This window comes from Neofelis nebulosa, chromosome 7 (assembly GCF_028018385.1).
Source record: "Neofelis nebulosa isolate mNeoNeb1 chromosome 7, mNeoNeb1.pri, whole genome shotgun sequence".
Lineage (NCBI taxonomy): Eukaryota > Metazoa > Chordata > Mammalia > Carnivora > Felidae > Neofelis > Neofelis nebulosa.
Window position 1 is genome coordinate 60,818,499 of NC_080788.1, and position 1,144,916 is coordinate 61,963,414.

The 1,144,916-nt window shown below is 41.3% G+C and overlaps 19 protein-coding genes, 3 long non-coding RNA genes, 5 other non-coding genes and 1 pseudogene across 109 annotated transcripts in view; 17 read left to right on the forward strand and 11 right to left on the reverse strand.

Annotated features, from left to right (window-relative positions):
- The window catches only part of EPB42 (erythrocyte membrane protein band 4.2), a 23,000-nt gene extending 18,690 nt beyond the window's left edge, over nucleotides 1-4,310 (forward strand). For all 5 annotated transcript variants that reach the window (XM_058737996.1, XM_058737994.1, XM_058737998.1 and 2 more), the window contains 2 exons: nucleotides 1,145-1,278; nucleotides 4,100-4,310. In XM_058737996.1, coding sequence (XP_058593979.1) covers nucleotides 1,145-1,278; nucleotides 4,100-4,262 — 297 coding nt within the window. In that variant the 3' untranslated portion in view covers nucleotides 4,263-4,310. The remainder of the gene's footprint in view (nucleotides 1-1,144; nucleotides 1,279-4,099) is intronic.
- The window catches only part of CCNDBP1 (cyclin D1 binding protein 1), a 45,292-nt gene extending 29,793 nt beyond the window's left edge, over nucleotides 1-15,499 (reverse strand). For 2 of the 6 annotated variants that reach the window (XR_009264192.1, XM_058738007.1), the window contains exons 1-11: nucleotides 15,297-15,499; nucleotides 15,061-15,120; nucleotides 14,686-14,765; nucleotides 11,162-11,243; nucleotides 10,321-10,417; nucleotides 10,068-10,141; nucleotides 9,191-9,267; nucleotides 8,589-8,869; nucleotides 7,477-7,537; nucleotides 6,220-6,266; nucleotides 5,853-5,963 (exon numbers count right to left, since the gene is read on the reverse strand). Coding sequence is in view for 5 of the 6 variants with exons in the window: in XM_058738007.1 (XP_058593990.1) it covers nucleotides 5,853-5,963; nucleotides 6,220-6,266; nucleotides 7,477-7,537; nucleotides 8,589-8,869; nucleotides 9,191-9,267; nucleotides 10,068-10,141; nucleotides 10,321-10,417; nucleotides 11,162-11,243; nucleotides 14,686-14,765; nucleotides 15,061-15,120; nucleotides 15,297-15,405 (1,079 nt within the window). In the remaining variant the exon portion in view is untranslated. Of the gene's footprint in view, nucleotides 1-5,484; nucleotides 5,964-6,219; nucleotides 6,267-7,476; nucleotides 7,538-8,588; nucleotides 8,870-9,190; nucleotides 9,268-10,067; nucleotides 10,142-10,320; nucleotides 10,418-11,161; nucleotides 11,244-14,685; nucleotides 14,766-15,060; nucleotides 15,121-15,296 lie in introns of those variants that run through there. The other 4 variants (XM_058738009.1, XM_058738008.1, XM_058738010.1 and 1 more) reach the window with 3 other exon arrangements.
- A 131-nt stretch (nucleotides 15,500-15,630) lies between these two features.
- On the reverse strand, nucleotides 15,631-49,618 carry TMEM62 (transmembrane protein 62). 6 transcript variants are annotated; one of them, XM_058738001.1, is made up of 14 exons: nucleotides 49,203-49,618; nucleotides 48,837-48,948; nucleotides 47,571-47,708; nucleotides 44,527-44,572; nucleotides 39,979-40,120; nucleotides 36,833-36,957; nucleotides 36,564-36,686; nucleotides 34,046-34,201; nucleotides 30,926-31,085; nucleotides 25,635-25,748; nucleotides 23,685-23,769; nucleotides 22,077-22,181; nucleotides 19,994-20,112; nucleotides 15,631-16,500 (listed from the first exon to the last, which is right to left on the reverse strand). In XM_058738001.1, the coding sequence occupies exons 1-14, from the start codon at nucleotides 49,380-49,382 to the stop codon at nucleotides 16,174-16,176; spliced, it is 1,932 nt and encodes a 643-aa protein (XP_058593984.1). In that variant the 5' UTR covers nucleotides 49,383-49,618; the 3' UTR covers nucleotides 15,631-16,173. The 6 variants fall into 6 exon arrangements, with proteins under 6 accessions (XP_058593984.1, XP_058593987.1, XP_058593988.1 ...); XM_058738006.1 differs by lacking the exon at nucleotides 48,837-48,948 and having other exon boundaries at nucleotides 15,634-16,500; nucleotides 49,203-49,460; XM_058738004.1 differs by lacking the exons at nucleotides 39,979-40,120; nucleotides 48,837-48,948; nucleotides 49,203-49,618 and having other exon boundaries at nucleotides 15,633-16,500; nucleotides 47,571-47,662.
- A 13,829-nt stretch (nucleotides 49,619-63,447) lies between these two features.
- On the forward strand, nucleotides 63,448-198,926 carry UBR1 (ubiquitin protein ligase E3 component n-recognin 1). 2 transcript variants are annotated; one of them, XM_058737962.1, is made up of 47 exons: nucleotides 63,448-63,581; nucleotides 83,616-83,872; nucleotides 86,716-86,794; nucleotides 100,074-100,184; nucleotides 115,016-115,146; nucleotides 118,310-118,448; nucleotides 119,403-119,465; nucleotides 119,708-119,831; nucleotides 120,590-120,697; nucleotides 121,337-121,425; nucleotides 123,935-124,033; nucleotides 124,997-125,154; nucleotides 128,079-128,178; nucleotides 128,812-128,940; nucleotides 132,382-132,562; nucleotides 134,905-134,966; nucleotides 135,247-135,357; nucleotides 136,311-136,376; nucleotides 136,643-136,744; nucleotides 138,219-138,282; nucleotides 140,435-140,559; nucleotides 143,078-143,130; nucleotides 145,141-145,243; nucleotides 146,120-146,168; nucleotides 146,572-146,726; nucleotides 149,844-149,943; nucleotides 150,880-150,989; nucleotides 153,513-153,599; nucleotides 154,544-154,725; nucleotides 158,846-159,051; nucleotides 160,462-160,555; nucleotides 161,790-161,939; nucleotides 164,565-164,662; nucleotides 167,362-167,455; nucleotides 168,732-168,880; nucleotides 170,916-170,971; nucleotides 172,233-172,329; nucleotides 173,110-173,177; nucleotides 174,536-174,686; nucleotides 177,555-177,642; nucleotides 179,147-179,280; nucleotides 180,579-180,687; nucleotides 183,154-183,210; nucleotides 185,454-185,531; nucleotides 193,988-194,158; nucleotides 195,454-195,555; nucleotides 197,135-198,926. In XM_058737962.1, exons 1-47 carry the CDS (start codon nucleotides 63,501-63,503, stop codon nucleotides 197,274-197,276), a joined length of 5,262 nt encoding a protein of 1,753 aa, XP_058593945.1. In that variant the 5' UTR covers nucleotides 63,448-63,500; the 3' UTR covers nucleotides 197,277-198,926. The 2 variants fall into 2 exon arrangements, 1 of the variants encoding a protein (XP_058593945.1); XR_009264190.1 differs by lacking the exons at nucleotides 183,154-183,210; nucleotides 185,454-185,531; nucleotides 193,988-194,158; nucleotides 195,454-195,555; nucleotides 197,135-198,926 and having other exon boundaries at nucleotides 177,541-177,642.
- A 25,420-nt stretch (nucleotides 198,927-224,346) lies between these two features.
- Nucleotides 224,347-392,287, forward strand: TTBK2 (tau tubulin kinase 2). Of its 5 annotated transcripts, none has more exons than XM_058738036.1 (15): nucleotides 224,347-224,476; nucleotides 259,017-259,152; nucleotides 264,006-264,153; nucleotides 293,290-293,363; nucleotides 299,605-299,745; nucleotides 301,239-301,343; nucleotides 331,274-331,339; nucleotides 335,534-335,626; nucleotides 336,239-336,364; nucleotides 347,491-347,648; nucleotides 355,342-355,558; nucleotides 366,058-366,269; nucleotides 368,191-368,779; nucleotides 380,478-381,751; nucleotides 385,256-392,287. In XM_058738036.1, exons 2-15 carry the CDS (start codon nucleotides 259,084-259,086, stop codon nucleotides 385,716-385,718), a joined length of 3,735 nt encoding a protein of 1,244 aa, XP_058594019.1. In that variant the 5' UTR covers nucleotides 224,347-224,476; nucleotides 259,017-259,083; the 3' UTR covers nucleotides 385,719-392,287. The 5 variants fall into 5 exon arrangements, with proteins under 5 accessions (XP_058594019.1, XP_058594018.1, XP_058594020.1 ...); XM_058738035.1 differs by lacking the exon at nucleotides 224,347-224,476 and adding an exon at nucleotides 224,506-224,905; XM_058738037.1 differs by lacking the exons at nucleotides 224,347-224,476; nucleotides 259,017-259,152 and adding an exon at nucleotides 275,766-275,877 and having other exon boundaries at nucleotides 264,039-264,153.
- Nucleotides 309,403-321,214, forward strand: LOC131516686 (uncharacterized). Of its 2 annotated transcripts, none has more exons than XR_009264195.1 (3): nucleotides 309,403-310,137; nucleotides 310,353-318,270; nucleotides 318,517-321,214. It is a non-coding gene; the product is annotated as an uncharacterized LOC131516686 (long non-coding RNA). The 2 variants fall into 2 exon arrangements; XR_009264196.1 differs by having other exon boundaries at nucleotides 309,403-310,126; nucleotides 310,342-318,270.
- LOC131518335 (U6 spliceosomal RNA) lies at nucleotides 326,378-326,480 on the forward strand. The gene has a single exon (XR_009265026.1). It is a non-coding gene; the product is annotated as a U6 spliceosomal RNA (small nuclear RNA).
- A 1,319-nt stretch (nucleotides 392,288-393,606) lies between the features above and the next one.
- Nucleotides 393,607-406,023, forward strand: CDAN1 (codanin 1). Of its 6 annotated transcripts, none has more exons than XM_058738031.1 (28): nucleotides 393,607-393,735; nucleotides 393,963-394,453; nucleotides 394,694-394,900; nucleotides 395,100-395,269; nucleotides 395,402-395,515; nucleotides 395,598-395,676; nucleotides 396,082-396,202; nucleotides 396,360-396,469; nucleotides 396,935-397,024; nucleotides 397,664-397,739; nucleotides 398,271-398,476; nucleotides 398,792-398,912; nucleotides 399,048-399,194; nucleotides 399,305-399,471; nucleotides 399,828-399,915; nucleotides 400,169-400,258; nucleotides 400,442-400,496; nucleotides 400,706-400,839; nucleotides 400,921-401,024; nucleotides 401,274-401,432; nucleotides 401,802-401,865; nucleotides 402,059-402,137; nucleotides 402,297-402,445; nucleotides 403,591-403,698; nucleotides 403,815-403,878; nucleotides 404,046-404,227; nucleotides 404,478-404,585; nucleotides 405,204-406,023. In XM_058738031.1, exons 1-28 carry the CDS (start codon nucleotides 393,646-393,648, stop codon nucleotides 405,327-405,329), a joined length of 3,699 nt encoding a protein of 1,232 aa, XP_058594014.1. In that variant the 5' UTR covers nucleotides 393,607-393,645; the 3' UTR covers nucleotides 405,330-406,023. The 6 variants fall into 6 exon arrangements, with proteins under 6 accessions (XP_058594014.1, XP_058594015.1, XP_058594017.1 ...); XM_058738032.1 differs by having other exon boundaries at nucleotides 394,697-394,900; XM_058738029.1 differs by having other exon boundaries at nucleotides 393,622-393,783.
- Nucleotides 406,024-407,660: 1,637 nt separating this feature from the next.
- STARD9 (StAR related lipid transfer domain containing 9) lies at nucleotides 407,661-526,234 on the reverse strand. 11 transcript variants are annotated; one of them, XM_058738021.1, is made up of 33 exons: nucleotides 526,168-526,234; nucleotides 519,289-519,358; nucleotides 517,547-517,663; nucleotides 476,408-476,524; nucleotides 472,677-472,709; nucleotides 472,527-472,588; nucleotides 470,637-470,749; nucleotides 460,791-460,860; nucleotides 459,091-459,163; nucleotides 454,907-454,974; nucleotides 453,636-453,733; nucleotides 453,019-453,228; nucleotides 452,739-452,836; nucleotides 451,277-451,354; nucleotides 450,771-450,842; nucleotides 448,260-448,439; nucleotides 444,159-444,210; nucleotides 443,687-443,824; nucleotides 442,911-442,993; nucleotides 442,674-442,777; nucleotides 436,807-436,994; nucleotides 435,872-436,370; nucleotides 423,975-434,147; nucleotides 423,591-423,788; nucleotides 422,990-423,173; nucleotides 422,502-422,642; nucleotides 411,385-411,502; nucleotides 411,073-411,194; nucleotides 410,754-410,818; nucleotides 410,384-410,586; nucleotides 410,051-410,148; nucleotides 409,721-409,879; nucleotides 407,661-409,164 (listed from the first exon to the last, which is right to left on the reverse strand). In XM_058738021.1, exons 2-33 carry the CDS (start codon nucleotides 519,328-519,330, stop codon nucleotides 409,063-409,065), a joined length of 14,058 nt encoding a protein of 4,685 aa, XP_058594004.1. In that variant the 5' UTR covers nucleotides 519,331-519,358; nucleotides 526,168-526,234; the 3' UTR covers nucleotides 407,661-409,062. The 11 variants fall into 11 exon arrangements, 10 of the variants coding, with proteins under 10 accessions (XP_058594004.1, XP_058594010.1, XP_058594002.1 ...); XM_058738027.1 differs by lacking the exon at nucleotides 526,168-526,234 and adding an exon at nucleotides 525,400-525,502 and having other exon boundaries at nucleotides 410,069-410,148; nucleotides 435,872-436,352; XM_058738019.1 differs by lacking the exon at nucleotides 526,168-526,234 and adding an exon at nucleotides 525,400-525,502 and having other exon boundaries at nucleotides 435,872-436,352.
- Nucleotides 526,235-541,560: 15,326 nt separating this feature from the next.
- HAUS2 (HAUS augmin like complex subunit 2) lies at nucleotides 541,561-556,806 on the reverse strand. 7 transcript variants are annotated; one of them, XM_058738053.1, is made up of 7 exons: nucleotides 556,442-556,639; nucleotides 550,303-550,395; nucleotides 549,908-549,977; nucleotides 547,146-547,278; nucleotides 545,772-545,880; nucleotides 543,600-543,699; nucleotides 541,561-541,844 (listed from the first exon to the last, which is right to left on the reverse strand). In XM_058738053.1, the coding sequence occupies exons 1-7, from the start codon at nucleotides 556,550-556,552 to the stop codon at nucleotides 541,807-541,809; spliced, it is 654 nt and encodes a 217-aa protein (XP_058594036.1). In that variant the 5' UTR covers nucleotides 556,553-556,639; the 3' UTR covers nucleotides 541,561-541,806. The 7 variants fall into 7 exon arrangements, with proteins under 7 accessions (XP_058594036.1, XP_058594037.1, XP_058594035.1 ...); XM_058738054.1 differs by having other exon boundaries at nucleotides 541,561-541,832; nucleotides 556,442-556,638; XM_058738052.1 differs by lacking the exons at nucleotides 541,561-541,844; nucleotides 556,442-556,639 and adding an exon at nucleotides 556,682-556,806 and having other exon boundaries at nucleotides 542,209-543,699.
- LRRC57 (leucine rich repeat containing 57) lies at nucleotides 556,802-569,712 on the forward strand. Of its 12 annotated transcripts, none has more exons than XR_009264198.1 (7): nucleotides 556,889-557,110; nucleotides 557,202-557,307; nucleotides 557,414-557,552; nucleotides 558,127-558,395; nucleotides 560,867-561,052; nucleotides 561,691-561,831; nucleotides 569,608-569,712. XR_009264198.1 is itself a non-coding variant. In XM_058738044.1 (6 exons), the coding sequence occupies exons 2-6, from the start codon at nucleotides 557,224-557,226 to the stop codon at nucleotides 561,342-561,344; spliced, it is 864 nt and encodes a 287-aa protein (XP_058594027.1). In that variant the 5' UTR covers nucleotides 556,802-556,948; nucleotides 557,202-557,223; the 3' UTR covers nucleotides 561,345-561,642. The 12 variants fall into 12 exon arrangements, 9 of the variants coding, with proteins under 9 accessions (XP_058594027.1, XP_058594032.1, XP_058594026.1 ...); XR_009264197.1 differs by lacking the exon at nucleotides 569,608-569,712 and adding an exon at nucleotides 564,971-565,058; XR_009264199.1 differs by lacking the exon at nucleotides 569,608-569,712 and adding an exon at nucleotides 564,974-565,058.
- SNAP23 (synaptosome associated protein 23) lies at nucleotides 565,917-604,429 on the reverse strand. 5 transcript variants are annotated; one of them, XM_058738061.1, is made up of 8 exons: nucleotides 604,320-604,429; nucleotides 584,401-584,504; nucleotides 583,541-583,582; nucleotides 583,079-583,127; nucleotides 582,009-582,126; nucleotides 570,722-570,880; nucleotides 569,168-569,312; nucleotides 565,917-567,239 (listed from the first exon to the last, which is right to left on the reverse strand). In XM_058738061.1, exons 2-8 carry the CDS (start codon nucleotides 584,455-584,457, stop codon nucleotides 567,174-567,176), a joined length of 636 nt encoding a protein of 211 aa, XP_058594044.1. In that variant the 5' UTR covers nucleotides 584,458-584,504; nucleotides 604,320-604,429; the 3' UTR covers nucleotides 565,917-567,173. The 5 variants fall into 5 exon arrangements, with proteins under 5 accessions (XP_058594044.1, XP_058594042.1, XP_058594043.1 ...); XM_058738059.1 differs by lacking the exon at nucleotides 604,320-604,429 and adding an exon at nucleotides 602,411-602,564; XM_058738060.1 differs by lacking the exon at nucleotides 604,320-604,429 and adding an exon at nucleotides 602,415-602,555.
- A 1,374-nt stretch (nucleotides 604,430-605,803) lies between these two features.
- ZNF106 (zinc finger protein 106) lies at nucleotides 605,804-671,414 on the forward strand. 6 transcript variants are annotated; one of them, XM_058738064.1, is made up of 22 exons: nucleotides 605,804-605,955; nucleotides 630,065-630,150; nucleotides 634,802-634,863; nucleotides 640,816-641,016; nucleotides 644,142-646,322; nucleotides 647,380-648,007; nucleotides 649,263-649,332; nucleotides 650,543-650,697; nucleotides 650,782-650,842; nucleotides 651,320-651,661; nucleotides 653,582-654,359; nucleotides 654,716-654,771; nucleotides 655,344-655,489; nucleotides 656,868-657,002; nucleotides 657,716-657,832; nucleotides 660,627-660,818; nucleotides 661,339-661,401; nucleotides 662,110-662,229; nucleotides 662,753-662,824; nucleotides 663,639-663,710; nucleotides 666,630-666,776; nucleotides 667,467-671,414. In XM_058738064.1, exons 2-22 carry the CDS (start codon nucleotides 630,097-630,099, stop codon nucleotides 667,521-667,523), a joined length of 5,709 nt encoding a protein of 1,902 aa, XP_058594047.1. In that variant the 5' UTR covers nucleotides 605,804-605,955; nucleotides 630,065-630,096; the 3' UTR covers nucleotides 667,524-671,414. The 6 variants fall into 6 exon arrangements, with proteins under 6 accessions (XP_058594047.1, XP_058594050.1, XP_058594051.1 ...); XM_058738067.1 differs by having other exon boundaries at nucleotides 651,440-651,661; XM_058738068.1 differs by having other exon boundaries at nucleotides 651,524-651,661.
- LOC131516692 (ferritin light chain-like) lies at nucleotides 627,297-630,040 on the forward strand (annotated as a pseudogene).
- TRNAR-CCU (transfer RNA arginine (anticodon CCU)) lies at nucleotides 664,777-664,849 on the forward strand. Its single transcript has one exon. It is a non-coding gene; the product is annotated as a tRNA-Arg (tRNA).
- A 5,222-nt stretch (nucleotides 671,415-676,636) lies between the features above and the next one.
- On the reverse strand, nucleotides 676,637-727,245 carry CAPN3 (calpain 3). Of its 3 annotated transcripts, XM_058738071.1 has the most exons (24): nucleotides 726,626-727,244; nucleotides 701,662-701,731; nucleotides 699,910-700,028; nucleotides 697,961-698,094; nucleotides 697,073-697,241; nucleotides 696,062-696,205; nucleotides 693,915-693,998; nucleotides 692,751-692,836; nucleotides 690,105-690,182; nucleotides 689,165-689,325; nucleotides 687,760-687,929; nucleotides 687,409-687,420; nucleotides 686,485-686,693; nucleotides 685,663-685,699; nucleotides 683,694-683,711; nucleotides 680,658-680,771; nucleotides 679,612-679,689; nucleotides 679,154-679,211; nucleotides 678,994-679,058; nucleotides 678,511-678,579; nucleotides 678,343-678,421; nucleotides 678,012-678,128; nucleotides 677,650-677,708; nucleotides 676,637-677,286 (listed from the first exon to the last, which is right to left on the reverse strand). In XM_058738071.1, the coding sequence occupies exons 1-24, from the start codon at nucleotides 726,932-726,934 to the stop codon at nucleotides 677,260-677,262; spliced, it is 2,466 nt and encodes an 821-aa protein (XP_058594054.1). In that variant the 5' UTR covers nucleotides 726,935-727,244; the 3' UTR covers nucleotides 676,637-677,259. The 3 variants fall into 3 exon arrangements, with proteins under 3 accessions (XP_058594054.1, XP_058594055.1, XP_058594056.1); XM_058738072.1 differs by lacking the exons at nucleotides 680,658-680,771; nucleotides 683,694-683,711; nucleotides 726,626-727,244 and adding an exon at nucleotides 708,734-709,076; XM_058738073.1 differs by lacking the exons at nucleotides 680,658-680,771; nucleotides 683,694-683,711; nucleotides 696,062-696,205 and having other exon boundaries at nucleotides 726,626-727,245.
- An 8,772-nt stretch (nucleotides 727,246-736,017) lies between these two features.
- Nucleotides 736,018-811,405, reverse strand: GANC (glucosidase alpha, neutral C). Of its 14 annotated transcripts, none has more exons than XM_058738077.1 (26): nucleotides 811,095-811,184; nucleotides 810,235-810,462; nucleotides 808,542-808,604; nucleotides 806,873-806,981; nucleotides 797,188-797,315; nucleotides 792,220-792,402; nucleotides 788,368-788,526; nucleotides 782,288-782,333; nucleotides 777,938-778,004; nucleotides 776,448-776,544; nucleotides 774,550-774,730; nucleotides 774,178-774,331; nucleotides 766,478-766,713; nucleotides 763,194-763,320; nucleotides 762,200-762,279; nucleotides 760,057-760,200; nucleotides 758,911-759,007; nucleotides 754,235-754,336; nucleotides 752,467-752,710; nucleotides 750,993-751,057; nucleotides 749,289-749,365; nucleotides 745,421-745,495; nucleotides 742,885-742,998; nucleotides 741,320-741,432; nucleotides 737,829-737,932; nucleotides 736,018-737,239 (listed from the first exon to the last, which is right to left on the reverse strand). In XM_058738077.1, exons 2-26 carry the CDS (start codon nucleotides 810,261-810,263, stop codon nucleotides 737,130-737,132), a joined length of 2,904 nt encoding a protein of 967 aa, XP_058594060.1. In that variant the 5' UTR covers nucleotides 810,264-810,462; nucleotides 811,095-811,184; the 3' UTR covers nucleotides 736,018-737,129. The 14 variants fall into 14 exon arrangements, 13 of the variants coding, with proteins under 13 accessions (XP_058594060.1, XP_058594059.1, XP_058594065.1 ...); XM_058738076.1 differs by having other exon boundaries at nucleotides 810,939-811,156; XM_058738082.1 differs by lacking the exons at nucleotides 810,235-810,462; nucleotides 811,095-811,184 and adding an exon at nucleotides 811,301-811,405 and having other exon boundaries at nucleotides 806,873-807,006.
- LOC131518527 (U2 spliceosomal RNA) lies at nucleotides 789,982-790,178 on the reverse strand. Its single transcript, XR_009265196.1, has one exon. It is a non-coding gene; the product is annotated as a U2 spliceosomal RNA (small nuclear RNA).
- TMEM87A (transmembrane protein 87A) lies at nucleotides 811,335-852,972 on the forward strand. 2 transcript variants are annotated; one of them, XM_058738099.1, is made up of 20 exons: nucleotides 811,335-811,490; nucleotides 812,763-812,823; nucleotides 815,977-816,062; nucleotides 819,147-819,260; nucleotides 821,506-821,559; nucleotides 821,636-821,680; nucleotides 826,291-826,408; nucleotides 830,711-830,772; nucleotides 831,551-831,734; nucleotides 832,975-833,074; nucleotides 835,821-835,914; nucleotides 836,681-836,752; nucleotides 839,699-839,807; nucleotides 841,035-841,093; nucleotides 841,864-841,967; nucleotides 847,434-847,507; nucleotides 847,922-847,983; nucleotides 848,636-848,691; nucleotides 849,184-849,214; nucleotides 851,711-852,972. In XM_058738099.1, exons 1-20 carry the CDS (start codon nucleotides 811,335-811,337, stop codon nucleotides 851,750-851,752), a joined length of 1,683 nt encoding a protein of 560 aa, XP_058594082.1. In that variant the 3' UTR covers nucleotides 851,753-852,972. The 2 variants fall into 2 exon arrangements, with proteins under 2 accessions (XP_058594082.1, XP_058594083.1); XM_058738100.1 differs by lacking the exon at nucleotides 836,681-836,752 and adding an exon at nucleotides 837,365-837,433.
- On the forward strand, nucleotides 817,051-817,152 carry LOC131518339 (U6 spliceosomal RNA). The gene has a single exon (XR_009265030.1). It is a non-coding gene; the product is annotated as a U6 spliceosomal RNA (small nuclear RNA).
- LOC131518557 (U2 spliceosomal RNA) lies at nucleotides 819,413-819,609 on the reverse strand. Its single transcript, XR_009265210.1, has one exon. It is a non-coding gene; the product is annotated as a U2 spliceosomal RNA (small nuclear RNA).
- Nucleotides 852,973-854,584: 1,612 nt separating the features above from the next.
- On the forward strand, nucleotides 854,585-900,856 carry VPS39 (VPS39 subunit of HOPS complex). 2 transcript variants are annotated; one of them, XM_058738090.1, is made up of 25 exons: nucleotides 854,586-854,825; nucleotides 862,769-862,834; nucleotides 866,082-866,146; nucleotides 866,685-866,727; nucleotides 867,911-868,005; nucleotides 869,188-869,286; nucleotides 869,680-869,772; nucleotides 871,744-871,927; nucleotides 875,050-875,170; nucleotides 875,279-875,399; nucleotides 882,354-882,483; nucleotides 889,424-889,566; nucleotides 892,498-892,641; nucleotides 893,119-893,260; nucleotides 893,401-893,487; nucleotides 893,788-893,861; nucleotides 894,234-894,332; nucleotides 894,926-895,043; nucleotides 895,525-895,653; nucleotides 896,293-896,395; nucleotides 896,613-896,658; nucleotides 897,564-897,713; nucleotides 897,879-898,013; nucleotides 898,277-898,368; nucleotides 899,155-900,856. In XM_058738090.1, exons 1-25 carry the CDS (start codon nucleotides 854,753-854,755, stop codon nucleotides 899,228-899,230), a joined length of 2,628 nt encoding a protein of 875 aa, XP_058594073.1. In that variant the 5' UTR covers nucleotides 854,586-854,752; the 3' UTR covers nucleotides 899,231-900,856. The 2 variants fall into 2 exon arrangements, with proteins under 2 accessions (XP_058594074.1, XP_058594073.1); XM_058738091.1 differs by lacking the exons at nucleotides 869,188-869,286; nucleotides 869,680-869,772 and having other exon boundaries at nucleotides 854,585-854,825.
- A 1,621-nt stretch (nucleotides 900,857-902,477) lies between these two features.
- PLA2G4F (phospholipase A2 group IVF) lies at nucleotides 902,478-917,701 on the forward strand. 3 transcript variants are annotated; one of them, XM_058738095.1, is made up of 20 exons: nucleotides 902,482-903,275; nucleotides 904,283-904,355; nucleotides 904,951-905,087; nucleotides 905,168-905,296; nucleotides 905,748-905,788; nucleotides 906,052-906,094; nucleotides 906,574-906,640; nucleotides 908,709-908,878; nucleotides 909,010-909,123; nucleotides 909,337-909,374; nucleotides 909,610-909,745; nucleotides 911,438-911,574; nucleotides 911,846-912,068; nucleotides 913,183-913,297; nucleotides 913,523-913,660; nucleotides 913,763-913,870; nucleotides 915,080-915,274; nucleotides 915,527-915,693; nucleotides 916,494-916,680; nucleotides 916,973-917,701. In XM_058738095.1, exons 1-20 carry the CDS (start codon nucleotides 903,165-903,167, stop codon nucleotides 917,191-917,193), a joined length of 2,550 nt encoding a protein of 849 aa, XP_058594078.1. In that variant the 5' UTR covers nucleotides 902,482-903,164; the 3' UTR covers nucleotides 917,194-917,701. The 3 variants fall into 3 exon arrangements, with proteins under 3 accessions (XP_058594079.1, XP_058594078.1, XP_058594080.1); XM_058738096.1 differs by lacking the exons at nucleotides 904,283-904,355; nucleotides 904,951-905,087 and having other exon boundaries at nucleotides 902,478-903,275; XM_058738097.1 differs by lacking the exons at nucleotides 902,482-903,275; nucleotides 904,283-904,355; nucleotides 904,951-905,087; nucleotides 905,168-905,296 and having other exon boundaries at nucleotides 905,752-905,788; nucleotides 905,966-906,094.
- A 33,830-nt stretch (nucleotides 917,702-951,531) lies between these two features.
- On the forward strand, nucleotides 951,532-974,708 carry PLA2G4D (phospholipase A2 group IVD). The gene is made up of 20 exons (XM_058738098.1): nucleotides 951,532-951,646; nucleotides 955,974-956,046; nucleotides 956,213-956,349; nucleotides 956,941-957,072; nucleotides 957,790-957,830; nucleotides 958,174-958,216; nucleotides 959,553-959,616; nucleotides 960,016-960,143; nucleotides 960,934-961,044; nucleotides 961,172-961,209; nucleotides 961,390-961,525; nucleotides 961,845-961,981; nucleotides 963,170-963,392; nucleotides 969,823-969,940; nucleotides 970,347-970,484; nucleotides 970,726-970,833; nucleotides 970,976-971,167; nucleotides 971,445-971,611; nucleotides 972,495-972,681; nucleotides 973,785-974,708. Exons 1-20 carry the CDS (start codon nucleotides 951,602-951,604, stop codon nucleotides 974,009-974,011), a joined length of 2,445 nt encoding a protein of 814 aa, XP_058594081.1. The 5' UTR covers nucleotides 951,532-951,601; the 3' UTR covers nucleotides 974,012-974,708.
- An 11,685-nt stretch (nucleotides 974,709-986,393) lies between these two features.
- On the forward strand, nucleotides 986,394-1,046,521 carry PLA2G4E (phospholipase A2 group IVE). Of its 3 annotated transcripts, none has more exons than XM_058738094.1 (20): nucleotides 986,394-986,927; nucleotides 1,014,640-1,014,712; nucleotides 1,020,021-1,020,157; nucleotides 1,021,796-1,021,927; nucleotides 1,022,725-1,022,765; nucleotides 1,024,371-1,024,413; nucleotides 1,025,271-1,025,334; nucleotides 1,026,173-1,026,333; nucleotides 1,026,434-1,026,520; nucleotides 1,026,887-1,026,924; nucleotides 1,029,046-1,029,181; nucleotides 1,030,423-1,030,559; nucleotides 1,033,342-1,033,564; nucleotides 1,036,202-1,036,316; nucleotides 1,036,836-1,036,973; nucleotides 1,037,339-1,037,446; nucleotides 1,037,988-1,038,191; nucleotides 1,039,063-1,039,229; nucleotides 1,040,473-1,040,656; nucleotides 1,045,795-1,046,521. In XM_058738094.1, exons 1-20 carry the CDS (start codon nucleotides 986,748-986,750, stop codon nucleotides 1,045,803-1,045,805), a joined length of 2,379 nt encoding a protein of 792 aa, XP_058594077.1. In that variant the 5' UTR covers nucleotides 986,394-986,747; the 3' UTR covers nucleotides 1,045,806-1,046,521. The 3 variants fall into 3 exon arrangements, with proteins under 3 accessions (XP_058594077.1, XP_058594075.1, XP_058594076.1); XM_058738092.1 differs by lacking the exon at nucleotides 1,045,795-1,046,521 and adding an exon at nucleotides 1,041,104-1,043,166 and having other exon boundaries at nucleotides 986,395-986,927; XM_058738093.1 differs by lacking the exons at nucleotides 986,394-986,927; nucleotides 1,045,795-1,046,521 and adding exons at nucleotides 1,007,592-1,007,708; nucleotides 1,041,104-1,043,166.
- Nucleotides 1,013,760-1,043,927, reverse strand: LOC131516700 (uncharacterized). Its single transcript, XR_009264202.1, has 3 exons — nucleotides 1,043,787-1,043,927; nucleotides 1,043,181-1,043,420; nucleotides 1,013,760-1,014,772 (listed from the first exon to the last, which is right to left on the reverse strand). It is a non-coding gene; the product is annotated as an uncharacterized LOC131516700 (long non-coding RNA).
- LOC131516701 (uncharacterized) lies at nucleotides 1,017,528-1,021,802 on the reverse strand. The gene is made up of 2 exons (XR_009264203.1): nucleotides 1,021,687-1,021,802; nucleotides 1,017,528-1,017,688 (listed from the first exon to the last, which is right to left on the reverse strand). It is a non-coding gene; the product is annotated as an uncharacterized LOC131516701 (long non-coding RNA).
- Nucleotides 1,046,522-1,054,817: 8,296 nt separating the features above from the next.
- Nucleotides 1,054,818-1,142,091, forward strand: EHD4 (EH domain containing 4). Its single transcript, XM_058738127.1, has 6 exons — nucleotides 1,054,818-1,055,110; nucleotides 1,076,057-1,076,233; nucleotides 1,085,646-1,085,743; nucleotides 1,118,943-1,119,355; nucleotides 1,129,207-1,129,371; nucleotides 1,137,920-1,142,091. Exons 1-6 carry the CDS (start codon nucleotides 1,054,875-1,054,877, stop codon nucleotides 1,138,454-1,138,456), a joined length of 1,626 nt encoding a protein of 541 aa, XP_058594110.1. The 5' UTR covers nucleotides 1,054,818-1,054,874; the 3' UTR covers nucleotides 1,138,457-1,142,091.
- The last annotated feature ends 2,825 nt before the right edge of the window (nucleotides 1,142,092-1,144,916 follow it).

The window sequence follows — 1,144,916 nt, forward strand, 5'->3', positions numbered from 1 at the left end:
GTTAGAAGGATAATACCAGCCAATGCTTATTTAGTGCTTTATACATAGGCCAATGTATTTTCAACTTCTTTTAATACAAAATCCCTGTGAGGTGGAACTATTCCTATTCAGATGAGGAAACAGTCCTAGAGAGTATCATGCCCATGATCATAAAAATGGGATGTTTCAAAGGCTTATGGCTTTTGATTTAATCCTCTTTCCATGTCTACCCTGGCCAAAATTAATGCAATCTAGTCCCAGCCCTCAAGGAGGTTATATTATAATTAAGTAAAGGAGACATAATGTTTGGTCTTTTATGTAAGTGCTTAAATAGAGGTACAAAGTCACTATGGGATAAGTGAAGTAAGGGGATTAATTCCAGCTGGTTTGAGGAAGACTTAATGGAAAGAGATGGCATTTATGCTGGGCCTTGAAAAATAGGTAAGCTTCAGTGCAGAGGTGGAGGAAGGCCACTGCAGGCAGAAGACTCAACACAGAGGCCCAAAAGAAGGGAGCCTGAGGGGTGTGCTGGGATGGGAAAGTGCCCAGGGTGGCTGGGATGTCGTTTAGTTGAGGGAGAACAGGTGAGGCTGGCGAAGGAGATTGGGGTCAGGCCACGAAGGGCTCTGAATGCCAACCAAAGATGAATTCTGAAGACAATGGGAAACCCCTCACCTTTTTTTCTTTACAATAATTTTTTTTAATGTTTATTTATTTTTGAGACAGAGAGATGGTGGGGGGGTGGCAAGGTAGGGGCAGAGAGGGAGACACAGAATCTGAAGCAGGCTCCAGGCTCTGAACCATCAGCACAAAGCCTGACATGGGGCTGGAACTCATGAACTGTGAGATCATGATGTGAGCCAAAGTCGGACGCTCAACCTACTGAGCCCCCCAGGTGCTCCTACCCCTCACCTTTCTAAGCGGAGGAGAGGCACCATCAGAGATGGCTACTCATGAATCAAGGGTAAGAATAAATGCAGGAAGACCAGGTAGAGGGGTAAAGAAGTCAGCTGTGGAGTTTGGGAAGGAAGTTTGGAGTTTGGAGTCCGGAAGGCAGAGGCAGAAGAGTAACTGAAGAGAGTACAGGGAGGATGCCTAGGAAGGGAAGCAATAACTGTGCCTCTGTGCTCTTGACATCTGCTTCAGGTTTTGCCTCTTCCCACAGATGCCAGAAACAACAGAGCAATATCAACTTCTTAAGGCTTCAGTCAGCGTCCATAACTTCCTAGATGTTCCCATGCAGGACTGTGTGATCTCCATTTTCGGAAGGGGGCTCATTTACAGAGAGAAGAGATACAGGTAAGAGACTACAAGCTTCTCATCCCGCTAAAACACCTCAACTAGTCAGAAAGACAGGGACCCAAAATTAATGACTGCCTTTTTGCCATGTCCATTGAGACAGAGGAAATACCTCTGCAAGTTGAACTAAAAGAATTAGGGCCTCTCTCATCCTGGGAGACAGGAGTGAGGGAGGCTACATGCCCCTTGGGCACCCACACGACCCTGATCGCTGCTCTGCAGTCAGGGAGGTTAGGCCTGAGTACTAGAGACTATCACAGGGAGGGTAGGCTGCCTCTTGGTGCAGCCAGTGAACTGCATTCTACTAATGACAATCATAATACAAAATTTTGTTTAAATATTCCTTTTTATTCCTGTTCCCACCAGCCCCTTTTGCATTCTTTTGTTAAGTGTGTGTATCCTTTCATCAGAATGTGTAAAAAGTGTGCTATAAGACAGTATTTTTTTATTTTTAATCTTTATTTATTTTTTTTAAATTTTTTTTTTTTTTTAATGTTTTTAATTTATTTTTGGGACAGAGAGAGACAGAGCATGAACGGGGGAGGGGCAGAGAGAGAGGGAGACACAGAATCGGAAACAGGCTCCAGGCTCCGAGCCATCAGCCCAGAGCCTGACGCGGGGCTCGAACTCACGGACCGCGAGATCGTGACCTGGCTGAAGTCGGACGCTTAACCGACTGCGCCACCCAGGCGCCCCAATCTTTATTTATTTTTGAGAGAGAGAGAGAGAGACAGAGCACAGGCAGGGGAGGAACAGAAAGAGAGGGAGACACAGAATCTGAAGCAGGCAGGCTCCAGGCTCTGAGCTGTCAGCACAGAGCCTGACACAGGGCTCAAACCCACGAACTGTGAGATCATGACCTGAGCCAAAGTCAGATGCTTAACTGACTGATCCACCAAGGCGCCCCTATAAGACTGTATTTTTAACTTATGTACATTATATCTAATCTTACTTTTCACTCAGAACTGTTTCTGAGATTCATCTGCATATGTTGCATCCATTGCTTCTGCAACATAATGCTTCACTGTGTACATCCCAGACTTCCTACCACTCTCTTTCCACAGTGATAGGCACCCAGAGTGCCACCAACTCGCAAACACCACAAATACTATTGCAATGAACATCCTCGTGCATCTTCTTATTGCTAGGTCACAGAATATGACCTGGTTTGACTGGGTACTATCAGATTTGTTTGCAGAATGACTGCAGAAGTCCACACTCCCTCCAGCAGTACATGAGTTTCTGAATTCCTACCATTCCTCCACTCTTGGCAACACCCTGCTTTCTCTTCTCTTCTGGGCTAATAGAAAGAAGGTAATATCTCTATCACCTCATTGTTTTAATTTGCAACTCTTCATATATTTATTAGCTTTTTCTGTTTCCTCCTCTGTAAAAGGTGTGTTCTCTTTGCCCACTTTTCTTTTGTGTTCCAGCTTTTTCTCCTTGTTGATTTGTAGGAGTTCTCTACATTAGTCCCTTGTTGGTTTCAGTAGGTTGCAGGAATCTTCTTTCATTACCTCTTCTCACTGTGTCACTGTATCCTTTGTTGAAAACACAGTATACAATTTAGAGTTCACGATACTTACTCCTACCATCCCTGAAATTGCTGACAGTTGTCTGGTTATTGAGCGTGTGCCTCAGCCTTATGAAACTCAATGAATCACTCTTGCCAATAAGTTGAGAGGAGGGACTGCCAACATTCAACTACATTTTTGTGGTATCCCTGATCAACTGTGGAGAAAGCTCCTCACAGGGAATCTGCACTATGCCCTTAGTCACTGTAAGAAGGTCCACAGGAAGGCCAGGAGGTTCTTGATAGGGCTCCAAAGACCAACTGTTGTCATACTGACATCTTCTGTATATGTCCACTGTATTCTCACAGCACTTAGCAACACAAGGGTTCCAAAACCAAAGCTTTCCCAAACATACCCCGGGTAATACCAAGAGTGGGACCAGACTGAAGTCACAGGTGATAAAAGAAATAACAGATGCAGCTTAGAAGCCCTTAGAATAGGATGTTTCTCTTCTCAACCATGCAATTGTTCACCATAGGGAGGCTACTGTCTTGTATTCCCTTAAAACCTCCTCTGTTCCTTCCTTCCTTCCTTCCTTCCTTCCTTCCTTCCTTCCTTCCTTCCTTCCTTCCTTCCTTCCTTCCTTCCTTCCTTCCCTCCTTTCTTTTTCTTGAAATTTATTGTCAAATTGGTTTCCATACAACACCCAGTGCTCATCCCAAAAGGTGCCCTCCTCAATACCCATCATCCACTGTCCCCTCCCTCCCACCCCCCATCAACCCTCAGTTTGTTCTCAGTTTTTAACAGTCTCTTATGCTTTGGTTCTTTCCCACTCTAACCTCTTTTTTTTTCCTTCCCATCCCCCATGGGTTTCTGTTAAGTTTCTCAGGATCCACATAAGAGTGAAAACATAGGGTATCTGTCTTTCTCTGTATGGCTTATTTCACTTAGCATCACACTCTCCAGTTCCATCCACGTTGCTACAAAGAGCCATATTTCATTCTTTCTCATTGCCACGTAGTACTCCATTGTGTATATAAACCACAATTTCTTTATCCATTCATCAGTTGATGGACATTTAGGCTCTTTCCATAATTTGGCTATTGTTGAGAGTGCTGCTATAAACATTGGGGTACAAGTGCCCCTATGCATCAGTGCTCCTGTATCCCTTGAAAACCTCTTCTGTTTCAACAGCAGGTACTTAAATGTTTATTTCTTCACAGTTCACCTCTTTAAGTAGGGAAAGAGTCACAGGGGCCAGCAAAGCAATGGGAAAGAACTATCACCTGCCTTTTCCTTTATTTCAGATTAGCTTCAGTGCGGCCCAGAAAGACCTTGTACACCCAATTCCAGTTCACACCAACACAGGTGGGGCCCCAGAGGCTCACTGTGGAAATGGACTGTGATATGTTCCAGAACCAAACCAACTACAGAAATATCACTGTGAAAGCCCCTGAACTTCCCGCTTAAACTTCCATTAAGTATCCCATGATTAAAGTCTGATGCTGATAACATGAACTTGGCCCACTGGAGAAATATGTAAACTATTAACTATATAGAGAATAAGTACTGGAAGAAAAAATAAAAGTGGACTCCTTTTGTACAAAGTTGTAATTTTTTTTTGTTTACATTGTTTCATTGCTTTGACACTCTCAGTGTGATTTTAACTCCTTCTGTTCACAACTCTTATTAAACTTATAGAATGGCACTTCATAAAAGTAAATTAAAACTCATTTGACATAAGGAATTTCAACCCAAGTACACACTCATGGCTCAGAAGAATGCCTGCTGTTGCTGATTATACCTAAAAAGACCGCGGGGACATCAGAAGGGCAGACGGGGTAAGTTACATCTATGTAAGGCAAAGAACTGGCATTAGAGGTTGTGGAGACCTATAGCACATGCACAAGGCCCAAGTCAGGTCACCAGAATACACATCACTACAGGCGATGTACACCTTGCTTCCCAGTATGTGATCGTCCAGACCAATGCAAAAATATAATGAAGGTTGTGCAAAAGGACTAACTGAAAGCCCCTTAAAATTATACAAACTCTCTTATACGTTTAAAAATTTTTTTTCAACGTTTTTTTTTTTTTTTTTTTAATTTTTTTTTGGGACAGAGAGAGACAGAGCATGAACGGGGGAGGGGCAGAGAGAGAGGGAGACACAGAATCGGAAACAGGCTCCAGGCTCTGAGCCATCAGCCCAGAGCCCGACGCGGGGCTCGAACTCACGGACCGCGAGATCGTGACCTGGCTGAAGTCGGACGCTTAACCGACTGCGCCACCCAGGCGCCCCAAAAATTTTTGATTTATAAAAATTTTGTATTTACATTTGGAGACACATGTAACATACAACCAAACAATAATACAAGTATTTATAAGAAAACTAAATCTGTTCAATAAGGTGGACAAACCTAACAAATGAGCTCAATACCAAAAAATAATTTTGGAGACTGGGATGGAATAATATTCAGAAGGACTTAATGATAAGAATAATAATATTATATAACACACTGAAGTACTCACAGGGGCTTTGAAGTCATCTTCTCTAAAGAAGTAAAGCCAAGCGTTTTTGTTCTAAGTACAGTTCTGATCAGAATCAGACCGTTAGACCTATAAACCCAAATGAAAGCAATGTGCTAGTCTCAACCCACTGTATTTCTGACAGAAAGAAACTTTGAAAGGTTACTTATTGAATTACCAGCAGGTCAACATTTTATTAAGCCCATCAATAGGTTTAACAATGAATTAACACACTTTATTGCAAATAGGGAATAAGGCAGCTTCTGCAGGAATCTCTGAAACACGATTCAGAAATGCAAACTCATGCAATTATCTTTTGTATCTAGCACAGAAAAATATATCAGACTTATATAGTATATAAATAACTGCCAGTCTGGCCTAACCAACAGTCTTTGGTAGTAGCGTCTCTTGACAAGGATGGATAGGAACTCCATTTTGATCCAGAAAGCATTCTAGCCCCATTTTAAAAGCAGACATCAGAGGCTACCTGTGATATAAGGAGAATGGAGAGTGCAAATGAGCCTGAAAACTCACAGTTCAAGTTCATTCTGAGTGAGTTCCTTGATTCTGTTCATGCAATGATCAACGGCATTAATGAGTAAAGGGATCCAACTATCTTCTGGCTGTGGGGTCACATGACTCGCTCTGAAAATGGAATGGGGAGAAAGAGAAGTTAAATTTATACTGTCAAGGGAAAACCTACCCACAAAAGGAGCACAGACGAAACTATAGTAAGAGAAGGCAAGCTTCTTTGTAGAAACTTAGATGCTCCACAACTCAAGTGGAAAGAAAACATCACACCCACGTTCTTCCACTTCTTAAAATGGGGCTTTGGGAGCTGAGAATGATTGGATAGGTTTATTCTCAAAAAAGTTATTTGGGGAGAAGTCCTCATACTCACTTAGTAATTTCAAGTGCCTTCTTTAAGACAGATACAAGTTTTGCAGACTAGAAAAGAAACAGAGAAGTTACTCACCCTGAGTCCTACTATAAAAAGGAAAGGAAAGCCAAGATATATTAAGACTCAAGTAATAAAAAAACAGAAAAAAAAAAAAAACTTGAAGGAAAGTGCAAAAACAAAAATTCTGGTTACATTACGGTGGTAGAATTATAGGATTCTGTTCTATTTAGCAAAATCTTATTAGTATTGCTACTTTAACATTTTATAAATTTTAAAAATTTGTTAATACTTTTAAATTTTTAAAAAATGAAAAAAGTAAGAATATAACCTGAATTTGTCCCAACTGCTGATAGCTTTGAATATATAGCAGGAACAGCTGAAGTTCCTTTTTAAAAAAATTCTATGTACAGAATTTTAAGCATACCGGTAAAAAGATAACATGAGGATATATATATGCCACCAATATATAGTACATCTTTTAATTTTTTTTTTATTTGGAGTAATTGACAAGGCATATTGCTAATGATGTTTATTTCTTGGGAAGTCAATTTATAAAAGTGAATGTGAAAAAAGAAGTTAATGCCCAAAAGGATCCTATTCTACTTTAAGGTATATGCACACTGTGAAGATACATTTGATGAATTTAATTTCCACTATCTAATTTATCAAATATTTTTAGGATTGAAAATTCTGAATATAAGATATAAGCCATTTGGTAGTTTTACTTCTTCTTCCAGTAACTGTAGAGATAATCTGAGTCTCTAAAAATAATAGAATTCTCTCTAGCACAGGACTCAGGACATGAAAGAATACAATAAAATCAGATTTTTATAAAGAGCTTGACCTTTTGTAGTTAAATCACCCAATGTGTTTATATTAGAACAGAGTATGTTTCTGGAACACTTGGTTTTGCCTACACCAGAAATCAGGTATTTACAACTTCAGGTTGAGAAGATACTGAAGTACTGTGGTAAATCAAACTTTCTTTTTCAAAGTAGCATTTTCTAAGGTCTTTGGGTTTTCTAAGTGACTGGCCAAGAGGTTATGGAAGAGAGTAGTACCAGAACTCATGGCTATTAGAATTCAACTTCAATAAATATTTATCAGGCAGAAATACATGTAAGAACTGTGACATTATTGTTGTACTGGCATCCTAGTGTAACAAATAAATATGTTTCCTATAGCTTAAAGGAAATATTAGTAATTAGGGAAATTCTACACTTAGGTCAGTAGCTATTCCCTCAAGTTGGTACTTACATTGATTCGCACAGTCAAGTGGCACATAGGTGGGTATATACTCAGAGCCAAATCATCCACACTAAGGACAGAAAGCAAAAATAACCATTAACAAAAAAAGGAACAAAGCTGAACTGGGTGGTTTTCAGTACACAATTAAGGCATGAGAGAATGTGAGAAATGTCCCATAAATGCCTATTAATTCCTTAAATTGAGCAACCAGAATCAATTCAACTGATATGTACTAAATATCTACTTACCCCATTTCCCTAGGAATCTGGGGGGAAAAACTCCCTTGGCCTATATGATAGGACATGATTAATTCAGTTAAAAATGGGAGGATGTGAAACCATCAATTAAATAACTGTGGAGTTCATCCATGGATGTCACTCAAGTGGGCATTACTTTACCCAAGTGATGCAATTTAGTACCACTAATAATGGGACAAACTAACATTATGCACCTGCCCAATATGATACAATGAGAAGCACAAAATACTCAAATATGTGATCGCCTTGCCAAAAAAATATTTAACTTGAATATAATCTATAATCATACAAAAGACAATCACATGAATCCAGATTTTTGGATATTCTGTGAGACAACTGACCTAGATTCCTGGATAGGAACTGTTATAGTTGCAAGAGACTACAACCAAACCAGACTACTGCAAGAGATGACAACCAAATGCACTGTGACACTATGACAGACCCCTTGATAAAAAAAAAAAAAAAAAAGGCTTTAAAATACATTTTAGAGACAAATGGGGACATTTGAATAGTAACTATTTTCTATTCAACATTATATTTCGCAGATATAATAATAATGTCTGTTCTTAGAGATACGTGCTGAAGTATTTAGGGGTGAAATGTCACTGATGTCTGCAACTTACTCTCAAATGGTTCAGGAGAAAAATGGCACATCTAATCCATTGAGAAATAAACCAATATTGAAAAAAATGTGAGCAGGTGAACATAGATGAAGGATACATGGATGTTCAATGCAATACTTTTATCAACTTTCCTGTAGGTCGAAAATGTTCAAAATAAAAACTGGGGGAAAAGCTTAAGGTGACAACACAAGCAGAGGTCACATGCTGCTGCTCACATGTTTCAAGTGGGGATTCCGCTTACCTAGGGCTGATCTCATCAGAGATATCCACAATGTCGTCCAGTTGGGCCACCTGATCCTTCTTCCCATTCTCTGCCACTGAGATCCGGATTTTCTTCAGGCAGGCTTTTGATGCTCTCACCAGTGCAAGGCATGGGATTATGAGCTCTTGATCCTCCTCTGACCAATATAAGTCCCGATTGTTTGGATACCCCAACCCATCATCCTCCTCATCACCGTGGTTATCAGAGTTGTCCTCAGTGTCATTCAGGAGGCCACAGTACGGGTCACATTCTTCCACAGCCTAAGACATGCCATGATATATTTGAATGCCAAAAAAACCCCAAAAAACAAAAACCAAGGCTTTTACACTTTCAGCATCATGTCTGAGTTATCCCCAAACCTCAGCCAGCTACTTCACTAATGGCTACAGAGTTCAAGCACCCTGTTCTCACTCCCCTTGCCCAGCAGTAGACAGAGGGGAGTGGTACTAAATCACACACTGGTGTGGGTAGTAGGAGATGGGAGTTGAAAGCCAAGAGTGAAGATGGGACTTATTGAGTTAATGCTCAGGACATTTCCTTTCTTTATAGTATCATCTATGATCATGGAGTTGTCCCTTCACCTGCTCCATTTCCTCATGCGCATCCTTCACAAAATCCACATTCTTCGTCAGCATTGAAAGGGCTGCAGCTTTGTTATCTACAAGTGAAAAATCAGAAGCACTAGAATTAGAGGAGAAACCCAACAATTCTGTGAAGTCTGCAAATGGCAACCAATGGTGTTCCCATTTGAGAAGAGTGCCAAGGATAGTCAACAAGAGCAGTGGTTTAATAAAATTTTTCTCATATTCATCCTCTGGGTAACCAGAGGAGTTAAAAAGCTTTTCATCATTCACCACTAGAAGAAATAAAATGGTAACATGATGTTCCTCTTCATGGTCCTCTTGACAAACACTGCTTTTGGCCCAGCTGACACTACCTCATAGGGGCTTCAGTGTGTCCCATAATACTGCTCCTGGGGCAGGACCAGGAGAACAAATCACATTTGTTCAACAAGACACGGCCACAGAAAGAGGGCTAAAAACGTATGAGAACTAGGTCGCCTGGGTGGTTTAGTTGGTTAAGTGTCCGGCTTTAGCTCAGGTCATGATCTCATGGTTTGTGGGTTTGAGCCCCATGTCAGGCTCTGTGCTGACAGCTCAGAACCTGGAGCCTGCTTCAGATTCTGTGTCTCCGTATCTCTCTGCTCCTTCCCTGCTCACACTGTCTCTTTTTGTCGCAAAAATAAATAAACATTAAAAAAAAATTTTTTTAAGTATAAGAGCTAAAAAGACTGGCAAAAAATGTTAATACCTATTTTTTGATGTTACTGATAAACTATATGCATTCCACTAAGTTGTAAGTTAAAATATGCACATGCTACAAAACTACAAACTAGATATGAGAGAACTATCTGCTTTGGCCAGCAGAGTCAACAGCCCATTTCCCACTCTCACCCACCTCTTGGTATCTGAGGAACCTGCTGGCATGCAGTCCAGACACTGTTGTAGGAAATAAGGTCATTGTTCTCTGAGCTGGGGAAAGGAATCAATAAGGATAGATCAATAACCACTGTTCCTCTCTCCTAAAAAAGAATGATCTTGCTCGACATCATTCTCAGCTATTAGTAACTTTGCTGTTGAAATGAGTTTTTTTTCCGCTCCCTGAAGCAAGGAACCCCATTAACTGATAAACCCAATTGTAGCATCACTACCTCTGAGTTGGAGTCATGAAAAGCACATCCATAAGTTGAGCCATGCCATCTACGATGTCCAGAGTGGTGCTTCGTACCAGCTTTCTCAGAGTGATTCCTGTAGCCAAACCCAAAGACTAAGCAGCCTGGTCTCCTTTCTGGAAGTCACCATCTGCTTTCTTGAGAGTTTAAGCCCTTCAGAACTTAAAGTAATGTGAGTACCAACACAAAACTCAGGTCTTATGTATTTCCCCATGTCTTTTTCTTGCTCCTCCCACCATTTCTGAGTAGTGCTCTCCAAAAGAGATCTGGAACAAAATACTTCCATGACAGCATGTATCCATTCATTAAGGTCAATGGTCCCTTGGCAACTGTGGCTGAAACACTTGAAGTTTAAACTATCTCTGAGTAACCCTAAAGATCCATGAGACATGCATTCATTTATAATTTTGGCATGGTTATAATCAAGGCATTACCCTATAGGCAGGGCTGGAGGTCACTTAACTTGTAAAGGAGCTCAGAAACAGCGTGTGATGTCATATGGGTGGAGGAGACCGGGGAGGCCCCTATAGATCCAGCATCTATAGTGGTTATAATGGGTTAGAGGGGGAGGAGCCAGTGAAAACTAAAAACCTTTGAGTCTGGCAAAGCAGGGAAGATGGTAACACAGCATCCATATCTTAGCATAAAGCATTATTTATGGAGGTCACTGATATTATATTATCTTTGAGGGCATTTTACGTGGAGCAAGTTATACTACATGCTCAAATTGAAGAAAAGGTAATAGTCTCAGGACAGAAGCTGTCATATTAGCAAAGATCTGCTCTATAAATCAAACATTTATGTGTATACAGTGGCTTACCCTGATTCTTGGGAAGTGAATAATATACTGCAATCATTGCCTTGATGGCAGCACGGACTTGTTCACAGAACCTCTGTGTTTCCTATGAGGCAATGGATCAATTTCAGAATGAAAAAAAAGAAATGGATTAGATTCATCAGTCCATTTGCTGTAGAAGAGAGCAGACATCTGTACAGCATCATCTATAAACATTTTCTGTAGTCCTATTCTGAATTAGGCCTTGAACTATTCTCAGCACATAGCAGAGAGGAATTAGCTGGCCCCATGACTGAGCTGACAACTCAATAAAACATTAAGGAACATCAGGAAAAACTTATTCCTAATATTCTACATCCCAAGATACTCATGATCTGCTGTGAAGTATTCACCATATCTTAGACCAGGAGTTGGCAACTACGGCCCACGGGCCAAATTAGGCCCACTGACAGTTTTTAGAAATAAAGTGTTACTGGCACACAGCCACACTCATTTACATATTATCTATAACTGTGTTCACATTACAAGGGCAGAGTTAGGTAGCTGGCCTGCAAAGCCTAAAATATTTACTGTTTGGCTTTTTACAGAAAAATCTGCCAACCCTATCTTAGACCATTAACCAGGTGTCTGATCTCTCTCCCTCTCTCTCACACACACACCTAAAAGAAATTAGCATGGACTCTACAAGGTTGACTATTTTCCTTCTAAGCAGTCACTGGCTTTCTCCTGTCTTCCTTGTCCTCATTTTTCCGCTAAATTCTAAGCCAGTGCTACATAAAATGTGGTCCACTGATTGGGGCCAGTCCATGAATTGTTATCAGTCTGGGATGGTGGGTAAGTACAATGTGTGAGAATAAGTGTTTAAAGCTTTATATTCATCCTCTGGGTAACCAGAGGCAAGTGACATTGCTTCAACATCCAAACACATAAAAAACAAAGCCATACTTCTGTAGGACTAACATGTTAAGATCCTAAGGAAGCAATCATGATTCAAACACACATAATTCAAACAAAACCAAATTCTAACTTTTTTTTTTTTTTTTGTAATTTTTTTTTAATGTTTATTTACTTTTGAGACAGAGAGAGACAGAGCATGAACGGGGGAGGGTCAGAGAGAGAGAGGGAGACACAGAATCTGAAACAGGCTCCAGGCTCTGAGCTGTCAGCACAGGGACTGACGCGGAGCTCGAACTCACGAGCTGTGAGATCATGACCTGAGCTGCAGTCAGACGCTTAAGCGACTGAGCCACCCAGGTGCCCCCAAATTCTAACTTTTTAACTGTAAGTGAAACCAATGTCAGAGGCATGTACAGAAAAATAGTTCATGCTGCCTCCTCATGGTATCCTATCAACTGTGAATATTAGCAGCGAATCCCAAATATATTTGAAAGAAAAGAGACAACAGGTAAGGTAACAGTCATACTCCCCTTAAAATAAATACTGACTTTCTTGCACAAAGCTTTTAAAATGCTCTCAAATAATTCACTTCTTATTTTCTCATCATAGATCTCTAGGGTATTTAGGGGGAGAGTTTATCATTGTAGGTGCAGCAAAGGAATATTTTTTCATTTCAAAACATCTGGATATATAGACTGAGAAAGAAAATGAAACTATTATGAAAAACAAATAAGGTAATGAATATGCCATTTTAAAATAACCTGATTCCCAAATTAAGTATACCTCATTCTAGAAAAACTGGCAATAAAACACACCTGGTTATAACACCATGTTTATTTTCATCAGTTTTGTAATAAGGGGTTATTTATTTATTTATTTTTTATATGAAATTTATTGTCAAATTGGTTTCCATACAACACCCAGTGTTCATCCCAACAGGTGCCCTCCTCAATGCCCATCACTCACTTTCCCCTCCCTCCCACACCCCATCAACCCTCAGTTTATTCTCAGTTTTGTTTTTTTTGTTTTTTTTTTCAATATATGGAATTTATTGTCAAATTGGTTTCCATACAACACCCAGTGCTCATCCCAAAAGGTGCCCTCCTCAATACCCATCACCCACCCTCCCATCCCTCCCACCCCAATCAACCCTCAGTTTGTTCTCAGTTTTTAAGAGTCTCTTATGCTTTGGCTCTCTCCCACTCTAACCTTTTTTTTTTTTTTCTTCCCCTCCCCCATGGTTTTCTGTTAAGTTTCTCAGGATCCACATAAGAGTGAAAACACATGGTATCTGTCTTTCTCTGTATGGCTTATTTCACTTAGCATCACACTCTCCAGTTCCATCCACGTTGCTACAAAAGGCCAGATTTCATTCTTTCTCATTGCCAAGTAGTATTCTAATGTGTATATAAACCACAATTTCTTTTTCTTTTTTTCAATATATGAGATTTATTGTCAAATTGGTTTCCATAATAAGGGGTTATTTAAAAATGCATAAATTCTTGCTCCAGAAATTCCACTTCTGGGATTTTTTTTTTTTTTTTTTGCTGATATACATGCATACACAAAGATTGTATTAGGCAATTTACCACAGCATTGTTTATAATAGTTACAAGTCTAAGCTGGAAACAGCTTAGATGTTCACATAAAGTACCAGTTAAATAAATTATGGTTATAACAACTCTACTGAATACTATGCAGCATTACAAAGAACTGAGCAACTTTATATGTGCTTCTAAGAATCAATTTGAAGGGCAACTGGGTAGCTCAGTCGGATAAGCGTCCAACTTTCGATCACGGCATGACCTCACGCTTTGTGAGTTTGAGCCTGCATCAGACTCTGTGCTGACAGCCCAGGGTCTGGAGCTTGCTTTGGAGTCTGAGTTTCTCTCTTTCTTTCTGCCCCTCCCCTGGTTGTGCGCTCTCTCTCTCTCTCTCTCTCTCTCTCAAAAATCAATAAATAAACATTAAAAAAAATCAATTTGCAGGCCATGTTAATTTTTTTTAAAGGAAGGTCCAGAAAAGTGTGTATGGTATCCTAACATTTGTGTAAAAAGAAGCAGTCATATACATGTAAGTGTGTACATGCATCAAATACATATGGCACAATACAAAAGGAACCGGGGATATAAACTTTTTAGCACACTTAACTTTGACATCTTCTGAATTTATACTGTTAATATGTTACTGATTAAATATAAAAAGTAATTCAATATAAAAAGAGTATTGTGTAGTATAACAGAAAAGGTGGTTTAGACATCAGATAGACCCTAATTTAAATCCTAGCTCCACTGCTTATTTACCTGAGCCTATAAGCCTGCTTACTCAGCTGTCAGATGGGAATCATGGATGTGAAAACACCTAGCAAACAGCAAGTGCTTAAAAAAATATATACATATCAGAAAGGAAATCACCAGGATGAATTTCGGATTGAACCAATACCTATTTAGAAGATCTGCCTAGTCCAGGTAAGGAAGGCACTTGGCAATTTGGTCTTCACAACAATCCTGTGAGGTGACAACTGCCATCTTATTTAACAGGTGTGGGAAATAAATCCCCACACCTGGCTTGAGTGCAAAAGGTGGAAAGAAAATGATTGGATTCCTAATGAATAACGGGGCAGCACAAAAATTCCAACAAGTAAAGCCCACCTGTGGAGAGGGCAGTGGAAGATGAGAGAAGACTTCGGTCAGAGTCGTAGCTTCCCTTGACACGTTCACAGCTGCCTCATCTGTGGGATGACAGAGGCTGGAGCCAACATGTTAGTGCCAAAAAGATAAGCCCGCAGCTGCAGCTGCAGCAGGGACTTTGCGGATGATGCGTTTCCTCTCAATCCTTATCGGCTGAGAAGCCTCAAAAACACCTCCCCAAATCTATGTTTTATATTCCAACTTCCTAAGTGCTCAGGATGAGGAAGGTGAGGTATCCCCACCGAGAGGATGCGGCAGGGCAAAAGCGGGAGGGAAAAAGGGCTAGGACACAGGAAGGGATGAAAAATCCAAGTCCCCAACAGGAGAGGCACTCACTGAGTCTCCTCCAAAACGTCTCAGGATTAAACTCCTTGGTGGTCTCCAGGGCTTCGCCGACTAGTGGGTGTGGCACGCGGGCCCGGCGAGGGGCAAAAGGAAGAGCAGAGATAAGCGAGGCCACTCCCGGCCCCCACCTTCTCCACCCGTGTCCCCGCCCCCGCCGGCGCCACAGTCGGCCTGTTCCCTAACCAAGCCCGCCCCTGCCGTCGCCCGTCCCAACGGCATCAGCTCACCCCGCACTCCAGGTATCAGCAGCCGCAGCTCCTCTGCCAAGTGCCGGATCTGCTCCAAAGGCGGAGCTAGGGTGGGGACCGCCGCTGTAGGCGCGGCTGCGTTCGCCATCTCAGAAGATTGCCTGGAACTTCCAAAGGCGGCCACGGAAGCTGCCGAGCCGCTCTGCTTGTGGGCGTTCTACTTCCGGGAGTCACTGACCCGGGTTCGTTTCCGGCAACAACCAACCCACCCCGCCCCAGAGGCCGGGTCACACCTGTGCTCCTCCCCCAGGGCCGGCCACGCCTCCTCCCGCCCAGAGGCCGGGCTACACACACACAAAACTCAGTCGGAGTTCTTACCCATCATTCATTTATTTGATTAGATTGAAAAAAAAAAAAAGAAAAAAGAAAAAACCACCTAAAGAAGCAGAGAGCCCATAACCTCGAGGGAAAAGAAGACTGGGAGCTAGTACCTCAAGGGTAGTCAGGGTAGGGCCCAAGTTCACACTGGTTCCCTGCCCCTAAAGTGGCACCCTTCACAGCTGCGGAGTTCCACACACTGTGCTAGGTACTTTACGTGAAGTAACCGTAAAAAATACAGTGGGCTTCTGATACAACCATTCACACACCCAGCCCCTGCCCTGTGGATCTCCTGATTAGGACTTTCTCTTCACAAAAGTAAATCAACTCTTTGCCTTCTTGGAGAAGGAAGGAATCATGGCATTATTTAGAGATTTTTCTGCAGTCCATTCTGCAGGAATCAGTAGTGGGTAATCCTCCCCAACTCCCAGGTGTCCAAGGTGCAGCAGCTCCCTGAAGCCTGCCCACCAACACTGGCTTTCCACCTGCTGCTGGGCCAGGGGCCTGGGCTACATAGGCAGATGGTGAGGCATGGCCTTTAGGAGCTTAAGTGGCTTTTTAACTGCGCTATGAAGGTTCCAAGCTTGGTAGAGTTCAGTGTCCACACACAACGAATGATAACAGGTGTCAACAGTGTCAACCAGGTCCGCAAAGGGGAGAAGAAAAAAGCTAGAGTGCCATATGTCATATGAAGAAAATAGCAGGAATAAATCTGCCAGATGTACAGCAGTAACATAAGTAGGTGAACAGGTATAACCTTCAAGTATTTGCCTTGACGGAGATGGGACCGAAAGTTGTGACCAAAGCACCGCTGCAACAAGCTCCAACACAGGTAAACCATCAAGGGGATGTTAAAAAATGCCAGCTGGAAAGAGAAGCAGAACAGGGTATTATCTTATTAGCAAGACCTTAGGGGGCCGGGTCTCATTAACACATTATTGGTGGCTCCTAACAATATGTTGCTCTCTTTCTTGGGGGTTGATTCTCTGATTGTTTATGCTTCAATCACAGTTGCTTATAACACTCAGCAAGAGGTGACTTATAGTTAGTTGTACATTTGCCTGTATCCTTTTGTTCATCTTAAAAGTAGGTATCATTTATGTTGAAGCCCTCAGTAATGTTTAAGATGGAAATGAACTGAGTATATGTACATACATACACACACTCCTTTTTAGCAGAGTGAGGGGGGACGTAGGCATCACTATTTTTTTTAATCTCTTATTTTATTATTCTTTAAAAAAAATTTTTTTTTACATTTATTTTTGAGAGACAGAGTGAGACAAAGTGAGAGTGGGGGGAGGGGCAGAGAGCAGGAGACACAGAATCCGAAGCAGGCTCCAGGCTCTGAGCTGTCGGCACAGAGCCTGACGTGAGGCTCAAACCCACAAACCATGAGATCATGACCTGAGCCTAAGTCAGACACTTAACAGACTGAGCCACCCAGGAGCCCTATTCTTTTTTTTTTTTTTTTTAAAGTAAACTCTACACCACACATGGTGCTCAAACTCATGACCCCAAGATCAAGAGTTGCATGCTCCACAACCTGAGCCAGTCAGGTTCCCCCATTATCTCTGTATTTTAAAAGTTTATTTATTTATTTGGGGTGGGGGGGGGAGGAAAAGAGGGGATGAGTGGGGAGGGGGAAAGAGCAAGGGAGCGAAAGAATCCCAGGTAGGCTCTGTGCTGTCAGCTCAGAGCCCAACATGGATCTCAATCTCATGAACAGTGAGATCATGACCTGAGCTGAAATCAAGAGTTGGATGCTTAAGCAACTGAGCCACCCAGGCGCCCCATGTATTTTTAATTGAAGTAGCATGCTGAATACTGGAATGCGAATCAGAAGATTTAAGTTATAATTCAAATTTAGCTGCCGTGTGATTCATTCATTCATTCACCAAATAATTACTGTGCTCCCAATACATGGCAGGCACTGTGATAGGCTCTAGGCTGAGGACACAGTGGTGAACAACTTAGAAAGGATGCATCATAGAGCTTACACTCTAACAGAGAGAGAGAGAGAGAGAGAGAGAGAGAGAGAGAGAGAGAGGGAGACCAAAAAAATAATCATTATAGATTGTGATAAATTCAATGAAGGAAATAACTGGGTCACAAGAGGGTAACTGAGAGATGGGTTTGCTGAGGCCTGAAGAACAGGAATGACTCAGGGGAATGAAGTGCATTCCAGGCAGAAGACACAAATGTAAACCCCTGAGGTGGGAGAGGTCTTAGCCTATTTAAGGCCCACGAACATGGAACATGATGAGCGGGATGGAAATTAGGGCAGTCAGCGGGACCAAGATCATGTCACGACTCTGCTTAAAGGTCTTTAAGCTCAGGAGTGAGCTGATTAAGCTTTTGAAAGGACAACAGTGGACACTGTGTGGCAAACTGACAGTAGGGAGGCAAAAGCAGCAGTGGGAAGACTAGCCTGAGGGTCACTGCAGTAGCCCAGACAAGAAATAATTATGAGTTAGATTAGTGTGGTAGTAACAGAGATGGAAAGAATTGATGGATTCAAGATATGCATTGAAGGGAGATCAAACAAGGGATTACTTGCTAATGAATTAATACAGCATATTACAAGGAAAGGGAAAAATTAAGGATACATTCTAGAAAAACTAGGTAAATGGTGGAGCCATTTATTGAAATTGGAAAGAAATGAGGGAGGAACAGGTTTGGGGTAGAAACTAAAGTTCCTATTAGACATGTAATATTGAGGATGGCTGCTAGAGATTTAAGGAAAGATGTGAAATGGCAGTTGGATATATAGGCACCTGAAGTGCAGAGAACAAGTCAAGGGTAGGGATAACAGGTTTGGGAGCCACAGGCCTACATGATACATAAAATCCAGTATTAGTGTACTATTTATTAAAATATGAATATAAACACCACCTTTTAGTAAGGCTCAGGTTTTACTTGTTGTAAGAGTACTCCTGAGAGACAGCCTCCTTACGTATTTATGTAATAATACATAAAAGAGAACTGAACCAGACTCGGGACCTATGCACACATAAAATGCTGCTATACCAGCAGCACTTTCAACAATAGCCAAATTATGGAAAGAGCCTAAATGTCCATCAACTGATAAATGGATAAAAAAGGTGTGGTTTATATATACTATGGAATACTACTTGGCAACGAGAAAGAATGAAATGTGGCCATTTGCAGCAACGTGGATGGAACTGGAGGGTATTATGCTAAGTGAAATAAGTCAGTCAGAGAAAGACAGATACCATATGTTTTCACTCATATGTGGATCTTGAGAAACTTAACCAAAGACCATGGGGGAGGGAAAGGGGGAAAAAAAGTTACAGACAGGAAGGGAGGCAAACCATAAGAGACTCTTAAATACTGAGAACAAACTGAGGGTTGATGGGGGGTGGGAGAGAGGGGAAAGTGGGTGATGGGCATTGAGGAGGGCACTTGTTGGGATGAGCACTGGGGTTGTATGGAAACCAATTTGACAATAAGTTATATTAAAAAGAATAAATACTTCAACCTAAAAAAATTAAGTAAAATAAAATAAAATAAAATAAAATAAAATAAAATACTGCTATACCAAGAATGTTGTGGTCTTTGGTCAGTGTTTACTAGGCAGAAGTCTTCCCTCTTTGTCTATAATCCTGCTGATTATGCTTTATTGCCCTGTTATGAGGCTGTTAACTCCTTTTTAACAATGTTTTTGGATCTCTTCCCAAACATGAGATCATCATTTGAGATTTTAGTACCTTAGTCCCATTAGGTGAATAAAATAAATAAATAGGTAAATACTTTTCAAACCTATATACAGAGATTTGCTACAGGTCAGTTTTTTATTTGTGTGTTTGCTTTAAAGGAATTTTAATCCAAATGTAAACCTAACCTATCAATGTTTTCCCAAACAAGTATGCTGCTAAGACATCACTAAAAAGCCTAGGCCTAGTTCTTACCCAGTGCAGCTTCCATGGGATAATTAACCCATTTTGTGTGTGTCTATTTTTCCTTTCTTCCTTCTAAAACATTTTCCTTCTTCATTACCATAATCAATTTTGGTTTACTTATATTTATTCTAGTATAAGTCCCATATTTCATTTTTTATCAATAGAAAAACACAGTAAAACAAACTACAAAAACAAAAATCTATTTCACTTTTTAGAAACCCTGACTGCAAAATGTATTTTAGATGTTTATTAGAGAGTAGTGGAACAGCGAGCTTAAGAAGCACTCAAAAACAAATAAAACAACAAATATTAAAGATTACCCTGCCAGTAAATTAGAAAATATGATCTATAGTGTTTGAGACTGGATTTAATTCAAAACTGTTATGCAATTAGTCCAAAAAGCCAAGATGTTTTAAAATTCCATTTCTGACTTCTTACCTGCAGAATTCCAACTATAAATGTTAGGCTGCCTTGTAGGAAATGTCCATCAACAAAGATCCCAAAGGAAAAGCAGCAACCCAACTTGCCTTCAATGATTTCACCAACAAACCATGGTCCTGAAAGAGGCAATGGACAGGAAAGCAGAAGATTAAATAACTGTGATCATGATTATATACATCACGAGGTGCATTTATGGGAATAATAAGTGTGAGAGTAGTCATCTATAAGCATTGTACTAGTGGGGTGCCTGGGTGGCTCAGTCGGTTAAGCATCCGACTTTGGCTCAGGTCATGATCTCACCGTTTGTGAGTTTGAGCCCCGTGTTGGGTTCTGTGCTGACAGCTCAGAGACTGGAGCCTGCTTTGGGTTCTGTGTCTCCTCTCTCTGCCCCTCCCCGACTTGTGCTCTGTCTCTCATAAATAAATAAATGTAAAAAAGAAATTTAGAAGCATTGTACCGGCATAGCTTTTTTTCTTTGCTAATCTCTATGTTGTACCCTATGTCCTAGCTAGCCAACCATTTGCTCCTTTGCTCCGTAATTGTCTAATTATAAAATCGTCTGAGTACATGCCGTACCTGAATAGATTCCAGAAACACATTGGAGTACATTCAGAAACTTTAGAAGATTCTGTTGCAATAGTAACCTAATATAATGCATTACCATTTCCTTTAAGAAGCAAAGACGTATGGGAACTAATTTTCTAGGTAACTACTATTTACTCCTTTAAGCAATAAACTTCAACCACTTTGATCTTTCTAAAATGCACTTCTTCTCTTTTTATTAATATTAATGAATGTATTTTGACCTTTACTTGCTGACCCAAGCCATTACTTTGTACATCAACTACACATTCAAGGTTAACATGTACAAAATTTAACTTGCTTTTCATTTAGAATGTCAGAATGACTTTTCTCTCTGCCCTATTATTTACTTGTCCTTCTCAGTGTGTAGGTTTCTGGAACTACTATATTGTCAAGAATGATTAATGGACAGTCAAGACTTCCGTTCTCAAAATGCAAATACCATCATTTGCTGGTAATATTAGAGTTCAGCTTTAAAAAGTCATAGGTAATTTTTTCAGATGTATATTATTTAACCTCCAATGGATACAGAGTCTAAAAAAGTTTTCCCTGCAAGTTTCAACTTTTAAACATGGAGCAAAATTCAGCCCATTTAATGTTTTCTTTTACAGCCAGGAACCAAATCACTTGCTTTACCTTCTAGTGCAAGACAAGTGTCTAAAATAGCTTCAACCTAGCTTAGAACAAGGAAACTGACCTCCAAAGGACCATCTGCCATAGTTTGTTACACAGAATTCTAAAGTGTTATATATTTTTTAATTTAACTACTTTCTGTTCTCTGGTGGGAGTTTACTAGTGAGCAAAGAAAAGTCCTGAGGTCAAATAAAAGCACAAGACTAAGTAACAAGTAGGCTAATCTACTCCGAATTGACTTTTAGTCACTAAGGAACATCAGTAAAAAGCTTTAAAAAGAGATTCACAGTGTTTTCTGTTTCCCTAAGTGGCTAAGTATTGGTTATAATAATATAACAGAATAACTCGGATATGCCTGAACTCACTGCTCATCTCAGTTTCTTTCTTTTTTGAGCTGACTGTTTAAGAGCCACACATTACTAAATATTCATCGAACTATATATATAACACATTGTGCTTAGCGCTGGGCATAGAGCACTGAACAAGACAGATTAGGACCTCAATGGATATTCTAATGAGAGAAGAGATGATTAACTCAGAAGATAATCATTATGATTATCATTATGATGATAATAAAGGGAATAAAAAGTGTGATGAAATAAAGGATAAAAGTTTAAGGTAGTCAAAGAAGGTTGCTCTCTACACACTAGTTCCTTAACGGTCTTCTCAGCTTAAGTTAACTCGGTGTCAACTAAATGTTCTTTATAAGAAAGAACTTTATTTCCTAAGACCATGTTCCAGGAAATGATTTATACAGAAACTATGTGCTGTTCATTACGTTCTCAAGAGCCTAAATGACTCTATTGTCAAAATTCTCCATATATGGCAGAATTCTCCACAATCTCAAGTTTCCTAATTGACTTACCCAGTGCTGTATATAGGGTTAGCAGCAACACAGAATAGTAGAAGATGTTTAGTTTGCTCAAGACGTGGAGGGAAAATGAGGCCAAATTTATAAATCCTGGAGACCCTAAACAGAATAAATTTGAAAAACCCAGTAAGCACACATACAGTTCATTTTCTAGAAGACTTCCATGGACAATTATACATTCAGCAAATCTTTTGTTATATGGTAACTATACAGATGACGCCACTTTAAATTCAGAAGTTGGCGAGAATTCTGATAAGCCGGTTCACTTAGAATTGTAGAACGTAGGAAGTTCAAAGCAATGGTATAGCTGTGAGACACACATGTGCACACATGCACACATATGCATGTGCACATACCTTTTTCCATGATTAAACATGTAGGTTTGAAATATACTGCTATGCTCAAAGTATGACAAGTCTCTGTTTTCTGTGGAATTTAGTATCCAAATGTACACACTTCCAAATGATATATGAAAAGATATCAAAAGTATACCAAAGAAATATCAAAATTTCTCCAGTCTAATATTAAGTATGAATATCTAATACTCCTCTCCCATATGTGACACAGCTCTTAACTCACAGCTATCCTCTTACTCCATTTGAAAGAGATCTCTAAAGCTCTTCAAATTAACTTCTCTTAAAATATAGTGCCAAAAGTGCCAAGTGTTTGGGCTTCACACAGAGAAGGCCCATTCTGTGGCCACAGACTAAAGGACCACAGATCCTCAAGGGAGGAGAAAGTGTATATACATTTGCAGTGGTTACATAAGCAAGGTGACTGACCAACTACAGCATTAATTTTCAGGAAGGACGATAGGGATTCAAAGAAACAAGACTTCATTATGATCTGGAATGGAGAAAATTGTATGAAAAAGAGGGTTTGAGGTGAGCCCTAAAGGAAGCTAAGATTTAGATAAGTTTAGAAAAATGAATTAGAGATAATAGCATAGGCAAAAGCCCAGAAGCAGAAATGAATATGGTATGTGTAGAGAACAGTGAAAAATTATCCAGGCTAAAATATAGGTAACTGGTTGAAGATATGGCTAATTAGATAGGATCTGACTGTGGAGGATCTTCAATATTTGGCAGAGATGTGTGCTCATTTTGAGCTATATTGTGATATCCCCCCCCCCCCCGATTCTGGTTGAGCTTCATATTATTGCAATGTAGCACCAAAAACCTGAATTTTTTAAAAAAGATCAAGTAGTGTGGAAAACGTGTAAGTTTGAAGACTGCACCTCACAGAGCTCAGGCAAAGACAATTTATGTTGGTATTTATATTGGTGGTGGTGAGCACATTATATGACACTTTAAAATGAAGTTTCCTGGGGCGCCTGGGTGGCTCCATCGGTTAAGTGTCCCACTTCAGCTCAGGTCATGATCTCACGGTCCGTGGGTTCGAGCCCCGCATCGGGCTCTGTGCTCAGCTCAGAGCCTGGAGGCTGCTTCGGATTCTGTGTCTCCCTCTCTCTCTGACCCTCCCCCATTCATGCTCTGTCTCTCTCTGTCTCAAAAATAAATAAACATTAAAAAAAAATTTTTTTAATAAAAAAAATAAAAAAATAAAATGAAGTCTCCTAAGAATAAAAGGAGCCATGACTACCTTTATGCTCTGGATATCCTTGACACCTAAAAGTAATGAGAATGGTGAGCTGGACCAACACAATCATCACAAAAAGGACCCGGGCCTGCAGAGAAATCAACGTTAATGTGAAACAGATACAGAGGTGCAACTTCATTTAAGGTTTTTAAAATGGCCTCATTAACAAAAGTGGAAATGACATCACTACCAGAAATAACTATATAAGAAAAGTATACGACCAAAGAGAATCAAAACAACTGATCCATCAAAAAAGAAAATTATAGATTGCCTCAGCATTACTCTTTCAGAATTTGGATAGTTAGACCCATATTGAAACATGGTAGTTTTATAGTTATGCGAAGTGATCAAATTAAAACAGTCCACCTTCACTGTACCCGAAGTACAATATGTTTTATAAGAATAAAGAAAAACAGTGCACAGTGCACTGCAGGCTGAGTGAACTGAGACTGCAGTTTCTTTAGCTTTCTCCAACAAGACAGCATTCACTTGGAGATTAACTCACAGTGAAGAGACATAATCTAGGTTCTTGTTTCTCAAAGTATGGTGGACCCCAGATCATCATTGGGATCCCCCTGTGCCTGTTGGCAATGCAGAATCTCAGGCACTATCTCAGCCCTACTAAATCAGAACCTGTCTCTTACTCATGTTCCCTGGTGACTCAGAAGTACATCAAAGTTTTCAAAGCTGGATCTAGGTGACAATTAAAGATCCCCAAAGAAAAATAAATGACACACAAAAAACTTGTAAAAATGAGATACAAATGCTAATTAGTCATATTTCTAAAAAGCTTAATCACACAAGTAATAAAAGTAAATTAAAATAATAATAAATTTACATTGTAAGTCTGTGAAGATATATAGTAAAGCTATATATGTCTGGAAGGTGAAATTAAAAGAGGCTTGAATTTTCTTCTCAACACTGTAGAGTGTGTCTTTTGTCGTGTTTTTTGTCAGTACCTGGGACAGGTGAGATCTAAGGGAAAAAGAGGATACATTGCCAAGCTTCTCTGGAAGACAATTTAACAGTGCATATGAAAAACTTTTTTTTTTTTAATTTTTTAAGACTATTTTAAAAATACCCTTTTATTCATCCAAGAAATATTTATCTGGGGGCCTACTCTGTGTTAGGCATCAGACAGACAAAGACCCCTGCCCTCATGGAGATTATATTTTAATGAGGGAAGATAGATGAAAAATGATGAATTTAATAAATAATTTGTGTAATTATATAAGAAAGTATAAAGAGTAATGTGTCCACTCTTTTATCTAACAATTCACTTCTAGGAATTTATCCCAAAAAACTAATATAGTTTTTAGTTGCAAGCAGCATTTATATAGTAGAGGGAAATATTGGAACCAAATGTCCAACAAGAGGTAAATGGCTAAGTAAAGGTATATTTATGACAAAAAACATGATGTTATAAAATGTAAGTTGATGTCAGAAAATAGTCATAACAAATTCATTAGTGGAAAAAAAATTAGCAAAAGAGAATAGAAATTACCTTTTTATATTAAAGACTCATATACAAAATTTATATGAGAAAAAAAGAGTATCATAATGACAAATACAATGGCTATAATAGGTAGTATGATGAGTAATGTGGGCTGGTTTTACTTTATTTCTAAATTTTCCAAGTTTTCTACATTAAGCATATATTATTTATGTAGAAATAAATATTATTTTTAAAAGATCCTTAATCCAATTTTATGCAGTTCCTGTAGTTCCCTTAGTTATCCTGGTTTTATGGTAGTGGTTAGAACCAGGTTCCCAAACAGGTATTAGTTGTCAATGCCTCTGCTTCTTTTAATTCAAATCAACTTTAAAGAATTTCATTCTTCTAGACAAACAACTTAGTTTTATTGATCCATCTTTCTCATTACATGATTATATGACGACTTTGGACCTACCACTAGATTGGACCGAATCTAATCTCAAGTTGAATTTACTTACCACGATGCCATGGTCAGTAAGGAGAATAAATGATGCCAGGGGATCAAATCTGAGATGAATACCCTCTTGAAGAGAAAATATGTGGTGAACACTCTTACTTCTCCCAGCAGAATCCTAGTTATAAGGAAAGCAGAGAAGTGACTCTTAGGCACATTTAAATATGTACAATGTTCCAAGATTAAGTTTCCAGTAACTTTTGTCAGTTATCTCTGACAAAGCTACATTTTTTCATTTATTTTTGCTTCTTCCTATAAGCACTTTAAATATAACTTATTTTAATGCCTGTAATTCTAGATTTAAATTGGGAATATCAGCATGTACTCACAATGTATTTTCTCTTAAAGAAAAATATGTATTTTCCCTCTGCTCACTGAAAAGGCCTAAAAATAGTAACAACCCCAAAGCAATGATCTAGCTGAGTTAGTGCCCAGATTGTAGTCTCAAAAATAAAATTTCTCACTATAAGGAAATAGTTGATTCCAGTTCTTTTTCTTTTATTTTTTAAGTTTATTTATTTATTGTGTGTGTGTGTATGTGACATTGGGAGTGCTGGAGAGTGGCAGAGAGAGAGAGGGAGAGAGAATCCCAAGCAGGCTCCTCCCTGTCAGCATAGAGCCAGATGCAGGGCTCGAACTGCCAAACAGTGAGATCATGACCTGAGCCAAAACCAGGAGTGGAATGCTTCACTGAATGAGCCAACCAGGCACCCCTGATTCCAGTCCTCAAACAAGAAATACACAGGAAGAGTTTAGAATATCTTCATGCCAGAGAGTAAGAAAACTAACAAAGACTACTAGGATTTTATCAAAGTACTTAGTGGTCAACCTGGAAAGGCTCCCACTAACCAAAGTTGGAATAATTTGAGCATTAACAAGAATAAATGCAATGGATTGAAACATACCAGATATATATAAATATATATATATATTTTTAAACCTTGAATTCATAATGATGCTGAATGTAAAAGATAATTTTGGTTGCCTTTGGAAGATGCTAGAAAAGCAACTCATTACCTTTAAAACTGGTTTAGAAAAGGGAGGGTGGGGGGAAGAATTTAGAATGTAACCCACCTTTCCCTATGGACTTCTAGATCTTTTCTTTAGGGAACCATTCAAATTAATACTAATTTTACAAGGAGTGGCAATTTGAATACCACCATTTTATAACTCTAATGAAATAATGGATCTACATTTCATCTAGACCAAGGCCATCAACAGCTGCTAGAAATCCTTCAGTGAAAAGCTGATTAGGTACTTCATAATGAGTGGAGGGAGAAGCCAGCAGTGTGCTCAAGCTGGCTTGACAGGCTCACAAAAGCCAACTGTTAAATTTTCAGGAAATTTGCAGGCCAGATGACATGTTAGTAGCTTAAAACCAGCTATGGTAAAAATATTTATACTATGGAAATTGGAATAAATCAGAGAAATATTACAAATCAGGGTTCCTCCTTCATACCTGCCCCAGGCTGGTTGTTAGTTATTTATCAACATAACAGTTGCTGGATAAAGTTAACAACACCTGAATAAAATGGCCAATCTTAACAATACTAAAAGAGAGAAACCAGGTCTCATAGGCTTCTGATAAAAGCATAAAACATCAGGGGTGCCTGGATGGCTCTGTTGGTTAAGCATCCAACTTCCACTCAGTTCATGATCTCCCGGCCTGCAAGTTTGAGTCCTGTGTTGGGTTCTGTGCTGACAGCTCAGAGCCTAGAGCCTGCTCTGTATTTTGTGTCTCCCTCTCTCTGCCCCACCCCCATTTGCGAGCGTGCACGTTCTCTCTCTCAAAAACAAATAACCGTTAAAAAAACTTTTTTAAAAAAAGCATAAAACACCAAATGAAGTATTCCTGCCATAAAACAGACTCAAATGTGATCAACCCCTAAATCTAACTACCAGTTATAGAAACTAGAGGGGATGGAGGAACATGCTGAATGATACATGAATGTAAACAGCCAAAATCTAGAATAGAGGAAACTCTACAGGATAGAAGATCCAGTTTCCAAAGCAAAGAAATCGTAAGGAAAAATAAAAAATAACAAGGAGATAAGAGAGGGGAACCTGTAGATGAAAAAAGAACTCAAGAGACAAATCAGCTAAATTCAGGATTTGAGCCTTGTCTAAATTCTGATTTGAGCCAACCAAATACAATATATATATTCACATATATATGATTAATTGGGAAAACTGAACACAGGCTGGATAGTTTGATATTAAGGAATTACTATAGATTTTTCAGGTGTGTTATGGTATTATGGTTACATTAAAAAATAATTCTTATCTTTTAGGGACACATGCTGTCATGTTACAGATAGAATACTATCATGGTGTAGGGAGGAGTAAAGTAGGTGGGGTATAGATGAAATAAGATTGGTCATGAGTTGATAACTGTTGAAGTCAGCTAATGGATACATGGGAATTCATTATAGTATTATCTCTTGCATATATTTAAAAATTTTCCCATCATAAAAAAGTTTTAAAATAGCAAAAAGAACTTGCACTCATGTTTATCAAACTTTTATTGCTCAAAATGTTCTTATTTTAAGTTACAAGTTGTTTTAAAGCCCAAGTTTTCTTTAATTTAGAGATTTCTGGAGTCTATTCTTTCAGTTGGCAAAGTAGGCACAATAATCTAAACTTCTGATTCTCAAACTTTAGTGCACATTGGAATCACCTGGATGGACTGTTGAAACAGATTGTTGGGTCCCATGTCCAGAATTTGATTCAGAGGTTTGGTATGGGACATGAAAGTTTTTTCTTTTCTTTTTTTTTTTTTTAAATTTTTCACATTTACTTATTTTTGAGAGAGAGAGACAGACAGACAGAGTGCAAGCAGGGGAGGGGCAGAGAGAGAGGGAGACACAGAATCAGAAACAGGCTCCAGGCTCTGAGTTGTCAGCACAGAGCATGACGCAGGCTGAACCCACAAACCGTGAGATCATGACCTGAGCTGAAGTCAGACGCTTAACCAACTGAGCCACCCAGGCGCCCAGGGAGTTTACATTTCTAACAAGTTCCTAGGTGGTGCTGATGCTACTAATTCAGGAACCACACTAAGAAGTGATCTAAAGGTCTAATCGGTACTAGGCTAATCTTTTAACTAATCTATAACAGATCAGTGGTTTCCTGGAAATGAGGGTAGAAGGAAGACAGCTGCAAAAGAACACAAGAAAACTTCTGAGGGTGATATATTGTATTGATTGTAGTAATGGTCAAGGAAGTCACCAAATTATTCTCTTTAAATATATAGAGTTTTTTTTGTATATGAATTATACCTCAATAAGAAATATTAAAGATATAAAATGTATATTTAATTTCATATTTTTACTAAGGATTTAACTAAGCAGCCAGAAACGTTTCAGGGAACATGAGCTATGTTTTTTTTCCTCAAAACACTATAGAAGCTGGGGTTCTGAGGCAATCCAAGGATTAGGGGATTCTTCACTCCTACAGTGAGGTCTTCTATGGCCACTCCTACTTCTCTTGCCTAATTGTAAAGACAGGGAATAATTTATTCTAGGTACCTCAGGTTTTTTCTTGTACCTCAGGTTTTCTTTAAATGATCCAACTTCTAGTAGGAAGGACATTAAGAGTTCATCCCAGGAGCACCTAGATGGCTCAGTCAGTTAAGCATCTGACTCTTGATTTCAGCTCAGGTCATGATATCACAATTCGTGAGATGGAGCCCTGTGCCCAGCTACATGCTGACAGTGCTGAACCTGCTTGGGGTTTTCTCTCTCTGCCCTTCCCCTGCTCTCTCTCTCTCAAAATAAATTTTTCAAAAACTTAAAAAAAAAAAAAAAAGAGTTCATCCAAGCCATCAGTCCCTTCCACATTCTCCCTATGAGTTTCTTCTTCCTCCTAAGCACAACACTTCAAAGATGGGTGGCATTGCAAAATGCCTTTTCTTGTTTTACTCCTCTATGAATTGGGGATAAAACTACCCACCATATAGGATTGCTATATGGATTAAGTAAAAAACTCCAAGTGTCCAGCATCTCCTTAAAAGAGCTCAGTAAATAGCTCCTCCCTATTCAAAATCCTTCTCTGCGACACACACAAAAGATAATGAAAAGGGAAGCCTGGGTAGCTCAGTCAGTTAAGCATCTGATTTCGGCTCAGGTCAATGATCTCACAGTTTGTGAATTTGAGACCTGCATCGGGCTCTGTGCTGACAGCTCAGAGCCTAGAGCCTGCTTCAGATTCTGTGTCTCCCTCTCTCTGTGCCGCTCCACTCTCAAAAATAAGTAAACGTTAAAAAATTTTTTTAAAAAGATAATGAAAATAATTACATGTGTTTCCTGAAGGATTACATAGTAATCTTCAAACTAAGACTTAACATTAGAGATGAAATAGTTAAAAACTGTCATCAAATCATGAAATTGTAGGATTTTTTTTTCAGAAACTAATTCCTAAGCACAGTCTATCCCCTCAAGAATTTCACAGTGTTGATGAAAGTGATCTTTTTTTGGTAACTGTGACCACTTCCTACTTTGGCAGGTGCTGGTGAATTAAATGCCCCCTAGCTGAATTGGAATAGACATAGGCAGACTGTTACTACATATACTATCAGTGTATACTCCCCAAATAAACAAAAAAATTCTCTGATGCCTTGAAAATCCTCGGGGCGCCTGGGTGGCGCAGTCGGTTAAGCGTCCGACTTCAGCCAGGTCACGATCTCGCGGTCCGTGAGTTCGAGCCCCGCGTCAGGCTCTGGGCTGATGGCTCGGAGCCTGGAGCCTGTTTCCGATTCTGTGTCTCCCTCTCTCTCTGCCCCTCCCCCGTTCATGCTCTGTCTCTCTCTGTCCCAAAAATAAATAAAAAATGTTGAAAAAAAAAAATTTAAAAAAAAAAAAAAAAAAAAAAAAAGAAAATCCTCTATCCTAGAGCTTTCAAAACAGTGACAAATTTTCCTGTACTTGGAGACAGCAAGCAAATGCATGGATACATAAATCCGTGTTTTCCGACTTACTCTATTATCTTTGGGTATGTTGGGGAATTTGCTCCCATTACCAAAAGACTCTGGCCAAAGTTGAAAAGAATGGTTTCCTGTGGTTCAGAAATGGGGAGACTATGGCCAGGAGTTGCACATTGATGAGTCCATTTTTTTGTCTAACAGAATTATTCCTGAGTGCCCATTTTCAGAATACACTAAATCTAGTGTATTCAAATTTTTAATTAACTTAGTTTCATCTCTATCAATTGACTGGGGGAAAAAAAAAAACCCACATCAGAGCTTAGTGTGGTTGCAGCCAAATCATTTATATAGTAAGTTGAAAATTACTAACTTACCTGGACAATTACTTCTATGTTATGTGTCCCATTACTGTAGTTTCTTGGGTTCCACTTCAGTATGAAAATAGGACCAGACAAATGAATAGCTTGCCCTAAATGGATTCCATCAATCTTAACTGTGACAGAAGTAATGGAGGATAAGGAAAAAGCCAAGACTCTAAAATGAGAAAATACATAAGCATGTGGTTTTAGAGACTTATCACTATACTTAGAAAGGAGAATAACCCTATTATAACCTGAAATTATATAAATGTAGGCAGAACCATCACACTGTATAACCATTCGTATGACTGCTAGTCCCAAGATCTAGTGGCTTTCTGAATCATGGCTCTTGGAGTTGTGTAACTAAGCAAACCTGAGTTGGTGAGAAGCTAGAAACTATTCTTGTATGTTTTAGGAAGGAAAATCAATTTTCTTTTGACAAATAAATCTGCAGTAGATCCCAAGTTCTTTCTGAATAAACTGCTTGAAGTCCTGGTTTTTCATATAGGAAAAGAATATTGGTTAGACATCTCAATTTGTTAATCCAATGTTAATCCTACATCCACTCATTTGATTCCCAGTGTTATCTGCCCAAAGGAAACAATGTCATAAACAGAGCTAAGGCTACCAGGCCCTTTCAGAGAATATGATGTCTAAATCAGATGTCCAACTCCTATCCAAAAAACCTGACTGAGAGATATAGATTTCACGTCACTACTGACCAAAAATCAATCTATCAATCAATGATACCATTTTTTCCAGATTAATTAGTACATCTTTTAAAAGTACAATATCCAAAAATGATAAGAGTGCTGTGAAACTGGAACTCACATTGCCTGGTAACATTATAAATTAGTATATCTGTTTTAAAAAGTAATTGGGTACCTTATGCACTGCTGGTGGGAATGTAAAATGGTACAGCCGCTATGGAAACTGTATGGTGGTTCCTCAAAAAATTAAACATATAATTACCATGAGATCCAGCAATTCCATGTCTAGATATATTCCCAAAAGAAATGAAAGCAGGGATTTGACAGAGTATAGCCCTGTTCATAGTAGCATTATTCACAACAGCCAAAAGGTGAAAGCATAAGTGTCTATCAACAGATGAATAAACAAAATGTGATATATACACACAATGGAATATTAGCCTTAAAAAGCAAAAAAAATTCTGACACACTCTACGAGAGGGAGGAACCCTTAGGGCATTATGTTAAAGAAGCCAGTCACAAAAGGACAAATACTGTATGAGTCCCCTTAAATGAGGTTCCTAGAGTTGTCAAATTCATAGAGACATGGGGCGCCTGGGTGCCACAGTCGGTTAAGCGTCCGACTTCAGCCAGGTCACGATCTCGCGGTCCGTGAGTTCGAGCCCCGCGTCAGGCTCTGGGCTGATGGCTCGGAGCCTGGAGCCTGTTTCCGATTCTGTGTCTCCCTCTCTCTCTGCCCCTCCCCCGTTCATGCTCTGTCTCTCTCTGTCCCAAAATAAATAAAAAACGTTGAAAAAAAAATTAAAAAAAAAAAATTCATAGAGACAGACAGTAGAACGGTGACTTCCACGAGCTGGGGAAAGGGGGAAATCGGGAGTTATTGCTAGATGGGTACAGAGTTTCAGTTTTGGAAGATAAAAGTTCTGATGATGAATGGTGGTGATAGTTGTACAATATCAATGTACTTAATGCCATTGAACTGTATACCTAAAAACCAGTAAAATGGTAAATTTTATGTTACATATATTTTGCTGCATTTTTTTAAAAAGAATAATGATTTTAGTTGCCAAAAAAAAAAAAAAAGTAATTGAATAGTGATTATCAATAGTCTTAAGGGAATTCATATTTTCACCTAGAATTCCACTTCTAGAACTTTAGCTAAAGAAATTATTCAAATGAGTGTTGCCTGGGTGCCTCAGTTAAGTGTCTGAATCTTGATTTCGGTTCAGGTCATGATCTCATGGTTCATGAGTTCAAGCCCTGTGTTGGGGTCTGTGTTGACAGCATGGAGCCTATTTGGGATTCTCTCTCTCCCTCTCTCTCTCTGCCCCTCCCCTGCTTCCACGCCTTCTTGCGCGCGCTCTCTCTCTCTCTCTCTCTCTCTCTCTCTCAAAAATAAACAAATAGGGGCGCCTGGGTGGCTCAGTCGGTTGAGGAACCGACTTCGGCTCAGGTCATGATCTCACAGTTTGTGAGTTCAAGCCCTGCGTCGGGCTCTGTGCTGCCAGCTCAGAGCCTGGGGCCTGCTTCTGATTCCGTGTCTCCCTCTCTCTCTGACCCTCCCCCACTCATGCTCTGTCTCTCTCTGCCTCAGAAATAAATAAACATTAAAAAAAATAATAAAAATTAAAAAAAATAAACAAATAAACATTAAAAAAAAAGAAATTATTCAAATGAAGAAAAGAACCTACACACATCAGATGCTCATTCCCAAATTAGAAAAAAACATAAAGGTTCACCAATAAGAGAGGAAAATGGTTAGATAAATTGTGGTACATTCTCTCTCTTGAAAGAAAAAAAGTAGGAATTAGAACGGACTGTGCCCTACTATTACAATGATGGAAAAACATGCCTCGAAGAGCATGCCTGAGAAGAACTCAGAAATGTTAATAACAGCTCTATTTGGAGGGAAGGGGAGGGAAATATGATTACAGCAATGTAAAATGTGAAAATGAAATACACAAAAATTATAGTGGTAGGATTGTGGGTTTCTGGATTTTTTAAAAACTTTCAGCAGCTTAGGGGCATCTGGGTGGCTAGGTTGGTTACAGGTCCAACTCTTGATTTTGGCTCAGGTCATGATCTCATGGTTTGTGGGTTCAAGCCCCGCATCGGGCTCTGTCCTGAGAGCATGGAGCCTGCCTGGGGTTCTGTCTCCCTCTCTCTTTCTGCCCCTTTCCCACTTGCTTTCTATCTCTCAAAATAAATAAAAGTAAACTTAAATTTTTTTTTTCAGCAGCTTCAAAAATTATATATATTTTAACTGAATGGGAATTAAACAGTAAACATTTCCTTTATATAATGTTTACGTTGTTGAGAAAAATAAAGTGGGGCATCTCAGAGCTTTTACATAGGATTATAGTTGCACTCACTTATTCTCCATTAATATCAAACTGAAAGTAAATTCTGAAAAATTGCTACATACCTGATGTGTGTTGAATGAAGGAGTCTTTCCAGTGGTTCATGTGTAGCACAACTATATAGGAGTGACTTAGGATTAGTGATAAGAACCACAGGCCAGTCGCCAAAGATCAAATCTGCAAAGCTAAAGAGGTCATGATCAAAGGCAAAGATCCGGTACCTAGAGACCAGAAGACAAAAAGTAATTTAGTCACTTCATATTATAAGAGGGCATGAAGGTTATACACAAAACAAATGTAAAAATATAAAACTATACTTTGAGATCATGAACTTGAATGCAAAGTAAATTAACACTGTGTTTCTGTCCTTCTTCCCTTGCTCTGACCACTTTATACCTCATATTAGTCACAAATGGGATGTGAGTGAAGAAATGAATTTAACTGTGCCTTTGGAACAATGCCTCGTACATAGCATGCACTCTTTCATTTTTAAATAAATGCTTGTTAAATTAATTCATTTAATTTCTATACTTTAAGACTGTTTTGAACCTAAGACATCATCATAAGCTAATACTTGATACTCTTCATCTCTTCAAAAATGCTAATGTTAACACAAACACAACTAGAAACGCTTCAATCTTCTTTTAAACCTTTATTTCTATAATTTCAAGGAAATTTAACCGAAGTTGTTTTGGTTTTCTGAATGCATGGTGAAAGGTATAAATATTCATTAAAGAATAGCCAAAATTTTATATTTTGTACTTTTAAAACTGAGAAGAGAAATGATTAACTATGGCAGAAACAATAGTGCTCACCAAATACTCCACGTGCTCCCCTGCATTTCCCAGTCTCCCTGGTATTAGGTTGGGACCATGTGACTAGTTCTGGTCAATGGGCTGTGAACAGAAGTGACATGTATCACACTTCTGGTCCAAAGTACTTTAAGAGTGGGTCTGATTCTCCATGCTCTCTTCCCTGCACTGGAACTGAGATATTGAGATAGTGGCATTATAAGACAGATGAAGTCTGAATCCTTGAGTCACCCCACGGAAGAGAAATGCCTTGACTCACACCAGATTTACATAAATGAAAAAATAACATCTGTTGTTATGTAAAGCCACTGATATTGTCTAGATTTATTTGTATCCATAACAAAGCCTAGCCTAATATTACTAACATACTTTTAAAAACTCTTCTATTGTACTAATACAATTTAAATGTTTATAAGGCAGGTATAGGTTAGGTCCTTTAGTAAAACTCCAGATAAAACCCCAGGGTTGGAACACAGGAGAGCAGGTGGGAAAAGAAAGAGAGGAAATGGTTTCATAATATTACTTAACTTGTAACTGTAGCATTTATAAGAAATAAATAAGCTGATCAAGGGTGAGGAAAGCTATCTGGTAAGAGGCAATCCCAGCCCAGCCTACAACCTCACAGTCATGAATAGACAGGCCTTAACTCACAGTAATTACAGTTGCCAAATAATTACAGGCTTCAAGCATAGCTCTTAGTTTCTAGTGGAGCCAAGTGAAATGAATAAGTACCTTCCAAGATGTAAAGCTATCTTTTTATTAATGGAAGTAGTTAAAAATAGAAAAATAACATATTCAGCTCAACAAATATTTATTTAGTGCCTAATATCTTCAGAGAACTGAGCCTGAATAAATTAAACAGCAACTGATAATAATTAAACAATGAGATGATATTCGTCTATATTTAAACTATTGTACTTATTCTCAAAATATATAGTCAGTTCTTTTCTATATACATTTAACGATACTATATGCTTTTGATAAACAAGTTATGTTTTCTCAAAGAAAGACTTTTATCTTTATAAAACCAACTATCATGTATCTGAAGAACTTATATCACTAACATCTTATAGTAATAACTAGAAAAGGTAGATATAAAATTCAGGAGGAAAAGTGTTACATTTTCAGTTCTAGTGTTTCTCAAAGTGTGGTCCAAAGAGCTCCTGGTGGGCTTTAAAAAAATTCAGTTTCTTGCAGTTCTAGACCAACACAAATTCTCTACAGATAGGGCCTCAAAATTTTAATTTTCAATAAGCTTCTCCATAATCCTTGAGCACACAAGAGTTTGAGAACTATTTCCTAATGGATGCATCTTAAAAACCCAATGTAACATAGTGATGGCAAGCATAACTGTTACAACAAGGTTTTTGCATATCAACATACATAATATATATATTACTTTAAAAATTTAGAGCTATCAGGGTGTCAGGGTAGCTCAGTGGGTTGGGCATCTGGCTCTTGGTTTTGGCTCGGGGCATGGTCTCAAGGTTCGTGGGTTGCTGAGAGCACAAAGCTTGCTTGGGATTCTGACTCTCTCTCTCTCTCTCTCTCTCTCTCTCTCTCTCTCTCTCTCTCCCCCTCCCCCATGCATGTGCACTCTCTCCCTCTCCAAATAAATAAATAAGCATTAAAAAAACAAAACAAAAACAAAACTTAGAACTATCACAAGTTTTTCCTTAACTGGGATCACCCATGATAGCAATAAGAAACCTATCATTGCTTTATCAAGACTTACATGTGTAAGGTTTATTTTGTGGGATAGTTCCCTTACCTTCTGTTATCCTTCCAGTCTCCCACCTCAAGTTCCAAAGTGCCCTGGAGGTGACGAGTGTGCAAAACAGGCATCAGTCCGCCTAGTGTATGGAGGTGCCCACACAAATACGCTGTAGCTGAACTAACCAATGAAAAATAAATGGAATAAATGAGCAGATAACTTGTGGTGCCAAACTAATAAAAAGACCTCTTTCAGGAAAGCAAGATGGGATGAGTAACATAAAAGAATTACAAATAATTAATTTTGATTTTGGAATCCTGCCTCACCTCATTATTGACCGAATTCCTGGTGATGGAGAAAGGATAGTGGATGTTGTATAGTGTCCGAACCAAATACTGTGATTGCTTCGACTACTTTCCTTAACGAGTAATAGAAGTTCCTCCATCCGTTTCTGAAATGGGAGAAAAACAGAAGGATCTTTAATTAGGGCTCAGGCTGAAATGTATAGATTAAGCATCTCCCTTGGAGTTTTTTTTTTTTTAATTTTTTTTTCAACTTTTTTTTTTTTTTTTTTTTTTTTAAATTTATTTTTGGGACAGAGAAGAGACAGAGCATGAATGGGGGAGGGGCAGAGAGAGAGGGAGACACAGAATCGGAAACAGGCTCCAGGCTCCGAGCCATCAGCCCAGAGCCTGACGCGGGGCTCGAACTCACAGACCGCGAGATCGTGACCTGGCTGAAGTCGGACGCTTAACCGACTGCACCACCCAGGCGCCCCTGGAGTTTTATAAGTATATTATGTCTAGGGCTTAAACCCTACTAATTAATGACCTGTATGGTCCTGTTTTAAACTGTTTTCACATACACTATAATTCATTTGGTCCTAAAAATACATCTATGCTAGGGTGCCTGGGTGGCCCAGTCAGTTAAGGGTTCAACTCTTGATTTCAGCTTGGGTCATGATCTCACGGTTTGTGAGTTTGAGCCCTGCATGGGCCCCATGCTGACAGCATGAGGCCTGCTTGGGATTCTCTCTCTCCATCTCTCTCTGCCCCTTCCCTGCTCTCATGCACACATGAGTGCACTCTCTCTCTCAAAATAAATAAATAAACATTAAAAAAAAATAACTCTATGCTAAGTAGGGCAGGTGTTATCCCCATTTGATGGATAAGGAAATTGAGAAGAATAATCTTTAAATTACCTAAGTTTCTTTCTTTTTTATGATAAATTTCTTTATAGAAATAAAAAAAGAACCTCTAATCTTTCAGCCCTGTATACTACATTGCAATTAATAAGGAGGATCTTGAGGGGGCACCTGGGTGGCTTAGTCGGTTGAATGTCTGACTCTTGATTTCGGTTCAGGTCATAACCTCACAGTTCGTGGGAAAAAGCCCTATGTTGGGCTCCATGCTGACAATGAAGAGCATGACTGGGATTCTCTCACTCTCTCTGCTCCTCCCCAGCTTGAGTGCTTGTACTCTCTCTCTCTCTCTCTGTCTCAAAAATAAAATCAATAAACTTAAAAAAAAAAAAAGAGGATCTTGAAACTAAACTTCTAAAATAAGATGTACATATGTCCACAAAAAGCCTTATACCTAAATGTTCAAAACGGTTCTACTCAGGATAGCCAAAATCTAGAAACCATCAGTATATCCAAACAACAGAGTGCTATGCAGCAACAGGAAAAGAGCTATTCGAACACACAATAGTATGGATGAGTCTCAAAAACATTATACTGAGCAAAAGAAGCTATACACGAGTAATACTGTATGATTTCATTTACATAAAATTCTAGGGGCGCCTGGGTGGCTTAGTTGGTTAAGCATCTGACTTCCGCTCAGGTCATGATCTCATGGTTTGTGGGTTCAGCCTGCATCATGCTCTGTGCTGACAGCTCAGAGCCTGGAGCCTGCTTCAAATTGTGTGTCTCCCTCTCTCTCTGCCCCTCCCCTGCTTGCACTCTGTCTCTCTCTCTCTCTCTCTCAAAAAAAAAACATTATAATAAAATTTTTAAGAAGACTAAAAAATAAATTCTAGAACAAACAAAACTAATCTATACTGACAGAAAACCAATCAGTGGTTCCCTAGGATTGGGGTGAAGACTGACTATACAACTTCCTGGGATGATAGAAATGTTCTATCTTGATTGTGGTGATAGTTATACAAGTATATACACTTGTCAAAATTCTTCAAACTCTTTAAATGAGTGCATTTTATTATATGTAAATCATCCCTCATCAAGTTTATATCAAATATAATGTGTACATGTATAAATATGAGTGAATGATCTGTAAAGTGCTTACAGCAATGAATTCCTGGGCTGTACCTTCAGGGTTTCTAATTAATAAGTCTCTGCATTTTATAAGACTCCAACTGATTTTCATGCAGACCTGATGTTTGAATATCTTAAAAAACATTAAGGAGTAGGCTTTGATAATTGCAAGATAACAAAATATACCTTCATTAAATAAAATGCCTACTAGAAAACAATGCATTGCACAATATTCTGTTCACTTGATTTCAAGCTCTTCTGAATCCTCATATCACTCTGAATGTCCTTCAGCACTTAGCAAATTCTGCCCTTATTGTAGTTATTTCTGCACTAGCCTTATGCCCCTCTGCTAGATTAAATATTCTGAGATGAAGGACTTGACCTTTTGTATTCTTACATATGAGCACATTTATCTTGCATGTGGGCATGTGCTCATTAATGAGTAGACATTTGTTGTACTAAGAAATAATGAGAGGGGCGCCTGGGTGGCTCAGTCGGTTAAGCGGCCGACTTCGGCTCAGGCCATGATCTCGTGGTCCGTGAGTTTGAGCCCCGCGTCAGGCTCTGTGCTGACAGCTCAGAGCCTGGAGCCTGTTTCGGATTCTGTGTCTCCCTCTCTCTGACCCTCCCCTGTTCATGCTGTGTCTCTCCCTGTCTCAAAAATAAGTAAAACGTTAAAAAAAAAAAAAAAGAAATAATGAGAGTTTCTCACATGTGATCTTCCAGACACTTTTAATCTAGCAACAGTTTTCATCTAACTTACAAAAAAAATACTTTAAAAGAAACTTATTTACTTCAACGGTTGCCCTTCTCCTATTAAAAAAAAAAATACAGACCATTAGTTAGAAATGGCAACTATGGGGATTTAGGAATATACCATATAGTATAAAAGCTGTATGCCCTACACCTTGCAAAGTGCATGTTGCTCTTAGTACATATTTAATAAATGTCTACTGAATTATATAAAATGTGAGGTACTTCTTTGCCAGATTTTGGGATAGGGATAGCAATGAACAGGATAGCGATGACAGTGCTAAAGTAGCCAGTGATTTCTTCTAGCCATACTTGTAATCACAGTAAATGTTTTTTTCAAGAATTTCTTGATTAGAATTTGTTTACCTAGGATAGTTTGAAGAGAGCCACATGTATCCAAGAAAAAAAATAGGTTAGCTACAAAGGGAAGTGAGATTTTTACTGTACCTCATCTAAAATTCCAAAGAAATTATAGGGTCTCTTGGGCCCTGGATTTTGGGTGGCATCCAAAGAGATGAAAGAATAGTTGCCAAAGGGAGTACTGTGGACATAATGGAAAGAGCCATCCCTACGTACGGCAGAATATTTCCTAAAAAATACAAGACAGGAAAGTTTTAATGCAATCACAAAAAGAATGAGTTTAAATTCCTTCCCTTGTATCACACAATATTTTGCCTCCCTTTGAAAAGAAAATTTCCTGATCAACAGAGAAATACACTAAACTAGATCTGCAATAAACTGATTAAAAGAAATTTTAAAGTTTTTCCCATTGTCTACAAAGATTCAAGCAATCTAATTAATCAATAACCAAACAAAAGGTCATCAAGCAAAGCAGAGAAGTAGGTAGCTATTTTAGGCAGTTAGAAAGAGATCAATTAGAATCCAGCAAAATGGTATTTACCATTCATTGAAACATTTAGTAAGAAACTACTAAGTACCTAGGAGAATTCTTGGTGTAATGAGATACAAAAGGTGTTTACATCTTGAAACAGGACTACAGAAGTTTAACTCACAATAAAGCCTTGCAAAGATGAAGTCATCAAGCCAGGAGAAAAATGTTAGTTAGGTCTGGGTCAGTAAATCTTTTTCAGTTCCTAAAAATGTATTGGTAACATACACAGGGCACACATTCAGTAATCAAAGTCCTCACTACCTAAGTATCAACAGTGTTCAGGTGTCCATAAGGTTGGAAAGTAAAGAGCAGGGGGAATGTACAAAGAACAGAAACTCATTAAGATTTGTTGAATGAACATGAAGGAAGGTATAGATTGCATTGGGGACATATTTATATTACTCAAATGTCAAAATGTTATAAGAAAATAGGTAAGTGTCTTATATGACACTTTACCTAAAAGCACGAATAGAAAATACAAATAGGCTTCTGAAACAATGTGTTATCAGAAAGCTATATTTGAGCCACAACAGTCATCAAATATATCATAAAATAAATATATTGTCATACATATTATAATTAATAGTCAATTAGTTCTATCGCCTCTCTTCTTGGTATTTTTAAATTTTCTATATTGGGGGTTTTTTCCTCATTAAAATTTTTATTTGTATTTTTCCTGCTTAATTTGTTTTCAGAGTTATTCTGTAGGATCTTATCATTTCACATATGTTGCTTCATTTCCTACATTTTTAACATATTACAATCCAACTATCTAAAAATAAACTCCACTATTTGAAAGCAGAGGTTAAAATATATGATACCTATTAACATTTTCTAAATGCTGGATTCTGGCATTCTCTGGGACATTTTTTTTTTTTTTTTTTTTTTTTTTTTTTTTTTTTTAATTTTTATTTTTGGGACAGAGAGAGACAGAGCATGAACGGGGGAGGGGCAGAGAGAGAGGGAGACACAGAATCGGAAACAGGCTCCAGGCTCCGAGCCATCAGCCCAGAGCCTGACGCGGGGCTCGAACTCACGGACCGCGAGATCGTGACCTGGCTGAAGTCGGACGCTTAACCGACTGCGCCACCCAGGCGCCCCTCTCTGGGACATTTTTAAAATCAAGATTTAGCTTTAAGATTTTTTTTTTCCTTCAGTTTGATGTATCTGTAGTGTCTATTTCTCTGGCAAAATGCCATTTATTAAAAATTCAGATAAAGTTTGGGGTGCCTGGGTGATTAAGTCAGTTAAGTGTCCGACTTCAGGTCAGGTCATGATCTCATGGTTCGTGGGTGTGAGCCCCACATCAGGCTCTGTGCTGACAGCTCAGAGTCTGGAGGCTGCTTCAGATTCTGTGTCTCCCTCTCTCTTTACCCCTCCCCTGCTCATGTTCTGTCTCTGTCTCTCAAAGATAAATAAATGTTAAAAAAACATTCAGATAAAGTTTAGGTGTTTAGAAACAAAAACATAAAGGTAAGAAACTTTCAAGTGACTAAAATCCTCACTCTCCCGATAACAACCCTAAGTCCTGTTAATTCTTCTTTGAAAATGTTTCTTAGTTCATCTCCATAGTCACCATCAAAGATACAAACAGATAACAGAAAATTTTCATCTCTGACCTTTTCCTTCCTCACATTAACAAAAGAGGACAACTTCATTCTCCAAGTTATGTTGACTCTAATTACATGTTAGTTAACCAATGCTTTTTGACCTACCACCTTCTAGCTGATGTCATAATCATCATATCTATGTACTTTGTTAGATGGGTTTGTCTCCTATCACTTCAGGCCCTACCATATCATGACGGGACTATTATAGGACTCTCCTGTTTGCTCTACAAAACTCCAATCTCTCTCTTTTTTCCTTATTATCCCTATCTTTTTTCTTTTTTTGCTGTGTGATTGCCCTTTATAAAATATTATTTCATTATGTGACTTGTCTCCTTAGGAATCTGTACTGAATTATGAACCATTACTCAACACATCTAAATTTCTATACTTGTCACTTAAAATCTCCATAAATTGGCCCTAAGCTACCTACCCAATGTCATACCAGTCCTCAAAATGGTCCTTTATTCTGGTGATGCCAGTTTCCCTACTGTCCCTAAAAGTTCATTCTAGCTTTTAAAGCTCTGGGGTTTTACCTAAAATATACCCCCTGGGGAGCCTAAGTGGCTTAGTTGGTTAAGCAACTGACAGCTCAGGTCATGATCTCACAGTTTGTGAGTTCAAGCCCTGCATCAGGCTCCGCACTGCCAGGGCAGAGCTTGCTCGGGATTTTCACTCTCTCCTCTCTCTCTGCCCCTCTCCCAGGTGTGCTTTCTCTCTCAAAATAAATAAACTTTTTAAAAAAAATGTAAAAAAAAAAATACATATATATATATATATATATATATATTACACACACATACGTATACATACATATACATATATATCCCTTAAAATTTCTTACTTCTCCAAATGCTACCTATCTTTTAAGACTGAATGCACATTTTACTTCTTTTATAATGTCTTCTCTAACTTGCAACTAGTAGATACATAAGTTCTGGAGATCCAATGCACAGCATAGTAATTATAACCCACAATACTGTATTATAAATTTGGAAGTTACTAAGAGACTTGGGGCGCCTGGGTGGCTCGGTCGGTTAAGTAGCCAACTCTTGATTTTTGCTCAGATCATGATCTCACGGGTTCATGGGATCAAGCCCCACATCAGGCTCTGTGCTGACAATGTAGAGCCTGCTTGGGATTCTCTCTCTCCTTCTCTCTCTGCCTCTCTGTCAAAATAAATACATAAACTTAAAAAAAAAAAAGTCAATAAGAGACTAGATCTTAATTATTCTTATCACAAAAAAGAAATGATAATTATGTGTTGGTAATCAAATTATTAGCTAACTCTAAGGTAGTCATCATTCCACCATATATAAACGTATCACATAAACATGTTGTACATCTGAAACTTACACAGTGTTATATGTCAATTAAATCTCGATAATAAAATAAAATGAAGTCTCCTCTATGTCTGCCCTATGCTGACTTCTGCCCTTTCAGATTTCTCATAGTGATTATCATGTGTACCAAATAATCTAGCATTTCATCAGTCATCCCTTCATTGTTCTTTTCTAATTGTTTCCTAAACAATTCGTATCTCCCTTAACTGGACTTCCTTGAAGGTAGAGGCTACATTTTTTAATATTAGCTCTTGTATCTTTCACATTACCCAACTAATGATGGGCTCTCAATAAATTCTCACTACTTGAGTGATTGACATTGTAAGACAAAACTATCAAATACCCTGGAACTGAAAGTGAAATTACAACTAAAAGAAGCTCAACACATTGAAACTAGAGAACTGGTCTCTAACTTAAACAGCCTTTCACATTCACAGTCTTTTTCATATTCACAGCAGATAAAGAAAATTCTAATATTTCTATGGCATACTGGGACAAAAGGACAGAGCAGCCAGGGTGACCAACGATGCTCCTAGAGGCTGAGAGAATCAGTTTCTCAGTATCCCTAAAATCCACAGTACTCTAGTGACAAACTCTAACCTAAATGACTTCTGATGTATAGCATGGTGACTAGAGTCAAAAACACTCTTGTATATTTGAAAGTTGGTGAGAGTAGATTTTTAAAGTTTTTATCACAAGAAAAAAAAGTGTTTTAACTATGCGTAGTGATGGGTGTTAACTAGACTTATCGTGGTTACTATTTCACAATATACACAAACATCAAAATTTCATGTTGTACACCTGAAATGAATATAATGTTATATGTAAGTCATACCTAAGTAAAAAAAAAACCTAAAATTAAAAAAAACGACTTCTCCTATGGATCAATGGCAAAAAAAGTTTCTGTGAAATAGTGAAAGTATTTATTAGGCAATAAAAAAGCATTAAAGTGTATGAAATAAAAGGAATTAAAGAAAGAAAAAGGCTTGGGAGGAAAAAAAAAGAATTTAATCTGTCACTGAATACACAAAAATTCTATATTACCAGAGGGTCTTTAGATAAAATTTTGTCACTTAAAAAATGTTTTTACCCATTCATTGACTTGACTGCACCCTCCTTGTACTACCTCATGGTCTTCTGTTCATTACAGTACCTGTAATAATTCTCGGCACTCTCCAGACTTGCAATGTTGAATACATCTAATTAAAAAGAAAAGAACAAACATCATCTATATTAAAAAGGATGATACAAATATGTTAATGACTAAAACAAAATGGCAATACTTTCAATAACCCTTTAAATGCTAGAATGCCAATAAATTAGCTTGATAATTCTTAAATCTTGATAAAAGAATTCATACTATCTGGAAACTTATTTAAGAGACCTACTATACTAGAGAATAATAAATACTTTTATACTACGTACTATACAGTATAAATCAATTTCAAGTTGTGAGATTGGACTGTTGTTGGTGCTGTTTTAATCCTGTGAAACATGCCTGATACAAAGATCCATGCCAAGTGTTTCTGAACAGCAGATCACTTTGATAACAGGGCCAAAGTCCCTCTCTTCTTAAATCTCAAAATGATTCAGTAAGAAAAGAGTTATATAATGGTAACGGGTAAGGTGGTCCTAGAACACTTATCTGGAAATAATGATGATTTCATAGAGCTTGACTGCCTGGTTGCAATAACTAAAATTATTTACCTCAGCTTGGAATTCCAAGAATCTACTACATTTCTTTTTTTTTTTTTTAATTTTTTTTTAACGTTTATTTATTTTTGAGACAGAGACAGAGCATGAACGGGGGAGGGGCAGAGAGAGAGGGAGACACAGAATCGGAAGCAGGCTCCAGGCTCAGAGCCATCAGCCCAGAGCCCGACGCGGGGCTCGAACTCACGGACCGCGAGATCGTGACCTGAGTTGAAGTCGGACGCTTAACCGACTGAGCCACCCAGGCGCCCCGAATCTACTACATTTCTAATAACTTCAGAGAATAAGTTGTTAAGTCCAATTTCGGACAAAAGAAATATTATTGTGTATGTAATCCCCTTACTAAAAGAACTACACTGTTATAGTTAATCTTAATAAAAAATAGTTTCCTCCTATCTTAACACAGTATATAAACATGTATAAAAACACATGCCATAAGCATTTGTGCCTATACAAGTCAAATTAGATTATCATGAACTCCAAAGGACAAGTTCTGTTCACAAGATCTAATCACAAGAGTCTGATATTTATTACCTGAAATAAAGTAGCTTGGCCTGAAAAAATTTTTTAAATATGTACAGGCATGCTTTTTATTGCAAAAGAATTTGATCTCTACCACTAATTAGGATTAGGAAAAAAGGGAAATGTAAATACAGATCTTCCTCAATTTACAGACAAATCCACTGTAAGTTGCAAATATTTAAGTAGCCACCTGGGTGGCTCGGTTGGTTAAGCATCTGACTTTGGCTCACATCATGATCTCACGGTTTGTGGGTTCAAGCTCCATGTGGGGCTCTGTGATGACAGCTCAGAGCCTGGAGCCTGCTTCAGATTCTGTGTTTCCCTCTCTCTCCGCCCCTCCCCTGCTCATGCTCTGTCTCTCTCTCTCAAAAATAACTTTAAAAAAACATAAAAAAAGAAAAAATGCGTTTAACACACCTAAACTACTGAACAAGAGATTATCCTCACCTACTTTAAACATGCTCAGAATGTTTAAAGGCATTTTATAGGCATTATATAGGCATTATAGGCATTATAATGTTTATAGGCATTAGCCTATAGTTCGGCAAAATCATCTAACACAAAGTCTGATTTATAATAAAGTGTTGAATAGCTCATGTAATTTATTGAATACTATACTTAGAGTGAAAAATGGAATAGTTGCATGGGCACAGAATGGTTATAAGCTTATTGGCTGTTTAACCTGGTGATCATGTTCAGTATTACCAGAGTATCATACCGCATATCACTAGCCCAGGAAAAGATAAATATTCAAAATTTGAAGTATAGTTTCTATTGAATGTATATCACTTTCACACCATTGTAAAGTCTGAAAATCGTAGGTCTAACCATTTTAAGTTGAACCATGGTTAGTTGGGGCCAAACTTATGGGGTATACCAGAGAAAGTTGTAAGCCAGATATCCCAACATCAATTAATGATTCCTAGCTGTTTTGTAAGAACAATTTATAAAGAGGGCATTTTCTGATCAAACCAATAGCTGTGCATTTCACCAGATAGAATTATCTGTTTCAAATGATAGCTTTAAAAATATATATATAATTAGGTACACAATAGCAATTAATAATCAAATGAAGCAAAGTACTTAACCATAAAGAAGACAACCTTTATAAAACAAACCTACCTTTAGAACACTTTGCAGAAGAGTTCATTTCCCTACTAACACTATAATAACAATCTAAAAAATGGGAAGGGATTATCTATTTCTCTCCTCATGCATATGGAGATTTATTTGCCATTTAATTTTTTAATGTATACACAGTAAAATTCATTTACTGTGATGTACAGTTCTTTGGGTTTTGACAAATGCATAGGTGTATCTACCGCCACAATGGAGAACAGTTCCATCACCTCCCAAAATTCTCTCATGATGCCTCTTTGTAGTCAGCCTCTGTCCCAACCCCAACCCTTGGCAACCATAATCTGTTCTCCACAGTTTTGCTTTTTCTTGAATGTCATATAAATGAAATCACACAGTACGTAGACTTATGGGTGGTAGTTTCCTTCAATCAGCAAAATGTATTTTACTGACTGATTCATTCATTCATGCATTCATTCATTTATTTAAAGTACCCTCCATGCCCAGTGTGGCTTGGAGGCTACTTCAATATGCCCAATGAGCTCGAACTCACTACCCTGAGATCACAAGTCAAATGCTTTACGACTGAACCAGCCAGGTGCCCAAAATGTATGTATTTTTTTAACAACTTCCTGCATAGGTTTTGCTAGAAGCTTTTCTTCATGTAAAGAAAGGGCCATACCAACTTTCCCCTCATAGGTTAAAAGTGACATGTGATGTTTTAAATCACATAATATAGTTGTATTTCAGAGTTGTGGCCTTCAGTCTATCTAAACCTATGTTACAACATTCCCATTTTATACTTTTATAATCTAAATTGGAGAATGTAGGCTCTTGAAGGGGGAAAAAAACTAGTTTTGATTTTATGTGGGTCTTGACTCTTACCATGATTTCCTTTGATATCAAGCCACTTGGTTTTTTCCAAGACCCTTGTCTTCTTCAGAATACCATGGTAAGTTTGCCATTCTACCTCATGCTGCCTGGATCCAAACTGTTCCTTTGTTTTGGCATCAGTGAGATCTCCTGTAGATTTATATAAGACTTGAATCACAATGTAAAATAAGCCCCAGGGGGTTAAAAATTGTTTTTAAGTGCACACTAAAGGAACAAAGACACTTAAAGTACTCAACATGTATAAACATAAGAACTTATGAGTCCATCTATGTCCACAGCAAGCCATTTAAAATAAGATTTTCTCAGCAAGGACTTTGTTTCTTCTGGGTTAGCAAGTGCCTGTTTAACCTCCTGTGATATTAGAAATGGGTTCTGAAAAAAAATTATCTTTAAAGAGAGCAATACAAAATGCATCATGAAACTCTGATAAAAATGAAAACTATAAGAAATTCCAACACTCTGGGCAGAAGCCTGATATCTATGACAACCATATTTCCACACCGCAAATCAGGGTATGTAATCTGACCAAGTGTTATTTTCACAGCAAGAAGCAATCTGGAAGATGTGGTTTGGACAATGAAACACCAACATTTCTAGAAAACTAAGTGTACAGTTGAAATTGAGGTTTTCCATAAAATGAGGACTGATACTCTATCATGTCAGCAGAGGTGTTTCAGTAAGGTGGGTGGGATATGAATCCCCCAGTAGACAAGACAGATGCTTTTTTAGCTTGTCCTCCAACACATTTTGGGAGCAGTTAGTCCGGAGAACCCAAGCCACAGAAGTACCAAGAGATGAAGAAAAGTGTCCTGAGTCACTTTAAGCCTCAAACAATTGACAACATAAGGTTGACTAACGTTGTAAAACAAACAAACAAACTGTAAATGTTAGTTAAAAAAAAAAAAAGATAACTTCTGATTTGTGGTTAAAGGACTTTCCCTAATCCTCTCTCAAATCCAGAACTACAACGACGACGACAAACAGGTACAGATATAAGATATAGTAAACGGCATACTAACGGGTATCACGAGCCTTGCTTCTGCTTTGAGGGAACCTTGCTACTGCAAAGTTACTTGGATCTTGACTCAGTTACCCACGGCAAAGGTAACTGCAATGTCCCATCTCCTCTACAGAAGGACTCACTGGGGGCTGGGGCTATAGTGTTCCCAATGTCCCCGAAGTGAAAAGCTGCAGCCCAGGCTAGCATTCTACCATTCTGATCACAGAACAACACGACCACACGGCAACCCTCCCTACCTGTTGCCAGGACGAGAGCTGGTTGAATGATGCCAATAGTTTCTGAACAGAACTTCTCTAAGTCTACAGCTCTGCCTGGATCGCGAAACCTGCTCAGGTGAATGTCGGATATCTGCCGAAAGCAGGTATTAAACAGAGATACCTGAGTCAGGAAGAGGAAGCACAGACAGTAGGCGACCCGGCAGCTCTCTAAAGGCGGACGGAAAAGGCAAGGATGCAATGCAATAACGAACCCTCCCAAGGAAGGACAGAGTCCCCAGCCAGAAGTTTGGGGCCGCGGCAGTGACGCCCCCGCGGAAACTGCCCGCGTCTCACCCCGTCGGGCAGGCTCTGCACCCACCCCTCGCCGTGCTCCCGCTGCGTCACCTGCAGACCCCAGAAGATGTTGCTGGCTCCGGGGCCCGGAGCGGGGTGCGGGCTCCGGGGGGCGCGGGGCTGGGGCAGCGGTGAGGGCTGACCAGCCAGGCCATAGTGCTCCAAGAGCACTGCCGCCAGTGCCGCTGCCGCCAGCCCCGTGACCACCTTCATGGCCAGCATTGCGGCCATTCCGCCAGCTCCTGCGCTGCCCTCCCGGTCCCGCGTTCCCCTGGTGCGGCGCCCCCGCGAGCTGCTCTGGCCGCACTTCCGGACTCTATGGTCGCGCGGGGCCTAAGGCTCAGCTTGTCTGCCGCGGCTGCACCTGCGCCTCGCAGCGCAAATGCAGCTCGCCAGCCGCCCGCGTCTCGGGGCAGGGTTTGCAAACCGAATGCGGGGGAAGAAAAGGAAACTGAGACCTCCAGCACCAATCAGGGTTGCCGAGGAGTGGCAGGGAAAGGTCCCTGGTCCGGGAGGCGGAAACTAGAGTCCGGGCTCCGCCTTAGTCAATCATTCCTGACCCCAGTGGGTCAGTTTCCTTACCTGTAAAACGGAGTTAATAATGCCTCCCGTGCGTACTTCACAGGTTTGTGAGAATCAAAGTATGTATGAGGACGCCTTTTAAATTACTGTACAAATGTGACAGATGGCTTTCTTTCGGCCCTTACGATTATTAACAACGTGCTTCCATAGGTTTTCAATACATGTAATAAGTATGTTTTGTGATGTTATTTTTACCTAAATCTGATTTCATATGCACTTCGCTATATCATATCCCGTTAGAGTGTTATACCTCTCATTTGATAAATTGTAAGTACTCCCTATGGGCAGGCACAGGAGATGAATTAGATTTGGGTCCTGCCCTTGATTTATCTAACCATTCTGTTATTGTTGAACTTTTGGATTGTTATGTTAGGAATGTTCTGAACAAACATTTTTGAATAAACATATCGCTGTTCTGAATAAACATTTTTATACAAATAGCATCTTTTTTAACCCCTCTTTGAGTTATTTTTTGGGGGATATGTTGCCAATATTGGAGTTATGCCAATTTCAATTTATTACATACTTTCCTGTGTACCTTTGGAAAGCAAGACATTGTTATAAGCAGAAAATATAAAGAAACGTAAATGGCTAAAAAACCATGGTTCTTTATCTTAGAAACTTATGTAGGAGACAAAAATACACAAATAAGTTTAATATAAGACCAATATGCCATTTGGCACAAGAGACAACCAGATATAAAAAGCTAGAGAAGGTTAAAACCAGTACAGATCACATCTTTGGAATCAGGAGGAGTTTAATTAAGGAAGTGGTATATAGAGGATGGATAGTATTTGAGTGGCAGAGATTGGGATGAGGAGAAGCACTTTCCACCAGGACCTAACATGAACCAAAGCATTAAGGTGAGAAATTGCATTAAGGTGAGAAAATGCAGGACAGCTTGAGGAGACAGTGAGTACTTCAGTCTGGGCTTGGGTATGCATAGAGGAATGGTAGTAATTGGACCAGACCTTTAGTTTGAGCCACATTTTAGAAGGCCTGTATAAATGTTAAGAGTGAAGATAGATCTGACAACAGCTTAGGGAACCGACTGGATAGAGGAGAGCTATGGCAGACAATCCTGTTAGAAGAATATTGGAATAATCTAGTGCTATGATCTGAATGTGTCCTCACAAAGTTTTTATGTTGAAATCTTAATACTCAATGTGATGGTATTTAGAGATAGGATCTGCCCTTGTGAACAGAATTAGTGCCCTTATAAAAGAGACTCTAGAGAGATCCCTCCCCCCTTCCACCATGTGAGGAGACAGTGAGAAGTCAGCAATCTACAACGTGGAAGAGAGCTTTATCAGAATCCAACCATGCTGGCACCTGATCTTAGACATCTAGCCTCCAGAACTGTGAGAAATAAACTTCTGTTTGCAACCCACCATTCTGTGATATTTTGTTTCGGCAGCCCAAATAGACCAAGATTGCAGGTACTGCGTAATTATAAAGTCCTGAAGAAGGAAGATGGGAGGGTGACATTGAGATTAGAAAGGAAGCCTGGATGGCTCAGTCAGTTAAGCGTCAGCCTTCTCAGCCTTTGGCTCAGGTCATGATTTCATGGTTCATTAGGTAGAGGCCCGCATTAGACTTTGGGCTGACAGCTTAGAGCCTGGAGCCTGCTTCAGATTGTGTGTCTCCCTCTCTCTCGGCTCCTGTCAAACTTTCCCTCTGTCTCTCTCAAAAATAAATAAACATTTTAAAAGAAGGATCAGATGTAAAATAATTGCAAAGACAGAAGCTACAGAATTTGACAGGTGATTGGATATTTGAGGAGAGAAAAAGAGATAGTTAAAACTTAGTGCCCAAAATTTGGAACCCAAGTGACAAAAGAACTAGGGCTATGGTGTATATATGGACAGCACTGTCCATATGAATAAAGTTTTAGTTTTGTCTAATACTGCACTAGAAAAAAAAATCTGTATGGATATCTTTAAACCAAATTTGGAGGATATGGTTGAGATGATCTGATTTAAAACAAAGGCAATGTGGCATATAATATGGATTTGAAGAGACCTTGGAGGAACCTTAAAAATATGAGAATCAGGGGTGCCTGGGTGGCTCAGCAGGTTAAGCGTCTGACTTCGGCTCAGGTCATGATATCACAGTTTGTGAGTTCAAGCCCCGCGTCAGCTCTGTGCTGATAGCTCAGAGCCTGGAGCCAGCTTCAGATTCTGTGTGTGTGTCTCTCTCTCTGCCCCTCCCCTGCTGATGCTCTCTCTCTCTCTCTCTCAAAATAAATAAACATTAATTTTTTTTAATATATGAGAATCATTTTCTAGAAATAGAATACAACAAGAAGCTATGTGATAGATGATAGGAACAGACCTGCTGTTAAGACATTTTGGACTGAGAAACTTGGTTTGAAGTCACAAAGGTCAGCGGTCTGGATTGCAGACACTGAATTGTCACCAAGCTGCTTCACTCACAGTGTTCAAAGTGAGTAGAAACAGGAATTATTAATTTAATGATGGTTAATGATTGTCCAAGGAAATACTGGTTTGACAGCTAATCACTACACATCATCATAAAAGGTGATTCTCAGTTCCTGTCAGTCAAAGGAGAAAGGTAGACTTCTTGTTATCTCATAAACAGAGCAAGTAGCATTTCACCATGAAAGCAAACTTTCCTAGAACTAAAGTCAAGGGGGAATGTATCACTTGGGCATTTCACAAACAATGTATATTGTCATCAATAGTCATAAATTGAACTATGTGATTCTCATAAACATAAGTTGTTGAAATTACCTTCAGATCACTACCCAAACTGAAACTCATTTCAGTACCCATTAAATATTAACTCTTCATCCTCCCTCCCCCACCCCTTAATATAATGTTTTGATACATGTTATAGCATGTGTCAGAATTTCCTTCCTTTTTAAAGCTGAATAATATTTCACTGTATGAAAATACCACATTTTCTTTATTCATTCATCTGTCGATGGTCATGTTGATTATTTCCATCTTTTGGCTATTGTGGACGCTGCTCCTATAATCATTAGCAGGTACCAGACAGTTTTTCAGCTTTTTAGGGAACACTACATTCACTCTTTAGAAAAACGAATTTGAGGATAATTTTATCTAGGTAGTTAAGGCTCTGCATAAGGAACCTGAAACTCCTGCAAAAGTAAGAAATCACAGATCAAGGAAATTCTCACACATGCTACAACATGGATGAGCCTTGAGAACATTATGCCAGTAAAATAAGCCAGTCACAAAGGACACATACTGTATGATTCCACCTACGTAAGGTACTGAGAGTAGTCAAATTCACAGACACAGAAAGTAGGATGGTGGCTGCCAAGGGCTGGAAAGAGGGGGAAATGAGGAGTTAAAGTTTAATAGGTACAGATTTTCAGTTTTGCAAGATGAAAATGTTCTGGAGATGGATGGTGGTGATGGTTGCATAACAACATGAATGCACTTAATGCCACCACACAGCTAAAATATACACAATGTGCATTTAAAAATGACTAAAATCGGGGCGCCTGGGTGGCGCAGTCGGTTAAGCGTCCGACTTCAGCCAGGTCACGATCTCGCGGTCCGTGAGTTCGAGCCCCGCGTCAGGCTCTGGGCTGATGGCTCGGAGCCTGGAGCCTGTTTCCGATTCTGTGTCTCCCTCTCTCTCTGCCCCTCCCCCGTTCATGCTCTGTCTCTCTCTGTCCCAAAAATAAATTAAAAACATTAAAAAAAAAAAAATTTAAAAATGACTAAATTGGTAAACTTTATGTTACATGTCTTTTACCACAATTTAAAAAATATAAATAAATACTAAGTTAAAAAATAAATGTGGGAAGCTTGATCTTAGGTTACTATTAAAATGATCACCACTTATAAGTCATTTTATGGTTGGGTAAAAGAAACAATGACCCTACAGCCACTTTGGAATGAGGCAATCACAGCAGGTTCGGATGACCTTAAATCTATGCTTCACATGTGTTTAAATGTATAACATGGATGGAGAAACAATCATAAGATTGTCAGCTTTCAGATTCCTGGGATACAAGTGCTACTCTGCCATCCCTGCAATGAGGTATGAATCCATAAGCCTTAAAAAAAAAATGCTCAGGGTATGGGTGGCTCAGTTGGTTAAGTGTCTCACTTTTGATTTTAGCTCAGGTTTTTTTTTTTTTTAAGTTTATTGATTTCATGTAGTGATATTTAGAGATGGGCTAATTAGAGATGTCTCTCTATTTAGAAAGACAGAGAACACGAGTGGGGGAGGGGCAGAGAGAGAGAATCCCAAGCAGTCTCTGCACCATCAGCACAGAGCCAGACTTGGGGCTTAAACCCATGAAACTAAGAGACCATGACCTGGGCTGAAATCGAGTTAGACACTTAACCAACTGAACCACACAGGTGCTCCAAGTTTATGTATTTTAAATGTATTATAAAATATTCTTCCTTTGACCTTTTTTCAACCATCTAAAAATGTTAAAAGTATTCTTAGCTTGAAGGCTGTATAAAAATAGACAGCAGGTGGATTTGGGGCCATATTCTGCTAACTCCTAGTACAGCTATTCTTTGCTTGCACAACTCATTTTCCTGCACTGATAAATTATCTTGATTTTTCTATGTGTTTGGTCTTCCACATTCTTATCACTAATTCAACCTTAAAGTCTTCAGCAGTTGTCTAAACCCCTACTTGCCACTTTTAAACTCTTGAAATATTGTGTCATTTTTTTTTTTCAGAGTCAGCTGCTCCCAGAGCTTTCTGACTTCTAAGCCACCCTGGTTGATCACCATGTCTGGTGCACAGCTTAACAGCTGTATCTGGTATCTGCTTTCACTCTGTGCCTAGAAATGGATTATTCTTGCTGTTATCTACTGCATTTCATGTATTGCTCATACTCATCTCATCTACCCTTTAATGCATGCAACTTTTGCCTAAACTTTTCTCTAAAGTGCCTAACACAGTGCCTAGAAAGACAATGCTTAAATATATATATTTATTTTTTACTATCATTTATTATTTATTTTAAAATAATTTTAAAAGAAGAAGATGCCCGGATAGAATATACAGATGGTTAGTAGGTTGTATTGACAAGTGCTCAAACCATGATGGGTCCAGCTTAGGTCCTTTTTCCAGAATTTACTCAGATGCTAGACAAATAAATTTGTTCTTGTCTATTTAATCTGTTCAGCAAAGCACTTGAACCCCAGTATTGTTGCAGTCTGCTGCAAACTGAGGCATACAACTCCTTCCACAGACCTGGTGGAAGGATCCACTTTGACTCTCTCCAAACCAGATTTTATTCTCCTGGTAGGTTGAACCATTTTCTGCATGTCTAAACGAAGTTCCTTCCATTGAGTATTCAGTCTCATTCCTTCTCAGTCATGTGCACATTTCCATATCCTGGCTCCTCTGTGAACAGTATGCTCCCTGGAGTTGTATGGATCTTGACCCACATCCTGATTCTCTCTTCCTATTTGTACTACCTTTGACAAATTCTTTATCTGTATATTCCTCTTTTCCCAGACTTTCCTCCCTTCTACCAGGGCTAAAATGCTGTTGTGGTTGATCACCTGAACAGACAAGATCCTCTGACCAGCAGAGCCCTTAAATGAAACCTTTGGATCCAAGGCTGAGGGTGAACCCAAGATCCATGCCTATTTATGACCCCTAACCTAGGTCCAACTCAATTTGAACCAGCAATCTGAGTTTTACCCCAGAAATGACTCCCCAGGCATGGACATCCTTCTTTCTAAAATGAAGCTAACTGCTGTAAACTTAGGTCTTCAAGCTAATCCCAAAAATGAAATCTCTGAACCCAGGACCAATTTTTCTAAAACTGATGCTCAAGCCTCCAGTCTTGACTACTTTATCACATTCTCAGGCCCATTCCACTTCTAAAATAGGGCTGATCTCCCCACAACTGCAGGAATGACCTTAGTCCAAGACTGATAACTTCTGTCTTAACGAAGACTATCCCCTCTCCATCCTGGTTTTGACCCTAAAAACCCTAATGATCCCTGCTCCTCAGCTCAATGTGGGAGCCTCTTTTTTCAAGTATAATCTGCCCCCTACATGGGGTTGTCATGGTCCACAGACTTCCTGAGAGGACCAGAGAGCCCAGGCCCTTTCCTTAGCTCAGAAACCAGCACTCTTGGGACAGCTCCTTGTAAGTAGTAGGAGTAGAAACTTGAAGGCATAAGATGAGGACAGTGGTACCACTCTATAGTTTTTTTGTTGCTTGCTTCTTTAAAATTTATATGTCCTTTAGTAAGTGCAAAATCTTGGCTTTATATTGTTTTCTACACTAATCATGAGATAGTAGCCCAGACCCACCTCTCTGAAGGGTCTGGGTTAACTTTTCCTCCAAAATACTCCAAAATAAACAATCATCAATCTAATCAATAAACATTCACCATATGGTAAATGATTTTTCAAATTTACAGAAAGTATACTGAATTGTCTCTGAACATGCTTCATTTTACACCTATGTTCCAACACAGCAACATTCAAGTTGCTGCCATTTAAAAATCATGCTCGAGGGGTGCCTGGGTGGCTCAGTCAGTTCAGCATCTGACTTTGGCTCAGGTCACAATCTCATGGTTTGTGAGTTCGAGCCCCACGTTGGGATCTGTGCTGGCGGCTTGGAGGCTGAAGCCTGCTTCGATTTCTAGGTCTCCCTCTCTGTCTGCCCCTCCAGTGCTCATGCTCTGTCTCTCTTTCTCTCTCAAAAATAAATAAACATTAAAAAATAAAATAAATAAAAATCATGCTTGAGGGACACCTGGGTGGCTCAGACGGCTGAGTGTTTGACTTCAGCTCAGGTCACGATCTCACAGTGGGTTCATGAGTTCAAGCCCCACATGGGGCTTGTTGCTGTCAGCCTGTCAGCACAGAGCCTGCCTCAGATCCTCTGTCCCCCTCTGTCTGCCCCTCCTCTGCTTGCACTCTCCCAAAAATAAACAAATATTAAAAAAGTAAATAAAAATCATTCTTGAGGGCTTCTCAATAGCTACATTTCCAACAGACCAAAGATTATGAAAATGATAGTCTCTAGTGTTAAAAAGGAAATATTTCTTGACAAAGAACATGCCAGGCCTAATTGAGACAATCCAGTAACTCCAGTCAATGAATTAGACAAATAAGACTAAGAATTGCCATAACATGTAAATGAAAGAATAACTGACATAAATGTGTGTATATATTAAGCACATAGGTTAAACTGAAGGTTTCTTTTTTGTAAAAGTTGTGAAATTGTTTTTGCAATTTTAGTAAGGTCATATCCCAGTTTCCTGTATTCTTTCGTTTAAAGGGCAGTGAAAGCACAGAGGGAACAATTCTGCCTGTTGGAAAATGAATCAGAAAACTTCTCAGAGGAAGCTGATCCCTAAAGAATAAGCAGAAATCCCTTCATAGAAAGAGGTGTTGTGATGGGTGAGGGGGCATTCTAGGCCAATGGACTAACCGATGCAAAAGCAACGATGAGACTAAACAGCGTATATGGGAAATAACAGTGTAGATAGTTTAAGGTAAGAAGTGGCAAGGGAGATTAGACTAGCAAAAAGTGTTTCAAGACAGATTGAGAAGGGCTGTGAATGCCATGCTTAAGGGTTAAATTTTATTCTATAGGGTAGTCATCTAATTTACTTAAAAGAGTCGTATGACCAGGTTTATATTTACAAATATTTCTGGCAGGAAAACAAGGGATGAGTATGAACAAGGGAGTGGAAATAGAGATCAGATAGGATGGTTGCTCTTCTCTAATATGGATGAGGAATATTAAGGATTTGTACGAGGTAGGAGGAATCATGTAGTCACTACTATCATCCCATGTAAGAAAATATCCTAGGGGCGCCTGGGTGGCGCAGTCGGTTAAGCGTCCGACTTCAGCCAGGTCACGATCTCGCGGTCCGTGAGTTCGAGCCCCGCGTCAGGCTCTGGGCCGATGGCTCAGAGCCTGGAGCCTGTTTCCGATTCTGTGTCTCCCTCTCTCTCTGCCCCTCCCCCGTTCATGCTCTGTCTCTCTCTGTCCCAAAAATAAATAAAAAAATGTTGAAAAAAAAAATTAAAAAAAAAAAAAAAAGAAAATATCCTAGAGAAAGAAGTTCATTAAAATAGACTCACTGAGGGTTTCCCAACTCTGATTGCTCATTAGGAACACTTGGAAGAGGTGTTTTTAAAAAAAAACGATACTCAGGTCTTACTCCTAAGTAAATCAGAGTCACTAGAGTGATTAGAATTAGTATTAGAATTTGTTAAAAGTTCCAGGTGATCCTTATGTGTAAACAGGGTTGAAAACCTCCAGCACAACTCACAATGAGGAGTCTAAGGAACACATAGTTTTGAGTATGGCTGTCCTAATTATGTCATCCTGGGGTTTTGAGAAAGCTAATCAATGTATATTAGTTGTTGATCATACTTCAAACAGTAAAATGACACCTAAAAAATGACCCTGCAACTTACTCACAAAAGTTATTTAGATGCCAATGCTAATTTAAAAAGAAATATGTATTTGCAGAAGAATCAAAGAAATTCATACTCCTGTTATAAAGTAGGTCAAGCCATACCTTGGTCTAGATCAGAAAAGAGCAATGATAATTCGTAAGTTTATATCTACTTTATAAAATCCCTATAAAATATTTAATATAAGTATACTAGAATGTAAAATGTGTGCCAGATACCTGATATTTTTGTTTATTTAATAATAAGCATTGCAATCACAACATATAAAGTGGTAAAAGAGACTCAAAAGGTTTTTTTTCAAAATGTTTTTTAATTGGAGTACAACAATGAAGCGGTTAAGGACACAAATTTTGAAGACAGATAGACCTTGATTTTGAATCCAGGTTTTGTCACTTAGTAATTGCAGGTTTAAACAAGCAATCTCACTTGTTCAAGATATAGTTTCCTTGTCTGTGCAGTGGTGATAATAGGAACTACATCACAGGATTGTTTCAGAGTTACACTTGAAAATGCACCTAAAGGCTTTAACAAAGTAGCTGACATTTCTGTGTATGAGTCTTGGCTTCTGCACTCAAGGAACTAACATTAGATGAGGAAATTCAATAGGCCATGAAAAACTGCCTACATAAGGCACTATGTTATAAATAATTTAATAGTTAAATTTTGACTATTATTATTGAAAGGTTATCAGGGACTCAAAGATTCCACAGGAGGCAAGGAAAAGGCTTAGAAAAAAAGCAGAAACCCAAGGAACTGCAGGAGGCACAACCGTCTTTTGGCAAGGATAGTCTGGGCATTGCTATCTTAGGATACCAGGCAGGAATGAATTCTAACCACATGTTTGGGGACACGGTTCCCTCCAACAAGACTTCCCACAATGGAAAGACCTTCTGCATCAAATAAAGGAAGTGCTACTGGATGCAGGACAGCCAGAAAACAAAAAACAAAACAAAAGAAAACAAAACAAAACATCCATCCTGAACACTAGCAGGCATTGTACTGAACACTACCAGTCATTGAGGGCTTTAGGTAAAGTGTCTCACTAATCTTCATAACCATTATATAAGGAAAATACTCTCATTACTACATCTATTTTACAGATAGGGAAACCAAGTCTCAGAGAAATTAATTTGCCTAAGGTCACACAACCCGCAAGTGCTAAAAAAGAAATTCAAATACAGAAAGTTTGATTCTACAGGCTAGGAACTAGCCTATTATAGGTACTATAGGTACTACTAAAGCCTACTATAGGAACTATAGCTACTAGTTCCTCCAAGAGGAGGGAAAAACCCCACCATATCTGGCTAGATCAGGGAAGACATTATCAAGGAGTAGTTTTGAGCTGAATAGACTATTCATCCATCCATCCATCCATCCATCCATCCATCCATCCATCCATCCATCCAAGTATTTAGTATTTTACCTATCATAAGAAGTAGGCCGAGGGGCACCTGGGTGGCGCAGTCGGTTGAGCGTCCGGCTTCAGCCAGGTCACGATCTCGCGGTCCGTGAGTTTGAGCCCCGCGTCAGGCTCTGGGCTGACGGCTCAGAGCCTGGAGCCTGTTTCCGATTCTGTGTCTCCCTCTCTCTCTGCCCCTCCCCCGTTCATGCTCTGTCTCTCTCTGTCCCAAAAATAAATAAAAAACGTTGAAAAAAAAAAAAAAAAAAAAAAAGAAGTAGGCCGATAAAAATGTTTTACATAAGTACTAAATATTTATTGGAAAAAAAAATAGAAAATACAGTTAAGGAATAGGTAGAAAATTAGAATGTCCACATTTTTTTTTTTTTAATTTTTTTTTCAACATTTTTTATTTATTTTTGGGACAGAGAGAGACAGAGCATGAACGGGGGAGGGGCAGAGAGAGAGGGAGACACAGAATCGGAAACAGGCTCCAGGCTCCGAGCCATCGGCCCAGAGCCTGACGCGGGGCTCGAACTCACGGACCGCGAGATCGTGACCTGGCTGAAGTCGGACGCTTAACCGACTGCGCCACCCAGGCGCCCCGAATGTCCACATTTTTGCAACCAAAGGATAACCAAGAGTAATATTTTGGTGATTAGTATTCTTCATTAAATATCTAGAATCTTTTCTTACAAAATTAGAACCATATTATTTTAGTAACTTGCTTTTTCCACCCAACAATATATAGTGAATATCTTCCTAAGTCCATAAGACCACCTTTAGAACATTGGCTCTTAAATTGTATGGTCTCAGACACTACAACTGGTGACTCCAGGGGTGCCTGGATGCCTCAGTCAGTTAAGTGTCTGACTCTTCAATACAGGTCATGACCTCATTGTTCGTGGAATTGAACCCTGCGTTGGGCTCTGTGCTGACAGCAAGGAGCCTACTTGGGATTCTCTCTCCTCCCTCTCTGCCCCTCCCCCATTCTCAAAAATAAACATTAAAAAAAAATAACGATTATCAACCCAATACATGTTAACATAAACAATATTTTTTAATGAAAAAGTTTTCTAGAAGAAAAAATTACTGAAAGATATGGCAATGTTTTACATTTTTGAAAGTCTCTTTAATAAAGGGCAGCTGGATTCTCATAGCTGCTTCTGTGTTCAATCTATTGTGATACATTATTTTGGTTGAAGTATATGAAAAAAAATCTGGCCTCACACAGATGCATAGTTGGAAAGGAGAAGAGTATTTCAATGGCATTTTCATATAATTGTGGATATCCTTTGAAACCACAGCAAAACTGGGAAAATGGTAAATTAAAAAAAAAACAATTCAATGTGGAATGTAAAGCCATATCAATGAAATTTTTGTACTCCGTAACATTAAATTCTATTGGTCTATTTAGCAATGTGAATGGATCTTTCACCCATTCTTTATAATACCCTGTGTTTGATATTTACAAGATTTTGGTTCAATGAGTTATACAGATCTTCCAAATGTCAATATATTCCATTACACATTGTCAAAAAAACCACGCATGTTAATATCACCAATTTCACTGGGACTTTGTCAAACTCGCAGTGGCAGATATGTTTTCCACAAAATGTTCCCTTGAAATCTCTACTAGTAAAATGGACAACAAAAATTGCTAATTGTTTTCCTTGAAGAGAAAAGCTTACTTATTCATATTTGAGAAAATGCCTGCCAAATATCTAAGTACCCGGGTACCTGTTACTTGTTAAGTTAATGTGGTATTCCTTATAAAAACTGGCTGGTTGACTTAGCAACTCAAGTGCTTCTCCTCAAGTCAACTATCATACTTTTGAACACAACAGAAAAGGTTTATGTGTGCTTCCCATTTCATCATACAGAATACTTAAAAGGGTTGAGATTTTGTAACATTTTTACTGCTCCATCAAGGACATTGGGAAACAGATTCTCCCCTCCCCACACTTTTTTTTTTTTTTTTTTTTTTTTTTTACTGCAAGAGCATGGTAGTCAAGAAATTACTTCTAGATCACTTTGGTGACTTGAATTTGGTGCCACTGCTTTTTATTTTGTGCTAAGAGGCCAATAGTTTCACCCACCATTGCTTCTGCATCAGTTAGTACAAATATCACACGGCTTATAAAAAAAGAAGCACAAAACTTCTTTGTTATCACTATAGAAGTTACTATAAAAGTTTTCACCCCATCAGCTTCCTAAATTTGGGGAATTCCCAGGGAGTCTGTAGACCACACTTTGAGAATCAATGTTCTACAATACTTTTAATGGCTGCAGAGAATTACATTGTATGGAGTGACCAAAGTTTATTTAGCCAATGTCCTTTATTAAGAGCACCTGAGTTGTTTCTAATTTTTCTCCATTACCAGTAATGATGCAGTTTAAACTTCACTTGCATCCTGAATTAGATCTTTAGGATATGGCCTTAAAAATGGAATCACTGGGCCAAAAACTATGCATTTAAGAAAAACTGGCTTCTGAACGTTGCTTTCTGTAGGCTTACTAATACACTTGTTTTTTTATGTAACAATGAGTATCCTTCCAGCTTACCAACATGGTGGTTATCTTTAAGAAAAAACAGAAACAGACCAACTTTACATCCAATAAATGGAATCCCATTTTGTTTAATTTGCATTTATTTGCTTACTTGTTAGGTTTTTTCATCTTTATACAAAATTAGTGAGTTGCATATTTATGTATTTTGCCTATTTTTGTATTGAAATAGTCTTTGGGATTTTATCTGTTCGTCTGTCATGAATGTTGCAGGCTTTTCTTCCCAATTTTTGTTTACTTTTAACTTTGTGTAATTTATTTTTATATGTAAGTTTTAAATTTTGATTAAATTACCTATCAGTCTTTTTATATTTTCTGCCTTTGGTGTCATGCTTTAAAAAGCCTCCTCTGTCCTAATATTATACAAATATTTACGTTTTGTTTTTTACTTTTTTTTAGTAAACTTCAATTCATTAAGAATTATTTTGATATATATGATTTGAGGTAAAGATATGACTTAGCCTTTTCCCCAATAGTTAGCTTTATCATTATTTTTCTCTTTGTTAAAACCGTATATTAAATCGTTAGTTTGTAAACAATTTAAAACAATACAGATGAAGTTAAAGTAGCTCTTGACTAAGTTCCTATCCTCAGACGTATTATTAGTTCTTTCCTTTCAGGCTTTCCCCCTTGCATTTAAACGCACATAAAAGCACAAATATATAGTTTACGGCAACTTGAGTTTTTTTCCCCCCACTTCACTTAACTCATCTTTATCTTTCCACAAAAATCTACTTTGTTCTTTTTAACACCAACGTATGGTATTCCCTAACGCGGATGACCATGTTTATTTTGTCCTCCCTCTATGGCTAGACGACTACAAGGTTTCAATTTTTCGTTATTTCTTCACCCACCTCTCCCCAAAGCGGATGCGGCTTTAGCTTTCTTGTGCGCATGTGCAAGTGTCCATGGGCTGCATTCCTAAACATGGAATAGCTTTGAGTACTTTCTCATTTTGTGGGTTCTGGGGAGCCACTGCGGGTACGGAGGGAGACAAACACACTCAGACCAACAACCTGGATAGAAAGAGACCTAGAACAGGTTCTCAGCCCCCCACAGTTTTCTTACTTTCAAAATGGACGCGGAATTTATTTTTTACCTCGTAGACGCAACAGTTCCCAGCATCGGAACCAGATGCAAAACTATTCAGAGGCCAGGCACTACGACTAAGAAATTAGGAGAAGAAAAACCTCCAGCCCTAAGGTCCGTGACGCTTGCTTCCGGGAAGCGGACCGGAAGCCACGCCTCGATTCTGCGTCAAACCTGACTTCAGGGGCCGTCGTAAAAGTGTCGCCCGCCCCGTGTTTCTTGGACCGGCCACAGGTTTCCGCTCGTCTTCGGCCGGGGGTCTGGAACTGCGGGTGTCAGTTTCCCTCAAGATGGCGGACGAGGAGGCTGGGGGTGCGGAGAGGATGGAAGTCAGCACGGAGTTGCCCCAGACCCCTCAGCTCCTGGCATCTGTAAGTCCTTGTAGGCAAGTTCCTTTTGTCCCCCCCCCCCCCAGTCCCTCCATACCGCGCTCAGGAGGATGTCGGGCTTCGCCCCTTATGGCGGCTCTGGGGAGGGGGGGTCGTATGGATTGATCTGGAAGGAAGCCATGGAATAAAAGTTAGTCATTACCCACATTCCTGCCGGCCAAGTCTACGGAGTATTATGACTTTGTCATTTATTAGCCGTGACGAGTTCAAGCATGTCTCTATCCTGAAGTAGAAATAACTGGTGATGCTATTAGATGCTCTGGTATGGGGGCTAAGACGGGATTGGAGGAAAAGCCATTTGCCGATGGACGCAGTGCCACCTTCTCTTGATGACAGAAATGCAGGACGCTGCACCTAATGTTATGTTTCACAGCTGGCTGGGTGGGGCCTGGTAATGGCAGGGAATGCTGTCAACTCATGTCAAGATACGGGGTGTAGGAACTGTGGTCCCTCATTCTAGTATCTTGAGAACCCCAGGCCTAACCCTCAGTGGAGGAACCCGTCATCTGTTCTTTCTAAAGGTGAAGAAGAAACTTCCAGACTTTTCAATACAGAGCACACCATTAATTAATTTCGCAATCCATATTTTGCCCTTGTATTTTGCCCTCACTGTCTCTGAGCAAATTTGAGTTAGCAGTCTGCCTACAGGGAGAAAGCAGATGAGGAGGATAGGAGATAGGTAACTATTAGGGAATATTCTGGATGTCCCTGCACATCTAGTGGGGAGCTAGACAGGGAATAACCAAATTTTGATTGCTGCATGATGTTAAGAGTTTTATCACTTTGTCTTTATTGCTGCACATAGAAAAGTGTAGGATATATACCTCTTTAAAAGTTCTTTGGTTTGTAGTTTTAATAAAAGCATTTTTTGGACTATTTTAATCATGCAGACACTTAAGCATTGTTGTTTGAGAGAATTAAGTGAGCTCCAGAAATAAGAATCCACCGGAAGGACTGGAGCGAATGGCTGGGAGATAGAAACCAGGTAGGGAGGGAGTTGGAATAAGAGTTTGGCGACCAACTAGAGCAGTGCTTGCAACCATCCTCCACCTCAAATAGCAGTTCAACCTCACTTCACTGCTGGTGTTGAAGGAGGAAGCATCTCTTTGAGATGATAAGAAATGAGAAGGTAGGAAAAATTGAGAAGCAGCTGAAACATCTGGTCTTAATGGTAGCTTGTGCTTTTTTACCTCTTAGAAGGAGTACAGAAACTGTGGACGGAAGTGTTACTGTAATTTTGTATTGCCAAATGTTTTGCCAATGCTTTGATATACTAATTCTTCCAGTGGTATAGTAAAACCTCCTCAATCCAGACTCCACTTATTTGTAATTGGAGATTAGTACAGGAATCAAGCTAGAGTTATTTTGCAAATTCTGTACTTGAAGAAATACTAGATTTCCTGGGGGCAAGACTTTGGGTTTTGCAAAGCAGTAGGTAGATGCCAAGACAAGTGTAATAGCCTGAGGGAACTCACAGTTTAGTGACACAGATCAGGCAAGTGTTCAAAGAATTTTAATACAAGACAGGGTGATCTAAGAGGGTCATCATATCTGGATGAAGACCAGATACTTTTTCCTTTCCTTTTCTTTTTAAAGCTACCGTCTTCATTTATTCTGACAGTAGAGTGAGATACTGGTCTTCCAGTTTACTATTTCTTTGCTGTTAAGTGGAAGAAGCCCAGAAATTCTTTAACATTTGAATCATTTTGTATTATAAACTACCATTGGGAGGCAAGAAAAACAAAAATAGTAAGTATGGGACAATTATGAGGTTTTAGAAATCTTACCAATTCCATTAGTCTTGTCCTTGGTTATACTTTGTTTTCTTTAAAAACAGCAACAACAACAAACAACAACAACAAAAAACCCCAAAACTTTCTTCTTAAACTCCAGATCATTTCTCTGTCCTATTGCTATCAAAAGCATGGAGGCTCTCAAATTCCTAATATCACCTAACATGCAATTAAGGTGAAATAATAGGTATGAATTATGGGGCATTTATAAAAGCCATTGCTTAAGAATCATTAAAGGAATTGATTTTTTAGGTCTGGGGTGGGGAATTTTCACAGCATACCCTCCTGATTCTGAAATCCTGGTCTGTGGGCCAGTCACACTTTGAGTAAGACTTAGCTAGACATGTGGAGATTGTCAGTATAGAGTTGACAGTTGAGATTGTGGGAAATGGAGATCTTTGAAGAGGAAAGTGTGTGTGTGTGTGTGTGTCTGTGTGTACTTGTGCATATACACAGAGACAGACATGGAGGGGGAGAGGGAAAGGAGGGAGAAGGACTGGGGACAGGAATGATTGAATTTCAGGGATAGAAGATGGAGGAAGAACCAGAGAAAGATGTAAAAAGGAAACAACCAAGCAGGTAGGAGGTGAGAGTAGCGTGGTGTCATAGGGTATAGTTTCTAGGAGAGGGTCGTTTATTGGGTTCAGAAGATAAGGACTGTGAAAAACTGGGAATTCAGAGAGTTGGTGGGATGGTCTGACAGAACTTCTGCCTTCTGTCTTCTTTGACTGGATTTTCTTTCTTAAGTCCATCTCAGATGTCTTCTAGCATGGTACTACCCTCTTTTCTTTTCCCTGTCTACACACTCAGCCTATGTGATTTTGTCCAGTTCTGTGGCTTTAAATACCATCGGTATGTGTTCAGTTCCCAAATTTATATCTCTAGGTCATCTCACTTCTGAGCTCCAGAATCACAAATCCAACTAACTGCCTACTTGATATATCCACTTGGATGTCTGATAAGTGTTTCAGACAGGGGGAGCAATTATGAAGCTACTGCTGTAACCCAAGCCTTAGCTGATGGTGGCATGTACTAGAGAGAGATATCGCTGAAGATAAAGAGAAGTAGATAGATTTGAGAGAGACTTTGGAAGTATGGTAGAAGCAAAAAGATTTACTTATGGATATTAGGCCTGAGGATAAAAGGGAAGAAACAAATGATGTCTGGATCCTCAGTTTTTGGTTTAAGCATTCATGGCTGTTGCTGTGTCATATTCTGAGAGAAAGGACCAGGTTTGGGGAGGGGAAAAGACGGAGGCCAATCAAGAATTTTGTTCTCCCTGTCTCATGACACTTCCATAATAGCTCTTGAACACAAACAACTCTCTCTGTCTCCACTCCACCTCTCTAGTCCTATCACCATCTGTTGCCTAGGCAACTGCAGTGGCCTCTTAACTGATCTCTTTGCTTCCATTTCTGCCCTCTTCCAGTCTATTCTGCACAGATCAGCCAGAGTAATCTTTTTAGTACTAAATCAAATCATGTCAGTATTCTGTCTAAATCCTTCAATGGCTTCCCATTTTATTTGGAATAAAATGTGAACTCATTACAAGTTTTTCAGGACCATGTGTGATCTGGCCCCTACATCTTCCCCTCATTTCCTGTTATTTCTCCTCATTCACTATTAGCCACCCTGGCCTTTTAGTTTCTAAATCAAGCACAAGATCTATCTTGCTTTGGGGCCTGTGCTTTGCTTTTGTTGCTTACTGTTCTTTTTTCCTGGAGTGTTTTCCTCTGTTTCTTCTTGATACTTACCAAGTCTAAAAGATAGGTTCCTCTTACCCTTGTCTCTCAAACCACCCTGTTTATTTCCTTACTGAACTTCCTATGATTTGCAATTAGTATGTTGTCTTTATTTACTTATTTGAATATCACTCCTATCTGAATGTAAGCTCCATGAAGGCAAGGATTATGTCTGACTTGTTCACTGATATATCCCAGTATGTGCTCGAAATAGCAGACGTCTACATATTCTTAATGAATAACTGAGGATCAGCATCAGTGATTTGTTTTAACAAGATCGGTAGTGATTGGGGAGGGAGGTTGTGGATGGAGGATGGGGAGAAAAATGAAGGGGCATATTGGGGTGGTAGCTAATGTTAAAGTTTAGGCTGAATGTGGCAGGGAGAAGAGGGTGTAAGAAATGCCAAAGTAGGAATTCTGGGGGAATTGGTGGTATTTGAGGTATTAAAAGTTATGATGTTGACGTAAGTGGAAGAACTGAACATTGTGCTCAGTAAGGGGTTTTGGAGTTTGAGAACATGGAGGTACATCAGGTTTTGTGATGGTAGAGCCAGGTTAGCTGAACCTCTGTGTGTTCCTAGGGCACACTTTTCATACTTCTGTTGCATGCAGCATGTCTCAGCCTATCCTCAGCATTGCCTGTTCAGTGTCTGTGTTTCCCTCTAGACCATAAACTCCTTGAGAGCATGAACTGTTTCTTGTTCACATCTGTATCTCCAGTACTAACACATTGCTTCAAAATTTTTGTTGATGCATGCATGAATGAATGAGTGAATGAGAAGACATTAACTGAGGTGGAGCAGAGGTAGAGATAATAAGAGTTGAGGAGGTTAAGAGATAATGAGGCTAAAAGTTTAAAATTGAAAGGGAAATTTTTATTTCATTTTAATTTTTTTTTGAAAGGGGAATTTTTTAAATTAACATTGAGATATCCTTTATGTACAATAAAGTGATTCCATTGTAAGCATTTAGGTTGATGAGGCTTAACAAATGTACACACATGTGTAACTATTACTAAATTGGGATATAGAACATTTCCATTACTCCCAAAATTATATTGTCCCCAAATGGGGGGATTTTAGTTTTTTTTTGTTTTTTTTTTGTTTTTTACATCTAATATTGTTATGTTTGTGTAATAATCAGTATGAAAATCAAGGAAAAAATTATCCACAATCTCAAATGTGTGCTGAATCTTTAATAACAATTTTTTTTTTTTTTTGATAGTTGACTTTAAAATACTGAGATGGGGTGCCTGGCTGGCTCAGTCTGAAGAGCATGTGACTCTTGATCTCAGGATTGTGAGTTTGAGCCCCAGATTGGATGGTAGATTACTTATGAAAATAGGAACCTTGGGGTGCCTGGGTGGCTCAGTTGGTTAAGCGACTCTTAGTTTCGGCTCAGGTGGTGATCTTGCAGTTGTGAGACTGAGCCCTGAGTCAGGCTCTGTACTGAGCATGGAGCCTGCTTGGGATTCTCTCTCCCTCTCTCTGCCCTTCCCCTCCCCTGCACTCTCACTTTCCCAAAATAAATAAATGAATACTAAAAAATAAAAAAAAGAAAAGTCTTTAAAAAATAAATAAAATACTGAGATAGTAGACGAAGGAATAAGAAGTTATATGTTCTTTTCAGTGGTGGCGATATTCCTTAGAAATTGGAATATCTATATCATTTTAGGCCACAGCATAGCTTTCTGTAGTTAAGACACATTTAGGAGAAAACTAGGATGAAAACCAAGGTCTCTGGAATTCTGACTGAAGGGCTTTGTCACCAGATCATAGCAGGGCATAGTGCCTGTTGTTTTTTTTATCACCATCTCCTAATTCTTATTGCAGGCAGTTAAGAAAATTGATTTTCGGTATCAGACTCTGTGAACTCAGACATGAAGCTGAGGCCTAAAACTGCAGGTCAGAGTGATCGATACAGTCCCACTACCTGTAATAGTCTAGAGAAGACTAGTGATTTAGTGTGGATAAGCTGGTGCTGATGATTGACTGCTTATGTTTAATAACAGACATCATCCTGCAAAATAAAGAGGGTTTTGTCCTCAATACTGCAGAGAGGGACTGGGTAGATACGTGTATAATCAGTAATGCATGATGAAGCAATGCAGTGTCCTGCCCATCCTCTCTTCATGTGGGATTATTTCAGATTTCCCTTGCCATCATTTTACCCATTTTCTACAGGTGTTAATTATACACTGTGCTCTATGAAAGTTTTATTTAGGCTTTTAACTCATTGCCTCAGATGACTTAAGACAAAATATTAAGACCTCTTTAGTCCTGGGTAATTTACTATGAAGTCCTATGTGTTCTTTTAAGGTATTCTGAATTAACATGCCTCCTGTTGAAGAAACAATTGTTATTTGATGAGTTCTTTTTTTTTTTTAAAGCATTTGTATACTTTTTTTTTTTTAAGTGTATGTATATACTTTTGAGGGGCGTGAGGGGTTGAGAGAGAGGAAGAGAGAATCCCAAGCTGACTTCATGCTGTCAGTGCAGAGCCCATTGTGGGGCTCCATCTCACAAACTGTGAGATCATGACCTTAGCCGAAATCAAGAGCCAGACACTTAATGAACTGAGCCACCTAGGTGCCTCTGGTGCAGCATTTTTTTAAATGTTAAGTTGTACCCTATAATAAGTTAAGTGCTTATGGAAATATGCTGTACTAAATAAATGTTACTGAATGACTCTGGAAGAGTTATTGTGCTTCCTTAAGTGCCTCCTTGCTGTCTGGGAATGATACAGGCCCTGTTGAGAATGGGGTCTGCTGTTAATCACTTGAATGTAATAATTCTCCTTCTAATAGTTTATTTAATGCCATTCTTCAGAACAAAGTCTATTTGACTTGTTTGGAGGAGTGGGGCTTAACCACTTGCTGTGTCTTTATGGACTACCTTTTAAAATGCCTTTGAACTTTTGGTATTTATGAGTAAGCCAGAATGACTTGAGAACACAAGGAAAAATCTATGAATTTATCCATTTATTTATTTTTAACATATTTTCTTCCTTTTTTTAAGTTTCTGCCTTGAGAATTTCACTATTTAAGTTTATTTATTTTGAGAGAGAGGGAAAGCATGAGCAGGGAGTGGCAGAGAGGAGGAGAGAGAATCCCAGTCAGGCTTCTGTGCATGGAGCCTGATGCAGGGCTCGTGAAATCATGACCTCAGCCAAAATCAAGAGTCAGTGTTTAACCAATTGAGCCACTCGGGTGCCCCATTTACTTTTATGTACACACATACTCTACCTTGTCATCTAAGAAAGAATTTTAGTTTATTTGCAGATATATATTCAATAGAGTAGAAAGATAATGTGTATTCCACAGTTTAGGAAAGCAGATTTCATTCATCCAAAGACTTCAAGGGGAGCTTAGAAAATTGGAGCATGAACCTGTGATCAGAGAATAAAAAGGGAGAGAATGGCTTAGGAGGGACTGGATGCCTTCAAAAACTAAATTCTGACAGGGTGCTTGTATATTATCTTAACAGAAAAGAAAAAAGAGGGGCCTTTTTGTCACATGACTTTGTATTTGACCCTGGCTTATTTTATCAGTGGCCATGAAGACATAGTATACTTACTTATCATATTTACACACAACACAAAGCTGGCAGGGATAAGAAATACATCATAGAACACACACAGAAAGAAATCAGGCTGAATATTGCATCAAAACTGACAAAATGGAAGTTAATTGTGGTGAAAATACAACCTTATACCTAGGACTCGGTATTTATGTATAGGACCAGGTCTCTTATATGTGATCAGTCTAAAGGTTTTGGTTGTCTGCAAACTCAGTAAGTCATAATGAGATATGGCTACCAAAAAAAGAATGTGATCTTTTAGAGCTATTTAGCGCCATGGATAAGGAAGGTAAGAAACAGTTCCACTTCTCTGTATGGAGGCATGTTGGTCACATTCCATAAAAGTAATCAACATGGAGAGTGGTCTGAATACCATGTCATTAAGGATGGCCAAATGTCATTTCTAGGGATGGACAGATTTCTTTAATTTCTATGTTCTAGTGTAGCCCCAGAGTGAAGAGACTGATGAGAGACTTAATAGTTATTTTCTTCATTTATTTGAACGGCTGTTGGTTGAAAGAGCCCAAAATTGTATTGGATTATTTCAGACTGCATAGGGTAAAAGTTATAGGAAGGTAGATTTTGGGTTGATTATGAACTGTAAGAATAGACATTGGCCGAGAGGAAGTGTTCAGACAGGTTTAGGGAACTGATTATCAGATGTGTTGTAGAATTTCCTCATGGAGTAAGCAGTTGAACTAGGGTTTTTGTTATTGTTTATTTGTTCTTAAGCTTTATGAATCTGTCAAATAGTATTACAAGAAAACTTAGTGTAACCAAAAGATTTCTTGGTGCCTGGAGATATTCCAATTACACTAATCCAGTACTTACCATGAACAGTTCTAGAGCCTCCAGATTTTGTTACTCCTTTAAAACAGAAGAATTAGAAAAAAAGTTACAGGGCCTTTAAAGCCTGGTAGATACCAAACAGTTGTCTAAGGAAGGGTAAGCTGTGGTTTGAACAAAAGTAACCTATTACAAGTTAGTTTCTTTTCCAGAATGATGTTTCCAAGCAGGCATCCAAGTCCCTGGGTCAGAATTGAGAACATATCTTTAATCTCTGTGGGGATGAGGAAAATGTTTGGAATGTTTGGGAATTTAAATATTGTGAGAACTTGTTTTTAGCAAAGAGTCAAGTTAGGAAAGCCTTCCCTTAACTGCAAATGTTGAAAAAAATTTTTTTTCCTTCTGGACCTTGAAATTAAAAATTCTTAATTTTATTCTTATGTCAAATGGGTAAAAACACTAAAAACAACCAAACAAATAAATAGGAAAATCAGGCCTACTCCAGCCACCAGTAATCCCTGAACATGTCACCTAGTAAAATACATCCTGTGTAGTTTTTCTAATCTGGAAAAAAAGACAATCTTAGTCAAAAAAGATTTTCCATAGATGTGACAATAATCTAGGAAAAAGTCTTCATGAAAAAGTAAAATTATACTTTAGCTCATTTAAGAATTCTATAGTTTTAGAAGGCTTAATGTCATCATTTGCTTTGTTCTCTCTAGCAAGAAGTCCATAACATTCAGCAATGACTGAGAACTTTTATTAAGCACTTGTGTAGGTCTGTGGGGATACAGGGATTTGTAAGGCAATGGTTCTCCCATCAGGGAATTTATAGTTTTGGTGAAGAGGCTAAGTGTACACATACAATGATAACTAATATTATTTGCCAGAGGTATAGGTACTGAATGAGTACCTCCTTCAGTAAGTGCTGTATTGGAGTTACAGGGGAGAATAATTTTCTTAGGCTGATCAGTGAAACGTTCACAGAGGAGGGCCTTAAGCTAGATGGACCTTAAGGAATAACACTCCATGGGGGTGGAACGGTGGACAGCTAGTGGTAAGATCACTGGAGAGGACATTTAAGGCATCAACACCCAGACATTCTGCCCAAATCAGCAAACAATATAAAGATAACATCATAAAATACTAGTTCTTCGTACTAAAACATCCAATGACTAAGATATGCAATAGGCAGTTTTTAGGGAAGAGACTTCATTTGGAAGAAAAAAAAATAAAAAGGTGAAACTATGTTACTTGTTTTGTTTTACTACTAAAGTGAAATTGTTAGTCTGGAGGGTAAATTTAAAAGAACTGTGTACTTCTATTTGGTTGAGTAGAATGAGCACTGAAGGAGTTAGGATGCCTAAGATCTGTTCCTGGCTCTGATACTAATTGGCTATATGATCTTGGAAAAGCCAGTTAATTCTCCCTGTGATTCAGTTTTTTCATATATAAAATGAGAGACCTGAACCAGAAGATCCCTTTGGTTTTGGTGACTGTCAAATTTCTCATGTTCTTCTAAGAATTCTTCAAAAACTTGAAAAGAACTAATTCTGTGACTTCCATTATGTAAGTAACACAGAAAAGTTTTTTGTTTGGTATATAGGAGTAAATATTCAGGATTTTTTGTTTTGTTTTTCATGTGTACTGTTTGGAGAAAATAACCTTAGGTATACCGTAGAACATTAGATACTCTCTATTTCACAGTTACAATTGTTGCTACATTTCTGGAGAAAACAAGATGTTGGTCTGTTGAGTACCCTAGAAAAGTTGGAGTTAGAATACTGGAATGGAAGGTGTAGTTTTTTTATTTTTTTAAGGTTTTAGTAAAATATTTTTAATTTTATAATTGAAAAAAATCCCCCAAATATGGAAAATATCACTAAGAATATTGTTCATATACTGTAAGCAAACATACAGATTCCATGAAAATACATTAAAATCTCACTACCCACTGCTCTTAACATTTTGGTGTGTATTCCTCCTGATTTTTTCCCTCATATAAATAGATATATTTAACCAAAATAAGGTTTTATATATACTGCTTTGTAATTTGCTCTACTAAACTGTACATTATTAATGCCTTTCTGTATTAATAAATAAACATCTTCAGTATTGGTTCTTTTTCTTTTGAACTCATTTTAGACTTACAGAAAACTTGCAAAAACAGCACAGTTCTTTTATATCCTTCACTCATGCATTCCCTAATGTTAGGCATCTTCCATAACCACAGTATGTATCAGGGACAGGAAACTAATGACACTAACTAAACTATAGACTTTATTTGAATTACACTATTTTTCCCACTAACATTGTTTTTCTGTTCCAGGGTCCTATCCAGGATCCCACATTGCATTTAGTTATTATTTCTCCTTGATCTCTTCCAGCCTGTAACTATGTCTCAATTTCTCCAAAGTCTTTTCAGGTTTGTAACAGCGTCTTGGTCTTGACTTATATTTCTTTAAAAAAAATTTTTTTTTAAACATTTGTTTGTTTTAGAGAGAGAGCAGGAGAAGGAGAGAGCGCGTGCGTGTGGTCGTTGCGCACATGTAGGGGAGGGGCAGAGAGAGGGAGACAGGAACCAAAGCAGGCTTCTTACTGTGAGCGCAGAGCCTGATCAAGACTCAGCTGCTTACCCAACCCAGGCACCGCATCTTGCCTTGTTTTTCATGACCTTGACATTTTTTAAGAATATTGAAGTTAGTTTGTAGAATGTTCCTCAATTTGGATTTGATGTTTTCTCATGATTAGAATGAGGCTGTGCAATTAAAAAAAATTTTTTTTTAATGTTTATTTATTTTTGAGAGAGAGAGACAGAGTGTAAGCTGGGTAGGGGCAGAGAGAGAGGGAGACAGAGAATCTGAAGCAGGCTCTAGGCCCTGAGCTGTCAGCACAGAGCATGACATGGGGCTCAAACTCATGAACTGTGAGATCATGATCTGAGCCGAAGTCGGATGCTTAACCAGCTGAGCCACCCAGGCGCCCTGAGGCTATGCATTTTTGGCAAAATAATACAAAAGTGGTACCATAAGCTTCTCAGTGTATCACATTAAGGGATTCTTGGTATCAATATTCTTGTTACTAGAGATATTTATCTTAATCACTTGGTCAAATTGGTATCTGCAAGGTTTCTCTAAAGTTATTGTATTTTTTCTTTGTAGTTATTGTCTTCAGGAAGATATTTTGAAACTATTTGGCATCACCTTAAATGGGTGTATTATATCTTACAGAGTTTTTAGTTTTTTTTTTTCTCTTAATTGCAAAAGTATTGACACTTGTGTAAAAAAAAGGTCAAACAGTATAACATTGTTTTGAGTAAAATGTGAAAATCCCTGGATTGTCTCCCCAGTTCCTTCTCTCCATGTAACCACTGTTAACAGTTTGGTGTTTCTCCTTCCAGATCTTTATCTGTGTTTAGGAAAGTATATGTTTGTATATGATGTACAAAATAGACATTTAGGTGGACCTCATTTTTTCAGGTACAAGTGACATTATAGGAACACCCTGGTATATATATCTTTGCACAGTTGGGCAATATGGCTAAATGATAGATTGCACAATTTCTTAAGCTATTTCCCTATTGATGGACATTAAAGTTTTTAGTTTACTGTTTTTATGAATAACTTTCCACACGTAAAATGTGTAGATTGAAAAAATAAAATAGTAAAAAAATAAAATAGTAAAATAGGCTGTCTAGAGAAAAATAAATCCTTTTCAGAGCTCTTCCTACTGTAATTTATTTTGAATCCTTTCAGAGATTTTCTGTGTAAATATAAGCATACATAACTATGTCTCCTCTGTTTTTTTCCCCATCTCCCTTTATAAGTGGTAGCATATACTCACAGTTACATATCTTTTGTTTTTTATTTAACAGTGTAACTTGAAGAATGTTCCATATCAGGAAATACAGATCTGTGCCCTCCTGCTTTTTATACTGGCTGCATTTGAATTTATATATCATGATCTATTCAACTTGTATTGGGAGACATTTAGGTTGTTTCTTGCCTTTTACTATTATAAATAATGCTGCAAATAAAATACTTGTATTTCTTATATTTTTGTTCTTTTTTGCACATTTGAGTTTACCCAAGGAATAAATTTCTAAAAGTGGGAATTCTGGGGCAAAGGATTTTTAAATTTAAATTTTTTAGGGGTGCCTGGGTGGCTTATTTGTTAAGCATCTGACTCTTGATTTTGGCTCAGGTCATGATCTCATGGTTTGTGAGTTTGAGCCCCCTGTTGGGCTCTATTCTGATATGCAGACCCTGCTTGGGATTCTCTCTCTACCTCTCTCTCTGCCCCTCCCCTGCTCACGTGCTCGCTCTCTCTCTCTCTCTGTCTCTCTCTCTCTCTTATTCTCTAAATAAAATAAAAACATTAAACATTTTTTTCTTTTTTTATTACATTTAATTTATTTTTGATAGAGCACAAGTGGGGGAGGGGCAGAGAGAGACAGAGACACAGAATCCAAAGCAGGCTCCAGGCTCCTAGCTGTCAGCACAGAGCCCGACACGGGGCTCGAACTCACAAACCGTGAGATCATGACCTGAGCCGGAGTCAGATGCTTAACTGACTGAGCTACCCAGGCGCCCCTAAACATTTTTTTAAATAAAAAAAATTAATAATTATCTCAAAATTACCCTTCAGAGAGGATGGGCTACTTCAATTCCTACGATAATACCTAATTTTAACATAATGTATTTTACATAAATTTTTTTAAAGTTTTTATTTTAATTACCATTAACATACAGCATTATGTTAGTTTCAGGTGTGTAATATCGTGATTCAACACTTCCATACATCACCCTCTGATCATCGTGACAAGTGCACTCCTTTTTTTTTTTTTTTTAATGTTTATTTTTGAGAGAGACAGAGAAAGAGTGTGAGCAGGGGAGGAGCAGAGAAAGAGGGAGATACAGGATCTGAAGCAGGCTCCAGGCTTTGAGTTGTCAGCACACAGCGCTATGTAGGGCTTGCACTCATGAAATGTGAGATCATGACCTGAGCCGAAGTTGGCCGCTTAACCTACTGAGGCACCCAGGCACCCGACAAGTGCACTCCTTAATCCCCATCACCTATTTTACCCATCCCCTTAACTCCTCTCCCCTCTGGTAACCATTAGTTCGTTCTCTATAGTTAAGAGTTTGTTTCTTGGTTTGTCTCTTTGTCTCTCTCATCTTTTTTCTTTTGCTTGTTTGTTTCTTAAATCCCACATATGAGGGAAACTATATGGTATTTGTCTTTGACTTAGTTCGCTTAGCATTATACTGGCTAGCTCCATCCATGTCATTGCAAATGGCGAGATTTCATTCTTTTTTATGGCTGAATAATACTCTTGTGTATATATATACATCACATTTTCTTTACCCATTCATCAATCGATGGACACTTGGGCTGCTTCCATATCTTGGCTACTGTAAATAATCCTGCTATAAACATGGGTATATGTATCCCTTTAACTTCACGTTCTTGTGTTCTTTGTATAAATACCCTGTAGTATGATTGCTGGATCATAAGGTAGATCTATTTTTAGCTTTTTTAAGAACCTGCATACTGTTTTCCACAGTGGCTGCACCATTTGCATTCCTACCAACAGTGTGAAAGGTTCCTTTTTCTCCTCATCTTTGCCAACACCTGTTGTTTCTATGTTGTTGATTTTAGTCATTCTGACAGGTGTGAGATGATAACTCATTGTAGTTTTGATTTGCACTTCCCCGATGATGAATGATGTTGAGCATCTTTTTTTTTTTTTTTTAGTGTTTATTTTTGAGAAGCAGAGAGAGACAGAGCACGAGTGGGGGAAGAACAGAGAGAGAGGGAGACACAGAATATGAAGCAGGTTCCAGGCTCTGAGCTGTCAGCACAGAGCCCATTGCGGGCCTTGAACCCACGAACTGTGAGATCATGACCTAAGCCAAAGTTGGACACTCAACTGACTGAGCCACCCACATGCCCCGATGTTGAGCATCTTTTGATATTTCTGATGGCCATTTGTATGTCTTCTTTGGAGAATTATGTTACATTAAAAAAATCATTCACGACAATTAAGTGGGATTTATTCCTGATTTGCAAAAGTGGTCAAATATTCACAAATCTTATCAGTGTGATACAGCACATCAATAAGAGAAAAGATAAGAACTATACGATCATTGCAATTGGCACAGAAAAAGCCATTTGACAGCATATAACATACATTCATAAAAACCCTCCACAGAGTAGGTTTAGAGGGAACATATCTCAACATAATAAAGGCCATGTAAGGAAAAACCCTCAGCTATCATTACCTTAAGTGGGGAAAAACTGAGAGCTTTTCCCCTAAGGTCAGGAACAAGACAAGGATGTCCACTGTCACCACTTTTATTCAACATGGTATTGGAAGTGCTAGCCACACCAATCAGACAACAAAAAGAAATAAAAGGTATCCAAATTGGTAAGGAAGAGGTAAAATTTTTACTCTTTGCAGATGACACGGTACTCTATATAGAAAACCTGGAAGATTCCACCAAAAAAGTGCTATAACTGATAAGCAAATTGAGTGAAGTCGCAGGATCCAAGATCAATGTACAGAAATCTGTTGCATTTCTATACATCAATAATGAAGCAGCAGAAAGAGAAATTCAGAAAACAGTCCCACTTAAAACTGCACCAAAAATAACATGATACATAGGAATAACCCTAACCAAAGAAGTGAAAGACCTGTACTCTGAAAACTATAAAACATTGATGAAAGAAATTGAAGATGACACAAGAAAATGGAAAGACATTCCAAACTCATGGATTGGAAGAACAAATATTGTTAAAATGTCTGTACTACCAAAATCAATCTACACATTTAATGCAGTCTCTATCAAAATACCAACAGCATTTTTCACAGAGCTAGAACTAACATTCCTAAAATTTGTATGGAATGACAAAAGATCCTGAATAGCCAAAGCAGCCATGAAAAAGAAAAAGCTGGAGGCATTTCAACTCCAGACTTCAAGTTGTATTCCAAAGCTGTAGTAATCAAAACGGTATGGAACTGGCACAAAAATAGATTACATGTATCAATGGAACAGAATAGAAAACCCAGAAATAACGCCGCAATTATATGGCCAAGTAATCTTTGACAAAGCAGGGAAGATTATCCAATGGGAAAAAGACACTTTTGCATGGATAGCATGCAAAAGAATGAAGGCATACACAAAAATAAATTTGAAATGGATAAAGACCTAAACCATAAAAATCCTAGAAGAGAACACAAACTAACTTTTTTCTACATAGGCCTCCTGAGGCAAGGGACACAAAAAAATAAAGTATTGGGACTACATCAAAATAAAAAGCTTCTGCACAGTGAGGGAAACAGTCAACAAAACTAAAAGGCAACCCACAGAATAGGAGAAGATATTTGCAAATGATATATCTAATAAAGAGCTAGTATCCAAAATACATAAAGAACTTCTAAAACAACACCAAATAATCCAATTTACATAAAGTTTTAATGAGTTGAATTTACTTATGGATGGCATGTTGAGCTTCAGGAAAGCACACTCAGAAAGCTTTATATATAGTCAAATATCTGTAACTTTTTTTGTTACCTGTACAGAACTTTATGTAAATTCTTAATTCTAAGTATATTTCAGCTTTATAAAACTCTTTTGACAATTTTATGAGTTTATCATAGCTAAATAAAATTCTGATTTCTGTACTTTGCCCTGAAAATTGTTTTTAACACTTTTAAGGGGGCACCTGTTAATTTAAGGTATAGTGAACAATTATATGTTCACCTTGTCAAAACTCCTCATGATTTTATAAACATTATCTAGCCTTTGTTCTTACAGACTGAAGAGTTGTAATTTTCCATACCTGTTACTTTTTCTAGAGTTCCTTTATTCTCTTGATGAGTTTTTTGCCTAGATTACATTTCCTAGTGGACTGAACAGTCAGTCTCACAGCTTGGGACAAGGGTGTTCCTGTGCCAAGAGGGCCAGGGCCTTAGCTATATAGATAGCTTATGGGTGGATGTCCTGTGCCCTACCGGCAAGTTGGATTAGTGTGTGATAAATAAACTTCTTTGTTGCTTCCTATTTCTGTGTAATTTCACAGAAGGTATAGCTAAATAGACTCAAGAAGCAGAGGCATGTTCATTTTAACATATATCCATTCCAAAATTAATCTTAATTATTTGGTTGTGTGAAAGATTTGAAAAATGCATAGTGAGTAGCAGAATTGGATATTAGTTGCTCATGTTCATTTTGAAGAGCAGAAGGCTTTAATTGTTATCATATCCATTTTTTTAATGCTTAATGCTTTTTGTGCCCTGTTCCAGAAATCTTGACTTGCTCCAAGATGGCAAGAGTTTTCATTAAGAAGTTTTATGGTTTTAGCTTTTATATTTAAGTGTATGATGCATTTCAAATTAATTTTTGTGTTTGGCATAGAGTATAGATTGAAGTTTACTTTTTTTTTTAATTTTTAAAAAAAAATTTTTTTTTTCAACATTTTTTTTTTTTTTTTTTTTTTTGGGACAGAGAGAGACAGAGCATGAACGGGGGAGGGGCAGAGAGAGAGGGAGACACAGAATCGGAAACAGGCTCCAGGCTCCAGGCCATCAGCCCAGAGCCTGACGCGGGGCTCGAACTCACGGACCGCGAGATCGTGACCTGGCTGAAGTCGGACGCTTAACCGACTGCGCCACCCAGGCGCCCCTGAAGTTTACTTTTTTATAAGGATATCTGATTGCCTCTGTAATTTTTTTGAAAAAACCATCTTTTCTTCTCTGAATGGTGTTGGTTCCCTTTCATGAAAAAATTGACTATGTGTGGATTCATTTTTGGACTCTCTCTTCTGTTCCATTGATAAATATGTCTTTTTTCATGCCTCTGCTACACTGTCTCAATTAGCATAGATTTTTTTTTTTTTAATTTTTTTTTTTTTCAACATTTTTTATTTTATTTTTGGGACAGAGAGAGACAGAGCATGAACGGGGGAGGGGCAGAGAGAGAGGGAGACACAGAATCGGAAACAGGCTCCAGGCTCTGAGCCATCGGCCCAGAGCCTGACGCGGGGCTCGAACTCACGGACCGCGAGATCGTGACCTGGCTGAAGTCGGACGCTTAACCGACTGCGCCACCCAGGCGCCCCTCAATTAGCATAGATTTACGTGAATCCTGAAATCAGGTAGCATGAGTCTCTTCTAAATTTTTTATATTTCTATATTCATTTTAGAATCAGCTTGTCAATTTCTACAAAAATGTTTGCTGGGATTGTGTGGAATCTGTAGATCAGTTTGGCAAGTGTAGATATCTTAATATTGAATTTTACAATCAGTGAACATAATATAGTTCTTCATTTATTTGGGTGCTTTAGAAATTTATCTCAACAATGTTTTGTAGTTTGTAGTGTAGAGGTCTTACATCTTTTATTAAATTGATGCCCAAATATTTTAAGATTTTTAATGCTACTATGAGTGCTATTTTTCAAAATTTCATTTTCAAATTGTTGGTAGTATATAGAAGTACAGTTGGTGGGGTTTTTTGGCTTTTTTGTTTTTTGTTTTGTTTTTAGTAGGCTCCTCTCCCAGTGTGGAGCCCAACACAGTGCTTGAACTCATGACCCTGAGACAGTGTGCTTCTTCCCTTTCAATCATCATTCCATTTGTTTCTTTTTCTTGCCTTACTGCACTAGCTAAGACCGTCAGAACAATATTGAATAGGAGAGAACAAAGGAGAGAATGTCCTTGCCTATTCTTTATCTTTGGGAGAAAGTGTTCAGTGTATTATTGCAGATATTTTCTCTCAATCTGTGGCTTTCCTTTTCGTTTTATAAACTATGTGCTTTAAAATGCACTTTTAAATTTTATATAAATAATTTTTTGTACAGTTCTGTGAGTTTTGACATTTGCCAACATTTGTGTAACCATCACCATAACACAGGCATAGAACAATCCCATCGCACTCAAAAATTCTGTCATTTCTACTTTGTAGTATAAACCCCTGGCAAACCACTGTGCTGTCCTCCATCTTGGTAGTAGTTTTGCCTTTTCCACAATGTCATGTAAATGGAGTGATATAGGGCGCCTGCATGGCTCAGTCAGTTGAGCGTCTGACTCTTGATTTCAGCTCAGGTCATGATCCCAGGGTTGTGGGATTGAGGCCTATGTTGGGCTCCACATTGAGCATGGAGGTGGCTTAAGATTTTCTCTCTCTCTCTCCCTTTGCCCCTTTCTCCCACTTGTACTCTCTCTAAAATATAAATAAATAAATAAATAAATAAATAAATAAATAAATAAATAAATGGGATTATAAAGTACATAGCCTTTAGAAATTTTTAAATTAGTTTTTAGAATATAACTGAAGTGTGTACAAATACAAAATATGTATAAATGCCAGTTTTTACATAATTGTAAGACAAACATGGGATACTAATAAAGCCAGAAAACCAGCCCATTTCAAATGAGCAACATTCATTTAACTAGAAGGATGTTAACTGCAACTAAATTGTCAATATTGGGTTGATAGTAGAGAGCTGTGCACTCAACCTTTTGTTTCCCTTGCCTCTGTTCATTTAAGCTTGCTATTACTGAGTGGCATTAAAAACTGATTGGGCTGGGTTGGTTGGATGGTTTAGGGTAATCATACCTCATATTTAAGCCCAAATTGCCAGCAAGTAATCACCGAATGTCTTTTTTTTTTTTTTAATTTTTTTTTTTTCAACGTTTATTTATTTTTGGGACAGAGAGAGACAGAGCATGAACGGGGGAGGGGCAGAGAGAGAGGGAGACACAGAACCGGAAGCAGGCTCCAGGCTCTGAGCCATCAGCCCAGAGCCTGACGCGGGGCTCGAACTCACAGACCGTGAGATCGTGACCTGGCTGAAGTCGGACGCTTAACCGACTGCGCCACCCAGGCGCCCCCCGAATGTCTTTTTTAATGTAATTTCTTGGTGGTTGGAAAGCTATCTTGTTTGATTGAAGATAAGAATGAGATGATGGTGTTATTGAAACCTGCATATAGTGTCTGTGAAACCCACTTATTACGGGAATCAGGAATTTGGCACAGAGATGAGAGCTCTGCTCAGTTCACACAGATGCTCTATGAACATGGCCCTAACTGCTAAGAGGCAATCAATGCATAGCCTTTTGAACTTTACTGGTTTTATAAGAATACATTTTGACGTTGCACTTATTGATAACTTATTCCTTTTATTCCCGAGCAGTATTCATTCCATGGCTTGGCCATACCACAGTTTGTTTATAATTCACCAGTTGAAGGACAATTGGGTTATTTCTGGGTTTTGGCAACTTAAAACTCTTGTAACATTCATGTATAAGTTTTTGTATGAACATAAGTTTTCAATTCTTAGGTAGATAGCTAGAAGTTTGATTGCTGTGTTGTAAGGTAAGTGCATGTTTAACTATAAAACTGCCAAACTTTCATAAAGTGGTTATGCCAGTTTCAGTTCCTACTAGCATTTTCCTTTTCTGCCTTCTTGTTTATACCTGGTATTGTCAGTTTTTTATATTCTCTTTTACCTAAACCCAAATAAGTTGTGTAGGGGTTTCTCATTGTCATTTTAATTTGCATTTCCCTAATGATGTTGAGCATGTTTTCATGTACAAGTAAACATGGCAAATAAGCCATCTGTAGTAGTTTCTTTTGAAGAGCAGAAGGGTTTAAGTTTACTTTCGAGGAGTCTAATTAATCCATTTCCTTTTATGTTTAGTGCTTTTGGCGTTCTAAAAACTCTTTTCTACTCATTCATTTTGATCTCTCAGTAAATGTTACAATTCCTTACAACATTTAAACTAAGAATGTGGGGAATGCTTTGTCTGTACAGCCTCTGACTAGTATTAGAATTATCTTCAGAGATCAGGAGTTGCCCAGTCCAGAAGGGAAGGGTAATTCTCATCCACTGCAGCTGCTCTTTTTTTTTCCCCCCAGATATATGTGGTATGTGAGCAGCCACTTAATTTCCAAGGCTCTTTTTTTAATCCACTTTCCTTTTGTATTGGTAAGGGATAAAATAAGAATATATCGTAAATCAGCCTCTCTGAAATTTCAGAATTGTGCTATTATTTGTACCCCTACATCTTTAAGAAGAAACTTGTAACCAAGTGTAATTTTTGTTTTCTTTCAGTGGTGGGATCAGCAAGTTGACTTTTATACTACTTTTTTGCACCATTTGGCACAGTTGGTGCCAGAAATTTATTCTGCTGAAATGGACCCAGACTTGGAAAAGCAGGAGGAGAGTATACAAACGTCTATATTTACTCCACTGGAATGGTACTTATTTGGAGAAGATCCGGATATTTGCTTAGAGAAATTGAAGCACAGTGGAGCATTTCAACTCTGTGGGAAGGTTTTCAAAAGTGGAGAGACAACGTACTCTTGTAGGTAAGAATTAGAAATTTGTAGGATTAGTTAACTTCAGTCTTGGTATTTTGTACTTATTTTATGATGTATTTTTAAAAATTTATTACTATTTATAGTATAATCCTACTTAATTAACTTCCTTTTATTACGCACTTATAGGTCGGTTTTTGCTTGTACAGCTTGTTTTTGAACATATGACTTAAATAGTTGTCTCACTTTCCTGTTCTCTAAAAGTATATAACGGATAGATTTTTATCTTGCTTTTAATGTAGTCCACATACTCTTAATATGAAACCCTGGGGCCAGTGTATTTCTGAATTCTGAACTCTTCTCCAGCAGAGTTAGGGCAGGATCCTATCATCAAACATAGCATTTCTGTAAGAAATCTATGAATATTCACAGCAAACGGTATAGTCTTCACATCATTTCACGTCATTTTTTTCTACCAAGTGAGATTTGGTATCGGGATTGTGGACCTATAGCAACAGTTGGAATTAAGTTGAGTAGAAAAGGCCAGTGGTAGGGAAACTAAAAGCAGCCTTAGGGTTTTTGCCCTTTGTGAGAGTAGTTGCCTTACAAATCATGGTAGCACAGGGGCGCCTGGGTGGCTCAGTCAGTTAAGCGTCCGACTTCAGCTCAGGTCATGATCTCATGGTCCATGAGTTCGAGCCCCGCGTTGGGCTCTGTGCTGACAGCTCAGAGCCTGGAGCCTGTTTCAGATTCTGTGTCTCCCTCTCTCTGACCCTCCCCTGTTCATGCTCTGTCTCTCACTGTCTCAAAAATAAATAAACGTTAAAAAAAAAAACAAAAAAACAAAAAACAAAAACAGCAAACAAATCATGGTAGCACAGAGAACGGTTTTACTCCCTGCTTCTGCCTGAAGCTTTCATCTTTTAGATCTTAGTTGCACTTTAGTTTTAGTGAGTTTTTTCCCTTTACTAGAGGTAGTTTAGGTTAGGAGTGAATTTTTAGACTTCATAAATTCAGAGAATTGGCTTTTACTTCCTATAATTCTAGGTTTGACTGGTTTATGTGTAGTTAATAGTTGTTTAGAACATAGTATCATTACCCTATTCTTTTCTTAGGAAAAAAGTCAGCTTTTATATTTTGTGTACTATTTTGCTACATAGGTAGTAAGGTTTATCTTCTTACATAAATTTTAGCTGAAGCCTAGTCTGTTTCAGCTAAAGCACAGTAGACATTTGTAGATCTCGTGTCTCCAAAAGTGTCATGGAAACATTTTTAATTGTCACAACTGGGGAAATGGTAACGGCATCTAGTGGCTAGAGGCCAAGATTGACACTTAAGCATCCTGCAGTGTGCAGGACAGTCTCCTCTATTCCCAGCAAATAATTATCCAGTTCAGAATGTCAGTACTGCTGAGGTTGAGAAAATTTGCTCTAAATTGGACAGTAGATAATGTATGCTTTCGAGAGTATTATTAGGCTATCTTTATTTCCTATTAGCCTTTAAAATCATTTTTAAAACAGGGGTGCCTGGGTGGCTCAGTTGGTTAAGCATCTGACTGAAATTCAGGTTATGATCTCGTGGTTCATGAGTTCAAGCCCTGCATAGGCTCTGTCCTGAGAGATTCTGTGTCTCCCTCTTTCTCTGCCCCTCCCCTGCTCACGCTCTGTCTCTTTCTCAAAAATAAACATTAAAAAAAATATATATATATACATATATATATAATTTTTAAAACTTTCCAATTCCATCTCTTCCACTCTTCTAAATCAGTATTTTAAAAATTAATTTTGCACTTTTCACCAATTTATGTTGCTTCTAATGTTTCCCTGAAAAATGTTAAATAAGATTTATGTGCATTTTAGGAGTTATTAGGGAAGAGATTAGGAGAGATTGAATTTTTTTTTCATTCATTCAGTAAATATTAATTGAATACCTACCATGTGCCTGGCACTATTCTGGGTGCTTAGCACATATCATTCATAAACACAGTCATAAACATTCCTGCCCTTAGGCTGCTTCTATTCCATTTTTTTTCTTCTTCTTTTTTTTTTTTTAAATTTTTTTTTTTCAACGTTTTTTATTTATTTTTGGGACAGAGAGAGACAGAGCATGAACGGGGGAGGGGCAGAGAGAGAGGGAGACACAGAATCGGAAACAGGCTCCAGGCTCTGAGCCATCAGCCCAGAGCCTGACGCGGGGCTCGAACTCACGGACCGCGAGATCGTGACCTGGCTGAAGTCTGACGCTTAACTGACTGCGCCACCCAGGCGCCCCTTTTCTTCTTTTTTTACAAAAAAATTTAATGTTTATTTTTGAGAGAGAGAGAGTGCTAACGGGGGAGGGACACATGGAGAGGGAGACACAGAATCCTTAGCAGGCTTCAGGCTCTGAGCTGTCAGCACAGAGCCTGATGCGGGGCTTGAACTCAAAGACCCCAAGATTGTGACCTGAGCCGAAGTTGGATGCTTAACCGACAGAGCCACCCAGGCACCCCAGGCTGCTTGCATTCTAATGAATTTTGTCTTTATTCAAGCCTCATTTACCAGTGACCAATCAGTGTTTGTAAAAATATGTTTTTAAATACAGTAGGGTAAGATGATGACAGATAATGGGAAAAAAAGTTAATCATTTTTCACAAAACTAATCTTGAATTGCAACTTAACAGTCTGAAACCAGCTAAAAGCTCAAAATAATGAGGTTGATTTAAGAGGCAAAAACCAAACATCCAAACTTACATATTCAAATATGGCTCAAGTTATTTGGAATTCAGTTTTTGAGACATTTTCATATTCAGTTCATGTACCACACGGGAAACTCTTTCACATTATATTATAGTCATATCTTAAGCATCATTGACGTCTTCTGAATTTTGGAATCTAATTCTCAATCTTTTTCAGGGACTGTGCAATTGACCCAACATGTGTACTCTGTATGGACTGCTTCCAGAATAGTGTTCATAAAAATCATCGTTACAAGGTATGAAAATAGATCCATAAAATCTCTAGATTAGCAGGAACCTGGTGGCCATCTGGTCCAAATACCTGACCAGTACTTGAATTCCTGCTATAATAGTTCTGATAACTGAACCTTTAGCTTTGGTTAAATATCACATAATATCACTTCAAGATGCAGCCCTTTGTAATTTTTTGTGAGATAGGTCATTTTTATACAAATGATTGTATAAACCATATGAACCCCTTAAAGAACTGTGAAGCAAACACCTGCGTAACCACTGCTTAGGTCAAGAATAAGGTGTTGCCAGCTCTCAAAGGCCTCCCATTTGTCCCTTCTCTCCCCCCTTGTGATAACCTTTCTCCTTTCTTCTCTCTTGTGTGATAATCTTTATTTCTTTTTTAACTTATCACCAAATCACACTGAATAATTTTGTTTTTGAACTTGATATAGATGGAGTCATGCTGTATCTTTTTCTTATTGAATAACTTCTTTCACCCAGTGTTATATATATAGCTGTAGTTTGTCCACTGACCTTTATGGTGTTCAATAATCCATGTTGTCCTTACTCATTGTACTGTATATGGATATGTAGATTGTTTCCAGTTTGGGGCTATCATGAGCAATTTTGCTATGAACATTCCTATTTGTGTATTTTGTACACATGTACAGTAGTTTCTCTAAGATATATATCTGGAATAGAATGCTGAATTCTAGGGGATATGAATCTTCTTTAGTTGTAATAAATAGTGTCACATTGTTATCCAAAGTAGTCATACCAATTTATGGGCTCTCCAGCAGTATGTGAGAGTTCCCATTGCTGCACATACTTGCAAGATTTGGTGTTGTCACTCATTTTAATTTTAGTCAATCTAGTGGGTATTTAATAGTATCAAATAGTGGTCTTAATTTTCATAATCACTAACGAGGTTGAGAACTTTTTCCTTTCCTTTTACATCATTAGACAGCTTTGTTATTCTGAGCTGAAATGTATTTCTCAAATAATTGTATTGGTTGTATATTCTGGGCTTAGACAGATGTTGATGTTATTGATGTTTTTTTTTTTTTAACATCCTGTTAAACATGCCTAAAGTCTGTGTAAGTGTATATAACATCTCAAAGTTAGGTCTGTGCCCTCCATAGAATTCAAAGTGCTGTTCAGGTAATTAGACTGGCCTCAACATTACTACTTCTATTTCAGGAAGTGATGGGCCATAGGCATAGATTATGGGTATTATTGTGCACAAGAAAAAATGGATTGAGGAACCTATGATATAGTATGGTTAAAATGTTTTCCCAAGATTGGAAAGCTAATCACTGATGAGATTTAAAAAAAATTTTTTTTTTTAACGTTCATTTATTTTTTAGACAGAGAGAGACAGAGCATGAACGGGGGAGGGTCAGAGAGAGGGAGACACAGAATCTGAAACAGGCTCCAGGCTCCTAGCTGTCAGCACAGAGCCCGACGCGGGGCTTGAACTCACGGACCGTGAGATCATGACCTGAGCCAAAGTCGGCCGCTTAACCGACTGAGCCACCCAGGCGCCCCAAGATTTTTAAAGTTAAGCATTGGTTAAATTCTTTTTTTTTTTTTAATTAAAAAAAAATGTTTATTTATTTTTGAGAGAGAGACAGAACACATGAGCAGGAGAGGAGCAGCGAGAGAGGGAGACACAGAATCTGAAGCAGGCTCAAGGCTCTGAGTGGTCAGCACAGAGCCCAATGCGAGGCTCGAACCCATGAACCATGAAATCATGACCTAAGCCAATGTCGGATGTTTAACCGACTGAGCCTCCCAGGCACCCCAAGCATTGGTTATATTCTGTATTTCCTAGTCAGCTTCACTAATTATAGTATTTCTTATGTTGGAGAACCAAAGAAAGAATGCCAGTAGTAGAGACAGGAGGAAGTTGTTAATTTCTTCCCATTTTTACTCTAGGAGACTAATGGGGAGAGATAGTAAAGGCTCAAGATCAAAGTTTTCCAGTTCCTTAGATTTAAAGACTTCTAACCCTATGCTTTCTAAGCTTTGGGAGTTTGTGGGTCAGTACAATTTCCAAAAACAATGGATATGACATAGGGTTTTCAAATTTTTCTTTGGCCAAGTAAGTTCAATTTTAATTTTAAAAAAGACACATGAACAGCAACCAAATATACCTGCCATCTTATATCATTTTATAAAGGAAAAGATATTTTAATTCCAAGAAAGTAGGATAATCCCAGTATAAAGACTAGTTCTTTAAACTGCATACATGTAGGGGCACCTGGGTGGCTCAGTTGGTTGAGTGTCTGACTTTTGCTTTTGGCTTGGGTCTTGACCCCATGGTCATGGGATTGGGCCCCATGTTGGGCTCTGTCTGTGCTAACAGCATTGACCTTGCTTGGGATTCTCTCTCTCCCCCTCTGACCATCTCCCCTGCTTGTGCCACTCTCTCTCTCTAAAAATAAAAATTAAAACAAAAAAACAAAAGGCTGCATACATGTAGCTCTGTGAAAGAGCTCACTACAGTTTTTCCTGTACTGGTTTTTCTGTGGACTGATACACACCTATTTGTTAAATTTTGGGAACCTTTCACTAAGCTACCTTCAAGTTTTTAAAGCTAACCAGTTTATATTGCTACTGCAAAGCACTCTTTTATGGAGCATACTTAGGTTTACTATCTTGAGGTCTTTCAGAACTCTTCTTACAGAGGGTGCTTACATGGCTTACTCATGAATCTTTGGGTCATCAGAAGGATGGGCTATTTTGTGACTAATATAAGATTATGTCTGTAAGCTTTAAAGAATATTACCCATCAAAAGTGAGTGTGAAGAGAACACTTTTGATGAGAGAATAAGTTGGTGAGATTTTTAAAGAAAAGCAAGGGAATGACTAATAAACATAATTCAGGTGAGTAAGAGGATGGGACTCTGGATTATTATACACAGGCAGCTTCAACAGTAGTAATACTTTTTTGGGTTGGGTGCTGGGTTCATGGGTATTCATCTCATTCTTATATTTTGTAACTTATCTATACACTGTGTATACTTTTTTGTATAATAAAACACTTCATAAAAGAAAAAAAAATGAAGCCATTAAAAAAAAAAGATCAGAAGAATTAAGAAAGGATATGTGTTGCTTCAGAGAAGAGGAAAAAGAGTAATGACGGGACAGACTGAAGATTGAACACTATGAAGACAGGACCAAGAAAAACCTTTAATGGTAGAATAGTCCCAAACAACCTGAAAACAAGAAAATAACAAAGTTGAAATTTGAGCTATTTGTTCTACTGTGTGTAATGTGACCCTTCGTGATTTCTAGGTTCTCTGCAGTTTACCTCTTCAGAAAACCTTCAGTAAATAAATAAAATCTTAGGATGTAATATATAACATGGTGACTATAATTGATAACACCATATTTTTTAGTTGAAATTTGCTAAAAGAGTAGCGTTTAAATGTGCACACCCAAAAAAAGTGTGTATAAAAAGAGAGAACATACTGCATTACTGGTTTTTAAAAACACCTAAAAGCTAATCTCTGCATTTTCTCCTCAAAATAAAAAAGCACCCACTGTTAAAGATTATCTAAAAACTTTGTTCTTCTTTCTTCCTTTCTTTCTTCCTTTCTCCTTTCCTTCCCTTTCCCTTTCCCTTTCCCTTTCCCTTTCCCTTTCCCTTTCCTTTCCCTTTCCTGAGTGAGCCAGGGAGGGGCATGGGGCGCCTGGGTGGCGCAGTTGGTTAAGCGTCCGACTTCAGCCAGGTCACGATCTCGCGGTCCGTGAGTTCGAGCCCCGCGTCAGGCTCTGGGCTGATGGCTTGGAGCCTGGAGCCTGTTTCCGATTCTGTGTCTCCCTCTCTCTCTGCCCCTCCCCCGTTCATGCTCTGTCTCTCTCTGTCCCAAAAATAAATTAAAAAAAAAACAAAGAGTGAGCCAGGGAGGGGCAGAAAGAATCCAAAGCAGTCTGGGTGCTGTCAGCACAGAGCCTAAGATGGGGCTCAATATTGCCCCATGATACCACGACCTGCACAGAAATCAAGAGTCAGATGCTCAACCAACTGAGCACCCCTAAAGATTATTATTTTTTTTTTAGCTTTCCAAGGGTTAATAGTGATCTGATTTTTGTGACTTGCTCAGTTTTTAATATTTTCAGTATTAATTCACTTCCAAATTGGCACCAATTGTCTAAATCTCCTCCAAGACATTCTTTTTTTTTTTTTAAATATGTATTTTTGAGAAAGAGAGTGTGAGTGGGGGAGGGGCAGAGAGAGGGAGACACAGAATCCAAAGCAGTCTTCAGGCTCTGAGCTGTCAGCCAGAGCCCAATGCAGGGCTCGAACCCACGAACCGTGAGATCTTGACCTGAGCCGAAGTCGGACGCTCAACCGACTGAGCCACCCAGGCACCCCAAGATTATTTTTAGCGTAGATAAATGTTTCCTTTATCTAAAATGAGGAAAGTGAGTTACAAAAAACAATATATAGGCATACCTCATTTTATTGCATTTCACCTAATTATGCTTTGCAGGCTGTGTTTTTTACAATTGAAGGTTTGTGGCAACCCTGAGTCAAATAAGTGTTGGTACCATTTTTCCAACAGCATTTCCTCGCTCCATGTCTCTGTGTCACATTTTGGTAATTCTTGCAGTATTTCAGACTTTTTCACTATTATTATACTTGTTATGGTGGTCAATGATATTTGGTGTTGTAATTGTTTTTGGCGCTGTCATGAACTGCACCCATGTAAAATGGCAAACTTAACTGATACAGGTGTGTGTGTTCTGACTGCGCCATTCACTGGCCATTTCTCCATCTCCCTCACTCTACTCAGGCCTACCTATTCCCTGAGATTCAAATGTATTGAAATCATGCCAGTTAATAACCCTGCAGTGACCTCTAAGTGTTCAAGTGAAAGGAATAATCACGTGTTTCTCATGTTAAATCAAAAGCTAGAAATGATTAAGCTTAGTTGGGAAGGTATGTTTAAAGCTGAGTTGGGGTGAAAGCCGATTTGCTAAGTGTGCTAGTTTGCTAAGTTATGAAGACAAAGGAAGAGGTTTTATTTTTTTATTTTTTTAAATCTTTTTATTTATTTTTGAGACAGAGACTGAGCCTGAGCAGTAGAGGGGCAGAGAGAGAGGGAGACACAGAATCCCAAGCATGCTCCAGGCTCCGAGCTGTCAGTGCACAGCCCAACCCGGGGCTCGAACTCATGGACTGTGAGATCATGACCTGAGCTGAAGTCGGACACTTAACCGACTGAGCCACCCAGTCCCCCCCCCCCTTTTTTTTTTTTAATGTTTATTTATTTTGTGAGAGAGAGACAGGGTGAGCGGAGAAGAGGGTAAGGGAGAGAGAAAGGGAAACACGGAATCTAAAGTAGGCTCCGGGCTCTGAGCTTTCAGCACCGAGCTTGATGTGGGGCTCAAATTCAGATCTCAAGATTATGACCTGAGCCAAAGTCAGGCGCTTAACCCACTGAGGCATCCAGGTGCCCCGAGAAAGTCAAACAGCCTTATTGCTGTTATGGAGAAAATCTGAGTGTTCTGGATAGAAGATCAAATCAGCCACAGCATTCCCTTAAGCCAAAGCTTAATCCAATCCAGAGCAAGGCCCTAACTCTCTTCAGTTCTGTAAAGGATAATATAAAGTGCAAGGTGAAGCAGCAAGTGCTAATGTAGAAGCTGCAGCACATTATCCAGAAGATCTAGCTAAGATCATTAATGAAGGTGGGCTACACTCAACAACAGATTTGCAATGTAGACAGAATAGCCTTGTATTGGAAGAAGATGCCATCTAGAACTTTCATAGCTAGAAAGAAGTCAATGCCTGGCTTCAAGACTTCAAAGGACATACTGACTTTGTTGTTAGGGGCTAATGCAACTGATGTCTTAAAGTTGAACCCAGTGCTCATTTACATTTTTTTAATTTTGTTTATTTATTTAAAGTAATCTCTACATGCAACATGGGGCTCAAACTCATGACCCCAAGATCAAGAGTCACGTGCTCTTCTGATGGAGCCAGGCAGGCACCCCTACACTTCTGAAAATCCTAGAGCCCTTAAGAATTACACTAAATCTAGTTTGCCTATGCTCTATAAATGGAACAACAAAGCCTGGATGACAGTATATCTGTTTACAACATGGTTTACTTAATATGTTAAGCCAACTGCTGAGACCTATTGCTCAGAAAAAGATTCTTTTCAAAATATGACTGCTCATTGACAATGCACCTGGGTAACAAAGAGCTCTGATGGAGATGTACAATGAGATGAATGTTGTTTCATGCCTGCTAACACAACATCCATTCTGCAGCCCATAGATCAAGGAGTCATTTCAACTTGCAAGTCTTACTATTTAAGAAATACTATAGTCCTAAAGCTATTGTTGTTATAGATGGTAATTCCTCTGATGGATCTGGGAAAAGTTGAAAAGTTTATGGAAAGGATTCATCACTTTAGATGCCATTAAGAACATTCATGATTTCATGCGAAGAGCAAGAAACATGAACAGGAATTTGGAAAAAGTTGATTCTAACCATCATGGATGACTTTGAGCATTTCAGGACTTTGGTGGAGGAAGTTAACTGCAGATGTGGAAATAACAAGAGAACTAGTCTGTGAAGTGGAGGCTGAAGATGTGACTGAATTGCTGCAGTCTCATGATCAAACTGTAATTAATGGATGAGGAGTTGATTTTTGGTAAATGCGCAGAGAAAGTGGTTTCTTGAGATGGAATCTATTCCTGGTAAAGATTGTTGAAATGATGACAAAATATCCCGTAAACTTAGTTGATAAATTAGTAGCAGGGTTTGAGAGGATTGACTTCAATTTTGAAAGAAGTTCTAGTGTAGATAAAACATCAAACAGCATTGCGTGGAACAGAGGAATTGTTCATGAAAGAAAGAGTCTATCAGTGTGGCATACTTCATTGTTGTCTTATTTTAAGAACGTGACACAGCCACTCCTTCTTCAGCAAACACCATCCTGATCAGTCAGCAGCCATCAACATCAGGGTAAGATCCTCCACCTGCAAAAAGATTACAATTCACTGAAAGTTTAGATGATGGTTAGCATTTTTAACAATAAAGTATTTTTATATTAAGGTATGTATATCATATTTTAGACATAATGACACTTAAAAACTTAGACAATAGACTACAGTGTAGTATAAAGTTTATTTATTTTGAGGAGAGAGCATGTGTGTGAGCAGGAGAGGGACAGAAAGAGGGAAAGGGAGAGAGAGAGAACCCCAAGCAGGCTCCACACTGTCGGTGCGCATGAAGCCTGATGCAGGGCTTGAACTCACGAACCATGAGATCATGATGTGTGCTGACATCAATAGTTGGATGCTCAACCGAGACACCCAAGAGCCCCTCTCATGGTATACTTTTATATGGAAAAAGCAAAATATGTAAAATTATGCATTCGATTTTTGGTGTTTCTTTTAAAACATATTGTGTATATAATATTTAACCATAATTTATTTGAACTATTATTGGGGGAATGTAATTAGGATTCAGTTTCTTTTTTTAATGATAAGCATTGCATTGTTGCTATAAACATCTTTATGTGTGAATCACTTTTCTATATGTCGGATTATTTTCTTAGGATAAGTTCTCAGAAGTGGAATTATTGGATTAAAAAATAAAGACATTTCAGAAAATAAAAAAAAACAAGCCACAGACTAGATGAAAGTCTTTGCAATACACGTATGTGGTAAAGGAGTGGTATCCAAAACATACAAAGTACTCTTAAATAATAAGAAGGTGAACAACACATTTAAAAAACGGGCAAAAGATCTGAAACAAACTTTACCAAGAAAATATATAAATGGCCAATGAGTACATGAAAAATGCTCACCATCATATGTTATTAAATTAAAACAAAAATGAAGTACCACTCCACACATATTAGAATGGCCCAAATCCAGCATCAAATGCTGATGAGTATGGGAGCAACAGAAACTCTTATTCATTGCTAGGGAAAATGCAGAATAGTACTTTGGAAGACAGTTTGGCAGTTTCTTATAGAAGAATACTGGGGTGCCTGGGTGACTCAGTTGGTTGAGCATCCAGCTCTTGATTTCAGCTGGGTCATTGTATCCTGGTTCATGGGATCAAGCCTCGTGTAGGGCTGCCAGTGGGCTGTGTGCTGGTAGTGCAGAACCTGCTTGGAATTTTCTCTCTCTCTCTCTCTCTCTCTCTCTCTCTCTCTCTCTCTCTCTCTCTGCTCCTGCCTTGATCTCACATGTGTGCTTTCTCTCTCTCAAAATACATAAACTAAAAAAAAAAAAAAAAAAAGGAGCAGTTGGGTGGCTCAGTCAGTTAAGCATCCAACTCTCAATTTCAGCTCAGGTCACTTTCTCACGGTTTATGAGTTCACGTCCCACATTGGGCTCTGTGCTGACCTCACAGAGCCTGTCTCGGATTCTCTGTCTCCCTCTCTCTGCCCCTCACTCACTTGGTCTCTCCTAAAAATAAATAAACATTAAAAAATAATAAAAATAAATAAATAAACATACTGTAACCATACAATCCAGGAGTTGTGTTCCTTGATATTTACCCAAATAAACTGAAAACTTATGTCCATACAAAAAAGTGCACAAGAATGATTATAGCAGCTTTATTCATATTTGCCAAAATTTGGAAGCATCCAAGATGTCCATAATAGATGAATGGATAAACCAACTTTGGTATACCAATACAATGGAATATCCTTCAGTGATAAAAAGAAATGAGCTACTAAAAGAGAGGGCAAGACCCTAAATGCATATTACAAAGTGAAAGAAGCCACTGTGCAAGGCTATATACTGTGTGATTCCAGCTGTATCACATTCTGGGAAAGGCAACACTGTGGAGGCTGTAAAAAGATTCGCTATTCCCAGGGCCTGGGAGATGATGGTGGAAGGGATGGAGGAATGAATAGGTGGAGCACAGAGGGGGTGTTTATTCTGTGTGATACTGTAGTGGTATATACATGTCATTATTAATTTGTTAGAACCACAAAAGTGTATAACACAGAGAACCCTAATGTGAATTATGGACTCTAGTTAATAATAATGTATCAAAAAATAATGTGTCAACTTTGACTTCTCAGTTGCAACAAATGTACCACTCTAAGGCAAGCTGTCAATAGTAGGGGAAACTGTGTGGTCAGGGGAAGAAGGAATATATGGGAACTCGGTATTTATTGCTTAATGTTTCTTTAAACTTACAACTGTTGTAAAAAACAAAAAAGGTTCTTAGTATATTTTGCCTAATTGCTTCAGGAAAGAATTTTACTGAATGTGTTACAAGTAGTGGTACAGAAACCTTCAGAACCTGCAAAAACCTTTAATCCTTTAAACAGAAAATTTTCAAACTGAACCCAGCTTAAAAAAATGTTTTCCCAGTTTTATTGAACTGTATTTTTTTTTTTATTTAATGTTCCTCTTTGTTTATGTTGGAATGGTGGCTACTTAACTTTGCCATATTCCTGGATAATAGGAACAAGGTCTTTGTTTATTTTGCCACCATCCTTGCTGAAAGGACAGGGTCGTTGGTTTGATAAGTACATTAAATTCTAAGAAGCAAAGATCACAATAATGTAACTTTGATCGAATAAAACCAAAATAGTGGCTGAGTTCATCTAACTAGGGTCTTTTTGTATCTTGGAAGCTGATAACAAACCAGGCCAGCTTATAACCGGTATCATTTTATTGAACACATTCCAGAGTCAATTAGAATAAATATGGGGAAGAAAACAAAGCCCACTACCTGTCTTCTTTTTCCGTGTCCCCTTCCTGTGTATGTCTCTGTCTTCATTTGCTAAATTGCAATGATACATTTATGTACCCTTCATCCCCATCTGACCATAAGCTCTCCAGAACAAGGCCCAGGTCTCATGTACTTTGTACCTTTGTGTCTTTCGTAGTACCTGGGACATAAATGCTTTCAACAAATGTTTCTTGAAATGTTAGGATCCAAAGGACTAACACTAAGGATCCATAGACCTGATGTCTAACATTTAATTATAAAAATAAATCGGGGTGGAGGGGCGCCTGGGTGGCTCAGTCATTTGAGCATCTGACTCTTGGTTTCAGTGCAGGTCATCTCACTATTCATGAGTTCGAGCCTTTACTTTTGACTTGTTCTTAACTCTGCAATTAAATTTTTAAAATGTTCGCCCTCTATTCTTTTTCTAAAGTCTTCCTAGTCACCTCTTGGTCAGATGAAGCCCATCCTCTAGGGTTTGCTGAACTAAAGTTTGTGGGTTAAATCTGATTTGCTACCAGTTTTGTATGGCCTACAAGCTAAGTATGTTTTTATATCTCTAGATGGCTGGGAAAAAGATAAGAAAAATAATATTTTGTGATACATGAAAATTATGTGAAATTAAAAGTCCTATTTCATGGTACATAAAAATTATATAAAAATAAAATTCTGGTGCCCATAAATAAAGTTTTATTGGAACATAGCAATGCTTATTTATTTATTTGTTGTCTATGGCTACTTCTGCACTACAGCAGTAGAACTGAGTAATTCAGCAGAGACTGTATGACTTGCAAAGCCTAACATATTCACATATTCATGTCTGTTTCTTTATACATAAAGCTCCGGAACGCTCTTCAAGTAGATTCCTCAGGAAGGGTGCATATATACAGTATTCCCTAAGTGATGACACATTCAAAATTCTATTTTTATAGCTTGGTTGGAGACCGTATCCTTGGTTTGCATTTTCTTTGCTTGAAAACAGAGCCTTGCTGTTGTCTTGTTTTACATGTTGCTATTGAGAAGCCTGTTATCAGTCTAGTTTTCTTGCTATTATGTTATTTCATCTTTTTGCCAGAAGGCCTCAGGACTTTTATCTTTAAAGTCTAGCAATTTTAGGGGCACCCGGGTGACTCAGTTGATTAATTGTCCAACTTCAGCTCAGGTCATGATTTTGCAGTTTGTGGGTTCAAGCCCCGGGTCGGGCTGTGTGCTGACAGCTCAGAGCCTGGAGCCTGCTTTGGATTCTGTGTGTGTCTCTCTCTCTCTGCCTCTCTCCCGCTCATGCCCTATCTATCACTCTCTCTCTCTCTCTCAAAAATAAACATTAAAAAATAAAAATAAATTCTAACAATTTTAGTAGGATATACTTCAGAGTTGATGATACTGGGTTGAGTTTTAGTTATTCATGAGTGCTTTCAGTGTTTAGATTTAAGTCTTTTATTTTCAGGAAGTTTCCTTAGATTACAATGGGGGTTTCTGTTTTTGTGTTTTGAGAGAGAGAGAGAGCATGAACAGGGGAAGGGCTGAGGGAGAGAAAGAATCTTAAGCAGGCTCCACACGGAACACAGAGGAGCCCAATGTGGGACTCCATCTCACAACTGAGATAATGACCTGAGCTGAAATCAAGAGTGGGATGCCTAACCAACTGAGCCACCTGGGCGCCCCAGATTATAGTTTTAAATAACAGCTCTATTCCATTGTTTAGATTTTCTTCTTTTGTGACTCCATTTATACTTAGCTTGGCTCTTTTATGTCTATCTTCTGTTGCAACCACTTTCTCTCTGACCCTGTATGTCTTTGCTTCATTGCATTATCATTTCTTGATTATTTTCCTGCTTGTTTCAATGCTGTTTATTTTTCATTTGAGTCTTTTGTCTTGGATACCTTGTAATTTAGAATTCACTTCAAGTAGGATTTTCTAGTTTTCTGCTATTTTTTTCCCCGAGTTCAGTCAAGTCTCATATTCCTTTTGTGTCCATGTCTGATCTTAGTTTCTGTATTTCTAATTAAAGGTGCTTTAATCCGATTAAAGGCTTTCATATCCAGCAAATGTTTGTTAGAGGCATGTAATTAAGTTTAGAGCATTACATTACAGTTTTCTTCAGTTTTGTGGTTGGGCTTTGGCTCTGACTGCATTTTTTGCCTTTCTTTTTTGGTAATAGTTTTGTATATATATTTAAAATTTTTTTAATGTTTGCTTTTGAGAGAGAGAGAGAGAGAAAGAGAGAGAGAGAGTGGGGGGGGGAGGGGCAGAGAGAGAGGGAGGCACAGAATCCAAACCAGGCTCTAGGCTCTCAGCTGTCAGCACAGTGCCCAACATGGGGCTTGAACCCACAAACCACAAGATCATGACCTGAGCCGAAGGTGGACACTTAACTGACTGAGCCACCCAGGCACCCTGGTTATAGTTTTGAATGAATATGCTCTGTTTCTTCTTTTTCATTTCATGGACAGGGTTTACAAGTGCTGTTTTCTGTCAGTTCTGCCCTCTTCTGTGTAATTTCTTTTATAGATGATGTTGAGAGTAGAGGTGGGATGAGAGCATTTGGCATGTGTTGTTTCTCTCATTTCTGTAGGATCCTTAATTTTTCCTTCTTGTTTCCTTTTTTCATTTACTGGCAAATCTTTAAGGGCTTATCACCTTTTTTTCTGTATTTCATTTTCCTACAAAAGCAATGCTTCTCTGAGGTTGCTACTGCTGGTCCTACTCACTTTTGATCTCTTTGTCTGTGAAGGCACAAGTCTCAACCTGTGTTCAATAGTTGTTCCTCAGCACGATTTTGGGCATGATATTGTATGTGCTTCATCTAAGTCCTCTGTACCCATCTCTTCTCTTTCATGGAATCTCTTAAGCTCCTTTCTCGTCTGCATTTATAAGCTTGAAGTAATAGGCAACAGGAACTTTAATGGAACAAATCATTTGAAGATTGTGGCATTTATTTTTCATCTCTCAGTAATGCTGCGGACATGAGTCATGTGGTTTTAGTGCTTTCCTTGTTCATTGTATGTTTTGGAGGGGGGAATTTGGGGACAGATTCAAAATTAGGCCATTGTCATCATCCTCTATCTGGATTCACATATCTGCATTATTTTTTTGTTGTTTGCAGGAACCTTCAAAGGAAAAGGGTTGTAAAAAATTTAGGTACAATGGAACATCAAATAATTGTAAATATTGTATACATTTCTTCAACATATAAGTATTATTCTAATGAGTTTTAGAAGTGTGTTTAAGCAGAAAAATCTCATTACTCGAGCATTTTAGGTGTTGTATGGTGGTTTTTTTTTTTTTTGGCATACTCACAATCTGTTCTCCATTAGTACACAATTTTAAAAATTGTTATTTAAAAATTAGATGTTTCAAAGCATGTTTCAAAATTTTATCACTTTGAAGGCTCATTTTTGTTATGATTAAGTATTTAGATTATTTTCTTGTTTACCAAAATGGTTTTGGATATATTTTCTATTTCATTAAAGGCAAGTAAGGTTTAAGTATTGGGGAGTATTGAGTCATCTTTATCCTTTCTTGCTTTGTTAGATGTTTTGAAATCAAGACAAACTCATTTTTCATTTGTCAGATGCATACTTCTACTGGAGGGGGATTTTGTGACTGTGGAGACACAGAGGCATGGAAAACAGGCCCTTTTTGTATAATTCATGAACCTGGAAGAGTAGGTACAACAAAAGAGGTAAGGATATTATTTTTAAAAATTGCTAATTATTTTAAGCGCGGTACAATTAGATGGAGATAAATGTTATGTGTGTGGATTAAACTCAATTCCATTAAGAATCCTGAGTTTTATGTTCCAGTATTTAAATGTAAGGAGTTTTATTCCACTTTGTGTTCTTTATTTGTCTAAAGAAAGAGTGAATTTCTTGGTTCTATTTGTTAAGCAGTCAATTTGATAAGTAAGAATGAACAATATATAAGCCAAAAAGAGCAAATGGAACGGTAGAATTGACACATAACTTTAATAATGCTTTTCTTAAAGAAAAAAATAGTCAACAAATTGATTATCCATTATATATCCTAATCAAGAAAAAGTGGGCAAGCCCAGATACAGACAATTAGGAAGGAGAATGGGAAAATAACTATAGACCCATAGACAAAGAAGAAATTGAAAGGATTATAAAAGACTCTACACGACTGTGCAAATACATTTGAAGATGGATCATTTTATCAAATAATATACAATTTTATAATTTATTCAAACAAAGAGAAAACATAAACAGTTAATAACCATTGAAGAGATTCAGAATATAGTCTGTCACAAGAAAGTACTTCCCTAAAAAATGCTGTGTTCAAATGGTTTCACAGAGTAATCCTTTTCAAAACTGCAAGAAATAGTTTTAGTAGTCTTTAAACTGTTCCATGTAGTCCTATAGCAGTGAAGACCCTTAGCGCCCAGATTTTGATGTCTTTAAGTAGCATTACTCACTAAAAGAAATCAGGGCTTATAAAAATACCTGACCAGGTGAAAATACATTATCAGGGAATAGGTAAGCTTGTGAGGATGGGTTTGTATCAAAAGAATCTAGGATCTAACTTGAAAGAGCTGTCACTGATCTGAGTTGGGCAATTGGAGTATCAAAATAATACTAATAAGTAACTACTATAATTGAATGAATCAAAGTACATGAAAATTCATGAATTCCTAATAAAACTTATAGAGAGCTTAAATAAAAAAATAATGCTGCCAAGTCACTGGTTCATTGCTATGGTGATGGTTATTATATAATTTCTTCACTCTAAAAATTGGTAAAGGGAATGAACTAAGCATTTATTCTACTTTTTCGATAGGAATTGTATTCCACTGTAAACAAGTATTACCAGTATATGAGGTAAAGCTCTTCTTTTTTTTTAACGTTTATTTATTTTTGACTATTATTCTAAATTCACTTTCTGTTATATTATTTAAATCCTTTTTGATCAGTTCATTAGCTGTTGTTATTTCCTGGAGATTCTTCTGAGGGGAATTCTTCCGTTTGGTCATTTTGGACAGTCCCTGGAGTGGTGAGGACCCGCAGGGCACTTCCCCCGTGCTGTGGTGTATAACTGGAGTTGGTGGGCGGGGCCGCAGTCCGACCTGATGTCTGCCCCCAGCCCACCGCTGGGGCCACAGTCAGACTGGTGTGTGCCTTCTCTTCCCCTCTCCTAGGGGCGGGATTCACTGTGGGGTGGTGTGGCCCGTCTGGTCTACTTGCACACTGCCAGGCTTGTGGTGCTGGGGAGCTGGCGTATTAGCTGGGGTGGGTAGGCAAGGTGCACGGGGGCGGGAGGGGCAGGCTTAGCTCGCTTCTCCTTAGGTGATCCACTTCAGGAGGGGCCCTGTGGCAGCGGGAGGGAGTCAGATCCGCTGCTGGAGGTTTGGCTCCGCAGAAGCACAGAGTTGGGTGTTTGCGCGGAGCGAGCAAGTTCCCTGGCAGGAACTGGTTCTCTTTGGGATTTTGGCTGGGGGATGGGCGGGGGAGATGGCGCTGGCGAGCGCCTTTGTTCCCCGCCAAGCTGAGCTCTGCCGTCCGGGGGCTCAGCAGCTCTCCCTCCCTTTGTCCTCCAGCCTTCCCGCTTTCTGAGCAGAGCTGTTAACTTCTGACCTCCCAGACGCTAAGTCGCGCTTGCTGTCGGAACACAGTCCGTCCGGCCCCTCCGCTTTTGCCAGCCCGACTCGGGGGCTCTGCTTGGCCGGCGAGCCGCCCCTCCGCCCCGGCTCCCTCCCGCCAGTCCGTGGAGCGCGCACCACCTCGCCGCCCTTCCTACCCTCTTCCGTGGGCCTCTCGTCTGCGCTTGGCTCCGGAGACTCCGTTCTGCTAATCCTCTGGCGGTTTTCTGGGTTCTTTAGGCAGGTGTAGGTGGAATCTAAGTGATCAGCAGGATGCGCGGTGAGCCCAGCATCCTCCTATGCCGCCATCTTCCCCGTTTATTTATTTTTGAGACAGAGAGAGACAGAGCATGAACGGGGGAGGGGCAGAGAGAGAGGGAGACACAGAACCGGAAGCAGGCTCCAGGCTCTGAGCCATCAGCCCAGAGCCCGACGCGGGGCTCGAACCCACAGACCGCGAGATTGTGACCTGAGCTGAAGTCGGATGCTTAACCGACTGGGCCACCCAGGCGCCCCTAAAGCTCTTCTTTCTAGATGCATGCTAGCTCCCTAATAGAGAAGATTTAGTAGAATTAGAATAATTAACATTTTTTATTTAAAAAAATTGTTTTTAATGTTTATTTATTTTTGAGAGAGAGAGAAAGAGACAGAGCATGAGTGGGGGAGGGGCAGAGAGAGAGGGAGACACAGAATCCGAAACAGGCTTCAGGCTCCGAGCTGAGAGCACACAGCCCAACGCAGGGCTCGAACTCACAGACTAAGATGAGAGATCATGACCCAAGCCAAAGTCAGACGCTCAACCGACTGAGCCACAGAGGCGCCCCATCATTTAAAAAAATTTTTTAAATGTTTATTTATTTTTGAGAGAGAGAGAGAGAGACAGAGCATGAGTGGGGGAGGGCACAGAGAGAGGGAGACACAGAATCCGAAGCAGGCCCCAGGCTCCGAGCCGTCAGCATAGAGCCCGACAAGGGGCTCAAACTCACAAGCCGTGAGATCATGACCTGAGCCGAAGTTGGACACTCAACCAACTGAGCCACCCAATTGCCCCTAGAATAATTAACATTTTGCAAACCCTAAGGAAATATTTGATTCAGACAAGGATCATTAATAGATGCTAAACCCATTAAGACATCAGTTGATAAGGAACAGTATTCACATAGTTCTAAATTGTGATCTCATAGATTACCTGCTAGTCATAAAGGAAAAAAGTGAAACTTTACAATGGAGGTATCATACTGTCATCTCCTGAAACTAGTCATCAATATTAGCATCATTACTAATAGCAGGGCAATATGGCATAATGAGTCTCTTCATAGCATGTAAAATAAAGTCCATAGGTTAACATCTAAAAATCAGTTAATATAATACACCATATTAAAAAAAAAACCCCAAACCACAAGATCATCTTACTAGATGTAGCAAAAGCCTTTTGCTAAAGCCGGCACACTTTCATCATAAAAAAGATTTAAACTTATAAGGAACTTCCTCAACCCTGATAGAGGACATATATGGAAAACCTCATGCTATTAGATACTTTCCCCTTAAGATCAGGAACAAGACAAAGATTCTGCTCTTGCCATATCTATTTAATACTCTATTGGAGGTTCTAGCTAGGGCAGTTAGTAATGCAAGAAAAAGAAAAGGCATCCAGATTGGAAAGGAAAAAATAAAACTAGCTCTCTTTGCAGATTAACATGACTTTATATGTGGAAAATCTTAAGGAATCCACAAAAAAAAAATTATTGGAACTAATAAGTTCAGCAAGAATGTAGGATACAAGATAATTATACAGAAATTACTTATATTTTTATACATCAGTTTTGAAAAATCTGAAGAAGAAATTGAGAAAAAAAATCCACATTTACTATAGTATCAAATAGAATAAAATATTTAGAAATACCAAAAGCAGCATAAAATTTATATTCTGAAAACTGTTGAACACTGTTGAAAGAAATTCAAGATCTCAATAAATGGAAAAACATCCTGTGTTTCTGGATTAGAAGACTTACAGGTTTTTTTTTTTTAAGTTTTTAATTCCAGTTAGTTAACATACAGCATAACGTTAGTTTCAGGTGTACAATATAGTGGTTCAACACTTCCATACTTTACCCAGTGCTCGTCATGACAAGTGTACTCCTTAATCTCCATCACCTACTTCTCCCATCCCCACCCGCTCCTCACCTCCCCTCTGGTAACCATCAGTTTGTTCTGTATAGTTAAGAGTGTGTTTCTTGGTTTGCCTCTCTCTTTTTTTCCCCTTTGCTCGTTTGTTTTGTTTCTTAAATTCTGCATGAGTGAAATCAGATGGTATTTAGAAGACTTAAAATTGTTAATGTAGCAGTACAATGGGTGTTTTTTTTTCCCAACACCATCAAGTCATCAAACTCAGTTCTCTGTTGACACTGACCTAGGTCCCATAAATTTAGCTCAACCCTGACACTGTCTGCCTGGCAACAAGCATTAGATCCCACAGGCTAAGATCTTTCAGCTCTCTGAGTGTACCACCTTCCCCAAATCTCTGTGTGTTCACCAACCCAGAAGTACTCCATATTCTGTCCTTTTGGGTTTCACTACATAGGGGCATGGTTGATTAAATCATGGTCACCCAGCCCCCATCTTAGATGCTTTCTAAAAGTCACTTCAATAGCACAATGTAAGACTTTTAAAAATTCCTCTCATCCCTTTGGAAATTCCAAGAGTTTCAGGAGCTCTGAACCAGAAACAGTGAAGACCAAATATATTTCTTACTATAAATCACATCAAAGGCCATACTCCCCAAGTTGATGTACAGATTCAGCACAATTGCTATCAGAATTACAGCTGAGAATTTTTTTTCTCTCTCTTTTTTTAAATTGACAGGCTTACTCTAAAATTTATATTGAATTCTAAGAGACCCAGAATAGCCAAAACAACCTTGGAAAAGAACAGACTTGGAAGACTCACACTTCCCTATTTCAAAACCTACTACAAAGCAACAGTAATCAAGACAGTGTGGTATGACATAATGATAAGCATAGAGATCATGAGAATAGATTTGAGAGCTCGGAAGTAAACCCACATGTCTGTGGTCAACTGTTTTTCAACTAGAATACAAAGGCCATTCACTAGGGAATACTGTTTTTTATCAAATGGTACCAGAACAACTGGATATCCCCATGCAAAAGAATGAATCTGGATCCCTAGCTCACACTGTACACAAAAATTAATTCAAAATGGGTCAAAGACCTAAATGTGAGAGCTAAAACTATAAAACTCTTAGAAGAAAACAGAGGGTAAATCATCATGACCTCAGATTTGGCAGTGGATTGATAGATATGACAGCAGAAGCCTGAGTAATAAAAGAAAGAATAGATAATTGGACTTCATCAAAGGACACTGTCAAGAAAATGAAAAGCCTATAGAATGGGAGAAATATGTTTGCAAATCATATTATCTGATAAGGAACTTATATCTAGAACTTACATAATATATTAGTATTATTGTAATTAAATAGTATTATTATAGGATAATGTAATATTCACATAGTATTCATAATAAATTATAGCATTCATAATAAATTATAGTATTCATAATAAAATATAGTATTCATAATAAAAGGTAGAAACAATCCAACTGCCCATCAGCTGATAAATGGATAAACAAATATGGGTAAATTGATATAATGTATTATTTGGCTATAAAAGAGAGGTAATGAAACATACTTCAATTTGAAGGAACCTTAAAAGTATTATGCTAACTGAAAGAAGCCAGTTACAAGAGATCACATATGATTACATTTATTTTATTTTATTTTTATTTTATTTTATTTTATTATTTTTAATATGAAATTTATTGTCAAATTGGTTTCCATGCAACACCCAGTGCTGATCCCAACAGGTGCCCTCCTCAATACCCACCACCCACCCTCCCCTCCCTCCCATCCCCCATCAACCCTCAGTTTATTCTCAGTCTTTAAGAGTCTCTTATGCTTTGGTTCCCTCCCTCTCTAACCTCTTTCCCCACCCCCTCCCCCCCATGGTCTTCTGTTAAGTTTCTCAGGATCCACGTAAGAGTGAAAACGTATGGTATCTGTCTTTCTCTGCATGACTTATTTCACTTAGCGTAACACTCTCCAGTTCCATCCACGTTGCTACAAAAGGCCATATTTCGTTCTTTCTCGTTGCCACATAGTATTCCATTGTGTATATATATAAACCACAATTTCTTTATCCATTCATCAGTTGATGGACGTTTAGGCTCTTTCCATAATTTGGCTATTGTTGAAAGTGCTGCTATAAACATTAGGGTACAAGTGCCCCTATGCATCAGCACTCCTGTATCCCTTGGGTAAATTCCTAGCAGTACTACTGCTGGGTCATAGGGGAGATCTATTTTTAATTTTTTGAGGAACTTCCACACTGTTTTCCAGAACAGCCGATTACATTTAAATGAATGTCTGGAATAGGTACATTTATAGGGACAGAAAATAGATTAGTGGTTGTTTAGGTCTAGGGAGATGAAGCATGTGGTGAGGGAGGAAGAAATCACTAAAGGGTTTTTTTGTTTTTGTTTTTTTGAGGTCATGAAACATGTCTAGTGATGTAATAGTTACAAATATTTATAAATATACTAAAAACCATTAAATAGTATATTTTGAGTGCATTGTATGGTTGGTGAATTACATCTCATGCTGTTAAAAAATTGAAGTACCTAGAGCCTCACTTATGAAATATTCTTTCTTTAAATTTTTTTTAACATTTTATTTATTTTTGAGAGAGAGAGAGAGAGAGAGAGAGAGAGAGAGACAGAGCACAAGTGGGGGAGAGGCAGAGAGAGGGAGACACAGAATCCAAAGCAGGCTCCAGGCTCTGAGCTGTCAGTATAGAGCCTGACACGGGGCTCAAAATCACGAACTGCAAGATCATGACCTGAGCTGAAGTCAGTTGCTTAACCGACTGGGGCACCCAGGCACCCCTGAAATATGCTTGATAAAAGTGTTTAACCTGGGATGCCTGGGTGGCTCAGTTGGTTAAACATCCAACTTCGGTTCAGGTCATTATCTCGCGGTTCATGAATTTCAGCCCCACCTCAGTCTGTGTGCTGACATCTCAGAGCATGGAGCCTGCTTCAGATTCTGTGTCTCTCTGTCTCTCTGTCCCTTTCCCACTCATGCTCAAAAATAAATAAACATTAAAAAAATTAAATAAAGAAATGTTTAAGCTGAACTTAATGAAACTTTGAGGTCTAACTTCTAGCTTATAGGAAATACAGGGAAGACATGAAAAAACATAAAGAAGACCACAAGGAAGATAAGTGGGAAATATAGGACATTTCAGGATAAATCTAGAATGTAGGAGTTTTTATAAGAAATCTGGGGGCGCCTGGGTGGCGCAGTCGGTTAAGCGTCCGACTTCAGCCAGGTCACGATCTCGCGGTCCGTGAGTTCGAGCCCCGCGTCAGGCTCTGGGCTGATGGCTCGGAGCCTGGAGCCTGTTTCCGATTCTGTGTCTCCCTCTCTCTCTGCCCCTCCCCCGTTCATGCTCTGTCTCTCTCTGTCCCAAAAATAAATAAAAAAAAAAAAAAAAAAAAAAAAAAGAAATCTGGCCTGGTTTCTGTCATGAAGAACAAAAGGCTGGAGGTGTGGAAGGGACATTCATTTAGATGTAAATGACTTAGACATAATCAAATGCTATAGATATTTTGGGAATAATTAGGAAAATTGAATATGCTCAAGACATAGATGATGTTTAAAAATTATTGTTAATGTTATTAGATATAATGGTATTATGATTATGTAGGAAAAAATTTTTATACATATCAAAGTATTTGGGGGTAAACCTTAAAATACTTGAACAAAAAAATACATGTATGGAAAATAACCTAAATTACCTAAATCTTAGGTAAAAGTTGTGTTTCTTATACTGATGTTAGTTTTCTATATTTAAAATTTTTTATTGATAAAAATAAATAAAAATCATCAAGTAAACTCCAGATAAACAAAAGCATAGAAACTGTTCTTAAGCATAGCAAGGGGAAAAGAGAAAGTTTCCAAATTTGTTACATAAAGCTAACATTATATTGATCTCAGATCTGACAAAATATAGAATTTACAGATCAGTTTTATTAATAATTGTTCTGAAATACTAAATAAAACATTAGCAGGTGAAATCAAGTTTAAAACAATCATGTAACACTGTCATACTTATGTTCCTGGAATGAACTCTTCTTGGAATTCACCTGTGAAACCATTAATCCTGGCATTTTCTGGGAAAGTTAGCTCTTTGATAACATTCTCAGTTTCTTCCAGGATTATTGACCTGAAATCAAAAGTCATTAATCATGTTTGATGACGAAACATTAGTGTATTCCCATTATAGAGACAAGAGAAGGAAATCTATTGCCACTGTTATTTAACACCTCCTGGAAGTTAATCAGATAGACTCACAGGATGAACTAAAATATATCAGTGTTGGAGAGGAGGCAAAATACTCATGAGTGTATACCTGGAAAACCCAAGAATATTAACTAGAAAAGAAATGGAAACTAGAGTAGAGCTTGATCAAGTTATTGGTTACAGAACTCATATTAAAAACCATTAGTTTTTCTATTTAATGTATTTAACAAATATTACTTAAATGCCCTTACAAGCAATAGCTTTTAGAAAATGTAGTGAAAAGGAGTGCCTGGCTGGCTCATTCAGTAGAGCATCTGACTCTCCATCTCAGGGTTTTGAGTTCAAGCCCCACGTTGGGTATAGAGATCACTTTAAAAAAAAATGTAATGGAAGAAAAGATCTCATTCACTGTAGCATGAGAAAAGATAAAATACCTTGGAAAAAAGTAAGAAATCTGCCAGCTGTATTTTTTTTAACGTTTATTTATTTTTGAGAGACAGAGTGTGAGCGGGGGAGGGACCGAGATGGAGGTAGAGAATCTGAATTAGGCTCCAGGCTCTGAGCTGTCAGCACAGAACTCCATGCAGGGCTTGAGCCCATTAACTGTGAGGTCATGACCTGAACTGAAGTCAGACATCCAACTGACTGAGCCACTCAGGTACCCCTCTACCAGCTGTATTTTTTAAAAACTTGAAAACTGTACTCTGATAGGCATGAAAGAAAAAAAAAAATCAGAAGACAAGCTTCATTCTTAGATTGGAAGATTCAATATTACAAAGATAAAACTTTTTCTAGAGTTAATCCACAAAGTCAATATATCCCCAGCCAAATACTCTTTTGGAACTTGACAAAGTAGTCAAAAGTTCTTCTGGAAAAATAGTTTGTGAAATTTGTCCGGAAAAGCTGAAATGAAGAGTTAGGAGTGTGAATAGGTCTAACAGATTTAAAGTGTGTTAAAGAGCTCTAGTAATCCAAACAATGTGACTCTTGCTATAGGAACAGACAGCAGATAATGGAATAGAAAAGAGTATATAAACCCAAATTGGTAGTATAGACAGAATTTCTGGTTGGTGGTGCTACATAAATGATGACCCATTTGAGGAAAAAAATAGAAAAAACTTGATCAGATAAATTCCAAAATATCAAGGATTTTTAAAAGCTTTTTTATTTTTTATTTTTATTTTTTCAAGTCAATTCATTTTCGAGAGAGAGAGCACATGAAAGTGCATGGGGGAGGGGCAGAGAGAGCAGGAGGGAGAGAGAATCCCAAGTAGGCACTGCGCTGCCAGTGCAGAGCCTGACATGGGACTTGATCTCACAATTCGTGAGATCATGACCTGAGCCGAAATCAAGAGTCAGATGCTTAACCAGCTGAGCCACCCAGGCACCCCTAAAATATTTTTTAGAAAAGAAATTATAAACTTGTTAGGAGGAAATAATGACATACTGGAAAAAACACTGCAATATGTCATAAAGTATAATGATCTATCACTAAGAAACCCCTGGTATTCTGTATATTTGTGCTATCTGACCACTCACGTGTGTAGTATACCCTATTTTACGAAACCCAAAATGTAAAGAAATGGAATTATATCTTGAGAAATAAAATGTGTTCTCTTCTCTTGAGTAGAAGCATTAGAGCACAACGTGAAGGGCTCTAGAACAGGTATCCTTCATTTGCTTTATAACCTGACTAATTAGCTCTGTGACTTTGGCAGAATTATTCAACCTTTCTACCTTTCAGTTTATCTCTAACTGGGAGATAATACCATCTGCCTCACAGGGCTATGAGGATTAAATGAGATAATACAGGTAAAGTGCTTAGCCTTAGAATATGCCTGGCATATTGTAAGGACCCAGTAAATGTTAGCTATCATCATCATTAGTGTTATTACAGCTCCGACTACTTTTCCCATTACCTGTTCTTACTTCTGATACTAATAATACCTCACATTTGTATATTTTAGATTTAACAGAGATCTTTCACAGGCATTATTATTTTATCTTCCATTACTACTTTATGAGGTACTTATATAGTAGCTCCATTTTATGGAAGGAGAAACACACCCTCAGTAAAGTTAAGTGGCTTGCTCAGGTTTGCAGATCTGGCCAGTGGCAAAGTTGGACATAAAATTCAGATCTTTAGATTCTGGGATCCAGCACGGTTTTTAAAACCTTGAATTTAATTTCAAATTTATGAAAAGCTATAAAAATAAAAAGAGTACAAAGGACATTCATATCCATTCACCAATTGTTACCACTTTCCCCCATTTACTTTATTATTCAGCACTTGATGTTTAGATTGCCTCTTCTCTCTTACTCGTTTACTTGCCCTGATCTCAGATGGCCATTCCTTCATTTAACAAATATTTATCAAGTACCTGTTACTTGATTAAATATTATCAAATGCCTATTACCTGAAATACCATTTAACTCTTTCAAATTTATTCTCATTTTTATTTTAACAGATATTCTTAATTCTGATTATTTCACTTTCCTCTTCTAATATTTTTGAAAGAATACTGAAATGTCTTGAAATAAAGTCAGAAAGTAATTTTATTATGGAAAAACTGTCTTTGCATTTTAAATTTAAAAAAATTTTTTAATGTTTATTTTTGAGAGACAGAGTGTGAGTGGAGAAGGGACAGAGAGAGAGGGAGACACAGAATCTGAAGCAGGTTTAGGCTCTGAGCTGTCAGCACAGAGCCCGACGCAGGGCTTGAATTCACGAACTGCAAGATCATGACCTGAGCTCAAGTCGGACGCTTAACTTACTGAGCCACTGAGGTGCCCCTTCTTTTGTTTTAACGTTTTTATTTATTTTTGAGAGAGAGAGAGAGAGACAGAGCATGAGTGGGGGAGGTGCAGAGAGAAGAAGACACAGAATCTGAAGCAGACTCCAGGCTCTGAGCTGTCAGCACAGAGCCCAATGTGAGGCTCGAACTCACGAACTGCCAGATCATGACCTGAACTGAAGTTGGATGCTTAACTGACTGAGCCACCCAGGCACTCCTGTCTTTGCTTTTTAAATACCAAAGACTCCTTGGGAGTTAAGTTGACTCACTGAGTTTACAAAACTAGCTTCCCTTCCTCTGCCTCATGGATTTCCAGTCTGTTGGGGTTTTCTTGAATCATATTGCCTCAGAATACTGAATTTAGTTATGAACTAAACTGATCTTGGATTTCTCTGGATTTAGAATTTGATTGAAAAGGTGATTGGTCATTTAGGCTTATCCTAAAGGTAAATTTGGTTATTTTGGAACTAAGTCATTATCTGGAGGTGAGAGAAAGGTACCTATGACTAGCACATAACTAATCAATTCACTCAACACAAACAGCCCTGTGTACATAGCATTTTGTTTCATCTCTGCTTTGGTGAACGGAATCCGTACTCTACCAGGTGCGTTGCATTGTGCTAGCCATAGTGGGGATTTACCAAGTGTAATCAGATCTGGCTGATACTAATCAGTCAGTCATCCAGCATTTGGCAATGTCTTTTGAAGAGAAGCTGCTTTCTGGTATATGTGAAAGCAGTTTCTCTCAAGTCCTGCACTTAAGGTTGGTTTGTTGTTGTTTTTTTCTCTCTGTTTACATTACAGCCCTTTTGTTTCCTCTCATTGACCTTCTTATTTTCTTTTTTTTTTTAATTTAAAAAAAATGTTTATTTTTGGCAGAGAGAGACCGAGCATGAGTGAGGGAGGGGCAGAGAGAGAGGGAGACAGAGAATCTGAAGCAGGCTCCATGCTCTGAGTTGTCAGCACAGAGCCTGACTCAGGGCTTGAACTCACAGACTGTGAGTTCATGACCTGAGCCGAAGTTGGATGCTCAACCGACTGAGCCACCCAGGCACCCCCCGACCTTCTTATTTTCTAAGCTTTAGATGCTTTGATTGAAAGTTTCTTATATATTTACCAGACCTCTTCTAAAGAACTCTGAATGATATGGTATAGAAATAATGAGTTGTTTATACATATTTATGTAAACATATATAATATAAATATATACATATATAAAATATTAATATATTATAATATATTATATATTATATATTATCATATTATTATATATTATATAATATATATTATTTATTTGTTTATTTTGAGAGAGAGAGAGAGCAAGAGAGCACATGTGCAAGCAGGGAAGGATTAGAGAGAGGGAGAGCAAGAGAATCCCAGGTAGGCTCCATGATATCAGTGCAGAGCCTGACAGAGATGGAGCCCAAATCCACAAACTGTGAGATCATGACCTGGGCCAAAATCAAGAGTAGGACGCTTAACTGACCGAGCCACCAAGGCACCCCATGAGTTGATTCTTTTAACTATTCACCTCAGACTAGGTTTTTTGTTTTTTTTTTGTTTTTTTTTTTTAAGAATTCAAAAGGATATATTGAGCTAAAAAATATATAAGAAAGAGGAATGTAGTAGACCAATATTGGTCTTAGTACTTTGACTCTCTTTGTTTTTCTCTCTGGTAAATGATTCTGAGCAAAATCTCCTAAGAGAAGGTGACATATTGAAAAGAAGGTAAAAATTGAAATTATAAAGCATTGGTGAGTGAGAAAAAATTGGTGTAAAAGAGTAAAAATGCATAGGTTAAGATTTTATTCTGTACACAGAGTAAAATACAGTTCATTAGAACAGTCAGCAGCAGATAGGTTAAAATTTAATATTAAAATCTTACCCTGAATTTCTACAGGATTTTTTTTAGTCTTAAAGAGCTCCTGTATTTTTTCCTGTTTACTCTTTTGTTTAAACAGCCTGTTGAGTTGCCATATTTAAAAATTGCATGCCATATTTAAAGATTCAACCATTTAAAGTGTACAAGTCAACAAATAAAAATAAAGTGTACAATTCAGCGCTTTTTGGTATATTTACAGAGTTGTTCAACCATCACCTCAATTATAGAAGCTTTTCATCACCCCCAAAAGAAACCCTGTACCCATCAGCAGTCACTCTCTATTTCTTCCAGACTCATCAGCTTTAGGCAACCACTGTTGTACTTTCTGTCTCTATAGATTTGCCTATTCTAGACATTTTATATAAATGTGATCATACACTATATGTTCTTTTGATTGGCTTTTTTCACCAGCATAATGTTTTCAAGGTTCATCCATGTTGTACCATTTACTTCATTCCTTCTCATGGCCAAATTATATTATGTTGTATAAATATTCACATTTTATTTATCCATTCAACGGTTGGTGGACATTGGGGTTGTTTCCACTTTTTGGCTATTATGAATAAAGATGCTATGAATATTTGTGTATACGTTTTTATTCCAGAGATATTTTTGTTTATCTTGGATAGATATGTAGAATGTAATTGCTGGGTCATATAACTATGCTAAATATTTTGAGCATCTGTCAGACTGTTTTCCAAATTGACTGTACCATTTCACATTCCCTCCAGTAGTGTGTAAGGGTTCAAATTCCTCTACATCCTAGCCAGCGCTTGTTGTCTGTCTTTTTTATTATTGTCACTGTAGCAGTGTGAAGAAGTATCTCATTGTGGGGTTTTTTTCGTGTTTATTTAGTTATTTTGAGAGAGAGAGACAGAGAGAAGAGAATCCCAAGCAGGCACCGCACTGTCAGCCCAGAGCCTGATGTGGGCTCAGTCTCACGAACCATGACCTCATGACCTGAGCCTAAATCAAGAGTCCATGCTCAACCAACTGACCCACCCAGGCACCCCTCATTGTGGTTTTGATTTGTATTTCTGTCATGGCTTGTGATACAGAGCATCTGAATGCATTTTTTAGCTGATTCGTTTCAACAAGTGTTTTGTTAAGGAGGTGGTGGTCTGTAATAAAAAGAAGATTGTTTTTTTTAGGAGTCAAAGACTCAGGTTTTAGTCTTCTGCTATTTATAGCCTCTTTTACCTTGGAAGGGTTCCTTATCCTTTATTGAACATTTTTGTTAATGTTTATTTATTTTTGAGAGAGAGACAGAGACAGAGCATGAGTGGGGAAGGGGCAGAGGGAGAGACACACATGAAGCAGCCTCCAAGCTCTGAGAGCTCAGCACAGAGCCTAGTGTGGGGCTCGAACCTATGAACCACGAGATCATGACCTACGCTGAAATCGGATGCTTAAGCGACTGGGCCACCCAGGCGCCCCCTGCCCCACCTTATCCTTTCAATGCCTATCTCTGCCTGTCTTACAGAGTGGCTATGAGCTTCAGTTGAAATAAATAAGTTTTTTGTGAGCTTTAAGAGATAACCAAATGTTCTTTGATATTACCATAATTAGGCTACTCAGAAAGGCAGAGAACATTCATAAGGGAGAGCATCCCTCAGAAGGGGACTCTGGTTCTGTCTCCTTTTCTTTTTCTTTTTTTAAGATCCCACCCCCTCCTTTTCTATCTGTAGCACTAAGTTGGCCACAAGGAATTAAGTGAATCTGATGTGAATAGCAACCCTCTTGAGCTCAATTTGAATTCATTCCTGAAGGATGGTGTAATGAAATCATTAAAATATTTCTAAATTAATAATATTTTCTCAGTGTTGGTAATTCTGTTTTGTTTTGGTTTTTTTATACTTTCTTACAGAGTTTACGTTGCCCATTGAATGAAGAGGTAATTGCCCAAGCCCGGAAAATATTCCCTTCAGTGATAAAATACATTGTAGAAATGACTATATGGGAAGAGGAGAAAGAACTGCCTCCTGAACTCCAAAGAAGGTAGGGACATTTTTCAAAAGGGAGAAGTTTTAGCAATGATTATTGATACTGCAAAATAAATGTTAGAAAAATGTTTTTGTTGCTGTTATTTACTGCTTATCAGCATTATGAAAATTTTGTGGAAAATTATCTTATGGGGAATACTTCCAAAATTTCCATTTATATGAGATGTTCTGTTTTAGCACTAAACAGAAGTTAAACCAAAAGAAGGAAAAGCCTTTTGGGGGTCTTATTCTAAATGATCTGGCAGCTTCTCATTCCAGTTAAACTGAGAAGTAAATTGCCCAGTTTGATCCTGCCCTAGATCAACCTCCAGATTTCCCTAGAGGTTTGTGGTAGGAATGAGGAGATAGCTCTTTGCCATGTGCTTTGATACCTAGGATTATTTCAGTTAGAAGGATTTAACATTTTTAAACTAAAACCCAGCACTTTCTAACAGCAGTGAGTCTTTCAGTCTCAGTAATATTTGCTCTTACCTTATAAATCCACAAGAGAATTCCAGACCTGATATTGAAAATATGGTTTGGGCCTTGTGGGAATTTTTCTATCTGTGTAATACTGGGATTTCACAAAATTGCATTATAAATTTAAATACCATTGTTCTTTGAGTTTATTGGGGTTTGTTTGTTTTATTTTAGGAGGAGAGAGAACTAAAAATTCTAATTTATAAAGACATTACATATATTGTTTTGACTCTTGCTGGGCCATAAAATGCTTGGGGAAATAAAGGTCATCAGAGATTGCATTCACAAAGGCTTTAATTTCAGATAGGTGATAATGTCGGTGAAACCTTTCAAGAAACTTTGTGTTGGTAAACAATACTAGTGTTCTGCCTGCCTGAAAAGGGAGGGTTGCATGAGCTTTTAGTATGTATATGGTGTAGCACCAGACTTTAGATTCATAGACCTGAGTTTGAGGCCTTCTCATGGTTTTATTGGCATTGTGACCATAGAGAAGTCTTTTATTTATTTATTTTTAAAGTAAGCTCTACACTCAGGGCTTGAACTCATGACCCTGAGACAAGAGTCTACTGACTGATCCAGCCAGGCACCCCTGGAGAAGTCTTTTTGAACCTGTTTCCTGAGCTCTAAGAGGTCTGAGAAAATTTTCCTCTTAGAGTTATGGAATCTATTGAGTGTATGGTAAAAGCATATTATAAACTGTTTAAAACTGATAATAACATTTGACATTTGTGTTTTCACATTTTTATAAGATCCTTACACCATTCTTGAATGTAGATATTATACTCTTTTTATTTTTATTTTTGTTGTTGCTGATTTTTCTTTTTTTTGAGTAGCAATGTGTGTCTTTTTAAAATTAATTTATTTTTTAAATTTAAATCCAAGTTAGTTAACATACAGTGTAATAATGGTTTCAGGAGTAGAATTTAGAGATTCATCCCTTACACCCAGTGGTCATCCTAACAAGTGCCCTCCTTAATGCCCATCACCCATTTAGCCTATCCCACACCCCTCCAGCAACCCTCAGTTCTATTTAAGAGTTTCTTATGGTTTGCCTCTCTGTTTTTATCTTATTTTTCCTTCCCTTCCCCTATTTTCATCTGTTTTGTTTCCTAAATTTCATGAATGAAATCATATATTTGTCTTTCTCTGACTTATTTTGCTTAGCATAATACATTCTAGTTCCTTCCATGTTGTTGTAAATGGGTTATTATACTCTTTTTATATTTTTTTCTTAAATTTTATTTATTTATTTTGAGAGAGACAGAGACAGCACGAGCAGGGGAGGGGCAGAGAGAGAGGGAGAGAGAGAATCACAAGGAGGCTCCACACGGTCAGCACAGAGCCAATCTTGGGGCGTGAACTCCTGAAACTGTGAGATCATGACCTGAGCCAAAACCAAGAGTGTGACACTTAACTGATTGAGCCACCCAGGCTCCCCTGTTAATATTCTTTTAAAGATAGAAGAGGCTTGGGGCGCCTGGGTGGCTCAGTTGGTTAAGCGTCCGACTTTGGCTCAGGTCACGATCTCTCGCTTTGTGAGTTCGAGTCCCGCGTCGGGCTCTGTGCTGACTGCTCAGAGCCTGGAGCCTGGCTCAGATTCTGTGTCTCCCTCTCTCTCTGACCCTCCCCCGTTCATGCTCTGTCTCTCTCTGTCTCAAAAATAAAATAAACGTTAAAAAAAATTAAAAAAAAAAAAAAGATAGAAGAGGCTTTGTCATCTCAGCAAGACTAAAAGCTTAAGCAACTCTAAGGTCCCTCAGTCAAATGGTAGTGCTAGCACTTTAAATCTATACACCTTTTTTTGTTCACATTTTTGTTAAATGTTCTATAAAACCAGTATCACTTAAATAGAAGGTGGGACGCCTGGGTGGCTCAGTCAGTTAAGCATCCGACTCTTGGTTTCAGCTCAGGTCTTGTCAGCATGCTGACAGCAGGGAGCCTGTTTGGGATTCTCTCTCTCCCTGACTTTGTGCACCCCCCCCCCCCGCCAAATAAAAATAAACTTTAAAAAATGAATTAATTTATTAATTAAATATAAGGTAAAAATAAGAATAAATTCAATAAAAACTAAGTATTAGTTATTTACTATTTATCGTTGCCTGCTTGAAGGTCCTGAGCCCAAGGCTGTCTCCCTTTGCCACAGTAGGAGATTAGCAAGGGTTAAGAGTAAGTAGTATTAAAGACATATTCCCACTAAACTGAAAGTAATCATTCACACCTGGAAATAATTTTTAAAAATGGAGACAGTAGTGCTTTTATCAGGGTTTTAAAAATTTCATGGCACTGTACCACTTGAAATAATCTCCTATATCAGTTATTACAGTGGTACTTTCTCATACATAAGAAACTACATGGTGGTGCTTTGTTACAGATGTTGTATATTACCTTAGCCTATTTTTCACGTTTTCCTTTATTTGTTTCAGTATCTGAACATATCTTTTTTGGGGGTGCCTGGGTGGCTCAGTCAGTTGAGCGTCCGACTTCGGCTCAGGTCATGATATCGTGGTTTGTGAGTTCAAGCCCTGCATTGGGCTCTGTGCTCTGTGCTGACAGCTCAGAGCCTGGAGCCTGCTTCAGATTCTGTGTCCCCCTCTCTCTCTGCCCCTCCCCCACTTCTGCTCTGTGTCTCTCTATCAAAAATAAATAAAATGTAAAAAAAAAATTTTTTTTAATATATCTTCTTTTTTTTTTTTTAACAGGGAGAAAAATGAAAGATACTATTGTGTCCTTTTCAATGATGAACACCATTCATATGACCACGTCATATACAGTCTACAAAGGGCTCTTGACTGTGAGCTTGCAGAGGCCCAGTTGCACACCACTGCCATAGACAAAGAGGTTCGTGAGCTTCATTTGAATTGTGCTCTCTTAAGTCAGCTTCTTGAGAATCAGGTGTTGACTGAACTCTTGCTGAGTGCTCTTTAGTATTGTGTTGGGAACAGTCATCCCCTTTCTTTATTTCTTAGGTCCTAGGTAAATTGGTTAAAACTTGATTTTTCTGTGTATCATAATTGTAGATAACTATTACCTTTCCTCTTTCATTCTAAATAATTAGAAAGTTATTGAATAGTCTGGCAAAAAGTAGTTAAGACTGTCAGCTTTAGTCTGTTTCTATAATTTATTGAAATAGCATTCCATAATTTATGGAGTGCATGAATGTATGAATTTTGACATTTTTTAATGTTATTACAACTATTTTTAGTGTAATACTGATTCTGTGGTTCTGCTTTTTAAAAATATCTTTCCAAAGTAAAATGTCTTTCCAAGTAAAACAGTATTATTAACCTAATCCCTGTCCGTGAGAGGAGTGTAATATAGTGGAAGAAGCAGTGTGGCATTAGTAAGTGTAGTGATCTAGGGCTTGAGGAATCAATATCCTGGTCACACCTGTAACCCACTAGTGGCTCACAAGTGTGTTATGGAACACATGTTGAGGAACTTGTAAGTTCATTCATGAAAAGTATTTAAAATATATAGCAGGAGTTCAGTAAAAACCTAAGTTATTCTTGGATAGGAATGGAATACACTATAATAAGTAAAGAACTGATACTATTGCCAAGGAGAAAATCCAGCATCCTAAAGTATATTCTCTACGAGCAGTATCAAAAGTTCTGAAGCTTCATAAATGTGTTAAACATTTAGGTTTATCATCCAAGTATTGTCCATCTTACGACTTTTAGGCAGTTGGCACATAATTAATAATTCAGAGCTCATTAGGCCTTTGGGCTATACATTACTTATTGATTGGGATTATCATTCTACTACTGAATTCTCATGTTTGTTTATAATTAGGGTCGTCGGGCTGTCAAAGCAGGTGCTTTTGCTGCTTGTCAGGAAGCAAAGGAAGATATAAAGGTAATTTTCTGAATTAGGATGAAGGAGAATTTTAAGAGGAATTCACATTACAAGAGCCAAAGTAGAACAATTACAATGTTGAAGTGGTTTGGCATCCTAAGATAGGATTGGGCCATTTAGTCCCAGAGATTTGAAGCTATAAGTGTCATGTTTTTTTGGAAAAATAGATTACTTCGTTAAAACAAGATAAAAATTCTAAAACTAGTTTTTTGTTTTGTTTTAAATACTGTTTTCATTTGTAGAGTCATTCAGAAAATGTCTCTCAACATCCACTTCACGTAGAAGTATTACACTCTGAGGTTATGGCTCACCAGAAATTTGCTTTGCGTCTTGGCTCCTGGATGAACAAAATTATGAGCTATTCAAGTAAGCATATTACCTGTTTTTCTTATTTCTCATAAACTACTGGTTTTTGAAATAGCCACAAAGTTTAAAATGTCATTGAGTATACTGGGTCACCCGGGTGGCTCAGTCAGTTAGGCGTCTGACTTCGGCTCTGGTGATCATCTTGCAATTTGTGGGTTTGAGCCCTGCATCGTGCTCTTTGCTGTTGGCACAGAGCCTGATGGATTTGGATCTTCTATCCCTCTCTCCTACTTCCCCTCTCCCACTTTCTCTCTCTCAAAATAAATAAATAAACTTAAAAAAATGTCATTGAGTATAAAATTAAAAAATTTTTTTGGCTTATACATTTTGATTAATTTTCAGAATTGCTTTTTTTTTTTAATTTTTTTTAATGTTTTATTTATTTTTGAGACAGAGAGAGAGACAGAGCATGAGCAGGGGAGGGGCAGAGAGAGAGGGAGGCATAGAATCGGAAGCAGGCTCCAGGCTCTGAGCTGTCAGCACAGAGCCCAACGCGGGGCTCGAACTCACGAACTGTGAGATCATGACCTGAGCCAAAGTCGGATGCTCAACCAACTGAGCCACCCAGGCGCCCCCAGAATTGCTTTTCAAGTGCCATAGCTAATACTTTGTAAAGCTTTCGATTCTTTTATATTGATAGAATTCTTGATATCAGACTGTGGGAAAGTAATGTTAATTTTTTTCATGTTATTGTAGGAAATGTACTTGTGGAAGAAATATTGTGAGAATAAAAGTTACCTGACTTCTTTCGTTTATAGGTGACTTTAGACAGATCTTTTGCCAAGCATGCCTTAGAGAAGAACCTGGCTCTGAGAATCCCTGTCTCATAAGCAGGTTAATGCTTTGGGATGCAAAGCTTTATAAAGGTAGGTAGGTCTTTGCTTATGCTGCTTGCCATGAAGCATGACCTTAAAGTAGAGCTATAATCTTTTTTGTTTATTAAATCAGTGATCTTGATTGATATTATATTTTAAAGGAAAGTTAACCGATCAGTATGTATTCTTCTGTGTTAAAACCTGGGGATGTTGCCTGTTAATTATAGTGCCATTTTGTTTAGTCAGGGCCAATAAAGAATACTTAAGAGTATATATTCATGTAGTGGTGCCATTATTAACACTATGTTCATTTTTATTTTTACAATACAAATGTAGAACAAAAAGTAAAAGGTGAGAAAGAAGGCTAAAGGGGATAGAGAAGGGAAGACAGAGTAAGAGTAATTTTGAGTGAAATCGAATAAAAAGGAATAGAGAAAGTTTGGATGAGGTAGAATGAAGTAAGGTAAAGTGGAGGGGCAGAATGAGAGGGAAAACGCACATGTGTAAGTATTTTAAGTATTAAGTATTAATATAATTAAATGTTAATGTAATAAATACTACCCATATTTGATTCCTTTAGGTCTATTAGTATGTTAATTGTTTTATAATATTCTGCCATCTCGTATAGCTGGCATTTTTTTTTTTTTGCCTTGGTGTCTCTCTTCCACTTCCCCCCAAAATTATCTGCAGGTGCCCGTAAGATACTTCATGAATTGATCTTCAGCAGTTTTTTTATGGAGATGGAATACAAAAAATTCTTTGCTATGGAATTTGTGAAGGTAATTGGTCTTTAAAATACATATCAGTAATAGAAAAAGAAAAACATTTTGTAAAGAGAGTTGTAGAAACAAAGGGGATAATTTTGAATTTAGAATTTAATTTTGTGATTTGTCAAAGGCTCATTTTTTTTTTCACATTTGATAGTATGGAAGCAGTAGTCTAGAAGAGGAGATAGGTGGAAAAAGATCTATTATTTGCCTGGACAGAGCATTTGGAGGTTACCACATTTACACATGCATTCATTCTTCCTGATCATTTGTCTGTCTTATAACAAATAAAATTATAACAAGAAGTGACTAGCTGAAAGACACAGCATCGAAAAGGAACAGATATGCATGCTAAAGGGAATTAAACAGGCAAGAGTTATACTAAATGAGGCTAAAACATAAAGATAAAACTTACAGCTTTTTGTTTTATTAATCTATTGTATATCCCTTACATTGTTTTATTTATGTATTTTTGGGCAGAGGGGTCTATCTCTCAAGTTGCATTGCAAGGTAATACATAACAGACTTTTTGAATCTTCCACTTTGCCTCATACAAAGGTATATCCAAGGGGCGCCTGGCTGGCTCAGTTAGTAGAGCATGTGACTCTTGATCTTAGGGTTGTGAATTCAAGTCCCATGTTGGGTGTGAAACCTACTTTAAAAAATGATAATAATTAATAAAACAGTTTTTAAAAAGTATCCAGTGGATACTTGTTGGTTTCTTCTGATTTTGGGTTGCAGGCAGTTCTATAAAACTTAAAAGGCTGGATCCAGGATGGAACTAGAAGCAGAGAGTGAAATAATGACAGTTGAAAGCAAATGATACTGTGGGACAAGAGACCTGCACTCTCTGGATTTTAGGAGTAGATTGTTAAAAGTAACTGAGACATTCCATTTCCTGAAAGATGATAACAACTCAAGCTATTAACTCTATTCTTCTAAAACTCTTCTTTAAGAGATAGAATATTGGACCATATATGTGATCTGAAATGAGTTTTTTTTCTTATATGAAAACAGTTCTCCTATTTAAATTTTGTTTTTTTGACCACGGTTACTTCTTTGTAGGAATTCTAGTGGATAAAATTAAATATGTGGTTCAAGGATCTAACATGATGCTTGATACATGAGTGGATGTATTATTTTTGTTCTCCCAGTATATTAGGTTTGATTTTCAGCTGGTATAGTTGAGAAGTTATCTGCAGCTGGCATTCATTTTGCTTAAGGCTGGAATGAATCTGATGGGTTTACTAGGTCATATCAGTTTTTAAATAATTTGAATATTGCCTCTGCCCTATACCATTGGGATAGAATCTGTTAAAGGTTGTCCCAGGCTCTGTTTAGAGAAAGGATATACTGTACCACTGCACTTCTCTGTGATTTTTTTTTTAACGCGCGCACGCGTGTGTGTGTGTGTGTGTGTGTGTGTGTGTGTGTGTGTGTTGGTTTTTGGCTTTTTATACATTTTTTATAGTTAACACTTCCAGCTCTGCGAGATTGGGTAACTGAATTCATGTTTGGTCTTTTGTTTGTTATTTTTCTTTTTTTTTAATATTAAAAGATTGTTTTTAATGTTTATTTTTTAAACTTTTTTTTTAATGTTTATTTATTTTTTAGAGAGACAGGGAGAGGGCATGAGTTGGGGAGGGGCAGAGAAAGAAGGAAACACAGAATCCAAAGCAGGCTCCAGGCTCTGAGCTGCCAGCACACAGCCCGATGTGGGGCTCGAACCTACAAACCGTGAGATCATGACCTGAGCCGAAGTCAGATGCCCAACCAACTGAGCCACGCAGGCACCTCAATGTTACTTGTTTTTGAGAGAGACGGGGCGGGGGGAGACAGAGCGTAAGCAGGGGAGGGGCAGAGAGAGGGAGGCAGAGAATCCAAAGCAGGCCCCAGCCTCCGAGCTGTCAGCACAGAGCCTGATGTGGGGTTCAGACTCATCAACCATGAGATCATGACCTGAGCAGAAGACACATGCTTAACCGAACTGAGCCACCCAGGCACCCCTGTTTGTTATTTTTCTAATATATTTCATTCAGGGCGCCTGGGTGGCTCAGTCGGCTGAGCGTCTGACTTCGGCTCAGGTCGTGATCTCGCGGTTTGTGAGTTCGAGCCCCATGTTGGGCTCTGTGCTGACAGCTCAGAGCCTGGAGCCTGCTTTGAATTCTGTGTCTCCCTCTCTCTCTGCCCCTCCCCCGCTCATGCTCTGTCTCTCTGTCTCTCAAAAATAAATGTAAAAAAAATTATTATATTTCATTCACTGTATTGTCTTTTTCTAAGAAATAGGAATTATAGGGGTGTCTGACTGGCTTAGTAGAGTATGCAACTCTTGATCTCGGGGTTATAAGTTCAAGCCCCATGTTGGGTGTAGAGATAACTTTTTTTAAAAAAATCTTAAAAAAAAAAGAAATAGGAATTATAGTACACATATACATAGAAACATCTATAGCATGTATTAAAATTGGGATTTTAAAAGTTTTCAGTAATTTAGAATTGATTTTTCATTTATTATATCTTTCAGTATTATAAACAGCTGCAGAAAGAGTATATTAGTGATGATCATGACAGAAGTATCTCAGTAACTGCACTCTCAGTTCAGATGTTTACTGTTCCTACCCTGGTATGTATTGATCATTTCTTTGCAGTCTTCCCAAGTAAAACCTGTTTTGCTTTTTAAGAACTCTGTTTAGTATCAAATCAAATTAAAATGATGTCAAAATCTCTATATTGGGCTAATTTCATTTGGAAGATTGAATGATACTTCATTGATACCTGCATACTTTAGTGGGACCTGAGGACAAGGTAGTTTGTGGAGTGGGAGTCACAGCATGACTGCTGTCCAAAAGTCCTGATCCCTGTGAGAGGAGACAAGAGCTGGTTTCTCAGAAACCAGGCTAACTTAAGAGGAGTGACTTTTCAATACCCAAACTGTTTTTGGGTTTTTTTTTTTTTTTTTTTTGGCTATTCTTTTGTTCTTTAGTTATTGTTTGGTGGGGAGGGGCAGAGAGATGAAGATAAAACAAAGCTGGAGGGGAAAGTATGACTGTGAAGCATTTGCATGAGATAGGTGCTGATATGGTGCTGCTTAGGCTTGGGAGGAAAGTGGAAAATTCTGCCTTTTTTTTTTTTTTTTGGTACTGCTTCTTTTCCTGTTTCTTCTGGATGGTTTGGTTAACTATTCTTACCTTCTCATTTCAAAGGCTAGAGAAGAAGATGGAGAGGAGACAGTGGATTAGGAGTGACTGGGAGATGCGGGAATAGATAGTAATATGATAGAAGTCATGATGTATATCTATGTTTGTTCTGCTTTGCTCATCATGTGATTATTGATGGTAAACATTTATGTTGACAATCTGTGTGATGGGCTTGGAGTGTCCAACAGGTGTTTTCTAGTTACTGGGGAGTAAAGAATTTTTACCTTTAGAAAAAAACTTCTCAGAAATAGCTATTCTGTGAGACTAAGGGTTATGTACTCAGTAAACATTTAGTTAAAATGACTCACTGACCAGCCAAATGCGTGAGTAAATTAAGTCCATACTATCATGAGTTAATTATAAAGACAATATTCTTGAAATATTTGCAGGCTCGACATCTTATTGAAGAACAGAACGTTATCTCTGTCATTACTGAAACTCTGCTAGAAGTTTTGCCTGAATACTTGGACAGGAACAATAAATTCAACTTCCAGGGTTATAGCCAGGACAAATTGGGAAGAGTATATGCAGTAATATGTGATCTAAAGTAAGTTGTTCAAGTCAAAAGTTACCTGTTAATCACAGTGCTTTTGTATTCCGTTTTATAAATAAACTACTGATCCTTTTGGTTATCTAGAATTCTCCTTATAATTATGACAAGTACAAAGAACTTTTAATGTGTCATGTTAATAATTGTTTTAAGTGAACACTTTTTATAGAGTTAAAACCAGGTTAATAAGGAAGGTATTAAGGAGGGACCTGTTACAGGAACATAGGGTCTCTCAGGGTCACTGAATGTATCTCCATTGTAATTACCATGTCTTTCACTCACTTTCATTCATGCACTTTGGTTCTGTCCCTCTTCTGTAGTCTCTTTGTGCATAGTTTTCAGATAATCTTGTTGATGTGAGTTTCTTTTTAACTCCTTTCATACATACAAATAAGTTAGTGATACTTTTTGTTTGGTTTTTTTTTTTTGGCTGAAGAGGCTAGAGTTGCCTTTTAAACTAAAGTTGAAATCACATAACATCACATTTGGGATCATTGGACTTAAAAGGAAATAAGTTTCAGGGTGTCTGGGTGGCTCAGTTGGTTAAGCATCTGACTTCAGCTCAGGTCATGATCTTAACGCTTTGTGGGTTAGAGCTCCGTGTTGGGCTCTGTGCTGACACCTTGCTCAGAACCTGGAGCCTGCTTTGGATTCTGTGTCTCCTTCTCTCTCTGCCTCTTCCCTGCTTGCACAGTCTCAGTCTGTCTCTCAAAAATAAATAAATACTAAAAAAAAGAAGTAAGTTTCCATTTATTTTAGAATTGGTGAATATTATAAGAGTTGTGATATTTCAAGTATTCAGTAAACATAAGCTTCAAAAAATTCTTTTCTTGGGGTGCTTGGGAAGCTCAGTTGGTTAAGGGTTCAACTCTTGATTTCACCTCAGGTCATGATCTCACAATTTGTGAGACTGAGCCCCACATTGGACTCTGTGCTGACAAAGGAGCCTGCCTGGGATTCTCTCCCTCTCTCTTCCTTCCCAGCTCAAGTTCGTGCTTGTGCTCTCTCTCCCTCTCTCTCTCTGTGTCTCTCTCTCTCAAAATAAATAAACTTTAAGAAAAATATTAAAATATTTTCTTTTAAGAATATATTAAAACAAAAGCATTTCATTTAGTTTATTGTTTAAAATAAAGTGCTCCAAGGAATATATATGATTAATTGTTTCTTTTTTTTTTTTTTTTTTTCAACGTTTTTTATTTATTTTTGGACAGAGAGAGACAGAGCATGAACGGGGGAGGGGCAGAGAGAGAGGGAGACACAGAATCGGAAACAGGCTCCAGGCTCCGAGCCATCAGCCCAGAGCCTGACGCGGGGCTCGAACTCACGGACCGCGAGATCGTGACCTGGCTGAAGTCGGACGCTTAACCGACTGCGCCACCCAGGCGCCCCTATGATTAATTGTTTCTAATCTCCAAGGGGGAAAAAATCATTCTAAATTTCTCTGCTTTTTAAAAAAATTTTTTTAAGTTTATTTAATTATTTTGAAAGAGAGTGCAAGTGGGGGAGGGAGAGAGAGAATCCCAAGCAGGTTCTGCGCTGTCAGTGCAGAGCCCTATGCAGGGCTTGATCTCAAGAATTGTGAGATTATGACTTAAGCTGAGATCAAGAGTCAGGGGCTTAACCAACTGAGCCACCCAGGCACCCCTAATTTTGTCTACTTTTAGTGACCACTTAGTGCATTGAGAGGTGGAAACATACTTCCAAACAACCTAGAAATAGTCTGCTTAAAAATACACTTGACAGGGGCACCTGGGTGGCGCCGTCGGTTAAGCGTCCGACTTCAGCCAGGTCACGATCTCGCGGTCTGTGAGTTCGAGCCCCGCGTCGGGCTCTGGGCTGATGGCTCGGAGCCTGGAGCCTGTTTCCGATTCTGTGTCTCCCTCTCTCTCTGCCCCTCCCCCGTTCATGCTCTGTCTCTCTCTGTCCCAAAAATAAATAAAAAAAAAAAAGTTGAAAAAAAAAATTAAAAAAAAAAATACACTTGACAGATTTCTAGAATTATGCATTGGATCCTTGATATTATTAAGGAAGAAGTTTCCAGATTTTTTCAGATTCCTCAGTTTTTAAATATGATTATACATCTTTCTCTGAAGTTCAGCAAATTGTTATATCATCACAACTTCAGTACAGAGATGGTAGATGAATTCAGTAGTGAATCATCACTTACCAGTGTGCTTCACAAATTATGCATAAATTACATGTATGCAAAACAAACAAGCAAAAAATACACAAAAATTCCAAATGGCAGTACTTAAAATTATCAGTGTTAAATCAGAATATTCATTATTCCTTCTTTGTACAGGTGAAGTCTCTATACTGCTGCTCTCATTACTGTGAAATATTCTTGTAGCTGACTTATGTTTTTTATCCAGGGAAGTTGTGCATAATCACTTCATTGTTTTATCACATTTTATTTTGTTTTATGGATTTCTGACTCTATTTATTCTCTACAATAAATAATTGAGAGTTAACACACCTCTAGATACTTAGCCGTATGTTAAAACTTTAGGGTCGCTGGTTTGAAAGTTTACTTTAAAGTTTTCCAGTCTTCTGATGGTTATTACAACTTCTTAACATCCTTATTTAAGTCAAGAAATCTATAATGACAAGGAGAAGGGGAAAATAACACATTCTGAGCTCCTGGAAAATCTGTACTGTGGCTGTCCAGGTGTGACAGGCTAGGTTGCTTCTAAGTTCACTTAAGTAGACTAACTTCTGAGAAGTCAGGCTTAGCTTTGACATATGCCTCTCTAGAGCCTTCACATTTTGCTGTGTAATTCTAGCTCTGCCCAGAGCTTCTTGTTACTTTAAGAAATCAGAATCCATAGTTTTGATGAATCAACATTGTCTTTAGCCCTGAAAATCTTAAAATTATCACAAAATGGGGAAGTGAAATATTTCTTTGTTTTTTGAAATGATAGGTATATCCTGATCAGCAAACCTACAGTATGGACAGAAAGATTAAGAATGCAGTTCCTTGAAGGTTTTCGGTCTTTTTTGAAGATTCTTACCTGTATGCAGGTATGATATTTCTATTCATCAGTAAGATAAATATTAAAAATTTAGCCCCAGTTTTTGTTTCTTTTAAGCAAATTGTGGTTGTTATGTAAGGAAGACTATATCTAGCAAAGTAGAAATAAAATTTAAACACTGCTTTACTGATCCTGCTTTAATAGATATTTAATAGGTATAATTCTATATACTTCAGTTAACTACTGCTATTACCAGTAATGTTTATTGATTGTGATATAGTAGTAAGCACTTTACATGCATTATCTCTCCTGAGCATCATAGCAATCTTATGAGGTAGCTACTGTTATTATCTTCATTTTACATATAAGGGAATTGAAGTCTAGAAATAATTTGACCAGGGTCACACAGCTAGAAAGTGACAGAGCTGGGATTTGAACCCATGCATTCTGACCTTGTATAATAGCCATGTTAAAAAGCTATGCATATATGATTATAAATTCTGACAATTTCATATTTTGACAGTAGAAGAGCAAAGAAAAAGGGCCTATGTGTGTAATATGCATATATATATATATATATATATATATATATATATATATGTAGAGAGAGAGAGAGAGTTTGTGTGTGTGTGTGTGTGTGTGTGTGTGTGTGTGTGTGTGTGTAATCACTCTTTTCTTATAGGGAATGGAAGAAATCAGAAGACAGGTTGGGCAACACATAGAAGTGGATCCTGACTGGGAGGCTGCCATTGCTATACAGATGCAATTGAAGAATATTTTACTCATGTTCCAAGAGTGGTGTGCTTGTGATGTAAGTAAAATTTGTTAGTAAGATCAGTGTTTTGTTTTTGTTTTGTTTTTTCTTTTTTTTTTTTTTAGAAAGAGAGAGCGTGTGAGCTGGGGAAAAGGGGAGAGAGAGGGAAAATCTTGGAGCCCAACATGGGGCTTGATCCCATGACCCTGGGATCATGACCTGAGTCAAAATCAAGACTTGGACTCTCAATTGACTAAGCCATCCACGTCCCCCAGGATCAGTGGGTTTTAGGTGCTCTAATGATTATCAGTAATAAGGTTTTATGTGGCGACTTCCTTGCTATAAGATTTTATTATTTAAATAGTTGTGTATTTGAACTTGTCTTACTGAATTTAGGAAGAAAATCCAGTTTTTTATGTTTGATTTAAAAATGTGCTCCATGGTAGTTTGATTTATCTCTGGGAATAGTGGGGTTTGAAAAATACAACAAAGGTGCCTGGGTGGCTCATTTGGTTGAGCATCCAACTTTGACTCAGGTCATGATCTCATAGTTCGTGAGTTCGAGCCCCGCGTTGGGCTCACTGCTGTCAACGCAGAGCCTGCCTTGGATCCTGTGTCTATTCCCCTCTATCTGCCTCTCCCCAACCGGTACTCTCTCTCTCAAAAATAAATAAAATGTTTCAAAACAATACAACAAAATACATTTATTTATTTGTGTATTCATTTATTTCCTTGGACATGAATACTAATAATATGAAAATTAGGACTACATGGACTTTAAAATACTTTGGTAGTAGAGAATAGTGGATATTTATGCAATCATGAGCTCTGTTATACATGTTAAACCATTAAGAATATTAATTTCCAAATACAGAGCTAATGTATCTCCTTACACAATAATTTGAGACCATAATCCTCTTGAAACACACAGTCCTACCCCAGATTCCCTTTTTGGGAAGGATGACCTCATTTATTTCTCTTTTGAGAAAATCACCATTATCTGAGTCAAATTCTTTCATTTTCCCTAGTTTCTCTGTGCTGTTGACATGACATAATCTATTCACTACATTTCTCTATGTCTTCACAATTGGTCTCTTTCTTTTCATTCCTTTCTTTCTAAAACTAAGGTCTCTACCTAGGCTCTTGGTCCTGAGCTACATTACTTCTTCCTGGAGTTGGCTTCCTCAGTTGTCTCCTCTGGTATTTCCCATTCTTTGATTCACTTGCCTACACACACAGGACGCACCTGTCCTTAACATCAACAACAGTAAGAGCCCCTTACTTGTCTCTGCTACCTCTGTGAACTGTGAGCTCTCTTATTTCCTCCTCTCTTCTGCTTCCCCACCAGCAGTTGGTCACAGGTTCAGAGTGGCAGTCATACAGACATGATAGAATTTAATCTAGCACTGTAGCCTTGTGGAACAATAAGGACAGGAAATATTGTCCAGCAACTAGCCAGAGCACATATTTTTTGGCAACCATCACCTTTATGGAAGGCATGCATAGTTGTTGGAGATGAGGTCAGAGTATGTGTTGTTCTTCTTGACATTTGCCAAACCCTCTGCAGCCGTCTATATTTGTTGTCATCTCTCTAGCTTCTGAAACTTCTTTAGGGTCTGGCTTCTGCCCTTACAAATTGATTGGAACTGCTTTTTGAAAAAAATTCAGAGGATCTTTATAGTAACCAAATTCAGAGGGTCTTCTCTAAGTCCCCATTTTCCTGCAAATGTCTGTAGCATTGTTTTCTCTTGAATACCTAATCTTTTTGAAACTTTCTTTCCCTTTGATTTTTACAAGTCTACATTATTATAATACTTCTGTTACTGATTCAACATTTCAATCATTGATTGCCTTTTTTTTTTTCCCAATTCCTTCTGACTACTAAATGATACATTCTGAATATTCTCTTTCTTACAGGTCTTTCATTTCTACCACCTCATTTAAAACTGTGGAGCTATAGTATTCTATTTGTGTGCTAGACATTCCTGCTTAGATCTTACACTTACATTTCAAATTCAGAATATATTAAATTGGTTTGTCATCATTTCTTTCTACTTCAACTTAACATTTTCCCTTCTTGACTTCCAGTTTTCAATTAATGACACTGATTCAGATGAGATTGGGTGCGTTCAGAGTTGTATGGCTGTGATTCATGCCATATCAAGACAATGACACTATGATTCATACATTCATCCACACAGAAAATCTCAGAGCCACTGCATTCTCTGTGTTAGATGTTAGCAGAGTTTTCAGGGGGAAAAAGTTCTATGTTCACATAAGATTGAGAAATGTTAGGTTGAACAAAATCAAGTATGATTTTTCTTTCTAATGCCACTGAACTTTTCCAACCCTTTATGGTTAAAAAATTTTTTTTTAATATTTTTATTTATTTTTGAGAGAGGAGAGAGACAGAGTGCCAGCAGGGGAGGAGTAGAGACAAGGGGAGACACAGAATCCGAAGCAGGCTCCAGGCTCTGAGCTGTCAGCACAGAGCCCGACATGGGGCTTGGACTTGTGAACTGCGAGATCATGACCTGAGCTGAAGTCGGATGCCTAACTGACTGAGCCACCCAGGCGCCCCTCAAGCCTTTTAAATTATTCAGTGTGCTAATTTCTAAGTGGAATATTCCCAAAATTTATTGGACCATAGCATTTGTTTCTCAGGATAAAATCAGTGTGAAAAACACTGTCTTGAAAAGTGAGTTTGACTCCTCTCTCCCTGATGTGAGTTTTCCTTAGCCTAAGTTTATTTTACAATTCTAACTTATTTCCTGTGAGTTCATTCTCTTTTTCCCTGACTGCCCCCATCCTAGTTAAGACCCTTATCACCTTAGACTTAGACTTCATAGTAATCTTCCTGTTGGTTCCCTTGTTTCCTAACATCACTCTCTCCAATCTGTCATCTTCATTGACACCCATTAATTCTTCTTGAAGCAGCATGTTGACATTGTTACACTTGAGACACCATCAGTATATTCCCATACTGATGGCAAGGCATATTTCCAGCTGCACTGCTCATTAATTTCATCCATAAAGCCTTTCATTTATCTAGTGTTTATTCCTTTACACTGCCTGCACAAGAGTTGTACTTCCCCTTTTTTCTCTGTTTACTCTTATATCTCTGCTTATTATACCACTGTCACCTCATTTTCCCCCATAAATTCTGCATATTCTTTTAGACCCCACTCAAAACTGCTTTCACAAATAATGTCTTCCCATTTGTTTGTAATTCTTTTTCCTCCCTCTTAGAGTAATTCGTTTGTACAATTTACATAGTACTTAAAATGCTTTACTGTGTGTGTGTGTGTGTGTGTGTGTGTGTGTGTGTGTGTGTCTGTCTGTCTGTCTGTCTTATGTTTCCAACTAGTTTGCAGATCCTGTGGAAGTGACTGTGCTATACATGGAACAATTTTGTGCTTATATTTACTAAATATTTATTGAATGGTGTGGTAAAGTAGATAACTTGTTAATCTGTGTACATTTTAAATTTTCTTGTAGGAAGAACTCTTACTGGTGGCTTATAAAGAATGTCACAAAGCTGTGATGCGGTGCAGTACAAGTTTTATATCTAGTAGCAAGACAGTAGTACAATTGTGGGGTCATACTCTGGAAACTAAGTCATACAAGGTATCTGAAGATCTTGTAAGCATACATCTGCCACTCTCCAGGACTCTTGCTGGTGAGTGTTTGTTTTTTGCATCTTTCTATTAGCTTTGTTTTTTAGATATTCAGAGTAGTAGAACTATTTCTGTTTTTGTTCTGTACTCATTATGTACAAACATATTCATATCACACTGCAGTTAAGAACTGTCACTGTCCTTCAAAGAGTTGTCACCAGAACATTGATCTCGGGATGCTTGTTTACCTGGGCCTTTTGTTATTTGGGTCAGCTAATGAATCCTTTTAATATACACTGAAGGATTAACTTGGTAACTCATCTCCCACCCCAATTTAAATATGGTAAAATCTTGTTGCTGGTTTTTGTGGGGTTTTTTTCACTGAAGTATAGTTAACACACATTGTTACTGGTTTTTAACCCTCTTCTCTATGAGATTACACCAGTGTGTTAACTTTGTTGTTATTCCTTTCACCACTAAAAGAAAGAAATAAGATTCTCTTTAATCATTCTTTGATTTGCATTTCCATGTAAATTGGTCCTGTCAGGTTTTTTTTTAATAACTTTATGTAAGTGTATGTATGTATTTATTTATTTTTGAAGAATGCTGATAGCAGCTTTCTATTTAGTTAGTTAGTTAGAAAGTAAGGAAGCTCCATGCTTCCTTGAACTCACAACCCTGAGATCAAGAGTTGCAAGCTCTACTGACTGAGCTAGCCAGATGCCTCTACGTTTATATTTTTAATTGTGGTAAATATACATATAACATAAAATTTATCATTTGAACCATTTTAAAATGTATAGTTCACTGGCATTAAGTACATTCATATTGCTCTGCAGTCATCAACCACCATCCATCTCCAGAATATGTTTCATCTTCCCAAACTGAAATTCTGTACCTGTTCAGCATAACTCCTCAATCCCCCACTCCCTGCGGTCTATGGAAGTCACCATTCTACTTTCCACTTGTATGCTTGACCCCTATAAGTACCTCACTTAACTGAAATCATATACATATCCTTTATAACTGGCTTATTTCACTTAGTGCAATATCCTTAGTTTACCCATATTGTAGCATGTGTCAGAATTTCCCTCCTAGTTAAGACTGAATAATATTCCATAGTTTGTATATACCACCTTTTGCTTATCCATTTGCCTACAAATGGATGCTTGGGTTCCTTCTACCTTTTGGCTGTTGTGAATAATGTTGCTGTGAGTATGAGTGTACAGGTATCTGTTTGAGTCCTTGTTCTTAGTTCTTTGATGTATGTACCATAAGTGTAATTGCTGGTTCATAAAGTAATTCTACTTTTTAATTTTTTGAGGAACCACCAAACTCTTTTTCATAGCAACTGCACCGTTTTACATTCCCACCAGCAGCGTACAAGGGTTCCATTTTTTCCTGCATCCTCACCAACACATCTTCTTTCCTGTATGTTTTTTTTAATAGCCATCCTAATGAGTGAAGTGGTAGTTCATTGTTTTTGTTGTTGTTGTTGTTTTAAGTTCATTTATTTATTTTGAGAGAGACAGCATAATCCTGGGAGGGACGGACAATGAGAGAGAGAATCCCAAGCAGGCTCCACACTGTTAGCACAGAACCTGATGTGGGGCTTGAACCCATGAACCATGAGATCATGACCTGAGCCAAAGCTAAGAGTCGGGTGCTTAACCACCTGAGCCACCTAGGCACCCCAGTTCATTGTGGTTTTGATTTGCATTTCTCCAATGATTAGTGATTATTGAGCATCTTTTCCTGTGCTTGCCGGTCATGTTTATATCTTCTTTGGAGAAATGTCTGTTCAAGTCCTTTGTGTATTTTTTAATCAGATATTTTGTTGTTGAGTTGTTGGAGCTTTCTGTATGTTCTGGATATTAGCTATGTATCAAACATATGATCTGCAAATATTTTCTCCCATTCTTTGGAGTGCCTTTTCACTCTGTTGATAGTATCCTTTGGAATTATTGCCAAATCCAATGTCATGAAGTCTATTCCCTGTTTTCTTCTAAGAGTTTTACAGTTTTAGCTCCTATGTTTAGGTTTTTGATTCATTTTTAGTTTTTGCACATGGTATAATTGATGTGATTTTACGTCACTTCTATTTTTACAAAAAGAAATACTTAAATTAGTTTTCATTTCTTTTGATTAGTTAAGAGCAGAATAAGGATGTCTTGAGAGGCAGCACAGTATTTTTATATAACATGTAAACACACCTTGCACTATGTAGGATCTTAAATACATTAATAATACTGTGTTTTAAAATTAGAAGTCAAAAGTTTGCATTTCTAAACTCAGTAAATATATATTTAAACCTCATAAGTTTCTGAACTTGAGTTAATGAGGGATACATTAACTGGGTTTATTGCTTTTTCATTTCTCTCTCTTTTTTTTTTTTAACCTTTAGGTCTTCATGTGCGTTTAAGCAGGCTGGGTGCCGTTTCAAGACTACATGAATTTGTGCCTTTTGTAAGTGACTCTATTAAGGGCTGATTTACTTATACCCTATTTCTAAACACCTCTTGGTTGATAAGAGGGAAGAAAAATTTTGAAACCTACCTGGATAATTCCCATTTAGTAATTTTAGGTTTCTATATAAGTACATTGAAATCTAAATCACCAAAACTTGGAGTTAACTCATTCAAGCCCATCCGTTTTACAGATGAGAAAACTGAAGAATGTCTAGTGCCATGACTTTGAGACACATCCAAGCCCTCTGAAAAATAATGAAATTGTTCATCTCTTTCAGGAGGACTTTCAAGTAGAGGTACTAGTGGAATATCCTTTGCGTTGTCTGGTGTTGGTTGCCCAGGTTGTTGCTGAAATGTGGCGAAGAAATGGACTCTCTCTCATTAGCCAGGTATGGCAAGGCCTATTCACATTCATGTGAATGTGAGTGTGTTAATTTTCTGATTGTTTTTTCTCTTATATAATTTAACCTTGTGTCTCTGGATTTTGCTATTTGCTTTCTATTTTCTTATATGAACTCAGAAATGAAAGTTCTAGTAACCATGTAGATATTTCTCCTAGTGAGTAGATAGATTAGGTGATAACCAGTAGAAATGTGCCCATTAACATTATGAGGATTTCCTTACCTGGAGACGTATAGTCTTCCCATCACCTTTCTTTTTTTTTTTTTTTTAAATTTTTTTTTTTTAACATTTATTTATTTTTGAGACAGAGAGAGACAGAGCATGAACGGGGGAGGAGAAGAGAGAGAGGGAGACACAGAATCGGAAGCAGGCTCCAGGCTCTGAGCCATCAGCCCAGAGCCTGACGCGGGGCTCGAACTCACGGACCGCGAGATCGTGACCTGAGCTGAAGTCGGACGCTTAACCGACTGAGCCACCCAGGCGCCCCCCATCACCTTTCTTAATAGAAGGCCACTTTAACAATTTTTCCCTCTGTTCTAGAGCAAATAAAGAGAAGTGCTTTTCCTAAAAGATGGGGAAACTGGACTTGTAAAGATACCACTTGGGAGAAAAATCGTGTTATGATTGATTGTAGAAATTAGTTTACTTTTATAGAAGTGGGGATTTTTAAATCAGAGGAAATAAATTCTTTTATTGCACATGTTGAGAGAGTAATAATATAGAGCATTTTAAACTTGGAAGTATTTTCATGCCATATTTCCTTACTTTAAAATCTCACGAATCCCTTAGTGATTCATAGATTTACAGCTTTTTTTTTTTTTTTTTTGCCACTAAGGAGTTCTTGGAGTTTCTGGTTTAGAGAAAGTTTTAGGAATAGTGTTTGTTAAGAATTCTGTTTGAAATAAAACAATTCATGACACTTCTATCTTTTATTTTACAGGTGTTTTACTACCAAGATGTTAAGTGCAGAGAAGAAATGTATGATAAAGATATCATTATGCTTCAGGTACCTATTGAAATTACTTTGGATACTTATGTCTTAACCTTCTTCGATCCCTTGTAGAGGGAGAGAAAAGATACAGTAATTATTTTTAACTTTATTTACTTAAATTTTTCTCACTGTTAAAACTTAATAGGGTATCATAAAAAATGGAAGGGATTACTACATTATCTTTTGCAGACTTACTTTATACTCTTTCTGACAGTCCTACTGGAGACAAATGTTTGTTCATTTAATACACATGGAACTGTCATGCTGCGTTTCTTCCACAGATTGGTGCATCTTTAATGGATCCCAACAGGTTCTTGTTACTGGTACTTCAGAGGTATGAACTTGCTGATGCTTTTAACAAGACTATATCCACAAAAGACCAGGTAAGCAACAGAAACTGACATGTGTATCAATTCCAAAGGAAGTATTTTTGTTAACAATTTTAATCATATTTAGGATTTTTATTTCTTTATGTGTATTTCCAAAAATCACACATATACACATAACATGCACGTATATCTACATATGCACATATGTACTGTTTTTACTCTACAAAAAGTTAGAATGTTTAGATTAATAAAAGGAGAAGAAAAATCACATGAAAGACTGCCTCCTAGAAATGATCACCTTCTAAGTTTTGGTGTCTTGTTTGTTTTTGAAACAAAAATTGGATCATTTTGTATGTGCTATTTGGTTATTTGCTTTCTGTGCTTAATGAGACGTTGTGATAGGTTTAAATAAATATACCACCACTTTTTTTTATATCATAATTTTTAAAGGCTATATAGTATTGCGCTGTACAATTGCATTATACTTTGATCCCCGAATTGCTGAAGAGGTTTTCTAGTTTTTTGGTCTTATAAACATCTCTGTACCTCAGGGTTTAAACACTTGCCTAATTATTTTGTTAAGATAAATTTTTAGAAGAGGATTACCTGGAGAAAACAGTATGCTTTTTCTTAAGACTCTTAATACATATTGTCACATTGCTCTCAGAAGAGGTACTCAGATTTACACTCTTTAGCAGTGTGTACCTCTGTAGTGGCACTATTATCTTTACTCTTTGTTGATGTGGTAGGTGAAAGGTGGTCTTTTATTTGTAGGTGTAGTTCTTTAATGAGCATTGAGGTTGACCATGTTTTCATGATTATTGGCCTTTTTTCCCCCTTTCTGATAGTAAATTATCTTTCCAACCCTTTCCCCTTTTTCAGTTTCTGTTAAAGTTCCTTATTTAATAAGGATATTTTTCACTTGTATTTGTTACATTTTTCATAGCTTATAATTTGTTGTACTGTGTAGTTTTGTCACATCTTCATTGCTTTCATATTTGATACGAACTTGTAAAGTAGTCCTTACGTACTTTAAATTTATGAATCATGTTATTTTATTCTTTGAAATTAGAAGTTACTTGCAAAGGACCAAAGAATAGGATACAAAATACAAAGCTAATTTTTAGTCATGTTTTATACTTGGTGAAAAATGAGTATCTCATTTTGCTATACATTGCTTAAGTAAGAGGGGTGTTAAGGAAGAGTATTCTCACGAACTGGTATCTGTTATTTGAAGCCACTGTCCCACCAACCCAGGTAAGAAGGAAGTCATAAGAATTAGTTTGTTGACTTAAGGCTATATGGTAATGATAATGAAAATAATATTTGTATTGAGTTCTTATTATATGCCAGGTATTGTGAACCTTACGGAATTTGATGTCAGTAAAGGGAATTATTCACCTAATTTTCTGCTGCAGTCTGAAGGAAAATACTGGACTGCATGAACCATGAGTCTGATCCAGAAATGTATGTTTTGTAAAGGCTTTTGGTTCTTTTGTAACTAATTTATTCTTTTTTGATTCAATAGGATTTGATTAAACAATATAATACATTAATAGAAGAAATGCTTCAAGTCCTCATCTATATTGTGGGTAAGATTAAAACATTAATCTTATGAGTTGTTTTCAGAGAGAGCATTAATAAAAACTATAATTTATCATTTTACCCTTCTCGCAAATACAGCATAGAATATTAGAGATTAATGTGACTAATATGATTGATGTGTTTAGAAACCTAGCTTTTAAAAAGCACAGTTCTGTTACATCTTTGTTTTTCAATACCTGATTTATAATTATTTGGTCTTGTTTTACTGGAATACGATTATCCTAGTTAGAAATGTAGATGAAAAATACCTATACATTGAGTGCTAAAAATTTTATTTATATGTGAAATTTCAAAGTAATATAGGTCTTAGTAAAAAAAAATTTTTTTTCATTGTGTCATTCTTTTTACTTTGGGTAAATATTGGCCATACTTTTTTGGTTTTTTTTTTTTTTTTAATGTTCTGTATTATAGACTTTGTTGATTTTACGAGCTAAGTAAAATTTCTTGACTTCTCATTCTGGCTATTGTTTCTTACTTTATGGCAGCAAACATGCTTTTTATTGTTAGTTCTTAGTGAGGATTCTACCCCTGGCTAAATCTGAAAACATGGGTTCATTTTACTTGTTTTCAGAGAGTTAGTTACTGACTGGCTGCTTGTCTCAGCAGAAAGTGTGGTGAACTTCATTGCCATTGCAAAGTGAGTTGTAAATGTGTAAAAGATTTTTAAATTGATGATATACTTTATTAAATTATAAAAACTTGAGAATTTTTATGTTTGTTCTTGGAATAGTGTGTGAAGAATTTCTAGTACTATATTTTTGCTGTTTTATATTTTTACTGTTTTATTATTGCTATTACTGTGTTTATCTAAATTTATTGGGTTTTTCCTCCTATGTGATTTGATTTTTTGTTAATACCTGCTATATTCCTGAGTACAGTAACTTCATTACTTTCATTATCATTAATATATATTAATGAGATATATATTATCATTTATATATATTATCATTTAATATGTATAATCATTAATATAATATATGTTATATTATTATTTATATATACTATCATTATATATAATATATATTATCATTAATATATATGTGTTAATATATAGTGTTAACTATGTAATACTATATATTAACTATATAATAGTCTATAATACATATTGTATTATTGATTTTTAGGAATTATCTATAATATATTAACTATCAGAAGCATGCCATTTACATTTTTGGGGTCTTAGATTCATGATTTGTAAAATTTGAAGGTAATCTATGTGATCTCTGAGCTTTCTTATAGCACTAAATTTCTAGAGAATACTGTTTTAGGGGGAAAAAATTGAAAGTTATAAAGTGCTTTACAAATGTTAAGAGGGATGATCTATTTGAAATGAATTCATTTCACAAAAGTCATTCTTTGGCTAATTTATAGAATTTATCAAATCTCTTAGGCAGAAGTTTCCTGCCTTTGTAATAACTTTGATATAGATATCATAAGAGTTTGTATATTACAAATCAGTGGTGACATAAGGCCAGATACCATAGGCCTTCTTAAGACAATGGGAATTAGATGCTTTCAACACCAGTTCCCATAGTTAATTTAGCTATTTTCTCTCTCTGTTTGGCAGTTTATTGAGATGAAAAATGGAAACATGGTCATGTGGGCATTTTAGCAACACCAGTCATTCCTGATACATATTACTGTTTTGTCATTTAATCCATAACAACATATTTAAGTATCTTGTTTGTGGGTTTTCACCTTATTCTGTCTTAAATAACAAGTATAAACAAAATCAAGGAAGATCTTGAAAGAAAAGCTATTGTTCACTGATGGCCAGTAGTCTTTCAATGCCATCAGCCTTTTTTCTAGTATTAGAAACACATGCTAATTTAATTGAGGGGCCTTGTTTATAATGTGTGAGTATGTGTACATATACTTCTGTGTGTGTGTGTGTGTGTGTGTGTGTGTGTGTGTGTGTATAGGTTAAGAGAAGGCCTGTGTTCTTTGGATCTCTTCATTTTTCTTCCTCTGTCTTTTAGCAAATAGACTTTTGTTCAGATTTAGGAATATGTCCAAATAATTTCTGGTCCCTCTCTCATAGACTTAATGCAGTATTCTGTGTATTAAGTGTTCATGGTAGAAGAGATTTAAGTAGAAAACAATTGATTGTTTTACTTTTCTTTTCATTGTTTGTATTAGGTGAGCGTTATGTACCTGGCGTGGGAAATGTAACCAAAGAAGAGGTCACAATGAGAGAAATTATTCACTTGCTTTGTATTGAACCCATGCCACATAGCGCCATTGCCAAAAATTTACCTGAGAATGTAAGTCCAGCATTGTTGTTGTTTTTCTTTTTTTGGAATTGGAAACAAAACTACTTTGAAGTTTTAGGAAAATTTATTTAATGAATTTTGCAGATCTACAACTATTCATTCTTTAGTGGTATAAACTTTAATAATTCTGGACTTCTGGGCATTAGGAAACATTTTCGAAATATTATGGCTATTTGGAAAACATCTTAGAGCAAGAAACTTCTTGGCTTTTGCTTACCTCAAAATAAAAATTCTCCAGAGAAAAGGGGCCTCCTTGAAATACTGAGACTATTTGAGTTATATTAGTCTGGATCTTCTGAGAAGCAGATGTCTAAGACAAAACATTTAAGAATTTATTAGGAACAGTACGTATGAGAGAAAATGGTGAGGAAGCTTGGAAAAGCTTGGGAGCCATCAGACTGTGAGGCAAAATTGATTCCAGGTGAAAGTAGGAAGAAAGGAAGGTTAGATAGAAGCATTCTAGACTGCTGGGTAATCCCATCCAGGCTTGATGTCTTCCCCTCTATCCCACAGTGAGCCTGCATTAGTATCTCTGTTGCCTCTGACTGGAGGTCTGCAGAGTGCAGTCCCATGGCCACAGGTGATATTTAAGTTTTTGTATTTGCTGACAATTGAAGTAATAGTCCTAAAGGTTATGGGTCTCGGGGCGCCTGGGTGGCTCAGTCGGTTGGGCGTCCGGTTTCGGCTCAGGTCATGATCTCACGGTCCATGAGTTCAAGCCCCGCATCGGGTTCTGTGCTGACAGCTCAGAGCCTGGAGCCTGTTTCAGATTCTGTGTCTCCCTCTCTCTGACCCTCCCCTGTTCATGCTCTGTCTCTCTCTGTCTCAAAAATAAATGTTAAAAAAATGATAATAAAAAAATAAAAAAGATTATGGGTCTCATATTTTTTCTTCTGGGATTTAATTATGAATTAGAACAATGATTCTTAAAAGAGAATTGGACTTATCTATCAAGGTTTTCCAGAGAAATAGAATAGAGATAAATTTTGACTGTTGGTCATTTTTCCTAAAAAAATATTTGTATCTTTTTCCAGTTTTATTGTTTGTTTTTAAATTTTTTTAATGTTTATTTTTGAGAGAGTATAAGCAAGGGAGGGGCAGAGAGAGAGAGGGAGACACAGAATCTGAAGCAGGTTCGAAGCTCTGAGCTGTCGAGCCTGATGCGGGGCTCGAACTCACAAACTGCGAGATCATGCCCTGAGCTAAAGTGGATGTTTAACTGACTGAGCCACTTAGGTACCCCTTTTTCCAGTTTTATTGTTAATTGATTCTCAGACTCATTTGGCATATCACCTTCATAATTTCTACATATCCATCTACCCATTTTATAATTATTAATACATTTTAAGATTAATTTACATTTTTCTTGGCATCTTTCTAAGCAATACTATCAGTGAAATAGGTTTAGTTTCTGGATTTTTTTTCTAATATGTATTAAAATAAGTGAGTAACTATTCACAATTTTAAAAATATATAACTGTATAACATAAAATAATTTCATACACCACTAGTGATATACATATCATACTTTGCAAGAAGAATGCTTTAAGGCATACCCTAACTTCATTGCTTATCCCAAGTGCATTATTTTATTTTATTTTATTTATTTTGAGAGAGAGAAAGAGGGAGCACAAGCAGGAGGAGGGGCAGAGAGAGAGAGAGAATCCCAAGCAGGCTCTGCAGTGTCAGCACAGAGCCAGACGCGGGGCCTGAACTCACAAATTGGATCATGACCTGAGCCAGAATCAAGAGTCAGACGCTTAAGTGGCGGAGCCACCTAGTCCCCCTACTATGTGCGTTATTTTAAAAGGAGGTTAAATGCCTCAATTTTTGCAAAACTATTATGTGGTTACTTTAGTATCTCACCTATGTTTTTATCCTGATTTTAAATGACTTCATTAAAAAAAAAAACTCCTCGATCAAGGAAAAGTCCTGGCCAATCAGAAAATTATTATAATGCAGAAGCCAGACTACATTTGGACATCTACATGTGTTTGGCTGTAGATTCCATTTATTTTATAACCTTGGTTTTAGGTATTGGTACAGCATGGGCATGTCCTTAAATGATGTGGGTGATGAACATAATAAATAAGGAAAACTCTTTTTCTTTTTTTTTTTAAGTAGTGTCCACACCTAGCCTGGGGCTCGAATTCACAACCCGTAGATCAAGAGTCACATGCTTCACTGACTGAGCCAGCCAGGCACCCTGAGCTCTTTTTCTTTGAACTGTTGGGTGTGTGTTTGTGTGTTTATATACATAAATGTATATGAGGGCAAATTTAGATAAAATTTCTTCCTTAAGTAGTTTATTTATAGATCTTATTTCTGTTAAGAAATTGGTTCCTCAAAACAATTGGTTTCAGACCCAATTTTTTTATACTGGAAGTTGATCTTTTTTTATTGTTTACAAAGTACTTCAGGAATGCTGTTGAAGTGTATTGCAGTTCACAGTAAGAGAAGGAAAAGTCATTGCATGAAGGTAAAAATGACAAAAATATTGTTTCAACAGGAAAATAATGAAACTGGATTAGAGAATGTCATAAACAAAGTGGCCACATTTAAGTAAGTACTTAATATTTATGCTTATTTTGGGAAGTAGACCAATCTTTGCTATTGTACATTGGATATTTGCAGAAGCTCTGAAGTCCTTGCCTGAACTCCTAAGAGCAAGAATGGAGTACAGATGAAAAAGGGTGAAAATGAGGGGCACACAGTTAAGCACTGAGTAATGTGTTTGTTGAAAAAAATGAGTATTTTTGCATATGTGGATGTTAAGAAACTTAGTAGAAGACCATGGGGGAAGGGAGGCAAACAATAAGAGACTCTTAAATACAGAGAACAAACTGAGGGTGGGTTGGGGTGGGGGAGAGGGGAAATGGGTGATGGGCATTGAGCAGGGCACTTGTTAGGATGAGTACTGGGTGTTGTCTGTAAGCGATGAACCATGGGAATCTATCCCAAAAACCAAGAGCCCACTTCACACACTGTTTGTTAGCCAGTTTGACAATAAATTATATTAAAATTAATTAATTTTAAAAAATGAGTATTTTTGGAAAGTATATGAGAAATACTGATTCATGATATTAAGTGACTTAAATAGTAAGTACACTTGGCCCTTCAACATGTTCAAATAGCATGAGTCCACTTACACGTGAAGTTTGTACAGTATAGTACTGTTAATGTAGTTTCTCATTTATGATTTTCTTAACATTTTCTTTTTGCTAGCTTACTTTTTGTGAGAATACAGTGTATGATACATTTAACATACAAAACGTGTATTGACTTTTTATGCTATTAGCAAGGTTCCTAGCCAGTAGTGGGCTATTAATAGTTAAGTTTTTGATTGATGGAAGAAATAGAAGATGAACAAATAAATATTCCATGCTCATGGATTAAAAGAGTTAATATTATTAAAATCTCCATATTATCCAAAGCAATCTAGGGGCGCCTGGGTGGCGCAGTCGGTTAAGCGTCCGACTTCAGCCAGGTCACGATCTCGCGGTCCGTGAGTTCGAGCCCCGCGTCAGGCTCTGGGCTGATGGCTCGGAGCCTGGAGCCTGTTTCCGATTCTGTGTCTCCCTCTCTCTCTGCCCCTCCCCCGTTCATGCTCTGTCTCTGTCCCAAAAATAAATAAAAAACGTTGAAAAAAAAAAAAATTCAAAGCAATCTATAGATTCAATGCAATCCCTGTCAAAATACCAACAGCATTTTCCACAAAACTAGAACAAATAATACTAAAAGTTGTATGGAACCACAAAAGACCCCAAATACCCAGAGCAATCTTGAGAAAGAAAAACAAAGCTGAAGGTGTCCTAATTCCTGATTTCAAGATATACTACAAAGCTATAGTAATCAAAACAGTATGGTCAGAATGACCAACATAAAAAATAGATGAAACAGCAAGTGTTGGTGAGGTTATGGAGAAAAAGGAACCCTCTTGCACTGTTGGTAGCAATGCAAACTGGTACAGCCACTGTGTAAACAGTATGGAGGTTCCTCAAAAGGTTAAAAGTAGAACTACCCTACAATCAGTAATTGCACACTGGGTATTTGCCAAAAAGTACAAAAACACTAATTCAAATGGATACGTGCACCTCTATGTTTCTTGCAGCATTATTTACAGTAGACAAATTATGGAAGCAGTCCAAGTGTCCATAGACAGATGAATGGATGAAGAAGACATGGTATATATTATACACTGGAACATGATTCAGTCCTAAGAAAGAATGAAATCTTGACATTTGCAACAGTATAGATGGAGCTAGAGAGTATAAGGCTAAGCGAAATAAGTCAGAGATCAGGTCTGTAAAATATCAAATAAACTTGCTCAAATTTGTTTAAATTTCTTAATTATGAAACACAACTGAGCTGTTATCAGGACTTTGAGCTTGCCATATAGGTTTTTAGTTTTACTATTGGAATGAAATTTCTCATTTCAGTTTAAGCAAGCTGATTGAGATATGATTATTTCTTCTAGAGTTTGAGTTTTAATTACTGTTTAGGTTCTTATTTTGTCAGTATTGTATACTGTAGAAACCCTGCAGTTCATCTCTGTATTTTCTGTCCGTTTAGGAAACCAGGTGTATCAGGCCATGGAGTTTATGAACTGAGAGATGAATCATTGAAAGACTTCAATATGTACTTTTATCATTATTCCAAAACGCAACATAGCAAGGTAGGAAAGGATATCCTCTTCAGTAAATAAGCCTAAAATGCTTTATGCTTTCTAACTCTGCAGGAAATTTCCTGTTTTTTTTTTTTCTATAGTTTTATACTGGTTCTCATTAATAGAGGCCATTATCTCACCCAAGAAATTAAAATTGAATCAGTAATGTTACCTAGTATACAGGCAGTATTTAAATTTTTCTGATTTACCAAAAATATCCTTTATCCCGGTCTCATGGGGAGGAGGATTCAGTCAAGGATCATGCACTTTATTTGGTGTCATGTTTCTGTAATCTCCTTTAATTTAGGATGATGTTTTTGCCTTTTTTGTCTCTCATAATATTACCATTTTATAATATGCCATTGCCACGTAGAGTATAGGCTAGTGGTCTTTTAGAATATCCCACATTCCGAATGTATCTGATTGTATTCTCATGATTAGATTCAAATTAAATGTTTTGGGGTAAAATATTATATAGATAATACGTTGTATCAAATCAGGCACATGATGTGTATTTGTCCCATTAAGGGTGATGTTAAGTTTGATCACTTACGGTGATGTCTGAACTCGTCCTTACAAAATGAATAATTTCCAGGCCGCAGTACAATGCCCTGAATATAATAGGCACGAGATGAATATTGTTGACTGAAAGAATGGGAACTAAAATCTTGAGAAGGGATGTTACTCATCTGTTTTGCAGTGGCTTTTCCTAGGACAGTCATTTTATTTCTGGCACCAGGTAACATTTTTAATACATCAGTATATAAGATATTTTGGTAGGCTCCTGGATCTTTCCTGCCTGCTTCAAAGTATTCCATTTGTTTCATGCTTGCCAAGCAGTATATTTAAAGATAGACTTTTTTTTTTTTATATATATACACATAGGCAGAACATATGCAGAAGAAAAGGAGAAAACAAGAAAACAAAGATGAAGGTAAAAAGTGAGATTCTGATTTGACTCATTTTGACTATTTTCTGTGGTTTTGTATCAGCCTAGTATATAGTGTTTTTCACTTTTGTTTTTGTTGTTTTTAAGAGTGGGCAACTAATGAAAGTGCATAGACCCCTTTATTTCTTGTCCTCATATTAAGATATGGCTTATATCAGTGGTGATACAATTTTTAAATTTATAGCAAATGGAGTTTACTTTGGGTGACTGATATAGTGACTTATATTTCCCTTGACATTGATGCATTCAGTGCTTTAAAAGTAACAAAAATCATGTGTTGTTTTGCATGTAATCCATGATTTTGATATACGCAATTTAGCATGTAGGATAACCCAAATAAAAATGTACTTGTTTGTCTCTTCTGCCATCCATCTCCCACTCACTTTAGCATTACCACCACCACCACCTCCTGAATTCTGCCCTGCTTTCAGCAAAGTGGTTAACCTTCTCAATTGTGATATCATGATGTACATTCTCAGGACCATATTTGAGCGGGCAGTTGACACAGATTCTAACTTGTGGACTGAAGGGATGCTTCAGATGGTATGTATACCTGAAATATTTTCTCTACTTCGAATATTGTCTCTACTTAATAGAGTGCTTGAGGATCCAGGGAGAGTATTTTTGGTCTTTTTAACTTTAGTCCTAGGGGGTCATTAAAAAGAGTTTAGATGTGGCACAGACTTTCTTAGTGACACACATTGTCATGTTTTTTAGTATCCTTACTCTTGGGGACCATTTATATTACAAAAAAAGTGGGGGGCATCTGGGTGGCTCAGTTGGTTAAGCATCCTACTTCCACTCAGGTCATGACCTTACAGTACGTGAGTTCAAGCCCCTCGTTGGGCTCCATGCTGACATTGTGGAGCCTGCTTGGGATTCTCTCTCCCTCCCTCCCTCTCTCTCCCTCACTCTCTCTCTCCCTCTCTCTCTCCCTCTCTCTCTCCCTCTCTCTCTCTCTCCCCCCGTTTCTCCCTCTCTCTCCCTCTCTTTCTCCCTCTCCCTGCCTCTTTCTCCCTCTCTCTCCCTCTTTCTTTCTCCCTCTCTCTCCCTCTCTCTCTCCCTCTCTCTCTCCCTCCCTCTTTCTCCCTCTCTCTCCCTCTTTCTCTTTCTCCCTGTCTCTCCCTCTCTCTCTCTCCCTCTCTCTCCCCGTTTCTCCCTCTCTCTTCCTCTCCCTCCCTCTCTCTTTCTCCCTCTCTCTTTCTCCCTCTCTCTCTCTCCCTCTCTCTCTCCCTCTCTCTCTCTCCCTCCCTCTCTCTCTCCCTCCCTCTTTCTCCCTCTCTCTCCCTCTCTCTCCCTCTCTCTCTTTCTCCCTGTCTCTCCCTGTCTCTCTCTCTCTCCCTCTCTCTCTCCCCCTGTTTCTCCCTCTCTCTCCCTCTCTCTCTCCCTCTCCCTCCCTCTTTCTCCCTCTCTCTCCCTTTCTCTCCCTTTCTCTCTCTCTCCTTCTCTCTCTCTCTCCCTCCCTCTCTCTCCCTCTCTCTTTCTCTCTCTCTCTCCTCCCCTCTCCCCCTCTCCCTCTCTCTCCCTCCCTCTCTCTCTCTCTGCCTCTCCCCCACCCATACTTTCTCTCTCTTTCAAAATAAATGAGTAAACTCAAAAAAAATTGGGAAGGGGGACCCCTGGGTGACTCAGTCAGCTAAGCGTTGGACTTTGGCTCAGGTCACAATCTCGCAGTTTGTGGGTTCCAGCCCCACATCAGGCTCTTTGCTGACAGCTCAGGGCCTGGAGCCTGCTTCGGATTCTGTATCTCTGTCTCTCTCTACTCCTCCCCTGCTCATGCTCTGTGTCTCAAAAATAAAAAAAAAAAAACTTAAAAAAAAAAGTTTTTTTTAAAAATCCTGCCTGCTAATAGTAAATTGTCATATCTTTTTTGCATCATAATTTTCTATATTTCTTATTTCACTTGAATTATGAGCAGTATAATAGAGATTTGAAGACAGATTTGGTTACACCACTTTTTATTTAGGAGTAAAGAATAATTTCCCTGTTGGTAAGTGGTGTAAGTATAATTAGTTCATACAGTTTTTATGAGAATTAGCTCATTAAGTGGAAGCAGCTATTTTTCTTAATACAATTATAAATTACTTAATAATGTCACCTTTGGTAGCTGTAACTGGATATTTATTTAACTTAATTTAAAATTTAACTAATTTAATTTAATTAATTTTCTTTCTTCCATGGCTGTTGTTGGTATGGAGGCTCTAAATGCTGTCATACCTGTATGTGTATCTCAGTTTTTGTTATAGCAGTGGTAAATACATGAGTAAAAAATTTCAAACCATGGAGATATTTTTGAAATCAAAAATTAAAATATCTTTGCCTACCTCCTAGGGTCATGCCTAGAAGATAAACACTGTTACATGTTTGTCATCTTCCTGGGGTGCCTGGGTGGCTCAGTTGGTTTAAGTGTCAAACTCTGGATTTCAGCTCAGCTCATGATCTCACGGTTCAATCTGCTTGGGATTCTCTCTCTCTCCCTTTCTCTGTCCCTCCCCTGCTCATGTGCATGCTCTCTCTCTCTCTCTCTCTCTCTCTCTCTCTCTGTCTCTAAAAATAAATAAATAAACCTTAAAAGGTTTGTATCTTCTGGAAATCATTCCACATTAGCAAATATAGGCCTATCTTATTCTTTTTTATTTATTTATTTATTTCTAATGTTTATTTATTTTTGAAGGAGAGAGAGACAGAGTGTGAGTGGGGGAGGGGCAGAGAAAGAGGGAGACACAGAATCCGAAGCAGGCTCCGGGCTCCAAGCTGTCAGCACAGAGCCTGATGCGGGGCTCGAACCCACGAACTGTGAGATCATGACCTGAGCCGAAGTCGGACGCTCAACCAACTGAGCCACCCAGGCGCCCCATGGTCCTATCTTATTCTTGATAGATGCATATTCCATTGTTTGGATATCAGTAGTGCATTTTACCAGTCTCCTATTTATAGACATTCTTAGGTTGTTTTTAGGTCTTTGTATCACAATGAAATTTGTACATCCTTTTACAAATATCTTTGCATACTTGAGACTGATTCTTAATACTAAGTCTGTACCTTTATATTTTGGATAGATATCGTCAAATTGTCCTTCAAAAATGTATATCAGTTTACTTTCCCATCACCAGTGTGGTGAAAAGTATCTGTTTCCCAGCATCTCAGCCAACTCTGTATTTTACTTAACTGTAAAATTTTTGCCACTTTAAAAGATGGAAAACAGGGTGGTCTTATTTCAGTTCACATTTCTTTCATTTTAGTGAGGTTGACTATTTTTCATATGTGTATTTATCATTTCTCTCTGTGAGCTGCTCATTCATAACCTTTGCCCATTTTTATGCATAAGATTGCTTATTTTTATACCTTCATTTAAAATATATTTACTTGAGGAATCATAGTTTCCTCTTTCCTCTTCCTCTTCCACTTTTCATTGGTGCCTGGGTGGCTCAGTTGATTAAGCATCCAACTTCGGCTCAGGTCATGATCTCATAGTCCATGAGTTTGAGCCCTGTGTTGGGCTGTGTGCTGACAGTTCAGAGCCTGGAACCTGCTTCAGATTCTGTGTCTCCCTCTCTCTCTGCCCCTCCCCTGTGCTTGCTCACGCTCTGTCTCAAAAATAAATAAACATTAAAAAAACCTTTTTTAATACAGGTTTTTTTTTTCATATTCCTCTTTCAGGCATTTCATATTCTGGCATTGGGTTTACTAGAAGAAAAGCAACAGCTTGAAAAAGCTCCTGAAGAAGAAGTGACATTTGACTTTTACCATAAGGCTTCAAGTATGTTTTAGTATTAATTTTCAGTATAGTTTCAGCTAATTACCAAGTGAAAGTTTAGCTCTTACAGAGTGTTAATCTGCCACTCATTAAAGCATAGACAATTCTGAAATTGTTTAAGACGTTTCCTAGCATCTTTAGTTCTTAACTAATGTTTTCAAAAATAAAAGTGTTTTTTTAATTCTCTGCTGTATCTTTTTACTGCATGATCCCCCCCCCCCCCTTTCTTTGAATGGGAGATAAATATATTGATGGTTTCTTACTTGCCTTCTTTGTCTAGTATTACCAAATATTTGCTGCTTCATCAACCATAACATTCACACTACCCATCTATGGAAGTTATTAATGTTCCTGAATGTAAACTGATTGCAGACATCTGAGTGAATGATAATGTGTGTGTTTGGCACTGTTTTTTACCTGGCAGAACAGGATAGGTTTAGATTAGATTTTTAAGTTTTATTTAGATATTTATTAGATTAAGATAGTTTTCATCAAAGCACATTCCAGGGACATTGATTAGGAGACCAAAAGGAGAAAAGCTTCTCCCTTTCTATTTATAAACTGAGTTTTTTCGATCCTTGAAGACATCATATACGTATTCAGTTTATGGGCATAAACAGCCCCCACGTTCATATTTTGGGGAGGTTTGGTTCTAATTAACTACTTTTATTAGACAATGAACCAAGTGGAGGAAAGGTGAGACACAGATCCTTAAAAGTAGCTTTCACTTAGCCCCAGTGGAAAATGTATTAAGAATTTTAAAGTAATTCAAGTTTTTCAATTTAGTACTGAGTACTTCATGTCATTGCAGATTCTTCCATTGAAAAATTAATGTATTTAAGGAAGTGATTGTGAACTTTGGCTAAACTATAAATTATAATTTATACATAATTATGAAGATACTCATTTATGATTTGTAACTTTTGTGTTTTAAAAAAGGATTGGGAAGTTCAGCCATGAATGCTCAGAATATACAGATGCTTTTGGAAAAACTCAAAGGAATTCCCCAGTTAGAAGGCCAGAAAGACATGATAACATGGATACTCCAGGTGAACCTGATAAACTAATCATATCTTGGTTTATATATTTAAGAATCCTCTGTTTGCCTGTAATGTTAAACTACTGTTCTCTAACTGTAAAGTCATTTACTATTGATTTCGTGGTCACTCACATGTTTTCCTATTTTAGTGAAAGGATTTTTTTTTTAATTTTTTTTTTCTTAATGTTCTTATTTATTTTTGAGACAGAGAGAGACAGAGCATGAGCAGGGAAGGGGCAGAGAGAGAGGGAGACACAGAATTGGAAGCAGGCTCCAGGCTCTGAGCCATCAGCACAGAGCCCGATGCGGGGCTCGAACTCACAGACTGTGAGATCATGACCTGAGCCGAAGTCGGACGCTCAACCGACTGAGCCATCTAGGTGCCCCTGAAAGGATTTTTTTTTAATTAATTAAAATTTATTCATTTATATCATTATTTAGTCGGTATCTATTGATTGCCTTTTATGTGCCATGGTCATTTCTAGACACTGAACAAGATAGATAAGGTGCTTGCTGTTGTGGAGCATATACTAGTTCAGGTACAGGCAATAAACAAGAAAAGGATAATCAGAAAAAAAAAAAGAAAGAAAGAAAGAAAAGGATAATTCAGTAGATGAATAGAGGGTAACTTCAGATGGGTAACCAGAAAGGCCTTTCTTAGGAGGTGACATTGAAACTGAATGACATGGAGCCAGTCTTAGAAAAATCTGGAAGAGTATTCCACACAGAGGGAACAGCACTGCAAAAGCTCTAAGGAGGCCAGAAAGAAGGCCAGTGTGACTGAAGCACAATGAGAGAAGGAGAAAAAGGTAGGCAACAAGGTCAGAGGGACAGCCAGGGGCCAGATCATATAGAACTTTCCAGGTGAAGGTAAAAAGGTGGATTTTATTTTTGAGAACAGTGGGAAAGCACTGAAGGATTTTAAGTGACATAGTATTGTCTGTACTTTTGTAAGATCACTCTGGCTGCTGTGGGGTAAGTGGATTATAGGGTATAAGAGTAAAAGCAGGGAAACTATTAGAAAACTGTTGCAGAAATCCTGGTGAGAGATAAGCATGACCAGGGCTCGGATGCAGATGGAGAGAAGCTGGACTGATTCAGGTGTAATTTGGTAGTAGAATCTGTAGAACTTGCTGATAGATATGGTGGATGAGGGAGATCAAGGAATCAAAAATGACTCCTGCATTTGGAGCTTGAACTGTTGGGTGGATGGCAGTGCCTTTGGGGAGGAGTGAGTAAGGAAGGGGTAGGGAGAGAAGCTGGAAATATTACTTTAATGGGAATCCTCCACATGGAAACCTCACTGGACTTATTAAAAGATTCTGATGTTATCAGATAGATATTGTTTTGATAACTAGAATATGGATTGATTAATTTCCATATTCATATCAATTGGAGATCTTTGTACTGATTTGTACTTCAAGAAGTTGGCTTTTTTTATTCCTTAGAGTAAGTCATTAAACATGTTTGATATAATTAGATTTGTGGCTATAAGGTAATGTTATTATTAAGGTTTCTCTTGAAGCAGAATTCACAAAGAAATTTAGTATTTGTGTTAAATTTGCCAATATAATTACTTTAAAATACAAAAACAAAACAAAGTAGATAAGTTTCCAACTTTTATTAAGAAAATAAATTGAACTGTCATTTATTTCAACATGTATGTCTTGCAGACACAGTGTTATATATTAGAGATCTATTCCTGAAAATTGATTTTCTTGTAGAATACCAAAGTTTATTGTCAAAATATACAGAAGTACAAGTGTCCACTGTTAAAATCATTAGGAATTTTCCTCAAATGTTCAATATAAAGTTGTGTTGTAAGTTCCTAGTGGGAGGTATTTACACATGAGACTGAAACTCCTTCAAATATAAACATTTTGTGGATGGATGTACCATCCTATTGCTGAAACATTGTTTTTTGTTAAAAACAACGAGACTAATCTATGCAAGCTATTATGGAAACATCTTCACAGATAAATGATTAAGTGAAAATGGAAGATAGGAAACAATGTATATGGTAGGATTGCTTTTGATGAGAATATGTGTAAATATAAAGAAATATGTATTCTGATAATTTTTTCATGCAAACAAATACTAATAATCTTTAATTTAGTTGATTTTGGGGAGAGGGACTTGATCAGGGAGAGGATTTCATTTTCCATTTTGTATTCTCATCTTTATATGCCTTTGCATTAAAATAAGTAATTTATAATCTAAAAAAAATTTTTTTCCCTAGCAAAAGCAGAGAAATGCTAATACCTACAGATGGAATTAGCTAATTTTGTTGCCTGCAGCCTCCTGCTTAGCTGTATTGCTAATCAACTAGGGCAGGTGTTTGTCACAGTCAGGAGTCACTTTTTATATACTTAAAACTACTTATATAACTATCTATATGCATGACTGTGTGTATGTAAAGTTTAAGTCAGAGACGTTTGGTGACGTGATGACAAAATCAAATTAGTGAATTTTTCTGTTTCTTATCAGTCCAACCAAATCTTTTTTTTTTTAACATTTCATCTATTTTTCATAGATGTTTGACACAGTGAAGCGATTAAGAGAAAAATCTTGTTTAATTGTAGCAACTACATCAGGATCAGAATCTATTAAGAATGATGAGGTAATAACATTATATTAATGGTGATGTTCTTGGTCTTTGAACTTTACCGGTTTAAGGTAACTGCTGCTTTTTTATTAGAAGGAAGCTGTTTGTTGTAAAGTTTGTGAGATGTCCCATCTTCTTTTGTTCATTGTGTTTCTGTACCACAGGGATTAGTGCTGCTTGACACATAGTTGTCCAGTATAATATATGTATTTTATAAAATCAGAGGAAATTGATGTACATGGAGCTCTGTCGGAAATACCATATTTTATTAATTTTTAAAATATTTTAATATCTGAAATTGGGATATATCCTATAATCAATGACTTCTTATAATTTAGTCAGCATTCTTAGTGGAACATAAGAAAATGGTACATCTTAGATTCAATGAAATGTAGTAATATTCAGGTTATGATGATTCTAATCTTAAAATTATTAGAATACTATTTATTACTTATGATTTTTTTATTATAGTTTGTAACTATTCCTCCTAAAAGAATAACACTGTACTTAAGTTAGAATAAACAATAAAAAGACACCATACATGTCAGTAATATTGTTAAAGTTCTCAGTTTTAGCAATGCATCTAGTAGTAACTGTTAGATAGTGTCAGGTTGGTCAAAATTGATTAAATGTCAGTGATTAAACAATTAACACATGATTTAAAAATTTTGTTTCATTTAATTTTCTTAATCTACCTGCATTGAGTATAAAAGACTATTTATTAGATATTTAAAGTACTTGGGGCTTTTAGATTAAATTATTGAAATAACCAAAAGAGCAATTAGTTGTATGATAGGATGGAGCCTATATGCTAGTTCTGAGACATCAGATTGAATCTAGGCTTAAGGGGAAATCAAGTGTTATCAGACTCTTACTCTAGCAAGTTTTGCTTGACTGAATAGTATATGTCAATTTTAACAATGGATCCTACCTAATTTTTGTGGTTTTTTAATACCCAGATTACTCATGATAAGGAAAAAGCAGAACGGAAAAGAAAAGCTGAAGCTGCTAGACTGCACCGCCAGAAGATCATGGCTCAGATGTCTGCCTTACAGAAAAACTTTATTGAAACTCACAAACTGATGTATGACAGCACCTCAGAAATGTCTGGGAAAGAAGACTCCATTATGGAGGAAGAGAGGTAAAACCTAGCAAAACTAAAAATTAGCAACTCAGTTTTTTTGAGGGAAAATGACATATTCACTTTAAATAAAATCTTTCCAAAATATGTTTTGTAGTAAGAGAAATTATACTGTGTTTAAATTAGCAAAAGCACAGTGAGAACTCTAAGGTATTATTGAATGTAAGTTTATGTTGATGAACAGTTCAAGTGCACAATAGTTTGTTAAAAGCCTTTATGTACAAAAAGGAAAATGGAAATGGTAAAAATCGAAATCAGCTTCTGTTATCTTGTATAAATGAGGGCCCCTTTAGGTACACATTTATATATCAGTTCATATATTCCACTGTTTTTATAATTTCTGGTAAAAATGAGTGTAGTTACTACGGGTTGAAAAAAAATCTTTCACCTGAAAAAGGTAGTTTATATTTGTTTTTCTTTTTTTCTTGAAGAGAAAGAAGACACTGCCTGTAATTGTAGTCATGGACAGCACATTACAAGGGGAATCAATACATCTGATTTTCTGAGTTCTACTGTGGTGTGCTCTTGGGGAAATCAGTTAACCTTCTGAGAGCCACACTTTGTGAGCTCTTGTATCGTTGCAGTGTGAAAAGGAGGGAAAATAAGGATACTTTTTTTTTTTTTTTTTAAATTTTTTTTTTCAACGTTTTTTATTTATTTTTGGGACAGAGAGAGACAGAGCATGAACGGGGGAGGGGCAGAGAGAGAGGGAGACACAGAATCGGAAACAGGCTCCAGGCTCCGAGCCATCAGCCCAGAGCCTGACGCGGGGCTCGAACTCATGGACCGCGAGATCGTGACCTGGCTGAAGTCGGACGCTTAACCGACTGCGCCACCCAGGCGCCCCAATAAGGATACTTTTAAAAGCACCCCAATTTAAAATGTAAATACCTCCTATGCTTTTTTTTTTTTTTTTTTTTTTATATAATTTATCGTCAAGTTGGCTAACATACGGTGTATACAGTGTGCTCTTGGTTTTGGGGGTAGATGCCCATGATTCATCACTCATGCACAACACCCAGTGCTCATCCCAACAAGTGCCCTCCTCAATGCCCATCACCCATTTTCCCCTCTCCCCCATCCTATGCTTATTTTTAAAAATAAGGTTTGACTGCTCTTTAAATAATGTGTGTTTTGGATAGTTTAAAAAAATTGTGCTTTTGCAATAACATTAGAAACAGACATAATTTATCTGTCATCTTGAAGCAGGGTATGTTAACAAGGACCACAAAGAATAAAGACTATATATTTTAAAGATAAAAATATATATGTGTGTGTGTATATATATATATATATATATATACACACACACATATATACATATATACATATATATATACATATATATACATGAAGGTAAGCTATTCTTAGCTGACAATAGTAATAGAACTAGAAATTAATATAAAACTTTATAAACAATTCACAGAAGTTCCAACCCTGGAGATACTTTATATTAGCAACATGCTCTTTATGAAAAAGAGACTACTGTATGTTTAGCCAAACAAGAGGATAGGAAGCAAAAAATGTGCTCAGAGTTAATTAATGGCCTCAATGCTTTTTATTTATTTTTATTGACTGATTGATTGCACACATAAATTATTGTGTTCTAGTTGAAAACAATTCAAATAACACAGTTAGATCCCTTAGACCATCCTCTGCATTCCTGATCTTTCTGCACAACCATTGTTAATAAATAACTATTGTTCTAGGCCTCTTCTATGCATTTATTAACATATATGCATAAATGAGTATTGGTTTGTGTTTTTTAATAGTTTATTTTACCATACCTTTGGTTCTGCAGCTTGGTTTTTTACTCAGTGTTTTATAAATCTCTTCATGTCACTCCATATAGGTCTATTAGATTCTACATGATTCTTTATGTGTGAATATACACTATTTTGTTTGTTAGATTTGGGGCATTTAAGTTGGTTTTCCCTTATTTTCTAATTTTCCCTTAATATAAACAATGTGTCAGAATATTTTTGTATATTTGCTCCCTTGTACAATTGTATAAGTACTTCTCAAGAGTAGAATCTAATATGTGAAAGTACTGGCTCATCATTATTTTAAATTTTAATAGATACTATCACAATAAAACTCCAATGTAGTTTTACCAATTCCTACTCCCAGCAATGTTTGAGAGTTCCTATTTTCTTCATTTTCATCAATGCTTATTATTATCATCAGTACTTGAAAATATTTGATAGTCAACATTATAAATCTCTGCCAGGCTGAATTTCCCTATTACTAGTTAGTACTAGGTTGAGCATCTTTTCATATGATTGTTCACCAAATTCTTTAAAATGTTTGAGAGAGAGAGAGAGAGAGAGAATGAACTAGTGAGGGAGGGGCAGAGAGAGAGGGGAACATAGGATCCAAAGTGAGCTCCACACTGACCCCAGAGAGCCCAATATAGGGCTCGAACTCACAAACGGTGAGATCCTGACCTGAGCTGAAGTCGAACGCTTAACTGACTGAGTCACCCAGATGCCCCCGAAAACATTTTAATTACACAGTTATACTGACACATTTTCCTTTTAAAAATCAGATGTCAGAGATAAAGCTACTTCTGTTTGAGCACTGGCCTAAATCTGGGACTCCTTTCTGCCCTTCCTCAGAAGATATTCTGGTTATAAATTTTATGTATCTCCTGTCAGAATTTCTACTATGCTATTACCTGTAAATATATGTAACCATAGAAATTACATAGGATCATTCAGTCTTTTGTTTTATTTGCATCAATGGTATTATGTGTCCTTCTGCAACTTGTCATATTCACTTGGAAATCTATGCTCTATGTTCTTATGTACCAAACGAGCTCACTGTTTCTCAGTCTTGGTATTTGGGCAGCAGTTCTTTTTTGTGCTCCATGAATTGCGGGACAGTCCACGTCTCTGGCTCCTCATTCACTAAATTCCAGTAGCGTCCTGTAGTCCTTATGGTACCAAAAGGTAAACCTTACCTCACATATTGCTGAATGCCTCCTATGAGGTGGTACCCCATCTAGCATTCAAACTGCACCTTTTAATACTGCTTAGTATTCTGTATGGTGTAATTTCACTTACATTGATGATGAACATTTAAGTTATTTCCAGTTTGTTGAATGATCTGTGGCAATTCAGGGACCTTCTTGCACAGGTAAAGAGGCAGTGTTGCAAAGCAGTTCAGAGCATGGCCTGTGAAGTCAGATCACATGGGTTAGATCCAGGCTCTGCTACTATGTAGTGATGAGTCATTAGGTAAGTCTCTTACTGTCTCTAGGCCTCAGTTTCTTCATCTTAACAATGGAGGATAATCTTAGTACCTACCTCATAGGATTTGTTGGAAAGATTAAATGAATTAATGTAAAGTATTTGAAACAGTGCCTCACATCACAATCAGTGCTTTACAAATATTCGCTATTATTATATTATTATTATACACATTGAGTACATGTAAGAATTGCTAAATCATTAAGATGTAAATTTTTATTTTAAAGTCTATCAAAATAGAATAGAACTTAAATGCCTAAGAAGAGGGAAAGGATAAAACTCTTACAGGCACGTATAGAAAGAGTATTGTGTAGCCATTTAAAAACAATGTTTCTGAATAAACTTTAATGACACAAGAAAACAAATAAGATATAAGTCAATAAAGCAGGTGCAAATCTGTATATGTGATCTTAATTATGTAAAAAGAATGGTATAAACAAAGTGGACTGGACGGGAATATACAAATGGTTATCTCTAGTTTGTGAGTGTATAATGCTTTTTATTTTCTTCTTTATACTTTTATAGATTTTCCAAATTTTCTTAAGCATGTATTAGTTTTCTAATCAGAAAAAAACCAGATAACCCTGCTTCCTGGTATGAAAATTAACTATAATTCTAATATACACTCTACTTTGTGATCTGCTTTTTTTGCACTTAGCAACACAAAATGTATTTTTGAATAAGCAAATTAACTGATATGAGCCAGAAAAATCAAGGGGGAAGATTTTAAGCTAATATTGCTGAATATCATTTTTATTTTACTATTTTTGTTCTTAAAGTTCTTGCACTACAGTTACTTAAAATCTACCAAAATATAAAGACAAGTGACCAAAACATGTGTCCTCATTTCTGGTCGTTTCTCTTGGTAGTGCCCCAGCAGTCAGTGACTACTCTAGAATTGCTTTGGGTCCTAAACGGGGTCCGACTGTTACTGAAAAGGAGGTGCTGACATGCATCCTCTGCCAAGAAGAACAAGAGGTGAAAATAGAAAATAATGCCATGGTATTATCGGCCTGTGTCCAGAAATCCACCGCCTTAACCCAGCACAGGGGAAAACCCATAGAACTCTCAGGGGGTATGTATTGTTTAATAAATATCCTTTTGAGCATTTCTTTTCATACTTATATAATGAGAAAAAGATATTGGAAGAAGTTTGGGAGTGAGACTATATTTAGCCTTATTTAGTCAGATCATATTTTACCCATATGTAAAATGGTCTCTAGATATTACATACCATGTTTGCTCCTTTGTTTTATTTTTTAATTTTAATTTTTGTTACACTTGGCCACATTTCTCAGTCTCTGTCTCTATCTGCATATCTACCCCCATTTTTCTATGCTGAACCTTTTGAAAGTAGGATGCAGGCATATACATTTCATCCCTAAATATTTACACATGCATGTTCTAAAACTAAGGATAGTCTATTATATGTCTGTCATACCATTATAACATTCAAGAAAATGAATAATAATTCAGGAATATTACCTAATATAAAAGCCATATTTGGATTTTCCCAAACTGTCCTCAGCTAGACGTTTTTAGCTAGACTTTTTTTTTCTCATTTAGGGTCTAGACATATTTCGTGCCTTGTTTTTATTATGTCTTTTTAAATCTATGTTAATCTAGAATAGTCACTTGTTCTTTTTTTTTTCCATGATAATAACTTCTTAGAAGAATGTAGACCAGTTGTTTTGTACATGTCTTACATTGTAGATCTGTCTGTTGCCTCAAAATTAGGTTCATGTTAAGTATTTTCTTGGCAGGAATACTAATTAAGTAATGTATTTTTTTTTATGTCACATCAGAGTTACTGCTTTATAAAATACCCTTGGGATAATAATAATGATGATGATAAAAAAGGCTAACATTAACTGAATACTTACTGTATGCCAGGCACTGATTAAGTGCTTTATGTGTATTTACTCGCTTAATCCGCACAGCAACCCAATGAGTTTGGTACCAATATTGGCTCCATTTACAGATGAAGGAACTGAGGCACAGAGAAGTTAAATAATTTACCCAAGGCCACAAGTTATATGTAATGAAACCAGATTTTTAACCACTATGTCTTTGCTTTTATCCATATTATAATGCCCTAAGTATACCTTAGAAAGTAATTCAAATTACTCTTAAAATTAGAAGAGCAAATTGTGCTTGAATCATAGAAAAATCACTTCAACAACCAAGATAAGGCAACTTAAACCTGATGTTCAGAATAAAAAATACAAATCAAAAATAGAAGTTGTCATTAATTCACACTAATTTTAAATCCTACCTGGAAATCTAGGTTTATATTTTTCTCCTTTTGCTTACTACTAAGAATATATATCCTGTTACCATGATACTGTGACACTTTACTTGGACATTCCTAAGAAGGTTCATGATTAGAATTTTAGACCTTGATAATCTCTTTTTTTTTTTCTCCCATTTTATAACCATGGGGGGAGATGAATACATGCCTCCTATTTTTGTCTTCCTGAACCAGAAACCCTGGACCCGCTCTTCATGGATCCAGACTTGGCATATGGAACTTACACAGGAAGCTGTGGTCATGTGATGCATGCGGTGTGCTGGCAGAAGTAAGTTGTCCTTCTGACATGTTCTTGAAAGAAACTAGGAATACTGAAGTTCATTAAAGGCCACAAAAAGGCATGTTTTCTCATGTCTTCTTTCCTTCCTTATCTGAATAATTGAAGCAGTTTTAATTACTAATTTTGTTTGCATGATATTCATTATCTTATCACCTTCAGAAATGCATGTAATAGGGACACCTGGGTGGCTTAGTCGGTTAAGCGGCCGACTTCAGCTCAGGTCATAATCTCAACATTTGTGAGTTCGAGCCCCATGTCAGGCTGTGTGCTGACAGCTCAGAGCCTGGAGCCTGCTTCAGATTCTGTGTTTCCTCCTCTCTCTCTCTGCCCCTCCCATGTTCATGCTCTGTCTCTCTGTCTCTTAATAATAAATAAATGTTAAAAAAAAAAAAAAAAAGAAATGGATGTAATAAACTATCAACTTAAAATTTTCACTACTCCTTTGTACTTCCTCTCCACGAGCTAATTGGTTGCTCTTGATCAGTATTTGTGTAAAAGAAAGCTATAATCTTTCTTAAAATATCTCATTTCCCATGGGGTGCCTGGGTGGCTCAGTCAGTTAAGTGTCCGACTTAGCTCAGGTCATGATCTCACGGTTCATGGGTTCGAGCCCTGCATCTGGCCCTGTGCTGACAGCTCAGAGCCTGGAGCCTACTTCAGATTCTGTGTCTCCCTCTCTCTCCCTCTCCCCCACTCATGCTCTGTCTCTCTCAGGAATAAATAAACATTAAAAAAAAAAAAAAAATCTCATTTCCCTGATAATGTAGAGTGAAAAGTACCTTTGAGATAGAATAAGACAGGAAATTCTAGTTCCACCTTTGGAAGAGAAAAATTCAGAAATATAATTCCTGGGAAATCTTTTGTATAGGATTCATTCTTTTGGCATTGGGTTAGAGTACATAATCTTCCTGAATAGCCTTTACAACATCAGCTGGCCATTGGAAACTGAAGGAAGTAGTGTCTGCATTTTATCTCCATGCTGCTGAGTTAGGAGCCAAGTTATGATTCAGTAAAATTATTTTAAGTTTGTTTCTGCCCTGATGTGTCTTGTTTGCCCCCAAAAGAATGGGCATCCTATTTCTTGTATAATTGCAACTTCGGTATTTGGGCATGTAGATTCTAAAGACATTTATTAAAGCAAAAATTCCAGACTTTTGTCACTTGGATTAGAGTGAAGATACATGTATCATTCTGAAGGGACCCATGTCTTAAAATTTTGCAGGTATTTTGAAGCTGTACAACTGAGCTCTCAGCAGCGCATTCATGTTGACCTTTTCGACTTAGAGAGTGGAGAGTATCTTTGCCCACTTTGCAAGTCTCTGTGCAATACTGTGATCCCCATTATTCCTTTGCAGCCTCAAAGGATAAACAGGTATGTTTTAATTCATGTTTGGGTTGAATTTTTAAAAGCTGTATTTAATCCTTTCATTTGTGCCTGTTTTGATTAGATCACTAGTTTCTTTTGTTGTTTGAAGTAATTAATACTTTTTGTTTCCATAAGTTGTATTCTGTCTTTAAAATATGATGAAAAGCTCCAATTTTTGGTTTCTAAAATAACTGGAATGTTCATTAACTCAAATCTGTATGTTGTGTGTGTATCTTCTAACAGCCATGAAAACAGTAGAGCATGAATCTCTACCTTAGCATTCACAAAAAGGGAAAAGATGCTGAGAAGATTTATCCTTTCAAATAGTACTTTTTACACCATTAGAGTTAATGTTTGAAATTTGGTTTCTCTAAATGTCTTTGTATTATTATTTCTAATTTTTTTTTTTTTTCCCTGAAGAGCCAATCGCCATAGTTGTAAAGATGTGGACAAAATGTTAACAATATAAGTAAAGAAAAACAGTAGATTAATCATATCTTTGAATAATTTTTAAATTTTTAGACCAAGTTTTTAAACTTTTCTATTCTGACCATCTGTGAATGGAACTCAGTAGCAAATTTATTCATTTTTTATGATAGCTATAGCATATAATTGTATATTTGTGTTGTCACTGTTGTACCTAATAACAGTATTCTTCATTGTTGTTCATTTTCTTAAAACTCAGTGAATTTGTAATGATTGACCTAAGTTTTGCTATAGAAAATAATTTCGTTGATAAAAACACTTAACATGTGTCCACAACAAAAGTGTTCAAAGGTGATAGGCTTGGCAATCAGCGTCAATAAGTTAGTTGCTCTATCTCTACTATTCCTTGTCATTAGAAAACCTGATCTGGGGGTACCTGGCTGGCTCAGTAGGTTGAGCATCCAACTTTTGATTTTGGCTCAGGTCATGATCTCACAGTTCGTGGGACCGAACCCCACGTCTGGGTAGACACTGGCAGAACAGAGCCTGCTTAGGATTCTCTCTCCCTTTCTCTCTGCCCCTCTCCCCACTCATGCTCTGTCTCACTCTGTCTCTCAAGAATAAAATAAAAAATTTTAAAAAAGAACGAACACCCTTGAAATAGGAATACCATCAGCATGTTTGAGGCACAGCAGAAAGGCAGCATGCTTGGAATGGAGCAAAGAACAAGATCATAAAAGGGCTTATAAGATTGGAAATTAGAATTTTATTTTTAGTGTTAAAAACACTAAATATTTTATGTGTGATGGGAAACCATTGGAGTACTTTGAACAGGGGAGTGATATGATCAGATCTACATTTTAGAAGATCCCCCTGGCTGTTCTGCATTGAATATAGATGATAATGAAGCACTGTTGTGGAAACAGGAAGAACAGTTAATGTATTGAAATAGTTCCAGTGAGGGATGAAGTAACTTGGATTAGGGTAGTAACAATGGAAGTAGAAAAAAGTGCTCAGCTTGGGATATATTTAGAAGGTAAAACCAGCAAGACTAGCTGCTGGCTTCGAATGTGGATTGTGAGAGAATCTGAGAAATCAGTGATGACACCCGGTTTTTTATTTGAGTGACTAGAATGGTGATTCCATTTATTGATATTTGTTACTTCTACGTGATGGGCCTATGAATGGTATCTTACTCCTTGTACTTTTAAAATTCCCCTCCTACCCAAAACTACATTTTTACTTTATTTATTTATTTTTTAAATTTTTTTTTTTTTCAACATTTTTTATTTATTTTCTTGGGACAGAGAGAGACAGAGCATGAACGGGGGAGGGGCAGAGAGAGAGGGAGACACAGAATCGGAAACAGGCTCCAGGCTCCGAGCCATCAGCCCAGAGCCTGACGCGGGGCTCGAACTCACGGACCGCGAGATCGTGACCTGGCTGAAGTCGGACGCTTAACCGACTGCGCCACCCAGGCGCCCCTTTATTTATTTATTTTATTGAAATATAGTTGACAATGTTACCATAGTTTCAGATTCCAGTATAGTGATTCATTAACTGTACTGTGCTGTGCTCACCACAGGTGTGGCTCCCATCAGTCACATACAACATTATTACAATACCATTGTCTATATTCCCTATGCTGTACCTCCATGCCCATTACTTATTCATTCCATAACTAAAAACCTGTATCTTCCTCTCTCCTTCACCCCCTTTTGCCCATTCCCACACCCCACCCCCCTTTCTGGCAACCATCAATTTGTTCTTTGTATTTATGGGTCTCTTTCTGCGTTGTGTGTTCATTTATTTGGTTTTTTAGATTCCATATACAAGTGAAATCACATGGTATTTGTCTTTCTCTGACTTCTTCACTTAGCATAATACCCTCTAGTCCCATCTATGTTGTCACAAATGGCAAGATCTCATCCTTTTTTATGGCTGAGTACTATCCCATTGTGTGGGATACTGCATCTTTATCCATTCATCTATCAGTGGGCACTTAGGTTGCTTCCATATTGCGGCTGTTGCAAATGATGCTGAAACTACATTTTTAGACGTATGTGCTTTTATAACCTACGTAGTTAATCTGAAGGAGTTTGATGTTTTCATACAGCCAATTATCCATAGAAAGACTCTACAAGTTCAGCTTTTCAGTTTGACTTTGTGCCAATGGCTTAATAATTTTTAAATATCATTTTTCAGTGAGAATGCAGAGGCTCTTGCTCAACTTTTGACGCTGGCACAATGGATACAGACTGTTCTGGCCAGAATATCAGGTTATAATATGAAACACGCTAAAGGTTTGCTCAAAATTATTTTATATTTTGCTGTTTGAGATTTAAGTGTCAGAGTCTTTAATATTTTTCTGAAGTACTTACTGCTCTAAAATATGGTTTGGAGATATAGATTTGTCGACTATCAGGACCTAAAGATTTCAAAGCCAAAATTAAGTTTGACTTAAATCACTTAAATAGTTTTCATACTGGCAAGCAATATAGACAGTGATTAATCTGGAGTCACACTGCTTGGAGTTAAATCTTAGATCCATTGCTTACTGTCTCTGTGATCTTGGACAAGTTTTTTAACCTGTTTGTGCCTCAACTTTCTTATTTGCAGGGTGAGAATAATAATAGCACCTATCTCACTGACTTAAGAATTGAGGTATCCTGTGTAAAGTAGAACAATGCATGGTACATAGTCAATCCTGTATGAGCATTAGCCATTACTATTACTAATTTTGTTAATATGTTGTCATTAATATTAATAATAAAAAAACAACATTTTTAAACTGTTACCTCATTTATATATTCTTTACAATTGAGGGATAAGACTAAAAAGTCTAAAGACTCTGAGAAGTAAACAATGGTAGGCAAATGAAGGAGGGAAGTCAAAATTTGAAGAATGGTAGAGGCAATGAGTTTCCTGGGTTTTTTTCCTCCTTTATTACCCAGCTTTGAACTCAGCATAGCCTGAGTCACGGAGCTTGCAATGGACATGAATAGCAAAAAGTTCAAGAGAGATGCCCTCTTTCTGGCCAGAGGACCAGGAAAAAAAGTCCCTCAGAACTGGAAAGTGTAAAGGGAATTCCTGTTTTGTTTTGTTTTGTTTTGTTTTGTTTCTTCCTCTTCTGACCCTCTCCTGATGCCAGCCCCAGTCAGGGAGCTGGAGCTGCAATGCCGTGGCGGCCACATAGATATGTAAGATCCCAAGAGAAAACCAGTCTCTCTGGCTGGAGGAACTGGAAAAAAAAGGGACCTCTGTGTTCCATAGAATGCAGGGTGAATCCTCATTATTTTTTTTTCTGTCTTTGCCTCACAGTTTTATCCCAAGGGTAGCCCCAGTCACCTGAATCTACTTGACAACAGAAGGGACCAAAACTGAGAGAAACATGTCATTATGGCCAGAGGAACTGGGGAAAAGGGTCCCTTGGAGCTAGAGAATATGGGGGAAATCCCAGAAAGAAGAGAGCTATAGAAGGGGAATCTCCTATTTTTGAGAACAGCACAGATCCTAGGCTTGCCTCCAAGCTGCACATGTGCAGAACAGGCCCAGAGAAACAGCAACAGGTTTGAGAATGAAACTGCATTAAAACCATCACTTAAGTCCCAGACTAACACCTGAGTAGTACATGTATAGGCAGACCCAAACAGTGTAGCAAAGGCTCGGAGACTAACATTGGAACCACCATACACAGACAGTGGGACAGAAATTGTTGAAATTAATTGTGTTGGTTGCCTACGGAAACAAAAAGAAAGGTACATTTTTCCACAGAATTTTAAGAAGAACCAAAACCTCACAATGTAATATTCAAAATATCTAAGGTACAATCCAGAATTACTCAACATACAGAGAACCAGGAGAATCTGACCAATCTCAAGGAAAAAAAAAAACAATAAGATGCCAATCTTGAGATGTTTTAACATTGACTTTTTAGACAAAAAATTTAAAGCACCCAATAATCATTAAACATAAGGTAAAGGTGAACACTTTTGAAATGAATGGAAAAAATATGAGTTCTCAGCAGAAAAAAAGTAGAAACTATTAAAAATAAAGAACCAAATGGAGAGGATAGAATTGAAAAAATACTATATGAAATAAAAATTAACTGGATGGGCTCGATAGTGGAATGGAGATGGGAAGGATAAGAGTTAGTGGACTTGAAATCTGATCAGTAGAAATTACCAAGTCTGAAGAATAGACAGAAAGTGCTGAAAAAGAAAAATAGCTTTAGAGACACATGGACCCAAGTTTTTAATCCAATATTTATGTCATACAAGTCCTGAAAAGAAAAAAAGATGGTACAAAAAATAGTTGAAGAACTGATGACTGAAAACCTCCAAAATTTGGTGAAACACATAAATTTACAGATTTAAGAGTTCAGTGAAACTCAAAGATAAACTAAAAGAAAATGACACCCATATAGATAATACCTAAACTGCTGAAAACCAAAGATGAAGGAAAAAAGTCTCAAGAGCAAGCAGGAAAAGACAACTCATTTCACATAGGGGAACAACAATGCTAATTTGATAAGGAAATGGAAAATGGAGCCACAAAGAGGTTGGTATTCACTCAAGGTCTTAGTAATAGGAGCAGAGCTAGGATGCCAACCCAGGCAGCTTGGCTGCAGATCCTTGGCTCTTACTCACTATTGTATGCTGCCTTACTAATAGAATACTATCCATCCATTAAAAATGGAAATATAGAGGGACAGTTACTGATGTGGAAAGACATTTATGATCTGTTGGTGACAAACAAGATACAGAGTACTACTATAGATTTTGTCTTTTTAAAAAGAATCTGTATTTGCAACATTTATATGGAGAACAGAAGAATATCACCCAAATGTTATTTGAGTAGAGAAATTTTGAGCGATAGTTTATTGTCTATTAACATTTTCTAAGTTTTCTAAAATGGTCATATATAATTTTAAACAGCTAGAAAAGTGTGTGTCACACTAAACCCTTGTGATTTTTCATTCTTTTTTCTTTTCATTTATAAGGAGAAAACCCACCAATTCCAGTCTTAGTTGATCAAGGAATGGGTGATTCCACTTTTGAGTTCCATTCTATCCTGAGTTTTGGAATTCAGCCTTCGTAAGTATCCAAGTAGTTAAGAGTAGTTTGTAAATGGCTGTGAAAATAAGAGTGAAGAACAATCCTTCCTTCCTTCCTGCCTTATTTGCAAAATTGTTTCTTTATCCCGTTTTTTTCTTGTTTCTCCCTGGAGTTTTATTTGTATAATAAAATTAAGTGGTTTGAGGTATTAGAGTAATATGTATTAGAGTGAATCCTGCCTGTAATTAACCATTTTTGACCAACAAAAATGCCATTTCTATATAGTCCAACCTACAATAAGAGCAGAATTTAAGAGATTTCAATTAAAGACATATCTAACTCTGATTTCTGTAAAGTCTCAGGTCAACCCCCACCCCCATTCATTTTCTTGTTTGTAAAATTGAAACAGTAGCTTCTTATCTTACATCATAAGGTTATTGAAAAAATACTTATGTGAAAACACTTTGAAAAATATAATGTATCCAAATCAGGTATTATTATTATCATTATTATTTAATAAATATTTTCTGATGTACACTTTTTTAGTTGTGATTCTTGTTTATATTTTGAATCCTCTTGCTGTTGAAAATACTTGTTACAGGGGCGCTAGGATGGCTCAGTCGGTTAGCGTCCGGCTCTTGATTTCAACTCAGGTCATGATCTCATGGTTCATGAGATCTTGCTAACAGTGCAGAGCCCGCTTGGGATTCTCTCTCTCCCTTTCTATCTGCCCCTCCCCCACTCACACTCACGGGCTCTCGCGTGCTCACGTGTGCACTCTCTCTCCCTCTCTCTCTCCCTCTCTCTCAAAATAAATAAACTTAAAAAAACAAAATACTTTTTACAAAAGGAAGTTCAGGAAATCAGAACTTATCACTCCCAAGTACATGGTGTATTCATTCTCTCTCTGTTTCACACACACCCTGTTAACACTGAAGTTTCTCTTAGTCCCTTTCCACACATTAAAACTTGTTAGGTCAGATCTGTTTGCTTTGAATTTTATTCCTTCTCTCCAGTCTGTCCTTAATTTGGACCTGGATCCTTTCTGTGATCCTTTACTACATCTTTTATATGAAGTAAAGTTATATGAGCCATTATCATTTTGTAAGAGATATTTTTCTACCTATAAGAGCTACAGTCCCATTTTTTCTTCAGAGGCTCTAATCTCCAATTTGACAAAGAGCATTTTACTTTGTCAAAAGAGTTAAATTGTTGTTTCAGTACCTAAATTGTTAAATTTTTGTTTCTGTACCTTACTCTGTAGGTAACCCCTTTTATTAAATCACTATATAAAATTTTCTTGTTTTACTTTTAGGATAAAATATTCTAATAGCATCAAGGAAATGGTCATTCTCTTTGCTACAACAATTTACAGAATTGGACTAAAAGTACCTCCTGATGAAACGGATCCTCGAGTCCCCATGATGACCTGGAGCACATGTGCTTTCACTGTCCAGGCAATTGGTAATGCCTATGAGAGACTACTTCGGAGGGTTCATAGAAAAAGAATTAACATTGATTGACCAGAAATGTTTCCTTTTCCCTGATGTCTTAAAATAGTTTGAATTGTTTGAGGACTATTGGTATCTCAGTAGATTAGTGTAGCCTGATGCCATTTAATCTGAGAATTTTTGTATTGATCCCTTTTTAACTACAGTATTGGTCATATGCAACAGAAGCTCAAAATATTTGAAAGGTATAGCATGAAGCAAGCTATATTCAAAAGCTGGCAGATTTATAACACACTAGGAAAATCAAGGGAAAAAAAGGCAAAGGAACAAGAATCAAGCCAGAAATGTTCAGTAATTTTTGTTTCTTTTACACCTTGAGAGAAAAAAGAAAGGGAAACCAAAGTCACCTAAAACATTATCAGAAAAGGGAAAAGAAGACTGAGGTAGTTGTGAGAGAGACAGACTAGCAGGCAGGAACTCACCAGGTCATAATGGAACCCCACTGTCAAATTCTCTGCCAAAATTTAAACTTCTTATAGAAGAATGCAGCAATCAAATCAAAATGTTGTACACCTTAAATTTACACAGTATAAATTGGGATGGGGGGAAGAAGAGTGTAGTAGTGAAGGATTTCTTAGTTTTTAAAATCAGCATATTTGCTTATTACAGTATGAGATAGAATACTATCTAAAAAAGAGTAAGAACTGTAATTCTTTTATGTCCTCTTTATCCAAGATGGTTTCAGTCTCCCTTTCCAATATACATTTTTGGTGGTCGCTCCCAATGGAGTCTATCATCTTTTCTTCATTTACATATATTTTTGTAACAAGACACCATTTCATGATTTGAATTAAGTAGCACGAAGCCACAAAACCTTCCTGCACACGAGCTTCAGCCTCCTGAACAGATTTTAGGAGTCACATCCAAACCTGTCAGACTTAAATCATGGATAAAAGATTACACACAGGTTTATCTTTCCTGTGGTTGAATAAAATGAGAAATAGGAAGAATGAGATTTAAACAGAATAGAATCTGAACAAACCGGTAAGAAATGTAAAGCATTCTTTTGGAGTCACGATCTACTACTAAGTCTCTTGACAGTTTCAGTGAAGATATTTTACACTTTACTATCCTTGGCAAGACAAACATTAGGAATCGGGAGTTTAGATAGTTAACATAAAAAAAGGTCACAGTTTTTGTCAGAAAAGTGATGAGAAGTTCACTGGAGGACTTCCAGTGGTCCAGTGGTTCCTATGTGGTTCTGTAACCTAGTAATTGGGTTTTATTTTATTAATACAGTATTATACTGTTTTCACTTCAGTGCTTTTTCTATCCCATAACATAGTGCTGTACTTTATTCCTAGTGCATAAGCATCTGACTTACTTCATTCCCTATGGGTGTGGCAAGACATACACAGGACATGTTGGCATAGTTAGGAACTACAGTTGAGGAATCAATATACAGAGTCTTTTTTTACTGTCCATTCAAAGATGGAAAAAGAAAATAGGAAGTAAACCTTCCTAACTCATAGGTGTGTCTGCTGCCAAAGATCAATGAAAGTAAGAGTAATTTAGCAATAAATGCCCTAGCCAACAAGGCAAAATGTATCTGAATCCGTGGGGTTTTTTGAATTTTCAAATTTTTTTTCCTGTAATGTAATTATTTTTTAAAAGTATGCATAAGAGCAATAGTTACCTGCATTGCCTATGTATTTTAAAACAAAATACGTTGTGACTGTACATAAAATTACTTGCTGAAAAATTTTTTGTGTGGAAGAGAGGTTAAAAGGACGAAAAATAAACCAGGCTGCTTTGTTTTTCCCAGGTACTCTCTGTAGAGAGCTGCAGGGACTTTATTATGTGTAGTGACAGTTTGCTTCTATAATATCTTCTCACTCAAAAATTTGGAAATTTTGGTCTAGACTTAAACATGAAAAAAGTGCAAATCATCTGGTCAAAAATATATTTAAAGAACATCTGATAGAAACCAAGTAAACAATTGTAGCAGTATTCAGGATTTATTATTTTTGTTTTTCTTACTCTTTGAGAAAACCTCTTGGGAGATGAAGGAAAACCTCTGTTTGGAGCACTTCAAAATAGACAGGTATGTATATTCCAGCAAGGTATGTGTAACTCATAGTAGGCTTTTTTGGTATAATCTATAGTTAATTTATTAGTTTTTAAAATCATTTTTTTAATTCACTCCTTTTTCTGTAAAAATTAGTGGAATTCTATTTTTTTTTTCTTTTTTATAAAGCTACCTCAGTCTCACAGGAGACAAAATGGCCCGCATTGTGCACTTTAGAGAGCTTACTCAATCTCGGTGGTTAAATGTAATTCATAGATTTCAGATGATACTTTGTCCCTTTTTTCTCCCCTTCTCTGCTTATTGCCAAGTCAGAAATTCAGTGTCCTCTACATTTTCCTTCTTCGCTAATTTTGTGCCATCATGTAACATTAAGTACTAATGCTGGGTTAACTCTACATAAATCATCATAGTGAATTCAAGAGTAAAACTAAGCCATGGCTCCTTGATGGGCAGATCTTAACACTACAGGACTATACCCGTCTCCAGACCTAAGCTCAAGAAATAGCCCCTTGAAAACAGGGTGGGCAACCAAGGATTCCATAGAGCACCCCTGCTCCTAGCCATTTTCCTCTTATTTTCCCAAGGCACAGGGGACTTTTAATATACAATGTGCTTCCCTACACTTCCTGGCCGCCTGTTTGGAAGGCAGATCTATTCCCTGCATTTAGTGGGGTTTTTCTGGCCATGATTTTAGAATTTTTATAAATTTTTTTGCCCAGGCCTCAGAGTAAATTAATCCAGTAAATTTAAGAAATTGACTCTGGGGAAAATGAGTATCTAAATGAGAATTGAAATAATTATAGCTTTAATATCTCTTGGTCATGGGAAAATCTATTAAAATTTGATAAGTTCATAAAACTTCCTGAAAGTATTAAAAATATTATAAATATTATACTTTATTTGCAAGAATGTAAAGTTTTTTTTTTTTTTTTTAATTTTTTTTTTTCAACGTTTTTTTTTTTATTTATTTTTGGGACAGAGAGAGACAGAGCATGAACGGGGGAGGGGCAGAGAGAGAGGGAGACACAGAATCGGAAACAGGCTCCAGGCTCCGAGCCATCAGCCCAGAGCCTGACGCGGGGCTCGAACTCACGGACCGCGAGATCGTGACCTGGCTGAAGTCGGACGCTTAACCGACTGCGCCACCCAGGCGCCCCAAGAATGTAAAGTTTATAATAAGGCTACAACTAATACTTGCAGACTGGGAATGATTTTTATAGTGAATGACTTAGGTCTGTCATCTGCCCTTTTTCTCTTCCCCTCTCTTACAATCTAGCATAATGGTCTGAAAGCATTAATGCAGTTTGCCATTGCACAGAAGATTACGTGTCCTCAGGTCCTGATACAGAAACATCTGATTCGTCTCCTATCAGGTAGACTCTTCTCTGAATATTATTATATGTCTTTTTCCTTTGCATTTCTGGCAGTGTATATCATTCGGAAACAACACACTGAACTAATTTTGAACACTACTATAGCAGCTTTCTAAAAGAAAAAACAAAGACATAGATGCCTGTACAATAACTGTAGTCTTATTTTAAAACTCAGGTATTTTCCAAATGTTTTCAAGTTATGTCCCTTGTTCCCACCTAGAGGCTTTATTGAATCAACATCCACAACCACTAACATATTTTTGTCCTCATCTGGTAAGAAAAGGGAGCAATGACATGGAAAGATCATTTAAAAATAGGTTTAATTTTGCTGGTTCAAGGGGATATTCTTCATCCTCGTTTTACTTACACTGCTTTGCATGCTCTCTCTGCCCCCCTCCAAATTGTTCACATATTTAATGTGTCACAAAACACTTAGAAATGTATAGTTAGGAAAAAAGTATTAAGGAACATTGTATAAAAGTAATTTTTCTTATTCATGGAGCAAATATTTATTGAACAACCTCTATTTCATTTATGCTCTTTACCTTTTCTTCCTGGATCTTCTCTTTTAACACTTAAATTATATCCAAGGCTTTCTAGGAAGTTTTTCTCCGTATAGTTTATTTTTAATTATGGTCCCCATTCATAAAAGTGTGATATGCCATTTTACCAGTTTCTGTATTTTATATCCCTGTTATATTTTTGTTTTAGGTGTTTTGCATTATATTTATAACCACATTGCTATCTTAATTAATTGCACTGTTGTTTGGTATTTTTTAGTTGTTCTTCCTAACCTAAAATCAGAAGATACACCTTGCCTTCTGTCTATAGACCTATTTCATGTTTTGGTAAGTATTCAATAAAATTTCTTAAAGTCTCTCAAGTTTATAATTTCATATGTTTTCCTCATTCAAGTTCATGTTCTTTATTCAAGATTATAAATTATTGGTGTTCAGATGAAATTTAGTCTCTTCTCCATTCTGTTTAAAATAGAGATTTGAATGAGACCATCAAAACCACTTTTTTTTTTAATGTTTATTTATTTTTGAGAGAGAGAGAGCACGAGCAGGGGAGGGACAGAGAGAGAGAGACACATAATCCACAGCGGGCTCCAGGCTCTGAACTGTCAGCACAGAGCACGATGCAGGGCTCAAACTCACGATCTGTGAGATTATGATCTGGGCCCAAGTCAAACGCTTAACCGACTGAGCCACCCAGGCACCCCTCAAAATCACTTTACAAGTGAAAGCACATTTACTCTTTATTTTGCAGTTCTTGTCCTAGTTGATTATACTGAGTTGGTGTCTGTCCAAGCAGACTTTTTAAAATGTATATTGTGCTTTCTTCCTCCCCCCTTTTCTTAACTTGTTTACATTATAAACAGTAAATGACAGTATGAGCTGTCTTAAATTAAAATCATTGATCATTTGGTGATGGGTACCAGGCCATTGACATATCTGGGCTTCTCCCAAACACCTATGGATAGGTGGCAACTGTTTTATGAGTTTCTTGCAGAGCTTTTCCAGCCCTACTATGATTCCATTCCTTCAAAATGAGTCCCCTAGAGAGATCGTTGGTGAGGTTGGGAGTATGGAATCTGTGGATACAAGATTAGTCAGTGTCCCCCATCCCTCATTGTTCAGGACTATGCCCAGTGGTTGTCACTCCCATCTTTTGGAACCTTTTGGGGAAACTTTGGAAGGAATGCTGGTAAATAGGCTCTATACCCTGAGATTCTAATTTGATTGGACTAGTCTGTGTATCGGTGTTCTTTTAAGAGCTCCCCATGTTATTGTAATATTGAATCTTCTCAACCACAGGATTGAGACCACTGCCTAGAAAAAGAAGTTTCAGCAAAGGGATAACCTGTTAGGTGATGACTTTTGTTCTCCATTTATGGTACACTATATTCTAAGATATTCTATTGAATAATTAGGGAAAATGTTGTGGCTAGTTATAAAAAGAAACCCACACAGGGGCGCCTGGCTGGCTCAGTCGGTAGAACATGTAACTCTTGATCTCAGGGTCATGAGTTCAAGCCCCACATTGGGTGCAGAGATTCCTTAAAAATAAAATATATAAAAAACAAGAACAAAAAAAACCCACACATGAGCACAGAGCATCTGATGCTCTGTACTTTGAGTTATGAGATTAGCTTGCACTGGTCTTTGTCGTCACTCATGTTGATATCTGTTTTCTCTTATAGGTTGGTGCTGTGTTAGCATTTCCATCCTTGTATTGGGATGACACTGTTGATCTGCAGCCTTCATCAATTAGTTCCTCGTATAACCACCTTTATCTCTTCCATTTGATCACCATGGCACACATGCTTCAGATCCTTCTTACCATAGACACAGGTAAAGCTCACATCAGTTAACTATAAAATAAATAACATTTGCCCATGGTTTATTGGCAAAATTAATTATGCATGCAATTAGTCATATCACATATTTCAAAGTTCTACGTTATTTCTCTTGTTGAATGATCATTTATTTGTTTCTTTATGGATGTTGTGTTTTTTATTTTTGTTTTTTTTGTATTTTTTAAAATTTACATCCAAATTAGTTAGCATATAGTGCAACAATGATTTCAGGAATAGGTTCCTTAGTGCCCCTTACCCATCTAGCCCATCCCCCCTCTAACAACCTCTCCAGTAACCCTCAGTTTGTTCTCCGTAATTATGAGTCTCTTCTGTTTTGTCCCCCTCCCTGTTTTTATATCATTTTTGTTTCCCTTCCCTTATGTTCATGTGTTTTGTCTCCTAAAGTCGTCATATGAGTGAAGTCATATGATTATTGTCTTTCTCTGACTGACTTATTTCACTTAGCATAATACCCTCCAGTTCCATCCACGTAGTTGCAAATGGCAAGATTTCATTCTTTTTGATTGCCAAGTAATACTCCATTGTATATATATATACCACATCTTCTTATCCATTCATCCATCGATGGACATTTGGGCTTTTTCTGTACTTTGGCTATTGTTGATAGTGCTGCTATAAACATTGGGGTGCATGTGTCCTTTTGAAACAACACATCTGTATCCCTTGGATAAGTACCTGGTAGTGCATTTGCTGGGTCATAGGGTAGTTCTATTTTTAATGTTTTGAGGAACCTCCATACTGTTCTCCAGAGTGGCTGCACCAGCTTGCATTCCCACCAACAATGCAAAAGAGATCCTCTTTCTCCGCATCGTCGCTAACATCTGTTGTTGCCTGATTTTCTCGTATGATTTTCTTAATGATTGTTCTTTTCTCTAACTTACTTTATTGTAAGAATACAGTATATAACACACAAAATATATAACATGTAACATACATATATAATGTTATACAAAATACGTGTTGGGGCGTCTGGGTGGCTCAGTTGGTTAAGTGTTCGACTTCAGCTCAGGTCATGATCTCACGGTTCGTGAGTTTGAGCCCTGCATCGGGCTCTGTGCTGACAGCTCAGAGCCTGGAGCCTGCTTCAGATTCTGTGTCTCCCTCTCCCTCTCTGCCCCACCCTCACTTGTGCTCTCTCAAAAATGAATAAACTTAAAAAAAATTTTTTTTTTAAATGCATGTTAAGTGACTCAATATCTTATCAGTAAGGCTTTCAGTCAACAGTAGCCTGTTAGTTTTTGGAGAGTCAAAATGTATAGGTAGATTTTTGGCTATGCAGGATGTTGGCACCCTTAACCCCCATGTTGTCCAAGGGTCAACTGTATATGACATTCTGGAAAAGGCAAAGCTATGGAGACAGTAGATCAGTGATTACCAGAGGTTTGGGGAAGGGGGGGTGGGAGGAAAGAGAGTGGTGAATTTGGAGAGCACAGAGGATTTTGAGGGCAGTGAAACTACTCTGTATGATACTGTAACAGTGGCTACATTTCGTTTGTGAAGACCTACAGAATGTACAATACCAGGATGAACCCTAATATAAACTGTGGACTTCGGATGATAATGATGTGTCAGTATAGGTTCATTGATTGTAACAAATGTACCACTCTAGTGCAAGCTGTTGATAGTAGGGCAGGTATCTGGAAACTCAGTGCTTTCCTCTCAATTTTGTAATGAACCTAAAACTGCTTTAAGAAATAAAGTTTCATTTTAAAAAATCTTGTTACATGGGTGTGTGCATTTGTCAAAACTCATCAAATGGTACATTTATTGTTTGTGTATTTCACTGCATGTAAAATTCACTTCAGTCATGCAAATATTAAACATATTTAAATTGGAAATATCAATATGAATTCATGATATATTTTCCTTTTTTTAAAAAAAGTGTGTTTTTCCTAAAGAGATCTTAACTGAAAGGAGAAGAACTAGCAATATCCAACCAAAGTAAGAGACACAGGGTAATTTTGTCTTTCAGATGAATTAATGTATATATATTTTTAAGTATTTTTAAAACAAGAGAGCACTATTCGAATGGGATGTAATCATCCATCACATTGAACTCCAATGTTGGCATTTTTATACCCATTTTAATATGATAAAACTGAGGTTCAGAGAACTAAAGTGTCTTATCCAGAGCTTTAACCTAAGTGAGTGAGTTAGCAATTGGTGGAAAGGTTTAGGATGGTCCTCCTTAAGGATAGATTAATGAAGGAAATTACCTTACGAGGTTCTTCTTAATGTGTTGCTTGAGAGTAAAGGCAGGACAGCAACCTACTTCCCTTTCTAGAAGCTGAATTTCTACCTGTTAGCTAAGACTCCTAGGAATGCAAACCAGATAGATGACCACTAATTTGTTTACCTGGTCATATTACAATGAGATAAGCATTTATTAAACATCCATGTGATTCTGCCCTATGTGTTTCTTCATCTAATATACTGATAAAGTTTACCTAAGAGGTTTTTTTTTTAATGTTTATTTTTGAGAGAGAGAGAGAGAGTGAGTGAGCACGTGCACGCAAGCAGAGGAGGGGCAGAGAGAGAGAGACACAGAATCTGAGGCAGGCTCCAGGCTCTGAGCTATCAGTACAGAGCCCGACACAGGGCTCAAACTCACGAACCATGAGATCATGTCCTAAGCTGCAGCTGGACCCTTAACTGACTGAGCCACCCGGGCACCCCTTACCCAACAGTTTTAATATTTAGAATCAACTATTTAGATTGAGAAAAAGGAAAAGAGCCTCAGTTGAGTTGACATTGTTTATTATCCTGACACCATGATATTGAGGTGTAATTAATACATTGAATAGGAAACTCATAGATTTATCTTTCAGAATTTCTTTTTCAGACCTCCCCCTTGCTCAGGTTCAAGAAGAGAGTGAAGAGGCTCGTTCTGCATCTTCTTTCTTGGCAGAAGTTTCTCAATATACAAATGGGTGAGTAGCAGTTCATTAGTTCAACCTATTTCAGTATTGTTTTAATAATTCCACCTCTTTGTTCAGTTGTTTGGCACAATAACTTTTGAACCATTTTAATTCCAGTTTTTAAAAATCAGTTAAGAGCTTTTGGAATTACAGCTACCCATTTGTTTGTTTCTGAAACTGAAACAAGTTTTGATACATCTTTACTCTTATAAACTGTTCTTTACTCTTGTTATAAAGAACAGTTTTGATACATCTTTACTTTTATAAAACTGTTCTGGGAACATAGGCCAAAGATAATAAAATTTTAACAAATGGCAGCATTTAGAATTTAAATAAATGTACAAAATAGAAAATAGGTCATCCATTTAAAGCAATCTATACAGTTGATATGCTTAACTAACTAGAGATTTTTTTTTATGGCTTTTATGTAACATGTGAAATATATTGGCGATGCAAAGGCTAAAATCAAAAGTATAATAAGAGTGCCCCACTGAGCTCTACATGCTGCCAAACTCTCCCCTCTTTGCTTTCCTTTTCTTCATCAGTTTTTAGTTAGGTTTTCTGTTTTGTTTTGTTTTTTAGTTAGGTACTGAAGACAGAGAGGAAGAGGGAGAGGGAGAGAGAGAGAGAGAGAGAGAGAGAGACAGTGTGTGTGTGTGTGTGTGTGTGTGTGTGTGTGTGTGTTACTAGACTTTATTTTTTAGAGCTGTTTTATTAGGCCTAGAGAAAATTTAAACAGAAAGTACATAATGTTCCTGTATACTCCCTCCCATCACCAGTTTCTCCTGTAATTAACATCCAGCCTTCAGTGTGGTAGATTTGTTAAAGATGATAAAACAGTATCAATACATTATTGTTAACTAAAGTCCATAGTTTACATTAGGGTTCACTCTTTGTGTTGTAACATTGCAAGTATGATATAGAGTACTTTTCACTGCTCTATGAATCACCAACTTAAATACAGAAATCAAGAAAGTATTAATTTTTTTAGCTAACTTAACTGCTTTGGTTAGTTATTGATAAATATATCTGATTCACATTTCATCATAAGGGTTAGGATAAGGAAGAAAATAGTTATTTGCTTTAAAAATTTACATGGTAGGGGCATTCACTTTCATATGCCCCCTCTCTGTAAAGAGCTTTCATACTATTCTTACTTTCTTATACTCTAATAAACCTTTGCCTGCCCCTCATTTAAAAATTAATTAATGATTATTAATATTATTAATAATTATTACATATTGCTAATCATAATATAAATAATTGATTTATTTTTTAATTAAATAAAAACCTACATGGTAAAAGATACAAGATTTGTGGTTTTATTTAGGAAACTTTCAGAAGATTTAAATATAGAAGCTATTGCCAGTTAAATATTATGTTTTAAATGTTTAAAAATTAAATGGATAAAAAATTATTTAAATACTTAGCTATGTTTTTAAATGAGGATGTGTTTAAAGTCTAGGGGTTTAGTCTGATCAGTATTCTGTTCTGTTCTGGAATTATTGCCTCTTAGCTGCATTGGGTGTGGTATTCCTGGCTGGTATTTGTGGGTCTCATTGAAGAATGGTATCACCCCTTACCTTCGCTGTGCTGCCTTGTTTTTCCACTATTTACTTGGAGTAACTCCACCTGATGAACTGCTGACAAGTAAGTAGGAAAGTGAAATCTCAGAATAGGATATAATAGATATTTTTTCTTACCTTCAACCTCAAAAATACAAGGTGAGGGAAAAACTACTTTTCTGTTCTCTGCCTCTTTCATCAGTGTTCACTGTCAACACGTGTGCCCCTGCTGTGGTATGGGCTAAAGGTGAGACCAAAAATGAGATTAGCTTCATAATATGCAAAACATACTCAGGACTCCTATCTATGTATAGTTGATGTACTTGAGCTTATAAAATGTGTGCACACAGAATGTAACTGTTAGGATATGCAAAAAATTAGGAACATTGGTTGCATTTAGGGAAGAGAACAATTTGGTTAAGTAGGAGGAAAATGTTATTTTATACTCCTTATTTGACTTTTGAACATATGACTACTACAAAAGAAGTAAAATGCTACTAAGAAAGGCCTGTTGTAACAAAGTGAGGATATGTATGTTTGAGTACCAGTCATTTCCTTTCTTCTTTACTTGCCTTAAATCTAGGTCAAAGTAGACAAGGCTTCCTTGTGCTTTTGTATGGGTAAAAATCAGAACATTTGTATGATTTTGGAAGCATCACCAAAATTGTTTAGAGATTCTTGCTTTTGTCCTTTGAGATTAAGCTGAACAGGTCAGCTTTATTGGCTTTCAGCTTCTGTATCTTGAACTCAGTTCAGTAGGGTTTATTTGATCTAGTTTGTTGTGATTCTGTATACAGGCATACCTTGTCATATTGCGCATCGCCTTATTGCACTTTGCAGATACCACATTTTTTACAAATTGAAGGTTTGTGGCAACCCTGCATCAAGGAAGTCTGCCAGTGCCATTTTTCCCACAGCATTTGCTCACTTCATGTTTGTGTCACATTTTGATGATTCTTGCAATATTTCAAACTTTTTCATTATTATTATATTTGTTAGGGTGATCTGTGATGGTTGATTATGACTGGCTGAAAGGCCAGATGATGGTTTGCAGTTTTTAGCAATCAAATATTTTTTAATTAAGGTATGTACATTTTTGTTTTAGGCATAATTCTGTTGTTGCACACTAAATAGACAACAAATAGTAGAAGCGTAACTTTCATAATCACTGGAAAGCCAAAAATTCACTTGACTTGCTTCATTGCAATACTCTCTTTATTGTGGTGGTCTAGAACTGAACTGGTATGCCTGTAAATGGGGTGCTACTTCCCACGTAGTTGTTTTTTTGCATTTTTAAAAAATCATGTATTAATTTATCTAGATGGTGCTGTAATACCAGGTAAGAATAATGTGCTTACTAAATGTATTGTTATTCTCTTGCAGATCCTGCAGAAGGAGAATACAGCGCACTCTGTAGCTATCTATCTTTACCCACAAATTTGTTCCTGCTTTTCCAGGAATATTGGGATACTGTAAGACCCCTCCTCCAGAGGTACTATGAGGGCAAAATGTGACTGTTGGGTTATTATACTGTTGTGTTCCTAATTCACACACTCAAGGAATTGGAGACAAGTCCAGCAGCCATGGGCAGCTGGAATTTCCGCTTGTCCCACCATGATTACCGTTCCTTGTACTACTCTTCCCTAAAGCTGCCATTTCCTATAAATCATCAGGCAGGCTGGGCAGCAGGGGGAGGTGGTCATGTTGTCAGCAGCCACATAGTCACAACTAAATATCAAAAGAAACAAAATTGGGGCTCTGTCTAAAACAGTAGCGTATCTCACATGGAAGCGCACATCTCAGGAGGGTGCCTGAGGGGGAATAAAAAAGTCATTTGGTGAATCAAAATGTATCAGTTAAATTTCCCTAAGAGAGATGGGTCTTTTTTTGAGAAAAACTTTCTTTCTACCTCATCATTTCTGGCCCTCCTGATCACTGTCTACCCTCCTAACCTCTAGTGTCCTTCCCTATCTTTGCTTCCACAATTTCCATCTTTTTTTTTTTTTTTGAGATATAATTGACACGTAGCATTGTTTTAATAATTAATTCTCACTGTTACTCTTACTTTATTTCCTCCATTACAGATTCTGACACCCAGTGTTTGGGGTGTTTGGGGAGGATGTTTTGGCCACATATCCAACAGGCAGTTCTCTGACACCGGCTGGGTATCGTACAATTCACCTCAATCCTACACCGTCTACCTGGAGATAGCATCAGATCCCACAGGTTAATTGTGGGAGATAGCATCAGATCCCACAGGCTCATTGCTATAGACTGGCATGCCTACATAGAGACACATTTCAGACAGCTTCTACTAGCAAGTCCAAGGTTGTCACCTGTGCTCCTGACCCAATGGCTATAGAACAGAGGCTCCACTGACCCCTCCTTGGGTTCAGTTAATTTGCTAGAGCAGCTCACAGAACTCAGAGAAACATTTTACTTACTAGATCACCAGTTTACTCAGGAACAGCAAGGTGGAAGAGATGCACAGGGAAAGGGAGCCAAGATTGCATACTCCCTAAACACACCACCCTCCCCAAATCACCACGTGTTCACAAATGTGGAAGTTCTCCAAATCCTGTCCTGTTGGTGATTTTGGAGGCTATATTACATAGGCATGGTTGATTAAATCAGTGGCCATTCGTGACTGATTCAACCTCCAGTCCCTCTTTCCTCCATGGTGGTTGAAGTAGCAGAGCTGAAAGTTCCAATCTTCTGTCGCATGTTTGGTTCTCCCAGTACCCAGCCCCCATCCCTAGGAGGGATCCTAAAACACACCTTTGTTGCTGTCATCACTTAGGAAATTCCCTGTGCTGGGAACTGGGTTGAAGACTAAATATACATACTTATTATTATAAATCACATGATCACACCCATGATTTCCTTTATTTTTTCAATTTTCTGCCTTTACCTTTCTCCTTTTTCTTTCATTAGTGTTTCTTTTTCCGTGTCCATGTCAGGATTTGTGTGAATGTCTGCTTGTCTCCTGCCACATTTTCTGTGCTCTCATCTCTTCTGTTAGGTTCTTTTTTGTGTATCTTCATTTCTTATGAGGGGTTCTAATCTCCAGTGTGATTAAAAATGAATTAAAACAGATCTTTAAAAATTAGCATCATGCTTTGTGTTGAGTACGATCACAATAGGTTATACTGATTTTACTTGTATGTTGTTGGAGTCAGTACATTTTAAACTTACTCTTCTAGGTTAATGACAAAAATTCAAACTTTGTAACAGAATGTCCTTGCACTTTGTACCATTCCTGCAGAGCCTCCCCTTATCCTCTGCTCTGAAGTACAGGGAACTGAGACTTGCAAGCCGTATTGCCTAGTCTTTCTTGTCAGTTAGCGTCTGCCTGTATTCAGCCTGGGGGAGGCAGTAATAGGGTATTGGAAGCGAGGAGGAAGAGAGAAGCCTGAGTGTTAAGGCCACCTCTCTCTGCTTTGTGTGGTATCTCTGGCCAGTGACTGTAGCTCTTCTCTGGCTCTAGTTCCCATCAGCCAAGTCTCTGGTGGTTCCAGTATCCATCAGTGACCCTAGCCCCTCGTTTCTAGTAATACCACAATTTCCTTTCGTTCCTCCATCCTGGGAGAGGCGGTGGCTTCCTGTTACTGGCTAATCTTTGGGTCACCTTGTGTTTTTATCTCCTGGTTGGCTTTGCAGCCCTTCTGTCATCTTTATCACCAATTCCTGGTATTAAATTCCCTCTTCAGAATGGTTTCTGTTTTTCTAGTAAGACCTTGATTGATAAGCCCTTAAAAAAAGAAATCAATAACAGAAAGGGGACAAAATAAATAGGCAGACACAAAAACAAAGAGAAGGAAAGCAAAGGAGCAAGATTGTAGAAGTCTAGTGAAGGGAACATGGAAAGAAGGGACAGATTTGGAGAGGGTGGCTCACTCATGAACACTGTGCTGAAGTTGTGATGACCTGTTTGCTTTTCTCTTGGCTCTCCATATAGGTGGTGTGCAGATCCTGCCTTACTAAACTGTTTGAAGCAAAAAAGCACCATAGTCAGGTTGGTTTTACTTCTTAGTCCTTTCCTACAGGTTGTGTTTCCAAAAATAGTTGGTTTGCTGAATATGATTTCTAGTCTGTCTTCTTCATTCTTACTCAGTACATTGTTTCCTGCGTTTCTCTTAGGTCTTTGCCAGAATTCAGATTCTTCCTGCAATTGATTTTTTTCTTGGAGGGACTGTCCTTTCCCTCTTAAATTGTTTAACTCCACCAGCTCCTCTTTCTTAAGCGTGTACATGCATATTAAAAGGCACAGGAGGAGATGGCATCTTGGAGCTGCTGGTATATTACAATCAGAGGGTAGTGACAGTATTCCTGTACAACATTTTTTTCCTTTTGAGAATAGAGTAAGATATAAATAGAACTATTCCCTTTACCCCTTCCCTTCCTATCTTTATACTTAGAGACTACCCAACAAAATTTTCTTCAGCCCTCCTGTGTCCTTTAAGTTATGGCTCAGTCATAATCCACCTCTTCCTCAAGGACCAATTCAAATCTGACCTCATCCCACAAGTCTCTCCTAATACACCCTCTCATATGTGTGTGTGCATGCATACCTGCCAGCACCATAAAGCACTCAACAGTAAGTTCAATAAGGCCAGATCGCATGCTTGTTTTCTTTGTATCCCACCAGGGCCTGCTTTATGTTATACGTGTCTAATTTTTATTCAAATTGAATTGCTTCAGTAAACAAGCAGAGTAATTGACCCCTAGCCTTAAATGCTAACATCAGTAGTACCATTTTTCCATGGCCAAAGCAAACATTGTGACACAAAGTGCATATGCCACCTTCTATTCTCATCTTTTCTCACTCTTTCAAATTCTTTAGCCTTCACTGTAAATGTGCATATGCTGCCTACCCCTTAACCCCACTTTAGTGGTTTAGAGATTATAGAGCAGCTTTTATAACTTAGATAGAGTAGTATTCACATCACCAAGAAAAGAAAGAGTAGAGAGAAAAGTTTAAAAGATGAGTACATATTTTAGGACTGTTAATCTCACACAATTTTTCCTTTATTTCAGTTCATCATGTGCCTTTTATTTATTTTATTTAAAAAAATTTTTTTAACGTTTATTCATTTTTGAGAGACAGAGTATGAGCGGGGAATGGGCAGAGAGAGAGGGAGACACAGAATCTGAAGCAGACTCCAGGCTCTGAGCTGTCAGCACAGAGCCCGACGTGGGGCTCGAACTCACGAACTGCAAGATCATGACCTGAGCCAAAGTCCGACGCTCAACTGACTGAGCCACCCAGGCGCACCTCATGTGCCTTTTAGACACCTACTATTTCCCCAGTATGGTTCTAAAATACTTTGGGAGAAGTAAAAGACCTAACACATACAGCTTTTTGGTCATGGGTAATTTATAATCAAATTATGTACATAAACTAAAAACATAAAGTGTAATAGTATATGGAATGTACTGTTAATGCTATAGAAATTTAAACAGTAGAAGATTTTTAATGATGCCAGGTTACTCTTGGAGAAGATAATTTTTAGCTGAACATAGAAGGAATTACAGAATTTAAGTTGATTGTGGTTTGAGGATAGAATGTCCATGTTATTCAGATATTCTTCTTCAGGGCATTCATGCAAGGCTTTTATCGTATCTGTATTATATTGTAAGAATGAATAACATTTACAAACATGTATCAAGTACTAAGTACGTTATGTTCCACTTCAGTATCTTATTGAGTCCTCAACAGCTCTATGAGTTTCTTTGATTCTATTATTTATATTTGACATTTCTTAAATCAGCATGAGTCTTTTATATTTCTTCCCCCCCACCTAAAAAATTTATTATTAAATTGATAGTGTGCCTTATGATTGAGAAAGTATAATATATTCATCCTCTAGTTTACAGACCGTGAAATACAGGCTTGGGTTCAGTGACTTGTTAGATACCAGAGAATTTAGGATTTGTAGCTGCGTCTGATTACAAAGCCTGTGTATCCTTAACAACTTTTTTATATTACCTTCCTAGCCATTATGGAAATCTAGCTAGAACAATTTAGTCTTCAGGAATAGTGGAGGTTGAGTTTGGAAAGGAAACCAGCTGATGAAAGATTTGGAATTCTAGGCTCAGATGCTTGGATTTAATGTTGTCAACAGGGGGAATTACTGTGGGGTGCAAGTATGGGTTCTTTTGTTATTTTTAAGACATTCTTCCTTCTGTTACTTAGTTGGTTTTTGACATGCGTTTATTTACTCTTAAGTAAAATTGTCTTTTAAATTATATTTCTAGATACCCTAGAAAAAGAAATAGTTTGATAGAGCTACCTGATGACTATAGCTGCCTCCTAAATCAAGCTTCTCATTTCAGGTAAGAAGAAATTTTTTTTTTTTAAATTTTAAGCTTGTAATTGGTATGCACCACCACTAGCTAACTTTTTAAAAATTGACCACTTAGCATCTTTTATAACAGTGATTGCTCATTTCTTTTTTATTATTGAGGTGAGATCCATAAAACATACAGTTCATGATGACAAAGTATACAATTCAATACAATTTAGTGTCTGCACAATGTTGTGCAACCACCACCTCTCTCTAGTTTGAAAACTTTTTCATCATCCCGAGAAACACCTTGTATCCACTAAGTAATCACACCCCATTTCCCTCTTTCCCAGTCCCCTGGTAATCAATAATCTGCTTTCTGTCTCTGAATTTGCCTACTCTCTATACATCATATAAAAGGTATCATATATGATTTTTTGTGTCTTGCTGCTTTCACATAGTATAGTTTTTGAAGTCCATCCAAGTTGTAGCATGTATTCTGCCCTTTCTTGGCTAAATAATATTCTACTGTAGGGGTGCCTGGCTGGCTTAGTTGGTGGAATTGGAGCCCCCTGTTAGGTATAGCTATTACTTAAAAATAAAATCTTAAATATTCCATTGTATGTATATACAGAGTTTGTTTATCCATTTATCCATTGATGAGCACTTAGGTTGTTTCCCTCTTTTGATTATTATGAATAATGCTACCGTAAACATTCATGTACAAGTTTCTATGTGGGCATATATTTTCATTTCTCTTATATATATTCCTAGGAGTAGAATTATTGGGTCATTATGGTAATTCTATCTTTAACTCTTTGAGTTGCCAGTAAGCAGTTTTCCATAAATGGCTGTCCCATTTTACATTTCCATCAGCAGTGTAAGTTTTGAGAGAGAGAGAGCACATGGGGGGCAGAGAGGGAGAGAGAGAGACTATCAAGCAGGCTCTGCTCTGTCAGTGCACAGCTCGACATGGGGCGTAAACTCATGAACCATGAGATCATGACCTGAGCTGAAATCAAGTTGGATGCTTAACCAACTGAGCCACCCAGGTGCCCTAATACACATTTTCTAAATGACCACTGATGTTGAACACCTTTTCATGTGCTTTTTGGACATTTGTATATGTTCTTTGGAGAAATGCCTGTTCAAGCCCTTTGCCCATCTTGTAATTGGACTGTCTGTTTTGTTGTTGAGTTGTAAGATTTCTTTATACTGAAGGGGAAGGAGACTCTTCCTTTCTTCCCTCTCTGTTCCTCCCTCTCTGTTCTTCCCTCTAGGTAAATAATTAAATTGACATAAGACAGAATAATATGAGAGGGATGCCTGGGCAGCTCAGTTGGTTAAGCATTTGACTTCAGCTCGAGTCACAATCTCAGTTTATGAGTTTGAACCCTGCATCAGGCTCCATGCTGACAGTGTGGAGCCTGCTTGGGATTCTCTCTCTCAGATTAATAGGAGAAAAACCAATTTAATTTCATATATATGGGAGATCACAGAGATACGTGACTCAAAGAAGAAACTAGGTTTATACTTTATAGTTAAAGAAACAATTATTTGTGAAGATTTGACAAAACAAAGGAGTTTACACTTCGAGTACCAAATTAATGAAGAAGTAAGAGAGTTTATATATACAGCCTTCTTGACTTTGATTTCCCTAACTTTGGCAGTAAGGGTATTTTCTATCCTTCTGGTATAGGGAGGATACCTTCACATGGGAGATTTATTTCCTGCTTTCGGGAGAACGAAATAGATGTCAGAGCGTCCTTTTTGCACCTGCTGTTTCTTAAGTAACTTTAATTCAAAGTAATCATTATGCCAAAGCAGCATACTTTGGGGTGGCCTATTCTGTTCTCTTTTAGTCTATTCTTAATAGTTTTATAGTTTAGCTCTGTATTTAAGCTGTGGGTCTGTTTTGAGTTAATTTTTGGAATAAAGCAGGAAGTCTGGCTTCATTCTTTTTTTTTTTTTTTTTTCATGTGGTTTCCACTTATCACAGCACCATTTTTTAAGAGACTATTCTTCCCTTATTGGATAGTCTTGGCACCCACGTTGAAAATCAGTTGGCCAGTGATGTTTGGGTTTCTTTCTAAATCCTAAAGTCTGTTCCATTGGTCTCTATGTCTGTCTATCCTTATGCTAGTACCACACTTTTAAGTTACTATAGCTTTGTAAAAGAAGTTTTAAAATTGTTACATGTGAGCCTTCCAACTTTATTTTTCTTTTTCAGTGTTGTTTTAATTATTTGAGGCCCCTTGAAGTTACATACAAATATGAGGATTGGCTTTTCCATTTCTGCAAAAAGGCAGTTAGAATTTTAATAGAGATTAAATTAATCCTATAGATTACTTTGGGGAGTATTGCCATCTTAATAACATTAAGTACTCCAGTCCATGAACATGGATGCCTTCCCGTATTTAGACCTTCTTTAATTTCTTTCTGCAGTATTTTGTAGTTTCCAGTGTACAAGTCTTGCCCTCTTTGGTTAAATTTATTCCTGGATATTTTAGTATTTTAGATGCTATTGTGAATGAAATTATTTATCTTTTTTTTTAAGTTTATTTATTTATTTTGAGAGAGAGGACATGCAAGTGGGGGAGTGGCAGAGGGACAGGAAGACAGAGAATCCCAAGCAGACTCCGCACTGTCAGCATGGGGCCCAACATGGGGCTCAAACTCATGAAACCGTGAGATCATGACCTGAGCCAAAACCAAGAGTCAGACACTTAACCAACAGAGCCACCCAGGCGCCCCTGCAATTATTTTTCTTAATTTCCTTTTTGGATTGTTCCATTGCTGGTGTATTGAAAAACAGTTGATTTTTGTGTGTACCCTACAACTTAACCTGGGTATCCATAGGGATTACAGTTAACATCCTAAATTTATTTATTTTTTTAACATTCTAAATTTAGTTTGACTTGACAACATCATAGTTTCAGCTGCATAATTAACTGTTCCTTTCTAATTTTTTCTCCCTTCTTTATGTTGTTGAGGTCACAGATTACATTTTTATGCATTCTGTGCATGTTAATGTAGATTTATAATGATGGTTTGTTCATTTGTCTTTTAAATAATATAGTAAACAAAAAAGAGGAGTCATTTTTCCAAAGTTATAATAATACTAGCTTTTATACTTACATGTGTAGTTAGTTTTACCAGTTATCTGTATTTTTTTTACATGGCTGCAAGTTGCCATTGGTGTTTTTCTGTTTTGGCTTGAAGGACTCCCTTTATTACTTCTTGTAAGACAGGCCTAGCAGCGATGAACTTCCTTAGCATTTGTTGGTCTGGGAATGTCTTCATTTCTCCTTTGTTTTTAAAAGATAGTTTTGGCAGATGTAGAATTCTTAGTTGACAGCTTTTTTTCTTTGAGGACATTACATGTATCCTACTGCCTTCTAGCCTCCATGGTTTCAGCTGTTAATTTTATTGAGGATTCCTTGTATGTGATGAATTGCTTTTCTTGCTGCTTTCAAGCTTCTTTCTTTGTCTCTGACTTTTGACAGCTTGATCATAATATGTCTTCTGTGTGAATCTCTTTGAATTTGTCCTGTTTGTAGTTCAGTTTCACTCCTGACATGTAAATTCATGTTTTTCAACAAATTTGAGGAGTTTGGGCCATTATTTCTTCAAAAAAATATTTTTTCACTTGCTGCTCCTTCTGTGACTCTCATAATATGTGTGTATGTTGGTATGCTTGATGGTGTCCCATAAATCCCTCTGTTCCTTTTTATTCATTCTTATTTCTTTCTGCTCCTCTTCCTCAGTAATTTTAACTATCCTGTCTTAAAATTCACTGATTCTTCTGCCAGCTCAGATATGCAGTTAAACCCCTTTAGTAGGTTTTTTATTTCAGCTGTTGTACTTTTCTATTTGTTTCTTTTTTTTATAATTTCTCTTTGCTAGTATTTCCTACTCTTTCATGTGTTTTCCTAATTTCCTTTAGTTCTTTGTCAATGGTTTCCATCAGCTCTTTGAACTCATTTAAGAGTTAATTTAGAATCTTTGATTATTAACAAGTGTCATGTCTGGGCTTCCTCAGGGATGATTTCTGTCAGTTTCTTTTTTTCCTGTGAATAGGCCATCATTTCTGTTTCTTTGTAAGCTTTGTGAGTTTTGGTGAGAACTGGACGTTTTGAATATTGTAATATAGTAGCTCTGGAAATCAGATTCTACCCCCTCCCCTGGAATTGCCACTGTTACTTGATGAAGGCTGTAGTTGTCTGTTTGTTTAGTGACCAAACTGGTTTTTGCAGAGACTGTATTCCTTATTATGTGTTCACTGAAGTCTCTGTTCCATTTTTGCTGCCGTCAGCCAGTGAACTGACAGATTTCCTTAAATTTCTGGATCCAATAAGAAAAAATATAAAGAATATTCTGTCTCTTTAAGTCCCCTCTGCCATCACCGCCAAGGAAGTCCCTTCAGCCCATAGAAGTTGAAACAATAGCCAGTGTGTGTGTCAGCCCCTGAGTGAACTGCCAGGAAGAAGTAAACAACCCTGAGTTTTGAGGACAACCCTCATTTTTTTGAGGGGGTGGTAGCCACTACACAAAAAGCCAAAATTTACTAAAATTTACCAGCCTCTTTCTTTGTTAAGCACTCCTGTGGATGCTGCAATGATCACCTAGATTCCAAGTTCCAGAATAGTTGCTTCAGACAGTTCTTGCCAGATCAACAGTTGTATTGGTAGAGGAACCAATTCCTGGAGCTCCTTACTCCACCATCTTCTATGACATCTCTCCTCAATTTTTTTTTTTAAAGCTACAGGAGCCTTTTGTGTTTTTTTAAGCACTCGAAGAATCTTCATTTATTCATGTATCTTTACATGTACAAGTGTGGTCAACACATCCATCCACTGAAATAACCCTGTTTTCAACTTCACAAACAAGTAGTTCTCTTAGAAATATCTTTTATATGTGTGTCTTTAAGCACTGTTTTATGTGCATTACAGTGAGGTGACCACATCCTCACTGAAATAACACTGAAGAACCCCCACTTTTTTTTTCCAAGCAAAATCTTATATGGAAGCCCATTATTACAGTAAAACAAATAATAGCATTGTGGCTCAGGTTTAAGCCTGATACTAGAGAGAGGAGTAAACCTCCTTAGCTTTGTGTGGCACCATGCCCCCCGCCACACACACACCTCAATCAGATTAAAACCTAATGTAAAACAGTGTTTCTTAGACTTTCTTTTATCTTCCTCTTCCTTTTCGCTGATTATTTTCCAAAAAAAAAATCTGGATGATAAAGACTGGTGAGAAGTAAAATACACTAGTTACATTATACTCATTACTAATATCATGTATTAGTTACCTTTGTAAGAAAATAGCATGATGTTAAATACCTTATTCTGTATGATAAAATAGTATCCTATAAAGTAACAGTTTACACTTGCTAAATATGACGTAAGTTATTCAGATAGCATAAATTCATGAGCTACGTACCACCGATGTAATGTCCCTATAGAAATTCTGTTGATATCTGCCTTAACCATTGGTGTGTGAATATTTCATATTTGAATCACAATGCATCATGTCTTGGAAATAATAGGCCAAAATTCCAATAGGCCATAATTGATGCAATTATGTATCCTTGACACTCAGGTGGCATCACACCATCACCCATAGCAAATCGGATTAATAATGATGACATGAAATGAGCAGTAACTTGTAATTAGAAGGCAAGAATGTCAGCAGTCTGAAAATCAAAACCTATTCGAGAATTCATTGCTGATGTACCAGTAACACAGCATCTTTTTCCTAAACTGCAGGATTCCTAAGCTCAGTTAGGAGTTATGTAATATTAAGTAAGCATTGCACAGCTGCCAAACTTCTTAATAAACTTTAATTAGAGTTCTCAGAAAACACAAAGAATCTTAAATTTTGTTTTAAGGATATCAATAATTCTAATGAACTGCCTTGGTGTCCAAAGTGACTATTATAGTCCTTAGTCATAAGTTAAATAACTTGCTGTCATTTGAAGGGGCCAAAAATAGGGATTGCAGTGTATCATCATTTTTAGGGCTTGAAGAACCCAACGGTGGCCTACTCTGAGAATCACTACCCTACAGCATGACTGAGGAAATTCTCATATTCAGTTATAACCCCTGCTTTGAACCCTGAAGCCAGGGAGTTTAACTGCCCCAGCAGGGCCTTGGGCAGCCCATTCTCCAGTCTCTGTTACTAGATAGAACTCACCTTGGTATTAGCTACCTTGCTGCTTGTCTCATGCAGGTTAAGTTCAGCCACCTAAAGAAATGGTTGCATCATTTACCTCCCAGCCCTCAAAAAATTAGCTAGGTCATGTCAGAGATTGCATCCAGCTCTAAATTCAGTGATTCCCCTAATCTTAGGGCTGTATTGCTACCACAGAATCCCAGTGAATAAGTATTATCTTCCTGGCATTAAAGAGTATCACTGTTGGCTCTTAGGAGGATGTGAGAAAAGTGTTAGTCATTAATCACAGTGAAGATCCCCCTGGATGATATTACTACTTACTGGTTTCAAGTAAAAATGAAAATAAATCTGATGATCTCCTCCAGTTTTATTGTCACCATCAGTTTCTGTTAAGACTGAGTCATTTGGGGGCACCTAGATGGCTCAGTCAGTTAAGTGTCCCTCTCTTGATTTTGGCTCTGGTCATGGTCTCACTGTCATGAGATTGAGCCCTGTGTCAGGCTCCACGTGGAGCCTGATTGAGATTCTCTCTCCCACTCTCTCTCCCCCCGCTCCCACTTGTATTCTCTACCCACATTCAACAAAATGGATGGGAAATGTGTCTGAACCCTTGCTGCACATCATGATAAAAAAAAAAAAATTGGGGGCACCTGAGTGGCTCAGTCAGTTAAGTATCTGACTTTGACTAAGGTCATGATCTCACGGTTCATGGGTTTGAGCCCCACATCAGGCTCTGTGCTGACAGCTACAGATCTGAAGCCTGATTTGAATTCTGTGTCTCCCTCTCTCTTCCCCCTCCCCTACTTGTGCTCTGTCTCTCTGTCTCTCTCTCTGTCTCTCACAATAGTAAACATTAAAAAAATTTTTTAAAAATTGTATACCTAACAAGGTCATATTGAGGACATAAACTGTCTCTAAAAATAAGTAAATAAACCTAAAAAATAAATAAAAGACTGGGTCACATGGGTGGCTCAATTGGTTAAGCATCTGACTTCGGCTTAAGGCATGATCTTGTGGTTCCTGAGTTTGAGCCCAGCTTCTGGTGAGCTCGAGCCCTGTCAGGTGAGCTCCTCTTCTCTCTCCCTCTATCTCGGTCTCTGTCTCTGTCTCTCTCCCCACTCTCTCCCTCCCTCTCTCTCTCTCTCTCTGCCCTTCACTCACTTGCGCCTTCTCTCAAAAAAAAAAAAAAAAAAAGACTGAGCTATTTCTGCCATAGGAGGGTAAGCTGCTTGGTTACTATACTTTAGGTATCACCTTTATTTTCCTCTGTAGGATACTAGAGACTAGGACTCAGCCATCTTTCACTAAAGGTGAAAGATACTAGCTTTATCCAAAAAGAGCTATAATTATATTCTTTCCCCTAGAAGTGAAATAGTCCCCTCATCTACAGAAGATGGGTGGAATATCTATGCACGGAGTCTTTCTGCTCCTCATAGACAGTGGTGGTTTTCTTATCTTCGCTGAAAAACAAAGGATCAGAGAATAAACTGTTAATGCCCTGTTGGAGATTATTTTGGTGCTCTTTATTCTGACCTCATTGGATCTCAGCTTAGTGGTTGCATTTATTTTTTTACTGCCCAAATAAAGGAATTCTGGATGTTTCTGTTATGTCCATTGTAAGGCAGAGATAGGGGTGGAAAGCTCCTTTTTTCCAGGGTGGCCATTATCACTTTAATTCAGAGAATGATCCCCCTCCTTTGGGGGGCATTGTAGCAAGGCTATAGCATACTACTACATAAAATGGCAGGTCTCAAAGTACTGCTTGGTTCAAGCAAGCCAACTCTGTCACTTTTTCCTTCCTAAAGACTTGCTTTGTTTCCCAGATGGAGGGTATATCAACTTTAAGACTACAGTCTCTCATTTCAGCCCTAAAGATCTCAATACTTAAATGGACAGGAAATGTGTCTGAACCCTTACTGCACATTGTGATTAAAAAAAAAAAAATTGTACACCTAAAAAGGTCATATTCCTCTGATATTGAGGATATAAGTTTGACTAAACCAATCCAGAGGAGGGAGCTGACTATAAGTTGGTCATGTCAGATGAAGACTGGATTCTATAAATGTATCACAATGTCAGTGAGGCATATTTAATGGCCAAACTATGGAATTATCAGGACACTATATACTTAATAGTAAATCTTCTTAATCAGGAGATTGTTTTGTTACGTCCTTATTAAAGAAGAACCACCTAATTAAATGTTTTCTTGTGTTTTAGGATCTTTGTTTGCTACAAAGCAGCCAGTGATGAACACATTTCATTGCTAACTGGATATGTCATGCTTTTATTGTTTTTCCACCACACTGATTTTTTCTTTCCCTTTGAGGTGCCCACGGTCTGCAGATGATGAACGAAAGCACCCTGTCCTCTGTCTTTTCTGTGGAGCCATACTGTGTTCTCAGAACATTTGCTGCCAAGAAATTGTGAATGGGGAAGAGGTTGGAGCTTGCATTTTTCATGCACTTCACTGTGGAGCTGGAGTCTGCATTTTCCTAAAGTGAGTAGTGAGTGTTTCGGAATCTTCATAATGAATTTAGGGAATCTGGATCCAATCTGGAAGCTATTATGGTAGGATAGTGTGTTGATAGGAAATGATCACATGAAATTGCATTAGAGAAGATATTACAGAATAAGTAAAAAACAAAAACAAACAAAAAAACCAAATCAAAACAGACAAAAAAATCCATAGGATTCTGTCCACATTTTAATTTTTTGTGAAATGTCTTAAGCATGATAGACTTTGCATTGATTACTCTGGTGTTACAGAACACTCAGGTACAATGAAAGGGCTTGGAGTCCTAAAAACAAGTATATTTAAAAAGTACCTGTACATTGCTATTTTAAGTTGTCCTTTGAATATTTTCATTTTCTTCATTTCCTCTATCAAAGCAACTGTTGTTTTCCCTGGTCTCTCTGCAAAAGACTGAGAGTGGAACATAGTTATTTCATGTTTATGAAAGAAGAGTGCAAGTTGCCTGAGAGAGAAAATTCAAAGTGGATGCGTGTGCTTTTTCTTTCCATCTCCCCATGTACTGTAGTTTCTGTTTATGTAAGCCCATGTCTCCCTAACCATTGCCTGTAGGCATCTGTTGGAACAATGTGAATGAATGCATGGAAGTCACATCCAAATACCTATTTTCTTCTTGTAGGGAACCTACAGCAAATAAACCCACTACCTATTCCAACTGCTTGTTTTGTAATGTCACTCTATAGTACCTATCCCTTCTGTATACACATACCCAAACATTATTTGTATGTCTTCATTTCTCTGCTGTAAGAGTCCCAAGTACCTTCAAAGTGGCAGTGATTCTTTATAATTTGCACTATTGGAGGCTGGCTCTGACCAGAAAAGGCTTAATTAACACTTGCCTCGCTGACCTTCTTTTCTGGCCCAAAGTTATCAGATGTTGTTCTGTGCTTCTGCTAAGCTCCCTCCCACTCCAGATCGTGGGTCAGGAAACAGAACAGAAACAACATTGGCCATCATTTTCCATGGTATCTGTGGTTCAAGTAGAACAGCTTCCTTCCTCTCTTCAGTATATTCAGTCAGTATTAATGGTCCTGTTTCCCTAAATCCATTGATTTTTCCCATAATGTCAATAAAAATAACAATATTCACTGTCTTTTTTTAGACAAAACACAGTTTAGTCTATTTGTCTATGTTTACTGTCTTTATACTGAATTCCTGACAGATACTGGCCATATCTTTTCTCTAGATTAACTTTGATGCAGTGCCTATCATTTGCACTCATGCAGTTAATAATATTTCCTCTTGGTTCTTTTGTCCTTCAGAATCCGAGAATGCAGAGTAGTTCTGGTTGAAGGTAAAGCCAGAGGCTGTGCCTATCCAGCCCCTTATTTGGATGAATATGGAGAAACAGACCCTGGCCTGAAGTAAGATTAGTTTTTGTTTGTTTGTTTCATTGTAGTCACATTATTGTACATGGATGGTAACAGTTCTTTAAACACAGAAACTAATGCTAAATATTGAAAGATATTTTTAAATAGTTGCAAATTAAAAATATTAAATATGATATGATCCTGAGGAGCACATAATTTTGAACAGCTTTGTGCTGCTTTAGAATGTGAAGGTAATACTTTTCCAAAATTAAAGACACCCAGCTGTTCTAATGTTTGAATGTTATGTTATTTTTAAGCAACCTTTCTACAGAATTATGTATGGAGGTAGTTTTTGGATTAAGGGAGAAAAAGGCTGAATGGTTCAAAGTAGTTAATGACTGAGCATAAGAAATCTGAGTTGTTCCAGAAAGGTACAAAGAAGCAGAATTTTTAAATTAATTAGGCAATTTGAAAATCCCCAATCAGCTGAGACACTTTGAGTGCCTCCAGAATGAGAATCTCACAGTTCTCCATTACTGGCAACGGCCAAATTTTAGTCATTTTGGATTAGCTGCTCTACAGTGTTACAAACTGTACAACCTTAGAATTGATGGGGAGTTGTTTTATTTAAATATTTGCTAATCACCAGCAATTTTTTTGTGTGTCATAAAGACAACAATTAGCAAATATTTCTGAGAAGCAGAATATAATTTGAGGGCTTAGTATTCTTTACCTCAGACTTAATCTCTACTATACAAAAACCAGAAATTAAAGCTAAATACACTGTATGAAGCTGAAAAGCCATTAAAGCTCTATCAGACTAAGTACCCAAAAAAAGAATAAAGCTGCTTCGGGTTATAAATCTCATTGTCCATTTAAATGAGGTCTAATAATGCCTATGATATACTTTGCCTATTTTCTGAGTAATCAAGGAGTAAATTTCTGCTTCATCAGCTAAGTAACCTATTAAGTTCATGGTGATCAGTAGTGAAGGGAGAATATCCCTTTTGAAACCCTCTTGGTAATTACCCCCCTGCTCTAAGAACATCTCGCCTGGGTGGCTCAATCAGTTAAGCAACTGATTTTGGCTCAGGCCATGATCTCACAGCTTGTGAGTTCAAGCCCCACAATGGGCTTTATGCTGACAGCTCAGAACCTGGATCCTGCTTCGGATTCTGTCTGCCTCTCTCTCTGCCCCTCCCCTGCTTGTGCTCTATCTGTCTGTCTCTCCCCCTCTCTCTCCAAAAATAAATAAGCATTAAAATTTTTTTTATTTCTAAAAAAAAGTATTTATTTATTTATTTTTATGTTTCTTTTATTTTTGAGAGAGAGAGAGAGAGAGAGAGAGAGCAAGCACAAGCAGGAAAGGGGCAAAGAGAGAGAGAGAGACACAGACTCTGAAGCAGACTCCAGACTCTGAGCTTTCAGCACGGAGCCCAATGCGGGGCTCAAACCTACAAACTGTGTGATCATGACCTGAGCCGAAGTCAGATGCTTAACTGACTGAGCCACCCAGGAGCCCTCCCCACCCCCCAAAAAAATTTTTTTTAAAGTTTGAACTAATTTGGGCAATAAAGATATGGGCAGTTATTTGATTCAAACTTACATGTTGGTGTTTTTTGTTTTCCTGAAGGAGGGGCAATCCCCTTCATTTATCTCGTGAACGGTATCGGAAGCTCCATTTGGTGTGGCAACAGCACTGCATTATAGAAGAGATTGCTAGGAGCCAGGAAACTAATCAGATGTTATTTGGATTCAACTGGCAGTTATTGTGAGCTTCAACTCTGCCTTGGGACAATCACAAGTGAAGACAGTAATGAAGACTGATTGAAAATTATGGAGATCTTTCTTTCTGAGGGCTGGGGAAGGGTTGGAGGGTCTTTTGCTCCATGTCCAGATTTGCATACATTAATAAAATATTCCTTAATGGAATATTGCTTTCAATTAGTGAAAATATGCTTAAAGGAGTAAAAGAACGACATAGATTAATGTTTCATATTCCAGAACACTAAAAAAATTCTTCTTCACCCCAAATGTCTCACTGTGCTATTTCCAGAAAACTCATTTCCCTTCATAATCTGTCCCATTTCATGTCATTTCATTCACCTGGTAAATGAAGTCACATCAAGCAGTCATGGACATTTTTATATGTTGGTTAACTCTTCTACAGTTCTGTTTTTGGTATTTCCCACACACACCCAAGTTTCATTTAGCTGACATTGGAACACTGACAAGATTCTAATCTGTGGTAGTCTTCCTTGCAGCTCAAGAGGAATTGCAGGAACCATGCAGTATACTTCAGTTGAGAAAGTTTTCAGAAGAGTAAATTTCTTTTAAGGAATTCCCCCTAATGTGCCACTTAGTGTTTCAGCCAGAAATTAAACAGTTCTATGGACAGAGTTGCCACTTCTAAGACAAATTTCTGCCACTGTGGAAAAGCTTTTTTCCCACAGTAGACCTCAAGAAGAGTTAGGATAATGTATTCATTATTCATCCCTGACGGGCCAAAGAAAGTGTAATCCTCTCCTTTTACCACAAATAGCTTTGTTAAGTTTTGAAATTATACTTTCTATTTCCAAAGGCAAGTTTCTAAAATGAGTTCACTTATCTCTTGTTTGACTCTTAAAAACCTGAGGCAGTTCTGATATAAAACTGTCTATAGAATGAGGACAAGAAAATTCCCCCAATGAATGGAGCATGGCAGCTGTAAATTAGAACAATCAGATTTAAGCCAATTCTGTAACCTATGTCTTTGTTAAAGACAAATCCTTCGTTATCTGTGTACAATGTTTTCATAAACTCTGGTTTTATGTCTAGTACAGACAACCAAAAAAGCCATGTGATCAGTAGTCTGTGTCCTGTTATAATATGCTGTGGTTGAGCCATCTTGTTTATAAATAGTGCTCTCCTGAATCCGTGCATAGACTTCTTGATTTTTGGCTTTAACTTTTTATATCAAGAACTTGTGATATGAGCAGCAGATAGAAGATAAATTGAAATCTTCCATTTTAGCTTCTGTTGTCTCTGGAATAATGTTATGAATTTGAAAAGATGCATTCAAAGATCATCTGATTTTGCCTTTGGTGACTACGTCATATATGTGTGTACATGTTTTCCTGTCTTCTTTTTGCTCAGCCAAGGCAAGCAAATAAAAGTATATTTGCACAGTGATTGATGATGCACATTTGGGGTTAGATTTTTTTGGTATTTTTTATGTAAAGTGGGTTTTGCAGTAAAGGATGGGCATGAACAGGCATCAGAATCACAATCATGATTTTCTACTTGAATAATTATTATTCAGAAGGTATCAGGAAATAGATACAACTCCAGTGAGCAATCTGTAACAGTTGATGAATGAGGATCAGAAAATTCAGTATTCAGTTTGTCCAATTTGCCAGTATGATTAAGTGATAAGAACATCTCCCTTTATTTCTTAGATAATTTTTTTGGATGGATTGTCTGACTTGGTAAGTCTGAGCCAAAATAGGCAACAGGAGGTACTGACTTCTGCTCTGATTGGCCCCAATTTAGCAAAGATATACTGACTTTGTTTCTAGTCTTTTTATATTCATTTCATAAATCCTGGGCTTAAGCTCTGAGGCTGCCAGAGGGACTATCCTGTAATGGCCAGTCAGACCTTTACTGCCAAAGAACCCATTTCATATTGAGTTCCACTTTTGAGATTGATTCAGACCCCTGCACTGTAGATGAACACGTGTCTCAGTGCTGCCCCCAGCCCTAGGGATTTCTAATTATATTCAAATATGATAGTGGTCTGCCCTCATCATTGCAAATAATTTAATTATGCTTATCGAGTTTACTCACAAATGAGCAAAAAGTCACTTTATTTTCATTAGTGTAGTTATGTGGAGGAACTGGTTCAACAGGATGGCTCCAAAACTATGTTTTTCTCATGTTTTTGGTGAGGAGCTGACAGGAATTTTAATGATACAGTGAAGAAAAACGTATATCTGTATAATTAATTTATTTTGTTGATGTATGGGCTGTGAGTTCACTTTAGTGGTCATTTGTCATTTCATAACAACTATGCATTTTGGTTCACTGTGACGATGATCTATATTTAGTGACTGCGACATGTTTATACCACTGATTCAAATTCCATCCATGATGAAGTTATACAAATAATGCATATATTGATATCTTTTATTGCAAAATGTAAATTTAAAACTTGTATAATGTTCTTGTGCTTTTTGAAATAAAATATCTTATATGTGTATATTTACAAAGAAAAAAGGGACTTCTCATGTTTGGGGATTTGGGTTTGAAGTATAAAAATCTGTACCTAGAAAGGAGCTCTAGTTAAAAGTTAGCCTTCTCAGCTCAAATTCTTTAACAGACATAGGTATTTGGTGTAATGGTCTCCAAACTTGTTGACCATACATTCCATCAGTAAATATATTTTTTTAATTTTTAAAAAATTTTAATGTTTATTTATTTTTGAGAGAAATAGAGACAGTATGAGCTGGGGAGGAGCAGAGAGCAGGGAGACACAGAGTCTGAGGCAGGCTCTAGGCTCCACAGAGCCCGATATGGGGCTCATACCCACAAACCCTGATATCATGACCTGAGCTAAAGTCGGACACTCAACCGACTGAGCCACCCAGGTGCCCCCATCAGTAAATAATTTTTAAGCATGAACTGATATATGGAGAGAATTTTTTATTTTTTTAAAAATTTTTTTTCAATGTTCATTTATTTTTGAGAGAGAGAGACAGCATGAACAGGAGAAAGGCAGAGAGAGAGGGAGACACAGAATCCGAAGCAAGCTCCAGGCTCTGAGCCATCAGCACAGAGCCCAACATGGGGCTTGAACTCATAAACGGTGAGATCATGACCTGAGCCAAAGTCAGACACTTAACTGACTAAGCCACCCAGGTGCCCCTAGAGAGAATTTTTTATATTCAGTACTATACTAATGTATTAAATACATTATAAAACATTGCCCAAAAATGGAGATTTTAAAAATCAGCTGAAAAATAATTATATTTCTATTTATTTATTTATAAATGTTTATTTTTTAATAAATTTTTTCAATGTTTATTTTTGAGAGAGAGAGAGAGAGACACACACACACATACAGAGTATGAGCAGGGGAGGAGCAGAGGGAGAGGGAGGCAGAATCTGAAGCAGGCTTCAAGCTCTGAGTTGTCAGCATAGAGCCTGACATGGAGCTTAGACTCACGAGCCATGAGATCATGACCTGAGCCAAAGTCGGACACTTAACCGACTGAGCCACCCAGGTGCCCCATAAATGTTTATTTATTTTTGGGAGGGAGAGCGTGAGCAGGGGACAGTCAGAGAGAGGGAGACACAGAATCCAAAGCAGCTCCAGGCTCTGAGCTGTAAGCACAGAGCCCAATACGGGACTTGAACCCAGGAACCACGAGATCATGACCTGAGTCAAAGTTGGGTGCTTAACCAACTGAGCCACCCAGGTGCCCCTAGAATATTTCTATTTAAAGATTTTCCACATGAATCTATGGATTTCATTGAGTATGTACACTCCACTGTGGACAGAGTCGTCTAGGGCAGCAGTGTCCAGGAGAACTCTGCAATGATGGGAATGTTCTCTATTTGCCCTCCACTATGGTAATTACAGTCCCCATGCAGCTATTGAACTTTTAAAATGTGGCTAGTGCAACTGAACACCAGAATTTTTAAGTTTATTTGATTTTAATTAAATTTAAATCATCATGTGTGGCTAGTGGCTACTATATTGGACAGCATTAAATCTAGTGTAATGGTTCTCAAACTTGATTGTGTTAGAATCACCTAAAGAGTATTAACAAAATATAAATTTCTGGGATTTCAGCCTGGACCTTGAATCCAAATCTCCTGAGATTGAACCTTTGTAAAATCATTGTGATTTCCTTCTGTTTCTATACCATTACTCTTAAAATTAAGAGCTTTCTTTCTTTTTACTTAAGTGATTTTGGTCTAAGTACCAGAGAGCCTCAGGGAGAAAAGTAGATCAGAGAGGGAGGAAAGTGTCAAACTTGGATAGTTGTGATATTTCAGTTGGAGTTTCTGTGTATGCTTTCATTTAAGAAAAGGGTACCTGGAGTTAAAAAGTCCTTGCTTTAGTTTTATGACTGTGCGATATTCTAGGAGGGTAATACTGGAGGCAGTGAAGGAAGGGTTTGGTTATGAAAATACAGTTGGCAGGTAGAGGTCACTAAGGAATCTTCTCCATGCTTATACTAGAGTGTCTGGGCACTACTAGGAAAAACAAATCATACAATTGTTCACAATTGTTCACAATTTACATTAAAATTTAAATTTTCTAGGGCCACCTGGGTGGCTAAGTCGGTTAAACATCAGACTCTTGATTTTGGCTCAGGTTATGATCTCACGGTTTGGGAGATCAAGCCCTGTGTCAGAGCCTGCTTCGAATTCTCTCTCTCTCTCTCTCTCTCTCTCTCTCTCTCTCTCTCATTGCCTCTGTCTCTCTACCTCCCCTGCTTGTGCTCTGTCTCTCAAAAATAAATGAACATTTAAACATTAAAAAAAATTTAAACTTCAGTACAACAAATAAATAAAATAAAAAGATACCCAGAGTTAGGTGGTATAATCACATCAACAGTACAGTTTCTGAATTTCCCCCAAACTCTTCCTGAAAACCATATACACTAACCAGGATAACAAAAGAAAAACCCCAAAGTTTAACAAAACTAGGTAGCAGCAGGGCCTCTCCATGAATTTCCAAGTCTGGGCAGATACACCCAAAGCACCAATAGCAGCAAGGCTGTGTAGTGAAAGTTGTAGAAAGTGAAAGGGGAACTAAGAGTTGCAGAACTAAGAAATTGCTAATGACCCTTAAGTGGGGAGAAACATAGTCAACAGAAATCCTGGACAATCAGGACTGAGAATTGCCAGCAGAGTTAACTGAAGTCTTCACATGTTCTAAGTTGAGGGTCAGTGAAAGACTGCTGTCTTGAGAGAATCCAACAATGTGGTGGCAGTCTAAAGTCCTCTGTATTCTTATAAATAACCATTAAATACTGCCTTCATTACAGAAAGAGAATCGCCCTATGGAAAACTAAAAACAAACCAGATTGAGAATGGCAGCAATACTGTGAGTAAGAGAGAGAATTCAGATTGCATGCGTGAGTGATATACAAAGTAATCTATTAGCAAAATGCTACATTTAAACATATAAATGGGGCGCCTGGGTGGCGCAGTCGGTTAAGCGTCCGACTTCAGCCGGGTCACGATCTCGCAGTCCGTGAGTTCGAGCCCCGCGTCAGGCTCTGGGCTGATGGCTCGGAGCCTGGAGCCTGTTTCCGATTCTGTGTCTCCCTCTCTCTCTGCCCCTCCCCTGTTCATGCTCTGTCTCTCTCTGTCCAAAAATAAATAAAAAACGTTGAAAAAAAAATTTTTTTTAAAAACATATAAGTATTAGAGAGAGTATTATCTGAGTATTTGACATTAAAAATGGAGGAGGTAACTCTGAGCTGTGAAGCTGTGAACATTTTCTTGGCCAATCTCTGCCGATATGACAAATATCTCCTGCAGAAAATCCATCTCATTTAAAAAAGAATATAACTTTCTCTGTATGGCTTATTTCACTTAGCATCACACTCTCCAGTTCCATCCCGGTTGCTACAAAAGGCCACATTTCATTCTTTCTCATTGCCAAGTAGTATTCCATTGTATATATAAACCACAATTTCTTTATCCATTCATCAGTTGATGGACATTTAGGTCCTTTCCATAATTTGGCTATTGTTGAGAGTGCTGCTATAAACATTGGGGTACAAGTGCCATGGGGGAGGGGAAGGAAAAAAAAAAGAGGTTAGAGTGGGAGAGAGCCAAAGCATAGAGACTCTTCAAAACTGAGAACAAACTGAGAGCTGATGGGGGGTGGGAGGGAGGGGAGGGTGGGTGATGGGTATTGAGGAGGGCACCTGTTGGGATGAGCACTGGGTGATGTATGGAAACCAATTTGACAATAAATTTCATATATTAAAAAAAAAAAGTTTGACTACAAAAAAATATATATATAACTCTGATTGGGGCATCATTGGGATGGCTCAGTCGGGTAAGCATCTCACTCTTGATCTCAGGGTTGTGAGTTCAAGCCCCACATTACTTAAATAATATAATTTTGATGGTTAATTTTTTAAATGTATTTATTTATTTGTTTTGAGAGAGAACAAGCAGGAAGGGGCAGAGAGAGGAGAGAGACAGAATCCCAAGCAGGCTCTGTGCTGAAAGGGTTCTATCTCACAAATGGTGAGATCATGACCTTAGCCAGAATCAAGAATCAGATGCTTGGGGCACCTGGATGGCTCAGTTGGTTAAGCGTTGAACTTCGGCTCAGGTCGTGATCTCAGTGTTCATGGGTTTGAGCCCTGTGTCGGGCTCTGTGCTGACAGCTCAGAACCTGGAGCCTGCTTCGGATTCTGTCTCCGTCTCTCTTTGCCCCTCCCCCACTCATGCTCTGTCTCTCTCTGTCTCAAAAATAAATTTAAAAAACATTAAAAAATTAAGATTAAAAAAAAAAGATCAGATGCTTAACCGACTGAGCCACCCTGGCACCACCTGTGATGGTTAGTTTTTTTATATCAACGTGAGAGGCCTAAGGGATGCCTGGATAGCTGTTGCAACATAATTTCTGGATGTATCTGTGAGGGTGTTTCTGGAAAAGATTAGAGTTTTATTCAGTAGACTGAACATAGCTATCCTCACATCCTCTGGAGGTATCATCCAATCCTCCGGGGGTCCAAATGAAACAAAAAGAAGAAGAATGATTTCCCTCTCTCCCTCTCTTTTTAAGTTTATTCATTTTGAGAGAGAGAGAACGAACAGGGCAGTGGCAGAAAGAGAGAGGGAGAGAGAGAATCCCAGGCAGGTTCCCCATTGTCAGCACAAAGCCTGATGTGGAGCTTGATGAGGGGGCTCATTCTCATGTTCCTGTGATATGACCTAAGCCAATATCAAGAGTCAGGCTTAACAGACTGAGCCACCCAGGTGCCCTTTCCCTCTCTCTTTTTAACAGGGATGTCTATCTCCGGCTCTCAGGCTTCGGAGCTCCTAGTTCTCAGGCATTTGGACTTGGATGGAATTATGCCACTAGCTTTCCCAGTTCTCCTGCTTGTACAGTGCAGATGGTGGGACTTCTAGGCCTCCATAACCACATGAGCCAATTCCTATAATAAACCCCATATATACCTCTGTCTGTGTGTGTGTGTATCTTCTGTTGACTCTGTTTCTCTAGAGAAGCCTAATATAATAAACTGGCCCCAAAGTTATTACAAGGAAAAGGAAACCAAAAATGAACTGAGCAAAGTTGCAACAAGTGAGAATACAGTAGAAAATTGTGGCCCCAAAGCAGACAGAAACTGTAACCTAACAATTGAAAATGAGATATAAGAATTTTTTTTAATGATCAAAGCTTTGTCAGGACACAACTCATAAATGTAATAGAAGATCTCAAAAGTGATACAGTAAGACAACAGGAGGACATGAAACTCAAGTAGTATTAGGAAAAAATTTTGGAAAAGACTAAATTAGAATGAGTACAAGCTGAAAAGTCAACTATGAAAAACACAGTAAAGAAAAATAGTAAATAGAAAAATAGAAAAAAATAAAAGATAAAAAAACATTTGAGATAAAACAAAAGAGACAGAAGATAGGCAAGAATGATTGAATACATATTAACTACAGTTCCTGATAAAAATCAAAGAAATGGAACAGAACACAAATGGAAAACTAATTTGACAAAACTTACCCGGAAAAAAAAAACCAAAAAAACAAAACCCTTGAAAATACACATTTGAAAGGAAACACTGTCAAATTCAACCCAGAGGAGTCCAACACCAAGACCTGCCCCAGTAAAGCTGTTGGATCTTAAGAACAAGAGAGACAAAATCATTTGGACATGTAGGCAAAAAAAATCCAAGTCACTCGTAAGATAAAGTCAAATTGACATTGGCATTAGACTTCTTGGAAGCAACATTTTAAATATACTCAATAAAAGGATTTTCAAGAGTTTTTATGTCCAAACTGCCCAGGTATAAAGTTCACACAAATTGTTAAAAGCAAGTTAATACTCAGGAAAATATTTTTTTCCCATGAGCCTTGATTGAGGAATTTACCAGAAAACAATTTTTGGATAATCACAAAATGGTTATAGAAGCTTTGGCATATAGTCCAAGGGTTGGGTGTTGTAAGAATTGGGAGTAAAGAAAGAGTAAAAATGAGAGACAAAATCAGATGCTCTGATAATGTAAAACTAATACAATTAACAAAAAATGGGAGGAAAGGGTTGAATAGGTACGAAGTTAAATAAGTGAACTGACTGCATCAGCGGTATTAGCTAAACAGATATCACTCAAAGCCGACAAATCAAAAATAAAACTTTACACAAATTGACACCAGGGATAAAACTAGTGGCTACATAGAAAGAAGAGGCCAGTAAGCAATTTCAAAATTGCTTACATGTTAGCAAAACAACAGCCAGTTTTAAAGAAAGAGTACTTAGACGGGTGCCTGGGTGGCTCAGTTGGTTAAGCAACCGACTTCAGCTCAGGTCATGATCTCACGGTTGAGGAGATTGAGCCCCAGGTCGGGCTCTGTGCTGACAGCTCAGAGCCTGGAGCCTGCTTCGGATTCTGTGTCTCCCTCTCTCTCTGCCCCTCCCCCACTCATGCTCTGTCTCTCTGTCTCAAAAATAAAATAAAAACATTAAAAAAAAAAAAAAGAGTACTTAGAACATTACATAAAGATGTTAGTATAATGTTTACCACCAGAACTACAATGCAATACCAAAAAGGAAAAAAAAGGCAAAGAAAAGAGGTTACATTGTAAAACACTGTAACAAAATTCAGAGACCAATGGATAAATGTAAATGGGCTTAATTCCCCTATTAAAAAAAATCAGATGAGCTAACCAATAGATTCCAGTGAAAAATAAAGAAATGAACATAATTTTTAAATGGGCAAAATATGTGGATATTTTTCCAAAGAAGATATACAAATTTCTAATCAGTACATGAGAAGATGCTCAACGACATTAGTCATTAGGGAAATGCAAGTCAAAACCACCATGAGACACCACTTCACACCCACTAGAATAGCTATTAATCAGCAAGACAGACAATACCTGTTGGCAAGGATGTAGAGAAATTGGAACCAAATACAGGCAGGCTTCACTTTGTATGGTAATGAATTATTATAAATATGGCCATGCAAACAAACTATGGAAAGCACTCTTAATAAACAATGGGAAAGATTGTGATTGTTCCATAGCCTTTAAAAGTTTTGGTGGAGGGGCACCTGGGTGGTTAAGCATCTGACTTGGGCTCAGATCGTGATCTCATGGTTTGTGAGTTTGAGCCCCGCATTGGGCTCTCTGCTGTTGGCACAGAGCCTGCTTCAGATCCTCTGTCTCCCTCTCTCTCTGCCCTTAGTGTGCGCGCTCTCTCTCCCTCTCTCTCAAAAATAAATAAACATTAAAAAAAGTAAAAATTCTGGTAGAAACAAATTCTTATAAATGTGTGGGGAAATAAAAATAGTAAAAAACTAACATTTAGTATGATTTATAATATTGAAAACTTTGAAAATTAAAGTGTTTTATTTCTTTTCAAAAGACTTATCAAGAAAAAACATCAAGGGTGCTTGCTTCTTCCCTGTGTAATTTATGATACAGTGAGCATCTTTTCTACACCTTGGCAAATTGTCATTCATCTAAGTTTGAATTACTTCCAACAATGTATCCTTTGTGTTCTCAGTGTTATGAAATACTTTCAGGCATTCCTTTAATGTGAAGTTTTGTGCCAGTATCGTTTTTTTCTGGGGCGCTTGCCATAAAAACTTATTTATTTCAATAAGTTTGTCTTCACTAAGTTTCCCTGACTGCATATCTAGAGTCCCTTAAGCAACAGTAATGTCAACAATTCTGCAGTTAACTATTTCTTCTATAACTCCTATATAACTTTTATGACATTTATATTTGACCCAAATTTCACTTCCAGCATTATCACTTGAGTGTCTTTGTTGCGCTTTTATCTTTGTTGGCCAATTCCCTGTTTTGGTTATCAATTTTTGTAAAACGTCACGTGGGTTTATCACTGGGAGGCAAGAAGACAGTACAACGACATGCTTTGCTCTCTGTCCCTGACCTGAATGCTTTGACACAGATGTGCAATGTCCAAACAGAATTGGCCACTGACCATGACAAGCAGTGTTATTTAGTAATTTGTGAAGTGAAGAGCTTGCTGCAAAGTTAACACTTTATGCAATTACAATTAACATACCATCATAAGCAAAATTTGAATCATGTTGTTGAGGAACTGGTGTTAATTTCATTAAAACACGGTAACTGAAAACTTTGTATATGGGAACGATCCAAGCTGAAGACATCTTGTAACAGAGCGGCAACTTTCATAAAGCCAAAAAAAAAACAAAAAACAAAAACAAAAACAAAAAAACAGGATAAATAGACACATTAATAAAAGAGACTTTAACAAACATCTCCCAAACCTAGATAAGGTAGACAAAACATTCGTAAGGATATAATAGACCCAAACAAAATTATCAGTGTGTTAGTTGGGTCTTAAGGTAAGCAGACACTGAGACAGATTGGGGAGCACAAAAGGTTTAAATTGCTGCACTAATCCACTCAGTTACAACTGGGCAAGGAAGTTCCAAGAAGTGCCCAGGCAAATCACCTGAATTCCATACATAGTCCTCTCTTTATCTAACAACAGCCCTTATACTTTCTTGCTGATCCCTGCCACTTACCCCTGCCAAGATGGTGACTCCTCTTCTTGCTTGCTAGTCCCTGGTAATATGCAGTCCAAAGGCCCGAGCTGCAGCCATCGTGTATAGTCCAGCAAGATCTTTGCCATGTCCCCTGGCAAGAGCGAGCCCCTTTTAGGCACCAAGACCTTTAACTCTGAAGAGCTCAGAGTTGTAGAGGGATAGGAAGCATGAAGTCCTCCAGGAAGCCATTAGGAATGATGAAGGGAGCCACTGCTTGGTCCCTGAACCTCAGTTATATACTTCCTATTGGAAACACAGCACTATATAAAGGTTTCTGATTCAGTGCATACCCCGCGTTATGGAAGATGGCACGCCATCCTCACAGAGCATTGCCTCTGAGCTGATACTTGAACTACATCTTCCACAGTCCATTCCAACATTCTGTCAAACCAGCTGCTCCTGAATGATGCAGTGTGCAAAACGACCTCTATATCCCACAGTCTGGGCCCCCTCCTATACCTCCTTAGCTGTGATGTGTATTTTCTGATGGCATGATATATTGTGTGGAATTCCGTGCTAATGGAGCAGGTACTCTACAAGCCCCCAGATAGCAGTGTTACCTGAAGCTCTGTGGGCAGGAAAGGCATACTTATACCCTGAATAGATGCCCAATCATGTGAGAATGAAGCATCCCAGTGAAATCAACTTGCCACCCAGTAGCTAGTTGATCTCCTTGAAGAACAATGCCATATCAATAGAGCAATGGACTCCATTGCTGGCAGGATGGATGTTCCAAGGTGGCAGTAGCTCTAACAGTCTTGGTAAGTGGAATCCATGCTGTTGGGCCCATGCTTAACCTCCATCTCTCCAGTCGTACACCTATTGTGTCAGTTGCCAAAGGATGCTAATGTCTAAGTTGTTTGGATTACTTGCTTGTTTGGTATGTCTTCTGTAATGGACATACCATGAAGCCTTTTGGTGGGCATTAACATCTAAAGCAAAAATCTTCACACTTTGTACACATACTCATATGCCCATCCATAGTATCATACTGTGTGTACTCCTTGTGTCTAGTTTCTTTTGCCTGTGAGATTCATCCATGTTGTCTTATGTACCAGTAGTTCCTTTCTTTTATTGCTAAGCAGTATTCATCATTATATGAATACACAAAAATGCATCCCTTTTCCTGTTGATAGATATATGGGTTGTTTCTAATTTGGGGCTATGATGAATAAAGCTGTTAAGAACATTATTTTTAAAATTTTTAAAAAATATTTATGTTTATTTTTGAGACAGAGAGAGACAGAACATGAGCAGGGGAGGGGCAGAGAGAGAGGGAGACACAGAATCCGAAGCAGGCTCCAGGCTCTGAGCTGTCAGCCCAGAGCCTGATGCAGGTCTCGAACTCGTCAACCATGAGATCATGACCTGAGTCAAAGTCAGACGCTCAACCTACTGAGCCACCCAGGCACCCCTGTTAAGAACATTCTTATACAAGTGTTTTGTTTTAGAGATGTAACATGCATTGATTTCCCTTGAAGACTATATGTATGTATGTATATATATATGTATATATGTATATGTATATATATGTATGTATATATATATATATGTGTGTGTGTATATTTATAGTAAGAAATATAATGAGATATATAATGAAATACATGTGTGTGTGAACTGATCCATGTTCAACCTTTTAAGAAATTGTCAAGTATTTTGCCATCATTCCTCTTCTCCCTATTCTCAACATTTGATATTGCTGTCTTTTCACTTGTAGCCATTCTGGTGGGTATGTAATGGTAGCTCACTCTCTCACTAATTATAACACTTTTTTTAGATGCTTTTGAGATTTACTGTGTAGACAATAAATATATTTTTTCTCTTCCCTTCCAGGATTTATACCTTATTTCTTTTCATCTCTTACTGGATAGGCTGCAATATAGAGTTGTGGTGGCTTAATAGCAAGAGTAGAAAATGATCATGAAGAGTTTTCTAAGTGCTGCTCAGGGCAATGAAGAATCACTAATATTTTTTTCATAGATGAATAATGTGGTCAAATTTGCATTTAGAAAAAGCTCTCTGGCTATGATGTGGAAAAAATAAAGATATCAGGGAAGGCCAGTTAAAAGGTTCCTGAAGTAATGTAGCTAAGAAGTGGTGACCTAAGCCAGGAAAGTGGCAATTGCAATGGAGAAGAATTGATTTTTAAAAAATAAAATATGTCTGGCTCCACTTAGTCCACATCAAGTGTGATTTCAGTAAAGCAATCAATAAAAATGTGCACATATTTCAAGCCATTCTGAGATAGACTGAATTTAGGGGAAATTCATCTCCAGAAGCCACTACAAAGAACACTTTAACAAATGTTTTCAAGCTGTTAACAAAAAGAACTTGAAACAAATGAAACTATTGGGTTCAGTGTAAAATATAAAATGAAAATAATGCAATTCAATGAATGCAAGATCAGTTACTAAAACTTATTTTCTTACAAATGTGCCCCAATCAAGGCAAGTCACAAGTTGTTTATGCCAGCTTCCAGAATTGGTGAACTAAATTGTAGCAATAGTTGATGTGGCCCTTGATAAGCCATATAGATGAACAGAAAAAAAGTAAACCACCTCTGGTTGATACCAAAATAATTAAGATCATACCAACTTGGAAAACAGCAACATCCACAAAAGACATAAATAGGAGAGAAGGTGACAAAAGTAGAAAATCTGTGAATTATGCAAAAAGACAAAAGTAGATGACTTTTGGAGAATGTAACTCAGCTGTGACACTCACCCAAGGCCTCAATAGTCCTAGGACAGCTTCCTTCTACTCCTCTGCCTCCTTTGCTCTCTTGCTCTTCCTTCCTTTTGCCCTGAACCCTCCCCTCACCTCATTGCCCTAGTGGATGCCCCACTCCCTAGAGATTTCTCCAGCTTCGAGTTCATCTCTAGGTGAAAAGTTTTCAAAATTATGTGTCCAATCCTGACCTCAGGGCAGCATTTCCAACTTTTTACCTGGCGGTGCTGCTGGACTTTACAGCTCACAGAGTCAAGTTCATCAAACTCATCCTTGGCCCCAAACCAATTCTCCTTCCTGTCTTTTACTTCTGTTAAATGTACCACCATTATCCAAGTCATGCATGACATCTAAGTTACCTTTGACTCTTCCACAGTATGTTGCTTGGCAAAGTTACCAAGTCTCATCAGTTGTTTCTTCTGATTATCTGTCCTCTGCTCTGTACTCTCACCTCCCCATTTCAGGCCCTTCTTACATCATTGCCAGACCTGTTGCAACGGCCTCCTTGCTGGTCTTCTTTCCCTAGTTTCTTCCTTTCCTGAATTAATTCTGCATATTGTCACAAATTTAATCTTCCTAAAGCACAGGTCCGGTAATACCTCTGGCTGATACAGTGGCACCTCAGTAGCACCCCAAAAATCTTCAGTGGCTCATGAAACTCAAGAGCCTCTAAAACATGGCTCTGGGTTTTTTGTTTTGCGGTTTTTGGAGTTTTCTTCCCTTTCTGTGCAACCAGCTATACTCTGGTTTTTAGCCAATTTGTAAAAATAACTTTAACAGGTACTTAAAAGTTCCCATTACATCTCTACTCCTTAAGTATGAGCTGTGGATAGTGACTTCCTTCCAAAGACTACAGTGTGAAAGGAAGAAGAAAATAATAACTTTCCAGTGGAGAAAACTGATAAATCCTAGCTCAGTCAAGTGATCAAGGTCCATATCAATAGTGATAAATCATGTTGATAGTATGTATGTTGGATATGATGTGATAAAATGGAGCTTTATGTGCTTTTCCTCCCTAAGACCCTTAACCCCAGTATAACAATTTTAAAAAATCAGACAAAATCCAAAAGAGCATCCTACAAAATACTTGACCAATACTCCTCAAAACCATCAAAACTGTCATAACTAAGGAAACCTGAAGGAAATGACATGCAAATGTAATGTGGTACCCAGATGGGATCCTAGAGCAGAAAAAATTATTAGGTAAAAACTAAAAACATCGAAATAAACTATGAACTTTAGTTAATGATAATGAATCAATATTATTTTATTAATTACACAAATGTGCCATACAAATGTGAGCTGTTAATAACAGGGAGAACTGGATGAGAGGATATTCGAGAACTCTCCATACATACTACCTTGTCAATTTTTCTGTAAATCTAAAATTATTCCAAAGAATAGCCTATTTTTTCAAATCTCATTTCCAAATAAATATTACACAATCATCAAAAATAATGAGGCAGATCTTTATGCACTAATATTGAAGAAACTCTAAGAAAATACTAATGAGAAAAGAAAGCTGCAGAACAGTCAGTGCATGAAGTGCTGCTTGCTATTTGTGTAAAGAAAAAGAATCGGTAGCTGTGTTTGCATATGGAGCAGAAAGCTACACAAGAAATCAGTAATTAGAGTAGGTGAATTGAGTGGCTGGGGGTCATGCATGAGATCATGACCTGAGCCAAAGTCAGACACTTAACCGACTGAGCCACCCAGGCACCCCTGCTGTTTTAGCAGTTTTTGAATATTGAACCATGTGAATATATTCTCTATTAAACAAACAAGCACACAAACCAACCAAATCAGGGGGAGAGAAGATGGTCTGCCAAATCCTCCTCCTGACATTTTTAGTCAGAGCAGATGAGCATTTTTCTGGTCAGGAAAGAATAGGCAAGAGGCAGCTGAGAATATACCTTTCTAAGATCCTTTCAAGAGGAATCTTAGGGCAGGTATCAACACTGTGAAGCAAGGGCCGTGGAAAGGTGACACTTGAGCAGGTCAAATTGCCCCATCCAATGGCCTCTCCTGGATACTGTCCCACCATCTTCCTTTTAAATATTGACTTTTCTCCAGGTTCCAATCTTGCCCTCTAGCCTTTTTGCTCTGTAACCTCTTCCTTGTGGATTTCATCCATGAAAAACATTGATTCTAATTAGGGGCAGAATTAAATGACAAAAGTGAGAGAGAAATTAAACTATTTGTTGAACAGCAGCTAATATTGTCTAGAGCTCAGTTTTATGGTCTACGAGAGGGCCTCACACTTGGATGAGTTGGTATACAGTAAGTTAAAGGTATATTTGTTTATTCTTGGATTCTTGTCGTTTTTTCCTTATTGTGTGTACATGACTCTGGGCTATGTAGGCACAGTGTAAAAGTTAACAAGTTTACTCTTGCTGAGTGGGGCTTTATAATCTGGAAAAAGCCAACAGTTATTGTCCAGTGTATACAAGAGCACAAGGTCAAAGCAACAATTAGATGAGTATAAAATAAGGCTGATCTGAAATTTTTTAATGTTTATTTTGAGACAGAGAGTGAGAGAAAGAGACACATGTGAACAGGGGAGAGGCAGAGAGAGAGAGAGAGGAGGAGAGAGAATCCTAAGCAGGTTTTGCACTGTCAGCACAGAGACCAGCTTGGGACTTGATCTCACAAAGAGTGAGATCGTGACCTGAGCCAAAATCAACATTCTGATGCTTAACCGACTGAGCCACCCAGGCACCCCTGATTTGAACTTTTTGTTTTTGGTTGTAATTCTTAGCAAACATGACACAAACCATAGGGATTTGCAGCCAATTCTTGAAGGAATCCTAAACTTCTAACATAAAATTAATGATTGGTGCACAAATGACAAAAGCAAGAATATATCAATGAATAATATAATTAATGAAAATTAAAAGTTGCAAGAAAATTTGAGAGTGAACTCAAGTGTTACTTTTCAGGAAGTTTTTCTTAACTCTGTGGTAGGTAGAATAATGTCCCCTTCTCTCTACAAACTGTCCATGTCCTAACCAGGAATGTTACCTTACATTGTGTTTGGGTCTTTGTAGATGTGATTCAGGGTGTGGACCTTGAGATGGGGAGATTATCCTGGATTATCCAGGTAGACCCAGTCTAATCACATGAGTCCTTAAAAGTGAGGGAGGTAGAAGAGCGGGTCAAAGGGATGTGCCATGACGACTTTGCCCACCGGTGCCATGACCTTGTAGATGGAAAAATGGGGCCAAAAGCCAAGGAATGTGGGCAGCCTCTTGAAGCTGAAAAAAACAAGGGATCTGATTCTCCCCTTGAGTCTCAGAAAGGAACTGAGGCCTGCTCACATCTTGATTTTAGCCTAGTGAGACCCATTTTAGATTTCTGACTTACAAAACTCTAAGATAATAAATTTGTGTTGTGTTTAGCCATTGTGTTTCTCGTAATTTGTTGTATCAGTCTAGAAAACTAATACATTCCCCTCAACCCTGGGTAGAATTGAACAATCCCTAAATTTACACACACCCGCCCCCCCACCGATCCTGTGTAGACATCTACCAGAGGACCCATTTCCAAAATGGCTCACTAACATGTTTGTCAAATCTTTTTTTCAAATATTCTATTGTGAATATTTTCAAACATACCTCAAAGTTGAAAGAAATTTACAGTGATCATCCATATACCACCACTTAGATTCTACCAATAATAATTTAGTATCCTTGCTTTGTCACATATCTATTTGTCCGTCCCTCTATTAATCTGTCTATACAACTTATTTTTTGGATGCATTTCAAAGTAAATTGCAGATATCAATACATATCCCCCTGTATATTTTAGCATGCATATAATTAGCTAGAATTCAATATTTGTTTACAGGTTTTTTCCTTTGGATATAAAATTGGAATGAAGTGTACAAATCTTAAGTTTACTTTCACTGAGTTTTGACAAAATGCACCTGTGTAACTTAAAGCTCTGTCAAGATACAGTACATCATCATCACCTGTCTTCCCCTTGGAAGTTAATCCCTTTCCCCACCTCCACAGAGATTGCAACCACTATAGCAACCACTGTTGTAATTTTTTTCTACCATAGATTAGTGTGTCCTGTTCTAGAGCTTTATATAACTGGGAGAATATAAACTATTTTCTGTAAGACTTTGTCATATGAATAGAATCATATGAACTTTTTGTGTAAGGTTTCTTTCATTCAGACTATTGCTTCCGGGATTAATCCATGTTGTTGTGTGGTCCCATTCCTTCTTATTGTTGATGAGTATTTCTTTTGTGAACATAGCACAGCTTGTTATCTATTCTCTCTTATTGACAGACACCTGCACTTTTCCCTACTTTGGGCTATCATAAATAAAGCTGCTCCAAACATTCTTGAGTTGGTATTTTTGCAAACACATATTTTTCTCTTGGGTAGATATCTAGAAGTCAGATTGCTAAAAACAGGGTAAATGTATGTGCAGTTATATTTTTTTTATTTTATTTTTTTATTAAAAAAATTTTTTTTTCAACGTTTTTTATTTATTTTTGGGACAGAGAGAGACAGAGCATGAATGGGGGAGGGGCAGAGAGAGAGGGAGACACAGAATCGGAAACAGGCTCCAGGCTCCGAGCCATCAGCCCAGAGCCTGACGCGGGGCTCGAACTCACGGACCGCGAGATCGTGACCTGGCTGAAGTCGGACGCTTAACCGACTGCGACACCCAGGCGCCCCATGTATGTGCAGTTTTAAAGAAACTTCCAGATATATTTTTTTCTTTTTTTTTTTTTTTTAAATTTTTTTTTTTTCAACGTTTTTTATTTAGTTTTGGGACAGAGAGAGACAGAGCATGAACGGGGGAGGGGCAGAGAGAGAGGGAGACACAGAATCGGAAACAGGCTCCAGGCTCCGAGCCATCAGCCCAGAGCCTGACGCGGGGCTCGAACTCACGGACCGCGAGATCGTGACCTGGCTGAAGTCGGACGCTTAACCGACTGCGCCACCCAGGCGCCCCAGATATATTTTTTTCAATGTGGATGGACCCTTTTACATTTCAACCAGCAATATATGGGAGTTCTGGTTGCTCTATCCTCAAATGTTTGGTGCTATTAGTCTTTTTTAATTTTAGCCAAGTGGTGAATATGTTTGTTTTGTCCATTTTTCTATTGTTTTTTATTCTCCCCCATAACCTGGATTTTTAAGAGTTTTTAATATATTCAAGATATTATCTCTTATCTGTGAAACACATTCCAAATATTTGATTTTGGTCATTTTGACTTTATGGTGATTCATGTCATGGAAAGATATTTAAAGTTTTGTAGTAGTCTTTCAATTTGTTTTCATTACATTTGGATTCTGAGTCATAGTTTAAAAGCTTCTTCTCACCCAGGTTTAAAGAAACCCATCCATGTTTTCTTCTAGTGCTTGTATAGTTTCATTGTTGACATTTACATCTCTGATCCATATGGACTTTATTTTTGACTGTGGCCGTATTTTACTTTTATATTTTCATTTTAAAATTTTTTTTTAAAGTTTATTTATTTATTTTGAGAAAGAGAGAGAGGGAACATAAGTGGGGGAGGAGCAGAGAAAGGGGAGAGGGAGAGAATCTCAAGCAGGCTCCGCACTGTCAGTGCAGGGACCAATGTGGGGCTTGAACCCACAAACTGTGAGAACATTATCTGAGCTGAAACCAAGAGCCAGACGCTTAACCAACTGAACCACCCAGGCACCCCTATTTTTATATTTTTCAAATGGCTGTTTTTGGTCATCTGAACACAAGTTCTATAAAGATCTATCTTTGTCTCAACTCTTTGAAATGCCATTTTTATCATATATTAAACATAGTTGAGTCTATTTCCAAACTCCCTATTCCAACTAGAATTGAAGGTTTCAAAATTTTATTTTTCCAGAAATGGATTCCTTAAAAATCTGTGTGAACAAGTAAAATAAAACTTCAATTTACTTTGCAAAAAAAAAAAAAAAAAAAAAGGAGGTACAAGGATAGCATCTTTTCTCAAGAGGGTAGGCTAGAGTTCATATTCAACTGAATCTAGTCACCAACACTTACTTGCAACCATGAATTAACCAGAGCAAGCTTATGGACACCCAATGATGGATGCAGTGCTGAGAATAGGCAAGGACCCTATTTGAATGCTGTGTATAAAGACAGACTGGCCCCGGAACCTAAAAACTCCAGTTTCTGGCTCTATATTGTTATTATAGCAAATTTAGCCGGATTTTTCTCTTTTCTCTTTCTCTTTTCTTCTGTAACCTCCACACAGGTAGAAAAAAATCACAGGGATTTTTTTTCTTTTTAAAAAAAAATTTTAATGTCTATTTTTGAGAGAGACAGAGCGTGAGTTGGGGGAAAGGGAGTAGAGAGCAGAGAGAGAGGGAGTCACAGAATCTGAAGCAGGCTCCAGGTTCTAAGCTGTCAGCACAGAGCCTGATGCAGGACATGAACTCACAAACTGTGAGATCATGACCTGAGCCAAAGTCAGACACTTAACCCATTGAGCCACCAGGTGCTGCCCCTGTTTGTTTTCTAATAATCATCCTTCGTTATGTTTCTGGGTAAGAAGTAAAGAAAATCAAAGAGCAATATATAATCATCTTAATACAAAAGATGCAGAAAAAGACAAACCCAAAGGTGGTGACAGCACTTGTTTGGAAGTTAATACAAAGTATGAGGGCACTTGTATTTTTGCATTATTAGTATTTAATTTTTTGCATTCATTCATTTAAAAATACCGAGTGTATTTAATAAATACAAAGTGAAGAAAGTATGGAAAATACATAGTGTAAGAAATGATTCTTCTATACTTATAGAAAGAAATAAGATATATGTACCAAAAAATATAATTCAAAGTTGTCTATATAGGAACAACATCTAATATTTTTTTAATCCTCCATAAGATACCATACAATACCTTGATGTAAATACCCAACAAATTTCTGGGAATTTTATTTGGCATCTGCAAATATATTTTATTTTGCAGAACATACAGTGCCCAAATATCACCACCAGGAAAATATTTTTAAAGATCATCTTTGTCATCATGATCATCAGGTTTTTAAAAATTATAAAAATCCCTAGCCATTGGATAATTTGCTTTCGTCAGTAAGATAAGATAGAAGAAACCATTCTGTTTTATTTCAATATAGCTGGCAGTGGAATACTATGATCACTAGGGTGCGCTATTAGCATCCCCAGCCAGTTAGTCTTCCAGGCAGTAGAGCCTGAAAATCCCAGAAAGATGTCCCATGTTTCCAGTAGTTTATTGCTGAACCAGACTGAAATTCACTGAACCTTTTCCAGGCCATCATAGGAACACACCAGGAATCACATTACCTCACCACTTTGTCATTTGAAATTTGTTAACTATAGGGGTGCCTGGGTGGCTCAGTTGGTTAAGCCACCCACTCCTGATTTTGGCTTAGGTCATGATCTCAAGGTCCATTTGATTGAAACTGAGTGGGGCTCTGCGCTGACAGCATGGAGGCTGCTTGATTCTTTCCCTCCCTCTCTGCATCTTCCCCGTTCACACTTTCTCTCCCTTTCTCAAAACAAACAAACAAACAAACAGAGGGGTACCTGGGTGGCTCAGTAAGTTAAGTGTCCGACTCTTAATTTCAGCTCAGGTCATGATCTCACAGTTGTGAGATTGAGTCTTGTGTCAGGCTCTGTGCTGGGTGTGGAGTGTGCTTAAGATTCTCTTCCTCTCCCTTTGCCCCTCCCCTCTTTCTCTCTCAAAAAATAAAAATGAAAACATGCTTATAATTAGTATTTTATAAATGCAACTGCAAACTAACTTTTAGTTTCTTTTCTAATTTTACTAGTTCTAATCAGTGTTCATCTTCTCTGATACTACACTCTATTTTAATTATTATCAAACACAAACTGATATTCAATATGTTAAAAGGTAATAGATACACATACTCAAAACTGAGTATATCCTCCCACCCCTAGGTTTCTCTTGCTTATTTCTTCTTGAAATTTAAAATATTATAAAGCCTTTCACAACAAAAGATGAAATTGATTTCAAAAACATGAATACTTGTGGGGTGCCTGGGTGGCTCAGTTGGTTGTGTCTGATTCTTTTTTCTTTTTTGTAGAGAGAATCTTTTTTTTTTTTAATCTTTATTTTTGAGAGAGAGAGAGAGAGAGACAGAGCATGAATGGGGGAGGGTCAGAGAGAGGGAGACACAGAATCTGAAACAGGCTCCAGTCTCCGAGCTGTCAGCACAGAGCCCAGCATGGGGCCTAAACTCATGAGCCGTGAGATCATGACCTGAGCAGAAGTCAGACAGTTAACCGACTGAGCCACCCAGGTACCCAGTCCAACTGTTGATTTTGGCTCAGGTCATGATCCCACTCATGTTCTCTCTCTAAAATAAAACAAAACCCCACAAATACTTGACGTAGTTAACGTATTTGGTATGAATGCATCTCTGTCAAAATCAGAATGCAACTAACACTGGCTTAAAGAGGTCTAGCTTTCAGAGGACCCTAAGGATTTGGCTGGCTTGTAGGCTATAGTTTACTGACTCCTGTTCTAGAGCATCTATATATGATACAGAATATACCTCTATCATTGTTGTTACTGCAATGCATTGTAATAGGATTTGCATGTTTGCTGATCCATCGTGAAACCCTTAAGGACAGGGGCTGAGTTTATTCATATTTGTTTTCCCAGTACCTAGCAGAGTAGTTGGCATTAATGGGCCCTGAAAATTTTTGTTTAGTGGATTAAGCAATATTTAAATAGAAGCTCACTAGATTGATGAAAAATTTTATCAACAGGGCTGTTTCCTGGTTTGTGGAAATACTTGAGCACCAGTTCACTATTGTTTCATGCTTCAAAGGATTGTGCAGAGTTCTTAAAAACAGATTTATTGAGATAGAATTCATATACCATATGATCCACCCGTTTAAAGTATACAATTCTGACATTTGTTGTTGTTGTTGTTGCTGAGGTATAATTGACATAACATTAGACTAGTTTCAGGTATACTAGGTGTACTAGGTATAGTGAGGTTTGTTTTTGAAGAGAGAGGTGGAAAGCAAAAGGGAAGGGGTCTCTTTTCCTTGAATTGCACCCTAGTTTGTTCCGTGTGGTGCTGTCCTCCTGATAATGATATAAATAACCCATCTAGATGGTTTTGTTTGGATTAGGGGGAAGTTAGAAAGTAGGAAACCATTGGGTGTCTAAAGATCGGTAGAGGAGGCCACAAATGGAGGTAGAGAGAAAGAAAAAGCATTCTCTAATATGTGATTTATTCTGTGCTACGAGAAAACAGGTGTTGAAAGGCGCTATTATGTTCTAGGTGGGGAATCAGCATAAATCTGAAATCTGCTCATTATCCTTTTTTTTTTTTTTTTTCTGCTCATTATCCTTGAATGTGCTCTAAGACTGATCCTAGGACCAGAGTCTCATTCTTTCAGACTCAGTTATCCAGGGCAGATATCCCTAGACTTGAATCATTCCTCATTCTCTTATTTTTGTAAATTTTATTGCACTGGTTATGAATTGCTGCATGACAAATTGCCCTCCAAAACTAAGTCCTTAAAGTGACAGTAAACATTTGTCGTATCACACAGTTTCTGTGGGTCTGGATTTTGGGAATGGCTTAGCTGGGTAGTTCTGGACTGGGGTATCTCACAAGATGTCAGTCAACATGCCAGCTGGGCCTGCAGTCATCTGAAGGCTTGGCTTAGGGTGGAGGATATGTTTTCAAGAATGGCTCATTAACATGGCTGGCAATCTGGTGCTGACTGTTGAAATGCTTCAGTTCCTGGCCAGGTGGCCACTCTTAAGGGCCACCTGCTTAAACATCCTGATGTTACGGCAAATGGCTTCCCTCTAAGAAAGTGATCCAAGAGAGCATAAAGCAGAAGCTGCAAAGTCTTTTTTTTTTTTTTTTTTTAATCTGAGTTACTTAACATTAATGTAATAATGGTTTTAGGAGTAGAATTTAGTGATTCATCACTTACATGCAACACCCAGTGCTCATCACAAGTGCCCTCCTTAGTACCCATCACGCATTTAGCCTGTACCACCTCCCCCTGCCTTCAGCAGCCCTTAGTTTGTTCTCTGTATTTAAGAGACTCTTATGGTTTGCCGCCCTCTCTGTTTTTATCTTATTTTTCCTTCCCTTTCCCTATGTTCACCTGTTTTGTTTCTTAAATTCCACATATGGGTGAAATCACAAGGTATTTGTCTTTCTCTGACTTACTTCACTTAGCATAATACTAGTATTAATACTAGTAACATAATTCTAGTTCCATCCACATTGTTGTAAATGGCAAGATTTCCCTCTTTTTGATCACCAAGTAGTATTCCATCGTATATATAGACAACATCTTCTTTATCCATTCATTAGTCAATGGACATTAGGGCTCTAATAAGCAATAATTTGGTTCTTGTTGATAGTGCAGAAACTGCAAAGTCTTTTACAATATGGTCTTGGAATTTACATACCATAATTTCTGAAAAAGTCTATTAGTTACACAGATTAGCCCAATTCAGTATGGGAAGGACTACACAAGGGTGAACATACCACGAAGAAGGGATCATTGGAGGCCATTTTAGAGGCTGGCCACTACATTTATTTAAAAAAAATGTGTATGCATATATATATGTGCTTGGGTGGCTCAGTTGGTTAAGCGTCTGACTCTTGATTTCAGCTCAGGTCATGATCTCATGGTTTCTGGGATCAAGCTCTGCATAGGGCTCTGTGCTGACAGCAAGGAGGCTGCTTGGGATTCTCTCTCCCCCTCTCTCTCTGCCCCTCCCCTTCTTGCTGTCTCTCAAAATAAATAGATACACTCAAATATACATACATATTTGAGATCTATCTATCTATCTACCTATCTCAAAAGGGATTCCTTAACTCTAGTACCAGCTCTTCAGTAATATATTACCTTGCCATTTATTCTAACTGAAAAATGCCTTTTGGGACAGTTCAGTACTTTTTTTTTTTTTTGGCTTAAAAAAGGTGATCTTATTAAAGCACAGAGACAGGACCCATGGACAGAAAGAGCTGCCTCAATACTTCTAAAATGGAAAAGATCAAGGAAAAGGGTGACCTGGTGAGCTTTTCTTTGGCCAGTCCAGTATCATAGGATTCCCACTCCTGTGGCATTTTCACCATTTATTTATTTATTTATTTATTTACTTATTTATTTATTTATTCATTACTGTCTATTAATTCTTACACTTCCTACTCTGAGATACACTGTACCCTATTCTTAAGATACTCATCCTAGAGCAATTCCCTCTGCATGGCATTAAAAAATTTTTGTTGTTCTCGATACGCAGCTACTGGATTGTTTTCTCACATACTTTGCTATTACCTTACCCTTCATGGATTTGCAAATGGAGTTGGTTACAAAATAACAATTAGAAAAATAATCATCTTTCCATATTTGGAGAATCCAGCTCTACCTACTGATTCATTTAAAATAAACGAAATAATAGTTCTGTGAATACATTAATTAAAACTCTTACCCATGATAGCAGAGATTTTATCTGGGTAGCTTGAAGAGGACGCACTGTATTTGCTGAGTGAAAAATACTATCTTGAACTGAGAATAGCTATTTGAAATATTGCTAGGCATAATTTCAATGAATCTGAACTCTTTCCCTATAAACTTCTTTAATTTTAAAGAAAAACATTTGCAGAAACCCTAATCCTTTCCAATTCAAATTACTTGCCCAGCCAATATTCTGAAGTGAACTATATTCCGTTGGACAAAATAATGGGAAAAACAACTTGTGGTTTTAATCAGTGGAAAGGAAACAATTTGGCTTCTTTAAGTTTGAACAGAACAAGATAAGCTGTGTCATCATCAATTGCCTTTAATGTGCATAATGTACACTTTGTCCTGCTTTTTATCCAAGGATCTAGGCATGACAGAGGTGTCTGTTGTTTTTTTTTAAAGAACGTGGGGAGGCTGTGGCATTTCCTGAATAAGAAGAAACAGATTCTATAACAGTTCTGAGATTGAACATAGGATTATTAACCTTTCCATACTCCCAATTAATTAGTTTCAATCATAATGTCACTTGAGTGAAGAAAAATATTTAATGTAAGATGAAGCTTGTAAGTCATTGCATCCTTTCAGTCCATGGCAGACTCCTGGGAGTCATTTTGATTATTAAGTAAAAAAAAGCATTGGACACAGGAGTAAGTTTAAGAGACCTGAGTTTTGAGGTGTCTGGCTGGCTCAAGCAGAGGAGCGAGCAACTCTTGATCTTGGGGTTGTGAGTTCAAGTCTTATGTTGGGTATAAAGATTACTTAAAATAAATAATTAGGGACACCTGTGTGTCTCAGTCTTGAGCATCTGACTGTTAATTTTGGCTCAGGTCAAGATCCCAGGATGGTGGGATCCAGCCGTTGCCACCGGCTGTGCCATGAATGAGGGGCCTGCTTAAGATTCTCTCTCTTGCTCTGCCCCTCTCCCCCGCTCACGCGCTCTCTCTCTCAAATGAAAATAAAATAAATAACTGAAAAACAACGAGTAAACAAGAGACCTGAGTTTTGGCTTGGCCACTAATTAGTTTTATGGCCTTGGAAAGTTGCTTAACTTCTTTTGAGATTTTTCTTCTCTAAATTGGTGGGTAAGGATGGGAGAGAGGTTTAATCTTAAGGTTTCCTCTTCACCAAAGAGCTTAACACAACACCTAATACAAATTTATCCCACATAGCCTCATTGCCCTGCTCTCCTCGCTTTTCCTTGAAAGTCTTCGAGGGACTCCCGCAATTGTCTTGCTTACATTCCCATCCTGACCCTCACAAGGGCTGTGTATCCTTTGCTAGTGGTGTTTGAAAAAGGTAAGGAAGCCTCGTTTTTCACGGGTTGCAGTAAGGACACTTCGGGCTCCAGGCTGGTAGTCTTTTCTGGAGGTCTCGGTCTCCTTTCCTCCTTCTACCATTAGGCCTCTTCCTAGTGCCCGCCGGTGATTAGCTTCCTGTTAGGCGGTTCTGGGGATGGCGCCAATTTGCCAGATCCTGGCAGCTCTGGTTCTGAGGAGGTGGCATGGTAGGGCCTCACGGTTTGGGGCCCTTCTTCGTGACTCCTTCAGTGTAAATTCGTATCGTGACAACGCATTCCCGATTTTCTTCTAAAAAGCCCAAACCTGGGGTCACAATCATGCCTCTATAAGCAAGTTAACTACTGAGCTAAGAGGACACCAACGTGGGCCAACCACTAGTCTCAGGAGCTCTACTTCTACGCTCCGGACCCACGGGCAGTTGCGGCTGTGGCTGGAACTACAAGGCCCAGAATTCCAGCGCGCACGCGCGCTGCCATTGTGATGCTCCTTTCCCGGTAACTCGCCCTCTCAGGCAAACCTGAAGATAGCGGCAATTCTCCGGTGGGGGGCGGAGACGCTCTCTGCCTGACTCTCCGCCCCCGTCGTGATAGGCAATGGGACCAGCCAACCGACGTGGCGGGTTCGGGTCGTGCTCTCCAATCAGCACCTGCGGCGGAGAGGTGGGCGTGCGCACTGGCAGGGCAGGTGGGCTAGGCTGTGTCGGGTTGCGAAGGGGGAGAATAACGTCGGGTCGGGTCAGCGGGCGCTGCAGTAGTCGCCGCAGCGGCGATGGGAGCGGTGGGGACGAGGCGGCGGCGGCGGCGGCAGGAGGAGGAGCAGGGGCTGGCACAAGAGCAGCGGCTGGGGGCGGCCAGCAGCAGCATTAACAGCAGCCGCAGCCGCCGCCGCCGCCAGTAAACGCGGACGGTACCCGAGGGGACTACCCAGCCGGCCGGCCCTCGAAGCCGCGCTCGGCTCCCGCCGCAGTCGGCGGCGGGGGATGGGCAGGCGGCGGCGGTCCCGCCTGCTGAGGGTTGATCTCTGTCGGTCCTGGTCCTGAGCTGGATCCGAGCCCTTCGCCCGAAATCCCTGCGTCCGCCACGGCCCAGGTAGGACACACCCCCCCGAACCCCCCGGGCGCCTCAGGGGTGCCCCGGGCCCCGCCCTCCCCCAGTCCTGACCCCCTCCTCCAGCCGCACCCCTCGCGGAGTGACCGACCCTGGTGCGGAGGGGAAGGGTACGAGAGTCTCCTCGGTAGCTGCCCACGCCCTGGGCTTGTGCCAGACCTAGTCACTCCACCTCGGAGACCGTCTGCTTCTACACCGTTTACCCGAAGGCTTGTGCCCTGTTTCCCGAGAGCCTTTCGGTGTCTTGACTGAACTTGGAGGGTCACGAAGCTTCGTCTGTTTCTCTCTCTGTAGGTGACCCATATATTGCTTGTATTTATGCAGCTTCTGGTACCAGGGCTGAGCACAGAGGGTTCTCAGGATACACTGAGCGCTTCTTTCGCACCCCGCCTCCCCAAATATAATAGATGGAGGCATGGGACTATGCAGTGTGTTTGCTGTGTAGTAACGACAATGAAGGCCATGACTTTCTGGTACTTAAGGTGCAAAGTAATGACCTGAAGGATTTGCCTGCCATTTGCCTGGACTAAGATGATGTTGACACCCTGGGTGCTGTGGGAGGGACAAAAGACTCCACACGTTTGTACTGTCAAATCAGAGAAGTAAATAATCCATTGGATGCCAGGATACTTTATCGCACAGTGAAGTTAATTTTGTTTCAGTCGTGGCTGCATTGGAGGTAAAAATGACATTGAGTTGTACTTTGCTTTGAATTAAAGTTGATAGGTGGCAGCAATCCCGGTATTAACTCTTCTCATCCTTAGCTTTAGAAATTGTTCTTTAAACATGAGAGAGAGCAGTTTTCTTATAGTCTATGTATTATGTAAAGATGTTTCGGTATTCAGTAGAAATTGAGATTTTGAAATCCAAAAAAACTGAAATACACGAGGATCACATTATTATGAATGGACGCATGTACACATACACGCAGGGAGAATCCACTCTGTGTTTTGTTAGTGTGTGTTCTGAGCCATTAATAACAGTTGCATTGGTTTCTAAACACTGATTTGCCAGAGTAGACCACAAAGAAAGATGTGTTTGCTGTTTTCTTTTGGCTCAGTAGAATAATGTTCTCTTTGGGGGGAAAGGAGAGATGGGAGATTGATTTTAAAGTATCGAGGGAATTGAATGTTATGTATTTCTTATAAAGAAACAGTAATGTTGACAAATATTACTAATATGACTAATCTTGAAGAACTATAGAAATTTTTCAAATAATAAGTGTACTCATTTCCATGGCATATTGTGATCCATTCAAATTGAAAACATACCAAAAGGAACCTTTAATTTAGAAGGTTATGTTTTCCTGTATGATGTATCTTGATCAAGGCACTGAAAGGGATGTCTGAAGCATGCTTATAAAGGAAAGTTTCTCATTCTTTTATGATAGAATGTTAGGAAATGTTTTTTTCTCTTTCAGTTTTAGAAACATAAAAGAAATTGAAGCCCCTAGCTTCATTAATTTAATTTATAATATCAAATTGAAATAAATCTGATCTTCAGTAAGGAGCTAAAAATAATAGATCTTGCTTATGCTCTTGTACTGTGGTTAATACATAATTTAGTAAATTCTCTATTGTACTATATATGATTTCAGATTTTGTGTCTTTTTTTGACTTAAAAAAATACTGATTATTTTAATGCCTCAGGAAATCTCCATGAGAACACGCTCATTTGCTTTAGCAAATTGAACTCAATTATATAGGGCTTCAAATAGTTTTAAATGTAGAGTTGGAAGTGAAGTTTGTATAATTTAGACAAATTTGAAAGTATTTTACCTCAAAAAAATGGGCTAAAAGGTGATAATTAGTGATAGATTGTTGGTTTTTCAATGTAAACAAATCTTACAGAGCTTAGTTCACTATCATGGAATCTAACTTTGACAGGGGCAGTCAATTCTGTATATTTTGTAACCTTAAAAAGTACTATATAGAGATGACAACTTGATTGCAACTTGTGAGAGACTTTGACCTGGAACCACCCAACTAAGACACTCTTAGATTCCTAATCCTCAGAAACTCTGTGAGTTAGTGAATGTTTGTTGCCTAAAAACAAAAAGCAATGTATAACAAGGGGAAGATTTTAATGACCATTATTGAACTAGTGTGGGTTGAATTGATTCACGAAATAAAATAGCCTTTTAGAATTAATGGAAAATATAGCTTACATCCTTCCCCACTCTTAAAGAAGTCTCCTGTAGAAAAATTCTTTTATAGATATGTGACAAACAACTTTACAATTTGGGCTTTATAATTTAAACTTTACAATTTAAGTTACAATGATTCTAGTCATGTATTCCTTTTTTTTTTTTTTTCTCTTCTTGAGGTTTTTGAGAAATACTCAACATATAGCTGGAGTTGTGTCCGTTTATTTGATTAGTAATATTGCAGGATATCTTCAATGTATGAATTTTTGAAATTAAACATATTTATGCTATTTTACTTCCTTGTCGTCCTTTTTTTGTTGTTGTTATGCAGTGTATTGTAGATAATAGCGATGGCAGTGGTGGATTCTAACCCCCGCCACCCCTCCCCCCACCCCGCCCCACCTGAGGCTTCAGTGGATAGAATCCTTGTGTTGAAAATACTTTTATAACTTTTTTTTGTAAATGTTCAGTGTTTTCAGGTTAAATGTCATACTTCCATGTTTGAGACAAGAGTCTTTAAGTCTGTATGAAAAAGTTGAGTATTTTAGAGCTAACTTTTGAGCATATGTACAACACATATAGTATTGCCACTCAGAAGTTACTGTCTTCTTGGGGTGCCTGGGAGGCTCAATCTTTTGAGCGTTGGACTCTGATTTCAGCTCAGGTTGTGATCCCAAGTTGTGGGATCAAGCCCCGTGTCAGGCTCTGCTTGGTCATGTAGACTGTGTGCAATTCTCTTTCCCTCTCTCTCTCTCTTTTTCTCTCCCTCTCTCTCTCTTTCTCCTTCTCCTTCTCCTTCTCTCCCCTGCCCCTTGCACTCTCTCTCTCTCTCTCTCTCTCTCTCAAAAAAAAGTTTCTGTCTTCCTTAATATCTGGTGATCTTATTGTAGGTTTAAAATACAGGTTGAAGGGTGGCTGGCTGGTGGAGCATGTGACTCTTGATCTTGGGGTTGTGAGTTCAAGTCCCACCTTGGGTGTAGAGATTACTTAAAAAAAATAAAAATCTCTAAAATACATACTGAAATTAAATTATTTATGTAATGTGAATGTCAATTTTGCCAGAAAATTTCATCTTTTAAATCGGTGATTTTTAAGCAGATTTCTTGGTATATTTTCATTTATGTTTTATGACTATGATAAACATAATTATTCTTCTCTTTGTGGTTATTTTATATGTTCTTTTTTTTTTTAATGGTTGTTAATTTTTGAGAGAGAAAGAGACAGAACACAAGCAGGGGAGGGTCAGAGAGAGAGGGAGACACAGAATCTGAAGCAGGCTCCATGCTCTGAGCTGTCACCACAGAGCTGGACATGGGGCTTTAGCCTATAAACAGTGAGATAATGAGTGACCTGAGCTGAAGTCAGGCGCTCAACTGATTGAGCCACCTAGGCGCCCCTGTTCTGTTTGTCTTTTTTTTTTTTTAAATGTTTATTTATTTTGAGAGAGAGCACAAGCAGGGGAGGAGCAGAGAGAGTTGGAGTGAGAGAGTCCCAAGCAGGCTCCGCACTGCCAGCACAGTGCCCTATGCAGAGACGGAGCTCACAAACTGTGAGATCATGACCTCAGGTGAAATCAAGAGTTGGACTTGTATTGAATTTTTTTCATGATTTTTTTTTTTTAACCTTTGTATATGAGATCCTCGATGTTTTGGGATGTTGATAGTTCCTTTTTATTGTATTAAGAAATTCACTTTCACTTAGATTTAAACTTCCCATGGTAAAAAATTAAGTGTTATGGGGCACCTGGGTGGTTAAGTTCATTAAGCCTTCAAATTCAGGTCAGGTCATGATCTCATGGTTCGTGAGTTAGAGTCCTGCATCAGACTCTCTACTGTCAGCCTGCTTCCTATGCTCTCTGTCCGCCTCCCCTCCCCCCTTATGTGTGCGCACACGCTCTCTCTCTCTCTCTCTCAAAAATAAACATTACAAAAAATTAAGTGTTCTTTGAAAAGAATCTGAGGTGTTTTAGTGTCTTCTGAAGAATAGGAGGTGGTAGGGGAGCCTGGGTGGCCTAGTTAGTTAAGCATCCGACTTCAGCTCAGGTCATGATCTCATGGTTTGTGGGTTCAAGCCCCGAGTTGGGTTCTACACAGACAGCTCAGAGCGTGGATGGAGCCTGCTTCAGATTCTGTGTCTCACTTTCTCTCTGCCCCTTCCCTTTTCTCTATCCTTCCCCTTCTCTCTGTCCCTCCCCTTCTCTCTGCCCCTCCCTGAGTTCTCTCCCTCTCTCTCAAAAATAAAGAAGTAAAGATTTAAAAAAAAAAAAAAAAAAGAAAGAAAAAGAATGGGAGGTGGTAGCTTTTCACTGTCTCTGGTAAGCTTTCAGGATTTAACTGTGTTTTAGGAATCAGCATTTTTGTTTTATAGAAAGTTTGCACCTTAATGAAAATAAGAATTGGTGTTTTTAAATGTTTGAAATAGAAAATTTATTTGCCATTATATGTATTTTTACCAGAATGCTTTTTATCATTTTTTTTATATAGAAGTGTATGGTTGGTACAAAATGTTACTTTAGTTTCATATGTACACAACTTATATGTAACACTATGCCCACCACAAGTGTACCTACCATATGTCACCATACAGTGCTATTATAGTACCATTGCCTATATTTCCTATGCTGTACCCTTTATTCCCATGACTTATTCATTCCATAACTGGAAGCCTGTACCTCCCACTCCCCTTTACCCATTTTGCCCCCTGCCCTTGGCAACCCTCAGTTTGTTCTTTGTATTTATGGGTCTGTTAATGCTTTTTTGTTTGTTCATTTGTTTTGTTTTTTAGATTCCATATATAAGTGAAATAATATGGTATTTGTCCTTTTCTGTCTGACTAATTTCACTTAGCAAAATACCCCTTAGGTCCATCATGTTGTCACAAATGCCAAGATCTCATTGTTTTTTGTGGCTGAAATATGTATACCACTTCTTTATCCATTCATCAATGGATGGACACTTGGTTGCTTCCTTTTATCATTTTTTTACATTTGTCCTTTTTCTTTCTGCAGTTTCAAGATAATTGCCTTTTTAAAAAAGTGATTTCACATTGTTTTCCTTGTTTTATTCATTTAAATACTGTATTTTGTTAATATTTGTCTGACATTTAGTTTTATACATGTTATATATTATATATTAAGTTGGAAAGACCCTCTTTCTTACTTTCTTTGATCCATTAAGGGCCTAGTTTCTAAAATACTTCAGAAATGGTTTTATCAACATTTTGCAATGACCAATGAGGCAGAGATGAGGGGAGGAAGTAGGAAAAAATGAATAGCTAAAGAGACTCTTGCCTCTCATGAAATTTGATTTGAAAAAATCATCTGGAAGCTAATTCGTATGGTAGATAGTAAACTAGATTAGGACTTCATTTCTGCTGCGCTTGTTTAGCACTTAGAAAATCCAACATGTCCAAGACAAAAGTCAGCCCTCTTTTAAGTGCTTTAGTTCTACAAATGAAGGTATTATTATTTAATCAGTTGCCCAAGCTCAAAAATCTCATTATGTATGTATATATTTTGGTTTCCTTTTCCCCCTGGTTCTACCTGCACAGAATCTCTCCTTTTTATTTCTATTGTAAGTACCTTAACTTAGCCTCTTTTCACTTCATTACCTCTCCTTAAACATGTGGCAGCTCTGAACCTCATTATCTCTCCTTGGAACTATTGTAATAGCCTCATCCATTTGTTCATTAAATATTTGTTCAGCATCTATTGTGTTACTATGCTAGGGGTTAGAGATTTGGCAGTGAAAAGGACAAAAATGATGTCACTTCTGGAGCTTAACAATATAATGGAGGCAGTCTGTTATAGAATAAGGAATTCTAAGTGTTCCAAGTATCATGAAGGGAAAATGCAGACTACTGGGTGAATGTATTACCAGACAGAACTAACAGTCTGGGGAGTGGGTTCAGGGAAGTAGTCTTCTGTTTTGTCACCCACAGTTTATTCTCCATATGCCAGCAGATTCAGAGGTTAATAGATATATTACAGCTATAAGCAGTTAAGTAATTAAAAATAATAATTTATTATTTTTTTTTTTTAATTTTTTTTTTTTTCAACGTTTTTTTTTTAAATTTATTTTTGGGACAGAGAGAGACAGAGCATGAACGGGGGAGGGGCAGAGAGAGAGAGGGAGACACAGAATCGGAAACAGGCTCCAGCCTCCGAGCCATCAGCCCAGAGCCTGACGTGGGGCTCAAACTCACAGACCGCGAGATCGTGACCTGGCTGAAGTCGGATGCTTAACCGACTGCGCCACCCAGGCGCCCCAATAATTTATTTTTAATAAGCTTTTTAAATAAAACAATTTAATGAGAATTAAATGTTCACACAGCTTTTGAAACAGCTTCAGACAAATGCTTTCAGAACACCAGAGCATTTGAAAAATTTGGTTCTACAGAGTCTGTCCACCTCTCTGTACAGTATGAGTATCTACTTTGGGTTTTCTCAGGCTTCAGTTGCTTGAGTACTGACAGAATTCCTATGTTATGTTTCACATTCTGTGTTTGAATCTCAGAAATGAGGACTAGGCATTACCAGTAGGAGGGTATGTATGGCTACAAAAAAGAAGTCTTCCAGGTAAGTAACTGTCTCTCTGTGGCTAGAATCTAACAGTTTATAGGTGACTTATTATTTTTTTTATTAAAAAAATTTTTTTAAATGTTTTTATTTATTTTTTTGAGACAGAGAGAGACAGAGCATGAGTGGGGAAGGGGCAGAGAGAGAGGGAGACACAGAATCTGAAGCAGGCTCCAGGCTCTGAGCTGTCAGCACAGAGCCCTACGCAGGGCTCCAACTCACAGACTGTGAGATCGTGACCTGAGCTGAAGTCGGACGCTTAACCGACTGAGCCACCCAGGCGCCCCTATAGGTGACTTATTAAATATACAAGTAATTAGGATATAATTTGGATATCTTTGTAAGTTTAAAAATATGTAATGCATTTTAAATCAGAAAAAAAAGTCTCTTACCATATTCTGGCACCTAATTTTGGTTTAGAAAATAAAGTTACTAGAGCCATTAACCTCTACATTAATAAATGCTTGAGTGGGAGAGAGCCAAAGCATAAGAGACTCTTAAAAACTGAGAGCAAACTGAGGGCTGATGGGGGGTGGGAGGGAGGGGAGGGGGGGTGGTGGGTATTGAGGAGGGCACCTGTTGGGATGAGCACTGGGTGTTGTATGGAAACCAATTTGACAATAAATTTCATATATTTAAAAAAAATAAATAAACATTAAAAAAATAAAAAAATAAACGCTTACACAGCAAGTGAATACAAACTGTTAATTATGCATCAGGATGCAATTTGAGTGTATTCTAATCTTTACTGTAACATATCATAGTACTTTACTTAACTCCTTTTTGCCTCAGTTTTGCTGTTTTTAAAAAGGAAAATTAATATAATTAAAATGGAGATCATTACAGAGAAGTTTCTGTATTGATTTTTTTCCCTTTGTCTTAGTGGGAAGATCATAGACCTATAATGCTTTGTTTGGTTGATATAGCTACAGAAGATTTTACCCAAGGAACGGTCTTGTTCAGTGTTTTCATTACAATCTGGCCATGTAAGTTACACTGTACTTTCTTTAGGGAAAGGATTTGCTTATGTGTTGTTAGTGTTGTAGCCAGGGAGAAGAGAACTAGATTGTTTACACTTTTATCCTGTTGTCAGTAATTGGAACTATACTGACTTGTAAAGTTTGTCTTTAATAGGTATTTTACTTTCTTGAATATATTTATTGAACCCAGAGAGTTTCCATGCTGCTAGAAGTGTAATTTACCTCCTGTGAAAGTTTAGAAGGAACATTTGAAGTATGAATGGTGACTAAATATTCTTTTCCTTTTGCTATCAGCAAATAGCATTAATCACAAATCTTTATCTCTTTTTAATAGCCCTTTAGAGAGGCTCTGGCCAAAAATCTTTGGGGTAAAACAAAAACAAAATCCCATGAGATTTATCCTATTCTTGATTGTTATTTCTGTTCTTTACATTAATATTATTAAGTGTCTTGAAAAACTTAGCTGTTGTGTACCTCTGTAAACTTGCATCTGTCTCTCAGCTTGTTTAAAAACATAACTGAGAGGCTCCTGGGTGGCTTGGTCAGTTGAGCATCTGACTCTTGATTTTGGTTCAGGTTATGATCTCACAGTTTGTGGATTTGAGCCCTTAGTTGGGCTCTGCACTGACAGTGTGAATCTTCCTTGGGATTCTCTCTCTCCCTCTCTCTCTGTCCTAACCCCCCTTTGTGTTCTCTCTCTCTCAAAATAAATACATAAACTTTTTAAACAACAAAAAAAAACAAGGGGGGGGCAGAGACGAAGGGGGCATAAGATCTGAATTGGGCTCTGCACTGACAGCAGAGAGCCCAATGTGGGGCTCAAATTGACAAACCAGGAGATCGTGACTCGAACTGAAGTTGGGTGCTTAGCTGACTGAGCTGGACACCCCAAGATTATTTTTTATAATGTGAAAAATATATTATTTTGACTTTGAGATAGGAGGTAGCCACTCTGCATCATACTATATTTTAATCTATTTTTGGAATACAGATTATGTATTCTACCTGTTTATATAATAGATCAGGATTACTTTGAAAGCATCTGGTCTTTTACTCTAATAATAGGAGGTGTTTGATAAATGTTTTTTTTTTATCAAATTTGAAAAAATTTAATACTTTTTTTTCTTTAGATTTTTTTCCCCCTAGCATGGAATCCCTCTGGGCCCAATAAGTGTATCTAGAAATTAAAATATCTACTAAAAGTGGAAAGAAACTTTATATAAGACAGTATGGTTACAGTAACTGACAACAAAATAAAAGTGTAAACAGTCTGTTCTTTCCTTCTGGGACTCCAGTTACATTACATGTTTTAGGCTTTTTGATGTTATCCCATAACGAACTGATGATCTGTTGGTTGGGTTTCTTTTTCTCTGTATGTTTCATTTTGGATAGTTGTTGTTTTTTTTTTCTCTTCTCTTCTCTATCTTCCAGTTCATAATCCCTTCTTTTACAGTAGCTAATCTGGTGTTAATCCTATCCAGTGTTGTTGTTGTTTTAATGTTTATTTATTTATTTTTGAAAGAGAGAGAACACAAATAGGGGAGGGGCAGAGTAAGAGGGAAACAGAATCTGAAGCAGGCCCCAGGCTCTGAGCTGTCAGTGCACAGCCAGACTCAGAGCTTGAACTCATGAACTGTGAGATCATGACCTGAGCCGAAGTCAGACACTTAACCGACTGAGCCACCCAGGCGCTCCCCCCTTCCCCTCCCCTTTTTTTTTTTTATCTCAGATATATACTTTTAATGTCTAAAAGTCCTTGTCTACCACTTCTATTTCTGGGTCTGTTTTTACTTTTCTTTTTTCCTTTCTGTTCTTCCTTTTTTTAATTAAAGTATATTTGATACACAATGAATGTTACGTTAGTTTCAGGTGTGTAGAGTACAGTGCTAAGGTAAGACTAGAGTTATGTATGCTGTGCTCACCACAAGTGTAGCTCCCATTTGTTACCATGCAATGCTATTACAATACCATTGGCTGTATTTCCTGTGCTTAACCTTTCATCTCCGTGATTTATTCACTCCATTAACTAGAAGTCTATACCTCTTAATCTCCTTCACCCATTTTGCCCATCCCACCACGGCCCTCCCCTGTGGCAGTCACCAGTTTGTTCTTTGTATTTGTGCATCTACTTTTTTTGTTGTTCATTTGTTTTTATTTGTTTTAGATTCCACATATAAGTGGAATCATATTGTATTAGTCTTTCTCTGTCTGACTTATTTCACAGACCTTCTAGGTCCATGTGACAAATAGCAAGATCTCATTCTTTTACGGCTGAGTAATAGTCCACATTCCATATATATTCCATGATATGTAACTTCTTTTTTATTCATTCATCTCTCTCTCTCTTTTTTTTTTTTTTTTGAGAAAGCAAGAGAGAGAGAGAGAAAGAGAGAGAGAGAGAATGTGCGCAAGTGGGGGAGGGGAAGAGGGGAGAGAGGAAGAGAGAGAGAAGCTTAAGCAGGCTTCACACCCAGCATAAAATCATGACTGGAGCAGAAATCAAGAGTCGGACGCTTAACCAGTTGAGCCACCTGGATGCCCCTATTTATTCATCTCTTGATGGGCACTTAGTTTGCTTCCATATCTTGACTATTATATGTAATGCTGCAGTAAACACAGGAGTGCATATAGCATTTTGAATTAGTGTTTTCATTGGATAAATACCTAGTAGTAGAATTACTGGATCACATGGTATTTCTATTTTTAGTTTTTTTGAGGAACGTGCATACTGTTTTCCGTAGTGGCTCTGCGCATTTGCTTACCATCAATAGTGTAAGAGAGTTCCTTTTTCTCCACATCCTTGCTAACACTTGTTATTTCTTATCTTTTTGATGCTAGCACACTGACAGGTGTAAGGTGATATCTCATTGTGGTTTTAATTTTCATGTCCTTAATAATTAATGATGTCGAACATGTTTTCATGTGTCTGTTGGCCATCTGTATGTATGTCTTTACTGGAAAAATGCCTATTTGGGGCCTCTGCACATTTTAAAATTGGATTCTTTGGATTTTTTTTTTTTTCTGTTGAGTTGTGTAAGTTGTTTATATATTTTGGATATTAACCACTTATCAGATATATTATTTGCAAATAGCTTCTCCCATTCAGTTGGTTACGTTTTCGGTTTTGTTGATGGTTTCCTTCACTATGCAAAAGCTTTTTATTTTAATGTAGTCCCAATAGTTTGTTTTTGCTTTCCTGCAGAGATCTATCTAGAAAAATGTTGCTAATGCTAATGTCAGAGAGATTACTGCCTATGTTTTCTTCTAGGATTTTATGGTTTCAGGTCTCACAGGTCTTTAATCCACTTTGAGTTCATTTTTGCGTATGGTATAAGAAAGTGGTCCAGTTTCATTGTTTTGCATGTAGCTGTCTAATTTTCCTAGCACCATTTATTGAAGAGACTGTCTTTTCTCCATTGTATAATCTTGCCTCCTTTGTTGTAGATTAATTGACTATAAATGTGTGGTTTTATTTCTGGGTTCTCTTTTCTGTGTGTCTGTTTTGATGATTCAGCTTTGTAGTAGATCTGGAAATCTGGGATTGTGATACCTTCAGCTTTGTTCTTCTTTCTTCAGAATGCTTTGACTTGGGTTTGTTTTTATTGATTGATATTTCCTTTTTTGCATCCCTGGTAATTTGTTTGAGTGCCAGACATTATGATTTTACATTGTTACGTGCTGGATTTTTTTTTTTTTTTTTTTTGTATTCCTTTAAATATTGGGGAGTTTGTTTTGGGATACAGTTATTTGAAAATACTTTGATGCATCCAAGGCTCTGAATGTTTTTGAAGGTCTTTTTCACTCTGTCTGGTGAGTATGCAAACTATTCTTAGCCTTATTTAAGCATCAAAGATTGTTCTGCCTGCCCCTTTCCAGTGGTTTGAACTTGGTTTTGATCATTTCACTTCCTTACACAGGTGCATTGATAAGTACTTAGCCAGAATCTCAAGGAGAATTCTCTCTAGATATCCACAGCTCATTCTTTGTGCTGATGTGCTTTCTCCTCTCCAGTGTTTCGTTTTGCCTTGACCTCCCCAGAACTCTGAATTTTGTCTCCTTAACTCAGTGAGATTTCTGGTCTTTGTTTGGGTTCCCCATCCCTGTACTGTGGCCTGGAAATTCTCTCCAGGTAGTGAGTTGGGGGTACTTGTAAGGCTAACTTTATTTCCCTTTTTCTCATGAATCCCTATTCTGTAGTGCTTATTGTCAATAGTGTCTAAAAACCATGTTTCATATATTTTGTCTTTTTTCTAGTTGTTTAATGTGGTAGGGTAAATCTGGTCCCTGTCACTTTATTGTGGCCAGGAGCTGCATTCACCTGGTGAGTATATTTAAATCTCAAAGAGGAGTCATATTTCACAGTTATGCTGTCATTAGAAATTTATGTATTATCTTTATGCCCAAATATAGCTTCAAAGATATCTTCTGTGCCCTTTAGACACATCATAAGCTTCTGATGATTAATTCTAGCACTCTTCTTATTGGGATTAAAATTGTAGTAAAAATAATTTTCCTACTACTCTGTTCAAGAGCAGAATCTAACATAAACTCTATATGGCACTATGTATAAAAACCATGCTGTTATTTATTTTGTGAATTATCTAGCTTCCCCTCCAAATAGGAGGATATCTAGTTATAGATATATAGCTATCTATACACACACACACACACACACACACACAGTTATATAGTTATATAGTTAGTTATACAGTATATCTAGATAATAATAGTTATAACTGAACTTTGTTTCCTTTTGCTTTATATCCATCCCCCTTATACGAAGTCCCTTATTGGCTCCCCTTTGCTGAAATAGAATAAAGTTCATTTTCTTCCTAGCATGATTTTTATAGTCTGAACTCAGTTTACCTTTCATGTCTATGTATTCTTTCTCTATGATCAGAACTCTTTTAGACCAATCTTAGTCCATGTAGACAACTGTACATATTCATTTTTCCATGCACTTGTGTGTTTTGTTCATTTCCATTTATGTGCCTTTGCTTAGCTCCTCAGTCAGTTAGCTTTTGCCTTCAAACAAACCACCCCAAAGTTCAGAGGGTAACACAATTTGTTAGTAAAATATTCTGTGGATTGGCCGTTTGGGTCCAACTGCATATTCTTTTTTGGTCTTGTCTGGGCTCATGTATGCGAGGCATTGTGCTAGCTTGGGTTTCTTCACAATTTGGGTTCCAAAACAAGCAATAGAGGGCTAGTTGAGAGCATAAATGCTTTTCAAGCTTCTGGGTCATGTTTGCTAATGTTCTGTTGGTCAAAGCAAGTCACAGGGCCAACCTCAGTTTCCAGGATAAAGAAACTCTACCTCTTTGTGGGAGATGCAGCAAGGTCACATTGTAAAAAGATATGTATACAGGAGTGGGAGGAATTTGTGGTTATTTTGCAATCTACTGAACCATCATCATAAATCCTGTCCACCTCCTCTGAGAAACTTTGTATAATCATTCTATCTCATGTAAACCTCTCGCATTTCTGATTTGTCATGTGTACTTGGCCCCAACAGTTTGATGTTGATTAACTTTTTGTATTTTTTACCTTTTAAATCCAGAGAATTACTGTTACGTTCTGTTTTTGCATTATGTATTCTATTTTAAAGAATAATTTGGAAATAATTATTTATGTTTTCTTCTTTCCTTGCTTGTATATTAATTAAGGGCAAAACCATGCATTACATTTCTACCTACTCTTCTGTGTATTTATAACAATTCATTGAATGACTATTTTCAAATCAACTCTCAATTACTTGAGGATGACTTAATTTCACTCAGCTGTATAGAATGTGAAAGAAGTTGTATTCATTCTTCCAATAATTAAACATTTATTGAAAGATTGTTCTGTGGTAGGTATTATGCTAGATACTAAGTACAAAGATGAGAAGAATTCTGCTCTTGACCTCAAGAAATTTAAAGCATTGTAAATTATGTATGTGCTTATAAGCCTGCTTCTTTGCTCTGAACCTAGATTTCTGCCCTATGACCAACTCATAGGTTAGCTGGCTTTTCACTATTGCATAGATGGAACAGTCTCCTGCTGTCTGTCACACTGCTAGATGATTGTTGCCTAATCTATTCTGTGCCTAGCTTCCTTGCCTCTGGTTTATATGACTATTATCTTTTGCTGTTTTCACTTATTTATTTTTTTTAACATTTATTTTTGAGAGGCGGGGGAGGGGCAGAGAGAGGAGAGAGGGAGACACAGAATCCGAAGCAGACTCCAAGCTCTGAGACATAGGGCTTGAACTCTGTAGCCATGAGATCATGACGTGAGTCAAAGTGGGACACTTAACCAACTGCGTGCCCCGGTATCCCTCCTGCTTTTTTTTTTTTTTTATAAGACATATTAATCATAGACTACGTAAAACATTGGTGTGAAATTTAACATTATTATAAATGGTCAAGAAATAGAACATTACCTGCATCTCAGAAGCCCCTTCCTGATCTTATTCCCTTATACCCCAAAGGAATCTATTCTCGTGACTTTTGTAAAAAATCATGTCCTTGCTTTTCTTTATAGACTTACTACCTATGTTTGCATCCCTATTTAGCATAATTTAGTTTTGCTTATTTTTGAACTTAATATAAAAGGATTTATATTGGGGGGGGCACCTGGGTGGCTCAGTTGGTTAAGCAACGGACTCTTGATTTCAGCTCAGGTCATGATCACATAGTTCATGGGATCAAGCCCCTGCATCAGGCTTTGCGCTGACAGCACGGAGCCTGCTTGGGATTCTCTCTTTCCCACTCTCCCTCTCTGGCTTGCATGCTCCCTCTCTCTCTCTCTCAAAATAAATAAATAAGTTTAAAAAAAGGATCTATATTGTATGATTTTTTTCAATGTTGTTTGTGAGACTTGTTCTAGTAGTTCAGTGTCACAGTAGTTTATTTTTGGTTTAGCATAGTTTTTGTGGTAGGTAGAAAATGGTCCCTTGAAGATATTGGTGCCCTAATCCCTGAAACCTGTGACTGTATTATATTACCCTTAAAGTTTATGTATTTATTTTGAGAGAGAGAAAGAGAGAGCAAGGGAGGGGTAGAGAGAGAGGGAGACTGAGAATCCCAAGCAGGCTCTGCACTGCTTGTGCAGAGCCTGACTTGGGTCTCAGTCCCACAACTGTGAGATGATCTGAGATGGAATCAAGAGTCTGACCCCTAATTGACTGAGCCACCCAGGTGCCCTGTGAATGTGTTACCTTATATGTCAGAAGGCACTTTGCAGATGTGATTAAGTTAAGGTTTTTGAAGATTATCTTTGATTATCCAGGTTGGTTCAGTGTAATCACAAGGGACCTTAGAAGAGGGAGACATATATAAAGAGACATGATGTTTGAAGCAGAGCTCAGAGAGAAAGATTTGAAGATGCTGTACAACTAGGTTGGAAGATGCAGGATGGGGCTGTGAGCCAAAGCATACCGGCAGCTTCTAGAAGCTGGAAAAGACAGGAAAAAGGATTATCTCCTAGAGCCTCCATTACAAGCATAGCCTTACTGACACCTTGATTTTAGCCCCATTAGAAGCCTGGACTTTTGATTTCTACCATTGTAAGATTATAAATTTGCATTGTTTTGCCAATAAATTTGTGGTAATTTGTTACAGTAGCAGTAGGAAACTAATTCTTTCTTTTTCTTTCTTTCTTTCTTTCTTTCTTTCTTTCTTTCTTTCTTTCTTTCTTTCTTTCTTTCTTTCTTAACTGTATGACTATATACTACACTTTATCCATTCTTCTCTTACTGGACATTTGAGTTGTTTTTTGTTTTGGCATTTATGGATGGTGTGGCTATGAACATATTTGTGTATGTTTCCTGGGGCTCATGAGAGAAGAGTATTTTTAGGATATATACCTGGGAAGAGAGTTATTGGGTCATGAGGTATGTACATTTTAAGCTTTACTTAGAACTATTTCCAGAGTACATTCCTACCAATGGTTTATGAGAGTCTAAGTTTTTATTTTTAAATAATTTCTTCTTTGATAGTCACTATGATAATGCTTCCTTCCTATATGTGGGCGGGTTCTCAAAATTTGCTTCAAGTCAAGACACATTTAGGAACTAATTTATACTTTTTTGAATTTAGAAATAGTAGGTGGCATTGGTTTATTTTTATTCCCTTTTTGATCAACCAATTTTCGCTTAACCTTAAAAGCAAGATTATAACAATGCAAATGCTGTAATTTAATTTGTAATCATGGTTGTAGAGTAATATTTTTCTCTTGCTGGCAAAAACATTTTTGTATGAATTTGCTAAGTAGTAGTTGTATAATGGGTTTAAATTCAAGGCCTCTATGCAAACATGATAATTTCTGTTCATCAGCATTCAAGCAGCACAGGGACTGCTTTGGACAGTAGTATGTCTGTTAATGTGACTGTTTCTTCTTTTGGTTAAGCATACACAATGATTTGTTAAGTAATCATGGCCATTTATTGAGCACACTTAGTATGCCAGGCATTGTGATAAATAGTTTACATATATCATATATTGTCACTTTTAATCCTGAGATAGCCACCATTGTTACCTGTTTTTTTTTTAGATGAGGAAATTGAGCATGGAAAAGTTAAGTAATGGGTCTTAGATTACACAACCAGGATTTGAATCTAGGTAGTTTGGTCTTCATGTCTATTTTTTGAGAAGTCCCTGGACTTAGAACACAATAAACTCACTGCAGTATTATGTTAATTTCTCTTATAGGGAGTTCTCTTCATTTGGTGTGGTTTGGTCTAGCTTATGTTTATAGAATTATTATAGGATTTTTTATCCATTTGCCATTGTTCCTCTTATTCTTATTTTCATTTTCCTTTTATTTCTACTTTTCTTCGCATCTTTCTATTTGTGTATGTGAATCTGTATAACTTTTAAATTATAGTTTGTTTCCTCATTTTCGTTTTGTTAATTAACTTCATCAGATATCTATTTTTTTAAAATACACTTTTGTGTTAAAAAATTTTTTTTAAATGTTTATTTTTGAGAGAGAGAGAAAGAGACAAGAGTGTGAGCAGGTGAGGGGCAGAGAGAGAGGGAGACATAGAAATTGAAGCAGGCTCCAGGCTCTGAGCTGTGCACACAGCCTGATGTGGGGCTTGAATTCGTGAACGATGAGATCATGAACTAAGCCAGAGTCGGACATTCAGCCAACTGAGCCACCCAGGCATCCCTCAAATATCTATTGATTAACTGCAAAGTTTATATATTTTTTTATTATGGCAGAAGATATGTGATTATGATATGGCTTTCATCTTTAAGGGATTTATAATCTAGGGGATTGTCAGTGTTTGCTTATTAATTTGTTGGCTGTTTTCTTCTCAGTCTTTTTCTATCTAACACATGTTTCAAGTGATTTTTCACCACATGTTATTTTACAAATTGAATATCCATTTAATATGTTTTGTTCATATTTCATCATCTTTGGGTCTGTTTTGGCAACATCTTCAGATTTATCCTCATTGACTGAATTCATTAGTATGCTGTTTACTCTATTAGGATCTAGGTCATTAAAGTCACCTAGGTTATTCTAGGTCATGAATATTATTAAGGAGGAAATTTTTAATTTTTCTCTTGCAGTATCTAGTTTTCTTGCATCAAGATTGATTATTTTTAAGTTATTAGTGTTACTGAAAAATGAATTCCAATTATTTGCAGCCAAATTACATTCACTGTTTAGATATACTTAGTGATGTGGAATCAGAAAGAACTATTGCCCCATACTATTGAAGGCTGGTGTGTCACTTATTTATTGCTGCATAACAAGTTACCCAAAACTTAGTGTTTGTTAAATAACAACATTTATTATTTTACAGTGTCTTTAGGTCAAGATTTTGGGTGTGAGTCAGGTAGGTACTCTGTTTTAGGGTCAGTCACAGGCTGCAGTCAGGATAGGCTGTAGTTGTCACATGGCTCAGCTGGGGAAGGATCTGTTTCCTTGCTTAGTCCGATGGTTGGCATTGATTCAGTTCCTTTGGAGTGGTTGAACTAAGGGCCTCAGCTCTCTGCTATAGCTCTTGGTACCAGTTATAAATGGAATCATATAATTTTGCTAGCAAGGGCTATCCTCAGTTCTTTGCCATGTTGGGCCTTTCTTGGGAGGCAACATGGCAGCTTGCTTCATCAGAGCACCAAGTGGGAAGGGCCAAAGAGAAAGAATGTGAGCAAGGTAGACGTCTTTAGTAATATATTTGGGAAGCAACCTATCACTTTTGTTATATTCTATTCATTAGCGGCAAGTCACTAGATTTTTTTTGTTGTTGTTAAAAAATTTGTTTTAATGTTTGTTTATTTTTGAGACAGAGAGAGACAGAGTATGAGTAGGGGAGGAGCAGAGAGAGGGAGTCACAGGCTCCAGACTCCGAGCTGTCAGCACAGAGCCCAATGCGGGGTTCAAACTCACGAACCGTGAGATCATGACCTAAGCCAAAGTCGGATGCTTAACCAACTGAACCACCCAGGCACCCCAAGTCATTAGATTTCGCCTGCACTCAAGGAGGGATCAAAAGCATGAGATGAGAGATCATTGGGAGCCATTTTAGAAGCAGTACAAGTAGTACATCTTGGTAGCTTATACGATTCTAGGTGTTTTCTGTAGGGTTCAGTTCCTAATTGGAACAGGTGTATTCTTAGATTTATTTCAGTGTTCTGTGAAGGACTCCACCCAGGGTATCATTTGTTCCATGATATTTCCATTAGTAACTTAGAGTGAGACCATGAAAATTATTTGGATTTTGTAGTTATATCTGAGGGGTAACTAGTAATCATTAAAAAAAATTTTTTTTTACTGTGGTAGAATACACATAAGATTTACCATTTTAACCATTTCTAAGTGGACAAATTCAGTGCCATTACATACCTTAACACTATTGTGCCACCAGAACTTTTTCATCTTCCCAAAATGAAATTCCGTATCCAAACAGTAAATCAACACTATCCCCTCCTTGTAGCCCTTAGCAACCCACCAGACAGAAACTGCTTTTCTGTCTCTATGAATTTGCCTACCTAGGTACCTATTATAAATTGAACCATAAATATGACCTTTTGTGATGGGCTTATTTAACTTAGCATAATGTCTTCAAGGTTCATTCATGTTGTAGTGTGTTTGAGAATTTCCTTCCTTTTTAAGATTGAATAATATTCCATTATATGTATGTACTACATTTTGTTTATCTATTAGTCTGTCACTTGGGATGGAGACTTGGGTACTTCCACCTCTTGGCTATTGTGAATAGTGTTGCTATGAACAATGGTGTGCAAATGTCTTTTTGAGTCCTTACTTTGAATTCTTTTGGCTATATACTCAGAAGTCGAATTATTTAATCATATTTTAATTCTATGCTTACTTTTGAGGGTGACTGCCAATAATGTTTTCTGTAGTGGCTGCACCATTTTAAGTTAATATCAGCAATGCACAGGGGTTCCAGTTTCTCTTCATCTTTGCCAGCAGTTTGTGTGTGTGTGTGTGTGTGTGTGTGTGTGTGTGTGTGTGTGTGTGTTTATAATTGTCATTCTAATGGGTATAAAGTGGTTACTGGTTGGATTTGTGTTTCCCTAATAATTAATGATGTTCAGCATCTTTTTTTTTTTTTTTAATTTTTGTTTAATGTTCATTTATTTTTGAGAGAGAGAGAGAGTGCGAGCAGAGAGGGGCAGAGAGAGAGGAACACATAGAATCTGAAGCAGGCTCCAGGCTCTGAGCTGTCAGCACAGAGCCCGATGCGGGGCCCGAACTCACGAACCACGAGATCACTGCCTGAGCTGCAACCGGCCACTCAACCGACTGAGCCACCCAGGCGCCCCGATGTTCGGCATCTTTTAATGTACTTGCCATTTGGATATTTTCTTTGGAAAAATATCTATTCAGGTTGTTTGCCTATTTAAAAAGAAATGGGCAGAAAACATGAATAGACACTTCTCTAAAGAAGACATCCGGATGGCCAACAGGCACATGAAAAGATGTTCAACGTCGCTCCTCATCAGGGAAATACAAATCAAAACCACACTCAGATACCACCTCACGCCAGTCAGAGTGGCCAAAATGAAGAAATCAGGAGACTATAGATGCTGGAGAGGATGTGGAGAGACGGGAACCCTCTTGCACTGTTGGTGGGAATGCAAATTGGTGCAGCCGCTCTGGAAAGCAGTGTGGAGGTTCCTCAGAAAATTAAAAATAGACCTACCCTATGACCCAGCAATAGCACTGCTAGGAATTTATCCAAGGGATACAGGAGTACTGATGCATAGGGGCACTTGTACCCCAATGTTTATAGCAGCACTCTCAACAATAGCCAAATTATGGAAAGAGCCTAAATGTCCATCAACTGATGAATGGATAAAGAAATTGTGGTTTATATACACAATGGAATACTACATGGCAATGAGAAAAAATGAAATATGGCCTTTTGTAGCAACGTGGATGGAACTGGAGAGTGTGATGCTAAGTGAAATAAGCCATACAGAGAAAGACAGATACCATATGGTTTCACTCTTATGTGGATCCTGAGAAACGTAACAGAAACCCATGGGGGAGGGGAAGGGGAAAAAAAAAAAAAAAAAAGAGGTTAGAGTGGGAGAGAGCCAAAGCATAAGAGACTGTTAAAAACTGAGAACAAACTGAGGGTTGATGGGGGGTGGGAGGGAGGGCAGGGTGGGTGATGGGTATTGAGGAGGGCACCTTTTGGGATGAGCACTGGGTGTTGTATGGAAACCAATTTGACAGTAAATTTCATATATTAAAAAATAAATAAATAAAAAAAAATTGTTTTGTTGTTGAGTTGTAGTTCTTTATATACTGTAGATATTTAACCCATTATCAGATATGATTTGCAGATATTTTTTTCCCATTCCATTGCCTTTTCATTCTGTTGATAGCATCCTTTGATTCACAAAAGTTTTTAATTTTTAAGAAATCCAATTTATCTGTTTTTTCTTTTGTTTTGATATTATAGTCAAGATATCATTGCCAGATCCAATGTTATGAAGCTTTTCCCCTATGTAGTCTTCTAAGAGTTGTATAGTTTTTTTTAACTCTATTTTCAGTAAATTTTTGCATACGATTATAAAGTAAGCATTTAAAAAAGATTGTCCTTTCCCCATGGAATAGTTTTGACACCTTTGTTGAAAATCATTTGACCATATATGTAAGGGTTAAAATTTTTAACTTTTAAAAACAGTGTTTCTCTTCTTATTGTAAAAATCTGTCTTTGGTGTAGTAAATTTACAGAAGAGGAATCCTCCTTAAGAAAATAATATTATATAGAACTATATAATTTGTTAATAGTTAATTTGTTAATTTGTTAATAGTTGGTTAATATCAGTCAGGTTTTTTATTTTATTTTTTTAAGTGTGTATTTATTTTTGAGAGAGAGAGAGAGAGAGATGGACACAGAATCGGAAGCAGGCTCCAGACTCTGAGCTGTTAGTTTAGAGCCCTACTTGGGGGGAGCAGGGCTTAAACCCACGAGTAAGATCATGACTTGAGCTAAAGTTGGACGCTCAACGAACTGAGCCACCCAGGCACCCCAATGCAGGTTTTTTCTATACATAATTTATGTATACACTTTTAAAAATACAAATGGGATTATATACACATATCTATCTATATATATATAGATAGATATGTATATATCTATATATACTGTTTTATAACTCTTTAACTTGAAGCATAAAGAATTTTTCATGTTTAAATATTTTACAAGTTACTTTTTTTTTAAATGTTCATTTACTTATTTTTGAGAGAGGGAGAGAGAGAGGAGGAGAGAGAGAGAGGGAGAGAGTGAGTGTGGGGTAGGGGCAGAGGGGGAAATAGAATCCCAAGCACGCTCTCCGGGGGGCTGGAAACCATGAATGATGAGATCATGACCTTAGCCACAATCAAGGGCCAGACGCTCAACTGACTAGCCAACCAACTGCCCCAACAAGTTACTTTTTAAATTTATTTTTTTATTTTCAATTAATTTAAATATGCATGTAAAGTTTAATGATTCTCTGCACTTTATTATAGAAAAGAACAGTTTTCTTTCCTCCCCGTCTGCCCTGTTTACAACTCTGCAGAAGTACTCATTTGAACACTTTTTCCTGATTTTTTCATTGTTTACCTCTATATCTTAAACTGATGTGCTTGTATTGCTGCTGATTAATTTTTATTAAAATTTTTTTTTTATGTTTATTTTTGAGAGAGAGGGACAGAGTGTGAGCAGTGGAGGGGCAGAGAGAGAGGGAGACACAGAATCTGAAGCAGGCTCCAGGCTCCAAACTGTCAGCACAGAGTCCAATGCAGGGCTTGAACCCAGGAACCAAGAGATCATGACCTGAACTGAAGTCAGACGCTCAACCAACTGAACCACCCAAGCGCCCCTAACTTTTAAATTTTAGTTATAATATATTGGCTTTTTTCTATGGAAGATGGGAATTTTATTTTTTTCATTGCTTATCTCATTCCTACCACAGTTAAGTCCTATTTTTTCAGTAATGTTATATCTTAATTTTGATTAGGTGAATATTCAGACTTTATTTTGACTCTAAATGCTTTGACGTGTAGGTGAAATTTGCTATCTATACAGATATAAATAGAGATAATGGTATCTTTTCTTCTCTACACTGTTATTTTTTTTTGTTTTTTCCTAGAGCTTATAATTGTTGTTTTTGTTTGTGTGTTTGGTTGGTTAGTTTCCTAATCACTAATTCAGTCCCAAATTTTCCTCAATTTGTATAGGTCTCCTCTTAATGTATTCAGGTTCATTTAGGTATTCTATCAATAGCATCATCTTTGAGAACTCTTTCCTGGAGCCATTCTTGTCCTACAGGCTAGGAACTGTGACTTACTCATCTTAGTGTTTCCACAGTTTTTGGCAGGGTCCTCATCAAATGTTTATTGAACGGATGATTTGTACAAGTTGAGATTGTAGAATTTTAAAAAATGTTTACTTATTCGGGCAAGAGAAATAAAAGCAAAAACAAACTATTCAGATTACTTCAAAACAAAATGTCTGTGCACAGTGAAGGGAACAGTCAAGAAAACTAAAACGCAACCTACCAAATAGGAGAAGGTAATTGCAAAGGACATATCTAATAAAGGGTTAATATCCAAAATATATAAAGAACTGATACAATTCAACACCCAAAAAGCAAATAATCCTATTAAAAAATGGGCAGAAGATGTGAGTAGACATTTCTCCAAAGAAGACATACAGATGACCAACAGACAGATGAAAAATTATTCAGTATCACTTATCATCAGGGAAATGCAAATCAAAACTACAATGAGATATCACCTCACATCTGTCAGAATGGCTAAAATAAAAAAAACACAAGAAACAACAAGTGATGGCGAGGATATGGAGAAAAAGGAACCCCCTTGCACTGTTGGTGGGAATGCAAACTGGTGCAGCCACTATGGAAAACACTATGGAAATTCTCCAAAAAATTGCAAATAGAACTACCCCACAATCCAGTAATTGCACTACTCGGTATTTATCCCCCAAATACAAAATCACTAATTCAGAGGGGTACATGCACCTCTATATTTACTGTAGCATTATTTACAATAGCTAAATTATGGAAACAGCCCAAGTGTCTGTCGATAGGTGAATGGGTAAAGAAGACACGTATACACACACGTGTGCACACACATAATGGAATGTTACTCAACCATAAAAAGGAATGAATTCTTGCCATTTACAACAGTATGGATGGAGCTAGAGAGTATTATGTTAAGCGAAATATGTCAGTTAGGGAAAGACAGATATCATATGGTCTCAGTTGTATGTGGAATTTAAGAAAAAAAACCCACAAATGAGCAAAGGAAAAGAAAGACAAACCAAGAAACAGACTCTTATCTAAGTGGATGGGGGAATAGGTAATGGGGATTAAAGAGTACACTTCTCATGATTAAAAAAAACTACAAAATGGCATATTAGAAAACATTATAAAACAAAAATGGAACTCTAAAAAAAGTTTACTCATTCGCATAACTTTGTATACCATAAGTCAGGATTATTAATAGGGAAAAATATATATCTCTATAACATAATTTAGCTGTTCTCAAACTCTGGTTTCAGGACGTCTGTCTTACTAATCTTAAAATTTTTTGAGGACCCTAAAGAGTTTGTTTTTTTAATCATAGGTTTATATGTAATGATATTTACTGTATTAAGATTAAAATATATTTTAAATTTATTTATTTTAAAATAATAAAACTGTTGCATGTTAACTATTTCCAAAACAGAAAAGCAAGTTGATGAAATGAATGGCATTCTTTTATGTTTTTTTAAGTCTCTTCAATATCTGGCATGATAGAAGACAGCTGGATTCTCATACTTTTGTGTTCATTTCTCTTACAATATGTTGCTTTGGTTGAAGTATATAAAGAAAATGTAGCCTCATACAGAGACACAGTTGTAAAAGGGAGGAATATTTTACTAGCCTTTTTAGATTGTAGATTTTCTTTTTATAAATTAGAAAAATTTTTAAACTTTTTAAAAAAGTTTATGTATTTATTTTGAGAGAGAGAGAATCAACAGGAGAGGGGCAGATGGGGGCGGGGGGAATCAGAGAATCCAAAGTGGGCTCCTCGCTGACAGCAGAGATCCTGACGTGGTACTCAGACTCACAAACCGTGAAATCATGACCTGAGCTGAAACCGAGAGTCCGACACTTAACCAAGTGAGCCATCCAGGGACCCCTGTATATTCCCTGCTTTCAAGCATAGTGAGATTCTAGGCATATCTTTTACATACTCTGCCATAGTTTTAGAAGTAGTCATTTGTCCAAGGAGCTTTCATTCTTTTTGTTTTGTTTTCAAAGTTTATAAATAAAATTTATTTTGAGAGTGAGAGAGAAGGAATGTGAGTGGGGGAGGGGTAGGGAGAGAGGAAGAGGAGAGAGAGAGAGAGAGAGAGAGAGAGAGAGAGAGAGAGAGAGAGAGAATGAGAATCCCAAGCAGGCTTCCCGCTGTTGTCAGAGCCTGATGTGGGCCTCAGACTCACAAACCATGAGATCACGACCTGAGTCGAAATCTAGAGTCAGATGCTTAATCAACTGAGCTGCCCAGACACCCCTCAGTCTTTTTTGTTTTGGGTGTGGCAGGGAGGAAAATGGTATTTGGTACCCTCAGTCTGGATACTAATGGATGCTTAATGAGACTGTTCTGTGTTGCTTCTAGGACTGCTCATGGTTAGTTGTGAAGTACATATTTAAGTAAAGATCATATTTTTTCATATTTTCTTCATTATAGGATTTCAGGATTTTTACTTCTTTGACTTCTGTATTTATATCTCTTTTTGCGTAAAATGTTGATTCCTAGTGGCTTAATGTAATCAGTTATTTGCTGTGTTCTGCAGTATATCTATAATAGTTTTAAAATAATTGATATTCTAATAGTATAACTACTAAAAGCTGTTTTAACATTTCTTTGTGGTTCTTTTATTCCTTTAGAATAGGGAATGTACAATCAAATTACTGTATTTTAAAGCCACAAACTTGGTAAAACAGTAGGTTATTGGTTTCAGTCTGTTTTAAATTTTTAGAGGTTGTGTAAAATTTTTGATATTTGGCTCTTTTTTTTCTTTTTAAATTTAATTTTGTCTTAAAATTTTTTTTTAATGTTTTATTTATTTTTTAAGAGAGAGAGACAGAGAAAAAGTGGGGGAGGAGCAGAGAGAGAGGGAGACACAGAATCAGAAGCAGGCTCCAGGCTCTGAGCTGTCAGCAACAGATCCCGATGCAGGGCTTGAACTTGTGAATTGGAAGATCATGACCAGAGCTGAAGTCGGAGACTTAACTGACTGAGCCAGCCAGGCGCCCCTAATTATATCTTTTAATTGTCTTGAAGGAAGAGGCCGTCACTGAATATCTGAACCAAATGCTTTTTCATGTCTTTCTGTGCAAGGGAGAGTTATGAGGCTTAAGAGTTCTGGGATCAGTGAAGTGAGACTGTTTAGGAAGTGGTTGAACTTTTGTTATGCACATGTGGTTATGGAATGTCACTGCTGATTGGTTGACTTTTTAAAAATGTTTGTTTATTTTGAGAGAGAGAGAGAGAGAGAGCGCGCGAGAGAGCACGTGCGTGTGCGCACACACACCCACACACCCACACACACGAGCAGGGCAGGGGCAGAGAGTGAGGGAGAGAGAGAGAATCCTAGAAGAAGGCTCTGTGCTGAACACAGGGCTCGATATCGTGAACCATGAGGTCATGACCTGAGCCGAAATCCAGAACCAGACCCTTAACCAACTGAGCCACGCAGGCATCCCCTAATTAGTAGACTTTCTGAAGTGTGGTCACTTATTCATACCTATTATTGATAGACGAGGATGAGTTTAAAGCCAGCTCAGATGATTACTATTGGAAAGTTACTTTCTTGAACTTGGAATTTAATTATAATAGTTTTTTCTCATGCAAAACAATGATTTTGGTTTAATTTTTTTTTTTTTTTTAATTTTGGAGAGCAAGGGAGAGGGGCAGGGAGAAAGAGGGAAGAGAGTGCATGTTAAGCAGGCTCCAAGCTCATCCAACGCTGGGCTTAATCTCATGACCCTGGGATCATGACCTGAGCTGAAACCAAGAGTCAGATGCTCAACACCTGAGCCACCCTAGTGCTCCAATGATTTTGATTTTAAAATCAAACGTATGTTATAAAATAGATCCATAGAAGTGTGACTCCCATTCTTATCCCTTCTATTCTGTTTTCTCCATTCGTTTGAGAAAAGGTTGACAAACAACAGCATGTAAGCCAGATTTGGCTACCTAGCTCTTTTTGCAAATAATGTTTTGTCACAGCCATACTCATTTGTTTACATATCATCTATAGCTTCTTTTGTGTTGTAACAGCAGAGTTGAGTAGCTATCACAAGGATTATATGGCTTGAAAAGACTGAAATATTTACTATCTGGCCTTTTTCCAACAATACACTGACCTCTGCTATAGGCAATCATTTTCATCATTTTTTGGCTTATCTTTTTTTTCTTTTTCTTTTTAAAAAAAGCAAATAAGTTAATAAGTTTAACATTTATCTTTTAACACAAAAGTAGCATACTGTAAATACTTTACTGCATCTTGCTTTTTTTCACTTAACAATATATCCTGAAAATCACTGTATCAACATCTCTCTTATTCCTGGACTAGTATTCCATTACACAGATGAACCATATCATTCCATTAATCCCCTATTGATGGGCTGTTAGGTTTTGGTTTTTTTTTTTTTCTAGTCTTGTGATTGTAAGTAGTGTTACAGTGAAAAGTCTTGTGAAGAAGTCATTTCACATTTTTTGTCATGGTACCTTTGGAATAGATTTCTTGAAGTATAATTACTGGTTTAGAGTTTGAATGTATATTATCATGCTGAATGTTACCAGTTTCCCCACCTTGGGCCCATACCATCCTTTCTTTTCTTTTCTTTTTTTCTTTTCTTTTCTTTTCTTTTCTTTTCTTTTCTTTTCTTTTCTTTTCTTTTCTTTTCTTTTCTTCTCTTCTCTTCTCTTCTCTGCTCTTCTCTTCTTCTTTCCTTTCCTTTCCTTTTCTTTCCTTTTGGTTTCCTTTTGCTTTCCTTTTCTTTCCTTTCCTTTTGCTTTGCTTTTTTACTATGGTAAAGAAAATATAAAATATACCATCTTAACCATTTTTAAGCGGACAGATCATTAGTGTTAAATATATTCACGTTGTTGTAAAACAGATTTCCATAACTCTTTCCTCTTGCAAAACTGAAATTCTATACCTACTGAACAACACTTCCCCTTTTTCCCTCCCTTCCTGCTCCTAGTAACCACCATTCTACTTATTCTGTCTGTGATTTGGACTACTCTAAATCCTTCATATAAGTGGATACATAAGAGCATTTGTCCTTTTGTGACTGGTTTATTTTACTCAGTATAATGTTCTCAAGGTTCATTCATGTTGTAGCATGTCAGGATTTCCTTCTTTTTTTAAGGCTAAATAATATTCCATTGTATGCATATACCACATTTTTTTTTTCTATACCACATTTTTTAAATCCATTCATCTGTTGATGGACATTGGGGCTGTATCCATGTTTTGGCTATTGTGAATAATGCTGCTGTGAACTTGAGTGCACAAATATCTGTTTGAGACATTGTTTTCAATCTGAGGGGATATATACCCAGCATTGGAATTGCAGAATCATGTGGGAAATGTATGTTTAATGTTTTGAAGAACTGCCATACTGTGTGTTTCATAGTGGCTGTTTTTACATTTTTATATTTTACTTTGCCACTGTTTTACTTTTATATTTTACTTTCTGTATCCTCTCCAATACTTATTAGTTCTGTTTGATTGCTTGTTTTTTTCTTTTTCTACATTTATTTATATTTATTTTTTTAATATGAAATTTATTGTCAAATTGGTTTCCATGCAACACCCAGTGCTCATCCCAACAGGTGCCCTCCTCAATGCCCATCACCCACTTTCCCCTCCTTCCCACCCCCCATCAACCCTCAATTTATTCTCAGTTTTTAAGAGTCTCTTATGGTTTTCCTCCTTCCCTCTCTGTAACTTTTTTTCCCCCCTTCCCCTCCTCCATGGTCTTCTGTTAAGTTTCTCAGGATCCACATAAGAGTGAAAACATATGGTATCTGTCTTTCTCTGTATGACTCATTTCACTTGGCATAACACTCTCCTGTTCCATCCACATTGCTACAAAAGGCCATATTTCATTCTTTCTCATTGCCAAGTAGTATTCCATTGTGTATATAAACCACAATTTCTTTATCCATTCATCAGTTGATGGACATTTAGGCTCTTTCCATAATTTGGCTATTGTTGAAAATGCTGGTTCCCATTTCTCCACATCCTCTCCAGCATCTGTACTCTCCTGATTTGCTCATTTTAGCCACTCTGACTGGCGTGAGGTGATATCTCAGTGTGGTTTTGATTTGTATTTTCCTGATGAGGAGTGACGTTGAGCATCTTTTCATGTGCCTGTTGGCCATCTGGATGTCTTCTTTAGAGAAGTATCTATTCATGTCTTCTGCCCATTTCTTCACTGGATTATTTGTTTTTTGGATGTGGAGTTTGATGAGTTCTTTATAGATTTTGGATATTAGCCCTTTATCCGATATGTCATTTGCAAATGTCTTTTCCCATTCCGTCAGTTATCTTTTAGTTTTGTTGATTGTTTCCTTTGCAGTGCAGAAGCTTTTTATCTTGATGAGGTCCCAATAGCTCATTTTTGCTTTTAATTCCCTTGCCTTTGGAGATGTGTCAAGTATGAAATTGCTGCGGCTGAGGTCAGAGAGGTTTTTTCCTGCTTTCTCCTCTAGGGTTTTGATGGTTTCCTGTCTCACATTCAGGTCCTTCATCCGTTTTGAGTTTATTTTTGTGAATGGTGTAAGAAAGTGGTCTAGTTTCATTCTTCTGCATGTTGCTGTCCAGTTCTCCCAGCACCATTTGTTAGAGACTGTCTTTTTTCCATTGGATACTCTTTCCTGCTTTGTCAAAGATTAGTTGGCCATACATTTGTGGGTCCAGTTCTGGGGTCTCTATTCTATTCCATTGGTCTATGTGTCTGCTTTTGTGCCAATACCATGCTGTCTTGATGATTACAGCTTTGTAGTAGAGGCTAAATTTAGTCTGGGATTGTGATGTCTCCCGCTTTGGTTTTCTTCTTCAGTATTACTTTGGCTATTCGGGGTCTTTTGTGGTTCCATATAAATTTTAGGATTGCTTGTTCTAGCTTCAAGAAGAATGCTGGTGCAATTTTGATTGGAATTGCATTGAATGTGTAGATTGCTTTGGGTAGTATTGCCATTTTAACAGTATTTATTCTTCCAATCCATGAACACAGAATGTTTTTCCATTTCTTTGTATCTTCAATTTCCTTCATAAGGTTTCTATAGTTTTCAGCATACAGATCTTTTACATCTTTGGTTAGGTTTATTCCTAGGTATTTTATGCTTCTTGGTGCAGTTGTGAATGGGATCAGTTTATTTGTCTTTCTGTTACTTCATTATTAATGTATAAGAATGCAACTGATTTCTGTACATTGATTTTGTATCCTGCGACTTTGCTGAATTCATGTATCAGTTCTAGCAGACTTTTGGTGGAGTCTGTTGGGTTTTCCATGTATAGTATCATGTCATCTGCAAAAAGCGAAAGCTTGACTTCATCTTTGCCAATTTTGATGCTTTTGATTTCCTTTTGTTGTCTGATTGCTGATGCTAGAACTTCCAACACTATGTTAAACAACTGATTGCTTGTTTTTAATAGTAGCCATCCTAGTGATTATGCGGTGATTTCTCATGAGGTTTTGAATTGCATTTATCCAATGATAGAGATGTTGAGCATCTTTTAATATGCCTTTTTAGCCATATATATGTCTTCTTTGGGGAATTATCTGTTTTGGTCCTTTGCCCATTTTTAAATCGAGTTGTTTGGTTTTTTTTGGTTGTTGAATTGTTCTTTATATATTCTGGGCATTAGCCCTTTATCAGATAATATAGTTTGCAGTTTTTTTCTTCTAAGTTGTCTTTTAACATAAATTTGAAAAATTTTGATGAAGTTCAATTTATCTTTTTTTTTTCTTTTTGGTTTGTTGTACTTTCAGTATCCTATTTAAGAAATCATTGCCTAATCCAAGGTCATAAAGATTTATGCCTTTGTTTTCTTCTCCAAGAATTTTATAATTGTAGCTTTCACTTTTATGTCTTTGATACATTTTGAGTTATTTTTTGTATATGATATTAGATGGGGGTACAAGTTCATTCTTTTGCATTGGATGTGTAGTTATCACAGCACTGTTTGTTATTTAACCTATGCACTTTTTTTTTTACTTTTAATATATAAATATTGCAAACATACACAGAAATAGATAGTATAGTGAATTCCCATGTACCCATCATACAGTTAGAAAAATTATAAAAATTTTACCATTCTTACCTCATCTAATTCTCCACCCCTAACACAGTAACTCTTTTTCCCCTTACAGTGAATTAGGGCAAATTCAAGACCTTTTTTCACTTCGTACATTGGTAGTTTATGTGTCTCTGACAGAGAAAGACTTTTTATTTTATTTTATTTTATTTTTTGAAATTTATTGTCAAATTGGTTTCCATACAACACCCAGTGCTCATCCCAAAAGATGCCCTCCTCAATACCCATCACCCACCCTCCCCTCCCTTCCACCCCCCATCAGCCCTCAGTTTGTTCTCAGTTTTTAAGAGTCTCTTATGCTTTGGCTCTCTCCCACTCTAACCTCTTTTTTTTTTTCTTCCTTCCCCTCCCCCATGGGTTTCTGTTAAGTTTCTCAGGATCCACATAAAAGTGAAAACATATGGTATCTGCCTGAGAAAGACTTTTTAAACATAACCATACCACTATTGTTACACTCTAGAAAATTATCAGTTATTCCTTAATATTATATCCTACTCAATTTTTCTGATTGCTAGTTGTTGCCTTAGTTTGAGATGTATATTGTTTCTTGTAATGTATAGTGTAAGGTCTTTTATTTTCCATACCATTTATTTGTTGGATAAACTGGTCATTTTGTCCTTTAGAATCTCCAGTATCATGGATTTAGCTTACTGTATTCTCAGGTTGGCATTTAACATATGCCTTTGTTCCCCTTATTTTTTTAAATGATAATTAAATCTAGATTATTGATTAAATTTAGTTTTGAAATTGTTTTTTAGGCGAGGGGCTTCGTAGCATAGGTGGTGCTGAGAAAATTTTGTTGCAGAATATCAGGAAGCACTTATGTTTCATTGTCTTGCTTTTTAGTGATGTTAAGCTTGATTGGTGGTTGTGTGTGTGGGGGGTGGTTCCTGGATGGCTCAGTTGGTTGAGCGTCTGACTCTTGATTTTGGCTCAGGTCATGATCTCATGGTTTGTGAGTTTGAGTCCCCTGTTGGGTTCTGCATTTGTGGCATGGAGCCTGCTTGGGATTCTCTCTCTCTCTTCCTCTCTCTCTGATCCCCCTGTGCTCTCTGGCTCTCACCGCCCCCCCCCCCCAAATAAATAAATTAAATTTAAAACAAAAAAAGATTGATTGGTGGGTTCAACTTAATCTTTCATATTAAAGTTCCCCATCTACCTTTGGATTTGGAAAATGGTGATTTTCTTTTTTTTTTTTTTAATTTTTTTAATGTTTATTTTTGAGAGAGAGAGAGTGCAAGCAGGGAAGAGGCAGAGAGAGAGAGAGAGAGAGAGAGAGAGAGAGAGAATCCGAAGTAGGCTCCAGACTCTGAGCTGTCAGTATAGAACCTAATGTGTGGCTCAAACTCAAGAACTTCAAGATCACGACCTGAACTGAAGTCGGATGCTTAACCGACTGAGCCACCCAGGCACCCTATGGAAAATGGTGATTTTCTAATTCTGTCATTTCTTCTAGCATTTATTAGCTGTGATTATTCTTTGAGGAAAAATTCATCTCCTTAGTTTCCCCCAGATACTGTTCATACCAGAAAGGCACGATAAATCCATGATTCTTTGTTTCATTATCAGTGTTCAGAGTAATAAGTTGTACTCTGGCAACCTCCACAGGATGGCCAAAGAGGAATTTTCTTTTTACTTTTTTTTGTTTTGTTTTGTTTATTTTAGAGAGAGAAAGAGAGACTGCATGTGAGTGGGGGAGAAGGGCAAAGGGAGAGAGAGAATCCCAAGCAGGCTCCGTGCCCACACAGGGCTCCATCCCATGACCCTGGGGTCAGGACCTGAGCCAAAACCAATAAATAGTCAGATGCTCAGCCACCTGAACCACCCAGCCGCCCCTCTTTTTCTTTTTTTGAGTGTCATTATAAACTATTGGTATTTGTATTTTTTATATTTTCCAATCATTGCAGTCACCATTCTTGTATATGCTCAAGGGAGAAATTTGGCAAATGAGAATCCTTTTGCCTGGCTCTGATTTCCTTTGACTTGCCTGTAGTAGTAATGTTGATATTTTGTTGCTTTCTGATTTGACAAGATATCTCAAGTTCATTGTGTACAATTTCCTGTGTCAGACCTGGAAAAAGCCATTTCTCCAGGAAGCCCTGATTTCTTTTAGTGGGAGGTGATGTTTAAAGTCCACAGTCTGAAGGCAGAGGTACTCATTGCTACTGGGTTATCATTGCTTTTAGGCCTTTTCAGGCCATTCCTCATGCTAGATCTTCTACCATAATTCCTTGATTGTCTGATGCTTGTTATATAGTTGATTCTTAGGGGCATTTCCTGGGAACAGTGTTCTTTGAGTTCTGTGTTTCATAACTGTTTGTTTCCTTTAGCTATGGAAGTTAATTTGGCTGGGTAGAACATCTTTGGCTTAGATATTTAAATGTATAATTTCATTGTCTGCTGGTGTAAACTGTTTGTGCTAATGTCTATTGTCAGTGCCAGTGTCTGTTTTCTTTACCTTTTAAGTAATTTGGACTGTCTGCACAGATGCTGATGATTTTTTCCCCCTTGAAATCCAGTAGTTTTATTAGACTGCGTGTTGATGTTGATCTCCTGGGTTGTTTTCCCAGGTATACCTGGGTATACCCAAGAATATCCCTGTGATATACCATTTCAGTATGCAAATTTAGCCTTTTTCTTTTAATTTAGAGAAATTTTTTGTATTATACTGGCTAGTATTTGTTCTATTTCCTAGCATGGGTTTTCTTTTTGGGGGCCTTCTATAATATGTATTTTGTATTTACTTTGCCTTTTATTTGTCACTTTTGCTTTTAAATGTGTTTTTCATTTTCTTCTTTTTTCTCTTCCTTAATTTGTATGGTGTTTTCTCATGTGTCTCCTCTTCATTTCTGATCCTTTTCTGAGTTAGCTCAGATTTCTTTTTATGTCTTCCTAATTTCTAATTATGATTTATGTTGTCATCTCCTTATCTCCTTTACACCAGATTTTTCTGGTTATTTTCATTTTTTGTAGGTATGCTGTTCATATTATTATCCTCTTTTTCTTTAAATATCATTGTATTAGAACTGATCAACAGTACATTTCTGTGGCTCATGTTTATTTCCTATGTATTTTGAATGCATTTTGTACATTATGTAATATTAAAATTTTATTAGCTCTGATGATGATAAGCTCTAAGTTACAACCTATTAAACTATAAGCTGTTGTAAGTTAGGTACCATGTCTTTTTCTTTAGCAATATGTTGTAGTTAGGTGGTGGTCTGTCTAGGTCAATTGTCATTGACACCATGCTTGCTCTATAGTTTAGCAGTCTCAGTTATTGAAATTATATCTGTGTTGTAACATAATGTCTTTGTAATGTCATGGGCACCTTTAATGGAAAGGTACTTTTTTTTTTACATAAGCACTAAACAGATTTTGGAACTGAGTTTGTGATGTTTTTACTCCCTTTCCAACAAAGCAACCTAATTAATGTATAGAATTAATGGTGCTACTTGGTCCTGGAATGTTTGTGTTAATTAATTAGCCCTGATATGCTGCTGCTGTTTCTTTTGTTTTAGGTTAAATGGAAACCACCCTTGGGAGCTGGATGCCTGTATAACCGTTCTATCACATCAGTGAATTGCAATGAGTGGAGGAGGAGAGCAGCCGGATATTCTCAGTGTTGGAATCTTGGTCAAAGAAAGATGGAAAGTGGTGGGTATCTCTCTTAGATTGAGAGAGAGACAACATGTGGGGTAATTTTTGGTATCTTGATAAAAATAGGATTTCCTTAGGAAATAATATATATATTGCTAATATGCCTGAATCAGTTTTCAGTTATTTTCCTGTGATTGTCTTGTTTATACAATAATTCTTGCTTTATACAGTAGTCAGTTTTCCTAACCACTGATAGCTAATGCTGAGTAAGGTAGAAAAAAGTGTACTTAGAGAAAGACAAATGAAAAAAAAAATACAGTACAGTGAACTTCTCTTTTAAAAAAGTTTTGAACTTTTTATTAAGGAAAATTGCAAGCATACATAAAAGTAGTGAGACTGATATAATTAACCTTTATATACTCACGCCCCAGCTTAAGTAGTTATTAATTTATAGTCAGTCTTGTTTTATCTCTTTAACCTCCCTCCCAGAATATTTTGAAGCAAATCTTTTACCCTGGTATTTCTTCTGTGTGTACTACAATTATGTATCTCTAAAGGTTAAAAATTCTTTTAAAAATGTAGTCATAATATTATCACATCTAAAAAAGTAATAATTTTTTAATGTCATTAAGTATCCTTCCAGCTTTCACATTTCCCCTATTGTAAATTATTTTTAATGGTTTGAATCAAATCCAAATAAAGCCTGGGTGTTGCAATTGGTTGACATCACTTAAATATCTTTTAATTTCTAGATTTCTTTTCATCTTGCTTTTTGTTCCTCACAGTTTATTTATGGAAGAAACTTGGTCATTTACCTGTAGAATTTCAGTTTGGATTTTTCTGATTTCTTCTGTGTGATATTAATAGGTTTCTCTGTCTCATGTATTTTATGTAAGTTCTTATTTATTTACTTATTTTTAGAAGTTTATTTATTTTGAGAGAGAGAGAGAAAGCAGGGGAGGGGCAGAGAGAGAGAGAGATAGAGAGAATCCCAGGCAGGCTCTGCACCGACAACCCCCAGTGTGGGACTCGATCTCAGGAACTATGAGATCATGACCTGAGCTGAAATCAGGAGTTGGGCACTTAACCAACTGAGCCACCCAGGCATCCCCAAATTGTTATTTATTGGGGTTTGATTAGATCTAAGTTCAGGTTTGTTTATTGAGTTGGCGTTTTTTTTTTTTTTTCATAAAGGGTATTGTGATCTTTCAATAGGAGGCACATAATGTCTTATCACCCATCAAGACATTGTGTGTCCTATTGGCCATTCTCATTTTAGCAGTCCTGATCATCATTTTCTAGGTCTGTTAGTTGCAGATTATTGAGCATTTGTTATTCCTTCATTTTTTAAATGTTTGTTTATTATCTTGAGAGAGAGAGAGTGCACACGTGTGCAAGTGGGAAAGAGGGAGAGAGAGAGAATCTGAAGCAGACTCCACACTCAATGCAGAACCTGACATGGGGCTCAGTCTTACAATCAAGATATCATGACCTGAGCCAAAATGGATGCTCAACCCACTGAGCCACCCAGGCACTCCTGTCATTCCTTCATTTTTTAAAGTACATCTACACAGAGAAATTTTTTGTTGTCAACTATTTGATTGTCCTGAGGTACATTTTGATTAGGAAAAGAGAATAAATGCTTAATTCTTTTTCTTAATTTACCAGTTTTCAAAATAATGAATTGGGTCCCTGGCATTTTCCAAGTGACCAATGAGATTTTTAAAAATAGGTAGTCAAGAATGCATGGATTTAAGCATATTTCATATATTTCAGTCAGTTGTCATTACTATCCTTATTGATCCCTGAACTGTCCCATTTGACTAAGGGAGGACACCCTTCAAGTTGTCTCTTGAGTCTTTCAACATGATCCTAATAGTCCTTTGATATCTTCCTTGTCCTGGACTTGGAATCTGCCATCTTCTCTGCTCTTCAAGGAACAATTTTTGTTTCAGATGTATTTAAATATGTATTTTAATCAGAGTTTTGTTCATTACCAGGTGTAGGAAAGTTGTTTTAGTGGTTTCCTTAGTTTATCAACAGATTGGAAAAAGAAGATTCTTCCTTTAGAAATACAAATTTTGTTTCTATGATACAGTGTTTTAACCAATTAGGCAAATCATTTGGCTTTGAAAATTTACTTGAGTAAATGTAAGAAAAGAATGTTGTCATCATGGATTGGTGCAGGAAGATTACAATTAGTAATCTTTTATGTAAGTCAGAAATGAGTGTTTCTTTGGTGAGTGCTTTGTATTAAGTGCTGGGATAAAGTTTGGCTGTTTCCAGTAGACATATCAAAAGGTGACAAATGAAGCTATGCCTGGCTTAGTTGCTCTGTCCTGATAATTAGAACTAATATACGTATCGAACATGTCCCCCAAATTTGGGAGGCATAGTAGCATTTTAGTAAGAAATAGTCTCATTGTTATGGATGGTGTTTTGGTTATCTACCATTATGAACAAACTGCATCAAAATTAAGAGGCTTAAAAAACAATTATTTTTTTACGTATAATTTTGTGGATTAGGAATTAGAGATGAGTTTGCCTGATAGTTCGTCTCTTTTTTTTTTTAATTTTTTTTTTTTAACATTTTTATTTATTTTTGAGACAGGGAGAGACAGAGCATGAACAGGGGAGGGTCAGAAAGAGGGAGACACAGAATCTGAAACAGGGTCCAGGCTCTGAGCTGTCAGCACAGAGCCCGACGTGGGGCTTGAACTCACAGACTGTGAGATCATGACCTGAGCCGAAGTCGGCCGCTCAACCGACTGAGCCACCCAGGCGCCCCAGTTCGTCTCTTAACCATGTGGCACACGGCAGGGTTGGGTGGGTTAGAGGATCCAACTTCCAAGTGGGCTGTTTGGTGACTTGAAGGTCCTTAGTTCCCTAATCCTCCCCCTGTCATCCCTGGTAGCTTATTTTCTAGGACCTCTTCACAGGTCTGTGGCTTCTCAGATGGTCACACTTTTTATATGGTAGCTGGCTTTTGAGAGACAGGAAACAGAAACTGCAGGGCTGGTTAAGGGCTGTTCTCAGGGCTGGGGCAGTATTACTTCACCATGTTCTGTTGGTTAAAGCAGCCACAAGATTAACCCATATTTAAGAGGGCGGGGAATGGATGCTATATCTTGGGTGAGGGGCAAGGTCACACTGAAGAAGAGGAAAAGGGATGGGTGATATTGTTGTGATCATCTTTAGGAAACAAAGTCTGCCACAGGCCTTACCACCATTCTTTCCCTAATCTACATACCCCCATCATACTAAACTGCCTCTGGCTTTCTGCTTTATAAACATTGATGATGTCTTAATGCTTTGTCAAGCTCAGTAAAAAATATTAATGTTCCCACTATTGTTGAGATGACATTATAGGAGTAGACCAAGGAGCAAAATCATTACTTTGGTCTAGATTTTCTGTTCTGTCATTTGGTAAGGTTGTTGTGAGGTAAAACATGAAGGTACCTCTCACCACTGTCCATAATTAGAAAAATGTCCCTTTGGTATTGCTTATGGATTTTTAAAGTTATACTAGGCTTTGTTTAATAGACAGATATTAAGAATTGTAAGTATCAATCAGGGCCCAACAAAAAACAATTTAACTGAAATGAAGTTCTAGAACTTTATTTTAATCCTGCGCTCATACTGGAATTTCTCATGCTATCTCTTCCCATCACCCAACTGGAATAAAGGATTATGGCTCTTATATACAAAGCAATGAATAGTTATTTAGCAATAATTATGTAGTTACCACTTAGCCACTTGCTGTAAGGGAAACAAAAAAATAGAAAGGTGTGGCTGTTTCTGAAGAAACTTAGTTTCACTGTAGGGAGCTAGGACATTGACAGTGGAAAGTCAAAAAATAGCTTAGTGTATTAATACAAGTGATATCTGAGGTGTTTAGCTTAGTAAAATGATTAAATGATTAAGCAAATAATTCCTATAGAGATTCCGAAGATAGAGAAATCTGCCTGGAGGTAATCAGTAATGCAGTGTTCTTGAAAGAAGTAGAGCTTAAAGTGAGTCCTCTGGGGTGGTTAGGATTTAGGACCCTTCTTGTGCCTCCAGTGAGGACTGCCTGCTTTACATCACGTCTTAGGTGTTTGATAATGTGGAAAGGAGAAGACCTTCAGGAAATGGAAGAACGCTAATTCCGTGCTACATCTGGTTTGAAGTATACTACCCACCTTGGTGCTCATAGCTCTACAGGTTTAGTTGTCACTAACACTTGAGAACTTGCTTGTAGTACTCAGAGATCCTGGTATTCCCTAGTTAAGCTAATGCGTTTTATCAATAAGGCTATTAAGTGTTTGTTGAAGGTGTTTTATTTGATTAGACTTTGTCTTATCTGAGCATATAGTTATATAGTGAACTCTGGGATAGTTTAGAATAGGAGTTTTCTGTCTCTTCTGTGGGGTCTGCTCAGTGCCTCAGAGAGGAGGATAAGTGGTGCTGAGAAGGCTGGGCTCTGGTTGCCTCACTCCCACCTCCAGCCTCTGCACATACACATCTCAGCTGGGGTCCAGATATGATTTTGATTGGCAAAAAGATTTCATGGTTTAAAAGTTTACAAATGTTGCCCTAGAATTAAAATAACATATCTGGTTGTTGGGGGGCATTTGTGGCAAGCGAAACTTTCAGGTGCTGTGCTTTTTTGTGACATTTTTGATGCTGTAGACTAAATTTTAAAATTGTGGCTGAAATAATTTCATTACCTTTTGTGGGCAAAACTATGGGAAAAGGTTTTGATGGTATTTCTAGGCATTTGTTTTCTTGGCATATGTGCAGTTAATTTAACGATATTGAGATCTTTTATCCTCAAATAGGGATAGTAAAATTATATACAAGAGATGAATTGGTTTCCAATTAGAATGTTCTAGTAATTTTATGTGTGTATGTTCTTATTTCCCCTGCAGTTGAGGAAGATTGGGGGTGGGGGCTTTGGAGAAATTTACGATGCCTTGGACATGCTTACCAGGGAAAATGTTGCACTGAAGGTAGAATCAGCTCAACAACCAAAACAAGTTCTGAAAATGGAGGTTGCTGTACTGAAAAAACTACAAGGTAAGCTATTTTGTATGATACACCAAACAATTTATAATTTGCTGTTACCTTTCTAAACCTCAGTTACATTCTCAAACTATTAATGAATAATCAGGAATAAACAATGCTTAGCATTTTTCTCTTGGAAATTATATCACTAGCTAGTAGGAGTGGAGATACTGATTGCTTAGGCTAATTGGACTTTGGGAATTCCTTTTTATGGTGAACAAGGATGACAGAGTGAATTACCTAAAACATTCTGCTTTAGAAATGTTTTTGTAAGTCTGTTTTGGTAAAAATTTGCCTTTTTTTTTTTTTAAACCACTAAACATGAATACCTCTGAGTTGTTTCTACTCATGTCATTGGGTGTAAATATGCTTTAATCACTAAGGAAGCTGCCTTCAAATCATACTGCAGGATGGATTAAAAATAATACTATTTGTTGTGTGGATAACTTTTTCTTGCCCTGTCGTCATTTTTGAGATCTGTTTTCTACTTGGGTTCCTATTTCTTACTACAAGGATAAATAAGTTTTTTTCTGACTTTAACCCAGTCATGTAATACCCTGAATTTATTGCTAGTTTATATTCATCTTTGTATCTTCAGCTTAATGATGTAATCTGATATTACTCATATTTAAATGTTTTGTCTGAATCAATTAAATGGGGTTATTAGCACATTAAATAATCTTGTTAAGCTCTAGACGGTTTGATATTGTTATGGGACATTCATTAGTATCTAAAGGAATTTAGTGGTAACATATAGAGCAAAGGAAGTTGCTAGAATTAGTAGAAATAACTGTAGTTGGTAGAAATAGCAAGCACAAAATGCTGGGTAGCCTAGGACCTTCAAATTCATGGTTGTGTAGTCTCTAGGGTGAATGTGCTCTCTTTGTGAATTCTTGATGTTTGGAATTCTAGTAAACTAGTTTGTGTTAAGTTAATGAAGTATGTGTGTATTATGTATTCTGGCAATGTCTGTTTTTTTAATCATTGCCCTTTGCCTAAGCTTTCTGATTATCCAGGTTTCTCTAACAATTGGCTCGTTTGATTAGAGCCTGATGCTAATAAAATTATAGATCTGTTTAATAGTTATTTTTTAGTCCAAAATTAGCTTTCCCAAAACATGAGAAATTAGGAAAGCGGTGGATAAATCAATACCTATTAGAAGAAACATAACTGGAGAAGGAAGAGTAGGGGAAAAGATGGTGCTCTCTTTTTTTTTTTTCACCTTTTCTCCGTACTCCCTGATTCTTTGGAGCTGTTCTCAGCTCAGTGACATAGAGGCCACACAAATAGGTGCGGCTGGAGCTACCAATTCCTGGGTTGCTCAGATCTTAGCAGATCTCTTTGACTCTCGGACAAGCTCATAAAGGATATGTCAGCATCAGTGTGGCCTGCACAGTGCCATTTCACCTTTCTCCTACTTGGCCCTGGGAAGATGTTTCCAGGTGAGGCAGGATATAGCTCTATAGGTCTTTCAGTAGGTTTCTTGCCTATTTTGACCGCAATTTACCCAGGATTCTATGGGATAAAGCCTGAAGATAACTTCAGTAGCTTTTTAAAAAAAATTTAATGTTTATTTATTATTATTTTTTAAAATATAATTTATTGTCAAGTTAGCTAACATACAGTGTATACAGTGTGGTCTTGGCTTCAGAAGTAGATTGCCATGCTTCATCGCTTACGTGCAGCACCAGTTCTTGTCCCAACAAGTGCCGTCCTCAATGCCCATCACCCATTTTCTCCTCCCCCCCCATCAACCCTCAGTTTGTTCTCTGTATTTAATAATCTCCTATGGTTTGCCTACCTCTCTGTTTACCACATTATGGAAACAGCCCAAATGTCCATCAACTGATGAATGGATAAAGAAGGTGTGGTTTATATATACAATGGAATAGTATTTGGCAATGAGAAAGAATGAAATCTTGACATTTGCAACAACGTTGATGGAACTGGAGGGTAGAATGCTAAGTGAAATAAGTCAGTCAGAGAAGGACATGTATGTTTTCACTCATATGTGGAATTTGAGAAACTTAGAAGACATGGGGGAAGGGAAGGGAAGGGGAAGAAAATAATGTTTGTTTATTTTTGGGAGAGACAGGATGTGAGCAGGGGAGGGGCAGAGAGAGAGAGGGAGACACGGAATCTGAAGCAGGCCCCGGGCTCTGAGCTGTCAGCACAGAGCCCAACGCGGGGCTCAAACTCACAAACTGTGACATTGTGACCTGAACCGAAGTTGGACACTTAACCGACTGAGCCACCCAGGTGCCCAACTTTAATGCTAAACCCTTAGATGCTGAGGCTCTCCTTCTCTTTCTGGCTATTTTATCTTTCATACTATTAACTGACATGTTTTTCCTACCCGCTTATAACCACATCCTAGTTCTCAGAATCCTTCACTTTCCAAAAATAAATGGGTTTTTATCTTCTGGTCTGTATTTCTTCTTTTGTTTTTAAGTTTTCATTTCTATGGTCTTTATTTCAATGAGGCAGCTCTTGACTCTTCTTGGCTTTCTCACTTATGCCTTCTGCGTATTTAATGCTTCACAACTTCTTTTTGTTGAAAGTGCTTTAGAATTTGGGCCTTTTTGAGAACATTTTTATGGGGCTGACTTGCTTGCCTTCCTTTTGATATAATGACTTCTTACTCACTGACCCCAATAAAAAGGCTAAGTGTATAAGGGGAAGATATACAACCAGAGGCTAACCCTTTAAAGGATTGGTTGGTTTTAGATTTTTTTTTAATGTTTATTTTTGAGAGAAAGCAAGAGACAGAGTGTGAGTGGGGGAGGGGCAGAGAGGGAGGGAGACACGGAATCCAAAGCAGGCTCCAGGCTTTGAGCTGTCAGTGCAAAGCCTGATGCGGGGCTCAAACTCACAAACTATGAGATCATTAACTGAGCCAGAGTCGAATGCTTAACCCACTGTGCCACCAGATGCCCCAGGATTGGTTGATTTTTAACTGATGTTCAATTTTTGATAGGTAGTATGAGGATTTGTTTCTTTATAAGATAAAAAGATATTTTAAGGTGAATTTAGCCAGAGCCCTAAGTTTTATTCCTTGTAATAAATCAATCCCCCTTTTCAAAATTCTCACAGTTTTTTTTTTTTCCTGGATTCCTTCAGTTCTCAATTTTCTCTCAGTCTAACCCTGTATTTCCTTAGCTCACGCAGAACTCTCATTACTAGTATGATCCTTTCTCACCGGCCCTGAAGTGTGAAGGCCTTAGCGTTTTACCCCATCTTTTCTTCTAAATCACCTCCCTATGCTACTGTCTCAGATTACTCTATTTTCACAGCTTTCTGAACCAATTCTGGATGTATCCTACAATTCTCTATTGAGTCAAGTTTGACTCCTGAATTGTACTTGGTTTTTAAAAATGTGTTTGAGCGGCGGTGGCTCAGTTGGTTAGGTGTCCAACTTTTGATTTCGGCTCATGTCATGATCTTGTGGTTCATGAGTTCCAGCCCTGCGTTGGGTTCTGTACTGACAGCACAGAGCCTGCTTGGGATTCTTTCTTTCCCTTTGTCTCTGCCCCCTCCCTGCTTGTGTGCTCGCTCTCTATCTCTCTCTCTCTCTCGCAAAATAAATAAACTTAAATAAATAAATAAAAATATGTTTGAATGCGTTAGTTGCTACTAGACTAAACCATGTCTGTAGGCAGTCCTTCTAGTACTAGATAGTACGTCTACACTTAGTTATTATTTTGTAAAGTATCCTAGTAAATAGAACCATGCAACTTAATAAGCTTTTCTTTTTAGTAATATATATCTGTGTATAATTTATTTGTGTTTCTTCCTTGTCTCCATTTGGACTTTACTGTCTTCGAACCTTTTTCAATTCAATTGCTTTGAAACTTAGAGCTAAGGGGATAATTGCCTTCCTCGTCTGTTAGATTCCTTTTCCTTTCTTTTCTCCCATCTTCAGTACATGTTTGTAGCAATATCCTAGCTATCTTCACTTCTCCATTTTAATGGCCCTCTTGAGTTGTATTTCACTATACCATTTTTTTTGTTTTTGGTCTTTTTAGTAAGTATAGTTTTATTTGCACTGCTGGTGTAAGAAGAAAAAACCTTCTGTCTCATGACTTCAAATTGATCACCAGTAATTCTGTAGCACCTCAGAAACCTATCATCAACGCTTTTTATAAAGATTCCTATTCCATTTATAAAATTTTGATACATAGCTATAATCCTGCAGCAAGACAGGCAAATCTTAACTTTGCTATTTTCCCTAATTTTTATTATGAAAAAATTTAAATATACACAAAGATGGAAATAATTATATAAAGAACATTCTTTGTACCCAGTACTCAACTTTGATGTATCAGCACTTGGCCAGTCCTGTTGCAGCTATATCCTACTACTTCAACACTCTTTGCCACCTTGCTGGAGTAATATTTAAGAAATATTTAAGAAATGCTAGGTTGCTTCTGCATCCTGGTGCTGCTTCTGGGATATGTTTGTTATAATTGGTGAGCCAGTATTGATACATTATTATAACTAAGATCTATAATTTGTGGTAAGGTGCTCCTTTTTTAAAATAACATAAACAGTAGTTTTAAACACCTATCAAATACAAGTTATTCCTCAATACCATCTAAAATCTATGCAGTGTTTAATTTCTCCCATTGTATCAAAAATATCCTATTGTTCTGTCTTTGAGGCCTATCGATACCTTGTCAGCACTGATGGGGAGGGAAGGAACTGGTGAGTGAGCAGGACTGAGAGGCATGCTTTGACTCTTGACTATAGCATTGACCAGTGGGAAGTGGCAGAAGTATCATATATAGAAAAACATAAGTTGTAGTTGACCAAAAAAGTGACACCTGAGGAATCAGGACCAATTCCACCATCCACTGCTGTGTGAACCTAACCAGTCCAAGCAGGCTCCGTGATATCAGCCCAGACCCCGACGCAGGGCCTGAACTCATGAACCATCAGACCATGACCAGAGCCCAAATCAAGAGTCAGATGCTTAACTAGATGCTTAACTGACTGAGCCACCCAGGTGCCCCTGCATTTATTTGTTGGAGAAATGAAGTTCTTAGTTCTATTCTATAGAATAGTCCAAATTCTGGATTTGTCTAATCACATACTTGGGGTGCCTTTTAACATGTTTCTCTAGCCTCTGTGTTTCCTATGAACTGGTAGTAGATATATAGAGCTTCAGTGAGATTCATGTTGTGATTACTGTTGTTTTTGGCAAGAGTACATTGTCTGGATATAGGGGTTACAAATAGTGATTTTTCTGATTCTTTTATTTCTACCAAATTTCTGAAGTGGAATTATTCTATCGAGTTAGAACTTTATTTCATCAGCTCTGTGTTTCCCCCGAAACATAGTTGCTATAAGAAGGGCAGGGTAAAGACTTGATTTTTGATCCTTCTTATTTTCCAATTCTCAGAATAATGAGCTTTGTGCCATATATGACCAGTGAATTTTTTTGTTTTTGTTTTTGTTTCCAGAATCACCATGAACTCAAGGATTTTTATGTATTTTATTTCAACTCATTGCAGTCATTGTTATTTTGATGCTCAAATTTTCATGTCTTTGGCTAGTGGAAGCCCTTTCAAGTTGGTTGCTGTGTCTTTCTAACTCCAGTGTTCTTTGATGTCATCTTTCCTTTCTGGCACAGGCCATATTTCAGGCTTTCCTTGAACTTTCCCCCGTGCTATTGTTGGAATCTGGAACTCTGTTTCTCCAGGAAGCCCTATTTCCTTTTATTGGGAAATAATTGAGATTACAATATGGCACTAGGGCACTAGTTGCTATTGGGCCAACACATTTTTCTCAACAGGTTTTAATAACCACTAGATTCTCTCTGGTTTATTCTTAATGTGTACTTTTTTTTTTTTTTTAATTTTTTTTTTTCAACGTTTTTTATTTATTTTTGGGACAGAGAGAGACAGAGCATGAACAGGGGAGGTGCAGAGAGAGGGAGACACAGAATCGGAAACAGGCTCCAGGCTCCGAGTCATCAGCCCAGAGCCTGACGCGGGGCTCAAACTCACGGACCGCGAGATCGTGACCTGGCTGAAGTCGGACGCTTAACCGACTGCGCCACCCAGGCGCCCCTTAATGTGTACTTTTTAATGTGTTTGAATTATTTATTTTTTTTAAGTTTATTTATTTTGAGAGAGATAGTATGTGCACACACAGAGGAAGAGCAGAGAGAGAACTAGAGAGAGACTCCCAAACAGGCAACATACTCATTGTGGAGCCCGATGCCAGGGCTCCATCCCAGGACCATGAGATCATGACCTAAGCCGAAGTCAAGAGTTGGCTGCTAAACTGACTGAGCCACCTGGGAGCCCCTGAATTGTTTAATTTTTTTATACAAAAAATTTTTTTTTACAAATGAAAAATTCTGTTTAATTATATTTAAGTATTTCTCAATGTGTCCAAAATTTTTTTACAAGTTTTCCTTGTATTTATAACAAATCTGAATAGAAAATTTTAATAAAATGTAGGTCTAATTTAAGAAAACTTTAAATGAACCATTCATGTTTAAACTCTAATATCAGTTATTTCTTGGCAGTTAGTAATTTTCTGTCAAATAATTATTCCAGGTTCATATTTAACCTTTAGTGTTATGCTCTTATCCCGAGACTGCATAAGAATATGCAAATTTAATGAAGAGAATGGTTTTTTTAGACACAGTGAAAATCTTCCAGTTTAGAAGTTCTCACCTTGGATAAATAGGCACTTTTAGCCTCTAGGAGTATTTAATAAGGTGATTCTTAAATTTGCTCTGTATCCAAAGCATCTGAAGATCTTGTCAAAAGGAAAAGGAGTTCCCACTCAGAGACTTAACAGATTCAGAGTCTGTGAGCTGCCTTCTTCAGCTTTCTTGGTCATTCTAATGCACACACAAGTTTGAGAGCAAATCCTTTAGAAGGTTCTTGAATCAAGAGACTTTACAGTTTCTTCCTTGTCAGTCCTCTTTTTTTAATTTAATTTAATTTTTTTATTTTTTAAAATTTACATCCAAATTAGTTAGCATATAGTGCAACAGGAGTAGATTCCTTAGTGCCCCTTACCCATTTAGCCCATCCCCCCCCACACTCCTCCAGTAACCCTCAGTTTGTTCTCAATAAATATGAGTCTCTTCTGTTTTGTCCCCCTCCCTGTTTTTATATTATTTTTGTTTCCCTTCCCTTATGTTCATCTGTTTTGTCTCTTAAAAGTCCTCATGTGAGTGAAGTCATATGATTTTTGTCTTTGTCTTAGCATAATACCCTCCAGTTCCATTCACGTAGTTGAAAATGGCAAGATTTCATTCTTTTTGATTGCCGAGTAATACTCCATTGTGTGTGTGTGTGTGTGTGTGTGTGTGTGTGTGTGTGTGTGTGTATGTATATATATGCATATATATGCACACCACATCTTCTTATCCATTCATCCATTGATGGACATTTGGGCTCTTTCCATACTTTGGCTATTGTTCATAGTGCTGCTATAAACATGGGGTGCATCTGAATTGTTTATTTTTTTTTTATAAAAAAAAATTTTTTTTAATCTTAATTTAGTTTTGAGAGAGAGTGCGAGACACAGAATCTGAAGTAGGCTCCAGGCTCTGAGCTGTCAGCACAGAGCCTGATGCAGGGCTCAAACTCATGGACAGTGAGATCATGACCTGAGCTGAAGTCGGATGCTTAACTGACTGAGCCACCCAGGTGCTCCTGAATTGTTTATTTTCAAAAATACATTGTGTTGGGGGCTCAGTCAGTTAAGCATCTGACTTTGGCTTAGGTCATTATCTCTCGGTTTGTGGGTTCGAGCCCCATATCGGGTTCTGTGCTGATAGCTCAGAGCCTGGAGCCTTCTGTCTCTCTCTCTCTCTCTCTCTCTCTCTCTCTCTCTCTCTCTCTCTGTGTCCCTCCCCTCCATTCGTGTGCGTGCGTGCTCTCTCTCTCTCTCTCTCTCAAAAATAAATAAATAAAACATTAAAAAAAATAGGGTCATCTGGGTGGCTCAGTTGGTTAAGCGTCTGACTTAGGCTCAGGTCATGATCTCATGGTTTGTGCTGACAGCGTAGAGCCTGGAGCCTGCTTCGGATTCTGTGTCTCTCTTTCTCTCTGCCTCTCCCCCACTTGAGCTCTGTCTGCCTGTCTGTCTCTCTCTCAAAAATGAATAAAAAATAAAATAAAAATACATTTGTGTTCCCTTTTAAATTGCAAGCTTTTTAAAGAATTATATATACTTAAACTTGACATATATATTATGTTCAGGAGCAAAATGGTAGCACAAATTAGCTTTGTATTTGGTGATAGCATACATTTGTAAATGGCGATATGAGAGAGTAAGAAAAATAACTTCTATTTCTGGTAATTTTCTTTATAAACTTTTTTTTTTTTTTTTGGTAAGTAAAAAAAAAAAAAAAAGTTTAGATGATCACAGCTTAGATTCTCCAAACCATGTTGTATAGAGATTTAACTCTTTATTGTTATAAAAAACAGTCACTTGGATCTTCCAGAAAATCATTTCTATTTGGTTTAGAAGTTTTTTATTTTTGGATATAGGTGGTTCTACTGTTTTGGGAATTCAAGAGTATTATAAAATTACTGTGTTTTATACTTAGTATATCTTTTCATCAAAGAAGCTTTCTTGGATCTTTAAAAGTTTAGATTTTGTTTATTTGCTTCTAATTACTATATAATGATATACCTAAGCATAAAATAGTTTTTCTTTAAAAGTATCCTACAGATCAGATTTCTCACTAATTCTTATGTGAAAGTGCCTTCCATAATGTGTTCAATCTAATGAAGTTTATGGTGTTTAAAAATCACTGCTTAAATCAATGAGTGACTTAGAAAGTTGTCTAGCTTTCCTGCCCCATTTTAACTCTGCTTCATTCTGTGAATGAAATAAAGCATCATCTTATCTCTTGTACTCTTTCATTATGCACCAACTTGAGTAAAACTGAAGTTTTTCTCTTTATCTTAGATGAGAAGATAATTTATAAGCTAAGTTTTTTCTCCTCTAGATTCTCTAAAAGCAAGTATAGAAAGATCCTATTAATATCAAAAAATAATAGGGGGTGCCTGGCTAGTTCATTTGGTTATAGCACATGACTCTTGATCTCAAGGTTGTGAGTTCAAGTCCCACATTGGGCATGGAGGCTACTTAAAAAAATAGACTAAATGCCATTGTTTGATAATCAAGTAATTTTGTTATTTTTATTTTTATTATTCTCAGTTGAAATAGCTGGGAATTAATTTTTCTTGCCCCACATAAATGTAGAGGAAAACTACTTTGGTATAGCCCTTAAAAAGGAATTGATTTTGTTTTGACTTCTGGGGAAATTTTTTCACTCTGTTATATTGGTCTTGCATTTTATTTTTGCCTTGGAGACTGCAGAGCACAAGCTGAGAGTTGGGAAGAAGGATTGCTAGTACGGAAGAGCAGCAGTACCTCTTCTGCCCTCCTGCTTGAAGTCTCTAGCTTCTGCTGCAAAGTATGACTCCTCCCTTTCCCCAGTTGTAAGAATGAGAGACAACGTCTTTTTTGGATTAGACTACTGGTCTGTCCAGTATAGAAGACTGTCTGTGAAAGTTACTCCAAAGTGCTTGCCCTCATCAAGGTGCATCTGTACCATCAAAGGGTGTTAGAAGATCTCTGATAACTCCTTTTGTGGGAGAACAGAGTAATTGAACTCTGGGACTAAAAGGTTAGAGATAAACTCTCACCCTTTATTATATCATCTACCCATTTATTAACCTGTCATCTGCTCTTTTGTTTATTTCATCTGGTACTTCTTTTCCCTAAAGTAATTTTTGCTTGCCCTGGTTAAGGTTCATTTGTTCCATCAAAGATGCATTAGGAGATCTCTGAGAACTTTATCTGTTCAGTGCATATATTTTAATATTCTCTACTTGGAAGATTTAACATTATCTGCCAGCTTGGGGATTTGTCTATTCATTACTCTGGACATATAGAAATAGAATAGTTCTAGGTTATTTTAAGGAGCAGAGTTCCATTTTCTTGAAAGGGAATATAATGTATATATGTTTGTCTTTGTATATACATATGCACATATAGTTATATGTTCCTTATAAGCACAATGAAAGTCTGGAATCACACAGAGCTCAAGAAGCCATTGGAAATGGTTATGTTTGGGTATTGGCATTAGGAGGGACCGGGAAAGGAGAGGATCTTTTACTGTAAAGCTTTTTATATCCCTCAGTGCTTAAGAAATTGAAAAGAAATTATGCAGATCTTTCTTTTATAGTAAAAATGTAGTATAATGATAATAAATATCTTCGGAATCCATTCTTGCTCTTTATCTTCTGTTTACATTTCTGAATGATTGAAAATACATGGTGAATTAGTGAAGTGTAGTGTGATATAATAAAAAAAACTGTTTTGTGTTAGGAACTTGCTTTATAAACGGTTAGTAATACTTTATTTGTGGAGAGATCTGTAGAGTGTTTGAGAGCTGACTATATGCTAGGAGTTGGGGTACTGAATGCTAGGCTCATTCATACTTACCTTGTTTTACTATCTTCTGTCTAGTTCGTGTGTAAGACCTCGCTCTTTTTTTTTTTTTTTTTACAATCCTTTTTAAGGGTGTAAGTATTCACAGTACAAGATTTAAAAATCAAACAGAAGAATAAAGTAAAAAGTAAGTTTGCTTTCTCTTAGCCCCTCACTCTCCTCCAAAATTAACCATTGTTACTAGTTTCTTTTGTTTTTTCCAGAAATAGTACATATTATAATCAGCTATTTATCTATCTATCTTTACGCATGCATATATATATAATCATGTGCTATATATTCTATATATAAATCATGGAATCATAATCATTTATAAAATCCTTTGATTACATATGACATGACTTTTTGCGTGTGTGTATGTAAAATTTCCCTCTCTTACCCATATGCCTCCACAATACGTGCAATCATATCGTATATATATTTGTTCTGCAACTTAACATGACCCCTAAGATTCAGACAGTAACACTCATTTTTTATGCACCTTTATGTTCTGCAGCAGGAATAATTGTTCAAACATACTGATTGCATCATAGCATTCCCAACCTTTGCTAAAACAATTCAGGGCCTTCCTTTTCTCAGGTAAAGTCTAGCCACCTTAACCTGGCATACAAGACCTTGAATTGGTTCCTGCCCGCTTTGCTTGCCTCTTGAAACTCTTGGCTTAGACTTGGAGTGTTGGTCATCCTCCAAATTTTTTCAGTTTTTTAAACAGTTTATAACCTCTTCTCTGCAATCTACTTCCTCTGTTTTGTACTTTGGATAACTCCTACTTTTTTTTTCTTCTTTTAACAAATTTCTAACAGTTGTAGCATTTACAAAAATCCGCAAGTAAAATAAGATTTAAAGAAATAAAGCAAAGTAAAATTAAAAACTTCACTTTTTTCATAAACATATAATATCCAAAAGAATATATGCTTAAAAAATGTGATTCTACTGGCTTATTTCCTTTTTCACAATAAGGTTAATATAGGATTTGCTTATTTTTAATTTTTAATTTTGTATAATCAAAGTTATATAAATAGATTCAGTAATTAGTTCCTCAAAGTTATTATGAAAAGCAGTAGTCCAGGTTCTGGTTCCAGATAAGATGGAGTAAGCACACTTCACCCTGTCTCTCCCACTGAATGCAGCTATAAAACCTGGACAGAGTGCTTGGAGTGGCTATTTGAGGACTCTGAAAAATAAATAGTAGGAGGCAGATTGGGGAAGAAGACCAGAATTCAAAGTACCACTGAACCGGCGGTGAGTTTACCATTTCTTTCCTTCCAGTATGCCCCAGCCTGAACTTAATGTATCCTGAAACTTGGAAGTGAGCATTATTAACACGACAGAAAAACTACCAGGAGAAGCCCTCTAGTTCTGACTCAAGGAGCTCCGGGAAGGGGTCTTCTAATGCTCAGAGAAAATGTGGCAATACCGCATCATTCTTTTTTTCTTCTTTTTTTCCTTTTCTTCATTTTCTTGCACCCCAGGCCTCAAGCAGTCCTTGGGAGCAGCTGCAGTGGCCTCAGTGGGGGCAGGCAGGAGCCTAAATCTCAGAGGGAGGGAAAGTTTCCTCTCAGATTGGAGGAGCTCTGGGCTCAAGAGAGAGGTAAATCCCATGGCTTTTCTGCTCCCTCTTGCTCTTTTTTTGTTGCTTGGCCCAGTCTTGAGGAGTACATGGCAGAGTGGGGTTAATGAAGCCTCAATTTTCTGCTGGAAAGCTGGAAAAGGAGAGCCCCGGGGAACCAAGAGATTGCAAGAAAATAAGGAGTTTGGGAAACTGACTACTTAAAGTTACTTATGGAATCATGAGTTGACTTCCAAGCTGTACCTACCTGAGTCTGATCCTAAACAGCATACAGAAACATTGAGGACTGAAATACGGGATAGACCACCCCTTAACTCCCAAACTAGACACTACGTGGGACAGTTATAAAACACATTCAGTATGACTACAGAGGGTTTGAAAACTGAATTGAAATTGGAAATAGAACCCACAGGAGGCTGGTCAGAACTTGAAATGTGAACCCAACTGGTCAGTTATTGTCCAAAACAAATACACCCAACATTCTTAGTGGGACTTAAATAGGACCCAGAGTATCATAAAGTAATATTCCAAGTGTCCAGAATGCAATCTAGAATTACTCAGCTTAAAAAGAATCAGAAATATTGAACTCACATGGGAAAAGACACCTAACAGATGGTGATCACACATATGTTAAAATTCTCTGAAAAACAGTTTTAAAATCAGCTATTATAACCATGTTCCAGGATTGAGTGAGAAGATAGAAAGTCTCCGCAAAGAAATAGAAGATATGAAGAACTAAATGGAGAATTTAGAACTAAGAAATACAGTAATGGAAATGAAAACTCATTAAATCAGCTCAATAGCAGAGTAGACATGACAATGAAAGAGTCAATGCACTTGAAAATAGATAAACAGAAATGATGTAATTTGAAAACAGAGGAAAACAGTTAAAAATAAAGAAATACACAGCCTCATTTTGTATCATCAGAGACCCAGAATGAGAAGAGAATGAGTGTGGTCCATCAAAAATACTTGAAGAAATAATGACATAGAGATTGGAAAGAAGACATAAAACTGTCCCTATTTGCAGATGGCATAATCATCTATGTAGAAAATCCCAAGGAATCCACGAAAAAATTCCTAAAGTAGTGAGTTTAGCAAGTGATTCATGGTCAACTCAGAAAAAGCAATCATATTTCTATATGCTAGTGATAAACAATTAAAAACTGAATTTAAAAAACTTTATGTAGCTCCCCCCAAATGAAACACTCAGCTATAAATGTGACAAAATATGTGTAAGATCTCTATGCTGAGAATTATAAAACCCTGATTAAAAAAAAGAAAAGATTTGGGGCGCCTGGGTGGCGCAGTCGGTTGGGCGTCCGACTTCAGCCAGGTCACGATCTCGCGGTCCGTGAGTTCGAGCCCCGCGTCAGGCTCTGGGCTGATGGCTCAGAGCCTGGAGCCTGTTTCCGATTCTGTGTCTCCCTCTCTCTCTGCCCCTCCCCCATTCATGCTATGTCTCTCTCTGTCCCAAAAATAAATAAAAAACGTTGAAAAAAAAAATTAAAAAAAAAAAAAAAAAAAAAAAGAAAAGATTTAAGTAAATGGAGAAATACGTTGTACTCATGAATTTGAAGAATCGCGATAGTAATGATGGTGGTTTTCCCCAAATGATCTATAGATTTAAAGCAGTATTGATAAAAAAAAAAAAATCCCAACAGCACTCTGCCTAGTTATAAACTGATTCTACAATTTCTAAAGAAAGGCAAAGGACCTAGAATGGCCAAAACAATTTTGAAAAAGAAAAATGTTGGAAAAAATGAAACTACATGATTTAAAAACAGCATGATGCTATCATAATCAAGACTTTATTGGCAAAGGAAAGAGCTGTAGCTCAATGAGATAGAATAGAGATTCCAGAAATAGGCCCACACAAATATGGCCGATAATTTTTTATAAAGTTGCAAAATGGAAAAGGAATAATCTTTTCAATAAGTGGCGTTGGAATAATTGGACATCAACATACAAAAATAATGAACCTTGATCTAAACCAAACATATTATACAAAAATGAACTTAAAATGTACCACACATCTAAATTTGAGACATAAATCTATATAGCTTTTAGAAGAAAATGAGAAAATCTCTGTGTCCTGAGTGTAGACAAGAAGTTCTTTGACATGAGACCAAAAGCATGATTCATGAAAGAAGAAATCAATGAATTGGAGTTTAGCAAAGGAAAAACATTGCTTGTGAAGATGCTACTAAGAAAATGAAAAGGCAAATTATAGGCTGGAAGAAAATACTAGCAAGTCACATACCTGCAAAGGACTTATATTTGGAATATGTAAAGAACTTTGAAAACTCAATGGTAAGAAAATAAGCCATTTAAAAATGTTTAATAGGCTTTGGCAAAGGGGATATAGAGTGGCAGATCAGCTCATGGAAAGATGTTTAGCATAACTAGCTATTAGGAGAATGCAAATTAAAACCATGGTGAGTTACCATTGCACATCCATTACGATGGCTTAAATTAAAACTGTTAACTGTACCAAGTACTGAGGAGGATGTGGAGCAACTGGAACTCTCACATTGTTGGTGGAGTTGCAAAATGATGCAGTTCTTCTAGAAAGCAATTAAACAGATATTTACAAAAGTTAAATATGAATTTACTGTGTGATCCATCAGTCCTACCCATAGGCATTTACCCTTGAGCAATAAAAATTTGTGTTCATATAAAAGCAGATACAAGAATATTTATATCACCTCTATTCTTGTCAAAAATGTATAATTCAAAGAGTGAATGGATAAATCAAGGGTGGTAAATCCACATACAGTGGAATACTGTTTGGCAATAAAAAAGTATGAACTCCTAATTCTCACAACTCCTGATTTCCTCTTCTTAGGGGAGTCTCTCCAGGGACCTCCTAGTCAGCTCCAGTCAGGCATTTTTGATCTGTTCACAAGTATCATCCTTGGATCACACCTCAATGTCTTCCTGGGGATTCCCTTTGCTTCTTTTATATTGTATGCCTTGTTGAATCCCTTTTCTTTTGTGTTTATTCTCATTTAGTGAAGCACTTCTACTAGCTCCCTGAGTAAAGGATGCATGGGAGGTATGTGTTTGGGACTTCTCTTGCATGTCTGAAAGTGTTTTTATCCTACTCTGATGTTCAAATGAAAAACTGGCTGGATTTAGAATTCTGTATGGAAAATAATTTTGCTCCCAAAATTTGTCTTCATACTCACCGTAGTGGTTAAGTATAATTCTATTATGATTCTTGTCACTTTGGCAATATCTAATTTTTTTCTCTTTTTCCCCCAGGGTTTTTCAATTTCATGATGATATGCCATGGTATGGGTGTGTTTTAATCTAGTATGCCTGTTTGTGTGCTTTATTTAAACTTGTGATCTGAAGGTTTCTCTTGGGAAGTTTTCTTGAATTATTTTGTTGATGGTTTCCACCCCCTTCATTATCATTATTATTATTATTATTATTATTATTATTATTATTTTCCTTATACTGGGCCTTGGAATGGTTCCCTAATTCTTGGTTTCTTCTCTTATTTTTACATATGCTTGTTTGTACATATCTGTGATAGACAAGTACATTTTTTAAGTAGGGTAATGAAATTGTGCTTATTTTATTCATTCTAACCACAAAAGCCTGGTAGTTTTAAATTGGCAGTTGTGATAGAATAGTTTTGTTTAAAAGGTAGAATTCCCTGTGATGGCTATCTAGATTGAAGAGATGGAAACTTTTGCCTTTGACTCCTGGTGAGCTACTATAACCTAGGTAATTGTTAGATGGGCAGCCTCGTGAGTGCTAAGAGGAGCCTTTGTTCCTTAAACTCCTTGGCTCAAATTTTTTCTGGGGACTTGGTTTAGAGGGCTCACCACTTTTGTTTTGTTTTGTTTTGTTTTGTTTTGTTTTGTTTTACCGATAGGTTAACTCAGTCAAGCTCTAAGCTCTGTGATGCATTCTAATCCATCGAATCTATTGATTTCTCACAGTGCTTATTCTTTGTTCTTAGAAGCTATCATTTGATCTCATATTGTCATATTGTATAGTGAGTTCATTTCTTTCAACAAAATTGTAGATTCTTTGAGGACAGGACCTATGCCTTTTATTTTTCTGTCTTCCTTGGTATAAGTACTTCATGAACTGTTTTTGTTAGGTTGGGTGTGGTTTGTTTGGTGGTGGTGCAAGTGGGTAAATAAGAGGAGTAAAGGATAGGTGGGTAAGGAAGCTAGGACTGATTTTCTTGTGTCTTTGGCAGTACAGTAGCCCAGCTTTGCAGAATCCCAGTATTTGCTAGTTTGCCACTGAGCTGGAATTTATTCTTTAAGTTACAGAGCATCCCCATTAGTGGGTTTGGGATACTTTTAAGTCAGCTCTTCACTTTATTACTAAATGGCTTTTTTATTTTGAAAGGAAAATGATTGATGCCTCTTTCTGATTTTTTTACTGTCTTCTATCATATAAAAATAACATACAGTTATTTGCCTTTTGCATGACATTATTATTCATTAATATTTAATGCTAGGATGTAGACCACCACACCATCACTTGCCATAGCTTTTTAAGCTCTTGGATTGAAAGCAAAGGTAGTAAATTATCATTTGAAATTGTAAGAACACCATTTGCAACTACGTGGATGGAACTGGAGGGTATTATGCTAAGTGAAATTAGTCAGAGAAAGACAAAAATCTTATGACTTCACTCATATGAGGACTTTAAGAGACAAAACAGATGAACATAAGGGAAAGGAAACAAAAATAATATAAAGACAGGGAGGGAGACAAAACAGAAGAGACTCATAAATATGGAGAACAAACTGAGGGTTGCTGGAGGGGTGTGGGAGGGGGGATGGGCTAAATGGGTAAGGGTCATTAAGGAATCCTGAAATCATTGTTTCACTATATGCTAACTAATTTGGATGTAAATTTTAAAAAATAAAAAATAAAATTAAAAAAATGAAGTTGTAAGAACAAGAAGATTCATTAGGTTTTATGCATTTATTTTAAAGTACCAGCATATCTATTTCTTTAAAAAAATATTTTGGACAGTAAGGAAGGGTTTGTCACTACTTGCCTTAGATGAGTAAAAATCCTTTTTAATATCACAATTAAAATCGGTGTTTAACTACCAGGGTTCCATCTTGCCTATAATATCCAAAGAAAGTATCTACCTATTTAAATTAAGTCTACTTCTTACTGTCTTTTTTAGGTGGAGATATCACGGATTATTTCATTTTGCACAGTTTGGTGACAGACCACAAACATTCCTTATTGAATTATATTAGTCAGGAGCTAGAAAATTAAGAGAAGGACTTAGTGGTGGTATTTTGAAGGGTTGGTAAAGATTTGGTTTGTATATTCAGAATTCCTTTCCTCTCTTACAGGATTTCTTTAACGTAAGAGACATATAAACACGAAGTTAAAATTGATTTGTTATATACTTCCATCCTGTATTTTCTTGAGGTCAACCATCTATGACTTTTAGTGATCAGCGCTACCTTGCTGATTGTCTTCTTTCTCTGCTTTCGTCTCTGAACCAGACTTGATCGCTCTTTTTCAGCTCTGGGAAACTTACTTTAATTTTCTTGTTTTTTCCCCTCAGGGCTTTGGTAGGTGACTAATTTGCTAATACCTGAAAATCTAATCCTGAATTTTAATTGGTTGATATTACCTCTTACAGGGATATTTAGATTTAAGAGTTGTATTTGATTTGAGGAAATGAGGTTGAGGGGAAAATGTGAGCAAAAACCAAAGTAGCACATTTGAGAAGGAGAATAAAAAAAGAAACTGGCTTCATTAGCGTGTATGATACATGTTGAAGAACTGAGGTTTGGTAAGTAATGTAGAATTAATTGTGAATTCCAGGTTCACCATTTCATTTCATTTCATTTCATTGCATTGCATTTATTTTTCCAGAAAATAAATGTTTAAAAACTTTTAATCCCAGTAAAATAGCATAGAGCATTATATTAGTTTCAGGTGTACGATATAATGATTCAGCAATTATATACATTACTCAGTGCTCGTCATAATAAGTATACTCTTAATCTCCTCCACCTCTTTCACCTGCCCTCCCCCCCCACCCCCCCACCATCCACTTCTTCTCTGGTAACCACCAGTTTGTTCTCTGTAGTTAACAGTTCATTTTTTGTTTGTCTCCTTTTTTTTCTTTGTTTATTTGCTTTGTTTCTTTAATTCCACATATGTGTGAAATCATATGGTATTTACCTGTCTCCGGTTGACTTCTTTCACTTAGCATTATATCCTCTAGGTACATCCACGTTTTTGCAAACGGCAAGATTTTATTCTTTTTTATGGCTAGGTAATATTCCATTGTGTGCACGCATACATGTGTGCATGTGTGTGTGTATCTCATATCTTCTTCATCCATTCATCTATCAATACACACTTGGGTTGCTGCCATAATTTGGCTATTGTAAATAACGCTGCAATAAACATAGTGGTGCATACATCTTTTCGAATTAGTGTTTTTGTATTCTTTGGGTAAATACCCAGTAGTGTGATTACTGGATTGTAGGGTGGTCCTAGTTTTAATTTTTTGAGGAACCTCCATACCGTTGTCCACAGTAGCTGCACCAGTTTGCATTCCCTCCAACAGGTTCCTTTTTCTCCACATCCTTGCCAACACTTGTTGTTTCTTGTGTTGTTGATTTTAGCCATTCTAACAGTGTGATATCTCTTTATAATTTTGATTTGCATTTCCCTGATGGTTATTGATGTTGAGGATCTTTTCATGTGGGCTATCTATATGGCTTCCTTGGAGAAATGTCTGTTCATGTTTCTGACCATTTTTAATTGAATTATTTGGGGTTTTTTTGGTGTTGAGTTGTATGTTTTTTTACGTATTTTAGATGATAACTCCTTATTGGATATGTCATTTGCATATATCTTCTCCCATTTAGTAGGTTGCCTTAGTTTTATTTTTTCCTTTGCTGTGCAGAGATTTTAATTTTGATGTAGTCCCAATAGTTTATTTTTGTTTTTGTTATCCTTGTCTTAAGAGAAGTTACTGCCTATATGTTCTCTTCTAGGAATTTTATGGTTTCAGGTCTCACATTTAAGTCTTTAATCCATTTTGAGTTTATTTTTGTGTATGGTGTAAGAAAGTGGTCCAGTTTCATGCTTTTACATGTAACTGACCAGTTTTCCCAGCACAATTTGTTGAAGAGACTGTCTTTCCCATTGCATATTCTTGCCTCCTTTGTCATAGATTAATTGACCATATAATCATGGGTTTTTTCTAGGTTTCTCTTTTCTTTTCCATTGATCTGTATGTCTGTCTTTGTGCTAGTATCATACTGTTTTGATTTCTTCAGCTTTGTAGTGTATCTTGAAATCTGGGATTGTGATACCTCTAGTTTTGTTCTACATTTTCAAGATTGAGTTGTCTATTCAGGGCCTTTTCTGGTTCCATACAAATTTTAGGATTATTTGTTCTAGTTTTGTGAAAAATGCTGTTGGTATTTTGACAGGGATTGCATTAAATCTGTAGATTGCCCTAGGTAGTTTGGACATTTTAACAATATTTGTTCTCCCAATCTCTGAGCATGGACTATCTTCCATTTGTTATGTCATCTTCAAAATCATCAGTGTTTTATAGTTTTCAGAGTATAGATCTTTTACCTGTTTGGCTAAGTTTATTCCTAGGTGTTTTGGTATTTTTGGTGCAATTGTAAATGGGGTTTTTTTCTTAATTTTTATTTCTGCTACTCCATTGTCTATAGAAATGCAATGGATTTCTGTATATTAATTTTGTGTCCTGAGACCTTATTGAATTCATTTATCAGTTTTAGTAGTTTTGTGGTGGAGTCCTTCACCATTTTAATGGTCTTTATGTAGGCATTATTGTTTATGGTTTCTTAACCGGGCAAATGACATGATATTCCAAACAGTATTTGGGGAAATTATCCTATGAATAGTGTGTGGCCAGTGACATATGGGATATTCTTGGCCTAGTCCAGTGAAGTACAATCAGATTTGACAGAATGGAGGGAGTCTAGAAGAGATACTGCTAAGTGAGCCTGTCAGTAAATAATAGGTGGTAATTCATTAGAGCATGCATCATCAGAGGAGTCCAATAGTATGTTTATAAAAGATAGGTGAAGCACAGGACAAGGCAAGCTTGTGCTTGTCATTCTAAGGTAGACATTTGGCCTACCCTGTAGGGGTGGGGAGAGGGGCAGTAGAGCAGAGAAGAAGGAGCAAATGGCCTTAGGCCTAGAAAGTCCAGGGTGCTAGATAGTTTATGAAAGGCTTATTTTCATTCTCCCTTCCTTCTTTCCTTCTTAGACACCTGTTAAATGTGAACCACTGTGCTAGGAACTGGGGTTATAAATAAGGGATGGTCTTTGTCCTCAGGGGTTCATAATCAAGTCAGACTGATACAGAAGGTGAATAATGATGTTATAGACGAAAAGTTATAAAAAATGTATAAAATTTATTAAAAAGATCCATAGGAGCATTGAGAAGGGAACAAAAGAGAAACCAGAGAGAAGCTCAGTTGTCATAGCCAAGGAGTTAGGTCAGGACAAGTCGAAGCGGCAAGGGTGAATGGTTGATGACATCTAGAGTATTGTGGTGGTTAGAGCTCCATAAATGTTTCCTGCTGAGCCTGAGGAGCAAGTGAGGGGGGTTTGAGTCTTTAGGTGATAAGTAAGTGGCACCAGTAATATAGAGAGAAAGGATATAGTGGCAGGGAACGAACAAGGGCTTTAAAGTATTTGGGAAACATGACGCAAAAGGACTCCAGATAAATGGCTCTATGACATAGTGATGTCCTAGGCCAAGATAGGAAGTCCCAGGAGTGGACGGAGAGCAGATGGACAAAAGATAGGAATTGACAATTCGCAAGAAAGAAAACCTAAGCAATAAAGAGATGAAAAGATGCTCAACCTTACTAGTAATAAAGAAACTCAAAATATATAGCAAAACACTGTTTCATACCCATTGGATTGGCAAAAACAAAAATGTCTGACAGCTCCAAGTGTTGGTGAAGACAGAGAAATGGGAACTTACTGAAGTCCTGATAGCAGAAGTATAAATTGGTACAACCACTGTGGAAGGCAATTTGTGCCTATTATTTAATGAAGAGGCTAGCAGCCATTTATCATTCTTTCTGTGTCAGGCCTTGTTTTAAGTGTATGCTTTAAAAAAAATATTCTTTGATTTAATTTTTCTTTAACTTTCCCCTGATTTTATAGTTGAGGAAATAGAGCTTAAAAGAGGTTAAATAATCTGTCCACACAGTCAAAAAAGTAGTGAATAAAAGAGCTAGGATTTTAGCTTAGATCTGTCTTTCTAAAATTTGTGTTCATAATCACTAACGATAATAGGAAGCATATATTGAGCATTTACTGTGTGCCAGGCAGTGTATTTAATATTAGACATACCTTACCTGATTTACCTGTGTAATAATAACTCTTTGAGGTTAAGAATTTTTGTTACCCATCATGTGGCTTTTCAAGCTAGCAAGTGAAAAAGCTGTATTTAATTCCAGTGATCTTGACCACATGAACTTTTCTTCCACATCATATTGAAAGATCCAGAGGTGTAGGATAGACTACAGGTATATTTTGACCCGGATTCTCTTTTTTTCCCCTCTCAGTTTTACTGAGATATGTATAATTGACATATAACTTTGTATTGTATACAACGTAAAGATTTGATACATGTATATACTGCAAAATAACCACAAGTTTAGTTTAGTTTATCACCTCACAGTTTTTCTTTCTTGTGATAAGAACTTTTTTTTTTAACTTTGAGGGTTTTTTTTTTTTTTTTAAGTTTATTTATTTATTTTGAGAAAGCATGTGGAAGGAGCAGCCAGAGAGAGAATCCCAAGCAGGCTTTTGCACCATCAGTGTGGAGCCAAAATGAGGGGCTTGAACTCACGAACCGTGATTTGTTTCCATGTCTTGGCTCTTATAGGTAATGTGGCATTGAACGTAGGCGTGGGATGTCTCTTAAAGATAGTAATTTCATTTCTTTGGGTATATACCCACAAGTGGAATGGCTAGATCATATGCTAGTTCTATTTTTAATTAAAAAATTTTTTTAATTCCCGTGTAGTTAATGTACAGTGCTATGTTAGTGTCAGGTGTACAATATAGAGATTCAGCAGTTCTGTATATTACTTAGTGCTTATCAAGACAATCCCGCTCCTAATTCCCTTCACCTATTTCACCCATCCTCCCACACACCTCCCTTCTGGTAACCATTTGTTTGTTCTCTATACTTAAGAGTCTGTTTTTTGGTTTGTCTCTTTTTTTTTTTCTTTGTTCATTTGTTTCTTAAGAAACTTCTTTTCTAAAGTTTATTTATTCATTTTGAGAGAGACAGAGACAGTGTTGAGCAGGGCAGGGACAGAGAGAGGGAGAGAGAGAATTCCAAGCACTGTCAGCATGGAGCCTGATGCAGGGCTCGAACTCAGGAACTGCTAATCACGACTTCAGCCGAAACCAAGTGGTGGACGCTTAACTGACTGAGCCAAATCTCTGTAATATTTTCCATAGTGGCCACACCAATGTACATTCCTAGGAGTAGTGCCCAAGGATTCACTTTTCTCCACATCCTTACCAACACTTGTTATTTCTTATCATTTTGATAATAGCCATTCTAATGGGTGTGAGATAATATTTCTTTGTGGTTTTGATTTGCATTTCTCTGATGATTAATGACATTGAACACTTTTCATGTACCTGTTGACCATTTTACTATTTTCTTTGGAAAAATGTCTCTTCAGGTCCTCTACCCATTTTTAAGTTGGATTGTTTGTTCTTTTTTGCTGTTGAGTTGTATGAGTTCTATATTTTGGATATTAACTACTTATCAGATATATGATTTGCAAATATTTTCTCCCAGCTGGTTGTTTTTTTCATTTTGTTGATGGTTTCCTTTGTTGTGCAGAAGCTTTATAATTTGATATGGTCCCACTTGTTTATTTTTGCTTTTGTCATCTTTGCTTTTGATGTCAAATTTAAAAAATCATTGCCAAGAGCAGTGTCAAGGAGCTTACCCTCTATGTTTTCTTCTATCAGTTTTATGGTTTCATGTTTTACATTCAAGTCTTTATCTTGAATTGATTTTTGTGTATGATATAAGATAGCATCTGGTTTTCATTCTTTCACATATGGCTGACAGTTTTTGTATGTGATTATCTCTTCCATATTGTAGAAATAATTCTCATGTTTATTTCCTTCATGGTTGAGAGATAGTTGCTGATAGCAACTGGAAAGGAGCTCCATTCTTTCTCTTTAAAAATAACATCTCTTCTCATAAGTGTTATATGAAACTATTGAGTTTTCCTCTGATTAGAACATTCCTGAAACAATCTTGTCAGGGACGCCTGGGTGGCTCGGTCGGTTAAGCATCCGACTTCGGCTCAGGTCAAGATCTCGCAGTCTGTGGGTTCGAGCCCCGCGTCGGGCTGTGTGCTGACAGCTCAGAGCCTGGAGCCTGTTTCATATTCTGTGTCTCCCTCTTTCTCTGACCCTCCCCTGTTCATGCTCTCTCTCTGTCTCAAAAATAAATAAATGCTAAAAAAAATTTTTTTTTAATAAAAAAAAAATCTTGTCAGAGTAATGTCACGCATTGATTGCTTTAAGTCTTGAATATTTAGTTTTCTTCCCCTCTCTATAATAAAAGAGAAATTTCTCTATTACTCTGATTGGCTTAGAACAATTAATGTCCAACCTTGGGCCTGGAAGTAGATCAAGCCCATAGAGACAGTAGATACATGATAAAGAAAGATCATTCCCCAAGGATAATTTGGGTCTGTTATTAAGGGGGAATGAACACTGGATAGTTGATCAATATGATGCTTTCTAAATATACTATATCATTTAATTTTCTCAGTAGTTCTGAGGAAATTGAGACTTAAGCTTCCATAATTATTAATGGCAGAGTTGAGATTTAATTCTAATCTAGTGCTTGCTTTATTTCTTTCCATCTGTCTTGTGTCTCCTTCAAAGAAAAATAATAAGTTGTCCCACTGGTATATGGCATTCATGACCCTGTCTTCTCAGATTCCAAAGTGATTTTCTGTAGTTTTCCTTAATTAAAACTTAATCATCACAAGATACCAAAAGTTATGGGGTACAGTTTAAGTAGTGCTTAGAAGGCAACATATAGCAGTAAACACCTAAATTAAGAAGCCAGAAAGATCTCTAGTACATTGTATAACCTTCCACCTTATGACACTAAAGAAGGAAGAGCAAATTAAAGCTAAAGCAGACAGAGCCAGCCTGGCTGGCTCAGTCAGTAGTGTGACTCTTGATCTCAGGATCATGAGTTCAAGCCCCAGGTTGGGCATAGAGCTTACCTAAAAAAGAAAACAAAACAAAGAAACCTAAAGCAGGCAGAAGGAAGTAAATAATAAAGATTATAGTGGAGATGAGAAAAACAAGGGGGAAATCCACAAAGCCAAAAATTGGTTCTTTGAATAAAATGAACAGTATTAACAAACCTTTAGCTAGAAACACTAAGGAAAAATAGAGAAGAATCAAATTATTAAAATCAGGAATGAAAGAGGGAACATTTCTGTTGACCTTACGGAAATAAAAATGATTATAATAAGGGAATACTACATAGTACATGACCACAAATTAACCTACATGAAATGGACAATGGATGAATCCTGTGGTATGTTAATAATGTTTCAATAAAGGTATAAAAAACTTATTCATTGTTTAGTTAGTATGTATCCTGTGCAGAGCTGCGTACTAGAGTACGAACATAATATAGCCTGAAGATGCTGAAATTAAGTTTATATATCTGTTATATTCTGGTGCCTTTGTGTACAGTAATGAGAGTCTGTGGGAATTAAGTAGGAATAAAATGAGGGTTGGCTTGGTTATCATTCCTACACAAGATAGTCCTGCTCTACAGCATCATTAAGATTATATAGATGTCAGGGCACCTTGTCTGCTCAGTTGGTTAAGTGTCCGACCCTTGGTTTTGGCTCAGGTCATAATTTCATGGTTCCATGAAGTTTGAGCCATACGACGGGCTCTGCACTGGCAGCGCGGAGCCTGCTTGGGATTCTGTCTCCCTCTTTCTCTCTGCCCCTTCCCCACTTGCACTGTCTCTGTCTCCCAAATAAATAAACTTAAAAAAAAAAAAAGATTATTTAGATGTCATGGGGGTTTCTGGATGGCTCAGTCGGTAGACTGTGCAACTCTTGATCTTGGAGTTTTGAATTCAAGCCCCACATTGGGTGCAGAGATAACTTAAAAATAAAATCTTAAAGAATATTTAGATGTCTTTTATCCTGGGAGTTCTTAAAAGTTTATAGAATGGTTTACCTAGAGATTTGGAGTTGTTTCTGTAATGTTTCTGGACCTCTCCTCTATTCTCATTGTGCATGAAGTTGAATAACTATTTTTGTGAATGTGGAGTCGTGATCAGACCTCATAGTGCATAGTGTAGGACTCTTTTTTTTCGTTTGTTTGCTTACCAACTATATATGACTTTGTAGACTGCCTAACTTACAATAAAGATTGCTATAGTTCTGGTATCTAGATTCTACTTAGGACTCTTATCTAAATGACAGTGTGTTAGGTTTTACCTGATATAGTCTGTGCTTTTCAAGCTGGTTGTCTATGTTTCCTTTTCTCCACAGCAATGATTTTGAATTACTAACATTCTCTTCAAGTATAACCTACCCTAGTCCCCTCATTTTTAGAGATTATTTTGCTTAACTCACATCTAAAAAATAGGGAAAATAATAATACTTAAGCTGTGAGGATTAAATACATGTAAAGGACTTAATATAATGCCTGGCACACTATGCTTGCATATTGTGCATGTTTTATTATTTATAATTATTTATTAATTTGTTTATTTATAGATACTGATTGGGGATTTCACTATTTACCAGGTACTGTGCTAGGGACCAGATAGATATGGTCCTTGTACTACTCATGGAGTGATATCTCAGTTTGTACTAGATATTACAGTAGTTATTTTACTATTCTAAGTGGTGGTGAAGAATTACTATTCCAATTAAATTTTAGTTTCTCCATGCTTCTAAAAATTTGTATATATTTACTGAACTAACTTTATTAAGGATTTTCATTAATTGTGTATATCTAAAATAGAAGAGCAGTAGTACACTGTTTCCAAAGTATGAGGTAAGAATTCATTAAGCTCTTACCTAAAGCAATGAAGATAAATGGGTGAATCCCAGAAAATTTGCTACTGACTTTGTAGTTTGGTTACCTAGTAGAGTCTACACTTTATTTGATTTCTGTCTTTTTTCTTTTTAAAAGTAGGATGGTTTTACTATTGAGAGATAAATAGTATTTTGGTATATAACATACCAATAGGATATTTTTGAAAGAACATCCTAAGAAGAGTTAAATATAGTATGACCTTCTGGTTTTAGATGGTTGAGATGTCTTTGTAATAGAGATCCATCATTTAAATGTTATATGCTAGGAAGAGGGAATCTTGAAGAATGGGAAACAAGAAGAAAATACTTCCTAAATGATATTTTAATTGTTCCTTTGAAGCTGAGGGAAAGTGTAAGTTGCTAATTGACCATTATTTTATCCTTTCATTCCTACTTCAGTTTACTAGGTGACGCAGTTTTGCAAACATTTGTAACATGCACGTGAAGTGATTGTCAGCATTGTACACATTGGGAGTTACTGCTCCCGTTTCACTCATTTCTTGCTAGTTCGAGTCCTTTTCAACAAAAGCACAGATAATGAGAAAACAGTGTGATAACCCAGAAGCAAAAGAAGTTGAATTATTAACTTAAGTCTAGATTGTCTTTATGTTTTAAGTCAGCCAGTAGAAAGTTTTTTTTTGAATGTTGAGATATTATTTCTCATCCGTCTATCAAGTCTTGCCCTTATAGCTCTTGGTGTGTGACTTACTTTACAGGCAAGCTTCTTCAAAGATTGCCCTGGCTGTCTCATACTTCACTTACACTTTAATCCATTAAAGGCTGGCTGCCGCCCTTTCCACTCACTAGTGACTTCCTAATTTTTTATATTAACCAGTATTTCTCAGTCTTTCTTCTTCTTCTTCTTCTTTTTTTTTTTTTTTTTTAGTGTTTATTCATTTTTTTGAGAGAGAGAGAGAGAAAAAGAGAGACAGAGCACAAGTGGGGGAGGGGCAGAGAGAGGGAGACACAGAATCCGAAGCAGTCTCCAGACTCTGAGCTGTCAGCACAGAGCCTGACACGGGGTTTGAACCCACAAACCATGAGATCGTGACCTGAGCTGAAGTCAGACCAACTGAGCCATCCAGGTGCCCCACTTCTCAGTCTTTCTATAGCATTTGCCATTGGCCACCTCTGCCTTAACATGCTCTTCTCATTTTATTTCTATAATACCCCTTTCTCATAGTTTCCTCATACCTCTGTGGCTATTACTTGATTTCCTTCATGCATTTTATTTTTGCCCACGCTCTAAATGTTGCATTTTCTAAAATTCTGTTCTTAGGTTAATTTTATCATTCTTTATTCTTCCAACTTGTCAACTGTCCATCTATGTTTGTAGTTCCATCTACCTTCCATGAACTAATGGTTCCCCAGTGTATTTCTATAGCTCAGCAACAGGCTTGAAATTACAATTGTCTGCTGAATTCAACAGGTTGTTCTTATACTCAATATTCTGATATCCCTTACAGTCTATACAACCTACTATATATTCTCTTATTTTGGTACAATTTATCATATAGTTGTACCAATTTTTAGTCAAAAATTAGTATCTCTTACATTTATCTTATTTTTTCTGTCTCTACTGTAATAATTTAAACCCTATTCTCTCTCTTGGGATATTGTAACTATTCCCAGAATCACCTTTCTGCCTCTAGAATTAACCTCTCTGTAGCCTATCCTCCTCATTGCCACCATAGCAGTGTTCTAAAGTAAAATGTTTTGTGTTTTTCCTCATCTTAAAATTTTTTACTATTTATTTATTTATTTATTATCTTTAGAGCGTGCAAGTGAGTGAGGGAAAGGGGCTGAGGGAGAGAGAGGGAGAAAGAATCCCAAGCAGACGCCATGCTCAATCAGCGCAGAGTCCAACACAGGACCTGTTCCCATGACCCTGGGATCATGACCTGAACCCACATCAAGAGTCGGACATTCAACTGACTGAACCATCCAGCCACCCCTTAAAATCTTTTATATGCTTCTCCTTACCCAGCAGTAGATTTTATATGTCCATCCATGGCCCATCTGCTTTTGGATCATTTAGAGAACTTTTGAAAAGCTCCTATACTGTATCTTCCTCCATCGATTATGAATCAGTGTAGAGTTTAGGAATCTTTAAAAATCTTCCCAAGATGATTTTGATAAGCAGCCTGGGCTGGTAAACACCGACTTACAAATGTCTTTCACTTTCCTTATCATGGAGTCTAAGGCGTTTCATGGTCTCATGCCTCCTGCTTCTCAAGCGTCTTCTCATGCTGTTCTCCATTCATTCACTGTACTCCAGTAGCCTTGGAGCCTACCAGTCTTGATCCTTTTTAAAAGACCTTTGTTTGCTTTTATTGGATCAGGGCAGAACCCCAGATTTCTGCCTGCTCCACCTTTGCTTTCCTCCGTACCCTAGTCAGCACCTCCTTGGGTTTCACAGATGGAACTCAGGTTGAAAGCTACTGAACTAATGCAAATTAATGAGGTCCAGAAAGATTAAGTGATTAAGTGACTTAAGTCATATATTGGTCAATGGCAGACCATATCTAAAATTCAGGATTTATATTCCTAACAGAGTTCTTAGGTATTGCTCTTCTCTCTTTTCATATGTATAATGTCTGGGCAACTTGATCTGAAATGACCCTTTAATTCTTTACTTCCTAAATAAATTATCATTCATTTATTCCCTCATTCATTCATTTATTCATCCAGTAAATTTATTCATTCAATAAACATTTATTTGACTACACAAGGAACAGTGTAGAGTCCAGGGGAGGTAGGTAGAAAATCTGAATAATACAGATTTCCTATTATTAAGGTTCTTAAGACAGGTCCATTGTATTCAATTATAAAATACTATACAGAAAAACAAATTATTAATTTTTTAGAAGAGAAACCATAGTATAACCTTTTCCACTGTTTTGTGTTTTTCTTTTCTTTCTTTTATCCAGGGAAAGACCATGTTTGTAGATTTATTGGCTGTGGGAGGAATGATCGATTCAACTATGTGGTCATGCAGTTGCAGGTAGGTTACTTTGAAAATGTATCTTAAAATATTTCAGTTTTGATCAAGGTACCTAATTTTACTTGTTATGGATAAAACAAAATTCTTGGTATCATCATCTCAGAATGTTTTATACTATGCAGATGGAATTTTTTTTTTTGATGGAATTTTATTTAAACAGATTTGATATAGATTTTCCCAAAGACGAAAGGGTTGTTCTTGTCAACTGTTTTAGTTGATCCATATCTTCATTGATTGTCATCATTGCAAAGTTTTTCAATCCCTACATGGATTGCTGGATATAATGTGAGTCTTGCTCTGTCCCTGTCCCTTCCCCTTCCTGTCTTTATTACCATTAGGACTCTAGTTTTTAATTTATGTGCTCACGTAGTAACTTTGCTTGAAAATTGAAGCATTAGTTGATACAGAGGAGAAATGCATTCCTTTTTCTTTTATCATTCATTAACATAGGTCTGATCCCTATCCTTTAGATGGAGAGTGGAATTGGGCTGGGCAGGAGAGGAAAGAAACTCAGAAAGGGAATTTTGGAGTAATGACCACAGCAGGGAGAAGAGGGAAACCATCCCATTCTCTCTGACAACTGCGTCTGCCCCTGAACACATACACATACACACATACACACACACACCTCTGAACTGTAGTCACTCTCAAAGTGTAAAAGCTGTGGTTTACCTTACTGCCTAACTTAAGAGTTATCAGAGTTTCCTTTCATCTTTTGCGAAACTTTCTCTGGACATTGGGTTCTTTTGTTTTCTTTGAATTTAACTGTATAACAGTGATTTCAGACATATATCCTAGCCTGAATGCTTTCTCTTCTCATCAGAATGCTTTTCCTGTTTCCCTCAACTATCCTTCAGCATTCGAGTTAGATCTAAAGATATTGTCTCTGTAAGTTATAGCCATAGAGTCTTTGAGTCGTGTGATTCACTGTCTCTTGAGCCAGCATTGTTTTATTTCTTGAAGCAGTTATCCTTGTAACTTTTGAGGTCATTAGTGTAGACCCTCCTTCTCTCACTTTGGCCATTAATAATATAACTTTTTGGTATGATATTGTATAGTTTTCTTCTGGATTTATTATACATCTTATTTGATCCTCACCATATCCCCATGGAGAGGATAAGGAGGTTATCCCCATTTTGCAAGTTAAGGGACTGAAGCTCAAAGAGGTCTGTGACTTCCCTGGGGACTGACTAACTTGTTGGGTGTTAGGCTTTTGTGGAAGCCTGAGGCCAGTATTCTTGGCACAATTAGAGAAAACTCTTCATTTTGTTTTTAGGTTACTACTGACTAGAGAATATGGATAGAAGCTTTCTCAGTCTGTAGAATCTGTCTGAGTCTTAGCACATACTCATTTTTATGTTACTTGAACTTACTTGTTTTTATTTTATTTGCAGTCATTTAAATCTCACTTTCTGGAAATGGGAGGGCTCTTAGTCTGGGAAAACTAAGGAGATTGTTGTATATCAGATAACAATGGCCTTTGGCCTTTGGCAAGCTCTTATGGACTCACCTAAAAACCTTTCTATTTGACTTCATGCTGTATTTTTTCCTGTCATAATAAAATTAATCTACCATTAGCCACCCCCCCCCCCCCATTCTGCGTAGTTGATTGACTTGATTTGGGCTCATGCTGGTGTACTTACTAGAGGCTATTCTCTCTTAGTTGACACATTGAAGATAATTACAAAGTTTCCCCATGTACATTGTGATAAAATTTACATACTCAGCTTTTCACTGGCACTTTTAATTTCTTCTAAAAACCTTAAGTTCATTAATTCTTAAGTACTCTTTTCCTCTTGATGATTCAATTATATAATATCTGCCTTAAAAATTTCAAGGAATAATCCTATGTCTATTGTAGAAATTATAGCTAATTACCATTAAAATGGGTCTTTTTTTAAATGTTTATTTAAAAAAAAATTTTTTTTTACATTTATTTATTTTTTGAGAGTCATAGAGAGACAGAGCACAAGTTGGGGAGGGGCAGAGAGAGAAGGAGATACAGAATCCGAAGCAGGCTCCAGGCTCCGAGCTGTCAGCATAGAGCCTGACATGGGTCTTGAACTCACAAACCATGAGATCATGACCTAAGCCGAAGTCGGAGCTTAACTGACTGAGCCACCCAGGTGCCCCTGTTTGTTTATTTTTTGAGAGAGAGTGGGGAGGAACAGAGACAGAGGGAGATCGGGAATCCTAAGCAGGCTCTGCGCTACCAGTGTAGAGCCTGAGACAGGGCTCAAACTCACGAGCCATAAGATCATGACCTGAGCTGAAATCAAGAGTCAGACCCTTAACTGACTGAGCGACTCAGGCACCCCAGAGTGGGTCTTAAAATCTTATAGGATCAAGAAGTTGTACTTATTTCTTTTCTCATTTCTACCAGCAAGACCTGAGACAGTTCTCGTGGAATTTCCTTTCACCATTGAGGCTTTCCAGAGCCATCTTTTTTATAGCCAAGGAGTGATATTTTGTGAAAACCATATCACCTAGGGAAAGCCAAGAAGTACTTTTAATTTTGTAACTAGTACAGATGTAGATCTAGATTGCCTGACACCAGAACTGCCGTACTTTTAAAAATGTATTTTTTTTATTATGAAAAAAACTAAACATACATGAAAATAGAATAGTATAATGAATACCCATGTACTCATCACCCAGCTTTGGTAATTATCAGTATACTGTCAGTCTTGTTGCTGGTGTATTCTCCCTCTCCTCTCCCTTCCCAGATTATTTCAAAGCAAACTGAAGGAATATTTTATGTGGAAATATATACATATGTATTCTAAGAGTTGGAGATTCCTTTTTTCTCCTCTTAATGATAAAACACAATAGTTCCTTCATAATAGTGTCAAATATCAAGACAATCTTCAGATTTCCTTGATTGTATCTCTTTTATTTTTTATATTTGGTTTACTTGAATCTGGTTCCAGACAGAGTTCCACACATTGCATTTGGTAGATATAATTCTTAAGCCTCTTTTACTCTATAGATTCACTTTCTTTTTTTCTTACAGTTTTTGTTGTTTTGATTGTCATTGATAAAAGTGGAATCATTTGTTATTAAGTTGTCATGTTCTGGAATTTGCTGATTGTCCCCTCCTTATTTAACATGTTCTTCTATCCCCTGTATTTTCTATAACCTGGTGATTAGATAAGATTCCAGTTTTGTTTTATTTGGCCACAGTACTTGAGAGGTGAGTGGTATGCTTCCTGTTGCATCACATCAGTAGGCAATGTCTGGGTTGTCTGTTTTTAGTAACGTTAGGATTGATTGGTGAGATTCGGGGACTGTCAGCCTGATACATCCTTTTTAAAGTTCCCAGTGGTTTTTCTTCTATGTTTTAAAAACCCATTAGTTATCATTGCCTAGATGCATTACTTTAGTGAGATTGCAAATGTACTATTCTAATTCTATTTTTCTTAGTTTATTAACTGGAATTCTTCAAAAAGCACTCCACCAGGTGTGCTTGGCTGGCTCAGTTGATAGAACATTCGACTCTTGATCTCGGGGTTGTAAGTTCGAGTCCCACACTGGGTGTAGAAATTGCTTTAAAATAAATAGATAGATAGATAGATAGATAGCACTCCACCAATTATTAGGTTACCTGAGATACATTTTATACAAGAAAGGCAGTAAATAGAAGAAAAGAATACTTGATTCTTAAACTCATGAATCGTGAGATCATGACCTGAGCTGAAGTCAGATGCTTAATGACTAAGCCACCCAGGCGCCCCAAGATTCATTGTTTTTTAGTGCTGCATACCAGTCAATAAGATGAATTTCCCACAGTGTATTAAACCTTTCATTTATTGATAAACATATAGATTATTTTCAGTTTTTCTCTATAACATAATAACCGGGGTGCCTGGGTGGCTTAGTTGGTTAAGTGCCTGACTCTTGATTCAACTCAGGTCATGATCTCATGGTGGGTGAGATCCAGCCCTATGTCTGGCTCTGCACTGACACCATGGAGCCTGTTTGGGATTCCCTCTTTCCCTCTCTCTCTGCCCCTCCCCTGCTCTTGCCAGTGTGTGCTCGCTCTCTCTGTCAAAACAAATAAATAAACTTAAAAAAAACAAACAAACCGGTAATAACCAGTTTTAGTTTATACTCTGAAGTATAATTTGGTAGATAAAACCTGCGTATATACCATGTTAATAACTTTCCTCCATACTCTTGCTAGCCTTATGTTTTAGTTTTTTTGATTTTGTTAATTGATATTTTAGGTTTGTTTGTATGTATGTATGTATGTATGTATGTATTTATTTATTTATTGTTTATTTTTGAGACAGAGGGCAGACAAGCATGCACAAGCAGGAGAGGGGCAGAGAGAGGGGGACAGAGAATCTGAAGCAGGCTCTGCACTGACAGCCAAGAGCCCGATGTGGAGCTCGAACCAGGAGATCATGACCTAACCTGAAGTCACATGCTCAACTGACTGAGCCACCCACGTGCCCCTTAGATTTACATTTTAAAAGATTTGAAATGTTAGAATCATTGCTAATACCATAAACTGAATTAATTTATTTTCTTTCAAAAGCTTTTATAACTGTGCAAGTTGTTTACAAATGAAGTTCCAATATTTCTTAGGTATATTTTTGGAGATCAAAATACTGATTTTTGAGAAAATATTGTTGGAGTGCTAATAAAATTTATTAGGTATTCTCATGGATTGTAAAACTCATTGTTCTAGATTGTCACTTATTTTACATTTGCTGAGATGTAGAGAACAATAAATTCACCTAACATTTAAAAAATAATAATAAAGATAACTACCAATTTATGTTATGAGAAAACTGCATTTTTAAGGAAGATATGAAGTATGAAAGACTCCTGACTTTTCTGTAATTTTTCAATTCTTACTTAAGTGCTATTTAGTATTTTTTTTTTATTAAAAAAATTTTTTTTATTAGGTAAACTCTATCCCCAGTGTGGGTCTTGAACTCATGACTCTGAGATCAAGAGTCGCATGTTCTACTGACTGAGCCAGCCAGGCACTACTACTATTTTATTTTAAATGGTACTCAAGTAATTTAAGAATTTATTACTTTTTCAAAAGTGAATCAACTGTTTTTAGATGAAGTGATGGTATTAGTGGTATTAATCCCAAGCATATACTACAAAGTTTTGAGAATAGAGAGATTGGGATGTTTAAATTCCCTCGTGATGAAGGAGCCAGTTTCCATTCTTTGGGTGGTAGAACTATAGCAACTGTAGCCCTACTCTTCTCATCAAATTACTGGTTTGTTACCTAGGCAACAGAGAACTTTGTGGGTGGAGCAGTACTATGAAGTGAAAAAAAAAAAAAACCCACAACTTTGAATTCAAACAGGTTTAGATTTGAAAAACAACTTTATCTTAATAGGTTAACATTGTTTAAACTTTCTGAGCCTCATTTTCTTCATCTGTTACATCTATTTTAGGTGGCTGTAAAATGCAATCAGGAATGTAACACATCTGGCACAGGCTAGATACATTCACTGCTTTTATTTATTGCTATAAATTGAGTGTTTGCTTCATGTTATTTTTGTTCATAATAACAGTAATTAGCATTTACTGAGTACCTACTGTGTGCCAGGCAGTATTCTAAACACTTTACATGTATCTTTGTTTAATTCTCTTCATTTTATAAGGAAACCGTGACACAGAAAAATCAAGTAGTTTGTATAGGAATATGTTTGTATAGGAATATGTAATGAAGAATTACTGTTCTGGTACATGTATTTTGTATATTTAGACTACATTTTGTTATGGCATGAAAGACAAGTGGAAACACAACGATGACTCAAAAACACAGTATGTTCAAAAACTTCTGGTTATTCTTAAATTTGTCTGAAACATTCATGTATTTTAATGGAATCTCTTCTCTTTTTTTATTTTTAAAAATTTTTTAAATTTACATCCAAGTTAATTAGCATATAGTGCAAAAATGATTTCAGGAGTAGATTCCTTAATGCCTCTTACCTGTTTAGCCCACCCCCCCCAAAACCCCTCCAGTAACCCTCTGTTTGTTCTCCATATTTAAGAGTCTCTTATGTTTTGTCCCCCTCCCTGTTTTTATATTATTTTTGCTTCCCTTCCCTTGTGTTCATTAGAATCTCTTCTTTTGAATGAGAGGGTCGCGATTTGGGTAAAATCCTTGCTCTTTCTGTCAAAACATTTTTAATAGTAAATGAATAACTTCCCAGTCTTCTCTTACAACATAGTACCATATTTGACATTGTTGATTTGGTTTTCACAGGGTCGGAATCTGGCAGATCTACGCCGTAGCCAGTCCCGGGGCACATTCACCATTAGCACTACTCTTAGGCTGGGGAGACAGATTCTGGAGTCTATTGAGAGCATCCATTCCGTGGGATTCTTGCACCGAGACATCAAACCAGTAAGGGACCTTTTCAAGTCAGAGCATAGACTGAATTTGCTTTGTACTCTTCATCTGATGATGGGACACAATAAATTATAATTGTAGCTTTCTGTGTTTGCTTTCTATTATTAAACACAAGGTAATATTTTAATTTCTTTAACTAGAAGCAAAATGTAACTTGCCTCTTAATTTTTTTTTAAAAGTTATAATTACACATTACCACTTAAATTCAAGAGCTTTTCTCATACAATGAAAATGTTGCTTGCAGCCAAATTAAAAATTAATAATGCTTGACTATTATTATGTGTGCGGACATTCCTAGTTACTTAACCTTACACCTCAATTGGTAGTTAGTCTTTAGATTTTTTTTTCCTGATACTGTCTAAAAATATATACATATGTTGCTTTTAGATATTGACATTGTGTTCTTTGAACTATTTCTCAAGTGACAAATTGTACTTACAAGAAACCATCAGTTGTGAAAGACCTTATTATTTTTTTTCTGAGTGCTGCAGTGGAAATATATAGTATTTTTTTCAATTCTGTTTTTCTTAGAAATTGTCACTTCCATAACTGAAATATGCTTTTATTTTTCCTTCTTGGTTTTGTTTTTTTTTTTTTTTTTTTTTTTTTTTTTTTATTACTCACAAGGGGAAATGATCCATTTCTGGTATACTGTATTTACTATAAATATACCATGTGTTGGTTAGTGCAGTTGAAAATTACACCCTTCTGTTGCTACATGATTTCTAAAATTAAATGGTTTACATGAAAATGCCAACTAAAATTAACATTAGTAGAGTCAGGCTTAACGTAATGTAGATTTCTTCTCCTCTTATTTCTGTGCGAAGCTAAATGTCACTACTTGAGAATCATGGTGACTGAATGCTCCTTAAATGGAACAGTCTTTTAAAATAAAAGCTAACAATTCTGTAGCAATTTTGCTTTTTCCTTTATAAATTCCCTTTTTGCATACCATCTTTGCAAGTCTGTGCTTATTTAACATTATATTTACTTTTTTAGGAAAGAATGCAAAGTTTATTTTCCTTAAGTCTGTTTTGAAATGTTTCCTTAAATTGAATTTTAATTTTGTACTTAGTGAAATTCAGCGTTATGATGCTTATAGGAAATTCATTTAAATTCCTCGCCATGTATTAAAATTTGCTCACTCCTGGTTCTTCCCATGTTAAAAAGGAAGAATTGGACTGTTTTTAAAGCACTGACTTAGATTAGAATTTCAAGGAATTTAGAGTTCCACTTAAGTCAGTGTTGTGTTGTATGTAACTTTATACTGTCAGTTAAATTCTTTGTTGCTCAAAGTTACCTGATCCTGGGCACTAATAAAATCCACAATGAGATTGTGTATTAATATCCAGCAAACATCATTGATTGGAATAGTATATTTGGGACGTATGTATTATATAGAGGTTAAATTGAAGAGTTAAAGTATAGGAAGGATAAGATGTAAAGATAAGTTTTGTAAGAATATATTTCCTTCTCTGCTTTTCTAGTCAAACTTCGCCATGGGTCGCTTTCCTAGTACATGTAGGAAATGTTACATGCTTGATTTTGGCTTGGCTCGACAATTTACCAATTCCTGTGGTGACGTCAGACCAGTAAGATTTTTCATATTATTATTAAATATTTAAGAATTAACCTATTATTTATAGTACCACTTTTTTTTAAAAAAAAAGAAATACAAATTATGTATAGAATGGATGTCATTCAAAAAATAGTATATAGAATTTATCATTAAATATAGGATAGAGGTAATTAATTTTATTACTGAAAGTTGTGGCTTTTAAAAAAGTACATTAAAAACATTTTAAAAATTAAAAAAAAAAACTTAAAAAGTACATGAGACACAGATTTAGAGTGGATTTGTAGTAAGAACACATGTTGGCCCTTTAGGATCAGGGGCCTTTTTTGCAATCTGAGGCTCTTTCTATATCCTACAGTTCTTCTGTTTATGTTATTGTACATTTCATATCCAGAATTTACATTTGGTTCTTTTAAAAAAAATTTGTCTTTATTGATATTCTCTGTTTGATACGATGTTGTTGTCATACTTTCCTTACTTTGCTTTGGTTCTGTGCACATATTTATAATGGCTGTTTTAAAATCTTTTAAGTCCAGCATCTACTCACTGTCAGAGGCAGTTTCTATTGCCCGTTTTCCCATGTATGGGTTATACTTTCCTGTTTCTTTGATTTCTTATGTTTTTTTTTCTTTGTTGTTGGAAACTGAACATTTTAGATAATATCTTCTAGTAGTTTCAGATACTGGTCCTCCTTTCTAAGGCTTGTTATTGTTATTTTGCTTGTTTATTTGTTGAGTGAATGACTGGATTTGTTTTAGTGAAGGCTGTTCTCCCTGCCGCCACCCCCCAACCCCTTTTTCCCAACACTCAGTATTAAGTCTGTTGTTGTTCTGGGTCATTCTGCCTACAGTCACCCTGGAATGACAGTGGTATTGGTAGGGCCGTCTTCTATACTTTCTCTGACCACACCCAGTTTTTAAGCTCCACTAATTGCTGGCTGATTGCTCTATTGTTTATAATAGTGCCCTGGGGCATAAATTCCGCCACAAAGGAATCTAATCAAATAGTGGCTCCTAAAATGGAATAGTTTCTGAGGTCAGAATTTGTATTTGTCTGAGCCCAGTAGTCCTCCTCCCAGATGTCTCATTCCCCTGGTTCTTTCTCACTTGGCCAGCCTGTAGCCTAGGCTCTATCTTCATTAGATCCATGAATCTCTTCCCATTTTTCTACACCACAACCTTCAGTATTTTTGAGAAATGTCTTCAGTTTAAACTTCACTGTGGCAAATGAAATAAGTTCCTTTGGGAAGAGGTATTTTTTTCATGCCTTTCTCCTGCCCCTGATATGCCCCGATTCGAGAGACCCCCCCGAAAACAAACCACCAGAGTCCAGAGTCAAAGCCAAGTGGCAAGGGTCGTTTATTGCAGGTTCGAACCCGGTGCTCCGTGCACTCTTTGACGGTGACGCAAAAGGCCCCGAGCAAGGATCTTACAGCTTCTTTTATAGACAGGCACAAACAAGTTAGGGATTTTTTTGAGGTTACAGAGCTGTTATAGGTTGACATTTAAATTTGAACGCTCAGCAGAACTTGATTGGTTCCCACCTTTATTTCAAACCATTCAGCAGAACTTGATTGGTTCCTGCCTTTATGTCAGACTACGACCGGGTGCACCCTGGCTGGTTTCAGTAGGGGGGGTAAAGGAAAGATCATTTCTTTGCAGTTGTGAGTACACCTGGTAATTTTTCTCTTAGCCTCTCATTCTCCCCTCTCTTTGGTGCCTTAAGAGCCAATCTTGGATTTTATGTGTCTGACTCAAATGTTTCGGTAATGACGGGTTGGTATTGGGTCCTAAGGACCATCAGTTGGATCGTGTTAACTTGGTCTTTGATAAAGGCAACTAGTTTATTAATAATATAAGGCCCGAGGGTGAGGAGGAGAAGGAGGAGTATAAGGGGCCCCTCTAGAGCAGAAAGCAGGGTGGCTAGCCATGGGGACTGATTGAACCAAGACTCAAACCAGCCTTGTTGTTGTTCTCGTTCATGCTTCCGTTTGGCCAGGCCTTCTCTAACTTTAGCCATGGACTCTCGGACTACTCCAGTGTGGTCAGCATAAAAACAACATTCTTCTCTTAAGGCTGCACATAAACCTCCCTGTTGGAGGAAGACTAGATCTAGCCCCCTTCGGTTCTGTAGGACCACTTCAGAAAAGGAGGTCAGAGATTTTTCGAGGTGTGAGATTGAGTCCTCAAGTCTGGCTATATCCTCATCAATGGCTGTCCTTAGGCTATTGAACCCTCGGTGCTGAATGGCTAGTGATGAGATCCCTGTTCCTGCCCCTATGGCACCGAGGCCAAATAAGGTGGCCAAGGTTATGGCCGTAAAGCGTTCCCGTTTTGTTCTTATTGACTCTCTTGCTTCCGTCCCTTCTGTCCACAGATCATATATAACATTTTCTCGGTGGTAAATAACCCTTGGAAATATTAATATCATGATACAATATTCGGGTGACAAATTAAAAACATCCCTGCTAACACATGGGGTGAGCCCTGTCTTAGAACAAATCCACCAGCTGTCAGGAGCTGGAATCATCCATTTAGATTCACCTATAGGGCGACTAGTCTGGGCACAGAGCTGGATATGGCTAGAGGGGACCTTTCCTATACAAGTCCCACTGCCAGTGACCGCTTGCAGTGTGAGGCTGGGGCCCTTTCGATTCCACTTGCAAGCTGCTGGCGAATCTTCGTCTGACTGTGAAAAAGGGGCAGCTAGTCCTACGGCTTCGTAGAAGGGGGGGTTTATATCATAACATAGACAGCAGGCCCTTGTTGCCTCAGGGTCCGATCGGTTTAAGGCCTCATACGCTGCTGTTAGCAATTTCCATAGGGAGTCTATACCTTCTGGGATAGACTCGTCTCTTTTTTTCCTTAATTTTTTTAATACCTGATTTGGCCCTACCGGTTGTACACGAGGGGAGACTTTTAATTTTATTTGAATGGCAGTCCCAAAGAGGGGATATTGATATAAGTAGAGTCCCCAAGTGAGTCCTAAGATCCACCGCCCGTCCTTTTTTCCCTCCTCTGTAAATCTCACACGAATAAGGTTACAGTTTTCATCATACCTGGTGCGGCTACATGGTTGGACATAGGACATTTCAATAAATTGGGGTTTTACTTCCCACTTCCATTCCCCATCATTGGAGGTGACACAACTCCAGGCTGTGCAATAGAGGTTTTCAAACCCCCCACATGTGTGCCTCATTGCCCCCGTCCTAAATCCCGGACATGCGTAAAATCCATTTCTACTTATTGATACCCTCCTTTGCAGTTGCCTCCATTTACCTCCTTCCATTTCTTTTAATGGACTAATTTTTTCTAAATTAAAATATAAATCTGGCCACCAGGTATTTAATGGGGCAGTTCCTAGGGTTTTGTTGTAGACTTCATGAGTCTCTAAATTAGTAATTTCCCATGTCAAATTATAGGGGTCAGGGGAGTTTGAATTTACAGACAGAATTTGCAGAACAATCAAGAGAAGGGTAAGTACCATAGTTACAGCTCAGTCCGTGGGCAGCGTAGGGTCAATTTCAAAGGATTGTCCTTAGTCCGATCAACAGTCCAGGTTGTCTTTGAAGGTCCGATGAGGTCTGAGAACGGGTCCACTGGTTTGGCGTGGGCGAAACGGATCCAGGTGGCGATTCCGTCTACTTTGATGGCAGTAGGCATTGTCAGGATGACCTGGAAGGGTCCTTTCCACCTGGGCTCCAGAGTTCCCTGTCGATGACGTTTGATGAGGACCCAATCCCCTGGCCGGAATTGATGTGGAATAGGTGAGGGTCCAGTCTCATAGAGTTCTTTTAATTTGGGCCATACATCTTCATGGACCCTCTGCAAGGCTTGTAGGGAGAACAAGAATTCAAGACTATTATCGTTCTCTGCTTTGATAAGGTTATCTTTTAGGTTAATGATGATGGGGGGTGGTCTACCATGTATTATTTCATAGGGTGTGAGTCCCAGTTTGTATGGGGAATTACGCACCCTGAACAGAGCGTAGGGGAGAAGGACCACCCAATTAGCGCCAGTCACCATGGTCAATTTGGTTAGGGTCTCCTTTAATGTTCTGTTCATTCTCTCTACCTGTCCTGAGCTTTGGAGTCGGTATGCACAATGTAATTTCCAATCAGCCCCAAGTATGGAAGCCAGTCCCTGACTTACCTTAGAGACGAATGCAGGCCCATTGTCTGACCCTATCATTACTGGAAAACCATACCTGGGCAGGATTTCTTCTAGGATCTTTTTGGCTACAATCTGCGCCGTTTCATTCTTGGTTGGAAAGGCTTCAGTCCATCCTGAAAAGGTATCTACAAAAACTAGCAAATACTTATATATTTTCCTGGTTTTACCTCAGTGAAATCTACTTCCCAATAGGTCCCTGGTCTGCTCCCTCTGTATCTTACCCCTGTTGTCTGAGGATTGCTACTCGAACCTAAGTGGGTGCTGCGATGGATCCGCTCTAGAACTTGCCATCCTAGTTTATCTGGGAGTATAATGCTGCTTTTAGAGTCTCTCCACCAGCCATCTTTGATTCGGGTCATAGGAAGTTTGCTCATCCATTGAATGTCACTTTCTGAATACTCAGGGCTGGGGGGCAATTCCCGGGGTCCGGGGTCTGGCAGCTGTTGGGTCAGCAATTGCACTGGGGGCCGAGCTATGTTTTTTTGCAGTCTGATCGGCCAAATTGTTGCCCCGGGAAATTGGGTCGGTTGTCTTCTGGTGTCCTGGGCAATGTACAATTGCTAGCTTTTTGGGTTCCCATAAGGCTGCTAGCAGGGCTAGAATCTCTTCTTTATTTCTGATGTCTTTCCCTTCAGCTGTGAGGAGCCCCCGTTCTCTGTATATCGCCCCATGTACATGAGCGGTGACGAAGGCATATTGGCTATCAGTGTACACGGTTAGCTTGCGGTCTCTTCCTAACTTTAGGGCCTGGGTTAAGGCTATTAGCTTAGCCTTCTGGGCCGAGGTTCCGGGAGGTAAAGCTTCTGCCCACACCACCTTGGTCTCTGAAGTCACGGCCGCCCCCACATACCTTTGTCCTTGGTGAACGAAGCTGCTTCCGTCGGTAAACCAGATGGCGTCCGCATCCGATAATGGTTGGTCCTGCAAGTCCTCCCGGCCCCCTTTGCCCTGTCGGGGCAGCTCACGCCAAGGCCGAGTCGCGCGCGGGGCTGCGCCCCGGGGATGTGTGCCCCGGCGGCGGCCCATGGGACACCACGGCGTTGCCCGCCGCTGCGCGGGCCGCGGCCCCGCCCCCGCTCCCTGCTGGTGTTCCCCCGGTTGGAAATGAATTTGGGCCCCCATTTTGGTAAGCAGATCCCTCCCCAACAGGGGGCAGGGGCTGTCGGGAATGACCAGGAAGGAGTGGGTTACCTTCCCAGTTCCTAAGTCCACAGTCCTCTGAGTTGTCCAGGGGTACTTCTTTATTCCGGTGGCCCCTTGTACCCAGGATGATTTTTCAGATACTTTTCCATGGGGCTTGACCAGAACTGAGTACTGTGCCCCGGTATCAACTAGGAACTGGACCGGGGTCCCCTCCACTTGCAACGTTACCCTAGGTTCGGGGAGGGGATCCGAACCCCGTCCTCCCTATTCTGTATCTTGGGTAAACAGTATGGGGGCTATTTTAGGCTGCCACTGCCCTTGGCTGGGGCGGGGTTGTTTCTTCTTGGGGCATTCTCGTAGCCAATGGCCTTTCTCTTTACAATAGATGCATTGATCTTTATCTAAGTGCTGCCTGGGAGGGCGCATTGTTTGAATGCCTTCTGGGGGTGGCTGTTCTTTCTGGACTATAGCGGCCAGGACTTTAGTCATTTTCTCTGTGGCTTTGATCTGTCTCTCTTCTGGGGCGTCCCTGTTGTTATAGACCCATTGTGCTACACGGGGTAGATCCCGGATCTGTTTACCTTCTAAATCCTCTAGCCTTTGGAGTTTCCTTTTAATGTCAGGAGCTGCTTGATTTACAAAGGACATAACGATTGCAGCCTGGTTCTCAGGGACTTCTGGATCCATGGGGGTGAACTGCCTAAAGGCTTCCATTAATCTCTCTAAGTAAGCAGCTGGACTCTCTGCCTTTCCCTGTAAGACCGAATATACCTTAGCCAAATTGGTGGGCTTGCGAGCTGCAGCCCGGAGACCGGCCATTAGAGTCTGGCGATAAAGGAGTAGCCTTCCCCTACCTTCTGCCGTGTTGTAGTCCCATTCATCCTGTGGAGGCCTGGTTAGGGGGAAAGCCGCATTAATGAGGTCAGGGTTAGATGTCGGCCGACCGTCGTCTCTGGGAACCAGCTTTCTTGCTTCTAATTGGATCCTCTCTCGCTCCTCTGTAGTGAACAGGATGCGGAGGAGCTGCTGACAGTTGTCCCAGGTGGGCTGGTGGGTGAACCTGACACTGTCTAAAAGAGCTATTAGATCTTTAGGGTTATCAGAGAATCGAGTGTTCTGCGTTTTCCAGTTGTAAAGGTCACTGGTGGAAAAGGGCCAATACTAGAGTCGGGGGTTGCCTGTTTCATCGGGGGGTCCTATTTCCCGCAGGGGTAGGGCCACAGTGGAGTCGGGGAGGCGAGAGTTTGGCTCACACTGGGTGCGCCCGCGGGTTCGACCAGCTGGCCCCTCGTGGTTGGTTACATTTTCAGTGGGGCTCGGCGTGGCTGCTGCCTCCTGTCCTCCTGGTTCCGGCGCAGCTGCCGCTTCCCGTCCTCCCGGTTCCCCTAGGGGGGCAACTAGCGGGGCGACTGGTGGGGCAGCTGCCGCGGGCAGGGCCTGGGGTGCAAGGGGAGGGGGATGATAGGTTGGAGGGTCTAGGGATAGTAGGTCCTGTCTATCGGGCAATATGGGATACAAGGGCGCAGCTGGCGTCCTTGATTTTGGGGGGGACCTGCAGGCCGCATGGCGAAGACCTTACACGTTCTTGAGGATAGGAAGGGGGCTAACCAAGGGGGTGGATTTTCCACTAAATTCCGCCATACAAGAATGTAGGGAATCTGATCCGGGTGTCCCTTGCGACCCGGTAGAAAAATCTTTGATTTCACCTTGGCAATTATAGGGAGGCAGAAAGTTCCTTCGGCCGGCCATCCAACGCCGAAGGTTGGCCATTCGGAGCGGCAGAGGATTATTAATTTTCCCCGCCGGATGTCTAAACTCAAATTTTGTCCTCTGGTTCTAACATCCCTGAAGTTAGCAACGAAGAGAGAAAGAGGAGTGCTTTGAGATTGGCCCATCTATATCCTGGAGGTGGAGGAAAGGATTAAAAGGAGAAACAGTAAAGTTATGAGGATTTCTGGCTGGGCCAGGCCAGGTCACCTGTGAAAGAGAAGGAGTTTAACACTTAAAGGTTATAGAATAGAGAACACAACACTTAACACAACACTTAGATCGCTAGCGCGTTTCGGGTGTCTGCCACCCGACCAGAAAAATTCCGATGGGCCCAAAAAGGTGCCCCAGACGGGTGCCAGTGGACGTCTCCTACTGGACCTGACCGACTGCCCTATAGCGCGTCCGCCAGGGCCGTGTCAGTCACTGATACAGATCCCGCGCGGGAGAGCCAGAAATGAACAGAAAAACAGAAACGGACAGAGCCGGCTCACTTACCGATCGGTCTCAGGGACGACCCGTTGACTTGGGGTCTGGTGGGTTTTGGGGGTATCCCGGACGAGCCCCCAAATGATATGCCCCGATTCGAGAGACCCTCCGAAAACAAACCACCAGAGTCCAGAGTCAAAGCCAAGCAGCAAGGGTCGTTTATTGCAGGTTCGAACCCGGTGCTCCGCGCACTCTTTGCCGGTGACGCAAAAGGCCCCGAGCAAGGATCTTACAGCTTCTTTTATAGACAGGCACAAACAAGTTAGGGATTTTTTTGAGGTTACAGAGCTGTTATAGGTTGACATTTAAATTTGAACGCTCAGCAGAACTTGATTGGTTCCCGCCTTTATTTCAAACCATTCAGCAGAACTTGATTGGTTCCCGCCTTTATGTCAGACTGCGACCGGGTGTGCCCTGGCTGGTTTCAGAAACGGCAGGGGGGGGAATCATTTCTTTGCAGTTGTGAGTACACCTGGTAATTTTTCTCTTAGCCTCTCACCCCCAGGCAAAATCTCTGAGCCAGGGCTCTAGAGTTGGGGGTGAGGACTATGCTGAGCTTCTGAGTAACATTGTTATTTTTTAGGAGCTGAGCCCTAGGGTTGAGATGGGGGCAGTAGGCTGAGATCTCTGTCTCTCCTGCCATGGAAGCACTGCTTCCTGAGCCAGGAGAGGGCTGTTGGGCCCCCAGTATTCGCAACACATTCCTACCCAAGGTAGAGCCTCCATTCCATGAGTGGAAGCTGGGTGCAAGAAAGGAACTGTACTTCTCTGTCCACACTTAACCTGGATTAGCTTCCTCAGCAACAGACAGCTGGAAGAAGCTGAGAAATGCTGAAGTCCTGCTCCTATGGGAAGAAAGCCCTCTGGCTGGGAACTGAGAAAGGATGGAGTCTGGTGTCCTTGGTTGCAACAGTCTAGAGTGGAACCACCCTCTCTGCTCTGGAAGAGGGGAGGGAAGGAGTGGTTTTGGTGCAAGTACCGTAGACTCTAGCCTTTTTTACTTAATTTTCAGTTTCCTTGAATAGATGTTTCTTCATTCATTATTTGCTCTAAGGACCATTTTCAGAAGATTTAGCTGTTTTTAAAATAATTTTCACCAGTTTTACTGGGAATCAGGTCAGTGTGTTGCAGGATTTTTTATTTACCTCAATACCTGGATTCGTTGTCTCACCACTTTGAAGAATGAAGAGGAGGACACAAAGTGACCAGCAGGCAAAAGGTTATTAGAGTATAAGATTAGTCCGACTTCAGCCAGGTCACGATCTCGCGGTCCGTGAGTTCGAGCCCCGCGTCGGGCTCTGGGCTGATGGCTCGGAGCCTGGAGCCTGTTTCTGATTCTGTGTCTCCCTCTCTCTGTGCCCCTCCCCCGTTCATGCTCTGTCTCTCTCTGTCCCAAAAATAAATAAAAAACGTTGAAAAAAAAAATTAAAAAAAAAAAAAGAGTATAAGATTAGAAAGTAAAAGTAGTATGAAAGCTCTCTTTACAGAAAGGGACCATTTGAAAGTGAATGCCAGCCGACTATTGGCAAGGGTCCTTGTTTTATAAGGTTTTGGTTAGCCTTCCCCTTCCCCCTGTTCCCTCTCAGGTCCCACCCTTATTGGCTTGATAGTTCTAGGTGCTGGGTGGTCCATTTCTGATTGTCTCTATTCTATTGTATGAGGGGTGGCTATTGGTCATAGTTAGGTCTTTTGTCAAATTCCTAAGGGAAACCTGGAGGGGGGAGTAGATGGTGTCTGTTACATTCTTAAGTGGAACCTTACTGGTGAGGGGGTTTGCTGTGATCAGACACTCCTAGAATTGTTCCAAATATGCATTTTTCCCCACCCAGGGACTTCAGGTCCTAATCTTTCCCTCTTGCCTACTAATCCTATCTTTTCCTATCATAAGTGGAACTCCTTATAATGTCATCCTTACAGTTCAGTTCTTCTAATATCTCCTCTTTACCTTAGTTTTGTTTTAACATGGTATTGATTGTGATTTTCCTTTCTAGCAAATTAATTGTATAGAAGTTGAAATGCTAGTTTTGAATACATTTGCTACACTAAGTATATGCTACTAGAATTGTATACATAAATGTAAATTATATTTAAAATATAGGCACATGAGAATTTACCTGCCTAGAAATTATGAAGAATCTTTTTGAGTTTAATGAAGGTCTTGCATTAATAGATAGCAAAGCAGGTAAAGAATTTAGGTTCTGTGTAGCTTACTAGATTTCAATATATTTCTGTAATCCCATTTCTTTTCCAGATGTCTTTTTTTTTTTTTTTTTTTTAGTTTTTAAACTATTACCAGGTTATTGTTTATTCACACACATAACAGATATTTAATGAGCACATAATGCGTGTGAGGCATGGATCTAGGTGCTGGGACTGTAGTGGTGAACAACCAGACCAAAATTTGGCTCTTATAGAGGTTATATTTTAGTGGAGAAGACAGATAAACATATACATAATTTTAGGTAGTAGTATATGCTGTAAATAAACACAAAGCAGTATATTGACATAGAGAGTGATGGGCAGTGAGGATAGGAGACTATTTTGGACGTATTAGTTAAAAAAGACTTCTTGGGGCACCTGGGTGGCATAGTCGGTTAAGTGTCAGACTTCCGTTTAGGTCATTATCTCATAGTTCATTGAGTTCGAGCTCCTCTTTGGGCTCTTTGCTGTCAGCGTGGAGCCTGCTTTGGATCCTGCTTTGGATCCTCTGTCCTCCACTCTCTCTGCCCCTCCCCGGTTCACACTTGCACGTGTACATGTTCTTTCTCTCTCTCTCAAAAATAAACATTAAAAATACATATATATAAAAATATTTTTAAAAAAAAGACTTGTCTGAGGAGGTATTGAGTTTAGAATTGAATGAAGTATGAGAACAATGTGAATTGCCATGTGAATAATCTGGAAAGGGAGTTACAGGCAAAGGGAACAGCAAGTTCAAAAGCCCTGAGGCAGAGTAAGTTTGGTGTGTTCAAGGAAAAGCAGGGAGGCCACTGGAGCTATAGCACAACATAGTGTAGCATGATGAGGGGTTTAGTGGAGAGAGACGAGGTTTAAGAGGTTGGTTGGCCCTGGATTGTGTATGATTTTGCAAAGAGATGGATTTTATTCCAAACACGATAGGAAGCCTTGGGAAAATTTTGAGCAGGGTTATTGCATACTCTGGTACATGATCTGTCAATAAGGTAACTACATAGTGGAATTATATTTAGTGGTAGATTATATTTAAAACATAGCCATAGGAGAATTTCAATGCCTAGAAATTGTAAGGAGACTGTCTTCAGTTTTATCAGTATTCTTGTGTTAATTAGTATGCATGCAGGAAAGAACTTAGGTTCTATACAGTTTATTGATCTTGAATATATTTTTAGAATCCCATCCCTATTCTATTTTTTTAAATTAAAAAAATGTTTTAATGTTTACTTATTTTTGAGAGATAGAGAGATACATAGTGCGAATGGGGAAGGGCAGAGATAGAGGGAGACACAGAATCTAAAACAGGCTCCAGGCTCTGAGCTGTCAGCACAGAGCCAGATGCAGGGCTCAAACCCACAAACTGTGAGATGATGACCCAAGCTGACATTGGATGCTTAACCAACTGAGCTACCTAGGCACCCCTAATTTTTTGTTTTTTAAGTAGGCTCCACACCCATGTGGAGCCCTATGCGGGGCTCAAACTCACGACCCCAAGATTGAGACCTGAGTTGAAATCAAGAATCAGATACTTAACCAACTGAGCCACCCAGGCACCCCTCCCATTTCTGTTCTAAATAATCATTTTTCAATTTTTAGAACATGTGTTTTTTGCTTTTTTATAAAGTCACTCTGGCTGTGAAGAAGAGATCAGAAAGTTATAAGTTAGAAGGCTAATGCCGTGGTCCACTGATCATTGATGGTGACTGGGACCTAGGGCATTAGGGTGCTATAATGAAAGTGGTGATAAATGGTCATATTTAGGATATAGGTTTGTTTTTTTTTTTTTTTTTGAGAGAAAGTGCAAGCAGGGGAGAGGCAGAGAGAGAGGGAGAGAGAAAGAGAATCTTAAGCAGGCTCCATGCCCAGCACAGAGCCCAAAGAGGCTCTGTCTCATGTCCCATGTCCATGAGATCATGACCTGACCCAAAATCAAGAGACAGACACACAAATCAAGAGTTGGATATACTCAACTGACTGAGCCATCCAGGTGCCCATAGGACATATTTTAAAAATGGACTTAACAAAACTTCGTTTTGGATTTGTTGATGTTGGGATGTCAAGGAAAAAGAAGGGTCAAGGTTGATTACTAAATTTAGTCCTGAATGAATGATCATACCAATAACATAATGGGGAAGAAGGATGAAGAGTGGATTTGGTATTCTGTTTTCTAGAAGTTAAGTTTGAGATGCCTCTTGGATTTCAGATGGAAATAACAAGAAGGTGATATGATATAGTAATATATACCTTAAAGGAGAAATCAGGATTGGAGATAATATAAATTTAAGAATCATTTGATTAGGAGTGGGGTTGTAGCTGGCTGGGGCTCAGAGTTAAAAGAGCACCTGGCTCTAGGGGTCCCAAACAGGTAAGATTCAGTTACTGGCTGTTGAGAAAAATCCAAAGGCAGAGAGTGGTGGTGAAACAAGAAAGGAATTTATTTCAATAAGGCCAACACCCAGAAGACAATGGACTAAAAAAAAAAAAAAAAAAAAAAAATCATTTGCTCCCAATATTTAAAAAGAAATGGCAGTTTTAAAAAGTGGAATGAGGAGGGAGGGGCCAACATCACAAAGTAGTAGGAGGATCCGAACTTCCCTCTTCTCCCAGACAAAGAAGTGTTGAAGCCAAAGGACTTTGAATCCCAAGAGTCTGGGAGGAAAAGAAACAGTCTTTTTCCCAGGAATCCCCTGGAACAACCTGACTGGCCATAGATGCGTGATTGCGAACTGGGAGAGATAAAATGAATGGAGGGCAGGGATCTGCTTCTGCAGAGAGACAAAAGGAAGAGAAAGAGTGGCTAGGGAAGTATAGGACTGTATCTGGACAAGAGAAAAATCTTAGACCAGGACGGAGAAAGATCAAATCTCTAACTGTGGGGCTTGCTCCAGACTGGGGCTGGCTGGCCGGAATGGCGTACCTGAGGAGAGGGGGAGCCAGCCCCGGGCTCAGTGGCTAGGTCAGGGATGCAGTCCACAGTAGGAGAAAGCAATCCCCTCCCTGGAGTGCTGTGGGACAGGACAAAGCCTGCTTGTTCCCGCCAGCCAGGGACCACATATCAGGTGGCGCAGAGAGGCGCTTCCCCTGTACCGGAACCCGGGGAGCAAGAATTTGAATCCCAGCCAAGTGCCAGGCATAGGAGTTGGGGAAGCGAGACAAACTGCTTCATTTACACCCGTGGCACAGTGAGGATGGCTGAAACAGAGTGGTTTGGGACACCGGGTCTGTGGAGGAGAGACTGGGGGGGGGTCCCCATTTTTCTCTTTAAACCACCAAGGTGAGGCCTCAGGGATCAGACAGCAGGACCCACAGTGGAGGCGAGACCAGCCTACACCAAACCACGCCCCTCCGTGCCGGGTAACTGCATATCTACTGGGGCAGGGTAGACGCTGAGGAACCAGACAGCCCCTCCTCCAGACCTGCCCTGCTGCATTGCCTGGTTTAATGTATGTAGATACATTGTTCCTTCCTTTTCTCTTTGTTATCTCTTCCCTCTAGTCTGGTTACTCTGGTTGTTGGTTTGTTTCAGCAGACATATTTAACCCATTCTCTTGATACCTGTTCCACACCTCCTTCTTTATTCTCCCTTCTCTGTCTTGAATTAAGCTGTATTGTTTCTCTCTGAACAAATTTACCTTCTTTCATTTTTCCCTGCCTTCTTCTTAATTTTCCTTTCTCTCTCTCTGGATTAAGCCATATAGTTTATCTGTCTGGGTAACTTTCTTTTCTTTTTCTTTTTCCCCACCTCCTTCTTTATTTTCCTTTCTCTCTCTCTGGATTAAGCCATATAGTTTCTCTGGTGAATTTTTATTCTTTCTTCCCTCCCCCCGCCTCCCATCATTTCTTTGTATGGGATAAGGCCTCTTTCATCAGCACTGCCTCCACCCTGTGGTTTACTTGTAGCTGGTGTTTCTGTTTTTTTGTTTGTCTTTTTTTGTTTGTGTGTTTGTGTGTTTTTGTTTTCTGTTTGTCTGTTTGTTTTCCTTTCCAGGGCTACTTCAACAAATCAAAGCACACCTGGTGGAAGGTCCAAAGCATCACCACAAGTAGGGAGACAAAGTAACCCAAGTCACAACAACAGACAGCAAGTAATACTCTCCCAAAAACATCTCCTGAAGGGCCACACCCTGGACAGTGTATGACCCCTCTTTAATATAGTAGTGCTTGCAGGAGCAGGGCACATAACAGCTTTTAAAATACATAAGGGACAGAAAACTAGCCAAAATGGTGAAACGGAAGAATTCTCCTCAAAAGAAATTCCAGGAAGAAATGACAGCTAAAGAATTGATCAAAACAGATATAAACAATATAACTGAACAAGAATTGAGAATAATAGTCATAAGATTAATCTCTGGGCTTGAAAAAGCATATAGGACAGCAGAGAATCTATTGCTGCAGAGATCAAGGAACTAAAAAATAGTAATGATAAATTTAAAAATGCTATAAATGAGGTGCAAATTGAAATAGAGGCAGTCACAATGAGGAGAGAAGAAGCAGAGGGGAGAATAGGTGAATTAGAAGATAAAATTATGGAAAAAGAGGAAGCTGAGAAAAAGAGATAAAAAAAATTCTAGATCACAAGGGGAGAATTAGAGAACTAAGTGATTCAATGAAACGGAACAATATCCGTATCATAGGAGTTCCAGAAGAAGAACAAGAGAGAAAGGGGCCAAAGGTATACTTGAATAAATCATAGCTGAGAACTTCCCCAGTCTGGGGAAGGAAACAAACACTGAAATCCAGGAGGCACAAAGAACTCCCTTCAGACGTAACTTGAATCGATCTTATGCACAGCATGTCATAGTGAAACTGGCAAAATACAAAGATAAAGAGAGAATTCTGAATGCAGCTAGGGATAAACCAGCCTTAACATACAAGGGTAGACACATAAGGGTAGTAGCAGACCTATCTACCGAAACTTGGCAGGCCCAAAAGGAGTGGCAAGAAATTTTCAATGTGATGAACAGGAAAAATATGCAGCCAAGAATCCTTTATCCAGCAAGCCTGTCATTCAGAATAGAAGGAGAGATAAAGGTTTTCCCATACAAACAAAACTGAAGGAATTCATCAGTAATAAACCAGCCCTACAAGAGATCCTACGGGGGACTCTGTGAGTGAAATGTTGCATGGATCACAAAGGACAAGAGACATCACTACAAGTATGAAACCTATAGATAACACAATGACTTTAAACCCATGTCTTTCAATAATAATAATGAGTGTAAATGGACTAAATGCTACAGTCGAAAGACACAGGGTATCAGAATGGATTTAAAAAAAAAAGACCCATCTATTTGCTATCTCCACGAGACCCATTTTAGACCTGAGGACACCTTCAGATTGAAAGTGAGGGGATGGAGAACCATCTATCATGCTACTGGAAGTCAAAACAAAGCTGGCATAGCCATACTTATTTCAGACAAACTAGACTTTAAGTTAAAGGTTGTAACAAGAGATGAAGAAGGGCATTATATAGTAATCACAGGGCCTATCCATCAGGAAGAGCTAACAATTATAAATGTCTATGCACCAAATTCAGAAGCACCCAAATATATAAAACAATCACAAACATAAGCAATCTTATTGGTAAGAATGTGGTAATTGCAGGGGACTTTAATACTCCACTTACAGCAATGGACAGATCATCTAGACAGAAAGTCAATAAAGAAACAATGGCCCTGAATGATATACTGGACTAGATGGTCTTGATAGATATATTTAGAACTTCTCATCATAAAGCAGAATATACATTCCTCTCGAGTGCACATGGAACATTCTCCAAGATAGATCACATACTGGGTCACAAAACAGTCCTCAATAAATATAAAAGAATTGAGACCATACCATGCACACGTTGAGATCACAGTGCTATGAAACTTAAAATCAACCATAAGAAAAAGTTTGGAAAGCCTCCAAATGCATGGAGGTTAAAGAACATCCTACTAAAGAACAAATGGGTCAACCAGGCAGTTAAAGAAGAAATTTAAAAAATATATGGAAACAAATTAAAATGAAAACACAACAATCCAAAGCCTTTGGGATGCAGCAAAGGCAGTCCTAAGAGGAAAATACATTGCAATCCAGGCCTATCTCAAGAAACAAGAAAAATCCAAAATACAAAAATCTAATAGCACACCTAAAGGAACTAGAAGCAGAACAGCAAAAACACCCCAAACCCAGCAGAAGAAGAGAAATAATAAAGATCAGGGCAGAAATAAACAATATAGAATCAAAAAAACAAACAAACAACAGATCAATGAAACTAAGAGTTGGTTTTTTGAAAAAATAAACAAAATTGATAAACCTCTAGCCAGGCTTCTCGAAAAGAAAAGAGAGAGGACATAAGTAGATAAAATCACGAATGAAAATGGTGTTATTACAACCAATCTCTCAGAAATACAAGCAATTTATCAGAGAATACTATGAAAAATTATATGCCAACAAACTGGACAACTGGAAGAAATGGACAAATTCCTAAACACCCACACACCACCAAAACTCAAACTGGAAGAAATAGAAAATTTGAACAGACCTATAACTAGTAAAGAAATTGAATCAGTTATCATAAATCTCCCAACAAATAAGAGCCCTGGACCAGATGGCTTTCCTCAGGAATTCTACTAGACATTTAAAGCAGAGTTAATACCTATCCTTCTCAAGCTGTTCCAAAAAATAGAAATGGAAGGAAAACTTCTGGACTCATTCTATGAAGCCAGCATTACTTTGATTCCCAAGCCAGACAGAGACCCCACAAAAAAGGAGAACTACAGGCCAATATCCCTGATGAACATGGATGCAAAAATTCTCAACAAGGTATCAGCAAATCTAATTCAACAACATATAAAAAGAGTTATTCACCATGATCAAGTGGGATTCATTCCTGGGCTGCAGGGCTGGATCAGTATTCACAAATCAATCAATGTGATACATCACCTTAAGAAAGGGTAAGAACCATGTGATCCTGTCAATAGATGCAGAAAAAGCATTTGACAAAATACAGCATACTTTCTTAATAAAAACCCTCATGAAATTCGGGATAGAAGGAACATACTTAAACATCATAAAAGCCATATATGAAAAGCCCACAGCTAATATCATCCTCAATGGAGAAAAACTGAGAGCTTTTCCCCTGATCAGGAACTCAACAGGGATGTCCACTCTCATCGCTGTTGTTTTTTTTTTGTTTGTTTTTAATTTTTTTTAAATGTTTATTTATTTTTGAGACAGAGAGAGACAGAGCATGAATGGGGGAGGGGCAGAAAGAGAGGGAGACACAGAATCGGAAGCAGGCTCCAGGCTCTGAGCCATCAGCCCAGAGCCCGACGCAGGGCTCGAACTCACAGACTGTGAGATCATGACCTGAGCCGAAGTCGGCCACTCAACCGACTGAGCCACCCAGGCGCCCCACACCGCTGTTGTTTAACATAGTGTTGGAAGTCCTAGCATAGCAGTCAGACAACAAAATGAAATAAAAGGCATCAAAATTGGCAAAGAAGAAGTCAAACTTTCACGTTTTGCAGATGACATGATACTCTACATGGAAAACCTGAAAGACTCCACCAAAAAACTTCTAGAACTGATACATTAATTCAGCAAATTCGCAGGGTACAAAATCAGTGTACAGAAATCAGTTGTGTTTTTATACACCAATAATGAAGCAACAGAAAGAGAAATCAAGAAATCCATCCCATTTACAATTGCACCAAGAACCATAAAATACCTAGGAATAAACCTAACCAAAGATGTAAAACATCTTTGAAACTGCTGAAAACTATAGAAAGCTTATGAAGGAAGTTGAAGAAGACACAAAGAAATGGAAAAGCATTCCATATGCTTGGGAATGCAAGCTGGTGCAGCCACTCTGGAAAACAGTATGGAGGTTCTTCAAAAAACTAAAAATAGAACTACCCTACAACCCAGCAATTGCACTACTAGGCATTTATCCAAGAGATACAGTGTGCTGTTTCAAAGGGACACATGCACCGCCATGTTTATAGCAGCACTACTAACAATAGCCAAATTATGGAAAGAGCCCAGATATCCATCGATGGATGAATGGATAAAGAAGAAGTGGTATATACATACAATGGAGTATTACTCAGCAATCAAAAAGAATGAAATCTTGCCAGTTGCAACTGCGTGGATGGAGCTGGAGGGTATTACGCTAAGTGAAATCAGTCAGTCAGAGAAAGACAAAAATCATATGATTTTACTCATATGAGGACTTTAAGAGACAAACAGATGAACATAAGAGAAGGGAAACAAAAATAGTATAAAAACAGGGAGGGGAACAAAACAGAAGAGATTCATAAGTATGGAGAACAAACTGAGGGTTATGGGAGGGGTTGTGGGAGGGAGGATGGAGTAAATGAGCAAGGGGCACTAAGGAATCTACTCCTGAAATCATTGTTGCACTACATGCTAATTTGTATGTAAAATTTTAAAAATAAAAAATTAAATAAAAAAAAATATCCCATATGCTCATGGATTGGAAGAATAAATATTGTTAAAACGGCAATACTACCCAAAGCAATCTATACATTCAGTGTAATCCCAATCAAAATTGCACCCACATTATGCTCAAAGCTAGAACAAAGAATCCTAAAATTTGTTTGGAACCACAAAAGACCCTGAATAGCCAAAGTAATACTGAAGAAGAAAACCAAAGCGGGAGGCATCACAATGCCAGACCTTAGCCTCTAATACAAAGTTGTAATCATCAAGACAATATGGTATTGGCACAAAAACAGACACATAGACCAGTGGAATAGAATAGAGAACGCAGAATTGGACCCACAAGTATATGGCCAACTAATCTTTGGCAAATCAGGAAAGAGTATCCATTGGAGAAAAGACAGTCTCTTTACAAATGGTGCTAGGAGAACTGGACAGGAACATGTAGAAGAATGAAACTAGACCACTTTCTTACACTGTATACAAAAATAAACTCAAAATAGATGAAAAACCTAGATCTGAGACAGAAAACCATCAAAACCCTAGAAGAGAAAGCAGGCAACAACTTCTTTGACCTCAGCTGCAGCAATTTCTTACTTGACACATCTCCAAAGGCAAGGGAACTAAAAGCAAAAATGAACTATTGGGACCTCATCAAGATAAAAAGCTCCTGTACTGCAAAGGAAACAGTCAACGAAACTAAAAGGCAACTGATGGATTGGGGAAAGATATTTGCAAATGAAAATCGGATAAAGGGTTAGTATCCAAAATCTCTAAAGAACTCACCAAACTCCACACCCAAAAAACAAATAATCCAGTGAAGAAATGGGCAGAAGACATGAATAGACACCTCTCTAAAGAAGACATCCAGATGGCCAACAGACACATGAAAGGATGCTCAACTTCACTCATCAGGGAAATGCAAATCAAAGGCACACTGAGATACCACCTCACACTGGTCAGAATGGCTAAAATGAACAAATCAGGAAACTGTAGATGCTGGCAAGGATGTGGAGAAATGGGAACCCTCTTGCACTGTTGGTGGGAATGCAAACTGGTGCAGCTGCTCTGGAAAACAGTGTGGAGGTTCCTCAAAAAATTCAAAGTAGAACTCCATGACCCAGCAATAGCACTGCTAGGAATTTACCTAAGGGGTACAGGAGTGCTGATGCATAGGGGCACATGTACCCCAATGTTTATAGCAGCGCTTTCAACAATAGCCAAATTATGCAAAGAACCTAAATGTTCATCAACTGATGAATGGATGAAGAAGATGTGGTTTATATGTACAATGGAATACTACTTGACAACGTAAGAGAATAAAATCATGCGATTTGCAGCAATGTGGATGCAACTGGAGGGTATTGTGCTAAATGAAATAAGTCAGAGAAAGATATCTTACGATTTTACTCATACGTGGATCTTGAGAAACTTAACACAAGACCACGGATGAAGGGAAGGAGAAAAAATAGAGAGGGAAGGAGGCAAACCATGAGAGACTCTTAAAAACTGAGAACAGGGGCGCCTGGGTGGCGCAGTCGGTTAAGCGTCCGACTTCAGCCAGGTCACGATCTCACGGTCTGTGAGTTCGAGCCCCGCGTCAGGCTCTGGGCTGATGGCTCGGAGCCTGGAGCCTGTTTCCGATTCTGTGTCTCCCTCTCTCTCTGCCCCTCCCCCGTTCATGCTCTGTCTCTCTCTGTCCCAAAAATAAATTAAAAACGTTGAAAAAAAAATTTAAAAAAAAAAAAAAAAAAAACTGAGAACAAACTGAGGGTTGATGGGGGCTGGGGGAGAGGAGAAAGTGGGTGATGGGCACTGAGGAGGGCCTTTGTTGGGAGGAGTACTGGGTGTTGTATGTAAGCCAGTTTGACAATAAATTATATTAAAAAAACAAAGAGATTAAAGGAGAAATATTATATAATCATCAATATAAAAGAAGAAAATGGAATGAGATTCGATGGCTCAGGAGCCCATATAGCTAGATAAAAGTCTGAGCCACTGGTTACTTTGGCAATTGGATGATGAGTAGAAAAGAACTGTGAGGAGCACCAAGGTGGCTTAGTCAGTTGAGGGTCTATTGATTTTAGCCCAGGTTATGAGCTCAAATGGTTTGTGGGATGGAGACCTGTGCCCAGCTCTGTGGTGACAATGTGGAGCCTGCTTGGGATTCTTTTTCTCATCTCTCTCTCTCCCTCCCCTACTCGTGTGCATGCTGTCCCTTGCTTTCTCTCTCAAAATAAACAAATAAACTTAAAAAAAGAGAAAACTATGAGCTAGCCCAGAATAGTTGGAAGGAGAATCAGCCAATGAGGTAGGAGGAAAATAAGGGACGCCTGGGTGGCTTAGTTGGTTGAGTGTCGGACTTCGGCTCAGGTCATGATCTCACGGATTGCGGGTTCAGGCCCCACATCAGGCTCTGTGTTCATAGCTCAGACCCTGGAGCCTACTTTGGATTCTTTGTCTCCCTCTCTCTCTGCCCCTCCCCCATTTGTGCTCTGTCTGTCTCTCTCTCAAAAATAAACATTAAAAAAAGGTTGGGGGGGGGGAGGAAAATCAGTGTGGTATCTTGGGAGTTAAGTGAAGAAAGTGCTTCATATATGTAGGTGGTCATCGCCCACCTGGTGCTGTCCTATCCCGGTTGCTACAGATAGGTCAAGTAAGGTGGGAACTGAGAACTGACCTGGATTGGCAAGATGAAACCTTTTTGTGACTTTCATAAGAATAGTTTTGTAGAACAATGAAAACCTAATAGGAGTGGGTTAAAGAGAGGATTGGGGAGAAATAGAGAAAGGGAGTATAGACAATTTTCTGGAGGAGTTTATTTTTTTTAGATTTTTAAAATTTTTTTTGTTTTTACTTTTATTTGCATTTATTTTATGTAGAATTTACTCCCGGGCCATAGTTTTTATTTCCTCAGTTTCTTCTGGGAAATGCTTTTTTTCCTGTGAAACCTTTTCTGGTTTAGGAACTATTTGCTCTTTTTCAGTAAGGATTATCTCAGTGTGACAGAGAGAGCTCACACATGGGTTAATCTGACCGTGAGCCCTGTAAGTTCTACACCACATCCTGGTGGCTTTGTTCACCTGGATTTGTTCAATGGCTAGAGGATCTACATCTAAACCCTTAAGTTCACTATTACTCTCCACATTTTTAAGCCTGTGCAGTAAAAATTCCACATTCTTTTTGGGCCACCCACCCTGTGTCCATCCCCACTGTTTGGCCTGGACATACCTACCAACTCCACCAGTATAGTGATGGAATGGCACACATCGCTTCTGCAAAGTGACATCTTTGAGATACTTGGTGGCTTTTTGGATATGCATACCCTTCATGGCCTGGGCAGTTTCACGTGTATTCTTAAAGTGGACGTGAAGATTTGTACTTTTTGATTTGCATGATTGTGTAGAGTTTTCTGGATCAAGTGAATAGTGAACCGTTGTCAGAGATCACCTTAGGCCGCTATGGGAAGAGCTGGTTCTTTTTTTTTTTTTTTTTTTTTTTTTAAAGAAGAGTGGTAAAACAGGAAAGGGGCTGAAAGGGAAGTAAAATCCTTCCTTAGTTTATTCCTTTTTTTTTTTTTTTAATGGCAGTTATTATAGCATGCTTGTGTACTGATGGTAATGCTCTAGGAGACATGAAAAAAAATGATATTGTAGGACAGAGGAAAAATAATTCAAGGAGCCACATTCTTGCATAGCCATCAAGGAAAGGAACCTGGACACAAATGATGGGGTTAGCCCATTCTTTAAGAGCAAGAACACTTTATCCATTGTAACTGAGAAAAGGCAGAATTAAGTGGAGACAGATACAGGGAAGCATTTAGGTTTGGTGGTGGGAAGTTGAAGTTCTCTCATTGCTTTTATTTTCTCAGTGCAGAAAGAGGCAAGGCCTTTTGCTGGGAGTGCAGAATGGTGTTGGAGTTTGAGGAGAGAAGAGGACAAGTGAAATAATAGTTACCATGGAAAGGGAGAGAGGGAAACTAGCATCAGCAAAATAGATTGCTGGCCTGTGCTGAAAGCTCATTTGAGTATCACGGCAATTTAAGGGGAGGTTGTCAGGACAGTTGTTTGTTTTTCTCCAGACACCTTTAATTGCTTGTTTAGATTTACAGGTTAGTCTGAGAGTTGGTTTTAACCTGGGTGAGGATCTGGTTTGCCCTGTGAAAGAGCAAGAGGAGAGAGCTGAGAGGACGTTATTGTGGGTGAACATAGTTCAGGCTGTGTGAGGAATGAACTTTCCCTTTATTTACATATCACTAGCTGGTTCCTTTTAAGATTTCAGTAAGATTTTCATAGTTTTCTTTAAGTCTCAAATAAAATTAATTTCATACTTTTTGGATCATGATTATGATTGAAATCATTTTCTCATATTGTTCCACTAATATCAAATCAAAAGTTGCTTTTGTAGATTTGTTTCATGTAGTACAATTTTGTTTAATTTATTCATTCCTTTTAAGAAGCTTAAGTTGAAACACTTAGATTTTCTAGGTATGCTGTCATGTTATCTGCAAAAATCAATATTTTGATTTTGTCTTGCCATATGTGTTCCAGAAGAATGTAAAAAAAAAAAACATAAAAATTTTAAGGAAGAATATTAAAACATCTGTGGCCTCCATCTATGTTAAGAAATATCTTATTACCACCTTACATCCCACCCCTTTTTTTCCCTCAAGCAGTATGGTCTAATTGAAGCTACTGCGAGGATGGAAATGTTCTGCATCTATACTAATATGGTAGCCACTAGCTACATGGCGCTTTTGAGCACTTGAAATGTGGCCAGAGCAAGTGAGGGACTGAATTTTAAATTTCATTTATTTGTTTTCTCTCTGTGTTGTTTTTTATTTGAGAGAGACAGAATGGGGGAGAGGGATGAGGGGGAGAGAGGGAGGGAGTTGAGAGAGAGGGAGGGAGGGAGAGAGAGAGAGGGACAGAGAGAGAGAGAGAATCAGAGAGAGAGAGAGAGAGAATCTTAAGTAGGCTCCATGATCAGCAAGGAGTTTGACACAGGGCCCAATCATCGCATAACCCTGGGATCGTGACCTGAGCTGAAATCAAGAGTCAGACCTCAATGGACTGAGCCACCCAGGTGCCCCTTAAATTTTGTTTAGTTTTAGGTTGCTATTTAATTGGCCATTGCAGCTCTACACATAACCTCCATTCTAAAATTTGTGTTAAATCTTCTCTCTTTTGTAGACCTGACAGTACTTGTTTTGGAGTATGGAGCAGATTCAGGGAGCTATTGTAAAATAGTACAGTTGTCATATGGCCTTCACCTAGTTTCTCCTGGTGATAATATCTTACATAATTGTAGTACGTTGTCCAAACTAGGAAGGAGATAATGGTATACGATTATCAGCTTAAGTGCAGACGTGACCTGAGTCAGCTTTCACTATTTTTTTTTTTTACATGAGGGAAGAGTGTAAGTGAAACTTTATCACATGTATAGATTTGTACACCCAACACCACAATCTATGGATACAATACACAATATGTGGACACAATCTATTATATCTATAATCTATTGTATACAATCTATTGTATCCATAGATACACATATACAGTCTAGGATACAAAACTATTCCATCACCACAAGGAAATTCCCTCAAAACATAAATATAAATTATTTACCATACTTAGTAATAGTATCCTTAGTATAGGACCATCAGAATGCATTACAGCGGGAATGATGTATAGTCTCTGTTGCACTACTAGTGAGTTGTTTATATGGTTGCTTTTGAGACCCACTACTATTTAACTCTACTATTTAACTTTGAGATGTATTAGTTACATTGAACAGGGATGTGTGAGGCACATAGAAGTCCTGAGCTGCGTACATTTACAGTATTCTGTTCCATACAGCTTCAGAATTGAACTTTTGTTTACTTAATAATTTGAATCATCATGTTCATTATTGTTTCTTCCTGATTTGAAGTATGCCTTAATTTCCTCACTCCATCTGGGTCTCATGTTGATCCTTTGTATCTCAACTCTTGCAATGGCTTGTTTTCTTTTCCTGCTTCCTTTCTGCTATTCAGTTGAAACTTCTAGTGCCTAGGGTTATAGTGACCTACTTAACAAAATTTTTAAGAGTCCATTTCTCTGTTAGCACCCCACAATTTCAGCTATTTTCTTACTTCCACTGGGGGCTATATTACACAGTTCTCCATGCTTTCCACCCACTCTCTGATCTCTTCCCTTTGGTTAGCAATAGGTCTGGGCTCATTTCTCCAGTTCTTCCCTTCTCCTTCTAGATTTATTCTCCCCGGAGCTCATTTTGTCTCTGACGTTCATTCCCTCCTTCACATTCACATTGCTCTGTGCTTGTAGTACTCTTGTGGTTTCTTTGTTTGGATTATTAAAAGAGTTTCCTTGTTGGTCTCCCCACCTCCTCCTTCCAGTCTGTTATTTTTACCTCCAGCAGAGTATACATCCCAAGAACTTTCCTGATCATGTCCTGTCCCTACTTAAAATTTTTTATGAATTCCATTTGCCTGCATGTTATAAACCAAAAACCTTAATATGGCATTCAAGGCCATCCTTAGCCTGATTCCAACCTATATTCCATTATTTTCTCTCACCATTTGCTCCAGCCATATCAGACACTTTGCCTGACACACACAGTACTTTGCTCCCATTTTGCATTGTTCACAGTGTTCTTTTTACTTAAAATGCTTTTCCTTCTTCCTGTTGTAAGGTTTTCAGATTTTCAACGTCCAACTTTTTCTTTTTCATTTTCATTTTCACTTTCATCCAAATATCTAGGTATTTATTTTAATCAAATATGCTTTTAGGTTGTTAACCACTCTCACTTTTTTCTTTCAAGATGTAAATAATGCCTGCTTTGGCAGCACATATACTATAACTGGAACGATACAGAGAAGATTAACGTGGCCCCTGTGCAAGGATAACATGTAAATTCATGAAGATTTACATATTTTTTTTAGAAAAAGGATGTTTTTAAATATAATTTTTAAGAGATAATGTATTTATATGGTACAAAAATAAGGTAAAAATTCATCAAAGTTAACCCCCCCTTTTTTTAATGTTTTGTTATTTATCGTTGAGAGAGAAAGCACAAGCAGGGGAGGGGCAGAGAGAGAGGAAGACACAGAATCTGAAGCAGGCTCCAGGCTCTGAGCTGTCAGCACAGAGCCTGATGCGGGGCTCGAACTCATGAACTGCGAGATCATGAACTGAGCCAAAGTCAGCCACTTAACCAATTGAACCACCCAAGCGCCCCAAAGTTAAGCTCTTTTTTGAAAGACACTATTAAGCAAATGAAAAGACATGTCACAGAGTAGGAAAAAATATTTCAGAACACACATCTGACAAAGGACTTATATCCAGAATATATAAACAATTTTCACAACTCAATAGTAAATGAATAAACATGAGCAAAAGATTTGTATAGATCTTTCATCAAAGAAGAGACACAGTAGCAAATGGTGAACATCTTTAGTTATCAGAGAAATGCACATTAAAACCACAGTTAAGACATTACTACCCAGCAGTTAACCTAAAAAGATGATTCTAAATGCTTGTGAGGGACAGAAATCAGAGGTTGCCAGAGACTGGGAATGGAGGGGAAGGGACTGACTACAGCCTTTAAGGGAACTCTAGGGGTGATAGAAATACTCTATGGCTTGACTTCAGTGGTAGTTACATGCCTGTGTATCTTTAAAAACTCATAGAACTGTGTATACCTAAAGTTTGGATTTAACGGTGTAAATTATACCTTAATAAACCTGACTCAAAAAAAACTAAAAGGTAAACCATGAAACAAATCCCCTACTTTACCTCTGCTCTCCCAAATGTACTCATTTTCTATACTGCCCTTATCCCTCTTTCCAACCAACAATATAGGTAGCTATATTGTTACGATTTCCTAAATGTATTCTTCCAGAATTTCTTTTTGCATATATAATAAATATGAATGTATATTCTCATTTTTCTCTTTTTGAGTCAAAAGGTAACGTGATGTATATTTTACACTTGTCTTTTTTCCCCACAGTATATCTAGGACATATTCCCATGTGAGGATATAGGACTTCTTCCTTCTTTTTTTGCAGCTGCAAAGTATATTCCATTTTAAATATGTACTGTAATTTATTTAATCAGTCCACGATTTATGTACATATGGGTTGCTTGCAGTCTTTTGCTATCACAAACATTAATGTAGTGAACGAATGTGTTACATCCGTTATTTTTGTACATATGCAAGTATATCTATAAAATAAACTTCCAGAAGTGAAATGGCTTTGTCAAAGAGAATGCATGCATTTGTAATTTTGATAGATATTGCCAAATTGCTGTTAATTAGGGAAATTTGAACAGATCCTCTATTTTAAGTCCCCATTAAATGTTGCCTTATTCTTAAGACTTTCTTCTTCAGCAGGACTTTTCTTTCTTCCCTTTCTCCAAATGGAACTAATCCTTACCACTCTTAGGCTTTTTCATAGCTCTTTGTACTTTGCTAATGATGTTCATTATAATCTGCTTTAAATTAGAATTAGTTGTATATATGACTGTTTTCCCCAGGTGGGTTGAGTTGTCTTTTCTGCTTTATATAAAGTGGCTGAATTTTCTTGACCTGGCATTATTCTTTGATGAGTCACATCAAGATCTTTCTATACAGCTGATCTGTCTTTAGCTCTCACTTTTTCATGGCAGAAGCAAGGTCAGGGGTGCTCTTAACTGGAAAGGATCCCCTGGGTTTGTCTTGGCTAGAATCTGTTAGGGGACATCTAGATGTCTGATTAACTGTGGACTGGACTGCAGAGTGTGGTAATAACTCTGGGGTTTTTATCCTGACAGTTACTGGAATTAAAATAACTGGGCAAAAGTACGTGCTACAAAAATATTTTTGTTAGTGAAGGCTCTTGTCAGGTAATGAATAAAAGTATAGCCAGTGAAATGTTATTTAGTGAAAAAGATTGATGGTAGGCTTTCATATATAATCCTACACATTCTTTGTTTAGAAAAGGAATCTCTGACCTCAGAGTTCCATCAAATTGAGAATATTAAATATTCCTGTCAGTCATGAATGTCTTAGGAAAATATTGAGATCTACCGACTATGATTGTCAATGAATGGCAGCTAAGAAAAGAAAGGACATCTAAATATATTGCGGGAACTTTTGATTACCGAAATTGTTATAAATACAGGGGCGCCTGGGTGGCTCAGTCGGTTAAGCGTCCGACTTCGGTTCAGGTCATGATCTCACAGCTCGTGAGTTCGAGCCCCACGTCGGTCTCTGTGCTGATAGCTCAGAGCCTGGAGCCTGCTTCGGATTCTGTGTCTCCCTCTCACTCTGACCCTCCCCTATTCATGCTCTGTTCTCTCTCTGTCTCAAAAATAAATAAACGTTAAAAAAAATTAAAAAAAAATAAATACAAAGACTATTTTTAAAATATTTACAGCTTAAGAAAAAAACAAAAAGGAGTAATTAAAAAGGGAAGAGAGGGGCGCTTGGTCAAGAGAGTCAGCATGTGACTCTTGATCTTGAGGTTGTGAGTTCAATCTCCATGTTGGTTACAGAGTTTACTTAAAAATGAAGTCAGGGACACCTGGGTGGCTCAGTCAAATTGAGCATCTGACTTCGGCTCAGGTCATGATCTCACTATTCATTAGTTCGAGCCCCATGTCAGGCTTTGGGCTGACAGCTCAGAGCCCAGAGCCTGCTTCGGATTCTGTGTCTCCCTCTCTCTCTGCCCCTCCCCTGCATGCACACTCTGTCTCTCTCTCAGAAATAAATAAACGTTAAAAAAAAAAATGAAATTCTTAAAAAAGGGAAGACAGAATTTCATGAAAGAAGGAATATACAGAAAACTATTTGAACAGATTACAAAAATGAGTAAATGAAGGAAGAACGTGTAGAATGATTATCTTTTAGCGTATGACCAGAATGATTCTGGTAACAAGATTTAAAAAATAACATTTATTGGGGCATCTGGGTGGCTCAGTCGGTTGAGTGTCTGACTTTGGCTCAGGTCATGATCTCAGTTTGTGAGGTTGAGCCCCACATTGGGCTCTGTGCTGACAGCATGGAGCCTGGAGCCTGCTTCAGATTCTGTGTGTGTGTGTGTGTCTCTCTCTGCCCTTACCCCACTCATGGTCCATCTGTCTGTCTCTCTCTCAAAAATAAATAAACATTATAAATAAATAAATAAATAAATAAATAAATAAATAAATAAAACATTTATTATAGTCTTTTTCTGGCTATAAAAGTAATACATCTTAATTGAGGGTAATTTGAAGTTACTGGGAAAGAAAAGTCTACTAATGAAAATTATTGGCTGTGAACGTTTTCAGGTTTGTCAAGTTTTCATATTGAGTTATGGTGCCATCCATGAGTCTTTAGGGTATTGATTTGATCCTTGTGAAGCAGTAGAGTGGAAACAATGTATGATTTCAAATCAAAAGACGTTGGTTGATGTCTGGTTTTATCACTTACTAATTCTGTGTCCTCACATAAGTTTAGTTAACCTCTCAGAGCCTGTTTCTATGTCTGTGAAATGAGCAAGACTAAGACCTTGCTATCACAGTTTATATTGCAGTGGAAGAAGACAGGCAGTGAACAAATAAGTAAAAATATAAATAAAATTAATTTTAGGTATTGAAAGGTATTATGTTAAAAAAATAAAACAGTAAAAAAGGGTGGAGTGGCATTGAAGGGGGGGAGGGGTAGTATTTTAGATTAGGATAATTAAGGGGTACTTCTCTGAGGAGGTAACATTTCAGCAGAGAGCCTAATGTGAGGTAGAAGAGCTAACCATTGGAGGCATGTGAAGAGATGGCTTTCCAGCTGGAGTGAGTAGCAGAAGATGCTAGAAACACAGTTGGTTGTAGCATAAACCATAACTGAATCTATTTTGGAATGGGGCCAATGCCAAATCATGGAAATCTTGTAGGCTGAATAAGAGTTTGGACTTAGTATTCTAATTTGAGCTCTCTGAGAACTGAGATCATGTATTATTCATGTTTGGCTTTATTCCCAGTACCTAGCATGTAATAGTTACCCAATAACTTGATTTATGAATGTATGAATTATATATTTAGAGAGGGATATAAGTTGCCATCATTTTTGAATTGAGTTTGAATGAAATAGCCAAGACATGAAGAGGTTGGCATCTTTACTTAGAGATTCCTTGTGGTCTTACTGTACTTAAATGTAACCAGCTTAGCATGATTCTGGACATGTGAAGGCATTTAGTGTTTTCTTTCTTTTTTATTTTTAAAAAATGTTTATTTATTTTGAGGAGGGGGGAAGAGAGAGTGAGAGAGCACAAGCAGGGAAAGGGCAGATAGACAGGGAGAGAGAAAATCCTACGCAGGCTCTGCACTGTCAGCAGAGTCTGATTTGGGGCTTAATCTCATGAACCATGAGATTCTGACCTGTGCCAGAATCAAGAGCCAGACACTTAACCTACTGAGCCACCCAGGCGCCCCAAGTGTTTTCTAATGTACAGAATTTATTTATCATAAATGCTACTGTATTTTAAAATGTAGGTAGAAAAAAAAATGGGCTCACTAATCACTAAAATGTTAGTTTTTAACATGATTTAGAGATATTCTCTAATTTTCTGTAATTTCAAAATAAAAAATTAGAAATTTAAGTAGTATTTTATTGTGACAGTAATGCGCGTTTCTCCCATCTACTTCATGTGCTCAGGTGTGTGAGTCTTTTGTTATTTGAAGCTCATTTTATTATTCTTTACTTCATTTTGTTGTAGCCTCGAGCTGTGGCAGGCTTTCGAGGGACAGTTCGTTATGCGTCAATAAATGCTCACCGAAACAGGGTAGGTATATGAACTTAGAGTCATGTCTGCATAAGCATGCTGATGGCTTGAATCAGATTGACTTTTTTATATTAGAGTACACAAGTGTGGAAGGTACTTGGAAGCAAAGGGTAATGTGTTAGTAATACTAATGTATGGTGGTGTGTAGAGTAGATAGTAGATGCTCGCAGCTACATAAAAATAAAATTGGATTTGTTGGAAAAGATAATAGCTCTGTGTGTGTGTGTGTGTGTGTGTGTGTAGGGAATCTTGTGTCCTTAATTAGGTATAAGTAAGTGTTAACAGGTTGAATATAGAATTTTGAAGAAATAAATTATCTGTGTTCTAATCTTAAGAAGTTATTTGGGAATATCATACTCTCAATACCTAATGAAATATAGGAGACAGCATTGTACTTGCAGTACGCATTTAATCTGTGATATCCCCTCTCCATTAAACCTTTTCTTTTCATGAAGATCTCTCAAACAGAGATAACTTTAAAATTTGCATCTTAATAAATTATACCTTTTAGATTAAAATTTTAGTCTCTTTTTTACTTTGCTCCTTTTGTTCTTTTGATTTTTTTTTTCTTTTTCTGAATCTTAATTATGAGTGGGAAAGGTGTTTATTTTATGGAATCTGAATCCTTGAACTTGTCTGGATGAAGCTGAGGCATTTAACAAGTGATTCCTTGAATAAAAGAGAAATCTTTTGGGGCGCCTGGGTGGCTCAGTCGGTTAAGCGTCTGACTTCGACTCAGGTCATGATTTCACAGTTCATGAGGTCAAGCCCCATGTCGAGCTCTATGCTGACAGCTCAGAGCCTGGAGCCTGCTTCAGATTCTATGTCTCCCTCTCTCTCTGCCCCTCCCCCACTCTTGCTCTGTCTCTCTCTGTCTCAAAAATAAATTAACATTAAAAAAAAATCTTTTCTTGACCTTTTATTACTTTATTCTTGTTCTGTGAAGCCAGAGTTGCCTTATTGAAAATTTGACTAATGCTAACTATAGTAAGAAGAGTATGCTGTGGTCTTATATGCTGTGCTCTAGTTAATTTAATTTGGTTTCTTATAATATGATTATAAACTGAAAATAGGAAAAGTATTTTTATCAGTGCATAATGTAGCACCCTGCCAAGGCTGTCAGCTCATTTGGTTTGATTCAGTGTTGTATTAATATGGCATCTGGTCAACTATTCTGCCTTGAAAAGATATATTCTTAAAATCCTTTAGAATTACTAGGCTTTCTAATTAATTCTGTGTAAAAATTTGGTCAACGTTAGAATCTTTGAGATAAGACAGTCTTTCTGAGATAAGCATAAACATTTCCAGAGATCATTATAACTACATATGCATTTCCAAAGAAGCTAGTAGAAAGAGATTATATATTTTTACTTTTTTTAATTTGTACAAATTTCTTTTAAAAAGCTTTTCTAGTATAGAGTGCTCTAACAGTTAACTCTGTTAACCTGCATATTACTTGTTTTTCATCTGACCTTGGTAAAGGAATTTGATTATATATATCAGCAGTTCTTAACCTTCTTTTCTGCTCCCAAGACACCTGAGATGTAGAATCCTTTACAGAGCTTCACAGTGGTTGTTAGTTTATGTGGTGATGCAGGAGTGCAACTAGTGGAACTTTCAGAGATGCTGGTCTAATTTTAAAACACTGCTCAGATAATTCTAATATACTTCTTTCTTCCCTATTCTGTGATCTTGATAATTTCTAAGCATAATGCACTCCATTTCTTTTGGGGTTTTTTTTGGTACCTTGATCTTAAACTTTTAACATGAATAATTCTCAGACAATATACAACTTTTCAAAATACATGAACTCTGTTCACTACATTGTTCTACATTTCAATCCATTATTAATATTTGTAGTATCTCATTAATTTGAAGAAATTATTTTACTGTCTTCTCTGATTCTGTGGTTTCTATTGAGAAGATCTTTGTCCGTTTAATTTTTGTTATTTTGTATTTAGTTTGTCATTTTTCTTTGACTATTTTGGATATCTTCTCTTTGTCTTTGCTTTTCTACAGATATGTTCTTTTGTGCCTGTATGTGGATTTCTTTATAATTATTCTGTTTGCAGGGTGCGTGGGTATCTCAGTCAGTTGAGCATCTGACTTAAACTCAGATCATAATCTTGCAGTTCATGAGTTCAAGCCTCACATTGGGCTTGCTGCTCTCAGCGCAGAGCCTGCTTGGGATCCTCTGCCCCCCACCCCCACCTCTGCCCACCCCTGGCTTGCGCTCTCTCAAAAATAAACAAACATTAAAAATTATTATTCTGTTTGGGATTTGTTGTGCTTCCTAAATCTGAGCATTCATGTCTTTCATCGATTTTGGAAGAACCTCAGACATTTCTTCTTTAAATATTGCCTCTTTCTCTTTCTTTCTGTACCCTCTTTTTTCATATCTCAAATTGATATATTTGTTAGATCTTCTTGTTTTGCCCTCCATGTCTTTTAGGTTCACTCTCAGATCTAACTATTTGTGCCTCTGGGTTGCATTTCTAAATACTTTCTTCAGATCTGTCTTCCAGTTCATTAATTTTTTTTCTGCTGATTTTGATTAGCTTTTTAATCTTTCCCTTGAGTTTTTAATTTCTAGATATTCTTTTTGGTCTTTTTTCAAATCTAATAGGTCTTTTTATTTTTTGGGGTAGGATATGGTTCCTTCCTGATGACATTTATTCCCTTTTTTTTTAAAGCTTAAACATTCTAAAAATTCTTAAAAAAATTTTTTTTTAATGTTTATTTATTTTTGAGAGACAGAGACAGAGCATGAGACAGACAGAGAGGGAGACACAGAATCCGAAGCAGGCACCAGACTCTGAGCTGTCAGCACAGAGCCCGACACACGGCTCGAACTCACAAACTGTGAAATCATGACCTGAACTGAAATTGGACACTTAACCAACTGAGCCACCCAGGCCCCCTAAACATTCTTATTTCATATTCTGTATCCTATAATTCCATATCTGAAATTCTTGGATATCTAATTCTGCTCTGTAATTTATCTTGTCATTAGCTTATGATAGCCTGCTTTCTAATATATTTTGTACTTGTGAATAATGAGCTTATATTTTATGGGACTTTATAGGACTTCTGTGAAGCCTGAATTTATGGGTTCTTTAATGTTGACAGGATTTTCATTTTCATCTGTCATTACCACAGGGTGGGATCACCCAGAAAACAGTTAATTTCTGGACTTGGTTTCCCAGACCACACATGTGGTATAAATTTAAACCCCAAATCTGAGTGAGGGGCAGGACTATGGTAACAAATTTTCAGGGTAGTTTTTTTTAACCACTAACTTTATCCCTTTGATAGTGGTTAAATTTTACAGAAAAAAAAAGTTATTGCTGTAAAATGTACGTATCAAATATTGAACTAAAGATAGCCCTTTGAGGGTCGGAGCTATATGGTGAGGGCCTAGGGGAAAGTGTCTCAGTTACAGCTTCCGTCTTGTGTAGTATCAGTACTTTTATACCTGTTCCCTTCCTGATTGTTAAAACCCTGGTTGATAAAACCTGTAACAGATGTTCCCAAAGGCAAAGTTTCAGCATCAGCTTGCTTTTCTTATTTCCAGCTTTCTTTTAATTTTGGCTCCTAGAATTTGCTTTAATTCTTTTTTTTAATTATTATTATGGTAAAGAACATATCACATTAAATTTACCATGTTAACCATTTTTTTAATTTGAGTATAGGTGACACACAATGTTACATTAGTTTCAGGTGTACAATATAGTGATTCAACAACTCTGTGTTATGCTATGCTCACCAGTGTAGCGTATTAACCATTTTTAAGGGATAATTCAGCAGTGTTAAGTATATTCACATTAGTGTGCAATAAAGTTCTAGAACTTTTTCATTTTGCAACACTGAAACCCCATACCCACTAAATGCTAATTTGCCCTTCACCTTCCCTTCTTAATGAACTGATTTATTAATTAACGGGCTGTTAATTACATTTCCAGCATATCTGGGTTTTGGGGTGTTCTTTATACCAAAAAGTATTTCATTATATCTATTTCTATTATGCAGATTGTTACATAGCTGTGTAGATATATTTACCAGAAGATTTTATGGGAAATATGTTAAAATTTTTAAGCCTCATAAGATGAAACACAATGGTTAGGCCTTAGACAATGTAATATACTCACAAGGAGTGGTAATGTATTGTGACTGAATTCTCTTTGGCTTATGAAGGAAATGGGAAGACATGATGACCTTTGGTCCTTATTCTACATGTTGGTGGAGTTTGTGGTTGGTCAGCTGCCTTGGAGAAAAATAAAGGACAAGGTAATTTTGAAAACGGAAATGGAAATAACAGTTTTAGTAGGGGAAGGAATAAAAATTTCTCCTGGGTAGGCATAATTGATGAGAACATACTTACATATAAAAATTAAAATTAAGCTGTTATTAAAGATCTAATGTTAGGATTTTTTTTCTGTGTACATTGAGAATAGATACTCCTTTGAGTATCTATTAAATCATCACTTCTGATTTGATTTCTAGCTTTCCCTCTTTTCACTACTTCTCCCGTATTCATTTTTATAAGTCAAGTAAGTTTTTAAATTTTAATTGTTACATTATATTGTTTGATTTGAAAACTGTGAACAAATGTGTTGGTAAAGAAAAGTAGACTAGATTTAACTCTTTAACTCTAGATAACTCTTTTTTGGCGAACTGTCAATTCACTGATGCAGAACTCTGTTACCCTTTTGATTATCCTCCCCTCTCCCCCTAAGGGATTGTGCATTAAGCTATTAGTAAGAGCTCAATTCTTGCTTTATACTTAATTACCCACTATCTCATTCCCTAGTACATACCCTTGAGACTATTACTGAGAGGCTGTTAATGTGTAGCTGCCAAGAGAAATTGACTTTAGTTCCTGTTCTCTTTACTTCCCAGGAGCAGGTAGGCTCTATTAAGGAGAGGTATGACCACAGGCTTATGTTGAAACATCTCCCTCCAGAATTCAGCATCTTTTTGGACCACATCTCTTCTTTGGATTATTTTACAAAACCAGACTACCAGGTAATCATCTTTGGGAGTTCTGTGGGCTAATCCTTCTCTCTCATTTAGTCTTTGTCTTCACTTACTGTAGCTTTGAGGGTATTGTATATGAGTGTGGAAGGTCCTAGAATGATATTATTTTAATACATCCTGAGAAATGTGGTGACTGACTGATGAGGACTGTGTGTGTGTGTGTGTGTGTGTGTGTGTGTGTGTGTGTTTGTGTGTGTTCCCATCTGGAAGAACATACTTCATTAGAGTTTTAGATTTGTGTATGGTTGAATAGATTTTACTGTTCCTGCTGTGATTCATCTGGTATATAGAACTGCTGATAGTTGAAATTATGTAAATCCTATAACTAATTTGTTGACCAGAAGGAAGTGTCCAGCTAGGTAATGTATCTGTTGAGGGCTTAGGGCTATAATATCGTATGTTAATATGCTATGGAACAACAGTTGGTGAAGATTATTGGCTCCATTTTATCTGTGGTCAGTCAATCATTTCCTTAGGGTTTCCATTAATAAGGCCTTATAAGGATTGACTAAGTTTACCACAAATTGCACCCCTGGCCCCAACCAACTGTATTTCAGAAGATTCTTTTGCTCTCAGGGAGAACTTAATATAGCTTAATGCAAGATAATCACTACCACTGAAGTCATAAATGAAGCCACCCATAGATTAAACCAGGCATATGTCATTTCATTCCACTTTGCTTTATTGCACTTTGCAGATATTGCATTTTTTACAAATTGAAGGTTTGTGGCAACCCTGCATTGAGCAAGTCCATCAGCACCAATTTCCAACAGCATTTACTTATTTTGTGTCTCTGTGTCACATTTTGATAATTGTGAGATATTGCATACTTTTTCGTTATTGTTATATAGTGATCTGTAATCAGTGATCTTTGATGTTACAACTGTAATTGTCTTGGGGTACCATGAAACATACCCATGTAACATAGTAAACTTAATCCATAAATGTTATGTGTGTTCTGTCTGCTCCACCGACCAGCCATTCCCTGTCTCTCCTTCTGCTTGAGCTTCCCTATCCCCTGAGACACAACAATATTGAAATTAGGTCAACTAGTAACCCTATGATGGCCTGTCAGTGTTCAGGTGAAAGGAAGAGTTGCACATCTCTCACTTTAAATCAGAAGTTGGAAATGACCCAGCTTAGTGGGGAAGGTATGTCAAAAGCCAAGATAGGCTGAAAGCCAGACCTTTTGTGCTGAACAGTTAGCCAAGTAGTGATTGCAAAGGAAAAGTTCTTGAAGGAAATTAGAAATGCTACTCCAGTGAACACATGACTGATTAGAAAGCAAAACAGCCTTATTACTGATATGGAGAAAGATTTAGTGGTCTGAAAAGAAGATCAAGCCAGCCATAGCGTTCCCTTAAGCCAATGCCTAATCCAGAGCAAGGCCCTAACTCTTTTCAATTCTGTGAAGGCTGAGAGAGGTGAGGAAGTTTCCAAAGAAGAGTTTGAAGCTAGCAGAGTTTGGTTCATGAGGCTTAAGGAAAGAAGCCCTCATCATGACATAAAAGTACAAGGTGAAGCAAGTGCTGATAGAGAAGCTGCAACAAGTTATCCAGAAGATCTAGCTTCTGAAGGTGGCTACTACACTAAACAACAGATTTTCAATGTAGAAGGAACAGCTTTCTATTGGAAGAAGAGCCATTTAGGGCTTTCATAGCTAGAGAAGAAAAGTCAATGTCTAGCTTCAGAGGTTCAAAGGGCAGGTTGACTCTCTTGTTGGAAGTTTTTGCAGGGGCGCCTAGGTAGCTCAGTCAGCTGAGCAAGCATCTGACTCTTGATTTTGGCTCAAGTCATGATCCCAAGGTTGTGGGATCAAGTCCCGTGTCAGGCTCCATGAAGCCTGCTTAAGATTCATTCTCTCTCTCTCTCTCTCTCTCTTTCCCCTTCTCCCTCCCTCCCTCTCCCTTACCCCCTTCCACCCCTCTCCCCCACTTGTGCTCCCTCGTGCTCTCTCCTCTAAAAAAATCAAATCAAATAAAAAAGAAGAAGCTACTGCAGCCGGTGATTTGAAGTTGAAAGTAGTGCTCATTTACCATTCTGAATATCTAAGGGCTCTTAAAGAATGCTAAGTCTACTCTGCCTGTATTCTGTAAATGGAATAGCAATGCCCAGATGACAGCATATCTGTTTAAAACATGGTTTACTGAATATTTTAAGCCCCCTATTAGGATCTACCACTCAGAAAAAAAGATTCCTTTCAAAATATGACTGCTCATGGACAATGGACATGGTCACCCAAGATCTCTGTTGGAGATGTACAATGAGATTAATGTTTTCATGCTTGCTAATACAGTATCCATTGTGCAGCCCGTGAATCAAGAAGTCATTTCAACTTTCAAGTCTTAATGTTTAAGAAATATGTCTTATAAGGCGATAGCTGCTATAGATGATGATTCCTCTGATGTATCTGGACAAACTAAATTGAAAACTTTCTGGAAAGGATTTACCATTCTGGGTGCCATGAATAATACTGATGATTCATGGGAAGAGGTCAAAATGTTACCATGAACAGGAGTCTGGAAGAAGTTGATTCCAACCCTCATCGATGAATTTGAAGGGTTTAAGACTTTCAGTAGAGGAAGTAACTGGAGATGTGACGGAAATAGCAGGAGAACTAGCATTACACATGGAGCCTGAAAACATGACTGAATGGCTGCAATCTCATGATAAAACTGTAATAGATGAGTGACTTCTTATGGATGAGCAAAGAAAAGTGGTTTCTTGAGATGGAAGCTACTTCTGGTGAAGAATGCTGTGAAGATTGTTGAAATGAAAACAAAGAATTTAGAATATTCCATAAACTTGGTTGATGAAGCTGTGGCAGGGTTTGAGAGGATGGACTCCAGTTTTGAAAGAAGTCCTGAGTAGCTCAGTTGGTTAAGCATCCGATTTAGGCTCAGGTCATGATCTCATAGTTTGTGAGTTTGAGCCCCATATCAGGCTCTGTGCTGACAGCTCAGAGCCTGGAGCCTGCTTCAGATTCTGTCTCCCTCTCTTTTTCTGCCCCTTCCCCACTTGTGCACACACGTGCTCGCTCGCTCTCTCTCTCAAAAATAAATAATAAACATTAAAAAAAGGTATCACATGGAACAGAGAAATCACTTGTAAAAGGAATAGTCAATCAGTGTGGCAAACTGCATTGTTGTCTTATTGTAAGAAATTGCTATAGGGGCGCCTGGGTGGCTCAGTCGGTTAAGCGGCCGACTTCGGCTCAGGTCATGATTTCTCGGTCTGTGAGTTCGAGCCCCGCGTCGGGCTCTGTGCTGACAGCTCAGAGCCTGGAGCCTGTTTCAGATTCTGTGTCTCCCTCTCTCTGACCCTCCCCTGTTCATGCTCTATCTCTCTCTGTCTCAAAAATAAACAAACATTAAAAAAAAATTTTTTTTTAAAAAGAAATTGCTATAGCTACCTCCACGTTCAGCAGCCACCACCCTGAGTAGTCAACAGCTATCAACATCAAGGCAAGACCCTCTACCACCAAAAAGATTGACTTGCTGAGAGCTCAGATGATAGTTAGCATCTTCTAGAAATATTTTTGTTTTTAAAAAAATTTTTAAATTTATTTTATTTTATTCTTTATTTTAGAGAGAGCACATGCACAAGCAGGGGAAAGGGGCAGAGGGAGAGAGAATTTTAAGCAGGCTCCACATTCAGCATGGATCCCAACATGGGGCTCATTCCCACAACCATGGTATCATGACCTGAGCCAAAATCAAGAGTCGGATGCTCAACTGACTGAACCATCCAGGCACCCTCCAATAAATATTTTTAATTAAGGCATGTACATTGTTTTCTTTTTAGATATAATACTATTATACACTTAATAGTATACAGTACAGTAGAAATAACTTTCATATCCCCTGGGAAGCCAAAAAAATCACTTGATTTGCTTGATTGTGGTATTTGTTTTATTCTGGTGGTCTGGAACCCAATCTGCAATATCTCTGAGGTGTAACTATAAAAATGGTGTATCAGTTTATCATTTTCATATACAAAGGACAATACATAGACTTCACTGTTAATGAAAATTTTACATTCATCAGTGTTGCCTGGTTGAAAGACTCTGAACAGATAGTGAACTTACTTGTATGTGGTAGCTATTTCTGTGTGAAATGGCAGCTTTTGTGTTTTTTTTTTGTTTGTTTTTTTTTAAAAAAAAATTTTTTTTTAATGTTTATTTATTTTTGAGACAGAGAGAGACAGAGCATGAATGGGGGACGGTCAGAGAGAGAGGGAGACACAGAATCTGAAGCAGGCTCCAGGCTCTGAGCTGTCAGCACAGAGCCCGACGCGGGGCTCGAACCCACGGACCGTGAGATCATGACCTGAGCCGAAGTCGGACGCTTAACCGACTGAGCCACCCAGGCGCCCCGAAATGGCAGCTTTTGTATAACATATAAACAAGATATAAAACAGAGAGGCAATATATAGCCTTGAGTACTTAGAGACGTTAAGTGGGTCAACTTGTCACCTTCTTTCCTGTGTGGCTTTTTGCATTAATAACTATAGATTGTGTAACAGATGGAGAAAATCCATGGTATGCAAGTCACTTTGGAATATATTCTTATAGTTACATTTTATATGTATTTCTGAAATGCACAGAATTCATATTACTTGTAATAAAATTCTACCTGTAATACTAGATTTAGGAGGAGCTGGAAAATGTTCCAACTTTCTCATCTTGGGTGCTAATAATTTTTTATTGATAGAGTTCGCATGGGAGTATAAAAGTTGAGCAAGCAAAATAATTTTGATCACATTCAGCACTTAGTTATGTCTATAATCTAAAGAAAACTATTGTATTCACTAGCTTAAGTTTGAAAGTTAGATTTATAATTATTTTATTTAATTTTTAAATTTGTTTTAGTGTTTATTTTTTGAGAGAGAGACAGAGTACAAGTGGGGGAAAGGCAGAGAGAGAGAGAGAGAAAGAGAGAGAGACAGATTCCGAAGCAGGCTCCAGGCCCCAAGCTGCCAGCACAGAGCCCGATATGGGGCTTAAACCTACAGACCATGACATCATGACCTGAACTGAAGTTGGTTGCTGAACCAGCTGAGCCAGCAAGGCACCCCTGTTTATAATTACTTTAAATTAACATATTCTTATTCTCATGTTTTTCATTTGGACATTCTCCTAGGGGCTTCTCTGTGTCTTTGTCATCTAATAACAAAACAAAATACAATAATTTTACTACTTTTGGAAGAGAGAGAGCAGGCAAAATATTTTCTTTTGGTTCTTTCTTGCTCTCTGATCTCTCATAAGCAGTGAGTGGGAGCAGAGGACAGGTGGAACGGAGAAAGATAATTGGGGAAAAGATTTTGGTGTGCCTGGTATGTTCTCATGACTAGTATCAATGTGACATCAGGTTCCAAAAAGGTCTGACTGCATCTTCTGTCTCTTGTTTCCCTCACAGAGTCCTCCTATGGACTTCATTTTGAGAAAAATTACTCTGCTTTGAATCTGAACACTTTGTGAACTAATGCTGTCCATATGGTTAATTTTACAGTTTGGTATCTGTTCAGGAATATGAGTTTAATTACTGTTCTTTCAAAATTTTAAATTCCTCATTGGACAACCATTGTGGTTAAAAACAATAACGAAATCTTCTATCAACAAGCAAAAAAAAAACCAAAAAACAAAAAAACAAAAACAAAAAAACCCCCAGTATTTAGCATGACTGCTTCCCTAGCTACATCAAAGGTCAAAAAACATTATGTCTTGTATGTTCTGAGCCAAGACTGGAGTGAATATATTTTATAATCAGAGTGTTAAATGATGCTGTTTTACAAAGCCATGTTCACTTTGAATGTCTCTGCTTTGTAAGCCCTTAAAAGTCAGAATTTCTTGCAAGAAAACATTTCCATGTTAACAAGTTGCACATAGCCAACACCTCATCTAGTAGCCATCTAGTCCAGACCTAGAGAGAAGAGTTGTTTTGCTCTTAACCAGGAATCTTTTATGCATGTCTTAGAATAATGGCTGGCATTTGCTTTTAGAAAGAGTTATAGTGTTTTGGGAAACTACGTCCAAGTTTATCAGTGCTTAGTATTTATGTATAAGTGTATCTTCCCAGCTGGCTTTAAGTCCTGGAGGTACAACCATGTCTTCTTTTTTTGTCTTGCACTATCCTCACACTGTGCCTGGCAACTAAGTTTTCAGCAAATGTTAGGAAAATTCAATTTAATCTTAGTTTGCCCACAATCACCTACTAAGGAAATCTATAAATGCTGTTTTCTATCTGTTAAACTAAACTAAGTGAAGCTATCAGAATTATAGCCATGATTGAAACAGAGATCATATTATGAATATTATGGGGTTTTTTTTGAGAGAGAGAAAGCATGAGCAGGGGAAGGGCATAGGGGGAGGGAGGGTGGGAGGGGGGAGAGAGAGAGAGAGAGAGAGAGAGAGAGAGAGAAGAGAAACAGACAGACTCCCAAGCAGACTCCATGCCCAGCCCAAAGCTCACATGGGAGCTCTTTCTCACAACTGTGAGATCATGACCTAAGCCGAGAGCAAGAGTCTGATGCTCAACCAACTGAGCCACCCAGGTGCCCCCGAATATCTGAAAGAGGATAAATTAAATTCTGAAAGAGGATAGCAACTCTAAGAAAAAGATGCTGGGATATGAATCTCTTCAGATGATAAAATTCTATAGTTTTATACATGTGCAAATACACACACACACGTGAGTGCATGTAAAATGTGAAATTTGATAAGCTCTGTGGATTGTACCCATGTAATTTTCCCGGTTTGGATATTGTACTCTAGCTATTTAAGGTGTTATTATTGGAGCACACTGGGTGAAGGGGATTTCTCTGTACTATTATTGTAATTTACTATTAATCTTTAATTATTTCAGATTAAAGAAAAAATGCTGGGCCAACATTTTCAGAAATGTACATAATGATTAAAAACACTCAACCCTATTGTGACCACCACGTAATTTAAATAATCCTTTTTAAAATATTTTGAGAAAGGAAAATATCTCTGAGGAGTAAATAGGAAAATCTTAACCTTGAATTCCACCACAAGACTCCACATGTAGGTGACACAGTTACTAGTTAATGGGAAACTAACATAGCATCAGATTGGATAAAGAAGAACCCTTGGGGTGGGGGGCGCCTGGGTGTCTCAGTCAGTTGAGTGTCCGACTCTTGATTTTGGCTCAGGTCATGATTCCAGGGTTGTGGGATCAAGCCCCACATCAGGCTCTGCACTGAGCATGGAGCCTGCTTAAGATTCTCTGTATCTCCCTCTGCCCCTCCCCGCCACTCACTCACTCTCTCTCAAAAAAAAATAAAATAAAATAAAAAATTAAAAAATAAAAACTCTTGGTGCCTCTGCACATTATTGTCATGGTAATGACACCTAACAATGCCATAGCAATACATGGGTAGGGTTATTATCCCCATTTTATGGAGACTTACTTTAGACCTGTTGCCTGGGAAAACTGGTGGTTTCCAGTAGTGGTACTGGAAGTGGTGTCTGAACCCAATTTCTGACTCATTCCAAAAAGCCCTGTTTTTTACCCTCTTGACTTCTTTGGAGAGGTGGCCACAAACACAGCAGCCACTGTAAAACAAATACTAACATGACTGGTTGACAAAAATGCAGTGAAAGAACTACAGAGTTATATGAAGAATTATTAGAAATTCTTTTCAGTAATTAATGGAATCATGTGATCCTGACAAAAGACCACAAAAGTATTTTTATTAGAGTGTTCCAGTGATGTGAAGCATTGTTTAGCAAGTTGAGAAGACCAATAAAACCCATAAATATCCACACTGTTGGTGAACCTAAAACTAAAATGTATATGTCAGCCAGTCCATACAGTGCCACAGCATTGCTAAAATCAGAGTATAGGATAGGAAATCCAAAGCTGACCACATTTCTTACTAATCTTGTTAATATACTTCCCAGGTTTAGGAATGGGACTGTTTAAGCAGAGGTTGCATCAGAATGCAGCAGGCTTGCCTCTTGCTGTTTTAAGATTCCCCTGAGTCTGATGACATTGGAGTTAAATTTTTCAGAAGGCCTAGATGGGCTGTTAGGAAGCAAAAAATAAGAGATTGAGCTAGAGAATAACAAGGGGGAACCTCCCATAAATTAGAGGGTCAGGGAAGGTCTATTTGTTCTGTGCTGTACCTTCCATCCTTCTGCCTTCTGCTGCTGGGTCTCTGGTGTCACCATCTTAGTAACAGACTTTTTTATCTGAGGCCCAAAGGCATATGCTGCATACGTTTATACTCTGATAAATGTAAGAAAATAATTCCATGATAAAAGGACATCTGGCATAAAAACTGCTTAGGATCGTTCCTTGGCAGCCCGGTACGGGCTGTAGCAGTGTGGCAGTGGCCGTCTGAGTGCTCACACAGCAAGGCAGGTACTGCCTCAGGGACAGGGACTCCATTTTCAGGAGGCATGCAGCTCACTCTGTGAGAACCTCTATTTCCAAAGTCAAGAGAGTAATCCAAGGTAAGCCACTTCTGTTCCCATATGCTGGGTCTCAATCCATCTTCCTTCTGGGTTTTCTGTAGCCCTCTAACTCTGACACTTTGGGGAAGTCTAAGCTATAACATAGGTAACTTAAGTCAACAAAAATATGACCAAAATCAAATTTCTGAGGTCTTATAGCCATGCCGTTTCCAGTTCCTTTTATCTATTTAGTTTCCTTTTCTACATGTATTATTTTTTCTTTGGGATTTAAATGAAGGGTAGCGTTATATGAATCTTTTAGTTAATATTATCACAAATACTTGTTCTTGAAATGTTTTGAGAGTAACTATTTAAAGGTTCTGGACTCGTAATTCCAACATGGGTTTCTCTCCCTACCCCCACCCCCACCCCCACCCCCTCAGCCTGGTAGTTCTCTGGCACCAGCTGGGTGTCCTACAATTCAACTCACTTTTGACACTATCTACCCAGAGATAGATGGCATCAGATTCCACAGGTTAAGGACTCAGTCCCAGAAACCGCCCTCCACTTCAGATGCCATTCGCAACTCCTGGTTGTCACCTGTACTTCTGACTGACCTATGACTATAAACCAAAGGTTCCCACAACCCCTTCCTTGGGCCTGGTTAATTTGTTAGAGTGGCTCACAGGCCTTGGGAAACCAATTTTCTCACTAGATTACTGGTTTGTTACAAAGGATTTAACTTTGAAAGAGCCAGATGGAAGAGATGCATAGGGCAAGCTATGGGGAAAAGGTGTGGAGCCTCCATGCCCTCTCTGCGGGCACCACTCTCTCGGCACCTCCATTATGTTTACCAACCCAAGAGCTCTCCAAACCACATCCTTTTTAGTTTTTATAGAGACTTCATTATATAGGCATGATTGATTAAATCATTTGCCATTGTTGATTGATTCATCTTCTAGCCCCTCTCTTGTTTCCTGGAGGCCAGGGGATGGGACTGAAAGTTACAAGTCTCTAATCACATTGTTGGCAGCCCTTATCCAGAGGAGCTTTCCAAAAGTTACCTCATTAACAAAAACCCAGTTGTGGTGGGAAGGGGCTTGTTATGAATAACAAGATAGTCATTTCATGTTTATGGCTCTAAAGTGATTTCAGGAACTGAGGACTATAGATCAAATATTATTATATCAAAAGATGCTCCTATTGCTCTTTTCTTTCAGGAAATTTCAAGGTTTTGGGAGCTGTGTGTCGGGAACTATGAACAAAGACCAAATATACATAAGAAGTATATTCTGGTCATGTGATTGACCAAACTTATAACTTATAAATCACAACACTGCTGTTATATATAAAGTATTGTGTTAGATACTGTGATGATCAGACATGCACCAACCTCTTGGAGCTTACAGTTTGGGTGAAAGAAAGAAACCAATCAAATAATCAGAAATAGCTATAAATATACCATTGATAGCATTTGGTCACCTTGTTGAGATGTTTTCTTCACTGGGCATCAAAAACAGCACACACTTGATTCTCCTATCTCATTGACCACTCCTTCTTGGTTTCCTTTGCTGAGTCTTCTTTCCAACCAAATGTTGGAGTGCCCTAGGCCTTTGCCCTTTGACCTCTTGCTTCCTACTCTCCTTAGATGATATCATCCAGTTCAGTGACTTTAAATAATACCTTTTCATATCTATATGCTGACTGTCAAATTTGTATCTATATACCCTATTCCTCCCTGAAACTTTCAGTATCCCAATCCTCAAACTCTCATAAAGGATGATCTTTGTGAGATCTTTATCCACGTGACATCAGAGTTTTAGAATTTAAAGACAAAAAAATGAGGGGTGCCTAGCTAGCTCAGTCAGTAGAGCATGCAACTCTTCATCTTGGGGTTGTGAGTTTGAGCCCCATGTTAGGTTTAGAGATTACTTAACAATAAAATCTTGGGGCACCTGGGTGGTTCAGTCAGGTAAGCATCCAACTCTTGATCTCAGGTCAGGTCTTGAACTCAGGGTGGTGATTTCAAACCCCACCATGAGCTCCATGTTTGGTGTGGAGCCTACTAAAAAAAATTAAAAAGAAAGAAAAATAAGATCTTGAACAAATGAAGACAAAAAATTGAAATATATAATATAAACCAAATAAAGAGGCAGATTTCTTTGTGACGATTTGTGCCTATGCACCCACATACAGCTGAATAATTTTTCAGCCCCCCCCCCAAAATTGTAAGGAAGTACAATCAACTTCTGTATACCTAGATATGCCAACTGTTAACACTCTTCACTTACATCAAACCATATAAAGATGCCTGTTTGACAAAAAAAATGATCACCTTGATGATTGAAACTGAATACACATGTATATACATACAACACAAATATTCTTTTGCCAAACCATCTGAAAGTAGGTTTTAGATAAGACACCTCATTATGTATCTTCTAAAAACAAAGACATTCTCCTGCATAACTGTAAACTGGTAACCCAATTGAGAAAAATCAGTATTAATTCAATATCATCATCAACATATAGTCCGTATTCAAATTCCCCCATTTGTACGATTGTTCTTTGTTTTGTTTTGTTTTGTTTTTTTAAATGCTACTACAAAACCAGTTGTGAGTCTGGCAGCTTTCTCAAGGAATAAAGCAATGATGTTTATTGTTACCTTACTCTAGTGTTTTTCTTTATGGTTTAGCTTCTGACATCCGTGTTTGACAACAGCATCAAGACCTTTGGAGTAATTGAGAGTGATCCTTTTGACTGGGAGAAGACTGGAACTGATGGTTCCCTAACAACCACCACTACTTCTGCCACCCCTCAACTGCACACCCGTTTGACCCCTGCAGCAATTGGGTATGTCCTAAACAGATTATTTACCGGTGGTGTTCTTGCGTGCACTGTGTTAGCAGAAATGTCTTTTATTTCATCCAGGTTCCTTCAGATGACAAAATGCTAAGACATATGAGAAAGCCTATGGATTTCCTTGAATTCATATTGCTCTTACATATGTCTGTTCAGATTTACTTTTCTTAGAAAGTGTTTATAGGTCATACTGTGAAATGGGAGCTTTGAGCTGGTATGGCTTATTGTCAGATTTACAATGGGTATTCCTCACAATGAGAAGGAATTGTTTGATTTTAGTTCTAAAGAATATATAGAAAGAATGAACCACAATTATACCTAACTATACTATGCTTAAGTTTAGTGTGAACAAAACATGTAGCTTGTTGCTCTAAGAAGGTGATTTAATTTACAAAGTGTTTTAGGAACAGGTTATGGTGTATTGCCATCATCTTGGTTTTGTTTGTTTTCTCCCTTACATGCATTAAATACAGTTGGTTTTGTTTGTTATTTTTAAAATTGGGGGGCAGGGTTGTCCTTTTTTTTTTTCCTGACCCATTTTTACCTGCTCTGGTTGCTTTAAACTATTTAGTTAACAATGAAAAAAGTAAGTAGGGAAAAATCATCATATAAATGGAGCTAATTGTGATAAACTAATCCATTGTTTTTGATTTTATATTGAAAGATGGAATCACCAGAGCTTATTGAATCAGAAGAGCTTACATGGACTTACATAACTGGAGATGATATCTTTGATTAGCTAGTCTGAGAGTTCTTAAGTGGGGCACCCTGACTATCTACATTAGAATCATCACAGATGTTTGCTTAAAGTACCCATTTGTTGGAGCCACCCCAGACTTACCGAATCAAAATGTCCAAGGCACAGAATGTTTCTCTTGCTTCTCTGAGTTTAGAACCCACTGCCCTAGTCCAGCCACTCCCTTTTACAATAGAGGAAATAATCCTAACACTGAGTGAATCAGTCATCCAACTGTAGGTAAATATTAGCAACAGAGCTGGAACCTGTCTAGAAATTTTGATTCTTGTTTTAGTGCCTTTGTCCTCCTCCTTTGATTGTTGTTAGAAGTAGATAAGTCTCAAACTTGCAAAAATCCAGGTGATAGGGCTTCATGGTAGCTGAAGTCAGTGAAGACAGTTTAAGTTCCCATCTCTCAATGTTTCCTCCTAAAATAAGACATAATAACAAGAAAGAAAAAATAAAACTACACAAAAACCATGTCCTTAACATAATTTGAAGACAAAGGATGCCTACCCTAAACTCCAAAATAAGTAGAAACAAAAAAACCACCAACTCTCTTATGTTCCTACTTCACTCAACCCTGCCCCCCAGGCTTTATAAAGGCAGATCACTAAAAACTGGGGGGAGGAGGAAAATTAGCAATGGGACTTAAGGTTGGTCTTAAACCAACATCAGAAAAACTGAACCTGTCTTACAAATGAAATTATTAGAAAGTGTCTAGGTAGATCAGGTCATGAACTACCAGGAGGTAAAAAACAAACAAACAAACAATGATTCAAAATACATAGCTTCTGAAAGAAAGAGAGAGAGAGAGAAAGAAAGAAAGAAAGAAAGAAAGAAAGAAAGAAAGAAAGAAAGAAAAAGAAAGAAAAGAAAAGAAAGGAAAGAAGAGTGGGAGGGAGGGAAAAAGGAAGGAAGGAAGAAAGAAAGAGAAGAAGGAAGGAAGGAAGAAAGGGGGAGTGAGGGAGGGAAGAAAGAAAGAAAGAAAGAAGAAAAGAGACAAAACAGAAAGGAGAAGTGCCTTTTATCAGTTGAGTGGTGAAGGGTCCAATCAGCAGAGAGAAACTACATAGTAATTTGAACAGAGAAGGATGATACAAGGAGTCATTACCTATAATACAAAATTGGAACAATGTGGCATAGACTAGTAAGAAATAGAAATACAGTGCTAGCAAATACAAAGTGTAGCTCCTACTGTTAAGGCTAAGATGAAGCATCCAAGGAAGAGCTCCACCAGCTCTGACTCCAGGGCTGAGCTCCTGACCTTGTTGGATTGCTCACTGGATGGCCAGGAAGTCACTCTGATGCCTGGTAGAATTTGCTGAAAATCTGCCCTCTGGAACTTGATGGAAATCTGTTCTCTGTGGTGTCAGAGAAAACTATTTGCTGGTGTGTCTCACCAGAGACACTGTGTCATAAAACTGCTATTTCTCAGGGAAGCTGTTGGTTGCTGACCTCTTTGTGCTGCAGGAAACAGGTGCTGAAGATGCTGAGACGTGGCAGGATCCTTGTGCTGGGGAGAGCCATACACACTGGAGAGACTTGCCAAGCTGCACACTGGAGCTCTGACAGAACACTTTCCTCTTGCAGTGTCTCTCCAGTGCCCTCTGACACAAGCCCCAGTGCCAGCTGGCAAAGGAAAATATTTCAAGGGCTCAGATCCACTTTCACAGAACGGGCAAAAGGGATGAATTTCAAGCTGAAGGCGGTACATCAATAATTGCAGAAGGGCAAAAGGGGAAATAAAGTTTACCTACAAAAAGGAGAACTATAAAATCAGGATACTGTATCTCTCTGACCATAAAAACAAGTAAAAATCCACTAATGTGTTTGGACTTTGTTATATTGACAGAAGAGGGCACCAAATAAACTACAAATCTCATGAACTACTTCACTACCACAAAAATGAACAAGAAAAAGATTTCCAAGGCCCATTACGTCTTACTGAAAAAAAAATCAGAAGAGAAAATCTACTTCATACTAAGGAAATTTCCTTTCAGAGAATCAACCACGAAGAAGAAGAAAACTCTAAGATAAAACCCCAAATGGAAGTAAATATACTTGTGCATTTGAAGATAGGGATAATCACCTTGAATCAGAAATTTTAAAACTAAGAACAGAAATAGACCACAAAGTAGAGGAAGATGGGAAAAAAAGGAAAAGGAGAAGAGAGAGAAAGGAAGACATGAGAGTTGATTGAACTGAATGGAAGAAAAAAAGATGTCTTAGAAGTGAAAAAATTAGGGGTGCCTGGGTGGCTCAGTCGATTAAGCATCTGACACTTGGTCTCAGCTCAGGTCATGATAACATGTTTTGTGAATTCGAGCCCTGCATTGGGCTCAAGCTGGCAGTGCGGATCCTGCTTGGGATTCTCTTTCTCTCCCTGTCTCTCTGCCCCTCCCATGTGTGTGCTGGCTCTCTCTCTCTCTCTCTCAAAATAAATAAAATAAACTTAAAAAATGAAAAAGTGAAAAAAATTATAAAGAGCATAAAGGAGAGTAGATTCAAATGAAAATTTAATAAGGGCATTGATATAAAGTCGGGGGTAGGGGAGGGAAGCCCTAAAGGAATGAAAATAAGATAATCATTTAAAATGGCTAGAGAGAGAGTAGTGAAAATGGAATGCTGACAGAGGAGGAATAGCATTTATTATCGATTAAGTTAGAGTCCCTAATGGAAGAAAACAAAACAATACCGGTTAAAACCAAGAAACTCTATAGCAAGAAAAAATGAGAAAACAGGGGACTAAGAGCATTTAAAAAGGTATATGTCCAGAGTACACCATTAGAACAAAAAGGCAAGGGGTGCCTGAGTGGCTTAGTCGTTCAAGAGTCTAACTCTTGATTTCAGCTCAGGTCATGATATCACAGTTCATAAGATCAAGCCCCTCAATGGGCTGTGCACTGACCATGTGGGACATGCTTGGGATTCTCTCTCTCCCTCTCCCTTGTCCCTCCCCTGCTTGTGCGTGCATGCATTCTCTCTCTCTCTCTCTCTCTCTCTCTCTCTCTCTCTCAAAATAAATAAACTTCTTTATAGGCAAACCTAAAATACCCCCAAAAAACAGAAAGAAAGAAAGAAAGAAAGAAAGAAAGAAAGAAAGAAAGAAAGAAAGAAAAGAAAAGAAAAGAAAAGAAAGAAAGAAAGAAAGAAAGAAAGAAAGAAAGAAAGAAAGAAAGAAAGAAAGAAAAAGAGAAGGGCTAAATGAGAGTACAAAGAAGATTCATCTTGTAGAGAAAGAAATATAACAAAATACATATAATTATAAAATACTGTGACAGAGTTGAGGCCAAACATATCAATCATAGCAATAAATATGCATGGGCTTAACTCCTCTATGAAAAGATTTTCAGTTTGGTTTACATAGCTAAATACATATGCTATGTACAAGAGACCTAAAAAATATTTCAGAAAGGATGAACAAAGAAAAACCCAAAAAATGGGAGCCCTAAGAAGAGAATAATGATCCTGATATCAGAGAGTCTAAAATTCAAGCAAAAAAAGCAAAAAAAAAAAAAAAAAAAAAAAAAGTTATGAAGATGGAATGCTTTTTTTAATGCTTAATGCTGCAATTCACAAATGGGACATAATAAATACATAATATTTAGGCTCCAGAATTCCAGCAGTCACCTTTAGGAAGCAACAACTAGAAGAGATTCAGGGAGGCATAGCTAGAAACACACGAGTAATTGGAGATCTTCTTGCATATTTTTTTAGCTCTACATCCTGAAGATAGAGATCGTGCCTTCTGCTCAAATGCCCCTGGAACATTAATAAAAATTGATCAGTTATTAGGTCATCAAGAAACTTTAATGCTTTATAGTTCGATAAAGCAGAAATATTATACTGCCTGATCACACTGCATTAGAACTAGAAATTTCCAACAAAAACCAAAAATGTCAAAGGCCCTTCCTCCTGGAAGCTTAGAACCCTATCAGACTACTCATTTTTTACATTTAAAGCTAAGATCAGAGGGAAATTATGGGTATTAAGTAAGGAGGTACATGATGTCAGTATGTCTTATTACTGGTGGTATTAATGTTGTTAATCTGGTTAGGGTGATGTTAGATTTTTCCACTGTGAAGTTACTATTTTTCCCTTTGTAAGTAATTATTTTATGGGAAGATGTTTTGAGACCATTCAAATAAACTTTTTTTTTAATTTATTTTTTAAAAAAATTTTTTTTAAGAGAGAGAATGCAGGCAGGGAAAGGGCAGAGAGGGAGGAGTACAGAGGGTCTGAAGTGGGCTCCGTACTGACAGCAGCGAACCTGATGTAGGGCTCAAACTCATGAACTGTGAGATCATGACCTGAGCTGAAGTTGAACGCTCAATCAACTCAGTCATCCAGGCACCCCAAAACTTGTTTTTCATTGTACTTTCTCCCACAAGTTTTAGCATCCATCAGTGAATCTTGCCTGAAAAGTATTGTGCCTACAAGCCTACCATTTATCTGGCCCATTAAGAAGTGACTGAATTTGCTGACCTCTGAATTAAAATACTGATTTTTCAGCAAACCTTATCTATTAAGGCCAGATAAATATCTGTGAGCTGTGCTGTCTCTGTCGCCACTACCACTTCCATTATAGTGCTAAAGTAGCCACAGACAGTATGTAAATGAATGAGCATGACCCATGCCATACACTTGACTTACAAAAATAGGTGAGCTGGCCAGATTTGGCCCACAGCCCTAGTTGGCTAATGCCTGCCTTAGATTATGGGGAAGGAAGTGTGAAAAGGATGTCTCTTCTTAGTACTTTTCTTGACATCTGTCCAATTCTTCCATACATGTCCTTACTTTTTTTTCCTTAATGTTTCTATAATTTATACCTTGTCCACAAACACACACAATGTGCTAATGTGCTAATAATACTCTTACATATACTTTTGCATTCATTCAACTCCTGAATGAAATATGATTTTTCTGGGAAGGAATTTCTTTCCATATCGCAAACTCCGGATTTGGATCAGAGCTATAGGAGAATGAAGAAAATAGAATTATGTAAGGGTTAAAAATGAGGAATAAATGCAGAGAGGAACCTAAGTCATGTGCAGGAGAGCCCGTGTGGGGAAGATGTGAGAGCCCCTTGAAGTGTGTGGAATTAGACTGCAGCATATGAGAGAAGAGGGAAACTGGGATAGAATAAAATTAGAAGCAGTTTGTAGGTGGAGATGTACTTTGTTTCCTCAGGAGTGGAGAAGGAAATGCCAAGGAGTTGGGGGGTTGGAAAGAAACTGTGGAATAGTAGCTAGGCATAGGGAAGAAAGGATTGGAAGAAAACTGAGAGATTTAAAATGGGAAAAAATTGTGGGGCTAGTAGACCGACCTTCCTGAATTCAAATATTGATTCTTTTGCCATTCTCTGTCCTCGAGAATACAGGGAATTCTTTTAATAAACATTTGGATTGCCATGTAGCACATATATGTTAGTGTCTGTTGTAATGTCTAGCATCAATCTGTATATTGAACTTATATCTGAAAAATGTTTTAGTAGCCAGTTTATGAGCTTTATGAACTTTATTTACTTTTGAACTTTATTTTTATCATAAATCCCTTTATATGAACTATTTTAGGCCAAACTACCTTTTTCAGTGTGTTCCCAATGTCAGAACTATAAGAACCACTTTACAGGCCTGAGAGCTATTTTTTTCCTGAGAGCTATTATCAGTGCTTTTCTAATTACATACGTATAACATATTGATAAAGAAGAGATTCATCTTCTCCTATTGGCCCTAGTAGGGAGAGGTGGTAGCGAAGGTCAACTTAGGTAGAACAAGTCCCTGAAAAATGACTGATCTTTGTTCTCACAGCATTTCATATTGACAATACCTGGGCCAGAGCGTTGTCACCCTTGGAGTGGTTCACTAAGAAGATACTTATTTTACCACTCATATTGATTGTATGTGTCAGTATAGTTAGTCTAGTGAAGACTGTTTTTTCTATTTTTAGACATTCCAGATCACTTCTAAGAAAAGGTTTCACTGTGTGGTAAATATTGTGTTCAGTCGGCAATATTTAAAAACAAAACAAACTGGGCACCTGGGTGGCACAGTTGGTTAAGCATCTGACTCTTGATCTCAGCTCAGGTCTTGAACTTAGGGTCATGAGTTCAAGACCCACATTGGGTTCTGTGCTAGGTGTGAAGCCTACTAAAAAAAAAAACCAAACAAATAAAAATAAAATACAAACTAGTATACAGAGCATAGTCCTAGAACATAAGAGCATACAAGGATCTGAACACTTAATGAGTGATAACTAAGAACTAGAAAAGCCCCCTCATGGGCCAGCGGTCTAAGGGAGAGATGACCAGCCATATAAATGGGACATGAAATTACTTAGAAAGAAATATATAGACAGGTGTCAATATTTTTTAAATTTTGTTCATGGTCAGTTCATGCAGAACTGTATAATTATAGAATTTCTAGTTTCACCCAGAGGGCAAGAATTTCCTTTCTCATTTCCCTAGAGCCTTCCATATAGTAGATACTTAGTAAAAAGTCTGTAAATGCAGAATGCTAGATACATTTTACACTATTTAAAAAATACAAGTGATCACATACCTGCTTATATCGTTATGACACTTAATATTTTTTTGCTTATAGTTTTTGTTATTCCCTAAATGAAAAAAAAATGGCTAAAGAATAGAAAATACTACAACTGACAGGGACTTATTAGAAAATAGAGCAATAATTGTTGAATCAGTGAGTTATTGTTAACATTTCTTTTTTTAGATCAGCCTGAAAATTCTACTGATCAGAAGCAGTTTTATTTTGTACAATTGGCATGACCTAAGTTTCTGAGGTTTTTGGTTTTGTTTTGTATTACTCTTTTACTCATGTATAGACTTCATGATTTAAGTCCAGAAACAAAATGTAGGATAATCTTAGAGTGACTTTTGATTCTGGTGTTTTTAAGTTCTGCCTTTTTTTCACTCCACATTTTTAGAATTGCCAATGCCACTCCCATCCCAGGAGACTTGCTTCGAGAAAATACAGATGAGGTGTTTCCAGATGAACAGCTTAGTGATGGGGAGAATGGCATCCCTGTTGGTGTGTCACCAGATAAATTGCCTGGATCTTTGGGGCACCCACGTCCCCAGGAGAAGGATGTCTGGGAAGAGATGGATGCCAACAGGAACAAGATAAAGCTTGGGATTTGTAAGGTTAGTATTTCTTGTATAGGAAGAATATCTTTCTATGTGCTTAATGTTTTTCTTCTGTTAATGTAGCTAAGTATCATGATTCTTAACTTTGAGAAGTAGAACATTTATTGCTAGTGATTTATATATTTGTAATTGCAACATCTTGGCTAATTTTGCCCATAGCACTCAGGTATAGATGCTAAACATTAATCTTCGTCTTGTATTTTGTGAAAAAGATGAAGGGATTTTTAAAAAATAACCAGACACAGAGACTAAAAGAAGAGACATCTATAGAAAAGAAGTAATAGTCTTTCTAAATAATATGACAAAACTCTGGGCCCCTTCTTTAGTGTGGACCTAGGGAACTAGGAGTACCCATTCTGAAAATTGCCTCAAGTGGAGGTGGGGAAATGAGGGTTGGGAATGGAAAACATTGAACTGATCATGAGGTGACATAGTGGATGTTGAATAATTGACATGATTTTTTCTTCCTTAGGATTGTAAGCAGGACTACTTGTAAGTATGGGGAGAGATACAGATTTCTGAATTAAATGGTTAATTTTTAATAATCTTGGGGCATATTATCCCCAAATTTCTTTTTGCCTTTACTGTTCCTTGTCCTTTACAGTTCACAGAAGATAAAATGAAGATTAATGGGAATGGAGAGGCAGTGAATTATGAACCAGTTAGTTTCTGGTGCTTCTTATGTTTTTATAAAGGTTTATTTGGAATAGAAGTTAAATGTATAGGTGTGAAATGAGACTTTGGGCTCATACCTATTGACATAACTGATAGAAAATTGGCTAGTAATGCTTTATGAAGTATATCTTGAAAAGAATTTTCTATGATCAGTTGTGAGGAGCTTGGCCTGTCTGTGGGACAAGAGACATCTGGGGGACATCCCCCATCTGTCTCTCTCTCAAAAAATAAAGAAATGGTAAAAAAATAATAAAATAAAAATCTCTAGTGACATTCTTAGTTGCCAGCCCACAGGGGTATCTGTGTATATGAGAGTATGAAATGGCATTTGACATAGAACATACTTACTGTAATTTCTTTCACCCATTGTCACTATTTAATCTGTATTTAGTTCTCTTCTATTTTTTAATTATTTCCTTTTCAAAAACATTACTCAAATTAGATTATTAGTGTTACTGTTCTTTTATAGCAGTAGTGTTTATGTGGATTTTTCAAAGATATTTACCATTTCCTTACATTTTTGGAAGTCCTGGACTCACCTTCTTTCTTTCTGAAGTATTTCCATTAGAAGTTCCTTTAGTTCAGATCTTTTGGAAAGACTTTCAGTGTTTACTTAGTTTTTAATGTATTTATTTTAGCCTCAATTTTTTTTTAACGTTTTATTTATTTTTGAGACAGAGAGAGACAGAGCATGAACAGGGGAGGGTCAGAGAGAGAGGGAGACACAGAATCAGAAATAGGCTCCAGGCTCTGAGCTGTCAGCACAGAGCCTGACACAGGGCTCGAACTCACGGACCGTGAGATCATGACCTGAGCCGAAGTCGGACACTTAACCGACTGAGCCACCCAGGCGCCCCTAGCCTCAATTTTTAAAGAGAGTTTATGCTAGCTTCAAAGTTTTTGATTGACAGTTATTTTTCCTCTGGCTTCTGTATTGAATTTCAAAAGTCTGTTATTCTGGATTTTTTTTTTTTTTCTTTGTTACATGATCCATTCCCTCTCCCCCGTCTTTGCTCCCTGGCGACTTTTTAGCTTTTCTCTTTGTCTTTGGTGTTGTACATTTTAACTACAGTGTGTCTAGGCTTATATTTCTTTTTATTTATCCTGGTTGGGATATCTTGTTTCCTGAGTCTTTGATTCATAATTTTGTATCATTTCTAAGAGATGTACAGCCATTCCCTAGCGAAATATTGCCACTAATTCATTCTCTCTGTTCTCTCATTCTGGGACTCCAATTAAACATATATTATGCCTTTTTATTCTGTTACATAATCTTGTGCTTCATTCATAATCTCTTAACATCTTTTTTCATATTTTCCTTCTCCTTATCTTGTTGTGCTTCATTCTAGGTAATTTCTTTTGCTATGTCTTCTAGTTCACTGATTAAAAACTTTGGCTTTTCCTGGTTAATTTGATGTTTAACTTGTTGATTGAATATTTAATATTAAATTCATCAGCTAATTCCAAATAATCCCTTGTTGATATTTGTGATAATGACCTTTATTTATTTAAACATTTTAGGTATAACTGTTATATATCCTGCTTCTTTTTTAAAAATTAATTTATTTAAATTCAAGTTAATTAACATACACTGTGCTATTGGTTTCAGGAATAGAACCCCGTGATTCATCACTTTCATATGACAACCAGTTTTCATTCAGACAAGTGCCCTCTTTTATGCCCATCACCCATTTATCCCATCCACCTACCCACCTCCCCTCCAGCAACCCTCAGTTCTCTGTATTTAAGAGTCTCTTATGGTTTGCCTCCCTCTCTGTTTTTATCTCATTTTTTCTTCCCATCCCCTATGTTCATCTGTTAAGTTTCTCAAATTACACGAGTGAAATCATTTCTCTAATTTATTTTGCTTAGCATAATGTACTCTAGTTTCATCCATGTTCTTGAAAATGGCAAGATTTCATTCTTTTTGAGCACCAAATAGTATTTCATTGTATATATACACCACATCTTCTGTATCCATTCATCACTCAGTGGACATTTGGGTTCTTTCCAACTTCTTATCCATTCATCAGTCAGTGGACGTTTGTACTCTTTCCATAATTTGGCTATTGTTGATAGTGCTGCTGTAAACATTGGGGTGCATGTGCCCCTTCAAATCAGCATTTTTGTATCCTTTAGATAAATACCTACTAGTGCAATTTCTGGGTCATAGGGTAGTTCTATTTGTAATTTTTTGAGGAACCCCTCCATACTGTTTTCCAGAGTGGCTGCACCAGTTTGCATTCCCACCAACAGTGCAAGAGGGTTCCTCTTTGTCTGCATCCTTGTCAGCATCTGTTGTTGCCTGCGTTGTTAATTTTAGCCATTCTGACAGGTGTGAGGGGTGGTATCTCCTTGTGGTTTTGATTTGTATTTCCCTGATGATGAGTGATTTTGAGCATCTTTTCATGTGTCTGTTGGCCACCTGGATGTCTTCTTTGGAAATGTGTCTATTCATGTCTTCTGCCTGTTTCTTTACTGGGTTATTTTTTTTTTTGAGTGTTGAGTTTGGTAAGTTCTTCATAGATTTTGGATACTAACCTTTTATCCAATATGTCATTTGCAAACATCTCCTCCCATCCCATTGGTTGCCTTTTAGTTTTATTGATTGTTTCCTTCATTATACACAAGGTTTTTATCTTGATGAGGTGCCAGTAGTTCATTTTTGCTTTTATTTCCCTCACCCCTGGAGACATGTCAAGAAGTTGCTGTAGCCTAGGTCAAAGAGGTTGCTTCCTGTTTTCTCCTGTAGGATTTTGATGGTTTCATCGCTTCTCGGCCTTTTGGGTAAGATCAAGTGTAGGATTTTGATGGTTTCCTGTCTCACAGTTAGGTCTTTCATTCATGTTGAATTTACTTTTCTGTATGGTGTAAGAAAGTGGTCCAGTTTCATTCTTCTGCATATCGCTGTCCAGTTTTCCCAGCACCATGTGCTGAAGAGACTGTCTTTTTTCCATTGGATACTCTTTCCTCCTTTGTTCAAGATAGGTTGGCCTTACATTTGTGGGTCCATTTCTGGGTTCTGTATTCTGTTGCATTGATCTATGTGTCTGTTTTTGTGCCAGTACCATACTGTCTAGATTACCGCTTTGTAATACATCTTGAAGTCTGCAATTGTGATGCCTCTAGCTTTGGTTTTCTTTTTCAGGATTGCTCTGGCTATTTGGGGTCTTCTCTGGTTCCAGACAAATTTTGGGATTGTTTGTTCTAGCTCTGTGAAGAATGCTGGTGTTATTTTGATAGGAATTACATTGAGTGTTAGATTGCTTTGGGTCGTATAGACATTTTAACAATATTTGTTCTTTCAATCCATGAACATGGAATCTTTTTTCCTTTCTTTGTGTCTTCAATTTCTTTCATAAGCTTTGTGTAGTTTTCAGTGTACAGATCTTTTACCTCTTTGGTTAGGCTTATTCCTAGGTACTTTATGGCTTTTGGTGCAATTGTAAATGGGATCAATTCCTTGATTTCTCTTTCTGTTGCTTCATTATTGGTGTATAGAAATGCAACCAATCTCTCTGCATTGATTTTATATCCTGTGACTTTGCTGAATTCATGCATCAGTTCTAGCAATTTTTTGGTGGAGTCTTTGGCATTTTCCATGTTGAGTATCATGTTATCTGCGAAGAGTGAAAGTTTTGACTTCTTCTTTGCCAGTTTGGATGCTGTTTATTTCTTTTTGTTGTCTGATTGCTGAGGCTAGGACTTCTAGTACTATGTTGAACAACATTGGTGAGAGTGTACATCTCTGTCGTGTTTCTGACTTTAGGAGTAAAGCTCTCGGGTTTTCCCCATTAAAGGATGATATTAGCTTCATATATGGCTTTTATGATGTTGAGGTATGTTCCTTCTACTTCTGCTTTCTTGGTGGTCTTTATCAAGAAAGGATGCTGGATTTTGCCAAATGCTTTTTCTGCACCTATAAAGGATCATATGGTTCTTATCCTTTGTTTTGTAAATGTGGCATAGCATATCGAACCAGCCTTGCAGCCCAGGAATAAGTCCCAATTAATCATGGTTAATAATTCTAATGTACTGTTGAATTTGATTTGCTAGTACATTTATCTTATTGAGAATTTTTGCATCTAGGTTCATTAGGGATATTGGCCTGTAATTCTCCTTTTTAGTGGGTCTTTGTCTGGTTTTGGAATCAAGGTAATGCTGGCTTCATAGAATGAGTTTGGAAGCTTTCTTTCCATTTCTGTATTTAGGATTAGTTTAGAAGAATAGGTACTACCTCTTTTTATTTTTTATTTTTTTTTTAACGTTTATTTATTTTTGAGACAGAGAGAGACAAAGCATGAACGGGTGAGGGTCAGAGAGAGGGAGACAGAGAATCTGAAACAGGCTCCAGGCTCTGAGCTGTCAGCACAGAACCCGATGCGGGGCTCGAACTCACGGACCGCGAGACATGACCTGAGCCGAAGTCGGCCGCTTAACCAACTGAGCCACCCTGGTGCCCCGTTATTAACTCTTCTTTAAATGTCTGGTAGAATCTGGCCCAGGACTTTGTTCAGAGATTTTTGATAACTGATTCAATTTCTTTGCTTATGGGCCTCTTCAAATTTTCTATTTTTTCCTGTTTGAGTTTTGGTAGTGTGTGAGTGTCTAGGAATTTGTACATTTCTTCCAGATTGTCCAGTTTGTTGGCATATAATTTTTCATAGTATTCTCTTATAATTGTTTATATTTCTGTGGTGTTGGTTGTGATCTCTTTCTTTCTTTTTTTTTAATGTTTAGTTTTTTTGAGAGAGAGTGCACACATGCACAAGCCAGGGAGGGACAGAATGGAAGGAGGACAGAGGATCCAAAGCAGGCTCCGTGCTGACAGCAGAGACACCAGTATGGGGCTCAGACTTGCGAACCATGAGATCATGACCTCAGCTGAAGTTGGATGCTTATCCAATTGAGCCACCCAGGTGTCCCATGATCTCTCCTCTTTCCTTCATGATTTTATCTATTTGGATCCTCTCTCTCTCTCTCTCTCTCTCTCTCTCTCTCTCTCTCTCTCTCTTTTTTATAAGTCTAGCTAGGGGTTTATCAATTTTTATTCTTGCAAAAAACCAGCTCTTAGATTCATTGATGTGTTCTGTTTTTCTGAAAACAGCTAGGGACAAATGGACCTTAACCTGCAGGGGTAGACACTGTTCTACTGGGGTTTTTGTTTGTTTGTCTCTATATCATTTATTTCTGCTCTAATCTTTATTATTTCCCTTCTTCTGCTGGCATTGGGCTTTATTTGCTGCTCATTTTCTAGCTCCTTTAGGTGTAAGTTTAGATTGTGTATTTGGGACTGTTCTTACTTCTTGAGATAGGCCTAAATTGCAATGTATTTTCCTCTTAGGACTGCCTTTGCTGCATCTGAAAGGGTTTGGACTATTGTGTTTTCATTTGCTTTCATGTATTTTTTAATTTCTTCTTTAATTTCCTGGTTAACCCATTCTTTCTTCAGTAGGATGTTCTTTAACCTCCATGTATTTGAGGGCTTTCCAAATTTTTTCTTGTGGTTCATTTCAAGTTTCATAGTGTTGTGATCTGAAAATTTGCATGGTATGATATGGACCTTTTTGTACCTCTTGAGGGCTGATTTGTGACCCAGCATGTGATCAATTCTGGAAAATGTTCCATGTACACTTGAGAAGAATGTGTATTCTGCTACTTTAGGATGAAATGTTCTGAATATATCTATTAAGCCCATCTGGTCCAGTATGTCATGCAAAGCCATTGTTTCCTTGTTGATTTTCTGCTTAGATGATCTATCTGTTGCAAGTGGGGTATTAAAGTCTCCTAGTATTATGGTATTATTATTAAGGAGTTTTTTTTATGTTTGTGATTAATCAACTTATGTATGTGGGTGCTCTCCAGTTAGGGGCATTAAATATTTACATTTGTTGGATCTTCATGATGTATAGACCCCTAATTATGACATAATGCTCTTCTTCATCTCTTGTTACAGTCCTTGGTTTAAAATCTAGTTTGTCTGATACATGGCTACTCCAGGTTCCTTTTGACCTCCATTAGCATGATAGATGTTCTCCATCCCCTCACTTTCAGTCTGTGGGTGTCCTATGGTCTAAAATGAGTCTATTGTAGGCAGAATATAGATGGATCTTGTTTTTTAATCCATTCTGATACCCTATGTCTTTTGATTGGAGCATTTCATTTATATTCAGAATGATTATTGAAAGATATGAATTTAGTGCCATTGTGATATCTGTCAATTTGGTGTTTCTGATGATATTCTCTGGTCCTTTGTAGTCTTAGCTGCTTTGGTCCTTTTTTTTCCCCTCAGAGAGTCCCCCTTAAAATTTCTTGCAGAAATGGTTTAGTGGTCACACACTCCTTTAGTTTTTTTGTTTGTCTGGGAAAGTCTTTTTCTCTCCTTTTATTCTGAATGACAGCCTTGCTGGATAAAGGATTCTTGACTGCATATTTTTCCTGTTCAGCACATTGAATATGTCCTGCCACTCCCTTCTGGCCTGCCAAGTTTCAGTGGACAGGTCTGCTGCTAACCTTATGTATCTACCCTTGTAGGCTAGGACCTTTTGTCCATAGCTACTTTCAGAATTTTCTCTTTATCCTTGTATTTTGCAAATTTCACTATGATACATTGTGATGTTGACCTGTTTTTGTTGACTTTGAAGTGAGTTCTCTGTGCCTCTTGGACTTGGATGCCTGTTTCCTTCCCCAGATTAGGGAAGTTCTCTGCTATAATTTGTTCAAATAAACCTCCCCTTTTCCTCACTTTTCTTTTTCTGGGACTCCTTTGATATGAATATTGTTTCGTTTCTTGTAATCAGTTAGTTTTCTAAGCCTCCCCTTGTCATCTAGTAATTTTCTTTCCTTCTTTTTGTCAGTTTCATGATTTTCCATAATTTTTTTCTTCTGTTTCACCTATTCTCTGCTTCTTTTTTTTTTTTTTTTTTTATTTATTTTTGGGACAGAGAGAGACAGAGCATGAACGGGGGAGGGGCAGAGAGAGAGGGAGACACAGAATCGGAAACAGGCTCCAGGCTCCGAGCCATCAGCCCAGAGCCTGACGCGGGGCTCGAACTCACGGACCGCGAGATCGTGACCTGGCTGAAGTCGGAGGCTCAACCGACTGCGCCACCCAGGCGCCCCTATTCTCTGCTTCTTTAATTCTTGCTGTCCCTGTATCTAGTTTATTTTGCAGTTCAGTTATAGCATTTTTTAATTCATCCTGACTAGTTCTTAGGTCTTTGATCTCTGCAGCAAGGGTTTCTCTGGTGTCTTCTGTGCCTTTTTTAAGCCCAGATAGTAGTTATGACTGTTGTTCTAAATTCTTGTTCAGATATATTGCTTATATCTGTTTTGAGCCGGTCCCTGGCTGTGATTTCTTCTTGACCTTTCTTTTGGGGAGAATTCCTTCCCCCAAAGGGAAGAAATTTGTCATTTTGGCTAAGTTTCTGTCCTTTGCATGTTTTAAAAGCTTGTTATGTTTCCTACACCTGAGAATACTACTGTATTAAAAAGGGGTCATACCCTGTCCAGGGCCTGTCACTCCAGGAAGTGTTTCTGGTGTATGCTGTGTGCCCTCTGCTGTTGCATTTTGGCTGCTCTTTCCCACTGGTCAGTCCTTTACAAAGCTTTTCCTTGCTTGTAGTGGTGGAGTGTATGGAACTTCAACCAGGTGTGCTTTGATTTCTTTGTTGAAGTAACCCTAGGAAAAAAGGAAAAGGCTGGGGGGGGGGGGTGCCGGGGACGGCGAAGGCTGACCCCATAAAAAGAGAAAAAGAGAGGGAACAAAAAACTATAAAGCTGATTGCACAGAAAGAGAAGGGGGGGGGGAGGGGAAGCAGAAGAAAAAAGAAAAGAAGGAAAAAGAAAATTTAAAAGCCTGATTCAAAAAAAAAAAAAAAAAGATAAAAGGAAATGACAAAAAGTAAACCAGAAACTATGAGCCTGATTCCAAAAGAAAAAAGAGAAAAGGAGAAAAAAACTAAAAATGAGTTGTCTTTGGTGCTTGAGGGGTGCTTGACTGTGCTGGTCTGGAGGAAAGGCTGGCTGCATTAGCTCAGATTCCATCTTGCTTCTAGTAGATAAGCCGTTGCCAGGCATGGAGGGGCAGAGTATGGTGTAAGCAGGTCCCAACTCCACTGGGGGCCGCTGTGCTCCTCTCTGAAGTCCCACTGTGTTGTGTTGGGGGAAAAAATGGCATCACCCCAGGCTTTGATCCCCAGACTGGGGATCCCAACCACCACTGTTGAGTAGCCCTTACAGAATAGTGAGGGCAGTCACCTTGCCCTCAGCCACAAGTATCCTGCACCTTCTCCTTGGTGCACAGTTGGGATTCAAAACCCCAAATCTTAAAGGACCTGGCATAGTGCAGATCTACTCTCCTCCTCCAGAGTAGAGCCTTTCCACCCTGCTGATGAAAGGGTTTGGCCATCACCTGCATGGTCTTTTGTCCTTGGTGAGGCAATAAACCCTCTTCCAGAAGTACTCCAGGAAGGGGACTGTTCTCTTCCAGTGTACCCTGGAGATGTCTACACTACAGTATGCACTCCAGGGCCAGCTCCCTTCTCCCCAGGAGTGTGTCCACAGCTCCGCTCAGGAGAAAGACACATACTTCCAAAACCTTGGAGTGAGAGCTCCAAAAGCTATTTGCAAAACAAAACTGGGATGCTCAGTATTTCTCGCTCCCCAGTTCATGGTCCAAAGAGGTTTTCCTCTTGTGCTAACTTGATGTTGCACTTTCTTAACCCTTCTCTCTTTCCCTCCCTTTTGTCTCTGCACAGAAATGGTTCCCTCTTGTCTGTGGCTCCACTGTTTTTCTCTTCCCCAGTTCACATCCATGCACCTCACATCTACCAAGCTGTTTCCCTCCAACTGTGGATATCCTTCTGTTGCTCTGCAGATCTATTTCCTGGGTGTTCCAAAAAATCTGACCTCAATACAGCTGTGTTTAGGGACAAAGAAAGCCCAGGATCCCCTACTTCTCCACCATCTTAACTCTCCCCCCTATATATCCTGTATTTTAACAAGTTTAATATCTGATGTCTTTGGGAGTTTTAAATATTTTTCTAAAAATTATTATTATTTCTGTTAGTCGTGGTGGCATTCCTTCCCATGTGTTTGATTAATAATTGATGGCAGTCCTGTAGACCTTACTTCAGAAGAAGTCTTACTTCGGAGAAGATTGTCTTCTGCTTCTGCTGGTAGCCAGCAGACCAGTTGGGCATCTTTAAACATACCAGACCTCCCTCTCTTACCCTACTACTGGGGTCAAGCTTAATTTCCTTGGTAAGTGTGCTGCTGTGGGCATCTGTCCTTAGGCAGCCCCACTACTCTGAGCTGTGTCATATTCAACCTGCTGCTCTACTCAGCTCTTTATTGTTCTAGCTCCAAGTTTTCTTATTGTTGTTTGGTTTTTCATTTGGTTTTTAGAGAAGGTGCAACAGGGGATATTCATGTTTGGCAGCCTCTCCTACCTCTTGTGAGACCACCTGTGGCTCAAAGAAAATGTCCTTTCCAGGTTTTATTTTTACTTTAGTGGAATGGAGACCTGCAAGCATCTTGTAAGATATCATACAAAAAGCTAAGGTGGTTAAACATTTTTAGACTGTTTATTTTTGTACCAAAAACATAAAAAACTAAAATAATACTGAAACTGAGAATAAATTAATATTCATTTTATAAAGGGTTAATAGACAAGTGTTTAGAGATGTCACCTATCCAAAATATCTTGATTCCTGAAAACACATCGCAAGCATTTGCTTATATTATTTTGAAAGACGTCAGTGATTCCTATACATAGTCACCTGAATGTTTTTCATTATTTTCTTTTATATTTTGTCTAGGCTGCTACTGAGGAAGAAAACAGCCATGGTCAAGTAAATGGTATTCTGAATGCTCCAAGCCTTGGTTCACCGATTCGTGTCCGCTCAGAGATTACTCAGCCAGACAGAGATGTTCCATTGGTGCGGAAGTTACGTTCTATCCACAGCTTTGAGCTGGAAAAACGTCTAACACTGGAGCCAAAGCCAGATACTGACAAGTTTCTTGAGACCTGGTATGAAATAGCTTTTCTTTTCTTTAAAGCTACTAAGAAAGATGCTATAGTTATCCTCAACATCATCATTACTAATTTCTATAATGTAAAGTCTTTCAAATAAGAAATGTTTGCATTTTTGTAGTACTGATTTGATTAAGCTCTCATCTCCATCCATGTTTTTATTATCATTGTGATTCTTAATGTGAATTGTCTTATAATACTGTTACAAGTTCTTATAACACAGCTTTTGGCCTTGCAAGTTGAGCAGTGGGAACTGGTAATTTCATAAAACTAGGTACAAGTTAAAAACATTTTGAACTTACCTTGTTTGGAAGGGATCTCATTTATTGGAGTAAGAAGATGCAGTGTAGAGTTGGAGTGCACAAGATAAAGAAGGTATTGTGCAGGAAGAAGGGGAGTTCGTGAAGGAGGGAAACAAGTAATTTATATACAAGGGACAGGCAGTTCAATTCAATTTAATGAAGGCCTTCTGTGAGTAAGTACTGTAGGAAAAATAGGCATGAATAAGTTTCTTCCTAGAAATAAGGAAAGGTGGAACTTTAGAGAGCTATACAGAGGTAATAACTATAGTTCATGATTAGAAGTCCAATTATCTGTAAATTTTGCTAACAGAAGAATTGTTATATATAAATTAAAGAAGACTGCAGTAATACTAAGAGCCAAGTGACTAGTGGTGGTCGCATGCCGTTCAGTGTACATCCCCGGTGGCTGCTATTGGCAATGAAATGTTAGAAGGACCATGTAATTGACTAACATGGTGTTTACTGTGTTTAAAGACAGTTCAGCCACTTCTGGCCTAGTCTAATCTGGCTTCCATTTTCAATCGTCCTTCATATATGTGTATTCTTCCTTACATGGTAGTCATTCAGTCTCACAGCTATGTGATAGAAGCTATGTCTGTACATTGATATGGTCAAAAGGATGGATTTGAGATGGGGCAGTGCTTAAACATTTTGAGTTGTGGCTAAGATTGGGAATAAAGACCTAAATGCAATAGGAGTAAAAGCTTAGTTTGGTAAAGAATTAGTTTAACAAAGGAATGAAACCAAAGGGAGTCCATGTTGAGGGAAGAGCTGAGAAATAAAAATAAGGTGGAGTTAAGAGAAGTAATCCAAGAAAATGAACTCAAGCCAGAAGCTAGAATGAAAAGGGAACAGTTGAAGGAATTGAAGCACCTAATTACAGACTTGGAAAGCAAAAAGTGTATTGCTTAAACTACTTCCCTGAAGATGAGTTCAGTTCTTAGAAGCAAGTGCAGCCAAATGGTCACACCATTGCCTGCCCCTCAGCCGGCAGAGAGATTCTATACAGTGCCATCTGCCTTTTAATCCAGCCAAACTGACAATATACCTTGAAGCTTCCCCCACCCCCTCCCGACCCCCCACCACTGTGTGCACCGCTATGTGCGTAGTGGACTGGGTGTGCTTGAGCAGGTATAGCAGCTTTTCTTTTTAAAAGTTCTGCCTTTGGTATTTACTTGAATGAGTACATTTACATATATGTCTGAAGAAGAAACACTTCAAGTATTTGCCTAATGTATACTAGCTTCTTCATTTCCTTTTGTAGGCCTTCTGGTGAGGCAAAAGCTAAATTTGGCTAAATTGTTCCTGTCTGCCAGAGAGAGGGCAGTGTGATTGAATTGTCAAAGAAAAGTTGAAATAGATCACATGAGTCAACCTGGTTAGGCTTCTCTTCTGCTCTGCAGCAGGAGAGCCATCTTCCTCCCATGGGCTCCATCTTCCCAAACAGGATTATGACACGTAAAGCAGAACTTAATCAGCCTGTGAAACTTTCCTTATGTTTTATTTATATTTTTTTCTCTAACCTGTGTGTGAATGTTAGTTCTGTATAGAGCTTATAGGTTATGCAATAAATATTTTCCTAGGACAGTTGAGTAACTTCTCTCTGTTTTCTTAAGCCTGGAGAAAATGCAGAAAGATTCCAGTGCAGGAAAGGAATCTATTCTCCCTGCTCTGCTTCATAAGCCTTGTGTTCCCGCTGTGTCCCGTACTGACCACATCTGGCACTATGATGAAGAATATCTTCCAGATGCTTCTAAGCCTGCCTCTGCCAACACCCCTGAACAGGCAGATGGCGGTGCCAGCAATGGATTTATAGCAGTTAACTTGAGCTCCTGCAAGCAGGAGGTTGATTCCAAAGAATGGGTGATTGTGGACAAGGAGCAGGACCTTCGGGATTTTAGGACAAATGAGGCTTTAGGCCATAAAACAACTGGAAGCCCTTCTGATGAGGAGCCTGAAGTACTTCAAGTCCTGGAGGAATCGCCTCAAGATGAAAAGCTCCTACTGGGTCCTTGGGCAGAAAGTGATCATTTAAAGAAAGAAACCTCAGGTGTGGTCTTAGCACTTTCTGGGGAGTGTCCTGCCACTGCTGCTCCAGAGCAGTATACAGATAGGCTAGAACTCCAGGCTGGAGCTGCTAGTCACTTTATTGCAGTGACACCCACGAGTCCAATGGAGGCGCAAGCAGAAGGACCCCTCACAGCGGTAAGAAATTTGTTCCTATTATGTTTCTCTGCTATCCGTTCAAGGTGCTGTTAAAAAAGAACTAACCAGTTCAACTAGCAATCAACTGAGATTGTTCAGCAGATGCCTAAGTTTGGGGATAGGGCGTGATGTCTGGAGTAGGTTCTATGTCAGTCACCCAATATGAAATTTCTCAAAACAAGTGAAGGTTTCCTGTCAGTGTAGCAACACGTGAAATGTCATTATAACCTAATTTCAGAATAACATTTCTAATTAGTCCACAAGAGCTGTGTGTTTAGATATGACTTTTTAAAAGTTTGTAATTCTAAAGATTTTGAATCTCTGCCTTATAAACCTGGTGAGGAAGGCATATATAATTTGTACTTTATAGTGTACAGTTGGCTAGGTTTGATTCTTTTTGTTCTGTTTCTTTTTCATAATCTCCACATGGAAATTTCTCATATTTTACATTACTCTTAAACAGTAGTCTTCCAGCTTTGATGTCCACTGTGTAAAATACAGAGTCCCAGCCTCACTTCCAGAGCTTCTCCTTCAATAAGTCTGGGAGAGAGTGAGACCAGGAGTCTGCATTTTACCAAGTAGCTGAAAGCAGTTGTGATATAGGTCTTTTGCAAGGGAATTACCCTCAGTTTGGGCATTCAGCTGGAGACGCCTGTTACCCTGTTGTTAATCAGTAAGCAGTGATGCCCCGATGACTGAGAGCAGCTGGAGCCCCAGAAAAGTCAAATATGGAGGCAGTAAGGAACTGTGTACAGAGATCTTTGGCACCATCCTGAGGACAGGTACCTCTGTCCTTACATGGGTGGAAGTACCAGGTTTTCTCAAATTCCCTAATCATCTAGCAGCTGTCTTTTCCAACTCACCAAAAACAATGTTGTTCCCCAAACTGACATTTTTCTATTAGAACACAATTCCAAATGCAGGTGTAAAACAGTGAGAAAAGATAACAAAATTTGCTTTTGTGTCCTGCTTTGTAGGAATTCACCTGCACTTCGCCGTAGGAAAATCAATGCCTGCCTCTTTCTACATCAGAGTTAGTCTTTTCTTCTTTTCCAGGACTGCTTTGTACAGTTATACAGGTTGTTCACTAAATAAAGTGGCCTAGCCCAGGGAGCAAGTAGGGGCTGAAACCTAGCCCAAACTTTGCTAACCAAACTGCGTTTTTGTGTAGGTCTGTCTCTTCTTTAAGGAAGCATCCTTTTTCAAATTGTACACAATGACCTATGGGCTAGAGGCAAGTCCAACCACCCCCCCTTCCCCTCATCCCTTTTTCCACCCACCTTCCCTCTTTCCATTTATTTCTCTTTCCATCTTCAGTTTATTCTTATCTTGGACTCTCTCATGCTATGTACTTGCCGTCACTCAAGCATTCTGGTGTACTTCCCTTCAAAAAGGTTTTCTAAGGGCCCCTGTGTGGGTCAGTCGGTTAAGCATCTGACCGGCTCAGGTCATGATCTTGCCGTTTGTGGGTTCAAGCCCCATGTGGGACTCAGCTGACAGCTCAGAGCCTGGAGCCTGCTTCAGATTCTGTGTCTTCATCTCTCTCTGCCCCTCCCCTGCTTGCTCTTTGTACCTCTCTCTCTCTCTCTCTCTCAAAAATAAATAAACATTAAAAATTTGGGGGAAAAAAAAAGGTTTTCTAAAGCCTTGGCTCCATTTCTCCTAGTATTGCTTTCTCCCATCAATACTGTTTTATCCACAGGGATTGTTCACATGCTTCTCTTACACTGTTTGCAACATTTTCTCTGTCGGGTTGTTGAAAGACTTGCATTCATTTATTTGATATTATAACTTTGGCCTTATTTTCAGATATCTTTAAATACAAGTATTTTTCTTTTTTCTTTCTTTTTTAATTTAAATTCAAGGGATGCCTTGGTGGCTCAGTCTGTTATGCATCCAACTTCAGCTCAGGTCATGATCTCACTACTTATGAGTTCGAGCCCTGTGCTGGGCTTGCTGCTGTCAAGCTCAGAGTATGGATCCTGCTTCAGATTCTGTGTCTCCCTCTCTCCCTGCCCCTCCCCCACTCATAGTCTGTCTGTCTGTTTCTCTCTCTCTTAAAAATAAACATTAAAAAAAAAATTTAAATTCAAGTTAGTTAACATACATTGTAGTCTTGGCTTCAGGAGTAGAACCCAGTGATTCATCTTTTTCATATGACACCCAGTGCTCATCCCAACAAGTGCCCTCCTGAATGCCCCATCACCCATTTAACCCATATCCCCACCCACCTCCCCTCCAGCAACCCTCAGTTCTCTGTATTTAAGAGTCTCTATGGTTGGCCTCCCTCTCTTTTTTTATCTTATTTTTGCTTCCCTTCCCCTGTGTTCATCTGTTGAGTTTCCCAAATTACACATGAGTGAAATCATGATATTTGTCTTTCTCTGACTTATTTCACTTAACATAATTCACTCTAGCTCCATCCATGTTGTTGAAAATGGCAAGATTTCATTCTTTTTCACCGCCAAGTAGTATTCCATCATGTATGTATACATATGTATATATATATTACATTGTCTTTATCCATTTATCACTCAATGGACATGTGGGCTTTCCTACTTTGGCTGTTGTTGATAGTGCTGTTATAAACACTGGGGTGCACGTGACCCTTCAAATCAGCATTTTTGTATCCTTTGGATGAATACCTACTAGTGCAATTGCTGGGTCATAGGGTAGTTCTATTTGTAATTTTTTGAGGAACCTCTGTATTGTTTTCCAGAGTGGCTGCACCAGTTTGCATTCCCACCAATAGTGCAAGAGGGTTCCCCTTTCTCCACACCCTCACCAACATCTGTTGTTAATGTTAGCCATTCTGACAGGTGTGAGGTGGTATCTCCTTGTGGTTTTGATTTGCATTTCCCTGATGATGAGTGATGTTGAACATCTTTTCATGTGTTTGTTAGCTATCTAGATATCTTCTTTGGAAACGTGTCTGTTCGTGTCTTGTGCCCATTTCTTCACTGTTTATTTTGTTTTTGGAGTGTTGAGTTTGATGAGTTCTTTATAGATTTTGGATACTAACCCTTTATCTGATATGCCGTTTGCAAACATCTCCCATCCCGTCGGTTGCCTTTTAGTTTTATTGATTGTTTCCTTCACTATGCAGAAGATTTTTTATCTTGATGAGGTTCCAGTAGTTCATTTTTGCTTTTATTTCCCTTGCCTCCGGAGACATGTCAAGTAGTAAGTTGCTATGGCCTAGGTCAAAGAGGTTGCTACCTATTTTCTCCTGTAGGATTTTGATGGTTTCCTGTCTCACAGTTAGGTCTTTCATCCCATTTTGAATTTATTTTTGTGTATGGTGTGAGAAAGTGGTCCAGGTTCATTCTTGTGCATGTCTCTGTCCGGTTTTCCCAGCATCATTTGCTGAAGAGACTGTCTTTTTCCATTGGATACTCTTTCCTGCTTTGTCAAAGATTAGTTGGCCATATGTTTATGGGTCCATTTCTAGGTTCTCTATTCTGTTCCATTGATCTGTGTGTCTGTTAAAGTATTTTTCTTAACTGAAGGTCTCTAAAGAAATGTCAGCTGCATCACTTGTGTACTTATGTCTAAGGTATTAAACTTAACCATTTCCTTCACTTGTGGGGGATGAGATTAAAAATATATTTATGTTGATTCTGTTTTTGAGGCTTAAATTCAGAGTTTACTTTTGCAAAGCAGATGGTATTATTTCCTAACTTACTACAGACATATTAAATAGGGAGGGCTCCCAGTTAGCTTCTCCACATCTCTTGCAACTCTGATTATATGTTCTAGCTTGGATGATATGCTAAACTATATTACTGGGCTATCTGAATATTTTAAATTAAGACATATCCTGATGATAATGTTTGTTAGTTTGTATCTTTTTCACTCAGGCTGGTTTCTCTTTTATGATGATATGAAGGGAGAATATACCGATGTCTTAAAATATGTAGGAACTATATAAAAATAGGCAAAGCAAAAGTTTATCTGTTTACAAGCATAGTTGGCATAATAAACTAACCTGATGAAAACTTTATTAGTGCAGAGCTGTTAGCCTTGGTTAGGAATTCCCTTATCCATAAACATGAAACCACTGATTATCACATAGCATGTATAAATTTTTTAAATAATATGTTTTGAAAGATGGCTAAATTTGCTAGATTTGAAAAAAATTGGTTTGGGGTTACTGTTGGAAATTAAATTTTTTTCCTTGGGTAAACAGTGTTGATTGAAATTGGCTCACTGTCAATCGTTTCTAAAAAGCTGCTAAACATGGATTTACAGGGAGTAAATAAGACCAACCTTTGGCTTACAGGGAAAATACTAAGTTATGGTTTGATTAGAAAATGGAGAGGTGCCTGGATGGCTCAGTTGGTTAAGCATCTGACTTTGGCTCAGGTCGTGATGTCGCAGTCTTTATTTTTTTTAAATTTTTTATTTATTTTTTTTTAACTTTTATTTATTTTTGAGACAGAGAGAGACAGAGCATGAACTGGGGAGGAGCAGATAGAGAGGGAGACACAGAATCTGAAACAGGCTCCAGGCTCTGAGCTGTCAGCACAGAGCCCGACGCGGGGCTCGAACTCACGGACCGCGAGATCATGACCTGAGCCGAAGTCGGACACCCAACCGATCAAGCCACCCAGGCGCCCCTATGTCGCAGTCTTTAAATTCAAGCCCCTTATTGGGCTCTTGTGCTGACAGCTCAGAGCCCGGAGCCTGCTTTAGATTCTGTCTCCCTCTCTCACTGCCCCTCCCCCACAATGCTCTGTCTCTCTTGTGCTCTCTCTCTCTCTCAAAAAATAAAAAAGAAACATAAAAAAAAAATGGAGAGACAAGATTAAGCTAGCATACATAAATAAGGGTAGAGAAGAAAAAGAAAAGAAGGGGTGCCTGGGTGGCTCAGTTTGTTAAGCATCTGGCTCAGGTCATAATCTCATGGCTTGTGAGTTTGAGCCCAACCTTGGGCTCTGTGTTGACAGCTTAGAGCCTGGAGCCTGCTTCTGATTCTGTCTCCTCTTTCTGCCCTTCTCCCACTCACACTCTGTCTGTCTCTCTCAAAAATAAATAAACATTAAAATGATACAAAAAGAAAAAGAAAAGAAAATGAACTGCTTCTAAAAGAGGTCTAAATCACTGGTCCACGTGACATTGGGTAATCTCTGTTAGTAGGGAGGTTGGATTTGAAATTTAATATAGGAGTGGAAAAGTTATTTCTTAAACCGAGTATCAAGGCAGATTGTACCACATGATCTCATGGTTCTAGATGGTCTTTTAGAAATCCAGTGCTTCAGGGGTGCTTGGGTGGCTCAGTTGAGTAAGTGTCTGACTTCAGCTCAGGTCATGATCTCACGGTTTGTGGGTTCAAGCCCCACATCAGGCTCACTGCTGTCAGCCTGTCAGCTCAGAGCCTGGAGCCTGCTTCAGATTCTGTGTCTCCCTCTGTCTCTGCCCCTCCCCTACTCACGCTCTGTCTCTCTGTCTCTTAAAAATGAAACATTTTTTTTTAAAAGAAAGAAAACCAGTGCTTCATTTTAATATTACCTTTGGAAGTAGTATAAATATGACTGGGGAATGATAATATCAACAATATGTTACCTGTTGCCGTGTAACAAATTATTCCAAATTTAACGGCTTTATTTATTTTATAAAAAAGTTTTTTTAATGTTTATTTTTAAGAGAGAGTGTGGGGAGGGGCAGAGGGAGAGAGGGAGACAGAGAATCTGAAGCAGGCTCTGCACGGACAGCAGGGAGGCCAGTGTGGGGCTCAGACTCATGAACCGTGAGATCATGACCTGGGCCAAAACGAAGTCAGTCACTTAACCAACTGAGCCACCCAGGTACCCCTCAAATTTAGCAGCTTTAAACAACAAAGTTATTTCACACTTTTCTGAGAGTTAAGAATGTAGGAGTGGCTCAATCTAATGGTTCTGGCTCAGGGTCTTTCATGATGTTGCTGTCAAGCTGTCAGCTAGGGTTGAAATCATTGTAAGGTTCAACCAGGATGGGAAGATCCACTTCCAGGCTCACTCACATGACTGTAGGCAGGCCTCAGTAGCTGTTGGCCAAAGGCTTTGGTTCCTCACCACTTGGGTCTCTCCATTCTTGACAGTGGCAGCTGACTTTGTCACTGAGTAAGGAGAGAAGGAGATAGAGATAGGGGAGTGGGTGGGGTGGTAGAGCCAACATGCCTCCACCATGATAGAAGCCATAATTTCTTTTATAACCTCATCTCAGAAGGGCATGCCATCACTTCTGTCATATTCTGGTAGTCACACAGACCAATCCGGCTACAGTGTGGGAGGGCCTATACAAGGGTATGAATACCAAGGGGCAGAGGTCATTGGGGGCCATCATAGAGACTGGCTACCATATTATCTTACATCCATATTTCATAGAATACTTTTCGTAGTTGATCCTAACAGCGACTCTATGGAAGAAGCAGAGGGAAAATTATTGTCCTTTTTTGCACTGATGACACCAAACCATAGGACAGGGAGATAATCTGTAAAGAGGCAGATAACTAGTGGAGTACATTCTGTGCTCTGTCCCTCACATCAGGGGATTATCAACATTTGCAGGAATTTCCTCTTTGACTTGTTTCTTAGACACTGAGAAGAAGAAAGGGGCTGCGAGTCACAACACACACGGGGAGCAAGACAAAATGGAAAGGAGTCACATAATTGTTTTGTGATCTATCTGGTAGTCAGCATCTACAAAGAGGATTCCTCTGACTGTATTTACAGGAGTACCAATACCAGTACTATAAAATTCAAATCAGCAGTGATTGCATTGCCTTAATTCTGTTCTTTTCATTCCTTCAGTTCTATTCAGTGTCTCCTGAGTTCCAGGCTCTATGCTTTACCCCAGGGATAAACAGTTGGCACCAGCCTTCCAGGTTGGCACTGAGGGCCTATGTCTAACAGTTACCTTAAACAACGTGAAGTGACTCTAGTGGGGCTGTGTACACAAAGGAGGGCACAGATCAATCTACCTAGGACTGAGGAGTACAATATTGGGTGTTTTTATTTTCTAAACTTTTCTTTATTTTCTAATTTTCTTACCATGAAAAATGAAATTTTGAAAATACATTACTTTCATAATTAGAGAGGAAATAACAATTAAAAATATTTTTCTGGAAAGGTTAAGGTGCACTTCAAAAATAAGAGGACTCTGAAGGATGAATTAGTTTGCTGGAGGGAGATGCAGGGCTGTGAGGCAAAGAACACAGTATGTGCAGAGGCACAGAGACTTGAAGACCACAGTTCAGAGCATTGAAATAAGTGATTGAGAGTCTTAAGTGCCCTTTCCTTAGGGCAAAGGAAAGGGGCTGAAGATAAAATGCAAAAGGTAAGGTGATAAAGGGCATCGGCCTGCTCCGCTGAGATGTGTGGGTTGTGGGACAAGAAACTGCCAAGATTGAGGGAGGGGAATTCTATTCAACAATTATCCAGCATCTACTGTGTGTCAAGTACTGCACTAGGCATCAAAAGAATTCAGAGCCCAGTGAGTCTCCTCACTGCTTCCAAGCATCTTCAAGCTAGTAAAGGGAAACAAATGAAGTGTTATTGATGCTTTGATAGAAATCTGTAGGTTATGGAAGTTGGGAATAGTTGAACTAGAGTGACCCCTGAAGTGTCTTCCAGTATTATATGAAGGGGCTTGAAAACTGACCATGAAATCCTGTAGTCAAGTATGTGATGTGTAATTGCAGGCCAACCAAAAATATTTTTACTTCCGTCTGTCTTTTCTGTGACTTCTATTCTTTGGTATGGGGTTGTAGCCTGCTTATGATTTTTGGTACCCCCACGAAATTCTCATACTTTCAAATCCTGCTAAAAAACACTTGAACTATTAATGATGAGTGAGTATCTCTGAGAAATGGGTAATGGGAAGGGGAAAAGCAACTTTTAGTTTTGTTTACTTCGGCTCGAGGCTTCAGGTTTTCAGTTTTACCTACCTATGTAGCACATTGCTGCTCTCTCCATTCCTCCTCTAGTCAGCCTCCATATTCATAAGCCAAGCCACAGTGTAACAACATCTTCAGCAATAGTAAGCAACATGGTCAGAGTAAGCAACAGGGATAAAGAGTGAGAGAGTGGGACATTCTGTTAGCAGATAGGACCTCTTTTTTTTTTAATGTTTATTTTTGAGAGACAGAGGGAGACAGCATGAATGGGGGACAGGCAGAGAGAGAGGGAGACACAGAATCTGAAACAGGCTCCAGGCTCTGAGCTGTCAGCACAGAGCCCGACAAGGGGCTCGAACTCACGAACTGCGAGATCATAACCTGAGCCAAAGTTGGACGCTGAACCAATTGAGCCACCCAGGTGCTTCCCCAATAAGGCCTCTTAATACTCAAATGTTATCACTGCCGTGTACTCACTTTTTAGTAATAAACATTTGATACATTAAAAACATGGTTCAATAATAGTGTTTTAGTTTCATTCATAAGTTTTAACACTTGTATGAAGTGTCACATAAAGATGCTTTGAGCAAAAGAAGTGTATAGTGGAATTTGAATGGCCCAAAGAAATGCGAATGTTTAAAATTTAATTTTTTTTAATAGACCAGGAATGTGTTCATATAATCAGTTATTCTTGGCTATAGTGGGAACTAATAAATTATTCTACTACCGATATATCGTAAATTATTTGTCAAAAACCAAAAGGAGATCTAGATATTTCATATATGATATTTTATTTGGAAGAGAGGCTGTTTGGTATGCCTGTTGAATTTCCCAAAGTTTTTATTAATAACATTATACTCCTTGAATGAGATAAAAGTTAAAGGATAATTATTTATAAGTTAAATGTAAATAATAGTTTACAACTGTCTCTTATTACGTGGCCAGTTGTAAACATGGGGTAATTATAAATAATGAGGCTGCTTTATCTGAACTAAAAAGTAACGAGACTGAGGTTAGTCAAACTGAGTAGCAGGCATTAATAAAACTAATATGAAAGACATGGAAAATATTGAGGTCATTTTCTAGTTCTGTAAAAAGGTGTTTACCTTTAGAGAACCAGTTAGAGAACAGAAGAAAGGCACTGATTGAATTCATGCCTTAATGAAGTGTTTGTGAATTATAGAAATTAAAGATATAAAAGATGCATATGGCTTCCTGGCAGATCGTTAATTAATTTCCAATTATGGGAAATGCTTTTGTGTCTTACAGTCTGAGGTCAAGGAATCTGTTTTCAGATACACTTAGAATTAGCCTTTTCTTTCTCTGTATTCAGCTATTGATCTTTGGTTTTCTCCTTTTATCTCATCAGATAATGTTTTTGCAGACTCTTTCCCAGACTTCACTTGAGAGTGTAGTGCATGTCAGAATGCTTTGCTATGCTATGTATGATTTCAAAATCCTTAAATCCTATCCCTGACTTTTTTTTACCAAGGTTTTTTTTCTCACTTGTGAAATTTGTGTCAACAATAGTACCCAATGAAAATACAGGGCAGTTATGAAATGAAATTTGTAGAAATGATTTTAGGAACATTTTAGAAATTTTAGGTGCTGTAGAAATATTATATGAGCATATTTTATGCAGTTTTTCATAATTGCTCAGAATCTTTTTCAAGAAAATAAATTCTCCTATCTGATGTTCCTATATCTTACATGTGTAGAAGACTGTCACCCCTTTTTTCTTGCCACACATACACATCCATTTATGTCCTGAATCTAAGATGAATTAAGCTCACAAGTGCATTGATTCCCTAGCTCTAATCTCAGAAGATCATTGGAATGTTTTTCTCTAAACACTGCTGAGTTTATTTTGGCTGGTATTTCTGAAATTACATATAATAATGAAATGACTGTTGTTTTATTTTGAATGTAGGTAGAGTCATCTCCCTTGTTATTTGACATTTATTGTAACTTCTTACCTGGTTTTCTTATCACCCTGACTCCCAGGTCTTAAAAAATACATTTCGAATAGTAAATATGTATTCTAGGTTTCAATATCATTTTTTAAAATATACTAGCAAATTGTCATCTGCCTGAATGAATATATTTTAGAACAATGAAAAAGAGATACAAGTGTAAAGTGACTTCCTGAAGGGCAACAGACCACTAGAACTGACTCCCTTTTCCTGAAGGTCATTAGAGAGAGGTCAGGGCTTATTGTAAGAATTCTGATCTGAACCTAAACAGCCTGTATTCAATTAATCAGACAGATGCTGAGGACACTGGTTCCATTCAGGAGCTATTTCAGGAAATTAGTTAGGTGTTTTCTCCTGGGCTGGACTTACGACAAGCTTTACATGTCTTTTTTTTTAAATGTTTATTTCCTTATTTTCAAAGAGAGTGAGCAGGGGAGGAGCAGAGAGAGAGAGAGAGAGAGAGATCCCAAGCAGGCTCTGCTCTGCCAGTGCAGAGCCTGATGTGGGGCCTGAACCCACAAGCTGTGAGAACATGACCTGAGCCAAAATCAAGAGTTGGACACTTACCCAGCTGAGAGCCACCCAGGCGCCCCAAGCTTTACATGTTCTTAAACCTGATTGTATTCCTGATATACAGAGGAAAAAAATCCAGACAGTTTCTCTGACTCTGGAACTACACCCATTTCTTGATGTCTTTGGATTAAGATGGGATCTAAGTGAAGTCTCCCATGACAGCTCCACATTCATTTTGCTTTGAATTCAGGCCAATTTCCATAGTTTCCCCAAAACATAATTGGTTTCATTAAGTAATTTGACTTACTTGATTTCTCAGAAAGGCTTTTTTCCTTATCAGTGTATGTGGTTGACATTTTCTGTCTCCTTACATGTCAATTTTTTTTTCTTACATGTCATAAAATGTAGAAACTTTAGGAGTCTTAAGAAAGGACATTCTTACTAGATACTGTATCTCATTCACATAGAATTGAAATGACCTCAGTGGAAGGATGGTAGAATTTATCATAGGCTTGTCTTTAAAAAATTAAAGAAACTAATGAAACATAGGAAACATCTTTGCAAGTCTTTGCTTATAAGAAGATAAAATATTCCTAACATTGTTTGATTGCTAGGATTTATGGGAAACAAAATGCATGTAAATCCAGAGTTTTTAAACTTAGAGTAATTTGCCAATGATTTTTTCCTGTAATCCTATATCTGGATTCTGGCAGGAAGTAGCTGGCACACTGAAGGGGGCTTAGAATTTAATGAAAACAACTTTTTACAGATGTGTGGATAGACTAAAGAGAACCAACAGGACCGTCAGTAGAGGGAGTCAGTTTTATCTTGAGTCCTGCAAGAGAAGGAAGAAGGAGCAGAAGCTGGGAGAAGCGCCATGCAACAGCAGCTATGGCTAGAAGTGATAGAATGTAGTCACCACCAATGCTCCTCTCCCTTGGGCAGGAAGCAGAGAGAATTAATACCCAGACCTTTCTCTCCTCAACTCTCTGATTCTCTGTTGGTGCTTCCCATTGGGCAAACCCAACCAGAAATCAGAAGGCAAGGGAGCCTGGATAGTGCAGTGTATAGAAATTCATCGTCCAGAGCACAGAGCAGGCTAAAGTAAAGGCAGGGATGAGCCTAGACAGAGACTGTTTTATGTAGCTCCTGAGTAGGGGAGCTTAAGTGTCATGTACTTTGACTGAGAATTATTCATTTTAGGTATGAGTTGGACAGACCTGGTCAACATCTGTGTTCCTCTAATAAATTAGAATTTTAAGTATTAAATTTCAAATCATCCATCTTCATTAATATTCCACATTATTGCATTATGTTTTTTCTTCTGTGTCTCCAGATTACAATTCCTAGACCTTCTGTGGCATCCACACAGTCAACTTCAGGAAGCTTTCACTATGGTCAGCAGCCAGAGAGGAGAGACCTTCAGCCTGTTGAGCCCACTGTAGAACTTTACTCTCCACGGGAGAACTTCTCTGGCCTAGTTGTAACAGAGGGTGAGCCTCCTAGTGGAGGAAGCAGAACAGACTTGGGGCTTCAGATAGATCATATTGGTCATGACTTGTTACCCAGTATTAGAGAGAGTAACAAATCTCAAGACCTGGAACCAAAAGACCTCGCTGACCATAACAGACTGGCTGTGAGAGAATTTGAGAGTCTCCCTAGAGAAACCGAAGAGAAAAGCATTCTTCTAGGATCAGATAATGAAGATGAGAAGTTAAGTAAAGGACAGCATTATATTGAGATCGCCTCTCTTCCAGGAGACTTGGTAACTGCGGAAAGGGATCACTCAGCTACTACTGAACCTCTTGATGTGACAAAGACACAGACTTTTAGTGTGGTGCCAAATCAAGACAAAAATCACGAGATAATGAAGCTTCTGGCAGTTGGAACTTCAGAAATTTCTCCACGAGTCATTGACTCACATGTTGAAGGACAGATAGGTCAGGTGGCAGCAATGCAAAAAAGTAAGCTATCTAAGGATGATGACATCAGGAGTGAAGACTTGCCAGGTCATCAGGGAGACCTGTCTACTTTTTTGCACCAAGAGGGTAAGAGAGAGAAAATTGCCCCTAGAAATGGAGAATTATTTCATTGTGTTTCAGAGAGTGAACATTGTCCACCATCCCGAAAGGATGTGGTTAAGTCATCTTTTGTAACTAGACACAGCCGAATCCCTGTTTTAGCACAAGAAATAGATTCAACTTTTGAATCATCCTCTCCAGTCTCTGCAAAAGAAAAGCTCCTCCAAAAGAAAGCTTATCAGCCAGACCTAGTCAGGCTTCTTGTGGAAAAAAGGCAACTCAAGTCTTTCCTTGGGGACCTCTCAAGTGCCTCTGATAAATTGCTAGAGGAGAGACTAGCTACTGTTCCTGCTCCCTTTTCTGAGGAGGAAGTCTTCACTCCCTTTTCAAGACTGGCTGTAGACTCACACCTGAGCAGATCAGCCGAAGACAGCTTTCTGTCACCCATCATCTCCCAGTCCAGAAAGAGCAAAATTCCAAGGCCAGTTTCATGGGTCAACACAGATCAAGTTAGTACCGCAACTTCAGCTCAGTTCTTGCCTCGGCCACCACCAGGAAAGCCCCCTACGAGGCCTGGAGTAGAAGCCAGGTAATGCCATGTGTTCTGTGTTAAGTGTGTAGTGTTATTTCTGTGTCTGCTTGATTATGATATATCAGTGGTTTCATTTCTTCGTTGCCTGTTTCTGATCATCTACTTCCTTCCCTGCCTTTTCCAGCCTTTATAGCCCAGTGTATAAAAGGGATCATAGTGATTCACATTAATTCTTGCCTCTCCCACTTTCTCACAGTGTGACCCTTAGTTTCCTCATCTGTGAAACAGGTCTTACATTTGCCTCATGGTTTGGGGAGGATAAAATAAGGTTGCATACATATGGAGCTTTGTGCTGGGTTTAATTAGCATGCAACAAAGGTTACTTGTCTTCTAGTCCATTTTAACTAGATACTCCATTATAACAGATGTCATTATGATGTCAAACTCCAGTGAAAAAGACTGTGTCTATAATTTTTTAAATTTTATTTTAGAGAGAGAGAGAGTGAGAGATAATGTGTGCAAGCAGGGGAAAGGGGCAGAGGGAGAGAGAGAGATCTTAAGCAGGCTCCATGCTCAGCATAGAGCCCAGTGTGGGGCTCAATCCGATGACCCTATTATCATGATCTGAGCCAAAATCAAGAGTCGGACGCTCAACGAACTAAGCCACCCAGGCACCTCCTGTGTCCATAATTTGATGAACGGGTCATGGTAACCATGTTGTTTATCTGATTATAATGAATTAAGCAACTGCAAAAACCCTTTGGGCAGTTTTCCTAGGCCTGATACATACGGCCTTACAAAAGTATTACTTCAATATTTACTGTATGGTATACTTGTTTATTGAAGTATTCTTATGTATAATTGACCACAGAGTGATTTTATTTGTGTGTGTGTGTGTGTGTGTGTGTGTGTGTGTGTGTGTGTGTATGTATATGTACATATATATATATATATATATTTTTTTAAGTTTATTTAGTTTGAGAGAGAGAGCATGTGTGGGCTTGCATGTGTGTGCAAGCCAGAGAGAGGCAGAGAGAGAAGGAGAGAGAGAGAATCCCAAATAGGCTCCACGCTATCAGTGTGGAACCTGACAAGGGGTTCGGACCCATGAACCTTGAGATCATGACCTGAGCCGAAATCAAGAGTCGGATGCTTATTAACTGACTGAGCCATGCGGGCACCCCAAGAGTGATTCTGTTTTAAGGAAGGGGGGAAATATTGGGAGGTGATGAACCAGTTAAGAATGCTTTCCTTGGAGCCATTACTCACTTTCACAGACTAGAAGGGTCTAAACCCTTGGAGAAGAAAGAGAAAAAGGATGACCTTTTACCTAAAACAAGGTGAAAATCAGAATACATTTACCTGAAAACTAGAGCCTGTTACAGGTAGTACAGTAGTAGGTCTCCACCTGTTATATGGATTCTGAAGTGTATTAAAGTGAAGTTCTGTCTGTATCATTACCCAGCAGAACTTGTTCCCCCAGGGTAATGGTAAGTTTAGACTTGCCCTAAGGTTTCATGTTCAAGGATAACTAAACACTGGATTTTCAGTGCCAGTGGGACTACAATTCCATGGGGAGAATGGTGATGTGTAAACTGCAGTCATTTGAGACATTTTAAAGGTGATTCCGTGAACAGTAGCCACACATCCCCTCTTCCTTCTGCTTTTCTTCTGTACTTAATAGAGATAATGTGTCTGTGGCTTGAGATGCTTTGGACTGCAACAAACAAATCTTGATTATCATTTATTATTTAGCACTTTACATGTCCCTCAAATGTAGCACTTGGTAACCAAGCCAAGCATGTGGCATTGTGCCAGATATTGCAGAGCTGACCGGTCTGGACTTCATCTGGGAGTTCAGCAGAAATGCAACTTTCCCACTTAGGTCCTGGCACAGAAGACGTATTTTATTCCCTTCTTCAAGTTTTACCATAAGAACCATGAGGGTAGGCTTAACCAGAGTGAGTTTCATCATGTCTGAATAAGTAGATGGTGGAAAAGGAGGAGGAGAGAAAATTGAGTAACTTGTTGCTGACACATGATGGTGATTGATGGTGGCTGTTTATGTCCCTGCATCCTGCCAGTGATCATACAACCTTGGAAGTTCTCCCACTTCCTTCTATAAGGAGTGGCATGTCTGCAGTTTGCGGTTTAAATTCTTTTTTAACTGAATGGATTTTAGCCCAAGACAGAAAGACATTTAGGGCAGAGAAGATACTGCTATTCATATGAATATTCTCTAGATTTAGAATTCTAAGGCCCAGGTCCATTGCCAGTAAGACAGGGCAGTCAGCCCCCAAACCCAGCTCTGCTGAATCTCAGACTGTTGTCAAGGGCAGAAACTGAGGCCCCAAGAAACCAGTACTACTCTTTTCCTTTTGGAAAGTATTAAATGAGGTTGAAAAATACTTTTATCTGTATTTCCTGCTGTTGGTGAATATAGTTCATGTTGAAGACTTACATTGTGGGGCTTAATGTTTGCATATGCACATGCCACATTTCTGTCATGGGACCCTTAAACAAAATGGTTTACTCTCTCTCTCTCACTTACTAACATGCTAGAGATGTTTCAAGTTGAAGAGCAAACCTGCCTTAGGAGGAAAGGGACTAACAACATTTAAGTGCTTCTGAATGGCAGACATCCAACTAAATACTTGGGCCACTGTTCTCAGCTGCTCAGTAATCCTGGGAGGTAGATAGCATTCCTATTAAAAGCTAAGAGAGGTTACGTGAACTGCTGCTGAGGATGGGATTTATGGAGCAGCTGTGGAAAACACTATGGGATTTCCTCAAAAAATGAAAAATGGAACTACCATATGATCCAGTAATGCCACTGCTATTTACCCAAAGCAAACCAAACACTAATTCGAAAAGATATAATGCACCCCTGTGTTTATAAGATATGCAGACAGCCCAAGTGTCATTGGTGGATGAATGGATAAAGATATAGAGTGTGTGTGTATGTGTGTGTAATAGAATATTGCTCAGCCATAGAAAAGAAAGAACATGGATTGGCATTTACAGCATAGATGGACTTAGAGGGTATTATGGCAAAGGAAGTGATTCAGAGAAAGACAGATACCATCTGATTTCACTTATATGTGAAATCTAAAAAAACCCAAAATGAACAAGCAAACAAACAAACAGACACTCATAAATACAGAGAACAATTGGTGGTTGTCAGAGGGGAGGGATGGGTAAAGTAGGTGAAGAGGGGAGTACAGCAAAGGAAATTTAGTCAATGATATTGTAATAACTTTGCATAGTGACAGTGACAAAACTTATCATGGTGAGCATTGTATAATGTATAGAATTGTGAAATCATTGTGCTTTATACCTGGAATTAATATAACATTGTATGTCAACTATACTTTTAAAAAAAACTAGGAGAGGTTAAATAATTTGTCTAGGGTCATACAACTGGTGTGTGAAAGAGTAACTCTGTTTCCTGTGTTTGCTGACTTGACTCACATCAGATACATTATCATTTGGGACATTGTGACTTTCTGGACTCACTTGAAATGAATTAAAATGAAAAGAAGTCTTCTCTGTTCCTTTAAGGCTCCGCAGATACAAAGTCCTAGGGAGTAGCAATTCCGACTCAGACCTTTTCTCCCGCCTGGCCCAAATTCTTCAAAATGGAACTCAGAAACCCCGGAGCACTACTCAGTGCAAGAGTCCAGGATCCCCTCACAATCCAAAAACACCACCCAAGAGTCCAGTTGTCCCTCGCAGAAGTCCCAGTGCCTCTCCTCGAAGCTCTTCCTTGCCTCGCACATCTAGTTCCTCACCATCGAGGGCTGGACGGCCCCACCATGACCAGAGGAGTTCATCCCCACATCTGGGGAGAAGCAAGTCACCTCCCAGCCACTCAGGATCCTCCTCCTCCAGGAGGTCCTGCCAACAGGAGCATTGCAAACCCAGCAAGAATGGCCTGAAAGGATCCAGCAGCCTCCACCACCACTCGGCCGGCTCGAAAGCCCCCCCAGGGAAGAGTAAGTCAGCCACTAAACTCAGCAGATAGGAGCTGGGCTGCATCTCTGGGAAAGGTGTGAGGTCTTCCTCCTAAACCTGATGCATGTGTGTCCTTGTACTGTCTATTTAAAAAATCAGTGTTGATCTTCTCTTACAAAAGAAAGTAACATAAATTATTTATAAGAAGACATAAATATATGATAAGGAATTACCTAAGGCAGGCAGCAAGCAGATCAGGAATCCATGCCTTTGCATAGGAAGGAGCAATCCAGCAAAATCCAAGGGGGAGATTAAATGAACTCTTATTTTTTAGCTGCCTTTGAAACAAAGGAGTTAAAGGAAGGAGATGGAATGGAATTTTAAGGGGTTTGGCCTGGTATGTTTGTTTTTAAGGCATTGCTCAAAGATTATATGGCAAAAGTGAAACTTCTTGTTTTAATATTTTTATTCAAACTTCCCAACGTGGGAGAGTCAGAATTGCTCTAATATTAGGATATATAACAAGTCTGTTTCCTGGAGACCCAGTGCTCATACACACATGGCTTGTGTATTTATCCAGTGTATTGAGAGTTCACACCTTTACTTTGCCTCATGCCTACTACCCTCCCTGGATTTCACAGTTTTTAAAGTTAGTGTATCTCACCTGATGCAGTCTCTCTAATTTTAACGATACATTCTAATATGCTTTCAGCAGCACATGATGAAAACTTCAAATCCAGTTATTTTTTTTAGTCCCCTAATATTTTTCTGTGGAGCGGCAGTTCTTAGTATATTTTTATTGTGAAAAAGAACTACTGAAACTTAGGTAAAGGAAGAAGTCTAAATAGAGCTACTTTCCAGGCTTCAGTGCTTTAGGGAGAGAGGAACAGAGTGAGGCTAATACCATTCAAGACAAAAGAACCCTCTTCCCCTCTGTTTCCTCCTTATGGAAGGAAGACCGACCAGAGTAGACCTTACTTTCTTAGGTCTTCCGGATACCAGCTATTTCCAATATCAACCTCCAAGATGATACCAGGGAAATACACTGCTGCGGAGTGTGACTTTATGCTTTTAGATATTTAGAAAGAAAAATAGAGAGAAATTAGGTACGTTGTTGAGGCTTATAATCCTCAAACTTTGTATTTTATACATTTAGCCAATAAGGAACAAGTATCTGGGGAAATAAATTTAGGCTCAGTATTTATCTTTTAATGTTTTATTACCTGCTTCTCTTGTGCTTTAGTTTGAATATTTGGGCTTTTGGACCTGATTTCCTTGTAACCTCAATTTATAAAGCTGTGAGGAGGAGCATATTCTGATTTCACTCTTCTAGTAACAGGAATCAGGCAAAAGTAAATTATGCTAGATTTTTCAAATGGGCTCTTTTCTACTCTGTAGGTGTTTTGTGTTGTAAAGACCTTATTGAGGTCAGGTAAATTGGTCTGCTTGCTGTTGAAATTTGCCTTCTAGCAAACATCTGTGCTTTCTCTTTGACCTTGTGTTTGCTGCCAAAGCTTAACATGGTTGAATTGGAAAAAAAAAAAAAAAAAAGAAAGAAAGAAGTGTATTTCCTCACTAAGTGAATACATTCTAATGCTGCATCAAAGCTGCCCTGAAGCTGCACTGAACTTCTCTCGTTCTCTTTATCTGTGTTGAGCTTTTTTTAAAAAACAAAAAACAAAAAACAAAACGAAACTCAAAGCACTGTTGAGTCCTATACGATCTCCCATAAGAAATGTAGCATAGTGTGGAATCTTAATTTCTCTCCGGTTTCAAGCACTACAGAGGAATGCAATAGATAAGACATATTTGCTGTTTAACTAAAGCAACTGTAATATTGGAAGACCAGTCCTTCTGTATTATATTGTATAATAGTTGCTATAACACTACTTGCATGTCTTCATGGTAAATGATATAAATATTTATAAATATATAGAGAACCATATGCTTATATAAACTCATTCTTTCTCATTCTCCATTTGTAATTTCAAGATCACAGATGGTGAAATTCCTTTCTATTGTGTGCCTCGCGTACACTTGGGCCTTGCCTGTCTTCATTTTCTGAAAATATGTTCTTGGCATGGGACATTTCAGATTCTTCTTGCCTTCTTTGTGTAATAATGCAAGGGTTGGCAGCCTTCAAGCCAAGATAGGTTATTTAATTTTCACTTTTAAAAGATTTTAATAGGGGAAAAAATTACCGGGACATGCTTGTAATACTCGTTCAAAAATTTGTCATGTTAATCACATAATTCTGTCCTTATGGTTAAAGGGGATAAACTGGAATGATAATCATGGGTCTGACATAAATTGATTTTTTTTAATGTCTTAAAATTGCTATTCTTCGTTCCTCTTTTCATCTCACAATTTTTTTGGGTGGTGGGGGAGTGGAGTAAGGAATTATCTACAGTTCCTTAATTATCTACAATTAAGGAATTATCTTTTTTCTGTTGTATTAGCTAAATTGTGCTAAGGGTAGCCAGCTTTAAATCCTGACCCCTGTCATCTGAAATGTGCCAGTCATTGGGAAAGCTGATGAGGCTGCAGTTATGGTGTGTGTGTTGTTTTTAACTGGTGTTTCTCTTCTAGCAGTCAAAACAGACAGTGATGGCAACATGGTGATTGGATGTTTTCTCTCTATGGTTTCTTAATTTTCTCCCAGCTTTTCTACTGTGTTGCCCCCTTTTCTAAATGGCCCTGACGAACTCCAGATCCAGAGAGAAATAGCCTCAGCGTATAAGAATATTTTATTTTGCATGTGAGGAAAGAGTTAACCTCTGCTCTGATACTTTCAAAAGAAAACAGACTAGTTATTGCTTAAGTATCAGTAGGTCCACCTAAAAGGACTAGCTGATACAGAGATTTACTTCATGGTTTTTAAAAGCATAGTTTGTGCTTTTAGAAATGTTAGAGGTCTCAGGCTAAAAAGAGAAGTTGGCAGCCCTGAGCAAAGCATTTTTGGCCCAAGGATTTTTGTTTTTGTTTTATTTTAAGGTTATGGTATGGAGAATGGGTTGGTTATTTGTTGTTGTTTTAGTTCCTTCTTTTTTATTTATTTTGGTGTGTTTTAGGTTTTTTTTTTTTAGTGTTGGCATATTTCAGATCTCAGTGACAAACACAGATCAACCAAGCAATTTTAAATCAGTTTGGTTATTCTACCTAAGAAACATGGCCATTAATTAAAAGTCCAGCCAAACTATACTAATATAGTATGGGGCAAAAGTTAAAATTCTCTTTTGAAAATCAAGTGCCTCCTGGTTTCTCTTCTCACAACAAAATGGCAAACCCTAGTCACACTTGCCCTTACACCGTCATGTCTAGTCTCTGGAATTATGTGTGGAGCAGAAAATGGATTAGCAACTAGCTCATTCCCTGTAGGTAGCATTCTTCTTACATTATGCTGCCAAATCTCCAGGGTGTACAGACTGTTTGAAATATTAAAGTTTCACCTGAGAATCTTTTGCGCAGCATAAAGGCATTTAACTTTAATGTATAGTGAACAAAGGAAAATTGGATCATATCAGGCGTAAGCTTAAAGCACAGCATGTAAACATCTTTGAATGGTAAGTCTCAGGCAGGTGCCCTTATTCCCAACTTGGTATGCAAGCTGGCCTTGCTGACCAAGGGCACCATCATACTTACTGTTTCTTAAGTTGCATGTTGTGAAGGGAATGTTTTTTGTAAAAGTTGCCAAGTCAGTCCAGTTCTAAATAAGTAGCAAAATGGTCATTGATACCACTGTTGTCATTATCCACTTTGTATTATTTGCTTTAAAATACTAAGCAAATCTGAGCTGCTTCCTGATTCAGTGGACTAGTTGTGCAGTATCTCTTTCTTTTCAGCTCCCAGCCACTAGGGGAACTTGAAGTTCTTTGGTAATCATCAGAGATTCCTTCCAGGCTACAGATTTTTATGCAGATATTTCTATAGTTGCATTCAATCTACAAGGAAAAAGTGTACATTGGTGCATGTTTGATAAACCCACACGCAGATAGTTAAAACTATAATTAGTTTTTCTATACCCCATAGTTTTGAATTAAAAACAGATGCTTTTCCCCCAGAGGGTTCTTTGTTCTAGGAACTACATTCTGAATCTAACATTAGGAATTGGTGAAAGGAGAAACAGGATTGGGAATTCAGAATTTAGTGACTTAGGGAAAAAAATGCATCTTATTCTGGCTATTTGAAAATATATTTATTTGTAGATAAGTCTAGATTTAGTCTTGGGAGATCAAAGTTTTTTACATTTTAAAACTTTTTTCATTCCCTTAGATCTATCCAAACATGTCATATGTTAGCGAACAATTTCTTCTCTCGTGTTCATGTATTTTGGAATTAACTTGTTTGCATTCACTCTTTTATATTCTGCCCATTTCTGTTTATGTGCATTTACCACTGATGTTTTGGGACGTTGCCTAAACGGAGACATATTTTGGCACCTGTATCACTGAGGAGATAGAATGGTTGATGACAGTGGCATTGTTTAACTTTCTTGAGTTTGGGTCTGTACAGTTTATTTGCAGAAGAGCTACTCATCTATGTTTTAACACAAAAAGTATTACAGGATTGAGGCACGTAACCACAGTGGTAGTCGTCATATGTCAATATTTACCCAAGTTCTGAATCCAGAGGTGCAGATTTAGACCTTAACTTACAGAAGGGAACATGCAGCAGCTGCAGTCCTCAGACTGTATGGGAGGATGTGGTGCACAGAAAATGTCAGGTGCTTTTTAGGACATCCTGCTTCCCTGTCCTCATCCGATAGAACTCTGGTGTACACCTCGAGGATGTGGGAGGAATGTAGAAACGTCGTACCATTAGATTTCTCAATAGTTTGGCTATCCCTTTGGAATTAGGAGAAAGTGAACCCAGATAGTCTTGGGAGCCTGCAGAATCTGCTGCCAGCAGTGCAACGGAGAACTGCAGGAGGTATATGGGAATTCCTATAGTTTTTAAGTGACTCCAGGACAAGGGACAAGGATCCCTATTAATTTAAAGGAGAATTTGGATGCTGCATACCTCAGTCCCTGAGAAATCCCTGGCTGGACATGAAATGATGACATTAGCGTCCTGGCCCATCACTACATTGCCTAATTGAGTTGTGATTATCTGCTCTGACTTTTAAAATGTAAGTTGGATGTTTAATTATTCCGCTTGAGCAAATTTGGATCAGAAAATGGAAATGTGTGACAAGATCAAGATCACTTTGTGGTTATTATACACAATCTTCAAAAAAGGGAATAGCCAACAAGTAACATTTAGTAATAATTTGAATACTTCTTACGCTTTGCTGGATCTTTGGTTTTAAGGAGACATGTAAAACAAGTGAAGCCTTTTCCTTCATTACCCTGTGAAATTTTCACAGAGCCTGCCTCTTCAATTGGCAGTGACAGTATGGGCATAGTATGTATCACTGATGATGCTGACACGTCTCTTAGATACTCTGGGCCAGTGGTTCTGGGTTCCTTGACCTACAGAATAGGATTCCATAGGCAAATCTTTGAGCCCATGTGACTATAGAATTTGCCAATGACATCATTTTACACACTAATGATAGATAGGAATTTTACCTCTTTTCAGTAGTTTAATACCGTTTCATATTGTGTACAAAAATGTTCACTCACCCAGCTAAAAACATTGAGTAAACCCAAGGTTTTAATATAGACTGTCCTTGCCATATGATACTTTCTCCCCACCTTATAATACACATTTTTAAATCCTTCAAAATTCATTCACAGCACTTCACCATATTTGGAGTCTGGGTATTCTTCACTCACCCATAAGAGATAAACAAGGCTACTAGAGCTTGAATGTGATTTATTTTAGGGAGTAAAATTCTTGCCATCTTTCCCAGGAAGGGAAAGCCCGTAGGACTTTTCATAACTGTTTTCTTTTTAAATGACTCACAAGATAGGTAAGTTAGTTCAGTAAGGTAAAAAGCATTCAGAAATAGTTAGGAAGATCACAACACTGTGCCACCTGCAGCTCTGAAATTGGATTGAGTGAATTGAACAGAGAACAGATCAGAGAACCCACGTGGAGTCCATGCACTCCCTCCCTCCTGCACAGTTCTTGGTCCCCCTCCTGACTCCATTCCTAAAATTGCCAGTGTCGATTTCATTGGGCCATTTGTTTACGAGTTTAACAGTTTTGGGGGAAAAAGAGGGAGGGGGAAACATCTAGTTTTGACTAGATATAATTCTTGAAAGTTATGAACTCTTGGCAACTGTTATATCAGATTGAACCACAAACTAGAAGAATTTTCTTGTCAAGCAAGACCAGTAAGGTAGAATAGAGGACTTTAATAATCCCACAGTTTTCTCCCTTTCTCCTCCTCTTCGTGAAATCAGAGTGATGAGAAGTTGCTCTTTGAAATACCTCCAAAGGTATTGTATTGACCTTTTCCCTCCAAGCAGCCCTGTTTATGCATTTTTGCTCAGGCAACCAAGGACATAAGAGTATTGGCAGAAACACAGAGTGCTTTTGTATAGGCCATCTGTACATAAAAGTGTAATTATTTATTTAATTTTCCCATTTGTATCATATTAAAGCTTTGTACAGTGTTTTAAGTTCTGTTTTAAAATTATTTTGTATTTTATTTTTATAATCTAGTAATAAAATATTCATTCCGCATGCAAACTCTAGTTCTGTTTGTGTGATGGTTTGCTTTCAAAAGCAGGAAATAATATTTTTCTGATTTAATAAAGTTATTGAATGCACCAGAGGTTACAAGATCAACAGGGAACAGAAGGTGTTACTATAAATGCAGTACCACATCCAGAGGTGACCTAGAAAAAGAAGTCCTGGACTGAATAGAAGCTAGGTGTTCAGTATCCCTGCAGATAAAAACGAGAGTTCTGGGATATGAGGAGATGGTTTCCCATGTAATAAAACTGAAGGTGAAGTAACAAAACTGTGTGTATTAAGATCTCCTTTTCACTCCTTCATCCTCTGGCTGGAGGTACTTTCTCCTTTTCTGCAGGAAACGCCCTTTGTATCACTAGAGTGATTCCTGCTCCCTACCACCCTCTCCTTTCCATCTGCGACCTTCCTTTGAACCAGAAGAACTCTCAGGAGGCACCCGTATGGGCACTGCTCCACCCCGCCTGGTGTGGTTCAGCCTGGAGTGTTCTTGCCATCTGTCTAGCGCTCTGCCTGGTTTCCCTTTCTTGATTTTCTCAGTGAGTAGCAACATCCAAAGAGCTGCCTCTCTCGTGTTTCTAAAAGAAATTAAGAAATAACTCAAGCTGCCATAAACTAATCTGAATGTGCCTCTTAACATTTCAACTGCAGAGTAGTCCAAATAATATAACCTGGTGTAAGGTAAAGGTACAGACAAGCGCTTCTGTGTGCAGCGTGGCCTGAGGAACTTTAAGGGTTGTGGGCTGAGGATTATAAAAAGCCTCCATTCAAGAATCATCGTGTCTTACAGCCTTAAATGGTCGAGCAGTTGATGGTGACAGCGGGCGTCGCACGGGCCAGGGGACTGAAAACTCAACTTTTGAGAAAGACAAGGCCAAATGAGGTTAGGCTAATTTTATCCTAACTTCGTTAGGGTGGTGACTGTTGTATCTAGAAAACTTAAACTCCAGAAAGAAAAGAGTGTGCTTATCACAGAAGATAAGGCAGGTGTCTCTCTCCGGGAATTGTTCACCTTTATCGTCCAGCCGCTCTCCCGGCCCCTCGGTCTCCCCTGTCGTGTCCCTGGGACCCCGCAGGTCGCCCCTCGGGCCAGGGCAGCCGGGACCGGACCTCACCCATCGCGGTGCGGCCTCACTTTGCGGGCCAACGGTTGGCTGCCGGGAGCCGCTGAGCCAGCCGCGGCCTTGACCTAAGGCCTTAGCCGAACCTCAACCTGGGGAAGCCCCGGCCCCACCCCCAGCCCCGCCCCTCCGCTCCGCGGCCCAACGGTCGCTCCTCCGCGCCGGCCCCGCCCCTCCCGGGCCGCCCGTGGCGCGTCGGCGCCTGCGCAATCGCGTTCAAGTGCCCCGACCGGGATGGCGGCCGTTTTGGAGTCGCTGCTGCGAGAGGAGGTGTCGGTCGCAGCCGCGGTGAGGTGGATCGCGCGCAGCGCCCAGAGTTCGGAGGTAACAGCGCCGACACGCCCCCAGGCCTGGCCCGAGTCTGCTTTCCGCGTGAGATACCACCCCTCCGGTCCCTTTTCTCTTGGGTGCCTGGCTGTCAGCCCGGGCCGAAAGCGCTCCAACTAGGGGCCGCTGCCGGGCCGCCCGCCTCAGCGCGCCCTGCGGTCCGGGCTGCTCGTGGCGCCGGGCTGGCAGCTGACCCTCTCGCCCCTCGCCCGCTTCTCCCTCAGGATGACCCCGGGGAGGCGGCCGCGCTGAGCTCCCTCCGGCCACTGCGGAAGGAATTCGTGCCATTCCTGCTGAACTTCCTGAGGGAGCAGAGCAGCCGCGTCCTCCCGCAGGGCCCCCCAACCCCCGCCAAGGCCCCGGGCTCCTCGGCAGCTCTGCCTGGGAGGCCCGGGGGCCCGCCGCGGGGCGGCCGCGGGGCGCGCAGCCAGCTCTTCCCTCCGACGGAGCCTTCCAGCACCGCCGCCGCCGAGGCCCCTTCGGCCCGCCGCGGGGGCAGGAGGCGGGGCCCGGGGCCGGGTCGCGAGCGGGGAGGCCGCTGCCCCGGGGGCCTGGAGGAGGGGGTCAGCGGAGAGAGTTCGCCTTGGGCCGGAGGCCGGAGGCCCAGGGGATCTGGCAGCCCCGGCAGCCCCAGCCTCGCGCGCTCTGATCCGCCAAACCTCAGCAACCTGGAGGAGTTCCCTCCCGTAGGCTCGGTTCCCCCCGGCCCTGCAGGGTGAGAGTCAGGCCCCATCCACGATTGGGGTGGCACGAAGGCTGTGTTAGGGGAATCAGTAAATCAGGGCTGGGCGCTCCGCAGTTGAGCGTGGGAATGCCCCGAGGGTTGGGGGTGAGTTAACCACAGCGGTGAGGGGCCTTTTGCGAAGCCGCCCCCCCCCCCCCCGCGCCCCGCTGTTGTGGTGGAGGGGGAGGTGTTTGAAGAGAACGAATTTGAGAAAAACCTGTGGCTACTCAGCAGGACGAAGCCTTCGCGCAGGATCAATCCAACTCCGGTGAGCGAAGAGCGGTCACTGTCCAAGCCCAAGACCTGCTTCACCTCACCCCCAATCAACTGTGTCCCCAGTTCCCAACCCTCAGTCCCGGACACTAGCCCTTGGGGCCATGGCCTTCCCCCAGGGTGCAGAAGTCTGCAAGAGGAACGGGAGATGCTCAGGAAGGAGCGGTATGATCTTGCCACTCCCTGGGTTGTCAGCTTCCTCCCAGTGGGGGATCTGCAGGCCTTTTCCCTTGAGATTGGTTTGCCCCTGGGAGCAGCCCTGGGTCTGTTTCCTGGGCTGTGGATGTCTGCTCTGGAGAAACCTGAGTATGGCTGTGGAGGGGAAGCCAGGAGAACCTCTCATGACATCTCTCTGTCCCCTTAGCTCTAAGCAGCTGCAGCAGTCACCTACTCCCGCCTGTCCCACCTCAGAATCGGGGTCTCCCCTCCCCAGCCGGACAGGTAACCTCACAGCTGAGCCCGCTGACCCTGCCAGAGTGTCTTCCCGCCAGCGCCTAGAGCTGATAGCCCTCATCTACTCTTCATGCATCGCAGGTAGTTGAGAGCAAAGGGCACTTGAGTGGAGATGCCTGCGGAATTTTGGTGTAGGAGAAATGATAAGGCAAGCAGAACTGAGCCTTGGTTCCAAATGATGCCTGACACCCTGGGGCTTCCTTTTATATCCAGAGAACCTGGTACCAAACCTCTTCTTGGAGCTTTTCTTCGTCCTTCAACTCCTTACTGCTCGGAGGATGGTGGCCACGAAGGACAGTGACCTTGAACCACTTCCGGGAGCACTAGGTCAGTGAGTGAGCGTCTTTTTGGGAAATGAGGTCTGGAGATGGAACAGTTCTTAACTGACAGCTTGGTACTATCCTTCTAGATTCCCTGGAAAGCCCTCTGTTCCAGAGTGTCCATGATTGTGTCTTCTTTGCAGTACAGGTTTTGGAGCATCAGTTTCAGTGAGTTTCCCCAGCTTTGGCATTTGAGCCTTATTCCCAATGTTCGCTTGGGTCTCTGGCCACTTGAGGTAAAATGCTTGTGCTTAACACAGGTGCAATAACCTTGGGCCTTTTCCTACATGGAGCCTGTAGTTATTGGTCAAAGCTATGAATTTAACTCCTATAACAATCAAATTGCTATCTGTGGTCTTGGCATCCGATCTTTGGGTTTATGTCTAATGTTTCCCTGCTCCATAAGGTTTCGTTTCTTCCCCCTTGCCTCCATCATCTTAAATCCTTGGCCCATGACTTTGCCTTACATGCCTGCTCCATGTTCCAGATAATGTTCTCTGTGGGGTGCAGATGTCAGCTTCCTGTTTGCAGTCCATGTCCCGTTCCCAGTCATATGTGCTTTTGTCCCTGCAGGGTTCTTTCCTACTTGGACAAAGGGACCTTAAAACTGTTGGCTGAGAATGAGCGGCTGCTGTGCTTTTCACCAGCTCTGCAAGGCCGCCTCCGAGCTGCCTATGAGGGCAGTGTTGCCAAGGTAGGGACCCCTCCTGGCCTCCACCTGACCCTTCCCAGCCTCATAATTTAGGCAGCCCAGCACACACCGGGCTAACTCCGGGCAGGAATACAGAGATGAGGTTTTCTGAGCATGATCTGTGAGGGTTTCAGTCCCTAATGTCCCTGCCATATTTTAGGTCTCTCTGGTGATGCCACCGTCTGCTCAAGCTGTCTCCTTTCAGCCGGAAACTGACAATCGTGCCAACTTCTCCAGTGACCGAGCCTTTCATACTTTTAAAAAACAAAGGTGACAAGAAAAGGGAACTTTCAGGAGGGAGTGGGGCAGCATTTCTCTGGGATAGGCAGCCTATGTTGTTTTCCTAGAAACTAGGAGTTTGGCACTAATAGGTGGTAGTTTAGCACCACTGCACCCTTTCTGCAAGTATCATAATGGCTACACACCTTCATTCCGTTTTCCTGCCCATGGACTTGAACCTCTGACCTCAGCAGCCTTCTCACAGGTATATGACGTTAGTCACAGGGTCCTCAAACAAGAGAGAACCAGATCAGCTTTTCCTGTGTACAGAACTATCTGAAGCATGTTGTGTGCTGCTGCTGGGTCTTCAATGTTGTCGGCATGTAGAGAACTTTGGAGAGGATAAGGAATGGGGCTGTGGATAGTCCTGTCCTCGATGGTTCGGAGCTAGAGAAAGCACTCTTGGGAGTGAGATCAGCTATGCCTCAATTGATCAGGCGTTCTTGTGTCTGTCAGGGATGTGTTTTTTGAGGTGCTTCGAGAGTGGGAAGATCGGCATGAGGAGCCTGGCTGGGATTTTGAGAAGGGCTTGGGCAGCAGGATCAGGTAGGTGCTCCCACGCTGGTCACCTTAGTGGTGCTCTGGTAGTTGATTGGAGGAGGGCTCTTCCTCCACTTATAGCCCATAGCTCCTACCTTCTGTGTCCTCCTTAATCTCTAGTTATTGGCAACTCTCCCTCTACTCAGAGGGATTTGTATTGCCAGCTCCTTGCACTCAGAATGACTCAGACTTGTTATATGAGTGTGAATGCTTGGATGAATACCAAGCCCGTTTTCCAGGTTGCTTGAATTTTGGCCCAAGTCACTGGTTAGACCCTTTCCAACATTTTCTTCATTGTCTAGTTCAGCAGCTCCAATAACTTTGCATAGCTAGATGCAGAAAGAATATCCTGTCCAGTGATCTACCTTCCACATGAGTCATGACACTCACTAGAGCCCAGTATAGACTGAAGATTAGGGATGGTATTATCTCTTGGTGGGTTCAGTGTGTCTGTAGCCTTGAGGGATCTTGGTGCTAAGGAGAGTGTCCCTTACCTATTCTCACATCTTTGCACTGGCCAACTCTGGCTGAGGTCTGCTCACGCCCCTGGGTAAGGACTGAAAGGCCCAAGGATTGGCTCGTTCTCTCAGATTTCTGCCCCCTTCCTCCTTCCGTCACATTCTGTTCCTGCCTCTTATGCCTCAGAGCCATGATGGGTCAGCTCTCTGCAGCCTGCAGCCACAGCCATTTCGTTCGGCTTTTCCAGAAACAACTTCTCCAGGTAAGAGCCCCAGCAGAAGAGATGAATCTACAGGAGGCAGTAGGTATTAAAGGCAGCCAGGTAATGGTGGGATGGAGCAGACAGACATGCAGGTCCTGGGCTGGAGTTTGAACAGGAGTTCTCCTTGGGGGGTGGCTGAGATGCAGGTAGCCAGAGGGGAGCCGGAGCCCTCCATCACGTGCCCTGCACCCACGGCCTCCCTAGCCTCCTCACACACCCAGCATACCCTGCCAGCCTTAGGCCCTCACTACTCCCTTGTCCTTGGTCTGTGCCATAGTAGAGTGAGCCCTGTCGTAGGACTCAGGCCCGATTTTAAATCCTGGCCCTAGTGACCGAGGCAAACATCTAACCTTGTGAGGTTAGTCTCTTTACCTATAAAATAGCGTGATCCCAACCTTGAAAAACAAACCTGTGGCACCTGATACAAGGCTGGCATTCCAGAAATGTTCATTACTTCCACCCTATTTTGTTCAGTCCTTCTTTCCAGAAAAACTTACTGTTTTTTTTTTTTCTCCTCTTCCTGCCGCGCAGATGTGTCAGAGTCCCAGTGGCACTGGAGGCACGGTCTTGGGCGAAGCTCCGGATGTGTTAAGTATGCTTGGAGCTGACAAACTGGGGCGGTTGCGGCGCCTACAGGAGAGGCTTGTGGCCCCTCAGAGCAGCGGGGGGCCCTGTCCGCCCCCCACCTTCCCGGGCTGTCAGGGATTCTTCAGGGACTTCATCCTGAGTGCCAGCAGGTAAGGGTCCCCTGCAAAGTGCAGGGAATAGGGCTGAGGCCAGGAGGGGTTTGTCTTTCCAGAAGGGCAACAGTTCTCTCTCTTTTGCCTGGAATGTAACAGAGTGGGACCGGTGATGTCCAGGCTCCTCTAGCTCACAGTTCCTGCCTCCATTTCCTTTCCTGTTCTTTGACCCACACTGGTAACCTCAGCCTCCTTCCCTCTCTGCCCCACTGTGCCTTGCTTTCTGCATGAACTTTCTCTCTATTCCGATTCTGTCTATGCCTCTGCCAGTGTCTTTTTTTTTTTTTTTTTTTTTTTCCCTTCACTTCCTAGCTTCCAGTTTAATCAGCATCTCATGGACAGTCTGAGTTTAAAGATCCGGGAGCTCAACAGCCTTGCCCTGCCACAGCCTGAGCCCAGTGACGAAGATGGGGAGTCAGATGTGGACTGGCAGGTTAGAAAGCAGAATGAGGGAGAGAACAGGGTTCTGACCTAGGAGGGAAGGGCTTTTTTCAAGAACTGGGTAACAGATTCAGAATTGCTCTTGAAGCCCTATGCTTAGGACATCTTGCTTCCCTGATCCCTACAGGGTGAACGGAGGCAGTTTGCCATGGTGCTGCTCAGCCTGAGGCTTCTGGCTAAATTCCTGGGCTTTGTGGCTTTCCTGCCATACCGGGGGCCTGAGCCACCCCCCACCCGTGAGCTCCAGGACTCCATTCTGGCCCTGAGGAGCCAGGTGAATGGGGGCTCTGGTAAGGAGGGCCGGGAGGGGCTGCCGAGCCCTGGAGATGGAGGGCGTCCCCCACCTCCAGCCCCCCGCCCCCTGACCCAACCCTGCCCCGCCAGGTGCCCCCGGCCCTGGATGTGCGGGCGCTGTTGCAGCAGGGGCTGCGGGCCCGCCGAGCCGTGCTCACAGTGCCCTGGCTGGTGGAGTTCCTCTCCCTCGCTGACCACATTGTGCCACTGCTGGACTATTACCGCAGCATCTTCACTCTCCTGCTCCACCTACATCGGTGAGTCCAGAAAGGGTGAGGCTTAAGCCAAGGACATGGGAGAACACTGCTGAAGCTGCTGTCAGTGAAGAGGGTTGAGCGGCCCTGTGCTTCCTGTGCGGTACCATAGCCATAACCTACCCTCAGGGGAGAGGCAGAAAGTGGGCACTTTTTTGCACTTTTATTAGCTGTTTTTTATTCCTCCTGTGGCTGAGCTCAGAGGGAGTACAGATCTGGTGAGGGGCGGTGGGGAGATCTGTATGGGGTCACCTGTATGACAGCCATCCCCTTTTGGTCTGCTTTTGAGAATTACCTTCCCAGTGATAGCTTTTTTTTATTCCGTTCTGTTTCTTTCCTTATACAAATGTACTGTTTAGGAGCTTGGTCTTGTCAAAGGAAAGCGAGGGGGAGATGTGTTTCCTTAACAAGTTGCTGCTGCTTGCTGTTCTGGGCTGGCTTTTCCAGGTTGGTCAAGTGGAGGAAGATCCAGATTGGGGAAGGGAGGCATCCACTGTGGGTGGAATCAGGGAGTAGGAGAATGTCTGAGTCTGAACAAGGTCACAGCCAGAAGATGAAGGTTTAGAGGGGATATGGGAATTACCATGGTTTCAGAGCAAGGTTGCTTTGTATCTGGTGGCCAAACCCTGGAACCACAAGGTCTGTGTGTTGAATCTCTGAAGCGCTGACTGGAGTTTGCACTGCTTTGATCTTTTGTCAGATTCCCACAGTCCCTGAGGATCTGTTCTTTCTGGAAGAGGGTCAGTTGGATAATTTTGAGGTGGATACAGTAACTTCAGAGCACGGGTTGGTAAGTGTTGGGGTCTGGCCAAAGCTGTGGGAGTGGCAGGAATAAAGGAGGCAGGCAGTCTGGGAGATCCTAGAGACTGAACTCTTCTGTAACTCTTCCCCAACTGTCCCATTTCTGGCACACTGGGGAGGAAGAGAAGCCTGCCTGCCTGCCTGCCTAACTTTGGTCTGTTCTCTCCCCCAGGATGGCATGCCTGTGGTGGACCAGCACCTACTCTACACCTGCTGCCCCTATATTGGTGAGGCACCCAGGGTCCTCAGTCCCTGGCCTGTCCCTTCATGAGCACCTAAAAGGCATCCCGTGGGCCTAACACCCTAATATGTTGTTCTCTTCTTAGGCGTTCCCCAGGTGCCTCCGCCTCTTTACTCCACAAATACTTAAAGTCCCAAGATGCCTGGGAGGGTAGGGGTGGTTCTGGAACTAAGCATTTGGGCTTCCCTGTCGCAGGAGAGCTCCGAAAACTGCTCGCTTCATGGGTGTCCGGCAGCAGTGGGCGGAGTGGAGGCTTTGTGAGGAAGATCACTCCCACCACCACCACGGGTCTTGGAGCCCAGCCTCCCCGGACCACCCAGGGGCTGCAGGTAAGGGCAGGGCAGAGGCAGGGGACATCCAGGGGAGAAGAGAGAGGAAACTCTTCATGCGCCGTTGCCTCCTCCCCATAGGCACAGCTGGCCCAAGCCTTTTTCCACAACCAGCCTCCTTCCCTGCGCAGGACTGTAGAATTTGTGGCTGAAAGAATCGGCTCTAACTGTGTCAAACACATCAAGTAAGGGTTGAGGGGGTTGGGAAGGCAGATGTGGAAGGTGCCGGGCTCATTCCCTTACCATTTACCCCCTCAACTCTTAACATTGTATTGCCAATCTGAGGAAAGTTAGCTTGAGGGGAAGGATGTGGTGGGGAGGCTAAAACTGCTAACATTATTTGAGGTTAGTTCTGACCAGATTTCCTTGCATTTGCAGCCCCTTTCTGATTCAGTTCCCTCAACCACCTTCGAGCTTTTCTGTTCCCGCTGCAGGGCCACACTGGTGGCAGATCTGGTACGCCAAGCTGAGTCGCTTCTTCAGGAGCAGCTGGTGACGCAGGGACAAGAAGGGGGTGATCCAGCCCAGCTGTTGGAGATCTTGTGTTCCCAGCTGTGCCCCCACGGGGCCCAGGCACTGACCCGGGGGCGGGAGTAAGAGACGCCAGACCCTCATCCCCACTCTCCGCTTTTATTTTCCTGACTTTTTTTCACAAACTCATCTCTTTTTATTCCACGTCCTCTCTGAAACCCCCTTTTTCTTTCACTTCCTATGTAGGTACATATCTTAGGCTTTAGGACCCAAAGTCCAAAGTTGAGTTGGAAGAATGGGGGGTTGGGTGTCCCATTCCTCCCGGCGTCAGGGATCAGGGGTGGGCCCAGGGCTGACAGTGCTTCTCTTACTCCCCTGCCCACCTCTCCCCAAGGCAGAGCCCTCCTGGCTCAGCTGATTGGTGCACTTGGCCTTTCTTTCTGTGAGCCAGGCCAAAACCTCTAGCCATCACGGACTCTGTCTCCTTTCAGGTTCTGTCAGAAGAAGAGCCCTGGGGCGGTACGGGCACTGCTTCCCGAGGAGACCCCAGCAGCTGTAAGTAGGGAGGAGGCCTGGAGCCCGCGGGCTGCTGTTTGGTGGTGGGGGAGTTGCGCTGCGGGTCACATGTGCATGAAGGTGGTGGATGGGTCCGAGGGTTGGTCCCGGCCTTGGGGACACCTGAGCTGTTGTTCATTCTCATCCCTGAGCCTCCCCTGGCCCCTGACGCTGCAGTTCTTCTGGGTCACAGGTTCTAAGCAGCGCAGAGAACATTGCTGTGGGGCTTGCGACAGAGAAGGCCTGTGCCTGGTTGTCAGCCAACATCACAGGTAAGGTCCAGGACAGGGGAGTGGCTGACCAAGTTCTTCGAAAGTGGACTGGCAGAAAGTGGGAGGCCTCTGGGGGAGAAGGAACATAAACCAGTTGGAAACATTGATGGGCATGGGTTGGTGTGGTGACCCCTCTTCTGTTCTCCCTTTGACCTGCAGCACTGATCAGGAGGGAGGTGAAGGCGGCAGTGAGTCGCACACTTCGAGCCCAGGGTCCTGAACCAGCTGCCCGGGGGGAGCGGAGGGGCTGCTCCCGAGCCTGTGAGCACCACGCTCCCCTCCCCTCCCACCTCATCTCCGAGATCAAAGTACACAGCTCCCCTCCTCCCTGCGCCCCTCTCCTCTCCCTTCTCCCCGCTCTTTTCCTGGTCTCCCTCCTTCCTCACGTCAGCTGCAGTGTTTTGTGTAGCCGCTTTCTGTGTTGTGCAGCTAGTTCGGTGTCCTTCGTTACTGAACGGGATTAGGTAGGGCACAGCTGAACTGAACGGTTTTCCTAATTGCTTTTCACTAACTTCCGGTACCTGAATCACCCAAAAGGGGAAAAGAACAGATAATGAAAGTTTCCGATGGGCTGCATACTGCTTGCATGGGAGGTGATGGGGGGAGCGGACATCTGCTGTAGTAGGAAAGCCTCGAAGGGGGCAGTCACCTGTGTTGGCACAAGATTTCAGAAATGTTCTTATATGTGGGATGTGATGCTTATTTAGTTGTAGGCAGTAAGAATAAACTACCATTGCTCTTGATTGTAAAAATTTAGATACCGTCTAGAGTAGGGCTCAGCAAACAGCCCATGGACCAAATCCAGCCAGCCTGCTGCTGATTTCTATAAATCAAGTTTTATTGGAACACAGCCACACTTGTTCACTGATGAATTGTCTAGGGCTGTTTTTGTGCTACAGCAGCAGAGATGTTAAGGCCTGCCAACCCTCAACTATTTACTGTTTGGTGGAGCCAATGATTAGGACTAGGGACTAAGAAGGAATGACAAAAATGGAGAGTATATAGTGGGGAGAAGAAAAGGCTAAGTGGTTTTCTGTACTGAAGCCGGACTCTCCCAAGAAGATGAACAGAAGCATGGGGGATAGAAAATATAACATGTAGCCAGACGGTTCTCCTAAATGCTTTCAGGATAAGGCTCTCTGGGAAGTGGCTGGGTGTGGCTTTGTCCCAAGACAAGTGACATCTCTTGAGCTCTCAAGGCAGCATGTTGTCCCTCAGCTGACCTGCTCCATCTGTTCCCTCTGTTGCTGTCCACTTGGTTGGCTTCTCCCAGCTGTGCGGTCCTGCCCAAGTCCCAGGTCTAAGGCACCTTGGCCCGGCCGCTTCATCCGGGGACCCGGTCTTCCTTTTCCTTCTGCCTCTTTCCACTGGCTTCTCGGTGGCCTCCTCGGTGGCCTCCTCGGTCCCAGCCAGGTATGAAGTCTCGCTCTGCTTCCACCCCTGCTCTCTCCAGGATGTGCTCGCTCTGGCTGTGGGGCCCCGGGACCCTGAGGAGGGAGTCTCTCCGGAGCATCTGGAGCAGCTCCTGGGCCAGCTGGGCCAGACACTGCGGTGCCGCCAGGTGAGACCTAACACGACGCTGTACTTGTGTCCTTGTCCAGTGCTAGTCACCAGAGCTGCAGCAGCTCAAGGCTGCTGCTGTAAGGATAGCGCTAACGTCCAGCCTCTTCTCCACAGTTCCTGTGCCCGCCTGCAGAGCAGCATCTGGCAAAGTGCTCGGTGGAGTTAGCATCCCTCCTTGGTATGGCTCTCTGTCATTACATCACCCTTCTGTCACATCCCCCAGATCTCAGGTTTTGGTACAAGCTAGATTAGAAACATGGAGCTTTGTTCTCTTCTACCTCCCAGGGGCCAGCTAGGTGACCCTACCTCCATTTCTCAAAGCTTGACTTTTTTCTTTGCCCAAAGTTGCAGACCAGATCCCTGTCCTCGGGCCCCCGGTGCAGCACCGGCTGGAGAGAGGACAGGCTCACAGGCTCCTGCACATGCTGCTTTCCCTGTGGAAGGATGACTTTCAGGTGCCGGTTCCACTGCAGCTGCTGCTGAGCCCAAGAAACCTGGGGCTTCTGGCAGACACTCGGCCAAGGGAGGTGAGCTAGAGCGGCGGAGGTGGGCAAGTGGGCTCTTTAGCCCCCTGCACTCCTGTTCTGACACCCCCCACCCTCACCCCAGTTGCTGTGTGTGTGTTTCCTTTACTCCACCTTTTCTGGCGCTGTGTTCGTTTCCTCTAATACGCTCACATGGGCTGCAGATCTCCTCCTCCTCAGCAGCTCTGTCCTTTGGATCAGTCAGGGTCACTGTGTCAACCTACCCCACTGACGCTCTCCATGTGTGTTGCAGTGGGACCTGCTGCTGTTCTTGCTTCGGGAGCTGGTAGAGAAAGGGCTGATGGGACGGACAGAGATAGAGGCCTGCCTGGGCAGCCTCCATGATGCCCAGTGGCCAAAGGTAAGGAGTCCTCATCTCCTCATCCATCTGTCCCTTTTCTCTTGAAATGGGGCCAGCGGTGGGGCCCAGGAATTCTTAGGATCTTCCCAAAGCTCAGTGAACTTTATCAGGTATCTTCAGGACCACCCTGAAATGGTGTGTCTGTTCTCGAGTGCCTTTTTCACATTTGAGTAGCTACTGTATGAAAGAGGGTGCCAGCGGAGGAAGGAAGATGGAGGGCAGGTAGTTGGAAAGCAGCGTGGCAAGGTGAGTATGGGTTTTTTAAATTAGAATAACCTAGATTTGAATCTCAGCTGGTACTGAATGTTATCGTAATCTAGGGCAGAATAGTGTATACCTCCTAGGGTTTGTCAGGATGAAATCTGTTGGTGGTAAGTACTCACTAGATGATTCTGCGCCTCCTGTCAGATTCCCCTCCCTGCTGGAACTGGAGCATCCCCAGAGGACTAATGGGAAAAGGTGTCATGTCCATTTCAGTGTAGAAGGCCGTTGGGAAAAAATAAGGTTGTCTACTCATTGGTTAGCAAGGGCTAGATATTGGGGATTGAGTTTTATAGAAAGGATGTACCATCCAGAATTATGTGTCAGCCTTCTCTGTCCTCTTTCTGCTTATTCCAGGACTTCTCTGAGGAATTAGCAACACTGTTCAACCCATTTCTAGCTGAGTCTCACATGCCAGAACCCCAGCTAAGAGCTTGTGAGCTGGTGCAAACAAACCGGGGGACTGTGCTGGCCCAGAGCTAGGGCTGGGGAGTGGCCCTGCCTCAGGTGTCTGACCAGAACCCTGGAGCCCGGCCGGACTGTGCCTCAGGAGGAGGCCCCGTGCCCCCCTCGGAGTGCTCACCGCTGACCCTTGCTGACGCGGGAGCAGCTAAGTCTGTAAGTCAGGCTTCCTGCTCACATGCGAAGGAAGCATGTGGCTGCCGGCATCCCACTGACGCTGACTGCAGGCTCACGGCCCGCATCCTAGAGGAAGGAGGAGGGTTCACCAGATTCAGGATTGTGATGGGAAAGCCGAGAGACACACTCCAGTCCTGGAGCAGAAGAGTTGGCATTTATTATTTGGATTATTAAATGACGTGTGTGGGCTTGACGACACAGGACTCGAGCCCTATTTGCTGCTACCCCAGCATCCCTTAAAACTCTTTGGTTTGGAAATCATGACAGAGGCAAGTGGCTTCTGCTTAACTCGTGAGTAAAGTTAAAACATGAATCTTGGGGAGTGGACGTTTTCTTACCACCAGGAGCTAGGCTGCCTGCCATCTCCTTAAAAATGCACAGTACGTGAGGTGGGGCTGACCTGCCAGAAGCCCAGCTTTTACCCTGCACCTTCTCTGCCTTCAGCCCTGTGCAGGTACTAACTCTCAACCGTAACTCCATACAGGGGCTACACACAGGGCAGAACATTAGAGCTTTTTAAAATAAACCGTTTTCTTTATCAAGGGCTTCATGTCTAGTTATTTTCACCTGGCTCTTCCCTTGAGAAGGCTGTAGTCTCAGGTGGGCTTGAAGGTGGGCACTGACAGGGCAGAGCAACCCTTGTGCTGGTTTGTTAGGGCTGGGGGTGTTGCATTTGGCTCAGAACAAAAGCGTTCTGTGTGTCTCTAAGTTTGGACTAAAAAGCGCTACCTTGATAACGTGCATGAAGTTCACTCCTATAAAATTCATTGCTTTTCTACATTGGCAGTGCACACAGATTCGGGCTGTGTTGGAGGAAGGAGAGGGTACTCAGGGAACCCTCCTGAAGTGTCCCGAAAAATTCTGTCTGTGTGTCCGTGTGTAGTTCCTGGGGGAAAAGCACATAGCTGTCAAAGAGGCCGACCCAAGGCCGAAGGGGCCTGCTGTGTCTGTCACCTGAGGAAAGCTGGTGGGAAGTCCTGACAGCCCTCAGCACAGAAAGGTCCCTCAGCACCTAAAAAGCCACTTCCATCCCTCAGCTCCTCCCAGCTGCTCCTTTTACAAGTTTCTGCAGCTGAACCTTTTGTTCCATAATCTTTTTATCTTCAAAGGCCTTTATTTTGTCCTTTAAATCCATTTCACACTAATCTATAGGATTTGTCCTATAAATCCATTTATACTAAATTCAGGAAGTTCTGAATGCCTGGGAGCCAAGAAATGTTTTATCTTTCTGCACCCATGTGGCTTAACGAGAGCACTGCTCTCTGAAGGTGAGCCCTGAGGTAAGAAGCTGCCACTTCAGAGGACCCAGCTCTCTGTAGGTGGGACAGGTAGGCGGAGCTGGGAGGCAAGCCTGAAGCCCCAGGGATGCTGGGCTAATGCCCACTCAATTCAATATAGCGTGGGCCCAGCTCAGGAAACTTCACAGTGGCCTGTGTGAACCTTAAAGGCCCATTCTCTAGGCAGTAAGATAGAATTACAGTGAAACAGTGAACTCATTAGGTTCCTTTCTATATACCTGCTCTCTACTAATTCTCTCAAACCTTGGTTTTCAAAGGGTGGCTGGTCCCCAGACCAGCAGCCTCAGGACTTCCTAGACATAGAACAAATACGTTGGCCCCACTCCAGGACTACCGCATCTCAAACTCTGGGATGTAACAAGTTCTTCAGGGAATTCTGATGAAGTCAGAAAGCCACCTATCCAAGCCAAAATTTGACTTCCTCATGATCATTTGGAGCTGGGTCCCTGGATTATCTTTAGTACAGAATCAGCCTCAGTTAATATTCCTTAGCTTGCTGAGTCAGGCCTGGTGTGTGGCTATTGTAGGAAGGGGATTGGGATCACCTCTGGGGACGCGTATGTTCAGCTTCCCATTGCCAGCTCTGCTTCAGAAGCCCAGAAGTACTCACCTGTTGTTAAAGAGCTTCCTTCCAGGGGATCATGGTCACTGGTGTGTGGCAGTAACTGATCTGGAATCCTCTCATGTTTGTATCTGGCTACAGCTGGCTGTAGTTGGGTAACTGACAGGGCTGTTCACACACAAAGTCGTGCTGAGCTCATGGAAAGAACTCAGTACATGTGTGTGAACTGTACAGCTTGAAACTGGGCCGTGAGCTGTTGCTGCCATTGTAATCCCCAGACTAAATTCTGAGCTCAAGGGACACCGCAGTCTTCACTAAATGAAAGGACACCATGGACCTTTAATTTGCAAGTGTTCTTTTTCAATCAATGGACTTAAGAGATTTATATGAAAAGAGATGGGAGTACATAAATAGGGTGTTAAATATACCAAAAATTTAGCCAGAAAAATACATTTAAAAGCAATTTTAAAAGTCTTCAACCAATCATATATGAGTAACAATCTGAGGTAAAAGAAAATCCTGCAAACACTTTGAGAAACAATAAATCTCTGCTATACTGTACAGAAACTGACCTTTCCAATCCCCCATATGGTCATCCTCTCCCGCCAAAGATTGTGGGCACCAGAATGGAAGCTGGGAATCTCTCCCACCCTACCACTTCCACATAATCGTACTGAATACTTGAAGCTCAAGTTTAGGCAGGCTAAGGTACAAGAAAACCGAGCCCATTCCCCATCCCCTCCTAGAATAGCACGTCTGACCACAGCAGCACGGACGCTCAGGGGACCACTGAAGGCTGGCAGCAAGGCTCTGAGTGAGGGAAGGAACAGAACTTAATTTCCTCCTAATGAATCACTTACCTCCTCTAAGAGTTCTCATATCTTCTCTCCAGTCTTCAATAAACAACTTCTCAGCTCTTTGAAATTCCTCTTGCCCTGTCAGCAGCCAACATTGGGCTGCCCACCCCCATCCCTCCTCAAAGGGCTAGGTTCCCCTCCTTGGCCTCAAATCTGTCCAACCTGCTTCTACAGTGGTCTTTCCCATTCTCCTGAGCTCTGGAGTGACTGCTCCAAGACTGAGCATTGCTCAATACTCCCGACTGAGGCAAAGACCCAAATGTCCTCTCCTGTGAAGGAAACGAAGAGGAAAAAGTAAAAATTAATAATAAAGCATTTTGTAAAAATGCAAGGAGAAACGATTCCGAATGGTTTGTGCAGTTGTTTTTTTAAACCGTTTTTCTGGTTTGGCACTTTCCGATACTGCAGCCCACAGTGGAGCTGAATGCTGGAGACGGATTCTGAACAGTCCCGGTCAATGGCTGCTTGCTTCCCTCCCTGGCTGAGGGCTGGGCCAGAGTACTGCCCTCTCCTGGCTCTGCTGGCTACTCCCAGTCCTGGTCTTCAAGCGGCCTATCTGCCACGATGTCCCGGAGAGGGAAGAGAGGTTGAGGAATCCAAAAAGGTGAGTTGAGCTTCACTGATGCTGGCCACCTGGGGCCAGGAACTCAGGTCCCCTGGCTCTGCAGAGGCACCAGCTGTGACCCAAGTACTGACGGGACTTTGCTGGCAACTCAGGTCTGAGTGCTGGTCAGCCTGGTCAGCCACAACCAGGAGCCTCGCCTGTCCTTGCATCCTGTACAGAGAATGACAAGAGCCACCTGGCATCACTGGCACATCCTGCACCCACGTCTCTGCAGCACCATCTTGACAGTAAGATGCTAACTCCCAAGGAAGGAAGCCAGTCTGGCTATAACCAGTGGCTGCTGTTTGATGAAGGAGCTTAGGAGCTGAGGGGGGAAGCCCGGCGCACCAAGTTCTACCTGAAATAAAGCAGAGAGGGAAGGGTTAAAGGTGTGTACAGACGGGGAGAACACGCCAGGCCACACGTCAGCCCCAGGTAGTCACCCAGGCTGTTGCGATGCAAAAAGCTCCTCTGCAGTCCCGGAGTTTATAGGCCCCTGGGCTCTGCTGTTCAGATCTAGGCATGGGCTTCACCTCCCGGTGACAAAGGTCACGTTGAGGAACTGGGAGTGGAGAATGAACAGAATGGGTCCTGCTCATTCTGCTCTGCTGAGGCTGCTGCTCCTCCCTCACCGTGACTATCTCCCAAGGACTCAGCAACAGAGGGTCTAAAGGCCACCGAACTCTTTGGTAACAGCAACTTCAGTCAGAGGAGACTGACCTACTCTGTCCCCCTCCTCCGTCCTCGATTCCCCACTGACTCCCCGCACTGTGGCCCAGGAAGCCTGAGTCTCCAGCTCTGGGGACACAGGGCCTGGGCACTGAAGGGTGTTGAGCAGCTGAACAGAAAACTCCCGCGAGGTGGTGGGGTCACACCGAGGCGTTCTGTGCAGCCAGCCACACAGGAAGGATCACCTGGGCCAAGTAGATGACTCTAGTGATGTCCCTTCCTTCCACGGTGAGAGGCTGTAGGATCCAGGCACTGGGCAGGATCTCCCCTCGGACCATGTCTCTGCTGGGTCTCGGCATGGATGTATCATAAACAGACTGAGCCGCCATGACAGACAGGTGCCCCTGGGGACAGGGAGTGAAGTGGATCAAACCAGGACAGGCTCCAGTGCGGCCAGACAGGCTTCATGTCATCCTCATCCCTGCCCACCGCACCCTCCTTTCCCTGCAGGACCTGAGGCCCACAGTGACTGCCTCTCAACAGCACTCCAGCCCAACTTTCTCCCATATCTTTACCACCAGCGAGGCAGGCACCTCTTTAGCTTCCACGCAGACACAACAGAAATCCCGCGGCTGCTTCAGGGCACACAGGGCAGTACTGCACACCAAGTACACTGGGGGGTCAGGAATGGGGAGAGTCAGGAGGTGCATGGACAGACCTAGTCCTAAATCCTTCCCAGCCCAGGAGCGCCCACCAATATCCTGTCGTTCTGCAACCTGACAGGCAGACCTAGCCTGAGCCACCCGGCAGAGGTCGTGTGAGCACCTGGCCTCCCGAGAGGACCACCTCCAACCTTTGCTGCCCCTGGCCCCTGGCCCGGACCCATGGGAAGCCCTCCCTGGGCTCACCAAGGTTGATGCTGTTGGTCACCCGCTGATGCAGCCTCGCTGTCTGGATGGGCTTGTGGTAGAGCGGCCACAGGGTGGGGTCACTCACAGCTGCCCACACATGAGACAGTGGCTGGGAAACCACGCCTGCCCCCAGGAAGCCATGCCGAGTAGAAGAAAACATCTTGTAGTAAAGATGCACCTCCTGCTCCTCACCCTGATGGCTGGGGACATGAGGGTGGGGAAGAGGAAGAAGAGGTGAGAACTGGGCTCCTGGGTCATAGAGGGGCAGCTCAGAGGAGGGACTCAAGGGAGCCGGGACAGAGAAGGTAAAGGAGGAAAGAGGACAAGCAGGACAACAGGTTAGGACAAGACACTAGAAGGAACTTACTTCCAGCCAGCTGCTGGCTGGCAGCTGAAGAGGTTGTGCAGGTTACCTGAGCAAGCAGCCATTACCTGCAGACACAGGGATCACACCCAAGTGAGCGGGCACGGTACAAAGCAGACCCCTGGGTTAGTCAGTCACGAGGGCCAGTGTTTGCTGAATTCCCTTTCTGTCGAGATGGAGAGCCACCAAAGAAGCCCTACCCTCATCTAAAAGAAGTTGGCCCTCATCTGCCCTGCTCTTTCCCTCCTTTCCCTCCCTCCCCCTCCCCACCCGGCGGAGGGCTGGTAAAGGAACCACGGGGACAAGCAGAATCGCTCCTCACGTCAGCAATAGAGATGTCCACGATGTGCTTGGCCAAATCCTGATAGGAGGAGGACAGGTAGGCCCCCAGGCTGGACAGGCTGGACGGACAGCAGCAGCAGCTGCCCAGGGAGGTTTTGCGGCCTGCAGTGAACAGGCAGAGGTCGTGAGACAGCATGAGCATCCAGGCCTCAGAGCAGCAACAGCCTCCTGAGGGACAGTGACTCGGGGCTGATAACCTCGGGCTAATGACTCCCTAAGGATCTAGAGGACCTCCGCCCCCAAAGTCCCCAAATCGGGCAGATAGCTGCATGCCCTCACCCCCACCACTCACTGTAAGCTAAGCTCTTCCAGGTGGATCCAGCCAGACTCAGTTGACTGTTCCTCACTGCAGAATGTCCCCGAACATCCCCTATCCAGGAGTCACTGGAATCAGGCAAGTGTGCGTCCCCCTGCAGAAAAGATGTTTAGGACCAGAGCAAAGAAAGATAAAGCAGAGCACCAGAAAGCCTGTGTAGAATTATCTCCTCTGCCTCTGAACTATCCCAAGTTTCCAATGTAGAGGCTCTATCAAAAAAATCTTCCCCATGGAGCCTGGGTGGCTCAGACAGCTAGGTGTCCAACTCAATCTCAGCTCAGGTCTTGAGCTCACAGTTTTAAATTCGAGCCCCGTGCTGGGTGCTGTACTGTGCATGAAGCCTGCTTTAAAAAAAAAAAAAAAAAAAAAAAAAAAATCTTCCCCATTGGGATTACAGGAGGTTGGATGTCCCCAAGAAGCCAAGAGCAATAGAAACCAGTCCCTGGACAATCTCTCCTTATGGTTCAAGCCACAGGATCAAAGACTGCTTGTAGGAGAGCTCCAAAAGGGATCAAAATGAACAGAGCCTCAGAGGACCTGGTATGGAGCCTCAGTGGGTTTGGGGGCTCTACCATGTGGCAACACGAATGAGGCCATGGCTGGAGCCCAAGTGGAAGGTGGGAGGGGGAGGAAAAGACACGGGCTGTGAAAAGCTTGACCCTAGGCCCCAACTTCCCCAAGCCTCACCTCCCCAACCCCATACAGCAAGTAAGCCAAAGGTCCTAATTTGGAACCAGATGGGATGATCTCTGGATCTGCAATACGGTCCTCCCACCTTTACTTCAGCCGGCAACTCAGTGACATGACCTTGATCTCTACCAGACCTGACAGGCACTGTCCATCCCACCTCTATCATCAGTTTTGAACCTATGGCTAAAGACAAGAAGAGGTGAACACAGACAGTTCTATCTCCATCCTTGTCTCCATTCCTCTGCTGCAACATATAGTCTCTTGTACTTTAAGCAGGTGTCTCTGTCTCAGATTGAAGTCTTGTGCCATCTTCTTGGGAACTTTCCACTACTGATCATCTCCTCCTTCACTGTTGCCTCTGCCTCACCCTCTTCGTTGGATCCTTCCTACAAGCACTCAAGCATGTAAATATTTCTCCCACCTTTAAAAAATTTCCTCAGAGGGGTCCTTGCTCTCCCACCCTTCACACACGTGCTTCTTGAAACAACGGTCACCATTCGCCACCTCCCACCTCTCACTCCCTTCTGAACCTGCTTGAACTAACATTTGCCTCACTACTCCACCCAACAGCAGTCACCAGGTCCCTGTGACATCCATGTGCTTGGAGCTGATCACCAACTCCAGTCCCCACCTTATTGAACCTCTCCGTGAGCTTCCACTCAGCCAGCCTCTCCCTTCCTAATCACTTCCTGACTCCCCAGGCTCTTGGCACCTCTCCCTGCAGTGCTCCTTCTCCTGTGTTGGCTCAGACTCCTCAAACAAAAATCGATATTCTGGGATTCTTTCAGGACTTAGGCCTAGGCCCTCTTTTCTCACTCATTATATACTCCTAAGTGATTCCATCTGCTCCCCCTGCTACACTGATGACTCCTAAAAGTAAATATCCATGGTTTAATCAATAAATACTGATGACACAACTAGCTACCATGTGAAAAAAATGGATCAGAGACCCATTTCATACATCATGCCAATATAAACTCTTCATGCTTTGTGGCTCAAAAATACATGGAATAAAGAATTTATTATTACTATAAGAAAAAATAAGTTAAAAAAATTATAGTGGGGATATGACTTCCTAAACAGGGCATAAAATTCAGAAGCCATGAAGAAAACATTAGTAAACACCAGGCAACACAAAATTAACATTTTCCAGGAGCGCCTGGGTGGCTCAATCAGTTGAGCATCCAACTCCTGATTTCAGCTCAGGTCGTGGTCTTGCAGTTGGTGAGTTTGAGCCCCACATCAGGCTCTGCTCTGACAGTACGAAGCCTGCTTGGGATTCTCTCTCCCCTCTCTATGCCCTTCCCTTGCTCATGCTCTCTCTCTCTCGCTCTCTCTCTCTCTCTCTCTCTCAAAATAAATTTTAAAAACTTTAAAAAGTAACATTTCCAGGTAGCAATAAAAAAAAACAAACAAAAACACACAACTATGAAAAAACACTGGTATCTCAAATGAAACAGAAGGATAATTTTCTTAATATAAAAGGGCCTCTAAAACCAAAAAGACTAACAACCCACTCGAGAAGTGGATACAGTACACTGTCATGGAGCAAAAGGACACAGAACTTTTAAGAATCTGAAAACAAAAAAAAAAAAAAAAAGAATCTGAAAACACACTCGATCTTAGACACATGAGGAGAACTGCAAATGCGTATTTTATGCCCACCACACTGCCAAAGACTGAAGGAAAAACCCTTGGCAACGCTCTGTTAAGCAGAGTGGTCAAGTATTATTTAAGAGTGTAAACTGGTATACTTTGGAAACATCTACCACATATTTTAAATTTAAAAATGTACATATCCTTTGACCTACCAATCTCATTCGTAGGAATGTAACCAAGAGATGTTCTGTCATTTAAGTATAAAAGCGATAAACAATTTCAAATACAAACTCAGGGACCAAAGAGAAAGGGCCCGTGAGTCTTTCTGGAAGAAATTATGAGGGGACGAATCACTAGGGAGGAATAAAAATGCCTGGAAAATTACTAGAAGTGAGAAGAGTCCATTTAATCTAGCCTAAGAACAACTCTATGAATGCAAACATTATACACAATGTAGAAATACTCTGACAAAAAGTAAAGGGAAAAAAAAGGGTAGAATACATTGATTTCCTAATGTTTTATAAAGGTAACAACACTGCTAAATCAAGTAATAAAGACTATTTGAAGATATAAAAGTGATCATGGAAAGAATTTTTTAAAGGCTTCCAGAATATCAGACATAAAAGACACATATTTACCCTCACAGCAGAGAACAAACAGACCCCATAATGATAAAACAAAAAAAATTTTTAGATGTCCATGGGAAGGTATGCCTAGGTGGCTCAGTCAGTTGAGCATCTGACTCCTTGATTTCAAATCAGGTCACGATCTCATGGTTATGAGATTGAGCCCCACGTCAGGCTCTAAGTGTGGGGCCTGTTTGGGATTCTCTCTCTCCCTCTTGCTCTGCCCTTCCCCTGCTTACTCATGTGTGTTTTCTCTCTCTCTCTCTCTCAAAAGAATAAATTAAATAAATTAAATAAATAAGTTGATGTCCATGGGAATACTGATAACGAAAAAACCTTAATAAACTTAAAAAAGTAGAAATCATTCTTCTCTGGAATCTTTCATAATCAACACGTGGCAAACTAAAAATTAATAATAAAATCAGGAAACACAGGAGGCTTTCTACCAAAAAGTTCTTAAGAACTCATAAGAACTGGATTAAGAAAGAAATACAAACTGAAAATGCAAAATTACTATAAAAAATAGATAAAATATGTAAGTTATGGGATATAACTAAAGTACCATTCAGGTGGAAAATTTTAACTTTAAATATTTACATCAGTAAAAAAATAAAAAATAAATGAGTTGGTGTAATACCTATACACCAACAAATTAGATAGATGAACAAATTCCTAGAAAGACACAAACTACCAAAACTGACTCAAGAAGAAATAGATTCTGAAAACAATATGACACTATATGTTAGCTAACTGGAGTTTAAATAAAAATTTGAGGGGCACCTGTGTGGCTCAGTCGGTTGAGTGTCCGACTTCGGCTCAGGTCATGATCTCATGGCTCATGAGTTCGAACCCCACGTTGGGCTTTGTGCTGACAGCTCAGAGCCTGGAGCCTGCTTCAGATTCTGTGTCTCCATCTCTCTATGCCCCTTCCCCGCTGGTTCTCTCTCTCTCAAAAATAAACACTAGAAAAAAAATTTTAATAAAAAATTTGAAAAAAGGAAAAAAAAGAATAGAATATCTGAACAGACATTTAACAAGATATTGAATTAGTAATCAAAACAATTCCCACAAAGAAAATTTCAAGACCAGATAGTTTCATTAGCTTCAAATCTACCAAACATTTAAAGAATTGACACCCAATACTTCACAAATTCTTTCCAAAAACAGAAGAGAATAGTTCATAAATCATTCTATAAGTCCCTGAAAACCAAAGAAACCACACGTAAACTACAGATCAATTTCCCTTATGCATATCAACACACAAACCCCCAACAAAATATTAGGAAGGTGAATCTAGCAACACAGAAAGAGTTATATACATCATGACCAAGTATACACCATTCCTGGGATTTATCCTAGGAACACAAGATTAGTTCAATATACAAAAATCAATCATGTAATACACCATATTAATAAAATCCACACAATCATCTCAATAGTTACAAAACAAATATTTGACTAAATTTAATACCCTTTTATGATAAAACTAAGACTGGAAAGAAATTTCCTCAACTTGATAACAATTGTCCACAAGTCAACATCATCCTTAATGGTAAAAGGCTGAGTGGTTTAGTACTAAGATCAGTAACAAGAATGTGTGCTTTCATAGCACTTCTATTAATATTGAACTGGAGATTTTACCCAGGGCAATTAAACAAGAAAACAACAGGGGCGCCTGGGTGGCTCAGTCGGTTGAGTGGCCGACTTCGGCTCAGGTCATGATCTCGCAGTCCGTGAGTTTGAGCCCCGCGTCGGGCTGTGTGCTGACAGCTCAGAGCCTGGAGCCTGTTTCTGATTCTGTGTCTCCCTCTTTCTCACCCTCCCCCGTTCATGCTCTGTCTCTCTCTGTCTCAAAAATAAATAAACGTTAAAAAAAATTACTATATATATATATATATATATATATATATATATATATATATATATAAAAACAAAATAAAATAAACAAGAAAACAACAACAGGGGCAGATGATATGATCTTGTATACAGAATGTCCTAAGGAAGCTACTAAAAAACTATTAGAGCTAATAAAAAAATCAACTCAGCAAGGGTACAAGAAACAAGATCAGTACACAAAAATAAACAGAGTAGCAATTAACAAACTGAAAATGAAATTAACAATTCCATTTATAATAGCATCAGAGGAATAAAATATTTAATAAATTGAATAAAACAAATTCAAAATTTATACTCTGAAAACTACAAAACAGTGTTGAAAACAAAGAAGACCTGAATAAATGGAAAGATACTTCATATTCATGGATCAAAAGACATTACTATTAAGATGTTTAATACACCCCAAAATGACACAAACATTCAATGAAATCCAAATCCAAATCCCACCTGACTTCTTTGCAGAAATTGATATGCTCATCCCTAAATTCACATGGAAATTCAAGGGACTCAGAATAGCCAAAACAATCTTGCAAAAGAATAAAGTTGGACACCTCCTGATTTCAAAACTTACTACAAAGCTACAGTAATCAAAATAGTGGTACTGACATAAGGACGGACATATAATTCAATGGCATAAATTCAGAGTCCAGAAATAAATCCATACATCTATGGTCAATTCATCTTTGACAAGGGCACCAAGACAATTCAATGGGGGGGAAATAATAGTTACTAACAAATGGTGGTGGGACAAGTGGATATTCACATGCAAAAGAACAAAATTCAACTCCTAATTTTGTCTCACTAAATACAAACATTAACTCAAAATGGATCAAAGACCTATGCCTAGGAACTAAAAGCATACAACTATTTTATTTTTTTATTAAAAAAAATTTTTTTTAACGTTTATTTTTGAGACAGAGCATGAACGGGGGAGGGTCAGAGAGAGGGAGACACAGAATCTGAAACAGGCTCCAGGCTCTGAGCTGTCAGCACAGAGTCTGACACGGGGCTCGAACCCACGGACCGCGAAACCATGACCTGAGCCAAAGTCGGCCACTTAACCGACTGAGCCACCCAGGCGCCCCAGCATACAACTATTAAAAGAAAATACAGACACACCTTGGGGATACTGTGGGTTTGGTTCCAGATCACTGGAATAAAGTGAGTCAGATTATTGTTTTGTTTCCCAGTGCATATAAAAGTTATGTTTACACTATATTATAATCTACTGAGTGTGCTATCATTACATCTAAAAAAAACCCCCAATACATAGGGCACCTGGGTGGCTCAGTCAGTTGAGCCTCTGACTCTTGATTTTGGCTTGGGTACACAATCCCAGAATTGTGGGATGGATCAGGCTCCATGCTGACAGTGGAGCCTGCCTAAGATTCTCCCTTTCTCGGGGTGCCTGGGTGGCTCAGTCAGTTAAGCATCCAACTTGAGCTCAGGTCATAATCTCACAGTCTGTGAGTTCAAGCCCTATATCGGGCTTTGTGCTGACAGCGCACTGCCTGGAGCCTCCTTAAGATTCTGTCTCCCTCTCTCTCTGCCCCTCCCCTGCTCACACTCTGTCTCTTTCTCTCTCAAAAATAAACATTTTTTAAAAATGTTTAAAAAAAAGATTCTTTCTCTCCGTCTGCCCCTCTCCCCTGCCTGTGCTCGCTAAAATTAATAATAATAATAATAAACAATGCATATAACTTAATTAAAAGTACTTTATTGCTGGAGTGCCTGAGTGGCTCACTTAAGCATCCAACTCTTGATATCGGCTCAGGTCATGATCTCATGGTCGTGAGATCGAGCCCCTTGTTGGGCTCTGCACTGACAGCACAGACCTGGTTGGGATTCTCTCTCTCCCCCTCTCTCTCTGCTCCGCCCCTGCTCATGGTCTCTCAAAATAAATAAACTTTAAAAAAATACTTTATTGATAAAAAATGCTAACCATTATTTGAGATTTATATTGTAACCATTATTTGAGTCATAATCATTGATCACCGGTCATAACAAATATATTAATTAGTTGGAAATATTTCAAGAATTACCAAAATGGGACACAGAGACATAAAGTGAGCAAATGCTGTTGGAAACATGGCGGACAGACTTGCCTTACACAGCCCAAACCTTCAATTTGTAAAAAAATGCATTACCTGCAAAGCATAATAAAGCAAAGCACAATAATAGGAGGTATGTTTGCCTATATAGGCATAATCTTTGTGACCGGGGATTAGGCAAAAATTTCTTAGATATGAAACCAAGAGTGTAAGCAATAAAAGGAAAAAATAGATAAAACACACAGCATCAAAACATTTGTGCTTCAAAGGACATCACCAAAAAAGTATAAAGACAATACACAGAATGGGACACAATTGTTACAAACCAGATATATAACTGATAAAGAACTTGTACAATATATAAAAAAATTATTAAACTTAATAAAAAGATAATCCAATTATAAAATGGACAAAAGGTCTGAAAAGACATCTATCTGAAGAAAACATATAAATAGCTAGAGTAAACACATGAAAAGATGCTCAAAACCATTAGGATAATGCAAATCAAAACCACAGTGAGGTACCATGTCACATCCACTAGGACAACTATAATAAAGAAAGATGCTGGTCAACATGGGGGGAAATTCAGTGCTCACACACTGCTGGTGGGGCTTTAGAGTAGTGTAGCCTCTGTGAAAAATAGTTTGCCGATTGTTCAAATGGTGAAACACAGTTTCACCCATCTATGGACCCATCAACCCAACTCCTAGGTATATACTCAAAAGACAGGAAAATGTATGCCCATACAAAAACTTTTTTTCTTAAGTCAATAAATTTTTATGCAAAGAATTTTACATGTGATTCCTTCCACTGCCAATCACTGTCGTTCTTCCAAAGTCAGAATCATAATCTTCAAAATAGCCCCTTTATAAAGAACTTTTGGGGGCACATATGTGGCTCAGTCGGTTAAGCATCCAACTCTTGATATCATCGCAGATAATGATCTCATGATAGTGAGATTGAGCCCTGTGTCGGGCTCTGTGCTGACAGCATGGAGCCAGCATGGGATTCTCTCTCCCCTTTTCTCTCTGCCCCTCCCCTGCTTATGCTCTCTCTCTCTCTCTCAAAATAAATAAATAAACTTAAAAAAAAAAAGTTGACATCCTAAACTGGTGAAGCACAGGCAAGCTGTCTAGAGGAACAATCAAATGTTAAAGAGACAGCTCAACAGCCATCTGGAAAGAATAAAGTTGGATCCATACCTTATATATTCAAAATGAATCAAAGATTTAAATAGGAGGGGCGGGGAGCCTGGATGCCTCGTCAGTTGAGCGTCTGACTCTCGATTTTGGCTCAGGTCATGATCCCAGGGTCATGGGATCAATTCCCCTCCTCGGGCTCTGTGCTGAGCTGAGCGTGAAGCCTGCTTAAGATTCTCTTGCTCTTCCTCTCTCTCCCCTGCTTGCTCTCTCTAAAATAAAAATTAAATTAAAAGAAGATTTAGGGGCACCTGGGTGGCTCAATCAATGAGTATATGACTTCAGCTCAGGTCATGATCTCATGGTTCATGGGTTCGAGCCTTCCGTTGGACTATGTGCTGACAGCTCAGGGCCTGGAGCCTGCTTCGGATTCTGTGTCTCCCTCTCTCTTTGCCCCTCCCCCATTCATACTCTGTCTCTCTCAGAAATGAAATAAAAATATTTAAAAATTTACAAAATTTTTAAAAACGAAAAAAGATTTAAATATGAAAAATAAAACTATACAATTTCCAGAAGAAACCACAGAAGTTCTTTATACAACTTTGGAATGAAGAACATGTTTCTAATTATGATCAGAACATAGACACTTAAGAGAAGAACTGATAAATTTTCTGAATAGCTCCAAACACAATAAGCAAAGTCAAAAGAGAACAAAGAACTGGGATAAATATCATTAATTCCTATTAGGCAAAGGGCTAGCTTGCTAAAGAACTCCAGAAACTAGTAACAATAACATAGAGAAATGAGCAAAGGATACGAACAGATGGCCCAGCAAAAATTTAAACATTTGATAACCTGTTGCAGAAACTGTGTATATCTGTGAGGTAACATTTGTCAATATTAAGATCTCAAATGCACATACTCTTCTGGGTATTTACCTCATGGATATATTTGTAGGTTTAGGAGATGATGCATACACACAGTTATTTACTGTAGCACTGTTTACAACATCAAAAGACTGAAATCAACCCCAGCTGGAGGACTGGTTACATAAATTACACTGGATCTTTATTATGGAATGCTACGTAGCAGTGAGAAAAAAAAAAAGAGACAAAGCAAGTTCTCTATACAGTCATGTAGAAAGAGCTCCAAGATACCCTGAAGTGGCATGATATGCTTTATTCCATGAGCATTAAGATACTCTAGGAGGGCTCCCCCGACACAACAGTGCTATTTCTTTGGGGGCGGCAAGGGAGAAGGACTGGCTTGTCGGCTGCTAGGGGCGGGTACTTCCCTAGTTACCTTTAGAGATAGGTATATATAAGTTTTTGTCTTTTCTACCATAGGAAAAGATTACCTATGCAAAACATCACATTTAAAACCATACAATAAAAGAGAAAAAAGAAACACTAAGTATTCAGCTGTTAAAAAGAATAAGTCAGCCGCAGATTTGGTGGTGCGCAATGGTGTCCAAAAGACATTCTTAAGGAAGACAAGTGACAAAGCAGGTCACTTTTGCTGCCATTCATGTGCTTTAGAGAGATACACACATTGTAAAAAAAAAAAAAAAAAAGAGAGAGAGAGAGAGAGAGAGAGAGGAGAGAGAGGGAGAGATTTAAAAAAAAGAAAAAACATGGGGGCGCCTGGCTGGCTCAGTCAGAAGAGTATGCGACACTTGATCCTGGGGTTGTACAGATTACTTAAAAATAAAATCTAAAAAAAGGGAAAAAGAAAAAAATATGCATATAACAAAATAAATAAAATTTTAAAAATTAAAATACAGAAAAAATACATTAAAAAAGAAAAAAAAATTTTAATATGCACATTCTTATAGATAGTAAGACATACAACATATTCAGACTACCTCCAGAAATCCACACCGTACTAGGATAGAAGATTGGTTCTGAGCAGGGCAACAGGAGACTGAAAGACGAACTTGGCATCGTATATCCTTTGCTACTGTCTGAATACTGGTGAAGTTTTACTATGAAGCGAATTTCAAATTTTATATCCCTGGCCAGATCTTACCTGTGATAAACCTGTGGTTCCAAATGCTCCCTTTGCATTTCTCACAGAGACTTCAAAGCCAGTAAGTCCCATACTACACTCATGATCTTCCCCACAAAACCTGTCCTCCCCCAGTGCCTCACAGTCACCATCACTGCCCCTTCAGCTGCTCTGGCCAAAAAAAAAGTGTGTGTTGTTTCTGACTCCACCCTCGCCCTTCCTCTGCATCCAGTGAATGTGCTCTGTCCAGGGCACCCCCCTGGGCCCCTGTGCTCGTTGTCACTAGCAGGGCCCCCACCCGGCTATGGGCAGCTCTCACCAGGCTTTGTTGTGGTCATTGCCGGCTCCACCCACAGCTGCCCTGTCCCCTCTCCTATAACCTCATCATCCTGCTCCCCTGGTTTCAAGGCTTTAGAGCAGCTTCTGGGAAGTAACATCAATCCGAAAGGGGCCTGAATTTGCAGCAGAGTCTACGTGACCTGGCCTTTTCTAGTCCTTCCTCAAGTCACTCTCCTTTCTTACCATATTCCAGCCATGCTAGCTTTTAGTTCCTCAAACTCTTGCTCCCGGAGGCCTCACTTACCAAGACCTCTGCCTGGAAGGCTACGTTCCCCATCCAACCCACCATCTCTCCTGACACCTGACATACTACACTAAGCTTCTGCTCTGTTAACTGCCTCTCACACTTCTGGTGTCACTTTAAACACACTCTCTTCAGAGCATCTTTGCTGACCTTCCAGATCAGATCCCATTTTATATTGACTTAGAACCCCTTCTTCATATAACTTACTGCAACAGTGCTTAAATAATCTTACAATAATCTGTGCATATCCCTCTAATGGTTTAAGAAAAACTTTTTTGCTCACTGCTCTAACCCCAGTGCCTAAAATAGTACCTACAAAATAAACACATGTTGAATGAATACACAGGGAGAAGGAGGCAAAACTGAGGGAGAGACAAAGCCTATCTATCATCCACCAGAAGGGTTCAAGTCAGCGACAGCCTCCGGGAGGCAGAACTTCCTGCTCCAACTCCTGTCTCAGTGGCTCTGGCCTGTGGCTCATTGTTAGTATCTGCCCACTCACCACACTGTCTGGGGACTGGAGCTGGTCCGACAATAAGGCGTTGCTGCTGTTGTAGCCAGAGGTAAGACCAGAGGAGAGGCTTGCATTGGAGCTGGTAGACAGGGAGCTGGAGGCAGCCAGCGTGTGCAGCTTTTCTTCTTCCTTACAAGGACGGATGGCTGGCAACCAGCTGCTGGTACACCTTCTCTATCCCCTCCTCCCCTGAAACCACCCCTCCTCACCTCCCCAGTGCCTCCCCCACATACCTACCCCAACTCTAAACCAAAGCAGCCTCCTCCCAGATTTTGGCCTGGGGACAGGAGCCAGTCAGAGGAGGGTGACAAGTAAAAAGAGCGAGCACAGCTTTGAGCTGGCACTAGGAGTCCAACACCTTCCTCCAAAGGCTACATCCCAGGACTCCAAGGCAGCCCGGGCGAAGGCTGACCCGGTCTGGCATCTTTCCCAGGCTCCTGGCCCACCCAGAATCACTAGCTTGCCCCATGCCCCACCCTCAGTAGCTGGGAGATGATCTGCTGGCGGATTCTCAGCTTCTCCTGCTCGGTCCGCTCCTGCAGCCGGGTCCGGGCCCGGGCAATCTCCACCTTGGCCTCCTCGCGGGCGCGCTGGTATTCTTGCAGCATCAGCGCTATGTCTGAGGCAGGGTGAGCAGACCGTGATGCCGACCCTGAGCTCCTAAGGAAGACCACAGGGTGGAGAGATGCCTTCTAACATGGTGGGTGCATGGGTGACGGCCCTGGCCTGCTTTCCCCAGACCTATTCAACACCATCCTCTTGAAGGACCCATCCTCTCTTTGCCCAGTTTGGTTTTACCACCCATTTTGAGGTTCAGGCCTGCTGTCTTACACAGAAGGTCACAGCTGTTCTGTCCACCCTCTCCCATGAGCTCTGCCCCACCCTGTTCCCTCCCACATCCTCCTTTTTCCCTTTGACCCATTCTCCCCGAGCTACCTCCACCTGCCCACAGGAATGTAGGACCCACTCTTGGAATCACTCCTGTCCAAAGGAAGCTGCAGCCCCCACTTTCCAGGCCCTGCCCCCCACAGCCCTCCCACTCACACAATCTGCTCTCTGTAGGGTCCTGGTCCATACCTGGTAGTTTCCACAACATCCTTCCTCAGCTGCTGCAGGTATTCTCGGCGCCTGCTGGGTAGGCCGAGGTCCCAGGTGGGGAGATCCCTGTTGGGCAGGAGGCTCAGTTGTTTCTGGGGGCTGAGGTTCCGTGTCTGGTGTAAGTTCTGAAGTCGTTCAGCTCGCTCTCTCCGGAGGGCCTCAATGGTTTGTTTTTGCCTGAGACAAAATGTGATTGATTCACTGAAGCTGGCCCTGAATGCCCTTCTCCATCTTAAGATCTATCTCTGAGCCCCGGAAGATCCCAGAGCTGAGCAGGGGAGAAAGGAACAGCCAGCTATTAGCCTTCTGTGGTTCTCCTTCAGCCCACCCCTTGCCCTTTCACGCCAGGCTGGGGGCACTTACCGGGCAAAGAGCTCCTCCCAGGTGGACTGCAGAGGCTCCTCAGCAGCAAGTGCCTCCCCTGTCCCACTTTGCAGCACCTGCAGCAGAGCATCGGCCTCCCCAAAGCCGTGGTGCAACTTCGCTTCTGTGAGCTCTGTGCTGAGTGAGAGGTTCTGGGCCCCAATCTGCAAGGGGATCTGCTCCCTCTGGGACCACTCAGGATCCTGGCTCTGGTTGTCAGGAGATTGTAGGGGCTTCTGTCCCTGCTTTCCAGAGCTAAGATCACACCTGGTTCCCAGTGACTCCACACCTACTCCCCCAGGAGAGCCATCCTGAACCCCGCTCCAATGACTGACTTTGTTATGCACTGAGGAGTCCCTCAGGCCGTGATGCTGGGGCTCAGCGGCCATGCACACCTGGGAACTGGAGCTCAGTAGCACCTCAGATTGGCAGGTAGGGCTCAAAGTGGGACCCCGGAGCCCTGCAGTAGCAGTCAACTCAGAGACAGGGCAGGGTCTGAGGTGATGAAGGCCTCCTCTTGAAGAGGAAAAGTCCAGAGTGGGTTGTGGCTCACCCTCATTTTCTGTCTTGCTCCGCCATTCACTTGGCTCCCTACTGCTCAGCGAGCCACACTCCAAGGAAGCCACGTCCTCAGGCACGAAGTCATCAGCCAGACTCGGACTCTGGCTCCTCAGTGAGGGTGGTGGTGGTCTGTTTTGGACCAAGGTGGTGGTCTTGGGCTGAAGCTGCTGAGGGGGCTGCTCTATGGAACAGACTTGGAGTTTTGGGCTCTGTGGTGGGCTGACTGGGGACCTCACCTCAAGGAACGAACTGCCATCACTCCTTTCTAAGGGACTTCCACCGTCCCCACATGGAGCCTCCACTCTTTGGGAGTCACCGGACTCATTAACAATTTGAGAATAATTATCCACTGGAGGCCTGGGGGAATCAAGAAAAAGGTCTGGACTGGAGACAAAATTCTGGCGGCCTTCAAGAGGACAAGCTGAGGGGGCTGTGAGAGACAGTGAATCTGGGGAGAGCCCCAATCCTTGGGTGTTGGCACTAAGCGTGAGTATTGGGGAGGAGGCCCTGTCTACCAACAAGGTACTCACAGTGCCCAGCTCCTTCTGGACCTTAAGATTCCCCATGGACTCTGCAGGACTGGGGCAGGGCCCTGGGGAGTGGGAGCCTTTGAGGCTGGGGCTGTTGACAGCCAGGCAGGAGGGCTCGTCTGCCTGGACGCTGGGAGGCAGGGAGGCATTAAGGGAAGCCTGAGGGATCACAGAAGGGAGGTTCTGCCCAAAGTGGGCTTTCTGAAGCCTCGAGTGGTATGCGGGTGCTGGAAAGCTCTGGGGCCTAAAGTGGGGGCTTTCTTCCTGAGATTCTGAGGGCCCTGCCATTTTCCATGCAGTTTCCTCTGACTCTCTCTTCTGAAGGGTCCCTGTGACATGTCCCTTTTTTTGAGACATGATGGGGATATCTGAGCCCAGCACTTCAAGGACCACATTGACCTCCTGAGGGTTGGCCTCTGGGGTTAGAAGGTGCAGAGGTGGTAAGGCCAGTTCAGTTTGGATGCCCTCATCCATGGTGGTCTGAGTACAGCAGTCCATCATTAGGGCCTGGGTCATCTCATCTGGGGACTCCCTCTTGAAGTTCCGCTCCTTTTCAGCCACACTTGGCTGGGAGAAACTCCCTAACAGCTCCAAGGTGCTGTGTAGCAGCTGTGAGAGGTGGAGAGACAGGTTGTGCATGCTAGTCCAGGAGACCAGACCAGAGCCTGGCACTGCACTTGTTTCTGGCTGAGCAGAGATGTCAGTGGAGCTCCAGCAGACACTGCAGCCCAGGGTCTGTGTGCCCTGCTCCAAGGTGTTCATCCTGGACTGCCCCACAGGGCCACATGCCTCTGATGGATACAGAAGCATAATCTCATCTACTGGACCTGCAGCACTTTCTTCTGCCAACAGGGGCCTACTCCTCAGACAGCCTGCTTCATCAGGAGTGCCCAGGGTCTGGGCTCTCTTGTCAGGACCCTTACTGGGGATTTTTCCTTCAGGGATGTTCAGGATGTGGGGGCTCCCCAAGGCAAATGAGGAACCCCATACTTCCCAGGCCTCCTGTGAACCTTGGGCATTTCTAATGCTGCTCTGTGTGCTCCCCAGGTCCCGGCCATTGGCATAGGTGCTGAGGTGGGAATGGAGCGGAGAGTTCTGGTCTTCCAGGCCATCGTCCATGCTTGAACAACGGGCCATGTTTGATGGTGTTGGGCCCTGGGTACAAGAGACATCCGCGGCACTGCCAAACACATACTGCTTCCAGCCAACGTGCACAGGACCCTCTGGACGTGAGTAGAGGATGTAGGGATTGATGTCCCTGGAGCCAAAGTGTAACGTTCCTTTGTCTACCCTGGAGTGCCACTTCTCTGGATTTTCCTGCCAGGACTCTTCCAGGGTACTAGATGTCCAGCCTGTCATGAAGTCAGGGATTGGCATGAAAGAAAGATCTGAGGACTTTGGGTAAGGAGGGTTGGCAGGTTGTGGGGGCTGGTGAACAGCAGTGCTCATGTCCCAGTTAGATGAGGCTTTCTGACTGCAGCCCTCAGCTTTCAGAGATGTTCCTGCTGCTGACTTTCCTTTGAAATGACCCCTGGGATGTGGAGTCCACCATCTGTTAGGCTCCTGTGTATCTTCATCTGTGGGGGAAGGAGGCTCCACACTCAAATTCAGCTCCTGAAGAGACCGGGAAGAGCTGACCACAGAGAACTGTGGTCTGGGGGAGGACCTGGAGTGTTTGGGGCCAGAAAAGACTGAAATCACAGGAAGTGAGCACCCATGATGGGGAGTCGGCTGCTCCCTGCCAGTGGCAGGCAGGCCAGGGCTCTGGGGTGTGGGCCATGGGGCTCCACTCTGCCCCAAAGGCATGGAGGCTGAGTCTTCAAAGCCTGATGAAAGCATCTTGGACACAGACAGATGGGCTACAGATGCTTCCTCTCTGCCTGCATCTGTAATTCGACAGCTGTCCAACCCACCTTCATGGGAAGGTTGGGAGCTCCTGCCCTGGGCAGGCTCTTCCCAACCACCCGAAGCCTGGTGTCTCTGCTGCTCTTCCTCATCCCAGGGACTGTCAGCTTGGTGCCTAGAAATGTGTTTTAACTTTGCTACAAACCTGGCTTGGGGATCCAATCCACTGTGATCTCTGGACTGAGTGGAAAGTTGTGGTTTTTCTGGAAGGCACTGGATGGCATCTTCTAAACATCCATGCTGAGGTTCCCCCAGAAGCTCACTCTCAATAGACCCTTTACTTAAATTCAGGGTGTATGGTCTCCCAGTTGTTAAAGGTGGTTCTGGCTTGGTTTGAGAGTCCTGTGCATTCTGGCCACCTACAGAGCTATCCTGAAATTCCCTCAGTGGCTCAGAGTACATGTCTGCAGAGGAAAAGGTAGCCTCAGGCTCTAGGCTGGCTTTCTTCTCAGCAACCTTTTTCTCAGGATCCTCTCCTGACCTTGAGCTTCCATCAGCCACTGAGTGGCTCAAGGAACATGTCATCACATCAGGGGCAGAAGGGGAGCTGCCCTCTTGAGCCAGAGATAGGACAGGAGCGGAAGCGGAAGGCTCCCAAGAACTGATGTCTGCTGGTGCAAATACTACACGAATGCCTTTGGGCTCAAGGCCAGGAGTCCAGAGCACTTCAGGTGCCCTGGAATAGCTTTCTGCTGTCTCATCCATTCCACAGGCTCTGGAAGATACTATGCAGGGTGGATGGAGAGTATGTAGGGCAGTCTTGGCACTCCCCTTCCTCAGGTCACCGTCTCTGTAACACGATAAAGTATAGGACGGGGATGCACAGGCAAAAGAATCCATGGGTTGAGGATTGCAAAGATGCCAGCAAGGCGATGTTCCACTGTCTTCCTGCCCCCTAGGTGGACTAAGAGCCCTGCTGCCTTCCATGCTCCCTGAGATGATGACACGGTCTAAAGTTTCCTGTGGATGTCTGCACTGGGACTCCTCCTGAACTTCAGAATCAGGGCTAGGTCTTTGATCTGGCAATGGAGTTGGTCTAGGATGTTTGCTGCTGGCACTGTTTGCTGGGCTGCAGGCTTCTGCCAGCCCACAGTCATCGCTCTCCTCCCACTTCACATGGTGCTGTGAAGGAGCTTCTGTATCAACCCTTCTTGGGGCTCCAGGCAGGATGGTACCCTGTTTGGGACTTGGCCCCCCTTCCTCTAAGCCAATGGAAGCCTCAAAGCACCGGCCATGGTCTTGGGTACGTCCTGAGAGGCTGACAGAATTCTGACCATCACAGGTCACAAGCCCACTTTCAGAATAGGTTGTTTTTCCTCCCTGTGCAGCCACTGAGAAATTACCTGAACCTCCACCACAAGTGGTATCTAGAATTCTAGGTTCATGATGCACTGGGTTGGTCTCCTGACCACCAGGGCGTGTGCCTTCTGCAGTCTCCCACTGAGCTAACTGGCTTCCCCCATACAGAATCATGCCAGGATCACCAGAAGGGGCCCAAGAAGATAAGGCAGCCACTGCTTTCTCTGACCTTACCCTCCTGTCCACTACCAGTGTGGAAGAAAAACTGTCTGAGCTCACAGGATCAGCAGAGGAAGGTGTTCTGGTTGCTTTTTTCTTTTTCTCTATGATTTCAGAAGAGCTACAGTGACATACAAACTGTTCACCAGCTCCCAGAAAATGTCTCCGTTCTCCAGTACAATGGCTTTTGCCTGGAACAGGGGCTGCATGGGAGGAAGTTTGTGAGGGATGCCGTGGCCCTGTTTTAGTTTCAGTGTTGGGCAGATGTTGCAAGCTGTCTGCAGGGAGGGGTGTGGCCTCATCAGTCGACAGATGTCCTGGTTCAGCAGAGAGAGATGTCACATAAAATCCTTGTGCTTCATCCTCATTCCTGGTCCTATCTGACACCGACTGGTCCCTTTGTGGACACTGAGGCCTACCACGGGCCCCTGAAGAATGTTCAGGTTCTAATAAAGTCACATAGTAAGGAAGAACATTGCCATCAGCCCCTAAGCCATGAAGCTGCTTTTCCTGGGCCTTTGCTTGTCTGATCTCCTCTAACACAGCCAGGTCTGTAGATATATGAGCACAGTGCTCTAGGTGGGGCACCCTCGGCAGAGACACAGGTGCTGAGAAAGCACCACCAGCAGGACTGAGGTCCTTAGCCTCCTTCTCTGCCTTCTGCTTAGCCTGCTGGCCTTGACTGTTACCCTCTTCTAAGAGGCAGCTGGTCTTTTCAAGTGGGCTAAATCCCCTTTTCAGGGGACTGGCTCTTTCTGATCCTCTTTGCACAGCTGCCTCAGCTTCAGAAGCAAAACTCTCCCTGGGACTCAAGCCCATCACGATGCTTCTGAGGTCCCCCCCTTCATCTTGAGTGCTTGCTGATCTCCTGCTCTCTGCCCCCAGGGAAATGCTCTCTGGTACATGGAACTGACCATGAGATGCCATGGCCGTAGCTATCACAGACTCACACCAAGCAGTGTGTGCCAAGGAAAAGCCCCCTCTAACATCTCCCTGAGGGCTATAGCTTCGGGGCTCTCCATTCTGGTCTTGACGCCCTGCTCCAGTTACCAAGGGACTGTTAGTCATTTTGAACATCGTGGGATCCAGCACATTGTCAATGTGTACAGTATCACATGCGTGAAGATAGTTTCTTGGTAGCCTTGGAGAATCCAAAGGCAAGGTACCACTCAGGTCTCTGTGAGGAGCCACAGAGGAATCTGGCTGGCTCAGCAATGGGCCAGTCTCCTGGCTAAAAGATGTGCTCAAACAATGTGGGCTTGGGCTAGGAACTTTCTGAGTCCATGAGACCATTTTGTCTTCCTCCAGTAGGCTCCCTCCCGTTCGCACAATCATTTCCTCAACTCGGCCTTGAGCTTTTGGCCCCTTTTGCTTAGAACTACTTACATGTTTGGCAACTTGGCTCTCCTGAAAATCTTTCACAGTTTCCAGTTCCTCAAGACCTCCCAAGCTACAGGGCTGCCCTCTGGGGCATGCAGATGCATTCCCTGCCTCGCTCTCCTTCTCAGAAGACATCTTCAATCTGGGCTGCGATGGCAGAGCACTAGCTGATGCCTCAGTTCTTGGATTACTGCAAGTGTCTGCAAACCCTCTACCAGCTGTACATGTTCCTACGCAATCACAAGTGTCCCAGGATGGTCTGTCTAATACAGCTGGGGGAGTGTGCTCTGTCACAAACTTAATGTCTTGTATACATTCCCTTAACTTGAAGGGGCTCAAGATGATTTTTCGGACTTGGGGACCTTTCCCAATGCTATTGTTAACCTCCATTTCTCCAGCTTCACTATCCCTAAAGGTAAAATCATCTATCTGTTTTGGAGAAGATGGCTGATCCTTGAAAGACAGGTGGTTTCCAGAGCTGCCTGACCTCAGGGCACAGTCAGCCATCTCACGGTCCCTCTGGTCCTGGAACACAGACTCCTTACTGACTCCCTGTGTGGGAGGAGCATATAGCTGCTTATTTTGCTTGGATTCAATTTCTAAGATGCCATTTTCCAGCTTCATTACACTCCTAATTAGCCTGGCCATTTCATCAGCACTGTTAACTCTTTTATTCTGTTTTCTTCCAGAAGGTTCTTCTTTGGGGTTTAATGTTTCTTGTGATCTTCCAGAGCCCTTGCATTCACTCAGGCTTTTTTCCTGAGAGCTTATAACTGACCGGAATCTTTCATATGTAGACTCTGTCTGTGGAAGCTTAAACTCTTTTGAGCAGCCTTTGGAATGGAGAGATTTCCCAAGAAGCCCAGATTCACTCTTCCCCTCTGCTTTCCCCCCACCCTTGTGGGCTGGACTCTCATCTTGGGCCATCATCTCTGGGCCTCTTACTCTATGACATACTGATTTAGACTGCGAAGAAATAGCAGTTTCCCCCAGCATGTCCTTGTCAAGGGCTAAATTGATGGTTTTATAGATGAAATCGGACCTGGCCCCGGAAGGAAGCTGTCTGTTCATATCAAACGCCTGAGTCTGTCTTAGGACTACATGGTGATCCTGCTCTTCTTCCCCATCTGCCTCAGACTCACAAACAAGGAGAGGCCTCCCAGACCTACAATGGTTTGAGGAAACATTGCAAGAGGACTGTATTGTGGCCTTTTCTTTTTCCTCAAGTGCTGAAAGACTGTGTTCATTTAAAATTCCAACTTGATTTTCAAATTCACATACTTTTGTGCTAGTAGATGAAAGAAAATGTCTGTTCTGACCAACAAAAAGATAAACTGAATTATGGCTTTCTTCTTCAGTATTTCCAGGGCATCTCCCCATTTTTCTGATACCTTCCTTGGTGTTCAGATGAACTGGCCTCCCTGCTGTGACCTGCTGAGATGAGGGAATCTTGGAATTGTGGTTTTGTAACAGCACTGGCAAATTATTCTTCACATAAACATTGTGGAGAACCTGGTGGTCATGACCAAAGCCCCAGGCTTCCCTGGGGGGTGGGGAAGGCACTCTTGATTCTCTGCAAGCTGGAATCTCTAAGGCAGTTTCTGTCAGGGCATCCCGGCTTTTGGTCACATAGAATGTCTCCAAGGGGGGTGGCTTCAAGGAAGACGGGAATGGATTCCAGGCAGCAGAGTGGGGGTATGGCTCTGGACCTGACGCGAATGAAACGCTAGTGTGCCTTCCAACCACTTCCCTGGAGCTCTCCTGATAGTTCACCTTCTCCTCCTGGAGGGGCAGGTAGCTGTTGTGACTTAAGTGCCCCTCCTGGCCTGCACTATTCTTTCTGAGAGAAGCCCAGCCCCGGGGACAGTGGTTTTCTTTAGTGGCTACGGTGATATTACTGTGACAAGGGCTCTTGAGGAAGAAACATTCATCAGAGGAAGTCATCAGTCCAGGCTTCCCGTTACTCTGCGAAGACTCTTCCAAACTGTTCTGCTTGTCTTCACGTGCTTGTGTCATGGAATTTGCCACCTTGTTCTCGGCTACAAAGACTGGTGCATTTATAGTTCCAGAAGTCAATGATTCTACATCTGCTGAGTAAGTTCCACTATGACTCACCTCTTTCTCTCTAGTCGTAAGGAAATCTGAAGTACCTTCTATCTCAGCGCTCAGACTGTCCTGTTCTTTCTCTGCTCTCAAATGCCTAATTTTGGAAAAATGGAGAGGAAAGGTGCTGAAATGCAGACTGCTGGATACCCCAAAACCAACTGGCAAGACAGTATCTGTTTCTTTGCCAGAAGCTTGGGTCAAGGAAGTGGAGTCTTCTTCGAGGGAGGGGAAAGCTGGCCTGGGCTCTCTCACAGCCTCCAGAACAGGATGAGACAGTTCAAGGAGGTACTTCTGCTGAAGGGCAGCCCAGTCCCTCTCAGGTGCACTGCCTACATGAGTTAATGAGGCGGCAGAGGCAGCCAAAACACTTGATAGGCTAGAGGTGTTGGATGCTTCCGAGTTGCCCTGCTGGGCTGTATCAGGGGTACCTCTGGCTCGAAAGATGCCAGCAACTCGTGGCTGAAGAAGCCTGTACGACCCCCAGAATGACAGCCTGGATGTATCAGAGGCAGGGATTGTGTACACAGCTCTTATATGGCAAGGCAGCTCAGTGCTGCCTTGGGGTACTTTGGAGTTATAAGGCAGGAGTGTTTCTGCCCTTGATGGCTTGAGTTCTTCCATATTTTGCCATTGTCCAGGCTGCTCCTGACCCTGGGGTTGAAATTCCTGGATATCAGGACTCGGACATAAGGAACCCACTATTCCTGAAGGGCTGCTGGAATTGATCTTAGAGTCACAGGAAAACCAGGAATCCATGGACAACAGAGGGCTCCCTCTGGAAAGCTGCAGGCCTTGGAGTGTGTTTGCCTGTTCAGAGGAGCTCACCTCTACCTCCGACTCAGGTTGTTCACAGTGAGGCTGGGGTGGGGGGCCAAGGTAAAATGAACTGCTCATTGGCAGGATGGCATCCAGCCTGGTTCCTGTTCTATGGTTGACGGGACCAAGCCTGCACATTGCCTCCTGGTCCACTATGGGCAGACTGGAGGTCTGCAGGTGCCAAAATGTCTCTGCAGGCATCTCCTCAGCTGAACTGAAGAAAGGCTCTTGCTGATCTTCCCCCAGTTCCTCCTTGGCATCAATCAGGCTATCCAGGGAAAAGCTCCTGCAAGTTTGGGTGAATAGTTCACTGTCTGAGGACATGGTGAAGCCCCTCACAGGGACTTTAGCTCTGGCCCTGGGGTGGCTGTGGTGGTTGGTGAGATAACTGCTCCCTGAGCTGTCTGGCGGGCTTTCATATCCTTTCTCAGCCAGCGAGTCCTCAGATATTTGGCTGTCATCACTTTCGGAGTTCTCTGACTCTGGGAGATCCTGTTCCTTCCCCTGGAGGTCCTCTGGCTTCAGTGGCTCCATTTGGGCTTTGGCATAGACATAGGAGAGAGAATCCAATGAGTAACTGCTATCCGCATCAGATAAGTCACCATCTTTCTCTCTTACAAGATCCACTCTTGGGCTGCAATCAGTGAGTGAGGATGTGGAATCTGGGTCTCCTGCACTGTGCTGCCTCCTCAAAGAGCTGCCATGAGGCAAACAAGAGGAATTTCTGACAATGTCTCTGGCCCTAGCTACCAGAACCCTCTGCTGCCTTTTTGATGCCTTGCTTGAAGAAGGTGGTTCGGATTCTACCCAGAAAGTCTTGGCTGCCTTTCCATGCCCAGATGCCTGTCTGGGTCCACAGGGATGTGAGGAACTGCATCTGGCTCCCTTAGCAGTCTTGTGGGTCCCAACGTTCCCTTCTTTACGCCACCCTGATCGTGTGTGGTCAGAGTCTGCTAGTCCCCTACCCCTCCTGGTATAGGTGGAAGGGCTGAGTGCTTCTGGCTCATCCTTTGGCTTTAGCTTGTTAGCTGAATGGTCAAGAGATGCTAAGCTCTGGGACACCATCCAACAGGGCTGCTTACCCACGCTCTCCATTTCCTGGATGCTGGCAGACTCAGAACTCACAGTGAGACAGGTGCCTGAGGCTGAGGCTCCTTTCCTTGCCAAGGCCCCCCTGGCTTTGCAGAGATGCCCCTTGCCTGAGGAACAGAGGGCATTCTTGCTGAAATGCCCTGTCCTTGGAGGGTAAGAAGCAGCCTGGGGCAAATATTCTTCTGATGGAATTGTCTCTGATATTTGGTCAGTAGGATCAGGCAAAGGAGGTACCATGGTGGAGGGATCTCGACTCAGGAAAATACTGTGGAGACAAGGAAATCCATCTCAGAAAAGTAGAAGGTCCCTATTGCCTGCTCACAAAGGGAATATAAAGTCCCACTTAGTTTTCTGTAAAAGAGGTTAAAAACTAGGCCAATGTCACTGTCCCCTAGCATTTGAAGTCAGAGAAAAGCTCTATGGGTACAAAAAGCAACTGTGGACTATAGCCCTGGCTTCAAAGAGGCCCAGGTACACTCTGTTCCTTAATTTCTTTATCTTACAAAAAAATTGAACTGAATCTGAATGTAATCATGCCTTTAGGGAAAACTTCCATTTAATAGGCAGCGTGAGGAAAAGAGGAACCATCTAAATGACACCACAAGGAATCAAACAGGCAAACCTATAAAGCATCATATTCTACAGAACTGATACACTTTTAACAAATCAGTGATATGAAGAAATAAAAATGAAATAAAAGAAAAAGGAACTTAAAAGACATAACCACATGCAGTGTGTAAATCCTATTTGGATCTTAATTTGAACTGTAAATACATATTTTTGAGGCAATTAGAGAAATTTGATATGGCCTAGGTTTTGGGTTATATCGAATAATTAATCTTAGTTTTGTTAAGTGAATAATGAAATGTGGTTCGAAGGAAAGTTCTTATTTTTTTAGGTGTATACTTGATGTAGGATTGAAATGACACGGTATCTAAGAGTTGCTTTAAAAATACTTCATCAGAGGGGAGACTAGGTGGCTCATTTGGTGAAGTGATCAACTCTTGTTTTCTGCCCAGGTCATGATCTCACAGTTTCGTGAGTTTGAGCCCTGCACTGGGCTCTGTGCTAGTGGTGTGGAGCCTGCTTGGGATTCTCTTCTCCCTCTCTCTGCCCCTCCCCAACTTGTGCGTGGACGTGCTCTCTCTCTCTCTCTCTCTCAAAACAAACAAACAAAAATATTTCATCAGGAAAAGGAAGGAGAGGAGATTAAAGCAAGCATGGTAGATGTTGGAAACTCCTGAATGTGGGTGATAGGGACACTATTCTCTCAACTTAGTCTATGTTTGAAAATTTTTAATAAAAGTCTTTAAAAAAAAAAAAAAAAGCCTGCCTAGTACTCTGAAGACCAGAGAGGTGAGCCAACAAAATGAAAAGGCGTGAAGTCTACACATACCATGGGCAAGGCTCTGAGGTAAGCCTGGAGGATACAGAGAAGTAGACACAGTCCACCCTCACCTTGACTGAATATAAGGAGTGAAGGGGAAAAGAAAAAAAAAAAAGAAGATCCCAAATTGGACCCAAGAATCAGCTAGTGTTCCACTAGCTTACCAGTTGGAAGGTAGGGTGAGGAAGCTCACTTGAGGTGGCAGGACAGGTGGAAGGGAGGGAGGAGAAGGAAGCATGTGGGAACACAGTCCGGTGTGAGGCAAGAGGAGAGGGAGGTGGTGGCAAGACAAACACAAGGAATGTATGTGCACAGCCAGGGTCTAAAGAGCAGGTGAACAATGAGGCTGAGATTCTCACTTGGAAGATATCACCAAAGTAGCAAGAGTTGCCACTCGGGGTGGGAGAAGAGAAAAGCTTAAGTCTTAGAAGATCTCACCTACAGAGAAAGAAGAGGGAAAAAGTGGTGGGAAAAAGAGGAGGAAGCAAATCTTCCCATTTCACAGACTGAGAAACCATGGCACTGGGAAGTGAAGAACACTGACTGGGCAACAAGGCTGTAAACCTCAGCCAGTGATTTCAGGTGACCACAGCTGGCTGTACCTGTGTAGCCTGGGAAAATACTGGCTGCAGAGCCTCTGGAGGCTCAGAGAACGGCAATCTGTCAGTCTGCTTCTGTGTTGAGATCCTCGGACCATCGCACCAGCACCAGGGAGCCGGTATGGGGGCTTCTGGGTGTGGTCATCCTGGAGCCCACACAATGCCTTGGGCTGCTCCAGTCCTGTCTGGGCCTCCAGCAGCCTCTGCTTCTTGATGATTCTCTCTAGCTGGAAGGAGGCTTTTCTTCGCCAGATGTCCCTCTGTGCTGCCCGAAGCACGTTCCTGCGCCCAAGCTGCAGTCGCACCTCCCTCTTCTGGCTTCTGACCAGTGGGGGAGGCAGAGTCTCAAGATCTGTCTGGAGCCAAGCACCAGGTCGCACACAAGCCTCGAGCTCTTTCTCTGCGATGTGGTCTTGCTGCTGTTGCTGTTGCTGCTGCTGCAAGCCAGCCAGCCGGGGCTCTTCTATGAGCAGCCACTGCTGGTCTGGGAACCAAAGACACCCTGAGAGAAGGGCAGCACCTCTCTCCCTGCCCGTGTGGTGTAGACTCACACAACTCTGGCTGTGGTTGGACCTGAATGGAGGGAAAGCCCTGGCCAAGATATGAGGGATGCCAGGCCCCCTTACCACAGGGCTAGGGAAGGAAGCCCCCAGGCATTAGCACATGCTGGGACAGGCACCAAAGCACAAATAAATGTGCGCGTGAAGAGAGAGCAGGAGGTCCATCACTCTGAGGGGCAATAAGGAAGGTCGCTTCCTTATTCTTGCTTCCAGCCCCTCATAAGAGCCCCTGGTTTCTAAAAGAGGGGAGAGAACACCTAATACCAAAGATTCCATCAAATCATAAAGGCAACAAAGGAGAGAATACAGAAGGATGCGGAAGCATGAAAATGAAGAGATGAAAAGGTGAAGCAAACACAGTGAGCAGTGGGCACCTACTGTCTTTAATTTGCCGGCTGAGGTGTGCTTGGTCGAACTCCAGTTCCTGTCTGGCTCTAATCTGTCCTGCTAGGATCTGCTGCCTCAAATCCCCCACGTAGTGCTGGTGCTGAATGGCGGCCCTGTGGGGCGCCACTCCAGCCCCCAGTGGCTGGTGGTCCTGGTCGCTCTGCTCTTCCAGCACTTTCCTATCACAGAGGGGCCGGGGTTACCCAAGGGAAATGCAAGCCCAGTTCAGGGCAAACTAGTGGTAGTCTAAGCTTTTCTGAGAGAGCCATGAATTCAACAGGGCAGAGAGGGCTTTGAACTTCTAGCAACTTGAGGCACACACTGTCCCAGGCACGCTGTCACAGGCAGCTCATGATGTCACAGTGAAGGAGGGGAGAATGGTCCTCAGACTAGCATATCCTTAGACTGTGAGTCTACCAGAAACACAAGTTCATTCTAGTTAAGGAAAATAACCAGGAAAGTAAAGCAGCTTTAAAAAACAAAAACATTTTAGCTAAATCAAGGAGCTTTGGCCTTTAAAAAAGAATAAAAGGTATCTGCTCAAAATGTGCTGGAAACAGAGTAGAGGCAGAAGCTCCAACAACCACTGTGGGAATAGAAACTCCCCTACATGTTCATCATGCATCTCTGTTTTCTGAAACAGAAACACTCTGTGACATGGGAGTAGGAAAAAGGTAGCCAATCTAGAGGAAAAAGATTTATATGCACTGAGACCCAGAGGACGGCTGGTCTCCACTCAAGGGCTATTCTCAGTGAATGAGCCCAAGAATAGGGCTCACGAGTTTCAGGTTGTACCATAACTTCGGAGATATACACTGAAGTATTTACTGGTGAAATTGGGATTTGTTCAAATCCAGTGTGGGGGACAGTAGGGGAAAGTGGAAAGGGAGTGGGGATATAAACGAAACAAGATTAGCCATGACTTGATCGCTAGTAGTGTATTTGGAATTATACATAATACAAAGTTTAAAAAGAATTCTGGATTGCAGTCATGCTTTATTCTGCCTTCAGGTACCTGTGTGGCCGTGGATGAGTCACAGCCTTCCTCAGAAGACTGACAGCTTCTCCCTGCATGGCTTTTCCCAGGGGCACACATGGCCTCCTATACAAGGACCTCACATGCTGTTTCTGCAGGGTCTCCCCATCTCCGTCATTCAGGTTCATTCATTCCTTCCTTCCTTCCTTCCTCCCTTTGTCTCTCTTTTCCTCCCTCCCTCCTGCCTGCCTTCCTTCCTTCCTTCTTAATGTTTATTTTTGAGAGGGAGAGTGCATATGTGAGCCAGGGAGGGGCAGAGAGACAGGGAGACAGAGAATTTGGAAGTAGACACCGTGCTGTCAGTGCAAAGTCCAACATGGGACTCAAACCCACTAACTGTGAGATGGTGACGTGAGCCAAAGTTGGACACTCAACCGGCTGAGCCACCAGGCGCCCCTCTGTCGTTCAGATTTCTAAAAGAGCCACTGCATGGGCATTCTAGGGTGGTGGCCCTAGGAAGTAGGAAGTGACTAGAAGGGCTTGGGAGCTGCCACAGGCTAACAAAAGAGCCCGCATCTGCTCTCCCTTAGGCAGTCCTTAGCACTCATTCCAGTCCAAGGATGCCCTGACTCTCAAGGCCCATTTACTGACTTGACATTAGACAGTCGGAGCAGTGCTCTGGGCAGGGGTGGGGGGCAGGGGGGAGGGGTTCACCCAGCTTAAATTTACTACTTTGTAGAGAAGGATGAAATCACAGAGGGTATATCAAAGCAGAGGTCCATAAATTATAGCCTGTGAACCAAATGTGGTCTGCTGCCTATCTTTGTGAATAAAATGTTATTGGAACACTCATTCGTTTATGAGTGTTTATATCTAGGCTGCTTGTGCAGCTGCGGCAGAGACTGTATGGCCCACAAACCCTAAAATACTATCTGGTAAAAATAACAACAACAAAACCCAAACCAACTATCTAGTTCTTTACAGAAAGTTTGCTGCCTTTTGTCTTAGAAGAAATTAAGATTTCTTAATGCAGCCTTAAGAGGAGAGTGAAGGATGTATGGCGGCGGGGGGCGGGGGGGGGGGGCGGGTACTAAGTGACACGATGGCAATCTCCTCCCTGGGAAGGAGTCTGGGAGGGGACTCAATCTACAATGGGCCCAAGAACTGGGACAGGCCCAGATACTTGAGTGCGTGTGTCCTGGGGGAGACTGGCTCTGACTACTATGGGCAAAAGGCCAAATACACACAGTGGAATATACAGGAAAGAGGAAAGGCACTCTGTTCATATGTGAGGCAAAAGGCTAAGGACAGCAGTTAGAAGAGAAAACCAGTTAACACCACACAAAGAGAAAAGGTGCTAATGGGAAACAGATTATACATATGTTTGTATGCATGCTAGATTACCGCTCCAAAATTTGTCTGACCACAGACATGGCTGAATTACAAGCATTAGCCCCTAAGAGGGTCTTGGACAAACTCAGCTAAAGTCCAGACCATCAGACGCAAGGAGCAGGGGAGGTACCTTTATTCTTAATCCCCAGAGAGTATTCAGCTTCCTTCTCTGCCTGTCTCACAACCCTCAGATTCACGATTTGCTTCTCCACAGAAGAGGGTTCCCTCTACCCTTCCCCTAGGGAAGCAGCAGCTAGTCAGTTAGCTTCTGCTGACCCAATGCAGCTTCCTTCATGCACCAACAAGACCTGCACAGGGAAGCTGTCTGAGATGATCACTATAGACCCAGCACATTCATCTGAGATGGCCACACACCATCAGAATAAAAATGGCTCCTCTGCTAAGCACATCAGTCAAGTTCCCAGAAAGCAGGTTGGGGGTGGGGAAGTGGGGGAAGCAACCTTATGTTACATGTCCGGGCTTATTACTACTGGCAAGTCTTCAGTTATCTGCCAGCCAAGGACCTCTGTCTCTGTCAGATGACTGCCCTTCATCTTAGGTGGCTCCAGCATCTCCCCACTGCTGCCTGGTCACCTGCTTGCCAGGACTCCATCACGCCCTCCCCCGCCCTCTCTCCCAGCTGCTTGGAGGCCTGACAGCTTCTGCAGCAGAATGCAGCCGCAGGTACTCACTAAGGCAACAGTGGCAGTGGCAGCAGCGACAGGGTCTCCCAGGCTCTAAGCACTTAAGGTTAAGCCCCCAAAATTCCAAAGAGGAAAATGCAAAAAAAAAAAACAGTTTTCAAAGACAAACTCCTCTGTGGTCCAGGTCACTGCTGCAAGGGATAAAAAGAGACAGGTTGACCAATCCCCTCTGGCTCTGGAGTCAGCTCCACCTTTGCAGGCTCCCTGTGAGTGCTCCCCCAGAGAGAAAAATGAGAGAAGAAAATTCTAGGACAAGGGGAGGCTCTGGAGCTAAGCCCACCAGAGCAGAGGAGACTCTTATGGAGACACAGCCACACACACAGTCTGGGAGCCCAGCTGACGACATACAGTGTTCTCTCTCACGGGTTCTCTCCCTGGTCCCTCTGCCCAATCACAGGCTTGAGGCCCATACCACCCCACTTCCACCAGGGGCTGGCACACAGATGCTGACTATGGTAGCTGCGTAGGACCAGCCCAGCCCACGGACTCCTGGAGCTGGTGCTAAAGACTGGAGGCAGCAAGTGGGAGAGGCCTTGATTCTTCAATCCCTCTCTGTCCTCTCCAAATGAAAGGGTGCATTCTTGATGTTACTGAAAGGTCACACCAGTGCCCCTGGGGCTAGAGAGCCCAAGAAGACCTTTAAAAGGCAGGAGAAGGGGGCAGCTGGGTGGCTCAGTCAGTTAAGCATCCGACTTCGGCTCAGGTCATGATCTCATGGTTCATGGGTTCGGGCCCTGCGTCAGGCTCTGTGCTGACAGCTCGGAGCCTGGAGCCTACTTCAGATTCTGTGTCTCCCCCTCTCTCTACCCTTCCCCTGCTCACGCTCTGTGTCTCTCTGTCTCTCAATAATAAATAAAAGTTAAAAAAAAAAAAAAAAGGCAGGAGAAGACCAGTGTTCTCTAGGGTGGATGGGTCAGCTGAGATGAGGTGGGAGGACAGGAAAACAAAAGGGAGATTATGTACCTGGGCAGCTCGGCACAAGGGCCTTCAGCAGCGAGGCTGGGAGTGCCAGGCAGAAGGCAGAGCTCTCCACGTGCACCTGCTCTTTCAAACCCTATCATGAGGACCTCCCAGAGACAGATGGTAGTATCCTTACTTAGAGGTGAGGGACTAGGCTCAGAGACTCAGTAACTTGCTTAAGGCCACAAAGCTTTTACTTCATAATTCCAGGATGTCAAGGAGCTTTATCCAACTCCAAGATAACTCTTCAACCTCACAGCTCATTAAGTTGCCGAGCTGTTCTCTGTAAATCTCTGAACTCTGGGAAAGACAGATCTCCAATGCGTCTTCCCACAGTAGAAATCTTACCTAAGACAAGACCTCCTCTCATGACTGTACTCTCATGAAACAAGAGCTCCAGCAGCTCCTTACTCCACCTTGGCCTTGATATGTTCCAGCTGTGTCACCTCTCCCACCTTCCCTGTCACCCCACAGAGCCCCCGGTCACACAACACTGGAGTCATCCTGCCTGAGACTCTGGTGCTTCGTCCTTCCATCCTCAGTAGCCCACATGTGAGGACTTGCCTGCTATTCATGCATCGCAGCACTCTGCCCCTACATCCAACACCCCTCACCACCAATGTCAGACCAAGACTTTTCATCAGCTGCCAGCAAATGTTCCTGGCCTAAGAAAACAGCAGCTAGATTCCCTGGAAGGAACCAGGGGAAATAGCCATCATAATCTCCCAGGAACCCTGGCCTCAGTGCTGGGCAGCCTCCCAACACCACTGGTCTCACAGGCAGTGGGTGTCCTGCTGACATTTTCTACAGAACATCCCCAAGTAAGAGGCTACTTTGGCTTACAGGACCAGAAGGATACCACTGTTCACAGTATCAAACCTACGAGACATGTAGATCTGGGAAGGGGATTCTGTGGAGAAATAGATGAAGAAGGACTGTGAAGAAGAAAAGTAATGGCCACCAATCACATATAAAACTTTGATTCCATGTTTTCACGATCACAATGCAGGTGCAGTGGGTATGAGAGGGCAGAACTCCAAGATATTTTCATATTGTTCTGAGAGTTCCTGACCCTCTTATGTGTAGTTCTGGACCCTTTGGTATTGAGAAAAGAAAGGATTCTCAGTCACAGACTATCTTTAAAAACTCAGAGGAAAGGGGCGCCTGGGTGGCGCAGTCGGTTAAGCGTCCGACTTCAGCCAGGTCACGATCTCGCGGTCCGTGAGTTCGAGCCCCGCGTCAGGCTCTGGGCTGATGGCTCGGAGCCTGGAGCCTGTTTCTGATTCTGTGTCTCCCTCTCTCTCTGCCCCTCCCCCGTTCATGCTCTGTCTCTCTCTGTCCCAAAAATAAATAAAAAACGTTGAAAAAAAATTTAAAAAAAAAAAAAAAAAAAAAAAACTCAGAGGAAGCCACAGTCCTGAAAGTTGACACACCTTGTGACCTCACACACAGGCCAGCCAGAATTTAAAGGGGCACATGGGGAGGTAAGTTGAGAAGCAGTCTCAAAGTTATGTACAAACATGTCATGTTCAAATCTTGCTGACAGAAGAAACTGGCGACAGGAAACATCAAATGATATATACTCCTTTCAGTGATGAAGGAAGTTGTAATAACAAACAGGAAATGAATGAGGGCTAAGACTGCTTCCCTGCCAACTAGAAGCTAAGCAGCTAGTTCAGTAACATTCCATCACTTGCACAAGTTGGTTGAGACCAGGCCTCATTCAGAGCTTGGCTATTATACTCACTTCCTCCCTGCTCCATGTTGTATTAGACTAAGAAGTAAGAACAGTAGGTTCCATAGCAAAATGAGCACAAGATTCTCACCTCTCCTTCCAAAGCAAAGGGCAGAGACCCAACCGGGAGGCAGTGACATCTCCGTCCAAATCCAACCATTCCAAAGAGCCACTGCCACCGACAACCTCTCCGACCTGGGAACGAGGAATGAGCGCGGTAAGGCTGCTATCACCAACCCCACCCCAAGAGAACCAGATAAAGCTCAAACTTGTCCCTTTGAAAGGAGCAGGGCGGCTGGCAGTCATCTTGAAAACACAGCACACTAACCTGCCTTCTCTGCCGCAGGACAGCGGCCTCTGCTGGGTGGTTGAATCGGAACTTCTGTGCCTTCCCCAGCGTTATGACTGCTCCTGTGGCAGAGACAGGGGAGAATGAACCAACAGCTCACGTTCTCCGTATGTATTATGTGCAGGGTGCCCTTCTGAGAGACAAAGTCCTGCCCCCAACAAGCTTATAACTTAGGTGAGTCAATAAGATATGTATTCATTGGATATCCCATAGCATATGTACTGAACTAACAAAATGAACAGGAGGAGTTCTGCTATTCTGAGGGAAAGCAAAATGAGTTCCTCATGGACTAGTTAGGGAATGCTTCATGGAAGAGGGGGAATATAAGCTCAGCGTCAAAGGAAAGATGGAATTTGAACAGATTAATAATAGTAGTAATAGTGATAATGAGTATTTACTAGGTGACAAGAATACTGTTAAGAACATTACACAAATTAACTCATTCAGTCTTCACAACAATTCTCTTATCGCCATTTTACAGATGAGAAAATTGATGTCCAGAGACTTTCCCAAGGACACAGAGCTAGCAAACACAGGGAGAGATTTCAGAGAGTCATTCTCCACCTTGGGACCTGGAATTGGGGCCTTGGGAAGAGGATGGTATTAGGAAATCTTCAGATCTTCAGATCTCTGGGTGCAGAGGATGAGTATCCCATGTTTAAAGCCTGCTTCACTGAGTTCTGTGGGTTTGGCCCATGAGAAGGAAGCTAGTTCATCACTTATCCCGGTATAAACAGGGCTATAAACAGTCTTACCTTGGGTCAGACGACAGGAGGCAGTGACCTCCCGGCCATTGACTGTGCAGCGGGCCCCCTGGGCAGGCCGCAGAATGACTACCCCACAGGCACTCGTGATAGTGCAGTGGTCTCTCTCAATCCACTGCCCCTGCAGAACTACACAAGAGATGGGGGTCACGTGGGTGGGGAAACAACCCAGGGAAACACCCTTTCTGCGAGATCGGAATCCACATCTAGAAGATCTTACATTATGACAAGAGAGGAAGAGCCACCACCTGAAAACCACCCAGATCTGGATTCTCCCATGGTGTGGATCTCCTCCTATCATGTCCCTGACACACAACAACCACCACAATGTAGCAACAAAAGAGTAATAGCCCCTTGATCCTCAAGGATTCCTTCCTCACAGAGCATCATCAGGTTCCTCTAAAGAGACCAGTCAGGCATGAGTATCCACCACAGTGTCAGACCCAGATGCTCTATCACTTACCAATGTCCTGTTCCTGATCTGAGTCAATCCTTCCTATTTTTGTTGTCCCCTCCTAAAAGGAAAAACAAAGCCCTTTAAATGAGAATAAAAGGGGACACAGCCTGCCCCCAAAGCAGAACCCACCTGGTGGAGTGTTTTCACTGTCTTCCCATGCCCACCCCGGCCTTTCCCACACCACTTCTCAACTTTGGTCCAGGTTTTTCTGACTGCTCTGCCCACCCACTGCAGCCCAGGAAGCTCCTGAGAAGGCAGGGGCAAAAAATACAGAAAAAAGCAGCACCAGCTCTTTGCAAAGTCAACTAGTGTTGACAAACTCCTTTCTGTCCCATGGCCTGATGTTAGGGAACAGTCATGGCTGTCGGTCAGATAATCTCCAGTCCGAGGAAGAGGGTGCAAAGGCAGAGCTTTTCTCTAGGGACTAAGGTTGGTGTGGTCCAAGTTTGGTCCATTTAGTCTCCAAGAGACACGTATTTTACGAAGATGTATGGAGCACAAGATTTTTAACTTCTTGGTCCACAAATGAAGTTTGAGAGACACCAGATTTTAAGAAGGGTAAAGCACAAATGGGAGAAAAGCATGTCTAGAATCAAAAAGGACTGGAAGAGAGTGTAAGGAGGGGAAAAGGAGTTAGCATAAACAAATTACTGGGTTAGTAGAAAACAGGGCCTTTTGGCCCTTGGATTATAGCAATTCTTTTAAGAACACATAGCTCTGTTTGTAGAAGGCAGCACTATGACAACAAGGATGCTGAGTTTAGATACATATTTATCAGGTATTGAATAACCATCCACTATGTCCCAGGCATTGCAGTGAGTGCTTTACAGACATCTCTTATTTAATCCTTGAGCAACCTAAAATATACTCATTATCCCCCTTTTATATATAAGGAATCTGAAGCTGATGGGGAAAGTTGCTCAGGGAGCCTACACACTAAATAGGAGAGCCATGGCTGGGGCATCTGGGTGATTCAATCGGTTAAATGTCTGAGTTGGTTAAATGTTAAAGGTCATGATCCTGTGGTCTGACTTTTGAGCCCTGCATCAGGCTCTGTGCTGACAGGTCAGAGCCTGGAGCCTGCTTCGGGTTCTGCGTCTCCCTCTTTCTCTCCCCCTCCCCCAACTTGTGCTTGCTCTCTGTCTTTCTCTCTCTCAAAAATAAATAAACATTAAAAATATTTTAAGAGGCACCTGGGTGGCTCAGTTGGTTAAGCATGTCTGACTCCTGGTTTTGGCTCACGTTATGATCTCACGGTTTCATGAGTTCAAGCCCCACATCAGGCTCCAAGCTGACAGTGCAGAGCCTGCTTGGGATTCTCTGTCTCGCTCTCTTTCTGCCCCTCCTCCATATGTACTGTCTGTTTCTCTCTCAAAATAAATAAATAAACTTTAAAAAAAATTATTAGAAAAAAAAATTTAAATAGGAGAGCCATGGCTAGAATTGAGGTCTCTCTGGGCCTGAGCCCATGCTTGTCCAGCCTCACCATACCACCTCCCTCGTAACTGGAAGTGACCAGAGAGTTTCCCACCTGTTTTCACTGTCAGCAGCCAGAAGGAGGATGTCCCTGCAGCTCCCCAAAAATAGCTGGTGAGAAGGCAGCCTCCTAGAAGCAATGAATGAGACTCTGGCCGCCTCACTGTGCTTCCCACCACCCCCAGACAGCCAGAGCCCAGCCTTTCCTGCTCAGCCACACAAACAAATGGATGCTGGCCTCCACAAATACCATCAAACAAAATCGAGGAAAAGGGGTCAGGACCCCTTGGGTTCAGGGTCAGTCCTGATGATGAAATGCATTCCTCACAGTATATCACAACTTCTACATCTACAGGGAAGAAACTACCAAAAAAAACACAAAGGCATCTCATTTAACAAGGACTGAGATGATAGCTGTGCTTGCTGCCCCCTCTGTTTCTTTATGCAGGGAGAGTGAACAGCATGAGGATGAAGTCCAGGATACCAGTAACCTGTGCTCCACCCAACCTTCCCTCTGTCCATCCAAGGTACTTCCCAAGGTGACCCAATGGAATCCCTAGGGATTCGTGACAGGTCTATAACCAAGTTAGCAAAGCAAACAAAAATACAGAGAATCTTGAGTGATTACTGCTATACCATTACCCAAAATAGGATCTAAACCAACAAAAAGGGAAAAAATGCAGAAATGCCAGGATTAGAACTAGACTAAAACCTCATCCCCCAGGTTCACTGGGAATGCATCTAGGAGGGGGCACCACCCTCAGTGTGCACAGACCCCACACTGAAAACCAGCGCGCCCAACATTCAGATGAGGCCTGTGCTCACCTCTCCTCTCTGATTCAATCTGAGTCATGTCCTTTAACCCTCTGCTGCCACACTTAGCTCTACCACATGACGTCTAGCTTCACCTGCTCACTCCACATCTACTCAATACATCAGATCATTTCTATTCAAATATTAACCATTTTAATCCACTGGTCTCTTCCTGACCTCCAACCTCTCCCTATGGTTCTAATAGAAGGATTGATAGACAGCCTTTGGTATTCAGATCTGTTATTTAGGTAACAGCTTCTGCCTGAGGCATTTTCACGGAGCTAATTTATACTCTGTGTCGGAAAATAAAATACTTTAACTTTCTGAGAGGCTCAGTCTCTGACAACTTCCCTGAGGGCTTATCCTAAGAACACAGACTTTCTAAACAGGATGAGCTTTGCTAACATTTCGCTACCATATACACTGCAGTGATAGGAGCCTGATTTCTCCAGGGATGAGAGCAGTGTTACATACCCCTCATAAACCCTGTTCCTTTCAAACGGCAGCTGGGGACAATTAGGAGAATGAAGACTGGATTTTCAGTGAGCGTAGGGATTTTGGCCACATACAGTATGTTCTGTCATCCACAGGGAATGTCCTTTTATAGGAGGACAAATACTTTTGATGAGGACAGGGTATGAATGACTACCATTGGGCACTACATCTCAAAATGCTTCATTTAGAAATGAGGACCTGCTTCCATGTGACAAAGAACCAGGTGATCCAGATCCTTCTTGGAAGGCAGGAGTTTGTTCCACTGCTCCAGATGGCTGCATGTTGTGCCCTGCCCTGCCCCACCCTGCTGGCCCACCAGCGCTCTGGGGTCTTCCTCACGCTTTTTTTTTTTTTTCTTTCTTTCTTTCTTTCTTTCTTTCTTTCTTTCTTTCTTTCTTTCTTTCTTTCTTTCTTTCTTTTTCTTTTTTCTTTCTTCCTTCCTTCCTTCCTTCCTTCCTTCCTTCCTTCCTTCCTTCCTTCCTTCCTTCCTTTCTTTCTTTCTTTCTTTCTTTCTTTCTTTCTTTCTTTCTTTCTTTCTTTCTTTCTTTCTTTCTTTCTTTCTTTCATCTACTTAGAGTGTGCTGGGGAGGGACAGAGAGAGAGAGATATAGAGAATCCCAAGCAGGTTCTGTGCTGTCAGTGCAGAGCCCGTTGTGGAGCTCGAACCCACAAACCACAAGATCATGACCCGAGCTGAAATCCAGAGTGGCATGCTCAACCAACCGAGCCACCCAGGTGCCACATCCCTCATGCTTTCTTTAAGCCATCTATATCTGCTTTCATTTGCCTCTCTTCTTTCCCTGGTAAACCTAGTAATGAGAAGCAGGAGGTTGAGGAGTGGGGAGATATGAGAAGGAAACTGTTTCAGATCTTGAGTCCCTCTTTAGCCTCTGAAAGCTGTCTGTGAGCGGCTTGCATGTGCAGAGCTCAGGAGTGCTAACCGCTTTTCAAGGTTAGGATTTTACCTCCATGCCTGCACTTCCGTGCTTCAGGAAGCCAGAAAAGGAATACAAGCAGCATCATTCTTACTTTAAAATGATGAAATTAAATCACAGAGAACAAAAGTAAGTTATATAAGAGCAATAGTAGCAGCCAGAGAAAAACAAATAATTGTTCTGATTCCCAGTTTTCTGCTCTAATCATACAAAAGCAAACAAATCAATCACCCTTGGCTTGCTAGCCCATTTTCCAGAGGGCAAACCTGAACACAGCTCTGTGGCATCTGACTCATTTCGTAGATGCATAGCTACTGCATTTGGCTTCTCCCTCCTTGACTCTGGAGCCAGTGGCTCAGGGAAGGAGGCAATGAACCAGCCTGCTCACCTTCAGGTGATACAGCACGACTCCTGTGCTGAGTACATCATCCTCCAAGGCCATCAGGTGTGGCAGACTGGAGTCAATGACCACTCCAGCCCGCCTCCTGTTGATGTCCACTCTGTAATGCTCCAGGAGGGCCTTCCACTCATTCCACTTCCGGGTCCAGTCTTTAGTCAGCTGGTCTATCTGCAGAGACAGGAGGCAGTTTTAGACGCCCAACGGTCCACGGAGCAGACATAAGGTCAGAAGCCATCGTGCTCTGATTCCTCATGGCATTCCTTCCTCACCTTCTTCACTGTTACTATTCAAAGCTCCACATAGGCCCTTGCACCTCCTATGTGAGCTGTTTCCAAAATTTCTTCAATAAGCAAGAGTTACTTTTATAAACTCCCTCAGTAAAGGGTATTCTTAAAGTTTTCTTCAACAAACATGTATTGTTTTTATAACTCGAAAAAAATGCCATAAATGTTATTTTGTTTTATTATTTGAGATGTTATTCATACATGTATGTTTACAACTCCCCTTTCCCCATCCTTCTTCTACGTGATTCATACTGGGAATCCTTTTATGACCTAACACTTCTTTCTCAAGGTATAGAACCTCAAATCCGAATATAAGCTTGTATCAGGCTCAAAGATACACAAAGCATCAAGATGAATCTCCTCAGGTACAAAGAAGACTATAAGAAACTGGTCTAAAAGAACATGTAATAACAACAATAAAATACTAAGGGCTTACTATATATCAGGAACAGAGTTTAAATATATATAATACAGCAAATTACAGGCCTTAAGCTAAGGCCATTTGGGGAACGTGAATGAACAGTGTTGAGTATAAGGTGCTTTTTTTTCTTCTTTTGGTGGAAATTAATGTCCAGGCAGAAAAGTTATCCTGGGAATGGAAGAACTGAGGAAGCCCAGGAAAAGGACCTGGATTCAGCTAAGTACTTTTCATAAACAGAGAATGTGAGAAAAAACCAAGTATGCCAAGTTTAGGTACAAGTGTTTTATGTACCCTAGAAATGTCATTTTTAACATTATAATCATTGAGTTGAAGTCTGCAAAGAGTGAAACTACCAGGTACTGCGAAGGGCTGGGTTGGATTAGGACCCGGCAGAGGTGAGCAGCAGTGCATGGTGGCTTACAGTTTAGCCAGCCTGGCTCAGCTAACCGGAAGTACCCCTTCTGGCTGGCTTTCGTCACCTACCCCTACAAAGCCTAAGGTCAGAAGGCCAGCAAGTGGCAGATTCAAGTCCAGGTCTGCCAGAATGTATAACGGAGTGATTTTGACTCTGTACTTCATCTCTTATATACACAGGGGTGGTATTTTCTGAACCAAAAATCAGAACATATATTTAAACACAGAATTTTTGAGAGATATCTGGATGCGTGATGTAGTCCTAAAGTTTAGTCTGGGTAACAAAATATTGACGTAGCCAGGATACTTTATAATGGATAAGGATGAGGCGACAGAATACCAGGAATTGGGACATTTGGTTGTGGTATCTAAATCGAACCTGTCACCAAACAATGCCTGCCATTTCTTCCTCACAAATGTCTCCAGGAATCACCATGTAACCTAACCTCCCCACATGTCTTGTCCTCACGTTCACAGGGTCACAAAATCAGTCTCTTTCCTGGTTGGTCTCTCTGCTTCCAGTCTTCCCTCTCTTCAATTAGTCCTACATACAACTGTCATATTAAATGTCACCAATAGACTCCATTATTATGTCACCCAACCTGGTTCAAGAAGCCATGACTAATCCTGTGTATGTCAAATTCAAACCTCCTAAACTGGCCCTAACATTACCTCCACTACTCTCTTCCATGAGCACCTATTCTCGCCAGCTCAGTCTTCCTCACACTCTGTGCTTCCACGTGGCCTCCCACACCAGTTCATTCTTTTGGTTCTATGGCTTTTCTTATGTTATCCCACCCTCACCCAAAATGTCGTACCCCTTTCTCCCTATCTAACACAATCCACTGATCTTTCAAGGTCTAGTTCAACTTCTCTAGCTTCCAGCGTTGTGATGCCTGCACTGAAAATTCCAAACCATACTGATTTCTTCCTTCCCTAAGCTCTTTTCATATAACTCGTATAGTTCATTTCATTTAATCATTCTCTAAGTGTGTTTCCAACTAGACTGCAAGCCACTTGAGGGAAGGAACTTCTTTGTATCTCTGGAAGCATCATGCTGAGCACCTATTTGGTACTCAACGAATACATGTCAGTTAGTTGATTTTTTGACTGGAAAATATATTTTTTTTTCTAGGCTACTGTCCCTATCCAAAGGAAGTTATCATGAACCCCTAAGAGAACAAAACAAAGAAAGCCAGTCACCAGCCCCTAAGGCAAACACACTCCCCACTCAAGGCTCAATGGAGACAACTGTCTCTAAACTAGATAGAACCTCTCCGTCCTGAGGAGGGAGCAGTCTTGACTGAAGAATAATGGAAGGAGATGAGACCCACTACCAGGGTGATATAAACCATAAATGAGTCCACCCAACAAACCCACCTTCAATTCATTTTGGAGAACCAGCTCCTTCAGATTCTCATCCTTTTCCTCATTCAATGAACTGAAGTTTCTCTGCACAAAGAGAAAGATGTGCTTCATGGGTCTCACCCTTACTCTTATGAAGGAAAAGAAGGGCAGATTAAAAAAAAAAAACGACCTTATCATTAAAATCAGAAACAAATCAGAAGCTTAAATATTGGGGATCAATTTGGTACAAAGAAGGAATTCAAAGAACTTCTTCTGGAGGGGCCCATTCTCTTAATCCTCTTACACACAGAATAACAGCCATTCAGGCAATTGCCCTTCAGACAGCAAAGATGATATACTGATGATGCCCACCCCATCCGAAACTACTCAGGTAATCAGAGTAATCTAAGTCCTGTCTTTGTTCCTGACTCTGTTCTACAAGTGTCACTTAAGTGAAAACACAAAATGCAGCAGAGCTCAGCTTCCATGCAGAAGAAAAGCAGGTTTTGTGTAAAGAAAAGTTCCGATTGCCTGAATACCAGTTCGAAGCTCAACAGCATGGCTTTTAGTCTTCTGATCTCCTCCCTGAGTTCTCGGATCAGTTTTATATTGGCATCCTGAAACATAAAAAACTTGGTCACCACTGAATGATATCAGGCCTCAACCAGCTTTAAAATAAAACAGAGAATTAGTTCGGAAAAAGTGGTTTACTCCTTTGGAGTAACTTCTGAGGCAGTCTTCTCAAAGTATGATCCCAGAACCCTATCAACTTTACCTAAAAACTTGTTAGAAATGCAAATTCTGCCCCCCACCAACACCTACCAAATCAGAAACTCTTGAGGGCCAGGGCCCAGTTTAACCAACCCTCAAGGAGTTGATTCTGATAAAGTATGAGAATCAGTGTCCTTGAGCAGGAGGTTGACAGGTAACCCAAAAAGCAGCACAAATAGGTGGTAGATGCTGGCCTTCCTATAGTGTGACTGATTTAGTACCTACTTAATTACATTGCCTTTTAAAACAGTTCATAAATGGGCTATAAAGGTCTAGCCACCAGTTTATGATTCCAGCCCTGAAACTTTTCACTGAAACTGCAAAGATAAGGAATTTTTCATTATTTAAAAAAAAAAAATTTTTTTTAACGTTTATTTATTTTTGAGACAGAGAGAGACAGAGCATGAACGGGGGAGGGGCAGAGAGAGAGGGAGACACAGAATCGGAAGCAGGCTCCAGGCTCCGAGCCATCAGCCCAGAGTCCGACGCGGGGCTCTAACTCACGGACCGCGAGATCGTGACCTGAGCTGAAGTCGGACGCTTAACCGACTGCGCCACCCAGGCGCCCCAGGAATTTTTCATTATTAATCAACTTTCAAAACTATTAAATTCCTTACAAGCCCCTTTTAGCCCGAAACAGAGAAATCACTGCAGTTTGCATAGAAAAGAAAGAGAACAGGGGTGCCTGGGTGGCTCAGTTGGTCAAGCGTCCAACTCCTGGTTTCAGCTCAGGTTATGAAACCTTGTGGTTTCATGGGGACAGTCCCTTTGTCAGGCTCCACAATGATAGTACAGAGCCTGCTTCGGATTCTCTGTCTCCCTCTCTATCTGCCCCTCCACCACTCACACTGTCTCCGTCTCTCTCAAAATAAATAAACTTAAAAAAAAGAAAAAAAGAAAAAGAAAAGAAATAAAACAGAAGCATACATCAACATAAACTCAAAATAAAAGCAATAAACACAGAAACTTTTAAATGATCTCCCTTAAGGTGGCAGTGGTACACCAGGGATGGCCTCAGAGAAGTATCTAAAATAAACTATTCAAAAAGGCAAGTGAAATGGAGTCAGTAAAGATATGGGAGAAGGGTATGACTCTGAAACAAAGAATTTCACTCTTTATTTGGAGAAGGTCAGGCAAGTTGAGGTGACTGTAAGGAGAAAGAAATCAGTGAGAGAATAAAAGAACTTAATGTAAACAATACCAAACCAGGACTTCAAATAAAGGTCTCACCTCATTTACCCGAGGCTTGTTGACGATGTGTTTGGCATTAGATGCATATCTCAGTGTGCTCATGGTCTCACTGTAGCTAGTATGTGCAGGAGACACAGCTGAGGTAGAAGGAGAAAGTTAAAAACGACGCCAAGCCCTTCCGACCCAGCCTGTAACCACTTGCCTTACTGCTATCGTCCATGCTGTATTATGAGACCCTTAATGAAGCAGGTGGTCATGGCCCCTTCTCTGAGGCAGAGTACCAGTCCCAACACAGAACCAGCTCCAGCATCCCACTCACTGGCAACCATGATAGTTTTGGAGTTGCCGCCAAGGCTGTCCTTCAGCAGCCAGGTCAACACGGAGTCCCGGTATGGGATATAAGACTGCCTCCGAGAGGGCCCCCCTCCACTGCTTGTCCCAGAAGGAGAGCTAGGGATCCCACTGTCACCACCATCACTGGCTGCACTGTTGAGGCTCTGGCAGCTGCTGAATGCTTGAGAATTCTGGGCTTTAAAGACAAAAAAATAAAAGTGGAGGGAAAAAGGAATCATGAAACACACGCAGTAAAACAATGGTTGGAGAACACAAATTTAAGTATCACACTTCCTAATCCCTCTCTGCATATGATAGGATGCTACAAGTTTGAACCCTGAATTAGACTTAGGACTCTTGACATGGAGTATCTGGTCACATGATATTTCAGTCTCCTCTCTTTTTGAAACGAGAGGGATGGGAGGATGACCATAGTGTTCTCAATCACAGACAAGTATCAGTTTTTACGATATTCACCCAAAAGCTAAGTTTATAAAAAAAGACCCTTGTAAATGTCTATCCCAGCTTGACAAGATGAAAATATAGGAGTTATTTTCCAAAGTCTCCCTCCCACTCTGATGATCCAGTCTATCAGCAAAATACCTAAAGTGGAGATGACAATTCCCAGAGTCACAAGAGACTTGTTGATATTGGCTCCTTCAGTAATCCGGTCCTTACAGTAACTGGGATCTGCTCTTTCACTAAATAATCAATGAAAAGAAGAAGAAAAACAAACAGGAAGACACTGTCCTTATAATACTGCTGAAAGACACTATCCATTATGTTGTACATTATGTAAGAAGCCCACATGATAAATTCTTTTTAGAATTCAGTGCCCGAAAAAGTATTACCATCTTGTAACCAACTGGCATTCTTCCACTTCTCAGGCAATAGAAATCAAATAATTCATTACATTTTTATTTTGGCTGCCAGAGCACTTTCAGCTAACTAATGCTCATTTACAGTAATGATATTAGCATAGATTTTTCATATACTCACATCTGCCCAATCTTTGTTTTAATTTCACCTATTAATGGCTTTATGGTATCTGGGTCGTTATCTGTCAATTGTTTTAAATTTCTTTTTTAAGTCAATGGGAAATATTGAAGATTCACACTTCCAGGTCCCTGATATAGTTTCTTTCAGAGAACATTTCATTTTTTTCTCCCAAAATGCCAGAGTTGCAGCTGACAGAGACAACACTTCATTTTTAAGGGAATGATGTACCATAGTAATAAATTAACAGTTTTAAAATAAGAAGATTTGCTTTATCTCATCTCACACTTTTGTGTGTGACCACAGAAGAAAGAAGACTTTCTTCTCTCTGAATATACGTGTGACTACAATCCATGCTTTCTTCTAATACTTAGAAGGTCGTATCTTCTCCTCTATGCCATGGTATTTTTATAAGCTTGCTTTCTTTTTTTTTCCAGTAATGATAGCTGCATGAAACCAATATTAAGTCAAAGAAAAAAAGTTTACTAAACCGGTTACTTCCACTTAGAGCAGTGGTTTTTCATCTTGACTATACACTAGAATCACCTGGGCAGCTTCAAAAACTACTGACATCTGCACTGCCTCTGGTGCCACTAATAATGCTATTTATTTGATCAGAGGTGAAACCCAGGCACTGAGAATTTTTAAAGGCCCCAGGTGATGTTAATAAGCAGCTAAGATTTAGAACCCCTGACATCGGAGATTTTGCAGCCCCTAGAAAACTATAATTTCTTAACATGACATTCAACAATTTGTTTCTTTTGTAATTTTCTCAGGATGACTGATATGTGGAAAAGGTGGAACAAGTTTATTCCCTGTAAAATGGGCAAGAACAAGGTCAAGGGATTAATTCCCCTTGGCTCTGAAATCCTAATTACCTGCCTGCTAGGTCCACAAGGTTGATCTTGCTAGCAATTTCAGAGGGGAGGTTGTTCTCCAGGATTGCCTAAGGGAGAAAGCACATTTAAAGCTTGTCATTTGGAAAAAAAAAAAAAAAAAAAAAAGCTTGTCATTTGGAAAAGTGTAGTATTTCCCCCTTAGACACCCTCCCTGAACAAGGTGATATTCTGGATTTTTAGCCAAATCACTCAAAAAATGTGTATATGAATGTGCTCTGAACCGGATGAGCTCTCAAAGTTTGATAAGTCAATCAGTAAGCTCTGGGTCCTTACTTCATTGAAAATAGAGCAGGACAAAAATTAAAAAAAAAAAAAAAAAAAAAAAAAAGGAGGGGGGTGCCTGGGTGGCTCAGTCAGTTGAATGTCCGACTTCAGCTCAGGTCATGATCTTGCGGTTCATGGGTTTGAACCCTATGTTGGGCTCTGTGCTGACAGCTCAGAGCCTGGAGCCTGCTTCGGATTCTGTGTCTCCCTCTCTCTATGCCCTTCCCCTGCTTATGTTGTGTGTGTGTCTCTCAAAAATAAACATTAAAAATTTTTTTTAAAAAAAGAAAATAGAGCAGGACTTCCACAGTGGGCAAATCCCCATGAGGTCCTCTGAGCACAATTTTCAGAGGTACCAGAAATTTTAGTACAATTTAGCAGGCAAATGCTTGACTCCCCTCCTGGGGACTGACTCTCATCAGTAGAGATCCACAGCAGGTGTAGGGCCCCCAACTGGAGTCACAGCATGTTCACTTACTAGGGCAAACACTCTACCTATGTTCTCAATTCAGGAGCCATCCAGCTCTCAAGAAAAAAACCTATTTTTCCTTTAAAAAAAATTAAGTGTAGGATTTTGTTGTTTTATTTTAATGTTGTGCATCGATCACCAAAATCCAAGAGGGTTTTTTTTGGGTGGGGGGTGTTTTTCATTTTAGAGAGAGAGAGGGTGAGCACGTGTGAGCAGGGAAGAGGGGGAGAGGGGGAGGGAGAGAATCTTAAGTAGGCTTCACGCTCAGCATAGAGCCCGACACAGGGCTTGATCCCACAATACTGGGATCATAACCTGAATGGAAATCAAGAGTCAGACACTCAAACAGCTGAGTCACCCAGGTGCCCCAAAATCCAGTTTTAAAACATTTCCAATAACTCCCCAAGTTCCCCCAAGTCAGAACACAATCAATCTCCATTCCCATCCCTTTCCCCAGACAACCACTCACCAATTTTCTACATATAAATTCATCTTCTCAGGGGCGCCTGGGAGGCTCAGTCCGTTAACTGTCCAACTTCGGCTCAGGTCATGATCACGTGGTTCATGGATCTGAGCCCCTCCTAGGGCTCTGTGCTGACAGCTCAGAGCCTGGAGCCTGCTTCAGATTTTGTGTCTCCCTTTCTCTCTCCCCCTCCCCTGCTCACGCTCTCAAAAATAAACATTAAAAATTCTTAAATTTGTCTTCTCAGTGTATTTCATACAAATGGAATTATACAATGTCTGGCTTCTTTCACTGTGCATAACTATTTTGAGATTCATCCGTGTTGAGGTATGTATCAAGAGTTCATTCCTTTTTATTGCTGAGTAATATTCCATTGTGTGAATATATCAGGTTCAACTTATCCCTTCTTCACCTCTTGATTGACATTTGGATCATGTCCAGCTTTGAGCAATTACAAATAAAGCTGCTATGAATATTTGAGTCCAAGTCTTTGTACAAACATACAATTTCTTTTCTCTTGGGAAAAATAGCTAGGCATGGAATGGCTGGATCATATGGTAGATATATGTTTAAATTCTTTTCCAAAGTTGTACCATTTTATATTCCAACTGGTAATATAGTGGACAAGAACTTCAGCTCCTACATAGCAGGTCATGATTTAGTACAATCACTCTATTAAATTTAGGTATTTTAGGGATGCCTGGGTGACTCAGTCGGTTAAGCGTCCAACTTCGGCTCAGATCATGATCTCACAGTTTGTGAGTTCGAGCCCCACATTGGGCTCTGTGGAGCCTGGAGCCTGCTTCAGATTCTGTGTCTCCCCATCTCTCTGCGCCTCCCCAGCTCGCACTCTGTCTCTATCTCTCTCAAATATAAATAAACATTTAAAAATAAATAAATTTAGGTATTTTAAAAGGTGGATAGTGGTATCTCATTTGATTTTAACTTTCACTCCATTAATGATTAATGATGTCTGCATCTTTTCAAGGGCTTGATAACCATCTATATACTTCTATCTGTACATTAATGATTTTCAACAAATATTGGAACTTTTGGCCACTATTTTTCAAATTTTTCTTACGCTTATTTTCTTGTGTCTTTCTGGGATCTCCATTACACTTATGTTAACACATTTGCTGTGGTCCAACAGGTCTTTGAGGCTCTGTGCTTTTTTCTTTAATCTTTTTACTCTCTTTTCTTCAAAATGTTTGATTTCTACTTGTCTGTATGCAAGTTCAGTAATTCTTCTGCCATCTCATATCTACTTAAGTCCCACTAGTAAATTTTTTTGTTTCAGTTATTATACAATATTCATATACAATATTAATATACAAAATTCTGGGACTCCCATTTTATACAACAATTTCTAGGATTTTATTGAAATTTTCTAGAGTCACTGGCATCATTAAACAATTTAACATCTGGAGCACTTAGAATCAATTTCTACTGACTGTTACTGTTTGTTTGTTTGTTTGTTTGTTTGTTTTTCCCCCCATGGCCATGGGTTGTAGTTTCTTACTTGCTTTTGCATGTCTAATATTTTTGGTCGAATACTAGCCATTTTAGATAACATACTGTAACAACTCTGCATTCTGTTATTTTTTTTCCCCTTGAAAGTGGCAGTGGTTGTTGGGTTTCTCTCGTAACTTGCCTAGGCTAAAAATCTCTAAAATCTGCCTTCCCAGCAATATATAGCCAAAGAATTCTCTGTTCAGTTTTTTCCTTTAGTTGTTTTTACCTCTAAGCTTGGCCTTTTGGGGGCCACTCTGTGTCTACATAGCTAAGTATTCAACAAAAGACAGGTCATAAATTATAATCAAACATCTTGAGCCAATAAAATCTCTATTCTCTGTTAATGGATCTATGTGTGGGCTGGGGAATGCATTAAAAGTTCAGTTTTAGGTGTAGGTTCTGTTCAATGCAGGATATGTGAAGATCTTATCAAGTCTGCTATGGCTGCATTATCTTCCAGAACTTCCTGTTAAATCCCCAGATAATTTGCCAGTTCATTTCTTGCGTGAAACAGACTCACAACCTCAGTCTTAAGGGAGCTACTGATCTCCTGTTCCTTGCCATCAATAGCACCACTCTAACTTGAAAAAGGTCCAAATCATGTGAGCTCCTCTAGCAGCGGTAGCAACAAAGGTGCTGGCTTTCATGGCCTTCTGTTCCCTCACTCAACTACCTCATTAACAGAGACAGGTAGGGATAGTAACAGCCTAAGGCAACACACCACAGGTTTGTACTATTCTTACCTGCAATTTGGTAGTTTTCTTAAACAAATGTGTGGTTTATTATATGACTCTGGTCTATTTTTAGAGAGGAGAAATGGTTATTTTGACAGTTTTGATGAGGTTTATAGTTGCTTTTGAGGGATAGGATTTGTTGATCTCTTTACTCCATCATAATAGAAGTAAATCTTCAACCTTTTCATTTTAACACTTATATTTATTTCAGTCTCGCTCCTTGTTTTATCTTTTTAATGTTTATTTATTTATTTTGAGAGAGAGAGAGTACATGGAAGAGAGAGCTGGGAGGGGAAGAGAGAGGATCTCAGGCAGGCTCTGTGCTGCCAGTGCAGAGCCCGACATGGGGCTCGATCCCACAAACCATGGGATCATGACTTAAGCCAACATCAAGAGTTGGACACTTAACCAACTGAACCGCCTAGGTGCCCCTTGCTTGTTTTAAATGCTCGTATTGATCACATAGATGTAAAAGTGCTTTGAAATGTTAAAAGTAAATATAAGTTGAAGATATTTTGATTAGTTTTTATGAAACTGCCTCCACCCTTTCTGGTGTAGAGCTTAGGCAATTGTATGTAGGTCCTCCTTGTGACATTAGATCACAGTAAAGGACCTGTAAATGGAAAGGTAAGAAGAAAGGAAAAGAAGTAAGAAAAGACAAGAAAGCCGTCAAAAGGGCCTGAGAAAGGAAGAGATCTAAGCAAATAAAGGGGTAACCAACCTGTGTATAGTAGATAGTGAAGATGGCATGGGATCTGCTGCTGGCTTCATGAACATGAGTGGCTGCTGTGATTCTGTGTACATAAAGGAAGACAATTAGGATAGGTATTGTTTACGCACGGTGGATCCTTAAGAATCCATGGGGAACACAAAAAGTGTTAGTGTCGAGGTTCACAGGTGAGAATCACAAAACATCCATATTTAGTCCAGTTTAGTTAGGAGAGTGGTCCAAAGATGGCAGAAGCAGCATTCTAGGTATGGATATCTGAGAATAAAAGGCAGTGTAGCGTCATATTAAACCACATTAGGACATTTTTAAGCAAAAGCAGCAAAAATCAGAGTTGAAAAGGGGAATACTAGAGTGTCGCCAACCTGGAAGAATATCCCCAAAATAGACCCATTTAAAGAAAACAAGAGGAAATAGAGAGCTTGTTGGAGAAGCCTCAAAGAAAAAGTAAAACGTGATTAAACACTAAATATTAATGCTGTAGTGTCAGAAAGGGATTTGAAATGAGATCCCGAATTATGTCAAAGTCATACTTAAGCAAGGTGGAATGCATAACCTCCTTTAGAATTCATTGAAATATTAATCCTTAAAGTCAGAAGAGTCTTCCCTTCATCTAAATCTAAGTCAGTCATGTTTCAGTTTAAGACCATCTTACTGACTTCTGTTCTCAGAGGAGCTGGAGAATGGAAGAAGAGTCCAACTCCAAAGACAGGTCTCATGATTCAAGGATAAAGAGGAAAAAGTGAAGCCTGACACTTAAAAATCAAGGAACACAGGGTATCCTGAAGACCAGAGTCAAGTGCCTCCAGGATAGTTCCATGAAACCTAAGGAGTAGAATGTCACACTTAAAGTTCTTCTTTTGGGGCCCCTGAGTGGCTCAGTCAGGTGAGCATCTGACTTCGGCTCAAGTCATGATCTCAGGGTTTGTGAGTTCAAGCCCCATATCGTGCTCGCAGCTGTGAGCACACAGCCTGCTTCGGATCCTCTGTCCTCCTCTCTCTGCCCCTCCCCTGCTTGCATGCTCTCAAAAATGAGTAAAACATTTAAAAATTAAAAAATAAAGTTCTTCTTTTATGGTCAATTAACTTGGACATGCTATTAATAGGGTAAATAGAAGACTAAATCCCAACATTTTTCCCAGGTAAAAAAGTCTGTTCTTTCAGGCATATACTAGTAACAATCTCAGTATTTCCTAGTAACCAACAATATGGAATGTTATCTTACAATAGGTTTTAGGAGAGTCTACAGCACTTATTCATAGCATATTCAAAACAGTCTTTTTTTAGGTATCCTTTACAAATATATCAAACTAGAAGAAAAATGGTTTTCTGAAACATTTTAAACTATACTGGTTCTTTATCAAGCCTACAGAAAGAACAATGCAGGCAAGAATCTTTCTTTAGTCAAAATAGCAAAAGTTGTGTATTATAAGACAAAGCACAGAGTAACTCTGGGCTTACTGCCTAATATTATTATATCCAGAACAAACTCCAGCCTATCTACTAGTGAGAAATGCATGAAATCTTAGCTACTGCCCCTTCCGCTGGGTACATTACTGTTCCGAGAAAGGTCTCCTGATTGTGAATGTGGGAAGCTACAGAGAGAAGTATAATCATATACTCCAAAAGGGAGATGAGAACACAGGAAAGAAGAATGAGGCTGAAAGAAGGACAGCAACAAATAAACCTGTTACCTGTTTGCTATTCCCTCCTCCAAGAGTTGAATTACTTGCTTATAGTTGGTAACTACATGTTGAGATAAACCTATCAGATTTGTGAGGGAGGAAAAAGCAAAATAAATAAAATGTTTGATAAAGTTTAACTTCTTCCTGTAGGTCATTAACTTTATCCTATTTTATATAATTTGATAGCAAGAATAAGAGACCTTGACTAAATTCATTAAGATAATAAATTAAATCCACAAATATTTATTGGAAGCCTATTGTCAGGCATTATGATAGGCTCTGGAACCACAGGTCTCTGCCCTCACAGAAAATATTGTCTAGAATTCATACAGTGGTTCCGCTAACAACAACAAAAACAACAGCAATTCCTTACAATTTAGCTACATAGAGTATAAGAAAAGATTTTATATTCCCTCACATTTGGCCCTCATAAAATTTCTGAGGTAAACAGATGCTATGTGCCCCACCAGACGGCAGACTCAATTTGGCATGCAAAACATACAGTACACATGTCCCTATGCAAACACAGTTTACAAGCGTAAGAAGTTATACCATACAAAACCATATGGCCAAATGCCATAGGAGTAGAAGAGATAATAAATGCTAAGGCGATCAGAGGAGTGGCCAGGGCAGGCTCCATGAAGGAAGTGAGACTTGAATTTAGTCACAGAATAGGTAGGCTTTAGATAGGTAAAGAGGAGCTTAAGGATATGAATGCAAGTCTTTATGGGTCGTTAGTGACCAAATCAAAAAGTGCCTTCACAACTGAGTCAGAGATTCAGGAAAAAAGTAACTTCATTGGCTCATTGCTGAATACAATTAGGCTACAAATTAGCAAAGCAATTTCAACACTGCCTGGATTTCTTTATTTTAAGAAATTATTGGTAAAGCCACAATGAGATATCACCTCACACGTGTCAGAATGGCTAAAATCAAAAACACAAGAAACAACAAGTGTTGGCAAGGACATGGAGAAGAAGGAACCCTCGTGCACTGTTGGTAGGAATGTAAACTGGTGTGGCCGCTATGGAAAACAGTGTGGAGGTTCCTCAAAAAATTAAAAATAGAACTACCATATGGCCCAATAATTCCACTATTTACTCATAGAATACAAAAATTCTTTTTTATTTTTTATTTTTTTTAATGTTTCTCTATTTGGAGAGAGAGAGAGAGAGAGAGAGAGAGAGCGCATGATCAGAGGAGGGGCAGAGAGAGGGAGACACAGAATCCGAAGCAGGCTCCAGGCTCTGAGCTGTCAGCACAGAGCCCGATGTGGGGCTCAAACTCACCAAATGTGAGATCATGACCTGAGTAGGAGTCAGATACTCAACCGACTGAGTGACTCAGGGGCCCCAAGAACACAAAAATTCTAATTTGAAAAGATATATGCACCTCTGTGTATTGCATTATTTACAATAGCCAAAATATGGAAGCAGCCCAGGGTCCATCGATAGATGAATGGATAAAGGAATTGTGGTATAAGGGCGCCTGGGTGACTCAGTCAGTGGGCATCCTACTCTTGATTTCACCTCAGGTTATGAACATGGAGTTGTGGGATCAAGCCCCAAGCTGGGCTCCACACTGAGCATACAGCCTGTTTGGGATTCTCTTCCTCCCTCCCTTTGCCCCTCTCGCCTGCTTGTTTTCTCTCTCTCTCTCAAAAAAACAAACAAACAGAAATTGTGGTATATATATATATATATATATATATATATATATATATATATACACAATGGAATATTGCTCAGCCATAAAAAAAAGAATGAAATCTTGGGGTGCCTGTGTGGCTCAGTTGGTTGAGCATCCGACTTCAGCTCAGGTCATGATCTCGCAGATCATGAGTTCAAGCCCTGGGTCGGGCTCTGTGCTAACAGCTCAGAGCTTGGAGTCTGCTTTGGATTCTGTGTCTCCCTCTCTCTCTCTGCCTCTCCTGCTCATGCTCGCTCTCTCTCTCTCTCTCTCTCTCTCTCTCTCTCTTTCTCTCAAAAATAAATAAACATTAAAAGAATTTTTTTAAAGAATGAAACCTTGTGGGGCGCCTGGGTGGCTTGGGTGTCCGACTTCGGCTCGGGTCATGATCTCGCAGTCCGTGGGTTCGAGCCCCGCATCGGGCTCTGTGCTCAGAGCCTGGAGCCTGTTTCGGATTCTGTGTCTCCCTCTTTCTGTGCCCCTCCCCTGTTCATGCTCTGTCTCTCTCTGTCTCAAAAATAATTAAACGTTAAAAAAAAAATTAAAAAAAAAAAAAAAAGAATGAAACCTTGCAACAATATAGATGAAGCTAAGAAGTATAATGCTCAGTGAAATAAGAAAGAAAGACAAACACCATATGATTTCACTCATATGTGGAATTTAAGAAACAAAACAAAAGAACAAAGGGGAAAAAAAGAGACAAACAAAAAAACAGACTCTTAAACTATAGAGAACAAACTGATGGTTATCAGAGGGGAGGTGGTTGGGGAGATGGGTGAAATAGGTGATGGAGATTGTAAGTACCCTTATCATGATGAGCCCTGGGTGATGTATGGAATTGCTGGATCATTATATAGTACATGTGAAACTAATATAACACTGTTAACTATACAGGATATAAACTAAAATTTAAAAAATAAGATTTTTGGGGTGCCTGGGTGGCTCAGTCGGTTAAGCATCCGACTTCAGCTCAGGTCACGATCTCGCGGTCCGTGAGTTCAAGCCCCACGTCGGGCTCTGGGCTGATGGCTCAGAGCCTGGAGCCTGCTTCCAATTCTGTGTCTCCCTCTCTCTCTGCCCCTCCCCCGTTCATGCTCTGTCATCTCTGTCTCAAAAATAAATAAACGTTAAAAAATAAATAAATAAATAAATAAATAAATAAATAAAAATAAAAAATAAAAAATAAGATTTTTTAATGAAATAAAATAATAAATAAAAAAGAAATTATTATTATTTAGATGTTATAATTAGTTTTATGGCTATGTTTTTTTTTTAATCTTTATCTTTTAGGGCTACATACTAAAATATTATAGATGAATTGATGTGACATACACAATTTGCCTTAAAACAACACAGAATGAGGGAAAGTAGACAGGAATATAGGTAGAGCAAAACTGGCCAGGGGTTAATGATTATTGTAACTGGGTGATGAATACATGGGGGTTCATTATATTAGCCTATTTTTGTGTGTGTTCAAAATTCTCTCTAATAAAAAGTTTTAAAAATTGTGGTAATGGTAAGTGAGATAACACAAATCAATCCTTCCAGTACAGACTATTAGAAAAATCTGGACAAGTAATATTAAAGACATACGTTTTGAGGAACAGAGGGATACCCAGATATTAAAAATTTTCTGGCCATATACTGGGCGAAGATGGAAGCCCAGAGAAAAGAGGCCAGCATCTGGGGACACTTTTCCTCTGAGGTCATTTGCCAGATCTTGAGGGGATATGACTCAGAGCAGTTCCCTTGACAACCTCACTGGTCTAGAGAAACCCAGACTGCAGTCCAGATCCCACCCACAGTTGCCCTAGAGAACACCACTTGAGCTGGAAACCCAAAGGGCTAAAACACAGGAATAAAAGAGTTAGAAGTACATAGCCTTTGAAGGGTTTGCAACGCAGCTTTGAACGTTGCCAAAACTTAAATTGGACTGAGGTGATTCTGGATCACTAGCATATGCAGAAACCTGGACAAATAAAGAGAAGTCTTCTGCATAGAAAGATACCATTGTCCTACACCTTCAAATTATTTCTAGAAAAAAACTTAGCCAACACTATCTGGCACAAAATTGTAACAAACCAAACATCCAAGTAGATCTGGCAATAAATAAATGAAAACCAGCAAAAATAATAGGCAATATAAAAGAATTATTCACCATGATCTAGTGGGATTCATTGCTGGGCTGTGGGGCTGGTTCAACATTCACAGATCAATCAATGTGATACATCACATTAGTAAAAGAAAAGATAAGAATCATATGATCCTGTCAATCGATGCAGAAAAAGCATTTGACAAAATTCAGCATCGTTTCTTAATAAAAACCCTTGAGAAAGTCGGGATAGAAGGAACATACTTAAACATCATAAAAGCCATTTATGAAAAGCCCACAGCTAATATCATCCTATATGGGGAAAAACTGAGAGCTTTCCCCCTGAGGGAAACACGACAGGGATGTCCACTCTCACCGTCGTTGTTAAACATAGTGTTGGAAGTTCTAACATCAGCAATCAGACAACAAAAGGAAATCAAAGGCATCAAAATTGGCAAAGATCAAGTCAAGCTTTCACTTTTTGCAGATGACATGATACTATACATGGAAAACCCAATAGACTCCACCAAGTCGGCTAGAACTGATACATAAATTCAGCAAAGTTGCAGGATACAAAATTAATGTACAGAAATCAGCTGCATTCTTATACACTAATAATGAAGCAACAGCAAGACAAATAAAGAAACTGATCCCATTCACAATTGCACCAAGAAGCATAAAATACCTAGGAATAAACCTAACCAAAGATGTAAAAGATCTGTATGCTGAAAACTATAGAAAGCTTATGAAAGAAATTGAAGATACAAAGAAATGGAAAAACATTCTGTGCTCATGGACTGGAAGAATAAATATTGTTAAAATGTCACTACTAACCAAAGGTATCTACACATTCAATGCAATCCCAATCAAACTAGCACCAGCATTCTTCTCAAAGCAGAAGAACCAATCCTCAAATTTGTATAGAACCACAAAAGACCCCAAATGGCCAAATTAATATTGAAGAAGACCAAAGCAGGAGGCATCACAATCCCAGACTTTAGCCTCTATTACAAAGCTGTAATCATCAAGACAGCATGGTATTGGCATAAAAGAATTTTTTTAATAAAAATTTTAAAAAATAATAATAGGCAATATAAATACAAGAAAAAAATCAGACCTTGGGGTTATGGTAACTTTAAAGTAACTCTGCTTAGTATTTTCAAGGAACTAAAAGCAAGATTATAAAACTTCAAAGAAAACTGGAAATTGTAATGAAAGGATCAAATGGAGATTTGGGAAATAAAAAGTACTACAGAGAAAATAAGAATTCAATATCTAAGCTTAATAGCAGGTTAGATACAACTGAAAAAAAAAAAAGTGAGTAGAAAGATAGGTCAGAATCATATATACTCAAAATAAAGCACAGAAAGACAAAATATAAAAAATATAGACAAGAGGGTAAGAATCATAGCAAAGATAAGGAATTGGTCTAACATACCTGTAAGTGGAGTTATAGAAGGAAAAGAGTGGAAAAGAAGCAATATTAGAATAAATAATGACTAAAAAATATCCACAACTGATAAAGGGTCATTAAACAACAGGCTCAAGAAGCCCAGCATGTGCACGAGGTGGACACCCACATGAGAAAGAGGACAGCAATGGCAAGGAGACAGATCACATGTAGGAAGGTAGATCAAAGAAGTATCTCCCCTGTTAGATAAAGGAATTACAAATATGAAAAGAGAGAAATCCAGAACGAACTGTGCTGTGTTGGACTGCAATTAAAGGTACTGGTGTGAACACAGATTACTTAACTCTGTCCACTCAGAGGGACATTTGGGCATACATAGCACCCAGACCCTAGCTTCTAAATATTATTCTCCACTAAAAAGGAACAGGACTCCTGGGAGAAATGGCTGATTCCAAGACTGAGGCAAAGAAAGTAGATGGGCCTGGAATATCTCTGTGCTAGAAAACAAGGAGGTGCTCAAAAAATAACAGTGATGTGTCAAAATGTCACAGAAGCGTACTCAAAGAGGATTCCTGAGTGCATCAAAATAAAAAAATCACAGTAAAAGAAGATAACCCATTGGATAAAATAGGAAACCATGAATCTGAACTGAAATAAATAAATTGAAAGTTAGATGATGATGGGATATGTACATGATTTCACAGTACTGCCCCACAAATACTTGTTGATCACAAAAGGAAAATAGCAATTTCAGAGTGAAAAAGGCTGGCAGATATCACCTTAAAAATCATAAGTAATGGGACACATTAAAACTATATACTACTTGATGGCTGTCAAAGTTCATGAAAGTTAAAGAGAGACCATGGAAACTTTCCAGACTAAAGAGTCCCAGAGAGACAAACTAAATGCAATCTGTGATTCTCAAATGGGCAATTATCAGGATAGTTAGGGAAACTTAAATGGGTTTTAATGATTAGATGGTAGTAACATGCCAAAGTTAATCTCCTGATTTCGGTGGTTGTGCTGTGATTATACAGGAGAACATTCCTATTTGGAGGAATAGAGGGAAAATACCCTAAAATAATCAGGGGAGATGGGTCATTAGGTTCGCAATTCACTCTCAAATGGTTCAAGAAAAAAAGTTCTTTACACTGTACTTGCAACTTTTTAAAAAGTTTAATTTGTTTCAAAGTTAAAAAACAAAAAATTTAGGAGTGCCTGGGTGGCTCAATCGGTTAAGCATCTGATGGTTTCAGCTCAGGTCATGGTCTTATGGTTCGTGGGTTCAAGTCCCAAATTGGGCTCTGTGCTGGCGGATCACAGCCTGCTTGGGATTCTCTCTCTCTCTCCCTCTCTCCCTCTCCCTCTGCCCCTCCCCTGCTCATGCTCTCTCTCCCTCTCAAAAAATAAAAAATAAAAAAAACTCTTGGAAAACTTTTAGAAAAAAAAGAGAATTCCCTTAATCTGCTAAGGCAATGTTTCTCAAAGCTGGTCCAAAGATTGGGGCCAGTTCTCAAATTGTTACTGGTATGTAATGAGATAGAAACAGAAATGAGAGTTTTAAGAACTTTTATAACAATATGACAAGTGATTTTATCTTTTGAATTGGTAAAAAGAATTTGAGCTTATAATCAAGATGTCTTTCTCATTTTTCTAGTAATTCATCTTTTTTTTTTAAGATTTTATTTTTAATCTCTACACCCAAGGTGGGGCTCAAACTCACAGCCCTAAGATCAAGAGTTGCATGCTCCTCCAACTGAGCTAGCCGGGCACCCCTAATTCGTCTTTACTTTATTAAGGTTTTGGTTTGCCATAGATTGGAAATTTTTTTTAAAAACCTGGTCCTATATTTTTGCTATATTTTTATAAGTGTGTGATAAAGAATATTTATTAAAAACAAACACTATTGCAAATATCATACCTAATGGTAAAATGTTAAAGCTTTCCTCTGGGGACAAGATTAAAAACTGCTAGCACTTTAATTTAATATGGTACCAGAGGTCCTGGTAAGTGCAGAAAGGCAAGGGGAAAAAAGGTTTAAGAATTAAATTTTTTTAGAAAAAGAATTAAAAAGAAAAAAAACAAACATGTAGATTGAACACATAGAATATTAAAAATTTTTTTTTTCAGAAACCCAATTACCTACCTCCAACACCTTCTACTTTGCACCTTATCCCTTTATGTTAAGATAAAGGCCAAGGCAAAAACATAATACTGTCCTTTTCTCACTTAGATAATACTTCAGACCCTATAACCACTAGCCTCTGATGTGTGCTTTGGGCAGAACTTTGTACGTTTCAGATTTGAACTTACTCTGTCATCTAATTAATAAACTTTTTAATGGAAGGTAATGGGCTACCCCCTTCCTTTCCTTTGATTTAGACAACTCTCAAGTTTCAGCTCACAATTCTGAACTAGAAGTGTAAGTTCTTATATTTTCATATTTCCTATGGCACCCTGAATAGTATAGGCATCTAGTAGGTACTCAATAAATTCCCAGAGAATTGGTTTCAAAGCAGAAACCACTTTCCACTTTGCAATCACATTCACAGAATGTATGAGCCCAAAGATGGAGGTACACAGACACGTATATAGGCAGGCAGGTAGGCAGATAATGTAAATAAATGAAGAAAGCAAATGTTTAAAAAACTAAAAGTAAAAAGTTTGCTGTAATGCCATCAGAGAGTAGTAAGGGGAATAATAGTTCAGTGTGACTATTCAGAGTCTTAGCTTCCAAGGCTGGTTCTGTACAACTTAAGTTCAAGGCTCCTTCATTGAGAAATGGGAGGAATGTTGACCTTTATTTGTCATGATTTGAGAAAATGCTAATCAACTTTAAGAAACATGTAACCCAAAGGAGGGGCGCTTGGGTGGCTCAGTCGGTTAAGCATCCGACTTCGGCTTGGGTCATGATCGCACGGTCCGTGAGTTCAAGCCCCGCGTCGGGCTCTGTGCTGACAGCTCAGAGCCTGGAGCCTGTTTCAGATTCTGTGTCTCCCTCTCTCTCTGCCCCTAACCCATTCATGCTGTGTCTCTCTCTGTCTCAAAAATAAATAAACGTTAAAAAAAAAAAAAAATTAAAAAAAAAAAAAAAGAAAGAAACATGTAACCCAAAGGAGCTAAGAGACTTTTTGCTGGGTTAGAATTATTTCCTACCAACCATCCCCCCTCCCCCTGAGGGTTCACTCCATGAAGGTATCCAAAAGAGCCCTGAGATTTCAGTCCAGTTCCTGTCACTGACCTTGGGTATATGACCCAAGCTGAATGACTATGCATAAGTTCCTACCTTCTCCGGGTTTCAGGTGCAATGCCAATCAAAGAATCTATGATCACAGGTCTCCCTGATGTACAGGATTCTGTCCCACTCATCTCCTCCTATTCTAGGCAATGTTCCCAGTTCCAACCATGCCCCAGTGAGCTGTGTGATTTGGGAATATCCCCTAGCTTCTTGTAGCTTCATTTTAGCCTTTGTGCAATGGGAACACCTGGACTGTGTCTGAGGTTTCCTCTACTTCCCCACCACACACACACACACACACACACACACACACACACATTAAAATAAAACACAAAGGTGACAAACTGTGACACTACTGCATCAACTCCTGGTCTGCCCTCAAAGTATTGTTTTACACAGAAATACATATCCACACAGTTTTACAGAGTAAACTCCACTGGCTCTTAGGAAAGCAAATGGCATTTTTGTTGTTTCCAGGCTGCTGTTTATGATGGAACATTTGGGAAAAGACAAAGGTAGCAGAATCAGTGACTGGTACACCTCCACCGGTCATGCCCTGGTCAAAGAAGAGACCAACTCTTGATGTCTGATATAACTCTCTTTTGTCAGGATTTAAATTAGCATATCTCTGAAGGAATAGGAGCAGAGAATTTGAGTGTTATTTTTTTATAGCGGCCTGAAAGGGTAAAAACTTCCTCCACAAAAGAACACAACTGTTTCTACTTAATATTAAGACCTAGCCTAATGGAATAAGACAAATGGTACCAAACATCAAGTATCAGCACTCAATGAGGAAGCAGTTCTGACCCATGCTATGTGTGACATCTCCTCATTTCCCTATCACCACCAGTGGAAGAGAAAGTACTCAGAAAAGGAGAATGCCTGACCTGGGAGTCAGTCCAGGCCCTGCTGGACCTGGCACCACAGACCCAACCTTATACCATGCCACTTTCCCTCTCATCCACCATGCTTTAGACATATCGGTCTCCTTGTAATCACCCAGCCCTTCTCTCAGGGCTTTTGCTCACGGTGCTCCTTCTACCTGAGTCACTCTTCCCCTTGCTACACCATTCTTCACGTGACTGGCTTCTGAATCTCCTCACATTAAGTGTTTCCTGACCACGCTATGCAGATGGACTGCCTACACTGCCCAATGCTCTTTTCCATCATGACATCTATTTATTTTTTATTAGCTTTTTATCACTACTTTAATTGTTTGTTTTCTGCCTCACCCCCCACAAGACTGTAAGCCTGCCTCTGAGGGCAGGATTGTCTTTTTTGTTTATTGCTATATATCCAGCATCTAGTACAGCAGGTGGCACATAGTAAGTATTCACTATACATCTGTTATATGAATCAGTGACCATTAGGAAAGCTTCTCAGAATTCAGTTTGGTCTCAGACTTCCAGGACCACAGTGGCTCACCTTGTACATAGGGCCCCATCTCTGGGTGCTCCCTGACCCGCAGACTGTAGGACTTTTTTTGATCAGATTGCTTCAGCAGATCCCGCACTCGCTCATTATAGATTTCCAGAAAACTAAAGACATGTAGAACAAGGCACGTAATTACATTTTTAAAAATGGGGACATCTTTTCAAAATTACATTGTGAAAAAAGGCAACATATTAGATTTGGAAAAAAGTAGGGGAAACACTAAGCCAAGAATCAGAAGGTTCTAATTCTTGATCCAGTTCTACCTCTGACACTCTAAGACCTTGACCATGCCAAGGAGCCCCACTGAGTCTCTTTCTACATGTGCACAATTGTGCTGCTAGCGTTAGCTGTCATCACTTGACAGTCTTAGGTTTACAATGTCAGCGCTGACTCAAATTTAGCCTTCAAGAGGCTATTTCAGCATGGTTTTAGGATACTGCCACCAGCCTTTATCTTGATCAGGCCACCATACCGCAAAGTCTAAAAGCTTATTTCTTAAGTGATTTTCAAATATGATCTTTGAGCTCTTATTATTCTGTGATGGCATCTTGAGAGCCAGTGTTGAGCAATGAGGACAGTTAAATGAACAAGATTCTGGTCCCTACCCCTAATTTAAGTAGGACAATTCTCATTTCACCTGTTTTATACACAGCAATTCTGGTTAACATATGCTGTATCTTATAGGTATCTACTAGCATTTCATTCCTTTTCAAAATAATAACATAGCTGGGCATCTGGCTGGCTCAGCTGGTGGAGCATACAACTCTTGATCTTGGGGTTGTGAGTTCAAGCCTCATGCTGGATGTACAGATTATTTAAAAATAAAATCTTTAAAATAATAACAAAATAGCTACAATTCTTAATTAAAATCAGCAAAGATTTTGTTAAATAAGAAAACATAATTTGGATGTAAATTTTAATAAATAAAAAATTAAATTAAAAAAAAAAAAAAAACAAGAAAACAAACTTCTCACAGAAAGGTCTTCCTCATCAGAACACAGATGTTTGCCTGTGAAGCCAGTGACCAGAAAAAAAGGCTCCAGATCAGAGCTCAACACTATGCACATTCTTATAAACTGTTTCTTCTTAACCTTCCCAGATTTGGACACAGGAATCCCAGATGTCTCTCAGAGTAGTGGTTCCCAGATTTCATGGCCAATAAATATGTACATGCTCACAGACACACATATACATGTCTAAAAATTTTACTTTGCAAACTTAAAAAAATGTATAAATAATGTTCACTATCACTTAATTTTTAAAAAGGGCATTTATTCTTTTTGGGATGATGAAATGTTCTGGAATTAGTAAGGATGACTGCACCACCTTGTAAATATAAAAAAAAGATCACTGAACTATACACTTTGGAGGCATGAATTTTATGGTATATGAATTATGTCTCATGTTTTTTAAAAAGGACATTGAACACCAAAAAAAGAGAATACCAAAAATTAAGGGCAATTGGTAACCTTGCACCAACATTTTCGCTACAGGCTGGTTAAAACTTCATATGGGAGTAATCAGCACTGTCTTGGAACTAGAGCTTAGGAACTACTGACCCAAAGAACAACCTACTGGAGCTGGAAGAGAAATTCCAACAGCTGGTGTTAAACTGTAAGGAAAGTGAAGAAAAGGAACCCAGATAGCCAGGGCAAGCTGGTCCACAGGAAACACCTGTTTAAGCCTGGGGATAGGAATTAAGATTCCTACAACCCAAAGATCTAAGTATGTTTCTCATCGCTCTATACTGCAAAATATTTCTGCTGTGACTTTTCTCCATTCCTCTAGATGACTCTTAAGCAAAGAGAGGACAGCTGAACATGCTACAATTTGGAGTAGAAACGGAAGTATCTTAGGCCCTAGGGCCTGACAGGTTCTTACCTTACTTTTATCCTACAAGAGGAAAGCAGTGGGGCATAGTCTTCCTCCCTGATGAAGAGACCCTGCACAAACCAGAGGGTTGGAGTTCACTGAAGGGAGTGTACAAAGGAGGTGTACTTTGAGAGGATCTAGTCAAAATAGAATCTATACCTCACATATCCGTGGCGTCAACCCAACAGAGGCCTAGAGAAGAGAAGAAAGGAAAGCATTACTGTTCACTTACAGTGAAGCTCTCCCACAACAGCCAGGAACCAAGGTTGGCAGGGGGATGGGCACATGGGTTCCCTGTGCTACCTCTTCGTTTTAGGCAGGTTCACTGGAAGTATGTAGAAGATTCTATTTGCCTGTGCTCTCAGGAGACACTCACGGGAGGAATGTACCAGCTGAGAGGCAGATCACCACCGTAAGAAGGAAGAGTGGAGAAGCTAACAAACACAGGTACCTGCTTTCATGCAATAAAGATTACATCCTTCTTGGATAAACCTATTTACCACGGTGGGCCCTCCCAAAACACTTCTATCCCTACACATAGAGAACTATACATATACATTTAGGGGGCGCCTGGGTGGCTCAGCTGGTTGAATGAAAACTTTGGCTCAGGTCATGACCTCACAGTTTGTGAGTTCATGCCCCACATTGGGCTCACTGCTTTCAGTGCAAAGCCCACTTCGAATCCTGTCTCCCTCTCTCTCTGCCCCTCCCCTGCTTGAGCTCTCTCTCTCTCTCTCAAAAATAAACATTAAAAAAATTAAAAAATAAAATAAAATACACATGGGGGGTCTGGATGGCTCAATGGGCTAAGCATCTGAATCTTGATTTTGGCTCAGGTAATGATCTCCCAGTTCGTGGGATCCAGCCCCACGATGGGCTCTTCATTGACAGTGCAGAGCCTGCTTAAAATTCTCTCTTCCTCTCTCACTGCCCATCCTCCCACACTCTCTCTCTCTCAAAATAAATAAATTAAAAAATAAAATAAAATAAAGTACACATTTAGGGAAAAGTAGCTTCTTTTTTCATTTTAGACCCATTGTTAACATGTATGTAGGTTAAAGCTTTTATACCCGTGGTGTAGTCAGCATTTTCTTTTAATTTCAAATATATGAAGTCACACTAAACCACAGACATAGTAGCAATGAGCTGAGGCCAAGGCAGCAGGGGTAATCTTTTTTTTTTAATTTTTTTTTTTTTAGGTTGTCTTTCTATTTTATTATTTTTAGCACAAAAATGTTTAATTTTAAGGAAGTCCAATTTATCTGGGGTTTTTTTCTTGCCACTTGTGATTTTGGTGCAGTATATCTAAAGTCATTGCCTAATTCAACGTCACAATGATTTACTTCTATTTTGTTTTGTTTTCCAAAAAAACCCTACAATTTTAACACTTAAATTTAGATCTATGAATGATGTTGAATTATTTGTAGTTATGAGGTAGAGTTCTAGCATCTTTCATTTGCATGAGTATATCTAGTTGTCCCAGCAACATTTTTTGAAAATACTCTTCTTCTTTGCCCATTGGATTGTCTTGGCACACTTGTGGAAAGTTTAAGAGTTTGTTTTTCTATTTTCTTCCATTGATTTATATGTCAATCCTTATAAGAGGTCCACACAATCTTATTTAGTTTATCTTTCTAGTAAATGATGAAGTCAAGGAGTATGAAACCTCCAAATTTGTTCTTTTTCAAAATTGTTTTGGACGTCCTGAGACCCTTTAATTTGCATATGCATTTTAAGATTAGCTTCCCAATTTCCACAAAAAAAAATGGTAGCTGGATTTTTTTTTAATTTCTTTTTTAAAATTTACATCCAAGTTGGTTAGCATACAGTGCAATAATGATTTCAGGAGTAGAATCCAGTGATTCATCCTCTACATATAACACCCAGTGCTCATCCCACCAATTGTCTTCTTTAATGCCTCTTGTTCATTTAGCCCATCCCCGCACGCACAACCCCTCTGGCAACCCTCAGTTTGTTCTCTATATTTAAGAGTCTCTTATGGTTTGTCCCCCTCCCTGTTTTTATATTATTTTTGCTTCCATTCCCTTATGTTCATCTGTTTTGTATCTTAAATTCCACATATGAGTGAAGTCATATGATATTTGTCTTTCTCTAATTTTGCTTAGTATACCTTCTAGTTCCATCCACACTGTTGCAAATGGCAAGATTTCATTCTTTTTGATTGCCAAGGAATATTCCATCGTGTGTGTGTGTGGTATGTATGTGTGTGTATATGTGTATATGTGTATATGTATATATATATATATATCCACACACGCATCTTCTTTATCCATTCATCTGTCAATGACATTTGGGCTCTTACCATACTTTGGCTATTATCGATGGTGCTCCCATAAACATTGGGGTGCATGTGCCCCTTTGAAACAGCACACATGTATCCTTTGGATAAATATGTAGTACTCCAATTGCTGGGTCATAGGGTAATTCTATTCTTAATTTTTTTGAGGAACCTCCATACTATTTTCCAGAGTGGCTATACCAGTTTACATTCCCATCAGCAGTCCAAAAGGATTCCTTTTTATCCGCATCCTCACCAACATCTGTTGTTGCCTGAGTTGTTAATTTCAGCCATTCTGACTGGTGTGAGGTGGTATCTCATTGTGGTTTTGATCTGCATTTCCCTAATGATGAGTGATGTTGAGCATTTTTTCATGTATTTGTTGGCCATCTGGATGTCTTCTTTGGAAAAGTGTCATGTCTTTTGCCCATTTCTTCACTGGATTATTTGTTTTATGGGGTGTTGAGTTTGATAAATTCTTTATAGATTTTAGATACTAACCCTTTACCTGATATGTAACTTGCAAATATCTTCTCCCATTCTGTTGGTTGCCTTTTAGTCTTGCTGTTTCCTTCCCATGCAGAAGTTTTTTTATCTTGATGTGGTCCCAAGAGTTCATTTTTGCTTCTGTTTCCCTTGCCTCCAAGACGTGTTGAGTAAGAAGTTGCTGTGGCCAAGGTCAAAGAGGTTTTTGCCTGCTTTCTCCTCAAGGATTTTGATGGCTTTCTCTTATGTTTAGGTCTTTTATCCATTTCAAGTTTATTTTTGTGTATGGTATAAGAAATGATGTTTATTTTTCAGAGAGTGCGGCTCATGAGACAGGGGGAGGGGCAGAGAGAGAGGGCGACAGAGAATCTGAAGCACGTTCTGTGCTGTCAGTGCAAAGCCCGACATGGGGCTCAAACTCACGAACTGTGAGATCATAACCTCAGCGAAAGTCGGATGCTCAACCAACTGAGCCACCCAGACACCCCTGGGGGGTAATCTTTCAGAAGGAATAATGTCCCAGATAATGTCCATGTGTAGTGTTATTTGCCACCTGCCCCACCAGTTCAACTAACCAAGGTACTCCTAAACATAAAACAAAGAGGTGTGCTTAAGGACCTCTACCCTCCCAATTTTCCATGACAAAGTAAGGTTCTCATAAGTCCTTCATATTTCTGAAAGTTCCATCCCAGCAGCTGGTCCTCCTGCTTCTCTCCAACACTCAGATGGAACACATAGCCCCATTTCTGCACAGCCCTAGGCAGCACTTAAGATTCAGTCTGTCTCATCCACTCCTAAGGTGTTAAAAAGCTTCAAGCGACAAACTTGGAAATGATATGAGAAATTCAGCACTGACAGTTCTGCTTCATCAAAGGGAATGGTAAAATTCTAAGGTTCTTCAGGGTTTAATAAGGAAGGGCTAATTATTCAAAGTTCACCTTTCAATTAAAGTGCTAAGAAACCCAATCTTAATACAGAAGAGAGGCCATTAAATCTTATTAAACTTGACTATTAAATTCATATTCTAGCTCTCAGTAGCAAGGACATTTGAGATTCAGGCTTGCTGTGGCAACAGAAAGAGATATATTCCAATACCAACACTCACTGGGGTCCCCAGCATGGTATATGTCTTCCCAGAGCCTGTCTGCCCATAGGCAAAAAGGCATATGTTGTAGCCTTTGGCAGCTCCAGACAGTACTTCGGTTCCCAAATCTTGGAACACCTGTAACAACAAAAGTAAAAAGGATGTCACTATAGTCCTTCCCATAGCATATTGAGGGACCATATCATTTTAAAATTTTCAATGTCGGAGAGGGAAGATGGCGGCGTAGGAGGACGCTGGGCTCACCGCACATCCTGCTGATCACTTAGATTCCACCTACACCTGCCTAAATAACCCAGAAAACCGCCAGAGGATTAGCAGAACGGAGTCTCCGGAGCCAAGCGCAGATGAGAGGCCCACGGAAGAGGGGCCCCTCCTGAAGTGGATCACCTAAGGAGAAGCGAGCTAAGCCTGCCCCTCCTGCCCCCGTGCACCTTGCCTACCCACCCCAGCTAATACGCCAGATCCCCAGCACCACAAGCCTGGCAGTGTGCAAGTAGCCCAGATGGGCCACGCCACCCCACAGTGAATCCCGCCCCTAGGAGAGGTGAAGAGAAGGCACACACCAGTCTGACTGTGGCCCCAGCGGTGGGCTGGGAGCAGACATCAGGTCAGACTGCGGCCCCGCCCACCAACTCCAGTTATAAAATTTTCAATGTCTAGCCTTGTGCCCAACATACAGTAAGTGTGTTAAAACACATTTGAATGAATAAATTTTCCCTAGCAAACTTTTTCTGAAACTGAATTCGTTCTTGTAAAATCATAGGGAATTAATAGTCATGTGTACTTGAAACACTTTATAATATTTTGGATTAAAAAAACCCAGAGGTGGGGTGACTAGGAGGCTCAGTCAGTTAAGTGTCCAACTCTTAACTTGGGCTCAGGTCATGATCTCGTGGTTCGGAAGTTTGAGCCCTGCATCAGGCTCCACGTAGATGGTGCACAGCCTACTTGGGATTCTCTCGAGTCTCCCTCCCTCTTCCTCTCTTTCTCTCTCTCAAAATAAATAAATAAACTTAAAAAAAATAACCCTGGGGTGCCAGGTTGGCTCAGTTGGGAGAGCACGTGACTCCCAACTTCAGGGTTGTAAGTTCAAGCCCCATATTGGGTGTAGAAATAACTTAAATAAATAAAACTTAAAAAGAAATTAAAAAAAAAATAACCCAGAGTAGTGACATATGGAATTCTTCAATCACTATATTGTACCCCTGAAACTAATATAATACTCTATGTTAACTAACTAGAATGAAAATAAAAACTTAAAAATAAAAAAGAGCTGTATTTACACTTCTTATCACACATAAAGGTTGAGGTAAGGTTGATACTATTTGTGGATCTATTTACCCATCCTCTCTCCAAACTTGTGGTAGTAGTATAGAAAAGTAGGGCTGGAGCTTGTTATTTAAAGAGAGAGGATTCATGTAAAATATATTTTTTAGTAGGGCCTAACGTTAGGGAAAGTTCTTAAAATGATTTCTCTTCCTCTAAACAGCTACCTATAGTTTAATTATTAAGAACACAGGCTTTGGGGGGTGCCTGGGTGGCTCAGTCAGTTGAGCATCCAACTTTGGCTCAGGTCACAATCTCACAGTTTGTGAGTTCGAGCCCCACATTGGGTTCTGTGCTGACAGCTCAGAGCCTAGAGGCTGCTTCAGATTCTGTGTGTGTCTCTCTCTCTCTGCCCCTCCTCTGCTCATGTTCTGTGTCTCTCTCTCAAAAATAAACAAACATTTAAAAAAAATATTAAAAAAAAAAAAAAAAAAAAAAAAAGAACACAGGCTTTGGAACTTTCTAGGTTCAAAGCCTGGCTCCTTGGGCAAGTAACCTTACCTCAGTTTCCTCATCAATGAAACAGATTTTTAAAAAGCACCTAAGAATAGGTTAAGGGAACTCTGAAACAACATCAAGCATACTAACATTCACATTATATGAGGCTGAGAAGAAGAGAGAGAGAAACAGGGACAGAAAATTTATTTGAAGAAATAACAGCTGAAAACTTCCCTAACCTGGATAAGAAAACAGACATCTAGGTCTCAGAGGCAAAGAGAGCCTGAAACAAGATGAACTCAAGGAGGTCCACACCAAGAGACATAATAATTAAAATGTAAAAAATTAGGGGCGCCTGGGTGGCTCAGTAGGTTGAGCCTCTGACTTTGGCTCAGGTCATGATCTCCTAGTCTGAGTTCGAGCCCCGCGTTGGGATCTGTGCTGACAGCTCAGAGCCTGGAACCTGCTTTGGATTCTGTGTCTCCCTCTCTCTCTGCCCCTCCCCTGTTCATGTTCTGTCTCTCTCTCTCTCTCAAAAACAAATAAACAGTAAAAAAAAAAAAATTTTTTTTATGTAAAAAATTAAAGATAAAAAGACAATCTTAAGAGCAGGAGAAGAGGGGCACCTGGGTGGGTCAGTCAGTTAAGATTTCGACTCTTGATCTCAGCTCAGGTCTTGATCTCAGGGCTATGAGTTCAAGTCCCGCATTGGGCTCCATGCTGGGCATGAAGACTAGTTAAAAAAAAAAAAAAAAAAAGCTGGGGTAGCAATACTTACATCAGACAAAAAAAGACTTAAAGACTAACAATACACAAAGAACTACATTACATAATGATAAAGGGATCAATAAAATAAGAGGATATAACACTTATAAACATCTATGCACAGGGGCATCTAAATATATAACACAAATATTAGCAGACATAAAGGGAGAAGTTGACAGTAATATGCTAATAGTAGGAAATTATAACACCTGATTTACATCAATGGACAGACCATACAAACAGAAAATCAGTAAGAAAACAGCGGACTTGCATAACACATTAGACCAGATGGATGGCTACATGCAGAAGAATGAAACTGGACCACTTTCTTTTTTTAATAATTTTTAAATTCCAAATGTTTTTAAAATTTACATCCAAGTTAGCATACAGTGCAATAATGATTTCAGGAGTAGAATCCAGTGATTCATCTTCTACATATAACACCCAGTGCTCATCCCAACAACTGTCTTCTTTAATGTTTCTTGTTCATTTAGCCCATCCCCCCACGCATAACCCCTCCGGCAACCCTGTTTGTTCTATTTAAGAGTCTCTTATGGTTTGTCCCCCTCCCTGTTTTTATATTATTTTTGCTTCCCTTCCCTTATGTTCACCTGTTTTGTATCTTAAATTCCACGTATGAATGAAGTCATATTTGTCTTTCTCTAATTTCTTAGCATAATACCCTCTAGTTCCATCCAAGTTGTTGTAAATGGCAAGATTTCATTCTTTTTGATTGTCAAGGAATACTCCATTGTATATAGATACCACATCTTCTTTATCCATTCATCCATCGATGGACATTTGGGCTCTTTCCATACTTTGGGGTGTTATGCTAAGTGAAATAAGTCATACAGAGAAAGACAGATACCGTATGTTTTCACTCTTATGTGGATCCTGAGAAACTTAACAGAAGACCATGGGGGAGGGGAAGGAAAAAAAAAAGTTAGAGAGGGAGGGAGCCAAACCATAAGAGACTCTAAAAACTGAGAACAAACTGAGGGTTGATGCGGGGTGGGAGGTGGGGAAGGGTGGGTGATGGGTATTGAAGAGGGTACCTGTTGGGATGAGCACTGTGTGTTGCATGGAAACCAATTTGACAATAAATTTCATACTTTGGCTACTGTCAATAATGCTGCTATGAACATTGGGGTGCATGTGCCCCTTCAAAATAGCACATCTGTATCCCTTGAGTAAATACCTAGTAGTGCAATTGCTGGGTCGTAGAGTAGTTCTATTTTTAATTTTTGGAAGAACTTGTTTCTCCAGAGTGGCTGCACCAGTTTGCATTCCCACCAGCAATGTAAAAGGGTTCCTCTTTTGAAACTGGACAACTTTCTGACACCATACACAAAAAAAAAAACTCAAAATGGGTTAAAGACCTAAATATAAGACCTGAAACCATAAGACTACTAAAAGAAAACACAGGCAGTGGGGTACCTGGGTGGCTCAGTCAGTTGAGCATCTGACTTCAGCTCAGATCATGATCTCCCAGTTTGTGGGTTCAAGCCCTGCATCAGGCTCTCTGCTGTCAGCATGGAACCCACTTCAGATCCTCTATTCCCCTCTCTCTCTGCCCCTTCTACACACATGCACTCACTTGCTCTCTCTCTCTCTCTCGCTCTCTCAAAAACTTGCCTCAGCAAGTTTTCTGTATCTGTCTCCTCAAGCAAAGGAAACAAAAGCAAAACTAAAAAATTGGGACTACTTTAAACTTAAAAGCTTTTGCATAGCAAAATAAATATCAGCAAAATGAAAAGGCTACTGAACAGAAGATATTTCCAAATACTATATCTGATAAGGGTTAATACCCAAAATACATAAAAATATATACAACTCAATGTCAAAAAAACAAATAATCCAATCAAAAACAGGCCAAGGACCTGAATAGACCCAGTTCCAAAAGAAACCTAAAAATGACCAGAGATGCTCAACATGATTAATCATGGAAGAAGTGCAAATCAAAACCACAGTGAGTTATCACCTCAAACCAGTCAGTATGGCTAGTATCAAAAAGACAAGAAATAATAAGTTTTGGTGAGGATGTGGAAAAAAGGATGTGTAGTGCACTGCTGGTGGGAATATGTGTGGAGCCCCTGTGCAAAAAGGTATGGAGTTTCTCAAAATATTAAAAACAGAAAAATGCCATATGACCCTGTAATTCCACTTCTGTGTATTTACCCATAAAAATGAAAATATCAAACTCAAAGAGATAAATAAACATTTATGTTCACTGCAGCATTATTTACAATAGCCAAGATATGGACGTAACCTATGCCTGTCAATCAATCAATCAATACATGATATACATTATACAATGGAATATTACTCAGCCATAAAAAAGAATGAAATCTTGCCATTTGCAGCATCATGAATAGACCTGGAAGGTATTTTGCTAAATGAACTAAGTCAGACAGGAAAAGGCAAATACCGTATGATTTCAATCATATGTGAAATCTAAGAAACAAAACAAATGAACAAACAAAAAACAGAAACAGACTCATAAAACAGAACTGGTAGTTGTCAGAAGGAAGGGGGTTTAGGAGATGGTTGGAATAAGTGAGGAGATGTAAGAGATACAAATTTCCAGTTATAAAATAAGCTACAGGGATGAAAATTACAGCACAGGGAATATAGTCAGTAATACTGTAATAACTTTATAAGGCGACAGATAGTAATTATACTTATGGTGGTGAGCATTTCATAATGTATATAATTGTCAAATCACTATGGTATATATCTGATACTAATAAACTATTTTATGACAATTCTACTTCCAAAAAATATAAAGATGATGAAGACACCGGCCCTCCCCCTGGCCAAAAACAAAAACATATGAGGCCTGACCAAGACAACCCTATGGAAAGGATCTCCCCTCTGATTTCCTGCTAGGGCTTTCCATTGTCCAATGCCAACCTCAAGCCAGAGGTTAAGAGAGTCCATTTTTTAGTCCAACAGGTCACCCTTGGGGCAGAAAATAAGATGGAAATTTTTTTTATGGTTTTTTTTTTAATTTTTTTAATGTTTTATTTATTTTTAAGACAGAGAGAGACAGAGCATGAGTGGGGATGGGACAGAGAGAGAGGGAGACACAGAATGCGAACCAGGCTCCAGGCTCTGAGCTGTCAGCGCAGAGTCCGACACGAGGCTCGAATTCACAAACTGTGAGATCGTGACCAGAGCCGAAGTCGGACGCTCAACCGACTGAGCCACCCGGGCGCCCCTGAAGAGTTCATCTTGAAGGGCAAAATGAAGACATTCAACAGAACCTAAAAAGCAAAGGGAATGCTGGCTGAAGAACCTGGAAAGACTTTATGAAATAGGGAACATCTGAACTGAGTTTCAAGACAAAAGGACTTTCAGAAGTGCCTGGGCAGTTCAGTTGGTTAAGCATTTGACTCCTGATTTCAGCTCAGATCATGCTCTCACAGTTTGTGGGATCAAGCCCTACATCAGACTCTGAGCTGACAGCATGAAGCCTGCTTGGGATTCTTTCCCTCTCTCTCTCTGCCCCTCCCCTGCTCGCCTGCATGCTTTCTGTCTCTCAAAATAAATAAATAAAAAGACAAGGATTTTCATGATGGGGATGATCGTCTAGGTTGGATAAACAACACATGTAAAGCTTGGAGTAACGAAAATACATGGCTATTCAGATGGAATTTGGAAAATCAGATACATTGGGAGATAAGACTTAAGTATTGGGGTAATGCTAAGGATTAGGTTTTCTTTCATCTTAGTGTGTACTGCATTATTTATGGCAGAATCTCAAGGAATATGATGAGCAACCTATTGTTCTACCATGAAAAATTAGCAGTACAAGGACAACTAGGCAGCAAAGAAATTAAGAAACCCACTTATAAATAACCCTTAAATCAAAGAAGAAATCAAAACTAAAATTATAAACTACTCACAAAGCAATGAAAAGAACACCATATCATACCAATGAAATAGAGTGAAATATATGATTGAAGAGTAACATTTTGTTTATACATTGGCTTTTGACTTTCTCCACATCTTCCTTTAGTTCTCTGAGCATCTTTAAGACAACTGGTCTATAGTCTTTGTTTAATATATCTGCCTTTAGGGCTTTTTAAGGGACAGTTTCTGTTGATTTTTTTTTCCTTTGAATAGGCCACACTTTCAGGTTTCTTTGTATGCTTTGTGACCTTTTACATTGAAAACTGAACATCTGAATCTAATAATGTAGTAATTCTAGAAATCAGATTCTCTCCTTTGCCTGGGGTATCCTGTGTCTCATTATTCTTTTTGTTTATTGTTTTTGTTTTTCTGATTACTGTAGGCTATCTCTGTGCTGAGGATCAGCCTGAGGTGTAAACCTAAGGTTCTAGCAAGTGGTCTTTTCTGAGCCTTTCCCTGGGCACGCATGGTCACTTTCTAATTTTCCCCATGTGTGGAGTTGTTTTTCAATGCCCTGGTCTTTAGTGTCTGACTGCAAAATGGAGAAAAGCAGAAAAATGAAGTAGGAGTGGAGTGGGGAGTTGTCACTTCAAATCCCCTGGAAGTCACTTCAGCTGTATGGGGAGGGACTTGCAACAATGGGAAACATGCGACAACAATGACTACTCAACTCTGCAATTCTGTGATCCCAAGCAGGAATTGGCAATCAGCACAGATTCCTGATATTTGGAAGACAGGGTCCTTTTTGTCCACCCGACTTGTGCAAGCTGTGTACAAGATGCTCCAGGACCCATGTACAGCTGCCTGCCACGTGGCTGGGGATAACAAATGGGTAACTGCTACTGTGCTAGAAGCTGAAATTGACAGAAATTAACTGCGATTTATCCCTCACGTCTTCCTCTGGAAAATGCAAGCCTTCAAGAAAATCCAGAGTTCCAAAAACCATTACATCAGACAGTTTTGTCTAGTGTAATCCCTGTCTAGGTTGGGGAACAGATTCTTCATGCTTCCTGATAAGGGAGCATAAGGCAAGCTGAGGGAAAAGTACAAGCTAACAGTATTCCCCCACCCCAGTTGGGATATGTGTGATATTCCTTGGACACTCCTGGCAACCTAAGAAGAAAGGAAAGGGGTTTAAGTGCTTCCCATGATGATATGGGAAACAAAGGCAAATGAAAAATTTAATTCCCTTACTGCCTACAGCCCAGTGACAAGTCCTTGAAAGTGGCAGTGACCTCCTTCTAGGAGCTCAGCTGCCTGATGATAACACTTTGCTAGGGGCAAAAGGGAATCTTGGCTTAACATTATCCTGACCCCCAAGGTCCTATAAGTCTACTTTAGCCTATGAAAATTCCTTTGGAAACTTTATCTCAGCTCCCCCAAGATATATGCCAGCAATCATACTCCAAGCTTAAGGCCCTCTGATATACATCTGAAAGGTCTCATGACTGAAGTTTTACTAAATTATAATAAATGGCATTTTCCTAACAGCAACTGGCCCCTCAAGGTCCCGGAAACCTTGCTTTCAAAATACCTAGAGACTTATTCTATCTTTAACCCCCTTCCACCCTGAGGGTATATAATCAGTTACCCATCACAGCCCCAATGCAGTTCTTTCTGCCCATGGGTCCTGTCCCCATGCTTTAATAAAATCACCTTTTTGCACCAAAGACATCTTCAAGAATTCTTTCTTGGCCTTTGGCTCCAGACCACCCCACCATCACCCCAAAACTTCATCATTTCCTACTCTGTCATTTTCCCAGACTCCTCTCCTCCATAATTATTCTTTAAAATACAAATTAGTAGCCCCATATTCCCCTATTGAAACTCTATATATTTAAGTACATAGAAGTTTCTTTTATTCTTGAACCCATTACCTGAGATTCACCCATATTATCACCCTACGGATGTACTTTTCCTTTTAATTTTCTGAAAACAAATAGAAATATGTGAAGTAATGTTAAACTACTCAGAGACTAATAAAATCAAGTGAAAGAAGTTACATTTATTTATTCAACAAATATTTATAGAGTGCCTACTAAGGCAAAATACTGTGCTGGGGACTGCTCCCATTGTTTAAAGATAACTGTTAGGATTGTTTCGCACCATTAGTACTTCATTAGAAGTGTTTTTATTCAAAGCCAGGGTTTTAGATCCCTATAACCAGTAACACTTACTTAGCAATTATTTCATATTAGGGGCTCTTCTTAGCACCTTAAATGATTTAGTACTTCTCACAATATATCTATGGGATAGTTACTATTATTATCAATCTCTAATTTTCACAGGAGAAAACTCAAGTGCCACAGGTACCAAGTACTTCTAAACAAAGCTCTTGCTCTTAACCAACATGATACCCTGCAGCTAACAAATTAACTACTCATGGAGTTACCAGGAAAGGCAAATCTTATCTGCTAAACACAAAGCTATTACCCTACAATTTAAAACTATCTTCATGGTTTCCTTACTTCCTGTTATTTTGCTTTACAGTGGAAGAAACTTTACAAAGTCTCCTTTTTAGTATTTCCTCTTTAGTATTTAGTATTAGGAGTTCCAATAATATCTTGTTAGGGGGTCCTGGGTGGCTCAGTTGGTTAAGAGTCTGACTTCGGCTCTGTAATGATCTTGCGGTTAGTGGGTTCGTGCCCTGCCTCAGGCTCTATGCTGAGCGGAGCCTGGAGCTTGCTTCAAGTTCTGTGTCTCCCTCTCTCTCTGCTGCTCCCCTGCTCACTCTCTCCCTCTCTCAAAAATAAAATAAAAACATTAAAAAAATTTTTTAAATAAAATTTACCAAAAACAATAAATTCTAATCCTACTGCCATTTGTTAATTGCTTTTGGAGTTTTCTGCTCCATTAACCTCTTCATTGCACATAAAGAGAATTACAATCTCATCCCAAAATTTCACACACACACACCCTTATCAAATGACCAGAATTTGAAGCTTATTACAGACACACACTTATATTTTTTTTTCTTTGCTGTTTTTCAAATTACAAAGAATGCTCACTTTTTGTATCAAGTTAATACAACACATGAAAAAAAAAGCTAACCTTTCCTTACCCCTAATGCTGCTCATTTAAGTATCCAACAGGTAGCTTTCAGTACTAAGACAGGGAAGAATATATCCAACAAGTATGTCATTCCATACTTTCCTCCACATATACAAGGATATACAGTTGTTTTTGTTTGTTTTCACTGAAATAGACACATACAATACACATCAACCTGTAACTTGCTTTTTATCATATAGTATATCATGAACATACAGGTTATTTGCCATAGATATAATTTTTCATTTTTCATGTATACACACCATAGCGACAGTCATACAAACACAATTTAAAATGATTGGGATAGGGGTGCCTGGGTGGCACAGTCAGTTGACTGACCAACTCTTGATTTTGGCTCAGGTCACAATCTCAAGGTCATAGGACTGAGCTCTAAGTCAGGCTCCACATTCACTGCTTCCTTCCTCTCCCAACCTGCCATATAGATGGAATCACAATATGTAGCCTTTTCAGATTGGTTTCTTTCACTTAGTAATATGCATTTAGGGTTTTTCCCTGTCTTTTCATGATTTGATAACTCATTTCTTTCTTTGCACTGAATAATATTCCATTGTTGGATGTACCGCAGTTTATCCATTTACCTACTGAAGGACATTTTGGCTGCTTCCAAGTTTTGGTAATTAAGAATAAAGCTGCTAAAACATTTCAAGCACAGGTTTTTGTGTGGCCCTAAGTTTTCAACTCCTTTGGGTAAATACCAAGGAGCATGACTGACCAACGCTAACTTTTCCCTCATCTTACACCAAGATCTCCAAGAATCCATGCATTCCGATCTTTACCTCTGGGTACTCCAAAACAGTCCCCATGTCTGTATGAAGTCCTGTACCAGCTTCCTCTATTAGAATTGCAACAAAGCCTGAGGCCCCCTCCCCTGAACTCTCTAGCCCCCGACTGTCTGCTGATCCCATAGTTATTTTTTTTTTAAGGGTTGGATTTAATTGTTAGTTATAGGACATCCCAAGACACAAAATTCCACATAGAAATAAGAAATCCACTGAGAGGAGAAGCTTCACACAGTATGCATAGTTGGGAACTATTCAGTATACTTTGGTCATAAAAAGTGCTACAATAGCAAACCACTTTTTAAAAGTTCTTAGTAGAGGGGCGCCTGGGTGGCGCAGTCGGTTAAGCGTCCGACTTCAGCCAGGTCACGATCTCACGGTCTGGTCCATGAGTTCGAGCCCCGCGTCAGGCTCTGGGCTGATGGCTTGGAGCCTGGAGCCTGTTTCCGATTCTGTGTCTCCCTCTCTCTCTGCCCCTCCCCCGTTCATGCTCTGTCTCTCTCTCTGTCCCAAAAATAAAAATAAAAAACGTTGAAAAAAAATTAAAAAAAAAAAAAAAGTTCTTAGTAGAAAAACAGTAAGACAAACATACACCAAACATAGTACACAACTTTAAGCCTCAGATGTATAATCTAAAAGTTAAAGATCCCAGCAGTGCCATCCTTAACTTGGTAGGGTAGTTTCTGGCACAACATTTTGATCCCCTTCTTCCTCTATAGGGAAATACTTCTCAATCAAGCTTAATGAAGCTTTGTACACAGACTCATCTTCATAGTTTTGTAGACATTCAATTTTGTCCAAACCCCCATATTCTTCAATCATTATACGAGTTTCTCAACAGCTTAAAGGATACACGAAAGAGCATCCAGAATGACACTGTCATCAGTCACAATTGGCAATTCAGTAGCTCCTAGAAGCTTCTCAAGTTGGGGCACAATTCCTGTTTTCACAACCATTTCAATCCATTCATTTGGACCATTGGTAAGGGAGAAAATGGCCCAGCAGGTATCTTCTAATACTTCTGGATCATCATGAGGCAGGGGATGAACTCAAGTAGGAAAAAATTTGTGCAACAGCATCTAATGGAGGTGCATGAATCTTGTTGCGACCAAGTTCAAAATGAGTCCAGGTAAGATGATGCAAGTAACCACATGTTAAAGATGACATATTAATAGGGTGTCTGGGTGACTCAGTTGGTTAAGCTTCTGACTTTGGCCCAGGTCATAATCTCACGGTTCATGGGTTTGAGCCCCATGTTGGGCTCTGTGCTGACAGCTCAGAGACTGGAACCTGCTTTGGATTCTGTGTCTCCCTCTCTCTCTCTCTCTGCCCCTACCCTGCTCGCATTTTCTTTCTTTCTCTCTCTCTCTCTCTCTCTCTCTCTCTCTCAAAAATAAATAAATGTTAAAAAAATTAAAGATGACATATCAGGAAGTGTAAGAAGAGCCAACAGTAGATCAACTGCACCATATTTGATAACCAAGTCTTGGAAAACTGAACCATCACCTGCAATGTTTCCTAGAGTCCATACAGCTGTGTACTGATGTGATGAGAGATATCAACAGAGAAGTGAATGCTGGGATAGCACTCTATCTGCCACAGCCTTGCTCTGTTGCAATGTCCTGGAAGCAGTGTTTGTGAGCACTGAACCAGAGCCAGACTGAATGAGACCACCACCAGTTCTGCCCAAGGACACAAAGTTTGGAATCAAACCAGCCCAGATTAGGTTGTCAGTGGGGGGTTATTGTTCCCTAGAAAGCCATCTCCTAGCAGCCTCAGTAGCTTGGAGCTGGCTTTCCAAATCTGTTGCTATTTATGCCTGTGACAATGTCATCAACAGGCCAATCTATAGTGCCCTGCTTGCTGCAGTTTTCTTCCAGTGGAGAAATAGCATCATCAGGAAAAGAGCTGACATTGCTCCTTTCAGCATGTGGTCATCCTTCTTAGCTTCTGTCACCTCCATACTAACCTCAATTTGGCACCCCCTCATTTCTATACTATCTGTCCCCTTGTTCTTGAATCTGTTAAGGCAGGCAGCTGGTGAACTGGCACTCTGATTAGTGGACACGGTTATGAGACAAAGGAAGAAAACGACAGAGCTGGCTTAGGCTATCACAGGAAGCTTCTTAACTTTAAAAAAATTGGGGGCTGGGAACGGAGGGAAGCTGAGAAACATTCAAGTCTCTAAATAGTCTGTAAACATGTGATTTTTCGGATTCTTCAACCTCTTGGCACAATGTGCCCCAAATTATTTTCCCCACGATCCTATAAAATACTAGAAATGCTCTCCATTAGAGGAATTCACGTTGTAACGTCACAGTGTCCCTATTAAAACATACAGGCAAAAACATAAAAATTAATTAATAATAAAATTAAATAAAATGCCCATGCTACTAGGAAGGGCAGAGGGATATATTATTTTGAATGGACAAAGGATTCAAGAAATTATTGTATGCTGGATAAGATCCTGATCAGGTATCACAGAACTCAGTGACAACAACAACAGATATTTATTATCTGCTAAGCACTGATCTAGGTGCTTTATATTTCTTTATTCATTTAGTCCTCACAATAGCTCTGAGGTAGGTACCATTATTATCCCCATTTTACAGATAAGATAACAGAAGCACTGAGCGATAAAGGGACTAGCTCAGGATCACAGCCAGTAATTTGTGAATCTGGGAAATAAACCATATTTTTAATTACTATACTTCACCACCTTTCATCTAGGAAAGAGATGGGGTGACAAGAGGAAAGTCTAAGGTCTTTGGTATCAGACCCTAAAATATACCCTCACTACTAAATTAATTCTTTTCTCATCTTTATCCAAAGATAAAAACAGAAATTCCTGTCTCTAGGCAGTCCCTTAGTCCACTTACCTAGGGTTTCTTATTCTGGAAAGTAAAATAAATAAATAAAATAAAAAAGTAAAGAAAATTGCACACAGCAGCAGTACTACTATAGAGAACTACTATATACACATACTCATTTATATAAACATACATGCATGAAGAAACAAATTTATATTCCCAGTTTAAGCCCTTGGTTCCTGAAGGAACCAGGAAAACTGAGCTTTGAGATCACCAAAACACATGTCTTTGTTTACACAAGAGTCTGCTGTTTCTAACAATACTGTTTTGCTAAACAACGCTCACATGGACAACTGTCTGAATGGCATGTGAGATCTGGTAGATCCCATATGCAGCTGTCCTACCCTCTGGACATAAGCGAGGAATTCCTAAAATAGACAGATGAGTATCTAGCTCTAATACTTCCCTTTTCTTTGCAAAAAGATGGATTCATTAGACAGGGTCTTGTGAGAAAAGATGGCTTTACTGGAAGAATCCAAAGTTTTTGCCATTCTCACAGCCTCTTCTAAAAAGACAACAAGTGGTTCCTTGATCATAATTTGCCATGTTTTAGATCATTTGACCCTGCTTCCCAGGCCCCAACTAACTGGACCCCAAGCAAAAGCAAGAACATTCAGCATGGACCTAAGAGAGACTATCAGCCATTAGATGATCCAAATAAGAATGCTAACAGGATATGCCAAATTGGATAAAGATTAACTGGCATTATCAACTTTGTTGGGGAGATCTGAATGGGAGACAGAGCTGCCATTGGCCTCTTATAGTTACTGCTGAATTCTGAGCCATAATGAATAATGTTCCATGGTCTTGGGGCCTGGCTGTGTGACTGATGACAGTTTCCAGTTTCCTTATTTCCCCACATAATCTTACATTCATACCCATCCTGGTGAGATAATCTGATTACCTCCTTCCATGCAGCCTGAGAAAGCCCTATCACAATGACAAGTTAAACTATCAACAGCTACAAGCACAAAGCAGAAACACTGACTGAGCAAGCAGGAGTCACATCAATGGACCTGTTAGCAGTTGGTCTAGACAAAGACAATGTGGGTGGCAATATGCAAGATGGTTCGATTATCAGGGCTGAGGGAGTCTTTGCTTAGTCATAAGCAAAATCCAAGAATGGTAAGTTGTGGTACTGACTCAAGGAGAGTATACAAAATAAAGGGAGATTGGAGATCCAGAAGAAGGCCTTCATTCCATTAGGGTGAACTTCCAAGAGCTAGGGTGTTTGCAACAATTGAAACAAATCATCTAGAATCTTTCCATTCCTAATAATTAAGATTCCTATAGGGCAGGGGTCAGAAATTTTTTTCTATTAATGGCCAGAGAGCAAATATATTATTTAGGCTTAGTGGGCCATATGGTCTCTGCCATGACTAGTGAACTGCTTTTGTAGTAGAAAAGCATCTACTAACATTACATAAACAAATGGGCATGGCTATATTCCAATAAAACTTTACTAAAACAGGAGACGGCCAGATTTGGCCCACAGGGCATAGTTTGCCAATCCCTACTGTAGAGCGAAAGTCCTTTCTAGAGTCAACTTCTTAAAAAATACAGGTTGGTCTGTGGGTTCCAAGAGAAAAAGGGAACAAAGCAAGACTAAAATGAATCCTGAATATGTGAAAGGTCTTCTAACCCTTAGAAATACGTTAACATCATTATCATTGAAAATGAAAGTACAGAGGCACCTCAGGTGGCTCAGTCAGTTAAGCGACTTCGAGTCGGTCTTTGGCTCAGGTCATGATCACACAGTTTTTGAGTTCGAGCCCTGTGTCAGGCTCTGTACTGACAGCTTAGAGCCTGGAACCTGCTTTGGATTCTGTGTCTCCTTCTCTCTCTGCCCCTCCCCCACTCGCGTTCTGTCTCTTCTCTCAAAAATAAATAAATGTAAAAAAAAAAAAAAAAGAATAAAGAAAATGAAAGTACAGGTACAGATCACCTTGTCCATTTTCTTTTTTTTAAACATGCATTTTAAAATTTTTATTTTTATTTTTATTTTTGGGAGAGAGAGAGATTGAGGGAAGAGCAGAGAGAGACCACCCACCTAATCCATTTTTCTTATAATGACTGATACCGTACCTAAGTTAAAGTCATTCAATAAGCTCAACTGAATAGTTTATCAGTCATGACAGGCTAAGTTAGGTTATTGTAGCCAACTCTCAAAGCGTGGTAGCTTAAAAAACTACTTTTATTTTCTTATTTCTGGCTCTTGCTACATGTGGGTCAGTAGAGGACCCTTAGGGTTGTAGTTTCTCTAGGACCCAATTGACAAAACAACCTATTTCCAATGTTGCTTCATGGTGCCAGAAGAAAAGAGGGCTTCAGAAGGTCATACCCCACCAAGTGAATGCTCAGACATAATTTCTGCTCATAACACACTGTACAAAACTAATCATATGGCCCCACCTCACACAATAACCAGGAAGTGAAATTCTATCACACAGAAAATAAAGAACCATGAATATTCAGTAAGCAACATGAAGACTATCACATAGCAATAGTTAAGTCACTTTTACCTAATTGATCACAAAATGAGATTCTTAAAAAAAAATGTTTTGGGGCGCCTGGGTGGCGCAGTCGGTTAAGCGTCCGACTTCAGCCAGGTCACGATCTCGCGGTCGGTGAGTTCGAGCCCCGCATCAGGCTCTGGGCTGATGGCTCGGAGCCTGGAGCCTGTTTCCGATTCTGTGTCTCCCTCTCTCTCTGCCCCTCCCCCGTTCATGCTCTGTCTCTCTCTGTCCCAAAAATAAATTTAAAAAGTTGAAAAAAAAAATTTAAAAAAAAAAAAAAAATGTTTTTAATGTTTTTATATTTTTGAGAAAGAGCAAGCACAGAAGCAGGGGAGGGGCAGAGAGAGAGGGAGACAGAGGAATAGAAGCAGGCTCAGCGCTGACAGCGGAAAGCCCAACGTGGGGCTTGAACTCACAGACTGTGAGATCATGACCTGAACTAAAGTTGGATGCTCAACCAACTGAGCCACCCAGGCACCCCACAAAATGAGACTCTTAACAAAAAACCTTTCTGATAATTGGTTAGGCAGAAACCACTGTCAACTTCATTTAAATTAAAATTTCAAATTGTTTAGTGTATTTTTCCTTAGTGTCTAAGGATTCTGAAATCACAGGACGCTGAGGTTATCATTATGCGTATCAATTCTTTGTTGTTGTTGTTGTTGTTTAAGAGAGAGAGGGCACAAGTGAATGAGGGACAGAGAGAGAGAGAGAGAGAGAGAGAGAGAGAGAGAGAGAGAATCTCATACAGGCTCCACACTGTCAGCGTGGAGCCCAAAGTGGGGCTCGAGTTCACCCGATGCAGGGCTCAAATTCATGAACCATGAGATCATGACTCGAGCCAAAGTTGGACCCCTAACTGACTGACCCTCCCAGGAACCCCTCAAGTATCAATTCTTAATGCCCACATTGGTAGTTGCAGAGGACATAGGAGACACTTCACTGACCATGAGACATAACCAGAAACTACATGAAGAGCAGGGGTCTGCAGGAAGCAATGGGGACAGGATTCACAGAGGAATATTGCCATATTCCACTTTGGAACTAGCAAATGTTTCACAATTCCTTAAGTTCTCTACTGTTATCTTCTAGATCAACTTTGATGACACAGCAGGTGCTGTTAATGTTCCATCCATATACACTCGAATTCCTTCACCATTTTCATGCACATTGGGCAGCTGGTGTGCCTTTACTTCCAAAAATCAATACTGGTGTCTCTATCTATTTTTGGAGGACTGCCCTCCAGTTACTAGAACTCCTTTTGAAAGCCAGATATCCTAGGAGTCAGCCTTAACCAATGTTTGATGGGTGCAAGAAAACTGATCAGGAAATTCTTGATCAGGAAAACTCTACACTCAGTCTTTAAAGCACCCCCGTGGAGTTGCTGGGCCTCTTTTCCTTTGCTGGTGTCACTTCCCCACCACACCTACCATTTCTTTCCTGGCAATACTTCCTAATAAGTCACCTTCACACAATTCTTCATCTCGGAGTCTGTTAGAGAGGAAGCCAGCCCAGAAACAGCCCACCCACAGCCTGAGGATAAAAAGGCTATGTGGTGCTATTCAAAGAGGCCAGGATTTAGATTCCAAAGACTCCAAATAACAAAGTTCCAGGTCTACCAATTATTAGATTATGGCAGTCTCTATCAACCCTTCCAAAATGTAGAAGTAATGGTACCCACCACAACAATTTTGAGACAAATACATGTGACTATGACAACACATGTGAAAGCACTTTGTAAACTAGGGCCTATGCTATCAAGAAGTTAGCTCATTTAAGACAGCTGCTTCCCAACTTTCAGTCCCTCCCCCAACCTATAATTATGACTATACTCCCACTTGCCTACAAATAGAAAATGTGTTGAGCAGTAGTTTTCAGATTTTAGCATACATTATAATCACCAGGAGGGCTGTTAAAGAGTTCGGTGGGCCCCACCCCCAAAATGTGTGATCTGTGGGTATGGAGGAAGGCCCAAGAATTTGCATTTCTAACAAGTTCCCAGGTGACATTAATGCTGCTGATCTTAAGACCTCACTTTAAGACCCACTGTTATAAGAAAAACTTCAGCCACTCTCTGCAGAGTGTAACCGATAGAAATTTACAATCGATCTACTTACTATAGGGAAAATTTTTAGGAGACAAATACAGCTTTAAAAAAAACTTGTGAGATTTTCTTTCCCATGGTACGGATGTCCTCATCTTACAAAATAAACAAGTGCAAGTAAAGTTGCCTGCAGAGAATACTTCTGGGGGCACCTTGATTTCAGCTCAGGTCATGATCTCACAGTTTGTGGTATTGAGCCCCCACAGCAAACTCTGAGCTGCCAGTGTGGAACCTGCTTGGGATTCTCTCTCCTCCTCTCTCTCTCTGCCCCTACCCTGTTCATTCTCTCTCTCTCTCTCTCTCTCTCTCTCTCTCAAAATAAACTCTAAAAAAAAGAATGTTTCTGAAGAGGAAACTCTATGTTCCATCTCAATCCCATAAAGACTTGCATTTAGTAAAAAAAGAGGTTCAGATGGTTGTCAGTCTAGTGTCATGATCAATGTTAAGGTAGTAAGAACAATTTATTCAGTACTGAAATGTACCCAGTGATGTTCAAAGCACTTTACATGCATTGATAATTTACTCCTCACAATAACCCATGAAGTAGATACAATTGTCATCTTCATTTTATGATGAGGCAACTGGAGGTCAAGAAAATGGCCCAGCGTTATACAGCTAGTAAATGTCAGAGGTGAAAATCAGGCCCAGGAAGTTTGGCTCTGCAGTCTACAGTCTTAACCATAAACAATACTGCATGGTGGATGCTCTTTTAAAAGTCTGCACTATTTACAAAATTCTAACTCTATGATCTTTCTTCTTGTTGGCTCCCCTACCATTCCTGTGTGGCCATATGACCAAGCATGACTCTACCTCAAAGCACAGGCATGGCTCCCAAGAAGCTTGCCAGTTACATTGCCAGTATGTGCTCAATAACTCACGATATTGGGCTATAATACAACTACTAAATATTACATATACTCAACCTGAACAGTACCAAAATGAAGAGGGATGATGAACAGCAAATATACTAAAACCTCAATTTTAAAGACATTCTACATGACATAGACATTTGTTAAAGAAATGCACTTTTTGGGGCACCTGGGTGGCTCAGTCAGTTGGGCATCCGACTTCGGTTCAGGTCATGATCTCGCAGTTGGTGGTTTCGAGCCCCATGTCAGGCTCTGTGCTGACAGCTCAGAGCCTGAAGCCTGCTTCAAATTCTGTGTCTCCTCCTCTGTCTGCCCCTCCCATGCTCATGCTCTGTCTTGCTTGGTCTCTCAATAATAAATAAATGTTAAAAAAATTGTTTTAAGAAATGCACTTTTTGACTTTCAGTATATTTTATAAATGTAACACAAAATAAGAACAAAGTACATAAGTCCATCTCTATAGCTAGAAACCAGCCGAGGGCTAGAAGGTTAGTAGGGAACTGACAACTCTAGAAGGTAAGAAGGTTAGTAGGATACTGACAGCTCTCAGTCTAACTCCACAAAGACTCCACATAAAGAAAGCACAATATAAAGAGAAATACAACAAAAAGAGAGAGAGAGAGGAACAAACGTATTGTGTTGGGCCTTAGGTCTCAGCAAAAAGGTTGTTCAAGGAGCCCACATATAGTCCTGAAAGTCAGAAAAAGAAGGGAAGGTTGAGAAGGCAGGGCTGTCTGACCTCTCTTAGATTCAGAGATTAGCAGGTTAGGTAGTGACAGTACTGATGTCCAGAGGGAAATAACTTGCTCAGAGTCAGATAGCAAGCTGGTGGTAGAAGGAGGACTTCCACCTATCTCCAAACTTCCTATCCACTTGTACCTTTAGACACTTTTTAGGAAATGATCCTGATTTCCCTTGGGTCTCTTCTACACAGGGTCCCCATTGTTGGGTGTTTCATCCTCTCCTCACTGGGCAAATGCTAAGACTGTATGTAAGAATAACCTCTGCAACCAAACTCTCATTGTGACACTGTAGCATTCACAGGGACTGAAGAAAGGCAGAGACTATTCTCACTAGTTTTTACAAGACTCTCTGCCAGGTCTATTAGGAAGCAGCATGATGAATGTCACACTTGAACTGAGATGAAAGACCTATCCTCAAACAGCTCATCTCTCAACATGTCGTCAAAGCACTCCCTGGAAGAAAGCCCCAGGAAAGAGCTTTACCATGTATTTTAACAGAGCACAAGTGGGACTTCTGAGGAGCTGGTAATGTTCTCTTTCATGATCTGGATGCTGGTTACATGGGTATGCTCATCTTGTGAAAATTCAAGTGGATAGAAAATTTGAACTGTACACTTATAATATGTGCATCTTTCTCGATGTATGTTTCAATCGAAAGTTTTTAAACTAGCTCTGTTTCCCTTACCAGCAGAAAGGGGTGACATGCATCTGCTGAGGAATCTTTTGACCACACAGTCTCTTCTGCAAACGCTCGTTCATGACACATCTACTGAGCCAGAGTAAGAACTGTAAACACAGTTTGGGGTGACAGAACGGGCTCAGGTCATGTTCACAGAGGGCTTTGGAAGCCTTCCTCAACAATGGATTTAGGCAGAGTGACATCATAGCAGGGGAGGAAGAAAAGAGCTTTTAGCTGTCTCTTTGTCCCCACTCTCTCCCTAAAGATCCTCCCTAGTGGATCCCCACTAACCTCAGCAGTGAATCATGCACAAGAGCAGCAGTCCCCAAAGTCGGGTCCCTAGATCCAGGGATGCCCAGGGCTGACTGTGACAAGCAAACCTGAGCAGGCCCTGTGGCACTACAGAGGGAAGAGAACATCACACATCTACAGCTGCAGCTGGGACATGGCACCCGTGAACAACACACAGTACACACTCGGTTAACACTGACTAAACAAATGAGTACATTATCTATGGACTGAATCTAAAATATGTGCAATAAATGTGTGCTGAATAAAATTGAATGATGGATGTTTTCTAGGTCTTCTTTAAACCTTACTGGCATTGATTCTGCATATTTGATCTTTAACCAAGATGAACATCACCAGGTCAGTATCTTCCACGTAGCACTGTTTTCATATTTCTCAATGTGTTCATGAGGGCTCTTTACCACCTTTTGTAATAGGTCCCATCAGGCAGTACGCTGAAGGCAGTCAAGTAGGATGGAGCCGCTTCACATTGTTTGAGTTGTTAATGCTTTCATCTAAGAAGAAAATAAGCCTGGAGGATGCAGTTTCTGTTTTTAACTCTCATTCCTAAGTAGAAAAAGTTTTCCTGCAACCATGCTGCTAGAAACGAATTTCCTGCTTTTAATATTGTTTAGTCTGAATAGGTCTCCAGAGACCAATCTTAATTGGGGAAGCAAATGAACTGGGCCCCTAAGTCAGTTCCGGTTTCATAGTTTGGTTCAGCCAGCCCAACTGAAGCCCATCTCATTCCCAGGAATCCAAGGCCTAGTTAGTTTTGCGTTGATGTGCACAGCCTCCGTCCCATGCTTACCACTGTTAGGGGCCCTCTTTCCTTGAACCACACTTCCCTCCTCCAACCCTATAATCACAAGATCTCCAACTACACTGGTAGTGGGGCACTTGCTGCGCCTCAGCCCCTCATATTAAATCACCTCAACCAACGAAACAAAGCATGACTCCAACCTCAGCTAACAGCCCTGGGACCATCTCAGGGCTGCCACTGCCACTTACCAAAGTGTAGGCAGAAGACAAAAAAGATGATGGAAGACAGATTTGATGGCATAGCACTCAGTTCAGCAATTATCTGCTGGTGACAATAAGGAGAGGCACTGACACAAACCTGACCAGTCACTCAGAAACCTGGGACTGACTTTCAATGAAGCAGAGTTAATAAATTAAAAACTTCTAACAGGGGCACCTGGGTGGCTCAGTCAGTTGAGCGTCTGACTTCGGCTCAGGTCATGATCTCACAGCTCATGAGTTCGAGCCCCACATCGGCTCTGTGCTGACAGCTCAGAGCTGAGAGCCTGCTTTGGATTCTGTGTCTCCCTCTCTTTCTGCCCCTAACCCACTCACATTCTGTCTCTCTCTCAAAAATAAATAAACATTTGGGGCGCCTGGGTGGCTCAGTCGGTTAAGCGCCCGACTTCAGCTCAGGTCACGATCTCGCAGTCTGTGAGTTCGAGCCCCGCGTCGGGCTCTGGGCTGATGGCCCAGAGCCTGGAGCCTGCTTCCGGTTCTGTGTCTCCCTCTCTCTCTGCCCCTCCCCCGTTCATGCTCTGTCTCTCTCTGTCTCAAAAATAAATAAACGTTTAAAATAAATAAATAAATAAATAAATACATAAATAAATAAATAAAATAAACGTTTTAAAAAAAAAAAAAAAAAAACCTCCTAACAGAACTGGGGCTCCTGGGTGGCTCAGTCAGTTAAGTGTTCAACTCTTGGTTTCAACTCAAGTCATAATCTCACAGTTGGTGAGTTCAAGCCCCACACTGGGCTCTGTGCTGGCAGCATGAAGCCTGCTTGGGATTCTCTCTCTTCCTATCTCTCTGCCCCTCCCCCGCTCACGTGCTCTCTCTCAAAATAAATAAATAAAAACATGAAAAAAAATTTTTTTAATCCTAATGAGCTGACAAATACCTAAGAGATTCATCCTCTCTGGTGTATAAATGCTTCTAAGTGAAAAATACTGAGATGAGGGGTGCCTGGGTGGCTCAGTCGGTTGGATGTCCGACTTCAGCTCAGGTCACGATCTCACTGTCCGTGAGTTCAAGCCCCGCATCGGGCTCTGGGCTGATGGCTCAGAGCCTGGAGCCTGCTTCCGATTCTGTGTCTCCCTCTCTCTCTGCCCCTCCCCCGTTCATGCTCTGTCTCTCTCTGTCTCAAAAATAAATAAACGTTAAAAAAAAAAAAATTAAAAAAAAATACTGAGATGAGGTTCATCTTTGCTGAAAAATAAATACTTGGAAATTAAAGCTGGTGGAATTTAAGATAAAACTAGATAACAAAATCATTTAAATGAAATGAAAAGATTCTTTCTTCTGGATTCAATCTAGAGGTCCTGCATTCTTTCTTTCCCTCCCCAGTATGACAGTGGACACCTTAGGGTTTCCTGACAGATAAGAGACCTACTCAAACAAACAAACAAACCAGGTACCAGGAAATGCTGGGCTGTGCCAGGAAGAAAAAGGACCACACTGCCAGACAGGGTTAGTGCACAGATCCCAGACTCCTTCATGGGCACTTCTGGTTATACTTCATCACTTTTAAAGTCCACTTCAAAAAAATAAAATAAAGAAGTCCACTTCAAAACCTGGCCCCACTTAGAAAAGGTGAATTGAAGCACCTCTTTGCCATGAAGTGTGAACTATTTCTTGTGTCTCAGAAAGTAGTTGGGTCACTTATGGCTATTCACAGGATTCAGAACAAAACACCCTGACTGCACCTACAGGCAAGCACTTGCTTCAGATACAAAATTAAAAATAGGTGGGGTTCTCCATATCTCAGAGAGAGGCATCAATAGGAAGGTTTGCCAACAAATGTTTCTTATTCATGACTTTGGAGTCCTTTCCTACAGTAAATGCAAAGTTAAACAGCCCAAACTTTTTTTTTTTTTTTTTAATGCTTTATTCATTTTTGAGAGAGAGAGAGAGCAAGGGAGAGGCAGAGGGAGAGGGAGACAGAAGATCCAAAGCAGGCTTCACACTGCTGATAGCAGGGAGCCCAATGTGGGGCTCAAACTCACTAACTGTGAGATCATGACCTGAGCTGGAGTCAGACACTCAACTGAATGAGCCACCCAGGAACAGCCCAAGATTTTCTAACCGTCAGCTAATTCATATCATATTTCAAATATTAAGATGGAAGCACATAGGAGGAATTAGCTCACATAGCAGACGGCAGGGTGTAGTGAAAAGAACAAGGGCTTTGAAGGCAGCGGAACTGGGTTTCAACCAGGGCTCCACCTCTTAAGAGTGTGGCTGTTGTCAAGTTACCTAACCTCTCTGAGCCTCAGTGTTCATGTCTCTGCAGTAGAGGTGATAATAACCCACTTTGCAGGGTTGTTGTGAAGAGCAAATGAGATCATAAGTTAGGGACTCAGTTCAGTACCTGGAACAGAATAGGTTCTCAAGAAATGGTGTTTTTTTTTCTCATTTCACACTTAAGCAAGTCGGTCATGAAAACATTTTCCAAAATCAAATAAAACTTTTCCAAACCCTGAAACCAAATCTCTAAACTACATAAGAATATTACCAGATGCTTACTGAAGAAAGAGTTGCTTCTATTTTCTTAAAATCTCTGATGTGGGAGAAAAGGAAAAGCAACACCAATCAGAAACCACTACATGTCTGTGCTTTAAACCAAACAGCCACCACCACAAACAAGATGAGGTTAGTTTAATGGTAGAGGAATAGTAAAGGGGAAAAAAGTAATTAAGGGTTCCCATTCCTTTCAGATCTCCTTATCTGAGCTGAGAACCACTATCTATACTGACTGTATGCAAGCTGTATTAATTCTTCCCCCCACATCAATTCAACACATATCCCCATACAATATTTGTATTTTGTGTAACTGTGTAACTAGTGAGATAAAAGCTAAGCAATGAAAGGACTGACAAAGGAATATCCCCCGCTTCTAGGAAGAGAAGAAAAAAAAAAAAAGAGTTTAACACACTCTTCTGTTTACCTCTTCCACTCCTGGGGACCAGATATAAGGGGCTGTTTGTATATGGAGGATGGTTTTATGAGTAAGTCCTTCTGCTTTTGCCCAGAGACCAATTCCCCAGGAGCTCTGCCTTTTCCAACTTCTAAACACAAACTGAAGGGTGCCTGAGCACATCTGGTCACCATTTGATTTCAGGCTTCTATTGTGTTCAGGCTATGGGGGGAAGTAAGTCTATAAATAGCTCATGCCGCTATGACTTACAATTGAAAAATGAGAAACCATCAACTGCCTTTCCTGCAGAAAGAAGACAGGTTTTCACTGAATCCAGCTCCCTCCATACTAATCATACATCAGGTTAGCATGCTAAATAGCCAGCTTCAATCTAATAATTCACATACCTATTTTATTATAGGACTAAATGGTATCTAGAATGAAATCCAAAGGGAGCTCCAATTAAAATTAGTGAATGATTCATGATACTTGAATAAGTCTCTGATCTTTTTGGAAACTCACCAAGCTGTGTCGCTAAATCTATGTATGTGAAGCACCACTTTCAAGTCACAATAGGAAAAGTTCTTCCTACCTTTGGAAGAGAACTACTAGGTTTAGATCCTATTCAATCCAGAATATATCAATCCTGTTGTAAACTAGATTTTTTGACAACCTCCCTTTCCCTCTCCAACAAAAAAAACGTACGTCCCTCTTTAAGTTTTTTCAAATGTTTGATTAAAATATTTATTATAGTGGGGCGCCTGAGTGGCACAGTCAGTTAAGTGTCCGACTCTTGATCTTGGCTCAGGTCATAATCTCACAGTTCGGGAGTTTGATCCCTGAGTCAGGCTCTGCACTGATGGTGCAGAACCTGCTTGGGTTTCTGTCTCTCCTTCTCTCTGTCCCTCCCCGACATGTCACCTCTCTCTCTCAAAATAAGTAAATAAACTTAAAAAAACTTTTAAAAATATATATTATAGTATTTACCACACCGTGAAGGAATTAACTCTTTATGTATCTGTCTCTCTCAAGAACTATGAATTTCCAGGGTGTCTGTGTGGCTCAGTCGTTTAAGCATCCTACTCTTGATCTTGGCTCAGGTCACCATCTCACAGCTGGTGGGATCGAGCCCTGTGCTGGGCTCTGCACTGGTGGTATGGAGCCCGATTGAGATTCTCTCTCTCTCCTCTCTCTCTCTCTCTCTCTCTCTCTCTCTCTCTCTCTCTCTCTCCCTCTCTCTCTCTCTCCCTCTCTCTCTCCCTCTCTCTCTCTCTCCCTCTCTCTCTCTCTCTCTCTCTCTCTCAAAATAAACTTAAAAGAAAAAAAGTTATGAATTTTTAATGGGTAACTACAGTGTCCAGTTCTTACTGGTTATTTCCAGTGCCTCATACAATTCTTGGCATATTTTTCAGCAGATATACATTGAATGAATTATTGAATAAGTTAAAAATAATCACATATTATATGAACTTAATGAGCTTTCACAAATAAAAGACATCAAATTGAATGTTAGTTTAAGGGAGAGGTAACAGAAAAGGGAGCCAACCAAGTAGAGGTAGACAGAACAAAGATATAAACATATTGTTCCCTCTTCATCCTCACACTAGCTCAGAACTCCAAAAAGGCTATTTTTGTTGGAAGCTGAGCTTATGTAGATGTATGTAAATCACAGATTAGAGCCAGTATACCACAGTGACCACCTCTAACTTCAGATCCTGAAAAAGAAAATAGGAGACTAAATTCCTATCCCCAAAAATGCAGTTCAGAAAGAACAGCAAGCAACAACAAGGATGTTGGTCAGCCAAGATCTGGAAATGCTCTAAACTGTTAGAGTAAATTATCAATTTCTGATTTTTTTTGGTTTTAGAATATATGGAAAAGCCTTCTGCCCATACTCTAGAAGCCACAGCATACTATCGACGGTGCCTGATAAAGGCTCTGGCTGCCTTCGGTTTAGGAGACAAATGCTAAGTTAAAATTTGTTCTGCTAGAGTCCATAGAGCAAATTACAAAACAATATGGATCATCTGCTGACACGAGTCATAATGCTATATAGTTTGTGGGATATAAATCAAACACAGCCTCCATCTCTGCAAAATATGATAGCTAAAATAAAGTTAAAGAATACATTAAAAGGCAGAAGGAAGAGGACACCAGTTGGAAATATGGATCCAAAAAGGAAATAAAGACCACCAGAACTGGTAACTAGGTGGGTAAATATATAAGATTTTTTTTCTTACATTCTTTAAAAGATAATTTACTGCTTAAGCAAAAATGTTAATATATAATAGAGTTCATAACATATGTAGACATAAGTGTATGACTTGATAGGATAAAGACTGAGAGTGGAGAAAAAGAACTATTCTAATGTAAAGGCGGGGGGGAAGTAGTATATTATCACTTGAAGGTAGACTGCAGTAAGTTAGAAATGTATACTATAAACCCTAAAACAACCACTAACAAAACAGAGTTATAGCTAATAAATCGACCAAGATAAAATGGAATCATAAAAAATACCAATCCAAAAAAAGGTAGAAGACAAAATACAAAACAAACAAACAAACAAAAAAAAAACAGATGGGACAAACAGAAAACAAACAAAATGATTGTCAAACCTGTATTGGTAATTACACTAAATGAAAATGGTCTAAATAGCCCCAATTAAAGTACAGAGATGGTCTGATTAGGAAAACACATATACTGCCTACAAAAAAATTCACTGTAACTATAAAGATATAAATAGTTTAAAAGTTCACAGTAGCAAATATGTTAGGGTATACTCACACAGAAGGTTACTATGTGATCATCAAAAAAAAAAAAAAAAAAAAGACATAATTATATATGGATATGAAAATGTCTCCAAGATATATTAACTGAACAAGGCAAGATACAGAATAATATGTGTATGCTCCAATTTTTTAAAGAAAAGAAATATACAATTATATGCTTATACTTGTATAGAATTCTCTGGGAATATATATATATGAGAAATTGATAACAATGTTGCCTCAGTATAGGGGAAAGAGTTTGGCTAGAGATAGAAAAGAGATTTAATTTTCACTATATGTCCTTCTGTACTGTTTTTTTTTTTCTGCCATATGCATATATTACCTATTTTTAAAAATCAATACAGTATTTTTAGAAGAAAAATATTCTTATTAAAGAATTAAGACCAGAAGATACTTTCATTGGCAACATATAGAACTCAGCAGAGAGACTGTCTTGTTTGGTACATAAACAACAGAGAAAGAGGGGCGCCCGGGTGGCTCAGTTGGTTAAGGGTCCAACTTCAGCTCAGGTCATGATCTCACAGCTCATTCATGAGTTCGAGGCTCACACTGGGCTCTGTGCTGACAGTGCAGAACCTACTTTGGACTCTCTGTCTCCCTCTCTCTCTGCTCCTCCCCTACTCATTCTTTCTCCCTCTCTCTCTCTCTCTCTCTCTCTCCCAAAAATAAATAAACATTAAAAAAGAAACAATAGAGAATGAAATGCATTAGTAATAATAACAAGTGATATTTATTTAGTGTTTCTACTCTTTTCCAAAGTCGTGTCAAGCATAATACTTCATTTTATTCTAACAATACTCCTATAGTGTTGGTAGGTGGGGGAATTACCGCTCCCTCTTGAAAGGTAAAGAAACTGAGGCTGATGAGGGAGTGTGAGGCAGGATAGGGGGCAAAACACAAGCTAGCACACCCCCAATGCCCAGGTGGGACATGTAGGATACATGACACTTCTGGCCACCCAAAAAAAACAAGAAAGGACAAAAAACAAATGGTCAAACTGATGAGAATCTCTACCAGAAAAAGTCAATCCTATCAATAGGCCAAAGTCCAGGAACTCCCTAAGGTCTTAATGTTAATGCCTTGCTAGAGGGAAAAACAACTGTAGCTTAACAACAGCTAGGCCTCCAGTAAAGTCTTTAGCATATTAAAGTCTCTTTGGAAACTCCCTCTAGATCCCCCAACTCGATAAACTGGTCACCCCCCACACTCACAGTGCAGCTCTTCCTGCCTATGGGGTTCTGTCCCCGTGCCTTAATAAAATCACCTTTTTGCACCAAAGATGTCTTCAAGAATTCTTTCTTGGCCGTTGGCTCCAGACTCTATGAATTCCCCATCCATCTCTCCAAAACTTCATCAAGGATATTTAAATCACATAATATAAAATCTGTTCCACTAAACCAAAAGTCATCAAGGTTTGCCTGAAATGGCAGTTATGTAAGTGGATATGGGAGAGTCTAACACAGCTTCTTTCTTGAGTCAACCAGACAGACGTAAGAGAAATTTCGGTCAGAATGAAGTCCACATTTTATAGCCCAAACAAAAGCACAGTTAACTAGGCCTTGGGAAAAGTAGTCATCTATTCAGATTTGTATAAATTAAAGCGGAATGTATCACATACTCTACAGTCTTGTTACTAAAAGTGTAGTCCTCAGGCCAGCAGCATCTTCAGCTCTACCTCAACACCTCCTCCTTCTAAATCTGCTTCTCTAATTTTAATTACTTTCAGGCGCATATGTATCACCTGGTGATCTCTTTAAAACGCAGATTTTGAGGGGCACCTGGGTGGCTCAGTAGGTTGGGCGTCTGTCTTCGGCTCAGGTCAAGATCTCACCAGTTGGTCGGTTCGAGCCCTGTGTCCAGCTCTGTGCTGACAGCTCAGAGCCTGAATCTTTTTCAGATTCTGTGTCTCCCTCTCTTTCTGCCCCTCCCCTGCTCGCACTCTGTCTCTCTCAAAACTAAACATTTTAAAACGCAGATTTCGATTCAGCACCTTTGGGTTGGGTCTGAAAATGTATTTCTAACAAGCTCTAGGCAATACCAAGGTTCACACTTTGAGAGGCAAGGCAGAACAACCCCAGACTCTCTACATCTGTATTCCCAGAGTAGAAAGCAAGTCCTCTACCTCTCATGGTACAGAGGCATCTGGATATGCACAGTATTTAGTAAACCTCAACAGGCATATCCAGAAGGAAAAACCAGCAATGTTTTCCTGGGAGGCTATTTTTCTACAAGAAAGTACCTTAAATAATAAAATCAGAACACTTCCACTATTCTGGAACAAGAACAGATACATCTGTATGATGCCCCATGGGCAGGCTGCTGAGAAATCAGTAGAAATGGAGATACCATGGAGCTATATCAACGGAGATAAACAAAATAAAACAGAAACAACAAAAAACTGAGCAAAACTCTGTCTCTTATAAATACACACACTCACAATATGTTTGGGGTTTTTTTTTAACTTTTTTAAATGTATTTATTTTTGAGAGAGAAACAGAACATGAGCAGGGGAGGGGCAGAGAGAGAGGGAGACACAGAATCTGAAGCAGACTTCAGGCTCTGAGCCGTCAGCACAGAGCCTGATGCCGGACTTGAACACGAGAGCCATGAGATAATGACCTGAGAGCCCTGCACACTCACATTATGTTTACCCAGCACCTAGCATATGCCTGACATACAGTAGATAAACATTTTAGTCAGAGGGAAAGGCTTAAGCAAAGATTGTAAGGCAAGAATAAAAACGTACAAGATGTGTTTGAGTGGATTCGGTGGTGCCAGTCCAGGGTGAAGCTAAGAGGAAGTTAGAATGTCCATCTTTCCAAGTGTTCCAGGAGGCCAGACTCCCACATTCCACCTCTGAGCTGCTCCAAACTCCAAGGGATATGGAGGCTAATCACAGGGGTTTTTTTGTTTTGTTCTGTTTTTTGTGTAGTGGCACAGTGGCCTCAAGAACATCCTGGATACCCAGCAGATAGAGGCCATGTCATTACTCCCATTCCAGAAACAGAAAAGGGAGGATAGATACTTTCACTTTAGATAATTTGGGGCCATGAAGATTTTTAACCAGAGGGAAGGAGGCTGAGCATCCTGGGCTACAAGGTTGCAGCAACAGCGTTCATTCACTCAACAAATGTTTATCTACTGTATGTCAGGCATATGCTATGTGCTGGGTGAACATAATGTGAGTGTGTGGGGCTCAGGTCATTATCTTGTGGCTCAAGGGAGCACACTTTACACATTGTATGTTAGCCAACTTGACCATAAATTATATTTTTTAAAAAAGAGGCAATGAAAAATAAAAAAGACATATACACAAAGACAAAAAAAAAAAAAAAACTACCATGAACAGAATCAAAAGGAAAAATGTGAAATATTTCCAGCATCTGAAACAGAGGGATCAATTTCCTTAATATGCTAACTACTCTTACAAATAAGAAAAAGACGAACATGACAATAGAAAAATGGGGAAAATATATGAACACATTATGACAAAAATGGCCAAGAAACTTGAAAAGATGCTCAATCTCAATTATAATGAAAGAAAAGCAAAGCCAACAAGATACTCTTTTTAGTGGTAGTAGATGGATATAGATTAGAAAGTTTGGTAATACTTAGTATTGACAAGGGATACAGTAGAGTACTCTGTTAAGGGTATAAACTGGTACAATCTTTTTAGAAGGCAATTAGACAAAAATCTATTGAAATTTAAAATGCACAAATTCTCTGGGATGCCTGGGTGGCTCAGTTGGTTGAGCATCCAACTCTTGGTTTCAGCTGAGGTTGTGATCTCATGGTCATGAGCTCAAGCCCCATGTCAGGCTCTGCGCTGACAGCGAGGGGTCTGCTTGGGATTCTCTCTCTCCCTCTCTCTGCCCTTCCCCAGCTCACGTGTGCAAGCTCCTTCTCCCTCTCTCAAAATAAACATTTAAAAATAAATAAACAAAATGCACAAACTCTCTGAACATGCAACAGCACTTCTAGAAATGCATCTTACAGTTATACTTGCAAAAATGCAAAGATGCTCATTCCAGTACTGTGTATCACAGAAGAAACCTGGAAATATCCCAATTGTCCATTACTAGAGAACTGTAATACCTTTATACAATCAAATTCTATGTAGCACTAAAACAACGAGGTAGAACCATATGTATAGCAAATAAATTAGGGCCAACTTAAACTGAGTAGAATAAAGCACATTGAAAAATAGTACGTATAGTGTAAACGCCACCTTTTTAAAAGGCTATATAATACATACTTATTTATGTTTACAGAATGTCTGGAAGGATACCAAAGAAACTGTAGACTGTGGTTACCTCTAGAGTAAGACTTGGGGAGGAGGGGAGGCCTGGCAGGGGAAGGTTTTCTTTACTTTTCACATTATACTTTTCTTTACTATTTGCACATTTTATAATTAGCTTGTATTGCCTTTATAGCAAAGTATTTTAATAAACTAATCAATTTGTCAACACTTTTATGCAGTCATCTGCTTTCTGCTGAGTATAAAACTAGGGAGAAACCAATCCCATTTCTTTCTCCACACTTCATGAACCCTTTTCAGAACACTGTACTTAGAAGGGGCCTTTTGTTGGTCAGCTGGACTGGCTCCCCCAAACAGAGGACCATTGACATGGTGCTGAGAGGGTGCTTGGACACAGACTTACTGTGTAAGTATGTATGTGCAAGAGAATTTAGCACCTGGCAAGGCAGACCAGGTGGCCTCCTCTGGAGAGGCTTACCATTATCAGTCCGCCTGTACATGAGTGTCTACTGTGGTAGACTTTTGTTCAAAGGGCTGCTGTTTATTGTATATGCCCTCCTTTAGACGATTCTGTAAATCTGTTTTTCCAAAAACTTTCAAAGTACAAAAAAAAAAAAAAAAGCCTCTCAAAGTAATCATCACCATCACACTTCTCTTCTTCAAGGATTTAATTGACGACCCTTTAAAACTCAGGACAAATTCAAATGTAAAGGGAGTGCACATATGGGGCAACTTGTCAGCATTGCACACAGGAGCAAGAGAACTTCTGGGTAATGTCAAGGACAACTGTCTCAGGAACCCTATTTATATTTATACTTAGGCTGCCCCATGTCTGCAAGTGACTACTGAGCTTTGGGCATGCCTCCCTTACAGATAACCTCTCTCTCCGGCCTAGACTCAAGGACCCAGACAGTACCAGAAATTTCTGTTACCCTTGGCTCACAGGGGAGGAAAAAAAAGTGCCATCAAGCTTTTGCATTTTAAAAGATTTCTCTAGTTTTTGTACAGGCATCCGGCACCAGCAGCAAACATTAAGTTTCAAAGATCCCAGTTCCTCAGATTTTTATAAGTCTGAAAGCTACTCTTTAAAGATTCATAATCAAGTTTCTGGAGAGGAAAAAATGTGTTAGATGAAGCCAAAAGAATGACCTTATTGCCTTAAAATCCAGCCCATGGCGATGCTTATGTAGCTGAGCAGCTGTGCTGCTGGCAGGGGTAACATACTGAAATGAAACACTCATGATAATCTCCCTTCCCCCACTTGTGCCTGCACAGCCTCATCCAGTTATTGCACAAAAAGGCTTTTTCTTATAAACTTCTCTCCCTTCTACTTCTGGCTCCATCTTGGTTGGGAAGAAATAGCACGAGTGATGGAATGTACACAGCTCTGCAAATATTCATGAGAAAATGCTTTGACGCCCACATGCTCCCCAGCTCCCCTAACACATACATGCTTTAGGGAAAAGGGATGCCCAGAGAAACTGATAGGAGTACGTGGTTCTCTAACTTAAGTAAACCGCAAGTCTTCTCAAAACAGGTAAAAGATTCAAGAAGGCAGAGTCTTAATTTGTCTTTCACCCACTGAACCATAAATTGAATCATTAATCCAATAACCATTGATGGGTCATTTCAAATGTGCAGCACTGAGGGCACCTGGCTGGTTCAGTCACTGGAGCATGTGACTCTTGACCTCAGGGTTGTGAGTTGAAGCCCTACAACGGGTGTAGCGATTACTTAAAAATAAAATCTTAAATAAATAAATAAATAAATAAATAAATAAATAAATAAAATCTTTAAGGGATGCCAGTGGGTTAAGCATCCAACTCTTGACTTCAGCTCAGGTCATGATCACACGGTTTGTGGGTTTGAGCCTACACTGGGCTCCGCACTGGTAATGCAGCGCCTGCTTCGGATTTTCCCTCTCTACCCTTCCCCTGTTCTCTCTCTCCCTCTCAAAATAAATGAATAAACTTTAAAAATTAAATAAGACAAATCTTTAAAAAAAAATAAACTGTGTGACACTGGAAATACAGAAATAGAGCTGTGCAGCTCTGTGTGGCGTGGCATTCGAAACCTTGGACTCTGGAGTCACATAGTCAAGGGTTTGAATCCTGGATCTATGACTTGATTGTAGGACCTTAAACCAAGGTATCCAAACTATCTGAGCCGGTTTCTATTCTGAAATGGGGATGATAATACCTACTGTAAGGAACAGTACAATTCTAACAGCATCTCCCCCTCTGTAAACTCTCAAATTCCTTTTAACTGTAGTTTCTTCTTCATGTTTTCCCCTCTTCTTGCTCCTCTAAGGTCCCTCCTCAGTTTCAGTAACTCTTCCACCTTCTCTACTCTGTCCCCAAAGCCTCCATTCACACTCCAAGCTCAGAAGATACAAAACAAGTAAGGCATAAAAGAAGTGAGAGTCATAGTCCACTTCTCTACCTCACTCTACTTGTGTTCTGAGGAAGTAATAGATCATCTGTCTTCATCTTATAATGAGTTGGGGTCCCCAGAGAGAAACACTGCTTCTGTGCCAGCAGCATCTAATCACAGCCCAGTTACATCAGAGAATCCATAGTAGGCACCTAATACTTCCCCGTACTACTAGATGGCAATAGTGCCATTTCCTCACTTGAATGAGTACAGAGCCAAGAACAGAAACATTCTAAAGAACAAGAGCTTTCGTTGGGATTCTGCTAAGCAGCCTATTTTCTGCCATGCAGGAACCACTGTGCTGCAGTTGATGACCCTCATCACTAGAATAAGCAACAGGCACTTCCCTGAAACATTAAGGACAATTCTGGACTAGCCGAAAAGAAAAAAAAAATCCCGTAACTGATTTTTGTCTCTCTAGGCTTTCATCGTTAAAGTAAGTATCTTGAATTGTCTCTAGCATTCTTCTAATATCAATATTCTGTATTTTTGTTAAAGTTTTTATTTAAGTAATCTCTGAAACCAAAGTGGAGCTTGAACTCATGACCCAGAGATCAAGAGTCTCATGCTCAGGGTTCAGTCGGTTAAGTGACTGATTCTTGATTTTGCCTCAGGTCAGGATCTCATGGTTAGTGAGAGCTTCACACTGGGCTCTCGGTTGACAGTGCAGAGCCTGCTTGGGATTCTCTCTCTCCTTCTTTCGGCTACTCCTCCACTTGCTCTGTCTCAAATAAATAAATAAACATTTTTAAAAATTTAAAAATGGGGTGCCTGGGTGGCTCAGTCGGTTAAGTGCCTGACTTCGGCTCATGTCATGATCTTGCAGTTCATGAGTTTAAGCCCCGTGTTGGGCTCTGTGCTGACAGCTCAGAGCCTAGAGTCTGCTTCAGATTCTGTATCTCTCCTTTCTCCGCCCCTCCCCTGCTCACACTCTCTCTCTCAAAAATAAATAAACATTAAAAAAATTTTTTTTAATTAAAAAAAAAAAGTCACATGCTCTTCTGAATAAGCCAGCCAGGTGCCCCTCAACATTCTGGAATTCTAAAGTATAAATATCTAGCAACCACATATAAGGATTCAAAAACTCTGCACAAGTTATTCTTCATGCCCTAATTACATACAATCTGCTACAATTTAATTTGAAATCCTCTATTTTGTACTAATGGAAACGAAGACCAACTGGTTTAATGCTTCATAAACTGTTAAAATCATCATGTTCTGTACTTAAACATTATTATTACTTCTCTGTCGTCCCGTCTCTGAACTGACATTTCTTCATTAAATAATCACATGCAAATGCATACAAGGTATACTATACTGATAGTGGCTTTCCTCTTGGTTCCTGTAGTCAGTCCTTTCATCATTTTTAGGGGCATGTGAGGTTTTCCTCTGAAGACTCCAAGTTTCTAACATCCTCAAGCTAAAGTCCAGAAGAAGCAATGGGTGCCTGGGTAGCTTAGTGGGTTAAACATTTGACTCTTGATCTCGGTTCAGATCATGATCTCATAGTTCAAGACATCAAGCCCCACATGGAGCTCTGTGCTGCTCCCTCAGAGCCTGCTTGAGATTTTCTCTCTCTCTCTCTCTCTCTCAAAATAAATAAATAAACCTAAAAATTAAAAAAAGAGAAGCCAAATTGTCTTTATTCACAGGTGACATGATTCTGCATGAAGAAAATTCTGAGGAATACACACACACACACACACACACACACACACACACACACACATTCCCCGCACCCCGTCTGGGGCTCTTTGAGGGTAGGCAATGGATGTACTTATGTGTGATGTTTGGTATTCAGTGCACTGTGGAGATTAAATAATATTATAAAAACAAAAGCACAATCACATTGCTGCTATAATTTCAGTTTTGGATCCAGTGGTTAGGAGGAGGAAATCTCCTGCACACTCACACGATTTTTTATCTGGAAAAGATACAAGTGCTTCAGCCAAATAACTGGCCATTTTAAAATAAAGATTCCCAGGAGAATAGGAGCAACTGCTTTCCACAAAGGGCTGGGTAGCTTTTTGTTCCTGGACGTGCTTTCTGTTGACTCAGTCTGCACTTGTTTTGACAGCCAATTACAGTCCTTTGTGGGTAAAGCTGAGCTAAAGCTCTTCATGGAAATTTTTACAAACACAAAATTATCCAAACACAATACACTTGAGCAGAGGACTCCCACTCCAACAGATATTCCTGACCAGGAGGAAGGGAAGGGAAGTTAATTTTCCAAGTGCAGCATGCTGATCCAGAAGGGATCATAACCAGATTCAAAGAAGAGATTTTCAAGTCTAGTTCAGCTCTTAGCAGCCTGAGCCTCACTTCCTTTGTACTGTGATAGGGTAATCACCATAGGGAACCAAGCCACAGTACTCAGGAACCCCCTTATCAAATTGCAGTTGCCAAGCCCTGATCTGGGAACTTAATTATTTCATTTCCTCCTCACAGTAACTCAAGCTCAAGAAACTAGAACTCAGAAAATTTAAGTAACTTGTCCAAAGCCAGCCAGCTAATAAGTGGCTATGCCTGAATTCAAACCCAAGTCTAACTTCAGAAACTGGATTAACTTTAATACAGATTCAAGCCAGATAAAATGTAGGCCCATTTTGAAGAAAAGCCTTGACTACAAGTCCAAATATCAACAAACACTAAAAACACAATTTAGACCAACACTGACTTGCCTTTAGAACGGGAAGCTAATGACACCAAGGTCACAGGGTAATGGACAAGACAAGTGGTATGATCCCCTACCGCTGCCCATTCACTACACTCTTTTCTCTCTTCACCATCTCTTTTCTTTCCTAATTTACCATCTCTTCCTTTTCCTATATCCCTTTTGTTTTTCTTTTTATACTGTATTGTAGCAAATCATATGAACTCTGCATTCAGATAACCTGTGTTCAAATCTAAGACTCATTTCTTACTGCGTGACCTTTGGGCAGATCACGTAACCTAAACCTAAATTTCCTCAACTATCAAAGGATAAAATCTTCTACCTTTTAGGCTGCTGAAGGGATTAAATCAGATAATATGTGTGAAGAGATGACCAGGTCTCTAGTAGACTAAATGAGACTTTAACATTGAGGGTCAATGAGACTTGCTAACATACAATTTAGAATTGGACAGTCTTGGATTTGAATCCCTGCTCCACCACGTACTGGTTAAGTGATTTGGGCAAGTCTCATAACCTTTATGTACTGTAGTTTCCTTATCTATAAGATGGAATATACAGGATAGACTAAACAGATTTGGGAGATGATCAAATGGAATGATAAACATTTAGAAACTATAGATATTTAACAAATAAAGCAGCCTCTCATTAGAACTTGCAGTAGTGCCTTGTTCTCTAGAGGCCCATGTTTGTTGATGCCTGATCTATTTATCAAGCGTGTCACCACTAAAGATTAGGAAGTGCTAAAACACTAAGAAATGCTAATCTTGAACCTATCTTTTCAGATCGTAAAATAAATATAAAAATGGGAGGTAGAAGAGTACAGTGCAATGAAAAGACCACCATAAGAAGCATGGGTCCGGTCCCACTTGGGCCTTAACTGCCTATATAATGTCATATAAATCACACAGCTGTAATCTGGAACATGAAGGGTTTGGAAACATTTTTTATTTTCCTGACTGGGACTGCCACTGGCATTTAGAGGGTAGAGGCCAGAGGTGCTGCTAAACACCCTACAGTGCACAGGACAGACTTCCACAGCAAACAATTATCTGGTCAAAATATCAATAGTAAGTAGTGAGGTTGAGAAGCCCTGGCCTAGATGATTGCTAAGTTCCCTTCGAGCTCTAACATTCTAAGAGACTGTGATGAGGCAGCACTGACACTTAATAGATGACATTCTTGCCAACATCTATCAAGCAATGGCTTATGATATTGCTCAAAATCCTCCTACAGCCAGTGGGGGAACGTTTTCAGAATATTTGAATATTCTGAAATCAGTACTGTATTTTTGTGGGTAAGGACAGTGCTTCCTCACAACAGGAAGAGAGCCAAGGATGAAGAGGGCTCGGTCCTACAGGGACTTGGTCCCTTGCTCTTTGGAGTTAGCATCAGTGTAAAGTCACAAGATTCCTTCTGGCCAAGATGATTTAAGTAACTCTGATTCAAGATCAGAATAAGATAACACACATAACAGCAGAGGTGAATCTCAAATCCATCATGCTAATTGAAAGAAGCCAGACTCAAAAGGCTACATACTATTTTATTACATTCACATGATATTTCGGAACAGACAAAACTGTAGTGCAACAGAAAACAGATTAGCAGATGCCAGGGCCTAGAGGTAAGAACAGTTTGACTGCAAAGGGACATAAAGAGATTTGGGGAATGATGCACTGTTTTGTATACTGAATATAGCATAAGCTACACAATCGTGTTTGTCAAAACTTAGAGAACTGCACACTGTACACTGAAAAGGTGAATTTTACTGTATCTAAATTATACTTCGATAAAACTGCCCAGGCGCCTGGGTGGCTCAGTTGGTTAAGTAGTCCGACTTCAGCTCGGGTCCTGATCTCACGGTTCATGAGTTCAAGACCCATGTCAGACTCTGTGCTGACAGCTCGGAGCCTCCTCTGGATTCTGTGTTTCCCCCTCTCTCTCTGCCCCTACCCTGCTTGCATTCTGTCTCTCTTTAAAAAATAAATAAACATTAAAAAAATGTTTTTAAATAAAAATAAAATTGCCCCCTCTCACCTCCACCCCCAAAATATGATCACAAAGGCTATGTTGTACTTTGGGAGAGGATGAACTGGATGACATTAAAATTCTTCCCAACCCATGTCCTATAATTTTATGACAGTCTGCCCCGCCTATCCTGGTGACCTCAGGGTTAAGTCTGGGCTCCAATTTCTGTGTTAAAGCAATGAGTCTCTCCGACCAACTTATATGCATATGAGTTCTGCCATTATTCAGGGACATTTGGCCCTACTTTAGCTTGTGACAGAGGCTCCTTCCCTGCTATCTCCTATCTTAACTCCCCTTGGGACTGATGAGGGCCTTAGACATTAATAAACAAGTCAGAATAAACCTCAGGGGACACTGGTTTTATCTCTCTGCACAGGCTTCCTGTCCAAATCCCATTTGATCTTTCCATTGAACTTCAAACCAAGCAAGAGAAGAAGAATCATATTTATGACCCCCTCCACTATGGACTTCTGGGCTTCCCACCAGATTATTCTTATACTTATGTTATATAAATGCACACCTAAATTATACCCAAGTTTGTTGAGACATATATAGATACAGATACGTAGTTTTGCTTTGTTTACATACATCACTGACCCAGATTATTACTCTATCAAATGTTACACAAAATGGTTAACTTTTCTTATATCCATATCTAGGTATGCTATAGCCAGGCAGGACTGAAACAGCCATTAGAATGCTCATACTTTCTGCTAATAAAGACCACTGTCTTCTATGACACATATGCAGTCACAACTGTGAAAGGCTGAAGGAATCCCATCCTCTTATTTGAAAGTCAGCTCCTTTCTTGCCTCTGCATGAAGGATGTCAGTAGAACAGTTACAAACACCAGGAACCAGATACTTCATACATGCTTGAGTGCTAGGATAAAAATCAAGGTCCAAAAGAAAAGCCTGGATATGCCAGCGCCTTCATATTCCAAAGGACAGAAAATATGGTAGGGACCAGATACTATCCACACTGACGTTTTCTGCTAAGCATTTACAGCAAACGCCTTGTGACTACAAATATAGGGTGCTCATATTACAACAGAAGGGGCCCACAGAGACAACAAATCCCACAGTAGTCTAGGGTCTTGTTTCCACATGTTCCCCTCAGAAGAGAAAAATGGGGGAATTACACTCCCATGTTTTAAAATTACTCAATCATCTCAGAAGTCTGCAGTGGCAAAGAATCAGTACTGTAAATCACTCAAACTTCTTTTTTTTAATGTTTATTTTTGAGAGAGAGAGACAGACAGACAGACAGACAGAGGAGTCATAGCCAGCTCTGCACTGACAGCAGAGCACGATGCAGGGCCTGAACTCACAAACCGTGAGATCATGACCTGAGTTGAAGTCAGACACTCAACTGACTGAGCCACTCAGGCGCCCACCATATTTTTTTTCATGTTTTAAGTCACTCAAACTTGATAACATTGCTTCTTTGGCATAATCAGAAAAAGGTCCACAAAAAACTAAAACACTTAGCAGAAAACATACTTTAGCTTTTTATTCAAAAGTATACAGACTGACAGGGTGCCTGGGTGGCCAAGCTGGTTAAGCATTCGACTCTGGCTCAGGTCATGATCTCATGGTTTGGTGACTTTGAGCCCTGCATCAGGCTCTCTGCTGTCAGTGCAGAGCCCGCTTTAGATCTTCTGTCCCGGTCTCTCTCTGCCCCTCCCCCACTCACGCATGCACTCACTCTCTCAAAAATAAATAAACATTTAAGGAAAAGTATATAGACTGATAGGCAATGTTCTTCCAGACTTCCCCCCAAAATATTTCCATTTCCAGTGGTATTTCCTAAGGACTTATTCGTATACTGTTTTTTTCATATGTAGGTATGATGATATTGACCCACAGAAGGCCAAATAAGTGATTTTTCTAATATTAGGATGGACTTTCATAGAAAGTATCTTGGTAACTGCTGAGACGAGGGCTATTGTTTGTGGTCATAAAACTCAATGGGGCAAGGTTTGCAGGCCATCACAGGGACTGAATGCATGACCTTCAACAGAGCTCCAACAAGGACAATGCTGCTGCTTCACAGAAACAGAGAGAAGCCCTGTGGACTCAGCTGGCCAGACCTGCTGCCTCAGAAGCTTGTGAGAGAGCTAAGTAGAACTACCAGAGGCAGGAAGGGTGACCGACTGTCTTGCTGGGAAGGCCTTGACTGGTCCTCTCAATCCTCAGCAGATCAATAGAATTCACTTCTCACATACCTTGCAGGCTGCCAGACTAGATGTCTAGCCCTTTTACACTCAGCCTAGGACCATAAGAACAAGCCTGAGTGTCAAAGATACTAGCCTCTAGGATTCCGGGTCCTTTTGCTGTATATACCAAAGGCCAAGTTTTAGGTGAGCCCATTTATCTGCCGTAGGAGTAGAACACTACCTGAACTAATTTCTACCCACCTGAATCTTGCTGTGGCCCAAGCCTAAATGGACACTAGCCAACTTTTATGACCTGAGCAAGCAGTCTTTTCCCATTTCCTTTGTTCTTTCTGCAACCGAAGCCTCTCACTACTATTTCTCAAAGCAGAACATCATTAGTTTCTGACCAAAATATTAAAGTAAGATATAGCCAGGCCCCATGTTAATTTCCCAATAATTATCCAGTCAGAACTGAGGAGAGTGAAGGGAAAATGACATTACCACATCCTGAGATGCATACTGGGGGTCCTCTGGGTTGACTGACCAGTAGCAATAATCAAAGCCAAATGCCACCACCTTCTCCCGGGAGTCACCAAAGCCATCTGGTCGACTGTCCACCTAAAATCAAACATAGGATAGTCTTTTCTATCATAATATCAGAATCTAGCCAGTGCCACCTGATTCCTCCCTGCTATAGCTAGAGAGACCTCAACTGGTCATGAAAATCTTTATGTTATCTACCTAAAGAAAAAAAAGTAACCTTTGTCATTTCCTCATTTAAAACCCCTGGAGAATTAAATGTGCCTATCATGCTGTCACCTATCTGCCTATATATGAACCAAGCACAGAGCAGCTTAGGAGAGAAAGTCCCTCTAGGAGCATCTTCTTATCACTATCATTTTTTCTCCAGGCATTTCTGTAAAGGATACTAGGAGTGCATGTGTAGTTCGGTGCCTGGGCCTGACAGTCTACCAACTGAGGGCTTTCACAGAGGTCCCTGGGTATCCACCCCTAGTGAATTAGGAAGCACAATGGACAGAAGCAAGGACCAACCCAACTGCCCATGGTAGATGAGGGTAGAGCCAGAGCTTGGAACCACACTGACTTCCAGGTACTGGGGAGAATGGTATTATTCCCAGAAATGTCTTACTATTTAATATTTAGACTCTGAACAGAGATAGACAACCCCCAGCACTAGCCACCATAAACTACAGTAGAAAGAGGCTATCAGAATGACTAAGAAATTTTTAGTGGATAAATGACTTCAAGGAAGTAGACAGCTAAGGAGGTGTGCAGGGAGCAGATTAGAGTTTGATCCTGGCCAGGATTTATTCTTAAAAACCAAAAGTCTCACCTTCAGAACAAAGCCCCTGAAGTGTTTAAGCAACAGAGACATAAATAAGAGACAGCAGAGAATAAAAGGTCTTTTGTCCCTGGGGAGCTCCTGTTGCAAGTTTGGCAGGTCCTGTTCTCTTTTAGCCCAGAGCTGCTGTCAAGGGAAACATCGTATCACATCACATCACAGGAGTGGGCATGGCTGGAAGGCCTGGGTTCTTGATAACCCTCACTCCTGCAAGTCAGCTTCCTCACTCTCAGGAGTGCTTAATACTACCTGCAAGCTGTCTATAGCAGCAGTCACATGGCCAGCTTCCCTCCTCACACCCCAAGGCCCAGAAAGAAAGAAACTCTTCCACTTCCGCTGTTCTGGTAAAGGAAGGAATAGGATGGAGGAAATCAGCCCTGGGAGGGGGTGTGGGGTGGGGGAGGAAGTTCCCAGCGTTTGTCCAATTGTGACTCAAAGGTCAGTCAGATCTGTGAAAGAAAATCTGTAACAAGACCCAGGATAGTGACCTACTCCATTCTGAGATCTGATGCATATTAAAATCTATAGTAAAGCCTCTAAATTAAGTGATATCAAATGAGGGACTTGGGACAAAATCTAACTCGTGGTCAGGCGAATTAAGTATATCCACAGATGTACCCAGCATGACTTAAACTGGCCATGGTGCCCATAAACAATTACCAACCAGTTTCTAAACATCTGCACCCTATTTGACAGAACTTGGGCTGCTGTGCCACAATTCCTATACTTCTTTCCTGCCTTATTTTTATACTTGCTTTGTAGTAGGTTATAACTCTTCCCTCTCCCAATCCTCCACCCTAAACACATCTTTATCCCAGAAGCCCCTGTAATCATACAAACTCCTCAGTGGAAAGAGAAAGGAAAACAATTTCAGGCTTACCTTTAAATTTCTGATTTTTGCCACTTTGCCATCAACTTCCATGATAATTCTTCCCCCTTCTTTGGTCTCCCTAGAAAAAAGACCCAAACTCATATGAGAAGAATCATTGCTTTAAAAAAAAAAAAAAAATCAAGAAAAGGGAAGTTGAGACCAGCGTTATTGGGACAAAATGTTTCCCTACTGCTGTCTCCTAAGTAGCTGTCCCCCGGCAGACGTGCTTCTCTGGATCATTAGATTGGCTTTAGAAGAGCTAAAAAGTACCACTATTGAGCACCCTCCACGTGATAGGCACTGTATTAGGTACAGTCATATTATGCTTCATCTTATGCAATCTTACCGCTAACACACCCTCCTAACATGGCTTCCTACCGTATCTTCATTTTTTCAGATGGAAGACTGAAGCTGAGAGAAATTATGTAACTTGTCCAAACTCACACATCAAGTAGTGGCAGAGCTGGGGTTTAAACCCAGATTTATCTGACCACAAAGCCTAGGCTCTTAACCATACCTTAGAAATCAGGCCTGAAACTCTGCAGAGTACCCTTTGCTCAGAGCACAAGTCATCCCCTCTGATTTTTCTAGGATTTTGAGCACAGATAATAATGAAAAGGGTTTTGGAGTCCTCTCTGTTGAGACACTGAGAACACATTTTCCAAATCCTTTCCTTTTGTCTTCCTAAATCCAAATGAGAGTTAAGATTCCCAAGAATTTTCCTATGTAGCAGTTATGTAGTAACACTACATAACCAACCAACCCCTAAATTTACTTTAAGGGGCTTAATTCAAGTGATCCATACACCTGAAGCCCAAAATAAACAGAATATACTCCATTCTAGATATGAAATCCTTTTTCATAACATGAAGACCTTTTAGCTGAAGTGAAAGCCAAAATGGCAGATGAGAATTAAATTCATTGGCATTTCCCCCACTATAATGAAAGTAATCAACTAAATTACTCCTAGCCTAGAACCTGAAAGTTAAGAAAATATGTTCTGTCTCATTTTTATCCTTCCTCATGGTTCCGAGGATGTGACCTTGAGAGTTTGGGGAGGGGAGGAGAGGCATAGTGAGACAAGGGTCTTTCCATTTAAGATTTTTTTTTTCTTTTTTTTAAAAAAATTTTTTTAATGTTTATTTATTTTTGAGACAGAGAGAGACAGAGCATGAACGGGGAAGGGTCAGAGAGAGGGAGACACAGAATCTGAAACAGGCTCCAGGCTCTGAGCTATCAGCACAGAGCCTGACGCGGGGCTCGAACTCACAGACCGCGAGATCATGACCTGAGCCGAAGTCGGCCGCTTAACCGACTGAGCCACCCAGGCATCCCTAAGATTTTATTTTTTAACGTTTATTCATCTTTTGAGAGAGAGAGAGAGACAGAGCGTGAGTGTGGGAGGGGCAGAGAGTGAGAGAGACACAGAATCCAAAGCAGGCTCCAGGCTCTGAGCTGTCAGCACAGAGCCCGAAGTGGGGCTCAAACTCACAAACTGTAAGATCATGACCTGAGCCGAAGTCAGATGCTTAACCGACTGAGCCACCCAAGCACCCCTAAGATTATTTTTTTAAACCAGTGAGTGAGTCTGGGATAAAGCCCTGGGTGGGAAATTTCCCTCTCCCATGTAGTAACATTTCTGTTACCTAAATTTCCTCAAGGCCTTGATGCTCTTTCTTTCACATTTTATACTAGATAGTACTCAAGGCACCTGAGATACTCTTAGTCCCCCAGGATCATAAACCACACCCTACTCATCAGCCCTCAATGATTCTAAAGAAAATCTTTCATCTTTACTGTTAACATTTTACATAACATTTTTTTCCTTTCTTCATTCTAAGGTACATTTTATTATCTCTCCTCCCACTATAAAAGCAATACACATATTGTAGTAAATTTGGACAATAAAGAAAATAAGAAAAAAAATCATGCAATAACTTTTCCAAATCTATTACCTAATTTTTTCTAAGAACACCCTTTCTTGAGGATTCATCTATGACTCTCTCATATAAAGCAGCCTGAAAAGAAACATCCTGAATTTTACTTCTTGGAAGAAAGATACAAATCATAAGGGTAAGATGCTGACTCTTCCAGGCCTGGACCACTGCCATTGGTAACCTAGGGATTCCAAGCTATTCTAAAACAAAATGAGGGAGAATTAAAACTGAGCAGAACAGGGGCACCTGGGTGGCTCAAACGGTTAAGCGGTTATGCATTTAACTCATGGTTCATAGGTTCAAGCCCTGTGTCGGGCTACACACTGATAGTGTGGAACCTGCTTCGGATTCTCTATGCCCCTCCCCAACTCATGCTTGCTCTCTCTCTCTCTCTCTCTCTCTCTCTCTCAAAATAAATAAATAAATAAACTTGAAAAAAACAGTGAACAGAAAGAAAGGGCACCAACCTCAACTGGGGAGCTGGCCACACAGAGCTCAACGAAAGTCTGCAGAGATGGAGTCTCATGCTGCGGAATGGTGCTACTAACACTTGCCTTGGGGTCATGAATTCTACCAAGAGGCATTTATTTCTTTGAATTTCCCTTTGCACAGGGATAAATCCTCAGTTACACATTTACTCCTACAACAATGTTTCTTAGAGTGTGGTCCACAAGCTACCTTCATCAGAATTAAGTGAGTTGGTGGGTTTATTTGAATTCCTGTTAACAAGTTGCATTATAGGGTGGGGAACAACAACCAAGTTGCATTGTAACAAGCTCCCCAGGTGGATTGTATGCAAATGGTAATTTGAGAATCACTGTCCTAGAGGGGAAAATAAGCAAGCCATTACCACTTATTATCTAATCATTTGTAAAAGTTAAAAAAAAAAAAAAGCAGACCTCTAAGTATAAGGAGTAATAAAAATAATTGTTAAAAATTATATAGCGAACACTTTTTTGTACCCTTAAAATGAGCCAAGCCCTAGGTATTTTTAATGTATTCTTTCATTTAATCTTCATAAAAAAACATTGAAGTAGTTATCCTATTTTACAGATTAAAAAAAAAAAAAAAACCTACGACCCACAGAAAGAGAATATAGTATACGAACAGTAACTTTTGACAGGGCAGTGGGGAGTATTCCAGAGCCTACAACATTGACAGAAGAGAACATGTTCTTTCAATGATGAATGATTCTGGATACGCAAGGAAGAGCATCACATAATGAGCTACAGATTTTCTAATTATGGGAAATTGTGAGGAGTGGGAGGGAATCAAAACCATTTCCCACATTATCATTTTACTTATGGTCAGCCCCAGTCCTATTAAGCAAACAGGCATTTGATCAAGAAGCGCAACTTTTCGGTCGTCTCAGGAGGGAACAACTTCGTCTACTGACTGGAATCTTGACTCTACCTACTTTTAGACCTTAAACAAGACCATTTTCTTATCTGGAAAAACAAAAAATGGAAGCTTAGACCAGATGATCTCTAAGATTTCTTCACAAGTACATCATATCCAATGACTATTAGCTGAATCCGTGCCAGTGACTTATTTGAAGGTTGAACAAACCACATAATTAGCAGATTCCCTACATTTGATTTTTTTTTTTAACGTTTATTTATTTTTGAGGCAGAGAGAGGCAGAGAGTGAACGGGGGAGGGGCTGAGAGACAGGGAGACACAGAATCGGAAGCAGGCTCCAGGCTCCGAGCCGTCAGCCCAGAGCCCAACGCGGGGGCTCGAACTCACGGGACCGTGAGATCATGACCTGAGCCGAAGTCAAGTCGGACGCTTAACCGACTGAGCCACCCAGGCGCCCCCAGATTCCCTACATTTGGATGAACCTCAGCAAAGATAGTGGAAGTTAACAAACCCTGGGTATAGCTGCATCTCTGCAGGGTTCTCTGAGAAGACAGGAGTGGTCTTGACTTCTTAGCTGAAGAGTCACAGTGGGTTTATCCATATTTGCTCCTGAATCTTCAGCCTCATATAATTTATTCACACCTGGATATCTGCAGTATTGGCATTCTACCTCTTGATGCTCAAGCCTCGTAACCTAAACTAAAAGCAAGTGAGCTTTTGTGCCCTTCTTTCACCTTCACTTTTGTTTGATGAGATAAATTACTCTCTACCATGGCTGCAAATAACTCAATTTCAAAAGCATTTTCTTAGTTTTTTTATGTTTATTTTTGGAGAGCGAGAGACAGAGCAGGAGTGGGGAAGGAGCAGCGAGAGAGGGAGACCTGGAATCCTAAGCAGGCTCCAGGCTCTGAGCTGTCAGCACAGAGCCGGAAGTGGGGCTCAAACTCACCAACACGGGAGATCATGACCTGAGTGGAAGTTGAACACTTAACCGACTGAGCCACCCAGGTGCTCCACAACAGCATTTTATTAATCTAATCCACACTATTATAAATTCCTAGCACTCAAGGAATTGAGAGGCTACTGTTAGGGGTGCTCAAGGTAATTATCCTGAGAACCCTAAAAAAACAGTTTTGCAAAAAGAAGATGAGCTGGAGGCTACCTCCAAGGTGGCAGCTGCACCTATGAAAACTCAACCATAAGTCACCACATTCAATCATGCAGAAGCCCAATGTCATAAACCACTTACCAATCTAAACACAGCAGTTCAGGCATGTACTGCTTTCCTTCTTTCTTCATTGTATCTCTTTTTGCCTTTTTCCTACTTTCTTTTCTGTTCTTGTTTCTTTCCCTCATCCCATTGCTCTCCTCATTATTCTGTCAATTGTATGACTTTTCAAAACCAATCACCACCATACCAGGGACAAAAATAATCCCTGCTAGTACCAAATTTTGTTATGGGAGACAATGCATTTTTGTTTATCCTTCTGCCCAATTTGCAAGCCACCTTATGTCCTGGAAAATTTTTAAACCTCCCAAATAATTCCATTATATGTCTTATGATCCCAAACTACATTCTGCCAGCTTTGTCTCCTCTCACTCACCTCCCTCTACACATCCTCTCCCCAAAAGGGGGTTTTCTAACAGCTGAAGTCCTTTGCTCTCAGTGTTCTTTCTACACCTTCTATACCTATCAGCAAACTCTAATAGCTCTTTTAAAAACGGTACAGGGGTGGGGCCCCTGGGTGGCTCAGTTGGCTAAGCATCTGACCTCGGCTCAGGTCATGATCTCATGGTCCGTGAGTTCAAGCCCCATGTTGGGCTCTGTGCTGACAGCTCAGAGCCTGGAGCCTACTTCAGATTCTGTGTCTCCCTCTCTCTGCCCCTCACCTGCTCTCTCTCTCTCTCTCTCTCAAAAATATAAAACATTAAAAAATTAACACACACACACACACACACACACACACACACACACACACACAGTTCAGGGGCTCCTGGTTGGCTCAGTCAGTAAAGCATGAGACTCTTGCTCTCCTGATCTCTGGGTGAGCTCTAGCCCCACATTAAAAAACGACAACAAACAAATAAAAACAATTAAAATACCAGCCCTTCCCTGGCTTTCCAAACCTAGGAGTGGAAAATCCATGAAAAAGGGAAGAAATTATGTCGCCTGATATTGGATGCCTCAAGAGCTGAGAGATAATGGATCTGATTGACCCATGAGGAAATAAGCACTGACGACACTGAAGAAACGGGTTAGAATAACTTCCTTCTACTACCTAGTTCTGCTACCGCGCATGGGATGAAACCGCGCTCTCCCTGGGCCTCAATTTCCCTCTCATGCCTTACAATCTGGCTGTCTCCACATCTGTGCAGAGAAACCAATGTGCGCTCAGGAGCAAACACAATTCTGCCTCAGCCCCCGCAGGTACTCCAGAGCCACCAAGAAGAAAAGACACTGCCCATTCCTCTCCCCGGGTACTTTCCCAGCCCTTCTCAGCGAACTCAGTGAGAAAGGCCCAACCCATGCATCAAGACTTGAGCCGTGGTCCCCCAAAACTCCTGCTCACAGGACTCCAGGGACACGGACACAGCGCAGCCCACCGCTGACGCAATCCAGTAAGCACTATACCCCAGGACGAGACCCGAAAGTTCTAACCGAAACTTTGTCCCGCCAGGCTTTTAGGGTTTCCGGACCCTGGCCCCTTGGGCCACTTTGTGTCTGACTTCTCCGCGCCAGAATCACTTGAGCGAGAGGCGGGAACCTCGCCCTCCTCTCAGCTCATATGACGCCTCAGGAGCCCCCTCCCTTCCAGACTCACCTCTTGCTGAGAGGTCGGACCCTCACGGCCACTCGCACGTTCGCCATCCCTCGGCCACAGCCCAAGCCTAGCAGGTCCGCCCAGCCGCAGCATCCCCAGCCCCAACCCCAAGTCCAGCCCCGCCCACCCCACGCGCCTCACGGGACGGCCCCGCCCATGCGCGCGCAGTGAGCCAGCAAGGGTAGAGCCTGCGGAGCCTCAGCCAATCGTGAGTCCGGTGGGCGGGAGATCGCCCGGCCCGGCCAGCCAAGCCCGCCTGGCTCCGCCCCGCCTCGCCCCGCCCACGCACCGCCCAACACAGCCCCGCCCAAGGGCGAATCTGTTCGACGGGGGCGAGGCCTGCCGCGTCTTAGCCAATCCTGAGCCATACAGGCCAGGCCCCACCTACCAGGAATTAGCTTTTGTTCTCGGACAGTGCTGTACAGAGTCAAGTAAACACGTTTAAGTTTCGGTTAACACCGACAGTTTACAACGAAATTTGCTAAATACTTGTAATCGCTGCGTTGCCCTGAGCTGTCAATTCTGTGCTTAAATTTTAGGGGCAGAAATGAAATGGCGAACAGTTCCCAGCGACATTTGCAGTTCCTAGCGAAGAACAGTGCTCTTGAAGAAGCACCTAGAGTGTGAAGTTTACAGTGCTAGTTGGCAAGCTTCTCTAGATTGTGATGGAACTTCGTGGCCACTCTGACAGTGTTTGTGATCGTGGAAAGAATGCTGTCAGTCCGAAATGGTTCATTAGTTCACCCAAGAAATAACTTGAATACCTACCAAGAGTCAGGTGCTCCGGTTCTTGCCGATACAGTCCCAGCCTTCGTGGAACTTAGAATCTACAGGGAAAGGAAAAGAGACAAATTATATAATTTGTCAGATGGTGCTGACTGCAATTTTTTTTTAAAGCAGGGAAATGGTTTTGGGGTATGTAGAGGGAAAGGTACTTATATTATACAGGATCTTAAGGAAAGGCCTCACTGATAAGGTGACACTTAACTAGATTTGAAGAAAAGGAGGGGGCCGTTCAAGTATTCATTTATTTAAGAAATATTTTCTAAGCAAGCATCTATTATAACAGGCTTTGTTCTAAGTAGGAAGGATATAAGCAGTGAAGAAAACAAGCAAACTTCTGACCTCATGGAGCTTGGTGAGAGAAATTACCAATAAGCAAAACAATTTAAAATGTATATCAGAGATGTATCCTATGTATAAAGACAAAATATAAAGCAGGAGAGGAGATAGAAGAAAGTGAGTAGAGAAGGTGTTGAAATTTCAGATATGGCCAGGGAAGTATTTGCTGAGAAAGTGACATGAGAAAAATCTGAAGGATATAAAAGAATCCCGCTGTTATCTTGAAGGACAATTCCAGACACAGGGACCAGGCCAGTGTGAGGGCTCAGAACTTGGATGTAGCCTGAAACATTAGAAGAATGACAAGAAATTCGGTGGGGATAGAATGAAGTGACAGAGAGGGAGAGTCATAGAGGTAACATGAAACCACCATAAACTCTTTGAATTTTATTCTGGGTGAATTGGAAAACAATTGGAAAGTTTTAAGGAGAAAGCAAAATTATATGATTTATGTCTTTAAAGGATTGCTCTGGCTGTTGTTTTGAGACTAGGTTGAGGAATGGGGAATGATGAAAGCCCAACAGAGACCAGTTAGGAAACTCTTTTAGTACTTCAGGGGTAGTAGTAGAGTCATGGTGGTGTCAGGCATTTTGCAATAGCAATTTACCTTTCCAGTCTCCTCTTTCTCATCTGTTTGAAAGTATTCTTCCCTAGAGTTTTAGGACACAATTCAGATTCACCTGGAACCCTAGTCTTCTGAATGGCTTCTCTACTCACTGTGCTTTGCAGTGAAAATAATCACTGTTAGGAAAACCAGTATTGAGGTTCTTCAAAAAATTAAAAATAGAAATACCAAAGATCCCACTTCTGGGTAAAAATAGAAATGAAATGAAATCAGTATCTTGAAAATATACCTGCACCCGCAAGTTCATTGCAGCATTATTCACAATTAGCCAAGACATGGAAACAATTTAAATGTGCACCAAAAATGGATAAAGAGGGGTATCTGCATGGCTCAGTCGGTTGAGCATCTGACTCTTAGTTTTGGCTCAGTCGTGATCCCAGAGTTGTGGGATTGAGAGAGATTCTCTCTCTTTCTCTCTCTCTGCCTCTCTCCCCTGCTCATGCTCTCTCTCTCTCTTTAAGAGAAGAAGAAGAAGAAGAAGAAGAAGAAGAAGAAGAAGGAGAAGGAGAAGGAGAAGGAGAAGGAGAAGGAGAAGGAGAAGGAGAAGGAGAAGGAGAAGGAGAAGGAGAAGGAGAAGGAGAAGGAGAAGGAGAAGGAGAAGGAGAAGGAGAAGAAGGAGAAGAAGAAGAAGAAGACAGGGACACCTGGATGGCTCAGTTGGATAAGTGGCTGACTTCAGCTCAGGTCATGATCTCACAGTTCATGAGTTCAAGTCCTGCTTCAGGCTTGGTTCTGACAGCCTGGAGCCTGCTTTGAATTCTGTGTCTCCCTCTCTCTCTGCCCCTCCCCAGCTTGCACTCTGTCTCTCTCAAAAATAAATAAACATTTAAAAAAAAGTTTTTTAAAGATGGATGGATAAAGAAAATGCAGTGTATGTGTGTGTGTGTATATGTGTGTGTGATGGAAAATTAATCAGCCATTTAAAAAAAAGGAAATCCTGGGGCGCCTGGGTGGCTCAGTCGGTTGAGTGTCCGACTTCGACTCAGGTCATGATCTTTCAGTCCGTGAGTTCTAGCCCCGCATCAGGCTCTGTGCTGACAGCTCAGAGCCTGGAGCCTGCTTCGGATTCCGTATCTCCCTCTCTCTGCCCCTTCCCCGCTCATGCTCTGTCTCTCTCCGTCTGTCAAAAATGAATAAACGTAAAATGAAATAAAATAAAATAAAAGTAAAATAAAAATGTTTATTAAAAAAAATAATAAAAAAATTAAAAAATAAACAAAGGAAATCCTGCCATTTGTGACAACACGGATGGGCATTATTCTAGGCAGAATAACTCAGAGAAAGATAAATCGTGTATGATCTCACTTTCATGTGGAATCTTAAAAAGCAAAACTTGGGGTGCCTGGGCGGCTCAGTCGGTTGAGTGTCCGACTTCGGCTCAGGTCATGATCTCACAGTCTGTGGGTTCGAGCCCCGCATCAGGCTCTGTGCTGACAGCTCAGAGCCTGGAGCCTGTTTCAGATTCTGTGTCTCCCTCTTTCTCTGACCCTCCCCTGTTCATGCTCTCTCTCTGTCTCAAAAATAAATAAACGTTAAAAAAAAAAAAATTAAAAAAAAAAAAAAAAAAGCAAAACTTATTGAAACAGATTGGTGGTACCAGGGCTGGGGGTGGGAAAATAAGAATATGTTGGTCAAAGGGTACAAACTTCCAGATAGAAGTTCTGGGGACCTAATGTACAGTATAGTGACTATAGTTAACAATACTGTATTGTATACTTGAAAGTTGCTAGGACAGACACCTAGCTGACTCAGTTGGTGGGTCATGTGACTCTTGATCTCAGGGTTGTGAGTTCCAGTCCCATGTTGGGGGTAGAGATTACTTAGAAAGAAAGAAGGAAAGAAAGAAAGAGAAGAAAGAGAAAAAAGAAAGTTGCTAAGAGAATAAAATTTTATTTTACTTTAATTTTAGAGAGAGAGGAAGAAAGAACACAAGTTGGGCAGAAGGGCAGAGGGTGAGAGAGAGAGAGAATCTTAAGCAGGCTCCACGCTCAGCATGGAGCCCAACATAGGGCTCCATTGCACAACTGAGATCATGATCTGAGACGAAACCAAGAGTCAGAGGCTTAATCAACTGAGCCACCCAGGCACCCTGAGAATAAATCTTAAGTGTTCTTACCACCACACACAAAAATAGTAATTATATGATAATATATATGGATATATCAACCAACCTTATTGTGGTAATCATTTCACAAGGTAAATATGTTGTACACCTTAAACTTACACAGTGTTAGATATGAATTGTATCCCAATAAATCTGAAAAAAGTATTGTTTTGTTAATATATTTCTATTTTAAGATTGGAGAAGTTGGCCTAATAATATTCTGTACTTTAAAAATTGTGTATAGTCATAAATATTTCGATCTGGATTTTTAAAAGATAAGGACACTTTTTAAAGTTTATTTATTTTTGGGCGCCTGGGTGGCTCAGTCGGTTGAGCGTCCGAATTCAGCTCAGGTCACGATCTCATGGTTCATGAGTTCAAGCCCCATGTCAGGCTCTGGGCTGATGGCTCAGAGCCTGGAGCCTGCTTCTGATTCTGTGTCTCCCTCTCTCTCTGCCCCTCCCCCATTCATGCTCTGTCTCTCTCTGTCTCAAAAATAAATAAACATTAAAAAAAAATTAAAAAAAAAAAGAAAGAAAAAAAAGTTTATTTATTTTTAAGAGAGAAAGATAGCTAGCAGGAGGGGGGCAGAGAGAGAGAGAGTGAGAATCCCAAGCAGGCTCTGTACCATCAGCATGGGTGCCCAAAATGGGGCTCCAACCCATGAACCATGACATCATGACCTGAGCTGAAATCAAGAGTCAGATATCAAACCTCCTGAGCCACCCAGCCGCCCAAGAACTTCTTTCTAACATAACCATAATATCATTATCATGACCAGGGACATTAGTTCCTTAATACCATAAATATTCAGAATTTAAACTTCCCTTATTGTCTCATAAAGTTATTCTTTTTAAACAATCTCTGGAGGTGCCCGGGTGTCTCAATTGGTTAAGCATCCAACTTTGGCTCAGGTCATGATCTCACAATTTGTGAATTTGAGTCCCACATCAGGCTCTCTGCTGTCAGCATGGAGCGCACTTTAGATCCTTTGTCCCCCTCTCTCTCTGGCCCTCCCCCTCTCATGTTCATCCTCTCTCTCTCTCTCTCAAAAATAAACATTAAAAAAATTAAAACAAAACATCTTTGACTCAGGATCTAAATAAATTGGGTTGATATGTCATTTATTTGTTTGCTTGTTTGTTGCGAGGGGGGTGGGGCAGAAAGAAAGGGAGAAAGAGAATCCCAAGCAGGCTCCATGCTCAGCGCAGAGCCTGATGTAGAGCTTGATCCCACAACCCTGGGATCATGACCTGAGCCAAAATCAAGAGTCGGATGCTCAACCAACGGAACCACCCAAGCACCCCTGGGCTGATAGATAGGTCTTTTAATCTTTTACTCAGTAACTTCCTTGTTGTTCTCTTTCTCCCCTGGCATTAATTTGTTAAAAAAAAAAAAAAAAAAGGCCATTTTTCTGTAGATTTCCCACAGACTAGATTTTCCAAATTGATCCCTATGTGACATTCAAATGTCTTCATTCTCTGTATTTCTGTAATTGGTAGTTCAATCCAGAACCTTAGTCAAATCAATCAGCACCTGTCTTTCTTTTTTTTTTTTTAATTTTTTTTTTAACGTTTATTTATTTTTGAGACAGAGAGAGACAGAGCATAAACGGGGGAGGGTCAGAGAGAAGGAGACACAGAATCTGAAACAGGCTCCAGGCTCTGAGCTGTCAGCACAGAGCCCGACGTGGGGCTCGAACTCACGAACCGTGAGATCATGACCTGAGTCGAAGTCGGCCGCTTAACCGACTGAGCCACCCAGGTGCCCCGAGCACCTTTTCTTTTTGTGGTATTTGTAATCGCTAATGATGATCTTTTGAGCTCTCAGGTCATCAATTCACCAGGGGTTTAAATGTTCTGGACCTAATTTCCAATGTGTGTGGTGGAGTGGGGGTGCCTCCCTCCCCCCACCAAGCAATTCTCCAACACCAGCTGGGTGTCTTACAATTCAATTCAATTCTGACACTATCTCCCCAGAGATAGCATCAGATTCCAAGGGTTAGGGGCTCAGTCTCATAAGACTGCCCTCCACTTCCAATGCCAATCACAATCCCAGGTTATTATGTGTGCTTCTGACCCACTGTCTACAGAATGGAGGTTCCCACAATGCCTTCCTGTATTCAATTAATTTCTAGACTGGCCTTCAGATGTCAGTCAAAGGTCCAAGTTGTTACCTATACTTCTGACATAGTGGGCATAAATCAGAAGTTCACATGAGCCCCTCCTTAGGTTCAACGAATCTGCTAGAGCAGCTCACAAAACTCAGGAAACCCATTTACTCACTATATTATCAGTTTATTACAAAGAATATTAAAGGATACAGGTCAACAACCAGATGAAGGGATACAAAGGGTGAGGTCCCAAACAAAGGAGCTTCTGTCCTCATGGAGTTCAAGACCCAGCATGGTGGCATGTGGGAAGGGTTCTGGTTCTCCAATCTGGAAAGTCTTGGAACACCATCCTTTTGGGGTTTTATGAAAGATTCATTACAAGGGCATGATTGATTAAATAACTGACTATTGGCAATTGATTTACTTCCAGCCCTCCTTCCTCCCTAGAGTTGAGGGAGGTAGGAAAGTCCTAACCCTCTATTCACATGGTTGGTTCTCCTGGCAACCAGCCCTCATCTCTAAGTGGGGTCAAAAAGTCACCTCATTATAGGGGAGGCTGGATGGCTCAGTCAGTTAAGCATCAGACTTCAGCTCAGGTCATGATCTCACAGTTCATGAGTTTGAGCCCTGCATCAGGCTCCTTGCTGATAATGCAGGGCCTGTTTAGGATTCTCTCTCTTCCTCTCCTTCTCTCTCTAGTCTTCCCCAACTCTCTGTCTCTCTCTTAAAATAGATAAATAAACTTTTAAAAAAGTCATTTGTCCTGGGACACTTGGTTGGCTCAGACAGTTAAGCATCTAAATTTCAGGTCAATAGCTCTAAATTTCGGGTTAGTCGGGTCAGGACTAACAGAACAGAGCCTGCTTGGGATTCTTCCTCTGTCTCTGGCCCTCCCCAACTCATGCTCACTCTCTCTCTCTCTCAAAATAAATAAACTTTAAAAAAAAATCACTTGGGGTGCCTGGGTGGCTTAGTTGGTTAAGCGACCAACTTTGGCTCAGGTTTGTGGTTTTTGGCTTGTGGTTTGTGAGTTCGAGCCCTGAATTGGGCTCTGTGCTGACAGGTCAGAGTTGGAGTCTGCTTCAGATTCTGTCTCCCTCTTTCTCTGCCCATCTCCTGCTTGCACTCTGTCTCTCTCTCTCAAATACAAATAAACATTAAATTATTACAAAAATAAAAAAATTAATTAATTTTAAAAATCACCTCATTACCAAACAAGTGACACCTTTAAAGGTCACATCACTTAGAAAATTCCAAGGATTTTAGGAGCTCTGTGACAGAAATGGGATGAAGACCATTATACATATTTCTTATTGTAAGTCACAATATTACAGGGTTGCAAAGTGATGATACTCTAATTTTATCATTTCTTTTCTTTTTTTTTTTTTTGAGAGAGAGAGAGAGTGCATGAGTGGGGGAGAAGGACAAAGGGAGAGAGAGACAGAGAGAGACAGAGAGAGGATCCCAAGCAGGGGCCACTCTCAGCACACAAACCGACATGGGGCTTGATCCCACAACCCTGGGACCATGACCTGAGCCAAAATCAAGAGTCAGATGCTCCACTGACTGAGCCACCCAAGCACCCTTACCATTCTTCATTTATGAGTTGAAATACTTCTATACAGAGCAACTTTTCCTCATCAACTATTTGGTTACCCTGAGGTACAGTTTATTTAGCAAAGCCAGGACAAATGCTTGATTATTTCAATTACCAGTTTTCAAAATAAGTTGGTTCCCTAGCACTTCTCAAGGTGGTTAATGATTTGTTTTTACTATTTTTATATATTCATGAATTTAAGCATATTTGATTTGCTTCAATCTATTGTACTTACTAGTATTGATAGCCAAATCATCTCAACTTTAGCCAGTGGGAGCCTCACTGACTTCTGACTCGGCTCGAGTAGTCTTTGATAGCTTCCTTTATTTCTGATATGACAAGAAGTTCCAGGTTTATTTTAAACATTTCCCACTCTATTTAAAAAAAATTTTTTTTTAGGGGCGCCTGGGTGGCTCAGTCGGTTAAGCGTCCGACTTCAGCTCAGGTCACGATCTCGCGGTCCGCGGGTTCGAGCCCCGCGTCGGGCTCTGGGCTGATGGCTCAGAGCCTGGAGCCTGCTTCCGATTCTGTGTCTCCCTCTCTCTCTGCCCCTCCCCCGTTCATGCTGTGTCTCTCTCTGTCTCAAAAATAAATAAACGTTAAAAAAAAAAAAAAAATTTTTTTTTTAATGTTTACTTATTTTTGAGAGACACAGTAACAGAGTGAGAGCAGGGGAGGGGCAGAGAGAGTGGGAGACACAAAATCCAAAGCAGGCTCCAGGTGCTGGGCTATCAGCACAGGGCCCAACATGGGGCTTGAACCCACGAACTGTGAGATTATGACCTAAGCCAAAGCTGGATGCTTAACCAACTGAGCCACCCAGGTACCCCAACATTTCCCACTCTGAATGTGATGTCAGCCATTTCTTTAAGAATTTCTGATTCCTTGGGGCGCCTGGGTGGCGCAGTCGGTTAAGCGTCCGACTTCAGCCAGGTCACGATCTCGCGGTCCGTGAGTTCGAGCCCCGCGTCAGGCTCTGGGCTGATGGCTCGGAGCCTGGAGCCTGTTTCCCATTCTGTGTCTCCCTCTCTCTCTGACCCTCCCCCGTTCATGCTCTGTCTCTCTCTGTCCCAAAAGTAAATAAAAAACGTTGAAAAAAAAAATTAAAAAAATAAATAAATAAAAAAGAATTTCTGATTCCTTTATGCCTCTGTTATTCACTTATTTACCATTTTATTTTTATTTATATTTTTTTATGTTTTTATTTTATTTTTGAGAAAGAGAGATAGAGTGTGATTGGGGAGGGGCATAGAGAAAGGGAGACACAGGATCTGAAGCAGGCTCCAGGCTCTAAGCTGTCGGCACAGAACCTAATGTGGGGCTCAAAACCAGGGACCTTGAGATCCTGACCTGAGCTGAAATCGGACGCTTAACCAGCTGAGCCACCCAGGTGCCCCTATTTATTTTTTATTTAAAAAAGTTTTTAATTGAGGTAAAACTGACATACAACATTATATTAGTTTATCTTAGGCCACAAAACAAGTCGTAATACGTATTAAGAGTAATACGTAATACGTAATACGTCAAGCAATGTTTTCAACCATAACAGTAAGAAACTAGAAATCAGTGGCACCTGTGTGCCTCAGTTGGTTAAGCGTCTGACTTCAGCTCAGTCAGGATCTCAAGGTTCATGAGTTTGAGCCCTGCATTGGGCTCTGTGCTGACAGCTCAGGGCCTGAAGCCTGCTTCGGATTCTGTACAGGTCTCATTCTCTCTCTGCCCCTCCCCTGCTTGTGCTCTGTCTCTCTCTCTCTGTAAAAACAATAAATAAAAATTAAAAAAAAAAATGAAACTAGAAATCAAATACAAGAATAAAAACCAGAAAACTCACAAGTATGTGGAAATTAAGCAACATACTGCTGAACAGTGAGTCAAAGAAAAAATCGGGATGGCTCAGTTGTTAAGCATCTCACTTTGACTCAGCTCATGATCTCATGGTTCATGAGTGAGTTCGAGTTCCATGGGTGAAACCCACTTCTCTCTCTCTCTCTCTCTGCCCCTCATTCAATTGTGCCTTCTCTTTCTCAAAAAAAAAAAAAAAAATCAGAGGAGGAAAAAAATACCATGAGACAAATGAAAATGGAAACATAACATACCAAAATTTATGGGATGCAGCAAAGCAATTTTAAGAGGGAAACTCAAAGAAATAAATGCCTATCTCAAGAAACAAGAAAAATATCAAATAAATAATGTAGCTTTATACCTCAATGAACCAGAAAAAAAGGACAAAGTCCAAAGTTAGTAAAAGGAAGGCAGTAACAAATATCAGAGCAGAAATAAACAAAATAGAGACTAAAAAGACAATAGAAAAGATCAATGAAACTAAGATTTGGTTCTTTGAAAAGACAAACAAAACTGACAAACTTTTCGCTAGATTCACCAAGATAAAAAGAGAGATCAAACAAAATCAGAAATGAAAGAAGAGACATTAAAACAGATAACAGAGAAAAACAAAGGATCATAAGAGACTACTATGAATAATTATATGCTAACAAATTTGATGACCTAGGAAATAAAAGAAATTCCTAGAAACATACAAACTACTTCATGAATCATAAAGAAATAGAAAATCTGAACAGACTGATTACTAATAAGGAGATTGAATCTGTAATAAAAAACGTTTTAGGGGCACTTGGCTGGCTCAGTTGCAGGAACATGTGACTCTTGATCTCAGGGTCATGAGTTTGAGCCCCACATTGGGTGTAGAAATTACCTAAATTAAAACTTAAAAACAAGAAACAAAGAAACCTTCCCACAAACAAAAGTTCAGGACCCAGCAGCTTCACTGGTGAATTCTACCAAACATTCAAAGAATTAATACCAATCCTTCCCAAATTCTTCCAAAAAATAGAAGAGGGAACCCCCCAAACTCATTTTACCAGGTCAGCATTACCCTAATACCAAAACCATTAGAGGATGCCATTAGAAAATTACAAGCCACGGGGCGCCTGGGTGGCTCAGTCGGTTGAGCGTCCGACTTCAGCCCAGGTCATGATCTCGCGGTCCGTGGGTTCGAGCCCCACGTCGGGCTCTGTGCTGACAGCTCGGAGCCCGGAGCCTGTTTTGGATTCTGTGTCTCCCTCTCTCTCTGACCCTCCCCTGTTCATGCTCTGTCTCTCTCTGTCTCAAAAATAAATAAACATTAAAAAATTAAAAAAAAAATTACAAGCCAGTATCCCTGATGAATATATTTTCAAAAACCCTCAACAAAATATTAGCAAACCAAACTCAAGAGTACCTTAAAAGGATTACACCCCATAATCAAATGGGATTTATTCCAGGGATTCAGGGATGGTTCAACATCTGCAAATCAATTGAAAATTAAAATCAGGGGCACCTAGGGGTGCCTGGGTGGCTCAGTTGGTCAAGCAGCCAATTTTGGCTCAAGTCATGATCTCACGGTTTGTGAGTTTGAGCCCCGTGTCGGGTTCTGTGCTGACAGGTCAGAGCCTGGAGCCTGCTTCAGATTCTGTGTCTCCCTCTCTCTCTCTGCCCCTCCCCTGCTTGTGCTCTGTCTCTCTCCATCTCTCAAAAAATAAATAAACATTAAAAAAAAATTGTTAAAATCAGGGGCGCCTGGGTGGCTCAGTTGGTTAAGTGTCTGACTTCTGCTCAGGTCATGATTTCTCAGTTTGTAAGTTTGAGCCCCACATTGAGCTCTGAGCTATTAGTGCAGAGCTTGCTTCGGATCCTCTATCTCCTCTCTCTCTCTGCCCCCCACCCCCCACTCACTCACTCATTCTCTCTCTCTAATAAAAATAAACATTTTTAAAAAAATTAAAATCATATGATCAAGGGCACCTGGCTGGCTCAGTTGGTTAAGTGTTCTACTCTTGATTTTGGCTCAGGTCATGATCTCATAATTTGAGAAATTGAGCCCCACATCTAGCTCTGCACTGACAGTGTGTAGTCTGCTTGGGATTCTCTTTCCCTCTTTCTCTGCCTCTCTCCCACTCGTTCATTTTCTCTCTCTCTCTCTCTCTCTCTCTGTCTCTCTCCCCCAAAATAAATAAACTCAAAAAAAGTCAAGTGATCATCTCAATAGATGTAGGAAAAGCATTTGACAAAATTCAACATCTGTTTATGATAAAAACTCTCAACAAAGTGCATATAGAAGGAAATACCTCAACATAATAAAGGACATATATGACAAGCCCACAGGTAACATCATACTCCACAGTAAAAAGCTGAAAGCTTTTCTCTAAGATAGGGAATAAGGCAAAGATGTCCACTCTTGCCACTTTTACTCAACATAGTATTGGAAGTCCTAGCCATAGCAACTTGGCAAGAAAAAGAAATAAAAGGCATCCAAATTGGAAAGGAAGAAGTAATACTGTCACTAATTGCAGACGATGTATTATATATAGAAAACTCTAAAGATTCCACCAAAAAAACATTAGAACCAATAAAAGAATTCAGTAAAGTTTCAGGATATAAAATCAATATGTAAAAATCTGCTATATTTCTATACACTAATAATGAACTAACAGAGAAATTAAGAAAGCAGTTCCATTTACAATTCATCAAAAAGAATAAAATGCCTGGGAATAAATTTAACAAGGAGGTGAAAGACCTATACATTGAAAACTGTAAGACATCAATAAAAGAGATTGAAAAAGACAAATAAAGGGAAAGATATTCAGTGTTCATGATTGGAAGAATGAAGATTGTCAAAATGTTCATACTGCCCAAAACAATCCGCAGATTTAATGCCATCCTTATCAAAAATCCAATGGCATTTTCCACAGATATAGAAGAAACAATTCTAAATGTATATGGAGCCAGAAAATTGTCTTACAAAGCTATAGTAATCAGAACAGTATGGTAGGGGCATAAAGAGACACATGGATCAATGAAACAGTACAGAGAGCCCAGAAAAAACTGCATGCATGTATAGTCAATTAATTTACTACATGAAGCCATGAATATACAATGGGGAAAAGGACAGTATCTTAAATAAATGGTAGGAAAACTGGACAGCCACACGGCAAAGAATGAAACTGAATGAAAAGAATGAAACTTCAGGGGACCCAGAAGGGCCTTTATAGGTAAGTTCCATACCCAATTCTTATTTGTTTGTTTAATTTAGTGTCTGAAGGAATAAAAAGAGAGCCTGGAAAGGGAAATGAGAGTTACGAAAGTCATCTACACTTTTGGTTAAATCTAATAACACCAAGGACTTTCACTTATCATTATGTACTAGGAACTGATTGTTTTCCATGTATCATCTTACTTAATCTTCCCAATAATCCATGAAGTAGGCACTGTTATCTCCATTTTTGAGAAAAGGAAATTGAGACTTCTGTTTTAAAAAGTTGTAAAGAACATACAGCTAGTGGTGCAACCTCAACTCAAAACCAGGTCTAATTCTAAAGCCTTTGCTATTACTCTCCATGCTGTAGTAGCTAAAGACAAGCCCCATCTCTAGGTCTCCTTAACTGGGGAGTGGAGATGGAGAGAGGAATATAAGATTAATATGAGTTTGGGGAGAAAAGCCAATTCAGATTGCTGATATCCTATTCCATGATTTCCACTTATGTTCAGGTATTTTACAGAAAGCCTTCCAAACAGCAAAATTTTTCAAGTAGATTCTCATTTTCTAAAATTATTTTTAAATGTTTTAAAAACATTTTTTTATTTTTATTTTTTTAGTTTATTTATTTTGAGAGAGAGAGAGAGAGCAGGGAAGGGGCAGAGAGAGAGGGAGTAAGAGAGAATCCCAAACGGGCTGTACACTGTCAGTGTAGAGCCCGATGCAGGCCTCGAACTCATGAACTACAAGATCATGACTTGAGCTGAAAGCAAGAGTTGGATGCTTAACCGACTGAGCTACCCAAGTGCCCCTTTATTTTATTTTTAAATGTTTATTTATTTTTGAGAGAGTGCAAGCAGGGGAGGGTCAGAGGGGGACAGAGGATCTGAAGTGGTCTCTATGCTGACAGTAGTGAGCCTGATGTGGGGCTCAAATTCAGGAACCACGAGATCATGACCTGAGCCAAAGTAGAACACTCAACTAACTGAGCCACCCAGGTGCTCCTATTTTATTAATTTAATTTAATCTTATAGAAAGAGCATGTGTGGGGGAGAGTGGCAGAGGAAAACAGAGATAGAATCCCAAGAGGGTTCCATGTTCAGCAGGGAGCCCAAAGAGGGGCTGGATCCCAGGACCCTGGGATCATGACTGAGCAGAAATCAAGTGTTGGACACTTAACCAGCTGAACCACCCAGATGCCCCTTAATTTTTTTTTTAAGTTTATTTATTTTCTTTAGTAAGCTCTACACCCAATATGGGGCTCAAACTTAAAACCCCAAGTTTAAGAGTCACAAGCTCTTCCGACTGAGCCAGTCAGGTGCCCTCAAGTAAATTCTCATTGATCAAGGTAAATTTTTATGTCTCACAAAAGCTAAGATTCAGAAAAGAAAATACACATTATAGAAAAATTTATCAGCAACTACTGATAAAAAATAAATATATGTTACTATCTCTAGGTAAAATAATTTCTGGTTAAGAAAATGTATTCAGGGGGTACTTGGCTGGCTCAGTTGGAGGAGCTTATGACTCTTGATCTCAGACTTGTGAGTTCAAGCCCCACATTGGGTGTAAAGATTACTTAAATAAAAAGCTAAAAAAAAAAAAAAAAAAAAAAAAAGAAACAAAGCATATTCAGACAGATTAAGTGCAGGGGCTTTTTGAAAATGTAATCTCACTTCAACTTTTAGAAAATGAATGGATTTTCACTTTTTCTAGCCTTCCACATTAAGAAAATAAAATGGTTTTGGGCACCTGGGTGGATCAGTAGGTTAAGTGTTAGACTTGATTTCAGCTCAGGTCATGATCCCACAGTTCTTGAGTTTGAGCCCCCATTTGGCTCTGAGCTGACAGCGCAGAGCCTGCTTGGGATTCTCTCTCCCTGCCTCTCTCTGCCCCTCTCCAGCTCACTCTCTCAAATAAATAAATAAATAAATAAATAACCTTAAAAAAAAAAAAAAAGTGGTTCAAAGTCTTGAGTAAGATATTTGACTATTTCATTATCTTAAATTCTGGTATAGCAACTTAAGAGGTCTAAAAAATTAGCCTCCCAGGAAAAGTTCATAAGATGATCATGGGATTCCTGCTCTTACCATATCCTAATGGAAATCTTTTCTTACAAACACTTATGGTGGTTTTTTTTTGTTTTGTTTTTTGTTTTTCCAAAGGAGAAGGGAAAATTTAACTTGGAAATGGGAAAAAGGCACAATTAGAAGACTTCTAGAATGTGTTGTTTATCTTGAATTATACCATTTTTTTTGGTAAATTCAATCATATTAGATTTTACCTGAATGTGGAATAAATTTGTTATGTAAATTCATTTGTTTTAGACATTTTAGGAATAGCTACGTTAATTAGTTTTATTAACATGTCAACTCCATTGTATTTTGCATGTCAAGGAACCCTTTGGGTTTTTTTATTCCTGACTTTATTTAAGGTTTGAGAAGACAACAGGTATCAGTCTGACAGTCATAGATTACAGGAAGGAGTAAATAAGAAAAATGCTAGAAAAATCAAGCAGCATCTCAATTCTCCAGAATAGTCTTCACAGAATGGCATCATTATAATGCTGGAAATGAATTCACAAATTTCACACAACTCTTAGCGCTGGTTCACAAGCTCCTCAGGTGTTTTCCAGGTACAGCCTAAAATTGGCCCCTGTATTTGTTGGGCAGTATGGGACTGAAGAGACACTGGCCCCTCCAGGTTGGTAGGTCGCAGATTTAATAAGCAAGGGAACTTACATATGAGGGTTGTCTTCGGAAGCTACAAGATGAGTAGGTCTCCAAATCCTTCCACAAAATCTCAGGTTCTATGTAGAGGCCTTAACTGGGTTCAATCATGTATACCGTCCAGATATTCTCAGCACCACATTATCTCAAGGTTATGTCCTTGGGGGCACTTTCTGGGAGTGGGGAAAACAAGTAGAACCCACATTCCAAGAATAGGGAAGTGGGTAAGGAGCTTCGCGGTCTGTGAGTTCGAGCCCCGAGTCAGGCTCTGGGCTGATGGCTCAGAGCCTGGAGCCTGCTTCCGATTCTGTGTCTCCCTCTCTCTCTGCCCCTCCCCCATTCATGCTCTGTCTCTCTGTGTCTCAAAAATAAATAAACGTTAATAAATAAATAAATAAATAAATAAATAAATAAATAAAGTAGACCTCACTCTTACCTCAAGTTTTTGAGTCAGATAACCTATAGGCCTATACTTTATGTATTTTTTTTTTTTTGAGAGAGACAGGGTGCAAGTGAGTGAGGAGCAGAAAGAGAGAGAGGAGAGAACCCCACAAGGGGCAGAGATAGAGAGGGAGAGAGAGAAGTGGGCGCACCCAAAGTAAGACTCGAACTCAGGAACTGTGAGATCATGACATGAGCCGAGGTTAGATGCTTAACCGACTGAGCCACCCAGGTACCCTATATGCCTATACTTTAAATGTAGACACTACAGAGAACCTATCACAAGATTCAGACAAGGGCCACAAAATTTTAGCTAGAAATTACAGGTTCATTTTTTTTTTAATTTTGAAAAAGACACACTAGACAAAACAACCAGGCATATCAATTTTTGTTTACACACACACACACACACACACACACACAGAAAATCACATGAAGAAGAAACATAGTAAGATCTTTGAAAACAAGGCAGCTCTTGAACAAATTTCTGATGAAACACAAAACCTTGTTTAAGTGTCTAGGAAACGCTAATGTTCAAGATATTACGACCACTCTTCTATATCCCATTTGCAAAAGTAGCAAAGTAGGCTTCAAAACATGATCCTGGGTTGTTCTGGCAGTTTTTTGGCAAGGATCCTGCTTCCTTATGAACAAGTACTTTGCTCAGTCACTGTGTTGAGGTCTTCTTGTTAAGGAGTATGAATATAAGGATCAGTGAACCCTGGTGATACAGAGAATGCAACAGCATAAAAATACTGATGCTTACATCTTTTTTTAAAGCAAAAGAAACCACCTATGGCTTAGTATTAGCAAGTATTATTATGCCACTCTCTTTTTTATATGTACAATAATCTCAGGCAAAATATCTGAGCATTCTGTAAGGGAAACTTCTAAAAGTTTTAGATAACAGGGCTTTTTCTATTCTTTGTTCTATCTTCCTTCTTTGCCTATTCATAAGGCTGCCGGGAGTTTCTTCATGTCTCAGGGTCTTGAACACCTCCCCCCTCAGGTTTGATACGTTTGGAAGATTCGTAGGATTCAGCATATCATTGTATCCATGGCTATGATTTATTACAACAAAAGCACACAGAGTAAAACAGCAAAGGGAAAAGGCGCATGGGGCAAAGTCCAGGGGAAATCAGGTACAACCTTCCAGAGTCCTCTGCTAGTTGAGTCACAGAGGATGTGCTTAATTCTCCCAGCAACCAAGGCAGAACATGTGTGAAATGTTGTCTTTCATGGAAGCTCATTAGAAATGCAATGCCCAGGGTTATTTTCATGTGCTGGCCATATGTACCTTCTGCTTAGCATGTACCAACATTCTAGACTCCCAGAAGGAAAGGTGGTCAGCACAAACCACATTGTACAGGGGCACCTGGGTGGCTCAGTGGGTTAAGCATCTAACTTTAGCTCAGGTCATGATTTCACAGTTTTTGAGTTTGAGTCCTGCTTCAGACTCTGTGCTGACAGCTCAGAGCCTGGAGCTTGCTTGGATTCTGTGTCTCCTTCTCTCTCTGCCCCTCCCCGCCTCATGCTTCTTCTCTCTCTCAAAAGAAAAAGCATTAAAAAAAAAAAAGATCCCCACCAAAAACCACACTGTACAAACACTTCAGTCATAGTGAGCAATTCTTATTAGTGAGATTGGGAATGGAAGGAACCCTCCTGAAATCTTAAGTTCCCAGAAGCCAGCCAAGCAGGCTTTATAAGCAGGCCTTTCATAAGCCTGCTACATTTGCTCTTTTGTATGCACAGTAACTTTCCCACAGGAAAAATCAACATACTTTCAGATGCAAGAAGACTCTTCTAATTCAGAAACAAACATTTACAAAGATATAATAGGGACACCTGGGTGGCTCAGTCAGTTAGGTGTCCAACTCTTGATTTTGGCTTGAGTCATGATCCGTGTTGGGCTCTGCACTGACAGTGCGGAGTCTGCTTGGGATTCCCTCTCTCCCTCTCTCTCTCTGCCTCTCCTCTACTTGTGCTCTCTCTCTAAATAAATAAACTTTAAAAAATAATAAAAAATAAAGAGAAGACATAAAAGGGTCCACTGAGTGAGATATGGCTAAGGCACTCATGTTAATAAATTGTCATAGTTGTATTTGATCTTAAAGAGTTTTACTGTAAAGCAGAATGAAAATATATGAAAAACAAAGGAAAACTCAATTTGGTCTTAATGAAGTTGGAATCTTAGTGCTTTTCAATACAAAGAGGACTCTTTCAGTATTGCTAGCAGCAGAGCTTCTGAATGCCCATATTACATACAACTGGCTAGAAACAGACTTTGCATGACTATATGTAATTAAGCAAAAATAAACCATTGACAATCACTTGGCATTAGCAGTTTGGATATGAACTTTAGAAGTAAAAGGTAAAGATGGCATTATAGCATCATGTTTACGAAGATAATTTTCTTCAGCTAGTATTTTGGGGATACAAGAGGAAACTTCCTTTTGTTGTTCTTGCCACTTGAGTATATTCTCTGCCAGTTCTTCTGTCTCAGTCACCAAAATATCCATTTTTGCTAAAGCCTTGCTCTGTAACATTTGAAAGAAGGGGAAAACAGGAGAAATTACATCTGTCATCAATACATCAGTATTATATCATAAATGGTTATGATAACAAAAGTTTACACCCGACATTTTCTAGCCCCTTAATACAAAGGCTTCTTAAAATTGTGCTCTCCTCATCTATTACAGCACACGTTTTTTCTTTGTGAGTTCATTTCTCTTTTGTCTTCAATTATCACCTCAAAGCAGATGACCCACAATCTATATTGTAAAACTTATCTCCTTCCTAAAATTCAGTCCTATATTTCAGTTTATTGAAAATCTCCACTTCAATGTACATTTAAGAACACAATTTAACTGCAGTTCAACAATGATTAAAGGTTTTCTCTCTGTGCAAGGCATGTCAGAAAACAAACTCATGGGGCGCCTGGGTGGCGCAGTCGGTTAAGCGTCCGACTTCAGCCAGGTCACGATCTCGCGGTCCGTGAGTTCGAGCCCCGCGTCAGGCTCTGGGCTGATGGCTCGGAGCCTGGAGCCTGTTTCCGATTCTGTGTCTCCCTCTCTCTCTGCCCCTCCCCCGTTCATGCTCTGTCTCTCTCTGTCCCAAAAATAAATAAAAAACGTTGAAAAAAAAAAAAAAAAAAAAAAAGAAAACAAACTCATTAGCTTTTTTGATTTCTTGCTCCTATTCACCCTGGAGTCACCAAGGCTAGATACTTTATTGCCTTGGATGTGTCCCTTGTCCAAAGAGTAGACACGTTCTAGGAATGTGACAATCTCAAAATCTCAAAATCTACATAATCCTTTGTTTATCTATGCTTTAAATCTTTTATCTGAATGCCTGTATTTATTCTCCAAGTTTCTCTGCCATTGGTTCCTCTGCACAGTCCTCTAACCTACAGTTTTAATGTGCACAGGAAACACCTGAGGAACTTATAAACCGTGGATTCAGATTCTGAAGGTCTGAGGTGAATGAAGCCTTCAATTCTGCATTTCTAACAAGGTTTTAGGTGATGCTGATGCTGTCTGCCTATACTTTGTGAGACTCCATCTATTCTATCCAAGATTTTCTCTATTAAGGTATAATTCTGATCAAGTCACTTCTCTGTGTCCTTCTCTAAACAACAAAACAAAAAACTATTTAAACTGTTGACTGTTCCCCAGTACTCAGATAGTAAAGTCTAAACTTCTTAGTCTGGTTTTCAAAGCATTCCATAAACTAACCCTGAATTAATCTCCCTTTCAATACCTTTAAGTATCAGCCAAAGTGGAGTACCACTCTTGCCCCAAACTACCAGTGCTAATTTTCCTATCTTTCTTCACACTGCTGCTTTGGCCCATACTATTCTTTCTGATGCAAAATTCACTGATTCTTCAGCTTACTACTAACTACTATGTAAAACTTTATTAAAATATTCTTACCCCACTCTACTCCTAATCTCCCTAAAGTACAAGCAATCCCTCCCTTTTCTTTGCTTAATAGGCAGCATCTTCTTTATAATTCTCTGCTGTCTTCATGGCACAAAAGTGGTATTTTAAAGTAGAAAATATCCTACAGGTTTCTCACTAAATCTTGAGAATTTGGGAGCAGGGATCGGTTATATCCGTTTATCTCTCCTAACACCTATAGCAAAGCCCCTAGCACAATAAAAAGAACACGTATTTATTAAATATTGGAATTTTGGAATAAAACACTGTAAAATGACTTCTAAAAAAGCTAAAAAAAAAAAAAGAGAGAGAAAGCATCTTAATTAAAAAAAATAATTCATTCAAGGGTGTCTGGGTGGCTTAAGTCAGTCAAACATCCGACTTTGGCTCAGATCATGATCTCGGGGTTTGTGGGTTTGAGCTCTGCATCGGGTTCTGTGCTGACAGCTCAGAGCCTGGAGCCTGCTTTGTATTCTGTGTCTCCTTTGCTCTCTGCCCCTCCCTCCACCTCAAAAATAAATAAGCATTAAAAAAAATAATTCATTCAGAGTATTAGCCATCAAAAAGTTAAACAAAGAGATCACACATTTGAGCTTCTACTATAAAAGAACTAAAGAGCCAAATGCAATATAAAGTAGTTGAGGTACTTAAATGCTACTGTTAATACTCACCATTTTCTTTAGATTTTCATCTAAATGAGGGATATTTCTAATTGTTTCCAGATGGTTTTCTAATCTTTCAATGAAAGTCACTGCCAACTCCAGCAAATGTACCATGTATCTGAAAGAGGGAGAAAAAAGTCAACTATCTTCTTTTTAGTTATTTTGTGTCCCCCCCTTTCCCTTTAATTAGGATTTTTAATAAAAGAGAATTACAAGCAACCCAGTGAGCCAATAATAACTGTTCTGCATTCATGGAAATACCAGTGATAAAAATGTCACTCTCTTTCACTTTAAGCAGAAATTAACTTGTCATCCAAACAGAAAAACAGAGACAACACTAATCCAATCTGGTACCCAACCTAATAGACAAAACTTAATGTTAATCATTTTCTCATATAAGTAAAGAAATTTCCCTAGATTAAATCTCATTCCATTTCAATGTACTCATTTTCAGTGAAGGGTGAAGACAATAAGGATAAATGTACTTGACTGAAACAGGCTACACGTAAAACCACTTTGAATCTTTGCATTTGCAAAATGCTTTAAAATCATTACTTACTTTTTCTGATATAATGTACAATATACACATTAATGGTATTTTACTGTACCGAATAGATACTGAATATACCCTCATGAATGGAATTTTTATATTTATTCTTTTACCACAAGATTAAAAAAAATCTGACACTTAAGAGAGGTACTATTGCTTGGGCTTATCCAATAAGGCACAGGTGGAGAAAGTTAGCAGTCAGATCCCAAGATGTTTGCTTCTTTACTGTTATTTATGATTATACTTGCAATACTCTTATGGGGAGAAGAGCAACAGAAAGCATGCCCATTCTATGGATTGGGAAACAGAGGCTTAAACAAATCATTTGCACAAGGCTTTGAAGCCTACAAACAGCAGAAATGAGATCAGACTTTTTTAAATTAGACTTTTAATTTAATGACTTTTAATGACTTTTCTCACTTCTTTCTTAAAGTCATTATCATCATTCCTAAAACACAGTGGGCAAAAGGAATGCCTTTCTCTTCACCACAGCTTAACTGTTTAAAAGCAAAAGGTTTTCTTTCTGGTTAAAGTTAATAATAATAATTAATGTTAACAGATACAATCACTAATATATTGTTTAATGAATTAATCTATGAAACAACTACTAAACATAAAATGCCCTCAGGAAACATGTGTAACTATTAATTTCTACTTTTTAAAAAAAAGAGTTTATTTATTTATTTTGAGAGAGACAGAGACAGTGCAAGTGGGGGAGGGTCAGAGAGAGAGGGAGAGAGAGGATCCCAAGCAGGCACCGCACTGACAGCAGAGTCTGACGCTCAACCAACTCAGTCACCCGGGTGCCCCTAATTTCTACTTTTTAGTTTAACCTGTGATAAACAGCTTCAATAGGCAAGTTTTCCTGGCACATGGGTTTCAACAGTCTTTGCCGCAGGGACCTCTTTTCTTTTAGCACTGCTTCCAAATGATTATTCATGTTTTGCAGAGCATTACACTTCTGAGCTACATAAACCAGAAACAGTAATTATAGTTAGTAATATAATATGACAAGTAAGTTTTAAAAATCACTAATAATTCTTTGCTTTGATCTGACTCTACCAATGTCGAAAATTAACCCATTTCCCTCCTAAATATCTGCCCTTTGCTATCTGTAATGCCCAAACCAGTTTACTTTCAACAATTTTCTCTTACTTTGCTGACAACCAAATCCAGTGCTAAATTCTTTGTCTGCATTGTTTAACTTTACTCCTAGTTTAGTTTTTATAGCCTGCCCCATATTCTTCACATAAAATCTCTTTTCTCATCTTGGCCTCTAATATATCTTTTTAAAGTTTTATTTATTTATTTTATTTATTTGAGAGAGAGAGAGAGAGAGTGAAAGTAGGGAAGGGGCATAGAGAGAAGCTAAGAGAGAACCCCAAGCACTGACAGCCTGGATCTTGCCATGGGGCTTGATTCCACAACCCTGGGATCATGACCTGAACCAAAATCAAGAGTCAGACCCTCAACCGACTGAGCCATCCAGGCACCCCTCTGCCTCTGATATTGTACATTCATATTAAAAAACAAACATTTCTCTTACAAGCAATTTCTGATTATTTCAATATTTTGCCCAGAATTCAGTTAATGACTGCCAAATGCCTTTTTTCAAATTTTTATTTTGAAAAAATTTTAAACTTACAGAAAAGTTTCATTGAACTCCCACATACATTTCACCCAGACTCACCAACTGTTAACATTTAGCTACATTTTTATTTCTTCTTTCTCCATATACCCAAACATGTATTTTTGCTGATCCATCTAAGAGTAAGTTGTAGAGGGATGCCTGGGTGGCTCAGTCAGTCAAGCATTGGACTCTTGATCTCGTCTCAGGTCATGATCTCACGGTTAGTGAGTTTGAGTCCCACGTCGGGCTCTGCACTGAAGACATGGAACCTGCTTGGGGATCTCTCTCTCTCTCTCTCTCTCTCTCTCTCTCTGTCTCTCTCTCTCTCTGTCTCTCTCACTCTCTGCCCCTCCCCTGCTCTCTTGCTCTCTCTCTCAAAATAAATAAACTTAAAAAGAAGAATAGGGGTGCCTGACTGGCTCAGGTCATGATCTCACAGTTCCTGGGGTTGAACCCTGTGTCAGGCTCTGTGCTGACAGCTGGGAGCCTGGAGCCTGCCTCAGATTTTGTGTCTCCTTTTCTCTCTGCCCCTCCCAGATTTACTCTCTGTCTCTCAAAAATGAATAAAGGTTAAAAAAAAAAAAAAAAAAAGAGTAAATTGTAGATATCATGAACTTTTACCCCTAAAACTTGAGCATGTATTTCCCCAAATAGCATTCTCTTATGTAATCACAAGTGTCAAATTCAGAAAATTTAACATTTTTATAATACCACCAATATATAATATAGTCTATATCGACACATCATCACCAAGTAACTCAATAATGTCCCTTAGAGCAAAAAAAAATTTTTAAGTTTATTTATTTTGAGACAGAGAGAGAGAGAGAGAGAGAGAGAGAGAGAAAACATGAGAAGGGGAGGGGCAGAGAGAAAGGGAGAGAGAGAATCCCAAGCAGGCTCCACACTGTCAGTGCAGAGCCTGTTGTGGAGCTTGATCCCATGAATTGTGAGATCATGACCTGAGCCAAAATTAAGAGTCAAACACTTAACCAACTGAGCCACCCAGGCACCCCAGCAAAAGAATTTCTAAGCAAGTAGTCAATCCATAACCACACCGTGCTTTGGCTATCATGTTCCTTTACTCTCCTTTATTTTTTTTTATTAAAAAAAATTGTTTTTAAATGTTTATTTATTTTTGAGAGAGACAGAGACAGAATGTGAGTGGGTTAGGGGGAGAGAGAGAGAGAGGGAGACACAGAATCCGAAGCAGGCTCCAGGCTCTGAGCTGTCAGCACAGAGCCCGATGCGGGGCTCAAACTCAAGAGCTGTGAGATCATGACTTGAGCGGAAATCGGATGCTCAACCAACTGAACCACCCAGGCGCCCCAAGTCTCCTTTATTTTTTTTTTAAAGATTAAAAATTTTTTTTTATTTTTAAGTAATCTCTATGCCCAACATGGGGCTTGAACCTACAATCCCTAGATCAAGAGTCGCAAGCTCCACTAACTAAGCCAGCCAGGCACCCCTAGTTTCCTTTAATCTGGAAAGTTCTTTGGCCTTTGTCTTCCAAGATTTCCTGAAAAATTTCTTTTAAGTTTTTTTATTTATTTTGAGAGAGAGAGAGAGCACATGCACACACAGGGGAGGGGCAGAGAGAGGGAAAGAGAAAATTCCAAGCAGGCTCTGTACCATCAGTGTGGAGCCTGATGCAGGGCTCCATCCCAGGAACCATGAGATCATGACTGGAGCCAAAATCAAGAGTCTGATGCTTAACCAACCGAGCCACCCATACAGCTCTAAGCTTTCCTGAATCTGAGGAGTTCCTACCTTGGTCACTTATTATGCTATATGCACTAGTCAAGCCAACAGGACTTCTATTTGAGCACAGAAAAGACGACTTTATTAGCTTTGGGGCAATACCTGGAAAAGTTATGGTATATCATAATTTTACTGCCTGGTGTTTATTTCAGGTAATCCAAGAAAAAGTTGAAATTCCAATGATTACCCATTTTCTCAAATACTTACCCAAAAAGGAAGGATGAATAACATCTGCTGCATCTTTTTCTAGTCTTAAAAGTTCAATTTCCAGGTTTTTCTACATTAGGAAGAAAAATAACACTTAGCTCATGCGGAATGCAGCCTGAAGGCTTACATTTTGGCAAAAATGGATAGTCTTTAACCTAGGAACACTAGAGGGAATGGAAGGCAGAATTTGTTATGAGAGCCTAGGGGATTTACTGCAGGTTTTTACTTTGGTGTTTAAGCCCTATTGCTGCTACTGCTATGACTACATAAATAAACACGAATCCAGCTATGTGCTAGACACTATTCTAAGTGCAAGAGAACTACTGCTGGAATCAATTACGATTTTTTTTTTCCCTGTACTAGAAGCAGAAAGCAAAAAGTCCAACAAAATTTACCTGGTAGATTTCAGCTTGAATGTTTGTCATCTGCTGTAGTCTGGAGAAGTTCACAAAGCAAGAAGCTGATTTCTTAGATATATTTAACATCTCCTATTGGTAAGTGAACAAAGAAAGCAGCAGTATGTCATATAAAAAAGATTGTGTGCCTTGAAACAGCATGTCCACACACATAAAACATGAGGATTTATCATGTGCAACATTGCCCCTGAAAAATGAAGTAGTGAAGTATAACAGTAGCAATGTGTATTTCCTGTTTTTAACATCTATATCACAAATCTTTTGCCCAAATATTTAAAAAATAAGGAAAACAAGACTTAATCACTTTGTACTACTTCCTAAAGTACCATGCACATTATGTTTGTATTAGTGACAGCTTACCAGAGAAGGCTGCTAACAGTAAGAAGGTGGAGGCTGAGGTTGTTGGAGAATCAGCTCTATACAAATCACCAAGACCCACTCTCTGACCTTCCTGAGTCTAACATTAAAGGCTTCCCCACCATGGAATCACTTATCTGATGCATTAAAAGACCTCTCTATTGGCTAGAAGTCATTCATCCTGTGTCTTTTCACATTCTCATTCTTTTAGGCAAAGGAATGTTTTGTTCAGGTGTAATTATTTTTCTAAAAACCTTACCCGCCCTTCATCCTTTCATTTTATGCAAAATATTGCTTGCATATATAGCCACCTTAAATTGCAGGTTACTTCAGAATAAGAATATTGTTCATCCTTTGGCTTCATCCATAATTTTCTGTATCCTCTTCTCCTTTTTGAGAATGGTAGCACAGGAAAAACTTCAGAGATCTTATACACAAAGGATTGGGAAATGAAAGCCCATGAACTAAATGAACTAAAGTGACTGTTTTTGTGCAGCCCATAAGCTAAGAATGGTTTTTATATTTTTTTAATGTTGGGGAAGAAAAATCAAAAGAAAAACAGTATTTTGTGACACATGAAAACTACATGAAATTCAAATTTCAGGATCCAGGATAAACTCAAGTGTACCCATTCATTTACTTATTACCTCTGGCTTCTTTCACACTACCACAGCCCAGTTGCAACCATATGGATCTAAAATCCTCAGATACTTATCCTCTGGCCTTTAATAGCAAAAATTTGCTAACCAATGATAACCAATTTTATAAGCATTGATTGGGTTAGGCCATGGAAGATTCAAGTATGGATGAAATAAGCTCTCTGTCCTTTAATAAGCTCATGATGGATGAAAAGGGAAAGGTATTCTTGTACTAACACATATGTGAGACGAAGGGGAAGATGAATCTAGAAACGTAGTTTCCTGCATCATCATGGAAGATCTTGATAAATGCAGAAAATGAGAGCAACTGAAGGTTTTCTGGTGAAGAAGTAACATGATCATATATGATACATATTTTAGAAACTTAAATATTGACAGTATGGAATATAAAACTGATGAGGCTGGGGGAAAGAAGGAATGGGGAATGACTACCTAAGTGAGTATGGAGTTTCCATTGGGGATGATAAAAAAAAAAGTTTAAAAAAATTTTTTGTTTAACGTTTACTTATTTTTGAGACAGAGACAGAGCATGAACGGGGGAGGGTCAGAGAGAGGGAGACACAGAATCTGAAACAGGCTCCAGGCTCTGAGCTGTCAGCACAGAGCCCGACGCGGGGCTCGAACTCACGGACCGCGAGATCATGACCTGAGCCGAAGTCGGCCGCTCAACCGAGTGAGCCACCCAGGCGCCCCCCCAAAAAAAAGTTTTGAAAAAAGTTTCACAACACTGTGATTGTATCATGCCACTGAAGTGTACACTTTAAGATGGTTAAAATGGTAAATTTTATGTTATGAGTATTTTACCACAATAAAACACTTAATTCTGGTAACTAGCCAACAAAATAAAACAAGTAAAAACAAACAAAAACTAGGGAAGAGATGGGACTGGAGGTTAAATATTTAGACAAGGGGCTACTACAGCATTCTAGGTGAGAAGATGAGAATGTGGAATAGGTCAGTAGCAGTTAAAAAGGAAAGGAAGAGAGTGCCTGGGTGGCTCAGTGGGATAAGCGGCCGACTCTTGATTTTGGCTCTGGTCATGCATGATCTCACAGTTTGTAAGCTTGAGTCCCACACTAGGCTCCCGGTTGTTAGCACGGAGATTCTTTCTCTCCCCCTCTCTCTACCCCTCCTTGACTCAAGCTCACGCTCTCTCTCAAAATAAATAAATACGCTTAAAAAAAAAATAGGAAAGGAAGGCATAGATGTGAGTCCCTGGAGAGATGAAATTCATAAATCCTAGATGATATGGGGTACCAGGGATGAAGTCAAGTCAATGCTAACTCCAAGGGTCCTGGCTCCAGTGACTGGACAGATAGATATGCCATTCAGTGAGGAAGATAACACAAGATATTTTACTGACGGCAAAACTGAGGATTGAGGGAGTAAAGCAGTATAGTTTAACTTCATTCTATGTATATCGTGGCTGAAATGAGGACAAATCTAATCCACTGCATTTCCATTATGTAAGTGGAAGGTAAATAAAAGTAAAACATCTCCCATTTCTCACTGTAACTTACTCGTTCTCTTATCTCTCCATCCCTCCCTGTGTATACACTAATCTTAACCACACACATGGCAATCTAGTAAACTGTTGGGTTCAACAGCAGGGTAATGGAGCTTAGCCAAAAACATGCAAGAGAAACCAGTGGAAAAATAAAAATGTTTGAGGGAGAGCCAAAAGGAGAGAGGAAAGAAAGAGTAGCCAAATTTCCTAGAAATAGAAATTCTGTTTCTATTTCTACAAATAGAAATTCTAACTATTTGAGGATTCTGACTTAGCCCTATGTCTTTATTTTTTTTTTTAAACGTTTATTTATTTTTGAGACAGAGAGAGACAGAGCATGAATGGGGGGAGGGCCAGAGAGAGAGGGAGACACAGAATCCGAAGCAGGCTCCAGGCTCTGAGCTGTCAGCACAGAGCCTGACGCGGGGCTTGAACTCGTGAACCACGAGATCATGACCTGAGCTGAAGTTGGACACTTAACTGACTGAGCCACCTAGGCGCCCCAACCCTATATCTTTAAAAAAAGAAAAAAAGGCAAAGATTGGGGAATACAGAAAAGTCTTTACTGTTAATGACTGCCATTAAATATTATACACTTTATATGCCAGTAGGGTAAAGGGACAATGAAAATGAAAGGATCCTGAAAACGGGAGTCTGTTTAGGGTACTTCTGTTCATTCTGTTGCTAGGCACAAGAAGCTGAAGTCCAAGACTTTTATGTGCAATATAAAAATCCTGGGGCACCTGGATGGCTCAGTGGGTTGAGTGTCTGCTTCTTGGTTTTGGCTCAGGTCATGATCCCAGGGTTGTGAGATTGAGCCCTGTGTCCAGCTGAGCTGAGCATGGAACTTGCTTAAGATTCATTCCCTCTCTCCCTCTCCCTTTCCCTCCCTTCCTCTCCCTCCCTCCCTCTCTCTCTCTCTCTCTCCCTGCCCACCCCCCCCCACCACAAGAAAGAAAAAAAGAAAAAGAATCCCAGTAACATTGTGCACATAATACATATATATATATATATATATATATATGTATAAACTTGTATCTGTGGGCATACTTTCTTCTTTTTTTTTTTTGTCCTTTCTACTTGATACTGAATTCTAGCTGAGGGACGTTAAAAGGGAGGCAGTATAGTAGAGAGTTAAGAGCAGAGCCCTTATAATGGGGGAGGGGCTACAGAGGGTAACACTGAGCAAATAACAGATATACAGTCCTATCTATATACCTGTGTGTGTTTGTGTGTATGTATTCAACAGAGCTGCCATTACTCACTAAAGTTTGCCAGAAAAACATGTGGGACATAAGGCCACTGAAGCCATCCTAGGGCATATATCAGAGCAAATATCCCATTTATCTTACACTTAACCATACCTTTCTTTCACTAAATCATTCCCCAATGGATAGATCAAAACAGAACAAAGCGCAAACAAACTATGTTTTCTGGAAGAGTTGTATCATACAGCAATTTTAAGCATTACTCTTAAAAAAATTTTTTTTTACTGTTTATTTATTTTTGAGAGAGAGGGAGAGACAGAGTGTGAGCAGGGGAGGGGCAGAGAGAGAGGGAGACACAGAATCTGAAGAAGGCTCCAGGCTCTGAGGTGTCAGCACAGAGCCTGATGCAGGGCTCGAACTCAGGAACCGAGAGATCATGACCTGAGCCAAAGATGGACACTTAACCCAACTGAGCCACCCAGGCGCCCCGCATTACTCTTCATTTTTAATGCACATGGGATGATATACACTTAAGGGATAGACTAAAGAGATCCTATAACACATATGATTGTAAGATGGTCTTAAAGAGCTATGGTTGGCAAATCTTACCTGTAAGCAAAACAGGTAACTAATTAGTGCTACTTGAAGGACACTAGGAAGATCCTTTCCAAAACAACTTCCACCCCAACAAACAGCTTACTTATCAACGCCTAAAATTCTCTCAGATGTTTATTTCTCCTACTAATACACTCTAGAGGGATAATTCCCAAATGTCTTACAGTATGAGTTTAACAAATTACTTTGTTACAGAACTAAACAATACAAGGCAGACTATTAGGCAATCCGGTAGGAAGAAAACCCAGGAGAGAAGAGAGGAAGGTGAGAACTGGGGAGTGCTGTAGTTAGGTTTTGCCTATTTTCCAATGCATTTATTTGTACCCCTTTCCTCCCCCCAAATTCATAAGGTCTGGTTACTAGAGCCTCAAGTAATCTATTAGACTTCAATAGAAGTTTAAACTCTTTCAAGATAGTTTCATAGTATCATCTATCACAGTTCATCTTAGAGATGATACAATGTGTCAGAAAAGGCAGCTCTGTGATCTATTTCACTAGTTGAGTGACCTTGGATAAATTTTTTGGTCTTCTCAGGCCTTAGTTTCTTCATCTTAAAAATAGTATATGGTAGAGGTGCCTGGATGCCTCAGTCAGTTGAGCATCCAACTCCCGGTGTCAGCTCAGGTTATGATTCCCGGGGTTTCCTAAGTTCAAGCTCCACAAGTGCTATGCACCATCAGCGCGGAGCCTGCTTGGGATTCTCTCTCTGTCCCTCCCGTTCTAGCGCTGTCTTTGTCTCTCTCAAAATAAATAAATAAACTGACTGCCTTGGACCCATAATCTCCCCCACCCTGTGTGACTCCCCTCTCTTCTACTGGCATAAAACTTGGTGTGTGTTCTCAAATACACTTTTAAAAAATTGAAAAAAAAATAGGCCATGATAGAATTCTCTAATGATTCTTCTAAGTATACAAAGTTGTGTATTTTCCATAAATCTTACATCATGTTCATATAGCTAATCTCTGCGGATGATTTTACCTTTCTACTTTCCGTTTCCTTTTTAGCCAAAATCCTCAACTTGCTCGTTATCTCAAAATTTCTTTCCCTCAATCTCACTTTCCCCATTTCCTTGTCACTTCTGCCACTTGTATTCCATTATTCCCTCACATCATTAATTTCTCCCTCTATTGGCTCCTTCCCTTTGGCATATAAACATGTTCTTACCGAACCTAAACTACCACCCCTTGGGCTAATCTGCCTCTTCTCTCACAATTACTCCTCTCCTCCATTCACATTCCAAGGTCTTTTCGGGTCTTTTTCGTATGTACGTATGTAAGCATGTGTGTATGTACTGCCTTTAAAGATGCATGCTTCATCCAAAATAATATAAAAACAGGGAGGGGGACAAAACATAAGAGACTCATAAATATGGAGAACAAACAGAGGGTTACTCGAGGGGGTGTGGGAGGGGGGATGTGCTAAATGGGTCAGGGGCACTAAGGAATCTACTCTTGAAATCATCGTTGCACTATATGCTAACTGATTGAAATATATGCTAACTGAAAAAAAAACACCTGAAAAAGGCCCCAAAACTTTATTTATTAAAAAAAAAAAGAAAAGAAAAGATGCGTGCTTCCCCTGACGCTCTTCCGTACCCAGCGCCTCCCAGCGAAAATATGCTTCAATACCTCACACCGACAAGCGTAGTTTGGGAACGTTTGTGTTGTAACTATCCCTATTCCCCAAGCCTGGCACCCGTTACAATGTAGAGGAGGTAGCAATGGTGAGAAAAATCGGGGAAGACTGGTCTTTATTATCACTCACGAACTGACCGAGGATAACTCGCCCGCAGACACTTGAAATATCATCTTCTTGGAGCCCCGCTTTCGCACCACCACTGCAGAACGGTCACTACTGTTGCCTGGAAGGGGTTCCAACGGCATCTACTACAGTACGGCCCCTAGCCAGCACTCTCACACACACTTCGGCAGCCCAGCACCACCACCACCTCATAGCCATCTTCTGTTGCCACCGTCGGCACCCCCTTAATGACGCCATCGCCGCCCACGCACCTGAGTGACCAGCCCCGAAGCTACGAAACGGTCCAGCAGTAGCCCCGCAGCATTTGGCTCGGCCGCGCGGTCCCAGGGGTTCGCAGCAGCCATGGCTGCAAGCCACCCCCTGGATTGGCGCGGAGAGTGAGTGGAACGCACTGCGAACGCGCCGCGCAGCTCGATGACGTCACAGGGCGTTTCTTCCCGGGCGGAAGCCCGGGTTGAGCATCCCGGGAGAGCGCGGGCCGCGGGTCTTCCTTTGCTGAGCCGACTGTGAGCTGCGGGGTAGGAGGCGAGTCCGGCGCTCTCAGATCATTCGTAGGCTACAGCGGCGTCCAACCTCGGAATAGCTGTGAAAGCTGCTGGACCTGGTGGTCGGGTTCTCTGTTCTCCCTTTTCTTCCTTGCCACTTTTAGTTGGCCCCCAAGATCTAGGAGTCGGCAGAAGGTGACAGCTTGGGAACGAGACCCAGCCCAGAGGCGAATAGGGTGGCTGGGTGTCTGAGCTGAGCGGTGACAGCTGCGCTTCCTTCCTGCAGGGACCTGAGCCGCGGCCCTAGGATGGGAAACAGTGCCCTCCGCGCTCATGTGGAAACCGCGCAGAAAACTGGTGTCTTTCAGCTTAAGGACCGTGGGCTGACTGAGGTGAGACTGGGAGGGGACCGACCAGGGAATTTAAAGGGAGAGGGACGGCGGGGGCGGTGAAGTTACTCGGTGAGGGATTCTCCGCGCTGTGAACCCCTTTCTCCAGTTCCCCTCAGAGTTGCAGAAGCTGACCAGCAATCTAAGGACCATCGACTTGTCCAACAACAAGATCGAGAGCCTACCGCCTATGATTATAGGGAAGTTCACTCTGCTGAAGAGCCTCTCCTTGAACAACAACAAACTGAGTATGGCTTTGGCGCCTGGGAAGCTTTTGCTAGTGATCAGCTGTTAAGAAGGGTGGTTTTCTCTTACAAGCTGATTTTTGTTGTTGTTATGAAACCGTTCTGAGAGCTCAAGGCGCAGGAGAAAGTCAGAGTCCTTAAAGCTATCTCTTGTAATTACATCTACAAGCCTCCTCTGGTGGTATAACGATTGGTACTGGCTTAATTTGGACTTCAAAGGGAAGATCGTCTTTAGGATGTAATGTAAACAGAGTTAATTTTGCTGCTAATTTAGAAAGGGGGATGGAATGGGAAGGGAAGGGCCTTACAAATCCCATAAAATTGCCGTCGGATTTTGCAGAGGTCCCTTTACAATGAGCCCAATATATGCATAAATGCTTTCCTGCATTTTGATGGCGCCCTCACTTTCTGAAGACTGCGTTGGTAAAAATGCAATACTTAAAAATGGCACAACATGTAGGAGTTCTGTATGTGTTAACAGGAGGTATATCAGGTGGTCATATAGTTTTTATAAATTTCATCAAAGGTGTTTTTCAGCTGTATCAGATTCAGGTTTTTAATTTTTTTTCATTGCCAGCTGTTCTTCCTGATGAGTTATGCAATCTGAAAAAACTAGAGATGCTAAGCCTAAACAACAATCACTTGAGAGAGCTACCATCTACCTTTGGGCAACTGTCAGCCCTCAAGACCCTGAGCCTCTCTGGGAACCAGCTGCGAGCCCTACCACCACAACTCTGTAGCCTAAGGCACTTGGATGTGGTGGATCTCTCCAAGAACCAGATTCGGAGCATACCTGACACAGTGGGGGAGCTGCAGGTCATCGAACTCAATCTCAACCAGAACCAGGTCTAGAGCTTAAAGAGTTTTTTCCTACAGCATGTGGGTTATAGTCTCCTGTATAATCTGTTGTTCTCTAAATTGTAATTGTAGAGCTGGGTATGAGGCTAGATGAGAGGTACCGTCTATAGTCTGTACTAATTTTAAAGGCCAAAGTGCCATGGAATTAGTTGAGACACTGGGTGTGTTGTGTAGGTGTTTTTTTAAAAGAGTGGGATAGGTGATGGGGTGAGATAATTTCAAAAGTTAGGGGCGCCTGGGTGGCGCAGTCGGTTAAGCGTCCGACTTCAGCCAGGTCACGATCTCGCGGTCTGTGAGTTCGAGCCCCGCGTCAGGCTCTGGGCTGATGGCTCGGAGCCTGGAGCCTGTTTCCGATTCTGTGTCTCCCTCTCTCTCTGCCCCTCCCCCGTTCATGCTCTGTCTCTCTCTGTCCCAAAAATAAATTAAAAAAAAAAAAAAAAAAGTTAAACTAATGTCTCATAAATCTTGAATTCTTCAGATCCTCCCCAAATATGCCTCTAATCATCTAGCAAGGAGCTATGTCAGGTAGAATAGAAAAAAGGCTTTAATTCATAAGTTCTTGGAGTTAGACAACAGAGATAATTCTTTGTCCCTTTTTTGACATCTTTGTCAAGTGTGTCCTGCTTTCACTGAAAAATCACCCTTAACAGGCTTTCTGGTAATAGCCCATTTCCTTGTTTAATTGTACAGCTTTAATTGTAGTATTTGAAATTTATTTCCATTACTTTGGAAGCTTTTTGGTTAGTATGCATCTGATTAGAGAAATAATCTTTGGTCTAGACATAAGTCTTAGTGAAACATTAAACATAGACTAGGTGGCCTTTAGGTTTTTTTTGGTGCCTACACTTCTAGATTTGCACAGTCCAATCCAGCAGTCACATGCTGCTATTAAAATTCATTTAGATTTTAAAATTAATTTCATCTGATGCCACTAGCGTATTTCAAGTGCTCAAAAGCCGTATGTGGCTGCCTTATTGGCTGCATATAGAACATTTCAATCATTGCGAAGCTTTATTGTACAAAACTGTTCTAGATTGTAGTAATCTTATGTTATGATGAGATTCAGTCTGTCTCTGTGGAGATTGGCCTCACCTTTTCCTTTACTCTTGTACGTTCTTGAGATTTTTGGAGAAAAATTATATTTGAAAAAACTTTTGGAAAAACATGGTTCAGCGACAAGTACTGGTTGCACACTCATTCCATTCACCCAGGCTGATGCCCTGTAATCACTGGTTCTGATTGTAGTGTGCACCAGATTAACCAGAAGAGCTTGTGAAGAGATCACTGGGTCCCTACCCTCAGTGTTTCTGATTCCGTAGGTCAGGGGTTGGGTCTTAGAATTTACATTTCTACCAAGTTCCCATGTGATGGTCTGAAATGATACCAGGCAGAGTAAATATAATTTGGTGACTTGGAGCATTTAAAGGGCAAAAGAGGTGAATGAATCAGAGACAGTTGCTTGAGTGCCTAAAAGAAGATTAGAGCTACGCAGAATGGACATGCTGAGTTGATTACGATGGTGACTCGTGCAAATAGAAATGTTTTACTAAAAATTGGACACATGGGCACCTGGGTGGCTCAGTCAGTTAAGTGACCGATTTCAGCTCAGTCTGAATTTCATGATTCATGAGTTTGAACCCCACATGGGGCTCTGTGCTGATTACTCAGAGCCTGGAGCCTGCTTCAGATTCTATGACTCCCTCTCTCTCTGCCCCTCCCCCACTCACACTCTCTCTGTCAAAAGTAAAAAACGTAAAATTTTTAAAAACTGGACACACAGGAGTAGACTAGACGTGAGCAGATATGAACGTAGATACAGACTTTCAGGTCTTGACAGAAGTGATGAACTTTAAGGATGTGAAGAGATCCTTAAGGATGAACTTGAAAAAGATCAAATATTAAATATTAGAGACTACTGCTTGAAAAATGTCCATAGGAACAAGGTGGGGGCAGCCAAAAACCAGGAATAATTCAAAAGAAAAACCTAGTTCTTAGGTACAAGAGGGAGTTTCAAAGAAGTGGTAGCAAATCCAACGGGGAATGAGTACAGTGAAACCTTGGCTTTGGTAGTATAGTGGTCAGCATCTATGTATAAATAAAACATTGGTAGTAAATGCACCAAAATGTTTATGATGGCAGATTGGATAACTTTTTTCTTTAAACTTATGTGATCCTCAAATTTCCTATAATGAACAGTGCTTTTATTAGAACATTTTGTTTCTAAAAAGCCACTGGTGACCTTCAAAAAGCATCTTTTTTCCCAAAAAGTGGAGGAGGAGTAACAGAAGCTGGATAACACAGGCTTTGGGAGTGAGTAGGTAGTGAGAAAATGGAGGCGGTAAAAGAAAGAACTAGGACAAATGGTCACGTTTTTGTTTTAATTTCGTAAAAAAAAATAACAACCATTATAGTAGTGCTTTTGCTTTTTCCTATGACTCTTTTTTGTTGTTGTTCAATAGATATCTCAGATCTCAGTAAAGATATCTTGCTGTCCTCGTCTTAAAGTTCTTCGCCTGGAAGAGAACTGTCTTGAGCTCAGCATGCTTCCACAGAGCATCCTCAGTGACTCCCAGATCTGTCTGCTTGCTGTGGAAGGCAACCTTTTTGAAATAAAGAAACTTCGAGAACTGGAAGGCTATGATAAGGTATGTATTAGTGTACTTCATCTCTGTCCCAGAGATGAGGACAGTGAAGTAACCCCCATGAATGTATACCTACAGGATCTATGCATAATCCTGTTTACATCAACAGGATTTGTTCCCCAATTTGGAGGTGGATTCTAAGAAGCAAATGGTATTGTGCCAAGACGACTTTTCCTCCAGACAGCTTATTGTAAAGCATCTTTGTCTTTTGATGAGTGTCCCTGTTAAAATATATGTGAAAAAAAAAAAAACAACCCAAACTATGTGTTTTATATTTGCATTTACAATAGGTTGATTTTGCAGGGAATGAAAAAGAACATATCCAATAAAAACCTAAGTCAAAATCATCATATAAAATCCTAATTAAGGGTGGCTGGGTGGGTCATTTGATTGAGTCTGACTCTTGATTTCAGCTCAGGTTGTCATCTCCCTGTCACAGGATCAAGCCCCACATTGGGCTCCACACTGTGTGGAGCCTGCTTGGGATTCTCTCTCCCTCTGTCTCTCTCTGCCACTCCCCCTGCTTTCTCTCTCACACACACTTTCTCAAAATAAATAAAAATTTTTAAAAATCCTAATTAAAAAAAGGCTAATTTTCACTTATGCCAAGATACCACATATTCTTCTTTCATGATTTTTAGTACATGGAGAGGTTCACGGCCACTAAGAAGAAGTTTGCATGATGTTCTCCAGGAGCATGGGAACCATATAGGACACTGACTTGGAATCTGTTGCAATCTGGATGAATCAGAGGCTCCTGTTGTTGTCAAGGATTATCTGCAGTAAGGAGATGATACTCCAGATTATATTTTGCTCAATGATCTTTTTCCTTTCCAGGACTCGTCTTAAGTAAGCTAAAAGAAATCAAGAGACAATAAGAGCCTTCCATTTTGAGTCATGGATAGGGCAGAGACAATGTCGATCATCAAAACCATCATTAGTCTGCCTTTAAGAAACCAGTAGCTAGTTGCTATTTATACAGTGAAGGGATGCTGCCCGGTAACAGAATCACTCCATAGCACAGCTTGAAATTTCATGTTTAGTTTCAGTGTATGAGCTTTCATAAAGTTGACTGCCATTCCACCTGTGTTAACATTTTGTATTTTTATGGAATTCAAATAATTTGTGAGAGGCTACTATGGTTAATCTAAGGATTTATGATTTCATTTCCGTCCATCAATTCAATTGCAGTGTTTATACTTGGAATTTAGAATGTACATAAATATGTGACTGTCTTGTTTAAAAGTATACTGTCAGAGAAGCACCAATACAACACTAAGAGATGTGTCCCCAAGGCTGCAGTAGCAAATTTTTTACTATTGCAGGTGCCTTATTGGTAGAGAGCTTTGAAGAGCTAAAACCATATATGCAAAACTTGTAAGATACAAAGGGTTTTAATAATCAAGATTTTCCCAAAACTTTGTTAGAAATAATGTCTTATTTCTGGTAATCCTTTTCCCTTTTTGTATTTATAATTCTAATCAAATTACCAATCAAAAAACTATCTGTATACTATTTTAAAATAACTATGTTTATAAAGCTTATTCTCTGGGTGAGAGAATATACTAAATAAAGAATTTTTAATGAACTTTGACTGGAAAAAGGGTTAATCCTTCTTCCATCAAAGGAAGAAGACAGGAGAAAATTTAACCTGTATGTGGTCCTTTGTTTGAAAGTAAAGTGATTAGGAAACATTTCATGTTCTTGTTAAGGTCGCAGGAGTACTGAAATGCCTTCATGTGACTGATAAGCATTTCATTTTGCAGTACTGGAACCATGTTTATTAAGAGAAACTAAAATTTACAAAGGTATATGATTTCATGTTGTTACTGACATGAACATTTAGATAACTACCACTCTGTAATTTTCTGAGGTTTTGTCTTTCTCAGGGCAATTTAGCGTGTATTGTCAGTTCTTCTTTTATAAACCTAGTTTAACCATTAAGCCAATAGATCACAACAGCTTAGTGTTTAAACTATATGAAGAAGTCTCTCTGACCCTAAATCTGATATGGATATTCTTTATTTTCCATGTTATTTTCTGTTTCTCAACATGGGGAAGGATGGGCTGCCAGTTTATCATTAGCAATTGAGTTTGGTTTTTTATAAACTTTAATGCTTAACCTTTTTGATCTACTAAACGATGTTTCTCTAAATTTTTTTTATCAGTATTTAACATCTAATAAATCAGAACTTATAAATAACTTAAATGTCCCCATTTAATTATTAATTGGAATTTAAAAAAAAAATCCCTCCTGAGAATCAGTGACTGCTAGCTTTCCTAACTTGGACCCAGCCTTATTTCCAGATACCCCTTCTTCACTCTCATGTGCCTGCTCAGTCACACCAGATTATTCTCCTTAAACCCACAGTGCAGGGTCTCTCCTGTAATTTGCCTTTACATTGTTTGCTCAGTCAGAAATGCCCTCTCTAAAATGCTCCTAAAACCCATTTTAAGTCTAAGCCAAATTAATTAATCCCTCATCTGTTATGATAGCACTTCTCACATTCTATATTCATCTGTCCCTTGTTAGAACGAGCTACTTGTGGGCAGGAACTATGTAAAGTAACATGCTCAGATTTATAGTGCACAAGTATTTAGACTTAACTATGAGCTGACATAATGAAGTTGGTTTACTAGTATGTGGTCTGGAGACCCATATTCTAGTTTGGCCACCAGCCCTAAGTCACCCACATTTTTTTAGAGCTTGGTTGGAAGTCATTGTAGTATATTAAGATCATGGGCCTTGGAGTTAGAAAGATCCTGATTTGAATCCACAGTATTTCATTTTCTACCTCTGAATTTGTGCAATTCATTCCCATCTGTAATATGGGGAATACCTCCTAACGTTTCAAGTATGAGGATATGGTGAAAAGATACATAAGGCATTTAGCAGAGTGCATACAACAGAGTAAGCAATCAATAAATGCTGCCATTTATTTCATCTGTAAGGCATTAAAATGGAAGTTAAGTCATATAGAAATGGAAGGCTTGCAGCAAATAACTACATTTAAAAGGATAAAAACAAATGACTAGAGAATAAGGAACTTGAATACCAATCTGAAAAATACAAATCTGATTAGGAATGTAATTGGATAACCTGGAATTTTAGTAAGAGTGACCTAAAGAAAATAACATGTAAAGAGATGAATTTTGGGGCACCTAGGTAGTTCACTCAGCTAAGCATGACTACTGGTTTAGGCTCGGGGTTGTGGTCTCAAGGTCAAGCCCCACGTTGGGGTCTGTGCTGGGTGTGGAGCCTGTTTAAGATTCTCTTTCTCCCGTGGGGCGCCTGGGTGGCTCAGTAGGTTAAGCATCCGACTTCATCTCAGGTCATGATCTCACGGTTCATAGGTTTGAGCCCCATGTTAGGCTCTGTGCAGATGCTGTGTCTCCCTCTTTCTGCCCCTCCCCTGCTCATGCTCTGTCTCTCTCTCTCTCAAAAATAAAATTAAAAATAAGAATGTTTGGGTTAGGAGATTCATAATTCACGCATGACATGAAAAGATCTAGAGTTGAAATGTAGTAACAAGGATGAAGGAAGTGTGAACGAAGAAAAAATAGGTACAACTATTGGGGATAAACATAATTGTTATTATAAGATTGGAGACTTGAAGAGGGAGCTTACTGTTCAAAAAAATAAATATTCGGGGAGAATACTATTTTTGAACTTCTTAGTTGTAGGTTAGTGTTATGCTCAAGGTCATACAAGTAAATGACCAAAGTGAAATTTCAAAGCAGGTGGTCAGACTCTAGAGCTGTGTTAACCACTTTTAGTTACTGCCTTTCAAAAGTACTGGAAAACAAGTTTCCAGATAATGTTACATGAGAAAATCAGAGAAGTCTTTTTAAGTCAATAGCATCTATTTCTAGTGCATTATGGACCTAATTTCTATGGCCTCAATCCCTCTTCTTTCTCAGCAGAAGCTTTGGAAGAGTTTGTAACCTGGGATCCATAAATGGGCTTTCAAGACCCATTGATGCAAGATTCTTATTTATGCATGATTCACATTTGTGTTTATCTGTTTCTCTGGGGAGATAGACTGATGTCTTTCAACAAATTCACAAAGGGATTCAACAAGAGCTCCACCCAAAAGGGAATAGCAACTATAATTTATTAAGCTCTTACGTTCACTGGGTGCTGCTCTCAGTACTTTACATAATAGCACACTGAGTTCCTGTGACAACTCCATGGAGTAGGAATTGTTAATCCCCATTTATAGTCAAGGAAAACTGAGGCACAGAAATGGGCTTGCAGTCTCAGCAAGTAGCAAGAGTGTAAATTCAGACAAAGTTGAGTGCCTTCTAATTATATTGTGTGGGCAGCATTTAGGTGTTCTCAGAACCATTGCCTTTAGCCATAATATAAAAAAAAATTTTTTAAGTTCCAAGTAAGGGCATTTAGGTATAGCACAATCCCCAGTGTTTTATACCTTCTTACTTTACACATTTACTACTACCTGCCCAGCCAAACTATTCCTCTGGCATGCAGAGTGCCTGATTGAGTATCACTTTACATACTTTCCTCTTTAGCCTATGAATGTCCTCATGTTAATATAGTTTTCAGTAAGTGGTTATAGTTCTAGCTCATAAACATCCTTTCAATCACTGGTATATTTAAGCTCGAATGAGAGACTAATAAAAATTAAAATGAACCTCATGACAAGTTATAGGAAGAAAAGTCATGTCAGTACAAAAGATGGGAAAGGTGCTAAAGGCAGTTTTCCATTGGAGTGCTTCTTAATTTATGGACTTTTGCTTTATGCAGTTTGTTAAGAACTGGTGAAATTATTGATCCCCCTCTCCCCATCCCTCCACCAAACAGTCACAGAAACACATTACCTATTTGAAAGAACAATTCCATTAGTTAGTTATAAAATTTAATTGTAAAGATCAAGCAGTGGTTATTGGTCAAACCAATCCACATTAATAGCTCTGAAGTGTACAGACACTAGTTTTTAAATAAAGGTGACAAATACCAATCAGATTCTTATAACACTGTTCAGGATCTAAATAAACGTGATTCTGGACATAATTCAATCCACAAGGCTAGTTGAGTGATAGTGCAATCATCAATAATTAAACCAAAAACATAATTTTCCAAATCACTTTTAAACAGAATAAATTCTAGCTTTTGTAAAGTCTAAAGCTACAAAAAACTCAAAGCAATGTAACTATTTTTCTACCTGAGATCAAAACAAGTTTCTTTTTTTTCGATCTAAACATAATTCTTGGCATTGAGGTAAATCTGAATTCATGTGATACACTTTGTCAAACTTTTCCAAAAAATTTAAGCCCTGCTTTAGAGAGAAATCCTCAGTTATACATACATATTTACATATTTTTTCTTCAAAAACTAATGACAATTTTATGAGGTTAATAGGCATGTAATGGGACCATGATAGTACTAATAATGTGAAAATAAAAAGCCATTCTTTTATACAAAGTGTTCCTATGTGGTGCAATATAAAATGCGATCACAGAATCTATGTACATACACGAATCACCAAAAGTTCAGAAACTAAGCTCACTTTAAGAAAATTAATTCTGTTTTTTTGGAGTAGAGGTTGCCAAGTTGTGTATAACAAAAATTTTGTGCATAAAAGCTCTGAAACCAAGTCTTAGCCTAAATTGGCAATAAATGCAACTTAAGTTAAAAACTAAACCGAACTAAATCTTTACTGTGGCTTTGCAACTTTTGCTTTGTGGCCTGCAGGTTTTCCTGAGGTAACAACCTCTTATCTCTTGCCTCTCCTTCTTGCTGCCCCTCTCCCTGCCTCCAGCTTCCTTTTTCATGGCTGTCTTTGGCAATGCTTCCAAATCTTGAAAGCAGAAGAACCTGCTAAAGTAAATGGGAAGGATGAAAAATAACACTATATATGATGGACAAAAACCAACCTAAGTGTATAAACCCAGGGAAAAAAAAATACTAGAAGGAAGGCTGAGCAGTAGTCTACCCTCAAGGGAAAAGAGAACATAAAAAATAGGGGTCTGTACTTCTAACCCTTCTTGCACATTATCTTGTAATTAGAAGAGCATGGGACCAAAACTTCAAACTTTGAAAAGGTAATGACTTTGAAGGAGGAGCTAGAGAAGTGAATAAATGATAAGTACAGCAGCATCTTTAGCTGTCAATGAGTTTCTTTGCTCTGGCATTCGCAATGTCAATCCGATCTTTGTTGGTGTCAGCCTGAAAAAAAGAAAAAGATAACAGCATTATGTTACAAGGTAAGTTGCTCTAAAAAAAGTTAAATTTCATACACTTGGGAGTAACTCATACAATGAGAAAATTCAGGAAACAGATGAAGTCACATTACAAATCTCACTGTAAGCAAGAAGAGACAATATGAGGGGCACCTGGGTGGCTCAGTCGGTTAAGCATCTGACTTCGGCTCAGGTCATGATCTCACAGTTTGTGAGTTTGAGCCCCGCATCAGGCTCTGTGCTGATAGCTCAGAGCCTGGAGCCTGCTTTGAATTCTGTGTCTCCCTCTCTCTCTGCCCCTCTCCTGCTCATGCTCTTTCTCTCTCCTTCAAAAATAAATAAAAACATGAAAAAAAATTTAAAAAAAGAGACAGAATATGAAATTCATTTGGGAAAACTGGGTGTATAAACATGACAAAGACATGACAGAAGAAGTGGCCAGTATTTCATAAATTCCATAACATTTTTTCATAGTTTAATATGTCTGAAACTGGGATGCATCTTATAATCAGTGGCATTTGAGATGTGGCATTTTAGATGCAATGAAATTAACAATACTCTTTGCTACAGATTTGGACCTTGTGGGATCCCCTGAACTGAATCATAAAAACTTTTTTTTTTAATTAAAAAAACTTTTTTTAGTGTTTATTTTTGAGACAGAGACACAGCATGAGCAGGGGAGGGGCAGAGAGAGAGAGACACACACACACAGAATCTGAAGTAGGCCCCAGGCTCCGAGATGTCAGCACAGAGCCTGATTCATGGCATGAACTCATGGACTATGAGATCATTACCTGAGCTGAAGTTGGGACACTTAACCAACTGAGCCACCCAGGCGCCCCAATGAATCATAGAATCTTATCTGAGACTACTCTAGCTCTAACCCAGAGAGACTGAAAGAATTTTCCCCAAGATTTTTGTAACAGATATATTACCATCCATATCAATATGTGAATTAAAAAGATGGGTGATATTAGCCTAAACCCACACTACAGCTTTGAAAGCATCTCATGAACCACTGTTTGCTTCACTGAAATCCACCATTAAGTGAGTCAACAGAGCTAAGCTTAAAAATTCACCCAATCTTTAAAGCACACTGAGATTTTTAATAAAATAGCAGTAACAAGAAATGGCTTTTAGACGTGACACATCCAAACACTGAACATAGTTTCACTTCCAGTATCTTTTCTATCATGTGAAATTAAAAAAAAAAAAAAAAAAAAGGCAATTCTTTTTCTTTACTCATAGGACACTGTTTTGTGTGTTCACTCCACAAGAACCATTCTGCAGAACTGATTTTCACCTACTGACTCATAAGATGAAGATTCAGGAACCTACTAATTTGTTAGTAACAAAATAAAATTCCTGAAAGCTAACTCATTCATTCAGGGGGGAAAAAAAATAGCCCTCCCAAAGGTCAGAGTAGAGTCTAAGCTTCATATGTGAAATTTTAAATAAAACCACTTCATTCCAAGATCTTGGTTTCAAAATGAACCAACTGCCATGAGCAAGGGATTGGAGAACTTGGCTAGTGTTTTTCAATGTGTTAGAAATGCCACCTTAGGGGGGCACCTGGTGGCTCATTCAGTTAAGCATCCGACTCTTGATGTCAGCTCAGGTCATGATCTCACAGTTCATGAGATCCAGCCCTGTGTCAGGCTCTGCACAGATAGCCACGGAGCCTGCTTGGGATTCCCTCTCTCTCTGCCTCTCCTGTGCTCATGCCATGTGTGCGCACTCTCTCAAAATAAACAAAACAGATTAAAAAAAAAGAACTGCCACCTCATCCAAACTGTAAGACTTTGATAGGAGGACAGGATCTCCTATTGTTCTCTCCCAAAGTATCGAGCATAGACGTCCATTACTAAAACACTGCAGATATCTCAAATTTCTGAGGCACAAAGGAGAGTTTACCTTTTCCGTGATCCGGTCTATTTGTCGATTTTGAGCCTCAATCTCATTGCCCATGTCCAGGGCCATGTTTTTTAGGTTTCCTAGGATACTGCCCACTTGAGTCAGGTTCTCTTCCATTTCATCTTCTCTGGCATCATTAGTTATACTATCACAAAAACACAGTTAATTCAGTACTTTTATGGTGAATTATAAACGGACTAATTGGATTTAATTTTCATAAAAATAAGTAACCAAAAATGACCTCAGCAAATGTTATACTTGTGGGAATGTAGGTTACTATTCTTGGAAAACATTCTGCAGTAAAAATGGAAACATTGCCCAAGGAAAGCACAATGTCTTAAAGCCCATGTAAGAGAAGTAACAACTCTAGAACAATGGTTCTCAAAGAATGATCACAGCATCGTGTGGGAACTTACACTGATTCTCACATTCTACTACAGATCTACTGAATCAGAAACTGGAAGTGGATCCCATCATTCTGTGTTTTAATAAACCTCCCAGGTAACTATGATGTATACTAAATATAAAGAACCATTGCTCTAAAACAGAGGTTGCAGGGCCTGCATGGCTCAAGTAGGTTGAGCATCTGACTCTTGATTTCAGCTCAGGTCATGATCCCAGGGTCATGGGGTTGAGCCCTTCATTGGGCTCCTCACTGAGCGTGGAGCCTGCTTACGATTCTCTCTCTCTCCCTCTGCCCTCCTCCCCGACGTGTGCGCACGTGCTCTTTCTCTCTCTCTCTCTCAAAATAAAAAATTGAGGGGTTCTAGGTAGCTCAGTTGGTTAAGTGTCCAACTTTGGCTGGGGTCATGATCTTGTAGTTCTTAAGTTCAAGCCCATGTCACGCTCTGTGCTGACAGCTCAGGCCTGGAGCCTACTTCAGATTTTGTGTCTCCCTCCCTCTCTGCCCCTCCCCCACTTGTGCTCTGTTGCTCTCAAAAATAAAGAGATAAAATAAATAAAAAATAAATAAATAAAATAAATAAAAATAAATAAATAAATAAAATATTTATTTATTAAAAATAAATAATTAATTTATAAAACAGAGGTTGCAAAACTCTGGCCCAAAGGCCAAAACTGGCATGCCACCTCATTTTGTAAATAAGGATTTATTCAAGTACAACCATGCTCATTTGCTTATATGTTGTTTATCGCTGCTTTCACCCTACAACAGAGTTGAGTAGTTGCAATGGAGACTGGCCTGCAAAGTCTGAAGTATTTACTATCTGACCCTTTACTGTTATCCTTATAGGGATCTAGCTGACCCCTACTCTAGATGATACATTTAAAACACAGTTTCCTATTTATAGAAGTAAAATATGCTTATTTAGGTAATTCTGAAAATACTGAAAAGTGTAAAGAGAATCGAATCCATCAACGAAGGTGAACCACAGTCAATATTTTGTCAGAAGACAGATTTTCAAATGCATTTTTCAAACAGCATAAACACTATTTCTAATTGATGAGTTAGGGTTCGTATATAACAACACCCATCCTCCTGAGTAAGACATTCATATAGGAAAGGGGTAAAAAAATCAGGAGGAGCTGGCATACCGTTTAATGTATCCACCGCTGGCTGTGCCAGTAGTTGCTTGTTGAGGCTGACCATTTGTCACTCGACCTGGCTGCTTAGATACTACATTGCTAGGACAGTTGTCTCCACCATCTCCCCATGTTGCCTTGTAGGCCTTACCGGACTCAAAGTTCTTTGTCCTATATAAAAGTCAGGAGTGTAGAGAGATACCGAAAAGCAGAAAGGGAAGAATTGGAATTATTAATGCTTTTCACTTTGAGGATGACCCTAGCATCCTTAGCATAAAAGCTACCTCTAGTTAGACCTGGATTAGCTATACTATGCTTAGTTGCAATATGGAATAGAAAAAAGATGAATTGTGTAAGCCTGCTGACATTAAAAAGTTTTTTTGAAGGTTCAACTATTTCCATGAAATCTTCATAAGCAGTTAGCAAGTTAGAAAATTCAATTATTTGATTTTTCAGGTTCCCCTAGCTTTTGCCAGTCTTTAGAAAAGAAGATCATGGATACGAGGAAAAAAATTCCTTAGGACAGGTGTTCTCGGATGCCTTAAGAGGCTCCCTGGGGGGGGCGCATGAGTGGCTCAGTCAGTTAGCATCTGACTTCAGATCAGGTCATAATTTCATGGTTTGTCAGTTCGAGCCCCACATCAGGCTCTGTGCTGTCAGCGTGGAGCGTACTTTGGATCCCGTGTCCCCCGCTCTCTCTGCCCCTCCCCTGCTCGTGGTTTCTCTCTCCCCAAAATAAACATTAAAATAATAATAATAAAGAGGCTCCTTGGAAGGATCTTACAAGTTGATGAGAGATGGAAGAGAAAGAAGACTGAATGGGCAATACTCAAACCCTGGTGCCCTTTTATTTGAACCAGAATAGTTCCAGCTGATCAGATTTTTGAAGTTAGAATTTTGCATTAACTTTTAAAAAAGAAACAAACATCACGAAGAAAGGCATGAATTATTTCCAAATTGTACAGCCAATGAATAACTATCTTGGCCACACTGGTGGCAGTTACAAATCCTTTGATTCAGGGCTTTTCCATTTAAGAGTTTCCTTTTTCTCCTTAAAAAAAAATAATAAGCCTGGGGTGCCCAGGGTGGCTCATGGTTGAGGGTCCGACTCCTGATTTTAGCTCAGGTCATGGTTTCAGAGTTCGTAAGATCAAGCCCTACATTGGGCTCTGTGCTGACAGCATGGAGCCTGCTGGGACTCTCTCTGCCCCTTCCCTGCTTACTCACATGCATTCTCTCTCTCAAAATAAAGAACTAAACATTAAAAAAAAATTCCTATATCCAGGCCTCTTAAATAAAAGCATGTACTTTAGATGTAACTGATACGCCAAAGCCAGAATTTTACCATGGGATTTACTACAGAAAAAGAGCCTTTTAAAGTGACTTTTCAATGACTATTACAAAAAAAAAAAATAATAACACAAATAAAACTTTTTTACTAATTGTTTGGCTAGGTATACTTGTCACTCACACAATTTTATTTTTTTAATTAAGTCTATTTATTTATTTTGAGAGAGAGACAGCATGAGCAGGGGAGGACAGAGAAAAAGGGAGAGAGAGAGAATCCCAAGCAGGCTCTAGGCTGACAGCAGGCCTTGATCCCACAAACCATGAGATCATGAACTCCTGAGCCAAAGTCAGGAGTTTGACACTCAACCAACTGAGCCACCCAGGTGCCCCTTCACTCACACAATTTTAATTTTTACTTTTCTGTAAACAAAAACAAAGTAGCATATAGCTATAATATTGGTGTCTGATTTATTCCACATAATATGCTGATGAGGAAGTTTCAAAACTATAAAAGCAGAGGAGAGATTTTATGAAACAGTGGCTCCTTCCTTAATAGACGTTAGGATTCATTTTTGACAAACCTAGAATCAGATCTACAACCATTATCATTAATGCTACAGAAAGGTACTACTACTTTTTTTGTAAGGGATAATGAAAGGGTAAATCTATCTATAAAAACTAAAGAGCTAATCAAAGTGCCTTTCTTGGTTCCACGTTAAGTTCTCATGATCAATTTCCAACTTGTGCTGTTTAATTAATTTATCACTAAACCATGTTAAATCTATCTTGGAACAAGGTGGGATATACCTTTTTAAAGTGAATATTTACATATAATTATCTGTTGGTTTGGTGAAACCCATTTACATTTATGTGTTGTTAATAAGTCACAGACAAAATTCTAAAGTAGAGTAATTCCTAGTAAATTGACAGCGTTATTATTTATTAGAAAGTTAATAACAAGAAATATTAATAGAACTAATATATGTACAGCTTTTATCAGGATGTCAGATTGTAGAACAGTTAAAAAGAGTGAGGGCTGGAATCAAGTCACTGAATAAAAGACTGTATTTCTTGCTAGTCTTAGTACATAAAGAGTAGCCCGGGAAAGGATTTGTGGGGCTCCTAGTCTATCAAGGGATATATATATATGCTCTAACCTCCTTCTCAACCATAAAAGATAAGGTTTGAAAATTCTTTTAACCTTTTGAGAATTCTTCCATCCATAATTAGCTATAAGGGGCTTAAGATGGAAATGAACTGTTTTAACATGATATAGTGAATAAGTTTCAGTTAAAGCATGATCTGTGTTATAAACAAAAAATCAGACTGGTTATCAAACCTTTCTCCCCTTAAAAGGACTGGACCCTGGAAGATGTTCGTCGAATATCAAGGGGAAAAGGTACAAAAAGTGGACTTTGAATTTTTCTTTTTTTATAGCTTTGCATTGGATTGTCATGTTTACTTTCAAATGAGTTGGGGAAAAAACTGCACTCTTTCCATGCAGTTAGGACTATCCTGAATGTTTATGAAGAGGTGATTTTTTTTTTTTTTAATTTTTTTTTTTCCAACGTTTTTTAATTTATTTTTGGGACAGAGAGAGACAGACAGAGCATGAACGGGGGAGGTGCAGAGAGAGGGAGACACAGAATCGGAAACAGGCTCCAGGCTCCGAGCCATCAGCCCAGAGCCCGACGCGGGGCTCGAACTCACGGAGTGCGAGATCGTGACCTGGCTGAAGTCGGACGCTCAACCGACTGCGCCACCCAGGCGCCCCTATGAAGAGGTGATTTTTAAATGATGTTGATTTTGTATCTTTATCTACCTGACCTCTCCAGGTCTCTTCAGCACCTCCACTCTACGTAGTATCTTCCAGTTGATCCTGCCGCTTGCCACTACCTGAAGTTTGTGCCACTAAGTTGGAATACCTTGAAAGTTACCTGTTTTTAAGGAACTGTTGAGTAGCTGCCCATATAATAATAACAACAATAGCAACAGTAATAAGAATGATTTTAATCTTATTTGTCTTCCTTCAAAGGGTCTTAACTGCTTTAAAGGTAATTATTTCCCAAACTTGACTAGGCACAGTGCAACCTGGATGCCTGTGAACACACAGATGCATAAGTTACACACTGAAAATTTTGCTTTAGTATGTATGGAGTAGAGCCTGCAAATCTTTTGTTATTGTCTTATTGAAATTCAAAAGCTTATTTAGCTCCCCAGCCAGGGGTAAGGGACTGTGTAAGGACTTCCAATCTGTTATAGAAAGAGTATTTTAGGGGGCGCCTGGGTGGCGCAGTCGGTTAAGCGTCCGACTTCAGCCAGGTCACGATCTCGCGGTCTGTGAGTTCGAGCCCCGCGTCAAGCTCTGGGCTGATGGCTCGGAGCCTGGAGCCTGTTTCTGATTCTGTGTCTCCCTCTCTCTCTGCCCCTCCCCGTTCATGCTCTGTCTCTCTCTGTCCCAAAAATAAATAAAAAATGTTGAAAAAAAAATTTAAAAAAAAAAAAAAAAAAGAAAGAGTATTTTAGTTACTCTGGTAGTCTGCCTTAGTATTTCTATACATTGGGACGGTAAGGAATTAATCTAAAGGAAGCAAAAGTATACACCAAGATTTTATTTTTTTAAAAACCCATAAGATTTGTGGTATATTGACTTGAATCCCAATCCTAGACCTGTCTTTCCAGAGCTGTAGAGCCTTAAGCAAACTTCCATTGCAAATGTCCTTTTTCTTATATGTAAAACTAAGATAAAATAAACATACTGTAGTTAATATTAATACTTCACGGGGCTGTGAAAAGATCCTGTTGATAATGGATGTAAACTGCTTTGAAAAACATTAGTCAAATATTTTTATTCTTTGGCTTCAACCTCAACCTGATCCTTACTTAAAAGTCCATGCCTTTAAGCACACAATTACCAACTGGCATGTTTACTCTTCTGGCCCATTAACACTCCCTAGCTTTGAGGTAGCTGAATATAGTTAGATTATGGCTACGTAAAAAAACATCAGGCCCAGGTTGTTTTGGTCTACAGTAAGAAAGAAAATATTCTGATGTGTGACCGAATTCTTTTGCTTACTAAAATTTATGGTCTTTCTGGGAAGCAATTAGACTTCATAATAAAATGCTTAAGCAAATTTATAATTTTTAAAATTATTTTTATCATTAAATTGCATTGGAATTTAATGCAATTAAATTATGATAGAATTAAGAATGCCATCTGGGGGATGCCTGGGTGGCTCAGTCAGTTAAGCATCATAATCTTGATTTTGGCTCATGTCATGATCTCATGGTTTGTGGGATTAAGCCCCATGTTGGGCTCTGCACTGACAGTGAAGAGACTGCTTGACATTCTCTCTCTGCTCCTCCCCTGCTCATGTGCGTGTATGCTCTCTCTCAAAATAAATAAATATACATTAATGAATAAAAAAATAATGCCATCTGGAAAGTTAGATTTATCCTGTCAGTTTTGAGGTGTCAAATAGTCTTTATCACTTTTTTTCCAGATAAATCCCATTCAAAAATAGCAAGTTTGAAATAAGGATTTGAAATATCCCTTAATCAATTAAAGAAGCTGCTGTAAAAGCAGAAAACAAGTCTCAAGATATGATCACAGTAATTTTAACAATTTATACAGTTTTGGTTGTTAACATTAATATTAACAGAATAAAAACAACAAAAAAAGCTCAATGTTAGCTATAGTATCATATCAAGAAGAGACCAACTAAATACCAAATGTAATGAGTACAAGTGTGTGTGTGTGTGTGTGTGTGTTTGTGTGTATGTGTGTGTGTATGCGTGTTAGGTGATCAGGCTACAGGAAGGAAAAAAAAGGAAGGCAAGAAACAATGGACAGAAATCAAATGCTTAACCATCATCTTCACAGTTCCTATAAAGAACCAAAATTAAGGAGTCAGGGGTGCCTGGCTGGCTCGGTCAGTAGAACACCCAACTCTTGATCTCAGGGTTGTGAGTTCAAGCCCCATGCTGGGCGTGGAGCCCACTTAAGCGCATAGCCAAACAAAACAAAACAAAACAAAACAATACTTAAGAAGTCAAAGATTATACTAAACAGTAGGCAGACTACAGGGTTAACTTTCATAAAAAATTAAGATTAATGGGGCGCCTGGGTGGCTCAGTCGGTTAAGCATTTGACTTCAGCTCAGGTCATGATTTCAGGTTTGTGGGTTTGAGCCCCTCATTAGGCTCTGTGCTGACAGCTCAGACCCTGGAGCCTGCTTCAGATTCTGGGTCTCCTTCTCTCTCTGTCCCTCTGCCACTTGTGCTCTGTTACTCTCTGTCTCTTAAAAATAAACATTAAAAAAAAAAAAATTAAGATTAGTTAAGCTCTGTATTAATTCAACATGAAACCAGAGCAAGCTAACACATGACATAATAGGAACTATAGAGCAAATTAAGAGAGAAAACCCTTACTTAAAGAACATTCAAATATGGTAACATTTTAAGTTTATATCCCATCTTGTTCCAAATGGTATTCAAGATGACTAGATTGGCAATTAATTCCAATTTGGTAGTGGCCTAAGTTATGGAGAATCCAAATCATTAGAAGCAACTCTTTAGGAGGAAAAAATCTTGATTCTGGAACCGGAAAGGCGTAAGGAAATAACAAGATAGGCTGAAATCGAAGTCCTATGGAGAAAGGTGGATTTAGCCTGAATTCCTTTACCTTTCATCAGAACATAGGATGAAGCAATTCTCTACAAAAATCAACTTATTTAAAACTTCTTAAGAAACTTCAGGGGTGTTTTTATTTTTAATCTCAAATGTTATTTAGTAAAAGCTTAGTTATCAGAGTCATTAGTCAAAGGGTCGCATTATAAATTAAGATCATTTTGTCAAGTCCATCTTTTGGCATACAGCACCCAGAACAAACTCACTTTACATTACACATCACAGCACAGTTTTAAAGACAGTCTCCACCATTCACAAAATCCATGCACATGCACAGAAAAGCAATTTGAAGCATCACCTTTAGATAGCAGGTTAACAGCTCAAACTGCGCCACAAGACTGCATCTTAAAGTTCTCTTTGATCAGTTACTGAGCTCGGGTCCTGAGGTTAAATCTTCATTTTTAGTAAGCAGATTAGAAAGGAAGAGATTGAGAGGATGAAATGCAGAAAATAGTGAGTGCCAGTCAAACAGAACAGAAACAGGTTTAGAGTTCTAAAAACATAATGCATTTAAATTCCTGCCTGGTTTCATAGAAAAAATGAACATCTGAGAATCTAGATAAAAAGAAAAACAGGAAAATAATTTAAACCAGAGTATGCTTCATTTTTCCTAAGAATGTGTGGGTGATGATATTCTTACCTAAAATTATGAAAATTAGTATGAAGAGAAGGCAAAAACTAACGGGAAAGGTCCTAAAACTTTTTTTCTTGGTGATTACAGATTTCTCCTCATTATTTCTATTATATATTTTATTTGCATTTTAATTTTTAAAAATCTTTTTATATGTCTAACTCTCCCATCAGCCAACAAGTTTCTTAAAGACATTCAACCAACAAGTATTTTTTTTTTTAATTTTTTTTTCAACGTTTTTTATTTATTTTTGTGACAGAGAGAGACAGAGCATGAACGGGGGAGGTGCAGAGAGAGGGAGACACAGAATCGGAAACAGGCTCCAGGCTCCGAGCCACCAGCCCAGAGCCTGACGCGGGGCTCAAACTCACGGACCGCGAGATCGTGACCTGGCTGAAGTCGGACGCTTAACCGACTGCGCCACCCAGGCGCCCCTCAACCAACAAGTATTTATTGAACACCTACCAAGATACCAGGTCAGACACACACAAAAAAACAAGAGTAATGACAAATAAAACAGTGCCAGAGCTATGCCTTACTCATCTTTTTATCACCAGTGAGTAGGATGGAAGGGGCACTCAAAAGTTGACTCAAATATAAGTCAGCATTTATTTTAACAATCAGTGCTGAATTTTTACACCTCAATATGACATAAGACTTGAACAGCAGAAAATCTCTAGTACCAATTTTGAAGCTCTCTAATAAGTGGTCCAGAATTACCGATTTATCTTCAAACTATGTGTCTGACATTATAAGCATACACTGAAGAGAGGCAAGTTCAGACAGAAGAGTACCTTGTCTGAGAATAGTTAAACTGAGATACGAGAGTTTACTATTATGAGACTTCCCATTTCAATTCTGCTTCTTTCTAAACTCTTATTAAGTAGAATGACAACTTATCGGGGCGCCTGGGTGGCTCAGTCGGTTAAGCATCTGACTTCAGCTCAGGTCATGATCTCACACTCTGTGAGTTCAAGCCCCGCATCAGGCTCTGTGCTGACAGCCCAGAGCCTGGAGTCTGCTTCGGATTCTGTGTCTCCCTCTCTCTCTGCCCCTCCCCTGCTCAGGCTCTGTCTCAAAACTAAAAAAAAAAAAAAAAAAAAAAGAATGACAGCTTATCAAAGTTACTGTCAAAGATAATAGAACACAGATAAAGATCTGTGCTATCTGTGCTACAGTTCAAATAGTAGCAAGCTAAGAGAATGACACTTATTCACGATTGTAAAGTTTAATCCTGGTAGTCCTTTAAAAAAAATGAGCTAAAATTAAAATTCCCTTCTAATGCAGGGTTCTGTTAAGTAAAGCTATTTCCAGGTCTCTTTTGTTTACTGACCTGGTTTCAATGAATACTACTGAACAAAAGAAACCTCAAAGAACAAATCTATCCAATACATTTTCTATATAGAAATACATCTAACAATGGCAACAAACAAGTTCATTCTTTTCTTGCCAAAGTCAAGCAATGTAGCATAGAGTTAAAAGCTGTGGCTGTAGCTGGTTTTCAAACTCAGCTCTTCCATTTCTAATGTAAGTTTTTGTGCCTCTGTTTCCCCATATGTAAAATGGTGCTAAGAAGAGAATCTATCTCATATTAAGGTTACTGTTAGGATTAAATTTAAAGTGTTCAGAATAATAAGCGCCTAAATTAATAAAAAAGGCCCACAAATCTTATCCAAACCCTTGGATGTGAGACATTTTGAGCAGTACCACATAATCAGTAAATACCTGGATATCTCTGTAGTGAAGCAAATTAACACTTACATGAAGTGTGATAAAGATCATGAGCAGTTTCAGTTCACATCACATTTTATAGCCTAATTAATGGGTTGTGGCACCACATTATGAGGAAAAAAAAAAAAACAAACCAAAAAGTTGGTTCTCGGAGTTTTTCAGATTTCTGAGTGGCAGATTAAAAGATTGTGTATCGGGGCGCCTGGGTGGCGCAGTCGGTTAAGCGTCCGACTTCAGCCAGGTCACGATCTCGCGGTCCGTGAGTTCGAGCCCCGCGTCAGGCTCTGGGCTGATGGCTCGGAGCCTGGAGCCTGTTTCCGATTCTGTGTCTCCCTCTCTCTCTGCCCCTCCCCCGTTCATGCTGTGTCTCTCTCTGTCCAAAAATAAATAAAAAACGTTGAAAAAAAAAAAAAAAGAAAAAAAAAAAGATTGTGTATCGAGTTTTTATTACTACCAGAATTACCACTAGCCTTATACGATCCTGTGTCCACCTTTGAGAAGCTCATGTTATGGCTATTTATATGATAAGCCTAACTAAAACCCAGATTAGCAGATAAAATTAGAAAGATCAAGGCACTGGCAGGAATAATAGTAGACAGAGCTGAGGACAAGAGATACCATAGAGGCCACGGATTTAATGTTATAAGAAGAGATAGGTGCAAGGAAGGCAGTTAAAATCGGACATCTTTAAACTAAAATATCTCTCTTCCCTTCAGGGAAAAATCCTTCTGTTATAGGAGCACCTTAACTCTTATCTGTCAAGAAGCGCCTTCCTCTCTGGACCTACTGAGAAAGGGTTCTCAGAGGTGAGAGGCTGCAGACAGCTTCAGGACCATACTCTACCTTCTCTCTCACCAGTGTCCCAGAAAATCCTGCCTATGCTTGGTTCGAATATACAAAGTGAGATAGTACTTACTAATAGTTAATACTTCTATAGCTCCATTCCCTTCTTATTATATCAGATCATCTTAGGATTCACTGCTCTTTCTGTTTACCAACCCTAGACTCAGAGCTGATTTTGCTCTACATTCTAGGGAGGTCTTCTTTCTTCTTGCTCTTCTCCTAATAGGTAATCTCAAGGAAATTCATTAGATTTTTCTCCTCTGGACTTTCAAGAGGATACACAGAACACAGGAGAAAAGCACAAGTTTACAATCCATAGTTAAGAGTTTAGATAAAAATGGGGCACCTGGGTGGCTCAATCGGTTAAGCATCTGACTTCGGCTCAGGTCATGATCTCATGGTCTGTGGGTTCGAGCCCCACATTGGGCTCTGTGCTGACAGCTCAAAGCTTGGAGCTTACTTCGGATTCTGTGTGTCCCTCTCTCTCTGCCCCTCCCCAGCTTACACTCTGTCTCTCTCTCTCTTGAAAATAAACATTAAAAAACATTTTTTTTAAATCTGTGCATTTCTAACTTGTTTGCTTAAACCATCTGCTAAACCCTGACTGTCAAGTCATAGTTATTTAAATATATGCTTTCAGAGAGTCAAACAAGGTACAAACAGGTCAACAGATTTGTCTTAAAATAGAAAGCCAATGGACAAAACTGTCAAATCTTAACTTCTTATGACCAAAACACTAAAGCTGACCAATAAACAATTCTATATTCTTTGGTAGAAATGGCTACGAATGCTGTCACATGAAAAATCATCTATAAGTATGGCAATATAACAAAAGTTCCCCCATTCCTAACTCCTTTGAGAAGTAAAAATGCTGAGACAACTAGATGAAGTACTAATGTTTATGAAACTCTTCAAAAATGAATTCTCTCAGCAGTAAGGGTGGTCATTCAATTTCCAGACGCTGTCATTTCAACTAAGGGTAAAGTTCAAAGTTGTTTCGTTAACAAACAGAAGGGAAGATAATTGTTGACTGCCTTAGGTAAAACCTCATTTTGGTTGAAATACATAGAATATTGTCAACACCATGGAGTTTGGTTTACCAAAGAATAAGTAGAGAATTTAAATATTCATAATGGAGTGACCAAAAACAATGAATCCCTTTCAAATATAATCTTATATACCATACACAAAAAGTTTGAGGACTTTTCATCTCCTAGTTTATCAGAGACTTCAAATTTTCAGACTTCTTTGATTTTTCCTTGTGTTTGACACACCATCAATTGCTTTAAAATAAATTCCCTTTGACTTACACTTTTTTCTCTAATCTCATTAACAAGGCCTCACCTCACAGGCCTAGATTATAAAAGGTTCCTAACTAGTCCCCTAGTGTGCAGTTATATATTCCACTCCAATCCATCAACCCCTCAGTCTGCCTACTTATGTCTTATTTTTCACTTCTACTCTATATGAATCATGCAGCTAAGTCAAGCTTCTCTATAATTTCTGTTTACATTAGGAAAATGCCCCTTAGTTCTTCCATGTCCATCCAAATCCTTCTAACACTCAGAGTCCAACTCAAGTCTGATCTCTCCTGTAAGATTTCTCCAAACCAAATTTTATCAGTTCTGTACCCTTAGCTTTAGCTGACATGTGATCTAGCACTATTATTTATTTTTTACTTCTCTGCTATTCTTCCTCATATATCTAACCACATGGTAGGTCTTTTGAAGACAGGATCCAAATCCTTTCCTCCCTTGGCAATTCCTCATGTGCCTACCATAAAATATATATTTTGTTAATATTCTTTGTTTGAGAGGAAAAGACACTAATTCCATCTTGCTATATATTATCCAGATGTAAATTTCCTCCATTATATTTCATACGTTATTAAAAAATGAAATTGCGACTTGATCCCAGAAAAGACCAAATTTAGGCCATGGTTTTTAGTGAACATGCCCATTTTCATGAAAAGGTTGATCTGCCTGAAGGAAAAATAGCTTAAATTTATCTCACAAAGTTCCGTATATAGGCCCAGTCACACCTCTGACCTTATCGGAGGGGTGGGTGGGGATGCTCTCACTTTAATTTTAAAAAGATCTTGATTTCTCAACTCACCTATTACATGGGCAGACACAAAGCCCACAGCACTTGTTGAGTTCTGTTAAAGTCTTCTCTGCCTCTCTCATGTCTTTATTTATTTGGTCCATGCCTTCTTCTATGCGGTTTAGTTGTTCTAAGAATAAGGTGGGGAAGTTACATTTTGTTTTACAGTCCCAGTGCCAACCAGAAAACACTATTATTATGAATAGCAAACCTCAATTTTGAATCCACCAATCATCCATCATCCCAGTGACTGTATCAGAGCCAGAAAGTACTACGTATTGTCCAACATGAAAACAATCTTTCACAAACTGATTTTGAGGCAGCTGGCCTCTTACTGTGGGAGGATTTGTTCTAAAGAAATTTGTGTAAGAGGAGCATGTGAGAGTTTTTAGAGATCACCCCTGAAACCAAATAAAGTATACTTTGACCAGACCAGGTCCCTAGTGTTTTATCTCTGGATAAGTTCAAAACCTGAGGGCTATCGTAAGTCTAATAAAAACTAGGCCAGAGGAGCACTGGGTGGCTCATTCGGTTAAGTGTCCGACTTCAGTTCAGGTCATGATCTCATGGTTCACAAGTTCAAGCCCTGTGTCGGGTTCTGCGCTGACAGCTCAGAGCCTGAAGCCTGCTTCAGATTCTGTGTCCCCCTCTCTCTCTGCCCCTTCCCCACTTGTACCCGGTTTCTCTCTCTCAAAAGTGGAAAAAAAAAAAAAAATTAGGCCAGATTGCTCAGGGGCAACTCAAATAGAATATTTCCAAGCTCACCCAAATCTAAACCTGTTTAAGGTCTTAACCTGATTTCTGAAAAGGATGCAAGAATATCATAGTATCTAATGTACATTATGACAAATGCACACAATAAATCCTGCTACTGGACAAGTACTTGGTATACAATTGGGCACTGTCATCCCCACCTCAAATAGGCAATTAACACGACATAATTCAGAAAAAAGTAAACCTATCACTTTTATCTTACACAGAGAAGGCACTCTCCAAGGCTTAATTTTCAACATGGCTGATTTGAAGGGGCTTTCTGGTATTCTAAGTCAAATCAAGGGTTTTTGCCAATGACTGCAACTCACCCCCTTGTTCATCCAGCATAGTGATAGTCTTGATTCCTGCATCCTGAGACTAAAAGAAGGGAAAAAAGCTGATAGCACTAAAAAACAAAAGCAACAGAAACAAAGACTACAAGGCCTAATAGCAAGAGATAATCATTTAGAAACCTAAGTTCTCAGAGGATTAAAGCTACAGAGAAAACTAATATCCCAAACCAACTTTAACTATTCACCATGCCCCAATAAAATTAAATCACTAATTCATGTGAATTGATCTTCCTTATCACATTCTAATACTGTCAATGGGAGAAACAAAAAAGGTCCATTAGTGTATGGTTTGACAATTTCAGCAACTGCTGTTTCAAATAATAAAGCTTACTGATACCATATCCTTCTGACTCTTAACAGAAATCCCAGCTTATGCTATCAAGATCCCTCTTCTACAATTTCTGTACTTAACTTTAATGATTAAAGTTTCTTTCTTACCTCAATGGCTAAACCCAGCATTCTCCTTGTGCTTTCCAGAGACTAGGGAAAAATATAGGGTTTTAGTATTCTAAAATATGTAGCCAAAAAAAAAAAAAAAAGAAAGAAAGAAAAACCTGATCATATATTCATGATGCTATTCTATTTTTAGATACTGCCAGCCCACCCAACCTTCCCTTTAAAATAAACAAACAAAACAAAAAAACAAAGTTGAGCACTATAATTTTAGTTATTTTCTTCCTACCAGGTGCTCCATGAGAGAAAATTTGGAGGGTAAAGTTAATGGCATTTATAAAAGTTTAATGTAGGCAGAAATCAAGGTATATAACGCAGACATCAGAAATTCTGTTAAATTAAATGTTTCCATTCCTCTAATTTAGAGTATTTTGTTGTAAGTAATTGTTAAACAATGACTATCTAAAAAACAAACAAACAAACAAAAAAAAAACAAATTACTTTCATTTATTTAGCTTTTGGTGAGCTGAAAAACTAAGGGGCCAGCAATGGCATTCTGAGGCAAATGCATTCTTGGACATAAAGTGACGGGGAGGTCAAAATGGACTTCTAAGAATGTCCTTTCATCCCTCAACTGAAAGAGAATTGCTGGGGTGCCCAGGTGGCTCAGTCGGTTAAGCATCTGACTTTGGCTCAGGTCATGACCTCATGGTTCTTGAGTTCGAGCCCTGCGTAGGGCTCTGTGCTGGCAGCCTAGAGCCTGGGCTTGCTTCGGATTCTGTGTCTCCCGCTCTCTCTTCCTTTCCCCAACTCGTGCTCTGTCTCTGTCTCTCAAAAATGAATAAACATTTTTAAAAAATTAAAAAAAAAAAAAGAAAATTACGGATTCCAAGTAAAATATTTACCTCATCAGTAACCTGGTGGGCTCTCAGCTGAATTTCTTCTGATGACAGATTATCCATGATGAATTAAAACTTTTGATAAGCACAGAAACTGAAACGTGGATATTCTGTAATAATAAGGATATAAAAGTTTGAGCAAAGAGTATGGATTTATGGAATTCAGGATACTTATCTGGAAAACAGGATAAAATAACCTATCTGTATCTTTATCCAGCTAGCTATCTATCACAGGTGAGGAAATTATGGCCAAGGAAGGATAAATAGTTGGTTAAATGCTAATTAGCACCAGAGGAGAACCTGAAACTCAGGTTTCAGGACTTCTAGTGAAATGCTATTTCAAAGAGGAAAGTGGTCTCTCTACTTTGAGGACCACATACTAGAAGACAAGCTTTAAAAGATTATTAAAATGAATTCTTGGTTATAAAATGTTCTTCATACATTATTTGAATACGGAAAAGCAATAAGGTGAAGAGTCTAAGTTAGGTAGTATTCCATGAATAAAGTAACAAAATTCGAAGTCATGTGCCTGAAGAACACAGGAAACATTCTAGACATGTGCCATTTGTCCAGGCCACTAATTAGAGAAAATGAATTATTTTCATTCTTAACAAGAAAAGGGTAATGTTAATGTAGAACTCAGAACAGATTTTTCACAGTGGATTCTCCCTTTCCAATTATATTGTTTTAGTGAAGTCCCTAAGAAACGCAAAAATTCTTTCTCCTATACATAGTAATTTAGTAACTCATAACTCAGAAAGAGAAGATTCATAGACATTCAAACTAAACACAAAACAGTTACTAGCTGTTATTCAGTACTACTGTTGTGTATCCCTCTTTGAAAAGTCATATGGAGTAGTAACTACTGTGTTACACCTCTAGGTTGCTTTCCTGTCATTACATTTGTTAGCTTTGTGTTATTTTTTTTCTGTTATTACATTTTTGAAAACAAATTTTACCAAAGCTCTGTGTCAGTGACACAGATAAAGTTCTGAATTTACCCTCAGGGAACAAGGGTAATGACTGTCATGAGTTTGAGGGGGGTGGGTAGTGTTACTGGCATCTAACAGGTAGAGGCCAGGAATGCTGCTAAATATCCCATAATGCTCCTAGGGACAGCCCTTCACAACAAATGATTAACTGGCCCCAAATGTCAAAGTGCTGAAGTTGAGAGGCACCCTGCCATGGAGTATACTCAATGACCGGTAGGGAACCTAGTTAACCAGAAATATACTAGACTAAATCCTTGGAAGACAGTGATTTTGTTTTATATATATATATATATATATATATATATAAAACATGTATATATATATATTTTTTTTAAATCTCTAACACCTAATATATTGGATCTGACAGTTGGTACTCCAGCAAATGTGTGCTGAATGAATACACAAGCAGAAAAACAAGGTGTATTCTCAAAATATTTACGTAGATTTTAGAAACAAAGCTACATATACCAGTAGCACTAAGTCTGCAATTATCCACTAGAAACACAAAGCAAAAATTGCCAGTACAAGTGTATGATCGGAAATGGCTTGCTAGTCACACACAAATCTTTTTAGTCACATCCATAACTAACCATCACTTTTAGTAGAATCATCACTCATAAAACAAAAAACAACAATATTATATTCTCAGTACAGAAAGGCACTGAGTTTGGAGTCCTGTTTATTTATTAACTCCTATCGTGGCTGTTTTAGGTTTAATTAAGATTTTGAACCTTTATTAAAGCCTTTAATGCTCATGAAAAAATGATTATTAACTACTATTAGTAATAAAAAGTATTACTGCAAAAGCTACAGATTTAATTTCATATCTTGCTTGCCACTGTAGGACTCTGGTTCTGGCAAAAGGTTCATGTACTAAGATATATAATCAAGATACAAGGTCTTTCTTGAATTAAGAACTGTTCATCCATAGGTAGAAGCATAAATAGGACCACATGCTTTATTACTTTGACCCTTTAGCTTTATCAGAGATATGTTCATGCTACAGTTTTCTCTTGTGTCAATCTTTTATAGTTATAATTATGAAAAGAAAAGTTGTTTTTGTAATCTCTCACCTTCAGATTTTTGTACACCTTTCATTTCTATAATACCTCATCTGCCTTCTCAGGTAACTTGTTTCTCCATTACTTTCAGAGCCCCAAGAAGATACCTTTCAAAGCCTGCTCTTACCAGGCAGAATGCTCCAAAGTGGTCTATACCTCCTCAATGCCCACTAGAACAAAAAAGTGATATGAAAAGTAATACATGCTAATCAAGCAGTGCCTGGAAGTGACATCCTTAGTCAAGTTTCCCAATACAGTGTCCCATGGGTAGGAATGTATTTTGGGCATATGATGCCCAGATCTCTCAAATTGTATAATTTCATAATTCTACTCCTATTTGCTATCTTCCTATCCTAGTGAAAATCGGCAAAACACGTAGGTTGAAGGAGAGGCTTGAATGTAAAACTGACCTCTGTCAAACTAGAAGATTCCTTCTAATTATACACACACACACACACACACACACACACACACACACACACACACAAAGGCAGATACAGCTGGGAGGCAGAAATGAAGAATCACTCCTGGCATGGCAATGGACTCATTGTGAGAGACACAACCTTTGGTGAACTCAAAGTTCTGCCTAGTATTTCTTTTTTTCCTCCCCTGAGCAGATGGTGCACAAGACAAGAAACAGACTTATGTAAAGTTCTCACACACGTTTGACAAGCTGATATCAGAACACAGCTGCCTAACACCTCTACTCTGGATTCTTGAGGGTGTTGAACACATGGTTACAGTAAAAGGGAGTAAGAGAGACAAAGCAGAATTATAGGGGAAGGACAAAGCAACAATACTTCCAAGGCTCTTATTAGCTTTTACTAAACTGCTCTGAAGCGTCAGGCAGGGTGCAACCTAGAATTAGTTATATAGCTTTACTCACATTTATTATTATCTCCAGGAGTGTTTCCTTATGGAGTCAGGAAGACTACTCAGAATGTTGTAGCAATGAGAATTAGAGGGAGTGCCTAGTGGCTCAGCCAGTTAAGCCACTGACTCTTGCTTTCAGCTCAAGTCATGATCTCACAGTTCATGCATTTAAGCCCCATGTCAGGGTCCATGCTGACAGTGCAAAGCTTGCTTAGGATTCTCTCTCCCTCTCTCTGCCCCTTCCCTGCTCTCTCTCTCAAAATAAGTAAATAAACTTAAAAAAAAAAGGGGGGGGGGCACTTAGAGCGGCAACTGAATGGCTCAGTCGGTTAAGCATCTAATTTCCATTCAGGTCATGAGCTCACAGTTCCTGAGTTCAAGCCCTGCGTTGGGCTCTGTACTGACAACTCAGAGCCTGAAGCCTGCTTCAGATTCTGTGTCTCCCTCTCTCTCTCTGCCCCTCCCCCATTCATACTGTCTTTGTCTCAAAAATAAAACACACAAAAAAGTTTTTTAAATTAAAGCTGGGGGAGGGGAAGGAAAATGAAATGTCTCTTGACACAAATATCCCATTAAACTTTGTCTTCGGGGTGCCTGGGTGGCTCAGTCAGTTAAGCATCTGACTTTGGCTTACGTCATGATCTTGTGGTCCGTGAGTTTGAGCCCCACGTCTCTGTGCTGACATCTCAGAACCTGGAGCCTACTCAGATTGTGTCTCCCTCTCTGCCTCTCCCCTGCTTGTGCTCTGTCTCTCTCTTAAATGTAAAATAAAACATAAAAAAATTTTTTTTATTAAAAAAAAAAAACCTTAGTCTCCTTATATATAATCTAACAGGTTAAATATATGTCATTTTTGTCAATATTCCTGGAACTTAATATACTATGCTAATTGTGAGTGTAGTATATGCTCCCTTTGAAAGATAAAAGCAAGAGTTTCCCTAGCACTTTTACACAGTATCTCCCTTAATTTGGTTAATTTGGGCTTACTAGAAGACTCCTAGTTTACCTTAATTTCTTTTTATAAACTTTGGAGTGGGGAAGAAGAAATGTTCACTGAGTACCTTAGCATATATCATGTACCCTACTAAGTACTTATATACATCATTATCTTTACTATGCCACCTTATAGATGGGCAAAATAAGGTTCCAGTAATTTGCCCAGGGTGACTGAATCAGTAAAGAGCTGATTTATTATTTTTATTTTTAAGAGAGAGAGAGAGAGAGTGCAAGACTGAGGGGAGTACGGGGGAAAGGGGCAGAGGGAGAGAGAATCTCAAGTAGGCTCCACACTCAACGAGGAGCCCAACACAGGGCTCAATCCCACAACCCGGGGATCATGACCTGAGCCAGAATCAAGAGTCAGACGCTCAATCCACTGAGCCACCTGGGTGCCCTGTTTTTTGTCTTGTTTTGTTTTGTTTTCTTTTTGAGCAGACTTATTATTCAAGTATGGATACTCTGAAACCAAAGATAGTTCATGGTCTGGTAACTAGTCTTACTGTTGGATGCATCTTCCCTTAACAAACATCAGATGTTATGAGAACTGTTGAATATCAGAAAATAGACTAACTACCCTACCTGATGGCTCATTCTGAAATTTAATATAAATATATAATATACATAATATACATATAATAAAACCATAAAAATTCTTCAACAGACTCAAAAACAGTTAAACTAAAGGAAGAACTGGGGTGCCTGGCTGGCTCAGTCAATAGAGCATGCAAATTTTGATCTTGAGGTTGTAAATGTGAGTTCCACGTTGGGTGTAGAGACTACTTGAAAATAAAGTCTTAAAAACAAAATTAAAGAAAGAACTAGAAAGACAAAAGTTATCATGGTTTTCAGCTGTTTTAAAATAATTAAGAATCTGAAATTACATTAATTTAGGGGCGCCTGAGTGGCTCAGTTGGTTAAGAATGCAACTTCAGCTCAGGTCATGATCTCACAGTTCAGGAATTCGAGCCCTGTGTTGGGGGGCTCTGTGCTGACAGCTCAGAGCCTGGAGGCTGCTTTGGATTCTGTATCTCCAACTCTCTCTGCCCCTCCCCCACTTGTGCTCTGTCTCTCTCAAAAATAAACATTAAAAAAAATTTTTTTAATGAAATTACATTAACTTTGAAAATAATACTATTGGGAATAAGGGATATAAAGAAAAAAGTCTTAGAACTGAATCAACAGGAGTTCGATGTCTTCACTGATAAAAATCAGGAAGTAATAATATAATCAGGAAGTATATATATATATAATATATAATAAATATAATCAGGAAGTAATGGAAGTACAGCACTTTATCATTACTATTATTTTTAAAGATTTTATTTTTAAGTAATCTCTGTACCCAACCTGGGGCTCAAACTCACAACGCTGAGATCAAGAGTTGCATGCTCTTCCAACTGAACCAGCCAAGCACCTCACACACAACACTTTAAGTCACCACCCATTTCACTGTCCTGCTAAGAATAATATACCAGTGATTTTATATAATAATTCATTTTATACTGGAAAGCAAAGATTTTGCATTAAAATACTCTACCAAGTTAGCTTCATGACTTATTCCTTCTTAATCACAATATAAGTTGCTCTACAAGTTACACCCATATAGTTTATTATTGTATGATAAAATTTGTGGTTCTTTTTGGCATAGTTTGATAATCAATGTATTTGTATCAAGTGGAAATTTCTGTTCATAGCAGGCTAGCATAGGAACTCCAGCATTCAAATTCTGGCCCCTAAATGTATTTGTTGTATAACCTCGGGCAAGTCAGCTAAATCTATTAAGACTTGGTTTCTGCATTTGTAAAATGGAGATAACAGGCTCTTTTTGTGAGGATTAAAAAAAGGTGATCCATACAAAGTGCTTATTATTGGTGCCTGATGCATGGCTGGTATTCAAGTGTGAGTCATTATTTTAATATTATTAGGGAAGCAGAAAGACATAGGCAAAAGAAAAGCCAAACAATGTTAAATATAAGTGACATTAATGTAAATGCAATTGAAAATAGCTACTAAATATTAATTGTTCCATCTTTGAGGCTACATTTGAATACTGAAGTTGATAATACTGTATGAGCTATGTATCTGAACTATTTTCAGGCCAGTCATGAGTCTGCACATGTCAAGACAGATATTAAACAGGTTTAAATTAAACCAAGTTTCCGGATGATAGGTACTTATCTAGACAAATATATATATAGTTTGCATGTCTAAAAAATTAAAAACTGCCCTGAAATGTTTTTTTTTTTTTTTTCTGGCTAAGGCCAAGCAAACACAAAACTACAGAAAATGTTGAAGGTTCTTATATAAACTGAACAAAGTAAGACTTTAAAAAGTCAAATACTTGCTATAACTACTGAGACAAAGAATATGGGTATAAAAAAGTCTAGCAGGAAATCATCAAAATATAACTAACGGCTGTGGTGGTAAAATTGAGTGATTTTTCTTTTTTTCCCAATTTACCAAATGATCTGCATTGTAGTTATACTACTTTTAAATTTCATTCATTTATTTTCATCACAAATATGACAGCTTATGACAACCAAGAAAACAGACTTATAAGACTAGAGAAAACAAAGACAAGGAATTAATTTTAGACCACATTTCATAAGCATAATGATCAATTCTTAGCCTCTCTTGAGAGAAATCTTCTGTTGGTACATATTCACAGTAAATGTATTTGTGGAAACATTTCCATCCATTCACAGATGATATAAAGGTATAGAAATGATACAGAGGTATAGAAATGATACAGACTGATTGTCCAAACCACAAAGGTATAGAAATGATACAGAACGATTGTCCAAAACATTCTGCTAACAGATGTTTAGAGGAAAGGCCCTTGCTAAAGTTTGGCTGGGAACCATACTTCATTCACATTAGGTGGCAGAAATGGGTTCTAATGAGCTCTGAATAAGTTCTTAGTACTTTCACGGCAAAATACTAAGAGGTGGATAACGCAGAGTTCACAGAGGCAGAGAACTTAGCTGGAACAGAGAATTTACAACTTCATCTTGGAATACAGCCAAACTCCTGTCATGGCCCCTCACCTCCAGTGTATTCTCCTTCTCTAACCTTCCTACCAACAATGAGAATCCTCAGGGATTCAAAGAAAATGTATAAAATTAGAAGCCATTTAATAGGTAATCTGTAGAATGTGCTTTAAAATAATTCAAAGGTGGGGAAATGGCTGGGAGTACAGAGGAAACAAGATTGGCCACGACTGTTGAAGCTGGGTGAATAATACATGAAGGTCATCATGCTAATCAACTTTTTACTATGAATTATTATGAAAGTATCCAACATATACGTAAGGTTTTTTTTAATGGCAGCTAACTTTTAATAATCTTTACTCACCATTTTGTAAATCTGGATAGTAGAAGATTGAGAAGATTCAGAGTAACAACTACAAGTTAATACTTATAAACCATTATACATGCAAGACACTATACTAAGAAATAAAATACATATGTGTATTATAGATATACACACACACATTCCTTTAATCCTTACAATACTCTCTTAATCCACCTAGGCTGCTATAAAAAACAACAACATAGACTCGATTTATTAACAACAGAAATTTATTTCTTATAGTTCTGTAGGCTATAAGTCTGACTAAGCTCAACATGCCAGCACTGGTCAGATTTTCATGAGGGCCCTCTTTCTGGTGCAAACCTAATGCCTTACATGGTGGAAGGGGCTAGGGAGCTCTCCAGAGCCTCTTTTCTAAGGCACTAATCCCATTCATGAGGGATCCACCTTCATGGCTTAAGCACCTCCCAGAAGACCCATTTAAATACCATCACACCAGGAATTAGGATTTCAACCTATGATTTTTGGTAGGAAGACAAACATTTAGTCCATAGCAAATACTATTTAATTCCATACTTTACAGATGTAGGAACTTAAGGAACAGTGAGGTTAAGCAACTTTTGCAAGGTCACAAAGAGCCAGATTCAAATCTAGGTGGACCGATGCAGAGGATGTGCTGTTACATACATTAAAAAGAGGAAAATAGATATATTGTCAAATCATTCAAATGTGTAGCAGCTTTGCCCAAAGAAATGCATATATATGAAGTCCCTGCTTTTCCCTTTTCAAGTAGCAAGTCTAACTCCAGGATTAGCGCACATATTACAACAGTGGTTCCCAGTCTTGGCTACACTCATCACCTAGAGGCGAGGCCCAAGCTACACCCAGACTATTTGAATCAGAATCTCTGGGGGGTGAGAGCCAGTAGATGTTAAACCTTCCCAGGTGACTCCAATGTGCAGTCATGGCTGAAAACCACTATTTTTTATTTTATTTTTTTAAGTTTATTTATTTATTTAGAGAGAGACAGAGAAGAGAGAGAATCCCAAGCAGGCTCTGCACCATCAGCACCGAACCCAACATGGGGTTCAAACTCACAAAACCGCAAGATCATGACCTGAGCTGAAACTGAGTCAAGATTCAGATGCTTAACTGACTGAGCCATCCAGGTGCCCCTGAAAACCAGTTTTAGGTCAAAGTTGATATTTTTAAAAATGTAGAGTCAGGTATTATCAATGATATCCTACCCTGTTATAATTCTGGTACCTAATGGAGGGGAGGAAAAAAAGTATCATTTAACAATGCAGGACAAGAAAAACTTAGCCTTCAGTAAGTTAAGCACTGAATTACATATGACCCAGCAAATCTATTCCTAGGTACTTTAGAGAGAAATGATAATGCACATCCACATGAAAACTTGTACATTAAATGCTTAAAGCAGCATTATTGTTAGTAGTCAAAAAGCAGAAAAACCCCAAATGTTCACATAATGGAATATCATTCAGCCGTAAGAAGGAATGCTACATGCTACAACATGTATGAGTCTTGGAAGCATCATTCAATTAACAAAACCAGATACAAAAGACCCGTATAGTATGATGTCACTTATGTGAAATGTCCAGAATAGGCAAATCCATAGAGACAAGAAGTAGATTAGTGACTGCCAGAGGATGGGGGAAAAAGGGAAAGGACTAACTACTGATAGGTACAGGGCTTGTTTTGGAGGTGACAGAAATGTTTTGGAATTAGTGATGATAGCTGCACAGCATTATTAATATACATAATTAATATACTAAAAGCCACTAAATTGTTTACTTTATTACTTTAAAAACTTTTTTTAATGTTTATTTTTGAGAGAGAGAGACAGTACTAGCAGGAGAGGGGCAGAGAGAGAGGGAGACACAGAATCTGAAGCAGGATCCAGGCTCTGAGCCGTGAACCACGTGATCATGACCTGGGCCCAAGTCAAACGCTTATCCATCTGAGCCACCCAGGCGCCCCTAAGTTGTATACTTTAAATAGTGAACTTTAACATTATGTGAATTATACCTCAATTTATAAAAAATTGAAGAAAAAAAAAACACTTCAGGATAGAGAAAGAATATTCGGAAGAAGCAGTCAAGTAAAAGTAAACAGTATGAGTGAGAATCAAAAGGAAGAAAGAAATCATTAATTTTGTAGCTTTTCCTATGCCGAACAATTTTTTGCCATAGCATAAAATATGGAGATTCACTTAAAATAATTGATAGTAGCTATCTATAGAGTAGGCACCATTGAAATACAAAACTTGTACTTTATGTTCAAAGGATCCCCTCCTTTCTTCTCCAGAAAGAAAAATGGTGGCTGGAAAAGAGGATAGAACAACCACGTCAAGAAATAAACCCAACGTACTTCTTTATTCAGATATAAGTATCGTTTGTGTTTAAAGCAACTTCTGGGTGGGGTGCCCGGCTGGCTCAGTTGGAGGAGCATGCAATTAAAAAAAAAAAATTTTTTTTAATGTTTATTTATTTTTGACAGAGAGAGTGCGTGCGCGCGCATGAGCAGGGGAGGGGCAGAGAGAGAGAGAGACACGGCATCGGAAGCAGGCTCCAGGCCCTGAGCTGTCAGCACAGAGCCCGACGCGGAGCTCGAACCCATAGACCTCGAGATCACAACCTGGGCCGAAGTCGGACGCTCAACCAACTGAGCCACCCAGGCACCCCAGGAGCATGCAATTCTTGATCTTGGGGTTGTGAGTTCGAGCTCCACATGAGGTGCAGAGATTAGTTAAATAAATAAAAACTTAAAAAAAATTTAAAACAGCTTCTTGGAATTCTGAAAACATGCCTTTCCACATCTTTAAAATGAAAAACAGTCCAAGTTTTCTTTCTGTCAAGGAGAGAAAAAAACTTAAAAAAAAAATTTTTTTTAACGTTTATTTATTATTGACAGAGCATGAGCAGAGGAGGGGCAGAGAGAGGGGGAGACAGAATCTGAAGCAGGCTCCAGGCTCTGAGCTGTCAGCTTTGAGCCGAACATGGGGCTTGAACTCACGAACTGCCTGAGATCATGACCTGAGCCAAAGTCAGACGCCTAACCAACTGAGCCACCCAGGTGCCCCAAGAAAAAAACTTTTTTTAATTGGCACTTCTGGCTGTAATTAATAACTAGTACAAGAGAAAGTGAAATTTAAAGAAGGCAACATCAAAATCATTATTTACATGTTAGTGTATCTGAAAACGCTGAACTGTTTTTTGAGACTTAAAATGGTCATTATACAGGTTAAGCACCATTATTTTCTACCAATAAATCTTAATGCCACATTAAAAAATGTGTATAGTTTAAATACTAAAGGCCAAATTGGGGCGCTTGGGTGGCTCAGTCGGTTGAGCATCCAACTTCAGCTCAGGTCACGATCTTATGCTTAGTGAGTTCAAGCCCTGTGTCAGGCTCTGTGCTGACAGCTTGGAGCCTGGAGCCTGCTTCAGATTCTGTGTCTCCCTCTCTCCCTGCCCCTAACCCATTCACATTCTGTCTCTGTCTCTCTCAAAAATAAATAAACATTAAAAAAATAAAATAAATAAAGGCCAAAAATGAAAATGCCCACCCCAGCTTAAATGAGATGGAATGAAAATATTTTAAAAATTTTACAGATGATTTTTATTTGCCTTACACAATAATACATTTTCTAAATTTTCTTTAAAGAATCTTTTTAAAAATTAATTTATTTATTTTGAGAAAGATAGAGACAGTGCAAGTTGGGGAGGGGCAGAGAGAATCCCAAGCAGGCTCCGCACTGGCAGAGCAGAGCCCAATGAGGGGCTCAGATGCACAAACCGTGAGATCATGACCTGAGCTGAAACCAAGAATCAGACGCTTAACCAATTAGCCACCCAGGTGCCACTTTTCTAAATTTTCTTTAAAAGGATTTATTTTATTTGTAAGTTATTATTTTAATTCCAGTTAACAGTGTTATATTAGTTTCAGGTGTACAATATAATGATTCAATAATTCCATATATCACCTGGTACTCATCACGACAAGTATACTCCTTAATCCCCATTACCTATTTAACCCAATCCCTCACCCCCTTCCCAAAAAGTTGTAAACATATACTGGTTTTATAGATAGGCTTCACAATACTCTATTACTCTATAACTACATTAACAGCAAGTCTATGCAATAACTATAAATCATTGATAGTGAAAAACTCTAAAAGATAAAAAATGTTGCAAGTTCCAAATGACACAAGAAATAGTGATATAAATAGTATTTTTTTTTTTTAGCATTCAGGATGTCTGTGGGTAGTTCAATTCCCGCACCTATAAAATTAAAGTTTTCTTGACCACTGTTTAGAATAAAATGATGATTTTTAAAAACCAAAACTCTCAAAAGATAATGCAATATATACAAGAAAATTTTAAATTATTCCTACTCTTTGGCCTTGTTCTGTTCTCAACAATGTAAAAGTAAATCACAGATACAAATATACATTAGCCCCAGTTTTATTTATTTATTTATCTATCTATTTATTTATTTATTTATTTATTTATTTATTTTCGGCGGGGGGTGGGAGGAGGGAGAGAACGGGCAGGGGAAGGGCAGAGGGAGAGAAAGAATCCCAAGTGGGCTCTGCGCTGTCAACTCAGAGCCCTGGCTGGGGCTTGATCTCATGAACCAGGAGATCATGACCTGAGCCAAAATCAAGAGTCAGATGCTTAATAGACTGAGCCACCCAGGCATCCCAATTCCAGTATTATTTATAATGTAAACAAAACAAAACAAAAGGAAGACACTAAGGAACCAATGTGGCCACTAAGCCACAAAGGAACCAATGATAGGGGATTTGACTGAATAATTATGGTATAACTACATGATGGAATATTATTTAGCCATCTAAAATTATTTTTGAAGATTTGGGTTCTTCTATATTTTATTTTAATGAAATCTATATATGTACATGGTTTGAGAAGTCAAATAGTTCCACAACAGTAATAAATAGCAATTCCTCTGCCCTCCCTCATACCCCAAAGCAATTATTGCTCCCAGGACCCCAACGGCAAAATTTTCAACAGTATTAGTTGTTCCAGTGTTTAATCCCAAATTCCTAAATCATATGCTTCATATCTTCAATTCTGGATATCACCCACAAACTTTCTACAATGAACATATTTAGCTCTTATACCTCCCCATCTCCTAGTTTTATATTTGCCCTTAAAAACTGGCTGGCTAATTAAATTCTTGGCTAGAAATCAGAAGTCCTGAAGCAACAAAGAAATCTGTTTAACTGTGGCTATCTCAGTCAAATGTAAATGACCTAAATATCTTTCCTTTAGGGGTGCCTGGATGGCTCAGTTGGTTGACCATCCAACTTTAGCTCAGGTTATGATCTCACAGTTTGTGAGTTTGAGCCCCATATGGGGCTCACTGCTGTTAGCGCAGAGCCTGCTTCGGATCCTCTGTCCCTCACCCCCCCCCCCTTTCTCCCTCTCAAAAATGAATAAATATTTAAGGAAAAAAAAAGCCTAAAAACAAAAATTTTCCTTCAAAGAACATTTTTATTAATCCCAAGGAACAAGGGTTCCATGGAACATGACTTGGAAACTACTAACCTACTGAAATTTCTGCTTAATCAGTTATATGGGAACAAAGTTTCTGTTCAATTCTTATCTCAGAGAATAGTCTCTGAAAATAAACCTCAGAGGTCATCTAGTCTAACTTATTTATGCTAAGAGAATAAAATGCAATACTTCTGGCTCTTTCCATAATACGTAATCCTTCCTAGGGGAGGGGGGTGGTCCTTCTTGGAACAGACCTGATGATAACTGAAGAGGTAACAGTTCTCAGAAGAGAACTGTGGTCTTAGAAGGGCACGCCAAACCAGGACCCAAATGAAGAGGAAAACAAGGCCAAGGTTGTCAGAAGAGAATGTGGTGATATCTAGCTACGGTGACTCCCCCATAAGACCTGAGAATTCCCTCACACTGGTGGATGGAGAGTCTAAGAGAAAGCAGTTATTAGCAGAAACCTGTGGTCTTAGGAGGGCATGCCAGACCAGGGCCCAACTGAAGGGGAAAACAAGGCCAAGTTTGTTGGAAGAGAATGTGGTGACATCTAGCTATGGTGATGGCCTCAGAAGAGCTGAGAATTCCCTTATGCTGGTAGATGGAGAGTCAGCAGCCTACCTAGTCTGGAGGCTTGGCAGAAAGAAATCCCAGTCCCAGAATACATCCCTCTTCATTCATTCCACAAACATTTTTCAAGTATTTGCTATCAAGTAAGGGAACATTTTTTTTTTTTTAATATTTGTTTATTTTTGAGAGACAGAGAAAGAGACAGAGTGTGAGTGGGGGAGGAGCAGGGAGAGAGATACAGAAACTGAAGCAGGCTCCAGATGCGGGGCTTGTACTCACGAACCGCGAGATTATGACATGAACCGAAGTCGGACGCTTAACAGACTGAGCTACCCAGTTGCCCCATTTTTAACGAGACATTTAAAAGGAAGAAGGAAAGGATGCTCACACACAAAAAGTACAGGTGTACAGTATTTCAAAATATTCAAAATACTCTAGGTTATACCAAAAAGAGTCCATGCTCTGATTAGGAAATTTAATTATTTCTGAAGGCATTTAGATGAGAGCTTTACTTATGTTAAGATTAGTTTCCTCCTTTTACTTCCTCTCTCAAGGTTCTTTTCTACTTCCTTCTATGGGAACAACTTTAACCATTCTTATGAAGCTCAAAAACTATGTAAATAGAAGAAGTACACCACTAAATCATATCTATTAAACATCTTGGTTTCAAAGGGCACTGAAGCACATGATTCAAGACAGAAACCATACTGAGTGAGAAAATACCACTGAAAGTCAGGAATCAAAAGATCAAAATTACACTTCAGCTTTACAGAAGCACAGTTTATAACTTAATTGCTGATGTCCAACACCTAGTTGTCAAGTCCTGGAACTTCCCTAATTCTATTCTAAGTGACCAGAACATAATTCTAGGGAGGTAGATCTATATGTGATTACAACCACATTGTTGAACTGAATCACACTGTTGAAAAGAAAGGCTATGGAAAAAGAAAAGGAATGCTCTATGGGAGTTAGGAAAAAGGCTCAAGAATGCAGCATTCATTCTCCAGGTTGGAAAGACATACAATCTGGCAGACTTAGGAATGCTATCTGCTAAGGAGACAGCAAGTGTGAGGTAGGCACAAAGCTTCACCTTGCCTGAATAAAGTATTTACCCAAATCATCCAGGTATGTTGGCTCCGAGTCCAAGTTCACCTAGAATTTTTCTGGCTAGCTTCTCAAATATTCTGACAACAGGAATCATATGCCAGAGATAGAGAACAGTAGCACTCAGGTCCCCGGAAAATATCTCCTCACAATAGGTTAAAAGAGTGACACACATTCTTGTTTATACAACAGGCAATACAGTGTGGTGGTTAAATGCCCAATACTTGGAGGCATAATGTTTTTAAATCCTATTGTTTAATTTACTTCTTTGTACTTCAGTTTTCATTAAATGAGAATATAATGTTTATTTGAGCATTATAAGGATTGAGTTAATTCATGCAAAGCATTTAAACCTTGGCTGGCATGGTTTATAGTGCTCAACAAAGCTACTATAATTTTTCATAATAGTTATTAAACATCTCTTGTGATTTTGACTTGGGAACCAAAATCCAAGCATGATCAACCCTAAAAAAAATTGTGATTTTGCACTATCAAAGAAGTGTCACAAGGTAAGGACTCAGTAGTCCTTATATTACATACGCAGTAATATATTGTATGTATGTGTGTACAGAGTGGGTAGGGTGGGGAGACACAGGAGACAGGTTGTGAAGGGCTTTGTATACTCTACAAAGAAGTTGGGAATTTTATTTTATAAGCTTTAAGAGGCCATCTAAATGTAATCTCCATTATCAAAGCATTGTTCAAATAAATTTAAATCCAAGTTAGAGATCTCACAAAAATCAATATGATGAGGGGATTCCAGAAAAATACACTCATCAGTGATATAAATATTTTAGTAGCAATACAACCTAAATTGAAATCAAAACCAAAATGTCAGTGAATTTAAATGAGGGCAAATAGAACCCCACCTCCACCCCCAGTCTTACAAAAAGAACAGTACATGCTGTTTCCTGGCTCTACAATCCACTTCCTCCAATTGTTGGGAGGCACTGGATCCATCTGTGTCAAGTCTCTACCCACCACAACAAAGAAAAGACCAGTCCTTGTCATCTAGTCCTCTCTCAATCTACAGAGCTACAAACAAAATATGGCACTAGAATCAAAAAGTTCAGCACTTTTGGATGCAAGCAACATCATATATTATAAATATACATAACGCTAAGTATAAACACAACTAAAAAACACTCTTCCAGAATGTTTAAAACACAGGAACGAAAGGAAGAAAAAAAGCACCTTAATTCAGAAGAAAAAAACCAAACCGTAGCTGATTTCACTAAAATGTCAAAGAGCTAACATCCTCTTTTTTCCCTTTTGCTATTCTCATCTACTTTCATCTGGTGAGACCAGATAAGTAAGTTTGCTAGAACTGTGTCACAACAGTGAATGCCATCACTGGGTCCAGTGGCCTAAACCAATCCTTAATTTTAAAGTGGGTAGGTTATGGGGTGTCTGGGTGGCTCAGGGTTAAGCATCTGACTTCAGTTCAGGTCATGATATCAAGGTTTGTGAATTCGAGCCCCACTTCAGATGAGCTCCGCTTCTCTCTCTCCTCTCTTTCTCTGCCCTTCATGGGATTCTCTCTCTCTCTCTCTCTCTCTCTCTCTCTGCCTCCTCGATCACTTGTGCCCTTTCTCTCTAAAAAAATTTTAAAAATAGACTGAGTAGGTTAGTTCCAAAGCAGTATTTTCCAGAGCGCAGAGTAAGAACACAAGATGATTTCAGCTGTTATATAAGCAATATTTATGTATTTAAATAGTTTTTATTTTTCATTACTTTAAATGTTTATTTACTTATGGGGAAGGGGGTGCAGAGCCCAATGTGGGGCTCAAACTCATGAACTGTGAGATCATGACCTGAGCCAGAATCGAGTCAGATGCATAACCGACTAAGCCACCCAGATGCCCCCAGCAATAGTTACGTATTTAAGTTACATGTATATTATAACGTATACTAGAAAAGGGAATAAAATACATAAAAACCATGATTTCACAGATTATCACTTTGGAAAAGTGTAATGTTGAAAACAAATCTATTAAAAACATGAAATAATGCAGATGATCTTCTAAAAGGCAAATTTTACAATGGTGGTATGGTTCATGATGGGTGAAATACTGACAGTTGTCCCATGAACAACTTGGGCCTGTTTCTTTGTTTACCTGCTTCCATCTAGGTTCAAGGCTGTGTTCCGAATAATTAGAAAAGGTGTGACCTTTAGTTAAGTGAGCTTGCTATGTATAAGCAAACACTACTATTTACAGGAAAGAGTGTTATACTGTTAAGAATAGCGTCTATAGGAAAGAGTGTTAAGAAAATAATGGCACAATAATCCACTGCTATCCTGGAACTAGGATAACAGCAATTTTCTAGTGTATACCCATATACCACAAGCACCCCACCCCCCAAAAACCAAAAAACAAAAATAAAAAGCCTACTAACACTGATAAATATTTGAGCTGTAGGCTGTTGCATGATCATTTCATTCACTTTCACATCATCTGTCAAAGGAGCATGGTAATTGTGAGAAGTGTTTCTTCTAATATCTATATGAATATATTCTTTCTCATTACCTCTTGCCAAAGGAACAAAAGACAATTAACCATTAGATGCTTTAGGCATCAACTGTGATTATGGAAGAAACATTATTTTTAAAAAACCTTGCTATGAAATATTTTAAGGTTAGATTTCAAAGTATTCTAGCTAATGAGGTCCCATGAATTTAAAGTGTGGTATTTTCTAGGCTAGGCAAGAACGTGGGAGAACCATTTCTACCTGACCGTATTTTACCTGCACATCTGAAAGCCAGTCTTAAGGGCACATGGAATAATATTCCTCTCAATTCATGAACTATCTGCTACTAAGAAGCTATATTATTTTCACATGGCCAAGGGAACGCTGTCAGAAGCTACCAGTATCCAAACAGCCCTCTCCAGTCGTCCACCTACTCCCTGAAGATGACTAGCAAAAGGCAAAACGACACTCCCTTCTCATCTTCCTTTCCCAACTTTGACGTCTTTCGGTTTTCTCTACTCTCATGTACCTTTCCTAATACTGTAGTGATTAATGACTTTAAAAAGGTTGAAATGAAACAGTACTTTCCAGTACTCTCCCCCTACCCACAACAACTCCAGGCTGGAACTGTGAAATTCTTTTTACGGATCCTTCGTGCGTCTGCAGTACAGCCACGAGGTAAGAATGGACTTTCCTAGAGAGCATGGACTCTCCAATGCCACGAACCTCAGAGACCTTCAAATAACTAGTTCAGAGTTATCTGATCACTTGTGGTCATCGTACAGTCTTCTAATCACGACCACAGCAACACTGTAGAGGAGAGGGAGTGGGAGTTTACCTCTGCTTGGTTTTGAGGAGGGGACCAACGAACCACATCCCCACCACCCTTCCTCCGCCGCCCCTCGGTAGTTTCCTGGCGCCTCGCGTCCTTGCTCTGGGCCCGACCTGCCCAGTAGAGGCAAGAGCACTTCCCCCCTCCCCTTAAGCCCGACCCCACGAACTTTTAAACACAATAATACTCCTTCTTCTTGGGACCTGATCCCAATCTTCAACCCGACTACCTCCCTCAACCCCACTCCTGGAAGCTCACCAACCAGTTCCGGCCACTCCTCTCGCGCCGCAGCGGCTCGGACACCCCCAGACCGGACTTGGAGCTGCGTCCTCCTAGCGCCTGCGCACGCCGGACCCGCGCGCCTGCGCACTTGCCCGGCCGCGCGGGCGCGGACACACCCCTGGAGCCGGAGCCAATCACCGTCTGAGGGGTTTAAATCTCCCTGCCACGCAGGCGAAGAGCCTGGGGAGTCGCCCGTTAACCGGATAATTCGAATCCCTCCCGAAGGTGGGATATATTCATGCTACAAACATTTGTCGAGGGCAAGCCATCTGCTGGATGATTGCTGAAGAAAAGGAGACAAGAATGCCTTCCTTGCCCTCCAGGGTCTTTTGATCTATCTGGATTGGAGATCGATATGTAAACAAATAATAGCGGGTAGAATTTAGTGAGTGGCATCAGGAAGTCCGAGGCGGAGTCGGTGCACAATGAAAGCTGCGCCTTATCCTTAGGGATGTCTGGAAGGGTTCCCAGAGAAAGCGACTTTTCAATCAGGAAGGCTAAGTAGGAATTCTCCCAGAAGTCTGGGATAGAGGGTGATAGTTTTCCAGCCTGCGGAAACAGCCTTTGCCATTAGGAACATAGCACTTTCTCTAAATTCCTTGTAGTTCATTCTGCTGAGAGGCTTAGAGCTCATCGTGTATCTCCAGGTGAAGTGGGGAATAACCTTTAAATAGTCGGCAACGGGCTAGATCTTGGTAGGTCTTGCACTTCTGGATTAGTGAGCCTGGACTTTATACTATGGCTACAGAAATCCATTGAAGGGTTTTAAACAGGTCCAGGAACTCTTCTGGGTACCTCTAAGAATAGAGCATAGTGCTGGAAATTAATAATTAAAAAAAAATAATAACAGCACTTCGAAGGAATCTACTTCTAAGGGTCAAGGAAAGTGAACCCTGAGAAATATCTTTTGTATATTGTAACACAGAGGTCATTGGTGATCTTAGTAAAAGCTATGTGGTGGAATGATTAAGTTGAAAGATAGATTGCAGCAATTTCAAGAGAGGGGAGGTGCAAAAGTGGGGAGAGGTTATAAAATGCTTTTGGAAAGTTAGGCCTTGACAGACAAGAGGTCAAAGTTTTTGTTTCTGTTGTTTGGATTTTTGTTAGAATTAAGACAGGAGAAAATTGAGCATGATAGGCAACATACAACTGAGGGGAAAAAAATAGTTGAATAAACAGAAGTGTTAGTAGGTAAAGATCTTGAGAGAATAAGGGTAGAGGCAATCCAAAGTACTGGTGGGAGGAATGGTGTTGGAAGAGGAATAAAGATATCTCCTCAATTATAATAAGAGGAAGTATGTGTCTGTAAGTGTGTATGTTTAGTAACAGGAAGTTAAAGAAGTTCTCATCTGATGACCTCTCTTTTCTTTGTGAAATAGGAGATGAGGTCATTTGCTAATAGAAAAGGAGTTGGGGGTTTTAAGGAAAGTGGAGAAGTTTTCGAATATGGTTGTATAAAGTGACAGAACAAGTTGATCAGAGAAAGACTGGAGGACTGGTAAGCAGTGTCAAGGGCCTGTATAAGATTGGTAAAAATGAACTCTCCCTCTTCTATCTTGGTGTGTGGCTTTCTCAAGCACCAATCACTTCTTATAGGCAGAAGTGGACAAAATGTATGGTTGAGTTTATTTATGGTGTATTTATCCATGGTGTAATGCCATGGTTCTCAATCAGGAACATTTTTGCCCTTGAGCGGACATTTGGCAGTGTCTGGAGACATTTTTGATTGTCAAGACTACAGGGATTGGGGTGATGGATATAAAGGGGATACTACAGGCATTTAGTATCCCGGAATGCTAAGTATCCTGCAATGCACAGGACAGCCCAAGAATCATCTCCAAAATATCAATAGTGCCAAGGTTAAGAAACCCTGATCTAGGATTACCTTGATGCTCACCAATGGCTGACCTTGGTCTTCTACAAGCTTTTCTTTGGACTATGGCCCTCAGCTTATAGGGTAAAGTAGTCCTTCCATTGCATGCCTTTAAAGGAGAGTAGAATGAGCAGCATACCTCAGACCTTGAGTGTTTAGAAGAATTGTGATGTCACAAACACACAATTAGAATAGTTCCTCAATCCTTTAGAAGCAAATCTGGGGGGCGCTTGGGTGGCTCAGTCAGTTGAGTGTCTGACGTCGCTTGGGTCATGATCTCACAGTTTGTGAGGTCAAGCCCTGTATCAGGCTCTCTGCTGTTAGTGCAGAGCTGGCTGATCCTTTGTCCCCCTATCTCTCTTCCCTCCCCCTGCTTGTGTGCGTGCTCTCTCTCTTTCTCAAAAAAAAAAACAAAACATAAAAAGAAAAAAGGGGTTCGAAGCAAGTCTGGACTTACACATAGATGAAGGTGCTTCTTTGATTTTAGGTATTGCAGGTCTTGTTAAACATAGACATTATTGGAGCGTCTGGGTGGCTCAGTCGGTTAAGCGTCCGACTTCAGCTCAGGTCATGATCTCACGGTCTGTGAGTTCGAGCCCCGTGTCGGGCTCTGGGCTGACGGCTCAGAGCCTGGAGCCTGTTTCCGACTCTGTGTCTCCCTCTCTCTGCCCCTCCCCCGTTCATGCTCTGTCTCTCTCTGTGTCAAAAATAAATAAACGTTAAAAAAAAATTAAAAAAACAACAAAAACATAGACATTATCAGAAGCTCAATAATATGGGAGGAGTAACACTTCACAACATTATTAATCCTAATGTAACTTTGTTTATCTGATTATTTGTAGTCACTAAAATAGGGAATATGTATGGGCTAAGTTTAATAAAATAAATATATTAAATATTAATAAAAATATAATCATTGGTATTCATGTATTGTTCGCTCTTTGACAGGCACCCATTCATGGATAGGAACGTGACCTATATTATGTCTTTTAATCCTAGCAACACCCTGAGAGATAGCATTATCCTAATTTTAACTGTGAATAAACTGAGGTTCCAAGAAAACTTGTAATTTGCCCGAAGTCATAAGTTACTAGCGGCTAGATCAAAACTTGAACTCAGATCTGTCTGTCCTCAAGCTCTTGCAACATCCATTAAATTTCAGTAAATTTTCCAAGGCAGGAATGGTTGGAAATGTAGCTTAAACAATTGCCACTGCATAAAGGGAATGCTGGGGATTTAGGAAGAGAGTAGAAGCAAAAGGAAGGCCGGGGAAGAACAAAGAGAAAGAAAAAGGAACGAGGAAGGCTAGTCACAACTGAGTTCAGTGCAGCAGAGTAACTTCCTCAAGCTTGCCTGCCGGCCTTTGATCTTTCTTTTTGCGTAAAGCTTCTTTCCCCTGTGTCCGTTGTTCGCTCTCATGTGTTCAAATAAAGCTAGATTATTGAGAAAGGCGGACAGCAAAGGGAAAAAAAAAGGGGAGCGTGACGGTGGCGGTGTGCGCCTGCGCGCTGGCGGCGGCGGCGGCGGTGCCCGGCGGGGAGGGGGTCCGGAGTGGGCCGCCGGACCCAAAACTGAGTGGGGGGGCCTCAGGGAGTCCCCTCGCCGGGATCTTGGCGGCCTGATGGAGTAGGAGGGGTCGGCTGTGAGTGTGAGTATCGAGGGTCGGGCTGCGTTGAGGCGTTTCGGAACGGGAGGGTCCCGGTGGTCCGCGCCTAAGGTTTGGGGCTGCAGGACGTGGCCGGGTTTTTGCTCGTGCAGGCTGCGGCACAGGGGCAACCCCCTTCTCCCGGAGCCCGCGCGGTTTACGGGCAGGCGGTGCTTCTGGCTTCGGGATACAGATTCTCGCGGGGGCGTTCCGACTACTTCCAGCCCCGGCAGGAAACGTGCCTGCAAGAACCTTGACCTTTAGGGGAGGCCGCTGACCTCCTTCGGTCCCCGGTTCCTCAGGGATCCCGCAGACCCAGGTGCTTAAAGGCCTCCGGGTCACAGGCCAGGGACACCTTTCGACCTCTTGTGACTGACAGCCTCCGTTCTTTTTCCTCCTTCCGTCTTCTCTCCGTTTGGGATGCGTCTTAATAATAGCTACGATTTATGGAGCGCTTACTACGTGTCAAGCTAGTATTTAGTCTGAATCTCGGTGCATAATTATGGGAGGAGATGCTTTGCACTCAGATGCTTTGAGTCTGTTCAATTTAATCATCTTTAAGAGTCAGCCTAAGCCATTTTATTGGGAAGTTTGAGATTTCCATGGCTCTTAGCAACTTAGGACCATCCGAGTTAAGGGAAGTTCTTCTCTTACCTAGCAAATGGGTGCTTTATCTACCATAATGGTTTATATCAAATTTAGCTAAGCCGAAATAACTTGTGAGCACTTCCTAAAACCCTAATAGTATTCCAAACGCCATGGGAAATCTTAAAATGTGTTCTAAGCCCTGTTCTCGAGTTTGGTTGTGAATGAATCCATGAAATATTTAGATTCAGTTAGGACTTATTTAGCATCTGCTGCATTGTACACTCCGGTGTGTCACAAAAAATTGATGAGATACTGTAATGGCAAGTGGATTTTTGAAGCATATTTCTGATGAGTTACCTAAGGGTTTGACTGTAATTTGCACAAGCTAAACTAGCTAGGGTAAGTGGTGAAATTCACATATGCCAAGTCTCCTCTTTTTCCTGTTACACCAAGTTAGATATTCTAAGCACTTTTGGGAAGCAACTACATTACAGTTATAGTTTCTAGAGTTAACTCCTGAGTCTAGAGAATGGTATGTGCTTTTAAAGGTACTAGAGGGGCACCTGGGTGTCTCAGTTGGTTAAGAGTCTGACGTCGGCTGAGGTCATAGTCTCAGCTCCCGAGTTCGATCCCTGCATCAGGCTCTGTGCTGACAGCTCAGCCCCAGGGCTTTGGATTCTGTCTCCCTGTCTCTGCCCCTTCCCCAGCTCACACTCTGTCTCTCTCTCAAAAATAAATAAACATTTTAAAAAATTAAAGAAAAATAAAGGTACGAGGTAGTTTTTGAAGAGAACTTCAGCATGGGTTGGAAGGTGGTAAGAGGGTGTGAAGGAATCTGGTCTAGTTCATAATCAGTTGCTTTGATAAAAAAGATAATCTAAAAAGGAAAAACTGCAAATAGTAATTATTTATCTAGCTTAGAGCACAGCACATGTAGTCTGCTGTATAAGAGGCTTCTGTACTAGAAAAGGAAGGAATAATGGTAGATGCTAGATGAATTGGTTCTGGGGCCAGGAATGGCTCTGTGAGAAATATACATGTTATCCATTTCCTAATTCAAACATCATAGTGGGAAGTTTAGGATTAATTTGTGTATCCAGTAAATAACATGTAGGCAGACAAGTTGTGTAGGAATACTTCCAACTGCACATTGAATGTGCTATCTCCAATTGAAACCTTATTAGTCAGTTGGGTTTTTTTCCTCTTCTAATCTGAAAGAGACTATCAAGAAATTAGAGTTCCTAAGTGTTCATCAGTAGAGGACTGGTTAAGTAAAGTATGCCTTTGTAAGAATGAGCCAGCCCTCTGTGTGCTAATACTGAGTAACAACCAAGATACATTAAGTGAAAAAAAAAGTGAAAAAAAGGTTTCGCAACCATCTCTGTGTGTGTGTGTGTGTTTAAACTGTGGTTATTTGTGTATATATATACCTAGAATATCTCTGGAAGAATTCAGAAGAAACTGGTAACAGTGACTGGAAGTTGAAGTGGCTGAGAAACAGGAGTGGGAAGGGAATTATTTTCTGTATAAGTTTTTAAGAATTTCTTATGAAAACTTTTAAACATCCAGAAAAGTAGAGAAAATACTATATTGAACCCATGTAAATTGATCATTCTTTTTCAAATCTGCTGTTACATTGTTATTTGCTTTTATTCCTGACATTTCACCCCTACACACTTTAATACATGTCTCTAATAAAAAGAACATTTTCCTGCATAACTCAATAGCATAATCACACGAAACAACTCATTCTTGTATATTATCTAAAACCTAATCTTTATTAAAATTTCCCCAAATTTGGGGCACCTGGCTGTCTCAGTGGGAAGACCATGCAACTCTTGATCTCAGGGCTGTGAGTTTGACCCCCACGTTGGGTGTAGAGATTACCAAAAAAAAAAAAAAAGATTTAGAAAATTAAATTAAAAAATTTCCCCAAATTGCCCCCCACTTATTTCTTCTTTTTTACTGTTTTTGATCCTATTTCCAATAAAAGTTTATGCATTGCATTTGGCTTTTATGTCTCTTGAAATCTTTTCAAATCTAGAACAGTTAACTTTTTTTTTCTTTTTCATCATAACTTGTTGAAGAGACCCTGTCAATGATCTGAATTTAACTGATTGATTCCTAGTGATATCACTTAGCTTGTTACTGCTAACAAAGGTAAGGTAAATGCTTGATTGGTTTCAGGTTAAACACTTTGGGTACAATATCGTAGGCTATGCTCTATACTCTAGTTTTTCTGCTATTAGTGATAGTAGTGGGTGATAGATAGTGATTGATTAGTGGGTTCAGGTGGTAAATTGGAGTTCTCCATTGAAACCAGCTGTACGCCCATTTCTATTTTAAAAATTTGAAACGTTACCTATTGAAAATGTAAATAATTACCTTTAGAAAGAAAAGCTCACAGCCAGAAATTGCTTCTTCTTTTTTAAACTGAATCCCTGATTACTAGGTGGTAGTATCTCATTTTATAGAAAAGGAATTTGAAGTTCAGAAAGATTAAAATTTACTTGGGGTAGTAAACCTATTTTTTGTCTACTTCAGAGGTCATGCTTTTCCACCAGATTTTGTAAACTATAAACTGGTATATAAATATAAAATTATTATTACTCCTAGTAGTTATGTTACTTGTCCCTTTATGTCTTTTTGGATAGGTAATCAGTTTCTAATTATATTAGACTTTTTTGGAGTATCAGTAAACTGCGATAGGTCTCTTTAGTGTGATGAACATTCTGAAAGTTCAAAATATATGTGCAAGTCAAACTTCTTGATGATTTCTGGAGTTTCTTTTTTTTAAATTTTTAAAAAATTTTTTCAATATATGAAATTTATTGTCAAATTGGTTTCCATGCAACACCCAGTGCTCATCCCAAAAGGTGCCCTCCTCAATACCCATCACCCACCCTCCCCTCCCTCCCACCCCCCATCAACCCTCAGTTTGTTCTCAGTTTTTAAGTCTCTTATGCCTTGGCTCTCTCCCCCTCTAACCTCCTTTTTTTTTTTTTTTTTTCCCTTCCCCTCCCCCATGGGTTTCTGTTAAGTTTCTCAGGATCCACATAAGAGTGAAACCATATGGTATCTGTCTTTCTCTGTATGGCTTATTTCACTTAGCATCACACTCTCCAGTTCCATCCACGTTGCTACAAAGGGCCATATTTCATTCTTTCTCATTGCCACGTAGTACTCCATTGTGTATATAAACCACAATTTCTTTATCCATTCATCAGTCGATGGACATTTAGGCTCTTTCCATAATTTGGCTATTGTTGAGAGTGCTGCTATAAACATTGGGGTACAAGTGCCCCTATGCCTCAGTACTCCTGTATCCCTTGGGTAAATTCCTAGCAGTGCTGTTGCTGGGTCATAGGGTAGGTCTATTTTTAATTTTCTTTCAACATTTTTTTTTTTTTTTTTTAATTTATTTTTGGGACAGAGAGAGACAGAGCATGAACGGGGGAGGGGCAGAGAGAGAGGGAGACACAGAATCGGAAACAGGCTCCAGGCTCCGAGCCATCAGCCCAGAGCCTGATGCGGGGCTCGAACTCACGGACCGCGAGATCGTGACCTGGCTGAAGTCGGACGCTTAACCGACTGCGCCACCCAGGCGCCCCTATTTTTAATTTTCTGAGGAACCTCCACACTGTTTTCCAGAGCGGCTGCACCTATTTGCATTCCCACCAACAGTGCAAGAGGGTTCCCGTTTCTCCACATCCTCTCCAGCATCTATAGTCTCCTGATTTGTTCATTTTGGCCACTCTGACTGGCGTGAGGTGATATCTGAGTGTGGTTTTGATTTGTATTTCCCTGATAAGGAGCGACGTTGAACATCTTTTCATGTGCCTGTTGGCCATCCGGATGTCTTCTTTAGAGAAGTGTCTATTCATGTTTTCTGCCCATTTCTTCACTGGGTTATTTGTTTTTCGGGTGTGGAGTTTGGTGAGCTCTTTATAGATTTTGGATACTAGCCCTTTGTCCAATATATCATTTGCAAATATCTTTTCCCATTCTGTTGGTTGCCTTTTAGTTTTGTTGGTTGCTTCCTTTGCTGTGCAGAAGCTTTTTATCTTCATAAGGTCCCAGTAATTCATTTTTGCTTTTAATTCCCTTGCCTTTGGGGATGTGTTGAGTGAGAGATTGCTACGACTGAGGTCAGAGAGGTCTTTTCCTGCTTTCTCCTCTAGGGTTTTGATGGTTTCCTGTCTCACATTCAGGTCCTTTATCCATTTTGAGTTTATTTTTGTGAATGGTGTGAGAAAGTGGTCTAGTTTTAAACTTCTGCATGTTGCTGTCCAGTTCTCCCAGCACCATTTATTCAAGAGACTGTCTTTTTGGGGCGCCTGGGTGGCTCAGTCGGTTGAGCGTCCGACTTCGGCTCGGGTCATGATCTCACTGTCCGTGAGTTCAAGCCCCGTGTCAGGCTCTGTGCTGACAGCTCAGAGCCTGGAGCCTGTTTCGGATTCTGTGTTTCCCTCTTTCTCTGACCCTCCCCATTCATGCTCTGTCTCTCTCTGTCTCAAAAATAAATAAATGTTAAAAAAAAATTAAAAAAAAAAAAAGAGACTGTCTTTTTTCCATTGGATGTTCTTTCCTGCTTTGTCAAAGATTAGTTGGCCATATGTTTGTGGGTTTAATTCTGGGGTTTCTATTCTATTCCATTGGTCTATGTGTCTGTTTTTGTGCCAGATTTCTGGAGTTTCAAAAAAGTTTTGTACAAAGAAGCATTATGCAGTCTTAGTTCTTGTGCCTTAGGTCTTCTAGGTTTAAAAAAATATATGAGTTAGGGGTGCCTGGGTGGCTCAGTCGATTGAGGGTCTGACTTTGGCTCAGGTCATGATCTCGCTGTTCATGGATTTGGGCCCCGGGTCAGGCTCTGTGGTGACAGCTCAGAGCCTGGAGCCTGCTTCAGATTTTGTGTCTCCCTCTCTCTCTGCCCCTCCTCCACTCATGCTCTGTCTCTTTGTCTCTGTCTCTCTCTCTCTCTCTAAGATAAATAAACATTAAAAAAATTAAAAAATATGTGAGTAAAAAGAAAATTAAAAAAAATTAACAATGATACATGTATATTGCTTAATTTTTTGAAAAGAACAAAAAGGTCTATAGTGAAAAATGAATTTCCAACCCCCATGCCCTCGGTTTTTTTCCCAGAGTCAAAACCTATTGCTAGTTTCTTGGGTATCCCTCTAGATAAATTCTACATATGTATGTATGTCATTAGGGTAAATTTTGACATTTATGTATAGAAGTATCTTAGTAACATAACCTAAAATAATACTGTTGAAGGTTGTGCTCCAGTTTTTATTGTTTATATCCAAACACCTTTGCTAACTTTTATTCATTCATTTATTCAATATTGAGTACTTTATACCAGATGGTGTGCCATGTCATAGGAATAAAATAATGAACACAACAGACATTCCTGCTAGCTGTAATGGAGTTTACTGTCTATTGGGAGAGACAGTCATTAAGCGAATAATTATACTAATGACTATAGCAAAGATTTGGTACCAACTTTGTGCCAGACACTTAATATGGATTTTCTAATTTATTCCTCGTAACAGCTCTATGACATTGATTCTGATAATATTTTTGTTTTATGAATGTAGAAACTGAAGCACAAAGAGGTTAAACTACTTGGTCGAGATCACACACAGCTAGTAAGTGATAGAGCTAGGTTTCAAACACAAGCAGTCTGGTTGTAGAGATCTTGCTATCTTCCTTTACCCTGATGTAGTGGTTTTTAATGAGTTTGAGATCATCTCCTAGGGAGGTTTGGAAATTTGGGGGGTATTTTTAGTTTCAAAATCATTGAGAGGATGACACTGACTTTACTGGATAAAGATCGGATGTTAGACATCCTGCAATGTAAAGAACATCCCTACCCTATACAGTAAAAACCTGTTGTACATTTTACATCACTTTCCAATGGCCCAGAGGATGTTCATGTAGGTGAAAAATCTGTTTCTGATCACATGAGCTTAGAACTAATTTGTTTTACACATGAATTATTTTTTGTTCTGTTTTGTTTTTGCATAGAGCACAGTTACTGTGTAAATCAAGAGATTGTATTTTCTTTTTTTAAAATTTTTTTTTTTAACGTTTATTTTTGAGACAGAGAGAGACAGAGCATGAACAGGGGAGGATCAGAGAGAGGGAGACACAGAATCTGAAACAGGCTCCAGTCTCTAAGCTGTCAGCACAGAGCCCAACGCGGGGTTCGAACTCACGGACCGCGAGATCATGACCTGAGCCAAAGTCGGCCGCTTAACCGACTGAGCCACCCAGGCGCCCCTGTACTTTCTTTATTTCAGAGTTTACAAAGAGTTGGTCACTATTTTGGAAAATCGTATCACGTTCCTGGTATTTTCATCAACGATATAACATGCTTTTATCAGTCTGTATTTGCAGTTTTCACACTCATAGTCTTCATCTAATATAGTCATGCCCAAGCATTTACATGTTGAAATAAATATTATTTTATTTTTTAAATTTTTTTTAAAAAATGTTTTATTTATTTTTGAGAGAGAGAGGGTACCAGCAGGGGAGGTGGCAGGCTGGGGTGGAGGGGAGAGAATCTGAAATAGGTTCCATGCTTACAGCACAGAGTCTGATCCAGAGCTGGAACTCATGAACTGTGAGAAAATGACCTGAGATGAAGTTGGACACTTAACCAACTGAGCCACCCAGGTGCCCTTATATTGATATTTAAAATTTGACATGTGTAAGTTACAGTTGCTCTGAATTTCACTAAGGATAGGAGCTATTATAAAATATTTATAATAAAAAGGTATAAATACCTTGAAAGAAAAATTCCATGGTGACCTTTCGGACAGCTGCTTGAAGAGCATACTGAGGATTGTTTCTCTTTTTTTTTTTATGTTTTCTTATTTATTTGTGAGAGAGAGAGGCAGAGCATGAAAAGGAGGGGCATAGAGAGAAATACACACAGAATTTGAAGCAGCTCCAGACTCTGAGCTGTCAGCACAGAGCCCGATGTGGAGCTCGGACTCACGAACCGCAAGATCATGACCTGAGCTGAAGTTAGACGCTTAACCAACTGAGCCACCCCGGCGCCCCGTACTGGGGATTGTTATAATCATGTCTCATATTTATGGATGAATGAAAATTCCCGTAACATTTTAGGGAAAAAAAAGAGGGTATTGTGTCTGATATGGTTGAGAACTGCTGCTCTACTGTCTGCCTCAGAAGTAGTCACAGTTGTGATAAGTGGTAGGAAGGAGGTACAGGATTTTAGGAGAGAAGTGTGTATGAGGGAGTATGGCCTAATCTGAGAGATCAGGGAGTGCTTCCCCAGGCGAATGACATTTGGACTGAGATTTGAAGGATGAATAGTTAGGTACCTAGATGGAAAGGAATAAAAACATTCCAGGGAGAGGGACCAGCATATGAAACAGCTCTTTGGAGGACTTTGTTAAGTATTTTGGTTTTTGATCTTAAATACTTGGATGCATTGAAGGGCTTTTTTATTTTTTATTTACATATTTTTAATGTTTATTTTTGAGAGAGAGAGAGACAGAATGTGAGTGGGGGAGGGGCAGAGAGAGAGAGGGAGTCACAGAATCCAAAACAGGCTCCAGGCTCTAAGCTATCAGCACAGAGCCTGACATGGGGTTCGAACTTGGGAAGAACAAGATCATGACCTAGGCCAAAGACAGACAGTTAACTGACTGAGCCACCCAGGCCAAGGGGCTTTTATTTATTTATTTATTTTTAATTAAAAAAAATTTTTTTTTTAACGTTTATTTATTTTTGAGATGAGAGAGACAGAGCATGAGCGGGGGAGGAGAGAGAAAGAGGGAGACACAGAATCTGAAACAGGCTCCAGGCTCCTAACTGTCAGCACAGAGCCTGACATGGAGCTTAAACTCACGGACCGCAAGATCGTGACGCGAGCTGAAGTCGGACGCGAGCTGAAGTCAGACGCTCAACCGACTGAGCCACCCAGGTGCCCCAAGGGGCTTTTAAAAGTAAGGAACTGAGGCATAAAACATAAGAGCTTATGGTCTTGGGGCACCTGGGTGGCTCAGTCGGTTAAGCATTCAACTTCGCCTCAGGTCATGGTCTCACAGTTCATGAGTTTGAGTCCTGCATGGGGCTCTGCTTGGAATTCTCTCTCTTCCTTTCTGCCCCTCCCCTGCGCTCGCTCTCTCTCTCTCTCTCTCTCTCAAAATAAGTAAACAAATAAACTTAGAGTGTATGGTCTTGGCTTTTTCAGCGTATGGTTGAAGGAATCATAGAAGTGAATGTTTAGGTTGAGGTGAAATGGAAGTAGACTAGAATCCTGAAGCCATTTCATGAAAGACATATGCCATTCAAGAATCATCCTAAACCCTAGCAGATTTGTCACTAGACCTAGGGCCTACCACTCCATCACAAGACTGAGGAGCATATCTTCTTTGATCACCCTCACCTGCTTGAACATTGCCTGGAGCCATTCAATCAGGTTGAAGGCTCTGAAAAGTGCAAGCATGTGTCTAGTTCTGATCATGGCTTAGTAAGCTCCTACTGGCAGACCTTCCTGCAGATAACAGCTATTAAATCAGAAGTACATAAAACAACTAAAATCACTGGAGAGTTACCCAAAGCAAACAGATTCTGGAAGGGAATTAACACTTGAGGAACTGATGCACATGATTTCCCATTTTCATGGCTCCAGTCTGTGCCAGGTAGGGTGGTTAAATTTCTGATGTTAAACTTCTAGTGTCTTTGGCCTGAAGAACCAAAAGATAAGGCTCTAGGCAAACACACCTATTGGGAAGTAAAAGGAGAATCCTGGAAAATAGAGAAGCCTCAAACTCTTGTGAATGAACTCTACTGAAATCTTGACAGAGTGTGGAACTATGCATGTGTAGAACAGACTCTAAGAAGTTCAGCTAAGGGTGAAAGAAATGAATTGAGATTTCATCTACCTAAGAAACAGAGTTTGCAGTTTGAGTCAACCAATTTACATACCTACTAAAACAAAAATAAATTAAAAAAAAAAATCACTCTTGGGGCACCTGGGTGGCTCAGTCGGTTAAGCGTCAGACTTCGGCTCTGGTCATGAACTCACGGTTTGTGAGTTGGAGCCCCACGTCAGGCTCCTGCTGATAGCTCAGAGCCTAGAGCCTGCGTCAGATTCTGTGTTTCCCTCTCTTTCTGCCCCTCCCCCGCTCGCGTGTGCGCGCACGCGCTCGCACACACTCTTTCAAAAATAAACATTAAAAAATTAAAAAAAAAATCGGCACTCTTCAGAGGAATACAAAGGAATTCAGAATCTCCACAATATAACATTTATAACATCCAGCATATATTCCAAAATTACTCATATACAGAGGATCAGGGAAATGTAACCTATTCTCAAGTTAAAAGACTATCTTAATCTTAAAATACTCAAATGTTGGGATTAGCAGGAAAGGATTTGAAACTTTTGAAAAATATGTATTAGTAAAGAAAAGGAAAATGATGCACAGGAAAATAGACTCGTAAAGAATGAGTATTAGGGGACATGGGTGGCTCATTGGGTTGTGTCTGACTTCAGCTCAGGTCATGATCTCATGGTTTAAGTTTGAGCCCCACATCAGGCTCTCTGCTGTCAGCACAGAGCCCACTTTAGATCCTCTGTCTCCCCCTTTCTCTGGCCCTTCCCCACTTGTACATGCTCTCTCTCAAAAATAAATATTTTTAAAGAATGAGTATTAAATAATCAAATGGATATTCTAATGTTGAAATATACGAAACTGGAAATAAACTGGTTGGGCTAAAAGCAGAATGGAGACGCCTGAGGAGAGAATCCATGAAATTAAAGATCAATAGAAATTACTCAGTATGAAGAGCAGAAGAAGAGTAAAAGAGAAAAAGGAAGAGATCCTCAAGGACCTGTGGGCAATATAAAAAAACCAACATACTACATTGGAGTGCCAGAAGGAGAGGTAAAAGAATGGGGAAGAAGAAAAAATACTTGAAAATGTAAGGGCTGAAAACGTCCCAAAGTTAGTGAAAGGCATAATTGACAGATTCTGTAAGCTCAGCACACCCTAAGAAGGATAAAGACAAAACCATGCAAACCATAAGTTTAACATTGAAGAAAACCATGACTAGGTACCTCACAGTCAAACTGTTGAAAGCCAAAAATAAAAGGAAAAATCCAGAAAGCAGCCAAAGAAAACATGTTATATACAGGGGGGTAATCATGAAGGCCAGAAAGAATAGAAAATCTTTAAAATGCTGAAAGAAAAACTTGACAATCCAGAATTACAGATTCAGTAGTATAACATTCAAGAATGAAAGTGAAATAAATTAATGTCAGTTAAAAGAAAACCAAGAGAATTCATTACTAGCAGATTGCACTACAAGAAATGCTAAAGTTTGGTCTAAAGGGAAATGATACCAGGTGGAAACTTGACTCTTCATCAGGGAGTGAAGAACATCAGAAAAAGTAAATAAGTGGATAAATACAAATCTTGTCCTTTTAATTTCTTAAAACAACATACAACTGTTTAATAAAGATGCATCATCTTGTGGAGATCATCACATCATATAGATATAAAACATACACCATAAAGCATGGAATGGGAGTTGGGGTAAATTGACCTATATGGCTACAAGGTTTGTAAAATGTACTTGAAGTGGCAAATTATTATTATTTTTTTTATGTAACCCTTTTTTAAAAATTTTATTTTTTAAAATTTACATCCAAATTAGCATATAGTGCAACAATGATTTCAGGAGTAGATTCCTTAATGCCCCTTACCCATCTAGCCCATCCCCCCCCCACAACCCCTCCCGTAACCCTCAGTTTGTTCTCCGTATTTATGAATCTCTTCTGTTTTGTCCCCCTCCCTGTTGTTATATTATTTTTGTTTCCCTTCCCTTATGTTCATCTGTTTTGTCTCTTAAAGTCCTCATATGAGTGAAGTCATATGATTTTTGTCTTTCTCTGGCTAATTTCACTTAGCATAATACCCTCCAGTTCCATCCACGTAGTTGCAAATGGCAAGATTTCATCCTTTTTGATTGCCAAGTAATACTCCATTGTATATATATACAACATCTTCTTTATCCATTCATCCACTGATGGACATTTGGGCTCTTTCCATACTTTGGCTATTGTTGATAGTGCTGCTATCAACATGGGGGTGCGTGTGTCCCTTTGAAACAGCACACCTGTATCCCATGGATAAATGCCTAGTAGTACAATTGCTCGGTTGTAGGGTAGTTCTATTTAGTTTTTTGAGGAACCTCCATACTGTTTTCCAGAGTGGCTGCACCAACTTGCATTCCCACTAAAAAAAATTTTTTTTAGGGGCGCCTGGGTGGCGCAGTCGGTTAAGCGTCCGACTTCAGCCAGGTCACGATCTCGCGGTTCGTGAGTTCGAGCCCCGCGTCGGGCTCTGGGCTGATGGCTCGGAGCCTGGAGCCTGTTTCCGATTCTGTGTCTCCCTCTTTCTCTGCCCCTCCCCCGTTCATGCTCTGTCTCTCTCTGTCCCAAAAATAAATAAAAAACGTTGAAAAAAAAAAAATTTAAAAAAATAAAAAAAAAAAAAATTTTTTTTAATATTTATTTGTTTTTAGAGGGAGAGAGTGTGAGCAAGGGACAAGCAGAGAGAGAGAGACACACAGAATCTGAAGCAGGCCCCAGGCTCTGAGCTGCCAGCACAGAGCCCGATGTGGGCCTCGAACTCATGAACCGTGAGATCATGACCTGAGTCGAAGTCAGACGTTTAACTGAATGAGCCACCCAGGTGCCCCCTGAAGTGGCAAATTATTAACACGGAGTACAGGGTAAAATGATAGGGTGTATTTTGTAGTTCCTGGAGCACTCATGGTAGAGAAAATGTGAAGAAGCACTGCTAAAAAGCTAGTAGAAAAATTAAAGTGAATAATCCAAAAGAAGACAGCTACAGCCTAACAGAAATAACGGTAGACCTAATCCAACCATATCAATTTTTTAATATTTATTTTTAAATAATTTATTTTGAGGTGGGGGAGGGGCAGAGAGAGAGAGGGAGAGAGAATCCTAAGCAGGTTTCATGCTGTCAGCGCAGAGCTCCACACAGGGTGCGATCCCATGAACCATGCGATCATGACCCAGGCTGAAATCAGGAGTCAGACGCTCAACTGACTGAGCCACCCAAGGAGCCCCAGTGTTTATTTATTTTTGAGAGAGAGAGAGAGGGAGACAGAGGATCTGAAGTCGGCTCTGTGCTGACAGTAGTGAACCCAATCAGGCCCTCGAACTTATGTACTGTGAGATCATGACCTGAGCTGAAGTCAGATGCTCAACTAACATAGCCACCCAGGTGCCCCATATCAAGAATTTTATTTAGTATAATGGAATAGATATTCTGATTCAATGCATACAGACAGATTGGCTAACAGTAAATGCATGGAAAAAAGATGTGTCTTTCAGTCAGTAAGCATAAGAAGGCTAGAATGGCTATGTTCACGTCAGATAAAGTAGAGTTCAAGATAAAGTGTGTTGGGACACCTGGGTGGCTCACTCGGGTGAGCATCTGAGTCTTGATTTTGGCCCAGGTTATGATCTCACAGTTCGTGGGTTCAGGCCCCACATCAGGTTCTGTTTTGGGGGTGTGGAGTCTGCTCGAGTTTCTCTCCCTCTCCCTCTCTCTCCCTCTCTCTCCCTCTCTCTCCCTCTCTCTCCCTCTCTCTCCCACATCTTTCTCTGCCTCTACCCTGCTTGCTGTCTCTTTCAAAATAAATGAGCTTAAAAAAAAATTAAGCGTGTTGCCAGAGTTAAGGGGGTCTTTTCATAATGATAAAAATGTCAATTCATGACATTATCATAAACACATATGTGCCAAACACCAGAGCTTCATAATACATCAAGCAAAAATTGATACAGTTAAAGAAAAGAAGGGGTGCCTGGGTGGCTCATTAAGTATCCAACTCTTGGTTTTGGCTCAGGTCATGATCTCGCAGTTCATAGATTGAGCCCAATGTCAGGCTCTGTGCTGACAGTGCAGAGCTTGCTTGGGATTCTCTCTCTCACCTCTCTGCCCCTCCCCTGCTCATACTCACTCTCTCTCAAAATAAACTAAAAAAATTTTTTAAAAATGGGTAACAATCATAGAGACTTTAACATTTTTCTCAATAACTGATAGCTAAAGAAACAAAAAAATCAGTATAGATCTGCACCCAACTACTACAGAATACATTTCTTTTCCCCAAGTGTATTTATAAACCAGATGCCAGGTTGTAAATCATGTCTTGATAAATTCGAAAGGATTGAATTAATATAGAATATATTCTTTGACCATGATGGGATTAAAGTAGAAATCAAGATGACTCAAATATCCCACAAATATTTGAAAATTCAGTTAAACTTCTAAACCTATATCAATGAAGAAATCACAAGAGAGATAGTGATTTGAACTGGATGGTGAAAATACAGCATCAAAATTTGTGGGATAATGGTAATAGCCAAGAGGAGCCTGAGGAGGCATCATGACCAAATGTAATGTGGTATCCTGGTTGAAATCCTGGAAGAGAAAAAGGATATTAGGTAAAAAATCTCGTTGGGGTGCCTGGGTGGCTGAGTTGGTTAAGTGTCTGACTTCAGCTCAAGTCATGATCTCATAGTTCATGAGTTCAAGCCCTACATCAAGCTCTGCACTGACAGTGTGAAGCCCGCTTGGGCTTCTCTCTCTCTCTTTCTCTCTCTGTCTCTCTGCTTCTACCCCCCTTGCATGCACTCTCTCTCAAAAATAAATAGATAAGCTTTTTTAAAAAAAATACGGAAATAAAATATGGAGTTAAATTAATAATTATCAATATTGGCTTATTAATTATGACAAACTATTATACTAATGCAAGGTATAAATAATACAGGAAACTAGGAGTGGTATATAGGGGTGCTTTACTATTTTTGCAATTTCTCTGTAAATCTAAAACTATTCTGATAGACATAGTTTATTAAAAAGTGCTTTAAAAATTTGTAGGATGCAGTTAATGGCATGCTTAGAGGGAAGTTTATAACTTTAAACACTTATTTTAGAAAAAGGAGGTCTAAAGATAGTGACCTGAAGTTCTACCTTATGGAGCTAGTAAACAAAGAGCAAGGTAAATCCAAAGTAGGCAGGAGGAGAGAAATGATAAAGACAACAGACGCAATCAGTGAAATAGAAAAAGGCAAACAATAGACAACATTACAAAGCCAGAAGTGCTTTGAAAAGATTAATAATGTTGATAAACCCATAGATACACTAATAAAAACAACACAAATCACTAATATCAGGAATGCAAGGGATTTATCAATACAGATCCTGTAGAACAATAAGGGGATATTATAAACAACCTTACACCAAAAAATTTGACAATATAACTGTGCAGTTTCTTGAAAATATCTACATACTAAAGCCGTCACAAGTTGAAACAAAATCTGAATAAACACATATTAAAGAAACGGGATAATGATAAAAAAAAAAAAAAAAACTTCCGTAAAGAAAACTCAGGGCCATAATGGTTTCACTGATGAGTTCTATCAAGTACTTTTTGTTTGTTTGTTTTTGTTTTTGTTTTTTAAGTAGGCTTCACCACCGTGCAGAGCCCAATGCAGGGCTTGAACTCATGATCCTGAGATCAAGATCCGAGCTGAGATCAAGTCTGATGCTCAACTGACTGAGCCATCCAGGCGCCCTGAATTCTGTGAAGTATTTAAAGAAGAAATAGGGGCAGCTTGGTGGCTCAGTTGGTTAAGTGTCCGACTTCGGCTCAGGTCATGATCTCACAGTTTTTGGGTTCAAGCCCCGTGTCAGTCTCTGTGCTGACAGCAGGGGGCCTGGAGCCTGCTTCAGATTCTGTGTCTCCCTCTCTCTCTGCCCCTCCTCTGCCCGCACTCTGTCTCTCTCTCAAAAATAAACATTAAAAAAAAAATTAAAGAAGAAATAACATCAATCTTAAATAAACTTCCAGAAAATAGAAGGGAATCGCTTCCAAACTCATTTCACTAGTGCATCATTACCCTAATAACTAAAACCAGATAAAGATGTTACAGATTTAAAAGAAAATTACAGAAACATGCCTTATGTACATAGAGCCCCGTATGATTCTGAGCAAAATATTAACAAATCATAATACATTACGATTAAGTGATCTTTCTGATACAGCAAATATAGTAAAATGTTATATGGCAGAATCTAGGTAATAGATATAGGGATATATGGGAACCTGGATGTGGGATGTTCACTATGAGAACCTTTCAGCATTTTTGTGTTTGAAATTTTCCAAAACACAGTATAGGGAGAAAAGAGAATATTATGAACAGATTTGTATTTTAAAGAGATTACTTCTGCTGCAGTGTAAGGAATTGGGAAAGTACAGGAATACCTGAGAGTAGTTTGAGAGAGGGTGCTGGGACCTGTTAGAAGGATATTATACAGCTGTTCTTTTTAAGGTGACAATTTCAAGGTAAATTAGAGCTCTGGGAAAATTTCTTTGCTGTTGGAATGCTGAACTTTTGAACAGTACCAAATTTTGTCTAAGCATATTTTTTTTTTACTACTTACTTGCTGAGATATTTGGATCTATCACTGTATGCATGTGAGCTTTTAGTAAACAGTAGATTTTTGACATTTACAAAGTGATGTTGAGGAGTTTTGCAAATTCAAAAATTTGCAGACACCACTGCTTTAGCACATAAATTGCTCCCTAAAATCTGATGAAATATATGGTGACCTTTGCAGACTCAACAGTTTTTTAAATATAGGACGAAGGCATTTAGGAGGCTATTTTAAAAAAAAAATTGTTTTCGGGGCGCCTGGGTGGTGCAGTCGGTTAAGCGTCCGACTTCAGCCAGGTCACGATCTCGCGGTCCGTGAGTTCGAGCCCCGCGTCAGGCTCTGGGCTGATGGCTCGGAGCCTGGAGCCTGTTTCCGATTCTGTGTCTCCCTCTCTCTCTGCCCCTCCCCCGTTCATGCTCTGTCTCTCTCTGTCCCAAAAATAAATTAAAAAATGTTGAAAAAAAAAAAAATTAAAAAAAAAAAATTGTTTTCATGTTTATTTATTTTTGAGAGAAAGAGTGCGAGCAGGGAAGGATCAGAGAGAGAAGGAGACAAGCATCTGAAGCAGGCTCCAGGCTCCCTGCTGTCCGCACAGAGCCTAACGTTGTGCTTGAACCCATGAACCATGAGATCATGACATGAGCTGAAGTCAGACACTTAACTGACTGAGCCACCTAGGTGCCCCTAGAAAGCTATTAACATCAATTAAACTGCTAAAGTAAATGTTTTACTGTATTATACCATGACTATAGTTAACCATGAACTTAAGAATTTCTACAAAAAGAATAGTGAAGATGATTGTTATTATAATCATACTTGTATAAAGTGGATGAAGATTATTGAACATATTGTTAGCAAGAAGATGCATGGAGAACAACGAAGCTTTTTGAGGAGAATGTTGGGCAAGTTAGCTAGAGTCACTCATTAGCTTGCAGGGATTGTAATTCATGCCACAGAATTTAAAATTTCATGTCACAGAATTTTAAATTTTAATATCTATAAAAGATGGATTGAATACAGGAATAAAAATTTTTTTAATTGCTAAATAAATGCAACAAGCTACCCAGTTATACTTTTATTTAAAAAAAAATTTTTTTTAATGTTTGTTTTATTATTTTTGAGACAGAGAGAGACAGAGCATGAACGGGGGAGAGGCAGAGAGAGAGGGAGACACAGAATCGGAAGCAGGCTCCAGGCTCTGAGCCATCAGCCCAGAGCCCGACGCAGGGCTCGAACTCACGGACCGCGAGATCGTGACCTGAGCCGAAGTCGGACGCTTAACCGACTGAGCCACCCAGGCGCCCCAACCCAGTTATACTTTTAAAACAGTGTTCACATAACCTATCCTTGGGTTTATGATCTACTCTGTTATATGATGATAACATTTGCTAGTATTTTATATTACCTCGTTAAGGTTGGTGTTACCCCAGTTTGTTTTTCAGTTACTTTTCATTCTAAGATATAATGCTTGCCAGGTTCCAGAATTGAGTAAAGAATGGGAACCTGATGGTAGTTCTGAGTTAAGGGATCTGTAGTCCACCCTTTCCATTTTCCTTGCCTGGTAATGGGCAAGCTTCACTTGAGAGGGGCACAACTTTTAATTCCTTTTTCTGAGTCACAGACTTAACTTCCGGTCTTTGTGTTAGCCCTATGCTTACTAATAAAGAGTGGTTAGTACATGTACTCTTGCTAAGTGTTGTGGTAGGGCAGATAATATAAAAAGTAGGAATGCTAGCGGGTAAAATGCTTATAAGCTTATGCTCAAAGATACTGGATGCAGGAAGCCACCAATCACTTGCCTTGGGAATCAGGAGCCAGCCAAGACTTAGAACTAGCAAATATGACAGCTACCTACAATAAGCCTTTGAAAGTTCTGGTTATAGGTTGATGTGATAAAAAATACTTTCTGACCTTTATTACCAGCTCACTTCTTCCTTAGCTAGGAGCCTTGGAACTTTCTAGGGAGGCCCACTGAGCAAAGTGAGGACCCTCCCAGAGTGCCTCCCAGAAGTGCCCGTCATATCTTTGCTCTGTAACCTTCTGGGCAACCTAGGGGTAGTAGCAAAAACTTGCTCTGTCACTGAGCACTGTCTCTCTGTTACCCTGTTTTGATCATCAGAAATCCGTTACTTTTTTGTTCAGGGTTGAGATGGAGGCACACATTTAGTTACCTTTGGAAATTCAGAAAAGGGATTCTAATCTGAGTACCACTCTCCCCACCTCAACAAACCAAAATCAAGCTTTTTCTTTCTTTTTTAAGTTTTTATTTACTTAAGTACACCCAACCTGGGGCTCGAATTCACAACCCCAAGATCAAGAGTCACATACTCCTTTGACTAAGCCAGCCAGGCACCCCTAAGCTTTTTTTTTTTTCTTCTTCACTGTTTCACAGTGTATTATTGTCCTGTAAAGTCTGAGTTGGCTTTAATTAGGTCAGAGTTCAAATATCTTAAGAACTATTGAGTTTATTGTAATGAATCTTAGGAGGTTTATAAACAGATCCCATCCTCATGGGAAGGTGAGGGAGACCAGACATAACCTACCATCAAACAGCCTGTACTTACTTACATTGCAGGTTGTTTAAACAGTAAAATGAGATAATGTGACAGTGTTGCAAATAAAGTTCTTTGACACCAAACGGTGTTTTTCAGCCTTGAGTTACATAATAAATTTTTGGAGAAATATTGTAACATTGATGTTTGAGATGGACTACAGAGTCGTGAGATAGCGGTTACTGGGAAATGTGTCTTTCTGACCTATTTAAATCACTTTTGAGTGACTACCCTTGTATAAGGGTGGGGATAATGAGCATAATGAGGCACAAAATGGAGTCTCTGGAAATTCCAGTGTAATAATTCTACTCTGCCTAAACAACTGTAATTCTTTTTATTAATAAGCAATGTGGATGATTCTGTTGTACTGCTTGGGTTTAGAACTTCTTTATATACTGGGGGGCAGGAGCCAAGGCAGGAATCTTTAATGGGTGGAGCAGTTGGTTGAAGGGAGGATAGCTAGACCTATAAGGTCTTACGGGTTCATCACATTGAAGAATAGATAGCAAAAATGAAAAATAGAAATCTGTTAGGACTCCTGTATGACTAAATACAGGAATCTGAAGGAAAAGAATCAGTAATATGGTTTTTGTCCACAGGCCTGGTAATTGTATTGACAGAATAGCAATTAGAATGTTGAGAAAAGGTATTTATTATGGGGCTTTTAAGGCTGTTATGACTAAGAAATATCACAGATATTTCTCACAGTTTGGGGGAAAATTGGAAAAATTTCATAGTGGGTATTTTTAAGTGATATGGGAGGAAAACTCAAGGGGGTTAAAGTGAGAATGGCAGTAGTTGAATTGTTTTTATATACTTACTTGACTTGTGTAATGTAACCTCTCAAGCACTTTGAGATTGCAGAGTTGGGCGGTTTCTCTTTCCTTGACTTCTAATCCTTAAGACCTTGAAAGAGAGCAGTGGTTCCCATCTAGAAAGCTGTGAGCTAATTTGAGTATTTCAGAGAGCTTAATGGAAATCATATATTAACCCAGATTAAAGATATGGAAATTAAAGTTCCTTTGTCTTTGGCTGGAATCCTGTCAATTCAGTACTTAAATACTAGGTCTTCCTTATTGATTAAATGCTTTGTTAGCAGTTATACTTTTTAATTTTTTTACAGACGTTAAAATGAATTTACTTATGCAGAGTTGAAACATGGAGCTTGTGAAAGGAAAAATAAATAATAAGAGGGAGGCTTCGGTTAACAGGTTGATAGAGAATATTTTATTTTATCTTTATTTAAATCCAAATTAGTTAACACACAGTGTAGTATTGGTTTCAGGAGTAGAATTTAATGCTTCGTCTCTTACATATGACACCCAGTGCTCATCCCAACAAGTGCCCTCCTTAATGCCCATCACCCATTTAGCCCATCCTCCCACCCACCTCCCATCCAGCAACCCTCAGTTTGTTCTCTGTAAAGAGTCTCTTATGGTTTGCCTCCCTGTCTGTTTTTATCTTCTTTTTCCTTCCCTTCCCCTATGTTCATGTTTTTATCAAATTCCACGTATGAGTGAAATCATATCATATCTTTCTCCAACTGACTTATTTCGCTTAGTATAATACCCTCTAGCTCCATCCACGTTGTTGCAAATGGCCAGGATTTCATTCTTTTTCATTGCCAAGTACTGTTCCATTATATACATATGTATGTATATACATATATACACACACACACATACACACACACCACGTCTTCTTTATCCATTCATCAGTCAGTGGACATTTGGGCTCTTTCCATAATTTGGCCATTGTTGATAATGCTGCTATAAACATTGCGGTGCATGTGCCCCTTCGAATCAGCATTTTTGTATCCTTTAGAGAAATACCTAGTAGTGCAATTGGTGGGTCATAGGGTAGTTCTGTTTTTAATTTTCTGAGGAACCTGCATACTGTTTTCCAGAGTGGTTGCACAGGAATATTTTATTATATGGCTTTATTTCTTTATCCATTTACTAGGAGTTAATTGGCTAGTTAGTGCTTAGTTCTTACTTGACTAAATATATAAAAACACCACAATAGCTGTTGTTGCTTGTGCCAGAAAGTCATACTTTTTCATCAGCTCTGTTGCTTCTAAGTTTTTTTTGTTCCTGTTTCGCTTTGATGATTAATAACTTGAAGCAATATTAAAAACATTTCTGTACAGGGTAGAGCTGGGCTGGCTCAGTTGAGCGTATGACTCTTGATGTCAAAGTTGTGAGCTCAAGCCCCACGTTGGGTGTAGAGATTACTTAAAATCTTAAAAAAAATTCTGGACATACCTTCTTTATGATTGTTTCCCCAACTCTTAGAACAGTGCTTGGTGCTCAGTAAATGCTTGTTGAATGAAACAAAATACTGTATGTAAATAGTAATTAAAGTTGAAGTAAACATTAAGATATAAGAGAATTAAAAGAATAATGATGCATTGACACTGAGTGCCAGAGTGATTTATGTTAATTTTGAGATCTAAGAGGTAGTGGCAGTATTAGAAGCACGAATAATACTGTACTTATTCATAAAGGTCTTTTTCTTTGTTGTATTAGGTAGTTGACGTTCAGCTTTCTCAAATGGCCAAAGTTTTACCTTATAATCTTGTTTTGGTGTGTTTTTTTTTTTTAAAGTTATTTTAGTTTAGAGAGAGTGCACTAGCTGGGGAGAGGGGCAGAGGGCAGGGGTGGGGGAATAGGGAAGGAATCTTAAACAGGCTCCACCCTCAATGTGAGCCCAGTGTGGGACTCGATCCCATGACCCTGCGATCATGGCCTAAGCTGAAATCACGAGTCAGATGCTCAACCAACTGAGCTACCCAAGCGCCCCTTGTTGAATGAAATTATTTCAGACATTCAGAAATCGTATGAAGTGGGTTGCAATAGCAAGGAAATTGCTGAGTGACCAGGAGAAGTAGAAAACTATAGGTCTCTTCCTTACTGGTCCTTCCACCATGTTGTCTAGGAGTTATAGATTAAATTAGGGTAGTTTATAACTTCATTACTTCACAATTTTAAGGTCCCTAAGGAGTGAATCCAGGCAAGGAAGCAGATATGTCTGTTAGAGCCTGGTGTTTCATGTGTGGAAGGAAAAACAGTGATGCTTGGGAAGTGAAATTAAATTCTCATGTAAGACATCTTTGAAGGGACATAAGAGAAAAATATGCTAGCGCTAGAGGATTGTAAAATAAACCTTCTGGTTTTAATCCAAACCTCAGTATTTACTCAGCTCTATCTCACATTTGGTAACCAAAGATAGTTCCATTTGGAACAGTTCTACAAATGCTTATGGGATGCCCGCATTATGGCAAACATGGTTTTAAGTGCTAGATCTATACTAGTGAACAAAATATACAAAGTCCCTGGAAATAGAACGAAGAATTAAAAATAAATATATGCTATTTCAGGTAGTAAGAGATACTTGCCTCAGATGTCTTTTGCTGTTTAACAAGCTAGCCCAAAATTTCCTGGCTTAAAAGAAATATCTTACTGTCTCTTAACATTCTGAGGGTTGAAAAGGCTCATCTGCATGATTCTTTAAGTCGTCTTACTTGGGGACCCTCATTGGCAGCTTACCTGACATGGCTCATTCACCCAACATGGCTGTCAGATGGTGCTGGTCATTGGGTGCTCAGCTGGGCCTCTGTTCTTTTCCCCTTGTCCTCTCCTTGTGGCTTGGGCTTCCCACAGCCTGTGGCTGGGGAAGAGAAAATGAACCACACCTTCGATGGGTGGTGGTGATAAGATTAAATTGCAAAAGAATACACAGGGTGGGAGATAATGCTGTGGCCGTCTACAGAAACAGCCTACCACAGTGCTATTAAAAATATAAAAATCAGGTAGCATACCCAGTAGTTCCATGGATCTGCCTCTTCCTTCAACAGTATTTGGATGTATCAGACCCAGGGATACCCCTTCTTCCAGCCTTCTACCACTCTCCAACCTCTTTTCCAGTCACAACCTTCAGATCCATCTTCTAAGCTATCCCTTGCCTCTGAGACCAGCTAACACTGTGGTTTTTGGTTTTGTTTTTAAGATTAGTTCCTTATTGCCAAACATGAGCTCCTGGATTTGTCAGAATTATTCCCCTGAGGTGGTAGCTGCTGTCAACCTCCTGGTCAACCTGTATCTGCAGGTTTCCTACACCTACTTCTCTCTGGGCTTATATATCAACCATGATGTTGTGACTCTGGCACTTCTACAAGTTAACTGAGGAGAAGTGTGGGGGTGCCCACTGTCTCCTCAAGATGCAAAAACTAGTGGGTGGCCGCACCCTCTAACACAATATGCAGAAGCCGTCCCAAGATGGGTGGGGTGAAACCTTGGACACTAGGGGAGACACTATGGTCTTGGAGAAGAAACTGAACCAGGCCTTTTTGTATTTGCATGCCTTGGGCTTTGCCCATGCAGACCCTCATCTCTGTGATTTCTTGGAGAGGCATGTACTTGATGAGCAGGTGAAACCATCAAGAAGATGGGCAACCACCTGACAAACCTCTGCAAGCTGGCTGGTCCCCAGGCTGGGCTGGGCAGGGCAGGTATCTCTTCCAAAGGCTCACCCTCAAGCATGACTGAGAGCCTCTGGGGCCCTCTGAGGGCCCCTCTGGCATCCCCTTGGTATCAGGCTTCTGCCTGAGCCTCTCCCTGCAGCCTCTAGGCAGCTTTTTAACTGCCATGGAGCCCTCTCCCAAACCGTGGACCAAATGAAAACAATAAAGCTTTTGCAGCAAAAAAATAAAATAAGCAGATTAACAGGAAGAAGGAATGGGGAGCAAAAGATATAGGATTGTATAGGTCAGGTAACGCCTCCCTGATGAAGCAACATTTTAGATACTTGAGAGAATGAGCTATGAGAGCCATAAGGACATCTTAAGGAAGCATATTCCAGGCAGAGAGAATAGGACATATAGAAACTCTAAGGTAGGAGAATCCTTGGTGTGATCCAGGACTAGCAAGAAGGGCAGTGTGGTGGGGCATGGAGTTAGATTGAGAGAAGCAGATTTTGTGGCCAATGGCAAGGGACTGGATGTCCTGTGAGTGAGATGGGAATCTGTTGGAAGATTTTGTGCAGAGTAGTTAAGTGATCTGACTTAAATTTTAAAAGAATCCTGTTGTGAGAATCTTTGGCTCCTGTTTTGAGAATAGACTATGAGAGGACACGAGTGGAGCTAGAGACTCAGGTCAGTAGGCTAGTGCCATGTGAGATGACAGACCTGCTAAGTAGTGAGGCTGGGGTGGGTTTGGGATGCATTTCAGCATATGGGAGTGGCAGGATTTGCTGATGAGGGTGGATATGGGGTGAGAAAGAGGGATCGAGGATGACTTCCAAAGTTCGAATTTTCATTTACCAGCGTGGGAAGACTGGGAAGAGCAGGGTGGAGGTGAGGGAGACATAAGACTTGTACTTTTAGCTTGCGTTGAGGTGAATCTAACAGGACATCTGGGGAGAAAAAGGTTGCTAATTGTTACTTCCTCATTGCAGGTGTGACGTTGAGTGCTTCAGATCTGGTCACTATGGTACGAGAACGAAAATGCATATTGTGCCACATTGTGTACACCTCAAAAAAGGTAATAAATAGAAGAGGGAGAATCCAAGGCTTTTGTGACTGATTTTTTTTTCCCCCAGAGACATCACGTGGAATTTGTAGATAGGTGAAAGCTTTTAATGGTGTCTTGTTTCTTAAACCATAGTCTCATTCCACTGGTTTCTTTTTTGCTGCCTCATGAAGCCAATAACTGCATTATTAAATCTCTACCCAGAATTTGAAGATACTCAAAAATCAATAATAAATAGTTACTAATTTAGTCAGTAACTAGTTACAGAGAAGATGCCTTAAAATTCAATTTATTTGAAGTTATACTATTATCTGAGGAGCTAAGGATACAGCATTTGTTGTCTGTACCCGCATTCTGCTTCTGCCCATGCTTGTGAAAAGTGCAGCACATCGAAAATGGTGTTAGCAATACCCTAGATGTCCACAAGGTGGGAGTGTTGCTCAGAGAAAAAACACATCTTTCAGAACTGAAAAGAACTTGTACCTTAGGGAAATTGACTGCAATTTGTCTCACTTTTTGCTTTTTCTTGACTGTGTCGTTTGGTTTTTAAGTAGTGCTGCTAGCTAGAATGCTGAGAGATTTTTCTCTAAGCTTTTTTTTTTTTTTTTTTTAATTTTTTTAATGTTATTTAGTTCTGAGAGAGAGAGACCAGAGCACGAGCAGGGGAGGGGGTAGAGAGAGAGGCAGACACAGAATCCAAAGCAGGCTTCACGCTCTGAGCTGTCAGCACAGAGCCTGACGCAGGGCTCAAACTCAAGAACTGAGAGATTATGACCGGGGCTGAAGTCGGACACTTAACCGACTGAGCCACCCAGGCACCCCTCTAAGCTTTTAAGATGTCCTGGATTGTCACTGAAAATTCAGAGAACTGGGAAGATTATCATGAGCTAAGTTAGCCAGAGAAGTTTGAGTGAACCTAGAAAGATGTTTGGGAGAAAGATGGTTTAAAGAAATAAAAGAGAAAGATATTTTAGGTGGAATAACAACATGTACAAAAGTGAAGAGGTAGAATGGAGTGTAACAGTTCTAGGAGTCTATCAGAAGGCTTATCTGATTAAAACAGTTTTGTTTTGGGAATAGTGGGACTGCAATATAATTTGTAATTTAAATGCAGATAGTTATAAACCGTGTTGAATGCCAGGCTGAGGGGTTTGATTATGATCCATCCAGTAGGCTCGGGTAAAGAAATGTTTTTTGTTTGTTTGTTTTTCCTGTTTGGGATTTCTGTTCGTGATGGAAAAATCGGTTAGGAGTTTATTTATTTGTTTGTTCATTAATATTGTTTTAAAGTTTATTTACTTAGAGAAAATGCAAGTGGGAGAGGGGCAGAGACAGAGGTGGAGAATCCCAAGCAGGCTCCATGCCATCAGCACATGGAGCCCCACACGGGGCTTGAACTCATGAACCCACGAGATTGTGACCTGAGCCAAAATCAAGAGTCTGACACTTAACCAACTGAGCCACCCAGGCACCCAGTTGGGATTCTGAAATCATGTTTAATAATATGGCTGATATCTTTTACAAAAGTAAAAGAACTGTTCTTCTAGTTAAAAATTTTTTTGACCAAGGTTTATGCTAATTTGTAATAAATAGAAATTCCTTATGGCTCCTTTCAGATTGGAGGGAGATGGGAACTAGAGAAGATGTGAGAAGGATAGGCAGACACTCAGGTAATGGTTTCAGACTTTCATGGTGTAGGAGCCCTATCTTGTGATATCTCATAATTTTGCCATTTTAAGTCTTTGGACGTTTCTTCTACTCTAGTTTAAAACGGTTTTGTCTCTTTATATTTTTCCATGGATCATAATGAAGTTAAATTAAGAGCTGTGATTGATTACCTACTCCTGCCTTAGGAAATGCCAATGATAGGTTTCTTTTTTTTTTTAATGTTTGTTTTTGAGAGAGAGAGAGTGAGTGAGCATGAGCAGGGGATGGGGGGGAGGGAGGTCAGAATTTCTGAAGCGGGCTCTGAGCTGACAGTTGAGAGCCCGATGTGGGGCTTGAACTCACGAACCATGAGATCCTGACCTGAGCCTAAGGTGGATGTCTAACCAACTGAGCCATCCAGGTGCCCTGTCAATCATAGGTTTTTAAGTGAGGGAATGTGTGATTTAAGTGTTAAGATTAATGTGGTGTTGTGGTGCCTGGGTGGCTCAGTCATTTGAACCTCCAACTTTTGATTTAGGCTCAGGTCATGATATCGAGCTTCGTAGGTTCAAGCCCCACCTCGGGTTCCGTGCTGACAGTACGGAACTTGCTTAGGATTCTGTCTCCCTCTCTCTCTGCCCCTCCCCTCACATGTGTTCTCTCTCTCTCTTTCTCAAAAATAAATAAATATTAAAAAAAAAAAGTTAACATGGTCTAAGAAATTAGCAGAATGGGTTAATTGAAAGGAGTAACTCTGATGGTTTTAGATAGATTATGAATAACTTATGTTGAAGCAGTGCTTTCTTCTAGTCTCCCAAACTAGCATAACCCTAATTTCTCCAGATATACTGTGGAGAAGAAAAAGAACCTAAATGTCCTAAGTATGGGGAAAAGCTGTATACTGCATCCCTGAGCATTCTGATGCTCGTTAATTTATGAAAGGCTGAGAAGCCCTGGAGTTAAGAAATACTAAAAAAAAAAATAATAAATTTGTTGTTTTCAGTGTTTTCTAAATTTGTTCAACTGCCAAATCTTTTTAAAAAAAATTCTTTCCTCCTTCTTCTTTAGAAAATATAACATAGTTAATATAGAAGAACTAAATAGAAGCTTGATAACTGAGCAAGTATGCGTTTGGGGCTATTACTCTAATCCCATGCCCATGGATCTTTCCTAGTTATTTTGAAAGCTCAGTTGTCACACTATTTGCATTCATTCCTTGGAGCAGGATGGGAGAGGATTTCAGATGTAAATTTAGGAAAAGATTTGTGAAGTGTTTTAGACAATCAAGTCATGTTAAAACAAGTTTTGAATGATAACATTTTTATAACTGAAATAGAATATAGAATTAATTTTTATATCAGGATGACCTATTTCAGTAAATGGTGTTTTGGTCAGAATGGTTGCAAGAAACAGAGGGACTTAAATTTAGCTCAAGAAAAGGGAATTTGGCACATGTAAATCTCATATAAGGAAAAATTGAACAAAGGGATGCATAGGGATTTGAGTAGGTGTTGTATATTGTTCATGGATTTTTTCATTGTTTATTATGTCACTAACTTGATTCAGCTTTCAGCTATGTAAGTGTTCATTGTAATTAGTGGCCAATCAGGTGTAGGTAGAAGGACGTCACATGTAAAGCCATCCTCCAAGTGAAGCATTTGTAGAGATAGGAAGGAAATGATGGTCATCTTCAATAAAATTGTCATTTAAGGGATGTATTTTGAATCACATCCCTGTTTGTCACACTGTAGTAGATAACTTAAAGTAAGAATAGGTTATTGAGTTGTACTCTTTGACAAATGAATTGTATATAATGAGAAATCTGAATGCACTAGATGGTTACAGTGCTTTGATGTCAGAAATGTCAGGATCTGAGTTCTAGTTTGACCACTTGATTATCTCTGACTCTGAGAGGGCAAGACTGAATATTTTCACACTTATCCCTTCAGTGTCTAAGTCTGTACTTGGCATATAATAAGCAGTGATAAATATTTGGTGAATAAATGAGTTTGCTCCTGTGTATCCTTGTATTCTTTTGAAATTAACAATATTCCCTCAGCAGTGTTGTGCAGTTCATGTGAAGAAATGTTTGAGGCACTTAAACACAGGGCACAGTTAATAGTAATAGTCAACAATTATAGTAGCCCTTTTATTATACATGTCAACAGCCATTCTTTAATTATGTCGTGCTGCGTACGTATACTTGCGCGTGACAAAGGGATAGACATTTACAGCTTTTTGAGTTTTTGGAGGTGTGTGTGCATATGTTTTTAAGTAGAAGCTCTTCCTGCAGATTTTATTTTCTTCCCACTAAGAATGGGATGGAGAGAGGAGAGAACCTAGCAAATTTTCAAACATTTCATCAGAATCAAACAAATCAGTGGGGGAGATTGGGCAGTGAAAATGAAAGCATGATTGAGCTGCTGTGTTCAAAGCAGTTTTTAAAGACTTCATAATCAACCACGGAGAAGTTCTGTATCTGTAACTTCTACCTAGAATTGATATATCCATCTGTTCATTCAGCAAATGTCGACAACCAGATGCCAAGCCCTGGCCAAGACCTGAGTAACAGTTGGAATTTGCTCTTGAGAAACTATCAGTTGAGTAGGGAAAGAAAGTCTGGAGAAAAGTAGCCAAAGAGCTGAGAAGTTAAGTGATTTCAGAGATTTTTTTTTCTTTTTTAGATAATTGTAGTTAAATTCTTCATTTTGGGATAGAATTCAACCCACATAGTTTATCTTAAATATTTTGCCCGCCCCCCCCCCCAAGACAGTATACTTTCTAACCTTTTTGGAAAGCCATTTAATTGTTTTTTTCTTAACAGTTCTTTTATTTAAGAATGAAATATGCCCAAAACATAGCTGAAGAATTATGAGGAACTGGTTTCATTATTGAATTGAGAAGGGTAACCATGGCAAGGAACTTGAACCCTAGTTGTTGATTAAGTAAAAACAGAGGGATTTCTTTTCCCAAAACAACCCCCCCTTAGTTTAATCTGCTTTCTTTAATTTTGAAGGAGATGGACGAACACATGCGGAGCATGTTGCATCACAGGGAGCTTGAGAACCTGAAGGGCAGGTATGGGAACGGCTGTATTCCATAACTTGTGAATGTCGTGGGAGCTGAGTGCTGAGGGTGCCTGTTAGCTTATTTCATAATAATCCTTCATAAGTGACTATAGTCCTATGACATAGAACTGTCTTTTAGAATTATTGACGAATATAGTAGGTTTTTTTGGCATTCAAAAAGGGTAAGTCTTTGTGTATCTAGAATGTGTAGAATTCACAGCAGCTCTAACAAGCAGATTGCAACAAAGGTGGGTGGGGATGGGCTGGTTCCTCATTAGTAAATATTCTCATCCGGTTCCTCATTAGTAAATATTCTCATCCAGACACACCAGTCTTGAAACTAAGACATTTCATGTTAATTGTCTCAGCAGTGTTACAAATTATTACCTGCCATAAACCTTTAGAGTTAGTGGGATAGTCTGAGAAGTCCAAAGTGTGCTAAATGGCAGCAAGTCTCTCATTAGTGTAAATAAAATCTGAGTGCAAACTTTGAATATTTAAGAATGCTGTTTTGTGATTTAAAAGTTGAGATGTTTAAAGAAAGAAAATCTAATAAGCACCTTTGAAAAATTAAATATAACATATGTGTGTATTCCATGTCTTCCCCCCCCCCTCCGCCCCCCCATCTGTGGTTCTTTTTTGATGTTTTTCACTTACTTGAATTTGAGATTTGGAAACAGTATGGAATAGAGAAAGATTGGGAAACTGAGAAATATTAATTTTATCTTTTTTTTTTTTACTTTGTGTCTTATTGCATGAATAATAGATACAGGCTTTGATCATGATGCCCGTGTAAGTCATTCGAAGTTACTTGTGTTTTAAGTAGTACGGTTTTAGATTGTGTGGGCAAATTAATATGGTAGTAAACTTTCAGCGTACGTTTAGCCTATTAGTGGAGTTTTTCCATGGTCTCCGTTCCCTACTGTGTGAAGGTTAGGTCTATACAGCAGTATAAAAGAGGCTTTCATTTAGATTTAATGTGGAGAATTTTTATCATAATACCTTGAATATATGTAATCTTTAAGTCATTATCATTGGAAACCTGTGAAATATAGTCAACCTTTGATTCTCTAAATGTGGATTATCTTAATTACCTCATCCCATTTCCAGCAGACTTCCTTTTGGAATTCACCTTTCTCTGGGCTGTTTACCTGCTACCTGACTATATTATAAATCAAACAAAACATATGAGGTCAGTAAATCTAGTCCTTAAGAGAGAAGCCAATTTTTTCCCAAGGCTAATGCCTTGTTTTGTTCATACATCCACTAATCAGGTATTTAAAACATTAAAAAAATTTTTTTTGATTACTTAAGATTCATGTTCAGTCAATACAGAATTGTAAAAAGTAAAAAAGGTAGAAATCCTCTCACCCATATATTACTCCCCACCCTGCCCCAATCCTACTCCATTTTTACAAGAAAGTCATCAGTTTAGTGTATATCTTATCCAAATCTCTTTCTGTATCTATGCATAGATTTATATTTATATGTAGATATATATGGTTTTGTCTTACTAATGTAACTGAACTACATGCCATGTATTTATTGTTCAGTAACTTTTTTCCTCTACTCCTGCCCATCAACTTAACTGTGCTTTGGGGATTTTGTGTATTTCCAGTTATTTGGAGCATAGTCAAATAATCAAGGAGAAAGCATTTAGAAGCCTCAAAGCTGACAATAAAAATGTCACCCTTATCATCCAAACTCATTTTATTTAGAGGGATATACTTTAGTACTTATTTATTCATATTTTAGACACAGTGCTAACAAGTTTTATGTGGCTTCCTGGCCTGTAATAAATTATAAGGGAGAAGGCAAAGCAGATAACAAGGAAAAACAGCTGATGAAACTATAAAAAACAAAATTTCAAAAATCATTTACTTACTTGGAGCATTTACTGTAGAGACAAACTGTTAATCCCTAATTTGCACCATAGGGACAAATAGTTACCAGTCATTATTTTTCCTTCCTCTCCTCAGTTTGTGATTATTTTCTGTGGAATTCATGTTTGATTACTGGCTTTCTGATGTTAAGACTATCTGTTTCTCTTTATATGTGTATCACTCTAATTTTTAGTTGTGATCTGGTTAAGAAATGTAAAGAGCATACTTTTTAGGTTTTGAATACAAACTTGATTGAGAAGTAAGACATTCTTATTTGGTTCACAATTGTGGACATCTGGAGCATTCCCCTATTTTTTCCCCAGTCTGCTTTTTCAGATGCGTGGCCTGTTTCCACAGATAAATGCTATTACAAGGGCACAACTTTATTTATCAACCAGCTGTTGTGGTATAGTTAGAGCAAGCTTAATAAAGAAAAGCTTATGGGTAGAATATCTTAAGGCTTTGCCTTTCACACATGAGAGGAAATTGTGTGGTAACAGGATGAAGTTAATTTGGGCCCTTCTTTAAATGTCCTGAGGACCGTTTTTGCTTTTATTAGTCAAGAAGTAAAGCAGTACTTTTTCCCCAACAATTACTTATGTAGTTATACAAAATAGTAAGTATTTTAACTGGTTATTTGATAGAGAATTGGGAAATAGCATCATTAAAATATTATTTAATTTGCCATTAGCTTTTTAAAATACGTGGTTTCCCTAACATCACATGTGGAGGCATGAATGCATATTGTATGTAGAACAGATAATATGCCTGCCTCCAGACACAGACGCATTTGCATTTTTAAGAGATGTGGTTGTCCTAACCCCCTGTTCTTTCCCAAGATAAATGTGGATTCTCCTTTTTCTCATTTTGAGGTTTCTTGCAAAGATTCTTTCTCCCCCCCCCCCCCCCCCATCTCTCTTTTTTAAACAAGAATTCATCTATAAGAAAAATGTTAGGGACTTTTGTTTTGGATAGTTTGCTTTTAGTGTTAACCTTTATTTTTATTGCACTTATTGCCTGTACCCTTTTGGGCAGGATCTCTTCAGGTGTTTTTCTATTAAATACAACTTTATTAATTTTTAAAAATTAAATATAACTTTAGTACTATGGTTACTATCCTTTCTTACAAGGAAATCCCATGTGTTTAAAAAATCTGTGTTTGAGTGTTTGTTTCACATCCAGCATATGCCTGTGCTTTGGGGATCACAGTGTGTGGGTTTATGATTATGGATGTTTATTTTTAACAGTTAAATACTGTTTATACTGCATTCCTTAGTATTTTAAACAGTATGGTCTTCCAGTAATATCTGTAAAGAGAGAGGGATTTTGGTGGTTTGGATGTGAGAAAAATTCTATCTATTTTAGAAGTAAGGGTATAATCAGAAATTTTACTTAAGAATACCTTTTTGGGGGTGCCTGGGTGGCCCAGTCAGTTAAGTATCTGACTCTTGGTTTCAGCTTAAGTCATGATCTCACAGTTTTGTGGGTTCGAGCCCTGCATCCGGCTCTGTGCTGGCAGTGCACAGAGGATTCTTTCTCTTGGGATTCTCTCTCTCCCTCTCTCTCTGCCCCTCCCCTGCTCACCCTGTCTCTGTCTCTCTTAAAAAAAAAAACAAACAAAAAAAACCCAAAAAACAAAACTTCAAAAACTTAAAAAAACAACAACAAAAAACCCTTTTGGAATGAAGTCCCTGGTACTACGATATACGGTTTAGTATTCTGTAAGTTTTTAGGGAGAAAAGTGGACTAAAACATTTTTCATAGTTTTAGAGAGTTTAGAGCCAAGAAGATTTTCTAACCAGAAAATTCACTTGATTCGAATTTTCTTTTTGACTTCATGATTTAAATTATAAAACATTTTTTTTTTAAATCGAAGCATAGTTGACACACAATGTTACATTAGTTTTAGGGGTATATCATAATGGTGCAAGACCTCTGTAAGTATGACTCGAATTTTTATTATAGTGTAAATTCTATATTCTAGGTTAGTTGGGGTTTTCAGACTCTTCTGATGGTAGGTGGATTTTTATTTACATATTTTTAATTTCTTTCTGTGTTGCCATGAGAAAAGGCTTGATTTCTGTTACAAGTTAACATCCACTTTTGTTTTCTTGAATGTTTTTATTTATTTTTGAGAGAGAGAATGTGAGGACTAGATCAGGAGGGTCAGAGAGAGAGGGAGATACAGAATCTGAAGCAGGCTCCAGGCTCTGAGCTGTCAGCACAGAGCCCGATGTGGGGCTCAAACTTACGAACCGTGAGATGGTGACCTGAGCTGAAGTTGGACGCTTAACTGACTGATCCACCCAGGTGCCCCTTGTTGTTGTTGTTTTTGTTTTTAAATAAATGTTCAGGTGGTCTGTAACAGAAACCATCTTTTGGTAAATGAAGTGCTCAGTTTTGAGGTTCTCTTCTGGTTAATTGATGTGAATTCCACCATGTCTTTATAGATATACTTGAGGGGAGGATGGAGCATTGTTGTGCATGGTGTGTGTCTGTCTTATCAAAGACAGCATGTCTTTTTGTGTTGGTTTTTTAAAGGTTTATCTATTTTTGTGAGCAGGGAGAGGGGCAGAGGTAGAGAGAGAGAGGGACAGAGGATGCTGACAGCAGCGAGCCCAGTGCAGGCCTCACAAACTCACAAACTGTGAGATCATGACCTGAGCCAAAGCTGAATGCTCACCTGACTGAGCCACCCAGGCACTCCTGAATTTTATTTATTTATTTTTTGTAAGATTGGCAAAGGTAGAGAATTTAATCACTGGAGAAAGCACCAACTTAATTCTACATAACTACCCTTACCATTGTTTTCCATGCTTTTTGTGATTACCTCCATAACTGTTCCTCCTTCCTGCTTTTCTTTCTTTTGCCTTTAGCTGAAGGTGGTATTTCAGTTGGTGGCTTAGGTTACCTACCTAGGACAGTTAATAATTTTCCCTGGGTACCTCTCATGTACACATGGGATATACACGTCAACAAACTTCTTATAAAATAAATAAGTAAGTAAGTAATAGAGATTGGCATAGGAAGTACAAAAATATCACTTGTGTAAACCCAAGACAAATGATACAGAGGTAGTCCCATCTGGATTATTGAATGGATTTTACTGTCCATTTCTTACACTTGTGGCCATGGTGTTCAGATGTTTCCCATCAATGACTGCATAGACAGCTGAACCAATCAAGGGATTTCAGGAAGCTAAAAAACCAGTTAAAACACTCATCTACTACAGCTCTGGATGTCGACTCAAGATTTTGGTTTCTTAAAACTGGCCAAATATGAGAGTTACCATTAACTGTGTAAAGTAAAAGGGGGAAAAAAATTGCTCAATTTTCTTTCTGAACAAGAACTGGTTTTGCTTCTCTCTAAACTTTTGCATTTTCTGAAACTTGAGAAAAACCATTTGCCTAGCACAGCTGTTAACTTCCTACAACTGAAATGCTTTCCATTCCCTTTAAATAAGCCCTTCTGAAGCAGAATGTAGGTCACATGTATCATCCAGCCCAAAAAAGTTTGCTGAGACTCCTCCTATCATTTGCTCTGGGGTCCGGAATCTGCACATTCCAGGCAGAGCTCCAGCCGGGTCCGATTTAGTTACCACGTTGGGATTGGTTAGGCTGCCTGCTCTTTTCTCCACCCCTAAACTTTCACTGGGAGAAAGCTCTTGAGCCTGAGATAAAATGGAAGCGCTGTCACCAGGCTTCTGAGTGCAGCTGGCATCATGGGTGTGCTCTAGAGCAACTTCTGTTTGCTCTGAGCCCCCTGCCCTGCCTCCCCTTTCACCATGTTTCCTCTGGCAAGATTTTAAGTACAGCAATTCAAGAAGATTTCTCCTCCTAAACTACATTATTCTGAAGTGTATTGCCTCTTGATTGCTGGAAAAGAATCTTAAGTTCATTTCAAAAATAACTTATGAACAAACTTATTAAAAGTGATGAAAGGAGCATTGAAATTGATTAGCACTAATCTTTCACTGTGCCAAAGTGTGCAGTGTTTTTCAGAGGAAACCATACCAGATCTGGTGAGTGTGCCATGCCAGTGGGCAGAATTGAACGTCCCTCATCTCCCTCTTTCCCTAGGGACAGTAGTCATGAATGCCGAGTGTGCGGGGTCACAGAAGTGGGTCTTTCTGCATATGCAAAGCACATTTCTAGCCAGTTGCACAAAGATAACGTTGATGCCCAGGAGAGAGAAGATGATGGAAAGGGAGAAGAAGAGGAAGAAGATTATTTTGACAAGGAACTCGTTCAGTTAATAAAACAAAGGAAAGAACAAAGTCGGTGAGTAATTATTTTGATTTTTAAAAAGTCTGTCTGAAACAGTGTGGTAGAGAATACATTTTCCATTTCCGTACTTTTCATCCAGTAACTTTCAAACTTATTTTAATTGCAGAGGTTAGCTTGAGGTTGCTGTCTTATGCATGAAATGTCAGTGGAATCCTCTCTTGAACTACTGTACTATCTGCTTACAGAAAAAACAAACTCAGTATTATCCCTCCATAAAAGTTAGCTATAGGTGCTACATATCTGAAATTTTTACTGTGTTGATAACCATGTTTAAAACTGGCTTTATTCCAGTTTTTTTTTAACACCAGTGAATGGTTTTATTTGATACCCAGAATGTCTAGTGGAAAGGTATTAGTGTATAAGCTTCCTTCATATATATTGCATTTCTTATTCTATCCGTTAGTAAAAAAATGTTTTGCCCCATGTGAATTAACATGGTGCTTCTACCAAATGTGATTTATTCTTCATTATTTAGCGTTTCAGTAAGTATTCACTGAATACCTTTGTATCTTAAGTTTGACAATGTCAGGATCATTTGAGCAATATAAGTTTTCTAGCTGTACTACATAATTTTATACCTGCATCTATAATTCGGGTATTAGGCTTTTGTATTTTTACATTACTGAGTTGTGGCCTAAAGAGTTCAAGCAGAAATTTTCAGATATGAGTAAGAGAGAGAACCATTTAAGAGGCTGGGTGATTTTTCAAGTCCTAGAATATAATGAGAAACGTTGTACGTTCTAATATAAAATTTTAAAGATTCTTTCTGAGTACTAGTTATACCAGGTATGCAGTCTGTATTCAGTTAGTGGTTTAGTATAAAAAGGAAGTAGTCTTTACTACTTGTAGTATATGCTACAAGTGTTTTGAACAAGTCCTTGAAGGAGACTTGTCTCCTTTCTTAGTCTTAAGATGTCAGTAGCACCTGCTTCTTAAACCCGTTTTGCTGCTTAGTCCTTCAAATGACATTGTTACTACTTTCGGTATAGCTGTAGTTTATTCTTGTTTTAGGGTGTTGAAGCCTCTAGGAGGCTAACTTTTATTTTTTTCTTACGAATTTGTGCCATTATTAGCTTATCTGTGTAAACGATTAAACATTAAGTCAGAAGGTAAAAAACTTCTCAGTAAATTAGACATTCACATTGTAGTTAATATTCTTTGAATGTTCTGATATGCTTCTTTGGTGATGTATTTATAGTATCTATTATTTCTTCACATTTTTTTCTCTTTTCCTTCATGAGATTTTTAATTTAGATTTTTTTTTCTGGGCTATGGATTTAGCTGCATGCCACTGTCCCCGCGATCTAGCCAATTCACACTGATCTAGGAATTCTATTCTGTGACAGATTTGTTGCCCAGTTCTGGATCCCATTAGTGTAGCCAAGTCCGTAATCTCCTTGGATGTCAAAAGTATATAGTGCTTAGAAACAAAAGATAAAAGCAATTTGGCCAATGGTGTTAAAAAAAAAAAATCCTGCACATGTATGTAATAACACTTGTCACTTGGCGACTTAGGGTCTCCTGTTTAGAAATGGTTGTAATTCATAATGAAAGTGGATGTTTGAACTTTCAAGTAAATTAACTTTGAATTCCATCTTGTGAAAAAGGAAGAAATTCCAATTTGTGCCCAAAATCTTAGAGACATTAGAAGTTTTTAGAACCAGTTAGAGTCATTACGGAGTTTAAGTCAAGTTAAGAGAAGGGGGCCCAATAGCAGAAACTTAGTTTGGGGATTTTCAGTTCATCAAGGGCTAGCAGTTAAGAGTGTAGACTCTAGAGTCAGTTTGCCCAACAAATCTCTCCTGTACCACTTACTGGCTTTCTAACTCTAGGCACGTTACTCTACCTCTCTAATGCTCTGTTTCTTCATCCAAAAAGTAGGAGTAAGAGGAATAATTGCTTCAGAGCTGTGAAAACTAAATGAGATAATCTACATAAAGTGCTTAAAATGCCTGACAGTAGGCGCTCGATAAGTTTTAGCTAGCATTATTCGATTTTTCGAGCACCTACCACATGTGTTAAGCACTATGCCAGGCATACCACTGGCAGTTTATAGAGGGAAGTGGTTTTACACCTATTCCTGTGATGTTTACTTAAGTCTATTCACATTTCTGTGGGCTCCTTGTCTAACACGAATAGTTCAAACAGCTGTAGCTTTATAAAAACCTCTAGCTCATGAAGCTCCTTATAGCACTGATTGTGGGTACTGCTTATTTGGTATGTGCTATTTTACTCCTGTTTGTGACCTTATTTTCTCAGCTAGGTTGTAAGTCTTTCAGGAACAGGAACTATACATAAAAGTTTTCTTTCACAACTAACAGTCATTGAATATGTGCTGGATAAAGTGTTTATTAATGAAAGTGATAATGCAAAGTGAAATCTTAGCATTTAAAATAGGTTAAGAAACTGGTTTTTTCAGAAAGAATCTATGGCTGGAAAAATCCACAGTATTAAGAGCAGTGGAACTTAGGTTGTATTAACTATGATAACTAGCCAAAGCTACAAGATACAATTATGCTTATTTTCAAAAAGCTACATAATGTGAAAATAATAATTGGATGATGGGGACAAAAGTCCCAGAACATGCTAAGAAAAGCAGGAGCAGGAAAAGGAGGATAGTATAAATGTGTCAGATTTTTTTTTTTTTTAATTTTTTTTTTAACGTTTATTTATTTTTGAGACAGAGAGAGACAGAGCATGAACAGGGGAGGAGCAGAGAGAGAGGGAGACACAGAATCCGAAACAGGCTCCAGGCTCTGAGCTGTCAGCACAGAGCCTGACGCGGGGCTCGAACTCACGGACCGTGAGATCATGACCTGAGCCGAAGTCGGACGCTTAACCGACGAGCCACCCAGGCGCCCCAATGTGTCAGATTTTTAATATTTCTGGAGTGATAGCAGAAATGGCATATCGTTTAATATCTGCATCCATAAACTGTGAAATATAAGTTTAGCAATATCATTTAAAGACGGGAAACAGCCACTACTAGAAATAAAAATAGACTACTGTATGTTCTAAGTAGCCGAGGAGATAGGTAGAGGAAAGTTTGATGGGTTATGCCTTTTAAGGAAGCATGATAATTACTTTAAATCACTAATGGAGAACTGTTTTTCTTCCAGACAAGATGAACCTTCCAACAGCAGCCAAGAAATAAACTCTGATGACAGGCGACCCCAATGGAGACGAGAAGACCGAATCCCTTACCAAGACAGAGAGAGCTACAGTCAGCCAACATGGCATCATCGCGGACCTCCTCAGCGAGACTGGAAGTGGGAGAAAGATGGCTTTAATAATAGTAGGAAAAACAACTTTCCACATTCTTTGAGGAATAATGGTGGACCAAGAGGATGTTCCGGGTGGCATAAGGGTGTTGCAGGAGGCTCCGCGACTTGGTTTCACAACCATAGTAGTTCTGGAGGTGGTTGGCATGCAAATAGTGGAACGGTAGATTGGAATCATAGTGGTACAGGAAGGAATTCCAGTTGGCATTCTGAAGGAACAGGTGGCTTTTCCAGTTGGCATATGAACAGCAGTAACGGAAACTGGAAATCCAGTGTACGTAGTACAAATAGTTGGAATTACAGTGGCCCCGGAGACAAATTTCAGCCAGGCAGAAACAGAAACTCTAACTGTCAGATGGAAGACTTACCTATGCTGTGGAACAAGAAATCTAAGTCTAACAAATACAGTCAGGATAGATACAGTTGGCAGCGGCAAGAAAGCGACAAAGTTGGTGCGGCTGCCACATACAGAGGGCCTTCTGAAGGATTTACAAGCGATACATTTCCTTCAGAAGGCTTACTTGACTTCAATTTTGAGCAGCTAGAAAGCAAAACTACTAAACAAACAGATACCATAGCTTCCAAAACTGGTGGGAAGAACAGCAGTGTAGCAAGGGAAAAGCTCCGCCGCTGGACTCCTTACCCTTCCCAGAAGACTCTGGATTTACAATCCGCAATGAAAGAAGGTGCTGGAAACAAGGCAGAAATGATAGATAAGCCTTTCTTTGGCTTTAGTTTGACAACCACAGGAGCAGCAGAGCCCCAGAATGATGGAAAAAGTAACTCCCCGATGCTGAAAACACAAAAAGAAACACATACTGGATTGCTTAGTCACAAAGCCCCTTCTGACTGCACTGTTCCCTATGAGGCAGTGAGAGAGTGCCCCGTCACAGAGAAACACGAACAAGAGCTTAACTTAAGTAAGATGCCATCATTGAAATCTGCACTCCTTCCAATTCCAGTCACTAAATCAGTTCCCCAGAACCCAGATTTAAAGAATCCCTCAAAAAACACCAAAACAAATTCCTTTTTTCCTGGAGAACACTCAAATCCCTTGAACAAACCCACTGTGGCAGACAGTCATGGGTCTTACATAACCAAATTGCAAAGTTCATGTCCTCGTGTTTTAAAAGGGAATAAAAGTACATTTGGCACTCAGGTGGAACCTGATAAAAATGTAAGTGATACATTACAAAAAGCCAAAGAGGTGCTACAGTGTCATGAATCAGTGCAAAATCCACTCCTTAGCACTTCTAAAAGGACCAGGAACTATGCAAAAGCAAGTAGGAATGTAGAAGAGTCTGAAAAAGGATCTTTGAAGATAGAGTTCCAGGTACGCACATTAGAAGATGAAAGTGATGGGGAGCTATCTGACACAGAAAAGCATGGAACAAAAATTGGAGCCCTGGGTTCTGCACCTACAGAAATTTTATCCTGCAGCGCTCACATCACTGATGAGAAAGACGGGGATGAGCAAAACCTGAAAACATGTAGAAAACTATCCACTAACGCATGTAATTCAACAGTTCATCAGAAAGAACCTGAGTTACAAATGACATCTGCAGCCAGTCCACACTCTGGCTTACTGCTAGACTTGAAAACTTCTCTAGAAGATGCACAGGTTGATGACCCTGTTAAATCTCATGTGTCTTACGCAACAGAAGGTTTCGAGAGTGCTAGCTTGGATGCAGAACTTCAAAAAAACGATATCGGTCCATCCTCAGGCCCTCTTCTGCCTGACCTCAGTAAGCTTGGCTTTCCTGCCTCTCTCCAGAGAGATCTAACCAGGCACATCAGTTTAAAGAGCAAAACTGGAGTACACCTTCCTGAGCCAAACCTCAATAGTGCTCGCCGCATACGCAATATCAGTGGTCATCGAAAGGGTGAGACGGAGAAGGAGTCTGGGCTCAAGCCAACCCTTCGGCAGATTCTAAATGCATCCCGGAGAAATGTCAACTGGGAACAGGTCATCCAGCAAGTAACCAAGAAAAAGCAAGAGCTAGGCAAAGGCTTGCCCAGGTGTGTGCTTCTTTTTAGTGTCCATTTCTCTCTCTTTTTTTAAACTTAACCCTTTGCCCCTGGCCAAGAGAATTCTATTTGTTGTATTTAATTAAATGCTTGCAAAAAATACATGTTGTAGATGTCTGGTTTAAATATTAAATAGTGACTGCTACTCTATAACAACGCAATGAAGTGTTTCCTAACAGGGAATTCAGGTTGCAAGGAAGCACATCAACCTCTAAGAAATGAAATGAGATGGGGACGTGGAAAAAAATTATCAGAAGTCCATCACTTTAGTTATAGAGGCCAGAAAGTAACAGCATAAAAAAGTATATCAGTAGATTTGTATCTATCTCTAGATCTTAATGACTGGTACAGTTTTTAAGTGTAATTGTTCTTACGACCTTTTACTCAGAATCTACGAATAGTTACCCTTCTGTCTTTATTCCGGGCACTATATTCGTGATCACAAAATACTTTCTCTTAAGTACTTGTGTGATGTTTTGGCTGTTCATCTTATGCTGAGATGCTAAACTTTTCTGAATGGTAGAGCAGCATTCAGTGTAGGTTTGCTACTTGAAAATCAACCTGCTGTCTTATATAGCCCTTCAAGCTTTAAATTTTATCCTTGATGAAATAGCGTATTTATTGTGCACTCTTTTCCATAACTTGAGTATTGAGATTATAAAGTTCTTATCCTTAGCCCTGTGCCTGTCATTTGTTGAATGCTCAGTAAATATTTTTGTTTGTGTTTGGTTTGTGTGCTGTTAAAAATTATTGTGGTTGGTTTAGAAAAGCTCCATAATAAAGCTCTCAATTTTTACTTCTTCAAATGTATTCTCATAACTGTGTACAAATCTGTAATTTAGTACTTGTTATATTACAATACTTACACTATGGTTATTTATGTCTAGGACATTTATTAGACTGTGAGCTTTTTGAGGGCAGAAACCATCTTATTTATATTTGTACTCTCAGTGCTTAACAGAGTTTGGCACTTAAGTGATAACCTCTCTTCCTTAATCATGTCTGATTTATGGGTTTTTTTTCTTTCTTTTTTTTTTTTTTTCTTCAGGTTTGGCATAGAAATGGTGCCTCTAGTTCAAAATGAACAAGAGGTCTTGGATTTGGATGAGGAGCCTGATCTGTCTAGTCTCGAAGGATTCCATTGGGAAGGTGTTTCCCTTTCTCCTGGGTTGGCAAGGAAGCGAAGCCTTTCTGAGAGCAGTGTGATCATGGACAGGGCTCCTTCTGTGTATAGCTTCTTCAGTGAGGAAGGTACAGGCAAAGAAAATGAGCCCCAGCAGATTTTTTCACCTAGTAACGCACTGAGGGCTGCACAGAGTCAGACAACAACCATGGGCCTTAAGCAGGAAGTGACCCCTCTGGCTCTCTCCCTAAGAACAGGTGAAAGGGCTGAAAATGTTGCTACTCAAAGGCGACATAGTGTGCAATTATCCTCTGACCGTTCGATACCTTTGATGCATTTGGCAAAAGACCTGAACAGCCAGGAGAGTTCTACTCCACCTTCAGAGAATCAGAATACCCAGGAGAGTAATGGAGAAGGAAACTCTTTATCATCAAATGCATCCTCAGCCCTTGCAATCTCCAGTTTGGCAGATGCAGCCACAGACAGTAGCTGTACTTCTGGTGCCGAACAAAACGACGGCCAGAGTGTTAGAAAGAAACGAAGAGCTACTGGAGTGAGTATGATTGCCCCTGCTTATTGTTGGACCCTTCATGTGCTGACCTGACTGTTTTAAGAAAGATATAACTTTAATTTTTTCTGGGTATCTGGGTTGTGTTTTTCCCTACTCTGGAATAGATTTGTGAGGCTTTTACTCTTCCTTTCATATTCTTATCCTACTGGTTCCTTTCACTGAGTGATTCTACTAAGTTAGATGTCAGTGAATATGAATGTACCGTACTAGGAAAATATGAAGTCATCTCTAAAACTAGTCTCCAAGGCAATGATTCTTTGTATCACCTGACTGAGGAGTAAGCCACGTCTTCATCTGTAACTATATCTATCTTCATGATGCATTCTGTACTGGCCCTGAAGAAAGGCACTCTAATGTTGCATTTGTAGGCTATGAATGCTTGTTAGACCGAGACAATTGGGCTTAACACTAGGGTAGTTTTAATACGATGAGAGTGCATCTGTGTGAACATGGTCTTACAAATATTTTTAGTCTCTGTTACTCAGTGTTTTGTACCTCAGTTACCCACCCTGGCCCTTTCAGAATCCATCTTCCACTGAAACCACTTCTCTTCTGGCATCTATGTCACTAACACTGCTTAACCCTTTCAGGAACCCTTTCTGAAAAGAAAGAGTTCCTGGCAGTGATGTAGTCTGGAATGTGGCACTCTGAGAAAATGGACTGTTTGCTTTAATACTGAGGCACTATAGCAGAGTACTTAAGGGCTTGGCTTGTAGACCTGAATTCAAATTCCAACTTTGCCCCTTTGAGTTAGACACTGTAGTGGATATTCTTGGATGAAAGTTTGTCCTATAACAAAGCTAATATCTGGGCGCTTGTCTGATAGACTGTTTAGCTTTTTGTTGTAAAAATTTTGTTGTGAAGATTTTCTAGTAAAGTAGAAACTATGTCACTGTGAAATCATATATGTGCATTACTGGCTTGGTCCATACCTCTAACTATGCCATACTTTACCAAAGTGAAATGCTTGCCTAAGCCCCAGGGATTCACCACCTCTAGGATGCTAGGAAGGTACTGGACCTTAGATTCTGTTCTGGGTTTTTTTGTTTGTTTTTGTTTTGTTTTAAATCAAATACATTCAACTAATATTTGAGTTCATAATGTGTGCATGAGATTCCTACTGTCTTGTTAGAGATGGTAATAATGTAGAACAGTCTTAGAATTGATTCACTTTTTTTATTTCTTGGAGAATAGCTTTTCCACATTTAATATTACTCACTTTTCTTTATCTTCTCAGGATGGATCTTCTCCTGAACTCCCAAGTCTTGAGAGAAAAAACAAAAGAAGGAAGATTAAAGGAAAGAAAGGTACAGTGCAAAATATTCTGTCAGAAACAAATTGTTTTTATAGCATTTCAAATTTTTCACAACTTGACAAAGTATAGCTTGGGGATATCAAATACTGTTCACCCACTTAGTATTATTTTTTGACATTTTTGTTATCTTGCTTCAGGATGTAGAAAAGGTTGATTTTCTCCCATATCCAGTTGCAGCTATAGAAGAAACGTTTGATGCCACATAGACCCATAGCTAACATTAATGTATATCTTGGACAAATTGAGTTCAGTATGAAGTCAGAAAGTCCCATTTGGGCCTTTTCAGTGATGAAGAGGAATATAGGCCATTTGCTAAGAATTTTGTGTCTCTTGATTATTTATCGCCATTTTTCTCAGTTTACATTTTTGAGGCATCTTTGTTGCTTCTCTTACTTGAGTTGAGAGAAGTTATTGGAATGGCTCCCCCACTGATAGGATTCTTTTATTCTTGCTTTCCACTGATTCTGAACCCTTTCAAATAAGAGGGCTGGTATGGGAAGTGATTGGATGAGCCTTGGATGGTTGGATGTTATGGATAAGTTGGGGGTAAAGGATGACCCCAATTTCTGGCTAAGGCATCTTTGGGGATGATGGTATCGTTTATTAGAGCTAGAAAACTGCATGAGAGGAGCAGGTTGACGGTAGAGGAAGATGATGAGTTCCCTTTTGGGGGCCTTGAATTAAAGGATCTTAGAGACACCTAAGTAAAATCAAGGTGGTAGTTGGATGTGTGGGTCTGGAGTTTTAGGAAGAGGTCTTGACATACTGAAAGGGAAAGAGACAGACCTAAAGATGACAGATACACACACGTGGTAGGACATTTTATTTAAAATCACTTAAATGTACACTTCAAAGCTGTTTTTTCTTTAGGAAGATTTCTCTCATAAAGAGAACTATTTTATGTTAACTAAGAGACTAGAAAAATATGCTTTGGGAAGAGAGTGCAAGCAGTTCACATCTGGGACCCATTCTAAGCATCCTTGAACCTATGACATACCTCCATCTCACCAATTCTCACTTTTGGTTTAGCTCTGATATCAGGCTTGACCACAAGATTTGTGAGATTTGATGAGTCTGCAGTAACCTATTGGAGAGGAAAAACAAAGGCTTATCTTAGAGAACTGAGGTAGTTCCACCTTCTGAGGGCTGTATTATTCAGAAGTCTGCAGTATTAAACTGAGCCTTATGGTTTCTTTTGGCAGAACGTTCTCAGGTTGACCAGCTGCTGAGTATTTCTTTAAGGGAGGAAGAACTAAGCAAATCATTGCAGTGCATGGATAACAACCTTCTGCAAGCCCGTACAGCTCTTCAGACAGCTTATGTTGAAGTTCAGAGGCTACTTATGCTCAAGCAGCAGGTAACAGCGGATGGAACATTTAATGAGAATAGATTATCTCTAAAGTTGGATTTCACAGTGCTTAACAGATTACTTTATTTTTAGATAACTATGGAGATGAGTGCACTGCGGACCCATAGAATACAGATTCTGCAGGGATTACAAGGTATTTGGAGAGAATCTGATGGATTGGATCCTCTGTAGCTTATTATTTCTTTGTTATCTATGCAGGGGAATTAAAGTAGTCGTGAAAAGGTCAAATGTTTTCCTCTCCTGTCTCCTTGTTTTCATCCTTCTGTAGAAAGGCCTGTGAGGCTGTGCTCCCTGAAAATGCTTAGCAACAGAGGCAGTATGTTACAGGAAGAGCCTTGTGTTAGGAATCAAAAGACGTGGGTTCAAATCTTGGCTCTTCCATTAGTAACTATGTGACTTGGGATAAATCACTTAAAATTTGAAAAATTGGAATACTAACACCTGTTCTACCCGTGTGCTTGTTGGTTGTATGGATTTTATTTCATACATTTCAAAGAATGAGGGACTTTAAAGTTCTCGTGTAATCTTTAGAAATACAAACTGGCTCAGAAATGAGTGGCTTTTCAGAAAATATTTTTGCATTTGTATGTGCGTATGTTTCCCATTCTAGAAACATATGAACCTTCTGAGCGCCCTGACCAGGTTCCTTATAGCCTTTCGCGAGAACAAAGGAACAGTAGATCTCAAACATCTGCTGATGCCACGCTGCTGCCTACTCCCTTTTTCCCAGTATTTCTGGAGCCTCCATCTTCCCATGTGTCTCCATCATCCACCGGAGTCCCTCTCCAAGTAACCACATCTCCTACTTTCCAAGCCCATGGCAGTGTTCCTGCTCCAGACTCCTCAGTTCAGATTAAACAAGAACCCATGTCTCCTGAGCAAGACGAGAATGTGAACGCTGTGTCACAAGGCTCTGCTGGCAATGTGTCCAAGGAATTACCGCAAGTTAATAGTATGTAAACTTTCCTCTGGGTTAAGGGCAACCCCAGCAGAGGGTCTAGGGCAGTTTTAGGTCAGTGATGTAAAGTCATACCTGCCCATTAAAACTAAAGTTTTTACAATTAATTGTTCTTAATGTTTCCTCCATTTAGGAGGATTGTTTAAATATCAGTAACTTGTCCTCAGTTTTCTCTAATCTAGGATTACTAAATTGACTTTGTATTAACACCTAAAATGTTCCATTATGAGGATTGATGCTGTTTGTTTTTTTGTGAGAGAAATGGAGTTGAAGTTGTCCAGTCAATTTTCTAGATAAGATATGTCCTCTGAATTTCTCAGCACTTACCTTTCTTTGTCATTAAAGTGCAAGGTAGGATTAATATAAGCCTAAGAGGCAGGTGGCCATGATAAAAGGCAGTGGACACAGGTTTAGGATCATCATTAGGAACTTGAGTGGTTTTGAGAAATGGCCAAGGTTTTTACTCTTTGCATAAAATAACACTCACTTATTTACCATTGGAGAAGGACTTCTAAGCTATTTTAAACCTTATCTGAAGTTTGTGTAACCACGATGGTGCTATACTGAAAACTGAGTAGAAATAAACTGCCATCGTGTGACCTGAGCAAAAACAAAAAGTCTGAAGAGTTACCCTAGATTTTGCTACCTGTTGCAGTACTAATCTAGATATCTGTCTAGCTCAAATGTATATTATCTTTCGTCTTGAATTTTGTTGCTTTTGTGTGAATAGTATTTGGTATTTTTTTAAAAACCGGTAAATAAGTATTATAGTGACTTCTTAAGCTAGTATTAATGTTTATTTTTGAGAAAGAGAAAGAGAGCAAGTGGGGGAGGGGCAGAGAGAGAGAGAGAGACACAGAATCTGAAGCAGGCTCCAAGCTCTGAGCTGTCAGCACAAAGCCTGACCAGCCACGGGATCCATGACCTGAGCCGAAGTCAGATGCTCAACCAACTGAGCCACCTAGGTGCCCCTTAAGTTAATATTTTTAAAAATTGATTTTTATTAGAGTTTTTTCTCTGCAAAATAATTCATGTTCACAGTAAAAAATTGGGAAGCGATTAAAATGTAGATACGTTGTTTTGTTATATATTATTTCAGTCTTTCTTCAATCGTAATTGTTTTGTGTATTTGCACATAGAGTTTATAGAAAGGCAAAATCATAGTCTGTTATAACCTGGCTTTTTTCCACTTAATAGATAATGATCATTTTCCTGTGTCATAAAAGTAATTGTGTAAAATATTTTAATTTTACTACTTGAATAATACTTGAGAAATTGTGTAGTCTGGGTAGATCGTAATTTATACAATCTCCTTTGAGTATTTAGTTTTTATCCTTTTTTCTTTAATATTGCATAGAACACTACACTGTATATGTCTTTGAGTATGTCTTTGATTATTTCATCAATCTGAATTCCTTGACATGAAATAACTATGTCAAAGAAAATAGACTTTGTTAAGTCACCTGACTTTTTAACTACTGTTATGTAAACAAACTGGGTGATGTCGCAGGTAAAGTGGCATAGTGAAAACATCTAAGACATAAAGGTGAAAGCACTTTAGCTAAGTAGATATTTCAGTGTGTACCAAGAATAAAACATCATGTTAAACATGGAGACATTTCAAACAAGAAAGAAAGAAAAGAGATGGCTAGAAGGAGTCCCTGCCCGTAAGGAGCTTTTGTAGGGTATAAGACATGCATGTTATTTGTGAGGTTTAATTCAAGGCAAAGAGAAATTTCTGCAGGCTATGGGAAGCTAAGGGATGAAAAAACAGTTTTAACAGTCATAGTCTTGTTAACATATGTCGAAAGGTTGTTTTTCAGGAGAGATTCGATCAGTGGTAAATAATGGCAGTTTATGATGATAAATCGCAGATACAGAAGAAGATGCAATATTTTTTTCTTCTTATTTCAGGAGAGAACAGTGACAGTTATCCAGTTTATCCAGTCATCCCTGCAGCATTATCTTTATCAGAGCTAACAGAAAGTTTCCATGAGCCTAGCCAAGAACTGAAGTTTTCCACGGAACAAGGAAATACCAGAAACAGAGATAATACTGCCTCTTCCCAACCAACTGGTCTTCCAAGCCTGAATAAAGAAGATGAGCCAATCAAAGGGAACAGTGGGTCTGAGGCCTGTACCAGTTCTTTTCCAAGATTGTCGTTTGCTTCCGAAACCCCCTTAGAGAAAGAGCCCCACTCTCCAGCTGACCAGCCCGAGCAGCAGGCAGAGTCTACTCTGACATCAGCTGAAACTCGGGGAAACAAGAAAAAGAAGAAACTTAGGAAGAAGAAAACTCTTCGGGCTGCTCATGTTCCTGAGAACAGTGACACCGAACAGGATGTATTTACTGCTAAACCTGTAAGGAAAGTAAAGACTGGAAAGTCAACCAAAGGGGGGAAAGTAACGACCTCCACCTGGGAAGACAGCAGGACTGGCCCAGAACAAGAGAGTGTCAGAGATGAGCCAGAGAGTGACTCATCTCTGGAAGTCCTAGAAATTCCTAATCCGCAGTTGGAAGTGGTGGCCATTGATTCTTCTGAATCCGGAGAAGAGAAACCAGACAGTCCATCTAAAAAGGATATTTGGAACTCCACAGAGCAAAATTCATTAGAAACTTCTCGTTCTGGTTGTGATGAAGTTAGCTCTACCAGTGAGATTGGCACTCGTTATAAAGATGGTATCCCTGTAAGGTAAGGATGTTGTGCTGGTCCAGTCAGAACAACTTTCGCCATTATTCTTTTCTTAAACAATAGAACTTTTGGTTATGAATCAGTTTTTAAATGAATCAAATGTATAGAAAATCGGTAGAGATTATGGGTGTAGAAAAATCAAACCTTGGCAGTGGAGATTTTCTGCTTTCTCATTTGTGTTGTAAATATATACTATACTTCTATTTCCTTTCATATAGAAATTTCAAATGGAAAAACTGATCTCTTTTGTCACTGCTGCGTGCCCAGTGTTTAGAACAATCCTTGAGTCAGGAAAATTTAAGTTATTGCTTGTCTTATTCACATCCGCTAAAAAGACTTTTGCTATTCTTTTGTAGTGTGGCAGAAACTCAGACTGTGATCTCCTCCATAAAAGGATCAAAGAACTCTTCAGGTATTTGGTTATTCAGTTTTATTTAAATTAGCCACAGGAAAAAAAGCTTTATAAATATTAGAGCCAGGGTTTAAATCTTATTAAGTATGCCTATAGATTAGGATAGGGTTGGGGGATTGTCACCAAGAATATTGTTTTGATCAGCAATTATGGTGTCCTGTAAATCCTGCCTTTTTATTTTCTTATTCCCATCTCTCCTATCTGTTCAACTAATGAGTTTTCATTGACTCATGGGGCTTTTGCTTTGAGAAGGAATTGCTTGAAGAATAATGCCTTCTTCAACAAAATAACTGGCAGCAGAAGAGAGGATGTGGGGAGAGATTTGGTACTTCCAGGTATCACTCAAAAAATGAGTATCTGTCTTTTTTCCTCAGTGAGAGGCTTTCTCTCCCAGAGTCTCTTATTATGAAATCTTCATAACGAAGATCATTAATGGAAAATGTGGGGTTTTGCTAGAGGAAACAGGTTTTAAGGAGAATCCAAGGGCCACTATATTATGTAATGGTTTTAATTTTTGAGTATCTTTTCAGACAGAAGCTGATACATCTCTGAAACACATTCTTGATTTCCAGAAATATCTTCAGAGCCAGGAGATGATGATGAGCCCACAGAAGGGAGCTTTGAGGGGCACCAAGCCGCAGTGAATGCAATTCAGATATTTGGGAACTTGCTATACACCTGTTCAGCAGATAAAACTGTTCGAGTTTATAATCTGGTGGTGAGTTGATAAATCAATTTGAATGTTTTTTGGTTTTTTGCAGGTTTTAGGAACTCCGATTCACACTCTCTTAAACAATAGGGGTATCTGTTTGTTATCCAGAGATGTGTAGACTAACTGTAGATAAAGTTGATGCAGTGGCTCAGCAGGGTCCCTGGGGACTTAGCTTCTTTTTGTCTGTCCACACTGCTTTCTCTGGTATCACCTCTTCCTAACGCTAGTTCTCCTCCCGCTCATAGACCGATGTCAGATGCCGCTGGGGTTTCTTTTTTCTCCCGTTACCAAAAGGGTCCTGTGCTTTACTCTGAACAACCACTTGGCAAAGGGAGATGAGATAACAGAAGGCTGGGCCAGTCAGGTCCTGGTCCTGGAGGTGGTGATGAGGTCAGTCGGATCGCTGCGACATAATAGAGAGGATAGAATGAAAATACTGGGGAGGTACTAGAGGAGGCATTTTTCCTCACAGTTGATTAATTGTCCCAAGTGATTAAGGAGAGCAACAGTGTTCTAGGACCCATCACTGATAATCTGATGCTCGTTACTCTCCGTTTTCATAGAATGAACTCTTGAGTTTTGAATTTGGTGTACATCAGATTAATTTTATCAACAATGATCTTTAAGAAACTTTAAGAGCGCTATGTTGTCTGAATAAATACCATGAAAGTATTTGAAATTACTGAAGTCCTTGAAAGTCCAAAGGTTAGATGATGGACCATGAAAATGTGTCCTAGGCAACAGGTGTCTACGTTCCAATAGCCTAGTGATGTGAAGGGGCAAGAAGGATGTCTGAAGGAAGGAAGCAGTGGTGCCAGGAAGTATGAGTGTAAGATTTGGGAGATTGACTCTAACTCTAAATTGCAAGATAAATGTGTGTGTGTGTGTGTGTTTTAAGTAGATCTGAATATGTGCACAAAGATAATATCTAGGATGTTCCTGTGTGAAACCACCCCTGGTGGCCCCACTATGGGCCTGACACATCTCTGAATGTTGTGGAACATTCTCTCACAAGTTACCAAGGAAATGAAGGAACTCATCTGGGAAATTAGCTACAGTTTGGATTTGTCAGATCTTTGGCCCCTATGTTGGAGAGCCTTGCTCCAGGCATTAATTAAAATTCTGATCTATCTTACAGCAAACTGCCTGAAGAATTTTGGGTAGGGCTCCGCTAACAGAGTTGTGGGTACTTAGTCCGTGTGACTGCTGGGCATTTAGTAAACACATATTTACTGAGCACCTTTTGTGTAATAACAGGCACTAACCTAAGCACTGAGGATGCAGCAGAGAACTAATGTTTTAACATTTTTGTTATTGCTAAGGAAATGTGTTACCTAATCCTTGTGTATCCACAAGTAATAATCTGATATGCGCTTGACTTTAGAGTCGGAAGTGCATTGGGGTCTTTGAGGGGCATGCCTCCAAAGTGAACTGCCTCCTGGTTACCCAAACCTCTGGCAAGAATGCTGCCCTTTACACTGGTTCCAGTGACCACACCATTCGCTGCTATAATGTTAAGGTAAGTGGGTCCAGACAAATCAAAAGTGATGATATTAAACTGCTTTGACTGCATTTACTGTGTAGAGTGGAGACACTGAAACAGATGCTTCATTCTGCCCACTCTCTGTTTTACGCTTCCAAACCATTTTTAGTACAGGCACGCCTCAGAGATTGCGGGCTGGGTTCCAGACCCCTGCAGTAAGGAGAGTATCACAATAAAATGATCAAATGAATTGTTTGGTTTCCTAGTGGATATGAAAGATATGTTGATGCTATACTGTAGCCTACTAAGTGTGCAGTGGTGCTAAATCTAAAAAAGAAAAAAAAAGTATGTACCTTAAATTAAAAATACCTTTTTTTTCTCTCCTTCACAGAGAGAGAATAAAAGAAAAAAAAAAAACATAAAAATACTTTATTACTAAACAAATGCTAGCCATCATCTGAGTTTTCATCAAGCTGTAATCTTTTTGCCCACTTCTTAGTGTCCTTTGAAGAATTTCTACATTACAAATTAGGAACATGAGTAACATTAGAATTTAGATTTGTTTATAGCCTGAGGGTCTTTGGCCACATATTTCAAAGGAAAAAGGATCTAAGATAATCTTGTACAAAACAGAGGTCGCTGCATTTCCTTCCTCATAAAGATCATGTCACACACTGCTTGAAAAAGGATTGTTGTCACCCTTTATTTGCTGTGAACCCCTGCTGATTAAGTGTTGTGTGCTTTATTAGACGCGAGAGTGTGTGGAGCAGCTACAGCTGGAAGACCGGGTCCTCTGCCTCCATAGTAGATGGCGAACCCTCTATGCAGGACTGGCAAATGGCACCGTGGTCACCTTTAACATAAAGGTTAGTGTTTGAGGGGAGAAGGCTGAATTCCCATGCCACTTGAAAGTAGTGTGAGAATGTGTGGAAAGAAGTAGAAGGCAGACATTTTCCTGTTGTCTTGTGTGAGAAGATGACAGAATTAACTGCTGCTCAAAAACTGTTATTTTCTGGCATAAGTGAAACAAGATCCTGCATTCTGTCTGCTCAGGCTCAAATGTGCCAGGCCCAAAAGGTAACTCTACTAAATTAAACCAAGCCTGATGATTTGGGGCCAAATAATGAGTCATAGGTTAAACTAGTCTATCTCATTTTAAGAATGACACCATGAAAAATGAGCTTAAATTCTTTTGAGTATGACATTGATGTGGTTTGGAACCGATTGAGAGTTTCATGAGGATAGCCTGTTCTGTAATGTGAACTAAGTCATAGGTTTGTCTGTAAGCCCGTATGGCTTCATTCTTTCCTAACCCAAAGAGAAATTCATTTGTTGAGTGAACCTATATTGAACGTCTGTTGTTATGTTCTAGACCTTAGGATGATGCCTAGGAAATGAGGAAAGACCAGTTCTTGCTGGCCCTATATGCTTTGTTAACGTAGATGGACTTCCGTCTTGTAGACTTTAAAGTATAAGAAGCATGATTGAATTTGTATTTTAGAGAAAGTCACTCTGGAGTTGATGAGATAGGAAAATACTGGTCCTAGTAGAGACAGGGAGCTCATTTAGGAGGCTTTGTAGTAGAAGGTGACATGAAAGGTTAGACTAAGGATGAAGAGAAGAGAATGGATAAAAGATAATAGAGGTAGAGTTGATGGGTTTGGTTGCTAATGAGTTGTAGTGCCATATCCCAAGGTCATTTGGTCATCTTTTAACAGCACGTTAGAATGTTTGCTATGTTATGCCCAATTATAATATTATTCATATGTGTAGTGAATACCTACCAACTCTCCTTTGGCATGTGAGCTGGAACCACTACTTCTTTTTTTAATTGTTTTTTTAATGTTTATTTATTTTTGAGACAATGTGAGAGACAGAGTGTAAGCAGCAGAGGGGCAGACAGAAGGAGACACAGAATCTGAAGCGGGTTCCAGGCTCTGAGCTGTCAGCCCAGAGTTCGATGCAGGGCTCGAACTCATGAACCATGAGATCATGACCTGAGCTGAAGTCAGATGCTTAACCGACTGAGCCACTTAGGCGCCCCTGGAACCACTGCTTCTAAGGGATACAATAAAATACATCATGCCTTCTACTTTTAAGAAGCTTAGGGGCGCCTGGGTGGCTCAGTCGGGTAAGTGTCCGACTTCGGCTCAATTCATGATCTCGCAGTCCGTGAGTTTGAGCCCCGTGTCGGGCTCTGTGCTGACAGCTCAGAGCCTGGAGCCTGCTTTGGATTCTGTGTCTCCCTTCTCTCTCTGCCCCTCCCCCACTTATGCTCTGTCTCACTTTGTCTCTCAAAAATAAATAAGTTAAAAAAAATTTTTTTAAAGAAGCTTAAAATCAAGTTAGAAGAATCTAACACATAGGTAATCAAGTACCAGGTTATGAAGAGATCACAGAAGGGTAATTAGTGAAGGTTGTTACATTCCAGATGTAAAGTGTTAACAGCCTACATTAGATTTGGTTAGGGCAAAAGAAATGAAGAAGAAAGAATAAATTTAAAATATTTTAAAGGATAAAACTTGATAATTCTCTAATTCTCTTTTGTGAGAGTAATGTCATCAAAGGTAGACAAAAGTCAGGAACAGGACCTTTGAGGCAGGATGAAGACAAGAAATTGAAATGTAAATGGTTGAAAAGCCACAGAGAAGGTGGATTTGGAAACAACAGATTTGAGAATCTCTGCAGACATCGGAATTTTGAAGCCTCGTGAGCACTGAGCCCTTGTTGGTTTGTCCATACACCTGAATGCAGTGCTTCTGAGGTCTTAACAGAAAGCCAGGGCTGTTTACTAGAGCCTGTCCACCAGTGGTCTCTAACCTCCCATCAGGCTGTTTCCCCAGCACCTATGATGGCTGGAGTCATTGCTTAGCCCTGGAGGCTACCAGCTGCTCCTTTGTGAAGTTTCTACGAGTTTCACCCCTTGCATGTGCCTGATGTTCCTTTTTAGAGATTTTGGGGAAATGGGAGACTTTATGGACAAAGTTGGTGTGGGACTGAGGGAAGCAAGTCTAAGGTCTGAGGTAAAGGAATGTTTGGGAATTCAGGATGTGACCTTGCCACTCTGATATAAAAGGCTTCTCTAGTTCACTAAATGATGTCATGAGAGATGACATAGAACCAGGAATCAGAAGGACTTGGGAATAACAGGTGGAGAATGAGAGATTCTTACTGAAATTATTTGTAAGTAAGTCATTCTCAGTGGAGAAATTTGGAAACATATGACAAATTGTTTGCATAAAGTTTGGATGACAAAATACAGAGAAAGAGCTTCTGGGTCTATGGCAAGGAAAATGTATGAGTGTATGAAAAAGAAAGTCGATCATCTGTTATCATTAACCTAAGGAAACTGAGAGAAGGCATAAAAGAGAGTCAAGTGCTAACTAGGATCAGATAGTATAGGTTGAAGTTAGAAATGTGTTTATAATGTAAGAATTTGCCATGCCCGCACTAGAATGGGGGAGGAGGGAGTCACGGACGCAAAGAGAGTTGGAATGGGAATAGCAGAGGTTGGGAAGTTAAAAGATTCGCATGGGGTAGGAGAACTTAACAGGTAATAGAATTTAAGAGTTTGAATCAAGGTAGTGATTTGGGTGAGTTGATTTTGATATTTACCAGCCAAGCTGCTTTTATTTCATATAATGGTGGCTTATTTTTCAGAACAATAAACGACTTGAAATCTTTGAATGCCATGGCCCTCGGGCTGTCAGCTGTCTTGCCACAGCTCAGGAAGGTGCCCGAAAGCTGCTTGTTGTTGGATCTTATGACTGTACCATTAGTGTCCGTGATGCACGGAATGGACTCCTTCTCAGGACCCTAGAGGGCCACAGCAAAACCATTCTTTGCATGAAGGCAAGTACAGTGCAAGATAACAGGAGTCAGTTGGCACAAATAAAAGGATTTGAGTGACATTTGTCTTGTCATCTAATGCCTTATCTACAGCACATCATCTGGAAAAGAGCAAGGAGATTATGGTGCTTTTCTTTAGGCCTGGGTGACCAAGGGATGTATTTTTTTTTTTTTTTTTTTTTTGTGGGGTTGGGGTTGGACTGTATTTTAATACATTAATATATTAATGGAGAAACAGTGTATTTTATTATAGAATGTAGATACACTTTAAAGTCCTTCTAGGCAGTTTCACAATCGTTCTGACAAGGTAACAAACCCAATAATACATTGTCACTTCATCAGAGTACCTGGTGGTAGGCCCTAAGTTTCATTTCAGAAAATTTGAGGAACTTAGTGTTTTGTATCTAGTTGATGCTCATCTCAAAGTGGGTTGGAAGTTAGAATTCAACAGTGTGCATTACAAATTACAGAGAAAGCTCAGAACCTTTTACCAAATGTAACTCAATGTATTTTTTTCTTTAAGGTGGTGAATGACCTTGTGTTCAGTGGCTCCAGCGATCAGTCAGTCCACGCGCACAACATTCATGTAGGTTGTGTTGGTGTAAAGAAATCTTTAATGGAATGAAGATTAAACCTTGAAGGATTCCTCAGACCTCTTGCATTTTATATTGCAAGCTTAATATTTATATTGAAAAGCTTAATAATAATCCCTGCCTGCATAAGCTCTTGGAAGATAGTGAGCACTTGAGAAATTCTGGCCTCTTCAAAATTTTTAATGGGGGACAGATTCAAAGTTTACGTAAGGTTTAGTTTGTCTCATTTAAACCTGAGATAAATTGAGCATCTGAGGCTCTGAGAAAGTGGATGTGATACATAGTTTAAAATAGAACAAATAAAAACAGCTGAGAGATTCTGCTCAGGTCATAGAGGCAGCTCTTTGACGCTCAGTGCCCAGTCTATAAACCTGGGGATACTGCAACCTCAGGGACTTGTCCAGACACAACAAAATGATAAGAGTGAAAATTCTTTAAAACCTGTAAAATACATACAGATAGAGTTGTAGCCCTTCTCTTTGTGTGACAATAGGTTCTCTCCATCAGGATACATTTCATGCATATTATATATGTATATTGTAATAAATGCTTATGCAGGTACCTGAGCTGTTAAAATTAGTACAGCTACGTTGTGTACAAGTAGGCTCAGAATTACGACTTGGAATAACAGAATCATAAATCTCAAAAGTCAGAAGGAATCTGGAACGTCAGTCTAGTGACTTGTCTCTTTTCTGATGCAGACTGGTGAGCTTGTGCGGATCTATAAAGGTCACAATCATGCAGTGACTGTGGTGAATATCCTAGGGAAAGTGATGGTGACTGCTTGCCTGGATAAATTTGTTCGTGTCTATGAATTACAGGTAGAATTTAGATCCATTATTTTGCTTGAATGATTTGGGGAATAGGTCTGTTTGGGTTCGGTGTTGAATTATTATTATTATTGTTATTGTTATTATTTTTAATACAGTAAGGCTGGGGTGGGACCCAGGAATCTGCATTTTTCACAGGCCCTCTAGATAATTATGAAGCAGATGATCCTTGGACTGTCAGAAACACTGCTCTGAAAGACATGGTCTGGCTCACAGAGGTCAATACTAAAATGGTTTTTGGAGAGCAGAGTTAGTCTCTAAAACCTGTCTAGTTCTCTTGATGTGCAATTTCAGGTTTAGACTTTGACATTGCACAGAAGTTAGTTTTCTCATTTCCAGTTACCAGCTCCTCCCTTGAAGACTTATTCAAAAGATTGTCATTAGATTATGTTTCTGTGAAAATGCTACTGGTGCTTCAGCTTAGTGCTAAACCTGCCAGAGGCCTCCAGGGATTATGCTTATTAACCACAGGGTATAAATAACCTTAATTCTCTATTTTTTTCCTCCACCTAAGTCCCATGATCGATTGCAAGTTTATGGAGGACACAAAGACATGATTATGTGTATGACCATCCATAAAAGTATGGTGAGTGTTATTAGCCATGTTACATATTTGCTTTTGAATATGCTTATTACTAAAAACTACAAACTGATAACAATATTACTATTTATCACTTCCAAAAATGACACGTTTCTGGTAGGCATTCTGATATTGAATGCCTTTCTTTCTTTTGGCATGCTATTATCGAGAAGTTAGCCAGTGACATTGTTGAATATTCCCTTTTCTATTAATAGCTAAAATAACTACAATAAGAATCTGATAACACCATTAAACAGAATATAAGTTTAAAATGTTTCCCCCAAAAATTGAGTGGTGCTTTTTCCAGAGACATTATGATCCGAACAGAACATTGGAATAGAGTCAGGAGATTAGGCCAGTATGGCATAGTGAAAGCAGACCTAAAAGTAGAAGCTAACTCATTTAACCCTGCTAAGCCTTGATTTATTTTATTTTTAAATTATGTGGTTGGACCAGAATGGGTGTTTTTCAGACTCTGAGCCTTAGAACCCTTTGTTCCAGTGAAACACAGACGGCTAATATATTATGCCTGAGGTAGCATACAATGCCCAGTAGCCAGATTGGACCAGTTACAATGTAAGTGGGTGCCGCTGAGCCCTGCCACTTATGCTCTCAGCCAGCGTTCTGGAAGGAGCAAGGCTTCAAAGTATCTATACTAGAAGATACTTCCCCACTGTTGTACTCTGGAGCTGGGTTTGGTTTAGGTTTGTATTTTCTTGTAGCTGGTACAAGGAGCTTTTGACACGTATTTTTGGGATATTGAGTAGTTGTTTTTTGTGTGTTGTTTTGGTCTGATAGGATAAACCTTTCTTTCCCCCAGATTTACACTGGCTGTTATGATGGCAGTATTCAAGCTGTGAGGCTGAATCTGATGCAGAATTACCGCTGTTGGGTAAGGAGTGAAACTGTTCTTATGACCAGACTTAGGAGTTGTTTAACCCTAGGCTAATTTATACATCTTCATCATCATCAATTAAGCATTTTTATATTTGAGTGTCTACTTTATGCCTCCTGCTATAGGCCAAGGAAGCTTATTTTTAAAACCTGTACATAGGGGCATCTGGGTGGCTCAGTCAGTTAAGCGTCCAACGTTGGCTTAGGTCATGATCTCACAGTTCATGAGTTTGAGCTCTATATTGGGCTCTGTGCTATCAGCACAGAGACTGCTTCAGATACTCTGTCTTCCTCCCTCTCTGCCCCTACCCCGCTCGTGTGTGTGTGTGTGTGTGTGTGTGTGTGTGTGTGTGTGTGTGTGTCTGTGTGTGCGTGCTCGAAAATAGACATTAAAAAAAAAGAAAATATTTTTATCATTTATTTTTATTATTTTTAAAATTTTTTAAATGTTTATTTTTGAGAGACAGAGTGAGCGGGGGAGGGGCAGAGAGAGAGAGAGAGACACAGAATTCGAAGCAGGCTCCAGGCTCTGAGCTGTGAGCACAGAGCTTGATGCGGGGTTCGAACTCACAAACTGTGAGATCATGATCTGAGCCGAAGTCAGATGCTTAACTGACTGAGCCATCCAGGCATCCTCAAGAAACATTTGAAAAAAATGATTTAAAAAAGTTAAAACTGTACATAAAATACTTCCATACTTCTTTCATGAATAATCTATTTTAAGATTAGATATGAGGTATGTTTATGTATCATCCACCCAGGGTATTTCTTTGGTGGTTTTTGTTTATTATAAAATCAGTACATGCTTACAAAAATGTCAAGAGTACAGTTGACCCTTGAATAGTGCAGATGGTTATAGAGGCACCAAACCCCATACAGTTGAAAATTTGCATATAACTTATGACTCCCCCAAAGCTTAAGTACTTATAGCCTACTGTTGATCCTTCCTGACAACATAAACAGTCAATTAACACATATTTAGTATGTTATATGTATTACTGACTGTATTCTCACAATATAGTAAGCTAGAAAAAAGAAAATGTTACTAAAATGTAAGAAGGAGTGTCTGGCTGGCACAGTTGGTAGGGCATGTGACTCCTGATCTCAGGGTTGTGGGTTCGAGCCCCACATTGGGTGTGGAGATTACTTAAATAAGTAAATAAGATAAAATCATAAGGAAAGTACATTTACAGTACTATATTGTATTTGTTGATAAAAGTTCATGTATAAGTGGATCCATGCAGTTCAAACCTATGTTGTTTAAGGATCAACCATTTACGAAATAAGTGCAAGTGTTTATTTTTGTGACCTGCTTACTAGCTTATACAGGGATTACTTGTATTAATAGTTTGATTTGTGTCCACATTGGTTTTTGAGGAATAGGCCAATAAAAATTTGTATTCTGGAAGGTTTTAAACTTCCATTGCCTAGGCTAAATTGCCTGGTTTTTATTTTGGGGTGGGAGCTCCAAACTTTTATGTTGTTCCTTATAGGCCTTAATTTGTTTCATCAGTTCTAATATTAGTAGTGATCAAAGAAACGTTTATGGCTGAAATTCCCCCCTCCCAGTACCCTAACATGCTTTGTAGAATTGATGGAATGAAATTGACACCCTCCATTTTTAGATTGGGCTCTGTACTGACAGCTCAGAGCCTGGAGCCTGCTTCATACTCTGTGTTTCCCTCACTCTGTCCCTCTCCTGCTCACACTCTGTCTCTCTCAAAAATAAAAACAAAAAAAAAAAAATAAAAAATAAATGAACGTGTTAGAATTAGAATTGTAAGATTTATGAGAAGCAGGCTTGTAGGATAAATACCAAGACAGAGTTTGTATGCTTTCTGACTAGCAAGTGAAACTGAGAATTGAGCCACATTTATTTATTATTAAAAAAATTTTTTTAACGTTTTTATTCATTTTTTGAGAGACAGAGACTGTGAGCGGGGGAAGAGAGAGAGGGAAACACAGAATCCGAAGCAGGCTCCAGGCTCTGAGCTGTCAGCACAGAGGCTGAAGTGGGGACTCAAACCCACAGATGGAGAGATTATGACCTGAGCTGAAGTCAGACGCTTAATCGACTGAGCCACATTTACCCCTGAGCCCCATATTTTATAGTAAAATTAGAATTTAAAAAAAGAAACAAGATTGTGATTCAAGTGATAAAGATTCTGAGTACAGTCAGGCTTCCATAGCAACGTAGTTTTATCAGACATTTTTATTTTCAAGTTTATAAATCAGCATTTCTTAGAATTGTTAGAAACAGCCCCTTCAGTATTACAGAGAGCTCTGAGTCTTTTTATTTTATTTAAAAAAAATTTTTTTTTTCAACGTTTTTTATTTATTTTGCGGACAGAGAGAGACAGAGCATGAACGGGGGAGGGGCAGAGAGAGAGGGAGACACAGAATCGGAAACAGGCTCCAGGCTCTGAGCCATCAGCCCAGAGCCCGACGCGGGGCTCGAACTCACGGACCGTGAGATCGTGACCTGGCTGAAGTCGGACGCTTAACCGACTGCGCCACCCAGGCGCCCCATGAGTCTTTTTAAATAAGTAGACTAAGGAACTCATTCTGTGATGGCAAGGTAAAAAAATAAGTGTGGTGTAAACTGAATTTTATGATAAGTTGTCTGTCAATTTTTGCTAACCTTTTCCTTATCTCTCTTAACGATACAGCTATCTTAGTGCTTTGCCTTCTCAATATCACACAGTGTCAAGACTTTCCAGGCTTTTCAAGGTTCCTCATGATATTGTTAATTAATGTGGGTGCCTCTGGCTTTGTTACATTTTCTAGCTAAGAATAAAGCCTAAGGGGATTGCTTTTTTTTTTGCCCAAAACTTATAGGATACAAGTGAGGGGCTTTCTAATCGCAGTTGCATGCTTCCTGTACACTTTTTAACTTTCCTTTTTGTTCTCTTTCCAGTGGCATGGTTGCTCTCTGATATTTGGCGTTGTGGATCATTTAAAACAACATTTGCTCACTGACCATACGAATCCAAACTTTCAAACTCTGAAATGTCGCTGGAAGAACTGTGATGCCTTTTTCACCGCTAGGAAAGGGTCTAAACAGGTACCTGAGTGGGGCTTGAGGCCGACCTGGGGTCTATTCGACTGCTCAGAGCAGGCAAACCTTTTTTGCCTTATTAGAATGTTGAGAATTGGAATAAATAGGGAGAGATTTTCCTTTTTATTATTATTGTTCAGAGATTTGAGGAATAGCTTAATGAGGTTTCAGATGATGAATTAGGTAGTTTTTTGGTTTTTTGTTTTTTTTAATTTTTTTTTTAACGTTTATTTATTTTGAGACAGAGAGAGACAGAGCATGAACAGGGAAGGGGCAGAGAGAGAGGGAGACACAGAATCTGAAACAGGTTCGGGGCTCTGAGCTGTCAGCACAGAGCCCGACACGGGGCTCGAACTCACGGACCGTGAGATCATGACCTGAGCCAAAGTCGGACACTTAACCGACCGAGGCACCCAGGCGTCCCGAATTAGGTAGTTTTTGAGAAAGAGCCCAAAGAGAATGTTTTCAAATGTTCCAAATCCAATAACTGAACCTAGAGGTTTGTTACAGTGCTCTTGTATAAGATAAGAACTCATCTTGAAGTGCGTATTTTCATGTAAGTTAGCAAAGTGCTGGGTCCTAGGTACCTTTAATGTGTGGATCTTAGAATGTGCCCATGAAGCTCTCCTTGGCTTTAACTGTCTCTTGTCTTACTATCAACTTTTCTCTCATGGGCTCTTTCCCCTTTATTCCTAGGATGCTGCAGGACACATTGAACGACATGCTGAGGATGACAGCAAAATTGATTCATGAAGCTTTTTGCCTCCCATGTTGGGAAGTTATTAATTGAACTAATTTCACATCGGCCCCTCACAGAGGCCACAATCTTCCCTTCCCCAGAGAAGCAGGGAAGGAGAAAGTTGTTACCAGCCAGGCTTACCACTAACATAAGTCTGGGCAGCTCTATGGGATGATAGTTACACTTTAAGTTCTTACTGGAGGTTTGTCCGATTTAAACAGATTTTAGGGAACCATACTTCTCTGAGACAGCATGGAATATAGTCATCTATGCTACTAGTATTCTCCAGATGTTTATTAAAAATACAGATCTTAATTGGCTACTCAGTTTGACCCATATGATTAATATGTAGTCGTTTCTTGATTTCAGTTTGCAAGTTTTAGTTTACGTTCTTATGATGGTTTAAACCCATAGTCTGGCTTTTTAAGTACAAGTTTGTTCAAATGCTAGATTTTTAGGATCAGTTTTAATTTTTTTAGTTCTAATAACTGGGTATTTAAATTAGAAGCAACTAGTTTCCTTTCTTAACGATTATGTGCAGTGTGTTTCAATATCCTCTTGCTTTGTAGATGGACAGAGCTAGCTTTAAATCTCAAAGGGACACACAGTAGATTATTAACGGCTAGAGCGACTGCTCTGCTGATATTTTAGGAACTCAGCAGATCACATAATGACAAGTCCTCACAGACAGCCCTTCCTTTCGAACCTCTGTTCAAGTTGTGATAAGAGTACTCAGTTCAAGATAGTGCACAGACCCAACGTCTACCTTGGAATTTTGCTGTTAGACCCAGGCACTCACTGCTGCGGGTATTGTCAGGCTGTTTGAACTGGAGGTGTAGATCTCCTTTTCCAGTTTTTGACTCGCCAGTCCTGCTGTGGGTTTGCAGCCTGTTAGTTTGCTCCATTACAAATCCCTTTCTCCTCCACTATCTAGCTGTGCCCAGACTGTTGGCAGCCATCAAATGCTTCCTCTGGGCCCCTGGGGTGCTTTCCACCCACCTGCAGCACTCAAGAAGGGGGAGTTAGGATAAAGCATCTGAATACAGTCTTGAGAGGCTCAAGCAGGCTTCTTAGAGACTTATTTCTGAACTGGTGTCTTGCCTTCACCTTCCCTGTAGCTGGCCAAGAAGAGTGGAGCATGGTGAGGGTGAAGACGCTACTTGTCCACTGAGAGCAGACAAATTAACAAAGCCTAGTGAGACTGCTTTGTTTCTGGATTTTCTCTGGACTCTTGAGAGAAGCTATAGCAGTGTTGCTTTCTAGCCTTTTGTTTCTGGATTCTCAGAACTCTGAAAGATTCTTCAGAGTGGTAGAAGGGAGAAGAGCTCAGTGCCACATACCAGGCTTCGGGATGTGACACCTGCTGTTTTTTGGATCGCGTAGCGTGCAGGTTTATCTCCACCCCTTTTAGCGCACACACACACCTACTCACATGTCTTCACTCAGGCTCTAGGGCTGGGGGACTTCATGAAGCATTCATGGAGAGGTTTCAAGAGGGTATGAAATTGTAGGCAAGTATGTGTTCTTTTTTTCCAGGAAGAGCTCCAGGGGTTCTTACTGGATCCAAAAAAAAAAAAAAAAAAAAAAAAAGCTAATCTAAGAGCTACTGCTAAATAACGAATGGCCCCAAAAGCTGTTTACTTCTATCCTTGTGAATAGGAAGACTTTTTGACCAGACTATTGATGTTTGCATGATACCTGAGAGAGAAAGGAGAAGATTCTCTTGCATAAAATGTATTTGTGCCGTTTCTGTATGCGATTAAGAAGCGTTCTCACCTCTCCTCCTCATTTCTTGTACGGATGAGCAGGGAAGCCAGGCTGTCATGTGGGTTTGGGAAGGGTGATTTCCCAGGAAAGCTGTCAGAAATTATTACTCCTCCTGGCATTTTATTCAGGGCTGTCGTGAAGCTGCATTTCTGTGTTGATTGGTCAGTGTGTTAAGACAGTCTTGCATACTCTGTTACACACAGGTGCTCTTCTGTCCTGCCTGAGGACATGTCTGAAAAGATGAGCGTGTGGTGGAGCCTTTGGACAGCAGGAAGGGGATATGTGAGGTGTTGGGCAATCGTGGGGAACCTTTGAAGGTAGGATAGAATCAGTAACAACTGATTTGGGTTTAATTTTGGTAGAATTGTGCAGAGTCTATCTGCCTTTGTGTGTGCAGGGTGAATGTTCCTTGGACGTGTGTATGCGCGTGGGCACCTATACCCGTAATGCTTTTCCTCATTTCACTCACACACACACACACACACACACACACACACACACACACACACACAATTTGAGGCCATGGTAATAATGTCTTTGTTTCAAGAATGTGTGAAATTCTTTTATTGCAGGTTAGTGTGTTATCCTAAGTGCACTATTTGAGCCCTCTGTTTAGAAATAAAGGCACCGTAAGCATCTTGGCTGCTTATGGTTGTGTTATTACTTTTAGGGGTCTTGAAAGTTATGCAGAACTTTGACTATTTTTTGTCTTTTACAGTGTCTTAACTGATGCTAGCCCTCTGTCTTCACTTAGAGAAGAGGGGTGGCTCAGGTTTTTGCCTTGACTTGGTGTTTAGTGCTTAATGAAGGAAGGTGTTAACATGACCTGACAAAACCCAACTCATTTCTTGTAAGGAGTTGGAGGCCATTTTTAGAATGTTATCTTTAATTGCCCGTGCCTACTTCTAACGGCTAGAAGCCAAGAAAACTGTGGTTATGAGTCCTTTTGTGTGCTTATGCTAGCGTTTTAATGGCAGTTTGTTATGACAAGCTATCAGTCACTTCAAGTTTTATCCCAGAGTTTTTAATCAGGTTCAAAACTTATTTTGGCGCTCCTCTACTCAGTTAGAAAGCAGTTAAGCACCTAAGAGCAAAGAATTATCTCCATCTGATGTTACTTGAAACTGAGGAAACGCCATTGCTACTACAGTCCTACTTTTGTGGGGAAAATATTTTTCTGCCTCAGAAGTGAGCAGTTGAGTGTTTAGCTCCTGACCTTCCTGTAATTTATAGGCAATATTATCGCTGTTCACGTGATTGTTTGTCTAACAGAGGGGGCTTTTTGTTTTTGTTTTGGGATGTTGTGTACAGTAGACAACTTTAGTGAGTAGGTATGTGGACAATGTGGTGGGAGTAGGTATACAACACTTAGTCGAATGGTACAGTATATTTTATGGAAAAGAATTCATCGGAGGGGAGATCAAAGTATCTTGTGAAGTGGGATTTAAACATCACATATCCTCTTGGTTTGCTCAAATCACTATGATTTGTATGCGCACACTTAAAAATTTTGTTTCTGCTACCAAAAGGAGACCTCCTAAAACTGTTATATACAAAGGCCATGCCTGCCACGTGGGTAAAATTGTGATTTCATCCCTGCCCCAAATGATCGCGATTTTCAGGATTTCAGAGAAGCCGTCTAATGGATATGATAGAAGCCATGATGGAGGTGGTTTGGGTTGTATGAGTTCCACATGCAAGTGGATGTGAAATCTTGGTGTAAACCAAACATAGTGCTTGCCAGACAATAACCTCTAACCTCACCTCCAGCCCCCAAGTCTGTGGCCCTGCTGGGTCACATGACAGCTGACTCCTAGATTTGCCCTAAATTCAAGGCCGTAGCCCAGTTGAATCAGTGGGGGAGGAAGTTAAGGAGGAAAGGCTGTTGAAGATCTTTCTCCTGCTTAAGAGAAATATATGCCCTAGAGCTGCTCCAGTACCCTTGGTCTCTGAATTTTTTTATATATTGAATATGGATTAGAAGAATGAAATCAGATGACATTTGACTGCAAAAATGTTTATAAGCAAATAGCTTAGCCTTCTTACATTTTGGTATAAAGCTGTGAACTTCATAACTTTGTAAAGCAAGATATAAAGCAAATACAAGAGGAAAATAAAGTACTTTTACTAATTGTTTACTTTTGCTACCTTATCTGGATATTAATAGACCACCCTTTCTTTTCCATGTTGGAATAGACAGTAAGAAGAAAACTGGGTGGGAAACACAAGATGGTTATAGATACGCCACAGACCACGATCCAGATAAGTTTGGCAAACAGCTACATTTATGGATTTGTCCAAGGTCGTAAAACAGGTTAGTTAATGGAAGAGCAAGATTAAAACTACATCTCTGGGGTTCGAGATGGCTGTGTAGAAGACCCTGAGTTCACCTCCTCCCAGGTATAACAATAAATTTACAGCTATAGAGGGAATAATCTCCCTCTGTAAAGGACCTGAGGACTAGATTAACAGCACCTTCAAAAGGAAAGATACAAGAGATACATTGAGACAGGTAGGAGAGGCAGAAACTCATTCACCCTCTGGATCCTACCTGAGGTACAGCCACCCACTATTTGGAAGGGATCCGAAAAATAGAGCTTTCCCTTGAGGAGTGAAGGGAGTATGCCCCACTTTAGGCACCCAGACCCTCGTGTCTGGCACCAGAAAGACAGACTCTCAAAACACCTGATGTTGAAAATCAACAGGGATTATGTCCAGGGAGACTATAGAACTGTAGGGAACAAAGAATCTACTGTTAAAGGGCTCACGTGCCCACCCACTCATCCTGAGATCCAGTGCAAAAATAATTTGAAAAGTGCCTACACTCTGACAGAGGGAGAGACCCACTTGCTAATCCTAAAGTGGCAAACAGGCAAGAACCTGCAGTGACTTTCTCTGGGGATGGAAGCACTGGCTGGTGCCAGTTTTGCAATCTTCTAACCAGCTGGTGACAGAGCTTGGTGGGCACCATTTTTGGTGCTCACCCTGTAGCCTCCTAGCACTGGTGAGCATACTCCGTGTCCCACTGAACCGATGCAAGCAGCCACACCACAAAGGGGCCAGGTGAGTACACTGCAACTGGGCTGGGCATGTTCCACCCTCCCTGTGCAGCAGCTGTGCCCCAACCAGATGGACTCAATAGATACATACAGAACATTCCATTCAAGCAGCAGAATACACATCCTTCTCAAGTGCACATGGAACAGTCTCCAAGATTGATCATTAGCTAGGCAACAAAACAAGTCTCAATGAATTCAGGATTGAAATCCTATCAGGCATCTTCTCCAACTACAATGGTATGCAACTAGAAATCAAATACAAGAAAACTGGAAAAACTAGAAAACTGGAAAAACACAAAAATAGGGACACTAAACAATATGCCGCTGAACAGTCAGTAGGTCATTGAAGAAATCAAAGATATAGAAGTAAGACCTACCAAATTCTGTGGGATGCATCACAGGCCTACCTCAAGAAAAATAAAAATCCCAATCTAATGTTCTAGTTAAAATAACATATAAAAAGAAAAAACAAAGCCCAAAGTAAGTAGGAGGGAGGAAACAAATATCAGAGTGGAAATAAATGAAATAGAGACTGCAAAGACAGTAGAAAGGTCAGTGACTAAGAGCTGCTGCATTGACAAGATAAAACTGACAAACCTTTAGCCACACTCACCAAGAAAAAAAGGACTCACAATTAGAAAGAAAGGGAGGAGACATTGCAACTGATACCACAGAAGTATAAATCTAAGAGACTATGAACACCAACAAATTTGACGACTTGGGAGAGATGGATCAATTCCTAGAAACATACCACCTACCGATGCTGAATCAAGAAGAGATAGAAAATCTGAACAGACTGGTTACTAGTAAGGAAACTAAATCAGTAATCAAAAACCTCCCAACAAACAAAAGTCCAGGACCAGATGGCTTCCGTGGTGAATTCTACCAAACATTCAAAGAAGAATTAATACCCATTCTTTAAGAAGAATGGGTAGTAATTCTCAGATTCTTCAAAACAAACAAAAAACAGGAGGAGGGAACACTCTCAAACTCATTTTACAAGGCCATTATTACCCTAATGCCCAAACTAGACAAGGATGCCACTAGAAAATTACAAGCCAATATTCCTGATGAATAGACATTCAAAAATCCTCAACAGAATACTAGCAAATCGAATTAATACATTAAAAGGATCATGTCTTAGGGTGCTTGGGAGGCTGAGTTGGTTAAGCGTCCAACTTCAGCTCAGGTCATGGTTTCACAGTTTGTGGGTTCGAGCCCCAGGTCGGGTTCTGTGCTGACAGCTCAGAGCCTGGAGCCTGCTTCGGATTCTGTGTCTCCTTCTCTCTCTACCCCTCCCCCACTCATGCTCATGCGCACGCACTTTCTCTCAAAAATAAACATTTTTAAAAAGGAATCATATCCCCCCCAAAGTAAAAGGATTGGGGCACCCAGGTGGCTCAGTCGGTTGAGCGTCCGACTTTGGCTCAGGTCATTATCTCAGTTCATGGGTTCAAGCCCTGCACCGGGCTCTGTGCTGACAGCTCGGAGCGTGGAACCTGCTTCAGATTCTGTGTGTCCCTCTCTCTCTGCCCCATCCCCACTCATCCTCTGTCTCTCTCTGTCTTAAAAATAAATAAAACACTAAAAAAATAAAAATAAAAGGAGGGGCGCCTGGGTGGCTCAGTCGGTTAAGTGTCCGACTTCAGCTCAGGTCACGATCTCGCGCTCCGTGAGTTTGAGCCCTGCGTCGTGCTCTGGGCTGATGGCTCAGAGCCTGGAGCCTGCTTCGGATTCTGTGTCTCCCTCTCTCTCTGCCCCTCCCCCATTCATGCTCTGTCTGTCTCTGTCTCAAAAATAAATAAACGTTAAAAAAAAAAAAGTTAAAAAAAATAAAAGGATCATACCCATGATCAAATGGGATCTATTCCAGTAATACAGGGTGGTTCAACATCTGTAAATCAGTGTCATTCGCCACATTAACAAAAAGAAGGATAAAAACCTGATCATCTCAATAAATGGAGAAAAAGCATTTGACAAAATTCAACATTTATGATAACATAACAATATAGTCAATGGGGAAAAGCTGCAAGCATTTTGTCTAAGATCAGGAACAGGACAAGGATGCTCACTTAACCACTTTTATTCAACATAGTATTAGAAGTCCTAGCCAGACAATTTGGTGAGAAAAAGATATGCATCCAGATCAGAAGAAGAAGTAAAACTGTCACTATTTACAGATGACATGATATTATATGTAGAAAGCCCTAAAGATCCTGTAAAAAACAAAACAAAACAAAACAAAACACAAAAAAACTTGGAATAAAAAATTCAGTACAGTTGCAGGATACAAAATCAATATACAAAAACATGTTGTATTGCTAAACAGTAATAATGAACTATCAAAAATCCAGAAAACAATCCTATTTACAGTTGCATCAAAAAGAATAAAATGCCTAGCAATAAATTGATCTAAGGAGGTAAACACTTACACATTGGTAACTACAAAACATTAATAAAAGAAACTGGGGACACAAATAGATACTCAATACTCTTGGATTGGAGGAATTAATATGGTTACAATGCCTATGTTACCCAAAGCAATCCATAGATTTTAATGAATCCCTATCAAAACACCAATGACATATTTCAGGGAATAGAACAATCTTAAAATTTGTATGAAACCACAAAAGAACCCCAAAATGCAAGGCAATCTTGACAAGACCCAAGCTGGAGGTATCATTGCTGCCTGGTTTCAAACCATTCTACAAAGCTATAGGAGTCATACAGTATGGTACCAGCACAAAAACAGATACACAGATCGATGCAGCAGAAATGAGAGCCCAGAAATAAACCCACACCTATATGGGCAATTAATTTCTGACGAAGTGGAAACATACAGTGAGAAAGGACAGTCTCTTCAATACATAGTGGTGGGAAAACTGATCAGCCACATGCAAAAGAATGAAACTAGACCATGGTCTTCTACCATACGCAAATATTAACTCAAAACGGATTAAAGGCTTGAATCTGAGACCTGAAACCATAAAATTCTTGGAAAAAAAACATAGGTGGTAAGCTCCATGACATCCTCTTAGTAATGTTTTTGTGGTCAGACTTGAAAGGCAACAGAAACAAAAGCAAAAATAAGTGCAACCATATCAAGTTAAAAAGGTTCTGCACAGTGAAGGAAACATCATCAAAACAAAAAAGCAACTTACTAAATGGGAGAACATAATTGGAAATTATACATCTGGTAAGGGGTTCAGATCTAAAATATGTAAAGAGCTCAGGTAACTCAACCACAACAAAAGACCCAATTAAAAAGTGGGGAGATGATCTGAGTAGACATTTCTCCAAAGAAGACATTCACATGGTCAACAGGCACATGAAAAGATACTCAACATCATTCACTATTAGGGAAATGTAAAAACCACCATGAGTTATCACCTCACATCTGTCAGCTCTGTGCTATTATCAAAAAGATAGTAAGTGTTGGTGAGAATGTAGAGGAAAGGGAACCCTCATACAGTCGGTGGGTTATAAGTTGTTGCAGCCACTATGGAAAAGATACATGCACCCCTATGTTCACTGCAGCATTTTTTACAATAGCCAAGATATGGAAACAACCTATATGTCCATCAGTGGATGCATGGATAAAGAAGATGTGGTGTGTATGTATGGAATACTACTGAGCTTTAAAAAAAAAAAAACAAAATGAAATCTTGCTCTTGGCAACAACATAGGTGGACCTTGAGAGTATTAAGCTAAGTGAAATAAATCAGAAGGAGAAAGACAAATACTGTATGATTTTGCTCATATGTGGAATCACAAAAACTCAGATACAGAAACAGACCTGTGGTTACCAGAGGGGAAGGGGTTTAGGGGGTGGGGCACTAGGGGATAGGTATGAAAGAGGGTTGCTTGTAGGGTAATGGATGGTAAGCAGATTTTGGGGTGATCACTTTGTAGTGTATACACATGTCGAGTTCTAGTGTCGTATGCCTGACACGCATAACTCCCCCAAAAAACTGCACCTACATCATGGTTTCGTTACACTCAGGTAACCAGCCCCTCCAGTTCTAAGGTGACCCATTTATTCTTGCTATTCTGTACACCAACAGCTGTTCCCCCTTCCTTTCCTCATCGATCTTGGAAAGTATCTGAGTGATTCCCATGTTCAAGAAATACCAATAGGCATGGTTAACACGGGGCCCAGGTTTTGTTTGTGTGTGTATGTGTCTTCCATCCTTGTATTCTGAAACAAGGGCTCTCTGCCTGATAGAGGGGTGTAAGATTTGAAGCTACTCAGCCCTGCTCTGGCTTATATCTAAATGTGAGAAAACAAAAACACAACCAAACCAGCCATACACATGCCTTTATTTAGATCAACTCTTTTCAGAATGCAGCCAAACTTATGAGTCATACAGCCCAAAGTATCCAGCCCTCTTCCACTGAGCTAGTTTATCCCGGAGCGGGCCCATCCTGAAACAATCAGAACCAAGTACTAGTTTGGTTACTGTCCCATGAGTGGGACAACATGAAGGTGATGGAGGACTCTAGCATGGCAAATGCTGAGTGCCATTGGCAAATGCTTCCGGGAACAGCCTAGGGCAAGCTAAGGAACTTCCTTCGGAAGTGAGGCCACTCAGATTCTGAGCAAGCCTCTCAGCTGGGCTACAACTACCTGAGGCAGACAGACACTTGCCTCCATTTGGCAAAGGGACAAAATTGTTCTCCCTCGTTCCTTAATTGATGGGTCAGTGTGGGCGTGACAGATGGACAGATGCCCTGAGGCTGAGTGGGGAGTGAAGTAGAGGAGGAAAGAGATCAAGGAGGCGCCTGGAGGCTTGCGGGGGGGGGGGGGGGGGGGGGGGAGGGGTAGGTGCAGCTACTGTGTCCTTTGAGGTAAGTGGCTGTAGCTATATTGGATGAAATGGAAATCCTGAGTGATCTGTATGGCCTTGGGTGAGGCCAGCTTGGTTCAGGCATACATGGTGAGCTGCAGCCACTGAAAGAGGAAGTCCCAGGATCAGAATGTGAACAAGAAAAGAGAGCCCAACCTTAAGGGTGTGATAGGGTAGGGGGAAAGGGACATCCCCAGCACGCCAGACACTGGGAAGATTTTTCTAAGAAGCAGTGGTTTATGGCATGCTTCTCCGATCTCTACTAGAAAGGTGTATTTTCCAGCCTAAAAGCTTTTAGGATCCAAGTCCCCATTGGAGCCTTCTCCCAGTACGCGTTTCCTACGAGCCACATTCCCTGCTGAGCTTCCCTTTCCATACCGTTCCCGTTCCATCCCTCCACCTTCATGGATTCCTCCACCCTGAATTTGAAGGCGTGTGGTGAGTGTACTGCTTCTATTAGGCTTTACCTCTAGCACGTTGAGTTTGATGATACCGTCTCCATCCTTGTCAAATGCATTGAAAGCTCCTGTGTGGAAGAATGCACAGGCCAGGGGCCAGTTAAAGGGTCCCTTCCCCTCCAGTATTGTAACTTTTCTTAAGAGGACTGTGTACTAAGTGTTGTCCTTCAGCACAAAAATCTGCTGGGCCGAGTATCAACCATCATCCTCCCTTTGCTAGCCCATTCTGAGCTTAAAGAGAGTCTGTGCTTTTGTTCAGACCCTGTTGGATGGAGTAGACTAGAAGATGATCAGGCTGAGATTCCTATTGCGGCTCCTGTCACTGTGGGAGGAGGGGCACAAGAGTGCAGAAAGGTAGCCCCCGCACTTACTGAACATGCCCTCCAGCCTGACGAAGCAGCAGATGAAGCTGTCAAAGTCGATGTTCATGTGCCTGTCTGCATACCGCATGGTGATGATGTCGTAGAGCTGGCTGTTGAGGTGGAATCCTGTAGGGGGCGGCACGGGAGAGGACGAAGGAGGCTGAGGATTAGCCTGGCGTTCTATTTTCCCTGCCTCTCAGCCACTCTGGCCTGGGGGATGAGAAGCACTTTCTCCTTCCTTTGGCTAGTAGGCCCCTAGCGGCCTTCTGCCCCCACCCTCCAGTTCCTGCTTCCACCAGCCCGAGTCCACATCCCCACCACCCACTTGCTTCCCCAGCACCTGCATCATTGACTGCATTTCGCATCTCATAGCTGTTGATGGTACCAGACTGGTCTGTATCATAGTGTTTGAAAATTTTCTGGCAATAGAAAATTTCAGGACAGAGGTCACATAGTAACCCCCTGAATTAACCCCCTCTTTCACTCCCTTGCTTCGTTCTCTTCTCACCTGCCAGGCTTTAATCTTCTTCCAAAGGTGATGGAACTCTTGCAAGTTCAGCCTCCCAGAGCCATCTGTCTGGAGGAAGGAGGTCAGGGCTACAGGGCACACATAGCGAAATCCCCCTGGGTTGGAAGGAAGGGGGGTCTAGGGGACTACAGGGAAGGTCGCCTCACAGGAAGGCTCTGCCCCAGATATCCTACCCACTGTCCTGTCCTGGGGTTTAACCCTCCCCTCCACACCTTCTCAGCCAAAGTTAGTGTCTGCTCTAAAACCCAAGGAGCCTATCTCCTCAGGACCATTTTTGCTCGGGCAGGGCCTTAGGCAGAATCCCAGGCCTAAAGTGAGGGCAGAGGTTAGGGGCTGGTTACAACCCAATGTCTTGCCCTGCTGTGCCTCCTCCAACGGCCCCTCTTTCTCACTGGGCACCCTCATTGTTGCTTTGGCCCCCAGGGGCTGCATGGGGCGGGGGAAGGGTGGCGGGAAGGATACATCCATGAGAGCAATCATGCTACGGCAGGACTCCAGCGTGAACCCTTGTGTCTTCAGGTCCTTATCTGGGAGGTATGGAGAAGAGTGAGGAGCTTCTTTCAGATAACCGGACACACACTCATTGCCTGCCCGTCCTCCACACACAGTCTGAGCCACTCACGTTTGTTCACAACCGTGTTAAGGATATTCTTGAGCTCATCTGCACAGACCTCCATATCCTGAGGAGGAAGGGAGTAGAGAATGACAGTCCAAGGGGACAGTAGCTAATGGAACAGAGGGTTTGCAAAACAAATCCCAGCTCTCCATGTTGGTAAAGTCCCTGTCAGTGCTATTCTGTCATGGGAGGCTGGGGTTTTTCCAAGGAAGACACAGCACCCTCAGTGTCCAGACCACAGTGGGCAGCTCGGAGCAAAAAGGCCTCCGAGGCACCCAAGTGGATGTTGGTCTAAACTCAAGGACCTGAGGATTTGTGTGTGGATTTCTGTGGCACACATGCATATCCCCCGTTTCCACCAAAAGCCAGAAGGACCCCTACTGAACAATAATGAAATAACTGGTCATCTGAGCAGCTAATCAAGGAGAGGAGCCTCTGTAGGAGTCCAGGTTGGCGGTACTCACCTCGCCTGCTATCTGCCTAAAAATGTTCCGGAACTGCTGCTGCTCCTCAGTCTCTTGGCCGGTGTTGCCAGGCCGTGGCTGTGGAAGCACAAAGGAAAAGTGGTTCACAGTGATCAGGGAGACAGACAGACCCACGAAGAAAGTTCCTTCGGGTTGAAGGAGCCAGAGTGCCTAAACCAGCCCTAGGTGGCAGCAGGAGCTGGGTACAGGACAAATGGCTTTTCTCAGTTGAACTTAGAGAGCGGGAGTGACAATCCTCTAGGCCCAGCGACCCTTCACTCCAGACATCCCAGCCAGAGGAGTTAGATAAGCCATGCCGACATGTAGACAGCCCCCTTGGTCTTCTCTCCCCACCCCCACCACTGTTTTGAGCTTGACCATCCGAACCAAATGAGCTCTAGAAGGACAAAGGGGACCAGACCATTTTGGTACTTCCTGCCACCTCTGTCATCGAGGCCAAATCCTCAGAGGATGCCCACACGCCACGATGGAGGAGGACATTCCACGATGGACATTCCACGATGGAGGAGGTGGCCCCGGATTGATCTGTGGACTTTGGTCCCTCAGCCTCATCTCCACTAAAGCTTTATATGACCTCGTCTCCCCACATCAATCTAATACCCTTCCCTGGGCTCCACAGGACTCCTGTGCGGATGTCCATCCCTTTTCTGCTACTATTCTTTATCCCCTCGTTGTCAAGAGCTCGAGGACACCAGGGCACAGGAGTTGTTCTGTCTTGGGCTCTCTCAAGCTGGCTGTGTCCCAGGCTCTGCCTTCCTTTTCTTTCGCTGTCCTGGCTGGGGGGCTCCAGTGGGCAGGCTTAGCCTGTCCTTCCCAGGCCTGGGACTGGCTTGGTGTGGCTGCCACCCCCTCAAGACATTCGCCCAAGCAGCATCCCAAATTTTAGGAGAACGTGATGAGAGAAAAGGTCACTGGGATAAATCCAAACCTGCAGACATTAAAGGGACACCCCACCATACAGCCCCTCCAATCCAGAGGCCCCCACTGTTTGCTAGCCACCGCATTCATGCCACATGCTCAAAAACCTGTGGGGATTTCTCTGGCTTATCAGGGCTTGCTTTGTCTCTGCCCTCCTCTGATTCCTGGTCCACACCCAGTTCCTTGTTGCTGTTTGCTCTGTCCGAAACGAAGATGATGGGCTGGAGAGAAGAGGGAAGTGGGGAAGGGGCAGGAAGGAAGCAAGGATTACAGGCTGAGCGGGCACATGGAGGCAGCCTCCCTCCTGGAGCGGCTTTGTCCAGTGAAGAGGAAAAGAGCAGAGCTGGGAGCTCTTGAACCTCAGTTCAAGCTCCATCCCTGCCACTAACAAGCTGTGTGACTTGGGGTAAGATGCTAAGTCTCTCTGGACCTCAGGTCCTTATCTCCTGATGGTAGAGCTGGGAGGGTTCGACAAGGTAGGTAGTACCTGTGAAAACGCTAAGAATGTTAAAAGTAGTGCGATCCACTACAATGATGTTCTATTATTTTTAGGCTTTTTTTTTTTTTCAAATGGAAACACTGTTCAAATGAAATTTCCCCAGGAGCTCAGCGTATCTCACGTCATTAAAAACAAGCCTCTCCGCTTGATGAAAAGGGCAGAGCTCTTTTCCCTCAGCACACGTGTATCAGCTGTGGCAGCTACGGAGGCACCTCCAAGGAACCTCTGCGACACCGCAGAGGACAGACTGAAGAAAGGACTCCGATTAATGGGTGAGAGGTCAGAACACAGGGCTAAAATTCCAGTCCTGTCCTCACAAACGAGCAATAACCTCTCTGGCCTCCCGTAACGCATCCATTAATGCGGATAACAGAACCTGCTCGGCCTTTCTCATGGGGCTCTGGTGGGGATCGCATGCGAGGCTGAATATAGAGCTACTGCAAAAACACTGAAGATGCCACCCAAATATAAGGGATGTTTTCAAGACATGCTCAAGCAAGTGAAGAGGACACAAAAAGAGCAGCGAGCGGCTGCCATGCTGTGCCACCCTTCGTTGGTGCCATCACCCCACAGGGAAAGCCAGAGGAAGGCAAGGTTATAGGGGCTCATGGCTGCAGTGCAGAGAGCAATGCGACAGTCAGAATCTCTCTAAGCAAAAAAGCAACGGGACCGGTTTCTGAATCCCCTTCTGCCTTGCCATGTGGTTCATCTAGAACTGCACAAATGGTCAGACCTACAGAAACAGCTCCTAGAACTTTGGCTCCCAGCAGGCCCCAACAGCCCTGGCTTGCTCTACCTTCCAAGCAAAGGGTCTTGTGCAAGCAAATGATGCCTGTGAGGATCCTAGAGCAACTGTGGGTCACAGTTGGAGGGTAAATGTGTGCCTATGGACATGGTTTGACCATGGTGTGGCCGTGAGTCACCCCTGCCAGACACACATCTCTGGGCCCAAGTGTGGGTCTGGAAAACACAGGTTTTGGAGTGTAAGGGGCCTGCACCAGATCAGTGAGGGCAAGAAACATGGGTTTGGGGGCAGATCAATGTGGCTTCCAGTTTCCCCATTCATTAGTTGTTTCTTTGGCAAGTCTCTTCACTTCTCTGAATACTTGTAAAGTATCTATAAAAGGGGAATAGTCATAGCGCCCACCTTGTAGATACTGTTATAACTGAAAACAATGTATGTTTTACCCCTATCACAGTGCCTTCTGCATGGTAGGTGCTTGATCAGTGTCAGCTCTGGTCTGCACCAGCATCAACACTTAGAGGACCTCTATGGTAGATCCTTCCAGGCACCACCATAAAACACTAATGCCAAACCTCACCCGAAGGCCTGTGGCTAAGTACCTCATGGGCCCGAGGATGCCCAAAGGTCAGTCATTTCTGTATGGCACTCTGAGCGGTCAAACCAAAATTCTGAAAGGGTTAGTCATCACTATAGGCCCTGGGGACAAGGGGAAGGTTATGGGGTACATGGAGCTAGGATATAGGAGGGGATTTGAGTTGCTAAACAACTGTACTTCTGAATTCCAAAACCACACAAAGGAAACAATGCCGCTGGTCCCAGATGAAAGCTTTGTTCTGAGGTCCCTGAGATGCTCTTACCACACATGGTCACCTTTAGCAATGGTGTCCTCATAGCAAAGTGGTTATAATCAGGACACCGAGGCCCTGGTGAATCAATGGATCATAGCAACCTCCCAAGACCCCAAGAGGGGAAGGTGTCCAAGTAGCTCTCATTCCCCATTAAACCAGTCAAGTTGATCAGCAACTCTGGGGCTATGAGGGTGAAGTTCTCTTTCCCTTTCTCCACTGCTACCTGGACATAGGTCTGTTGGGTTCCATGGCTTTGAGGAGCAGGCTTATGGAGAGGTTGCTTGCCTAGAAAGGGATGTGGAACAAGCTTCACCTGGAACAAGAGCCCTGGTCGAGACTTAGCCTCTCTGGGCATCCTCTGTCATCCCCTACAGAGCAGGCTAAGGAAACAGGAGGAGTGGGGAGGAGGCAGGGAACGGAAAGGAGGGAGAAGGAGCAGTCCTGCCTCCAGGGCAAGCACCTGGCATCTCAAGACTCTCTCCATGGAAACCCTCACACACCTGTTTCTCACTGTACCCTGGGAAACACAAACAGTTGCTGTTCCCCCCACCCCAAAGAATCAAGCCCTTCTTAGCACTTCTGAGAAAGAAGGGGTGCTCCTGGTTTTTTCAAGAGTCCCCATATCAGGCCCATTTTCACTGGTTGGCCATCCTCCTCCTCCCTCATATGAAAGGTGAGCATGGTGGTTCAGGGCAGACTCTGGAGCCAGACTGCCTGGACTCTTAGTGCTGCTTCTGCCACACTTGGACAATTTAGCGGATCCATCTGTACCTTTTCTTTCTCTGAAAGCGGGGAGGATAAAAGTACCAATGTCATGGGGTTGTTGTGAGGATTGAGCATATCCATGGAAAGCACCTGGAAGAGTGCCTGGCCCATAGCCTTCACCTGGCCAGTGTTAGCTAACATTGGTCCACACCCTTAGCTGTGACCTGGGCCCAGGAAGGCGAGGTGGGGGTCAGTGAGGGAAGAGGCAAGTCTGGAACATATGCTGTCACACACACACATGCACAAACACACTCTGCTGTCTACCCACTCACCCTGTTACACCCACCTTGGTTTTTTTCTTTTTCTGCATAAGGAAAGGAAACAACAAATGCAGAATAAGTGAAAATCAAGTTTCCAGAAAACCCAGTGGCTTTTGACTTTCCTGTGATTTGGGCCTCAGCTTGGAGTGAGGCTCTGGGGTCCAGAAATCGGGGCCACACAGAGCCAAAAGAGGCCTGGAGGGTGAAGGGAGGTCAGAGTTCTCCATGCTCAGAGACTGGTGGCCGCTCTGGTGGCCGTTCTTATAGTCCACTCCTATTAGACACGGCCAAGGAAAGGAATCTTCTGGCTAAAGTTTTATATTTTTAAGTGAAGTTAGTTTCTAAAACACCAAAAAAAGTGGCTCACCCAAACTGGCCTGAAAATGGATTTTGCTTGACTTCCAGAGTTTGGGGGGGTTTGTATTGTTTTAATTTTTTAAAACTCTTTTGAAGTTGGCTTCATGTCTAACATGGGGCTCAAACTCACAACCCTGAGATCAAGAGTTGTGTGCTCTACCGAGTGAGCCAGCCAGGCGCCCCCGTTTTGTTTTAGCAGATATTTATAACATAGGGAGAGACTTAATGTGGAAATCTAAGTTTGGGGCTTTAAAACAAAATAAAACTAGGAGGTCTGGCAGGCTGCACTGGCAACGATCTGGGGAGCTGAGGGCAGCTGCTGCCTGTATCCTCCAGATGCCATGGTCACCACCACTCCGGTTGTCCCTCCAACACTAAAGCTAGGTGTCAGTTGAGAACTCCAGGTGAACATGTCTGTGGAGGAACATCAAAAGCCCCACATGTGCGTGCCCTACCCAGTTCAGTGGCATGCCAGCTCCCATAAGCTCCTGAGTTTGAGATTCCTGATCAATATATTACCCTGATTACTAATGTTTCACAGATAAGAATAGAACCAAATGCATTTAATCCTAAGATGAATGTCCTGTGATAATTCAGAAGGCACTTGGAGATCTGGCACTGGCATAGGGTCAGGATTGGAGCCCTGAGTGTCACCACCCAGAAGATAGCTCAGTGGGGCATTTGCTGTCCTCTTATTGGCCCAAGTCACACAGAGCACAGGGGATGTTTATAAACCAAGGCCCAAAGGCCCAAGGCAGTCACAAGGCTCCTTAACAAAGAGAAGCCACATATACCAACTCTGTGCTTCTAACTCAGGGACTCAAACGCGTGGGAACTGGTCTCCACATGGCGACTGGGGAAGCAGCCTCAGAACCTGGAGAATCTGGGCTCCGAGAATCTGAATGTCAGTTTCAGCCCTGCCATTTAATGAGACCCGTGAACCACGGGAGCCATTTAACCCCACTGAGCCTCTACTTCCTTAACACCAGGGATAATAATAACCTTATCACATCTCAGAAACCTTGCAAGGATCAAGTGAGGTAATGCATGTGGGAAGTACCTTTTGAGATATAAAGCACATGAATTATAACCACCATTTAAGGATCTGTGCTATGCCAAGCACTTCACATACATGATCTCATTGATTCAAACTTGATAAGAGCCTTGCAAGGCACATATTATTGTCCCCATTTTACAGAGTAGGAAAATGAGGGGTTATGTAACTTGTCAAAATCACCCAGCTCTAGGTGGGGGACCCAGGTTTTGATGCTGACTCCAGAGCTGGTGTGTATTCTTTTCCATATGTGAGACTCTCATAATCCAATCTGTTGCTCTTCTTGTCCCTTACTATGGCCTTGACCCCTCCCTCTCGCTGTTCAAACTGCTTTTCCCTTCTAGGACTCTTCTTCTGTGCTTCCTAGACCCTGGATTGAGTACACGGCCCAGTACTGTGAGGCCTGTTACCTCTAGTTGGGACAAACAGAAACTGCACTAACATGGAAAAATTGCCCTGCAGGCCCCAGACTCCCATCTTCTCTGCCAATACCCACTCTCCCCTCCACCGCCCCTATGTCCCCTGCCTGGATGGGGGAAGGTGAGCCTCTGGACCTTCTCACACATAAGAACTAAAGCACTCACCACGGGCCGATCCACGGAGATTGTATTTTCAACTTCCCTGTGGAGAAACACAAACATGAGCGGGGGTCTCACTGTCCCCAGGAGCAAGCAGGAAGCATAGAGAGAATTCGCCTAGGCCACACAGGTCCTCAGAGCCAAGTCAGAGCTGACTTCAAGGGAACCACAGGAACTAATACCCTACCACGGGAACCAACCCCATGTAGGCACCATCCCCAGCAGCCAAGTGCAGACACATGGGTTCTTGTTGGCTTTGCCCAGGTGCCCAGACTCAGCCACCTACCCCTAGACTTTGTGTTTCTCAAGGGCAGAGTCCAGAGTAGTTGGGCTTATGAAATCATCTGCAGTGCACAAAAAATGCAGGATGTGGCCTTGCTGGCTTCCCTGGTCACCTCACCTAAAAGTTCCGTCACCCCTAATGCCTCCTATCCTTGTTCCCTACTGTATTTCTTTCTCCTTATCACTTATCTCCCTCAAACACATATATGCATATTTTTTCCCCCTATGCATTGCTGTCTCATGCTAGAATGTTGAACTCCATAAGGGCAGGGATTTCTTTCTGTTTAATACATTGTTCTATCCTTAGTCCCTAGAAAAAGAGTGCCTGGAACTTAGTAGGTTTCCTATAGAGATCTGTGGGATGACAGACTGACTAAACAAATGGAGGAGATGTGGCCAGTGACTCAGGAGCAGAGGAAGAAGGGCAGCCTGGTCAACATATCCCAGGATTCCTGGAGGTGACAGGTCCAGCTACCTCACATCTCCAATCTCTGGAATGGGCCACATGGGCTTTTAGGGACAGGAGGGGAAAGCAGGCTGACTCACTCGGAGAGGTTCCTTTTTTCAGAGAACACCCGGAGGATGAATTCTCCCTCCTGGTGGGGCTCATAGGTGGAGGGCACGATGACATACTCGCTGGGAGGTAGGCGGAAGCGCTCGGACACCTCCCGCATGTTGATGTAGGTCTTGCTCCTGGCCTTGGAGGCATTGTACAGGAAGAAGTCCTTCTGCAGGTGCTGCTTGTTCCCGTGCATCTGAGGGGGAGAAGAGCCCGAGAGACCTGAGCTCCTCCAGAAGGATGTCCTGTCCTGCTCACAGTCCCCGTCCAGGGGTTACCCCAACTCCCTGGTTACCCAGTTCACAGTCGTGACCTACCTACTTCCGATTCCCAAGGCTTCAAATAGCTCAACATCCCTGGAGCTCCCTACCCCATTTCCTCCTCTTTTTCTGTTGTGATTCAGAAGTGAAGGTCAAGTCTATCATTCCCCCCACTTACCAGAACTGCTGCTGGTCAGCTCCAAATCACCTCCAGGCTGGGGAAGGACCCCAAGGAGGCAGGAGGGGCCTTGGCTGGGGTCTGAGGGAGGCGATTCCTCCATCCCAAAGAGGGCAGTCACCCTCAGAATGTGTCTGTGTGATTGTGTGCGTGAGTGTGTAACTGTGAGTGCAAATGTGTATGAGTGTGAGCAAGTGTATGCGTGTGTGAGAAGAAGTGCGTATGAATGTGTGAGAGCGTATGTGTGACAGTCTCTGGTGGGAAGGGAGAAAGGGCTTCTCATGAGGGTGATAGTCAGGGGGTCATGCAGTACCCTGAGGCACCCGCTCTGGAGTTGCGTGACCCAGGCGAGACCCTCTCCTATCATAGTCCTGTCCTCAAACCCCACCAGGAAGCTTCCCGATGTGCCACTGATGGACACAGGACCCCCAGGTAATGCTGCACACAACTGCTGGCCGCTGCCACTTCTGTACCTCTTTGGGAACCTTGAGGAGAAACAGAAAAAGAAGACGCTCAGATTCTGTGGACTTCAGATCTGAAAGGGGATGAAACTCTTGCAGGGAGGGAATGCCGACAACCGTGGAGTGAATGCAGATGTCTGACTCCTCATCTACTCCTCATCTATCTGGCCAGCCCCAGCCCAGCCCTGCTCCATCTCCCCCAACCTGGTTTTTTCCACTCATTACAAATATCTAAGAGATTCTGACACATGAGGGTCTGATTCTGGGAGTTCGGGGCCCGGGGTGGGGGCACTGAGTATTTGGGAGGCTCCCCACCCCCAAGGAATGTGTTTCCTGGGCTAAAGCTGGTCAGGAACTGCACACCTCGTAGATGGCAAAGCCAATGGTGAAGAGGTTGGCCCCCAGCTTCCGGTCCTTCCTCCGGTTCTTCTGCATCAGGGCCACCAGGAAGCTGCAGATCACCTCCGAGTCGTCAGGGTCATCGTCCTCCTCCAGGAGCTTCAGACGGTACTGTGGGTTGGTCCAGAAAGTGTCTGTGCCCCCAAGGAAGGAAACGTACATTCAGATCTGCCTCTCAGAGAAAGGTCAGGAAGGGAAGTAAGAGGGAACCTATTTATCCCCTGCATCTAGGCGCTCAATAAATAGAGAAGGCATGACTCAGGCATTTGCCAAACTATGTGGGGGGAAGTGTGGGTAGCCTCCACCTTTATAGAGATGGAGCCTCACTGCTTGGCTGTGTGTGGCTTCTTCCCCCTCCCGGAGCTGTGAGTCTCATTCTCTGCTGATGGTTTCCCTTTCCTCACCTGCCCTTTAAATGTTGTTGGTCCTTGGGATGTGGTCTTAGGCCTCTCTCCCACCCCACTATTCTGCCTCCCTAGGCTGTCTTATCCACTTAAAAAAACTTTTTTTAATGTTTATTTTTGAGAGAGGGAGAGCAGGGAGGGGCAGAGAAAGAGGGAAACAGAGAATCCAAAGCAGGCTCTGAACTGACAGCTGTGAGCCTCATGTGGGGCTCCAACTCACAAACCCCTGAGATCGTGACCCGAGCTGAGATGGAAAGTCGGACACTTAACTGACTGAGCCACCCAGGGGCTCCTGTTTTATCCACTTTTTAACTGTCCCTGCATGACCATGATGCCTGAACTATATATATTCCACAAATATATATCAAGTTCTAATCATACAACCAAGTACCATTCTAATCTGTGTATCCAATTCTCTAGGACACGTCTTCACCTGGATATTTCTACAGGTGCCTCAACTTCCCATGGGCCAAACCGAACTCCTCTCCCCACAAGCCCACAACCAACTCCACCAAAAAAACAAACAACATGCTGATTTTTCCCTCCTGTATGTTTTACATTGTGACATTGACACCATCCACTCGGGCCCCCCAAACTGGGAAGCTTGAAGTCACTCTTCAATATTCTGTTCCCTAAATCTGCCCTCTTCCCTCCATCTCTGCTGCCCCCGACTTGCTTTGGTTTTCATCATCTCTGGCTTGTGCCCTGGTAGGCTCTGCTAACTCCGTTTTCCAGTCCCATCCTCAGCATTATGAATGTAGTGTTGTTCCGACACAGTGTCCTGCTTAAAAGTTGTTACCAGCTCCCCACCGCACACTCCTCAGCAGGCGGTTTCCTTCTTGGTAAAACGGGGAGGGTTTAATAAGATAAGATACACCTGGAACTTAATACAGACTCAGTGAATGGTATTATTCCACCTGGAACTTGTTGCCCTTGGACCCTCCCCCATCCCGAGCCTCTCCCACCTGGGAAGTTGCGGCAGCCTCCGGCAGAACAGCCCCTCACCCAGCGGCCCTCGTTCACGGAGACCGTCCACGTCTGCATCTTGTCGGACTCCAGGGCGTCAGCCGTGAGGTTGCAGATCTCCAGCTTTGTGAAATGGTAGATGAAATCGTCATATGACATCCTGAGAGGTTGGAAGAGAGAGACCCATATGGGAGGCCGGGAGAGGTAAGACTCGGGGACCGGAGCAGCACGATCCCACAGTTCACAGGAACTTGGGCATGGCCCCAGGGACGCCCCTGCCCTTCCTCGTTCGGGTAAACACTGTCAGTTCTCATGTCTCCACCCCAAACTACCGTCTCTTCCAGTAATAGCTCAAACAACTGCGTCTTCTCTGGGAGAGCTCGGTAGCAATTCAGTTCTCCCAATGGCACCGTGTGCCTCTGCCTTGGGCCCCGGTGCTGTGCTGGGCTCACCGCAAAGAAAGACAGTTTGAGGAAGGACGGACAACTAAGCAAGCAATTTCAAGGATGATGAGTCTCACTAATTAATCCCAGTTCTGGGCAAAACACAGGGATCCGGAAAAGTTTCCTTTAAGCTGAGACTCAAGGGCTGAGTAGAAATGAGCCGAGTGAGGATGAGGGTGGCATTGGGTGAGCAAAGCAGAGCTGCTTTGGCCCAGGAGACAGGGAGCAAGTGGCCGGGGCCATGTGCACGTCGGAGGGATATAGGTGAAGCAGGAGCCACCTTGTGCTGGCCTGGTCCCAGGCTCTCGTTGTTTCTTGACCTGGCTGGCTCCTCTCAGAACCCCATCCTGTTGGGCTTTGGGCTGGAGGAAGAGAACAGGGCCCAGATCTCCTGAGGGCTACAATGTGATGGCCTCTTTCCAGGGATTGAGGTTTCAGATTTCAGCTCCCCACTGGATCCCTTACCCTTCAGGGTCCTCTTGGGTCCTGGACTCACCAGAACTCTCCATCCTCAGTGACCTGGTGCTGCAGACGGGCCTTCTCAGCTTTGTCCACAAAGCTCCAGTCCTTCCAACTGGAGGGAAAATGGAGGGATTATGGAAGGGAGAAGAACGGGAGAGGCCTGATGTGGGATGGGACAGGAGGTATCAAGAGAAATACGAAAAAGTTGAAAGAGTAGCCCATCTCCAAATTGCAGCAAGCAGGAAGCATCAGATATGGAAATCTGATCTGATTCCCTCAGTGTAAAACCCAGTAATGGCCTTCTACTATCCTCAGGAGTAAGTAAGGCCTTAAATGGGTTTGTAAGGGCTTAACCTTTCTCTGGACACTTTTTTGTTTCCTCCTCACACTTTAAATTTTTTTTAATGTTTTTCATTTTTGTTTGTTTTTGTTTGTTTGTTTTTGAGAGAGAGAGAGAGAGAGAGAGAGAGAGGGAACAGGGGAGGGACAGAGAGAGACAGAAGCACAGAATCTGAAGCAGGCTCCAGGCTGTGAGCTGTCGGCAAAGAGGCCAACATGGGAATTGAACTCTGGGACTTCGAGATCATGACCTCAGCTGAAGTCGTCCGCTTAAATGACTGACCCACCCAGGTGCCCCATATCCCTCCTCACTTTAAAGGTTAAGAGTTGACCTTTGGAAATAGATTAACTGGATGCCATTTGATAATACCATTCCTAGCTACATAACCTTGGGCATGGCACTTAACCTCTCAGCTTCTGTTTTCTCAATTGCAAAAGAAGAATGAGTATTATGATCTACTTATATGGCTGTGATGAGCAGTGAATGAAATAATCCATGTAAAACTTTTAGACCAGTGCCTGCCATCTAATAAGTAACTGAGTTACTGAGAAAAACACCAAGTATGTAAACATTTCCTTTCTCCTGTCACCCCAGGAAATAGCCTGGCTTCATGTTTCTAAAGGCAGGATGATTTTTCCACATCTCTCCTCAAGAGGGAGGAAACAACACATGTGTGTTTCAGGCTTGTTGAGGAGAATAAAACTAAACTGGGTTGTCCTTGGAAAGGTAAAAGATTGAGGAAGTTCTTGGGGTCAGGGAATAATAGAGGGGAAATGGAGATTACTGAGAGAGCAGAAGGAGGGACATGGGTTGGGGTGGGGTTGAGGGGGGGTTGGGAGGGCCCCTAGGTGGCTCAGGTGGCTCAACTGGTTAAGCATCAGGTCGTGATCTCAGGGTTTGTGAGTTCGAGCCCCACATCGGGCTCTCCTCTGACAGTGTGGAGCCTGCTTGTGATTCTCTGTCTCCCACTCTCTATGCCCCTCCCTCTCTTTCTTTCTCAAAAATAAATAAATATTAAAAAAAAAGGGGGGGGCGAGGACACAATACAGGGAGGGTGGTCTTGAGTGACCCAGAGATGGGCCCCACTTGTCAGCAGTCCCTGCAGCCGAGGCATTGGCAGGACATGAGTTAAGGCTGGACACCAAACAATGAGGCTGGAGGACACAGTGAGGGTCCCTGTGGGTGACCTGGCCCGGTAGAGTGGACAACTGCTGGGGCACTGAGGGTCTTCCCAGAGCAGAGAGCACAGGTCAAATGCCACTCTCACCAGGCCACATTTTTCTATTCTTCCTGTCCCATGCAAACTAGGTGAGGGGCTCCTTCTTTGTGACCTTTATGATAGCATTTATTTTAATCATCAGTGGGGCTTTTTTTGTCCTTCCCACTGGAGTCTGCAGGGGCAGGGCCTATGTCTGTTCGTTTCTAAGTCCCAGCTAGTAGCATGGAACTGGCCGCACACTCAGCACAGAGGAAGTAAGGATTTGTCTCCCTGATGAGTGAAGGAATGCCAGAGAATGGCTGCAAGAGGCAGTAAGAGGACTAGAGTCGGCCCGTCAGTCATCCAGGGAGGCTGCCTATTCACAGAATATCCTCAGTGCCTGGGCCTGTGCCTGCTGTTCAGTAGGTGCTCAATAAGACTTACTCAGCAAATGAAGAGCTGAATGAACCAGTAATGATGGTGCCCTGGGTGGAGGTAAGCACAGGGGCTGAAGGCACACATGGCTACTGAGTCCTGCTATCTCCTCTTGGGAATAAAAGAGGCACTCAAGGGGCTTCTCTCCACTCAGTGAGGCAATTGGCCATCAGCCTATGAAGCCTTGTAAATGTTTCTTTGTAAATGTCCCCCGTGTTTGTACTTTTGCTGCCCCCAGTTCATTCCATTCAGTGATAAGGGGTAAGATCTTTCAGGGGGACTGTGCACCTTTTTCATGGGGACAGCAAGGGACAGGAAATCTTAGCACTGGCTAGGCACTCTCCAGCCCACCATGTAAGTGTTAGTATTGTTTCCATTTTACAGATAAGGACACAGAGACTCTGAGAAGGGAAATCCCTTGTCTAGTCCAGACCCCTGCATTCACACTTTGCTTCTACCTGGACCTAGCCCATGCTTTTTAGAAACTTTCCAGTCAATGGCCATCAATGAGGTCTCTGGATCCTCAGCTCTCCTGGCTCTTCTGTGGGCCTTTCCCTAGAGCCCACATACCCACTTCCCCTTTGTGGATCATGGGTCTGGAGGGTAATTTTAGACCACGCATTTGTAATTCTCATATATCTTGATATGCAACCCAGCCTTGCCCCAGGCCGTTTGTCCCCTTCTCATGGACCATCCCCCTCACCTACCTGTCACTCCAGGAGCCGTTCCACTCCACCTGGCCCCAGGGATTCCGCAGCCGTACCAGCTTCACTTTCTCACCCTTGAACAGGGTCTTGGGCAAAGAGAAAAAACTCTTGCTATGGGCCTTTCTGGAAAGGGGGTTTTCTGTCTTGCCCTGAGGGCTGGGGTGGGAATGGGGACAGAATCCTGTACAGGGGGCTGTTCTGCCTGGTCCTGGTTGGGGAGACTGATCAGAGGCACTCTTGCAGAATGGCAAGGTGAATGGTCAGAACCTTAGGACTGAGTCTGCAGAGGTTAGGGCTTGACCATCTTCTAAGAAGTGGTTTTCCCAGCCATTATGAGCTTTGGGGGAGGAGGGAGGGCATATACTGTAGGGCCACTCTAACACATTAGGTGTCTTTGTTTGAATTAGAAAAAACACCCCTGCTGGCTGAGTAACTATGCAGAAATGGCCACCATAGATGGACTGATTAGAAAAAGGTGCCCTTTGGGGCACCTGGGTGGCTAAGTCAGTCAAGTGTCCAACTTCGGCTCAGGTGGTCTTGCAGTCTGTGAATTTGAGCCCTGAGTCAGGCTCTGTGCTGACAGCTCAGTGCCTGGAGCCTATTTTGGATTCTGTATCTCCCTCTCTCTCTGCCCCTCCCCTGCTTGTGCTGTCTCTGTCTCTCAAAAAAAAAAAAAAAAAAAAAAAAAAAAAGAAAAGAAAAAGGCACCCCTTCCTCCAGTCTCTGCCCATCCCTGTGAACAGGGCACAGCCTGCCTGCCCAGCTGTGCACAGTAGTCCTGACAAATTTCTTGTCTTCAGCCCAACGTGTCAGGGGGAGCAAAGTATTGTATCTGTTCAACTCCCAAAGAAAAGGAGACATGAGAGCCCATGAAATCAATTTCATAAAACCAAAGTGATTTCTATTTGTTCCCTGGAACTGTTGGGAAAATTGCCATTTTTAGCGCTAAAAGCAAAGATGAACCGAGCACCACCTTGTGGCAATATCCACGTCTACCAGTCCCAATGGTCCCCTCTAACTGCATGCAGGGGCTGGGCCCAGACAGCGAGTGGTGCCCCTGAGAGGAGGCAAGCTCTGCCGAGGTGAAGGGGCCCAGTAAGTTAAGTCCTGACTTCAGGAGGCTGACCCAAATAGCTCCCCAGCCACCCACACCATCAGCCTCACCTCCTCCAGCCCAGTGACAGAGTAGGCGTGGCCCTTGACTAGCCCGCAAGCCATTCTTGTTTCATACTGAACCGGAACAATTGTCTGTGGAGCAAAAACCAGACAGCCTATCAGGGCCTGCACACATTGGATCATTTTCCAGGTTCTGCGAGGACAAAGACTCCTCTGTGTTCTGAATGTGGACCTCCTGGCCACAAGAAGGCCCTCCCTGGCTCTTTTAGAGAGTCAAGAAGACATAGCCCAGACAAGTGGTTTCCCTCAAGCTGGTTGCCCTGAAAAGGTCTGTTCTGACCATCGGAGAACAGTATGAGGCTGGGACAATGTCGATGTAGGTAAGCAGATCCCTGGCCCTCCTTTCTGGATCTCTTGGTGTCTTTCAAAGGAGGAACAGGGACAAATGGAGGCCCCTTCCCTTGAGCCCACCCAGACTTGACAACTCCTGGAAGAGAAAGGAATTGAAAAAAGAGGTTAGATGAAACATATACGTCTAACCTTCTCTCTGTATATCCCATTCCCCCCTCCATACCCATCAAGAACAGAATACTCAAGAAATCAAGAGTCACAGTGCCCAGGGAAGGAATTTGGAGGAGGCCAGAGTCGAGTCCTATTCAGACATGATTTGGCCTACCGGTCTAGGGGAAGCTCTTAGATTTGTAGAAATTACCAAGTTTCAGCCCCAGAAGATGCTCAGTAGAGGGATAGGATCTCCAATGCCCACTGAACCCTAGACCATATCTCTATGGCTCTCCTTTGCCTGGTAACATAACAGCTTTAAGAAGAGCTTCCTGGAGCCATGCTAGGCTGGGCAATTTGTGAGCCTTTTCAACTTCAGGGATGCAGGTGGAGCCAGGGCTTTTGGCATCTTGGCCTCTTCCACATCTTAGTCCTTACGTGACCCAGACCATGCTGAATAGAAAGGATGTGGAAGCAGATCCATGCATCTTTCAAGTCTAGACCTGGGAAACCACTTGAAATGACTCTATTGGCATTACTTTCGCACAGCTAGCAATTCCTCCACTGGCATTCTGTCCCAAAGAAATTATCACGACACACACAAAGATATATCTATTAGGATGTTCAAGATAGCATTTAAAAATAATAGCCAACACAAGAAAGAGAAAACAATTTAATTTTCCAATGATAGGGTATTGGGTAAATAAATTATAACTTATCTGTGTGTTGGCATACTGTGCAACCACTAAAAAAAATGTTTTGAGGGGCACCTGGGTGGCTCAGTAGGATGAGCAACTGACTTCGGCCCAGGTCATGATCTCACGGTTCATGAGTTTGAGCCCCGCATTGGGTTCATTGCTGTCAGTGCAGAGCCCGCTTTGGATTCTCTGTTCCCCTCTGTGTCTCTGCTCCTCCCCCACTCACACTCGCATGCTCGGGTGCTCTCCCTCTCTCTCAAAAATAAATAAACATTAAAGAATGTTTTGGGAGACACATTAACAACATAGTTCATATTGGCACATTAAGAACATAAAGCTAACTGAAAAAAGACACAATGCGAAGAGGTACATACAGTGTGACAACATTTTAAAAATGAAAATGTAGATTAACTGTACGCAAAGAAATATCCTAGAAGGACATATACTACATACTCAGAGTTGCAACCTTTAGATGGGAGAAAACATGTGTTAATTTTTCCTCCATGCTTTTCTATAAGTATTTTTCAGTGAGCATGTATTACTTCTGAAAGTACTAGAAAATAAACTCTATGAGGGGAGAGACTCTTTTAGTGAACAAAATGTATTTTTTTTTGTTTGTCTACTACAAGAGTGTCTGGCACCCCATAGGAGCTCAATAAATCTGCGTTGAATGAATACCTGAATTAGAAGAGAAGAAATATTTAACAATGAACAAAGTCTCTTGTATTTCTACTTGTTAATTTGTTATCAGAGAAACTGCCTGGATCATGGGGTATGAAAGAACTCCCACAGAGAGTTCCTCCAAATCCTGTCTCCCCCACCTTCTCCAAGAGCCTTGGAGCAGGCAAGTTATTCCACCCCAGCCCCCTGGAAGGCCCATGTGGAGGTCTGCATGTAAGGCCCTGGCTGCTGAGGGGAGTCTAACACCAACAGGCCTCATGCAGGGTCATGCAGGTAGGAGGGGTGGTCATTCCTGACATTTGGAGGCGTACACACCCGGGTTGGTCTGTCATCTGAGTCCCTGGGGATGAGGTCTGAGTCCCTGAGCAGCGAGTTATCCATATTCCTCACCATCCGTGCAATCAACTCCCCCATTTTCAGCCCAGAAGGAGAGGTTCCATAGGTCATGTTTGTGCCATCCTGAGGCCCGACGGGATGGGCCGGGGACAGTCCAGAAGAGGGAGGGAGAGATCAAACAAAGGAGGGTGATAGAAAGGGAAGGAGACAGAAAGAAGGGAGGGGACAAAGGAAAAGAGGAGAGAGAAACAGTGTGAATGGAGACAAGATGGAGAAAAGTGATGCAGAAAGAAAATGTTCATCCAGGGGTGTTTAATGCTAGCTGATCTTCCCAAGCTTTTGGGCCCATTTGGAGTATTGGGAGAGGAAGGAAATTCAGGAATTCAGCTTCAGTTCCTTCCTCAGTGATGGAAAGCTCCAGCCAAGACTATTATCCACTGAGCAGCCCCCAGGGCAGGTGTGTCTCCTGAAACTGAGGAGGGCTGGCCACTCTGTGGGTCTCCATACCCTTAGCCCCAGTGTCAGATCACACTACTCTGTTGTGCTGAGAGTGTGCTTGCAGGCCGACCTTCTCCCAGATCACAACACAAGGCCCGTGTCTTAAGTGAGAGACAGGATCACAGCTCAGTGACTGAGAGGCTGTCTCAGGGAACTGGCTGGCTCAGGTCCAGAACCAGATATGCAGCCAGCTTAATTGGGGGCATGCTGGGGTTGAGCAGCACTGGCCACAGAGGCCGGGGCTGACACAGGCCTCTGGACCTATTTCTACCTAAAGTCTAGGCCTTGGAGTGTCTTTGCCTAGTCTCTTTAGTGAAAATCCCTAGGAACTCTTCTTCCTTTAGTAATTTTCAAAGTTGAGAGCCAGTTCCTGCTTCCTTAAACAAAACATCCACCCTGTCCCAGAGGAAAGCCCTACATTGCTTTTCATCACATGAATGGCTTCCCGATAGTTGCCTGCTCCCTGCCCTGCACACCACACCCCAGGCTTACATCAATGGAACAGCCCATGAGGGAGCCTCTCTCGATGGCTTTCTTCATGATCTTGTACATGTCTCTGGGAGCATCCTTGATCTCAAAAAACTCTGTCACCCCTCCTGTGAAGTCCTCCATGGCCTCTGTAGTGTTCCCACCTTTCAGGGCCTCATACGAACCATGGAGCCTTGGAGAGAGAATGAAGACCAATCTGAGGTCACAGGGTTCCAGGAAACATGACCCAGGCCCTGGGCCACCAGAATTTTACTCTCGGGTCCTGTGAAGTTCTCTTATCTAATTCTCCAACAACTCTGTAAGCTAATGGAGTAGCTACTATGATTCTCTTTCTTCACATTCGAGCAACTGAGTCTTATAGGCTAAGTGGCTTACCCAAGGCCACAGAGAACCAGAAACACTGGGATGGGAACCCAGCCATTCTCACTTCCTGACTCTTCTCTTTCCACCATACCCTGAATCCCAAGGAAGGGCTCCATAGAGCCCTTAGAAATAGCTGGGGTGGAGCTTCCAAGTTGAGAGATAACATGGCTTTATTAATATCCCGCGTGATCATGAGGTTGAGCCAAGCAAGACCCTGGGAATGTGAGCTTCAAAGATCTAATGCTCAAATATAAGACTTGCAACATCACCACGAAGGCAGAATTAAAGTGCTCACTATGGGAAGCTAAAGCTAAAGATTTCCTACACATGTCTTCATCCTCCCCTTAAATACAGTTTTTTAGTTATAGCCGTTGCTGCCTGGACCCGACCCCCTCAGACTTAGGGACCCAGTTGAACTGTTACGCATGCGCACATGTGCACGCACGCTGCCTCTTGTGACAAGACGTTAGCTGGATTTTGCAGCCCACCGCCTTTAGCCCTGCCTCACATCCTCAAGTGTTGCCTTACTTAGCATAAGCCTTCTCCAGCAGAGCACTCCAGAATTCATTGCGGTGGTTGGACTTGGTGAAAACCAGTTGATTGTTGTAAGTCGGCAGGCAGTCATCAATGACCACATCCACCCAGTCTCCGTAGCGCCAGAACTGCACAGAGGCACCAAAGACAGAGTCACATCGTCAGGTTACCACGTGCCTCTCCTCCACATTCTTCAGACTCTCTTTGATCCCAAAGCGGTCCCATTGCCTCAGCTCTGCACTTGGTCCTTGTTCATACTCTTTTGGGTTTGGAGGGTGTGTATCTTTCTCTAACTGGACCGTGAGTTCCTTGGGGGCAGGAACGTGGGCTACATCTTGCTTTCTCTCTTGCACACAGTCCGGCCAGCCTCAGGGATGGTAGGTCCCCCATGAATATCTGAGGACTTGAGGTTGTCATTCTCCTGCTCAGTAAGTCTGGAGTGGGGCCTACGTATCATATTTTAGGTATTTTAGCTGATTCTAATATGCAGCAGCGTTGAGAACTGCTGACCTAGGTGAAGGTGACGTATTGATTTATGGATCTCTTGATGACAAACAAGGTAGAAATGGCTGCTGAAGAAGACTGATAGGGAAAAGGAGAGTGTCCCAGAATATACTCTGGCTATAACAGGAACATTGTCAAATAATTTCAATTCTGAATGTTCTTTTTTGAACAAACCGATTTTAACTGAAGACTGCCAAATGTGGTTTAATTTCCCCTCTAATGACGTTGTTTTCCCTTATTGAAAAGAGGGGAAAAAAATCTATGTGGTCTTTATATTTGTGGCCCTATTTAGGTAGAAGACCCTTTAAATATCAGAGGGAAACTAGCAGCTTGATGGCACAGGGAAGAAACGAAAATGAGGGCCTGGCTGCCTTACCCGTGTTCAGAGGGCAGCAGGACCTGAACCTGAACCTGAAAAGAAGACCTTCTCTCAAGCCTTCAGTCCTGAGGTACAAAATCAGCAGGTACATCAACTGATGATTTGGGTCAGTCCCAGGACATGTGTGTGTGCAGGGGGGCTTTCAGGGCTGGAAACAGATGGATGCCTCAGAATCCCAGCATCTGCTAGATCCCCACGTGTGGAGCTCACTTCAGTTTTGGGCCAGCACCAGGATCTGGCTCTCTGATTTTGCATCTAGATTTTGGATCTAGAAAATTTCCAATGGTTTAGTTGATTCTGGAACCAAGAGACTCCTTTCGGGGCTGAGCCAGAAGCCTGGTCCCCAGATTGACCAGATTTTCCTTCCAAGGCCTGGAAAAGGTGAGTGATAGACTTGGTATAGACCTGCCTTTAAAGCAAAACGGGTAAAGGAGCCATAGTCATTCAGGGGGTTTCCTTTGCAAACTAAAGGGCCCTATGAACCGCCAATGCTAACATCTTAGGAACCTACTTGAGAAAGGCTGCAGGTAACACAGCAGCCAGCTGGAAAGGCAAAAATAGATCCACAGGCCAGCAAACAGGATGTCTTCCTGCCTTTCTGGAGCATGGTGGAAGATGGGGTTTTGGGAGGGGGGCTGCTGAGGGGGCAGAGATAAACAACTGCGTCCTCACAGGCCTGAGGCCTTAGGGGGGTCATTGCCCACAGCCAAGACTGGGAGGGTGGGTGGAATCTTTCCTGAAGCCGCTGGAAAGTCAAGGCCAGAAGACCAGCGGTGGGTGGACAGCAGCTGGCCCTCTTCCTTTACTGTTTTTTCTTTTTTAAACACAATTGTGAAAACACTTAATAAAAGTTTAATCATACAAATGATTTATAAGAATTCTCAAAAATCAGTTTTGATATTACAGAAAACAAATAATAACATATGTAAGTGGTACATTCCAAACACATCGTGGTGATGGGAAAACCTCCACACGCTTGTGGTGTTTGAGGTAAGTGTTCCTGAAAACGTGGGTTTCCAAAAAGCAGCTGGCCCTCTTAACCACACTCCAATGACCTCACCTGGAAGTGGAAGATGCCCGCATAGTTTTCAGTGAAACTCTGATCGTGGGGTATGACTCGGAAAAGCAGGCGCTCGTTCAGGGTCAGGCAAGCAATGGCTGCGAGAAACCAGCAGTCCCCTGTGGGGAAAGTACATGGCATAGGTCACCTCTGGGGAAGAAAAAGGCCCAATCCCAGCTGATTCTTCTGCTTCTCTGAAGAACAAGTTCACTTAGTGTTCACTGTCCTACTTTGCAGATCTGACCTCAGAGAGGTCGACCCAGAGGAGTTTGATGGCAGTCCCTCGACAATTCGATCAGGGTGACTTACTCTCTTCTGACTGGTTTTCCAGAAGGGTATAGGCAATGGCTCCTTCCGTAATATAAGCTCACTTCCTTTTTGGACCTCAATGAACACAGAGCAGTAGGTCAAATGTGTCATTCTTCCTAACACCTGGATGAAATCTGTACTTCCTGGACTTTTGCAATGTGAGTGCATACCTCAGTGGAGACTGAGCATCTGAGAGCCATCGGCCAAGCCCTCTTGTACTGGAAGGAAAGCCAGTAAAGCAGCTTCTCTGCAGCCACTTTATGAGGGCGCTGAGACATTGCTGGCCATGGAATGAGATGGGGATATTTTCTTATTCTCTGAACTTCCTTTCTGGCAGAATACTGTATTTAGTGATTTTGCTGTGTATGTGTGTGTGTGTGTGTGTGTGTGTGTGTGTGTATGAGAGAGAGAGAGAAAGAGAAATAGAATGCCCAAGGGGCATGCCTGGCACACTGACAGTCATAGAATTTCCTTCTAAGCAGATGGGTTGAGTTGTGCAAGGCCTTTGATTTCCTGTGTGGATGTGACGGCATCTTTGAGACTGTAGAGGGGAGACTGAGAGCTCCCAGCAGCCGTCCTCCCCACCCCCACCCCTGAAGAAGCAAGCCTCTCCTTTGAAACAGTGTTAGGAAGTCCAGGTTATTAGCTCTCCCAGGGCTCTGCAGACATCTTTCTCCCGGGTGCAGGAACCCCGATATTGAAAACCTCCTCAGCCTCTCTTTCTGGGGCCAAATTCCTTTCATTTGGTCTCGAGTGCACCTTTCCCTCAAATTTTAAATTACGTCTGTTGATGTTCTTTCCACCTTTGCTTCATAGAGTTTCCTGCAGTCCAGTCGCTTCTTGGCCTTTTGGCTAAGATCAAGTGTAGAGCTTTCCTGCAGTCCATGTCAAAGATAGTACTTCCTGAGAGAGGAAGGTCTGGTAGAAGAGCCAAGGTGACCACCCGGACAGAACGCTGGGTGCTCGTCAATATGGCTAATGTCATCCTTGTTGAAAGACTCCATTAATATGGAGCTACTCTGGCTGGGGCATTTTAAACAAGAGTTTGAGTTCCAAGTGCACTTTTTGTGTGCATATGGATTCAATATATATTCAAGGGACATGCTTGGTATTCAGACAGTTTCAGAGCTCTCTTTTAAGGAAATGGGTGCAGTTAAAAGCAGGGCTTTTATCCTCCTGAGTGGGGTGTGCAAATGTCCTTCAGACCATCAGGAGGATGCTGTGGACTGAGGCATATCCCCTGTGAACTCATGAGATCGTCGGGGGGGGGGCAGTGGGGACAGAAATTAAATGAAACCATCACCAGCACATAGATAAATGGGCACAAAGTAGTGTTATAAAAACTTCCTCCCCAAAATTCTTTAAAAGCAAAACCAGATGTTAATCACCTTTTAATCACCCCTTGATTGTTTGGCTGGATATGACCAGAGGGTAATTTCCTACCTAGATCTCCTTGACAGATGTCAGTTCTGTTGGCTCCACCAATGATAAATCGAGGATTCTCACAGATTTCCTGTTGGAAAAAAAAAAAAAGGAAATAATAACAGTGGTAGTAGCAATTGTTTGTAGTGGCCCATTATGTAGTACTAACATCCTATATCGGGGGCATTATATACGCCACTCATTTAAGCCTCTCCAAACAGCCTGTGAGTTGGATAGTATCATTCTTATTTTTCAGATAAGGAAACCAGGGCTCAGAGAGGTTAAGAAACTTGCCCAAGGACACACAGCTAGTAAGTGGTGGAAGCCAGAAGCATGCCTCCTTTTCCCATTGTTCTACATTGGTCCCACACACTGACATACTGCGTGAGTAAAGATGTACCTTAGGAGTTAGGACAGTATCATTACTGTCACAGCTTTGGCAAGGGACAACGGAAAGCGTGGATCTTTTTTTTTTTTTTTTTTTTTCTTCCTGTGCCAGGAAAATAGGTGCAGGAGGGAAAATATTTATTCCCAAGATGTGGTAACAGCGATATTTAGTCACCATATATGCCAGGGTCCTAAGGACATGAGAGCTGGGAAGAGCAGAAAGTAAGTTTAGTGTGGGCCTTGTAGGTGTTCTGGTCAGCTGACGGTTCATTGCTTTACTCAAGCTAACCCCATAAGGCATCACGGGCCCCATTAGTTTTCAAATTCAGGTACTGCAGATGATGTGCAGCCCAACAGAGGCCAACAGAGGGCACTCTTGTTTTTTCTTCCCATGTCTTGTGCTTTGTTTTTTAACTTCGACCATTTTGAAATAGTTGTAGATTCTTTGTTTTTTGGTTTTAACACCATTCTTCAGAGGCTTAAGAAGTCTTGCTATCCCTGTGACAAAACCCCCCTCCCCCTGTCTCTTCCTGTGTGTGTGCATGCGTGTCTCTCCCCATTCTTGCCCCCATCACAACAATTCCATACACCAAAGTGAGTTGAAGCTCCCTGTACATGGGGAATCTCTCCCTCCTACTAGATGGAATGTCTTGCTTAGACCACACCACATGCCCCTCCCGTCTGAAACTCTTAATGCAATGGAAAGATAAAACCCAAACCGTAATTCTTACAAAGGTTACCTATAAGGGAATAAGATGGTGGGAATAAGGATGGAAGTAAAACTCTGAATATAACTGAAAATAGTTCTGACTTAGGAACCAAGTAAACTTTTACATAATTAAAAGCCAAAATTAAAGGAAAGACAATTTTAAAAAGCAGTCTGTAGGGGCGCCTGGGTGGCTCATTCAGTTAAGCTAAGCATCTAACTCTTGATTTCAGCTCAGGTCATGATCTCATAGTCATGAAATGGAGCCCCGTGTCAGGCTACATGCTGGACGTGGAACCTGCGTGGGATTCTCTCTCTCTCCACCCCCCACTCCCCTACTCACATGCATGTGTGTGTGCTCTCTTTCTCAAAAATAAGACAAACATTATATCCAAAGAAAACAGTCTGTAAAAGCTGAAAGCAAATTGAAACAAAGGAACCGAACTGCAAATCAAGTCAGTGGCATGACCTCACACGTAAAAAGAATTCTTTCAAGTGACTTAAAATATAACATTTTGACTCTTTATCCCTTTTGGGATATATCCTAAGGTCAAAAACCCAAACCATAAAGAAATATGAACCATAAGAAATAATAATATTTCAAAACTTTGTCATATATGTTGTATGATAAATAAGAACTTATATTAATGTCCGTAGGCACCAAGATTTTTTTAGCATAAAAGAAAATATGTAAAGTTATAAAGCTGAACAACTTAAGTAACAGCCGTGCAATGTTAGAGTTGAACTGGGTATGTAAACGTGACTCAGGATTTGTTTTTTGTCTAAGAAAGTATTCCCCATCTCTCTGCACTAAAAACAAACAGTCCCCTCCCCCCAAAACAACTCTCCCAAACTAGAAGCAATAGCAATATACCTTCTTCTTAAAATGAAGCGAAGTAAGGCATAGTGGGCAGGTTTTTTGGTTTCCCCATTATTGATTAACACATATTTTGTATGTTATATGTATTATACATTGTATTCTTACAATAAGGTAAGCTAGAAAGAAGAAGATATTGTTCTTTTTTTAGAGAGAGAGTGTGTGCCGTGGGGAGAGGAGCAGAGGGAGAAAGAGAGAATCTTTAAGCAGGCTCCACACTCACTGAATGTGGAGCCTGACACATGGCTTGATTCCATAACCCTGGGATCATGACCTGAGCTAAAATCAAAACTCAGACACTCAACCAACTGAACCATCCAGGCACCCCAGAAAGAAGAAAATATTAAGAAAATCATAAGGAAGGGGCGCCTGGGTGGCTCAGTCAGTTAAGTGTCTGACTTTGGCTCAGGTCATGAGCTCATGGTCTGTGGGTTCAAGCCCTGCATCGGGCTCTGTGCTGACAGCTCAGAGCCTAGAGCCTGCTTCAGAGTCTGTGTCTCCCTCTCTGACCCTCCCCAGCTTGTGCTCTCTCTCTCTCTCTCTCAATAATAAATAAATAAACTTAAAAATTATATATATATAAAAAGAAAATCACAAGGGAGAGAAAATACATTGACAGTGCTATACTAGATTTACCAAAAAAAAAAAAAAAAAAAAAATTCGTGTGTAGGTGGACCTGTGCAGTTGAAACTGGTGTTGTTCAAGGGTCAACTGTACATTCTTCTGCTTAGCCTGAAGCTGTCTGGGGCATCTTTGCCCCATTGCAAAGTTAGTCTGCTTGAGAATAAAGCCAACTCAGAGGAAACAGATGCAGATGGGGGGCAGAGGAAGGAGATGACAGATAAGCAGAAAATAGATAGATCTGTAGATAGATACCATTAGGGACTGCATCTTGGTGGCATGGTCTGAGCCTGGATTCAGGTGTGTCTAAATCCAGCATCACTCTTGAACACTTGAATTATATGAGCTTTTTTTTGGTTTGAGCTAGTTTGAGTTGGGCCTCTGTTACTTGCTGGCTGAGACCTTTGACTACTATATTTTCTGCCCCTGTTTGATGGAATGTATTATATAGTGACTCAAATACTAGACTTTTAGCTACATATTTTAGTTGTTACAGGTGTAGCTTCTTCTCCTTGGGACCATAAATTCATCCTCCCACTGCCCACCAATTCCAGGGTTGACTACTTGGAAAGGCAGCAGTGACTACCCTGGTCTCTCTTACATCTATTAGGAGGCCTAGGTATTTGGGCGGAGTTACATTTTTTGCAATAGTAGATTCCCCAATACACCACATCTACCTTTAACACCACCTCAGCTAAATTCACCAAACATTAATTGAACCCCCAAGTACGTACAGAACTGGGGGAATTGAGGGTACAATAAAAATGAGAAATCATCCCTGCCTGCCTTCTACAAAAAGCACAGCCTAGAGACACTTAATTACTTGTCTTCATAAGAGATACCTCTTTGGTGAGGATCTGTTACCAAGCTTATTGAAGGCTGATTCATAAAAAAAGCTCTGATTTGCCTAGATACCCCCTCTCTACCACCTACTTCTTCTTTCCTTACTTATAAACACTGTGTCAATAGCCCTTAGAGGGTCTGAGACCTGTTTATGTTGGTTGATATGTACAAAGGGTAAATGGTCCCAGCTCTGTCACTTTAGCTTGGGGACCTAAGATTGCTAGCTCTTCCTTTGGCTATAATTTAGCCTGGGGACTGGATCTGTCAATGATGGAGTCCCAGCAATGAGCAGCACATGACCATTTCCTCAGTTTTTGGGTACCATGGTTCACACAGCAATTTGAAACTTTTATTGTGTACCTCCATCAGTAAAATATTTCGAATGTGCAACCCTATGTAAGTAATCTTATTGGTTGTAAATTACCTATGCGTATATCGATTGTCCTCACCTATACTGTGTATTACAAAATACACCAAAACATACACTTAAAAGGTGGTGCTAAAATAGATCCATATGGAGGATTTCTGGTTCAGTTCCAACATGTAAAGATCCTGGAAGTCCTCACTCTTGTCCTTACCACAAGAAAAAGCTGAGCAAACTGAAAATCACTGACTTTGCTGGGACCCATCAGAGAACAGAAGTCGCAGGGCAGCTCACCACTACCCTCAAATATGGGCACAAGTGAAATGAGAAAGTTACAGCCAAGATCTGCTTGCCCGGAGCGGAAACTGCTGGAGCCATAAAGTGGTGGGAACAAGAAACTGGTAATTTTGATGAATTTCCAGAAGCTGAGTGTGGACTAGCATGAGTGTGAGAAATTTCTGGAGGCCACAGTCTTGGGACAATCTTCCCCCCTTCTTATATACTTTCATGGTTTTTACCTCTGAAAATCCCACCAAGTTCTCATGGTGAAGATCTAAGAAAGATCTACAAAGGCTTTTCCGGAGTTTTACCTAAGTTGGGGGAAGGGCACAGCCCCATCTGGGAAGCTCCCCTTCCTTTCTCACCTAAGAAGGGAAAAATGCTATACCAATGGGGAAATGTGTATGAAGGCCAGAGCCCAGAGACCTAGGCCCATTAAAAGATGGAGATTTAGTCATTACATAATGAACATTTCCCTTCCCCACCTTAACAGTGCATCAACCGGGCTTCAGTATAGTAACAGCGACTTACAGCTAAAGATCTTCAAGGTGCAAACACTGAGGGGGAGTGCTTAGGAAACCTGAAGGCAAGAGGAGGGCAATATGGGGGTAAAACAAAAATACTAGAGGAATTTGAAGCCTTTGCACCTGCAGCTATAGGAAGCATTAATCACGGCACAACTCCTAGTCAGCTTAACATAAATCTTATCACCAAAACTTATTTATCTCAGTTCTTATTGCCCAAAACAACATGTCTGGCTTTCAGCAAAAAATTATACAGGGTGCCAAAAGGCAAGCAAAAATAGTCTGAACAGAGAAAGCAAGCATCAGAACTAGATTGTGATATGACACAGATATTGAAATTACCAGGCAGGAATCATTAGTAATAACTATGATGAGTACGTAAAGAAGTATGACAGAAAAAGTAGATAATGAGCAAGAAAAGATGGGTCATATAAGCAAGGAGGTGGAAAGTCTGAGAAAGAATAAAAAAGAAATGATGTAAATGAAAAAACATGGTAACATGTATCAGATGGGCTCATCCACAAGCTGGACATAGACAAGGGAAAAATCAGTGAGGTCGGAGGTAAGACAATAGGAACTTCCCAAAGTGAAATGCAAAGAGAGCAAACAATGAAAAAAACCCCCCAAAACCAAAAAAACCCCACAAAAACCCAGAGCAAAACATCCAAAAACCATGGGAAAACTTATACATGTGTTATACCTATGGATAATTGGAATATCAGAGGAAAAGAGAGAACAGAGCAGAAGAAACATTTGAAGTAATAATGGCCAAGAACTTTCTCAAATTAATGACAGATACCAAATCACAGATCCAGGAAGCTCAAAGAGCATGAAATGGCATAAATACTAGCAAAATACAACAACACAAAACTACTACGCTTAGGCATGTCATAGTCAAACTGCAGATAACCAAAGACAAAAAAAAAAAAAAAAAATCTTGAAAGAAGTCAACAGGGGACAAATCCATTTCCTATAGAGAAATGAAGATAATTATAGCAGACTTCAGAAGCCATGCAAGCAAGAAAGACTGGATAGAAATATTTAAATTGATTAAAGAAAATCCCATCAAGCTAGAATTCTATGTGCAAGAAATTATCTTTCAAAACCGAGGGAGAAATAAAGACTTCCTCAGAAAAATAAAACCAGAGAGAATTTATTGCCAATAGACTTGCCCTGCAAGAAATGTTAAAAGAAGTGCTTCAGGGAGAAGGAAAATGATATAGGTCAGAAACCTTGACCTACGTAAAGAAAGGAAGAGCATCAGAGAAGGAATAAATGAAGGTAGAATAAAACTTTTATTTTTCTTATTCTTAATTGAAAGATAACTTTGTTTAAAGTACTAATAATTACAATGTGTTGAGTAATTATAGCATGTGGATAGATGAAGGAAGGAAGGAAGGGGGGAATTGGACATTTTCTATTATAAGGTGTCAGACTACATATATAATAGCATAGTGTTATTTGAAGGTAGAATTAGATTAGTTGGAAGTGTATATTGGAAACTGTAGCATAACCATTAACATTAAAAAATGCAATTGATACACTTAAGAGAGAACATAAAATTGTCTCATACAGAATATTAAATTACTGGAAAAGGCAGAAAAGGGGAGGGGGAGAAACAAAGAACAGTTCTCACAGATAGAAAACAGTTACAAAACATGGTGGATAGGAATCCAGCTATTTCATAATCACTTAAATGAGAATGGTCTAAATACACCAATTAAAAGATAGAGATTGTGAGCATGGATAAAAAAAGAGACCCAACTATATGTTGTCTACAAGAAACTAGAGAAGGATGCACCATGCTAATGTTAATCAAAAGCAAGGTGGAGTCATTGTGTTAATTTCAGACAAAGCAGACTTCGTAACAAAGAATATTAAACATAAAGAGTTGTATCACATAGTGATAAAGGAAGGAGTCCGTTCTCTGAGAAAATACATAGTCCTAAATGTGGACGCACCACATTGCATTTTAAGAAGTCTGGCTGGTCAGCACAGACCTTTCTGTTTAAACAGAAGCGGCATGTCCCTGATGAGCCAGCCTTAGGCGAAAGGTTCAGAAGGCATCTCCAGCTTCTCACAGCCTCCTGTTTCTTAACTGTTCACCACTTTTCATGGAACTCTCCTTGAAACTGTGAGCCTCAGTGCTCTCAGCCACTCCACTTTCCCATCCCCAGAACACCTGCTCTCAAGAAGCCTTGATAATCAATTATGCCTTACTGTTTAACGCTGAATAAAGCCAGCACATTAGCTCTCTTAAAAATATTTACAGGCTCAGGACCTCTAAAGCGTTATAACAATCTCTAGTTCAGGAATAGAAAATAACACCTACCATTTCAAGAGGAACCAGAAAGGTGTTCTGGGGGCACATAGGGAAGAGAACCTTGATAAGCCACTTGGTCAGATCGTGGATCCATGGCCTCTGGCCCTGGACCACTTGACCTCCTGTCCCCAAGAGCTGTCTCCTGAAGCCCTGTCCCTCCCATCCCTACCTTTGGCCTTTTCCACGTGATGGCCTTCATCTTGGTTTTCTGGCTCAGCTCATGGGAGCCCAGGGCCTGAACACCTGCTGGGAACACACGGTCTTCAAAGAGGCACTTCTGAGCAAGGCACCGTCGTCTGAGAACAACAAAATCCTGCCCCTCATACTTGAGGGGCTGTGAGATGGTGCCCTCTCCATTTCTCCTGTCCCTCTCCCGGATCACGCGGTCACAGAAAAATCCTGGCAGCAGGTAGGGCATGGTGACCGCTCAGGGAGTGGAACTGGACCTTCACTGCGGCCTCTCTCCCACTGCGCCCTCAGTCCAGGCCTAATCCTCCCATGAATGGGCCGGAGCCTATATAGCTCCTCCACCCTCAGCAGCGCGATGCAAATGAACACAGTCCAGAGAAAGGCCGTGGTCAGAGTCAGCAGCTTTGGCTGGAGGCCCCTGAGCCTACGGTCAAGGGGCAACACCATGCCAGTCCGGGAGCCAGCAAGGGGAGTGAGAGAGCCAGGACAGCCCAGGACAGGCCTCAATGGCTTGTAGGTCTTTAGGGTACTTCCATCAGCCTTGCTGGGATTCCTTCTTTAAAGGGAAAAAATATAGTTACCGAGAGGCTTACCCTGCCTCAGCAAAAGGCATTCATGCCTTTGACACTGGCGGCCAATGGGATATAGCATGGGGCCTTCGAAACATGCTGTATACACTAATCCTATACAGGCTGCTGAATGCATAGAAGGAATCTGCTCCAAGCCATTGTCTGAGGTTAATGAAGCCTTCATTCTCCTGATGTCCCTGCCCCATCCCCCCAAAGACCTTGACTGGCCATTTAGGGCCATTTAGGGCCATTTAGGAAGGGTAGGTAACTTGGCCCTGGTAGAGTAGGCCCCATGGTAACAAACAGACATCCACGGTTACAACTTCAGAATCTTTGAGGCAGAGAATGTGGGTGGGGAAGGAAGGAGAAATGTGTTTGTCAGAATTATATTCACAAGGAAGCCCCGCTTTTTCAAAGCCTCCCCATGCTTCAGTGGGCAACTCAATGTGCGAGCTGGGAGCTGATGGCAGGTGGACACTCGGGCCTGGCAGGCTGCCCACTAGCAGGGCGCTGTCCCCACCCAGTCACTGGCTCCTGCCAGCCTGCATCTACTGTGGGCTTTTCCAAGTGTGGGCTTTGGACTACCTGCATCAGAATTGCCTGGGATGCCGGTTTAAAATGCAGATTCCCAGGATTCACCTTAGACTTAAGGATGTAACTATTCTTGGTAGGGGTCTGGGACTCTTCACTCTAAAGAAGTACCCAGGAGATTCTTACGTCTCCCGGGGTTTGAAACCATGACATTAGCATTACAGGGCACTCAAAATAATTTCTGAGGTCGGGTCTTTTGTGAAATAATTATATTTTATTCTGTTTATACGTGAACAAAGTTTAATAAAATCAGTACAAAAGATACATAGAGGAATAGGAGTCTCTTGCCCTGCAAATCCCTCTCCTCAGAGACAGCCGCTTTCAATTCTTGTAGCAATTTCTTTTGGTATTTACCTCTGTAGTTCTAAAAAACATCGTATATTATTACTTTTTAATTTATTGTTTTTAGAAGGTATCAGCAGAATTCCTATTTTGGCCAATGAGATTTAACCTTCTCACATGAAGCTCTGCCTACCACCTTCCCAAAATAGTAATGTCATAAATTTTGGTAAGATTAAAATTCAGTATTTACGTGAGTATGATGAGGTGACTATTGTTCGCTTCTTAGCTAAGTGCTATGCTGTTTTACATTTCCTTTCTGTATGAATTTTTTTCCTCTTATTCTTTATAATTTTCTGATTTTCTATGTATTGATCAATGCTTTTCCTCAGCAGTAGTTTTCCAAATACTTAAACTCGTCAGATAACCTAGTGGTTCCATTGCTCTCCCACCAAGGCCTTCCTCTGCAGCCTCGTTCTCCCATACAGACCGGACTGGCCGCCCTTCAGGTCTGGAGCAGTGGCTTGGGATGGACTGGGCCCTTCTGGTGCCATTCACTTCCCGGATCTTAACGCTTCTTTGGTTTACTCCTTGATTGGATTGGCCGACAACTTGCAGCTTCCTAGGTAAGGGTGCACAGGAGGTAAGTGGCCTCAGTCCTTGCCCATCTAACTACGTTTTCTACTTGTCTCATGATTGAAAATTTGGCTAGGTATTTTAGATTGAAGAGCATTTTCCTTTCAGAATTTTTAATGCATGGTTTCATTGCTTATAGCGTCTGGAGTTGTGAGAAGTATGGTACAATTCTGATGAATATTCCTTTGTATGTGACCTGTCTTTTCCCTCTAAAAGATTTTAGGGTTTTCTGCCCTTCCCTCCTACTCCTCCCACTCCCAATTCCAAAAACCAAATTTATGTGCCTTGGTATGAGGTGGGTTTTTTGTTTGTTTGTTTGTTTTGTTTTGTTTTTAAATTCTTCGTGCTGAGCACTCAGTGACTCCTTTCCATATAGGGACTTTTGTCCTCAGTTTTGGCATATTCTTACATTATTTCTTTGACATTTCTCTCCCTTTCAATTATTTCCTTCCTTCCTTTCTTCCTTCCTTCCCTCCTTACTCCCTTCCTTTCCCCCTACCTCCTTCCTTCCTTTTCATGAAACTTCTAAAAATCCAATGTTAAACCTCCTCTAATTTTATTGTATTTTCCTATTTTTGTGTTCTACATCCTAGATTTCCTTGATTTTATATTTTAGCCCTGCTACTAAAATATGTAAATTTCCACTCTCATAGTTTTCTACTTTATATTATGAAAAACTTCAAACTTACAGGAAAGTTTAAAGAAGGGACACCCATATAGCTTACATCTAGATTCAACAACTGTTAACATTTTGCCATCTTTGTTTTACTGATCTATATACGTATATATGGATCCTATTTTTTTTGCTGAACCATTTGAAAAAATGTTGACAGTGTCATGACACTCCACACCTAAATACTTAAAGGTATACTTAGGCTACAGCAGGCATCTCCTAAGTACAAGAGCACTTTCCTACTGACTTGAATGCCATTATCGCTAAGAAAATTAACTATTATTCTCTAATATTATCTAAAATCTAAATCCATATGTTAATTTCTTTTTTTAAAATTTTTAATGTTTATTTATTTTTGAGAGAGAGAGAGAGAGAGAGAGAGAGACAGAGAGAGAGGGAGACACAGAATCCGAAGTAGGCTCCAGGCTCTGAGCTGCCAGCACAGAGCCCGATGCAGGGCTCAACCCCACGAACCGCAAGATCATGACCTGAGCCAAAGTCAGACACCGAACCAACTGAGCCACCCAGATGCCCCTCCACATGCTAATTTCTTCAGTTTCCCAAATGTCCTTTATAGCTGCTTTAAAAAAAAAAAAAAAAAAAAAAAAAGCCAGAATTCAATTAAGGTTGAAGTGAGCATTAGTGAACTGGAAGGGAGGTCAGAAGAAATCTCCTAGAATATCACACAGAGAAGCAAAGAGATGGGAAATTTTTTAAAAAGAAAGAAAAAAAGGTTAAGCTATATGGGGGCTAGAGCAAGGTAAGTTCAGCATATATCTAATTGGAGTTCCAGAAGAAGATAATAGAAAATATGGAAAGAATTAATATTCTAAGAAAGTTTTTACAGTTAATCATTGACTCCAATCCTCAGATTCAGGAATCCCAAGGAATACTAAGCAGGAAAGATGCAGAAATACATGTTGAAACAAACACAACATAGCAATATGGCAGAATACCAGAGACAGCGTAATCTTAAACACAGTCAAAGAGAAAAGGCAGATGGCCTATTAAGGGGTACCAATTAGAATGATTGCGGATTTCAGCAAGAATGTAAGCCAGAAGATAGTAAGGAGAATCAGCCTAGGACTGATTACCCAGGAAAACGATTTCATGAATGAGAGTTAATTTTATACAAATAAAAATTGAGAATGCTTACTACAAATAGATTCTCACCAAAGAAATTGTTAAACAAGATACTTTAGGAAAAAGCAGAATTATTCCAGAAGGAAAAGTCTAAGACTCAAGAAAGAACAGTAAACAGAGAAATTGGTAAACATGTGTAAAATATTGACTGTTTTAGAAAAGTATATTTCCTACTTTTTAAGGTTGAAAAATCAATATAGAGCTAAAATTCTGAGCGACAGTGACAGATTAGTTGGGAGAAGAATATTTAGAGTCAAAGTGCTTTATGGTATTCATATTGTTTTTGAGGAAACTAAAGCTATTGATCAACTTCAGGCTTTGTCAGGATGAAACATATGTTAAGTATTTAGGGTAACCACAGAAAAAAACAGAAATAGCCAATAACATCTGAACTAATAGAAAAAAAGAGAAAACACTTTTAATACATTTTTAAAAGGGTGTAAAGAGGAAAAAAGCAACATTTAAAAAGTAATACCAACGGAAAGGTTATGGTTAAGATGACAGTAATAAATCCAATAGAGATAGATGTTCATAATCAATGTAAATGGACTAAAACCTTCAGTTAAAAGACAAAGGTTTTCGATTGCATTAAAAAAACAACAACAGCCTTCTAAGCAGTTTATAAGAAACACACCCAAGACATCAGAACATAGAAATCTATAGCAAGTCTATTCAACAGTGAAGCAGCTAAGATTAAGTTCCCTTTAAAATTAAGACCCAGGGACACCTGGGTGGCTCAATCAGTTATGTCCAACTCTTGATTTCGGCTCATGTCATGATCTCACAATTTGCGAATTTGAGCCCTGTGTCGTTAGGCTCTGCCCTAACAGCGTGGAGCCAGCTTGGGATTCTCTCACCCCCTCTCTCTGTACCTCTTCCCTGCTCATCCTCTCTCAAAAAAAATAATAAAATTAAAAAAATTAAAAAATAAAATTGGGAGCCAGACAGATTCTGTTATCTCCTTTTTGCTGGAAGATTTAGTGCAATAAAACAGGAATTAGGTTGCTTAATACAGTTGTGCATAATGTACCAGCCAGCCCTGTCATTATTTACAAATGACCTAACTATCTGTATGTAAATGGAATCTATAGATAAATAACTTGGGGTTTTCAAATTGTTAGAATTACTAAGAGTTTAGGAAATATATCGTATATAATATGAAAGTCAAATGCATGTTTATGCCTGAGAAATTGAGTACAATTTTAAGAAAGATGCCCTTTATAAAAATAATAGCAAATGCAAAAGATGCCTAGGAAGAAATCTGACAAAGGATGTTCAAACCTTTATGGAGAAAATTAAAAAAGAACTTGATGGAAAGATACTAAACGAGACCCATTTAAATGGAGAGACATCCCTTCTCCATGGATAGGATGACTCAGTATTGTCAAGATGTGCATTATTCCAGGTTGATTCAATGCAATCTCAAAAAAATCCCAACAGGATTTTCTGTGGAACGCAATATCCTGATTCTAAAATTTAAATGGAAAGACAAGGAGCCAGATACAGTTAAAACAATATTGAAGAAGAAAAGTTAGAAGGACTGGCTCTACTGAATGTCAAGATTTATTGGCACAAGGTGTGGAGTTGGCACAAAGATAGACCAATAAACACAAGTGAAACATGGTAGAGAGTGCAGAGACAGAACCACACATTGGTAAACATTTGATCTGTTTAAAAAGTGATATTACATAACAACAGAGAAAGGATTTTTTAAAAAAAAATGAATTCTGCTGGAAGCTTTGACCATCCATATGGAAAAACAACAAAATCTGATCCCTATCTTATGTAAGAAAAATCTTCTCTGGATGGATTATAGACCTAAATATAAAGGCAGAAAAATTAAGTTTCTAAATGATAATAAAGGGGCACCCTGGATGGCTCAGTTAGTTAAGCATCCAACTCCTGATTTTGTCTCAGGTCATGATCTCATGATTTGTGAGATTGAACCCCACCCCTGTGCTAACAGCAGCAGAACCTGCTTGAGATTCTCTTTCTCTCTGCTCCTCCCCCACTCTCACATTCACAAACACTCTCTTTCTTAAATAAATAAACATTTAAAAAATGATAATACAAACTCCACACCCGAAAAACAAACAACCCAGTGAAGAAATGGGCAGAAAACATGAATAGACACTTCTCTAAAGAAGACATCCGGATGGCCAACAGGCACATGAAAAGATGCTCAACGTCGCTCCTTATCAGGGAAATACAAAACAAAACCACACTCAGATACCACCTCACGCCAGTCAGAGTGGCCAAAATGAACAAATCAGGAGACTATAGATGCTAGAGAGGATGTGGAGAGACGGGAACCCTCTTGCACTGTTGGTGGGAATGCAAATTGGTGCAGCCGCTCTGGAAAGCAGTGTGGAGGTTCCTCAGAAAATTAAAAATAGAACTACCCTCTGACCCAGCAATAGCACTGCTAGGAATTTACCCAAGGGATACAGGAGTACTGATGCATAGGGGCACTTGTACCCCAATGTTTATAGCAGCACTCTCAACAATAGCCAAATTATGGAAAGAGCCTAAATGTCCATCAACTGATGAATGGATAAAGAAATTGTGGTTTATATACACAATGGAATACTACGTGGCAATGAGAAAGAATGAAATATGGCCTTTTGTAGCAACGTGGATGGAACTGGAGAGTGTGATGCTAAGTGAAATAAGCCATACAGAGAAAGACAGATACCATATGGTTTCACTCTTATGTGGATCCTGAGAAACTTAACAGAAACCCATGGGGGAGGGGAAGGAAAAAAAAAAAAAAAGGTTAGAGTGGGAGAGAGCCAAAGCATAAGAGACTGTTAAAAACTGAGAACAAACTGAGGGTTGATGGGGGGTGGGAGGGAGGGGAGGGTGGGTGATGGGTATTGAGGGGGGCACCTTTTGGGATGAGCACTGGGTGTTGTATGGAAACCAATTTGACAATAAATTTCATATATTAAAAAAAATGATAAAGAAGAATGACTTTAGTTTAGGAAAAACTTCTTTAACAGAACATGAAAAGCGCTAACCATAAAGGAAAAATAATAATTAAAAATTAATTTAGAACTTTTAATTCAGAATTTTAAAAATAGGGGTGCCTGAGTGGCTCAGTGGGTTAAGCTTCTGATCTTGGTGCAGGTCATGACCTTGAGTTCCTGAGTTCGAGTCCCGTGTAGGGTTCTGTGCTGATAGCTCAGAGCCTGGATGGAGCCTGCTTCGGATTCTGTGTCTCCCTCTCCTTCTGCCCCTCCCCTGCTCCCACTCTGTCTCTCTTTCTCAAAAATAAATAAACATTAAAAAATTAAAAAAAAAAGAATTTAAAAAAAAAAAAAACACCTTAAGAGAGTGAAAAGGCAAGTTACACAATGGGAGAAGATATATATAGCATATCTAACCAATAAACAATCAGTATCCAAAGAATGCCTACAGTTCAAGTTGAAAAAGACAACTCAATTGAAAAATTAGCAAAGGCAAGGTATTTCATGGACATCAAGATATCAAATGATCAAGAAATACATGAATGTGTGAAAAGATGCTCTGCCTCATTCATAATCAGGGAAATGCATCTTTTCATACATTTCTTGGCTATTTCTGCCCCTCTACCCCCATTTTCAGTATCTCACTGCTAAGCTATTTTAGCTTCTTCACTATAATGTCCAGAGCTTTGTCTTCATCATGGCCCTCAGGAGGAGCTGTTGTCTTGTGGAATATAAGAGGAGGCAGTCCTAATTATTTATTGAATTGTCACTTTCCCCAGAATTTATGCTCCCCCACCCCCACTCCAGCATGGTGCCATCATGATTTTCTGCCGAGTAAAGAGAGGGCTGGCTCCCAGCTGGGTACCTCATTTTACCTTTGAATTACCATCATCATTATTTGTTGACTCATCATGCTAATGTATGTCATTTACAATATCTCATTTAATCCTTAAAACTCTGTGAAAGTAAGAATTTTCATATTCTTTTCACAGATGAGGAAACTGAGACCCAAAAATGGTCAGTAACCTGCTGGAGGTCACCTTGCTAAGAGGTGGAGCTGGGATTTGAATCAAGTTTGTCTGATTTGAAAGCATGTGCTTTCCCCATCACTGTGTTATGCTCCTGTCCTTTACTGCCTCCACTCATAGTAATGGCTACCTTACCTTGAGCACCTACCAGGACTTTAAGGCTGCTAGTTCAGAATAGCCACGTGATGAGAACATCACTATGTCCTTTATAAGCAGAACATCTTTCATATGTTCATGTATTTCTTGATCTTTTGTTACTCTCTGTTCATGAAATACCAGTCTTTTGCTAATTTTTCTATTGAGTTTGTCTTTTTCAACTTGAATTGTGGGCATTCTTTGGCTATTGATTGCTTATTGGTTAGATGTGCTATAAATATCTTTTCCCACCTCATGAATTGCCTTTTCCCTCTCTTAAGGGTATTTCTTAATTTAAACTTCTAAACATTCTATTTATGTGACTTGCTAGTGGCAGAACCAGAGTCCAGACACAGGTTTATTTTTATTTGGTTCTAAGTTTAGTTTTTTTTTTTTTTTTAATGTTTATATATTTTTGAGAGAGAGAGTGTGCGCGCATGAGCAAGGGAGGGGCAGAGAGACAGAAGGGCAGAGGATCTGAAGCGGGCTCCACACTGACAGCAGAGAGCCAGATGTGAGGCTCGAACTCATGAACCATGAGATCATGACCCGAGCTGAAGTCGGATGATCAACTGACTGAGCCACCCAGGCACCCCTAAATTTAGTTTCCTTAACTACTCTGCACAACGCCCTCAGGTCTTCCTCTTTGTGTCTAGCCCAGTGATCCCACTTCTCTCGAAACTGTCTGACAGAAGATGACACATCTAAATCAGATTACAAGCAGACCTCCTGAGCCGGGTTTATGGGAAAGATAAGTAATATCCCTCAGAGGAGAAGCTGCGTAGCCAGTGACTGAGCCCTCAGCCCTGGAACAGAGGGCTCACTGCACACAGCCTGGGTTTTCCTGTAGTTCTGTTTCTTCCCTCTCATTCCACATTGGAAGGGAGTAATTTTATTTTTTGCCAACCTAGGGTTTCTTCTTCTCAGAGTTGAGTAGTGCAGGCCAGGTAACCCCCCTGGCTGGGAACATACACATGGAGAGTGTTAGTTACACAAGCGATGGGGCACACGGAAGGGGCCATCAGAGCAAGAGACCTCTGGTGTCACCACACATTGTCAGAAAGCTTTCATCTTCTGAGCACTGAAGCAATGGCCAAGCTCTGGGTCCTCAAGAGTTGGTGGTCAGCTCTCCTCCACATTTTACAACTTCCTTCAACTTCATTTCAGACTGAAAGGAGCCAGGCTACTTGAAAAAATAAGTTGTTCTACGTCTGGGGCAAGAAATATACAAGATGAGCCTGGGACATTCTGTTGTGGCCAGAAAACAAGAAATCTGTTTAAGATTAATGGGGTCATGTCAAATGATATAGGCAATTTATAGGGGGTTCCCACTGGCCAAAGATGGGACAATTTGAGCATCAAGAAAGTCATGACTGTAATGGATTAAAACATGTTGCAATGTAGGGTGCCTGGGTGGCTCAGTCGGTTAAGCCTCTGACTTTGGCTCCAGTCAGGATCTCGTGGTTTGTGAGTTTCAGCCCCATGTGCTGATAGCTCAGAGCCTGGAGCTGCTTCAGATTCTATATCCTTCCCTCTCTGCCCCTCCCCTTCTCGCAGTCTGTCTGTCTGTCTTTCAAAATTAAATAAACATTAAAAAATAAAAACATGTTGCAATGTTTACTATTAATCATACCCTTAGTAGGGTATTGTTCCAAGCTGTGATATTTAAGAATGCAGAGAACATAGGAATTACAGTCGATTCTCGTTATTTATGGTAGTTATGTTCTATGAGGTGCCAGTGAATGCTGAATTAGTGAATATTGAACCATTGCTCCTGGAGGAAATACAGAATTAGATTCCTGTGACCCTCTAGTCACATTTTAATCAACTGATCAATACACACTCTTAAGTGTGTTTCTGTTTAAAGACACCTTATTTAATATATTTTATTGAGTCATTAACATTGCCCTCACAACCAACTCAAGCATTAATGAAGCTTATCTAACACATGTATTTTCTCCCTGAGGCACACCCCAGCCTTCTTGCATTAGGAACATGAGAAAGCACTTTACATTTTAAACAGAGAAATCACCAACAAGAAGTGCAAAAATGTGAAAAACGTGGCACTGTGTAGACTATGAAAAGGACGTCTGTTTACAGTGTGAGAGCTAAGCTGAGAAGGCCGACTGTCCCCTTGATTTCATCTGGGAATGTGCGTGGAGGGCGACTCAAAATTTTCATTGCCCTACACATGTCTGCAGATGACCACAGAAGCACCTTGGAGACTGATTTGGGGTTACAAAGAAATGTTAGTGAGTAGGGGAATTCACAAATACAGAACCCAGGAGTAATGAGGATCGACTGTATACAGATCATAGCACTGACACCTCCAGTCTGGAAAAACCGTATTACAGGGGAAGGTTAGGGGAGGTTTATAACTATTTGATCTGAAACAATTAAAAGAAGGATGAGATTGTTGATGAACAGGGAGAATTACTACGTACAGGAAATCTGCTGACTGTTTTACTGTCTTCTGGATCAGACCAGAGATAAGGGGCAAAAATTGTGGCCAGAAGAGTCCTGGCTAGAAATGAGGATGCACTTTCACGCTGTGAAAGGTACTAACGATAGGCAGGTTATTGAAGGACTTATTTAGACTTGAAGTTTGGATGAAATGGTAAAGCAAGTGTCAGCTTCTCTCTTTTTGTTTGTTTGTTTTGAGAGAGTGAGTGGGTAAGGGGAAAAGGGAGAGAACCTTAAGCAAGTTCTACCCTCAGTGTGAAGCCTGATGCAGGGCTTGATCCCATGACCCTGGGATAACCTGAGCCAAAACTAAGAGTTGGACACCCAGTCAACTAAGCCACCCAGGGGCCCCCTTGTTTGGGCTTTTCAAGTTTTTAGCCTCTACTACAAAGCTGTAATCATCAAGACAGCATGGTATTGGCACAAAAACAGACACATAGACCAATGGAATAGAATAGAGACTCCAGAATTGGACCCACAAATGTATGGCCAACTAATCTTTGACAAAGCAGGAAAGAATATCCAATGGAAAAAAGACAGTCTCTTTAACAAATAGTGCTGGGAGAACTGGACAGCAACATGCAGAAGAATGAAACTAGACCACTTTCTTACACCATTCACAAAAATAAACTCAAAATGGTTAAAGGACCTGAATGTGAGACAGGAAACCATCAAAACCCTAGAGGAGAGAGCAGGAAAAGACCTCTCTGACCTCAGCTGCAGCAATTTCTTACTTGATACATCTCCAAAGGCAAGGGAATTAAAAGCAAAAATGAACTATTGGGACCTCATCAAGATAAAAAGCTTCTGCACAGCAAAGGAAACAATCAACATAACTAAAAGGGAACCAATGGAATGGGAAAAGATATTTGCAAATGACTTATCGGACAAAGGGCTAGTATCCAAAATCTATAAAGAACTCACCAAACTCCACACCCGAAAAACAAATAATCCAGTGAAGAAATGGACAGAAAACATGAATAGACACTTCTCTAAAGAAGACAACCAGATGGCCAACAGGCACATGAAGAGATGCTCAACGTCACTCCTCATCAGGGAAATACAAATCGAAACCACACTGAGATACCACCTCACGCCAGTCAGAGTGGCTAAAATGAACAAATCAGGAGACTATAGATGCTGGCGAGGATGTGGAGAAATGGGAACCCTCTTGCACTGTTGGTGGGAATGCAAACTGGTGCAGCCGCTCTGGAAAACAGTGTGGAGGTTCCTCAGAAAATTAAAAATAGAACTACCCTATTACCCAGCAATAGCACTGCTAGGAATTTACCCAAGGGATACAGGAGTACTGATGCATAGGGGCACTTGTACCCCAATGTTTATAGCAGCAATTTCAACAATAGCCAAATCATGGAGAGAGCCTAAATGTCCATCAACTGATGAATGGATAAAGAAATTGTGGTTTATATACACAATGGAATACTACGTGGCAATGAGAAAGAATGGAATAGGACCTTTGTAGCAACGTGGATGGAACTGGAGAGTATTATGCTAAGTGAAATAAGTCATACAGAGAAGGACAGATACCATATGTTTTTACTCTTGTGTGGATCCTGAGAAACTTAACAGAAGACCATGGGGGAGGGGAAGGGGAAAAAAAAAGTTAGAGAGGGAGAGAGCCAAACCATAAGAGACTCTTCAAAACTGAGAATAAACTGAGGGTTGATGGGGGTTGGAGGGAGGGGAGGGTGGGTGATGGCTATTGAGGAGGGCACCTGTTGGGATGAGCACTGGGTGTTGTATGGAAACCACCTTGACATTAAATTTCATATTAAAAAAATAATTCCAGTTAACATACAGTGTTAACTGTATTAAGTGTTATTATCAGGTATATAATATAGTTATTATTTATTATTGTTATATATTATATATTATTTATATTTTTATATTTATAACAATATTTTTCATAATTATAATATATTTTATAATAATTATATTTACAATAAATATTTTTATATTTATAATATATTATTTATACATCATATATATAAATTATATATTATATTTATATATTATATTACTACATATTATATAAACATATAATATATAAACATATAATATATAATATAATATAGTGATTCAACAATTCCCTAGACAACCTGGTGCTTATCACAAGTTAACTCCTTAATCCCCATCACCAATTTCACCCATCCCCCCACCCACCTGATAACCATCAGTTTGTTCTTTGTAAGTACCAATCTGTTTCTTAATTTGTCTCTCTCTTTTTCCCCCTTTACCCATTTGTTTTGTTTCTTAAATTCCACATGTGAGTGAAATCATGTGATATTTGTCTTTCTCTGACTGACTTTTTTTGCTTAGCATTATACTCCCCAGCTCCATCCATGTTGTTGCAAATGGCAAGGTTTCATTCTTTTTTATGGCTGAATAATATTCCATTGTACATATATACCACTTCTTCTTTATCCATTTGTCTATCGATGGGCACTTGGGTTGCTTCCATAATGTGGCTATTGTAAATAATGCTGCAGTAAACAAAGGGGGGGCATGTATCCCTTTGAATTAGTGTTTTCGTATTCTTTGGGTAAATACCCAGTAGTGTGATTGTTGGATCATAGGATAGTTCTATTTGTAATTTTTTGAGGAAGCTCCATACTCTTTTCCACAGTGGCTTCACCATGTGTCAGCCTCTTGTAAGCAGACCACTTCCCAAGTGTTAGTTGGGGTCTCACAGTTCCTTGGAGATCTTGAACCCCCACCTCATAGGCTCTGAGAGGGCAGAGCCTTTTCCCCCCCACCACAGTTCAGTGGGTTCCTGGCAGTTTGATTCTAGATGCCTCTCTCTTTCCCCACTCCTGTGCTTTCCACACTCTGACTTCTGGGTGTGTTGGCTCATTCTGCCTGTGTAACTCAAGACACTAACTTCCCCCTTTACCAAAAAGTTACTTTTTACTTGCCTCAGGCATGTCACAAGTTCATGAGTAAAGATGCCTTTGAGTGTCAGGTCAAGTGGAGGGATGACATTGGAGTGTGTGGCCTTCTGCCCTGTTGCTTCCCCCCACCCCACTTTGGTTTCTGTTCTAGCTCCCTTCCTCTTGTAAATAAACTAGCATTTTTCCCTCTTTTTTTTCCCCATTAAACAACAATCATGTCCCTCCTAGAGAGAAATTATCCTTTCTGTAATTATAAGAATCTTACTGATTTTTCCTTATGAGTTTTCCTCATGAAGAGAAAAGTTAGAGTCTGACATGTTAAGGATTCACATTTTGTTAAGCATGCTTGTAAATATCTTAAAAAAAAATCAAAGATGTTTTTGTAGTGGTTAACAGGACTTAACCTGAAAAATGTAATGATTTATTTATTATTATTTTGGGCTTTTTCTTTGTATTGAAGTGTAATTAACATACAGTGTTATATTAGTTTCAGGTGTACAACATATTGATTCAACAATTCTATACGTTACTCAGTGTTCACTTCGTTAAGGGCAGTCACCATCTGTCACCAAACAACATTATTACAATCTTATTGACTATATCCTCTACATTGTACTTTTTATCTCCATGACTTATTTATTTTATAACTGGAAGTTTTTACCCCTTAATCCTCTTTATTTCACCCATCCCCTAACTCTCTTCCCCTAAGGTAGCCACCAGTTTGTTCTTTTTTTGTTTATGTGTCTCTTTGTTTCTTTCTTTGTTCATTTGTTTTGTCTTTTAGATTCCACATTTGAGGGAAATCATTCGGTATTTTCCTCTGTCTGACTTATTTCACTTAGCATTATACTCTCTAGGTCCATCCATGTTGTTGCAAACGGCAAGATCTCATTCTTTTTTATGGCCTATTGTGTATATGTGTGTATATATATATATATATATATATACACACACACACACACAATATGTATATATATGTATATATACACAATATGTATATATATGTATACACAATATGCATATATATATATATATGTATATATACATATATACCACATCTTCCTTATCCATTTATCTATTGATAGACACTTGAGTTGCTGCCATATCTTGGCTATTGTAAATAAAATGCTGCAATAAACATAGGGGTGCGTATATCTTTTCAAATTAGTGTTTTTGTTTTCTTTGGAAAAATACCCAGTAGTGGAATTACTGGATTGTATGGTATTTCTATTTTTAATTTTTTTGAGGAACGTGTTTTCCATAGTGGCTGCACCAATTTGCATTCCCACCAAGAGTGCTCAAGGGTTCTCTTTTCTTCGCATCCTCACCAACATTTGTTATTTATGGTCTTCTAGGTTTTAGCCGTTCTGACAAAGTGATATCTCATTGGTTTTGACTGGCATTTCCCTGATGAAATTGGGCAAGAGTAATCAGTTTCCCAGAGGCCCTGTTCTAGAAGCCCATTCTCTTCTGTCCAGGGGTTTGTCATCAAGAAAATCTGGCTCAACAATTGGGAAGTATTGTATGGTTTGTTTGCTTTCTGATTCTAGAAATAGGGGCAAGAGGAATCAGATAGCTTGGCCTCGAGACACAATGCATGAAGCTCCCCAATAGAAGAGGAAAGGCAGTGAGGGTAGCACTCATAGGCAAGTGAAAAGAGATTATAGGTGTGCCCAGACAGGTGGCCTGGGTGTCTCTTCTTTTAAGAGGGTAAAGCTGAAAGTGCAGCATCATCTTAGCTAGAATTGTAGCTGGCCTGAATAATTCTCCCCTTATCACCACCACCACCACCATCTAACTGTAACAAGTAAAACTTGATTATGAAGAAAAGCTCAGATTGGCTTTCACTGATTCTGTGCCTCAGATAGTAAAAGCAGGAATGGTCTCTCGTAGGACATAGTCTCCATTTCAGACTGCTCAAACCTGATAAAAGTCACTACATCTATGGAATGCAGGCAAAGCTGACGTTTCCAATAAGTGCTTTACACTTCAGAAAGTTCTGGATCATTTCACTCTTTCAATTTCAGTCAACTTGTGTGATTGTCCTTTCTGGACTTTAATCACTTCAACTGTATGTGAGGGGGTGTTGGTGGTAGGAGCACAGTTGGAAAGAGGTCTTTTGGTGCCCCTAATGTCAAACTGACAATGGCAGTATAAGTTTTAGGACTAAAGTAGTGCCTAGAGCATAAAAGACCCTGGTAGCATTTTTATCAAAATGTAAGTATAGCTTTTAAGACTAAAAGCCACCAATAATTTCACTAAAAGCAATATTTGTAAGGTTTTTGGGTTTTTTTCTCTGTAGTAATATTAGAAAAGGCTTTTAGGGGCGCCTGGGTGGCTCAGTCGGTTAAGCGGCCGACTTCGGCTCAGGTCATGATCTCACGGTCCATGAGTTCTAGCCCTGCGTCAGGCTCTGTGCTGACAGCTCAGAGCCTGGAGCCTGTTTCAGATTCTGTGTCTCCCTCTCTCTGACGCTCCCCCGTTCATGCTCTGTCTCTCTCTGTCTCAAAAATAAATAAACGTTAAAAAAAAAAAAATTTAGAAAAGGCTTTTAGGAACCCCCAGCCTTGGAATGCTGGGCTGTCCTTATCTCTTGGTGGTCAGTGCCCTCAGATGTGAGTTTTCATTCACCACCAGCAGCTGAGTACCCACTGTGGGCCTGGCCCTTCTCTGACTACTGGGGTCCAGCGTTGAATAGGAATAGGTCCTGTTATCAGATAGGGAACAGACATGTGAAAGCCTGAAGAAAGTGACACCTGAGCACTGGAGAGAGGGTGAGGAGGAGCAAATCAGATAAAAACAAGGGCATTCCACTTTTCACTCATATGTGGAACTCGAGAAACTTAATAGAAGACATGGGGGAAAGGGAGGGGGGAAAACTTGTTACAAACAGAGAGGGAGGGAGGCAAACCATAAGAGACTCTTAAACACAAACTGAGGGCTGATGGGGGTAGCAGGGTAGAGGGGAAAATGGGTGATGGGCATTGAGGAGGGCACTTGTTGCAATGAGCACTGGGTGTTGTATGTAAGCAATGAATAATGGGAATCTACCCCAAAACCAAGAGCACACTGTATACACTGTATGTCAGTCAACTTGACAATAAATTATATTAAAACAAGCAAAACAGAACAAAACAAAAAACAAGGGCATTCCAGACAGAGAGCACGAGCAAAGGCCTTGAGGTCTGAGGAGACTTGGAACAACAGAGGAGCTGAGTGTGTCACCGTCTGGGGGAGAGGGTGCCAGCCTGAAAAGGGCTGATAGCTCAGCTCAGGAGTTTGGAGTTATCCTGAAGGCATGGGGGGAGGGCAGAACGGTGTCACCGAAGATACTTCAGCAGGGATGGGACATATCCCAGTGCTCTGGCAGCAGGGCGGTGACTGGGCTGGAGAATGAAGTTCTTTCCAGTACTTTCTTCTAAAGAGAGAACTCAGGATAGTCACAGGCCTTACCACAGGGCTCCTGGGAGAGGAAAGGAGCCCTTGGGGGGAACCCAGGGGCTGAGAACAGGGTTGTTGGATGTTTCATCTCAGGTTATAAAGAAAAACGTGGCTAATGAATAGGACTTCAGCGTCACTTGATTAAGTTAATGAATAGCTCGGGGCCTCAGCTTAAACGATCTCCTCGGGGAAGGTTAGTTCTTGCCTTTTGAGCTCACTGTACCCAGAACGCTATCTCCTGACAGCCTTCCCTTCAGGACTCTAGGCTCCAGGAGAGCAGGACTTCTTGTCTTTCTTATCCACAGCTGTCTCCCTTGTTGCTTGCCTGCATTCTGGCCCTACCAATGCCCAATAAATATTTCTTGAATTAAGGACCAGAGTCATATGGGTGGTCTGATCAGAGAAGGGAGGCAAGAGGATATGCTTTTCTTTCTGGCGGATCACTGTCCATGAAATCCAGAGGCTGGAAGAGGTACCTAAAGAGAAAGGATTTTATTCTGGGCTGTCATGCTCTCTCTGGATGTACTTCTCTCTGTGCGCCTTTATTTTCTCATGTGTGAGGCGAAGTATGTGGATGAAACTGACTGCTAGGATTTCTCCTTCTAATCCTAACACTCTATGCATGAAAAAGTGATCTTTGCCAGCTCCTCTCCTCTTTCTGGGGCTTCTCTGTTGCAGAAAGTCATGGCTGCTGGCAGACTAAAGATGTCATTCGTTGTGATTTTAGCCCTAGAAGTTGAAGGACTCTTACAAAGAATTTGTTGTTGTTGTTGTTCTGGGAAAGGGATATTTACTTTTATAGGCTGGATTACACTGAATTCCAATTTCTTTTATAGAAAGCAAGATGTTTTTTAGGAAAAGAGAGCAAGAGAGTGAGAATGGGCTCGGCCTCAGTCGAGGGCAGAGCCCTGGGGAGCCTCTGCCAGGACCCTTCCCCCAGTGCCCATGTGCACCGTGGGGCTGCGGGGAGGTGCTGAGTGGGAGGACTTCTAGGAGGGGAAAAAGCCCAACGGGCAGCCAGCAAGCTACTCACCGGAGGTCTCTTCCAAATGAACTGGATGGGGAACTTCTGGCTGTAAAAGAGAGAGGTCTCATCTGGTGGGAACTCGGGATCCAGATAAAGAATCTTCTTTTCTAGACACTTCTTGTGAAGCTGCTCAAATGTCTTCTCTTTCACTCCGATAATGGGAAAATTGCGGCTGATGATGGCTGAATAGATGCCAGTTGGGTTTCCGCCCCCGGCCTCGGTGGTCTTGCCTTGGCCCTGCTGGGGAATTGGTCCCGGGGACCTGGGCTCAGCCCCTGTCCGTGGGGCCACAGATGCGCTAATGACGGTTGGCATGGCAGGCAAATTTGGAAGGAAAAGGTTTTTTAAAGAAAACAAGATAGAACTACCTTCAAGGAAAGGAAGCAACGGCAAAGGGGAAGTTGGAGTGATTCTGTCATCTGAGAGAAAATGTCCACATCCAAATTCAAAGCTCAAAGCCCATCAGAAGGTCATCCAGCTTACGTCCATCTTAAAAGCTGAGCTGTGATCCGGAAGAAATAGGTTTTCCTGAGGAAGGAGCACTAAAGGGTTTCTGCAGGAGTGTTTACCTGGGGGCTCCTACCGGCAGCATGCATGCCAGAGGGAGAGAGGGAGAGAGAGAGAGTGAGGGCTGTGTTTTAGTGGCTTGGAGAAGCTTGAGCCAAGAAAACTAAAAATAGGCATGAAGAAAGATTATGAGTATGAGAGCAAAAGAAGCTATGTGCAGGCAGGCTACGTGGTGGACAGAGAAGGACCTGAATAGGAACATTTCTGGGTTGTCATTAAGTGCTGGTGTTGTCAGGAAATGAAAGGGGAATACTTGAGGAAGTTGAACACTGAAAATTAGCAAAGTACTGCTGATGTGTTATTGAATCGGCTCCTATATAGATCATCAAACTATAGGCCACTGAATGAATGGAGAACAATATCAAAGAAAAGGTAGCCAGGCTGAATGTGAGACACTGAATTCTAGGAGAATATTTTAGATATTTTTGAGAACATAATTTTTAGTTTCTAAAACTCTAGGATATCAACATTATTCAGTTGGGTTTGGCATCTCTTCTAGAATGTTATGGTGTCAGCGTTCATTGGAACTGTCTGGGTGGAAAATGCCACTCAGCAGAGTCCCCAGTTGAGAAAAATCCCTGTCTTTCTTGCCCACTTGACCTAGACACCTCTCATCTCTCCCCACACCCCAAAATAAACACTGGACCAGATTTGCTACAAAAAGCACACCTGAGTATGGACTATGCAGGCACACATTAGGCATCTGAGTCAGCAGGTGGAACTAGATACTGAATCAGGTTGCCTGTCAGGTCTTGGGGGATGTCATTCCAGAAAGAGTTGGTATCAGGGCTCTTGGATAAGAGCACAAGTGGCTTTGGAGAAGGGAATTGCCTACTTGGCCTCCATCTTGCTTTATACCCATCCGTGGTAGCTTCTACCCAGGCCGTAAGGAGACGGCTACATTCCACGTGTGGCTCAGTGGAGGCTTGTGCTAGACTGTAGCCATGCCTGTTTCCATGTGACCAGTCTCATCAGCCCAAGGCTAGAGGCTGTGAGACAAGGGGGGAAGTGATAGCTGAAATAGGGAATACTACCAGACTCACTGTCCCTGGGGTTGCAGCTTTGAGGAGCCCTGTGTCTGGAGCTACTGCTTATAGGAACCATCAGCCTATCCTCCTGTCCCCTAAGAAAATGCCCAAGGACCTTTACTACTGCTTTTGGAGAGGCAGAAAATGGGAGGACAGACTGAAGGCTGACTGCCGAGCTTCAAAGCCTGGGCTTGCTGCTTGCTGGCTGTGCCTGTGTAACTTTAGGTGAGTTACCTCTTCCTTTCTTCCTGTGTCTCAGTTCTCTCACCTATAGAGTGGGTATGTGGATAGTCATTCTGTTACTGAGTTATCATAAAAATTAAACAATTTTAATTTATGTAAAACATTTAAGATAGTGACAAGATTGTCTTAAGCACTCAATAAATGTTGTTTTTAGAGGTGACCCCAATTTAATAAATCAGGTTGAATTACAGTCAGTCGGCGTTCAGTCTACGAGATTTATTTACTGAATATCTTCCATGTGTCCATCCCTGGGATAGGTGCAGTCTGCCCAGCATCACATGGTCACAGCATCTCCAATCAGAGGCATGCCTATCTGCCTGTACTAAAAAGTCCTCTAAAAAGATTGACCTCCACTCTCAAACTCCCCAGTGGCATGGAAAGCAAAGTGGGGGAGTTTCCTTTCTCCACCATCAAAAGCTTGAGTCCCAGCCCTACTCTATACTCTTAAATTCACAGCACGCACCCACATTTTATTGTTTCTGCTTATTGAGCTTTCCACTTGCCCTCAAGATCGTAAACTCTGGGCCCCCATCCCACTCTCAGGGCTAAGCACATAGAAAGCTCTTAATAAATATGTGTTGTATATCTGTTGAATGAAATTTCCCTATGTGAGGAGAAATTTCTTACCCTTCTCTTGCTTTGCTAATGCAATAAAAATTTCTTGGTCAATTTGCCCCTGTGGTTGGAGCTGTCTCTGGGCCACACACCTGCCGACTTTTCTTTCCTTGGCAGTCTAACTAAGTAACTTAGTAACTAAGTTGAGTATGTGATAAGATGAGCCTATTGTCAGAGCAGGATGGGAATATCAAACACAGAGTGCAAGATGCTATTCACTTTGCTCTATCAATCGTTGTGGATGAAACCCCCTCAGATTAGTGGGTCCAAACACAAGGTTTATTCAGCTGCCTCATGCCATCAGGGAGAAATCCAATCTGAGCCCAAGAACAAAGGGCAGATAATGAACAGCTGTGCATTTCGATTCCCAGAAGTCTCGTCAAGGATAAAGAACTAGCTTTTATAACATATTTCAGGCAATGTCACACGCTATCTGAGGTTGGAATGGTTTCTTTTGCACCAACAAGGCCAATCAATGGCTTTGTATCACTGTCTTTTCCATCAATAAATATTTCTTTTTTTAAAATGTTTATTTTTGAAAGACACAGAGACAGAATGCCAGTGGGTTAAGGGCAGAGAGAGAGGGAGACACAGAATCCAAAGCAAGCTCCAGGCTCCGAGCTGTCAGCACAGAGTCCGATGCAGGGGTCGAACTCATGAACTGTGAGATCATGACCTGAGCCAAAGTCGGACCCTCAACCGACTGAGCCACCCAGGTGCCCCAATAAATATTTCTTTGATTCAACTCTATTGGAGGAAATGCATTTGCTTATAACACCCATCATTCATTGAGCGTCCACTGTGAGCTAGCCACTTCATATAGTTTTTAAAACTTTTAATTTTAAAGTAATTTTAGATTTACAAAAGAGTTGCAGGATAGTACAGAGTTTCTGTATACCTTTCGCTCGGCATCCCCTAGTGTTTACACCTTATGTAACCATGGTAGATGATCAAAACTAAGAAATTAATGTTGGTAAAATAGTATTAACTAAACTATATTTTGATTTGATAGTGTTTCCACTAATGGTTTTTTTCCCTCTTCTGTTACAGGATCTGATCCAAGATCCTGTACTGCATTGTAATGTCTCCTCAGTGTCTTCCAGTCTCTGATGGTTCCCCAGTCTTTGCCTCTCATGACTTGCTACTTTTGAAGAGTACTTGGAAGTTACATCGTAGAATGTCTCTCAACTGGAGTTTGATGTTTTTCATATTATTAGACTGAGGTTATGGATTTGGGGGAAGAGTATCATAGAAGTCATGCGTCCTTCTCATTTGGGGATACAGGATCTAGAGGTGTTTTATCACAGGTGATGTCAATCTTGATCACCTGGCTAAGGTGGTATCTACCACGTTTCTCCAAAGTAAAGTTACTATTTTTTCCTTTCCACACACATAGAATATTTTAAATCTGTAGGACAACCTTGCAGGTTTGATTAATGCTATTTTACAACTGAGGAAACGCGAGATATCTGCCGTAATTTTACAGTGACATCATGGAAAAGTCACAGAATTTTAGAAATGATCTCTTTTCTTTAAGAGATGAGGAAACCAAGGCCTGGAGAGATTAAACGGCATGGCCAAGATCACTCAGTTCGCTGCAGAACCAAACTAGACCCCAGGTTTTCTGATTTCCAGGGAGCGACTAAACGCATAACTAGGACTCTAATATGTGAAGTAGGCGTAAGAACACTGGATCCTTGCATATAAATAGTGAGGGCTCCCCTTCCCTTAGCTCTGATTGGAGAGGAATCTAATACCACAGCCCTGCTGGAAACAACTGTCAAGAAGCAGCTGTAGAATTCTGGCTGGCCTTTCTGTGGCACTGCAGTCTTTTGCAAGGTTGGTCATAAGACAGGCAGATCTGATATCAGATGCCAATTTCACCTAGAATGCTAGTTATATGGCCTCTATTGTCTGTGGTTAATATAGTAATCTGTTTCCAGTGGAGCTGCAGGCGGCTTTCTAGGCCCGGGGCTAAGAAGTTATTTTAGTCTAGGGTGCTGCCCCTGGAATTTACGCAAGGCATTCAGAGGGGTTGGTAGGTGAAAATCTTAAAAGCAGAGTGGAAAGCTTGATATGGTCATAGGAATTCCATTATCCAGAACGCTCTTAGGTAAGATGGTCAATTGTGGGCAAAAATTCATTAAGCTCCAGATATTTATGTGTTTGTCTTTCTGCTGCCTATCATTATGATAGTCTGCTACTGAAAGAGATGTGAGAAAGTGAAAGAACTCTGCACTCAGCCCAAAATTCCAGATTTGCAGTCTCCTCTAAGGCTATGGCAATCTGACTCACTGGTTTTAGTTAACTAGGATATAGGGCTCAGCGCAACTTTAAGACAAACTCTTGGCAACAATCTACCCTTTCTCCTCTAGGGAGCAGTTAGGAGGATGGCCTGATCTGGGATTGGTCCTGTGATGCTGACACATGGAAGTTCACCTGGTTCTGAAGTGAGCTGTGCCTGGAGCATAATTAGTCCTATAGGTCAATCCTAAGTGTAACCAACCTCCTTGGGCATTCTCAGAGAATGTCTTGGTACCAAACTGGAACCTACTTCTTGGGATCACTTCTTTGAGGAACTGACAGCCTCAGATCCACCATTGCCAGGATCTGCTGGATAACTCAGATCTGGAAAGAGTAGGACGGTGACCAAACTGGCCTTCCAAATGCATGAAGGACTTTCTCTGGCCACGACGCTAGTCATCTGCCCGAAATAAATGCCCCCCTAAACATGTATTCTATTTCTTCGTGTGAACCCTTCCAAAGCTTCTTTGGTCAGCTCCCGCAGTCAATTAAGACCTCTGTGGTGAAGCAACATACAGTGCTGCCACAGTGTGGGTGTGTAGGGTCAGGGGCTGCTGGCCTGCTGCTCAGAGTGTAACTGAACTCAAGGGCGTTGCCGCTTGATGTGCATTAAGTTGAACACAACCCAAGGAAGTGCTGAAAACAAAGAACTTTGTATTACTTGTTACAAGTAAGAAGACAGATAGCTCTGAAAGTACTGTCTTCCTGTGGGGTTAGTACAGGAAACTTTCATTCAATGTATTAGGGGGCAGGGGCAGGGAACTTGCATATATATTAAGAGCCTTATATTCTATTCTTAGCATTTTGGTTCAACTGCGTATAACTCACATGTCAACATGTGCATACAGCTAATGCACACGCTGTATGTTTGAAAAACAGCAGAACACTCAGCCCAAAGGAGATCTGGTATTATAACGAGCCAAAGTTAACTTTAGGACCACTCAGGGAGGCTTCTGCTCAGGTCCACAGTCCAAACTGGCCTACACTGGCTCGCACAAGAGGCTATCAGGTGAAAGACCTAGTGGGGAGTCCCCTTGGCTGGCTGCTGGTTCTGCAAAACAAAACACATTCCTTCCCTGCTTTTATTCCTTCCCCCTCCTTCCTTCTGCTGAAGGCTTTCAGCCCTTAGATCTGAGTAACTCCCCTTGGTATCCTAGCTAACAAGAGGATGCTGTTTGTGTCCCTGAAGTAGAGGACGTGGCTTGGCCCAGCACTTCTCAGGTGGAGAACAGCAGATCTGAGGAACATTCTGAAGTGGCCTGCAGCATCAGAATCAAGGTATCTTCTTTTTTAAATCCATTTGCTTCACCCTATTTTATATAACACAGCTTTATAAGCTTTTACAGTAACAGAAAGCAAACATTTAAAAGCTGTTAGATCCTATAGAGATATGGCCCAACTTTTTGTTTTGAAAGTTTAAAACTTATAGCAAAGTGGAAAATATAGTGTAAGGAGTTCCTATATACCCTTCATCCAGATTCTTCAATCATAGCATTTAAATACATTTTGCCTTTTTCTCCGTCTCTCTTTCTCAGACATAAATAAAATTTTTTTCTGGGCCATTTGAGAGTAACTTAGAGATGGGATGAACCATTACCCTTTAATACTTCAGTATACATTTCCCAAAAGCAATGAAATTCTTCTATGTAATCACAGGATAACCCTCAAAATTAGGAAAATTACCATGTAATCAAAAGATCCCATCTAAATTTTGCCCACTGTCCCAATAATGTCCTTTATAGGCCCAGATTCCAGCCCAGGATCACATATCTGTTGTCACGTCTCTTTTGTACCCCCTTCAATCTGAAACACTTCCTCAGACCTGTTGTTTTTCATGGCCTTCACATTTTGAAGAGTATAGGATGTCCCTCAGTTTCAGTTTATGATAATGTTTACATAAATGAAATCACTCAGTAAACATTTAACAAAAACATACTTCTATGTTGATATACATTAAGGCTGTTATTTAATAATTGTACAGTATTCTGCAGTATGAAAGGGCTATATTTAACAAGTCCCCTGTTAAAGAACACTTAGCTCATTCCTAGTTGTCCACAGTGTAAACCACATTGCAATTAGGAGCCCTGAGCAATTCATCTGGTTTATCTAAAGTGGAATCGATGGGTTAGAGTATGCAAATGTAAGGTTTTGATATTATTGCCAAATACTCATCCTGGTAGATTATCCTTATTTATAATTCCACTAATGATGCATGAGCAGGCCTATTCGCTACACTAATATCAGTGCTGGACATTTTCACTTTTTTAAATCTTGGCCAGTTGGGGGAAAAAATCATTTCTTTGATTATGACTGAGGCTGAGCACTCTTCATGCTCATTTTGTCTGTTTTACTTTCTTTTATGAATTACCTTTGCCTGTTTTTCTGTTGGGCACTTTCTGATTTTAAATGGATTTGTCAACTCATTCCTGGCACATTATGCATTTGAGAGCTTTGTTTCAATCTCTGTTGAATATTCTTTTGGGGGGGGCTTTTTTTTTTAACTTGTTTTATTTATTATTTTTTAAAATTTACATCCAAATTAGTTAGCATATAGTGCAACAATGATTTCAGAAGTAGATTCCTTAATGCCCTTTACCCATTTAGCCCATTCCCCCCACCCCCCACAACCCCTCCTGTAACCCTCGATTTGTTCTCCACATTTATGAGTCTCTTCTGTTTTGTCCCCCTCCCCGTTTTTATATTATTTTTGTTTTCCTTCCCTTATGTTCATCTGTTTTGTCTCTTAAAGTCCTCATATGAGTGAAGTCATATGATTTTTGTCTTTCTCTAATTTCACTTAGCATAATACCCTCCAGTTCCATCCACATAGTTGCAACTGGCAAGATTTCATTCTTTTTGATCACTGAGTAATACTCCATTGTGTGTGTGTATATATATATATATATCACATCTTCTTTATCCATTCATCCATTGATGGACATTCAGGCTCTTCCCATACTTTGGCTATTGTTGATAGTGCTGCTATAAACATGGGGGTGCATGTGTCCCTTCGAAACAGCACATCTGTATCCCGTGAATAAATGCCTAGTAGTGCAACTGCTGGGTCGTAGGGTAGTTCTATTTTTAGTTTTTTGAGGAAGCTCCATACTGTTTTCCAGTGTGGATGCACCAGCTTGCATTCCCAACTGTTGAAAATTCTAATTCTTACTTGAAATCCAGTTTCCTGAGAACACATATCAAGAATTAGCCACAACCAACAAGGTAACTGAACACCTGCAGGCCAACCCATGCCCACAGAACGCTCTGGTAACAGCTGCAGAAACAGGAGGCAGGTGAAGTGTGAGAAGCCGTAAAAGCAGAGAACAATGAACACCCAGACTGTACTTCTCTCCACTCTGACTCTCGGAGAACTTTTCAGTACCATTCTGTGTCAAGACAGAGCAGTTTCATTCCTTTCTCCAAAAAATATTTTACATGGAAGAATAAATGCAATACATGTTAATCTAAAGATAGGTCTTAATTATTCAGCTTCACATGCCATTAAAAACCATCATCATGTATTAGGTAAAAGCACCCAGTTTTCAGATTAAGTCTTACTGTAGGTTGCTAAGGGAAGTTCGAAGCTGGGAAATACGGCTTCAGCTAATGTAGACTTCTTCCTTTCTCCTGAATTGCAAGACTTACAGAAATAGCAAAGAATCTGTGAATGTCTATGTGGTGTGGTGCAAAGCTGAAATCTCAACTGATATAATGCAATGTGTCCACAAGGAAATGCACAATGTTTACTACATCTGGAGGGAAGAGTCCTGTCAGAAAAGTAAATCGGAAACAAATACATTAAATTCTCACTTTTTAATCACTCAAATCCATCAGTTAACTAATTGTAGCCATTGGTTACTGAAAGGCAAGTATAATGGTGCTCTGGCAGACAGAAGACAAATATGCTGTCAAGGAACATGCACTCTAGCAGGGGAACAAGATAGACAAAGCTGAAACATTAAGGGACTGCCCTGAGGATGCTGGGAGAGCGCACATTATAAGTGGAACAGCATTTCAGAGATGAGCAAAGTAACCGCGCATGGGTCCAGGGGTGTGGGGGTGACAGAGGGTTTAGATAGGCTTAATGGAAAAGTGGCATTTGAGTTGGGCCTCAATGGATGGTAAGAGCTGCATGGGAAGGGGGAAAGTGGTGGATAATGGGGCCCAGGGCACAGAAGGCACAGAGGTGGCAGTTGGCAAGTCGCTCAGTGGAGGAAACATGAAAACGTGCTGAGCACACGAGGCTGCCCTACAGATGCAGTAACAGGCAGCGAAGAGGCACTGGTGTCGCCAGAGCAGGAAGCAGCCGGAGGAACTGGTGTTCCATAATGCTTTTTAGCCCATGCCAAGCCATATGGGGGACCAAGGGAGAAAGAAAACTTAGTAGTACTGATCCTGTCTTTATTTAAAATTTTGAGGGGCGCCTGAGTGGCGCAGTCGGTTAAGCGTCCGACTTCAGCCAGGTCACGATCTCTCAGTCCGTGAGTTCGAGCCCCGCGTCAGGCTCTGGGCTGATGGCTCGGAGCCTGGAGCCTGTTTCCGATTCTGTGTCTCCCTCTCTCTCTGCCCCTCCCCCGTTCATGCTCTGTCTCTCTCTGTCCCAAAAATAAATAAAAAACGTTGAAAAAAAAATTAAAAAAAAAAATTTTGATATTTTGTTCATCATGGATTATTTTTTGCATTAATTTTGATTTTGAAAAATACTACACTAAAATATTATTTTGATTATTGCATTTTTTTGGTACCCCCTTAATTTTGTGCCCAAGGCAAGAGTTTTTGTGCCTGACTTACCTCACCCTCATCCTGGCCCTGTGTTCTATTTCTGAAGTTCAGTTGTGGGGACATGGGTGTTCATGTTATTATTAATTATAAAATATAGCTTACTCATGTTACAAATCTTCTGTGGTCAGTAAACAGTATTTAATAAAAACAATTAAGGTAAATTAGGATTTTAAGAAGATTAATTGGGAACTTTGAAGCCCAACAAGCACAACACGGAAAAGAATCCTTTGTGCTTCACAGTCAATCTTTAGGGGAGAATAATTCCCTGTTGCTTCAGCGTATGCAGTGCAAGCAGAAAAGGGTGGTTTTGCCCACATCTAAGTGGGTGAAAGATGACTGAGGGGTATGAGAGGCTGCTGTCCCCTTGGAGACAGGCCCTGAGTAGCTCAGCCACTGTAGCCAGACTGATCCTGCTGCATGGCCTGAGGCAAGCTTCCACAAATGGGCCACAAACAGTGGGTTTGGCCCACATCTCATATATAACAAATCCATCCAGGGTGCCTGGCTGGCTCAATTGTAAAGCATGCAACTCTTGATTTCTGGGTTGTAAGTTTAAGCCCCACATTGAGGGCAGAGTTTACTTAAACACACACACACACACACACACACACACACACACACACACACACACACAACCATCCAGCTGTGCTCAAAGAGAAGCTATTCATTGGGCCACAGTGCTGACCAGAGGGCCACAGTCCAAGAAGCAATGGAAGATTAATGAACTCTATAAAAGTCTCAGGGCTACCTGCATCTAGGAGATGAGGTGGTGTTTGACCCAAAAAGTATTCCTAGTACCTCTAAAAATGTAAAACTTGAAATCTGTTTTTGTTAGTAAAGTGGTGCCTAATGAAAGCTAATTGTTAGCCAGAGAAGTCAATTAGCACGCAGCACAAATATCAGAAAAGGCCAAGGGAAAGGCTGAAAGGTGCAGGCTGCTTCCTGAGCCCGTCACTGGGTGCACGTCACAGTTATTTGATGTGGACCTCCCAGTCAACGCCGATGTTCAGTGACAGCTTCTCCAGGCTCAGGGTGGCCATTGTGGTACAATATGTAAAAACCACAGGCTCTTCTTTACCGTCTAAATATCAAGACAATAGCAGGAAAAGTTTGATGAATATCTAGGAGAGAAAGATCTTTCTTTCAAATATAAAATATTTCTGACTTGGTCATAAAACCTTAAGCCCCATGTAGGAAAATCCAGCTGAATAGCACTTTTACCCATGGACTTCCATGAATTTTTTGAAGATTAAACCCTCTATCATTTTGAGTGCAAGATTGGTTGAAAAGGAGTTGTAAGGAACAAAGAAGTTCAGCAGGTAAGAAAGGATATATCCTTTTAAGAAACTCCATAAACATGGGTACGATTCTCTGCAGCTTCAGACAGCTACAGTTAAACAAAATATTCAGAGAAGTTACAATATTTTTCAAGCTCCAAATAATTTCCCTTAGAAAAATGTTAACATCTTATAGTTCGCAGAAAGACCAGTCGATGAGGAGAAGCAGGGTGGCTTTGCTCCTTTGAGACACCTGGGTATTTGACCAGTGTATTTCAGAAAGTACAGGATCCACTCAGTTGAGCACACGACATCAGTTTTGGGACTAATCATCTCTTCACTGGGTGAAGAGATACTTCCATGTTTACAAAAACAAATGAACTGTTTCCTCACCAGATGAATGGGTGGTCACAGAAGATGGCTGCTTCTTGAGGCCAAGGACGAAGACCCGCTCCACCACACACTTGCTGGGATGATGACCTCTTTTGTCAGCACAACTGGAATAGATGCAAAGGGGATTAGGAAAAGGAGGAGAATAGGGGTTTGGACTGGTTACTAGGTCAACATCCCAGCCTTGTGGGTTCCTCTCCCATCTTTCCCTATGGAGGCAAGAACAATACGGTTGTTCTTACGTTTACTAAGATGAAGAGAAGGAAAAAGATAATTCCATGTGCTGAGGACTGCCTAACCAGTAGACAAACCAGTCTCCCTTTGACAAGCCATTTGGAGAGATATCACCTAAGGACACTGAAGTCACAAATGTGACTTCGACACTGCAATCAAATTAAGAACTCAGATATTTAATCACTTGTTGAATGGGGCAATACATGGGATTAATCAGAACTTAAATTGAATTCTTTTTTATGTTTTAGAGAGGGAGGAAAAGGAAGATGGAGACAATAAGGAAGGAAGATTCATGGAGTGACTGAAAAATACTCCAGGGAAATTCCAGACCAAGATGGCAACATAAGAGGTCCCTGAATTTCCCTCCTTTCATGGAGATACTGAATGTAAAGCTACAGGTGGAGCAATTCCCTTCTGGAGATACAGAAACTACCTGAGTGACTCCCACACATTGAGTGACTGCGAAAATATCCACATCGAAACAGGTAGGAAAGGCTAAGACACACTCTCACTCCCTACCCCCAGGGCAGTGCCATACAAGTGGAAGGGGAACTCCCAAATCCCAACTTCTCCCTGAAGAGTGAAGGGCTTGGATCACACTTCTAGTACCCCAGTTTTAAGGCCTCCCACCTGAGATATGAGCCCTCAAACCACCTATCAATAATTACTCCAAGTGTATTTGAACGAAATTCTCCAATCAATGGAGACACGGCTGCTGAGTGGTTAAAAAGTCAATACCCAGCTACCTATAAGAGACCCACTTCAGCTTTAAGGAAACATACAGAAGGAAAGTGAAGGGATGAAAAATGATATTCCATGCAAATGGAGATCAAAAAAAGGCAGAGCTAGCTATGTTTATATCAAACAAAACAGACTTTATGCCAAAAACTGTAATAAGAGACAACAAAGATCATTATATAATGATAAAAGAGTCAATTCATTAAGAGGTTATAACATTTGTAAATATTTATGCACCCCATATCAGAACACCTAAATATATAAAGCAAATATTAGTAGATCTGAAGGTTGAAATAGACAACAATACAGTAATAGCAGGGGACTTCAGTGCCCCACTTTCAACTATGGATAGATCATCCAGACAGAAAACCAATAAGGAAAACGTGGACTTAAACTACATGTTAGACCAAATAGACTTAATAGATATATATAGAACATTCCATTCAGTAGCAGCAAAATACATATTCTTCCCAAGCACACATGGAACATTCTCCAGGATAGATCATATGTTAGACTACAAAATAAGTCTTAACAAATTTAAAAAGACTGAAATTATATCAAGCATCTTTTCTAACCCTAATAGTAGGAGAGCAGAAATCAATCACAAGAAGAAAACTGGAAAAGTCACAAATACTTGGAGATTAAATAACATGCTCCTAAACAACCAATGTGTCAAAGAGAAGTCAAAAGGGAAATAAAGTATCCTAGACAAAGTAAAATGGAAACACAACATATCAAAACTTACAGGATGCAGCAAAAGCAATTCTAAGAGGGGAGCTTATAGTAATAAATGCCTACATTAAGAAAAAGAAAAGACCTTAAATAAACAATCTAACTTTACACCTCAAGGAACTATAAAAAGAAGAACAAACTAAGCCCAAAGAAAGTAGGAGGAAGGAAATAACAAAGGTCAGAGTGAAAATAAGTGGAACAGAGGCTAAGAAGACAATATGAGGTCAATGAAACTAAGAGATAATTAAAAAACAAATAAATAAGCTGGGGCACCTGGCTGGCTCAGTCAGTAAAGCATGTGACTCTTGATTTTGGGGTTGTGAGTTTGAGCTTCACCTTGGATGTAGAGATTACTTACATTAGAAAAATAAATATAAACAAAATAGACAAATCTTTAGCTAGACTCACCAACAAAAAGAGGACTCAAGTAAGTACAATCAGAAACTAACATATCACTATATGTTAACTATACTAGAATTTAAATAAATAAATACATAAAATAAGAAATGAAAGAGGAGACGTTACATTTGATACTTCAGAAATACTAAGGATCATAAGAAACTACTAGGAATAATTACACACCAGTAAAGTGGATAAGCTAGAAGAAATGGATAAATTCCTAGAAACATACAAGCTACCAATACTGAATCATGAAGAAATAGAAAATCTGAACAGGTCAATTACTAGTAAGGATAGTGAATCAGTAATAAAAGACTGCCAACAAAGATAAGTCCAGGACCAGATGGCTTTGCTATTGAACTCCATCAAACATTTAAAGAATTATCAGTCCTTTTCAAACTCTTCCAAAGAGTGGAACACTACCAAAGCTAGCAAGGATACTTATAAGAAAAGAAAATGACAGGCCAATATCCTTGATGAACACAGATGCAGAATTCCTCAACAAAGGATCATACAGCATGATGAAGTGGGATTTATTCCTGGGATACAGAGATGCTTCAACATTGGCAAGTCAATAAATGTGATACAGTACATTAACAAAAGAAGGATAAAAATAATATGATTATTTCAGTAGATATAGAAAAAGCATTGGAAAAAATTCAACAGCTCTTCATGATAAAAATTCTCAACAAATTGAGTATAGAATGAATGTATCTCAACATAATAAAAGCTGTTTTGACAAGTGCACAGCTAACATCATACTCAGTGGAGAAAAGCTGAAACAAGATCAGAAAGAAGACAAGGATGCCGACTCCTCACCATTTTTGTTCAACATAGTACTGGACACCCGAGGTAGAGCAATTAGGCAAGAAAAAGAAATAAAAGGCATCCAAATTGGAAAGGAAGTAGTAAGATTGTTTCTATTTGCAAATGGAAAGAGAGGCTGGTTAAAGGGTACAAACTTTCAGTTATAAGATGAATAAGGTCTCAGGATCTAACATATAAGATGGTGACCATAGTTGACAATACTATATCCTATAATTGAAATTTTCCAAGAGAGTAGAACTTAAGTGTTCTCACTAAAACAGAACAAGACAACAAACAAACCAAAAAAGGTAAATATGTGAGGTGATGGGTGAGTTAATTAACTTGATGGTGGGAATCCTCTTACAGTATATACGTACAGCAAATCACCATCTTGTACGCTTTAAATACATTACATTTTTACTTGTCAATTATATCTTACTGAAGCTAAAAAAAAAAAAAAGAAAAATACTCCACAAATGGCCTTCCTCATTACTTTCTTTAAATAGTACCTTAAAAAAACAGCTGTGCTTTTGAGGATAGCATAATTTATTTAAGAAAGCACACAGCTTTTTAGCTGCTATTACCTGTTGGTCAAAACACCTGACAAGAATGAAAACTTCCTATGCAAGAATTGCTTCTGGTGGAGGTACTGGAATGAATGGCCATCGTCGAGATAGAGTTCACCCACGGCAGAACCCTGGAGAGTGAATCATAGGGAGAGAATCTGCTTATATAATAGCTTACTAGGAAAAGAATGTCACCCACTAGAGGGATTAAAAAATCTGTGAAAAATTTTATTAAACAAAAGCTTACTATTCAAGCTGCACAATGTAGTCATACAAATATATACATTCAGTGCCCATTGGTGAATTAATATGAATAAGGAAGTCATATAAGAGGAGCACAAAGAGACCTTGCTGAAAAAAATTTAAACTACGAAATATGGTCAGTGGCACAGGTGGCTTCTTTGAAAATAGTATCTTAAAATGAGACGACAGGTCAAGAAAAGTTCACACAATAAAATGAAGCTAAAAAAAAATGTAGTATATAATGGAGGAGATCAACTATCTTTAGAAACCCTCCATTTAGACAATGGAAGTTCCTTCTTCGTTTCAGTAGGAGGACCCCTTTGGCATGTCAAACAATGTCACAGCACTCCATATGGCAGTTTATTGTTATTGACAATGTTTGATGTGCTATGGATCTCGAGTGTCTTGTATTTATTCTGTGGTCTGAGACTCATAGTTTGGTCCAAGAAGACATGTCTAAGTGAAGTAGATGGAAAAGAAAGATGTAAGAAAAATAAAGTTTAATTATTTTTTAAAAAATTTTTTTTTTTCAACGTTTTTCATTTATTTTTGGGACAGAGAGAGACAGAGCATGAACGGGGGAGGGGCAGAGAGAGAGAGGGAGACACAGAATCTGAAACAGGCTCCAGGCTCCGAGCCATCAGCCCAGAGCCTGACGCGGGGCTCGAACTCACGGACTGCGAGATCGTGACCTGGCTGAAGTCGGACGCTCAACCGACTGCGCCACCCAGGCGCCCCTAAAGTTTAATTATTTTATAATATTTGTGCAAGAGTAAGAATTTGTGTTGGAAGTGTATTTGGGCAAAAGGATAAGAAAGAAATCTGCTATAGGTTTCATTTGGCTCAAAAGATCTTCTGAAAAGGACATACAAATTCTGGATCCTTCTAAGCTTTACCCCAGGAAATTTTAGTTGTTTGAGCCATCTGATGAGAACAAAAGTCATTGGGTGGGGTCGGTGTTGCCGAAATGTTGCATAGATACAGGTACCCTCTTAGAGGAGACGGAATTTTAGGGCTAATCCATGTGGCAGGCTGACTATGCCCAGTGAGCATTTAGTCCAGTGGTAATCAAGGCCAAGCTGCAGAGCACCAAGGTCATGATGCTCCAGAGGAAATTGCTAACATTTCTAGTTCTCAGAGTTCTCTTAAGTACAATTCCATGAAAGTCAGACAAGCTGGACAGTGAATCTGAAATGTTTCAAAACATCAGAAACACCCATCCCATAACTAACTGGGGTGTGTCATTTTTAAATACTACCACATACTCAGAAGGCTACTACTCCTGTAAAGAGATAAAGTAGTAATGAATGAGTTGTGTAAAGGTAACATTTTCCAAATACCTTAGTGCTGAGAGCCACCCGGAGTCCATATGGGGAATCAGTCATGTAGCCTGTGGATTTTCCTATAGTTGTCTTTATGGGCACTATACTTCCACCTCGTTGAAACACTGGTATCTATAACAGAACAATACTCTTGGGGAAGGAGCATTTGTAAAAGGCAATCTCAAAGTAGAATCTAAAAATACTTCATGGTACAAGACTCATATTCTTTTTAAAAATTTTTTTACAACATTTAGTTATTTTTGAGAGACAGCGTGAGACAAAGCACGAGTGGGGGAGGGGCAGAGAGAGGAGACACAGAATCCGAAGCAAGCTCCAGGCTCCAGAGCCCGATAATGGGGCTCAAACCCATGAATTGTGAGATCGTGGCCTGAGCTGAAGTCAGGCACTTAACTGACTGAGCCACCCAGGTGCTCTAAGATTCACATTCTTTACAAGTACAGACTCAACAGCAAAGTAAATTTGTGAGCACAGAGATGGAAAATATGGAAGCCCTGGCATTAAAAGGAAGAGTTCAAACACTAAAAAAAAAATGGTCCATTTTTTAATTCTTAGGGAAACTTCTCACCCTTCATCAATTTGTTACCTCTTCTGCCTATCCTATCAGTAGTTCCTGTTTTGTATTTTTAATTTGCTTGTCAACATAATACACATGTTTCACCAGGGCCCTGCTAAGGAGTGAGTTTTTCTGCCTGTGTAAGTAGGCCCACATGTATGTATGTGTGCCTATAAAAAATTATAGTTTCTTGGTTTCAGGGAGATGACTTTGTCCTTACTCACTAGAGTCCATACCCTTCCTGCTCCCTGCTTTCCTAAGTCACCAGGATGCCTGACTCAATTCTGAGAGTAAATTTGTGAAACTTCTGTTATAGAAACCCCGAAAGCACTTTAAGTGACTCTAACAACAGTGTTATAGACATGGCCCATACTTATGGTTCTTCTGGAGTGGCATTCCCAGCACGGAAAGCCCAGGAGGTCTCCTGCCTCCCCATACAGTCCTCTGTAAGGAAGCTCCCTAGATCACATGGGGGCTTGTACTTCACTGAGTAAAGTACCAGAGGGAGAAAAGTACACGAATACAGATGAAGTTGGGTATGAGGGTGGAGTAGATAAGATGTCCACCTTCTGCCTGACACCCAGTTGGCAGCAAGGAGTAAAGTGCATTTATCTCCCCACCCTCATCAGCCCATCGCTTCGTCTTTTCTTTTCTCAAAGACCGAGGTAGTAGGTTAGTACAGAATGGGCTCTGAAGTGGGAGTGCGGCTGGCCTGGGTTCTTATCTCAGTTCTGCCAAAATCTAGCCATAAGCCTGGACAAGTAATTTAACTTCTCTGAACTCAGGTTCTTCCTCTGTAAGCATGAGAGACTCAAGTCGATGAATGTTAAAGTCTCTTCTAGATCTGAAAGTTGAAATTTGAAATCATTTTATAATGGAGTTCATACTGCTGATGACAGCTTTCAAAAAACAACATCAATAAATGTTTCTTACTCTTAAAACTACTTAGGGCCTGCAGTAGTGGTTGTGATTTAGCTGCAAGAGCAAACTCCCCTTCACAAGTTCAGGTGGGATGGGCCCCTGTGATTCCAACATCGAAACTGACAGCCTTCCTTGCACCTAGAGGTCCAGGGTTACAACTGAAAACTCATGTTTTGTGACTTGGTCTGGTAGAAAGACATTCCATATGGTGTGTGTGGTGACCGGATTTTTACTCCATTTTCAGTGTTACTATTTTTCTTACACATACAAATGTAAATATATGGGGAAGAATTGTTTGTCCTTGATGTTTCATACCGTGAAACCAGGCTATATGTTTATTCTTTTTTTCTCACATTTTAACAGCTTTATTGGTATAATTTACATGCCATATGATTCAACCACTTAAAATATACAATTAAATGTTTTTTAGCATATTGAGAGTCATGTACCCATCACCACAATCAATTTTGAAACATTTTCATCACCCTAAAAAGAAACTCTGTACCCATTAGCAGTCATTCCCCATTGCTCCCAAGCCCTCTCTCTGCCCCATCCCTATGCAACCATTAATCTGCTTTTTGACTCTCTCTACAGAAGTGTTGTTATGCAGAACACTATGTCCTTGGTTCTCGCTATGCAGGCACATGTTATGGACTGAATGTTTGTGTCCCGACAAGATTCATATGTTGAAGCCCCAACCACCAATGTGACTGTATTTGGGAACAGGACCTTTAAAGAGGTAATTAAGATTAAATGAGGCCAAAAAGTGAGGCCCTGATCTTATAGGACTAGTGTCTATAAGAAGAGACACCAAAGAGTGCATGCTCTCCCTCTGCCATGTGAGGGCAAAGAAAGAAGGAGGCTGTCTACATGCCAGGAAGAGAGTCCTCAGCAGGAAATGAATTGGTTGGCCCCTTAATCTGGAACATCTGGCCTCCCAAACTGTGAGAAAACCAGCTTCTGTTGGTTAAGCCACCCAGTCTATGGTGTTTTATCATGGCAGTCCAAGCAGACTGATAGAGCACAGTAGGTAAAAATTACAGCCTGAAAACAACTTACAGTGTCCAAAGTTACTGGGATCTTCACAGTACATGCTCCTTCCCAATGAGTACCTGTTTTAGAGTCATACCAGACCTGAAAAGGAACAGATCCTAATGAGAGAGAGTATATGAACAACTCTGCTCACAATTTCATTATTCGGTAAAACATCCATTTATCTGGATTTCAAATACCCAGAAAGCTAAAAAAAAAAAATAGGCACAATTTTTTAAAAATCTGGAGAAGTTAGGAAGAACATATGCTTTTAAGAAGGTCCCAAAGGACTAACCTAGTACCGTGATAGATTAAGTTGACTGAAAGGCCACTTATTTGTCCATCTGTCCATCCAAAAGTTATTTATCGAACAATCTGCCACATGCCCAGCACTGCTAGGCATACGTGAGTGAACAGAAAGACAGAGTTCCTGCTGTCATGGATTTTATAATTTGGTTGTTTTATAAACTTACTGTGTGTAGCAGTAAAAAAGACGATGGAATAAAGGAAAAGCAATAACGAAGAAAAGCACAGTGCAAGCAAATACATTATAAATGAGTGGGAGAAAAGGAAAGTGTCAGAGAAGGAAACAGGTTTTGGAGAAAGGCAAGTGGAAACTTGGATTGCTACTATGATATCATTTTTTTTTAAAGCAGAGTACGATTCACTGATAAGGTTCAAATTCTTATCTGGGATCCTCATCAAGGGGGTTTAGTTGCTGAAGTTAACAAGAAGGTCCTACAAAGTAATTTGATGGAATAAAATCGTTAAGATCCCAGCAGCAGCAGCAGCATGGAAACAAAAACCTCTTTTTCTCTCTTCTAGCCGTATAATTTCTGGCAGCCAAGGAGTCTGTTTCGCAAGTTCACCTCCTGGGATTACCACATCCTTTATATAGCTGCACTGTTAACTCTGTCACCGTCCTGCTGTGAATGTGAGAGGGCTGTGACTTGACCATCCTCAGCTACAGGGAACTCTTAATTCAACTGGATCAAACCCACCTTGTCTCTATGTATTATCCTTGGCTGGATTCAATTTGCTAATGTTTTGTCAAGGATTTCTGCATCTGTGTTTATGAGGGATATTGCCTTAGCTTTCTTTTCTTATAATGTCTTTCTTTGGCAAATTCCAGTACCTTTAGATAAAGAGTAGTGGGAGCGAAAGGTAAAACAAAACAAAACAAAAACCCCCCAAAAAACTGGCTTAAATAAGATTTTGGAATTACCTGTCTGTCATTTCCGGAACTAATTAGAATAAGGGGTATAGAGTATGTGCTCTGGTAATATATACAAACATCCCCAGCCTAGGAAGGGTAAACTGGTATAAAGTACCATGTAGATCAGACCTAGTGCTCAGTCACTAAGCTCCTCACTAAGTACTTACTAAAGGCCTTCTACCCATCAGATACCCATCTAGATGCTGAGGATATAGAGTAAACATAACAGATGAAAATCACCGCCCTTAAGAAGCTAACATTCTAATGGGAGAGAAAGATAATAAACAAAACATGTAAGTAAATATCCAGTATGTTAAAGGTGGCAGGTTCTGTGGGAAAAATGAAGGATGAAGACAGGCTGGACAGTACCAGGGGCAGTGGGAGTGATCTGTAATCTTAAGTAGGTGGTCAGAGAAGGCCTCACTGAGAAAAAGCTATTTGAGCAAAGACTTTAAGTAGAGGGAATGGGCCATCTAGAAATATGAGGAAAAGTGACAACAAGGGACGTTAGGTAGCCCCCTTGCACAGTGCGATGTTATACTAGCTGACTGATGAGGTCAAGGGCTTGGCTCTCCTATCCAGGGTCTGTGAAGATGTAATGAGAGAAACAATCATAGAACACTCTGGGAAATGATGTTGAAGGAATATGTTACACAGTCACAACGATGTGCTTGCAATGATGATAGATCATTAAGAACATGTTTTATTAGTTAAAAAATTAATAAAAAAATTAATTTGTGGCTAAGTAATGAGGGAACTAGTTCCTCTTAACAGGAGGCTGTTGCTTTATTTTTTTTTTTAACGTTTATTTATTTTTGAGACAGAGAGAGACAGAGCATGAACAAGGGAGGGTCAGAGAGAGAGGGAGACACAGAATCTGAAACAGGCTCCAGGCTCTGAGCTGTCAGCACAGAGCCCAATGCGGGGCTCGAACTCATGAACCATGAGATCATGACCTGAGCCGAAGTCGGACGCTCAACTGGCTGAGCCACCCAGGGGCCCCGAGGCTGTTGCTTTATTAAAATCGAATTGCAAAACTCTCGGCAGAAGTGCTTGGCAGAACAATTTATTTAGCTGTTGTTGTTTACTCAGGGGGAACCTTTGTAAAGAGCCCTCATCTTCAGAACTTCAAATTACTGGAGAAACCAAGAGGAAAGAACATAACTCATGAACATTCTGGAGAAGAGCCAGGGTATTGCCATATCAATAATGACAAACATAGTGGGCTGAATGGTGGCACCTCAAAAAGGTGTATGTACTTCCTAATCCCTAGGAGTGAATATTCCTTCCTGTGGTAACAAATTTGATTTTGGGAGTAGGAGATTATCTGGGATTATCCAGGTGGGTTCTAAATGTCATCTCAAGGGTCCTCATATGAGAGACAGAAGAGGAGACACAGTCACACAGAGGAGAAGGTGCCGTGACAATGGTGGCATACATTAAGTGATGTGCTGTGGCTACAAAGCTAGGAACCACAAGAACTGCAGGCAGCCACCAGAAACAAGGAGAGAGTCATGGAATAGATTCTCCTCCAGGAGGAACCAACCCTGCTGACACCTTGATGTGGGGCTTCAAGCCTTCAGAACTGGGAGAGAATAAATTTTTGCTATGTTAAGCCACCAGATTTGTGGTAATTTGTTACAGCGGCCTCAGGAAACGAATACAGCAACCCCACAGGTAAAGCTGGATGGAGAGAGAATGCCAGTGCTGGATGTTTCATGGTATTGCCTCACCGGCACTCGACAGTACTGAGCACTAAGCATGGCCCGGCTCAGCTACCTCACCACAAGCCTTGACAGTCCAGGAATATGTTGACATGGACGTCTCACATCAGTTTGGTAACCTTCACACCTCCTCCCCCCTGGCTGCAAAGGTCTCTGGCGATGTTCCAGTGCTCAAGGACTCTCTCCAGGATTTGTCTCCTCTTTGCTCTCCATTCCATACCTTCTTTACCTGGTCTGGTGCCCCAAGTTTCTGCCCTGCCTCTTCTCCTGGCCCCTTTGCACCATCCATGGTCTGTCTCTGGAGGGTGTTGCTGTTACTGCTTGTGGATCTCTGCTCTGCATCCCATGGGCTAATCCCACCTCTTCCTGTGTCCTGCCTTGGTTCAGTGCCCTGGGCTCCAGAAGTCCAGGGTGGTATTTTATACAGTGATAATAATCAAAGACAATAACTAATAAAAGAACTGGGAGGCTAGGTGGGGGGAGGCACAAAGGAAGTCACCATTGTTACTTTTTACCCACTTTGGCAAGTGCCTGGAGACAGCTTTTAGTACTAAAAACTTAGGATTTAGATAGGGCCAGAACCAATGAGCAAAGTCTCTTCTTACTTATGTTTCCCCCCACACACTCATACCTCTTAGTAGACTGAAGATTTCTTCCTACTCAAAGCCTCCATGTGTTAACAAGGAGTCACTTACACAAGTCAAAGCGTGAAGGTAAAGAACCTTCTGACCTTCCCCCGTGTTGTCACCTATTCATCTTTCTCCCCACTCTTTCATTATGTTTCTTGACCTCTGAGGTCACGATTTACAAGAATCTTCAGTTGCTGTAGACATTTGGGCTGTCTTCCCAACTGCATGATGCAGAAATCTATGTCCTAACAGGGGCTAATTCATCAGAGTGAAGGGAGAAGATATGAGACATGTAAGATATGTGGCTGTTTCTCATTTATTCTTACCTCATTTGATCCTGGCAGAAACACACTGACTGTGGTGGCTTTTGGTTCTGTGACTGGATGAACCAATAAAGCACTTCCTGAAAAACAGAGAAGAAATAAAGTTGAACATCATTCTAAGAAGTCTGAAAACACCCTTCTCCCCTGCGTGCTTTTGTCGTTGTAGAGATCACTCAACTATGAACCTGGGGAAAGTAGAGACCTTGGTGAATTGAACCAATGATTCATCAGAGAGATGCACTTTGGAGAGGGGACCAATGCTCAAATCGGGGACTGTATTCTTAATTATCACTAATCTATTTATGGCATATTAGGGTAATGGAGAGGGACCCTGCCACAGTCCATCACAGTCTCCTGTGCACAGCTGCTCATATGCCAGGAGTCTGGAGGAGCTACTGCACTTCTCCAAGTGCGTCACTGTTTGCTGTCAGTGACTTTGAAAACGGTGAGCCTACAACTGTTATCCAGAACTGTGGTCAGCATGGATAGGAGTGTATCAGTGGGGCAGTGGGCAGTTATCATTAGGAAGGCTGGAATTCTCTTAAAGGCAACCTGGATTATTAATTTTGTTTTGACCATGGCCCCATATGTATATAAATTTCATCCATTTATGAATTCACTCTTTAATTCTACAAATATTTACTGAGTTCCGGGTGAGTGCCAGGCATTATGCTAAGCTCTGGAGATACAGTGGCAAATAAGACAGATAATATGCCTATCCTCATGGAGTCTGCAGTCAGTAAAGACGGTTATTAAACAAATAATTACAAATTAGAGTTGGGACAAAAACCAAAAAGGCAAAAGCACAAAACGGAATGAAAGTTATGTAATAAGAGGGACTGACTTTGACTGAATTTAGGTGTAATTGGGTATTAGAAGCAATTCTGGTCAGGGAAATGTTCTCCAAGGAAGTAGCTATTTAAACTGAGACCTAAGAATGATTGGAGAGAGAGACAGCGTGAAGCTTTTTGTGTTTTAGGATTTCCACTCCTTAGAAACAGGATTCACCTTTTGGGCATTTCTCTATTGAGCATGGTTTCTTGAGTCCTATTTCCAAGATGATAAATCTCCCTATTGTGGATTTGGTGGCCAAACCTTGTTAAAGAAGAGGCCAACAACATCAACAACCCTATTTTGCATATGAAGTAAGCCCTCTGAGTCTGGTCTACTGTTTTCTACTTCCATTCCCTATAGTGGTATCATAAAGCTTATAAGTGGACCAGAACAAGAACCTGAAATTGCATCCACAAATAGAATAGATTTATATGAAGTTAACAATATGAGAAGTGCAACATGACCACAGAATAGAACTATCTTTCCATTAATACACTAAAAATCTTTTTTTTAAATCTTTATTTATTTTTGAGAGAGAGAGAGAGAGACAGAGTGCGAGTGGGGGAGGAACAGAGAGAGGGAGACACAGAATCTGAAGCAGGCTCCAGGCTCCAAGCTGTCAGCACAGAGCCCTACGTGCGGCTCGAACTCACAAACCATGAGATCACGACCCTCGAACTGAAGTCAGACGCCCAACCGACTAAGCCACCCAGGCGCCCCAATACACTAAAAATCTTAATGACAGAGTTACTTTTTATTATTTGGCTGTCTTGAGATTAGCGATTTTTTTTTTTTTTTTTAGTGCTCTTATACTAGGAAATATAACAAAAACACAATTACAATATATTTATCATAGTGATAAGAACTGCTCACCTAGCATGTATTCATCTTCCACACCAAAAGTGTTTAATTCCTCTGGGAACTCTATCCATAGAGGCCTGGGGAAAGAAAAAAAAAATTCTTACCTCAACATTACTAAATGTTTTATTACTATTAAATTACTTATATTTTCAGTTTTATAACTACTCAAAGGAAATTGGAAAAAGCCAAAGAGTCAAGACTCTTTCCATATGATTTAAGATTTTATGAGCAATTGCTAGGATTACTACATATTGTTCTAATGTGAAAGACCTATCTACTCACTGGAACGTTCCAATGAAAGATTGAGAATTCTGGTAAGTACAATTTTGCCTTCCGATTGTTGAGCACTGACTACTCTGAAGGCAGAATGAGAGCTTTGGGCAAGTCCAAATGCCCAACACATTCAGTGTGGAACAAATTAAATGTGTGTAAAACCGTATTTTTATGATGATGTAAAATCTGTGCCATGTTTTCATACTGTCACTGCCTTTCACGCATCCTTAATTATTACCTATATTAAATGAAAAGAACTGGTTTTACTTGTTTTCATGCTGGCAACATTTTTGGAGGGTTGAGAAACAGCTGTGTGGTTTTGTTTTTTTATTCTTTTACACAACTATCTAGGAGGCCTTTGGGCTTATAAAGATAAAATCTTCAACATCTATGTATCTGGATATCAGCTTAATGGTTCTAATGCTTTTTCAACCTCATGAGTAAAGGATATTTTTTTAGTAAGATAAATTTATTTTTAGTTTATTCACTAGCCTTTGTAATAACAGATCCTTTTCCTACTGAATAGTAACAAAGCAGTAGTCTTTCCTTCTGGCTGATGTCTAGCATTACCAGGGAAACTTCTAACAAATACAGATCCTGAGATCTACCCAAGGAGATTCCTAGTAGGTCTGGAGGTATGGCCTTGAAATCTATAGTTTTAAAAAGCTCCCCAGGTGATTCTGATCTGAGCCAGGTTTAGGAAGTGCTGATCTGGAAGCCTTGGTGTACTATGTGTGTCTCTGTATCATTCTGTAACCTAGAAAGTAGGTTTTTCACATCTTGCCTCCAAAATAGAATCAGAATATAATTTATACGCCAGGAAAAAATGTTCACCTCCAACTTGGAATGGTTTAGCCCTAAGAGTAAGACTCCAAGACCAGCAGAGTAAGTTGCTCTTCATGAGAGGATGCTTGTGGGTTAAAACCATGAATTCAGTTATAGTCACTTCCTTTTTCTTTGAAAAAAAATCTCTATTTCTGTCTTCTAGCAAATATTAACACTTAAGTTACAAAGTAGCAGGGGATCTGGCTTTTCTTTGACCTCAACTCCTTGACCCTGATCACAGTGGGTGCTCAATAATCTGATTGACAGCTGATTAAACACATGGCTTTTCTCTTGAAATCACTGTGTAATTACTGAGTTCCCCAATGGCTAGGGGATTTTTCTGGTGTAGATTGGGTGCTGGGGGCCCCAACTGGTGAAGCCTATTTACCTCATGACGGGTTCGGCAGCCACGTGTGCCCGGTAGAACAGAGAATACCAATAGGGCAGGAGGGTGTAGCGCTGTCTGATGGCTTCTCGGATGAGACGGGTGTGTTCCTCCCCAAAGAGCCATGGCTCCCGCCGCTTGGTGTTCATGGTAGCGTGGCCCCGGAAGAAGGGCTGGTAGGCTCCGGCCTGGTACCAACGCACTAGCAGCTCTGCTTCTGGATTCCCAATGAAGCCACCTACGTCAGCTGGTTAGGCAAAGAAAGGCCAAGTGAGGCAACCGGTCTTCTAACAAATACTGCACACCGGTAAAATGAGGGCTTGAAGACGGACGGGATAAATGTGCTGTATGTACACTCAAAATGACAGGATAAAACTGTGGCCTGAAATTAGGGAGCACGTATTTAAAAACTCAGCCTGTTTGGGGAGCTGACAATATTCTCTTCGAATACTCTTTTCTTGTCTAAAGGTCCGAGGTTTTGCCGCAAGATTAATATTTCTGTGATGTTCCCAAACCCAGAAATTGCAAAATGTCGACCTGTCTCAGTAAGTATGTTCAGGGCCGGGGTAGGAGGTTGGCAACTGATTTCCTTTTGAAAGCAACAGCTGAAAGCAAGATAAAAGTTACTGAACTAAAAAACAGACAATCAGAATTAGAGACTTAGGGAGAATGTGATGCTTGGTCCTTAAGGAGGATACATATTTCTTGTCTGTGGACCAATACCATAAGAAACACATCTGTTGGGGCGCCTGGGTGGCGCAGTCGGTTAAGCGTCCGACTTCAGCCAGGTCACGATCTCGCGGTCCGTGAGTTCGAGCCCCGCGTCAGGCTCTGGGCTGATGGCTCGGAGCCTGGAGCCTGTTTCCGATTCTGTGTCTCCCTCTCTCTCTGCCCCTGCCCCGTTCATGCTTTGTCTCTCTCTGTCCCAAAAATAAATAAAAAACGTTGAAAAAAAAAAAAAAAGAAACACATCTGTTAAAATGTGTGTGACATTAAGTTGCTTCTATTCCTACAGAAAACAAGGAGCAGCTGGAACTAGTCTTGCCGAGCACCTTCCATACTGGGATTTCTCATCCGCAGACAATTACTAGGATTTAGGGAAAGCAACCCATCAGGGAATCGTATTTTAATTAAATTTATCTTTCCCAAGAGCATATCTTTTTTTTTTTTTTAAACAGTTAAAATATGTCACACAATTTTAAACCTGCTGAGTAAAAAAGGATTTCTGTAAGGCTTATCTCTGATTTGCTAAATTCTTTGTACTTCTCTCCATTTTTCTCTCTTTGATGAAAAGGTATGTTTCAGAAAAACTCAGTTATCAAGAGCATCTAAGGAGGAATCAGAGAAAGAGGGAAAAAAGCACTCGGGCTCTCTGATGACTTAAAAAAAAAATTTTTTTTTTAATGTTTACTTATTTTTGAGAGAGAGAGAGAGAGAGAGAGAGCACGAGCAGAGAAGCCTCCAGTCTCCATGTTCTCGCTGACGCAGGGCTCAAACTCACAAACTGTGAGATCATGACCTGAGCTGAAGTTGGATGCTTAACCAGCTGAGCCACCCAGGCACTCTGGGCTCTCTGATGACTTTATTTCATGTCCTCACTTCAGACGAGACACAAACAGCTTGGAAGTATCCCTTCAATTTCCTCATTTTCTTTTTTCCACATTTATCCCTCCCAAAGCAGCTAATGAGAAGGCATTTGTGACCAGCGTGGATGGAGAAACACCCTAGTTTTTTATTTTCTCTCACTTCAAGCTTGTGGATATCATCATACCTCCACAAAAAGGGATCCCAGTAACGCTGAGGGTGAGTAACATAGGGATAGAAATTTTCAGGTAGCTCCATTCTGCCGTGTTGTCGCCTGTCCACACAGCACCTTTGATCACCAGTAACAAGGTATCAAAAAAAAATCACAAATCAGCTCATGCACTCAATTTCATAGATTCTTTATTTGAAATAGACAAATTAATATAAAGGAAAACATTTCTTTCTTACCTTAAAATATACAAAATCTGGTTTCTACAATGAAAATATATTGATTTTCTAATGTGAAAAAGTTCTTAAAATCCACAAAACATTTTGTAAAAATATTCTGAAATTGCACTTATTTTTGAAGTATAACTCAAGTGTGATTTTAGGAGAAACATTAAAAATATCATCTTTACTGAAATATAATTTGCATATAATAAATGTACCTATTTTAAGTGAAGAGTCTGAGCTCAAAAACCTGCAACTGTCACCACAAGCAGGGTACAGAAACAGTGTAAATGATCACTGGGCTTCTTTGCAGTCAATAACCTTCCACTTTATCTAACAATTGATCTGATTTCTATATCTTCTCTAGAATTTTATATAAATGGAAACATATACTATTTTGTGTTCTGGCTTTTTTCACTCAGCATAATGTTATAGTTTGTTCCTTTTTATTTGCTGAATAGTTTTGTATAGCATGGATCTATCACAAGTTTAGCCACTCATCTATTGATGGACATTTGGATTCTTTGCAAGTTTTGGCTATTGTGAATGAAGCCGCTATAAACATTTGTGTCCCAATCACATGACATATGTTTTCATTTCTCTTGGGTAGCTATCTGGGAGTGGAATTGCTAGGTCTGTGTTCAGTGTATGTTGCATACTTTAAGAAAACTTCGAACTGTTTGGCATAGTGGTTGTACTACTTTTACGTTATTAATACATGACAATTTCAGTTGCTCTACATTCTTGGCAACACTTGGTAGTGTGTCTTTTATTTTTTTATTTTTTTTATTTTTTTTTAACATTTTATTTATTTTTGAGACAGGGAGAGACAGAGCATGAACAGGGGAGGGTCAGAGAGAGGGAGACACAGAATCCAAAACAGGCTCCAGGCTCTGAGCTGTCAGTACAGAGCCCGACGCGGGGCTCGAACTCACAGACCACGAGATCATGACCTGAGCCGAAGTTGGCTGCTTAACCAACTGAGCCACCCAGGCGCCCCAAATAGTGTGTCTTTTAAAAAATTTTTTAATTAGAATTGTTTTAAAATTAATTTATTTAGAGAGACAGGGAGAGTGAGTGGGGGAGGAGCAGAGAGAGGGAGAGAGACAGAGATAGAGACAGAATCCCAAGCAGACTACACTCTCAGTGTGGAGCCCAACATGGGGCTCCAACTAAAAAATCACGAGATCATGGCCCCAGTCAAAAACAAGAGTTGAACGTTTAACTGAGGCACCCAGGTGCCCTGGTAATGTGTCTTTTTAATTACAGCTACTGTAATGGATGTGTAGTGGTGTCTCTCTGTGGTTTTAATTTGTATTTCTCTAAAGACTAATGATTTTGAGCATCTTTTCATGTATTTATGGATCATTTATATGTTTTCTTTTGTAAAGTGTCTATTCAAATCTTTTGCTATTTTTAAAAGTACATGTCTTTTTATTATTGATTGATTAAAAATTTTTTTTTAATGTTTATTTATTTTTGAGAGAGAAAGAGAGAGCACGAGCAGGGGAGGGGCAGAGAGAGAGGGAGACACAGAATCCGACGCAGGCTCCAGGCTCTGAGCTGTCAGCACAGAGCCCAATGTGGGGCTCGAACTCACACACTGTGAGATCATGAACTGAGCTGAAGTCGAGGCTTAACCTACTAAACCACCCAGGCATCTATGACTTTCATTTTCTTAATATCTTTGAAAGGGTAGAAGTTTTCAGTTTTGATAAAGTCCAACTTAGCATTTTTTTCCTTTTATAGTTCATGCTTTCTGTGTTCCATCCAAGAAATTTTGTTTACCTCAAAGTCACAAAGAGTTTTTATGTTTCCTTTTAGAAGTTTTTGTTTTATCTTTTATAGTTAAGGTCTATATTCCATTTTGAATCACTTTTTGTGTATGGTAAGAGGTAAGGGTCAAGGTTCTTTCCTTCCCCCACCTCCATACCCAGTGTTGTGACACCATTTATTGAAAAACTCCTCTTTCCATTGAATTGCCTTGGCAACTCTGTTCCTATTTAATTAATCATATGGGTGTTGGACTTTTTCTGGATTCTTTATTCTGTTGCATTGATTTTTATGCCTATTCCTACACCCCCTCTCAAAAAAGCCACTCTATAATTTAAGAGGAGTGGTACAGACTGTATAAGGGAGGCATAACAACAGTAGCAAGGACAATAGTTAACATTTATCAAGGCCTGATGGAGGCAGGTGATACTATTTGGCCTGTAGTAGCTCACTGAATCATCACAACATTATCAGGTAAACACTAGTTAACTTCATTTTACAGATGAAGGAAATATGGCCAACAGTGGATTAAAATACATAGTTACTAAGTGATAGAGGCAGGATTTGAGCCCAGGGAGTGTGTGACTCTAAAGCCACTGCTCTTGATCATTGTATAGTTGATAAGACATTGTGAAGATAAATTATATACCACTAAAGAGATTCACACAAGAAAAAAAAAAAATCTTACTTTACTAAATCTAAATTAGTCCTGAGGCATTTTTGTCTATCTTCTATCAAAATAGTTCTGGAAGCTATTTTTGTTTTAATCTTCCACAGAAACTTTAGGTTGTCCTATGGCCAGTGAAGAAAAATATTTTCAAGGGACTGCTTTTTTTTTTTTTTTTTTAAGGTACTCTAGTAATTTCTCCTTGACTTCAAATGAGACAAAATGATTGTGAAATCAACATGGTGGCATTCTGGTCAAGAGAGAAAGTTCCTCTTTCTCTCTTGCAGATATTTTCATGTGTCATATGGTTGTTTAGTCAGAAGCGAGCTCTGGCTATTGGTCTAAGCAGAAAACTTAACACAGTAGTGTTCTCTGTAATGCCTCACTTGCTACACTTTGGGGAAGGCTGATAGTTTCACAGAGTATTGAAGACTAGGTAGTAGGCTGGTATTTAAGAGATTGGAGATTACTTAGTATTCATATCTTTTATCTTTTTTAACTGCTACTTATTAGTATTTTCATTTTCATATTAGTATTTTCATAAAATTTACTTTTTAGGGGCACCTGGGAGGCTCAGTCGGTTAAGCGTCTGACTTTGGCTCAGGTCATGATCTTGCAGTCTGAGAGTTTGAAGCCCGAGTTGGGCTCTATGCTGACAGCTCAAAGTCTGGAATCTGCTTTGGATTCTGTCTCCCTCTCTCTCTGCTCTTCCCCTGCTTGGGCTCTGTCTGTCTGTCTCTCTCTCTCTAAAAAATAAAATCCACATTAAGAAATTTTAAAAAAATTCTTGACTTAAAAAAATGTTTATTTATTTTGATAGAGAGCATGCATGCGAGTGGGGAAGGGGCAGGGTGAGAGGGAGAGAGAGAATCCCAAGAGGGAGAGAGAGAGAATCTGTCAGCTCAGAACCTGATGCGGGGCTTGAACTCATGAACTGTGCTATCATGACCTGAGCCAAAACCAAAAATGGGACGCTCAACCAACTGAGCCAACTAGGCACCCCAATACTTGACATTTTTTAGTGATTAAAAATGATTCTTGTAGAGAATTTGGAAAATGGAGATAGGTAAAAAGAAGAAAATTTAAAAATCACTCATAATCACCAAGGTACTAAACTTATTGATTTAGATTGCTATCTCTATTTTTTTAAACAAAATTGTGATAATATACTGTAACAACATTTAAACATTCTGGTGCCCCCCCCCCCCCTTTATCATGATGTCACAAACATTTGCTCATGCAATTAAGAGGTACTATTTTAAATAGCCTTATGATAGTCTATCATATGGATATATCATGCTTTTATAAATATTCCCTTATTTGGATTTTCTTTCTTTTTCTGTTTCAAGGACTAACGCTATGGTGAGCATCTATGTACATGAATCTTTGCCTGAGATAACAATATTGTGGCCTTTTCCAGAGTACCACAGGGGCTGGTTTTCAGGGCTGGCGAAGGAGGCCTAATAATGTGTATGATACAGTAAAGGCTGGACTCTTCAGACTAGAACCTAAGCTCTTAGTTATTTATGCAAGGCCAGGGGACTTAAAATAGCCTTCCTGCTGGAAGGTGGTTAAGTTGAATTAGATCTGCATTAGCTAGTAAACTGAATCCAGTTATAGATGACCCTGACCACAAGCAACAGCAGGTCTATTTTAAGCCATATTACTAAGTGGAACAGGTGGTTGAAGGAATGTGTAAGAAGTAGATTTCCCCTGGTTTAGATAAATCAAATAGACAGAATCAGAGATGATCATCCCAGCAAACTGAGATACTCTGAAGTCATTCTCCCAGCAACTAAGTGGCCGTTTCTTCAGTGGGAAACAAGTAACTAAACTTTATTAAAATTGATGTACTTTGTGTCACAGGACAAAAGGCATACTTCCGGGAACGTCACTTGCTACAATCCTAGGCCTGCCGAAGGGCCACTGGAAAAAAAAGGCATCAACACAGTAGCACCATATACCATACAAAAAAAAAAAAAAAAGTTTGCTAATTTATGTTTTTAAGTCTGATCATATGAGCCATGCCTTACCATACTTTTGTGATCCAGCAAAGAAAGAACGTGTAAGAACAAAGGGTCTCTCCTTTCCTTTAGATCGCTGTATCAGTCCTTCTGCAGTAGCCATTTGCTACAAAGACAAAGGAGAAAACTTTCAAAGGGATGATTAGATTAGAGCATTGTGCAAACATCCTAATAAGCTATTAGACATGCAAAAGTAAATAGGTGGGAATATAAATGGAAAATATTAAAATAAATCTATCAAATAATTTTCATAATGCAATGAAACTACTCTAAATTCCCATATTGAGTGGAAGATTTTCTTTGATTAAAATAGCAATGGAATAATAGTAAATAATAAGCTAGAATTATTCAATGCTTACTATTGTTAGGCATTTTATAAGATTTTCTCTTATAATCTACAGAACAACCTCTGAGACAGAGCATTTTCAATGATGGAAAAAAATGAGATTCAAAGAGGTTGTTAAGTGACTGGCCCTGGCCAACATAAGAAAATTCTCTAAAGTAGTTTGCAGTTATAGCAAGAGGCTTTTAAAGAAGTAAACACATAATCTGAACTGTGCTATATATAGACAGCAACTCCCACTAGAAAATACCAATTGATGGGAGAGCCATAGGAACACAGGATGAAAATAACAAAGAACTACGGATATCAGTAGGGGCAAATGGCTGACATATGTTTTGGATGTGATTGGCAAATGGAAGACAATTCTACCACCTTCTAATGAAAAGGCTAAGTAGTTAATTAAGGCTGTCTGCATTTAAAGACTTAGTGAAATTGTATATCTATGTTCTAAATCTTGTTCCCCTGGTATGAATATAAGATTTGTGAAATTTCAAAACATTTGTTTTAATTGCCTTTGTTTATGTATTTACACATTGCCTACCCTACTTCAAAAAAAATCTTTATTCAATGTCATTTACTAATGACTCCTGCCAAAGATGTTTCTATGTTATCATTAATCTCATATATCTATAATTCATCAAGTTTATTATAGAAAGAAAAGGTGCAAAGGGAGAAATAGTAAGTCCTTTATTGGCTACAACTTGATAAGACCCACAAAGAGAAATGAACAATATAATATGGCTATTACAAATGACTTTCAACCCAAAAGTCAGGGCATTTGGGTCCAGGTGACTTCTCTATGGATGTCTTACCTGATAAAAACCATAGATGTTGTGAAGTTCCCTGTGCTCCCAATTGCCATGATGAATGGCATTCTTCTGCATGGTTAGCTCTGGTCCTCTGAAGACAGAGGGCTCATTCATGTCGTTCCATATGTAGAGGATGTCAGTAGATCCCTAAGAAGTAAATTTCTTCCTCAGCCATGATAATACTCCTATAGTGATGATGTTAATATGATAGCCACCCTATTCCTCTTTCATACTCTATTTAATTTATTATTTATTATGTTTATTATCTATGCTCTGTCTTCTGTTCCAATGCTACAATAAATGGTCCACAAGGTGGGGAATTTTATCAGTCTTGCTCATAAACACCTGGAACAGTACCTGAACCACAGAAGGTTCCCAATAAGTATTTGCTGATAAATGAAAGAATACTGTGCTGTATTGTATATGAAATACTGCCTAGCAAGTACACTTCAAGACCTACCCTGGAGAACCCCTATAGGAAAGGTTGTGTGAGTGTTCAAGGTTAGGTCCTATAACATCCATTATCTGCTGCAACCTTTTTTTAAAAAATAAGCTCCATGCCCAGCATGGAGCCCAATGCAGGGCTCAAACTCATGACCCTGAGATCAAGACCTGAGCCGAGATCAAGAGTCAGACACTTAACTGACTGAGCCACCCAGGCACCCCAAAAACTCTTAACTAAGGGCATTTATAGCTGTCCATGATAAGATTCTGCCTTCCCTCTAATACTCTGAAAGATTGGAAAGGTAAAATACCTGTTTGGTAGCATGGTCTAGAGTTTGTGTTCTGCATAGAATTGTTCAATTTAGGGTGGGAAGGGGCTTTTGAGTCATCTAGTCACCATGGTGTTGAAATCCCTTTTATAGAATCCTGGTCTCTCAGCATTTGACTCATAGCTACAATGACAGGGAGTCCTTCAGGCAGCTCATTCCATTGCTTTCTAAATGTCCTGCTCCTTGTAACATCCAGGCCCTGTAAAAGCCCAAATGTTCATCGACTGATGAATGGATAAAGAAGAATTCAGGAAAATAGAACTTAGTGATTCATCACTTAACATATAACACCCAGGGCTCATCCCAACAAGTTCTATTTTCCTGAAATCATTATTACACTATATGTAAACTAACTTGAATTTAAATTGAAAAAAAAAAAAAAAAGAAACTAGAGTTTAGTAGTTAAGACTTGGGCTTGGGAGACAAACAGACTGAGTTCAAATCTTAGGTCTACCACTTACTAAGATGAGCGAACTTAGTGGGGTTTTAAACTTGTCCATATGTCAGTTTCCTCATCTGCGGGATTAGAGTTCATTATAATTTCAACCTGAGAGGTTACTCTGAAGATGAAATGGTAAAATGTACATAAAGTGCTTAGCACAGTGCTTGGCACACAGCAATACTCAATTTATACTAAACATCATTATTATCATCCTCATAATGGGTTGAAAACTGTTTTCTAGAAGTGGCCTCTCTAGTTCTTTCTTATAGTTTTTGATATATTTCTTTTTTTATATATTTTATATATATTTATAATATTTTAAGAATTGATTTATTATTACACCTCTTTAAAAATTTCAATTCTTATCACATCTTTCATTTTTTTAATGTTTATTTATTTTCAAGAGAGAGAAAGAGACAGCATGAGCGAGGAGGGGCAGAGAGAGAGGGGGACAGAGGATCCAAAGTGGGCTCTGCGTGATAGCAGTGAGCCTGATGTGGGGCTCAAACTCATGAACCACGAGATCATGACCTGAGCAGAAGTCGGACGCTTAATTGACCGAGCCACCCAGGCGCCCCTATAATTTGCAAGATATTCTCACATATATCATCATCATCTTTAAATAAGCTATAGAATATTGTTTTATGTAAAATTTATATAGTAATTTTAACATATAATATTATTAAGTACTTTGATACGTCACAGAGTCTATTATAATGGAAGTAGAAATCACAGCTTTTGTGCACTTGGTAATATATGTGGCACCTCTCCTCGCACCATCAAAGCCTGTAATGTGGTTGCCTTCCTTGCATTTTCATCCCAGGATTACTTGTCAAGAGCTACTCAATGAAGCACTCTATCTATTCAATCATGTTTTTCCTTCTTTCATCCTCCCAAGTCACTAGGAAAGAGCAAAAGAATAAAAACAAACCTGATAGGCAGAGAAAGTGAAAAGACTTGAATACCACTCTCTGACCTTGGGATTGGTGAAATCCAGGTAAGAGGAGAGACCTGTAGAGGCAGAAGAGTAGACAGACTGTGAGAAACAGTGGTCCTCATGGTTAGATATGTTGTAGAGAAGATGTCAAAGTTGGGTAATCACTGGGCACCCTAAATGTAAGGTAGTTGATACAGAGGTGCAGTCTGTCAAGAAGTGCATGAAGGCATTGCTGGACTCCAATGATAATCTGGACTAGACTTTCCAACCGTAGAGGCCCAGGGGAATGCCAATGAACAAGCATCCAGACAGAGCCTGGATGGCCCAGGATAGCCCAAGTAATCATGGCAAACAATCTGGAGTGACCCTTCTGTTCTTAAAGAGAACAAAGAAGTGTTCATGAATGGTATAAGGGTGGGCGGGGGAGGTGGGGGGAAGGATGCATGGGGTTTCTCTGCAGTACTTGGATTTGTGATGGAGTGCCAGGAGAGGATAGAGTGGTGATTCCTTTTTGTCCTCAAGGTTCTACCAAGGCTTTAAATTAATACCTTCTGAAATAAAGCATCCAGAGTTGCTGGAGGCAGCTGAGGTCACTCATGGAAGTCTGAGAAGTCAAAACTATGGGCTAACAAGGCAAAAAAGATTGACAGGGAGAGACTATAGGCCACTTGTTCTTTTTTTCCTCCTGTCCTTTTCTCATCCCTTGGCTTTTTACTTTCATTTGCTTAGAGTACTATTAAGGCTTCCCTGTTTTGTTTTGTTTGTTTTTTTTTTTCATTCATTCATTGACTGAGAAATGTATACAGAGGACACTGTACCAGATGTTATGGAAGATACAAAAGGATCTTTTGATACAAAAGAAAACTTTCTTAAAGGTGCTTACACTGTGGCAAAAGACATCCATAAGAAATGAGGGTGATGGCCACGCAATCTTTATTAATTGGGACTAAACAAGTGGAAATAATAAGTATATAAAGTGCTATCTTACCAGGCCAGCATACCCCTTCAAAGTCTCCTCCTTTGTGATTCCTCACAAAGAAGCCCTGTTCTTTGGCTTCAGCATACACTGAGTAGTCAGGATCAATCTTGATGTGGGGGTCACTGATGACCACAAGCTGTCAGGACATAGAGGTTTGAAGAGCTCTTCAGTTTCACAGGAGTTATATGTTGGTTTTTATACTTTTCATCATAGTTTTGGGGTTCAAATTTTACTCAGAAATAACTACTAGTATTGAAATATTTAAGATACTGGTAAAACCCAATAACTTTTCATGCTTATGGAAATATAATTAGTATCAAAACTAGGCCAGTGCTCTTCCATAATTATTGCTTCCCAACCAATACGTGTTCTCAAAATAGCAGTTACTAAGCTTCTGTCTGAGGTGCTGGGTGCTATACATAGAGGATTAAGTCGTCCCTGCTCCCTAGACATCTAGAAGTTAACACTGACAAAAGCAAACATTAAAGAAAACAAGAGAATAGCGTGTTAAAAACAAAAAAGCCCAAACCCAATGGTACAGGTATAGTTAGGAAGGAGGTTTGAGAAGAGCTGTCATCACAACTCTGTGTCTCTAGGATCTTTCTACCTTTCTAATACCATCACCTCCTACTCCAGGGCATCAAAACCCTTTATTTGTCTAGGACAACCTTGTCACCACCCTTCCTCAAATCTATTCAAATCTATTCTGCAAACTGAAGTTTAATTTTCCATTGCTCAAAAACTTTAAAACACTTTTAATTGTAGTAAAATACACATAACATAAAATTTACCATCTTAACCAATTTTAAGGGTACAAGTACATACACAGAGTTGTGCAATGTCCAGAACTCTTTCCGTCTTGTAAAACTGAAACTCCATAGCCATTAAAAACAACTAATTCCCTCCTCTGTCCAGTCTTGGGCAACTGCCATTATTCTTTCCGTCTCTATGATTTTGACTGCTGTAGGTATTACAGATTGATGAAATCATACAGTATTCATCTTTTTTGTGACTGCCTTATATCACTTGGCATTGTGTCTGCAAGGTTCATCCATGTTGTAGCTTGTGACGGGATCTCTTCTTTTTTAAGGCTGAATAATATTCCATTGTATGTATTTACCACATTTTGTTTACCCAGTCATCTGCTGATGGACACTTGGATTGCTTCCACTTTATTGTGAATAGTGCTGATATGAATATGGGCATATAAATTTCTGCTCAAGTACCTGCTTTCAATTCCTTTGAGTATATACCCATAAGTGGGTTTCCTGGATCATATGGTAATTGTATTTTTAACTTTTTGAGGAATTACCAAACTGTCTTCTGTAGTGGTTGCAACACTTTACATTTATTTTCCTCTATCAGTGTTTCTATTTCTGTACCTCCTTACTTGCTACTTTCTGTTTGTTCATAGTAGCCATCCTAACGATATGAGGCAATATCTCATTGTGGTTCTGTTTGCATTTTCCTAATGACTGGTGATGTTAAGCATCTTTTCATGTGCTTGTTGACTATTTGTATATTTTTGAAGAAATGTCTATTAAGTCCTTTTTCCAATTTTTAATTGGGTTGTTTATTTTTTGGTTGTTGAGTGGTAGGTGTTCTTCACATATTCTTCATACTAACCTCTTATTCAAAAACTTTTAATGTCTCCAAATGTATACAAAGCAGCCTACAATAAGGTCAGATTCCCTACTACTTAAACCTTGCACATGCCTTTTCTTGCACATGGTTTTCTTGCCAAACCAACCTGCGTACTGTTTTCCAAACACCACTGGGTGCTTCAGCCTCTGGCTGCACTGCTTCCTCCCCTTTTCTCAGCTAGTTAGAGAGTCATCCTTCAGGGCTCATCTAAAATGCACAAAGCCCAGTTTGAATCTAGCTGGATGCAATCTTCTCTCTCTCTTAGTCCCCTCCTGACCTTGATCTTTCTTTGGCTGTTACATTATTGCCCTACATTGTGGTTGTTGTATACTTGTCTTTCCCCCAACTCACTGCAAGACCCCAAGGAGCTCATCTTTGCATTCCCTTCATCTGTATAGCACGGTATTTTGAACATCTGATGGCTTCAATAAATAGTTGCTTAGAATAACATGGGTTCTGGAGTCAGGCAAATCAGAGTTCAGATTCTTGGCCTCCTACTTATTTATTATGTGCCTTTGTGCAAAATACAAAACTAAGCCTCGGTTTCTTCACCTAAAAAATGGGCTAACAAGATCTACCTCATAATTTCGTGATGACTGGATAGAATACTGTGTTCTATCAAATTCTGTGGCCAATAGTAAGGGCTTGCCAAATGGTAGCTATTTATTAACTTGGAAATTAGGAGTTAATATAATTGGCTCTGGTCACCTGTGAAAGGCCTGGGGCTCAAAGGAATGGATTGAAAAGACAACTTTAATCTCAAGGAGAGGGACTGCAGGGATCCATTTATATGAAACATTTAGGGTTCTCCCCCTTTTCCTCTCTCAATTTTTTCCTCTCCCTCCTTCTATTCATTATTGCTGTTACCACCACCACACCTGTATTACATACTTTCCAGTGTCTTTTTTCCCCTCTCCATTTTCTATTTTAGTTCTTCCTTTGGCCAGATTGATAGGTGGAGTCCATCAGGGAAGCATGCAGAAAAAATGGTATGATGAAGAATATGACTCCATTTTTGATGGACTGTTAAGACCTTTCTAGCCCCACCACTCCCCCTTACCCTTCTGCCCACATCTGACAAAGAAAGCCCTAATGCTCCCTCCTTGGGTGCCAGCAGGAAGTTCAAACCACACAAGCCCTGAGCATGCATAGGAATCCTCATCCCAGTCCAAACCTCCAAGCACCACAAAAGCTGAGATGTCTCCATTCCCAGCTCTCTCAAGACAACCTGAGAGCAGCCTGGGAGCCAGCCCTGCTCCCCCAAGAATGCCTATGTGACTAATCAACCTTTTCAGACCCTCTTGGTGTCAATGTGATGTCCCCAATCTCGAGATTGATGTTGACATCAGAACCAAATCATGCTTTTGGGGTATCTATCAAATCACTACAGGATGGCCACAACAAATGAGACTGAATTCTAGGTCCCTTTGTCCTGCAGGGACCTCGACACCTAAGCTAGGGATGGATGGTGTGACCATCTTTCCATCATTGCTTTCCTGTTATCACAGTTACAATTACATTTGAAGGTAATATTTCCATGGCCATTTTTTATCAGATGGCTCTCCTCCACTAATGTGCCAATGCAAGTTTTAAATAATAAAAAAAAATGCTTTGTAATGAAAAGGTTTCAAAGCGTCAGCTTATTTTACCTTACGTTTTTTGTTTCTGAGAAGCTCTTGCATCCTTTTGGGATTTGGGAATCTTTTCTTGTCCCAGGTGAAGTACCTTTTGCCCTCGGTATGCTCTATGTCCAGCCACATGACATCATAAGGAATGTCATGCTCATCAAATCCTGCATCCACTGCTTTTACATCCTGCTCATCCTCATAGTTCCAGCGGCACTGATGGTACCCCAGAGAGAAGAGAGGGGGCATGGCTTGTGTGCCTGAAAGTGGAAGATGACAACTGAGCCAGCTACCATCACAATGATAATTACACATTTGATAAACATGTCCTAAATGTCTACAGGGTCTAAGCACTGAGCTTGGTACTTAGAATATCAAGGAGAAGAGAACACTGTCTTCACCCTCAAGAAAGTGATAATTTGGCTGATGAGGCAGGTACGTAAATTAACTGTTCTGCTTAGAGGTGTAACTGCTATGTTAAAGGTATCAGCCTAGTATTATGGGAATACAGAGGAGTTAATACTGCCTGCAGTAAAATGTGGAGACTTGAAAGGCTAGGGGCGCCTGGGTGGCTCAGTGAGTTGAATGTCCGACTTTGGCTCAGGTCATGATCTCATGGTTTGTGAGTTCGAGCCCCGTGTCAGGCTCTGTGTTGACAGCACAGGAGCCTGCTTCAGATTTTGTGTCTCCCTCGCTCTCTGCCCCTCCCCTGTTTGCTCTCTGTCTCTCTCTCAAAAATAAATAAATGTTAAAAAAAAAAAAAAAAAAAAGGCTTCACAGAGGTAGTAACACTTGGTTTTGGACCTTGAAGAGTAAGTAGGAGGAATCTACCAGAGAGAATGCATAGAGCATTGAGGCACAGGGAATGGAAAAGACAAAGAGGCAGAGGAGTGCATGATAAGCTTAGGGAAAAATAAATAATCCAGGGTGGTTACATTGTGAGAGAGACCAGTAGAAGACGAAACTGGAGAGGGTCAGTTTGTAAGGGTCCCTGTAGTTCAGGCTAGGAATACTAAATCTTCTTATGGGAAGTCATCAAAAGTTTGGCAAGATGTGATCTTAGCATACCTATGTTTTAGAAAAATTAGGGAGCAGTGTTGAGACTGACTAAAAGGGAAGGGGATTAAAGGCAGGAAAAACTATCAATTGCTATCAAAACATTTACTGATAACATGGCAGACTTCTGGTCAACCACTTGCATTTCTCTTTTCCCTCCTAAAGTCCCACTAAAATCAGAGTAAAGGAAAGAAAAAAAAAAAAAAAAGAATAAAGCCACAAGAACAAAAAGAATGGGAGAGGAGTAATTTCAACAAAACTTTGGGAAGTGTGGGACAGAGGAGAGGTGGTAACTGTTGAGCAAAGTGAGGGAGGCTCTCACCAGAGTGTTTGAAAGGGGAATATGATGAGAAGAGCTCATTTCTCTTCTCAGAAAACTCCTAGAGGGAAGATTCTCCCACCACCCACCTACCACTACTAGAGCGCTTTGAGGCAGAACCTTATTGAAAGCCTCCAAGATTAGAAGGATCCACATAAAGAAATAGAATGAGGGGCGCCTGGGTGGCTTAGTCGGTTAAGTGTCCCAACTTTTGCTCAGGTCATGATCTCGTGGTTCATGAGTTTGAGCCCCGCATCGGGCTCTGTGCTGACAGCTCAGAGCCTGGAGCCTGCTTCAGATTCTGTGTCTCCCTCTCTCTCTGGTCCTTCCCCTCTCAAGCTCTGTCTCTCTATCTCTCAAAAATAAATAAACATTAAAAAAAATTAAAAAAAAAAGAAATAGAATAAAAGGATTTCTGAGAAAACAGAGACAATACAAGGAACCAAAGTAAACATCAAAACATTATCTATCATGAGTATGTTCAGAGAGATGAAAAAATATACTGAAATAAGACTAGTTTAAGACACTGGAAATAAAGAACAATCAGAGGAAAAGAACGAGTATGAAGAAATTAGAAATATAGCATAAATGGAAGGCCTAGAAGATAAAATTGAGAAAACTTAGAAAATAAGGGAGATTATAAGATCAGTACAGTAGAAAGAGAAAAGGGAGGGGAAGAAATTATCAAAGGAATAATCCAAGACTGTTTACCAAAAGTGAAGGACACAATTCTAAAGACTGAAAGAGCTCACATTTAATACCCAGCACAATGATTATTTGAAAAAAAAAAAAAAAAAGATTTATATTGTGGTGCCAGGGTGGTTCAGCCGGTTAAAGCATCTGAGTCTTGATTTCAGCTCAGGTCATGATCTCACGGTTAGTGAGTTCGAGCCCTGCACTGACATGAACAAAATTTTTAAAAAGATCTATATCAAGGCATTTTATTGTCAATTTCCAGAATTTCAAAGTATTAGAAATTTCAGAATATATTTCAGAAGGAAAAGACAGATCATACACAAGGAAACAGAATTCAGAGTGATTTTGGAGCAAGAAGATGGAAGGAAATAGAGAAATAATTTTTTTATTAATTTATTTTCAAGTTAACATACAGTATAGTCTTGGCTTCAGGAGTAGAACCCAGTGATTCATCTCTTACATATAACACCCTGTGCTTATCCTGCAAAGTGCCCTCCTTAATATCTCTCACCCATTTAACCTAGCCCCCTCCAGCAACCCCCAACTTATTCTCTATATTTGAGAGTCTTTTATGGTTTGCCTCCCTCCTGTTTTTACCTTATTTTTCCTTCCCTTCCCCTATGTTCTTTTGTAGAGTTTTTCAAATTCCACATGTAAGTGAAATCATATTATATCTATCTTTCTCTGACTTATTTCACTTAGCATAATACCCTCCAGTTCCATCCATGTTGTTGCAAATGGCAAGCTTTCATTCTTTTTCACCTCTGAATAGTATTCCATTATAAATATATACCATATCTTCTTGATCCATTCATCAGTTGATGGACATTTGGGCTCTTTCCATATTTTGGCTTTTGCTGATAGCACTGCTACAAACATTGGGGTGTATGTGCCCCTTTGAATCAGCATTTTTGTATCCTTTGGATAAATTCCTAGTAGTGCAATTTCTGGGTCATAGGGAGAATTATTTTCTTTTTTAAAAGAATATTTATTTTGAGAGAAAGAAAGTGTGTGCATATGGGGGATGGGGAAGAGAGGAGAGAGAGGATCCCAAGCAGACTCCATGCTGTTAGTGCGGGGTCTTGATCTCACAAACTGTGAGATCATGACCTGAGCCGAAATCAAAAGTCAGATGCTTAACCCACTAAGCCCCCCACCAAGAAATAATTTTCAATCTAGCCAAATTATCAAGACTGAAGGTAGAAAAGATGTTTTCATACCTGCATAGATGCAAAAAATGTACCTCACAGGCACTTTCTTAGGAAACTACCAGAAGATGCTATAAACAAAAACCAAAAACAAAAGGTAATAAACCACAAGAAAGAAAAACATGGAACCCAAGAGAAGGGGGATCAAACACCAGAAAATAGTAAGCAAAAGTCCTAGGATGACAGCTGTGCAGGGAGCCTGGAGAGCAACAACCTAGATGGGGGCAGGACAGAGAGAGCTGGGAGGGAAGGTTAGAAAGAGAAAAGTGGGTTGGGTAAATTATCTGACACCTTTGAGCATTTGAAAAGTATAAACACTGAATATTGATTTAACTAAACATTATGATATAACAATATTGGGAGAGAAGAAGGGGGGATGTTGTTAAGTCCTCATCAGGAGTCAACAGGTAGTCTCTACACTTAAAACTTGGATTTCTTTGAACATGGTGGCAGACCCACTGTTTTTGAAGCATCTTCCTATAAACCAGGCTTATTCTCCCCAATAACAATGTTGAAAAGGCCTATCGGTGGGCCTTGACAGTGCTTATTCCTATATGTGTGTCTTCCCATATCCATGAATTTTTGGTTGTTTGTCCCACCAAAGTTGGAATCAAATTCCTCTTCTCTTGAACATGGGCTGGACCCAGGAACTTTTAACAAGAGAATGCATCAGAAGCGATGCTACATTTCTTTTATTTTTAACAGCTTTATTGAGATGTAACTCACATACCATACAACTGACCAAATGAAAGCATACAATTCAATTGTGGGGGGGGAGTAATATTATATTAACATTTTACAAAAAATGGCAAAAGAGAACATAAAATTTGTCATTTTAACCATTTTAAAGTGTACAATTCAGTGGCATTAATTATATTCACAATGTAGTATAAACATTACCACTACCTATTTCCAAAATTTTATATCACCCCAGACAGAAATTCGAACCATTAAGCCATAGCTTTCCAATACCCATCCCACCCTCCAGCCTCTGATAACTGCTAATCTACTTTTTGTCTTTATGAATTTGCCTATTGTAGGTACTTCATGTAAGTAGAATCATACAATATTTGTCCCTTTATGTCTGGCATATTTCATTTGAATAATGTTTTGAAGGTTCATCCATGCTGCAGCATGTATCTGAATGTCATCCCTTGTTACGTTAGTGAATGATATTCCATTTTATGTATTTAACACATTTTGTTGATCCATTCATCTTTGATGGGTACTTGTTTCCCTCTTTTGGCTATTGTGAATAGTGCTGCAATGATCATTGGCATACAAGTGTCCCTCCAAGTCCTTGCTTTCACTTATCTAGAGTGGAATTGCTGGGGATATATAAAGGATATACAGGGATATATATATATATATATATATATATATATATATATATATGTATATGTATGTATATATATATATATATATGAAGGATATTAGACAGTGTTCTGCAGAGGAATAGAACCAACAGGATGTGTGTATGTATGTATATGTATGTATGTATATATATATATTTCTACACTTACAGAGTAAATGATTTTAAGAACTGGTTCATGTGATTGTGGGGGCTGGTAACTCTGAATTCCACGGGGCAAGCTGGTAGACCAAAGACCCAGGGAAGGTGCAGCTTACATATGAAGGCAGTCTGGAGACAGATTCCTTTTTCTTTAGAGAGCCTCAGTCCTTTTCTCTTAAGGTTTTCAACTGATTGGATGAAGGTCACCCACGTTACTGAGAGTAATCTGCTTTAATCAAAGTCTATCAATGTAACTAATAGTACTAACAGGATAATCTCATCTAAAAAATAGCTTCATAGTGACATCTAGACTAGTGTTTAACCAGATATCTGGGTACTGTGACCTAGGCAAGTTGACATATTAAATGCTATGTTTAGCTCTTTGAAATGCCAGAATGTTTCCACAGCAGCTGAACCATTTTATGTTCCCAACAGCAGTGTATGAGGTTCCAGTTTCTTCATATCCTCACCAATACTTACTATTTTCTATTAAAAAAAAAATTAGCCATCATAGTGGGTATGGAGTAGGATCTCATTGTGGTTTTAATTTTCACTTTACTAATGACTAATGATGTTGAGAAACTTATCATGTGCTTGTTAACCCATTTGTATATCTTTAGAGACTGTTCAAGTACTGTGCCCATTTTAGAACTGAGTTATCTTTTTGTTGTACAGTTGTAAGGGTTCTTTATATATCCTAGATACTAGATTCTTAACAAATGTATGATTTGCGAATATTGTCCCCCATCCTGTATGTTGCCTTTTACTTCCTTGATAATGTTCTTTGATGCACAAAGGTTTTTAATTTTTTTTTTTTTAATTTTTTTTTTATTTTTGGGACAGAGAGTGACAGAGCATGAACGGGGGAGGGGCAGAGAGAGAGGGAGACACAGAATCGGAAGCAGGCTCCAGGCTCCGAGCCATCAGCCCAGAGCCTGACGCGGGGCTCGAACTCACGGACCGCGAGATCGTGACCTGGCTGAAGTCGGACGCCCAACTGACTGCGCCACCCAGGCGCCCCCAAAGGTTTTTAATTTTAATGAAGTCAAACTTACTTATTATTTCTTTCTGTTGCTCATGATTTTAGTGTCTTTTCTAAGAATCTGTTGCCAAATCCAAGGTCATGATGGTTTGCCCCTGTTTTCTTCTAAGAGTTTTACGGCTTTAGCTCTTATATTTATGTTGTTTATCTATTTTGAGTTTTTTATGTGTGGTATGGTGTTAGGTAGGGTTCCAACTTCATCCTTTTGCATGTGTCTATCCACTTATCCTAGTACCACGTGTTTAAGAGACTATTCTTTCCCCAGTAAGTGGTCTTGAACCTTTGCTGAAATCAATTGGCCAGGGATGTATGAGTTTATTTCTGGACTTCCAATTCTATTCCATTGGTCTATGTGTCTATCCTTATACCAGTACCATATTGTTTGGATTACTTTACAGTAAGGCCTGAAACTGGGAAGTGTAAGTCTGCCAACCCCAACCTCCCCCCCCCCCCCCCCCCGGAATTGTTTGGCTATTCGGGGCCCCTTGTAATTCCATATGAATTTGAAGATCAGCTTTCCCACTTTTTCAAAAAATGACTACTGGAATTTTTGTAGAGATTGCAGTGAATCTGTACATTGCTTTTGGTAGTATTGTCATCTTGAGAATATTAAGACTCCCAATCCATGAACATAGGATGTCTTTCCATTTATTTAGGCCTGTTTAATTTCTTTCAAGAATGCTTTGTAGTTTTCAGTGTACAAGTCTTTCACTTCCTTGGTTAAATTTATTCCTAGGTAGTTTATTCTTTTGGATGTTATTGTAAATGGAATTGTTTTCTCAATTTCTGTTTTAGATTGTTCATTGCTGGTATTTAAAAACACAACTGATTTTGTGTGTTTATCATGTACCCTGCAACTTTGGTGAAATTATTAGCTCTGGTAGTTTTTGTGGATTCTTTGGGATTTTCTTTTTTTTTTTTTTTTTTTAACTTTTTTTTAATGTTTTATTTTTAAGAGAGAGAGAGAGAGAGTAAGCGCACTAGTGGGGGCAGGGCAGGGGACAGGGTGCAGAGAGAGACACACACACACACACAGAATCTGAAGCAGGCTCCAGGCTGTGAGCTCTCAGCACAGAGCCCAATGCGGGGCTGAAACTCAAAAACCATGAGATCATGACCTGAGCTAAAGTCAGACACTTAACTGACTGAGCCACCCAGGTGCCCCTATTCTTTGGGATTTTCTAACATGTTGGATCACATCATCTGTGAATAGAAATAATTTTACTTCTTCCTTTCCAGTTTGGATACCTTTTATTTCTTTTTCTTGTCTAACTTCTCTGGCTGAAACTTCCACTACAGTGTTCAATAGCAATGGTCAAAGTGGGCAGCTTTGTCTTGATTCTGATCTTTGGGGAAAGCTTGCAGTCTTTCACCACTGAATTGGGTGTTAGCTGTGGATTTTTCATAAATGCCTTTTATCATGTTGAGGAACTTTCCTTCTATTCCTAGCCTTCTGAGAGTTTTTATCATGAAATAGTGTTGAATTTTGTCAAATGCTTTTTCCACATCAACAAAGATGATCTTTTACATCTTTTCAAGATAAAATGCTTTAGTGCTAAAACCAGTGGTATATTTCAATGGAGAAGAGAACATAGAAAAAGTTCAGGTTGGGACACTGATCACTGATCATCTGAGATAAAGGCAAAGAAAGCCCAGGGCTTAAAGGCTCCAAGGAAAGTAGATGGAGAGTATTAGGGATTAGAGAGTGGAGAGTTCTAGCCCCAGTGCAACATTTTACCAAGCTGAATGGGATAAAGGTGAGAAGAGAAATGCCTGCCTTTTGAAAAGCTTGGGCAAATTGTTTATAAGTTCTATACAGTGTACAACAAATATTAACTGAAAATTAGGACACATGCAATAGAAGAAATATAATGAAACAAGAAGCTGTACCTGTAAGGTATGAGTACTGCTTGAAAACATCAGAAGGTGTAGGTCCTGTCAGCAGAAAAACATCAATGATTCCACTCTCTGACATCCAGTGCACATCAGTTCGAGATCTGACCTTTTGTTTAGCTGCAACGGGGCCCATCTGGGTCAGTGTGTACTAGAAAAAGAATGGAATGAGGGTCTGAAAACTTTCCCTCTAGCTTACAACACTCATCCATATGTAAGTAACTGGTACATACTGTTAACTTTCACTTGATTATATTGCAAAGACTTTGGTGGCAGAGAATTGCCACTACAAAGCCCAGGGCTATGACTACACTAGTTTTTTTGTTCTGTTTTGTAAGTATGACATGCAGCCATGATCCATAAGCTCACCTTTACTGCAGGCTCTGTATTGATCTCCACTAGCGTTTCTGAGGCATTCAGCCAAAAAATGCCTAGAGTCCTGCCTGGTTTGTGGGCCAGGAGATAAGGCACTGAACCATAAATGCCCATTTTGTCATGTATTTTATATCCATAGACATCCAGATTATAAAGACGGTAAGCATCGCCATCACTGAAACACACAAAGATGGGACTATCATCAATTACAGTCACAAATATATTATTAATGAATAGCATAGCTCCATTCTCCCCTGCAAACACTTGAGTCCTATGCATCTTTCAAGGCTTTACTCGTACTACTTTCCTAACCCAACCAAGGTTAATGTGACTCTCCTCCTTTGATTCCTTTGGCATCCCCTTCTGTGACAACTGGCATGCATGGTCTCATATCTTAGATATCTTTTTCTTTCTTTCTTTCTTTCTTTCTTTCTTTCTTTCTTTCTTTCTTTCTTTCTTTCTTTCTTTCTTTCTTTCTTTCTTTCTCTTTCTTTCTTTCTTTCTTTCTTTCTTTCTTTCTTTCTTTGTTGTTTATTTATTTTGAGAGAGACAGAGCAGGAGCAGGGGAGGGGCAGAGAGAGGGAGAGAGAGAATCCCAACAAACACAAGAACTGTGAGATCATGACCTGAGCCGAAACCAAGAGTTGGCTACTTAACCGAATGAGCCACCCAGGTACCCCTTAGATATCTTTTCTGAATACCTCTTGTGAGGACTATTTCCTGTGAATCCTCTACAATAGCAAGCACACAGTAAATATCATTGGCAAATTGTGTATTTCTCTGCTGCTAAAACAAAATGACAGATAGTGTCCTAACATGCTTCTACAGTACTGAGTAGGGAAAGATGGGGAACTGAATTGGGGTGGGAAGCATAGAGCTTGGCTTGGTGTGCAAGCAGCATAGTTTCTGATTCACTTGTTACCATGCCCAACTGTTGTGGAAACGGCATCTGAACCCCTGATCAGACTGTTTCTCTTTGGTTTTGCTTCCTTAGTCTGACGTCTTTCCATTTACTTGTCAATAGTGTTAGTCTGAAATGATCCCCCTAAGGGAATCAAAGGTGACATGAGATGCCACAATTTTTCTTGTTTTTTAATGTTTTATTATTTTTGAGAGAGAAGAGAGCACAAGCAGGGGAGGGCGAGGGAGAGGGGGGAGGACAGAGGAGCTGAAGCAGGCTCTGCACTGACAGCAGGGGCTTGCACTCATGAACCATGAGATGGTGACGTGAGCCGAAGTTGGACGCTCAACTGACTGAGCCACCCAAGGGCCACAAGATGCCACAATGTCTCATTCTCTGGCTCAGAGGTTGGTAAACACCTTTCTCTAGGTCAGTGATTTTCACCCTGTATTCTCCCCAGATTCCGCAGAAAGGCCTAGAGAGGTGAAAGCAAAACCTAGGGAGGTGGTATGATGAAGCTCTCTCTCCTGCTTCAACCACAATAGTTCCATATTCTTACTTCCTCTATATATTTTTAGGTTCAGAATTACAGTTTTATAGTTCTCAATTTTTTGCCAAAAATAAGATAAAAATGGAAAACCACTGCTCAAGGAGGACAAGGCCAGGCACATATTTGCTCAGGCTCAGACATCTCACATATTTTCCCTTCAAACTTTTACAGTCCAGGGGTGCCTGAGTGGCTCAGTTGATTAAGCATCTGACTTTGGCTCAGGGCATGACCTCAGTTTGTGGGTTCGAGCCCCGCATTGGGCTCTGTGCTGACAGTTCAGAGCCTGGAGCCTGCTTCGGATTCTGTGTCTCCCTCTCTCTCTACTCTTCCCCCACTCATGCTCTCTCTCCTTCAAAAATAAATAAACATTAAAAAAAAAACAAAAACCTTTTACAGTCCAGAAACCAGAGCATCCTGTAAGAATTTTTGTTTTCACTTTACCCAGTATTTTTAAGTTGGTGTGATTCTGCATGTTGTGGGATCCCGTAAAGATGCTCAAATCCGTGCAAGGAGAAATCCAAACCAATGGAAGCAGGGCCTGTAGGGACCAGGATATAGAATTTTGCTTCTTAATGGGACAATCATTTAAGGAAACTCAGTTACTTATGAGTGTAGCAAGATGACTAGACTAGGGATTGAGAGACCTGAACTTGCCCTGATCAATCAGTAAATCATGGTGTGCCCTTTCTGTAAGATGTTACATTTAGGTACTGTGGGGATACAAACATGCACAAGGCAAAGTTCTGGTCACTTGTTAGTGTTTCCTTAGCTATATGCTTGAAGCTCTCTGTGTTCTCATTTACAGTAAATATTCTTTCGATCTGTAAAGCATACCTATGAAGTTTTAGATTTTTTTTTTTCTAATCTAAAATTTCCTAAAATGTACTTCATGCTTCTTTGCATTAGGAAACAAAGGATACTGAGCAATTTTAATCTTCACTAGATGAAAGACTGGATGTCTTCTGCCTGATCATTTATTCTTACTGTGTACAGGGACTATAATGCCAAGACCATCAGGAGGATCTTCCCTGGCTCCTCAAAATATCCCTTCCCTATGACTGTAGATACATTTTTGGTTTTGTTTTTAACCAAAGACAAGGTCCTTTATTTAACAATTATTTTAGAAATGTGGGAAAAATGCAAGTAACTAGGAGAGATAACAGACTTATATTCACTCTTAGGTAAAAGTATTTGACATCAAATGGTCCTTATTTAAAGGAATTTCTGGAAAGGGGGTGCTATAGCGAAGGTAAAAAACATTATGATGTTACAGAAAGGAAAGCCCGATGGCCCCCCTACTTATAAACTTTGGACACATTGTCAGCCCTGATCATTATACTAGGTTATAGATACAGATGCTAGGACAGAAATTCTCAAGGAGTTAGGGAGGATCTGTTATCCTACTGGGTAGGAAGGAGGAAGGAGGAAAGTATTTCTTCCAACTATATAAGCTCCAAGTATCTGAACCATATATCCAAAAGAGACAAACTTCACTCTCCACCACACACATACCATCACTAAGTCTAGTGAGAAATTTCACATATGGGTATGTGATACTTGTGTGAATGATGGGGAGGCTTGGAAAAGGTTGAGAACCAATGTCTTGGAATATTGGAGCCAATGAGCTTTAGAATTTTGTTTCTCATCACTTGACTCTCATAAAAATAGAATGTGGGATTTGCGGCTGTCTGTATACTGAGTAGTACCAGCAGTGTGCTGACCTAGGCCCTTAACATGAGACCACTGAAGGTACATACTCACTATTTCTCTGTTGATATACATTATTGAACAATAAAGGACCCAAATCTGACATTTCTGTTCCCCTTACAGAAATCACTTCTTTAGGTGCCAGAGCTCAAGGGACTTATAGGTAGCAACATTTAGTGATTTTGGCAAGATCTGCTTTAATACTACACAAGTTTCAATTTTACCATTAACTTTGACATCCACAAATTTTCCGAATTTCTCCTCCCACAAGCCTAGATCCTCTTGGTTTTCCTGGTGGCACAAAAAAAGGAGCAAATTGAGTTTATACATTGCAACAAATGTGGTTACCACAACAGTACATTTTGTTTGGATTATTAAAAAATTAGACTGAGAAAATGAGTCTGTCTTTTAAAAGACCACTTTGTGGGGCACCTGGGTGGCTCAGTCGGTTAAGTGCCCAACTTCAGCTCAGGTCATGATCTCACTGCTCTGAGTTCGAGCCCTGCATCGGCCTCTGTGCTGACAGCTCAGAGCCTGGAGCCTGCTTCAGATTGTGTGTCTCCCTCTCTCTCTGCCCCTTCCCCACTCATGCTCTCTCTTTCAAAATTGGATGGATGTTAAAAAATGTTAAAAGACCTGTTTGTGATGTCAATATATTTAACAAATTTGATCTGTGTTCTACATAAATGCCAGTAATCATCTTCCTTATGAACTGAAGCTGACATGAATATGATTTTTTATTGTGGTAGAATAGACCTAACATAAAATTTGCCATTTTAATTATTTATTTACTATTCATTTTAAACATTTTATTTATTTATTTTTTAAGTAATCTCTACACCCGATGTGGGGCTTGAACTCACAACCCTGAAATGAGGAGTTGCATGCTCTACTGATTGAGCCAGCCAGGTGTGCTATCCCCACCCCCCCTTTTTTTTTTTCATTTTTACCATTTTATTTTATTTTATTTTATTTATTTATTTATTTGAGAGAGAGGGCACAAGTGAGAGAGGGACAGAGAGAGAGAGATAATCCCACAAGGGGCAGAGAGGTCACCCAAAGGAGGGCTCAGGCTCACCCTATGTGGAGCTTGGCTCAAACTCACAAATCATGAGATCATTACCCAAGCCGAAGTCCAATGCTTAACTGACTGAGCCACCCAGGTGCCCTTCATTTTTACCATTTTATTTATTTATTTATTTATTTATTTATTTATTTATTTATTATTTTTAAAAATTTTTTTTATTTATTTCTGAGACAGAGAGAGACAGAGCATGAGCAGGGGAGGGGCAGAGAGAGAGGGAGACACAGAATCGGAAGCAGGCTCCAGGCTCTGAGCTGTCAGCACAGAGCCCGATGCGGGGCTCGAACTCACGTACCATGAGATCATGACCTGAGCTGAAGTCGGACGCTCAACCGACTGAGCCACCCAGGCGCCCCTCATTTTTACCATTTTAAAGTGACATTAAGTACATTCACATTGTTGTGCAACTATCATCACCATCTATCTCCAGAACTTTTACATCTTCCCAAACTGAACCTCCACACCCATTAAACAATAGCTCCCCGTTTCTTCCTCCCTCAGCTCCTGACAACCACCCTTCTACTTCCTGTCTCTATGAATGTGACTACTATAGATACATAGATTTCTTATAACTAGAGTCATATAGTATTTGTCTTTTTGTGACTGCTTATTTCACCTAGTATAATATCTTCAAGATTCATCCATTTTGTAGCATATGTCAGAATTGCCTTCCTTTTTAAGGTCGAGTAACATTCCACTGTATGTATATACCACATTTTGTGTGCGCATTCATCTGTCAATGACTCTTGGGTTGCTGGACTGTTTTCACCTTTTGGCTACTGTGAATGATGCTTCTAAGAACACAAGTATACAAATATTTGCTTGAGTCCCTACTTCCCCTTTCAGATATAAATCCATGAGTGAAATTGCTGGATCATATTGTAATTCTATATAATTCTGAGGAATTGTTTGACATGAGTATCTTTACACAGGCCAAAATGCTGTGAAAGCACTTTGAAAAATGTAGTCTTGGGGCACCTGGGTGGCTCAGTCAGTTAAGCATCTGAGTTCGGCTCAGGTCATGATCTTATGGTTCATGGTTTCGAGCCCTATGCTGGGCCTTGTGCTGACAGCTTGGAACCTGGAGCCTACTTCAGATTCTGTGTCTCCCTCTCTCTCTGCCCCTCCCCCACTTGTCCTCTGACTCTCTTTGTTTCTCTCTCTCTCTGATAAATAAATAAGCAATAAAAATTTTTTTTAAAAGGGCACCTGGGTGGCTCAGTTGGTTAAGTGACCAACTTCAGCTCAGGTCATGATCTCACTGCTCTGAGTTCGAGCCCTGCATCAGCCTCTGTGCTGACAGCTCGGAGCCTGGAGCCTGCTTTGGATTCTGCCTCTGTCTCTCTGCCCCTATCCTGCTCAGGCTCTTTCTCTCTCTCTCTCTCTCTCTCACATATAAATAAACATGAAAAAATTTTAAAAATATATTAAAAAAAAGAAAAATTCGGTCTTTACATAAGTAAGATCTTTTAAATCCTTTTTTTTTTCTTGTAAACGTGTGAGGAACAACATTGAGAATTAAATAACTTAGGTCAAAAAGCAAACATTTTGGCTGAGGTGCGTACTTTGCCGCCCTCCTCCAATTAGCCAAACTACGTGAGAAGTGAGGCTGTTCAGGTTCACAATCTTTTGATGTAGAGCCCAAAACTTTCTTGGCTCTACAAGTTTCCTTTCTTGGCTTTACAAGTTTCATTCTTCCTCTCTGGCAGAATGAAGAAGTTTTCTAAAAATTGTATGTGTGCATGAAATGTATGTTTCTTTTTTATTTATTTATTTATTTATTTATTTTTTACATTTATTTATTTTTGAGAGACAGAGAGAGACACAGCATGAGCAGGGGAGGGGCAGACACAGAGAGGCGGAGATAGAATCAGAAGCAGGTTCCAGGCTCTGAAATGTCAGCAGAGAGCCCAACGCAGGGCTCAAACCCACGAGCCGTGAGATCATGACCTGAGTAGAAGTTGGGCACTTAACCGACTGAGCCACCCAGGAGCCCCGAAATGCATGTTTCTTTTTAAAAATGAGCCCCTTGCCCATTTCTAGGTGGTTTCTTCATAATTAAAAGCTTCTGTAAAGTAAGCTTCTCTGTGTGTGTGTGTGTGTGTGTGTGTGTGTGTGTGTGTGTGTGTGTGTGTTTTTAAATCACATCTGAATTCTTATTGTAGGGACTATTATTCTGGGGTCTGTGGATGGCCTTTAGAGTTTGTGAACTCCCTCAAACAGTATAAAAATTCTGTTTTATAGAGAAGGCTCATAGCCTTCAGCAGATTCTTTGCAACTGTGATGCAAAACCACTATTTAAGCTATCTAATTAGAGGTCTCCCCACAGCTGATTTGACATATCGTCACAAAACTGTCTAAGGCTATGTCTTCGTTGTTCTTCTCTATTTGGAAATGGAAAAAATATTCTCTCTCATATTCATCAGCATGGGTCAGTCCTCAAGAGGAAGAAGCATGTACTTACTGCACTGGAAATATGTTTCACTATTCCTGGTGGCCATACCTACTGTCAGGGATCCTTCAAAGATGCATGTGGCTTTGGATGAAGAGAAGATTTCTGGAATATTCATTTTTCATAATTCAGCTAAAATAATCCTTTAAAAACAGACATCAGACCATGTATCTCTGCTGCTTACAACCTTTCCATAGTTTTCCTTTGCTCTTAGGTTAAAGTCGAAAAAGGTTAACAAGACATAAAAGAATGCCAGCTTCATGGTAATGGGGGACTTTGATTTATTCAATGATATCTCACCAATTCCTTGAACAGTGCCTGGCATATAGGAAATACTCAACCAATATTTGTCTACTAAAAGAATTATTGTAAGACTTTCCACTGAATTGCCCCTGCCTATCTCTCTGGCCTTGTTAACACAACACTGTTTCCTTTGCTTTTCTTTTTCCTGCTAAAATATATACATATATATATTTTAAATTTCTTCAAATGTGCTCCTTCCTACCTCAAGCTCTTTGAATATGAAATCCCCTCTATCTGGAATAGTGTTTTTCCACCTTTTGACTAGCTTATGTATCTTCATGCATCAGTTTTAGCTGTTAAGTCATGTCCTACAGGAGGTCTTTCCTGAGCCTCATCTTGGTCAAGTTCCTTGCTATCTTCTCCTATAGCACTCTTTTGTAACACTCCTCATGCTTGTACTTGTCAGAGTCTGTCTTTCCCATTAGATTTTAAGATTCATGAGGACAGGTTGAGATTTGTTTTATTCATGGCTGATTCTTCTTGCCTAGCATAATTTTTTGAGCTGGCACAAAAGCAGGCACTCAAGAATTACCTGTTTTATGAATGAATGAATACATGAGTAGACAAATGAATCAATGAGATAATAAGGTGAGCAAGAGATAGATGGTCTCATTTATATGCAGTATTTATCAAGTACCCATTTGTAAGAAGAAGGGAAGAACAGAACAATTATATCCCACATACTGATGGTGAAAGAGATTTGAAAAAAAAGATAAATTGCTCAATCTGTATTACCTGAGAAGCGTCAACTGATGTGTCCTCCTTATTTTCTTTGGTAGCTCTGTTTTAATATAAATAAAGTTGTTTTACTCAAGGGAAGACTAACAGAATTTTGTTCAATGATAAAGATTTTAATTTCTAACTTTTGAGACCCCATAAATTATGTTTTTTAACTTATTAAAATAATTATAAAAATAAGTTTATGAAATTGAGGAACATTTATGATGAACATTAATCCAATAGCTTGATTTGTTAAAATGTAATATGTTTGAATTTTCTTAACCCTTAAAAAACTATCAGTTTTTTATTAGACATGTAATACATAATACAATATCAAAACAAAATATAAGCAAGCAAGGTGGAACACTGCTCCCCTCTCTCCAATGTTAACCTCCTACAAAGCAACATAATGCACTGTCTTCCAATTTAATTGTAACAATTTAAACTATCGGGCATACATGGATTTGAGTGCTCATTTCTCCCCGTTCTTAACAATACTGGACCTTATACACTTTTAAAATCGTTGCCAGGGGCACCTGGGTGGCTCTGTCAGTTAAGCGTCTGACTTTGGCTCAGGTCACAATCTCACAGTCCATGAGTTCAAGCCCCCCATTGGGCTCTGTGCTGACAGCCTGGAGCCTGCTTCAGATTCTGTGTCTCCCTCTCTCTCTGCCCCTCCCCAGCTCTTACTCTGTCTCTGTCTCTCTCAAAAATAAAGATTAAAAAAAAATCTAAAAATAAAAACAAAAATCGTTGGCAGTCTAAAATTTTAGACAAGGTAATGCATTTCACTTTGAATTTCTTTCATTAATGACGTAAAGTGCTTTTGTATACATTAAATGGCATTTCTATTTCTTCTGTGAATTGTCTATTCACCCTCACTATACATTAATTTTTTTAGTGTAAAATGCAGTACGGATATAGAAGAGTATATAAGTTCAGAGGTTAAAAATGAATACTAAAGTAACGACTACGAAGCCACATAAGCAACAGACTTGTTCGTCTGGCATCATAGCGCCTCTCCTCAAATGTTATCATCCATCTCCTCACTGTGCTCTTCAGAGGTAACCGCTTTACCAAGTTTTGTGTGGAATCACTCCCTTGCTGTTTTTTATCCCATTCCCACGAGTGTACGAGTCCTCAAACGCACATTTGGCTTTGCCTTAAAAATTTTTTGATATTAAAAAATTTTGATATTCATCATGTTAATATATGCTGCTGCAGTTTGTATTACCCATTGTTTATTTGCGTGTTCCTCTTTTTCTTATCGATTTGTATAGGTTCTTCCTATAGATGCATATTAATTTTTGAATTCTTATACATGTTAAAAATTTGTGGTGAAATTTAAGACAACTAGTATGTTGCCTTTTTTTTTATTTCACTAAAAAAATTTTTTTAACATTTGTTTACTTTTGAGAGAGACAGAGAGAGACAGAGCATGAGCAGGGGAGGGGCAGAGAGAGAGGGAGACACAGAATCGGAAGCAGGCTCCAGGCTCTGAGCTGTCAGCACAGAGCCCGATGCGGGGCTCGAACTCACGGACCGTGAGATCATGACCTGAGCTGAAGTGGACACTTAACCTACTGAGCCACCCAGGTATCCCTGGTGCCTTTTAATTAAAAAAAAAAAAATTAACAAATTTTATTTTTTACAACAGTTTTAGGTTCACAGCAAAACTAAGCAGAAAGTGTAGAGTTCTCATATGACCCACTGTCCCTACACACTCACAGTCTCCCCCGCTGTCAACATCCTGTACCAGAGTGCTACATTTATTACAATCAATGAACCTGCACTGACACATCATTATCACCCCAAGTCCATAGTTTATATTAGGGTTCATTCTTTGCATTGTACATTCTATGGGTTTTGACAAATGTATCATGACATTTACCCACCACTGTAGTATCATACAGAGTAATTTCACTGCCCTTAAAATCTGTGTTCTGCTTAGGTATCCCTTTGGCTTACTTAACCCCTGGAAACTACTGATCTTTTTACTATCTCCATAATTTTCCCTTTTCCAGAATTTTATATAGTTGGAAACATAGAGTAGGTAGCCTTTTTCAGATTGGCTTCTTTCACTTAGTAAAACTTGCATTTGAGTTCCCTCCATGTCTTTTCATGGCTTGATAGTTCATTTCTTTTAGGTACTGAATAATATTCTATTATTTGGATGTACCATAGTTTATTCATCTACTGAAGGATATCCTGACGGCTTCTAAGTTTTGGCAATTATGAATAAAATTGCTATAAATATCCATGAGCAGGTTTTTGCGTAGACATAGATTTCCATCTCCTTTGGGTAAATAACAAGAAGCATGATTGTTGAATTATATGGTAAGAGTATGTTTAGTTTTGTAAGAAATTATCAAACTGTCTTCCAACGTGACTATATCATTTTGCAGCCCCAACAGCAATTAATGTGAGTTCCTTTTGTTCCACAACCTCCCCAGCATTTTGTTACCAGTGTTCTGGATTTTGGTCATTCTAACAGATATGTAATGGTTTCTTGTTTTAACTAATGACATATGATGTTGAACATCTTTTCATATGCTTACTTGCCATCTGTTTATCTTTTTTGGTAAGGTTTCTGTTCGACTCCTTTGTACATTTTTGAGTGTTCACTTTCTTACTGTTGAATTTTAAGAGTTCTTTGTATATTTTGGATAGCAGTCCTTTATTTGATGTGTTTTTTGCAGATATTTCTTCCTAGTCTGTGGCTTATCTTCTTATTTCCTTGTCATTGTTTTTCACAGGGCAATAGTTTTTAATTTTTTTAAATTTATTTTTATTATCTTTAAAAAGTTTTTTTAAATTTTATTTGAGAGAGAGATAGAGCATGAGCCAGGGACAGGGGCAGAGGGAGAGAGAGAGAGAATCTCAAGCAGGCTCCATGTTCAGTGTGGAGCCCAATGCAGGCTCAATGCCATGACCCTGGGATCATGACCTGAGCCAAAATCGGGAGTTGGACCCTCAACTGACTAAGCCACCTGGGTATCCCTAGTTTTTAATTTTAATGAAGCCTAATTTATCAATTATTTCTTTCGTGAATCATGACTTTGGTGGTATATTAAAAAATCATCACCATACCCAAGGTCATCTAGGTTTTCTTCTGTTATCTTCTAGGAGTTTTATAGTTTTTATTTTACATTTAGATCTATGGTCTATTTTGAGGTTTTTTTTTTAATACTCAAAAAGTGGAGACCAAAGCAGGGCTTAAACTCACGACCCTGAGATCAAGCCCCTGAGCTGAGATCATGAGTCAGACGCTTACTGACTGAGCCCCTCAGGTGTGTGAAGGGTGTAAGGTCTGTGCCTAGATTCATTTTTAAATATATTTTGATTCAAGTAAAATTAATATACAGTGTCATATTAGTTTGAGATATACAGTATAATGATTCAATATTTCTACACATTACCCAATACTCATCACAATAAGTGTACTCCTAATCCCCTTCATCTATTTCACCCATCCCCTCCTCACCTCCCCTCTGGCAACGCCCAGTTTGTTCTCTGTATTTAAGAGTCTGGGTTTTTTTTTTTTTTTTTGGTCTTTTTATTTGTTCATTTGTTTTGCTTCTTATATTCCACATATGAGTGAAATTATTAGGTATCTGTCTTTGTCGGACTGACTTTACTTACCATGGTACCTTCTAGATCTGTCCATGTTGTTGCAAATGGCAAGATTTCATTCCTTTTCATGGCTGAGAAATAGTGTGTGTGTGTGTGTGTGTGTGTGTGTGTGTGTGTGTGTGTAGACACTGTCTTCTTTATCCATTCATTTATGGATGGACACTTGGGTTGCATCCATATCTTGACTACTGCAAATAATGCTGCAGTAAACATAGGGGTGCACATATCTTTTTGAATTAGTGTTTTTGTTTTCTTTGGTTAAATACCTACTAGCCAACGCCATTTATTGAAGAGGCTATCTTTTCCCCATTGTATGTTCTTCCTTCCTTTGTTGAAGATTGACTGTATATGCATGTATTTATTTCTGGACTCTCTATTGTGTTCCAAAACTCTCCATGTTTTGTTTTTGTGCCAATACCATACTGTTTTGATAACTGTATCTTTGTAGTATACTTTGAAATCAAGGAACATGATACCTCTAGTTTTGTTCTTCTTTCTCAAGATTGCTTTGGCTATTTGGAATCTTTTCTGGTTCTGTACAAATTTTAGGATTATTTGTTCTATTTCTGAGAAAAATTCCATTGGTATTTTGATAGAAATTACATTCAATCTGCAGACCGCTTTGGGTAGTATGGATATTTTAACAATATTAATTCTTCCAATCCATGAACAGTGTACCTTTCCACTTGTGCTGTCTTCAGTTTCTTTCATCAATGTCTTATAGATTTCAGGGTTCAGGTCCTTCACCCCCTTGGTTACATTTAACCCTAGTTATTTTATTCATTTTGATGCAGTTGCAAATGGGATTGTTTTCTTAATTACTCTTTCTGATAGTTCATTATAAGTATACAAAAAATGCAACAGATTTCTGTATATTTGTTTTGTATCCTGTATTAGTGAATTAATTTATTAATTCAAAGAGTTTTTAAAAATGATTTATGTGTTTATTTTTGGTAGAATCTTTAGTGTTTTCTGTATATAATATCATGTAGTCTTCACATGGTGACAATTTTACTTCTTTTCCCATTTAGAGGGCTTTTATTTCTTTTTCTTGTTTTATTGCTGTGTTTAGGATTCCAGTATTTTTGAATAAAAGTGACAAGAGTGGGCATCCTTGTTTTGTTCGTGTTCTAAGAGAAAAGGCTTTCAGCTTTTCACTGTTGAGTATGATGTTAGCTGTGGGTTGCCATACATGGCATTTATTATGTTGAGGTATGTTCCTTCCATACCAACTTTGTTGAAAGATTTTTTATAACGAATGATGTTGAATTTTACCAAATTCCATTTCTGCATCTACTGAGATAATCATATGATTTTTATCCTTATTTTTGTTAATGTGGTGTATCATGTTGCTTAATTTGTGGATATTGAACCATCCTTTTATCCTTAGAATAAGTCTCATTTGATCATGATGTATGATTCTTTTAAAGCATTATTGAATTTGGTTTGCTAATATTTTGCGTAGGGTTTTTATATCAATGTTCATCAAGAATATTGGCCTGTAATTAATTTTTATTTATTTATTTTTTTTTGGTATTGGTTTTGGTATTAAGGCAATTCTGGCCTCATAGAATGAGTTTGGAAGCATTAAGTCTTCTTCAATTTTTTGGAATATTTTGAGAAGAACAGATATTAACTCTTCTTCAAAGGTTTTGTAGAATTCACCTATGAAGTCGTTGTCTAGTCCTAGCCTTTTGTTTGCTAGGCGTTTTTGGATTACTGTTTCAATTTCATTACTCACAATTCGTTCACATTTTCTATTTTTTCTTGATGCAGTCTTGGAAGGCTGTATGTTTTAGGAATTTATCCACTTCTAGGTTCTCCTATTTGCTGGCATGTAAATGTTTGTAGTTGTCTCTTATGATCCTTTTTATTTCTGTGGTATTGACTGTAACTTCTCTTTCATTTGATTTTATTTATTTGGGCCCTCTATTTTTCTTGATGAATCTGGATAAAGTTTTATCAATTTTGTTATCTTTTCAAAGAACCAGGTACCCCCCATTATTTCTCTAAATAGAGTTTCTGTCCCTTTCTTTCTCTCTTCTCCTTCTGGGACCCCTATAATGTGAATGTCCGTATGCTTAACGTCCCAGTGGTCCCTTAAACTACGCTCATTTTTCTTAGAGGCTTCTGGGTGGCTGAGTGGATTGGGCGTTCGACTTCGGCCAGGTCATGATCTCATGGTTTGTGGGTTTGAGCCCCGCATCAGGCTCTGTGCTGACAGCTCAGAGCCTGGAGCCTGCTTTGAATTTTGTGTCTCCCTCTCTCTCTGTCCCTTCCCTACTCACACTGTCTCTCTCTGTCTCTCAAAAATAAATAAGCATTGGAAAAAATTTTTTTTAATAAATTATTAAATTAAAATTAAATTAAATTATTAAATAAAATTTTTTAATAAATAAACTATGTTCATTTTTTTAAATTCTTTTTTCTTTTTGCTGTTCTGATGGGGAGATTTACACTACCTGTCTTCCAGATTGCTGATCGGTTCTTCTGCGTCATCTAATCTGCTGATTCCCTCTAGTGTATTTCTCATTTCAGTTATTTTATCCTTCAGCTGATGGGTTCTTTTTGTATTTTCTATCTCCTTATTGAAGTTTTCACCGTGTTCATCCATTGTTCTCCTGAATTTGGAGAACATTACTTTAAATTCTCTATCAAGCAGATTGCTTATCTGTTTTGTTTAGTTCTTTTTCTGAAGTTTTGTCCTGTTCTTTCATTTGGAATATATTCTTCTGTCTCCTCATTTTGCCTAAGTCTCTGTTTGCTTCTATGTATTAGGCAGATCAGTTACATCTCCTGATCTTGAAGGAGTGGTTTTATGCAGAAGGTGTCCTGTGGGCCCATTAGCGCAAACACCCTCGTCACCCCGGTCAGGTGCCCCAAGAGCATTCCCTGTGTGGGCTGTGTGCACCTTCCTGTTGTGGCCAGGTTGCAACTGGTGCAAACTCACAGGTGTATGGGGCTATCCTCCAGCATGACTGTCTGTGAGTTCTGGCTGTGACTGCTATGGTCATACTGGTTAGTAGGGCTAGCCCTTGGCCCATCTGGCTGAGAGGCCTGGTTGTGACTGTTGTGAATATGCTGGTGTGTGGGGTTGGTCCCTGGCATGGCTGGCTGTGAGGCCTGGCAATGACAGCTGTGAGTGCACTGGTGGGTGGGGCATGTCTCCTGCTTGGCTTGCTGCAGGGTCTAGCTGTGACTGCTGTAGGTGTTCTAGTGTGTGGGGATGACCTCCTGGGGCAGAGGTGCCGAGGAGTGGTTCTGGTCCCAGCTGGGGTTGCCTATTGCAAGTGCTGGGGTTGGAGGCTGCTTGGCAGGAGCTCTAATGTGAGCTCAAGCACCTGCCAGGAATGCCAGGGTGCAGAAACACTTGAGAAGGTCTTTAGGCTGGGAGGTGGCTTGGGTGGGACAAGTCTTCAGGGGAGCACTGGGGTGGGGTGAGTGGCACTAGCATAGTAAAGAGTGCCAGAACTGATATCCACTAATGCTGGGCCAACTAGGTAGAAGGAGTAAGAAAAATGGTACCCATCAGTGCATCTGTCCCTGGAGGACATTCCCACAGATACCTGCCATTCTGGCCCATCCCCTAAAATTAGTCAGTGAATTTCCTTCACATGTAACCCAGGGATTTTTCACATGGTTGCCTCTGTGTTGGCACTCAGAGCAGGTGTGATTGTGTACATGCCATCAAAGAGCAGTGTGTCAGTTTCCTACTGCCCTCTGACTCTCTTGGACATATGCCCTGTTGGTTTTCAAAGCCAGACGTTAGGGGAGCTTGTCTTCCTGGTGCAGGTCCCCTGGCATATGGAGACTCATGTGGGACTCAGGCCTCTTCTTCCTCAGGGCAGGTCTCTCTGGTTGTAATATCTCTCCCACTTGTGGGTTGCTGCACTGGGGATGTGGAACCTGACTAAATAAACCATGTCTCTGCTCCTCCTACCTGGCACCTTAATGTGTCTTTTTCTTTATATCCTTAGTTGTATGTTCTGTTGTTAGTCTTTAGTTCATTCTCAGAGATCATTTTCTACGCGTAGTTGTAGAATTTTTTTTGTACAATCTTTACTCCCCACCCAAGGGGTAGGTGCACTGTTCCTTAAGGTACTCCAATACCAGGTCAATGCGTGAAGTGGATGGAGCAAGCTCCTATTCCATCTCCTAGTTCCAAAAAATCCATTTAATATACTGTATTGTCCTCACATTGAGGGTGTAGCAGATATTAAACTGTTAAGGACAGCTGCTACACTTGATCTTAGCCAAAAGGCCGAGAAGTGATGTAGTTGTAGATTTGGATGTGTGTGTGGGAGGAGGTAAGCTCAAGATGTTCCTACTCTGTGATTTTTTTCATCTGGAATTCATTTTTCCTAATGTTGCGAGGCTTGGGTCTAACTTAAAAATTTTTCCAGGTGGATAATCTGATGTTCCTAACACAAATGTAAATGGTGGAAATACAAACTAGTTCACAACTTCTATAGGAGGTGATCTGGCAGCACGAGTCAAAATTACAAATTCACAAACCATTTGATCAGCAATTTTACTTCTACGACTCGTCTATGTATATCCTTGCATGTATGCAAAATGATACATATATAAAGTTATCCATGAAGTGAGTAGCTGTAAAACAAGATTAGAAATAATTTTAAAGTCCACCAAGAGGAAATTTTCTAAATGAGTCATTGTATAAGCATGCAATTGAAACTATATACCTGCTTTAAAGAAATTAGGAACTATCAAATTGGTAAAGAAGAAACAGCAAAGTGCAGAATAATGTATAAAAGTGGTATCATATGTGTCAAGAAAGAATAAGACAAAGAATATATATATCTTACTGGATGGACATAAATTATCTCTGGAAGGATACATAAAAAACTGGAAACACTGATTACTTTCAAAGATAGAACTAGGTAGCTCAAGGACAAATGGTGAGGATATTTTTCACTATATACTCCTTTGTAGCATATGCTTATTCTAAAAAGATTAAGGCCCAACTTAGGTTATCACCTCTAAAACAAAAATAATGGGAGTTTATTAAAAGAAAATATATTTTAAATATAAATAACCTGGGTACTGGGTTTACAGGTATTTGTTATGCTATTAGTATTTTTCAGTTAAAAAAATAATTGAATATTCATAAGGTACTAACAAGCGGCAGAATTATGGGTATTTAAATTTTTCTTTTCAATATTTTCTATTTTTCCTATAATGAACAGAAACTATCTCTGTAATAAGAAAACAAGATTTGGGGCACCTGGGTGGCTCAGTCGGTTGAGCATCCGACTTCGGCTCAGGTCATGATCTCACAGTTCGTGGGTTTGAGCCTTGCATCAGGCTCTGTGCTGACTGCTTGCTCAGAGCCTGGAGCCCGCTTCAGATTCTGTGTCTCCTTCTCTCTCTGCCCCTCCCCCGCCCACGCTTTGTCTCACTCTGTTTCTCAAAAATAAATAAATGTAAAATAATTAAAAAAAAATAAGATTTATATTGTTTGTTTTTAGAAAATAAGGTTTTTAAATATAAAAACCACTGTGTGGCAATAATGAATGTTCAATGCTTTCTACAGAACATATAAGATGTTAACTATTAGGATAAAAACAGAAAGAGCTACAGACTGGAGAATTTAAAAACAATATTGGTAAAAAAAAAATGGAAGAATCTTCCCCTATTACTACCTCCCAGTTCATGTGACCCTCATACAAACAGCTTTGATCGAGTGACTGTTTCCAGATAATTCTTGGAAATTATTCAAGTGTAATAGAAGTTATTTTAAGGGGATACAATGAAGTTCTGCAGTCAAATGCTGTACCCCTGAGCTATACCCCCTAAAATGAAGTTCTGAAGACATATCAGTTCACATTAACATTTATCAGTTCTCAACAGAGAGTGATTTTTAAGAGTAGACAATGCCATCAGTTAAACGCATGGGATGTGTTAGGAGGGTCAAGTTGCAAAAGTCTGCGAATCATTCTTGTCATCAAGCCTGCATTTATTTGCATGAGTGAAAAGATGAAATTTCTCAAAATAATATTCCAGCAAATAAGGTGAACTAAGTTTTCATGGTGATATATCAACTATTTAGGCAATTGATAATCATGATCAAGTTTTCTGACATTGTTTTGCTTTGTTTTAAAGAGAAAGAGGACAGGATGGTGGGGAGAGAGAATCGTAAGCAGACTCCATGCTGACTATGAAGCCTGACAGGGGGCTTGATCTCATGCCCCTGGGATCATGACCTGATCCAAAGTCAAGAGTCAGATGCTCGCCTGACTGAGCCACCCAAGCACCCCTCTTATGTTCTTATGCCAAGTAATGTGCAAAAATACCTTTTCTTGAGAGGAACTTGCAGGTGCTCAAAGTACAAGTGGCCCAGGGAGTTTATGCTCATCACAACCTCTTCTTCAGACACTAAATCTACCTTGAATGGGTTTGCTGTGATATGACACTTCAGATCTCCTTTTCCATCAGCCAATACCAGACTACCTGCATCCCCTGAGGATGAAATCAGCCTAGAAAACAAAGCAAGAAGAGAGAAATAGGTTTACATAGCTCAATGTGATTCTCAATTCAAATTAATGTGCAAATCCACATTCATGGGACATAGGGGTTTGGTGTCAGAAAGCCTAGACTGAATATAGCTCTATCATGCACTAGGAGTATAACTTTGGACGAGTTAGTCAGTCTATCCAGTTCTTAGTTTCCTCATCTGTAAAGTAGAAATAATAAAAGCAAGAACAAATAGAGCTTTTGGGGAGAACTGAGTGAGATGATGCATGCAAAGTACTTAAGTACTTGGCAGTGCCTGGCAAATAATAATATGTTAGCTATCATCATCATTTCCTTGGGCTGGACAGTCTAGGAACACTTTGGTGCACAGAGTCTAAACACTGCTTTTCTTTCTCATTCCAACCAAATACTCAAAAACTAAGGAAATAACATAGATTGGGTTATTGACCCGGTGGGTCCACGGTGAAATGCAATCTCTACTGACTCCCATCAGCTCTGATTTGAGAGCTAGACTGTTAGGATATTCCGAATCCCCAGAAATCATGTAAGCCCAGAGGCAGTCACTCAAAATCCTTCAGAGGTCTAGATATTTCTTTTTCTGGTGCACAGTCACTCTGGTAAATGGTCACATGCCTCCTTAGGGAAGGTGAGGAGGGATATTTTATGTTCTTATATTCTTGCAAAGTCCTTCTCCCTGGATTCTAGGCAAGATACTTGGGTTCTGTTAACTGTCTGGAGTAGTATGAGAGTTGTATATCACTGTTTATCAAACCCAAATGCAGGGGCTCCTGGGTGGCTCGGTCAGTTGAGGATCTGACTCTTGATCTCGGCTCAGGTCATGATCTCATGGTTTGTGGGTTCGAGCCCTGTGTCAGGCTCTATGCTGGCAGTGCAGAGCCTGCTTGGAGTTCTGTCTCTCCCTCAGTCTGCCCCTTCCCCACTTGTACTCCCTTTCACTCTAAATAAATAAATAAATAGCAAAATGGAATTCTTTTGATTGTTCCATCAAATAGGACTTTAATGCATCTATTTCAGTCCAGTGGACCCTTTGATACATTGTTCACTGCCCTGAGAGTTAAACATTTTGGGTACCATACATGCCCTGCTGTGCATTATGGAAACATGTTCACCTTGTCACTAATAACTAAATGCTGCTACTTTCATTATGCACCTGGAGTCTCACCATCTCCACTGAAATCGGGGAGCCCATTTCGATGGCATCATTTTCTACCATTATTTCTAGCTCATAAAAGACATTCACTCACTACAATGCTTTCCAAGTGTTCCTTCATCAAGTTATTTCTCAGTGAAAGGAGTCTCTTTGAAACCTCTTGGAGAGCAAAATTAGGGGCTAGTTGTGCTGTTGCATATGACATATCCACTTCAACATCTTTATCTCCCTAAGTCTATGGATCATCTTTTCTACTCTGTGCCAAGGCTGAGCTGGTATCTCAGCTTCATTCAGCAGAGTCCATAGCTGAGTACAGATTATAATTAACCAACCAAGCAAATAATTAGACCCACTCCCAGCTGTCCAAGCTAGCACATCAAATTTATTTTTTTTTTTTTTAAATTTTTTTTTTTTCAACGTTTTTTATTTATTTTTGGGACAGAGAGAGACAGAGCATGAATGGGGGAGGGGCAGAGAGAGAGGGAGACACAGAATCGGAAACAGGCTCCAGGCTCCGAGCCATCGGCCCAGAGCCTGACGCGGGGCTCGAACTCAAGGACCGCGAGATCGTGACCTGGCTGAAGTCGGACGCTTAACCGACTGCGCCACCCAGGCGCCCCTAGCACATCAAATTTAGATTCTTTGGTACCCATGTCAATAAATTTAATGTGGTCCTAAAATTATGTTCCTTTCTTCAGTCTAGGAATCCCTCAGAATGCATTTCTATCTGTATTTCCTAGGTTTTTGCCTATATAAAATCTTATAATTCCTTAGGTGTAGTGTTTGACTATAATTAGCTCCCTAGGCATGTTAGGCTCTGGTAGTGAGCTTAAAGGAAGGCAGTGAAGGGTGGTAGGGGTGAGGCACAATGAGCACTGTCATCCCCTTGGACAATATATCTTAGGTGAGGTCAACACAGGGTGTCCAAGCAAGGTAGGATCAGCTTTGTTAGAGGAAAAGGAGCTGCTTCTGCTGGAATGGAAGGCTTGGTGGAATTCTGTTGATCACAGGTAGTAATTTAAGTAACTTTGCCATGGAATGCTGTGGTTTATTACCAGTTGTGTAGTTTGCTAGGTCTGCCACAACAAATACCCCATTGGATGGCTTAAGGTACGGAAGTTTATTTTCTCACACTTTTGGTGGCTAGAAGTCCAAGATCAAAGTGTCAGCAAGTTTGGTTTCTTCTGAGACTTCTCTCCTTGGCTCTCAGATGGCCATCTTCTTGCTGTATCCTTACATAGTCATCCCTCTGTCTGTGTCAACTTGTGTCCTAATCTCCTCTCCTTATGGAACACTATTCATATTGTATTACAGTCCACCTTAACAACCCCATTTTAACTAGTTACCTCTTCAAAGGTTCTACCTCTAAATATAGTCATTTTCTGAGGCACAGGGGGTTGTGGCTTCAACATATGAGTTTTTTTTTGGGGGGGGGACACAATTGAGCCCATAACACTAGTATCTTATCCTCTAATGATAACCAAGTCCTCACTGCTTTCAAATCCGGCCAAAGCAGCTAACCAATCTCATATTCCCATCCTAGAGGGTCTGTTGCCTACACTTACTTCTGATACCAAAGGCTATATCAACCAAGATTCAAGTGTACATTAAAGAAAAAATTCTGGGGGCGCCTGGGTGGGTCAGTCGGTTAAGTGTCTGACTTCAGCTCAGGTCATGATCTCGTGGATTGTGGGTTCGAGTCCAGCTGTGTTGCCAGCTCAGAGCCTGGAGCCTGCTAAGGATTCTGTCTCCTCTCTCTCTGCCCCTCCCCTGCTCATGCTCTGTCTCTCTCTCTCTCTCTCTCTCTCTCTCTCTCTCTCAAAAATACATAAACATTAAAAAAGCAAAGAAAAAATTCTGGCTATTTTAAGTGGAAAATAAGTAACTTAAGATGGGGGAATTGGGAGCTTATGACATCATTGGAGCACTGAGGTAATAGGTTGGGCAGCCGGTAATGATCCCTAGAATACTACTGCATGGTCAATTGAACTACTATTGCAGCTAGCATCAGGAAGTTGGATAATCAGAAGTCACTGTGGCAACTGCTGGGCTCCAAGATCATGCCATATTAGCTCCAGAGATGAATAAACTACTACCCTAACTAGTGTGCCTCTAGAGACATTCTAGAGCTGCCAAATCCATGCCAGCAAAATTGGAAGCTCAGTTCTAAAATCAAGATACCTGTAAGTGCATCTGACTGGTAGAACCTGAATTATACCAGAAACTAGCTACATGAGAGTATGGGAAGTGGAGGAATGTATTTTTTAACTTTCTTGTTACTGCAGTAGCCAAAGGCCCTCTAGAAAGAGGTTGGAATGGAAGCAGAACTAATACAACATATTTACCACACAAAGCTAGTTATCATCCTGACCCCAAAACATGGCAATAACACAGAAAAAGAAAACTACAGACGAATTTTACTTAACACAGATGTAAAAATGTTAAAAGGATCTACCAGTAAAGTGAATCCTCCAGGATAGTAAAAAATAATATACTGTAACCAAGCACACACACACACACACACACACGCACACACACGCATGCATATGCACCAACCTAAAAAACCTTGAGAACAGTCTTTTTAAAAAATTTTTTTTAATGTTTATTTTTGAGAGAGAGAGACAGAGCACAAGTTGGAGAGAGGCAAAGAGAGAATGAGACACAGAATCCGAAGCAGGTTCCCAGCTCTGAGCGCTCAGCAGAACCTGACGCAGGGCTCGAACTCACGAACCTGTGAGATCATGATCTGAGCTGAAGTCGGATGCTTACCCAACTGAGTCACCCAAGCGCCCCGAAAACAGTCTCTTTTTAATTCCAGTTTTCTAAGTTCTTGGCATATAGCAGCAGCTGAATGACTAGACCTATTTTGAATTTATGATGATTCTACTATCACTGAAGTACTTTCTCCTTATAATCTACTGACTTGATTAAATTTTTATGGAAAAAGTAATCTACATAAAACTACGATAATGATATAGTGAAAATTAAAGCATTTGGCATAAACTTATATTCCTTTAGTGAAATAATATGAAAAAATAACAGGAATCAGCAGGCAGAACCACTGAAATATCACTGGAAAGAGTATTGAGAACTGAGGAAGATACTGCAGATGTAGGAAAAATGCTTTTTGATCTCCAAAGTTTTTGTTTCACTTAGACACTGATGATTAATTTATCTTTGACATGTTACATTTCTGAGACTACCCTTAATTAAAAGTGAGCCTAATTGTATAAATTGTGGTAAGCACGGGAGTTTGGCTAGTATATTAGATCTCTGGAGCCCTGCTGCTAATCTGAGTAAATTAAATAGCTCTCCTACTTGTTCTCAAATTCTACTTGTTCCCAAAGTCTGGTTGATGAATCATTTCCTTTGCAAGAAGGACAGCAGGGCTCAAAAGCTCTGCTTCTGCTCATGAATAAGTGCTGATAAATCAAATGGTGGAGAATGGACAATATATAAAAAGCATAAATGTATCCCCAAATAACTGAAAACTGACTCTGCAAATGATTATAGCTTCGAATAGAAAAAACAGGAGGAACATGCAAAATCTGCCACTCAAGGTATAATAAAAGACCATACTGAGGGTATATCCAAGATCTCTTGTTCCTTGGCTTACCTTATGGTGCGTGGCTTGCTTGTGACAACATCAGGAACTTCATATCTCGGTTTCAGGGGAGTTTCTTCATTGATTTTAAGCCTGAAAATATTTCCCTCTATACCATAAACTTCAGCCAGAAGAGGAACCTTGGAACAGACACAAGATTAGTTTTAACAGGTTATTACACCAGCGATGGCCAGTTCTCGAGTCAAATTACAATAATTAGAAACTATGTTTGAATTATTATAGGCCAAGTAAACTGGAGACAGTGGGAATCATGAAGGAAGTAGCTCCCCAATCTTTGTATTTACTTGTTTGGCTATACTTGTGGTACAGCAAGAAACACATTATATGTGTTCTTAAAAAAAATTTTTTTACATTTATTTATTTTTGAGAGGCAGAGAGAGAAAGAGCACAAGTGGGGGAGGGGCAGAGAGAGACTGAGACACAGAATCCGAAGCAGGCTCCAGGCTCACAGCTGTCAGCACAGAGCCCGTCGTGGGGCTCGAACTCACGAAACCGTGAGATCATGACCTGAGCTGAAGTTGGATGCTTAACTGACTGAGCCACCCAGATGCCCTTCATTCTATGTGTTCTATGGCAAGGCAAACCTATAATTGTCCAGACCAGGACCTTTAAAAATGAGACATCTCTATTAATAATTATACTGAATGATAGGCATGAGCTGAAACTGCTTTTGGAAAACTGGGACATGCGGCCACTTTATCTATGATAAACTGCAGGTGTCTTAGAGTAAGGGTTTGGTATTAAAACTAGGGCAACTGGATTCCAGCTGAATAAAAGATGAAGGATAACCAACCACAGAATGGAAAGGAATAGAGAATAAAATAATGGTCATTGGGGTTCCTTAGGATAGATGCCTGAGGCTTGCTGCTTGATTTTAATCAAGGCACTTCCTGTACACCTGGGAATAGGGCCTGGGGAATTTTCTCTAGAGGTTGGGATGTTCTCAGCTTTCTTAAGAGGCAGGGGAACTTAAGTAAAATTTTGCCTATAGTGTGACATGGAAGCAACATAGAATTATTTAGACTACAGAATTTGAGAAATAAAACACAAAACAACAACAAACCCCAAGAAAATAGAAATGGCCAGATTTAGGTTACAAAATGAAGCATGTAGATCAGAGAAATATGTATTTTTTAATATGAAGTCATCTTTTTATAATTTAGAAGCCCGTTAGAAACAGACATTGATCTTTAATAAAAAAAACTTCTAGGATCTCATGGGCTTCTGTTTCCCATTTAGTTATGTAGTTTAAAAATCCAGTTTACTTGAGAATGGTGGAAAAGGCCAAGTAGTATCTTAGTTTTTGTTACGACAAGTTTTCTTCTCATAGGCATTCTGGAGTCTTTGGGAATTTTAATGGACCTGCCCATTTCCAATGCCTTCTGTGATTCCTTAGAAATTTCAATGGGCACCTGTCCTACAGACCATTCTATTACTCTACTGATTCTTAAGGTATGGGTCTAGGGCTATGCCTGAGAATTTGCTTTTCTAACTTTTTGTTCCCCTTTGATTTACTCTAAATGGCAGTTTTTAAAATGGGTCAAATGTGCCCAAGCTTCCAAACCTGCATGCTTATCTTACAAAAATAGCACTTATCATTCACTTTACCAACAGTCCCCGCCAAATAAAGTTCCCCAAAGCATAAAGTATCAACTGCCAATGTTAGGTGAAGCCCCTCCTCTTTCCCCAGATCATATTATTTGGAATCCTGAGTGAGAGCAAGCAACTCCAACACAGAGCCACAATCTTTCTCAAAAAGCTTGATCAGAGAAATATTTTTTTTTAAATTTTTTTTTTAACGTTTATTTATTTTTGAGACAGAGAGGGACAGAGCATGAACGGGAGAGGGTCACAGAGAGAGGGAGACACAGGATCTGAAGCAGGCTCCAGGCTCTGAGCTGTCAGCACAGAGCCCGACGCGGGGCTCGAACCCACGGACCGTGAGATCATGACCTGAGCCGAAGTCGGACGCTTAACCGACCGAGCCACCCAGGCGCCCCCAGAGAAATATTTTGACAGTTTTCAATTGCTGTGCCATGCCGCAGTGGTTGATAGCAAATCCTTCATTTAAATCCTTCATGTGATGCCAGATTCTGGTTACAACTGGGTACATGTACTGTTACTGTAACATCTGTTAAATCAAAGGCTAAGGAGGGCAGGCTGTGTGACATAGTGTAGAACAGGGTCAATGTGGTACAAGTAAAATAGGAAGCAGGGAGAATATCACAGCATTAAAATAATGATATTATTGGAACTTTGCCTCTTTGGGAATGTAGAAAAGTAGTCAGGGCACTTAAGTAGTGACCCGACACTTAAGAGTGACCACGTAAATAGTGCAGTGGCTCTGGCTCCTTTTACAAATAATTCTTAAAGTAGGGTTATAGTAGGGGTGCCTGGGTGGCTCAGTCAGTTGATCGTCTGACTTCAGCTCAGGTCATGATCTCACAGTCCATGAGTCTGAGCCCCACGTTGGGCTCTGTGCTGACAGCTTGGAGCCTGGAGCCTGCTTCCGATTCTATGTCTCCCTCTCTCTCTGCCCCTCCCTGCTCGTGTGCTGTTTGTTGCTCAAAAATGAATGTCATAAAAAATTTTAAAAAATAAAGTAGGATTATAGTAGAGTAGCAGTGTAATTATTTTTTCTAGCTTTATTGAAATAAAATTGACATAATGTACAAATTTAAGGTGTACATCATCTATTGATTTGACACTTATTTATTGCAAAATGATTACCACCATAGCATTAGCTAACAACTGCATCATATCACATAATTACCATTTCCTTTTTGTGATGAGAACATTTAAGACCTACTCTCTTAGAAACATTCAAGTATATAACAGAGTATTATCAGTTGTAGTCACTATGCTGTACAATAGAATCCTTAGATCTTACTCATTTTGTTTAGCTGGAAGTTTATACTCTTTGACCAACATTACCCTTCCCCTGCCTCAATCATACTGTAATTATTCATTGTATGTTTAACATTCTTTTGTAAAATTTAATTACTTCAAGTGTGCCATCAGAATTCTAAGATTTAAAAATGTGTCCAAATACAAATAAAGCTGAAATTCTGTTAGATTATGTATTGTCTCCGAAGCGAGACATACATTTCCATTGTTCTCTCAAATTTAACATTTATTTGGCATCTAATATTGTGAGGTGCTGTGAAAAAGATGACTAAACTCTTAGAGGAAGACTGCAATTTACAGACAAAACACATAGTAATCATAAAGCATTTTATAGGTGCTGAGAGGGAAGGACAAGGACAGTGCTGTGGGAGAACAAGGAGAGAGAATATTAGTGATGACTGTAAGGAAAGGGGTTCTGGGCTGTCTCTGGGGGAGCAGGACCTTCAGAGATTAGCTGGTCTCTGGGTAGGCAGAATGAGCAAGCACATCCTAAGCAGAGGGCCCACAGGTTGCCTACATATGATGAACAAATTGCACCTAGTTTATGCACTCAGAGATCTTCCTTCCTAGTTATAGTGAAATAACTGTCTTTAAAAACAGTTTTTTTTTTTAAACCAAAGACTGGTCTGTATGTTCTGTTCCTGAGGCTGCAGCTCAGAAAGAATCCTAATTATATGAGGAGGCAGATAATAACACTGCTTTTATTCTAATGACCTTATACGACCAAACATACGAATCAGAGTCAAAGCTCCATTTTGTTTTCATTTTAGCTCAATTAAGCAAGTGGTTTTTTCCAGTAGGTAATCCTTTTCAAGGTATTCAGATTCATTCAAACCTCCTACTATTACCAACATAGCTCTCATGGTCCAAGCATATAATCTCCTTAGACATTAGTATGCTTTGCTTCTATGATCTGGCTCATGCTGTTTTTATTGACTTAAAAAAATTTTTTTAATAGCAGCAGATTTTCACTAGTGCAATAAACAAAGCTACTTGGGTTAAAGACAGTGGGGAGACTCAGTGCCCCTGCCTTTGAGCCCCTCCCTGAACTGAACTTTGAGACAACTCCATGGAAACCTGGGCTCTGTGGTTTGACAGTTTAAAAACCACTTCTCTGGGTTTCTCAATTGCCAGTTATTTTTCAGTTCTCCTACCAAAACCTTGCTGTGTCAAAAAGTGGGGACATGAATGTTATGTTCTTCTATCTAATACATTAAGAATTTGTATACATTCCTCTTCTTCTTCTGCTCGGACATTGGTGAAAAAGTAATACACAAATAATTATTGAATCTCTTCTTCCTATTAGGATTGGAAATGACAATGAAAAAGTATGTTAACTTACAGAAGCTAGATTGCTTAAACAAGGAGTGCGTGTTAATACTCGGAATACAGTAACAGTTACACTCAAATCGCAGCAAGATGGATTACTGCAAAATAGGTGAAGAAATATATAATTAAGCATTTTAAATAATGAGACAGCATGGATTTTGCTCCTTAAAAGTATTTAAGATGTGCAAATGTCCACCTACACAGAGAACATGAGATAAATCCTCAGAGAAAGGAGTACATTTAGAGGTTCCTTTTAGCACTACAAGCTTCTATTTGGTTTTTCATAAACCTTTATTCAGAGACTCACTTCTCATAGTCTGGGAAAGAGCACAAATTCTCTTTTCCTATCCTATTTATTCTATGCTTAGTAAAAACAAAACCTGCTAGTCTTTCATCCATAAGTCTAGTTTTATGTAGTTGTTTTTGTTTTGTTTTGTTTTGTTTTGTTTGGCCACATGGACAAAAATACCACCAGGTTGTAAAAACTATGGTGCTAGGAAGAGCCCTGTCTTTGTACTCAAGTAGTGGACTGATCACAATTATATTAAAACAAAACCTGTTATTTACCCACAACTGGGAATCACAACTAGTAGAGATTGTGACTGAGTTAACAGAACAGCAAAACCTGCTAGTAAAGGAAACTAAACATGTTGCCATAGAACACATATTTAAATGGCAGTGGGTATTAGGAATGGAAATTATGACTCCATCAACTTCTTCTTGATGGATATAGATCTTGCCTCTCCTCTGGTACCAGGTGTCTTCTCTATACTCTAAAGAACAGTTAATCTAAAAGGCCTACGAGAGTGAACAACAATCTCTCCCAGTTGTTGATCAAGACCTCCCAGAATTCAGGGTACTGGGGTGGCTCAGTTGTTAAGCATATGACCTTGGCTCAGGTCATGATCTCACGGTTCGTGAGAGCGAGTACCACATAGGGTGAGTTCGAACCCCACTTCAGGTGAGCCCCACTCCTCTCTTTCTCTGAAAAAAATAAAAATAAAAAAGACCTCCAGCATCCAGAGGATTGTCTAAGAGTTCATTAAAGTGCTGTATGACACTAACTGCTCCTTCCACTGTTGCAGCCAGTTGGTTTATTATTCCCAAATTAGCTGCCTGTTGACGGCCACTTCTGCTGAAACAGTACTGGCTAACAAGTTGTAGTTCTTCCTCATCTGCTGAGGATGTGGCTGGCTGGGTGAAATCCCATTTTCATCCGGCTTAGATGCAAAGGCAAGGGGTAACTTCATGGAGGTGCTCAGAGATATGCCTGCATCCCTGGAGATGCTGCTAGAAGTGTAGTCTCTAGTGAAAACTTGTAAACAGGCTGTAAAGAAAAGTAAACATGTTGCCAAAAAGTCATCTATGTCATAAGAAAGCATAAAAATTGGCAATATAAAGTAGGTCAAAGGCATAGGTCTATTCCAGTTTAGCCTTGCTAGCAGTGCTTTTTAGCTAGACTTGGAGGACAGAATACATTTCTCTGCTCTGAAGTCACAAGACTAAATCTTCTGTTTCTCAATCTAGGTCAAATTTTCACTGAAGGTAAAAAATTGGTAACAGAAAAAAACAGCTCCAAAAAAGCAGTCAACATTTTACCGTTAACCTTCCTTTAAGATTTTCTTCTGGAAGCCTTTTTATCAAATATCTACCTGATTATTTTGTTCTCAGGAATAGGCAAGATACTATACTGGGGCCCTATGTGAGAGAACTCATGCGTTTTAAACTACAACTGCCTTTTCTTCAAATCCTAGATGTCTTGACCTAGAGACAACACACAGGGAAACACTTCAGCTTGTTCTGTAATATTACTGTTTCAGTAACATCATGTTTGCTATGAACTGAATTGTGTATTCCTCCATGTCCAATTCATATTTTGAAGCACTAACTCTCAATATGATGGTATGTGGAGATGGGGCCTCTGGGAGGTAAACAGGTTTAGATAAGGTCATGAGAGTGGGGTTATGATGGGATTAGTGCCCTTACAAGAAGAAACCAGAGAATTAGCTCTCTCTCTGCTATGTGAAAATACAGTAAGAAGGTGGTAGACTATAAGCCAGGAAGAGGATGCCCACAGACACCTTGATCTTGGATTTCCCAGACTCTAGAACTCTGGCAAAGAAATATCTGTTGTCTAAGACCCCCAGTTTATGGTATTTTGTTATGGCAGTCCAAGCTAAGAAAATGCTCAATGAAGCTCGGTTCTGTTTTCTGGTTGCTTATTAAGGGGTAGACTGGGGGAAGAAGATTGAGAAGAAGGATTTCAAAAATTAACAGTAGACCTTGACAACAAAGTTACCGCTTTAAGAGTTTTAAGGGTGCGGGAGCAGGCCGACACTAAGAATCTGCTTCATCAGTGAAATCTGAGAACTGCAGCTGTGAGCTGAATATGATCTCTTAGACTCTGGGCTCTGTTTCTGTGAACTTGAAGTAAAAAGCTATCATTCTGAATAGGTAGATATGTGCAGCTTGTTTTAAATCTCCAGACCACACCCATACCATATCCTAACGTGATATCTCCCATGAAACGCCCATCTTATCCCAGAAACGACCTCTAAAGCAGGCTGCTTGACTATACAGCAAGCTGGATACAAGGTTCAGACAACTTTGGAGATTACTGTCTGGATCTTCGTTGCCCATATTAGACTGACAGAGGACACGAAACCTTAAGTCCCTATTCGTCATCTCAACTCCAAGTGACAAGGAAAACATTAAATTGGAATTCAGCCCAGAATTTCAGGGTGACTCCTAAACATATACATGTATTTGCTTGAGATCAGAGCATGCAGATTCTCTATGTAGCCCCAATATTTCTTTTTAAAAAATGTTTATTTTTGAGACAGTACAAGTGGGGGAGGGACAGGGGCGGGGGGGGGGGGGGTGTAGAGGATCCTAAATGGGCACTACCATGACAGACCTGATGTGGGGCTCAAACTTACAAACCGTGAGATCATGACCTGAGCCAAAGTTGGATGCTCAATCGACTGAGCCCCAAAAGCCCAATAGCTGAGCCCCGCAGCCCCAATATTTCTAATACCTGAACATGAAGTCTCTTCCAAGGGGGCCACAGAGTTTTCAGTCCTGGGAGCTATGTTGCTAATATCCTGGATAACCTACCCTTGCTTGTTAGGGCTTCTCAACTCCCTTCTGAGCCATGTGCTGTCTGTGTTAAGATCTTGTGGGTCCTCCTGGACTGTGGCTTCTTTTTTTTGGAAGGCATCCAGATCTGGTGGGCTCTGGTTCTGACACATGACCTGAACAGCATTGTCTTGCACGTTTTCAGGCTCCAAAGAGGGATGTGTGAAGAGAGCTGATCTATAGTTTTGCAAAAGGCTGCGTGTGGGGATCCACCACTAACTGCATTGGTATCAAGATGCATGAACACTTGTATTTTGGTCCACAGGATGCTTCTGCCTCATTTACTTTGTTTCAGCATGAATATTCATGACAGTGGATGTTCAGATGCTCAATACACTGAAGTTCTCCAAGGATGGGAAGAGATTCTTGCCTGACTATGGGATAGCTACAACTCTCTGGGTTTAGATACATTAGAGATAGGAAGATGAACAAATGACAAAAAAGAAAAAAAAAAAAAAAGAATGGAAGGTACCTGACATCTGGTGGCAGGCTTAATGACTCCTACAAGGTTTCTAGTGGACTCCTTGCATTTCCCAGAGCTAACTGCTTCTGCTGACCCTGAATACAGAGGTTTGGCTGGGTCTCAGGCTATTAGACCACATGCAAATGGCAGGTGGCTCTTCAGGAAGGAAATCAGTGCTGCCTCATATTTTCCCATGAATGGCTATCAAAGTATGCTAAAAAAAGGTAATTAGTAAAGACTTGGATCAGTTTGTACAGGACTCTGGGGGTACCATGAGCTGAGAACTCAAAGATATCAGAAATGCCAAGCAAGGGGGCAAATTCCTCCAGAAAAAAAGAGGTAGTATAAAAGCAGCATTAGGGGGAGCGCCTGGGTGGCTCAGTCTGTAAAGTGTCTGACTTTGGCTCAGGTCATGATCTCAAGGTTCGTGAGTTCAAGCCCTGCATTGGGCTCTGTGCTGACAGCTCGGAGGCTGGAGCCTGCTTCGGATTCTGTGTCTACCTCTCTCTCTGCCCCTCCCCCAATCATGCTCTGTCTCTCTCTCTCAAAAATAAACAAACATTAAAAATTAAAAAAAAAAAACATAAAAGCAGCATTAGGTTTCAGAAAAAGGTTAAACCATCCCATTTGTGTAGTTAAGAGAGATGAACTAAGTGTACTGCTATCACAGTAGCTTGAAATTGGAAACAGGAGAGGGACAGAGAACACAGAACTGTTAATATAATTCTAGCCATTATTTTGAATTCAGGCAAGAAAAGTATGTTAGAAAATTCCACATCTATGAAACAGCTGCATTTTCTAAAACTTCATAAAGAAAGTAGCTGACCTCACCGTGCAATAGATCCTCATGTGTGGGAATAAAGCTGGAACCCTTTGCTAAATTAAAGGCTTAATAAATGTTATAGAGAACCCCCTGACGTTGTGGAGCAAGTTCTTCTTCTGTCTTCTCTGAGGAGGTTCCCTTGTGCAGCACCACAGGGAGATATCTCACAGCTTTGCAGCGAAAGGAGGAATTCCTTCTCAGTCATCTGTTAGGGAACTTACACTTCAAGGCTTCAAGTATGTCTTTCAGCTATAAGAATTACCAAGAAGCCAGATTGGTCTGGGAGGCCTTAGAAGCTTCGGATGCCTTTAGAAGACAGGGAGGATCTGGAAGTGTGGGTCAGGCTGGTAGCGCTGTACTTGCACATAGCCATACTTCCTACCTCAGCCCATACAGGACTTCCTCTATGGCTGGCCCATCTGAAGTAGCGGTATGATTTGACAAGTGAGAAAAAGCACTTAAAATACTGCTCTAATCCTTTCAGTATATAATAGCTAGGGTGATCTGCTAGTGAAGCAGCTCAGGAGATGGAACACTTGTGACTTAGGTTTTCAACTCCATAGTCCCTTGTTCCTCTGGTCCACCCACATTTTGAGGTTTGGACATTCACTCAATCTGTACCTTCCTCAGGCCACACGCTCAACTGTACAGGGTATAACAGTAATAGAACATGGATGCTTAACAGAGTTGATAGACACAGGTGAAAACACTGATTACTAGCTATGTGACTTAGAACAAGTGACCTCCTAGTCACTTTTCTGTATTATGAAGACTAATTAAAAGGAAATAATATTTGTAAAATACCTAGAAAAGCATTTGATACGCAGGCAGTCTGTAAGTAAATATTCACATTACTTTTAAAGTACTAGTGTACATATGAAAAAGATCACATTATTTCTCCAGCAAAGTTTATTTTTGAAGCATGCATAGTTTTAATTAGCCTTTGTGGAAATTTACTTCATTCAAACCCCATTTAGTATGGAAACAATTTTCTGTAGAAAATACTTCTTTTTTACCTTAGTTGCTTCATTGAGGATTTGGAACTTGGTGCTGTCTTTGCCTTTTGTGGCGGAGTCTAGTAATGCCTGATAGGTGGACTTTGTGGAGAGCTGCTGTTTCTGACGCCTACAGATACAGAGTATACAAATGCCTGAGAATTATTTGTGACTGTCAGCATTCAACAAACTATATTACCACGTGGAAGTCATTAAAATTCACTATGATGATAAATGTATCAGGCCCAGACAGTATTAGTACTCTAATAAAGCACTAACAGAACACTTTGTTATTAGAGTGCTAATAAAATACTAATGAAATTGTTCAACATAACACTGCTCTAGGATGGCATTTTGTCCCCTTTATTGAAAAGGTGGGGCAGTTTTCATAGATGATATTTATTAGCTTGTTAAGTTCCCTTCCACTTTCCATGAAATGTATACTTTAAGAGAAACTCAATAAATTCTAGCAGAAATCCGGTATAATCTAGTGATTTAACAAAATGACCAAAAGTTCCCTATAGAATTCCCTCTAAGGCACCTATTCAGAATTTAAGTGATCTGATTTTCTTCCTTTAGGGCAGTCTGAATAAATTAGAAAGTTGTAACATAGGATACAATTTTTGTGAAAGTAAAATGACCAAAAATTGTAGTGAGATACTCAACAAAAATATTTTAAAGAAATACAATTTTAAAAAGTACAAAACAGTACAAACCCTATGAGGGGTATCTGGTAATAGTTAAAATTTTAAGTGCATTTATTCTTTGACCCAGTCATCCCATTCCTGGAATTTAATCCTATAAATACTCCTGCATGTATAGGAAATGACATATGTATAGTTTTTCATTGTGGCAGTCATTTTATAGCTGAAAGATTAAAAACAACTCAAGGATCTAGCAATAGGAAGAAGACTGAATATATTATAGTATGGCTACCCAATGTAATACTATACAGCTATAAAAAGGGAGAGCAGGGGCGCCTGGGTGGCGCAGTCGGTTAAGCGTCCGACTTCAGCCAGGTCACGATCTCGCGGCCCGTGAGTTCGAGCCCCGCGTCAGGCTCTGGGCCGATGGCTCGGAGCCTGGAGCCTGTTTCCGATTCTGTGTCTCCCTCTCTCTCTGCCCCTCCCCCGTTCATGCTCTGTCTCTCTCTGTCCCAAAAATAAATAAAAAACGTTGAAAAAAAAAATTTAAAAAAAAAAAAGGGAGAGCAGTCTCTACATACTCAGGATAAACTATTTAGCATTAAAAAAAAAGAAGTACATAACAGCATATATAGGAAGCTACTTGGTATAAGAAGGGCAGTGATATAGGAATAAATGTATTTATGAAAAGAAATAACGGGAGGATAAATAAGAAATTGACAAATCTGGTTATTCAGAGGGACAAGATGTGGAATAGGGTGGCAGGGGACAACCATGGGGGTAACACTCTTTAAAGAATATCTTTTTATATTATTTGACTTTTGAAATATGTAAAAGTACTATCTATTCAAAGCCAGAAACACTTTTAAAATATAAATTTATTAAGAAATTTAAATAACATAGTAGTGAGTGTATAAAGGTGAAGGTCTCCTGTCCGATGAATTTCTTAATGACTGTATTTCCTAACTGACTCTTTCCTTAGGAAGCCTATAAACATTACAATATTGCAATGTTTTGATCTAGGTAATATTATTTCCTCTCCTTACCTGTAGAAAGCAATCTTGCTGCAGTCTTTGAAAATGTTTTTATCCACAGCTTCATCTTCAACACTAAATAAAAAGACATTTTAAGAAACTTACTTTCCACAAGGTTTGTGAATCCAATTTTTGTTCCTTCTCTAACTATAGCATGAACGTGGGTAATGAACTTCTGCAATGCAAAATTGTGTCATGGCCATAACCTAACATGATAGCATGTGTGCTGCAGAATAACATCCTTTTGTAAATCACTCAAGGTAAACAACAAAATATCAAGTTCTGGGATTACTCTGAAAGCACTGGAAGAAGAGTATTGTCACTTATGAGGAAGGGTTCTTTTAAAATAATGACTGAAGGCTATGACTACAACAATAAAATAGGAAGGAGCAAAAGCACACAAAAAAAACAACCCACACAAACAAAAATAATCCACTCATTTTTTCAACAAAATATTTGCAGAATATTCTTACTGAGTGCTGGGTCTGAGGAAGATATGGAGGACTGTGTCAGAGCTTCCTGCAAGAGCCTAACAAGCATGAATCAACCTGACAAATGCTTTATTAGAGGTATGTGCAAGGGGCTAGAGTAAAAACAGAAACAGATGTAGGAGGAAAATCTGTTACTTTCTAAGATAATGTTGACAATCTAAGAGCCAATTTTTAAAAAACCAAGTTCGCAGAAGAGCTGTTTCTGGAATAGAACATGAACAAGATGCATATATATTGCTACTTGAGTATATGTATTTAAATTATCCTCCAGGGACACCTGGCTGGCTCATTCAGTGGAGCATGCAACTCTTGATCTTGGGGTTGTGAGTTCGAGCCCCATGTGGGACATAGAGATTACTTAAAACTAAAATCTTGGGGCCGCCCACGTGGCTTAGTCAGTTGAGCATCCAACTTCGGCCCAGGTCATGATCTTGCCGTTACCAAGTTTGAGCCCCACGTCGGGCTCTGTACTGACAGCTCAGAGCCTGTAGCCTGCTTCTGTGTCTCCCTTTCTCTTTGCCCCTCCCCCGCTCATGCTCTATCTCTGTGTCTGTCTCTCTGTCAAAAAAAAAAGTCTTAAAAAAAATAAATTAGCCTCCGTATGATTAAAACAACTCTAGGCTATAAAAGGGAAAAAAAAACCCACACATGCCTTCAAGCAGACATATTGCTGAATACGGCTATAATCAGCATGTCTATGATTATGTAGGAAACTATGATTGAACACAAATTTCAAGATATTATGAAAACAAGCCCACACAGATACACGTGGCTGTACTAAAAAGTTGTTTTCTTGGAAGTAATCAAATCTTTCACTAACATAGTCTGTGTCACTGTTTCCTTTAATCAAGCGTGCAAAGATTAGAGAAATTTGCAATCCTTGCTTTTCAGCTTTGAAGAATGAACTCTGTAATAATATAGGAAGATGGGGGTGTAGCCTGAAATTCATGTTAGGGTTCTGATCACAATTCTTCCACTGTTCTGTAAAGCATCCTGAAAATATTTTGTGAGGGACTAGCTATTAATATCAACTAATTCCCTGGGGAATTGAGACAACTGGTAAAGATTAAATACACAAATACCCAACATGCAAATAAGAGGCCATTCAAACAATCAATAAAACCTTCAAACCTAATGTTGCTTTCAGGTACTTTCGGGTACTATCTATTCCCTACTGTCTGAAGTCAGTCCCTGCAGGACCAGTGGGCCTTTACCTGATTTCCTCTTTCCCAGCAGCTTCCATGGCTTCCCAGCCCGTCGGACCGGCTCTCAGCTCTTACGCCAACGCCAAGAGGTTTTTAAAACACTGAAGGGCAGTCTTTCTAAATTACAACCAGCACTTCACCACCATCAAGTTCTTGGGAAATGGAGTCCTCCCCAGGTCCTTAAGAAGTGGCAAAACTACACGTACTCCTGGGTTTTCCAGGCCCAAAGTAGCGTTTCTACGGAGATATGACAAAATTTTCTTGCTTATGAGTGCCAACAAGGAACTGCTTTCATTAGGAACCGCAACTGTCTTTGTAGTGGAGGGGGCGTGTACTCAAAGAGCTCTAGAGGATAAAAATCTAGAGCGTGAGAACCAGGTAGTACAGAGACTGCTTGCCCGGTCCAGGTCAAACGTCTGCAGGTTTATTACAGTGACCCTCACAACACAAATACTGAAAACTGGCCCACTCTTTCCGTTTTTAGTTTTAAGTAGACTGCTCTGTGCTGAAGGTGGATGTTCTCCAGCCAAATTCTACTGCACCATCATGCTTTTCAGGGCTACAACGATTTTTTTTTTTAAGGGCTTATCTAGTACAGTAGATACAGCTTAGGAAGTGCTTATACTACACCACTGCCAAATTCCAGTCCTTGCTTAAAAACCTCCAGAAACCAAGAACTCACTACTACCTGCCAAAGAGGCAGTCAGACTTACGGCTTTCCCAGACTTCTGGACCCCGCGTCTCACTTTGACTTAGAAGGTATGAGAGGCGGGGGCGAACGAGAGGAGAGAGCCAAACGCTACTCGAGGTGCTTGCTTAAAATCCCCAGCCCCTTTAAGGGGCGGGAGAGAGGAGAAAAGCAGACCTACGCGGAGGTTGATTAACATCCTAACGCTCCAAGGTGACCAGATTACGACGGGACGACGCCTGCGCTTTCCGCTCTAAACCTCACACGAGACAGTGACGACCGGCTTAGGGAGGGGCTGCTGGGCGGAAAAACAAACAAGCCCTGCTAGGTTTCGAGGACCCGGATGATCCCGCCCCCAGAGCAGAGCCGGAAGAGGGCGGGGCGAACCGGAAGAGGGTGAAATGCTTTCGGTAGGCGCTCCATGGCTGTGAAGATGGCGGCGGCTGCGTGGCTTCAGGTGCTGCCTGTCATTCTTCTTCTTTTGGGGGCTCAGCCGTCCCCATTGTCGCTCCTTGGTGTAGGACCGGCACCTGTCGCTGCTGCTGACCGATCCAAGTGGCACATTCCGATACCGTCGGTGAGTGTTCACTTCAGAAGCAACTGAGCCTGGACGAGCAAGGGGTGGGGCTACGGCGGCCCTAGGGGTCCATGAAGGTTCCGCAAAAGTCCGCTTCAAAAGGGGTGGAATTGCCTGGAGCATCTGTGTCGCTGGATAGCAAGGATCTACTACCCTGGAGCGGAAAGCCGTGCACTTCTGTGGGTAGGTTAGCAGGAGTGCCAGAGCCGCTTCAGGAGCGGAGAAGAATAGTGGATTGGTTTCTTATCAGCTAAGTCAGAGAGAACTTTCAGTGCCTTACGTGAGACGTGTAAAGTTGATGGATGATAGGTGGAGAACGGTTTCCCTTTCAGCTGAAGTTTCACAGAATCCAGTGACCCCAGGTTGGATGAGAGAGATCTGTTTATAGGTGTCTTTATCACTTTTTTCCTTTGCACTTTTTGTTACTGGATGATTGTACTTACGAAGTTGTTTGATTTCCTTTGCACTTTCGAATGGTTGTTCTAAGCCTTGTGTGATGAGGAAGCCTAGGCATTTAAAAAATATATTCTAAAATGAGAATGGCTGAAGTGGTAGAAATTGTGTTCTAAAATTTGACATGGTAAAGGTAGGCTGTCTTTTGGACAACTTACTAGATAGGTTGACCCTTTCTGTCCCCCACCTCACTCCTTTACACCTCATTGGAAGTAAGAGTTTTTATAGTCCTGTGAGCTCACAAAAATCGGATGCACGCAGGAAATGCCGAAAAGCAATAGTCCTATTGAAACCACGGTGGCCTTTTTGTTTGATTCTGCTTTGCTCACTGGTTGTAATGTCCAAATCTTATTTGTGCTTTTATATGGCAAGCATTATAGCTTTTGTTCGTTTGGTGAAGATCTTCAGGTTCTGAATTTTAGCTATTGTTACTAAAATGGTTAATAGTTAAACCTGTCTGCTCATAGAATAGTTTATTTAAGGAAATGATTGGTTATTCTGAACAGTGATTAGTGAGTAAAGCGAATGAACTAATTAAGGAGTACCTCCCGTGAAGATTTGAGTTGGGATTTCTAGCAGTTTCTTTTCTAGAGTCCTTGCTTCATGGCCTGTGGGGGAAAAATCATGTCTCTGCACCAAGCTACAAAATTCTGCAGTTTGGATATGGTTGAATTTTACTAAAAGGAAGGATACGATTTTGTTGTTGTTTAGAAAACTAACTTAAACATTTTATAAATTTAGGTTTTTTTAACAGTTATATTCTGCCTTGGGAATTAAAGTGATCTATGCTAATTATCTTTCTCTCCTTTATCTTTGCAGGGGAAAAATTATTTTAGTTTTGGAAAGATCCTGTTCAAAAATACCACTATCTTCCTGAAATGTGAGTTTTTGCATTTCATGAAGTTTTTATTTGAGTGATCTTTAAACTTTTAAGTTACCTATTTTCTATCTCTGATCTTCTCTAAACATAAGTTTTGAAATTTAATAGTCTGGCATTTTCTAGCCAAAAACACGTAGTATAAATAAGGTCTTTTCCCTGAGTAATCTTCAGAATACTTGTGTGAACTCTATTTTCTTCTCTTGTTTTTCTGGTGTTTACACTTTACAGTTAGACAAATTATGTCTGATGGTATTTTAATCTGCCCTCTGTTAGATACCACCAATTTTGCTTTTGTGTGCTTGTTAGGTATTTACTGAACAAATGACTTAGGTGTCAGACCTTTGGCTCTGCACGAATATGTTCAGTGATCCTTTGTTTACCGAAGGAGTATTTTGCTATTTAGATCTTTGGAAGAGGAAGCTCAAAGATATTATCAGGAAGTAGGGATTACATGGAATTAAACCAGTCTGTCCAGTGAGAAAACCACTGTATCTGAATACAAAATTTCCCATTGCACATTAAAGAAAAGCTTCTTTTTATTTTTGAAAATGGTTTTATTTTAGGGAATAAATGATCATGGATAGCTCTATTTCAAGATCAGGGATAAAAGTTCAGCTCGGTGCCCAGGTGGCTTAGTCAGTTGAGCATCTGACTTTGGCTCAGGTCATGATCTCACAGCTTGTGGGTTTGAGCCCCGCGTTGGGCTCTGTGCTGGCAGCTCAGAGCCTGGAGTCTGCTTCAGATTCTCTGTCTCCTTCTCTGTCCCTCCCTTTGCTCTGTCTCTCTTTCAAAAATAAATAAATTGGGGCGTTTGGGTGGCTCAATCGGTTGAGCGTCCGACTTCAGCTCAGGTCATGATCTCACGGTCCATGAGTTCGAGCCCCACGTCGGGCTCTGGGCTGATGGCTCGGAGCCTGGAGCCTGCTTCCAGTTCTGTGTCTCCCTCTCTCTCTGCCCCTCCCCCGTTCATGCTCTGTCTCTCTCTGTCTCAAAAATAAATAAACGTTAAAAAAAAAAAATTTAAAAACAAAAATAAATTAAAAAACATTATTTAAAAAAAGTTCAGGTCATCCATATGTGCTTCTGTGCACATCTTTCTTTATGAAAGTGCAAAGTTATAAGTTTTAATTGGATGATTTTATTGTTTTAATCATCTAGTGTGTACTTATTAAAAACCTATTATGTGAAGCACTGTTTTAGACAGTAGGAAAATGATAGAAAAGGTCCTCTCTCTTACTGAGCTTACAGTTTAGTGGGAGTGAAGGGGACCTATAGAATTTCTATGAAGAGAAGACTATATCCATGAAAATACAATCTCTTGACTAATGACTTCAGTTTGGTTTAAATTACATTACTCTGACAAATTGGTCTGTCTTAAGAGGTTGGTGTGCTAGATAAGAGTAACTCTCAGGGAGAACAGTGTTTTTGGTCTTTTGAGATAGCCTGACAACTTGCATGCTGTTCTACCTTTTTATTATGTGTAGTCTTTTCTTTACCTGTATTTTGGTCAAATGGTGCTTTGCCAAGTTGCACAAGCTGCATATTTTGTAGTGTCTGCATTTCATATTTTTGGAGAATTTGAAGCTCCTGAAAATCACATTATCTCTCACTTTGTTACTTCTCTGCTTTCTCACATATGCCTTGAACCTGATTTTATACTTTTGGGCGTATGGTAAATAGCTTTCCATGAAATTGCTAGGACCATTTTTGTCTCTTAAATCTAACCATTCGAAGTTCTGAATGGTGTTTTTTAACATAATAGTATTTTTGCAGCCAAGTTTTCCTGCAGATCTTCTTTTAGGGGATTTTCTTATTAGCTTCTGTTTAATCTCTCCTTGGTATGGTTCTTCTGAGTAGTTTATATTGAGATTGCAATATCCTTTTTATCATTTCTGTAAATTCTATTCAGCACATCAGAGTTTTGTGTATTTTTAAACATTTTTTTTAATGTTTATTTCTTGTTTATTTATTTATTTTGAGAGAAAGAGTGCTCACGCACACACGCATTGGCAAGTCAGGGAGGGGCAGAGAGAGAAGGAGTCAGAATCCCAAGCAGGCTCTGCACTGTCAGCACAGAGCCCGACATGGGGCTTGAACCCATGAACCAAGAGATCGTGACCTGAGCTGAAATCAAGAGTCAGATGATTAACCAACTGTGCCACCTAGGCGTTACAGAGTTTTGTGTATTTTAATTGAACCTTGTAAAAAAAGTGTGTCACTTGAAAATTAATTTGAGAAAATAAAACAAATATTAGGTGCGCGTCTTACATTAATCAAAATCAGATTCCTAGATGCCGTCATGTTTATCTTTGTCTTATGTGCATAAAGCAGGTATCTTAGAGTTCCATAGTGCAGCTGCAATCAAAGATAAGCTGACTTCCAGGTGAGACAGCTGATCAGTCATATAGTCAGATTTATACTCTCAAATCTTCAGACTAATGCATTGGTCCACTAGAATATTGTGTTCCAAACTACGTTTAATGAGTTACGCAGCCACTATGATTTCGTGAAGTTCCTTGAGGCTTCTCTTAAGGTGGGTTTTGGAAAGAGTCTAATGCTCTTTCGGTGTTGCTTTTGCTCTTCTGCCTTCCCCAGCCAGGTTTGCTTTTTGTTTGTAGTTCTTTGTCTTGTAGTCCAGTTTGGTATCTTTCAAAGTCTAAGCCATTTATTTTTCCCTCAGTAAAGCTTTGAGTACTGCTTTGTGATGACCCTAATGTTATTCCTTGTCTTTCCAGCTAGAATGTAGCCTTTTAAGGGTCCTAGTCTCCTCTGGCTTACTGTCAGTTAGCTTTGTATACTTAAGTGCTCTGCTCAGTAAATACTTGAATGATAATAGAAGAGTGGTTTTAACTTAGGACTGCTTTATCACTTCCAGGTTTTTCCCAGCGGAGAACCAGAAACTGAGGTTTTAAGGCATAAAAGTAGATAAACTTAAGCAGGTCAAAAACTGTTCTTTTGTGAATAACAGTACTTACTTTTATCTGAAGAATATCCAGTTATTTTACATAAATTATTTCATTACCTCAAGTTTGGAGAAGGGATGGTCTTTGAGTATCTAAATTTAGCAGGAAAAAATAAGATGTGTGGTAACAGTTTAGGAAAAATGCTTTGTTTGGGACTCATCTTTATTCACAAAGTTTTCTTCTTTTATAGTTGATGGAGAACCTTGTGAGGTATCTTTGAATATAACCTGGTATCTGAAAAGTGCTGATTGTTACAATGAAATCTACAACTTCAAGGTAAGGAGTATAAGATTAACAAACTTTTTCTTGGACTTTAGATATCATCAGGTCCTAACCTGATAGAGGGAGGAGTGTCACATAGCTAGGAGGAGGTAGGAGACAAGCTGAAGTTAGAATCTGTGCTTCCCAATTTATAGACTTACTGTACTAGCAATTCACAAACTTTTTGGTCTCAATCCTTAAAAATTACTGCAGAATCTTGCTTACCTTGGCAGCACTGTAGAAGTGCTGACAGTGCTGACTCTATCTTTGGCCCTCCATCTTGTTCATGTGTGTTCGATTACCTCTCTTGAGGGGCTACGTGTTCCAGACCCCTTGGAGGTGAATATACATACCTTAAAAATGTCCACCAAGGCTTGGACAGGGGGAGCCTTGTTTTGGCCTTCCATTAATCTGTTAGAGATAACATAGTCTTTCCCCCTCCTGATGCGCAGTTGGTGCCACAAGATCTAATTAATGCTTAGCTTTTAATTAGATGCATGCAAGCCCTTTGGAGGTACATGGGAGCCCTTTGATCTCACTACAGTGTCCTTTTGTGTGTCCCCTCACTGTATAAAATCTGTGGACTAAGGTCTGGACTTTGTGGAGAATAACTGCAGCTGCCGTGAATCACACTCTGCCCATTTCCCTCCCCCTGTCAGTAAGTTACCCCGAATAAAACTCTGCATAAACTGTAGAGAGTCGCCTGCTTTGTTTTCTGGTCTTAAAATACTTTCTCGGGGCGCCTGGGTGGCTCAGTCGGTTGAGCGGCCCACTTCAGCTCAGGTCACAATCTCGCGGTCCGTGAGTTCGAGCCCCGCGTCGGGGACTGGGCTGATGGCTCAGAGCCTGGAGCCTGCTTCCGATTCTGTGTCTCCCTCTCTCTCTGCCCCTCCCCCATTCATGCTCTGTCTCTCTCTGTCTCAAAAATAAATAAAACGTTAAAAAAAAATTAAAAAAAAAATACTTTCTCAATTTTGGGGGTACTTTACTGTCCCTCCCCCACCTTCTAACAAGCACATATACTAAAATTGGAACAACACAGAGAACATTAGCACGGCCCCTGCACAAGGATGACACGCAAATTCGTGAAGCATTGAATATTTAAAAAAAACCATTACTGCAGTCTCCAAAAAGCCTTTGTTCATATGGGTTACCGTATTAGAAATTAAAACACAAAATACAAAAAATACTTATGAATTTATTTTAAAATAGCAATAATAAACCATTGCATGTTAACATGAAAAACATTTTTTTAATGAAAAATGTCTTTTTCAGAAACGTAGAAGGGTGGTATTACTTTGTATTTTTGCAACGCCTTTCATTTAATGTTGGATAATTGAAGACAGCTGGATTCTTATATCTTCTTCACTTTATTGTAATATATTATTTTGGTTGAAATGTGGCCTCACACAGGTACATAGTTGGAAAAAAGAATGATATCTTAATAGTGTTTTCAGATAATTGTAGATACTGTTTTTTGATCCTGTACCAAAACATAACAAGTAGAGAGAGTTTCTTAAAGGTTGGTGGCAATGTGGAATCTGAAACCATATCAGTGGGTTCTTTTTCTACTAAGTGAGTTGGTGTGTCATGCACTTTGGTCTTTTATCCATGTCTGATTTTGTAACAGGGTTTATTTAGAAAATACTTGTTGACTGATTTTTATCATTCTTTCAAATACTACCTCATTTTACAATTAACTTGAAGTTATATTTGTTAGCATCACCCTCTGTCACATCAGAAACTCCTTAAGTACTGGAGGCTGTTGAGCTCATGGTGAGGAAGATACAAGTTTTCCAAAGTCCAGTTTTGGCTTGGAAGTTCAAATTTTGTCATTGGCAATAATACTGTCAGGTGTTGTCCTTGAAGTGACAGCCTTCCTTTGCCCATTTTCAAGAAAATATTTCCCAAATAACCAAGTGTGAATAACTAGTTTGTCAGTTATTCTTTTAGGTAAATGAAAAAAGTGGATAGCTTAGGTTGTAAGTCAAAATAGTTGTGAAGTGTTTTATCTCAAGTCATTTATAGTATTTTGCATGTTTTCCATTTTGTCTCATAGAATATTTAAAAAGGCATGTGCTCACAGTCCAGATTTAATAAGATTAATAATTTTTGCTGTTTTAGTGAAACATTCTTATGTAAAACTGGTATTTAAAATTATTTTTTAAGCTGTAAGTTTGTGACTGACTACAATGACGACTGATATAATTAGGTGCCACTGCCTTGGTTCCTGATAAGGGGCAGCAATTTTATCCACCATTACTTTGCATTATCAGTACAAGGCAAATAACATTATTATTTTATTAGTAGTAGTATGGAAATAGTTTTAGACCTCATTTCACAATTGACATAGTACACTGTACTTGGGCACTGAAGATATATGGCTCCAGGGTGGATTTTTCAGGCCTTTTTCATTCCGTTTCTGTTCTCCATTTGTTATTCTCTTCCTTTCCGAAGATAATCTAACTGGTCTTTAAAAAATGTCTGCCATTCACTTGGTTTTTCAAACCTTAAGCATTTTGAATTTCTGCCTTGTGTTAGGGTTTTACATTATCTTTTTTGTGGTGTTGATTTGTTTTTTGCTCTTGTTATACAATGTTGGGTATGACTGATAATGATGAGGACTAAAAGGATTGAAGAACTTAGAGAGAAATGATAATATGTCCAGAATGTAGTTTGAAGCATTATTGATGTTTCTCTTAATCAATCGCTAGTTGAATTTACAGTTAAAAGCTTCATACATTTGAAACTTGTGATAAGCTGGTCAAGAGCTTAGCAGATCCCCAGGTAGGTAATACAAGTTAAGAATTAAGAATGTCAAAATTATCTTGGGTTGCCATAGGACAGAATTACAGAAATGACAAGCAGATAGTTGGAGATGCAAAACTGGAGCTTAGGAAAAAAGGGAGAATTCTGTATGTTACAGTCTACTACCGTTAGATTCTTGGACATTATTACAGTTTTTATTTGATGTTGTAAGTTTTTAAAATAGCAAATCCAAACCTGTACCTGCCCTATAGGAAATCTATCTGTTATCTTCTAAATACTTTACTTGTGAAAAGTAAGTTGTGTGCGTTGTATTTTCTCTTGTTTTTCCAGGCAGAAGAAGTGGAGACATATTTGGAAAACCTTAAGGAAAAAAAAGGCTTGTCTGGGAAATACCAGACATCATCAAAATTGTTCCAGAACTGCAGTGAGCTCTTTAAAACACAGGTAATGTTTGATAGTGGTTGGAGGGAAATAGAAGAGATAAACTACATAATACCTCTATATTTGGTGATCTCCATTTCCCACTTCTGAATTCTTTGTTCTGACAGAAATAAGTTTGAAGCATGTTCTGTTAATTGCACATTCAGCCACTTAATATTTATCTCATCAAAAAGAGGATGTGCTTTCCTTTGTGTGTAAAAAGCAAATCCCCACTTTTTATTATGGTAAAATATAAGTAAAATTTACCATTTTACGTATTTCCAAGTGTGCCATTCAAGGGTATGAAGTACATTTGCACTGTTGTGCAGTGCAAGTTCTGCACTTGATCTTAGCCAAAAGGCCGAGAAGCGATGCAATGCAAGTTCTGGAGATGGCTAGTGGTATACTAGTCATCTCTAGAACTTTCTCATCATCCCAGACTGATACTTCATAATCATTAAACAATAACACCCCCTTCCCTCACATCGCTGGTAACAACTACTCTGCTTTTTTCCATGAGTTTCACTATTCTAGATACTTCACAGAAGTGGAATCATACAATATTTGTCCTCTTTCCCATAGCAGGATGTTTTCAAACTTCCTCCATATAGCATGTATCCACTTAATTCCTTTTTAAGGCTGAATAATAGTTCATTGTACATGTATACCACATTTTCTTTATCCATTCATCCACTGGTAGACATTTGAAACTTCCAGTTTTTCAGTTCTTTTGTGATCTCATTTAATTGATTATTCCCAGAAATACCAGTGTTTCTAGATTTTATTGTTACAGGCCTGAACTCAACTTTTTTTGAGTAAAGGGGAAGAGGTGAATAATATGTATTTTTAATGCTTACATATATGTAATCACGTGAGTGGAATTTTGATTCTAAAGTCTTTTTTCTTAGAAATAGAATATGATGCCAGTTTTTTGATAGAAAAATTACATGTTTTATAGGTGTTGAAAATAGTTATTAACTGTAGCCTTTTCTTTGTTCTTATTGCATTTGAATACTGCTTCAGAATATTTAGCAAATTGCCTTGAAGAGGCAAAGCATTCATGGAACGCTAGGTTTTCTGTCCAGTTACTAGAAATAACTAGTTGATGAGACTTTTGATGTCTCATATTTCATCAACTAGAAATAACTAGTTGATGAGACTGTTGATGAGACTTTAATAACTAGTAATTGATAAGCAAATAAAATTGATAATTGAACTATAACAGTTGATAATTGAGTTCTTGTCATAGCTTAGATTTTATGGATTTGGAGGAGAAAGAAGATATCTTTAAAATGATAGAATAAGAGAGCTGGAAAAAATGTGATGTTAGTTAGGGGGCTTTCATTTAGTTTTTATAGGTTTATCCCCTAGCTTGGGAGGATTGGTTGGCCTTTCTTAGATTTGATCATGGAAAGCTACCTGCTGTATACTGTTGCCGTAGGTTCACTGCTTTTAGATCTGCTATAATCTTTCCAGGGTCTTAGCATATTATCCCTATTGGTAAGGTTACCTCTCCTTCTTCAGTCTAATGTAACAGAGTTGGAATACATGCTCTAATTACTCAGGAAGGAGAATGCTTCATTTGCTGATACCTGGTAAGAAAACATTAGTGTGGTTTTTTTATAGGCGTGGAGAGTGTTGTGGTGGAAGGAGCAGTAGACCCAAGAGTTAGAAATCCTAAGTTGAGGGGCGCCTGGGTGGCTTAGTTAAGCGTCTGACTTCAGCTCAGGTCATGATCTCAGGGTTTGTGGGTTCAAGCCCCGCATTGGGCTCAGTGCTGACAGCTCAGGGCCTGGACCCTGCTTCAGATTCTGCCTCCCTCTCACTCTGCCCCTCCTCCACTCACACACTCTCTCTCACTCTCTCTCTCTCACTCACTCTCAAAAATAAAAATAAACAGTAAAAAAAAATTACAAGTTGAAATTCCATTTCTGTATCTAAAGCTTGATAGCTCTGAGCCATATTTTTCTCATATGAGGCAAGAGAGGGAACCATAAGATCTCTCTATCCTAAGCATATGTCTTCTGTTTTAAGGTTTTTTTTATTCATAAATATTTTTAATTCTTAACAGAGAAATTGAGTGGCCCGTTTAGTTTGATAGTAGTTTTTAGTTCTCACTTGTTTGTGGTTAATTGGAAATCTTCTGTTTGTCAGTGCCATATTACTTAGTGTTACAGTGTATTTTGCTTCAACCACGTTTTTATAGGTTTTGAACTTTTTTTTTTTTTTACTATTAAACATTAATTTTAATGTTATGTTTTTTTCATAGAGCTTTTCTGGGGATTTTGTACATCGATTGCCTCTCTTAGGAGAAAAACAAGAGGTAATTGTTTTCATTGTTATGTATTTCTAAGCATAAAGTAAAAATTCTAAATTAACTTTCTTTTTTTAATATTTAGGCTAAGGAGAATGGAACAAACCTTACTCTTACTGGAGACAAAACTGTAAGTGTAGTAGGAAATTTGGGGCATTGACACATATTTCAATTTTCTTATATTTGTGTTGAATTATCTTGGTATCCTACTATTTAATGTTTATTTATTTCTGAGACAGAGAGACAGAGCATGAGTGGGGGAGGGGCAGAGAGAGAGGGAGACGCAGAATCCGAAGCAGGCTCCAGGCTTTGAGCTGTCTGCACAGAGCCCGACGCGGAGCTTGAACTTACAGACCGCGAGATCATGACCTGAGCCAAAGTCAGACGCTCAACCCACTGACCCACCCAGGCACCCCAGTATCCTACTATTTAAAAAGGAAACCTAAAAATGGAGGTTTAAACACCAAAATGTTAGGGAACCTGGGTAGCTCCATTGGTAGAGCGTGTGATTCTTTAAAAAAAAAATTTTTTTTATTATGTTTATTTATTTTGAGAGAGAGAGACAGAATGCCAGTTGGGGAGGGTCAGAGAGAGATGCAGACACAGAATCCGAAGCAAGACCCCAGGCTCTGAGCTGTCATCACAGAGCCCGACACAGGGCTCAAACCCATGAGTGTGAGATCATGACCTGAGTCGAAGTCAGACCCTCAATCGACTGAGCCACCCAGGCACCCCGAGAGCATGCGATTCTTGATCTTAGGGTCATGAGTTTGTATCCCACTTTGGGTGTAGAGGTTACTAAAAATAAATAGATAAATAAACCTTAAGCACTAAAATGTTAATAATGGTTGTGGATAATATTATGAGTGACTTTTATTTTCTTCTGTGTTTCCTGTATTTTCCATATTTGTTATAGTCAGTCTTGTTTTTGTAATTATCACCCCATAAATGTTACTTGTAAATAAGAAGGAACTTTTTTTTTTAAGTTTATTTTTTTATATTGAGAGAGTGCGTGGGCAGGGGAACAGCAAAGAGAGAGGGAGAGAGAGAATCCCAAACAGGCTCTGCACTGTAAGTGTGGAGCCCTGGAGCTCAAACTTATGAACCAGGAGATCATGACCTGAGCTGAAGCCAAGAGTTGGACACTAAACTGACTGAACTACCCAGGCTCCCCCCCCCCCCCCATTTTTCCTTTGAAGTTTTTAGTCAGCCTCTCTGTAGCCCCACCTCCTAACATTGCCTGGGGCAGCCATGATCTTTCACAGTTGCTGCTGAGAGTCTTTGACAGTGCCCTGAGTATAGGGTCCTTTCCACTGAATGAGGTTGAATCAGGTCATAAAAAATAAGCCCTGGGCATAACAGATAAGTGCCAGACAGTTCTGCCCTGGGTTTTAGGGCATCTCCAAACTTTTCCTGTTTTTTCCAATGGCTGCCAAACTGCTGTTTTTCCACAGCTGTTACTGCTGTGGGAACTTTGGTTTCAGGGAGCTTGTAAGAGGGACGTGGGATGAGGATGAACAAAAACACCACAAGCTTGCTTTTCTTAAAAAAATTTTTTTTAATGTTTATTTATTTTTGAGAGAGAGAGACTGAGTGCGATCAGGGGAGGGGCCAAGAGAGAGGGTGACACAGAATCCGAAGCAGACTCTAGGCCCTGAGCTGTCAGCACAGGGCTGGACGAGGGGCTCAAACTCATAGACTGCTAGATCATTACCTGAGCCGAAGTTGGACACTTAACCTACTGATCCACCCAGGAGCCCCTGCTCAATGTTTTTATAAAGCTAAAGCTGCTCTAAAAAAATCTATTAATTTAAAAAACATTATAATGGCAAATATATCACATTATTGCTTGAATCGAACCATAAAATTGAGTTAATAAAAGCATTAAATCTGTTTTTAGGGAGTAGGGGAAGCAGGGAGAAGCCCCTTTGTCTAAGAAATGTCTTATCAGAGCTTTAATAAAAGGGGATAGAGGTGCTAAACTTGTGAGAACCCTTTAAAAATAGAATTATTAAACTATTCTCCTCTTAGGCAAATTTTCAGGAAGAATGACGAAAGATAGTTTTTTAACTTCTTTTGACTATACTCTGACTAAATGCCTGCAAATACTACTTTGATATTCAACAGGGTCATCTTTCAGCCAGCTTTAATCACTAGGAACAGAGCTCAAGCCTTGAGAAGAATTAAAAAGAATGCTATGCACAGAAGACCACTGAAAATGCACAATTACATATGTCCTGTATGCATATAAATAAATATTCACTTACAACAATTTTTTAAAAATACAATTTATAACAATTTAACTTGACAAACTATATAAAATCTATTTGAAATTATAACAGTCAGTATGAGGAAAGAGGGAAGCTCAATCTTATTTTCTTGGGACCATAAATTGCTACAATTTTTCTCCAGAGCACTTAGACAAGCACAAGAAAAGTACTTATAAAATGTGCATACATTTGGACCTAGCAACTCCACCTCTAGAAATTTAGGCTAAGAAAACATAAATGTGCACAAAAATATAGCTAGACATCATTTGCTGACAGCTTAGAGCCTGGAGCCTGTTTCAGATTCTGTGTCTCCGTCTCTCTCGGCCCCTCCCCTGCTCACGCTCTGTCTCTCTTTCTCAAAAGTAATAAATATTAGGAAAGGTTTTTTTCCTTAAATTGAGCAAAAAGCAGGATTCCCACATACCGCCTCCACAAATGCACACTCAAACTTCCCCACCATGGCCTTCCTGAACCATTGTGGCACATTTGTTACAATTGATGAACCAATGTGGACACATTGTTACCAGCCAAAGTCCATAGTTACATTAGCTGCTTTAGTTCTTTGTGTTGTAAAGTGTTTGGTTTTTAACAAATGTAAAATGACAGATATCTCCCATTATAATATACCAGAATTGTTTCATTGCCCTAAAAACCCTCAATACTCCTTCTACCTAGTCATCTCCCTCCCCTCAAGCACCTGGCAATCACTGATTTATTTTTATGTTTTTACTTTTTAAAATTTTAATTGTCTCCATAGTTTTGCAGTTTTCAGAATGTCATATAGTTGGCATTGTATAATGTATATAGCCTTTTCAGATCGGCTTCTTTTACTTAGTATTATGAATGTAAGGTTTCTTCATGTTTTCTCATGGCTTGATAGTCCATTTCTTTTTAGTGCTAAATAATATTCCATTACCTGAATGTACCACAGTTTCTTTTATCCATTCACCTATTAAAGGACATCTTTGAAGGAGCTAATATTGGTACCCATCTGATGGGGTTATTGTGAAGATTAAAGACTGTGATAAATATTAAACATGACAGAGTGCCTGGCATCTGAATGTTATTTTTACAGGGTCAAAATATCTATATTCCAGAATTAAACGGAAACTTTATAAAATACTAGAATATGAGAATTAATTAGTCCCTTTTAAAATTTGTAAGAGGTAGTTTTAAGATATATAAAATTAATACCAGAGCAGCTTGTTATGCCTAGTTTTATTGGTTATTGAATAAGTAAGTTCAGGAAAGGTTCAGTCAATATGGATAAATAGTACATGATGTACCTGTAACTTTGAAGCTCTCAGTTTTTCTCATAAATTGCTCCTGAATTTTGTCGTAAAGAGTCCTTCAGGCAGAGATAAACCAATGAATGATTCAGCATGGCATTTATGTTCTTAAGTTACTGAGATAACCTAGGAAATGTATAGCTGTGGAATCATTTAATCTACTTTGACACTTTGGGTTTGTATCATGGAATGTAATTTTTGAACTCTCGTTTTAGCTTTTTTTTGGGTTGTAGGATAATTTGAGCATTTGAGAAAACCTGTGGTTCTACAGGAAAACACATAAATATGCAAAATCTGTTACCCAGTTTGAGGGTTTTCATAGATCAATGAAGCTTACTCAGTGGTGTCTGGACAAAAGTTTTGTTAAGACCACAGGTAATAAATTGCAAGTCTAAGTAGCAGTACCTCCTTTTACACACAAAGAAGAAGCCAACAATTTTCTGTGTTCATCTCCTTTATCTTTGTGTTTTAGTCTTGTGTTTGTGAAGGTCCATTGTCCCACCTAGCAAGTGTGGCAACAAATCCTCGAAGGCTTTTTGCTCAGGCTATGTATAAATTCACTGGCCTTGGAGCAGATTCTTCCCAAGTAACCAGTTTTGTAAACATGGAGGCACTTACTGCCACTTCCTTTACTTTGAGGAACAGTGACTTTTTCTTTCCATGTAGACCAACCATGATTAAATTTTTGATAAAGATGTGAATGCTTCTAAGAAATTCTGGTAGTCTTGAGAAGAACATTGAACAAAGAGAATTAATTCAAGAATTAGTGTTTATAATGTAATTCACTGTCAGCATCATGGGTGTTTTTGTTTTGTTTTGAGATGATTTAAATCTTTTTACTTCATCCGTATGAAACATAACCAAGTATCCTAGCATGGCTTAATTAAACAGATTCAATGTAGTGATTTTTAGCTGAGGTTTTCCTTGTAAATAAGTGTTAAGTATGTGATTTTTATGCATAAAGCTATAACATGCCCTGTCTTTTAATAACTTATAGTCTAACTTTATTGTATGTACTATAAACCTGTTTGTTTTATTGTGCCTACCACTGTTTTAATGAATGGAAATGAAGAACTCAGCCATATTCCTGGGCACATTCTGGAACAAGATTTTCATATTAACATGTGTTCTTAGGTTTTAATACTTGTAGATATGATGTCCTTGTTTTTCTCTCTCTCCAGGCAATGCACGATCCACTGAAAACTTGGCAAGATGCACCATACATTTTTATTGTACATGTTGGCATTTCATCCTCAAAGGAATCCTCAAAAGAAACTTCACTTAATAGTCTTTTTACCAGTAAGTACATTTTGTTCCTCTTTACCATTCATATTATCTAGTTGTGTCATGTGTAATGGGTAGTGTAAAATTGCTTTAAGGGAGGGAATAATTAAGAATGTTTGTTGTGTATCAGACAGTCTTAGGTACTTCGCTTGTACTTTCTTCATTTTCCTTCATTTGATCTTCCTATTTTTAGATTTTTTAATTGGTGTTATCTTTTCAGTATCCTGAAAATAGACTTGGCAAAACTTGATTACCAACTCAAAACTTGGAAATTTTTGAATTAATTGAGTTTGGTAATTTTTTAATGTCTCAGTTTTACTTAGTGTTTTTTCTAATCTTACTAACCCAGTTCATGGGTCACCATTCCTTACTTGGAATTTTGTGGTCATTTACTAACCGGTCTTATTTTCTGTAGTTCTTTTTCTTCTTCTTCTTCTTCTTTTTTTTTTTTTTGCTTCTTCCTTCTTTATAGTTTTCTTTCCACCCCTCCTTTCTCAAGTAGAATATTGAATAGGAACAGTGATAATGACCATACTTCTCTTGCTCTTGACTTTAATGGCAATATTAGCACATTTCACAATTACGCTTATTGTAGACTTTTCAAAATGTTCTGTGTTTGGTTAAGGATGTTTCTTTTCCTCGTTTACTAAGTGTATTTTTTTCTGCCCTTTTTTTTTTTTTTAGTATGAAGAATGGTCAGCTTTATCAGCTGTTTTGATTGTGTTGATTTAACTGATCATGTAGATTTCCCCACTTAATCTCTTAATGTAATACATTATATTAATTGATTTTCTAATGTTAAAGCATTCTTGAATTTCTGAGATGCCGATATTTGGTCTACACACACACACACACACACACACACACACACACACACACACACACAGCTGGCTTCTGTTTTCCAGAATTTTATTTGTAATCTTTGGTCTATGTTCATAGTAGGATTGGCCTATAATTTCCTTTTCTTTTTTCTTTTTTTTTATGACATTTTTTTATTAAAATGTTTTATTTATTTTTGAGAGAGCGAGCAGGAGAAGGGCAGAGAGAGAAAGGGAGAGAGGCTCTGAAGCCGGCTTTGCATGGAGAGCACAGGGCCTGATGCAGGGCTCAAACTCACAAACCGTGAGATCATGACCCAGGCTGAAGTCGGACGCTTATCCGACTGAGCCATCCAGGTGCCCCTATAATTTGTTTTCTCATACTGTCATCTATGGGTTTTAGCATCGAGGTTATGCTAGTCTAATACAATGGGTTGGAGAATGTCCCCTGTATTAAATTCTATGGAGTAGTTTTTGTAAGGGTAGGATTATCCAGTTATTGAATGTTTTGTAGAACTTAACTTATGATAGTGTTTTGGCTGAATGTTCTTTTTTTCCCTTCCTCCATAGAGATTTTAAACAACTGATTAATTTTCTTTAATAATATGTTGTTTTTTTAGTGATTCTATTTTTTCTTGAATCAGTGTCGTTTTTGAGAAATTGTCCATATCTTTCAAGTTTTCAACTGTATTGGCATGAAGTTATTAATAGTATTTCTTTGCAAAAAAATAAGTATCTGTAGCTTTTTTCATATTTTTTTTTTTTTTTAAGTTTTTATTTATTTTGAAAGAGAAAGTGTGCAAGTGGGGAGTGGCAGAGAGAGGGAGAGAGAAAGAGTGTCAAGCATGCTCTGTACTGTCAGCAGAGCCTGATGCAGGGCTCAAACTCATGAACCATGAGATCATGACCTGAGCCAAAACCAACAGTCAGATGCTCAGCCACCTGAGCCACCTAGGCACCCTCTCTTTTCACTCTTATTATTGTCTTTGTGTCTCCTTTTTTAACTTTTTAAATCTTTGTAGAATTGTATTTTACTATACAACAAACCAACAAACTATTGGTATTTGCTATTTCATTATTTCTTTTGTTTGACTTAATTTAAAATTTTAGTTTTTTATAGATTCTTGGGTTGAATGCTTTTAATTCCCAATCCAGAGGTGGCTCTTATGCTCCATAGTTATATGGGGTATAGCATATACCAGGTAAGCCAGCAGCTGGCCTGACACAGTTTCTGGGCCTAAGACATATGTGTATCTTCCTGTATTTCTAGGCCCACAGCTTTCTAGTAAGTTATAGTCTAAGGCAGCAGTTGCCAGCATTTACTTTCAGCCTTCTTTCTTTGAAAAGAATGGAGGGGCGCCTGGGTGGCTCAGCTGGTTGAGTGTCCAACTTCGGCTCAGGTCATGATCTCGCTGTTCCCAAGTTCAAGCCCAACCGCCGTAGCTTGCTTTTTGGGCCCAGAGTCAAACATGACCATAGCTTCAGCCTTATATACTGTTCTAAGTTTTTGCTCAGTTTTTATATTTGGAGGTATTTATCTTGTTTTCGAGCTTATGTCCTCATTTTGTTTTATTCATCTATTGTTTGGAGCTAAGAGGAAGATACATTGAAGCATGGACTTAACTACACCGTGTGAAATTCCTAGAATTTTCGAAAACAGTGTTACCATCTTTTTTCCCTTCAGTAAATCCTTGATGTTTACCCATTGCCTGTAAAATGTTTACATTCTGCAGGAAGGCTTATAAAACTCTGCAGCTTGTCCCAGTTTACCTTTTGCTGCTTTCTTTTCAAAATGCTACTATATGGTACTATGTGCAGCCTCAGACTACGTGTTCTTTAAATATATATCATGCATTTTCACACCTGTCCTTGTTCATGTTGTTTCCTCGTCCCAGATGGCCTTTTACTTTGTCCTGGGAAATACACATTCATCCTTTAAGGACTGGCTCAGAGGGATAGTTCTCTATATTGCTTTCCTACTCTCCCTTCTAGCAGAAAACATCTTATATATCTTTTTATCTCCTGTTTTCTGTAGTGTGTGTCACATAGTAAGTGCTCAATAAATGTTATTTTATGTTGTGGCATAGAGCAAGGGGTAGCCAAATTTTCTTAAAGGGCCAAAGAGTAAATGTTCTCTCTACTACAGCTACCCAACTCTGCCATTGTTGTATAAATGCAACCTTAGATAATATGTAAGTAAGTGGATGTGGCTGTTTTCCAATAAAACTTTTATTTATAAAAAGTGGATAACCACATTTGGCTCATGTGCTGTACTTTGCTGACCCCTAGCATGGAGTAAACAAAGGGTGTAATAAATAATAAATAATTATTTTATTTGCTCTTTTATTAAGTTAATAACCAGTCTGCTTAAAATTTTTATGATTTTTGAGTCTGGGTGGCTCAGTCAGTTAGACATCTGACTTTAGCTCAGGTCATGATCTTGTGGTCTGTGAGTTCAATTCCCGCATTGGGCTCTGTGCTGACAGCTCAGAGCCTGGAGCCTGCTTCATACTCTGTGTTTCCCCCTCTCTCTACCTCTCCCCCACTGACACTCTGTCTCTCTCTGCCTCTCAAAAATGAATAAATGTTAAAATTTTTTTTAAAACTTTCATTATTGCTATTGTGGGATGCTCATTTATATGAGTGTTGGACCTAGTTTACTTTTTTTGGTGAGGGGGACCAGGTTTACTTTTAACAATGGTATGTCCTTTTTGCTTGGTAAAAACTAGGAAATTTTCATTGACTAGACAGTTATTAGTCTGTCTCTGGATATAGATATCACTTCTCATATAAATCAGTTTTTCTTTATTAATTATACCTAAAATTTATCCAAATAGTTTTATCAATTATAATTTTAAAATAATCATAGTAAAAAAAATAGTCATAGTTTTGCTTCAGTAAGGCAAATCTGTCTTTAAATTCTTGTTACTATCATTAAACACTTATTGCGTGCCTTCTGAAAATAATACATTAATGTCGCAAAGTCACATAAAATTGAAATAGGTAAAAAAAATAAAGTAATAGGAAAATCTAGATAAAGATAGATAGAGGACAAAGAGGACAGCAGAATGAAGGAATGAAGTCCTGTACTTTTCAAAGCACATTAGTGATGTGTTATAAGAAAAAGTATATATGAAAGGTGTTTAGAATTTAGAGGAGATGGGTTATAGTTCCAGTGGGCAGCTCACAGAAGGCTTTGTGGAGGAAATACATTCATTCTAGTCTTTAAAGGATATGTATATGGGAACAGAGGGCTTTTCCACTTAGGATACTGACTGGAGCAGAGAGTGGAGGTTTGTGTGGTACACGGCATGAACCTTGAGAATATAAAACTTCGTGAATTTCAGAGTGCTCTATAAATAATATTCACCAGAATTGAAATGATTAAAAGTAAATAACCCAATGAGATTTTCATTAATTTCATCAATCAAATATTGCACAACGTTTTTGTTTAATTTCTGCATCCTTTACATTAATTCTGAGGACTGTGTTTTGGCAGTGACTGTTGAAGTGAAGGGTCCGTATGAATATCTCACGCTTGAAGAATATCCATTGATGATTGTAAGTGAACTTACATTCTTTAACCTTAACATTACACGAGTTAACCTGAAAGATTGTCCATGTTTTGTGGCAATATTCTTTAAAGAATTTTTCCTGAACAGTTCAGAAAATACTGCTTGTAGTCCTGTACTTCTTACTGGATTGTGACATTCAGAGTGTCCGTGAATTCCTCTGTGCCTTGTCTTCTCATCTGTAGAATGAGGAGATTGATGACTTGTGGAATTTCAGAATTGGAAAGTACCTCACAGATAATTTCACATCTCACATTCTCTCTAGAATCCAAAGCAGGGCACTTCTTACAGCCCTATAGTTTCTGATCCCATTTAAAGTAACTAAATGATGACACTGCCTCATGTGTGTCTGTGTCTATGGGAATATCCTTACTCTATTTTCAGATTTCCTTTGTTCATGGTTTTCTTCTTTTTCCTTTCATAATTTTCCCACTTTGTTATGTTTCATTGCCTTCAGATGTATCATAACCCTGCCATATTTTTTTCCTCTTTAGTGTTATCTTCATTTGTGTAATTTTACATAGTGAGCTGAAAATGCATTTGTAATGCAGAAGAGCGGTTACTCTTATTCATAGGTCCTTAGGTAGTCTCTCAATATGCAAGAGGAGATCATTTTTTTACGTTAATATGGAACTCCAACGAGATAAATTCTTAAAGTAGAGGGTAGAATTTTTTTTTTTTCTCTTATAGTTTAAGACTGCGTATTGATTCCAGATTGGCTCTTGGCCCTAATTTTCCCTTTTATTTCTTACCCATTTGGATGACAGTTTTTCATGGTGATGTGCATCGTATATGTCCTGTTTGGTGTTCTGTGGCTGGCATGGTCTGCCTGCTATTGGAGAGATCTCCTGAGAATTCAGTTTTGGATTGGTGCTGTCATCTTCTTGGGAATGCTTGAGAAAGCTGTCTTCTATGCAGAATTTCAGAATATTCGATACAAAGGAGAATCAGGTGTGTAACCAAAAAATGTTCACCAGTTTGTGAATGATTGGCAGGTAAGACATGTGACAGTTTAACTCAGATCAGCAGTCATTAATGGTTTTAACTTCTCAGTTACTTAATTACTAGAATAACTTAAGCATAATCATTATGATCGTGACTCTTGTTTTTAGCCTTATAACTTATGGGTTCAGTGATTTAAGAGTGATGGTACTGAAATATACAAGTTACAATAGTAGTGGCCATTTTGGGTAAGATTATTACCATCATTGAATCTCAATTGCCTTGATTTTTAAGGCACCATTATTATGTGCATCTGAAAAAGAAATAATTACTGCCAATTTAATAGTAAGATACCATTGATTATAGGACATACTTTGATTTCAAAGATGTTAAAATCCAAGAACTGGTAAAATACAGTAATATCAGGAAAATAGGAGGGTGCGTAGGTTTACTAAAGTGAACAGGTAATGATAGAAATTGTTTTTTTTTTTAATTTTTTTTTTTTTCAACGTTTTTTATTTATTTTTGGGACAGAGAGAGACAAAGCATGAACGGGGCAGGGGCAGAGAGAGAGGGAGACACAGAATCGGAAACAGGCTCCAGGCTCCGAGCCATCAGCCCAGAGCCTGACGCGGGGCTCGAACTCACGGACCGCGAGATCGTGACCTGGCTGAAGTCGGACGCTTAACCGACTGCGCCACCCAGGCGCCCCTGATAGAAATTGTTTTGTACTGAAGTTTTTTGTGATAGTTTTGGTTCTTTCTCATCAGACATTTAAGTTTTAATGATTATTGTCTTAAGATTACTAATTAGTTTCCCCTGTCTTTGAAAGGGCGTGAAAATAGTAGATGTGAAAATGATTTGAAAGCTGTGTATTTTGTACTTTTCACTGTATATATTCAATGTGTTTATATATTTTCAATGTGTGTTCTTCAGTTTTTAAAAATGGGGGAAAGTTCCTAAGTGTTCTAAACTGTCAGGTAGGTGAGATGTTCTCCTGAGGTTTTAGTGAAGTGGGGTTGGGGAGGGAAGGTGATTTGAGCACACCCAGATTGCTGTTCACATGAGCAAGGTAAGTAAAATCAGCTTGTGTACTTGTAAAAATTGCAAGAGAGGTATTTTCTTTGAACAGAATAATCCCAATGCTTATTCTGACGACTGTTAGAGATCTAGCTCAATGTTCTGGTTCTAGAGTCGCGCCTTTTTCCAAACCTAGATTATAGCACCCTTTCCTGCTTCTTTCTCACAGTTCAGGGCGCTCTGATCCTTGCAGAGCTGCTGTCGGCAGTTAAACGCTCACTGGCTCGAACCCTGGTCATCATAGTCAGCCTCGGATATGGCATAGTCAAGTAAGTATTAACTTTTTATATGGAAGAACGTATTAAAATGCTGATTAAATTGAATCCGTATTTGAGGTTCCCATTGTAATTCTGAAAGAATTAGGGGCGCCTGGGTGGCGCAGTCGGTTGAGCGTCCGACTTCAGCCAGGTCACGATCTCGCGGTCTGTGAGTTCGAGCCCCGCGTCAGGCTCTGGGCTGATGGCTCGGAGCCTGGAGCCTGTTTCCGATTCTGTGTCTCCCTCTTTCTCTGCCCCTCCCCCGTTCATGCTCTGTCTCTCTCTGTCCCAAAAATAAATTGAAAACGTTGAAAAAAAAAAATTAAAAAAAAAAAAAAAAAGAATTGATGTAAGAACCGCAGTAAGACAGTTATCTGAAATTTTGTAGATTTATAAAAGCCAGGAAATGTAAAGTGTTTCATTTCACTTCTTAGAACTCAAGGAGCATTTGCAGGAAAATCTGCAATATAATGAATGACAATTAAAACATCAAACTTTTAGAGTGAAATTGCAGTGACTTCTAATCTTCCAAAATATTTTCGCAAATCACAGTTTTTCATGGGAATGTCATTCAGTCTGAAAAAACAGTCTGAAAATAATGTACTTTTTATTTAAAAAATTTTATTGCGTGCCTTCTATATACTAGATAGTGTTTTAGGCCCTGGGGATATAGCAAGTAAACAAAAGACTTGGAGTTTACATTTGTGGAGGGAGGGGACAAAGATAAAAATAAATGAGTAAAATATTTAATATTTATTTCAGTGATAAGTGCTATGGAGCAAATAAAACGGGGAGGATTTAGAGAGTGCCAAGCAAGAAGTGGAGCTTTCAGCTGTAAATACAGTGGCTGAGGAAGGCTTCACTTAGTGACAATTAAGCAGAGATCTCAAGGTGGTGAGGGAACTATATGTACACTTAGAAGAAGAGATCCTAAGATATGGTCAGATTCTGTGTATATTTTGAAGGTAGAGCCAATGGAATTTTCTGATGGATCAAAAGTGTGATGTGAAAGAGAAGAGGAGTCATGGATGATGCCAGCTGTTTCGGTCTGAGCAAGGAATGGTGGAATTGATATTTATGAGTTCAGGAAGACCTTAGATAGAATAAGTTTGGAGTAGAGTGAATATTAGGAGGTGTTAGATGCCCAAAGGGAATAAAGGGGAGAGAGTAGGGTAGAGATATGAATTTGGGAGTCATCAATATATAGATGTTATGTAAAGCCATGAGACTGGGATGTGATCACCAAGGAAGTGAGTGTATGTAGAAAAGAGGTCAAAGGATTGAACCTTGAACAATTTTAATTCTTTAGAATTCAGTGAGATGAAATAGAATTAGACCAGAGGAAGTTGAGAAGGACCATTGTGGTGAGAAGCAAACCTGAAGACTGTTTCAAGGAGAGAGTGATTGTATCAAGAGGGTTGAGCAGTCCACTGGGTTTAACTTCATGGGAGATGTAAATGACCTTTAACAAGACGGTTTTGGTGAAGTGCTAGGATAAAAGCTTGATTGGAGTGAATTCAAGAGAGAAAATAGAAGCAGAGGAGTTGGAATTAGCCAGGTATAGACAGTTATTTCAAGTAGTCTTGCTTTAAGTGAGATTAAATAAATAAATTTTAATAAAAGAAAATCTTTTTAATGTTTATTTGTTTTTGAGAGACAGACAGAGTATAGGCAGGGGAGGGGCAGAGAGAAAAAGAGACACAGAATCTGAAGCAGGCTCCAGGCTCTGAGCTGTCAGCACAGAGCCCGACATGGGGCTCGAACTCAGGAACCTCGAGATCATGACCTGAGCTGAAGTCAGACGCTTAACCAACTGAGCCACCCAGGCACACTTGAGTTTCAATTCTTTTAATTTATTCATTTAAAGGAGTTTTGCTTTCAGTGGGTTAAGGGGAATGGGGTGGGTTTCATTTGTAAAGTTACTTAATTCATTTAATAAATATTGGAGTGCCTCCTATGTTCCAGGAAGTAGATTTCTAAGATATGACAGTAGGGAGAAAAATCCTTGCCCATACAGAACATTGCTAGCATATAACAAAAAAATACAAGCACAAATATCACTTAGGCTTAGGTAGACATGATTTACAGCAGTGCATCTCAAACTTACAGTGCACTAATGAATCACGTGGAGATCTTGTTTAAATGTAGATTCTGATTGGGTGGCATTTTGAATGTCATAGATTCAAGACTTCCTTCAAGAACCTGTTTGGAAGACTTTATATTTTGTTGGATTCTGAGCTTACAACTGTACAGGTTATCTAATGAGTTACAATAGGATATTTGCTTATATTGCTAAGATTTTTAGATTTGAAGATGGTATTGTGATTATGTTTTTAAAAAGTCCTTATTGATTAAAAAAAAAAATACGCTGAAAGATCATATGGGATGATGGGATGTGGATGAGGCTTGTATGAAGCGGGATTGGCCATGGGTTAGTGGTTTTTGGGACTGGATGATACATATAGAGGGGTTCATTATACTATTGAATGTTTGAAAATTCTCTATAATAAAAATGACTTTTTTTAAAACTTTAAATGCAGTAACCAGGGCCAGATCTAAAGTTCTGGTATTCACTTTCTTGGTTTAAGACTATCTGTTCTTCCTTTTTTTTTTTTTTTCCTCAGATACATCAAGTATGTCTGGCTTATCTCTGCTAACTTGTTGGCCTGTATTAATCAACATGAGTTGCTGTTACTTAGCTTATTTTGGAGTTTGTAGCGTTGGTATTCAACTCTTGTCTTTGCTTTCTTCTATTTAGGCCTCGACTTGGAGTCACTCTTCACAAAGTTGTGGTAGCAGGAGCCCTCTATCTTTTGTTCTCTGGAATGGAAGGGGTCCTCAGAGTTACTGGGGTCAGTATTGCTTAATCTGAGTATTTGTGGTCAGTTCATATATATCGTTTTTGTCTTGAGAGGGTGAATTGGAAATGTCTGTGGGCTTTTTCTTCTAAGTCACCTTAGAACTCTGATTTTCAAAATGTATGTATAATGCAAATTTTCTTTTTAATCTCTTAGAGCTTTGTAAGTTTAATGTGTGACCAGGAATGAATGCTTTCCCTCCTGTCTCCATATTGCTACCTATTCCTCCTCCCAGACAGGGGCTCTCATTCTTGTGTAAGGGGCAGACATGGTAATCATGTACTTGCTCGATAATCTTTTTTATTGTTTTAAAGTGGCAGTGCTCTTTGCTAACCACCACTTGAGTTTCAAAGGCTTTTCTAAAAATGCAACTAAATGTTTCACATCCTTCTTGAGGATTATAAAATCATGCCCTTGGCCAGGAAGGGAACCAAAGCACTGAAATATAAATGATAAAGAAATTTATGTTAGAGGTGGATTAATGTGAAGAAGAACTTGGTCATTCCAGCAGTTACTTATTTAAAAGTTACTCCCAGCATTAACCCATTAGATTCATGGTGGCAAATACTGTAAATTTGACTTTGCCCTCAAGAAAACTGAGCTCTGTAAGTTTTGCAATAAATTGCCCCGTAAAATAAAACTCTTTATGGATGCATATTTGTTTTTCATATCACACTGTCCTCTATGTAATTTCCTTCAACTTTCAGCAATTTTAATCTTAACTCTTGTCTATTTCGTTTTCTTTCTTATGCTGCTGTAGTCTTTTTCTTATCCCTTGGCTCTGATAGGAAACCTGGCCCTCTCATCAATTGATGCCTGTATTATTTTATGGATATCCTTTCAATAATGTCCTGGTGATTGGGCAATCAGGGTTATATAAATAGCAGCTTATATACATAAATGTGTGAAACAAACAGCATAGTTTTGGGGACAGATAATTTGCCTTACATTTTATTTTGGGGTATGCTCTTATTTGTAGATTTACATTATATTACAATTCTGGAAATTAGTAATTCTTAATATATTAATGCTGCAGTACTTTGAAATATGTGAACGGTCTTTTTAGACATGTAGCCAAAATCACAATCACAGGAGATAGAATGGAATGTCGGCTTGTAACACCACAGCTTTTTAGTGTGTCACTTCTTAACATGGATCTTAGCATGCTAGGAGTTTTGTGGTGGTTGCCTCTTATTAGTTAGCAGCATGTTTTATTGTATTGACATTGTAATCAACAGTTTGTGTGAAATGCTTACAGCTGTATATTCAATGTGATCGTTTGTCAGAAGGGAAGAATGGTGTAGGTACAAAATATTCCTTATTTTCTTTTAGTTTGAATGCAAAATCATTCCAGATGATTATGTAAATGCAGAATCATGTGCTGGTTTCTTCTCTGTGCTCTCTAGACATCTCTTTTTCACCACCTCTTTTTCTTTGTCTGCAGGCCCAGACTGATCTTGCTTCCTTGGCCTTTATCCCCTTGGCTTTCCTAGACACTGCCCTGTGCTGGTGGATATCCTTCTCATTGGCTTGTTTGATGGTGGTCCATTTTCTCCCCTTGGAGATGGGTTTCCATTGATCTTTCTGCAAATGGTTTTTACCGGTTTTGTTGATTACTCTTTACTTTGGGAATAGGGTGTTTTCATTCTAATGAACTGAGAGTTCAGGTAAGCAGTTATTTTGTTTTTAATTTTAAAAATTGCAGTAAGAGTTGGTGACTGTTGACTGAGCACAAGATAAAAGCTTCTGGCTCTTTTAAAAATAAGCATTTCACTTCAATTTTGGGCTTAATGTTATCTCTCTTAGTGTTAGAATCATTGACTGCTCTGGTCCTGCTATTTCTTTCAGCCTCTGGCAATTATTAAATCATTTGAAAATTATGTAAATATTTTGATTCTTAAAATATGATTTTAGGAACTATATGAGGTTATATGACTCCTTTTTATTTAAAAGCAAAAATTTTTTTAATGTTTATTTTTGAGAGAGAGAGAGACTGAGCATAAACTGGGAGGGGCAGAAGGAGAGGGAGGGAGACATAGAATCTGCAACAGGCTCCAGGCTCTGAGCTGTCAGCACAGAGCCCGATGAGGGGCTCAAACCCACTAGCTACAAGGTTGTGACCTGAGCCGAAGTTGGATGCTTAACCAACTGAGCCACCCAGGTGCCCCCAGGTTGTTTGACTCTCTTAAAATTCTAAGTAGGCTTAGCAGATTTTAACCCATACAGGATAACAGGAGTGTTTTAATCCTCTAATTTAAAAGTAGACTTGGGATTGTTTGAAGACTTCTGTTCTTTGAGATAAATATTGATTCATTTACAGGAGAAGTCAACCAGCAGATAACAAACAAGCTTCTATTTGAATAATCTTTTCTTGCTTTTCAAGAGTAAACATTTGTTTATTAGGGACTTGACCTATTATTCGGGTGTTTGGACTTTTGTCTTTTGGGGATTTTTAGAAATTTATTTTGGCTTTTGTGTTATTTGGTCCTATATATAATTGGTGTGATATTATAGTCTTGATGGACTGTGACTGTTATAAAAGGCTGAATGTAAATAAAGTTGTAATTTTGTGAATTTGGGGGGGATTATCCTATATCAAAAATGTTTGAAATTGAAGTATCCTGGGCCCAAAAGGCCAAAGCTTTTCTAGGTCAGTATCTTTCAAGGGTGCTTTGTGAACCTCTACCCTGCATATTGAGAGATGTGGGGAGAGGGACTGGACCATACAAGAAGATGACCCGGTAATTAGGTAGCAGCCAAGGCTCTGTTAAAGGGCAGAAGTGAGCTCCAACACGCTTGGTTTCATATCTGCCCCTCATTCTGAAAGTTGAACATCAGAGCAGGTAATCGTCTATATTGGTCATTAGTTCTCCTCTATCTTTGTGCAGCAACTTGTACTTAAGAATAATGTCTTGAAAATGGAGGGTTGTTGCTTTTAGAGCCTAACTGCCTGGGATTCTCAGCCAGTTTGTAATTGTATGGTCCTTTTCATTCAGGATAACTCAGGCAACTGATGGCAGGTTCCTTAACATGGCACAAGGGGACTGAGTATAAACTGTGGGAGGTTATGGGCATGAATGTGTGACTCTAGACTGGATTAGCTAGGACAATGAGAACAGAGCCACTACTTTAAAAGAGGAAAGAGGAGGGGCGCCTGGGTGGCGCAGTCGGTTAAGCGTCCGACTTCAGCCAGGTCACGATCTCGCGGTCTGTGAGTTCGAGCCCCGCGTCAGGCTCTGGGCTGATGGCTCGGAGCCTGGAGCCTGTTTCTGATTCTGTGTCTCCCTCTCTCTCTGCCCCTCCCCGTTCATGCTCTGTCTCTCTCTGTCCCAAAAATAAATAAAAAACGTTGAAAAATAAATAAATAAATAAATAAATAAATAAAAGAGGAAAGAGGATGCTAACTCCCGTTTTTTGCCTGTTAACTCATTTTTATTTCATTTTCTTCCTTTTGTCTTTCATTTGGTTCTTCTTCCTTGTTTCTCTAGAAAGCTTCTTCTTATCTTTATTTCTCCTTTATGTTTTTCCTCTTATTTTTTCTTCTCTTTTGCATTCTCATTTTCTCTGGGTTTTGTGTTCTCTTTAAGTCTCATTGAAAATGAAGACTTTCTTATTAATCATGGTGAGGCTTGGGGTATTTGTGAGGTTGAGAGTGAGAGCTATTAGGCCTGGTGTCTATAACTCTGTCAGTTTGACCCCAGATTCTCAAAGAAATATAAGGATTAGTTTACTAGCTTATTGTTTTTTCTGAATGTTGATTTCCTTGACCTGCAAACACATATTTATTAGCCTGACTCAAACAATGAAGCTGTTAAAACTTCGGAGGAACATTGTAAAACTCTCTTTGTACCGACATTTTACCAACACACTTATCTTGGCAGTGGCAGGTAAGTTGGAGACTTGCTCCCTGCTGTTTAAATGCAGTTCTTTTAGAACAGAGATTCTTAACCTGAGAGTCCATAGGTAGGCTCTCTAAAATTACATAAACAGTTTTGTACATTTCACTTGGGGAAGTTGTCTTTCACTTTTGTCAAATTCTCAAAGGGGTCTGTGGTACAAAAAAAGTTTAGAACCACTTATTTAAAATTTTTTTTTTTTTCAACGTTTTTTATTTATTTTTTTTTTGGGACAGAGAGAGACAGAGCATGAACGGGGGAGGGGCAGAGAGAGAGGGAGACACAGAATCGGAAACAGGCTCCAGGCTCCGAGCCATCAGCCCAGAGCCTGACGCGGGGCTCGAACTCACGGACCGTGAGATCGTGACCTGGCTGAAGTCGGACGCTTAATTGACTGCGCCACCCAGGCGCCCCAAGAACCACTTATTTTAATAAGTGAAGATCAACTACATATAATTTCAACTCTTGGTATATCTCCTATCTCCATTGTTTTTCTGAGATACTCTTTTTTTTTTTTTTTTTTGAGGCAAGTGAGCACTAGTACCATACAGCATTTAGATTTCTTTTAGAAGATGTTAATATTTGCTTATTTGGTTTTATTAAAATAAATACAGAATTGTATTTAGATTTTAGATTAGTGTACATTGCTATTATATTGGCTTTACATATATCACTAAACGTGCATAACATATTCGTTACACATATCCATTAGCATAGACTATAGCCCATGTAGGCTAATTTGCCGGCCTTTTGGCTTTTGTACCAGGAATAGAGAGGTCTGGCCTATAATTGGAACCAACAGTTCTCTTTGTCTTGCAGTCATTTTATCAACCTCTTTTTGCATCCGACCAACCAAAGAAAAACTAGCATTATTATACTAAGGCTAAAGAAAAGGAAAAAAATCATATTATTGATAATGCTGGAAAAAGCCATGTTTCTAATACCTTCTTTTCCAATTCTGAGGATGACTAAAGTAGCTAAATGGTAAACAAAACTATTCTTTACAGAAAGAATTGGCTAGAGTATGAATTGTGGGCCTTGCTTACAGCAGTTGTAAGTAAATTTGTATTGAATAAATGTGTTAAAATAACAGAGAACATGATTGTGATGTATTGGGAGTTAGGGATGTGTGGGATTCCACTTAACTAGACTCAGAGAATGTAATTAGGGATGTAAACTAATATTCATACCGTGACCAGGTTTTTCATTTCCTGTTAGCATCTATTGTGTTTATCATCTGGACAACCATGAAGTTCAGGATAGTGACTTGTCAGTCGGTGAGTTATAAACACATGCGTTTGTGAATAGTGTACTGTTCTATACACAGATGATGATGTTGATGACAATGGTAAGATTCGTACCTTTTAGGAAATTAGGGTTAGGTTTCCACTCTTGAGGGTTAGAATCCTTCTCTCCTCCTAAGTATTCTATATTAACACTGTGCTTAGTATGATGGATTTGTTTTATGGGTTTTTTGGGCAGACGTTGGGAGAAAGGACTGACTATATATCCCAACAGTGAGAGAGAACGTTATAAATGATCGTCATAGTTTGTCATAACCCAATCTTTCCTTAACTAAAAAGTTTCAACAAGAAATCCAGAGTCCAAAACATTAAGTACATGTGAATAACACTACTCACTAGAAGCCCTGTACTTAAGATTTGAGCACAGAGACTGGCAAAACATTTCTTTGGAAGCCAGAGCTAAGCTGGTAAAAATAAATAAAATGAAAACTATAAAAAATAACAACATAACGTTACTTTCTCTTACCTTGTATAAAAGTCCTTCCCTAAAGATTCTCAGAGCTATAGGAAACATAGTGTAAGCACCAAAGTATGGTGCCTTTTCTTTAGCAATAAACACTACCAGGGAAGAAACAGTGTTCATTTATTTTTTATTCCCTGTACTTAGCACAGTGCCTAGCACATAGCAGGGCCTTAGTTTGTATAAGTTGAACGAATAAGTAAATGATTCTTGTTCTCTGCTAAGGACTTTGTGAATTGAGTTAAGATTATGTATAAAAATGTGCTTCTTCCCCTTTTGGTAGGATTGGCGGGAGCTGTGGGTGGATGATGCCATCTGGCGGTTGCTGTTCTCCATGATCCTGTTTGTCATCATGGTTCTCTGGCGACCATCTGCAAACAACCAGAGGTTCTTGGACACTTCTTATTTACATTGCTAACCATTGAATGGCCATGTCATCAGTTAGGGGTAGTTCAGTGGGTGACAGTGTCCAGGCCATGTCATATATTGGAAAGGATATTCACTGGGTCTGGAATCCAGAGAAGTGGGTTCCTGTCCAACTCTCCTATTTGCACTGTGACTTTTGGCATGTTGCCTCTCTTCACTTCTCTGGGCCTTAGTTTCCTCTTCATATAATGTGAGGGAATTGAATCAATTGATACAAGGTGATTTTCGGTTCTGACATGTTCTGGTAATATGTATGTATATGAGTAAAGAAGGGAAGTACATAGATTGTGACACTTTTTTTTTTTTTTTTTTTTTTTTTAATTTTTTTTCAACATTTTTTTATTTATTTTTGGGACAGAGAGAGACAGAGCATGAACGGGGGAGGGGCAGAGAGAGAGGGAGACACAGAATCAGAAACAGGCTCCAGGCTCCGAGCCATCAGCCCAGAGCCTGACGCGGGGCTCGAACTCACAGACCGCGAGATCGTGACCTGGCTGAAGTCGGACGCTTAACCGACTGCGCCACCCAGGCGCCCCAGATTGTGACACTTTTAATGAGGGTCTCATCTATCTAGTGTTGGGAAAGAAAGAACAATTTTTATGATCAGTAGACCAGCTTACTTTGTAACAATAGGGTAAAATGAAAACTTATGTGACAGACTTGGGAATTAAAAGTCTGTATGTGAATTTGCTTTGTTCAGCTGTTGGCAAATCTCAGTTATTTAGAAACTGGCTATCTTTATTTGGTGAATATCTATATCTTTGGTACGCTACCCCCCCACCCCCATTTATGTTTAGATGGTTAAGAGCTTATATTACCCAACCATATCACCAAAGAAGGAAAGGATGAGGCAGTATAACTAAACTAATAATTTTATAATCAGACATATCAATAAAAGATTTAGAAAGAAAATAAGTGACATTTTTTGTGTGTGTGTGAGATAAATGACATCTTTTTATCCCATGAAAATAGCCTGTCTTTTCGTATTATGCATTTAATGATGTTTGTATTCTTTGAAAAAAAGTTAAGAAAATTGAGAAAAATAGAGAAGACTTGGGATTGTTGGGATAAAGGATATGCATATTATAATTTTTCACGTATTAAAATCAGATTGCATTCAAAAAAATCTGAAACAAATTATGTATCTACCAACAATTGTGTGAGAGGAGCTCTCTCCTCTACCTTCCTATTTCCCTATTATTTAATTTTTGCAGATCTGGTAAATGAGAATATTCACTGTATTTTTAGTTGCATTTAAGACTAAATTTTTGTCTTTATGTATTTACTGGTCATATTATTCTTCTGCCAGTCAGCTTTTTATATCTTTGACTTTTTTTCCTCATCAGCTTATTGATCATTTCTATATTGATTTGTAGGAATTCCTTATATATTTTAGATTCCAATATTTTGTTCCAAGCATTCCAGATATTTTCTTCTAGTTTATCTTTGAACAATTGAATGGTGTTTTGGCCATAGAAAAAGTTGGAAGTATGGAGTCAAATTTGTTATTTTTTTCCTTTATGTATTGTATATTTTGTCTTTTTTTTAACTTGTTTTATTTTTTATTTTTTAAAATTTGCATACAAATTAGTTAGCATATAGTGCAACCATGATTTCAGGAGTAGATTCCTTAGTGCCCCTTACCCATTTAGCCCAACCCCCCTCCCACAACCCCTCCCGTAACCCTCAGTTTGTTCTCCATATTTATGAGTCTCCTCTGTTTTGTCCCCCTCCCTGTTTTTATATTATTTTTGTTTCCCTTCCCTTATGTTCATCTGTTTTGTCTCTTAAAGTCCTCATATGAGTGAAGTCATATGATTTTTGTCTTTCTCTGACTGACTGATTTCACTTAGCATAATACCCTCCAGTTCCATCCACGTAGTTGCAAATGGCAAGATTTCATTCTTTTTGATTGCCGAGTAATACTCCATTGTATATATATACCACATCTTCTTTATCCATTCATCCATCGATGGACATTTGGGCTCTTTCTATACTTTAGCTATTGTTGATAGTGCTGCTATAAATGTGGGGCTGCATGTGTCCCTTTGAAACAGAGCACGTGTATCCCTTGGATAAATGCCTAGTAGTGCAATTGCTGGGTCGTAGGGTAGTTCTATTTTTAGTTTTTTGAGGAACCTCCATACTGTTTTGCAGAGTGGCTGCACCAGCTTGCATTCCCATTGTTTTTTTCTTTTTAATGTTTATTTATTTATTTATTTTTAACGTTTATTTATTTTTGAGACAGAGAGAGACAGAGCATGAACGGGGGAGGGTCAGAGAGAGAGGGAGACACAGAATCTGAAACAGGCTCCAGGCTCTGAGCTGTCAGCACAGAGCCTGACACGGGGCTCGAACTCACGAACCGTGAGATCGTGACCTGAGCCCAAGTCGGACGCCCAACCAACTGAGCCACCCAGGTGCCTCTTAATGTTTATTTTTGAGAGAGTGTGCAGACGGGGGAGGGGCAGAGAGAGGGCGACAGAGGATCTGAAGCTGGCTCTCTGCTGACAGCAGCGAGCCCAGTGTGGGGCTCAAATTCATGAACTGTAGAGATCATGACCTGAGCCGAGTCGGATGCTCAACTGACTGGACCACCCAGGTGCCCCATTTTTTGTGTCTTGTCTAAGAAATTTTTTCCTGGCTTAAGGTGAAGTCTATAGTTATTCTATGATTTTTTCAAAATTTCACAGTTGTGCTTTTATTCATCAAGAATTGTTTAATTGTGAGTTCTCTATTCTGCTTTTTTCCCTCTCTCTCTGATCCTACATCAGTAGTACACTTTCTCAAATTATCTTAGTTTACTGATAAGTCTTCATATGTGTCTTCCCCCTTAATCTTCTTTTTTTAGAAAATATCCATTGCTATTGGGTCTTTTCTCTTTAATAAAATATTTAACTAGTTTATTTAATTGTAGGAAAACCTTTATCAGATTTTGATTAGAATTTAATTGAATTGAGGGGCGCCTGGGTGGCGCAGTCGGTTAAGCGTCCGACTTCAGCCAGGTCACGATCTCGCCGTCCGTGAGTTCGGGCCCCGCGTCAGGCCCTGGGCTGATGGCTCGGAGCCTGGAGCCTGTTTCCGATTCTGTGTCTCCCTCTCTCTCTGCCCCTCCCCCATTCATGCTCTGTCTCTCTCTGTCCCAAAAATAAATAAAAAAAAGCGTTGAAAAAAAAAATTAAAAAAAAAAAAAAAAAGAATTTAATTGAATTGATAGGTTAATTAGGGAAGTTACATATATTTTTTCCATCCTTGCATATGGTATGTCCTATTTAATCTTTTCAGTGCTTTATGTTTTATAACTTTTTTTTTTTTTAAGAGAGCATGAGCAGGGAAGGGGGCAGAAGGAGAGAGGAGACTTTTTTTTTTTAAGTTTATTGATTTTGAGGGGGGGCGGGAAGGGAAGGGTAGAGAGAAGGGGGAGAGAGAGAATCCCAAGCAGGCTCCGCGGTGATTGTGATGTGGGACTGTATCCCAGGAACCATGAGATCATGACCTGAGATGAAATCAAGAGTCAGATGCTTAACTGACTGAGTCACCCAGGCGCCTCGAGAGACTCACCCTCAGCGTGGAGCCTAGTATAGAGCTCAGTCTTACAATTCTAGGATCATGATGAGGTCCAAAATCAAGACTTGGATGCTCAACTGACTAAGCCACCTAGGCCCCCCTGTTTTATAACTTTTGTTAAAATATTTAAAAATTTTTATGGCTCTTATGGATGCACCCTTTTAAAATAATACATGTGGCTTTGGCAAAAATGTAGGAATGCTATTGATTGTTTTAAATTTTTTAATATTTATTTATATATTCATTCGTTCGTTCAAGTTATTTGACATACAGTGTAGTCTTGGCTTCAGGAGCAGAACCCAGTGATTCATTTGTCTCTTACATATTGATACCCAGTGCTCATCCGGCAAAGTGCCTTCCTTAATGCCTGTCACCCATTTAACCCACCCCCCTCCAGCAACCCTCAGTTTGTTCTCTGTATTTAAGAGTCTCTTATGGTTTGCCTTCCTCTTTGTTTTATGTTATTTTTCCTTCCCTTCCCCTATGTTCATCTGTTGAGTTTCTCAAATTCCATATATGAGTGAAATGTTTATTTTGAGAGAGAGAGAGAGAGAAAGGACAGAAAGAAAGGGAAGAGAGGAAGGAGGGAAAGGAAGGAAAAGGAAGGAGGGAAGGAAGGAGGGGTGGATGGAAGAATCCCAAGCAGGCTCCATGCTGTCAGCGCAGAACCCTATGTGGGGCTCAATCCTAAGAACCGTGAAATCATGAAACAAATTTTAAGTAGGCTCCGTGCCTAACATGGCTTGAACTCACAACCCTGAGATCAAGAGTTGCATTATCTATGGACTGGGCCAGCCAAGAGCCTTGTAATGCTATTGATTTTTATATATCATATCCATCAACCTTCATATGTTGTCTTGTTAGTTCTGATGATTTCTAGATTTCCCCATTAGATTGATTGTTATTGAAAGTAATGACAATGTTACTCTTTCTTTTCCAACTAACACTACTGCCTCATTATTGTTTCCTTTGTTGGTTAGGCTCTCCTGTATAATATTGAACTGAGGCATTGAGAGTGGGCCTCCTCATTTTATTCTGAATTTTAAAAAGTGCTTTTCAAGTATTATTAACTTTGATATCTAGTGTTAATTTTTGCTAATTATCCTTTAATAGGTTATGGGTGTTCCCTGTTACTCCTAGCTTTTAAAGAGTTCTGTGGAGTTTTTGTTTTTTAATTCATGAAAGGGTGATTTAAAAACAAAGTAGAATTAAAATAAGAGACAACAGTAAGTACAGAGTGAGTTCAAAGTGGAAGCTTTCTAGGAGATATCTGTCTGGCAGCTGCTTTGCTGAATCTCTTGGAAGTTGTAAAGGAAAGATATCTTAGATGTACCAGATGAAGCCTTCATCTTCTCAACTCCCCACTTGGAACCTGAGATTTTAAATTACCTGGTACATACAAGGTCAGGACTTTGTCTCTTAACTACAAATTGAAAGGCTGAGATTTTAAATTACATGAGAATTTACTTTCCTCTTCTTGGTAATATATGCTTGTAAATGCTTTACCATGTGAGGTATTGTTCTAAGCACTTTTTGAAATGACTTGTTTACTTTTTATAAAACACCTCTATGAGTAATGTCTTATCCCCAATTTCAGATGAGAAAACTGAGGCACAGAGAATAAGTAACTTGTCTCAAGTCCCAGGTAGTATGTGGCTGAGCCTACACTTGTAAATGTGATACTGTTCTGCTTCTCTTGCTAATAAAGGCAAATAAGAGCTTTCTGAAGGGGAAGAATTATTTTGTTTTCACTAAAATAATTTTATGAATGACTCATTGAAGCTTCAGTAATAAGGTCTGTAAAATCTAGAGAGTGTAGCATTTCTTGTAGTTTTCTAATTTGTTTCTTTCCGTTGTCAGGTTTGCCTTTTCACCATTGTCTGAGGAAGAGGAAGAAGATGAACAAAAAGAACCTATGCTAAAAGAAAGCTTTGGTAGTGATAAAATTGATTTGCGCTTTAAATATTATTTTCTGGTTTTTAGAAATAGAGTAAAGCAAATATAACAGTTTGTGAGTATCAAAATCAAGATACTTTGATACAGTTTATTATTTTACAACTGTTGTACAATTGTTTCTCAATTTGGTATGTGGTGAAGTTAGGGGGAATCAAAAGTAAGGGTATAAATATTAAGGTGAAGCCATGGTAAATTCAGTGAATAATTGCACAGTAAATGTACACTTTGCTTACTGGATGAGCTGGAAATTTGGCTTTGAACTTCTAGCATAAAAGTAGAGAAATAGCTGTTGTATAAATCAGGGTCCATAAACCTAAAGTTCTGAATCCATGTTTGAAATTATTGCTGGTCTCTGATACACTTAACCCATCTACTTTGTTTTCCCTCTGCAGAAGGAATGAAAATGAGAAGTACTAAACAAGAACCAAATGGAAATAGTAAAGTAAACAAAGCAGTAAGTAATTGTATACAGGCCTTAATGATTTTTTAGATCTATGCGGTAATTAAGCTTGCTTTATACATCTTTTAATATATATTACATTTACATTTTTAAAAACAGAAACAGTAAGTGATTCTCATTCTAAGATCAAGTTATCTTTAACCTAGTTGGTTTGTTACCGTGTCCTGAAAAGGCACCTCAGACTAGTCTGATGGTTCTGTTTAATTGTTTTCATCAATGGAAGTTATAGCCCTGTTAACCTAAGATGCTATTTGTAGTAAAGATCAAGATTTTTTTTCATTCAGCAGTTTCTTGTTTGTTTTTTAGAACTATGCATGCAGTCTACATTAAGGGCTTTAGAATTTATCTCACTTTTAAGGAGCAAAACTTACAGGAAGCAAACTCTTAGGTATTAGAACATTGAGAAGAAAGCATTTAAAGACAATTTTATATTTCACTTACATACTTATATTACACTTACATGGATTTTTTTAAAGTATTGACTATATAATTTTTTAAATTATTAGCAGTCCCAGTTGTTATGTGAATATACTACTTCAGAATTCTCAAAAGACTAAGTTTAAAAATGTTGAGACCTCTTTAGATCCTTACTTGACATGTATTATCTGGTGCATTTTAGTAACCACTGGTATTTGTATGTTTCCAGCAGGAAGATGATTTGAAATGGGTAGAAGAGAATGTTCCTTCTTCTGTGACAGATGTGTAAGTTTTTGAATTGTTATCATAAGAATCCTATTTCAGTTAGTATAACTTTTATTATTTTAAGTAAATGAGCTGAAGAACATGCTAATGCAAATGCTAATAGAAAATTAAAGAATATTAAAAATGTTAAAAAGATGTTAAAAATAAGGAATGATATACAAACAATCAGGATTATATGTTCAGATGACATTTCTACTTAGAAAGATTTAGCTGTACACCTTCCCAAAATCATTGGGATAATCCTTTTGAGATTTTTTAGTTCCATGACTATATTTTTAATTAAATATTGGCCCTGTTACAGTGCATGACATGGTTTTTCTCTGTACAATTCCAGTAACTCTTCTGTTTCATATTTGCTTTTTTTCCCCCTGAAGTGCCCATTAATAAGATGCAGATCTTAATTATTGAAAGGGCTTTCAATTGTATTCATAATTTCCTTTATGAACCATTTATGACTTTACGTTGTTCATTTTGGTGTTTTCCTCTCTGCAGAGCACTTCCAGCCCTTCTGGATTCAGATGAGGTTAGTAATCAAATCATGTGCATAAACTGTGGGTCTCATGATTTAATAGGGAATCATAGGTCCTTTGTTCAGGGGAATTTTATTTATTTGACTCGGTAACGGCCTGAAGGGCTGTAGTTGGTATAGTTGAAAAAGGATGAGAATAGAACTACCAATATTAGAACCCAGATATTATTCAAGAAGGTTTCCTTTCTGTACCTGTCCTCTATTTCTTTTCCAAAGTTTTATGATCAGATTTGAGGACAGGTCTTTTGTTCTGAATATTAGGTTATTCTAGTATCCCTTGATTTTTGAATGTCCTTTGAAAGCATCTGCCTGAATCCAACTTACTTTGTTGGATTGGCTGCTAAGAAAAATTGTTCATTTCCCACTGACTTGCTGTGTGATGCGGCATACAATGTCAAATTCCTTAGCAGTTCTATGCATTGAAATAATTGAGAACTCTACCATTTAGAATTAAACCTATCTTTGTAACACTTTGCTTTCTGTGGTATATTCTGCAGTTCCTAGATCTCCCTGTTGTGGGCTTCTGCTAATAGTTTGCCCTCAGGGCTTCCTTTTGACTTTAGCTCTCTAGCCATCGCTCTGTTTCAGTCAAAGAAGGCTGAGTATGTGAAACCCAGTTGGGCAGTTCACTACAGGTTTATTACAGTACTTTTGGTTATATCGACTTCACCTATCTGTTCATATTTCCCTGTGTGAAAAACCTATTCAAGAACTAAGAACTTAAATGAATTACAAGAGAAACAAGTTTTAAAGGACCAGGAATCAAAACAGCATCAGACTTTGTGGCCTCAGTTTTGGAAGCTAGAAGTTAATAGAACAATGTCTTTGAATTCTGAGGAAAATTATTTTCTTTTTTTTAATGTTTATTTATTTTTGAGAGAGACAGAGAGCACGAGGAGGGGAGGGGCAGAGAGAGGGGGAGACACAGAATCTGAAGCAGGTTCCAGGCTCTGAGCTGCCAGCACGTGGGGCTTGATCCCACAAACTGCGAGATCATGACCTGAGCCAAAATGGAACGCTCAACCAACTGAGCCACCTAGGCCCCTGAGGAAAATCATTTTCAACCTAGAATTGTATTTTCAACTAAACTGTCAGTATGAGGGTAAAATAAAGATGTTTTCAGTCATGCAAAAAATAAAATAATTAACATTCTATATGTGCTTTCTCAGGAAAGTAATAGAAAATGTTCTTTATAAATTGAGAGAACTAAAAAGAGAAAGACTTTGGATTCAGGAAATAAAGGGTCCAACAGAGAGGCAAGGATAAACTCCCAGGATGGTGATGTAAGAAAGAAACTCCAAGAGCAATAGCTGGGTGACAGTCTTAGAGGGCATCCAGTCCAGAATGGAGCAGACCAGAGAGCTTCAGGAGGAGTAGTTCTAAGAATAAAATAAAAAGGATAGATTGGCTGATGTAATTGATCATATTGAAAAAGTATTTACACTTCTGTTACAGTTCAGGATAAATTGGTGATAGGTGCTTTTAGCAAGTGAAACAACACAAAATGAAAAATGTTAACTCTAAGGTGAAAAATTACATAAGAGAGGAAATTTAATGGTAACACGTTAATTTTCTTCATTGAAATGGCATATATAAATACTGTTTTCTAATCAGACCTAATTTTTAACATGATTTTTAGAAAAATTATGAAAATATATAAAATCTGCCATCCTAATTATTGTCAGGTGCATAGTGTTAACTATATGCACATTGTTGTACAACAGATCTCTAGAACTTTTTCGTCAAGTGTAATTTTAATGAATGTGTAATCTTTCATTTTAAGGATATACCATATTTTGTTTAAACAGTCCTGTGTTTTTGAACATTTAATTCTGTTTTGTTATAATTTTGAGTTTTGCAGTAGAAATGTTTCTGGCTAAATCTTTGCCTACATCCTTGACATTTTCTTCAAGTTAAATTCTTGAATCAGAGGAGGTCCACATTTTCATTAAAACTTAATCTTTTTTTTTTTTTAAGTTATTTAAAGTTTATTTATTTATTTTGAGAGAGAGAAAGAGCAAGTGGAGGAGGGGCAGAGAGAGGGAGGGAGAGAGAGAACCTCAAGCAGGCTCTGCACTGTCAGCACAGAGCTCAATGCGGGGCTCAAACTCAAGAACCATGAGATCATGACCTGAGCTGAAATCAAGGGCTGGACGCTCAACCAACTGAGCCACCCAAGCGCCCCCATTTAAGCTTAATCTTAAGTAAATATTTGTTTAATCATCTTATTTGACTCAGAAAGATACAGTTCCTTTTGATCTGTGGTTTGGTGTCCAGAAACCTAGAAATTTTGATTCAGTTGATTTCCAGTGGGGCCTAGGCATCTGTGTGTTTCAAAATCTTCATAGATAGGAACCATTTCTAAATATTTAGTGGACATAAGCAAAAGTACTTGTGGGAAATGTGTGTGTGCATCCTCTTTATAGAGGATACTTGGAATGTAGACCATTTAAAATTAATATGCTTAGAAAAGACTTTTTTTCCCCCTAGGAACGAATGATCACACACTTTGAAAGGTCCAAAATGGAGTAAAGAATGGGAAGATGTGCAGTTGAAGATGGGTAGTAACTCGGAAGAGATCAGCTTCTGTGTCAATCTTCTACACTCCTCCATGGAATTAAAGGAGGCAGTGAAACCTGATCTGTTCCTTGACCTTTGTGCATTGGAGCTGGTGAGAGGTGTCAGAACAAGGAGAACATCTTACTGAAAACAAGTTCATAGGACAAGAAAAATCTACAAGTTTTTATTTACAACATTGATGCCCCTTTCCCTCCCACACCCTGACATGGATGTTTATGCAACTTATGTGTGTTGTTCCTGAACCTTCTATAACGTTTAAATTGTTTAATCTGTCAAACTAAAAAGTTTAACATCTTCTAAAGAACTATGACATCAACGCCATAATATGTAATCTCCAGGAGCAACTGCCTATAATTTTTATTTATTTAGAGAGTTACATAGGTGATGGGGGAAATTATCAATTACCTTTCCATTTCCTGAGAAGCCAAGGTTACATCTTACAGAGGTAATTTGGAGAAAAAAAGAGTCCCGAGCTAAGGAGCCATGGTTCTATGGATGATTTAAAACAAAAACAAAAGAGTATGTAAGAGAGAAGCAAACTGTTACAGTATGATTCAGATCATTTAAAAAAAATCAAGTGCAATTTTGTTTACAAATGGTGTATATTAAAGATTTTTCTATCTCAGATGTACTTTAGAGAGAAATATTAGCTTAACTCTTGACATCTGCTATTGTGACACATCCCATTGCTGGCAATGTGGTGCACACTCCAGAACTTTTAACTACTGTTTTGTAAGCCTCCAAGGGCGGTGGCATTGCGGAGTCCTAGGCAGTGCTTTGTTTGCCTTCGTGCCATTCACTGGGTGTTGCACTAGATGCAGAGAGGCACTCCGTCTAAGTGCTTGTGAATGAGTGCCCTGCTAAAGGAACTGTAATGCTTAGGAAGCAGGAGCTAATACAAAGGAAACAGGTCCTTCTGGCTTAATTGAAACAGTTTTTCCTGCATGAAGTAGCGTGAAGGCCCTGGACTGCTGCTCATTCTTTAGGATCGACTGTTCTTATACCTGGTGTTGGTTTAGAGACTGTTTATAAGAGACATCACAAGGTGATGGGATTCATTTGAAGCACTATATTTGTTTTAATGGTTTTGTCCAATTTTGCCTTCCCAAGATTTTTGTTTTACATAGAAAGTTCATGCCACTTTTTAATATAAAAAATTTTAACAAAATTAATATATTTTCCTCATTTTTTTCAGACTTTCTCTAAAGACCATCCTTTCTCCCAATTTCTTGTGGGAATTTTCCTTCCATGGTTTTTACTCTACATTGTCTTATTATCTGTTGAAACCATTGACCACATGACCACAATCTTACTAACTCATACTATAGTGGAAGTGTTTACATTTATTTGACATCTCTGTATAGCTCTTTGCTGTGGTGATTTAAAAAAAAAGTCACCTAGGCGGTATCTCTAAAGAACATATGAAGAACTGACTATATTCTCAGGTTAATCCATTAGCAAAGGGCTAGTGGTACTGTTGTGTGCTGTTCTTCCATAGAGACACTTAACAAGTGAATAATAGTTATAATGCACCAAGATAGTTGGTCAAATATTTTTTGAGGGTGGTTAGATGTTGACTTAAGACTAGGGAAAAAATCTTAAGGTGTTAAGCAGTAGTGTAAAGTAACAAATTTTGTAGACTGTACCTGATAATTCTTTCTGCATTCTCTTATGGGTTATGGCACTGTGATTACATACAGCGTATCATTTCTTAGAACTGGTTCAGAAGTAATTTATAGTTACATTGACGTGTTACCTGAGAGTTTATATCGGTCTTAGTCCTTGGGCCTGAAACTGCTAGGTATCAGGTCTTCTTTGAGGACAGCAGCTGGCAGTTCTATATTTTCAAGGTGTTCATTTTCTATGGTGAAAATCACCCATAATGCTCGATTCATTTAGCAGTTTTTGTGTTAATACTGACACTTTGAAAGTATTTCACTGGATTATCAGAAACAGCATTTGGTAAAGATGGGACAGTAATCCTAATTTACAAGTGAAGAAACTGACATTGTATAAAAAATAAAGTGACCAAGGCCAGTTTTTTTTTTTACTTATCGTAGACTTCTGTTTTAAACTCAAATGCTTTAATGACCTACCTGCTATATTCTTTGTGTGTCGGGGGGTTGCCAGATACACCTCATTCTTGCAGTAGTTTTCAAACATTAAAGTCCATGGACTCACTCTGGGGACTTACTAAAGCACAGACTGCTGGACCCCCTGAACACCCCCCCCTCCCCATCCAGATTTTCTGATCCAGTAGGGCAGGAATGAGGCCTGAGGCTGCATTTCCACTAAGTTTCCAGGTGATGTTGATACTACTAGTCTAGGGATCACATTTTGAGAACCACTGGCCTAGAACAACCTTTAAAAAAAAAGGGTAAAATAGTTGAAGTTGGGATTATAATGGTAATGCAAAAACCACCATTTATTGGGTGTTTAGAGTGTGTCAGGAGTTGCTAATGTCCACAACACCAAGTTAGTGTGGAACACTACGATCCTTTAGCAGATAAAGAAACAAAGGCTAATTTCCTAAATGGTCTCCATCCCGACTAAGTGACGCCAAAGCCCGCACTCACCACCATGCTACACTGTCTAAGACCGTTCCAAGATGCCCCTCCCCCCCTCCCCGCCTTTTAGGTAAGCCCCGTCGCTAATCAGGCTCCATGACACACAAGTTCTGGGTCTAGGGTGAAGGTGGGAAGCCTAGCGCCGGCGCGTTCCTCGAAAGAGCGTTAGGAGTTTGCGCGGAAGGGGTGGGCTTCTGCTGCGGAAGGGGCGGGCTTAGCCCGGCAGGAAGTCCGGTGTTGGCTGTGTTGCCAAACGGCCTGTAGCTGGGGTCTCGGTCAGCGTCCCGCTTGGCCCTTCCTTTGGGCTGGTTCCCGGCGCAGGCCCAAACCTGGCCCGTCCCCGCACACTTCGGGTGAGACTGCTGCGGCGACTCTTCTCGCCGCCATGCATGACGCCTTCGAGCCAGTGCCGATCCTGGAAAAGCTGCCTCTGCAGATCGACTGTCTGGCTGCCTGGGGTGAGCCGAGGGCCCGAGGCGGGTTTAGCGCAGAAGCGGTTCCTGCCTTTCACAAGGCTGGGGATGTGGACAGGAGTCTGGCTGTATGGACTCCGATCGGACGCTGTCCGAGAGGCATGGGATGAGGGAGGGCATAGTATTGTAGACAGCGAGGTCAAATGGGACTGTTTGGCAAGTCCTCAGAGACCCAGACTTTAGGTACGTTTATCCTTGCTTTCGGTATAGAGTTGAAGGTTGAACTTTTCTTATTAACTGTGCTCAGCTTTGGGTCATTTCGATTCCCAAGAAGTCTTCAGTTTGGAGGGGCAAGCAAGCACTGGGGAGTTTTCAACCTACCGGGGGCTTGAACTTGTCCAGATGATTGTTGTTTTCTAGGTGAAAGACAACACTATTTTGGGGGGCATTAAATACATTAATACCGTATGCCTTTTTTCTTAGTAATCACTCATCGTTCACTTGTCAGTTTTCTAGGTAGCTCACGTTGTTGTTCTAAACTCAGTTTAGCCAAGTGGTTGATTGCCTTGTATTCAAAATGTCCCAAGTTACCTAACTGTGGGTAGAAGAGCATCATTCCAGGCTGTCATGGAATCTAACCCATTAAAAAGTTGTGTAATCCTCTTGGGATTGGTCAGTACAGAAAACAGGGTCTGGCATCTCCTGTATGCTCTAGAATGAAAATGATTTCAGGAGTCTAAACCTTGACTCTCAGTTATGAACGTTATGCTCTTATCTTTGAGTGCTTGTGTCTGATAACAGTCACCGAAGACCAAACAAGTAATTTAAGTCTTTCTTGTTAATGTCCAAGTGCTAAAAATCAAAGACCATAAAAAAGTGGCCCAGAAGTCTTAATCAGATCTTATACTGAGCTAGGTGCCTAAGATGGGCCTGGTGGAATCTTGGTGGTGGCTGGTGTCTTCTGGATCATTTACAGACGGTACCACCCAGTCAGTCTTGCAGAGTTCCTTACAGCCTCTTCAGTAAGGTGCTTTCACTACAGGTCTTCATGTTAATTTGCACTGTCTTGCCTTTAGCAGCCTTGGGCTTTAAAATCACACCTTCACAGCTGTCTTAGTCCCTTGGGTTAAGGAGAGACTCTTGCTTCCTCTGGATATCTCAAGAAACCCTCCATTTTCTGTGATTAAATGCTCAGTAAAAATTAAAAATAAGCAGAGGAGGGGCGCTTGGGTGGCTCAGTTGGTTAAGCATTGGACTCTTGATTTTGTCTCAGGTCATGATCTGGCAGTTTATAGGACTGAGCCCCGCATAGGGTCTGATAGTGCGGAGCCTGCTTGGGATTCTCTCTCTCTCTCTTTCTCTCTCTCTCTCTCTGCCCCTCCCTATCTTGCACACATGTGTGCACACATGCTCTCTCTCTCAAAATAAATAAACACTAAAAAAAAATAAATAGAGGAGAAAAGAAATGTAAAAAATGAAAGACTTGACACTGTACAAAGGGACACATTCCCCTAATTTTTCATCAAATATGTATTAGATGTATGTATATGGACCAGTTTCTCTGCTAAAGACAGGGCTTAAAGGATGATTAGGAAACAGTGCCTGTGTTCCTAGGACATAGAGTGAGAAACAAAGACATATGAACGGATTATGATGTAAGATAAATGATACTGGAGGCATATGCTGCTTAATATAGAAACATGGGAGAGAGGAACCCAGCTCAGCCTAGGAGATATGCTTCTAAAAAGGATGAATGCAGCTGCTTACCATACTTGTCAGAATCCTTGACTGATACTCTCTGGAACTAGTAGTACATGTATCTCAGCCTCTCACCAACTCCACTTTGTCACCGTAAAGGTTCTCTGTACTTGAGCTTTCCAGAAAGATAGTTTTGAAATGGTAGGGCTGGGGCACCTGTGTGGCTCAGAAGAGCGTGCAACTCTTGATCTCAGGGTCGTGAGTTCAAGCCCTACATTGGGTGCAGAGATTACTTAAAATGAGTAAATAAATTAAAACTTGAAATGGTAGGTAGCTCTTTGCCTTGATCCCAGCAGGGGACGGGCTTGTTACCTCCTAGGACGCTGCAGTAGATATTAGGCTACAAGAGGCTATTTACCAACTCTTGACTCAAAACTATTTTCTGACCTGAGCAGCAGTAAATACTACTATTTCTAGTCGTTACCCTTTTTACCTAAAATTCATCCAGGACCTCGAGAAACCAGATCATGCAGGGCCAGACAGTATTCGAGCTGGAAGATGTCTTAGAGACACCATAGTCCATCTCTTGGGAAATGGAAATGAGGGAAATGGAAATGAGGATGCTGATGCTGATGACTTCTCCCTAAACTCCAGAGTTGTAGAATCCGTCTGATTTTTTTTTTTTAATTTTTTTTCAACGTTTTTTATTTATTTTTGGGACAGAGAGAGACAGAGCATGAACGGGGGAGGGGCAGAGAGAGGGAGACACAGAATCGGAAACAGGCTCCAGGCTCCGAGCCATCAGCCCAGAGCCTGACGCGGGGCTCGAACTCACGGACCGCGAGATCGTGACCTGGCTGAAGTCGGACGCTTAACCGACTGCGCCACCCAGGCGCCCCAAAATCCGTCTGATTTTTAAATACCTTCATTTGGACGTCTAGTAGCATGGCCACAACGGTTCTTGATTCCACTCTCCCAAAACATGCTTTGTCCCCCTGCATCCCACATCTCAGCAAATGACATTTCTATGTACCTATTTTACTAAGGCCAAAAGCCTTGGAATCATTCTTCACTTCTCTTACATGCTGCATCTAGTCCATCTGCAAATCTTGTGTGCCCTACTTTCAGAATAAGTCTAGAGTCCAGTCACTTCTCTCCATCTGTACTGTTTCTACTTTGATGAGAGCACCACCTCTTTCATTTGGATTACTGCAGTAGTTGTCTGACTGATCACCATGTTGTTTGTTATTGTGCTGCTCTCAGTCTTTTATCCACACGGAGGTAGAGTGATCCCTTGAAAATTTAATCTGATCACATCTCTCCAGTGCTCAGAACCCTTCAGTAGCTTCCTATCACAACTAGAATAAGTTCCAAAGCCCTTTCTGTGCTTCATACATCTGACATCATCAGACCTCTAGTTACTTCCCCTCATCCACCCCATCTCCTGTGCTCTTACCCCGTCTCCTTTGTCCTGTTAGTCACACAGTCTTCTTTATTCCATAATACCCAAAGCATGTACCTACCTCAGGGCTTTTGCACTTGCTCTTTCCTCTGTCTGGAACTCTCTTGCTCTAAATATTACATTCCTCCTTCCTCCTTTCCTTCAGGTCTCTGCTGAAATGCCACATAAATCAGCAAGACTTTCTTTCCCCAACTATGCTATATAAAAGACAATGTGCTATTCTCTTACTCAGGCTTATCCTTCTTCTTATTATGGATTGCTACTTAGTGCCGTTTTATATTATATTATTGTCTCTTTCACTCCATATTAGAATAGAAGTTCCTTCAGAGCAGGAACTCTGTTTTGTATATTGCTTTATAGTTCCTAGAATAACTCTTCATAATAGGTGTTCATTAAACCTATGTTTGATGAATGAATGATGATATTAATAGTAATAGCTTCCATTTATTGAGTACTAGTCTGTATTAAGCTTTTATGAAACAATAACTGCATTTTGCAGAGGAATAACCTGAGAATTTAAGTAATTTTTCCAAGGTCCTATATCCAGTAAATCATGTCTGATTCTAGACACTGGTACCCAAACTTTAATATATATTCAGAACCTGTAAAGAAAAATGCAAATATGTGTGTGTGTGTGTGTGTGTGTGTATGTGTGTATATGCAGTCATTCTTATATTTTCCAAAGAAACAATAGAAAGATAAAAAGGACTAAAATGGTTGCCTGTAGCAGACAGGAGAGAGTGGACAAGAATGGAAGCTAGACTTCCCACAGTTTTAGCATTGAAACTACATAAATGTGTCGTATAATTAAAAAATTGAATTCAAAAATGCAGATTTTGGGTCACTTTTGCAGAATTTATTGTATCTAAATCAGATCAGCACTCAGGAATGTGTATTTTTAATAAGTTTAAGTCGTTCTGATATAGCTAATCAGGATTATGCTTTAAGAAACACTGTTCTTTGCTCTATGACCCCCCAAAAAAGGAAAATGACCACTATCTTTTCCATTTCTGTATTCCCTGCAGTGGCCAGCATAGGGCCAGGAATGGAATTATATATCGCATGAGCTTGGGCTGGGTTTGCACTGTTGGACAGATCTTCATTAGGGTTATTATGAGCAAGAGGGCTCAGCACTTCCTCACTTCCCAGGAGGAATAAGCTCCAAACTTGTGGCTCAGGATTAGTCTGTCAGGAATTTTCTAGGGCTGATTGACATCTGTTTATGTATGTGTTATCCACAGAATACACCGTTTATGTAGTGTGTCCCACTCTCTGATTTACTGTATTGGGTCTCAGAAGGGACTGTCTACCCAAATTTTGAGCCTGCTCTGGAGACTTCTCATTCTCTTTGTTTTGTATCCATTATTGTATTATAAGATGACATGTCATAGAATGTGGAGGCCCAACGTGGGTCAGGTCTTCTGGTCACCTGAGCCCCCACTGACTTCTAAAACCAAATGAAGCCTCTTCAAGATTCTGTGCCATTATCACATCTGGATGATGCACTGTTTTCCCTTGTGAGTTTGAGTATTAGGAGTGTGTGTGTGTGTGTGTGTGTGTGTGTGTGTGTGTTGCTTTTACTATATAAAGGAAAGCTGTTATAATACTTTGCATGTATGATAAATGCATTTTTCTCCAGCACCTTCAAATGAAAACGTGAAAAGGGCCAAATAAAATCTCAATTAAAAATTTTATTTATTTATTTGTTTATTTATTTACAATGAATTTGTCTGATTCCACTTTATGACCAATAGAGTAGGCATTTGATAAGAAACATCTATTGGCAAGTAAACATTGCAATAAAAATGGAAAGTAGACTCTTGAATGTCATGCTTACAAGTTTGACTTCATTTGTTAGTGGTGCAGCTTCATGAAGGTTTAAGCCCCAGTGTGACAGTATCACAGATCTGTCTAAGGTTTGCTATCTGTCTATAGCAAACATGGAAGGACACATATAGGGAGACCGGTGAGGCCATCACAGGGGTTACTGGAGACCTGGGATACGGCTGTTGCAAGGTACCTTACAGAGGTGAAATTGATAGACGTTGCAGACCTGGGTGTAAAGATAGGTTTCTCAAAGACACAAAGAAAAACAGTAGGGATTTGGGAAGCAGAGTGGGAAGGGAAGGTGAACAGTATGTTGGCCTTTTGGTTATAGATTTTTATGTATGTTTTAAGTGAGTTAAAAACTTTTCTAGTTCATTTTATTGACATCTGAAATAGCAGTGGGTGTCCTAAAAATCAACTTTAGCATTACCAGTTGCTCAATACAGTAGTATTGAGCACAATATCTTTTACAAAGCAAGCACTGTGAACTTAATTCTTTTGTTTTCTGTGTTCTCTTCTGGCATAAATCTCCAGCATTCCATTAGAGCTAGTGTTATTTCTGATTTCTCTTATGTCATTGAGAGAATGCACTGTTAGGGAGGCTGGGTGGCTCAGTCCAATAAGTACTGGACTCTTGGTTTTGGCTCAGGTCATGATCTCACAGTTGTGAGTCAAGCCCCACGTTGGGCTCCACGCTGGGCATAGAGCCTGCTTAAGATTCTCTTTGTCCCTCTCCTGCACATACACGCACATCCTCTCCCTCTGTCTCTCTCAAAAAAAAAAAAAAAAAAAAAAAAAGGCACACATTCTCCTACTTCCTGTGTCGACACAAAATAAAAGAAGACAGAGTCATTATCTTTTCCTGGAAGACTAAGGACATCAACCTTAGGAGGATTTCTCCAATCAGGAGAAATGTTCCTGATGTGGCTTTTGACCCCTGTTTTTGTTGTTTTTACATTTTTTTTTAACTTTATTTATTTATTTTGAAAGAGAGGGAGAGAGTACCGGTGGGGGAGGGGCAGAGAGAGGGGGAGAGAGAATCCTAAGCAGGCTCCATGCTGTCAGCAAGAAGCCCTCCGTGGAACTCAGTCTCACAAACCATGAGATCATGACCTGAGCTGAAATCAAGAATCAGATGCTTACCCGACTGAGCCACCAGGGCACCCCTACCTGTTTTTAGAAATATAACCAGTGTCGTTCAGACAACCTCTGGCCAAAATCCATTCTTTTGACATGTGATGCCTTAGTAAGTACATCACAGCATGTAGTTATGTCCTGATGCTTCCGTACACATCTTAATACATGTATGAATCGGGACAAATTATTTATCCCCTAGGCCTCAACTTCCTCATTTATAAAATGGGGCTTTATCAGAAGGATGTACCTCAAAGGATAGTTATGAGGATTAGTGAAGTTAACATATGATATGTGCTTAGCATTTCCTGGAACACAATACATTCTCAATAAAGTATCTGTTTGTACCATTTTCCAATATTTTATCTCGTAAAGGATCAAGAGAGTTTATGAAAGGAATGAATGACCTTTATGTTTGTTACAACATCAAAAAGCTGAGGAAGTACCTGTACATGCTTAACTTACCTTAATGAGGTAATATACATCTGTCAGGGTAATTATTTAAACCCTTTTGAAGCCTCTTTACTTTCCGCATAGACCATTTTAGTGTCTCCAAAGCAGTCCTTGAACCAACAGTGTTATTAGCATCACCTGGGAACTTGTTAGAAATGCAAGTTTCCAGGGCTGCTTTGAGACCAGCTGACTCAGACACTGAGGGCAGGGGCCAGCAATGTGTTTTAACAAATCCTCAGATAATTTTGATACATACCAAAGAACCACTCACTGGCCTAGATCGTCTTTTTTTTTTTTTTTTTCCTTATAAGAGCTTTATTGAGCTGTGATTCACATACCATACAATTCACCCATTTAAACTATACTGTTAAGTGGGCTTTAGTACATTCACAGAGTTGTACAAGTATGGCCACAGTCCATTTTAGAACATTTTTATTATCCTATCAGCCCCATACCCCTTAGTTTTTACTCCCTCATTTTCCTATAAGCCCACCAGCCTTAGGCAACCACTAATCTTTTTGTCTATATAGATTTGGCTCTTTTGACATTTCATATAAATAGAATCATAAAATCTGTAGCCTTTTTCGTCTGGCTTCTTTCATTTAGCATAATGTCAGGTTCATCCCTGCTATTGTAGCACATGTCAGCACTTCATTCCTTTTGGTGGCTGGCTTATATTCCATTGTGTGGATTTGCCACATTTTGCTTATCCCTTCATCAGTCGATGGACATTTGGGTGGTTTCTACCTCTTGGCTTTTACAGATGCTGCTTCTCTGAACATTTGTGTCCAAGTTTTTGTGTGAGCATATGTTTTCATTTCTCTCATGTATATGCCCAGGGGTAGAATTGCTGGGTCACATGGTAACTGTACGTTTAAGTTTTTGAGGAACTGCCAGACTTTTTTCCAAAATGACTGTACTGGTTTATATTGCTGCCAACAATGTGTGAGAGTTGCAGTTGTTTGTTTTGATCTGCTAGGCCGCCTTTTGAGATAATGAATTCTGTAAGGTTAATACTCTGTGGCACTTCTAATTTTCCTTAAGGTAAAATCATTAAGCCTCCAAAGGGTACCTTTTAGCTTTGTTTCTGACATTAGAGACCTACTTTCATGTTTATATTCCCCATTTTATGATTATATAAATTTTCATCCTATTTTTGGTCAGTTTAATTTTGAAACCGTGAAGGCAGGGACATTGTCTATTCCCTGATATGTCTAGTCTAGTAATGATGCTTTTTTGATTGGTTGGTTCTCAAACATTTCTTGAATATAAATATTCCTTAGTTTTGCAAAATACCTGCTATCAAAAGCAACTCCTTTTCTTGACCCTTTGACTTCTCATTACAAGCCCCAGCTCAAGAAGTAGGGTTTTAGTAAAGCTGATTGACCTTTCTCACAGTTCTTTTCTCTTGCAGAGGAATGGCTTCTTGTTGGCACCAAACAAGGACATCTTCTTCTCTATAGGATCCGGAAAGATGCTGGTAAGTAGCAGCTCTCCAGAATTGAGAAAGAGATGGCTTACTACTCATGCAAAAAATGTTGATAGCTAATATACAGCTGTGAAATCAGTGATCCCTAGATCATTAAAAACCATCAGGGTTGAGAGTAATACTGTGGTAAAGTGGGGAGAAGCATATGAAAATCTCTTCAGGGTTTTTTGTTTTTTTCAGACTCTATTCCCCTCCCCCCCCCCCCCCCCCCCCCCGCCATAGGTGGGGTTGAACATTCCTCCTCTCCTTACTTCTTAGTGACTCCCTGTCAGAAATAAATATTACTGATGGGTATAAGATTTTTGTGTGAATGATGTGGGGGTAGGAAACAAAATTAGGAACCACTGGTTTAAAAACTTTTATTAACTTGTGAGGGGTGGACTAGAAGAGAGGAGACCTGGGTTTGAGCTCAGCTTTCCTTCTCCTTGGCTAAATGACTATGAGTAGGTCCTTCCCAATGTCATTTCCCTCTTCTATAAACTGCCTGTCTGTCTCAGAAAATTGTTGAGGTCAGATGCAAGGCCTTTGAAAACTAAAGCTCTCTCAAATGTGACATTGTCAGCAAAATGTAGAATAATAACCAAAAGTATTTGAAATTTATTTCGTCAGAGTTTCTTCCTTTGAGGGAGAAGAAGTACCTCACTCCCTTTTCATAATTTTACTTCGATGTTCTTTTTATGGAAAATTGATGTGTTTAGATAATATACTTTGGAGCTGTAGAGTCTATAGAAATCTGCTGTAAATGCCCAAGTATGTTGAACCATATGAAATTGTCTTATTTTAGTTTAGTTTAGTTTTTGAGAGTGAGTGAGAGTGGGTGGGGGACAGATAGAAAGGGAGAAAGAATCTTAAGCAAGCTCCACGCCCAGCACAGTTGTGGGGGGGTTGGGGAGGGGGTAGAGGGGGAGGAGAGGCCTTGATCTCATGACTGTGAGCTCGTGACCTGAGCCACAATCAAGAGTTGAATGCTCAACTGACTGAGCCACCCAGGTGTCCCTGCCCCTTTCATTATTTGACTGTATTAGAAAAAACTACATTTCATAATTTTCAACCTAATAGACTTTCTGTAGTAAATAGCTTAAGGTAATAGTACTTCCCTTTGGAGCCTTAAGCAAGGGTAACATGGGAAAAAAGGGCATCTTTCAGGTGTGTGGGGTGGGGAATATTTTTCCCTCTACCAATTTTAGGTGGGAATATGTAAATTGGACTGACAAAAGACAGATTAACAAAAGAATGACAAGTGTATTAACATGTGTATTACACATACACATGGAAGCATTTAGTGATGGGTAGCTGAAAGGGCTGGTTGGAATTTGGGCTTATATAGCATCTTAACAAATCAACAATTTTTAAAGAAGCAGTAAGGCAAGGGAAAAGGACTTAGAGTTTCTAGGATGGCAAACTGCTAGCAGACACACACATGGGAAACTAATGGAAAAAGGACTAGTTAGTAAGGTTTGTTAGTAGATTGCTCTGGTATCCTCTGTGGGCCGCTGAGGGTCTAGTGTTGTCTCCAACTAATTAAATCCTGTCCTTGGTAGAGAGGGGGTAGAGGGACACCTGTGTAAATGTATGCTCTGTTTTTAGGCAAATTGGAGGGCAGAGAGCTTTTCTTGCCCCTGTTTCTTCTCAATTGCCTTCAGCTCAAAATAATCCCTGTACAAAAGTGGCAGATTTTGGGGTGGCCTATTCTGCTACCCTTTACCTTATTCTGCTACTCTTCTGCTACCCTTGAAATAGGAAAAGAGGAAGGCACCTGGTTAGAAGAGAAACCAAAAGTCAAAGTAGAGGGTTTGTGAAAGAGAGAGAGGGGAAGAGAAAATCCCAAGCAGGACCCACACTGCTAGCACAGAACCTGACATGAAGCTTCAACCCATAAATGTGAGATCATGACCTGAGCTGAAGTCAAGAGCCGGACGCTTAACTGACTGAACCACCCAGGTGCCCCTAAAAATTTCTGTCTTAATTTCTACCCTGGTAAACATTGATAACTACAACCCATATTAAAGTTTTGGGATTCTCCATAATTTTTAAGGTTGTGAAGGAGTCTTGACACCAAAAAATTTGAGAACCTCAGTCCTAGATAATTCTGCTTTTGAGGAGAATTGTTAGAAGTAATAAAATAAAGCTCTCTTCAAATATAGAGCTCTGTATCAAGTGTGAAGTGGCTGGTTTTTTTTTTCTTGTGAAATATAATGGCAGAATACAGGGCACATTTCTGAATCTCTTGAATCTCCCGAGTCCCTTCATCTCCTTTGCTGAGGGACAGGTGGAAAAAGTAAGACCAGCTTTGGTGGTGTGGGCCCCACTAGTTGTGGGGAGCAGCCCGGGGTCAGCAGCCTGAATAGTCTCTTCACAAGCTGGGAGACAGGTAGAGTGTAGGCTCAGCACACGGGCTTTCCAGTCAGCCCTGAGTTTGCTTCTGGGCGCTTTCTCACTGGCTGCTACTTAACTGCTTGACCTGTCAGGTGCCTCACATATGAAATTGGAACAGTAATACCTACTTCTTGGAATAGTTGTGAGGTTTTAGCAAATATACATCAATTTTTAAACCCAGAACCCAGCACCTAGTTTTTGCTTAGTTTGTTGTTACGTCATTGTCATGATAATTATTCTCTTCTTGCCTTGTTCGTGATTTTTGAGGCTGAATATTTTTGTCATTCCCACAAAGCTAGCATGACATATTTTTGTGGTATGTAACTTTCTTCCCTTTTTGCAGCAGTGTCAACAGATGTAGAATCTCCTGAAAGTGGCAGTAAGTGTAGATGTATTAAATTACTTTAGTTCTGGGGTTAGTATTGAGTGTTTGCTCTGTCCCGTGATGCAGGACATAGGGTAGCTGCTGGGATTTAGCTGGTCTAGATCTGAGGATGCTTTGGGCTGGGTTTCATTGCTTGGGTTCTTATATTTGTGACTTTTTACAAACACTTAGCCGAGGTACTATATTGCAGGATAAGACCTTCAGACTCACAAGTACCTTGTAGCGTCACTGAACTTCCGTCATATGATTGCCAGTGCCAAGCGAAGGTGCATGAAACCCCCTGTTCTAAAATTAGAATTGAAAGTGACTTCTTATACTCAGTGAAGAGAGCTCTCTAGTGTAGATCTCTAGCTTCTAGTCTTTTAGGAATTTGTAGATTCATGTAGTAGAGCAGTATGGAGCAGCATTTTTTGTTATAGTTAAGTTTTACATGTGTCCCTGTGTTTGGAACTGTGAATGTTTGTTTCTTTTCCATAGGTTGCAACAGGTTTGAAGTGACACTAGAGAAATCCAATAAAAACTTCTCCAAAAAGATTCAACAGGTAGGCAGTGATGGTTGTCACTACAAGAATATTTGACTTCTATGGGACCATGTCAAAACTAGAACTTCGGTAACATTTTTAATAACTCTGAATCCTCTGCTCTATGTTCTCCCACTTACGCAGAGATCGTGGTCCATCCATCATGTGCCTGAGATCCTCTATAATGAGCAGAAATTGCGATTACACATAAATAGAAGTCAGATTCCTGTCATTGGCATAGACTCTTTAGTCCCTTTTTTTTTCCTTAACATTTATTCATTTTTGAGAGTGAGAGAGACAGAGCATGCGCAGGGGAGGGGCAGAGAGAGAGGGAGACACAGAATCAGAAGCAGGCTCCAGGCTCTGCGCTGTCAGCCCAGAGCCCGACGCGGGGCTCGAACTCATGGACCGCGAGATCATGACCTGAGCTGAAGTCACATGCTCAACTGACTGAGCCACCCCTGTACCCCAAGTCCCTTTTTAGTACTGTAGTTAAATGAAGTTTTGTTAAGCCCTGTCAGAAATGTTTAATTGAGTCTAATGATTTGTTCTTTTCCAGATCCATGTGGTTTCCCAGTTTAAGATTCTGGTCAGCTTGTTAGGTAAGAAAAGGGGTTGTAGTTATATTTCATGTGTCAAAAAATAAAAACTGTGACCTGACTAACTCTTTCTTGGTTAATTTGAGAGTCAGTGAAACTGACCTGTACCACACCAGACACAGCAGGGTACACGAGTATTAAAGACAACAGCATCTCTCATAAACTTGAGCTCTGTTCTCCAAGAAGTGCTGTTCATTCATTCAGTCACAGATATTTATTGATATTGAGCAGATATTTATTGAGCCCTGCCCTAGGCATTGGGGATACCAAATTGAAAGAGACATAGTTTCTGTCTTTGAGTTTATGTTCTGATTGTGAAGACTGAAATGACAAAAAATAATCATGATTCAGTGTGATAAGTTACAATGGAAATTTATAAAAAATGTTGTGGATATTAGTAATGGGAGTGACAGCATCATCTAGTGGATGATTAGGATTTTGATAGGAAGGGAGAAGAAGGCAGAGCATTTTAAGCAGAGGCCCCGCAGTCTGACCAGACTTAGGATATGTGGTGAAGAGTGACACAGTGGCAAGAGATAGGGGAGAGACAGATCAAGGCCAGACTATTCAGGCCTTGTTTGAAAAGCCATAGATTCAATTGAAGGCAGCCAGTGAGGCCTTTTACTGGCAACAAAGAACTAGAAACTTGCCTCACGTTTGTACTGTTTAGCCCAGGGCCAAATGGTAGAATAATTTTAAACTTAGCTTCTAGGTTTAGAGAGGAACATTTAAAGTAATTATGTCTTAATGAGTAAAACTAGATAGGAGGCCTGAGTGAAATTATTTTGCTTGCAGCTAGAAAAGAATTCCTCATCATGGGATCGTACAAAGTCCACAGAGGATTTCCTTTCTTTTATTGAGGCCTCCTAATGGAAGTAGCTTTGAAAGCCAATTCTTGTACAAATATTGCATCACAAATTTCCAGACTTGAGGAAGACCGAGTATAAGAGGGCTTTGCTAGTGAAAGAGCTCTCTTACACAAGCCAGCCCAAATTTAAAGGAACGGAAGTGACCTCTTAAACATTTTGGAGTGTAATTCTGATAATAGATCAGAATAACTCATTGTTAGTGAAACTGAAAGATACATCTTCAATCAACATTCACTTCGGTTCTTCTGTTTGTTAGTTATTCATGTGTGTGGAGAATTATGATAATTTATAGGGTTATTATACTTCCTTCCAAACAGAAAATAACATTTATGTCCATGACCTGTTGACATTTCAACAAATCACTACGGTTTCAAAGGCAAAGGGAGCATCACTGTTCACATGTGACCTTGAGGTAAGTTTAGGCAAGATGAATTTTGACATTGTATTTTGATAAATACATTCTTTCCTATATTATTCCTACCATCAGATGGGAAGAATAACATGGATATCCAAATCCAGCAGAGATCCAAAGAAAATGTTTGATTTTGGATTGTATTAGAGAAATTTTCCCCTTTGTATGTGGTCAGAAGGTGAAACATTTGGGTTCCCTGTGTGTGTGCTGATTAGAGCACCAGAGGAGGCAACAAACTCAGGATAAAAGCATTGGCCATGGAGGGGCATCTGGGTGGCTCAGTGGGTTAAGGTCCGACTTCAGCTCAGGTCATGATCTTGCAGTTCGTGAGTTCAGGCCCTACATCGGATTCTGTGCTGACAGCTCAGAGCCTGGAGCCTACTTCGGATTCTGTGTCTCTCTCTCTCTCTCTCTCTGCTCCTCCCCCACTTGCCCTGTGTCTCTGTCTCTCAAAAATGAATCAACATTAAAAAAAAAAAAAAGCATTTGCCATGGACAAACCATTATGGGGAAAATCCAGACTTAACAGTACCATGAGTATCATTGGCATAACTATAGGACATTATATTGACCTTGTTCTGAACATATTATTGTCTTCTTTGTCTAGAGGGTGTTTTTTGTTATTCAGGAAAGACATTTCTCCTAATTTTTCCAAATTTATCCTCCTTACATTATTCAAAATCTGCCTTACCCCTCTACTCAGCTTGATCGCTTTTTAGTATTTGTGGTCTACATTGACACTGCTTTGCTTTATGTTTAGACATTTTCTTTTCCCCTGTTCCTTTAAGGATTAAAAGTGCCACTGACGCATGCTGATCCCTGACCAACAGATATTGACATCCATGAGTGAGAAACATTTAAGAAAAAAAGAGGAAGCGTTTGCATAGGTGGAGGCCTGCCCTGGGATTTTCCGTGTGAATTATGAATGTTTAAGAGATGTGCTGGGGTTGGGACCTTTGACTGGCAGCCCTCAGGGAGGAAGTACTCCTCAGCCTGTTGTTTCTAAGTACATTTTAGAAAAATGGTGTTCTTCCACCCAGCTTGTCTGATAGGGTAACTTTGTATTACAGGGGATTTTCAGATTCGTAGCCATTTCAAGGTAGGCAGTCTCTCATTTAGTGGTCACTCAGTCGTGGAGCCATCGTATACACATCCTCATTTGCTCTGGGTGTCTCTTCCCAGCACACAGAGACTGGTGAGGAGGTGTTGCGGATGTGTGTGGCAGTGAAAAAGAAGCTGCAGCTCTATTTCTGGAAGGACAGGGAATTTCACGAATTGCAGGTAAAGTCCATGTTGATTCACCGCTTGAAAGACTCCTGTTCAGTGATACTGAAGGTCAGGGCCTCAGTCTTGGAGTTCTCTCCAGGTGAAGGCTCTGCCATAAGTACCTGAGAGCCTCTTCATGCCCACTCATCAAGAGTCTCTTGGCCTTCAGAAGCAGTGTTTATACACATGGGTTTATTTCAGAGTGGGTTTTCACCTTTTCCAAAGGCATCTAGTCATCCAGTTCATGGGTGACTTAAATTTTTATCACAGATGATTTCCTAGCCTTGTGTTTACAGAATTGTGTTTAGATGAGGGTGAGGTTCATTTTGCAGAGTGGGCATGGAATAACAGGAAGATCATGGTTTCTTTTAACGTCTTTCCATTTGAACTCTTGCTCTCTTTCCTCAGGGGGACTTTAGTGTACCAGATGTGCCCAAGTCCATGGCATGGTGTGAAAATTCTATCTGTGTGGGTTTCAAGAGAGACTACTACCTAATAAGGGTAAACTTATTATTTTGCATGTATTAGTTTACCTGGGGGACATGATTATGCACGTCTGAACTACAGGCCAAGAGACTGCCTTAAGTAGCGTTTGGGCATAACAGGGCTTGTGTTTGTATATTTGGTTATATTTTATGCTTCTCAGCATCTCCACAAATAGATGTCTGAAGCTAGGCAGCGTCATGAATTATCCATATCTTGTATCTAATTATTGGAACAGATCATAAGGGCTGCTTGCCTCTGTCCAACAGCATTGTCATAGACTGCCATCTTAAGGCTTCAATCCTCAAGAATTAGAAACTAACTTTAGTATTAAGCATTTTTAAGACTTGAGTTTCCTGTTGCCTAAAATCTTTTTGTATATTTATTTTTTTAATTATTTTTACTTTCTTTTTTTAAATTTCGAAAGCCACACGTGTTTATTATAAAAAAATAAGGAAATATAGATAAGGAAAATAAAGGAAATATAAATCATCCATAATCTATTGACTCAGAGATAGTTACTGTTAATCTTTGGGCATATGAACTTCTGCCTATTTACAAAGATGTCATACACATTGTTTTACAACTTTTTTTCCTTCTCCTAAGTGGTATCAATATCCACGACATTGTTTTTTTTCCCTCCAGTAGTCATACTGTATGTAGAAATGGTTGATATACCATTCATTTCATAGCATAACCTAAACTTCTGAGCTTTATACCCCTCTCATATTCCAGACTTGGCAATTCTAGAAGTCTTTCTCTCCATCTTCACTTCTCCCCACTTCCCCACTTCCCCACTCCCCACCATGTTAGCTCTTCATTATTTATCTAGTTAATATATCTGTTCCACATTTACGTTGTTAGAGTGTCCTCATTTTATCAGCATCAGAGTTGCAAACTCATAGAGGAGTCACTGCTCTCCAGCTGACTGATTAGCAGAATAACAGTGAGGCATATAGGTGCCAAAAGAAGTCCATGAGGGGTAGGGGTACAGAGCCTGAAGCTGGAGCGGGCTCCCTCTGACTGTCTTGAATTCTGGCATCATCTTCTCAAGGGTACAGTCTTGAGGGTGGGAAATCTTGGTTTAGACCCAAGCTATTAAAAAATTATTCATTTATATACATACAGTAAAATTCATTCTTTTTGATGTATAGTTCTGAGTTTTAACAGATGCCTTGACTTGTGTAGCCACCACCATAATCAAGATTCAGAGCAGCTCCGTCACCCAAAAAATGCCGTCATGCTGCCCCTCTGAAGTCAACCCCTCCTTCTATGCCCCAGCCTCTAGTAATCACTGACCTGTTCTTCATCTCTTATGGTTTTGCCTTTTCCAGAATGTCATATAAATGGAATCCTACCGTATGTAGCCTTTTGAATATGGCTTCTTTCACTCGGCATTATGCATTTGACATCCATCTGTATTGTTGTGCGTGTCATTTTATTCCTCATGGCTGAGTAGTATTCCACAGTATGGATGTACTATAGTTTGTTTATTCATTCATCAGTTGAAGGACAACGTTGTTTCCAATTTTTCGCCACTATGAATAAGGCTGCTATAAACATTTGCATACAGGTTTTTGTGTAAACATAAGTTTTTACTTCTCTTGAGCAAATACCTAAGGAATGGGATTACTGGGTTGTATGGTAAGTGTCTATTTAACTTTATAAGAAGCCAACAAACAAGATGGCTGTACCATTTTGCATTCTCACCAGCAGCGAGTGAGAGTCCCAGTCACTCTGCATCCTCGCCAGCACTTGACATTGTTAGTTGCCAGGCCAGATGCTTGTGCCTCTGTGTTAGAGAAAAAGAGAACTGGTTCTGTCATTGTGATGACAAAATTTGTCATAACAAACTCTATAATATTTCCTTATGCCAAGCAAGGAATATTATTGGCTTCTGTAGGCTTGGAGTTATATTTGGGTTTTTCAGGCCATGTTCATGCCTCTATCGAGAGAACGCTGGTTGATTCAATTTGTGTCTTCCTATAGGTGGATGGAAAGGGGTCCATCAAAGAGCTCTTTCCAACAGGAAAACAGCTGGAGCCGTTAGTTGCACCTCTGGCAGATGGAAAAGTGGCTGTGGGTCAGGATGATCTCACCGTGGTGCTCAATGAGGAGGGGATATGCACACAGAAATGTGCCTTGAACTGGACAGACATACCAGTGGCCATGGGTGAGACCACCATAGCTGCTGTTTCCCACCGTGGGCTGGGGTTGTGCGCCATCCTCACAGAATGGAATCCCTTTCATAGCTTCAGCATACTGTGGTTACAGTGTCATTTACTCTCAGTTCCCCTTCCTATAAGTAGACAAGTTTGTAAGATCATTAAAAATGGGATATTCTGGTTTTTGTAGGAAGCTGGGTTTTGCCCCTGCGGGGGAAAGAAATGAGCAGAGTTGTGTGTTTTAGGAAGTGATTGTCTACTGCTGTATATTTTTACTTCTTAGTCCTTTTTGTTATACCTTCTTTTTAATGGTTTTATTGTGTCCTCTGCCAGATAGATTACATTTGGAAATTAGTGGTAATTCCTTATTTATTCCTGTAATACATGCAACTCAATATTGAAGTGTTTTTGATGTGGTGGTTATTGCTTCTGCTTTTGTAGCTTGGAGGTGCACATTGCATTTAGATGTCAGTCTCTGCCCTCCATCTTAAGGGTTTCTGCTCCTACACCTGCCTCAGGCTCTCAGCAGTGGCATTGCCTGGAAGCATGTGACCACCCTTGCAGCAATTCATGTTCAGTCAGGACAGTGAGCATTTTAAAAATAGTTACCACTGCGGAGGGGGGCGTACAGACATGCCATCTTTAAAGACTCTAGCTGGGGAGGTAAAGATTCCATCTTGGATAAAGAGATAAAATAAGGCACCATTGGAGCGGTTAAATTGGATGAGCTGAGATTCAGTAGTTGAGAAAGGGGAAGTTCATTGTTCAACTTGTCAGGAAGAAGTTTCATTACATAGGTACGATTGGACTGGACCAGGCAGGGAGACTGCCCTGGCTAAAACAGGTGGCTCAAATTATGGAGGAATAAGGATAGTGCCGGTCAGAGGCCCGTGCAAAGGTCTCACAGAGCAGTAGATTCCTAAATGGTAAATGTTTGGATAAAAGCATCAGGTTCTAGGGTATTTTGGTGGTGGTTAGAGATGAACAGTTCAGAAGGAAGGTAAATCAAAAGGACAATATTTTATAAGGCCCGAGATTATGTATATTAACAAGTTTGAGGGGCTCAGAGCTGCGCGAGAAGCTTCGTGTGGTATTCTAGGCGGCCCTTGTTTTCCCTTCAGAAGAGGAGCTGTGGGAGAACTGATGAAGATGTGTGTAATACGCTTGAAGGATGTTTCTGATTCCCTAGTATGAGTTCCTTTGTTAGCGCCCTTTGCCTTTGGCAGTGTTTCTCAGAAACAGTTCTGTGCCTTAACATACTGAGGTGGGGAGAGGGCATTCTTTCTAGATAGGGTGGGAGAATCACCACCGGACAGAGGAAGACTAAACTCTTTAGATGGTGTGCATTTTAAACTTCATTTATATTTCTGCTCTCAACTTTACCACTTCACCCAGGCTCCAGTCATCGTGGAACCCCCCTCACTGAGTGATCATCACACGTGCTGTTGTCTCTTGATTTCTTCTCTGCCTGGCCCTGTCCAGCTCACATGACAAGGCCCTATTCAGTGGCACTTCCCCCTGTGAAGTCTTCTCTGATGCACAGGCAGAATTAGTCACTTCCCCTTGTTGCTTCCAAAGCTCTTTCAGCTTTCCCTGTCATGGTACCGACACTGTCTCACTGGATACAGTTGAGCTGTCTTCTGTGCTCATATAGGAGCCCTGTGAACCCTGGACTCATGTCTTGATCCACTTTGAGTAGGGCCTGAGACATCATATAGCCTTTTAGGAAATGCTTGCTGAATAGGTGAATCACTGTCATTGTTGGCAATTTGTTATATATCTGCTGTATACCAGGCACTCTGCCAAGTTTTGAAGATACAAACAGATATAGACCATCTCTATCGTCAAAGAGTTGAGGAGACTGGGCAATGATAAGAGTGCTTCTATTATAGATTACCTTTTTCATTAAATTAGACCAGATTAAAGGAGAGAAATTTTCAAATTTATACAAATTAACACCAAAGGGAATTGTACTAGCTTTTAAAAAGGAGGCCAGCAAAAAAAGAAAAGTAAAAAAATCCAACACAAAACCACATTTATTTTACTTTATTTTTTTTTGTAAGATGAAAAATACCAGCCTAATAACAGTGATGGTGTTCAAAGTGATAGAAGTATTACTTAGGCCAGGTCCCTTCTGGCTGTAAATTTTTTACTGTATTTAGAGTGTAAATTGCAAACATAATATGAAAAACTTTTTATCAGAAAATAAATGAGGAAAATAAATTCATAGGAAGTTAGCCAGACTAAGAAACTACAAATACATTCTTTGAGGTTACATTTCTTTTTGATAATGATGCCATCTAGTGGTTCATTTCTTACTATTTTTTTTACATTTAAAAAATTTTCGGTTTTGTGATAGAAAATAACATAAAGTCTATCACCTTAACCATTTTTAAGCATACAGTTCAGTCATTACATATATTCATACAGTCATGCAACAGATTTCAGAATATTTTCATCTTGCGAAACTAAAACTCCATATCTATTAAGTAACAACCCATTTCTCTCTCCCTCAGCCCTTGGCAACCACTCCTCTACTTTCTAGATACCTCACATCAGTGGTAGAAAACTGCTACCCTGAGAATGCCATCCAGCTACCTTCTCTGTAACCATTAAGCATTAGGTGGAGTGTGCATCTTTTCCCTGTGAAAATCTTAAGCAGAAATAACTTTGGCCAGAAATGTGGAATTCTTTCGTTAGCCTCATTTTAGGGAAAAAAGAAGTTACCTTCCTCCTGCCCTTCCTAAGAGAATGAAAGAAGAGGTCATGTAACCTTATTCTCCCTCTGATGCATTGTTAGGGGCAGCTGCCACTGACCTTTCTCTGCTTTAATTTTGTGACTGGTGAGAAAGGGAGCAGGTGAAGCTTTCACCCAGTCCTTTGGAGGAGATGGTAGGAGTGGGATCAGGTCACTGTCAGCGAAGCTGGATGCATCCTTCTTGTGCAAGAGATTTCTCTTAGCATCACTTGGACAAAACATTTTTTCCCTTTGGATATTACAATGTAGGATCCTGACTTGGTATTTGACTAGTGGACTATTGGGAGATCCTGTTTAAGTGCAGCTTAGAAATGGGAAACTGAAGCAGTTCATAGACCAGATCTGCAATTCAAGGTGTTCTTTCTTGTTTAGAGCACCAGCCTCCCTACATCATTGCAGTTTTGCCTCGATATGTGGAGATCCGAACATTCGAACCGAGGCTTCTGGTCCAGAGTATTGAATTGCAAAGGCCCCGCTTCATTACTTCGGGAGGGTAAGGAATTTCTTTTTTTACTGTAGCTGCCAATTGTAAAGCTTTAAAATCACCTATGTCATCATAAAGCCTGTGCCCTTTTGCTGACACTCTTATTCCTGCCCCCAGATCAAATATTATCTATGTGGCCAGCAATCATTTTGTTTGGAGACTCATTCCTGTCCCCATGGCAACCCAAATCCAACAGCTTCTCCAGGACAAGCAGTTTGAATTGGCTCTACAGCTTGCAGTAAGTATTGTTTCTGAGATATAGATCTGAGTCTGCCTTTCTCATTGTTCAAAGCAGGTTTTTTTGGTTTAGGTGTTTATATTTGGTTTAGACTGGTAGAATAAGCACAGAGCTGAAAGTTAGGAGACTTGGATTTGGGATCTGATGCTGCCATAAACTCTAAATAATTTCACACTTTCGGTTTGCTTATCTGTAAAATGCAAAAGAATGCCAAATATCTCCTAGAATTAATAAGACAATAAAATAATTTAATAGATACATTACAGCCTTGAAAAATTAAAGACAGTGCAGGTATTAACGTAGCAATTATAAATGTAAGACCGCAGTCTGGTTAAATGCAACAACTGGAGGGCCACTCAAAATCCCTTTCAACAGTAGTTCCCCTGTGTTTGGATAGGCAGGCCTTCTTCAGGTATTCTGAAACCACCTCATGTTGCTGCATTTGAGAAGGCTGCACTCTTTATGGCTGCCACTGTCCTTGAATGTTTCCATGGGATATTGTTCATAGCCGAGGTTCATAGCCAAGTAGTAACCATGCTCTTATTTTGGTGTTTCTCTCATTGCCAACTTTTGGAGACTGATCTCTGAGATTTGTCTTATTCTTTTAAACATCCCCAGTGGTGATTATTGTCTGTAGAGAGTGGATTTGAGTTTAGGAAACAACCAAAGATTATTCCGATCCTACTCATTAAATTAATTTAGTAAAAGAGATTTTTATGAAGATAGTATTTTAAAAGCTTACTTTTTAGAGTATCTTGTCAGTTCTTTCTGAAAGGAAAGCAGTGGTTGCATGTTTTGGAATTTATGTTTGTAGTCACATGTGGTAGATACTTTTGAAAAGTAACACTCATCTTGGATATACATGTTCTGGATTTAAAACAAAAATCCAGTCTTAATAGTTAGACATGTTTAATATCCCATAAAGATTGTTTCTTTCTTAGGGCATTTAATTTAACATCTTACTAATTTTTTTTTTTTTTTTTGCCACCTATGCATTGCCCTCCGTTATTTTATTTTCATTTTTAAAATAATACCCATGGGGCGCCTGGGTGGCTCAGTGGGTTGAGCGTCCGACTTCGGCTCAGGTCATGATCTCACAGTTTGTGGGTGCAAGCCCCGCATCAGGCTCTGTGCTGACTGCTTGCTCAGAGCCTGGAGCCTGCTTCAGATTCTGTCTCCTTCTCTCTCTGCCCCTCCCCCGCTCACGCTTTGTCTCACTCTGTTTCTCAAAAATAAATAAAATGTAAAAAAAAAAAATTAAAAAAAAAAAATAATACCCATGAATCCACCATCTTACCCAAGAAAAATAACTTATATAACCTATATGTTCCTCCCCATCCCATCTCTCTACCTTCCCTCAAGACATAGCCATTAAATTTGTATTTATCACGCCCGTTAAAAATGTGTTTCTTGTTGAAAAATCTCAAATAAACAATCTAACTTTACACATAAAGGAGCTAGAAAAAGAACAAACAAAATCCCAAACCAGTAGTAGGAAGGAAATAATAAAGATTAGAGCAGAAATAAATGAAATAGAAACTAAAAAACAATAAAACAAATCAGTGAAACTAGGAGCTGGTTCTTTGAAAAGATCATCAAAATTGATAAACCATTAGCCAAAGTCATCAAAAAAGAGAGGACTCCAATAAATGAAATAAGGAAGAGGAGAATTAACAATCGACAACACAGAAATGTGAAGGATTATAAGAAAATTATGAAAAATTATATGCCAACAAATTGGACAAATAAAAGAAATGGATAAATTCCTAGAAACCTATAACCTCCCAAGACTGAATCAAGAAGAAATAGAAAATTTGAACAGACTGATTGTCAGCAGTGAAATTGAATTAGTAATCAAAAAACTTCCCGGGGTGCCTGAGTGGCTCAGTTGGTTGCGTGTCCAACACTTGATTTCGGCTCAGGTCATGATCCCGGGGTTGTGGGATTAGCCATGCCCCAGGCTCCATGCTGAGTGTGGAGCCTGCTTAGGATTTCCTTTTTCTCTCCCTCATTCTCCCACTCTGCCCCTCTCCCTTACTTGCTTGCACACTCTCTCTCTAAAATTAAAAAACAAACAAACAAACAAACAAAAAACCTCCCAAAAAACAAAAGTCTAGGACCAGATGGCTTCACAGGTGAATACTACCAAACATTTAGAGAAGAGTTAATACATATTCTTCTCAAACTATTTGAAAAAAACAGAAAAGGAGGGAAACCTTCCAAATCCATTCTATGAGGCCATTACCCTGATACCACAACCAGATAAAGACACTACAAAAAAAAAAAAAAAAGAGAGAGAGAGAGAGAGAGAGAACTACAGGCCAATATCCCTGATGAACACAGATGTAAAAATTCTCAATAAAATACCAGCTAACTGAATCCAACAGTACTTTAAAAATCATTCACCACAATCAAGTGGGATTTCTTCCTGGGTTGCAAGGGTGGTTGAATATTTGCAAATTAATCAATGTGTTATGTCACATCAAGAGAAAGGATAAAGAATCATATGATCATTTGAGTAGACACAGAAAAAGCATTTGCCAAAGTACAGTATCCATTCATAAAAAACTCTCAACAGAATAGGTTTAGAGGGACTGTACCTCAATATCATATATGAAGAACCCGCAGCTAATATCATCCTTAATGGGGAAAAAAACTGAGAGCCTTTTCCCTAAGGTCAGGAACAAGGTGAGGTTGTCCACTGTCACTGCTTTGTTCAACATAGTACTGGAAGTCCTAGCCATAGAAGTCAGACAACAAAAAGAAATAAAGGCATCCAAATCAGTATGGAAGAAGTAAAAGTATCACTGTTTACAGATGACATGATACTGTATATAGAAAACCCAAAAGATTCCACCAAGAAACTGCTTGAATTGATAAATGAATTCAGTAAAGTTTCAGGATGCAAAATCAGTCTACAGAAATCTGTTACATTTCTACACACTAATAATGAAATAGAGGAAAGAGAAATTAAGAAAACAATTCCATTTACAATTGCACCAAAAATAATAAAATACCTAGGAATAAACTTAACCAAGGAGGTCAAAGATCTGTACTCTGAAAACTGTAAAACACTGATGAAAGAAATTGACAGTGACACAAACAAATGGAAAGATATTCCATCCTCACTAACTGGAAGAACAAATGTTAAAATGTCCATTCTGTCCAAAGTAATCTATAGACTTAATGCAATCTCTATAAAAATACCAATAGCATTTTCCACAGAACTAGAACAAACAGTTCTAAAATTTGTATGGAACCACAAAAGACCCTAAATAGCCAAAGCAGTTTTGAAAACGAGGAAGAAATGAAACTGGAGGTATCACAATCCTAGATTTCAAGATATGCTACAAAGCTGTATTAACAAAAGCACTATAATACACAAAAAACAGACACATAGATAAATGGAACAGAATAGAGAGCCCAGAAATAAACCCATGATTATATGGTCAATTACTCTTCAACAAAAGAGGCAAGAATATACAATGGGTAAAAAACAATCTCTTCAAAAAATGGTGGTAGAAAAACTAGGCAACAGCATGCAAAAGATTGAAACTGGACCCCTTTCTTACACTATACACAAAAAAATAAGGTCAAAATGGATTAAAGACCTAAATGTGAGACCTGAAATCGTAAAAATCCTAGAAGAACACAGGCAGTAATTTCTCTGAAATTGATCATAGCAACCTTTTTCTAGATATGTCTCCTTAGGCAAGGGACACAAGCAAAAACAAACTATTGGGACTACATCAAAATAAAAAGCTTCTGCACAGCAAAGGAAACAGTCAACAAAACTAAAAGACAACCTACTAAATGAAAGAAGATACTTGCAAATGACATACCTGATAAAGGATTAGTATCCAAAATATATAAAGAACTGATATAACTCAACACCCAAAAAATAATTCAGTTTAAAAATGGGCAGAAAGCGTGAACAGACATTCTCCAGAGAAGCCATACAGATGGCCAGCAGACATTTGAAAAGATGCTCAACATCACTCCTCATTAGGGAAATGCAAATTAAAACCACAATGAGATGATGCATCATACCTGTCAGAATGGCTAAAATCAACAACATAAGAAACAACAAGTGTTGGTGAGGATGTGGAGAAAAACTGGAGCCTTCATGCACTGTTGTGGGAATGCAAATTGGTATAGCTACTGTGGAAAACAGTATGAAGTTTCCTCAAAAAATTAAAAATAGAACTATTATATGATTCAGTAATTCAACTACTGGAATTTACTCAAAGAACACAAAAACACTGATTCTAAAAGATATATGGACCCCTGTGTTTATTGCATTATTTACAGTAGCAATGTAAGTGTCCATTGATAGATGAGTGGATGAAGAAGATGTGGTATATATACACAGTGGAATATTTTTCAGCCATAAAAAGAATGAAATCTTGCCATTTGCAACAACATGGAGGGATCTAGAGAGTATAATGCTAAGTGAAATAAGTCAGTTAGGGAAAGACAAATACCATATGATTCAACTTATATGTGCAATTTAAGAAGCAAAAGACCAAAGAAAAAAAGAGACAAACCACAAAAACAGATTCTTAACTATAGAGAACAAACTGGTAGTTATCAGAAGGGTGGGTAGATGAGGGAAAATAAGTGAAAGGGATTAAGAGTACACGTATCATGGGGTGCCTGGGTGGCTCAGGTGGTTAAGCATCAGACTCTTGATTTTGGCTCACGTCATGATCTCACAGTTCATGAGATTGAGCCCTGTGTGAGCACGGAGACTGCTTGAGATTCTCTCTGTCCCTCCCATACGTATGTGCGCATCTATGTACTCTCTAATAAATAAACATTTTTAAAAAAGAGTACACATATCGTGATGAGCACTGAGTATTGTATAGAATTGTCAACTCACCATATTGTACACCTGAAACTAATATAATACTACGTTAATTGTACTGGAAGTAAATTTTAAATGTTTTTTTATTTTTTTTTTTATTTTTAGAGAGTGCAAGTGGGGAGAGTGGCAAAGGGAAAGAGAGAGAGAGAGAGAAAGAGAAAGAAAGAATCCCAAGCAGGCTCCACACTCATTGCAGAGCCCAATGTGAAGCTGAATCCCACAACCCTAAGATCATGACCTGAGCTGAAATCAAGAGTCGGATGTTCAGCCGACTGAGCCACCCAGGCATCCCTGTACTGGAGTTAAATTTAAAAATTCCTTTTAAGTTTATTTATTTATTTAGAGAGATAGAGAGCATGAGCAGGGAGAAGCAGAGAGAAAGAGAGAGAGATTGCAAAGCAGGCTCAGCACTATTAGCGTGGAACCGGATGTGGGGCTTGAACTCACGAACTGTGAGATCATGACCTGAGCCGAAACCAAGAGTCAGACGCTTAACTGACTGAGCCAGCCAGGCGCCCCTGTAGTTAAATTTTAAGAAGTTGCTTCTTGTTTAATCATTTACATATATCTGTGTGCTAGAATATGTATTTAGTTTTTGAACTTTAAAGGGTATGATGCAGCGCGTAGCTTTTTTAGTATCTTATTTTTCTCCACAGGAAGATCTTGGGTCTTTTCAGTGATCTTCCTGCTGCAGGTTGTGTGTTTAATCTTCAGTGGAGAAGGTAGAAGTGGGTTTCCATTTTTCCTTCTCTTTTCTAGACTTGTGCTTAGTAGGTATCCTGTGCTGTGATGAAAGAAGGTTGGTTAATACCATCTTCGCTCTTGAGGAACCTATTTTTTCTGTAAAGAAATTAAAGAACTACATGAAACTTTCAGAGGACAATTAACATACTAAAGTTTTTACCATTGACAAAACATGGAGCAAAATTTTAGCCAAGGGGCAGTTCCCTGTTGGCTGGACATGGCATCCCCAGGTTGGACCCTTTCTGAATAGATCAGAATCAGGTGAGGAAACAGAGAATGCTAAGAGCCTGAGGAAGTTGAAGAAGTGAAAACAAGTGTGGAAACCGTTTGGAGCCCATCCTGACTGGAGCAGAGAGTGATGCTTGAATGTCTGGGAATAATCCAGATAAGGAGGCTGTGCCAGGTTTTGAAAGCCTGTAAAGCACCCAAGAGGGCTTAGACCAGGTGTGGCCGCATGGTGATGGTGGTCTAGACAAGGCAATAGATGGCACAAGGAAAGGAAAAGAAGGGAAAAATGGAAAGACAGTTTGAAGGAAGAAATTAAACCTAAAGATGGGTTTAAAGGAATATAAGGGGAATGAAGGGTTATAAGGGAGAAACAAAAATAATAAATAGCTTACTGTGAACAGCACCTGTCCCTACTGTGCCAGCTACGTTAAATGTCCTTTGATCCTTGAGCATGCCTGGATTCCCTCTGTCACTTTAGGGCCTTGCACACGTGCTGTCCTCCTTGCTGGGAAAACACACTCTTCTTCCCTTCCATCTGTCAGCTGCCCAGACTCCCCTGGTTAACTCCAGCTCAGCCTATGTCTTAGTCCACATTCCTCTTGGTGTCCTTCTCAGACCCACTGCTTAGACTAGACTAGATACCCCTCCCATGTGCTTCTGTCATCACTCACCCTGTTTTGTTTTGGTTTTGATTTTTTTGTGTTTTTAAACTAAACTCTAGACTTGACTCAGATTTCACCAGTTTTTCCATTAACGTAACGCCCTTTTTCTGTTCCAGTTTCAAGTCCAGAAATCACGTTGTATTTAGCTGTTGTATGTCTTCAGTGACCTCTGATCTGTGACAGTTTCTTAATCTTTCCTTATTTTTCATGACCTTGACAATTTTCAGGAATACAGGTCACACATATTTTGTGGAAACCCAGTTATATTTTAATTACATAATTTCTTCTCAGTCTTTTGGTTAGAATATCAGCGCAGTCTATGAGGGCAGATGCCATGTGGCTGTCTTGTACACTTTGGTATGTGGGCCTCATAGGGTGTGTCTAGTACCTAGTATATACTGAATAAATATTTGGTGAGTGAGTGAACTCTTACCTATTCTGCTGTCTTACTAGGAAATGAAAGATGATTCCGACAGTGAAAAGCAGCAACAGATCCATCACATTAAGAACTTGTATGCCTTCAACCTCTTCTGCCAGAAGCGTTTTGATGAGTCCATGCAGGTCTTTGCTAAGCTTGGCACAGGTAACAAGCGGGTATGGCCCTGGGATAAGGACTTCATGGAGGGAAGGGAAACTGGGAAGCACAGAAGAAGTGATACTAGACATCTGAGACCAGTGCTAATGTCAATTGATCCTCATGCCTCACAGGATCTGGTGGGTGACCACAGGTTATATATTTACAGCCCTCATCTTGTGCATCTGGTCTCACCCATAAACACAGACTTCCAGTTGCCCACAGTGGTTTACCCTTGCCATTAGAGAAAGAAAACAGAAAGTAATTCAAGTGAACAAGTGTGTATTCAGTCATCTAGTATTTATTGAATGCCGTTCTAGGCAAAAGTCCCTGACCTGAGCTTAGTAGGATTAAACAGTAGGTTACTTTTGAGAGTCACACAAGGCAGTGCTGCAAAGCCCTTCCTGTTCTCAGAGACCTACAAACTCTCTAGACATTAGAACATGGTTGTGAGGGGCAGGGACGCTGGAGTCTGACTGCTGACTTCAGGCAAAGTTAGCGGACCTCTCTGTGTTCCAGTTTTCTCCTCTGCAAAGCAGGGTGAATAATAATACTTATCTCAAAGCATTGTGAAGATTATGTAAAGTGCTTAGAACAGTGCATGGTACGGGATAAATGCCAAATAAAGTTAGCTTGTTGTTAGTATTAAATTGTTTTGTTTCTGTACATTCTATTTTTGCTTAATTTAGGTCCGTTTATATATACTTGGTTTGACTCTATATAATATTTATCCCTTCTTCTTTTGTTTTGCCTTTTTTTCTCCTTCCCTCATCATTGGCCAATAATGAGCTAAAGATAATTCCCTGTATCAGTTAAGGTTCTTGGTTGTGAGCAGTGGAGACCAGTTCTGGTTAATTAAAGCAGTATCTGGATAAATGAAGCGTGGTTTCTTGGAATATTAAGAGAATGGTAGGTAGACACAAAATTAATGGAGACCAGGCTTGGGAATGATAGGAACCAAGGGAGCTCCAGAGAACCTCCCAACAAGAAGCAGGAAGCTGGACAGCAATCCCTTTGGAACCAGGACAGGCTGAGCAGTCCTCCACTGGCACAGTTACTTCCTGAGCTGTTGCTACTGCCTGTTACCACATCCTCAATGCAAATTGCCCCTCACCAGCTTGTATTAGCTATCTAATACCATGTAACAAATCACCCCAAAGCTTAGTGGCGTAAAATAACAAATCATCTGTTATCTCTCCCGGTATGTGTTATGGTTAGGAATTTGGGAAGGAAATCAGCTAGGCAGTTGTTGCTTGGGATCTCTCGTGTGGTTGTAGTTGTATGTTGGCTCGGCTATCTTCATCTGGAGTCCTGACTAGGCTAGAGGATCCAATTCCAGAGTGGCTCATTCTCATAGCTGACAAGTTGGTGCTGGTTGTGAGCTGGAGGCCTCAGTACTTATCCAGGTGGGTCCCTCTGAGTGTCCTCATTCCTAGTGACTGGCTTTTCCTGGTGTGAACAATCCAAGAGACCTCAGTGGAAGCCTCAGTGCCTTTTATCATAGTCACTTCTGCCATATTCTTATATGTTCAAGGCAGGGGAACACAGACCCTACCTCTTGCTGGAGGAGTATCAACATTACATAAAAGAACCATGTAGGCTGTGACCTTTGTTGGTGTGTACCATAACTGCTTGTCATCCTTGAGTCACTTTCTCAAGATCAAGGGTATCCAATTGACCAGGATTGGGTCAGAGTCTCACATCTTCTGACTTTACTAGGGGTGGGGAAAGAGGTTGTGGCTACCCTTTGCTTCTGAAGGCAAACGTAGGTGCCTAGAACTATTCTCCAAGACCACATGTGGTATGGAAGAAGGAGCTCACCTATTTAAGAAGGGGGGTGGAAGCTGGGCAACCTGAATCAGTAAATTTGTACCATCCTTCCTCCGAATGAACTCATTTGGGACATTTATCTTCAGTGTACTACCAGCTCTTTGGGAAAACCCTGGAATAATAAGCTATAAATATCATAGTAACTTGGTACTTTTTCTATGTACCAATGATAATTGAACCCCAATCCTAAAGCTTTAAAGTCAGTCTTAATGAAGTTAGTATCTTTTAATTTATTCATTCCACAAATACAGTGCACTCCACTGGGCTCCAAGCAACTATAACCAGACAAATTCTGCTTTCAAAGAGCAGTCTTGTAGGGAACTAAGGCCCAAGTGGACCCTTACCAGTGGCAGGAGGTGTGCTGGTGGTGATGTTGTCTAGTGGGCAGCATCTCCATTGACCTCAGACTAAGGTCTGGTCCTCAGGTCCAGAAGTGGATGTTCTTAGTATATCCAGAGATCATCGGACTACCAGTGTAGTCTGACCCTGACGAAAATCACATGAGACCAATATATTAACAGAATATCCCTTTATTTATTTACAGTAGAGAGGCCAGATCTCTTTCCAGTGGCTAGAATATTCATACAGGGCACCCAGGGCGCTCTTTTTTATGTGTATTGAGGTACAGGCATTTTGTTATGATGCTTTGAATGGGGTTCTGCAAAACCTTATATTCTATAATAAATAACTCCTGTAGGGGCACCTGGGTGGCTCAGTCGGTTAAGCATCTGACTCTTGATTTCGGCTCAAGTCATGATCTTACAGTTCATGAGATTGAGCCCCATGTTGGCCTGTGCTCTAACAGCACAGGATTCTCTCTCTCTCTGCCCCTCTCCTCTCTTGTTCTCTGTCTCTGTCTCTCTCTCTCTCTCTCTCTCTCTCTCAAAGTTTAAAATAAATAAATCCTTAATGGGACATAACAGGGCTTGTGGGAAAAATGGGACTGGGGCAGACCACTCAAGACATAGGCAACTTTGTAAATGGAACACTAATTAAAACAATAACGGTCCTACTAAAACTAAATTCCCACTGGTGTTGGTACCCAGCATGACAGTGCTTGGCAATCTTGAATCCTGGGGCTGTGCTTTCTCCTTTGAGATACAAATCTTTGAGATACAAATCTTTGAGAATATTTGCTTCTAATAGAAACTAGTTTCATCAAAATAAAGCGTCTCATCCTGGATATAGACTTCTTTATGAAGCCCTCAAATAATTAATATGGGGAGAACATCTTTGCTTTATTTTGACTCTCAGCTTTTGCAGGTGGTTTAACTTAGTAGAAAGTGTAGCGGTTTTGAAGCTACTAACCAGCCACTCCCTGGGCTAAAAAAGGTCACTTTTAAGTTCCTTTCTTTAGGTCTCCCAGTATAATTAGGCTTTCTCTTTAATTATGAGGAAGCTTGCCTGGTCACTTGAAAACACTAACAAGTTGGGGAAATTTTGCATACGAATGGACACAATTTTTGCCTCACAATGATCTCATTCTCCCACTTGCCAACTGTGCATGAACTAATTCACATGAAAGAAACTCAGGTTGTAGCAGAAAAGAGTGTACCTGGGATGCCAAGTCAGAAGAATGCTTCAAGAGCACGGAATGGGAGCAAAAGGAAGTTTTGTGGAGGCATGTTCTGAGCCAGAGCGAGGCCAGGCTGCAGAAAACAGTCTCAAATGGCTGGAATATAATACTACCGGGCCCAGTGTCCTTTCATCCCTCTAGTATAGGATGGACTGGGCCCAGGTTTGCTTTCCTGCCCTTTCCTGTGTTCCACGGATAGGCTTCTTACAAGGGTGTCCTATTTCTAGCTTTTATGAGTCAGAAAGAAGCTGTGTCTCCTGCCACTGGGGACATGGGACCTGTGAGTGGGCTTTATCAAATCTATAAACCACCCTAGACTTGATACAAAAATTTTTTCATGTGTGGGTTTTTCTAGAGAGAGGATCAGGACCTTTTATCAAATTCTTTAAGATGTTTTAGATCCTAAAGATGTTTAAGAACCAATATTTTAGCAGTATTTCCTTGTGGTAATCCACAACTTGTACATAAAAAGCTCTAATGCAAAATAGAAAGGTAAGTGCTGCCGGTATTTGCATGATGGCTTGATAAGAACACACACTGCATTGAGGCCCTGGGGTTTTGGAGTCTTGAGTGGTTGAGTATGATATGAATAAGATAATTTTTGTATTTCTTGAAGCCCATATCTAGATCTTGAAATTGAGCCTGTTGAATTGGTTCACATAGTATATTCATTATTCAGTCAACAAAAATTTTATCAAGCTTCTACCATGCACTGAAGACAATTCTGGATACCGTGTCGTGCGCTTATATTCTGATGGAGACAGGGCAGACAACGAAATAAACAAGCAAAATTATAATATGTTGGGAAGTGGTAAGTCCTAAGAAAAATAAAACAGGAGAAGGGGGGTAAGGAGTACTGAAGATAAGAATTAGCATTGAAATTTGAGATTAAATGATCAGGGAAGGCATCTCTGAGAAGTTAGGGACTGAAGGAGGCTATTGAAGCAGGCACACGTCTGGGGAGGTGCACTGCAGGCAGAGGGAATGGCTAGTGGAAAGGCAGTGAGGTTGAAATGTTCAGGGAGCAGCCAGATCCATGTGGCCAGAGCAGAGTTGATCTGTATCATTTGTTCTGTATAAGAAATATAATCCCATTGTTAATTACTTGTCTGTATTACTGGGGATTTGATGTGTGGCATAATCCTGGACTCAGCCCAAAGGAAGATCAGATAAGCCTGGTCAGCACCAGCTCTGCCTTCAGTCCTGGGCTTCACGGATAAATAAGACATGTTGTGTGTCCATAAAGAGGTTGCATGTAAAACTGCTCAGTAAAACATTGGAATAAGCGTGAAATAGGTCTTCAGGCTTGTGGAGAACTGAGTCAGGAGGTCTCAAGAGGAGGGGAGAGAGGAGGTGACCTGGGCCCTGGAAGATACAGGGGAAAGGAGAGTGTAAAGGAAGGCAGGTGGCGGGAGGACACAGTTGTGTCTGAGGATCTGTGAACCACAGCTCAGTGGGATGTTTGTGGCACTGGATAGATCACGCTAGAAGGAGAAGCTGGGGCCAAATTTCAGAGGACCTTGAATGCTGCAAGGGAGTTCAGACATCATATTGGAGGCTTTGGGTGATTGGCTTTGGGCACACGGTTTTAAGTACAATGACACCATCAGAGCCCTGTTTGTAGACACACACTGTGGTGCAGGAGGCTGATGGAGGCTCACACTGTGGGCCACCCTTCCTTCCAGCTCCCCAACAGCCGTCTTCTTTCCTTAGACTGTGTTTCTGTGTGGCCACCACGTACAACTGTCAACTGTCCCATTCGGCCATTCAGGTGCTGCTTCTCACGAGTGTCTTCCTCACATTATCATGATTCTCTGATTTTGAGGAACACGGTCTTCCTGGCTGGGCAGAAATTTTGTGGCCAGACACAGGTTCCTTGGGGATGATGTGGGTCCTGGAGGGTTCAGGCTGTGTAGCATTTCTCTTCTGGTCTGTTTGTGTGGTGCTTGCCTCCTTACAGAAGGGACATGGCCTTCTCATGTTCCTCCAACTTTAAAAAAAAATTTTTTTTTAATGAAAATAAAGTAATGCTAGTACAAAACATTATTACGGTGTTAAAGGAAACAAAGCTTACTCCAGATCTAGCCTTGACTCTCACTTTGTCTCCTTCTCATCCAAACTTTTTCCACATGTCCACATCTTAATGTAATTATAATCATAAAGGTGTACACTTTTATAGCTTTTGTCACGTAAAATTGTTAGAGCGTTTTTTCATGTTGCTGTGTGCCCTTCATAATTATAATTTGTGATGATTGCATTATAATCTCTTAGTCGAATGAAAAATATGTTCTTATTTCTGCTGCTGAAGAAATTCCACATTGTTTCCAGAATTGCATTGTTGCAAATAATGATGATAACATTACCTGTTCATTCAGATGTGTTTTCCCCCTCCCATTTGTAGACTGTTTTGTTAGAGTGAACTCCTAGAAGTGGGATTAGTGGGTCCAGGTGCTTTTTTCCTTATTGAGGTAGCAGTATTTTTTGCCTTGACAGTGTAAAAAGGATTCAGTTTCATAATATTTCAAGCACTGGGTAGTATCATATAAATTTTTTTTTTTACTAATTAAATGGATATAAAAATGTGTACATGTTTTTAGTGTGTACTGTTTTCTTTTATTAAATTTTTTTACTGTTTTTTTTATTTTTGAGAGAGAGAGACAGAGCATGAGCAGGGAGGGGCAGAGTGAGAGGGAGACACAGAATCCGAAGCAGGCTCCAGGCTCTGTGCTGACAGCTCAGTGGGCCTTGAACCTACGAGCCATGAGATCATGACCTGAGCCAAAGTCAGAAATTTAACCAGCTGAACCCCCCAAGACTCCCTGTACTGTTTTGATTCTTAATGTAACAGAATGCTTTCCCACTTATATTATTTTCTTGTCAGATGTTCATGTCTTTTGCCTGTTCATCAAATGAAATTTATTCTTTTTTTTTTTTTTTTTTTTTACCAATTTGTGTGGATTTGTTTTATATAATCAACTTAATAATCTCTTGCCATATATGCTGCAAATATATGCCCTAGCCTATCGTTTGGCCATTTGTTTTAGTAATATTCCTTTTTTGACAGATAAGGTCATTGATCTTTTCAACTTTAATTGCCTTATCAGTTTTTCCTGGAAAAGTTTTTCTCCATTTTCAGAGAGCTCATAAATTTTCAGTTCGAATTCTGCGTATGTGTATGTGTCCATGAATGGAATGTAGAGTCAAGCCATTTTTGTGATGGTTTGGTGAAATGTAAATAGTGCTCAAATTATGTAAGTGTATATAGCTCATTGAGTCGTTATGAACTTGGAGTCATTCCTTTTTTTAAAAAGCCCATCTTGGGGGAGCCTGGGTGGCTCCAGTTGGTGGAGCATGTGACTCTTGATCTCAGAGTTGTGAGTTCAAGCTCCATGTTGGGTGTAGAGATTACTTAAAAGATTAAAAAAAAAATCCTCAAAAAAAATCAGTCTGGAACTTATTTTGCCATAATAATAGTCTCATTTTATTGGCTCCTTAAATTGCTACATGATTCTTCCTGGGCAATCACGTTTACCTTCCGTTTAGATCCTACCCATGTGATGGGCCTGTACCCGGACCTGCTGCCCACAGACTACAGGAAACAGCTGCAGTACCCTAACCCACTGCCTGTGCTCTCGGGGGCTGAATTGGAGAAGGCACACTTAGCTCTGATTGACTACCTGACACAGGTAGGTATAGTACAGAGGTGTGTGGAAGAGTTTGCCTGGGACTTCTAGAACCTGCTTTTCTATGACATGGAAGTGAGGGCCTTCTCTAAACCACAGGCATATTCTGTAAATGAATCCTGTAGCAATCACGGTGGGCTCACACATTTCATTCTCCTTCATCTCCCTGTTCATTAATACCATTGAGCTATTTGTTGCCAAATCTTAATACCAGGAAATTTACTTGATTTCTGGTAAATTTACGCTAAGGTGTTAAAGGAACTAAAAAGAACAAATTTTAGTTGATAGAAAATAATAATTTTTTTGAAACACTTTTTTGGAGCATACGTACTTGTGGAAAAATATGTGCTTTCCCCAGGAAAATATAAAGCAAGAGTGCAAATCACTGATAACTCTCCCACCCAGAGAAAAGTAATCATTATATTGTTGTCCTTCTAGATCTTTAGAGCCACACTAGCCTTCTTTATTGTGCTTCACAGATGCTTTTTTTTTTTTTTTAAACAAATTAAAGGTTTGTGCCAACCCAGCATTGAGCAAGTCTGTCGGCACCATTTTTCCAAAAACATTTACTCACTTCGTGTCTCTGTGTCACATTTTGGTAATTCTCACAATATTTCAAACTTTTTCATTATTATTTATAATTATGATCTGTGATCATTGGTCTTTTTAATTTTTTTTTTTAATGTTTATTTTTGAGAGACAGAGACCAGAGCATGAGCGGGAGGGGAGCAGAGAGAGAGGGAGACACAGAATCCGAAGCAGGCTCCAGGTTCTAGGCTGTCAGCACAGAGCCTGATGCAGGGCTTGAACTCATGAACCGCGAGATCAAGACCTGAGTCAAAGTCAGATGCTTAACCGACTAAGCAACCCAGGCACCCCAAGGAACCATTCTTTTTTTTCTTTTAAAGTCTTTATTTATTTTTGAGAGAGAGAAAGAGAGAGACGGAGTGTGAGCAGGGGAGGGGTAGAAAGAGAAGGAGACACAGAATCCAAAGCAGGCTCCAGGCTCCGAGCTGTCAGCACAGAGCCCAACGCGGGGCTCGAACTCACAAACCATGAGATCATGACCTGAGCCGAAGTCAGTTGCTTAACCTACTGAGCTACCCAGGTGCCCCCCAAGAAATCATTCTTGAAAGGAAGAGTCAGTTGATGTGGGAGATTTCATTATTGTCTTATTTTAAGAAATTGCCACAGCCACCCCCACCCTGAGTCATCAACGTCGAGGCAGGACCCTCCACCAGCAAAAAGATTACAACTCACTGAAGGCTCAGATGATAGTTGGCATTTTTTAGCAATAAAGTATGTTTAAATTAAGATATGTACATTATTTTGTTAGACATAATACTACCATACCGTTGTATGCAGTGTGAAATAAATTCATTTGACTTGCTTTATTGAGATGTTCACTTTATTGAAGTGGTCTGTCTGGAATCAAATCCACAGTGTCTCTGAGGTATGCTCCTATATGTATTTGTGAATTCAGTTTTTAAAAAATTTACTTATTGGATTATCATTGCTAGTGGATATCAAACTAAAGTTGTTTTATAGCTTACTTTTTAAAATTTAGCTTACTTTTTAAAAATCTGGCTGTATACTGAGAAAGTTCTTTCCTATCAATAAGTATTCTTCTATAACATGATTTTTTTTAGAGGGAGTATTTAGATTTAAGTTTATTTTTCAGTTTACTGTTATGGATTGGTAAGTGAAATTTTCAAGTAAACACTGAAACTAATGTTTCCATTAAAGACTTTTCACCCTGAACTTCTCTCACAAAGGGTTACTATTAATTTCCTGGGCACTCACCCAGAGTCAGAGAACTTAGCAAATGTTTTCCCCTTATATATTCTGAAGACCTCTGTAAGGCATCCCCTGGCCAGGCCCTGAGAATTACTGCTAGGCAATTGTAAGCCACCTGCTTCTGGGTTAGTAAATGTCCTTTGGGTCTGATCAGGCATGCATGGCCTTGGCATTTCCTTGACCTTGGGCTCCAGGGCTATCCAGCTGTGGCTGGTGGCCTGCAAAGAACATACAGACATGCCTCTGTCTGCACCCTGCAGAGCTCATGCGGCTGTGCCAAGTGAGAAACGTTCCTAGGTGGACTGTCTCCTAAGCCCGTGGTGATAAAGAAGGCTCTCTGTTGCCACTGTCTTGCATTAAGACTCCAAGCACACACTTTTCCCTGGACTTCTCTACTGAGATTTGGAATGTGTGAAGTTAACTGACACTGTTACTATGCCAGAGAGATGATGGAGCAGATAAGACTGTGGGCACTGCCAGACACAAGATAATACAAACCAGATGACTCTGTTTATATGAAGTTCTAAAATAGGAAAAACTAATCTCTCACGATAGAAATCAGATCAGTGGTGTAAGGGGTGGGATCCTTTCAGAAGAACGCAAGGTAACTTTCCGGGTTGATAGAAATGTTCTGTTCCTTGATTGGAGTCGTGGTTACATGCACGTGTGTGTCTGTCAGAATGGATCTCATACTTTTAAAGGACACATTTTATTGTATGTTACTTCTACCTCAATAAAGTTGATTCAAACAAGAAGAAGAAGAAGAACATGGGCTTTGGGATTAGACCCTAATTTGAAACTCGCCTCTGCTGCTTGTGAGAGATGTAACATCCATGCCTTGGGTTCTTCACTTGTAAGTGGGGAGAATAATACTTGTATTTGTTTTAGATTTAAAATAGGATAACATAAAGTTCTTGGCGTAGTGCCTGGTGTGCAGTAACTACCCAATCAATAATTGTTACTGTATCTGTGGGAATTTGGCGTTCATCTGTTTTGATCCCTAATAAAAATTAAGTCCTAATGTGAGATCAAGGTGGGTATGTGAACTGTTTTGGAGGTCTTTGGAATTACCTGGTAGCTCAGGTGATAAGGATGATTTAGTCCTGGCCTTGACCCTACAGTTTTGGGCCTTCGCAGAAACGAAGCCAACTGGTAAAGAAGCTGAATGACTCTGATCACCAGTCTAGCACCTCCCCGCTTATGGAAGGCACTCCCACCATTAAATCCAAGAAGAAGCTGTTGCAAATCATTGACACCACCTTGCTCAAGTGCTACCTGCATGTGAGTCCTCCAGGCATTCGGGTACCAACAATTCCCAGTCTGCTGAAACTGGGAAAATGCTACTTTGGGGTACTTGCCACTAGTAAGAGTGAAATCTTTGATGATGGGAACCACCTAGTCTTTTCATGACACCTGTGAGCTTCTTGGAAGTAAAAGGATAAGGCAAGATATTGCCCCAGAATTTGCAGTGGGCTGGTCTCTGGTAAGATTGGGGTTAGTGCTACAGGGTGGATGGGGGCAGTGTTTCCTGAATGCATCACCTTCTTTCCCCCACTCCCCTCCAGAACATTAACATCTGTTGTGTGAACGAGCATGATGCCGTAAAAGCCACTACCTGTAGTCCTGAAAAGGGGTGGTTTGCCTTCCCTTGCTTGTGTTAACACCCTGGCCTTTCAGCCTGAGGCAGGCCTGGGCTAGGTGGGGCGGGGGCTCCTCCATGAAGCAGGACTTTCTGCTGAAGTCCTGCTTCATCTGCAGACGAACGTGGCCCTGGTGGCCCCTCTGCTGCGCCTGGAGAACAATCACTGCCACATCGAAGAGAGCGAGCATGTGCTGAAGAAGGCGCACAAGTACAGCGAACTGATAATCCTGTATGAGAAGAAGGGGCTCCACGAGAAAGGTGGCTGGACAAGGGTTCCTCTCATCTGGGAGGGTCTCTTACATGTAGATTGGGGAAGCCTACTGATGTGTGATAACTCTCCCATGGGGACGTACCTTCTGGAAGAGGCTTATGACCTTGTTTTTGGGCTTCATGGCCAGCTCTGCAGGTGCTGGTGGACCAGTCCAAGAAAGCAAACTCCCCTCTGAAAGGCCATGAGAGGACCGTGCAGTATCTGCAACATTTGGGTAAGTCCAGCTTTGAAAGGGAAGTGGGAAAGGATTGTGTTCCAATGGACCCAGTCTCCCTCCATTTCTGATTGTGGCTGGTCAGTGCCCTCTCTCTCTTGTGTTCGCCCAGCTTTGTTTTTACTTTGGGGTAAAAGCCCTCCTGTGGTGGAACTGTGACAGCCCAGTAGGGCCAAGCAGCCCTAGGTGACTGGTGCTTGGACAGAACTATCCCTGGAAAGTAAATTCTGGGGCAACCTGTGCACCTGCCTTCCCGGTCCTATGGGCAGGTGGACTTCACCTGCTGACTTTCCCCTCCAGGCACAGAAAACCTGCATTTGATTTTTTCCTACTCAGTGTGGGTGCTGCGAGACTTCCCAGAGGATGGCCTGAAGGTAGGTCACAGGGGTGTCTTGGGTTTATCTAGTACCATGCTTGGTCCTGATTCTAGTTAGGGCAGTGGCAGATGAAGGGGGAGGGGGGATTCATGCAATTTCTCTGGTGTTCAGAGGAGTAGACTGGGAAATACGAGACAGCAGTGTAATGTAGCACAGAGAGCCTTGCACAGACACTGGGGGACCTGCGACCTAGGCTGTCCCACTAGCTACAGGTGCCATCTTGCACACCCTTCCACCTTCAGAAGTCCACTTGACCCCTCCACCTGTGTGTGTGTGTGTGTGTGTGTGTGTGTGTGTGTGTGTGTGTGTGTGTTTGGTGGCAATGCAGACAGATCGTTCCACCACTGGAACTCAGGTTTGTTCCCACAGATATTTACCGAAGATCTCCCAGAGGTAGAGTCCCTGCCACGAGACCGAGTGCTTGGCTTCTTGGTGGAGAATTTTAAGAGTCTGGCTATTCCTTATCTGGTAAGATCTTTTTTGGGCTGAACTAAAAACCTTTAAACATGGGATCCAGGACCACATGGGTTAGTTCTTGGGCAATTTGGATTGGGGCTTGTGTCACTTGGGATTGGTAAGAATGTAAGGAAGATGATTTCAGCATCCTCTGAAGAAAGAGATCTTGGTAGATGAAGCTGGAAATGTAATTTTTTGATGAGTGCCTTCTAAATCTAGGTAAAGTACAGAGGAATAAAAGAATGACGCTCGAGAAAAACTTCTCTAAGCCACGTTTGTACAGCCACTCAGCAGTGACCACAGGACAACCACATTGGTTTTAAGTACTAGAATGCAGCTGTTTAACCTTAACTCCGTGGGCTGATGTGAGAGTTTAGAGGATCATGGGACAAAATTAATAAAGGAGCTTAGATTGCAAATCAAGAAAATAATCTCTGATGTTTGTAGGTTGTATTCCAAAACTTCCTGGTGGTTTTAAAAGAGCTATCGCTTAATTAGGGAACAATCTGATGGGACCTGTTGGGCCTTACAAATGTGAGGGAGACTGGGTGACGGAACTGAGTCACAGTGCAGAGGGTACCAGATTGACCTGTGTTTTGCCTCAGGAACATGTCATCCACGTTTGGGAGGAGACAGGCTCTCAGTTCCACAACTGCCTAATTCAGCTGTACTGTGAGAAGGTGCAAGGTCTGATGAAGGAGTATCTCCTGTCCTTCCCTGCAGGTACCAGTTCTCATAGGCAGTCAGTTGGTCCTGTGCTTTAGAAGTGACCTGGGGACCCGAGGGTGACATGTGGCATAGGGAAGCAGACCCCACTCTTCCCTGCAGGCCCAGATGGTGGGAAGTTCCTCAGGATCCAGGGAAGCTAAGTGACCCAGCAGGGGAGACTCAAGCCCTTGTCTGGATCTGGGCATCTCTGAGCATCACCCTTGTGGGTGGGGGAAGGAACAGGTTTGTCTGCAAGATGACAGCTGTGCCGATAAGAAACAGGTTTGCCTACAAGGGTGTTTGAGCAGCTTGTTTTTCTTTGTACCTCAAGCTGATGTTTTGGGGTCACGTAGAGACCATAAACTGAGAAAAGTCCAACTGGAACCCACTGCGGAGGCCCTTTCTGATTATTGTGGTGATATCATTCGTTTTTCTTGATGACCCTACATTGCTGCCCCATAGCATCCTTTCATATTGAATTTGGTTTTCTTTAAAGGCAAAACTCCAGTTCCTGCTGGAGAAGAAGAAGGTGAGCTGGGAGAATATCGACGGAAGCTCCTTATATTCTTGGAAATTTCTGGCTACTATGATCCAGGCCGGCTCATCTGTGACTTCCCTTTTGATGGTGAGTGTCTGCCTTATGGCCAGAAGCCATTCAGCAGAAGGCAATGCAAAAACTCCTCTTCCCTTTTTCCCCAGTGCCCTAGTCTTCCCAAAATTTGGGTCTGGAAAAAACCACGTGTTTCAGGCCAGTGCTGCTGTTCTGTCCCATCTGAAGACTCACTTTTGTACCATGACTGAGAGGAGTCTCTTTTGGGTGTGAACCACTTGGTAATTGATGGCCAGGTTGAAACCTGTTTATTGCATCAGTACATGTTCTTGGTCAAGATCATTATTTAGCAATATTTGTGATCTGGCATAATTTGTCTGAAAAGGACATGTTTGTCTGATGTGTAAGCTCCGGGAGAAAAGAGACCAAGTGTTAACTTTCTTTAGCTGGAGTGCTTGGCACATTGTCGGTGCTTACTTATCATGCACTTGGTCTCTTCCGGTGAGGGTTCTTACCCATTTTAGAAGTGATCACAAAACAGATGGGATAAAGTACCTCCTAAAATATCTCCCTCCACCCTTTTTTAAATTTTAGCAGTTCTTGACAAAATCCCAAGTAATAAAAATGTTGCCACCCATTTGTCTAACAGCTTAGCCCCTGGCCTGTGCTTACATGGTGTGGCGATGGCTACTTAATGCTGCTTCTTCCTCCCAGGCCTCTTAGAAGAGCGCGCACTGCTGCTGGGGCGCATGGGGAAGCATGAGCAAGCCCTCTTCATCTACGTCCACATCCTGAAGGACACAAAGATGGCTGAGGAGTACGTTGACCTTGCCACGTACGACCCAAGGAGTCTAACAGCTGGCCCCACAGAGAGAGGAGAGGCGGGAGAGGTTAAGAAGGCCCCCCCCACCCCCCCGCCTCCCGTACTGGTCCCCGATTGTGAAGCCATCAGGAGGCTGCTCAGGAGGCAGCATTGATGACCTCTGTCTAGACATGGCTGCTCCGGCCTTGTCTCACCACTTTCTCCCTTGCAGGTACTGCCACAAACATTATGACCAAAATAAAGATGGCAACAAAGATGTAAGTAGTGACCCTGGCCCCAGGGAGCATGTGCGCTTTTCACTGTCCCTCAGAGTACACCTCACCCTCTCTAATTTGGCCATAGGTGACACTGGTGTGAATTGCTAAGATCACTGATTGGTTTTGCATGTGTTTATTGAGGAAGAGGCAGGGTGACCGTACATCCTGGTTTGCTTGGGATATTTTCTGGCTTATTGTCATCCACGTGATTATAAGTAGCGTCCCTGCCCCTTTACTTTCAAAAGAGTCCTAGCTTGAATGGTAAATTATGTCATCAGCCTGTTGAGAAGGAACATCTAATGGTTGTGATAAGGGGCACTTACGTGCGCCGTCTAGAATGCACTTGGATTTGTCAGTGTCTGGAAACACTTTTGATCGTCCTGCCTAGGGATATGGAGGTAACTGGAATCTAGGCGGTAGAGGCCAGAGTTGCTGCTAAACAGAGTGTTAAAATTCAACAAAGAATTATGCGGCTGCAAATCTTGAGTGCTAAGGATGAGAAATCCTGCATTACTGGTACCAGTAGGAAATTACGACATCTCATCTTGGGTTCATCTTCTCTGCCAAAATGTGATAGGGCCTCAGCCTCAAAGCCAGATTCCTTGGAGGGATCTTTTTTGAGTCATTTTGCAGTGTTGGCATTTTGTCAGTAGTGTAATGCTTAACAAATATAAGGCATTTGAGTTTTGTCTCTCAGGAAAAACAGCCCTTAATTTTTAACATCTGCAATTGACTGACTTTACCAAAATCTTTTTAAAATGTGAAAAATGATGAGTTTTAAGTGTCCCCTGTCAGCTATTACCACAGACTAACCCCTCGTACTTTTACATGTGGTCATGCTGGGGGGTTTCTGGGAGGCTTTCTGCCAGCCTGACGTATGTTGTTTGTACTTGTATGAGACACAGGTGTATCTGTCCCTGCTCCGGATGTACCTGTCACCCCCCAGTGTTCACTGCCTGGGACCAATCAAGCTGGAACTGCTGGAGCCACAAGCCAACCTCCAGGCTGCCCTGCAGGTCCTCGAGCTGCACCACAGCAAGCTGGACACCACTAAGGTCAGGAGTTCTTCTCAGGAAGATAGAGGGCACTTGGGGGAGCATTGAATGAGAGGAGAGGACAGAGAAATGGACTGGGATTCGAGAGCTCTGTGGCTTCAGACATTTCCTCAGGCTTACTTCTGTTCTGTTTCACCGTGTTCCCATCTCTGTTCCTGTCCCTAGGCCATCAACCTTCTCCCAGCAAACACTCAGATTAATGATATACGCATCTTTCTGGAAAAGGTCTTGGAAGAAAATGCACAAAAGAAACGGTTCAATCAAGTGCTCAAGAACCTTCTCCATGCGGAATTTCTGAGGGTATGAATTTTCCCAACTCTAAGGTGCAGCTATACTTTTTAGTATGAGAGATAGTTACCACATAGCCCTGTAGACAAAAGCAGAGCTTTGTGTTGCTTTAACACCATAGCTCAAACCGATACAATAACCGACTTGACATTTAGTTGCAAGTGTTGTAGTTAGAGGACTCTGTGGGAGCTGGGAGGTGAGACCCAGCCAGCCTCTGCTTGATGTTCTGTGTGCTGGAAGGTGGGGCTTCTCTCCCAGTCACTCTGCTCTCCCAGGTCCAGGAAGAGAGGATTTTACACCAGCAGGTGAAGTGCATCATCACCGAGGAGAAGGTGTGCATGGTGTGTAAGAAGAAGATCGGGAACAGGTGAGCCTTCTTCACAGCTATGCAGTTTCAGCCTTGATAGTGGTCAGGCTCGGGACGGATTTCTGCCCTTTAACTGAGGGGGAAAGCATGGCTGCTGACTCTTGGCCATGGTTAGTTCTTGAGGCTCCAGAGAGCAGTCCATGTTGTGTTTTGCGGCTGGGCTTGAGGATTTAAAGACTTGAAATGGCATGGGGCTCTTGATTTTCTGCCTATAAAGCCTTTCCCTTCTGGCAACTATGCGTTGTGATGTAGCCAGTGGGTGTGTGTGAGTTGTATGTGGGCAGAAAGTTCTTATCTTTTAAGGATGTGCCTCTGCAGGAAGAAAAAGACTTGAGTAAAATCCTGAGCCAGCAACGTTGTGTTTCAAAGCATATATTCTAATCCATCCCCTTTCCTGCAAAGCATGGTGTTTTGTCCTTTTTCTTATGTGGGTGGAAGAATCCAAAAAGACCTTACTTCTGTCTTTTGTTAGAATTGGCCTGAAACTTGTTCTAATGAGCATTGTCACATCTGCATAAGCTGGTGCTAACTCAGGCCGGTGTCCTGCTCCATCTGCCCCATTTTGCACATTGATGATTTAATAAGAAATATTCCCATGCCTTCAAACTGCATGGAGCTCATCCTCTGTTTGGTTATGTGACAGAGATGGTGGCTATGTAAATCCAGAAGACCCTCAGGGTGGGCCATTCCTCGTGGTTAGGGTGGGCTGCTTCTGGGGTCGCATATGGGTAAGGCGCCTTCTCTTAGAGGTGGTCCTCACTCCTGAGTGGCTTTCCCTCCCTACAGTGCATTTGCAAGATACCCCAATGGCGTGGTCGTGCACTACTTCTGTTCCAAAGAGGTAAACCCAGCTGACACCTGAGCCCAGCATGCCAGGAATTCTTCAGATGGACAGTTCAGCTATCCCAGAGAGGGGAAGGAGCACTGGCCTTAGAAATGAGGGGCTGCTTCCACCACCAGGTGTCTCCCCATTTGGACACTACTGGCTACCTTGAGCTCTGGCACATCTCTGAATTTATCAGACTTGTGGTCTGGTGTTACCAGCTTTTTGATAGAAAAAAGAGATTAGCTATACCTTATATACCATTATGTTGCAGGCAGTTGCAGAGAATTTACTACCTGCTTGGATGGGAGGAGGTGACGAAGGGCAGTGTCCTGCCTTTGTACACCAATCACCTGGTCAAGGAAAGTGTCTCAAGAGTCCATAACCCTGAGATTGTTTATTCAGAGTTTTCTGTGAAGGCACATGCAGGACTTTGCATGGAGCCCCCTGCGCAGTTGGCCTGGGGTCTGGAAGGAGAGCAGTCCTAGGTTTCTTCTCACTGCGCAGGCTGGACACTGGCTCTCTAGGTGATGACAGTCATTTCTCCATAGTCACCACTCCCTCTGTCTCCCTGGGAGGCTCCCCACTCATCCCTTTATGTTTTTAGTCTCCGTTTCTTTCTCGCTATTTATTTTCTTCCTTTATCTCCCTTCACTGCTCTACCCCAGCTTTGTCTCCCATTTTCCCGACACCGGGAATAACTAATGTTTTAAACAAGGTAAAATGAGAAGCAAGAGGAGGTCTCAGTTTCCAGTATACACCGTTAATTGATTGTCAGGTATATTGTAAATAGATCCTCCTTGGACTGAGAGCTCTATGCTTAGAGGCTTAGGAGAGGGTCATCCTCCGTCCATCAGGGCCAGGTGTGACGGTGGCCCTAAGGATGGTCTGTCATATCTCTTAGACATCTGAGGGGCCTCCTGCTCCTGGTTCACCCACCAGCCACCCAGGGCAGGTTGGTTTAGTCTGTGGGCTGAGAGCTTTGTGCCTTGGGCACCTTTCCCTTTGCAGCCAGTGCGGCCCGATTACCTCTCACAGCTTGGCCTGGCCATTGTTCTCTCCAGCTGGCTTGTTGCGGGTGGGTGGGTCTCTGCCACACACAGGACTGCTCACATCGGGAACTGACAGGGATGTGATGTCAGGCACGCTTGCGAGGTGCCCGGGGACAGCCAAGAGCGTTGCAGGAGGTGGCAGCAGCACATGGGTTTGTGAAGTCACTCCCTACCACATCCATGGAGGGGGCAGGGAGACTCCCCACCCCCGCGGGTATCCGAGACAGACAGGAGGAGTGTTTAGGATTGCAGGCAGACACACGGGGAGCCCTGTGTCCTGTCCTCCATGGGGTTTACAACGCACAGTCTTGTTGCTGCTGTGTTTTTAATGGTGATGAGGGTGGGTGATGGTGCCCAGCCCCGACAGTGTTTTAGTAGCCTGTCCTTGACATGCCACGGTTCTTTTTAACCCGCAGCACCGTGCCATTTTGGGCCTTTGTTGTAGGCTGACGTACTGGTGTAGTAGACTAGGCTCCTCCCGGGCATGCTGTCCATGGAGGGTCTGCAGGGACAGAGTGCGTGCCCTCGGCATCATGCACGCAGATGGGGACTGCTCAGGTTTGGGAGACAGAGCAGCGCTTCAGGAGAGCCATGCCCAGCTGGTCATGCCAGCCCATGGACCTGTTTGCACCGGTTCGGAGGAGCTTCCCCTGGAAGCAGCAGTGAAGTCATGAAGCCGGCCCTCCTCTGTGCAGAAGCTCGCCCCGCCATGCAGACCCAGTCTTCCTGGCTTGCTCTGTTTGTATCTTCCATTCCCACGACCTGTGTGGCACATGTGTTTGAAGCAATAGAATAAAGAATGCGTGTTTTCTTCCTTTGGAATATATAAACGATCCAGCTTTCCCAAACTCCATTTTTCCTTCCCTGGACCCTCTTTGCCCTCTATGGAGATGTGGAGAAGGCTAGACATGAAACTCTGTAATGACTCTTGAGGATCTCATAATAAACATCATAAAGTAAGAAACCAACCTGTTTGGGTCTCTTTTCCACGCGTCCTATGATGGAGATAACAATGAGAAGATACTGATTTAGGTAAGAATTGAGAAGAATAAGCCAATTCGTGACAAAGAGAGAAAAGACAGTAGAACACCTGTGGCACCTGTGTGTCTCGATCTGTGCCATCCAGCACAGCTAGTGTGGCTGTGGTGGCTGATGGTGTGATAGCACGGTATAGAACATTTCTGACATCACCAAGTTGTGTTGGACACACAGGAACTCTAGCTAATCCCATTTGTCTCCCCGGGCACTTCACATATTAGGGCCTCATGGCCTCTTCCTGCAGCTCCTGCTGACCAGGAGAATCATGAAACATATACCCAAGGATGTTTGAGAAGCGGAGAAGGGTTGGTCCATTTTGGCCAGCTCCAAAAAGGCTGTTTGGTCTTTCTCTGTCCCCCTCTTTAGCCATCTCTGGTCATCCTGAGTGTTCTTTGAGAATGAAAAGCATCTGGAACTAAGAAGCATGGCTTTATTGAGGCACAGGACCTGTGACTCCCAGGAGAGAGTGTTGTACAGCCCAGAAAATACATCAGTCAGGAGACGGACGCCAGACTGCCGTGTCCGCCCCAGCCAGCTCCGCGCCCTTCCTCATGCCCCTCTGGTGTGGATCCACGGGTCCCCTGCATGCTGTGCATGGATACCACCAACGGGGCGGCACTAAGGCATTTCTGAGACCTCAGCACAGGTCTTGGCTTCATGGCTCAAATTAAGCAGAAATAGGCCCTCCTGTTGGAGCCTGGTCAGTGGCAGTCATCCCCTTTTTTTCTGGGAGTTTCTGGTCTCAACTTGCCTACAGTGTTCGTTTTGGAATTGAATCACCTCTTTTTTGGATGTTGTTTTTTCAGTCTCCACCTCATGCCTTGGGGAGGAGAGTGGAGATGACTAAGTCTTGGTTGAAGAATAGAAATTATCTCCCATCAGCTCACTGCCCCAGAAATCTTTTCTTCTGGAAGCTGCCTGGGTGGAAAAACACCACCTAGAGTGTCGTGGTCCACAGAAAAGGGGACATCATGTACCATCTGTAACCTGAGGCTTATGGTGGTCAAAAGAGGACCCTCTGAACTAAAGCCTTATTTCTAGTAGCTTAAGGATAGGCAGACTTGCTTTTTAGCTGTTACTATTGATACCACCTGACTGTATCCCCATCTGTATACCCGGACCATCCAGGTATATCTACCCATTCAGGAAGAGGGCCCTGGCCAAAAGCTGCTATGAATTTCCTCAGGATATGGATGGGTCCTCCTCATCTTTGGTTCCAGGGCCTAGTGCAGGTTTGGTTCACAGCAGACTGTCTGTGTTTGGAGAATAAATGAGGGAGGCCACAAAAGATTAGAAACACCTTTGAGTCCAGATAAAACTGAACCGGAGATTTCCATGTTCCTGCTTAAGAAACATGGGGAAGGTGGGACTTGGAAGGCAGATGGTTTTAGGACTTCTTTCTACCTGGAGGAGCGGAGGCCCCAAGGCAGAACTTACTGGCTTCCATTCCCTGGGCTTGCTGCATCAGCATTGTCTAGAAGGCTTGTTGGAAATATGAACACTTGGGTTCGACCCACACCCACTAAATCAAATCATCTAGGGGGTGAGACTTAGGTATCTATTTTCCATGAGCAGCTCAATAATAACCAGAGGCTGGGTTTGGGAGCCAGAGTACCAGTTCCTCATCCTCTTGGAGAGGGACTGAAGTGCCTCCTGCCTGAGGGAATTGGGCCCCAGCCACTTCCTGGAGCATATCAAACTCCACCTCCAGCCCCAGCAGGCCACCCAACTCAGTCCTCGAGTCCTCCTGTGAGCGGCCAGCTCCACCCTCCCCACCTTGGTGTTACCGTCAGACCTGAGTTAGCAGTGAGTGGAGCCAGAGGAGAACAGAGTGGCTCTGGAAAGCAGGCAGGGCTTCCTGCTGAGAACTGGTCTGGCTGGCCATGCTCTGGGCGCTCTGGCCAAGGTGGCTGGCAGGCAAGGGGCTGCCCCTCCTGGGAGCAGTGCTGCTGCGGAAGAGAGACAAGAGGGGACCTCAGTGGAGGCAATGGAGGGTAAAGTACTTGATCTTCCCCGGGGCGTGTGGACTGCAGGAGTCCTGGGAGCTCAGTCCCCTCTGAAGACAGGCTAGCCCAGGGTTGGGTTTTGATCCGAGCTAGGACCAATTTGCTCTAGCCAGCCTGGTGGAGCTTAAAGTGATTGGCCAAGACCTTGGCTTTTGGAAATAATTCCACCCCCCACCCTCCCCAATTAGGAATGGAGAGTGAGGTCATGTGATACGTACAGCTGTAGGCTTTGCCCAGAATGCTCTAGCCTGGATGTAGAGCCCCTCAGGGGAAAGGAGGAAGGTGTTTGCTGGGATTTTGAGGGGCTAGCCTCACTCCCAGGAGGCTGCAGCCTGCTGTTATCTCTCTTTGGCCCAAGCTATTGTCTCCTTAGTGACTAGTCGGACCAGTCCAAGCTGGATGACACCTGGTTTCCCTTCACCTGCCGCCTTCTAGGAGGTGTGGCCTTTGTCAGCTAGCCAGTGTGTGGGATGGACTACAGCTTTCCCGACTAATATTTAATCTAAGTACATCACTCCAGCTCTCCCTTATGTTCCCAAGCTATAGCAGCAGCATGACAGGGAAGCTGCCAGTTTGTGGTACCTCATAACCATAATTAGTAACAATGGCCACATGTATGAAGCACTTAGACCAGGCACTTTATACAACTTCTCATTTAAAACTCCCCACAACCCTGTGAGGTTGTAACCCCCCGTTTATTGATGGGGAAAATGAAGCATGGGGAAATCCAGTAATTTGCCCAAGTCCATTCAGCTAGTCCCTAGTGGAACTTAGCTTTGAACCCAGCCTGAACTCATCACCAACATGCTGAACTCCCAATGCCAGGACCCTGCCAAGACATCTCAGCTCCCAGGCACAGCGACATCAGTGACCTTGGGCCAGGCTCCTGCTCTGTGACTGGAAGGGGGAAGACTAAGCTGGGCATTACTGCAGGGAGGAGATCAGGCCCCCTACCCAGCTTCCTGGAACTGAGTTCCTGAGTTCTGTTGTTTCAGCGGGAAACCCACCCCTACTATGACCTCCAGGTGAAGGTGCTGAGGGCCAGAAATATCCAGGGCACAGATCTCTGTGAGTGACCCCCAATTCCACCCTTTCTTCTCTTCCTTTCCCTAGGGCCTCCCCAGAGCTCAGCAGGGGCTGGCCTGAAGTGTGTGTGTGTATCTGGAGAGGGGCAGAGGGGCTCGTGGTGACTGTGGAGGGAATCCATCCTGGTGAGGGAGCCCCGGGGCAGGCAGGAGGGGCTGGAGGGGAGACTTGTGTGGACCATGGACTCCTCTCTGACACTAGCAAGTGGAGCAGTGCCAGCCTGAGTGAGCATGTGAGGCCCACTGTTGCCAGAAATCATCTTCTCTCCAGCAGCTTTCCACACCAGTGCTCACAATGGAAGGAGAGTTCTTTGTATGAATCAGGCTCTTTTAGGGAATTACTCAACTATCTGTGCTGCCACGTGGTCTTTTCAACTGGCCACTACAGGATTCAGTTGAATGGGTGGTGTAACTTGTCCAGATGGAGTTAGGGACACCGGCTCTCCCCACGTCGCCCTGTCCCAAACAGGCAGCTTCTATTCTCCTCGGCTCCTTCCCCTCTGCCCCAGCCTTCCCCAGGCAACCTATTCAGCAACAAGAGCTAGAGAGTGAGGACCCCTCCCTCACCCCACCTGCAGTGTCCAAAGCTGACTGCTACGTGGAACTGCGCCTGCCCACTGCGTCCCCTAGCCCTGCCCAGACAAGGATGGTGGCTAACTGCAGTGACCCTGAGTGGAATGAGACATTCCACTACCAGATCCATGGTGCTGTGAAGGTGAGGGCCAGCAGAGGGAGAGGGCTGCCTATGTTCCTGCCCTGCATCAGGCTCCCACCTCTTGCCTGCCCTGTTTCCAGAATGTCCTGGAGCTCACCCTCTGTGATAAGGACATCCTGGGCAGTGACCAGCTCTCCCTGCTACTCTTTGACCTGAGGAGCCTCAAGCCTGGCCAACCGTACAGACACATCTTCCCACTCAACCACCAGGTGAGCCACCACACCTGTGCCAGCAATGAATTGAACTCAAGGAGAGGAAGTTGGGCACAGGACACCGAGGTGAGGGCTCCTGGTCAGCACAGGCCAGGCCTCCAAGACAGGCCCCTCTCTATCCTACACCACTAACCCTACAAACCCTACAAAGGTTCCCCTCAAATACTTCTTCCCTGAGTGGAGCCAACATGTGAGCTCCTTGAGGGCAGAGCACTTTGTCTGTCTTAGTCACTGATGAACCCTCAGTGTCTAGAACAGGGCCTGGAACACAGTTTTGAAGGCATGAAGCTTCTCATGAAGATGCTACTACTTGTCCTGTGCCCATGAAAAGCCACAACAATGGTCACCTCTTCTAGACCCTGGAGCTGAGCAGGGTAGGGGGCAGGGACAGTCTCTGATGCTTTTAGAGCCCTTTGCAAATGGATGCTTCCTTGCTTCATCCATGTAGGATTCACAGGAGCTGCAGGTGGAATTTGTTCTGGAGAACAGGTGAGTCCAGGTGGTGCCTATACCTTTCCATTTACACCAAGACTCCAGGACAGCTCCAGCTGTCAATCACCAGGACCTACGCTGGCCTGGCCTGTGGGGGAATGTCCTAGTCTAGTCACCCATTTGAGTGTTGGTGACAAGCCCACTCTCACCCCCAAACCTGGCCATGATCCCCAGGCTCTTTCAGCTGCTTCAGTCACATATTATAGTAACAGCCATCTCAAGGGGAGCCGGATGTCCCATGAGCCCCTCATCCTTTGCAGCCAGGTGCCTGCGTCTGAAGTCATCACCAATGGAGTCCTGGTGGTGAGTAGGGAAGGCGAGCTTGGGGCTGCCCAGGGCTGGGGGGCATTTGCAGACTCCACAACTGAGCCTATCATGCCCACTTGCCTGTGAAGGACACTCAAGCACTCCTGAGAGGGGAAATGTGCTAGGGAGGCATCTCCAGGGACCAGGGGCAAGAAGCTATCCCACATCTGAGTGGACAGCTCAGAAGCCCACCATCCTACCTTGTGCACAGCACATCACTTACTTGGGCCCCTGGCTGCTGGGATTACCAAAGGCATCACTATCAGAGCCCCTCTCCTCCTTCCCCTTTCCCACCAGGGCCACTTCCTCTGAGTCCTGGGAAGGAGGCTGCTACAGAAGACTCCTACCCACAAGGCACGGGCCCTGGGAAGGTTGTTAACTGGGCCCTGCCCCAGAGACCCCTCCTTCCACCCTGGTCTGGGCCCTGTGTGGGGCCCTGTGAATGGGTGGCTCCCACAGGCCTCTGTCTTCCTCAGGCTCAGCCCTGTCTGAGAATCCAGGGGACCCTCAGGGAAGGTGGGACAGCCCCACATCGAGAGTATGGTGAGTCTGGTCCATGACCTTGGGTCTTGCCTTCTCTCCTAGGGGTTGGGCTGCTGATTTCAAGAAGGTGGGTCTGAGGCGGAAAGTTCTTAATGTTTTAGCACTCAAAACTGACCAAGGATGGGGTGGATTCGCCTCTGGAAGTAGTGAATTTCCTCTCCTTGGAAGTGTTCAAGCATAGAGGCTGTATCAGTCCAACTATTGCTCTGCAAAAAGCAACCCTAAATCTCAATGGCAGACAACAGGAAGCATTTATTGAGCTCATGCATCATGATCTAGGCTGGGCTTGGCAGGAGGGACCTGGCTTTGTGCCATATGTCCCTCAACAACCTTCTGTGACTAGCAGACTTGTCATGTTCTGTTTTTGCTGTTGTTAATTTTTTTAATGTTTATTTGTTTTTGAGAGAAAGAGAGTGAGTAAGGGAGGGGCAGAGAGAGAGGGAGACACAGAATCTGAAGCAGGCTCCAGGCTCTGAGCTGTCGGCACAGAGCCCAGTGTGAAGCTCAAACTCACAAACCATGAGATCATGACTTGAGCTAAAGTCGGACACAACCGACTGAGCCACCCAGGAGCCCTGGACTGGTTGTGTTCTTAAGGCATCAGCAGAGGTATGAGAGCAAGCCCAGATGAGCAGGTGGTTTTCAAGCCTTTGGTCACATCATAGTCAGTAACTAACATTTTGGCCTCTCAGTGGGAGGAAGTGAAGTCACATGACAAAGCATGGGCATTCCAGAAGTGAAGAACTGAGGCCACGGGTATAGTGTGCCACAGAGGGTATCCACTCAGACGCAGAAGCAGAAGTGCAGCAGAGGCTGTGTGACAGCTAAGGTCTCCTCTGACACTGAGGGTCTGAGCCCATGGGATGAGTCCTGTCCAGAAAATGTCCAGCACTTACTCTGAGTCAGGCACTGTGCTCAGCATTTCACATGTCTTTTATCTTTTAATCCTCATAACAACCCTGGAAAATACAACTATATCCTCTTAATTTATGAAGCTCCAGCTCAAAGAAGAAACTTGCTTAAGGTCACACAGCCTGAGAGTGATAAGGCCAGGAACCAAACCCAGGTCTGTGACACTCCAGGGTCTATTGTTTCTGACTCTGAACAACACATATCAATCTCCATCCATAAACCATGGTGTGAAAGAAGTATCACTTTCCTTATTTTCTCTAATTCCCTCCCACCCAGAGTCATGTCATGTCTCCAGGTCTCATTTTAGTGCCAAGGAGAGTGTGTTGGGAGAAGGGTTTCATGTGGACCTCTGTTCCTGAGGCATCTGCCATTCTGGGCTTTCTGGGTGTCTGTTGCTCCCAAGTCATGTTTAGGGTCTGGGGCTCCTTTGTGGGGTCCCCCCTGTCTGAATGTCATGCACATTTCTCTCTGGGGTTTTTCCTCCTCCCGAGAATGCTGCTAGGAACAGGGTGAGCCCACAGGCCTCCCTCTTTGCCTCCTTCTGGCCTGGGCTGGCTCTGCTCTGCTCCTCTGAGCCTCTATTCAGGAACCCACTCCTTCCTCTCACCTCCGCTGCACACCCTCTGTGTGCTTGCAAGGTCTTACACTTTGGAAACAAAGGGCAGAACAACTTATTGCCTATCTGTTTTTTTCCCTGGCTACAAACCTTCCCCAAGGTGATGAGCACAGAGCTTGAATGGAGGCAAAAGATGGGGAAACTACCAGTTGAAGATTGGTAATTAATGTAATAATGTATGATAATTATAACATTATAATTATTATAGAATTATATTTTATATAATTAATATCATGATCTCAAAATCATCAGCCTCATAAACTTTGGGCAAGGAGTCCTCTCCCTCCCTGCCCTTCTCCCTTCCCTAGGCATTGTGTGTTTCCTACCCTCCCCAGGTTCCCAGTTCTGACCAGGGCATGTTGTAGGACCCTGAGTGTCCTTCATGATGCCTTTGCTGTGGGCCACAGAACAGGGTGAGCAGGGTGATGAGTTGGCATCTCCAAAGAGGAAACAAAGGGGAGTTGCCATCCAGGTCACTGCCATCATGAGCCACACACACCCCTGCACTCTCACCCCCTTACCTGGGCCCTCTGCTCCCAGGCTCTAGGCAGATTCAGCTGACAGTGCCCGGGGCCTACGAGAAGCCACAGTTCTTGCCCCTGCAACCTCCCATGGAGGGAGGCCTCCCAGCTACCTTCACCTTTCACGTGAACCCAGTGATCAGCTCCAGGCTGGATGTGGAGCTGGGGGAGAGACTCACAGTCCTGCAAGTGAGTGAGCCCATAGTCTGGGAAGGGATGGATGATAGAATCAGTCCATCCTAGAGGGGTGTCCTGGGGCCACCATGGATGCATGTTTTCCTTCACCATGGTGGGTTCCTTGGGTGTTTTCTTCTCTACAGAGTGGTCCAAGTGCTGAGCTGGAGGCCCACACCAACAAGCTGGGTGAGGGGGGTATCCTGCTCTCCTCTCTGGCCCTAGGCCAAGAGGAACAGCGCTTTGTGGCCCTAGGGGAGGTAAGGCTCTGCCTGGGTGCCTGAGGGACCCCTGCTTGCTCTGTGACCACCAAAAGAAGGCTGGGGGGAGGGGCCTCAGAGGGGGTCAAGTTCAGGCCGGCCTGGAGCTCAGCCACGATGTTCACATACGGGCCAGAGCTACCAGAGCAACAGGAGCTGTGGGTGGGAGAATCCACTCAGGGCACTCAGGGATGGGGCTGTTGTCTCTTTCAGGGCCAGGAGGTGGTTCTGAGTATGAAGGCAGAAATGAGGTGAGGAAGGCTGACTTCAGGAGGAAGGCTCTTATGCTAGGCTGAATATGTAGGGGCTCTTTGCCCACTCAGCTCAGCCCGGTGGTGGAAGGCATCTCTGGTTCTGCTGAGGTCTTTCTAAGGGGTTCAATGGAATATGGGTCTGCTCCTGTGAAAAATGGGCTGGGCCCAAGGCTTTCCTCCAATGAACAGTCACCCAGTACCCGCCCCCTCCCCCCCACTCCATCTCTTGCAGCTCTGGAGACCTTGACCTGCGTCTTGGTTTTGGCCTGTGTGATGGGGAACGGGAGTTTCTGGACAAGAGGAAGCAGATCGTGTCCAAGGCCCTGCAGCAGGTTCTGGGATTGAGCCAGGCGCCTGACAGTGGCCAGGTATGAAATGGAGGAGCTGGACCCCAGGGTCACCAAGACCAAATCCAGCCTCTTTCCTTGAGAGTACTGTGTGGCCGAGTGGTTACAGGAAGCCTTGAGAAAGGGTGGGAAACAGAGGAGGAAGGGGCAGTCCTGCTTGCCAGAGCCGATAGGCAAAATCAGGAGAGTCAGGACCCTGTATGTAATGAGGGATGAACAGCCCTGGCCAAGGGAGGTATATGAGTCTCCTCGGGCTGCCACAACAGAACACCACAGACAAGGTGGCTTAAACAACAAACAGTTATTTTCTCACCTGGAGGCTGGAAGTTCAAGATTAAGGTGCCATCAGGGTTGGTTTCTGGTGAGGCTTCTCTTACTGACTTGTAGACAACTATGTTCTTGCTGTGTCCTCACATGGCCTTTCCACTGTGCATGTACAGGGGATAAGGGGGGAATCTCTCTCTTCCCCTTCTTGCAAGGACACCGATACTATTAGATAAAGTCCCCACTGTTATGACCTTACATAACCTATATAACCACCTTATAGTCCCTTTCTACAAATATAGTCATACTGGAGCTTCGACATAAGGACTTGCAGGGGCAGGGGCACAATTCAGACCATAACAGTAGACAAAGGAATTTGGAAGTGGAGGGTCCACAGGAGCCATGGCTGGGAAGCAAGAGGCAAGGCCACACCAAGGCAGAGAGCTATGGTAAATTGGGAACAAGTTGGTGGCTTTCTCCTGCTACAAGTGTACTCAGGAGTCAGAGCCTCTTCTGAGTCCTGACTCAGAAGGTGAGCAAGACCGACTGTTCATTTGGTAATGACTGTTCTGTGCCAGATGTCCTGTCTGGAGGTAGAGGGTAAAGAGGGCACAGATCTTGTTCTCAGGGAGCTCTGTGTCCTCCAGCACTCTGAAGGGAGAGTGTCCTTGTGGGCACTGGCCAGGGAGCATTTCTTTCAAGATAGAAGAAAGGAGGCCAGGGAAAGGAACCAAAAGTCTGGGGGCAGAATGAGCTAAAGCTTCATGGAAGAGCTGAGCAGCCAGAAAGCTTCTAGTCTGACCCCACCAGGCACCTCTGATCCCAAAGAGACATCTGGGCACTGCTGTCCTCTGGGACAAGTCCAGGCTCCTTGGTGGTCTTCATCGCTTTAGCCCAATGGTTCTCAACTGGGGGTCATTTCATCCCTCCACCCCCCCCCCCCCCAGAGGACATTTGTCTATGTCTAGAGACATGCTTTATTGTTACCAGCAGGGCCGGGGGAGAGGATGTTATTGGCATCTACTGGGTAAAGACCCAGAATGCTGCTAAGCATCCTCCAACATACAGGACAGCTCCTCACAACAAAGAGTTACCCAGTCCAAAATCATCAATGGTGTCAAGACTGAGAAACCCTGCTCCAACAGTTTTGGGTGAAATCCAGGATACCTTCCAGTTACATATAATCCCGAGACAATTGTCAAGAGCCATCTCTAGAGTCATACTGCTTCAGTCTGATGGCCTATCACTTACTACCCGTACGATTGTGGGCACATTGTCCAACCTTCCTGTGCCTCCGTTTCCTAATCTGCAAAATGGGGATCCCACTGGGTTGCTTGTGAGGATTCAATGAGATAATACAGATAAGGCTCGTAGACAAATGTCTGACATTATAAGCAATAATTCATAAGCGACAGTGGTGGTCAATGTTATGATTATTTTTGTGCCCAGGTGCCTGTGGTGGCTGTGCTAGGTTCGGGAGGTGGAACCCGAGCCATGTCTTCCCTCTACGGCAGCCTGGCAGGGCTGCAGGAACTTGGCCTCCTGGACACTGTGACCTACCTGAGTGGGGTCTCTGGATCTACCTGGTAAGTGAGGTGGGGTAGGATGCAGAGTAAAGGAGAGCCCTAAAGGGGCAAGAATGTGGCTGGTGATATAGGTGGAGTCCCTGAGGGCGTGCTGGGATCCTGCCTCCAAGGGGGTTAGGAGGGGCACTGAGTGCCCAGGCCTCCTTGAGTGGGTGGGGCAGGGCAGTAGGTTCAAGGGATAGAGAGGCAGGGTCACTCACCAACACTTACATTCCCTCTCTCCCCTTGCTGTGCTTGCTGTCCCACTGCCCCTAATTCCCTCTATGCCCAGGTGCATTTCCACACTCTACAAGGACCCAGCCTGGTCCCAGGTGGCCTTGCAGGGCCCCATTGAGCGTGCCCAGGCTCGGGTCTGCAGCAGTAAGATGGGGGCGATGTCCACAGAGCGCCTACAATACTATGCCCAGGAACTGGGGAGCCTGGAAAGCACTGGCCACAGAGTTTCCCTCATCGACATCTGGGGTCTCCTCATTGAGTATTTCCTCTACCAGGAGGTAAGAGAAGAGCAGATAATAAATAAACACAGCTCCTTTCCACCCCTGCCCCGCCAACACTTACTTCTACCTTAGGTGCTGAGGTAAGATCTAAGATTTGCAAAGAGGTCCCTTAGGTCTGAGCTCTCTGAGGACAAGAGGTGGATCCCTGAGTGGGCTGACACCACTTCGTCTTTCCTGGCTCCTCACCCCTGGGAGGGGAGAAGCTGGTCTGCAGTTCTCAAGTCCGTCTGCATATTAGAATCACCTGCACAGCTTTTCTTTTCTTTTTAAAAATGTCTTAAATGTTTCTTTATTTTTGAGAGAGAGAGAGAGGGAGGGAGGAAGGGAGGGGCAAGAGAGAGAGAGGGAGACACAGAATCCAAAGCAGGCTCCAGGCTCTGAGCTGTCAGCACAGAGCCCCATGCTAGGCTCGAACCCATGAACCACGAAATCATGACCTGAGCAGAAGTCGGATGCTTAACCAACTGAACCACCCAGACGCCCCCCATCTGCACAGCTTTTCAAAAACACCCTTGCCTGGGCCCTACTTCCAGAGATACTGATTTGGGCTGGTCTGGGGTGAAGCCCTAGCACAGTGTGTTTTGAGAGCGTTCCAGCTGCCATGCTGCTCCTAGAACTGCAGGCTGGGTATGAGCTGGTATGTGAGACTATTCAGAGCCCAGCAGGGTTCTCAGCCCTCGGAGTCTGGCCCACTGTGTGGCTCTCCGTTGTGGACATCTATCACAAGTGGTTTCTCATGTCTGAGGAAAGAATGCATATTTTCAAACAATTTACTTTTTAAAGAAAGTAAACTGGTTTTCAATTTTTCCTTTAAAAATGTCACTGACTCAAAAAAACAAATGTCACTGACTCCCTTGGGTTCCAATATGCTTTCTTGAATGGGAAACAAGTGCGGAGTGTTCCCAGTGCCCCTGGAATTGCACAAAACCCACAGGGGCCTTACCTTTGCTGCAGCCTAAAGCCTCGTCCTTAGCTGTCTCTAGAGCATTGGCCTTGGCAGCCACAGTCCCTTGTGGGCCGTGGCATTCTCTTCAGGGTATCAGGCCTCAAGCCATGAGGGTGGGAGGAACGGGACCCCCAAAAGTCAAGTGCCTCCTTTCCTTCCTACCAGAAAAACCCTGCCAAGCTGTCTGACCAGCAGGAGGCCGTCAACCAGGGCCAGAACCCTTATCCTATCTACGCCAGCATCAATGTCCACACCAACATCAGCGGGGAAGACTTCGCAGGTGCCTGGGTGCAGGGACCTGGGAAGCAGGTGGAAGCGATGGGTGGTAGGAAGGTGGGAGTGGCCAGAGCTATCAGTGTATAGATGGGAGCCTTGGAGCACAGCGGGCTTGCTGCCTCCTGCTCTTGGCAAGTGAGATTCCCGCTCCTGTGCTCAGGTGTGAGGGGAAACCTTGGGGTCCTGGTGGAAGGCCCCTGGTGACATTCCCTTCACTCTGGATCCCCAGAATGGTGCGAGTTCACACCCTATGAGGTCGGCTTCCCCAAGTACGGGGCTTATGTTCCCACTGAGCTCTTTGGCTCTGAGTTCTTCATGGGGCATCTGCTGCATCCCCAGCCTGAGCCCCGGATCTGCTACCTGCAGGGTGAGTCTGGGCTTGAGGGCTGGGGCCAGGGCAGGGGCTGGGCCAGGCCCTGAGGTGGGCTGGAGGAGATGTGAGGGCCTAGGGCCTTGCCTTTCTGCTTAGGTATGTGGGGCAGCGCCTTTGCAGCAAGCCTGGATGAGATCTTCCTGAAGACTGCCGGCTCGGGCCTCAGCTTCCTAGACTGCCACAGAGGGAGTGTAAACATCACAGGTGCGGGTAGACACCCTGACCTCCCCCTACTGCTCTTTCCAGCATCGGGGCCCTGGTGGAGGCACAAAGCATGAGGGAGGGGGATGGTGCAGGACTCAGCTGTCCCACTGCGTTCAGAGAAGTCCTGAGGAAGTGACTTGTAGCTTAGGGTCTGTGGATGCCCAGAGATCTGCTGAGGCAGTGTGGCAGGGGGACCAGGGGAAGGAGGGGAAGGCCCACCTCAGAAAAGCCAGTGGGAGCTGTGAGTGCTCTATAGTAAGACTGCACCTTTGAATTCTCTGCTTGGGTTCCAGTTATGTCAACGCAGACCAGGACCACTGGGCATCTGGTGGGTATCTGTCCACACACCTCAGGGCTCCTGTTTGGGCTGCTCCCTGCTACACAGAACCTTTTCTACCTTTCTTCCCTGGATAACCTCTGCTCATCCCTTAAGATTCAGCTCTGACATCATTTTGTCAGGGGGCTTCTCTGTTCTACTGCATGCCCCCAGCACCCAAGTTTCATAGGACTATGTGCACACCCCACCATTGTCCTTACCTTGGGGCATTGGTATGATTTATGATCTCTTTATGTGACTCTCCCCCTAAGTAGGCATAAGCCCTGGAGGGGCCCAGCACGCAGTAACTGCTCAGTAGGTGTTTAATGGATGAAATTGTGATTGGAAGTTGTATATAAAACTTTGTTTTCTTTTTTTTAAAAAAAGGTTTTAGATTGTAGCAGCTTCTTAAAAATTTATTTATTTATTTATTTATTTGTTTGTTTGTTTGTTTATTTTGAGAGAGACAGAGAGAGAGGGAGGGGCACAGACAGGGAGAGAGAAAATCCCAAGCAGGCTCCACTCAGTACAGAGACCAATGCCAGGCTCGATCTCATGACCACAAAACCACAAGATTGTGACCTGCGCTGAAATTAAGTGTCGGACGCTTAACCAACTGAGCCACCCAGGCGCCCCATACACAACTTTATTTTCAAAGGGCATATAAATTATCACTTAATAAATACACTGTCATAGGCAACTTTCAAATATAGGGACGCTGAAAGAAAAGGTCATTTAAAAGAGGTTCTGGGAAGCAGTGGTCTGAGGCTTGGGAGGTGGGGTGAAGGAGGGGTGAATGTGGGGGAGATAGGAAGGGTCCCCTGGGCCATAAGGGCCACTGGAGAACAGACAGCACCCTTCTGACTGTATTTCACCCACGCGCTCCCATCTAGATGACTGCCAGAAGCTCCAGCTGCACGATCCCACACGTCTGAGGACCAGGCTCTTCACCCGCCAGGGGCCCTTCTCCCAGGCCGTGCTGGACATCTTCACCTCCCGCTTTACCTTCGCGGAGAACTGTAATTTCACCAGGGGCCTCTGCCTGCACAAAGACTATGTGGCTGGCCGGGAGTTTATGGCCTGGAAAGGTGGGTGCTGCTCTGGCTGGGGGTCCCCCCCGCTGCCTTTGCCTCCAGCTCATGGCTCACCTGGACCAGCACTGCCTTTGTTCCTGGAGGTTGGGCTGTGGGCTCCTGCTGCCCAGGGGCTGATGGGGAAGGACTGGGATGTCTGCCAGGAGGCAGGGCCAGGGGCTGGGGTGGGAGACTCTGTTGCCATCAGAAGAAGGGGAGGAGAGATCTCTACAGAGAGAGAAGAGTGAGCATTTGTCCCTATTGCAGATACGCACCCTGACACCTTCCCCAACCAGCTCACTCCCATGCGGGACTGCCTGTGCCTGGTGGATGGGGGCTTTGCCATCAACTCTCCGTTCCCACTCAGCCTGCTGCCCCAGAGAGCAGTGGACCTCATTCTGTCCTTTGACTACTCCCTGGAGGCCCCTTTCGAGGTAAGGTGTGTGGTGGGGAGGAACTGAGGTTCTCTGCAGGGCGGCCTGGCTGGGCTTTGGGAATTGCCCTTCATGGAGGGCTTGGGTTCTAATCCAAGAGCGGGTACCTTGTGAAGACTTTTAGTGGCACTGGTCTCCCCAGCTGAAGGAGGGGGATTGCTGAGGCTATGAGATGGAGGGGGAGGTGGGAGAAGAGGCCAAAGAAGGTCCTCAGAAGTCTCCCATACTGGTGAAGAGAAGGCTCCTGTTCTGGCCCCTGCCTGTCCTGATAGCATTCTTTGCTCCCATCTGGACTGGCGTCTGGGTCTGCCCTCCGTTAGTTACCATCAGGTCCCCTTGGGGAGTCTCTAGGGGCAGCTCCCTCAAACCTTGTGGGGTAGCCGATGGGTTCCATCATCTGGATGAGCTTTCTGGTCCCGCTGCTGGACCAGCCCTTCTATCTTTGGCTTCCTCCTCCTAATCCTCCTGGGTCCAAGGAAAGCCTGGGATTAGATGATGAATAAAGCCTCCTCCCACGTGCCCTTCTGTAACCATTCAGTTTCCACCTGGTGACATTGAAATCAGCCCCTAAGAGGAAGCAGGGAGGAGCCAGAGAAGGGAAGGAGAGGAATGACACTGGGAACACTAATGATTGTCCTTAATCTCCACAACCCCCCTAGAGTTATTCTCTTTTTTATTATGTAAATAAAGAAATTGGCCGGGGAAGGTGATGTAGCCCACCTGCAGTCACTCAGCTAGTGGGCGGGCTATGTGAGTTCAGGCAGCCGGAGGCAGGGTCCAAAGCTGGCCTCCCTGCCCAGGTCTTACAGATGACAGAGAAGTACTGCCTGGACCGAGGCATCCCCTTCCCAAGTATCGAGGTGCTCCCCGAGGACTTGGAGGAACCCCGTGAGTGCTACCTGTTCGCCAAGGCCAAGGACCCCCGCTCTCCCATCGTGCTGCACTTTCCCCTCGTCAACCGTACCTTCTGCACACACCTGGCCCCAGGTGAGGGGAGGCCCTGGGCCGGGGTCTGGCTCACACAGCCCAGGGTGGTGGTGGGGTGCCGTTCTGACAGTGGATTTCCTGGACCCCATGCCTCTTGGAGGGCCCAGGTTGGCCACTGCTCCACACCTTCTAGGCCTCAGGATCCACACCGGCCTGGTTCCTCCTGATGGTGGAGAGAGCTGAGATGTCGGTCCTGCCAGATGTCCTAGGGCAAGGGGTGGAGGCTTCTGGGCTGGCCGCTCCTAGCCACAGAATGCCCCAGCCTGGCCTCTTTGCCACTTCCCACCTGTAGGTGTGGAGCGACAAACAGCCGAGGAGAAGGCCTACGGGGACTTTGTGGTCAATGGGGCAGACACTCCATATGGCATGATGAACTTCACCTATGAGCCTGAGGAGTTTGAGCGGCTGGTGGCTCTGAGTCGATACAATGTTCTGAACAATGTGGAGACCTTGAGGCATGCGCTCCGGCTGGCTCTGGAGCGACGGCAGGCTGGGGGCAGGGCTGGCGGCTGAGTCAGGCTGGAGTCAGAGGGCTGTGAGAGGGGAGCAACTGTGGGCCCCAGACCGGGGCTTGGTACGGGGAGGAGTGGTAGACTCTGTGGGGTTTCTTCTTACCAGGTTACAGGGACTTGCTCTAGGTCCTTCAGGCCTCAGAAAGCTCCTGCAGAACGGCAGCTTGGCTTTGGGGCTGCACCCTTCTCATATGTGTTTCTGGGAGACAAAGGGGGGGGATGTCTCCCCCAGGGGCCTTGGGGAGGAGGAGGGCATGAGTGAGCAGTGCTAATTTTACACTGGAGTATAGAGGGATGAGGCCACAATCTAGCCCCAGGGCATGGCCCAAACCCAGAAGGACCTTAGGGGGCCCAGGTCTTCACACCCTCACCAAGACTGGAAGCTGTGAAAGCAGGTTAAGCTGAGACCAAAAGCAGAGACTCCTCCGTCTAATCCACACTTCCTGCAAATGGCCGGGCTCCTGGATGCAGTGCTCAGTGCTATCAAGAATAAAGGGAGACCTCATGGATTGCCAGTCTGGATCATTAATGCCACCTTCCTGCCTGCCGACTCTCCTTCACCTCTGGCTTCCCCTGCTCCCTCACCTCACTGCTCACCACCCTTCTCTGCTCAGCCTCCTGAAGGCTGTGGGATGGCATCCTGGCTGGTGGGTATGCACACGTTTCCCTGCTAATTACTGATGCTTTACTCTTTAAACTCGGGCCACACTCTCTTGTCAGGTGTACAGCTGCCCCCTCCTGCAAATAGTCTCGCCATTCCCAGAAGCTCAATGGGTATGTCTAGAGCATGCATTTGTTTACCAGGGAGCAGAGTGAGTGTGTGGTTGCGTGGGTGTGCGTGTTGGTAGTGAGGGTGGGGCTGGCGAGCACCTGTCTGTGGGGCAGGGATGGGCACGGTAGAGGGGCCTGGCTGGGAACTCGGAGGCCTGGATTCCTGCCTCTTTCACAGACACGTGCTATGATCTGGGAAAACTGCCCCTCTCTCTCCCTGTTTTTCATCTCTGTTGACCCACCTGGGACCTTCTGATAGCTGGAATCTCTTCACCATGGGCAGATTCCAGGTCTGTAGACAGGGGGTCCACCCTGACTAGGCATGATGTGGGGGCCCTCTGGCCGTTGGCCTCTGCAGCCTTGTTGTCCCCATGTCCTCCCTGCCCAGTGCTGAGCTGCCTGGGGCCCTTCAGTGGCCCTGATGCCATATTCACTTGGACACTTGCTCCTCCTACCCTCTCCTCCAGGAGTGGTTTCTTGGGCTGCAGCCTTCCCTCTCCACCGTCTTCAGGACCGAAGTCACAATTCTTTTTCGGTCAGGGACACCTATGTGAAGAAGGCTCACCCATCCTGACTCTGGGAAGAAAGCCCTCATTCTGGCTCCTAGCTGGGAGAAAGGTGGTCCCAGCCTGTGCCCCCAGCCTGGCCTGGCCTGGGATCCCCAGACCTCCAGCTGGACATGAGCAGGGAGGGCTGAAAAAGCTGGACCTCAGAAGGGCCAGTGTTTTGGCTGGCATGGGTAGGGAGCAATTTTGTTCTCCCCTACTTCCCAACCATTGCTGCCTGTCATAGACCACCACTACTAGTCTCTGGGCTCAGCAATGAGAGGTTTCCTTTGGGGTAGCCCCAGGCTGGCCCCTGAGCTCCTACTATGGCCACCTGTCATCACCACCCCTGTGCTGGCATCATCAGTACTTATTAAGACCTCCACAGAGTTCATAACTTAGAACTTTGTAGAGTTCTTAGAACTTCAAACTCAGAGAGTTCTGAGTTCTTTGATCTTCATGGAGCTCAAAACTTAGAATCTTCAGTCTGTCTTTCATGCCTCATATAGCCAGGGGCTGTCTCTGGCTCCTGAAAAGTAAGGCCTTGGAGGGTAGAGATTTTTGTCTGTTTTGTTTGCTGCTCTATCTCCGGTGTTTAAAGCAGTAACTGGCAGATAGTAGATGTACAATAAATATTTGACAAGTAAGTGAATGGGATCTTACGTTCTAAAGAGACAAATCATTACCTACTTACCGTGAAAAGGTGTGCAACACTGTACTCTAGTGGTTCTTAACCCATTTGGACCTTTCTGGAAAACTGATGGAAGCCATGGACCGTCTCCCAAGAAAAACGCACATACATATGCAAAGTTGTACACAACAAGTTCTCTGCTTCACTGTGTGATCACCTTGTCACCTTGTGGTGGCTGGTGTCTGCTGTCCCAGGCCAGCAGGTTTTATGAAGGAAGCAGGCACGTGGGTTTGTGCAGAGTTGGTAGGTAACTCGATTCACACAGAAATGTAGGCAATGCCACCTTGGCTTAGATTGGGTTTGGGAAGGCATAATGAGACAAGGATGGGAGGGCAAGAATGCGGAGGCTGGTCTGGTTCTCTAGTCAAGAAATTGGTCAGCAGATGCAGGGGTAACCTCAGCCAGGGAATGAGGAACCATCACCAGGATTGAATCTGGGAGCCAACCAGACTGAGGAGTTAAGGGCCATTCCTTGACCCCTGACTCCTTGACTCCTGACTCCAGTTTGGCTCCTGATCCTAGGTAAGGAGGGATCTGAGTCTATTTCTACTGCATTCCTATCCCATCTCCAACCCTGGCCCAAGATGGCCAGAAACACATTTCAAGGTCCTGAGGGTGGCCAGTTTGGAGGGATTTGGCCATAAGAACACAGCTATGAGCCCGATTCATTCTGAAGCTGGGCAGAAACACAGGAGCAGGAACATCATTCCTCAACTTGTCAAACTCTCTCACCATGCAAAAGAAGAAAAGGGTGGCCACCAAGGTTGCCATGTATGGCTGTACAGGCTATATACTGCCCAACTCCAGGGGGTGCCATTCATATGAAGTGATGATATGAATTTGCCCCGTGGGGTTCTACCATAGGGCAGCCCTGGGCCCATAGTCTTAGCTGAATGAATGTGAGAAACGAGGCTTGTTCAAATATTAGGCCCCCTTGCTTCTTCAGATATATCTCCAGACATTCACAAGAGTCTCCTGCAGAGAAAGGGAAGAGGTGCGGGGTGGGGTGGAGGGGTAGGGAAAGAAAAAAGGAAGAAAGGAAGGAAAGGAGAGACAAAGAAAGAGAAGAATGAAAATAATTTTTCTTTTTTTTTAAGTTTATTTATTCATTTTGAGAGAGAGCGAGAGAGCTTGTGCACAAGTGGGGAAGGGCAGAGAGAGAAAATCCCAAGCAAGTTCTGCACTGTCAGGGTGGAGCCCAATGAGGGGCTCGAACCCATGTACCGTGAGATCATGACCTGAGCCGAAATCAAGAGTTGAATGCTTAACTGACTGACCCACCCAGGTGCCTGGAGAAGCATTTTCTTCAATCATTGGCTGGCACAACACTGGGAGGCGGACCTCAGGTGGCTGGTTGGCATGGGTGTACCCCCACCTTCTCCAGAGCTCAGGCCCTGCAGTTTATTGCCTCACTGCTACTCCATTCTTTGGCTGAGAGTTTAAATGGAAGCTCCCTCATTTCACATGGAGTCATTTTTGGAGAGGAGGAAAGGAGGATTACTTGCATTACTCTGCGTGTGTCCATTTCCCCCTCGACACTCCCTCTATGGTGGGGGAACATGGAACAGGGCAGGGAGTCCAGGACTCTTCTCCTGGGGCTGTCCTGCAACTCAGTGAGATTGATCACCAGAGTTCAGGGTTGGGGATTAATTTTTTTCCATTAGGACAACTGAGGCACAGGGAATATTAAGCAATTAGGAGCCCAACATATTAAAAACCTTTGGCTTTAGTCAGAATTTGGCTTTGAAAAAATATATATAATAGAAGGCCATTTAATTAGATTTTTCATTTTATCTATCTATCTATCTACCTATCTATTGAGCTTGTGCCTGCATGCTTGAGCTGGGGAGGGGCAGAGGGAGAGGGAGAGAAAATCTCAAGCAGGCCCCATGCTCAGCATGGAACCTGACACGGGGCTTGATCCCAGGACACTGGGATCATGACCTGAGATGAAATAAATCAAGAGTCAGATGCTCAACCAACTGAGCCACTCAGGCGCCCCTAGACGGTTTAAAGGTCTAATTGCCGAGCTTTGGCAAAGTAAGTGATAAAAGGAGGCAAGGTTTGGGGGAAAGTCAGAGAAAGATTGAGGGAGGAAAATATGAGTAAGGCAGAGGGGCAGTCAGGTGGGCAGGGTTGAGTAGGCTGTGGAAAGGAGGTGGGCAATTGCTTTTGAGACAGTCTCTGGTTGCTTAGCTGGTGTTTGTGAGTCTTCTGTTGCTCTTTAGCCTTTAACCTCAGAGTGGTGGTCCCAAAATGTCACAGAGTAGAATCACTTGGGAAGTTTAAGCAGTACAGTTGTCTAAGCTGGGCCTGCTCTGGTCTAGCAGACCAGAGGTCTGTTCTACCCACCTCCACTCTGTTGTCTGGACTCAGGCTGAAGGCTCCGCAATAGGGCCCAGGTACCCCTCTATCTTTGGTTCAGGCAGGTATCACCTAAGCCTGTTTTTTGCTTTCTCATTCACTTTCCTTTCCTCCACTATCCCCTTCCGCTAGTATGAAAGTTCTACTTTCTGTTGCTAGAATGCTGATGGTTTTCCCTTATAAATTTTATTAAAGTATAATTTATAAATAATATAATGCACCCATTCTAAGTGTACAGTAAGTATACAAGATTAAGTATATAGTTCAATGAATTTTAACAAATTTATAGGCACATGTAACCATCACCACAATCAAGATATGGAACATTTCCAGGAGCACCTGTGTGGCTCAGTCAGTTAAGCATCCAACTCTTGATTTTGGTTCAGGTTTGTGAGTTCGAACCCCACATCAGACTTCCATGTTGACAGCACAGAGCCTGCTTCTCTCCCTCTCCCTCTTTCTCTCTACCTCTCCCCAGCAGTCTCTCTCTCTCTCTCTCTCTCTCTCTCTCTCTGTCTCTCAAAAATAAATAAACTTTAAAAAAAAGATATGGAACATTTCCATCACCCCTTCTCTTGGGTTCCATCCCAACCAATCTCCCGCCCTTGCTCCCAGTGCCCACTGATCTGCTTCTTGTCATTACAGAACAGCTTTGTCCTTTCCAGAGTTTTGTATAAATGGGATTATCTAGTGTGTACTTTTTTTGTGTCTGGCTTCTTCCACTCAACATAGTGCTTTTGATATTCATCCACACTGTTGGTGTGTATCAGTGGTTCATTTCTTTTTATTGCTAAATAGGAATTTTGTGGACATACCACAGTTTGTTTATCCATTCACCTGCTGATGGAAAGTTGGATTATTTCCAGTTTGGGGCTCTCATTAAGCTTTTAATACTTAAACTTTTATTTTTATTTTATTTTAAATATTTTTTAATGCTTATTTTTGAGAGAGACAGAGCATGAGCTGGGGAGGGGCAGAGAGAGAGGGAGACACAGAATTTGAAGCAAGCTGCAGGCTCTGAGCTATCAGCACAGAGCCCAATGTGGGGTTTGAACCCACAAACCATGAGATCATGACCTGAGCCAAAGTCAGATGCTTACCTGGGTGACTGAGCCACCCAGGTGCCCCTCAACTTTTATTTTTAAAGAGCACTTTTTTTAATTTAGTTTTTAATATGAAATTTATTGTCAAATTGGTTTCCATACAACACCCAGTGCTCATCCCCAAAGGTGCCCTCCTCAATACCCATCACTCACCCTTCCCTCCCTCCCACCCCCCATCAACCCTCAGTTTGTTCTCAGTTTTTAAGAGTCTCTTAAAAAAAAAAAAAGAAGAGTCTCTTATGCTTTGGCTCTCTCCCTCTCTAACCTCTTTTTTTTTTTTCTTCTTCCCCTCCCCCACGGACTTCTGTTAAGTTACTCAAGATCCACATAAGAGTGAAAACATATGGTATCTGTCTTTCTCTGTATGACTTGTTTCACTTAGCATCACACTCTCCAGTTCCATCCACGTTGCTACAAAAGGCCATATTTCATTCTTTCTCATTGCCACGTAGTATTCCATTGTGTATATAAACCACAATTTCTTTATCCATTAATTGGTTGATGGACATTTAGGCTATCTCCATAATTTGGCTATTGTTGAGAGTGCTGCTATAAACATTGGGGTACAAGTGCCCCTATGCATCGGCACTCCTGTATCCCTTGGGTAAATTCCTAGCAGTGCTATTGCTGGGTCATAGGGTAGATCTATTTTTAATTTTGTGAGGAACCTCCACACTGTTTTCCAGAGCGGCTGCACCAGTTTGCATTCCCACCAACAGTGCAAGACGGTTCCCATTTCTCCACATCCTCTCCAGCATCTATAGTCTCTTGATTTGTTCATTTTGGCCACTCTGACTGGCGTGAGGTGGTATCTGAGTGTGGTTTTGATTTGTATTTCCCTGATGAGGAGCGACGTTGAACATCTTTTCATGTGCCTGTTGGCCATCCGGATGTCTTCTTTAGAGGTGTCTATTCATGTTTTCTGCCCATTTCTTCACTGGGTTATTTGTTTTTCGGGTGTGGAGTTTGGTGAGCTCTTTATAGATTTTGGATACTAGCCCTTTGTCCGATATTTCATGTGCAAATATCTTTTCCCATTCTGTTGGTTGCCTTTTAGTTTTGTTGGTTGTTTCCTTTGCTGTGCAGAAGCTTTTTAACTTCATAAGGTCCCAGTAATTCATTTTTGCTTTTAATTCCCTTGCCTTTGGGGATGTGTCGAGTAAGAGATTGCTACAGCTGAGGTCAGAGAGGTCTTTTCCTGCTTTCTCCTCTAGGGTTTTGATGGTTTCCTGTCTCACATTCAGGTCCTTTATCCATTTTGAGTTTATTTTTGTGAATGGTGTGAGAAAGTGGTCTAGTTTCAATCATCTGCATGTTACTGTCCAGTTCTCCCAGCACCATTTGTTAAAGAGACTGTCTTTTTTCCATTGGATATTCTTTCCTGCTTTGTCAAAGATTAGTTGGCCATACTTTTGTGGGTCTAGTTCTGGGGTTTCTATTCTATTCCATTGGTCCATGTGTCTGTTTTTGTGCCAATACCATGCTGTCTTGATGATTACAGCTTTGTAGTAGAGGCTAAAGTCTGGGATTGTGATGCCTCCTGCTTTGGTCTTCTTCTTCAAAATTACTTTGGCTACTCAGGGCCTTTTGTGGTTCCATACAAATTTTAGGATTGCTTGTTCTAGTTTCGAGAAGAATGCTGGTGCAATTTTGATTGGGATTGCATTGAATGTGTAGATAGCTTTGGGTAGTATTGACATTTTGACAATATTTATTCTTCCAACATGAGCACGGAATGTTTTTCCATTTCTTTATGTCTTCTTCAATTTCCTTCATAAGCTTTCTATAGTTTTCAGCATACAGATCTTTTACATCTTTGGTTAGGTTTATTCCTAGGTATTTTATGCTTCTTGGTGCAATTATGAATGGGATCAGTTTCTTTATTTGTCTTTCTGTTGCTTCATTATTAGTGTATAAGAATGCAACTGATTTCTGTACATTGATTTTGTATCCTGCAACTTTGCTGAATTCATGTACCAGTTCTAGCAGACTTTTGGTGGAGTCTATCAGATTTTCCATGTATAATATCATGTCATCTGCAAAAAGTGAAAGCTTGACTTCATCTTTGCGAATTTTGATGCCTTTGATTTCCTTTTGTTGTCTGATTGCTGATGCTAGCACTTCCAACACTATGTTAAACAACAGCGGTGAGAGTGGACATCCCTGTCGTGTTCCTGATCTCAGGGAAAAAGCTCTCAGTTTTTCCCCATTGAGGATGATATTAGCTGTAGGCTTTTCATAAATGGCTTTATGATCTTTAAGTATGTTCCTTCTATCCTGACTTTCTTGAGGGTTTTTATTAAGAAATGTTGCTGAATTTTGTCAAAGGCCTTTTCTGCATCGATTGACAGGATCATATGGTTCTTATCTTTTCTTTTATTAATGTGATGTATCACATTGATTGATTTGCGAATGTTGAACCAGCCCTGCAGCCCAGGAATGAATCCCACTTGATCATGGTGAATAATTCTTTTTATATGCTGTTGAATTCGATTTGCTAGTATCTTATTGAGAATTTTTGCATCCATATTCATCAGGGATATTGGCCTGTAGTTCTCTTTTTTTACTGGGTGTCTGTCTGGTTTAGGAATCAAAGTCATACTGGCTTCATAGAATGAGTCTGGAAGTTTTCCTTGCCTTTCTATTTTTTGGAATAGCTTGAGAAGGATAGGTATTATCTCTGCTTTAAATGTCTGGTAGAATTCCCCTGGGAAGCCATCTGGTCCTGGACTCTTGTTTGTTGGGAGATTTTTGATAACTAATTCAATTCTTCGCTGGTTATGGGTCTGTTCAAGCTTTCTATTTCTTCCTGTTTGAGTTTTGGAAGTGTGTGGGTGTTTAGGAATTTGTCCATTTCTTCCAGGTTGTCCAGTTTGTTGGCATATAATTTTTCATAGTATTCCCTGATAATTGCTTGTATTTCTGAGGGATTGGTTGTAATAATTCCATTTTCATTCATGATTTTATCTATTTGGGTCATCTCCCTTTTCTTTTTGAGAAGCCTGGCTAGAGGTTTATCAATTTTGTTTATTTTTTCAAAAAACCAACTCTTGGTTTCGTTGATCTGCTCTACAGTTTTTTTAGATTCTATATTGTTTATTTCTGCTCTGATCTTTATTATTTCTCTTCTTCTGCTGGGTTTGGGGTGTCTTTGCTGTTCTGCTTCTATTTCCTTTAGGTGTGCTGTTAGATTTTGTATTTGGGATTTTTCTTGTTTCTTCAGATAGGCCTGGATTGCAATGTATTTTCCTCTCAGGACTGCCTTCGCTGCATCCCAAAGCGTTTGGATTGTTGTATTTTCATTTTCATTTGTTTCCATATATTTTTAAATTTCTTCTCTAATTGCCTGGTTGACCTATTCATTCTTTAGTAGGGTGTTCTCTAACCTCCATGCTTTTGGAGGTTTTCCAGACTTTTTCTTATGGTTGATTTCAAGCTTCATAGCATTGTGATCTAAAAGTATGCATGGTATGAACTCAATTCTTGTATACTTACAGAGCCCAATGTGGGTTTTGAACCCACAAACCACGAGATCATGATCTGAGCCAAAGTCAGATGGTTACCTGGGTGACTGAGCCACCTAGGTGCCCCTCAACTTTTATTTTTAAAGAGCACTTTTAAAAAGCCAGTCTCCTTTTTTTCTCTCCAAATAAGACAAGAACCTGAGCATGCTAACACATTTTCTATGTTTCTTCCCTACATCTGGCTCCCCACCCACCCAAACTTTGTACAAACTACTTTGGGCTCTTACTTGAATTTTATTTCCAGTGTATTAAAAACTTCAAAATAGAAATATTTATTTCAACTTTACAATATGTTTTACTTATTTATTTGCCCATTATATCTTCTTATAACTCCTTTCTTCCTTTATTTTTATTTCTGTTAGATTTCAAAACTGAATAGATATTTAATAGAGGGTCTATTGGGGGTAAACTTTCTGAGTTCTTTTATGTCTGGAATTTTCTTTGCTTGCCCTGATTTACAAATAATAGTCTGGTTGAATATAAAACTCTTTTTTTTTAAGTTTATTTATTTATTTTGAGAGAGATAGAGTGTGTGTGTGAGTGTGTGTGTGTGTGTGTGTGTGTGTGAGTGTGAGTGTATGCATGAAGAGGGGAGAGGCAGAGAGAGAGGCAGAGAGAGAATCCCAAACAGGCTCAGTGCTGTCAGCACAGAGCCTGATATGGGGCTTAATCCCACGAACTGTGAGATCATGAACTGAACCACAATCAAGAGTCAGATGCTTAACTGACTGACCACCCAGGCGCCCCTGAATATAAAACTCTTGACGCAAACTTACATTTACTCAGATTTTAATGCCTTCTTGATTTGATATCGCTGATAGGCAATCTGATGTTGGTTGAATTCTCATCCCATTGTAGGTAATTTGTCTTGAACTCTTAGGGCTTCCTCTTTGTCTTTGACTTTCAAAAACATTATGATTTTTCTAAAGTATGAGCTTAAAAAGAATTATCAGTGAGCTCTCTCAATTTCTGGATTTGTGTCTTTTTGATGCTCTAAGAAATTGTCTACCAATTTTATCAAAATGCTACTCTTCTTCATTATCTCTTTCTGGAATTCCCTTCAAATGAATATAGAAGTATCTGAATTGAATCTCTATGTCACTAAACTTGCCTTTTACACATTCTGTCTTTTCATTTGTGCTGTGTTCTTGGGGGCATTTTCTTTGCATGCTTTCTGGTTCACAAATATAATATTTCTCTGTATCCAGTCAGCTCCTTATACATCTGTTGGAGACTTGTTAAATTTTGGCTATTACATTTTTCAATTTAAATTCTCCAATAGGATCTTCAAAACTACCTGTTTTCACTGCATTGATGTGAATGGTGCTCCTCTAACTCAGATGGCGCTAACATATGGATTTTTTTTTAACGTTTATTTATTTTTGAGACAGAGAGAGACAGAGCATGAACGGGGGAGGGTCAGAGAGAGAGAGGGAGACACAGAATACGAAGCAGGCTCCAGGCTCTAAGCTGTCAGCACAGAGCCCGACGTGGGGCTCGAACTCACGGACCGCGAGATCATGACCTGAGCCGAAGTCGGACGCTTAACCGACTGAGCCACCCAGGCGCCCCTAACATACGGATTTTTAAACATTTTCCTGATTGTCCTGTGAAATATCTACCTGGGGTAAGTTCTCTGTTTCCCCTACTTCGTAGATGTTGCCTTCTTTATACATTTGGTAATTCTTAGTTGTAATCTCATCTCAGAGGGTTCTATTCTATCTATAAGTGCTCTAGGTTGTGATGGCTCCTGGTTGTCACTGGCCATGCAGTTGGCAATGGTGGCCTCTAGGTGGCAGTGCGGGGTCAGGGGAGGAGATGGAAGCAGTGCAGTGGCCCTGGGAGTGAGAGCCTTGAAGAGATGCTTTATCCCCTCTGATCTTACAGCCAAGGCAAGGATGGCACCACCATACCTCTCAGGCTCCGATTTGACTTCTTATTTAGGGTTTCCTCAGAGTTTCTGATCCTTAAACAGCTCCCTTTCTTGTTTTGAATCATGGATTCTGAATTTATTAATCTGTTTTATCTTTTCCGTTGTTATTCTGATGAGTTTGGTGCTGGTGGTAAGGAAAATATTACAAAGGAGAATTTCCGATTTCAAGAAGAAAGAGGAAGGACAGGCTAAGATCACTTCCCAACATTAAAAAAAAGTTTAGGGGCATCTGGGTGGCTGAGTCAGTTAAATATCAACTTCGGCTCAGGTCATGATCTCAGGGCTCGTAAGTTTGAGACCTGCGTTGGTCTCTGTGCTGACAACTCAGAGCCTAGAACCCGCTTCGGATTCTGTGTCTCCCTTTCCCTCTGCTCCTCCCCCGCTCATGCTCTCTCTCAAAAGTAGACTTTAAAAAATTAAAAAAAATAAAATTTGATGATTTTTAATTACCCAGTACATTTTATGAAGTTGTCTTTTAAAGAAACAATTTAAATTAACTATTGCACATCCTAAATAACGAAGAAATTTTAGCCATTATTATTATGCAACATTTTATTCTATTAACAATAGCTGAGTTTTTCTGACCACCGATGTATTTTTCAGTCCCCAAATGCACCATCAATCTGAACTAATGTCCTATCTTCCGCGGGACCAATTGGATCGGACACATTCAAGGGTAAGGAGCCTCTTGGTCTGAGAGCTGCCGGCCTCACTAGAGCTCACAGAGGCCGCTTGAAAGGTTCTGTGTGGGCGGAATGAAACCCGGTGTGTGACGTGCTGAGACTGTGCCTGGCACACTGTCTGTCTTCAGTACGTGCGTGTTACTCTTTTACACTGGTACTGAGTGCTCTGAGCTGCTGAAGGTGGCCTCTTGGCTGTTCGTAAACGATTTGGTCCTCACCGCTCTGTACACACTGCCAGGTGCATATGAGCAGCCTGGCTCAGACTTGGACTTGTTGCCGCCACACTGCTGGGGTGGAGGGGGCTGGTTATGCTGGGCACAGTGACCAAACTTCTGGTCCCAACCCTTCCTGGGCCAGGGGAAGGACTTGGTCTTTAGGGATGTTTCACTGGACTTGCTCCTCATCCTTGCCCCATGGACCTGCCTCATTTCCTCCCTCTTCCCGGCCTGGGAGAAGGTGTTCCACCTTCGTGTGTCCCTGTGTGCACATGTATGTGCTTTCTCCTTGTATTAGCTGCACCAGAGGCCTTGGTGGTGCTGGCCGACCTCCAAGACGTGAGGGAAAGGCCCTTGGATGGGAGCCGCCCAGAGGGTGGAGGTTCCAGTCTCACAAATCCCTGCCTTGCTGAGCTGGCCATATCACTGCCGCCACCTAGGGAGCAGGTATCTTGGTCAAGAGATGGGCTTGGAGTGGAGCCGGAGCGAGGGCAGGAGGGCTGAAAAGATGAGCCATTAGCCAAGGGCAGGGCTTCCCCACTTCTGGGCTGCTGTTTTCTGATACTCCTGAATGGGAGACATGGGGCTCCTCAGCACTCTAGGTGGCTGGCAGAGCCTGGGTGTTTGGAGCCCGCTCAACCATTCTCCTCGAGCTCCCTGCAGACATTGACCCTAGTGTGCCCAATCAGTGATGGTACCAAATAGTGTCTTAGATGAAAGGAATTGGAATTATGGGCCCAAGGGACCACCTGGCCTTCCTCAGGCATAACATTCTTGAGTTAGGATTGATAGCTGAGGCGACAGCCTTCACACAGGCCTCCTTTGCTGGCCTCACCAGGCTGGCAGGTGCACCTACAGAGTTTCATGCTCAGTAGAAGCCCTTGTGGACCCCTCTCCTGATTTGTGCCTTCCTCTGAACAAGAACTACTGCAGGCAGGCTGCCTTCTTGAGTCTCCTGGTGTCCCATATGATGGCCTACCTGTGACCAGGGCCACTATCCTGAGGTTTCTTGTCCCATTCCCAGACTGTACCTGGCTTCTGGAGCCCTGATTCTGGAATCTAGGCCTGACCTGGGATCTAGCTTCTGATTGGAACTCCCAGAGAACGCTTGCTGTGGGGTCAGGCTGACCCTAGGAAATCAAGAATGAGAGGCAGTTTGGAGTCCCAGGGGGAGAGACCCCTTTCATTGAGGGACAGTATGGTCAGGGGCTTGCCACCACAGCCTGCATCAGCCTGAGGTTCTGATGTTTCCCAAAGAACATGGTCCATTAGCAGGTAGACATGCCTTCTATGGTCTGAAGATATAAATTTGGAAATCACCAGTGTGTACATGTTACTTAAAGCCAAGGGACTGGAAGAGACTGTTAAGTGAATGAATATAGACAGAGGGAAAAAAAGGAAGAAAAGAAGTTTAAGAACTGAGTTGTGGGGACTCCAAACTGCAGATGTCAGGAAAGTGGTGAGAAGCAGCCATGGTAACTGAAGGAGAGCAGCTGGTGAGGTAGGAGAGATACCAGGCTAGTGTGGTGTGCAGAAAGCCAGGAGGAGAATGCACTTGAAGGAGGGGAGCATCCCTAACAGCATCACACGCAGCTGAGAAGGTCAGTAGGGAAGGACAGAGGACCCATCGTTGAACTAGCAATGTGGGTTCACTGGGTGCCTCGACCAGCAGTTTGGCGGAGCAGTAGGAGAGAAACCTGACTGGGTCAAGAAAAAATGGGAGGAAAGAGGTTGGTGACAATATAAGTAAATCTTTTGAGGAGCTAAGCTGTAAAGAAGAACAAAGAAATGGGGATGTAGCTAAAGGGAGATGCTATGTGGGAAGCAAGAGTTTGGGTTTTGACACTTGAAGGATTACTGTATGTTTAGTCACTGATGGGTATGATCCAACAGAAGAAAAATTGGTGTTGTGGGAGAGAGAATGGAAATTTTCTGAACGAGTGTCCTTGAGTAGGTGAGAGAAAATGGAACCTAGTAGACAAGTGGGTGGTTGGCCTTAGGAGATAGGTGACTGACCTCCAGTTACCGAAGGGAAAGCTCCCCTCTTTTTATCACAAACTCTTATTTTTGATAATAATAATATATTTATATATCCTCTAGTGAATGCTTATTTTGTGCTACACATCTTACATATGTTTTCTTTTATCTTCACAACAATTCTATGAGGGAGGTAATATTATGATTCCTGTTCTACTAATGTGGAAACTGAGGCTCAGACAAGTTACTTACTCAAGAACACTAAGGTCACAAGTAACCAGGTCTTGAACTCAGGGCTTAGTTTTTATTCTTACACCCAAGCAATTAATCACCATACCACTGTACATTTTTGAGCATTTACTTTTTAGCAAGCTCTATTTTGGATGTGGATGTGGAGAACATTAGGAGAGGTGCAAGTTAAGAAAAGAAAAGAAAAGAAAAGAAAAGAAAAGAAAAGAAAAGAAAAGAAAAAAGAAAAAGACTTTGCACCTGGGGAACTTTCAATAAAGCTGAGAGGCCTGGTAAGGAAGGACTGTGGACCGCCCCGCCCCCCCATCACACTAGCAATGTGGGTTCATTGGGGGCCTCGACCAGCAGTTTTGTAGAGTGGTAGGAGAGAAACCTGATGGCTCAAGAAAAATGGGGGAAGAGAGATTAGTGACAATATAGGCAAATCTTTTAAGGAGCACACCCTTCAGCCCCATAGTGGGTTGGGCTGAGCCTCAGCGATAATATATTGGGGTGGGGGGTGCAGGTATGTGAGTATCTCACACTGACTGACTGATGTTATACCCAGGTCCCAGCCCCTTCTGTGCCCCTCAGCCCCACCCTCACCTGGGTGAGGACTGTGACTTAGACAGCTGTCAGGCTCCCACCCACAGGCTCCCCTGAGAATTACATAAGGTACTTCCTGTAGCCCATGGGCCCACCCTAGGCTAGGCCCAGAGCCAGCTGGGAGAAACCCTGCTCAGTCCTGGGGCAGCAAGGTCCAGCAGGCTGTTAGTCACCAGCACAGGCTGTTTCTGTCCAATCTGCAGCACAGCTGAGAATCCTCCCTCAAACAGTATCGGCTTTGGGGCCAGCCCCATGGCCAAATTCCAGGGATAGGACCTCAGAACTTAGCCTGTGGAAAAATTGAGAAGTCATTCAACAGTTTTTGTAGGAAGACACTCAGGGCTAAGAACAGAGCTAGTCCCTGAGGGGTGAACAGCCTGGTGCTGGCTACACATGTGAGGAGAAGAAAAGGAAGGGGTGGGTGTGTTCTGCACAAGAATATTTCTTTTTCTAAAATTTTTTTTAATGTTTATTTATTTTTGAGAGAGAGAAAGAGAGAATATGAGTTGGGGAGGAGCAGAGAGAGAATGAGGACAGAGGATCCAATACAGGGCTTGAACTTACAAACCATGAGATCATGATCTGAGCTGAAGTCAGATGCTCAACCAACTGAGCCGCCAGAATGCCCCACACAAGAAGACTTCCTGAAGGAAGGGGCCCAATTGGGTCACAGAGGACAGTCAGAGGCGGGGAAAGGGAACATCAGGGTGAGGGAGCAGCAGGTAGGGAAGAGGTCATCCTCAGGGAATGTGAAGAAAGGAGGTGCAGAGAACAGGAAGGGCCAGGCGGTAGAAGGCCTGTGAGTCAGAGGCAGGAGGGTTTGGACTCAATAAGATCCACAAGTCAGAACTCCTGCACGTTCTCTATTGAGGGCGCATGTCTGTGTGACAGGGATAGGAAATAAGGCAGGGGTTCAGAAGATGGAGAGTGGAGACAAGGAAGCGTCTTTGAAAGCCCTGTAAAGGGGGAGAGTTCAGAGGGAGACAGTGTGGAGAGAACACAGGTCTCAGAGTCCTTCTAGAACGACAGGAATATGGGAATTTGTGACACATCAGAGACTAAAAGGAGAGGAAAATCGCAACATGGTTCTCAAGGTGGGCCTAACACTAAAGGAGTGATGGTGTTGAGGGGAGACCTGGTGCTGGAAAGTTCTGGATGATTTGTCAGTTATCAACTTACTGTCTCTTAGGGTTCCAAATGGTGCCCCCTAACTTTCTATGCCCTGTGATTGACAACAGGATTCCCCTAAGAATCTCTCCTTTAGGGCCAGCACGATGTTAAGCTCCTGAGTAGAGGGCACGGGAGAGACTCTCCTGCTGTTTTTGAAGCTGGGGACCAGCCGTGGGGGTAAGAACACCCAAGGGGCCTGCCCAGGCCACAGGCCCAGATGACAGCCATCTCCAAACTCATAGCCTCAGCCTGGCCATAATCTTTCCACAACCTTCTTAGTGAGGAAATCAGAACCTCTGAGCATGCAGAGGTCTCCTGCCCGCACTGGTGCCCAGCCCCTGCCTCACACCCACATCACCAGTTGCTGGTCACCTGCTCCCCATTTTAAACTCTGGAGCAGCACCTACTGCTTGCTGGGCAACCCCAGACCCACTCTGGCCTGGCTGAACCAGCAACCTTGTCTGCCATCGGGTGGGCTGAACCCGCCTTTTCCAACAGTGTTAGGGGACCATACAAAGTTTCTTTACATCTTACGTTACTCTTTTATCACAGCTAATAATTCTTTATATTATAATGAACTAATCTTGATTGGACTTACTTTCTGTTTCTGGTTAATCAGGATTTTGCTTTTTTGATTAAAATGAGAAAGTGTTTATAGGATATGATGAGACCCTCTCATTTGGTCCCCTATCAAATGAGCTCACAGTGCCTTTGAGAGGAATTGCATAAAACATTCCCTGTGGACAAGCAAAGTACAAAGCCATTCCTTTTCTGAGCCAGCAAATTGTAGAAACATCTCTTCTGGGTGGATAAAATACTAAACATGCCCCTTGTTTAATTCCGACCCAGCCCCATGCCAGGGCACCAACTTGATGACTATAGCAAGAGCTGTAGATTGGCCTCCACTCCTCCCACAGCTGGGTGCCTTTGTGCAGGGTAGTGGAAAAGAGCAACAAAGACTGGGGAGAATGTAGATTGGGAACAGCCAGGTCTAGGGGAGAGGAGGATGGATGGATGGATGGATGGAGAAGTGGACAGACTTAGGGGAGTGGGCTCAAAGGGAGAGCATCTGTGCACCAATGACAGTGCCTATCAGTTGTAGAAGAAAGACTGTCCAGACAAATGAGTAGGGTGGCCCATCCAGTTGGCCATCAGCCCGTGTCCTCATCCATCCTAGTATTTGAACATCATTACTCAGCAAAAGGAGAGGCAGCTTTTGGAATACTCACTTTCTTGTTCAAGGAGCTTGTTTCCAGGATTTATCAATCAGCTCTACCTCCTATGTTTCTCATAATTAAGCCGATCCCAAGGAAGTTCTTTCCCCAAGCCCATGCACCCATTACTTACTTTGGTTTTGCAAGTCAGGGCATGCTCTGTACCTTGGTATGCCCAGTCTGCAGCTGTCTCTGAGTTCCGCCCTCACCCACGTCCCTGCTCCTCTATCTGAACTCCTACTTGATTTTCATTGCTTTGGGCAGTCTTTCCAGATATTTTATGGGTTGGGATTCAAATGTCTTTTAGTTTCATCAAGAGGGTTTGTGTTTCTGTTATTTTCTTCCATTGCTTTTGGATGATTTCCAAAGGGAAGATACTGAATTTACTGTGTACTATTTTAAAATCTTGTAAGGTTTTTGAAGTTTTGTAAATGTGGTGTGTATGAAATAGTATCTCTCTGTGGACTTAATTTGCATTTCTCTAAATACTAGTGAGTTTAAATATATTTTGTGTGTTTTTTGGTATTCTGGTTTACTCTTCTGTGATATGCCTGGTTATATACTCTGCCCATTTTTCTATTCAGTTCTTTGTCTTTTTCTGACTGACATATATATATATATATATATATATATATATATATATATGTATTTTGATCTAATACATTTTGGCTAAATGTGTTGCAAATATTTTCCCTCGGTCTGTGGCTTATTTTCTCAACTTTAAAAATTCTCTTTTATTAAAAAGTTTTATCTTCTAATGTAATCAAGTGTATAATTGTTTTCCTTAATGGCCTATGTTTCTTGTTTAAGAAATCCCTCCTTATCCTGATGCTGTAAATATCTAACTCTTTTTATTTATTTATTTATAAATTTTTTAATGTTTACTTATTTTTGAGAGAGACAGAGAGACAGAGCATGAGCAGGGTGAGGGGCAGAGAGAGGGAGACACAGAATCTGAAGCAGGTTCCAGGCTCTGAGCTGTCAGCACAGGGCCTGACATGAGGCTCGAATTCACCAGCTGTGAGATCATGACCTGAACTGAAGTTGAACCGACTGAGCCACCCAGGTGCCCCTCTAACTCTTTGTTTTTGAAGTTTATGTTATTATTTCTTTTGAGAGAGAGAGAAAGAAAGAGAGAGTGCACGCGCGCGCGTGCGCGCGCACACACACACACACACACACACACACACACGAGTGCGAGAGGGGCAGAGAGGGAGAGAGAGAGAATCCCAAGCAGGCTCTGCACTGCCAGTGTGCAGAGCCTCATGCAGGCTCAAACTCACAAACCATGAAATCATGATCTGAGCCGAAGTCAAGAGCTGGTCACTTAACTGATGGAGCTACCCAAAAGCCCCTCTAACTCTTTGTGTTTAAAATCAAAGGCCTCTAATTAATTTCTAGTGAGGCAACTCTCCTTCCTGTTCTTCTTTAAAATTTTGTTGGCTAATTGCTTTCTTAGCACAGTGGACAGCGCGTCAGTCTCAAAAAATTTTCTTGGCTATTATTGTTTTTTGGTCCTTCTATATAAATTTTAGATTTAGCTTGTCAAGTTTCATTGAAAAATCCTATGGGGCTTCATTTGGAATGAAATTAAATGTATAGATTATTTTAAAGATGTTTTTTTAATGTTTATTTATTTTTGAAGGAGAGAGATACAGAGCACGAGCAGGAGGGGCAGAGAGAGAAAGGGAGACACAGAATCCAAAGCAGGCTCCAATCTCCAAGCTGTCAGTACAGAGTCCAGCTCAGGGCTCAAACTCACAAACCATGAGATCATGACCTGAGCTGAAGTCAGATGCTTAACTGACTGAGCCACCCAGGTGCCCCAAGTGTATATTTTTAAAATTAAAAATTAAAATTAAAAAATGCATAGATTATTTTTTGAAATAATTGACATCTGTAGATATGGAGTCTTTCTATGAAGAAACATAGCATTTTTTCCCCCAATTTTTAGGTCTTTGCTAATGCCTTTCAAATACACAGTTAAAATTGTGTTCATTCCTTGAATGCTTGGTAAGACCTGCCATAAAACAATCTGGGCCTTGAGTTTCTCTTTTGTCAGATTTCTTTTTTTTTTAATAAGATGTTTCTTTTCTTTTTAAGTTTATGTACTTATTTTTGAGGGAGAGAGGGAGAGAGAGAGAGAGAGAGAGGGTGTGTGCGAGCGAGCAACAGAGAGGGAGGGAGACATAATCCCAAGCAGGTTTTGCACTGTCAGCCCAAAGCCCGACATAGGGCTCAAACTCACGAACCGTGAGATCATGACCTGAACTGAAGCCAAGAGCCAGATGCTTAATGGACTGAGCCACCCAGGCATCCCTCTTTTGTTAGATTTTTAATTTTTAGTTTATTGTTTAAAAAAGACATAGATGACTAGGGAAACACACAGTATTGGATAAGAGCTAGAGACTCGAGTAAAAACTCATGTTTAGCTTGATACAGACATTGATAGAAAGATATAGAAATAATTATAGATATGGGTATATACATGGCTTGATATATATCACATACAGAGGTTTATATATACTTGTACATATAATGTATTAAATATATAACATATTACACACACATAAATTTGAGTAACAAAATAATACCGTATTTATAATCCGAAGCATAAAATAAGTACTCATAAAGCCATACTGATACAAATAAATGATTGAATAAATATAGCCATGGGAGAGAAGAGACAAATCTATTTCCTATGCAGAAGAATTCCAAATGATTTATATAGATAATCCTTGCCAAAGGAGATGGAACATAATTCCCCATCCCTTAAACATGGGCTACACTTAGTGATCAAAGAGTACAGTATGAAAAGGGGGAATAAAATAAGTCACGATAGAGAAAATTGACAAATGTTACCTCAGCCAGGTGATCGAGGCCAATAGCAACAATGGAAAGACATGTTGATACTATGTACCCTTGATTTGATGTGAGGAAAATGGCATTTACCTCTGTGGTCTTCCTCCCCAAAAGCCATATCCTTAATCATGAGAAAAACATCAGACAGGCTTTAATCAAGGGACATTCTACAAAATACATGACCAGTATTCCTTAAAACTGTCAGGGTCATCAAAACCAAGGAAAAGTCAGAGAAACTGTCATAGACTAGAGGAGGCTAAGGAGACATAATTTACTAAATGTAATGTCACATCCTGGATGGAATCTTGGAACAGAAAAAAGACATTCAGTAAAAATCAAGGAAATCTGAATAAAGTATGGATTTTGTTAATAATAATGGAGGAATATTGGTTAATTAATTGTAACAAATGTCACATAAGATGTTGATAACAGGGAAACTGGGCACAAGGTATATGAGCACTCTGTACTATCTTCCCAACTTTTCTCTTCTAAAAAATGAAGTTAATTTTTTTTAAAAAAGTAAGTTTATTCTATGTTTCCTTTTGGAAGTGTGTTTCATATTTTTTAAATCATAGATTTTTAAAAAAACATATTTTTGTAATTGATTTCTAATTATTTTTGCATCTTGGTGAAAGGATGTTATCTGTATGCTATCTCTAAGATTTTTAAGACTTACCATAAAGCTTTGTTCATGATCAATGTTTAAATATTCCATTCTGGGGTGCCTGAGTGACTCAGTCTGTTAAGTGTCCAGCTTCAGCTTGGGTCATAATCTTGTAGCCTGTGAGTTCGACCCCTGTATCGGGCTCTGTGCTGACAGCTTGGAGCCTGGAGCCTGCTATGGATTCTGTGTCTCCCTCTCTCTCTGCTCCTCCCCTGCTTGTGCTTTGTCTCTCTCTTTCAAAAATAAAAAATTCTTAAAAATTTTTTTTTCCATTGTGCTTGAGAAGGTGTATTCTCTAAATTTTGTGGCTGTAGGTGGTATATCCATGTCCAGTAGATAAACTTGTTAATTGTTTTATTCAAATCTTCTATATTCTTTTTTTAATTAAAAATTTTTTTGTGTTTATTTATTATTTTGAGAGAGAGACAGTGTGCGAGCAGGGGAGGGGCAGGCAGACACAGAATCCGAAGCAGACTCCAGGCTCTGAGCTGTCAGCACAAAGCCCAACGTGGGGCTCAAACCCCAGGACCAAGGACTGTGAGATCATGACCTGAGCTGAAGTCAGACACCCGACTGACTGAGCCACCAGGCACCCCAAATCTTCTATATTCTTTTTTTTTTTAACTTTTTTTTTTTTATATTTATTTTTGAGACAGAGAGAGACAGAGCATGAACGGGGGAGGGTCAGAGAGAGAGGGAGACACAGAATCCGAAACAGGCTCCAGGCTCTGCGCAGTCAGCACAGAGCCCGATGCGGGGCTTGAACTCACGGACAGAGAGATCATGACCTGAGCCGAAGTCGGCCGCCCAACCGACTGAGCCACCCAGGCGCCCCTTCTATATTCTTAATAATACTTTGTATGTTCTTATATTTCACTTGTCATCACTTTGTTTTGTTTTACCTCCTTTTTTTAAATTCCCCATGTTAGTCATCATCATAATAATTATTTGTAGAGTCAATATTTTGATTTACTATGTACTTCCTTATTTTCCCATATGTACTTTTTGTGTGTCATCCTTTGTTCTAGTTCCTTCTTCCTGGAGTAATTCTTTAGACATGCTTGGTGAGGGTTGTTTTTGGTAGATTTTTGTTGTTGATCTGGTAAGTTCTTCTTCACGTAATACTCCATCCTGAGAAATAGTTTGCTGTGTTGAAGTCCTAATTTGGTAGTTTTTCCCTTTTAGCCTTTTGAAGATATTTTACATTCTTCTGGCTTCTATTACTGCTGTTGAGAAGCCCACTTCAGCCTAATTGTCCATATTTTTTTTTGTAGGTAACTTATCTCTTCTTCCTGAAAGCTTTTAACACTTGTTTCTTGTATCTTTGATATTCTGCAGTTACCACTACAATGTGTCCAGGATGAATATTTTTATTTGTCCTCCAGATTTGTAGTGATTCCTGGATAATAGTTTATAATAATAATAATAGCTAACATCTATTGATTGTTAGCTGTGTACCAGGCACTATTCAAAGTACTTTAAAATGTGAACTCATTTCATATTCACAACAGTACTATTATCACCCCCATTTTATAGGTGATTAAAGTATCTTGTCCAAGTTACATAATGGTTAATGTTGAAGGTAGGATTGGAAACTGGGGTTCTCCCAGGGTTTCCCATGGGCTTCATGGGATCATGAATTGCTTTTTTGCTTAAGTCAGAGTTCGGTTTTTTTTTTTTTAAATGTTTATTTATTTATTTTGAGAGAGAGAGAGAGAGAGAGAGCAGGGAGAGGGGCAGAGAGAGAGAGACAATGCCAAGTAGGCTTTGCACTGTCAGCACAGAGCCCAACGCAGTGCTCTTTCTAACGAACCATGAAATCATGACCTGAGCCAAAGTCAAGAGTCAGAAGCTTAACCAACTGAGCCACTCAGGTGCCCCTGGAGTTTGGTTTCTGGTATTTGCAACTGAAAAAATCCTGACTAATCCATTGGGCAACTGGGTGGACATCACTGCTTACTGAAATAGGGAACACAGGAGGGAAATTTCTCCTTTGGAAAAAGTAGGCATAACATAGTACCTTATCCCATGTCCCCCTGGGTGTCAGAAAGTTTTAGAGACATCTCTGGAACTCATTATTGATGTATCCCCAAATATTTCCTGCCCCTGGGGGCTGGCAATATATTGTGATGTGTATTGTAAGTGGTTTATTATTAATGACAAATCATTAATGACAAAACATTCAAATATTTTCTTTATTTTTATTTTGAATAAAATTATTCATGTACTTAGTATTTAAAATATCAAATAGTTTTACAAAGCTTTTGATGAAAAAAAGTTAATTTCCTGTCTTACCCCAACCCACCTAGCAGCCGCTGCTTAGAATTCTTTTAGCTTTTTTTTTTTTTTTTTTGTATTTACTGCCATATTTCTAAACAACAATCCTCATACTGTTACTTCTTGATTTTTATTGTCTTTTTACTATGGAAGATAAGAGTTTAGTTCTGTTATCCTACCCTCCCTCAATATTGTTATAATTTTTGGTTAATATATATTGTTTATATTAATTTGACTATGTAGTATATGATTATATTTCTTTTAGTTTTAACTTTTAGTTTTCTTTGGAGTTAATACTTGCCTTTCTTTTTCATTTGCTTAGTTTTCTATGTTACTATCCAGAATTTGTCCTCAAACTCTCCACCAGAAGTATAAATCTCTCAATATGTCAGGTGATTCATCAATTTCATTATTTTATCCTCTTTAACCTCCTCCTCCTTTTGATACTTCCTTGATGTCCCAATTTACTGGTTGCCTTAGAGGTAATATCCTGGAATTTCCCTTCAGCATGCTTCTGGATATTCCCTTTGACTTGCTTTTATGTTGGATCCATTTCCTTCCTCTTTCGTGGTTTATTCTCTCATTTTGGTGGGACACCAGCTATAGACCAGCAGCTTTGGCATCACCCCAAGAACTTGTTAGAAATGATAAATCTCAGACCCCACCCCTGATCTACTGAATCAGAATCTACATTATAACAAGTTTCCCAGCTGATCCATGTGTACTTTAAGGCTTAGAAAGCACTCTGATAGCTCATAAGAAAGGTAAAAATAATTTGAGAATTTGTATTTTTGTATATACCTATATTCTACTTTCACTTTTAACTGATAGTTTGGGAATAAAATTCTAAATTGGAAGTCACTTTCTGTCTGAATTTTCAAGGTATTTCCCATTGTCTTCTAACCTCCAGTGTTGCTGTTAAGTTTAATTACATTATAATTTCCAGGTTTTTTGTGTGTGACCTTTTTGTGTTTTTTTTCTATTAAATGTTTTAATAGTATTTTTCATTGTATTTTTTATATGAAATTTATTGTCAAATTAGTTTCCATACTACACCCAGTGCTCATCCCAAAAGATGTCCTCTTCAAGACCTTTTTGTGTTTTTTATTTACTTTTATATCCAGGTTTCTGAAATTTTATGATAATGTGCTTTGGTGAGGGTCTTTGTTGTTGTTGTTGATTATTATTCCATGTATTCAATGAACCCTTTTAATCTGGAGACTCTCTGGTTCTCAATATTTGTTGCTCAGTCGGTCATGATCTCATAATTTGTGGGTTCGAGCCCCTCACTGGGTTCCATGCCACATGGAGCCTACTTGGGATTCTTTCTCTCCTTTTCTCTGCCCCTCCTTGACTCATGGATGTGTTCTCTCTCTCTCTCTCTCTCTCTCTCTCTCTCTCTCTCTCTCTCTCAAAACAAATAAACATTAAAGAAAAAAAATTTTAAAAAGAACATTTTCACCACATCTGAAGATTCCCTTGTGCCTCCTCTCAGAAAATAATCCCAAGAAAAAGTAACCACATTTTAACTTCCATCACCATAGATTAATTTTGTCTGTTCCAGATCCTGGTAATCATAGATCCTGATAGTATATAGTCTTCTGTGTCTGTCTTCTTTTACTCACTATTATGTCTATACTGGTACTTTGTTTTCAGTTGCTGGTCTTGTCTTCTGATTCACCATCCTTTTGTCTCCTTCTCTTGGCTCTCCAGCCCCTCCCATCCCTTCTTACAATCCAGAAGCTTCTCTGCTCAGCCTCCTGAAGGCTATGGGGTGATGGACCCATGCTGGCATGGCTCCTGTTGATGGGTGTGCACAGTTTCCTCCCTAATTATCCACAGTCGGCTCTTTGAAATTGGGCCAGTTGTACAGCTGCCACCCCATGCAAACATGGGCTCATTGTTCTGGAAACTAAATGATGTGTGTAAAAAGAGTATGTTGTGTACATGCATGAGAGATCCTAGTCCAGATTCCTGGCTCTGTCATGGATGCATCCTTTGATCTGAGCAAGTCTGTTTCTCTGTCTCTGTTTCTCATTCCCCCAAGCCACTTTGATCCAACAAATACTGAGAGCTTTTCCAGGGTCAGCAGATTTTAGTGAAAAGGAGATTCATTCTGACTTAGCAGTCTCATCCCTCCACACTGGTGTGCCCCTCACTGCTGAGCTGCCTGTAGTCAGCCTGCTGCATGACCGGCTTCCCTGCCCCCACTGCTCCTTGTCCTCCATTTACATAAATACTAACATTAAATATAAGTGGTCAGTATATGAACTAAATAAAAATATTTAAAATAACAAACACTATATAAAAAGTAAATATTTAATAATAGAAAGTTGGCAGAGACCTAATATTATTTGATATTTTTTAGAAGTATGGTCTTAAGAAACTCAGAATGTCAAAGTTATTATCTTGGAGTCAAGAGCCAATAATCCCAGGTGCTGGAGAAGCTCTTTTGGAATTTATATAAGTCAATGTTAATTATACTTCAATTGAAAAAAAAACCTTTCAAACTTTAAACTTCCAAACTTCTAGGTTTCCTCCGAGTCCCTCAAATAAGGCCAGCTCTTATTTGATAACTTTGAGGACATCTTACTGAAACTTGTTAATTATCATTTTATACAGATCATAATATTTTAATATCTAGCTATGTTTTTTATCCCAAAGATTAATCCCAGATTTGGCCATTGGCCAAAGAGGGGGAAGATGAGCAGGAGGAAGGGTCAAAACATTAAAAGCATGTTTACATATATATTTAAAATCCTGTTACATGAGAAAAGATATCAACTGTAGCTGTGGCTGAGGAGCGTGATGAGGGGCCAGGCTTGACCCCCAGCACTCAGTTCCATCCCAAGTTCCTCACTGCAGCTCCCTTGGAGCCTGAGGGAGGGAAGTGTTCTTGGCACGAGACAGAAGTCTCAGGGGCTGCCCTACTCAGTGGCAGGAAGGGGTCAAGTTGGCTGGGGCTCCAGGCCTTGCAGATGGCATGGTATACCATACACTCCTCCTGAACCCAGGCAAGTTAATTATTGTCTCAGGGCCCTCCACCTTGGGGTCGTTGGTTTGCTGGGTGTTTGCAGGAAAACTATCACATTTCAGATGAGTCAGTGCTGGGTGGAGAGAGAAGAGTAAATTTCATAGGAACTCCTGGTAGCAGAGCAGGACAACTGCAACTCTGGATATGGGGTCTGGGTAGGGTTCTCACATGAAATCCAGTGGTGGTCAGGGGTTATTCTCTAAACCAATGAAGTTTAGAGAAAGGTTTTTCTTCTACTGAGATAAACTAACCCAGAGAGATAAAAATCATTAGAGGGTTTGTTCATGCTTACAACAGTTTAGTTTTGACTTGTGTTTTGGAATGTATAAAAGACTTAACTTATCTTTTTAAAAAATTTTTGCCATTTGCAACAACGTGGATGGAGCTGGAGGGTATTATGCTAAGTGAAACAAGTCAGTCAGAGAGACATATATCGTAGGATTTCACTCATATGTGGAATTTGAGAAATACAACAGATGAACATAAGGGAAGGGAAGCAAACATAAGATAAAAACAGAAAGGGAGGCAAACCTTAAGAGACTCTTAAATACAGAGAACAAACTGAGGGTTGCTGGAGGGGAAGTAGGTGGGGGGATGGGCCAAATGGGTGATGGGCATTAAGAAGGGCACTTGTTGGGATGAGCACTGGGTGTCATTTGTAAGAGATGAACCACTGGGTTCTACTCCTGAAGCCATGACAACACTGTATGTTAACTAACTTGAATTTCAATTTTAAAAAAGAAAATAAATAAAATTATGAGCTAAAATGTAACACTTACAAATATGATAAACTGAAAATGCTCACACATATCTCCAGTGTGTGGAAGGTTTATGAAAAGAGGAATCCAGGAAGAGAAGACCAATATGGAGGAAGCCAGGTGGGGGAGGCAGAGGAGTCCTGAAGGGAGGTTGGTCCAGGTACATTAGTAGTTCTTGAGAAATGTTCTTATTGGTTAACTTTACCCTGAAGCTCATGTACCTGCTACCACTGCCTCCAGACAAAGTTATTAGCTGAATAATGTTTGTTTATAGCTCTTCCATGGCTCTTTATTTTGAAATTCCAGAGGCTCTATTCTGGGTCAGATACCTGCCCTAGCACTCCAGAACCTGCAGTGTAATGTCCCAGGTTCTGAGACACCAATGTGTTCCATTGGCTGAGAGACATGGAGTGGAGGACAGATTTATGCCTGACAGAAGCTTCCTCAGGTGGGGATCAGTGGGACATCGTAGGCGCTCAATAAATATTTGTTGGATGAATGAATGGATGGGCTGGATAGTATCCTGTCCATTGCTTAGAGAGAGGCTTATCCAATCCAATAGCCTTAGAATGGAGAGAACGACCAGTGCTTCTTCCCTGTTTGGTTTTGAGCAGTCCTGGACAGGAAATGGTCCTTTCTCTTTTGTCAACAGAGTGAATAACCACTTCCTTGTGAGGCAAGAGAGCAGACCTGACTGTGCCTTGCTCTTGACATGGTGGTTAGTGCTGAATGCTGAAGCATGTGTCATCCCTGCCTTACACGATACATCTTGCCACCTGTCCCACCACCTGCTTCAGGACTTTTGCCTGGAATTGAGACTCAGCTGAGCATTAGCTCTGTCTCCACCTCCACCCCTGTCAGGTGCATCCTCTCCTCTATGACACTGTCATTGAGTGCTTTTCTAGGGGAAGGGAAAGGGAGGGGAGTGAATGAACCCTTCTTCCCTGGAGTTAAAGTAGGTAATGGAGGAGCTGAGACCCAAATGAAAAACCCAGAACTAGATCTACTCCCTCAGGCAAGGCTTGATCCAGGGACTCTCTTATGCTCCTCCTTGCCTGCACTTCTGCTGGAGAGAGACCATACCATAAATGGTGGTTAAGAATACTGCCTCTGGATGAGATCCCCAGGGTGATCTGGAGGTAGTCCCTCAACCAATTCCTGCCTTAGTTCCCTCATTTGTAAAGTAAGGATAATAATAACACATGCCTTATAGGGTTTGGGGGGGGTTGGATGAATAAATATGTTACATATATATGTATATATAGTATATATATGTACATATAATATATAATATATATAATTATATAATATATATAATAATATATGTATATATATATACATATATAGTGTGTATATATATATATATATATATCTATTTATAAAGTGCTTTGAACAATGTGATATGTGACCTAGATCCATGTTCCAAGGAGCCTGAAGTTTGATACAAAATTAGGTGCAAAAGTATTTATTTAGAATGATAAAAGAGATCACACAAAAATAAAAATTTTAAAAGGCTGATAAATGCCAAAACAGCACAAAATTTTAAAAATAACATACTATTTATTCTAAAAAACTGCAATTAACCTCTATACCTTTCCCTTTGCTGTTTGGTTGCACACTCTTTGATTCTTCTTTATTCAACACCAATTTTGTAATATCATTTTCTTCGTAGCAAGTAGAAAGCAATCTTCCCTCTAGCCTGGTTGAGGATTTTTAAAAATTGTTAGTCATAGGGTAGTGGGATGGGTTAAAATAAGTGATGGGGATTAAGGAGTAGTACACTTGTTGTGATGAGCACCAGGTGTTTTGTCGAAGTGTGGAATGGCTATATTGTACACCTGAAAATAATATCACACTATATATCAACTAACAGGAATTTAAATTAAAAACTTAAAAAAAATTGTTGATCTGGGGTGTCTGGGTGGCTCAGCTGGTTAAGCGTTGGACTCTTTATTTCTGGTCAAGTCATGATCTCATGGTTCATGGGATCAAGCCCTGTGTCTGGCTGGTTCTGTGCTGACAGTGTGGAGTCTGCTTGGGGTTCTCTCTCTCTCTCTCTCTCTCTCTCTCTCTCCCCCTCTTCTGCTTGCTCTCTCTCTCTCAAAATAAGTAAATAAACTTAAAAATTGTTGGTCATATAGTTAATTATCGATAGTTTCTTTCTGTTTCACTTCTCTTCATTGGTAGTCTTATAAAACTTAGGATTGTTTGCAAATTTGGGAAAACCTCTGATTTAGTCACTATGGCTCTGTAACGACCCCCTAAACCTAATGGTATAAAACAGCAACCGCTTTATTAGGGTCATAGATTCTGTGTGTCAGAGATTCAGAAAGTGGGGCTCTTGCATGTCTCAGCCAGTTAAATGCCCAATTCTTGATCTCTGCTCAAGTCATGATCCCATGGTTCATGAGATTGAGCCCCCATGTCAGGGTCTGTGCTGTCAGTGTGGAGCCTGCTTGAGATTCTCTCTCTCTTTCTCTCTCTCTCTCCAAACAAACAAACAAACAAACAAACAAACATTTAAAAAGAAAACTTCAGAAGGGGCACAGGCTGGTGGTGACTCTACAGTTGGGTTGGAACCATTTGAAGGCTCATTCATCCCCAGACCTGGACCTGGGCTGGGGGATTTGGAGACAGGACTGCTGAGTCCAGTCCCCACTCATGGCCTCTCCACAGGGGTTGGCTTCCTCCCTGCAGGGCAACTGCAGGAGGACTTGGGCATCTCATATGGCTCTCAGCGGAAGGAGCTGCCTCACATTTTATGACCTAACCTCAGAGTTGAGCAGTATCAAGTTCCTTATCCCCTATTAGTTAGAGAGAGTCTGCAGTCCAAGATTCAAGAGGAGGGGAATTTGCCCCCATCTCTTGCTGAGGGAGTATCAAGGTTCTATCTAGAAGAGCATGGAGGATGGGAGATATTGTTGCAACCATCTTCAGAAAAAAAAAAAATCAAATCTGCTGCATCTTTCAAGCGTCTCTTATACCTGAGCTATTGTAGATGTGCTCATTAGAATAGGAATATGGTAACTTCCATTTCTTGAGATTTCTATCAGATAAAGGAAAAAAGACATTCCAGACATCAAAAACATCTCTGTTAGGAGAGGCTCTGTTTTCATCAGGTGTCAATGGAAACTAAATCTTTCACTTAGGATTTTATATGTCTTGACTGGATGAATTTTCCACAGACTAGTGTCTGGCTTTGTGTATTTCACATCTTGTTTCTCTTCCTCTACCCTATTCTTCTTATACCTCAGTACAACCTCCAGTCTTGTACCTCTGTGTCACAATGCCAGATGAGTCTGCACAGTGGGAGGTGGGAGTATTTTTGGAAGCTATTCCTAAACCACAAAGGTGAACAGTAACTTCAGTATACATGAAACTGACTACAACCCACATAACTATGCCCCAATAACTCAAAATTAATTTTATCTCTAACTCACCTTCTCCTTAGCCAGATCCTAAAAATACATAGTCACATCAACGTGAACAGGAGAGATGAAAGAATGGGAAACCAGAGATCTCATCCAGTTAGTTTAGAAAGCTTACTTTTGCAAATTTTACTAATACCTATGAGTTAACACAAAGACCTAGTGCTGGGGTCCTCTCAGAGCCCTGGATGGGCATGTGCAAGAGGAGGGCCCAGTGTAAGCAACATTAGCTTCACAGTAAACCCCCCTCTACCTGCATACAGTAAGAACTGCTTAAGCATTAACTATTATTGTTGGCTCCATTTTCTGAAAGTCCTACCCTTGTGGTGGCAGGATGTCTACCATCAGTAGCTCCAGATTCATATCCTGCCAAGTTCTTGTGAAGCAGGAAAGACAAAGCGCCTCTTTCAGTACTTCATGTACCAGGATTTCGTTTGTACCCACTTGAGTCATGGGTCCAACGAATTGTACACCTCATGTTGCATTCCTGCAGCTAAAGGTGGAAGAATACTCCCCACACGGTGGGGGTTGAGAGTAGGGAAGGGGCTGCTTTCACAGAGGCAGTTTGGGAAAATTAAAGGGTCTGTGCATGCTGAATGAGAAAAAAGATGTCCATTTCCTGTGAATGTAGAGCAAACTCTGAGAAGAGAGAGCAGAAGGAAAGGGGAAGGCCAGCAAAAGAGAAGGGATGACAGAATGGAAAATGGAGGTGTCCAAGGTCCTCTCCAGCTTGGCAGCTTGGGTAAGGCCCTGATAGACTAAACAGGCATATCCATCCTCCGAGGATCCCACTGGCCTGGGTGAGCACCATGTGGCCTTAGCCAAACCCTGCTGCGCCTGCTGGCCCTGCTTCAGACTGACTGGCCCCAAGTGTCCTCTGCCTGTCTCCTGTCCTCTCACCCTGACCTTTGTTCCTCTTGGTCCACCTCTCCCTGTCCCTGCTCCTTAATCACAGCCTTTGCAGGGAGGTCTGGTGTGGGGAGATCAGCAGGACTTGTGCCAGCAAATTTGCTTCCTGGTTCTTGGTCCCTCCCTCTTCCCACTTTGAAAAGGAACTAAGTAAAATGTTAAATCTTGGCACATAATTCATTTTCTCTTGTCCACTCTGAACTCTGTGGCCCCTCTATAGACCTGTTCCAACAAGGTAGCCACTAGCTATGTGTGGCCACTCTATACACTTCAAAGGTAGCTAGTCTGAACTAAGACATGCTATAAGTTCTGTGAAAACTGGATAGCTACATGCAAAAGAATGAATCTGGACCACTTTCTTACACCACACATAAAAAGAAATGCAGAATGGATTAAAAATCTGAATGTGAGACCTGAAGCCATATAACTCCTCAAAGAAAACACAGGCAGAAAACTCTTGGATATCAGTCTTAGCAATATTTTTTGGTGTCTGTCTCCTCAGGCAAGGGCAATAAAAACAAAGCTAAACTATTGGGACTACATTGAACTAAAAACCTTTTTCACAGTGAAGGAGACCATCAAAAAAACTGAATAAGAGAAGATATTTGCAAATGGCATATGTGATAAGGGGCTAATATCCAAAATATATAAAGAACACATGCAACTCAACACCAAAAACACAAACAATTAGAAAATGGGCAGAAGACCTGAACAGGCATTTCTCCAAAAAAGACGTTCACAAGGCCAACAGACACATGAAAATATGCTCAACACCACTCATCATCAGGGAAATGCAAATCAAAACCACAATGAGTTATCACCTCAGACCTTTCAGAATGGCTAATATTAAGAACACAGAAAACAGCAAGTGTGGGAGAGGATATGGAGAAAAAGGAACCCTTGTGCACTGTTGGTTGGAATGCACATTGGTGCAGCCACTATAGAAAACAGCACAGAGGTTCCCCAAAAAATTAAAAATAGAGTTACCATACAATCTAGTAATTCCACTTTAGGGTATTTAACTGAAGAAAATGAAAATACTAATTAAAAAAGATACATGCCTTCTTATGTTTTTTACAGCATCATTTACAATAGCCAAGATATGAAATCAACCTAAGTGTCCATCAACAGACAAATAGGTAAAGAAAATGTGGGGTGTGTGTGTGTATGAATATACATATGAATATATGTGGTATATATATACATGAATATACATATGAATATTATCCAGCAAGAAAAAAGAATGAAATCTTATCATTTATCATTTGGAAAAACAGAGATGGACCTAGAAGGTATTATGCTAAGCAAAAGAAGTCAAGACGGAGAAAGACCGATACCATGTGATTTCACTTATATGTGGAATCTAACAAACAGAATGAATGAACAAATGAAAGCAGAAACAAAAATCATAAATACAGAGAGCACACTGGTGGTTGGGGCAGGGGGGTGTTGGGAGGATGGGCAAAATAGGTGAAGAAGATTAAGAGGTACAAACTTCCAGTTATAAAATAAGTAAGTCAGGGGGATGAAAAATACAGCCTAGGAAATGTAAAGAAAAAGATAAGCTATAAACTGTAAAACACGCAGTGGATTTTGAAGACTTAGTATGAAAGAAATGTAAAATATCTCCTTAATAATTCCATATGTTGATTATAGTTGAATTGATAATACCTTGAATTATTGGGTTAAATAAATGCATTGTTGAAATTAATTTCTCCTATATCTTTTTACTTCTTAAAATGTGGCCACTAGAAAGTTTAGTAAGACATATGTGGCTTGCATGACTTTCCTATTAGTGCTGCTCTAGGCCTTTTTTCCAGAAGCATTCTCATGCACGCATACCCATGTAATTCTGCACCTAATCTCAGGAACTATTCAGAGTGCCCCAAGTTCCATCCATGGGCCCTAGCTCAAGCTGAGAATCTCTGAGTCAGGAATGCCATGGTTTTTACCAGGCTCAGCATCAACCACACCATACTGCACAGACGAAGTAAACTGAGCACAAAACTCTCCTCTTAGTCCAAAGAGCTGAGCCCAGGGACCCTGTCCTCTGGGGAGGTGGGGGTGCCTGGCCCTGCCATGCATGTGTGGAGGGCTGGCACTGGGGGTTACCTCATGGTATGTGACGCTTCAGCTCTGCCTCTGTAGCTTCCCCTGCCAATCTGGTGGTTCCAGATGAGGCCCACATCAGTTCAGAGAGATGTTTATTCACTCAGCGAGATGTGTTTTTCAGGGATGGCTCTGAGACTGGCCCTGGTCATGGAGGGTAGGTGGGCTCGGGGAAGGGGACACAGACTTCTAGTCCAGAGAGCATAATCCTGGGCTCTGCCACTCACCAACTGTGGGTCTTTGTGCATTGCTTCATGTATGACTCACTTTGGAATAAGTTGTTCTTCATTCATAGCTATCTATGTTTTACATTGACTTTTCCATTAGATTTTATAGCTGGCTCATACAAATTAGAAATATTCCCCCATTCAATTATTTTTCACTTTTTTGAGACTTATTAATTTTCTTTTTCTTTTTTCTTTTTTGCCAATTCTGTAATAATACCTTTTAGATCCATTTGTGCTAAGTTAACATTAATTCAGTTTCACTTGCCTTGAAAAACAAATCATATTGTTAAATTACATAGTGAACTGACAGTGAAAACACCGAATTCACGTCCTTTTAGGAGAACACTTCGTGCCACTGTGTACACTGAAAAGTTTAAACAGGTGACTTCACAAAGTCTTCTTCTGTGGTATCCATAGTCTAAGAGTTTCCTGCTTTGTCTCTGTTACCTTTATGTGGTAGGTTTGCCATTTGAGTCTAATGGAAATCCTCTAAATTCCTAGGATTAGCCAAAGGAAAGGAGTGAGGGTACAGTTGAGGGTGAGGGGCTTAGAACCAGAGTCCAGAGCTCTTCAGGTTCTGCACAGGGCCGGCCACCCAAGCATCCCCAGGATCCTGGCAGCAGAGAGCTGCCGAGGAGGTCTGGCCTCTTGTCTCCTCTCATATGCTCAGCCCTCCTCTCGTATGCTCGGCCCTCCTCCCTGAGAGGCTCATCTGGCTCAGGCTGGGGCTGGGCTGCAGTTGCCACAGTTCTGCCCCTACCCTGGCCAAGACCTTCAGCCTCAGGGGAACCAGCTTCCTGCCACTGCTCCTAGGACTTGTCTCCCCTCCTTGCTGCATCTGCAATTCTGTTGCTCCATGTCTGAAAGGGGTGCTCCACCTGTGGGCCCTGGAGCCCTGCCAGAGGTTTCTGGAGATGCTGGTTGGCCCAGCCTCTTGGGGAAAAGGAGAAGGTGCTAGGCTAAAGGAGTGACTTGGGGGGGTGGAGCCCCAACCTGTTTATAGGATCATGGCTCCTCGGAGCCTGGCAGATTCTCAGTCCCATTCCCTTGGAATAGTTGCTGCCAGCCAGCGAGGGAGCTGGCATCTTGGGAGGAGCTGGAGCCTGGGAGTGTCAGTATGGAAAGACTGACAACTAGGGGACCACCTGGCCATCCTCACCAGGTAACAGTGTTGCCAAGCCCTTGGGCATCGCTCAGGGCAGGGCCTGGGGCCAGGGTGCATTCTGAGAAGCCTGACATAGCTAACACCGAGGTAATTCTGACCTCTGGCAAAGGCCTGGGTCCCAGAGCTGGGGTCTCAGCCTAGGCAGAGGCCAAGGGTGGGAAGTAGAAGGTGAGGGGTTCTGTGTTTGGGGATGGGGAGTGGGTGGGGTGGATAGATGATCAGCTCTCATAAAAGTAGAGGGCCTGGGAGACCAGAGCCTTCCCTCTCCACTGTGAGTGATCAGCCAGTAGCCCCCTTAGAGGCTCTTACCCTCCTTCCCACAAAAGCTCACAGGCTGCATCAGAGAACACAGTGGCTACGTGTCACCAAAGGATACCCCACCAGGCCCATAGTTCACCACTGCAGGTAGTGAACTTCTTGGAAATGGTTGGGGCCAAGTGACCACCCTGTGTGTCTCAAGAGGTCTGCCAGGCCAACTCCCCACCCACTGCCAGTTACTTCCCGGGCCCAAGAGATGAGGCTGCAACCAGGCCAAAGAGGTCTATAAATGACTAGCCCCACTCCTTCCATGTGCTTCCCCTTAGCCCAGATTTGTCTTCCTCTGCTGTGGACCAAGGCCAGAGGGACTGGCTCCTCAGGTCTCCCCTGGTGTCCCAGGCAGTGGCCATGACAGGGGCTAAGTGTGCTAAGCACACTGTCCTGAGGCATTTGCCTCATTCTTCAGATGTTGCCAGGCCTCTGGAACCTTGACCCTGAGACCCAGGCCTGAGTCAGATCCAGTCCAGCAGTTCCAGACTGGTGTTTCTGCAGAAGACTTGCCTGACTCAGTCCAGGGACCAGGCAATCTGGGGAAGGATAGAGAGATACCCCTCCACTGAAGGATGACACCCACTGCCCCAGCCTGTGTAAACCTGAGGTCTAGAAGACCACCCCCTCCAAGGTGGACATTAGTGAAAACGCCTTGATGGGGGGCTGGGAAGAACCCAAGGCTGCAGGAGCTGGTGGTGGAGGGTTTGGACAGCCCGGGGTTAATCTGCTCCTCCTGTCAGGAGCCTGAGCCCCTGACCCTACAGCCTCCAGCTGTGGAAGTTTCTGAAGTATCTGTCTTCGTCCTTGTCTCCCTGGGGAAGGCCGGGCATCTTTTCCTGCTACCCTCTGCCTGCTCTAGGCGCAGCCCAGGGGCAAAACTGAAGCTCAAGGTGCAGTGGCTCTGGGAGCTTGAGTCGGCCCACATGCCTGGAAAACACCTTTCCTGCAGCTGATGTTGTTGGGACTGACTGAGTCCCCAAGACCAGACCCTTAACCCTCAGCCTTCAAGTCGGCTCCTGGGGCAGCCTCAGTAGTGGCCTCACCCAGCATCTTTCCTGCTGGAAGAGGGAACTGGAGCCTGCCCTGGCAGCAGGAGCTGAGCTGGCAGGACAGGCGAAGCATCCAGGACTTGCTCTGGAACGTGCCTGCTGTGAGATCTGGGAGAATCAGCTCAGCATGACTCAGGAGACACGGGGCCTGAGGCTGTTCCTGAAGTTTCCAACCTCCCTCTCTCCAACCTCCTCTACCACACAGGTCCCTGGGTGCCAACAGGGGGAAAGGCAGCCTGCTCATTTTTCTCCTCCTGATGAAGACCCCATGGTCACAGATACTCCAGACCCCTATATGGGGACTCCAGCCCCCTCAAACTTCCTTGGGTCATATCTCCTGTCTTGAGCAGGGGTCAGCACTGAGTCTCTCCATAGGGAGGAGGCTGGGGGAGGCCCTGGGAGAAACAGTGGCTGACACTCTCAGCAGGGAGGTACTCCCAGGATCTTCCAGGAAGCTGGGCTGAGGGTCCTTGCTGGAGAAGCTCTCCATAAGCATCCAGGGTCAGTCATCAATTAAGGATTGATGGGATGATTTCAGATGGGAGGACATTTCAAAAGGGAAGGGGAAGCCGCAGTGCCCTCAGGAGAATCCTATTAGTTCAATATTCATATTGGTCTAAAACAAATCTATGAAATTCTGCTGTCTAGATATCCACAGGGCAGTGGGGGAAAGTTGCATGCTTTTACAAAGAAGCAAAGTCCTGGGAAGGTAGAACAGCACAGGAGATATGAGCTCTGGCCTTAAAGATCTGGGTTTGAATCCTGACTATGTCACCTACTAACTCTGTGACCTATGGCAAGTTGACCTTTCTGAGCCTCAGTTCTCTCATCTGTAAAATGGGAGGAAAGCAGAATACTATCTTGTACTATCTTAGGAGGTTGTCAGGAGGATAAATCAAGTTGGAATATATAACATGCTTAGTACAGCACCTAGAAATATGACAAGCACTTAATAAACAGTAATAAGAGCAATTATCTGGAAACTTTACTTTTTTGCTAAGCATTCTACAGGTGTTAACACATTTAGCCTCTACTAATTCCACTACATATGAGGAATTGGAGGCACTGGGAGGTTTAGTGACTTGTCCAGGGTCACACAGCAAGTAAGCAGAGGACCAGGGTTTAGATCCAGCTCTCGTGGCTGGGAGCCTGCCTTGACCACCCCACTCCACCTCCCTCAGTAGTAACTAGTCACTGTAATTACTGTCACAGCCCATCCTCTGGTGCTCTGCAACATTGATCGTTTTAGGTGTGACAAGAAATAGGGTTTCACCCTGGAAAAATATCCCGCCAGGGAACAGTGGGCTTTCTGCGATTGAGAGGCTTTTGGTGACCAGAGAGAGAAATGGGCAACAATGCTCAAATTGGGCACGGTGACTGGCTGGAAAGGAGCAACTGGGGACACTTAGAAGCCCCATGTGGCTCTAGAGCAGCCCACAGGCTGTGGCCTCGAGAATGAGGGGGAGCAGGGGCTGCCTCTGTCCTTGCCCTATCCTGGAGTGGGGCATGGAAGCACAGCTCCCTCCGGGGCCCCAGGACCCCAGCCAGCATTTCCTCTGTCCAGGCAGTGATAGAATCTGGGTGAAGGGAGGACATGGAACCAGGTGTCTAAAAAGCCATGAAATGTCTACCATTTATAAGCTCTGGCTTAAGGCGTGTAGGGTCAAAGTGTTGCTAGTGTCACTGGAGTTAAGCCCCAAGAAGGGAGAAACAAGTAGGCCTTATAGGGGGTTCGGGGTCGGGGGAGGGGGGCGGTTGGGTATCACGTATGCTCTGCCAGAAAGCTGACAGGAATGACAAAGATACTCAGCATGAAGGCGTGGGACAGTGATGTGGGGACCCACAGGGCACTGGTCCTGAGCGACACTGCTGTGGCCCATTGTCCTTTAAGTTTCTCTGTGGGAATAGAGAGCTGGTCTGTGGACACTGAGGCAGCCCCCAGCAGGCAGCGTCTGTGCAGAGCTGAGATGGGCCCTGGCAGGAGACTTCTGGATCACGGGCACAGAAGGGACTGATGGTGGGAGGGCACAAAGCAAGAAAGCTCCTTGGTGTCATTGCAGCACTATCTTCCCACCACATGAGGCCGAATGTCTATCATGCAAGCACAGTGTCACCTCTACCTCAACCCGCAGGGACTTGCTGTAAGAATCTTGCGCAGGGTGCCCAGTAACAGCTCCATAGCCAGGCCTCAAGAAGAACAGAAACCCTAGGCACCCGGGATCTAGGCAGTGGCAAGGCCCTTAGCAGTAGGGATGTGAGGATAGCCCCCGGGTGCCCTGTCCCCAGCAGGACTTGGTGCATCCTACTTGCCTACTGCTTGTCCTTCACCACCTCTGCTCCTTTTGCCCCTGTGCACTTGTGCCCACTCAGTTCCTTCTTCCTCCTCACTGGGCTTTTTGTCTGTGGGCTAATGTGGCCTCCCCAGTGCCTTAGTTCACAATGGCCTCTTGCTCACAGTAATGGCCTGATGCTCTTGAAGTTTCCTATTTCACACTCAAGAGAGGGTGAGTGCCCATGGCTGTCACAGATGACTGGGCTTCCCAGGGCCCAGCCTCCCTGGTGTTGAGTCCCATGTCCTGTCCAGAGGGCTGAGGGGTGCTGAACAGCAGACTCACATGCTTCACCAAAGGGCTGCCCTCTCTGGGGGCCCTGGGTGGGGGCAACCCCAAACTGACATGTCCAGTGTGGTGGCCATTCCTTGGCCCTCATTTCCCTGCTTTCACCACCGCACTGTGCAATCCTGTCCCTGAAGGGGAGGGGATCCCACACATTCCACCCCCTGGGTGGCCTGCCATGCCTTGACTCCTATAGCCTGGAACCACAGCCCCGAGGACAGTGGTGGGCACAGGCTATTTGGCCCCAGAATGCCATGCAGCATCATGGAGCATCTTAGGAGAAACCTCAGCACAGACTGGTGGGCTCGAGTTTGGGCGGGAAGGACTGAATAGTCTGTTTTTTCTCTCCAGGTGGAGGCCTCTGCTTGCTGGCGGCTTACTGTGAAGGTCCTGGAGGCCAGGAACCTGGGCTGGGCTGACCTGTGTGAGTAATGGTTTCCTGGGCTCCAGGGGTGCAGAGATGACCAGACCCTATGGGAAAGGCCCAGGCGAGAACCTGGGGGCTGGGCTGGTTGTGGTAGGAACTTGGTGAGTCCCCTGGAGAGGAGTGTAAGGAATTCTCTCTGACACTGTTCTCTTGATGTTGGCAGTGAGTGAGCCAGACCCCTACGTGACCCTACAGCTGCCCACTGCACCTGGGACAAAGTTTAAAACCAAAACAATCACCAACTCCAGTCATCCTGTATGGAATGAGACCTTCAGTTTCCTGATCCAGAGTCGGGTCAAGGTAAAGGCCAGGGCCACCCTCCTAAGGACAGGCTATATCCTTCTTTTGGAACACATTTCCCTCCAGGGCTCAGTCGGAGACACTGGGGAGGTATCTTTGTTCCCAGCCTGGATACGGCTGTGTGGGAGAGAATGTGTGACCCAGCAGCTGGCTGTGAGTCTGACCTCTGGCAAGTTGCTGGTCCTCTCTAAGGCCATGGGTGGAAGGGAGACAGGAAGAATCCCTTCTTGATGGGGTTGTTGTGAGGTTAAATGAGATAAATGCATGGAAGCTCCTGGTACATATGGTGCCCTGGGGGACCAGCAAGCTGGGGTGGCGGTGGGGGCGGCGGGGGGTGGGGGGAGGTTGGAGGTGAGGAAACACTGAAAGGATTTTATTTTTTATAAAAAACAATTAAAGGGTGGGGGAGATTAGGAACTTTGCTGGATTTCCTTTTACTGCTTTGAAGTTTTACTATCCTTTTTATTTTGAAGTACCAAGTATGGAGGCATAATAATCTTTCCTGACCCTGGACATCAAGTAAAGTTTCAACAGGTGTGAAGTACAGTAATGAGTAAATAATGTGTCAAGTTGCTGTTCTCGGGTCCCTAGAATATTCTGGAGCTAAACGTCTATGATGAGGACCCAGTCACGGAGGATGATGCCTGCTTCAAGATTCTCTATGACGTCTCAGAAGTCCTCCCTGGCCAGCTGCTCCAGAAGACCTTCTCCCTGCATCCCCAGGTGGGTGGGGGAATCCCCTTGGGCCCCACCTCTCTCAGCTCCAGGCTGAGGAAGTTACAGTTTTGCCTATCTATTGGGATGCTGCTGGGTTGAATTCATCCCAGAAAGATAGCAACCCCTCCCAGAGATTTACACATTAATAGGAAAGGAAAAGGCTTAACTAGACTGTTACAGACTGAATCACTCCGTGGAGGGATTTTAGTCATCTATGGGAGGAAGGCTTCAGTGGTGAACAACTTCCTAATGTCCATCAAAACACAGCTCAGGGTAACTAACTCTTGGGGCAGTTGTGGGATCCATCACTCCTGCTCACTGCCTCTGATCTCCCGTGGTACCCAAGGCCTGCTTTATGAAGGCCTCTGCTCTTTCTCCAGCAGGTAAGGAGAGGGAAGGCAGGGTTCTGGGGTCAGGTTCCCCACAAGAGGAACAGGAGATGGGCCCTGGGTGTCCTTAAGCCTCTTTAGGCTTGTGCTCATCCCTCTCTTCAGCCCTGCCAAGAAGAGAGAACTGCTCTCTGCAGACTTATCAGCTGTAGGTAACTTGGGCAGGTAGACCATCTTTCCCTAAGCCTCAATTTCCTCATCTGTAAAGTGGGAAGAATTGTTATACTGTGCATCCCTGAGACACTGCTCGAGACGAGGCAGTGCGTTGTCAAAGAACTGTGTCAACTCCAAAGATATGTGTAAATGTTGATGACTTGTTTATCTTTGATTTCAGGGACAGGAGGAGCTGGACGTGGAGTTCCTGATGGAAAAAACGTGAGTAACAGTCACACAGTCTGGGGAGTGTCTCAGGACCCAGGATTTATTTAGGGAAATGTCTTTGACCCAGATTCTCCATCCCTCAGTCCCCACCCCTGCCAGTCTGGGTGGGGGGTCTTAGAGGAAAGTCACTGCTTCCTTGGCCCCACTGTCCCTCTCTTTCCTCACCTTGCACTTTTCAGAAGCACCTCCCTCATGAATGGTACCTAGGACTTAGTGTCCCTCAGCATCTCCCTGGGGAGGCCCCAGGGAGGCTGGAGGCTGGCCTGTGAGGGGACAGCCCAGTGCAGGGAGTATTCACCTTTGCCAGGCTGAGCTCCCGATGTCTTGATTTTTCCAGGTCAGAACGCCCAGAAAACCTCATCACCAACAACGTCCTTGTGGTAACCACTCTCCTCAGGCTTGTAAGGGCATCTGAGGGAGGGGCCCCAGAGCTGAAACTGAGGTAGGAGGTGCAGAAGGGACAGGCAGGGACAGAGGCTTGTGGTACTACCACCCCTGGCCTCCCAGCTAGGTGGTTACCGGGGCTGTGATCAGGGGCTGGGGCTTGGAGGGGCCAGGGCCTTCAGGGAATATGGAGAGAGAGAGTTTGAGGCTCTGCTGAGAGGAGGTTGTAGCCCAAGGCTGGATGGCTGAGGGAGTGTTGGGGGAATTTTAGGTGTTCCTGACAATGTTGTCACCTGTGATGGACTTAAGTTCTCAGCCTTGGAAGGTGGTGAGCAAGTCATGAAGCCCAGGCCGGGCTGGGGTGTTAGTACTGAAGTAGCAGAGGCTCAGAGGGAGTTTCCAGTGTGGTTGCTTCCAATCTGGGGGCTCTGGGATAGCGTCAGGGGGTCAGTCAGCTCCTCCTTGAGACACTGGACAGTCCTGGTCAGCTCTTTTAAAACAGAGCAAGCTCACAAAACTGCAGTGGTAACCAATGCACTTTCTACTCAAAGCTCACAGGTGAGCAACACAGCCATGACCTGGGAGCAGGGCTGGGCCTAAGGTGAGGTAAGGCACATAGAGTCCCAAACTGAAGAAAGCATTTACCCTCAGGGTTGTGCAAGTGCCTGTTTGATGGGCTAGCATCACTTTTACAAATGCACGTTAAAATCATCATACCTAGGCAGCTGCTTTTTATCTGAGTGATGGAGACCAGTGGTGGGTTGATAAAGTCAGCAGGTCTACAGGAGAGCATTGGTAACAAGAGCCGGGTGGACGGTGGGTGTCAGCTGACAGGCATTACAGAGAATGAAAGGCATTACGGGCTCATTTGGCCAGCAGGTCAACAGGAGGACAGGCTGGAGGTACCTTCATTGTTAACATTGTAAAGGCTTCTCCAATCATAGACCAGTGGTTTGCACACTACTGTTTGGGGGCACTTAGGGTAGAACACACTCTCCAGATTGAGTCCAGAGAACCACAGAGAAGAAAGAACGGTGTCTGAGGCTTGGGTGGCCTTCAAGGATCTCCGATGTTTGGCAAATCTAGGAAAGCCGGGGGGGTGGGGTGTGCAGGGTGGAGAAGGGACTCTCCTGGCTGCTCCAGAACACCTGACTTGGCAGTTGCAGCAGATTAGAGGTGTCTCGAGTCAAGGGTTCTGCCTCCAGTCCCACTCTGGCCCTCACTTCCCGTTCTGCGTGTGGTGGATTTGGGACAGAGGGGTTCTGAGAGCAAAGCCAAGGAGACCTCAGCTTTCCCTCCAGAGCCCCCTGCCCATGATGTGGTCTGCCCCAGGCCCGAGAGCTGTCATGCCTGGATGTCCATCTGGTCAGCATTGGGAGCACAGCCACGGTCACAGGTGAGGCCTGCTCAGAACCAGGTCTGGCTTCTGCCTGAGGGTGGCTCAGAACCAGGTCTGGTCTCTGCTAGATGGGGTGACTGGAAACCTGTACAGAGTGGGAGGTGAGCAGCCGAGCAGAGCTTGCCTCTTTCTTCTTGCCCACACTGGACAAGGGCAACAAGTCTCCTCTAGACAGGAGGGTCCCCTGACCTGGAGGAGGCTATGTAGCAGGAGGTAGGAGTCCCATGGGGGTTGTGGGGCCCAGAAGACTGGGGAGGGCTCTTTCCAGAATCCTGTCTACCGGCCCGGGCTCCCAGGCCTTGGCCATGTTCAAGCAGCACTGCCGATTTCCCTGGGTCCCTGACGGGATTCCTGGCTCTTGTTCCACTTGTGCTAATCTGCCCATTTTCTCCCTAGATCAGGATGAACTGGAGTTGGTGCTGAAGGGCTCATATGAAGACACACAGACCTCTGCACTAGGAACAGCATCCTTCCGCTTCCATTACATGGCAGCCCAAGAGGCAGAACTGAGTGGGCATCTGAAGGTAGGTCTTTGCTTTGGAGCTCTCCCAGCCTTGGACCAGCTCCAGCTGTTGTGGGCCCCTCTCAGTCCAACACCAGGCTCCTGTGGCCTTGCCAGCCTCCCCCAGTTAGACACTAAGCCCTTGGCAAGACAGGGAAATCACCAGGAGCCTCAAGTGGGCATGGGGGCTGTTATGCCTTGTCATACCGTCTGAACTTTTCAATGGCTCCTGCAATGATGCTTTTAGATTAAAATCCCATATCTGTGCCCACAAGGCCTGGCCCTTGCCCACCTCTGTTGCCTCATCTTGGTCCACGCTCCCCCTCTTTATGATGCTCTAGCCATACTTGTCTCTTCTTGCTTTTCTAACATGCCAAGTGCTTTCTCTCTTCTACCTCTGACTCCTTTCAAGGCTGCCTAATCCTCTACTTCCTCTTCCTCCTTTTAGATCTCAGCTCAAATAGCACCTCTTCAGAGAGGCCTTCCTTGACTCCCCATCTTAAATAGACCCCACACACCCCACCTTTGGTCATTGTATCATATCACACTGCTTATTTCCTTTACGACATTTTTTTCCCTTTACAACACTTACCAACATCTGTTCATTACCTAATTCATTATAAATTCATACCATAATTCAGTTAGAACCATGAACATTAGCAAGAATTTTTATAATTAGTAATTGTAATTACCATAATTATAATAATTATAAATATTGTGATTATTTTCATATTATCAGAGAGGGACTGTGTCTGGATCACTCTCTAGATACTCAGTAAGGATTGGCTGAATGAATGAATATTTCCCTCCAGAGGTTGGAAAGGAATGCCTGGAATTCAGACAAGTCAGCTGAGCACCTCACTGTGCCTCTAAGGTCCTTGGCCATGGGAAAGGAGGTGACCATTAACGTTCCTGCTACAAACGTAAGTGGCTTCAACTGGATGGGAAGTGCCAGTGAGAATAAAGATGGGGAGCCCAGGCCCCCAGGATCTACCCACTTTCCCTCCAGGGTCTAGGACATCCTAGTTCAGTCTCTTGCTTTGATTTCAGGCCCCAGAAGTGAGGCTGCAGCTCAAGACTGAGGGCTGGTAAGGGACATTGATATCTGTGGGAGACAGTGAGGGATGATCATGGGGCAGGGGAGAGCTGTGCAAAGGCTGGCCTTTGAGGATGGGAGAAGGGAGGTTATTTGGCATCTATCGTGGGCTTGGCCAACCAGTGGCTGAGCTATGCAGTGTCCCCTGACTCTTGGATCCTCTACTGCCCAGCCCTAAGGAGCTGGCTATGCACCTGGGCTTTGATCTGTGTGCAGAGGAGAAAGCTTTCCTGAGCAGGAGGAAGCAGGTGGTGGCCAAGGCTCTCAAGCAGGTCTTGCAGCTGGACAGAGACCTACAGGAGGATGAGGTTTGGGGGTGCAATACCTTGGAATGACCTTAAGGAAGTACCCGATTCCTATGCCCTCCCTAGACACTCTAGTCAGCAGACATGGGAGTGGACATGGAGCAGGGTGGGGGGTGGTGGTGAAGGGGGTAAGCTCTGGGGTTCTCACTCTCTTTGGGGATCTGTCCAGGGCTGAGATCTGTCACTTCCTGGGGGAGGGGCTGGGTACTAGCTCTAATCCCGACTCCAGTCAGGCCCTGGCCATGAGGTCCCTTCCCTGGAGCCAGGAAGTAGTTTCATCCTGGGTCCTTGCTAAGCCAGCCTATTTTTGTGTGTGGTCCAGGTCCCTGTTGTGGGCATAATGGCCACAGGAGGAGGTGCCCGGGCCATGACGTCTCTCTACGGCCACCTGTTGGCCCTACAGAAGCTGGGCCTCCTGGACTGTGTGACCTACTTCAGTGGCATCTCAGGCTCTACTTGGTGAGGGCCCTGGGGACTGGAAGACATAGATGATCAGGTCCCAGAGGGGAGTGGAATAGACACCAGGGGAACCTTCTCTGTGAGGAAGCCACATGGGTGTGAGCAGTCCGGTCTGACGGGTGCCAAAAGTGACTTTCTCAAAAGGGAGGAAGTAGATGTTACAGAGGTCCTGCCACGGGAGAGGCATTGTAGGACATCATTCCATGCTACCGAAGAGGTGTAAGGCAGCTGATTCAGAAGGAGCTGGGTTTGGGTCTCTGCAACACCACTTCCTGGGCAACTTATTTCCTCTGATTCTCAGTTGACTCATCTCCAAAATGGGGGTAATAGTAGTACATACTTCATAGGACTGTAATGGGACAGCCCAAGTAAAACACTTAACATGTATGATAAGTACCAGGAATTCCAAATTGGTAGCGCTCTTCTCTTTAATTGTTGTTACCTCATTAAATCCTTATAACACTCCCTAGGGTAGTTTCTCTTACTGCCCCTAACACATAGATGAAGAAATTTAGATGGAGAGATACTATCTTGCCTGAAGACACCACTGCCTCCCTGTATCTGACTCTGCCTATGATGAGGTGGGGCTTTTCACTGTTAGAGATTCACTCCTTTGAGTCTTACTGAAATGTGACTTTAAGGAGTAAAAGAAGAGTAAACTCTGAGGAGTTTAGGTGACAGCTGTTGACATGCAGCATCTTAAAGGGCTTGAGGACAGGCCCATGAAGATGGGTGTAGGGTCTAGATCTGTTCCATACAATGCAGTAGCTACTAGTCACCTGTGGATAGCAACCACGTGAAATGTGGCAAGTCCAAACTGAGATGCGTTATAAAATACACAAGGATTTTGAAGACTTAGTTTGAAAAATATAAATTTATGTCAAGTTTTTATGTTGATTACATGTTGAAATTATAAATTTTAGATATATTGAATTAAAATATATTATTAAAATTAATTTTTACTAGCCTTCTCTTTTTCAAAATGTACTTACTAGGAAATTTCAGATTACATATGTGGCTCACATTATATTGGACAGCGCTGATCTGAGAGAAAGCCCTGAGACACATTCTCTAGATGGGCAGGGCCTTAGCTGCAGGAGTGCCACGTTGGGAGAAGTGGGAGGGAGGTGTTGCAGTGACCCAAGCTGGGCCTCCGTCTCCCTCCATATTGTCCCTTTATTCTCCCAGGACAATGGCCCACCTCTACGGGGACCCGGAGTGGTCACAGGGGGACCTTGAAGGACCCATCAAATGTGCTAGAGAGCACCTGGCCAAGAGCAAACTGGAGGCCTTCTCCCCAGAGCGCCTAGCAAGCTACTGCCGGGAGCTGGAGCTGCGGGCTAAGCAGGGCCACCCCAAGACCTTTGTGGACCTGTGGGCTCTCGTGCTGGAGTCCATGCTGCATGGCCAGGTAGGGCACCTGCTTGCCAGGCAGGGCATGTGTGCACCTGTGGGACCAGGGCAACCTTGCAGTTAGTCATGTGTGCATTTCCCACAGGCTGAGGGAGACGGGGATCTGTGGTTAGAGGAAGTAGGAACCACAGTGTCTCAGTGTCTGCCCTACTTTGGGATGCTGCCTTTTTGAATCAGGCTATTCTTCAGTTCATTGCCACAAAATAGAAATTTATGGATCTCTCAAGAGCTTAGGGACCAGTCAATGCCAAAGTCAGTTCGGCAGTGAGACAAAAGTCTCACATTATGTTTGGGTGTCAGAGAGATTGCTTGAGCAAGTTTTATTTTATCAATACTGCAATATAGAATGTATTCTTCTATATCTACATGACAGTGTTAAAAATCACAGACTCTGGAGCCAGATTCCCTGGGTTCAATCTCAGTACCTCTTACTAGCTATGTGTTCTTATGCAAGTTACTTAACCTCTCTGTGCCTCAGTTTTCTCATGTGTTCAGGGGGGATGGGAGAGATTTAGTGAGAACAGTTCTCACCTCAAGGCGTTGTTGTGAGCATTCTGTAGTGCTTTGGGATAGAGTAAGCATTAAGTATTAGGTATTATATTTCTTTACTGTTATTGTAACACCATTAAGACAAAACTGAGGGTATGCATTTTTTTTTACATTGCTTCTTTTTTTAAATTTTTTTTTAATGTTTATTTCTGAGACAGAGAGAGACAGAGCATGAGCGGGGGAGGGCAGAGAGGGAGACACAGAATCCAAAGCAGGCTCCAGGCTCTGGGCTGTCAGCACAGAGCCCGACGCGGGGCTCAAACTCACAAGCCGTGAGATCATGACCTGAGCTGAAGTCAGTCACTCAACTGACTGAGCCACCCAGGCACCCCTTTACATTACTTCTTTAAGAAAAGTGTAGTAAGTCAACTGTTAAATCTTACATTAACTGATATTAAAGTCAGTGATTTTTTTCCCACTATTGTTTTACCACATATAATTATGCAAACGTTTCTTTTAAAGTATGTGGAACAACTAAAACACAAAAGGTTATCGTCAGCATTCATAATTAAAAGTAAACTATCAAATATATTAGCAGAGAAAGGATTCTTGTCTTTCTTGTTTTTGGGAATCAGGAGTTTGACCAGGAAAGATTTTTTATAAATGAATGAGTGCCAAAAATGGCTTTGCTTTGAATTTTTCTTTAAATGTTATTCTTGCTGGCAAGCACAGTGCTATTTGGAAATTACCAACCATTCTTGTTTTGTATTTATTAGTTTAAAAATATTTATTATAAAAATCAGTATTTCTTATTTAAATATTATGATAATCTTCAGATTATCAAGACATAAAAATTCTGATAAGAAAATGCATAAAGCAGAAAGAATAACGTAATGAATATGCACAATCTTGCCAACCAGCCTCAGAAATATAATGTTACAGAAAGAGTTGAAGCCCCCTGTGGCTCACTCCCCAGTCCCATTTCCCTTGCACCCCAGAGGGAACCACCATCCTGAATTTGGCTTTATCATCACACTCATATCTTCGGTCTTACATGTTACTGTATTGTATAATACAAAACATAAGTACATAACATACTTTACTTTTATTGTTTATCTTATTATACACCTTTTATTATACATCCTTAAGAAAAATATAATGTTACTTGCACAAATGGTTTCATACAAGTCCCCTTGTGCACAAATGTCAGAGATTCTCTGAGCCTTGAAGATACACAGCCAGCAGTGGACTTATCAGGACATTGGGCACATGTATCGTTTGCTTTCCTACCTATTGCCAAATTCTTCTCCAAAAAGGCTTCATTAATTCACACCCCTACTGTCAATGTATCATGGTTTCTTTTTCTTACGTGCTCTTTAAAATTTTAGTTTTTTGAGAGCCAAAGCATAAGAGACTGTTAAAAACTGAGAACAAACTGAGGGTTGATGGGGGGGGTGGGAGGGAGGGGAGGGTGGGTGATGGGTATTGAGGAGGGCACCTTTTGGGATGAGCACTGGGTGTTGTATGGAAACCAATTTGACAATAAATTTCATATATTAATAAAAAAAATAAATAAAATAAATAAAATTTTAGTTTTTTTGATCATTTTATGGGTGCTATACAAAATTTTGTTATAGCTTTCCATTTCCTTGATATTAATATTATTTATTAATTAATAACAATTAATATTAATAATATTTAATATTCAATAAATATTTAATTTAATATTTAATTTATAATATCTAAGTATAGAATGGAATATATAAAATATATAATATATAAATATAAATGTATAATTTAATATTCAATAAATGTTTAATAAATTTAATAATTAATAAATAATAATTAAAATATCTAAATATAATTTAAATATAAAAATAATAAATATAATATTTAAAAATAATTAAAATAATGATTAATATTAATATATTATTATCCATTTCTGGATATTAATCCTTTATCAGTTCTATTAGATTTTGACGCATAGTTTTAATATAATCCAGTGTCTCATTATGTTCTTTATGGTTTGTGCTTTTAGGGTCTTGCTAGAGAAATCTTTCTCCCTCCTAAAGTTATAAAATCTCTTCCTATATATCCTTATTAAAGTGTTAAAGATTTGTTTTCCACAATTAGGACTTTAATGTACTCAGAATATGTCTTCAAGTATTATGTGGACTTGAATCCAATTTTTTTTTTCTATATGGATAGCAAACCTTCCTAATGCCACTTGTTGATTCTTCTTTCTCTACAAGTCTGCATTGCTGCTTGTCTCACTTGTCAGCTCTCACACACTCACGGGACCCTTCCTGAGCTCTCTTCCATTCGAATGGGGCCGATTCCCTGTGCCAACACTACCCTGGCTTAGTGACTCCACATTTGTAGTACATGCGGGTATTTGACACGGCTGACTTTCCCCCACCTGCCACCTTGGTTTTTCTCAGAATTGTCTTGGCTCCTTTTGGGCCTTAGCTCTTCTATACGTGTAATGCAATCAGCCAGTCAAGTTTCATGGGAAAATTTTTGGAATTTTTATTGAAATGGCATTAAATTTATAAAACCAATGTAATTACTTGAAATATTTTTATTTTATTAATATATCCTGTGTATTGTTTAGGTCTATTATTGAAGTTCATGTTCTGGTGTGAGGATACAGTGTTTTATTAGTGGCTTTCCCGTCTCGTGGAGGTATAGTTACTATAGAGTTGGGAGAAGCTTCTTTTAAGTTTATTTATGATGTGCTATAAAATGCAGTTTGATCTGAGGCTATAAAGAACACTTTTATTTAATTACCCTTTGATTCTCCAGTAATGACTTCGTGCATGGTTTTATGTACAAGGTTTATAGTCTTTTTTTAAAAGACAAACTTAATAAGGTTTTGGGGTTTTGGGGGGTTTTTGGTTGTTTTTTTTTTGTTTTTTTTTTGGTTCACAGGAAAAAAATCTTATGATCTTGTTGAACAAACAATGTGTCCTTAAAAATGAGCACTGGTGTGGTTTTAAAATTTTAATTTCAATATTAAAGCTTTTCAAATAGTCTTTTTTTTCTTAGTTATCATGCTTTATCTCTTAAAGCTAACATTCATTGTATGCTTTTTAAAAACTTTTTAATGTTTATGTATTTTTGAGAGAGAGAGAGGGAGTGCAAGCAGGAGAGAGGCAGAGGGAGAAGGAGACAGAGGATCCGAGGTGGGCTCTGTGCTGAGAGCAGAGAGTTTGTTGTGGGCTCAAACTCACAAACCATGAGATCATGACCTGAGCCGAAGCCGGACACTTAACCAGCTGAGCCACCCAGGCGCCCCCATTGCATGCTTTTTAAAATAATTATTTAATCAGAAAAATGTAGTGTGTATTTCAAATTTAAGTTTCTGGGTAGAAAGAAGCATTTATTATCTCCCTGCTATACCAATCCATGGCTCCAAAAGTCATTTTACATGTCAGAAAATAGAACTCCATAACAAATCACAGTTTCATTAATATTAAGTATTATTAGGGAAATAGTATAACCTGAACTTTACACAGAACGACGTTATTAGTCTACACACTTCTATAATATTGTCGTGGTTTTGTAAAAACCTGCTTGAAAATACATCAGTTACAATCAGTGCTTCTCAAACTATGTCTCTCACACATTTTTCTTTTATCTTTTGCTGGCAAGCACTGAAATGCTTAGAATCTACTCACCATTCCTCAGGAAGAAACTCAGTTTTTCTCATGTTTTCCTGAGTTAAGAAGGTCTTACGTGTTTTTCTTCAATTCTGGACAGAAAGGCTTTGCCTTTAGTTCCCCCCCTCCGCCCCCCACCCCAGTGCAGTGCCTAGACCACATGAACCCATGGCCAACACTGCACTCAGCTTCCACACCTCAGGGGGACTCCTGAGTCATCAGAGTGGTGCTCTGAAGGGTTGGGGATGCTCATTTGGAAACTGGGGGTCTGGAGATCCAGAGGCTTGCCACCACTTCCTGGTGAGCTATTAAAAGGAAAAAAGAGGTGGGGCGCCTGGGTGGCTCAGTCGGTTAAGCATCCGACTTCAGCTCAGGTCACGATCTCACGGTCTGTGAGTTCGAGCCTCACGTCGGGCTCTGGGCTGATGGCTCAGAGCCTGGAGCCTGCTTCCGATTCTGTGTCTCCCTCTCTCTCTGCCCCTCCCCCGTTCATGCTCTGTCTCTCTCTGTCTCAAAAATAAAATTAAAAAAAAAAAAAAAGGAAAAAAGAGGGGCGCCTGGGTGGCTGTCAGTTAAGCATCCTACTCTCGATTTCCACTCAGGTCATAATCTTACAATGGTGAGATTGAGTCCTACATGGGGCTCCATGCTGGGTGTGGAGCCTGCTTGGGATTCTCTCTCCCCCTCTTGCTCTGTTCTCTCTCTTCTGGTCTCTCTGTTCCTCTCTCTCTCTCTCAAAAAAAAAAAAAAAAAAAAAGGAAGAAGAAGACTGGGTATTATTTCAGTAGATGGTGGAGTGTGCTGACCCTCTCCCCCAGGTCAGAAATGGTTCATCTGGAGTAAATAAAGGACACATTTTCCCTCATCGTATAAGACAAAAGAGCAGACAAACAGGATGCCTAAATAAAAAGAAGAGAATTGGAGAATCATTACCCTTTGAGAAGGGAAATTGCAGGTATTAATCAAGCTCCCCCTCTCTTCACTACATACACACTTCACACCTGAGGGACTGACTTGTACGTATGACAAATAGTGCCAGGGGCTTAAGCTGTATTTGGGGATTCTTCCTGTGGTTTCCCTAGAACTCAAGTCCTATTGGGCACTAGTGCAGAACTAGGGGAAAAGATGATGCATCAGTGACAGAGGGCTGCAGGGGGAAGATGGGGGACACCGGGCGTGTGGGAGGGGTCTCCTCACTGGAAAGGTAGGGCTAGCATCCTGGGACGTACATCTGCTGATCATCAGAATCATCTGGCGAGACCAAAGAAAAAGCAAATTCCTAAGTGGTTTTTGCTGATTCTCAGGAGGAAACCCAGTAATCTGTATGTTTAATTTAGCACATTCTCCAAGTAAATCAGATCATAAGGGCTGATAGGGCAGTTTGGGAAACCCCTAGGTCTGGCTACTGAGTGCGGTGCCTTCCAGTTCAGAGAGCCTAAGAGAGGGACGGTGTGTCTGTGTGTGGCACACGCCCCGCTTTGGCAGAAGCAGCCAGGACCTGTGGAAGCCTCGTTCCCCAGGTGGGGCTCCAGCCAGCCACCGCCATTAACCTTGCTGATGCTGGAAATGAACCCTATTTGCATCCTTGGTCCGGGATAGAGGGAGACCTTTCTGTGCTCCTAGAACTCCGTGAGGCTCTGCGGAGGCTCCTCAATAAGGCGAGCCACAGTCCTTGCCATCAAGGCAGAACTTGGAGTTTTATTGAAGAGAAAATTGGAAACAGAGGCAAGACTAATCAACGGGGTACAACTTCAACTGTGCAAAGCAGGAAAGAAGGGGGTGAAGAGGGAGAGGCAAGGATGACCGGAAAGCATGTTGGAAGGGCTGAAACTTGAACTGCATTCATGTGAATCTAGAAGGGACAGCCCATCCCCCGACAGAGCTTACAATGTGTACTGAAAGGGGATTCCTGTGTCCTTTCTGGAAAGCAATGTATGTGTGTGTGTGCCTTTGTGTCCATGTGTCAGGGTCCACATCTACTCCACCCTTCAACCCATAAGGATGGGGCCAACGGAATCATAGGAGCAGGGGTAGGGAACTGCTGTTGACACGGTAGTCCTTGTGAATGGCATTCTTTTGAGACATGTGCAGTGCACAACCTCCATAGTCCCCCATGGTGACCCTGAATCTGGTCAGAATATGAGGGTGGGAGTGTAAACTGGATGGGTGCACCCACCCATGCCACCCAAATTCCAGCGGGGAGCTGCCTCCTCACCCTCAGCCTGTGCCTCCAGGATGCTCCCTACCTTACTTAAGCCCTCATGCCTCCCACCCCAGGTGATGGATCAGAAGCTGTCAGAACAGAGAGCTGCACTGGAGCGGGGCCAGAACCCTCTGCCCCTCTACTTGAGCCTCAATGTCAAAGAGAACCATCTGGAGACCCTGGACTTCAAGGGTACAGTCTTTAGTCCTGTCCACACTACCCTCCAACACACACACACACACACACACACACACACACACACACACACTCATACATACATGTACGTGCATACCTCCTATGCACCCAGCAGGCCTTCAGAGAATTCAAACAGGAAACTCCTACACAGAGTGCTCAGCCTTCTGGAAGGGAGGAGGTTCTGATGGGCTAATGAGCCAGGGAGCAGAGCCCACTCTCCTGGTTGTGGGGTAGTGGGGATGTGGTCAAGGGGCTGGGTGGAAGAATGGTGAGCCCAGGAGTCAGCCAGGCAGAGAGGAGGCTAAGGCCTGTGTGGGGGGCAGTGTCTTTGGCCCCTGTCAGAGCTGGGGCTCTCCTCAACCCACTCTCCTCTCATTCCTGCCTCTTGCTCCTATTCCTACAGAGTGGGTAGAGTTTTCACCCTATGAGGTGGGGTTCCTGAAGTATGGAGCCTTTGTCCCTTCTGATCTCTTTGGCTCTGAGTTCTTCATGGGGCGGCTGATGAGGAAGCTCCCTGAGTCCCGGATCTGCTTTCTGGAAGGTGAGTGGTGGTCACTCGGAAGATTCTAGCCAGTCCTGGGCCAGGCCTCATTGCCCAGACATGATTCCCATACTCGGGTCTGGCAGAGCCCCTGGAGGTGGGGGAAACTGGAGTTGGGCTGTGGGGAAAAGCCATTGCAGGGGCAGCCCACCTGACTCCCCTCTTCCGTCCCCACCCTCCAGGTGATGGGAGGCAGGATGCTGAGGCTTGAGGGTGACTTTGGTAGGGGTTTGACCTTCAGGTATCTGGAGCAACGTTTTGTCCCTGAACTTGCTGGATGCCTGGTATGACCTCATCAGCTCTGATGACACCTGGAAGCAGCATGTCAAGGACAAAATTAAGAACCTGGGTGAGAAGGGGGGACAGTGCGAGGAGCCTGAAATGAATCTACTGCCTCTTCAGGTGCTTGGGGGAGGGCACTATCAGAGGGGAGGCAGGGCCAGGCATTTCCCGGCCTTTCACTGGACCGATGTCTGTTTCTCTGAACCCAGAGGAGTCTCCTGCCTCCATGAGGACCTCCTCGTGGCTGGAGGCCTCATGGCTGCAACCCGGAACAATGCTGGCCAAGGCATTTAAGGGCTTCCTGACAGGCAGGCCGCTCCACCAGCATAGCCTCAACTTCCTTCGGGGCCTCCAGCTGCACCAGGACTACTATAGCCAGAGAGACTTCTCCACCTGGGCAGGTAAGGGCCCCTGCCGTGTATCCCCAGGTAATAGGCTTAGGCTCCCAGGTGGAAATGGACCATGGCTAGGACTGGCGGGGGACTTGGGGGGAGGGGGGGGTCGTAGCATTCCCTTCTGGGGTTGGCCTGCAGAAGGTCTTGGGAAGGGCTGGGGTTGTGTGTGCTTTCAGGGAGTGATTCCAGAAGTTAGAAGGGGACATGGAGACAAATGTAGTATGAAAGGTAGATGATCTGTGGTGGAGGGGCTGCCTCTGACTATCACTGCCTCCCCCATCAGACTGTGAGCTAGACTCCACCCCTGGCCAGCTTACGCCTCAGGAGCCACAGCTCTGCCTGGTAGATGGCGGCTACTTCCTCAACACCAGCTGTCCCTCCATGTTCCGGCCAGGCCGCAGACTGGACCTCATACTCTCCTTCGACTACTCCCTATCCTCACCCTTTAAGGTGCTTCTGGTTGCCTCATGGGAACCCCAGATACTCTAGTCAGCCAGGCCATGCTCCAGGGGCAAGCAAAGCGCCACTGGGCCACTGGCCCTGACTTCCTGGGTCCCCAAGGGGAAGGAAGGGTGACAGGCTCTAACCCACAGACTCCTGCCAGGGCCCTTGGTTGGGAAGGGCTATGAAGGTGCTGGGGCCCTGGGCTCCCAGGACAGGCAGATGGGAGGTAGCTAACCACACCCACCCCAAGAAGAACAGCTAGACAGAACTGGGAGGAGACCCTGGCCTGTCCACATCCCATCCCCTCAGGCCCCCCTGGGTGGGAGACCTAGGGACACAAGTGGGTCCCCTACTGAGGCTCTCTAAGCTCTGGGATTTGAATAACCCAGATTAAAAAAATTTTTTTAATGTTTTTATTTATTCTTGAGAGAGAGAGAGCATGAGCGGGGACGGGGGGCGGGGGGGCGGGCAGGGAACAGAGAAAGAGGGAAACAAAGAATCCGAAGCAGGCTCCAGGCTCTGAGCTGTCAGCACAGAGCCCGACGTGGGGCTCGAACTCACAAGCCGTGAGATCATGACCTGAGCCAAAGTCGGACACTCAACCAACTGAGCCACCCAGGCGACCCATGAATAACCCAGATTTGAATCCCAAGTGGGAGCAAGGGTGCTAGGTCTATACCTCACCTAAAGATTTTAACCAAACAACATTGCAGACCACTGGAATCCTTCGCCTCCCTCCAAGGCACTAGACCCCACACAGGTCAGTACCAGGTTGTCTTGACACTGAGCAGTCAGTTTGGGCTAGAGCTATCCTAGCATTTTCAAGAGCACTGACCTGGGATGACCAGAAAGTAGCTGGTTCTCTCTGGGCCCCCCTCTCCCCAACCAGACGCTGCAGCAGACTGAGCTGTACTGCCGGGCCCAGGGACTGCCATTCCCTCGAGTGGACCCCAACCCTCAGGACCAACACCAGCCAACAGAGTGCCACCTCTTCTCGGACCCCACTCACCCTGATACCCCTGTCCTGCTGCACTTCCCACTGGTCAATGCCTCCTTCAAGGACCACTCAGCCCCTGGTAAGGCATCCCCTCCTTTCCTAACAGCCTGGCAGCCTGGACCCTCAGAGGCACTGCCTGGGTCCTTCCCAGCCGTCCTGTAGCCAGCAAAGGGAGGGGGTCTTCAGGCTACTCCCATCCAGTTTTGGACATGGCAGTGTGCTGACTTCTGTTGTGGGTGCCGCATCCTCACAGGGGCTCTGTGTTGGCACAGTCACTGTGATGCTGTCCTCTGTCATGACCCCAGGCACCCCTCCCCCGGCCTCCCGAGCTACACCTGGGCTCCTCAGCAGTCCTGTTCTGTGGTGGTGTGTGGGAATCCCTGTACCAGAGGTCTACGTTGTCCCCCCCATCTGCAGCCATCTCCACCTGTGCTTAGGCCCCACATTGTTGGACCGCTAGACAGCCAGGACAGAGAGGCCCCGGGCCCCTTGCTCTCAGATTCCCCTGAAGCTACCTGAGATTTCAGTTGGCTTCTGCCCTCCCACCCCAGCCCAGCCTGCCGTCTTTTCTCAGGAAGCTGGGACTCCACTCTGGGGCCTCTGAAATGTAAACCCTCATCACAGGCCTTCCAATCCTCACCTCCTGTCAATGGGTCAGACCTTTAACTCCTTCTGGTGGGAAAACTTAACTTCTGCCTTTGTACATTATTCCTGGCTTGCTGGTTCCCATTCTAATTCCAAACCTTCCAGCTCTACCCTTAACAGGCTCAGCCCACGTTGCGGAATTCTCTTTCTCTCTCAACAAAGACTGGTTCTTACAAAGCAAAAATCCCTTTGGTTTTCAGACTCTTGGCTGAATCTTTCACTGACCTGACTTTGTTGTCCCACTGTTTCCACCTTGCCCCTGAAGGTGATACAGAGGGATACTGTGAGGTTCCCTTTATAGTGGAAGTGCATTGCTATGAGGAAGTGTGGGGAGCAGCAAACCCTTCAGATCTCAAAATAGTGCGTTCATATACTAACCACATTTATATTTCTGGGCAAAGGACACAGAGGGCAGAGGAAAGCAAGGAGCCCCTTCAGTGAGGAACAGCGCCCCCCTGTGCCCAGTCTCAAGGCTTCATTCTGCCCACCCCTGGAGGCCTGTGGGTCCTACTCCTAACCCCTCCCCTCTCCGGACAGGTGTCCTACGCAGCCCCACAGAACTCCCAGCTGGCCAGGTGGATCTCACTGGGACCGCCTCACCCTATTCCCTATTCAACATGACCTACAAGGAGGAAGATTTTGATCGCCTGCTGCAGCTTAGTGACTACAATGTACGGAACAGCCAGGATGCCATTCTGCAGGCCTTGAGGATGGCCGTGAAACACCGGGCCCTGGGGGCCAGGCCTCCAACAGCACAGAATTGAGGCTGCTCAGGGACCCGGCACCCTGAAGACCCTCCAGGGGCTGAGGGCTTTAACCCAAGCACAGCTGGCTACAGCCACAGCCCTGCAGCCCTCACTGGGCTGGAGTTCTGGGCTGTCCCAGGCCTGGGCTTCCTCGGCAGCCAGTCTCACGACCCAAATTCTCCCTCACTTTCATCGCTGGCTTGAGAGGAGCTGGAAGTGAGCTCCTCACCAGACCAGAGTGTAGAATAGCTGGTCCGACTGGACAAAAGTGCACGTGTGATTACTTTCATGCTGAACAGAACAGATTTGGGGTACACGCTTGAGGCTTGAGACTAGGAGTGGGGACAAGTAGGGCAAGGGATGGCCTGACTGAGAGGTGGCTCCGGGCATCAGGAATCACAGTATGTCCTGGGAGTCCCCTCTTCGTCCCCTCCTCCTTTTTCTCATTCTCCTTTTATACTCTTTGTAAGCAACTTTAGTGAGCTATAATCCACATACCACATAATTCATCCATCTATAGCGTATGACTCTGTGGTTTTTCCTTGTGCAGCTTCCACCATCGTCATTTTGAGAAGATTTTCACTTCCCCGGAAGGAAGCCCCTCATCCCTTAGTTGTCAACGTCAACCCTCCCTCCCCAGCCCTAGGCAACCACTAATCTACTTTCTGTCTCTACAGATTTGCGTATTCTATTTCATATAAATGGAATCCTATAATATGTGGCCTTTCGCGTCTGGCTTGTTTCACTTAGCGTAATATGTTCAAGATTGATCTACATTGTAGCAGGTATCTCTGCTTCACCCCTTTCCAAGGCTGAATGCAATTCCGTTGTGTAGATGGCCCAACTTCACCTAATGGTCATTGGTTAATGGGCCCTTGGGTTGTTTCCACTTGTTGGCAGTTATGAATAACGCTGCTATGAGCATTCATATACATGCTTGTATGTGGACAATGTTTTTCATTGCTTTGCATGTATACCTAGAAGTGAAATTGCTGGGTCTTATGGTAATTTTCTGCTTAGCCTTCTGAGGAACCGCCAGCTAGTTTTCCAAAGCTGCTGCAACGTTTTCCATAGCTGTCAGCATTGCACGAGGGTTCCAGTTTCTCCACATCTTTGCTGACACTTGTTATACTCGTTATTTTCTGTCTTTTGCATTTTAATTGTCCATGTGGGTGCAAAGTGGTATCTTGGTGTCTTATCAGCATTCCCCTAATGGCTAATGATGTTAAGGCTCTTTTCACATACTGTCGGCCTTTTGCATTTCTTCTTTTATCTATTCAGATCTTTTTGCCCGTTTTGACTGGATTATGTATCTTTTTATTATTGTCAGAGTTCTTTATATTTTCTACATACAAATCCCTGATCCCTGATATATGATTTGCAGGTCTTCTCCCAATCTACGGGTTGCCTCTTCACTTTCTTGATGATATCCTTTGAAACATGGAAGTGTTTTTTATTGTGATGGTGCCATTTATATTTTCTTTTGCTATTTGTGCTTTTGGTGGCATATTTAAAAAAACCATTGTCTAATCCAAGGTCATGAAGATTTACACCTATGTTTTCTTCTAATAGTTTTATAGTGTTAGCCCTTACATTTAGGTCTTTGGTCCATTTTGAGTTAACTCTTGTATATGGTGTGAAATAGGGGTTCAACTTCACTTGTTTGCGTGTGGATATCCAGTTATTCCAGCACCATTTGTTGAAAAGGCAGTTCTTTCCCCACTAAATTGTCTTGACACCCTCACTGAAAAATCAGCTGTGAACACAAGGGTGTCTATCTGTGCTCCTTTCATTGATCTGTTTGTCTATCCTGATGTTATACCACACTGTTTTGATGGCTGTAGTATGTAGTCCATTTTGAAATCAGCAATTGTGAGCCTTCCAACTTTGTTGGGCATGAATAAGGGTTAAGTAACTTAAACTCAAAAGTGCAAAGCCAGCACTGGAACTGGAGATTTCCTTTTCTTTTCTTTTCTTTTCTTTTCTTTTCTTTCTTTTTTCTTTTCTTTTCTTTTCTTTTCTTTTCTTTTCTTTTCTTTCTTTCTTTCTTTCTTTCTTTCTTTCTTTCTTTCTTTCTTAATGCTTACTTATTTCTGAGAGAGAGAAAGAGAGAGAATGAGTGGGGGAGGAAGAAATACTTCAGGAGAGAGAGGGAGACACAGAATCCTGAGCAGGCTCCAGGCTCTGAGGTGTCAGCACAGAACCTGACGCATGGCTCAAACCCATGATCCGTGAGATCATGACCTGAGCTGAAGTTGGACACTTAACCAACTGAGCCACCCAGGCGTCCCTGGAGGCTTTAAAATCAAGCCAGGCTGTCGCACCACACTGCATGTTTGGGTACTTACTTTATGGCATGTCCTACTGTACAATGAAGAATTAACCATACCTGAACAGAGGTCAGGCCTTTGCTCTGGGCTACTGAGCGGTGATCTCTTCATCCCTTGAATGGCCTGCCTGATGGGAGTGTCTTTGTTTGCCTGGGAATCTGGCCGCTGCACAGCCTCATAGTGTGATTTGTGATGGGGACTCTGGAACAGTTGGTATCGGTTGCTGCCTCCAGAAGAACTGGGACAAAAGCCATGAGCCTGACAGACCAGTGGGGTTGGAGACCAAGGTCAGCCACATGGGCAGTATGTGATCAAGCCCCAGGAAAAACTCTGCACAAAGGCTCAGGTGAATCTCCCTAGTTGGTAATATTCTGTGGGTATTGTCACACACTGTGGTGGATGAGGGCAACACCGTCAGGTCCGTGACTGTGTGGGGAGGGCGTGACTGGGAGCTCCGTGTTTAAACCCCTCCTAGACCCTGCCGTGTGCATCTCTCCCTCTGGCTGGCTTCAGTCTGTACCCCCTCACTGTCAAATAAACGGTAATTGTAAGTAGAGATCTTTCCTGAGTTCCGTGAGTCATTCTAGCCACTTATCAAAGCTGAGGTGCGGGGGACCCTGGAATTGGTAGCCAGCTGATCTGAAGTGAGGGTCATCCCGGGACCCCTGAACTTCCAGCTGGTGTCACGAGGGCTCTCTTATAAAGGGGATGTTCCCTCAAGCTGCAGTTTGGTAACTCCCCTGCGAGTGGGGTTGGAAGTCCCGGGCAGACTCAGCAGTCTGGAGGACTGTTCCCTCAACCTTGCAGTTTGACTGACTCAGGGCACCTATGTTCTGGGGACTGACAGGGGCCCACGTAGGAAAAAAAAAAGAAGAAGAAAGAAAGAAAGACTTATTCCATTTGGGGAGCTTTCGCTAAAGCCAGAGAGAGCCAGAGTTCTGTGCGCCCCAGAGCCGGCTGGACTGAGGCTCAAGGCCGCCCCTGATGCATGAGTGTGCATGTGTGCATGTGAGCAGGTTTGTCTCCCACTGCCACTGCCCCCCAACTAGCTGCTGTTACCCCAGGCTCCCTGATTACCTGAGGTCTCATCAGCCCCATCCTGATCCGAGTGAGGCCTACAACTCAGGCAGCTTCCTGCAGCCTGTCGGCCCCTCCTGGGCAAGGCCCAGACCCAGGGCTTGTCTCAGGGACAGGAAGGCCCTCCAAGCTGCCTCGTCACTGCTCCTGGGTCTGTGCTGGCAATCTGCTCTCTGACCAACACGGCTTGTGGCAGTGGGGATGCAAAGAGTGAACTGAAGGATATTTTATTTTCCTGTTAAATTTGATTTAACAAGGTATAGACCAAATGAGAATAGTATAAAAGTAATTGCTTGATAAAATTCAACACAAATGCAAGATTTATGAAAAGCTCTTAATATGTTAGGAATGGAAGGGCATTTACTTAACCAGATATAGAGTATCCGTGATGATTAATTCTATGTCAGCTTGGCTGGGCCACAATGCCCCAATAGTTAGTCAAACGGTATTCTAGATGTTTCTGTGAAAGTGTTTTGGGGATGAGATTAACATTTAAATCAGTGGACTTGAGTGAAGCAGATTACTCTCCACAACATGGATGAGCCTCATCTAATCAACTAAAGGCCTTAATAGGACAGAGACTGACCTACCATAGCAAGAGGGAAAGCTGCTGGCAGACTGCATTTGGACCCCTTGCAACTCTTCCCTGAGTCGCCAGTCTGCCAACCTTCCCTACAGATTTTGGACTCACCAAACCTCCACGATTGTGTGAGCCAATTCCTTACAGTAAATCAATCAATCTCTCTCTTCCCCTCTCCCTTCCCCTTCCTCCTTCTCTTTCTCATATATATGTTTACATATGTATCTCCTGTCGGTTCTGTTTCTCTGAATAACCCTGACTAATACAGTATCTATTAGAAAGAAAAAAACTGCCCTGTCATCCTGAATGGTGAAATCTTAGACTCATTTCCATACAGTTCAGGAAGACCAGGATGCCTGCCAACTCCATTTCTTGATAACTGTTTCCTGGAGCCCATTTCTGTTTCTGTGGGCTGGGAGTCCAGGCATGATGTAACTGGTTCTCTGCACTCAAGCTGTGGGCCAGGCCATCACCAGGCAATCAGCTCAAGGCTCAGCTGGGGAAGGGTCTGCCTCCAAGCTGACACAGGTCAAGCCGGCAAGACTCAGGTCCCCATGGGCTGTTGGCCTGAGGCTGTCCCCTGGTTCTCTGTCACTAGGCCTGTCCACAGGGCAGGTCACAACACAGCAGCTGGCTTCATCAATATGAGCAAGCAAGGAGAACCACAGAGGGGGCCCAAGGGACATTCTAGGGAATGAAAATGACCAAACTCTGTGACAGATCAGATTCAGGGATATAAGGGCTGGGGGTGAAGATCCAAAGAAGATGCTGAAAGAGTTTGCAGCCTGAAAGAACCGTGGGTGGTGAGAAAGATGAGGACCTTTAGACTTCTGGGCTTTGTGGTGGGCTTGGTTTGAGAAACTGTCCCGTGGTGAGTTACCTTACAGGAATGTGCTCAGAACCACAGCCTGGCATTTTTGAGCATTAAACTCGGGAAATGCTCTGGAGGACCGGAGCAACAAATGCTGACCCACAAAGTTCTAAGGAAGTCCAGCTGTGGTTTCAAAAGGCACAAGGTAGCAAGGAGGAGAGTGACCACGCTTCCAGAACCCACACAGTCAGAATTCACAGGCCTGACCAGATCTCAGACCTTTTAGCTCATCACTCTTACCAAAGATAGAGAACTAACACCTGAGGATGTGATGATGACTCGTCCAAGGTCATGTGACAAGCTCAGGACACTTACTGTTTATCTTGCGGTCATTACCCTTCTTTTAGGAATGGTACCCATTTCTTTGGGAGGCTCACCCCTCACCTCCACTCAGCCCACGAGCTTAGGACTCTCTCCCACAGCTTTCATGCCACGGTGGGCCTGTGGCCTGGTCTGGCCCTCAGAATAGCGTGCTGCATTCCCCTGGCCACAGAGACTGACTTAGAGGCAACTATGTGGCCAGCCAGAGAGACACCAAGAAACTTTTTTAGGGCTACAGAGGTGGGCACTTTCTCCCACTGGACTTGAACCTGGGCAGATGTGAGGCTGAAGTGAGTGCCACCATCTGGCCCTGAGGAGGGAAGAGCCTGTCTGAGGATGGAGGGAAGACAGGAATCAGGCTCAGAGGTAGAGACACTGTGCTGTTTCACCAGTGTCAAGTCCAAGTTTAAATCAGTCCCTTTCCTGACTGTTCAGTCATTCATTCCAATGAATTCCTCCCCCGACCCAGCCACCATTTTTTGGCCTAATCTCACCTGAGTGGGGAGTTTTGTTGCCCACAGTCATGAATCCTAACTAATATACAAGAAGAGAGAGTTTAATGGAGAGGAGAATGTTGGATTCAGAACCATGAGGTGGGAGAAAAAGTAGGCCTTTGCTTCTAGGCAGTCAATGAAGACTTTTAGGATCAGGTATATTCCCTAGAGTAACCCGTGCACACATGCCCAGGACACATATATGAGACTGTGGCAGCACTATTTATCGCGCCAAAAAGCTAAATCCAAATGGCCATCAATAGGGGAATCGATAAATAAGTCAAACAGTAGAATACTATACAGCAAGGAAAAGTAACAAACTATGGCTTTGCACATTGACGTGGATGAATCTCAAAAACGCGATGTAGAGTGAAAAAAGAAAGTACGATACATTTGGATTAGTACCCAAATATCGAAAACTTGGCAGTATATTACTTAGGGGATATATACATCCATAGTAAACATACAACAAGAGTTGGGAAAATGACAAACACAAATTCGGGTTAGTTGTTATGCTTACAGGGAAGTTATGATTACACAGAGACACACAGGAGCTTTAAAAGCGTTGGCAATATACTGTGTCTCCAGCTGGAGTGGTAGGGGTGGTGAGTACTTGGGCATATGTGTTTTATGACTTTTGACATCAAATATGTGAGTGTGCATGATATGTATTCTTTTGTATTATGAAACATTTCATAATAAAAATAAATAGAAGAGCCAAGATCAATATCCGGGATGCCATCACAGCAGCCAACAGGAAGGTGTTTCCACACCTGATCTGGCAGCTCACGAGCTGAACATTTCTAAATGTTTGCATTTCCTTATTTAATTCTCACACTATCCCCATGAGGTAGGTACTGTTCTAAGAAGTAAGTTGTGGGGTGAGAGGTAGGTACTGTGTAGGTTGGGAGGTAGAGAGTCCATGAAATAACTTGACCAAGGCTATAGAGCCAGCAAGAGAGGTAGAGCCAGGATTGGAACCCAGGACTCCTGCAGAAACCACATGCTGGGCCACCCCGTGTACGGCCAAAGCCCATCCTTGTAGGCTGAACAAGCCCCCCATAATTCTCATTCCCAGTGCTGAGCTCTAGTAGCTACTGGATTGGCAGACATGTCACAAACCAGGAGGCCTAAAGAATGTCTCATCTCCCCACAGGCTCTAGAACAGCTGAATCTGTGTTGCAATTTGGGTCCAAATTGCCCAGGACTGGAAGGGAAAGTCACCCTGCTTGAGACTGAGGGAGTTCCTGGGACCTGGGAACTTCAGTGCAAAAATGTGGAAAATCCAAGCATACCAAGAAAAGTTTGTCATCCTAACACCTGGTCATGAGCAGTAAGCAGGACAGAGGACAGGCTGAGCTGACATTGTGCTGATACAGGGAGCTGGAGAAAACACCACATGACTCTTGACCTTTAGATGTATTAACCCATCCACTAGTACAACATGACCCAATAAATGTCTTAAGGCTCTACTGATAGAAAAATGTGTCCCCCTTGTGTAAATGGACAAGAGAAAGCGGGAGTGCGTGTCCCTCCCTCATCAGCAGAGAGAGATGTAGGAAGAAGAGCTAGAAGCATTTGCCTCCCGCCCGAGAGCCACAGAAGGAAGCACAGGCTCTTCTCCAGCTCCAGCCCTCCTTAGGGAAGGGTCCGGTCTAGAGGGAATGACCCTTGAGTGAGCCATGAACAGTGAGGCGCCTCCCATTGTAGAAGGCGTTAGAGACCAGGATTGTGGGAAAGCTCTGGAGTCTTGAGAGGATTATTGAATCTCTGTTAGTCTGTTTTCTCAACTCTAAAAGGAGACAATAACCACGTCATAGCCTTCCTGTAAGGATTACACAGAACACTGTATGTGATGAAGTTGCTCTAATATCTGACACACAGGTACTCGATAAATGAGAGTTGTTATTTTTAATGTTTTATCATTATTTTCGACACGGATCTGTATCCTGATTGTGAGATTAAGACGGAGCAGTTTTATTTATATAAATGTCTCTGGCTCAAGTCAAAATTACATCCTGGGTTGTGACACTTGATACAATGCTTGGTTTGAAAAGCAGACAATTAACTTCTAAGAGGTATGGTTACAGTTCAGGCAGCCACCACCAGGGGACTTCGTTGCCTGATGACAAAAAAAATAAATAAATAAATAAAAATAAAAATAAAAATTCTCTGCTGTCCTCTATACTGTTTTCAAGCCCAAAGCATAAGAGACTGTTAAAAACTGAGAACAAACTGAGGGTTGGTGGGGGGTGGGAGGGAGGGGAGGGTGGGTGATGGGTATTGAGGAGGGCACCTTTTGGGATGAGCACTGGGTGTTGTATGGAAACCAATTTGACAATAAATTTCATATATTAAAAAAAATAATAATAATAAAAAATAAAATAAATTAAAAAAATAAAAAAATAAAAATAAAAATAAAAAGGCATGGAGTCGTAAACTGGAAAGTACACAGAGCATACTCATCACTCTGTAAACCTTTGCACAAAATATGCTTTAAAACCTTATCTTTCTAGTTACTTTTCCACGATTAACTGCCCTAGCTCAAGCCCCTTTATCTTGTCACATTTTCACAACTTACTACCCTTTGTCCAACTTAGTCTGTAAGTGTTTGGCTCTCTTTCTTTAGATCTTCGTTTTTCTTGTGAGGGTTCCCTTGTACGTGTTTTTTTGTTTTTTGTGTTTTAACCTATTTCTTTTTTTTTTTAATTTTTTTTTAACGTTTTTTTATTTATTTCTGGGACAGAGAGAGACAGAGCATGAATGGGGGAGGGGCAGAGAGAGAGGGAGACACAGAATCGGAAACAGGCTCCAGGCTCCGAGCCATCAGCCCAGAGCCCGACGCGGGGCTCGAACTCACGGACCGCGAGATCGTGACCTGGCTGAAGTCGGACGCTTAACTGACTGCGCCACCCAGGTGCCCCTGTTTTAACCTATTTCAATTTGTGTTTTTCTCTTGTTAATTTGTCTTTTTCTTTTTTTTTTTTTTATTCAAGTGAGTATAGTCTTGGCTTCAGGAGTAGAACCCAGTGATTCACTCATCTCTTACATATGACACCCAGTACTCATCCCGAAAAATGCCCTCCTTAATGTCCATCACCCACACCACCCACCTCCCCTCTAGTAGCCTTGAATTTGTTCTGGAGCTCCAGCCAAGAATTTAAGACAAGTAGAGGAAAACCTCGTCCTGCCCGCCACCATAATAGGAAAATTTTCATGGCCCACTGAAAAGACTTGATTCTAATGAAAGTAAATAGAAAACCAGCTCAATATTATTCTATTGAAAAATCGATCAAGAAATTAAATTGGTTTGATTGAATTTGCTCAGAAAAGTACTTTTTTCCCTTTCTTATTTAAAATGTTAAATTTACATAAATGTATGTATTATTATGTAAACTTAAAAATACATTCCCATTATAAGCAACTGGAACAGGACAGGGATATAAGCCTCCCCTCCCCTTCTCTGATTTCCATTTCCCACTCCTATTATCAATTTGAGGCTTTTTTTCATAAAACATTTTCTTTTCTTTTTTTAAAAGTGTTTATTTATATATTTTGAGAGAGAGAGAGAGAAAGAAAGAGAGGGGGATAGTGCATGAGCAAGCATGAGCCAGGGAGGGGCAGAGAGAGGGGAAGAGAAAAAATCCCAAGCAGGCTCTGTGCTGTCCACACATAGCCCCACACTGGGGCTAGATCCCACGTACTGTGAGATCATGACCTGAGGCGAAATCAAGAGTCGGAGGCGCAACAGACTAAGCGACCCAGGTGCCCCTCATAAAGCATTTTCTAGCAAAAAAATTCATCAACACTAGTAACTTGTGTTACTAGTTACAACACTAGTAACTTCTCATTAAGATGCTTATATTTAACAGAACGAAGTCAAAACTTCCTCCACATTGTAAAGCAGATGTTAAGGCCACACAGCGGGGCCACATGTGTTGTCCCTAGTAACTGCCTCAGTTTATTCTGTCACCGCTCGCCCTTAAATGCTGTCACGTCTTCGAATCATCTTCCACTTTCCCATTGTGTCCTTTCTCATCAGCATTTATCAAGTCCCTGTCCTGGGCGGCACACTTTGCCCAAACACACTCCTTTCCTTACATGAGGGAGAAGGCCACACAGGCGGAAATGAGCACAGCAAGACCAGCTGTAATGGGTGGGGGCGGGGAGCCGTTATAAATATTTAATTGTGTATATAGTTAAGTTTAGAACACATTTTCTGTTAGGAACAATTCTGATCTAAGCCATTCTGGGCCAGCATCACCAGGAACCCTGGGCCACACTGCAGCTCAGGTGAATGGGATCTTATGCAGGACTGGTGGGGAGGGGGCCCAGGGGCCCTCAGGGGTTTCTGGACACAAGCTGCCGGGGCAAGACCATGTGTTTTGGCTGAGGTTGAAGTTCGTTTGCTTGCCTTTTATTTGTAACATGTAGGAGGTGGATTTTGCAGGGGACTAAGCAAGGGAAGCCTCAAGACATTCTTTATAAAGATTTCTTTTTATTTATTTACTTATTTTTGTATAGAGAGAGAAAGTGCAAGTTGAGGAGGGATAGAGAGAGAATCCCAAGCAGGCTCGGCGCTGTCAGCAAAGAGCCTGATGGGGGGGTCGAACTCACAAACGGTGAGATCATGACCTGAGCTGATGTCGGACGCTTACCCGACTGAGGCACCCAGGTGCCTGTTACAAACACTTCTAAAAGAAAAACACATCCAGATACTCCCTGACACAGATCTGGGAAAGGTGTGAGGGCTCCTCTGGTCTGCTCACCAGGGTGGGGAGGGCGAGCCCCACCAGCACTAATGCCCCAGAGGGTCTGGAGGGAGGGGCTCCAGGACTCAAGTATAAGCCACCATAGGGGCTGGCAGTTTCAACTACTGTGACGCTAGGGACACTGCCCAGTCACCTTCTGATTCGTTTCTTTTTTTTTTTTTTTTTGCCAGTTTTATTGACATACGATTGACAAATAAAAATTATATATACTTAGGTTGTTCTAGGTTATTATTATTTTTTTTAACATTTATTTATTTTTGAGACAGAGAGAGAGAGAGCATGAACAGGGGAGGGTCAGAGGAAGAGGGAGACATAGAATCTGAAACAGGCTCCAGGCTCTGAGCTGTCAGCACAGAGCCTGACGAGGGGCTCGAACCCACAGACCGCGAGATCATGACCTGAGCCGAAGTCGGACGCTTAACCGACTGAGCCACCCAGGCGCCCCTCAAGGTTATTATTAAAAGGTGTACAATGTGCTGCTGAGGATCTGGTGTTGTCTTCCCTGATTAACTTCCATCCTCCCTGGTGGACAGGGGAGGAAGGACACCTTTGTAAACGTATGTCCTGCTTTTAGGCAAATGGGGGGGGGGAGCAGAGAGCTTTTCCTGTATCTGCTTCTCCTCACTTGCCTTTCAGCTTGAAATAATCCTCATGCCATGTGGCAGATTTGGGGTGGGGAGAGGTGGGTGCAAATTGTGCTACTCTTCAGCACAGACAGAAAAGTGACACTTTACACACGACTCTAGTCAGTTGGACTGTGGTCTGGCTGCTGCTGGGTTTCTTTCCTTTTTTTTTTTTTTCTTTAGTGTTTATTTTTGAGAGAAAGAGAGACAGTGTGAGCGGGGGAGGGGCAGAGAGAGAGGGAGACACAGCCCGAAGCAGGCTCCAAGCTCTGAGCGGTCAGCACAGAGCCTGACGCAGGGCTCAAACTCATGACCTGAGCCGAAGTCAAACACTCAACCGACTGAGCCACCCAGGCACCCCTGCTGCTGGGTTTCTGATAGTGCTGCTTAGGCCAGAGACAGTCTCCACTGGAAAACCATGGCCTCGGAAAAGAGAGACTTGAACCGGGGGAGCTCATGGGGTGTCCCAACTAGAGAGGATGCTGGATCACTGAGAGCCAACACACAGAGAGATGAAAAGACACACATTTTGAATGTACATTCAATTTTTTTAGAGAAAAAGAGTGTGTGAGTGGGGGAGGGGCAGAGAAAGAGAGAGAATCCTAAGCACCGAAAAGCCTGAATGACCACTACCCTGGTCATGACTTGAGCTGAAATCAAGAGTCCAGCGTTCAACCAACTGAGCCACCCAGGCACTCCTTGAACGTACATTTTATTTTACTTTTTTTAAATTTATTTGAGAGAGAAAGAGAGAGAACGAGCAGGGGAGGGGCAGAGAGAAAGGGGAACAGAGGATCTGAAGCGGGTTCTGCAAGGACAGCAGAGAGCCCAGTTCAGGGCTCGAACCCACGAACTGCGAGATCATGACCTGAGCCGAAGGCAGACGCTTAACCAAATGACCCCCTGAATGTATGTTTTAAAGCACTTGTAAACAGAACATACCAAGGGTTTGGGTTTTGTTTTTAGTTTAGTGTTTTTATTTTTACCACGGAGCTATGATGCATTCTCTTTCAGCTGCCAGAGACAGCATCTGTATTAAATCAAAGAAAGAGCTCAAACGAGAGACAGATTAAATTATTAAATTCTCTTCTGGGCTGTACCCCCCTCCGTCAGCCCTGAACACCAGGCCAGGTATCTATTTTCGGGGCTCAATAAAGAGATGCAGGGATATCAGCCAAGAGCCAGGGAGTGACTTCGCCTCCATCAGGGGCCAGACAGCCTCGGCCACTTCACCTCCAGCCCTGCCTCCTCCTGGCCTCCCCACTGACATATTGAGTTTCACAACGTTAAAAATAGCTGCTGAGCTGTGAGAAGCTATCTCTGAGCCTGGATCCGAGCTCAGAAAGGCAGGCCTCCCTTAACCAAGAGCTGCCCTAGGTGAGCGTAATTCTAGCTCCCTCCAGACTTTTCACACAGCAGAAGAACAGTCTCTTCGCCAAAATAGGTCCGGAGTGGTTGAAATATTCACAGAAATGTGGGATTCTTTTAGCTAAGCCCTGACTTCTTTCACCTCCTTAATAATTCACCAGGCTCATTTATCTTCGGGAGGAATCCAATGGCATTGCTTCCACGTTCTTGCAAAACTCCCTTCAAATTTCCTGAGGATGTTCAGACACCTCGCCGTGAAGGACTAGCCCCACCTCCACACAGCCTGTGCTGAGCCCCAGTGAAGGGGACGCTGCCTTAATGACTCTCCAGAGCTCGGAAGGCTGTCCTGGCCTGGGAACTGATGTGTTTGCCCCACAGGAGCTACAGGGGGCTGAAGAGAGCAGGTCGGAAAGAAATGTCAGTGAGTTTGAGTACACACAGGACCTGGAAACTCCCAGTCTCCCACCTCTGCTTCCCACAGCCCTTGGGGGCTCTCAGGTATGTCTGCGTTCCTGGCTAGAAGGTTCTTAGCTCCTTAAATTTTACCCCGACTTTGCTGGCTCCGAATAAGATCACCTGCATCACCATAGAGTTAAGAAGCTGTATTTTTGTTGATTTCCTTCTTTCCCAGAGGAATCCCTTCACCCCCACCCCCCTCACCTGTCCTCACCTGCCTCCTTGACCCCAAGAGCTGTTAACTAAAACAACTACACCTGTTACGGAGTGCATTCCAAGTGCCTGACGCTCTGCGGGGGAGGGATTAGCATTTCTGTTTGTTGATGAGACCGAGGCTCAGCGGGATTGAGGTCACACACCTCGTCAGTCCAAGGGAGACCTGAGCTGGAAGATATTTCTATTAATACGATCCCGAGGAGAGTGGACAAGGACCTAGCAGGGTGTCTGACACAGAGTAGGTGCTCAAACCGCACAATTAGCACCGTGGCAGAGCAGGGTCATAAATGTTGGGGAGAATGTGTAGATTTGGCCTTCCTGGGGAGCCCCACCTATCGGCTAGTGAAGAGAAAACCTTGAATAAGTAAGTCCCGTTGGTAATTTAGTGGGCTACAAAAATTGAACAGTGTCTGTAGGTAATTCTCAGTGGATCCAGATCTGCCCACCAGCTTCTACTCTGGGTGAGTGTGTGAGCTTCCTGCAGAGGCTCAGTGACTGGAGAGGAGTCAAGGTTCTTGTATCCTTCTGGCAGCTACATTCTCGGCAATGGTGCCAAGCTGACTTCTGCAGCCATAAGCCTCTTCCTCCTGTGGGCCTGCATCTCGCTCATAAGGAGCATTGGTCTCTTTGCCTCCTATAGGCCTTTCTGTCTCTGCCTCACCCTCTTTCTGGCCCCAGCTTGGTGGGTCCATCCTGGGCCTTGACCCTGGGGAGACTTGCCTGGCCCTGATAGGCCCCACATCATAGCTGTGGTTGTCAACCAGCTTCCACCATGCAAGGCGACTGAGGGCTGCTGGGGGGATGACCAATCCTCCCAATCCTCCCAAGTATACCACTCTACCTCTTGACCAGGCTGACTGCCCCATACAATCACCAGGATCCCTGCCAGTGACTCCTCTCAGAGTCACAAGTGAAGAGTGGTCAAGGCTCCCACCCTAGTGTTTCCCTCAACCTCCCTGCCCCACACCCTTCCCACCATTCCTGTAACCCTTCAGTCCTTGGGGAGCACCCACCAGTCTTCAAATAGCTCCTCATCTGTCCCCTGTTCTAGTCCTTGAAGGGTTTCCCTCTAGGACCACCATATGGATTAGACCTTTGTCTTTCTAGATCCCCATTAGAGGCCAGCATTACTAGGTAGTACATTGTCATCCAACAATACTTCAGCAAAAATCAGTTTATCAGACTAGCTTTGAATCAGTTTTCAGAGTCACCACTTCCTGCACTGGATTCTTAGGTAACTCTTCCTGTGGCTTGTTACGCCTCTCTCATCCCGAGAAGACCAGGAACCACATCTGGAGCACTTATTCATTGGTTGAACCAATATTTATTGAGCTCCTACTGTGTTCCCAGTGTTGTCCTAAGAGTGGGAGACAGAGCACTGAGCAGGTCAGACAAGATCCAATGCTCCTGAAACTTACATTCTAATGGGGGAGATAGACAATAAGTAAATAGATGACTATTTCCATGTCACAGATAGCAGAACAAAATATGTGATAATGAGGGACTGGCAGCAAGGAGAGGACCTCAGTAGGATGGTAACATTTGAACCGAGACCTGAACAGTGAGAAGAATGGTGGGAAAATGTACCAGAGAGAGCAAATTCTAAGGGCAAAGGCCCTGTTGAGATGGGCACAAGGGTGATCTGTTCTGGAAACAGAGAGAAAACCAGTGTGTCTGGGGCAGCAGAGAGCAGGGAAAGAGAGGGAGAAGTTGGTGGTAGAAGATGAGGTCAGAGTCTTAGGCTGGCCCAGATGCTACGGAGGTGGCTCTCGTGTCATTCTGAAGCAGTGGGAAGCCACTGAAAGGTTTTAATCTGAAGTTCGACTTTGTTTGATTTGTGTTTTACATGGATCACTTTGGCTGGTCTGTGGAGAATGGGCTGCCTGGCAGACAAGAGGGGACCCAGGAAGACAAGTGAGGAGGTTTTAGCTGCAGTCCAGGAGAAAATGGTGGAGGATTGATTGGTGGCGGGGGACAGCAGAAGTGGACAGATTCTGGATTTTTCAGGAGGCAGAACTTACAGGACTTATTGATACATTGGATGCTAAATAAGACATCAGTGATGGCTCCTAGGTTTTTGCCTTAACAAGTGGGAGGTACACTTACTCACAAAAGTGCGAAACAGGTTGAGGTGGAGGGGACTGGAGGTTTCTGTCTCGGACACTTAAGTGGTTTTTTTTTTTTTATGTTTATTTATTTATTTTGAAACAGAGAGTGAACAGGGAAGGGCAGAGAGAGAGAGAGAGAGGGAGAGAGAATCCCAAGCAGAGAGATTTCAGCACTGTCAGTACAGAGCCTGATGCGGGGCTCGATCTCATGAACTGCGAGATCATGACCCAAGCAGAGATCAAGAGTTGGATGCTTAACTGACTGAGATACCCAGGAGGCCCTTGGAAGTTTTAAATTTGAGATGCCTGGGGCACCTGGGTGGCTCAGTAGGTTAAGCGACCAGCTTAAGCTCAGGTCACGATCTTGCAATTCATGAGTTCGAGGTCCTCATCGGGCTCTGTGCTGACAGCTCAGGGCCTGGAGCCTGCTTTGGGTTCTGTGTCTCCCTCTCTCTGCCCCTCCGCTGCCCCCTCCTGCTTGTGATCTGTCTCTCAAAAAATGAATAAACATTAAAAAAATAAATACGTAAATAAATTTGAGATGCCTGTTATTTACCCAAGTAGAGATGTCAGGTGGGCAGCCTCAGGTACTCAGGAGATAGGGTAGGAAGATAATCCGTTTAATACATAAAGCAGAGTATAGATGATTTTTAAAGCCACAGAGCTGGATGAGATCTCCAAAGGATGGGATGAAGAGACGGAAGAGAAGAGGCGTGAGTTTGTGAGCTCTGTTTCCCACTTTCGGGATGCCTGGTGGAGGCAGAAGAGCTGGCAAGGGGGGGCAGACAGAACAGGCACCCAGTGAGACTGGAAGAAGCCAAGGAGGAGGTGGTGTCCTGGGAGCCCAGAGACTTTCTCTATAAATGTCTCACGCTATCATCAGAGTAGGTTATCAGTAAAAAGCACAAATTTTGTGCCACATATTCATGTCTTGTCTGGCCTAGACCTGGAGCATTGAGAAATGGGCCACTGCCTGGCCAGCTGGCTGGCTGCTGGCCTAGGAGCCCACACAGCTCTTGTTATCTCTGACATCAAGGCTGATACCTCCTGGCTCCAGAGGCCTGGCGAAATAGGGCCCCACCCCTGCTGCTTCCCTGCTCCTGTCACATGCCCTGTGGCCCCGTGCCCACCCTTCTCTCCTGGCAGGGCTCACTGACTCGGTGCCACCCGGTGCCGCCTACCTGGCATGAGGCAAGCTCATTCCCAGCTCTTCTCCTGGATTCTGCAGCTTCCCCTCCTGGAATGTCTCCCTTCCATCCTCCTGCTGCCTTTCCTTTCAGGCCCATCTCAGGGCTCAGTTCTCCAGTCTCTCCCCACCTGCCCCTCTACTCTGCTACTTGGTGGATCGCCCTTCAGGACCACCTCTATGGTTACACTTTTCCTGGCCAGGTGACTGAAGCCCACTGGACGCCTCTGCTCCGCCCTTCATATCTAATCCATCTTCCTACCATGTAGGGTCTGCCTCGAAATCCCTCTAGCATCTCACCACTTCTTTCCATCTCTGCCCCTCACCCTGGCCCAAGGCACCACTTCCCATCTGAACCACCGCAGCTCACCTTCCCACCTCTAGTCTTGTCCCCTCCGTTCCCCACACGGTAGCCAGTGATTTCCTCCACATCACTTCTCTGCTTAACATCCGTCAGTGGAATCCAATCCCTCAGGATAAAATACCAAATCCTTACCAAGTCTTTCAAGGCCTCATGTGATTCAGCCAACTGCCCACCTTCCCAGACATTTCTCACCCAATCACTCCCTACTTACGATGCTCCAGACACACATGTTCAGCTCCTAGATGCGCCAGCTTTTACCACCTCTCGGCACCTTGCACATGCTGTGCCTGAAGCCCACACGGGACGAACTCTGATCTGCCTTTAGGTTTACCTTAAAGACTGTTTCCTCCAGTGGGGCGCCTGGGTGGCTCAGTCAGTTAAGCATCCGACTTCGGCTCAGGTCATGACCTTGCGGTTTGTGAGTTTGAGCCCCGCATCGGGCTCTGTGCTGACAGCTCAGGGCCTGGAGCCTGCTTCAGATTCTGTGTCTCCCTCTCTCTCCCCTCTCCCGCTCGCACTCTCTCTCTCTCTCTCTCAAAAATAAACATTAAAAAAAAAAAGAGTCAGATGCCTAACCGACTAAGCTACTCAGGCACCCCACTTCTAGTGTCTTTTATGGCACCCTGTGCTGTTCCTTGATCAGACTTATCACAATTTATAACTATAAATTCCTTTCTACTTCCTTGCTCATTGCCTAGCAACTGTACATCACGGAAGAGCAGGTGCCGCATCTGTTTTGACACCCAGAACGTACAGCATGGCACCTAGCACTAATAGGTGCTTAAAGCACATTGCCGTCAATGAACAAAGCTTTCTTTGACTTCTCCAGCTCCAACTGATCTGTAGGTTCTATGCCTTCCAAGTGCGCTAATAGCTGGTTCTTCCCAATTTATTTGTTTCATAGCAAACGCAATAAAAATAGCAATAGCCATAATTCGTTGAGGTTTATGACATGCCAGACTCTGCGTGCCATGTATGCATACGTGCGTGTGCATTTCTTGACAACAATCCTGCGAAATAGGTACTATTAACATCACTTTACAGATCATGAAAATGAGTCTCAGAGAGATAAAGTAATTGCCTAATGCTACCCAACTAGTCAGTGTCACAGCCAAGATGCAGATTCAAGCCTCTCTGACTCCAAAACTCTTCTTTCCTCTACATTTGTCTGTTGGTGTTGTCTCTAGCTGGCCTGTGAAATTTTGTTGCTGTTGTATTTTGTCAGTGGCCTCTTTGCTTTGTGGTGGTGGTTGTTGTTTGTTTGATGGCTGGTTTGGTTTGGTTCTGGTATCTTCCACTTCTACATTGCAGGTGCTATGTTAATACCTGCTACTTATGAGGGTGTGTCGGTGGGCAGGTGAGAGCTGTGCAGGACAAAAGTTCTGTATTTCTGTCAAAGTCGCCCTGCAAGGTGAGTGTTAGGGCTGGGTATAAGGACGGTGGAATGGATGGCCACCCCCCCATAGACCTTGACCTATGGGGGCCCAAAGGTCCACTTTCCCCTAATATCTCCCCCACCAGGCCAGGCTGGCCCTGCCCCTCCCTCCCCTCTCTTCCTAGTGAAATTCCCACCACTGGAGTTGCTTATATGCGTGACTGTCGGAAGGCCTCTCCCATAGGCTTGTCAAGTGGCTGCAGGGATTAACAAACTGTCCCCTGGATCTAGGGCAAGGCTGGATAGAGAGTAACAGAATCTCAAAGCTGAAACAGACCATCTAGATTCTAGAGCAGTCTCCTGCACAGCAGAGGAATCTCCTCTGTGCAAGTACTCCTTGGATAATTCCAGCAATGGAAATTTAATACCTCCCATATGACTAAGGTCTTACTTACACTGAGGTCAAGTCTACCCACCCACAAAGGCCCATTTCCACCATCAGGCGTGACACATCAATGCAATCCTTTTCTCTAATTGATAGCTCTTTTCATACCCTGAGTCAGTTTCCATATTCAGCAGTTTCAGGACCCTGCTGTCCTGGGCTCCACTATCTGCTTCGGTTAAGTTTTCCATGAGCCATGGCTTTGCTCTCTGCCTTATCCCTTGGTGGATGTCCCAGCTGGGGGAAAGAGGAGGATCCAGATGGTGAGGTGGGAGGAGGAGGAGAGGGCCTCTGAGCACTTGAAGAAAAATTCCTCCCCCGAACAGACCTGCCTGACTCTGTCCTTACTCAGTGCTTCCTGTTGCTCTCAGAGAATATGCATAAAAGAATATACCTATGTACTTTTTACAGTTAACATATGCAGATATCTAGTATGGTGACCTGGCACATAGCATGAAATACAGCAGTTTTCTTTCCCTGTCTCTTTTTTTTCCTGAACATATAACATGTTATTTAACATATATCATTTTATCTATTTACCTAACATACAATAATTCTACTTTTTCTAAAAGTTGGTTTTCTGACTACCAAGAGCATGTAACACTTGTTCAGTGTAGACATTAGAAAAAATTTTAAGTTTAATAAAGAAAATAAACATTCCCAATAATCTCATCATCCAGAGATAACTTCTTGAAGCCTTGATATATTTCCTTTGAGTTCTTTTTTCTACGCACATACATACATAGAAATCAGTATTATTTACATACACATATATGTATACATGCAATATTGAGCTCGTATTGTAAGAACTTTCCTACCTATCAGCAAATGGTAATCATTTTCCTTTGCTGTTAGAAAAAAAAGATAAAAAAATGGCTACAATTATCACACCATCCAAGCATGATCATATCTGCCAATTTTTGATGTTATGAGTACTACCTCAAAGCCTAGAAAATATGCCATTAATAACCGATTTACAATGATTCCTCTCTCCTCTTTGCCGGCTTGGCAGAGAGATAGCACTATTTCCCCAAGATTCCACTCCAAGAAGCTCAGAATTCCCAGGCTGGTGTCCCTGTCACTGAGACAGTTTCCCTCTCACTTGTCTGCTGACTCTAGACTTCTCCTCAGAGGTATCTCTGCTGACTTGCCCAGACTAAGGAATGCACCTGCCCTGACAGGATTAATGAAGAGAACCCCCCCGCCCCCAGCAAAGTTACCAGATTACCAACTATCACCTGGTAATAAGGTTCTCTCAACCCCCCCCCCACACACACACAGGGAATCTGTTCCCCCACAAATAGACCCATCGTAGCAAGGTGAGCAAAGGAGTCTCAACATTACTCCTGTACCTTAGATTCCAATAAACTAAGCCCTAAAACTGAGTCCTAGACACTGATCCAACCTCCTCTCATCTTTATGGGCGTTTCCTCTCTGTGACTCCCATTGTCCTTCCTTGCCATCTGGCCTCAATGGTTTTCTTGAAGATCTCCTCAGTTCATCATATACATTTCAGTAATTTCAATACCGAGTGGAAAGAGGTTAGGGTCCCAACCTTCTTTTTCCACCAAGAGACTTCTTTGCTCCTACTTAAATTTATGGATGCAATGAGATTCCTAAGGAAGAGAATGACTACCCAGCTCCACTCAGCAATGTCCGAGGCCCAAACGCCATGGGTATATTAAGGAGGGGATGACTGCTATCTCCATCCATCAATGGCTTCTAAGTCACAGCCCTTGTTAGGCTAAATAAACAAACAACAACAGAAATGAAAAGCAGTTACAGAAATAATGCTACATCGAACATCACTGAGGATTTGTGTAAGAGTTTATGTACAATAAATTCCTAGAAATAGAATTGCAGAATATAAGTGCATGCAAGTTTTAAATATTAATGAAGATTACCAAATTGCCCTCCAAAAAGTCTATGCCAATTTACATTCTATCAACAAAGTCTTATAGTCTTCCCCACACCCTGACCAACCTGAAGCTTTATCTTTTCACCCCTGCCAATCTGATAGATGAAAAATGGAATCACTTTGTTGTTTTAATTTACATTCTTATTATTAGTGGTAATCTTTTATAGGCTTATTGCATATTCCAATGATCCCAACTTTGTTGAACATTAGAATCACCAGGGAAGCTTTTAAAAATCTCAGTGTCTTTTGGGATGAGCACTGGGTATTGTATGGAAACCAATTTGACAATAAATTTCATTAAAAAAAAAAAATCCCAATGTCCAACTCACATGTCACATCGATTATATCAGCTATCAGGGAGCCAGGCATCAATATTTGTTTAATGATCTCCAGGTGATTCCAGCGTTTACCAAAGTTGGGGAGGTACTGAAATATGCATAAGTACCATGATGTTTGTATCTTTTATCAATTTTTCTATTGCATTGTTTGCTTTTTAATATTTATTTTAAAGAGCTTTTTCTTCACTGGGAAAATTACCCCCTTCATGAAATTGACAAATATTTTTACAAATTAGCCTTTTATTATTATTTATGGTTGTTTTGACACAGAGAAATTTAATATGTATGTAGTCAGAATTATCAATTTGTTTCCTTCATTGCATCTCAGTTTTGTGTCTTGTTTCCTAACTAATGATGATAAAGAAATAACTAATTTATTTTAATGTAAAGAGTAAGGTATGGATCCAGTTTATTCTTTCTCCAGATGGCAAAATAGTTACTTTTTTTAAGAAAGTAATTTTCCAACATAATATCAAATAATCCATCTTTTCCCCTATTAATTTGTAATGCTATCATTTTTTTCACATGTAAATCTCTTATTTATTTTGCCCCAGGTTTACTTATTATACTTTCATTGCTATTGTACATGGGATCTCATTTTCTCTTGTGGTTATAATTTTTATAGGAAAATTTACAGTTTTTTGATTATTTTTTAATCAGCCATCCTTATTATGCCCTAAGTTCAAACAGACACGTACATACACTCTTTTTATAGTTATCTTTCTTTTTCTTTTAAGTTTATTTATTTATTTTGAGAGAAAGAACACATGAGTGGGAGAGGGTCAGAGAGAGAGAGGAGAGAGAAAATCTCAAGCAGGCTCAGCATTGTCAGTGAGGAGCCCGATGTGGGGCTCTAACCTATGAACCAAACAAACAGTGAGATCATGACCTAAGCCAAAATCAGACGCTTAACTGACTGAGCCACCCAGGAGCCCCTATAGTTCTCTTTCTAATGACTGCATAGAATTTAATCATAGGAATATGCCATTATTTATTAAAATATCTACCAATATTGAACTTTGGGATGATTTTCAACTCTTAACCATTAAAAATTTAGATACAATTAACATTTTTAAGCATGTAGCATTTTCTTCTCTCAGTGTGAGTTTCCAAGAGTAGAATTACTTGGGCATAAATAATTTTATAGCTTCTGATAATTCCTGTTCTATCCTGATAAATATTGATGGTGGTTGGTTTGACTATGGTGAAGGAGGACTGAGGCAGGGGAATCAATAGAGAGTCCCAAGAATATGGGTAAGAGAAAGTAAAGGATCTTGAAAAGATGCCCAAGATTACTAATAATCAGGAAATACACATTAGATCCACGATGAGATACCATTTCATACCCACTGGATTAACAAAACTCAGAAAGTCAGTTGATAATCCTGGGTATACACTAATGGGAACCCTTTTCCATGGTGGTGGGAGTATAAATCAGTAAAAATACTTTGGGGAACAATTTGGCAATATCTAGTAAAATTGGTGGTAATATACCTTATAACTAAGCAATTTCTACTTCCAGGGGGGATATACACTAAAGAAACACAACACATATAGGAATGCTGTAGTGTTTTTGGCACTATTCTTCATTGAATCTAAGGTACAACATTCACTAAGGGAAAATATCACCAATTAAAGTATAACCCATTGTTGTTTTTAAAAAGATTTTTTTTTATGTTGGGGAGCCTGGGTGGCTCAGTTGGTTAAGCATTTGACTTTGGCTCAGGTCATGATCTCACAGCTCATGACTTTGAGCCCATCATGTGGCTCTGTACTGACAACTCAGAGCCTGGAGCCTGCTTCCATGACTCTGTCTCTCTCTACCCCTACTCTGCTCATGCTCTGTCTCTGTGTCTGTCTTTCTCTCTCTTTCTCTCTCAAATGTTTATTTTTGAGAGAAAGAGAGAAAAGGAGAGAGAAAGAGAGAGAGAGAACGTGAAGGAGGGGAGGGGCAGAGAGAGAGAGGGAGACACAGAGTCCGAAGCAGGCTCCAGGCTCTGAGCCGTCAGCACAGAGCCGAAAGCAGGGTTCAAACTCACCAACCATGAGATCATGACCTGAGCTGAAGTCAGATGCTTAACCAACTGAGCCACCCATGCACCTTCCCATTGTTGTTTTCAATAAGTATCTCTTAATTCAGAGATTTTTAAATGTGAAAAACGCATGCCTTAGAATTGATGAAATACAGTAATAGCAAAACTTAGATACAACTTAAATGTCCATCACACAAAACATGCAGATAAGTTGTGCTGTACTTTACAGCCATGAAAAATCAAGGAGCAAGATCTATATTTACCAATATAGGCAAATCCTGTAAACATAATATCTGGTTGGGGGAAAAAAATCCAAGTTTACTGTAGAATGCATATCCTTTATGTGATGCCACTGATATAAAGTCTAAAACATGTAAAGTGATACCAAATAGAACTTAGAAATACAGACATATTTAGAAAAGAAATAAAGAGGGGTGCCTGGGTGGCTCAATTGGTTGAGTGTCCAACTTTGGCTCAGGTCATTATCTCATGGTTCATGAGTTCTAGCCCGACCTTTGACTTGCTGCTGTCAGCACAGAGCCTGCTTCGGATCCTGTCCACCTCTCTCCAGCTAACCCTCTCTTTCTCTCTCTCTCTCAAAAATAAATAAACATTAAAAAAAATTTTTTTAAAGAAAAAGAATAAAGAAATGCCTTGGAATGATGGCTAGAAATCCAGGGTTGTGGTTCTCCCCTGAGGAGAGGGGAAATGACTATGTTACCACTGTTTTATTTTTTACTCTGAGTAGTGGATTCATAGATGTTTACTTTATTATTCTCTATACATTTTTCATGTCATAAAATTGCTTAATATTTTTTTTAAAAGGAGAAACTGAAATTATAGGCTAAGCTAGGAAGATGTACTTTGTGGGAGGCTGTTTTATTTGGACTGGGAAGCAATTTCTTCCTCCCTCCTTCTATCCTCTTGCAGCTGGATGTCTTTGGGTTAAAAGGTCATCCCAAAAGTCAAATGTTGAGCTCATTTGTGAATTCTTATCCCAGCCTGCTTAGGATACTATTTCCATTTCCTGTGGTCCTCTGCCACCTGCTTCTTCTTATGCATTGTCTAGTGGGCCTGCCCCATCCTGCCTGCCTTTCCCTTCCGTCAACTCAGCCTTACTCACAGGTTGAGGATGGCCGCCTGTTTCCAACCCTAGACAGGAGAAGGGGTGAGCTTCCTCTACCCCAGCTCTAGGCAGCAACAGTAACAAATGCTCTTTTCCATCCCAGTTTACCTGGTGTTGAAATGGAGTGGTGAAGGCAATCATCACTCCTCCCATGACTAGGAAAGGCTTTACCTATGCTGGGGTGTCACAAAGGCAATAGGTATGTGAGTGGGAGGTAGATGTATTATAGGGTTGACTTGCAGAGTCAAAGACCAACAAGAGACCTCTGTAGATCCTAGGAACGAGGGGAGGGATTGGGGCAGATGAGAGAAAGAACTTGGAAGAGTTCTCATCCCATTTTCCCCCAAACAGTCTCCTGAAGACAAAAGCACAGACATGTACCTCCCACCCTCAATGTGTCCTGGAGGAGATTTGGTTTTCCTAATTTGAAGGCATAAGGGACTCAGTTCAGGAGACAGAAGAGGACACATCACTGGGGTAGTTCTCCCCTCCCCTCTCCCTAATGGAGAGTCCCAAATAGAGACCTGCCACAGAGGTGGTGGTCAGGTGAATTAGCCAGAACTCCTTCAGCCACAGTGCAGAATAATGGAAGCTGGATTCAAATAAGCATAAGATGGGTTGGGTGTGGGGATGCCTTTATTGTCTTGTGTAATTGGTAAGTCCAAGGTATATGAGGGCTTCAGGCATGGCTGAATTTAGTAGTCCAGAACACATTCTCAGAACTTTCCCTTTTTCTCCCTATCTCTCAACTTTGCTTTTTCTATGTCAGCTTAGTTTTTTTTAATTTTTTAAAAAAACTTTTAGAAGAAAGAAAGCATAAGTCAGGGAGTGGGAGAGGGAGAGAGAGAGAATCTTAAGCAGGCTTCATGCTCAGTGCAGGGCCCTATGCAGGGCTCAGTCCCATGACCCTGGGATCATAACCTGAACCTAAATCAAGAGTCTGACACTCAACCGACTGAGCTACCCAGGTGCCCCTATGTCAGCTTAGTTTCTTATACTGAATCCTTCCATGTGGTGACAGTAACTCAAAGTTTACATCTTCCTTAGAGTTCATAATCTAGATAAAAGAGTAATAGCTCTCTTTCCCTCCATCTCACTAATCTCCACCACTACCACCACCACGACCCCACCCACCCATAATCCTAAAAAGAAGAAGGGCAGGGGGAGATCTAATTGTTCCTGAACCAATCAGTGAATCTAAGAAGTTGGGGATGCTGACTGGCCACACTGGTGGTAGAGGCAGGCACTTCTGAGGAAGGAGGAAGATTCCCCATGATTGACAGCTCCATAAGATCCCCAGTGTATTTTATCAGATGACGGGGAAAGGAATTCTAGGGGGCATTATGTCCATATACTAGGATCCCATATACAGACTCAATCACCCCTTAACCTCAGAATTGGCTTGAATACGTGAAATTGTTCCATATAGATTTTGTTCATATACTCCAAAATAAAATCAGAATGCAATCAAATTATTTCCTCTCAAATAATTTTAAAGCCTAGGAGTGCTTATAAACACTCATAGATACAAATAATTACAGACTGCAGGTCTGGCATGCCAGGTATGTGTCTGCTTTAAAAAATATTTTCAAGAAAAGTTAAAAATAATCTAGCCAATCATCCTAGTTTTCCCAGGTTTTAGCACTAGAGGTCCCTTGTCCCAGGAAACTTCTCATTCCTTGGCCAACTGGGTCAGTTGGTCACCCTAAGTGTGCCTTTAGCTATTGTTTATAGCAGACAGGAGCTGAAGGCGGCAATCCAGGTACAACAGGGGCCTGGTCTGGACTCTTGGAATCCAGAGTCCTTTCCTCTGAGGATCTGCATCACCAGAAAGAAGACTGGAACACCCTACTCCCACTCACCAGACCCCTACAAATGCATGCGCACAGAGGGAGCGGGGAGGTGGCACCTGCACGTGGCAGGAGATGGCTGCAATGCTGCCAGCTCCCAGGCACTGGGGACAAGAGAGGCTTAAGCCCAGCCCCCTCCAGGGCCCACTGTGGACAGAGCTGGAGGACCCAGCTAGCAGCAAGAGGCGCCTCTTCCAGACTGCTCCCAGGCAGGGAAAGGGCTCCCACCCTTCTCTGCTCCTCACAGACCCAAGGGTCTCTTCTGCCTGCTGTGCTTGGCTCACCCACTTCTTCAGGCTCACCCAGGCTCAGCCTAGATTATAGCAGTCAGCCCCAGGGGCCAGCCCCAGCTCCACCTCCAGGAATGCCCTTTGCCCCAGTGCATCCTCCTGGCAGCTCCCCTCTGCTCTCCCAGGTCCTGGAGCCCACTAGCCACCAACCAGCCCGGGCTTGTAAGAGGGCGGGGCAGGGCAGTGGAGGAAAAGAAGCCAGGTGGGAGTGGCCCGGAAGTCACCGCAGAGTCAGAGAGCCAGCTCAGCCACTTTCCACTTCCTCAGTGCAAATTCTTCAACTCAAACCCTGATCACTACCTCAAAATCATTCAAGTTCTCAGGGTACTTGGCCTGAACCAGCTGTAAGGCTTACATGAACCCTGAGTCTGGCAGGGCAAGCAGGGTTGAAGCTGTGGGGACAGCTGGAAATGGGTCTTTAGGGTCACATTCCAGGATCCCCAGGGGCAGATGACACTAATCCAGGCTGGTGCAACAGGACTTTATTCTCCAGTGAGGGCTCGGGCTCTCCCCGCAAGAGAGAGCACATGTGCATCCCCTCCCAAAGGCACACACCACACTCCTCACACTTGCAACTGGGGGAAGGGGTGGTAAGAGGAGTCACCAGCCCTGGATCCTGCTGAGAACAGACCACAGGCTGTGTTCACTCACCCCCAGCGTCCTCCTCATGTCTCCCATCCCCCTCACCAAATATCAGTCTATTTTTAGTCACTTTCAGCACTTTTCTGACCATATCCTTGGTTGTTCCTCATTTCGGGCATCAAACACACTGTGTTTACAGTTTGGGGTCTATCATAGCTTATTCAGAAGGACCCTGAGAATTCCCCATTTATTCTCAGTCTGAACTGGTGCCCAAGCATGGTGAAGCCTCAGTAGGCAGCACGGCAGGCCAGACCCCTGAAGTCAGCAGCCAGAAGGGACGCTGAGGCTCCCTGGTTCTGTGTTCTTGCCGTAGCTATGTCTCAGACTCACTGGAGATAATGAAAAGATACAGACTCCAGGCCCCACTCCTAGGATTCCAGACTCACTTAGTCCAACCTCCCGTTTTACAGAAGAGGAAAGTGAGGCCTGGAGAGAGGCATCCATTTGTTTTGTATCATCCTGCAGAGCTGGAACTGGAGCCCACAGCTCCTGGTTTCCAGTCTAGGGCTCTGTCCACCACCCCACAGCGCATGCCTGAACACTGACCTTGAAATCAGTAGGGAGCGAAGGCGTTCCTCAGCTCTGCTGGGACCTGTCAAACCCAGGAATTAGTATGAGGACACCTCTTGCTCACAGACCCTCACAGGCCAACACCGCTCATCCCCTTGTCCTCTGCCCTGAGACGTGGTGGGGAGTGGCTCTCGGGAAGTGACTGCAGAACCTTGGTTCAGGGGCTTGACACAGATGGAATCTGTGGGGAATTATGTTCCTCTGCTAGAACTTGGCTGTAACCAAATTCAGTCCAAAAACACCAGTGAATGGGATAGACTCGAACCATCGGATACAGTTCTTAAAACAATGGCACCAGGGGTGCCTGGGTGGCTCAGTCAGTTAAGCGTCTGACTCTGGCTCAGGTCACGATCTCACGGTTGGTGAGTTTGAGCTCTGCATTGGGCTCTGTGCTGACAGCTCAGAGCCTGGAGCCTGCTTCAGGTTCTGTCTCCCTCTCTCTCTGCCCCTCCCTTGCTTGTGCTCTGTCTCTCTCTCTCTCTCAACCTTTCTCTCTCTCAACCTCTCTCTTTCAAAAATATATAAATATTTAAAAAAATTTTAATAAAAAAATTATAAAACAACAGCACCAGTCCAAGCTCACCCTGACGTATTACTTCATAGCTGAATTTGGTTGAACCCTCCCCTAATCCTCTCCCTGTGGAGTCTAGGGTTCCCCCCGCCACCACCGTGCCCTGGTGGAGGAGATGATGTCAAGAGACTTGGCAGAGTTTGGGGGATGCTTGATCAGCCATCTTGGGACCAAGAAAAGTGAAGGCCACTTGTCATCCCTCTGTGGGAGAAGCCAGGAGCTCCCCACCCCACACATCTGCCCTGTGGGTTTTCCTAGGCTTGGCAGAAGAGGCTTGTGGGATAGCAAGGCAAAAGGGAAGTGTGCAGGAAGAGGAAGAGAAGACTTACAAGCCTGCTCTGGATTCCTCCCCCTCCTCCATAGACAAGCAGGTCTTTTTCTTTCCCAAGTCCTATCCTCTTAGGTCCAGAGTAACAGCTAGAAAATCTGAGGCAGTCTGCATGGCATTGGAGCCCATAGGGCATTTGGGTAGGGTGAGACCCAGCAGCGTTTCTCGCAGGTGAAGAGGGAGAGGTATTTATCAGGGGCCTTTTGTAGACCATGGCTTGCCCTGAGGGGCCACACTAGGCTGATCAAAGAGGCACACCTGCCTTCCAACTCACCCAAACCACACGGTCCTGATGGTCACCTGTTCTACCCATAGGAGCAGGATTTGCTATATTTCTTAAACACCCTCTGCTCAGAAACTTTCCATGAGTTACCACTGCCAACAAACAATCGTGATTCTTGTACTTGATATCCAGGACTTACTTTCATCTCCTTTCATCTCCTTTCTGAGTCTTCATAGCCTTGCTCATGCTGTCTCTCCTGACACAAATGCCCTCTCCTGCTTTATTCATCAGGTCCCTACCCTTCCTCCAAAGGCAAGTGCAAGTTCTTCCTATGCCACGCAGCCTCTTCTGACCTTCCCAGCCCTGGGTGGTCATGCTCTCTGAGCAGCATATCTTCACACCTCTGTTCCTCATACATGATAGGATCATCCTGAGACCACTTTTGTGATCTTCCTGTCTCACCCAATTAGTTTGTAGCTCCTTGGGCAGGGATGATGTCTTGGTGTCTCTGATATTGCTGTGTATCACACCTCTTGTGGCAAAACCATCGCTAATTGAGGGTCAGCCACATGCTAAGACCTTCATCCCAGTTAGTCTCCGTAACCACCCCACGAGGTAGCAATCATTATGCTTTCCATTTTACAGATGGAGAAATGCAAGTTTATAAGGATAAATTTACCCAGGTCCATGCAGCTAATATGTGGTAGAAGCAGTGTTCAAATGCAGTTGTGACACTTTAAAGCCCAGACCCTTAACCAACTATACCATGTTCAGTCATGTTTGAGACAATGTCAGTGTTATGCTCACAGAGGTAAACCAGTGACAAAAAGTAAATGCAGTGTAGGAAAGGCTCCAGCCAGTTTTGTTATGTGAGAGAGAGTCAGGAGCTGGAAAATAACACCTGTCATCTAGTTGAAACAAGAGGCCACAACTTTTGGTAGCAGGAACTTCCCAAGATTGAGAAATGTGGAGCTGTGGATGAAAGTAATTTGAGGATGCAAAGCACTCAGCTGGACCTTCACATTTTGTTACCAAGAAGAAGAACAGAAAATACTTGTGAGCCAGACCTACTGACAAAACTAAGGATATAAGTATTATCTACATTGGGATGAAGGTTCTTTCTTATAATGTTTTTAAAAATATGTATATATTTTTATATGTTTATTTATTTTTGTGAGAGAGATAGAGAACAGGGGAGGGGCATAGAGAGGGAGACAGAGGATCTGAAGCAGGCTCTGTGCTGACAGCAGATAGCCTGATGTGGGGCTCGAACCCATGAACCTTGAGTTCCTGACCTGAGCTGAAGTCAGATGCTTAAAAAACTGAGCCACCCAGGTGCCCCTATTTCTTGTTTTGTTTATGCTTATTTTGTATCATTTTGTATCTCCTCATCATGAAGTGGACCCACGTCTAGCCTGTTGGCCAGAAGTCCTGACACATCTCAACATATTAAGACACATCTCCCAACGTGTGTATTGTTAGAGCCAGAAGTTCTGGAGTCAGACTGACTTGCATCCCAGCCCTGTCACTTAGCATGGTGACCCCAAGCAACTTACTCATCCTCTCCGTGTTTCAATTCTTTTTTTTCTTTAATGTTTATTTATTTTTGTAGGAAAGAAAGACAGAATGTGAGCAGGGGAGGGGCAGAGAGAGACACACACACAGAATCCAAAACGGGCTCCAGGCTCTGAGCTATCAGCACAGAGTCTGACATGGGGCTCAAACTCACCAACCACAAGATCATGACCTGAGCCGTAGTCAGTCACCCAACTGACTGAGCTGCCCAGGCGCACCTCAATTATTTTTTTAATGAGATAATAATAATATCTACTTCATAGGTAGAATAGACTTTGTCACTTTTTATACATTCAGCAAATGTGAGCCACTTCATTTCTGTTGACATCTGCGTAATATTCCAGTGTGTGAATGTGCCCTAGCAATCAAACCATTCCTTGATTGGTGGGGTTAGGTGTTTCCAGATGATGAACAAGACAAGCAATGTCTCTACCCTTAAAGAGTTACAGGCTGATGGAAAGAGGCAGAAAGAATAACTGAACAAGATAATCCAAGATATGATACATTAAATCAAATCAAATAAGCAGAGTGACTCAGAAACACACAGGTGGGCGAGAGGCATACATGGTATGGAGGGTGGTCAGGCAAGAGCTGCAGGAAAAGGACATTTGAGCATATCCATGACCATGAAAAAGAGCAGTAACACACAGAGTCAGTGTCAAAGACATCAGGAGGGAACAACAAGTGCAGAATCCCTGATGTGGGAAAGAGCTTGCCATGTTCCAGGTGTGGAGGGCCAGTAGAGCTGGAACTCACGTGTGAGGGGAGGAATGGAACAGATGTGAGCAGCCAGACCACACGGGTCCTTCCAGGGCATGGCAAGAAATGAGAGCAACCAGAAGCTGGGAGGGTTTTACTCCGGGTTGCAACATCATCTAGCTGGTGTTTTTAGGAGACCACTTGTGCCCTTCTGTAGAGAATGGCTTATAGAAAGGCAAGAGAGGAAGCAGGGAGACCAGGTAGGCTAATGTAGTTGTTGCAATGAGTAAAGGCAAAGGCTTTCACCAGAGCAATGGCAGCGAAGCTGGGGAAAAGCTGGAGAGAAAAAATTTCCTCTGAGGATGTGGAGTGTATCCTCCTTGGTCCTGTGAGCCCCATACTTGCCCTCATGATTGGTTCTTATTTCCCTGTACCTACATACCCTTCTCCATTCTCTCCTCAGAAAGGCAACCATTATTCAACTTTCTCAGTGTTTTCCAATTTAATAGCTGCAGTGAAATTTTACTGGTGTTTTAATCTGCATTTCCCTGATTATGGATGATTTTGAGCATCTCCTCAAACGCCTGTTAGCTTTGTGGGATTGCCTTCCTACATAAACTGCAGGTTCAAATCTTTGGTCTATTTTTATGTTGGCACAGCCATCTTTTTTTTGTGGATTACATAAGAATTCTTTGTATATGCTACATAGTGGTCCTTTGGTGATTTGCAGATGCATTGTAAATATCTTATGTCATTCCGTCAACTATCTTTTAACTTTTTCTGCATGTTCTTAGTTGACAGAAATCCTTATTCCTTAAGTAGAGGTTTAGAAATTTTTTGCCTTATGGTTCCTGGTTTCCAAATGTTTAAGAAATCCTTCTTACCCCCATAAATAGATTCTCCCACATTGTCTTCAACTAGCCTTATGGTTTTCCATTTCATGTGTTGATCCCATTTACAGCCTATTTTTTAAATATGGCAATAATGGGGATGTTGTTTAATTTGTTCTACTTAGCGAGCCACTCAGGTCCATGTCATCTGTTAAAAAGCTTTTCTTTTCCTCTTGATTTGTGGTGCCAATTTTATCATTGATTAAGTTCCATTAAATATCAGGGCATGTCTCTGATCCCTCTATCTTTGTCCCATTGGTCTGGTTCTTGTCCCAGTGACATACTGTTTGTCTAAGTGTGGCTTTGTACTTTATCTTAGAATCTGGCAGGACAAGACTCTCTTCTTTACCATTATTTTTTAATGGTGAGTTCATTATCCATGGATATTTATTAAGAGGAAAATATTGGGGATATATTTTAGAGGTAGTGCTTTTCTTGTGACATTTTTGCTTTACTGAAATTTTGTTTCTATATATTCAAATCTGATAATACGTCTTTATTGGCTTCTAGGCTTTTTACCTTATTTAGGAAGATTCTCTTCATCCCAATATTATATTAATGTTGTCTAATACCTTATTTTAACTTTTATATGGTTTTATTTTAATGATTAGATTTTTAATTAGTCTGGAATTTGGTTTTATACAGTTATAAAGTTGGGATCTAGTGATTTTATTCCAGGGCAAGCTAGGTTTTCCAATAACAAATAGTCCATCCTTTCATCCCTATCTGCAAGACTTCCTTTATCATACACTAAAATTCCATATATACATAGGATTGTTTCTGGCCTTTATTTGCTTTGTGGAAGGTATTGGAATCCAGAATTCGTTGACAAAGAATGGATAAGCATTGGATGCATTGGAGCAGAATGGCCAGTTGAAGGGATGGTTACAAAACTCACTGGCCAGCCAGGTGTAGGGGGCATGAATCCCTGAGAGGCAGAGGAGGCTGAGAGACAGAAGCCACTGATGGGATGGGAAGGAAGGGACAGGCACTGAAGGCATCTTGAAAGAGGGAAGGTGAGGAATTCATCCTTGCTGGGTCCTTGGGGGAGTCATGTCACCTCTACCTGGCATAGAAAGAGGTCCCACAGATACCACCAACCAAGTTTCATCCCTGCATTTGGGCCTGGTCAGCCCTGTGTTCAGATCTCACCTTCAATTTCACAAAATCACTTTAATATGTGGGCCAGAAAAGCCGGTTGTGGGGCCTCAGGCAACAGAGCAGGCAGGAAACTCCCAGTGTACCCAGCTGGGCAACCGAGCAGGCGAAGTCACCTCACCGGGCCCCTGAATGAGCCTACCACTAGGCCAGAGATAGGGATCGGGTGGGTGGGGCGGGAGCATCCTCTAAGCTGTCCTGAGACAGTCTGGGCACACCCTTCTGCACCTGGCTTCCCAGGAGGGAGAGCTGGGGACATTGTACTTGACCCTTTCCTCACCAAGGATTGAGGCAATTTTTTTTTTCTCCTCCTAACATTGGGAGCCCTGACCATGGTTTCTGCCTCCCTGGAGTCCCTGCCCACAGCTCCTGGGCACCAAGCTGTGAGACTCAGTGGAGTTAGGAGGGAGGGCACCTTCCCCCCATCTCCTCAGATGCCCAGAAGGGCATCTCTGAGCCATGACCTTGATAAGCTGAAGAAAGAGGGCTTTCCCAGATCATGGCTGTGCTGATCCTAAAGTTTTCAGGGTCCAGGATCCTCTTCTTGCCACCCTGTTTCCTTGGACAGCCAGGTGGTATGTTTCTGGGGGTGGCAGACTGCTGACCCCAAGGGCCAGAGTTCCCTGCTGGTTCCTGCATTTCCAAGATCTGCAGGCTTCAGGGTCCCTTGATGCTAACACGTCTAGACCCCCTGTTCCCCATCTGCCTACCCGCCCTAACCCCTCCCCATGCAATCCCAGCCACAGCAGAGAGGTGTCCAGAAGGCGGAGCTCTGAGTCAGAATATAAATTCCCAATCTTGCCACCCAGCTGGAGAGCTGACACGATGCTCCAGAGGCAGATGCCCGCCTGGCTCTCCCACTACCTACCAGACCTAGACCAGGCAGAAGATGGCAAGCCTTCATCTCCCCGCGCCTTGGAGGTGAGGGAGCAGTGCTGGGTAGGTGGGGCAGAGGCTGAGGGCAGGAGACAGGCACAGGGAGGACTGAGAGCATTGTAGATTCCGGAGACATGGAGCACCTAGGCTCAGCAGCCCTACCTAGCACCTGGGGACATGGTCTGGCCCAGCTGGAACTCTTGGGGGGATGGCCCAGCTGGGGTCACCCACAGGCTCGACACTGTGCAGTGGTGTGGCCCAGAGCCATCTGGGGCCAAGACAGCACCTGGATAGATGGTGCTCAGCACTGCCAGGGGTGGATCTACACTTGCCTGTCCTAGCTGTGAGTGGACATTTACCCTACGGTCATTCTAAATTGCCATGCCTTGTGAGTGTGTGTTACAGTATCCCATGAGGATCCGTGGCATTGCCAACCTGTCACATTAGCCGCGAAGCCCAGCTGGGTCTGTGGTCAAGACTCCTGGGTCCATCCGATTCCTCATAGCCTCATAGAGAGACCCTGGGTTCAAGGAACGGGTTGCCAGGGCTCCAGACCAGCTCCACCTCAGCTTTCCCATTTACCTCAAGCTTCCAGTTTTCCAGAGGCACGCCACGGCCAGGACTTTCAGCAGCAATTTCTTCCTCATTCCCCTCCTCAGCGTTTCCTCCCCCAGCCCACACTGAATCACTGAATGAGACGAGTGATGCCCTGAAAGTGTCTTGTCCTTTTGGGGTGGGAGATGGAGACCCTACTCAGCCTCCAATGAGCTCAAGGAGGGGAGCTCTGAGCTGCATGGTGCCTGGTGCCCCACTGCCTTGGCCAGGATAGACATCACCTCCTGGGATGTGCCACTTTTCCCCCACAGCACCTCAGGGAGCTGGAAGAGCCTCTGGTCAGCGCATGTTCCTGCCTCCCCAGTCTGGTTGAGCCTGTGGAACCTGGGCTGGGGGAGAGCTTCCACAGAAGGTACAGGGCAAGTGAAGCAGCTGAGGACTGCGCCTGTCTCTCTCAGGTCCCAGAGGGTGCAAGGCTCAGAGCTGGCCTTCTTGCCATGACCTGTCACCTAGCCTGTGTGATTAAAAGGGAAAACAGCATGGTAGCTCCTCCCGGGAACCCCCTGGTCTGGGATGTTGCTCAGATTAGCTGGGAAACGTTCCGAGGTCCCATAAAGTCCCCATCCCAATGGTGTCGTCTTAGGGAGGGCCCACACATCCAGGGAGGGATCACCAAGCTGTTCGGGGCTCTGATACAGGTGTTGCAAGGAACAGGCTACACCCAGCTCACTGGGGAGGAGGAGGTGGCACCACCGGCCACGCCTGTCCTAAGAAGCCCTGGGGACAGATGGCCCACAGGCTCCCTGCGCGCTGTCTTCACCTCTCCTGCACCCCAGACCTTGTGGGCTGGTTTAGTTAGGGTGTGCCTGGCCCGGGGATGGGTATCACACCCACCACCTCTGAAACACGGTTGTCAGACCCTCTCCCCAACTCCCACCCCCACCTGGGAGCCTGTCCCTGGGATCCCATCTGTAACCACTCTTCTGACTAATTTGTGGTGACAGCTAGACCTGGGGTGCAGGGTAAGCCCTGAATTGAGAGCCAAGGGCCTACTCCTGCCTCTGCTATTAAGTAGTCCAGTATGTGACCCGGAGCAAGCTTTGAGCCATTTTGGTTAATTCTCAGTGAGAGCCAGCCTCCGGGTAGATGGAAAGTGTGCTGCCCTGTGGTCAGGTGGATCTGCACCTGAGTCCCGGCCCTGCCGTTTCTGGGCTGTGCGTCCCTGTGTGAGATGCAGTATCTCTAAACCTAGTCTTGTCCCCTACAAAGTGGGGATGGCAGCACCTTCCCCACAGTGTGGCTGGAGGGCTAAACGAGAGCAGACCCAATGTAGCCAGCACAGGCTCAGGGCCTGGCATGCTGGAGGAGGGTGGTGAGTTGTGCTCCCCAACCTCCGCCAAGGTCATACCTATAAAGATGGGCGTGGGAAGGGGTACTATTGAATTGCATAATAGCCAGTCCTGAGGGCAACATCTTTTCCACAGGAGATCCCCCTGTCCTATGTAGGTCTCAAGGGGGAAGTAGGGTCCTGAAGGGATCAGCCCCAGGAACCAAGGCCAGGGAGGAGGCTGGAGCTGGAGTCGTGTGTGTGACCGCAGCCTGAGTAATAAAGCCCTTCCTCCCACATGGCTTCCCTGAAAAGTAGCAGGCTCACCCTCCCTGTAGGTTATTAACGTGTCCGAATACACTTCTGCACTGTTTGCCAAATAGTTTCTGCCTTGAGCTCCAACCCCCTGAGTACTCCCTGCTCCTTACCCAGGACCCCCCAATGGCCCCATGAACCAAAGGATTGATGTCCATCCCTGCTGCAGGGCTGTGGTCCAGCTGGTATGGTATCTAGCCGTGGCTATGATTTCGTCGTGATAACCAGCCAAGGTGTCTTGTCCGAGGGACAGGCTTATCCAAGTCCCTAAAGTGGTTACCCTTACCACACTATAACCTGCCCCATGAACTTGCCATAATGTTGCCGGTTTCTGGCTCCCATCTGCTTTGTGCTTTGTTCTCTTGGATCTTGGTAATTGGATCAATTATCTCTGGGGCCATGAAGTTTTGCTTATCCCAGCACCACTCCAGTTCAGCTGGTTATACCAGGAGCAAAATATTTACATTCATTTTTATCCAAGAAGGTCATTTTTCTCAGACCTAGTTCTTGGAATCATCTGGGCCCAAGACCTGAATCCCATGTTCCCACTGCCTACCTCTCAGCATGGCCCCTCTGGGTCGTCTCCCAAACTCCCTGCCAGGTGCTGCCTCTCTGCTGGCAAAGATGTCAGAGTAGTTTGTAGAGCCCTTTGGAATTGAGTCTCTCCTGCAAATTCTTGAGCTAGAAGTTGTGATTTGAGACTCAAGGTAGACCACGAAGGAGCCCTCTAGGCTACTGGGAAGCAGAACTCCTCCAAGAACCCTTACACTTCGGTGTATACTGGCTCTTTAAAAAAAGAGAGAGGGGCGCCTGGGTGGCTCAGTTAAGCATCCAACTCTTGGTTTCAGCTCAGGTCATGATCTCATGGTTTGTGAGTTTGAGCTTCACATCAGGCTCTGTGCTGACAGCGTAGAGCCTGCTTGGGATTCTCTGTCTCCCTCTCTCTCTGCCCCTCCCCCACCTGTGCGCTCTCTCTCTCTCTCTCTCTCTCTCTCTCAAAATAAATAAACTTTAAAAAAATAAAAAAGAAAGAGATCATGAAACATATTGGTAGAAATGTAGCCAATAAAAGCATTACTGGTAGAAGGACTACCAGAGTTTGGGGATTATTGGAGGGCCTTGAGGGAATTCAGAGTGAAAAGAAGAAGCTGTTAGGAAAAGAGGTTCTAAGAGGAAAAGATGAAGGAGGAGGAGGTGAGGGCCAAGCAGCACCTGTCTCTGCGTTGAAAGTTAATGGTTGCTTTCCTTTTTAAAAAAATTTTTTATGTTTATTTTTGAGAGAGAGTGTCAGAGTGTAAGCAGGGGAGGGCAGAGAGTGAGGCAGACACAGAATCTGAAGCAGGTTCCGGGTTCTGAGCTGTCAGTGCAGAGCCCGATGTGGGGCTCGAACCCATGAACCGCGAGATCATGACCTGAGCCAAAGTCAGACGCTTAACCAACTGAGCCACCCAGGTGTCCCAAGTGTTGCTTTCAAGTAAGATGACAGCATGATCATGATTATGATCAACAGGCTTAAGAATTAGAACTGGATTCAAACTCGGGTTCCTTTGATTCTAGCTGAGTGCCCACCATCAAAGGACTTGGTCTCAGATTCGCCATCTGTAAAGTGAGGCTAATAATAACTGCTTCGAGGGGTGTTGGAAAGATTGAGCAATATGAAACATAGAGATTATACACACACGCTTAGCATGTGGCACACAGTCAAGGGATAGTAGCTGGTGTTGTTAGCCTTGCTGAGTTAGAATGCGAAGAGATGGTCAACCTCACTGGAAGGCATCAGGGTTAGATAGTGGAGGACTTTCCCTGGGAAGCAGGGAGACCTCGAGTGAGGTGCTGCGGGAAGCTGTGAGTGCTCATCCCTTCCAGACAAGACAGAAGGGGGGTCAGGCAGGGCTATGGGCAGCCCTCCTGGAGGCAGAAGAAGGGCTGTGATGATCGAGAGTCCTTCAATACTAGGGAATGTCCCTGAGGACTGACCCTTGCCTGAGCTGAGGCCTCTGGTGGCCCACATTTGAACTCTGGTTGCCATCTGAGAAAGTGGGCCACTGGGAACAGGCTTTGCCAGAACTGCTCTCCTGGGTGAAAACCGACTCCTGCTTCCTCACAAGATCATACCAGGACACCCGCTGCGCCAGCTGGGGAGTGAGAAATGAGGAGCCCATCATGCCCAGAGTGGGTACGGCCAACAGCCACAGCCATATTTCCAAAGCCAGGAGAGAAGTGGTGTATGTGGCCTTTGCCTCGAGCCACCCAGCTCAAAACAGAATCTTGTTAGATCAAGTTATGGGCTGTGAGGATTTCCAATATTTCGGAGTTAATCTCGCAAAAGGATTCCTCAGACCTGTATATGACTGTCAGTTTGGCTTTTGTTCTGATCAGAGGCAGCTGTTGGGAATTGAGGAAGAAGGGACCTGAAGTCTGACTTACACATCTATCTCAGGTTCTAAGTAGCAGCCTTCCCAGGCTTCGTTCTATTGTTGCTGTTTAGAATAAGCCCCAGAAGAGGCTGGAAGGACAGACATCAAAACGCGGACAGTTCCCCTGATGAGAAAAAAAAAATAATTGTAACTATGTGTGGTGATGGATGTTAACCAAACTCGTTGTGGTAATCATACTGCAGTATATATGTATCTCAACTCATCTTGCTATATACTTAAAACTAATATGTTATATCTCAATTGTATCTCAATTTAAAAAGATAGCAATACCTCAATCATAGCAAGATAACAGGACCTCAAGGTCTTAATGAAGGTTTTAAAATGTAAGGAAGGGGTGCCTGGGTGGCTCAATGGGTTAAGCATCTGACTTCGGCTCAGGTCATGATCTCACAGTTTGTGGACAGCTCGGAGCCTGGAGCCTGCTTCCGGTTCTGTGTCTCCTTCTCTTCCTGTTCCTCCCCTGCTTGTGCTCTCTCTCTCTCTCAAAAATAAATAAAGATTAAAATTGTTTTTAAAAATGTAAGAAAAGTGACAAATAGTAAATATTCAGTAGATGTTAGTCATTGCAATATTATTATCTCTGATAATATAACCAAGGCAGATAAACTATCTTTATACAGTCTGAGTTGAAAATAAAAGTGATTATAACATTAAAAACAAAAAACAAGTGAAAATAGTGATCTCTCTGAGTGGTGGGATGCTGGAGACTCTTTTCTTTTTCTTCATACTTTTATGTTTTTCCCAAAACCCCAACAATATTTTAAATAGAGAAGAATTGCATATTCTTAAAAAGGTGTAATATGATTTTGGCAACAGGGCAAACTATGTGGAGTGTGAAAGGTCCTAACTCACAGGCCTCTCTTTTTTTTAAATTTATTTCTTAATTTACATCCAAGTTAGTTAGCATATAGTGCAACAATGATTTCAGGAGTAGATTCCTTAATGCCCCTTACCCATTTAGCCCATCCGCCGTCCCACACCCCATCCAGTAACCTTCTGTTTGTTCTCCATATTTAAGAGTCTCTTATGTTTTGTCCCCCTCCCTGTTTTTATATTTTTGCTTCCCCTCCCCTATGTTCATCTGTTTTGTCTCTTAAAGTCCTCATATGAGTGAATTCATATGATTTTTCTTTCTCTGACTAATTTCACTTAGCATAATACCCTCCAGTTCCATCCATGTAGTTGCAAATGGCAAGATTTCATTCTTTTTCAATTGCCGAGTCCATTATATATATATATATATATATATATATATATATATATATACACACATACACACATATACACACATATACACACATACACACATATACACACATATACACACATACACACACATACACACATATACACACATACACACATACAGACATATATACATATATATATATATATATATATATATATATATATATATACACACACACACACACACACACATACATACCACATCTTCTTTATCCATTCATCCATCGATGGACATTTGGGCTCTTTCCATACTTTGGCTATTGTTGATGGTACTGCTATCAACATGGGGGTGCATGTGTCCCTTCGAAACAGCACACCTGTATCCCATGGATAAATGCCTAGTAGTGCAATTGCTGGGTTGTAGGGTAGTTCTATTTTTAGCTTTTTGAGGAACATCCATACTGTTTTCCAGAGTAGCTGCACCAGTTTGCATTCCCACCAACGATGCAAAAGAGATCCTCTTTCTCCACATCCTCGTCATCATCTGCTGTTGCCTGAGTTGTTAATGTTAGCCATTCTAACAGGTGTAAGGTGGTGTCTCATTGTGGTTTTGAGTTATATTTCCCTGATGATGAGTGATGTTGAACATTTTTTTCGTGTGTCGGTTGGCCATCTGGATGTCTTCTTTGGAGAAGTGTCTATTCATGTCTTTTGCCCATTTCTTCACTGGATTATTTGTTTTTTGGGTGTTGAGTTTGATAAGTTCTTCAGAGGCCTCTTTAAATAGGGTCACTTGGTCAGATGGAGGAGTTCCATGGGCACAGGCTGGGAGTGCATGGTAAACAGATTCCTCTAAGCCTGGTTAAAACTCTCAGGGAAGGGGCTTCAAATCGTGAGATTCAAACAGGAGAAACATGAACAGAACAGGCATGAAGCCATCCCTTTCCAAGGTGTGCTGGCTCCTAGTGAGGCGAGAAGTAAGCCCCTCACCTCAGCAGTCTTGGGGACCAGCAGTGTCCTCAAGAGCCCAGAAATGTGGATTGACTGTGAGGAGGCATCTTGGGTCTGAGCAGTGGGAGACTGTGTCCAGCTTGAGCTGCTCTATCAGTTGTCATCACCTGAAGAATGAGTCCGCTGTCCTCTCAACCCACAGGGTGGGGTCTCTCCATGCCACCTGCTGACAGTGAAGGTCATCCAGATGAAAAATGTCCGGCAGGCTGATATGGGTGAGTATCCGGTCTTCCCTCCTTCCCTGCGTATGGGGCCTGGAAGGAGTCCTGCCCTGGCTGGAGAAACATCAGAGGTGTTTGTGTGGGGGGTGGGGGCAGGGTGTCTGCTACACTCAGGTTGTATTTCAGACTTTGGGGTTGATATCATTTTTCCAGGCCCCCCTCCTAGCTGTAACCTTGGCACTACCAGCCCCTGTAGGGTTCCTGGGTCTGAGAAAACTGTTCGCCTCACTCTCTCCTCCCCACTCCCCACTCCCTAACACCCATTTGTGGGACCAGCAGCTTCTCCCACACCGGGCACTTCTTGCTTCTGCATGAGTTTACGAGCTATTAGTGGTGAAGAAGAAGAGAGCCCCTTCTGCCAGCCTAGTCTCCGTGCCCCTGCTCAGCGCATGGATCCCAAACTGGGTTCTGGGGTTCATGGTGGAGGCCACATGGCACCAGCTCTGCAGTGTAGCCCCATGGATGTGGTTTGACTCACCAGCACTGTTTGTGCAGTGTTTTCTTACAGCCTTGACTTCACCCTCATCCCAGCCCCTCCTGCATTCCAGGTTATGGGGGCCCTGGGAAGTGTCTGGCTTCAATAGGAAATCAAGGCATCTGGGTGGGCTAGATGCTCCCCTCATGCTTGTCTTTTCAAGAAAGCAGGAGAGCCCAGATCCCCTTCCTGTGCTCCCCTCAACTTACCCCATCCAGAGAGAGGCTTAGCCCTCAAGGAGGAGAGAGCTCTGTGTCAAGGCCCCCTGGCTGTGGGGGTGTCCGCACTCACAAGAGCCACCAGTCTTCCCCAAAGCTCCATTTTACTCCCACTGCCCTCACCCTGGGATTCAGCTAGACTCAAGAGCCTCAGGGGGGCAAAGAATGCCGACAGCCATGACACCAAGTATACATTTTAACAAGGGAAGACTTTTACACCCAAAGTGATTATAGACTAGTAACAGGAAATGGCATTCTAACTTTGTCACTGTAGAATTTAGACCTGGAGGAGGACATTGAAAGCCGGGAGTAGCTAAGGAAGGCTGCTCTGAGGGCCTGGGGTCTGAAAGGGGCAGGGCATGGGCATCCAGAGGTCCTGGGAGCCCCATCTGCAGGAGGGGCAATCCTGAGGGAGATAGAGGAGCCACATGACACCTGTGGCCAGTGGGGGTGGGGAGGGAGAAGGGCAGGCCTCAAAACAACATGTGCTCCTCCCACAACCTGAGGGTAGTGCTGAGGCCCACTCTGCATGTGAGGTCTAATGATTGCCTATGGTGGAAGCAGTGTTTGATTCCAGGTCTGGACTCTGGGGGGTAGAGGGAGGAGGAGCAGGGGAAGGAGGCTAGGGCCAGGCAGAGAAGGGATGGGGATCCAAGTGATAGGGCACCTGAGTTCTTGAGGAAGGGATTGCATGATTTCCTGAGGTCATATGCAGATTGTGCTGAAGCATAGGTGGGGAGAGGCTGACTAATTTGCTGGGAAACTGTTGTAGCAATGCAGGCAGGAGTGTGTACAACAAAGGAGGGAGGGCCCTGGGGCTCAGGGAAAGCTAAGAGGTCACGAAGGACTCCAGCTGGACCCCCTGGAGGGCATGGTGTCCAGAGCCCATGCCAACGGGGGCAATTGCAGCCAGTGTCCAGTCGGGCCTAGCTCTGCCAAGAGGCTGGCAGGAGGCCCAGAGACTTCTCCTCAGGCTCCTTGGGACCTCCCAGGCCACCAGAGAGTGATCTGAAGAGAAGGGTTCCCTGGGTCCGGGGCCTGGCCACCTCTTTTGCCTTTTTTCCAATGCCACCGTGGGTCACTGACACTTCACCCACCCCTGGGCAGAGTTCACCCACTCCCCCCACCCTGGGATACCCACAGCTTGCACATGCCCACAGCTGTACTCACCTGCCTCCACTCCTAGGGTGTGTGTGTCCCAACCCTTCGGGTCACACAAGTTGCACGCTCTCATGGCATGCCTGCACCTGTGTGTGCAGACCTTCCCTTTGTCCAAGCCCCTTTCTTCTGTCTTCTCCTGCCACACCCATCCTCTGCATATCCCAGAGGTGGGGAGATGGGAGAGCAGGCAGCCAGACAAGAGGGCTGAGGTCTGGCTCCACCACCCTCCTCTTCCCCTTCCCCACACACCCCTCTGGCACACAGCTGCCTTTGGGGGTTTCCAGGCCCCTTTTGGGAACCCCTTGTTGTTTATGTTTCTCTCATTTCTCCTGAGGAACAGGGTGGGAGGCATACATGGTGTCTGGGGGCTCCAGCCTGGGGCACGTTCCTGTAGACTCCACAGTTGACCTAGGCTGGGCTCTTCTGTCACCTTGCCTAATGAGGTTTGCAACTATCCTGATATCTTCTGGGTCCTAGATTACTTCTGCCCCAAACTTTTCCCTTCTAGCTTAGATCAAAACTGAGCTCCACTCTGGTCCAGCCCTCTAGTGTCTGTCTGAGTTTCCTATGATTTCAAGGAGCCTGAAAGGGATGAGATTCAGTGATGACTCCCTTGTCAAGGTGCGCTCTGGCCAGCCCTGAGCCAGGACTGGATAGAGTGGACCTAGAAACCTCCTAGCTCCCAAGAGGTGTTATTCCTCTTGGGAAAAGAAAATTAAAACTCAAACCAGTACCCCAAGGGATGTGAGGCAAGTGTCTCCAGAGGTATTAGGAAAACAGTGTTCTCAACATCTGTAGATCTCACTGAGTCATCTTTGCCACCCACATTCCAGGAAAGGAAGCATGTCATTCAAATGACCAAGCCCTCTGTCACTCTAAAAGGAACAAGGATCAAAACCTATCAATGCCTAGGAAATCCTCTGCAGTCCCTGAAATACTCAGAATTGGGTCAGTGTTGCTTAACTATTCTTTATTGCCAACATGCTGGTCACTCTCCTTATAGTCAGATAATGATGCCTGCTCCAGATTATCATCCAGGCCCCTGGCAGCCTTGCTCCACCAAATCATCTCTCCCTCTCCAGGATTTCACTCTCCTTCCCATTCTTGTGGAAATAACTGAAAAACAAATCAGTGCTTCAAGTGTGGGTGTGTGATCAATCCTGTCTCTTCCAGTATTTGTATCTTAACTAGAGATTTAAACCTTAGGCCAAAAATACTGAGATTTTATTTCATGGGCTTAATGGGATAAGCATAGACTGATAATAGGAAAGGGATTTTGGAGGCAAAGGGGCCTTTACAGGGTCAATCAAATCATGCTAAGCAGATAGGTATAGAGTTGGTGGGGTCCCTGCCTGCAGGTTCCTACTGTACGAGAGGCAAACCTGAGGAGAATGTTTGAGGCTGAGGAGGAATGACGAGTGTCCGGGAAAAGCCAACAGAGAGGTCCCGGGAGATCCTGGGGAGTCTCCCTATAGACAATTGGACATCAGCTTACTTGCCTATATCTGTGGTGCCTCAGTCCAGAATTTGATACTGTGCTCTAAATCATGAAGTTGGGCTTTTCCATTCAATTCATTTATTCAGCAAATGTCTGGCAAGTGCCAAAACACAGACTCCAGGCCTTCTTGGTTTTCAAGGTGCAGTGGAGACAGATGTTCTGACCTGCATTGTAGTGTGGTGTAACCAGAGCCCTGCCAGGAGAAGAGCAGAGGCTCTAAGCTAGGAGGAGTACCTGGCCCAGAGGTGGGGGCTCAGAGAAGGCTTCCAGAAGAGGCTCTTCCTGAAATCTGAAGAGGCTAGCCAGCAGAAGAGTGGGAAGTGGCAGCAGAGGTGATGGTGGCCTTCACCAAGGCAGTGGCAGTACAAGTAAGAGGTGGGTGGTCTGGTGAGGTCAGAGGAGTTAAACTGATGCCATGTGAGAGCCAAGGACAACACTTGGTGTCTGGGCCAGACACCTGAGTTGACATAAGGAGGAGTAGGCTGGGCACAGAGGGGTCATCATTTTCTCTGCATCCCTCTGGGTTTTGGTCATTCTTTGCCTCTGGATTATCTGATTATGGCCTCTAAAAGCAGTGTCGTCTTACCTTTATTGGGTGGGAGGAGAGCCATGAATTCCAATTCACTGAATGGCCAGCCCTCAAAGATTAATCAGACATTGGAGATGAAATCAGAAGCTAGGGATACTAATGATATAAACTGTGGTTCTTACCTCTGATAATGTTCTCAGTGTAGTGACAGCATGAGACCAGTCAGTCCAGGAGGACATTACTAATAATAACTATGAACTAGTTTGGATCAGTCCTATCAGAACAAAACTCCTATCTTCATACTAGCTTCACCAAGTAGAGGACTCTCTGACACTGGAGATTGTATTGACTTTTATCATTTCCTAAAAATCTGGTGTGTGCCCTGGGAATTTCTCCAGCAGATTGCCGGGAGAGTGGCAAGGCAGTCATGGTACCTCTTCCTCCCTCCTCCCAGGTAGAATGGAGGGAGGGAACCAGGCTAGGCTGCTATTTTTTTTGCCCTATGCCTTCTGCTGTTCCAACTAGAAGACCTGAGAAGCATTCCTCTACTTTAGGAGAGACTTTTAAGAATAAAGCCTTTGTCCCTTCTCCAGAGCACACACAGTAATATCACCCTTGGGTTGTTCATTTCAAATGAGAAAAAAGAAGAAAAAAAAAAGGATACGGCCAGATGTGAGGGCTTCTTGGGTCACCTTCCTCATGCTGGGAGACTCGTGTAGGTATGAAGAGCCTGGTAGCTGCAGTTGAGACATTAAGTCATATTTAAATTGTGGTCCTTGCTTCTAGATTCTCCTGAGAGGGAGACAGAATCTGAAGCAGACTCGGCACGGTCAGTGCAGGGTCTGACTCGGGGCTCAAACTCACGAACCATGAGATCATGACCTGAGCCAAAGTCAAAAGCTTGCCACCTGAGCCACCCAGGTGCCCCAGACTGTGCTCCTTCTAATCCTTGCTTGTCACCAGCCAAGAGGAAGAGTAGAGCCCTACTTTGGTTTCCCTGGTACCTTGGCTAAACAAGGGTTAAACTGGATTTTATGGGGCTGGTTCTTCAGCTCTTCCCTTGGCAGAGGAAAAATTGTGTGGCCATACCTTGTCCCAATCTAGCAACCATTTGCTCAAAAAGCTAGGGTGCTTCTGAAAAGAGCCAGAAGCCTTCAGTGTCCATGAGAAGAATCCAGTGGGACCTGAATCCCCCTCTGTGAATTTTCTAGCCTGCAGGCTGTGGCCTTCTCGAGACCTCTGGGACAAAGGTCTCTGGAGATCCAGACCCATGAGTCAGGAGGGTAGAGAAAGGCTAAAGCTGAGACAAGGGCTTGCTCTGGAAGTGACTTGCCTGAAGTTTCCTTCTGATTCTACACTCTCCTCTCTGGCCCCGGGTTGATTCCCCAGTTTCCCCCCCAACCCTTGTCTTCCTTGGACAGTGAGCCAGACAGACTGCTTTGTGAGCCTTTGGCTGCCCACCGCTTCTCGTGAAAGGCTGAGGACTAGGACCATCTCCAACTGCCCAAACCCAGAGTGGAATGAAACCTTCAGCTTCCAGATCCAGAGCCAAGTGAAGGTGAGACTTGGAGGACAACACCTGTCAGCCCTGCCTACATTTCTGTTCCCCTCCATGCCTGCTTGTCCTTCTGTTGCTTATGTGTCCTTCTTATGTCTATTTTCCTCCCACCTACTTCTCCTTCTCTTAGCAATCCATCTTTCTGCTCACCCACTCCTTTATTAGTCCTGCCTCGTGTTTTTCCCTCTGAGTCTACTTATCTTTCTACCTTCTTTCCTTTCTCTCTTGTCCTTCTACCTGATCGTTGCTGGAACCTGGTGCTCCCTGCCACAAAACTGAGTGTGCTTCCAGAACATGCTCCAAGTAGAAAACTAATGGAGGGGAAGAGCCATTCTATTCACTAGGTCTAAGGCCAGTCTAATTCCAGCTGGAGGGTTTATCCTATCTTAAATCCTTTTTAGAAGGCTTTATTATTTCTAATTCCTAGAGTGTCTGTTCTTTCCTTTGTTGAGTTGTTTCATGGTGTTGGCCTTCCTCAGATATATGGTGATTCTAAGTTGCGTTCACATCTCCTTTGGGAGAATTCTCCCTTGAGCATCCCAAGCAGAGTGCTCTTAAAACAAACTTGGCTTCATCATGGAGGTATTGACCCCAGTCTTGGGATACTTGAGGCTTGACATCTCCAGCTTACTGCTTCCACATTTTAGGATGATTCTTTATTTCTGGTTCATGATGAGTCCTTTTAACTTTCAAGAAGGACTTTATACTATACTATACTATACTGTTACTACAAAAATATCTCTTCTATCATATATATGGTTTTGATAACCATATTATATATATGGTTTTTGGCATGGGCTCAGTTTGCCATCTTGAAAGCAGAATTTGAACTTCCTTTGTCTAAAGAGTTATGGGGCTGTTCATATGAATATGTGGGGTTGGTTGTGGGGCATGTCTGTGTTTCTAGAAAATCTCATTCAGTAGGGAACCTCCAGACCACCTTATGTCCACCTGGTAGGGACCAAAGAGGCAAACCCAGCCCCAACCCACATCTCCCAGGATCCTTAGAACCAGAGACCTCAGAGACTAATCCATGTCACCCAAAACCACTGACCTCAGTGTTCAGCCAGATGACAGGGCAGCTGTTCAACTCTTAACATAGCTTTGGGACCACTCATAAGACCTTATTAGGATCTGATAAACCAAAGTATAGAGTTCAAATACCTCACCCCAAGGCCATCAAGTATGAGAATCACTGTAACCTGTCACATCACTCCCCTGGAGTGTTAAGGTGTTAGTTTCCCTGAATTGGGTTTTCTAGTAATTAATGGGCTGTCTTCAGCAACTGGGGTCCCAGTGCTGAACACAGTCTATGACTTGGGAAGGGTTTTGCTTGTTCTGCACTTCCATCATTCCCCCAGGTGAAATGACATCCCTCACACCTCACAGGCCCTTCCCAACCTTGCAAAAGAGCAAAATTATCCAGGAGAATCAGAGCAGAGGGTCAGGAATCTTCGGAGAGTTGGAGAGGAGGGTATAGACACTATCCCCCACCGCCCGAGTTCATTTTTCTACAAAAGTCTTCATACCTGGGCAGGGACCTGCATGCTGTTCCCCAGACCTCAAACCCACCTCCTTGCTAGGGAATGGGTCCATGAAAACACAGTAACCAGACTTGCACCCTCCCTTTTCCCCTAGAACGTGCTGGAGCTGAGCATCTGTGATGAAGACACAGTGACACCAAATGACCACCTGTTGACAGTCCTCTATGACCTCACCAAGCTCTGCTTCCGAAAGAAAACCCATGTGAAGTTCCCACTCAACCCAGAGGTGGGTGCAGGTGTCCAGTCCCTCAGCCTCCTGCCTCATGAGGAGCAGCTGGTTATTTCTATGATGCCACTCTATGGACTTCTCTCTGTCACCAAGTGAGGAAAAGATAGCACTGCTGGGTCAATCCCAGTGCTATTCTTACTAGTTGTGTAACCTTGCAGAATTTATTTAATTCCTCTGTATTCTGTTTCCTCATCTATCCAATGGCAATGATGATACCTACCACTTAGGGTCGTTGTGACATTGAAATGGGAAAACATGATTAAGGCACCTAGCACTGTTCCTGGTACAAAATGGAGGTGTAATAGGTATTGGTTCCCTTTCTTCCCTCCGAGTCCTGCTGTTGGGATGGCCCAGGGAACAGGGGACAGATGAGGGAAAAGAAGAGTAAAGCTGAAAATCAGAGAAAGAGCTGGAAAAGACCAGGATATTACCCATTCAGTCATTCAACAGAACTTTATTTCCTACTATGTTCCAGGCACTGGGAACACAGCAGAGAATGAGTATCCGTGCTCTTGCCTGAATTACATTCTGGCAGGGAAATTAAGGTCCAATGAAGTCACAACTTCCTGAAATTATACAAGAGGTGGGAAGGAATGGATGAAGGAAGGAGTCCCTATCCTTCAGAGTTGAGCTTACAGGGGACAATAGTTCAGCTCTCTTTTGCCCAAGGTGCTGAGCCCCTTGGGAAGTCAGGAGAGCAATGGGAAGCGGGGGGTAGAAGCTAAAGGGGCATGTTCTGGGGAAGACAGGTACAGCCCCAGCTCACAGCTGCCTTCCTTTTATCCCTCTGCCAGGGCATGGAGGAGCTGGAGGTAGAGTTCCTGCTGGAGGAGAGGTGAGTAGGTCCCAGCCCCGTAGGACCCCACTGAAGTCCTCACTCCCCAGTGGCTCCAGGCACAAGCATTTCAGAGCCTAGTCTGCCTTTTTGCTGCCTTCCCCTCTTCCACGCTTACCCCTGACACCCCACAGGGTGCATCAGAATCACTTGAGGGTTTCTAAATACTATAGGTGCCCGGGCCCCAACCCTACTCACACTATTCTACTGACATCAATATGGCTTCAAAGATTAAGAATTCTGGCCAAATTGCCTGCCTCAGCTCCCTTGCATTCCTGAGAGTGGCCTCTGGGAAGAATTCCTGCCACATGGTGATGGGGCCTCGTAGATGCCAGGCTGAGAAAGAGGTCAGGACCAGGGTGTCTCATCCTCAACCCCAAATTATTAGAATAAGCTCCCCTAAACCCTGGCCTGAAGCAGCCTCTCCCCCTCTGCACCCAACTCTAGAATCACATCAAGGGGATGCTCAGGCCCAACATATGGGGTTATTTCCCATCATTTTCAATTAGGAAAATGACCCAGGTCTTGGAGATACGACTATGCTGGGAACTCAAGTAGAATTAGGCCCCAGAGCTGGAAGATAGGAAAGAGAAGAGGACAAAGAGAGGAGGGGGGAAGGGAATGGGAAGGGGAGGGGAGAAGTCTGCTCAGGAGGGTAGTGTGCCTTGTGATTGGGCAAACTGGGCAGCTGACTCCTCTCCATAGCCTTGGTAGAGCTGAGCACCGCAACCTCCCCACCCTACTGCCACCCCTGCCATCTTAGGATCTGCAGAGGAGCAGGGGGAGGGTAACAAGAAGGCTTATCAAACTCCACTCCAACAGTCCTCTGCCTAGGGGCTCTTGGAACTCTTTGGGGTGCCTCATTTCCCATCAACAGCTGATTGACAAATTAAAATCAACTGTTTCCCATTGAAGAAATCTGGGCTCTCTCCTCCAGTTCTTGATCTAATAAGACTTTTAGGGGGGAAAATTCCTTATAGCTTGCGAAATGAAACGTGTCACAATTGGTAATAAGAGTTGATCTGGAGACACAGTCATCTTGGGCCTAATTTTGGCAAGGGAGGCTGTGGACTCCCCTAGACTAATTGTAACCTTGGAGGCTTATGTTCCTGACTTTATAACATGAAGACATTTCATATTCACCAGGCCCCTCTCTAGCTGGGTCATAAGTGTTTGTTAAATGCATGAATTAAATAAAGCGCAGACAGGAGAATGGGTCATTTTTGCCACCAGAACTATTTACTGCATCTGTTGCAGCTGGTGAGCTCAGGCCCCTCCCTGCTGCTACCTATTTATCCTCATAGTTCCCTACAGCTGGGCATAAAGAAGCATTATCCCTGAAGAAAAAAAAAAGAAAGGAAATAAAGAAATAAAGGAAGAAAGAAAAGAAGAACTCTTTTCCTTCCATCCTATACATTTATTTTTTTCCTATTCTATTTAAAATGTTTGCCACTTTTTTCCTTGACAACCCGCAGAGCTAATGTTTCTTAAGCTGCTATTTTCCATAAATTTTCATTATTGACCCTATTTAGGTTTTTCAACACCTTTGTGAGAAACCAGGCAAGAATGCTATAACTGACAGGGAGTTCTCATTTTGTTTTCCAGTCCCTTTCCACCTGAGACCCTCGTCACCAACGGCGTGCTGGTGGTAATTGTCCTTCCAGGTGCCTGTAGCTCCAGAGGCCTCATATGGCTGCTGCTCCCAGGGGAACAGAAGCTGAGCCCCTGTCCCGGAGGCCGCCAGGAGTCAGACTAACTAAAGCAGGCCATTTGGGGGCTTGGATGGGTGGAGCAGGGACTGGGTCCCTGCTTCTAGGGAGGAGGGAGCTGGGGCATCCATACCCTGGCCCAGCATCCTGTGTCCCACAAGGATGACCCCTCCCCTTGGGAGGTTCCCCAGTAAAAGCACCCACTTGGAAGCAGCCTCCTCCCAGAATCTGTCTCTGTCCCATTTCCCCCCAGGTCCGATCCCTCTATAAGCACAAGCTCAGTATTTAAAAGATTTTCATAATTCAGCTCTTGGTACAGACATCTCAGTTAAATGCATTTAAAGCCTTAGGATTCAAGGAGATCTCCCCCCCCCCCGCCCCCCCACCGCCAAATCAGCCTTTGGGAGTTTGTGGTAAAGGAATTTGACTTTTAGAAGAATGTTTTGTTGGAAGTTCTCACTTCCAAAGCTCACAGTGGAATGTCCCCTCTTTTTATTTTGGACCAAATCCCTCAGGTTCCATCCCTGACCTGTAGCTGAGAACATGGCCCCTAATAAACGATGACCCTACATCCTAGATTTTTCAGGACGGCTTCATTTTCAAACACTCCATCTCTTAAGGAGATGAGAAGGCTTGACTGGGTTCAGAAAATGTGGTCAGCACCATTGTTCCCTGGAGTCAGCCCCAAATCAGCCCAGCGCTGAATTTATCCCCACATTCTTCACCTCCTCCCTTTGGCCTGGCAGAGGGAGGACACAGCTTGTGACCAGATGGACTCTCCCTTCCTTTGTTTCAGTCTCGACAAGTCTCCTGCTTAGAGGTTCATGCAGAATGCAGGAGGCAGAAGAAGAGCAGGAAAAGTGAGTCCTTTGACCCCTGCTGCTGCGGGGGGGTGGAGGGGGGAACAGGTAGTCTTTCTTCCCACCGCTGCCCTAAGCTCAGTCAGGACTGAGCCTGGCTGGGGCTCCTCGGGATCACACCACCCTCAGGGCCATGAATCCCACCCCCTCCCCTGCTCTGGAAGGAGCATGCTCTTCCAAGTACCCACATGACCCTCAGAACCTCTCAGGCCTGATGAGCGCCCTGGGCTGAGGTCAGAGGCACATCCCTGCCCACTGTGCCCACGCCGGTCTGCACTGCACTCCTGCCAGACCAGAGGTTCCTGGCAACACCCAGGGCCCCTCTAGCTGCACCCATTCCTCTGGTCAGATTATAATTCATGGAGGGTCCTAGAATTTTATGGCTGGCAGGGACCAAAGAGATCCACAATTACAAGACTCTTCCGTTCACCGCGCCACCCCATCTCACCCATTCAAGTCTTCCAGTCCTGTCCCAAGAGAGGAGAGCAGCCTGGCCACACGGACATGGGGAAGGGTCGGGGAGAAGGACCCACACGCCCGAACGGGTGGTGCGGTGAGGTCCTGCTTCCAATGTAGTAGGAGGGGGACCAGTCCAGAGGACTCAGTATCTCAGGGCTTTCTGGGAACCTCGTTTGTCAGCACCACACACAGCCTTGTTAATTGCAGATTCCTGGGATTTGCATGGCCCTATAGAGTAAGACTCTGAGGCATTTTAACCAGGGCCCTCGATGCTTGTAAACCCCCGTCCTGGGTTCCTCCAGCTTGGCATTTTCCTGATCCAGGCTGGGGGTGGGGAAAGGGGCTTCTAGGGGCTCAGGCCTGTTGTCCTCTCTTCCAGTGAAGGACCTCCTGGTGACAGTAAAGGAGTCCTTCGAGCACACCCAGCGCGTCTCGCACTGCCAGGAGCCCTGCTGCCTGAACCTGGCCTGCTTCCACTACCCCAAGTACTTCCAGCCCCGGATGCACGTGGAAGTGCCCAAGAGCCAGTGGAGATGTGGGGTACAGACCAGTGGCAGTGGGGGTGGCGTAGGGCACCGGTGCAGGTGGGGCTGCCAGAGGAGCCCCTCACCCCCCTCACAGAACCCGCCTATCCTTCCAGACCTGCTGCTGCTGTGCGCGCAAGAACAGCCCTGTCTGCCAGCCCCTCGATTGCCTTCCTGACGGCCAGGCGGTGACCCTGCCGGTGGTAAGGGCCCGGGTGTGAGAAGGGGCCGCTGAGCAGCTTGGCAGACAGATGGGGAGAGCCTGGGGGGCGGTGATGCGTGGGGGTCTCTCAGGTGGGACAGAGGAGTTTTGGAGGAGTAGGAGGCTGTAAGCTGCAGCAGGGAGCCAAAGAGAATGTGTAGAGGCTGAGAGAAGGATCGCAGAGGGAATCCAGAAGAGGGAATGAGGGGAGCTTGTGCGTGCGTGTATGTGTGTATGTACCTATCTGTGTGCACATATGTGTGCTGAGTCAAGTCGGGGTGGACAGTATGGTGAGACTCCACTTTGTCAGTTGGGACCACTTGGCTCTAAGTTGTCTCTGCAAAGCTGTTCATCTTTCACTTCCCAGGGTGAGAATTGTGAGTTACACGTGAAGTCTACACCCTGGTAAAGTACCCTCTTTCTGTCTGCCCCTCTTATTCATCTTAGGAGGTAAAATGTGGTTTTGAATTGCATGTCCATGATGGCTAAGGAGGTTGAGCATCTTTTCATGGGCTTTTTGGCCATTTTTATGTCTTTTTTGGAGAAATGTCTCTTCTCCAAATACTTTGTCCATTTTTTAAAATTGGTTATTTACCTTTTATTGTTAAGTTGTAAGAGTTCTTTTTATATTCTGGATATAAGTCCCTTATCAGATATATGATGTGCAAATATTTTCTCCTATTCTGGAGGTTGTCTTTTTACATTCTTCTTGTTTATCTGGAGAGAGAGAGAGCAAGTGAGCGAGAGCGAGCATGCATGTGCAGAATCTTAAGCAGGTTCCATGCCCAGTGCAGAGCCCAAAATGGGGTTCGATCTCACAACTGTGAGATCATGACCTGAGCTGAAATCAGGAGTTGAATGCTTAACCAACTGAGTCGCCCAGGCACCCCTGTCTTTTTACATTCTTGATAATGTCCTTGGAAGCAAAGACGTTTTTAACTTTGTGAAGTCCACAGTGTATCTACATTTTTTCTTTTGTCACCCATGCTTTGGGTGTCAGATTTCAGAAACCATTACCTAATCCAAGGTCATGAAGATTTACTCCCATGTTTTCTTCTAGGGGTTGTATACTGTTAGTTCTCATACTTAGGTCTATGACCGATTTTGAGTTATTGTATACATTCAGCAGGAAATAAGGATCTGGCTTCATCCTTTTGCATGTGGATGTCCAGTTGTCACCCCCCCCCCCCCCCCGCCATTTGTTGAGAAGACTATTCTTTCCCCCTTTAAATTGTCTTGGCACCCTTGTCAAATATCAAGTGACCATTTACAATTTGATTAGCCCTTGGACAAGTTATTTAACGTCTCTAGGTCTCAGTTTTTCTCATCTGTAAACTGGAGCAAAACCAAGAATACTGTCCACTCTTGCCTTGCTCTGAGGATCCAGTGAACACATGTCCAGAGAACACATGTGAAGTACTCAGTGATCTGATAAGGGGGACACTCAGCAAATATCAACTGCTGTTGTTTTGTTATTTAGTTTTTGTCGAGGCCAAGGAAGGAGTTATTTCCTCACAGTTGTGTCTCTAGGACTATGCTTGACATGGAGGAAACACAACGGCAGAGCTCCCAGGCTCTGCCTTCCAGGACATGTGATCTGGTTAGTGAGTCAGGCTGCTAAGTAAGATTCAGGTCAGAGATTGTCAAGGTCCCTTCACCCAGAGCCCCTGGGGAGCTGAACCTGAGAACACAAGAGATATAAGTAGGCAGATGGAAGAAGCTTCTGGTGAAGGCAAGGGCTGCACAAAGGCTCAGAACTGGGACTACTTCTGGGCTCTGAGAGTCAACAGACCTCTTCTAAGAAGTAGTAAAAGGTGAGGTTGGACAGACCAGGTAGGGTCTTGACTGCCAGGCCAAGAGCCTGAACTTGTCCAGGGCAGGGATGTGATAAAAATAAGGCAACTGTTGGACATGCGGAAGCAGCTCCTGCCCCACCTGCCTTGTGGACCTGTAGGGATGATAGGGTGACATCAGGACTATAAAGGGTTTTTGTCAGTTTCACAAACACACAGAAAGAGTATTAACTCCAGGAGCAGGAAGAACTTACCGAAGAATGAGAGCTCCCCAGGAAATCCCTTACTGTAGAGCCTGGACCACAGGGATTGGCCACAAGGATCTCAGGGCTCCTTGTTACCCACATCTGGCCTCAGGCTACCTGGGGGTAACCTCAAGTAACCTGGTGGTATCCCTCAAGATACCGGGGGGAAGCCTTTCTGGAGTTTCCAAATCGTGCTGAGGAGGCAGGGTTTCATCAAGTCCCTGATTTTGTCGAGGACCTGTTTAGAGTGCATCACCTAAGGCTTTAGGGGCTGCTCGTTTGTCAGTCTCACTAAGTGCTGAAGACAGAATGGGAGTTAAGCACGGTTAGCCCCATTTTACAGATGAGAAGGCAGAGGCCCAAGGTCACAGAGGTGGTATAGGGCAGAACCAGGCTTCAAGCCTATGTCCAACTGACCCCAAAGCCATGTCTTCTCCATAGTAGTGAAATCTATAGGACCACTTAGCCGAGGCCCTCTGTCCCCGTAGCCCCCAGACGCTTGACGTGCGGCTGGGCTTCAGCCTATGCCAGGCAGAGCTGGAGTTTCTGCAGAAGCGGAAGGTGGTGGTGGCCGAGGCACTGAAACAGGTGTTGCAGCTGGAGGAGGACCTGCATACAGACGAGGTGGGTAAGCAGAGGTCTGCCGGCCCGGCTTAGTCCCCCTCTGAACTGAGCTGGTCCTTCAACACTGCTCCTTGCCAGCCACCCCCCAAGCCCTCCTTTGCCCCAGGGTGGCCTTGGCACTGCCTTTCCCGGGTGCCCAGCTGAGGGCTGTGCTGGAGGTGATTCAGTTGTGTGTTTGCAAAGGGAAGGGAGGGCAAAGTGGAGACAGAAAGGAAGGAGCCCCAGTGGCCCCTTCCCATGCACTAACAGGTCCTGAGGTCCTTACACAGGGAAAAAATGGCCCCTCACAGCCAGGAAACATCTGAAGCTCTAGCACCTCCCCCCAAAAGGCTCTGGGCTCTTTGTACTTCAATTCTCCCTCCCCGCAAACATGCACAGATACAGGACCTCCAGAAAGAACAGCAGTCAGAAGCCCCAAAGAAGCAGCTTCCCCTCACTGGGCCAGCTTCTTCCCATGGGGCAGACAGTGTGCCTTTGTTAGAGCCTTTGTCACCTTGCTGGTATGGACCAAGGCCCACATCCCCCTGAGCAGCAGGTCACCCTGCAAGGGCGGACTCCTGAGGCTGACCCTAGGCGAGAGGATGGAGACCTCATGCCTGCGGAGGGCTGTGATGAGCCTTGAGGCGACAGAAGGATCTTACAATCCCCACTCAAAGACAGAGTACATCTTGGCAAAGGTCCTCCTCCCTGCCCTCCCATCTTTAGGGAAAAACTGCAAGGCATCTTAATCCTATATAAAGCCAGAGGTGACATCCCTGCTCCTTCCCACATCAACAATTCATGGATTTCTGCTGTTATCAGTTATAGTACATACTGAGCACATACTGTGTGCCGGGTCTGGGCCTGGTGTCCTAATATCATATGCTTCTCTAGAGGAAACCATTAGGGAATCACACACTAGCTGGGTTCTGAAGCAAATTACTTGGCCCTCTGGACCCCAGTGTCCTCAGCTGTTAACTGAGGACTAGACTAACAGCATTAAGAACTCTTCTGGCCGTGATGTTCTGATCGACCAAACTGTGTGAGGCTTTAGACCCTCACCAACTGTTAGTTTTGGAGCAAAGATCTAATCCTAGACCTACCGGGTGGCCCATCACTCTGAAAGGCCGTTTTAGGCCACCCAAAGTCTCACTCTGGCTGTCCGTAGCCAGCTCTGCTTCCTCCATCTAAGCATTTGTCTGTCACTCCATGTCATCTCCCACCCAGCATTGCCTCAACAGTCTGCCTCTCTATGCTCCCAGGTACCATTGATAGCCATCATGGCCACTGGGGGTGGAGCAAGATCCATGACCGCCATGTACGGCCACCTGCTGGGGCTGCAGAAGCTGAACATCCTGAACTGTGCCAGCTACATCACTGGCCTGTCAGGGGCCACCTGGTAAGGAGCTGGGTGCCACTGTCTGGTGGGGCCCAGAGAAAGCAGTAGATGGGCTGGCCTGGGGTCTCTGGTGAAGCTCTCCCCACCCCAAGGTAGAGGGACTCACAAAGACTGGGCAGCTCTGCCACTTAGAGCTGTGTGACCTTGGGCAGAGGCTCGACTTCTCTGAGTCTCAGTTTCTGTATCTGTAAAGTAGGGATAACAATGGCACTGACCCCATGGGGTAGTTGTGAGAGCCTCTCCCAGTACCAGGTACCTTGAGGCTGTGGCAGGGACCCTGGAGCACGGTGGCCAGCTGTGAGTGAACCACTGCTGCCACTGACCCCATCCTGCCGGGAAGATGCAGTGCCCTCTCCAGCCATGCCAAGTATCCCAGGCTGAGTGGAGCTGGCCCAGCTCTGGCTGCGCACACTTCGGCCCACCCCCCATCCTCACCCCTCCCTCTGCCCTGACGGCTTCCTCAGGTTCCTACCTCCTTGCTCTCTGCTGATGAGCAAGGAGAGCAAGCCCCCCAAGGTGAGGCCAGCGTGACATCCACTTCTCCGTGGAAGTCACAGTTCCTAGGGCCCACGATGCTTGTAGAAGCCCACAAAAATGTTTTACTTTCTTTTAAGGTCAGGAAAAAAAGAAGAACTTCTAGGATGAAGGAAATGTTTTAATAAATAACATTATTATATTTGTTTTTATACAGCAGTCATAAAATATAATTTTTAATGACTTTACGGTGGAAGAGGCTCACTGATGCCATAACACAGCCCTGGTCCAGGGCGGCAGGGGCCCCGTGACCACAACTGCATTTTCTGTCAGGGACTAATGGGCGTCTGAGCCCTCAATGTCCCAAGCTGGGCCCCTCATCCTGGAGGACCTCTAAGTGACTTTCATTTGAGCAGTGGATATGAACTTGCCCTAGGAAAACCAAGGGCTGCTGGTGCATCAGAACTCCGAGGCTTCAGCCCAGATGGGACAGAAGGATAGTTGACATTTATTGGCATTGCTCATGGGTGGTACATTAAGGAGATAAATCTTGCTTCCATCAGGGTGGAGGGGAAGCTGTATCCTCCTGGCCCTGCCGGGCCAAGCAGAAGACTAGGAGAAACTTAAGGGGAAGGGGGGAAGGGGGGAAGGGGGGAGGGTCTCCTGGCCTGGGGAAGCACTGGAAAGTATTCTTTAAAATCAATCAAATAAATTTTTTTAAAAAACAATTAGGGGCGCCTGGGTGGCTCAGTCGGTTAAGGGTCCGACTTCAACTCAGGTCATGACCTCGCAGTTCATGAGTTCAAACCCTGCGTCGGGCTCTGTGCTGACAGCTCAGAATCTGGAGCCTGCTAAGGATTCTATGTGTGTGTGTCTCTCTCTCTGCCCCCCTCTCTCGCTCATGCTCTCTCTCTGTCTCTCAAAAAATTTAAAAAAATTTTTTTTAATTTTTAAATCAATCATTTATAATGGTTTTGAAAGCTTTTTAAACATGTAAAAGTAAGAATGAATCTTATGGAGAGTAGGGTTCTTTTTGATGATGAAATCTCTTGACTAACCCCTACCTTCCCAGACCAGAAACAAGCTCTGTGAAGGAAGAGGCCACTGCTCAGACAACAGTGAAGCCACAGACAAGGTCCCCCGCAGGATATGGGGTTCCTAGGTGCTGTCCTGACATAGACAGAAAGGTTGGGTCCAGGCCATGAAAAGGCAAAAACCCAGGGCTGGGGGGATCCCTGTGTTTGTTTCACTCTTTTACCACAGCCCACATATAAGTTAAGAAGAAGGCGAAATAAATCTTTAGCCGGTATTATAATTATGGGAATTAATGTGGCAGAGTGGAAAGAGTCCAGGGTTTGGAATCAGCCACGCCTGGGTTCAATTGTTGGCCTCACCGCTCCATGACCCAGCCCTTACTTTGTGCCAGCTACTGTTCTAACCACTTTAAATTGCATGAACTTGTATAATCTTCACATTAACTCTGTGAGGTTAGGTACAATTATCATAGTTCTCTCCATTCCACAGATGGGGAAACTAATGTGAGGTGCAGTTAGATAACTTGCCCAAGATGACACAGCTAGTGAGTGACAGAGTCTGGGTTTGAACCAGGAAGACCTGGTTCCAGAGTCCTTGCTTTTTTTATTTATTTATTTTTTCAACGTTTTTTATTTATTTTTGGGACAGAGAGAGACAGAGCATGAACGGGGGAGGGGCAGAGAGAGAGGGAGACACAGAATCGGAAACAGGCTCCGAGCCATCAGCCCAGAGCCTGACGCGGGGCTCGAACTCACACCGCGAGATCGTGACCTGGCTGAAGTCGGACGCTTAACCGACTGCGCCACCCAGGCGCCCCCGTCCTCACTTTTTTTTTAATGTTTATTTTCTTTATTTTGAGAGAGGGAGAAAGAGAAAAAAGAGAATGCATGGGGGAGAGGCAGAGGGAGAGGGAGAGAGAGAGTCCCGAGCAGGCTCCATGCTGTCAGTGCAGAGCCCAATGCAGGGCTTGATCCCATGGACCATGAGATCATTATCTGAGCTGAAATCAAGAATCAGATACTTAGCCAAGTGAGCCACTCAAGTGCCCCCAGAGTCTTCTTTCTTAAGCAACATGCTCTACCTGGCATGTGGTAGGCAGTCAGGAAAGGGTGGCCATCGTGACTATGAATAATAATGTTCACCCCTTTCCTCCAGGCTTCTGACCTGGTTGGTCAGGGTCTCCCGTGACCTGTCCACCTTCTCTCTGGCCAGGGTCTGGTGTTGATTGGTCCAGGGCTGGCTCAGTTCTCTCCCCATGCCTATCTGTCTCCAGGACCATGGCTACCTTGTACCGTGATCCTGACTGGTCCTCCAAAAACCTGGAGCCGGCCATATTTGAGGCACGGAGGCATGTGGTCAAGGACAAGATGCCTGCCCTATTCCCAGACCAGCTCTGCAAATTCCAGGAGGAGCTTCGGCAGCGCAGTCAGGAAGGCTACAAGGTCACCTTTACAGATTTCTGGGGCCTTCTGATTGAGGCCTGTCTGGGGGATGAGGTAGGTACTCAGCTTCTTCTGGGGTCCGACCTGCCCTGGCTGATGTCCAGCTCTCTTTCTTCTTGAGGGGGAGTCTGGACTTCCATTTCAGTGGAAGGAAGTTAGGTTAGACCTGCAGATTCATCTTTGGACCGTAGGAAGCATGAGATGCCCAAGTGCACGATGGAAGAAGACGGTGGGATTGTTTACACATACCCTGTGAGAGTATGACTGAGACCCTCGTGGTGGGGATGGTGTAGGTACAGTCCTGCAGAGAAGAGCGTGTCTTCTGAGAGCCATGCAAAAGACACCAGGAAAGAAAATGGGGAGGGACCTGGAGGAGGCTGGCGAGTCATCAGACTGTGATACAAGTCTGACCCCAAGTGGAGGAAAGAGGGAAGAAGAGCTGGGTGGAAGCATCCTAGACTGCTGGTCCAGAAGGTTCAGCAAGGCTCTTGGAGAGTCTTCTGGACAAGTCATCTGTCAGAGGAGTTTTGTGCCCTCCATGGGCGTGCATGGGCCTGCCTCAGTATCCCTCATGTCAGTCAGGGGCTGGGAGCAGCCCAGTGGGAAGTGTGACCCCAGCACAAACTCAGTCATGGATTTCAGAGCATAGCAGCTGAGGTCCTTAGTTGAAAATCTGCAATGCTCCTTCTCATGGCTACCACACGGAAGATGGGCCCAAGGAGGTTCCTTCTGCCCTGAGATCTAACAATCAGAGCACTACATGCCCAAGAAGGGAAGCAGTCTGTGCTGGGGCTCTCAGATGCTGTGAGAGCCATGTGGGTGGTGGTAGAGCAGTGGCATCCCCAGGGGTGCTGTGTTCCTGGACATCAGGGTGAGCTCAGCTAACACTCGGACCCTTCCAGCTGCACAGGCCCCAGGGAGGAGCCAACTTTGGCTGTTGCTTGGCCCTAAAGCAGAACTTTCCACCTAATTTCTATCCAGACCCGTGGTTCTCTGCCCCGCTCCCAAAGGTATCTGAGGAGTTCTGAATTCAAAATAGAACTTGCCAGGAGACAGAAGGGCGGCAAATTATTTTCTAGGAGGCTCCCTCTTCCAGAAAACCCAAACAATTTGAGAAACCAAGGATTACCTGAACCTCGTCTTCAGAATGCATTCATTCCTTCGTTTTTTTCTGTCAACAAAATTAAGTGCCTCCTGCATGTCAGGGGGTTCAGAGTTGAGGCACTCAATAGCTTTTTTTTGAATGTTTATTTATTTTGAGAGAGAGAGAGAGAGCACAGGTGCCAGTTGGAGAGGGGCAGAGGGAGGAGAGAGAATCTCAAGCAGGCTCCACACTCAGCTCAGAGCCCAACACGGGTTGGGATCCATGAGCCTAGGATCATGACCTGAGCTGAAATGGAGAGTTGGATGCTTAACCAACTGAGCCACCCAGGTGCCCAGCGCTCGAAGCTTTTGATGGATCCCACCCACCGTCCCCCTCTTGATTACCCACCATCTAATCTGTCCTTATGATGCAGGCAGAAGCTGAGGGTACTGGCTTTTGGATTCAGGCAGGATGGGGTTTAAATTCTGGCCCTGCTCTGTGCTGTTCCTTAAATGGGAATTACATCAACAAGTGGTAGTTAATAATTCTAACTCTACTTAGTGCCCCATGTGCTGAGGAGGAAAAGCACCAAGGCTTTTGACAACAGAAGTATGAGTGTTGCCTGACGTTTGGTGTGGGAGGAGCCCAGTTTCCCCGGAAAGCAAGTCTAGGGTTGATGTTGGGAGATCTGTGCTCCTCCACTCTGGCCAAGGCAGGAGGCTCTTTCCCTTGAGACTGGGTTCTTCTCTGAGGCTATAGTTTTCTGTACTTCCAGGACAGTCAGCTCTGCCGTGCCCAGATCTCTGGGCCACTATGACAGGCACCCTGCTTGCCTTTCAAGGGAGGCCCAAGTGTTATTTGTCCCACACATATGTTTACCATCTCATGCAGGTTCAGTGGCCTTCACACACTTGAGTAACCGTGGATGGCCACCTAGCAGGCAGCTGCTTAGGGTCTAGGGTCAGAGCCTGGGCCTGTAAGACCTCAACTGGCCTTGACTATACTGGCTGATTCATTCTGGAAGTGGCCTGTGGCCCTGGCTGATCTGCAGGTTCCCACTCTGATTTTGCAACACAGATCTCTGGGGACTAAGTGGGACTGTGGCCCATCTAGCGCACAGTTTTCCAAGCCTTTCGTTTAATTTTTTTTTAAGCAGCTCTTTTTCCCCTCCCAAACAAATTTTATGAGAGGCATGCCAAGTAGATAAGAAAAATGGACTTGCTCGAGTTAAAGTGGGGTGGAAATTATGGGAATGAAGAGGGACAATGGTGGCCTTTTCCACCCCTACCTTTTTATTCTCTGGTCCTTGAGACACAAGGGGAACCCTGGGACTCCCAGGGACAGCCCTAAATGGCAGATTCAGTCCCACTCCTGTCCATATGTCTGGGATGGTGAATAGCCCAAGCGTGGGTGAACATTCTACGGGTGCATTTTAAGAGCAGCTTTGACCGGTGTCAGCTGGGACCTGGACAGAGGTCTGGTGGGCTCAGGAGCCAGGAAATGGTCTGCTGGAGTGTCCAAACTGTCCCCTTAATTCTGCACTGCCTCCAGGCGGCTTTGCTTCTTCTCCTTAACCATTTCATCCCCTTCCCCCCAACCCCCCACAGAGAAATGAATGCAAACTGTCAGATCAGCGTGCTGCTTTATCCCAGGGCCAGAACCCCCTGCCCATCTACCTCACCATCAATGTCAAGGATGATGTAAGCAACCAGGATTTCAGAGGTAACACTGGTGGCTAGAAATTTATAAGGGGGTCCCTTCTCAGCAAGCAAAGGTACCCAGCACACATACCCCGCCACCATAGTTTTGCCAAAGTCTACATCAAAAGACTGCACTGACAACTGAAGAAATTGACTTTACTACCCCTTCTGTGTAGATGGATCAGTCTGGTGGGGTCTTGTGGCTTTTCTAGGAGCAGAGGTTTGATGGATAGGGAAGAGGTTCTACATATTTCTTAAGCTGACCAGAAGGAGGGACTCTAGAGACCTGCCCTGTTTCGAGGTCAGTTGTGGTCTCCTTTTATCCAACTTGGTGGAGCAAATGAGCCATTGCAGGCTACAAAGTAGAGTCGTGTCCTGCCGGCAGAGGCTGGTCGCGGGCGCCCCCATGTGCCCTGCGAGGGAACTGCAGCCTCCCTGCCCCAGGTCCCACGAGGTCCAGGACCCGGTAGAAGCGATGAGGAGGGGGGACGGGGCTGTCCAAGCCTGAGACTGACACCCTGCCCTGTGGCTTCGTGTGCAGAGTGGTGCGAGTTCTCCCCCTACGAAGTGGGCCTGCAGAAGTACGGCGCCTTCATCCCCACTGAGCTCTTCGGATCCGAGTTCTTCATGGGGCGGCTGATGAAAAGGATCCCAGAGTCAAGGATGTGCTACATGCTAGGTGACTCCTGGCATCCAAGGCCCAGGGGCAGGCCACCCCCCACCGCCCGCCCCATGCTGGGCAAACCACCCCCACCCCCCCGCCGGCCCCATGCTGGGCAGGCCCCGCCTTTGAATTAGAGGAGTGACAGGGAGGCCTGCTCTATTCCCCCAGGATCTTGTCCTGGGTGCTGCTGCCGATTTGGGTTATCCTTGAGCATGAGACCCTCCTGCATTTGCCAGCAAGCCCTCATCAGTCCCGTGTGTCTAGCTGCACTGTGGGGAGAGGGAAATCAAAGTCTATCCCACCTCCTGAGCAGCCTGACTGGAAGGGAACTGGGTGGGGGCTCTGGGATAGAACTGCTCACCGCTGGCCTTGGTCCCTAGGTTTGTGGAGCAGCATCTTCTCTCTGAACTTGCTCGATGCCTGGAATCTGTCCCATACCTCAGAGGAGTTTTTCCACAGGTGGACGAGGGATAAAGTGCACGACATCGGTGGGTGACCCACTGGCTTCCCCTGTTGCTTGGGCGATGGGGGGAGGGATGGATCACAAACTGAGGACCAGTCCACCTGCCATGTGTTTTAGCATCACCTCTGGTTCGCAGAGATGAGAAGGCAGCTAGGGTTAGGTCTTCCCTGCCCAGAGGGGCGAGCCATCGAGGCCTATTCACAAGCTTCAGGGGCCAGCTGTGGCCTGATGGGGGGTGGGGGAAGGGCTGGCAGAGTGGCACGGTGCCCAGGAGAACTAAGGGGTTAGGGATCTATGAGCAAAGTTAAAGGTGGCTCTTCCAGATTCCCTATCCTCTCTGGGACCCCGCCCCCCTTGCCTGTCATCACCCCTCATCTCCATTACGCTTCCCCTGTTCTCTCGCCTGGGTCCTCCTGGCCAAGGCCTTAAAACTTAGGCAAGGAAGGTATGAACTGCACTTACAGTGGCTGACCTCTGGGTGCCAGGTAACAATGCATGGCTTCACCTGGGCCATCTGGGGACCCCAGGTCTTGTGACCTGCCTTCTCTCCTCCCTCTCCCCTGCAGAAGATGAGCCACTCCTGCCTGAAATCCCCAAATGTGATGCCAACATCTTGGACACCGCAGTGGTGATCCCAGGGTCCTGGTTGTCCAACACTTTCCGCAGCATCCTCACCCATAGGTCCTTCGTGTCTGAGTTCCACAACTTCCTGTTGGGGCTGCAGCTGCACAACGACTACCTCCAGAACAGTCAGTTCTCCATGTGGAGAGGTAACCCGTCCTGGCTGCTTGCCTGCCTCTGCTTGGATAAAGGGGAAGTGCATGTTGAAGCTGCCATGGAGAAAGGATGACAAAATCCCCCGACCACATTCATCGGGTTGGGTGGCAGTCTATCCCCATGGTGTATTCCATGTTTGGTGAGGCTGTGAACGGTAGGTGGAGCGGTGCTCCTATTTAATTAGTTGACTCCGTACAACAATTTCAGCACATAGAAGCTGGGACCCTGGTGGGGAAATGTGGGCCCTGAATTTCTTCAGTTGTGCTCTGGGGGCACCTTTTAGTGTGAGTGGCGCCTTAGAGGTGGGCAAGGATGGCCCAGCTCAAGAATCCCCCACATGGCGAGTGGCAGAGCCAGGTCTTAAACTGTGGTCGTGCAATTTCAACTCAGTGCATCTCCCAGCGCCTCTGAGGCTCAAAGATTGACTTGCCACCATCATTTGTATTTTACTTGCCCACAGCCTGCAAATGGCTGCTTTGGCCTGGCCTAATGATCCTCATTCTCACTGTCCGGGGCAGAAAGGACAGCTCTGAGCCCAGGGTCTGTACTGATTTATAGGGTGTAAACCCTGTAAACCCTATAAACCCCTGCAACCCCACAAGCAACGTGGCTGAGTCAAAGTAGGTTTTCTATGTGTATCCCATAAAAGATTTGCAACAGCCCCAAGATAATGCCGTTCTTCATCAGTCCACCCCAACAGGGCGCTGTGACTCACCAGGCATCCTGGCTGCAAGCAGGAGGGTGGGAGAGCCAGTCCCAGGTGAAGGAGCTCCAGGCAGGGTATTAGGTCCCTACCAGGTGCCTGTGACCATCCTGAGATCATGGTGCCAGTGCATGATGGTAACTGGATATCTTGGCTTTCAGACACGGTGCTAGATACTTTCCCGAACCAGCTGACAGGGTCCGTGAACCACTTGTGCCTGTTGGACACTGCATTCTTTGTCAATTCCAGCTACCCGCCCCTCCTTAGGCCTGAGAGAAAAGTCGACCTCATCATCCACCTCAATTACTGTGCTGGGTCCCAGACAAAGGCAAGTGTAACAGAGAAAGTCTGCATGAGCAGAGCGCTGTGCCCCTTCTGAGACAGGCCACTGAACGAGCCCCATGAAGCTGGGAAATGGGAGAACACGCATTCCCCACAGGTCCAAAGACTTAGCATCGGAGAAACTCAAGCTTCTATGCCTGATATGAGGTTGGCTGTCCAAACCTCAGGGGAGGGCAGCCAGCTGACCTCCACATGCAGTGTGAGGTTTAAGTAGATTCGTGGAGCGAGTTCTAATTTTATTTCTGAGCAATTTTATTATCTGAGCATTTGCTGTATTTGGCAATTCTTAAGCTGCAAAAAAAAAAAAAAAATTTAAAAATAACCTTAATAGAGTCCAGTCAATTCTAAAGTTTTGTACCATTTTGAGAGCTTATGATGTCCTATTTTCAAAATAATCACATTGCCCCTTTCCCTAGAAAATATGACCCTCCATGTAATTATATTAAGAACAGGACCAGAGGTTTTTTATTTATTTTTCTCTGTTTACCTTTGAAAAGTTCTGGCCTTTTAAGGGAAAGAAATTGTTTTTTGGTCTACTTTCATACAGTCCTATTCTGAAGCCCAGGAAAGGGAAGTATAGACCAATGATAAAGCATGACACCAATGACGATGACTTCAGTTTGTCAATGAGTGACAATGTACTTTCCTACACACGCTCTCACCTTATCTTTATACCAGCTCTTTGAGACAATGACAAAACTGCTATTATTCCCATGTTACAGGTTTAGGAAACTGAGGCACAGAGAGTAGAAGTGGCTCGCTTATTATCACACAGCTAGTGAGCTTAGAACAGGGGGCAGAATGAAGGGGATTCTGATACTCTCAGCCCACTTGCTCTTTCTGTGACATCATGTTTATAAAGACGCTTTTTCAGAGTCGGCCCTTTGTCAGTTCCCAGGGCCATGCACATCGCACAGGAGCCTGACCAGACATGGCTATGCCTGGTGTGGCTCCAGTCACCCTCAGGCTGCCACCCCCATCTACCCAGGTTGTGTTTGGGTGAAGCATCATTGAAAGGGCTCCATCCACCTTCAGAAGGAGCTTTCACTTGGACACAGACCAACCTACTGCCTTAGGCTCTTTGTTCTAAAAATAGCACAAACAGGCAGAGTAGTTGGAGACCTGAGTTGTTAGCAGAGGAAATCAGGAAGCTGGATCTAAGAAGTTCATGTTTCTTACCCACCCCCACCACTCCTAATACTCAAACATGTCCTCTTGTGACGTTCCAGCCCATGAAACAAACCTGTGAGTACTGCTCTGTGCAGAATATCCCCTTCCCCAAATACGAAGTGCAAGAGGGGGACGAAAATCTCAAAGAGTGCTACCTGATAGAGAACTCCCAAGAACCTGATGCTCCCATCGTGATTTTCTTCCCACTCATCAATGACACCTTCCAGAAGTACAAGGCCCCAGGTAAGCCACCTCTGAACTTGGCTCCCACCACCTGCTAGCCTTGGGCCAGGAGCTCCTATCTTTAGACTTGTGCAGTCTTTTGACTTTACTAACAGGAAAGCCTGGCTTAGCTCTAATCTGAGTCAACCGTGGCTTTAGGAAGAAAGAAAGGCCCCCCCACCCCTCCATGAGCCAGCAATGCCGTCTTCTACTCTTTCAGTCATTCAGCATTTATTGACATCCAACTGTGTGCCTGGCACTGTGTCATGCCTGGGCAGCCCTAAAATGTGCAAGTCACATCCCTGCCCCTGAGGAGCTTGGAGGTGTGCGTGTGCGTGTGCGTGCATGTGTATGCACGTTTTCATGCAGGTGTGTGCGCCCATGTGGGCTGAGACAGGCCATAGGGAGAGATACAGAAACAAGTCATTACAACCTTCCATGTATAGCAAGTCCTTCTGCCACCTCCAGGTGTGGAGAGGAGCCCCGAGGAGCTGGAGCAGGGCCACGTTGACATTTATGGCCCCAAAACTCCGTATGCTACGAAGGAGCTGACATACACAGAGGCCGCCTTTGACAAGCTGGTGAAGCTCTCTGAGTACAACATCCTGAATAACAAAGACAAGCTCTTTCAGGCCTTGAGACTGGCGGTGGAGAAGAAGAAACACCTGAAGAGCCAGTGTCCCTCCTAAGTCCTAGGGAGCCTCACCGATCCTGTGTCTGCTCCCATGGTCAGAGGCACGGAGCCCATCAGGGCTGACTGGCCCGCACACCAGCTCTGCTCTCTGGTGAGGGGTGCAGGCAGGCTGTCCCTGGCTTTCTATCAAAGAAATATACATTTTTAAAAGTTGAGAGAGAGAGAGAGAGAAGAAGACAAAGGAAGATAACACAGACATGTGTTGGGATTTTATACCCATGGCATTTTTTTAAACCTTTCCCTGCAGGGAAAAGGGCCCAATAGCCACAGGCTCCCACACATGTCCAAAGTGGCCTGAAGAAGAGGCTAGTTCCTAAGAAACTCGGCCTGCACAGTGGAGCTCAAAGCCCTCTCGACTCTACTGCTCTCTGCCTCCTGGCACGGAGGGCCTCCAGGAGTGCACAAGAGGACCTGAGGAACACTCTGTGTTCTCTGGAAAAACAATTTTTTAAATTTAAGGCAATTACGTTCTTGTGATTTTTATAGGCTATGATATTTTGTGGTTTTCATTTTTATGAATCAGGGTATTAATAGATGGCGTGATGCTGGAAGATCTAGACAGAGTGCTAGATATCCTGGTCTCTTCAACAACAAAGCCAAACAGGTGACTGATGGGTTTCAGCAGCCCCCCTGCAGCCACTCAGAGCCCCAGGACTGGTGATTCCTGAGATCCCACCCACGCAGCCCCATCTGGGCCCCCAGCTCCAATGAAATGCCAGGCAAAGCCCCAGTCTACAGCTCAGGTTCACAGAACAAGGATCTGGGATGCAGCTGAGGGACGTTTGAGTAGGTAAATGGATTCAGGCATCAGGCTGGCACTCGCTGACCAACCTGCTCCAGGAGCACCGCTGAATTCTCTTATCACCTTCCTCTCTGGTTTCCAGATGGGATTATTTATTTCTAAATGGGATTCCTCTTATTTATCATGTAAACACAATGGCCAGCACATCCCACCTCTTGGAGAGTCACCCCCAAAAGAATGAAACTAGGAAGGATCAACCTTTAAAGGACTCGGTTAGCCCTGAGGAAGAAGCCCATCCTTGTAGATGGTTTGCAGATAAATCACTGGGGAAAGGCCCAGGACACAGAAGCCCAGTCAAAGTATCCAGGTCTCCCATCAGGCTGGGAACTTGACTAAAGAACTGTATAACCTGAGCCATTGAGATGTCCAGGCCGATGGAAGGTGTGCCCAGAAAGGCACGTGGTCCCAGCAAACATGGAACATAGGGCCCTCTTTCTTGGCCTCTATGCTCCCATAGGCAGTCCTTTGGTTGTTAGGAGATGGGTGACGATAATTAATGAAAGTTTAGAAAAAGCAACTTCCAAAATACATCCTTGGTGGGCCACTGGTTAGAAATGCAGAAGCTCAGGCCCCACCCCAGCTCTGCTGAATCAGAGTCTGCATTTTAAGGAGATTCTCACCTCCTCTCTGCTGCCCTTCCCCCAGACCCTCATCCCCATAATGGCTACACATATTAAATTTGAGCGGCGTGGACTCGCGCCATACTCTCCTATAAGCTGGGAAAGCAGGAATTAATCAGCTCACCTGAACCACTGGTAAACAAGGCTTCCAGACCTGCAAAACCGGTCCCCACCCAGATAATGCCGACCCGGGACGCCACCCATCTCCTCCACCAGAACAGCCAGCAGCCTCCACTTTGACATCTTTTCTTTCCATCTGCAGCAAACGGGCTCTCCTTAAATTAGCAGAGTAGGTCAGGCCACAAGACCCGTGTGTTATAAGATGAAGGCAGCCCTGCCTTAGATTCCTCAAAGTGTGAGGCTTATAAAACCATTGTATTATTTGAGCACAGAATAAAATGGCCATGTGGGTAAACGCCGTTGACTCACCTTCATTCATTATCTGGTGCTGCAAAACATGCCTAACTCCTGCCCTTGTCCCCGCCTGGGCTTCTCACACACCACGGCCAGCCCGCAGCGTGAGAAGGCCGCTGTTTCTTCTGTTTTTAGGAAGCCATGTCGGCAACCAATGGGACACCAGCTCTCGCCGCCTGGTGCCCTTTGAGGTTCAGATGGTTTCAGGAAGCACTGAGCGAGCAGAAGGATAGGCAGCCGGCCCCAGCTGAGCACCTACGGAGCACAGCGGTCACTAAACAGCCTCTGCTTTCCAGGAACTTAGATTTGAATTGGGGCAGGGCAGGTTTCGGGGCGGGGGGGGACATGACAAGATTTTTATATGAATTTGAGAAATTAAATAGTGACTTCACTTCTGAAACAATGCCGGCAACGTCACAGAGCAGGAGAGGAGCCAGGACTGCACAAGGGATAAGGACAAAGTGTCATCGACCCTGACAGAGGCAAGGGTACAGTGGTGGGGAGGCCAGGGAGGCTCCCTCCTCAGACCCCCTGCTCTCTGTCCGTCATACACTTAAATAGAAAAAAATTAAATGAAAGTCCTCTCTCCCCCAGTGTCCGTCCCTGCTTGTCTCCCCTTACCTTCCCAGGAGACCGGCCAGGATGCCATACTGCCACACAGCTCAACCTGTCCCACGGCGGATGTTTTCTGTCCCTATTTCCCCACGAAAACACTTCTCCCCAAGGTCGCCACTGCCCTAATTACCAGATACACTGAGCCAAATGGCACCAGCCCTTTACAGGCCTTATCTTACTTGATTGTTCTCAATATTTGCCACCGCAGACCACTCCTCCTTCCTGAAACTCTCCCTTCCCACGGCTTCCTTGCCAACAACCGTTCCATTCAGACCTGCCTGCAAATATTTATCACCCTCTCGCTACATGCCGGTCACTGTTGTAGGCCCTGGGACAATAAAAACGATTAACAATTGACCCCACACCTCAAGGAGCTTCCTTCTGGTCCCATGTAGGAGGGCTTCATAAAAACAGCGCCTTGCAAAACAGAGGGAAAGTTCCATATTAGCTGCGTACACACGGGGCACACATTAAGGGTTGCCAGCCAGGCTCCCCCTAGGGGGAAGGGGCCAGATTTGCTGGACACCCATCCATCGTGGATTTCTTCCCACGTTTCAGCCCTTCCTCTGGTCTCACCTCCCCTGCTCTCCATTAACTGCTGGTATCCCCTGGGGTGCTCTCCTCAGCTCTCCTCTCTGTTCGCTCCATACTCTCCTTAGGCAAACGCATCGACACCCAGGACTTCAATTACCACTTCCATCTTGAAAATTCTCAAACTTTTAGCTCTAGCCAAACCAGTTTCCTAAGTTCTTGATTCATGTATTCAAATTCCATACCAGTTAGCACTACTTTTTTAAAAATTATTTATTTATTTTGAGAAAAAGTGTGTGTATGAGCAGGGGAGGGGCAGAGAGAGAGAGAGAGAGAGAGAGAGAATCCCATGTGGGCTCCACGCTGTCATCACAGAGACTGACACAGGGCCCCATCTCAGGAACTGTGAGATCATGACCTGAGCTAAAAGCAAGGGTCAGATGCTTAACCCACTGAACCACCCAGGTGCCCCTACTTTTTATTATATAATCAAAAGATCAAAAGTTAGAGTGACTTAAAGAAGATATAAGAAATTTATTTCTCTCTTTCTTATTGGAGACCCAGGCTCCTTTCAGCTCTTCTGCCATCCTCCAGCTTGCCTTCCGGTCCAATATGGCTGCTGGAGCTCCAGCCATCCACAATGAACACACCAAACTAGCCCTGGTCTGCCTAGCTCTGAATTTCTTTCCTGTAACAGAAAATTAAACTTTTATCTTAACAAGATAATGAGAATTACCAGTTGTTCCAATTATCTGTTGCTTAGCAAACAAACAAAAACAAAACAAACAAAAACCCATAATATCATGGCCTAAAATAACCACCATTTTATTACACCCACAGATTTTGTGGGTCAGGAATTCAGAAAGGGCACAGCAAGGACAACTCTTATACATGTGTGGGGCCTCAGCACAAATGACTTGGACTGCCTAGGGAGGACTCAGATGGCTGGAATCTGGAATAGCTGGAGCTGAAGGATCCGCCTCTGAGACGGTACCTTCATTCACAGGTCTGGTGCCTGAGGGGGGAGGGCAGAGAGGGATGAAGGACAGTTTCCATTCGATTGACTATAGTGCACCTTCATGTGACCTCCCTAGTATGGTGGTTTCAAGATAATCAGCCTTCTTAAATGGCAGCTCAGGGCTCCAAGAGTGATGTCACACAGTGGCAGGTGCATGGCATATTATGACCTGGTGTCAGAAGTCACATACCCTCACTTCCACAGTAACTCTATTGGCAGAAGCTTTCACAAGCCAGCCTAGATTTAAGGGGAGGGGACAAAGATCCATCCCAACTCTTGATAGGAGGCATGTCAAAAAATATATGTGGCTATATTTGAAATCCCAGCCTGCAATAATTGAATCCTTAATGTTGACTTTCCCTCTCTTCCACTAAATGAATGTCACATTTTGGGTTCTATTACTGCAGACTCCATTTCCAGTAACAAATTCACTGTTAGTTAGGAACTACTTTCATCTCTGACTAGGAGAGACCTGACAAATAGTGGCTTAAACACATGCCTGTAAAAGAAGCCCAAGGGAGGCGGTCCACGGCTGGGACGGCGCTTCCATGATTCATCCCTGATTCTGCTCCTTCTAGCTCTGATTTACCATCCCGTACATAGTCCTTGGTCTCATGGCCCAAGATGAGCTCTGCAGCTCCAGCCATCATAACTATATCCCAGGCTACAAGAGAGAAGGGGAGAGCAAGATTGAACACTTTTCTTTCTAAAGGAGACTTCTTGCAAGTCCCATACATCCTTCAGGTAACATAGCAGCCCCCAGAACTTGGTCTTATGATCATACTGAATTGCAGAGAGACTGGAAAATTTTGTTCTTACCTGGGCAGCAATGGGTCCAGCTGAAAATGAGAGTTCTGTTGCTGAACAGAAGGACAATTTAGAGGCAGCTGGCAGTCTTACTGCAAGTACCTACTGGACATCTCTACCTGCATGTCCTATAAGCTGTATCTCCAAGTGGCAGCAGTGACCTTGCTGAGCGGCCGCAGAGAAAGGAGAGGTGTGTCTGGGAATGAAGGGGAATCTTCCCAGGCCACAGTACCTCCTCTAATCTCTTCAGCATGTGTCTCTCAGGCCTTGAACCACTCTGGAATTTAAAGTATCAGAATAAGACAGTGGACTTGGTAGGCATTTAGAGCCAATCACTGAACACAATCTAGAGCAAACCTCATGAACATCAAATTACCAAAAACAAGACGAAGGGAAAAAAAAAAAAGCTTCCACAAGAACTACAATTAAAATTTCAATATAATGGGGCCCCTGGGTGGCTCAGTCGGTTAAGTGTACGACTTTGGCTTAGCTCATGATCTCACAGTTTGTGGGTTCAAGTCCCACATAGGCTCGCTGCTGTCAGCACAGAGCCTGCTTCATTACCTCTGTCCCCCCTTCTCTCTGTGCCCCTCCCCTGCTCATGCTATCTCTCTCTCTCAAAAATAAACCTTAAAATTTTTTAAATAAAAATAAAGAAATAAAGTTTCCATATAGCAAAGAGAGTTGTTGAGTCTTATCAAAATATTTGTTTTAAGAATTATTTAATTTTTTAATGTGTATTTATTTTTGAGACAGAGAGAGAGAGAGAGAGAGAGACAGTATGAGCAGGAGAGGGGCAGAGGGAGAGAGAGGGAGACACAAAATCATGACCTGAGCCAAAGTCAGATGCTTATCCAACTGAGTCACACAGGCACCCAAGAATTATTTAATACAACAAAAATCCAGGTAACTAATGTCACTCTCTGTAAAACTACCTGAAATAAGATTTAACCTGAAAAAAACACAATTGGATTCATTTGAAAAGTTGACTGAAATTGGGATTGTTTTTTCTGAAGAAAGAAAACCAGGGGCATATGGGTGGCTCAGTCAGTTAAGCATCTGACTCTTGGTTTCGGCTCTGGTCATGATATCACAGCCCTTGAGATCAAGCCTGGTAGTAGGATTGTCTCTCTCCCTCTCTCTCTGCCCCTCCTCCACCTTCATATCTGCTCTCTCTCTCTCAAAATAAACAAACTTAAAAATATATAAAGGGGCGCCTGGGTGGCTCAGTCAGTTGGGCGTCCGACTTCAGCTCAGGTCATGATCTCAGGTCATGATCTCTTTGGGCTCAGTGCTGACAGCTCAGAGCCTGGAGCCTGCTTTGGATTCTGTGTCTCCCCCTCTCTCTGCCCCTCCCCTGCTCATGCTCTGTCTCTATCTTTCAATAATGAATAAATGTTAAAAAAATTAAAAATATACATATACATTAAAAAATATATATATAGGGGCGCCTGGGTGGCTCAGTCGGTTAAGTGTCCGACTTCAGCCCGGGTCATGATCTCAGGGTCCGTGAGTTCGAGCCCCCCGTCGGGCTCTGGGCTGATGGCTCAGAGCCTGGAGCCTGCTTCCGATTTTGTCTCTCTCTCTCTCTGCCCCTCCCCCGTTCATGCTCTGTCTCTCTCTGTCTCAAAAATAAATAAACGTTAAAAAAAAAATCAAAAAAAAGATATATATATATATATATATATATATAATAACTAGAAAGAGGATCACAACTTGCAAATGGATGCAAAATGACTATTCTGGGAAGCACCAGTCTCTCTCCCACACCACCAAGGACAGATCAAGAACACAAAAACCAGGGCTGAGCTTTATGAAGACAGAGAAGGAAGAAGAGTAAGACATTATGATGTGTCCTCTGGGCCAGGCTCTTTCAGAACTTTTATTGTTTTTAAAGATTAAAGGCAATAATTTTTTCTTCCTTCAAATTTATTGCTGATTATAAAACAAGAACATGAGGGATGCCTGGGTGGCTCAGACTCTTGACCTCAGCTCAGATCATGATCTCATGGTTCGTGAGTTCTAGCCCCACATCGGGCTCTGCGCTGACAGCATGGAGCCTGCTTGGGATTCTGTCTCCCCTTTTTCTCTGCCCCCCCGTCTTTCTCTCCCTTAAAAATAAATAAACATTTAAAAATAAATAAATAAAACGAGAACATGATTCTTGTGTAAAATCTGAAAATAAAAATGCTGAAGTGTATCAAGAAGAAAACTCAGATCATTTATCATTCCAAAACCCAGAGGTCATTATTATTTTGGGGTTTATCCTTCCCAAATTTTCCTTAGATGCCTTAATTTTTTTATAATAGTACAAAACGCTATACATTCATTTTTTTAATTGTTGGTAAAATATACATAATGTAAAATTTGCCACCTTAACCATTTTTAAGTGCACAGTCCAATAGTGTTAGCTATGACCACATTGCTGTGACTGCCTGAATTTTTTCCTTTTGCAACACTGCAGCTCTATACCAAAGAACAAGTCCCCATTTCCTCCTCCCTCCAGCCCCTGGTAACCACCATTCTACGTTCTGTTTCTGTGAATTTGCCTATTTTGATACATCAGATAAGTGGAATCATATACTATTGGTCTTTTTGTAACTAGCTTATTTCACATAGGATCATGTTCTCAAAGTTCATCTAGATTGTGGCATGTGACAGGATTTCCTTCCTTTTGGGGACTAAATAATATTTCATTATATATATAGCACATTTTGTTTATCCGTTCATCCATCAGTGGAAACAGGTTGCATCCACCTCCTGGCTATTGTGAATACTGCCTCTATGAACACAGATGTGCAAGTATCTCTTGGAGATCCTACTGTTAAATTGTTTGGATATATATGGATATATACCTAGAAGTAGGATTACTGGATCATATAGTTCTATTTTTAATTTTTCAAGGGATCGCCATATTGTTTTCCATAGTAATTGAATGTATTCACTTCTGTAATCTGCCTTGTTTACACTTAAAAATATATTCTGAGTATTTTCCCAGGTTATTAATATTCTTTTTATTTGACACAGCTTTCAAAGACTGCATAGGAATCCATTACCTATCTAATTAATCCTCCATGGGGGAACATCTAATTATAGCTTTTCACTCTTACAAGTGTTATGCTGATAAGCATTCTTTAGATAAAGCTTTACATTGATTATTTCCTGAGGATAAAATTCCTGAGTCTAGAAGTACAAGCATTTCTTTTTTTTTTTTTAATTTTTTTTTAACGTTTTTATTTATTTTTGAGACAGAGAGAGACAGAGCATGAACAGGGGAGGGGCAGAGAGAGAGGGAGACACAGAATCGGAAGCAGGCTCCAGGCTCTGAGCCATCAGCCCAGAGCCGGACGCGGGGCTCAAACTCACGGACCGTGAGATAGTGACCTGAGCTGAAGTCGGACGCTTAACCGACTGAGCCACCCAGGCGCCCCAAAGTACGAACATTTCTAACAACTAATAAAGGTATAATTGATACACAATAAATCATACATATTTAAAGAACACAATTTGATTAATGTGGCCAGGTGTATACAACTGTCAATCATCACCACAATCAAGGTAATGAACAAATCCTTCACCCTCAAAACTTTTCTTATGCCCTTTGTAATTCTTTCCTATGCTCCTCTGCTGCTGGGTCATGTGGTAGGTATATGCTTTACTTTTTAAGAAATCGCCAAACTGGGGTGCCTAGGTGGCTCAGTCGGTTAAGCAGCCGACTTCGGCTCAGGTCATGATCTCGCGGTCTGTGAGTTCGAGCCCCGCGTCGGGCTCTGTGCTGACAGCTCAGAGCCTGGAGCCTGGTTCGCATTCTGTGTCTCCCTCTCTCTCTGCACCTCCCAGCTTGTGCATGCATGTGTTCTCTCAATCTCTCTCTCTCTCTCTCTCTCTCTCTCTCTCTCAAAAATAAATAAACTTAAAAACAACTTTTTAAAATTGTCAAACTGTTTTCCAAAGGAGTTGTATAATTTTACACTTCATTATCAGTATATGAGGGTTCCAGTTGCTCCACGTTGTCACCAACAATTGATACGATCAGTCTTCTAATTTGGGCATTCTGATAGGGAGGTATTCTATTCTAATAGGGAGGTATCTTGTTGTAGTTTTAATTTGCATTTTCCTAGTGACTAGTGATGTTTAACATCTTTTTATGTGCTTATTTGCCCATACATCTTCTTTGGTGAAGTACCTGTCCAAATATTTTTTCCATTAAATTGGATTGTTTTCTTACTGTTGAATTAAGAAGGTCTTTTTATATTCTAGATACAAGCCCTTTACTATATATATGTGACTTGAAAATATATTTTCCTATTCTTTGCCTTGTCTTTGTATTCTGGTAACAGTATCCTTCAAAGGTCAGAAGAATTTAATTTTGATGAAGTCCAGTTTATTAATTTTTTTCTTTTATGGATCATGCTTTTGGTATCACCAAAGAAACCTTTCCCTGCATAATGTCATAAAGATTTTCTACTATGTTTTCGTCTAGAAGTTTCATAATTTTAAGTTTTACCTTTATGTCTATAGTCATTTGGGGTTAATTTTTATATATGGTGCAAGGCATGGATCAAAGTTTATAGTTTTGCATGGGATATCCAATTGTTCTAGCATTATGGATTACAAGACTTTCCTTTATCCATTGAATTGCTTTTGCGCTTTGTCAAAAATCAAATGACTATATATGTGTGGGTCTATTTATGAACTCTATTTGTTATCATTTTACCAATACCACCTGTCTTAATTTACATAGCTTTATAAGTCTTGAAATTAAGTAGCGTAAGTCCTCCAACTTTGTTAATTTTTTCAAAGTTATTTTGGCTACTTTAGGTCTTTTGCATTTACATATAAATTTTAGAATCAGCCTGTCAATTGTTACCAAAATAAAAGCCTGCTGGGATTGCACTACATCTATATATATTAGTTTGGAGAAAATTGACATTTTAACAATATTGAATCTTCTGATCCATAAGCATGATATATGGTATATATCTCTATTTATTTAGGCCTTTTTTATTTCTCTCAGAAATGCTTTGTGGTTCTTAGTGTATACACCTTGTACAGTTTTTATCTGATTTATCTCTAAGTATTTCGTAGTTTTGAATCTATTACCAATGACGTTGATTTTTTTATTTCACTGTCCAATTCACTCCCAGTATACAAAAACATAGCTGATTTTTGTATATGTATCTTCTATCCAGTAGCCTTCCTAAACCCACTTATTAGTCCTAGTAGCTTTTTTTTTTTTTGTAGGTTCCATAGAATTCTCTACGTAAATAGTCATATCTTCTGCAAATAAAGACAATTTTACCTCTTCTTATTTAACCTGGAATATGCTTTGCTTTTCTGGATACTGGTTAGAACCTCTAGTATAACATTAAATCAGAGTGATAAGAGTAGACATCTTTACTTTGTTCCTAATCTTAGAAAACATTCAGTTATTTCACCATTAAGTATGATGTTGCAGAAGACTTGAATGTGCATTTTCAAGATTTTTGATAAGTATGGACTCCAGAAAAATGCCAGCTTACACCATATCCAGCAATGTCTGAGATGGTACCTTTTTCTACACTCTTGGCAACATTAGGCATTGTCTTAAAAAAATAAAAGTCTGCCATTCTTTTTCTTTTTTAAGTTTATTTATTTTGAGAGAGAGAGAGTGCAAGCAGGGGAGGGACAGAGAGACAGAATCCCAAGCAGACTCTGTGCTGTCAGTGTGGAGCCTGACTCAGGGCTCGATCTCACGAATCATGAGACCATGACCTGAGCCAAAATCAAGAGTCTGACACTTAACCAACCGAACCACCCGGGTGCCCCAAAAGTCTACCATTCTTAATGTTACCTATTTATTTTTACTTTATGTTTCTTTGATCATTAATGGAGGTTAGCATTATTTAATGTTTGTTTTGTTAGTTGTCAATGTCCTCTGCTCATTTTATAATGGAGTATTCATTTCTTTCTTAATAATTTTATGGTAGCTTTTTTTTTTTTTTCAACGTTTTTTTATTTATTTTTGGGACAGAGAGAGACAGAGCATGAACGGGGGAGGGGCAGAGAGAGAGGGAGACACAGAATCGGAAACAGGCTCCAGGCTCTGAGCCATCAGCCCAGAGCCTGACGCGGGGCTCGAACTCACGGACCGCGAGATCGTGACCTGGCTGAAGTCGGACGCTTAACCGACTGCGCCACCCAGGCGCCCCTATGGTAGCTTTTTAAAGGTCTAATATCCTTCATTAAATATATTTCTTATATATGTCTGGCAATATTTTTCCCAATTTGTTTTTTGCCTTTTACCTTTGTTTATGAATTTATTTTTTTATATATACTATTTTTAATAGAAGTTTTTAGAGCAGTCTTAGAATCATAGCAAAATTGACCATAAAGTACAGAGAGTTTCCATGCACCTCCTGCCTCCTCAGTACATAGCCTCCCACTACCAATATCCCACACCACAGTTCATTATAATCAATGAACCTAGTCTACACTGACACATCATTATCACCCAAAATCCATAGTTTACTTTAGGGTTCATTTTTGGTGTTATATGTTCAATGGGTTTGGACAAATGTATAATGACATGTGTCCACCTTTACATTATCGTACAGAATTATTTCACGACCCTATAAATCTTCTTGTTCTTCCTATTCACCCTTCCCTCTTTCTGAACCCCTGGCAATCACAGATCTTTTTACTGTCCTCATATTTTTGCCTTTTCCAGAATGTCACATAGTTACAATCATACAGCATGTAGCCTTTTCAGATTGTCTTCTTTTGCTTAGTAATGTGGATTTAAGGTTTCTCCATGTCTTTCCATGGCTTGATAGAGTGTTTCTTTTTAGGACTGAATAATATTCCATCATCTGGTTGTACTATAGTGAAGTATACCTAGTACAGGACATTTTGGTTGCTTCTAAGTTTTAGCAATTGTGAATAAAGGGTTATAAACATCCATGTGCCATTTTTGTGCAGACATATGTTTTCAACTTATTTGAATAAATACGAAGGAGTGCAATTTCTGGATCATATGGTAAAGAGTATGTTTATATGGGTTTGTTTGGTTTTTTTTAATACACTAGAGCTTTTACTTTTTTGTTGACAAACCTGTCAACCTTTATTTTCATAATTTCTGTATTTGGTTTTGATCAGAAAAGCTTTCCCTTTCAAAATTTAATGAATCTTCACAAATACCTTCTTCTAGTAGTTCTATGGTTTTCATTTTCACATTTCAATCTTTGTTTTATTTTGACATGAGACAATATCTAAGTTCATTTTCCTTTGGCTTTCTTTTCACTTCCCTAGTTACATACAGCTTCCTCTAAATATTTAATCCACACAGCAACTCCAAAGGAGTTCCCACTTTTACAAACAAGGAAACTGAGGCAGAGAGGTAGCTCGTTGCGTTTAAAGCCACATAGCCATTAATATATGTAATCAGGATTCAGACCCAGGTCTTTTGATGCCAAGTCCTGTTCTCTCTTCACCACAGCCCTCGCATTCAAAGTATAGCCCATGGACAAGCAGCACTGGAAGCACCTGGGAGCTTATTAGAAACGCAGTCTGGTGTCTCAACCCATGCCCCATACCCCGGAATCAGCATCTGCATTACTATCAAGTTAGAGAAGTACTATTGTGCATCATATTCCCCCAAATTTAGGGTACGTCAGAATCACCTGGGAGCGTTTGTTGAGCTCCATCCCTCCTCAATATTTTAATTCAGTGGGTCTGGGGGTGATGACCTGAAATCTGCATTTTAACAAGTATCCCAGGTTATTCTTATATGCAGGTGGCTCTGTGGGTGACATTTGAGAAATGCTCTAAAACAACTGAGAAATATTCTCAAACTGTTGCCTAGAACGCCAAAAGTGATGGCTGATTGTTTCTCCCAGTCTCAATGTTGATACGTCCTTTTAATCTGGAAACAGAGACAACTAAGAGGTAACAGTAACTCTTTTACATGTCAACATGTGGTAATTAGGTGGTAATAATGAGGAGGATGATTAAATCTTTAATGTTACAGAAAATCAAATAAAGAAAACTAAGGGCAAGAGGCCTTCAATTCATCCAGAATTTAGTGGAGGCAGTGTGAAGTAGGAGAAACATCTACCCAAGCAGATTGGAGTCTTCTTCCCCTTAGTCAAATATTGTCAGTATGTCCTTGAGTCAAGATCTCTTCACTAACAAAATATGTAAATAATAACCTTCCAGAGAGTAGAAAGAACCTGTCTGTCAACTTTCCGAACTTTTGTCCCCAGTATCATAAGCCTGGGAAGAGTAAACTTCCTAGGAGACTCAGCAGCCTCCGGAGGCTCATTTTTGCCAGCTCAGATTTGCCCGGAAGCCGACGCCACCTGGCCAGAGGTGGGGCCCCGGCGACCTAAGGGGGCGCTTCCGAGACCAGTCTGAGCCCCGGGGCTGTGGAGACACCCTCTCCCCAGCCAGTCCGCCGACGGACTCCGTCATCAATAATTCATTAAGAACCTCCTCTCCATTGGCTGAGACGCGCTGGCAGCGGCCCAATGAGGAAGGACTTGAGAGAGCCTTCTGAATAGTAAACGAGCTGTCGTGACGCAGAGACCAGCGATTGGCTGCGACTGCGCGAGGCGGGGCCAGCTCGGGCGGCGGCGAGAGGGGCCGGAGCAGCTCAGTGCCAGCCGGGGAGGGTCGAACCCTGAGCGGGGACTGAACGCGGGGTGTGAGAGGGTGGGCGAGGGGAGCGAGCCGGCGACGGGCGGACAGGCTGCATCAGGATGTTCAGCTGGATGGGGCGGCAGGCTGGCGGGCGCGAGCGCGCGGGCGGCGCGGACGCAGTGCAGACGGTGACTGGGGGCCTGCGCTCGCTCTACCTGCGCAAGGTGCTGCCGCTGGAGGAGGCGTACCGCTTCCACGAGTTCCACTCGCCAGCGCTGGAGGACGCCGACTTCGATAACAAGCCCATGATCCTGCTGGTGGGCCAGTACAGCACGGGCAAGACCACCTTCATCAGGTAACCCGCCCCGCCGGCTCCTCAATGCCGCCGGGACCCCTGCTCCCACCACCTAGGTGCTAGCGGTCCTCAGCACGTGTGCGCGTGTTGTTACCAGCGTCCCGCCGCCCTCGGACATCCTGCAGCGCCCACTTCCCCTGTGCGGAATCCCCTCTCTGCTGTTTCCCCCTCCAGCTCCGGCGTGACCTCAGGTTCCCGCCCCTAGCGCGGTGCCCAGGTGCCCGCAGCCTCGCCCCGGGGCGCGGCCGCCCCAGAAGGGGCTGGCTCTACCCCCACGCTGTCAGGAAGGTCCCTGGAACCCCTTCACTGTGTACTCTGAGCCTTCTTTCCTTGCTCTTGTTAAGGCACTCCTCTGGCTGGCTTTATCTTGTCACCGTGGCCTGGGGACCCGGGGAAGGGAGGGAGAAGAGCGAGGCTATAATAAGCATCTTCTTGATGAGCGAGTGAGGCCTAGGGCTAGAAATGGGGACAGAGGTGTGGGGTATCAGAATGGGCTCTTGAGTCATAGTTGGAGAATTAAGCCCCCAGCGCATGACGAATGAATGAATGGCAACAGTAGAGTGTATTTCCAGTGCCCCTTTCTTTTGAGGTCCTTGCTTGCCATCCCCCAACACATTGTTGGGGCCAGTGGGTAGAGAGGCCGCTTTTATTCAGTTCTTGCACAGCCTCGCCTTTATCCGACCAAAGGAAGTTAGCTGTGTGTAGCAGCCCCAGCTAGCGCCCAGTGGAACCAAGGGGGAGTGTCATATTACTATTCGTTAGTTTCCATTTCTTAGGTGGGTCATTCCTTCCTCCCTTGACAACTGAAAATATTTGTCATGCTCGCTCTGTCTCTAAAAGCAGTTACTGTGCATGCGCTAGGGTTCAAATCATATACCTTCCTCTGAAGCGATTTTTGTTGGGAAATAATTTACATTGAAACAACTTGCCTTTTGAAGAGACTGTGTTACTTCTAAAGCAGAAGTAAGATACTTTTAAGACTTACTTTCTTTGGTTAGGAAACTTGTTTTCCTGGGTTAAACCCTGTGTCAGTTAAAACAAAGTGACTAATCATTTAAGGTTTGGGTCTAGGGTTTGGGAAACTGTAACAATCTCATCATTATTGATGTTCAATAGATGTTCAGAAAACTGCATCTATATTTGGATATATGCCATTTCTATTAAATAGCGGCCTCTTTTTCTCCACTCCAGTGACCTAAATAGTTCCTACAAATAGAGTACTTGTCACTACAGGAAATATGCTCAATCCAGACCTACAGATACACTATGAATGAAATGAGCAAAGCAAATATACTCTATGGAAATATCGTTCTAGATAATAAAGTGAATGTAAAGGAAGACTGAGGGAAATAATTTTTAAGCTGATTTATGTGGTGCTTATTAATAAAGTGAAAATAGTATTCAGTATATCACCCCAGACACTCAAACCATAGAATTGTTATAGTCACTGGTACCCTGAAAGATGACAAACAATACCTTTAAGGTCTCAGTAATAGAACCAGTTTTTAAGTATATGGGAAAATGAAGTATTGTGACTGACAAGAGTGGGAGGTGGGCCTTTTGAAATATACAGGTAAAAGATAAGGAGCTAGCATTGTAATTATAATAATTGCAGACATTAGCAGTGACATATGCACAGCACCCTGGGCAGCTCCTCCTGTCTGTCTCTGCCATGAGGCTTTATTGTGCTGTGTGTGTGATCAGGGAGCCCTGTTGGTGCTGTACCCACCTGGATGTGATGTGGCCATCTCTCTGCTCTCATAGCCTCACTCTTCTTTTTCATCATTTGAAGGGAGCTTTGTGGAATAGCTAAGCATAGTTTTAAGAAGGATTTTGAGATTTGACTCCTGGCAACATCATCCAAATGGACCACTTCTCAGGCACTGGAGCCATGTGCAACCTCAGGGTGAAGGAGGAGTCACCTTACCAAGAAGTCACTTGCTTTTGAGACCTCCCTTTACCTAAGTGACTTTGTCCTTAGGCAGTGGGCATAAACTGGACCTGTGAGGTTAGAAGGAAATCAAGGTGGACAGGAAGCTTGGTGAGGCACCAGAGACCTGAGTTTGGTTTCATAGTGGAGCTAGGAGGAAGAGATTTAACTCCTGGGAGGAAATCCCCAAATGAAAGGGCAGCTCCTCTCTAGAGCCTTCCCTGGCACTGGGAAGCAGAGGGGTTGGCCCAGGGTGCTGGCCATCCTGGATCCTGCTTGCATCCATGTCTGTCTTTTCTCTGAAACTGGTCAGTGGCTGGATTGTTTGCTACTAGCCATTGAACACTAGAAGTTCATACTTGGCTGTGTTCATACTTATCCACATAGTAAAAGATTCTCATCCACTTGGCTTCCTGTATATCCCAAGAGGTCACTGGTAACACACAGCCTGCACTGATAGGAAGGAAACTTCTCTCATTCTAAAGCCATTCAGCAAGGCTTTTGGTGTGCATTGCATACCTTTACTAAAACTGTACTCTTCCTTCCTTTTGTCCTATGACTGGGAAGAAGTAAGAGCTCCTCTAAAACGTGGTGAGCCAGAACTTCATCTGGAGTGAGGAAATTAAATGTGTGCCTTGTTCTAATAAAAACGTCTTCTAGATGGGGTGGATGAAGAGCCTGAGTGCCAAAAACTACACTTATTTTTGGATGTGTATGGAGGGAGAGTTGGTAGACCCTCCTAACATGGGTCACAAAAGTGGCCCAGAAGGAGACTTCAGATGTAATGGAGCTATTTGTCAAAGTCTCCTTGGATAGAAACAGAGCAGCTGATAAACCTATTGTCCTACTGACAATTTTATTTCTCAGAAGACAGAGAATGCTATGAGAGAAACCATGGGTGCTCACTCTGCCTCTAAACAGCAAGAAAGAGTTGGCCAAAAAAGGAGAAGAGACTGGCATGGGGGAAAGTGGCCATGTTGGTCTTAGACTACATAACAGCCAAGGAAGGGTGGATATTGGGCTCAGTCAGACTTGCATCCAAAATCTGAGGAAAACAGATTTCACAGGTTCCCCTAGAAAATTCCTGGGCCCAGCTGCTGTGAAGGAAGACATTTCCACTGAGAAGATGTGAGGCTCACTGGAAATCAAGCCATGGTTGCATATTTTGGTTTCAAAGAGCTCCATTTTCTCTCTTCCTCCTATATCCTGTCCCTCCCAGAAAAATTTATTCTAATGAGGAAAAAAGAGGGAAGTCACTCAAGAAACTATATATGCTTTAAAAGGGTAGAGCCCAAAGCAATTAGACAAGAGAAAGAAATAGAAGGAATGTAGATTGGAAAGAAGTAAAACCATCTCTTTCCACAAAGGATATGATCATATGTATAAAAAATCTTAAGGATTAAGGAAATCCTAAAAAAAAAAAAAACTTGTAAAATAAGGAAATTCAGCAAAGTGTTAGGATATAAGATCAATATACAGCATCAGTTATATTTCTATGAACTAGCAATAAACAATCTGAAATTAAGAAAATAATTCCATTTATAATATCTAAAAGAATAAAATATTTAGAAATAAATTTAACAAAAGTAGTGTAAAACTTATGCACTGGAAACTACAAAACTTTGTTGAAAAAAAATTAAAGAAAACCTAAAACAACAACAACAAAACACAGGAAAGACATCCATGTGCATGGATTGGAAGACTTAATATTTTTAGAAGCGCAGTACTGCTCAAAGTGATCTATGACTCCATGCATTCCCTACCAAAATCCCAACTGCCTTCTTTACAGAAACTGACAAGCTGATTCTAAGATTCATTTGGAAATGTGAGAGATCCAGAATAGACAAGACAGTCTTGAAAGAGAACAAAATTGGAGTTCTCATACTTTCTCGTTTAAAAGCTTGCTACAAAGCTACATCTCATTTAAAAGCTTGCTACAAAGCTACAATAAACAAGACAGTATGATAATAGCATATGGATAGACATAGAATGACCGAATAGAATCAAAAGTCCAGAAATAAACCCGTATGTCTGGTAAATTTGTTTTTCCAAGGGTTCCAAGACAATTCAGTGGGAGAAAGAACATTCTTTTCAACAAATGATTGATGGTAGACAATAGGATTTCCACTTTGCAAAAGGCATAGAGAGTGATGGCTAATGGGAACAGGGTTTCTTCTTGGGGTGATGAAAATGTTCTGAAATTAGATAGTGGTACTAGGTGCACAACTTTGTGAAGATACTAAAAGCCACAGAATTGTACCCTTTGAAAGGGTAAGCTTTATGGTAGTATATAAATTATATCTCCATTAAAAGTAGCAAACAATTCAGTCTTCCAACAGTTCAGCATCCTGTGATTTCTTTAATTTCCATAGTTCTGCAGTTAGTTCCAGTCAGGTAATTTCTGCATCTGTATACAATAATTTAAAATAAAAATGGTTGCCAGAAAGAAGGCAAGCCAAAAAAAGTGGGAATAAGCTAAAAGAACACCTGAACTGGGACGCCTGGGTAGCTCTGTTGGTTAAGTGTCGACCCTTGGTTTTGGCTCAGGTCATAATCTCGCGGTTTGTGGCCCAAGCTGGGCTCTGTGCTGACAGCATGGAACCTGCTTTGGATTCTCTCTCCCTCCCTGCTCCTCCCCCCACTCCTCTCGCCAAGATAAAGAAATAAACTTAAAAAAAAACAAAAGAACACATGAAGGAAAGGAACTGAGGAGTAGATATGAAGGAATTGAGAGTACAAATAGCTATCACACAATCCCACAATATGTTTTTTCCCCTGTATATTCTTGTCAGTGTATAAACATGTTCATTCTTCTTAACACTCAAGTTAGTAAAATCAAATTATAATATTTTCCTATAAAATGTTTGATAAAGTAATTGTGTTTTAAAACTTTAAATATCACTTAAATATAGTGTTCCTAGAGGGGAAAGAGGGCATGAGTTGCATATGCAAGTGTGGAAACAAAGTTTATGGACAGTTTGAAGCATTAAGAAGCTGGTGGCCGGGAAGGCAAAAATGCCTTGGGCAATAAAAGGCTTTTTTTGGTAGGATTAGAACAAGAAAAAGAATCAGGAAGTGATAGACCCACTTCTTGGGACTCTTGCTATAACTTTCACAGAAAGCAGAACTCGTCAGCTGTTAGTCTTTTTTCTCCTTTTCTCTCACAAATGATCCAGAGACGGGAAAGGGAGCCCTGTGGTGTTTGAGGGGATTCAAGCCCAGAGGACGAGGAACCCTCCAGGGGCTGCACAGGCACGGCCCAGTAAATACCCAGGTCGGGGAACAGATGGCAGGGCCATTTAGGAAGAACATGTAGTTGTGCTCAAAGAACTGTATTTGGTACTTTTTAAGAAGTTATGAAGAATATGAGGAGTATCAGAAAACTTGAAGCAGACAAATGGCCCCATTTTCAGAAAAACGGGAGCATAGATTCTATTAAAGAACAAAGCTCTACTTCATCCCTTTGATAAGCTCTACACTCAGTTATTAAAGCAAAGAGAAGTGAAGGCACTCCCTAGGAGTCAGCCTAGTTTTATCAAGAAAATCCTGTTAAGGAAACACCGTGAGCCCAGTTTAGTGGTTTTACTGTCAGCTAGGCACTGGGGCCCCTGGAAGCGATAGTCTGCTCTGCCAAACACCATGCCCTTTGTGGATCTTTCTGAAATGCCGACATATTTGATTTTTACAGAAGAATGGACTATCTATAATATATAAGATCATACGTGTATATCCTAGTGTCCATTTATTCAAATAATATTGGTTTCCAGGAAGAGCCTGGCTATCCCAGAACTTAGTTTCATGGGGAATATGGATAAGAATCCACAAGCTATTAGGGCTCTGAGTGACAAGAGCTATGACACTAGAAGTGCAGGCTGGGATGGGGGCATAGGAAGGACCCTTCATTCAGGCTTGGAGGTTGGAAAAGGCCTCCCTGATGACACAGCCTAAAAGCTGAGCCCTGAGGAATGAGCCAGAATTAGCTGCCCAAACAAGACCAGGAAATGAGGGCAAGAAGTGTCAACGATGAGGCCCAGGTTTCTTGGATAATTGGGTGGGCAGTGGAGCTATTCACTGAGATGTGGACACAGGGAGAGGATGAGTGGGGGCATAATTTGAGTTTACATTTAAACCCATGTTGAAGTGGACACCCAGGTATAGAGTCCACGAGGGGTTGGACATATGGATCTGGGAGTAAAAGGAAGAGTTACTGTGGAGACATGGGGAAAAGGCACCAGAGAGGTAGAGTCACTGCCAGGGAAAGATGGGAATTTGGAGCCACTGTTGGGCTCTTTTGCTTGTGATTAACAGAAGCTCAACTGAAAAAGGCTTAAGTAAAAAGGTATGTTGTCTCATGAAACCGATGAGACCAGGGTGTGCTGGTTTCAGGCCTGGCCTAGGACTCGGAGTGGCGCCATCTGGTCTCTGTCTCTCAGCTCTGCTGCCTTCTTCATGTTGGCTTCCTTCTCATGGCAGTTTGGGGTGAGCATTTGGCCATCTCCAAATCCAGACTCACGTTCTGCCAGCTCAGCAACCCCAAGGGGGAAAAAGGAACCTTTTTCCCAATGGTTTCTGCAACAGTCTTAGGTTTGAGTCTCATTGATTAGCCCTGGTATCCATCCATGAACCAATTCCTCAAGCCAGGGGAATGAAATACCCATGCCTGCAGTGGGGTGGTCAGCCCCCAAACCATGTGGACTAAGAGGGGGGGAAAGGTGGCTCCTCAGGGTGCTGCGACAAAAAAGAAAAGCATTTGCTAAACAGATGAGATGTCAGGCAGCCCTCACAAACGCCACAGAAAGAGGAGGCATGGTCAACAGGGTCAGATGCTTCTGGGAAAAGGGTTGAAATGGATCTAGTGGATTAGCCATCAGGAGCCAGGGTGACCTTGGCAAGAGCCATGCCAGTAAGTGGTGGTGATGGAAGCCAGGTGGCGGTGGGTTGAGGAATGAGTGGGAGGCAAAGTGTCAAATATAGAAAACTCTCAGCAACTGGGTACTGGAGGGGAGGAGCTGTGCCCTGGTCTGGGGCATTCCAGTGAAAGCCTATTATAAGTAGATGGAAGGGGCCTATAGAAAGGGAGTAGCTGGTATTTCAGAAACCTAAGAAGAGGCAGGGCTCGGAGCAGGGGAGTGGGGGTGCCAGGACAGGGTGAATGTGGTATCAGTGGCAGTAATCACATCTGGGAGACACTGCAGGTTAACCTCTTGTTCACTTGTTACATCATCTACCTGACAAATGGCAGCCATGCCACAGGATTAGGAGAAATGTAAGGGGAAATGTATTTTGTTTTTGTTTTTGTTTTTTAATTATGAAATTCTCTTCCTTAACTCACGTTTAGAAGCTTACTTCTAGAAGACATTCAGTATTTTTCAAAACCTTGGAAAATTATGAACTAGAATGCTACAGTTCCTGGATCTGGTTGCTGGACAGAATCACTGGGAGACCAAAAACAGATTCTAGGGTCTTAATCCAGACCCCCTGAATTGGAATCTCTGTGGGAGAGGGTCAAAAACCTATTTTTGTTTTGGTTTGCTTTTGGTTTTTATAAACCACCTCTCAGAGTAATTCTTAGGTAGTTTCCTGCAGGAAATATTTGGGAACCACTGAAAGACAAAGGTTCAACTAATGGAATCATGATAGTTGAACCATTTAAGCTTGAGAAGTAGATCAGTCTCAAACCAGAAGAGAGTCTCACTTTGATGGCCCTTCTATGGCAAGTGGTCCAAGCTCCATCTGTTCACATTTTTAACAAATGACCTAGGTGAAGACATGGAAGTCATGCTTACAAAACTGGTAATTATGCAAAAAATGCAATTTAATAAACAGCCCTTTTTGCTTAATATGATATGAAACTTTTTCTTAAGTAATCTTCAGAAATAGCTTTCATGACTGCACCCTAGTCTATCATACAGCTTGGAACACTGTTTCTAATTTTATGCTATTATCTATAATATTGCGGTGGACATTCTTGGCTTATAAATCTTTGTGTATCTCATTTTTTTTTTCCTGTTAGAAAAAAGCCTATTCTGCTGAGTATGAATTACTACATCAAAAGGTATAAATATTTTTCAGGTTTATATATATTCCTGATTTTATACATACATATATATATATACACATACATACATATATATACACATACATACACACATGCATATATATAACATATAAATTAATACATATTTTACACTAAAACCTTGGTTTGCGAGCGTAACTCATTCCAGAAACATGCTCATAATCCAAAGCACTTATATATCAAAGCGAATTTCAAGAACCATTGGTTCAGTTGTGATCATGTGATATTCGGCATCACATACTACTTGTGTTGCAAGACATCGCTCGTTTATCAAGTTAAAATTATTAGAAATCTTTGCTCATCTTGCAGAACACTCGCAGAACAAGTTACTTGCCATCCAAGGTTGCACATGAAATAGAACATTACATGTTTTATTCTGACTATGTCTATATACATATGTTCCTTTTTCAGAAAAGTTATTCCAAATTAGACTCCCACCACAGAGTCTAATATGAAGATTATTATTTCACCAAACTGTCAGTAAAACTAGGCATTATTATTAAAAACAAATAAACGTGATAGGAAAAAATTTTTCTTAATTTGCCTTTTTTTTTTTTTTTACTGTGAAGTTGAATTTCTAAAATGTGTAGTCATCATCTCTATTTCTTTGAGAGTTGTTTGTGAACTTTGTCCAATTTTCATTTGGAGTGCTAGATTTTGTCTTTTTTTAATTTTTTTAAATGTTTATTTATTTTGGAGAGAGAGAGAGAAGGGGCAGAGAGAGAGGGAGGTGCAGAATCCGAAGCAGGCTCCAAGCTCTGAGCTGTCCACACAGAGCCTGACACTGGGTTCGAACTCACAAACCGCAAGATCATGACCTGAGCCAAAGTTGGACACCCAACCAACTGAGCCACCCAGGCACCCCAACTACATTTTATCTTGTAGATATTTAAATGTTTTGCTCAATAACGGTTCTTAGTCTTTTGTCATAATTATGTTTTTCCAGTTTGAGCTTTGCCTTTTTAATTTTTTATGATCATTTTTGACACGGAGATATATTTAATACTTGTGGTCAACTCAAACACTTTCTTCCTCTTTGATGATGTCTTTGATGTCCCTGGAAAATCCTTAAATATTACAGAATCCTTAAATTTAAAAAAATCTTTCCAATAGTTAACTCTTTAATCCACTTGGAAACACAATGAATTATATTGGGATCTCTTGGAACCTTTCACTCCTGTTGTGTTGTTCTGTTGGTAGATTCTTATGCCCAGACCATACTGTCTTAAGGATTGTCATTTTAAAACATTCTTTAATTAAATGGTAACACAGACCCTTCTGATCTCATTTCTCTCTATTTTCTAAATACTGTCAATCATCATTTCCTGTTATTCTTTCAGAAGAACTTTAAAACTACTTTATTAGATTCTTCCCAGAAAATCCCTTGGGGATCCATTTGTATTGGAATGGATCGTTTATCCTGGTATTTGCTCTTCCCAAGCAGGAACTCAGCATGGCTCTTACTCAGTCCTTTTATACCTCTCAGAAAGGTGTTTGACTTACTCATATAGGTTCTGTATACTCTTATTAATGCCGTTCTTAGGTGTTTTATATTCCTTCACTCTTAATGAATCAGATTTTTTTCCTTTATATTTTCTAGATGGGTACTGCAAGTATGCAAGATAGCTACTGATTTTTACACATTTTTGTTTCGTATCTGTTCATTTGATTGAAGTTATTCTGACATTTTCAGTAGATTCTCTTGGGTTTTCTAGATAGACAGCTGTATCGATTATATTCATGATTACTTTTTTTCCTCTTCTGTTTCATCTTTTATTGTACTAGGAAGCCACATCCATATCAAGCTTCTAATTGTGATGATAGTGCTTTTGTTATTTCACCCTAAGATGTGATGTTAGTTATTGGTTTAATATTTTATAAATTAATCACATTAAGAAATTATCTTTCTATTACTAATTTGAAAAGAATTTCATTTGAAAAGAAAAAGCTAGAACAGATGTTGAGCTTTTTCCTTTTACTTTTAACCCTGTGTTCTATGAAAGGCAATTATGGGAGATTATTAATAGGTGTTCAAAAAGGGTTCTATGGTTAAGTAACTTTGGGAAGTGCTGTGTTCTATAGCCTCCTCATGTAGTTTTCCAGTGCTCCCAGGTCAACCTAAACAAAGTCTGTCATCACATTCATAAATTACAACACCGAACATAGAAGACACTTAATAGATCTTCATGTGTGAGCAAATGAATAACTGGAAAAATTAACAGGACTATAAAAAATGGAGAAGCATGTTGCCTTTTATTCCAGTGAACCTCCACTCCCTTTCATCTCCTTCCCTTTCTTTCCTCCTCTTTCTCCTGCCCTCCTTCCAGAATAGCATGGAAGGCAGACCTGAGTCGCTCCGGGTACAGGCACATGTTAGACAGCAGTGTGCCTTAAGCACATCTCAGCCCTGCGTGGTTTAAATAGCATTCATAGCTGGAAAAATAGAACTGTGAAACAGCTTTATCCAGCAAATTCCAGTTTCTTGATCCCACAGGCTAATGTAGATTCCTTCGTAGGCACAGCAGTTTCAAAGATGATGTCATCTGAACAAGCAGCCCTGGCCGTAAGATGTCCATGATTTAACTAAGGGAGAAACAAAAATGAAAATAAAAGTTAGGTTTTACACTTAAGGAAGACATAGAGTTTTAAAATGGAAATGAGGCTTGGCCTGGCTTAGTTTTTCAGTAACTCAAAAAGATTAAAATTTTGAACGACGTGAGATGTTTGTGATATTTATCTCAGCATGATTTATAATAGCAAGAAATGGGAAGCTATATCAATGCCCAAGAGTAAGGATACAGGAAATTCATCTGAGAATAGTATGCAGCCATTAAAAAATTGTTTTCAAGTAATTTCTTTTTTTTTTTTAATTTTTTAACGTTTATTTATTATTGAGAGACACAGAGAAACAGAACATGAGCATGGGAGGGGCCGAAAGACAGGGAGACACAGACTCTGAAGCAGGCTCCAGGCTCTGAGCTGTCAGCACAGAGCTCGACGCAGGGCTCAAACCCACAAACCACGAGGTCATGACCTGAGGCGAAGTCGGACGCTTAGCCAACTGAGCCACCCAGGTGCCCCTGTTTTCAAGTAATTTCTGATGGCATAAGGCAAAACTAATGGTGAAAAATCTAGATGCAAAAGTATTTAAACATTTTGATCCCAATTTTATAAATAAAAAATTACATTCACAGAAAAATGACTGGATGGAAATATATCAAAATGTTAGAAGTAGTCATCATCTTGTGCTAATGCGGTCTCATGCAAGCTGCTTACCTTGTCCTAAGCAGGGCTAAAACACCTGCTCCAACCACAGTGAGGCTGAAGAGATAAAACACGTGTGAAATGCCTTATAAGCAAACTGTACAGTGTGGTTTCATAATAATCTGTTGTTTGGTAGCGTCCAGAAGTGGTGGTGGTGGTGGTGGTAACTTACTAGGAAACCATTATATATTCTTGACCATTTTATAAGACTTTTGCGATAACACGTTTGATTCTTCTCTCTCTTCCATTTCTTGGTATTGAGCATGAAGATAAACAAAGGAAACTGCTTTAGAAACATCATTTCTAGATTCAACACAAATCAAACTTGAAGGACTAACCCTTTCTTTTCGGTTACTCTCCTAGTGAAATGGTGGACGGAGTAATATCAATAAAGAACACATTACGTAAAGCTTTCCAACACTTACTCTAAACTGAAATGTATTTAAACTCACAGCCTTGGATTTTAAAATAAGAAAATACAACTGCTTCTCCACTGAACTGAAAAGCTGTGCTTTATATATTTCTTTCACATCTATTTGGCTGAAAGCCTTAGTAACTAATACTCAAAAGAAAGAAAAAAATGACTGTTGCAGTTAGTTGAATGCTCTTTTTAAAAATGTCCCAGTCGAAGGCACCTGGGTGACTCAGTCAGTTGGACATCCAACTTTGGCTCAGGTCATGATCTCACACTTCCTGGGTTTGAAGCCTTTGCACTGACAGCACAGAGCCTGCTTCGGATTCTCTGTCTCCCTCTGCCCCTCCTCTGCTCGCAGTTTCTCTCTCTCTCAAAAATAAACAAAAATTAAAAAAAAAAAAAAGTCCCAGTCTTTATCAATGAACTGAACTCTTAAACTATCTACAGATGCCAATGTATGCACAAACATTCCTAAAAATCTCATCATGACACAAGCCATTTCTCTAGATTTTGGTTTGAAAATTTAAAAATAATGCTCGTTAAACACCCCAAATAGATGTGGCATATTACTTTTTAGAATGCTTACTTGGTTCCTGAATACTTACTAAAAAGTCTTAGACTTGTATATCTGCTATGATTCACAGAGCTCATTCCTGTAACCTGTTGCAGGCTCACTCAGCCTCTCAAGCTCTGATTTAGCACAGGTAGTGCTTTTGCAGGACTAGTAAGAAATCTAGGTTCTACAAAGCCACTTAACCTACGCAAGCCTTAATTTTTTCCTTGTAAAATGGAGATAAAAGTAGAACCTACCCCATAAAGTGCTTAGTATAAAATAGTCTTTTCAGATAAAGACTTCACATAACAAGTCCTTGAAAGTTAGGTATACAGTAGCCTCCCCCAACGCTTTATCCACTCTTTCACTTTCTGTGGTTTCACTTAACCGCAGTCCAGAAACAGATGATCCTCCTTTTGATGTATGGTACTAATGCTGTGTCACAATGCTTGCGTTCGGTCACCTCACCTCCTCTCGGCATTTTATCGTCTCATGTCATCACAAGAAGGGTGAGAATAGTACAGTAAGATATTTTGAGGGAAAGAGAAAGACCACATTCACATAATTTTATTACAGTTTAATGTTATAACTGATCTCTTTTATTATTTGGTATTTTTGTTAATCTCTTACTGTTCCTAATTTATAAATTAAACTTTATCATAGGTGCGTGTAACAGGAAAACACATTGTGCATATAGGGTTCAGACATGCACTGAAGGGCTTGGAATGTATTGCCTCTGTAAGGGGAGACTACTGTCTTACTAAAATAATTAATGCCTTTTCTATTATCTTAAGGATAAGTCAGAACCTAGACAGAATGCCTGGATGAATACCCAGGGGAGACAAAATTGGCAGCTAGAGGGGCGCCTGAGTGGCTCAGTCAGTTAAATGGCTGACTTCGGCTCAGGTCATGATCTCACGTTCCATGAGTTCGAGCCCTGCGTCGGGCTCTGTGCTGACAGCTCAGAGCCTGGAGCCTGTTTCAGATTCTGTGTCTTCCTCTCTCTGACCCTCCCCCGTTCATGCTCTGTCTCTCTCTGTCTCAAAAATAAATAAACATTAAAAAATTTTTTAAAAAATTGGCAGCTAGAGTTTTGGAAGTCTATCATTGAAAAATGCACCTTGTTTGTTTTTCAGTTGTTCTTAAAAAAAGATTTAAAGGTTTTATTTTTTTTAATTTTTTTAAACGTTTATTTCTTATTAAGAGACAGAGAGAGACAGAGCATGAGCATGGGAGGGGCAGAGAGGGGAGGAGACACAGAATCCAAAGCAGTCTCCAGGCTCTGAGCTGTCAGCACAGAGCCCGACGCGGGGCTCGAACTTGCAAACCGTGAGATCACGACATGAGCTGAAGTTGGGCACTTAACCGACTGAGCCACCCAGGTGCCCCAAAAGGTTTTATTTTTTTAAAGTAATCTCTATACCAAACATTGGCCTTAACTCACAACCCCAAGATCAAGAGTTGTGCGCTCTACTGACTGAGCCAGCCAGGCACCCCATTTTTAAGCCCGTCTTTGAGAAGAGTACTTTGAGGGACTTTCATTGTCCTGAAGATTTATTTTCCCCTTGTCACAAGTGACATTTTTTTTTCCTATGACATTAAAAATCTTTTTTTTTTTTTCTAATGTAAGCAACAGAAGGAAAAAGACTCTGTCCACATATACTCTTGCATGAGATCAGCTCCTTGAACCTAGGCTGGGCCAGTGTGCCCAGGAGCCACTGGGACGAGGCCACGCCATGGTCTTCCACAAACAGGGACGAGGAGATGGCAGATCTCCCATCCTCCCCACCAACCCCTCCCACCAGCTACTTGGAATCCCAGTTGTCTGTCTTTTTCCACGTTGACGGCTTGGCTCGAGACTCCTGGAGTAATCACCACTGGAAGTGGCAGCCCTTTCTGAGAACACAGGAAAAGGAGAACAAGGTGGAGCCTGGGACAAAAAATCCATCTAATAATGCACAGGATGCCTGTGCAGTGGGCTTGTTGGCTCTGAACTATGGTGATGCTCTTCTAGAGTCTTCCTGTGGCCTCTTGTTCCTTTGAATTCTTGTTTTTGCAGATAACACCACCAAGTCCCCGGAGCTTATAGCTCTGAGAAAGCCTCTGATATGTCAAAGTTTAACACAGCTGGTCAGCCTTGTGCCTGTGGGTGACCTGTTTTTGTACATCGTACCTCGGGATCCACTCAGACTCTTCAAGGTTGCTGGTTTTGTACCTCATCGCTTTCTTCTCACATTGTTCATGTCGGATATTCTGTGCCCTGGTTGTTCTTAGTTCCCTCGCTGCATAGGATTGTGCCTGCCTGCCCGGCAGTGTGACATAAGTGTATCTGAGTGTCACCACCCTCCAATGTAAAATTCCTGTGGGAAGTCAGCTTAGAGTGTCATATATTAAGTCATGTATCTGACAGGTCCTACATAGGGTTGTATGGGGGCTGTGTGGAAGCCCAGAGCAATGGGGCTGAGCCTGGTGTAAAAGCAAAAGAGCCTCAGGCCAGGCGGGAGGAGCCCCAGGTTCCAAGCTCTGCACAGAGCGAGTCTGACCAGCAAGTCATTGCCTGCTCTAATCCACAGGTTCTTCATCTATAAAGACCCAGGGTTGAGCCAAATGATTCCTAAGAGAGTTTGGGGCTCCAGAGTTCTGAGTATGTGGATCGTGCGCCCTGAAGAAAATGTCAGCCTATCAGGAAAGAGGAGATAGGCCCACAAACAACACCAATCCCAGGTGCTCCCAAGAGAAGGAAAGTTGGGGAGTGGCCAGAAAAAAAAAACGGTCCTGGAGAGCTCAGGGAGGGAGGACTGCCCACAGGAGGAGATGTTTTGCAAAGTGACTTGACAGAGTAAGTAGGATAGAGAGTAGAGACCCTGAGACATGATTCCCTGCCAAACAGAGGGAATGAAATAAGGGAAGTGAGGGGCAGAAATTTCCCTGGAAGAGACTAATCAAGGAAGGAAGAGAGCCTGTAGTAGTTGAGGAGCAAGGACCCAGAGGGCAAGGCAGAAGGGGGTGGCTTGTGGAGGGAATGGAAGTCATCCAGGAAGGACTGGGTTGTTGGTGAAGGCTGTCGGGTTAAAGTGGTGCTTTAGAAAAGGAATCTGATCTTGCAGGACAGATGGGGGAGAGGGAGGCTGGGAGGCAGCTGGGCAGAACTAAGTGGCCAGAGTCCACACGAGGTGTGATGAGGAGGCAGAAAAGTGAGGGACGGAGGCCAGAGCCAGATGGCCACCTGGATGAGGGCGAGGAGAAAGTTGGTCGGTCCCCAGACACTGGTTCTGCACTACTGTGTGCCAGACACCATGTTAAATGCTAGGATATGGTGGTGACCCAGATGAACGAGGGTCCGTCTCTCAAAGTGCTCCTAACATCCTGGGACAGTGACATGCCAACAAGAACATGACAGAATGTCAGCTACTGATAAGTGCTCTGAGTAGGTAATGGGGAGGTGGGCAGGGGGACCAGACTGGAGAGGCTACTCTGTCAGGGTAGGGAAGTGCCATGTGACATGCAGATGTCTGCGGGAGGGCCCTCCAAGCCATCCTGAGGTGGGAATAGCATTGGCCTATTGAAAAGGTGGTATAAAGGCCAGTGGAATCAGACACTCAAACATTCATTACCTCATCCGTGTACCAGAAATTGTTCCAAGCAACTGTGAAGCATTAGTGAACAACAGAGACTAAAAGCCCTGCTTTCCCGCAGCATAACTCTACCAGGTGGACGTAGGGAATATGAAGTCTTAAATACAATAAGTGAACTTTATATTAAGGGAGAGCCATGGAAAGAGAACACAATTTTTTTTTTCTAAGTTTTTTGCTATTACAGATAATGCTGCAGTGGATATCTTCACACAAAAATCTTTTTCGTGTATCTAGGATTTTTCCTAAGGATAGATTTCAAAAAGTAGAACTATCCCCATTTTAAAGGCTTTTAACACAAAGTATCAAATTTCTTTTCAGTGAGGTTAGACCACCTGATTATATACAAAGGTGTTTATTTTACTACATATAAAGGTGTTTATTTTACTACACTATTTCACTAGTGTTGAGTATTATGAGCTCTTTCAGTGTTAATACATTATGTCTTTAATTGGCATTGCTTTCATAATGAAATTAAACACTGAATTTTGGCTGTTGATTATCTGTGGGAGAAAGTATCACTAAGCGAATTAACACTGTAAGCAAGCTATACAATACCTCTTCCTAGTTCTGCTTCTCTGCTGTAGAAGGCAAATATTTCTTTGTCAAATATATACCAAAGTATATTTAAGTATACTTGAAAAATAATGTATTAAAGTTCCGTCTGGTAGGGTTGCTACTTAGGAAGTTCTAGCTTCGATCACATCATGACTTAAAAGTAAGGGGGCGCCTGGATGGCTCAGTCGATTAAGCTTCTGACTCTTGGTTCCAGCTCAGGTTATGATCTCACAGTTTTTGCAAGTTTGAGCCCTGCATTGGGCTCTGCACTGCCAGCACAGAGCCCGCTTGGGATTCTCTCTCTCTCTCTCTCTCTCTCTCTCTCTCTCTCTCCAACTTGTGCTGCTGTCTCTGTCTCTCTCAGAATAAATAAACTTTAAAAAAAAACAATAAAAAAAAAGAAACACCTGCTTTTCTTTTTTTTTACACCCACTTTTCTTTAAACAATTTCATACTTTAGGGTTTTCACTGAAACCCCTATTATTACAAAGTTAGTGGGAATTCCTGTGCTTCTATATAAACAAAACATCAGGAAGTGTTTAAGACTCTCCTTGACGATGATGGCCTGACTTATACACCTTTACATGTGAATTACTGCCCCACTGAGGACCCATAGCTGAACTACAGCATCCCTTGGCCCCTCCACCCCTGCCTGAGCCCCATCCTCACCTCCCTGGTCCTGGAGCTGGAGGGCCCTCCCCCTGCCCATGCCTAGGAAGGCTGTGAGAAGGGGCAAGATTGCAGAGAGCCCCCCAACGTGGAACTCAACATCGGGTTTTCCCCCAAAAGGTAGTGCTACAGTTCTTGACTGCTTTGTCTATTTTATCGGTGTGTGTGACCTTTGCAGCCTATCTTGCAAGCCAGCCATTGCTGTTAACGTTGATTCTATGGGAAAGTGCCTGTCAAGTTTCAAACCAATACTTGAACATAACCCTTTTGTGAGAACTGTGTGTGCCGCAGGGAGCCTGGTGACACTGGCTGCTGTTCTTCTAAGTCCTGGCTCCTCTCCTCGGTCATCCTCCTTCCTCTGTCCCACAGATCTCAGATCTCCTGGCTTATAGCTTCATCCAGGCCATGGGGCGTTGAAGTCTAAGTGGACTTGGGAGGGGTGTGCTCTGGACTTGAATTCTAGCTCTGCTGATGAATGACTTCAGACTTGAGATCCCAGAGGAGCTGTAAAACCTAAATTCCACATTCATGTGTGCATGTGAGATCCACACACTCTACGTACACTCTACAAGTGCTAGAGTTTCACAGAACGTGAGATGCTGTTGCTGACTTCCACCAGTATTTTTAAGATTTGTGAGGAATGTCACAAGAATTTGTAAACATGAACATTTCTGTTCCTAAGCGTATTTATTTGTCTACTAGGTGCCTGAAAAAGTTCTGAAATTATTTTAAAAAATTAAATTTGAACATGTTCTGAAAAGTAGCTCCTTCTCTGTGCAGCATTTTTCTAGGGAGAATGGGGAGAGCTGGCCCCTCATTGTTAGGGCAGCCCCAGGACCATGCCGGAAGACAGCTGGGAGAGCTCTTATCTCTCACTTTTGAGGAGATACAAGATGGTGCTGCCTGTGGCCAGTGCCACCCTCTGCATGAGGGCCCTGAACCCCCCTTGTGCTCCTCATCTCTGAGCAAACCACCAGCTCAAACCCAGGTTTAAACATTATCTGGAGATGGGGTGTCTGGGTGGCTCAGTCGGCTAAGCGTCTGACTTCGGCTCAGGTCGTGATCTCGCAGTTCTTGAGTTCGAGCCCCACATCAGGCTCTGTGCTGACAGCTCAGAGCCTGGAGCCTGCTTCAGATTCTGTGTTCTCCCTCTCTCTCTGTCCCTCCCCCGCTCATGCTGTGTTTCTCTCTCTCTCAGAAATAAACAAACATTAAAAAAAATTTAAACAAGAGTCGCCTGGGTGGCTCAGTTGGTTAAGTATCTGACTTCGGCTCAGGTCATGATCTTGTGATTTGTGGGTTCGAGCCCCACGTCAGGCTCTGTGCTGACAGCTCAGAGCCTGGAGCCTGCTCCAGATTCTGTGTCTCCCTCTCTCTCTGCCCCTCCCCTGCTCATGCTCTGTGTCTCTCTGTCTCTCAATAACAAATAAATGTTAAAAAAAAAATTTTTTTTTAATTAAACATTATCTGGAGACAGCACAAGACCTGGGATCCACCTGCCTGCATTCCATTTCCATTGAAACACTTACTGTGTGACTTTAGGCAAGTTGCTTAGCCTTTCTGATGCCCCAGTTTTCCCAACTGTAAAATGTGCCCACCTCAGAGTGTTACGAGGATCACAACACTCAGAACAACTGAACAACTGTGCGTGTGGAGGGCCTTTGTACTCCACATAAATAGTGAGTATTTGGTAAATGCTGTGCTATTATCCGATTGTTTTTTCACATTTCCTCAAAATGTAGGGGACATATTTAAATGTTATCTATTCTGGTGCTCCACAACTTCACAGAAAGATAGAAACTTTGGATGACATTGAAACTAGCAATGAGATCAATTAGATGTTTAGAATATAGCTTGCTAAGATCGCTAAGCAATTTCAATTTTGTTGACATAAAAAACGTAAGTGTAAGGGGTGGCCTAATTTCTTATTCTTAGAAAGATGGCAAAATTGTGTTGGACAGTTGGTAATGCAGTTCCTTCTATCCCTGGAAATAAAATCACAGGTTCTGGGCCAAAATTTGATCAGTCAGGACATTTATTCTTAATTTTACTTTTTAAAGTTCATTTGTTTATTTTGAGACAGAGAGAAAGCGTGAGCAGAAGACGGGCTGAGACAGAGAGAATCCTAAGCAGGCTTTGCATTGTCAGCGCAGAGCCCAACAAGGGGCTCGAAACCCATGAACAATAAGATCATGACCTGAACTGAAACCAAGAGTCAGATGCTTAACCGACTAAGCCACCCAGGCACCCCTAGGACTAGGGGCCTAAAAGCCTAGGCACTCCAGGCTAGGACCAAATAGATTGTTGGCTGCAGGATTGGGGAGCTGGAGAAAGTTGTGCAGGGTGAAGGATCATCTCCCTGGAGGGGCTGGGACATGGCTCTGCCCTAATCACCTCAAACAGGGATTCTTCTCCACCACTCCCCGCCCCCCCCCCCCCCATTATTTTTGACAGTCACTGTGGAGTGTTCTCTGAAGCTGTTGCATTTCCACCTGTTGCTTGGGGATGAGGGAAATGTATTCCAAAATACTCTTTTCTTCATGTTCCTCATGGTTGCAAAGGAAGGAGGGAGTAGTGTTTGCCCACCTCCCTGCCATAACTACTCTTTAGTGGGTTCCTTCCTCATGGAAAGGAAATCTTGGTCGTGAGGGAGGCAGGGAGGGGCTCTGAGTGGCTTCAGCTGAATGAAGTGCTGGTGGTGGAGGGGAGCTGTGTTAGGGCTCAAGCATTTCCCACAGAAAGCAGACTTTCCCCACCACTCTACTTCTGGCTACCTTGCCACAACCCCAGCCAAATCACTGAGCCAGTCTTTGGCCTGTATCACATGGGTTGGTCTTCTCAGCCCCCTAAAATAAGAGCCCTCAATGATATTTGCTAGGCCCACTGTGCGCAGTTGTACAGTTTAAGCCACGTGAAGGCACTTGGGCAGAGGGGCATGTGGGGGCGGGGGTGGAATCCAGCTAGCTTGCCAAGCTGTAAATCCTAGTGCAGGGCTGGGTCTACCTGGAGGAAGGAGCATCTTTTTCCAATTCGCACATAAGGCTAGTAATGGCCCTGGCAGTATTTAATCTGAACCCCTGCCCCCTGCCTCCTTCAACCCCATCGCCCATAGCAGCCTCTGTTGCTGCTAAATTCTTTGGAGATCATCTTCCATGGCCATGAACTCCAGGAACCCAAGGGAGCTGTAAAATGCACAAGGGAGGATGTGATGGCTACATTGATTGCTAGTGACAAAGAGGGAAAGGGTTCATTATTTCATTCACTACACTGAGTGCCCTCTGTGGGCAGGTGCAGTGCTGGGTGCTGGGAATAGGCATCTAGCCATAGACACGGGCCAGCCTGCAAGGGCCCACAAACAGTGAAGTCCAGTGCCCCTGGTAAACACTATGATGGCTGCAGGCACAGGGTGCCCTGGGCCCACAGAGGTGTGCCCAACACACTGGAAGGACAGGAACACTTCCCAAATGGAGGTGGTCCTGAGCAGGCTCTAGCAGGATGCAACGGGAGCTGGCTGGGTACACTTCCCTGGGGTGGTGCCTCTGGTGCCCATGGAACCTGAAACAGGAATTGTGCTAAGGAAAGGTACATTTTCAGAAGCTCCTGGAAGTCTACAAGATGTCTGACCTGTTACAAAGCCTCTTATACGGGTGGGGGGAGACTTAGGTTGTAGATTTTAAGCTTTGAAAATTTGTCATTAGTAAAAGAGTAAAATGCCAGTCATTCTCCTTTTCTTGGGGTCTATATTCCTAGGGCTTTAAATGATTATGTTAAAAATTGGTAGCCCCAGGAAGCTTCCTGGCCTCTTGCTTTGTGACAACATGCCAAGTTTCTTTTCTTTTTCCCTCCCAGATACTTACTGGAGCAAGATTTCCCAGGCATGAGGATTGGCCCAGAGCCCACCACCGATTCCTTCATCGCTGTGATGTACGGGGAGACTGAGGGCAGCACCCCAGGCAACGCTTTAGTCGTGGACCCCAAAAAGCCCTTCCGAAAGCTTAGTCGCTTTGGAAATGCTTTCCTGAATCGGTAAGGACCAGCAAACTGCTATCTTTGGTCAACCTTTGTTTAAACCTTTTCTTTGAATTCTTGCCAATTACATATAAAGGTTCAAAAACAGAATGGAGCATGTCTGTTCTAGAACAGAGAAGCTATAGAGAATATGCTTATTGTATTCAAATATTTGAAAGATTATCATAGAAAATGATCATTTATTACCCATTCTGGGTAGCTTCAGAGGACAGAGCTAATCCCCAGGATTAGACATTATAAGGCTGCACAGTATAAGGAATAAATTTCTAATAGTTTCATGTGCACAGAAATGGATCCAGTTGCCTTGTGAGGAAGTGATCTCCCCATCACTGACAATGTTAAGCGGTTGCTGCATGGCCACCTCTCAGGCATGGTGTGCTGGGGCGTCCTGCACAGAGAACCTAACCCAGATGACCCCTGGGTTTCGCCTGACCCCCACATTCAGCCTGTTGATTATTCCAGGACAGGTCACCTTGCCTGCCTGGCTGCCCCTTAGGCTTCTCACTCCCTCACTCTGAGCTGCTTCCTTACTCATTAAGGCAAGGGCAGGGGAAATAGAGGCAAAACCACACGAAAAGTTCATTTTGTTACTTGCTCATGATATTACAGATGTGAAGTCATGGGAAACCTCAGATTCTGTCTTAACTGGAGATGAGCTTTATTTATACCACCCTGTACCCTTCTCCAGAGCTCCCAGTGATACAGAGGGATGTGGAGGCAAGCAGGTGTCCTGGAAGTAGCTGTGCGCTCTTGGACATGACCTGCTCTTCTCTCCCTCTCCTTCCTTCTCTTTGTCACTCCTAGCTTTTTTTTTTTTTAAACCTTTTCCCTTTCTTCTCTCCTGCCATACCCCTCACCTCTCCCTTCCCCTCTTTTATGAATCTCCTGCCTTAGACCGGTTACTCTGGGGGAGTGGGCTTGTGGGGGTGCCAAGCCAGGGAGGGGTCATCTCAACCCCTTTAGGAAGAGCTGACAGACAAAAGTCCTGAGCTATACTTCTTTTTAGATGGTTTAGAAAATAAGAATAAAGGCTTCCAGCCAACTGCTATCCTCCCAGAGGCTGAGGCACCCATCACCCAGCTCCAGAAGGCACCATTCACAAGGACTAGGGGATAAATTTGTGCCCAGGCACAAAGAGCCCAGGTGGCTCTGCCAGGGGCAGCCCAGGTGCCTCTGGGAAAAACTGGGCTCTACTGGCTTTCTTATGCTCTTATCACAAATTAAAGGAGGCATCCAAATGGCAGCCAGGGAGCATGGCAGTGGGATAAATAGAAATGCACAGATGATGTAGATGGGCTCACAGAGAAATTCCATCTTACTGCTGACAGTGGTTTACAGAATACTGTCCAGATGATTTTTTCCACCTGCAGGATGCTCTGGGAGGGACTTCCTCCTCATCTCCAGAACAGCCTTGGTTGCTACCAGAGCCTCTCCTGGGGGAGAAGTAGGGGTTAGAACCCAGGTGGGAGAACACCAGAGGGTCTCCTGAGACAATTGAGGGGAGGTGGGGCAAGAAGCTCCCCACTCAGGGCCTCCTGGAGCATCCTGGTCAGAGAGCAGGCTACAGCCAGGCCTCCTGTCTCAAGACTGGCCCCAGATGCTTCCAGAGGCCTGGAAAGTGCAGGGCACAAGGTCCTTCTCCATGGAAGATCGCCTAGGATCCTGTGGTTTCATTCCCACTGCCTTTAGTCTTACTCTCTTTTTGCCCAATGAAGGCTTAAAAAAGAAATAAGCTGCCACTTTTTTCAAATTACTATTTTATGGAGTCCATGTTCACAAAGGAAAACCCTGGAAGAATGGCTGTTGGCTTGTTTTCTTTTGGCAGATGATTTACTTTCCCAACAAATTTATCTTTTTTCAAGTCCTAAACCTACAGCAGATATCTGAGTATGGAAAAGAAGCATTTAAGAAAATTTGGGGGGATGCCTGGATGGCTCAGTCATTTAAGGGTCTGACTTTTGATTTTGGCTCAGGTCATGATATCATGGTTCATGAGATCAAGCCCCACATCAGGCTCTGTGCTGACAGTGTGGAGCCTGCTTGGGATTCTCTCTCTCCCTTTCTCTTGCCCCCAGCCAACTTGTGCTCTCTCTCTCTCTCTCAAAATAAATAAACTTTTTTTTTTAAAAAAAGAAAATTTTGAATGGCAAGGTCCATTATCTGAGATTTAAAACTTGCTGAAAATAATCCTTGCCTTATGTAATCAAGTGTTAATTAAATTGAGAATACATAGAAAACTACTATCAAATAATATATGGCATTTACTGGGTATCAGATATGGTACTTTACTTGCATATTAGCTGTAAATCGTCACCATAACTCTGTGACATGCATGCTGCTGTTATCCCCAATGTAGACAGGGAGAATTGATGCATAGAAGTTCATCTAACTTCCACAGGGTCACTCAGCTGATATGCGGCAGTGCTGGGATTGGAGCTCAGGCCATATGGCCCAGAGTCCCCACTAGTGACCACCGAACGGCCGAATGGCATGACATTTGGACTGAGAATCACTGCCTGCTGCTCCCTAACTTTTAAGGCTGTCCCTAATATAACCCACTAACCATAATGATAAAGGTGATGACTATGTCCCAAATTACAGATAAATGGTTTCGTATACACTACTTTTCCTGCGTTAATAAAACAGTGCTACCATGGCTGTTTTACAAATGAGAAAACTGAAAGCAAAGAAGTAAAATGACTTACCCAAGAAAAGGCAGAGGCAAGATTAGAATTCAGTTTCCTCTTCCCTCCTACCACCCTCCACCTCATGAAGCCCTGGCAAAGAAGTTTCTGTTCTAGCCATGCTGGTGGCCAGGCATATGTGAGGCTCACGTGTAAGGGATGTACCTCATCGCACTTAAGAGTAAACAGTATGACTAAGACATAGCCACACAACAGTGCTGTTGTTTCCCCCAGGCTTATGTAAGAAAAAATCAATTTGGGGCACCTGGGTGGCTCAATCTGTTAAGCCTCCAACTCTTGATTTCGACTCAGGTCATGATCTCTGGGTTTATGAGATTGAGCCCCACACTGGGCTCTGTGCTGGTAGCACAGAGCCTGCTTGGGATTCTCTGTCTCTCTCTTTCTCTCTCTGTCTCTCTCTCTCTCTCACCCTCCCTCTCTCTCTCTTTCTCTCTCTCTCTCTCTCTCTCTCTCTCTCTCTCTCTCTCTTCCTCCCCCTCCCTCCCTCAAACTAAATAAACATTTTTTTAAATCAATTAGCACAGGGCGCTCAAATGTATGTATGTAATTACAGCATCCCTATGGGAACACCAGCAAGGCTAGCTGTAAAGGCAGGCAAACTTCTTTTTACACAGCATACTTTCTGGGAATGAGGTCAAAATAACCGTACTTAGTAGGAATGGGAATTGGTTGTCCACAGGGGAGAATTTTTTCCCTAGACCCACCAAGCAACTACCATCACCCACAGGATAGGTCTCATTACCCTGGCCCTCTCACTACGGGGCATTGGCTTGAAGATATGCCCCCAAGGGCATCTTTAAAAGAGGTTAGTTAGTACTTCACAAGGTGACACCAGCCCCAAAGCATTAAGCAAGCCAGTGCAGCCTGCGTTTCAACATGTAAGGCTGGTTTCTAAGAAAGCAACAGAGGGGCTACGTACACTTTTGAGAAAAGAAGACAAATTCCCAGAAGGCAGCTTCAAATTATAGAAATTCCATACTCAAACAGTAAAAGGAGTTGAGTCTAGAACAACAAGAGTTCTATGGAAACAACTTTAAAAAAAGACAGAGCGTGAGCAGGGGAGGGGCAGAGAGAAGGGGAGACACAGTATCCGAAGCAGGCTCCAGGCTCCAAGCTGTCAGCACAGAGCCCGATGTGGGGCTCGAACTCACGAACTGTGAGACCATGACCTGACCCCAAGTCGGACGTTCAACCGACTGAGCCACCCAAGGCGCCCCTGAAAACAACTTCAATGCAACATTCTGAAACTCCACCATGCTACCTTACTTTCGAGAGGGATTCCACAGTCAGGCCTGTCGTGGTGGGAATGGCTCCACAGCCTGTTGTCAGGAGGCAGTTCCAGCTCACACAGGAGCAGATGGACAACCAGCCCCACCCGAGGGCACGAGTCCTGGGAGGCTCCAGGGTATTTTGGTCAGTACTAGAAGTGTCACATTTGGCATCTGACATTTCCCCCCAACCAGTCTGCTTTTGAATTGGATGTTATGTTTTTCCCTTAATCTACTTTTCTAAACAGGGTGGTTTGGGGGTTTTTTTTGTTTTGTTGGTTTTTTGTTTTGTTTTGTTTTGTTTTTTTTAGTCCAGATAGCTGCAGACGTTGTTTTTCGTTTAGGATCTAGTTTAGTGTTAATTTTAAATTGTAATCATCCACAGGCCACCTGGGTGGCTCAGTAGTTGTCCAATTGTTGGTTTCAGCTCAGGTCATGATCCCAGATCAAGCCCCACATAGGGCTCTGTGCTGATAGCACAGAGCCTGCTTTGGAGTCTCTCTGTCTCTCTCTGTCTCTCTCTCTGCTCTTTCCCTGCTCATGCTCTCTCTTTCTCAAAATAAATAAACTTAAAAAAATAATTGTAGTCATCCACAGAAGAAATTCTCAATCTCATTTACTTCCTCATTGCCTCTGTTTCCTTTTGAAAAGTAACTTTTATCAGTGGCCCTAGGGATTTTGAGCTAAAGGAATCTGAAGGGTACTTCTGTGCACCCATCCATTTAGCCAGTCCTGATGATGGTGGTGATAAAAACAAAAACCCCACTATCTCACATTTGCATGATGATTTAGCAATAATAGAATATTTATGTGTAATTTTGGACTTATATTGTATTTTTTGCCTCTCTGTAATTAAATGAGACTTTAGCAATGGAGGTTTTTGTTTGTTTGTTTGTTTGTTTGTTTTTTAAAATATATGAATGTTACATAGTCACTTAGTCCCATTGGGAGTTTTTTTTAACAGATGTAGTTCAAGTATACAGCATCAGTCCAGATACAAGCTGGCTCTGTCAGCTAATTTAGCCTCAGAGATTAAGGACTTTTGCCAAGAATCACCAGCAAAATTTTTTTTTTTTTTAAATCTGAATGATTAACTGGCTTTGTTTGTTTACTTCTTTGTTTTATGGCATGCTTATCCATAATAATCCCCCTAAAGCACTTCCCATTAATCTTTAACCTCAAGATTTGTGGTAGCTGCCAGGTCATTAACCGTAGTTCTTCATTGGCAGCTGCCTGCACGGTCCTGGCCCTGACATTCCAGAAAACCAGTCTTTCTCCCTGGACTTCCCTGCTGTGGGAGTCAGGAAAGAGAGGCTTGGTTTAGAAAAGTATCATCCTTAGGTTGGACCACATGAAATTGCCAATATTCCACCATCTTTTACTTGTAAAAGATGTAAGTAATTCTGTAACAGTGGTAATTCTGTAAGATTCAATCTAAGAGGTAACTGTGGGCTTTTTATAGTCTGGATGTGAAATTCTTCCTGGGCAGTGGAAGGTTAGATCAGCTTTTGTGATAGGACCATGTAACAAGAACTATGATATTTTAATGTAACAGTTATCATGGGTTGGTTGTCAAAGTCTTTTTGTGTCTGGTGTGCTGTTTACTATGCCTTACTCTAATCAGTGAGTGAGCTGTGGTTGAAGAAGATGCTTTGAAACTGCACAATACTCTCTCCATTGTCAGCATCCATTTATTTGAACCTGATGACAACCTGGGAGTTCTGGGGCTGGTAGAATTGCTCAGACACCTAGAGCTTACAACATGAGTAAGCAAGGGCTTCTGCTTCCAGGCCCTCCAGCAGTGGGCCCAGAGCAAGTCACAAGGGAGCCTTGGGTGGGGAGTTCCAGGGCTACAGCACGTCACTCCCTTGTTTTGGAATGTCGCCCTCTATGATAAGGCACAGAGCAGTGGCTCAAATGCACGAAATGCTGGTAGCAGCCTAGTAGTCGAAAACCTGGGCCTGAGTCCAAACTAGTGGGTTAGATACCAGTTCCATCCCTTACAGCCATGTGACTTGGCATGTGCCCCAGTCTCCTCCTGCGTAAATGGCAGTGCACAGCCCCTACCTCTCAGGTTGTGGCAAGGATTAAGTGAGTTAATGTCTACAGAAAGTATCTAGAGCATTGCCTGATACATAGTGAGTGGGCAGTAAATGTTTGTGCCATTTTATTATTACTGTAACTGCTAGATAACACTATATTGCTTGGAAACCAAAAGCAGCATTAGGGCACTGCCTGGTTCTTTTTAAATATTGATCATTGAATTGGAATGCTAGCATTTAGAGGCGACTTAAAAATCGCTGATCCTCTCACTTCCTTGTTTTACTAGGCAGCAAGACCTTATAGCCCAGACTATTCCTTTATCCAGCCCCCTTTCTGCTACCCCTGAGCCTTTGGGGTGTGGGAGTGGCAGGGAATGGGGATCAAGCACAGGGTTTGGGCTCATTCTCCCCTCCTCTTATCAGAAGAAGATGCATCAGGTCAGCCCTGAATGAGGAAACACTCCGTAATGGCTTCTGTGAGGCTCCTGGGCTTAGCCAGCACATGTCTGCATATTTTGTGTGAAATGTAGAAAGCAAGGCACAGGTACATTTATGTTAGTCACTCTGGCAAGGGTAGGAAATCCATCTTGGGATAGCAAAAATGGGATTGGGAACATTTCAGCACACAAACATAAGCAAGAAAGGCCTGACTGAGGGCTGACAAGAAGACACCCAGTAAATAACCTTGTCTTTTACCTTGCTTTCTTAAAGCTTAAAAGTTAGTGTTCCATTAGGGTTTTTTCTGGTTACAATATAATTATTTAAGAAAATACGTGTGGTTCCAACCCCAGTGTATGAGGCCTGCCCCCACATGGGGGTCTGAAAGCTGACTTCTGCTCTGTGCCCCCCCCCACCTCCCCACCCCTGCCCCCCACCCCCACCACCATCACCCCAGTCCTTCCCCCTCCCCCACGAGGCTTCCTTGCTTTCTTTCATGGAGTGTGGTCTGCTTTTACACACACAACCCAACCATGCCCTCTCAGGATGCTCCTGGAGAGCTCCCTTCTCCTCTCCCCCGCCCCCCCATCTTCTCCCCCCTCTCCCCCCGCCCCTCTCCTTCCTCCCTTCTCTTCCCCCTCCTCCCTTTTTCTGCAATTACCCCTGTGGGCCACTCAGCCTGCTGTCTTGTTTATTGTGTGGTAATGTCACCACATCTGACCACATCTTGGTTTGTGGCTCACAGATTTTGTCTCTGCTGTTGAGTCAGGAGGCAGGGGAGTTGTCGAAAGTTTGTCACTTTGCAGAGAGGGAGTGGACAGTTTATAAATTTTGAATCCCTCTGTTAACTTCACACTAGAATCTAGGGGTTTTGTGTTTTGGAAAAATTGATATTGAGTGTGAGCTTGTGGTTTTGGAGAAAGGTCAGCCTCTCACAGGAATACTTTACGTAAAATAGTTTCACATATGTGCGATTCTTCGGCACTGTCAAATACCTCAAGCCATCTAATAAAAAGGATGGGACTGTGGTAAGAGACTGAATCAGTACTGACAAGAAACGCGGTCTACCGCGAATGTGCTCAGAACTCTGTTCCTACCTCGATTCTAGAGCATTACATGCGGTGGTTTTCTTTTTTTTCCTTTGTAAACTTGCAAAGAACGAATGCTTCGTGATCTCTGTGTACTTTATTCTCATGGGTCTGCTCTCCCAGTGTTGGGCAGCGGGGTTTACTTACAGGTCTGGAGGATGCACGATGGGCAAGAGAAAATCAGAAATGAGGGGCTTTTCTTAAATTAACTTGGCCCTTTATTTTTAACGTTGTGAGCTTTTTAACTTTATGGATTCAGTTCTACTCAGCTGACATCAGAAATATTAGTCTGTGGTCTCCAGCCAGCCATGCATTAACGATATGACCTCAAGATGTCATAACTCCTTTGTGCTTCAACTTTTCCAGCTGCAAAATGATGATAGTATCTTTTCCTACATTTTCCTGGGCTGACTTGAAAAGGTAGGAAAGAATATGTAGGAAACTTGTCCTGAGCACCTTCAAAACAAGCTGATTTGAAATGTCAGTAATTGTACCTCTTGCTCAGGACTGCCCAACCCTCGCCATGCGGCTGTGCCCCCACCCTGCCCGTGGGGCTGTGCCGGCCCCGTGTGCACTGTGAAGGCCAGCATGGCATCCCTGTCCTGCATTCCCAGCATATTTACTTTCTGAGTGATCCCACCAGTTCCCCTGAATGGAAGAATTGAGCTTTCACAGAGGGTTTTCCAGCTTTCTGCCCACACAGATGCAGAAGTTAGCCATTTACAATACAGGAAAAGGGGAGGCACTCTCTCTGCAGTGTCTGCCTTAGAACAGACACAGTGCCTACCAGAGAGCCACCTTGAGCCCTGCTGCCTGGGTGAAAAAGTATCAAAGTGTTTCCTTCTGCTACTCTAGAGTTACTCAGTATTACAGCTAAAAAGGGCCTCACCAGTCCCTGTCCAAGTGTCTCCATTTATACATAAGGACACAGGCCCAGAGCTGGGAAGCCCTTGTCCAGGATCCCACAGCAAATTTCTGACAAAGGCTGAGCTGAGCCTGCACCCAGTCTGCTGACCCACAGGCCATATTTTTCTTCCACTCCCCTCTGCTTCCATGAGGCCAAAACCAGGGCAGCTGACAGCAGGAGGATCGGGATGAGAAGGAAGAGACGGTGACAGGCAAGTGAGGGCCAAGGAAAGAGGCTTGAGACGCTTGGCCAGGACTCTTCCCCGCCCCTGCCACTCTGTCCACTCTTAGGGTATCCCTTGGTTTCCAAAGCACCTGGAGGATTTGGGGTATTACCCACAGGTGCTTGCCCTGTGCTGGGCCTGAAGCCATATGGGCACCGGCCTGGATGCTGAGCCCCCAGGCCACTGGTACTTCCACTGTCCCAGTAGGGAGTGGGCAGCAGCCGGGCAGGGAGCTTGGACAGTGGGCAGTGACCCTGGAGGAGTCATGAGATTCCCCGGGGAGGAGAAGCCCGGGATGTTTGGCCAAGGAGAAGCCTGGAGAAGGGGCAGGCGATGCTGACGGGCTTGGGTCAAGCTAACCTAGGCTTAAGTTCCAGCCCTGAGTGATGCTGAGTAAGTTACTTACCTTCTATGATGTTAACAGGAATTTCTTCCTCAAGGGGTTCCTGTGAGGAACAAATGAGACGATGTTTGTAAGCATCAAGTGTTCAGCAAATATCAGCTCAAATCAAAATTAACAGTTAAGGATCTGGTGGCTGGTGGCAGCAGGTACCAAGGCACCTTCCCACACCTGCCCAAGGGTCCGGCATCCCGTCCCCATGGCCCCAGTGGAGGTGCTGTCAATGCCCTGCAAGTTCCTGCTGTACAGACCATGTCGGTAACCTTGAGAGGCCAAGGAACTCTTCAGAGCTCAGAGATATATAGTTCCTGATCCCACCTTTGATCCCTTTCTTCCAGATTCATGTGCTCCCAGCTGCCCAATCAGGTCCTGAAGAGCATCAGCATCATCGACAGTCCCGGCATCCTGTCTGGGGAGAAGCAGCGCATCAGCCGAGGTCAGTGCCCACCCCTGTCCCAACCCTCCTCTGCTGCTGCTGAGGCTCGCTATCATGCCAGGGGAGGGTTTCTGTTTCTGTCGGATTCTGTCCACCCCACCCCACCCCCTCAACCAGGATGCCTCCAGCAGCCCTGGGAAGCTCAGGTGTCCAGAGCTGTAGGGCTCTGAGAAGCCACCAGGATGCATGGCATCAAAGGTGCTCATTTCAACTGAAAAACTTTCTGGTAATCTCTTCATTCCTTTAAACACTGCCATTTGCCACTAGTGCCTACCTCGTGTAAATCTTCTCAGAGGGGACATGCATATCACTACTAACCATTCCCTTAGACATGGGAATAAAGGAGGTAGGTAGTCACGGCCAGGGAGAGAAGCCCTTCCCCTGCTCGTCCTCCCTTCCCTGTTGGCACATGGCCCGTGGCCTCTGTGGCACCCTTGTGATGAGTCAGCCCTTATTGGTATCTGTGGAGCCAGACACTGTGCTGTGTGCTGGGGACGCAGCAAAAACAGGTACGGTTAGTTTCTGCCCTCAAGGAGCTAATGTTCTAATGAGGAAGACAGATGTAAATCGAGTCGTCATAGGGAAACAGAAAATGAGACCTGAGGGGTGCCAGGGTGGCTCAGTCAGTTAAGTGTCTGACTTCAGCTCAGGTCGTGATCTCTCAGTTCGTGAGTTCGAGCCCCGCACCGGGCTCACTGCTGTTAGTGTAGATCCCGCTTCAGATCCTTTGTCCCCCTCTCTCTTTGCCCCTCCTCTGCTTGTGCTCTCTCTATCTCAAAATAAATAAATAAACTTAAAAAAAAAAAAAAAAGAGAGAGAGAGAAAACTGGGATAAGTGCTCTGAGATGAGGGCCTTGTGTCGAGGGTGGAAGGGGACCTGGCCTGGCCTTGGGGTGTTGGGAAAGATGCCCCATGGAAGCGACATTTGAGCCAAGACCTGGAGGGTGAGTAGGAACTACCTAAGGGAGGCCTGCAGTGGGGAAGGAGAGACTAGAAGGTGTTCAGAGATGAACAGAGAGTAGAAAATGCTTGTGAAGGATGGTGAATTTGGGCTTCTTCAGCCACCTGAAAACAAGGCTGAGCCCTAACCTTGTCTAGCCCTGTGCACTGTGGTTAAATAGATGGGCCTGCTCTCTCCCCCGCCCTCCTGGAGAAGGGGCCATCAGGGGCGGCCCCAAGGACATAGCTTGCTCACAGTGAGGAGATGCCTGGCTGGGAGGGTGCTAGGTTGGATTCCCACTAGGTTGGACCTGACAGAGGCAGGTCAGGTGCCCCTGGCCCTTGAAACAAAGTCTAGTCCTTCAAGGCTTTGCTAGGAGGGAAAAGACAGAGCAGATGAATTGCTGCTTCCACTTGTCCCTGATAACTCTTCACAACTCCTTGAATAGCAAGTCAGTAAAACTGTGTTTAGAAGTGCCAGGGTTGAGCGGTGACCTGTCTGGGGTCGTGGCCTGGGGTTCTGGCTAGGCAGTGGACTCCCCCCGCCCTAATGAAGCAGAAGTACAGCTACGTAGGCTGCGGGGACACTCCCAGGAGCTAGAAAGCAAGGTTCCAAGATGGGTAAAGAAAGGCTCCCAAGGTCTGCAAGCCCTCCTTTCTCATGGCATTTCAGGAATGCTGACTTTGCAGCCTCCACGGACTCTCAGAGAGCTTGGGACCGCTTTGCTGGGCCTTCACCCATTCGGTCAGGGACTCCGTGGGCAATTAGGCCTCCCTGAGGCCTCCAAGTACCTTGCTTATAGAAAAACCAAGCATAATACTATTCTTTTCTCATAAATGTCTGTTAGTTATATTTTCTGTCATAAAGGTAATGTTTGTTATAAAGGATTCAAGCAATGAATAGGGACATACAAAATCTGTCACAATTGACCATTGTTACTGGTGTTCTCCAGCTCCTTAGAGGCTTTTTCCTGTGCATATACGAACATATTATTTTTAACAGAAATGCGATTTCCAAGCACATTTCTACCACTTGATTTTTTGCCGTAATGGTCTTTCACAAACATCATTCCATGCCAGTATGTCCAAATTACTTTATTCCTCTTAACAGCTGTTCCGTGTCCATCAAAGGGACATAACATGGTGTATTTAACCAATTTGTGGATCTTGTGATGGCTAATAATCTTTCACTGTTATAAATACTGCCACAGATAGACATCGTTTTTGTACCTTTATGCCTCAATGCCAATAGATTTTTTTTTTTTAAGAGCCAGTTTAGGACCACTCCTTTGGCACCATAAAAGTTGCTCTGCAGATAAAATGTTTTGTTTTAAAACAAAAATAAAGCAAACCCGTGTCCCGCAGCTTTTCTGAGCCATCCATGTTTTACTGCATCTGCCACTTGGCCAATTCTAATCACCCACATTCTTCAGGGTTTCTTCTTTGCTGAGCAATTACAAGTGTCTTTCAGACTACAGATTCTTTATAGTAGTGTAGCGTGGGGTGATGCTTTCAGGATGCTTTGAAGACCAGTTCTTTTTAACACTTTATAGGAATCTGATTCATATCCTGGCCCAGTACTTCCTCACATCCTGTGCACAGAAATAGCACATACGGTTCCAAGCGGGCAGTGTTCAGGCGGTCCCTGCCACCCTGACAGATACAGCAGCTGGTGGGGAAGGACCAAGAGCTGTAAACAATGACAGCGTTCTGCACTGTGGCTGAAGTTCCCAAGCTTGAGTACCAGACTGTGTTTGGGACAGTTGGTGGCTGGAGACAGTTTTAGCACATTAACTCCAAAGAGTCTATACTGCTTTAGAGCTGCTTTAGCTGACACTTTTGCAGACAGTGCTACATTCTGATTCAGACTCCTCCTGCTTCCATCCATCCAGCTTCATAAATCACACCACCACCTTCACTGGTCGCTTATGTCAACATTGGATGAGGTGGCAGATACAAATTGTGACCCCGCAGGACATTTGAAACATCTTCTATTGACTTTATTAGCGGGGCTTTGACTTCCTTACGGGTGTTTTGTCTGTATAAGAGGAAAGGTAGCAGCTGCTGTGCCTTCTCCTTGTCCCTTGGTGCAGTTGATGAATTAACCCTTAACAAGCAGGTCCCACTTTAGGGGCTCAGTCATCTAACCCTCTGACTCTTGATTTCGGGTCAGGTCGTGATCGAGCCCTGCATCAGGCTCTGTGCTAAGCATGGAGCCTGCTTGGGATTCTCTTTCTCTCCCTCCACTCCTCTCCCTCACTCACGCGCACTCTTTCTCTCTCTGAAATTAAAAAGAAAAAAAAAAAAGTCTCTTTAGGTGCGTATCCGTAATAGCAGTGCGAGAACAGCCACCGTGTGCTGAGCTGTATGTCTGCACCAGGCTAATCCTGGGGGATTTGCTGTCTATGTTAAACCTGCTCATACTCACACACTGACAGAAGCTCGGCCCTGGCCAAGTAAACCGCACGTGCCCTCACTCCCATGGGAAAGCAGAGCCTTCCAACGATCACGAGAACTCTTTCCCCAGCTGCTAGGCAGATGGGTGACTGAGCTTGACATCTGGGGAGTGAACAGTAAACATTGTTGACAGGGTGCTACTTCTGGAGAATAGGCTCAGAGGATGGGTGCTTCAGGCAGTTGCCAAAAGCTGAAGATGTTGTGGGTCCACCCTCTAGCTGCAGGGCTCTGCAGCCCTGGCTGAGAGTGAGAGCACTCTGGGTAGGCGGTGCGGCTGCGGGGGAGGCGGTGAGGGGCCGGTGACTGCTGAGCACCCCCAGGAAGACGTGCTGACTGTACCACACCCAGAGATCTCCCCATCAGCATAGGAAAAGGCCGAGGGCAGATGGAGTGGTGAAGCATTGTGCTACCTTGCTGGGAGTCGAATGGGAAGGCGGGACTAGAACTGACAAGCTGGCCCCACATCATCATTGGCATCCTCCAGGAACCCCCACGGTGTTGCCCAGGCGTCCAGAGCTCTAGGGGCCAGATGGTCAGTGAGGGTGCAGCTCTAGGAAGGAATCCTGATGTGTTAGTGGTGATAGCAAAAATGGGGACTCTCAACACAGGGTTCAGTAATATAATCTCACCTCACCCACAGCTCCATTCTTCCTGGCTTATTCCTGTCTCCTGACATAACTCTGGTTCCCTTGTATCTGGTGCTGAGTAGAGGGAGAATTGTGATCAGAAGGAGGACATAGTGTTCATTCATGGCTCCTCTCTAAGCCAAAGTCGTAGGTGACGGGAAGAAACACTCGACATTTCTACATGACAGTTCATATCTTGTGGTCTCAGGTTTGAGGCAAAACATGGCAGATCTACTCTTATGTCAGAAGTAACTTTTATCAAACAACAAGTGTTGGCGAGGATGTGGGGGAAAAGGAACCATCGTGCGCTATTGGTGGGAAGGCAAACTGGCATACCCGCTGTGGAAAACAATTTGGAGATTCCTCAAAAAATTAAAAATAGAACTACCCTACAATCCAGTAATCACATTACTGGGTATTTACCCAAAAAACACAAAAACACTAATTCAAAGTGACACATGCATCCCTATGTTTATTGCAGCATTATCTACAATAGCTAGACTATGGAAGCGGCCCAAGTGTCCATCAATAGATGAATGGGTAAAGAAGATGTGGTGTGTATATATACCATGGAATATTATTCAGCCATAAAAAAGCATGAAGTTTTGCCATTTACAACAACATGGATAGAGCTAGAGAGGATAATGCTAAATGAAATAAGTCAGAGAAAGACAAATACCATATCTTATATGTGGAATTTAAGAAACAAATGAGTAAAAGAAAAAAGAGAGAGAGAGAGAGAGAAACCAAAAAATAGATTCTTAATTATAGAGAACAAACCAGTGGTTCCCAAATGGGGGGATGGGTGAAATAGGCAATGAAGATTGAAAGAAAGAGAGAAAGGAAGACGGAGGGAGGAAGGGAAGACAGAAGGAAGGAAGGAAGGAAGGAAGGAAGGAAGGAAGGAAGGAAGGAAGGAAGGAAAGAAGGGAGGAAGAGAGGAAGGAAGAAAAGGAAAGAAGGGAGGGAAAGAGAAAGAGAGGAAGGAAGGAAAGGAAGGAAGGAAGGAAGGAAGGAAGGAAGGAAGGAAGGAAGGAAGGAAGGAAGGAAGGAAGGAAGGAAGAGGTGACCTTTACCAACTAGAATGTGCCTCAGCCCATCCTTGTCCTCATCAGAATCTTAACACCGGCCCTAGAAATCAGATCACTGGACCCCTTGCCTCCCTGCTGGGTTTTCACAGTAAAACAAGAATGCACAGTCAACATTTGGGGGGAGTGTTACCTAAATCTGTTTGGAAGCTCTATAAATAAAACCCACCAGGATAATTGATTTTGAAACAATGTTTAGTATACTCCATATGGAAACCCATTATCCTTCAGATGTTCTTTGGTTTAATTATAGTTAGCAGAAAATCTTTAGGAACAAAGGATTGAGTTCCGTGACTAAACTGTAGCTTTCTTGGCTGACATAAAGAATATCCATCATGCATGGATAAAAATGTTCTGATATATTTATAATAATTTTATGCTAATCAAGTAATAGCTACCTAAAAGTCCTACAAGCTTTTCCTGATTCTTTTCTTGTAACCAATAAAAGAATGTTTCAATTCTCAAGATTTTCTAAATTATTTGCTTGAAAGGTATGAGTAAAATGTGAGCCGGGTCACTTTTAGGAAACATCTTTTGCCCCTCATGACAACATCCAGGTTTTTGACTTTATGTGATGAGAAAAGAGAGCACACTTACCCACACATCCTTATTTTCATTCCTACTCTCTTATTATTCTGGCTCCTGGCCTGTTTACTTTCCAAAATACTGTTTATTCATGCTGAACCTAAACATCATCTAGGACTTACTTCTAGACGTGGCATGAACACAAGTGTGTTCCCAACTCCTGGTAAAAACCTCTGGGTTCTGGTTCTCATCATAACGTCCTGGTCTGACAAGGAGAACACTGTGAAAGAAACCTAATGGAGCACCTGGTGTACTTGCCCATCTATTTAGCATGTAAGCATGTGGAGGCTCTGTTTTGGCAGTGAATAATTACTCCTGTGATTTCCTGAAAGCATGAGGTTTTGTGATGCCTTCAACAGACTTCACTTTGGTAAACAAAAGTAACACAATTGTCCTCTTTTAACAATTTACATGACTCTAGGGGTGCCTGGAGGACCCTAGGGTGGCTCAGTCAGTTAAGCGTTGACTCTTGGTTTCAGCTTAGGTCATAATCTCATGGTCCGTGAGTTTGAGCCCCGAATTGGGTTCTGTGCTGACAGTGTGGAGCCTGATTGGGATTCTCTCTGTCCCTTTCTCTCTGCCCCTCCCCTGCCCTCTCTTTCTGCCTCTCTCTCTCAAAAATGAATGAATGAATGAATGAATGAATGAATAAATTTTTTTAAAAATCTAAATAACTCTTAAGGAAAAAACTCTTGGTCTTAATTTTCCAACAAATCTATCTGTTCCTCCAGGAACAGTACCCTGTCAATGAAAAATCTGAGATTATCTTCTTCTGATGTCTAAGTCCTTCACTGTATAAGCCTTTCTCATTATAAGTCAACAAATACAACTGAGTAGATAGGAAAAAATAAAAGGGCAGAAAGTGTCCTGCTAGTAAACAATAAATTATGGTAGTACATTCAACAGAAGGAATCGAACTGTGCTTCAAATAACAGAACAATCACATTAGCTTCAAAAATCATTGATTGATGTTTTAGTATTTACATACAGACACCCTTAAGTCCTCTTGATTTTAGCAACATAAAGGAAGGCCCTCAAGATTAAAAAAGGCATCTGAAGACATATGACAGGATATGTGAATAAGCAGTTTCAAGGGTCTGACAACTCAGCAAAAGCTCCCAAAACATAATATCACAAAAGAACAGACAGACCCAGGGAAAGGGATGTGCAAATCCAACCTGGAATTAATTAATAAAAGTGCAGGAAAAATAGCAAAGGTACAAACAAACTGTAATCAAGAGCGTACAGACACTCCTATTTAACAGGCCTTTAGAAGTTGGAAGACAAAAAGCCAGATTTTGAAGGTGGCCCAAGAAAGGAGAGAGAATATTTAGGGCTGCCTGATAAAAATGACTTCCTCTCTCAGGCTTAGGGACCCACAGGGCCCAGGGGGACAACAGACACATACACAAGAGGAAGGAGTCTTTTCCCTAAAAGAATGAGATATAGCTCAGGAGCATCCCAGCTTTTCTGCAACACCAGAGTCTGCGGTGACATGACCTCACTGGACATGTGGCCCTCATAGGTGCTATTTCTGTCCCCAACTCCCCACCCCATGATTGATATAGGGCTTCTTGATTTTTTGTTTTGTTTCTTGGGGTTTGGGTCTAACCACAGTTCATGCTCTCTTAGGTCCTCTCCTTGTCCACTGTGGCTCCTCCCAGCTTCAGGGCATTCCCAGGTTTCATCAGCATGTCCTTGGACCTTCACCCTTGGATCTAGAAGTTGGGCAGAGAGGGCTCAAGAAAGAGCAAGCTTTGAGGCACACCAATAGAGACTGCCCACTAGATTGACAGCAGTTCATTAAGGAACAAGTTCCTCTGAGATGTATTAAGCTCTTATGTGCCGTGAACCAAGCTAGGAACTGAGAGCATAAAGGTGAACAAGGTACGCCCCTGCCTGGAGTGGCTGCTGCCTAGTGTGGTCAGCCAGCCAGTCACTGATGCACCAGATTGTCACCTCAATACACTTACTACCCATTCAACCAACAGCAGGACAAAAAATGGACATGGTCACTGCCCTTATGGAATTTAAATTCTGATGGGAGGGTCTGATAAGATCAGCAGGTGGGTGAATGAATAAATCATTGTAAATAGTCATGAGGTACAGGAAGGAAACAGATGAGACACCAAGTTCAACAATAGGGGCTGAGGTAGAGCTGCCCTACTCTCCAAGCTGACTGTGGCTGAAAGCTCAGAGGAAACCCGTCTTCCAAGTGGGGTGGGGCAAGGTTTTACGAGTTTGGTCTGACCACATTGTCTATTCAGATATGTCCCACCTGATATATAAGGAATATATAATATAATAGATATTCAGCTGTCAGATATTTACACATGGATTTCAGTTCCTGAATATTCATGTTTTGTTTTATTTTATTTTATTTTATTTATTTATTTATTTTTTTTTTCCCTGAGGTCTCTTCTGTTGCCTACATCAACCAGTCTGTAAACCCAGAATCAAACAAATCACTTTCCTGGGTCCAGTCAAGGGACTGAAGTCCTGAATGTAGTATAGCGGGAAGCATGGACAATCGAAATGGACTCCCTGGGTCTAGTTCGGCTCAGCCATGTACATCACTTGCATGGCCTCGGGGAAGTTGTGAGTCTCTCTGTAAAAGGAGGGTAACAGTACTTCATGCATCATGTTGTTGTAATTGAGTTAATACATAGAAAGCAGAAAACGATGCCCCACCTAGCACACAGTAAGTGCTCAATACATGTTAGCTGTTATTACTTGCATCATATTATTGCATTATTGTTGTTGTTACTGTTGAAGGCCAAGGAGTTTTCAAAGGCTGAGTTTAATCAGCCTTTATATTGGTTTATATTGGTTTCTCACCTCTTGAAGTCTTCTGTCTCATAGAGTAGGACAAATTTTTGTCAAGTTATCTGAAATGTAGAGTTTGCTGTTTGGGGACTGAATATTCTATTTTTAGATAAGTGTTCCTACCTTTTTCCCCACATACCTTGGTTATTTTATTGATGGTTACCTTTTAAATTTTGAAACCATATGTCCCTCTAGCCATAGAGAATAGATAGCACTTTAATTGATTGTCCAGTTTAAAAAATATTAGATGAAAGAGAATTTTTTTATTTTTTTAAAGTTTCTTTATTTATTTGGAGAGAGTGATAGAGAGCATGTGTGAGTGGGAAGAGGCAGAGAGAGAGAGAGAGGGAGAGAGAGAGAATCCCAAACAGGCTCCGTGCTGTCAGCATGGAGCCCAACATGGGGCTCAATCTCACCAACTGTGAGATCAGGAACTGAGTTGAAATCAAGAGTTGCATGTTTAACCGACTGAGCCACTCAAGCACCCGATGAAAGAAAATTTTAAAATAACAGATGTTCTGGGGCGCCTGGGTGGCGCAGTCGGTTAAGCGTCCGACTTCAGCCAGGTCACGATCTCACGGTCCATGAGTTCGAGCCCCGCGTCAGGCTCTGGGCTGATGGCTCAGAGCCTGGAGCCTGTTTCCGATTCTGTGTCTCCCTCTCTCTCTGTCCCTCCCCCGTTCATGCTCTGTCTCTCTCTGTCCCAAAAATAAATAAAAACGTGGAAAAAAAATTAAAAAAAAAATAAATAAATAAAATAAAATAACAGATGTTTTGTGTGTGTGTGTGTGTGTGTGTGTGTGTGTGATCTTTTTGATATTTTTTTTATTTTAAAAGAAGTGATGGTATAAAAAGTGATGGGTAACTTTAGGGGCATGCTAGAGATATTCATTCAACACACATTTATACAGATTATACACGAGGTGCTAAGCACTGTCCTGGATGCCAGGATTCAAAATGAGTTAGACACAGGCCTTGGCCCGGATGCTCATACTCATTTGGGGTGGATGGACCTGCAAAGAAACCACTCTGATCCTGTGTGTTACAGGAGTTCTGGTAAAGAAGTTCAATGAGTAGGGGACCCACCACCCCCCCAGTGGGTAGTGGACGGTAGGTAGTCAGTGAAGCTGCTAAGAGAAAGGATACTTCTTCTCCCTCTTCCTTTGTTTTTTTTTCTTTTGCATTTTCTCTCTCTTTTTTAACAAGTAGTGGTTTTTTTATATATTTAAATATTTTTAAATATTTCTTATATATGTTTTTAATGTATATTTTTATAGTTTTTTTACATATTTAAAAAGTTGTGCAACCATCCCCACAACCAATTTTAGAATGTTTCCATCACCTCAAAAAGAACTCATTGTACTCATTAGCAATCACTATCAATTCTCCCCCACCCCCTAGACCCTGGCAACCACTAATCTACTTACTGTCTCTATGGATTTGCCTATTCTGGACATGTCATATAAATGGAATCAAACAATATGTAGCCTTTGTATCTGGCTTTTTTCACTTAGCACAGTGTGTTCAGGGTTCATCCATGTTGTAATGGGTATCAGTATTTCATTCCTTTTTTATGGTCGAGTAGCATTTCCTTGTATGGCTCTGTGACATTTTATGAATTTATCAATTGATGGACATTTGGGTTGTTTCCACTTTTCTGGCCATTTTGAATAATGCAGCTATGATTATTCATGTACGAGTTCTTGTGAAAACATACATGTCAATTCTCTCGGGTATATACCTAAGAGCAGAATTTTTGGGTCATATGGTAACTCAATGTGTTGAGGAATGGCTCAGTTTTCCAAAAAGGCTGCATCATTTTACATTCCCACCAGCACAATATAACCATTCCAGTTTCTCTCCATCCTCATCAACACTGTTGTTTTGATTAGAACCATCCCAGTAGGTATGAAGTGGTATTTCATCGTGGTTTCAATTTGCATTTCTCTGATGGCTAATGATATTGAACATCTTCTCATGTGCTTTTTTAGCCATTTGTAGGTCTTCTTTGAAGAAATGTATATGTAGATTCTTTGCTCATTTTTGATGGATTGTTTGTCTTTTTATTGTTGAGTTTTAATATTCTTTATGTATCCTCTCTACTAGTCAAATATTGATTTGAGAATATTTTGTCTCATGTCCTGGGTTGTCTTTTCACTGTCTTTATGGTATCATCTGAAGCACAAAATTTTTTCATTTTAATGAAAGCTAATTTATCTGTTTTGATTTTTGTCACTTTGCCTAACCCAAGCTCATGAAAATTTAATCCTATATTTTTTCTAAGAGATTCATAGTGCTAGCACTTACATTTAGGTCATTGGTCCATATTAAGTTAATTTTTATTTATGGTGTGAGGTTGGGGTCCACCTTGATTATTTTGCATGTGTGTATCCAGTTGTCCCAGCACCGTTTGTTAAAAAGACAATACTTTCCCCCATTGAATTGTCATGGCACCCGCATTGAAAATCAGTTGGTTGTAAGGCACCTGGGTGGCTCAGTCAGTTAAGCATCTGACTCTTGATTTAGGCTCAGGTCATGATCTCATGAGATTGAGCCCCACGTCATGTTCTATACTGGGCATGGAACTTAAGATTCTCTCTCTCCCTCTACTGCTCATGCTCACTCTCTCTCTCTCTTAAAAAAAAAAAAAAAAAAAAAAAAAAAAAAAAAAAAAAGGACAAATCAGTTGGCTAGACCTATGGTTTATTTCTGCTCTCTCAATTCTATTTCATTGATCTATATGTATCTAACCTTATGAGACAGCACTTCTTGATCAGAGCTTCCAGGTAAGTCAGTGAGTTCATCAGCCAGCAAGTTCAGGGCCTTATGAGATAGGGTATGGACACAATGAGATGATGGAGTGAAGCTTTTACCACAGCACCTGTCTGGTTCATAGTCAAGAGAAAGGTAACCGTGGCTGCCCTTCCTTACTATTGTTACCCTCTCCCACGCAGCAGAAAGGGTGTGTGCAAGAACAGGGGAAGATGTGTGAGCCGAGGTCCTTTCGTGGAACATGAGTTGTGCATGTGGCTGGAATATGGGCGTGTGGTGAGTGGGCACGTGTGACAGGAGACTGGGTTTTGTCCTGAAGGCTGCACGAAACACTGAGGAGTGTGAGGTAAAGGGGTGATATGTTAAAGAATTCCGTAGAAGAGAACCTATGCCCTCATGAAGCCATTTTTATATTTAGAGCTTGAGCTCAATGACTTGTTTCAGAGCTTTGTTTGAATTTGGCAGCAAAAAAAAGTGTCCATCCCCAGGGAATGGGGCTGACCACCGATGATTTGTTGGCAGATCCTGTTTTCTGGCCAGTGCTAAGGCCAGTTGGGGTGTGAGGTCTTGGACATCACTCGTTTCTTGGGCCTCCAACAGGAAATCCTGGTTCCTTTTTGTTTCGGGGAAGTTTGCTGACAAATGCATTCATGGCTCCTTTTCTGCCGCTGCCACAGGAAATTCCACACCACAAGTGTTGCTGCTTCTGTCCCTAATGGGAGCCCGTCATCACTGTGACTCAGAATGGCATTTACCAAGCCCTGGTAACTATTTTTAGTTTTTATGAATATTTTAAATGCACACTGGATCGCGAGGAACGACTGCTTCTACCAAAACTTCAAACCTACCTAGCCTTTGAAATGAAAAACGACTTTTTTTGGTGGAGAGAAGGTCACTTATCTTACTATCCTGTAGAGAGCAACTCATGATCATCAAACCTTTCATAGACATTGGGATACAGAGGTTAATCAGAGAAAAGGTTTGCTCCTTACTCCTTTAAGTAATAATAATAATAGCTAATACTTACACAGTGCATTGTAAATTGCTTTCCATATAATATTAACTCATTTGCTCCTCACGAAAGCTCTATGAGGTAGGAACTGTTATCATATTTCATAGGAGATAAGACTGAAGCACAAAGAGGTAAACGGCTTTCCAGAAGGGTGGTAGCTTGTCTCAAAAGAAGCCTCATCCTCCCACCACCCCCACCACCGTGAACTGTACCTCCACATATTCATGCCCTCATGTAGTTTCCTCCCCTTGAATCTAGGATGGCCTTTGGACTCACTCTTTGAGGAGAATTCAGCAAGAGTGATGCTTCATGACCCCACATCTAACTCAGAAGTCCTGAAAGTTCCAGCTGGATCTATGTGCAGCCAACTGACATCTAAAAAGTCTAACCACCCCAAAACCACCATACTGTGAGGGAAGTCCAGACTAGTCACATGGAGAGGCCAGGAGGCTCAGGCCGCCTCTAGCCTAGCTGAGGTGTGAGGGAAGAAGCCATCAAGGACAACTAGCTCAGGTGAGCCTTCAGATGGTTCCAGCCCCAACTACCATCTGACTATCACCTCATGACACTCCTCAATCTAGAACCACCCAGCTGAGCCCAGTCAGCCCTCAGACCTGAGAAAGTAATAAGTTGTTGTTTAAGCCACTAAGTTTTTTTTAAGTTAGTTTATTTTGAGAGACATAGAGACAGCACAAGTGAGAGAGAGAATCCCAACCAGGCTCTGCACTGCCAGCACAGAGCCAGATGCGGGGCCTAAACTCATGAAACTGTGAGATCACTACCTGAGCTGAAACCAAGAGTCAGATGCTTAACTGACTGAGCCACCCAGGCAACCCCTACACCACTTAGTTTTAAGGTGACTAATAATCAAAACAGCTAGTAAGTGGCTGAGTGGGATTCAAACCAGACAGCCTCGTTCCAGAGTGTGTGCTTTTAACCACAGGAGACAAAGACACAAACCAGGAGAACATCTCTCTCAATCTCTCTCTGTCTCTCTCTCACACAAACACACAAACACACACACAAGAAGGCAGCACTGGGGAAGGATACCAGATGGGGCATGTTTTTGTCATTGATGCACTCCCCCTACAAACGCCAAACCTCCTAGGTTTTTTACCTTCAGCGATTTTTGATGGTAGTCTTTGGGAGACCCCGTACACACTGCCCTGCATTCTCATTCAAAGGATAGTAGAAAGGGAAAGAGGTTTCCTTATATTGAATGTCTGCCGCACACCAAACTCTGCTGGGTTCCTCCTGGTCCATTTCTCCTTTTTCTTTTTTTTTTTTTAATATTTGTTTATTTTTGAAGGAGAGAGAGACAGAGCATGATCAGGGGAGGTGGCAGAGAGAGAGGGAGACACAGAATCCAAACCGGGCTCCAGGCTCCAAGCTGTCTGCACAGAACCCGACGCAAGGCTCCAGCTCACGAGTCATGAGATCATGACCTGAGCTGAAGTCGGATGCTCAACCGACTGAGCCACCCCATCTCCTGGTCCATTTCTTAAGCACATACTATGTGTCAGGTATCAGGCACTTTTAATAGAACAAGATAGACCCTGTCACACCTTCCTGCAGTCTACACCAGGGAGGGCGATGGATGAGCAGAAATACAAAACAAATGCAAGCTCAAACAAAGACTTGAAGAAAGTAATTGCTGAGTGCCACAGCAGGGGTGATCCTACTTTAGATGGGGAGTCAGGGGAGGTGTCTCTGAGGAGGTAGCATTCAGGCTAAGACCTAAAGAGTAAAAGGACTAGCCTGGCAGGGAGTTGGAGGAAGGGCATTGTAGGCAAAGGCCAAGGGTAGGGAAGACCTGACAGGTCCAGGGAAGGCTAGAGGCTCGTTAAGTAGCCAGGAAGTGGTGGGCATTGAGGTCAGGGGGGTGCCCACTGGGGTGAGCTGTTGGCCTGAGGGAAGCACATGAATTTTATTCTGAAAGAAATCAGAAGCCATTGAGGGATGAACTTTTTTAACCTTTTCTTGATTACCTAGAATTATTGCTCTGAGCGTCCAGGAGTTCTTGTACTGAGCAGTAACAGAACCAGCCCTGGGTCTGCCACTCCGCTCCTTTGGATTTGTTTGGTTGCTTGGTTTTCTCTTCCCTGGTTGTCATGGTCATTTCTTCTTCTGTGGGACCCATCCTAAGGGAGCCATCTCTCCATCCCCCTTCTGCCCTGGAGCTGATGAGTCCGAATGATGCAATGAAGCCCTCCTGCTGGGATACTCAGGCTCCAGGGAACTTGTTAACAGGCTACTTCTGGCCTCAGCACAAACAACATGGGGGAGTGTGCAGTGGAGCTTGGAAAGCAGCCTGTCCAGGAGTTCTGCTGCAGACAGATCCCCACTTTAGGAATCCGGGGTGGTGCTGAGTCTGCCCTTTCCTGTGTGCTCTGCCGCCCCCAAGCCAAGTGAAAGAAGAAATGATTACAAAGTTGGGAAACCTACCAAAATGGACTTGAGTTGTGCCCCACATTTGTGTTTCAGTGTGAACGCTGCCCTCTCGGAGGCCAGGATGGAGGATAGGGTAGGGGTGGGGTCCTTGGATGGGGTGGGGGCAGCTCAGCACTCAGCTGGGCTCTGTAACTAACCAACATCCTCCCAGGCGAGGGCTTTGAAAGGAAGCGGAAGTAACTGCCCGCCCCACCGTGGTCCCTGGGCGACCCGGTGACTGCTGTTGCATTAGCCTCTTGGGCACCTGACAGGGAGTCCTGGCCTGACACTGCTGTCCTCTGCCTGTGCCTTCACTCCATGTAGGAGCACCCCCAACATCTCTAGACTTCTTTGAAAGTTAGGAGTTTTAGGAACCTCTAAAGAAAAATAAAGAAGAGATTTCTCATTTACATTTTCAGATGTTCAAAAGTTACTGCTATAATAAGGACATTCTTTTTTTTATTTTTATTTTTTAATGTTTATTTACTTTCGAGAGACAGAGCATGAGCAGGGTAGGGGCAGAGAGAGACAGAGACACAGAATCCAAAGCAGGCTCCAGGCTCTGAGCTGTTAGCACAGAGCCTGATGGGGACTTGAACTCATGAACCACAAGACCATGACCTGAGCTGAAGTTGGATGGTTAACTGACTGAGCCACCCAGGTGCCCAGTGAGGACATTCTTGTTATGTAACCTCCATCCTGATTGTTATGTGTGGGAAAAGCCCTCTCCCCACATTCACTGTGCACCAAAGGAGACCCCCAGACTGGAGGGTGGGAGTGATAGATTGAAAATGAAGGAATAGGGACACCTGGGTGGCTCAGTCAGTTAAGCATCTGACTTTGGCTCAAGTCATGATCTCATGGTTTGTGAGTTCGAGCCCTGCATCGGGGGTGCTCAGAGCCTGGAGCCTGCCTCGGATTCTGTGTCTCCCTCTCTCTCTGCCTCTCCTCTGCTCACACACTGTCAGTCTCTCTCCCTCTCTCTCTCAAAAATAAATATTTTTGAAAAAAATTTTTAAATGAAAAAGAAAATGCAGGATTATAGGTGAAGGTGGAGCTGCATAGTGAGGAGCAACACTGGCCTGTGACGTTTTTCCACTTCCCTTGGCACTTCCACTTACCAGCTGGGTGACCTGGGCAAGTTATTCCACCTCTGTGAGCCTCAGTCTTCTCCTCTGTAAAATGGGAAGAAACATACTTTCTTCACAGAGTTAGATCTTGTGAGGGTCTGAATAACTGGTGTAAATACCTAAGTGTTCCACAGACTTTAGTAATGAAGCGTGCATTGTGCGAGAGGCCCCAGAGTGTGGCCGGAAGTCAGGTCTCACGCACTGGCACTAGGCGGCTAGGCCTGTTGAGCCAGTGGATGTAGACGCATGCTGAAAATAGGGGCATTTTTGTTTTCCAGGGGAGCAGAGAGGGAGGTGGTGAAATGCAGGCAAGCTCTCTGTGGGCCCTGGCGGAGGCTGACCTGAGTTCAAATCCTGGCACCCCCACTTGACTGTGGGATCCTCAGTTCATGCTTTTATAAAGGGACCAAATTCTCCCTCCCAGGGCTGTTTGAGGATAAAGTGACATAACAACTATTAACCATTCGGCAGTGGTTTAGCTTTGTTCGCTTCATGGAATTAATTAGGCGGTCCCAGAATAGATGGATGGAGTGTGCAAGTTAGCTCGGCCACATGCTCCGACATTTTCCCAGGGAGAGCTGATAGTGGCAGGTACTGGGACTCAGTCCGGCAAGGACCTTGCTTTTCCAGGAAACCAAAAACGGAGAGGGAACGATAAAGGAAATATGTGAACTTGACAATAGGCCTGTGGAAAGAATGCCAGGGGAAGGCAGCCCAGGAAGGGAGCTGGGAAAACCTGCTGAAGACAGTGACCTGGACGAGGTGTCCTTTTGTGGCCAAGGGCCCCGGCTCTTGTCATTTTTCCAATTCTTTTCTCCATAATCTTCTTTCTGGTATCTGGGGATATTTCTCACATGCTCCATGACATAGTTTCCTCTAGAAACCTCCACTTCGCCAGGATTATTTTAGCCTCTTTCACAAAACCACCTCCTGCTTGAATCCAAATCACAAAGTAAAGTACAAATCAGACCATCATTCAGCATTTCACCTTTCTGTAGTCTTCTTCAGTATAGCGCCATGTTGCACAAGTGTGTGTACATATTTGAGATGAAAAATTCAAGTTTCAGGAAGTTAGATGGTGAAGAGTGTCCCAGCCACACCCCCAGTTCCTCTTGCAGAGCAAACTCTGCCAGCAGTGTCTCAGGGTTCCTCCCAGAGCAGGAGAGTCCTGCACGCTGTTCTGCACCAAGAATTTTCCACTTAGCAGTAAATCTTGGAGTGCTCTGTGTCAGGACCTTAGAGCTGCTTCTTTTGTCCATCGTGTAGATGTGCCCAAATTAACAGCTGGTATCCTCTTGATGGATGGCATCCAGACCATTTCTGATCATTGGCAGTTTGTTACAAACAGTGCTGTAGAATATAGTTTTGCACACAGTGCAAATATATAGTTTGCACAGTAGGGTGCAAATGGAACTATATGATACAAAACAAACAAAAAAAACCCAGACTCTTAAGTACAGAGAACAAACTGGTTGCCAGAGGGAAGGTGGGTGGGATATGGGTGAACTTGATAAAGGGAATTAAGAGGTACACACTTCCAGTTCTAAAAACTGGGCGCCTGGGTGGCTCAGTCCTTTGAGCATCTGACTTCGGCTCAGGTCACGATCTCATGGTTCTTGAGTCTAAGTCCCACATCGGGCTCTCTGCTGTCAACGAAGAGCCCACTTCAGATCCTCTGTCCCTCTCTCTCTCCCCTCCTCTGCACATACACGCATGTTCTCTCTCTCTCAAAAATAAATAAACCTTTAAAAATAAAATAAGTCACAGAGGTTAAAAGTACTGTATGGAATTGTCAAATCACTATGTTGTATACCTGAAACTAACATAATGTCAATTATACTTCAATGTCATGTCAATTATACTTAAATTGAAAAAAAAATAAATGCACTTCTAGTAGTGAAATTGCTGAGTCAAAAGGAACTGTGGTCTTTTTACTGTGTTAGCTGGTGACAAAATGCCTCGTCTAGAAGATGTACCTCTTCACATTCCCACCAACGATACAAAAGTGCCTGTTTACACCACACACCCTCCCCAACTCAGGGCATTACTGATTCCCCTCCCCTTATCTTCCCTTTATCTTTGCCTTATCTAATAGGTAAATGGTATCTCATTATAATTCTAATTTTCATTCTTACTATCAGTGTGGTTGAGCACCTTTGCATATTTACAAATATTTTCAAGGTATTTCCTTTCTGGAGGCATTTGACCATTTTGAAATAGTGTTGGGTAACTACGTGTACTTTTATTTAATAAAATAATTGAGCCACTTTTTAAGTAAAGAACCCAGTGTGGATTAATATGGTCCCCACTGACTTGATCTGTCTTTCTATCTGTGACATAAACCCAGAAATAACTATCTCTGGGTAGTTTGGCTTTAGGAGCAGGTTAGCTGATAAGTTAGTTGCTGGCACTGGCCTTCATGACTGGCTGTTGTCCAAATGCTCACAGAACACTCACGTAACACTGGAATTGTTTAAAAGGAGGAAAAGGGCAGGGCAGGGTATCGAGGGTCAGAAGTGGCTTGCAACTGTTTGTTGACCCCACCAGTTGTCATATTCTTGGTTTAACATTTCTCTTTAGAAAATGGTAGCTTGGAGAAATATTGTCTTTTTGCCCTTCTGAACCACGAAATGACAAGATGTATTGTCAAGGTAGAAGCTGTGTTTGTAAATATTTAGCCTCATCACACGTGGGTGGAGACTGTGTCTTACTGGCATTTTGCCTCCATTGGAAAATGAGGAATGGGCAGTCTCCATGGGTGTGACACTTGATTCCTGGATTCTCTTACTTGTATTATTAGAAGGTTGGATCTGATGATCTCTTAAGCATTCTTGAATGCCTCCAATTCTGTGACTTTTCCTCTGGTAATTTCTTCCAGCCCAGAGTTGTTTGCAGTTGGGTGCCAAATTAACAAGTGACAAGTTTTTAATTAATGATTATTTTGATAATTAATGGTAATTTTATCATTAGATGTAGTCACTGAGTATTCCTATAGCCACCTGAGTGGTTTTACATTCTTATGCCGGTAATGTAACTAGCTGATACCTAGTATAGTTAACTTAAGATCTGGAAAGAATTCTTACTGATCAACTAACCCATCTGATATATGTAGAAACTGAGGCCCAGCAAAGTGAAATGGCTGAACCAGGCTCCAGAACTTGTAGGATTTTTTTGGTCAATTTTCAGCAAATTCTCTCTGCAGCAAAGAGCCTAAAATGCCTCATAATGTTGCTGTCTTTTTCCAGGGCTCAGTCCTCTTTAAATGGACCTGCTTCTTAACCTAACTTTTAGCCTGATAAGGAAAACAAGATATGAAACCCAATTTTCCCTTTGACTTGGTCACATGACCAGATGCCACAGCGTTCATCAGGCCCAATACTCAAATGGAACCTTTCTCCATTCCCCACCTGTCTGCCCTATGGTGTGATTCTTGATGTAAGGAGCTTCGGGGTCACAAGGCCCCCATCTGTCCCATCGTTATCTTTACAACATCCCCAGAGGAAAAAGAGACAGGCTATGAGGTTAGCTTGTTTATTTTAGGAGGAAACAGATCCTGATAAGTTAGTTCACAGAGTTTTGGACTAAATTCCAAAGGAAGAAGGAGTTGGGGGAGGAAATAGAAAATAAACAACACCAAGCCCATCCAAGGACAGATTTGGTCCTTGGTTTTATTTAAACTGTGGAATGTTCAGTGGCCAAACCCCCCCAGGCCAGGCACAGGGAAACAGGGAGCTATGTAACCACACGGATCTTCTTGTAGCCAGTTATAGTCTCTCAGAGGTAGCCACTACCAGCTGAACACTTGGAGGTGAACACTCATTGAACTTCCACAGTGTGTGCAGATATGGAGGCCACGGAGTTTGTCTGTTTCTCTTCTCTGGCTGTCTTGTTGGTTCTCCAGGACAGGGTTTAGTATCAGCCCCTCCCCACCCCCAGCGGGAGCCTGGACCCCCACTCACTGCCGACCCCTTCCCTGCCTCTATTTACCCCCAAACCACTTGCACATCTGATCAGCTTTGTGGGGAGAGCTGGCTAGGGGTGAAAGGAAATGGAGAGACCAGCAAGAGCAAAGTGTCTGTGACTCCTCTCCTTACCAGCTTGTTTCCATGGCTCAGGCAAGTACAGCTGATGGAGGACTGCCTCTTCCCCCGGAGGTTATGTGTAGTTGCAAAGGTACTACTTCACCCACAGGCCTTCTTGAGATGGTGATAGGCTGGAAAAGGCTAGAAATCCAGACCCTAGCTGGAAACGCCATTATAGAAGAAAAGGAAAACCTTCCTTAGTAATATTGTTATCCGAGTCACATATGGACGAACAATTTTTACAGTATGCTTATTCTTATTACAAAAATAATATATATTTATTGTAGAACACTTATAAAACTACTTTTAAAAATATCACAAAGGGGCGCCTGGGTGGCTCAGTCGGTTGAGCGGCCGACTTCGGCTCAGGTCATGATCTCACAGTCCGTGAGTTCGAGCCCCATGTCGGGCTCTGTGCTGACGGCTCAGAGCCTGGAGCCTGTTTCGGATTCTGTGTCTCCCTCTCTCTGACCCTCCCCTGTTCATGCTCTGTCTCTCCCTGTCTCAAAAATAAATAAAACGTTAAAAAAAATAATAATAAATAAATAAATAAATAATAAAAATATCACAAAGCGGGAGCCTCAGTGTTTCAGTCAGTGAAGCATCTGACTTCAGCTCAGATCACCATCCTGCAGTTCATGAGTTTGAGCCCCACGTTGGGCTCATGGATAAAAGCACAGGCTGTGGGATGCAAGTGCCTGGGTTTGAAACATGGCTCTTAGGAAATAGCTGTGTGACTTTGGGTAAGTTATTTAACCTCTCTGATTCTCTGTATCCTCACCTGTAAAAGGGGGACAATAATAGCACCTGTTTCATGGGGTTATTGTGAGGATTATGGAGAGTGTGCTAAAAGAAAGCTCTCGGGGCAGTGCAGGAATATTGAGAGAGTTCAGTCATATTGACTGCCATCATTAATTTTTTGCTATCATTCTGTACCTACCCCCAATCACATTTTCAGAAACAGCCTTTTCCAGTTGCAGAGTAAACTCAGCCTGGAAATGATACAAGGACTCCTTGCACATGTTTAACTGAAGTGGCTGCTATTGTTAACAGTGACTATTTTTGAAAATATATATTTAATACCTGAGCAATCCCAGATATCTGATGTTTATTTTGAGATGATTTGTACTTCCTACAATTAGTAACAGCTCTTTTTTTAGAAACTCACAGAACTATTTAAGCAACTAAACCCTCTAATGTGCTAAAAATCAATTATACTTCTCATTCAAGTTAATTCACTTTGTTAATCAGATTTATTTTACTGTTTCAGATTTTATGTATGTATGTATGTATGTATGTATGTATGTGTATATATGTATAATGTTAAAATGCAATCCACCCTCTTAAATTTTGAGTGTTCAGTACAGCATTGTTAACTCTGGGCACATCTTATACAGCAGATCTCTTGAACTTACTCCTCTTACTTAACTGAAACTTTGTGCCCCTTGATTAAGAACGTCCCATCCCCCTCCCCCGCACTGTGTCCCTGGCAACCACCATTCCACTCTATGATGATATGAGTTTGGTTATTTAAAAAAATTTTTTTTCAGTGTTTATTTATTTTTGAGAGAGAGAGAGAGACAGAGCATGAGCAGGGGAAGGGCAGAGTGAGAGGGAGACACAGAATCCAAAGCAGGCTCCAGGCTCTGAGCTGTCAGCCCAGAGACCAACACAGGGCTCAAACTCACAAACTGTGGAATCATGACCTGAACCAAAGTTGGACGCTTAACCGACTGAGCCACCCAGGTGCCCCAAGTTTGGTTATTTTAAATGTTTTTATTATTATTATTTATTTTTGAAAGAGAGAGAGAGAGAGAGCCGTGGAAGAGCAGGGAGCGAGGGAGGGAAACACAGAATCTGAAGCAGGCTTTAGGCTCTGAGCTGTGAGCACAGAGCTCAATGCAGGGTTCGAACTCAGAAACTATGAGGTTGTGACCTGAGCCGAGGTTGGACACTTACCCAGTTGAGCCACCCAGGCCCCCCAAGTTTGGTTATTTTAGATTCCTGATGTAAACAAAATCATGCAGTATCTGTCCTTCTGTGAGTGACTTATCTCGCTTACTGTAATGTCTTCCAGCTCCATCCATGTTGCAGAATCTCCCTTTTTAAAGCCGCATAATATTCTGTTGTATGTATAAACCACATTTTTGTTATCTGTTCGTCTGCCAAAGGACATTAAGGTTGTTTCCATATCTTGGCTATTACGAATAGTACCACAATAAACATGGGAATGCTAATATCTCTTTGAGATCTTGATTTAAATTCTTTTGAATTTAATTCTTCTGAATCCCCAGAAGTGGGATTGCTAGATCATATGGTAGTTCTGTTTTTCATTTTTTGAGGAATAAACCAAATTTCTTGAATACCTACTACATTCAATAGTAGGTACTGAGTACTGGGTATACAGTGGTGAATGGAATGAGAGAGTCTCTGCCCTCATAGAGTTTCTGTGTTATAATCACCAAATAAATATATCATTGGAAAGTATAAGGGTTATGAAAGAAAAATCATTGGTGCTATAAGAATACGTCGCAGGGAACCTGATTTAGATAGTACAAAGTATCCTGTGGTGGGCTTTTGGGTTCCAAGCATGATTAAGACTTGGCCCCTGCTCTCAGGATGCTTATAATTGAGTGTAGTGGATGGGCTGCGGCAGAACACATATCTTCTCAGGAAGAAATGGGGAGAGAGGATCCATTCTACTCAGGTGAGAGGTGTCCCAGAGGGAAGTGACCCAGAGGGATGGGTAGCTGGAGATGGAAAAGGGGCAGGGCATTTGGAGCTAAAGAAAGTCTGGGCAAAGGTGCAAAGGCAGGGGGGTGCAGAATGCTTTTGGAGAACAGCAAAGAGCCCAGTGTGGTTTACGGGGAGAGGAGAGTGAGGTTTAGCAAGAGCCCCTGAGAAAAGGCCGGAGGGATAATGTGGTGACTAGTCATGGAGAATTTGTAAACATTTGCTCTAGAAGGAATCAGGGCACCCAAAGTTTTGGGGATTGTCTCTGAGTTCTGAGAAGGGGTGGGAATCATGTGAGGACGAGATTGGAAAGGAAGGATCCCAGGGACAAGAACTACAGTTAAGAGGCACCACTGGCACATTCACAATGGCTGTGTGGACAGTCTGTGCTGGACAATCGACTAAGTGCTGGAGGGACACAAAGATGGATATGACACCTAAGGGACTTCTGGGAGAGAGGCTAGTGTTGCACAAACAAATCAGCCCAGTAACAGCTGCAGTAGGGATATGAGGGACCTGGCATTTGGCAGGAGCTGCTAGTTCTACAAGGGGCAGGCCAGTGCCCCGCCAAAGAGGAGAGGTCTGAGCAGAGTCTTGGGCCATGTCCAACTGGGCAAGTGGCCTTGCCCACCCCAAGAATGGGGCCAGGGGCATGGGCAGGAGGAACCTGGCCTCAGTTCTGGCTGTCCTGCATTATCTTGCGTCCTTTTATTGACACACATCTTGTTTAAAGCTCGTGTAATTAGCAACTTGGCTCTGGGAAGGAACTTAAGCATTTTTTTTTTCCTGTTCTATTAAAAACAGACTGCCAAATTTGTTTTCTCAAGGCCCCCGCCCTATATTTACCTGAGCCAGGGGGCAACTGTTCTAATCTCAGGTGTCATTTCCTGGTGGGTGCCTTCAGATGGAGACCATGGTTTCCATGGGGGTTGTGATGGAAGCCCCTGATTGGATAAAAATGGCCCCTTCCTTCCTGCCCCCTCCTTTTGTTCCCAGAATGTGGAGCCAGGATGCCAAGCTGGGATCTTCCACAGGACAAATCCTCTTTCTCAGCTATATAGCTTGTGGGTCCCTTTGCAAATAGAAACTACATTTTTAACCAGTTGGATTGATGACATCTCTTGTTTTGTTCTAGACGAATAAAAGTTCCATTAGAAGGTCTTATAGAATTGATGGGGCGCCTGGGTGGCTTGGTTGGTTAAGCATCCAACTCTTGATTTTAACTCAGGTCATGATCTCACAGTTCATGAGTTTGAGTTGTACTCAAACGTTGGGTTCTGTGCTGACAGCACGGAGCCTGCTGCAGATTCTCTGTCTCCTGCTTTCTCTGCCCCTCCCCCACTTGCTCTCAAAAATAAATAAACATTAAAAAAAAAAAGTCTTATAGAATTGAAATGTCTATAATTGAATGAATAAATGTTAAAAATACATTGAGCACCATGGGACAAGTCTGTTATGATATTGATTCCTATGCCCTCCATACATACTCATTAATACACACATACATGCACTACCCCCACATGCACACACGCACACACACACACACACACACACATGCACGCACACACCTTTGAATGTATCCCAGGGTCTGCTGCATTCTACCTAGCTGGAACGGATTCTCATAAACTCAGAGCATTCTCATCCCTGACCCGTCACCGTGAGAAACTTTCTTATCACCTTGGCCAGAAGGTCGGACACTTGTGAAATTACACAATTCTCAAAGTTCCAGTGGATGAGCCAAATTTTACAATAACCTCTTTGGTGAAGACTGATTTCAACCAAAGCATAGGGCTCCTGCTTTAGTTAAATTCAACTCTATGCCCAGCAAGATGCGCTGTGCAGTCCCCTTGATGAACAGATTTCAACTTCCTTGTCCATTCAGCAGTTTGTGGAGATGTGTATCTTTAAATAAGTTTAGCAGCCTTGAATTTGTTTTCTCTTCCTTCCCTTCCTTTCTTATGTATTTATTTATGTCAGTTTGATTGAAGTATAACATAATAATGTACTCATTTTGATTGTACAGTTTGGTGAGTTTTGACCAATGCACACCTGTGTAACCACTGCCATCATCAAGGAATAGAAACTTCCTATCTCCCTGAGAAGTTCTTCTTTGTCCGTGCCGCTTTGCAGTCAGTCCCAGCCGCCCTCAGCCAGAGGCAACCACTGATGTGCTCCCAGTCACTGCAGCTTGGCTCTGCCTGTTCTAGAACTTCCTATCAGTGTGTATTCTTTAGCGTCTGGCTTCTCTCACTCAGCATGGTGTTTCTGAGATTCACCCGAGTGGCTGTGTGTCAGTAGCTCATTCCTTTTATTGCTGGGCGGTATTCCACTGTACAGTTTATCCGTTCACCTGCTGAGGGACATTTGGATTGTTTCCAGTTTGGGGCTATTATGGATAAAGCCAGCAGCCTTTGTTCTACAGACATATGTCCCTCAGCAACCATTCCAAGCACATCCTGGGCACTTGATCATTATTAGTTCATCCACTTTTGACTTTCCATTTAAAATGTATTGTTAAATTTCAAAATGTTTATTGCACTTCTAAGTTCCAGAGAAAGAGGTGTCCCAAAAGGTTGTTTAAAGCCAGTTTTGGGATTTTGCAACAGTTTTCCACAGAAATCAGTCCTTCAGGAAGCATTTGCTGAGGGCTGGTCTTGGTGAGCACTTTCTTGGTACTGTAGAGAGCAGGGTACAAGGGCCCCTACCCTTGGGTGATCACAGCCCAGCGGGGGAAACACCTGTGACCTCAGATGGTACAGTTCTCTGGAGAGCTACAAGACCCTCTCAGGAGCCCAGGAGCTGGGGGTGGCTTTTCAGAGGCAAAGGTTGGTCTGAGTCAGAGCTGTGGTATTTCCACTCAGAAGTGGGTGCCAGGTGGAATGGGCTATCTGTAAAAAATAACAGTGCGTGTCTGGACCAAAAACAGTCAACTCCAAAAGTAAAGACCCTATGTAGGCCAAACAAAATAGAGCCGAGGGCTTTGTTCAGTCTCAAGGCCACTGGTTTTCAACTTTGTTTTAAGTGGTAGCTCTTTCCCAGACCCCCTTAGCATTGTGTGGCTGAATTCTAGTGATAATAGCAACCTGACCACCCTCTGTAACAGAATCTTCGTGAAAATTCATTACTCTCCCCCCACTGGGTCCAGTGTATGCTCTGGTTATCCCGGCCAGTCTGGCTATGCACAGGACTTTTATAAGCCAGGGAGTGTCTGTGATTAGAATCATAGCTTTATTTTAGGGGCAACTCAGGGCCTTTAAGACCAACTGGTAGAACTCCATCTGTTTCACAAACAAGAAAAGAAAGGCCTCTGGATCTTTGAGGGTCCAGCAGCTCTACAAAATGTGGGCAGTTCTGTGCTCAGTTGTGTCTTTCATTAGCTGTCTTCTGAACACTGATTCTTTCACTTGGCTCAAGCATCATTGCCCTGTCACCTTTCCCCTAATTAATTGCGTTTTCTCCATGGCTGAAGACTATGCTTTGTCCCAACCAGGCATCCTTCAACATTTATTATGCTCCCACCATGCACCTGTTACAAAGGTCTTTTAAATAACCAGTAGAGGGGCGCCTGGGTGGCTCAGTTGGTTAAGCGTCCGACTTCAGCTCAGGTCATGATCTCACAGTTCATGAGTTCGAGCCCCGCATCAGGCTCGGTGCTGACAGCTCAGAACCTGGAGCCTGTTTCGGATTCTGTGTCTCCCTGTCTCTCTCTCTGACCCTCCCCCATTCATGCTCTGTCTCTCTCTGTCTCAAAAGTAAATAAACGTTAAAAAAAAAATTTTTTAAAAAAACCAGTAGATAACTTGAAAGCTTTTGGAGAGCTTTCTAGATGTCAGAATGATTCTAAATGTCTCTAGTATGTTAACTTCAAAGCCCCATGAGGTATGTGGATGCCATTATTAGCCCCATTTTTACAGATGAGGAAATGAAGCACAGAGAGGTTTAGTAACTTGCCCAAGCTCACAAAACTAGGAAGTGATGGAGCCAGGATTAGACTCCAGGCAGCCGAGTCCAAAGCCTGTACTTTTTTCTTTTTTTCCAGCTTCGTTGAGGCATAATTGACAAACAAAAACTGTATTTATTTAAGATGTACAATATGATGGTTTAATGTACATATATAGTGAAACGATTACTACAACTAAGCTAATTAACACATCCATCACCTAGTTACCACCTTGTTTCTAATTGTGTTTAATCTGCATTAACTTTACATAGTATAGAAATATGTATTTGCAAAAACAGTAATCTTGGTGAATGTAGTCATAGTGCCTACCCTAGACTTATGTGAAGATTAAGTAAATGAATATATGTATACTGATGAGAACAGTGCCTTAGTAAGCATATTATTAGCACTACCCATTATTATTATTATTGTCTATAACTTTCCAACTGTGATCACTCTTATACTTACGGTTAAAGCAGAAATATGCATGGCCCTCTTTACAAATTGATCATAGAGTTTCCTATCATTAATGATGTATTGACTTGTCTATCTTAAATAACTTGTAATGTACTCTCACAAGTTCAGTAAACAAAACCACTAGGTTATTTTTTTAAGTTTCTGAGTAATGATTTGGTAATACAAAATCATGAGTATAAGCACATAATATTCTCTTAGAAATTATAGAATGAGGAAATCCCTATATATACTATATATACTATCATCAGTAAATTTCACTGCAGTTGTTTGTTTCTTTCCGTATTCTTTGCTGGTGCCTAGATCTTTCCCCCACTGGAAGATAAGAACAGGTTAGGAAGGGGAGCCTCAAAAATCTTTTATCCTAAGTGAACGACAGTAAAGGAAAAAAATCTGACCACTGCCTTCCATTTGTTTCCTATGAACTGCTTTTGACTCAGGATTTATTGTTGTTGTTACTGTTTTTAATTGGAAGCACTTTGTCAGGAGCTTTCTTAGGACACCTGAAACTAATATAAGATGATGTTATATGTCAATTATATCTCAATTTTTTTAAGTTTTGAAAAAGAGTAAGCCCATACTCTTAACCATGTCTTGTGTGACCATGAGGAAGACATGGCCCCTGCAGCTAAAGAATTTATGATGCTATGAGAGAGACCCATACATCCATCTGATTATAAAGTGTAAGCAAGAGGTTCAGGGAGCTCAAATGAGGAAGCAATTGAGTTCACCTAAAGCAAGGGTTGGGGTTGGGGGGAGGGCACAGAAACAATAATAAAAGTTTATATTTACTGAGAGTTTACAAAAGTCCCAACATTATACTGAGCATATTAAGAGCATTTTCTCATATAATTACTCAACAGCTCAATTTTACAGATGAGAGAATTGGAGCTTAAGGAAGTTAAGTAACATGGAACTGAATCAAGGTTTGGCCAGGTATATTTGAAGGATGATAAGGATTTAGGCTAGATTTCTAGATCCTAAGCCAGAGGGGAAGGGCTCACCAGGACTAAGGTCCAGTGTGAGCAAAGACAGGATAACTTTCATAAATCTAAAACTCCATCTCAGAAGCGCCTGGGTGGCTCAGTAGGTTGAGCGTCTGACTTCAGCTCAGGTCGTGATCTCACAGCTTGTGAGTTTGAGCCCCACGTCGGGCTCTGTGCTGACGGCTCAGAGCCTGGAGCCTCTTCAGATTCTGTGTCTTTCTCTCTGCTCCTCCCCCGCTCACACTCTGTCTCTCAAAAATAAATAAAAACAGTAAAAAAAATTTTTTTTAATTTAAAAAACCATCTTCAAATAAGCAGATTTAAATTCCATGTTTCCTCAATTCTGTGATGCACCATCTAACCATCTATTGGTACCTTTTTAGAATAAAAAGAAACTACTTTAAATGCGTTTTGCTGACCAACAATGATGTAGACATAGCTGTACCATCCCATGCCTTGGTACTCAGTCCTGAAACCACCAAACATGGCAATTATCTGGAGGATTTGCACAATGTACATCACCAAGTCCAGCCTCAGGGATTCTGATTCTGTGCTTTTAGGGAGGGGTCTACAAGTCTAAACTTTGGCAAGCACCTTATATGAATCTAATACAAGAGCACATCTTGAGAATCAATGATCTATAGATCCTTCTGAGTCACCTTTCCTTCAGCGGGCAGATTAAATGACATCATTAATTTTAAGTCATTTCTTTAAAATCAGCTGGAATGGGGCTCTTGCGTGGCTCAGTCAGTTAAGCATCTGACTTAGGCTCAGGTCATGATCTCACTGTGGATTCGATCCCTGCGTCGGGCTCAGGGCGGACAGCTCAGAGCCTGGAGTCTGCTTCAGATTTTGTGTCTCCCTCTCTCTCTGCCCCTCCCCCACTCACACTCTGTCTCTCTGTCTCTCAAAAATAAATAAGTGTAAAAATAAATAATAGAAAACTTTTAAAAAGTAAAATAAAATCAGCTGGAACTTTTTGGTAGATAGGTACTTGGTGCCTATCTTAAATCACAAAGAATAATTGAGCAAGACCTATTCAGCCTTAAAAAGGAGAGAAATTCTGACAAATTCTACAACATGGATAGACCTTGAGGACATTGTGGTAAATGAAATAAGCCAGTCACAAAAAGACAAATGTACGATTCCAGGTATATGAGGTACCTAGAGTAGTCAAATTCATAAAGACAAGATAGAATGGTGGCTGCCAGGGCTGGGGGGAGGGAGGAAAGGGAAGTTAATGTTTAATGGGTACTTAGTTTCATTTGGGGAAGATGAAGACTTCTGGAGACGGGGATTGCACAGCAATGTGACTGTGCTTAATGCCAATAAATTGTACACTTAAAAATTGTTAAAATGGTAAAATAATAATAACAACAAGTGTGTATGGAAGAAAAATGAGCTGACCAACCTCTCCCAGCTGTGGTAATTCTTTGCTTAGTGACACTTAGTGTCTGAGACACTTAGTGATTTCTTCACCTTTGATTATACTCCCTAATATGTAACAAATAATCCTTTTACACCTGCATGATGACTAATAGAATACACTTCTATCTACCTGTACCTTAAGTTTTCCTCATTACTTTAATTTTTTTAATGTTTATTTATTTTTGAGAGAGAGAGTGCAAGCAAGCTAGGGGCAGAGGGACAGGGAGACACAGAATCCGAAGCAGGCTCCAAGCTCTGAGCTGTCAGCACAGAGCCCAACGCGGGGCTTGAACCCACGAACCATGAGATCATGACCTGAGCTGAAGTCGGACACTTAACCGACTGAGCCACCCAGGCACCTCTCTCCTTGTTACTTTAAAACAAGAAAATGTGGCCATGCAGCCATTCCTCCAAAGATGAGTAATGGCTTCACTTATAGTAAACTTACATCTGGCAGCTCTATTCCCACTAACTTTTTATTTCAATGAAGTATTGGAATGATGTCTTTGACTTATTTATTTTGTGTGTGTGATTTTTGCCTTTTTTTCGAAATGAAGATTATCTTTATATTTTTTTAATATAATTTATTGCCAAATTGGCTAATATACAGTATGTAAAGTGTGCTCTTGGTTTTGGGGGTAGGTTCCCATGGTTCATCGCTTACATACAACACCCAGTGCTCATCCCAACAAGTGCCCTCCTCATTGCTCATCACCCACTTTCCCCTCTACCCCACTCGCCACATCAGCCCTCAGTTTGTTCTCAGTTTGTGTTTAAGAGTCTCTTATGGTTTGCCTCCCTCCCTCTCTGTAACTCCCCCCCCGCCCCTCCCCCATGGTCTTCTGTTCAGTTTCTCAAGATCCACATATACATGAGTGAAAACATATAATATCTGTCCTTCTCTGACTGACTTATTTCATGGAGTGATGTCTTTTAAAAAGACATTTAAAATAACTATAGGAGCCCAAATTTAAGTGGAAGTTTAAATCCGTGGTAATGTCAAGGCCAGCCACTCAATCCGGGTGGTCCTTGGAGGAAGAGATGCGTGTCTCCATGGCTGAATTCGCACATGTGCCACTGGTGACAGTGAGGGGAGCGGCAAGTCTCTCTTGGCACTGATTGTAAGAGTATTTCTGAACAGAAATACTCACATGTGGAGAAAATTATGCACCAGCCATGGTTTTTGGTAGCAAATCAAAGAAGCTAATTCTGGCTACCTGAGGCAGAAAAGGAAATTTGCAGAAAATCAGGTTGTTCACCGAGTTAATGGGTATGTTGGAGAGCTAGTCTCAAAAAGTAGCTTAGGAATCCACCACCACTGGACTGTCAACTCAGTTCCTCTGCCATGAATAAATTCTCATTTTCCCTGTGGCTTTGCATCCTTCTGTCAAGATTTAACACCCCCCTCTGGTGCAAGGAGATGACTGTCTGGTTCTAGATCACCTGCCTGTACCGCAGACTGCCAACGAGTGGGGTAAGGGACTGCCTGCCACACCTTCAGCTTCTGTGATGCGCGGGGGACCCCACCCCTCCCAATAGGAAGTGTGTTCAGCAAAACTCAACTTGCGTCCACTCCAGTGTCCACATGCAGCTCCTTCTAGTGGTCACTTCCAAAACATCTTACCTGACTACCAGGGCATAGCATCATCATTCACCTGCTGAGGGTCTCCTACCTGGGGTTTGGGGCTCTCTGGCACCCAAGTCTGTCTCAAATGACAGAACCACTTTGGGAGGCCTTATGTTCTGGCCCTGCAGGGACAGAGCTCAGAGTGAAATCTTGACTCTGAATCCTTACATACTACAGTGTGACCCTGTTCAGTAGGTCTTTGATTTTCCTCTGTTCTAACCTGACTACTGATAGTGATCAAAATAAACTCTGGCCCACATTCTGACAATTACCTTTGCCTTCCTTGTCCCCAGGGAATCAGGGAGTGCCACCATGAAAGACAGAATAGAGAAGTGAAAGGCACAAACGGGAAATATACAAACATATAATGATGATAAACACCATATATAGGGCGGTGCTTTCCTCTGGGGGATGTGCTTGGGGAGGGGTCTACGGGGGGCTTCAGCATTTCTGAAGGTTTTGTTTTCCTTATTAAAATTGTGTCTGAATCCTTTCTTTCTTCAGCTACTCCCCTTACACCTGTTCTTCAAATTTATGGAAACTTTAGTCAATCGGCCCCCTTTATTTTTGAAAATAGATCATTCCCTAGACACATTCCTATCTACCTCAGATAGACCTCCAGTCTTTTGGAGATTGGCCTGTGTTGACAAGTGAAAATCCAATTCATCCTCACTGCTGTATGAGTATTTTGTAATATAAATAAAGTAGACTTAAATTCTTTAAAGTATCTGAAGCAAACAATACCAAGTGTCAAAATTTATTAAAGTTATGGGTTGGGTATATCAGCATTCATCATATTGTTTTCGAGACTTTTATGTGTGTTTGGGAGTTCTCAAAATCTATTAAAAGGGGTGATAGCACCAAATAGGAGTCAGGAAAGTTGCCATCTGGGCTTTAACTGGGCTGCACTGAGACTGAGTCCACAGCTAATGAGACTGAGATTAAAAATAAACCTGGTTGGGACGCCTGGGTGGCTCAGTCAGTTCAGTGTCTGACTTCGGCTCAGGTCATGATCTCCCGGTTCGTGGGTTCAAGTCCCGTGTCAGGCTCTGTGCTGACAGCTCCGAGCCTGGAGACCGCTTCGGAGTTTGTGTCTCCCTCTCTCTCTGACCCTCTTTTGCTCATGCTCTGTCTCTCTCTGTCTCTCAAAAATAAATAAATGTTAAATTAAAAAAAATTTTTTTAAATAAATAAACCTGGTGGCACTAGTCTCCTCTTATTTGCTTTTCATGGGCCTCTGCCTCCCCAGGGAGATGCCCAAAACAGGCCTTGACCATGGCCTGTGAGGAGTGTTTATGTAGCTGCACGATTTGGAGTATACTGGCACATGGCCAAACCGAACTAAACAGAATCTGTTGTGGGCCTAGCCATTTTTAAAAAGAAATTGGCAAAAGACATTTCACACAATGGCTGTGAGACATGATTTTTTTTTTTTTTTTTAATATTTACAACTTAAGGTATAAATAGTCCAAATGATAAATACTGGTCAAAGTTTTGGGCAGGCCAACCTTTGGCCTCCTTAACACTCTTAAATCTTAGGATAGAAGAAGATAATTCTTCTTTTGTTGTGCTTACTAGACCCCCCATGAGACCTCAGGTGGCCCCCGGGTTTTCTTCCTTCACCATTTCTGCTTCTTTCAGAAAAGTGAGACTTTGGTAGAAGGGAGAACTTTTGACCCAGGGCCTGTGGTTTTACAGAGCCATTGATCAAATTTGCCATTCATCCCCAGGACTGTACCAGGTGAAATGAGAGACTCGTGGGGACTAAATGAAATGACAGATAAGGAAGTAAGCGATGCCCAATCAAAGTGCCCATGAGCACCTTTTCACTTCCTGTTTCTTCCCAGGGAAGGGTTCCTAGGGTCCTCAGCATTATCTCCTGAATGCATCCAGCCCCAGGGGACTCATTTGAAGTGATTTTCAGTCCATGGAGCCTCCACTGCCTCCTTGGAAAGAAGTGCTCTGTCCTTGGCAGCTGCCAGAGAACCAGTGAGTCCCCAGCTCTGCTAGTAAATGTGTCTTCTGAGCAGTCGGCCACACTGACGTGCCCTTCTCTCCACCTAGGCTATGACTTCTGCCAGGTCCTACAGTGGTTTGCAGAGCGAGTCGACAGGATCATCCTGCTGTTCGATGCTCATAAACTGGACATCTCAGACGAGTTCTCGGAGGCCATCAAGGCCTTCCGCGGCCAAGATGACAAGATCCGCGTGGTACTGAACAAGGCCGACCAAGTGGACACGCAGCAGCTGATGCGTGTCTACGGGGCCCTCATGTGGTCCCTGGGCAAGGTCATCAACACACCCGAGGTCCTTCGAGTCTACATCGGCTCTTTCTGGGCACAGCCCCTACAGAACACTGATAACCGCCGGCTCTTCGAGGCCGAGGCCCAGGACCTCTTCAGAGACATCCAGAGCCTTCCGCAGAAGGCGGCCGTGCGCAAACTCAACGACCTCATCAAGCGAGCGAGGCTGGCCAAGGTGAGCCAAGGAGACACGGTGGGCAGCAGGGGATGCTTCCCATTCTCTCCTCTCTAAGGGAAGGTGGGGGTGGGAGAGGTTCCATTCTAGGGGACCTCGGGAATGGAGCACAGAAGAGGTTAAGAAGGGAGCCTCAAGATCAGTACATCTGTTTAGGTTCTGGCTCCTACTCTGTGGTCTTAGGCAAATGAGTCAACCTTTCCAAACCTGTTTTCTCATCTGTAAAATGGAGCCAGTAAGAGCACATCATAGGGTGCTTGTGAGGATTCAGGGTGACCTGGCTTGCAGAGCACACAGGAGGGATCATGCACTTACCACCTGGAAGCTGCTATTTTCTTAGCCCAATGGGAATGTAGCCAGCTGAACCAGAGGGGTGGCATTGGTGGGACCAGTATGGTGCTGAGATGCCAGCATTAGTCACCCTGGGTCTAAGGCGCAGAACCCGATGTTACTGCCTGGAGCCAGGCAGGAAGCTAGATTCAGCCTGGCCCATGGAGTGTGCTGCTTTGGGGGTGGCACCCCATCCCCATTCTGGCTGGGAGCCTATAAGCATGCCCGCCAGGCCTCTGGGCTCTTCCGCCTCGTAGCTGAACCTTTCAGCAGCCCCAGGGGTGGGTACCCAACAGGGTAAGTGGTCATCTGGTAACCACCCTCAAGGACTGTCATTGATTCTGTCACGTCTCTGAAGAGAGAACAGCACATGACTCCTCTAAGAAAAAGTATGGAAGAAAAGATGGTTCTTTAAAAGTTGTGTGCACATTTCATAAAATCATATTCCTTTGGGACGCCTCAGTGGCTCAGTTGGTTAAGTGTATGACTTAATCTCAGCTCATGTCTTGATCTCATGGCTGTGAGTTCTAGCCCCATGTTGGGGCTTTAAAAAAAAAAAAATCCTGTTCCTCTACTGCTGGAAGTGCCCCCAGAGTTTGTCTAGTCTCAATGATCATCAGAAGCACTCTGGAGCTTTAAGCTCCAGGCCCTGCCCAGGAGCTTCTGATTCAAGTGTGTCTGTGCATGTCTGTGTGTGTATATGTGAGTGTGTGCATGCGTGTGTGTGTGTGTGTGTGTGTGTGTGTGTGTGTGTGTGTGTAAAGCTCCCCAGGTGATTCTGATAATCAGCCACATTTCGAAGCCAGAGGTCTATCCACTCCTGCAGTTTAGAAGGATGAGGTAGAATAAACGATTTCTCCAGAGTCACCTAATCCATGACTAACAACACTAGAACCAAAAGACAGCCCTCCTGCTCTCAGCCTCGCCCTGTGCCTTTGTCGTGTCCGCTGAAACCAGTCCACAGGCCTGCCTCTCCAAATCCACTCATACTCTGGTCAGGGTACTTCCAGCTTACTTCCCCTTTGTCTTCTGGTGGCGAAGAAACCATGTCCCCTCCCTTATCCTCTTGCTGCACAGAGAGTGACTTCTGGTCTGGCCATGGGGTCCAGCAGGCCAGCCTTCTAGAATCCACTACCCCTTGCCTCATTCAGTCAGTATTGCTCAGCACCCCTGGGCCGGGACTACGGAGCCTGGCTGGTAGAAGAGGAGGCCCCAAACCCCCCATTACAGAGTGGTGAGCTGTGTGCTGACTGAGGTGTGGACACCATGCTCTGAGGAGGGGGTTTGGCCAGGAAAGGCAAGAGGCCTTCGCTGAGGGTGACAGGCGGGCAGGCGATCGGCCTTCTAACGCCTCCTCATCATCGCCCAGCAGCCTCTATCTTCATGCCAGGATGCTCACCCAGCAGCATCTCTCTATAGCCAAAGAGATGCCTCCCCGGTTGCTGCAGCTCCACACGTAGGACCTCCATCTGCTCTTTTTCTCTCTGCTTGCCATCACTCCCGGTGCATGCTCACTTGGACTCCTGGATGGCCCAGCTGATCCCCAGTCACCGTGCACCTGCGAGCCACCATTCTTTATCCTTTCTTCCAGGCTGCTTCCTTTCTGGAGCTACGGCCACTTTGTTCCAGTTCTGCAAGGCAGTGGTGCTAACCAGTTTGTAAATCCACTTATTTGCAGCTTTGCTGGTTTCTCTTGTGTGCTAGTCCTGGGCCTAATGCTTAGTGGCAGGAAGTCTGTTTTTTCCCCATTTGGTAACCCCTTAGCATGTGACATTTCTCTTCTTCAGCTGATACAGCTGAACTTACCCTTCAGGATACACAATACCCAACATTATTTTATAACCAACGCAGAGATATCATGTGATAGCTTTGGAGATTTGAAGATTTTTTTTTTAACTATTTATAAATGCCCATGGACATTTCTATTTTACCAGTCACTGCTGAAGGCCTAGTGACTCAAGACGCAGCTGTATTCGGTCACATAAATAAATAAAGAGCAAAGAGCTCACTGGGCGTGCCAAGTGCCTTGGGACTTCTCTGCCCTCCTTGAGCATCAGGCCCTCTGAATGGATCAGCGTGGCCATAGAATGCTGCTCTGTACTGACACTGGGAATAATGAGAGCCTTGTGTAGATGCAGGGGGTGGGGGGCAGGGGCGGTCAACTTGCTGAGCTTACTTCTAGGAAAAAAGCTTGTCTTTTTTTTCTTCCTAAGAATAGTATCTGGCTTGTTCCTTTTCATAAAGGAAAATGTGTGAAGTATGGATGTTTCCAGGCTGAGCCTCTCAGTGCCAGTGTGCTGGGCGGTACCATCCTGCGAAGGGGGACAGGAAACAGTCTCAGGCAGATAAGAAGCAGAACTCAACACAGTGGCCTTAGCCACTAACCAACGTCATCTGCTTTACACCCTCTGCGATTTTATGGCCATTTGTAAACTTGTTGCCTAAGTGGACAAGGAGTCAGTCGCCTGAGTTTTTCTCTTCTCAGTGTTTGTATTTCAGGAAAACGCTCTTTGATTTTGGTACATTGATCTTTATTTCTCTTGATCCGGTTTTGTAAGCCAACCTTACTGAGGGTCTGCAGTATTCCAGAAGCTCTACAATTTGTATTGCATGTGTTATTTCATCTGATCCCGCCAATAACTGCACAAAGCTGGGCATTATCTTTGTTTCTCATGCAAGGGAACTGTAGCTCAGAAAGGTGAAGTAACTTGCCCAAGGCCTTACAGCCCATAAGTTGTAAAATATAAATTCAAGCCGTAGTTAGTTTGACTCCTTGGTCTGGAAACCATTTACCTGAAATGCGGAGTGGACAACATCTATAGCTTCTCATCGTGTCCTTGCTTTCTGCATTAGTCTGCCATTCTGTGTATTCTATAAAATTGTTTATCCACAGGAACCCTGCAAAGTTTAGAGGTTCATCAAGCTGACAATTTGAAAACATGCGAAGGATAAGTTTTCAGATGTCACCTAGGAGATGTCAGATCTGGGTTGGGCTGTGCCCTGTATCTATTTATAGAATACCTTAATTCAACAGAAGTCACATCCCATCCAGAAGTAAAAGAAGTGTTATCACTAATGTCCTGCTGGGTTCCACAGTGATCAAACTCAAGGTGTCCTAAAAAGGACACTTTAATAATTGAAAAATGTCACTCTTACCAAAGATCTCTTGAAATATAATGGTTTCCCTGCTTCTTCTTAATATATATATTTTTTTCACAACTCTCTATTTCAAGGAATGAGAAAACCTTAGAGTGGGTTTTTTGGTTAACCTCAAAGATCACATCTTCATGATATCAGTAGGCATCCTTTTTTGAAGACTGTTTACAATCTAAAATGCTAATCAACACTCATTTCATGATTCTTTGGGCTATTTTGGGAAAGCCCAAAAAAGTATTTAAAAAATATAATTCAGTTTTATTCAGCTATAATTAAAATAGCCAAAGTAGGGAAATTAGGCTCTTGCAAACAAATCCCAGATAATAATGCTTATGGAATAAACGAACAAAAATAAAAAGTGAGGACTCCACCCTTTATAAACATTGCCCAAGAGTAGGAAAAGTTCCCACCCCTTTACAGATCTTCACCCAACAACAAAAAAAAAAACATTTAAGGAAGGAACAGCTAAAAGTGAGAAAGAAAAGGAGAGGTCAGTGATTTTCAGGGTTCACCCTAGCTCTGTGGCACTTAGTTTTGTCTTCAAAGCATGTTCTCCAGTCACGTGTAAAACCCAGGGCCCAGCTTTCCAATCTCTCTGCACTGCCAATTCCTTCTGTAGAGAAGTTAGATGTTCTGAAATTCACCAAATGGACCCAGGCTAAGGTGTGAAAATCCTTCTACGGTGGCTGATGGCAACCCACTAATGCTTAGCCTACCAAGAGACTTTTAAAAATAGCTCCGTCAGCTGTGGGTATGTGTGTCAGCATTTGTGTCCATGTAGGGAAGCCTGTCTCTTTGAAGGTTGACCTCAAATGAATGAGTGGGTGGGCCCCCTTGAGTCCCCTTTAAGCTGTTCAGAATCAGGTGCTATGGGTGCCAGCTTTGACTGCAACAGACTAACAAACCCCCTGCTCCATGGGAACCAAGAGCTGCCTTTTTCTGCCTCTTACAGTCTCACAGTCTCACTACCCCATGGGTCCACCTTTTGGGTCTCTACTGCATTAACTGATTTTTTCTATATCCCCATAAACCCAATTTTAAAATATGCTGATCTCCTGATGTTAAATGCTCTATGCAAGTTTTAAGCTGGGCCTAGAAAGATGCAGGTCTCCAACAGGTTGTGTTAGCTAACAGATGAGGTCACATAGTATGACCTACACATAGTGTGGAACCATGTTCTCCCAGCCTGAATTCTCCCCTCCAAACTGCTCCCCAAATTCCATGAGGATTTCCACTCCTACTGACCATAAGCACTGGAAGCTTCCAGCACTCGCTGCCTGGGGTTGCCCTCCACACCCAGGATGGATATATCCAATATCACTCTGAGTACATGCTTCTCCACCTTGGATATATATGAACACTTGTCACTGGACACAGTTAATGCAATTGTAGCAGAGTATGTATGTGAACTAGATATAAATCCACGTATATTTAAAGGGAAGGACATCCTGGGGCACCTGGGTGGCTCATTCGGTTAAGCGTCTGACTTCAGCTCAGGTCATGATCTCACGGTCTGTGAGTTCGAGCCCTGCTTGGAGCTCTGTATTGACAGCTCAGAGCCTGCTTCAGGTTCTGTGTCTCCCTCTCTCTCTCTCTGCTCCTCCCCCATTCATGCACTTTCTCTCTCTGTCCCTCAAAAACGAATAAATGTTAAAAAAAATTTTTTTTAAATAATAAAGGGAAGGACATCTCTTTTTGCTCATTGAGTTATAGCCCATAAAGAAACTGACATTGTGATCCACTTGAGCTATCCTCAGTCATCACCATTGGATGAAGCGGGGCTTTCCCAGTTTTATACATAAGAATGTTCAAAAGCCAACCAGGGTTCAATGTCACTGACTTGTGAATGAAGCTCTTGGGACCCAGATTCATCCTATTACTATTCAGATACATAGAACTTATTAATTTTTCAGTAACTATTAATAACTCAGTAAGAGTTTATTCATTATTCAGCAAGAACTAAACAACCACAAGCCTTCTCTGGCATTACGGAACCCTCCAGCTGTTGGTCTTTGACCATTAAGCAATAACAAGCAACATTTTTACTCCTCTTCCTGGTGTATCCAAATCCATGATCTCTTTTGATTCTCATACCCACAACCCTGTGAGGTAGGAGTTAAAACTCCCAGTCTTTGCGTGAGTAAGTTGAAGTGGAGGGCTAGAGTCACCTGGCATTGCTCAACAAGAGGCAGGGGTGGCAGGGCGTGAACCTGGCCTTCCAGCCCCAGGTCTCATCATGCCTCTCCTTCTCTTCTTTCTCTTCCCTCTTGTCTTTCCTGTCCCCCTTCTTCTCAGTTTTCTGTCATTATAAAGAGGAAAAGATCTCAGACTGTTTCCACCTCCTTCCCCAGGACCATCGCCTGGTCTGGCCCTCAGTCCTGTGTTTATCTGGAAAGACTTCTTTGACACAGAAGGGCAGGAATGAGCCTCCAGGCTGTCCCCTCTGTTTACCAAAAGTCTTTAGAAAATTACAAGGTGCCATCCTGCCAGAAGAGTGCTGTCTTCACCCACATCCCATGTGGTGTTCATAGTGTTGTGTGCCATAATGTATGCATTTGTATGTGGGAGGGGAGGGAGACCAAATGCCCTTCCCATGGTGTCCCTGGGAGTTAGGGACAATCAAAAGCCAAAGTTTTTGGCTCAAGCCAAAACAAAAGCCTCAAGTCTCAGTTTCCCACACTGTTGTCCCATAGGACACAGTTCATTTTCAATTCCAGATTTCCAACACCTTTAGTAACATTTTTAAATTCATACCCACAGAAAGCAATTAAGTCTGTAAGGACAGGAATGAGACAGTTGAATGCCAGTGCTGGCTTTGCACCTTCTAACTGGCTCTGTGACCTTGAGTAAGTCATATGAATTTCCTGGAACCAGGAGTTCAGTTAGGTACAGGGGGTCCCTTCCAGATTTAATGTTCCATGACTCTAAGGATTATAATTTACCTTATGACTTGATAAGCTTCTTAAAGGCAGGGCCCGTACAATAGTATCTGACCCTGTGTTATTGTCTTAGGATGTCCATGGAAGGGCAGGAGGGGTTGGCCATGCAGAGGCAGCACAACAGGAGACTCTCACGAAATAGGCCAGTAGAACATTCTGGAAGTGGAGGTTGAGGCTGAGAGCAGACTGCAAGCATGAACAAGGTACCTGAGGGTCCTGACTCAGTGCCAGACAAAGTGGAAGGAGGAAAGAATGGGGGCCTGGTGCAAGAACCGGCCAGTTCCTGTCAGGGCACCGGAGGCCTGGTGTCCAATGGCAGCCCATCATCCGGGAGCCTTGGTCATCAGCCAATGAACACCATGAGGGCTGAGGTGAGAGAGCAGGTGCCAGGCTGTGGGTGGAGAACTGTGGCAGGTGCACATCACCCACAGTCAGGCCAAGTGAAGCAGTGTTAGAAACTGGTGCCAATCCTACTGGAGCTGGGGGCTGCATGGGGAGTCAGCCTTCCCTGAGCAGAGGCCTGGCAACTCAAAAGGCTCACCTTAGGAGGTAGTGAGGGAAGCTTGGGGAGCCCTGCAGGGGTCTGGCACAACCCCCGGGCTGGGATCTGGGGTGGGGTTCAGTAAAAAGCCCTCGTAGGTAGTAGACTATGCAGCTTGGGACCTCCTACTTCAGTTGGGGCTGGTTCCAGAGTGGGGCAGGCCTGCGCATGGAAGGGAGAGGTATCCATAGGCCCAGTCCAGAGGTTCCAGTAGGACCGAGGCCAAGGAAATGACACAAGGACGGCTAGTGAGCAGCTGGTTCTCCACTGGAGTGTGGCAGCCCCTCCAAGTCCTTCGATGTTAGCCACGGCCTTCCCCCAACCCCACCAAACCGAGCCAGACATTCATTGTCCAAGGCAGGGAAATTACTAGTCTTACCACTTTTCATCATACCCTCAGGAATGCAGCTAAAGTCCAACACTCCAAATAAAGGATTCCCAAATTTGGGGTTTCTCTATCCCAAAGAATCATGTAAAAATTTTAAGCTGTTTTAATGTGAAAAAATAAGTAAATAAGTTTACTAGTAACAGAAAGGTTCAGACACATCTCTTCTCATCTGTACTTGTGATCAGTAGCCAGGCAGGACACTGTGTGCTTCTGTTAAATGACCTTTATATAGATGGGCAAGTTAGCATTGTCTGGTCTGAGCACGTCAGCATTTACATTACGCACTTATTTTAAGTAGCAGAATGTTTTTGGCTGTGCCCAGTGTGTGTCCATACACAGAGGCTCTCAGCTGAGCTAGAGGATGTCTCTGCTTATCCCCTTTATTCAATTTCCATTCTTCCACAAGATTACAGAAGTCTGTTTTCTTTAATAGGATTTTCCCTAGCTGCATAGTCATTTTCTTTTGGTAATCACTGTTCTGCTTTTCATCCGTTCCTATTTTTAGTTATTTTCTTGACTTCTAAATTACTCTGTAGAATTCTGATACACAAACAGAGGTTTTGTAATGAACATTTCTTCACGTCCTAAAGTTGGAAATCAGCAGAAGAGTGGAAATGTTCGGGGGACCTGGGTGGCTCAGTCGGTTAAGCACCCGACTTCCACTCGGGGCATGATCTCACAGTTCGTGAGTTCAAGCCCCTCATTGGGCTCTGTGCTGACAGCTCAGAGCCTGGAGTCTGCTTCGGATTCTGTGTGTCCCTTTCTCTGCCCCTCCCCTGCTTGCACTCTCTCTCTCTCTCAAAATTAAATAAGCATCTAAAAAACTTTTAAAAAGGGACACCGGGGTGGCTCAGTCAGTTAACCGTCTGACTCTTGATTTTGGCTCGGGTCATGATCTTACAGTTTGTGAGTTGGAGCCCTGCATCGGGCTGTATGCTGATAGCACAAAATCTGCTTGGGATTCTCTCTCTCCATCCCTCCCCCGCTCATGCAATCTCTCCTTCTCTCAAAATAAATAAATAAACTTAAAAAAAAAGAAAAAAAATTTTAAAAAGAATGGAAATGTTAAGGAAGGGGGTGACACAGCCAAACAGAGCCATCCAAGCTGGATTCACCACCCCTCGGGTGCAGTCCTGGGCGGGCTAGTGCCAGGTGATCAGGGTTTATGGAGCCTCCGCCTCATTTCCCCAGGGGTTCCTCTCCTAGAGGAAGGTGGTCCTATGCAGCTAGTCCTGTGCAGAAAAGAGTTCAGTGCCATCTTTTTTTTCTTTTTTAAGATTTTATTTTTAAGTATTCTCTATACCCAACATGGGACTCGAACTCACAACCCCAAGATCAAGAGTTGCATGCTCCTCCGGCTGAGCCAGCTAGGCTCCTTCAGTGCCACCTGTAGAGATCCCGGAGTTCACACCCTCCATGGGGAGGTTACAGGAATTCTCTCATCTCACTGTCCACTGGGTACAGATTTCTATGCAGATTAACTATTTACGTCAGATCAGACATTTACATCAGTCTTCAGTTTCGTTTCCTGGTGCTCCTGGGCACCAGCCCTGCTGAAACTTTCTTTTAGGTCTTGTGGTTAATCACCAGTCTTTCAGCCCAGGCGCCACCCACCCCGCTGACTCTCTGCACAGACGCAGACACGGAATAGCCCCTCAGGCACAACTGAACTGTGCCAGAGACCTTCCCCAAGCCTGTCGCCCCATCCTATCCCCAGGCAAGCACCACCAGCCCACTTAGGAAACAGGGCACTCATGGCATTATTCTGGCCTCTCTGGTCTCCCAGAAACGTCATCAGCCCATCAGCACCACGTTAGGTTAGCCAATGCTCATTCTAATCCTACACAGCTCCTGGCATGCGCAGTGGTCTACTTCACTGCCTCTGAGATGTGTAGCAGCCACACACACGGCACTGCCCCAAATACAGCCCCTGTTGTGTTACTGCCACACCGCCATCCATGCTCTCCCTCTCCTGGACAGCCACAGCCCTCCTACCTGTCTTCAGGACCCAATTTAGGTGTCATCTCTTCCTGACTCTCCTCTCCCACAGCCCTTATCTGTCACATTCCACTTCCTAAGATCTTTTTCTGGCTCCTCCCCATCCTGGTCCTTCTCGGGGGTTTTCTTGGCTCACTTTCCCTCCGTGGTCACAACCATTCCTGTGGCTCTGGTCACCACCTCTGCTCCAGCTCTCAAATCCAGCACCCAGACCAGCTCTATCTGGAGCTTGGGGCCCTCTTTCCAGGCACCCTTAGACAGCACCATCTGGGGCTCCCTCATGTACCTCACATTCTACATGCCCAGAAACAGACTTGTAATGTGTCCTTTGTGTCTCACCACATCCACCACCCCCACCCCCCACACCCAGATCCTTACCCTCCTGTCCTGAGGGCTGTGGCCCTGAATATGGGAGCCTGTTATGTATTATGATGCCATCTTGTTTGTCTTTCTGGTAGAGTTCTAAGTAACACGTCCTTACTGACATATACCCCTTCAGGTACATGCCTACATCATCAGCCATCTGAAGAAGGAAATGCCAAGTGTATTCGGAAAGGAAAACAAGAAGAGAGAGCTTATCAGCAGATTGCCAGAAATCTACCTTCAGCTGCAGCGAGAATACCAGATTTCTGCCGGGGACTTCCCAGAGGTCAAGGCAATGCAGGTACTGGGAGCCTATTGCAACATCAATGTGACCTTGTCTGGCTGGTTGCTGGGTCCACATTAGGGTTTCCTGGTTTAGGATAGAGAACGCCATGAATGCATCTTCCTAATGGTGATCCATGAGAACAGGCTTCTGAGAATAAAGCAGAGATTGCCTGGCACCCAAAACTAACCAAAAAGGGACACATTTCAAGAAGTAAATTTAGGTCACATGAAAAAATCAGATGAGCATCCCTCTCAGGCCATGTGTTGGCATTAAGTGACACCTGTTTTGGGGAATCCCAGAACCTTAAGGTAACGAGAGCTGCCATTGACCTCAGAGGTCACCCCAGGCAGCCTCCGCAAGCCTGCGCTGCGAGGCACTGTGGTAATACATGCTCAGGCAACAGTGCTTCTGCAGGCTCAGAGCCCTAATTAGAGTTCCGAGGGCTCCTGGGGCATTGCTGGCCTTCCCTGGGCACAGCAAGCTGTGCTCACTAAAGATTGTGCTTACGGGTCAGCGTTGGGCAACTTTGGGCCTAATTTTAGGGTCTCCCTGAGTTGTGCCTGGGCAGCCCCAGATGAGCCCGAATGGGTGCTGCACTCAGCCTGGCCTGACCAGTGCGTCTACCGCCCTGCCGTGGTGTTAGATATACACATCGATGCTGACCATATCTTCCCAAGTGAGGCCACCCACCTGGCTCCTCACAGAGCCAGACTGACCAGCTTTTTGTCCACTGCAAGGACCTGTCTGCACTAGAGGCCACAGTCCTCTCTGGAAAGCAGACCAGGGAAAGAAAACCCACGTCGCCCTCTTTGACCCCCTCGTTTTCCCACATTTGATGGAGATGTGGATTCTGAGAAATATGATTCTCGCAGGAGGAAAACGAGTCTGCAAGTACAGTGAGGACTTATGGGGACCCACCACGGGGACCGGTTGGGACGTCTGTGCCCTGCTTCAGTGGGTGGAGAAGGCCTGACCTGCCCCGATGGCCACCGCCTTGTAGGAACATAGGCCTGGATGGTTCACGAGAAGTTGCAAATCTAGATTTGTGCCTAAAGTCCCCTGGTTTTCAAATTTTAGCTCAAACTTTCAAAAGTACTACATAGGCCAAACAGAGCATCCCTGCAATGGTGGCTATACCCTGGAGATCTCTAGTTCTCATCTTTTGCCTTGAGCCACAGAGGAAGGCGGGGCTGAAAGAAGAGTCGTTGGAGATATACAGCTGGAAGGTGGGCCTGTGAGCTGCCTGGCTGCCTCAGGAGGGCGTAGGAGGAGAGATCACGGAGTGGAGGCAAAGATCAACAGGCATCAGGAGGGGAAGCTTTGACCTTGAGGAGTTTTTTAATGTAAACTTTCTGTAAAGGACACATTAACATAGGAGTGGGTCATCCTTTTGTGATGACAGGGTTCAGGGTGCTAAGTGCATGTGGAATATATGCTCTGGTCAGATATGACTTAGCTCGCTTCAGAATAAATCCAGAATATCTTTTTTTTCTTCCTGAAATGAAATAGGTATCCCTGTACTCAGAGGAAGAATTGGGGTTTTTTTTCCAATCACACGATGGCTGGGCTCCTGGGGCCTCTGGAGCAGTCTTCCTGAGCGGGTTCACCTTCACACCCTTGGGTTATGCCCTACACCACATGACCAAACTGAGGGGACATGTTTCCTTGCATCCTTAAGATATTTAAAAAAAATTTTTTTAATGTTTATTCATTTTTGAGAGAGATACAGAGCATGAGCGGGTGAGGGACAGAGAGACAGACACACACAGAATCTGAAGCAGGCTCCAGGCTCTGAGCTGTCAGCACAGAGCCTGATTCGGGGCTCAAACTCATGAGCCGTGTGATTTTGACCTGAGCCGAAGTTGGACACTTAACCGACTAAGCCACCCAGGCGCCCCACATCCTTCAGATATGTTTAAAGGAAATTGGTTCCTTGACTGAAATGAAAGCTATGAATAAATACATCATGTGTACTCTGGCCTAATGGGGCTTCTGTGGCTCATTAGCCTGCCACCCACAGGAACATGTTGCTCCAAAGACCTGAGGCACCACTGAGCCCAGCAGGAAGCCACCGTAAGCCTCCTTTCAGGACCTGCAACCTGTCCCCAGAGGAACTCCCATAAAGCAAGTAGCAAACCGCTACGAGAGCTTCTCATGACCATGTTAGCCTGGGCCTGGCCATGTCAGAGGAAGCCCAGGCCTCTCAGCTGGAGCAGAAGGGCAGTCCCTGAGGAAGAAAACAAGGAAGCCATGTGCCGCTCTTCTAGCATCTCAGGAGAGGCCTTAGCCCCTTCATTAGACACCTGAGTGCCTTAGGACTTGATGCAAGGAGTGCCACCTGACAGGTATCCTCATTCACCTGTGTTCATTCACTCAGTCACCAAGAAATATTAAGTCTACCATGGCCAGGCACTGTTCTAGGTCCCTGGAATAAATCAGTGAACAAATAACAAAATTCCCTGCCCTGGATTACAGTATTTCCCACTATGACTGTGGCCGGCAATGGAGTTCTGGCAGCAAAGCCTCCTGTTAGGACATGTGCTCTTTGTTACGACACCAACACTGTTGCGCTTCCAAGCAGTCGATTTATTTATACAGTGGCCGTCTCCCTCATAAGGCTATAGCTCCATGAGGCATTCAGTGATCCACGTCTCGTTCACTGCCATACCCCCAGTACCTGGGCTGTAGCAGGTGCCCAACGAAAAGGTGTTAGATGAGCTCACTGAGAAGTTAGTGTGTGTTCATATCCTAGCAGGCGGTAGGGTAGTGAATTTCTCAGACCCTGACCTAACCCAGAAAGCCACAGGGCCTATGAATAGACCAGCAGTTTTCAGAGCAAGCCCCTGGAATCTGGAAGGGATTCCTTCATGGGAGAGTGGCCAGGCCCTCGTCACACCACCCCAGACCCTTCAGGGACTCCTCGAGGAACAAGGCAGGCCTGGAGCCCATAGGGCATGCTTACCATCGCCTGATACTTCCAGCTAGTTTGCTGTCACCCAGGAAGCTTTGGGGGCTTGATGGTGTGGGTCAGGGCCTCTGTCGTCTCTGAGTCTGTTGAGCATCTGACATCCCCTTCAACACAGGTGTTTAAGCTCACATTGACTACATCTGGGACAACACTGGGGACCTAAGTGTGGAGATCACTTTTTTATGATCTTTCCACATCTCAGGGTCACTCAGAGAGCTCGCCGATGCCAGCTTTAAGTCTCTGTTCTCCCTGTGCTCTCACAGACCAGGCTGGCTGGGGTGACTCTTAGCTGTAGCGATAAACTGAGTGTATCGTGAAGGCTTTTGCCCAGTGCTGGGAGAGGCCCACGACCTGCTGGTGAAGCAGCCTGTGTCTGCCCTGCATCCTTTTGCGAGGGAATGTGATTTACCACACTGATAGGTCCAGACTGGAGAATGCTAGCAAAGCCACTTTTATTGCAGACTCACTTGTCCTCGGAGAATTTGGCCCCCTCAGCTGATGAGGTGGCAGCGTTTCAACAGCAGAGGGCAGCAGAGCCGTCCCCACCTGCTCAGCCTACCTGTAAATTGGAGAACTGCTTCTAGTGAATTCTGGGAGGAAGTGGGCAAGAGATAGCCCAGCGACAACTGGGCTGGGAACTGACCTTTGTAGCTTGGGAGGGAGAAGTTCCAGGATCCAGGGCTCAGTGGCTTTGATGGATACAACTGTTGAAGGGTAAATCTTTAAATTCCCCAGTGTGTATTCATCCCAATAAAAAGATTTCTGTTTTGGAGAGAACTTGGTGGAGGGGCAGAGATGGCAGTGGTTTAACTTGTACCCCACACTCCCTGGTCAGGCCTTGGGGGTGAGGGGTACCCCAGGGATGAGAATTTAGGGTTGATTTCCTATGTGCCCTCCGGGCAAGGGTGGCTGCTTGCTGTTACTTCCTGTCCACCCCTGCAAACATGTGGCCGTTTCTTCTTGCCAGCTTTCCAGAGGTTTATAGTCTGGATCCGCGAACCCTGCAGGCGGGTGGAAAGTTCAGGCAGACACCGCCCTCATTCGTCTGCTTGGCCAGACACAGGAGCTTTGTGTGCGCTCAGAGCTCAGGCTCATTCATGAGGAAATAGGGTAGGTGTCCGTGCACCCAGGGGAATCCAGACTTGTTTACCCCAGCAGCACTCAGATTTTTGTGTAGGCTGCCTGCTCTCTCCTCCTGGGCTTTCTCTTCTCAGTTCCCCCAGCTGACTGAGATACTGGCCATAAGAGCCCAAAGTGTTGGTAACATTGTTTAGAGCTGGTTTTAGAGTGAATTGCAGGTGACCAAGGTCTGTCAGTGAGAATAGCAACACACAAATCAGAATGTGTCTAGAAACCAAGCCCACACCACACTGAGACCTGACGGCCCCAGAGTTTACTGAGAAGAGTGTTGGAAGCACCTCCCTAGAGGTCTGTCAAGCCGTTTGGCTTTCAGCTCTGTCCCTCCATGTGAAGCTCAAGGCTCTGCTTCTAAACAACAGCACAGGATGTCTGCCCTGCTGGTATACTCTAGAGACCACAATTTTGACTCTCCATTGGAAACAACCTAAATGTCCAACCACATGGGACAGGGTAAAGGCAAAATGGCCCAGCTGTACAGTTCAATATTAGATAGCTATTAAGATGAAGAATAAGATTGTATAAAAGTTATTATCACAGAAAGATGAGATACGTTTTTTCTTAAAAATCCAAGTTGTCAAGCAGTGTGGTCTTAGTTCAGTTAAAGTGTGTGTGTGTGTGTGTGTGTGTTTATGTGCATGTGTATATTTATAAAAATGGCTAGAAATGTGTGCTCAAAAAACATTAGCAGAAGTTATTGCTGGGGGCCATCTGGGTAGCCCAGTCAATTAAGCATCCAACTTTGGCTCAGGTTATGATCTCACGGTTCGTTGGTTCGAGCCCTGCATCAGCCTCTGTGCTGACATCTCAGGGCCTGAAGCCTGCTTCACATTCTGTGTCCCCCTCTCTTTCTGCCCCTCTCCCGCTCGCTCTCTGTCTCTATCTCTGTCTCAAAAAATAAACATTAAAAAAAATTTTTTTAAGAAGTTATTGCTGGGTGATAGAGTTATAAGTGATTTACATTTTTGGTCTATCAGTTTTTCCCCAAATTTTTACAACAAAAAAGTGTGATATTTATGATTGCACAACGTTTTGCTTTTTTCCCCCCTCCCTGCCTATCATATTACTTCTCCCCAGAATAGTCAGGTCTGAGGGTATATGAAACCCCTTTTACTCAAGAGTCTCCCTGCCTCATCTCCAGAAAATTGTACACCTGGATGGCCCCTTGCTGGCCTTCTAGAATTTTCCTAACAGAAATACTTTACATAAAGTCCATATAAAAACTGGCATATCTGGAATTTTCTGCATTTATTTGGCAAAACTGCTGTTGAAGACATTTTTCAAAGATCATAAAAAGTCACAGGTAACTCTCACAATTCAGACAAAGTTTGTTTTCTTGCAACAAACAGGTGGTTTGGTCCCTCAGACAATGAGGGGGTGTGCCCCCCAGCAACCTGGCAGCTGAGGAGAATAACTTTTCTCACCTTAGATGTCTGATGTAATGGTCCCTTTCCTCTCTGTCTTAATTACTTAGCTTTTCCATTTCTTTTTTGTTTTAAGATTATTTATTTTAAAAGAGAAAGCACATAAGCTAGGAAAGGGCAGAGACAGAGAAGGGGAGAGAGAAAATCCCAGGTAGGCTCTGTGTTGTCAGCACAGAGCCCGACACAGAACTCAAGAACCAAGAACAAGCATCCAGGGCTTCACCAACTGAGCCACCCAGGTGTCCCTTAGCTTTTCCATTTCTAACGACTTTCTTCTATTTCATGTTACCATATTTTCACTGTAAGCTAAGCCAAGTCCTTCTTGAAAGAAGGATCTAAAAAAAACTAAAAAACTAGAACGTTCTCCCTCTTTTATAGCATAAGCTCCCTGAGGGCAGAGATTATGGCTCTTCATGGTTATATTATCCCCAGGCTCCAAAACAGGGCCTGGCAAAAACAAATGCCCAGTAAATGTTGGATGGGTCAATGGAGGAAGGATGGATGGATGGGTGGATGGATGGATGGATGGAAGAATGGATGGATGGATGGATGGGTGGGTAACCAAGGAGAACCAGAGTAGGAGGGCTTGTGTGGCATCTATAGTCAGCTCTCCTCCAAATCAGGCAATTGTTGTCCTAGGACCCTCCCCAGTGCACATGTTTCTGCACTTCTGTCTGCTGATGGGCCTGTTCTCCTGGGTTGTGGAGCCTGGACCTGCCCTGAGCTGGCTGGTGATACTCAGCTCTATTGGCTGGATTTCCATTCGCCCTCCCCATCTCTACTCTTCTCCTACTTAGCAGTTTCAACTTTTATTTATTTGTACCTTAAACTACATTTTTTTTAACTGATCCAAAACCAAAATCCTTAAATAATTGTTTTACCTAAGTCAGTCCCTCTGACAAACTTCATGTTACAGTACAAAGAGCATTAGTCAAGAGGCAGGAGCCATGGGGTCTAGTCCACCCTGTGTGCTGCCCGTAAAACAGAGTTATTCAAAGTTGCCCTTCCTTACTCCCAGCATTGTTGTAAAGATCAACAGAAGTGTATCATAAGATCACCTTAAAAGATAAAATGCTAAATCTCTAGAGCACTTTAAAAAAAAAAAAAAAAGCAAGGTGCCCCTGCGTGGCTCAGTCGGTTTGGAATCTGCCTTCCACTCAGATCATGATCTCACGATTCATGGGTTCAAGCCCCACATTGGGCTCTCTGCTGTCCTCTCAGAGCCTGCTTCAGATCCTCTGTCCTGCCCCCCTCTCTCTGTCTCTCTCTCTCTCTCAAAAGTAAATAAATAAAAACTTGGAAAAAAAAAAAAAAAAAAAAAAGGACAGGTGCCTGAGTGGCTCAGTCAGTTAAGCATCCAACTCTTCATTTTGGCTCAGGTCATGATCTCACAGTTCATGGGTTTGAACCCCATGTTGGGCTCTGTGCTGACAGTTCAGAGCCTGGAGCCTGCTTCCGATTCTGTGTCTCCGTTTCTCTGTCTGCCCCTCTTGGGCTCATACTCTGTCTCTCCCTCAAAAATAAGTAAACATTAAAAAAAATTTTTTTAATTAAAAAAAAGGCAAGGTTGAAGGAAGGTTACCTAAAAGCCCTAGGATTATCACTTGTGTGGCCACTAGCCAAAGATTAGCTACTATTAAAAAAAAAAAAAAAAAAGTTGCATTCCATGCATCTTGTTTCTTATTCTGAAAACAGCTCCTATATCTGGTGAATTCATATGTGGGGTCCCCACCAAAGAGAAAGCTCTGGAACAGCCCAGGAATGGGATGTCTACTTAGAGGAGAATTCTGACTCCAGCTATCCCACTCCCTATCTGCTTCCTTTTTTTTTAAGTTTCAAGTTTTTATTTAAATTCTAGTTAACATATAATGTAATATAGGTTTCAGGAGTAGAATTTAGTGATTCATCACTTACATCGAACACCCAGTGCTCATCACAAGAGCCCTCCTTAATCCCCATTATCCATCTAGCCCATCCCCAATGCACCTCCCTCCATCAGCCCTCAGTTTGTTCTCTATTGTTAAAGTCTGTTTTATGGTTTGCCTCTCTCCCTCTTTCCCCCTCCTCCCGCCATGTTCAACCTCAACCCAATCTCAAACACCTCCAGTTACAAAAAAAGACTAAAAACAGTCCTCTCTGGAAAAAGCCTCGCCAACCTTTATGTGGGTAGAAGACACCCCTCTTTCTCCAATGCTCTGACTTATGGGAGAACAGATGGAGTTAAAGGAGAAGGAAAGTCCACTGGCCAATACTCTGAAAGTAACTGGTTGGGTACCAGTAACCCAGAGGATACCAAAAGAGACTGATATGATTCATTACCATCGGAAATGAAAGTGATTACGACAGCATTTATGTACACACAGTGTCTCCTTTCAAGTTTATGATTCCCCCACAAGACCTCAATTCTCATGCCCCCTCCCATCAAGGCAGAAAACCAGGGCAACAAGGAGGTGTTAGTGATAAGTCCTTGCTGTGAGAGCTGTTTGTCAGAGACCTCTCTCAGTCAGTCAGTCCCTGGAAGGTGGGTTCAGTGCTTGGAGGCAGGGCCACTGGCTGGCCAATATGCTGATTTTAGCATCATGCTTCTCAATATCCTCATACGGAGTCCAGGACAAGTCATGCTGTAGCTTGCAGGTGCCAAGGAGGTCATATGGACAACTTGTCCCCTTTGGAGAAATAATAGAAAAATACTGCTGACCACTCTCCCATTTATAAAGGTAATAAATGTTGCCAGGTTTTTTTACTATATTACAAGCTACATGGTGCAAGTCAGCATCTCTGCGAGCATCTTCCAGTACCTTCCTGGCTTGTTCTTATAAATGTTGGATTTGCTCAGCTACGACTGTTATTTTGTTGGGGGCATTTGCTCGGATGACTTCGTCAGCCTCCTCGACCCGTAGCTGGCTGAACTCTTTGGTCTGCGGGGACTCCCCCCGACTGCCCCGGCGTTTTGGCGCCCCCCATGACAACAGCTGACCCTATCTGCTTCCTGAAGAAAGGGCATGTGACCAAGTTGTGGTTTTTCCTTTTGCAGGAACAGCTCGAGAACTACGACTTCACCAAATTCCACTCGCTGAAGCCCAAGCTGATCGAGGCAGTGGACAACATGTTGAGCAGCAAGATCTCGTCCCTGATGCACCTCATCAGCCAGGAGGAGATGAGCATGCCCACGCAGCTCGTGCAGGGCGGCGCCTTCGACGGCACCACCGAGGGCCCCTTCAACCAGGGCTACGGGGAGGGTGCCAAGGAGGGCGCCGACGAGGAGGAATGGGTGGTGGCCAAAGACAAGCCCGTCTACGACGAGCTCTTCTATACCCTGTCACCTGTCAATGGCAAGATATCGGGCGTCAACGCCAAGAAGGAGATGGTGACATCCAAGCTGCCCAACAGCGTCCTGGGCAAGATCTGGAAGCTGGCGGACTGTGACTGTGACGGCATGCTGGACGAGGAGGAGTTCGCACTGGCCAAGCACCTCATCAAGATCAAGCTCGACGGCTACGAGCTGCCCAACAGCCTGCCCCCCCACCTTGTGCCCCCCTCCCACAGGAAGTCCCTGCCGAAGGCCGACTGAGAGGTGGGCCACTCACAGGGCAGGCAGCGGGGGGGTAGGCATCAGGGACCTGTGCCTGAGGCCCGTGCCACTGCTGACTCACTGACCCTAGCCAAGGCACTGCCCTCTCTGTGCCTCAGTTTCCCCACCTATGGAATGAGGAGGGCACACACTGGACACTAGATGAGGTTCTTTCACCTTTAAAATTCCCCGAGTTTCTATTAAAATATTGGGAGGAGGGTGTGGATAAGGAGATTGAAGGGTTAAGAAAAAAGAGAAATTGACCAAAGAGTACTCCGAGGCCTGGAGAGACCTAGACGTGGAAGCGGGCTGTGCACAGCCAGACAGCCACAGGGAGTGAGCCGGGGGCTTTTCTGGAGCAGGGGGAGCCTTCCGCACTGAACCACATCATTGTGCACCTGCCTTGGCCCCTGTCTGTCCCTTAGAGGGCACCCAGAAGGAGCAAAGTTGATCTTATTTATTTCATTTCCTGTTGTATTGAGAGTGGAAAACAGCAGAGCACAGAGCGTTTCTGCTCTCTCCAGACCGCCTACCAAAGAGAAGACTGCTTCCCCTGGGTGTGAAAGGAGAGTCCCCTTTGCCTGTGTGCACCCCTGTCCCTCCTGCAGGCTCTAGCAGCACAGGCAACCAGGCCAGCAGAGAGCATTTGTGACACCCGACACCCCCCTGACTAGCCCACCCAGAGCTCCCCCAACCTGGGCCCTTCCCAGCAAAATTGCATTTGGTTAGGAATTTGGAAATCAGAACCTTTATTAGCCCTTGGCAAGATTTCTAGTATTCAAATCATGTTGGAGTCTGAAGGTTGGTTTTTCTTACTGGTCTGTCCAGTAATTTGTAGCAAAGTCTATTTATATCATATTCAAACTATAGTAAAGGAATGAGGTGGTTCTCTGTAGTCATCAGTTAGTGTGGTGACAGGTCCCCAAGGCCCCTTGGACGATGGCAGGATTTAAATTCAGCAAAACCATGTCTTGGTGCCTGCAGCGTGCTCGGTCTGGGGACACAAGGGAACGAGAGGTGAGCTTGCCCCAGGGTGTCAGGTAGAAAAGGTCATTCTCTAGCTTTAGACGCTATTTTTATTAAAAAAAAAAAAAAAAAAAAAGAAAGAAAGAAAAGAAATAGGCATCTTTATTATGTCCAGTTTTTCTTTCTTACAGGAAAAGCCTTTATACAAATAGGATGGCATCTTTCATATGAAACCTTTGTCTTTAAAAGGCTGTGAGGTTCAAACCATGCATGCTCCTCACAAGGCAGGATTGGGGCACATCCCGCACGTGGGTTCCTGAGTGTTCTGTCTGAGTCCTGGTATAAACCTCTCTGGTCCACACACTCAACTGCCTGTCAGATGGAAGTGGTTAATGCTCACTACCACCTTCCCTCCTTCGTGGGCTGCAGTTTGGGTATTCATTTCATCATTATTTATGCAATTAAAAAAAGAGAGGCGCAAAATGGTGATGGCTGCACGGCATGGGGCCCCACCAGCACCGAAGTGAAGTGAAGTCAGAACAGTCCCGCCTGAGCCTTCCAAAAACCACATTTTTTTTTCCTGATGTTACCAGTAATATCAGGGTCAGAAGTACAGAATTAAGAGTCAATTTTTTTTTATTTTGGGGAAGTATTTATCCAGATGCCAGCCCTTGCACTCCCTAGTTCACTTTTTAAATAATGTCATTTTAAGAGAAATAAATTCATAATATGATTTTTAGTCTTAATGAGCACTTTTAAACTCATTAGAAACCTATAGAGGTTTATAATGTCACTACTCTCATATTAGCAGATGGGTTGGTGAACGCGTGAGGACTGCCCCAGGGTGTACCCACAAGGGAGCCCACCAAAGGGCAAAACAGAAAAGAGAGAATTCATCGGTCCAAAGGTTTAGAGGTGCCAAGGTTAGCTGATTTTCCACTCAGAACTATCCTGCTCCTTTAATCTTCTCAGTTGTCATATATAAACACATACACATACATGCACCACATGAGTATGTGTTCTTGACACTTGTCAACATGCATATATGCAGATATGGCCAAGTGTCGTCTATGCAGAGACATACAGGAAAACTATATTAGAGGACAGCAGACTGAGGTGTCTGCTTTCTACAGGAAAGGAAACTTCTCTTGGTGGTGTTGTGATCCCTACCCCATACGCTCAGGTGGGACAACATCAGGCAGCTGCATGCTTTCCCTGCTGAGAAAGAAAAAAGAAAAGAAGTCACATGCCCACTTTTCTTAACATCTCTTACAACATGAAGTCAGTCATCACGAAGAGTTGATTGGAAAGAGCAATGTCCCTGGAGGACATTAGGGATGGCTGCTAAGGCTGAGGACCCGTATCTTCCCAGGACCCGCACAAAGTTCCCGGGGTCTGTGTCCAGAACCCCTCCCTCCTCGTGCAGCAGGGCTGGGGGATGGCAGAGCCCTCCCGAATCTGTTCACACTGACCCAGCACGTGGCCCTCCCTACACCACCCAGTTTTCAAAGCACCCCCTCCCCGGAGTGTCTGCAGCTGGGCGGGGTAGTGGAGGCAGGTAAACTCTAGCGCTGTGACACTCCCCACGCTCTCCACAATTCCACGGCAGAAACTCTGCTTTCACAAGATGCTGCATAACACAAACCTCTGCAGCCTTGAGTTCAAGAGAAAAAGCAAATTCAGGCTGATCCTCCCGAAGACAGCTTCCAAGTCGTAAGCCTACTAATGAGGCCCTCCCTCCTGAACCTATCTGCAAAGAAACGTTGCACCAAGACCTATCAAAAACCTCCAGTTTCGTGGCGACGTGGGGACACCCAACCTGCTCCAGCCTCAGGCTCCAGCCCAGCATTGTATACCGATACCTTCCTTACTGCGCTATGCAGGGCCCAGGACTGGTCGCTCTTCAGTGGGGAGGGCCGTTCATTTAGCTGGCCCCCATCCCTCCAGGGCTGGACTGGGTTCCCCTTGGAGCCCTTGTCATTATGCAGCAATCACATCTTTGGATTTGGAGGTGTGACTCCTCCTGCAGGATGGCGGGCCTTTGAGGAGCTCAATTCTTGTGTGTCCGGGACTGGGTTTCCAGGTGGGTCAGAGAGCACATGAGGAGAAGCCAATGCCTCCCGCCCTCCTCTCGACCCCTGCTCATTTTCGGCCCACTGGAGAAGCCTCAGCAGAACCGTGGCCCCACTGCCGCTGAGCACAGCCCTTTTTCATGTTCCACCGGTTCCCCCCGGGAGCCGCCTCTCCACCACACCAGGAAGGTCTCATACCGCAGTCCGTTGTCCAGCGTGGGGTTTCACCACCAGTCGTGGCCCGACTGCCACCACTGGGACCTCTCCACTTTGCACCATTACACGCCTTCGGTACTCCCAGAGCAGTACCCCAGACGAGTTGTCTTGAAAAAAGGGAAGCATTTAACAGCGGCACTGTTTCCTCCGTGGAATGTAGCAGAGAAATAACCTTCTTAGGACAGATAACCACTGAGTTTATCCAGGTGAACGTGGGCCTAATTTAAGAGTGTATCAGGTTACATGTCAATTAGCCAATGCAGTTAATACACAATGCTTCTATTTTTTTTTTTTTTTGTAATCCTGTTTCCAGGTGTCAAATAAAAAAAGACACAATCTGTTGATCAATAAACTTGTGAAAAATTCGCTAGCTTTCCTCCATTGGCTCTGGCTTTCCCGTGACTGTGTGGCAGTTGCCTCAGCAGTAAAGCAGGGATCCAAGGCGTTAGGGGGAGGGTGCATTCCTGCTGCGCACCATCCCTGTGACCCCCAACTCTTCCCGTGTCCTCTAAGCCAGGACATTCCCCAAAATGGGCCATCTTTAGCCGGAAAGCAACTCCATCTGCTCCCCAGCAGAGGTCAGGTCCAAGACCAAGCCCCAAGTGAGGATGACTGGAAAGCTGGACTGGAGGAACCACGGAGACAGACCCTTCCGAGGCTAGGGAGGGCATCACTGAGCATTCTCAAAGGAGAGAGCACCTGCCACGATGGCCTCTCCAGTTTGGAGGCAAGTCCCTGCGCCTGAAGCTGCAGTAGTGCTAGGGTTGGAGCCCCCTGGCTGGCACTGTTCCTGCCTCTTGTCACCTCACAGGTGCAGATACACATCCCCAGAGCAGACACCTGGGTTTTTCCTGCTGTCACCCATCTACCCTTGTGGTGACCCAGACCTGGAATTTCCTTCTCAGAGCACTCCCCCACTCAGTCTGAGCCACAAGCTTTGGGTGAGATAGACCCCTCTCCAGGTGGGTCCTGACCGGCTTGAGCCAATTAGAGTATTTCATCCTCTGGTCACAAATTAGTTCAGGAATGGACATGTGGCTCAATTCAAGCCCATGAGAGCCAAGCCCCTCAGACTTCCCTTCCAGCTCTTGAGGGGGTGTTCTCTCTTTGAACCAGGCAGTGTAAAGAAGCAAGCCTATTGGTACAACAGTATAAATGGCATTGAGAGGGGTTCCCAGAGACTGGGGACAGGGGAGCGAGGTTAGGCTCACAGCAACCACCCTCTGGATCAAGAAGGTGAAGGAAGCCTTGAAAAAGGCAGAGGGAGTCCAGGCCTGTGGTGGCCTCATTTGAACTGGGGATCAAACCTCACCTGGGGCGACAGAGTGCCTAGTCCTAGTCAGTTAAGTGTCAGAGTTAATTTCAGCTCAGGTCATGATCTCATAGTTCATGAGATAGAGCCCCGAGCTGGGCCCTGAGCTATCAGCACGGAAACTGCTTGGGATTCTCTCTCTCTCCCTTTCTCTCAGCTCCTCCCTGCACTCTCTTGCGCTCTCTCTCTCTCTCTCTCTCTCAAAATACATGAACGTAAGAAAATAAAAAAAAAAACTCCTCACCTAAAGTCCTCCTCCTGCTGACATTTCAGACCTCTGGGCCAATACATTCCTTTTATACTGTTTACATTTGACTTGAGGTTTTAGTTATTTGCAACATGGATAATGCAAAACTATGTACTAACAAGGGATTCTCATTTCAGCAGGGGCTGCAATCAGTTACAGCAAAAGAGGAGCCAGTGCTTGCTGCACGCACAGTGGCTTAGCCGCATTCGAGCTCAGGAGGAAGAAACGCAGTTCCCCAGTGCCACTCAACAACCGAATACAACCACCTCTATTGAGCTCTGTGTGCAAAGTATCATGCGCTCCAGCCTGCCCTCTGGTGGTCACATCATACAAGATGCCCCAGGCCAAGGGTCTCAATAGGAGAAACAAGCTGGGAAGGAGGGGGCAGGTGGCAGAGAACCTGCTAGAAGGAACAGGATTTTAACTGGGGCTGATAGGACAGGAGAATGTGGACAATGAAAACAGAAGGGACATTCTAAGCTGAAAGAGCAGCTGAAGCCCAGATGTGGGCAGGCAAGCTTTGGTCCTGTTCGGGCAATGGGGAGTCTTCATGGGTATGAGCAAGGCTGAGTTCTGGGAAGTAAACGGGGTGGGGGGGGAGGGGGCAGGGCGGTGCATAGGCTGATGTGCAGGCAGAATGATGAGTCAGGGAACGGTGATGGGGCCCTGCAGGGGCAGTGCAGGACGGGGCAGGAGGGTAGACCCTGGAGCTCTTAGGGAGCATGGAGCACCCCCCACAGAGGACTGACTGGATCTGGGGCTATGCGCGAGGAAGAAGCCTGGGCTCATGCCAGCATCAGGATGCCAGCCAGTGGCAGGAGGGACCTCACAGGGGGAGGGCAGTAGAGGAGGAAGCTCCTCCCAGATGCAGGGGAGCTGCCCACCCCCCCCCTCAAGAGCACCATGTCTCTCACTCCCAGCCACGGGCCTGAGGTTCCAGGGTGCTTTGTCCTGCTCAACTGTCAAGGGCAGGCTGCCATGCTGCTCCTCTCATTGTCCTTGGCTGTCAGGGACAGCAGCCTGAGCCTCTTCTCAGAGTCTCCCAGGCTGCTGGATGAACCTACAGACACCCACCCCAGACCAGTGACTATTACCCCAAGTTTAGCCAGACATTCTGTGAAGCCACTCAAATTAGAACTCTCTGGCATGCAGTTCAAGATTCCTCAGGGAAGGAAAGAGAGTTGCCAGTAGGCTCCCCCCGCCTCCACAGCTCGTGCCCTGAGCCATGAGCCATGAGACTTAGCCAGTTCTGTGGAAGCACAGGTGCTGGGGGCCTCACTGTGAAGCTCCAAAGAGTGAACACTGTGTCTCTGGGTTTGGAGAAGACTGTTATTTCCACAGCCTTTGCAGCTCCAAGTTATTCCTTCCCAAGAGGAGAGCTCACTTCAGAAAGTGGCCCCTGGGCATGAGGGAGCACCCACCATTCGGCCCTGGGCCACGTCAGGGCTTGGAAAGCCAAGCCCAGGGTCCAAGGACTCTCCTCCATCTATGGTGGCATTCCCCTGGACAGGATGGGAGGGCTATGGCCCAGCATCCCTCCCATCCCACCCCTGTGGGTGCTCACAAAGAGGCCCTGCAGGGGTGCAGAAGGGAAGTCCCAGACTGTGGATGCAGAAGCTTCTGACCAGAGGCTCTCCCATTTGGATG

What these genes read in the sequence shown, in the direction of transcription:
- EHD4 (XM_058738127.1), top strand. Translation starts at nt 1,054,875, where the DNA reads ATGTTCAGCTGGATGGGGCGGCAGGCTGGCGGGCGCGAGCGCGCGGGC. An exon ending in GGCAAGACCACCTTCATCAG is followed by an intron (nt 1,055,111 to 1,076,056) that starts GTAACCCGCCCC and finishes TTTCCCTCCCAG; the next exon opens with ATACTTACTGGAGCAAGATT. An exon ending in AGCGAGCGAGGCTGGCCAAG is followed by an intron (nt 1,119,356 to 1,129,206) that starts GTGAGCCAAGGA and finishes ATACCCCTTCAG; the next exon opens with GTACATGCCTACATCATCAG.
- UBR1 (XM_058737962.1), top strand. Translation starts at nt 63,501, where the DNA reads ATGGCGGACGAGGAGGCTGGGGGTGCGGAGAGGATGGAAGTCAGCACG. An exon ending in GAGACAACGTACTCTTGTAG is followed by an intron (nt 83,873 to 86,715) that starts GTAAGAATTAGA and finishes AATCTTTTTCAG; the next exon opens with GGACTGTGCAATTGACCCAA. An exon ending in TTTCACTGTCCAGGCAATTG is followed by an intron (nt 168,881 to 170,915) that starts GTAATGCCTATG and finishes TTACTCTTTGAG; the next exon opens with AAAACCTCTTGGGAGATGAA.
- LRRC57 (XM_058738044.1), top strand. Translation starts at nt 557,224, where the DNA reads ATGGGAAACAGTGCCCTCCGCGCTCATGTGGAAACCGCGCAGAAAACT. An exon ending in AGGACCGTGGGCTGACTGAG is followed by an intron (nt 557,308 to 557,413) that starts GTGAGACTGGGA and finishes CCCTTTCTCCAG; the next exon opens with TTCCCCTCAGAGTTGCAGAA. An exon ending in CTTGAACAACAACAAACTGA is followed by an intron (nt 557,553 to 558,126) that starts GTATGGCTTTGG and finishes TTTCATTGCCAG; the next exon opens with CTGTTCTTCCTGATGAGTTA.
- SNAP23 (XM_058738061.1), bottom strand. Translation starts at nt 584,457, where the DNA reads ATGGATAATCTGTCATCAGAAGAAATTCAGCTGAGAGCCCACCAGGTT. An exon ending in TGTGTCTGCCCATGTAATAG is followed by an intron (nt 570,881 to 582,008) that starts GTGAGTTGAGAA and finishes ACTTTTATATAG; the next exon opens with GACAAAGAACTTTGAGTCCG. An exon ending in AGCGGTGGATACATTAAACG is followed by an intron (nt 569,313 to 570,721) that starts GTATGCCAGCTC and finishes TTTTTGTGATAG; the next exon opens with TATAACTAATGATGCCAGAG.
- PLA2G4E (XM_058738092.1), top strand. Translation starts at nt 986,748, where the DNA reads ATGACTCTCCAGAGCTCGGAAGGCTGTCCTGGCCTGGGAACTGATGTG. An exon ending in AGGCCTGTCTGGGGGATGAG is followed by an intron (nt 1,033,565 to 1,036,201) that starts GTAGGTACTCAG and finishes AACCCCCCACAG; the next exon opens with AGAAATGAATGCAAACTGTC. An exon ending in AAGCAACCAGGATTTCAGAG is followed by an intron (nt 1,036,317 to 1,036,835) that starts GTAACACTGGTG and finishes CTTCGTGTGCAG; the next exon opens with AGTGGTGCGAGTTCTCCCCC.
- STARD9 (XM_058738018.1), bottom strand. Translation starts at nt 525,446, where the DNA reads ATGGCGAACGTGCGAGTGGCCGTGAGGGTCCGACCTCTCAGCAAGAG. An exon ending in GATGGGGCCCTATGTACAAG is followed by an intron (nt 460,861 to 470,636) that starts GTGAGCCACTGT and finishes CAAATCTGATAG; the next exon opens with GTTTATCTCAACATGTAGTT. An exon ending in CCTTTGCTTTGGAAGGAGAG is followed by an intron (nt 436,995 to 442,673) that starts GTGAGAATCTTG and finishes CCTCTGTGATAG; the next exon opens with GAAAGTGCTGGAAGAGCAGA.
- HAUS2 (XM_058738051.1), bottom strand. Translation starts at nt 556,552, where the DNA reads ATGCCGTTGGAACCCCTTCCAGGCAACAGTAGTGACCGTTCTGCAGTG. An exon ending in TTCAAGCTGAAATCTACCAG is followed by an intron (nt 549,978 to 550,302) that starts GTAAATTTTGTT and finishes TTCCTAATGTAG; the next exon opens with AAAAACCTGGAAATTGAACT. An exon ending in ATTGAAGCTGTTTATCACAG is followed by an intron (nt 545,881 to 547,145) that starts GTTAAACTAAAA and finishes TCCCTCTTTCAG; the next exon opens with ATACATGGTACATTTGCTGG.
- CAPN3 (XM_058738071.1), bottom strand. Translation starts at nt 726,934, where the DNA reads ATGCCAACCGTCATTAGCGCATCTGTGGCCCCACGGACAGGGGCTGAG. An exon ending in CATCTGTCAAGGAGATCTAG is followed by an intron (nt 700,029 to 701,661) that starts GTAGGAAATTAC and finishes CTTTCCCCACAG; the next exon opens with GGGACTGCTGGTTTCTCGCA. An exon ending in CAGGCTGGAGGGCATGTTCA is followed by an intron (nt 677,709 to 678,011) that starts GTAAGTGCGGGG and finishes TCTTCCACACAG; the next exon opens with GAGCTTTCAATGCATTTGAC.
- VPS39 (XM_058738090.1), top strand. Translation starts at nt 854,753, where the DNA reads ATGCATGACGCCTTCGAGCCAGTGCCGATCCTGGAAAAGCTGCCTCTG. An exon ending in TCCCAGAGGATGGCCTGAAG is followed by an intron (nt 893,862 to 894,233) that starts GTAGGTCACAGG and finishes TTGTTCCCACAG; the next exon opens with ATATTTACCGAAGATCTCCC. An exon ending in GACACAAAGATGGCTGAGGA is followed by an intron (nt 896,396 to 896,612) that starts GTACGTTGACCT and finishes TCTCCCTTGCAG; the next exon opens with GTACTGCCACAAACATTATG.
- PLA2G4F (XM_058738095.1), top strand. Translation starts at nt 903,165, where the DNA reads ATGCTCTGGGCGCTCTGGCCAAGGTGGCTGGCAGGCAAGGGGCTGCCC. An exon ending in GCTTTGTGGCCCTAGGGGAG is followed by an intron (nt 909,124 to 909,336) that starts GTAAGGCTCTGC and finishes TGTCTCTTTCAG; the next exon opens with GGCCAGGAGGTGGTTCTGAG. An exon ending in CTGCACACACCTGGCCCCAG is followed by an intron (nt 916,681 to 916,972) that starts GTGAGGGGAGGC and finishes TCCCACCTGTAG; the next exon opens with GTGTGGAGCGACAAACAGCC.
- TTBK2 (XM_058738036.1), top strand. Translation starts at nt 259,084, where the DNA reads ATGAGTGGAGGAGGAGAGCAGCCGGATATTCTCAGTGTTGGAATCTTG. An exon ending in TGCACCGAGACATCAAACCA is followed by an intron (nt 299,746 to 301,238) that starts GTAAGGGACCTT and finishes CTGCTTTTCTAG; the next exon opens with TCAAACTTCGCCATGGGTCG. An exon ending in AGGCCTGGAGTAGAAGCCAG is followed by an intron (nt 381,752 to 385,255) that starts GTAATGCCATGT and finishes TGTTCCTTTAAG; the next exon opens with GCTCCGCAGATACAAAGTCC.
- TMEM62 (XM_058738001.1), bottom strand. Translation starts at nt 49,382, where the DNA reads ATGGCCGCAATGCTGGCCATGAAGGTGGTCACGGGGCTGGCGGCAGCG. An exon ending in GGAATTCGGTCAATAATGAG is followed by an intron (nt 36,687 to 36,832) that starts GTGAGGCAGGAT and finishes TTCATTGGTTAG; the next exon opens with TTCAGCTACAGCGTATTTGT. An exon ending in AGGATATCCAGAGCATAAAG is followed by an intron (nt 22,182 to 23,684) that starts GTAGTCATGGCT and finishes TATTCTGTTTAG; the next exon opens with GGTCTCCAGGATTTATAAAT.
- PLA2G4D (XM_058738098.1), top strand. Translation starts at nt 951,602, where the DNA reads ATGGAAAGACTGACAACTAGGGGACCACCTGGCCATCCTCACCAG. An exon ending in GGACAAAATTAAGAACCTGG is followed by an intron (nt 970,834 to 970,975) that starts GTGAGAAGGGGG and finishes CTCTGAACCCAG; the next exon opens with AGGAGTCTCCTGCCTCCATG. An exon ending in CAAGGACCACTCAGCCCCTG is followed by an intron (nt 972,682 to 973,784) that starts GTAAGGCATCCC and finishes CTCTCCGGACAG; the next exon opens with GTGTCCTACGCAGCCCCACA.
- ZNF106 (XM_058738064.1), top strand. Translation starts at nt 630,097, where the DNA reads ATGGTACGAGAACGAAAATGCATATTGTGCCACATTGTGTACACCTCA. An exon ending in CTAGGCAAAGGCTTGCCCAG is followed by an intron (nt 646,323 to 647,379) that starts GTGTGTGCTTCT and finishes TTTTTTCTTCAG; the next exon opens with GTTTGGCATAGAAATGGTGC. An exon ending in GATTCTGCAGGGATTACAAG is followed by an intron (nt 650,843 to 651,319) that starts GTATTTGGAGAG and finishes TTCCCATTCTAG; the next exon opens with AAACATATGAACCTTCTGAG.
- CDAN1 (XM_058738029.1), top strand. Translation starts at nt 393,646, where the DNA reads ATGGCGGCCGTTTTGGAGTCGCTGCTGCGAGAGGAGGTGTCGGTCGCA. An exon ending in TAACTTCAGAGCACGGGTTG is followed by an intron (nt 400,259 to 400,441) that starts GTAAGTGTTGGG and finishes TCTCTCCCCCAG; the next exon opens with GATGGCATGCCTGTGGTGGA. An exon ending in ATGATGCCCAGTGGCCAAAG is followed by an intron (nt 404,586 to 405,203) that starts GTAAGGAGTCCT and finishes TGCTTATTCCAG; the next exon opens with GACTTCTCTGAGGAATTAGC.
- TMEM87A (XM_058738099.1), top strand. Translation starts at nt 811,335, where the DNA reads ATGGCTGTGAAGATGGCGGCGGCTGCGTGGCTTCAGGTGCTGCCTGTC. An exon ending in TACCACTATCTTCCTGAAAT is followed by an intron (nt 812,824 to 815,976) that starts GTGAGTTTTTGC and finishes CTTCTTTTATAG; the next exon opens with TTGATGGAGAACCTTGTGAG. An exon ending in TATGCTAAAAGAAAGCTTTG is followed by an intron (nt 847,508 to 847,921) that starts GTAGTGATAAAA and finishes TTCCCTCTGCAG; the next exon opens with AAGGAATGAAAATGAGAAGT.
- GANC (XM_058738077.1), bottom strand. Translation starts at nt 810,263, where the DNA reads ATGGAAGCTGCTGGGAAAGAGGAAATCAG. An exon ending in TCACTTTCTCTGCCTATCAG is followed by an intron (nt 760,201 to 762,199) that starts GTTTGTTTTTAT and finishes TTTACTTCTTAG; the next exon opens with GGATCTACTGACATCCTCTA. An exon ending in GGAAGATGAATACATGCTAG is followed by an intron (nt 749,366 to 750,992) that starts GTGAGCAGTTCT and finishes TCTGTTTTTCAG; the next exon opens with GAAGTGCTTTATTGGTTCAT.